General features: G+C 43.6%; 7 protein-coding genes, 1 long non-coding RNA gene, 1 other non-coding gene and 4 pseudogenes across 28 annotated transcripts; 5 read left to right on the top strand and 8 right to left on the bottom strand.

Annotated features, from left to right (window-relative positions):
- Positions 1–12,253: 12,253 nt before the first annotated feature.
- LOC115803494 (small nucleolar RNA SNORA11) lies at positions 12,254–12,383 on the bottom strand. Its single transcript, XR_004024237.1, has one exon. It is a non-coding gene; the product is annotated as a small nucleolar RNA SNORA11 (small nucleolar RNA).
- A 750-nt stretch (positions 12,384–13,133) lies between these two features.
- STARD9 (StAR related lipid transfer domain containing 9) lies at positions 13,134–139,097 on the top strand. Its single transcript, XM_089906250.1, is given in 35 exon segments — positions 13,134–13,180; positions 16,682–16,742; positions 17,377–17,628; positions 19,419–19,535; positions 72,209–72,325; positions 73,822–73,854; positions 73,944–74,005; positions 76,109–76,221; positions 87,268–87,337; positions 88,766–88,838; positions 91,762–91,829; positions 92,901–92,998; positions 93,417–93,626; positions 93,792–93,889; positions 95,026–95,103; positions 95,527–95,598; positions 99,270–99,449; positions 102,956–103,007; positions 103,341–103,478; positions 104,181–104,263; positions 104,383–104,486; positions 109,743–109,936; positions 110,373–110,844; positions 112,614–112,990; positions 112,993–122,677; positions 122,865–123,062; positions 123,477–123,660; positions 124,026–124,163; positions 135,401–135,518; positions 135,694–135,815; positions 136,017–136,081; positions 136,248–136,450; positions 136,616–136,695; positions 136,932–137,090; positions 137,582–139,097. Coding segments are annotated over 35 exon segments (14,223 nt in total). The 3' UTR covers positions 137,684–139,097.
- On the top strand, positions 33,739–48,386 carry LOC149750215 (importin subunit alpha-1 pseudogene; annotated as a pseudogene).
- Positions 47,722–48,544, top strand: LOC149750214 (importin subunit alpha-1 pseudogene; annotated as a pseudogene).
- On the bottom strand, positions 69,968–72,031 carry LOC111181688 (non-selective voltage-gated ion channel VDAC1 pseudogene; annotated as a pseudogene).
- Positions 139,098–141,027: 1,930 nt separating the features above from the next.
- CDAN1 (codanin 1) lies at positions 141,028–154,397 on the bottom strand. Of its 4 annotated transcripts, none has more exons than XM_022587341.2 (28): positions 154,291–154,396; positions 153,569–154,059; positions 153,125–153,331; positions 152,765–152,934; positions 152,519–152,632; positions 152,358–152,436; positions 151,815–151,935; positions 151,533–151,642; positions 150,975–151,064; positions 150,013–150,088; positions 149,267–149,472; positions 148,852–148,972; positions 148,360–148,506; positions 148,077–148,243; positions 147,598–147,685; positions 147,263–147,352; positions 147,021–147,075; positions 146,664–146,800; positions 146,476–146,579; positions 146,034–146,192; positions 145,627–145,690; positions 145,382–145,460; positions 145,048–145,196; positions 143,533–143,640; positions 143,342–143,405; positions 143,000–143,181; positions 142,629–142,736; positions 141,028–141,826 (listed from the first exon to the last, which is right to left on the bottom strand). In XM_022587341.2, the coding sequence occupies exons 1-28, from the start codon at positions 154,378–154,380 to the stop codon at positions 141,701–141,703; spliced, it is 3,702 nt and encodes a 1,233-aa protein (XP_022443049.1). In that variant the 5' UTR covers positions 154,381–154,396; the 3' UTR covers positions 141,028–141,700. The 4 variants fall into 4 exon arrangements, with proteins under 4 accessions (XP_022443049.1, XP_022443048.1, XP_022443050.1 ...); XM_022587340.2 differs by having other exon boundaries at positions 153,125–153,328; XM_022587342.3 differs by lacking the exons at positions 153,569–154,059; positions 154,291–154,396 and having other exon boundaries at positions 153,295–153,555.
- A 170-nt stretch (positions 154,398–154,567) lies between these two features.
- Positions 154,568–300,229, bottom strand: TTBK2 (tau tubulin kinase 2). 3 transcript variants are annotated; one of them, XM_089907330.1, is made up of 16 exons: positions 299,860–300,229; positions 265,860–265,995; positions 260,223–260,370; positions 232,779–232,852; positions 225,882–226,022; positions 224,280–224,384; positions 213,627–213,692; positions 209,332–209,424; positions 208,091–208,216; positions 189,250–189,407; positions 181,176–181,392; positions 177,785–177,996; positions 175,415–176,003; positions 164,921–166,194; positions 162,154–162,587; positions 154,568–156,038 (listed from the first exon to the last, which is right to left on the bottom strand). In XM_089907330.1, exons 2-16 carry the CDS (start codon positions 265,926–265,928, stop codon positions 155,980–155,982), a joined length of 3,765 nt encoding a protein of 1,254 aa, XP_089763456.1. In that variant the 5' UTR covers positions 265,929–265,995; positions 299,860–300,229; the 3' UTR covers positions 154,568–155,979. The 3 variants fall into 3 exon arrangements, with proteins under 3 accessions (XP_089763456.1, XP_022443028.1, XP_089763455.1); XM_022587320.2 differs by adding an exon at positions 247,347–247,448 and having other exon boundaries at positions 154,574–162,587; XM_089907329.1 differs by having other exon boundaries at positions 154,574–162,587.
- Positions 300,230–316,895: 16,666 nt separating this feature from the next.
- UBR1 (ubiquitin protein ligase E3 component n-recognin 1) lies at positions 316,896–486,529 on the bottom strand. Of its 8 annotated transcripts, XM_089907323.1 has the most exons (49): positions 486,116–486,195; positions 478,467–478,615; positions 447,709–447,965; positions 444,931–445,009; positions 432,639–432,749; positions 419,999–420,129; positions 411,839–411,977; positions 410,624–410,686; positions 410,258–410,381; positions 409,835–409,942; positions 409,078–409,166; positions 407,430–407,528; positions 406,315–406,472; positions 401,621–401,720; positions 400,949–401,077; positions 396,375–396,555; positions 394,143–394,204; positions 393,530–393,640; positions 392,770–392,835; positions 392,409–392,510; positions 382,953–383,016; positions 380,667–380,791; positions 378,378–378,430; positions 377,170–377,272; positions 376,260–376,308; positions 375,712–375,866; positions 374,095–374,194; positions 373,039–373,148; positions 370,015–370,101; positions 368,664–368,845; positions 364,438–364,643; positions 362,724–362,817; positions 361,806–361,955; positions 358,874–358,971; positions 355,436–355,529; positions 354,006–354,154; positions 350,415–350,606; positions 349,909–349,964; positions 348,772–348,868; positions 344,938–345,005; positions 343,794–343,944; positions 339,183–339,270; positions 337,690–337,823; positions 336,132–336,240; positions 333,118–333,174; positions 330,534–330,611; positions 324,189–324,359; positions 322,238–322,339; positions 316,896–320,703 (listed from the first exon to the last, which is right to left on the bottom strand). In XM_089907323.1, exons 3-49 carry the CDS (start codon positions 447,882–447,884, stop codon positions 320,562–320,564), a joined length of 5,292 nt encoding a protein of 1,763 aa, XP_089763449.1. In that variant the 5' UTR covers positions 447,885–447,965; positions 478,467–478,615; positions 486,116–486,195; the 3' UTR covers positions 316,896–320,561. The 8 variants fall into 8 exon arrangements, with proteins under 8 accessions (XP_089763449.1, XP_089763447.1, XP_089763448.1 ...); XM_089907321.1 differs by lacking the exon at positions 478,467–478,615 and having other exon boundaries at positions 486,116–486,528; XM_089907322.1 differs by lacking the exons at positions 330,534–330,611; positions 478,467–478,615 and having other exon boundaries at positions 486,116–486,529.
- Positions 370,110–373,032, bottom strand: LOC111181682 (large ribosomal subunit protein eL32 pseudogene; annotated as a pseudogene).
- Positions 485,788–564,046, top strand: TMEM62 (transmembrane protein 62). 7 transcript variants are annotated; one of them, XM_089907332.1, is made up of 15 exons: positions 530,314–530,741; positions 531,015–531,126; positions 532,287–532,424; positions 534,662–534,707; positions 538,885–539,026; positions 541,488–541,612; positions 541,760–541,882; positions 545,040–545,195; positions 547,201–547,263; positions 548,058–548,217; positions 552,511–552,624; positions 555,063–555,147; positions 558,319–558,423; positions 560,686–560,804; positions 563,142–564,046. In XM_089907332.1, the coding sequence occupies exons 1-15, from the start codon at positions 530,562–530,564 to the stop codon at positions 563,466–563,468; spliced, it is 1,995 nt and encodes a 664-aa protein (XP_089763458.1). In that variant the 5' UTR covers positions 530,314–530,561; the 3' UTR covers positions 563,469–564,046. The 7 variants fall into 7 exon arrangements, with proteins under 7 accessions (XP_022443023.2, XP_089763458.1, XP_022443020.2 ...); XM_022587312.3 differs by having other exon boundaries at positions 530,315–530,741; positions 547,225–547,263; XM_022587315.3 differs by lacking the exons at positions 530,314–530,741; positions 531,015–531,126; positions 534,662–534,707 and adding exons at positions 485,788–486,518; positions 493,143–493,248 and having other exon boundaries at positions 547,225–547,263; positions 563,142–564,022.
- LOC149750213 (uncharacterized) lies at positions 499,483–507,302 on the bottom strand. The gene is made up of 2 exons (XR_016392115.1): positions 501,826–507,302; positions 499,483–500,228 (listed from the first exon to the last, which is right to left on the bottom strand). It is a non-coding gene; the product is annotated as an uncharacterized LOC149750213 (long non-coding RNA).
- Positions 564,047–564,126: 80 nt separating the features above from the next.
- CCNDBP1 (cyclin D1 binding protein 1) lies at positions 564,127–581,282 on the top strand. 2 transcript variants are annotated; one of them, XM_089907333.1, is made up of 12 exons: positions 564,127–564,310; positions 564,479–564,538; positions 564,832–564,911; positions 567,600–567,681; positions 568,625–568,721; positions 568,898–568,965; positions 569,550–569,626; positions 569,969–570,249; positions 571,393–571,453; positions 572,431–572,515; positions 580,497–580,543; positions 580,799–580,912. In XM_089907333.1, exons 1-11 carry the CDS (start codon positions 564,202–564,204, stop codon positions 580,532–580,534), a joined length of 1,038 nt encoding a protein of 345 aa, XP_089763459.1. In that variant the 5' UTR covers positions 564,127–564,201; the 3' UTR covers positions 580,535–580,543; positions 580,799–580,912. The 2 variants fall into 2 exon arrangements, with proteins under 2 accessions (XP_089763459.1, XP_022443026.2); XM_022587318.2 differs by lacking the exon at positions 572,431–572,515 and having other exon boundaries at positions 564,130–564,310; positions 580,799–581,282.
- Positions 581,283–582,584: 1,302 nt separating this feature from the next.
- Positions 582,585–601,427, bottom strand: EPB42 (erythrocyte membrane protein band 4.2). Its single transcript, XM_022587306.3, has 13 exons — positions 601,033–601,427; positions 599,545–599,730; positions 598,352–598,582; positions 595,411–595,529; positions 594,381–594,485; positions 593,348–593,525; positions 592,595–592,733; positions 592,219–592,322; positions 591,204–591,446; positions 589,859–590,158; positions 586,750–586,904; positions 585,480–585,613; positions 582,585–583,660 (listed from the first exon to the last, which is right to left on the bottom strand). The coding sequence occupies exons 1-13, from the start codon at positions 601,040–601,042 to the stop codon at positions 583,498–583,500; spliced, it is 2,067 nt and encodes a 688-aa protein (XP_022443014.1). The 5' UTR covers positions 601,043–601,427; the 3' UTR covers positions 582,585–583,497.
- Positions 601,428–871,591: the final 270,164 nt, after the last annotated feature.

Here is an 871,591-nt window from a genome sequence, read left to right as displayed (position 1 = left end):
TTGGAGCTGTCTCAGGTCTTAGTTGTGGCACGTGGGATCTTTGCTGAGGCATACGGGATCTTTCGTTGCAGTGCGCAGGCCTCTCTCTAGTTGTGGGATGCAGGGTTTTTTCTGTTCGCTAGTTGTGGCGCTTGGGCTCTGTAGTTTGCGGCACAGGGGCTCTCTATTTGAGGCGTGCAGGCTCAGTAGTTGTGGCACGCAGGCTCAGTTGCCCTGCGGCATGTGAGATCTTAGTTCCCCGACCAGGGATCGAACCCGTGTCCCCTGCCTTGGAAGGCGGATTCTTTACCACTGAACCACCAGGGAAGTCCCATATACTTATTTTTGATCAGTAGATGCTAATAAAATTTTATGTAACTTACATTTTCTTTTCTGAGTCTTAGCTTTTGTGGGACAAAAATTTACCTTGGTCAATGAAGATTTACTTGAAAAACTGCTGGATGGAAGTCTTTCCGTAGAATACCTGACGGTAGGTGGGAATCATGGAATAGGATATCAGTAATCTGAACTGCCTTATCTCCCCAAGCTCATCTTAATCTTATATTCCTCTCTCCATCTCCACCCCCAAGTTCAGGAGATTTAGAGACAGGGCTTGTCTTTAGCTGCTAAAATATGGAGAGTAATAGCAAAGGCTTTAGAATTGTACCTGGTTTTGAATCCAAGTTCCACCATTTACTAGCCCTATGTTCTTTCTAACTTATTTAATATCAGTCTCACTTTCCTCAGCTCTAAATGAGATGATAACAGTACCTACTTCATGGATTCTTGGGAAAATTAAGTGAGATAATGCATAAAAAACAATCAGTTCCTAGTACACAATAATTGAAAGTCATTGCTGTTATTAGTTATAACCAAAACAAAGATGGCTTTGGTAACTCCCTTTCTAAGCTATTCCTTTTATTCCTTCAGGCAATAAGTGCCAAACATATGAGTTAGATATGGTGGAACTTAGTTAAAGAGACCTTTCTGGATTCCCTGAAATTTTACCATGTAAACATGGTGAGGTCACTCTAAGGAGTCAAGAAGGAGAGAGCTAGCTTGGTTAAATCACAGAACAGTGTAACTTCACTTACAACAGAGGAAATTCAGATAAAAACTTCTGAGTTATCATTTCTCACCTATCTGATGGGCATAAATTCAAAAGTTTGTCGAGATACTCTGTTGATGAGGCTGTGGAAATACAGGCATGCTTCGCATTGCTGATGGGAATGCAAAGATCAGTCATATGGCCCCTACAGAGGAGAACTGGGGAATATTTAGCTTAATTGCATAAGCATTTCCTTTTGGACTTATGAGTCTTTGGACTCAGCAGTTCTATTTATAGGAACTATTGCAAAGATATACTGGCAAAAATAAGAAAATATGTATGCACATGGCTATTCATACCAGGAATATTTCTGATAGCAAAAGACTGGAAACAACCAAATTTGCAGTTAATCAGGGAGTGATAATATAAACCATGGACATCCACATTGTAGAACACTATGCAGTTGTAAAAGGGAATGAAGTATATCTATGTTTACTGACAAGGAGTGATCTACAGGATCCACTGTAAAGTATAAAACAAAGTCAGAATCAGGAATTCCCTGGCTGTCAGTGGTTAGGACTCGGGGCTTTCACTGCTGTGGCCAGGGTTCCATCCCTGGTCAGGGAACTAAGATTCCACAAGCTGCGCAGTGTGACCAAAAAAACAAACAAAAAAAACCAAAGTCAGAATTGTATGTATGATATGTTACTGCTTATGTAAGAAAGGGGGGAGATAAATATATATATATATATATATATATATATATATATATACAAAACTAAAAAGCATGGTTACCTATGGGGGAGAGAGGCAACAGGGTAGAGGGAACAGGGTAAGAAGCTAAACTTCTGAATAGATCTCGTTTTGTAAATTTGACTTTGGAACCAGGTAAATATATAATTATAAAACAAAATTAAAGGATTCCTAACATTGATAGAAAAATGAAACATTTGACTATATATCAAGTTGGTGACCTAATCAAACTGAGAGGAATTATTTCAAATGATTTTAAAATTCAGTAAATTTGACTGAATATTCCTAGTGAGATATTCCCTATGAACAAAAAAACTCCAAAAAAATAAACTGTTTTCAGTACTCTTCTTATTGATGGTATTATTATTATCATTATTACTCAGAGACTGTGAGTATACCATGGGATAAAGCAAATGACTAATTATGTTGATGTAGTAAGGTTAGCAGTATATGTTATGGAAGACAGTATTTATACTCTTTTTTTGAAACTTTTTGATTTTATTGAAGTATAGTTGATTTACAGTGTTGTACTAATTTCTGCTGTACAGCAAAATGACTCAGGTATACACATATATATTTTATATATACATAAAGGAAAAGAATATTTTATATTCTTTTCTATTATGGTTTATCCCAGGAGATTGGATATAGTTTCCTGTGCTATAGAGTAGGACCTTGTTGTTTGTCCATTCTATATGTAATAGTTTGCATCTACTAACCCCAAACTCCCAGTCCATCCCTCTCCCTCCCCTCCTCCCCCTTGGCAACCACAAGTCTGTTCTCTATTGAGAGACAGTATTTATAGATGTAAGATTTCAATGAGACTAAAAACTCTGTGGTCCTGAATTTGAATTAAAAGTATGTATACAGCAACTATACTTCAATTAAAAAAATAGAAATAAATAAATAAATAAGTAAATAAAACTATGCAAATGGAAAAAAGGTCTTAAATCAATGACAAACACAATAGCAACAAGCACCAAGATTATAGTCTCTGAAAAGCAATTCATACTAAAAGGAACCACATTAAGCTGTACAGTACATCCCCATGATTTGTTTATTTATTTTTTAAAAATATTTATTTATTTATATTATTTTATTTATTTTTGGCTGCGTGGGGTCTTAGTTGAGGCACGCGGGATCTTTGTCGAGGTGTGCGGGATCTTTCGTTGCAGCGCGCGGGCTTCTCTCTAGTTGTGGCGTGTGGGTTTCTCATCTCTAGTTGTGGCACGCAGGCTCCAGAGCACGTAGGCTCTGTAGTTTCTGGCACACGGTCTCTCTAGTTGAGGTGCACGAGCTCAGTACTTGTGGCGTGCGGGCTTAGTTGCCCTGCAGCATGTGGGATCTTAGTTCCCCGACCAGGGATTGAACCTGCGTCCCCTGCATTGTAAGGCAGATTCTTTACCACTGGACCACCAGGGCAGTCCCGACTTGATTATTTTATAACTGGAAGTTTGCACCTTTTGACCACCTTCACCCATTTCTCCCATCCCCACCCCTCACCTCTGGCAACCACCAATCTGTTCTCTGTATCTATGGGCTTGATTTTTTTCTTTCTTTTTTTTAAGTTTAAATTTTTATTTATTTATTTTCTTAATTTTGAGCTTGATTTTTTTGTTTGTTTTTGGTTTTGTTTTAGATTTCACACACAAGTGAGATCATAGAGTATTTGTCTTTCTCTGTTTTATTTCACTTAGCATAATGCCCTTGAGGTCCATCCATGTTGCTGCAAATGGCAAGATTTCATTCTTTTTTTTTACTACTGAGTAATATTCCACTGTGTGTGTGTGTGTGTGTGTGTGTGTGTAACATATCTTGTTTATCCATTCGTCCATCAATGGACACTTAGGTTGTTTCCATATCTTGGCTATTGTAAATAATGCTGCAATGAACATGGGGGTGCATATACCTTTTCGAGTTAGTGGTTTTGTTTTCTTTGGATACCCAGAAGTGGAATTGCTGGATCCTATGGTAGTTCTATTTTTAATTTTTGAGGAACCTCCATACTGTTTTCTATAGTGGTTGCACCAATTTACAATGCTACCAACAGTGCACAAAGGTTCCCTTTTCATCACATCCTTGCAAACACTTGTTGTAGCTTGCTTTTTTTATAATAGCTATTCTAACAGGTGTGAACTGATAATCTCATTGTGGCTTTGATTTGTATTTCCCTGATGATGGTGATGTTGAGCATCTTCTCATGTACCTGTTGCCCATCTGTCACGTACCTGTCAGCCACTTGTATGTCTTCTTAAGGAAAATGTCTATTCATTTTTAATTTAAAAGCTCCACTTTTTAATTGAATTTGTTTTTTGGATTTTGGTGGGGTTTTTTTGGTCTATTGAGTTGTATGAGTTTTTATATATTTTGGATATTAACCCCTTATCAGATACATTATTTGCAAATATTTTCTCCCATTCTGTAGTTTGCTTTTTCATTTCTTTGATGGTTTCCTTAGCTGTGCAAAAGCTTTTTTAGTTTGATGTAGTCCCACTTGTTTATTTTATTTTTTATTTTATTTTATTTTATTTTTGCGATACGTGGGCCTCTCACTGTTGTGGCCTCTCCCCCTGCGGAGCACAGGCTCCAGATGCGCAGGCTCAGCGGCCATGGCTCACGGGCCCAGCCGCTCCGCAGCATGTGGGATCTTCCCGGACCGGGGCACGAGTCCGTGCAGGCAGACTCTCAACCACTGCGCCACCAGGGAAACCCCTACTTGTTTATTTTTGCTTTTGTTGTTTTTGATTTCAGCGTCAGATTTTAAAAATCATCACCAAGACTTAGGTTAAGCACTTCCCTGGTGGCGCAGTGGTTAAGAATCTGCCTGCCAAGGCAGGGGACAAGGGTTCAAGTCCTGGTCTGGGAAGATCCCACATGCGGAGCAACAAAACCCATGTGCCACAACTAAGGAAGCTGCGCTCTAGAGCCTGCGAGCCACAGCTACTGAGCTCACATGCCACAACTATGGAAGCCCGTGCACCTAGATCCTGTGCTCTGCAACAAGAGAAGCCACCTCAATGAGAAGCCTGCACACAGCAATGAAGAGTAGCCTCCTCTTGCTGCAGCTAGAGAAAGACTGCACGCAGCAATGAAGACCCAACAAGGCCAAAAATAAATAAATTAAAAATAAATAAATGTATTAAAAATGAAAAGACTCAGGTCAAGGAGCTTAACGCCTATGTTATTAGGGGTTTTATGATTTCAGGTCTTATGTTCATGTCTTTTTGAGTTAACTCTTGTGTATGGTATGAGATAATGGTCCAGTTTCATTCTTTTTCATGTGGCCAGTTTTTCCAACACCATTTATTGACGAGACTGTCCTTTTACCATTGTATATTCTGGGCTCTGTTTTCATATATTCTCTATTCCGTTCTGTTGATCTATGTGTCTGTTTTTATGCCAATACCATACGTTTTGATTACTATAGCCTTGCAATATAGCTTGAAATCAGGGAGTATGATGTCTCCAACTTTGTTGTTCTCAAGATTTCTTTGACTATTCAGGGTCTTTTGTGATTCCATACAAATTTTAGAAAATTTTTTTCTATTTTTGTGAAAATGCCTTTGGAATTTTGATAGGGAATGCATTGAATCTGTGGATTGCTTTGGGTAGTACAGTTATTTTAACAACATTAAGTCTTCCAATCCATGAGTATGGAAAATTTTTCCATTTATTTGTCTTCTTCAATTTCTTTTATTAATGTAGTATTCAGTGTATAGGTCTTTCACATCCTTGGTTAAATTTATTCCTAGGTATTTTATTCTTTTTGATGCAATTGTAAATGGGATTTAAAAAAATTTTTGTCTTTCTAATAGTTTGTTATTTGTGTATAGAAATGCAAGATTTTGTATCCTGCAACTTTAGTGAATTCTTTTATGAGTTCTAAGAGGTTTTTTTGGTGGAGTCTTTAGGGTTTTCTATATATAATATCATGTCATCTGCAATTAGTGACAGTTTTACTTCTTCCTTTCCAATTTGGATGCCTTTTATTTCTTTTTCTTGCCTAATTGCTCTGGCTAGGACTTCCAATACTATGTTGAATAAAAGTAGTGAGAGTGGGCATCCTTTTCTTTTTCCTGATCTTAGAGGAAAAGCTTTCAGCTTTTCACCTTTGAGTATGATTATGATGTTAGCTGTGGGCTTGTCATAAATGGCCTTTATTATGTTGAGGCACATTCATTCTATACCTAATTTGTTGAGAGTTTTCATCATGAAAGGATGTTGAATTTTGTCACATGATTTCCTGCATCTATTGAGATAATCATATGATTTTTATCCTTCCTTTTGTTAATGTGGTGTGTCACATTGATTGATTTGAAGATGTTGAAGCATCCTTGCATTACTGGAATAAATCTCATGTGATCATGGTGTATGATCCTCTTAATGTATTGTGGAAATAAGCTTGCTACTATTTTGTTGAAAATTTTTGCATCTATGTTAATCAGGAATTTGGTCTGTAATTGGTGTCTCTAATTTGGTCTGTAATAGTGGTGTCCTCAGGGTAATGCTGACCTTGTAAAGTGAGTTTGGGAGTGTTCCCTCTTATTTTTTGGAAGAATTTGAGAAGGATTGGTATTAACTCTTTTTTGAATGTCTGATAGAATTCACCAGGGAAGCTGTCTGGTCCTGGCCTTTTGTTTGTTGGGAGGTTTTTGATTATAGATTTAGTCTCCTTACTGGTAATCAGTCTGTTCAGATTTTCTATTTCTTCATATTTCAGTTTTGATAGGTTGTGCGTTTCTAGAAATTTATCCATTTCTTCTAGGTTTTCAAATTTGTTGGCATATAATTGTTCATAGCAATCTCTTATGATCCTTTGTATTTCTGTAGTATCAATTGTAATGTGTCCTCTTTCATTTCTGATTTTATTTATTTGAGTCCTCTCTCTTGTTTTCTTGGTAAGTCTAGCTAATAGGTTGTCGACTCAGAAAATCTTGATAAAGAACCAGCTCTTAGTTTCACTGATTTTTTTCTGTTGTCTTTTTAGTTTCCATTTTACTTATTTCTGCTCTGACCTTTGTTATTTCCTTCCTTGTACTAATTTTGGAACTTTTTTTTCTAGTCCTTCAGGTGTAAATGTAGGACATTTATTTGAGATATTTCTTGTTTCTTAAGGTAGGCATTTATGAACTTCCCTCTTACAACTGTTTTTGCTGCATCTCATAAATTTTGTTATGTTTATTATTTTTGTTTGTCTCACATATTTTAAATTTTTTCCTTTGATTTCTTCTTTGACCCATTGGTTATTCAGTAGCATGTTGTTTAATCACCACATATTTGTGAATTTTCCAGTTTTCTTCTCGTAATTGGTTTCTAGTTTCATACCATTATGGTCAGAAAAGATGCTTGATATGATTTCAATCCTCTTAAATTTATTAAGACTTATTTTGTGGCCTAACACAAACAAATATAATGTTATATGTCAATTATACCTCAATTTAAATATTTTTAATTAAAAAAAATAAAATAGAGACCTTGAAGAAAAATAAAATAGAAATCCTTGAAGAAAAGGCTGATAGCACACTTGGAACATGTTCAAGAGGCACCTGGAACTGCTTATCACGTCAGGAATAAAGGAAGCTAGCAAAGATTACTGAAGCTGAGTCAAAAGTCAGTGAGGCTCCCACTGGCCAAAGTTGGGATGATTTTGGCTCTCAAGAATAGTAACTGGGCTTCCCTGGTGGTGCAGTGGTTGAGAGTCCGCCTGCCGATGCAGGGGACACGGGTTCGTGCCCTGGTCTGGGAGGATCCCACATGACGCGGAGCGGCTGGGCCTGTGAGCCATGGCCGCTGGGCCTGCGCGTCCGGAGCCTGTGCTCTGCAATGGGAGAGGCCGCAACGGTGAGAGGCCCGCGTACCGCAAAAAAAAAAAAGAATAGTAACTGCAGGGACTTCCCTGGTGGTCCAGTGGTTAAGACTCCACGCTCCCATGCAGGGAGTCCAGGTTCGATCCCTGGTTAGGGAACTAGATCCTGCATGCCTGCAACTAAGACCCGGCGCAGCCAAATTAAAAAAAAAAAAAAGAATAGTAACTGCAGTAGGCTGAAGCAAACAAAATATGCTTAAATTCATGAGTTTATAATAATGTTAAAAAAAACAACAGCTCATTATCCACCTTTGGAAAGTGCTAGGGAACCAACTTATTTCGAAAACTAGTAATTGAAACAAGCATTTGTCTTGCCTTTACTATGCTACCTGTCCCTCAGTTGATGAAGAAAAGTTGCTCTTTATAAGTATGTCAACACATAAATGAAAAAGGATAAAATTGGAGTTTATCACTTTGTAACCTTGTGATATTGTGATTTATAGTAAGAAATATATATTTGGTCTTTGTCTCACTTTTGGCACAGAGCTCCTAAAACCTTTGGGATTTCCGAAATGATGAGTCTGGTAAAGGTGTCTCTTGTTATGTTAATGAGGTGACTTTTTGACCTCACTGAGGGATGGGGCCTGGTTGCCAGGAGAAGCTACCATATAATTAGAGGATTGGAACTTTTAGTTCCAATCCTGGAGGTTTAAACAATCCTCCTGGGGCTGGAGGTTTAAACAATCAGCAATGGCCTATGATTTAATCATCCATGCCTATGTAATGAAGCCTTCATAAAACCCCAAAAGGATGATGTTCAGAGAGCTTCCAGGTTGGGGGACCAGAACACTTCTATGTATCATGTGCAGGGCCCCAAACTCCATAAGGACAGAAGCTCTTTTGTTGAGGAGCTTGCCTTATGTATCTCTTGAACTAGCTGTGGATTTATATCCTTTAATAGCCTCTGTAGCAAGCTGGTAATCTTGTGAGTAAATGGGTTTCCTGAGTTCTGTGAGCTGCTCTAGCAAATAAGTCAAACCCAAGAAGGGGGTTGTAGGAACCTCTGATTTTATAGCCAGTAAGGTCAGAAGTATCAATAAAAGTAACAACCTGGATTTTCGACTGGGATCTGAAGTCTGCTCTAGCAAATTAATTGTGCCCAGGAAAGAGACAGTCAGAATCTCTAATCTATAGCCGGTGGGTCAGAAGAAGAGGTAACAACCATGGGCTTACGATTGAGGTCAGAAGTGGAGAGCAATCTTGTGAGACTGAACTCAACCTGTGGAATCTGATGCTATCTCTAAGTAGATAGTGTCAGAATTGAATTGTAGGACACCCAGCTGGTGTTAGAGAATTGCCTGGTGTTGTGGGGACCGCCCCCCAGCCCCACGTTGGAAATTGGGTCCAGAACCTTTAAGCTCCTAATGAAGTGATTATCTAATTAACTCAGAGGATGCTCAATAGTGACTGCAAATAACACAAAAAGAAAGATAGGTGCCGACTGACTTGATCAAGGCTCTAGATTGAACTACCAAGTTACAGAAAATGCAGAGGACAGAAAAACATTTAAATATCACCATAGGGATTAATTTGCAGAACGAGTCTGTGGGAAATTTACCGGAAAACTGCCTGGTTTCTTAAACAAATAAATGCCAGTGGGGAAAAAGGAGAGGGACAAGGAAGCTACTCAATAAAAGATTAAAAGACATATCAATCACACTGTATTTGGATCCTGATTCAAACAAAGAGACTGTTAAAAAAACTTATGAGAAAATCAGGGAAATTTGAATGCTGAGTATTTGATGGTGTTAAGAAACTAATGTCTTTGGTTGTGATAATGGTATTATGGTTATGTTAAAAAGGTAGTCCTCATCTTTCAAAGACACATATTGAAATACTTAAGAGTTATATAACTAAAAATACAGAATACTGTTATGCTGACTTCTCCAACCTGAATATAGAAATATATATATATATTTGGCTGCACCATGTGGCTTGCAGGAGCTTAGTTCCCTGACCAGGGTGAAAGCACGGAGTCCTAATCACTGGACCGCCAGGGAATTCCCAAGATAGAAATATATTAATGCAGCAATACTTTCCATCCACCCCCGGCTTTATTGAGATATAATTAACATATAACACTGTGGAAGTTTAAATTATACATGATTATTTCATACATGTATATATTGTGAAACATTAATATTTGTTACTATATCCTTCACCTCACATAATTACCATTTTTTTGGTGATGGTAGTGGTGGTGAGAACATTTAAAATTTATTCTCTTGGCAATTTTCGAATGTACAATACAGCATTGTTAACTATTGTCACCCTGCTGCACTTTAGATCCCCAGAACTTATTTATCTTACATCTGGAAGTTTGTACCCTTTGACCAACATCTCACTTTCCCCAACCCCAGCCCTGGCAACCACCAATCTACTCTCTGTTTCTATGAGTTTGTCTTTTTTAGATACTTATACAAGTGAGATCATACAGGATATTTCTGTCTGAATTATTCAACTTAGCATAATGCCCATCTATGTTATCATAGACAGCAGGACTTCCTTCTTTTTTTAAAGGATGAGTAATATTCCACTGTATGTGTATATATATATATATATAAATATATACACATACAATTTGAGATGTATATATATATATCAAATTTTCCATTCATCCGTCGATGGACACTTAGGTTGTTTGTTCCACATCTTGGGTAATCGTAAATAATGCTGCAGTGAACATGGGGATGCAGATATATTTTTGGGATAGTGATTTAATTCCCTTTGAATATATACCCAGAAGTGAGATTGCTGGATCATAGGTAGCTCTATTTTTAATTTTTTGAGGAACTTTCATACTGTTTTCCCTAATACAGCCATTTTTTCCACTGCAAAGCACAGTGAGTAGAGAAGCCATTCAGAAGCCTAGGGTTCCAGGCAAATTTGAATTGTAAACCAGCTGTCCCAATACTCTAGGGGTGGGTCCTTTCAAATAGATGAGAGAGGAGACTGGATAGGTAAACTACTATTGGAACATGCCTGACATACAAATCAAAGGCTCACCGTGACTCTATTACTGCCCCTGGGATACTAAAATAGCCTCCTGACTGATCCCTCTTGGGCTTCCATCCTTCCCCACACCTCAGAATAATCTCAAAACAGTGGCCAGAGTAATCATTTAAAATATGTACATCATATGATTTTACTTTTCTCCTTAACACTTTCCAATGGCTTTCCAGCTCACCTAGAATAAAATCCAAAGGCTTTACCATGGTCCCATGCTACCTCTATGACTCTCCCCCGCTGTCATTCCATGCTACCTCCACTGGTTTTCCTGTTGTTCCTCTAACATTCCAGGCTTTCTCCAAGTTCAGGGCCTTTACATTGGCCTGTTCCCTGTGTCTGAAATTGCCCTTTTACATAACAGCATGACTCTTTTACAACCTTCAGATTTTTCTCAAGTGTCACATTCTCAAGGAGGTCTTCCCTGGGCATATTATCTACAGTTTCAACACTCTCCTTTACTCCCTTCCCATGCCCTTTCCTGCTTTATTTTTCACTCCTTAGCTAATCTGATATACAGTTTACTTAATTTGTCTTACTTATTATAAGTTTCTCTCACCAAGCTGCATGAGGTCAGAGGTTTGCCTGTTTTCTTCACTGCTATGTCCCTGGTCATAATAGGTGATTACTTAGAAAATATTTGTTAAATACATAAATGAATACCTGCAAGTCACTCCCCACCCCACAGTTCATTCAAACCTAGTCATGTCACCTAATCAATGATGCCTTTCCTGAAGATCCTATACAAAGTAGCACCTTTCCCCCTACATACACACAGAGATCATTACTGAATCTCCTCACCGTTCTTTTTCCAAAAAATTGCATTTAGCACATTTCGACATATTATATATTCATGTGTTTATTCTCTCTTCCCTTCCCTGTGGATTCTAATTCCCATGAAGGCTGGGACTCTATCCTCAGGGCCTTAGTACTCAGTAGCTTTTTTTTTTTTTAGATTAATTTGTGCTTTTATTTGCCAGTATTAACTACAGTGGCCTGCAAACTTTTTTGATCTAAAAGGTACATTTTACATCACAATCCAACAAACACACATATAATATGTATACATATATAAAAGTGAAACAAAAGTTTTGCCAAAAACGTCTACCCTTGAGTGTTCTTTTTTTTTTTTAAACCAAGGATGAATTTCACTGACACATCATAATCACCAAAGTCCCCAGTTCATCTTAGGGTTCACTTTAATGAAATGAATAGTGTTGCACGTTCTACAGGTTTGGACAAAAGTATGGTGACATAAAATCATTATAATGTCATACAAAGTATTTTCACCGCTTATAAAAACTTCTGTACTCTGTGTATTCATCTCTCCTCTCCCCCCAAATCCTGGCAACCATTGATCTTTTTATTGTCCCCATAGTTTTGCCTTTTCCAGAATGGCACATAGTTGGAATCTATTTTTTTTTCCTTTAAAAGAGAGGTTCGAAGCCTTTATGTCTGTAAGACTACTCATGGCCCACCCACGCGTGGACCTGACAGGCTCTAGGTGGCAAACTCCCCCACTAAATACCGTAGCTTTCCTTCCAATACTGAGCCCTGTCGCACTGGTCCTGCCCAGCAGCCACGTGGAGGTGCAGGGGAACACGTGTTGGGTATTTGCTCATAGGAAGGCCACAAGCTTTGTGCCCCTTCTCACAATGAACCTAGATTCCTGTCGGGTGTGTTGTAAACACACGAGCCATTTCTTCAGGCTCCCTGCTCTGAGCACACCCCAAGTAGCTATTTCTTGAATTAATGAACCAGTTCGGTCCGATAGTCTTCCCGCCACAATCACGAACTCTGTCAGGGTGGCTATGAGCTTCCAGCACGATCAAGAGAAGCTCGCCTGCGAGCACTCTAAACTCCTTCATCTCCCGTGCCTCTTCAAAGAAAGGCGATGCCCTTGGCAGGGAACTGCAAAAACATCGGCGTTCCCCATTTCATTTCTGCTAAAATTTAACCACTGAATTGGCAGCTCAGGCGAACGCAACGAATAAAAGTATTTAGCAAATTACTTTGTAAACTGTCTTTGTAGTCTGTCGGTAAACTAACTTAAACTTAACGGACTTACTCGACTTTATACCACCGTCGCACGGTGGGAGAACAAAAGCTAGTTCCCAATAGGCGGGAGCCGGCCCCAACCAGCCAGGATCTGCGCCCTCCCGCCCCCGACAGGATTGGTCCAGGCTCCGCAGGCACCGCCCTGGTCGGGCAGCCTGCGCCCTCGTGGGCGGGGCCGTCCCGTGAGGCGCGTGGGAGGAGCGAGGCTGGGCGGCCCGGGCGTCTTCCAGTCCAGGATTGGCTGAGGTTCGGCAGGCACAGTCGCGGCCGGGCATCCGCCCGCATATGGGCGGGGTTGTCCCGTGAGGCGCGTGGGGCAGGCGGGGCGGGGCTGGGCTGGGCTGGGCTGGGGCTCGGCTTGGGGCTGGCGTTGGGGATGCTGCAGCTGGGCTGACCTGCGGGACTTGAGCCTTGGCCCAAGGGATGGCCAACGTGCGGGTGGCCGTGAGAGTCCGGCCCCTCAGCAAGAGGTGAGTCTGGGAGGGAGGGGGCGCCTGAGGCGTCAAATGAGCTGAGAGGAGGGCGAGGTCCTCGCGTCTCCCTCCAGTGATTCTGGCGCGGAGAAATCAGACACAAAGTGGCCCAAGGGTCCAGCGTCCGGAAACTGTAAAAGCCTGGCGGGACAAAGCCTCGATCGGGTTGGGTTTTCGATTAGTGCCCTGGCGGGTAGCGGTTAGTGGATAGCCTCAGGGTGGCCTACCCTGTGTCCCTGGAGTCCTGCCAGCAGGAGTTTTGAGGGACCGCGGCTCAAGTCTTTTTTTTTTTTTAACATCCTTTTTGGAGTATAATTGCTTTACAATGGTGTGTCAGTTTCTGCTTTATAACAAAGTGAATCAGCTATATGTATACATATATCCCCATATCCCCTCCCTCTTGCACCTCCCTCCCACCCTCCCTATCCCACCCCTCTAGGTAGTCACAAAGCACTGAGCTGATCTCCCTGTGCTATGCGGCTGCTTCCCACTAGCTATCTATTTTACATTTGGTAGTGTATATATGTCCATGCCACTCTCTCACTTCATCCCAGCTTACCCTTCCCCCTTCTCGTGTCCTCAAGTCCATTCTCGACGTCTGTGTCTTTATTCCTGTCCTGCCCCTAGGTTCTTCAGAACCTTTTTTTTTTTCCCATATATATGTGTTAGCATACGGTATTTGTTTTTCTCTTTCTTGATGCATGGTGTGGGCCTTTCTCCCTGGGTACACCGAGAAGGGCTGGGAAAGGGGGAGAGGGATCGGGCGGTCTCCTGTCTCTCCTTGGTGGCTCTGGAGTACCTGTGAGGAATGGGGCAGAATTGTGTGCGTGCCTGTGCGCACATGGGTTTCTCTGTGAAGATGTGGAGGAAAGCAGATTGTAAGGTATGAGAGGGAAACGGAGGCTCAGAGAGATGGTGGCTTCATTCGGTGCTCGACAGCAGAACTGGCAAGAAGGGGAAGTTGTTTTAACCCCTTCCCGCAACGTAGTCAGTGCCCATTTCTTCATGCGTGAATCTGATCCTGCACTTCTCAGCTGTTGAGGCATCCAGGGTCCAGCCGCATAATTTCTTTCCCTTCTTACTGATTTTCCACTCATAGGTTTGGAAAGTCAGGGAAGGCTTCACAGAAGGGTTGGTGCTTGAACCCAAACACTTTTAAAAGAGCTGCTAGAGTCTGCTGACAGGTGGAGAAGGTGTAAAGAGCACTCCGTGAGAACACTGAGAGCGAAGGACTTAGGCTGTTAGGAAACAGAAAGGTTTCAGTTGTTTGAGGAGAGGGTGTGTGGAGGGAGATGAGTAGTAGGAGATAAAGCTGGCAGAATGTGGTTTGGGACCTGAAGGCACATATTGGAACTCTTTGGGAGGCACAGACTCAGTTAACAAAGTCATTGGATCTTATGTGGTACTTGGAAAGAAATCTTAGAGGTCAAGCTTCCATTCTTAATTTTTCCAGATGAGAAAATGGTCTTGTTTAAGATCTAAAAGTAGGTAAGAGCCGAGTTCCTTTCACCAGACCAAGCCGCTCCTTCCTGAGATAACAGAAAAGTTGGACTTCTTTCTCAGATGCCTGTTTGCTCAGTAGGACTAGAATAGACCATCAGTAAAATGATAATATGGGAAATGGCTTTGGTGCCCTCCCTTCTACCTCACAGTTGTTTCCCATAATCAGAAAATCCATGTCTCATTATAAGATGCTGCCCCTTGTTTGTCCCAAATCATCCATCATTGAGAAAACATGTTTTCTTTTGCCAATACTGTAGGCTCTGGAACACTAGCCACTGCTCTGGCAAAAGTTACTTTTCATGCACTGTATTCCCTTTCTGTGCTCTTCTTTTTAAATCTGTGAAATAGTGTAACTACTTTAATGGGTTTTTTTGTGAAGATCAAATGAAAGGGTATATTAAAAATACTTAGAACAGAGCCTGGCTCATTTTAAGTGTCCAGTAAAGTGCTAGCTATATAATTTTTAACAGCTGCTTTTATTCCTCCCTCTTCTTAGCTGTCTTTTTAAGTTTTACAAATGAATAGATCAGTGGAAATGGCTTGGTTATTTTCTCCTCTAGGGCAGTGATTCTCAAATTATAGGAGACATACAGTCCACCTGGGAAGCTTGTTATAATGCAAGTTGTTAACAGGAGTTCCAATTAACTAGCCCCACCTTCTCCCATAATTCTGATGAAGGTAACCTGTGGACCACACTTTGAGAAACACTGTCCTAGGAGTAACCGTGTAACTGAGGATTTATTCCTGTGCAAAATCTTTAACCCTAACAAATGAATGCCTGTTGGTAGAATTCAGGACCCAGAAACACCCGTAGACTTCCTATGAGCTCTGTGCAGTCCGCTGCCCAGTTGAGGTTGGTGCCCTTTCTTTCTATTCTGCTCAACTTTAATTTGTCCTCATTTTGTTTTAGAATATTTTGGAACCACTAGATTACCAGTGGCAGTGGTCCAGGCAGGGGAGGGGCAGCATCTCACCCACCTTTAGTGTCATATCTTTCTGTCAAGGGGTCAAGTTCAAGACCCTTTTTTCTTTTGGCTGCTTTATGCTAAAAAGTCCTAGATAAACCCTCAAAAAAGGGCTTACTTTAAAAAATTAAATAGATTTGCAAACGTTATTGCATATTTTTCCCCTTATTTTCTTTATTGTGCAAATTTACTATAACCTGTGTATTTTATAGTGGGTGGAGGGAGAATAAAACCTACTTTTAAGTGCAGAGAGGAAAAAAAATTATCTTAACACCAAAGATGAAAGATTTTCTTTAGGAGAGCTGAGGGCTGGGGGCAGGAGGTGTAATTTTATGATCCTGGGGGACAAAGAATATCCCTGCTGCCTTAAGTACTGTCTTGTATGAAATGTGAAAGAAAGAGCATCAGGGCCTTGAGGAAATTTAAGTAACAGAAATGTCATCACCTGGGAGAGGGAAATTTTTTATCCAGGCCTTTATCCCAAACACACTGATAGATTTAAAAAAATAATCTTAAATGTAAAGACCCCTGTCTCACTGTGCACCCCTTGCCATCCCCCAGCCCCCAAATCATCAAGGTCACATCCTGGAAACCCTGAGGAAAGATAAAAACGAGACTGAATATATTTGCTCAACTTTCAGGTCTCAGGCCAGGAGTAATTTAATTGATAACTTTCTTTGTAGTAGAAAAAGTGCCAATGAGTTAACTCTCATCTATTAACATTCTGACCTTAAGCACTTTAGCTAAAGTTCTTTATGTTGTGAAAAAGGATTTCGTATCTAGAATGGAGTGTATTCCATTCGTTTTGGCCTTAAGGTATATGGATCATATGGATTAAGCCCCTTAAAGTGAATTTAGGGGTTGGATAGTTGTTAGCAGTGTTACTACAGAACTGCAAGTTTAGGAAGATCCTTAAGGATCTTGGCTCTCATTCTGATTTAGGAAGACATAAGGAAAGGATTTGGGAAGCATGTTCTCAGGCCTCAACAGAGAGGACTCCAAAACCTTTTTTGTTATTTTCTGTGCTCAGAACATCAGAGAAAATGAGAAGTGATGCCATGCTGTGTGCCAAGCGGAGGATATTCTCCATGGTTTCCAAGCCCGATTTCTAAGTCATATGGCTTTGTGGTTAGACAGATCTGGGTTGAAATTTCAGCTCTGCCACTGCTAGCTGTGTGACCTTGGACAAGTTACATAATTTCTCTCAGCCTTGGTCTTCATTCTGAAAAAAATGAAGATATGTTAGGAAGCTATGTCAGGAGGGTGTGTTAAGAGGATTGCATAAGATGAAGTATAGTACATACTCTACTTAATACAGTGCCTGGCACATAGAGGGTGCCCAACAACGGTGACTCTTCACTGTTCCCAAGCCAAATTCTAATAATCCAGGGAAGTGTGCCAACTAGGGGACTGCTTGATATGATGCTGATAGCCATTAATGGAGACGGACACCCCAGTTATGGAGACAGCGGTAGGGAAACACTTTGTCCCAGTAGCGCTGTTCTCAGCTGCTCTTTTCTTTCTTTTTTTTAAAAAATAAATTTATTTATTTATTTTTGGCTGCATTGGGTCTTCGTTGCTGTGTGTGGGCTTTCCCTAGTTGTGGCGAGCGGGGGCTACTCTTCGTCGTGGTGCGCAGGCTTCTCATTGCAGTGGCTTCTCTTGTTGCGGAGCACAGGCCCTAGGCGCACGGGCTTCAGTAGTTGTGGCCCACGGGCTCAGTAGTTGTGGCCCACGGGCTTAGTTGCTCTGCGGCATGTGGGATCTTCCCAGACCCGGGCTCAAACCCGTGTCCCCTGCATTGGCAGGTGGATTCTGAACCACTGTGCCACCAAGGAAGTGCCTCTTTTCTTGATTAACTTAAAGAAGCAGTATTTCTTCTCATATGGGTTGTGTTTTGTTTCTAGGGAGACCAAAGAAGGGGGAAGAATTATTGTGGAAGTTGATGGCAAAGTGGCAAAAATCAGGAATTTAAAGGTAAGCCTGAAATTGTTTTCCTTTTTCTTTTCACTGAGGAGCTAGTATTATTACAGGGCTTCTGTGGGTGAAGGTGGGTATGTGAATGTGTTTAGAGAGGGGGATTGGGAGAGGGAAGGGCATGTAAGGGGAATTGTGGCAAGAGCTTTGAGCAACCACAAAGAAAATATAAAAATACAGCAGGAAAGAAGTTCCAGGGATGTGGCTGCTGCAGCCCAAGTTCTATCAAATGGGGTACAGCTGTTTTGGAAACTGGTCAGTAGTTGTTCTGAAAGTAAACACTAGGAGTGTTATGGGGGCTGTGGCCAACTGGAATCATGCTGGGGACAATCCATGCATATATTTAACTCACTCGACCACCAATTAGACTTCGGCTCAAGTCTCTTATTGGCTATCACTTCATCTAGAAGCATTACCAGGGCTTTTAGTATGCATCTGCTAATGCAGGACTCTTCTTTTGGCCGTAGTGAAGGAGAAGTAAGAGACTTTAGATCTCAGAAGAGAGTCGGTCACTAGCCCGAGTCTTGCTACAAATTCTCTTTTACAGATCTGACTGATCTTTGAGTCACGATTGGACAAATACTGGCAACTTCCTCCCCTACCCTTCACCCCTTCCTAGGGCTAATTTCCTCCATCCCATTCCTCCATTTCCCAGGCCAGCGGAAGTGGAAGGGATTCTTTCGAAAGAACAAATGGCCCTTGAGCAGTGGAGAGGGACGGGGCAGCCGGCCATGTGACTATTGCTGTGGTCAGCTTGCAGGTGGTACTCAGCATTCCTGAGAGCTGAGGAAGCTGACTTGCAGGACGAGAGTTATCTGGATCCCAGGGCCCCCAGCCATGCCCACTCTTGTGTTACTGCTCTGATGTGATCTGTTTCCTTTTGTCAGTAGCTCTCTGCTGAAAGAGAAGCCTGCCAGACTTTCAACAGGAGCTCCCCGGGGACAAAAGACCTTTCATTCTCTGCTGTCTCTTATTTATGTCTCTGTTGCCTAATCACTTCAGCTGCTTTGTTCTGAGAGCCCATATTTTTGGTTCTTAAGAATAAATTCTGGCCAAGATCAAACTCTAATCTGCCCCCTGCACACCTCGCTGACTGCTTACTTCACTGAGGCCAGTTATCCACTAAGAATGTCTTAGTCATTCTGGCAGCCTCATTCTATTGTGGCTTATGGTACCTAGTTCAAAGGATTGTTTCTCCCTGTCCAGAGTCTAAATTTTAAATAGTAAGATAGGCATTTCTGTGAATAATGCCATTCTCCCCAGTACCTAGAGGTCAGTACAGTTCTAAGCTCTGGCTCTGCCCTCATCTACCTTGGGCAGTTGGAGTGGTCCTAACGCTTCTGTCCAACATGCTTTCTCATTCACTGGGGGTGGATACCCCAAGGACCTCTGTGTTTGCCCTAGGTTGATAGAGCCTGTCAGGCCCAGGGACTGAATTACTCATGTACTACCAGTATCTTCTACAGAAATACTTAGAGAAGAAATGACAGTAAGAAGAAGAGGCCCAGAGAAGGAAAGGCTTTTTCTCCCAAGCTGTCTTATGCCTCATAGGGCTGGTTCGTATGTGGGTTGATATGTGATAGTATGATAGACAGGCATTTAATTCTCTGGGGCTTCATTGTACCTAACAAGATGAAGACAAAGGTTACTTTTTCTTTTTCAGGTAGATATGATAAAGATTCTCATGATCAGTCCAGGTATCTCTAGCTACAGCAGAGAGGAATCAAGTGCTACTGGCCAGATTCTGATATTATAGTAGAGAAGACACTGGATCCTATGTTTGATTTTAGGTGGACGGTCGACCCAGTGGCTTTGGCGACTCCCGGGAGAAGGTTGTGGCATTTGGCTTTGATTACTGCTACTGGTCAGTCAACCCAGAGGACCCCCAGCATGCATCTCAGGATGTGGTAATGTCATTTTTCCTTCACTCTCCCCAGCTCTTTATAATTGGATAGTTATTGGGAAATTAACATGGAATCTGGGCCTTGGCTATTTCTTACTTATGGTAGTTTGGTCAGAAACTAATGATGTTTTGACCCGGGAAGTGGTAGTGAGAGGCATCAGTTGCAGAAAGAGCAAAGGAGATAAGAAAAGACTGCTTGTCGAGGGCACGGAAATTGACTAGTGTCCATTTAGGCTTGGACCTCCGTCTGATTCAGATGGGTACGAGGTAGTTCAGGCAATGTTCTGCTCCTGTGGTAGGTGAATGGGCTCACCTCAAACTTGACCTTGTGTTGTACGCAGCAGAAGGGCCCATGAGTCGTAGAGACTGGTATCTTCTTTGAGTCTTAGGCTTGTGCTCCTAGGCTGAGTGTAAAGGGCTGGACAGTTAGTCTGCCAGCCTGGAATGTATGTAAGAGGCGAATTCTGTTCATCTGCTGAGGATTGAGAGGATGAGCCAAGCCTGTACTGGCTGGTGCTGTAGGTCACCCTTCCTGCTGATTAGCTCTCCCATAAGTTTCTGAGGCAGCAGGTCTGGCCAGGTGGGTCTACAGGACTTCTCTCTGTTTCTGTGAAGCAGCAGCCTTGTCCTGGTTGGAGCACTGTCAAAGGTCATGCATTCAGTCCCCATGACGTCCAGCAAGCCTTGCCTGATTCAAGTCTGTGACCACAGACAATAGTCCTCATCCTAGCAGCTGCCAGGGTCCTTTCTAAAATTAGAAAAATCATTTATTTGGCCTTTCAGATGTTCTTTCTTACATGTGAAAGAGAATACTAGAGGAATATGTCTTTAGGAAAAAACATTGAAAATGGAAAAATTTGGGGGAGAACCCTAGACAACCATTGCCTGTCAGTGCATACATCTTTGAATAAAAAGCCAAAGTGTGTTTTCTGCTAAGTATGTTAGTCTTTTGTGAAACTTTTCCTAATTATGCCAAAGAAACAATGTTATCAAGCCTGAGTGACTTGGAGGACAGCATAGGCATACCACGTTTTATTGCACTTTGCTTTATTGCCTTAATGGATACTGCATTTTTTACAAATTGAAGGTTTGTGGCAACCCTGCATCAAGCAAGTCTATCCGTGCCATTTTTCATAACATTTATTCACTTCGTGTCTCTGTGTCATATTTTGGTAATTCTCGTAATATTTATCACTTTTTCATTATTATTATATTTTTTATGATGATCCCCGGTCAGTGATCTTTGATGTCACCACTGTGACTCACTGATGGCTCAGATGATGGTTAGCAGTTTTTAGTCTTAAAGAATTTTCAAATTAAGGTATGTTCAGTGTTTTTTAGACATAATGCTATTGCACACTTAGTAGACTGCAGTATAGTGTAGACATGACTTTTGTATGCACTTGGAAACCAAAAAATTCATGTGACTGGCTTTGTTGCAATTATTTGCTTTATTGTGTTGGTCTGGAAGCAGACCTGTAACATCTCCGAGGTCTGCCTGTACTGATTTTCTGCTGATACAGACTTCTGAAGATGATTGGATAATTCTAAACCATGGAGGTATAATTCCCCATCCATCCCTTTTGAGGGGAACATGTGGAAACAAGACCCTAGACCACTGTGAGATTTGTTGTTTCAGTGGGTCCCTTCTATTATAATATGAGCACCCCACTTTTTTTTTTTTTTTTTTTTTCGGTACGCGGGCCTCTCACTGTTGTGGTCTCTCCCGTTGTGGAGCACAGGCTCCGGACGTGCAGGCTCAGCGGCTGTGGCTCACGGGCCCAGCTGCTCCGCAGCATGTGGGATCTTCCCGGACCGGGGCACGAACCCGTGTCCCCTGCATCGGCAGGCGGACTCTCAACCACTGCACCACCAGGGAAGCCCGAGCACCCCACTTTTGTAGTCACAGTGTGTTTGCTGTAAATGCTCAGCAGAAAGGGGCAGTGTGGGTATTACCTGGCCCCTACCAAGTCTTCTCCATCCTTTGGAGGATGAGGGCACTGGCAGGTCCAGGCTTATCTTGTGGCCCTTGACTTTTATCCCAGCACTCAAGCAGGTATGAGGTATCTGGTTACTGCTGTTTGTATTGTTCCACTGAGATCCTCCAAGAAGAGCCAGGAAAGGAAGTGACTCTCAAATAAGAGCATGGGACTCCTAAAGCAGTTCGCCGTTGTGACAGTATTTGTGGTATCGAAGACAGTGGTCTTTCTATTAGCAGAAAGTGTGAGCATTCTGATGGCTCTTTCCATCCTTCTTGACCATAGCATACTTAGGACTGTTCTGTACATAAGAAACATTATTTAGTGTAACATTTTTTGGTTTTTTTTTTTTTTTTTGCGATATGCGGGCCTCTCACTGTTGTGGCCTCTCCTGTTGCAGAGCACAGGCTCTGGACGCGCAGGCTCAGCGGCCGTGGCTCACGGGCCCAGCCGTTCCGCGGCATGTGGGATCTTCCCGGACTGGGGCACAAACCCGTGTCCCCTGCATCGGCAGGTGGACTCTCAACCACTGCGCCACCAGGGAAGCCCTGTGTAACATTTGATAGATAATCTGGGAAGTATGTGTAAACAAAACAAAACTACATATCTATATCTATATATCAGCAAGCCCAGGTATAATTTTGGTATGAGGCTCACTTTTTATATTTATGTAGCTTAAGTGTATAAAAATAACCTAGTGGAAACCCAGAAGCCCATAGAGGAGGGGAATTCATAAATATGATTCCTTTTCTGTTGCCTGATTTGAAGTTCAATGGAAAGATCAAATGGCATTTGGACAGGAAGCCTGTGCAGAGAGATAAAACCAGTGTCTCCTAAGGTTTATTCTGGCTTGTTTACTAATTGTCTAAGGCACTCATTGGTCAGGTTACGAGAGGGAAGGAAAGGAATCTCTGTCACAGGCTGGAGAAGGGCCAGAGGTCCCAGAATGGTGGCAAGACTCATATCCACATGATTTGGTTGGAGGGACTCATCACTTTGACACAGAAATTGGAGCCCAGTCTTAACCCTAATCATTACGGCTCTGAGGTCACCAGGGATAGGAAAGGCAGATTATCATAGAATCATAGGACTTGGCATAAGGAAGCATTTAGATGTCATCTGTTTCATCTTCTCCCAAAGTACAGCAATCCTCTCTACTGTCTTTGTGATCGTATTTTGGCGGGTGGGGGGAAAGGGGCCAGTCTTATTGAAGTATAATTTTGGTACAGTAAAATTCACCATTTAGTGTACAGTGTACGGTTCTGTGAGTTTGGACAAACACATACAGTTGTATAACTTACACTACAATAAGTATATAAAACAGTGCATCATCCCCCAAATTCCTTCATGTCCCTTTGTAGTCAGACTGTTCTTACCCACCCAGCCCCTGGCAACTGCTGATCTGTTTTCTTCCCTACAGTTTTGTCTGTTCCATAATGTTGTATAAATGTAATAAAATAGTATGTAGCCTTTTGAGTCTGGCTTACTTAGCATGATGTATCAATACTTGATATTCACCTCTGCTGTTGTGTGTACCATGTATCATTCTGATCTATTCAGACTCACTTACATCATCTTCTTGCCCTAAAGAAACCTCATGGCTTTGGAAACACCAACTCTAATTGCACAGAGTAAGGGACCAAGTCCCTGGAGGACTGTGCCTCCTTTTGTGAAGGAAGGACTGTCATCACCCTCAGAAGAACAGCACTGATTTCAGAATATCCAGATATCTGAGGGGAAATTTTCCCCACGGGCCTTAGGGGGATTTTGAGCAACATCATAAGGCATTGCTTGATGGATGTTGACAAGAAGTCACAGGCATCGGCAGGCATCGGCAGGCAGACTCCCAACCACTGCGCCACCAGGGAAGCCCGACAGGCGGATTCTTAACCACTGCACCACCAGGGAAGTCCCCAGTGTCCCATTCTTAAGGGAGGTCGTTACTGACCTAATTGTGTTTTCAGTCTTTATTAACATTTGGACTTGCAGCCAAGGCTTTTCTTAAAAATTGACCTGCATTTTATCTGCCTTGAATCTATATTAATCGGCTTCTTCTCTTGAAGTTAGACCTGGATTTGAATTCAGGCACAGCCACTTACCAGCTGGCTTACTTTGGGACAAGTTACTTAACCTCTCTGAGTCCTAGTCTTTTCAACTTGAGTTACTGTGAAGAGGAAACAAATAATGATGTGAAGTGTTCAGCCCAGGGCTTGACAGCTAAAAGTGGAATGTGAGGTCATGGGTGCTGTGGCTTGGGTCCCTGTTGTGATTACCACTATCACAGTACAAGAGAAGTGAGGCCCATGCTTCTTTCTAAGAGCTGAACCAGATTTGAAAATCTTCTTTGAATCTGGTTGTGATCCCTTCTGGGATCAGCATGCTCCACTTGGAAAATTAACTTCCCTCCCTTCCTCCTGGTCAGGAACATCTGTTGGAGCGGGAGTCCTCTGCACAAGCATTTTGTGTTTGGGTGATTGTATGTTTGTAAAACTTTCCATGAGGAGCATTAGCTCAGCTTTACCCACCAAGGACTGTGAGTGGCTGTCAAAACAAGTGTAGACTGAGTCAACAGAAAGTGCGTCAGGAACAAAAAGCTACCCAGCCCTTGTGGGATGTAATTGCTTCTATTCTCCTGGGAATCTTTATTTTAAAATGCTATGTTATTTGGCTAAAACACAATAGTTAAAAAACCTGTAGCTTTTCCAGATGAAATATCGTGTGAGTGAGCAGAGATTTCCTCCCCACAGCCACCACATTCAAAACTGAAATTATAGCAGCAATGTGATTATGCTTGTTGTTGTTTTAACACTGTTTCATCTCCATAATACACTGAACACCAAACAACACACAGAGAACATCTATTGCTTACCCCCAAAGAGCCCTGCCAAGGGGCAAGGTGGGGAGGAGTGTGTGTGTGTGTGCGTGCGCTCGTGCATGTGCGTTTGTGTTACAGGTTCTTTGGTGAGTATTTTCTCCAGTTCTGGACTTCAGCTTGAGGATGTTAGGAACTTGGAGAGGCTTCAGAGTAAAACCCCACACACCCCAAAATGATTAAAGGGCTGGCTGCAGGAACCAAGAGGAAAGCCACTGTCAGTGTAGTGCACCTCATGTGCATTCTGCATGTGATTATTTAATGAAGGAATGTTGCTCCAGAGACGGGAAGACAGGTAATAATACTGCTCTACAGGTACAGAACATGATGATTTTAATAGTTTATGGAGCATTAGAACCAGCTGGTCTTCATTGCCATTTGGAGAAAATAGAGGATTTCAGATTAAATTGCAGAGGATTGTTTATAGAGACGTGAAGAGTAACTTGTGCAGAGTTTTTGAATCTGGATATGTGGCACCTAAATAGTTTGATTTTAGAATTCCAGAATGTTGGTGTTAGAAGAAATGCTAGAGACCATCATGGCACGTATTTTAAAGATGAAGGCCTAGAGAGACAAAAATAGTAGTTAATAGGATTTTTTTTTTTTCTTTTTGGCCAGTCCAGAGTTGTGCTTGGTGTTGCAGGGAAATGCCTGTTGCTTATTCTAGTGACAGGATCATGAACTGCAACACATAGTTTCCTGCAGGGCAGGAAGTGTGCTGCTTAGCAGAATCCCAAGGAAAGATCTGGTTCTTGAGACTGGGCCTGTCCCTGGCTCTGTACTCGTCAAGATGAGGAAATTACACTATTGCCATTTAGTAGCATGGGGGTGGGAAGGTATTGAGTGACTGTTATCATAGGTTCTGTAACATGACCAGGCTGGGGCTAGTTACTGCTGCCACAGAAGCAGCATTTCTGTCTGGGGACTGCAACCCATTATAAGATGAAGACAAGTGATCTATGATCTCCTGCTTCGGAAAGTAAGTAGGGTGAGGTGGAGAGGGGTATGGCTGTCACTTCTTTTGTATCTCCTGAACTTGGAGTATGAATGAAGGCTTTGGGGAAAGAGGAAAGAAGGTGGAAGAGCTACTGAAACTGAAGAGGGACCTTGGAGGAGCAAGAGGAGGGGCAAACATGAAGAAGAAACTAAGGTGAGAAGGAATTTGAGAGTTCACAGAGGGGTTAGGGGTATATCACTTTTTACAGTAAATATTATTTTCTCCAATTTAGGTACAGGAGCAGGCTCAGATAGGTTGAGTAGCTTGCTTGAAGGTTACCAACCAAGTGATGGAACCAGCATTCAAACCTTTGTGTGATTCCAAAGTGCAAGCTCTCAAATGCTGCACCACACACAGCTCTATTTATTTCTGTATTTCCAGTGTTGCACATCTTAAATGATCAGTTAGTGGTTATTGGGTTGATAATTCAATTTATGGTTCAGTGGATAAGTGATAAGTTAGCACTCTGCCTTCTTGAATCTTGCTGCCCGTTTTGAGGAGGCCTTGCAGTTTGCCTAAGTTGGAGAACCATAGACATCTATGAATTTCTCTGTGCATCCCTTTCGCTAAAGCATGTATGTGCTAGGGCAGCTGGGGAGCGTGTGGGCGTCAGAGGATTTTCTCATGAATATTTGCAGAGCTGTGTACATTCCAGCGCTAGTGCTATTTCTTCCCAACCAAGATGGAGACAGAAGTTGAAGGGAGAGAAGTTTATAAGAAAAAGCCTTTTTGTTCAATAATTGGATGGGGCTCTTCTGGCATGAGTGGGGGAAGGGAGATTACCATGAGTGCTTCATTTCAGTAAGTTCCCTCTGCCAATAGCACAGCTGCTCAGCTCCATAAGCATGTCCATGGGCTGGATTTTAAAGGAATAAGGTCATTCTTTTGGCTTCTTCTAACTCATTTTTTCCCCCTCTCTGGAAACTTGATTATGAATTTTTAAAGGGTAGCTTTTAGACTCAGAAAAATCTGAAGAACAGAGATCCTTGACACTTAATGCTTGCTGTTGGTGCTGGATGCCTTTACAAAAATGAACAGCAGAAACTAGAGAAATCTTTTAAAATGCAACAGCTTGTTTGGATTCTTTTTTCTCCTCTGTGAGTCAAGGGTAACAGGAATTTCTGGTTGTATCTGGAGTCCTTGAGATTTAGGCTTGGGAGAGAGGTTATCTGTAGGGGCGGCATGCCCAAATTTTGATAGTCAACTGGAAACCTGGTGCAGCCTAAGCATAAATACAGATAGAGGTCCTGAGCTAGGTGTCCTTGATGTTCCCCAGAAGTTCTCTTGCTTGCATCTGCAGTGCTGAGAAGTTGCCCTATACGCCGCTCCCTTTACACTTGAATTTGTCCTGGGTTTATAAGGATTGTCAATTAATTGCTTGAAGAAATGATGATGGAGGTGATCACTTTGAGGGTCTCTGGAAAAACTGATTTGCAAAATCATGTGAACAAGAGGATATAAGATGAAGTGCAGCCCTTTGAACAAAAGGTCTGTGTGTCCACCACAGCAGAGGTGTGCACAGGCAGACTGGTAACAGTAGCCTTCTCCAGAGGAAGCCACCTGGTCTGCATCACCAGGTGCTAAATTCTCTCCCACATACTTGCACAGTAAGCCAGTGTCCAAGTCCCCTCTCAGCACCTTTCAGTGGTCCTCTGTTTGTGGGAGCCAGTCCAGCTGACCAACAAAAGGCCCCTTCTAAGTGCAGTGTTCTGAAAAGGGTTCAGAAAGTATGCAGGACTGGTCTCTCTCTAGTTCTATGCTCAGCAGAAAGCAGACAACTGCATAAAATGTATCAGTAGATTAATTAGTTTATTAAAATGGTTTGCTATGAAAGCAATACAAGCTAACTGGAAAACGTTCAAACAGTCCAGAAGGGTGTAATGTAAAAGGTGAAAATCGCTTCCCCTTCCATGCCTCCCCACTGGTCTCATTCTCCGGAGGTAACCCCTGCCGGCAGTTCTTTGCTATCCTTTCAGACATTCTCTAGTCATAAGTAAGCATATATAGTATGTCTCTTTAAAAAAAATACTAAGGGGCTTACACTCTATGTACTTTTTTCCAACTTGCTTTATCCTATGCAACTTAATCTTGGCCCTAATTTATTTGTAGTACCTATAGTTCTACCTCATTGTTTTAATGCTACATGGAATTCCATCCTATAAAGGTATTGTAGTTTAACTAGTTTTCTAATGATGGATGGTTAGAATATTTCCAGCTAACTATATAATACAATATATTATTACATATTATATAATTATAATTCCAAAATTTTGTAATTCTGCTATTATATAATATATATTATATTATGTTTCTACTATTCACTATAATACTAGAGTGATCATCTTTGCGTTTTTGCAAGTGTAACCGTAAGGTAAATTTCTAGAAGTGCAGCTGCATGTTCAGAGAGTATGTATATTTTAAATTTCAATAGATTTTTGTCTAATTGTCTTCCAAAAAGATTGTACCAATTTACATGCTTAACGATAGTGTATCAGAATACTTTATCACATTCCTTGTCAATACTAGGTGTTATCAAACTCTTTAATCTTTGTCTATCTTATAGGTAGAAATGGTATCTTATCTTTGGCTTTTCTTTTTATTTTAATTGGGATTGAGCATCTTTGTATGTTTCTGGGCCATTTGTATATTTTGTTCCCTGTGAATTGTGTGTTCATATATCTTTTCCCCATTTTTCTACTGTATTGTTCATCTTTTTCTTTTTTTTTTAAAGATTTATTTATTTTTGGCTGCTTCAGGTTAGTTGTGGCACGCAGGATCTTCACTGAGGCATGCAGGATCTTTCCTTGCAGTGCGTGGGCTTCTCTCTGGTTGTGGCGTGTGGGTTTTCTCTCTCTAGTTGTGGTGCGCAGGCTCCAGGGCGCATGGGCTCTGTAGTTGTGGCGTGCGGGTTCCAGAGCGCGTGGGCTCTGTAGTTTCTGGCACACAGACTCTCTAGCTGAGGTGCACGAACTCAGCAGTTATGGCGCGTGGGCTTAGTTGCCCTGCGGCATGTGGGACCTTAGTTCCCTGACAAGGGATCGAACCCACATCCCCTGCATTGGAAGGCGGATTCTTTACCACTGGACTACCAGGGAAGTCCCTTTTTCTTACTTATTATTATTATTTTTTTTTGCGGTACGCGGGCCTCTCACTGCTGTGGCCTCCCCCGTTGCAGAGCACAGGCTCTGGATGTGCAGGCTCAGCGACCATGGCTCACGGGCCCAGCCGCTCCGCGGCACGTGGGATCTTCCTGGACCAGGGCACGAACTCGCATCCCCTGCATTGGCAGGCGGACTCCCAACCACTGCGCCACTAGGGAAGCCCTCTTACTTATTTTTAAGAGCAGTTAGAATATTAAGGAAATTGATCCATGTCATAGATGTTGCATGTTTCCCCTGTTTACTTTTGTTTTGACTGTAATTTTTTCCCGTGCACCCGTGTGTGTGCGTTTAAATGTAGTCAAATTATTGACCTTTCTCTGTGGCTTCCTAGTATGCTAAGCTTAGAAAGGCCTGTCATTCTGAGATCATAAAAGTATTTGCCATTTTTTTTTCTGGTGTACTAATGGATTTATCTTATTAATAGTTAAATATTTGATCCATTTGAATATTTTTGTTGTAGGAAATGCAGTGGGGCTTCATCTTTACTTTTTTTCCCAGATAGCCAATTGCCTCATTGCCATTTACTGAACACCCATCCTTTCTCCACTGATATGTAAAAGCCATTTTTATCATTTGCTTAATTCCTGTATATACTGGGGTCTCTTTTATTATTACTTTTAATTAAAAAATTAAAAATTTTTTGGCCACGCTGTGCAGCACATGGGATCTTAGTTCCCTGACCAGGGATCGAACCCACGCCCCCTGCATTGGAAGCATGGAGTCTTAACCACTGGACCGCCAGGGAAGTCCCACCTGGGGTCTCTTTTAAAACTGTTTTGTTTCATTGATTGATTCGTACTTTTGTGCCAGAATTATACTGTTTCACAAGTTTTCAAATATTCATAAAAGCATATACCATACTGTTTTACTACTTTTTAGTATTGGACAGGGCTGGTCCTTTCTCATTTCTTTTTCAGGCTATCCTGATTATTTTGGTGTTTGCTCTTCCCCAAATGCCATGTACTTCCCTGCTTTTGCTCATGCTGACTCCTCTTTCCAAAATATGTTAAAATATCTCACCTCCCCAGTTCCTACCATTCAAAATGCTGCTTGTTCTTTAAGACCCAGTTGGTACTTCCTCCTTGAAGTTGTCACCATCCCTTAGATTCTCATAATATCTTGTTACTCTCTTGTGACACTCTGCGTATTAATTTAAATTAACGCTCCTTGGGTACATGACTTACCTATTTTATTAGACTGAGTGATCCTTGAAGGCAGACTAGGCCTCATCCATCTTTGAATACCCTACATTTCCTAGCGTGTGACATTTCTCTCATTCAGTCAGTAAGCACTTGAGAGGCAACTACCATCTGCAACACAGTGGGGTTGAGTGCTGTGAGGAATATGGGGTGATATAAGATGTGATTCCTGCCCTCAGAAAGCTTAGTCTTATTGGGAATAATAATAAATATAATAACAGTATACTTATATTATTATAAATGTATAATTTTATATTTATAAATAATCCTTAAAATAATAAAAATAATCGACAATACCAAGCATTCAAGTGTTAAATGAGATTAGATTAAGTATTTCAGGAACCCAGAGGAGTAACACACTACCCATAGATGCCTTTGAATGAGCTCAAGGGAGGTCATTGCAGTCTGAAGGAAAGGCATAATAAGCAAAGATTGTAGGGCCAGAATGTGCAAGATGTGCTTGAGTGGATCAAGTGCTGCCAGTCCAGGGTGAAGCTAAGAGGATATAGTCATAGTGTCCATCTCTCCAAGTGTCCCAGGAGGCCAGACTCCCACATTCCATCTCTGCGCTGCTCCAGACTCCTAGGGGATATGGAGGCTAATCCCAGGTTCTTTGGGACAGTGGCAAAGTGGCCTCGGGAGCATCCTGGATGCTTAGCTGAATCCAGCAGATACAGGCCATGAAGATATTTAACCTGAGGGCAGGAGGCGGCGTATCCTGGGTTACAGAAACAGCGTTCACTCACCGTTGTCTGTTGTATGTCGGTATATGCTAGGTGCTGGGTAAACAAACTGAGTGTGTATGTGTGTGTGTGTGTGTGTGTGTGTGAGTGACAGAGACAAAGTTTTGCTTAGTTGCTTTACCTCACTTGATATACGCGTTTTATGCTGATCAGATTTTGAGCAAATCTATGTCTCATTCAAGACTTTTTTTCTAGAGGTTCTAATAGGCTATAGTGCCCATTCCATCCTTTTGTCCATCCCCATTGTTGCTTGGACACCACTGCCTTTCTTTGTTTCCAGAACCTTGGTTTGGGGCCATGGTATCTCCATTGTTGCTGCTCTCTCAAGAGTCTGCCCCTGGGACATCATGCAGATCTGTTTTGTTCCAGAATGGTAGAAGTGTTCTGATTTATTGTAGAAAAATGCCTCCCAGGAACACATTACTGGTTTTTCCTTCTGGATGTGCCTGCTGAGCTTTACTAAGAACTGTGCATGTCCAGATGCTTCCATACAATGAAAGGAAGAGGACATGCTTCCTATTCTTTGGGAACACAGATGTAGAGAGCCTTGCTCCTCAAAGTGTGGACCTTGGTATTGCCTAGAGCTTGTTAGAAATGTGTACTTTCAGACCCTAAGCCAAATGCATTGAATCAAAATCTGCATTTTAAAGAGATCACCAGGTGATATGTGTGCATGTGAAAGTAAAGTTAGAGACGCAGATTCAGATCAAAGAGTTCTGGGTTGGAGCTTAAGATACTGCTGGACTGAGGACTACACTTTTAGTAACAAGATTCTGGAGTTCATGATATATTGTACCTTAAATTATACAATTTTGAATAGATGACTGCTCTTCCCAAGGTCCAGAAAACTGTGCTTTTGCTTTGGCTGTAAAATGTGGATTATTCCCTGGTTGACATTTCTCTTTTTTGTCTGGCTGATGTAAGAAGGAAGACATGTTAGACACTGACATATCCACTTACACAAGTGCCATCTCAGGCAAACCTTGATGGCTTTTGGTTTAGTGGAACAACTTTATATTATGTGATTTAAATAGCCTCAGTTTTCTTATCTTTCAAGAGGGAGTGATGATCCCCACCTACCAACACACAGGAATACTGTTAGACTAAAATGAAGTATTAGGCTTGAGAGGACTTGGAAAAAAATTAGAAAGATTAAAAAAAATCAGTTGATATTATTACTACATTATATTCTCTGATGTTTCTATACCAAGAAAGAAGTCTCTTTACAGAGTTCTGTATACTGCCAGTGAAAGTATCTTTTGTTCTTAATTCTTTAATAATAAAATTTTTTTCTAAAACTACTATAATTTATTAATTAAAAAATAGGTAATATATGCACATGGCAGATAAAACAGTACAAAAGGATGTATAGTGAAAATTAAATCTCTTTTCTATCTCCTGGTACCTATTTCCCCTATGCTGAGACAACCATTGTTATTGATTTCTTGTGTATATTCCTATATATTTTGTGTACATCTAAGCATGTAGTTGTATATTTATTATTTTTTTAAAAAATGGTAGCAGACACATATTATTCTGCATCTTGCTTTGTTCAGTTAATGCATCTTGGAGACATTTTCATATCTGTATATATGATTACCTCACTTTTTTGATGGCCACATAGTAACATTTTATGTGAGTGTACCATAATTTATTTGCTACTGTGAACTTTTAAACTATTTATGTCTTTATATTTACAGTGAATTCCTTGTAGGCAGCATATATGTGATTGAGTCTTGCTTTGTTTTCCTAATCAGACCATCTCTGCCTTTAATTGGGGCTATTTAGAACATTTACATTGTGTAATTACTAATATAATTATGACAATCATTTTTCTTTTTTCTTTTTTTTCTATTTGACCTATCTCTTATTTGTTCCCTTTTTTGTATTTTTCTGCCTTTTTTGGATTGAGTATTTTTGTGTTCCCATTTTATTTTTGTTGGTTTATTAATTATAAGTCTTTGTTTTGTTAGTGGTTGCTTTAGGGTTTATAGTATACATTTTTAACTTATCACAGTCTATATTTAAGTGATAATATACTACTTCCCACATAAAATAAGGTACACTAAAATACTTCTGTTTCTTCTCTCTCAGTCTTTATACTGTCAAGTTATACATTTTATATCTACGTATGTTATGAACTCCATAATGCATTGTCAATAATTTCATTTAAATGGTAAATTATTTTTTAAAGAATTTAAATAGTAAGAAAAAAAATCATACTTGCCCATGTAGTTAACGGTTCTAGCGCTCTTCGTTTCTTTTTGTATATCCATATTTCCATCTGGTATCATTTTCCTTCTATTAATATATTCTTTAACTTCATTTCAGCTATCATATTTTGGACACTGAAAAGATGAAGACCGTGTTTGATTTATATCTGACAAACCGTATAGCATTAATTCTGGTGTCAGCAGGTGGATCCACATTGGTTTGTGACTTGCTCTGTGGACTCAGTAGAGCAGATTTTAATTTAGCATTTGTCTTCTAAACCAAAGACAGTTAGATCCTTTGACAGGCACAGTGATAATATGCTGTGGCTTCTAGAACATGTACAGGAGACTTTTCCTTATATTCTAAAGACAAAATCAGAAATTGATAATTTACTATGAAACATTTTGGAGCATTTCAAGTTGTAGGTCTTAGCTGTCCAATATCTTTGTTGCTGCTTGCTGTTCTTTCTGAACTGCATTTCTGGGAACAGGAGTTTGGCTTCAAATTATTTTTTCCAGGATCTGAAGTTAGGGGTGGTTGTTACTGTATACTGGCTCTTACTAGTCTGTGGTTTACATACATTTACATAATCTCAGCTTCCAGCAAAAATAGCCTTTTTGGAATCCTGAGCAGGTGTGGAGATGAAGTGAAACAATCTGTTTATATCGCTGTTTTGTTTACTTTTACCTGCTTGGCCCCCTTTTCTCTCACCTCTCCCTTAAATCAACATTAAATTTGATTATCTTTTATTTGTGAAAGCTCACTAAGGTCATGTAATATGTGATTATTTTACCTTATTCATTCAACATACTTCTACTGAAAAATATGCCAAGAATTGTGGTAAGTACTGGAAATAACCAATAAGAATTGGACATTGTAGTTACCCATGAAAAACTCTTAGTTCTTGAGGGAGGCAGATACACAGAGTTAATTACTTCACAGTGTGGTAAATACTACAGTACTGATAAATATTTTAATTAAGCATTTGAAAATACTTGAAGAGGGAGGTAGGCCTTTTTTGTCGGGGGTAGGGAGGGGAGGTTGTAAAAAGTCTAGTCCGGGCTTCCCTGGTGGCGCAGTGTTTGAGAGTCCGCCTGCCGATGCAGGGGACACAGGTTCGTGCCCTGGTCCGGGATGATCCCACATGCCGCGGAGTGGCTGATGCTGTGGGCCATGGCCGCTGAGCCTGTGCTCCACAACGGGAGAGGCCGCAACAGTGAGAGGCCCGCATACCGCAAAAAAAAAAAAAAAAAAAAAAAGTCTAGTCCACAGCGTGATTGCTCTTTTCAGGATTGAATAGGATTTAAACCTGTAATTCTCTTCCAAAGGTGGGAAGGGCATTCTTCTTAAGACTTGAAAGTGGTGCTTCACATACATGGATTTAACTGCACAGCTTGGTGTGTTTCCAAAAAGACTTCTCAAAGCATCACATGAATCATTCACTAATCTGAACTTGAAGCTCCTTCCTGGTTTCATTCTAGATACTGTTTAGTCTTATAAAATAAGTGTATGAATCATTTGATTGAGTCTGGCTACTTAGCATATTTACTTGGTTTATGATCATGATGAGGGAGCTGGGTTTGGTGAAAACCTCTCTTCTCTGCAGGAAAGGCAGCATAGATAGTTTCTCATTTTTTCGAGTGTGAGCTATTTATAGACTCACTTCCCCCCACAGACTGAACACAATAGGAGCCTGAAATCAAATGGTGACCAGATGTGCCCAGGCATCCCCCAGTTTGTACTTAGAAGTTGGAAAAGGCAGAGCCCCTAGGACGTTGGTCTTAGGGCAGAAACGGTTGGACTCACTCATAAGATTATCATCTGTATACAAACAGTCCCTTGCATCTGGTCCCCAGGAGCGGAGGAGGTAAACAGAAGCGTGTGCGCACTCATTTTTGCTTCTCTTCCTTGAAGTGGGGGATTGTTCCTTTGTTAGTCATTTCATTGCTCAATTCTTGTCTCTGTAGTTAGGCAGTTAGACAAAGTACAGATGCTTTCTGGGGATATGTGCTGAATTGATGTAGGAGGAAGAGCTAATGCAGCTTCCATGTAGTTGGTGGAGACAGTGGCTCTGCTCAGATGAGAAGAGATCTGACAGGAATGGAAACCCTTAATTACTTTTTTTCTTTGCTCTTCCTCCCCTAATAAACTAACCCCATCTTGTTTGTGGTGGTGTTATGGTTTAAAGCACAAACATGTAGTGGTTTCTGGCTGGTATTGCTTTTCCTTTTCTCCCACATTAGAGATTTTGAGAAAGTAGAAGCAACTTCCCCCTTCAGTAAGCATCTGGCAACATTTCCTTGGAGTTTAGAGATTTTTTTTTTTTTCCCCAGTATGTGGGCCTCTCACTGTTGTGGCCTCTCCCGTTGCGGAGCACAGGCTCTGGACGCACGGGCCCAGTGGCCATGGCTCACGGGCCCAGCCGCTCCGTGGCACGTGGGATCTTCCCGGACCAGGGCACGAACCCGTGTGCGCTGCATCGGCAGGCGGACTCTCAACCACTGCACCACCAGGCAAGCCTGAGTTTAGAGATTTGATTTCAGGGTTTGGAAAAGTTGTGCTTAATTTCGGACAATATTCTCATGAACAACTCGCTTAAGGGGGATGTGAGAGAAGAAAATACCACCTTTTGAGACCCTGCTCTGTTCCAGGTACTGAACTGAGTACCTGACTCATCTCATTCACTCTTTAACAGCAGCCCCCAAAGTGGGTTGTTATCATCTCTATGGTACAGATGTGGAAACCAAGGCTCAAAGAGGTTAGGTAACTTTCCCAGGGCCACACTACTAAGAGGTGGAGCCCAGATTGAAACCCAGATCTGCTGCTTCCAAAGCCCTTGCTCTTTCCACTGCACCTGCTGCCTGCTGTGTGCGCTAACTACTCCTGACTGTGCGCGTGCCTCTGATATTTGAAGTATGACATGGATTAGCTGACAATTAGAAAAATTTCAGCTGATAAACTGTGCATTTACCATAGGAAAGGACCCAGGAGCCATGATGAGGATCATGTGTTTTCAAGCCTCCCTGTTGATGCCTTTCTCTGAGATATGGAGGACACCACCTATTTTAAATTTTGTATCTGAAGTGCTTGTCTACAGGTGCAGTCAGCGTATGTTCTTCTGAATCCCCCGAATAGCTCTAATTGACCCAATCACTTTCTGAGATACAAGAAATAGCTCCCACGTTACAGCAGATGGATGCTTCATTTCACCTGTTCTGACCCAGGGGCCAGGTTTTGAAGTGGACTTTAAAAGTGGCGAAATGGGGACTTCCCTGGTGTTAACCACCCTGGTCCGGTGGTTAACAATCCGCGTTTCCACTGCAGGGGTCGCAGGTTTGATCCCTGGTTGGGGAACGAAGATCCCACATTCCGTGCGGTGCGGCCAAAAAAATAACAGTAAAAGTGGTGAAATGTACCCAGAAGTGCCCATGAAGGAGCCTGCGGTCTGTGCACTAACCCTGCTAGTCAGTGTGCTTCTTTCCTTTCTGGCACAACTCAGTATTGCTGGTGCCTCTTTTTCTGAGTAAGTCCTTTCTCATCTGTGAAGTACCCTGGGGTGACCAATGTCATATTGGGGAGGGAAAGAGTGAATGCAGGACCTCTAGTTTGAATCCAGAAGAATCTTAATATATGTTTTTGAATGAGATGAAATCCTACATTGTTTTCTAGTTTTATCCTAAATTCCACCAGCTTTAATTTCCAAATATTTATTTTTCTGCAAAGATGAACCTCATCTGCTCAGTATCTTCCACATAGAAGCATTTATGCACCAGAGAGAATGAATCTCTTAGGCATTCATCAGCTCTGTTAGGGTTTTTGGAGGCTTATTAACTACGCTTCATTGAAAATCAGTCCCAGGTTCCTAACTGTCCAGGTTTGTGTCAGTGCATCTCTTGGTTGTCACCAGCAAGTAATTTTTGAGCTGAGTGCTCACCACTGTCGGGTCTCTCTTCGATCATCTAATTTTTTTGTCTTTTGCATGTACTTTAGTAAGTGGCTGTGACAGCTCCAAGAAGCACCTTTGTTCCAGGGCTGTTGGCTAAGGCTGGAGTCATGCTTTGTTTATTTGGTTGAGGTGACTTGAGGGGCTGAGGCACAAGAAGCACCACAAGACGGGTGCGGTTAGAGGTCTTGTGGTTCTAACAGGCAGCTCTGTCTTCTGCAAACTACCAAGTCTTCAGGGAAGACTGGAGGAGGGAACTGTGGCTCGAGGGAGGAAGGCCCCTGCCAGTGGGATGCATGAGGCAGATGCAATTCAGATCAACGCAAAACTAATCTCTTTAACTAGACCTTGGATTGCTGAGAATGGTATAGGCTTAAGCTGGGCTGACTGAGCTCCACTATGAAATTAGAACTGTCTTGGGGGCTCAGCTTGTTTGCTTCTCCAGCATTAAGTTTGGTCTCTAGAGACCCATTCAGACTAAACAATATTAAAAACAGGAAATTTGCGCCTAGCAGCATGGTTGCGGAAAACTTTTTCCACTTAGGCAGGAATGAGAGTTAAAAACAGGAACTCCATCCTTGGGGCCTGTTTTCTTCTTATATAGAAGTAGTATTAGCAACTCCAACAACTTGAAGCAGCTTTGCCCTACTTGACTTCCCTTCAGAGTGCTGCCTGAGGGCATCCATCACAAAAGATGGTAAAGAGCCCTCTGGAACACATTCAAAAATATGGAAACAGTGCTATGTGGAGGATGCTGACCTGGTGATGTATATCTTGGCTGAAGATCACGTGTGTAGAATTAATGCACGCAGTGCTTAGGGGAGACCTGGAGAAGAGCTGTCGTTAATTTTATTCAGCACACATTTATGGTGTGTATTCTGGATTGGGTCCACGGGTTATGTATTCATTTATTCAGTCAGTGTTAACTGAGCGTGTACTATGTGCATCGTGTGTGGGGCCCTTAGGTGTATGATGTGTGTGTCCCCTTCAGTACTGCAGGGGCCTGCTCAGGTTTGCTCGTGACGGTCAGCCCAGGGCATCCCTGAATCTGGGGGTTCAACTCCTGGGACTGCTGCTCTTTTGCATAATTTGCTGCTGAGGTTGGTGGGGGTGGACAGGGGACATTTTGGAAGAAGGGAGTAAGGACAAGGAGGAAGCTAACAGCTAGAGAGGAAATGCTCTTCTTTTCTTCCTCCCCCGCTGTGATGGCACTCTGCCTAAACAGTCCAGCGTTGAGGAAGGCTTCTGAAGCCCTCAGCGAACCTGAGCCAAGCCCTCGCTGTCACCCCACCCTTTGTTCACAACCCCCTCCTCTAGCTCAGTCGATGTGTCATGAACAGGCTTCTGCAGCAGAACAGCCTGTGTGGTGAAAAGATTCCTTAGCAGATGCGTGTCATTATTTTTGGCTGGTAAGGAGACAGAACTACTCTTTTTAAAACTTTTAAATTGAAATATACACACAGAAAAATTATATGTTCACACATTATAAGTGAACAGCTCAAATTTTCTACCCACTTGAACTTTTACAAGCTGAGCATACCCACATAACCAGCATCCAGATCGAGAAATAGCGCATTACCAGCACCTCAGAAGTCCCACTTGTGCTCTATTAAAATACACTGTAAAGCTCTTTCCTGGGGCTTTTTTCCAGTGAATGCTCTGAGAGGCAAAGTAATGTCCCTGCCTAGCTAATCACTGAATTTAAGAGAGGGCAGGCGGGCCAAACACAGCCCTGCCAGCCTTTCTCCTCAGCCTTCCCTTCTTTTTCTGACTTGCAGCTGTCAGGATCCAATTAACCTCCTCGTGCATTCAGCCTGGGGCTGGTTTCTAGTTATAGAGATGCATTTTGGTTTGTTCTTTTTTTTTTTTTTCTGGCTGTGCTGCGTGGCATCCAGGATCCTAGTTCCCTGACCGGGGATCAAACCCGTGCCCCCTGCATTGAAAGTGCAAGGTCTTAACCACTGGACCGCCAGGGAAGTCCCCATTTTAGTTTGTTCAGTGCATTTCTTTAGCAAAAAAATGATGTCATGGAGAGCATCTTCAAAATAGAGTAGATTAGTGAGGTTTTAGTACGTGTGCTGTTTATCATCCCTTCTCAGTTTTGGTACTCTTCAGGTTGAGTATATGCCATATTTAATATTTGTATGTGGGATTGTATTACAGCCCAGCATTATGAGTTATTATCCACATGTAGGCAAAGCAACTGGCAAGCTTCCTGGGAGCCATGCCTGTGCTTGGGGTAACTCCATGCTTGATCATATGGCCCACATAGTAATGGAAGGTATATACATAAAGGGGAGCCAATAAGAAGAAAGATCATAGAGTTAGAATTTTGTAAACTGGTCAGAGTTTTAAAAAATCATCCATTATGCAATGTTGTTTTTGGTTTAGACCGTGGACTGTAGTATCACACTGCTTGGGTTTGAACCCCACCTCTGATGTTTGCTAGCTGTATGACTCTGGGCAGCTTTCTGGACCTCTCTCTGATTTGGTTGCCTCACTTGTAAAATGAAGATGATAATATCTACTTCATGGGTTGTTGTGAGGAATAAATTATTAATGCAGGTAAAGTGCTTTGAATATTACCTGGTACATTTCAATAGTGAATAAATTGTTGTTCTTGTCAATCTAGTGTCATGACAGATGTTAAAGTAACAGCTATCTGAACCTCTTTTCTTTTAAATTAAATGCAAGTCAGTATAGAATTGAGATGGAATATAGAAATTTTCTTCTACAGAAATTTTCTTTACAGCCAACTTTGCACGTTTATTTCATAACATGAGGACATATATCCACAGCATGGGAAAGAAAATCTCACAATAAGTTTTTTTAAAGCTTAGTCTTTGTTTCCTATAAATTCTCTCTATGGTAAGGTAGGACCACTGTAAGTTTCATTCTGCAGAGTTGGCTGAAGTTTTCCTTCTCAAAGTGAGGTCTCCAGATTAGCAGCATTGATATTACCTGGGAACTTGTTAGAAATGCAAATTATTGGGCCGTACTTCAGACACTACCACTGTACAAATTTTCTTCTATTTGTAGACAGTGGGGAGCATAGTCATAATTACAGGTTGGGGGAAGGATTAGAAGTTGGGAAACACCTATCTTAAATGAGCTAACTTCTTCCTAGTGTAATATTCTCTAGTTTACAAAGTGCTTTCACATGTATTGTCATCGTCCCATGTATTTGTCACAAAATTGTTGTGTTAGGTACCATTATTTCTACATTTTAGAAGGGTTGATAAAGACTGCTGTTACCTAATAAGTTGTAGGGTGGGAACTTTGTCATTTGGAGTCTCCTGAGTCCAAATCCTGGTCTCATTCTGTAGCACTGTATAGCCTTTATGTCCTCAAGCTGTGAGTGGGCTGTTTTCAGTCTGGCTTCCTCAGTAACAGACCCTGAGATAAGGAGTTATGTGAAAGTCATTTATTAGGACGTATCGCTGGAAAAGAAGTGGTAGGTAGGGTGGGGAACTGAGACCAGCAAGGGAAGGAGGAGGCCAAGCAACTCCACAGAGGTGCTCTGAAGACAGAGTATAGAGTTTTCCGAATCAAGAATGTCCCGAGTTTCCCTGTACCCATCAGTCATTGGTAAAAACTGCCTTCTAAAGAACAATTGGCTGTTATTCCTGTCCTGCCCCTAGGTTCTTCATATCAAATTTTTTTTTTAAGATTCCATATATATATGTTAGCATATGGTATTTGTTTTCGTCTTTCTGACTTCACTCTGTATGACAGACTCTAGGTCCATCCTCCTCACTACAAATAACTCAGTTTCGTTTCTTTTTATGGCTGAGTAATATTCCATTGTATATATGTGCCACATCTTCTTTATCCATTCATCTGTCGATGGACACTTAGGTTGCTTCCACGTCCTGGCTATTGTAAATAGAACTGCAGTGAACATTGTGGTACATGACTCTTTTTTTTTTCTTTTTTTGCGATACGCAGGCCTCTCACTGTTGTGGCCTCTCCCGTTGCAGAGCACAGGCTCCAGACGCGCAGGCCCAGTGGCCATGGCGCGCAGGCCCAGTGGCCATGGCTCACGGGCCCAGCCGCTCCGCGGCATGTGGGATCTTCCCGGACCGGGGCATGAACCCGTGTTCCCTGCATGGGCAGGCGGACTCTCAACCACTGTGCCACCAGGGAAGCCCACATGACTCTTGTTGAATTATGGTTTTCTCCGGGTATATGTCCAGTAGTGGGATTGCTGGGTGGTATGGTAGTTCTATTTTTAGTTTTTTAAGGAACCTCCATATCCATAGTGGCTGTATCAATTTATGTTCCCACCAACAGTGCAAGAGGGTTCCCTTTTCTCCACACCCTCCCCAGCATTTATTGTTTGTAGATTTTTTGATGATGGTCATTCTGACAGGTGTGAGGTGATACCTCATGGTAGTTTTGATTTGCATTTTTCTAATGATTAGTGATGTTGAGCATTCTTTCATGTGTTTGTTGGCAATCTGTATATCTTCTTTGGAGAAATGTCTATTTAGGTCTTCTGCCCATTTTTGGATTGGGTGGTTTGGTTTTTTGATCTTGAGCTGCATGAGCTGCTTGTAATTTTTGGAGATTAATCCTTTGTCAGTTGCTTCATTTGCAAATATATTCTCCCATTCTGAGGGTTGTCTTTTGGTCTTGTTTATGGTTTCCTTTACTGTGCAAAAGCTTTAAGTTTCATTTGTTTATTTTTGTTTTTGTTTCCATTTCTCTAGGAGTTGGGTCAAAAAGGATCTTGCTGTGATTTATGTCATAGAGTGTTCTGCCTGTGTTTTCCTCTAAGAGTTTTATAGTGTCTGGCCTTATATTTAGGTCTTAAATCCATTTTGAGTTTATTTTTTTGTATGGTGTTAGGGAGTGTTCTAATTTCATTCTTTTACATGTAGCTGTCCAGTTTTCCCAGCACCACTTGAGGACACGGGGAGTGGGAAGGGTAAGCTGGGACAAAGTGAGAGAGTGGTATGGACATATATACACTACCAAATGTAAAATAGATAGCTAGTGGGAAGCAGCCGCATAGCACAGGGAGATCAGCTTGGTGCTTTGTGATCACCTAGAGGGGTGGGATAGGGAGGGTGGGAGGGAGAGACGCAAGAGGGAGGAGATATGGGGATATATGTATATGTATAGCTGATTCACTTTATTATAAAACAGAAACTAACACACCATTGTAAAGCAATTATACTCCAATAAAGATGTTAAAAATAAAGAAAGAAAGCAAGAACATCTGGCTCTTAAAAGGTGTTTCAGTAACCTGAGGGCAGTCGTCCAAGAAAAACAGATAAAGAGACACAGATACTGACTTTTGGAAGTTAAAGCACACCCACTGACTGGTGCACATGAAAATAGTAAAGGAATCCAAGTGTATATAGGTGTAGAACATTAACAGCACCTGCTATACCATCAAAGCTGGTCCAGAAGACTGAAGTAGGGAGCTAAGGAATTCTGAAATACATGCTGGTCTTGGAGAGGGCTGTGGAAAAACCACTCTGTGTATCCTGTCCTCAAAACTTCCTGGGAGAGCCCTGCCCCCAACACAGCTTCTGGTTATGTCTTGTGGTCAGTAAACACTCAGTCTACTGTATTCTCTGCATCTACCAGTATGGGCATTAAGAATTGATACTCATGGGCTTGCCTGGTGGCACAGTGGTTGAGAATCTGCCTGCCAATGCAGGGAACACGGGTTCGTGCCCTGGTCTGGGAAGATCCCACATGCCGCGGAGCAACTTGCCTCGTGAGCCACAATTACTGAGCCTGCACGTCTGGAGCCTGTGCTCCGCAGCAAGAGAGGCCGCGATAGTGAGAGGCCCGCGCACCACAATGAAGAGTGGCCCCCACTTGCCGCAACTAGAGAAAGCCCTCGCACAGAGACGAAGAGCCAACACAGCCGTAAATGAATAAATGAATAAGTAAATAAATAAATAAACAAAGGATTGATACTCATAATGATGACCTCAAGTCCTGCCATTGCCAAATCCTTAGACACTAAGGAAGAGTATACCGAACACTTTGAAATTCTAATGTAAATGAAGTTGACAGTGGTTTCTGGCTATCCAATATATCAGAAATGTGTTTTTAATAAGAAAATCTCATTTTGTGATCATCTAGGTAAAAGCGACTTAACCATTGCTATGTGATAGTCACTCATGCTGCTCACTCAGCATTCCTGGCTTTTCATCTTCTGTTGCATGATAGAATTTCACTTCCTGGTCCCATTGTGTGAGGGGAGGGGGGCCATATTTTGAGCTCTGTCCAGTATATTTTAAGGAGAAACGATGTCTGAGCCTTCAGTTGCTGGAGTATGACCTTCCAAAGCCCTCTTTCCTTCTGGCACCAAGATCAGTAATGTCGGAGATAGGTAGTTCTGTCAGAGAAGCTACAACCATCAAGACTCCCTACTGACCCACAGGTAGCATGAGCCAGAAATAAACTTTTGTTGTTTTAAGCTACTATGCTTTAGAGGTTTGCTACAATAGCCTAAGCTAACCTAAGCTTGTCCTGACTGATGACTCTTCAGTGTTGATCTTATGAGTGACTTTAACTTTGGTACAGTATCAGTTATTGTAAGAAAATGGGTCAGGACTTCCTGGTGGCGCAGTGGTTAAGAATCTGCCTGCCAGTGCAGGGGACACGGGTTCGATTCCTGGTCCGGGAAGATCCCACATGCCACGGAGCAACTAAGCTGGTGTGCCACAACTACTGAGCCTGCACTCTAGAGCCCGCGAGCCACAACTACTGAGCTCGCCTGGTGCAACTACTGAAGCCTGCGTGCCTAGAGCCTGTGCTCTGCAACGAGAGAAGGCACTGCAATGAGAAGCCCGTGAACCATAACGACACCACAACGAAGAGTAGCCCCCGCTCGCCACAGCTAGAGAAAGCCTGCACGCAGCAACAAATACCCAACGCAGACAATAAATAAATAAGAAAATGGATCTAGGTGATCTGTGCATATACTTTCACTTTATTTTCAATGATAAATGATTTTAATGTATTTCAAAGGATTAGAAGGCCTTTCATGTATGTAGGACGCTCTTTAGTTTTGCTTTGTTTCTTATTCCACTTGGAACCTTCAAACCCACTTATATTTTTGAAGAAGTTGGCTCTAAAAAGGACTTTTGCCTTACAACTGTGGGCCATATCTGTCCACCACCTGACTTAGTGAAGTTTTATTGGAACATAGCTATGCCCATTTGTTTATGTAGTGTTTATGGATGCTTTTGTACAAAAAGGCAGACTTGAGTAGTTGTGACAGAGACTCTGTGGCCCATAAAGCCTAATATATTTGCTGTATGGCTCATAATAGAAAAAAATTTGCTGACTCTGTCTCACAGATCCTTAATTATTAGGAATGGAAAGATTCCCGGATGATTTGCCTGAATTGCTGCAGATATCCTAGCTCTTGGAAGTTCTGTCTGATGGAGTGAAGGCCTTCTCTTGGATCTGCAATGTCCCTTTATTTTATATACTACCCTGAAAGCAGTGAAACAGCTTATCCCTCTTGGATTCTGCCTATGAATAAGCAAAGACTCCCTCACGCTTGATAATCAAACCATTTTTCCGTATTGCCACCCTCGTTGTCTTTGTCCAGACCAGCTGCTGGGCAAACTGCTAACGAGTCCACTTGTCATGTGACTGCTGCTCAGTGATTCGGCTTTGTGCTTGTTGCTGTTGACAGTTGAACCTGCCATTTTGATAGGGCTTTTTCAGGCTACATGGGAGAGAGGTGATCAGGTTGTCTCACACGATGGGTCATGAATGTGAGGCTACGTGAGGAAATAAGGAAACTGTCCACAGTCACACAGTCAGGCTACATGACAGTGGAACGTTATTCATTACTGCTCAGAATTCAGCAGTAACCGTAGGAGGCCAACAGCAGCTCTCTGTCTCACATTCAGAGCTCCCCAAGAGTTGATTGTGTCCGTTAATCTTTATCCAATTTGGCATACACTTATTAGCATTCTTTTTTGGGGTCATCTAATGGTTGACAGTCCCTCTTTTGCCCATACTTGCTTTGCTTGGGGCCCAGTCAGATGGGGCCTAGAAAACAGGGTTAAATGACAGAAAACGTGGCAGATTATGATCAAGGAATCACTTGTGGTTGTCTTCTTAGAAGTGGCTGTGGGAATGGCAAGTCTTCAGATTCTATTCCAATAAATCCATCTTTCATCTTTTCTCATAGGACCCTGTGTAAGGAATCTGTCTTTTTGCAAGGAGGAGGGAAGCATTAGAGCTAGAAACCCATCTATCTGTCCTGGGAATTCCTTGCTTATGTCCAGAGAGTATGAAAGCCGCATATGGGACCTACCAGATGGCACATGCCACTTGGACAGTTGTTCATGGGAACATTCCTTAGCAAAAAAGCATTGTTGGAAATGGCAAAATCTTGTATAAACAAAGATATGTGTTTTGGTGATCTCAAAGCTCAGTTTTTCTGATTCCTTCAGTAATCAGAGGCTTAAACTAAGAATATGAATTTATGTTTCTCTGTGTGGTATGTGTATCTATTACCTCTGTATGAATATTTGCTGCTATATGCAATTTTCTTTTTTTTTTAATTAATTTATTTTTGGCTGCGTTGGGTCTTTGTTGCTGTGTACGGGCTTTCTCTAGTTGCTGTGAGCGGGGACTACTCTTCATTGCGGTGCACGGACTCCTCATTGTGATGGCTTCTCTTGTTGCGGAACATGGGCTCTAGGCATGTGGGCTTCAGTAGCTGTAGCTCACGGGCTCTAGAGCGCAGGCTCAGTAGTTGTGGTACACGGGCTTAGTTGCTGCGTGGCATGTGGGATCTTCCCAGACCAGAGGTTGAACCCATGTCCCCTGCATTGGCAGGCAGATTCTTAACCACTGCGCCACCAGGGAAGTCCCTCTTTTTCTTTACTTTTTTTCTTTTCAGAAAAAGAAGCCCTAGACAAATAGACAGGGATTTCTATTTTTATCTTTTGATAAAGGTGATAAGAGTTGCATTCAGTAGGGCATATTTTAGGGTCTGACACCAGAGGGACCCTAGACTTTCCTCTTTGACACCCCATCTCCTTCCTAGATGAAAGGTGGTGGAGTATAGTGATTAAAAATATGGTTTATGGGCTTCCCTGGTGGCACAGTGGTTGAGAGTCCGCCTGCCGATGCAGGGGATTCGGGTTTGTGCCCCGGTCCGGGAGGATCCCGTGCTCCGCGGCGGGAGAGGTCACAACAGTGAGAGGCCCGCGTGCTGCAAAAAAAAAAAAAAAAAAGGTTTATTTTCCAGTTTCAGAGATTACTGGCTGTGATCCTGGACTAGTCCCTTTATCTCTCTGTGCTTCACTTATCTCATCTATAAAACAGCGATAATGATACCTACCTCAGAGTTGTTGTGAGGACTAAATGAGTAAGTAAATATAAAACACTTAGAACAGTGCTTCGCAGATAATAAATGCTACATAAGTGTTATTATTATCTTCTCTGATACCTGATCACCATCTTATCCAGCACACAATAATTTCTCCAATCCCTTTTCTATTCACAACAAAGTATCCTTCTGTCCTTCCTGGTAGTATGTGCATTTTAATAGGGGCACTGTGAAGTTACAGCAAACTCAGATGAATTACTCTAATGGAGAGAATTTCTAGTATTCTACAGGGTGGTGGGGAAAATCATTTGGGGGCACATCGTGGCAAGAGGTTGAAGAATCAGGGGAAATCACATGCTTAGAGAATATCCAGAAAGAAGAGACTTGAATATGTCTCAGCTTCCTTCCATTTCTAGCCCCAAGTTTTCTTAAGTCAAGAAGCTATAGGGTCTGCACAGCCTCCTGTGGAAACCTGAGCTGGCTCTGTAGCTTTCTCCCTGTGTCTCATAACCATGTCCAGCGACAGGAATGCTAACTCACCAGCTGCCTGCCTTAACAGATTCAAGGGCATGATAGTACAGAAAAGAGGCTGCACTGAGTACTGGTTAATGTGGAGCTGAGGAAAGCTAATAAGCTAAGAAGGATGACCAGGTGCTGAAAAGGAGAAATGTAAGGTTGCTTCCTGAGGCTGCTGCTTCTCTACTGCAAGAAAACCAAAACAACCAGGGCACTGTAAATTGGTCTGTTGATGATGCTGTCAAAGGCATCAATAGCAGCAGTTTGGAAAGCCAGCTCCAAGCGACTCAAGCTGCTGGGAAACTGCCTTCTAGGAAAAACAGCCCCCCGTAGACAACATAATCTGGGCTGGTTTGATTCCAGAATTTGTGTCCTTCTTGGGCAGAACTGACTTTAGTCTCATTCAGTTTGAATCTGCTTGGGTGCTCATTAACATTGCCTCTAGGATGTCAGAACAGACTGGGGCTGGGACTTCCCTGGTGGTCCAGTGGGTAAGACTCCATACTCCCAATGCAGGGGGCCCAGGTTCGATCCCTGGTTGGGGAACTAGATCCTGCATGCATGTCGCAACTAAAGATCCCGCATGCCACATCTAAGACCTGGCGCAGCATGCATGCATAAATCAATCAATCAGAACAGACTGGGATATAGAAGATGTGGCACATATATACAATGGAATATTAGCCATAAAAAGAAACGAAATTGAGTTATTTGTAGTGAGGTGGATGGACCTAGAGTCTGTCATACAGAGTGAAGTAAGTCAGAAAGAGGAAAAACAAATACCGTATGCTAACACATATATATAGAATCTAAAAAAAAAATGGTACTGAAGAACCTAGGGGCAGGACAGGAATAAAGATGCAGACGTAGAGAACGGACTTGAGTACACAGGGAGGGGGAAGGGTAAGCTGGGACTAAGTGAGAGAGTGACATTGACATATATACACTACCAAATGTAAAATAGATAGCTAGTGGGAAGCAGCTGCATAGCACAGGGAGATCAGCTTGGTGTTTTGTGACCACCTAGAGGGGTGGGATAGGGAGGGTGGGAGGGAGACGCAAGAGGGAGGAGATGTGGGGATATATGTATACGTATAGCTGATTCACTTTGTTATACAGTAGAAACTAATACAACATTGTAAAGCAATTATACTCCAATAAAGATGTTAAAAAAACAGAAAAAAGAAAAACAGACTGGGGCTATGCTGTCCCAGCATTCATTTCTCTGCTGGCATCTCCCCATGCTTACATCAGTGAACAAGGTGTATGGGCTCTCGGAAACATTTCAGGTGATGGTTCAGCTTTTTTTGAAAAGGCTATCAAGTGTAGTGCAGTTGATCCACTGTTGGCTTTTTCTTGCAGTTCCTAATGTGTCATCTTTAGCATGTGGTTACTTGTAGCACCTTACCTGGACACTTTCAAACCTTTGTTGCAACAAGAATCCTGCATCCCTGTTAGATGCTGTTGAGCAAATTCTTCCTAGTTTAGTTCGTCTCCTGTATCATGATGTCCAGAAGTATTAGCAGATATATGGACAATATCAAGTATCATAGCTGGCCACCATCACCAGATACAGTGAGTTGTGAATCATGGATTAGTCCCATTACTCATTGGTGTTCTAAGGCAGACTTTAAGACGCAAAAGGAAGCTTTATGGGCTGTGACCAGCTAGAAAAGTTGTGGAACAGTTGAACAGATTGTGTAACGGATTGTTCATTGGGGCATAGTAGAATTGTTGATGAACCTCTGAACTGTGAAAGATACCAAAATTACCATGCTTATTCTGAATGCCATTTCAGGTATCTTCTAGGCTGCTGAGAAACTAGGTGAAACTGAGAAACTTAGTATAATTGAAGAATGTAGAGGTCTGGACAAAACTGAAGCTCTATAAAACCATGAAAATGAGTCTGTGTACAAAGTTTCATTAAGTTTGATTGGGAAATGCTTCCCTGTGGAGGAACAAGAATATCAAAATGTTGTGCCAGAAACTGCCTCTGAAGGCTGTACATCCCAAGTTCCGGATGGCATTCTGCGACCACTTTTAGATTGTACAACTAAAGCATAAGTTTATTATACCAGACGTGTACTATGTTTGGTATAAGTTTGTCTTACTGTTTCTCTAAGAGCTCTTTAAATGTGGTTTGCTATAGTAAAACTACTTTTTACAAGGAAACTATACTTGAACAGTTCCAAACTGTGCATATTGTATGACGCTTGTCCTCTCAAAGGGTTTCTTAATTTCAGTGTGGAATTTCATATCTTGTGGTGTCCTATAAAAAGATTATTTCACCCTTTGCTTCAAAAAAAAAAAAAAAAACAGCAGCAGCAGCTGTGGGTCAGCAGGCAGTCAGGGCCTAGAGGGTTCAGGGGAGGCCTCAGGTTTTGTTGCAGTTCTGATAGAGGAATTTAGACTTTATACTTTTGAGTGTCTAGAGGTAAGGGTCATATTCTATAAAAATAAAAACACCAGTAATAAGGATATATGGTCAAGGATATTTATTGAACCATTTTGAGTAGGGATAAAATAGTAGAAACAAGTGATTGCCCATTTATAGGGGAACGATTGACTCAATTTTGGTACATATACATCGTGAAATATATTGCAGATGTCTTAGAAGAATTCAAAACCCATAAATATGTGAGTGAGCGTGTGTACGTTTATGGTTATGACTGTGGGAAGAACAAGAAATGATGCCAGTTGTTAATGTCTTACCCACAGGTGGGGGTTAATGTATGAGGAAAAGAGGAAGGGAAAAGAGGGGTGGCAAATAGAAAGGAAATAAAACGAAGCACTGCCCCCGCAGCATGCATGATAGCCCAGTTATTTTAATTATTTATTTATTTATTTGACTGCATCGGGTCTTAGTTGCAGCACACAGCATCTCTTGTTGCGGTGCGCAGGCTTCTCTCTAGTTGTGGTGCGTGGGCTCCAGAGAGCGCAGGCTCAGTAGCTGGCGGCGCGTGGGCTTAGTTGCCCTGTGGCATGTGGGATCTCAGCTCCCCAGCCGGGGATCGAACCCACCTCCCCTGCATTGGAAGGCGGATTCTTAACCACTGGACTGCCAAGGAAGTCCCCCAATTATTTTAAATTGTGTTTGTGTAACTGTGGATTTGTGTATGCATGAAAAAAGGAAGAGTTGTATCTATGGGAAATAACCTGTATGTTAATGCTATGTTATGTGATAAAAAGCAAGTTGCAGGTTGACGTGCATTATATGTGTCTCTTTCAATGAAAATAAAGAAAAACGAAGAACTGTATGTCCTTATATATGTGGAGAAAGGTATGGAAGGACATACCTGTTGGTTATATCCTTTCCGTCAGTACCTGAAGGGGACTTGTTGGATACTTAAATGAGTAGGATTAGGGGTTGAGGTAGGGATGGAAGGTTAGTTTTTTCTTCATGCGTTTTATTTTTTCACTTGGTACAGGAAGTGGGTGTTCTTTGTAGTTTGAAAAACAGCAAAGAAAGAAAAAAATGTAATCTTGTCTGTCTCTAATAAGGCTTCAAATTCTGGTCATTTAATAATAGCAATGTCGGTGAAATTTGGGGGTGAGATTATAATTCTCTTCATGTGCAAACGAAAAGGTTAATGGAGCAAAAAGACTCCAAAAGTGATTAACAAATGGCAGAAGGATCAGATTTTATTGTTTTTGACCAAAGGCTTTAACAAAATTTTACTGGGACTGCTATTTAGAAATACTCAAAGGAGACTTGGTAAAGTTTCTCCCAGCATGAAGCAAAACAACAGGAAGTAAGGAAACCTTGAAGAACAATTTTAAATTGTAGGGTAATAGCTTAGTGTTCAACAGATAAGATTTGCCTTTCCTGATAACTCTGGTGAACAGTTATTTTGCTAGTGGCAGAATATCACAGTGGTTAAAAGCAAGAGCTTTGTTTAGAGGTACTTACTACCCATGGGACATCAATTTTCTCGTGTGAACATTAGAGAACTTTGATAATATTAACTACCCTCATAGATGTATTGTGAGGATTAAATGGATTAATAACATTTAAGGTGCTGAGAGCCTAACACAAAATAATTGCTCAGTAAATGTTACTAGCTATATGATTCTAAAACTCTGGTTTTTGAAAAGCGCTTTTAAAAAAATTGTAGACTTTTTAATGATGGCCATTCTGACCGGTGAGAGGTGGTACTTCATTGTAGTTTTGATTTGCATTTCTCTAATAATTAGTGATGTTTAACATCTTTTCATGTGCCTATTGGCCATCTGTATTTCTTCTTTGGAGAAATGTCTCTTTAAGTTTTCTGCCCACTTTTGGATTGCGTTGTTTGTTTTTTTGTTGTTGAGTTGTATGAACTGTTTGTTGAATAAAGCACTTCTGTTGAAGTATTCATTGTGCAAAGTAATCCTAACAATCATCCTTAAACAATAGGAGTAGTGCAAAGCACAGTATTTTGCTTTAATAGGCACTTTACAAATATTGGTTGAGTAAATAATTTCATATGGCTTTGTTAGAGTCTCTGTTTAGATTAATATCATTTCACATATTTATATTTTTCAAAAATTTAAAAGGAAAAGTACATATATAGGGTGATAATTTAGGTGCATCTTAGTTAATGGATTCAAGAATAAAAGAGATTCCTATGTACTTAAATATAGACAGCTTTCAGTAGGGAAATATGAGGGTACTAATTTGTATATTAGAAAATTATTATGAAGGAGAGGATTCTGGGAAGAAAGCAGGAATCTGTCTTCCCACCTAGATGACAGTTGCACTGGCAGAATCCATCTTAAGTAACTGTTTTGGAACTCTGGAGTCTATTGAAGACTTGCCACTTCCAGAGGAAGACTTGGAGGACAAATTGAAATTAATTTCAGCTCTTAACATAGTAGCAGCCACCCATTCCCTATTCCCAGCCAAGTGGCAGGCAGCTATGCACTGGTCCTGGAGCATCTTGCACGTAGCTTGCAGAAGTCAGGGTGGGCAAAAAGGACCCTGTTTTCCAAATATCAGGAATCTACTCTGATTACTAATTGCTGCTTCTGATCACAGAGGTGCAGGCAAAGAGGTAGGCAGCCATTGTTGTTGCACCTTTCTCCAAGTCCCTCCCCATCCTGCTGAAGTGACTTCCAGGGGATTTAAAGGGCCCCCACCATTCTCCCCACCCCCACCCCACTTCATTTTTCTCTTTTTCTCTTTTTGGGAGCCAGATATTTATGACCAGGGCATTCAAAAACAACAAAACACACAGGGAAAATTAAAAAGTGACCAGACATGCCCAGGGAAAGGCTCAGAAAAGACCTGAGAATACTTTAGCTTTACACCTCTGTCTGATCCTCAGCACAGAGACAGCCTACAACAATCAAAAACACAAAAACAATAAATGAAAAGAATAACAAGAGACAGCATATGCTGGAGAAAGGAAAGAATCTGATTTCCAGAGTTACTACATTATTAGGTTCAAATGTCCAGTTTTCAACAAAAAAGTCACAATACAAAGAAACATGAAAGTGTAGCCCATGTAAAGGAAAAAATTAATCAACAGAAACCACCCCTGAGAAGGACCTAAAGGCAGATATACTAGACAGAGACTTTTAACTGTCCTAAAAATGATCAAAGAACTAAAGGAAGATATGGAGAAAGTCATTAAAACGATATATGAATAAAAACCATATGATCACTTCAATACACGCAGAAAAAGCTTTTAACAAAATTCAACATCCATTTACGATAAAAACTCTCCACAAAGTGGGTATAGAGGGAACATACCTCTACATAATAAAGGCTATATATGACAAGCTCACAGCTAACCTGATACTCAGTGGTGAAAACCTGAAGCATTTCCTTTGAGATCAGCAACAAGACAAGGATGCCCACTCTTGCCACTTTTATTCAACACAGTATTGGAAGTACTAGCCACAGCAATCAGACAAGAAAAAGAAATAAAAGGAATCTAAATTGGAAAGGAAGAAGTAAAACCGTCACTGGTTGCAGATGACATGGTACTGTACATAGAAAATCCTAAAGATGCTGCCAGAAAACTACTAGAGCTCATCAATGAATTTGGTAAAGTTGCAGGACACAAAATTAAAATACAGAAATCTGTTGCATTTCTATACACTAACAACAAGCTATCAGAAAGAGAAATTAAGAAAAAAATCCCATTTACCATCACTTCAAAAAGAATGAAATAACTAGGAGAAAACCTAGTCATAGCACTTTCTCCATACACTGCACAAATCTTTTTTTTTGTATTCCGTTGCATTTTTACCTTGCTTGAAATAATAAAGCATAGCACGCCAAAAATATTGCTGTTTTCTTCCATCTTCAATATTAAAATGGCTACGCAAAAATTCACCAATTTTGATAAGTCTTTTTCAAATGCACTGATATGACAGCTGTCACATACAATCTAACAAAATTGTTTCAAATGAAGTTAAATACAACCAAGTGCTACTAGAGCTATCTTTTTTTTTTTTTTTTTTTTTTTTTTTTTTTTTGCGGTATGTGGGCCCCTCACTGCTGCAGCCTCTCCCGTTGCGGAGCCCAGGCTCCAGACGTGCAGGCTCAGCAACCATGGCTTACGGGCCAAGCCGCTCCATGGCATGTGGGATCCTCCCGGACCGGGGCATGAACCCGTGTCCCCTGCATCGGCAGGCGGACTCCCAACCACTGTGCCACCAGGGAAGCCCTACTAGAGCTATCTTAGGGAAAAAACCAAATGAACCTTTTGGCCAACCCAATGAAAGACCTGTACTTGGAAAGCTATAAGACACTGCTGAAAGAAATTGAAGATGACACAAACAGGTGGAAAGATATATCATGTTCATGGTTTGGAAGAATTAATATTGTTAAAATGACCCTACTACCCAAGGCAGTCTATAGAGTCAACACAATCCCTATCAAAATACCAATGGTGTCTTTCATAGTACTAGAATAAATCATTATAAAATTTGTATGGAAACACAAAAGACCCCAAATAGCCAAAGCAATTTTGAGAAAGAAGAACAGCTAGAGGTGTCATGCTCCCTGACTACTGACTATACTACAAAGCTACAGTAATGAAAAGAGTGTGGTACTGGTACCAAAACAGACACATAGCTCAGTGGAATAGAATAGAGAGCCCAGAAATAAACCCATGTACTTATGATTAATTAATCTATGACAAAGGAGGCAATAATATACAATGCGGAAGAGACAGTCTCTTCAGCAAGTGGTGATGGGATAACTGGACAGCTACATGTAAAAGAATGAAATTAGAACATTTTCCCACATCATGTACAAAAATAAACTAAAAATGGATTAAAGACCTAAATTTAAGATCAGAAACCATAAAAATCCTAGAAGAAAACATAGGCAAAACACTCTTTGACATAAATCATAGCAGTATTTTTTGATCCATATTCTAAGGCAGTGGAAACTAAAGAAAAAATAAACAAATGGGAACTAATTAAATTTAAAAGCTTTTGCACAGCAAAGGAAACCATTGACAAGATGAAAAGACAACCTACTGAGTGGGATAAAATATTTACAAATGATATGACCATTAAGGGGTTAACACCCAAAATATATAAATAGCTCATACAACTCAGTATAAAACAAACAAAAAACCAACCTGATTAAAAAATGGGCAAAAGACCTGAATAGACATTTTTCCAAAGAAGGCATACAGATGGCCAACAGGCACATGAACATATGCTTAACATCACTAATCATCAGAGAAATGAAACTCAAAACCACAATGAGATATCATCTCACACCTGTCAGAGTGACTATCATCAATGACCACATATAACAAATGTTGGTAAAGATGTGGAGAAAAGGAAACCCTTGTACACTGTTGGTGGGAATGTAAATTGGTGCAGCCACTGTGGAAAACAGTATGGAGGTTCCTCAAAAAACTAAAAATAGAATTATCATATGATCCAGTATTCTACTCCTGTGTATATATCCAAAGAAAATGAAAACACTAATTTGAAAAGATGCATGCACTTCAGTGTTCATAAGCAGCGTTATTTATAATAGCCAAGATATGGAAGCAACCTGAGTGTCCATCAACAGATGAATGGATAAAGAAAATGTGATATATATATATATATATATATAATATATTTGTGTGTGTGTGTGTATATGTCATGGAATACTACTCAGTCATAAAAAAGAATGAAATCTTGCCATTTGAAACAACATGGATGGACCTGGAGGATATTATGCTTAGTGAAATGAATAAGATAAAGACAAATACTGTACATATCACTTATATGTGGAACCTAAAAAATAAAACAAACAAATGAATATAACAAAACAGAAACAAACTGGCACATATAGAGAACAAACTAGTGGTTACCAGTGGGGAGAGGTGAGGGGCAAGATAGGAGTAGGGGATTAAGAGGTACAAACTACTATGTATAAAATAAATAAGCTACAAGGATATATTGTACAGCACAGGGAAGATAGCCAATATTTTATAATAACCTTAAATGAAGTATAATCTGTAAAAATTTTTAATCACTTTGTTGTACACCTGAAACTAATATATTGTAAATCATCTATACCTCAATTTTTTTTGGCTAAGCCATGTGATATGCGGGATCTTAGTACCCCGACCAGGGATTGAACCCACACCCCTTGCAGTGGAAGCACAGAGTTGTAACCACTGGACCACCAGGGAAGTCCCATATACCTCAATTTTTTAAAAATGAAAGAAAAGAAAACCTCGTCCTTTGCATCACCCCAATATTTAGTCTTATCTTACAACAGATCTGACTTTCTAAATTTCACCTGGACAGCCATGCATTTTCACTACTCGCAGCTTTATATGTGTTATTCATACTGCCTCGATAATCAACCTAGTAATTAAAATCCTACTCATGCCTTGAGGCCCACTTCAGATGTTCCCTGTTTCATGAAGTCTTCCCTGCTTCTTCAGTTGAATTCAGTTCTGTTGAATGTCTTCCTTTTGCTCTTCCAGGTCAACTCTTCATCGTTTTCTACCTTTTTCTATGCCCCAAAGGCTGACCTGTTGGACCAAGCATTGGGCTTCCTTGCCCTCTGGCTTGAGTTGGGGTTGAACGGTGGAGAGCTCTAGCAGATGAGAGGGAGAGGTTTCTTCCTGAGGGATTGGCTTGGTCTGGCCTCACCTGTTAACTTAAGTCACAGCTCCTCTCAATGTGGTGCTCTCCGCATGGTTCTCTTCTTCCAGGTTTTGGTGAACGTTTTTCCCCCTTCGTCCATTTTGGCTCTGAGGTGGTGAATTTCCAGGTACTGGTTCCAGGTTACTCCACTGTCCCTTGTGGTTTTCCTACTTCACACCCACACCTTTGTGAATAGTCTTTTTACTTAATTAAACCTGAATGATTCTAATTTGAATATACCATCTGTTTCTGTTTAGACCCTGATTGATATAGTGCCACAATGTGTTTCTTGTACCTGTAGTACATTTCATTTTATCTTTATGGTTATTTTTTAATTTGATTCAACAGGACTGCAAAATAAATATCTTATGCTTCATTAGAATTTTCATGTATTAAGCATTTTCTCATAATTTACTTCATTTGATTTTTACAATAAACTGTTTACAATAAACGTCATCCCTATTTTACTGATGAGGAAAAAGGAAACAAAGCACATTACTCATACCAGGTCACACAGCTAGTAAGTGGCAGTGCTGGTATCTGTAGGAACCCAGGCCTGACTCAGAATCCAGGGTGCTTTCTGTTGTTGTATTTTTCCTTACATCTTTTTATTAAACTTAAAAATTTTTTTTGAAATGATCACAGATTTACAGAGAAGATGAAAGTACATTCAAAAAATTTTTTCCTGAACCATTTAAAAGTTGCCAACCTGTTACCCAGTTATCCCAGATACTTGAGTGTGCAGTTCCTTATAGTAAAGGACATTCTTTAACATAACCACAATACAACCTTCAAAACTGGGAATTTAAATTGTTTTATTACTACATCTAATCATTAGATCCCATTTGAGTTTTGCTGATTGTCCCAGTGATGTCCTTTATAGAAAAAGGATCTGGTTCAGAATCACTTGTTGCATTTAGCTGTCCTATGTCTAGTCTAATTCATCCTGGAATAGTTCCTCAGTTTTTCTTTGTATTCATAATCTTGACACTTTGGAAGATTACAGGTGAATTATTTTTTAGAATGTTTCTTAATTTGGTTGTTCAATGTCTCCTCATGATTAGATTCAGATTATGCATCTTTGGTAGGAATATCACAGAGTTCACTTTGATTTCTTGATTAAGGTGGCGTCTTGCTAGGCTTCTCCACTGTAAAGTTACTCTTTTCCCTTCTTTGTAATAAATATTTTGTCGAAAGGTACTTTGAAACACTATGTAAATATCCCATTCCTCATCAAACTTTCAAATTATTTACTTGTTTATATTTGTACTGACTCATGGTTTCCCATTTTATTCAGTGGATGACAGTCTGTTAGTATTATTGTTTGTTATGATGCTCAGATTGTTCCCATTAATGGGAAATGGCATTTAGCCAAGATCTGGGTGCTAGGTGTGATCACTGCTATTGAGATATCACTGTTCCTTGGTCTCCTCAGTAGAGTTAGACAAAGCTAGGGAATATATATTTGCATATACAGATGTATATACACACACACATGCATACAGTTCCATTATATCTATTTACTTATATTGAAACTCATGAGTTCTCACTGATTCTGATGAAATACTCTACAGTTGAAAGAAGGAAGTGTGAAGAGAGAACTTGAGTGCTAGATGGAAGTAAATGAAAAATAACCCAACCAACTTAGCAAATTTGTTTCAGGACCGGGAGTGCTTGACTAAGGAGAGTTGTGTTCGTAGAATTTTGGAAATTGAGGGCTTACAAATAGTGAAGGTAACTCTTCTGCTTTTTTTCTTTGTGTTCCATACCACTAGGAAATATTGACCTTGAGCTGCAATTATAAATACTAATTGCTACTGATATTTTCTAATGGGAATTTTGGATTTCATTCATCTCATGTTGGTATGAGAATAAGAAGATTGTCAGTTGTTAAGAACTCATTAAGTTAGTTGTGTCAGTTATGAAGCTCTAAACTCAGAATTGTGAAAATGAATCACAGAAATGTTTAAAATGCTTAAGTGTTGAGGAATATAGGAATGAAAAGCAATACACAACAGGTTATATACTATGAATAACAGTATAAAATTTATATATTTGTAGAAAGATGGAAAAGTACAGTAAAAATTTATTGTGCTTAGCAATGGCATTTGGTCAGTTATTTAATTTTTTTTTACTCTTTTGGGATGTTGATTATTTTCTTACTGATTTGGAACTGCTCATTATATTGCAATATTAAGTTGTGGTAAATCTACATTGTAGATAATAAATGCCATTTGGAGAAGACAGAAGAAAATGAGATGGAAGTATTTTACATTTCAGTCTTTTTTTTCCTTCTTTCTGCTAACTAACGCAATATAATGAATGCACTTGGATAAAGAATGAGTGCTTTGGTCTTTTCCAAGTGCCTCCTCGTTCTATGGTCATGGCAGTAGCTGTAGGGTCAGAGAAACTTTAAGTGGGGACACTTTAGGAGATTCTTCAGGCCTATGTCATGGTTAAGAAAATTGCAGCCCTTCTGTCTCCTCCTCTTCCCTCTATAGGTGGGAGCTCATGGATCCTTTAGCTTTCGGAGGGTTGTGAGAAGAGGGCTAGTCTATCAATCCCAAGCAGAAGATCCTAGAAAGACCCTGTGATATCCAGCCACAGAGTAATTTTCATTTTAGGGATGATATTCTCATACCACTAAAGGGTTGCATCGTGGGAATGGACCACTGCCACTATAGTTGGGCCTCTCTCATTGAGGCTAAGAACAGCTGCTGATGTCTGTCCTTTTTGTACCCATACTTCCTTGTTCAAACAAGAGTAATAAAATAACTTCAGTGAAGCGATGAGGCAGAGAGATTTGTTTGGCTGTTTCTGGGGTTACTTGCCTGGATGTTTGTTATTCCTAAGGTGGGAGATCTTTAGTCCTTGGGATGAACTTTCCACAGTTGACAGCCAGGTATTAAGAGATGGCAAGTGGAGGTCTGAAGGTTTTTCAGGGAGAGTAAAGTGACCTAGTTGTTCTGTTGTTTCACCCAGAATTCTGACTTGAAGGATTGAAATGACAAGGATACATTTTAAATTTTGTGGTACTGCAGTCCTGAGGTCACCCTCACTTAAGAGAGAAGGCCTTTATCCGGGGGACATTATTCAAAGAAGGGACTTATCTGAAAGCAAGCTTAAGACACAGGTTTAGTGCCACCTATGCTATGAAGATTTTTCTACCCCAGCCCACAGTCTTTTTTCCTTCTCGAAATATAATGTTATGTCTACCCTTCATTCTTCTTCTGCTATGTAAAAGTATTGAACTTTTTACTAACTGTGATCATTATAGATCGAGACAGTATTTCAAATGTCTTTCAAATCTCCCACAGAGACCATGCAGTGCTAGGGACCTGTTAGGAATTTAATAAATACTTGCTGCCGAGGTGAAGAGAAATCCAGTTCTGGGACCTGCCAGTCTCAAAACTGGTTTCTTTCAATATAATAAAAAAAGTAGACTCACAGATATAAAGAACAAATTAGTGGTTATGGGGGTTGGGGGGGCATATAGGAGTGGGGGTATGGGAGGTACAAACTATTGGGTGTAAGATAAGCTACAAGGATGTACTGTACAACATGGGAAATATAGCCAATATTTTGTAATAACTGTAAATGGAATGTAACCTTTAAAAATTGTATAAATATACAGTGGAGATGGGCTTCCCTGGTGGCGCGGTGGTTGGGAGTCCGCCTGCCGATGCAGGGGACACGGGTTTGTGCCCCGGTCCGGGAGGATCCCACATGCCGCGGAGTGGCTGGGCCAGTGATCCATGGCCACTGAACCTGCGCGTCCGGAGCCTGTGCTCCGCAATGGGAGAGGCCACAACAGTGAGAGGCCAGTGTACCGCAAAAAAAAAAAAAAAAAAAAAAAAAAGTATAAATATACAGTGGAGAAAAGACAGCCTCTTCAATAAGTGGTGCTGGGAAAACTGGACAGGTACATGTAAAAGTGTGAGATTAGAACACTCCCTAACACCATACACAAAAATAAGCTCAAAATGGATTAAAGACCTAAATGTAAGGCCAGAAACTATCAAACTTAGAGGAAAACGTAGGCGGAACACTATGACATAAATCACAGCAAGATCCTTTTTGACCCATCTCCTAGAGAAATGGAAAGAAAAACAAAAATAAACAAATGGGACCTAATGAAACTTCAAAGCTTCTGCACAGCAAAGGAAACCATAAATAAGACCAAAAGACAACCCTCAGAATGGGAGAAAATATTTGCAAATGAAGCAACTGACAAAGGATTAATCTCCAAAATTTACAAGCAGCTCATGAAGCTCAGTAACAAAAGAACAAACAACCCAATCCAAAAATGGGCAGAAGACCTAAATAGACATTTCTCCAATGAAGATATACAGATTGCCAACAAACACATGAAAGAATGCTCAACATCATTAATCATTAGAGAAATGCAAATCAAAACTACAATGAGATATCATCTCACACCAGTCAGAATGGCCATCATCAAAAAATCTAGAAACAATAAATGCTGGAGAGGGTGTGGAGAAAAGGGAACACTCTTGCACTGTTGGTGGGAATGTAAATTGATACAGCCACTGTGGAGAACAGTATGGAGGTTCCTTAAAAAACTACAAATAGAGCTACCATATGACCCAGCAATCCCACTACTGGGCATATACCCTGAGAAAACCGTAATTCAAAAAGAGTCATGTACCAAAATGTTCATTGCAGCTCTATTTACAATAGCCCGGAGATGGAAACAACCTAAGTGTCCATCATCGGATGAATGGATAAAGAAGATGTGGCACATATATACAATGGAATATTAATCAGCCATAAAAGGAAACGAAATTGAGCTATTTGTAATGAGGTGGATGGACCTAGAGTCTGTCATACAGAGTGAAGTAAGTCGGAAAGAGAAAGACAAATGCCGTATGCTAACACATATATATGGAATTTAAGAAAAAAAAATGTCATGAAGAACCTAGGGGTAAGACATGAATAAAGACACAGACCTACTAGAGAATGGACTTGAGGATATGGGGAGGGGGAAGGGTAAGCTGTGACAAAGCGAGAGAGAGGCATGGACATATATACACTAACAAACGTAAGGTATATAGCTAATGGGAAGCAGCTGCATAGCACAGGGAGATCAGCTGGGTGCTTTGTGACCGCCTGCAGGGGTGGGATGGGGGGGTGGGATAGGGAGGGTGGGAGGGAGGGAGACACAAGAGGGAAGAGATATGGGTACATATGTATATGTATAACTGATTCACTTTGTTATAAAGCAGAAACTAACACACCATTGTAAAGCAATTATACTCCAATAAAGATGTAAAAAAAAAAAAAAAGGCATGTACCAATATGTTCATTGCAGCTCTATTTACAATAGCCAGGACATGGAAGCAACCTAAGTGTCCATCAACAGATGAATGGATAAAGAAGATGTAGCACATATATACAATGGAATATTACTCAGCCATATAAAGAAACAAAATTGAGTTATTTGTAGTGAGGTGGATGGACCTAGAGTCTGTCATACAGAGTGAAGTAAGTCAGAAAGAGAAAAACAAATACCGTGTGCTAGCACATATATGTGAAATCTAAGAAAAAAAAAGAAAACGGTCATGAAGAACCTAGGGGTAAGATGGGAACAAAGACACAGACCTACTAGAGAATGGAGTTGAGGATATGGAGAGGGGGAATGGTAAGCTGGGACAAAGTGAGAGAGTGGCATGGACATATATACACTACCAAACGTAAAATAGATAGCTAGTGGGAAGCAGCCGCATAGCACAGGGAGATCAGCTCGGTGCTTTGTGACCACCTAGAAGGGTGGGATAGGGAGGGTGGGAGGGAGACGCAAGAGGGAAGAGATATGGGAACATATGTATAACTGATTCACTTTGTTATAAAGCAGAAACTAACACACCATTGTAAAGCAATTATACTCCAATAAAGATGTTAAAAAATTTAAAAATTAATTAAAAATAAGAATAAGAAGGACTTGTTTCTTTCAGAATAATGATTCTTCTCCTCATTGGGTATGGCATACGTTCCCGTGTTATCTTTACCTGCATTTCAAAATTTCTCTTGTAGTTTCTTTCTCCTCCTGTTCATTGGAAACTGTTTAAACAGAAATTTCCATGGTATACATTGCATGGATATACATATATGATATGAATAAATATGGGAAATAAATCTCTCTGTAGTTCACAGTGTAAAGTGGAGGAACCAAATAGGAAATCTAGTTTCATCTGTCAAAGTCAAATATAGGCCGTTGCCTGTTTTCTCTGGAAAAATCTACAAAAAACCAGGGGCAGGATCCAAATGATGTTGATTAACCCCTAGCTGGGCTTACAGTGGGAAGGAAATGTGAACATTTATACTGGGCAGAGACCCAAAGATCAGTGACCTGCAGTGGCGTTGAGGGAGTGGCCTGACATTTATAAAGAGTGGACAGCATTTCCTGATACTTTGTGGGGTTGTTTTGGCACAGCTGGCACAGTTGAGACTTTCTTTCCCTTCCTAGATACCTTGTTTGCTCTTTGGGTAAGCTATAGCCAGGTGGACAGTGGGGCCTGGGCTGTGGCTTAGATAGACTTGGATACCTGATGGGTGGGGCTATAGCATGCTTTCCTACTAAGAAATTAAATAGAATTTTAAATTAAAATATTAAGTCGTCTAATTATAAATGTAGGGAAAACTGTACTTATGAGTATCATAAATAACTATAGTAAAATAAAAAATAAAAACAATTGGGTTTAGTTAGTATCCTCATTGTATTCAAGTATCCCTAATTACTATATTTACATCAGCATTTAAGACCTGAAAGGGACATTAGATATTATCTAGGAATAGAACAACAGTCTGAAAGAGTAAGCTGTACACCAAAATGTTAACAATGGTTATGTCTAAATGGTGGGAGTATTTTTATCAGCATTTTCTGGGTTTTTTTCTATTTTAAATATATTTATTTATGTAATAAAACATTATAAGAATACTTCTCATGGTGAATACTCAAATACTGATCCTTGTCAATAAAGATGACATCTATTACTGCATTAAGTAACAGTGTTACTAAAAGGGAAAAAAAAGTCTTCTAGTACAGTCCTTTTTAACAGTGGAGTTATAGACCAAGAGATACGTGATGTTTAAAATCCATTTAGATGGAATACATCATAGAATTTAAAGCTGTTTTCTCATAAATATTTCTTAGGTAGATTAACAAAAACTGGTGAAGAATATCTTTTCTGTGTGAAAATCATAGTTGATAATAGCAGTTTCATTTTATAATAGAAATGTATGGGTCAAAAGGTACAAATTTACAGCTATAAAATGAATAAGTCATGGGGATATGATGTACAGCGTGGTGACTATAGTTAATAATACTGTATTGCATATTTGAAAGTAGCTAGGTGGGTGGATTGTGAAAGATCACAGGAGGAGAAAAAAATTTGTAACTGTGTATGGTGATGGATGTTAACTCGATTTATTGTGGTGATCATTTTTCTTAAAAATAAATTTATTTATTTGTTTATTTATTTATTTTTGGCTGAGTTGGGTCTTTGTTGCTGTGCACAGGCTTTCTCTAGTTGCAGCGAGTGGTGACTACTTTTCGTTGAGGTGTGCGGGCTTCTCATTGCTGTGGCTTCTCTTGTTGTGGAGCATGGGCTCTAGGCACGCGGGCTCAGTAGTTGTGGCTCGCGGGCTCCAGAGCGCAGACTCAGTAGTTGTGGCGCATGGGCTTAGTTGCTCCGTGGCATGTGAGATCTTCCTGGACCAGGACTCGAACCTGTGTCCCCTGCATTGGCAGGCGGATTCTTAACCACTGTGCCACCACGTAAGCTCTGTGGTGATCATTTTGTGGTATATAGAAACGTTGAATCATTATGTTATATACCTGAAACTAATATGTCAATAATACCTCAGTTTTTTAAAAAGCCTGGGAAAAAAGAGAAATGTATGAAGCCTTTCTGTGGGAAAGTATTAAGGGTTAAGAACTTCATGTATTTTATTGGCTAGGTAACCTCTCTTTCAGTTACATGATTTTCATACTTATAGAAGGGAAAGAATGATCCTTAGGCCCTAGCAAAACCGATAAGACATGAAGAAAGAGTTTACAATTTTTTTTATGTTAATGGTTTCTGAAGATTTTTTAGAAATGAATATTTAATAAGATGGAAGGTAGAAGTTTTTTTAAAGATATCTATGTGAAGTTGGGGCATATTAACTATGGTGTCTGTATTGGAATATCTGTTTTCCAAAAGTCCATGGTTCTTTTAAAGTACATGGGAGTACCAGCGAGAATGTTAACTCTTTTGAGTACTCCTTATGCCAAAAAAATGGAAAAAAATTATATGTAGTAACAATAACAACAAAGACTAGCACAGTAAAGTGCTTACTTTGTGCCATTGTTCTTAAAGTTTTACATCTATTTACACAGTTAATCCTCTCAAAAACCCTGTGAGTTTTAGGTGCTTTTTAGTCTCCATTTCACAGGTGAGGAAACTGAGGGAAGGTTACTTGCCCCAGGAACCAGATTTCGAATCTGTTAAGTTGCGAATCCTGTGTTCTTAACCATTAAACTATAACTGTAGCTATTTAGAGGAAGGCAAATTATTCTAAGCCCTTTCCCCAACTCCAGGCCGCATTGTTATATTTTGTACATGAATACTCTCTTCAAATAATAGGCCCTGAACCCTAGTTTTCTGTACTGCTGCCACAAGTTTGGAGATAGGATGGGTCAGTAGATCCACAAATAGTACCAGCTGTACCTCACGGTCTCTGTGTGATGAGAAGTAAAAGTAAGTACAACTCTGGGCTACTTGAGGTTTTCCTAGCAGCTAACAGCGCTAGTGAAAACATATGTTTGAATAGTTTCCAGAGTTGTCTAGAATTATTTTCCAGTTTAAAGATGCCTACTAACACACGGTTTTTAGATTATTTTTTTTTACATCTTTATTGGAGTATAATTGCTTTACAATGGTGTGTTAGTTTCTGCTTTATAACAAAGTGAATCAGTTATACATATATTCCCATATCTCTTCCCTCTTGCGTCTCCCTCCCTCCCACCCTCCCTATCCCACCCCTGCAGGTGGTCACAAAGCACCCAGCTGATCTCCCTGTGCTATGCAGCTGCTTCCCACTAGCTATCTACCTTACGTTTGTTAGTGTATATATGTCCATGCCTCTCTCTCGCTTTGTTACAGCTTACCCTTCCCCCTCCCCATATCCTCAAGTCCATTCTCTAGTAGGTCTGTGTCTTTATTCATGTCTTACCCCTAGGTTCTTCATGACATTTTTTTTTTCTTAAATTCCATATATATGTGTTAGTATACGGCATTTGTCTTTCTCTTTCCGACTTATTTCACTCTGTATGACAGACTCTAGGTCCATCCACCTCATTACAAATAGCTCAATTTCGTTTCTTTTTATGGCTGATTAATATTCCATTGTATATATGTGCCACATCTTCTTTATCCATTCATCCGATGATGGACACTTAAGTTGTTTCCATCTCCGGGCTATTGTAAATAGAGCTGCAATGAACATTTTGGTACATGACTCAATTTTAGAATTACGGTTTACTCAGGGTATATGCCCAGTAGTGAGATTGCTGGGTCATATGGTAGTTCTATTTGTAGTTTTTTAAGGAACCTCCATACTGTTCTCCACAGTGGCTGTATCAATTTACATTCCCACCAGCAGTGCAAGAGTGTTCCCTTTTCTCCACACCCTCTCCAGCATTTATTGTTTCTAGATTTTTTGATGATGGCCATTCTGACCGGTGTGAGATGATATCTCATTGTAGTTTTGATTTGCATTTCTCTAATGATTAATGATGTTGAGCATTCTTTCATGTGTTTGTTGGCAATCTGTATATCTTCATTGGAGAAATGTCTATTTAGGTCTTCTGCCCATTTTTGGATTGGGTTGTTTGTTCTTTTGTTACTGAGCTTCATGAGCTGCTTATAAATTTTGGAGATTAATCCTTTGTCAGTTGCTTCATTTGCAAATATTTTCTCCCATTCTGAGGGTTGTCTTTTGGTCTTATTTATGGTTTCCTTTGCTATGCAAAAGCTTTTAAGTTTCATTAGGTCCCATTTGTTTATTTTTGTTTTTTTTTCCATTTCTCCAGGAGTTGGGTCAAAAAGGATCTTGCTGTGATTTATGTCATAGAGTGTTCCGCCTACGTTTTCCTCTAAGAGTTTGATAGTTTCTGGCCTTACATTTAGGTCTTAAATCCATTTTGAGCTTATTTTTGTGTATGGTGTTAGGGAGTGATCTAATCTCATACTTTTATAGATTTATTTTTAACTAACATTTTTCCCTCCTTGAAATGTCCCTTTTACTTCTCACTTATCAATAATTTTTTTTTTGTAGTTGTTTATTTAGGCTGCTTCAGGTCTTAGTTGCAGTACGCGGGATCTTCATTGCGGTATGCGGGATCTTTTTTAGTTGCGGCATGCGGCATGCTTGTGGGATCTGGTTCCCTGACCAGGGATCGAACTTGAGGCCCCTGCATTAGGAGCGTGGAGTCTTACCCACTGGACCACCAGGGAAGTTCCAACAATTTCTGATACCTGTATTTGAAATCAATATTTATTTTGAACCCTTTTTCATCCTAAATGGAAATCACAGGTTTTTTTTTTTTTGTTGTTGTTGTTATGAGTCTACTTGGGGCTCAGAGAACATAGTATATATTAGAAAGAACTACAGAGCTACCGAAAACAAGCAAACAAACAAAAAATCTATCAGTGAAAAGTTCCTATAGGAAAATACAGCGCAACCATTATTCTTGGACCTTAACCAGTCATCATGAAATCTCCAGAGACATAGTTGATTCTAACTGCTTTTGAGAAGGGTTTGTCTGCTAAATGTCGCTGATATCAGGGAAGTCCATTCCTTGAGATTTATCTTGTGGATCTTCTTTTTAAAAAATAGACTTTATTTGTTAGAGCAGTTTTAGGTTTACAGAAGAATTGAGCACAAAGTGCAGAGAGATCCCATATACCTCCTGCCCCCAAACTATCAGCATTGCAGGTGGTGAACCTACATTGACTGATATATCATCTAATGTCCATAGTTTATATTAGGGTTCATTTTTGGTTTTGTTCATTCTTGGGTTTGACAAATGTATAATGACATGTGTACACCATCATAGTATCATAGAGAGTAGTTTCAGTGCCCTAAAAATCGTGTGCACTCCACCTGTCGTCTGTACCTCCCCCAACTCCACCCAATCACTGATGTTTTTACTGTCTCCATAGTTTTACATTTTCCAGAAATTCATATAGTTGGAATCATACAGTAAGTAGCCTTTTCAGATTGGCTTCTTTCACTTAGCAATGTGCATTTAAGTTTCCTCCATGTTTTTTCATGGCATGATAGCTCATTTCTTTTTAGCACTGAGTAATATCCTGTCATCTGGATGTACCACAGTTTACACATTCACCTATTGAAGGACACCTTGGTTGCTTCCAAGTTTTGGCAATTAGGAATAAAGCTTCTGTAAACATCTGTGTGCAGCTTTTTGTGTGGATATGTTTTCAGCCCCTTTGGGTAAATACCAAGGAGCACGCTTGCCACATTGTATGTTAAGAATATGTTTAAATGGAATATTACTCAGCCATGAAAAGAGTTATTTGTAGTGAAATTGAGTTATTTGTAGTGAGGTGGATGGACCTAGAGTCTGTCATACAGAGTGAAGTAAGACAGAAAGAGAAAAACAAATGCTCTATGCTAACACATATATATGGAATCTAAAAAAAAAAAAAAAAAGGTTCTGAAGAACCTAGGCGCAGGACAGGAATAAAGACGCAGATGTAGAGAATGGCCTTGAGGACATGGGGAGGAGGGGGAAGGGTAAGCTGAGATGAAGTGAGAGAGTGGCATGGACATTATTACACTACCAAATATAAAATAGATAGCTAGTGGGAAGCAGCCGCATAGCACAGGGAGATCAGCTCGGTGCTTTGTGACCACTTAGAGGGGTGGGAAAGGGAGGGTGGGAGGGAGACGCAAGAGGGAGGAGATATGGGAACATATGTATATGTATAAATGATTCACTTTGTTATAAAGCAGAAACTAACACACCATTGTAAAGCAATTTTACTCCAATTAAGATGTTAAAAGAAAAAAGAATAATATTTTTATTTTATAAATAAAAACACAAAAAACTGGCAAAATGTCTTCCAAAGTGTCTGTACCATTCTGCATTCCCATCAACAATGAATGAGATTTCCTATTGCTCCATATCCTTGTCAGCATTTGGTGTTGTCAGTTTGTTGGATTTTGGCCATTCTAACAGGTGTGTCTGGTATCTCCTTGTTTTAATTTGCAACCCTAATGACATATGATGTTGAACATCAAAAATTCTGGTTCCTAGTTTCAGTTGCCCTTAGGAAATGAGTATTGCTAGGGATTTTGGTTTGGGCTTCAGGTGTTGTGAGTCCCAGTACAGAAACATCCAGTGGACTATCCCCTATTTAGCACATCCTTAAAAAGACTGGAAGTGCTGTGTCACATAAAATTAACCTGTCTGTTGAATGCTTTCTTCTATTTATATTCCAGAAAAAATAAAGTTACACTGCTCATCTCTCCTCCTGAACTGGACCCTCTAGCTTTAGATTGCCTTTTGGTGATTTATTTTAGCCTTCAAACTGTTCTTGGTATTCATATTGAGCTGTTTCCATCTGCTTCATTATAATACCACAGTCAGAGTGAACCACGGTGTCATCTGGCTCTGTTGTGCTCTATTTAGGGCTGTGGTTTTTCCTAGAATTTATGATGAGCTAAGCCTCACAGTTCTTGAAGAATGGAATCTGAACTTTCTACCAGTTCCACATTTGGAGCCTACTAGTTTTTCTTGTTCACATCTTTTACTGTTGAGTGAAAATGGTATCTTCAAAGATGTTTTTCATAAAACCTCCAGGTGATTATTTGAATTTGGATAAAGACATGGGCGGAGTAACATTCTGTTGTCTTCCTTTACAGTCCACTGAGCTCATTCTGCTCTGCTGTGTGAGTGGTGGGAAGAAATAACACTTTCACTAGATGTGGCCTTGCTCTGTCTGCACCTCTGTTTCCATTTTCTTCTGGAGCACTAGAAAGAAAGGTTGAGTTTTGGGGAACATTTCCAACTAGTAAATGGGTGGCAGCCAACTCAAATGGTCTGGTGAAGAGAAATAACCTCTCCTTCCTTCAGTCCCTGGGAATTTTACCAAGACAGATGTCAGGAGGCAAAGAGAACTCTGCCCAATTGTCAGTTTTGCTAATATAGAGGTGAATGAATGGCGAGTACAGAGCTGGGAGGGAGATTGGGGAAGGGGGTGGGAATGGTCCAAGGTCCAAATCTTTTACCACTCCCTGGGTTATTTTGGCCCTATGCCTGAATATTAGAAGCACTAAAAAACAAACAAAACATAAATAGTTCATTGGTCAAGAAGCATAACTATAGCTGCTAAAACACAATAGGGTAGTATAGTCTTAGGTCAGCAACTGCTATCTTCGTTCCCGTGGTCCCTAGTTACGTGTGTTATCTCACTTAATCTTCACAACAAACCTGTGATATAGTTACAGAATATCCACTTTACTGGGAAAGAAACTGAGGCTTACAAATTTTAAGTAAAATTTTGTGGGACCATACAAATTTGTATGGTCCCACAGCTATGAACCATAAGAACAGTATTCCAATTTGGAACCAATTTGGAACCGTATCAGGAGATTCACAGAATTTAAGGGAAAGTAGAAAAATGAGCAGGAAACCATGGGGCCCTAGGTAGCAGGGAAGCCAGGCAAAGCCATATCACAGAATAGTCTGATTTGAGCACCACACTTGGCACTTGTGTGTTCAGGATGTAGTACTGATGGACTCTCGATGCCAACAAGGAGAATTTATTCCTTTGTTTTTGTGTCATTCTTTGGAAATTCAAGTGCAAGCACCTGGTTGGCGGGCCTCATTTCACATGTTCGTGTTCTAGCCACCAGGAGGTGGAGAGGGTTTCCTGGACTATTTGGCTTCCATCGGGGAGGGTTGGGCCCTGCTTCCAACCAAGACTGACACAATCAGGTTCCCCCCTCAGATAGGAAGAGTATTTGGATGCTGAGTAGCAGCAATACAAAGGGTAAATGCCCACCATACCAGCTGTGTATGTAGATGTCTATGTGGCATTCTGCTGAGGACTGGTTCAGCTGGAAGCTATGCCTTCCCCATAAGCCAGGCTGTTTTGTCCTGAGCCTGGGGTCTGCCTGACAGAGTCCAACAGGACTTTCAGACACTACACAAAGTATAGGGGTTTTCATAGGAGGACCTCTGGCTGTTTCTGATTCATTAAAGCTGACCACTACAGAGATAAGTGACAGTGGAAGCAGTCAGCTGTTAGGATCAGTCTGAAGAGGCAGCATGTAGAAAACGGCCCCACAGGGAAAACTCCTCCCTAACTTCTGGGCTTAACTGATTCTCAGTGTGGTGTCTTGAGACCCTGAATTTGTGTGAATTGTTACTGGGCAGTATTTCATTGTAGCTTTACCTGATTAACCATATTAAACTTTTTTTTTTTTTTTTTTTTTGGTAAGGGAAGGAAAAAGAATTAATGTACATGGTTTTTCTTTACTAATTTGCTTGCGTGTCTTTGCCTTTCTCCCAGACTCTTTTTGCCTTAAGGTTAGGGACCATATATATCAATTTTGTGTCTTTAATGTCTAGCCTTGGGCCCGGCATATAGTAAGCACTTTGAAAAATATTTGACTGACTAAATGAATGAATTTTACTCAGCAATCTTCTTTTTTTTTTAAGGTTTCAATATTTTATTCAAGTTTTATTTTTAAGTGATGTTAATTATAGCATTTGAAGGGGAGGAACTAATTCCATACAAAATGGAAGACTCTAAAACGTACCCATTAAAATGCTAAAAAATAAACTGAGTGGCGAGAATACAACAGAAGTTCAGTTTAGATTCTGAGTGTTGTCCCCATGTGATTACAGTTACAGAGACTTCCCAGCTTGCAGCTGGAGCTCTTTAGAAGCTATTTCATACTCTGGTGCAAGGGCGAAAAAACACAACATGAGAAAAAACACAATTAAGTCCTGAATTATTGGCTTCATCACATCCGCCTTCTCCACCCCAAAATGGCACAAAAGAAACAGCAACCACGCCCCGCAGACTACTTTTTGGTGTAAAAGAGGTGATGGATTGCGGTAGAAAAAGTCCCTGCCTAAAAAAGTCCCTTTCAGATGAGTTTGTATACACCATCAAAGAGTCTCTCCTCAATCAGGGTAGGAAACCAAGGTTCAGTTCTCAGGAAGTCACAATTTCATTCATTTACTCAATATGAATTTACAAATTACAAAGTGCCTGCAAATTACCAACTTCCACTTGCAGCCATTTCTAGGTAAAAAAGAAACCTGACATCTCTAGAGGGGCCAGCAAGCTCCCCCTCAAGTCTACAGCTGAAAGGACCTTTTTTGAAATTGGGTTTCTTCTGTACCTCTGCAAGGGTAACACCCTAAAGCTGAATCATCTTTAACCTGGAAGTCTAACATGATATTTAGTGATACTTTCATCCCAGACATACAACATTAAAAGGTACGCTAAATTCTGGAGGTAGCTATGCTGCAAAATAGTTTAAAATTAAATGATTGTACAGTATTCATTTATGCTTGAAACTCCAGTCCCAGACCAAGCTTGTGGCCACCAGCGTTGACATTCTTGCCATCCAGCAGAACTGACAGTGTCAGTTTGATACCTGGCTTTAGGGTCTGAGTATATCGTAACCCTATCAGGCTGGAGCTATTCACTTTAGCCAAGAAGCAGGCATCAGGGTCGATCTGGTACTTTGCTGTTATTCCGAAGTGAGTGTTACTGTTTCCTGCTGTCCAGGCCAGATTAACAGCAGTCTCCAACTTGTTCACTTTCTGATAAATGGAGCCGCCAGACTCTGTCCCATCATTTACATTAGTGTGAAGCTGGAACTCATCCGTCTTGTAGCCAACCGCAAAGTTGCTCTGGGTCACTCAAGACTTTGCGGTCTCAAAATTCACCTGGTAGCCAGCCAGCCCTCATAACGCAGCACCAGAGCACCCCGGATGGAAGGCCCGGCAATGTTGAAATCGACATCGCAACCCAGGTTGATATGTTCCCACTTGAACCCTGTCTTGATTTTAGCATTTTTTCCCCCCAGTGTTTGGTGAGAAGGATGAATCGAAGGTCAGCTTCAGGCCACGTGCAAGCTGATCTTCCACGGTAATCTCCGTGCATTGTCATTGTTCCATTTCTGCGTAAATGTTAGACCATGGTCCATCTGTACTTGCTTTCCAGACTGCCCGTCACTTTGGTGGTCTCGGTGTTGGCTGAACCTGTAAATTCCAGTCCATTCTCAGATTTTGTTTTCAAATCAAGTTTTATTAAGCCAAATCCATAGCCCTTGGTGAAGACATCCCTGGCAGATTTGCCAAGATCAGCATATGTGGGAGGCACAGCCATCTTCTGCTCAGAAGCGGTGGCAGTCAGCAATCTTTTTTTGAAACTGAATTGATTCTCATAAAACAGTGGGGAATTTATAGTCATGGATGTTTGAAACATTTTATATTATTTTAGGTTAAAAAATAATTTACAAAATGCTGTGGGAAGAAGGACCAGAGTGACATGCTCTCTATTTTTATTGTTATAGGTGTTCCAGGATTTGGGGACTGAAGTACTGTCTGGAGCTGCCAAAGGCTACAACATATGCCTTTTTGCCTATGGGCAGACAGGCTCTGGGAAGACATACACCATGCTGGGCACCCCAGTGAGTATTGGGATTGGAATGCAGTATCTTCCTAAAGCCACAGGAAGCCTGAATCTTGCATTGTCTTTGCCACTGAGAGAGGATGTGAGTTTCATAGTCAGTCAACTTCAGTAAGATTTAATGGGTCCTATTCTATATTAAGAATGCATTTCTTCAGACTCACAGACTTAGAGAACAAATTTATGGTTACCGGGGGGGAAGGGTGGGGTGAGGGATAGTTAGGGAGTTTGGGATTGACATGTACACAGTGCTATATTTAAAATGGATAACCAACAAGGACCTACTGTATAGCACAGGGAACTCTGCTCAGTATTATGTAACAACCTAAATGGGAAAAGAATTTGAAAAAGAATAGATACATGTATATCTATAACTGAATCACTCTGCTGTACACCTGGAACTCACACAATATTGTTAATCAGCTATATAACTTTTTATAAAATAAAAAGTTAAAAAAAAGAATGTTTCTCAGCACTTTAATTGAAAGGTAAACTTTGGATAATTAGCCCCTCTTTATTACACCCTGAAGAATCTTAGAATTTTACAATTCCCTTTGATGACACAGACCTTGTCAGTCCTTCTGAATTTCTCATATCATTTCCAAGTTCATCACCTGTAGCTTTTTAACACCTTTGGTGTAGACAAGTCCCAGACTGAGTGTTAAGTGCTGGCTAAGGCCATGTGGATATGGCGCTATGCGTGTGTTCTATCTGAGTGTTCAGAAAGAAGCAGGAGAACCAGCTACTGGGATGGGAGCTTTCAAAAGTGTGTAGGACTTATGAGAGCCTTCTTTTATCATGGAAAATTGGGAGGGTAGAGTTCCTTAAGAATACCTCTTTGTTTTAGGCTTAGAAGTACCCTGGTGAGATGAACTGGTAGGGCAGGTGACAAATAACACCACACAGGGACATTCTCTAGGACGTTGTTCCTCCTGAAAGATTATCCCTGCTGCCATGGGCCCAGATCATTGCTTACTACGTCCATGTTTAGCCTGATTTTATAGATTTTAAATTAAAAGAAGAAAATTCCCAATAACCCAGGGATGTAAAGCGCTTAACCTGAGTATAAGTTAGCACTGGATCCAAGATGAAAAAAGAAGCCGCTTCTCTCTAAATGTGTGTTTTGAACACCCATGTACTCTAGTCCTCCTGTGTGTGCAGGGTTAGGAGATAGGGTTCTGGGAGGGACCACCATGGTAAAGTGAATTCATCCAAGAATGATGTAACCTTCTCTGCATGAAAGTATGTACCTGGGTTTGCTAGCTTCTTCTCTCTTCCTTCTTACGGCGGTGATCTGCCTCTCATCTGGTACATTCCTCCCATGAGAGTCTCCTGACAGCACTGGCAAATAGAGTCTTCCACATACCGCCGGGGAAACTGCCTGAAGTGAAGAGGCTAGCACAAGGAGCCCATCCCTGCTGAGGGTGGGCCCTGGGTGTTGGGGGGAGAGCATCACCGTGAGTGAACAGTAATGCTTTCTTCTCTTCTGTTCTCCAGGCCTCTGTTGGGCTGACACCACGGATATGTGAGGTATAGACTCTCTTTTGATTGGATCCCCTCAAAGTAGGTCTTCTTTGTACACTCCCTTCAGTGAAACTCCAATCCTCTGGTTTGTGCAGGGTCTCTTTGTCAGGGAGGAAAACTGTGCCCCACTGCCTTCCTCCTGCAGAATAAAAGTAAGGTAAGAACCTGTCTGTCTCTGCGGCCTGAAGTGTTTCTGTTTCCACTCCAGAGCTGTCCTCTCCACTTCCATAGTCTCCCAGAGGAATGGAGAAAAGCCACAGCAGAAATATCTTGCAGTACAAGATGAAAAACTTACTTAGGTTTTAGGTTGTAGGAAACTTAGTTCCTATCCTCAGGCTTAACAAGCTGGCGTCTCCTGTGGACCAGCTTCCCCTGGCTAGCTGGTTTCCTTTCCTTTATTTTCTGTACAGTTTCATACTAGCTTTTGGGATTTCTGTTCCAGCCCCTCCTGGGTTGTTCTCCAGGTCAGTAGTTCCCAAACTCCAGTTCCTAGACCAGTGCTAGGAATAGAACGTCACCCCAACATGACGTTTTAACCAGTCTGAACTGTAAATGTTGGCGGAAGGTTACCAATTGCCCTTAATTCTCTGTATTCTTTTTTGCTTTTGTTTTTGGTGTTCAATGTCCTTGTTTAAAAACATGAGACAGGGCTTTCCTGGTGGCGCAGTGGTTGAGAGTCCGCCTGCCGATGCGGGGTATGCGGGTTCGTGCCCCGGTCCAGGAGGATCCCGCGTGCCGCAGAGCGGCTGGGCCCGTGGGCCATGGCCGCTGGGCCTGCGCGTCTGGAGCCTGTGCTCCGCAACGGGAGAGGCCACAGCGGTCAAAGGCCCGCGTACCGCAAAAAAAAAAAACAAAAAAAAAAACGAGACATAATTCACATACCATAAAATTCACACTTTTAAAGAATATATTTCAATGATTTTTTTTTTTTATATTTACAAGGTTGTTCAACCATCATCACTATCTAATTACATAACATTTTCATTACCCTAAAAAGAATAACTGTCTGTCTGGGGTTTTTCTGTTTTGTTTTTTATAAATTTATTTATTTACTTATTTATTTTTGGCTGCGTTGGGTCTTTGTTGCTGTGTGCGGTCTTTCTCTAGTTGCAGCGAGCAGGGGCTACTCTTCATTGCAGTGCACGAGCTTCTCATTGCGGTGGCTTCTCATTGCGGAGCACGGGCTCTAGGTGCGCAGGCTTCAGTAGTTGTGGCTCGTGGGCTCTAGAGCACAGGCTCAGTAGTTGCTCCGCGGCATGTGGGATCTTCCCGGACCAGGGCTTGAACCCGTGTCCCCTGTATTGGCAGACAGATTCTTAACCGCTGCGCCACCAGGGAAGCCCAACTATATGTTTTTAAAATTAAATGATTGTGAACACTATTTTTACATTTTTTAAGTTTATAAAGTAAAAATTTGCAAACCTCTATGTGTATAAACATATACATATATGTTAGGTGTTCTGTAGTCCATGAAATCTGGGAACCACTATTCTAAGAGATATCTGGAGTTCCTGTGTCCAAATATGAGAAGACTAAGGAGAAAAATTTAATAAGAAGAGTGTGCAGAGAGCAGCTTTGAACTGGAGCCTTTTTTTCTGACTGCTGGCTCCACAGGCAAGCATCTGTGTTCCAGTGAGGAAGACCTTTCTGTGAGAAGTCTGCTTTCTTATTTAACAAAATATTTACTGATTTTAATTAAGAATTGTAGCTGTGTTATTATTTTAAAAAGGCATAAAATGCCAGTAGATACCAATAAGACAGCATATCTTAAACAGAATCCCAGTGTATAAGACAGGTAAAATGAGAATTCTGCTACTTAAATTAGGGGTGGGGAGCAGACCCTTCTCACTTAGCTTCCCATGTTGCTCAGCATGGCCCTTGAGATGCCTTCAGTGAATAATAGAGCTCAAAGATCACATTTGAAAACCACTTCAAGAAACATGCTTGTAGACTCTATGCTATGGGGGCCTGATCGAGGCACAGGCTGGTGGCAGCCTAAACCCATGGCTGAAATAGCCTCTTGAAGGCTAAACTTGAATCAGCACTGACACTGTAAACCTGAAACTGTGGAGTAATGACAGCCAATGCTCAAAACCCTATTGTACACATGCAGAACGAGACTCAAGGGGGAAACCTGGCGTGACCAAGGTCTTAGACTGTCAGAGGTAGAACTAGAACTAGGACCTTCTGATTCTTGGCTTAGTGTTTTTCCCACATTTTTTCAAGATCTAATTATATGCCTTTTTCTACATGTCTCTAGCTTCCTGGAAATCTATAATGAACGAGTGCGGGATCTGCTGAAACAGTCTGATCAAAAAAAGACCTATAATCTGCGGGTCAGGGAGCACCCAGAGATGGGGCCCTATGTACAAGGTGAGCCACTGTGGTCCTGGAGGTCTGAGACTAAACTGAAGCCTAGGAAGCTCTCCTGACGGTTGCTGATTCATTCAACAAACGTATAATGAATACTTACTATATGCCAGCTACTGGTATTAGATGCCAAATAGGTACCAATAAGTAGAAAAGGCAGTCTTGCCCTCCCAGGCAAAGTTATACTCTTGTGGGGGTGAGTCAGAAAACAAGCACTACTTACAGTTGTAATAAAGGCTAATAAAAAGATAAATAGATACAGTGATGGCAAAGAACACTGGGTGGTGTAGGCAACCCATCTGCATAGTGTGGTCAGGAAAGCTTCCCTGAGGAGGTAACATTTTAAGCTGAACCTGGAGTGGATACAGGAGCCAGTTGTGTGAAGAATGGCGTAGCAAGAGGAAGAGTGTTTCAGGTTGAGGGAGCGGCATGGGCTAGAGCCCTGAGTGAAGGGCTTGATGGTGTCAAGGGGGCCAGTGTGTCTAAAGCATGGGGAGTGAGGGGGAAGGTGACATGGAATAGGGCTGGGTCTGTGGTGCCAGGTCCAGCAGGGCTGGGACTGATTCCCAGGTCATCCAGTCTCCTTTTCGGGGCACTTTCTGTTCCAGTGGTGGTGATAGTCAGGGACAAGGGGAGATGTCAGACAAGGAGCAGGGTCTACTTGCTGCTTCCTCATCAAGCACTGATACTTGGTGTTTGGTTCCATCTGTCTTATTCCATTAGGCTGAATCTTGCTATTAAGTAGAAACTGTTGGGTTCTTTTGTGGGGGAAGCTTATTTAAATCTTGACAAGGAGAGGGACATGAAAGATCAAGAGCTGGTCTCTTCTCTGATCAGGGCATGGCTAATGGCTGACTCAGTAGGTGTGCCAGTCACTGATTCTGCTGAGCCTTTTCCCAAATGTTCCATTGTAATTGGCAGCCTGGAAGCAATGATGAAAATACTGTTTACTTTGCTAGGAGCCAGTTGGAGATTCCTCTGTAAAACTCTGTGGATATATATTTCTGTGTAAAACAGTAATTTGAAGGCAGACCATGAGTGGATGCAGTAGTGCCACAGTTACTCATATTTTAATTTATTTTTATCTTAATGTGCTTTTTGGGTGTGGGGGGCGGGTAGGGGGAGTAACTAGAGGAGACCTCAGATGTAGTCCCGATGTCTTCGTTGCACAGAAGATGAAATGAAGTCTGGAAGAAGTTAAGGGATGTTCCCAAAGTTGCACAGCCGGTTGGGGCAGGGTTGGAACTGGGAACCTTTTCTAGGACTGGAAGAGAAGAATGGGACAGAATCCTGTACATGGAGGAGACCTATGATCATAGGTTCTTTGATTGGCATAGTACCTGAAACCCTGAGAATTCACGCAGGGTGGTACAGCTTGGGTCATATACCCAGCAACAGGATCAGACTTAAATCTCAGGGCTCTTTTGGATACCTTCATGAGTGAACCCTTGTGGAGAGGAAGGATGCTTGGTAAGAAATAATTCTAAACCAGCAAAAAGTCTCTTAGGTCCTTTGGGTTACATGTTTCTTAAAGTTGGTCTGGACTTTCTCAAATCATTACAAATACAGGTGGACATTTCTCTTATTTCCTAGTAAAGGAGCCATGAGCTCACATAGTATAGAGTCAGCCTTGGAAGCCGAGACCCTAAATAGTCACTCTGAACTTATTCCCATTACTACCCTCTGATGGCATTACAGCAACCTTTTTATTTTTAAAAATGTTTGCTTTCTTTATTCATTTAGTATTTATATTACCTGCCAGTCTGTCTGTCTATCTGTCTCTATCTTCGGCTCATATATTCTGTGAATACGATTCCAAAGCAGAAAGTGGTTTCTGCTTTGAAACCAATTCTGCAGGAATTTATTGAGTACTTGCTGGATGCCTATACTATTCAGGTTGCCATGGGGAAATATGAAAGATACAAGGCCTTTAAAGAACTTGTAGTTCCAGTTTAGAACTATAAGCCTGAACTTGATAGCTGCCTAAATCCAAGAAAAGAAAAGGGGTAGCCTCTTACTTTTCATTAAAGTTTATGAATTAGATGACAGATTAAGTTGAAATCTGAAATGTACAGGGCCCTGCCCAAAGCACACGTAAAAGTCCAATGGTTACAGGGTCTAAAGTGATATTTAAGTGAGACAAAGACACTATCATATTTTTGCTTTGGTCTTTATCTTAATATACAGGGATGGGTACAAAGCAGGAGGTTGTTGGAAGAGGGTAGTTGGGACTCTGAAAAAAATTATTTTGTATTTTCTTTATACTCATTCTGCACATAACAGGAGTATTTTTGTGTGTTTGTTTTTTTAATTCTTACACCTTTTTTTCCTTGCCTTTCTACACTGACTAGGACCTCTAGTACCATATGAAATAAGAGTGGTAACAGTATTTAGTTTTGTTCCCAGGGGAAAGCTTCAACATTTTACTATGGTGTTTGCAGTAGCATTTGTTGTTAATAGATATTCTTTATCACACACTTCTCAAACTATCTGTGAGGAAGGACCGGTTTTTAAAAAAATTTCCAATCCATGGCAAACAAATACTTTGATAAAATAAAGATGAATTACTAGAAAAAAAAGAAAAAGACATCTTAGTTATAAGCCCAAATTCTTCTTTATTAGATTCAAAAGATATAAAATTTGTAATATTGTTGTAAAGGTTTCTGTACCTGTCTCATCGCACATCAGTAACTGTTTGAGAACTGGCTCCAGTCTGTGCAGCAGCTTTGAGAAGCACTGCCTTAGCAGGTTAAGGGAATTCTCTTTTTTATCTTAGTTTTCTAAGAGTTTTTATTTTTATTTTATTTTATTTTATTTTTTTTTTTGGTACTCAGGCCTCTCACTGTTGTGGCCTCTCCCATTGCGGAGCACAGGCTCCGGACGTGCAGGCTCAGCAGCCATGGCTCACAGGTCCAGCCGCTCCACGGCATGTGGGATCTTCCTGGACCGGGGCACGAACCCGTGTCCCCTGCATCGGCAGGCGGACTCTCAACCACTGCGCCACCAGGGAAGCCCAAGAGTTTTTATTTTTTAATTTTGAAACAAACTTTTGAAAAAGTTGCAAATATAGTATAAAGAACATTTTTTTATTTTTACATTTTTAAAATTTTTGGCTGCATTGGGTCTTCGTTGCTGTGCGCGGGCTTTCTCTAGTTGTGGCGAGTGGGGGCTACTCTTTGTCGCGGTGCACGGGCTTCTCACTGCGGTGGCTTCTCTTGTTGCGGAGCATGGGCTCTAGGCGTGCACACTTCAGTAGTTGTGGCACGAGGGTTCAGTAGTTGTGGCTCGCAGGCTCTCGAGCGCAGGCTCAGCAGTTGTGGCGCATGGGCTTAGTTGCTCCGCGGCATGTGGGATCTTCCCTGACCAGGGTTCGAACCCATGTTCCCTGCATTGGCAGGTGGATTCTTAAGCACTGCGCCACCAGGGTAGTCCCTAAAGAACTTTTTTACTTGAACCATTTGAGAGTAAATTGCCAACCTAATGACCCTTACCCCCTGATTATTTTAGGGTGTTTTTCTTTCAAACAAGAATGTTCTCCTGTATAGTTACAACACAACCATCCAAATCAGGAAATTAACTTTGATGCATTACTACCATCTGATCCTTAGAACCCATTTAAGTTTCACTAATTGTCCCAGTAATTGTCCATTTGAGAGTTAAGGGTTGCCTTTGGTTAGGGTGTCTCTCTAGTGTTCTCCAGTCTGGAAGGCTCCTTGGTCTCTCTTGACTGTCATGAACTTGATACCATTAAGTGGTGCACAATTTTGATATGTCCCATTACTCATATTTTTAATTTCCTCACTTAAGGTCATATCTGCCAGGCTTCTTCACTCTGAAATTGCTGTTTCCCTTTTGTAATCAACAAGTGTTTTTTGTGGGTGCGGTCCTGTGAAACCATGTGTGTGTCCTATCCTCATCTGACTTTCAGTTTATTTATTAATTTATTTATGTTGGCATAGACTCATGGTTTCTTATTTTATTGAATGAGTCGCCTTCTGTTACTACTATTTTTTATTTTGATGCTCCAATTATTCCAGATTTAGCCAATGGAATCCACTTCAGGTGTGTTCCTGTGACATTTTGGCATATCACCATCATTCTTTGAGCACTTCCTTGCTTTCTGACAGGAGATGTTCGAGGTTCATCTGCTTTCCCTGCCTCAGTCTTTGAATCAGCCGTTTCTCCCAGGAGCCCTGGTTCTTCTTTTTTTTTTTTTTTTTTTATTTGTAGTATAGTTGATTTACAATGTTGTGTTAATTTCTGCTGTACAGCAAAGTGCTTCAGCTATACGTATATATACATTCTTTTTTTAATATTCTTTTCCATTTTGGTTTATCTCAGGATATTGAATATAGTTCCCTGTGCTAGACAGTAGGACCTTGTTGTTTATCCATTCTATATGTAATCTGGTCCTTTTTATTGGAGAAAAGTTTTTGGAAGCCAAGATCTAAGTGCTAGGTATGCTCATTGCTTTTGAGATGCTGCAACTCCTAGTCCTTCTGAGTGGACGGAGCTAATATATGTTCACACCAGTACTTCCAACTGCAGTCCGACACAGCAGGGTTCATTCTGGATTTCTCCCTTTCCAGATTTGTAATTCCTTTATCCAAAGGTGGAAATGCTTCTTTGATCGCTCCCTCCACCCCCATGTGTAATTAGTCTCGTCATTGCTCTCCTCTTTCTTATGTGGATGCCCGCCTCACCTGGCTGTGCCTCTCACCACAGGAAGCCATGCTCACCATGCCTGCATTCTAGCCCTCCGTGCAGGGCTGCCTTTCCCCACCCCTCGCTGTGCAGGTACCTTCCATACCCCTCTTGGCCTTGGTATTCTTTTGCTGGGCCACCTCCTCACGCCAACTTAGAAATCTTGTTCCGCTGCCAGTCCCTCTGTGGGGATGCCTTTCTCTCCTTGTTGGGCCTCTGACTTCTCACGGCAGGCTGCCCCCACACATGGGTAGCCTGCTCACCTTCCCCGGGCTCCCATGCCCTGCACTGGGCTGCCTCCGTGGGGACACTCTGCTCAGCCCGCCAGGCTCTGACTTTCTGTGCTGGGCTGCCACCCATGTCATCCCCTCCTCACCCCACTCTCACGCCAGGCCTCCCCTCTGCGGGGACGCCCTCCTTATTCTTCTCAGGCTCTTCACCCTGACGTGGTTGCCTGCATTGCTCTGCTCCATGTTAAGGACTTTAGGACTAAATTGTTCACGAAATGGAAATGGAAGGGGTTCTAGGAATTTTTAAAAAAACAAACAGCTATTGAATTTTTTAAAAATATTTATTTATTTATTTATTTTGGCTGCGTCAGGTCTTAGTTGTGGCATGCAGGATCTTCTGTTGCAGCAGCCGGGCTCTTTGTTGTGGTGCATGGGCTTCTCTCTAGTTGTGGCACGTGGGCTCCAGAGCGCCCGCGGGCTCAGTAGTTGCAGCACGTGAGCTCCAGAGCACGTGGGCTCTGTGGTTGCAGCATGCAGGCTCTCTAGTTGTGGCACGTGGGCTCAGTAGTTGCAGCACACAGACTTAGTTGCCCCGCGGCATGTGGGATCTTAGTTCCCTGACCAGGGATTGAACCCCCGTCCCCTGCATTGGAAGGCAGATTCTTAACCACTGGACCACCAGGGAAGTCCCTGAATTTTTTTTTAATATTTGCTTTATATATGCTTGTCTATATTGTATGATTTGTGTCCTTTCTCCTGTTAATAAGGTGAATTACACTGATTTTTGAATGCTATAGCAGTCTTGCATTCCTAGCATAGACCCAAGTTACCTGTGATATATTTTCCTTTGTATATATTGCGGAATTCGGATTTCCAGTGTTTTGTTGGGAGTTGTTGCATGTATGTTCAAGAGTGAAATTCTCCTCTAATCATCGTCTTCCTTGTCCTGTTTTTCTTCCTCTTCCTCTTCTCTTCTTTATCCTTCTCTGATTCTCCATTTTCCTTCATCAGGGTTAAGTGTAAAGGTTATGTTTGTTTCCTAAAATGAGTTGAGAGATGCTGCCTCTTTCTATTTTCTGAAAGACTTCTTGTAAGATTGGGGTTATTCCTCCTTAAATATTTGGTGGAATTTGCTGGCAAAGCCTTCTGAGTCTGGAGGATTTTTTGATGAGAAGGTTTAAGGTTATAGATTTGATTTCTTTCAAATATTCTATTTTTTATTGCACCAAATTTTGGTAAATTGTATTTTTCTAAAAAATCCACTTCCTCTAAATGTAAGACATGTACCTGCATAAAGAGTAATATCCTCTTACGCTTTATGTGTAAGATGACTCTTTAAATGTAGGATCTCTTTTTTCATTCCTAACTGGTTATCTATCCCTTGTCTCTTTTTTCTTGTTCAATTTAAGGACTTATTAATTTTGTCTTTTCAAAAAATCAACTTTTGGTTTTGTGGCTTCCCTCCACTGTAAGTTTATTTTGTATTTATTAATTTCTGTTCATATTTTGTTATTTTATTCATCCTTTCCTTGAGTCTAATTTGCTGATTTTTTTAACCTTGTAAGTAGATGCTTAGCTTGTCGATTTTCATCCTTTTTTCTTTCCTAATATATTTATTTACAGCTATAAATTTTTCTGTAAATATAACTTTAGCTGCACTGCACACATTTTAATGTGTAGTATTTTTATCATTATTTAGTTTAAAATTGTATGTAATTTTCATAATTTCTTTTTTGACCCATGGGTTATTTAGAATTGCATTTCTTAATTTTCAAATATTTGGAGATTTTATAGTTCTATTTTATTATAGGTATCTAGTTTAATAGAATGGCATTCAAAGAACACTCTCTATATGATTTCATTTAAAAAATATATATGTATAACAATTTGGTTTGTGGCCTAGCATATGGCTAAGTTTTGTAAATTTTCCACGTGTTCTTAAAAATAATTATGCAGTAGTTGGGTATAGCATTTATATAATACTATTTGTCAAGTTTGTTATTTGCGTTGCTTAAATCTTCTATAACCCTATTGATTTTTTTTTGCTTGTTTTATGAGATAATAAGAAAGGCTAGTTAAAATTTCCTGTTATGACTATGAATGTCTTTTTCTCCTTTTAATCCCAGCAATTTTTGTTTTATATATTTTGAGACTTTATTATTATGTACATACAAAATTAGAATTATTAAATCTTCTTGATGAATGCTTCTATCGTTTTGAAGGATCCCTCTTTATCTCTAATAATGCTTTGCCGTGACGTCTACTCTACTTTGTCAGGAATTACTATAACTACTGTAGCTTTCTTTTGGTTAGTGTTGGCATTTTAATCTTTTTTATACTTTCTCCCTTTCTATAGCCATATGTTTTAGATGTGTTTTTTTTTTTTTTAAATAAAATATTTGGCTTTTGCTTTGTTTTATCTAGCATCACAATTTTGGTCTTGTAATTTGAGCATACTTCAAGCATATTTTGGTCTGTTTATTTTTAATATAATTATTAATTTTATTTGGGTTTAATTCTGTTACATTGTGTTTTCTCTTTACATTGTGTTATGTTCCTTTTTCTCTACTTTCATGATTTTTGAGTTGGTTAATTTTTAAAATTATCCCATATTTCTCCTCTTTTAGCTTACTGTTTACACATTGTCTTATTATTATTTTAGTAGTCATTGTAGAGATTACAGCATGGGTCATTGACTTATCAAAGTCTAATATTGTGGTCTAAACTTTTTTTTAAATCTCCTGCCTTCTGTCTGGTATTTTCCTTCAGCTAAAAAATAATCTTTAGTATTTCCTCTAGTGTGAGTCTGCTGTTTACAAATTCTCTTGGTTTTCAGTTGATTGAAAATAACTTTATTTCTTCTTTATTCTTAAAGGAGAAGTTCACTAAGTGTAGAATTTTAAGTTGGTGGTTATTTTCTTTCAGCAATTAAAAATTATTCCACTGACTTCTGCCTTCCATTGTTTCTGTTGAGATGTTATCTTAATAATTCCTTTAAGGTTTTTCTCTTTGTCTTTGGCTTTTAACGGTTTAGCATGAAGTGCCGAGGGATAGATTTTTTTTTTTTTTATTGTGTCAGGCTTCCTGAATCTGTGGTTTTATATCTTTTTTTGCAGACATTTCTAAGCCATTACTTCTAACATTGCTTTTACCCCACTCTCTCCTTTTGGAGCTCCAATTACAGGTGTGTTATATATACTTTATGATTCTTACCCTCTCTTATATAATGCTTTGTATCTTTTGGCTCTCTGTGCTTTATTTTGGTTGTATGTTTCTGACATATGTTCCTGTTCACTAATTGTTTTTTTTACTTTTTTATAAATTTATTTTATTTATTTATTTATTTTTGGCTGCATTGGGTCTTCGTTGCTGCGCATGGGCTTTCTCTAGTTGCAGCGAGCGGGTGCTACTCTTGGTTGCAGTGTGCGGGCTTCTTGTTGCAGTGGCTTCTCTTGTTGCGGAGCACGGGCTCTAAGTGTGCGGGCTTCAGTAGTTGTGGCACGTGGGCTCAGTAGTTCTGGCTCGCGGGCTCTAGAGCGCAGGCTCAGTAGTTGTGGCACATGGGCTTAGTTGCTCCACGGCATGTGGGATCTTCCCGGACCAGGGCTCGAACCTGTGTCCCCTGCGTTGGCAGGCAGGTTCTTAACCACTTCACCACCAGGGAAGCCCTCACTAATTGTTTTTTAAGCTATGTCTAACCTGCTGTTAAACTTAGATACTGAGTTCTTTTTTTCACTTACAGTAGTTCTTACTTCCCAAATCTACATTTGATCTTTTTATTATAGTTTCCAATTTTCTCTGAGATTTTATAATCTTGTCTTTAGCCCCTTGAAAATAGTAAGCACAGTTACTTTAAAGTTACTGTAACTCCAGTATTTGGATCTTTCTTAGGTCTCTTTCTATTCCCTATTATTTTTGCTGGTTTTCATTTATGTTGTCAGGTCTACTTATGTGTCTGGTTTGTTATAATTTTGTGCCAGACAGTATTTGCTAAATTGCTTATAGAAGTCATTTGTAAGTCTAGAACAGTGATATCTGCCAGTACAGAAGACTTTTATTTATTTGTGCCAGGTTCCTGCACACATTAGTGATTCAGAATCACATCAGTCCAATTTAAGGACTGAGAATGTTCAAGGCTGAGCTGTAATCCCTTCAGAGGCTATTTACTTCTAATTCAACCTTATTCCTGTGTTTTAACCCTTTGGGTTTCCAACCCAAAGAGGTGGGGTGCCATAGGGCCCACTCCAGGTGGGCTGTGGACTGCAGTCTGTGTCTCCCTAGACCTGTGAGTTTGTCAAGAGAACTGCTGTCAGCCACTTCTCAAGGTTTGGCAAATGCTCTCAGAGGAGAAGTGTCCCCAAATGCCGGCTTTATCTCTCTGGACTTCCATCCTCCCCCAGTATATAGCCTGGAAATTTTTCACTGTCTCATCATCCCTCTGTGCCTTCACACTGATATCTTTTATATTTTGTCCAGCTGTTTCTAATAGTCTTTAGAAGGGTTGGTTTATATTATGTAATTTGCCATTACAGAAAGCAGAAGGTCTCTATCCTTGGTTATTTTTTTATTTTTATTTTTTTGGCTGCGCCGGGTCTTAGTTGCAGCACACAGGATCTTTGTTGAGGCATGCAGGGTCTTTTAGTTGCAGCATGTGGACTTCTTAGTTGTGACATGCAGACTTCTTAGTTGCGGCATACGAACTCTTGGTTGCGGCATGCATGTGGGATCTAGTTCCCTGACCAAGGATCAAACCCGCACAGAGTCTTACCCACTGAACCACCAGGAAAGTCCCTATCTTTGGTTAAATTTTTAAAATTCTTTTTATTATAGAGAATTTTGAACATTTTGAACAAAAATAGACTAGTATAATGTACCCCCATTTCACAGTAACCCATAACCCAATAACCCTTTGCAAATTCTGCCCTGTCCACATTCCTGTCCACATTCTATATTATTCTGAGGCAAATTCCAGATGTCACATCAATTCATCTATAAATATTTTAGTATGTAGCCCTAAAAGATAAGGTATGTCTTTTTAAAAAATCATACCCAAAACTATTATCACATCTAAATAATAGTAATAATTCCTTAACATAAAAAAATCCAGGGCTTCCCTGGTGGTGCAGTGGTTAAGAGTCCGCCTGCCGGTGCAGGGGACGTGGGTTCGTGCCCCAGTCCGGGAAGATCCCACATGCCACGGAGCGGCTGGGCCCGTGAGCCATGGCCGCTGAGCCTGCGCGTCCGGAGCCTGTGCTCCACAACAGGAGAGGCCACAACAGTGAGAGGCCTGCGTACCGCAAAAAAAAAAAAAAAAAAAAAAATCCAGTCAATGTTCAAGTAACTGCTAATTTTTAGTGTAAGTGTATTCAGCTCATCAGCCCATAAATTTACTTTGGTTCCTGAATCTCTAATACAGAGATTCTCTAGCACAGTTGTGAAGGCCTTTTTTGACTTGGTGGGTAACCAGCCATAAAGATTTACTTTCATGCCCTTAAGCTCTCTTTACCTATCTAAAGCCTGCCCATTCTACAGTGGCTAAATTCAAGTCTCACTTCCCCCATGGAGCTTTCCCTGACCACTCCTCTGATCTCCTCAACATTTATTATCTTTCTAGTCCTGTGGCACTTGGCCATATTATCTTGTATCATAAAACTTCTCATGATTGTAAACTGTGGGAGGATAAGGACATGTGTACTGTATGGTTTGTATGTCAAACCGAGTCCACCATTTTGTGGGGCACGTAGCCCTTGTCTGCCTCAGGAATTTTGTGAGGGCCAAATGAGGTAATTTATGAGAACTTTTCTTATAACCTATATAGCAAAATTGTAAGGAATTGTTATTGCTATTCTTTTCATTGTTGTTAGCATAACTGCTACATGAATTCTAGACTATAATGTCTGTGTGGGCCTATGTTCCCAGAGAGACTGTCACAATGCCTGACAGTAGGCTTCCAATAAATATTTGTTGACTTAATTTATTATCTGAATTAAGTTGTTCCCTCATTCTTGTCTGTCAACTGATATGAAATAGGATGATAAATTTAATTACCTACAGGAAAAGGTTAAACTTTGCCAAAAAATTTTAATTTCTTTTTTCCTCCTTACAAATTGGATAGGTTTATCTCAACACGTAGTTACCAGCTATAAGCAAGTAATTCAGCTCTTGGAGGAGGGAATAGCAAACAGGTAACAGGTTTGTTTGTCCTTGTCATTCTTTCAGTCTCATTCTTATTTTCTGTGTTGTCATCCCCCTTCACAGTGTATATTCTCTCTGCAGCTCCCCACATCCACGATCAGCAGGCCTTTCTCAGAACAGAAGTGTACCCAGTGTAGGGGGCAGTGGCTGAGATTAGTGCTCTTCTCACTAGTGGTGAAGCTGGAGTTTGTTTTGGGTATAATAATATTAGGCAGTAAGCCCAGAGTATTACTCTATGCTTTGTCTTATAATACACAACTTCTGCTGTTTTTCATCAAAGAACAGATTCTTGCCTGCACTGTCCTCTCCTTGATAGAGGTGATATACTTTAATATAGCTTATATATAGTTTAAAATGTTTCAGAAAACCATTTTTCTTCTAGTTTTGCATACTGTAAAGGTTACTCAAAAAAAGACTGTTTTGAATCTGCTATGAAATACTATTGACTCTCCTGAAACCTATTGTAAATTGTGATAATACTCTATTTTTAGTTACTATGAAATACCCAGAATGTTATTTTACACCCCCAAAATAGCCTTTTTTACCTGAAAAAAAATTGGGGGAATTTAGAGTCTTCTACGTACCCTATTAATAACACGTCTGAGTTAATTGAACATAAAGGAAGAAATTTAAATTTCACATTCTATTCCTTGGCTTTCATGGAACTATTCTGGAGACACTTGCTTCATGTCTTCAGGGTACCCTGAGCTCCTTGATCTTTAAGTGTCAGGCCTCACCTTGTCCTTCTTATCCTTGAATAAATCAGCCTCTAGGTTTTGACTCGTTTCTTCAATTCTGTAACTCCTCTGAGAACAGAAGTCAATGAGTTGGTCTTAAACTGAGGCAAGATTGACTAAGATTTAGATGAAGGGAAGACTCCTTTGACTTTAAGGGTCAAGATTGGAATGAATCTTTCAGGGAGCCTATGAATTCTACCTGGCTTAAGCATGATGTTCATGTAATTCAAGATCTCATTTTAGCCCTTTCTGGCACTATAAGATTAATATTCTGTGTTTAATCATGACTTACTTTCTCTGTCTTTGAGCCTTCTTCTCCAGCAAGCTCTCTACATCCATTTGTCTTATTTAAATGGGTCTGTTTTAGGGATATTCTTACAGGTTGATGACTCTTTAGTATCACGCTTTCAACTCTGATTTTTAACTTCTATTGCTTAAAAAAAGTTCTAATTGTGGTTTAATATGAAGCTACACTCGCTTTTATTCTCAGATATCAGGACCTAGAGCACTGCTCCTGCCCTCTTGGGGCCACTCTCCTAACAATAACAGACTAAATAACATGTGTTTCATGATCCTCACTTGTGAACCTCAGCACTAACATCTCTTGTGTTCCCCATGGATCCTTAAAGATCACCATGCATAAACAATCCTTGTCCTAATTTTCTTCCCTTATATACACAGAATCACAGCAGCAACCCATGTTCATGAGGCCAGCAGCAGATCCCATGCCATCTTCACTATCTACTATACGCAGGTTGGTTACCACTTATATTTTCTTAGATTTCTTCCTTTCATTGTCCCTTTTGACTGATTTCCTGTCTTCCTATTTCTTTTTCTTTCTTCCTGCCTTTCCCTTTATAGGTCCTCTGATATGACCTAACATTATAAGTAGGACCTACACACAGTCTACTAAGCTACACACTCAGAAAGTGTAGAGGCATTTCGTAAAGACTAATCGAAATATCTTTGACCTACATTTTACTTTTAACATTTCAAAGTACTTTAATATCTATATGATCAGTCTGGGCATTTAAAATGAAAATAAACATTAAAATTAAAAAGTAGGGACATCCCTGGTGGCTCAGTGGTTAAGAATCCGCCTGCTAATGCAGGGGACATGGGTTCGAGCCCTGGTCTGGGAAGATCCTACATGCCACAGAACAACTAAGCCCATGTGCCACAACTACTGAGCCTGCACTCTAGAGTCCGTGAGCCACAACTACTGAGCCTGCGTGCCACAACTACTGAAGCCCGCCTGCCTAGAGCCCGTGCTCCGCAACAAGAGAAGCCACTGCAATGAGAAGCCTGCGCACCACAATGAGGAGTAGTCCCTGCTCACTACAACTAGAGAAAGCCCGCGTGCAGCAGCAAAGACCCAAAGCAGCCAAAAATAAATAAGTTAATTTAAAAAAAAAAAAAGCAACTGTAAGGGCTCCACATGTTGGATTCAGCATACAAAGACTTCCAAGCAACTAATATAAATATGTTCCAAGAGCTGAAGGAAACCATGTTTTAAAGAATTAAAGGAAAACATGATGATAATGACTCTAGGGAATTTCAATAAAATGATAGAAATTATTGTAAAAGGGGGAATTCTGGAAATGTACAATAACAGAAATGAAAAAATCACTAATGGGACTCAAGCGCTGATTTGAGATGGCAGAAGAATTAGTGAAGTTGAAGATAGACAAATAGAAATCATCCAATTTGAAGAAGAGTAACTGAAGGAAAATGAACAGAGCTGCACAGACCTGTGGGACATCAGGTGTGTCAACATAAGTGTAATGGGAATCCCAGAAAGAAAGAAGAGAAAATAGGCATAAGAAAAAATTGAAAAATAATGGCCAAAAACAATTGCCAAATTTGTTGAAAGTCTTTAGTGTATACTTTATTCAAAAATTAACTCAAACTGGATTGTAGGCACTAATGTGAAACCTAAAACAATTAAACTCATAGAAAATAACATGGGAGAACATTTGTGACCTTGGATTAGGCAAAGTTTTTTTAGATATGGCACTAAAAACACAAATTGAACAAAAGAACAAATTGAAATTTGGAATTGGTCAAAATTTAAAACTACTGCTCTTCAAAAGACACTATTAAGAGAATAAAAAGAAAAGCCACAGGGAGAATTTATTTGTAAAACATATGTCGGATAAAAGACTTGTATCTAGCATATATACAGAACTCTCTAAACTCAATAATAAAACAACTCAAAAAAATGGTTAGAAATTTTGAACTGATACTTAACTAGAGAAAATATACAGATGGCAATTAAGCACTTGAAAAGATGCAAACATCATTAATTATTAGAGGAATGCAAGTTAACACCAAATGAACTATCACTACTCACCTTTTAAAATAGCTAAAATTAAAAAGAATTATTATACTAAATATTGGCAAGATTGTAGGAGCTGGAGTTCTCATACACTATACTACTGGTACAACAACTTTGAAAAAGAATTTAATAGTTTCTTTAAAAATTAAACATATACCTACCATTTGATTCAGCCATTGCGCTAGGTATTTTCCCAAGAGAAAAGAAGTCATATGTCCATACAAAGACTTGTACACAAATATTCATAGCAGCTTTATTTGTAATTGCTCAAAGCTGGAAACAACCCAATGTCCATCAAGAGTTGAATAGAGGGCTTCCCTGGTGGCACAGTGGTTGAGGGTCCACCTGCCGATGCAGGGGACACGGGTTCGTGCCCCATTCCGGGAAGATCTCACATGCTGCGGAGTGGCTGGGCCTGTGAGCCATGGCCGCTGGGCCTGTGAGCCATGGCCGCTGAGCCTGCGCGTCTGGAGCCTGTGCTCCGCAATGGGAGAGGCCACAACAGTGAGAGGCCCGCATACCACAAAAAAAAGAGGTGAATAGATAAACCATGGTACATTCATACACTGGAATACTACTCAGCAATAAAATTGAACTTTTGACACATGCCTCGACCTGGATGAATCTCAAAATAATTATGCACAGTGAAAGAAGCCAGACATTGTATGACTCATCTGTGTGAAATATCCTGAGAAGACAAATTTATAGAGATAGAAAATTGAGTGGTGACCTAGGGCTGGAGATGGTAATGGAGATTGATTGCAAATAGACTCGGAATTTGGGGAGTTATTGGAAATATTTTAAAACTGGATTTTAGTGATGGATGCACAACATTAAAATTAAGCAACAACAACAAAAACCCCATATTGAATTGTTTTAAAAAAAGGAAAGATTGTTTTGCTCTTGAGGGCTGGAGGCCTCTGGATAGAACAGAGAGAGGCAGAGTCCTGCCCAGCAAGTTAACAGGCTGTGACTCAGGTTAACAAGAGACAGAGCCCCATCATCCACCCCTCCAAACCTGCTATGGATCTCTACTGATGGGTCAGAGCCTCCTGGAGAAGAGTTGAGCATTTACCCGGTAAACCGTGCTAGGGAGACTTCGTGGGGGGTTGCCCACCTACCCTATGGAAGTTTTGCTCACCTTTTTAATGATGGCAGGACTCAGGGCTTACTGATTGTCAGATATTGAGAGCTCATCTTGTTCAGAACACATTAGAATACAGATTTCTTGAGTGAGTGGGCTAAAAATCCGAATATCACCTTGGTTAGGAGGGTGTCATGGGAAAAAAACAACATATTGTTCCAAGTGACAAGGTTTAAATATCTTTTCTCCCTTTAGGCAATCCCAGAGAACCACCTCCCCACTGAAATTGCTAGCAAGATCAACCTTGTGGACCTAGCAGGCAGGTAATTAGGATCTCAAAGCCAAGTGGAATTACTCCCTTGACAATGACCTTGTTCTTGCTCATTTTACGGGGAATAAACTTTTCCCCACCTTTTACACATTTCAGTCATCCTGATAAAATTACAAAAGAAACAAATGGTTTGAATGCTAGGTTAAGAAACTGTAGTTTTCCGAGGGCTAAAAAATTTTATGTTAGGGGTTCTCAATCTTAGCTGCCCATTAAAATCACCTGGACCTTTTAGAGCTCCCAATGCCTAGGTTGCACCTCAGATCAAATAAATCAGATTATTAGTGGAGTCAGAGGGAGTGCTGGCAGTGTATAGCCAAGATTGAAAACCAGTGCTCTAAGTAGAGGGGACTGAGTTAGCGTGCTTTTTTCCTTTGACCTAATATTGATTTTATGCAGTTCTACACATTTCTTAAAAAAAAAAAAAAAAAAGCTTTAAAAAATACTGTGGCATTGGGGAGAAGATACTGCCTTTTTAAGTATTAAAAGGAAATATGAATTGTACTCATTTACATATCCAGAAAGAAGAAACTTTCAGGAATAATGTGGTCAGAAAAAAGTGTAACATGAAATAAGGCATATTTTCTTATTTTAAAACTGCTAAATAATTAATATGGTACACCACTCCCTTAAAAGCTTAAGTGCTTTCTGGAGAAATTGTATCAGCCAACTGGAAGTGTGAATTTTTAATATTTCACATTTACTTAAATAAGGAATTTGAAACCATTAATGACACAGCATAAAGCCATTAATATGTGAAATTAAAACAAAAGGGGAATTGTATATACCAAAAAACTATGTTGGTATCATTACTGTGAATAAGTATTAACTCAAAATGCTCTGGCAGCCAAATGTAATGAATTGTTTGATTTTTATTGCCTGAGAAGCAGAAGAATGCCAGTTTGTTACATGATGGTAAGATTTTTTCTGGAACTGAATTCTAAGGAATTTATTATGTGGATCTTTTACACAAAGTGCAACATAATGGATAGTGTTTTTCAACAGCATTATAAGGATAGTGTCTTCTTGTTCACTTTTGTTTCTCTTTTCATCCACTGTGTTTTAGTGAAAGAGCAGATCCCAGTTACTGTAAGGACCGGATTACTGAAGGAGCCAATATCAACAAGTCTCTTGTGACTCTGGGGATCGTCATCTCCACCTTAGGTATTTTGACAGTAGCCTGGATTATCAGAGTGGGAGGGGAGACTTTGAAAAATAACTCAATATGTTTTCATTTTGTCAAAATGGAGTAGATACTTAAAAGGTTCTTTCTGATAAAGTTTACCTTCTGGCTTCGGGCATGAAAAATTGATATTTGCAGTTTTTGAACACAATGTGACCATCATCCTACCACTCTCATTCCAAAAAGAAGGGAGACTACAAAATTGTTTGGCTTAAATATTCCATCTCTTGAGTCCAGAGTCTAATTCAGGGACCACACTTAAAGCATCCAGTCATATGCAGAAAGGGATTAGGAAGTGTGATGCTAAGTCTACCTTCTCCAACCATTACTTTGTTTTAATGCATTTGTTTCGTAATTCCTTTTTTTTCTTCCACTTTTATTATTTTTTTGTCTTTTAAGCCCAGAACTCTCAGGTATTCAACAGCTGCCAGAGCCTTGGCAGCACAGTGAGCGATGGTAGTGACAGTGGGATCCCTAGCTCTCCTTCCAGGACCAGCAGTGGAGCAGGACCTTCCCAGAGGCAGTCTTACATCCCCTACCGGGACTCTGTGTTGACCTGGCTGCTGAAGGACAGCCTCGGAGGCAACTCCAGAACCATCATGGTTGCCAGTGAGTAGGCTGCCGGAGCTGGTTCTGTGTTGAGACTGGTGCTCTGCCACTGCCGCCCATTTCATCAAGGGTCTCAGACAGCCTGGGCGACGGCAGCAAGGTCAGTGGTCATGGGCTGGGTTGGAAAGGCTTGGCGTGTGTTTTAACCTTCTCCTTCTACCCCAGCCGTGTCTCCTGCACACACTTGCTACAGTGAGACCATGAGCACGTTGAGATATGCATCCAACGCCAAAAACATCATCAACAAGCCACGGGTAAATGAGGTGAGACCTTCATTTGAAGTCCTGGTCTGGTACAGCAGTTTACTCCAAGTTCTCCTTTTTTCCTCTCATTTGATTTCCTTCTCTTTGTACTCACCCCAGCTGCCAGACTTGTTCTCCAAATGCCGAGGGAGTGAAATTCTTTCTTTCAGTGTCATACCGTTCTCTCATATCTCAACTGGCTTCATTCAGTTGCCTTTTTTGAATAATTTATTTTAGATGTTTATCTAAGGCCATTGGTTTTAAGAGCCCTTGTACACTGTTGCCACTCGAGGAAAGATCATTTAAAAGTGTCTGTGTTTACTGCCTTTATTCCAAGTTTATGTTGCTCTGTGCCTTTTTTCATATGCAAATTGCAGTGCCGTCTCTGTTTTGGGTAAAAGTTGCATATGAGGAATCCTTTCGTCTTGAAAGCGGAATTAATAATGAGAATATTCCAAAAGTTCCTCATCTACTTTGCAGTTTCGGTGAAAAGTTCCAGGGCAGGGATCACAAATGGGTGGCCCACATACAGCCCATTTATGGACTGTTTTAGAGGGCAGTGTAGGGACTTCCCTGCGGTCCAGTGCTTAAGACTTCGCCTTCCAGTGCATGGGTGTGGGTTTGATCCCTGGTCGGGGAGCTAAGATCCCACATGCCTTGCTGCCAAAAAACCAAAACATAAAACAGAAGCAATACTGTAACAAATTCAATAAAGACTTAAAAAAAATAAAGGGCAATGTAATTTGTCAGGTACTAAGTTTAGTCACACTCAATACAGGAAGATTAGCACCTTACATGCTCTAGCATTTGTATTATATTACCTACCTGACCTCCTGCTCTAGGCAGTGATTCTCAAACTTAAGTGTGTATCAGAATCACCTGGAGGGTTTGTTAAATCACAGGTGGGTCCAGCCCTCAAGAGTTTCTGATTAATAGGTGTTGGGGCATTGCGGGAGTGGGGGTGGTCCACAGAATTTGCATTTCTCACAAGTTCTTAGGTGAAGTTGCTGCTGATCCTGGGACCACACTTTGAAAAAACTGCCCTAGAAGTTACTCCAAAGGAGTAATCCACTTCTTCCAGGCTAATTGCGAGTAGCATCTCACAGCCATTCGGGGCCTGATATCAATCAGTGGTGACCGAGTTCTCTGTGTTTCAGGATGCAAACGTGAAGTTGATCAGAGAACTCAGGGAAGAGATTGGAAGACTGAAAGCCATGCTGCTGAGCTTTGAGCTGGTATGTGGGCAGTCAGGACTTTTCTGTCCTCCAGAGCCCCTTCTCTTCTGCAGGGTATCTGAGCCCTGCTGCATTGTGTTCTCAGTCAGGTGACGCTTGTAGAGCAGAGGCCAGAGATAGGATGGTGATTACTCTGATTACCTGTGTAGTTTCAGATGGGGTGGGCACCCTCTCACTGTGTCCTCTCTGCTGTCCAAAGGGCATTTTCCTGAATGGCCCTTGTCTGCATGTGGGCAGATACGGGGAATGGGGCCCTCCAGAAAAAATTTCCTTGAATTCTCCTTCTTTGTACCAATCTGAGCCCAAATACTTAGGCTTCTGATTTGTTTCTGATTTTAACGATAAAGTCTTTCCTTTATCTGCATCTTTTCCTTCACAAGAGTGAGGGTGGGACCCATGAAGCACATCTCTCTCTTTGTGCAGAGAAACTTCCATTCATTGAATGAGGGAAAGGATGAAAATCTGAAGGAGCTGGCTCTCCAAAATGAATTGAAGGTGGGTCTGTTGGGGAGACTCAGTTGTGCTTCACATCACCTTGGAAACAGATCTGACCTCCCTCCATCATTCCTGGGCCAGAACTGCTCCCCCACCAGGACAGAGAGGTTCTGTGTGGAGACAGCCTTTGTCTCCATTGAGCCTTGAGTTGGGGGATGTGTTTGTCATAGGGCTGGTGACTGGCTTTCTGACTCTGCTTTGTTTTCCCAGGGGATCATGATAACTCCCTTCAGATAGTGACAGTAGCCTAGGAAAAAAATTATTTTCTAGTAAATAAGTAAATCAATGACATGTATTCATTGAACATCAACTAGGTGCTCAGCACAATGCTGCAGGAGATACAAAGAAGTCCCTGCCCTCAGATGGCTTGCAGTCTAGTTGGAAGCACATTTAGAGAATGATTAAATGAAATAACTTACGTGAGTTAGACGTAAAGAGCTTAGGAAGGAAGAAATCAAATGTGGCTTGGAATTTTCAGGGCCAGCCTCAGTGCTGCAGTTGGAAGGCAGAGAACTTGAACTAGACCTTGGAGGATGGATAGGGTCTGTTAGATAGGGAGATGGGCAGAGGTATTGGGGTGAGGGAGGGGTAACAGAAGCAAAGCCACGGAAGTGAGAGAAGGGCTGGCGTGAGACACATGGACACACGGGGTGTGAGGGCAGTGAAGCTGGCTAGGATATGTGCTCCTGGTAGAGAGGAGCGGAGGGTAGGGGAGGAGAGGTCCAGTTCAGGAGGTTTGAACTTGACATGAACAGGGTTACTCATAGCTTCTTGACCCCAGTTAGTGACATGATAAAGGAGTATATTGGGGAAATTAATATGACAGTTGCATGTAGAATGGATTGAGGGCTGGAAGCGGAGAGATCAACAAGGAAAGAGACTGTTGTTGTGACCCCATGAGGGTGAGGACATTTTGGGAGATTGAATCAAATGGTGATTCCCAGAGACTTTTTTTTAAAAAGTCACTTGTGTTAAGTTTTTTTTTTTACTTTGTTTTTTTTGGCCGTGCCACACGGCATGCAGGATCTTAGTTCCCTGATCAGGGATCGAATCCGTGCCCCCTGCATTGGGAGCACAGAGTCTTAACCACTGGACCACCAGGGAAGTCCCCCAGCGACATTTAAAAGGAAGAAGTAGCAGGCATTATTTGGTGACAGGTTAGATTTAGGTCTTGCAAACAAATGTCCCCATTTCCAGTACTCTACTGGAAATGCTGCATCATCCTTATATGTTATTAAAGTATCCTGGCTATGTCAATATTTTGTTACCCAAACTAATCTTTAGGACTACTTCACATATCCAGAAGTTTCTCAGAAATTCTGTATTTAGCTATATGGTCTGATTTTTGGTTCATTCCAGGCACATTAGCATTTTTACTTTATACAGGCCGGCAGACCTGGACTTGAACCTGCCGCTTGCTAGTCTTACAACCTTAGGCAGGTAGGAGTGGGTGATGAAGGCTGGCCAGAGGGGAGGTGTCCTCTGCAGCGCCTCCAGGGGGATGTGCCCTGCCACCTACCTCTGCCAGGGCCCAATCCAACCCAGCCCTTCACGGGTACCCTGTAGTTTTCAAACTTCAACTCAATGATTATAACATTAAAAAGAATGTTTTGGGAATTCCCTGGTGGTCCAGTGGTTAGAACTCTGTGCTTCCACTGCTGGGGGCACAGGTTCGATCCCTAGTCGGGGAGCTAAGATCCAACAAGCTGCGTAGGGCAGCCAAAAAAAAGAATGTTTCTAGAGTCATAAAATACTTGTACCTAAACTTGGCATGATTTTTTTTTTCTTAAGCTTTCTCTTTATGAGAGAAGGACTTAGCTGAATCCAGTTCCTTTTCCTGATCTTCCTCAGTTCTTCCACTCCCAAAAGAAGCTTCCTGCCTTGATAACAATTTCCACCGTAAGAAATAAAAAGGACCCTATATTCAACATTGTTCCTTCATGTTTCCCAAGTGGGCTTAGCTTAAGGCCTCTAAGCCTTGGTGTGTTTATTTTTTTTATTATTATTATTATTTCTTTTTTTTGTGGTATGCGGACCTCTCACTGTTGTGGCCTCTCCCGTTGCGGAGCACAGGCTCCGGACGCGCAGGCTCAGTGACCATGGCTCACGGGCCCAGCCGCTCCGTGGCACGTGGGATCTTCCCGGACCGGGGCACGAACCCGTGTGCCCTGCATCGGCAGGCGGACTCTCAACCACTGCGCCACCAGGGAAGCCCCAGTGTGTTTATTTTTAAAACTCTGTTCCTGATCCATAATAAGCTCTCAGTGTTTTTTTAAATTAATTTTTATTGGAGTATAGTTGATTTACAATGTTGTGTTAGTTCCTGCCGTACAGCAAAGTTAATCAGTTATACATATACATATATCCACTCTTTTTTAGATTCTTTTCCCATATAGGCCATTACAGAGTATTGAATAGAGTTCCCTGTGCTGTACAGTAGGTCCTTATTAGTTATCTATTTTATATATAGTAGTGTGTATTATATATGTCAATCCCAATCTCCCAGTTTACACCACCCGCTGCCCTCAGTGTTTAATAACATTAGTTATTACTGTTGTTATTTTTTTATTGTGTGGTAGTTCAGACCAGTTTCATAGTCTTCATTCTCCCTGGGGAGACCCGTCTTGGTGCTTTGTTGGTGTTTGAGGTGCATACAAGCTTATATTAGAACTCAAGGTGCTGCACCTTGGGAAAGAAGTTCACAAGAGGACTCCCAGTATGGATCACATAGGAGGGGGGTGGAAAGGGGAATTTAAACATATCAATAGATACGTGACTCAAATCCCAACTAATTTTTTAAAATTAATTTATTTATTTTTGGCTGCATTGGGTCTTCGTTGCTGTGTGTGGGCTTTTCTCTCGTTGTGGCAAGCAGGGGCTACTCTTTGTTGTGGTGCGCAGGCTTCTCATTGTGGTGGCTTCTTGTTGTGGAGCACGGGCTCTAGGCACACGGGCTTCCGTAGTTGTGGCATGTGGGCTCAGTAGTTGTGGCTTGCGGGCTCTAGAGCGCAGGCTCAGTAGTTGGTGGTGCACAAGCTTAGTTGTTCCGCGGCATGTGGGATCTTCCCGGACCAGGGATTGAACCTGTGTTCCCTGTATTGGCAGGTGGATTCTTTTTTTTTTTTTTTTTTCCGGTACGCGGGCCTCTCACTGTTGTGGCCTCTCCTGTTGTGGAGCACAGGCTCCGGACGCGCAGGCTCAGCAGCCATGGCTCACGGGCCCAGCCGCTCCGCGGCATGTGGGATCTTCCCGGACCGGGGCACGAACCCGTGTCCCCTGCATCGGCAGGCGGATTCTCAACCACTGCGCCACCAGGGAAGCCCAGCAGGCGGATTCTTAACCACTGCGCCACCAGGGAAGTCCCCAAATAATTTTTAAAAATAACATTTATGGTGCTTTTTTTTTTTTTTTATAAAAACAATACATGCTCATTGCAGAAAATTTTAAAAATAACATTTATTGAGTTTCTATTTATAAAAGTAACAGTTGCTTTTTGAGGAAAACTTAGAAAACAGAGAGCTCACAGAGGTGCAAGGGCCCATGTGCGGCCTTGAATAGTCACGGGGAGGAAAGTGAGGAAGTGATGCCGTGAGGAATCGGGCCAGATGGCGCCGGACTGTTCATCTGCTCCCTGTACTGAGTGTCCAAGACCACCTCCTCTGTCTCCTCAGATTGACCAGCTGACTAAAGACTGGGCCCGTAAGTGGAACGAGTGGAAGGCCCTCGTGGAACATTACAGAGTGGACATCAACAGGAGGAGGGCTGGGCTGGTCATCGACTCCAGCCTGCCACACCTGATGGCCTTGGAGGATGATGTGCTCAGCACAGGTGTCGTGCTCTATCACCTCAAGGTGAGTGGGCGGGCGCACCCCTCTCTCTCCTTAAGCCGTTGGCCCCAGAGGTCAGGGAGGGAAAAGCCGCAGAGCTGCCCTCAGGTGTGCCCTCAGGAAACTGGGCCTGCCAACCAACTGATGTTTTGTTTTTGCATGAATCCAGCAGAAGACTAGTAATCAGAACAATCATTTGGTTTTCAGCTGCTGCTACTGTCTCTCTTACTTTTGTTCTCTATGCCTAAATCTCCTTGTTTTAAAGTAAGAATAATGCTGCTTGTATTCCTTATCCGGCTCCCTGAAGCACGGGAGTGCAGTCGTGGAGGTGAAATCCTAACTCGAAGTTCCGGCAGCGCTCCTGAGCACTCCCCGCAAATACAGGCTGCTCACAGACGGCTTTCAGAGACTAAAGGGATCAAAAGATCTGAAACAGTTCCCTTCCCGTACTTTCCCACTTCATTCAACCCCCCTTCTCCATTACTAGGTTTGCCTGGGAAAGAAGAGAGGAAAGAGGGAGTAGATTTAGGAAGCTTCAAGAAAGCGTGCAGGAGTCCAGAGAGCTGGGGGGCGAGGGGTGACCAGGGTGTGACATGCAGCCACCCACAGAAAATAGAGTGATGTGAAGGCCTTCCGCAAAGACCTCGCTGCCCTGGTTCTTTGTCACCTGGAGGCCAGGGCCTCACTTCTGAATGAAGTGTTTTGAGGGTTAGCGACCCATGTAATCTCATATCCTGTCCTCATCAAAAGTGTGTCCTCATCAAGACTGTCTACTATAGAAGGACAGTCCCCATGGATGGCTGAACATACTTTACATGGCCCAAATCCCTATGCTCACTGAAAATCCAATCTTCATTTTCATAATTGTCCCCAGCACGTTAAACTGACATTTAAAAGGAACAGAGTTTATGGGGATGTGTGACGCTGCTGTCATCCCTGGAGAAATCAAATTGCTATTGCTGCAGTACATGTGGTGGGACGATGTCGGCCCATCTCACACATTTAGAAAGTCTGTGTTCTGAGGATAAGCCCTCAGGGAAGTTGTCAGAGACTGAGCCTCCCAGACAGAAGGTTAAAGTAGCTTCTTTTTTTGACACAGTATAAATCATCTCAGTGAAAATGCCTCAGGCAGAAGTGGCTGTTACCTTAATAACAAATTTGAACACCGAAGACTATCAGTCATTCCATTTGTCAGAACCATGGGGAGAGGTTGGAGATCAAGGAGACACCAGATGGATTAAAATGCTCAGTATTTGAGTAGAACTGATCTGATATATTGATTGGAGGTGGAGTGAGTGGATGAAGTTAGATGTCAAGTGGCAGAGCTTAGGGTAGCCACAGAGGGTTGAAGGATGATGGGGAGATTGAGCTGGAGGCGGGAGATGGACGATGCTGGAGTGCTGGTGTCCTTGCCAAGTCAGTGCACTGGGGGTCACTCCCTCCCTCATGTTCTGGACGTGAACCTGGGGAAACAGGATTTCAGTCTACTTCTAATCATGGCATTTCTGCAGGTTTTGTACCCATTTGCCCCCTTTTTGTTTGTTTAGATCCTGGTTTGGGTAGTAGTGTAACAGTATTCACTCAAGATTCTCTGTTTTTATTTGCTAACTTGGTTCCAGACCCAGAACTAGTCCCTCGCAGTGGCCTGGAAACTGTTTGCCTGAGTCACCTTGGGAAGCACCTTAGGTGGGGAGCAGGCAGCAGGAAGGGAGGGTGGAGCAGGTAACTGATATCCTGGACTTCATCTCATAACTGCCTTTGTGCTGCTGCCCCTCCCAATAAACAGGCATAAAGAGGCAGAGGGGCAGCAGGCACAGGCGCCAGCTCAGCCCATGTTAAATGAGATGCCAGCACATTTTGGGGTAGTTTCTGCTCTGCAGATCTAGAAGTTGGGATGTGCTGTGGCCTTTATTCCTTTGGGAGGAATGTGCCTCATCATCAGGGCTGACCTTGAACCCCTGAGAGTCGTCTTGACCCCCCTCCCTCGATTCTGGATGGCGGTGTCTGGAGACAGGCATCCGTTGGATCGTGTGATCCTCAGTGGCTGAGAGGAAAAGCCTGGGCTCTGGCTGGTTGTGGGTGTGCGGGGGGAGCCAGAGCCTTGTTCGTTCCTTCCAGGGGTCTTTCTCCTCAGGCGATTTTGGGAGAGCTCCAGGGCCCTCCTTTCTGGCTGCTGATAGTGAAGCCTAGTGCGGAACTTTCCAGTCACTTCAAAAACACCAGTCACCGGGCAGGTGGTTTGGCGAGGTTGGAAACACGTGGGCACAGGGCCTGGAGAGACCTGAATGCTAGCCAGGGTTGTCCTACTTAGTGGGTGGGCTCCCTGGGCAGCTTATCCCCTGTCAGCTTCAAATTCCTGATCGTAATACCTACATTCTGGGTTGTTAGAGGATTAAATGAGAGCTATCTGTAAAGCACTTGGCGCAGTGCCCGGGGCACAGGGAAAAGTTAGTCAGTAAATGATAAATACATATCTTGGGCTTCCCTGGTGGCGCAGTGGTTAAGAATCTGCCTGCCAATGCAGGGGACACGGGTTCGAGCCCTGGTCCGGGAAGATCCCACATGCCGCAGAGCAGCTAAGCCCGTGCGCTAAAACTACTGAACCTGCGCTCTAGAGCCCTCCAGCCACAACCACTGAGCCCGCGTGCCTAGAGCCCATGCTCCACAACAAGAGAAGCCACCGCAATGAGCAGCCCGCGCACCGCAACAAACAGTAGCCCCTCGCACTCCACAGCTAGACAAAGCCCGTGCATAGCAACGAAGACCTAATGCAGCCAAAAATAAATAAATTTAAAAAAAGAAAAGATAAATACATATCTAAACTCGCCATCTCTGTTGCCGTGTTGCTGCCTTCCTCAAACAGAGCTATGTGGTCTTAAACTGCATTGTTATAGTCCAAGGGCCAAAGGCCTTGTCTTCTACTAACCCAGTGATTCATTGATAGTAACTCCAGTTTCCCCCTCCTCTCTTGTACTCTCTTCCAGTCTTTTTTGATTCTAGATGTGCTTTTCTCCTTTTTGTGCTTCTTTTTTGTGCTTTACTCTTCTTAGAATCTGGTGTCTGTTAAACTTCATCTGCGGACCAAGAAGGTAAAAATCCTGTGCTTCCATACATCATCCTAGAAGGCATGCCTCTTTGAGACTGACTGGACCAAACTCGGACCACATTAACCTTAAGCCCTGGGAGAAAGCTATACCCATGTGCCCACTTCCCCAGACTAGAGAAGCTCTGACGGCCTAACTCCAGGCTACGGGACAGAAAGGAGCCGGCCAGCCCTAGTTGGACTTTGCAAAAAGCTGGTGCTGCTTAGTCATGCATTTTTCTGACCCCACCGTCTCGGGGCTTCCTGGGCTGCAGCGTGAGTGGGCAGAGCAGTCAGAACATCCTGGAGCAAAGCTGAGAAGTGGTGTGGAAAAGGCTGGGGTGGGCATGGGAGGACGGTGATGACGCTCAAACAGGTGGGCTCTCCTTTGGGGGCAGGGCTGCATCCCTTTTTATTCTCATTAAAATGGCTTTGATTTTCCCTTTAGGAGGGGACAACAAAAATAGGAAGGATTGACTCAGACCAGGAACAGGACATTGGTGAGTGACAGAGCATATGGGTCCGATGCTCTGTGGCAGGTATTCATGCTGGACGGGTTTCTTCAGAGGAACGTGATGGTGCTCTGAGAGGAAGGAATCTTTGAGGTCTGAGGGGCCGCTCCTCTTTCCCTGACAGGTTGTGGGTCTGGGACATGATAGGAGGAGACCCACACGGTGGGATGATCCAGGTCTGGGTGGTTTCAGGTGGTGGCTCTTCCTCTCCTGTCATGATGTGTGATCTTCCAGATGTGGATTCTGATCTCATCAGAAGACTGGAGGAGGTGTTTCTCTGGGCTGTGCCTCCACCCAAGTGACCCCCGCCCCCTTCTGTAGTCCTGCAGGGTCAGTGGATCGAGAGAGACCACTGCACTATCACCAGCGCCTGTGGGGTCGTCATTCTGCGGCCTGCCCGCGGGGCCCGCTGCACAGTCAATGGCCGGGAGGTCACCGCCTCCTGCCGTCTGACCCAAGGTAGGGCCCCCTACAGCCCGGTTTATGCCAGGATGAGTGATTGGCGAGCTCCATTCTCATGGGCCAGACCCAGAGAACTCAGTGAGGCAGGCTTTAATGATGGAACACCCAGCCTCTGCACCCAGAGATCTGAAGATTCCCTAATACAGTCCTCTTCCCATAAACAAGCCCCAATTCCAGGGCTCCAGAGTAGAGAGTGACTCTCTGAAATTAGTACCTGTGTTTGTTAGCTCTGTGTCCTTGGGAAAGTCTCTGAGCCTCAATTTCCTATAAAATAGGAATAATAATAAAATCGTTGTGAGGATTGAATGAGCTAGTCTGTGTAGTGTTCTTAGCAGTGTTCCTGGCACTTAGAAAACATCCCTTATCATGATTACTGTCACTATTACTACTACTATTAATCTATTCAGATTCTGTCTGTCCTTTGAGGCTGAGCTTGGATACCCCTCTTCAACAAAGCATTCCCTGACTACTCCACTTGGAGCTCATCTTGCTTTCCTTGGGAATAGCAGAGCTCCTCCTGTTCATCTCATTAATTCAATACATACGTTGTACGGTATCCAATGAATACATATCTTATTGACTCAGCTAAATTATCAACTTGTGGGGGCAGGACTTTGTGCCCCAGAACAGTGGCCTGCATGTTACATGTGCTCAGAACGCGAGCTGTGCATTGAATTCGCGTTGGTCTCTGTGCCACAGGAGCAGTCATAACCCTGGGGAAAGCACAGAAGTTCCGATTCAACCACCCCGCAGAGGCCGCCGTCCTTCGGCAGAGGAGGCAGGTGAGCACATGGTGTTTCCACGTGGCTCCTGGCCTCCCCGCTTCTCCTTTCTGGAGGGGGTCGAGCTTTGTCCGGGTCTGTTGGGATGGGGGTGATGATGCTTCCTTCTTTGTCTGCAGGTTGGAGAGACTGTTGGTAGCAGTGGCTCTCTGGAGTGGCTGGATTTGGATGGAGATGTCACTGCCTCCCGGTTGGGTCTTTGCCCTTTGCTTGGGAAGGAAAGGTGAGAGACAGCTGCTCGTTCTGCTGTGGGACGTTTTGGTTTTGCTTTTTAATTCATTACAACATGGAGCGGGGAGGAGATGAGTGTAGCAGCCAAGCTCGGAATGAGGCCTGGTCTGAACCAACGTGGGCGAGTGTTCTGAGGACGCTGAGCTAGCCGCTCAGCTGGTGGTTGGCAGGGTGGTGGTCGTGGCCTTCATTCATTTCCCCTTGGGTATTGCAACTTTCTTCATCACTGAAAGAGGTATATATCATATGATGTTTCCTGTGGTCACCTTCCTCTGTCAACAAGATTTACACCTGATGTATTTGTGGATATCTTTGCTGCTTTTGGACCTACCTCTTTAAATTCTATTAACCCCTTTAAATTCTGGCCTGCCTGTGTGTGAGCTCACGTGTGTGTCAGTTAGCTCCAGGACTGTGGCTTCCTCTGAGTTTTTAAAGTTACTGTGAGATTGAGAAGCCTCTTTTCCTCATAACCATGGGTCCAGTACTATGCATGAGGGGCAGGAACTCCAGGACCAACATGAAAATATCTTGGGGCTCTGCCCTGTGCTACTCGCTTCACCTGCCTTGAGACTGTGGAGTGTGGGTCCGAGTTTTCTACATGACTCATGGGAACTGCTTTTCTTCTTCATAGTCGTTATTTATCCATTTCTGCATAGAAGCCCCTTCCCAGATCGAGATGCCTTGTGGGTTGGATCCTGGGAATAATGGTGTCCTGTTCTGAAAGCCACAGTGGCTTGTACCTTGGAGACTTCCTGTAGAAAATGTCAGCAGGGGACCCGGTACCTGTGCGACCCCTGGTGTGGGGGGCTGTCCAGCACCATGAGCACAGGGTGCCTGGGAGGGTTCTGATGGCCCTTGGTCCCCTGCTGCTCTTTCCTCAGGCCAGGAGCCTTGATGGCAGCTGAGGACAGCCTTGGGGCAGACCTCGGTGGTGAGATGTTGGATGAGGACAGGAGCACTCTGAGGCAGGTAGTACGAGCAGCAGGCAGGTGCTCACAGGAGGGCTGCTGACGACCAGAGGCTTGAGCCCACACCACCCGCTGCTGCTAGGGGCTGGCGCACACGTGCTGGCAATGCTCCAGGGCCTAAGGGAGGATGGTCAGTGTTGGGTGACTGTGGGCCCTGAGGGGTGACATAGGGTGGAGCATATCAAGATCAAGGTAGACTCAGGACTGAGGCCGGGGCTCTTGTTTGTCAGAGTGGCCTCCCTTTTTGTAGTGAAGTCATGAAAGGAGGCCTTGTCTTAGGTCAGTTCCTTTGGGAAGTCGCACTGAGGATGTGTTTTTCCCAAAGTCCAGAGGTCTACAGGGAACGGTTCTGCAACTTAAAGAGCCTTGGATGCTGAAGAGATACATTGGAGCTGGGTAAAGCGGCCTTACCTCCTAGTTGTACGACAGAAAAGCTGTGTGACCTTAGGCAAGCTACTGAGTCTCTGAGCCTATTGGCTCACCTCTAAGTAAGGATGCTACCGTCTCCCTCCCAGGGGTCCTCGTGACACGGGTTGAAAGAGCGAGTGCACATGGAATACTTTGCCCAGTGCCCAGTGCCCGACACCCCACAGCCCCGCTGCCAGGAGGCCCTCACGGCAGGGGCTGCCCGGGAAGGTGGCCTCCCTTTTGCTTTCCTGTCCTCCCACCTTGCCCCAGTGGACCCATCCACCCCAGAGAACACTGGGCTTCTGCCTTTTTAAGGTCTTCTCAGGCTCTCTAGCCCCATGGGCATGGACGTGACCTTTCAGTTGCACCAAGAATGCACCCTTTCATGCAGAGGACAGAGGGGGACTGGAGAAGCAGGCCTCTCCCCCTCACTGCCTTCGCTCTTAAGCTCCAGCTCTGGGAGCCTGTGGGCCAGGCCGGTCCTGCCCAGCTACCATTGCCAGCACGTGTGCGCCAGCCCCTGGCAGCAGCGGGTGGTGTGGGCTCAAGCCTCTGAGCAGGCAGAGGGGCCGGGAGAGAAAGTGAGTGTGCGGAGCCCTGCGCGTTGTCAGCAGGGCTTCCCGTCTGGGCTTGTGTCTCCATGAGGGTCTCTCATATGCTCTTGGGTGGGGTCGGCTCCGAACCTCCCCGTGTCCTAGGTTTCCTTTCCGCCCTCTTTCTCTCTGGAGGGGCGCTTCTCTGGTGGGGAGCCTGTGAAGCCGGAGCTGCCCCCAGAGCAGGGAGATTGGCCTGTCGGCCTCCTTTTCTCCCTGCAGCAGTGAGTGATCTGGGCCTGAGAAGGGCTTGTCCTTGAAAACTGTCTGTTGTCCGTGTTCTTGGCATTTTCCCCCTGGGAATTTTGGGAGCTTAACCTTAAGTGCCTAGAGGTTAAGCTCTAGGGGGACACTGTTGCTGCTGCCCCAACCTCTGCCACCTCAGCGAGTAGGTGCCATTGCATTTCTGCTGTGGAAGCTGCCAGAGCCGAGCAGCCGGAGGGCGCGATGGAGCCCTGGCAGCAACTGGGGATGCTGGAGTCCCCCAGGGAGAAGGGCACCATCTGAGAGGGACAGAGGTCCTTGGCCGCAGGTTACTGAAGACTGGCCCTTGGTGATCTACCCAACATATAGCATTTAGGTCGCCTTGTTCTTTTTCACATGCTTTCGGGGAACTTGGCTGATGTACTCAGCACAGGAGACGTTTTCAGTTGGATGGTGTATGGCTCCTCGGACAAACGTGCATGTCTGTGGGGCTCCTCCCAGACAGCCTCTCCTTGTGGGCTTGCGGCTGCTATGGAGGAAGCTGTATTGGGTCTGTAGAAGCTGACAGGCTGGCTACAGCTTTCCCCGGGGAAGCGTGGAGGAGCTCTCTTCTAGGGAGAAGCAGATTGTAAATCTGAGGGTCCGGGGACAGTCAGAGAAGGAAGCTGAACACTCTCAGGGAATTCAGAATAAAGATCTCCTTCCTCCTACCCCTTGTATCTGATGTTGTAGATCTTAGCTGGGTGTGTCTAAGACCCTCTGATGGGCTCGGGTTTGTAATTCAGCCGTGTCTGTGGTCAGACACAATTTGGAGCTGTGACACAGGCATGATACTTATAAATATATGTGTAAAATGTTTTCCATTAACTGCTTTTTCTGTTTGTGTGGCGCTAACCGGCTTCTTGTTCCAGTTGCTATCCCTGGCCTTTGCCTTATGTGTGACGAACGGCGCCTTTCCTGTTTTCTGTACCTTCCACTCTTGTGTGTTGCCCTTTTGCCCACAGCAGCCAGCAGCCGTCTTCCCCAGAGCACACTCGCACAGGTACCTGGGCCCCTCCTGATCCCTGGACTCACTGTAGATTGAGTCACCTCCCAGCCTCCTTTCCAGAGAGGAGCCTGCTGTTGTGTCAGCTCCCACCCACGCCCCCATCCATCTATTCACTCTCCCACCCGTCCCTCCTTCACTGTCCTCCTAAGGCTACATTAAGAAATCTTAATTTCTTCTAAGACAGAGGCAGCAGACTTTCTGTGAAGGGCCAGGTTGTGCTGTAGCCTTCGCCGCAGCTATTCTGCTGGGCCAGTGAGGCACGGAAGCCCTCGAGACGATACATAAACCACGCGTGTGGCTGTGCTCCAATAACTTGATTCACAAAAGCAGGCAGCGCATCATTTAGCCCGAAGGCTGTAGTTTGGGGACCTCTGCTTTCTTTCTGCTCTACAAAGTGATAAACCTCCGAAGTGGAATGGACCCCTCAGAGCACACTGCTCAGATGGTTTGTCGTCTGCTTCTAGTGTCAAGTCACTTAGAGAATCTCCAAGCCTGAGAGCCGTGGCCTTCTGGGGCTGGAATGAGGGCCGAGGGCAGGATAAGCGAGGCTGGCTGGGGCTTTTGTGTTGGTCTCCAGCAGACCCTGACCCTTCCCAGACGCTCCCCCTCCCAGCCCGGAGTGGAGCCCCGTGCATTTGGCTCTTTTTGAAACCTGAATGACAGGGACGGAGAGGCCCTGCGGAAACAGCATGGGAGGCCCTTGCATAGAAGCCACCTAGGGAGGTCACCTTGCATAGAGGTCACCTAGGGAGAGGTTAGCATGAGGGGAGAAGCTGTCACTCTTCAGAGGAAGGCTCTGACTTATCCATGGTCACACAAGAACCTGGTGGCAGAGTAAAAGCATGACTGTAGTCTAGAATTTTTTTTTTTTTTAGGTGGAGGTGCCAGGGATTGAGCCCGGGTCTTCATGAAAGCCAAGAGAACCTTTTTTTAAATAAATTTATTTATTTATTTTTGGCTGCATTGGGTCTTCGTTGCTGCGCACGGGCTTTCTCTAGTTGCAGCTAGCGGGTGCGCGGGCTTCTCACTGCGGTGGCTTCTCTTGTTGTGGAGCTCGGGCTCTAGGCGTGCTGGCTTCAGTAGTTGTGGCTCCCGGGCTCTAGAGCGCAGGCTCCATAGTTGTGGCGCGTGGGCTTAGTTGCTCCGCGGCATGTGGGATCTTCCCGGGCCAGGGCTCGAACCCATGTCCCCTGCATTGGCAGGCGGATTCTTAACCACTGTGCCACCAGGGAAGTCCCAAGAAAACCTTTTTAAATTTTGTATTATTGGAAAATTTTAAATACACTACAAATGATCAACTCATGGCTAATCTTGTTTCATTTATATCCCCAACTCCTCCCCACTGGATCTAAACAAATCTTGGACAGTTTCACCAGTAAACGTGTCAGCATGTATCTCTGAAAGGTGTGGTCGAGTCTAAAGCTCTTGAACCCTCATCCAGGGCTCATTCACCGAGAACAGCCCTTGAGTGGAGACCAGCTCTCCCCTGGGGCTCCTGCTGCACACGCAGCTTGGCGTGCATCTGAGTTCCCTCTCCTCCTACGACCACATCAAGAGGGTTTCTGCTTTAGGAGTGGAGGTGCAGTCGTGATCGCTGAACATGGAGGAGAGGGTTTCCATTCCCACAGTGTTTCTGGAGCTTCTGCTCTAGTCTAGTTACAACATATTTTTAGCAGATACCTTTTTATTCTTTTTTAAAGGACAAAGTTTCTTGATTTAGCTAAAATGTTGTGTTTTCTAAAAACAGCCGCTTTACTTTCCTGGTTATTTTCCTTAACCAAAATGAACTTGTGTTTCTGCTAAACCCACAGTCTAAGAATATGCTAGTCTCAGGACTGTTCTCCCCTCCTGCACTGTGACATCATGAGCTGCCTGTGACACCGTGCCTGTGTGTCCCAAGTTGCCAGAAGTCCAAAGCCCTCTCTGCCTTATTGAATGCAGGACTCCATGGGAGGGGCTAAGGCCGTGGAGGTGTTTGCTGAGCTGGGTTTACATTTCCCCCCGGGTAACCCCGGCCCCTGTGACAGGAAAGCGCTGGGAGAGCAGAGTGACAAGGACCACAGGCCACCAAGGGCTGGAGAGACACCCTGCGGGGCCCAGATTCAGCAGCAGCGGCTGTGCTTCATGGGGGATTTGAGGCAGCGAATCCTAGCGGGACAGATTAGAGCCAAACAGGAACGGGAACTGGACGGGACGTGTGCCGGCCAACAGGTTAAAGACGGTAGGAGCCTGCTTCCCCTTCCCATCTCTCCACACCGCCCTGGCCCTCTGTATTCTCTCCTTTGTTTTCTTTGTGATGTAATGGAATCTTTGGTGTTAGGGGTTCTCTCCCCTCTTTTAGAGACCAGAGGCTCTTACACGGGGGCTGGAAGCAAGAATAAGGAAGCGACCTTCCTCACTGCCCTCATGCGTGCTTTTTCAGGTTCTGCTGCTGGCCCTAGCATGTGCCCGCTGCCCTGCTGAGGCCCGGGGCTTCGTCCACTTGCCCTGTGGTCAGGGGGCCCGGCACTCCTGCCCCAGAGGGCCATGTGGCCCTCATCCCGCCACGTCACCCTGGCCAGCTCTTCACTCTGTGCAGGTGCAGCCGTGGCCAGAGGTGCCTGAGTCCAGGGAGGGAGGACGGGCTGACCTTCTCTCAGGGTGTTTTTCGTTCTCAGACCAGCAGTGGCTACTCGGAGAAGGGACCTGGCCGGCCGGCTTGCACCAGCAGCTGCAGCAAGACCGTGTAGAAGAGAAAGAACGTGCAGCCGCTGTTCCATCTGATTCATGGTGCCAGACAGACCCTGAGACTCAGCCATCTCCCCTGGTCCAAAGCCAGAAGAGGGTGGTGCACCCGCAGCTCCTGCGGGGACTCGCGCTTCGGGTGGCGGAGCGGAACGGCCGGCAGAGAAGGGTCTCGTTCCAGCTGAAGAGGACCATCGAGAAGCCAAGGCTGCTGGAGGGCCACAGGAGACCGGAGCAGCTCAGGTCGCTGTGCTGGCTCCAGGATGACTGCCCCCGGAGGCCCCCCTTCCCGGCCCCCTGCCCTGGTGCCCTGGTCCCCGGGCCTCAACGCAGAAGCAGATTGACAAGTTGCAGTTCCTTGAGCCACCGAAGGCCCTGCAGCCGGCACTCAGCCCAACTGCACAGGTACAGCTATCGGAGGCCGCCTCGGGGCACTGGCTGAGGTTTACAGCCTTGTTGCCTGGGCAGCGATCTTTACTTCCTGAGGCCTCAATTTCCTCCATTTGTGAAATGGAAAGATGTGTCTACTCTTCTCTTCCTCATCACTTTTTCTCCTGATCTCTCTCTTCTTTCTCTGTAGTTGATGTCTTCTAAGATCTTCCCTGCCCCCACTCTGAGGGGCAGCTCTTGCTGCTTTGATCATGTCTGCTGAGGGAGAATCTCAGCCTCATTTTCCGTGTGCTCTAGACCCTGACTACCCACATATGTCTCCTTGTGTGTCTCCTGCCACCACTCTGTCTCATATTGCCTCAGACCGCACTCTTCCTCCCTCCCCTCCCCTCCCACCCGACCTGCTGGCTCCAGTCAGTTTCCCAGCCCACCTACCATGCTGAGCAAGTGAAACACTCTCTTTCTGACTCCTGGGTTCATTTTGGGATCCTCCTTGTTTCTTTTCTCCTTCACTCCTCACATTCAGTCAAGGTGAGGATATGTTATCTCCCAGACTGCTTGGAGCAGAGGACTATGTCTACCTCTTTATATCCTCCAGGCCTAGCGCAGGGCCTTGCCCATATTAGGTGCCCAATTAATGTCTATTACTGTTATGTTTGCTTACCAATCTGGTCTTTAGAGTACTAGGTTGGATTTTTTTTTTAAGTTTTATTATGAAAATTTTCCAACATACACAAAGTTGAGAGAGGCAGGCTTTTTTTTTTTTAAGTTTTATTATGAAAAATTTCCAACATACACAAAGTTGAGAGAGTTGTGTACCTGTCAGTTCAGCAAATGTCAAGATTTACCATGCTTGCTTTGTCTCCCCTCCTTCCTTTTTCTGATGAAGCATTTTAAAGCAACTTTTAGACATGATGTCATTTCAATCCTACAAGTATACACTTCTGAAAAATAAGTTTTCTTATAACCACATTGTCATCACACCCAACAAAATTAAGATTAATTATTCAGTATAATCAAAAACCTAGACCATATTCAAATTTCTCTAATTGCCTCAAAATATATATTTATAGTTAATTGAAGTTAAGATCCAGTAGAATTACACACTGCATGTGGTTGTTATGTCTTTTAAGTTTCTTTTAATCATGCTTTTTAAAAATTTCTTCATATCGTCGATTTGTTAAAGAAAGCGGATCAATTCTGTAAAATGTGCCCCTTTATAGATTTGTCTGTTTGATTCCTTGTAGTGCCATTTAAGTTATTCTTCAGTTCCTCATGTTGGAAATTTTCCCTAAAGGCGTGGTTAGATCCAGATTCAGTTCATCCTTTTTGTAAGATAAAGAAAATGAGGAACAGAGTGTACCTGGGGCTTCTTTGAGAGCCAAGACTATAGTCTGTAGTTTCCTTATGTACTTATAGAGCTGACCCTGAAGGCTATAGGGGACAGTGACATTGGCCTAGTTTTTTTTTTTTTTTTTTTCGGTACACGGGCCTCTCACTGCCGCGGCCTCTCCCGTTGCGGAGCACAGGCTCCGGATGCGCAGGCCCAGTGGCCGTGGCTCACGGGCCCAGCCGCTCCGCGGCATGTGGGACCCCCCCGGACCGGGGCACGAACCCACGTCCCCTGCACCGGCAGGCAGACTCCCAACCACCGCGCCACCAGGGAAGCCCTGGCCTAGTTTTAAACCTCTTTCAGAGCAAACTAAGTGGGACTTTATATTCCTTCTCTCAGCAGGAAGTAGGGACCTCTTACTTTTCTGAGATGGCTTTCCTTGTCTCCACAGTATTTTCCTGAATTGGGATCCCTCCACCACGTCACCTCCTGTGCCTGACCCTACTGAGCAATTATCAGAGAAAACCCCATCAAAAGAGTACTTGCCCCAGGCTGCTTATTACCCCCCAAGGAAAGGGCATTTCATCAAGCATGCCCTCCGTTCCTCAGGCGAGGGGCAGCTCTGCACAGCCAGGAAGGCCCTGGCCAGGAAGGGAGCCTCACCCTCTGGCACCTGCCTCACTGAGAGCTGCGAGTCTGCCAGTGTCCAGGAAATGGAGAGAGTGGGTAAGCAGCCCTGTCAGATGGTGGCCCAGAGTTTCGCAGCTAACAAGCTAAAGCCATGGGATAAGCTGGAGGTCCTCACCCCTTCCACCCAGACCAGGAGGGCTAAGGCCACTCACCTGCAGGGTGGGGAAAAGAAGGGAACCTTGGGCCCCATGAGGCTGCTGAGGGAGCCAGTTGCGGTTCCTCACATCCCCATGGATCCAAACAAGCCACTGGGCGTGGAAAGACCAAGACTTTCTGGGCAGAATCCACCCCACCTTCTCCAAGCGGGGCATCAAAGAGGCAGCAGAGGGTCCTGGCAGCTAGGGTTGAAAAGTCCTCTCGCTTGCCTCACAGCAGCCCTTTGAAGAGGCAACACAGTGCGGGGGACCCAGACACCACGGCCTCACTCACAGGTTCCAGCCCCGTAGAGGATCTTGTGAGAGAAAAAGGTGGTGATTTATCTGATGCAGATAGCAGTTACTCAGTAGATTCTCTGTCCTGTGTCTGTGCCAAAGCCCTGCTGGAGCCATGGAAGCTGGAAGAGCCCCAGGGGAAGGAGCGGGATCTCCCAGGGACAGATGACTCCGACAGCGAAGACAGCCAAATATCTGAGGACTCGCTGGCCGAGAAGGGGTACCAAAGCCCACAGGACAGCCCAGCACTCAGTTTTCTCACCCATGGCCATGGCCACTTCAGGGCCAGAGCTCAAGCCTCTGTGAGGGGCTTCACCACATCCTCAGACAGTCGACTGTTCACCCAGACTCACAGGAGCTTTTCCCTCGACAGCCTGGTTGACGCTGAGGAAGAACTGGGGGACGATCAACAAGAAGAGCCTTTCTTCCGTTCAGCTGACGAGATGCCCACGGAGACTTTCTGGCGCCTGCAGAGCTCCAGTCTGCCCGCAGGGGACCAGGAGGCAGTGTGCAGCCCTGGCCCCATCAGCCACAGAACAGGAGCCAGGCTGGATGCCGCCCTGCCAGTGAGCAGTTCATTTTACCTGGAGCTCCAGCCCCGCTGTGAGCAGCCAGAGTTGGCGGTGGAGGCAAGCTCCACAGAACAAACCAACACTCTCCAAGATGTGCAGCTTTCAAGAGGGAGCCCTCTGGTGTCCATGGATTCCTGGTTCTCCTGTGACTCCAAGAACAGTCCCAGTAGCCCCCCAGGTTCTTTATGTCCAAGTCCTGACGTCCAGGATGTTCAGCCCTGCGGTTGGGAGAGGCCTGGATACTGGCCCAATATGGAAGAACTAAAGTCATCAGATACAGAAACAGTCCTGTCCTACAGCTCCAAACTGCCCCTGGGCAGTGCTGAGCTACCCTGCAGTGTCAGAAGTGTGTACACAGTCCCTGTTTCTGATACGACCAGGGTGTCCCTCTGGGGTTCTTACAGGCTTCTTCAGCCAGGAGCCAATGGCACCTTTCAGGCCAGAGGGGTCCCTGACATGGCCCAGAAGGGCGTCTCTGAAGCATCTGACTCTAGTGTGTCAAGCTTGTTGGCTGCCTCTGCCACCTCATTCACTTACATTGGCAGTGCCTGTGAGAGAGACTGGGCTGCCCTTCAGCAAAAGTACCTCCTTGAACTGTCTCATCCTGTTTTGGAGGCCACAGGAGCACCCAGTCTTCCTCCTCGAGGGAAGGGAAAGCCCTCCCTCGAGGAAGACTCTGGTTCCCTGACCCAAGATTCTGGCAGGGGAGGAGATGCTCTATTGCCAATTGGTCCTAGGGTATCTAGCAGCCTGGATTTCAACAACTTTCCTATCCATCTGTCCAGAATTAGGCGTCTGAGAGCTGAGAAAGAACAGGACAGTCTGTGTGTCGAGGTAGAAGGTACTTCAGATTTCTTTACAGCTAATGAGAAAGAGGTGAGTCATAGTGGAACTTATTCAGCGGACATAGAATCATCGACTTCTGGAACTACAAATGTGCACGTCTCTACAGCAGCGAACAAGACAGCACATCCCGTGATGGAAGCATGGGGAGTCAAAGAGAGCAGCTTGGAAGAAGCCTCTCAGAGTAGCGAGAAACCTGGTCTCATGATGTCCTCTGATGAATGTTTCATCCTAACGAACGCTTGTCACCATATTGTCACCATAGACACCAAAGAACCCCATTGGCCCCGAGGCTGGGCTCCTTTGAGGAAGAATAGTGCAGACCCAGGGGGCCAATTAGGTCAGAACAGCCACCACCTCCCGCAGGAAGAGAAGACAGACTCCCAGGAGAGCTCCAAGGAAGTGGGTAGAAGACACAGCAGGTTTTCCTTTGCCGTTCCTTCAGGTCCAGAGCTGTACCTCCACTCTGCTCCCTGGAATCCACTCCCATCTTCCCTGCAGCCACCTCCCTTGGAAACATTCTATGTGACCAGAAGCCGAGATGCCCTAAGAGAAACTGCCTTGGAAATCCCGGCTTGCAGAGAAGCAGGGGCGCCCTCCCCCCCTCCCAGGGAAGCATGGGGCTTTGGACATGAGCACCAAGTCCTCCAAAATGTGTATGTGAAGAGTAAGTTGCCAGCGCTGTTACAAAACCAGAATCCCAAGATTGCATCGTCTCAGCAGGTCATGGCAGAAAGGCCAGCTGACCTGAACACCAAGGAAGTTTGCAGGGAAAAAGGGAAATGCCTTGGAAACATTAAAGAAGAAAGCCATAACTCAGTTTATTTTTTTGTCACTCAGAACAGACATTTTCTTCCATCTACCAGCATAAAAGTATGTGAATTTGAAAATCAAGTTGGCATTTTAAATAAACACAGTCTTCCAGTGCTTAAGCAGGGAGAAAAGGCTACTGTACAGTCCTACTGCAGTGTCTCCTCAGACAGTGCTGGGTCAAGGAAGCCTCCCCTGGTGTGTGAATCTGAGACGAGTGGGGAAGAAGAGCAGGGGCAGGATGCCGTCCTCAGAGAGACCCCGGCCTGTGACATGAAGAGACGGTTTCCTTCCGAGGTCAGGTCTGATTTCATCTATAAAACCATCAATTTAGGCCTTGACAAGGACAAGATAGAGGAAGCCGCTCGCTCTTTGAAGTCCAGATCAGTACCTCATAGAGTAAGCAGCCCAGAGACAGCAGCCCAGGATGAGAGTCCAACCCACAAGGGGGAAAGGAGGAATGAAATTGGGCTTCCTGGAAAAGCGCTCCATCCCAAAGATGGCTCAGAAGAGTTTAGGCTTCCACAGGCAGAGTCCATGTATGAAAGATTCCAGTCAGTTACGTGCTTTCAGGAAAGAAACCTCGGTGAATGCAAGGTCCCTGGAAAGGTGCGAGAAGCGTTAAACCCCAAAGAAGAACCTCCTGGAAAGAAGCGGAGTAAAGGAGATAATAATGCTGATGAGATGGCTAGGCTAATTAGGAGTGCAATGCAGCTGGAAAATGGCATCTTGGAAATTGACCCCAAACAGAGTAAGCAGCTAAATGCTTCCCACACACTGGGAGTCAGGAAGGAGTTTATGTTCCAGGACCAGAAGGACCAGGAGATGGTTGACCATGTGCTGAGGGCAGGCAGCTTTAGAAACCACCTGTCCTTCAAGGATCAGCCATCTTCTCAAAAATGGAAAGATGATGTTATCTTTAGGGGTGGTGAAGCTGGACGAATGGAGGTTAACAATAGCATTGATCCCCGGGTACACGACATCAGATTTGTGAAAGGGCACACCCACCCAGCTGTATTAGACAGACCCGCCAGGGAAACTGGTGGTTCTTTAGGGACATTTACAGTTTGCAGAGAATGCACCAACTCTTCTGCTCATCCAAGGAAAACAAAAGCTTCGGCTGGAGCTCTGCCATTGCAGCCCATGTCTGAGAGGACTTCTGAGGAGGGCGAGCTGGTGAATGCAGTGTACCCCAGACGGCCGCCCCGTGGCTTGGGAAGTCTCGAGGAGCTGGAGACTGTGAAGGGTGTTCAGGAAAGCCATTTTGCCAAACGCATACGTAGTTCTAAGCAAGAGGAGCCGGAAGTTCAAGGCAGAGTTGAAGAAACGGCTGTGCAAAGAGGGAGCCTACAGGAGAAAAACAAAGTGGTTTCATTAACTCAGAAACTCCCTGGCCCGTGCCAGCATTGTGTGTGCACATTTTTCAGCCAAGAGACTGACCCATTGCCAAGCCAGCCAGGGTCCTGTATGGCTCCTCGCCGAGACCTGAGTAACGCCTTGCCCTTGAATTCAACAAGGCCGCCAAGAACCTATCTTTATGTACCTGGTACTCTAGGCATCTCTTCTGTTGACTATGTGCTGGATCCCACCCTGTTGAAAATGCCCACCAGTCCCCTGGTAACTGGAGCGGGGTGTCAGGACCAGAGTGGAGAGCCCGGATGCCACAGCCCACAGCACGGAGACGATAGACAGGGCTTCTCCACGGCACACCCTGCTTGGTGTGGGTCTGTGATATCCATGGCTGTGGGATCTCGCCGTCAATCTAGTGCACCAGCGAGCATTCCCCTGGGGGCAGAGGGCAGGAGGTCAACAAGCACCGGTCCGCAAGGCCACGGAGGGGACCTCAGAAGCACCTTGCTGGGCTTGGGTAGCAGGGTGGGTTCTCCTTCCGAAGCTGAGGCAGCTGTACCAAGAGGACCAGACAGAGCCAGTTCCCTGAACAGGGCCTCTAGCCTGCTTGAAAGGAGGGCCAGCTGCCCCTTAGAAGAGGGGGACAAGCGAGGCAGCGGGGAGAGGCAAAAGGCAGAGAAGGAGGCCGAGGACCTCAGTCCTGCCAGTGGTGCTTTCTCAGCACCTGTGTCCTTGCCAAGGCTGCCTCAGCCGGAGCCCTCTGCCCATCCACCCACGTGCCTGGCTGAGTTGGAGGAGATAGGACAGGCAAAGGCCCCGGGGAAGCAGCTTCACAACATGGTGGCTGGGGGCACAGTCCTTCCTCATGATGAGATGCTATTAGGACCTGAATGTTCTTCAGGGGCCCCTGGCAGGCCTCAGTGTCCACAAATGGGCCAGTCAGTGTCAGCCAGGACCAGAAATGAGGGTGAAGCACGGGGATTTCATGTGGCGTCTCTCTCTGCTAAACCAGGACACCTGTCAAGTGATGAGAGGACATCTGTCCTTCAGGCCACACACCCCTCTGCAGACAGCTGTCACCCTCTTCCCAGCACTGACACTAACACAGGGCCACAGCACCCCTCACGGACTTCCTCCCACGCTGACCCTGCTCCAGGTAAAAGTCACTGTACCGGAAAACTGAGACATTTCCTGGGAGCCGGTGAACAGTTTGTGCATCACACTAGCTCTTCTGAAATCATAGAGAAAGAGGGAGAAGCAACCAGAACACCTTCCTCTGCTGATGCTTTGGGCTCAGACAGTCTTCCTTTTTCAGCAGCTGTGGAGGAGGACAGGAGGGTAATGGTGGAGGAAATAGTGGCTGCCTTACCTTCTCAGGCCCCTTTTGATGATGCTGGAGGGATTCCATGTAGGCGAGGCCCGTTTGCTGCCTGGGAAGCTGCCCAGGGCATTCTCCCTGGCTGGCAGGAGAGCAGCCCAGCCCACCAAGAACCTGGGACTCTGGACAACACATGGGGAGGAGGTCCTGGTAACTTCCTAGTGGCTGCACAAGGAGGAAAACCAACCTGTTTTGAAAGTCACCTTGTGATCTGTGATGTTCAGAATTCTGCCAGTCTCTCAGGGCCTAACCAAGACCAGGGCCAATGCCTTGAGGCTTCCACCGGCTTAGAAGAAGGGAAGGCGAGTCCCAAATGGGGTGCTGTCCTTCCCAGAGCCCCGGGAGGGATTGAACCGGAAGCTCCCTCTCAGCAGCCTGTGAAGCGGGAGGGGAGTGTTGGCTCTAGGCTAGCAGAAGCCTGCAGGGCCAGCGTCAAAGGTCCCAGGCCAACTCTGTTGCCAGATCAGAGACCCGGAGGAGTTAGGGAGGAGGCCCTGCGCAGGTGCCCGCAGGAAACTTCAGACTGTGGTGTCTTTTCGGGGAGCACTGAAGGCAGCAGGACCCTCAGCCCGTCCGGGGGCCAAGCAGACAGCAGATCTCATCCTTGCCGGCAGCCATGCAACCCTCAACCCGTTGCTTCCGAGGCCCATGCCTCCCCTTCCTCCACTTCACTCTGTTACAGAGACGGTGACCTGGGCAAGGGGGCTTCTGAGGCGACCCCACATACTCGCTACCCACCCTGCATGGTCCCCCCCAGGGCCTGGGGGGTGGAGAGAGGAGAGGGCCATTGCAGGGAACCTGATGTTCTCTGGGCACATGGCCTTGAGCCCAAAAGCATTAATGTGGAGTTGGGGCCGGTAGATGGCAGCACCCCGGAGACCTCTGCTGCCGCTCTCCTGCCTCCGGCTCAGGGCTGCAGCTCCCCTTCCGCCCCTGATGTGAGGACAAGTCCCCTCAGCCCTTGGGTTGCTGATGGAAGCTGCAGGTCAGTAGGGGATCCTGAGAAAAAGGCTGGCAAGAAGAAAGTCAGCGCCGAGCTTGAGGCTCCCCCTTTCCATGCAGGCAGTTGCTCTGAGCTACCCGGGAGGTTTCAGGACAGTTCCGCTGGTGGCCGGAGTGCACAGGGCTCTCAAACCAAGCCAGAACCACCTGCAATAGCTGGGGGACCACACAGCCTGAGTTTAAGTGAACGGTGTGTTGCGAGTGAGCTGCCGGTGGGACCACAACATGGATGTTTGGGAAATGCCATCAGATGCCTTCCAGAAAAGCCGCAACTTTCCGCGGAGTCCAAGGATCATAGTGGCTTGGATCCCCAAGCCAAATTGGTAGCAGAGTTACAGTGCGTCTCCGGTCCCCAGGTTGACAGCCCCTGGGAGGAGGAAGAGCAGCAGAGAGACCAGGCTTCAGGTGGCCGAGAAGATGCTGCCCGGGGCAGGAGCCCCCCATGTGCTGATGAAGGTGGCTCAGGCAGCTGTCAGATTAGAGGTGCAGGCAGAGAGGACGAGGCTGTGGCCAGGCTCCCTGCAGCCTTCAGAGACTCAGCCACTGTCCCCTTGGGGCAACGTGGATCATGTTGGCCTGTGGCCCAGGGCCCCGGGCAGCCCTCTTCTGGCGGGGAGCAGCCGGCACCCTGCCACCGGTGCTCACTTCCTGTGATCGCCATCGTCTCTGGCCCCAAACACTCTAGACCGCAGTTCTCTGTGGTCAGCTCTCACCGGTCTCTTCAGGAGCTAAGCTTGAGCGTGGAGCCTCCTTCCCCGACAGATGAGGATATACAGGAGCCTAGCAGATTGTGGACCCCACATCCCAGAGGCTGTTTCTCAGGAAAGTCTGCGGCAAGAACGTCTCTGAAAGCTGAGGGCTGCAATCAGGAAGCCGCCTCTGACCTGGACGGCATCGCTGCTGATCCCAGGCCCCTGCCGTCCACACCCCCTCCTTCCCCGGTGACTTCAGCTGTGTCGTGCGTGCCGACCCCCGATCTCATGGCTGCTCGGCTATTTGGTACTCCGGAACAGGCCCAGCCAGGAAAGCCAGAGAGACTGGGTGGCCAGGCTCGGCCAGAGGTGTGGTGCTCTGAGGCGGGCGGAGGAGCCCTGCTTTTTGGCTCCAGCGCCATCGATCCCTGCGCCCTGCCCTGGCGTCCCGAGGGGCCTGCGCGTGTTGGCTGGAAGCAATATGTGTTTGGCGGCGCAGCTGGTGTCTCCCGTGGCCCGACACCCCAGGGCCTGACACCGTCAGACATGGACCGGTGCTCCCGTGAGGACGACGGCCTAGACGACCGGGGCTCCCCGGTCTACTCCCACCGCAGCACCTTGGCCAGTGCCCGAGGCCTGTCAAGCACACGCAGCCTCGTCGAAAGTGCCCACCGTTCCCGTGAGGCCTGGGGAGTCTGGGGTTCCTCGTTTGCCCTGGGGAGCCCCCACGTCCTGATCAGCTCTGAAGGGGCAGCCCCCTCTAAGGGTCCTGACGAGAGAGGCGGGTTCCCAGGCACCCCTGATGAGGCAGGCTGCCTGAGGAGGGAGCCTCCCTTGGCTGGAGGAAGTGCTGCGGGCCCGGTGGATGAGATTATGCTGCTGTACCCATCAGAGGAGGGTGGCCCTGTGGGTGTGTCCAGGATGAACACCGTGGAGCAGGGCACCCAGACTCTGGGCTGCAGGTCCCACTGGAGCCACGCGGACCTCTCCTCTGCTCAGTCGGATCTGGCCTCTTGGGCCAGCATGCACAACCTGTCTCTCCGCCTCTCGCAGCTCCTGCACAGCACCTCGGAGCTGTTGGGGAGCCTCTCCCAGCCAAGTGTGGCCGAAAAGGAGTGGAATGCCAAGAGGGAGACCCTGGGTGAGGTGCCCCAGGCACTGAAGATGGACGGCTGTACTCAGACCACCATGGATGAGGGCATCCAGACTGACCCGGCCTCACCACCTCTGCACCTCCAGGCCCCAGAGGCCAACCCTCAGAAAGTCAATGCGGTCCTTGAAAGGCTGGGCTCAGATCTTTCCATCACATCTCAGGAAAAGGGACATGTCCCCGGGACGCTTAAGAAGAGAGGGGCAGAGGGGACTGCACGGAAAATAGCAGGGCCCCGAGATCTTCAGGAAGAAAGCACCCTCTGCAGGCCCCGGAGCGCCCCCGTACCCTCATCCCACTTGAGTTTTCAGAAAGTTCCCCCTGGGCAGAACCTGCATCCTCTGAGCCCCCAGGCTTCTCTGGTTGCCCCCCTGCCTCCCAGCCTGGCTGATGGCAGCCCCGGCCGCAGCCTCGGTGCATCTCCCTCCCCAGGGCCCTGTCCCCACACTGTGGAGCCTGTGGAGGAGCCCGGGGTGCGGAAGGAGCAGGGCCCCACGAGCGCCTTGCTGGTGGACAGGGCCTCCTCCCCGATCCTCACGCTTAGCGCCAGCACCCAAGGGTCAGGGCACCCCCCAGGCGCTTTGTCTCTCTCGGCCCCCTCAGCTCATTCCCTTGAAGGCTGCCAGAAGTTTGTCTCCCGCCCAGGCCTTCCCCTGGGCGCCCCGAGGGCTGCAGTGGGGAACTATTCTCAAACCACTGATGGGTCAGGGAGCTCTCAGAGAGTGGAGGCTCCGTGTGGAGAAGGTAGCAGTCCCTTAGAAGGGGGTGACTACAGGTGCTCCCTTGGGCTGAGCTCCCGAGGCCACCCAGAGCAGAGCGCAAAGCCCCAAGTCCGTTGCGTGGAGCAGGCCCCGCAGGGGCGTCAGCCCAGGACCACCACTGGGGTCCAGAGCAGACTGTCGCCTCCACCACCGGGAAGCAGGAGCCGGAGGCTGACTGATGGCTTTGTGCCTGAGGACGTGGCCTCCCTAGAGTGTGGCCCACTGAGCAGTAGGGGGCTGAGTCGATGGCAGTGCAGGACAGAGAATGGGGGTGAGAGCTCAGTGTCTCCAGAGGAGCCACGGCCCGCTCTGAATATTTCCTCTTCGTGGGGAGGCCTCTGGCGCCGCCGCAGCTGCCCTTTCTTTGAGTTGGCTGACACCCCAGGGCTCCGGGGTGGCATCTTGGGCCCAACTGAGGCCTGCCAGCCTGAGGGGCGGCTGTGCCCCAGTTCCCAGACATGCATGGCCCCTGAGCCCCAGCACCACGGTCTGAGGGACCTCCCGGTGTATAACAAATCCAGCGATTGGTGTGGGGGTCAGGACAGCTCCCCTGGGGCGCTGGGTGTGATGGATTTGCTGGGGACCAGATGCGATTGCAGCCCAGGAGAGCAGGGACAGAGGCTCCCACAACCTCATGAGGACCAGAGCCAGGCGCCCGAGTGGTCCCAGAGGGAGCAGATCCCCCTGCGAGTCGGGGCCCAGACCCTCTCCCTCAGCGTGGAACTCACGGAAGCAAAACTGCACCACGGCTTTGGGGAGGCAGACGCCCTACTGCAGGTGCTGCAGAGCGGGACGGGGGAGGCACTTGCTGCCCAAGAGGAGGAGCCGTACGCCTGGTAAGGACCCAGCTCTGAGTGGGGCGACAAGGGCTGGGGGGAGAGGAGAGAGAGCCGAGCCGGCTGACAGCCGGCCGTTCCCTCCTCCTGGCTCAGCTCTGGGACCTTCTGGGGGTCAGAGATAGGTCTGGAGATGGAGAAGGGCAGTCAGGGTCAGCTTCAGTGCCTCACTCACGTTCTGTCTCAGGCCGGAACGCACCGCAGATAACCTCTGGAGGGAGCGGGCTGAGCGACTTCAAAACTTCCGCGGGACGCAAAGCCTCAGCCCCCAGAAACAACTGAGCTTCCCATTCAACCGGGATCTCCCCACCTGGGCCTTTGACTTGCCCAGCAGGCGCCGAGAATACCTGCAGCAGCTGAGGAAGGATGTTGTGGAGACCACCAGGTATGGTGGACCCAGAACCCTGTGGGGAACAGGCTCTGGGTGGGGCGAGTGTGGGGAGCAGGGCCTGGATTTGAGCGTCCTGGACACCGGAGGCTGCAGCTTCCTTTGCCAGGAGCGACTCCAGGAGTGGGTCCTGCGTGACTGTGGGCAGTCGGCGGCGGCTGTGGAGACTGAGGCAAAGGGAAAGAGGAGGGTTTGGGAGGGAGCGGCGGATGGGGTGGGGGTGGATAGAGGAGCCGTGCCATGCTATGTAAGACTGCAGGCCTGAGCCTCGGGGTGTTTGTAAGACCACACCCGAAGGCCCTGTGGGCAAAGAGAGGATGGGTCCTTCAGGAAGGTGGTGTTGAGCGGGCCTGGGCCATCGCCCACTCACCATGTTAGAAGGCATCTCTCCAACCCTCTGGTCTTCCCCAGGAGCCCACGGTCAGTGTCAAGGTCTCCTCACCCACCCTCTGACATAGAGCTGATGCTACGAGAATACCAGCGGGCCCGTGAGGAGGCCAAGGTGGAGATTGCCCGTGCCCGGGCCCGACTGCGGGAGCAGACTGAACAGGAAAAGCTGAGAATCCGCCAGCAGATCGTCTACCAGCTGCTGCGGGTGGGGAGTGGGGCAAGCCTCTGATTTCAGGATAGGCTCGGAGCCCGGGGCAGACCAGGGCTGCCTCTGAGTCTTGGGACTTAGAATTTGGAGGAGGGCGTCGGGCCCCTGGTGCCAGCTCAAAGCTGCTTCACTCTCTATTTTCATGCCATCCTCATCAGACCAGCTCCCGTCCCCAGGCCAGAGTCTGGGAGGAAGCGGCTTGTGTATATAGTTGGGGTGGGGATGGGGGAGGCATGGGGGTATGAGGCTGAGGCAGGAGGCAGTGGGAGGTGACGGGAACTGGGGAGGTGAAAAGGGGTGAAAGTGAGGGTGGGAAGTGAGGGTGCACCTGGAGCTGGTTGACAGTAATCTGTCCTTCCCAGGAAGAAGAAAAGCTACACACCCTGGCCGCCTCAAGCTCTTGGTGCACCAGCTCCAACGGAAGTCTCTCCTCTGGTGTCACCTCTGGCTACAATAGCAGCCCGGCCTTGCCAGGCCAGCTCCAGTCCCCAGACAGTGTGGTGAGTAGGCAAATGCAAGCATGAATCGGGCCGGGAGCACCCTGGCAAGAGTTTGGGAGGAAGTTCTGCCTCCTGGAGGCCACTGCTGACATGAGCCCTTCTCCTGTACGATGGCCTTTGTCTTCCCTGTGGTTTTTGTCTCCCCTCCCTGTTTACTCATTCATTCATTCAACAAGTGTTTATTTTGTAGGCACTATTTTAGGCACTGAGCAAAATTGTTCTTGTTCTTAAACAGATTATTAGAGGGATAAATATTAAACAGCTTATTTTATTATTTAATTATTGTTGCAGTAGTTTCTGTGAAGAAGGGGTGCTAAGCCGGATGAAACAGGGACCTGACCTAGTCTGGAGGATCAGCAAAGATGCTCTGAAGAGAATGTGTTTAAACTGAGACTGGAAGGCCGAGAGGTAGTTAACTCAGTAAAAGTTGGTGTCTGGAGATATGTGGGGGGGCAGGAGAATAGCCTTCCAGGCAGAGGGCCCAGCAAGTGAGGGAGGAGGAGTTGGGGGAACTAAAAGAAGGTTAGTGTGGCTGGAATGTAAAGAGTGAGATGGAAGAATCACAGGAGAAGGGACTAGAAAAGGCAAGGTTGTGTAGATGCTATTGAAAATTCTGGCTGCTTTCTAATCTATCTGATCATGTTACTTCTCAAAGCTGCTGACAAGCTTTTTAGTGGGGAGGAGAATGACGAGCTTGCCAGAGAAGTGGCAAGAGCAGCCCTGGGTAGACCCGCTCACGACCTTGGCAAAGCCGAGTGAGAGACGACAGTTGCTTGGCTCAGGGCACCGCCTGAGTGGAGGAGCAGATGTGGATGCGCTGGCTAGAGCGTCCACAGGATGCAGGGGCCGATTGGAAGTTGGAGGCTGGAAGCAGGAGGAGTCAGAACCACATGCACTTTGGGCTTGAAGGGCTGGTGATGTCCATGTGACGAAGAGCCCTGAAGGGGGCAGGTTTTGAGGGGAAGATCATGAGTCTAGTTTGGTATTTACCAGGTTGAAAGTGCTTGTGAGAAATGCAGGGGAGCAGCTGGAAATCAGGCAGTTGGGATCCAGATCTGGAGCTCAGAGGTAAGATCTGGCTGGGGATATAAAATCTGAAATTCCTTTTATAAGCAAAACTTCACATAGTAAAAAAAAAAAAAAAAAAATCATATTCAAACAGTAGCAAAAGACATAGAATGTCAAGTGCATTTTTCAGTCTTTTTGCCTCCCCAGAACCAGTTTGGTGTATATTTCCAGAGATAGTCTGCACATCTATAAGGAAATGTGTATCTTTTGAGAATATGTATATCTTTTTTACAATAGTGCGTTAATTTCTGCTGTATAGCAAAGTGATTCAGTTATACATATACGTACATTCCTTTTTTTATATGCTTTTCCATTATGGTTTATCATAGAATATTGAATACAGTTCCCTGTGCTATACAGTAGGACCTTGTTGTTCCCATTATTCTTCTTTTTCTGACCCTGTAGTGTATTCTTTTTTTAATTTTTATTTTATATTGGGGTATAGTTGATTTACAATGTTGTGTTAGTTTCAGGTGTATAGCAAAGTGGTTCAGTTATACATATCATTCTTTTTCAGATTCTTTTCCCATATAGGTTATTAGAGAATATTGAGTAGAGTTCCCTATGCTATACAACAGGTCCTGGTTGATTATCTATTTTATATATAGTAGTGTGTGTATGTTAATCCCAACCTCCTACTTTATCCTTCCCCCCTGCCCCACCTTTCCCCGTTGGTAAACATGTTTGTTCTCAAAGTCTGGGAGTCTCTTTCTGTTTTTGTAAATAAGTTCATTTATGGGGCTTCCCTGGTGGCGCAGTGGTTGAGAGTCCGCCTGCTGATGCAGGGGACACAGGTTCGTGCCCCGGTCCAGGAAGATCACACATGCCGCAGAGCGGCTGGACCCGTGAGCAATGGCCGCTGAGCCTGCGCGTCCGGAGCCTGTGCTCCGCAACAGGAGAGGCCACAGCAGTGAGAGGCCCGTGTACCGCAAAAAAAAGAAAAAAAAAAAAGTTCATTTGTATCATCTTTTTGGATTGCACATATAAGTGATATCATATGATATTTGTCTTTCTCTGTCTGACTTACTTCACTTAGTATGATAATCTTTAGGTCCATCCGTATTGCTGAAAATGGCATTATTTCATTCTTTTTTATGGCTGAGTAACATTCCATTGTATATATGTACCACATCTTCTTGATCCATTCATCTGTTGATGGACATTTAGGTTGCTTCTATGTCTTGGCTATTGTAAATAGTGCTGCAATGAACAATGGGGTGTGTGTATATTTTCAAATTATGGTTTTCTCCAGATATATGCCCGGGAGTGGGATTGCTGGATCATATGGTAGTCTTATTTTTAGTTTTTTAAGGAACCTCCATACTGTTCTCCATAGTGGTTGTACCAATTTACATTCCCACCAACAATGTAGGAGGGTTCCTTTTTCTCCACACCTTCTCCAGCATTTGTTATTTGTAGACTTTCGGATAATGGCCATTCTGACGGGTGGGAGGTGATATCTCCTTGTAGTTTTGATTTGCATTTCTCTAATATCTATATTGAGCATCTTTTCAATATCTATATTGAGCATCTTTTCATGTGCTTTATGGCCATCTGTATGTCTTCTTTGGAGAAATTGCTATTTAGATCTTCTGCCCATTTTTTGATTGGGTTGTTTGTTTTTTTGATATTGAGCTGTATGAGCTGTTTGTATATTTTGAAGATTAATCCCTTCTCAGTCTCTTTGCTTGCAAATATTTTCTCCCATTCTGTGGGTTGTCTTTTTGTTTCTTATGGTTTCCTTTGCTGTGTAAAAGCTTTTAAGTTTAATTAGCTACCATTTGTTTATTTTTGTTTTTATTTTCATTACTCTGGGAGGTGGGTCCAAAAAGATATTGCTGCAATTTATGTCAAAGAGTGTTCTGCCTGTGTTTTCCTCTAAGAGTTTATAGTATCCAGTCTTAAATTTAGGTCTTTAATCCACTTTGATTTATTTTTGTGTATGGTGTTAGAGAATGTTCTAATTTCATTATTTTACCTGTAGCTGTCCAGTTTTCCCAGCACCACTTATTGAAGAGACTGTGTTTTCTCCACTGTATATTCTTGCCTCCTTTGTCATAGATTAATTGACCATAGGTGCATGGGTTTATTTCTGGGCTTTCTCTCCTGTTCCATTGATCTGTATTTCTGTTTTTGTGCCAGTACCATACTGTTTTGATTACTGTAGCTTTGTAGTATAGTTTGAAGTCAGGGAGCCCGATTCCTCCAATTCAGTTTTTCTTTCTCAGGATTGCTTTGGCTATTTGGGGTCTTTTGTGTTTCCATACAAATTTTAAAATTTCTTGTTCTAGTTCTGTGAAAAATGCCATTGGTAATTTGATAGGGATTGCATTGAATCTGTAGATTGCCTTGGGTAGTATAGTCATTTTGACAGTATTGATTCTTCCAAGAACATGGTATATCTTTCCATCTGTTTGTGTCATCTTCGATTTCTTTCATCAGCATCTTATAGTTTTCAGAGTACAGGTCTTTTGCCTCCTTAGGTAGGTATATTCCTAGGTATTTTATTTTTGTTGCAGTGGTAAATGGGAGTGTTTCCTTAATTTCTCTTTCTGATCTTTCATTGTTAGTGTATAGAAATGCAGCAGATTTCCATGTATTAATTTTGTATCCTGCAATGTTACCAAATTCATTGATGAGCTCTAGTAGTTTTTTGGTAGCATCTTCAGGATTTTCTATGTATAGTATCATGTCACCTGCAAACAGTGACAGTTTTACTTCTTTTCGAATTTGTATTCCTTTTATTTCTTTTTCTTCTCTGATTGCCATGGCTAGGACTTCCAAAACTATGTTGAGTAAGAGTGGTGAGAGTGGACAACCTTGTCTTGTTCCTGATCTTAGAGGAAGTGCTTTCAGCTTTTCACCATTGATTATGATGTTAGCTGTGGGTTTGTCATATATGGCCTTTATTATGTTGAGGTAGGTTCCCTCTATGCCCACTTTCTGGAGAGTTTTTATCATAAATGGGGTTGAATTTTGTCAAAAGCTTTCTCTGCATCTATTGAGATGATAATATGGTTTTTATTCTTTAATTTGTTAAAATGGTATATCACACTGATTGATTTGTAGATATTGAAAAATCCTGTATCCCTGGGATAAATCCCACTTGATCATGGTGCGTGATCCTTTTACAATTCTATTGTTGGATTCAGTTTGCTAGTATTTGTTTAGGATTTTTGCGTCTATGTTCATCAGTGATATTGGCCTGTAATTTTCTTTTTTTGTGTTGTCTTTGGTTTCGGTATCAGGGTGATGGTGGACTCATAGAATGAGTTTGGGAATGTTACTTCCTCTGCAATTGTTTAGAATAGTTTCAGAAGGATAGGTGTTAATTCTTCTCTACATGTTTGATAGAATTCACCTGTGAAGGCATCTGGTCCTGGACTTCTGTTTGTTGGGAGTTTTTTAATCCCAGTTTCAATTTCAGTAATTGTGATTGATCTCATATTTTCTGTTTCTTCCTGGTTCAGTCTTGGAAGATTGTACCTTTCTAAGAATTTGTCTGTTTCTTCCAGGTTGTCCCTTTTACTGGCATATAGTTCCTTGTAGTAGTCTCTTATGATCCCTTGTATTTCTCTGGAGTTAGTTGTAACTTCTTTTTTTTTAATCAGTTATTTTTGGCTGCATTGGGTCTTCGTTGCTGTGCTGCACGTGGGCTTTCTATAGTCGCAGGAAGCGGGAGCTACTCTTCGTTGCGGTGTGCGGGCTTCTCACTGCGGTGGCTACTCTTGTTGCGGCGCACAGGCTCTAGGTGCGTGGGCTCAGTAGTTGTGGCTCAGGCTCTAGAGTGCAGGCTCAGTAGTCGTGGTACACAGGCTTGGTTGCTCCGCGGCATGCGGGATCTTCCCAGACCAGGGCTCGAACCCGTGTCCCCTGCATCGGCAGGCGTACTCTCAACCACTGCGCCACCAGGGAAGCCCCATTGATCTTTTCTGTTGTTTTCTTCGTCTGTTTCATTTATTCCTGCTCTCATCTTTATGATTTCTTTCCTTCTACTAACTTTGGGTTTTGTTTGTTCTTCTTTCTCTTGTTGCTTTAGGTGTAAGTTTAGGTTGTTTATTTTTCTTGTTTCCTGAGGTTACATTGTATGGCTATAACTTCCTTGGCATTCCTTGGCTTGTAACTGTATCACTCCAGCCTTTGCCTTTGGCATCACGTGGCTTCTCCCTGTGTGTCTCTGTGTACCTGTGTCTTCGTGTGGCCTTCTTATAAGGACAGCAGTCATTGGATGTATGGCCCACTCTAATCCAGTGGGACCTCATCATAACTTGATTGCATCTGCAAAGACCCTATTTCCAAATAAAGTTACATTTACAGACAGCAGGAGTTAGGACTTCAACATATCATTTTTGGAGGACAATAATTCACCCCACGACAAGGGCTCATCCACTTGTAGCATGTATCAGAATTTCATTCCTTTTTATGGCTAATAATATCACATTGTGTGACTGTCACATTTCTTTGTCTGTTCATCAGTTGATGGACATTTAGGTTGTTTCCACTTTTTGCCTATTATGAACAATGCTGCTGTGAACATTAATGTACAAGTTTTTGTGTGGACATGTTTTCACTTCTCTTGGGTTTTACCTAGGAGTTGGACTGAGATCATAGGGTAACTCTGTTTCACCACTTGAAGAACTGCCAGCCTGTTTTTCAAAGTGGCTGCACTATTCTGCAGTCCCATCAACAGTATATAAGCAATGTATTTCTCCACATCCTAGCCAACACTTGTTATTATTCATCTTTTAAATTATATTCATCCCAGTGGGATCTCAGGTGGTACCTCATCGTTTGCATCATCCTGATGGTTAATGGTGTTGAACTTTTCATGTGCTTATTATAAATTTATAAATTTTTTTTAGAGCAATGTCTTTTCCCATTTTTTGTCCATTTTCTAATTGGGTTGTCTTTTTATTAAGGCAAAGAGTTCTTTATATATTCTAGTATAAGTCCCTTATCAGTTATATGATTTATAAAAAGTTTCTTTATTCTGTGTGTTGTCTTTTCACTTTCTTGATGGTGTCATTTGAAGCACAAAGTTATAAATTTTGATCATGTCTACTTTAATTTTTTTCTTCTGTTGCTTGTGCTTTTGGTTTCATATCTAAGACACTCTTGCTCAATCCAAGGTCACAAAGATTACGCCTATATTTTCTTTTAGTAGTTGTATAGTTTTAGTTCCTACATTTGGGTCTTTGATCTGTTTTGAATCAATTTTTGTATATAGTGAGAATTAGGGATCACATTTCTTTCTTTTGCACGTGGATATCCAGTTGTCCCAGCACCATTTGTTCAGACAGATAATCTTTTCTCCCATTGAATTGTCTCAGCACCCTAGTCAAAGATTAACTGACCATAGATGTGTGGATTTATTTCTGGACTCTTAATTCCATTCCATTGAATTATATATCTATCCTTAGGCCAATACCACACCGTCTTGATAACTGTTTAGGTTTGTGGTAGATTTTTTTTTTTTTTTTCAGTACACGGGCCTCTCACTGTTGTGGCCTCTCCTGTTGTGGAGCACAGGCTCCGGCCGCGCAGGCCCAGCGGCCATGGCTCATGGGCCTAGCCGCTCCGTGGCATGTGGGATCCTCCCGGACCGGGGCACGAACCCGTGTCCCCTGCATCGACAGGTGGACTCTCAACCACTGTGCCACCAGGGAAGCCCCTGGGTTTGTGGTAGATTTTGAAATCAAGAAGTATATATCTTCCAACTTTGTTCTTTTTCAAGATTGTTTTGGCTATTCTGTGTCCCTTGACTGTACATATGAATTTTAGGGATAATCTTTTCAATTTCTGAAAAGTCAGCTGGGATTTTGATTGGGATTGCATTGAACCTATAGATCAATTTGGGGAGGGTTGCTATCTGAACAATATTAAGTCTTTCAATTCACGAACATGGGATATCTTTTCATTTATTCGGGTCTTCTTTATTTTCAACAATGTTTTATAGTTTTCAGAGTATAAATTTTTCGTGTTTTTTTTTGTTGTTGTTAAATTTATTCCTAACTATTTTATTCTTTTTGATGCTATTATAAATGGGCTTGTTTCCTTAATTTCCTTTTTGGTTTGCTCATTGCTACTATACAGAAATACAGTTGATTTTTGTATATTGATGTTGTCTCCTGTACTCATTTACTAGTTCTAATACTTTATTTTATTAGACTCCTTAGGTGATATGACCTTGTATATAGAATATCTGATCTTTTGTTGTTGTTTTCTTGCCTAACTGCCCTGGCTAGAATCTTGAGTACCATGTTAAATAGAGAAGTGGTGAGAGCAGACGTTGTTGTCTTGTTACTGATTTTAGGAGAAAACCATCCAGTTTTTACTATTAAGTATGTTAGCTGTGGGGTTTTCGTACATAATCTTTATCAAGTTGAGGAGATTTCCTTCTAGTCCTAGCTTATTGCTTTTATCATGAAAAGGTGATGGATTTAAATACTTTTTCCTGTATCTATTGAGATGATCATGTGGGTGTTTTCCTTTGTTCTATTAATATATTACATTGATTTTTCTATGTTGAACTAACTTTGTGTTCCTGGGATAAATCCCACTTGGTCATGGTATATATCCTCTTTATATGTTGCTAGACTCAGTTTACTAGTTATTTTGCTTAGGATTTATTTGTTTAAATGCACAGGGATATTGGTCTATAGTTTACTTGATGTCTTTGGTTTTATCAGGGTAATCTTGGCCTCATAGAATGAGTTGAGAAGTGTTCCCTCCTCTATTTTCGGAAGAACTGTGAAGAGCTGGTGTTAATTCTCCTCTAAATGCTTGGTAGATTTCACTAATGAAGCTATCCCATCTTGAAATTTTCTTTGTGGGAATTTAAAAAATTTTTTGATTACTAAATTTACTTATTAAATGTCTATTCAGATTTTCCATTTCTTCTTGAGTCAGTTTCAGTAGTTTGTATCTTTTTAGGAACTTGTCCATTTCATCTGAGTTACCTAATTGTTGGCATGTAGTTCATAATATTCATTTTTTTTCTTTTTCATAGATGTAAATATCTGAAGTTAAAACTTTCCCTCTGAGCACTGCTTTAGTTGTATCCCACAAGTTGTGAGATATATATAGATATAGACACAGATATAGATATATATCTGTATATAATCTTTGCTTTATAGTAATTTTGAAATTTCAGCTTGTATTTCTTCTTTACCCAATTGTTGTTAAGAGTTTTTCAAAACTTTTTGGTAGAAAGGCCATGTTTTCTGATTTTGTTATTTTTTTTAAGGGAACTTTATTTTTATTTATTCATTTTTGGCTGCATTGGGTCTTCGTTGCTGTGTGGGCTTTCTTGAGTTGCAGCGAGTGGGGCTGTGTCTTCATTACGGTGTGTAGGCTTCTCATTATGGTGGCTTCTCTTGTTGCGGAGCATGGGCTCTAGGCACACAGGCTTCACTAGCTATGGCACGAGGGCACAGTAGTTGTGGCTCGCAGGCTCTAGAGCACAGGCTCAGTAGTTGTGGTGCACAGGCTTAGCTGTTCCACGGCATGTGGGATCTTCCCAGACCAGGGCTCAGACCCGTGTCCCCTGCATTGGCAGGTGCATTCTTCTTTTTTTTTTTTGGCAGGTGCATTCTTAACCACTGTGCCACCAGGGAAGCCCTGTTACTAATTTTTAAGTTTGCCATGTGTTGAGAGAATGTATGATTTCAGAGAAAGTAAAATTTCTTTTTTTTTATATTTGAGGGTTTTGGTCATGAATATTCCATTGGCTTCTAAAAATCTTGTTTAACTTCTTTGTGGTCTGTGTTTTCCTTGCTTTGGGGGTGTATATGTGTCTTCTTTCTGGTAATTTGGAAGCCTTTTTTTTTTCCTTTCTTTTCTTTTCATCATTACTTTTGTATATTTAAATAGTCTTTATTTCTTGATTTAGCAGTTTTCTTTTCACCCTGGCTGTAAAACATGAGGAAATCAGTGTATTTCCACCTTCTCTCATTTTTTCTCATTACCTTTTGTTATAGTATTTCTATACTATTTACAGTGTTTGTATTCAGAGTTCTAGTTCTCATGCTAGATCAAATGGACTCTGCTCATTTGCAGTTCTTTGGCGTACATTCTTTTTTCTACCCTAGTAATTCTTCTTGTAATTTCTTCAAGAAAGACTCAAGGGCACTATATTCTCTAGGTTCTCTGAGTTCATATTTGAAAATGTTTATTGCCACTTAAATGAAAGAATATCTGTAATTAAATACCTAGAAGCAGGATTGCTAGGTGTCAAAGGATATATGTATTTTTAATTTAAAATATGTGATGAATATTTTCAAAATATACCTATTTACACTCTCAAATAACAATATATAAGTGCCTACTTACCCACATTTCTGCTTAACAGTGTTTATTAAGGGTTTTTTCCTTCAATCTTTGTGAATCTCATAGGCATAAAATAGTATTTCATTTTAGTTTTAATTTGCAATTCTCTTGTGTCTGAGATGGGAGTGCCTTTTCAGATATTTAAGAGCCCTTTGGCTTTTTGCTCTGCCTGCCAGTGTACTGGGTCCATTTCTGTTAGGTTGTTTTGTTTTTGGTGGCCTTTCCTTATATTAAGACAGTTATCCTTTTGCCATTTGAGAGGCCAGTGGGTTTTTTTCCTAGTTGTTTTTATGATATGTTAATCTAGTTTTTATCAGTCTTTTCTTTCATGGCCTCTGGAGTTTGTGCCCTGTTTAGGAAGGCATTTCTGCACTATGAGATCATTAAATTTAAAAAAAAAATTTTCTCATAGTATTATTAAATTCTCCCCCACCCTGTATATTTTTGAGCCACAAAGCATAAGTAATTTGTTTTGGCAAGATGTGTGAAATGGGTCTGACGGTAACCTTTTCTTCAGATGGTGACCCTGTCGTCTCGCAATATTTATTGATTAATCCACACATATTTACTTTTGGAAGTCATCAGTATAGCACTGGGAACAGATGGGATCACACAGGAGTATATTATAGAGCGAGAAGAGGGCCTAGGCCCGAGTCTTGAAAGAATCCCAATAAATCAACTTATGTTTGGGGAAGATGAGCCAACAAAATAAACTGGGAAGGAACACCCAGAGAGACAGAAAGCCAAGATCCCAGGGATTCAGGAAGCAAGTGAAAGGGAGATGCTCAGTAAGATGAGGACTGGGACCTGTTCACCACATTCAGGCACATGGATCTAGCAAAGGCTAGATTTGAGTGCATTCAGAAGGGTATAAGAGGTGGGAGATGGCAAACGGTGACAATCATTTCAAGTTTATCTGTAAAGGACAAAAGAGCAAAGATGCCTGTAGAGGAAAGTTTTTAAAGGTGGGAGAAATTTTTGCATGCTTAAATGCTGATATGAAGAATCTAGTGAAGAAGGAGAGGTGGAGGCAATAAGTGAAGAAAGAGATCAGTAGTGAAAGGTTCTTGATAAGGTGGCACAAAAATCTCAATCTGCCTGAAGTAGGAGAGACCACTTGGATGCTGCAGCAGGAAGAAAGGACGTAAGGATGGAGACAGAATATCTTTGTTCACTTTTTTTTAAAAGTAACACTAGGTTAGGAACCGATGATAGAGGTAGGATAGTGGATGCCTGTTAGATCCAGCAGAGGTCAAGGGTCATGTCATTGAGGAGCTGCTTGTAGTAAAGGTGTGGTGGCTGTATTGCAAATCGAGAGGATCATCCATCCCCATTTGGTTCCAAATTAGGACCTTTGGCTTAGCTGCTGTACCTGGGGCTGGGGCCAAGGGTCAAGCTTTTCTCACAGCCCGTCACTTTTCTTCCCCATCCCACCTTCCACCTCCCACCTCCCAGTTGGGCTTTGTTTGCTGCCCACATTAAACAGAGCTCCAGCCATGGCCTCATTCCTGTTGCTGCAGTGGCGCAGAGGGCCCCCCCACTCACTGACCCCTGGTACCCCATCGTCTCAGGTCCCAGTTCATTCTGATCCCTGTTGGAACTCTCCTACAAGCAACCTTGAGTGTGTGGCTTGAAGGGCAAGGAAACTCTCCAGGGGGACTGGTTTCTATTGCGGTTGACTTCTCAAGGGCATCCAGCAGGGAACACCTTTTCGCTTGAGCCTTTATGTTGAAAGCTGTTTGGTGCTGTTCAGAGGCAGAGGAGATAATTCTGCACTGGCTTTCTGGTGTTCTGCTCTTTCCCTGCCTCTGCTCCGGTCCTGAGCATCTTCTCTTCTGCAGGGGGACACAAACTTGCCTGATTCCAGAGACTCCTGGATAGGGGAGGTGTGGGGCCGCTCTGCAGTGAGGAACAGTCAGCTGAACCTGGCCGGCTCTGCCTGGAAAACCTCAGCCTGCAGTGAGTGGTGGGGCAGAGCTACCTACCCGGTGTGGGGACTTTGGGGCTGAGGTCTGCTAGATCCTAGGGAGCCACTGTCCCTCAGGAGGAGGGACATTATTATTGAAGGAGGCCGTTGCTGCCCTGAGGCCCTGATGCTCATGCCGTCTCAAGAGTCTCCACCTGTTCATTGTAGGCCGCAGAGCCTCCCTGGGCAGTTGCTGCTGTTCTCCGTCCAGCCTGTCCAGCCTGGGGACCTCCTTCTCCTCCTCCTACAAGGATTTGGCCAAGCACATCGTGGACATCTCTATGGCTGATGTGAGGTTTCCTGTAGCCGACTCTGCTGGGTGGGGAGGAAGAAAGAGGAGGGAAGGAACAGGGCAGATGAGGGCTTCTTCAGCAGCTCTCTATCTTTACAAAAGTGGGGAATTCAGTAAATGCTGGCCTGAGGGACTAATCCAAGAGTCTGCTTTGTACAAACTGTGCCCACTAATCTGGGTGTGGTCACTGTGTCCCCAGGTAATGGCTGCTTGCTCAGATAATCTGAACCACCTCTTCAGCTGCCAGGCAGCAGCTGGCTGGAAGTAAGTTCCCTTGCACAGTGTCTTCTCCCTGTGGCCCTGCTCGCCTTCTCTCCTTTCCCTTCTCCACCCCGGCTTCCTTGAGTCCCTCACCGTGAGCTCTTCCTGTGACTCTAGAACCCAGCTTTCATCCCCTCCTCCTCTTCCCCACCCTTGGTGTCTCCCCCAGCCCTCAGGGCGAGGAGCAGGACGTGCATCTGTACTACAAGGTGTTTTCTTCTACTCGGCATGGCTTCCTGGGGGCTGGCGTGGTGTCCCAGCCACTGTCTCACGTGTGGGCAGCTGTGAGTGACCCCACCTTGTGGCCGCTGTACCACAAGCCCATCCAGACAGCGAGGCTGCATCAGCGGGTGACCAACAGCATCAGCCTGGGTGAGCCCAGGGGACAGAGGCAGCAGGGTCAGAGGCAGTGCTCTCAGGAGGCCGGGTACTCAGCTAGGTCCAATGGGGTGTCAGGCTGTGGAATGATGGGGTGTCACAGGGTAGAACCCGGTCTGTCCATGTACCTTCTGACTTCCTGCATCCCTGCCCCTCCAGTGTATTTGGTGTGCAATACCACCCTGTGTGCACTGAAACAGCCACGGGATTTCTGTTGTGTCTGCGTGGAAGCCAAAGAGGTGCCTGCCTTGCTGGTGGTAAAGATGTTGTGGGAGGAACTTGGACTGGTGTGTTGTGAGAAGCAATCTTTGTGGGCATCAGGTCCTCTGGGGGAAGGAGGGCAAGTTGGGCCAGGGTGGGGGTGAAGGCTGGCCCAGTGTTGCCTTCCACGGTACTGACTGCACTGGAGCCTGTCCCTGTTTGTCCCTGTCCCTCCCATATCACGTAGGCTGAACTCACATTGCTCTGTTTCCAGGGGCAACTGTCTATCATGGCAGCTCAGTCTGTGTATGATGCGTCCATGCCGAGACCCAGCAGGGAGATGGTCCGAGGGGAGATCCTGCCCAGTGCCTGGATCCTGCAGCCCCTCACTGTGGAAGGGAAGGAGATCACCAGAGTCATCTACTTGGCCCAGGTGATCCACCTTGTGCAGCTGGCCTCACAGCATGCCTTGATTTGACCCCAGCCCCATGGGAGCTTTCTGTATAGCTGTTCAACATCCTTCAGTACCCAGGATCTGTGGCCTGAGAGCTGGAGACTCAAGGGTTTCTTGGGTCACGAATCAGTGGGAATCAGGAAGGAATGAGGCAGAGTTGATCAACCTTCTTCTGAAGCTGCTCTTACCAGAGCCTGGCGGCCTACATCCTCTGGCTGTTCCCAGGGTCCTCAGGAGATAGATGAGTCATTGTGAGGCAGAGCAGCACCCTCAGTTCCCTGACTTGACCTTTTGTCATTGGGAAGTAAAGCTTTTGCCTAGATCTGAACAGCAGAGCACAGGGCTGTAGACAGTTCAGAGCCTCTCCAATCACAGCAGCCTGGGGTGGCTGCTTATGGCTGAAGTGTGCCCCGGTGCACTCTTCTGGGTCTGTCTGCACCTTTAACTCTTCCCTCTCTGGTTTATTTCAGGTAGAACTTGGTGCTCCAGGATTCCCCCCTCAGCTCCTAAGCTCCTTCATCAAACAGCAGCCGCTGGTTATAGCCAGACTGGCTTCCTTCCTTGGTAGTTAGCATCTCACGGTCAAGATGGTGCTCCAGGACACCCCAGAGATGCTGGGGCAGCTCTTGTTACTCTCTGTATCCTGATGTTAAGAAGAGCCGAGGCTACCTGCTGTGGCGAACTGGGCAGACAGCGCTCATCCCTGAGTTGCCAGCGAAACCTAGTCAGTACTTGGTCACAGCTGGCACCTCTGCAGAGCGAGGGGGCCTGAGCTCCTGGCTGTCCAGAGTGAATGAAGTTCAACTCACCTTTTTGGATTTCTCACCTTTTTTGCCCGTCTCTGGGACCCTATGGCATACAGGCCACTCAAGGATCAGTACTGGACACAGCCAGCAGAGCTGGGAGCCTGCAGTGCTCCGACATGGTGCTTACTTAGTTCGGCGCAGCCCTGGGGCTGGTAGGGAAGCAGGAGCCATTGGCCAAGACTCTGCTCAAAATGTGCTCCAGCAGTCAGCTCCACTGTGGGATGGGGTGTTAGGAAACAGAAAACGGTTTAAAAAAACAGCTGCACAAACCAGAACACTGATTTAGAATTGTTTCTCTTCCCTGAATTTTTACAAAATGCTTTATTATTAATTTTTGCTTTGCCCCCCCTCTTCCTTTCCCTCACAGGAGAAGACAATTGTTTGGGTCTTGGCCCCAGTAAGGAGTATAGAGTAATGCTCTGTCATGGAGCCACCACTCCAGAGCTCAGAAGAATGGGAAGACCACTGTAGAAGCTGGCTGGATAGATATGGGGTTAGGGTGGGGGCCTAGCTCTTTGAGGAGGACTTGGGGTGGTGCGTGGGCATCTCTCATTTCAGAGATGAAAAACTGTCTTTTGAAGACGAGAGGGAAGATAACGGACCTCCTGGAAGGAGGCAAGTGATTTGTTAGGAGGAAGCACATCCATTCCTTACCTCACTCAGAGATTTGGTCCCAGCCTTGAGCACTCCACACACTGCTGTAGCCCCTTCTATTCTAGGATGGGATGGAGAATGGGTTCAGTTTTCTTGTAACTTAGCCTGGCTGAACTCGAGCTTTGAATATTCTGTATGGTTACCTGAAGTGTAGGGGTCGGAGAGATTCTCAGCTTCAGTTCTGGTGCCCAGAGTCTTTGGTGGGAGAGGGCGACCATATGGGGATTGAGAAGATGTGGTAAAAGGTAAATTTCTGTATAGTACAGAAGAGGTTTATTTTTCTAAAAGTATCTGCAGGATTTTGTTTTTCTCTTACCTCAGATTAAGTTATTTATACATTATTGAAGTTTTTTTTTTGATTGCTTTTAAACTTATTTTTCTGGTTAATTTTTTTGGTTACACTTGATATATTTAACACCCTATTTATGTACTCCCATCTCTCTTCACATGAATCTCTAAGACCACTGATTGAAAAGTGCAGAACACTTGCAAATTAAAAGTCCAATGTGTACTTTTATTCAGTGAAGATTATCCTGGGATAGCCTAAGTGTGTCGTTTGGGCTCAGAATTCAGCCTGGTGATTGTGATGGCAGTAACTACTCATGGCCCAGTTTCAGGCTATATAGTTTACACATGTGTATTGAGTGTTTCCCATGAGCTCAGCACTGCTTTGCACATAAAGAGCAACCAGGTAAGTTGCCCAGCTACGGCCAGCTGTAGCCCAGACATGAACGTGAGGGAGGATTCCAGAACAGATTCCACTGCCACACTCAACGGTGACCATAGACCCCTGGAAGGAAGCTCTTTAACAGGTATGCACCTCTAGGGCTTCTGAGGTAGAGCCAGCAATGGGAATCCGAACGGTGGTTAGCCTGGAGGTGACAGTATCCCCTAAACTAGAGAAGCCACAAGCCAGGCATATGAGTCAGCAAATCTAAAGAACATTAACTGAGGCTGATCTTACAGTAAAATGCAGAGGTGGTAAGGATAATCCAGGGACCTGACTCCAAATGATCAAGGAGAAGTCAGGTTTTGGTTAAGACAGGTGGTTCTCAGACTTTATTGTGCTTCTGAATCACCTGAAGGACTTGTTACACCCCAGGCTGGCCCCCACCCTAGAGTTTCTGATTTGGAAGAGTGGAGAGGGGCCCACATATTTGTATTTCTAGGATGTTGCAGGTGATGACGAGGCTGCTGGTCTGGGGACCACACTTTGAAAACCACTGATACTGGTAGAGAGCAGGTCTATGGAAAACAACGTAAATACTAATGAGTTCACTAGTTCGTTAGCTGCTTGTCTCTGTAATTCCTTTCTTATCTTACTGCCTGCCTAAAGTAAACCCTTAAGGTTCACACGGGCCAGCGTTGTTTCCTGAATTGGGCCTGTGCGGTTTAACTAAGTGGGCTTTAAACTCAGCATCCTTGGGGCTTCAGGCTTTCCTCCATGCTTGCCTGCCTGTCCCACCTCACATGGAGCTGGGTGTCTGAAGTAGCTGGGTGTCTGCTTACCTCGGGGCTCAGCTTCCTGGGGCAGTGCTTTCGTTCAGCCACACCTGATGGGTGCAGAAAGATAAAATATTTCTTAAAACTGTTTTGGTTCCCAAGCATTCAGAACTTCCAGAATTTGCTATAGCATAAATTGGATTTAAAGGACAAATGAAGAGACGAAGAAAAAAAGGTTCAGATGCAAAAACTTATTGATTAGGATGAGCTGAGGGGAAGGGATGATTACTGCCTGACTGTGCAGAAGCATGATTACAAAGTGGTGAGACACACCCCCGTTTTTAACTTTCTGTGCTGATGGGACCTACTGTAAGGGCTCCCAACTGGCTTTACTAAAGTCATACAGCAGACCTCTTTAGACCCAGAGCATCTTACCCTTCCATGGGTTGGAGACCTCTTTTGACAGCTGGGAACTTTTCTCCTAAGAAATACACACATATGCACAGACAGATTTTGCAAGCCACTTCAAGAGGGTTCACTGAGTACCCTCGCCTTCCCCTGACAGAGACTGAATCTCTGCGCACACTGCCTAAGTAGAAAAACCATGAATTTTAGAAGAGTGAATTTAATGCGCACTATCAATCAAGGTAGTGCTTGCTTAGTCAAAATTGGTGCATCATTTATAGACACGTAGAATGCTTTTGTTCTGAGCCAAATCAAACAGCCCCAGCCCCCCAAGAAGCAAGCATCACAAGTGGGCAGTATCTGGTGAGTAGAAACTTCACACATCCTAAACCTTTAAAGGAGTTGAATGAAGTCAATACTGTTGGCAGTGGCTTAACAAGGGCCCCAGGCTCTCTGGCCTGCAGGGTCTCACATGATGGAATATTTAGGCATTGCTAAGTGGCCAACCAATGGGACAGCTCTACCCTGTCAATGCCCACCTCCAAGCCCACCTGAGACTTTGCAGCCTTCTACAGGGACGAGTAAGGTGAAAATAACTAGACATGAAGCCCTTGGTAAAGAAAACAGTTTATTTTAAAAAACTCTAATGTTCTGCCCGTGCTTGGCCCCTGGATGGAGCTAGAGTCAAAAGTTACTACCTGCACGGGACTGAAGGCAGGTGGGGTGCAAGGTAAAGGCAGGTTTCTGTTGGGCGAGCCCCACATTTGTTGTACGTTTTTAAGGAGATGGCAGTCCAGCTCCTGGTGGTAAGACGTAGACTCCCAAGATTCATGTTTAACTTTACTCACAAGTTAAGCAGAAGTCACTTCCCTCTGTCAGTCATGATTTCCCAAACCACAAAGCTCTAAGAGATGCTGGGACAGCAGCAAGTGGGGCTTGAATCTTGTGCCGACAAGCCCCCACACATCATTTCATAATAAATGCCAACTCTTCTTCTCCAGGACTGGAGTCTCTAGGTTCTTCCACCATAATCCTGAATCGGGTGACCCCCTCCTGCTTCCTTTAGGACTTGGGATGGTGAGCCCACAGTCACGGGGATGCCAGGCTGCCACTCTCTTCCTTCACATGTGAGCAGGAAGCCTGATGACAGACTGAGCTACTTCCACACCAGCAAGGGTCAGGGTGGGCACTTGGGGTGGCTCTGGGGCCTCCTCCTGAGGCACAGTCAGGCTGGGTTCCAGCGCTCTGGCGAGATGCCCAAGGTAGGGCCGCTTCCCAGCCCTAGCTCTGGGCCAGCACAGTCCCCCGGTTTGGCTGCACCAGCTCACAAGCTCTTAGCTGAGGTTGTGGCACATGGGGTTCAGTTAGAAACAGGTTGAACAGTGTTGCTAATTCTTCAGAAAAATCCTGGAATAAGCAGAAAGATGACAGAAAAGGCAGACACAGTTCTAGATTGTTCAATTCACCCTTTTTACTAAAAATCAATCCCAAATATCAAGCCCTAGCTAACCAGACAACCTATTTTGTTTTTTCCCAACTGCCTTCTACCTGGAAATGGACTTGGAAACCTTGTCCCATTAGTACTCTAGGATGCTCAAGTTCCAGCAGGGAGAGTGAACTCTAATGGGAAGCTCAGAACCACTAATGAGTACTTAATATGCACATTATTTCATCTTGAAGAACCCCAGGAGATCTAAATTATTCCCATTTTATGAATGAAGAAACTAAAATTACTTTGTCCCAAATCACAGTAACATTAAGGACTAGCTGAGATTAAAATCCAGGTTATTCTGATTTTAAAAACCCACACTTGGGAATTCCCTGGTGGTCCAGTGGTTAGGACTCGGCGCTTTCACTGCTGGGGCCCAGGTTCCATCCCTGGTTGTGGAACTAAGATCCTACCAGCCGTGTGGCATGGCCAAAAAAAAACCCCACAAACCGCACACTCGCTATGCCATAAACTATCTGCCCCTTCCAGCTTGCCTTCCTCCGTGGACACAGTCCTTCATACAATAGATACCTAAATGTGAAAGAGGACCCCCAGAGCAGCCACTTCATTTCAGGGTGGTCCTCAAGAAATCTGACAAAACCCACTGAGCTTTGGGAAGATCCTAAGAATGCCAGGCCCCACCACTTGCCCCCTTTCAGGATAAAAGGGACATCTGACACCTGTTCTCTATCCAGGTAGAAGGAGACGAGGACTCCTTACCCTTGGCCACTGGGCCTCATGGAGGCTGCCTAGGCAGGCCTCTATCTCCATCCGTCCCATCAGACCTTTCTCTACCAGCTCCCGGAGCAAGAAGAGCAGCAGGTCCCACTGCAACACACACAGAGGAAGAGGTCAGGGTGGCTAGGAGGACTGCACAGTGACCTTGATACAAAGGGCAGAGCTGCTGAGGGAGGAGGCGGAGACGAGATGAGACTAAGGGAGTCTGAGCACGGAAGAAAAGATAAGCACAGCCTCAGCAAAGGGGGACTAAACCAGCTAATAACATTTGGGGTGGGGATGGTAGGAGTAACACGACTGCAGAGGCTTCTCAGAAGCCCACTTGCCCCCCTCCCCCCACCTCTCTGGCTCACCTCCCTCGGCCGAGCGGCTGCCAGAAGCCCCACGTTTCTTGGCCTCAGCAGCAGCTGCAGCGGAACCGGCACTTGGAAGTCCTCCTTCCACAGGGAAACCAGCATGAGCAGGAGCCTTCGAGCCTGCCCTCTCTCCAGCTGCTGCTGTGCCGGGGGCCCTAGGACAGGAATTTGATCTGCAACTATGGGGAGAGAGGAATGCCAAGCTCTAAGAAATGGAGGCAGGGTCACGTGGCCCTGGGAGGACACAGTAGAAAAAAGCTGTTTTCTAATCTTGCTTGTACCCCACCCTGAGAACTGGGGGATCCGGCAAGAGAGTGATGTGATAAAAAGGAGCCATACCAACGAGGGATGCTAACTCCACAGAGCACTTTGCCAGATGCTGCTCAGCAGGTGGGCACAGGAACTGGGGGAAAAACGGGGAGACCTTGGACATTAGCACCATCCTTAGAGCAGCAGCCCCAAGCCAATGCGGCTCTGATTATTACACGCTGGACAAGGATACATAAGAAGAGCATCTTGCCGTGTCTCACCTGGCGACACCGCAGCATCTGGCCCAGCTGGCCTAGAAGCTGCTCCAGATGCTCTGGGGAAACTCCCTCCTCAGAGTCCCGGGGCCCCACGGCCAAAGAGAGCACATCCTGCAGAGAGGGGTGGAAGCAGAGTAAGGCTTCATGCCAGGCCAGGGCCACAAGGAGGCCACAGAGAATGTGGCTTGGGGTGGGGATCAGCCAGTGGAAAGAGGCAGAAGGAAAAGGAAGACAGGGCCCTGGGGTGAAGTAATGGGCAAAGGTGCCCTTAGACTTGGGGCTTGAGCAGGACAGCACAGCTGGGAGAAGCAACCAAGTGGACAACAAACGAACAGATGGAGCAGGTAAGCCAAGGGATAACGCGCTGCCAGAGAGCTCAAGAGATGGCACTCATCTTGGGACAGTCATACCTAGCCAATTCCCAGACAGCATCTTATTCTGAAAGCATGCAAGGGAACTGTCCTGTCGTGTACATGTCGTACTATTTTCTGTCCCTCATGATTCTCTGTTCATCTTCTCAGGAGAGTCGAGGTTTCAGTACAGAAATCCTCTGCATGTTGAAAACCAGTAGCTAATGGCTGCTGAGAGTTTTCTTCTCCCTCTTACTCTTCTAATTTTAGTCTTTTTTTTTTTTTTTTCGGTACGTGGGTCTCTCACTGTTGTGGCCTCTCCCGCCGCGAAGCACAGGCTCTGGACGCGCAGGCTCAGCGGCCATGGCTCACGGGCCCAGCCGCTCCGCGGCATGTGGGATCTTCCCGGACCGGGGCACGAACCCGTGTCCCCTGCATCGGCAGGTGGACTCTCAACCACTGTGCCACCAGGGAAGCCCTTTAGTCATTCCTTTTTAGTCCCTATTCCAAATCTTTATTCTCACACTACTACCCCAGATCTGGGTCACTAGTTTAGGACTCTGCCCCCATCACTCAATTCTGCTGCTGGAGGACAAAAGCAGCCCAACAATTCGTAAATGAACAAGCATGGCTGTGTTCCAATAAAACTTTATTTACGAAAACAAGCAGCAGGCTGGATTTGGCCCACAGGTTGTCAGCTGACTCCTGCTCTAGACAGTACCAAAAAATTTTTTTTATCAAATTAAGAGCATTGATAGATTATTCTTATTGCCTGTAACTAAACAAGCATCACCTCCCACATAGGAGAACACTTCTGAAACCATATCCCAATACTGCGATGACTGTTCCTTAGAGACTTCCTACTGCACTGGACAGCCACTCCCTACCCCACTGCCATCATCATCTGTGTAACGTGTACTCAGTCAACAATTTTCACATCTACCCCTTTCCCTTTCACCCTTTTGGGTGATTCAAGTACAGAAGTCAGAGAACAGCAGTTACGAAAACCGTTCAATTCAGCTCTGCCCTACCTAATCCCATTCAGTAACAAAATGCACAACACAGAAAGCTGCCACACAAATACTAGAGTTGAGGTAGAGAGGAGGGAGACTAGGAAAAGAGCAGGGAGAGGGAGGAGGGGAGCCGAAGGGAGTAGGGAGCTGTGTACTTTTATCTCGGAGATGAGGTGGGAGGGGAGGGGAGCATGGTGCTCACAGGCACGGGAGCAGCCCCTCCGCTCCCCCCGGGCAGCTGGCTCAGGACCCTGGGCTCGAAGCATGCGACTCACAGCCGCTTTCACCTCCCTTCTGATCAGTGCTGCAAGTCAGAGGGAGGACAGAAAAGGGGTCATCAAAGCAGCCCTGCACAGGCTCACCATGCCAACCCATGCCCTTCCCTGTTACCAGCTGGCTCTGAGTCCTATCTCCCCCACATGGCCTCCAACTTCCTGCCAGTCCACTTTTGAAAAACTTGGTCAGCCACTCCCCCTCCCTGGACCTTACCTGTGACATTGGCTGACAACCAAGCACAGGCTTTCTCTGTTGCAAGCCCCACAGCAATGTTCTCTGCACTGCTCAGAACCTGTGACACAGAAGTTCTGAGTCAGGGGCAAGTTAGGACAATGACGAATACCCAAGTCCAGGAGTGACCCACCTGCCACCAGAAGCCTCACACATACAACCCCGCAGCACTCCTCTCCCACCACCAACCGCCCAGCCCGCTAACCCCAGGACTCCTTCCTACGTACAGCTGCCGGGGTCTCCTCAGGGAGCAATGCCCTCACGGCACCAGGGCTCTTCTTTTGGCAGAACCTGAAAGGAGACAGAGGTCAGTGATATCTAGATGCATCAGCCTGGCCCACTATAGGAAACGCCCCAAGTGCAACAGTTGCCCGAGCTGGAAGGGCTCTGCCTCAGGGGAAGGCACCCTCAGCCCTCCGGCCCCACCCCAGATGCCCTTCCAATTCAGCTCTGGACTCTGGGCCCTAAAACCTCTAAAAACCAAGATAAGAGCCTACAGAGCAGGCAAAAACACAAAAAAAGCAGGGTGGGGAGAGGACCAATAAAGGATGAGTATAAAAGAGGAAAAAGGGACAGGAAAGTAAAACTAAGAGGAGAGTGGAGATGAGAGGATTCAAACAGACTGGCGTCTTACTCCCGCCCCTGGGTCAATGCCTGGGCCCCGTGAGGGCACAGCCGGGAACACAAGATCTCCAACAGTTGGGCTGGATCTCCCCCTTCCTGTCCCTGCGTCACCAGCTGCTCTTGAAGAAGCGACTCTGCCTGGCGCACCAGATCTGCCACCAGCGTGGCCCTGCAGTAGGAACAGCAAGGTTTTGAGGTAGTTGGAAAGGGTGAATCAGAAAGGGGCTGCAACTTCAACCTGCTGCAACCTGGTCAGAACTAACTTGAAAGAACGTCAGCAATTTTAGCCTCCCCCCGTCCCACCTGGCCCTTGTCCTCTATCACCCGCTCCCCCGTCGCCCCTCAGCTGACTTTCCTCAGTTTGGCAACAAGGTGCTATAAAGGGGAGAATTGTAAGGAAATGAGACTGGGGACCCTCAACACCTCCATTCCCAATCCCAACTCATCCTCACTTGATATGCTTGACACAGTTCGAGCCGATTCTCTCTGCCACGAACTCCACGGTCCTGCGCAGGGAGGGTGGCTGGTTGTGGAAAAAGGCTTGAGCCAGCTGTGCCTGTTGGGAGGAGGGGGCAGGGCAGTGAAGGGCCCGCTTTCCCTTCTCCACTGCGCGGGCCCCCGCCTCCGCCCTGCCCCCTACCTGCAGCCCTTGGGTGGTCCGGGGAGGCTGGGCTCCCAGGCCGGTGGTGGTGGTGGTGGGGGTGATTTTCCTGACGAAGCCCCCACTCCGTCCACTGCTTCCTGATACCCAGGAGGCGAGCAGTTTGCGGAGCTCTCCTGCATCAGAGAAGCCCAAGTGTTTAAGTTCCAGAACTGTCCCACCCTCCCCAGCATCTTGACTTTTAAGCATTTAGGGAATAGAAAGACTGAGGCACCAGGGAGCACCTAAGAACAGAACAATGTATTGGGGCGCTGCGCCCACAGGGTGCCTTTTGGGTACTCATGAAGGGACAGGCCAAGGACCAAAGACCCTCTGAGGGGAGACCAGTATCCTCACCAATATAGGGGCAGCAAGTGTAGAGCAGGTGCTGGTCCACCACAGGCATGCTGTCCTGGGGGAGAGAACAGGCCAGTGTTGGGAAGGCAGGCTTCCCTTCCTCCCCAGTGTGCCAGAAACATAAAAGTCTTATATAAAAGACTTCAGTCTCTATTCTGGCTTGTCTCCTGCTGGGCCCTACCGGGCAGCCTGCCTCCTTTTACTCTTGCTTCCCATGGCTCTGGCTTGACCCCAACACTCACCAAGCCATGCTCTGAAGCTACTGTGTCCACCTCAAAGGCATCCAACTGATCCTCTTCCAGAAAGAACAGGTCCTCAGGGACTGTAGGAATCTGGCAAGAGATTAGGGCAGTGCAAGTCAGCACTTCAGAGATTCGTCACACCTCCTACCTCATGGTTCCAGGGTTTAGACACCAGGTTCAAAGCCACCTTCCTCTGAAACTATGGCAATCCCTACCCCTCCTCTGAACCTTCACCTTCTGGCCCCAACCTTGTTCAGACTCATACATTCTCCCTTTCCCTGTCTTCAGCCACAGTAGTCACCCCCTTCTCCAACCTGGACCCTCACTCCACCAACCTGGAAAAGCCAGCCCAGGACAGCCAGCAGCAGCAGCTTGTTCAGGAAACACATCTCCCCTTCATTCTCCTTTGACAAGACCAAGCTCCTAAAATGTAAATGAGGGTGTGAATGGAGTCTGTGCAAAGAGAGAAATGGAATACAGTAACAGAAAGCTATCACTGGGAAGGTACTTCTCAAAAACAGACCTAAAAGGGACTGCTGTTGTACAAGAAACCAGGTCTCATCACCCCACCCAGATCTGTACTCCCTTCTGAGCTGGGCCACAGTAGGAACAGAAAAGGGCCAATCAAAGTGCAAATATTCAATAACTGCCCACTGTCTTTCCTTGTGGATCAAGGCCTGGCCTCTTCCCTGAGGGTCAGTTACGGCTACGGTACCACACAGGAAGCACAGGCTGCTTGACCCTCTTCATAAATGGCAGCCTCAGCAATGTTCTCCCTGCACCCTTTTCTCAAGCCTGCTCTCTCTCTACTCACCGATGCAGGTGCAGCAGGAGAGTGAAGACACTGCGGTAATAGTCCAGCATGGGGACGATGTGGTCAGCCAGGGAAAGGAACTCCACCAGCCAGGGCACCGTGAGCACTGCTCGCCGGGCCCGCAGCCCCTGCTGCAGCAGAGCCCGCACATCCAGGACCGGGGGCACCTGGCAGGGCCAGTGTCAGTCAGTGGGTGGGTCAGTCCCAGGGGCTGGGGGAAGCCTTCTAACGCCATTGCCTTGAAGCTCCTCCCAGCTCCCTTCTTACCAGAGCCCCCAATCACCTGGCTCCTCAGGGCCAGAATGGTGTCCTGGAGCTCACGGGTCGGGGGTGGTTCGGGCCCCCGGTATGGCAGGAAAGCCACAAAGCCCAGGAATTTAGCCAGAAGCCTCAGGCTGAGCAGCACCACAGCAAACTGCCTCCGTTCACCCTGCAGGGCATCAAGAAGGAAAAGGTCCCAAGCATAAGGCTTCTAGAACAAAACCAAATCTGTGGGACTTCTCTGGTGGTCCAGTGGTTGAGACTCCGCCTTTCAATGCAGGGGGTGCAGGTTCGATCCCTGGTCGGGGAGCTAAGATCCCGCATGTCTCACAGCCAAAAAACCAAAACATAAAACACAAGCAATATTGTAACAAATTCAATATAGACTTTAGAAATGGTCCACATCAAAAAAAATCTTAAAAAAAACAAAAAACCAGATCTGTTACAGATTTCTTCTTGAAAATATCCTTTCCCCCCTAGGTCAGAACCCCATCATCTCCCTCTGCTTTCTAACCTGCCAGTCCACGTCTGATTCCCCGTCTTCATCACTGGGCTCAGGCTGAGGCAGGGCAAGGCTGTTGAGCTCCCGGATCTTCAAACTCAGGCTATCCATGAGATGCTGATTAAACTGGAAGCTATGAAGAGGAGGGGGAAATAAAGGTACTGGAAGAAGTGTAGGAAGGACCAGAATAGAGAAGAGGTACTCCAGATAGAAAGGCTCAGCAGGGTAGACAGAGGAGGCCAATGAGGTTATGGGTGAAAGAATGAGAAGGGAAATGGAGGCAGGAAGTGTGAATTAGAAGGAGCCCAGGCAACACCCAGTCCCACCCTGTTATATTCCAGACAAAGGAGAGAAAACGCTGCCCTTCTGTGAACACAAACCTCTTCTGGCCTCTGCCCCCACTCTCTGCAAGACAGGAGGCCTTTACCTGCTGGCACTCAAGATGAAGTCCCTGAAGAAGCCCTGACAGCCTGGGAAGGTGGGGGGTGGGCAGGGCCCTCCACTGCTCTGAGGGGCCACAAGCCGTTCCTGCAGGCGCCGCAACCGCCCCAGCTTGTCAGCTCCAAGCATATTTAACACATCTGGAGCCTCGCCCAAGACAGTGCCCCCAGCACCACCAGGACTCTGACACATCTGGGGCAGGGGGAGGAAGAGAGAAATCAAAAAACCAGTGAGTTTTTCTGGAAAGAAGGACTGAACAAAATGAGGAGGAAGCGATGAACCCTGTGTCATGTGCCATAGATATGTTTTTTGAGGTCTGGATTATATTCTTATTTTTATAGGTGAAGAAACGGAACCTGTAAGATTCAACATCTGCCTAGGGTCACAAGAGCTAGGATTTGAAACCAGACCTGAGTCCTAACCCTGTGCTCTTTCTACCACAGCACAAATCAAGGGCAAGAAAGTAGTGAGGTGCTGAAGGAAGGCCAGGAGAGCCGGGTGTCTGAGGAGGCCCGGGGAGGCAGGAGGTGCAGGGCATGGGAGAGAGCGCTCCGCCTCCTCGAGCTGGCTTCCTGAGTTTCAACCACCACCCAAAGAACAGAACTCTTGTTCAATCTCCAGCCAAGGACCTGCCTGCTTGCCTGCCCTATCCCAAAGTGCCAGCCATTACTTGGCTGCCTGTAATACATACTGTCCACTGTAGATTAATCAGTCTCCCGCTAGGGCTATTACCTGGAGAAGTTGTTTTTGGAAAAGTCGAACAAAATGGCTGTGGCTGCAGGCTGCAGAGAGTTGACTCATCATGGCTCTGAGGAATAAGAGGCAGGGATGGAGTGTGATGGAAGGAGGAAGAGGGAGAGAAAGATCTGAGAGAACAAGCCAACCCTTGGGCCTTTCAGCCCTTTACCAGGGGCTTGAGCAGACCTCTGCCAGAGCTGGCTGGCACAAGGCTATGGGAAAAGGTAAGGGACACTCTCCTCAGCCCCAAGGCCCCTCAAAGCTAGAGATACACTTAACCAAACATGAAATAATACCACCCCTCTCATCTTCAGTCTACACTGAATGCCAGTGAGCTTCACAACCAACGTGGACAAGAGAATATTCTTTCTGTATCCTAGTTATCTAGCTATGCAAAGTTATCTGTATTGTCAAATGAGATGATGGAGAAAATGGAGGTCGGAAAGGGTCTAAAACTTGGGCCAAAACTCAAGCAACCTGAGATAAGAGCATTCCACTTTTTAAGCATTTGCAATCACAGAGCAAGTATGAGTGATTTCTGAGTGGAAGGAGCTGGAGAAACAAATCGCTTTTTTTTTTTTTTTTTGCGGTACGCGGGCCTCTCACTGCTGTGGCCTCTCCCGTTGCGGAGCACAGGCTCCGGACGCGCAGGCTCAGCGGCCATGGCTCACGGGCCCAGCCGCTCCACGGCATGTGGGATCTTCCCAGACCAGGGCACGAACCCGTGTCCCCTGCATCGGCAGGCGGACTCTCAACCACTGCGCCACCAGGGAAGCCCGACAAATCGCTTTTGAGTAGAGGCAGAGATGGCAGTAACTGAAGAGATTAAGGAGGATAGAAGAAAACAGCTTTGCCCGGGAAGGACAAAGCCTTCCTTCAATCAGCTACCCAAGCACCACTAAGCTGCTCACTGCTGGAAGCAAGAAAGACAAGGTGACCGGTGTATGAGCACGTACCTGATCCTGCTGCCCAAGCCCTTCTCAAAATCCCAGCCAGGCTCTTCATGGCGATCTTCCCACTCTCGAAGCACCTCATAAAACACATCCCTGACAGACACATAAGAATGTCCGATCAACTGAAGCACAGCTGGCCTAACTCATTCTCAGGAGTGCCTTCCCTAGCTCAGAAGAACTGAGGACAGGACTATCCACAGCCCCGTTCCTTATCCTCTCCAGGGTTCTCTATGTGATAAGGCTACAGACCCGGTAGCAGTACACCACATGCTTCACATACTTCTATGGGCAGTTAAAGGTGATCTGGCACTCTCGTCTGAGAACCCAGTGACTAGAGTCATACACCTGCGAGAAGGCTGCTAAGGTCAGAAGTTCAAGTCCATGGGCATGAACAGAATGAGGCTAAGTGGCCCTTATGATGTTTGCCAGGAAGGGCCTGGTAGTGCTAAACTACCACCTGTTAGTGTCAAACTCCTAGTTTCTATGAAAATGACACAGACTGCCTATCCCAGAGAAAATCCTGCTTCATCCCCTTCCCCCAAAGTTCCCTTTTCTTATCACCTCTGTTTTTTAAAAGTATGAAAGGCTCGATCACTGGAGAAGTTGGCACGATTGTCAGTTTCTGGCTGAAAGGAGACAGCTTGTGCAGAAGGTGGCATCGCCAGAGAGACCTAAAACATGGCAGTGACAATTAGGGACTGAAGCTGGCAGAGTTCATGCTCAGAAAACTTCATCCCCATTCCAGTGCAAATGACACTACAGTGATGTGAGCTGGGCTGCCTGAGTTATGAGACCAGAAAGGGTCAGGTCCAGGCTAGTAGATGTCTAAGATGGGGTCACTACCTTGGCAACACTGCCCTCGTAGGCAGCTCGCAGGTGGCCTTGCAGAACTGGTGAGAAGCACAGTAGCCGTTCATTCTCAGCCAACAGCTTCAAGGTCCCTTTGTCCAGGTGGGAAAGAACGCTACAGGGACAAGAGCACAAATGACCAAGAATGGGACAGACTGAAAATAGGAAGCTGGCACCTGCACACCACACAGCGTGTTACCTGGAGCATGGAGCAGGTACATGAAGAAAAGTCACGGGCAAAGGATTAAAGATGGAGGCAAAGGGGAAGGAAATAAGAGAGACCTAATGGAGCAGCGAACAAGAGAGCAGGGCAGAAACATTAGATAAACCCAAAGGTCAGCTACCAAGACCACTGGGGGCAGTTTGATTCTTTCAAGGGCTAAATTCATAGCCTTGACACAAAATTGAAGGTTACGTGTAGGAAAAGGTCCAGGGTCACACCACACCTGTGTTAAGCACAAGCATGTACCCCAAGTAACAAGAGAACCAAGTGGACGATGGGAATAAGGCTCAAATGCCTCTGCTGGGGAAACTCACTGAAACTGATGCTCCAAAACCTGCACTGCAAAGAAGACACAATCATGGACACTCTGGAACAGAGGGCTTTCCAGGGAATCTAGAAGGACAGTACCAAGTTGTTGGCTAAGAATGATTTCATTTCCAGACCCCATTTCTCAAAAAGAGGCTTGTTCACCAACCTACGGCTCCTGGATTTGGTTCAAGGTCACTGTCCTTGGCAGCCACCATCCTCCGGGCGGTAAGGAGCTGAAGGACGAAGAAAAGCTCCAAGAAGAGGTTTGGTACCAGGTTTTCTAGATAAGAAAAGAAACTCCAGGGTATTGAACATCATTCAGAACCAAGGCTCAGTCCTACATGCTTTATCAATTTTTTTAACCTGTGGTTCTACAAGTATCTCCATTTCAGGGCCCTTTGCTCTCACTCACCTGCAATGCATGAAGAGTAGACAAGGGCTACCAGCTCCAGACGCTCGCGGGAGGATACTCTGGCAGGGTCAGCGGGTTCAGCTGTGAGGTTTCCTGTCCGGCTGGGGTGAGGACATCCTGATTCTGGGGTGGGACAGGCGGGAGCAGGTGATTGCTGCAGCAGCTTAGAGCTATGGGGAAAGAAATGTCATGTATAGTCAGCCTGCCTTCCTCTCCACAGCTATACTCAGGTTCCTCAAAGAGACATCCACAGACCAGGAAACAGACCCAGGGTTCCCAGGGGACAAATCAATCACAGAGAAAAGCCCTGCCAATCCCCCACAGAGGCAGCTGACATCCCAGGGAGCAGCAAGGCCATACCGCTCCTTCCTGAGCATCTCCCGCTCCTCTTGCAGACTTCTGCACCCTGGGGAAAGGCTATGGCCCCAAGGGCTAGTGTCCAGGACTGAGGGTTGGGAACTGGGGACAGAGTTGATTGGGGGTGAGGTGAAGCAAGTCTTGGGCTTGGAGAGTGACCGCTCTTCGCTCACCGGAGTTGGGTTGATCCTGCGTGAAGGCTTGGTCCTGCTGAGGAGTAGCCACAGGTTTTTCTGATATTCCTTTCTTCAAGCATCTCCCCCTCGACCACCACCTCCACCACAACAGCCTGGACCCCCTGCAAAATGCCCCTCACCACTATAGTTATCTCATCCCCAACCTTCTAGCCATTACCACGCTTTACTACAGAGCACCCAGCCTTAGTTTATTAACTCCCCTAGTAGAGCCTTCGTGCCACCCATCTCCCGGTTAAGGGCTGATTCTCACCCTGCAGAGTCGGGGGGAACCGAGCCTACGGGAGGGAATTCCTCCAGGTTGCTGAGGTTTGGCGGATCAGAGCGCGCGAGGCTGGGGCTGCCGGGGCTGCCAGAGCTCTTGGGCCTCCGGCTCCCGGCCCAGGGCAGGCTCTCCCCGCTGACCCCCTCCTCCAGGGCCCCGGGGCCGCGGCCTCCTCGCTCACGGGCCGGCCCCGGGCCCCGCCTCCTGCCCCCACGGCGGGCCGAAGGGGCCTCAGCGGCGGTGGGGCTCGAAGGCTCGGTCGGAGGGAAGAGCTGGCTGCGCGCCCCGCGGCCGCCCCGCGGCGGGCCCCCGGGTCTCCCTGGCAAGGCTGCCGAGGACCCCGAGGCCTTGGCGGGGGTTGGGGGGCCCTGCGGGAGGACGCGGCTGCTCTGTTCCCTCAGGAAGTTCAGCAGGAATGGCACGAATTCCTTCCGCAGCGGCCGAAGTGAGATCAGCGCGGCCGCCTCCCCGGGGTCATCCTGAGGGAGAAGCAGCGAAGGGCGAGAGGGTCAGCTGCCAGCCCGGGGCCGCAAGCAGCCGGGGCCGCAGGACGCGCTGAGAGGGGTGGGCGGCCGGGGGTAGCGGCCCCTAGCTGGAGCGCACTCGGCCCGGGCTGACAGCCAGGCACCCTAGAGGAAGAGAACGAGAGGGGTGGTACCTCCCGCGGGAAGGAGATTCGGGCCAGTCTGGGGGCGTGTCGGCGCTGTTACCTCCGAACTCTGGGCGCTGCGCGTGATCCACCGCACAGCGGCTGCGACCGACAGCTCCTCTCGCAGCAACGACTCCAAAACGGCCGCCATCCCGGTGCAGGCGCTCGGAGGCGATTGCGCAGGCGCAGGCGCCGGCGCGCCACGGGCGCCCGGGGGGCGGGGCGACCGTTGGGCCGCGGGGTGTAGAGGGCGGGACCAGGGCGGTGGGGCGGGACTAGGGCGGGACCGAGACCAGGACCTGGGCCGGCGGCAGCGGCGCTTCAGCAGGCTGAGGCTCCGCACAGGCTTTGGCTCAAGGCCGCGGATGGGTCCGCGGTTCCCGACAAGAGGTACGGTGGTCCCCCAAGTGCAGCGCACCACTATCGGTGAGGCCCGGCCCCGGCAGCTCTGGCCCGAAGGCGACCTGCCGGGACTCGGGGACGCGGCGGGGAAACCAAGGGCCCGGGAGAGCGGCCGGACGGTAAAGGTGAACGATTCTCCAGAGAAGATGCCTATATTTTCTACGATAAGCACATTCTTTTCTTTCAAGAGTCTTTCTAGGTTCAATCGTCACCACCCTAAAGAAGTTAGGCAAGGTCAAAATGAAGTTAAGCTAACTTTATCCTTTCTCAAAAGCTGAGTCTCCTGCCCATGCGGTACCAATGGTTTTCCCCACTCACCATCAACTGATTGATGATTTAAGACTTTAAGACAGAATTCTTGCAGGGGGGCTTTTTAGTATCCTCAGCCCACAACCCTTAAAGTGCCTCCGCCCATCCTGCACATAGAATAGCCTAGTCTGTATCCCTTATACATTACACAAGGTTAATATGTGAGCTACTTTGCAGTTGAGAAGTTAACAGGCATATACATAATTAGCTTCTGGGAGCTTGAGTTATTTCTTAATTTCTCTTATTTCGAAAAACATCAGTCACCTCTTTGGATGTTGCTGCTCACTGAGAAATCAAGACAGGGAACCAGGCAGAGAAAAACAAATGGCACTAACATTCCAGGCCAGACCAAATCAGGAAGGGTGAAGCAGTGCCCATGTGAATGCCTCCTGAGAGTTCCCCTGGTTCAAAGGAAGGTGGAAAGGAGAGAATGGTGGGAAGCAGAAATCACTCCAGTGCTACAGGGACATTTCCTACAGAGAAGGAAAAAGAACCCCTGGTTTTTATCTGCAGGGATTGTGAACGCCTAGTTTCTATTCAGTCCAGTGCTTCTTTTTCTAGGTCACTTCTGGATGCGGTACTGCATTTATAGAACACTTTCTACTCCCTGTTGATCTTGTAACCTCTGGTGCATTCAATACTTTATCAGAAAAATAATATTTCCCACCTTTGAAATCCAAACCACCACACAAATAGAACTAGAGTTTGCATGCGGAATGAATATTTTATTACTAGATTATAAAAATAAAATACAAAATAATTTTAAAACAGAACTTAAAACACTGTACAAAGCTTTAATATGATACAAATGGGAAAATTAAATAAATAATTACACTTTTATGTACAGATGGCCTATACAAAAGCACTCCATGTTTCTGGCAATACTCTATGTCCTTGGTTGCCTGAGCAAAAATGCATAAAGAGGGCTGCTTGGAAGGGAAATGGATACAATACCTTTGAAGGTATTTCAAAGAGCAATTCTCATCACTCTGATTTCATGAAGAGGAGAAGAAAGGGAGAAAACTATGAAATTGTTAAATTACTCTAACTTACTGGTCTTGCTCGACAAGAGAGAATTCTTCTGGTTTGTGGTTCCATCTGATTTAAGAGCTGCCAATAGTTCAGAACTTTCAAGAATTATATCTCATTCAAAGCTAGGTGTTTCCCAACTCCCTCTTTTTTCCTAAAAGCTGTGAACTTGTATGTAAATGGCCCAGTGAAATTCAGCACTTGGTTATTTTAGGAAAGGAGTCAGAAGGGGGGGGACCATGAACTGTGCATGAGAAATGAGGGAGCTCAAGCCTGGGTCATCTGTTATTTTCTTTACTCAGTTCATCCAATCCAATTTCAGAGCCCCAAGTGGCACAGTGTTACATTTCCTTTAGCTTCCTATCTTTGTATCTCTGAATGCTTTTTACCTTAGTGAACTAACTTACCTAACTGGTGAATAGTTTAAAAAGAAAAAAATCCCAAGGGCTTCCCCTTCCCTGGGTTGATCCCTAAAATAAATCACATTCAAGCTCTGGTAGGTTTGTTTATCCCTTGTGGATGAGAGAAGAACACCCAGACAGACCCCAGGTATGGTGAAGTGCCGTGCATGAATTTTTAAGGATTTAAACTGTATATTTTAAGAGGGAAAAAAAAGCAACATATGGCAAGGGTAGTCTATATAAAAATTTGGTCTACCTAGTGTTTTTAACAGGGTGAGTGAACACTTATGTACACAATATGAGACAATATTAAACTACTGAAAAGATAGATAAAATTTCCTATCGTTAGTGTGTAAAATTGTATCATCAGCAAATTCTATAGTCACGTGGGCTCAAAGGTCTGCCTCACTGAATCCTATTCTCTAGGTCAAGGAACCCAGAACCCTTGGCCCAGGGTATCTGAGAGATATGTCAGTATCATCAGTGATACATACTGTGCCCGTATCTGTCACTTCAATTAAAGAGGCAGATCTTGTTAAAGTTCCACAGGGCAATGAAGAAAAAGGCTTCACATCCTTTACATGTCTCCTTAAGACCAAGGATCCAGCAAAATCTAAGGAAATATTCAAATCATTACTGAGTAAAGGTTTCGGCTTGGCTATTCAGTGTCTTGAGATTGTGTATCACATCAAGCAATTTTCCAAACTTGCTTAAGGGGAGTAAACATCAAGCTTATGTTTTAAAAGTTGGAGCAGGTATTCACAACTGAATTAGAAAATGTACTGATGGGTCAAGACTTTAATATCATCACTTCATGTCCAGCCAGGGATTTGAGATGTGCAGCATCCAATTCTCCTTAAAATGAATAGGGAGATCCTTGTCCCATGTCCTGGAGTTACCTAAGAACTATAGGAATTCCCCATTTATCTCCTGCAGTTCTCCCTAGCAATGTTGGCAACAGATTCTGCAGGCTCCTGAGTCTAACTGGCTTAAATTTCTCATATTTCCAGAGGGACAGCCAAACTCTTGAGAATATCCAATGATATGTTTCCACACTACTCCCACATCCTTGAAGTATATACCAGAGTTCTATTGGATGAGGACAGGGAAGTGGGATGTCCTAACAACCACCTGGGGTTTTCAATGTACTACATCTTTCCATATGGTCTGAGGACTGGAACTGCTTCTGGTTCCCTTCTCTAAGTTAAGGTCTAAATATGCACCTGTGATTTCTGAACTTGGGTAAATATTGACATGTGAAGACTACCATAGTGGTTACATGCCGTAATCCATGCCATAATACTTTTTATATTAGAACACAGATAAATAACTATTCTGCAAATAAACTGTCTACAGAACCAAACTCAAAACTATACAGTTGTCACCAACCGTTCTATCTCCTCAGTGATACAGGTGCTGAAATATCTCTCCCTTTAGGCAAAGTCCCAACACATCTGTGGTAAATACATATAAACAGAAATGGGCAGATTTTAAAACAATGAACGCAAATAACTTAATTCCAAAACACATGAACATAAGAAATGGTTCCCTAACATATGACACGTTTTGATAGATATCAAGGAATGAAAAGTTTTAAAATGTGAAAATTTTGATTTTTAAGACTAAATCTAGACTTATCTACAAATAAATGTATTTTCAAATAGCCAGAGTAAGATGCATTTTTTGCCCTAAGACACTAAATTCTGAATTCTGGATCCTGTTTCTCCTATCACCAATTCCTAATGTTAGATTAAGAATGTAGTTCCTAGAACAAAGAATCCTCTGCTCTTCAGGGAAAAAGCATAATGTTTTTAATTCAAAGCTACTGGATATAGAAAAACTAGTTATCGTTTTAACTGTCTGTGTCTGGGTTTATAAAACATGCACCAACACTTTTCCTTGTCAATTGAATATAACCATACAAACATTCACATGAAAATCTGTGGCCTGGAAGGAATCTCTGATGATTACAGAAGAACTTCAAATTCCCATAGTGGCTAAGAGCGAAACAGATACTGCACCCTAGTCCGCTGGATTAGTGAGCAGCTGAGATTTGTTAAGTATTTAAAGCAATCAATATGGAGTCGATAATGACAACAGTGGGTCTCAATTACCATTTTGCCACTAATTTAGAACTTGATTAACTTGTTAACTCAAGAAAACCCCCCAAAACCAAAAAAGCATTCACTCCACAACATGCAACTTAAAAAACAGTAAATGTAACTATGCCACTGTCAGCAAGGCTAGCTTGCACACCAAGTTGAGAATAAGAGTGCCTACTTAAGACTTAACATTCGAAAATGTTTATAATCTGTGCTTTAAAGTTAAATTTGATATGACCCAATTTTCATTCTTTGTTCACTACACATTAAAGTTAAATGCCTTTAAGCTGTGCAAAAGACTGCTATGTGGAATTTTAACATTTCAAACAATCTACACCCTGGAGATTTGGCAGCATAATTTAGGAATAATGCTACCTAAAGGGACTGAACTGTTGCCAATTCCATCTTCCGCTCCACCCAAGTAACTCCAAAGACTAGACAAGGGAGGGTAAGGGCAAGTGTGACTAGGTAACTAGCCATTTTGTTGTGAAAGGAGAAACTAGGAGGCACCTGGTTTTCAAAAGATAATTTTAACTTCTGCCCCATACTACTCTTAATATAGTTTGGCTTGACTTTAATTGACAGCCATGTCCCTCACCTTAGGTAGAATAACCAAACTGGTTTAAAATCAGTTGGATGATCTATGTTTGTCACTGAAATCTGAAATATGCCATCACTAAAAAAGTTAAAAATAAATTAAAAAGAACTAACTAACAACAACAAAACCCAACTCATTTTCTGTATCATACTCTAAAATAAAACAAAAACAAAAATCCTTGTGCCAAAAGTGCTTTGCTCAGGGCTGCCAACATCTCTTTTTAGCCCAAGACATCTAAAATCTAAAAAAACAAACTGCTTTTAAAAACCATAGAGTAAGTCTCTATACAAGATAGTCCTCTTAAGTGTATCTATTAATACATGAGATATAATTAATCTGTCTTCTTTTGAAAGTATCAGAGCAGAAATATCTTTGGTTAACTCTTTTCTCTACATGAAAAATAAAATATTCTTACACAACAAGGCTGTTTCTCTCTGGATCTTGAGTTTGTCAGTGCCATTTAGAAAAGGGGGGCAACACAGTGGAAAAGCTGGGAGAAAAATGGAAGGAACCAAAAAAGAGAGGAAACATTCAGTTGCCACGTTGCCATCACTGTCAGTTTTGACTTCTAGCAGAGAAATGCCAATAAGAATAAAATAGCACACATACTACAGTTTGCAGCCTCATCAGCTTTTCAAGTAGTTACCATGAGCACATTTCTGATTAGAGGGCTCAGGATTTAAAGCTGGCTACTTTTAGCACAATTTAGCTAATAAAACAGGAAAAAGATAATTTCTTAATTGTAGATTACTTCCCACCGCCCACCTCCCCAAGTGAGGTGAAAAGAGGAAAGCAGAATGGTAATTTGTAACAGATATTTTTTTAAAATCAATTTATGTCAGACCCATGATTATCATCCCAGTTTATCCACTCTAACCATAAGGACAGAATTATGTAATTAACATGACAAATCTTTGAACCAGTATTAACAAGCGAGTCCTAGTAATTTTTTCCCCTATTAAAATCTTTTAAAAATGAAAATTAAATAACCTATCTTGGCTTGTTAAAGACTGCCAACCTTTGCATTATTCACAAGGAAGGCAAAAAGAATGTTGTGTCACATGCCAAGAACGTATTTTCAGAAAATGAAGATAGACAAGGCCCAAGTGTACACGAGGCACACAATAAAAAGTAATTTTACCATCTGTGATCTTGAAATTACAAATGGAGAATGAGAAAGAATGAGTTTATATAAGCATATGTTTCTCTATATATTTATAAATATTTATATAATTTACCATGAAGACATGCAAGTAGTGTTATAGCAACTATTATACAATATAATACAGAAGGATTGGTCTTCCAATATTACAGTCGCTTTAGTTAAACAGCAAATATGTCTTATCTATTGCATTCCTCTGTAGTCTTGAAACCGGAGAGAAAATAAGATTCCACACTATGCTATATTTCTTATGGGAGACCGTATATGCCTCAAAAGTGTTTTGAGTTTTTGTTTTTGTTTTTTTTTTTTCAAAAAGCTCAACACAGATAAAGAGAACAAGATAAGTTCAGTGCAGCTTCAGGGCAGCTTTGATGCAGCATTAGAATATGTTCACTTGGTGAGGAAATATCTTTCTTTTTTTCTGTTTTCCAATTCAACTGTATTAGGTTTGGCAGCAAACACAAGGTCAAAGACAAAGCACAGATGTTTGCTAGAAGGCAAATTTCAACAGCAAGCAGACCAATTTACCTGACCTTAATAAGGTCTTTACAACACAAAAACTGTTAGTATAAAAGAACTCATTTAAAAAATCTAGTATAATTTAACTTTTACTGATTCCTCTTAGCAGAAGAGTGAGATCAGAACAAATATGATCCTCCTTACAGCTTTATAAATTAAGATTACATGGAAATCAGGTCAAGAAGCCCAAATAGTCAAACTAAAGCACAGGTGAAGCAGGTAATAAAATCTTAAAAGAAATATTGCGCCTAAATTTATTTTCTCAGATACTCATTCCTTATTGCCTAAATGTATAAAATACAAAGTTTGAGAATTTTAAGCCTCAACATACCTAATTTCTTCCTATTTTTCTTTCTAAAGCTCTAAAAGCATAAAGTCACATTCCACAGCAATGTACTTCCCTGGTATTGTCTTGGAGGTTGATAGTAGAAATAGTTGGTACCTAGAAGATTTAAGGAAGCAAGGTCTACTCTGGTCAGTTTTCCTTCCACAAGGAGGGAACTAACAGTGGAAAGAGGGTTCTTCTGTCTTGAAGGGTATTACTCCACACTCTGTCCCTCTCCCTAAAGCACTGAAGCCTGCAAAGTAGTTCTATTTAGACTTTTCCTTCCTTTACCTAAGTTTCATCAGTTATTTTTCACAATAAAAATATACTGAGTTAACTGTTGCTCCAAAGAGAAATATTAGGGGATTTAGAAAAGTAATTGGATTTGAAATTCTCAGCACGTGCTGCCAAAAGCACGTTAGAATGTATTGTCAAAATAAGAGAGATTGGATCAGGTGACAAACACTAACTTTAAAAAATGTGAAATCCAGGGAGGGTACTAGGAATGAGGCAAAGTAAAGGTGTGAACTCTCAATACACCAGATAAACACACAAGCCAAATGTATACGAGCACTGGCTCCCCAGCAACACACTTCTTACATATTCTAATATCGGAGCAATTCTGACTCTCCGAGGTTGGGAAGTTTGGAAAGCAAATATTAAAGTAAGAAGTTTCACTTTTGCTATATAACCTTTTAGTAGAGCCTTAAAAAAAAGTAGGCTAAAACCCTTAAAATTCCAATCCACCCCCTACCTTCAACATTTTTGTTTTGAAGGCAGATAAGAAATGAGAGTTCATTTAGCCAGTTTCACCCCCTTGGATTTTGCTGGCTTGCCCCTTCCTATGCAAAGACATTGATTCCTGATCTGCTTGCTGCCTATCTTAGGTAATTTCTTATCATATATCTTCTTATAAATATTTTATCGTGTTACTTTCTTTTGCAAGACAAGATCAACACTGATTTTTTTAAATAGACAGTACAGGGACACACATGTATCAGATTTAGGAGGAAGATCTCACACCTTTCACAGAGATGCAGCCCAGCTCCTATCTGCTGAGTTTACTGGCTGACTTACTCTTCCCTGGGGGGGCTTTAGTGCTGGCCGAGTGGTGGTGGAGGCTGCTGGATCCTTTCAGGCCATTCTTACTGGGTTTGCAGTGCTCCTGTTGGCAGGACCTCCTGGAGGAGGAAGATCCTGAGTGGCTGGGAGGTGACTTGCTTCTCCCCAGATGCGGGGATGAACTCCTCTGGTCATGATGGGGCCGTCCAGCCCTAGATGGTGAGGAACTGGATGTGCGAGGCAAGGAAGAGCTTCGAGGAGAGGCACTGGGACTCCTGCGAGGGACAACTGGACTCTTGGGTGGTGTTTTTGGGTTGTGAGGGGATCCTGGACTCTTGCACTGAGTAGTGCTCCGGGGTTTCTGAGATCCATTTTGAAGAATTTGGGCCAGGCGGGAGAAAAGGTCTGAGTCGGAACTGCTACTCCCTAGGACTTTATATCTGCGGAGCCTGAAAGAAAACAGAGAATAATTACTTTCATTTTAATTCACTTTAAGTGTGCCTAGAAAGTCACAATGTCCCAAATCATAATATGTATGATGTGAGTCAAAATCAGGAAACAGAGGATGCGGAGTTACTCTTTCATATACCAGTTGTATAACCCTGGACAAATTATTTAACCTCTTCCAGCTTTGAAGGGGAATATTATCTCACAGGGTTACTGAGCAGTCAAGTGCAGTAAAGTACTTAATTGGATGTCTGCCATCCAGAAGCACTTACATGTCGTTAAGCCCCTTCCTCCTATAGCATGTTTGCTCTTCCCATTTTAGAATTAACTTAATGAAATGTCTCTAGCATGTTAGCACATGAGGGAGAGTAAACAATTTTGTTTAAGGTTTTTAGGACAGGAATTCTATATATACTTAGGCAAACATTAAACTCCACAATGTAAGTCTTCAACAGTACTCACCAACAGCAGGAACTACAGATAAAAATATATTTCAACCTCATTTAATAATTTCCAAAAGAAAAGAGTAGTCACTGGTTTCTCTGGGCCTCAGTTTCTGCCCCTGACGATACCCTGAGATTCAGGAGAGCCGAATGCCTCTCTTACTGGCAACCAAGCCATCTAGAAAGCATTCATATAAATAGCAATGTCTCCTCTGCCCTACATATCTTTCTGTCTTGGCCTAAAATCCATTCAGTTTAAAAATTTAAACCTCAAACTGCTGACATGCCACTCCTTACAGAAGGAAATGGGAGAAGAACTTCCAAGTTGTATTGGCACCTGCAGAATGCAGGGGACATATACAGCCACCATCACCATCATGGATCAGCAACAATTTACTGATTTTTTTCTCTGAATTTTCTCTCTTCTTCCTTCCCCACCATCTACTTATACTGACAAATGACATAAAACTCATTTTGGTTAAGCCTAACTTCATGGATCTTATTGTAAAAATTGAAGAATGGAATAAGATAATTCCTCTGTGCCAGGACCTATGTGGGAAAGTTGAGTTCCCACTGAATTCCCAGATGAGTTTCAGGCTGGTCAGCTCTGTAATATCTGGCACAATGCCACACATCTGGCTTTGTTATCAAGTTACCAAGTTCTACTTTGAGGGGACATGTAAAGTTGTAAATAGTAAATAGTAATTAAGATTTGTTTGTTGCAGTCCAAAGCAGCTCAAGCCACAGATATACTATCTCTATTAAGCACAGATGCCAAGCAAAAGGGGGGACGGGTGAATATTGTCCATGGAATCATCTTTTTAAAATGTCTCAGCTAAATGACTGCTGTTTACTCATCACCATTTTTCCCGTTGAAGTCTAGTTCCATGGTCATTTCAAATCCAGTGTTTAGTTACCTTTGAACCTGAAAGAAACCCTAGGGCAAGTCAAAACTAAACTTAACTTTAGGTAAGGGTAGCAAGTTCTGCTGGGTAATGATGCAGATAGAACCTCACTTTAATATACTTCAGAAATCCTTATAACAGGTGGAGGCCTATTATCTAGAACAAGCTATAATTTTCAGGTAAATTTATTTTGATGTCCACTTTGTTTTTGTTAAAAGACTATCCTTTTGCTTCTTCTCCAAGGGTTTAGACCATTCTACTCTGAAAAGTGAGTAATGGCTCCAAGGAAAGCACTCTTAATTGGTTCATTACTTCCCAATATTTTCCTCTCTTCAAAATATAATCACTCCATGGTCAACTACACATAAGAATATTTCAATAAACAAGCATACCACACAGTAAATATTAAGGCAATATCTTTATTATGTATGGTCCTGTATATCATCAGATGTAGGGAAACTCCCTAAAGGATTTTTTTGTTTGTCTAATTCATTATAATCAGATAAATTGAACCGTTACTAGGGTCCATTCATCATATTATAGACACAGTATCTTTCCCCAGAATTTGACATCATAATGACATCTGTTATAACGGGATTCTGACTGGACAAAACTAGAAAATTACCGAGTATCTAGTTAAAATGGACTGGGAAAGAGACATAACCTTTGTTGCATGCTAAAAAGCACTAAACAAAGCTCTAGACATATTCTACCTGATTTCCTCTTCCCAAAACCATGAGGCAAATGTTTTACCCATATTATAGATAAGGAAATTGAGGTTCACACTGCTAGAAAGTACGAGAGCTAAGAATTAACCTGGATCAAACTGACCCTTTCAACTACACTATGCTATAAGGCTTGGGAAAGGCAGGGAAGGAAGTAGATGATCAGAAGCAGGCAACAAAAAAATGAAACCAATGACATAATCAAGCAGACAGAGAAATAATGCTACACACTTAACATAGGGAGAAGAGCACACAGCATTACCTGGCTTCTACTCCAGGCCTCATGGGTGGCTTTCCTGGTGGTGGCCGAGGCAAGAACTGAGATGAAGTTGAGCTGTTGATTTGATCTGTGTTGACCCATGAAACTGGCCTTGGAATTTTGCTCTTTCTGGACTGGGAGATGATGGGTGTCAGAAAGCTGTCTTCGGCTGACCTGCTCAGGTGTGAGTCTACAGCCAGTCTTGAAAAGGGAGTGAAGACTTCCTCCTCAGAAAAAGGAGCAGGAATAGTGGATAATCTCTCCTCTAGCAATTTATCAGAGGCACTTGAGAGGTCCCCAAGGAAAGACTTGAGTTGCCTTTTTTCCACCAGAAGCTTGACTAGATCTGGCTGATAAGCTTTCTTTTGGAGGAGCTTCTCTTTTGCAGAGACTGGACAGGATGATTCAAAAGTTGAATCTATCTCTTGTGCTAAAACAGGGATTCGGCTGTGTCTAGTTACAAAGGATGACCTAACCACATCCTTCCGAGATGGAGGACAATGTTCACTCTCTGAAACAGAATGAAATAGTTCTCCATTTCTAGGGGCAATTTTCTCTCTCTTACCCTCTTGGTGCAAAAAAGTAGAGAGGTCTCCTTGATGACTCAGCAAGTCTTCACTCTTGATGTCATCCTCCTTAGATATCTTACCTTTTTGCATTGCTGCCACCTGGCCTATCTGTCCTTCAACATGTTGGTCAATAACTCGTGGAGATATCACTGAAGTTCCAACTGCCAAAAGCTTCACTGTCTCGTGAGTTTTGTCTTGATTTGGCACCACACTAAAAGTCTGTGTCTTTGTCACATCAAGAGGTTCAGTAGTAGCTGAGTGATCCCTTTCCACCGTCACCAAGTCTCCTGGGAGAGGGGAGATCTCAATATAAGGCTGCCCTTTACTCAACTTCTCATCTTCATTATCTGACCCCACAAGCTTGCTTTTCTCTTCCGTTTCCCTAGGGAGACCCTCAAATTCTCTCACAGCCGGTCTGTTATGGTCAGGAAGGTCTTTTGGTCCCAGGTCTTGGGAGCTGTCACACTCTCTAATGCTGGGTAACATGTCATGACCAATATGATCTATCTGAAGCCCAAAGTCTGTTCTGTTTCCTCCACTAGGAGGTTCGCGCTCTGTCACAACCAAGCCAGAGAAGCTCTCCCTTGGAGAGTAAAGTTCCACAGTGGGCTCCATGGGATGAAGGTCTTTCTTTTCTGGCAGCTGACCATAATGAAAGCTACCTGAAGTCGATTGTGTAGATGCCACAGAACGTCTAGGAATTGTAATCTGGAGAGAGAAGAGGAAAAAAGTTAAATGCAATAATGTGGAATTATAAAATGAAGATGTGTGAGTTGAGAGTTAACACCTCAAATTCTAATTTATAAGAGGAACGCAGATCCCAACCAGCTTTGCCCAACTCATACTTAAAATGAACAATTCTGAATAAAAATGCAAGATACTCAGGCTCCCCTACTCAGAAACTGTACAGAACAGTCCCCCTCTAGGTTCATCCCTGCCTTTTCTTTAGCTTGCTCTGTACTCTGGAAGACTGATTTCTACTGACTGCACTATCCAGGCTCCCTTGCCTTCTGATTTCTGGTTGTGTTTGCCCAATGGGCAGCACCAACAGAGAATCAGGGAGTTGGAGGCGAAAAAGATCTGGGTATTACTTCTCTCTGCTTCCTCCCGAGGGACTGCAGCTTTGGCGGTACATTCTATCACTCCTGGCCACAGCTTCTGTCACATGGCCCCCTCTCCTATAGATATGACTCTTACCAGGTTCTGCTAACTGCCCCTCTTCCTTCTCTTTCAGGACTCAGAATAGGAATAGCTCCCTCTATTTCTGTTCCTGTTGGCTCTCTTAAACCCTACCCACACGTCTGTAAAAAGTTCCTTTCATTAGATTTTCTCCAAGTCCCTGTGAGTGTACCAGCTATTTCCTGCCAGAATCCAGATACAGAATCTTAGGGGAAAATTATCGGTAAATTATTCTAAGTTGAAAAACTCCAAATTTACACGCATTTGTTGTTTCCCATAAATTCTGTAAATCAATGTTATTAATATTTTCCTATAAGCAAACACAAAGATGTTTACTAATGTTTTATACCTTCTTTAATTTTTTAAGGTCCAGCCTATTATAAATGAAATTCTACCATCCTTCCACAGAGGTCATTTCAATTCTATGTGAATAAGATTCAATGTTTAATAAGAATGTCCTTTCTTTAAGACACCTACAGGACTTCCCTGGTGGCACAGTGGTTAAGAATCTGCCTGCCAATGCAGGGGACACGGGTTCGATCCCTGGTCAGGGTAGATCCCACATGCCACGGAGCAACTAAGACCAATGTGCCACAACTACTGAGCCCGCACACCACAACTACTGAAGCCTGCATGCTCTAGGGCCCATGCTCTGCAACAAGAGAAGCCACTGAAATGAGAAGCCCGCACACCACAACGAAGAGTAGCTGCCGCTCGCCACAACTAGAGAAAGCCTGTGCGCAGCAACAAAGACCCAACGCAGTGAAAAACAAATAAAATTAAATTTAAAAAATACATTAAAGACACCTACATCTTCACATTTGTTAAGTGACATGTAAGGAGGCAGAAAATGTCAACCACATAAACTGGTAAGGAAAAAAGCCTTTTTGAGAAATTAAATAACTCGAAAATCATTTAATGAAGCCCATTAAGCTCTAATAAAACTATGGAAATTTGTCTGAATTCGAAGCCAAATGAATTTGGAGCTGTCATGGGAGATTTCACTTAGACCCCCATCTCTAGTCCAATGACACCAAGAAACCCATTTGGTTCTAGAGTCAGATAAGTTGTTTAGATCTGTTTCTCCGTGTGTCAGGAGAACAATTAGGTTTAAGAACATGCAAAGCTTACCCTAAGCCCAGCCCAGGGAGAAAACACCTAACTAATGTCCTGGAATAGCTCCTGAATGGAATCAGTGTACTGAGGCTCTGTCAGGTTAATCCAAGACAGGCTAGGTTCAGACATGAATTCTCACAATAAGCCCAGACCTACAATGACCTTGGGGAAAAGGCAGTAAGTTCTACTGGTGCTGTCACCCTTCAGGAAGTCACCTCATACCTGTACCTCTCTTTCATTATACTAAATATAGGCAGATGGCAATTTTCTAGTATTTTTAAAAATGATATTGAAACTTAAAATTTATAGTTATTTACTCTTCAAAATTTACTTTTTAAGACCTGAGAGTGATGGTGATAAGAAAAGCAGTTATGAAATTATATTAAATACCAAATAACTAGGGAGATGACTGTATTTACATTCAAAATAAACCAACAGTCATTTCATTATTATATGTAATTCCAAGTACATCAGCCAAAATGAAATCAGCATTATTTACAAAAATAACACTCCACTGGTCTTCTGAGATTGAAGCTAGAGAATCAATGCACTTCTGAGCCTAACTCATCTGGATTCAGGATATAAATGTCTGTGTATGTATGGTATGAAAAAAGAGATGATAATCTTGTATATAGAAAAGATATATGAACCACTGGAGAGAAGAATTAATTTTCTTGAAAAGATTCTGAGCAATTATGAGAAACTGCATAAATTACTGTAATATTTATATAGCACTTTAATTTATAAAATATTCCTAAAATCATTTTTACTGATTCCATTTCATACCTACCCGGTATTTTAATTGAGTACTTTTATTAACACAAATTTCACAAATGAAGAAAAACACAGTCAAAAAAAGTTAGGGACAGGTTTCTAGGATTTTGAGAGTCCCTCACAGCAAAGCCTACTTACTGACATGTACTACACACTCTCAAATGAAGTCTGGGAAACTGAGTCTGCAAAAAAAAAAAATTAAAAAAAAAAAAAACATTATCTATCAAGGTGAACAAAACCAAAGATCAATAGCTGCATACAGAGAAAAGAAAGCTAATTCTAAGTATAGCTAAAAACAGCTTCCTTAACATTAGACTATAAAGCAATTCCCATACTTGGGACACTCTATAGACTGAATTAATGATCTGCCAGTAAGCCATATACATCCTTTATATGTTTAATTTCTCTAATTCACAAACATTTCATCAAGGCATGAATTCAATCATTTCCTTTCTTCTGTTCTCTAATTGTATCAGGTACACCTTTCTATAGAATTAGAAAATCACCTCAATGTTTTCCATTTCTTTCAAATTTTCTTATTTTTTTTCTAGTACTGAATTTGACGAACATCAGTCTCATTACTTTTTGGTTCAGATAAAGCAGCCTCATTATTTTATAGTTACCCCATGTTCAGAACTGGCCACACAGGCAAGAGACAATAAACTGCAAACCAACTATTCACATTTTAACTTACAAATTATCCTTTCACTTTCCTCTCATTCAAAGATAGTAATGCTATTAAGATAATAAAAACCTTGGTAAATTCAACATTCATACCAAATAGTCTCTCTTCCAAATGAAAGGAATATGGTATATGAAATATCTATATTTCATTTTGTTTTTCTGGCAAACAATTTAGAAGAGATATAGGTAGTAGAATAATTTATTGGTTCCTACTATAGCCAAGAGTGACTGAGTTATTCTTGGCCTAATTCCAGGCCTATTAAAAAAAAATTAAATTTTAACCATTCAAATTTCTTTGGGCTATTTAAATTCCACTGCAGACTTTTGTTTAAAGCATCTTTATATAATACTTTATACAAGTGTCGAAAACTATGAATGAAACTAAGCTACTATTATTGAACCATGTTTTTATGTAACAAATTTTTATTTCTATAAAGACAGTACACAGTTGCGGTAACATGGGCATATTAAGAGGCCATACATCCTAAAAGAATGTCTCACTCTCTCACTCTTCACCCCTGTCACTTACTCTGACCGCATTTATGTTGGTTACTTTTGCTGAAGATATTGTTATTTTGTGGTTTGGCTTATGTTGATAGATATGAGGGCTGATGCGGTGGTAAGGAATGGAGAGGGCAGAAGTCTTTGTTTACAGAGGTGGGTAAAACTGAAAACCTGAAGCCTCAAGACCTAAGTAAATGAGAAGTAAAAGTTGTTTTTACCCTTCCCCTGTTATCCCACTCCTCAGAGACAGTTACTCATTAATAGTTGAATGTATATTTAAGGGAATCTGAAGTTATAAAAATTTTGTAGAGGTACTAGGAATCATAAATAAGTCACAGCTCACACCCAAAGAATAGAAGTCCCAGAAAAGACAGATTGAAATAATATTTATTGGCTGGCCTGTAATTATATATCACATACATGGCTACAGGATTTAATAGTCACTTTTCAATCCCCTTCATACAATCTTGGAAGACACTTTGGGGATAAATCTAGTCCAACTATCCCCAACTTCCACAACCTATAGATTTCTATCACAGCATCTATAGCACTTAAATAGTGAGGAGAGTCACTGGGCTTGGATGCCTAGCACAGTACCTGACATACAGTAGATGCTCAATAAATGTTGAATATATGAGTAAATCAACCATTGGACACTTGGGTTCCTTCCATGAAGCCTCTTCCAAGTGACAGTCCAGTCTTTTATTTGAACACTTCACAAATGAGCTTCTTTTACTTCCCAAGTCGGCCCATCCAGTCTCTCATCCTTTCTGACCGTTCATGGATTGAATTATACCATCAAATATAATTCCAGAGATGTAATCTCATAGAAACAAAACTTTTCTATAATTATAATGACCCAACTTTCCAGATCAAAAATAGATATCCATGGGGCTTCCCTGGTGGTGCAGTGGTTGAGAGTCTGCCTGCTGATGCAGGGGACACGGGTTCGTGCCCCGGTCCGTGAAGATCCCACATGCCACGGAGCGGCTGGGCCCGCGAGCCATGGCCACTGAGCCTGCGCGTCCGGAGCCTGTGCCCCACAACGGGAGAAGCCACAGCAGTGAGAGGCCCGCGTACCGCAAAAAAAATTAAAAAAACAAAAAAACCAGAAATCCATGGTCAGACAGAGGACATTTAGCCACTCCCTAGTCAATGTACATGCATTCAACTCCTACAAAATCCATTTCAAGAAGTTAACCACGGTGGCAATCAATCCAAAAAGTCCTTACCTTTCCATACTATTAAAACACTCATCTGTTAATTACATGGATCATTCATTTTTCAATAGAGACTCTGAGTGACTCCTGAGCTTTCATATAGTCACTCCAGGTGTACAAGGGCTCCAAATATTCAGTGGAACACTGGAAAAGTCACACGAAGCTACTATTTCAGGTAAGCTGCACTACTGAAATGTCTCAAGTCTTCATTGAGATCTTCATGATTCACAGTTCAAGCCCTCATATTTGCTTGAACTAATGCCAAAGCTTCCTCACTGGCTGCTGCCCCAGCCATTCTCCCTCCATGGCTCCCAAAGAGCACATTACTCCCCACCCTCAACCCTGGCAGTTTCTTGTCCTGCATCCCATATACCTCAGCATGGCAGGTCAAGGCCCTTTATCACCTCACATGTGCAGCTCATTTTCAGCCTCCTTCCTTCGCCCTAACATTTTGGATTACTTATTTAAATACTCTGAATTTTGGTGTTTCAAGCCTCTCTGCCTTCATACATGCTGTGTTTTTTGCTTGACACCCCTGCATCTCCTTCCAGCAAACTTATTCATCCTTCAAAGTCCTCTTATTTTTGAAAGTAATATATCTTCACCATGGTAAATAAAATTAGAAAATAAGAGTTGAGAAAATTAAAACACCCAACATTGCACTCCCCTGTCCTAGGCAGATTTATCTGTATTCTCATTTGTGTACACAGCTCCACCACAAAAATCACTTCATGTGGTTTAAGGTAAATGTTTAGACATAGGCCTTCAATGTCAACCTAACAGGTTGGTGCCAACTGTTTATCCCTGAGGTACAGCAGAAAGCCTGGAACTTAGCAGACGCCTCACGGAACTGAAGGGCTGAAAGAACAGAATTAAGGCAATGCAATCAACTGCTGATCTGACTCTCACAGTACTGGTATTGGTAATTCCTGTAAATACAGCCAGAGGAATCCTCTTAATAGATGCTGACTAACAGATTACAAAAAAAGTACATGTGACTCTCTTTTTGTCCTGCTCCTTCTCTGTGCATTACTTTACACCCCCCACTCCTGCTTTTCTTCTTCTCAATGTCTGAAAAACAAGTCAATGAGGAAAGTCTTTCAGTATGTTGACGATCCCCTGGTATGAGGAAGGCTGCTCTGTGTGACCAATAGAATATGGCAGAAATGATGATATGCCCCTTCTGAGATCAGGTTATAAAAGACAGTGTGGCTTCTACCTTGGTGGAGGGTGTTCTCTCCACCACCACCCCCGCCCCCTTCTCTGTCTCTTTCTCTCCTCACTCTCTGAAAAAGCCAGCTGCCATGTCAAGCATGGAGAGCCTACGTGGTGAGGAACTGAAGCCTCTGGCCAACATCCAGTGAAGAACTGAGGCCTGCCAACAACCATGTGAGTGGGCTTGGAAGTGGATCTTCCCATCCAGTCCAACCCTATGATGATTTCCCTGGCCTACAGCTTGGTAGCAACCTCATGAGAAACCCTGAGCCAGAACGATCAGACTAACCCACTCCTGCATTCCCAACCCTTAGAAAAAGTGTGAAATAATAACTGTTGTTTAAAGCTGTTAAGTTTGGGGTAATTTGTTACACAGCAAAAGGTAACATATAGGTGGTATTATTATTCTCCAGTCACATTTATAGTGTTTCCAAAGGTGATACTAAAATGAAGCACTGCCTTTCTAAAGGACTGTCTAGAACCAAGAGATCATGTGGTACAATCTGCCACAATATCTGTAAGGAATAACCCGTCCAACCTTCTCCCTACCAACAGTGATTACTCAACACCACATAAAACTGGTCACATTCTTTCCTACAGTTACTGTCATTCTGGACCAATAGTTAGACCTGTTTCAGAAGCAGTTCAAGTTACTTTAGTTTCCTTCTCTATCCTTGTTTGTTTATGCCAGCTTAATTTTGCCTCTCCATTTGCTAATCAAAACATAATTTAATATCTCCCCTATAAGCCAAAGTTTAGTCTCATTTTGCTCCCTATAAATCTATGTTGTTCAGCCTCTTTTTAGAAATGATTAGTAGTGGGCTAACTTCATAACTGTTTACCCCAGGGGAAAAAAATCTAATTTCCAAAAATAACCCCTATTTCTTTTGAATCTAGCAAATTTATCCATCTTTCAAAATATATCATCTAAAAAATTTATACATGCTATTTGATAACCAGTGGTTTCATGTATATGGATAAGGAAAGCCCTAAACAAGGTTCACAAATCTATGGTAAGAAATAAAGAGAATTAAAGAATGCTGAAGTTCTCATCAGTTGATTTAATATGCCAACTATACCTGTAATACAGATAAACTTTTGCTTTGCCTATTTTTATAGTTCTTACATATTTTAAGATACCAGGACAATTTCTTTCATATCATCATGAAGAGGAAACAAGCCTAAATGCAAAAGATATAAACCAACAAACTGTTTCTCATCAGAATATACATGTCCTAATTTAAAATATTCAGATAGAATGGTAGTATGTTTTATCATACTGTCTAAGCTAGAGCACGTGATCAGAGTTGCAAGAGACCTAAAGAGACTATTTGGTGGTACTCCCTACTTAATGTGTCTGTAGTTAAGTTAGGGAAGTAACAACATCTGCTTGCAAAAGTAAACTCTGAATGTAGGCCTCAAGAAGAGGCCTACAAAAGAGATATATTTTTATCCCAAGCTCCCCAAAATGAAGGAGATGGTAGGTTCAATACCTTAGACACAAGTGTACAAGTGATGAGGCTGCTATCTAAGAGACCTTCAGTTAAGAAAAAGATTTTTTATTTAATGATACCTGAAAATAAGGTCAAACTTATAATATCAAATATAATATACAAGTCTTTCAAAAATTTGATAGAGAAAATGTTGCAGATAGTGTAAGAGAACCATGAGAACAATTTTTGTGGACAGGACAGTATTGATGGGAGAGAGTAAAAAATACCAGGAGAAATGGAGCCGAGGGTTTAGAACCCTTTACGCAGGGAAGCACACCAGAATGCTGTTGGAAAAATGCATGAGCCAACAGTGAGTATACAGCATACTAGAGTCAAAGAAAAGAAGAAACTGAATCTGGGAAGGTGGAAAGAGGGAATGAATGGAAAGAGGAAGGTGAGGTGGAAAAAGAAATACAGACAAGGGAGGGAGGCATTAGAATCTGCCTCTAGCCCAAAGGGGACCTCTGTACAATTTGGAAAAGGATGCCCCTCAAAGAGGAAACAGCCCTACACAAAGATGCACAGTTTGGCTAGCAAAGTTTGGGTTAGATTTCAGCCCCAACTTGTTCCCTTGGCTAGGTCTCTTTATGCAGTGAATGACTTGTATAACTACACAAAACAGTCCTAGGAAAGAAGGAAAGACCAACTAACTATGATGAAGAAAGAGGCAAGCATTTATTTCTCTATTTCGAAGTGCAGGTAAATTCCTACAGAGCTGTACACAAAATCAAATTTTGCTACCTTTTCTTACTGTTTTACACCTGCGTGTGCAATTCTGTTCTAATTGAAAACACTTCAGCTCGCGGAACAATGCTGTTACTGGTGAGCTGGAAAAGACGGCCGCTAGCTGATGATGGCATTTAGGGAAACCTGGTACTCCCACACATGTAAGGACAGATGGACCTGCTCGCGCCTGAGACGCTGCCTTCATATCTGGCTTTTGTGAGACTCACACAGTCACAGAGGGCACCAATGCTTACTGATAAGAACAGGGTAACAGGTGTCTCCAGCTAAATGCCCAAACTGAGAATAAAGAGTGAGTTTCCTCAAAATGTTCCTTTGCAGAAGGCCTGTATCACAATTGCCTTCAGCTGCCTGTTAAGATGCAGATTCCTGGGCTCTCACTCTCCCAAACCTACTGAAGCAGAAGTTCTGGAAGTGAGGCTGGGACTCTATTTTATAAACAACAGACATTAAGCTTGGAAAACTACTATCAAAATAAAAATTAAATGTGAAAAAAATAGTTGGAAAACTACTGTTTAAAAGGAACATAAAATATGACAAATTTCTGGGTGACGGTTATGAAGGAGAAAGGAAACAAAAAGAATGATACTAGCAATGGTGTACAGTATAAAGTACAAACCATGAATGGTTAAATACATGCCATCCTCACTACATTTATAATGTAGAGTTCAAAAACCTCTAGAATTACAAATTTTTAAAAAGTCATATTATATATACACATGCAGATAGACAGCTCTTGTGGTCTAATTATAAATGTTATTATGAAATTAGGTCATAATGACATTTCATGTATTAGGTTGCTATCCTGATAAAAAAGTCTCATTTCTTGAGAAATTTCACATTGGAAGACGGACTACAGAACTTAGTCCAGACATCATTCCCTACACCCATGTGCCAAACTTAGGCCTCTGCAGAAGAATCTTAGTTGATCAACTATTAGTCCTTTCTTAATAGCACCTTGAGTAGATGACAGAAAAATGACAGGAGCAAATCACTTACTGCTGTAAGGGGTCCTTCTGCTTGTGCCTCCATTGGACTTGTGAGTGTCACTGCAATAAATTGACTAGCAGCTCCAGCCTGGAGTTCCAGCCTATCTGCATATTGTTCTGAAGCAGCAGTGGCAGGGCACTTCCCAGAAACTGCTAAGATCACACCTGAGGTTTCCTTCTTTAAATGATCATTTTCTGCCCAAGGACCCAATCGGAGCTTTTCATCTTGAGGCGATTCCTCTAGGACTTGAAGGACTTCGGGTTCCTCATCGGAAGGGCTTCCAGTTGTTTTATGGCCTAAAGCCTCATTTGTCCTAAAATCCCGAAGGTCCTGTTCCTTATCCACAATCACCCATTCTTTGGAGTCAACCTCCTGCTTGCAGGAGCTTAGGTTAACGGCTACAAATCCATTGCTGCCACCACCATCTGCCTGCTCAGGGGTGTTGGCAGAGGCAGGCTTGGAAGCATCTGGAAGATACTCTTCATCATAGTGCCAGATGTGGTCAGTACGGGACACAGCAGGAACACAAGGCTTATGAAGCAGAGCAGGGAGAACAGATTCCTTTCCTTCACTGGAATCTTTCTGCATTTTCTCCAAGCTTAAGAAAATGAACACAAGTTACTTAACTGTCCTAGGGAGAATACTTATTATATAGCCTATAAGTTCTATAAAGAACTAATATTTACCCACAGATGAGAAAAAAACAATATGGATAAAGCATAAGGAACATTTCACAGGTGGATAACACTCTGCTCCACCTGTCATAATCCTGTTTCGGAAGATGGAGCCCGTAGGAGGAAGATGTCTCTCCTGCTGCTGGGCAGGAAAGAAGCCTAACCAGGTTAACCAGGGTGACTTGTGTGATCCAGTTCACCTTTGCTTTGCCAATTCAATCACACTGCCCTCTGCTCTCTGCTCTGAGGGACTGAGGGACAACTTACCCAAGGGGCTTTTGCCTCAGCAGAGGCCCTACAAAAGGAAATGAGGAAGCTAATACACATCAGGCAAATGCTTTCTGCATTTGTTTTGTCTTCAGAGAGGTATATAAATGCATACTCATTCAAGTAAACTACTCCAAAGGGCTAAGCAATAGTGTGACTGGTGGTATTTGGCTGCACTGGCTTCTGAGAACTGCTCTCACCTGCAGGGAAGCAGTTTAAGCAATACACTTGTTCCTCTCCTGAAGTTTGTAATTAGGTGCTTCACTTCCTTCAACTGTTCCCTATTCATTCTAGGCTCTGGCTTGAGTTCATTTTCTTGGAGTACTTCTGTTCTCTGTCTCATCTCTCAGCTCTTCCCTCAGCATGGACTCTCTTTTTAGTTACATTCTTTTGTTAGACTAATTTTTTCCCAAACTAAGCTTTTATCCCTATCACACTTTTATTTTTATTCCCAATCTCATGCACAACTGAAAATGTTTAAACACTGCCCCAGTCCATCCTTTTGATCATATCAACGTGTAGACACAAGCTTACATCACATAGCTGTGAGACTGAATGAGTACCATATGAAGAATACACAGCTATGAAGTACTGTTTAAAATGGAAGCTAGACTGGACAAGGCCAGAAGTGGCTGAATTATCTTCAGACACAGTAACTATTATGTTAGTTAAATACATGGTCCTTCTAACTTCGTATTTCTTTGCCAATAGTAGCCACTGGGGATGTACAATTGAAGGATGTGACTATTATTAAGGTCACTCAGGTCTTAATATTACTAAAGCCTTCTATAATTCATAAATATATCCCAAGTTCTTTTTAAAGTTTCAGTCTTTTGTTATCAAAATTGGAGATAAGGGGCCTTAGAACTGTGAACTACAAACAGTCGTTACCTATGTATAGCTCTCTAAAGTTCCACCTTTCCTTCTTTCTAGGTAGAATGATAAATATTCATGTCTCTTCTTCCTACAGCATTTACTCATAGAAGGCCTTCATTAAACTGAATTCAACTGCCTATCACTTGTATATAAATTACTTTTTCCCCTACTTCATGTACTCTTCCTTCTTCTTGCCTAATACCATATTTTTCATGCCCTCTCTTACAATGCATCTTCTCCATTCCAATAAAAGAGATCATCTTCCAAACAAAATCACTTCAAAGTGTTCATTTAATTCATACCTAGTCTTATGAAGTTTCCAGCTCCCACAGCCAAAGGCTATATGTTATAGAACTTGTAATAATATCAGAAGGCAAGTCACATTAAGCATGAGGATGTTAACTAAAAACATGGATAAAGATGATGACAGCTTAATCAAATCAGTGCTACAAAAATGCAAAAACTCCTTATCTGAAAAACTTTACATAATAGAAAGTAATAATATCAATAGTGTTTTAGTTGCTTTAAAAAAAAAAAAAGAAAAAGAAAAACTATTTTATACCAAGTCTCAAGAAACTTGTCAGTATCTGGCTTTGGCTCCAGCACCAAACGTTTTTCCAGCTCAAAGCTGTGGATGGAACGTAACTTTCGCACCAATGGAACATCTCTGTCTGGCTGAGTAATCTCTGAGCGGACACGAATTGGTGAACCGAGGCTTGGAGCATTCAGAATACCATTTGCTTGACCATGGCTGTTCTCCTCTTCAGTAGCAGCCTAGCAAAACATAAAAGGAAACCATGAAAAACATTCTAGTCACTATAAACGATAGGAATCATTGAAGTCTTTCAAGATAATATAAGCAAATGATCGGGATTTTGTTTCAGAAGATTAGGATATTTTGGCTAGTGTGATTCATTACACACTTGTCTATTAACCCTTTATTAAATAAGTTTTCTAAATTTATTCTCAGTTTCAGTATTTTTAGTGTTTTATATTTTGGTGCAAAGATAAACAGACTGAAAACATTTAACAACCTTGGCTTTTTGTATTATGTCTAACTAAATGCTTGCAGGACCTTATTCCACTAAACCAAAATTAAACCTGGAGAGGACATTCTCTTTGAGACATAAATGGTCTCACAAGAGGTAGGAGAGGTCGCCAAGCCTGAATACTCCCTGTCTCAGTTCCTCTCTAAAAACCAACCAAACAACAACAACAAGAAAACTAGTGCTAGAACAATAAGCAGCTGGATAGAGCAGAAGGAGGCTGAGAATGAGGCAGCCCAGAGGGGTGGAGGTGCCTAAGGACAGAGGATACAGTAGCACGATTACCAGGGAAATTAAGCTTTACACCAGCAGTAGGGAGAGAGAGGAAGTCTGAATGTCTATTCTGATTAAAGACCCTCAAGAATGCCCAGCTGGTCTTAAACTGGGGGTGCTCTCTGGCTACCAGGAGAAGCAGAAGACAATCTTCTCCGAAGGAAGGTTTCCCCAACCCCCAATTTAGGCCTACAGGACTCCCATGAATTATTAATTAATGAGTAAAACACTAAAGGTAGTCAAACATATAAGAAGGCATGCCACCATGACCAAGAGTCAGCAGAAATGATAATAATAATTTAAAAAGAAGTTTGTAACTCCCAAAGACTTCAGGTATCAAACTTGTCCAGATACAGCATATAGAACAGCTATGCATAAAATGTTTAAATATATAAAGGTCAACAAAGGATTACTTGGAATTAACTGATGAATTTAATATAAATATTCAATTAAGTTGTTAAACAGCAAATTAGCCATAAAAGGCCAAAGTTATTAATTCATGAATAAGAAGACATGGCAAAAGAAATTACCTAGAATGAAGCACAGCAAGATAAGAAGAAAAATATAAAAAATGATATTAAGAGATGACAGAATAAAAAGATCTAATATATGTTTACTTAATTGGTGTCCCTGAGAGAACAGAAAGCATGAAGAGGTGACAATATTTAGGTAGAGAACAGCTGTGCATTTCCCAGAACTGATTAAAAAAAGAGATATGTGTATGCCTAGACATGTCATAGTTAAAGTGCAGAACACCAAAGACAAAGAGAAAAGCTAAAAAGTAGCTGGGGGAATGGTCATCTACCAAAAGAAAGAAAGAAAAAACAGTAGACTTCTGAACACTAATAATTGAAGACAGAAGAAAAATAACTGTCAATCAAAAACTTTGAAGGCAGCAGAAACTATTTTTAAAGAATAAGGCTGGGGGCTTCCCTGGTGGCGCAGTGGTTGAGAGTCCGCCTGCCGATGCAGGGGACACGGGTTCGTGCCCCGGTCTGGGAAGATCCCACATGCCGCGGAGCAGCTGGGCCCGTGAGCCATGGCCGCTGAGCCTGCGCGTCCGGAGCCTGTGCTCCGCAACGGGAGAGGCCACAACAGTGAGAGGCCCGCGTACCGCAAAAAAAAAAAAAAAAAAAGAATAAGGCTGAAATAAATACATTTACAGCTAGGTAAAAATTGAAAGAGTCCTCTATCACAAGACCTCAACCAAAGAAACTTCTAAAGGGAATATTTCAGGAAGAAAAACGATTGAGTCGGGGACTTCCAAAATTGCAAGGAAATGGTAAACATCTATGAAAATTCCATATAAACATTACTTGTATAAAAGAATACCACTAATAATCTAATTTACATAATTTTTTAAAAGGAAGAAATTAAAAAATAGAAAAGAATTAAATGTAGATTAAATAGTGATAACGTGAAAGAAAACTAAAGTCACTAAGACCTATGTCAAGTGCCACTTCACTCTGTCACATACACAAACACCCATATGGGCTGACAACTGAGAATGTCACTAGAGAATTTTTACTAAGAACAGTTTGCTCCTGGTGTTTACTATAAAGGTGTTTGCTCCTGGTGTTTACTACAAAAATCTGACACTGACTTCCTGACTACTTTTCACTACTTATTCCTGATTACTACTAGTCCAGATAGTGCTAACCAACAACCAGACCACAGGGCAGCATATCATATCTATGCAGAGAATGTTCCTACAAATGACTCCCATTACTGAAAGTATATACTGTTAATTTTTAAAAATTATATAGTTTAAAAATAGAGTATATATTGTCCAAAGATAGGCCAAGCTCCTCAGACGCTGTCACAGAAGATTCTTTTCAAGATACATTTCCCATTCACAAAGCAGGACTAGCCAAGTTTCTATCAATCATGTTAACACATATGAGCCGGGAGTCTCATTTTACACCTATAAATTTAACCTCCTTCCCAACTAAATAATTATAAAAACACAGGAAGTACCAAAAACTAACTGATTTGTAATTCATTGCCCCTCCATCCCATTAATCATCACCTTCCATGACAATGGAAATGACAGGAAACAGTAAGATCAAAGAGAAATTTGGGGATAATCTACCCAAAGACTAATGAAATCATTTAATTCAGAAGTCTATACTTCTCCCCATACTTACAAGTGGACCTGTTTACAATCCTAATGAAGAAAAAATCATGTTATTCAACATCTACTTTGTCAGCTCATGACCAGTTTGATGCTTTCCACTTCTAACCCTCATTTCCCTGCCTCCATTTGAGATAGTTTTCAGAATGAACACTCAGCTCCATTGGTCTACACTATGGAAGGAAGGTCCTTCTACTTGGAAGGACCATTAACTTCTGTTCTATAGATGTCTCTTCTTTTAGACTCCGTGTCTGGTTATTTTTTTAAAACTACCTTCATCTTTTCCACAAAATACAAGATGAAGATTAATTTTTGGTGTCCATACCTGAGCATTACGAGCAAAATTAGACAAAAATATTGCAATTACAAATATATAAATAACTAGCAATACAATGTTCTACTTCTCATTCAAAACTGAGAATCATGATACTTTGCTACACCAGTAGGAGAAAAATAATAAGACACTGAGAGATATCACTTCCTATGCAAGAAATACACACCTTACAAATCCCAAGCTTTATCTTATTCCTGTTGGTATCCATCTCTTCCCAGACATCCTTCTCCTGGGGACGAGGGTGTCCCAGAGATCCAGGCAATTTATCTGGTGACACACCAACAGGGATGCCATTCTCTCCATCACTAAGCTGTTCATCTGGAAACACCTCATCCGTATTTTCTCGAAGCAAGTCTCCTGGGATGGGAGTGGCATTGGCAATTCTGAAAATGAGGAATGAAAATAAGGCAGAACTTAAAAACACCAGAATCAAAAATTACTATGGGGGCTTCCCTGGTGGCGCAGTGGTTGAGAGTCTGCCTGCTAATGCAGGGGACACGGGTTCGTGCCCCGGTCCGGGAAGATCCCACATGCCGCGGAGCGGCTCGGCCCATGAGCCATGGCCGCTGAGCCTGTGCGTCTGGAGCCTGTGCTCCGCAACAGGAGAGGCCACAATAGTGAGAGGCCCGCGTATCGCAAAAAAAAAAAAAAAAATTACTATGGGACTATCCTACATTCTGTTTCTGGATTTAAATGATGACGTCTATACATAATTAAGAAAGTAAAACAAAACAAAAAGCCTCAGAAACTTAGGGCATGCCAATTCTACAAACTAAAAATGCATTTTTTTTTGGCCGCACTGTGTGGCATGCGGGATCTTAGTTCCCCAACCTGGGACTGAACCCGTGCCCCCTGCACTGGGAGCACAGTCTTAACCACTAGACCACCAGGGAAGTCCCTAAAACTGCATTTTTGTTTTGTTTTTTATTTTATTTTTTTAACATCTTTATTGGAGTATAATTGCTTTACAATGGTGTGTTAGTTTCTGCTTTATAACAAGGTGAATCAGTTATACATATACATATATCCCCATATCTCCTCTCTCTTGCGTCTCCCTCCCACCCTCCCTATCCCACCCCTCTAGGTGGTCACAAAGCACCGAGCTGATCTCCCTGTGCTATGTGGCTGCTTCCCACTAGCTATCTAGTTTTAAAACTGCATTTTGATCAACAGAATTTTCAAGCTGATTTAAAAATACAAATTCTGATATAACTCCCTAATTTAACAATCACTTTAAAAGTTAGAAACCTTTCATTTATTTTGCAAGGATTCTTTGTGTATTTTAATATTTTCTATTCTTTACCCATTTTTCTTAGAGAATAACAAAAACTATAAACAGAAAAATGTTAAGTGTCATAATGATATAAGCAGGTATCAGGTCAATCAGTTTTGTTTTATTTTTTAACTAGTGTGCAATATGCATTTGCTTTTTCATTTACAGACTTTTTACTAAGTACCTACTACATGTAAGGCCCTAGGGACATAAAAAGAAGAAAGGAAATTCTTGCCCTCTAGGGGAAACTAGAAATTCTGCAATTATACAGTTCATATGGTCCTGTATAAACTGATTATCAACAAATAGAAAATATTAATTGGCACTTGTCTATATGTTCTTTCAAAGCAATTTCATGTCCTATTTACATAGTTGGTCGCCTCTCCCTTAGACTTCTGGCCCATGAGGGGCTTTTCTAGTTCTCAGCTATCACTCACTAAGTGATCAGGCCCCTGCTGGCTCTAATGTTCTGTAACTAGTATGTTCTACTCTACATACTAGTTGTTGGTTTTTTTAAAAAAATATTGCTGACTGAACACAACATTCAGCACACAGTGAAACCTTTTCTTAGTGTTATCTGCACTGTCTAAAGGCAGAAAAAAACGCCTTCAGTAGATTATACTGACACATACAATTATTATGAGTGGGAAAACAGACATCTTCTCAGTGTACCACTCTAAGGGCAATGGTTACACCCTGGCCCAGGTGTCATAAATATGTCATGATTTAGAACCTGCTGCATAAAAAAATTAAATTAAATTAAAAAAAAAAGAACATGATTTTTCAGGGACTTGTTCCACCTGATGTGATGACCTTCACTACCACCACTCTCAATGTTAAACTGGAAAAGCACTGATAATGGCTCCCAGGGAAAAACCATACAGCCTTGTAAAGTACTCCCTGTAGTTCTGACACCGGGATACAGTGGAAAGGTAGTTTGACCCAAAATAGTTCAAATGAAAGGATTTATTATAAAAGTAATTAAAGTTCAGAAATAGACTACTTAAAAGATATATTTTTCAGATATAAGTTCAATATAATTTGTTTATTGACATAAGGAATTATAATGGACACTAACCTACATGTGCTATGTGGTAATCCAAACGTTTACTGAAAGAATTCCCTCTATTCCTGAGAAAAGGGAATGGCAAAGGAGGAATATTTGAATTCAGGAAGCTCAACCTACTAGCTCCACATTTTTTCCCCCATTTTAATTACTCAATGTTCTTCCAAATCCTTTTTTCCCTAGCCTAGCTACGATTCTGCTTCTTTCCAACTACCCCAATTCCTTGGCATTTCCTCCTTCCATCTCTCAGGAAACAAACCACACCTCCACCTATGAAACTGCCTCTATTTTTATTCTATCCTAGTTTCCCCCTTATATCGTGTGCTTCAGTGTTAAGAGCACACACTTCAAGGAATATTTCCATCTTCTCCACACAGGCTACCTCCCACATGACTCAGGTTCCTCTCAGCATTTATTCCACCAGTTTTATTCCTTGCTTAATTATTATTTTCTTCCTTCTCCTGTAACTCTGATCCAAATCTGGAGTTTGAGATATGGAAAGAAAGCATTCTTGCCCAAGACAATTATATTATGTTCAGGAATAAGTATGATAAGAAAGATATATGTGAGAGTATTATTAGCACACGGCCTGTGTTTGTAGGCAAGGTATAAATTACAGAAGCAGATTAAAGGAAAAAATTAAGAAGATATATGGAAGAACTGGACAGATGTCAAGAGAAGTCATAAGATTGGACACCCTTTTCATATGCCCGTCCCCATAATCTAAGGTAGGGGTCGGCAAGTTAGGGCCTGTGAGCCAAATCTGGCCTGTTCACCTATTTTTGTAAATACTGTGTATGACACACAGGCATGCTCATTCATTTACATACTGCCTATGTCTGCTTTAGCACTACAGTGGCAGCAGTAGTGGTGACAGACAGCAGAGCCCACAAATATTTATCTGGCTCTTAGTGAACGATAAGGCTTGCTAACTCCTGATCTAAAGCATCCTCTTACCTTTTCCTGAACTTACTTTCTCCCTCTATTAAGAACTAAGAGTTGTAGGACATAAATTATCATTTTTTCTCTTTAACACTGATTCTCTAGGGCTTTCCAGGTATTCTACCATATCATCTGCAAAAAGAGATAACTCAGAGGTCAGCAAACTTTTTCTAAAGGCTCAGAGAGCGAATGGTAGGCTTGTGGGCCTAATACTTTGCAGGCAAGATGGATGCTAAAATTAGTAGGCAAATGTATGAAAAAACAAGTTCATTCGAATAGTCTCAAAGTATCTTCTCACAAGATAATTATTACTTACAAAGGGAAAAATAGTAACTTTATATAAAGTGGAAAACCTAACACCACCTTAACCAGATTACCAACATTAATATAATCAGTAATAAGACATCTTGATATATCTCCTTATTCAATGCCATCGATTTTCCTCTTATCTTGGCTTTAAATGTATACCACAGATTCTTTTTTTTTTTAAGAACTTTTTAAAAAAATTAATTAATTTATTTTTGGCTGTGTTGGGTGTTCGTTGCTGTGCGCGGTGCAATGGGGGTTACTAGTTGTGGCGAGTGGGGGCTACTCTTTGTAGCAGTGCACGGGCTTCTCACTGCAGTGGCTTCTTTTGTTGCTGAGCACCGGCTCTAGGTGCACGGGCTTCAGTAGTTGTGGCACATGGGCTCAGTAGTTGTGGCTCGCGGGCTCTAGAGTGCAGGCTCGGGAGTTGCGGCACACGGGCTTAGTTGCTCCGTGACATGTGGGATCTACCCGGACCAGGGATCAAGCTCATATCCCCTGCAATGGCAGGTGGATTCTTAACCACTGCACCACCAGGGAAGTCCCTATACCACAGATTCTGATATGTAGTGTTTTAATTATCATTATTTTTCCTATAGCTTCACTTTGTATTTTCCCTTTCACCCAAGAGTAGTTTAATTGGAGGTTTTTAAGTTTCCAGGTGGAAGGGTCTTTGACATTTTTGTTTTTGTTAGCAATTTCTAGTTCTATTACAGTGTGATCAGACAGTGTAATATTTCTGCTTTACAGAACAATTTATATGTTTTCTTGGTGACCTGATAACTGATCAATTTTTATAAATGTCCCAGGGGTACTTGAGCAGAAGGTGTAACCTCTATCATCAGGGTGTAGATATTGAAAAATATGCCTAAGATCTACCTTATTGATTGTGTTGTTTGTCTTCTATTTCTTATTCTTTGTTCACTTGAATTCAGTCTTGAACTGAGTTGTATATTAAAATCTCCAATTACTAGTGTGTTTCTTTGTCTCCTTTAATCTCTCATAGTTGTTGCTTCCTAAAGGTGACTGTTGTGATTCTGGTGACTAAATATTAATAAATACTATGTCCCACTTGTGAACTGTGACACTTAACATTAAAAAGTACCCTTCCATCTCTGTAACTTTTAAAGCTTTATTTTGGCTTGAATTCTACATTGTCTGATATCAGGATTGTTATTCTCTTCTGACTGTTTCCATTTTTCTGGTTTATCTTTGTCCATCCCTTTCTGAAACATGTTTTTTTAGGTATATCTCTTGTATACAGCATATGTATACAGCTATATAAACCAAACTAAAAATCTTTTTCTTTTAATAGATGTCCCCATTCATATTTATTGCTATGACTGACATGTTTGGTCTTAACTCTGTCATAGTATTTTATAATTATGGGTATTTTGTCATATTTGCTATATTTCTTTCTCTACAAGATGAGTATTCTTTGTACTTTAATTTATAAACTTTTAAGAATATATATTTTAGAAGGTTTGCCTTTTTGTTCTAATGGTCACCTTTGGACATTTACCTTTTTAAATGCTCTTAGTCCCCTGTTTCCTTATTTAACCTTTTGCTATTGAGTTTCTCAGTTTTAATTGGTATTGTTTTGTTTTTCTTCTTCGGGGACTCTAACAATATGAATGCTATTCCTTCTCGGCCTTCCATTGGCACTACTTTCTCTCTAGCCCTTTTAAATGATTTCTTTATTTTCATTCTCTTGGGGCTTTTTTCCCCCTGACCTTATTCAATGCCCTTTATTAAACTTTCATTTGCGTCTACTGTCCTTTGCGCATCTTGTGATTTATTCAATTGTGAGATATCTTTTTCTTCCATTTCTTTCCTGAGTTCAACGAACTATCATTTCATTGTTTCCTCCCTCTTTTCCTTTTCTTTCTTCTCTCCCTCCCCACACCACACTCACTCTATTTCTTAGTTTTCAAATTTCTGATCCAAGGTGGTTATCCATATCTTCAATGCATGAACATATTCAGTTCCATTTGGGGTTCTGTCTTATAATTTTCTTCTTCATAGTTGTTTATTCCTGACAGGAAATTTCCTTAGTAAATATGTATTAGATTTTCTTGAGTTTTTGAAATAACACTTTATGGATATTTAAAATATTTTTCTTGTTCATTTTTGTGGCATTGGAATGTTTTACAGGATTCACAGATTAACTGGTGCCCTCCTCTGTCAGTATAGCAAAGTCCAAACACTTTAGTGGATTTTTATTTGGTCAGAGGAGATATTGTGTATCTTCTGATTTTATAGTTCTCTTTTCTTATAGGTAATTAAATTTTATTTCTCCTTTTTCCCCTCTGTAATTATTCATTTATTGCCTTTCAGCTCCAAATTCATCCTTATTGCCTATTCTGTGAAAGTGGATCTGTGCCCTTTAACTCTTTTCCTTTGCCAGCTGGCATGGGAGCTTTGTCAGTAGAGGGCACTGGAGAGACCCTGCGGGAGGAAAGGGTTTTGCTTTGGGTTCCACTGTGCAGCTTGTCAAGCTTCTCCAGCATGTGTGGCTTTCCCTGTGCCTGTCTCCTGCAGTACACAGACAGCAGCAACCAATATCTTCCCAGAGCAATGCCTACTACCCATAAGTTTTGTAGCAGAGTGTCTCTAGTAAGACACTTCCAGTAAATCGTTTTCTCTGGCACTCCAGAGGGCAAATTTCCATCAAGTTCCAGAGGGCACATATTTCAGCAAATTCTACCAGTATGGCATTAGAGCAGCTTCCCTGCCATTCAATGAGTGAGGACATACACTCACCAACAAGGTCAGTACTCAGCCCTGGGGTGGGGACTGAGGGAGCTTTTCCTTGGATGCTTAATTCAGCCCTAGGAGTAGGAGCTGCACTTTATATTTGCTATTCCTGTATTCTTTACGGTTCTGTCTACTTTTTCAATCCCACATTATTCCAATTTTGTGTTATAGGTAATAATTCTTTGTATCATCTTTCCCTGTTCAAATTACTATGTAGTTTCTCTCTCCTGGTTGGACCCAAACAGATATGTGCTTTTTTCCTTCACCATTCAACTGACAAAGGGTATTTCTCCCTTTTTGTCTTTTTTCTTCCTCAGAAGCTACATGTTTTGAATCATGAATATTTTTATCTCCCTGTAGTTTATTATCTGATCTACCTGGATACTTTTTAGTATTTTCATTCTTTGGATGGATTTAGTCTTTCTGATGTTCGTTTTAAATCAACCTTAAGTCCCAGGGCTAACTTTCCTCTTCCCACAGTTTTTATTGATCTGCCTTCAGTAAGCTTCGTGGCAGGGCTGGGTGAGGCAGGAGCATAAGAGATATTACAGAAGGCCTTGGGGTTTTGTTTTTTTCTCTTTTTACTTACAGTTAGTTTGATTTGGGCATCCTTTGTCTTCAAATTATGCTGAGGACATAGCTTTTATGTAGTTTTATTTTTCCTTTCTTATTATTCTATCTTATTTTAGGAAAAAACTTTGGGATATGGGAACTTAAAATCTATTCATTGACTTCAGCTACCCTGAAGTGCTATCACCTGGATTTTTGCAAATGTGAGATTTATTTCTAACAACAATCAAAGGAGAAGGAGGACAAAAGCATTTAAGCAAGAATCAAAATTTCTACATAGGCTCCAGCTCTGTCACTAATCTTTATCTAAAGTTGGATGATTCACTCAGAGTTAGAATTATTTCCTCATTTGTAAAATGGGGTGGCTGGAATAGTGCAGTGAGTCCCAAACTAAGATAAGCATGAGAAACATCTGATGCATATGGACTTCTGTGCCATACCCCTAGACATTCTGATTCAGTAGGTCTGGGGTGAGTCCTACAAATGGGTATTTTAAACAAACATCTGTGGTGATTCTACTATAGCTAGTCAAGGTCTCACATTTAAGAATTCTTAGACTAACTAATCAGGGATATCATCTCCAGTTATATGAGTCCATGTAAGCTTTTCTGATTCAATAAGTTCTAGTGATCTCATCTCAATGTAAAAACAAAGCAATGGATTAGTGATAAAGTGTTCCAATTAACTCATTGTATGATGATTTTTCCCTATTTACTTTTTCTTTTAAACCAACTAGAGCAGGGAAAAAAAAGGGGGGGTCAGAAAAAAAGACCCCCCCCCGAAATAGAAAAACAACAAACAAAAGCAACTGTATTTAATGTATATACAGGAAAAAAAAATTCAAAAAACAAACAAAAAAACCCCCCAAGAAGATGGAAATACACTAACCTCTTCCTAATACACCCCGAAAATTAATCACTTTCATAAGAGGAGTAGCTGCACGTTTTGTTCCCACTAAACTTAAGCACAGTGTAGCCAGAAATAATTGTGGCTTGTTCTTGTTCCGGGGTCCCATCTATTCTTTAGTAGTAAATGCAACAAATGCCCCTTCTCATTTTGGAGAAAATCTACTGTACATCTGACATTAACGAGTAACACAAGCTCTAAGCTGCCATTTCACGGTATAATCTTTAAGTACTTTCTAAGAAAAGTAAATCCAAACAAAGGCATATATAAGAGCAATGTTAATTCAAGGAAACCCATAGGCATCCCTATGTCTTAGCATTGGTCATCTGAGGGAACCTGGATGGCATAAAAGACATTTCTGCTAATATTGATACAACACATCTAGGAAAGACACTGACGAACCACCTGTTTAGGACATACCCAATTGCCGCAGGGGTCAAGCGGGTGTGCAGCTGAGGAGTGGTAGAAGTAGTGGTGGTGGTGAGGGAGCCATCAGTTCCAGTCTTCTCCCAGTCGAAAGGGTCACTCTCAATTACTCCAAAGGTCTTGATGCTGTTGTCAAACACGGATGCAAGAAGCTAAACCACGAAAGGAAAAAACTAGAGTAAGCCAACAGTAAACATAATCACTTTATTCTATAAGAGACAGCACCTCAGACTCTTAAATTAGTTTAGTAGTATGACTTTTTTAAAAAGCCTGATGATACAAATAGGGGAATTTGAATAAGGATTATATATGGATGATGATATTCAATTAATACTGATTTTTCTCAGTTGAGATACTGGTTTTTAGTTATGTAGGATAATGTATTTTTTCTTGGAAGATAAATAATGAAGCGTCATACTTAAAACCTACTTTCTAATGGTTTGGCAAAAGGAAATGTGTATTGTATGTGTATGTGTGCATTCAGTTTCAACCATGTGATCACTTTTTTGTGTGTGTCAAAAAGGGGCATATATGGTTCAACTTAAATAAGTGACCGGGTTAACAGGTGGTATATCTAGGTTAAGAGGCATATAAAAGTTCATTGTGCTGCCTTAGAATTTTTTTGTGGGTTTGAAAAATTCTTAAACTGTGTGTGTGTGTGCACAGGAATTATCAAAAAGAAATCTGCTCTATTATTTTATTTATATTATATATTATTCCATTTTTGTCTTTAAATTCCAAAAGTCTAATGTAATATTGAGAAAAATCTCATAAAGACCTTCATGTTTGACAGTATGCAACATTTTCAATTTTATGATTAAAATTGGATTAATATCTCATCATTTCTCTTACTCTGTTAGTATCCTATCCTCAGAGATTCATCTTGTACATTTCCTGCCCCAGACCTGAAATCAGCACTTCTTCACTGGAGGATTTTTTACAAAGGTCTGTTTTAAGCTTTAAAGAGATTACTCTGGCTAAGAAGTGGAGAACAGATGCCATAAATAGGAGGGGGATGAGGGTGCTAGGAAGAGATGACCATTTAGCAGGCTACTGTCAACTGAGCCAGCATGGTAACAGTGGAGGTGATAAGAAGTGGTAGGATTTGGACATAATTTGTAGAGCCAACAGAACTTACTGAGAGATTAGATGAAAGCTGTGAAAGTAAAGAAAGAATAAAAGAGTAATTTATATTTCTGTCCCAAGCCACTGGGTAAATGGTGGTGCCATTTACTGAGATGGAAAGCAGTGAATGTGAGGATTGGGATATTGAAAGTTTTATGGTGTTTAGGGAGGAATAGCGAATATAGATACAAATTTGAGAGTCATCAGCATATTGATATTAATGGGTATTATTTAAAGCCATATGACTAGATGATATCATCTAAGGAGAGTGGGTAACAAGGGCTAAGGCTTAGGGCACTCCAACATTTAGATGGAAAGAAGAGATGGACTCAGCAGAAAAACAAAACAAAACAAGGAGTGGCCAGTGAGGTAGGAAACAGGTGTGTGGTGTTCTAGATACCAAGTGAAGAAACCGCCTCAACAAGGAGATGGTCAAATGCTATCAATTATAAACTTATAGTTAGTTTTGATTATTTGATTTCACCCAGACTGTAAGCTCCACGAGGCTGGTACGTGTCTGATCTTGCTCATCACTGTATCTAACCAAAGCCTTATGTCTAAGAATGCCATATTGTGATTTATATGAAATAAATATTTGGTCATTTAGAGGATCAAAAATACATTTCTCATATATATTTGGTCTTTGTCCACAGTTCCTGACTCACAGCTCCCAAAACCCTTGAAATTTTCTGAGAGATAAGAGCAGTGGGAGCATTTTTTGTTATAGTATTTGATCTCTACTCCTCAGTTCCTGAAATCACTTCAGAGCCATAAAGGTGAAATGGGTGTCTTGTTATTCATAACAAACCCCTTTCTACCACAACTGGGTTTATGTTAATAAGGTGACTTTTGGAAAGCACCTAAGGATGGAGGCTGGTCACCAGAGGAACCAACCATGTGATTAGAGGGTTGGAACTTTCAGTCCCACACCCCTGGCCTCCAGGGGAGGGAAGAGGGGTTGGAGGTTGAATCAATTACCAGTGGTCAATGATTTAATCAATCATTCCTATATAATGAAGGCTCCATAAAAACCCAAAAGGATGGGCTTCAGAGAGCTTCCAGGTTGGTGAACATGTGGAGGTACTGAGAGTAGTGCCCTTGGAGAGGGCATGGAAGCTCCACACCCTTTCCTCATACCTTGTTACATGCAGTTCTTCCATCTGGCTGCTTGAGTTATATCCTTTGTAATTAACTGGTAATCTAGGGGGAAAACTGGCTTCCCAAGGCCTATGAGCCACTCTAGCAAGTTAATCAAACCCAAGGACGGGGTCATGGCAACCTCCAATTTATAGCCAGTCAGTCAGAAGTACACATGACAACTAGGACTTGTAATTGGCATCTAAAGTGGAAGGTAGTCTTGTGGGAATGAGTCCTTAACCTGTGAAATCTGATGCTATTTATCTCTGGGTAGATGATGTCAGAATTGAGTTAAATTTTAGGAATCCGGCTGGTGTCAGAGAATTGCTTGGTGGTGTGGGAAAAAAAAATTGGAATTGTGGGTGCAGAACCCTTAAACAGTACTCTAAAAAGTTTGAGAATAAATGTTTATTTGTACTAATACTTGCTGAAAGATTCACATGAACCTACCTTTTGTTTAAGTCCACCCCCAAAAAAAAATAATAGATGTAGAAAAAAGGAAACTAAAAAGCTAAAAGGAATTGGGAAAGGCATAGTTATAAAACCTTGGAATTTTTATTTTGGTCCTATTTTTGTTGACATAAGTTATCGATGTTACAGCTTGGATCTTCCCAAATTGTCAGAGGTAGAGGACTTTAGAAAACACAAAGGATGAAAGGAAGATGGACTGAAACCCTGCACATGAGGATTGAAACCCTGCACCTGAGAACTGAAACAGCAGACCTTGGACCTCCTTCTAACTCTGGAAATTGAGGTTCTCATAGGTTCCCATAGAGTGACATGTTTCTTTCCTGAAAGGTGGAGTCCCTATCCACGAGGCAGCATCTGCTCTGTTGTGTGAGTACTCAGACTGCTACTGCTAAATGCTCTGCCTGTACTGCGTGGCAATAGGCATGGTCCTAAACAGTTTTTATTGTCAGATGATGGAATTCTTTTCTTACACTAATCATAGTATTGTATGTCTTAGAAAATGTAGCATATGCCATTGGTCCAAAAATAAGAAACAGTTCGTTACTATGATGCTGATAACTTGAGACCAGCAGCAGGAGGCAGAAGGATGGAGGGCACATAACAAAAGAAATAGAAGGAAAGCTTAAAGCACTGAAGGCACCCTACTGGGAACAAATGGTCAGATGATTAGAGCTCTGCAGATACCTTAAAGAGCAAAACATTTCTAATGTAGCAGAATTATTTTCTAATTCAGGACCACGGTTGCTCTAAATCCTAAACTTCAACAGACTGGGGTAGTAGAAATAAGACAATTCAAGGCCTCTTTTTTTTTTTTTTTTTGGTAACTGAATTCATCATATCACATTTGGCTAAAATAAATAATAAGACCGGAAAACTCAATTCAGTTACTCATTCAAATAGATTTCAGAATATAAATCATTAACCTTATAAATCACATATACATATACACATATATGTATGTATGTGTAAATAAATAAATAAAACTTGTGGTCCTCATCCTTTTTTATAGCCCAATACTACTGAGGATTAAAACACTTTCACTTTCCAATCAGAACAGGAGCTCACTGTGCAGTAATTCTCAAACTGAAAAGGAAGCAGAGCAAAATCTGAAAAAACCTTCCAGATGATTCTGACACTTCCCTCTAGGAAGACATGATCCATATCTCTCCACTGAGAATCACTGGAAATCTAGTATATATATGACTCCTTTAATTCTTCTATTTAATAATGTATGCTTAGAAAATACAAACTTATCTAGAGAGTCCAGGTTTCTCAAATTAGGGTAACGTGCACCCTCGGGGGATGCAGCCATATGCCAGAGAGAGTTTAAAGTCATTTGATAAATGTGGCACAGCTTCCTGGAGAATTTTACTCAGAGTAAGACATTTAATATAATATTTTATAATACAATGAACACAAAGAAGTTAGAAAGCAAAATTCACAGGAACCTTAGGATAAATCAAGAGAATACAAAGAAATTGGGGACTTATGGCTGACACTTTAAGACTGTTCCCAGACCTCTTGAGAACATGCTCATAGTGTGCTGCAATAGGAGAAATTGCTGAAATAGTGTGAGAAACACTAGAAGCATAACATCATCAGGAAGGTGAATCTTCCTTGAACGGAAGTAGAGAAAGGGAGGAGGTTGGGGGAAGGAGACTGGCGGAGCAGGGGGGGGATGTCGCGGGGGGGTGGGAGGGGAAGAAAAGAGGAGGGAGGACCTGAGGAAGATCTGGACAGATAACAATGCAATATTACTTTTTATGTGGCTACTGTTGTTGATTATTTGTGTCAATTTCCCTTCTGATTGCACTTACGAATAAAAGGTAGTTGTTTTTCTTAATCTTAATTCTAATGGGATATACAATAAAATGCTTTTTCTAAAACATATTATTCAAGACACAAAAAAGTACATAAAAATCAGGTACTATGTCTGGGTAATGAGATTCTGAATTATTCGGACTTTCTATTTTCTGTAATTTCCAAACTTGTATTATGATATGCATTACTTTTAATAACAAGAAAAAAATTAACAAAAATGCATTATCTAAAATAAATTAATTGTATACATAAGCATGTGTAGTCCCAAAAATGTGTGATGCAATATCCCACCACCTGGAACATCCTTATTCTTTTTTTTTTTTAATACATCTGTATTAGAGTATAATTGCTTCACAATGCTGTTAGTTTGTTGTACAACAAAGTGAATCAGCCACATGCATACATATATCCCCATATCCCCTCCCTCGAGCCTCCCTCCCACCCTCCCTATCCCACCCTCCCTATCCCACCCCTCTAGGTCATCGCGAAGCCCCAAGCTGATCTCCCTGTGCTATGTGGCTGCTTCCCACTAGCTAGCTATTTTACATTTGGTAGTGTATATGTGTCAATGCTACTCTCACTTCACCCCAGCTTCCCCCTCACCCCTGTGTCCTCAAGTCCATTCTCTATGTCTACATCTTTATTCCTGTTCTGCCACTGGGTTCATTAGTACCTTTTTTTTTAGATTCCATACATATGCATTAGCATACGGTATTTGTTTTTCTTTTTCTGACTCACTTCGCTCTGTATTACAGGTCCATCCACACCACTACAAATAGCTCAATTTTGTTCCTTTTTATGGCTGAGTAATATTCCATTGTATATATCTGCCACATCTTCTTTATCCATTCATCTGTCAATGGGACATTTAGGTTGCTTCCATGTCCTGGTTATTGTAAACAGTGCCACAATGAACACTGTGGTACATATCTCTTTTTGAATTAAGGTTTTCTCAGGGTATATGCCCAGTAGTGGGATTGCTGGGTCATATGGTAGTTCTATTTTTAGTTTTTTAAAGAACCTCCATACTGTTCTCCATAGTGGTTGTATCAATTTACATTCCCACCAACAGTGCAGGAGGGTTCCCTTTTCACCACATCCTTTCCAGCATTTATTGTTTCTAGATTTTTTGATAATGGCCATTCTGACCCATGTGAGGTGATATCTCATTGTAGTTTTGATTTGTATTTCTCTAATAATTAGTGATGTTGAGCATCTTTTCATGTGCCTCTTGGCTATCTGTATGTCTTCTTTGGTGAAATGTCTATTTAGGTCTTCTGCCCTTTTTTTTTTTTTTTTTTTTGATACTGCTCTCCTACACTGACTCTGGGCTTGGACATGTGACCTACTTTGGCCAATGCCGCCCATATTTTAATAGTTTGGTTTTTTGATATTGAGCTCTATGAGCTGTTTGTGTATTTTGGAGATTAATCCTTTGTCCCTTGGTTTGTTTGCAAATATTTTCTCCAATTCTGAGGGTTGTCTTTTCGTCTTGTTTATGGTTCCCTTTGCTGTGCAAAAGCTTTGAAATTTAATTAGGTCCATCTGTTTATTTTTGTTTTTATTTTCATTACTCTAGGAGGTGGATCAAAAAAGATCTTGCTGTGGTTTATGTCAAAGAGTGTTTTTCCTATGTTTTCCTCTAAGAGTTTTATAGTGTCTGGTTTTACATTTAGGTCTTTAGTCCATTTGGAGTTTATTTTTGTGTATGGTGTTAGGTAGTGTTCTAAGTTCATTCTTCTACAGGTAGCTGTCCAGTTTTCCCAGAACCACTTATTGAAGAGGCTGTCTTTTCTCCACTGTATGTTCGTGCCTCCTTTGTCATAGATTAGTTGACCATAGGTGCGTGGGTTTATCTCTGGGCTTTCTATCCTGTACCATTGATCTATATTTCTGTTTTTGTGCCAGTACCATACTGTCTTGATTACTGTAGCTTTGCAGTATAGTTTGAATTTGGGAGCCTGATTACTCCAGCTCTGTTTTTCTTTCTCAAGATTGCTTTGGCTATTTGGGGGCTTTTGTGTTTCCATACGAATCGTAAAACTTTTTGTTCTTGTTCTGTGAAGAATGCCATTCGTAGTTTGATAGAGGTTGCATTGAATCTGTAGATTGCTTTGGGTAGCATAGTCATTTTCACAGTATTGATTCTTCCAATCCAAGAACATGGTCTGTTTCTCCATCTGTTTATGTCATCTTTGATTTCTTTCATCAGTATTTTATAGTTTTCTGAGTACAACTCTTCACCTCCTTAGGTAGGTTTATTCCCAGGTATTTTATTCTTTTTGTTGCAATGGTAAATGGGATTGTTTCCTTAATTTCTCTTTCTGATTTTTCATTATTAGTGTATAGAAATGCCACAGATTTCCATGTATTAATTTTGTATCCTTACCAAATTCATTGATTTGGTTCTAGTAGTTTTAGTAGTTCTAGTAGTTTTCTGGTGGCATCTTTAGGATTTTCTATGTATAGTATCATGTCATCTGCAAACAGTGACAGTTTTACTTCTTCTTTTCTAATTTGTATTTCTTTTTCTTCTCTGACTGCCATGGCTAAGACTTCCAAAACTGTGTTAAGTAAGAGTGGCAAGAGTGGACATCCTTGTCCTGTCCCTGATCTTAGTGGAAATGCTTTCAGTTTTTCGCCATGTAGTATGATGTTTGATGTGGGTTTGTCATACATGGCCTTTATTATGTTGAGGTAGGTTCCCTCTATGCCCACTTTCTGGAGAGTTTTTATCATAAATCAGCGTTGAATTGTGTCAAAAGCTTTTTCTGCATCTTTGAGATGATCATATGGTTTCTATTCCTTAATCTGTTAATATGGTGTATCACATTAATTGCTTTGTGTATATTGAAGAATCTGTGCCATCCCTGGGATAAATCCCACTTGGTCATGGTGTATGATCCTTTTAATACGTTGTTTGCTAGTATTTTGTTCAGGATTTTTGCATCTATGTTCATTGGTGATATTGGTCTATAATTTTCTTTTTTTGTGATATCTTTTTCTGATTTTGGTACCAGGGTGATGGTGCCCTCGTAGAATGAATTTGGGAGTGGTCCTCCCTTTGCAATTTTTTGGAAGAGTCTGAAAAGGATTGGTTTTAGCTCTTCTCTAAATATTTGATAGAATTTGCCTGTGAAGCCATCGAGTCCTGGACTTTTGTTTGTTGGAAGATTTCTAACTACAGTTTCAATTTCATTACTTGTGATAGGTCTGTTTATATTTTCTAATTCTTCCTGGTTCAGTCTTAGAAAATTGTACCTTTCCCAAATTTGTCCATTTTTTCCAGGTTGTCCATTTTATTGGCATTGAGTTGCTTGTAGTAGCCTCTTAGGATATATTGTACTTCTGCAGTGTCTGTTGTAACTTCTCCTTTTTCATTTCTAATTTTATTGACTTGAGTCCTCTCCCTCTTTTTCTTGATGAGTCTCCCTAATGGTTTATCAATTTTGTTTATCTTCTCAAAGAACCAGCTTTTAGTTTTATTGATATTTACTATTGTTTTCTTTGTTTCTATTTCATTTATTTCTGCTCTGATCTTTATGATTTCTTTCCTTCTAGTGACTCTGGGTTTTCTTTGTTCTTCTTTCTCTAGTTGCTTTAGGTGTAGGGTTAGATTGTTTATTTGAGATTTTTCTTGTTTCTTGAGGTGAGATTGAATTGCTATAAACTTCCTTCTTAGAACTGCTTTTGCTGTATCCCATAGGTTTTGGGTCGTTGTGTTTTCGTTGTCATTTGTTTCTATGTATTTTTTTATTTCTTCTTTGATTTCTTCAGTGATCTCTTGGTTATTCAGTAGTGCACTGTTTAGCCTCCATGTATTCATGTCTTTTACAGTTTTTTTTCCTGTAATTGATTTCCAATCTCACAGCGTTGTGGTCAGAAAAGATGCTTGATACAATTTCAATTTTCTTAAATTTTCCGAGGTTTGATTTGTGACCCAAGGTGTGATCTATCCTGGAGAATGTTCCGTGTGCACTTGAGAAGAAACTGTATTCTGCCACTTTTGGGTAGAATGTTCTATAAATATCAATTAAATCTATCTGGTCTACTGTGTCATTTAAAGCTTTGTTTCCTTATTTATTTTCTGTTTGGATGATCTGTCCATTGGTTTAAGTGGGGTGTTAAAAGTCCCCTACTATTATTGTGCTACTGTCGATTTCCCCTTTCATGGTTGTTAGCATTTGCCTTATGTACTGAGGTGCTCCTATGTTGGGTGCATAAACATTTATAATTGTTATATCTTCTTATTGGATTGATCCCTCGATCATTATGTAGTGTCCTTCCTTACCTCTTGTAACAGTCTTTATTTTAAAGTCTATTTTATCTGATACGAGTATTGCTACTCCAGCTTTCTTTTGATTTCCATTTGCATGGAGTATCTTTTTCCATCCCTTCACTTTCAGTCTGTATGTGTCCCTAGGTTTGAAGTGGGTCTCCTGTAGGCAGCATATATATGGGTCTTGTTTTTGTATCCATTCAGCCAGTCTGTGTGTTTTGGTTGGGGCATTTAATCCATTTACATTCAAGGTTATTATCAATATGTGTGCTCCTTTACCATTTTCTTAATTGTTTTGGTGTGTTTTTGTGGGTCTTTTTCTTCCCTTGTGTTTCCTGCCTAGAGAAGTTTCTTTAGCATTTGCTGTAAAGCTGGTTTGGTGGTTCTGAATTCTCTTAGCTTTTGCTTGTCTGAAAAGCTTTTGATTTCTCTGTTGAATCTGAATGAGATCCTTGCTGGGTAGAGTAATCTTTTTTTTTTTTTTTTGTGGTACGTGGGCCTCTCACTGTTGTGGCCTCTCCCGTTGCAGAGCACAGGCTCCGGACGCGCAGGCTCAGCGGCCGTGGCTCACGGGCCCAGCCACTCCACGGCATGTGGGATCTTCCCGGACCGGGGCACGAACCCGTGTCCCCTGCATCAGCAGGCGGACTCTCAACCACTGCGCCACTAGGGAAGCCCCTAGAGTAATCTTGATTGTAGGTTTTTCCCTTTCATGACTTTAAGTATATCCTGCCACTCCCTCCTGGCCTGCAGAGTTTCTGCTGAAAAATCAGCTGATAACCTTACAGGGATTCCTTTGTATGTTATTTTTTATTTTTCCCTTTGCTGCTTTTAATATTTTTTCTTTGAATTTAATTTTTGTTATTTTGATTAATATCTATCTTGGTGTGTTTCTCCTGGGATTTATTCTCTGTGTTTCCTGGACTTGGGTGACTATTTCCTTTCCCATGTTAGGGAAATTTTCCACTATAATCTCTTCAAACATTTTCTCGGACCCTTTCTTTTTCTCTTCTTCTTCTGGGACCCCTATCATTTGACTGTTGGTGTGTTTAGTGTTCTCCCAGAGGTCTCTGCGATTGTCTTCAATTCTTTTCATTCTTTTTTCTTTATTCTGTTCCTCAGCAGTTATTTCCACCACTTTGTCTTCCAGCTCACTTATTCTTTCTTCTGCCACAGTTATTCTGTTATTGACTCCTTCTAGTGTATTTTCCATCTCAAGTTACTGTGTTGTTCATCACTGTTTGTTTGTCCTTTAGTTCTTCTAGAGCTTTGTTAAACATTTCTTGTATTTTCTCAATCCATGCCTCCATTCTATTTCCAAGATTCTGGATCATCTTTACTATCATTACTCCAAATTGTTTTTCAGGTAGATTGCCTATTTCCTCTTCATTTATTTGGTCTTGTAGGTTTTTACCTGCTCCTTCATCTGTGATATGTTTTTTTGCTGTCTCTCTCTTTTTTTTTTTTTGATGGTTGGGATTGTGTTCCTGTCCTACTGGTTGTTTGGCCTGAGGCTTCCAACAGTGGAGTTTGTAGGCTGTTAGGTAGACCTGGGTCTCAGTGCCGAGATGAGGACCACTGGGAGACCTCCGATGAACAGTTCTTGGGGTTTGAGGTTCTCTGTTAGTCCAGTGGTTTGGACTCGGAGCTCCCACCACAGGAGCTTTGGTTTGACGGCCCCCAGCTCATGAACCAAGATCCCACAAGCCGCATGGGGTGGCAAAAAAAAAAAAAAAAAAAAAGAATAACAAAGAGTAAAAAATAAAATTAGACTAGGAAACTAACAGATATGTTAGAAAGACTATAAAAAAATAAAAATATAGATGAAACAACAACAACCGGAAGGTAAAACAGAACCACAATAACTTTAAAAACAATGTGGAAAAAGCCTTAGCTATGGTGGGCAGGGCCTAGGGAGGGATGGGGTTTGGGCAGTGGGTGGGGCTTATGCTTAGGACCCACAGGGCTGGAAAAGGCCCTGGGGGGTGTGGGGCTTAGGCTCAATGGAACAGAAGGGGTCCAGGCGTGCCTCTGGTCTCAGAGGGTGGGAGACCCGGCCTGGGAGCCCAGCAGGCTTTGTGGGCCCTAGTGGGTGAGGCAAACACCCTCTGCTCCTCTCCCACTCCTGCTCCTCCGGTCCTGGAGGGCCCCTCCTGCCTGCCTCTCCTGTTCTCCCCCAGGAGGGCCTCCCTCCTATGCCCCCAGGACCCACGTGGCCTGGAGGGTTCTTTGGAGGGCAGGGGACCTGACCTGGGAGCTCAGCAGGTTTCCCAGGCTTGAGTGGGCAGGGCAATACCCTTATTCTTTATAGCAATCATTCATCTGACATAGACATAATGCCTTAGGGAAGCACCCCTCCTCTTATCCTTAGCACAAATGCAATCAATAGCTTTATCATATTTATCTCCACATGAAATCCCAGTTTGCCCTTTCAAAGAAAATGCAGGCAAAGTCCAGTCTTTGAAAAACAAGAACGATTTGCAATGTGATATTGAGGACTGAGAAGCCTGATTCCTTCTCAGTTAATAAATGGTAAATTAATGGATCAATAAAGCACTTAACCAGCAGAGCACAATGACAATGCTGGCTTTGCTGATCCAAAGATAGACTATTTACGGCAAAAGAAACTGCCTCACTTCAGTGATAAGTAGATGCAATAGAGGAAAAGAAATGCACAGGTTCTAGATTTCTCTCCTCTTCTGGGGGTTTTTTAGCAGCATTGGTAGAGGGAAAAAAAAAATTACATTGCACGCATCCTTTGGAGAACAAAACCAAAAAAAGAAAGATCAAATAAAGAGAATTAGTTGAAGAAACTTCAGAGTTTTAGGCTGTTTTCACCACTTATAAGATACTAGGATGACTCAGGAGTGCCCCTTGGTCGGCTACCCCAGGGGACCTGAGGCAGTGTGAGGCAGCATGGTTGCTCAGCCACTGTGCTGCCTGATACCAATGTCATTTCTTCCAGGTGCTCATCAGCCCACAAGGTAAACTGGCAATGTCTAAGCTTCTCGATGCCTCCTAAAAAGCTCAATGAAAAAGGTAAGAAACATTTCCTTTTTGCCATAACAGGACAAAGCATCATAAAGGAAATAGAAGTTCTATTAACACAGAAGTAACGTTGAGTACAATACAAGAATGAAGAAAAATGCGATAATTATAAGCAAACGCAGTGTGTCACTGAGGTACATGTAAAACCACTTTCATTTACATGATGCTTTACAAAACATTCTCACAATTACCTCATTAAAATCTTAACAACACTGTGGGGTAGGCATTTTCACCATTTCACAGAAAAGAAAACAGGTTTAGAAAGGCCATACAAATGGTGTGTAGCAAAGCACCAACTAAAACAGCTCTTTTTAGTGCCATTTCCACCATGTTAGAGTTACAGCCAGTCAGCAGGTGTTGAGCTGCACCCCACAGGCCTGCAAGCCCTGTATTTGCCAAGCCTCAAGACTGAAGAAAGAGCCAAGAGACAGTGACAGAGACATCAGTGGTTTATTGGAAAGGGAACCTTACACGTCCGCAGCAAAAGCGTCCTGAAGCAACACCCACCGGTGCATGGCAGACAGCAGGCAGGTCATGGCAGCAATCTTCACTACTAGGGGAAGAAGGCGGCTACCACTGATAGGGGAAATTGATGTCAGCTTGGCTCATCAGTTACCAGAGAAACTAGCAAATGGGTCACGTCCCTCACAGCCCCTCAGATTAATGACCATCACAAGGGCTGATGTTTCCCTTTAATAAACTAGCAGGTGGAGCTGTTCTGGCCTAAGAACTAGAATCACAAGCTGGGCCGGGGGGCAAGGCCATCCATGTGAGCAGGGTGTAGACGAAGCAGGGACTGGTCGAGCAGGGCATGTACAGAGAGCAAGAGAACAGACATCTTGAGTGGTCTGACCATATACCAGGCAAGGCAAAAACAGTATAAAGTTGAAATTATCCTTGAAAGCTTCTTAAGATGCCCATAAATAAAGTACAGGATAGTAGTTGTACTAGATGCAAAATAGCTAGATTTTTTTCTCCAGCATTGGGAGAGACTTCTATTTCTTCAGATTAATGTGAATGAAGCTACCTACATTTAGGGGTTATATTGTACCCCCCAAATTACTGTCCTTTTAAACATTAGAATCATAGTCAGTGCAGCCTGATTGCTGTGAATGAGAAAAAGAGTGAGGGAACAACAGGTTCACAAAGGCACACAGGGCATGGCTGAGCCAAAGGGCAAGCAGAATCACAGACACGTTAAAATTGTTCCATCTCCTGCCTATGCAGCTGAATTTAAGTGAGTCAAGTAAACATGGATGTTCTGTGACTCTACTGTATTCTATATAGTTATATCAAATACCCATTCATTGACTCAGACATACACTGAATGCCTACTATGCTGGGTGCTAGGAGTGCAAGAGTGAACAAAACAGTTTTGTCTTCAGAGAGTTTGCATTTAACAGAAGCAATAATCAGATTAAGCAGATTTCATTTAATTTGGCAAACTTTTATTAAATGCCTATCATTGTGCTAGCTTCTTGAGAAAACTGAGATAAATGTGCAAGGTACTGGCTCTAATGGAATTTATCTAGTAAAGAGAGAAAACAAAGTACCGCTATAAGAGTTTAGCATAAGAAATCACTCCTGTCTGAAAGGAATCAGAGGAGACTGTGGCATCTGAGTCGGGCCTTCAATTTCATAAGACAAGCAGCATTATGAAACACAGGCATGCCAGGCAGGACAAGCTGGAAGAAGTGCTAGGAGTCCAATTTGACTGCACGGAGGGGTACTTATGGAACACATAAGTACAACTGAGAATGAAAGGAGATAATTAAAAGAGGGAAAGCAAGAATTCATCCACTTCTCTCCATCTCCACTGCTTATATCCAAGTCAAGACCATCATCATTCCTTGCCTAGGAAGATGCTATCTCCCAGCCTCCCTTGCAGTTAGAATTGAGCCAACGTGAATGGGTTCTGGTCACAGGGGCATATGCCCAAGTGTTTAGATCACTTCCAGGCCTGGTCTGAAACCCCTAAACCATCATCCATACTTGCTCTTCCCTTTCCTGATGACTGTAAAGGCCATGGATTAAAGACAGCAGCGTCACAATATGGGTGGAGCCTGGATGTTCAAGATACAACTTGAGAGTTGCCCAGGAGAGAGCCCAACTTAACTACACTGTTTTGTGAGCAAAAAATAAACCTTTGTGGTGTTAAGACACTGATTTTTAAAATATTTCTCTCTTTCTAAGGCATAGCTCAGCCTCTCTCAATACCTTCCTAAGTAGTCTCTAATTCTCTGCCTCATTTGAACACACACAACTACAAAAGCAATCCTCTTCAAACACAAATTGGATCACCATGCTCCTGTTTATTAGACTCCAAGGCTTCCTGTTGCACTAGAATAAAATCAAACTCCTTAACAAGGCTGACAAGGCCCTGTATCACCTGGCCTCTGCCTTACTTTCCAATCTTGTCTCAAACCACTTTCTCCCCTCATTTGCTACATTCTAGCCACTTGTCTTCTTTCCGTTCTTTTCTCACATCAGAGCCTATGCTCATGTTCTTCCTTTTGCTTGCAACCTTCTTTCTCTTGTCTTTGCTCTCCACATGGCCAATACAGTCCCATTTTTTAGGGCTCAGCTGAAATGGCAGCTTAAGGGAGAGAGACCTTCCCTCCCATTTTATTTTATGGGATGTTCCCCCTTGTTACTCTAGCTCAACCTCTTGTTTGTTTGCTTCACAAGCAGCCCATCTGTGCCTTCCGAAAATTTTAACTTTGTCATTATTAGAGTCAGGGGATCCTAAAACAGCTCTAAGTCCCCCAAAGCAAGAGGCAAGCCTGCTAAATTTTGATGTAATCTCTGTATAAATAGTCCCATTCCTAAACCTGGAAAGTATATTAACAAGATTAATGACATTTAGTTGGCTTTGGATTTCCTCACTCATACCCTCTGATTTTAGCAATGCTGTGTCAGTGTGTGAACTGGCTGATATACACATTTTAGTTTCAGGCTCACCAATGGTGTGTATATTTATGGGTTTCATTAGTCTTCTCAATTTGCTAAATGATGCTTGACATAATCTGACACTCTAATAAAGATACCTTTTTTTGTTCTTATTCAGGATCATGTGATCCTATTAGTTACTGACAATAATTTCTGATAATTTTTCATATAACTTTTTAGTTCTTTCCCTGAAATTTTATTAGCCACTCATGTTAGTATTTACTTAACAGTGCCTGCTGTGTTTGTGGCCACCTCTCTAAGGAAGCATGTTGGTAAACTAGAAAGAGCTTGGGCCTTTTTGAACGAGTCAGAAATGGGTTCAGATACCACCTCTAGCACCACTAGTTTTCCGAGGCAACATGTCTAAATTAAGTTTTTGTAAGAGAGGGATAACACTACTACCCAGGTGTTATTGTGACAACGCTGTGTATCATTACTGTGATAATAATGTGTAAAGGTACCAAGGGTTCTTCTTTATCTAATCTGATGCTGCTGTCTTAGTTTCCCATTAACTAGTAACCGTGTCACCTACAGGAGGAGTCCTGTGGTGGAATTCAAGGTTGATAAGATTTTCCTAGGCACCCCTCAGAAATATCTCCCTTTCTCAAAACACTTCAAGAGGATTTATTTAAATTATAAGGCGGCAACCATAAGATCGACTGTTTTGATCACTATCTACATTTCTGAAAATGTTGACCCAGTACTTTTTTTTAACTTTTAATTTGAAATAATTATAGATTCATAGGAAATTGTAAAAATAGTGCAAAGAAGTCTCCTTTACCCAGTTTGCCTCCACAGTAACATCTTAAATAACTAGAGTACAATGTCAAAAACAGGAAAATGACATTGCTACAACCCAGACAGTTTATCAAATTTCACCAGTTTTACATGTACTTCTGTGTGTATAGCTCTATACAATTTTATCACCAGAGAAGATTCATGGCCCAGCACTCGTCTCTTATAGCTGATATACTCTTTCAAAATCTAATAACAAAAACAATCCACAGGTTCTATATCTGAGGATTCAACCAACTAGATCAAAAATATTAAAAAATCCAGGAAGTTCCAAAAAGCAAAACTTACGAGCAACTATTTACGTAGCATTTACACTATATTAGGTATTATAAGTAATGTAGAGATTACTTAAAGTATACGAGATAATGTGCATAAGTTATATACAAATATTCTGTCGTTTTATATAAGGGACTTGAGAACCCATGATCCCCAGGGTCCTGGGACCAATCCCCTGCAGATATTGGGGGCTGACTGTACTCATAATAAGATATCTGCTTCAATTCTAACATCTTCACCTTTAGTTTAACAGACAGAAAACAGCATTTATGCACTCAAGAGAGCTGATTTTTCTTATATTTCCTGAGTAGGACATTATTAGGCAAAGAAAGATGCAATTCAATCTTCCTAACATTTGTTGAAAATTTAGGTGCCAGGCACAGTGCCAGGGTAGTATGGAATAAAAAAAACAAAATAAGACATGTCTGTACCCCCAGGATTTAAAAGCCAGGAGGTAAGACAGACATACATAAATACTAAGTGTAAATTTGGGTGTAATTTCCCAAAACACCATAAAGCTTTCCAAAAGCAAGTGTCAGCCTTTATTCAACCTGAGACATGCATAAAAGATTCCCAGTAGAGAGCAAACAGCTCTCCTCTCTAGGTCTGCACATGCTGTCAGAGTGAGCACTAGCAGGTTACTGGTAATGTGCTGGCCATATGCAACTTGTTAAGATAATGTTCTCTGGCAAGAAACTATGATGTTTAAGGATTCACAAACACAGACATTCACAGTGAAAGTGGCTTTGGAAAACAGCATCATTTAACACTTTGATTATAAAATATATTTACTCTGGTCTTGTCTCAGAATATATAAAGTTGGAGACATACTGTTATTTGACCTTTGATAACACTAGGGAAGCAGTCACACTAAGTACTGGTATGCTTGCTGTTGGAGGAGGTTTGTTGTTGTTGTTAACTACACTGGTTGTTCCATAAAGAATTTAAAATTCCAAAAGAACAGTAATTAAAGTCATATTCAGAATTCCAAACTGTAAAATTAACCATCAGTTCACAAGAACATTCAGATTCAAAGTAGAGGGGACTTCCCTGGTGGCGCAGTGGTTAAGATGCGCTCCCAATGCAGAGGGTCCAGGTTTGATCCCTGGTCAGGGAACTAGATCCCACATGAATGCCACAACTAAGAGTTCACATGCCGCAACTAAGGAGCCCACATGCCACAACTAAGACCCGGCGCAACCACATAAATAAATAAAATAAAAATTAAAACAAACAACGTAGAGTAATTTTTCTCAAAATGAAGACTGCAGCAGAGCATTGTGAGGAAAGCAAGAGACAGAAACTGCAAAGGTCAGATCTTTTTGGAACCTGACATCACATTGATACTAGTCATCAGAATACACGCGTCACTTACGCCAACATCTTTTTCCCAATTATCCTGCTCCCATCTACCTGTCCTCTGCTCCCACTCACTGCTTATGGAAAATCAGAGAGCAAAAAAGAAGCAGATTATTTATAGAATCTGTGAAACAATGAAAATGTTATGCCTGCTCTCTCTCTTCCTAAAATAGGGAAATTACTATATTTTGTTTTGTTATCAGGTGACAGAAACACAGAGATTCCCCTTAGAGAATGTTCAACTGAAAAACCTGAGAACAATACTTTGTTAATTTAAATTAAATTAATTATGGGTCTAAGTTTCAAACTTTAGCTGGTGAACATTAGTCTTCTTTAGACTGTGGGCATAACTAAGCAGAGAATGTAATTAAAATTTTTTTTGCTATGTAAGCTTTAATATTCACATGCAAACTTTGTCAATCAAAAAATTATTAGCACCCAAGATGAGAAAGTTGTAACAATTCCTAGCTCCTCCTGAATCTAGCCTTACAAGTAAAATTTCATATTTTATTGCAAGTAACATGAACTCCTGCATTTTAGAAAACCCATATAAAATATAAATGAGAACGTATTCCAAAGTGACTCATATACAATGTATTTCCTCCATTTGTTAGCCTATACAGTTTATAACTCAAATAGCCATATAGAAAAGAATAACACAGGCTCACCTACTTAAGGTCTCTAAGGACCCAAGGCTGTATGTTGCCTCTCTGCTTTATATTCTGTATATATTATACAAAAGCTGCATTTTCACAAAGAACTAGTTATTATATGCAAAAAAGTTCACTGTGCTGTAGACAATCTTTTAGTCTTTTGACACTGACAACACTTTAGAATATGAAACTTTCATTAACAGGCAGTAAAGCCTATATGTTGTCCTTTGTAGATAAAAATGATACACTAATATATATTTTATTATTACTAATCAATGTGTGCCTTGCATTTATATTTTCAGTGGTAGTGATTATCTCGCATTAAGCTCTGACGAAGTTCCCCCTGAGAGCAACAGAATCTTCTGAAATCTAGCTGGTTGGGGTTAGGGATGCAATTTGTGGTAATCCTAGTCACCCTTGTAAGGCCTTATTAACTGATGCTCTGAGGAAATGTTTCACTCACCACAGACAAAACGGAGCCAGTAATCTTCACTGACTGCTGTCCCACAGCATATTAACATACAATATGCAGCCCTCAAGCCCTCGACAGACACATTACCTAGTTGGACATTTCCTTCTGGTCAATAAATTAGCTATAGGATTTTCATAATTTGAACTATCAGCAATTCTATACACCAGAAGAACCACAGCAGGAACAGTTAAAATGTTACATGATGAACAAACCTAAAACTCTAATGAAGTACGTTCGTCCAGAAGGGAGGAAACACACACACGTGCGCTCACGTGCGGACGTGGACCCTGTCATCATCAGTCAATTTAACCACATTTCTCAGGATGTATTAAAATAGTATTATTCTAGGGACTTCCCATACTCATTTACAGCACCCTCAACAGTACAATGAGTGAAGACAGACTAAATGAGAGAGAAGAATTAACCCACAGAACTCACAAAGATGATTACCTGGTAGTCTGGTTTTGTAAAATAATCCAAAGAGGAGATGTGGTCCAGAAAGATGCTGAATTCTGGAGGGAGATGTTTCAACATAAGCCTGTGGTCATACCTCTCCTTAATAGAGCCCACTTGTTCCTGGGAAGTAAAGAGAAAAGGAAACGAACTCAATTTCTCTTGGCAGCTACACATTAAGAGCCTCTCAGTAACAGTCTCAAGGGTATGTACTACAGAATGAGACAGTGGATAATTAAGCATAAAGCAAGAACTGAGCTCTTACTAATAGCTAACAGCTTAATGCACACTGCTTTAAGGCGGCAGGGGGAGAGGACTGTAGTGCAGAACCAAAGGGGTAACACAGTTCTGCATCAGTGAACACATAGCTCCCCAAAAGAAAGAGCTGACCTTAAATCTGGTCTACTTTTCTTTATCAACACATGCATTTATAGTTTTCAAATTGAACAATATGTGACAATTAAAAACTAAAAGCCTAATTGACTTATAAAAAAGAAAAAAAGAGAACTAGTAAAAATAAAACCTAAGAGGGAGGGCTAGAAGTCAAATCAGAAATGACAATTGTACTTAAATTTGTATCTATTCTCCATGTACATAAAAAAAGTCATAACATTAATTACATCTCTAATATCAGCACATAGAAAGAAAAATATACATATTGGGATACAGTGAAAATGTTTATAACTTTTAATTCTTATGCATAAGTATAATCTCAACAAAAACGCCTACCCAGAAATTTTTACTTCTTCCCCTACCAAAACTAACATTTCCATTTCTTTTTTAAAGGCTTTGTTTTTTTTAAAATATTTATTTATTTATTTATTTGGCTGTGCCGGGTCTTAGTTGTGGAATGCGGGATCTTTAGTTGCAGCATGCAGGCTCTTAGCTGTGGCATGTGGGATCTAGTTCCCTGACCAGGGATCGAACCCGGGCCCCCTGAATTGGGAGCATGGAGTCTCTGTTTTTGTTTTTGTTTTTTTGCGGTACGCAGGCCTCTCACTGTTGTGGCCTATCCCGTTGCGGAGCACAGGCTCCGGACGCTCAGGCTCAGCGGCCACGGCTCACAGGCCTAGCCGCTCCGCGGCATGTGGGATCTTCCTGGACCAGGGCACGAACCCACGTCCCCTGCATCGGCAGGCGGACTCTCAACCACTGCGCCACCAGGGAAGCCCCGGGAGCATGGAGTCTTAACCACTGAACCACCAGGGAAGTCCTAACATTTCCATTTCCAAAATTACCTTGTCCTTTATTTTTCTCCAAGGCAGCTGACCAACCACAAATTCCACCAACATGTAGAATAAGGACCAAAGGTCATCATGTCTTCCCATTTCCTTCATAAGCAAAAGAGAATTCAGTCACATTACATTACCACTCCTTGTGAGTACATTACATTGTCTAAGGCCTAACTTTTGTGTTTCATTTTCCTATAAAACTATCTGGTAGGTATATCTATGTACCTGTATAGCTATACAGCAATCTACATGACACAACAGATATACTGAAAAACTTTTGATACAAAGAACATCCCAAAACCCAGAAATGCTGGAAATAATTAAGAGCCCATTAATTAATAAATGAGTTCACTAATTAGTAAAGGAAGGTGGTTGCCAAGGGCTTTGAGGAAAGGGGAAAGGGGAATTAGTGTTTAGTGGGTGCAGAGTTTCAGTGTTGCAAAATGAAAAAGTTCTAGAAATCTGTTGCACAATAATATGAATACACTTAACACTACTGAATTGTATACCTAAAAATGGTTAAGGTGGTAAATTTAATGTTATGTGGGTGTTTCTGTTTTGTTTTGTTTTGCGGTACGCGGGCCTCTCACTGTTGTGGCCTCTCCCGTTGTGGAGCACAGGCTCGGGACGCGCAGGCTCAGCGGCCATGGCTCACGGGCCCAGCCGCTCCGCGGCACGTGGGATCTTCCCGGACTGGGGCACGAACCCGTGTCCCCTGCATCAGCAGGCGGACTCTCAACGCCTGCGCCACCAGGGAAGCCCTGTTATGTGTTTTTTACTACAATAATTAAAAAAAAAAAAAAAAAAAAGCAAAGGAAATCTTAAGAGCCAAAATTAAAAGAAAGCTGGAAACATGAGAAGCAACCTAATACTGAAGCTCTGGCTTTGGCTATTTTGGGGGCATTTGTCATAGGTTTACCAACATGGATTTTATCAATCATGAAGGGGACAGGTGTAAAAGCATTGAGCCTACACAAGACAGGATTTGTAACTTCCCCACATCTGCCCCCAACATATAGCTAGGACCCTCAAAGGACTATGTTTAGTGCAGTATTTGGTACGTATGTTATATATACTACAATAATTTTTTCTGTAAAATTTGACCACTATCAAAAAGATAAAGTGAGTGGTTAAAAAAAATTTGCCCTGAGAATCTGTTACCATAGGACTACCCCTCACTCAGATCTGGGGTTTAAATTTATATTGTTTGTGTGGTCCAGGAAACCAGGCCCAGAAATTAAGTGTTTTCTGGGTGATCCTGTCCTACAGTAATGACAGATGCAAATGAAAATCCTCTCAAGATACCGTTAAATTCAGACCTCATTGAATTCCTAGAGATAATAAAGCCCCACCAAATATAAGTTCATTACTTGAAATTATAAAATATATTAGAAAGCAAGCTACCATAAACTAACGGCAAGAAAAACTATAAAGAGCAGAATTAGATATCCAAGAATTTCAGAATGGAATTATAAGATATAGAATATGAAATAAGATATTTAAAATGTTTAAAAAATAGAATCAAAGTCACAAGAAAGGAAGCATATTCTCTCCCCCCAAATAAAAAGACCAATTAGATTTATAAAAGGACTAAAAAGAACATTTAGAAATAAAAAGCACAAATATGTAATTAGAAACTGAATGGTTAGGGAATTCCCTGGCAGTCCAGAGGTTAGGTGCTTTCACTGCCAAGGGCCTGGGTTCAATCCCCGGTCGGGGAACTGAGATCCCACAAGCTGCGTGGCATGGCCAATACACCACCACCACCACCACCAACAACAAAAACCCACACTCAATGGACAAGGTTAAAAGCTGATCAAGCACACCAGAAAAAAAGAATTAATGAACTGGAAGACAGATTTGAAGAAATTATCTAGAATGCAAAAAAGAGACCAAAAGAGAAAACCTGAGAGTGAACTTAAAAGGCATGGAAGACGTAACAAGAAAGTTTAATATGCATCAATTTGGAGATATGAAAATAAAGGTACAGAGAGAAAGGAAAAGAGGCAACATTTAAACAAGCAATGTCTGAGAATCTTCCAGAATAGATGGAAGATGTGAATGTTCAGGAAGCAAAACAAATCTCAAAACAAAGTAAATATAAAGAAATCCGCACCAAGGCACATGCAGGACACCAAAGACAGAGAAGATATCAAAAGTAGTCAAGAAAAAAAGGACAAATTAAATACAAAGTAACAACAATACATGGACAAAGATCTCAGTAGCAACCATAGGACCAGAAGAAAATAAAATAATTTCTTCAAAGTATTGACATAAAACAAATATTAACAAAGGATTAAAATGAAGGAAAACAATGAGATGAAGTAAACAGAGTTCATCAAGTATTTTGAAAAGTCCTTGTATTGTTTGGGAATTATTTACATTAAAAGTTTAAGATTCTCTAAATAAACTTGCTTTTACTTAAAAAAAAAAAGTTTAAGATTTAGGTACCCAAAAAATAGAAATGCAGTGTATTAAGTTTAGAAATTATCCAATCATGGTCGCAGAGTATGGAAGAAAGAAGTATATTTTAGAATTACCTGGGAATTCTTTTTAAATTAGACAAGACACTCTCAAGGTTCCACTAGCTGTACTCCTGTGTCACCACATACACTGACAATCACTGTTGTGAAGCTGTGTTACTGTGTAAAGCATTCTACTCCTCAGGTGTGTTGGGAGCAGAAATGAAGGGTAAGAACCACTGCTATACACTATCAAATTTCTCTACCAAGAATAATAAGCAGGTTAACAGAGCAACTGATAGAGTACTCTATGCTGGAAAGGCTTTTAGAAGAAATCTCTACTCTTCAAATTAAAAAAAAAAAAATATATATATATATATAATCTCTTTCTAGCAGCTATTTTGAAAATGTTTATATAGCTATTATGATCTCTGAAAATGTTTATGCTTATCTCAAAAAGAATGTCCGATTCCAATGTGGACATATTCTTTAATAGAATTAATTAGAAAGCATAGTACTTCTAAACTTTCGCAAGAATCTATCTGGAGGATGCGTACCTCTTTTCAAGGTAGAATAATTAACTAAATACCATAAAATAAAACAACACTGAATCAAACCAAATGAGTTAAAATGCTCAGCAGAGTGCTACACACTGATAAAAATACTTTTCCTATTTTCAATTTATAATCACATCCTAAGAAACCAAATTAACTGAAGCATAGCATATAAAACCACAGCATTCTCTTCCTATTACATTTAGCATTGGTCAAGTTATTATTATTTTTTTAATTTATTTATTTTTGGCTGCGCTGGGTCTTCGTTGCTGTGTGTGGGCTTTCTCTAGTTGCGGTGAGCGGCGGCTACTCTTTGTTTAGGTGCGCAGGCTTCTCACTGCAGTGGCTTCTCCTGTTGCGGAGCACAGGCTCTAGGCACGTGGGTTTCAGTAGTTGTGGCACATGGGCCCAGTAGTTGTGGCACACAGGCTTAGTTGCTCCGCGGCATGTGGGATCTTCCCAGACCAGGGCTCAAACCCATGGCCCCTGCATTGGCAGTAGGATTCTTAACCACTGTGCCACCAGGGAAGTCCTGGTCAAGTTTTTATTAAAGCAGTTTTGGCTTCACAGAACAAGAATAAGGTAACAAAAGACCAAGAAAAGATTTCTATTTATTTAATCAAGGAATCACTTGTTATATTTCTCAACTCTGTCCAAACAAGTTCAACAGTTGAGAATCCATAAAGTACCCACCTTTCCTATTCATAACTAAGGTTCAGGATGAGGAAAAAAATTTTAGAGCAAAACAAAAGGATCAAAGTTAAAAAAAGAGAGAGAAATTTTTTTAATTTAACCCAAGAGGAGAGGTATAATGTACTAAGATGAAAAAAAAATTTTAAGTTCCTATATTTTAGATCTTCATGAAAACAAGTGTGACGGAGAGGGGATATCACAGATTAGATGTATATTACAGATAAAATGACCTCCTTCATTAGTTATTGATAGTATGAATTCCCAAATAACTTCTTGAAATAGAACACAGATATTTTCTTTCTTCAAAATTCTATAGTAAATTTAATACTTATATCTAATTAAGGACACAAGGTTCTCCATAGACATATATATAATTAGCCATTATATTTTCTGCCAAATTAAATTTTATTTTCTATGCAGCTGCACACATCTATTATCTATCCACTATGCATCATACCATGCATTAGTATTTCTAACACCTTTCCTTCTGCTCCCAAGCACTTTCCACACCTCTGTACTCTAATGTAAAGAAATCAATCTGATTCAAGCATCAGCATGCTTATACAGCCATGACTCTAGTTCAGATACCTACCCTGTTCCGATGAGCATTGATTGATGCGTAACGAACTGTCCCTCGAAAGCCTGCCACAGCTCGAGGCTACAAAACCAAGCAAAGAATAGTAACTGAGCTTTAAATAGCATAAGATTCAGCACACTTAAGCCCATGAAGTAGAAGGGAGAAACGTGTATGATTGTGAAGAAAACACTAGTTAAATTTCTAACATTTTTAATAATTGTGAAATTATAAAAATTAGAAAGAATATCTCTAAATCATATGTTTAAAACATATTAGTTATCAATGAGTCCCATTTTAGTTATCGATGAATCCCATTTTTTCCTACCATTTTAAAATAAAGTAGGATTTATGACAAATAAACTCTGTACATTAGAAAACATAAAAGCTTTCATGACAAGCATCATAGTATATACATTAATATTCAGGCTCTGGTTACAAATAAGTATATTAAGACCATGAGGTCTAAGTAAAATAAGATGCCAACATCTTTGTGTCTTGGCTATATCATTCAAACTCAATTCAAAGATGGTGGCAACTTGTACCTCTCCCTGCACATGTAATTCACATATTCATAAACTTAAATTATTGGGTACTATTACCCCAAGAGTTCCCTTAATGCCCTTTATAGTCAATCCCCTTGACTCCCAGTTTCTGGCTGGCAACCTCTGATTTCTGTCCCTCCTTAGAACTTAGAATTGTCTAGTGTTTTAGGTTTAACTATTCTAATTACTGTGTAATGGTATCTCACTGTGGTTTTAATTTGCATTTCGCTAATAACTAAAGATGTTCAGAATTTGTTCATGTACTTATTTGCCATCTGTAGTATCTATTCTTTAATGAAATGCCTATCCAAATCTTTTGCTTATTTTTATAGGTTTGTTTATTATTGAGTTTTGAGAATTGCTTATAGATTCTGGATATAAAGTCCTCTGTAAGATGTGTGTTTTGCAAATATTTTATTCCAGTCTGTGATTTGACTTTTCATTTGCTTAACAGTGTGTTTTCAAAATGCAGAAGTGTTTACTTTTGATGAATTTTTAATTCTTTTATTTTTGTACCACATGAATATATTTCCAAAACTTATGTTTAAAAACATCTTTAAAGAAAAAGAAAGTAAAAAGTGAGAGTGGTTAGTATCCTAAGAGCATGTTTTATTAAAATAAATACCTAGAAGCCAAAGCAATCTTGAGGAAAAAGAACAAAGCTGAAGGTATCGTATTCCCTGACTTAAGACTATACTACAAAGCTACAGTAATCAAAACAGCATGGTACTGGCACAAAAAATAGACACATAGATCAATCCAACACATAGATCAATCGAACAGAAATAAACCCACACAATTACAGTCAATTAATCTATGACAAAGGAGGCAAGAATATAAATGGAGAAAAGATAGTCTCTTCAATAAGTGGTCTGGGAAAACTGGACAGCTACATGTAAAAGAATGAAATTAGAACATTGTCTCACACCATATATAAAAATAAACTCAATATGGATTAAAGACTTAAATATAAGACCAGAAATCATAAATTACTTAGAAGAAAACATAGGCAGACACTGACATATATCGTAGCAATTTCTTACATCTGTCAGGCAAAGGAAACAAAAGCAAAAGTAAACAAATTGGACCTAATTAAACTTAAAAGCTTTTGCACAGCAAAGGAAACCACTGAAAAAATGAAAAGACAACCTACTGAATGGGAGAAAATATCCACAGATGATATGACCAATAGGGGTTAATATCCAAAATATATAAACAGCTCATTCAACTAAGTATCAAAAAAAAAACCCGATTAAAAATTAGGCAGAGGGCTTCCCTGGTGGCGCAGTGGTTGAGAGTCCGCCTGCCGATGCAGGGGACACGGGTTCACGCCCTGGTCCAGGAAGATCCCACATGCCGCGGAGCGGCTAGGCCCGTGAGCCATGGCCACTGAGCCTGCACGTCCGGAGCCTGTGCTCCGCAATGGGAGAGGCCACAACAGTGAGAGACCCGCATAACGCAAAAAAAAAAAAAAAAAAAATTAGGCAGAAAACCTGAATAGATATTTTTCCAGAGAAGACATATAGATGGCCAAGAAGCACATGAAAAGACACTCAACACTGCTAATCATCAGGGAAATCCAAATCAAAACCACACCTGTTAGAATGGCTATCATCAAAAAGAACACATATAATAAATGTTGGTGAGGACAGGGAAGAAAGAGAACCCTCACACACTGTTAGTGGGAATGTAAATTGATGCAGCCACTATGAAAAATAGTCTGGAGATTCCAAAAAAAACTAAAAATAGCTCATAGACAATATGATCTAGAAATTCCACTCCTGGGTATATATCCAAAGAAAATGAAAACACTAATTCTAAAAGATACATGCACCTCAATGTTCATAGCAGCATTATTTACAATAGCCAAGATACAGAAGCACTCTAAGTGTCCATCAACTTATGAATAGATAAGGAAGATGTCACACACACACACACACACACACACACACACACACACACACACACACTGGAATATTACTCAGCCTTAAAAAGAATAAAATTTTACCACTTGCAACAACATGATGAACCTGAAGGGTATTATGCTTAGTGAAATAAATCATATAGAGAACGACAAATACTGTATGTTATCACTTATACGTGGAATCTAAAAAATGAAACAAACAAATGAATATAAAAAAACTGAAACGGGGCTTCCCTGGTGGCGCAGTGGTTGAGAGTCCACCTGCCGATGCAGGGGACACGGGTTCGTGCCCAGGTCCGGGAAGATCCCACATGCTGTGGAGCGGCTAGGCCCGTGAGCCATGGCCTCTGAGCTTGCGCGTCCGGAGCCTGTGCTCCGCAACGGGAGAGGCCACAACAGTGAGAGGCCCGCGTACCGCAAAAAAAAAAAAAAAAACAAAAAACTGAAACAGACTTACAGACAAAGAGAATAAACTGTGGTTACCACTGAGGAGAAAAATGGGGAGGGGGCAAGACAGGGGTAGGTGATTAAGAGATACAAATTACTATATATAAAATAAATAAGCTAAAAGGAAGTATTATATAGCGCAGGGAATAGAGCCAATATTTTATAATAACTATGTAATAAAGAACTATGTAATAAAACCCTCAATGGAAATAAGAAAATAGACGAAATTCTGGAATGGTAACATTTAAAATTTTTTCTTAAGTAGGACACTATAGCCCTAGGCACTGGAAGTTTCAGCTGAATGGTTAAGAAGGAAGCAGCAAGAGAAAACATGGCATTCCAAGAGCTTAGACACAAAGGGCCAATGTAAGATGCCAGCTCAAGGGCTAAAGAAACTGAGGCATCCTCTAAACCAGGAGGGAAAACATGAACATGCAGATTCAAATCACTAAGTAAACAGAAGTTCAACTCCAAAACCGTATGGACCAAAGTACTGCAAATATATATACAGAGACACACACTACTCCTTTTTTTTTTTTTTTTTTTTGCGGTACGCAGGCCTCTCACTGTTGTGGCCTCTCCCATTGCGGAGCACAGGCTCTGGACGCGCAGGCTCAGCGGCCATGGCTCACGGGCCCAACCTCTCCGCGGCATGTGGGATCTTCCCGGACCTGGGCACGAACCCGTGTCCCCTGCATCGGCAGGCGGACTCTCAACCACTGCACCACCAGGGAAGCCCACAAGTCCTTTTTATCTCACATCCCTATTTGATACAACTAATACATCTTAAAGGTTATAGACAGTAGAGGCTCTCCCACGTGCCACAACTACTGACGCCTCCACGCCTAGAGCCCGTGCTCCGCAACAAGAGAAACCACCACAATGAGAAGCCCGTGCACCGCAACAAAGAGTAGCCCCCATTCACCGCAACTAGAGAAAGCCCGCACGCAGCAACGAAGACCCAACACAGCCAAAAATAAGTTAATAAATAAATTCATAAAAAACAAACAAACAAAAAACAGTAGAGGCTCTCAAAACCAACCACATAAACAACTTGCTAGTATCGCTAGTGTAACAGATAGGATCCATCATTCCCTTTGTAATGCATTCTGACTGACAATCCTATATCATAAGTTTGGAAAAATAAATACACATTTATGTTTTGAGGGAGTTTCTCTGTGGTGATGGAATAGTTTTATATCCTGATTGGGCTGTTGGTTATATGAATCTACATGTGTGATAAAATTTCATATACCACCCCTCCCCTGAAAGGAAAAGTGTATGTAAAAAATAGTGAAATCTGACTCAGGTTTGTACTTGAGTTAATAATAGTATACCAATAACAGTTTCTTAGTTTTGACAACGTATTATGATTATGTAAGATGTCATCATCGGGGGGAAGCTAGGTGAAGGGTACATGATAACTGTACTATTTTACAACAGCTCCCTGAATCTGCTCCATACTCCAAAACAAGTACCCTCGGGCCTATAGAAGAAAGAAGAAAGCAAAGTAAGGGACTGGTTAATGCAAAATATAGAATGTAGGTTATGGCTGCAATGGCCACTATAATAGCAACTTAAAACTAAATGAAATTTAAAATTCAGTTCCTCACTTGCTCTGGCCACAATTCAAGTGCTCAATAGCCACATGTAGCCAGTGGCTACCATATAAGACAGTACACATACAGACACTTCCATCTTCGCGGTAAGCTCCATTGAAGGAGCTCGAAGAAGGAAAAGGGGTGTGATCAGGAAGTGATCGACCCACAGAACACTTCTAAGGTGGTAATGAACTATTTCTTAACCTAGATGGAGGCCATGGATGTTTTGACATTCTTCCTTAAAATTTTTATATATGTTTTTTACACTCTTCTAGAATACACATAGCAAGGCAAAAAAAAAAAAAAAAAGGAAATATTGGTTTTTGCAGATAACATGATGGCATACCTAGAGAATCCAAGCAACTCAATTCAAGTTTCTTAAAAGCAATAAATAAACAAAATTGTACTATATAAAATAAATCTACCCAGGCAACTTTTGATTTTATATTAGTGGAACAATATAAGAAAATGATTTCAATCATAATTATGATCCAAAAAGTAAGAAAGTAATTTTACTTGAGATTTAAGAGTTTTAAAGAAAATTATGAAATCCTACTGGCATAAAAACTCTAAAAGGAACTAGCTATTAACACATAAATAAAGGGAAAGCTTAACTCCTTACACAGCCTGGGGTACACTCGACCACAATGATATTCCCTCTTTCTTCCATAGTGCTAACCTGACCCCAACCCCGGTTAAACTCAATTCATAGACGAAACTGTACCTGTAAACAAGCAGTAAAAGTATATGGAGAAAAAGGATTGTACTGACAATCTTACCTTAAATTACCATCATACTCAAATGAGCTTTCAGCACAGCCCAGCAATCTATTATATTTTCCCAGTCAGTTTGCTCTCTCCCCTTCCATGATAACTATTTCACACGTGCTCTTCTCTCCTCAACCTCCAACACCATTTTGCACTCTCAGCAAAAGGCCTTGTCTCTTTCTTCACTGAGAAAATAAAAGCCATGAGAGAACTTCAACTTCCACCACCAAATCTAAATGCCTACCTGTATCTGTGTCCATTTATTCTACCTTTTCTCAGTTACAGTGGAAGAAGTGTTCTTGCTCTAATAATGGAGCATTGTGCCAGGATTCCTTCCCCTAACAGCTTGCAAGAACTTGGCTCCTGTGATTGTTCCTGCTCTGTCCTACATCATCAATTTTTTTCATGTCTCCTGGAGCACTACTAGTATTAGAACACGAGCATGCTACAATAGCTGACGTTAAAAAAAAATAAACTAGGGAAGGAGGGAAGGATTTTACTTCCCTTACAACTACTTCCTTGTTTTACTTATATTCCCTTTCTCCACATCCTCTCCCCAACACTTTCTTTAACCTACTCCAATTAAGTTTTCATTGCTCTACAGAATCACTTTTATAAAACTCACCAGTCACTTCCATCTTGCCAAATCCAGATGATCAGTTCTCAGTACTCCTACCTTCCTTGACCTATCAGTAGCATCAGTAGCACCCCACATATTTGAAGCACTTTCTTCACTTGGCTCTCAAGATACCACACTCTCCTGATTTTTCTCCTACCTCACTGGCCAATCCTCCTCCCCACTGTTCTTTGCTAATTCATAGTTCTTTTCTATTCATTATCGAGTTGCTAAAGTGTCTCAATGGCTCAGACTCATATCTCTCTTCTTTTCTAGCTATACCTTTTCCCTAGCTGATCTAAGCTAGTTCCATTTTTTTAAATTACCATTTATTTTTAAACACTGGGAGCAAATGATTCTTAAATTTATATTATCTCCATCCCTGATAATCTCCTTTGAGCTACAGATTACTATATCAAGTCAACTTATTATTTCCATCTAGAATCTAAGAGGCATTTTAAACTTAACTTTTAGAAAACAGAACTTCCGGGGACTTCCCTGGTGGTGCAGTGGTTAAGAATCCGCCTGTCATTGCAGGGGACACGAGTTCGATCCCTGGTCTGGAAGGATCCCACATGCTGCAGAGCAACTAAGGCTATGCGCCACAACTACTGAGCCTGCACTCTAGGGCCCTCCAGCCACAACTACTGAAGCCCACATGCCTAGAGCCTGTGCTCCGCAACAAGAGAAGCCACCGCAATGAGAAGCCCGTGTACCGCAACGAGAAGCCCGTGTACCACAACGAAGTGTGGCCCGCGCTTACCGCAATTAGAGAAAGCCTGTGCGCAGCAACGAAGACCCAATGCAGCCAAAAATTTTAAAATTTTAAAAATTAAAAAAAAAAACAACTGAGCTTTTAAAAAAAAAAAGAGAGAACTTCTGTTTTTCCCTCATAAAACTTCCGTTTTCCCACACTTCAGCCTTCATCTCTATCATGGTTTCAGGACAAAAACTTAGAAGTCATTCTTGACTCTTCTTTTCCCTTCACATTTCAGTATCAAATCCAGAAGGAAGTCCTGTTAAATACGTCTTTAAAACATATCCTAAATATAAGCATTTTCCACATGTTCATTGTATCACCCTAATGCCCTAAGTCCCAGCCACCAGCAATGACCACTGGACCATGGCATTAGCCTTTTAACTTGTCTTTCTGATTCTACTCTTGCTCTCAGTAGTCTCTTCTTCACAGAGTGATAAAAAAAAAAAAAAGTCCTAAGAATTGAAAAACTGCTATTCAGAATAGAAGTGGGATTCCAGAAATATATTCAAATCCAATACACTACATAGAAACTAATTTCTTTACCTGCCCAAATACCAATTAATACAAGAACACTGATAGAACTGAAGATAGTCTTCCACAATTTCAAGGCACTTAAATTCTCATGTGGCTACGTTTTAAATATAACCTACTTCTGTATATAACTCTATAGTTAGCTTATTGACAGAGCATGTAACATATTATGCAACAACCCTGCTTCCTATCACACTTAGAATAAAATCCATCTCTTGGCAAAATCGTTCACATTCTGGGGCCTACCAACGTCCTAAACTCGTCTCTCTCCACTTACCCACCACACTATGCTATGCCATGCTACAGCCACAGTGGCCTCCCCCCTTTTCCCTGAATATACCAAACTTACTCTGCCTCAGAGTCTCTGCACTTGCTGCTCCCTTTGCCTGGAGCACTCTCTTTCCAGAAAATCACACAGCCTGCTCTCATACTTCATTCAACTCTCAACTCAATACCTCCTTAGAGAAGTCTTTTCTAACTAATACCTCTAAAATAGTCTCCTAGCCTCACTGCCCATCACTCTCTATGTCAATACCCTGCTTTCCGCTGTTTTTTTTTGTAGAATTTATCACAATCTAAAATTATGTATTTATTTGTGTATTATCTGTCTTCACCACTAAAATATAACCTCCATAAGAACCTCATTTTGGTCTGCTGTTCACTGCTGCAGTCCCAGCACCTAGATCCATGCCCCACACATAATCTGTGCTCATTTAATAAGTGTTTTATAAGTGAATAAATACTAACCTCATAATATGCTAAAAACTAAAAAAAAAAGATACTTGGAATAGAAATGAGACTCCAGAAATATATTCAAGCCTAATAAGCTGCACTGGACCCAAATTCATCACCTGCCTTGCTATCTATTAATGCAAGACCTTCACTGGAACCAAAAAGATTGCCTTATAATTTCTAGGTGCTTAAATTTTCATGTGCCTATATTTTAAATATAATTTACATTTATTGTATACAGTCTGTTATTATATAGTTATTAGCTCATCAAAACCAGTGTTTCAACTTCTGTGCAACTAATCTGCTAGAAATGAAAATCATAGTCAGTACCAAGCTGAAACAAAAAGTATAAAAGTAGACATTATAACACAACATTGTATCAACTATACTTCAATTAAAAAATAAAATTTTTTAAAAAGTAGACATTAAAGAACTGTAGGGGGAGATCAACTGCCAGTATGACAATATGAGGAGCTCTAACGACCTGCTCCCCAGTAAAACTGGTAAAAACAATTAAAAAAAATAACCATAGCCTCTGGAAATGGTCCTTCGAGCAAACAACAAATGATGAAACAGCTATTTCATATTCATGAAAAGTCAGTAAGAAAAGCTAGAGTCTATGGTATTTGAACCAAAACCGCTCCCCCTCCTTCCTCTCTTCCAGATCAGCAGGGGTGGCTCCACTCCAGGATGCTGCAGCAGAGAACACAGGGCTCCTTCCTTCCCCAGTTCCGAGCCAGAGGGCTTTCTTCGTGTAGGAGCAGGACTTCAGCATTTCTCATCTTCTCCCAGCTGCCTGTTGCTGACGAGGCTGTCATGGGCAAGCGTGGTACAGAGGTGGAAGCCCCTTTCTTGCACCCAGCTTCCACTCATGGAATGAAGGCTCTACCTTGGGCATGATGTGCTGAAAATACTGGAGCCCCAAAAGCCCTTCTCCTGGCTCATGAAGCAGTGGTTCCATGCCAGGAGAGTCAAGCCAAGAGACCTCAGGCTACTGTCCCGATCTCAACCAGAGGGCCCTGCTCCCAAGAGAGGATGTCACTCAGAGAGAAGTCTGCCATAGTCCTCACCCCCAACTCCAGAGCCCTCGGTCAGAGATTTTGTCTGCGGACAGAAGAACGCCGTAAAAAAGTTTATCTCCCAATCTCTTCCCAAAGGAACTTATTTCATTTGCAACAGTGAAGTTAATTAAACTTAAGACCCTCTCATTAATAGTGGAGGTTACAGTACAGAGAATTGGGAGGATTTGTGGATCTGAGGATACAGTCTAGACCACAGGCTAGCCAGGTGAGAACCAGGGGAACAAGACAGGTGGGGGAACCCGTCTGGGGTCAGAACAAACTATAACCTCAGAAGGGAATTCCCTGCCAGTCCAGTGGTTAGGACTCTGTGGTCTCACTGCTGAGGGCCCAGGTTCAATTCCTGGTCAGGGAACTAACCCTGCAGCCATGGCCAAAAAACCCCCAAACTATTCCATTTTAGGAGCCACAATTTGATTGGATTAGTCTGTCAAGGAATGTACGTCTTGGGGCACTGTTTTAAGCAACAGAGCAATCAGCCAGCAATCAGCAGGTTTAATAACTGGATGTGGTCAGAAAAAGTGTGGAGGAGAGCCCTACCAGTACCACTGTCATTCCAGGGTGACGATGGGCAGACCTAAAGCTGCACCTCCCTGAGGGGCAACAAGAGAGACTTAACAGGGCTTCCCTGGTGGCACAGTGATTGAGAGTCTGCCTGCCAATGCAGGGGATGCGGGTTCGAGGCCTGGTCTGGGAGGATCCCACGTGCCGTGGAGCAACTGGGCCCGTGAGTCACAGCTACTGAGCCTGCACGTCTGGAGCCTGTGCTCCGCAACAAGAGAGGCCGTGACAGTGAGAGGCCCGTGCACCGCGATGAAGAGTGGCCCCCGCTCGCCGCAACTAGAGAAAGCCCTCGCACAGAAATGAAGACCCAACACAGCCAAATAAATAAATAAATTTATTAAAAAAAAAGAGAGAGAGAGACTTAACACTATGTGCTGGGATGGGAGGGAAGGATAAAATAATCTAGTCAGTCACTAAACATATAAATAAGCAAATAACACTAACAAGCCCTGGAAGGGAGGACCAGTACCCAGAATTGCTATAATATATTATCTAAAATGTCCAGTTTCCAACAACAAAAAAATATAAGACATGCAAAGAAACAGGAAAGTGTGACCCATACATGTAAAAAAAAAAAGTAGGCAACAGAAACTGACTATAAGAATGACTACATTCTTCTCCTGTTGGATATAACAGGAGAAGATTTCAAAGTAGGCATTATAAATATGTTCAAAGAAATAAAGGAAAGCTTTCCTTACTTAAAGAAGTAAGGAAAGTGTAATTACAATGCCATATCAAATAGAGAATATCACTAAAGAGAAATTTGTAAAAAGAACCAAATGGACATTCTGGGTATGAAAAATACGGTAACTGAAACAGAAGTACAGGATGTACAGAGACTCAGACTGCAAAAAAGACCCTTGATGCTAAAGTGGTAATGTGTGTTCTTATAAGACCACTCTAAATCTGCGTCTAATGTACATGTTTTTAAAAGCCACAACTCTCAATAATAAAATTAATTAACACCATCTATAATCATAAAATCTATATGTTACTTCTTGGATGACATCCATTCTGATACACAATTAGCATTTCTTTAAAAAGCGTAACACTATAAATAATAAGTTAATTCTCAAATATTTAATAATAACATGAAAAATCTTACTGGTCTGACGTCACCACAGGAATTGGTAAATTGTCGAGCCAAGCCAAAATCAAGCATGTAACATTTCCTACATGTACTAGGAAAGCGACCCATGGCAAAGTTTGACTAGAAAAATAAAGAAGGAAAATATATATATTATTATTATACTTAGTCCTTATACCTTATCCTTCCTCTATTTTAATTCTTCTATTTAAACTCTATATAATACACATGTCCCAAATATACTATTCTAGTCAATGATGTTTACTGGATATTAATACATAATTTTGCTGTGGGTTCTATTAATGCCTAGGATCAGGTGAACTTTGAGCAACAAAAAATTTATGTGACTATAAATTTACATAAAACACAACACTGACTTAACAGGAATCAGTACTCTAAGTTCCTTGAAATTCTAGTCTAAGTCACTACTTACTTTTTAAAATGGGAGGAACTAGGAGTGAGCAAAATAGAATACATAGTTCAGAAATTGAAATGAATTTCCTATAAGCATCATGAACCTGAATTTCACTACATGTAAAAATTAAAATACAATTCAAGGACACATTTCAAAACAGACTTAAGGAAAATACACTCTGCATTCTTCCCTTAATAAAAATAAATGTAACATTAAATGACCACAAACTTGCAAAGACAGGTATATAAGGGAATTTTTCTTTTTAAAGTCAAAAGTCAAATTGTTATAGAATTGTTAGCTTTTATTTTAAAATACTGTTTTATTTTAAAATACTGTTCTACTTAGGGAGCTTTCTAATCAAAATGGAAACTCTTCAATCACCATGGTTCTCAAATAATGACGTTTAACTTGACATAAAAATAAAAGCAGGAGAAATCTATGTTACATTAAGTCTGACTCAACTATGTTAATTTTAGTTGGCATTTTCATGTAAACTGTTTAATTTTAGAAATCATGTAGCAACAGATGGAAATAATTTTCAACTGCAACAACCAACATATGATAAATTTATAGTAAATACAGCATACCAGAAATGGATCATTTCTCCTTGTAATACAAAAACCAAGAAAGAGAAAATAAAGACATATTTCACAGTTACAGAAATGACAATTTCTAAGAAAAGACAGAATAGAAAAAAATACTATATATTGGCACTGTAGCACTCAGGAGAAAAATCAAGCTCCTTCATAATTGATGGTTTCTTATAAGTATAATTTGTCACTTGAGAAATAGTTCAAAGAACACAATGCCAACATCTAAAAGCAACATATGTATATATTTTTAACCAATATCAGGAAAAAGAAATCCAAAGAATAACTATTAATTTAGGTGTAAGGCTAAGTAACTGACAATGTTAACACATATAATAATAATAGTGAAGCATTAATAATTTTTAATTTGACTGCTGAGCAACATTTTCATTGTATGAGAAAAGCTCTTTATTATAAGTTATAGTTTGTAATTATCATTTTTTTTAAGTTAAAAGGCAAGTTACATGTACTTTAAGTTTACATCTTTGCCACAGAAATTAAAATACTACCTTGTATTTAATATAGAAAGCTACATTTGTAATTTACTATGTCCCATCATAAGATTAAGAGTACCAAGCAAACTCATTCTGTGATCTGGAGGAAAAGGCTCCCTACCGGTTTGATGTCTCGGTGCAAGAATCCCACAGAATGGATGCTCTCAATAGACTCCAGAATCTGTCTACCCAACCGAAGAGTAGTGCTAATGGTGAATGTGCCCCGGGACTGGCTTCGGCGTAGATCCGCCAGATTCCGACCCTGTGGAAACCAAATAAACACTTTCAAGTACTGTATTAAATGTATAAGAGAAGAGTAGAGAATTGCTCATTTACCATTAAAAAATGTTTGACTGAAATAGCAAGGATTTTACCTGAATCATGAGCCTCTCACTCAAGAGAAGAGATTCTCTTAAGATAACACATGAACATTTCGGAGAAATTTAAGAATAACCAAAGTTTTTTTTTTTAACATATTATGTTTCTTTTTAACTTTTTTTTTCTGAATGAAGGATTCTTTAAATTCTACAGAACTTCACAATTTTCTAAAGTTTCACACATGATTTCATATAATGCCATAATAACCCTTTTTAAAAATCTCCTATCCCTATACTGCCCCTACCCCCTCTCCCCGCTCCCCACTGGTAACCACTAGTTTGTTCTCTATATCTGTGAGTCTGCTTCTTTTTGGTTTTATTCACTAGTTTATTGTATTTTTTAGATTCCACATATAAGTGATATCATACAGTATTTGTCTTTGTCTATTCTACGTCTATAATATGTTTCTGAGTCATCATGTTTCCTTTGTCACTGATGTTATAACAAAATATAGTCTTGATTACTTAAAAAAGATATATACGGGCTTCCCTGGTGGCGCAGTGGTTGGGAGTCTGCCTGCCGATGCAGGGGACACGGGTTCAACCCCTGGTCTGGGAAGATCCCACATGCCACGGAGCAACTGGGCCCGTGAGCCACGACTACTGAGCCTGCGCGTCTGGAGCCTATGCTCCGCAACAAGAGAGGCTGCAACAGTGAGAGGCCCGCGCACCGCGATGAAGAGTGGCCCCCGCTTGCTGCAACTAGAGAAAGCCCTTGCACAGAAATGAAGACCCAACACAGACAAAAAATAAATAAATAAAATTTAAAAAAAAAAAGCTTTAAAAAAAAGATATATACACAGGGAAGTAATTCCTCATTACTGCCTAACATATTCCTATACAAACGACTTAATTTTTCTGTGTCACAGTTTCCTTATAAAATGGGGCCCATAATACCTACCTTACACTGTTTTGTAAGGATTAAACAAGATCCATGTAGTGTTTAGAATACTGTCTGGCACACACTAGGTACTCAATGAATGCTAATTACTGTTATTATAAATAAAAATGATATGAAACAAACACTCGATTACTTATAGCAGTAGATAAAAGCAATGAATTTATCTAGCCTGTGCCAGATGTATTACATTCATGACTGTATTTAGTCCTTAGCACCCTAAATAGAAGTTGTTATTCCTGTTTTACAGATGAGGAAACTGAGGCTCAGAGACTTTAAATAATTCTGACCTGTTAAGGTAAAACTGTTCTTCAAATCTAAGTCTGTTTGACTAGAAAGTGTTCTTTTTCCACTGCACAGTGCTGCTCTACCCAGAAGATTCCTCATTGCATAGGTTTCAAACAAGCAATCTGACCAGAAGAGCAGGCTAGGATGCTGCAGTTCCACCTCCCAAAGAATGGAAACTGGCTCCTATATCACAAGGGAATTTTAAACATCCTAATCTTTCTATACCCAAAATTTTATAGTGTATGTTTGGGATTAATACCACTAATACCATTACCTCAACTAAAGACAGTTAATTCACTTCTGAAAAAGTAATAAATTCTTAAGTGACTTAAATACCATTTAAAATAAAATATTAAATAGTAATCAAGTAATACAAGAATTGAAAAATTACGGAAAAGTCAGGAGCCTTTAATACTTCATATCCTCTTTAAAAATGAGGTTTTCCCACAGCATTAATTGGTACTTAACTTTTTTATTATTTTTTAATGTTAGTGGAATTTATTTTATTGTTCTCTACATCCTCAGCAAATGTAAAATGACTGATAATCTAGGGCAATGAATTTTATAATCCCATGAGGTCATGTACCTAATAACTTTTATTAGCATTTCAATAATTTTTTCCTTCAAAAATCAGTATTTTGACTGCCAAATATATACCTAAGGTAATACTGGAACTTTATTTGTGAACAAATTCTGCCATCATAAAAGTTTTTGAAAGGAAATCAATTAAAGTGTATTTATGATATTAGTAATGCTTTTTAAATTTTAAATCTTTTAAAACATAAATCTAAGGTATCAATTAACAAAATCTGAGAAGATAAAAACAAAGCTGGCAAGGGTATGGGGAAAAGAATTATTAATATGGTACATACATGCAGGTTGATCCACCAAATTATACTTCAGGTTATATATTACAGGTGATTATTATTTGTTATAGATAAAAACTTAAAACAATCTATACATCCATCAATAAATGAAATGGTTAAATAAATTATGGTTCAGTCATCTTACTGACTGTTATGCAGCCACTAAAAAAAGAATGAACTCTCATATATCTATCCATCACCCAGAATTAACAATTATCAATTAATGGCCAATCTTGTTTCATCTGTTATCCACTCCTCCCCTCCCCCTATGCAACACACAACATCTCCCTTCCTACACACATATACTGGATTATTCTCATGTAAATTCTAACCATATCATTTCATCCACATATATTAGGCAAAGAGATGAAAATATAAAATCAGAGAAGTTACATGCCAGCAATTCTATTGCCACAAAATCAAAGAAGTTACATGCCAGCAATTCTATCGCCACAAATCTGAACTGGAAATATCAGTATGAACTATGATATATTTTTTCTTTAAAAAAAAAAAAATCCTGAACCTATCCACTTGAAAAGAATTTAAAACAATGACCAACCCAACTGCAGCAGGCACCCATAGCATCTAGACTGTCATCTCTAAATACCATTTATCATTAAGAGGAATCAGAAAGTAAGGATGCTATCAAGGTTCCCTACTGAGGAACCAACTCATTATTCTGAAAACTTTTAAATAAAAGAATCAAACATTAGTCCTTCCCTTCTGTGTGAAATGTACCTTAGGATAACCTGATAGTTGGTGGAGTGCTTTTTAAAGAATTCCAGCTAATAAAGAAGAAATTATAAAATTACAACAGTGTTATTTGCAACCCCACTGAAGTAATGAATCTAGGCAGTGGTTACTAATGGGTTGATAAAATCTAAGAGAAAAATCACTGGGAACTTTAAAATGGATGGAGAGGCTGATGGCCCCGAAACCTCACTGATCAATCTTAACGTAACTAAAAGAGAGACCACCAGACACTGCCTACTGATGTGATATAAATAGGAAGCACACAACCCACCTCTGAAGTATTCTAGCCAAATAAAATAAAAGTGGAATCTGATCTAATCACAAGTTTATAGAAAATACAGGGGACAGAAGAACATGTTAAATATCACCACATGGAGACAATCAGCAAAATCCAGAATATGGAAACTTCTGCATGACGAATGACTCTGTTTTTATCAATGACACAAACAACAAAAAGAAAACTGTAAGAAAAAAAAATGAGAGGGAACCTAAAGATTAAAAGAGGCTTAAGAGATATGTATGCACAAAATACAATGTGTGAACCTTGTCTGGAACCAGATTCAAGTAAAACAAATATAAAAAATAATAATAAGGGAGAGAAACAATCAAGAAAATCTAAAGATTGACTTGATAATTGATGTTATTAAGATACTATTGTGCATTATGGTTAACAGTGGGAAAAAAAGAATCCTTGACTCTTAGAAATATATATTGATATACTTACAGATAAAATATGCCTTGGATTTTCTTTGAAATTATCTGGGGAAGGAGAGGAAAGGGAGACTACACCTCAGATAAGATTGGCCATTTTTTTTTTTTTTTTTTTGCGGTACGCGGGCCTCTCACTGTTGTGGCCTCTCCCGTTGCGGAGCACAGGCTCCGGACACGCAGGCTCAGCGGCCACGGCTCACGGGCCCAGCCGCTCCGCGGCATGTGGGATCTTCCCGGACCGGGGCACGAACCCGTGTCCCCTGCATCGGCAGGCGGACTCCCAACCACTGCGCCACCAGGGAAGCCCAAGATTGGCCATATATTGATGATGACTGAAGCTGGGTGGTGAGTACATGGATATTCATTATACTATTTGCTCTACTTTTGTTTATGTTTAATTTTTCCACAATAATAAAAAGTTTAAAAATATATAGCAGTTGGGCTTCCCTGGTGGCACAGTGGTTGAGAGTCAGCCTGCCGATGCAGGGGACACGGGTTCGTGCCCCGGTCCGGGAAGATCCCACATGCCGCGGAGAGGCTGGGCCCGTGAGCCATGGCCGCTGAGCCTGCGCGTCCGGAGCCTGTGCTCCGCAACGGGAGAGGCCACAACAGGGAGAGGCCCGTGTACCACAAAAAAAAAAAAAAAAAAAAAAAAAAATATATATATATATATATATAAAAAATATATATAGCAGTCCTGATGTTAGGCAATCTAGATCCACATCTGTACTGGTTACAGGCATTTTTTGCCCCTTCCTAGGTGATATGCCTATCACAAAATATCACCCTTTGGCTATACTAAGGATGATCATGTAAAGCTTCAATAGTGACAGGATATGAAATAAGACCTGGCCAAGGTCTTCCTAGTAGAAATGAGAAAAGAAACATGTGTGACTACTTGAACCCTATTAGATTTCAGATCCATTTTAATGGTAAATAGCTAGAATTTCTACAAGAGAAACAGGATTATTCCTTAAAATTTTTAACAGCAGATATTATATAATTGAATTGCCAGGAGGAAAAGACTGAAGTTAACTTCAGAACAATGAGGGTTTTTAGAAAAAATTAGAAATGTCAGTGAGAAGCTGGGTCTGAGCATATACATTTTATTAAAATATATGTAGGAAACCCCAGCAGCCATCTTCAGTATGCCAAATAAGAGAAAGAACCCTTGAACAGTTATAACAGCTTTAGTCTTGCCTCAAATCAAGTCAACCATAACTGTAGGGATGGGAGGTTAATGGTGGGTTAATTTTCGCATGACAGGAAAGAATACAGCATGCAAGTCAAATTGAAAGGTTCTTGTATGGGTCCATAGGCGCTTGCCAAAGGTCACAAAAGCCATCGTTATCTGATATACACCAGCCTCCTTAGTTCTCCCAGACTCTCCCAGGCTCTCCCAGGAGCCTTCCCATTTCCAGAAAGTGAGATTAAGGTTAAGTGCAAATAAAATAAAACCAAGTATATGCTAGGACTGAGAGAGAGACTGCGGACTAAAGAAGACTGTCCATGTTCTCCAGTCAGTAGTAGCCTAAAGACAAAAATAGTTTTATTGTGCCAAGAATATTGGCCTCAGGCTTCCATCAAGTCCTAACACCCATCAAGTTAGTCAGTCTCAGGCAAACCACAAACCTCCTTGAGCTTAAGTCTCTTCATTTGCAAAATGGGGATAAAACCTGTCCTATCCTCTTCAGGGGATATGATAAGGATCAAATAAGATGCATGATAAATCCAGAAGGAAACTATAAAATAGCATACAAAAAGTTATATTATTATTGGTCAAAGTGAAAGACAGAATGGTCCATACTAATGACCTAAAAAGATACAGGGATAGCTACTTCAAGAAACAAAACTATGCTGGCTCAAGAGTAGTGAATCACATGATTCAAAGACTTTAAGGCTACAGTCTGCAGGGAGATTAATATCTATAGATCTAAATCAAATGCTGAAGGATAGCTGAGGGAAACAAAAAAAGAAGAGGAAGAATTTAGGTCAGGATCTATGTCTCTGAAATCACTACTATGTAGCTAAGTTGAATAAATAAATAAATAAAAGAATCAAATGCCTAAAACAAACTTTGCTAAAGATGAAGGGAAACTCTGAGGACCCTAAACTAGGCAGCAAAGTGAACCATGTCCTTTATTTTATTTTATTTTTTTATTATTTATTTTGGCTGTGTTGGGTCTTTGTGGCTGCAAGTGGGCTTTCTCAAGTTGGAGTGAGCGCAGGCTATTCTTCATTGCGGTGCGCGGGCTTTCTCATTGTGGTGGCTTCTCTTGTTGCGGAGCATGGGCTCTATGGCGCACAGGCTTCAGTAGTTGCAGCACACAGGCTCAGTAGTTATGGCACACGGGCTTAGTTGCTCTGTGGCATATGGGATCTTCCCGGACCAGGGATCGAACCCGTGCCCCCTGCATTGGCAGGCAGATTCTTAACCACTGCACCACCAGGGAAGTCCCTGAACTATGGCTTTTACACACTGATGGTGACTACAGGTTCAGAGCTGTGTGTGTGTGTGTGTGTGTGTATGTGTGTGTGTGTGTGTGTGTTCATTCAGGGGCAGAGGCAGTGTCAGAGAGAATGGGATGATTTCTCTCTTCTCCTTGTTGTAGTCATTACTTCAATGCTCCCTTTCTGAATTTCTTGCATCTGCTACCCAACCCAACTCCACTTTCCACCTAAAGGATAGGGGAACAGAGCTATGTTAATGATAAAGAGAAAGAGGAATGGCATTTCTCCTCTATCTCATCTTATTTTTAAATTTTCAAGCAGTCAAGGTTGATACTTGTGAAAATGGAAAACTAGGGCCCTTAAGGTAGTGAAAGGTGGAGAAGGAAGGGACAGGGACAGGACAAAACTCATATTATATCCAGCAATCCATGTGGGAATCAAAAACTTTGCAATGATGACAATCAATGAAGACATGCATCAACTAAATAGTTGACAGAGACAACCCTTCCATCTTTGGAAAAATCTGTTATCAGGTCTGTTTAAAGTTCCATCTGCATAGTATAAAACATTCTGAGATGATACCAAGAATGTTGTTAATTTTATTCATATCTACTATGATTAGGTATTTTGATCAAAACTGGACAATTTTAAGATACATTTTCAAAGTAACCTACCTGCAACTGCATGACCACGTAGTTGAATCGATCATTCCTCCCACAGCCAATAAATCTACAAACATGGTCTTTCCCTGGATAAAAGAAAGAAGATAGTAGAAAAGGTTATACTACAGTTTCTCTTCTTAAAAATTAATAATTTGTTTTTCTGTATAGTATTTTATGATCGAATGTAAAGGACCTATCTTAAGAACCTTAAGGACAGGAAATTAGTATTATTCAAATTTTCTACCCATCTCTCTCCATATCCTACACTGCTCTTTCTGTAGTCAAATAAATGTTTACTAAATGAATAAATAAACAAGTAAATGAGGGAACAAATGAATGATAATTTATTTAGGAAGGAAAGAATTAAGAGGTCATTTCAGATCAACTTGCCCAGACATGATACATCTGAAAGCACAGAAGAGCGATAAATAAGAACTATGTTAGGAATATAAACCCTGAATTTTAGATATGGTCTGCCATTCACCATTATAGACTCAGTGAGTCCCTTCATCTTTCTGGGCCTTATTGATTTGGATTTGCTCAGTGGTTTTCAACCTGAGTTCCACATGTGAAATCCAAGGAGCTGCTAGTGGCTAGAATGCAGAGGGAAGCAGAGATGGAGCAGACAGAGGCTAGGGTCCTGCCCCTGATTCAGCAAAAGCAAACAAAGGTGCTAAAAGAGGATCAGGACTGGTGGATTCCAGGGCCAGAAGAGGGAATCAGGCCGGAGAACAGTTAATGAAGGGAGGGAGAATAGAATGAGATGATGCTGGAGAAACAGGCAGGCACCAAATCCAGAAGGGTCTTGGACTCCACGATAAGGAATCTGAACCATATGTATAAGTCAATATTTTCCAACCCTGGCTGCTTATCAAAATCATCTGGGAAACTTTTTGAAAACTCCTAAACTTTATACTGATTCAGAATCTGTGGCGGAAGATACAGGATATGAGCTTTCAAAAGTTCTCTAAATGACCCAAAAGCAGACAGGCCATGGATGATTTTGAAACATCCAGGTATTTGGAAACTACTGCTGTGTAGTGAGAAGCATCTAAAAGATAAACACTTAAAACATTCCATTTTAGAACATCACTATGGTAGCAATGAGGAAGATCGACTACAGAGAGCTCAAATATGGAGGCAGAATGGTCACTCTGCTGACAGTTACAATATCTCAAGAGAGAGAATAAGGGTTTGAACCTTTTTTTTGAATCTTATGTATTATAGATAGATTAAAAAATAGGATAAATCTGAGAGGTACTAAAGATATAGTTTTTGACTAGAAATTGGCACAAGTAAAAGTTGTACCAAAATAAGAGAATATAGTAGGTTGCATAGATTTTAAGGGATATCACAATGTTGAGTTTGAGGACAACCAGTTGAATTCAGTAGACAATTGTAATTTCAAGCCTGGTGCTGAGACAAAAAGCTGAACTCCAGAAATACGTTGGGGAAGGATTGGTTCATGGAAGGCAGATGGAACTATAAACATAAATGGAAGATTTCCAAGTTGAAAGAATAAATAATGAGAAGAAAAGAAACCGAAGAACAGAATTCTACAAAATGAATCATTTAAAGCATGAGCAGAAATAAAAGAGCCCATGAAGGAAACAGTAACAGCCTGAGAGCAAACTATAAGAAATGCATATAGATCACAGAATCCAAAGGAGAAGAGCATTTTAAGGTGGAAGTGGCCAGTGACAAATACTATAGAAAGGCTGAGAAGTGCTCATTAATATAAAAAATTAGGAAGTCACTGGTGAGTGGAAAGGGCAGAATCTAGTCTATAATGGGTTAAAGAGTAAATGGAACATGAGACAATGAGGGCAATCTTTGAATAAGCTTGCCTAAAAAGAGAGGAAGTCACAGACCAAGAGCTAGAATGACAAATTTTGATAGACTGTTAAGAAATACATCCCAACAATCAAAAAGAATTAGTCCACTGACTGATTTAAAATATAAATACAGTCCAGATTTAATTTAGTTAATAATTCCACACTTCTCTTTTGCATCTAGGTTATCACATTGTTCTCTCATTCTCTGTGCTTTTGTTGAAAAGGGCCATAACTAGCAAGAACAGGTGCAATGGGAACAATAATTCACAATGTGTACAATGTATGTACATCACTTTACATATATTTTACATATGTTTGCAAAACTAAGTCATCTAATAAATTGTAGTAAGAATGAAAGGATTAAAATGACCACCAATTGGTAACTTACTCTTTTCCTCAGCTTCATAGAAACAATTAAAAAATCATTTTAAAGTATTTTCTTATTATCCATTCCTCAAGATTCCACCTTCCTATCATGTAACATTTAAACGCAGCATCTCTATTACAAAGACGTTTAAATCATCTAATAACAAAAGGCCATGTGAAATTTAACTCCTCTAGGAATGCCCTTTTAAAAATATCTTTATGATAAGTCATGTCAGAATACTATTTATCTCTTGATACTAAAACCACCCTACTTTTAAAACGATAAAAATCAAATAAACTAGACCCTTTACTGGGTAACCAAAACACAAAGTCAGTAGCAAATTTTCTAGGATTCCCTGGTACATCTTCACTGCTTTGGACAAGAGCTTAATGAGTTCTTATCTCATACATTATAACATAGTACACTACTGATCTTACACTTTAGATATATGCAATTAATGAAACTACTTAATAAAGTTAGTTCAGTAAATATGTACAAATTTTTGGAAGTACGGAGAAACTACAATTTAACTGAAACAGTAACTCTTCACCACCACTTAGAGCAATTCTTACAATAACTTTTATAATAACTAGTACAAACTGAGGTATCACGCCATGAGTACAGGGACCATGTCTGTCTGTTCTGTTACCTACCCCACAGTACCTGGCAAAGAGTGAAACACCTGACTGATATTTGTGAATGAACAAATTAATAGAAATAACAATAACTAATAAAGCATGCATAATAGGAAACATACTATGCTAGGCATTATATTAATGCTTTATATGTATTTAATCCTCACAACTTAATAGCATAAGTATTATTATTTTCCCTATTTTTCCAATGTGAAAATGGCGGCTTAGTGAGGTTAAGTACTTTGTTCAAGACCCCACAGCTGGAAAATGATGGAGCAGTTTGATTTTAGAGCCTTTGTTCTTATCCATTACGCCAGAAACAATTGAAACAGATTTTAAAGTCAAGTAACACCTTGTAAATAAATATTAAAACTAAAAGATAAATAAAGACTATGACAAAACACAAACAAGAGGACCTACTATGTGCCAAAAACTAAAGTAGGCACTAGGAATAAAAGATAAATTAAGACCCATGCCCTCAAGGAATTCGCAGCCCAGATATATGAACAAAAAATTGTAATACAGTATGATGAGCTCTACATTATAGACAAATTGCTGTGAACACACAGAAGATGTGAAAATTTTGTTTATGAGGCTTTTCATGAGAGTTAAATCACTAAATTTTAAATATATGAGAAGAGTATTCTACGAGGACACAAAGTGTGAAGGATCCAAGCATATGTGAAAGATAATTAATAGAGTTAACAAGGCTAGAGGGCTGGATAATAGTTAAAACGTAGGCTCAGGTGGGGGGCATGCTGAGGCAAGAAAAGTACACTGCAGTCTTATATGCCACATAAAGGAATTCAGATTTGACTCATTATTAGATAATGGGTGACAGCTGGGGATGGGAGGAGGTAGTTCAAAGGTTTTCAAGCATGAGAGCTACATGATTTGGCCTGTGTTTTGGAAAGGTAATGCTGTTCACCACTAGATGCTGATTTATGTAAGAGGTTAAGGCAGGGAGATCAATTAGGAGGTTAAAACGACAGACGAGGTAAAAGATATGGAAGGTTCAAATTAAAGCACTGGGAGTGAGAATTAAGCTTTCAAATTAAGTTTTAAGAGACAGAAAAGACAAATTATGGAAGAGAAGAAAGTGAAGGAAGACTTTTAGCTTAAGCTAAGTGGACAAGGTAAACTGCATTAATATAAACCAAGACAAAAGTATGAGAGGGGATAGGGCTTCCCTGATGGTGCAGTGGTTGAGAGTCCGCCTGCCGATGTAGGGGACACGGGTTCGTGCCCCAGTCCGGGAAGATCCCACATGCCGCGGAGCGGCTGGGCCCGTGAGCCATGGCCGCTGAGCCTGCGCGTCTGGAGCCTGTGCTCCGCAACGGAGAGGCCACAACAGTGAGAGGCCCGCGTACCGCAAAAAAAAAAAAAGTATGAGAGAGGATAATGATTTCTGGTTTGGGGATTTTGCACCAATTTATCTATAGGACATGCAAGTTGTGTTAGAAATTTAGGGGTAGAGTTTAACAGAGGTCAACTATATAAAGTAATAGATCTGTGTATTGTCAATGGAGTTGACTACCCAAAGAAGATGGATAGTTTGAGAGAAATGAGTCCACGCCAGAACACCAACACGTCAGGGAAGGAAAAAGGAAATGGTGAAGGAGATTGAGAAGGAAATCTATTCAGATTTTCTATTTCTTCATGAGTCAGTTTCAACAGTTTAGGTCTTTCTAGGAATTTGTCCATTTCATGTAAATTATTTTTTTTTTTGTCATGTAGTCCATAGCATTCCCTTATTATAATCCATTTTATATTTCTGTAAGGTCAGCAGAAATGTCCCCTCTTCCATTCCTGATTTTAGTAATTTGTCTTCTTTTTTTTCTTGGTCTGTCTAGCTAAAGGTCTGTCAATTTTGTTCATTTTTTTAAAGAACCAATTTTTGGTTTTGTGAATTTTTCCCCATTGTTTTTCTGTTTTCTTCTATTAATTTCCACTGTAATCTTTATTATTTCCTTCCTTCTGCTTGCTTTAGGTTTAACTTGCTCTTCTTTTTCTAGTGTCATAAGGTGGTAGGTTAGGTTATTTACTGAAGATCTTTCTGGCCTCATAATGTAGGTGTCTACTGCTATAAATTTCCTTCTAAGTACTGCTTAAGCGGTACCCCATAACTTTTGGTACCTTGTGATGATTAAGTTTTAAATAAGGAATCTGTAGAAAATCACTTTTGAACCTTAGAAGGTAGGGTCATTAATGCCATATATGATGCAGGACAACCTATTATTTTTCTTTGAAGGAGACACAATACTGCTGTAAAGAAAAAATGTTGGCTTTGAGTTAGATTTCAGCTCTGCCACTTAGTAATTATGGGACCTTGAGCAAGTCTCGGTTTCCTCAGCAGAGCTATTGAAAAAAATTAAATGAGATAATATATTTATAAATCATTTTCTTGATTAACTATTCAGTGTTCATTCCTCCATACTAACAGCACCCAAATTTCCCTTGGGGAACGATCTTCCTCAATTGTATATCCACTGTCTCAATGAGTCTGATTCACTCTCTGGCAAGGCTGGGCATTAATTGCTCTAAGCCAATCAGAATAATCTAGAAATTGAGATCACTTTGATGATGGAAAGAAAACTAGATATTCAAGACTTAAGATAATCAATGTGTGATATTACTCTAACAAGTATAATTGTTTCAGGGATGTTCTAATCAGAGCAAAACTCAATACCTTCATATAATTATGAGAAGCGATGTTACACTTAAAGAGAAAGAATATAGCCCCCTTCCAGTTGCTATGGGCAATCGTCTCTCAACTGTGAAAGAAACCAACATGAAGATAAAGTTCACAATATGGAAAAGATAATCACAGGAAAAAAGAGCATCGAATGGACAGCCACATACAAAAGAATGAAAAGTAGACCCTATATTATACCATATACAAAAATCAACTATCAACGATCAACAATCCATCAGAATGGATTAAAGACTTGACCATAAGACCTGAAACCATAAAACTCATGGAAGAAAACACAAGGGGTAAGTTCCTTGACATCAGCCTTGGCAATGATTTTTTTGGACTTGACAACAAGGGCAAAGATGACAAATGCAAAAATAAACAAGTGGGATTACACTAAATCAAAAAGTTTCTGCACAGCAAAGGAAACCATCAAAATATAACTAAAGCATATCCCACCTCTGAATCTTTCAGCTTGGTGTGTAAGAAAAGTGCATGTGCTCAAGACTGCTTGAGCTAAATATCAGCTTTTTCACTTGCTAGTTTGTTACTTAACCTCTACAAGCCACATGAAGAGTAAGATAGCACTTACCTCAAAGAGTTACTGCACAAGTGAAATCAGCTAAAGTATGTCTAATCCTTAATATACTGCCTGGTACATAATAAATGCTCAATATATGCTCCCTATTACTATCATTAAAGCTTAGTGATTATGAGCACTAATTTTGGAAGGAGACAGATATAAGTTCAAATCTTGGCTCTACTGACCAGGCTCACCTAGCATGTGCCTCTCTTTGGCACCATCCATTCTGTCAAATCTGACTGTACTTCAGTGGACCAGGCCAAACATGTCCCATAATGTCACTACCCACACACTATTCATACGATATCTCCCCCAAATAACTGTTTTTATCATTTGCCTGCTCAAGAGACCATAAACAATAATGCCTGAAGAAATAAGATTAAAATGGTGAACCTGGAATTCAAGATTCATTCTACCTTACTTATCAAACCTCATTTCCTTCAGTTTAACAAGAATTATACACTCTGAAGTCTGTTTCTTTTTTATTGTCCCTCACAAATGTTCTACCTTATTTTTTGCTCACATTTATTTCCCTCAACCTTGCCTCCTCAAATCAAATACAGCTCTTAAAAATCTAAATATCCCTGTAGGAGGTAATATTAACGAATTAATACTCAGGATTAGATTTTCAGATATTTAGCAAGTTAGTCACCAAGCCAGGCACTGAGGGGGAAAAAATAAACAAGACAATTAAAATAAGAGCTCCCTAGAGACAAATAAGAGCAGCAGAGTCTGGTGCACAGATGGAACTAGAGAAAGAAGAGAAGTCAGCAAGGCAGCACTGATCACTAGGAATCATAAGTTGTTGACCACAAGAAAACACAGGATGGAAATATATCAACAAACGAATTTTAACTTTCTGTTTATGTGTCTACTCTTAGAAATCTGCTAAAAGACAAAAGGAATCCTAAACATACAAACCAGATCTTTACCAACCACTCAAAATATCACCCATAACCTAAACAATCTTTTTGTTCTTATAATTTCAGATGATCATCTACTATTCTTGCTTTCAAGAGCTTAAAACTATGGCAGGTAGTGGTTTGGTGGTCGACATCCCAGTGTTAAATATTAATAAGAGTAAAATGTCATGCAAAAGGCAAGTAATTTTACATAACTTGCTGCTAGAGGAAAGTAAATCAATCAAAATGGGCATCAGTTATTTTTCTTTTTAAATAAAAGAAGCCATTTAGTAATAAAGTGAAAACCTGAACTAAAAGTATCCCTAACCCACTAAATGGGGATGTTCTGGAATTCAAAGAACAAATTCCAGGTCAATTACAAATTAGCAAATAAGGGGATTCTGCAAAGCTGGACAATTAGACTACTAAAGATACAACAAAAGTAGCTTCCTTATCTATCATTTACTCCTCATATTTACCCATTCCTCACCAAAAACGAACAAACCGTATCTATCCTAATAATAACTCATGAAATATCCACACCAACAGGAGATAGAAAAGTATAAGGCTAGGTCCCTTCCTCAAAGAATTTAAAATCTTGTTAGAAGCAATAAATGTATTACGAGACCAATATAGGCAGTACAAGATCAAATTATAGCTTATAAAAATGAAGAATAAGCATTACAGAGAAAGCAAGAGATTAGATTAGAATACATCATAGAGCTTGGAGCTTGATTGAGTTAACTTGACAGTGATACCAAAAGAAGGAAGGGTGTCTTCTAAGCCAAATCCCTAGGAAAAATAATTCAGCCAAGGAGTCTAAGGAATAAAGGCTTCTATCAGCATCCATGAGAATGCCCATCTAACAATCCTTTAAGTTCTAAGTAGCTCACCAGGAGCTAAAGGCAGAAGAAAGTTTCCAAACTCTTCAGTCTAGATAACCATTACAGGGAAGTTCATCATTTAAACAAGACTATCCTATCACAATGGCCAATTTAAAACTAGCAGGCTTTTATGATTAGAATGAAAAAAAAAGAGCATGATTTCCTCACCCTATCTATTTTTAAAATGTACTAAACTATTACAAAAATGTATAAACAAATATATGTTTAAAAAAAGAGAGAAAAGATAAAGAATTAGGAGACCACTACAAGAGGCCCAATATCTACATAATAGGTAGGTGTTCCAGAAGAGAAGATAGATAAAATAAATGGGTGGAAACCACCAACAAAATAATTCAAGAAAATTTCCCAAGAAAAACTTTCAGATTGCAAGTTTCAATAAAGCACACAGCCTGGCTTACTAAATGAAAATACACAAATGGCACAACACTGGAGAAAAAGAAGAAAACAAGTTGCCAAAGTAATAAGAATCACAATGGAAATTACCTTTCTCAACCACTACAGTGAGTCTGAAGACAAACTTCTGAAGTAAAATTATTTTCAATCCATAATTCTATATCCAGCCAGTGTTTTTTAACATCAGGGTAGACATGCAAGAGAGGTCTCAAAAATATATCTCCCACGCACCCTTTACTCAAGAAGTTAGTAGAGAGGTGCTTCACTAAAATGAGAATAAACGAAAAAGAGAAAGGGATTCAACAAGGCATACAATACAAAAGAGAAGCAAGGGGAGTCCCCAGGAAGAAACTGCGGGGTGATCCAAGGACAATAGCTGTGAATGTAGAAAATAACCAGGCCTAACTGGAGCAGACTAGGAGGTTCCTGAAGTGATTTCCCTAAGAAGAAGAAATTAAGAATTGTTGTGTTTATCAGTAATTCATTCTTTTTTATTACAGAATAGTATTCCATTGTATGGATATATCACAGCTGATTTAGCCATTCACTCTCTGAAGGACATATTTTTGGTAATTAAGAATAAAGCTGATATAAATATTTATGTATATGTTTCTATATGAATGTAAATTTTCATTTCTTTAGGTTAAATGCCTATGAGTGGGACTGCTGGGTCACAGAGTGAATCCATATTGAACATATGGTAAGTATATGTTCAATTGTTTTCCAGAGGAGCTGTATCAATTTGCATCCCCTCCAGCAAGGTATGAGGGTTCCAGTTGCTCTATGTCCTTGTTAGCACTTGGTATTGTCAAAAGTTTTATACTATTTCAATAGATGTGCAGCAGGAATTCACCATGACTTTAATTTGCATTCTCCTAATGGCTAGTTATGTTAAACATCTTTTGTTGAGCTGATATTCCACTCTATATCCTCTCTGCCAAAGCCCATTAAAGATTTTTAATTAGATTGTTTTCTTACTGTTGAGTTTTCAGAGTTTTTACATATTCTGAATATAAGTCCTTTGCAGGTATGTGATTTGCAAATATTTTCTCCCAGTCTATAATCTGTCTTTTCATTCTCTTAACAGTGTCTTTCACAAGCAAAGCTTTTAATTTGATTCAGTCCAATTCATCAGTTTCTTCTTTTATCAATCATGATTTTGGTATCATGTGAAATGACTTCTTGCTTATACCAGCTCACAAAGATTTTCCATGTTTGCTTCTAAAAGCTGTATAGCTTTATATTTCACATTTAAATGTGGTACATTTTATTTATTTATTTTTGAGATATAATAGCTGACATTTATTTAGTGCTCAGGGCATGTAACATCTCATTTAATCCTCATGGTGGTTCTGAGGTTGTTAAGACAATGTCAAATTCCAGTTCAAAATTCCAGTTCAGAAGCAATAATCAGGACAAATATTGTGTTATTATCAGAGACAATTTCAAATGAAAATATAACTTTCACAGATCAATATGCATCAAATAGTGCTGAATCAAAATATAAAGTAAAAATTATAAGTACAAGAAGAAATGAGAGGGCTTCCCTGGTGGCACAGTGGTTAAGAATCTGCCTGCCAATGCAGGGGACACGAGTTCGAGCCCTGGTCTGGGAAGATGATGTGCAGTACATTTTAAGTTTATTTTTGTATAATGTATGTGGTTTAGGTCAAGGTTCACTATTTTTGTATTTGGATGTCCAATTGTTCCAACACCACTTACCAAAAGTGCTATTCCTTTTCCACTTTGCAACTTCGGCCATATTTGTGTGAGTCTATTTCTAGAATCTATTTAATTGATCTATATGTCTATCCCTTTGCCAATACCACAGTCTTGATTGTGGTAGCTTTGTACTAAGTTTTAAAATCATGTAGTTTGATTTTTCCAACATTTTTCTTTTTTTTTAATTTATATCTATTTATTTATTTAACATCTTTATTGGAGTATAATTGCTTTACAATGGTGTGTTAGTTTCTGCTTTATAACAAAGTGAATCAGTTATACATATACATATGTTCCCATATCTCTTCCCTCTTGCATCTCCCTCCCTCCCACCCTCCCCCAACATTTTCCTTTTTCAAAATTGTTTTGGTTGTTTTAGGTCCTTTGCCTTTCTATACAAATTCTAAAATTGGTTTCTCTATAACTACAAACAGTGCTGCTGGGATTTTTGTTGTTGTTGCTGTTATTGCTTTAAATCTATAAATCAACTTGAGGAGAATCAACATCTTAACTATAGTGAATCTTCCAATTCATGAATACATGTCTCTCCATTTATTTAAATTGTCTTACTTTTTTTTTAAATCAGGGTTTTACAGTTTTCAGCATAGAGATCTCATACATATTTTGCTACATTTATACCTAATTCTTTCATTTTGGGAGAGCTACTATAAATGGATTTTTTTAAATTCAGTTTTCAATTGTTTATTGCTAGCATACAGAAATATGATTGCTTTTTGTGGGCTGACATTGAACCACTTGCTAAACTCATTTATTGTAGGAATTTTTTTGTGGATTCCTTGGGATTTTCTACATATACAATCATGCCATCTGCAAATAGAGACAGTTTTATTTCTTCCTTTCCAATCAGTATGCCATTATTTCTTCAAATACTTTTGCCACACCACAACCGTTCTCTTCACATTCTGGGTCTCTGATGACACAAATGTTAGGTCTTATGATAGTCTCAAGGTTTCTGAAGCTGCTTATTTAACATTTTTTTCTCTATTCTTCAAACTGGATTTTTACTTATCTATTTTTAAGTTCACTGACTTATTCATCTGTTATATCCTCTCTGCTACCGAGCCCATCCAGTGAGTTTTTCACTTCCATTATTGTATTCCTCTGTTCTAAAATTTCCGTTTAGTTCTTCTTTATATCTTCTATTTCTTTGCTGAGACTTTCTATCTTCCCACTCATTCCTGGAATATGGTCATAATAGCTGATTTTAAAAGTCTTTTTGAGATAATTTTAACATCTGTGATCCTGGCACTGGCATCTGTTTTCTGGCTTTTCCCATGTGAGTTCAGATTTCACTGGTTCTTTTTAAGCTGAGTAATTCAAGATTGTATTCTGGACGTTTTGAATATTATCTTATGAGAATCTGAGTCTTATTTAAGTCCCACCAAGAATGCTGGTGTTTTTGTTTTAGCCAGTAATTGACCCAGTTGGGTTCACACTTCAAGTTCTGACCATCCTTCTGCAGGCTGCATTTCCAATTTCAGTTCAGTTTGCAAAGCCTTTGTAGTCATACTGAATGTGTTCCATAAACATTCCACGTAGTGTCCAGTTTGGGGCTTGGGGATGGTCTATCCCATAATTCAGTCCTCAATGTTTTGTATGCTGTTTAGGATCACACCCATGCACGCACAGCTTGGAAGTTAGCGCAGAAGTCGGTGAGCAACTTTAAGTGATCAGCTTCCCAAGCTCCTCATTCTCCTGCAATCTTTTGGTTTCCTGGGGCTTCCCTTTTTCAGCCTTCCAGCAGAAACCTGGGGCTTCATTAACCCCATTCTGCCATGTACTTCCTGTAACTGTGCCCACATAAGGGCCAAGCAACAGAAGAGCAGAGGGAGAAGAAAAGCAATGGGATTTGGAAGGTTCCCTTCCCTCTGAGATTTAGGCTCCTGCCTGCCCCACTGACGCCACTGCAGCTACTGCCCAGGATTGCTTGAGGCCTTGGGGGCAAGAGAATGAAGAAAAGGTGGGGAAAAAAAGAAAAAAGAGAAAATGTGGGATTGCCACATTTTCTCTGAATATTAGGAGACCCCTTTCCTGCTCCTTGAGTCAGAACTAGAGGGCTTCTCGTGGTGCTTTTTCTGTCCATGTTAATAATGCTCACGTCCAAGTATCAGGATACATTAAGTTCAGGCTGGGGCGTACTGGAAGAAGAAAAAAATGGTAAACTCACCGCCGGTTCAGTAGTACTTTGAATTCTGGTGTTCTTCCCCAATCTGCCTCCTACTATTTATTTTTCAGAGTCCTCAAATAGCCACTCCAAGCATTCTGTCCAGGTCTTATAGCTGCATTCAGTGGGAGAGACAGGGTGAAGTGTGCTTACTCCATCTTATCTGGAACCAGAACCTGGACTACTGCTTTTCATAACAAATTTTGTAGAACTGATTGACTAAACTATTTGTTAAATTTGGTTATAAGAAATTAAAATTTAAAAATAAATAAATCCTGTAATAACCTTATTGAGGAAAAGGGAACAAGCAAGCTAATAGGATCACATTTTTTTAAGCACATATACTTTTGGAAATTAAATGCTTAGGAAAAAAGTGAAGTTCTTTGCTTTACTTCTTTAAATCTTATTCTACCTGTGGATTTTTATAAATGCTGAGACTAAGTACTTATCCAAAGTATGAGACAGAGGAAGCCAACTGCAGATGAGAAGCTATAAACTGTTTAAGAAATTGAAAAAAAGTTCAGGATGACCAACACTCTGAGTGTAAGCCCAACAGTTTCAAGAAATGAGGCTAGAGAAGCAGGCAGGCATCAGTTCAAGGTTTTGTATGCCATGTTAATCTAAGGTGGGTGGATTTACCTGAGTAAAGGAAGGCCCTGAAGTGTTTTAGCAATGGTTAGGGGTGACATGATCCGATTGGTATTTTTGAAGGATCACTCCTCTGTAGAACATAAAGGAGCATAGAAAATGAGTCTTACTGTCTGAATCTAAAGGGTCACATCAAGTTGCAGGACAGTATATACTAGTATGATTCCACACGTGGTTGGGGGTTATGGGTAGGGAGGGAGATTTTATACACACACATACACACAGTCACACACATATTATTATTATACACATCTTATATAATCACATGATTATATATCCAAATATATCCATAAATCATATGATTATATGAATTTATATCTGATTATGATTCTATATAATTATATATATATGTGGATAAATAGATTAAAATATGTATTGAATGTTTCTGGAAAAAAACACAAGAAACCAATAAGAGTGGTTAGAGAAGGAGAGTGAAGGGCTAAGAGAAAAAACCTTATTTTTCATATTATTCTTCTGTTTGATTTTTAAATTCTTTTACCATGAACATTTACACTCTTAAAAAGGGTTGTAAAAAAAATGGAAGACCTTATGCATAAATTAGATATGAGAGATATAAGATATTAAAGCAGGATATGTATGAATGAGCCTAGTGTTCAGTAACACTGTTTCTAGCATATAGTAAGCACTCAAACACTGTTACAGATCTTCCCACAAATAAGATATTACCAATCATTTATAAAGTAATTTCACAACACAAAACAGCTTTCTAATTACATTACACCACACTATACTGCACTAATTTACCAGGTATTTTCAAGCATTCAGAAATGTAAGGAAAGATAAAGAGTAAGAATGGATTTTAAAGATATTTATTATCATTTAATTACATTTTTACTGTAAAAGAAATGCTTGCATATTTGTCTCAATTTCTTAAGCACTGAAGGGTATAACGGGAAACAGCAAAACAGCCTTTCCTGCCCTGGTCCTTCTAATTCCAATAGCCAAATATAACCATTCCAAATGGCCTCTTGAGTTCTATACAATTCCAGACTTTCTTTGCGCATATAAAGCACATATAAATATATATACTTATATACATTATATTCTCTTTCAAGGAAATAAACCTCTGCTCCTTAAAATAATCTAGACCTATTCTATTATGTTGGCTAAAAAGTTCGATCAGGTCTTTCCACATGAGCTTATGGAAAAACCCAGACAAAATTTCTGGCCAACCCGATATTTCTTACGTGTCATTTTTCTAAACCCAAATAGAGTAATGAATAGACAAATCACTAAACTGGAAGATAAAGTTAAATCTTTCAAGTCAGGAAATGCTAAAATGGACAGACATACTAACAGATAAAGTTCTCAATGATCGCCTAACACCCTTTGATAGAAAAGATAAACCTTAACCAGGGCAAGCAAAAGTTACTTTAAGGGGAAAAAATGCACAGGCTGAAATGAACAAAAGGACAGATGACAGGTTTTTAAAAGGTTAAAATATATAATGAGGGGTAAGGGTTTATCCCAAACCTTTAGGTCCCAGAGTCTGACTATTATGCTCTTCCATAAAAGGAGTCATCAGAGATCTTCTAACACACCCTTTGATTAAACAGAAACTTAACGAGGGCAAGCAAATTTGGAATAACTTTCATAGACATTCTATACTGAACAGACCAGAGGTCTAATCCAGAATTTACATATTTCTTATATTCTTATGACTGGGGTAAGAAAGTGGTCACATATTACAGCAGTAGCTGGAGACGTCAAGCAGGGAAGGCAGAAGAGGTGCAGTTGATCTTCTGTAATAGTTTTCCTTCATCTCAACTTTCAGCTTGTGTTCTGCAGTTTCTAGGGCAAAAATAAAATCCAGGACCAATATTTCAGAGTTAAAAAAAAAAGTCTCCAGAAGTCAGAATAAAAATCACAATCTCTTTATGGGCTGTTAGGAAAAAGGTAGTTTTTCCCTGCATTTACATGGGACAAGAAAAATTACTTCCTAACTATTTTAACTGAGAATAATAAAATTATTTGGTTATCAAACAGTGGCATTTACTCTCTTATTTCTTAATATTAATAGGATCTTCACTTGCTTTTAGAGGATGTAGAGGAGAAAAACTTTTAAATAATTCAACAACCTTTTAATTAATTACTTTTTCACCCAAGGTAATGAATAAATAGAAAAACCTCAGTTTTACTCAAGTTGGTGCTTTGAAAGAACACAAGAGATAAGATGATGTTGCTCATTTACAGCATGAAGTAAAGAGCTAAAATGGGACAGACAGGCTGGGCAAGGTTCTAATCACTCATTGATTTAAGTAGTGATTTTTAAGTACAAAAAAATTCATTAGATTGAACACATTATGGAGGGAAGACACATAAGAATTAGTGAGAAACCTGATCTACAGAATATTTTTAAAGAAAAACTATTTATAAGCTTAGGTATATATTTATATTTCAACTGGAAGCAAGTAAACAAAATATAAACTTTTAAAGATCCTAGGAAGACTTCCTTTGATGAAAAGATATAAGGATAAATTTTAGTCACAATATTCTGAATTCCCAAAATATTACACCACCTATATGCAAAGGTTAAAAAAAACTTTCAAACCAAACAGAAACCATTTTCTGGAACACCCAAGTGACTGATTTTTGTAACAATGAATAATTGAACATCTATATAATATGGTTTTGAGAATCTAAGCCATAGTCATCAAAAGGTGACTTTATCAACTAGTATTTATAACACTCTTTAACAAATTATTCCAGAATCTTAACAATTCTTTTTCTTACAAAAAAGTAAATTTTATTAACAAAATGACAAAACAGAAGAGTTAATGTTATCCTATTCTCCACATCTCCATTTACAAATGTATCAGCAAATACAAAGCCACAGTCTGCTATCATTTTAACACTAAGCATAATATGTCAACTTTAAAAGTACATAATTCCAGGGCTTCCCTTGTGCTGCAGTGATTAAGAATCCGCCTGCCAATGCAGGGGACACGGGTTTCAGCCCTGGTCTGGGCAGATCCCACATGCCGCGAAGCAACTAAGCCCATACGCCACAACTACCGAGCCTGCGCTCTAGAACCCGTGAGCCACAACTACTAAAGCCTGTGCACCTAGAGCCTGTGCTCCGCAACAAGAGAAGCCACCGCAATGAGAGCCTGCGCACCACAATAAAGAGTAGCCTCCACTCACCCCAACTAGAGAAAGCCCACACGCAGCAATGAAGACCCAATGCAGCCAAAACTAAAATAAACAAATTTAAAAAATTAAAAAATTAAAGTACATAATTCCTGCCCTTTTAGAGCCCGAAATTTAAAAGAGAACACAAATATGTTTTTAAAAATAAAATAAACTATGTAAACAAATTGAAAAGTGCACATAGAAAAAACCAGGCAAATCTAGTATTTATGAAAACCTATTGAGAGAAATGTGTTGGTCTAATAGCGATTAGTGTCCTAGTCCCCACACCATGATCTCAATTGTTTTCCAAAACAAGGAAGTAGGGATCTTGGAATAAAAGGGTTCCTGATTCCAACTCTGTTGAAGGGAAAGTTCAAGGAGAGCCTGAAACATGTACTGGGCCAGAAAGCTAGAATGATATCAAAGAACACTGAAGTTACATCAGAAGGACAAGCAGCCAATATAAAAGGGCTTCCACTAGCGAAAAAAAGTGAAAATTTTAGTCTGAGAAGAATAATGACTGCAGTGGGTTAAAATAAAATATATAAAAATCCATGATCTCATAGTGATACTCAAAACGAAAAACAGACCAGAGGGCAGACAGCAGAAGCAAGAAGAACTACAATCCTGCAGCCTGTGGAACAAAAAACACATTCACAGAAAGATAGACAAGATGAAAGGGCAGAGGGCTATGTACCAGATGAAGGACAAGATAAAACCCCAGAAAAACAACTAAATGAAACGGAGATAGGCAATCTTCCAGAAAGAGAATTCAGAATAATGATAGTGAAGAGGATCCAGGACCTCAGAAAAAGAATGGAGGCAGAGATCGAGAAGATGCAAGAAATGTTTAACAAAGACCTAGAAGAATTAAAGAACAAACACACAGAGATGAACAATACAATAACTGAAATGAAAACTACAGTTGAAGGAATCAATAGCAGAGTAACTGAGGCAGAAGAACGGATAAGTGACCTGGAAGACAGAATGGTGGAATTCACTGCTGCGGAACAGACTAAAGAAAAAAGAATGAAAAGAAATGAAGACAGCCTAAGAGACCTCTGGGATAACATTAAACACAACAACATTCACATTATAGATGTCCCAGAAGTAGAAGAGAGAGAGAAAGGACCCGAGAAAATATCTGAAGAGATTATAGTTGAAAACTTCCCTAACATGTGAAAGGAAAGAGCCACCCAAGTCCAGGAAGTGCAGAGAGTCCCATACAGGATAAACCAAGAAGAAACACACCAAGACACAAGTAATCAAATTGGCAAAAATTAAAGACAAAGAAAAATTATTGAAAGCAGCAAGGGAAAAATGACAAATAACATACAAGGGAACTCATAAGATTAAGAGCTGATTTCTCAGCAGGAACTGTACAAGCCAGAAAGGAGTGGCATGATATACTTAAAGTGATGAAAGGGAAGAACATACAACCAAGATTACTCTACCCAGCAAGGATCTCATTCAGATTCGATGGAGAAATCAAAAGCTTTACAGACAAGCAAAAGCTAAGAGAATTCAGCACCACCAAACCAGCTCTACAACAAATGCTAAAGGAACTTCTCTAAGTGGGAAACACAAGAGAAAAAAACGACCTACAAAAACAAACCCAAAACAATTAAGAAAATGGTCATAGGAACATACATATCGATAATTACCTTAAACGTAAATGGATTAAGTGCTCCAACCAAAAGAGACAGGCTTGCTGAATGGATAGAAAAACAAGACCCATATATAAGCTGTCTACAAGAGACCCACTTCAGACATAGGGACACATACAGACTGAAAGTGAGGGGATGGAAAAAGACATTCCATGCAAATGGAAATCAAAAGAAAGCTGGAGTAGCAAAACTTATATCAGATAAAATAGACTTCAAAGTAAAGAATGTTACAAGAGACAAGGAAGGACACTACATAATGATCAAGGGATCAATCCAAGAAGAAGACATAACAATTATAAATATATATGCACCCAACATAGGAGCACCTCAATATATAAGGCAACTGCTAACAGCTCTAAAAGAGGAAATCGACAGAAACACAATAATAGTGGGGGACTTTAACACCTCACTTACACCAGTGGACAGATCATCCAAAATGAAAATAAATAAGGAAACACAAGCTTTAAATGACAAAATAGACCAGATTTAATTGATAAATTAAATAGATTTAATTGATATTTAGAGGACATTCCATCCAAAAACAGCAGATTATACTTTCTTCTCAAGTGCACACAGAACATTCTCCATGATAGATCATACCTTGTGTCACAAATCAAGCCTCAGTAAATGTAAGAAAATTGAAATCATATCAAGCATCTTTTCTGACCACAATGCTATGAGATTAGAAATCGATTATAGGGGAAAAAACATAAAAAACACAAACACATGGAGGCTAAACAATACGTTACTAAAGAACCAAGAGAGCACTGAAGAAATCAAAAAGGAAATAAAAAAATACCTAGAGACAAATGACAATGAAAACACAAAGATCCAAAACCTATGGGATGCCCCAAAAGTAGTTCTAAGAGGGAAGTTTATACCTATACAAGCCTATCTCGAGAAACAAGAAACATCTCAAATAAACAATCTAATGTTACAACTAAAGGAACTACAGAAAGAAGAACAAACAAAACCCAAAGTTAGCAGAAGGAAAGAAATCATAAAGATCAGAGCAGAAATAAATGAAGTAGAAACAAAGAAAACAATAGCAAAGATCAATAAAACTAAAAGCTGGTTCTTTGAGAAGATAAGCAAAATTGATAAACCATTAGCCAGACTCATCAAGAAAAAGAGGGAGAGGACTCAAATCAATAAAATTAGAAATGAAAAAGGAGAAGGTGCAACAGACACCACAGAAATACAAAGCATCCTAAGAGACTACTACAAGCAACTCTATGCCAATAAAATGGATAACCTAGAAGAAATGGACAAATTCTTAGAAAGGTATAACCTTCCAAGACTGAACCAGGAAGAAATAGAAAATATGAACAGACAAATCACAAGTTAGGAAATTGAAACTGTGACTAAAAATCTTCCAACAAACAAAAATCCAGGACCAGATGGCTTCACAGGTGAATTCTATCAAACATTTAGAGAAGAGCTAACACCCATCCTTCTCAAACTCTTCCAAAAAATTGCAGAGGAAGGAACACTCCCAACCTCATTCTATGAGGCCACCATCACCCTGATACCAAAAGATAGCAGACAAACATACTACAAAAAAAAAAAAAAATTACAGACCAATATCACTGATGAATATAGATGCAAAAATCCTCAACAAAATACTAGCAAACAGAATCCAACAACACGTTAAAAGTATCATACACCATGATCAAGTGGGATTTATCCCAGGGATTCAGGATTCTTCAATATATGCAAATCAATCAATGTGATACACCATATTAACAAACTGAAGAATAAAAACCATATGATCATCTCAATAGATGCAGAAAAAGCTTTTGACAAAATTCAACACCCATTTATGATAAAAACTCTCCAGAAAGTGGGCATAGAGGGAAACTACCTCAACATAATAAAGGCCATATATGACAAACCCACAGCAAACATCATTCTCAATGGTGAAAAGCTGAAAGCATTTCCTTTAAGATCAGGGAGAAGACAAGGATGTCCACTCTCACCACTATTATTTAACATAGTTTTGGAAGTCCTAGCCACAGCAATCAGAGAAGAAAAAGAAATAAAAGGAATCCAAATTGGAAAAGAAGAAGTAAAACTGGCACTGTTTGCAGATGACATGATACGACACACAGAGAATCCTACAGATGCCACCAGAAAACTACTAGAGCTAATCAATGAATTTGGTAAAGTTGCAGGATACAAAATTAATGCATGGAAATCTCTTGCATTCCTATACACTAAAGATAAAAAGTCTGAAAGGGAAATTAAAGAAACACTCCCATTTATCACTGCAACAAAAAGAATAAAATACCTAGGAATAAACCTACCTAGGGAGACAAAAGACCTGTATGCAGAAAACTATAAGACACTGATGAAAGAAATTAAAGATGATACCAACAGATGGAGAGATATACCATGTTCTTCGACTGGAAGAATCAATATTGTGAAAATGACTATACTACCCGAAGCAATCTACAGATTCAATGCAATCCCGATCAAATTACCAATGGCATTTTTTACAGAACTAGAACAAAAAATCTTAAAATTTGTATGGAGACACAAAAGACCCCGAAGAGCCAAAGCATTCTTGAGGGAAAAAAACAGAGCTGGAGGAGTCAGACTCTGACTTCAGACTAGACTACAAAGCTACAGTGATCAAGACAATATGGTACTGGCACAAAAACAGAAATATTGATCAATGGAACAGGATAGAAAGCCCGGAGATAAACCCACGCACCTATGGTCAATTAACCTATGACAAAGGAGGCAAGGATATACAATGGAGAAAAGACAGTCTCTTCAATAAGTGGTGCTGGGAAAACTGGACAGCTACATGTAAAAGAATGAAATTAGAACACTCCCTAACACCATATACAAAAATAAACTCAAAATGGATTCAAGACCTAAATGTAACACCAGGCACTATAAAATTCTTAGAGGAAAACATAGGAAGAACACTCTTTGCCATAAGCCACAGCAAGATATTTTTTGATCCACCTCCTAGAGTAATGGAAATAAAAACAAAAATAAACAAATGGGACCTAATGAAACTTCAAAGCTTTTGCACAGCAAAGGAAATCATAAACAAGACGAAAAGACAACCCTCAGAATGGGAGAAAATATTTGCAAACGAGTCAATAGACAAAGGATTAATCTCCAAAATATATAAACAGCTCATGCAGCCCCATATTAAAAAAACAAACAACCCAATCAAAATGGGCAGAACAGCTAAATAAACATTTCTCCAAAGAACACGTACAGATGGCCAAGAAGCACATGAAAAGCTGCTCAACATCACTAATTGTTAGAGAAATGCAAATCAAAACTACAATGAGGTATCACCTCACACCAGTTAGAATGGGCATCATCAGAACATCTACAAACAACAAATGCTGGAGAGGGTGTGGAGAAAAGGGAACCCTCTTGCACTGTTGGTGGGAATGTAAATTGATACAGCCACTATGGAGAACAGTATGGAGGTTCCTTAAAAACTGAAAAATAGAATTACCATATGACCCAGCAATCCCACTACTGGGCATATCCCAGAGAAAACCATAATTCAAAAAGACACATGCAGGGACTTCCCTGGTGGTGCAGTGCTTAAGAATCCGCCTGCCAATGCAGGGGACATGGGTTCGCACCTTGGTCTGGGAAGATCCCACATGCCGTGGAGCAACTAAGCCCGTGCGCCACAACTACGGAGCCTGCGCTCTAGAGCCCGTGAGCCACAACTACTCAGCTCGCGTGCCACAACTATTGAAGCCCACCCGCGTATAGCCCAGGCTCTGCAACAAGAGAAGCCACCTCAGTGAGAAGCTCGCGCACCACATCGAAGAGTAGCCCCCACTTGCCTCAACTAGCGAAAGCCTGTGCACAGCAATGAAGACCAATGCAGCCAAAAATAAAGAAAAAAAAAAGACACATGCACCCCAATGTTCATTGCAGCACTATTTACAACAGCCAGGTCATGGAAGCTACCTAAATGCCCATCTACAGATGAATAGATAAAGATGTGGTACATGTATACAATGGAATATTACTCGCCCATAAAAAGGAACGAAATTGGGTCGTTTGTAGAGACATGGATGCATCTACAGACTGTGATACAGACTGAAGTAAGTCAGAAAGAGAAAGACAAATATCGTATATTAACGCATATATGTGGAACCTAGAAAATGGTACAAATGAACTGGTTTGCAGAGCAGAAACTGAGACACAGAAGTAGAGAAAAAACGTATGGACACCAAGGGGGGAAAGCGGCAGGGGGTGGGGGTGTGATGAATTGGGAGATTGGTATTGACATGTATACACTGATGTGTATAAAATGGATGACTAATAAGAACCTGCTGTATAAAAAAATAAATAAAATAAAATTTTAAAACAAACGAAAAACACTTCACTATTCACAAAAGGGCACAACTTGGTATTCTAAAAATTGGTAAATAAAAAGGAAAAAATTCAAGCCTTTATCCTACCCTTCTTGTAGTAACTATTATTTCAGGGGAAACAAACAGCTAATGAAATAAAGTTCTACTCTGTAGAATAATTCCAATTCAGAAATTTGGAAGGAATAAGAGAATTAGAAAAATCACCATTTTGCAACCGCTGTAGAAACAATGGATCAAGACAATGTACTCAGGACTTTCCTGGTGGCACAGTGATTAAGAATCCACCTGCCAAAGCAGGGGACACAGGTTCGATCCCTGGTCCGGGAAGATCCTACATGCCGCGGAGCAACTAAGCCCATGTGCCACAACTACTGAGCCTGAGCTCTAAAGCCTGCGAGCCGCAACCACTGAAGCCCGTGCACCTAGAGCCCGTGCTCCACAACGAGAGAAGCCACCGTAATGAGAAGCCCGCACACCGCAACGAAGAGTAGCCCCCAGTCTCCACAACTAGAGAAAGCCCGCACGCAGCAATGAAGACCCAACGCAGTTTATTTAAAAATAATTAAATTTATTTTTTAAAAAAGCCTCTGGGTCTAACTACAAGTTCACAGGAAATGTGGAGGATAGAGGAACGGCACTGCAAGGATGTGATCAATGAAATCCAGAATGTGGACTATTCTATCAAACTAAGAACTTCATTTCTCAACAAATAAATGGCAAGGCCAAAATTTAAAAGAAAAAAAAAGGGGAGGGGGAACTCTTACATATTAAGAGAGACTTAAGAGAGATGTCAACCAAATGCAATGTCCCTACCATGTGACGTGAAACTTGATTTCAACAACTCAGTGGTAAAAGGATATTTTTGAGATAGCAGGAGAAATTAAACACTGGCTGCTAGATTTTATATGGTACTGAGAAATAACTTATTTTCCTTAGGTGTTTTAGACTATAGTGTTTATGTTATTAATAAAGGAGTCCCCTAATGTAAATTATGGACTTTAGTTAATAATAATGTATCAATACTGGTTCACCAATTGTAACAAATGTACTACACTAATGCAAGATGTTATTAATAGAGAAAACTGTAGATGGGGTTTATTAATAGAGGAAACTGTAGAAACTGCTCATTTTTTCTGTAAACCTAAACCAGTACCAAAAAGTAAAGTCTATTAATTAAAAAAAGAAACACTGGAACATGGGCTTCCTCGCCAATGAGATTCTCCAATCCATTCTTAAAACTGGTCACCTGAAGAGTTTCCATAGTAATTTCACTTTCTCAATAATACAGATTTCCCCAAATTTTCCTAATGTTTAACATAAGCTACTTCTCATATCATTTTTTTTTTCTTGGTAGGGAATAAGTGACTAAGACTTTCTATATTCCAATAGATATAATTTAATGGATTCACAAAATCATCAACCATCAACAAAGCTCTTACAGGCAAAGTAATGTCTGTCAATTTTTGATATGTTTCCAAACACCCCTGCCCCAACCTCAACCCAACAGATTTCCTACTGGCCTGTAATTCATAACTCTGAAATAAAGACTATTTTCATTAAAAAATAAAAATGGAGACCTTATCTATTAGATAAAGACCCATAGTGAAGTTTACAGATGATATGATGCCTAGGATTTCTTTTGAAATACTTCAGCAAGCTGGGAAAAAATGTAGGATATAGATGCAACAAGCCTGGCCAAACACTGATACTTACCGAAGCTGAGTAACGGGTACATGAATGCTCATTATACAATTATATTTTTATGTATATTTAAGATTTTTCATAATAAAAATTTAGGGGAAAAAAACAAATTTAAGATTTGCCTGTCTCACTGCAGGATTCTAGACATGTATAAAATTTTGTTAAGATTGGAAAGGAAATCTATCTTTTTAAAAAGTATTGATGGGGTTTCCCTGGTGGCGCAGTGGTTGAAAGTCCGCCTGCCGATGCAGGGGACATGGGTTCGTGCCCCGGTTCGGGAAGACCCCACATGCCGCGGGGCGGCTGGGCCCGTGAGCCATGACCACTGAGCCTGCGCGTCCGGAGCCTGTGCTCCGAAATGGGAGAGGCCACAACAGTGAGAGGCCTGTGTACAGCAAAAAAAAAAAAAAAAAGTATTGATGGTAGGTACTGCAGAATTACTAGCGATCAGATTTGGAATCACAGGACAAAAGGGTTTTTTTCCCCTCTTGTACCAGCACTGCAAATAAAACTTATTTATTAGAATGAAAAAAAAAGAGTGGTGCGGTGAGATAGAGTTCAAGAGACCATAAAAATGGAGAAGTAAAGATTGGTAGAATGTCCCTATAAAATATTTATTAAGATGGGAGAGAAGAGAGAAAAAAGAATCTAACAGAGTAGGGAGGCAATAACGCTTTGCACAGTGTCAAAGCAAATAAATTGAAAACAAAGATTTGAAGATAGTATAGTCATAAACTGAGCGAAGAAACACAAATAAATGGTTATATAGAGATGTAGCTCTGAACAATGATATTGATAAAAGGAAAAGCTTAATAAGTTTTACAGTTCTATTTAATAAGGAAACTTCAGAGAATAACAGTATAGAAGTACTACCTAAGAGGCCTATAGACAAGTGGTCTAGTTGAGCAGTGACTAAAACATTCAGACTCATTTGTAAAACCCAAGTATAATTCAGGAGTTTAGCTTGATTCAATAGAGAATTGTAGGATATACATCCAGAATATTTCAGAGAGCTTTGAAAAGAGAGTTATCTCTTATAGTAGTGTGGGGAAGGTCATTCAGAAGGAAAGAAGAAAAAAAAAAAAAAAAAGGAGGAAAGATGAGGTAAAATGCTAAGGCCTTCGCACTTTAGGGCCAATTAGAAAGGAACATACTACTATGAGAGTTATGCACGAGCCGAGGGAATCTAGGATTGTTAAGTACAGGAAAGACTGGGAGAAAACTCAGAACTGAAGGAATCCAGGAAAAGACATTATGAGAATTTTAAATAGGGGGATTGATTTTTAAAAGAAACAAAACTTAGGGTTCAGGCTAAATTCATCATAAAAAGACAAAGAAACAGGGCTTCCCTGGTGGCGCAGTGGTTGAGAGTCCGCCTGCTGATGCAGGGGACACGGGTTCATGTCCCGGTCCGGGAAGATCCCACATGCCGCGGAGCAGCTGGGCCCGTGAGCCATGGCTGCTGAGCCTGTGCGTCCGGAGCCTGTGCTCCGCAACGGGAGAGGCCACAACAGTGAGAGGCCCGCGTACCGCAAAAAAACAAAAAAAACAAAAAAAACAAAGAAACAAATCCTATACCAGTTATCAAAAACTGAACATCAACTTTAAACATCAACTTTAAACCAACCAATCCTATAAAGGGCTAGCCTCTGGTCCTTTTCCTTTCACATTTAGTCTTTTTATTGGGGTCACTGAGTAAGAAAATCATTATGCCAACAGGCAGGCAGCAGCAAGCAGCTCAGCCCCATAAAAATGTTCTCAAAGTGTACAGATTCCAAAGCACCTTCAACAAAAAGAAATTGTGAGGCATAAGTATGCAGAAGGCACAGTCAGAAAGCCAAGAAAAGAAAGTCAAGGGCTGTCCATTGAAATACAGACCAAAAGATTAAAAATCTACTTATTTTGGAAAGTGAAGAGTCCTGAGGCATAGGATGTCACGTGGTAATAAGCAAGAAAGAAGAACATTTTAGGTAATAGTACGAAAGATAAAATAAGAAGGAAAGGACAGACTCAACATCCAAGGATCTCTAATTCACCCATTAAAAGGTACTAAACTGTTCTTCAAGCTTTATCACATACAATGCTAAGTAAACCATGGCCAAAATAGGCAGGAGAACTTACTGAAAGGGCTACAAAGCTGTATCCTGCCTCATCTGGAAGCATCTCCTCAGGACCAAGTAGGAGAAAGACAGGTGAAGCAGCACCGTCCAAGCCAAGCTGATGTTGACATACCCTTTATGGACTTAGCTGAAAGTAAAACAGATCTCTTGGGATCCGTGCAAACCACGAAGAGGTAGCTCCAGCTGCACCTGTTTGTGGCCCCTATGTCACTGAGCTGGAAACAGCTCGAAAGAAATAGGGAAAAAGCAGAAAAGGTGAGAAAAAGAGAACACCATCCTTTCCTCTATCCTTTCTTCTCCAGTCATCCATTTTTTCTAGTAGTGACAATGGGTGCTGATCTATCCACTGTCTTCCTGATTTTCCATGTTTTAGGAAAGCTAAGTTTAAGCTAAAAGTAACTATTAAACAGAGCTATAATTTTATTAGCATCATGCTCTAATGAAATGAGCCAACTAGTAGAGAAACTCGGACAATGAGAAAGCTTAAGGAAGAGCAATGATTAAAAGAATGGATGTTGCCAGAATACATAATACACATTTCATTAACAGAAATTTATTTACTAGAATTCCAGACATCATCACATCAGTGATTCACAAAGACAGCACATTCACCCTAGAGACTGCACAGCCGTGAATTTGAGAGTCCTAAGCTACATAGCACTTTTTTTTTTAGTAAAAGGCGAAAGATTTATTCAATCTGAAGAGAAACCAGAGTATACACAGCATTTTGTCCTTGCTATTTCTACCAACTAAAGTTATTTCTACCAATTATAGCAACTTCCTTTGCTCTCTATGTTAGTACTAAATTCCTTTAGATGCTAATGAATGTCCCATAGCAATATCAAACCTTCTAGAGCTTAACAAGATCATTTAATGTGCTAATCACCCCTATTTAATTTTGATTCAGATAAAACAGTTAAATATTAAATATCAGTAATACCAGATTATGTCATAAACTGAAAATACAAAGATGAATCAAACTAGCCATGTATTCAGGGTTTTAATCACTTGATTGATGTCGGAAAAATAGTTATTTATGCTTGTGGTAAAACAATAGGGATCCAAGTCATAAAATGGACCTCAAAAATGATGACAGGGCCAGAAAGAGTTATTCGATTAAACTGAAGCTAATGAAATCAACATATAACAAATACTATTATTTTTAATCCATCCTTCAGTGTGATTTGAAGGCAGCTTCCTTAATGGGATTAAAGCATGTTTAACATCCAAAAACATAAGTAGAAACAACTCAGAGGTATTCATGTTTGGCTATTTTTTTTAAAAAGGCAAGTTTTACCATAACAGACATTATGAAAACACTTTCTAAAGCAGAATGTTTCAGGTTTTTCACTCTCTCTCATCCTTGCTCACCATGAAAAGGAATTCCCAAAGTCCAATTACTCTAAGCAATCAGTATTTCTACAACTACTAGTGATAAAATTTCCATAAGAAAAACGTTCAGCATGTTTAAACCAAGCTGACACCAGAATATTCAATTGATAGTTAGAGAATGTAACTGAGGTTCACAAAGGTAACAATAAATTATAAACTGTTTGGTATATCATACAAGAAGCTTACCTTGTAGTTTTTTCAATACAGCAACTTCCATTTTCAGAACTTGTTTTGGTTGTTGAGCTGATTCCACCTTCAGTGCAACATTTTCCCTGGTAAGCATGTCCAAGGCATCGTAAATTTCTCCAAAGCCCCCACCCCCAATCTTCCTCAACTGCATGGGAAATAAAATAAGAATACACACACACAAAATTACTAGAAGATTCTAATTAGAAACTAATTCATCTCTTATATTTAGAAAATAATATATAATTTGCCTATCCCTATTTTATGATAAAAGATCTCAACATTGTTAACTAGGCATATGCCAAGAACAAATACCTAGAAATAACATCAAAATCTTTTCTCACAGTTTTTTGTTTGTTTGTTTGTTTGTTTTGTGGTACACGGGCCTCTCACTGTTGTGGCCTCTCCCGCTGCGGAGCACAGGCTCCGGACGCGCAGGCTCAGCTGCCATGGCTCACAGGCCTAGCCGCTCTGTGGCATGTGGGATCTTCCCGGACCGGGACATGAATCCGTGTCCCCTGCATTGGCAGGCGGACTCTCAACCACTGCGCCACCAGGGAAGCCCTTCTCACAGTTTTGTCCACAAAAAGTACTCATTTTATTTCAGCCACAATTTTAAAATCTGGCCTACAGCCAGCATCAGAAGTATCATAAAAGACACAATATCTGAAAGCTTCACTTCCCACAAATACCCCTCAACAACCCTATTTTTTCTAATTCTAAGGCAATCATTTGAAGACTTTTTAAATCCATAAAATCTTTCTGCCAGCTGAAATCTTATCTGGAACCTGATTGAGATATATATGTGGGGAGGTTGGAGAAGGGACAGGGGCAGCCAGAGCCCAGCCCTCTCAGCACCATTTACCCTCCTTTCTGAGGCACTGAACAGGCTCCACAGAACAGCTCCTGTTCTAAACTATTCCAGTGTTCACTATATATCCATATGTTCAAATAATAGTAAACTCTAATCAAATTAAATATTTTCATCAGGGAATTCCCTGGCAGTCCAGTGGTTGGGGGCTCGTGCTTTCATTGCCGTGGCCTGGGGTTCAATCCCTGGTTGGGGAACTAAGACCCTGCAAGCCACGTGGGACAGATAGATAGATAGATAGATAAATAAATAAATAAATACTTTCATCAAACACTTAATATTCTCCCTAATAAAATGTGTTAGCTTAACTGGGGAATATCGGGATCTTTGAGTATTAAAAGCAAGTTCTATGTTAATTAACTACACTCCAATATAAAATAAAAAGTTTAAAAAAATAATAAAATAGGGCTTCCCTGGTGGCGTAGTGGTTGAGAGTCCGCCTGCCGATGCAGGGGACACGGGTTCGTGCCCCGGTCCGGGAGGATCCCACATGCCACGGAGCAGCTGGGCCCGTGAGCCATGGCCACTGAGCCTGCACGTCCGGAGCCTGTGCTCCGCAGCGGGAGAGGCCACAACAGTGAGAGGCCCGCGTACCGCAAAAGAAAAAACTAATAATAATAATAAAATAAAATAAAAGCAAGTTCTGAAGAGCTAGTGACACTGGAACTGTAGAGCTGTGAGAAACTGGGGTGGGAGGGGGGAGGTGATATACTTCAACCTAGATACAGTATGACATTAGCCTTCTTCCATTTCCTGAAACTCAGTCTTCTCCTTAGCACGTTATCAAGCAGCCAGGATGTGATATAATGCAGGAAGTCATCACTGGAGGCACAGGGTCCTAAATCTTAACCACCCCAGAGGCCTCACCTCAAGTCCTACTTCTTTCCCCACACGGTCTGTACTGATTTCTGCATCTAGGTTGATTCCTTTATCTCTTCCAAATTTCTACAGGAATTATGTGCTTAATCATTTAATTAATCATTTTACTATAAATACCTCAGGTATGACCTGTAGTAATACACTATACAGTGTTTCAACTCATACTGTTTAACTGTCCATTGTCAATGCCCTATCCCCCTACAATGAAACTAATCTTCTTCAAAGAGAGGGCCACTCCTTCTATTTTTTACTTCCCCCATAGCATCTGGCAAAGTGGTAAGTATATAATTATTGCTAAATAACTATTTACTGCTTTGTATACATGAGCCATAATCCTTCCTTATTCTGGTTTGGTGATGGGAAGAGATACCACGAGAAACTCTGATATGAGTTTGGGACTAAAAAAAGTTCCAGAACTTAATTTCAGTTAAATAAATTCTCTTTTTTGGCCCCTGACTGGGGCCCAATCATAATAATCTTATGATTATTTATATTTTGTCCATTAAACAAAGACTGTGTAACTCTAAAAAGTCATAAACAGTACCAAAGAGACATCTTTCTAATTATGGACTCTGATGCGAGTTGGCTTCATGTTTTTACCTCACAAAGAACCTTACCAAACAACAGACCAAAAATTCTAACCTGAAATAAATGATTTTGCTCCTTGGTCTATTCATATAAAATCATTTGAACAATAATAGAGCATGAATTTTTTTTTTATTGAGCTTAACAAAACCCTAAGACATCACCAATGTTTATACGGCAAAGAGACAGAGGTAATTTAGTACGATGGTGATATGCAGACTAGGGAAAGAATAGAGGTAAGACTGTGGCAGACTGTATTTCCTAAAGATGGCCACAAAATAGTGCCCATCCTTTTTGCTCTTATGTGACCCCGCCACTCCCCCATCAAGAGGCACAGTCCATTTCCCCACCCTCTTAAACCTGGGTGGATCTTGTGACTACTTTAACCAACCGAACACTCTCAAGAGCCAGCCACCATGTAAAAAGTGTGTCCATCCTGAGAAGCCATAGCCCGGTAGAGAGGTCCTAGAAAATGGGCCACCAGTTTGGGGGTAAGGGAACTAAGGACCCCAGGCACCAAAGAAGCCATCTGGAAGTGGACCTTCCAATCCCCAAACCTGCTAGTGCCACATGGCTATGAGACAAACCACCCAGGCAGAGCAAAATAAATGACTGTTTTAAGCCTCTAAGTTTTGATGCAGTTGTTATATAACAGTAGATAACCAAAACACCATCCTTAACAATGAGCCTGTGATTTTTTACTAAAAATGCCACTATGACTCTCAAATTTGGGGGACATGCTCCATACATTTATTAGCTCTCATTACCAGGACAAAGCAACTATGCCAGACGTAGCTTCATTTGTCACCTTTTGATATGTCTACTGAAGAAAGCCAACCTTTACCACAGCACTTAACACAAAGCTCCCACCAAAGAAACACTCATGCCTGACTTACATTAAAGATTACCAATTGCTGGAATCTCCCTGCACCAGTCCATGATGATGAAAAGGTTCTTTTCTTATATTTCCTCAAGTAAAATTTCAAAGCCTACTGATTTGCCTAATCAGTAAAACACTGTACCATAGAAACAAAATTTTTATTTCTAAAGGAAGAATCTTCTTTTTCCAATCTGTTGATAGACTAAGGAAACTATTAAATAGCTTTGCTAAACCTGCTAATGGAACAAAACTTTGGTTACCAAAGACTGGATAGCCATAAAATATATTTAAATATATCCAAAACAAAAATAGCTTCTTTCATAGGAGGGAAGATGGCAGATTCCAAGTCTAGGGCAAGGAAGCCATCAAAAGACTATTAGGATCATGTTAAAAGCACTCAGGAGACAACCTGAAGAATGTCCCCTCAGTCAAATGAGACAATTTGCACATCAGTAAGAATGATAACTAGAATCAATAAGAATGATAACTAATGTGGACTGAAACACATTAAATATGCTTAAATCCATGAATTCTTAATTATATTTTTAAAAATTTCATTGGTCACTTTTATTTATTTATTTATTTTTTATTTTTTTGCGGTACGCCGGCCTCTCACTGTTGTGGCTTCTCCCATTGCGGAGCACAGACTGGATGCGCAGGCTCAGCAGCCATGACTCACGGGCCGAGCCGCTCCGCGGCATGTGGATCTTCCCGGACCGGGGCACGAACCCGTGTCCCCTGCATCGGCAGGTGGACTCTCAACCACTGCACCACCAGGGAAGCCCTCATTGGTCACTTTTAGAAGATACTAGGGAACCAATTCATTATTTTGAAAACTGGTGAATTAAGAAAAGAATCAAGCATTTATCCTGTATTCCTATTCAAACTGTATCTCAGGGTAGTCAGATAGTTAATGATAGGAAATTTCTCTTCATAGATGTACTTCAACTAATAAATGAAGGAATGATAGACTATCACCAGTCTGCAATCCCTAATGAATTAACAGACCTAGACAATGATGATCAATAGTGCTAACATCACAAAAAATGATGGGCAATAAGACATTATATGCCTCCCATCCAAAGTTCACAATACTCTTTATGAAAAAAGAAATGCCCCTACTTCAATAAACAAACCTGAAGTCAGATCCATCAAGCCTCTCTAAATAACTAACTGTTTACATAAAATACATGGGACAGAGAAACATGTTAACACCACATGGAAGCAATAGAAAAAATCCAAACTGGAAAATTCTACAGGCAAATAACCTAGTTTCGTTAATAAATAAACTGTAAGGAAAAAAAGAGAGATGAAGAGGAACCTAGAAATTAAACGAAACTTAAGTGATGTAAACCAACTGCAATATCCAGACTTTACTTGGATTTGGTTGATTCAACTGTTAAAAATAATTTACAAAACAATTAGGAAAATGTGAAAGTTGGAAGGATACCTAATGATATTAAGAAATTATTGCTTTTCTAGAAGTGATAATGATATTATGATTATATTTTAAGAAGAAGTCTATCTTTTAGAGATATATACTGAAGTGCATAAAGAGAAATGCTAAGGTAAAATATTTGCTTCAAAATGTTTTGGGAGAGAAGTTAAAGAGATGAAACAAGATTGACCATCAGTCTATAACTGTTTAAGCTGGGGCATGAGTACCTGGAGGTTCTTTATAACAGTCTCACTATTTTAATGTATACTTACAATTTTCCTTAATAAAATATTAAAAAATAAAAAAGGGCAGTTCACTGTACTGTATTTTTTTTTCAACTGTTCTTTCCCCAAGTATACTTTTATTTACCTTACTCAATAGTAGCTATCAGAGGACTTCCCTGGTGGTGCAGTGGTTAAGAATCCACCTGCCAGTGCAGGGGACACGGGTTTGACCCTTGGTCCGGGAAGATCCCACAAGCTGTGGAGCAACTAAGCCCATGCACCACAACTACTGAGCCGGCACTCTAGAGCCTGCGAGCCACGTCTACTGAGCCCGTGTGCCACAACTACTGAAGCCCGCGTACCTAGAGCCCATGCTCTGCAACAAGACAAGCCACCGCAATGAGAAGCCCGTGCAGCGCAACGAAGAGTAGCTCCCACTCGCCGCAACTAGAGAAAGCCCTTCTGCGGCAACAAAGACCCAACACAGCCAAAAATAAATAAATGAATAAATAAATTAAAAAAAAAATAGTAGCTATCAGAGTTTAGGAAAATTTACTCCTATAAGCAGCAAGAATAAGAATTAGGGCATAAACAGAACCTAATCATAGGAAAAGAACCAAAAATAACTGCTTTAGGCATATAAGCAATATATGTATTATTTCCTAATGAAATGGTTTTATCAAGATACCAAAAGTTACCCCCTCATATGTAGGCAGCCCCTCCCCCCACCCACCCCTCTCTTTCCCTGATGTATACTCACTACTTTCCATCTTTCTTTGACCAGGATTCCAACACTGAGGATATCTGGCTGCTCTCCTCCTCCACTCATTGCAATTCACTGATGTGATAGAATGGCTACACAGGCATCCAGCTCCCAAGGGTGGTTTCCATTTAACCTGAAACAAAAGAAACACAGCAGCATATCAGGACTAACTAATTAACACAAACATTCCAGCACCAAGTAACACTACTAATCCTATACATTAATTAGGTTGCTTTGCTGGAAAGAGGGGAAAAACCCCACAAACTCAGTTCTAAAATCTGTTTAGTACATGTAAAAAAAAGTACTTAGCTTTCCATTACAGATGTCCAGTGAAATAGCCACACATTAAAGAAGCATTATATTATAACACAAATATAATTTACAATAACTGAGATTGCTAGACCTCAGGACAAGCATGGTGTCAATGGCAGTTGACCCAGACTACTATCCTTAGTCCAACACACTGCTAAGAAAAAAAAAATCGTACCTAATTTACAACAGCTTACAGTTTAATAGGTTGCAACTTAGAGCTTAACATCACCAGAGCTAATATAATTTTAATGTTACAAAATGCATTTAAAGTGCATAGGAAATAAACATAAGCCACAGAAAAGGTCTGTTGATCAAACCCAATACAATGATATTGTAAGAAAAAAGGATAACAACATGAACAACATACCTGTAGAAAATGAAGATACTGCAGAAAAATATGGCCTAAAGGAGATAATGCTGTAACCTAATTACAGAACAAACTAAAGGAAAGTAAGAAAAAGAAGCTTTAAAAGAACATAAATCATAATTAGAAAACCTTATAAATGAGAGAGCTAGGCAACAGAGAGACATAAAAAGAAATCTGAGCAAATTCAGAAAAGGAACAGAAATTAAAGGAAAAGAAATGAAGATTCAAGTAGAAGAGACATGAGCGAAAACAACATAAAATTAAGGGAGAAAAAATAAAGGGAAAAATGAAAAAAAATTAAGAAGAAATTTAGAAATTAAAAGTGATAAAAGACAAAGTAAATATAAAATACATATTATAAAAGGCCGCCAATAAAAACCCCAAAGCTATGAGATGGAACAAATATTAGCCACTATAATTCAAGAAAATAATTTCTGGAAATTAAAAAAGGACTAAACCTGCAGGTTGAAATGGTATACTACATATCTGGGAAAACAACTCAGAAGAAGGTTAATGCCAAAACACAGTCTAGTAAAGCTACTGAATTTTAAAGGGAAAAAAATTTCACTGGACGTATGTGCAGAAAGTCCAAATTATACATAAGGGGAAAAAAATCAGACTGGGAACAGACATTGGCACAAACAGCTTACTGAATATTTAAGTATCCAGGGAAATGTGAGCCAAGCGTGTTCTATCAAGCCAAAGTAACCTTCAAGGCTAAAGGAAACAGTTATGAACACACAGAACTCAAAGAATATTGTTCCCAAGAAATGCCCCTAGGAATCAACTACGTAACAAGTATCAGACAATCAAATTATGATAGAAAATTTGGCATGAGGATCGGCCTGAAAACGCTTAAAAGCAATGATAACTCAGTAGCCATGAGAATCCCTGCCTCCAGATTGTGAAGTCTAAACATCATATGCCACTAAAAGAAATAAGAGCTCCCTGAAGAAATGGCTTATTCCTGGTCTGGCACAGGAAATTATGCACAATGAACTTGGGGCATCTTGTCAAATCAGGAAGCAAAAATGTTAACAGTACTACTACTAACAAGCCAAAAGGAATACAGAGACAAGTGAAAGAATTCTCATTTGCCAAAGATGAAACAATTTGAGCAGATACAAGAATGGTGACTGCAGTGATTGAAAAACATCAAAAACATAAACGGACTTCCCTCGTGGTGCAGTGGTTAAGAATCCACCTGCCAATGAAGGGGACACGGGTTCAAGCCCTGGCCCGGGAAGATCCCACATGCCATGGAGCAACTAAGCCCATGCGCCACAACTACTGGGCCTGCGCTCTAGAGCCCACAAGCCACAACTACTGAGCCCACGTGCCACAACTACTGAGCCCACGTGCCACAACTACTGAAGCCTGTGCACCTAGAGCCTGTGCTCCGCAACAAGAGAGTCCACTGCACTGAGAAGCCCACGCACTGCAATGAAGAGTAGCCCCCGCTCGCCACAACTAGAGAAAGCCCACGCACAGCAATGAAGACCCAACGCAGCCAAAAATAAATAAATAAAAATAAATTTATAAAAAATAAATTAATTAAAAAAATAAACACTCATGAGTTCATAATGACACTCAAAAAAGAAAAAAGAATTTTTGAGGTTGCTAAGGCACAACTCATTATTCTGAAAATTGTCAAATAAATAGAAAGAATCAAGCATTTATCCTGCCTTTCTGATATGAACAGTATTTCGGGGAAACCAAAGAGATGATGAAGGCAACTTCTTCCTTAGAGAATAGTCACAGCTAGTAAGTGCAGAAGAAATTATAGACTTAGAAAATCACCATTTTCCAATCCCTGGTTAAATAATGAATCTAGGCAATGACCATCAATAGCTGCTAAAACCATAAGGTAAAAAGTGGATGGAGAACTTTAAGATGGAAGGATCAAGTTGAACTCAATGATCAACGTTAACATCACTAAAAGGTAGAACAATGAAACATGAAGTGCTTCCTGACAGATGCAACAAATTTTCTCAGTACCACCTATGAAGTCTCTTGCCTTAAAACAAACAAAACACCTCTAAATCTAATCAAGCTTCTAGATTTAATTATATGTTTACAAAAATAAGAGGGATCGAGGTACATGTTAAATGACAACATGAAGATACAATGAGCTAAATCCATGATTATGGAGATCCTAAAGAACAAAATGACCCATATAAATGACAAAATGACCCAAGACAAATGGCATGTAAAATAAAAAAGCTTTACACTGCACATTATAAGAAACAAGATATGTATCAACCTAAGGCAGCAACTAGCAATCAGATAAAATTAAGCAAGTACTGGGTAAGGAATAATTGGTAATTTTGTAGGGTGTAATAATAGTAGTGTAGTTATTTTATAAAGTCTTTCTCTGTAAGAGATACATAAACTACTAATGTACAAAGTGATAAAAGGTCTTAGATTTGCCTTAAAGCACGCTAAGGGGAAAAAGAGTTATTGTTTTGGGGGTAGAAGATCAAATGTAAGAATGACAGAATTTTTATAATTTTTGTATGATGGGTATATGTAAATCCATTATAATGTTTCTGGGCATAACCGCAATATTCTACATTAAAAGTAAAAAACAAGAGATGCATAGATTAAAAAGATCTAGAGTTTGTTTTAACAAATGGGGCTGGGACAAGTAAATATCCACATGCAAAAGAACGAATTTGTACCCCTACCTAACATCATACACAAAAATTAACTCAAAATGGATCAAAGACCTAAATGTAAAAGCTAAAACTATAAAAGTCTTAAAAGAAATCACAGTCATAAATCTTCACTGACCTTGGATTAAGCAATGATTTCTTATGTACGACACCTAAAGCACAGCAAACCAAAGAAAATGATAAATTGGACTCTGTCAAAATTTTTTAAATTTTATATGCTAAAAGACAACCTATGAAATTGGGAAAAATAATTGCAAACTATATATCTGATACGTGGTTAATACCCAGAATAGATAAAGAATAATTCAACAAAATAAAAATCAAATAATTCAATTAAAAAATGGGCAAACGGCCTGAATAAACAGTCCTCCAAAGAAGATATACAAATAGCCAAAAAGCACATGAAAAAAATGCTCAAAATCTAGAGAACGACAAATCAAAACCATATGAAAAATCACCTCATACCCACTAGGATGGCTACTATTAAAAGAAGAAAATAATAAGTGCTGACAAGGATGTGGAGAAACTGGAACTCTTGTACACTGTGCATGGGGATATAAAATGATGCAGTCACTATGAAAAACAGTATGGCAGTTGCTAAAAAAATTAAACAATCAATTCCCATATGATTCAGCAATTCCACTTCTGGGTATATACCCTCAAAAACTGAAAGCAAGAACTCAGACAAATATATTTATACACTCAAACCCACAGCAGCGTTCTTCACAATAGCCAAAACGTGGAAGCAGCCCACACGTCCATCTGCAGTTGAACGGATAAAGAAAATGTGGAATATACACACAATGGAATATTATTCAGCCTTTAAAAAGGAAATCCCGTCATGTGCTACAACATGAATGAACCTGGCTGAGTGATAAAGCCAGTCACAAAATGACAAATACTCTTTATGATTCTATTTATATGAGCTATCCAGAGCAGTCAAAATCATGGAAACAGAAAGAAGAATGGTGGTTACTAGAGGCAGGAGGGGGGAGGGAGAAGGGGGCATTGTTTTTCAATTGGTATAGAATTTTAGTTTTGCAAGATGAAAAAGTTCTAGAAATCTGTTTTGAAACAATGTGAATATACTTAACACTACTGACTGTATACTTAAAAATGATTAAGATGGTAAATTTTATGTTATGTGTTCTTTATCAGAGTAAAAAAAAAAAAAAGTATGGGCCCCATGGAGGAGAATATGGTAATATTCAGCATAATAAAATAATTTATATTTAAACTCTAATCCAGCAATTCCACTTCAAGGAACCTATTCCAAAGGTACAATGGCAAAAACATGTGAAATGACTTCTTCACAAGCCTTTTCACTATAACATTACTTATAATTACAAAAGGCTAGGGAAAAAAACTAACAGTCACTCAATAGGGGATTGGTTGAACGTAAAATGATTCACTTATGTAACGGAGTACTAGTCCAGGAATTAGAGATATATTGACACAGAGTGATTTTCAGGATATATTGTTAAGTGAAAAAAAATAAGATGCAGTGACGTGTTTAAAGTATACTACTTTTCTGTAAAAGGAAGGTAAATGTTAAGTATATTAACATATTTGCTTTTATTATTTTTAAAAAAGGAAAAGCCAAAAAGTGATGAAACGATAGCAGAGATCAATAAATTTTTTTCAGTAAAGGGCCAAATAATAAATATTTCAGTCTTTATAAGCTATATAATCTCTGTTATGGCTACTCAGCTCTGCCATTTTAAAATAAAAGAAGACAAAGACAATACATAAACAAAAGAGTATGTGTTCCAACAAAAATTTACTTACAAAAAGAGATGGGTGGCCAAATTTGGCCTGCAGACTATTGCTTGCCAACCTTTGCCCAAAAGAAAGGAGAAAACAGGATGGAGGGGATAAGGATAAAAGTCAGACTTCTAAGAATATATCTTGTGATATAGTTTTCATTTTGGAACAAAAATCATTGTTTTACATACAAGAAAAAAAACTCCTAGGGCTTCCCTGGTGGCGCAGTGGTTGAGAGTCCGCCTGTCGATGCAGGGGATGCAGGTTCGTGCCCCAGTCTGGGAAGATTCCACATGCCGCGGAGCGGCTAGGCCCGTGAGCCATGGCCGCTGAGCCTGCGCATCCGGAGCCTGTGGTCCGCAACGGGAGAAGCCACAACAGTGAGAGGCCTGCGTACCGCAAAAAAAAAAAAAAACAAACAACAACAACAAAAAACTCCTATACTCCAAATTCAGGAAAGGACCATAGCAACGAAGTAATCATCAGAACTAGCTTCAAACTCATCCCAGTCTATCAATGACAGCTTCATATTAGCGACCACACTTCAGAAAGTCAACCAGTCAGTAACAGCCACAGTCCATAGCCACATCTGTTTATCAAAAATTCAACCACTTCCTAAACACTCCCACTTCACCAATCCCTGAACTCTACTTCACAACTCTCCCCGAACGGAGACCAATAAATTTAGCGTTTTGTTGACACTGAGTGGTGACCTCTTCCTTCAAGACAATTAAAAGACAAAATAAATTTTAAAAAAGATACTAAAAATGAAAGGAGTACAATCTCTAAAAATCTAAAACAAACTGAAACCAAGAACCCACTGCATACCAAGTATGTGACATTATCACACAGAAAATAATTCAAGTGGCTTTAAAATACAGTATTTTGATTGTATACCCCTAGTGGGATATAGCTTAAGGAATAAAAGAACAACAAAGAAATCTTAAAACTCCATTTAGTAGTTTTGTCATTAGAAATAATATCAATTCTGTTATTTAAAAACTATTATAGGTATACTGCAAGACACAGCAAATAAGTGATTATATTAAATCACTAAGAGTCAACATTTTCAGTATAAAGAGATACAAATATAAAAGTCAAAGAGGTCAAGTAAAAATCCTGAAATCTGACATTGAAGAAAACATGAAAAAAATATGATCTTTATTTAAACACGTATTTCACAAGTCTAACCATCGATAAGTCCTAGAAGCAATGCAGCCCAATAGATTAAGCATCTCTAGCATCCAAACTGAAAGTTCCAAATACCATTTCCCTCAAAAAAAGAACAAAAGCTCCTTGGAAAAATGGCTATTTCTAAAACTGGGGTAGGAAATATAAAAGATGAGCCTAGAATCTTGCTGTGCTTGAAAGCAGGGAATATACCAAAGACTTGGGACAGATCCAGGATTTATGGGGCCTGGAATTTATATTACGTGAGGCCCCTATCTTAAAAATCTTACTTTTGCAAATTTTACGTATGACCAATTACTAAAACTTTGCTCCCAAAGCTTTGAAAGAAGCCAATGGAAATAAAGAACCCTGAAGCTTAAGCTTCATTATCCTCATGGTGAATCCAACTTTGTTCAAGATAATGGAGTCAAGTCAAAAGGACACAGGAGCTAAGTGGAACGGGCTCACAATGGTTTGAAGTGAGAAAATTGACATCTAAAGAATAATGAGGGAGTTCCCAGGTGGTCTAGTGGTTAGGATTCGGCACTTTCACTGCCGTGGCCCAGGTTCAATCCCTGGTCGGGGAACTGAGATCTGGTAAGCCATGAGTCATGGCCAAAATTAAAAATAAATAAATAAGGAAATTAAAATAAAAGGATAATGACTGCAATAACTGAAACACATGAAATATATAATAACCCATAAATTCATAATGATATTCAAAAACAATTCAGTAGACACTAAAACAATTGCTAGTGTACTAATTCATTATTCTGAATATAAATAAAAGGAAAATAAGTCAAGTATTTACCCTGCCTTTCCTGTAGTATTAACTGTATTTCAAAGAAACCAAATAGTTGATAGTTACAGAATTAAAAATTCACCATTCTGCAACACCTAATGAAATAATGTAGGCAGTGGTTATGAATGGCTGCCAAAACTCTTAGGTGAAAGGTTGGTTGATTCAGAACTTAATAATGAATGAATGAAACCGGTAATACTTACACTTACAGATTACATTTAGCATCACTAAAAGATATGACATTGAACAGCATACCACTAACTTTGAGAACTGAACTAAGGCTTAGACTCACTGTCCAGGTGCCAGACTTACCACCACTGGTATACATCTGGGACAGATCTGAGTATTATTTCAAAGGCTTTAAAAACCGAACTAATATTAAAAACAAAATACCTGGAAGGCTAGTTAGAATGTGCAACCTCAACACAACTAGGTGGTCAAATTTTTAAAATATCAACATTCTCTGCAGAATTTAAATAAGACTCAAGTCTCATAATTTTTTAAATAACAAAGACACAATCCAAAACTACCAAATATACAAAGAACCAGGAAAATCTCAACTTACATGTGAAAGGACAAATCAGCAGATGTAAATGCCAAGATGACAGAGATCTGGGACTTATCAAAGACATTAAAGCAGCTACTATAAAAATGCTCCAAGAAGTGAAGGAATAAATAGAAAGATATATAAAGTCCTAGAAATGAACAGAAAGATAAAGTCTCAGTAAAGATATAGAAGACATAAATAACAATTTTAGAAGGGAAAAATACAATAACAGAAAATTTTAAATGTTACTAGAGTCAACAGAAGAATGGAAGTGTCAGAAGAGTCAGTAAACTTGAAGATAAATATATAGAAATTAAAAAAACAGAAAATAATTTTATAAATGAACACAGACCCCAGGGACCAGCAGGACAATATCAAAAATTCTAACATTCAACTCATCACAGTCATGTCAAGAGAGGAAAAAGTGTAGGGCAGGAAAAATATTTTTAAAATAATGGCTAAAATGTCTCAAGTTTTGCAAAAGACAAAAAACAATTGATTGAAGAACCTTAATTAACAGGACATGCACAAAAAAAATCCATTCACAAACACATCATAACCAAACTGTTGAAAATTAAACACAAAGAAAAACTCTTAAAAACAGCCAGAGAAAAATGATACATTACTTACTGGGGACAATAATTCAATTGACTGTGACTTTCTCATTATAAACCATGGAGGTCAGCAAGAAACAGAAAAACATTTTTAAAGTACTGAAAGTAAAGCACTATCCACCAGAATTCTGTACCCAGAGAAAACATCCTTCAGGGATAAGGACAATCTCAGAGAAAAGAAAATTATGTATTGTAAGCAGAGCTGCTGTATGGTAAATTACCAATGAAATTTCTTCTGAGAAAAAGGAAATTATAACAGAGGGAAACTTGGAATAACAGGAATGAATGAAGAACAACAGAAATCTAGGTAAACATAATAGACTAACCTCCTCTTGACTTTTTCAAAATATGCTTGCAAGTTAAGAGCAAAAATTATAACACTATCTGAAAGGATTTCCAATGTATATAGATATAACTCATAACACAACTACAAAAAAAAGGTAGAATGGTAAAGAGACCTATATGATGGTTATTAGGCTTTTGCATTCTACTTGAAGTGGTGATATAATAATTCTAGTAGACTGCGAAAAATTAAGTAGGTATATTGTAAACACTAGAGCAACCATTCAAAAAAAACTATACAGGGACTTCCCTGGTGGTCCACTGATTAAGACTCCACACTCCCAATGCAGGGGGCCCAGGTTCAATCCCTCGTCAGGGAACTAGATCTCACATGCCCCAACTAAAGATCCCGCTTGCCACAACGAAGAACCAGCATGCCACAATGAAGATCCTACAGCTGCAACTAAGACCGAACACAGCCAAATAAATAAATAAATAAATAATTCTTTTAAAAACTATACAGAAAAGATATAATAAAAAGCAAAAAACAGGAAATAAAGTGGAATACCAAAACATGTTAAGATAATCCAAAAGAAGCTAAGAAAGGAGAAACAGGAGAACAAAAACAGAGAGCATAAACATAAAACAAATAATAAAATGGTTGGCCTAAATCCAAATATATCTGTAATCACTTTAAATGTAAATGGCCTAAACACACCACTGAAAAGAAAGAGATCATGAAGATGAGTTATGCTTTCTATAAGAAACTCACTTCAAAAATAATGGGATACGTAGGTTAAAAGCAAAGGTATGCTCACTTCTGCTCCAGTTCTCTTTACCCTCCTAAACAGTTCAATCCTTACACATGAGCACGCATCACCAAAATGTTGGTGACATTTTTGTAGCCTGGCAGAATAGATTAATTTACAGCTATTTCACTTCAAAGCATACTGAATGTGACTTCATATTAAGGCAGCATTAGGTACAACATGGTAATACATCATTAACTTTATTTTTTTAATATTTTTAAAACATTTTTACTGGAGTATAATTGTTTTACAATGGTTAGTTTCTGCTTTATAACAAAGTGAATCAGCTATACATATACATATATCCCCATATCTCCTCCTCCTTACATCTCCCTCCCACCCTCCCTATCCCACCCCTCTAGGTGGTTACAAAGCACCAAGCTTATCTCCCTGTGCTATGCAGCTGCTTCCCACTACCTATCTATTTTACATTTGGTAGTGTATATATGTCCATGCCACTCTCTCACTTCGCCCCAGCTTACCCTTCCAACTCCCTGTGTCCTCAAGTCCATTCGCTACATCTGTGTCTTTATTCCTTTCCTGCCCCTAGGTTCTTCAGAACCCCTTTTTTTTTTTTTTTTTTTTTTTTAGGTACCATATATATGTGTTAGCATGCGGTATTTGTTTTTCTCTTTCTGACTTACTTCACTCTGTATGACAGACACTAGGTTCATCCACCTCACTACAAATAACTCAATTTTGTTTCTTTTTATACATCATTAACTTTAAACTCTTATTAAAAAGTAATTTACCAGTTTCCAGAATTTCCAGTACAGGACCTCCTGAACAGAGAGCCGTTGTTCAAATATAATTCAGTGTGAGTGACAAAGTAGAATTTAGAAGTAAGGATGTCTATTTCATATTCAACTGTTTATTAAATCTTTAAATTCTTGCCTGTCAGTCTACATTGCTTTTTATTATTATTATACTTCAGTTTCTTTGAGAACTTCTGAGTTTCATGTGTTTTGCTTTTATTATATAAATATCATTATAAATAAACTTATTCATGAATTTAAAAAGCAAAGGAATAGGAAAAGATATACCACATAAAGCTGGAGTACCTATACAAATCTTCCTTGATTTCTGATGGATGGGGTTACACCTCATTATTAAGTTGAAAATATCTAAGCTGAAAATGCGTTTAAAACACCTGATGTACCACTGGAACCAAGATGGCGGAGTAGAAGGACGTGCTCTCACTCCCTCTTGTGAGAACACCAGAATCACAACTAGCTGCTGGACAATCATCAACAGGAAGACACTGGAACTCAACAAAAAGATACCCCACATCCAAAGACAAAGGTGAAGCCACAATGAGATGGCAGGAGGGGCACAATCACACCAAAATCAAATCCCATAACTGCTGGGTGAGTGACTCACAGACTGGAAAACACTTATACCACAGAAGTCCACCCACTGGAGTGAAGGTTCTGAGCCCCACGTCAGGCTTCCCAACCTGGGTGTCTGGCAATGGGAGAAGGAATTCCTAGAGAATCAGACTTTGAAGGATAGTGGGATTTGATTGCAGGACTTCGACAGGACTAGGGGAAACAGAGACTCCACTCTTGGAGGGTACCCACAAAGTAGTGTGTGCACTGGGACCCAGGGGAAGGAGCAGTGACCCCATAGGAGACCGAACCAGACCTACCTGCTAGTGTTGGGGGGTCTCCTGCAGAGGCGGGGGGTGGTTGTGGCTCACCATGGGGACAAGAACACTGGCAGCAAAGTTCTAGTAAGTACTCCTTGGCGTGAGCCCTACCAGAGTCTGCCATTAGCCCCACCAAAGAGCCCAGGTAGGCTCCAGTGTTGGGTTGCCTCAGGGCAAACAACCAAGAGGGAGGGAGCCCAGCCCCACCCAACAACAGTCAAGCAGATTAAAGTTTTACTAAGCTCTGCCCACCAGAGCAACACCCAGCTCTACCAACCACCAGTCCCTCCCATCAGGAAACCTGCACAAGCCTCTCAGATAGCCTCATCCACCAGAGGGCAGACAGAAGAAACAAGAAGAACTATAATCCTGCAGCCTGTGGAACAAAAACCACATTCACAGAAAGATACACAAGATGAAAAGGCAGAGGGCTATGTACCAGATGAAGGAACAAGATAAAACCCCAGAAAAACAATAAAATGAAGTGGAGATAGGCAACCTTCCAGAAAAAGAATTCAGAATAATGATAGTGAAGAGGATCCAAGACCTTGGAAAAAGAATGGAGACAAAGATCGAGAAGATGCAAGAAATGTTTAACAAAGACCTGGAAAAAATAAAGAACAAACAAACAGAGATGAACAATACAATAACTGAAATGAAAACTACACTAGAAGAAATCAATAGCAGAATAACTGAGGCAGAAGAACGGATAAGTGACCTGGAAGACAGAATGGTGGAATTCACTGCTGCGGAACAGACTAAACAAAAATGAATGAAAAGAAATGAAGACAGCTGAAGAGACCTCTGGGACAACATTAAACGCAACAACATTCGCATTATAGGGGTCCCAGAAGGAGAAGAAGGAGAGAAAGAACCAGAGAAAATATTTGAAGAGATTATAGTCGAAAACTTCCCTAACATAGGAAAGGAAATAGCCACCCAAGACCAGAAAGCACAGCAAGTCCCATACAGGATAAACCCAAGGAGAAACACACCGAGACACATAGTAATCAAATTGGCAAAAATTAAAGACAAAGAAAAATTATTGAAAGCAGCAAGGGAAAAACTACAAATAATATACAAGGGAACTCCCATAAGGTTAACAGCTGATTTCTCAGCAGAAACTGTACAAGCCAGAAGGGAGTGGCATGATATATTTAAAGTGATGAAAGAGAAGAACCTACAACCAAGATTACTCTACCTGACTCAAAAAAGATGTTAAAAAAAAAGAAAAAGATTACTTTACCCGGCAAGGATCTCATTCAGATTCAATGGAGAAATCAAGAGCTTTACAGACAAGCAAAAGCTAAGAGAATTAAGACCCACCAAACCAGCTCTACAACAAATGCTAAAGGAACTTCTCTAAGTGGGAAACACAAGAGAAGAAAACGACCTACAAAAACAAACCCAAAACAATTAAGAAAATGTTCACAGGAACATACATATCAATAATTACCTTACATGTGAATGGATTAAATGCTCCAACCAATAGACACAGGCTTGCTGAATGGATACAAAAACAAGACCCATATATATGCTGTCTACAAGAGACCCACTTCAGACCTAGGGACACATACAGACTGAAAGTGAGGGGATGGAAAAAGATATTCCATGCAAATGGAAATCAAAAGAAAGCTGGAGGAGCAATACTCATATCAGATAAAATAGACTTCAAAATAAAGAATGTTACAAGAGACAACGAAGGACACTACATAATGATCAAGGGATCAATCCAAGAAGATATAACAATTATAAATATATATGCACCCAACATAGGAGCACTTGAATACATAAGGCAACTGCTAACAGCTCTAAAAGAGGAAATCAACAGTAACACAATAATAGCGGGGGACTTTTAACACCTCACTTACACAAGGGGACAGACCATCCAAAATGAAAATAAATAAGGAAACAGAAGCTTTAAATGACACAACAGACCAGATAGATTTAATTGATATTTATAGGACATTCCATCCAAAAACAGCAGATTACACTTTCTTCTCAAGTGCGCACGGAACATTCTCCAGGATAGATCACATCTTGGGGCACAAAACAAGCCTCAGTAAATTTAAGAAAATTAAAATCATATCAAGCATCTTTTCTGACCACAACGCTATGAGATTAGAAATGAATTACAGGGGAAACAAACGTAAAAAACACAAACGCATGGAGGCTAAACACTACATTACTAAATAACCAAGAGATCATTGAATAAAATCAAAGAGGAAATCAAAAAATACCTAGAGACAAATGACAACAGACACCGCAGAAACACAAAGCATCCTAAGAGACTACTACAAGCAACTCTATGCCAATAAAATGGACAACCTGGAAGAAATGGACAAATTCTTAGAAAGGTATAATCTTCCAAGACTGAACCAGGAAGAAATAGAAAATATGAACAGACCAATCACAAGTAATTAAATTGAAACTGTGATTAAAAATCTTCCAACAAACAAAAGTCCAGGGCCCTGGTGGCGCAGTGGTTGAGAGTCCGCCTGCCAATGCAGGGGACACGGGTTCGTGCCTCGGTCTGGGAAGATCCCACATGCCACGGAGCGGCTGGGCCCGTGGGCCATGGCCGCTGAGCCTGCGCGTCCGGAGCCTGTGCTCCGCAACGGCAGAGGCCACAGAAGTGAGAGGCCCGCGTACCACAAAAAAAAAAAAAATCAATTCATAAAATTCATCAGATTAACAGTCTAAAAAAGAAAACTACATGATCTATCATTTGATGCAGGAGAAGCACTTGACAAAATTCAACAGTCATTCATGATATAAACTCTCAACAAACTAAGAGTAGAAGGGCATTTTCTCAACCTGATAAAGGGCATATAAAAAACAAAAAAAGCTGCTCAAACTGATCAACAGATTTAACAACATTCTAAATGAAATTCAAGCAAAAGGCATTAAATAGACAAGCTGATTCTAAAATTTATGTGAAAAGGCAAAGGAACCAAAATACCTAAAACAGTTTTGAAAAATAGTAATAAAGTTGGAGGAATCACACTACATGATTTCAAGACTTACTACTATATAGTGACAGTAATCAAGCCCTTGTGCTATTGGCAAAGGCCTATTAGTCATACTACAGGTAAATGAAATAGAGTCCATAAATAGATCCACACAAATATGGCCAATTAAATTTTTAGCTTTTTAAAAATGTAAATATAATCCACATACCATCATTTTAAAGTATACAATTCAGTGGTTTGTAGTATATTCACAAGGCTGTGTATTCACCACCACTATCCAATTCCAGAACTTTTTCACCATCCAAAAAAGAAACCCCATACTTACTAGCTGTCAATCTCTATTCCCTCCTTTCCCTGGTCCCTGGCAACCACTAGTCTATTTTCTGTCTCTATAGCTTTGCCTATTCTAGGCCAAGTGATATCTGACAAAGACGCAAAGGCCATTCAACACAGAAGAGACAATTTCCAACAAAGTGCTGGAACAACTGTACATCTGTATGTAAAAAAATGAACCTCAATCTAAACCTCAAACCTTATATACAAAACAACTCACAATGCATCACAGATCTAAATGTAGAATACAAAACATTTAGAAATAAACTGGTAAGCAAATCTTTGTGCAAAGGATTTTGGGCATGATACTTAAAGCACATTTTATAAAAGAAAAAAAAACTGATAAACTGAACTTTACCAAAATTGAAAACTTTTACTCTGTGAAAGACACTTACGAAAATGAAAAGACAAGCTACATACTGGAAGAAAATGTTTGCAAATCATAATATCCAACCAAGGGCTTGTATCAAAATATATAGAGAACACTTAAAATTCTACTGTAGAAAACAAATGACCCAATTTAAAACTGGGCAAAAGACAGACACTTCACCAAAGAGGTTATACTGATTGCAAATAAATACATGAAAAGATGTTTGACATCACTTGCTGGTCTCCAAAAAAGTTACATACTGTATGATTATATTTATATGACATTCTCAAAAGGATAAAACTAGAGTGACAGAGAATAGATGAGTGGTTGTGAAGAGTTAGACGTGGGATGAAGGTATGATTATAAAGGGATAGTATGAAGGAGTTTTGGGGGACTGTAGAGCTATTATGAATACTTATGAATACTATTATGAACTATTACGATTATTATTATGATTATAGTGAAGGTTACATGAATCTACACACATGCTAGAACTCATAGAACTGTAGAACCCAAAAAAGTCATTTACCATGTTAATTTTTTTAATAAATAAAATTAATTTATAAAAAGAAAATCCACAATTATCTGAGAAGATGGTAAAATATTCCTCCCTTTTCCAATAGTGTATCTGAATAAGGCCATATTCTCTTCATATGCTTCAACCAAAGCAATATATTGCAACAAACTGAACACAGAAGTATGAGAATCCGGCTGTCTTCTATGGGGCCAGACGTTAAAGAGACTTGAAAAAATGTAAAACAATGCCACTCATTTCACCGCCTGTTTTTCTGTTTTGGAAAATAGTATTATTTATTTATTTATGGCTGCATTGGGTCTTCGTTGCTGCGCGCAGGCCTTCTCTAGCTGTGGTGAGCAGGGGCCACTCTTCGTTGCAGTGTGCGGGCTTCTCATTGCGGTGGCTTCTCTTGTGGAACACGGGCTCTAGGTGCACAGGCTTCAGTAGTTGTGGCACATGGGCTCAGTAGTTGTGGCTCGTGGGCTCAGCACAGGCTCAGTAGTTGTAAAGCGCACGGGCTTAGCTGCATGTGGGATCTTCCCGGACCAGGGCTCAAACCCATGCCCCCTGCACTGGCAGGTGGATTCTTAACCACTGTGCCACTAGGGAAGCCCAGCTTTATTATTTTAAAATAAATAAACTTAAAATATGTTTTAATTTTAATACAGGAAATATCATTAGCTATAAATCCATGATAAAACAAATAAACAACCCTTTAGGGTCCTCAATAAATTTTAAGATTGATAAGAGGTCCTGAGACCAGAGAGTTTGAGAACGGCTAAATTATGTTATACAAATCTATATTTGAATCAATCTATTAATAATCTTGATTTATTATATACAAAGTTATTTGGGTAAATTTTTAAATATTCTACAATCTGAACTTTTACCAATCATTCCTTCAATAAACAAACATTTGATGAGTACCCTGCCAAAAACTGTGGGAATACTAAGATAAATCAATCATGGTCCCTAGCCTTTAGGACAATAGGTACTCCAGGAGAGATTTCTCATAGGTAATGCTATTGGTAGAATATTCACTTGAACCTAAATGCAATAAGAGAAGAGTTGTGCAACTGGTTTGGAATTGAATTAGGTTAGAAAACTAATCAAAGAAAAACACAATACAATTATTACTTCCAGGAAAAAAAAACTAGTGTAGAAAAGTTACTCATACTATATACCTACATCTATACCTATATAGATATAAATTTCATGACTTAGATGTCAAAAGCATTTACAGAGTCATAATAACTTAAATTCTGAATATTGCCCTAACCAAAATTAAACTATAATATTAATGGAAAATCGGAGGACCTAGCTGAGATAGGCTGTGAAAAAGCTAAATCCTCACCTTCTATAATGGAAAGCCAATAAATAATGACTAAAATTTAAAAATTAATCAGCAGCAATACAAGCATGTTCCTTTGAGATATGGAGGTAAATACCAAAAGAATCAGCAAAAAGGGCAGAGTGGGGAGGCCAGGAGACTCTTCTTTTCTATAAAGAAGTGCACAGAATCATTCAACTTTTTAAATTATGTGTATATTTAACTCTGATTAAAAATGAAAATTAAATTTAAAATGCAACTTGTAGAACAACATTTAAACATGAAAAAATATTCTTTATATTTTAAGTGACTTATAAAACAATATATATGATCTCATTTCTATTTTTTTTAAAAGTATACATATAGGGGCTTCCCTGGTGGTGCAGCAGTTAAGAATCTACCTGCCAATGTAGGGGACACGGGTTCGAGCCCTGGTCTGGGAAGATCCCACACGCCGCAGAGCAACTAAGCCCGTGCGCCACAACTACTGAGCCAGAGCTCTAGAGCCAGCAAACCACAACTACTGAACCCACATGCCACAACTACTGAAGCCTGAGCGCCTAGAGCCCGTGCTCCGCAACACGAGAAGCCACGACAATGAGAAGCCCACGCCCCGCAACAAGGAGTAACCCCCGCTCACCGCAACTAGAGAAAGCAGGTGCACAGCAACGAAGACCCAACACAGCCAAAAATAAATTAATTTTTTTTAAAAAAGCCTGAACTCATATTTACCAACTATGAACTATGGTTATTCCTATATAGTATGATTATTTTCTTGGGATAGACTCCTCTTCTGTAAATTTACTATAGTAAACATGTATTTTTACAATAAGTAGAAAAACACTATTTTTAAAAGTTATAATTTTTAAGCCTCACATATATGGTCAAAAAATTTTTAGAGAAGGGTGCCAAAACCATTCAACGGGGAAAGATCAATCTTTTCAACAAATGGCACTGGATAAACTGGATATCCACATGCTAAAGAATAAAGCTGGACCCTTACTTTATACCATATATAAAAATTTACTGAAACTGGATCAAAGAACTAAATGTAAGATCCAAAACTATAAAACTCTTAGAACAATACATAGGGGAAAAGCTTCATGACATTGGATTTGGCAATGATTTCTTGGATATGACACCAAAAGAAAAGAAAAAAACAGATAAAGTGACTTCATCAAAATTAAAAACAAATAATTTTGATGAAGTGTCCATCAAAAGAGTAAAAATGCAACCTATGGAATGGGAGAACATATCTGCAAATAATATATCTGATAAGGGGTTAACATTTAGAATATATAAAGAAATCCTACAATTCAACAACAAAATAACAAACAACCCAATTTTAAAAATGGGCAAAAGACCTGAATAGACATTTCTCCAAAGAAAATATACGAAGGATCATAAGCATGGAAAGATGCTCAACATCATTAATAATTAACTAGGAAAATGCAAATCAAACCACTTTACAACCCATTTAGAATAACTATCAAAAAACATGAAAATAAGTGTTGGCAAAATTGTGGAGAAAGTGGAACCCATGTGCATTGCTGACGGAAATGAGGAATGAGGAAATGTGAAATGGTGCAGCCACTGTAGAAAACAGTACTGGAGGTTCCTCAAAAAAAATTAAACATAGAATTATGATATAATATGCAATTCCACCTTTGAGTATATACTCCAAAAAATTCAAAGGAGGGACTCAAAAAGATATTTTGTACACCAGTGTTCATGGCTGAATTATTCATTAGAGCCAAGAGGCAGAAGCACTCAAGTGTCCATCCCAAATGACAGATGAATGGATAAACAAAAATGTAGCACATGTATACAAAGGAATATTATTCAATTTTAAAAAGGAAGGAAATTCTCACACATGGTACAACATGAATGAACCTTGAAGACCTTATGTTAAGTGAAAAAAGCCAATCACAAAAGGTCAAATATATGATTCCATTTATAATAGGTAGCTAGATTAGTCAAATTCATAGAGACAGAAGGTAGTTTCTGTCTAGTGGTTGCCAGGGGCTGCAAGGAGGAGGTAATAGGGATTTAGTGTGGGTACAAAGTTTCATTTTTGGGAAGATGAAAAAGTTCTGGAGATGAATTGTGGTGATGGTTGCAGAACAATGTTAATATACTTAATGCCACTGAGTTGTACACTTAAAAATAGTTAAAATGGAAAATCTAATGTATATTTTACCATGAAAAAAGTTTCTAACACTACTAGGTACCCCTCAGAAATATAACTACCAAATAATTTTCACCATATCTCACTTTAAATTACTAGTAGAAAGATCATGAAACAAAGTAGTATCCTGGATACAGTCCTTCAAGATACTAATATAAAGCTAAAAATACACCTGTTCCAATCAGAAATTGAACCCTAAGGGAAAAGCCCAGAATCCTGTAAGCTACCGAGGTGTACTAGATTGCTTCTAAAATGGCTCCCAATAATCCCTATCTCATGTTATTGATCCCTTCCCCTTTAGTGTGGGTGGATCCAGTCACTTGACTCTAATGAACAGAATACAGCAAAAGTGACAGGATATCACTTCCCAGATATAAAAGACTGTGACATCTACCTTGCTCATTGTCTCTCTCTGGCTCTTTCTACTTGCTTGCTCTGATGAGGAAAGCTGCCATGTTGCCCCAAGGAAAGACCCATGTGCTAGGACAACCTCTGCTAGCATATGATTCCACTTACAAAAGGTACCAACAGCCCTCAGTCCAACCACCCACAAGGAATGGAATCATGCCAACAACCACTGGAGTAAGCTTGGAAACAGATCCTTCCTCAGTTGTGCCTTTTGATGACTACAGCCTACCTTAATTGCAGTCTCTGACTCATCTTGAAACAGAGTACCCAGATGGCTGAGTCACACACAAAATCCTGACCCACAGATTCTGTGAAATAATGCTGTTGTTTTAAAACAGTAAGTTAGGGGTAATTTGTTATGCAGCCATAGATAACTAACACACCAGGCTTCACTGGTGTAAGACAATAGTTTCTCAAAGTTGTACACGAACCACAGGTTCTTTTTGATTCCACATCACGAATTATATCTTAAAAAATTAATGTAATCTGGCTGCAGTATCAATGCTGTCAAATAACTGTTTGGGATTCATTTTTTCAGTAAGCTAATAGCTTTAAAATAATCTTGGTGCAAGAAAATGAGATATTGCAAGAAAGAACTTAAATAATTCCTCCTTGGCAATATCTTCAATGACCTAAAAGAGAAAGTAAACAGCATGATAATGAATTCAGACAGTGATGCTAAATCTGGAGGTGTTGCCAAAACAGACCCAAAGATGATCAAAATACAGACAGAACATACTAAATGGAGATTCAACTTGTAAAATACCATGTGGTGAAAAATCATTTGAAACATTTGCTTGGTAGAAAAAGATTGAGAAGAAAAATAGCCAACAAATTAATAAGTAAATACTGATAATCCCCTAGATTACAAACTAGGGGATGATGAAGACCATATCATAGTCACTATATTCTCTGCCATAATCAAAAATTATGAACTTTGCAGTTAATCAATAGATATTTGGTGAAGTAATTTAATTAACCAGATGAAAATGAGACATCAAACTGTATGTAATTTATAAATCATACAGGTTCACATATATGAGTATAACAGAAAGATGAGAGGAAAAATGAGAACTAAAAGGAGAATGAAAATAAAAATGATAAGACACAAAGGCAAATGGATAAAAACTGTACTAATATAAGAATTCCAAAAACATAAACCAGACCAAACCATACTTAATGAAGATAACTCCCTATAAGAGTATTGTCTGAGAAATTAATAACACTGCAGTGTGTTTATTGTCTTTTAGCTCCAGGGACCTCACAGAATAGAGATTAAGACCAGACTATCTGGGGAATTCCCTGGCGGCCCAGTGGTTAGGACTCCGTGCTCTCACTGCCAAGGGGCTGGGTTCAATCCCTGGTCAGAGAACAAAGATCCCACAGCTGTGCGGGGAGGGGGAGACCAGACTACCTAGATTCAAATCCTGGCTGTATAACCTAGGACCCACTACTTAACTTCTCTATGCCTCAATTTCCTCAACTATAGAAAAGAGATAGCAACTGTGGCTATTTAAGGATTAAAAGTGATAATACATGATATATGTAAAGTGCTTACTCATCACAGTGCCTGCTACACTGACTGTGCCCAATAAATGGTAATCATTACTTACTACATCATTTTGCATGCTTCTTAGCCAACAGAAGAAGAAATAGTCACATTCACAAACATAATGTTATCCAAAACAGTCCCTGAAGTGCTTGAATGTTGATGAAAAAAAATAATCATGTTTGCATGGAAGACTAGAATTTAAACCTAGTATGCAAGTATTACTTATCAAATTCATATAGAAATGTTTTTGTCAGCAAGAGAAATTATTACTCTACAACTATGATTACAAATTAAATTATAGCATTTGCATTGTTATAATTTTGCTCTTAAAGTTAACAGAAAAATTAGTTGACCAAAAAGGGAATAAAAATAAACCTACTATTTCTAGGTTGGAAAAAGTATAAATTAGTTCCCAAATGTGCTTTCACTTGAAGCAAATTTTGAGTACCCACCTACGTAAAAAAAGGAAGCACTGTCATAGTGAATATAAAAAAAGAAATTATTTAAATATAAAAAGTAAAGACTCTCACACACTGCTAGTAGGAATGTACTTTGGAAAATAGTTCTGTATTATAAAGTAAAGCTGAAAATATGCACGTACTGTGACCCAGCAACCCTTTTCCTAGGTATATCCTAAAGACACTCTTCTCTCACGTGCACCAGGAAATATGTACAAGAATTTTCAGTCACACTGTCCATAAATGCCAAAAACTGAAACAACCCAAATGTCCAGCGAGAGAAGAATGGATAAATTGTAATATACTCATACAGTGAAAAAATGTACTAGCTTCCTACTGCTGACGTAACAAATTACCACAAATTTAGCAGCAAAACAACATAAATTTATAGTCTTACAGTTCTGGAGATCAGAAGTCCAGGCTTCCACTGGGGCTAAAATCAAGGTATCAGCAAGGCTATGCTCCTTCTGGAGGCTCTAGAGGAGAATCCTCTTCCTTGCCTTTTCCAACTTCTAGAAGTTGCCTTCATTCTCTGGCTCATGGCCACATCCTCCACCTTCAAAGCTGGAGTAGTGTAGTTAGCATCTTCAAATCTCTCTGACCTCTGCTTCCATCATCACATCTCCTTACTTCTCTCTGACAAAATATATATGCCTCCCTCTTACAGGACCCTTGTGAGTACACTAAACCCACCTGGAAAATCAAGGATAATGTTCCCAACTCAGAGCTTTAAGTTAATCACACCTGCAAAGTCCATTCTGCCTATAAGGTAACATATTCAGAAGTTTCAGGGATTAGAAAGTGAGTATCTTTGGGGGGACCATTATTCTACCTGCCACAAAAAATATGCTAAGAAAATGAAACTACTGCTACTCTGAACTACATGACTAAATCTCAGGATAGACATTGAAAAAAATCAAGCAAGACAAAAGTATACTTACAACATAAGTCTTCTATGTAAGGTTCAAAATTAAGCAAAACTAAACTATGTTAAATAGGGATGCAAGTATAGGTAGTAAGTCTATAAAGAGAAAACAAGGACATGATTTTTCATAAAAAGCACAAGAATGAATTCCTTTGGGGGTAAGAAAAGGAGATAAGGAAAGGGCTTCTGAGATGCTGGCAATGTTCTATTTCTTGACCACTTGGCCTTATAATTATTCTTTAAACTGTACAGGGGGCTTCCCTCGTGGCACAGTGGGTAAGAAACCACCTACCAATGCAGGGGACACGGATTCGATCCTTGGTCTGGGAAAGTCCCACACATCACAGAGCAACTAAGCCCGTGTGCCACAACTACTGAGCCTGCGCTCTAGAGCCCGTGTACTACAACTACTGAGCCTGCACTCTAGAGCCTGCAAGCCACGTCTACTGAGCCCGTGTGCTGCAACAACTGAGCCTGCACTCTAGAACCCGCGAGCCATGTCTACTGAGTCCGTGCACTGCAACTACTGAGCCTGCACTCTGCAACTACTGAAGCCCGAGCACCTAGAGCACGTGCTCCCCAACAAGAGAAGCCACCACAATCAGAAGCCTGTGCACCTCAATGAAGAGTAGCTTCAGCTTGCCACAACTAGAGAAAGCCCGCATGCAACAATGAAGACCCAACACAGCCAAAAATAAAGTAAATAAAATACATAAATTTAAACTGTACCTATAATTAATGTCTCTTATAAAAAGAACAGTAACAGATAATGGCCATATAAACCAGAGCAGGGAAATCCAGACACAAACTAGATAGGCAACAACCATCTAGCAGTATGACAGATAGCAGAAGACTGTCCCATCTATACAATGGTAAAAAGCCAGGTAATCTGTGAGTTGAGCATGAAGCAGAAATCTAGGTTCAGAGTAAAGAAAGAGGCTTAGAAGCACATGCACAATTACATGTCTTCTAAGACATATCTTCTAGGACAATTTACAATGTCTTCCTAAAAGACTATAAATTTCTTGAGGTCAAGAGCAGAATTCTACTATCTTTGTATTCTCAGTACCTAGCATAATACCTACCACAGAACAATTGTTCAATAAATGTTTAATGAATGGAAGAATGAATGAAACATCTTTAACCTCCTAGACAGCTGAATGAAAAGAAGTAGTCCTCAAGTAAATAATTGAGAGCTGACTTTTAAATTTAACATATAGTCATTCAATAAATTGTTACAAATACATAGAAGAGTAGGAAGAAGTATAATGTATAGTTTTGCCCTCAATGAGTTTATAATCAAGGGAAGAAGTTAAACAATTATTTCCAAATTATTCTTTGACGTAGAACACATAATACAAAAACAGAAATTAATAGTAATTCTCTGGATTTAAAAGGCAAAATAAACTAATAAGAACCTGCTGTATAAAAAAATAGATAAAATTCAAAAAAATAAAATAAAATAAAAGGTAGGGCTTCCCTGGTGGCGCAGTGGTTGAGAGTCCGCCTGCCAATGCAGGGGACACGGGTTTGTGCCCTGGTCCAGGAGGATCCCACATGCCGCGGAGCGGCTGGGCGCATGAGCCATGACCGCTGAGCCTGCGCGTCCAGAGCCTGTGCTCCGCAACAGGAGAGGCCACAGCAGTGAGAGGCCCGCGTACCACAAAAAAAAAAAAAAAAAAAAAAAGGGTAAAATATATAAGTTAATCAACATCAAATTGCAAGGGCCAGTGCATATGACAAATCAGAACTGGGAGAGACTAACATGGGCTAGGATGATCATACGATGTTTCTTAGAGGAGCTGGATAACATCTATAGCGGTTTGGCGATTGCAAAATAGCCAAAAGTTCCTCCCATTCCTGTATACACATCCCTTTACAATGTGACCTTGCTGCATCTGCCATTGAAAGGTAGATTTTCCTTCTCCATTCTGGAAACTGAGGTTGGCCCCATGACTTGCTTTAACCAATGGGACATCAGCAAACATGACCCAGAAGGTTGAAAAGCACTTATGCACTGGACTTGCCCTCTTTTGCTGGTTTTGGAATCCAGATAGTGAGGAAACCCAAGCTAGGTGACTGCTTCACATAAATGAGCCCAAACAAGACCAAAAGAACCATTCAGCTGAGCCTAGCCAAACTGCCAACCCACATAATAGTTAATAAATTATTGTTTTAGCTCCTGAACTTCGGGGTGGTTTGTTTAATGACAAGAACTAACTGAAGATGTAAGCAAGGGCACAGAAAAGGAAAGGAGCAAAACATACAAGTACATGAGAAAATGAATGCATACATTAGTCTAAATGGAAAAGAGTTCTGATTGTGGAGTAAGAATACATAAACCTGAAAGGTAAACTGAGTTCAGATTGTAAAAATCAGGCTAGGGGGCTTCCCTGGTGGTGCAGTGGTTAAGAATCCGCCTGCCAATGCAGGGAACATGGGTTCGAGCCCTCATCAAGGAAGATCCTACATGCTGCGGAACAACTAAGCCCATGTGCCACAACTACTAAGCCTGCACTCTAGAGCCCGCGAGCCACAACTACTTAGCCCATGTGCCACAACTACTGAAGCCCATGTGCCTAGAGCCCGTGCTCCACAAGAGAAGCCACCTCAATGAGAAGCCCGCGCACTGCAACGAAGAGCAGCCCAGAGTAGCCCCCACTCGCCACAGCTAGAGAAAGCCCAGGCAGAGCAACGAAGACCCAATGCAGCCAAAAATAAATAAATTTAAAAATCAGGCTAGGAAGAGGATGGACTTCATTCAGTTTCAATAGACAGGAAGAGCCACTGAAGGATTTCAGAGCAGGGGAGGACATAATGCAAGAGGAAAGGAAGTCCAGTTACAACTACTATTATCTAGAAAGGCTGAAGCAAAAAAATTCTCCTACATTTGGGGGAAGCTAGATAATTCACTAAACAGATAACAACAGAGTTCTATAAGTGTCATATATAGCTTATGTAAGATTCTGCTCTTTAACAGAAAAATAGGAAAATTATTTTTACCTACAATTTTAATTTCAATGGGAACAGTGCTAGAATTAATCATCAGAAGAGCTTATGACGTGTCTAAAGAGTAAGGAAAATATTTTTGAAGCTATTATTTGGGCATAAAAATAATACCCAGATTTCTAATGACAGCATAACTTTGAAATATGACTCCTCTTTGTTTGACATTTCAATATACCCACCAGACCACTTCGGCTTCTGACCACCGAAGTAACAGGGACCAGATTTAGCCTCCCACCTTAAACGGGAAAAATAGACAAAATATATGAAACAATGGACTTTAGACACTAGAACTAGACAATAGGCAGCACAAAACATGGATCCACAAGAGAAGGGAAATAAATGAGGTAAGCCTTAAGACTGCCCCCAGCTCACTGACTGGAGAGTTTCCAGGCTGCAGCACAGGAATGAGGAACCCAAACAGAGCCCAGCAGTCTCGCTGAGTTGAAGAGACAGAATTCAGAGTTTTGAGGAGGCAAGGCAGGGCAGAACACTGAAGAGCTGTACAGATAGAACTCTGGATATCTAGAGAGGGTTCCTCTTGAAACTTTGGCGAGTACTTATGAGTGCATGTGTGTACAGAAGCAATCAAGGCCAGGGTAAAGAACCACTGGAAAGAGGCAGGCAGGAACAATCCTTAATGTTCACACAAGGCTGTGAATAGTTTGTATAATCACCAAACAGAGTGAAAAAAAAAAAAAAAACTTTAAAAACATCCAGGGCCATGAATGCATCTAACTATTTTCAAATAACTTAATTGTATCCCAGAACAAATCCCCATAATATTTACAGGAATTAAAAAAAAAAAATCCAGCACATGACAGTGTAAAATTACAACGTCGAGCATCCAAACAGAAATTAGCAGGGACACAAACAAGGAGAAATATCAATCAATAAAAACAGACTTAGAAATGGTGCAGATGACAGAATGGTAGACAAGGACTTTAAAACAGCTATTATAAATATATTCAAAGAAACAGAGAAAACCATTAAGCATGAGGAAAGAAATGGGAAATATTTTTTAAATGAACTTCTAGACATAAGAAGTATATACCTGAGATTTAAAAAATACACTAGATAGGATTAACACCAGATTAACCACTGTGGAATAAAGGATTAGTGAAGTTGAAGATACAGAAAAATCACCCAGGACTTCCCTGGTGGTCCAGTGGTTAAGAATCCGCCTTCCAATGCAGGGGATGCAGGTTTGATCCCTGTCGGGGAAATAAAATCCCGCATGCCACAGGGCAACTAAGCCTGAGCACTCTAGAGCCTGCGTGCCACAACTAGAGAACCCTGCGCACCACAACTACCGAGCCCACACACTCTAGAGCCTGTGCAACACAAGGAAGAGCCCACGTGCTGCAACCAAGACCCAAAGCAGCCAAATATTTTTTAAAAAAAGAAAGAAAAAGGAATCATCCAAAATGAAACAGACAATAGAAAAAGACAGAAACCACACAGAGAATCAGTGAGCAATGGGATAACATCAAAAAGCCTAACATGGACTTCCTTCGTGGTGCAGTGGTTAAGAATCAGCCTGCCAATGCAGGGGACACGGGTTCGAGCCCTGGTCCAGGAAGATCCCACATTCCGCGGAGCAACTAAGCCCGTGCGCCCAAACTACTGAGCCTGCACCCTAGAGCCCACAAGCCACAACTACTGAAGCCCACACACCTAGAGCCCGTGGTCCGCAACAAGAGAAGCCACCACAATGAGAAGCCCAGGCACCGCAACAGAGAGTAGCCCCTGCTCGCTGCAACTAGAGAAAGCCCACGTGCAGCAATGAAGACCCAACATAGCCAAAAATAAATAAATTTTTTTAAAAGCCTAACATACATATAACTGGAGTCCCAGAAGGAGAGAATAGAGAGGTTGTTTATACTTTTATTTTGTTGTCAGTTATTGTAACCATGCTATCTTAAAGTTTCTCTCCACTTTTAGTAGATATTTTAATTTCTGGATACATTTATTGGGCCCAAAGAGATTGCATGCTTTAAAAAAAAAACCTGAAGAAAAAATGTCTGAAATTTTTCCAAATTTGATGAAAACTATCAACACACTGAACATCCCCTATTAAAACAAAAAATCAGATGTTTTCAAAGTCATCATCATCTGTTAAGTAGATAATATTTAGGATACCTGATTAATATTCCAAAAATAGATTAAAATATAGTTAGATGCAGAGTGGCTATCTCTTCATCAAACATCTCAAAAGTCAAAATAATACATTTTTCACATTATAAGAAACTAAATTATGTCTCAAGATAAAACAAGCTGAGGTGCAGACACAAGTTTACAAAGACTACAAACCAGTTAAGCTTTTCAAAATATCTAATAACAGTAATGTAAACAACAGAAGTAAGGGTCAAGAATAGGATAAACCCCATGAGATTTTTTTTTAACCCTGCAGGTTTTAGCAAAAGCCTCTCTATAAAGTGTTAGTAAAAAGAGATGAAGATGTACAAATAACCCTATTTGTTGAGAGCAAAAGAGAAAGAAAATTTAGTCACCACTCACACTTCAACTGTTCCTTCTAAACTTTAACAGGAGATAAATTATACTTCCAGCAGCATGGAATCTCTCTGAGCTCATAAATATATTCAAGAAAGTAAAATATCTATTAAAAGTGAAGAGAAATTTTACAAGTCAGTTATGGTTACAATTACCTACAACAGAATAAAAGTGTAAACAACCTAGTTCACCTCTCCCTGGCTACTGATACTAACAACACATAAACAAATTCTTCCCTTACAGAAAGTACAGTGTAACTTACATGTCAAGATTGTAAGGAAAGGGCTTCCCTGGTGGCACAGTGGTTAAGAATCCACCTGCCCATGCAGGGGACACGGGTTCGAGCCCTGGTCCAGGAAGACCCCACATGCCACAGAGCAACTAAGCCCACGTGCCATAAATACTGAGCCTGTGCTCTAGAGCCCACAAGCCAAAACTATTGAGCCCGTGTGCCACAACTACTGAAGCCTGCATGCCTAGAGCCCGTGCTCCACAACAAGAGAAGCCACTGCAACGAGAAGCCCACACACCGCAATGAAGAGTAGCCCTTGCTTGCCGCAACTAGAGAAAGCCCATGTGCAGCAACAAAGACCCAACATAGACCAAAATAAATTAGTTAATTAAAATTAAAGAAAAAAAAGATTGTAAGGAAAACATTAAACAAGACAATTCCTTGGGTGAAATCTACTGTAGCCACATCAACCAAACAAAGCATTGCCTATGATCCTCCAACTAAGACAAAGAAAAAAAAAAAAATCAATGAAGAATCTTCTCTGTAGTGATCTTCATTGTAATTGGATTTTAAGTATATTAACTTCCCTTTTTAAAAATAGAAAAACTAAAAAAAAAAAGAAAGGGCTTCCCTGGTGGCGCAGTGGTTGAGAGTCCGCCTGCCGATGCAGGGGACACGGGTTCGTGCCCCGGTCCGGGAAGATCCCACATGCCACGGAGCGGCTAGGCCCGTGAGCCATAGCCGCTGAGCCTTTGTGTCCGGAGCCTATGCTCCACAACGGGAGAGGCCACAACAGTGAGAGGCCCGCGTACCGCAAAAAAAAAAAAAATCAAAACCGAAGCAAAGAGAGGTTAAGTAATCTAAGGACCCATGACATGTTATCATAGAGATGAGAAAAGATTCAGATCTCACCTTGATGCACAATTAACAGTTTTATTCATCTGTCTAGTAAGCATTTATTAATTTATGAGATTTGTGGCTATACTAACCTTATTTTATAAACCAAAAATTAGGAGCCAGCATATGATAAGGGATATTTTTTTCTGATTTACAAATGAATTTATATATTTTTAAACTTACAAAGATGTTCAAACTATATCCTAGTTACTTGTACATTTAATAACTCACCTATAAGCTGCTGGACTCTGGCTACAAAGAGACTCTAACTATTTACCTGAAAGACCTCTTTCTTGTAACCATACATACCCTCCTACTGGAAATGCCTAGTCCTAACTTCTGAGGTTCAAAGAGTATGAAATATAACATAGGAATTCTGTCAGTACTTAAGCAATTGAGGCCTGGGAGAACCCAAAGTCGAAACCCATATTGGAGGGAGAGGGTGGCCTCTTTAGAGCAAAAGTTTTCAAAGTGTTCTGGTGTTTGGAAAGGATTTGTCTAAAGCTGTTTCAGGAATTGTATGAACATTTAATTTTTATTAAATATCTTTATTTTAAAACATTTATTTTTAATTTTTTAACTACTTACAGCTATAACATATCCACTAACCTGCAAAACTGGTAGAGTATGTAGAATAAACTGTGGTTGATAAAACAAAGACTACTTCCCTGAACCCATCCCCCGGACTGTTAGGTCTGTCAGTTAATACGTTTATGTGGTCGTCTGCATTTTCCCTTCATGATACTTGGAACACTTGTAATTCCTTGTTCTACAATTGTCTATTCCCACTGTATTGCAAGTTCCAAAAGTGAGATAATTTCTGTCTTGTTCCCTACTGAATCTCTAACCCCTACCACAGTAACATGGTAGATACTTAAATATTTAATGAGACTACTGCAGTAGTTCTAAGGAGAGATAATGAGGATCAGAGACGCTAAATTAAGATGGTAGCAGTAGAAATGAAAAGGAGAGGTTTTGTGCATGTAGAACCAGGGAAAAGAAGCAGGCTAAAAAATTAAATTAATGGGATTTTTGAATTTGGATGACTGATTAAATCGTGACACCTTCATTTATAATTACAGAAGTTAAAAGTGGACTGACTTTGGCCTTGGACATGTTGAATTTTTTAAGTGCTACACAAGTCCCTCAGAAATGAAGTCCTAATCTAGCTTACTATCTACCATACTATTTAGCTTCCAGCTGATTTTTTCAAATCGAATTTCATAAGAAGCAAGGCTCACATTTTTCTCTTTAGTTATTCATTTTTTTCCCCCTATTTTCCTCCCCTCATCTCTGCATTACTGGTCATTGAAATATGTTGATAAAACCTTTTCTGAGAGGGCTTCCCTGGTGGCGCAGTGGTTGAGAGTCTGCCTGCTGGTGCAGGGGACACGGGTTCTTGCCCAGTCCAGGAGGATCCCACATGCCGCGGAGCGGCTGGGCCCGTGAGCCATGGCCGCTGGGCCTGCGCGTGTGCTCCGCAACAGAAGAGGCCACAACAGTGAGAGGCCCGTGTACCGCAAAAAAAAAAAAAAAAAAAAAAACCGTTTCTGAGAAATTTTAGAAACCAAAGGACTTAGTAGATCAAGGAAAAAAGCAGGGGGCAGGGGTTTCCAAACTTAATCCATAAAACACAGCACACATGGAAAACTAAACGTTAGACCAATATTAGCAATATACAGTATTGAGATGATCACATGGTTAGAACAAGATCAGGGAAACAATGCAAAATCATTTTTTTTAAAAAGGTAATTACCTTGGAACGTCAGAAAGACCAAAAAAAAAAAAATCCAAGTATAAAAATAATGATAAAAGCATTTTAGTAAAAACGGACATAATGGCAAATAAGTTTTCTAATGCAAATATTAAAAAATACTGATTTTTATTTTCAATAAAGATGTAGATTCTCTAAAATATATATATAATATATAATATTGATTCTTAAACATGGTTAGGTTAAATCTTGACATTATCAAAGGGAGCTAAGAATCTATTACCTCCCATTCTTCAGAAAACACTACAACAAGCCAGGTTTTTTTTGTTTTGTTTTTTGTTTTTAAAGTTTTATTGGAGTGTAATTGAGTTACAATGCTGTGTTAGTTTCAGGTGTTCAGCAAAGTGAAGCAGTTATATATATGTCCACTCCTTTTTAGATTCTTTTCCCATATAGGCCATTTACAGAGTATTGAGGTGCTTTTCAAAGAACACTTAATTTTTTTACTTTGGGAAGCTCTACTCTAATTGAAGTGAAAGTAAATTGCTTAACACAATAAAAAGCAGCTATCAACATCCCAAAATATCAAGGATCGTATATACAAATGTCAAAAAAAAAATCACAGAAAAAATCCAAAATGTTGACAAAAGTTGATAAATATTATAGACTCAAGTATTAAGAACACATAAAATAATAACCACAAGGAATCATTATGCTTAACTTAAAGTCATATAACAAATGAAAATATACCAAGAAGTCTGCTTAAAAATCACCTGTTTAAAAGACGAAACTTTCTGGCAAAACTGACATTGATGTTAGGTAAATAATATAATGTCAATCTATATTTTAAACTTACAACCAAGGATTACAAGATATTGAGGACAGAAACTTGTGAGCAGTAATATGTGTTGGAATTATGTTCAAAATTCAGCTCTAAAAACCCAACTTTTTTCACATAGATTTAAAGGGTCTTTTATCAAATATGGAAGTATGATATTTAACCTGAAAGCACTGAGTATTTACAGCACAAAAACTGTTAAAAAAAAAAAAAAAAGGATTTTTAACCCAAGGATTCTATCCACTGAAGCCTAGGGGAAAAAAATCTACCATCATCACTATTGTTTACAATATACTGAGTAACAAAAAATATGACAACGAAGTAAAACAGTACAAATGTTTAATTTCATATTTCAAAACCTATAAATATTGGATGTCCTGCCATATTTATTACCAATCAAATAAATTGACATAGCTCCAGCTATATTTTGAGTCTTTCTTAAGAGCCCCCAAAATAGCAAAAGAATACATGGCTAGAGTAATTCTGTGTAACATGCACTCAAACTGTAAAGAATGCCACATATCTATAAAAGAATTTTTCTATCGGAGATTTTTTTTTAAGTGGGAAAGGAAGCAAGCTATATTCTCCATTAGTTCTTAAAGGCTATTTTATTTTGCTAATCAATTCAGAAGTCACTAGTTTAATAATGCTCACTAAACATTTTCTCTTGTTTTATACTGTTTTTTGTTTTTTTTTTTCCAGGCAACAAACATTTATTATGAGGATTAGGAATATGAGAGTATCTAATTTGCGTGGTTCCAGCTCAAAGTCTCTCATGAATTGCAATTAAGTTGTCATTTCTATACATTAAGTTATAAAACTTATAAAGAATTGCCTGCCCCCGCCACCAAAGTTATATTCCATGATCATAGTATATTCAGCTCTGTAATATTTGTTTACAATGAAAAACCAACAATCTATCACTAACTCACATTTTAGTGTATTTTTTTTAATGTAAAATACCCTCAAAAGTTGTCTGCATTATACAAACTTCACTTCTAACACTACATTAGTGATATCTGAAGCCCTGCATAAGTGAGTTCATTTTGCTAAAGCAAATAAGCCTACTCTCATGAAGATTTCCTGAGGCATTAAAATAATAAGTATTTAAAAGAAAGTCAAAAGAAGACACAAATATTTGAAGTCATACACAGTACAACAAAGAATTTGCTAAATTATGTATTAACCATACTACAAGATAATGAGCAAGATATACCATTCTTAGACCACTACTGAAGACCAAATTTATTTCAATTTCATATTACAAATTAAATTAATGAAGCTAGGGACTTCAATTTCTTTTATGTGTCTAAAACTAAAAGAAGAAAAAGCATTTTTTAACATTCTATCATAAAGGAAAAGTGTTAGAAAGACTTTCCTTTATTACCATGCTTCAAACATCCCCTTTAGTGCCTTGATAAAAATGTATCATACAGGAAAACATAAGCTTCTAAATTAGAGAGATTCCTTTCAGTACATTTTCAATTTCAAAAGAGCACAATACATCATCCAAGTCCACACACTTGTTATCTGAAAAATGTTTAGACTTAGGATGAATTCTTCAAGCTTAGTCATATAAGTAATATTTGTCATCATTACTGCTTTATTTAAATAAATAAAAAAGAAATACATAACATTCAGCTTTAAAATCCATCTCCCATCACCTCTTCCCCCTCAAATGAACGGTACTCTATTACATTTAGCCAAAAGAAAACAGCAAATACATCTTTATGGTCTGTCCTAGTAAACCAGTATTTAGAAGCCAATGAAACTTTTACTAATGGCTCAGAACCAAACACTGTAACAAAACACAGAGTGGATCCTCCGGGTGTGTACATGTGCCCATTCATAATATTATGATCCTCATACACGCCTTAAAAAACTTAACTTCTATTTAAAACCAAAACATCTTTACATAATACACAGGTTATTATAAAATTGCCCTCTTTAATGTTCAAACATAGAACAATTTCTAAAGCGAGGGACGAAAAGAGTTAATACCGGATTGCTGCCACCTATCAACTTTAATTTAAAGCAAAGTACAACTCAATGTCATTTTTACCTCTAATGCAGCCACGACTGAAACAAAATTAAGTTCACTGTGGATAAAGTATCCTGGCATCCCAATGTATTATTTACTTCTGATTTAACAGTAAATACGTGTGGAGTCCTTTGTCCCTCCCACAGCATCCCGGGTTGTCAACATCATCTTAGTCAAAGCAAATGACGAGCAAATCCCTCAGGTCTACTTCGCACCCTAAGTACCATAAAGTCATGGCCTCCACTGTCGTTACTACACAACAAACAGATTCTATAGTCCCATGCCCTCTTCTATTAGATTTGAGGAAGCGGGGTGGGAAAGAAGCGTTCAGTATATCCTGAGAATCATCTGTGTTCAGTCCTGGTACCTAAAGCAGCATGAATACAAGTGGTATGTGGGTCATCCAGAGAGAGAGAAACAGAACGAAGCTTTATGACCCTCCAAGTTCAGCGAAGACACCAAAAGCCTCTGGGGATACGGGGCACAACCCTCCAGGGAAACGGGGGAGAAACAGTCTCCGACTTGGAGCGACTGGGTCTGGCACAAGCCCAGGGCGTGGGTAGCGACCGAGGAGTCTCCGGTACCCCTCCCCTCCGCACCAGGATCGGTCACTGGTCGAGGGGTGCGGCCGGAGGAGGGGGTCAGGACTAAGGGAGGGCGGGGCGCTGGGCTCCCCCAGCGGCGTCCTGGGGGCTCGGGGGGTGTGTCCTACCTGGGCCGTGGCGGACGCAGGGATTTCGGGCGGAGGGCTCGGGTCCAGCTCAGGGCGGGGACCGGCAGAGGTCAACCCTCAGCAGGCGGGACGACCGCCGCCTGCCCATCCCCCGCCGCCCAGTGCGGCGGGACCCGAGCGCGGCTTCGAGGGCCGGCCGGCTGGGTAGTCCCCTCGGGTACCGTCCGCGTTTACTGGCGGCGGCGGCTGCTGCTGTTACTGCTGCTGCTGGCCGCCCCCAGCCGCTGCTCTTGTGCCAGCTCCTGCTCTTCCTCCTGCCGCCTCCGCCGCCGCCTGGTCCCCACCGCTCCCATCGCCGCTGCGGCGACTACTGCAGCGCCCGCTGACCCGACCCGACGTTATTCTCCCCCTTCGCAACCCGACACAGCCTAGCCCACCTACCCTGCCAGTGCGCACGCCCACCTCTCCGCCACAGGTGCTGATTGGAGAGCGCGTCCCAAGCCCGCCATGTTGGTTGGCTGGTCCCATTGCCTATCACGAAAGGGGCGGAGAGCCAGGCAAAGAGTGTCTCCGCCCCCCACCGGAGAATTGCCGCTATCTTCAGGTTTGCCTGAGAGGGCGAGTTACCGGGAAAGGAGCATCACAATGGCAGCGCGCGTGCGCGCGGGAATTCTGGTCCTCGTAGTTCCAGCCGCAGCGGCAACTACCCGCCAGTCTGGAGCAGAGAAGTAGGGCTTCTGAGACTAGTGGTTGGGCCACAGTGGTTCCTCCTAGCTCAAGCAGTTACCTTGGTTATAGAGGCACGGTTGTGACGCCAGGGTTGGTCTTTTCGGAAGAAAATCGTAAATGCTTTGTCACGATACGAATTTACACACACCGAGGAGTTCGGTCGCGAAAAAGGGCCCCAAATCATGAGGCCCTGCCATGCCACCTCCTCAGAAGCAGCGCTGCCAGGATCTGGCAAATTGGCGCTCTCCCCAGAACCGCCTAACATGAAGTTAATCATCGGTGGGTACTGGGGAAAGGCCTGAAAGTGTAAGGAAGAAAGAAGACCGAGACCTCCAGAAAGGAACGTCAGCCTGGAGCCCGGCGTGTCCTTACGGTTTTCACATCCATGAAGAACAAGATTTCACTCCCTTTTTGAAACACCGCCAGTGAAGGGTTCAGTGAGCAGCCCCGGTGAGGTCCCGTAGAGGATTCCTGAGCAAGACAATGCGGGAGTCCCTCGAAGACTTTCAAAGAAAAGCGAGGAGGGCGGAGAAACGAGGCTATGTGGGATAATTTGTATTTGGTATATCAAACTCTTTGGTAAAGAGGAAACCTTATGATCAAACCCCTCTCCCATCCTTACCCACTAACTTACAGAAGAAAAAACTCAAAGAGCTTAACAGCTTTCCTAGAGCTAAAAAACTAATGAGTAGAAGAACCAAAACTCCGGTCTCTTAAACTCCCGTGTCCAATGCTTTTTTTACTTGATAATCTCAGGAGTCTGCCATGGACTGAAAGATTGAGATGAATTATGAGCTTCCTTTTACTTTAAATCTTTTTCTTCACTCAAGTGACATTATGATTAAAGCTGATTGAGAATATAGAATGGTTAAATACGAATCCTATATTCAATCTCATAACTATTATTGAATCTGTTTCTTCTTGTTCAGGAAATGCCACAGCCTCTTGACATTCTTTGAAAAACAGCAGGCACTTCTACTGTCTGTCATGTCTAGATCCTTGGATGAAAAGCAGGACAAAATGTACATTAAAGGCACTTGATGATGCAGCTCATCTTGTTCTATTCAAACTTAAAGAAGTTGCCAAATTGTTTTCTTTCCACTGATTAAAACCACAAGTTGCTTTTTCCATTACTTTGTCTAACAGAATATAGATCACTTCAGAGTATTGGCAGGGCAAGTAATTTGAATTGGAAAGGGTTAGTGTTTCTGTAAATACTTTTCTTTAAAATTAAAGAAGTTTATAGGGGAAACAAAGTCCAGATTCATTGAAATAATGCCTAGCAGGATTTCAAATAGATATTCTCTATTCAAAGATAATATTTTTCACTCACTTAGCAAATATAATGTGTCTCTCCAAGCTCCCCAGATATAATCTCTGCTATCATAGGTAAGCGTTTTAGTGAATTTATTCATAGAACTACTATTGTGTTTATTCTAAATGAGTCAGTAGATACAGCTGGATTCTCCAAATGATGGAAAGACGATTATTCTTCTTACTGTTATCTTATGACCAACTCTCATTTGCAAATCCATGAAGGATAAGATGAAGAGTGTGTGAGAAAGCGGTCCAGCAGCTGTATATCAAGAAAGAGTTGAAGGGGGAAAAAAGTGCAGTGCAAAGGGAAGTGTTCTATGATGAGTATCTTGAGAATAGTACAACAGTATATCTCAGAGTAGGAAGTATAAGAATGAATACATAGTGAAAGTTAATGCCACAGGTATAGGAACCCTAGGATATTGGAGTGCCCAAGGAAAACAGTTTCTCAGTCCCCCTTTACTTCTCTGGTCTTTCCCATTTAAGAATTATTGGTCCTGGGACTTCCCTGGTGGCACAGTGGTTAAGAATCCGCCTGCCAATGCAGGGGACATGGGTTCGATCCTGGTCTGGGAAGATCCCACATGCCACGGAGCAACTAAGCCTGTGCGCCACAACTACTGAGGGTAAGCTGTGACAAAGTGAGAGAGTGGCATGGACATATGTACACTACCAAACGTAAAATAGATAGCTAGTGGGCAGCAGCCGCATAGCACAGCGAGATCAGCTCAGTGATTTGTGACCACCTAGAGGGGTGGGATTGGGAGGGAGGGAGACACAAGAGGGAGGAGATATGGGAATATATGTATATGTATAACTGATTCACTTTATAATACAGCAGAAACTAACACACCATTAAAAAGAAAAAGAATCCGCCTGCCAATACAGGGGACATGGGTTCGATCCCTGGTCGGGGAAGATCCCACATGCCGCGGAGCAATTAAGCTCGTGCGCCACAACTACTGAGCCTGCGCTCTAGAGCCCGCGAGCCACAGCTACTGAGCCTGTGTGCTGCAACTACTGAAGCCCGCGAGCCTAGATCCCGTGCTCTGCAACAAGAGAAGCCACCGCAGTGAGAAGCCCATGCACTGCAACCAGAGAAAGCCCGCGTGCAGCAACGAAGACCCAACACAGCCAAAAATAAAATAAACAAACATATAAATAAATAAATAAATAAATAAATAAATAAATAAATAAAAGAACCACACCCGAATCCTCTGGCCCCACTGGCTTCCTCTCTAAAAAAAAAAAAAGAATTATTGGTCTGGGGACTTCCCTGGTGGCGCAGTGGTTAAGAATCTGCCTGCCAATGCAGGGGACACGGGTTCGAGCCCTGGTCCGGGAAGATCCCACATGCCATGGAGCAACTAAGCCCGTGCGCCACAACTACTGAGCCTACGCTCTAGAGCCCGCGAGCCACAACTACTGAGCCTGTGTGCCTAAAGCCCCTGCTCCCAACAAGAGAAGCCACCACAATAAGAAGCACGCGCACCACAACAAAGAGTTGCCCCGCTTGCTGCAACTAGAGAAAGTCTGTGCACGGCAACGGAGACCCCACGCAGCCAAAAATAAATTGATTAATTAATTTAAAAATAAATAAAGAATTATTAGTCTGTCCCAAGAGATACTTGTTCAGTTAGGATAAATGGCAAGGTAATATTCAAGAGCTGGTACCTGAATTTAGGAATCTCCTTTTGAAATATATGTATCTCAAATATATATATTAAAAAACAAATAAATTTGGTAGTCAGCCTCTAGGCACCCCGTGATCCCTGCCTCCTGGTATCTTCACCCTTGTATAGTCTAGTCCCTCCCATACTGAATTGGGCTGCCTCTTGTAACCAATAGGCTTTTTCAGAAATTGTGGTGTGTAAATTCCAAGTCTAGGTTATAAAATACTTTGCAGCTTCCACTTTATGCTCTCTTGGGTCACTCACTTAGAGGAAAGCCAGTGCCGTAATACGAGGACACTCAAGCAACCTCTTGGAGTGGCTATCTGGCAAAAAACTGAGGCATTACACCAATAATCAGCACCAATTTGCCAGCCATCTTAATGAACTGTTCTTGGAAATAGATCCTCCAGCCCCAGCCAAGCCTTCAGATGACGGCAGGCCTGGCTGGCGTTTTGACTGCCACTCTGTGAAATACCTCAAGCCAGAACCACCCAACTAAGCCACACCCAAAATCCAGACCCACAGACACTATGTGTTATAATAAATGTTTACTGTTGCTTTAAGCACTAAGTTTTTGGGGAAATTTGTCATGCAGCAATTGAGAACTAATACAGTAAGATTTGCAAAAATCTAGGATCAGCCTTAGAGCATATTCAAGGATAATGAGCAGAGGCTTCCCTGGTGCTGCAGTGGTTGAGAGTCCGCCTGCCGATGAAGGGGACACGGGTTCGTGCCCCGGTCCGGGAAGATCCCACATGCCGCGGAGCAGCGGGCCCGTGAGCCACGGCCGCTGAGCCTGCGCGTGCGCGTCCGGAGCCGGCGCGTCCCCAACGGAAGAGGCCACAACAGTGAGAGGCCCGCGTACCGCAAGGAAAAAAAAAAAAAAGGATAATGAGCAAAGTTCAGATTTATACTGAGTTCCCCACAGAACATAATGCCTCTTTCAACACAGCTTCTTTTCTCTTGCCCAAAATAAATAACGTACTGGAGAATCCCTTTCTTCTTTCCCTTTTCCTCCATTTGTGGCGTCTATCCATATTTAGATACCCATTGATTTACTACTTTCTATTCTTCCCCTAAATCCAAACAGGAAATAATCTAGATGAGTTATTCACATCATTTTTACAATACCACAGTATGAACCAGTGAGCAACTCAAGGAAAAGAGACCTCCCTTTCCTTTTGCTTTCCCTCTCTCTCTTTAAAAACAAATCTCATGTCGTATACCTGAAACTAATATAATACGTGAATTATAACTCAATTTTTAAAATTCTCAGAATTGTACACTTTAAATGGGTGGATTGTATGGCAGGTGAATTACAGTCATCTCTTGGTATCTCTGGAGGATGGGCTCCAGACCCCCACCCCTCCTGCAGTTCCCCCCTGCAGATACCAAAACCCGAGGATGCTCAAGTCCCTTATATAAAATGGCATAGTAGGAACTATCATAGTGTTGTAGATCAATTATACTTCAAAAGCCAGCAAACAAACAAACTCGAAGAAAAAGAGATCAGATTTGTGGTTACCAGAGGCAAGGTGGGGGGAAGGGAAAATGAAGTCAGTCAAAAGGTACAAACTTGCAGTTATATGAAAAATAAGTACTAGGGATATAATGTACAACATGATAAATATAATTAACACTGCTTGTTTTGTTTTGTTTTTTGCTTTCTTGTCTTTTAGGTCTTTTTCTTTTTTCTTTTGGCCGCGCCACTCCACTTGGGTGATCTTAGTTCCCGGACAAGGGATTGAACCCATGCCCCCTGCAGTGGAAGTGCAGAGCCCTAACCACTGGACCGCCAAGGAATTCCCTAATTAACACTGCTGTATGTTATGTATGAAAGTTGTTAAGAGAGTAAACCCTAAGAGTTCTCATCACAAGGAAAAAAATGTTTCTATTTCTTTTCTTTTTCTTTTTTTTTTTTTGCGGTACGCGGGCCTCTCACTGTTGTGGCCTCTCACGGGCTCCGGACGCGCAGGCTCAGTGGCCATGGCTCACGGGCCCAGCCGCTCCGTGGCATGTGGGATCTTCCCGGACCAGGGCACGAACTCGTGTCCCCTGCATCAACAGGCAGACTCTCAACCACTGCGCCACCAGGGAAGCCCTATTTCTTTAATTTTGTATCTATATGAGATGATGGATGTTCATTAAACTTATTGTGATAATCATTTCATGATGTATATAAGTCAGATCATTATGCCGCGCACCTTAAACTTATACAGTGCTGTATGTCAATTATATTTCAATAAAACTGGAAGAAAAAGTCAAACAGCATAGTATTTGCATATAACCTATGCAAACCCTCCCATATACTTTTTTTTTTTTTTTTGAGGCAAGGAATACGACTTTATTCAGAAAGCCAGCAGACTGAGAAAATGGCAGGCTAGGGTCCCCCCAAACCATCTTCCCATATACTTTAAATCATCTCTAGATTACTTATAATATACCTAGTAGAATGTAAATGCTATGTGAATAGTTGCCTGGCACGCAGAAAATTCAAGTTTTGCTTTTGGGGCTTTCTGGAATTTGCAAATATTTTCAGTCTGTGGTTAATTGAATCCACGGATGCAGTGCCCAAGGATACAGAGGTCCAGAGCACTGACTGTATATCTCAATAAAGCTGTTTCTAAAAACTATGCACAGTCTTTTGAAACATGACGCTCATAGTGGACTGGTGGTCAGGTGTTTCCACAAACCAGCAAACAGTCCTGTTTTTAAAATTTTTGGTCAATCTAACCCGTTTCTATTTGAATGTTACTTAATCCACTAAACAAAGTATTTTAGAGCCAATTAATGCTAACAACTCTGTTAGGTACTGGGAGAACAAATATGAATAAACTCAGTCTCTGTCCTTAAGGGTTTCATAGTGGATTAGCGAACATGCAAATCCCATTGCAATGCACCGCAATAACTGCTAAAGGTATATTATGTAGGTTATATAGATGCTCTAGAACAGGGGTCAGTAATCTATAGGCTGCAGGCCAAATTTTGGGGGGTCCTCTGAGAGCTTGACCTCTTTAAGCTAGTGTCAGATGCACTCTGATTTTGATAGAAATGCATTCACACCAAATACATTAACTAGCTCAAGTGTTTGTATTTTTGAAAACTTCATCCTTTATTTTGCTGTGAAAGACTATTTCTAATTAAAGAAATTTCCACTAAAAAGGAATCAGTAAGAGAAAACTGGCAGGAGGTGGGGGGTAGATGGGCAAAGTAATCTCAGTTTTGGATATATGAGCCTATTGTCTTTTAACCTGTTGATGTTTGGTGTTTGGTGATTATTAAAATAGACAAAATGTTAGGGAAAATTGACACTGATTAAAACTAGTAAAGTTAGAAAACACACTAAATTTGTATTTAAAAAGTAATTCTAATTATTTCTTGATCTACTTCCTATTTATGCCTAATTTTATGAAATACAACACAACTATACCATTAAATGTTAACAGTTAACTTTTTTTAAAATTAATTAATCTATTTATTTTGGGCTGCACTGGGTCTTCGTTGCTGCGTGTAGGCTTTCTCTAGTTGCGGTCAGCAGGGGCTACCCTTCGTTGCGGTGTGTGGGCTTCTCATTGTGGTGGCTTCTCTTGTTGTGGAGCACGGGCTCTAGTCTTGCGGGCTTCAGTAGCTGTGGCACAAGGGCTCAGTAGTTGTGGCTCGCAGGCTCTAGAGCGCAGGCTCAGTAGTTGTGGCGCACGGGCTTAGTTGCTCTGAGGCATGTGGGATCTTCCTGGACCAGGGCTCGAACCTGTGTCCCCTTCCTTTGCAGACAGATTCCTAACCACTGCGCCAGAAGGAAGTCCCACCAGTTAACTTTTTACAAGTTTTATTCTACTAGGACAGTAAATTCTCTACATATTTGCTCAGTCTTTTAGCTTTCCTCTTTGTTGCAAGGTCATCAATTAACAAAGCATCGTTGGATACTCACAGTTTTCAAAAGAGAAAGTGATGAGGTGATGTTGTGATTCCGATGTGTGTCTGCGACAGTCTGGAAAAAGTTCAGTACAGTGGCTTTCAATCTGGTTCAGTGATTAGCTGCTCCAAAAGCTGGATGGCTTTCTGTGTTTTAAGGTACAATAACTGCTAATAGTGCACCATAGTGATCATAGTATTCCACTGCCAGCTGTACTGAAATAAAACTTAGAATGGTCTCATTGCTCTATATTGTCTTATTAATCAAAGCAGACTATCAAGTGGGTAGGTGTTTTTATAATTTTTAGAAATCAGAGGGCAGAGAGCAGAAGCAAGAAGAACTACAATCCTGCAGCCTGTGGAACAAAAACCACATTCACAGAAAGATACACAAGATGAAAAGGCAGGGGGCTATGTACCAGATGAAGGGACAAGATGAAACCCCAGAAAAACAACGAAATCAAGTGGAGATAGGCAACCTTCCAGAAAAAGAATTCAGAATAATGATAGTGAAGATGATCCAGTACCTCGGAAAAAGAATGGAGGCAAAGATCAAGAAGATGCAAGAAATGTTTAACAAAGACCTGGAAGAAATAAACAACAAACAAACAGAGATGAACAATACAATAACTGAAATGAAAACTACACTAGAAGAAATCAATAGCAGAATAACTGAGGCAGAAGAACGGATAAGTGACCTGGAATACAGAATGGTGGAATTTACTGTTGCAGAACAGAATAAAGAAAAAAGAATGAAAAGAAATGAAGACAGCTGAAGAGACCTCTGGGACAACATTAAATGCAACAACATTCGCATTATAGGGGTCCCAGAAGGAGAAGAGAGAGAGAAAGGACCAGAGAAAATACTTGAAGAGATTATAGTCAAAAACTTCCCTAACATGGGAAAGGAAAGAGTCACCCAAGTCCAGGAAGCGCAGCGAGTCCCATACAGGATAAACCCAAGGAGAAACACACCGAGACAAATAGTAATCAAATTGGCAAAAATTAAAGACAAAGAAAAATTATTAAAAGCAGCAAGGGAGAAATGACAAATAACATACAAGGGAACTCCCATAAGATGAACAGCTGGTATCTCAGCAGAAACTGTACAAGCCAGAAGGGAGTGGCATGATATACTTAAAGTGATGAAAGGGAAGAACCTACAACCAAGATTACTCTAACTGGCAAGGATCTCATTCACATTCGATGGAGAAATCAAAAGCTTTACAGACAAGCAAAAGCTAAGAGAATTCAGCACCACCAAATCAGCTCTACAACAAATGCTAAAGGAACTTCTCTAAGTGGGAAACACAAGAGAAGAAAAGGACCTACAAAAACAAACTCAAAACAATTAAGAAAATGTTCACAGGAACATACATATCGATAATTACCTTAAACGTGAATGGATTAAATGCTCCAACCAAAAGACACAGGCTTGCTGAATGGATACAAAAATAAGACCCATATATATGCTGTCTACAAGAGACCCACTTCAGTTGTAGGGACACATACAGACTGAAAGTGAGGGGATGGAAAAAGGTATTCCATGCAAAAGGAAATCAAAAGAAAGCTGGAGGAGCAATACTCATATCAGATAAAATAGATTTTAAAATAAAGAATGTTACAAGAGACAGTGAAGGCCACTACATAATGATCAAGGGATCAATCCAAGAAGAAGATATAACAATTATAAATATATATGCACCCAACATAGGAGCACCTCAATACATAAGGCAACTGCTAACAGCTCTAAAAGAGGAAATCGACAGTAACACAATAATAGTGGGAGACTTTAACACCTCACTTACACCAATGAACAGATCATGCAAAATGAAAATAAATAAGGAAACAGAAGTTTTAAATGTGACAATAGACCAGATAGATCTAATTGATATTTATAGGACATTCCATCCAAAAACAGCAGATTACACTTTCTTTTCAAGTGTGCACGGAACATTCTCCAGGATAGGTCACATCTTGGGTCACAAATCAAGCCTCAGTAAATTTAAGAAAATTGAAATCATATCAAGCATCTTTTCTGACTACAACGCTATGAGATTAGAAATCAATTACAGGGAGAAAAACATTAAAAACACAAACACGTGGAGGCTAAACAATACGTTACTAAATAACCAAGAGGTCACTGAAGAAATCAAAAAGTACCTAGAGACAGATTACAACGAAAACACGATGATCCAAAACCTATGGGATACAGCAAAAGCAATTCTAAGAGGGAAGTTTATAGCTATGCAAGCCTACCTCAAGAAACAAGAAAAACCTCAAATAAACAATCTAACCTTACACCTAAAGGAACTTGAGACAGAAGAATAAACAAAACCCAAAGTTAGCAGAAGGAAAGAAATCATAAAGATCAGAGCAGAAATAAATGAAATTGAAACAAAGAAAACAATAGCAAACAAAGAGCAATAAAACTAAAAGCTGGTTCTTTGAGAAGATAAACAAAATTGATAAACCATTAGCCAGACTCATCAAGAAAAAGAGGGAGAGGACTCAAATCAATAAAATTAGAAATGAAAAAGGAGGAGTTACAACAGACATGGCAGAAATACAAAGCATCCTAAGAGACAACTATAAGCACCTCTTTGCCAATAAAATGGACAACCTGGAGTAAATGGACAAATTCTTAGAAAGGTATAACCTTCCAAGACTGAACCAGGAAGAAATAGAAAATATGAACAGACCAATCACAAGTAATGAAATTGAAACTGTGATTAAAAATCTTCCAACAGGGCTTCCCTGGTGGCACAGTGGTTGTGAGTCTGCCTGCCAATGCAGGGGACATGGGTTCGTGCCCTGGTCCGGGAGGATCCTACATGCTGTGGAACGGCTAGGCCCGTGAGCCATCGCCGCTGAACCTGCGCGTCTGGAGCCTGTGCTCCGCAACGGAAGAAGCCACAACAGTGAGAGGCCTGCGTACTTCAAAAAAAAAAAAAAAAAAAAAAATCTTCCAACAAACAAAAGCCCAGGACCAGATGGCTACACAGGCGAATTCTGTCAAACATTTAGAGAATAGCTAACACTCAACCTTCCTAAACTCTTCCAAAAACTTGCAGAGGAAGGAACACTCCCAAATTCATTCTATGAAGCCACCATCACCCTGATACCAAAACCAGACAAAGATACTACACAAAAAGAAAATTACAGACCAATATCTCTGATGAATACAGATGCAAAAATCCTCAACAAAATACTAGTAAACAGAATCCAGCAGCTCATTAAAAGGATCATACACCATGATCAAGTGGGAATTATCCCAGGGATGCAAGCATTCTTCAATATACGCAAATCAATCAATGTGATAAACCATGTTAACAAATTGAAGGAGAAAAACCATATGATCATCTCAATAGATGCAGAGAAAGCTTCCGACAAAATTCAACACCCATTTATGAAAAAAACTCTCCAGAAAGTGGGCATAGAGGGAACCTACCTCAACATAATAAAGGCCATATATGACAAACCCACAGTAAACATCATTCTCAATGGTGAAAAACTGAAAGCATTTCCTCTAAGATGAGGAATGAGACAAGAATGTCCACTCTCACCACTATTATTCAACATAGTTTTGGAAGTCCTAGCCACAGCAATCAGAGAAGAAAAAGAAATAAAAGGAATCCAAATTTGAAAAGAAGTAAAACTGTCACTGTTTGCAGATGACATGATACTATATAGAGAGAATCCTAAAGATGCCACCAGAGAAGTACTAAAGCTAATTAATGGATTTGGTAAAGTTGCAGGATACAAAATTAATGCATGGAAATCTCTTGCATTCCTATACACTAATGATGAAAAATCTGAAAGGGAAATTAAGGAACACTCCCATTTACCACTGCAACAAAAAGAATAAAATACCTAGGAATAAACCTACCTCGGGAGACAAAAGACCTGTATGCAGAAAACTATAAGACACTGATGAAAGAAATTAAAGATGATACCAACAGGTGGAGAGATATACCATGTTCTTCTATTGGAACAATCAATATTGTGAAAATGACTATACTACCCGAAGCAATCTACAGATTCAATGCAATCCCTATCAAATTACCAATAGTATTTTTTACAGAACTAGAACAAAAAATCTTAAAATTTGTATGGAGACACAAAAGACCCTGAAAAGCCAAAGCAGTCTTGAGGGAAAAAAACAGAGCTGGAGGAATCAGACCCCCTGACTTCAGACTATACTATAAAGCTACAGTAATCAAGACAATATGGTACTGGCACAAAAACAGAAACATAGATCAACAAAACAAGATAGAAAGCTCAGAAAGAAACCCACACATCTATGGTCAACTAATCTATGACAAAGGAGGTAAGGATATAAAATGGAGAAAAGACAGTCTCTTCAATAAGTGGTGCTGGGAAAACTGGACAGCTACATGTAAAAGAATGAAATTAGAACACTCCCTAACACCATACACAAGAATAAGCTCAAAATGGATTAGAGACCTAAACGAAGACCGGACACTATTAAACTCTTAGAGGAAAGCATAGGAAGAACACTCTTTGACATAAATCACAGCAAGATCTTTTTTGATCCACCTCTTAGAGTAATGGAAATAAAAACAAAAATAAACAAATGGGACCTAATGAAGCTTCAAAGCTTTTGCACAGCAAAGAAAACCATAAACAAGACGAACAGACAACCCTCAGAATGGGAGAAAATATTTGCAAACAAATCAACAGACAAAGGATTAATTTCCAAAATATATAAACAGCTCATGCAGCTCAATATTAAAGAAACAAACAACCCGAATCCAAAAATGGGCAGAAGACCTAAATAGACATTTCTCCAAAGAAGACATACAGATGGCCAAGAAGCACATGAAAAGCTGCTCAATATCACTAATTATTAGAGAAATGTAAATCCAAACTACAATGAGGTATCACCTCACACCAGTTAGAATGGGCATCATCAGAAAATCTACAAACAACAAATGCTGCAGAGGGTGTGTAGAAAAGGGAACCCTCTTGCACTGTTGGTGGGAATGTAAACTGATACAGCCACTATGGAGAACAGTATGGAGTTTCCTTCAAAAACTAGAAATAGAATTACCATATGATCCAGTAATCCCACTACTGGGCATATACCCTGAGAAAACCAAAATTCAAAAAGAGTCATGTACCAAAATGTTCATTGCAGCTCTATTTACAATAGCCCGGAGATGGAAACAACCTAAGTGCCCATCATCGGATGAATGGATAAAGAAGACGTGGCACATATATACAATGGAATATTACTCAGCCTTAAAAAGAAACGAAATTGAGCTATTTGTAATGAGATGGATAGACCTAGAGTCTGTCATACAGAGTGAAGTAAGTCAGAAAGAAAAAGACAAATACCGTATGCTAACACATATATATGGAATTTAAGAAAAAAAAAATGTCATGAAGAACCTAGGGGTAAGACAGGAATAAAGACGCAGACCTACTGGAGAACGGACTTGAGGATATGGGGAGGGGGAAGGGTGAGCTGTGTGACAGGGCGAGAGAGAGTCATGGACATGTACACACTAACAAACGTAGTAAAGTAGATAGCTAGTGGGCAGCAGCCGCATGGCACAGGGATATTGGCTTGGTGCTTTGTGGCAGCCTGGAGGGGTGGGATAGGGAGGATGGCAGGGAGGGAGATGCAAGAGGGAAGACATATGGGAACATATGTATATGTATAACTGATTCACTTTGTTATGGGGCAGAAACTAACACACCATTGTAAAGCAATTATACCCCAATAAAGATGTTAAAAAAAAAAAAAAGACATAGGCACCACAATGTTCATTGCAGTGCTATTTACAACAGCCAGGTCATGGAAGCAACCTAAATGCCCATTGACAGACGAATGGATAAAGAAGATGTGGTACACATATACAATGGAATATTACTCAGCCATAAAAAGGAACGAAATTGAATCATTTGTTGAGACGTGGATGGATCTAGAGACTGTCACACACAGTGAGGTAAGTCAGTAAGAGAAAAACAAATATCGTATATTAATGCATGTATGTAGAACCTAGAGAAATGGTACAGATGAACTGGTTTGCAGGGCAGAATTTGAGACACAGATGTAGAGAACAAACGTATGGACACCAAGGTGGGAAAACCACGGTGGGGTGGGGATGGTGGTGTGCTGAATTGGGCGATTGGGATTGACATGTATACACTGATATGTATAAAATTGATGACTAATAAGAACCTGCAGTACTAAAAAACAAACCAACCAAAAAAACAACTAATACCAAACTTTCTTTGGGTTATTTGTATGGAAATATGTTAATATAAATGTTTCAGACATTAAAAAAAAAATTTTTTTTTTTCGCTGCGTTGGGTCTTCACAGCATATGGTATCTTCTCGGACCAGGGCTCAAACCCATGTCCCCTGCATTGGCAGGCAGATTCTTAACCACTGAGCTACCAGGGAAGCCCCACTTAGAAAGCTCTCTATGATCACTTTCCACTCTTGCTACTAAGCCCCCACATACACTCTAGTCCATTTAGTAAGAGAGGAAATAAGGTATAAATACCGGAAACGAAAAGAAAAAACATTGATACATGTATTATCTACACAGTAAATGTCAAATGCATCTAAAGAAAAAAATATTAAAATTAATGATACTAAAAAATGATACAAATGAACTTATTTACAAAACAGACTGAATGCACTGAATCAGAAACCTTTATATGTTGCTATGTTTCCAGTAGGAAGAATACCTGGGGTTCAGGATCCAAGCAGTGGCTCCAATCCACATCATTCCTTATGACTCCCTGGAGACCTCTGTGCTTTCTGTCCCTGCAACTCTGGGCTCTTCATGGTTAGACATCTTGGTCCCTAAAAGTGGCCCACTCTTGCCAGGGGATACAGCAAGTGTCCTTCTAGACTACAAACTATTGCTGTGGACTTTTGGGCTGCATGCAACTAGCAAGCAAGTAAAGGAGTCATCATCTTGGCAGGGGCAATTGATGTGGATGAACAGAAGGTAGGGCTGCTCTTGGATTAAGAGAGAAGGGAGGAACATGCGTGGAATTTAGATGATCTACTTGGACACTTCTTGGTACTCCCTTACCCAGTTGTGACTGAATGGCTTAGTGCAGCAACTTAAACCTTTTGTGCTCCCAAATCTTTCAGTATCTGCGTACTGCAGGACCCAACTAACAAACTGATTATGTTGTTTAGGTCTACTATATTCTTAATTTTTTTGTCCACTTTATCTATCTAGGTTTGCGAGATGTTTGTTAAAGTCTCCCCTATTAATGTGTCTATTCATCCTTTTATATCCTGTAGTTTTGCTTTAGAAAGTTGCTGCTTTAGTAAATGACATCCTCAGCTTGTACAGTTCCTACATGCACGATTTTCAGTTACCATGTTTTAATTAATTAACATTGGTCCTCAACAACACAGTTCAAATTTCACTTATGATGGTATATTAACTGTGAGTAATTTCATAAAGTGCAAATTACGTGGCTAGCTCTTCAGTCCACAAATCACTAAATAACAGATGTGTGTCATGATCAGTGACCAATTATGTAACTTCTTTCAGAGTCTGCTGGTCTTTGGTTTTTTTGCTTTTGTTTGTTTTGGCCACGCCAAGTGGCTTGTGGGATCTTAGTTCCTTGACCAGGGATCGAACCAGGGTCTTCAGCAGTGAAAACACACAGTCCTAACCACTGGACCGCCAGAGAATTCCCCAGAGTCTGTTGGTGATTGGACATTGCACATCTGTTGCTCAGTTCGGGACGGAGAGCAAAGCGTGTAGTCGTGCTGTCTCCTTGTCTCCCAGTGATAAACCCATGTGACATTTTACAAAAATGGATAATCAAAAGAGGGAATGGCCAACAAAGATAAAAATGCAGCAAAGGGCTTCCCTGGTGGCACAGTGGTTAAGAATCCGCCTGCCAATGCAGGGGCCATGGGTTCAAGCCCTGGTCCGGGAAGATCCCACATGCCGCGGAGCAACTAAGCCCGTGTGCCACAACTACTCAGCCTGTGCTCTAGAGCCCACGAGCCACAACTACTGAGCCTGTATGCCACAACTACTGAAGCCCGAGTGCCTGGAGCCTGTGCTCCACAACGAGAAGGCACCGCAATGAGAAGCCCATGCACCACCATGAAGAGCAGCCCCCGCTCGCCACAATTTGAGAAAGGCTGTGTGCAGCAATAAAGACCCAACACAGCCAAAAAATATATATATATAAGTAAATAAAAAATAAGTAAATTAAAAAAAATTTTTTTAATGCAGCAAAGGAACTAAAGTGATAATGCTGGAAGTGAAATTTGGGTAAAATCTAGATGTTATACAAGTTATACTGGAGTTATAGGAGTAGTAGTTAACTATGGAATTGTTGACACCACTGATATTTGAGAGAATGCATGTCAGAGGAAGCTAGTGAAGGCAAATTTCAAAAAAGAAAAAAAAAGTGGTTAAGATGAATGTCCCAGAAGGAATGACACTGCCAAGAATCTTCACACTAAAGGAACTCTTGGAAGTATTTCACAACTTTGGAACACAAAGGGTAAAATTTTGGAAGCTGATCCAAACTTAGAAATATGACAATTTGCCAAGGCACAGAAAAGATGCTCACTCTGTATAAGTTATACAGAGAGGCAGACATGTTTGACGTTATTTTCTAGGTGTTTTTGAAAAAAAAAAAAAAAATTTGAATTTTCAATGTTTCTTATAAGTTACAGTGTACTACATAAATGTTTTACTATTTTCATTTCCCAATACATTTATAACTGACAGTTTGTTTTTATACTGTCATTTATAACATTTATAACAGAGTTTGTTTTGAGCAAAATTTTGAAAGGCCATGGAACAACTGTATCTTTTAAATTAATTTTATTTATCGCTGCGTTGGGTCTTTGTTGCTGCATGCCGGCTTTCTCTAGCTGTAGGGAGCGGGGGCTACTCTTCGTCGCAGTGCATGGGCTTCCCATTGCAGTGACTTCTCTTGTTGTGGAGCACTGGGCTCTACGCGCGTGGGTTTCAGTAGTTGTGGCACGCGGGCTCAGTTGCTCTGCGACATGTGGGATCCTCCTGGACCAGGGCTCAAACCCATGTCCCCTGCATTGGCAGGCGGATTCTTAACCACTGCACCACCAGGGAATCCCCAATGGTATCTTTCCCATTGATACTAAGATTGCTCTGTATGGTTTCAGCTTGCGTGGACATATATGCAGTAATTCACTACTGTACAAAGTGAGGACTGCCTGTATTTGGTCCCAATTTCTTCACATCCTCACCAACACATTATCTGTCTTTTTGAAAATAGGCATCCTTGTGGGTATGAAGTGGTATCTCATTGTGGTTTTGATTTGTGTTTCCCTAATGACTAATGCACATCTTTTCATATACTTACTGGTAATTTGTACATCTTCTTTGGAGAAAAATCTGTTCAAATCTTTTGCCCATTTTCAAATTTATTTATTTATTTATTTTTGACTGCATTGGGTCTTCATTGCTGTGTGCCTATTTCTCTAGTTAAGGCAAGTGGGGGCTACTCTTCATTGCAGTGTGTGGGCCTCTCATTGCAATGGCTTCTCTTGTTGTGGAGCAAGGGCTCTAGGTGCGTGGGCTTCAGTAGTTGTGGCACGTAGGCTCAGTAGTTGTGGTGCACAGGCTTAGTTGCTCCACAGCATGTGGGATCTTCCCGGACCAGGGCTCGAACCTGTGTCCCCAGCATTGGCAGGCGGAGTCTTAACCATTGCGCCACCAGGGAAGCCCCCATTTTTAAATTAGGTTCATTTCTTTAATTTTCATCTGAATCTATTTGTTAACTCAGCTGATTATTTAAAAAGTAGGCGAGTTAAGTCCATCTACATTTGTTGATTGGTCTGAATTTTGTTATATTGTTTCACTATGTAGTTTATTTTCTTTGCCCCCCCCTTTTGATATTGTGTGTAGTTCTAGTTGTAAACTTTATTCTGATTTTATATAATACTCAGTACTCTTTCTTTAAATTCTCTGTTGCTTCCCTAATATGTAAGCAATTTTGAAACTACCTCTTACTGCCCCTTCTTTCTATGTAGCTGCTAGTTTTATCCTATTGTCAGTTTGTGTAGTTTTTATTTCTTGATTTCTCAGCTTCAAGTGCTATCTTTTTACTTCTATTTAACGCTCCGGACGCACAGGCTCAGCGGCATGTGGGATCCTCCCAGACGGGGACACGAACCCGTGTCCCCTGCATCGGCAGGCAGACTCCCAATCACTGCGCCACCGGGGAAGCCCTCAGTGAGCTTATTTAACCTTCCACCTACTCATCCCTTTGCTCCCATCTTTTGTTGGTTGTAATAATTTTGCATTATTTTGATAATGTAAAATTATCTGATTTTGGCTTATTCCCACCCCCATCTTTAATCTTAATTCTTACAGTTGAACATATGCATATATATGTAAAATATGCATCTTAAAAATTATTTACTGATAGACTGTATGGTCAAAACGTTTGGAGACCATTACACTAAATACCTATGTCTTTTAAAGAATTTGTCTGGGCTAACAAAGATAACTTTTAGCTATAGCTCCTTTCTAGTATACTTTTTTATACTTCAAACCCAAATCCCCAAACATGAGAAGTCCCTTTTTTCTTTTTAAATATACACATATAAGATATTTTATTTCAAAAAGCACAGAACATTATACAAGTTTTAAATTTACATTTTGCAATAAAAGATATCAATATATGCATTATTTGTATAACTTCATCATGGATGGAATTTGAATCAGTGGTATAAACATGTGGCAGTCACTAAATATAGATCATCATCACAGTGAACCAAAATGCATAGTTGTTATGAAATGACAAATGACCACTAAAGGGTGAACTCAGCCCATACACCACGATAATAAATTAATTATACAGATATATGTTTTTCTTCACTGTATCATTAAAATTCCTGCTAGCCCCTCACCAAACATTCAAAAAACACAGTTTTGGAGCCATCCTGTTGAACCAGTTCTTCCACATACTACACTAAAGAAAATAAAGTGACTTTTTGCTCATTTTTAAGTAAACTTCATATGCTTAATTAAACTGTTTCCAATGATGAAGGCAAACAACTAGGATATTTGAATATAATTAGAAATCCCTTGGGCTGGGGGCAGCACTGAGAGATGTATGTTCATCTACAGTGCAGAGATCTGAATCAATCTCAGGAAATGGAACTCAATAGGAAATGGGTTCTTTGGCAGTAAAGATCTGACTGGCCATTGCAGGACAGTCCCTCTGGCAGCTTGAGAGCTTAACCGTAGAATTTATGAAGTGGATAGAAAAAGGTTAGAAATAAAAAATCAATTTATCTTTGCTAAACTGGGACCAATCAATTAGGGCAGAAGTCAGCATCTTCTGTTGCCTAGGCTGGCTCAGGCTTCCCAGTCAGACAATCCAGCCAACAAAATTATATAAGAAATAAAAGGAAATGTTATAATCATTTAATCATACTGGCAAATTTGACAAACTGAATACTGAAATTTGTAATCCTCACCCATCAATAGTTAGAAACTGTTTATTGGAGTTGTATCTATTTTCTGATACCTTCTGAAAATAATTATTCAGGTAGAAAATCATGATTGTGATTCTGATGCCTGTTCATGCCAATCCCTTATTGTAAAATCCAGAATTTCTTTACTTTACATAAAAATACCAAAAAAATCTAACCCAAAATGTGCATCACCCATCACTTTGCAAATATATTTTTATTTGCTTGCCTTTGCTGAGCAAAAAGAAGGTAGGAAAACATTTATACACATACATGACCATGGTCACCAAAGGCAAAATAAGACGGTCTTTGAATGTATCTTTCGAACTCCTAACATTACCCCAGAGACAACAGAAGCTAAAATATAAGATTTCAATCTATCTTCTGCCTGCTGTTTTATATCATAAGTTCTTGATATAAAAAGTTAAAGCCAAAAAGTTTATGCACAGATGCAGGAGAGCTCTGTTATTTATAAACAAGATGGCTCAACCACAGCATGTTTTAACAGGACACAGACTACTGACCACATGGCTTTTTTTGTTGGTTATACTATTCATATACCCAGAGTTTATGAAAAGTTTGCACACAGATAACAAATGAAGGATCTGTCTTACAAAGACACAGAATGTTACAGAACAGGCTTAAATCTGATTGTTCTAATTTACAGCTGCCATGATCCATTCATTGGGGGAATTTTCTTATCCTCATTCTATAGATAGTTTACATCAGAACTGCATCAGGTTTCTGAGTCAAATAGAGTCATGTCACAATCAAGAGATAAGTGAACTTATTTTAGAAACTTGCCTTTGGAAAATGGAAAGTATAATTTCAAAATGCAATAAAGCTAATCCTCACCATCGGAGGTGGGGACTGCAGGCTTTGTTTCATCAGGCATAAATAATAAATACATTATCCTAACTCTTCTTGAGGTCTACAGTAGGAAAAAAAAAGCTTTTCCACACTGGCAGAAATTTGCCTTAGAAATGGAAACTTTGTCCATATAGAAATATAGTTTAATTTCTGGCTGAAACAGTAAGTGGCACTTTAGGGGCATTTCCTTAAGAGAGAAATTATAAAACTTTTACTTTTTGGAAAACTTTCTCAATTGAAGTACACCGCATGGTTTCTGAATTTCTCTTCAGCTGCAAGGAAGACTAACACAGATTATTAAATCTTGTCAGTGATCCATTAGCTAAATTAAATTTGGGGGGAAACACCAAATACAAATTGTAGAAGAGTCAACCAACATATAAGAATGCCCACAACTGCTTGATGTGACTTCATTTATCAGGTGGATGAAGTGAAGTGGGACAGATTACGAAGGGAAATAAGTTTTCTGGAACTATTAGCAGAATCAGACACTTGGGGGTGAAGAAGCATTTCTTTAGTGTTCTGGAACATAAAATAGATTAATCTATGTCTTTTTTTTTTTCCTTTAAGCGTATGTTCATTAATTGAAAGAAATATTCCATTAAGGAATATTTTATTGATGTATGTGAATCTGGACATGGAGCAAAAGACCCTCCAACCCTTCCCCAGCCCTCAATAAGGTCTCCATAATTTTGAATCAGTCTTCATTACTGTCTTCATTCGTGATTCTCCCCAGGCAGAGTTGGAGCTCACAGTAACTGCCAGTTGAATCCGAATAACATCTGATTAGTTTCCTGGCTCCTAGCAATCTCTTCTATGATGCAGTGTTGCTGCCACACCAAATGGAGCTTCCGATACCGCTCACGAGATAAATGAAGGGGGTTGCCCCTCCTTCAGGGGGAGAAAAAAACATGTAAGCTTGAATCAAATAACTACTACATCTTTATTGTTTAAATTAGTCTGAACTTTTGAGATGTTCTTGGAACTGGGAGGAATCGCCAGGACAAGGTTTTAAAAGGTATATTTTCCCTTCACCACTGATCACTATGAACTTGATAAGTTACTTAGCTAATGAAGAAGAAACTTACTCCTTGATTATTCAGAAAAATAGGTCAAGTATACCATGGGCATTATGGGACCCCATTTAAATGGCTAGAAAGGTTTATAACTTGAAGCAGTTCTATTCTTTTTAGAGTGGTTAGCCTGAGTAGGTCTTTAATGGCTTTCTGGCCTCTTATAGTTTATCCAGCTTTGATTTCTGATCTTTGGACGGTAGAGGTTAGGTCTGAGGTGTAACACTAAGACCTCAAATTATACGCTGCTCCTCAGAAATACTTAGTTATTATTGTCTTTATGACACAACAAACTTGCTGGTGATTAGCAAGTATTTAAATAAAATTACTCCACACCAATTCTAAAGTTGCACAGTTTGTAACACTGTATAACAGCTAATCCAAAATGACTGAAGTTTGGCTGTTGCCAATGATGGAGAACTGTGAGACTCTCATCCCTGGGGCACTAACATGTCTCAGCTGGTTAGGTATTTTCATATTGCCTAACTAACTTAAAAATTCTGCTTCTTTGTACCTTTCTGGAACAACACAGGCCTCTTATCTTCAATCATTAACTACTTTCACCACCCACCTTTTTCTTTCTGAATCCAAAGACTTTCTCTATACAGGTCAAAAGCTGTTACAATAAAAACAAATCTCCGTATGAACAAAGAGGTTCTAAGCCTCATCTAATAAGCCAATTCATTCTGAATAATATATTGGGATGATGAAAAAGTTCGGATTTTTCCGTAAGATGTTACAAAAATCCCGAACAAACTTTTTTGGCCAACCCAAAATTTCAAAAGAACAAACTTTTAGTTAAACAAAAAGAGCTTATGGTAAGGAGATCTAATCTTTAACTATATGTACTTTTGGGACCATTGTGGCCTTACCTCCTTTTTCTCATACCCATGAGTGGTACTCCAGTTCCTAACACCAGTGAAGGATACAGAAAATTACAGGATTCTAAGCATTTTTGCTAATGTTTAGAAGCAAAGAAGGCTGACACAGCTGGCTAATAAAAAGTTTCAAGTATTGCAATGGAAACAATGAATATCCATTTTAAACCAAACTCCCTCACTGGATACTACAGATTTCTTTCTTTTATACATCAGCGTCAATTAAACCTTCTAAGTAATTCTGAAGAAAGGTTGATTAAAAATAATAGAGCATTCAAACATTAGGATGGCGGGGGTCTAAAAATTTTGGAGAAGCACAAACTTGTTGAAAATTATGTGTTACATTTAGGATGGCATCATATTTAATATTTTCAATTTATAGCTACTTAAAAATGTCTCTCAGTATTAGCTTTTGTGTTTAAAGAGCTGCCACCATCCATGTACAATAATGTGAGTAAAATTTTAAAAACTTACTTCAGGCCAGGGTCTGTTTCTCCATATTCATCCAAATAAGGGGCTGGATAGGCACAGCCTCTGGCTTTACCTTCAACCAGGACTACTCTACATTCTCTGATTCTAAGGGACAAAACAACCAACAGAAATATTACTAAGTGCATGTATGCAAATGACAGGCACTGTGTCAAAGTTAATCTAGAGAAAAGACATGGTATCTGTTAAGAATTCAGTATAAAGACAATATAAACAAACAGACTAAATCGTGTTTTGTCTAAATAAAAGAGAATGAACATTGCTATTTTTGTTGAAGCTATGGGAAAGGATCAATGGACTTAGGGAAATGGGATCGGTCAGTAATACTGACTAAATATACTGAAGAGAGGAAGGAGACTGTCCTATGTGAACCATAGGTACCCTGGAAGATGGTGGCTGGGGTTGTTTCTGTTCTATTTCCTGACCTATGACCTGGAGCGGGGGAGGGAGCTTAACAGAAGAATAGAACCACATCTCCTAGTCTGATAACCCTGGGCCAGAAAGAAGGTCATCTATGGAAGTGTCAAGCCTTTTCTGGTTAGAGCCAGCCTCCAACAGTGCACATTATAAAGAACCACTGTAACCCTGAAGGTACTTGGGACTCTTACAGCAGAGAAATGGAAAAATAAAAAATAATGTTCGTGTACATAAGAGATAAGTACTCTAAAGAGAAATTATAAAATAAACAGTTGGAATAGGTAGTGGGTTTAATCACTGTAGGTACCCTAGAAGAAAATAGGTGTTTGGGCTTTGCTTGCATACACTTATTCTCCTTGTTCCAACAGATGCTGATTGGCAGTGATTACATATTCCCTAGTGAGTGAGATGTTTGGGTTTATGTAAACAGAAACTAGATTACATGGGGAGAATGGAAAGAAAAAGCACATGCATCCACTTTGAATTTTTTCTCTCTCAGGAAACTTGCACTCTTCTTTCATAAATATGAGAGGCTATTGGTCTGTTCTCAGTCATTTGCTAAGACACCAGGGAAAACAATGGTTGGTTGGTAGAGGAAGTGAAGCAAATTAAAACATTCAAAGGACAACATAAAGTAACAATGTACATGTCCTTTGAAAATACAAGTTTTAGGACTCTAAACTCTTTCACTATACCTGATTTTTACACAATACCAGAGTAATCAATATAGAGCCTATCATATTTCACGTTTCCATTTTTTTTTACCATCTTTATTGGAGTATAATTGCTTTACATGTTGTGTTAGTTTCTGCTGTATAACAAAGTGAAGCAGCTATACGTATACATATATCCCCATATCCCCTCCCTCTTGCATCTCCCTCCTACCCTCCCTATCCCAACCCTCTAGGTGGTCACAAAGCACCGAGCTGATCTCCCTGTGCTATGCGGCTGCTTCCCACTACCTATCTGTTTTACATTTGGTAGTGTATATATGTCAATGCTACTCTCTCACTTCATCCCAGCTTACCCTTCCCCCTCCCTGTGTCCTCAAGACCATTCTCCACATCTGCATCTTTATTCCTGTCCTGCCCCTAGGTTCATTAGAACCTTTTTTTTTTTAAGATTCCATATATATGTGTTAGTGTAATGTATTTGTTTTTCTCTTTCTGACTTACTTCACTCTGTATGACAGACTATAGGTCCATCCACCTCAATACAAATAACTCAATTTCATTTCAAGTCTACCATATTTGTTTAAGGTTTTCCACAAATAGTGAAAATGTGAACAGATTTCAATTTTTAACTCCTTATTTTTCAAACTACTTACTTCATATTTTTTAAACTATTATTTACCTTTGAGAAGATACTTAAGTATCTTTTCAAATGCAATTGCATGTGAATAACAGGTCTATGCTCTAACTTCTGACAGATCATATCCTATCAACATACCATGTCCTGCCATGATGGCCTCCAGACTGGATTCAGATTCCCTAAGTTCATAATGAAGCTTCCTACTTACTTTAGGAAAATGCAGACTCCAGCTCCACAGTGAAGGGCATGAAAAATGCAAGCTCCCACCTCTTCCCCATTCACAATTTCTTGGCAGCAAATGTTCTGAGAACACAGTATGGCTCCGCAGAAAAGACAGAGGACAGGGTGCTTTCGCTCGTCATCTGCAGACCGTGGGCACCTCAAAAGGGAAGAAAACATTCAGTATGGTGGAGAAATAATAAAAGCATGATATAATCAGTTAGCAGTGTTTTAGATGTATTAGCAGTGTTTTCATCACTGGCTGCTTTGCAGCAAAGAAAGCTCTTAAAACACAAGGAAACATTTAATTAGATGATTCCTTTTTAATACTTTTCCTTAAGAAGATAACAAAAAGTCTTCTGATTAATTCATAGTAAGAAAATTTATTTTTAAATATGCAGTGTTCTGTGAATTCCCACAAAGTGTGGCACTTAAATATGCCTTGAGATTGAGATCCATTTAGAGAATCCAGTCTTCATCTGACACGACCAATTTACAGTCAGCTCCCCCTCTGGATTGGTTTAGTCAATCTTGTGTCCTCAGTGTTGGAGCAATGACCTTGAAGGTATACAATTACTGTTGTTATTTTAACCACAATTTTCAGTAAGGGTTTAAACACATTTCCCCCACTTCTTTGAAGTATTGAGATCTTTAGGGTTGAAAGGGGAGACTGCAGTCTTTGAGCTGATGCACCTTTCCACCTGTGAAACACAGCCAAGTCTTGGGAAAGAAAAAGTGACAAAGTTTACTTGTTTGAACCAAGTAGTACTATGAGATCTGGCCATTTGACACAGTGGCATGCTAGAGCCTTGCTATAATGCCCCCAAGAGGGGTATCACTCTCTGAATTAAAGTGATAACGGCTATCTTTGTAAAAGGAGCTTCTTATACTCCTATCTCTGCTGTATAATGGACATAAAGCAAGCATCAATTTGGACAGAAAAAAATAAATGCAACCCCAGGAGAGATCCATTGATGTCCACAATTGGGTCAGAATAAAGAGCACCAAAACAAATCTCTAATATGGTATTAACAGTTTATTCTCTGATGCCCACTTTCTTAGGCAAGATAAGAAAATCACTATTCTCTACACAGGAGCAGAGGGACTCCCTGCATAGGTATTCCATTCCTGTCTCCTGTAGATGAGAGGGTTATTTTCACTCCCCGGGTGTTGCTCTTTTTGGATAAAGCCAACATCTTCTTTAACTTTTAGCACAGGATGGCTGAGTCCCATCCTATAGAGGAAAATGGGAGTGATGCCCCTGAAATACAGTACTGACCAGCCACCCTCCTCCACTAGAGATGACTCAGTCTTAATGGAAACTAGTAGTAACAATAAAACTGGAAGAGAGCATAAGATTTATTATTATTTTTACTTGAAACCAATAAGTACTAATATCATTCAGGAGCATCGTCACTGTGATTAATGATTAACACTCTTCTCAGAGCCAACAGCATGATACCCTTGAATGACTAGAAAACAATATCTATTCACAGGGTGTCTGTGATACCAATGCAGCCCCAAGATTAGGAAAATCACTGAATTTGGAGCTGGACGCAGTCTCTGAAATCATCCAGCTAATTTTTGGAGGGCTGAGAGGTAAAGTGATTCAGTCACTTCTTTAGTTGGCTGACCTTAATCTGCCTGAGACAAGCAGCAAGGGAGCTGAAATTGGTAATAGAGGCTGAACTATGGGCTGCCCAAGCCCCTGATGGGCCAGTTAAACCCCCTGGCTTTGTGGCTCAAAGCAATGGTTATAACTAAAGAAGAGAATTTCCTTAGTCATTCTGTAGGGTGGTGATTCTCAGAGTGGGCCAAAGAAGGGCTCTTCAAGCCCTTAAGATGACCCTGAAATGCAATCTCTCCTTTTGAGTCCTTCAAATGACAGCAAGTTATTTAACATATAGTTATAAAGACTAAGTCACCTTATAGATCAAGGCAGTTAACTGGAATTATTAATTAGTACCCTTAAATTTGAGAGTTAGTTGTGTTTACTGAGAGCTCTAATTAAGTTTAGTAAGAAGTTTAGCTGTTGCACAAAGCTCAGGAACATTACAAAACGCCTAACTGAGCTTTGGAATTTCTGTAATTTGGGAAAACAGTGCCTTGTCACCAGTACATTATCAACGGAGTCTTGAATAGGCTTTGATTTTCAAGCTACTGAGATTCTTGCCTTTTAATTACTAGTTACTGCTAGTTCCATGTCATCATTATCAGTCTGGTTTGCTATGGGTGATGTGTGATGCTACTGGATTGTCAAGGATACAGAACTGCATCAATAATAATTTTGGCTTATTATTTTCAAGATGATGCATTGTGATTCAAATATGAAATATTCACAAACCAATGGCTGAAGCAGATACAAATATGATTTCTCCATTCAGTGACATTTCACTGGTGGTGTGCTGCTCATTAATTTATGCTATTCAAATAACTTGCATCATATTACAGAAGGCAAAACAAAAATTACTGTTAACCTTATTGAACATAATTTTATCATAGAGCATCATGGGTTTAAGCTCATGTTGTTCTCTTATAAAAGTAACTAACAGGTAATTCATACATGGTATTAGCAATGAGCACAATGTAACTTGTTTTTATTGCTTCTCACTAGTCTTTATCAGCCAGTATTTTTTTGATTTGAAAGTGATCAGTGAAAGGGAAGATGAAGATAAAAGGAAATTTAGGAAACACTGCTTTAGAGTAGTGTTTAATCTGATTGAGGTAGGAGGAACATGGTGCCAGAAAAGGCTAAGGGGCTAAAAGGCTATTCCTCTTTCCAGTACCCAGGCTTGCACTTTGAGTCACAATGTTATCTGTTTTACTGTTATAATGAGCTTCCATATAAGATTGTGTTTGGGAAAAAAAAGTGTTCTTCAGTGTCATTTCAGTGAATGAATGTGGTCACCACACTGTAATGCGTGTAAAACAGTGTTTAAATACACATGTATAAAAGATATTTCTAAGACTGCTACTTGCTTGGGAAGTTGAGAACAGTGTGGTTCCTGTACCAGAACAACTACTGATCTGGCAAGAACTGTCTGAAGCAATTATTCTGGGAACTCAAGAGTCAGGACAAACACTTGCAGTGTCCAGAGGAGTGCTTGACAAAAATGAGGCTAGTAAATTTCAGTGAATTTTGGCATTCTGTGTAGTGGTTACCATCCCTTATCCCCCAGCCCCACAGCAGGTAGCTATGGGGGTGGCTGCCCACAATCCTGGTGCAGCATGCTGGTGCCAAGGTGGGCAAGAGGGACCTTGTGTTCAAAAATTAGGGTTGTATGTTTAGTTTTGCCTGGCAGTTCACTGAGGGGCTGGCACAGAAACTAACCATTGTTTCAGCTCCCGTGGGCTGAAGCAGCTTCCTTGGCGGTGATGGTAGTAGAGGGGATTTAAAGAGGTAGATAGTCTTTATATCTTTTCTTCTCTTTTTTTTTTTTTCTTATTGCGTCCAGGCATTTAAGGAAATCTCTGTCAGTTACTGGCTGACCACAGAGATAATGGAACAGAGACTTCAGTGAACACACAACGAATAGAGTCTTAGCAAAAACAGTTTGGAAAAGTCACTAAAACAAACAGATAACTACAGCCTTATCAAGTAACAATGGTAATTCCTGGGATGTGGTAAGAATCTGATTTCCAGAGTTATTATGTTACAATACTCAAAATGTCCCATTCTCAACAAAGCTTACAAAGAAACAGAAAAGTATGGCCCATTCACAGGAAACCAAAAAGAGACTGACAGAAATCATCCCTAAGGAAGCCCAGCCATGAGACATAATAAACAAAGACTTTAAATTAACTCTCCTACATATGCTCTTTGAAAGAAACCATTAACAACAACAAAAAAAAAACCTAGTGGAAATCAGGAAAGTTGCAGGGTACAAGATCAACAAACAAAAATCGGTTGTGTTTAAATACACCAGCAGGGCTTCCCTGGTGGTGCAGTGGTTAAGAATCCGCCTCCCAATGCAGGGGACACGGGGTTCGAGCCCTGGTCCAGGAAGATCCCACATGCCGCGGAGCAACTAAGCCCGTGCACCACAACTACTGAGCCTGCGCTCTAGAGCCCGCAAGCCACAACTACTGAAGCCCATGCGCCTAGAGCCCGTGCTCTGCAACAAGAGAAGCCACTGCAATGAGAAGCCCACACACCGCAACAAAGAGTAGCCCCTGATCACCGCAACTAGAGAAAGTCCGCGTGCAGCAACGAACACACAATGCAGCCAAAAATAAATACATACATACATACATACATACACCAGCAATGAACAATCCAAAAAGGAAATTAAGAAAACAATTTCATTTACAATAGCTTTCAAAAGAATAAAATACCTACGAATAAATATAATCAAGGGGGAAAAAGTCTTGTACACTGAAAACTACAAAACATCACTGAATGAAATTCAAGCAGCCCTAAGTATAGAAGGCATCCATGTTCATGGACTGGAAGACTTAATATTTTGTTAAGAAGGCAACACTCTCCAAAGCAATCTATAGATTAATGCAATCTCTATTAAAATCCCAATTGCCCCTTTTGCAGAAATGAAAAAGCCAATTCTCGAATGCCAGTTTAATCGCAAAGGACCCGAAATAGTCACAACAATATTGAAAAAGAAAAACAAAGTTGGAAAGCTCTCATGTTACAATTTCAAAGCTTACTACAAAGGTACAGTAATTAAAAAATGTGGTACTAGCATAAGGATAGACTTATAGACCAATGGAACAGAATTGAGAGTCCAGAAATAAACCCAAACATCTGTGACCAACTGATTTTCAAAGCAGGTGCCAAAACTATTTAATGAGGGGGAAAAAACAGTCTCCAAAAATGGTGCTGGGACAACTGGAAACCACATGGAAAAAAGAATGAAGTTGTACCTCCTACCTTATTCCAAAAATTAATTCAAAACAGATTCACAGCCTAAATATGAGCTAAAACTATAAAATCATTTGGAAAAAACATGGGAATAAATCTTCATGATCTCAGATTTGGCAACAAATTCTTAGTTTTGATACCAAAAGCACAAGCAACAAAAGAAAGAAACATAAGATGGACTCATACATCAAAGGACACTATGAAGAATATGAAAACACAACTTATAGGAGGAAATATTTGCAAATTAAAAGCTAATAAGGGTTTAATATCCAGAAAATAAAAAGAACTCTTACAACTCAACAACAAAAAAGATAGTCCAATTATAAAATGGGCTTGGGATTGCCATATATACACTAATATGTATAAAATAGATAACTAATGAGAACCTGCTGTATAGCACAGGGAACTCCACTTTGCTGTACAGAAACTAATACAACATTGTAAAACAACTATACCCCAATTAAAAAATAAAAAAATAAATGAAAAATAAATAAACAAAATGGGCAAAAAACTTGAACACACATTTCTCCAAAGAACATATACAAATCTGTAACAAGCACACAAAAAGATGTTCAACATCCTTGATCATTAAGGAAATGTATATCAAACCGCAGTGAGCTACCATTTTTCACCCACTGGGATCGCTTTAATTAAAAAACAAACAAACAAACGAGAAAATAAAAGGTGCTGGTGAGAATATGGAGAAATAGGAGCCCTCATACATTCTGGTGGGAATGTAAAATGGTGCAGCCATTGTGGAAGACAGTTTAATGGTTCCTCAAAATGTTAAACATAGGATTACCATAATGACCCAGCATTCTATTCCTAGGTATATATACCCAAGAAAAATTAAAATATATGTCCAACCAGAAACTTGTACATGAATGTTTGTAGGAGCATTATTCATAATAGTCAAAAGAGGGAAACAACCTAAATGCCCACCAATGAATAGATTAATGAACTTTGGTATATACATACAATGAAATATTATTTAGCCAAGAAAGGAATGAAGTACTGATACATCCTACAACTTGAATGAACCTCAAAGACATACTAAGTGAAGAAAGCCAGACACAAAAGGTCATAGATTGTATGATTCCTTTTATATAATATATCTAGAATAGGCAAATCCATGGAGACAGAAAGCAGATTATCAGTTACTACAGAATCGGGAAAGAGCGGGATGGAGAATGATTATTTAGTGGATGCAAGGTGTTTCCCTGGGGTGATCAAAAAGTTTTGAAATTAGAGAGAAACAGTGGTGGCACAACATTGGCAATACACTAAATGCCAATGAATTATACAAAATTGTATGTTATGTGATTTTCACCTTGATTAAAAAAAAAGGATTGAAAATCACTGTTACAGAGGATGCTCAGTGGTCACTTTTAAAAAATGTTTGCTAGTGGTGGTGAGTTTGCAAGCTCAAAAAAGTTTTAAATATATATTTCTTCTTACCTGAAATGAGAAGCTTGATTTAGGAGGCAGCTATAGTCATCAGGAAGCTCTATCAAACTATTTCTTTTTCTAGGGTACCTAGAAATATAATTTAAATGGCAATTTTATTTTATGAGTAAATAAGCCCAGATCAAAAACAGACCAAATAACAGAAGGAAGAATGTTTTAAAAATAATGAAAGGAGGGGAATTCCCTGGTGGTCCAGTGGTTAGGACTCCGTGCTTCCACTGCAGGGGGCATGGGTTTGATCCCTGGTCTGGTCGGGGAACTAAGATCCCACAAGCCGTGTGACGTGGCCAAAAAAACAGTTTAAGGATTCATATTTGCAATCCATAGCAATTCCTACTGTTGACTAGATTAAATCTAAACTTTTCAGCCTAGAATTCCAGATCTTTCATCAGCTGGTTTCCTCTCCAAACCCAACTCCTACTATCTCCTAAGACTAAATTGTTCTAGCTATATTTCTATACTGTCTAGGAAGGTAATATAAAGTAGTAGTTAAGAACACAGACTTTGAAATCAAACAGGCCCGGTTACATATCCTAAATTCTCTGACACCTGACAAGTCACTGAACCTAATCCTGTGTTTCCTGGTCAGTAAACTGAGAATAAACGTATTATACTTTCTCAATCATAGGGCACACCCTCAATTTAGTAACACATTTCCGGGGTGGGGGGGTGAGGAGAGAAACATTAAATACTCATGCTGATTTAAGAAATGAATAGTATCAAGGAACCTCAAAGGGCTGTTGAGAACTCAATAAGATATTGAAGTGAAACATAATATACTTAGTACTTGTTACATGCTTGCAAATGTTATTCATTCTCACCATAGTAATATGACAAAAGCCTTGCATGCATGTCCTGGGGAAGGTCATCTGAATAACATGAAATTCTCTTCTCAAACCCCAGTCAATTCAAATTCTACTATAATCTCTTCTGTGTTCAGCTAAAAATTATCTTCTCTAAGACTAAACTTACATCATTAAGAATATTTACTCTTTACATTTCTATAGCATTAACAGTATATTCCATATATTATTATACTGTATCTCATTTATGTACATAATTAGACTATAAACTACCTATGACCAAAAGCTGTATGTATTGTACCTTTTAACTCTCTCAGAGTATTTTAGTTTAGTACCATGCTAGGGAAACAGTAGATGTCTAAAAGGCACACAACGACTTCTGTGAGATTAATAGTGCTAAAATATGTACTCATCTTTTAAACTCTTCTTTTCTTGGTGATGTGAACACTACTGCATCTGAGCACAGGAGGTGGATCTATAATCTCTAAATCACTAAAGTTGGGTTAAGTCTTAGGCAGCAGCATATGCACATTTAAGGAGAAGCTGAAAGGAACTCAAGGGGTGAAAACAGATGAGAAAAGAAGGTAGCAAATGCACACTGTCTCACAATGTTTGCTTTAGCCATAAAAAAAAAAATTTGTGCTGGTGTTAGTATTTAAGGCTGGGGTCAATTCCTCTGCTTGTTTATTGACGCAATGCAATTTGAATAAAAATCAGAGACTGTACATAATACACACCAGGCCCTAGAGGGGACGCAAAGAAGATAAGCATGCGGTTCTGGCCACTGTTGAGTTTACTGTTCAGTGATTTACAGTGTTGGCTGGGACACACATACACACACATGAACAGACACATATGAGAGGATGTGTTAGGATAGGCTTCAGGAAGAAGGTAACATTTAAAATGGTCCTTGAGGGGGACTTCCCTGGTGGCACAGTGGTTAAGAATCTGCCTGCCAATGCAGGGGACATGGGTTCAATCCCTGGTCCGGGAAGATTCCGCGTGCCACGGAGCAACTAAGCCCGTGCACCACAACTACTGAGCCTGTGGTCTAGAGCCCGTGAGCCACAACTACTCAGCCCACGTGCCACAACTACTGAAGCCCACGTGCTCTAGGGCCCACGGACGCAACTACTGAAGCCCGCGCACCTAGAGCCCGTGCTCCGCAACAAGAGAAGCCACCGCAATGAGAAGCCTGCACACCACAACGAAGAGTAGCCCCTGCTCACCACAACTAGAGAAAGCCCGCGCACAGCAAGAAAGACCCAACACAGCCAAAAAAATAAATAAATAAATAAAACAAAACTGTCCTTGAGGAAGAGATGGATTTTGATTAAACCATAACTTAAGGGAGATAGGGGGGCTGAAGAAAAGTTTTGCTGGGTAGTCTCTAAGCTTATAGAAAGGAAGAGATGGGGAGGAGGGAATAGTTCTATTTATATCTTTATGCTCAAAAGGAAAAAAAGTGGTTTATATGAATACTGTCACTACCCTCTCATTTTAATACACTAGCAGTTCCAAGAAGCCTTTTAACAGGTATGCACTAGCTTAAGGTGCTGGTGGTGTCAAACAATTTAAGAGGGAAAGGACAGCCACTCCAAGAAAAAAATCAACTGTACGAAGAATCGAATTTCCGGCAAAGACCTAACAGAAATGTAAGAAACAATGTGCTGAGTGAGAATGAAGACAACAGACTAGAAAGCATCCTCATCAACCAACTACTTTTGGAAACACAACTTGTAGATAGGGAAGGACTGAGAAGTAAAACCAACCTGACTATGGCGCTTTTTTGCTTCAGACAGTTTAGTAAGGCAGGGTCTGTACACCATCTATATGGGGAGCAGAGAGAAAAAGCAAATGGGTCATCACAACTTCAGTGGAATATTCATGGAGCCATCCTCTCCAAACCTCTCTGTCCCTTCTTTCCATGTGCCCTCTGCTAGACTTCTTTTACCTTATATCTTGTCCCCCTTTCTTCTCCCTTTCTTTTCTCCCCTTCTTTTTTCTGTCTATTTACCCCCCTCTTTTATTAATTTCTTTTTTAAAAGGTTATCTATTACTAGAAAAACAGAAACCACTCTATTTTAACAAGAGGGAATTTAATACTAGGAATTAGAAATAAAGGTGACAGAAGGGCTGAGAAGCCAACCAGGAGTCAAAAAAGGCAAGGCAACCCAAAGATTAGCCAATAACAGGAAGCTACTACCCTTCCCAGGCTGGAGGAACAAAATAATATTTTTGGAGTGGTTTTGTTGGAGCTCAGGGTCACTGGTGGATGCTAGAACTACAGTAGACTTGTCTGGTGGGAACTAGATGTTCTGACATCCAGTAGAACATCAGTAGAACTGACAGTAGCCATTGTCAGGGATGCCCCACAAGGCAGAGAGAGGTGGTCTAAACACAGGTTTCTCTCTTCCTCCTGACCTCCAATATCTTGCCAGTGCCTCCCACAGGCTGAAGCCAACAGACGAGGGAGACTGGGAAATATGGCCTACAGAGGTCAGTCCCCTGCCTTTCAGAGCAGACAATGAGGAAAGGCTCTGAGGCAAGCAGAGCCAGGAATGGTACAGACTTTGTTTCAAAGTTCGAATTTTTAACACTAAACAAAAATGGCAAGTTAAAAATGTATCGACTCCAACAATATAAAAGTAAAATTAGTATAACCTACTGTGATTGCATTCAACACAAAGCATGATACTGATTTTTTTTTTGGATTCATTTTTATCACACTGAAAATCAGAATACCTCATGAGAAATGAGAAAACACAGAAAAGAACCCAAAAGAAGAGGTGAGAGCACAGAGAAAGGTGTCAGGAGATGGGCGGACATTCACACAAATCCTGACATGGGCATGCAGGGAAAAAGACACTGATCAAAGAAAAAGGAGAAAGAAAAAGGGTAGAAAATTGAAAAGACTAAAGGAAATCAAGGGTGTGATACTGTGACTGATAACATTAAAAAAGAGACAAGCCCCAAATGGAAGTTACTTGTGCCTAAGCCCACGTCCATCAAACCAAGACTTAACACCTAAACCTAATTGCAGTTTCAACCTTCCCCAGAAATGAAATCTTTACCCATCGGTCTGGAATTTCCTGGTCAGTACCAGTGAGGTAATCTGCCTAACAGATCCTTTTGTCCCGCAAAGGAAGGTTACCTTGCCTGAAATAATCCTTTTCTCATTTGACTTCCTTGTCCCACCTCCTTGCTGACTATAAAAGGCTCCTTTCTACTTGCTAGATGGGATGCTGCCCATTCATAAATCATTTAATAAAGCCAATTAGATCTTCAAACTTAATTTTTTTAACAATAATAAATATATTTGGTCTCTGACCCAGTTCCTGGCACAGACGGGTCAGCACAACTTGAGCACTGAGCTTCCAAAACCCTTGGAATTTCCAAAGTGACGTGAGTGAAAAAGGTGTCTTTTGTTATGCTAACAAAGTGGCTTTTGAACAAAAGGATGAGGGCTGGTAGCCAGGAGAACTAACCAGTGACTAGAGGGTTGGAACTTTCAGCCACCCCTTACCCACCAGCCTCTGGGGAGGGAAGAGGGGTGGAGGATGAATCAGTTGCCAACGGCCAATGGTTTACTCAATCACGCTTATGTAATAAAGCTTCCATAAAACCTCTAAAGGACAGGATTTGGAGAGCTTCCAGGTTGGTGAACACGTGTCGATTCAGGGAGAGTGGTGTGCTCAGAGATAGAGCGTGGAAGTTCTGCTCCCTTTTCCTCATACCTTGCCCTATGTGTCTCTTCCATCTGGCTGGCCCTGAGTTATATCCTTTGATAAAAAACTGATGATCTAGTAAGTAAAACGTTTCTCTGAGTTCTGTGAGCTGCTCTACAGACTAATCAAACTATAGTCTTTTGGTGAGCACAGGTGACAACCTGGACTGTGACTGGCTCTTTCTGAAGTATGTGGAGGTGGCGTCGTCAGTTTTACGGACTGAGCCCTTAACCCATGGAATCTGACAGCATCTCCAGGAAGACAGCATCAGGATTGAGCTGAATAGCAGGACACCCAGCTGATGCTGCAGAATTACTTGCTGGATGCGTGGGAAAAACAACCCGCCCCCCTGCAACAAGTATTGGAATTGGATGCCAGAATCTTTAATGGGGGAAATAAAGTAAGAGTAACACGATGAGAACTGATTATTAAAATGATGGTATATGTCAATTATATCTCAAAAAAAAAAAAAGATGGAAAATGGTGGCAGCAAAGATAGGGTAAGGAGATTGGAGGTTTGGAGGGTAGAGAGTGATCAGAAGGGCCAGTAAGTAATGGGGTAGGAAGAAATTTTTAATTAAAAAAAGACACACTTTTCCACAGGAAATTTAACTAGATACATCTCTGATCTACCAAATGACCTTTATTTCCTCCTCAGTCACCCTGCTGAGATATGTGCTACCATATGAGATATGCTACTACTGTAGCCCCACTTTGGGTTCCTCCGATGTTTAACTGTGACTGTACTGCTGCTTACAACAGGACCTACCCTCACTCCACCCACCCCCCACCCCATTTAAAACTGGGATGAGATAGCAGCTGTAGGGAAAGGAAAATAAGAACCATGAATGGTAGTCATGGTGGAACAAGCAGAAATTCCAGCTGCCCATTGCTGCTGGTCTTATCCCCAACTCCTTATGTGTGTGAATTAGGAATCTCGTATATTTTTGTCACCCCTTCAAACGATGCTAATCAATCTAAGAGCTTAGCAAATATTTTTAATTTAACATTTTCAAACTGTATAATAACCCAATAATGATATTTTAACCCCACAGTACCTCTGCAGGAGGGGCCTTACAGTATCCCAATATTTCTGGAAAAGCAGGAACAAATTTGTGGGTAAAGATAAATAGTTACAGAGTGCACTGTACTCTCCTTCTGCAGGATCTGCAAGGAAATAAAAATACATTTAATAAGTACATTATTCTTACCTGGTCAACAGTAGAGTTTCTACACTGTTTATGCTCATTTCTATACTCTGTCTACACAGAGTATACTTTGTACTCTATGAAACTGTGGGTGACAAGACACAGTGATCCTTTTTTTTTTAATTAATTAATTTATTTTACAGTGATCCATTTAAATCTGATTGAGTCATTCTCCTGATCAGACTTCTCCAACAGCAAACCACCACAAAAATACAAAAGTCCTTATTGTGGCATAAAGGCCCTACCTGATCTGGACCTCATCTCCTACCACCCTCCCCCTGTTCAATAAGCTTCGGCCACTCATCTCTACTCTTCCTTGACTATGTCAAGCAAAGCCTTTGCAGTTATTGTTCCTTCTGCTTAGGAATACTCTTCCCTTCAATCACCCGCCCAGTTCAACCCTATCTCCTTTTTCAATGTCCCTTTGCTCAATATCTCCTCACAAACAAGGCTTCCATGACTCTACCCCAGCATTCTCTACTCCCATGACCTGCTTTATTTTTCTTTGCAGCACTTATTACCATTTCACGTTATACTATATATATTTATCTGTTTGTTTATATTTCATCTCCTCTCAATAAAAGAAAGGACTTTATCTTATCCATTGCCATACTACAGCACTGACTAGATAATATATGATTTTTTAAAAAATGAAAACAACAGATCTGTACTGACAACCACTTGGAAAGTAGCATCATATTTATACAGAATCAGAACAAACCTACATCTAACAAACCCTACTCAACTGAGTTCAAGATATAGAACCTTCTTAAGGCTGACCTGAGAAAAGGACAAAAGAAAGAATCTCTGAGCAAATTTGATGACTCGTCCAAAATCATACAAACCTTCTGATTTTTACCCATACAAAGCCACAAGGAAACCTTCTCTACCTTGATGTAGATTTAAGGCAAGTAAAGGAGAAAGGAAATGATTCTGTTACTCAAATACACATAGCCTTGGTTTATCACAACAGCCCTTTCCCAGCAGCATTTTAACTCTTTCATAATAGATACAGCCATATGTTCAAAATTCAAGAAACAGAGTATATAATAAAAATTTCCTCCTACTTAGCCAAACAGTTCTCTTCCCTTAAAAGCAATCAATCTTTCTAATTTTTTGTATACCTTAACCATTATACTCTGCGTGCAGGTATTTTGTAAGCTCAAGTACAAAAACTGTACATAGATAGGAGCCATGAATAGGTTTTGCAGACTGTGAGGCTAATCTGGTTTCTGGCCTCACCTTTTACCTACACCAGGGCAGGGGCGCACACATGTTTGGAATGAACACTGATGAAAGAGGTGAGGAATGAAGTGGTTTTGCCTGCTCTCACCTTGTATTCCTGAGGTTGAAGGTAACAAAAAAAAGTCTTTTATTTACTACTCTGTGATTTCATTTTCCTACTTACTGGTAAATAGTTCTTCAGGTGGAGTTACTCCAAGTAAATAGTGGAAAAACAATGCAGCACAGCGAAGATAAGGGATGATGCCATTCTTCAATGAGACCCATAAATACCAGCCAGGAATACCACACCCAATGCAGCTAAGAGGCAATAATTCCAGAAGAGAACAGAATACAGATCAGACTAAAATCTAGACTGTAAACACATCCCCTTTCAAAAACATAGCTAAGCATTAAATAATTTTTTATCCATTTAATTTTTAAATATTTAAAACAAAATATTTAACTAGCTAAAGAAAACCACAAATCTTGCATTTTTTACCAGGTAGATGTTTAAGGCAAAGAACTACTTTTTTCTTTCTCCTAACCCTTGTAATGAAATGTGGAGCAAATATATTTAGCAATAACTAACCAAATCAGCCAAGTTAGCTAAAAAAAAAAAAAAAAGTTAATACTTTCTTGATTTCTGTATTAAAATTGGTGATTTGCAGGGCAGTGAAACTAATCTATATAATACTATAATTTTACAACATAAAGAGTGAACCTTAATGTAAACTATGAACTGTAGTTAATAACAATGTATCAACACTGGTTCAACAATTTAACAAATGTACCACACAAATGCAAGACATTAATAATGGAGAAATTGGTGGGGGGAGGGAGGAAATGGGAACTCTTTGTACTTTCTAGTCAACCTTTCTGTAAACCTAAAACAGCTCTAAAAATAGTCTATTAACATAAAAATAAATACACACGCACACATATTCAGTACTTAAACTAAAAGAAAAAGGTTGACTGGCGAAGAAGATGAAAACAAAGAGCAGAACTTGGCAGCAGATGAAGCGCAGCAGAGCACTCTGTTGTACTTTTGGTTTTAACCTCTGCATTGCCAATATATTTCACATATTACTCACAGCAGCCTTAAAAAACCTCTAGGTAGTTAAGTGTATTAACTGTATGAATTGCTTTAAAAGGGCAACCTATTTTCAACTTTTTACATTTATTTAAGTTCTAACTGCTGCATATTGTTAAAATTCTATCACCTTTTGCCTATGTTCCCATAACAGTTTACAAGAGTAAAGATGTGTCAAAACTTGTTTTAGACTCAGAAACAAATGAATGGGTAGGTTTTACTTGTTGTTATTCCAAAAGCCTTTTAACTGTTTTTTAAAAACTGGAATTAAAATGGTTCAAAAGTTATACTGCCGGGCTTCCCTGGTGGCGCAGTGGTTGAGAGTCCGCCTGCCAATGCAGGGGACACAGGTTCGTGCCCTGGTCCGGGAAGATCCCACATGCCGCGGAGCGGCTAGGCCCGTGAGCCATGGCCACTGAAGCCTGCGCGTCCGGAGCCTGTGCTCCGCAACGGGAGAGACCACAGCAGTGAGAGGCCCGCATACCATTAAAAAAAAAAAAAAAAGTTATACTGCCAAACAACTGAACAAAGATGTGGAATTATAAAAACAATACTGAAATAGACTGGACTAATGGACTGTTACTCACCCACTTGTATACTGAGAAACTTCTGCCAAGAAAGAAGATGCAGAACGAGCCTCTTCACTCTCTTCTTGAATTTGTGCAAGGGGGAGACCTGAAAAAGAAATTCTGAAAGATAAATCTATGAATTTGCTATTCAATTTATCAATTAAACCTCAATTTCATGGTTCCAGGAAAATAAGCAATGTCAACTCAACTGAGGTTCTTTCCCTTGTTCTCAGTCTAAATTGTTGATCCTGAATATTAAAACTGTTACATAAACTTTAACAGTATGTTAGCCAGAGAAACAAATAGGGCAGAATCACAGCCTTGCTAAACATGATGTTTAATAAATGTTTACCTCATTATAACATGACCAGGTAAATAAATTAGTGGTCATCTACCTGCTCTGGGTTCCTAGCTGTCCTGTCTAGCAGGTAGAAATTCAACCTCTAGAAAGGAAAGTAGGTTGCTGTTCTGCCTTCTTGCTCAAGCAAAGAGACACATAAAAAGAATCTTGTGGGGTTATTTTCCTCCATAATCTATCCTTAACCTTTAGTAGGACCATCCTAAACCTTTCCAGCAACTGCCACCTCTCCCACTTAAGTTAAAATTCTGTGTAAGCCATTGAAGTTCTCTGAACTTTAGTTTTATTGTATTAAAATGGGGATAAAAATGCCTATCTTCAGTCTGCTGCGAGGGATGGGTACAGCACATTTGAGTAGTACTCTCTTGTTTTAAAAATATTTTGTTTATCCATTAATTCATCTGAAAGGCCACAGTTAAAATTACCCTGAGTCTCTTACCTTGAATATTGCCAGTTCTTTTCCTTTTTCAATTAAGGTCTCTTTAGAAAATACACTTTTTTTTTTTAAAGGAAAATATATCATGAACTCATACTGATATTTCCAATTTAAATGTAAGAGTTCAATATTTGTATATGACTGTTTTTTTCAGTATGAGGTAAATTTTACATACAATAAAATGCACAAATATTAAATGCACCATTTAATGAATTTTGACAAATTCACACACCCAGGTAACAAGATCTTTTTACATTAATAAACTTTATTTTTTAAAGCAGCTTTAGGTTCACAGCAAAACTGAGAGAAAAGCACAGATTTCCCATATACCCACTGTTCCCAAACACCTACGATCTCTCCCACTATCAGTACCATTCACCAGGACTGGCACATTTGTTACAACCTATATTGACACATCATTATCACCCAAAGTCCATAGTTTACATTAGAGATAATTCTTGCTGTTGTATATTCTACAGGTTTTTTTTTTTTTTTTTGCAGTACGCGGGCCTCTCACTGTTGTGGCCTCTCCCATTTCGGAGCACAGGCTCCGGACGCACAGGCTCAGCGGCCATGGCTCACGGGCCCAGCCTCTCCGCGGCATGTGGGATCTTCCCGGACCAGGGCACGAACCCGTGTCCCCTGCATCGGCAGGCGGACTCTCAACCACTGCGCCACCAGGGAAGCCCCATTCTATGGGTTTTGACAAATGTATAAGATGTATCCATTAGTATAGTATCCCACAGAGTAGTTTCATTAAACCCTAAAAACCCTCTGTGCTCTGCCTATTCACCTCTCTCTCCCCTAACCCTTGCCAATCACCACTGGTCATTTTACTATCTCATAGTTTTGCATTTTCCAGAATGTCATAGAATCATACAGCATGTTGCATTTTCAAATTTGCTTTTTTCACTTAGTTATATGTATTTAAGTTTCCTCCATGTCTTTTCATTGCTTCACAGCTCATTTCTTTTTAGCACTGAAGGATACTCCATTGCTTGGATGTACCACAGTTTATTTATCCAGTCACAAGGACATATGGGTTGCTACCAAGTTTTAGCAGTTATGAATAAAGCTGCTATAAACATCTGTGTGCAGGTTTAGTGTGGACATGGGTTTTCAGTTCATTTGGGTAGGTGCCAAGGAGTGTGACTGCTGGACTGCATGGTAGCAGCATGTTTAGTTTGGTTAAGAAACTGCTGAACTGTATTTCAAAGTGGCATGGGCTTCATTCCTACCAGCAATGAATGAGAGCTCCTGTTGCTCCACATCCTTGCCAGTACTTAGTGCTGTCAGTGTTCTGGATTTTGCCCATTCTGATAGATGTATACTGGTATCTCGTTGTTGTTTTAATTTGTAATTCTCTAATGACACCTAATTGTAAACATCTTTTCATATGCTTATTTGCCATCTGGATATTTTCTTTGGCAAAGTGTCTGTTCAGGTCTTTTGTCCATTTTTAACGAGATTGTTGTTTTCTTACTGTTGAATCTTAGAGGAGTTCTTTGTATATTTTGGGTAACAGTTCTTTATCAGATGCATCTTTTGCAAATCCATTCAACCAGTTTGTGGCTTATCTTCTCAATCTCCTGATAATAATCTTTTGCAGAACAGAAGTTTTGAATTGTAATGAAGTCCAACTTACCAATTATTTCTTTCATGGATTGTACCTTTGGTGTTGTACCTAAAGTCACTGCATACCCAAGGTAACCTAGGTTTTCTTCTATGTTATCTTCTAGGAGTTTTATAGTTTTGTATTTTTACATTTAGGTCTATAATCCATTTTTAGTTAATTTTTGGGAAAGGTGTAAGATCTGTGTCTGTGTCTTGCATGTGGATATCCAGTTGTTCCAGCACCATTTGTTGAAAAGATTATCTTTCCTCCATTTGTCTTTGCTCCTTCATCAAAGATCAATTGACTATATTTATGTGGGTCTATCTGGGGGCTCTCTGTTTTGTTCCATTGATTCATTGGTCTGTTCTTTCACCAGTACCACACTGTCTTGATTCCTGTAGCTTTACAGTAAATCTTAAAGTCAAGTAGTATCAGTCCTCTGACTTTGTTCTTCTCCTTCAATACTGAGTTGGCTATTCTGAGTCTTCTGCCTCTCCATATAAACTTACAATCAGTCTGTTGACACCCAAAAAATAACTTGCAGGGATTGTGACTGGGAGATTATTTGGTTTTTACTTAACTTTTCTGAATTTATTCTTGTGTGTCTTCCTTCTTATACTGAAAATTTGGTTCCCAATGACATTAACACAATCACTTATTTGGTTTAAAAACCGCCTAAAATAATTTCAAAATAACAATATTAGTACTACTGATACCACTAACTGAGTTCAATTTAAGATTTTTTTGTAGTTCTTCCATTATCAGAATATATCATACTAGGGAAGTACAGTTGAAATACTGTTTTTTAAAGTCACTTAAGCAATTATTTTCTTGATACACTTGTTAGGTTCATTTGTTGTTTTCAATTGTCAAAAAATTATTTTCACCATTTAGATTTTTTTTTTAGTTAAGTATAATTAGGGTTCTAAAATCAACTACATTAAAAAGACATTCACAAGAGTCTTTGCTCAAAGTATTGTACTCTTTACTTTGTCCTAGAGGCAACTCTTTTTAATCAGTTTTCGGTTTATACTTCTGTTGTTTCATTTATTAAAAAAATAAGCAAGTATGAATATATGTAAGAATGTATACACATGAATACACATAAAATACCTCACACAAAGGTATATACTAAAACTAGTGTTCTGTACCCTACTTTTTTCACTTAATAATATATCCTGGAGATCACTTCTTCAATAGATCTTGTTCATTCTGTTTTATAGCTGCACAGCATTCCATTATATGGATATACCATAGGTCATTCAACCAATCTCCCAGTTTTTTGCTATTCCAAAGAATGCCACAATGAATAATCTGTGCTTATATCCTTTCATACTTTTGCCAGTAGAGCTTTGGGGTAGATTCCTAGAAGTGGGATTGGTGGGTCAAAAGGTAAATGCATAGGTAATTTTGCTAGATACTGTTCTAAGGTCACTTTAATTATCTGTCCTCTAAATTATTTGAACTTTCAGTAGCCTTTATTGATCACTGATACTCAAAACCCAACTTTGCTTTCTATTAAGAGCAGAGTCTATAAGGACAACTATACCACAATTCCATGATATTACTCATGTATCCTCAAATGAACATTCATCCAAAAAATATTTATTGAGTTCTTACTGGGTATAACAAAAGTTGCTAGACACTTGAAGCTTATGAGGGAAGATTCTGAAATTTGAATGTTCCCTATTAAAGAAACAGTAGGCAAGAAGGAGCAGGGAGAAAGGAGAAGCAGGGAAAGGAGTGGAACAACAGTAAGATATAACTATAAAATAAGACACTATGTGATAACTGCTATAAAATGAACAAAGTACTATCATTCTAGCTGGAGGAATCAAGAATGTTTCGTAGACAGGCTTATCGAAAGGCTGAAAGTATTTAGGTAGGAACAAACACTGGAGAGACTAATCCTCAACCTTGAGATTGGGGAATTTGAAAAAAAAAAAAGAAAGGGAAAAGCAGATCCAAATGGTCTCCCTGTATACCTAGAGAGCAGCTGCAAGTTAGAGAATCAAGTGGTTGACCTAATTATTCCTGTCACAGTTCTTCTAACCTTTCCGTTTAAACAGCATCCGTAAAGAAACAAATGAACAGTCATTCAATAAGAGACATAATACAGAACTTAGAAATATATAAAATGATTAATCACAAGCATAATTTATTTTGCCAATAAATCATGGGCAAATGTTATTTACAGTTAACAACTGATGGGAGCTTTACCTGTGTCTGTGGTTAGAAGTATCTGAAGCATGTGTGCCATGGTGATCAAATGGAAGAGATAAAGGTGGTTATAGGAAGAACTAATTGATGAAGGCTGCAGATCAACAGCATCATCCCAATACAAGGATGGGAATGCTAACACGGTACCCACCTATGAGAGAAAATGGACATCAACATGGGTAACAACAAAGACCAACACAAGTTAATCTCATAACTAAATGTAAAGAACACCAGATCCTGCACTGTTTGTGTTTTTTTTTTAATAACCACCATATTTTTCCTAATTATTCAACAAGATATTTTATAATATAATATACCACAAATAGAGGACAAATGTCATCACCAAACAGATTTAACCCTTTGCTGGGTCTACTTATTCTAGTTCTAGGTAGTGGTCTCAACCCTGCGGTTTTAGAAGATTCAACATTACAATCACTTGGGGAGCTCTTAAAATAACACTGATACACAGGCCCCACCCCAGTCCAATCAAATCATAATCTCAGGTGGTCGGGCCCATTTACCAGCATTCTTTTCAAGGTTCCCCCAAGAGATGCCAAAAGATAGGGAGACAACCACTGGGTAGAGGATACTGGCTAACCTTGCATCCACAAACTCCATGCACCCAACTTCACCATGGCTCTTTCTAGAGAACTCGCTTTGAAGGAATGGAATCTTCACAGGGATGGAAAAGCTGTGCAAGAAACTCACAAAACAGTTGCCACCTAACCATAGGTGTTTTGGGGGAAGCCTGGATGCACCCATGGCCTGGTCCCTATCACGAATAATTAATGATTTTAAGACAGCTCACCCCATCATTCACTGCTTAGAATGTAAACAAGATGAGGAAAAGAGGAAGGGGGAAAATACATTATTAGAAAAAGTTTGCTTGTATAGACACTAACTAAATATAATCAACTAGAATAAGACCTATTACAAAGTAAAGGGTAAATGTGGTTTCATTTTTAAAGTGATTTTCATGGCCTCAGTCAAATCTGTATCTATTTGTAAAGGGAATGGACAAAAGAGACTAAACTTTGAACACTGATAATTTATAATCTTGAACAAAGAGCATAAATTTCAATGAGGAAAACACACGAAATTCTAAGCTTGAGTGACTAAAAAAAAAAATTTACTGAACACTTACCAAAACATGAAATAGATCTACAGATAGAAGGCAAGGTGTAGCTTCTGATTTTAGGTTAGGAAGAACAACTAAAAAACAAAAAAACCTTAATGTAATTCAGTCAGTCATAAGCAATGTAGTTAAATATAATGCAAGATCTAAAACAAAAATTTAACAGGGTTATAATACAGAAACTGATAAACTGGTATATCACACCTTTAAGATATAGGAACCATAATTAAAGATAAACTAAACTGAGAAAAGGCTCTAAAAAGCCCTGGATGCAATTTAATGGTTGAAATATAAGATACAGGGGCAAAGGGTAAATAAACTAGGATGACTGAAGTAAGAAATTGTTTGATAAGTATTTGCTGAATGAAAAAGAATTCCTTTTATACAATGTTCCCTACCACGTTTTCCCCCTTAACTACGCATTTCTAAATGTTCTGTGATACATAAAATACGTGAACAATTTGGGGTTTGGAGCAGGGAGAGCATGAAAAGCACTGTAAATGAAAGGAGTATGGAGATGATCCTCCTGAATTAAAATTAGATAATGGTTTATATGGGCTAATGAATGGAAGGAAATGCAGACAGCTCAAAAACTTTGTCTTTCTGATTTGATCAGTCTCTAAATTTGGAAGTCAGAGAAAGAGTGACAAGGAAGTGAAATCAAGAATTCAAAACAACAGTAAGGGTTTTGTATATATAAAAATGAGGGAATTAATTTATTTCAATAAAACTATTATTTGTTTAAAATTCAGACTAGGGGCTTCCCTGGTGGCGCAGTGGTTGAGAGTCTGCCTGCCAATGCAGGGGACACGGGTTTGTGCCCCGGTCCGGGAAGATCCCACATGCCGTGGAGAGGCTGGGCCTGTGAGCCATGGCCGCTAAGCCTGCGCGTCCGGAGCCTGTGCTCCGCAACGAGAGAGGCCACAACAGTGAGAGGCCCACGTACCGCAAAAAAAAAAAAAAAATTCAGACTAGGTGAATTTCTCAACCCCAAATCCAAGATTCTAAACAAAACCATAAAAGTTAAGAGCATGGGCTTTGGAGTCAGACAGAAATGGGATGCAGTACTTCCTGCGACTATTTGTCATAAGCAAGGTACTTGACTTCTCTAAGTATACAGTGTATACAAGATTGTTGAGAGGTTCGTTAACATGTGCATTAAAAGTACTTATCCTGAGCTTGGCATACAGTAATCGATAAACGCTATTAATATTGGCTTTAAAAAACAAAGTGATAACAGGGCTCTGCCATTAACTCGCTATGTTAATAGCTAAATAGCTATAAATAAATAAATAAATCTTCCATTTATGCTAAATTAAATATCTCAGCAAAACTTATGTGATATAGCAGGAAGAGCATAGGTTTTATGGTCAGGCTTGGATTCAAATATTAGTTCTGCCTCTTTTTATGACCTCGGTCAAGTCAAATAACTTCTCTGTGCCTCAGTTTCTTCATCTGTAAATCAGGAAAATGATAATTTCCTGGAAGAATGGCAGTTCAAAGACATGATTATATAAAAAGATCCTTGTACAATGCCTGGCACATACATGGCAGTGAGCATTGTATGTCCTGTTGCTACTGCAGAATCAACATGTTACAACATTATTCATCACCTTTCACACAAAACAGCTCTCTATTGTGGACTTTCTGGACTTCCCTATTTCTCTCAATAATCTAGTTATGCATTTTAATTCAAAATCTTGCCTCCACCCATCACAATCCCCTCCCTAATTTATGCTACTACATGCAGATGCATGTTACCTTTAATTTTTCCTTTTTCCAATCCAACCTATACAATATCAAATTAACTTTAGAATATTATTGCTCAAAATGTTTCAAAAATTCCCAATAACTTGAAGAATAAAGTTCAAACTTCTCATTGGGGCATTTAAGATCCTCTATTTTTATCAAAACAACTTCATGCTTCTCTATCTATCTACAGGTGCCACTACTCCTATCAAACTTGCCTAACTTGAACATATCACATGCTTTCCTACCTCCTCAATCTGTTTAAATTGTGCCCTGGGCTTAGAATGCTGTCTCTGTTCCTCTCAGCTTATCTTTATGGACCCTGTTAGAGGAAAAACACAGCAGAGCCCCACAGTGATCCCTTCCTGTCTCAATTCTTGAAGCATGTATTCTTACCATATATCTGGCATTTGGCTACATTATAATGTGAGTTTTCACAGAGGTTCTGCTTCTTTAATTCAATCATAAGCCTTACAAATGGCAGGGACCATATATTCTACCTCTATACAGAGTTTATAGCCCTAACACCTTGCAAATAAAGATGTTCCTGCTAATAAATTTTCACATACCAAACTTTTACATAAAGGCACAAAGCTACATTACAGAGCAAAAGCACATCAATTCTATTAGTTACTGCCAACTAGAGATTATGCACTATTATTTCAGTTTCTGCTATCTGTGATGATGTTAAATAGTCTCTTTGTTTGGTGCTTATTTTGACGTGTTTTAAACATTATAAATCCCATAACGTGTGATGAATGTAAAAGCAGGGAGACTATTTGGAAGTGCTGGTAAAACAAGGTATCCAAATTATAACTGAAATGAAAAGAGATGCCAAAAAATTAAAAAACAAGACCAAAATATTACTGTGCAAATAGGATAAACTGTTAACAATAGGAAGAGGTCCTAAGAAGCATGTTTAACACGTGCAAAATTCTGGGCCTGTGCAGCTGACCAATAAGAGAAAAAGTAAATGAAAAAACAGAAAAAATTTAAGTGTGTAGCTAGGGAACAGCATTAATATTAGATTCCTATTAGCATGAGATTAATTCAGGAGATAGCTGGAAATAAACTTGAAGATATAAAACTTGGCAGGGTAAAAGTTCTAATGAAATTTAGGTGGCAGATTTGGATGGAGCCATGGAACCCCCATGTCATTAGAGTGACAGAAAGCTGCCCAGGAAGAGCTCCCTAAGAAGCTTGTGGGAATCAACAAGGAGGAAGGTGACCTGTTTCAACAGACTTTCAAGGTAAAGTAACTGGTCAATTTTGGGGAAAAAAGCCTGTTAGATCAGCTAGAAAAACACTATGCCTGGCTTTAAAGCTTAAAAAGACTGAATGACTCTCTTATTTGGTAGAAACATACCTAGGAAGTGCAAGCTTAAACCTCTTTACCTGTGACATATTGAACTTACGAATAAAAAGACTTATAAAAACAGTCTTTTTTAAGCCTGACCTATTTAGACGCAAAGGAGCTCCTGTAGTACAAATACCTAAATGGAAATGCAGACAACCAAAATGAAAGCCAAATCATTCTACTACTGTATAACCTCTAATCCCTCTTTCTGTTTTTATATTGAGCACCATATGGGCTTAATTTCTAGCTTGTTAGAATCTAAAAAAACCCCCAACTCAGCTGTTATAGCCTGTCTCTCAAAGAAAAGGGCATGCATGGACCTACAGTCTGAGATTACCACACTTAGCACTTCTATTATTTTTATATGACTTTGATACACACCAGCAAAACTAAACATATTTTTAAATGTTCTAGCCACATCACTGCTCCCTTTTTGAACCAGACTGAGATATAAGATGTTAGTGATTGTGGAATGTTGGTTCAAAAAAGCCCCTAGGTGGATATAACCAATACACGTTGACAACATTTGAAAACACTTGGCTTTAAAAATAAGATTGCAGGTATTAAAGGGGCAGCCATGTGTTTTGTTTTCTTTTTGTTTTTTCTTTTGTAAGGCTGTGGTAATGAGTATCCAAAATTAGTGCAGTGTGTTGTTTCCTAATAAAATACACTGCCAGAAATGCAATGGGAAAAGACACATAAATAACATAATAATAATAATTCAGAGAAGACTCTACCTGATAGAAGACGAATCAGATGTTTCTGTATCAGGACCTGAGAACAGGTAATCCTTTGTGCAATGGCAAACTGCATTAATGCTTTTAGACCATTATGCTAGATTGGAAGAGAGGGGAAGATAAAAAGATAAGGGAAGATAAAAGACCTAAGTCATTCAATGTAAAAACCAATCCCAGTCTGCAAGAATTAGTGCAGACTTACTATATACTTTACATTCTTGCAAATTTAGTTACAATATTTTTAATACTTCTAAAAAGTTTTATGACTTCACCAAATTTTTTTAATAGATCTTCCCATGACAAAGAGGTATTAAAGATATAATCATCTCAATTCTCATTTAAGTACTCATTTTCCCCAGAGTCATTCTCTTAAATATCTGGCCTAAATTATTCTATTGAGGCCTGTGCAAATAAACGTATTTACAGAAATTCTAAAATGATGGCAGAAAATCACTGAATTCAGGCAACAGATCTTCTGCTTCCCAGATGGAAGGATGGGAACTATAGGGAAGCACATCGTGGACTCCAAGTCCCCTATGTCAGCTATCAGATAATGAGAGAAATGGCTAGGAAGTAGGTGGTCTAGGGAATCCTGTTACCCAGTTTGTTTTCACAGGGCTACTGAGCACATTTCTTAAGTACTGTTTTTCAGGGTCCCCAATGTTATGAGGCTTGGGCCTGAGGCAGGAGTATAGTTATACAGAGTCAGGATCTGCCCATCAAGGAGTCATGGTCTAGTTTTATTCTTGAATTCAGTATGATGATTTATCTAGAGCTAAGCCAGCATTAATACTTAATATTACATGATGGTACAAAATTAGTGAGAAGGAAAAATGTAAGAGACACTAGGGTTCTGATTTGGAAATAAACAGAGAAGGGGATAAAAAGTAACCAAGTATCATCAGAAATCTTTCTGTGAATTACATTTAACCACTAAGATTGAGAAAACTCTCCAAAGTGTACAATGTTGGCCTTTCAGTCTCCTATGAGACTGAAGTAGCTTTTTTTTTTTAACAGAATTCTGCTAACTTTTACAGAAAAAGGAGTGAATAAAGATTTTTTTAAATGATAAATTTACTGTGGACTCCGTAAAAAAGCATACCATGAGTTACACATACCCTGCTGGAATACACATACCTGTCTATTTTGAAGTGCTCCAAACAAAGGTTTTCCTTCATCTCCCAAGAGGTTTTCTCAAAGAGTAAGAAAAACAAAAATGATAAATTCTGAATACTGCTACAATTGTATACTTGGTTTCTGTCTATCAGATGTTCTTTAACTAATCTTATTTTTGACCAGATGCTTTGCACTTTTCCCCTTCAAAATTTCATGTTTAAGTCTATGCCAAAATATCCCCCCCACCCAATTTTAAAAAATATTTATTTATTTCGCTGCACCGAGTCTTAGTTGCGGCACACGGGATCTTCGTTGCTACATGTGGGCTCTTTTAGTTGTGGCATGCGGCACCGGGTCAAACCCGGGCCCCCTGCATTGGGAGCACGGAGTCTTAACCACTGGACCACCAGGGAAGTCCCCCAAATTTCCAAACTTTTGAGTGAGAGAATACTACAGAGGCAAATGTAGATCATTCACAAATTGCTACTACAAATAATAAAGTCCCTGCAGCAATCAATAAAGAATACCTGGGGGCTTCCCTGGTGGCACAGTGGTTGAGAGTCCGCCTGCCGGTGTAGGGGGCACGGGTTCGTGCCCTGGTCTGGGAAGATCCCACATGCTACGGAGCGGCTGGGCCCGTGAGCCATGGCCGCTGAGCCTGCGCGTCCGGAGCCTGTGCTCCGCAACCGGAGGGGCCGCAACAGTGAGAGGCCCGTGTACTGCGGAAAAAAAAAAAAAAAAAAAAAAGAATACCTGGGAAAAACAAAGCATTCTGGTTCATTTATCCTCCTTTAAAAAAAAAAAAAATTTCTATGCAAAAAAATTTTTTTTCTTTAATTGAAGTATAGTTGACTTACAATATTATATTAAGTTCAGGTATATAGTAATTTGATATTTTTACAGATTATACTCCATACAAAGTTATTATAAAATACTGACTATATTCCTGTGCTTTGTATTACTTCCTTGTAACATTTATTTTGTACCTAGTAGTTTGTACCTCTTAATCTCCTTCACCTATTTTGCCCCTACCCCTACCCCTCTCCCCTCTGGTAACCACTAGTTTGTCCTTTGTATCTGTGAGTCTGTTTGCTATATTTGTTCATTTGTTTTATATTTTAGATAGCACATATAAATAAAAACATACAGTATTTGTCCTTCTCTGCAAAAAATTTTTAAATAAGTAATTTTTTTAATATAGTAACACCTATTCTGTTAAAAAATAATACATAAGACAGACGTAAGTAACGTTATTGCTCTTTTAGGTACTATTAAAAAACAATTAGATTTATAGGATAAAAAGATGAAACTGAAAATACCAAAAAAGCATGGGTTCAGAAATATATTTTGCCTTGTTGGCTAGGGTATTTATTACTAAATTACTCTTATTTTCACTGATCCTTGGTAGCAAACACATCTGTGAGAGTGGAAGACTTATTTCCTATTTTCTTTTTGCATTTTTTTATCATGTATTTTTTCTTATTCTAGCTTTGAAGAAAGCAGAAAAAATAGAAAAACAGAACTGGCTAAAAATGGACAAAATTTTGGCTAATCTAGACACCATTTAAACACAAAATGCGATAGTTAAAAGGTCAGTATGAACTAAATCAAGTATCACCATGTTTAATTCTAAATGTAACCTCAATTTGCTGGTAGTTTTTTTTACCATTAGATACCAGATGTTTAACTGAATATTATATATTGCGTTACAGAAGTCACTTGAGCAAGTATAAAACCTATTGATATATCTTTTCAGTTCAGTACTGATTTTATATTTGTAAATTTTATATTAAAATGAGTATCACATGATTTATATATACATTTTTAAAATTTGGAGGATGTGTGGATCATATAACCACCCTATTGGTTTTGAAACAATTCCTGAACTGACATTTTATGGACTTTGGAATTAGTCATTAAGCAAAACTTTGTTATTTCCTGGGTATTGCTTGGGAAGAAGTTTTGTTAAATAATCTGAGCGAGGAAGTACTAAATTCTTCAGAGATTAGTGCCTTTATCTCAGAAGGGCACCCTCTTGTTATGCGGCATAAGATATCTTACTCACAAAGTGATCGATTGACAATATTTGTCCTCTTCTTCCATTCTCTTTGTCAGACCCTCTGTTTTGATTCCTCAACTATTCTTCATAACTGTGCCAACACATCCTGTAAATGTCTCTCCACACCCACAGGGAGTGAGATAAGTTAGCTGTTTATGTACTAGGAATAAAGTACAGCATTATATCCACTGCATGGAAAAAGCCCTAGAGTGAAAACTATATAACACTCTATTAATCAAATAGATTCAAATTACTATGTTACAAAAACACATATGAAGACTCAGTCCTATTCTCCAATGAATTTCTCGTCTATAACAAAACTGTCACTTTTTAAAATGTTCAATGCCTAAATATAAATTTCTAATTCCTAATGCTTGTGTTCCCAAAATAGTAAATTGTAAAAGTACCTTCATTGGAAATCTGAAGATATTTAGTAGATTATGACTCCAAAAGAATGCTTTACATTTCATATCATATTGTTCAGATTCTATTTAAACCTCATCTTTTCCTTTTCTCATTTTATTTAATCATAGTAAATATAAACCTGTGTATTTATTTTTTACCCACAATTTAAGTCTGACAGGTTTGGAAATAACTTCTAAAATCCGTTCACAGAGACTGATGCTGATGTCCAGGAAGGCTCTGTGAAAGAAGTGGCTTTGGACTTCCCTGGTGGCGCAGTAGTTAAGAATCTGCCTGCCAGTACAGGGGACATGGGTTTGAGCCCTGGTAGATCCTACATGCTGCAGAGCAACTAAGCCCGTGCGCCACAACTACTGAGCCTGCGCTCTAGAGCCCACGAGCCACAACTACTGAAGCCCGCACACCTAGAGCCCGTGCTCCACAAGAGAAGCCACTGCAATAAGAAGCCCGTGCACCGCAACGAAGAGTAGCACCCTCTCTCTGCAACTAGAGAAAGGCCTGTGTGCAGCAACGAAGACCCAACGCAGCCAAAAATAAAATATAAATAAATAAATTTATTAAAAAAAAAAGAAGTGGCTTCATGTTAGTTACTTCAAATCATGAAATAGTGTCTTATTACAAAACTATATTTAAATGAAGAAAATGTGGTAGAACCATTAAAAACAACTACCAGAAAAACTGGAAAATGAGTCTGAAACTGGCTTGGATAAAGATGACATGAAAGAATTACAGTTCTTAACTCTTTTTCACGTAGTACTCTATCTTGTGACTGTCATGAGCAAATATATTAATTTAAAAATCTAAGCAATTCTTCACTGCTTCACTACCCCTGTCTTTAATGAGATATATAACACTGTGTAAGTTTAAGGTGTACAACAGGGGTCCCCAACCCCCAGGTTGCGGACCGATATCGGTCAGTGGCCTGGTAGGAACCGGGCTGCACAGCAGGAGGTGAGCAGCGAGTGAGCGAAGCTTCATCTGCCGCTCCCCATCGCCTGCATTACCACCTGAACCACTCTCCCACGCCCAGGCCACCAGTCCGCAGAAGAACTGTCTTCCATGAAACTGGTCCCTGGTGCCAAAAAGGTTGGGGACCGCTGGTGCACAACATGTTAATTTGATAGCTACACTCTTCTCTAAGAAGCTTTCAACATGGCAGAGAACTTGACAGTGGGCTTCCCTTCAGACTTGGTAGGTTTCTTGCTGCTAATCTGTCTCTCCTGACCACCTCAGTCTTCCTTTCTCTTTCCTGGTAATTTTTTAGATGACTTTAGTTTACCTTTCTTTTTATCTCAAAGTGTAAAAGAAATAAAAATACTGGACATTTCTGGGTTGATTCTTCTTCCTTTGTTTTTCTCTGATCTTCCAGTGTTGTAACTCTGCCACCTTTCGAATATAGCTTGCTTCATGCTGTCCCTTTCAAGTATTTTTAGTTTATATGCTCATTTTTGTAGTTAAAAGAGATTAATACAAAATATTCTAAGGCTAAATGGCATCATGTCACCTAATCTGATATACTAAGAGGCCTTAAACAAGTCAAAGTATTCCAGGCCATCAGGGAAAAAAAGGAATTTTGGTCAATCAATGTTAATTCTGTTTCTATAAAGCTCCAAACTAGTTCTTTTATAGGCTTTACCAATTGCCTGGATAGTGAAAGCACATGTGCTCCAGGTCATCATGGGGATTCGAGGATCCGTTTCATCAGGAGGCACTTTCAATCCAATTCTATAAATTGTTGTGGCAAAGAGAAGGACCATTTCCTTGATGCTATTAGAATATTTTATCCTAAAAATAAAACAAGAAAAATTTATATTGATATAATGGTCTAGTAAAAGGGGCTACCTATTGAGAAGTCCAATTAAGTACCAAAGCAAGAATTTAACTCCTTTTGACAAAGTAAACTACCCTTTGTCAAATTAGATATAAGAGCTGCTGAAGAAGATTTATTCCTTAAGAAAAAATGGGAAAAGCAGAACTGTAACTCCTACAGGTAGAAAAATGTCTCCGACAAAATGGTAATGACCCAGATAACTTCTTATAAAAGATGCAGTAAATGTTCACAGCAGAAAGGGTCCAGGTCCAAATTAAGGAACAGATTGGAGAGAGGATTAAAACTCAGAGGAGGGCTTCCCTGGTGGCGCTAGTGGTTGAGAGTCCGCCTGCCGATGCAGCGGATGCGGGTTCGTGTCCTGGTCCGGGAAGATCCCACATGCCACGGAGAGGCTGAGCTTGCGCGTCCGGAGCCTGTGCTCCGCAGCGGGAGAGGCCGCAACGGTGAGAGGCCCGCGAACCACAGAAAAAAAAAAAAAAAAAAAACCTCAGAGGAAACAGATCTGACATAAGTTTTAGTGTATGGATAAGGGACCAAGAAGTACTTCTGCGCTGATAGGGGTGTGTGTATGTCTGTGTGTGTATATAATAATATATGTACTAGCAATGATTATTTCTGGTTTCCTGAACTTCTATTTGTTGCAAGTAACAAATATTTTCAGTAGCAATGGGATACATAATGTAAACAAGGATCACAACTAGAAAAATGTACCTCAGATAATATTCATTAACTAGTAATATCTGATTTGGATATATTATATTTTTCAAAGTGCCTTCATATAAATATCTTTCCATTAACGTTATGAGGTAAGTTAGAAGACCACTGTCTCAATCTTACAAACAAGAAAATGAATTGTGGTAGGGTTGGAGTGACCTGAGACTTTTCAGAAGTCACAGAGCAAGTCAGATGTGATTTTAACTTAAGTCTCTTAAATTCTGTTCTTCTTGTAGGTTGGACTATATAAAAATAGTATTTTTGTTGGTCAAAAACAGTTAATTATAAAAAAAAAAGTTAATTATAGGCATGGTTCACCCTAATACATATTAAATACATATTACTCTAATATCTCAAACCACTTAATTTCATTAGTACAAATAAAACTCTAGGGAGAAAGCAACAAGATAAAAATGGGATAAAGAAAACAATTTTACAAATAAAGCAAGAAGGAAGGAAAGAACTGTTCTTCACTCTTATTTTCACAACCACTTACAAACTTCTCTTGTTTAGATACTTACGAAGACTGAACTCCAAAACTCAGAATAGAATGGAACTCAAAAGTGGAATCACCCATTCCTTGATCAAACAAGACTGGAATTGTTGGCTTTTCTCCTTACAAATTAAAAGGAAAAAGAAAGAAAAATCACAGGAGTTTAGCCTGACACACACTTTTCTAGCTTTTGTAAATTATATATGATCATTTTAGAAAACTTAGAAAATGTTAATAAGCAATAAATAATCATTCACGATTTCTCCACCTAGATAACCAGATGGCATTAGGGTGATATTCTTCTGTTCTCCATATAAATGTTACACGTGTAGATTTTTTTTAAAAAGGACAACATCTCTAGTACTGTTCTGTATCTTGTTTTTTCACTAACAGATCGTAAATGTCTTCCACATCAGTAACTGACCCTCTATATTTCTAACAAATGCATAGTATTCTATTAGTAAGGCAGCATGCGTTAGTGAATAAGAACAAGGATCTGGAGCCAAGCTGCCTGGGTATGAATCCTAGCTCTGCCAGTGACTGTTACTAAGACCTTGGGTAAATACTAAACCTCTTTGTGGCTCCATTTCCTTATCAAATTAGAATTGTTATTCCCGTATGTGAAATGACTTGTTTTCTTCTGGTGGCTCTTGAGATTCTTTTCTTCATCTGTGGTTTTCAGCAGTTTGGGTATGACCTATCTAGGTATGCTTTTAAGTTTGAAGTTCACTGAGCTTCTTAAACCTATAAATTTAAGTCTTTCTCTAAGTTTGTAAAGTTTCCAGCTATTATTTCTTCACTATTTTTTCTGTACCATCCTTTTTCTTTTCAGGACTTCAATGACACAAATGTTGGGCTAAAGGGAAGAAAAAAATGTTCCATATGTTCCTAAGGATACTGCATCGCTTTTCTGCATCACTTTTCTGTCCATTCTTCATTGTGTAATTTCCCCTGATCTAATTTCAAATTCACTGACTCTTATCTCACCGTCTCCATTCTACTACTGAGCCCATTCAGTTAAAATTGTATTCTTTTTTCTAAAAGATTTAATTAATTAATTAATTAATTTTGGGGCTGCGCTGGGTCTTCCGTTGCTGTGCACGGGCTTTCTCTAGTTGTTGCGAGCGGGGGTTACTCTTCATTCTGGTGCAAGGGCTTCTCATTAAGGTGGCTTCTCTTGTTGGGGAGCACAGGCTCTAGGCGCGCAGGCTTCAGTAGTTGCAGCACACGGGCTCAGTAGTTGTGGCGTGCTGGCTTCAGTAGCTGTGGCTCAGGGGCTCTAGGTGCGCAGGCTTCAGTAGTTGTGGTGCACGGGCTTAGTTGCTCTGTAGCATGTGGGATCTTCCCAGACCAGGGCTCGAACCCATGTCCCCTGCATTGGCAGGCGGATTCTTAACCACTGCGCCACCAGGGAAGCCCCCATTCAGTTAATTTTTTAATTCATATAGTATTTTTTCAATTTTGTTATCTCCATTTGGTTCTTTTTTTATAGTTTCTATTTTTTCCTGATGAGAACTCCTATTTTTCCATTCACTTCACCAGTGTTCACCTTTATTTCATGTTTCATGACTATAAAGCTGCTTTATACTTTTTGTCTGAAAAGTTCAACACTAAAACATCTCAGGATTGGCAGTTGGTTGACTGTTTTTTTCCTTGAGAGTTGGTCAGATTCTCCTGGTTCTCTGTACCTTCAGTAATTCTGGATTGTGTCTTGGATACTTTGAATATTACATTGTGAATATATTTGAACATTACTGGTCTACATTAACATTCTCTGGAAAAATGTACCTTTTTTGTTGTTGTTCTAGTAGGCAATCAACCCAACCCAAATCAGGTTCAACAAGTTCTGTCTCACTCCCTGTAAGTGGTGGTTCCAATGTTAGTTTTCAGAGCCTTTGCTATGCTGTTTGGGTCTGCCAGTATATGTACTACTCAGGGCTTAGTCTGGAACTTGAGTGGTGGTTTAATGCAGCTTCAGTCTCAAAGCTGTTGCTATGCTTCTTTGGGCCTGTTCCACACACGTGCAGCTTGGAGCTGAGCTCAGGACTTGTGTTTGTCTCAAAAGTAGGAGATTCCCTTCTACAGCTCTCTCCTCTCTGGGATTCCCCCTATACTCTCTAGCTCCAAGGGGCCCTTTTTCCCAGTTCCTCTGGTCAAAATGACCAATTTCTCTCAGTTTTAGTCCCCTGTGCTGACTGGGGCTAACCTTGCGGTGAAGCTGTGAGGCAAAGAAAAAAATAATGAGGATTCACCCAGAATTTTTTGGAATATAGTGGTCCCATTTCTCCCAGATCTTTTGGCCAGTAAGACTGGTTTTCCCTTGGGATTTTCGATATTTATGTGGCCACCATGGCAGTGCAGTTCCATGACTGGAGCTGGCCTTGGGAAAGAGCCAAAAGAGAGGGAAAAAAACACAACAAGTGGCATGGACATATATACACTACCAAATGTAAAACTGATAGCTAGTGGGAAGCAGCTGCATAGCACAGGGAGATCAGCTCCGTGCTTTGTGACCACCTAGAGGGGTGGGATAGGGAGGGTGAGAGGGAGGGAGATGCAAGAGGGAAGAGATATGTGGATATATATGTATGTATAACTGATTCACTTTGTTATAAAGCAGAAACTAACACACCATTGTAAAGCAATTATACTCCAATAAAGATGCAAAAAAAAAAAAAAGAATTCCCTTTACACTCTCCAGCTCTGAGGGGCTTCTTTTCCAGTCCTCTGGCCAGAAAGATGGCATCTCTCCTGGATTTTTTACTGTTCATGTCCACTGCATAGTTCTGTGACTCAGGCTACCCTGGGGTCAAAACTGGGAAATAAAGGAGGAACAAAAAAACCCCAGGAAACTCACTGCCTGTACTAAACATTCCTCAGATTTTTACGTCCACCCCAATCTGCCTGCCATTGTTTGCTTCTCTGAGCCTTTAGGTAGTCTTATCTCTCAACTGTGAAGAATATATAAATGGGGTAATAATTTCCAAATGTTTGTTGTTATTAATATTAATTACAACATATTAACAGTATTAATAATAGTTAACACTTATATAGTATTTACTATGTACCATGCACTGTTCTACTTTATGTAGGATAACTCAATCCTTCAATCAATGAGATAGGTACTATTATCATTCCCACTTTACAAATAAGAAAGCTGAGGCACAGAGAGGTTAAGTAACTTGTCCAAGATCACACAGATAGTAAGTGATAGATCTAAGACTTAAATCCAAGCATTGTGACTCCAGATTAATTACTGTCCATACTGCCTCATAGTATGAAAAATTATTAAATTGAGTAAAGTGATTTAAGCCAAACTTAGCCTTGGCCTAAAAAAACCTATTTCCTAATATTTAACAAATCTGTATGTACAAACCATATTTTAGAGCAATAAGTACTTTCAAAAAATTAAAGACTCTGACACTTAAATCTCACACAGCTAAATATAAAATAATTTTAAGCAAACCTTTAGCATGTTTCATATTATAACCTGTTATTCTGGCCAGAACAGTCTGTATCCATCGTGCCAGGGTCAAAAGTTGAGCAAGAGCTTCTGTATTCTCACTGAAAAATGATATTTAAAAATTATTAAAGCCATTGGCACAAAGTCAAACTGAAAAGCTGAATTTGTAGGGTCTTTCCATGGATAAATGGCTGTATGAAAAAGTCAAACTCCTCCAGATTAGCTTCCTAGGTCATAGAAACACTGGTGCCTAAAAATGTAGTTTTGGGAGGGAAGAAAAATTTTAAAGTACAAAGAACAAGATACCACCCATACACCCATCACCTGGAAGTAATAAATGTCAGTAAATGAAATCACCATTCTAGCTGCTCAAGTCAAAAACTAGGTATCACCACTGATATATTTGATTCCTTCACATACCACGTTCTAATCTATCAGCTAGTCTTGCAGGTTTCATCTTCTAAATGTATTCCAAGTTGATCACTTCTTTCTATCTCCATCATTACTACCCTAATCCAAGTTACACTATCCATCACCTGGACTACTTCAATAGACTGTTCTTCCTGCTTCCACAGCAGTGCTTCTTTATTATCTATACATTCATCACACAACCGCCAGCAAGATCTTTTAAAAATGTAAATCAGATTGTATCACTTCCCTATCCAAAACATTCCAATGGTTTTCCATCACACATAAAATACAGTTCTAACTTCAAATCTTAGCTCATAAGCCCTTTTAGGATCTGGTTCCTTGCTTGCTCCATTCCAAGCGTACTGCCTTCTTCCTGTGCCTTGAACCTGCTGCCTTCTTGCTTCACCTTCAACATGCTGATGTGCTCCTACTTCAGGGTCTTTGCTCTTGATATTGCCTGTTCTTAGAATTCTCTTCTCTCAGAGAGTAGCACTGCTTGTCCTTCACTTCATTCAGGTCTCTATCCAAACGTCACCGTCTCGGAGAGGAGCTCCCTGCTGACTCAATCTGTAGAGAACCTCATGCACTGGTCTGTCTCTAGCCCAAAGCTGCCAATTTAGTTTTTCTCTGTATTTCTCACTACTCAATACTCTGTATTTTTATGTTTACCATTGGTCTCTCCTCTCTGTAATATAAATTCCGTAAGGGCAGGGGTTTGACCCAAACTGCTATTAACAACCAAGGGGGACCAGAAACAGTGCTATTAAAAAGGACTATAAAGTAGAGATTTGCTTACTGAAAGGACAGCTTTAAGTGAAGTTAAAATATACAATGAACTGTGCCAAAATTCACATCTCTGGGCACAAATTTGATCTAAGAATTTTTTCAGTTCTCAGAAATGAAAGTGTACTCTGATTTGTTATGACCAATTTTCTTTAAAAATGCTAGCTTATTATTAGTTTTGATAAAGTTTTTTATATGCTCTTAACTTTAGTATCTTAGGTTATACTCATGTTGATTTTCTAACAAAAGAGGCAAATATATTCCAACTATACAGGTAAGTTCAAATGCCTAATAAAAATGTTATGTATAATCATGTATTTCAGATCCTAAGTAACAAAATTGTTACTACAGACTAAAAGTGTCACAGGGTTTGAAGAGACCTAGTTGTAAGGATCAGTCTAACTTTAGAAAGGACTGCTCTGAAGCATCCTATTCTTAAAGATATCAAGGAGGACTTCCCTGATGGCATAGTGGTTAAGAATCCACCTGCCAATGCAGGGGACACGGTCTGAGCCCTGGTCTGGGAAGATCCCACATGCTGCAGAGCAACTAAGCCTGTGAGCCACAACTACTGAGCCTGCGCTCTAGAGCCCGTAAGCCACAACTACTGAGCCCACGCATTGCAACTACTGAAGCCTGCGTGCCTAGAGCCCGTGCCTGGCAACAAGAGAAGCTACCACAAAGAGAAGCCCGCACACCACAACGAAGAGTAAGTAGCCCCCATTCACCACAACTAGAGAAAGCCCATGTGCAGCAACGAAGACCCAACACAGCCAAAAAATAAATAAAACTAAAATAAATAAATAAATAAATAAATAAAAGATAAATCTTTGTGATGTCACCTTCTTCCTAAACGATGACATTCTATGTCCCAATACACTAAATAGAAAACAATTCAAAATTATGTTTTCTAATGACATGGAATAGTAGAGACAGAGCAACTACTTACTGACGCTGATTGCCAAACCTATCACCTTTGAACTCTTAAGCTGTGAAAACATGTTAAAAGTGTTTTATCAATAAAATCATTTTCTTTAGAAAAACTTAGGTCTATCACTACAAAGTCACTGAGTTAAAAAAACTGAAATAATAATAATAATAAATAGTACTGTTATCATCATGTAGAATAGTGAGAATACAGAAATATACAATTACATGTTCTAGTTGTCATAAAAAAACTAATAAATCTGCTATTAAATTCTATTCACAGATGGTCAGAATATAAAAGTTTAAAAATTTATTCTAAACACTAAAAAACTATCCATAGATGAACCTATCGTTTTTATTTACCTTTATAGTTAACCTTTTGTCCATGTCTCTACAACTACAGCATTTGGATCTTCAGAAAAACAGAATAGAAATAATAATACAAAGACCTGCAGAGCAACCAAACTCCTAATAGCAACTCTAATGCTGGCAAAGGACTATAAGAAAGGAATGGATCTTCTTTGCAACTTTCTTCCTTCTGTGAGTGCTAAGACGGAGATCAAAGTTCTATTACTTTAATGGCTGTTGGAAGACAGATGCAAAACATGTAGACTTGAGTAAATGAATGTTCCAGTTCCTTTAGAAACCAAAAATTGGGGCTTTTATCATATTTTTAAAGTTGAATACAAGTTATAAAATGAAAAAGTATTAATTAAATAGCAAAAAAGGAACTAGTAATCTAATTAAAACAGTCACAACAAAAGGATTAAAGACAACTTAAAAAAAATTAACCAAAACATAAATTAAAATATACCTGCTTATCCTTTGAGGTTGCAAAGGAATAATGGGGATCACAGTATTGCACAGAGACTTGCAAAGAGGGCAAAGATATTCTCCACTCTCTAAGTCAAAAAGGTCAACATGAATGCGTTGCTGAGAGCTCAGCTGTACAGCTTCAAAATACCTGCAAAATTCCAAGACATAGGTCCATTCAAAACTACACATGTATCTTTGCTCTAATTCAACTGAAAAAAATCTGGAATTTTGGCCTCAATAAACATCTTTAGAATCTACATGCAAAAATACACAAATTTTAATTATAGAAGAAATAGGATGCCCATTCTTTTGGGGGCAAACTGGAGGACACATCAGGGCAGAAACAAATTTAAAATAGTTTTACTGAATTATAACTTGTCTCCTGCCTCAACAGCATGGAGATACAATACAGATACTACCTCCCTCAGTTTCCAATGACCAACTGAAGTAGTAAGGGCTATTACAGGAAAATTATTTATTTTAATCTGATGCCAAAAAGGTAAACCCTACACAAAATATTTCGCAGGAATTATATTTCTGAACTTTTGTCTCTTCCAGATATACAACTAGAACTTCATGTCCCCTATTCTATCTCAAAGGTACTTTTCCCTCTATGTTTTGAGGGGAATGAGATTTTTATAAAGATTATTACTTCTTTTATACAAATACTGATCAAAAGAGACTAATTAGCTTGTGCAAAGCAAGTACAGTGAAAATTTTAAGTTGATAACTTTACACACCAATTTCTAAGGGTGATACTATAATGAGTATCATGCAAACAAAATCAGTAATTAAAACTGCTTCAATTATTCAAATAAGAAAAAAAGAAGACACGAGAAAACATGCCTTTTTGTGGCCTTTAGAGAACTTCAATATTCCTAGCTTCTTTCAAGAACATGTCAGAAGGACAACTTACTTCTGCCAGCACACTGCATGCATTACATGACCACAGCTTCCTGTGTAAGTTCCATATGCCAAGTCTGAATCCATGAAAAGTGGGTCCACGGTTTCTGACACAGAAAGACAAAAATATGAGGTATGTATTCATCTGCCCCACAATCATAAAAAGAAACCAAACAAAAAAAGAGGTTATCAGGTCTAAAATTCTAATCATAAACTTTCTTAGGAATGTCCAATAAAAGTGTCACAATATCATGGCAGTAGTATATATATTCTTAAGAGTAAGTAAAAAGAGGAAAATATAAAGCTAGACTTTCAGGTGTGATTAGTATGGATTAATGACAACTTTTTTTTTTTTTTTTTTTTTTTTTTTTGCGGTACGCGGGCCTCTCACTGTTGTGGCCTCTCCCGTTGCGGAGCACAGGCTCCCGATGCGCAGGCTCAGCGGCCATGGCTCACGGGCCCAGCCGCTCTGCGGCATGTGGGATGTTCCCGGACTGGGGCACGAACCCGTGTCCCCTGCATCGGCAGGTGGACTCTCAACCACTGTGCCACCAGGGAAGCCCACAACTTCTATTCTTGATGTACATTTTATTTTAACATTAGGCTTTAAGTTGCATTACCTTGGTTGTTGAAGCAATTTTCTATGATTCAAGCACAGTTTACTTTTGTATTTTAAAAGTGATTTGACTGGGTAACTTTAAGGGATATTTAGAGGCAATATAATCTACTGGCTAAGAGCACAGACTATGGGGCTCAAAATCTGATTTCACCATTTATAATTTGTGGCTTCTGACAAGTTAATTAATTTCTCTGTGCCTCAGTTTCTTCATCTGTAAATGGAGCCAATACTGGTACCTAAATCACAGGGCTGTTATGAAGATTAAGTGAGTAAATACACATAAAGCACTTAACCAGTGCCTGGCACATGGTGAGTATTCATTAGATGTTAACCTTTTTTATCATTATTATTATTCCAAGGGTATTTAAAAAATAAAGCAGCTAACTCCTGATGTGATATAAGAATTACAACATATTACATAATAAGTACTCCAGCCAAGAAAATGTTTAACAAGAATCTAACCACATGGCAACAACCAGACAAATCCACAATGTAAGACACTGTACAGGAAAACTGGCCTGCATTCTTCAAAACACTTATCATGAAAAACAAAAAAAAAAGGCAAGTGACTATTCTAGATTAAAACAGACATAAAATAAGCAACATAGGAAACATGTCTGAATCCTAAATGGAAAAAAAAGTCTAGCTAAAAAAAGACATTTTGAGGGCAGTTGGGGAAATTCAAATATGGATTTTATATTAGATGATATTACTGAATTAGTAATTTTCTTAAATGTTATACTGGTATGCTAGATATATAATAGATTATCTTTAGTTTTAGAAAATGCATGTGGAAATATTTAGGGAATATTTAGGGAAATGTCATGAATTCCTACTTTCAAATGGTTCAGCAAAAAGAAATGGAGATAGATAGAAAGAGACAGAATGAGCAATGTGGCCATGTGTTAACCAAAATTTTAAAAAACTGACAAAGGAGCCAAAATGGCATGTAAAAATCTAGCGTCCATTTTATAAATGGGTAAAATGTGATCTGACCAAATAAGGCTAAATACAATCTCACTCCCAAACTTCTTTCAGATAGTATTTTTTCTAATTACACAAGTATGAAAAGAAATGCTCAAAAAGACATTTATTAAATAATACATACCCCCTGAGAGTTCTATGGGTTTTCCCCTGTGCTGGGTTAAGGCGGTGGATTTCTGGACACAGGCCGATAATACCATGGCATTATTTTCTAGTTTCACCTCTTGTTCTTCTTGGCAGAGGATGCATGTCAGCACCTCCTTTTCAGTAACAGACGGACCCCGTTTAGGACCCAAAGCAATTTTACAGTAGTCACTGACTGCTGGGGTGCTAGCAAGAGAAACGACCAGAAATGAGGGCACATGTTTTGGTCACTTGTCTTTATATTTTGGTAGATTTTAAGTAACTTTAGGGCAAGAACTTTAAGAATAAAAAAAATAAAATAAAAATTATATTTAGCAATATTAGCTTAAAATCTTCCCCCTTGATTTTTCTGACTTTTATCAGTTAATTTGCTTACTAGAAAATACATTCTGTGTTGATAAGTGCAAAAAGAGAAAAAGCAGATCACAAAGTAGAATGCATATTATAATTATAGTTAACTTACTGTACCAAGAAGCTGTGAATCTGTTTTTTCTGATTATAAAAGTAATACATACTTATTAAGAAATTTTGGAAAGTCTAGAAAAATATAAAGAAGAAAATAAAAAGCATCATACTCTCACAACCTAGAAATAACAACTTGTACATGTCCTTCCAGTCTGCTTTCTATTTATAACATTTTTACATAATTAAGATCACATTACATATACGGTTTGTGTCCTGCTTTACTCACTTATATCTTAGCTGTTTTCTCATGTCACGAAATTTGCTTCAGAAACATTATTTTTAAATGGCTGCACAGTACTCTCACTATATGTGCTATAATGGTTTTATCCATTCCCTCTTATTAGGCATTGAAGTTTCTGTTCTACTTTGGTAGCTATTAAAATTTAAAATATACATCTTAATGATTTAGCAATTCATAAGATGTATCCAATGTGTACAATAATAAATAAGAGCAAATACTTACAAAGCACTAATTGTAATGTGAGGCACTGTTTCAAATACTTTGTTACCTCATTTAATCCTTCCAACAATCCTATAAGGCAAGTACTATTATTATCTCTATTTTTCAGATGAAGAATCTGAGGCCTAGAGATGGTAAGAGACTTATCTAACAATTCATCTAGGAAGTAACCAGGCCAGGATTTCACCCAGATGATCTGACTTCACAGGCCATGCCGTGTAATACTGCCTCGCTATCCATGCAAGAAGCTCCCTGAGATATCATATATCATCCAACAAACTGGAAATAACTTAAATGGTTATCATCAGTATACATGAAATTACATAATACAGAATAGTATGAAGTTTTTAAAAGGTGGGTCTCAGCTAGGTGTGGTATTTACTACTTTTTAGGAGGGGTTCAGCAACATGTGAGTAAAGTTAACTTTTTGGTTATCATAAGGACTAGGGGGCACTACTGCACTTCAGTGGATAAAGGGCCAGAGATGCTAAATGCCCTGCAATTCATTAGGTGTAAGAACTGCTGTCCAAATGCCAAGAATGAGGAATGCTAAGCTTGGTTTTTTCGGGTTTTTTATTATTTTATTTATTTATTTATTTGGCCGCCCTGGGTCTTAGTTGCAGCATCCGGGCTCTTAGTTGCAGCATGCAGGATCTAGTTCCCTGACCAGGGATTGAACCCAGGCCCCCTCATTGTGAGCATGTTGTCTTAACCACCGGACCGCCAGGGAAGTCCCTGAGCTTGTTTTATATGTAAGAATATACATATACAGATTTCCAAGATATAATATTAAATGAAAATGGGAAACTGAAGAATGATACATGCATAATAACATTTATGCAAATAAAACAAAAGGCTGAATGACACTATATAATTTCTATGGTTACATATATTTGTATCTAATAGCACAGTAAAAATTCTTATAAGATATACATAAAACTTATAACCAGAGTATCTCTGAGGAAGGGCAGAAAGGGGTGCAGGATTTGGGCCAGTACTCAAATGGAACTTTAGCTTTATCTCTAACATTTGATTTTTAGAAGGAAAATGTGCTAATATAACTGTAATTAAAATTTTAAATGTAAATGTAATTTGTAAATGTAAATTTGTAAATGTAATGTAAATGAAAAATGTAATTACATTTAAAACATGTAAGAGAATATATTTGTGACTTTGGGATAGGAAAAGCCTTCTTAAACAAGATACAAAAAGTTAAAACTCGAAAAGACTGACAAATCTGTCTTTATCAACACTGAAAACTTTGCTATGGCTAAAATTTCATAATGTTAAATAAACAGGAACATATGGGAAACATGAAACAAACCTTAATATCCATAATTTTAAAGGACTTCTAGAAATCAGTAAGATAAAAGTAAAGTATCCAATAGACATGGGCAAAGGATAATAAGAGGCAATTCTCAGAAGACAAAATTTAACAGGCTAGTGAATAATTATAAGAAAAGATGCTCAACGTAGTATTAACCAATCAGGGAATTTCAGAAGGGCACAAATTTATAATTTTGATTATACCAAATATTTTCAAGTACTGATAATTTTAAGTATTGGTGAGAATGAAAGAAACAGGAACTCTTCATACACTGCTGGGAGTAGAAATTGGTGAAACTACTTTGGAGGGCAATGTGGCAGTATCTATTAACATTTTAAATAATTATGACCCAGCCCTTTCATTTATTAGATTCCACCCTTGAGAAGTACTTATAGGGTTGTGCAAGGGGGAACATACAAAAATGTTCTGACACACTGTTTGTAATATGGGAAAATTGGGAAACAAGGGAAAAACAACTTAAATGTCCAAAATCTGATAAATAAAATATTATATATCCATACTATGGACTACTATGCAGCAGTCATAAAGAATGATGTAGAATCTACACTAAAGGTCTATCTGTATTGACATGAAAAGATTTAAAAGTCACTGAATGAAAAGACAACCCATAGAACAAAAAAGGGTGGTAAAATTTTAAAAAGCCACTAAAACACACTAAACAAGACTCATTATTATTCACGTACACATGTTTACAAATGCATAGAAAGACACCTAGAACCATAGTTATTATCACAATGGTTATCTGTGGAGAAAGATCAGGAATGCAGAGGACGGTCAAAGGAGACTTACTGTGTTATGTGAATTGTTTTCAGTGAGAACACATACACAATTTTATGTGTACAATCAATCAGGCAATAAAAATATATTATGAAAGCACTAGGGCCATTAATTAATTCTGAGTACATTTCTGCTTACATCCTCTTGTTTGAATAAATATAGAGTAGTCTCTTGTTCATTACTTTCTAAATGTTATATTGTTCATAGGTAATATCAAGAGGGTTGGGACTTCTGCTTGTTGTTTAAAGTTTTGTATTAGTTTCTAGTTTTATTACTGTTGTCATCCCAGGATAGTTTACCATCATAATTTTAATCTTTAAGATATAGAGTCAGTATTCTTTGTGGTTCTTTGTTAGCATACTCAACTTCAGGATTACAGACATATTATGTAAAGTATAATGTTTACTGTCTACTGTTATTGCAGAAGCACAATTTCCTAAAAGTATCCACAACACACATTGTTTTAAGGAGCAGTGAAAGCTTGTTTTTAAAAATAAACAGAAGGGATTTTCAATATTTTAAATTGGAATGCTTTTCAAAGAACCATTATTTTGCCTCCTCCCTTTTCTCACTGTATCTAAATAACAGCCCACAAAACACTACTCTCAGAAAGTTAACAGATTTCCCCAAGAGCACAGCACAGTGTCATAGTCAGAAAACGAGGTTTACTAATTCCCATTCCAATGTGCTCTCCATGACTAAAACTATAGGCGTTGCCTTCTTTCTTTTTTAGAAAAAAGGAAAAATTAACATGGACCATCTTTTTCAAGTGAAGGTTTTTTTTTCAATCTGTAATAGCAGCAGTCATTTTTACCAGAACTCATAAAAATGATGTGGAATATATGAACTGATACATAAATGTGTACCTAAAGAAGTCTGCACGTACAAGATAACAGGAGCTGATTTCTATCTTTGCTGTTTCCATCGTCATGCCTTTTTGTGCTTAAAGGTTCCCGACTAACTTCATTGTGCAGTTGAACAGTTTATCAACATAAAATTACATCCAGTAAGAGGCTTCACTGTGCCCTTGCTAGCTTAAAAATAGTGTAATTTCTCTTACTTTGAAATACATTTTGAAAAAATATTATTTAAAGTGAATATGTAATTTTTCCTACAAGAAACTGGGTTGCTAATTTTTAGTTTTGCTTTATTTTACCTCTCTTCCTCCATAATGGAGTCTTCTTTCCCAGACATTTCTGACGTACTGTCATACATGAGTTTGTGAGTTTCAATAAAGTTCTTCTGTAAGGCGGACATCTGAGCCATGATCTTCTGGCGATGAAGCCTAGCAGCTTCAGCTTTTCTTTTTCGTTCTGCTTTTTCTTTATCATGAGTAATCTGGGTATTAAAAGACCAGAAAAATTAGGTAAGATCCATTGTGAAAATTTACATATACTGTTCAGTCAGGCAAAATTTCCTAGATTAAACTCAGATTCAATCTGATGACTCAAAATTAACATACAGGCTCCATCACATCTTACAATAATTGTTCCATTGGTTACTTCAATAATTTAACTTATTAAAACATTTTTTAATGTAAAATGCCAAGTATCTTAAATATCTAATAAACTGCTTTTTATATTCAATGCAGGTATATTAAGAAACAAAATTAAATGAAATAATAATTTTGAGGGCTTCCCTGGTGGCGCAGTGGTTGAGAGTCCACCTGCCAATGCAGGGGACACGGGTTCGTGCCCTGGTCTGGGAAGATCCCACATGCCACGGAGCGGCTGGGCCCGTGAGCCATGGCCGCTGAGCCTGCGCGTCTGGAGCCTGTGCCCCGCAACAGGAGAGGCCACAGCAGTGAGAGGCCCGCGTATCGCAAAAAAAAAAAAAATAATAATAATAATAATTTTGAATCATTTGTCAATCATTTAACCACTGACATTTAATTAATTTAAAGCCAACTTGATGTCTAACAGTTACTACTTAACACATTGCTAAGAATGAGAACTTTAACAACATTACTGAAATGCATTGGTGTCTTTTTATTTATTTTAACTTAAGTCCAGTGTTTTTCTTTTAGGAAAGATAGTTAATAACCACAAGTAATAATATTCTAATGATTTTGAGATTAGAATCATCAAAACCTGATTCGTTATATTATGGAAATTCATAACCTAAAGATTACTGTGTTTCATTAAATCTTAGATGCACCATAATCTTGTGTTCCACTAAGAATGCTGCTGATTAAATAAGAAGGCATGGATTATAAGACATATTCCAATTTCAGACATTAAAATATTTCAAAAATTAATAAAATATGGTATTTTCAACAGCGCTGCACTGAACGTCAATTTCCTCTACTTTTGTGAAATATATATATTATATTGGATAACTATGTATGTCAACTACCACTAATCCCTGTGGTACAGAAACACAATGAACAATAGTAGACATCTTATATACCTTACAATAAACAGGTTCCTTCTCACAAAAAGCAGCTCCCTTATACCAGTAAAGTTCAAAGACAGAGATGAACGTCATCATCATTATAATGTTATTACCTCATCATTTTTAATAGATTCTGATCCTGATGTAGTTGCTACAATTAAACAAGATTTTTCTCTTAATCGCTTCACGGTGTCAAACATCTGTGAAAAACAGATGAAATGTTAAAAAAAGATATGGTTAGATTGATCAGGAACAGAAAAATTCACTCAACTGATTTTGTCATCATGTCTCCAAATGTCTTTGACTTAAACTTAAGCTATTTATATATATTTACACACACACACACACACACACACACACACACACAGAGAAATACCTGCAAATACATAATAAATAGCAATCCAGCTAAGAAGAAGGTTGGAGATAGCAAAAATCAGCTGAATCAGTCTGCAGGGGTGAGCATACTTCTGCTTTTGCTATGGAAATTTTTTAAAATTTAAAATAACATTTTTAGTGCAAAGACATATAAAGACAAAGATACAATATGGAAAGTGATACCTTTTCTTCCTGATGCCAGTCCCTCTCCCCAAAATCAACTAAATTAAAGATAATTAGTATTTCTTTTCAGGAAAAAAATCAGAATATATATTTCTTTATATTTACATATATTCTCATAAAAACCGATCCTACTATATACAGTTTCCTACTTTCCTTTTTCACTTCATCATTTATCTTTAGAGGTGTTTGCAAAACAGCTTATACAGATCTATCTTACTCTTTTTTTTGTCTGAGTTTTATGGTTTTATTGACACAAATACAACGTGCACATGAGCTGTGTACTCATTTTCTTCACTGCACAACCTGGCACAAAGATTGGTGACTCTGGTGGCCAGCTGGGCTGCTCTCTCTACAATGGCTTTACAGTTCTTGGAGGAGACATTCTGAGCAGTCTCAGTAGAGTATGATTTGTTGCATAGCAGCACTTCAAGCTCCTCGATGTTGTGGACTAGGAACTTCCGGAAGCCACTGGGCAGCATGTGCTTTGTTTTCTTGTTGCTCCCATCAAGATCTGGCCCTTGAATCTTCTGAGCACCCTACTGTCAATACCTCTGGGTTTCTGCCAGTTACACTTAATTTTGACATACTGGCCTGACTGGTGCTAGATGAACTTCTTGGTCCTCTTTTTGACAATCTTGGGCTTCATGAGGGTAGCCATGATGCCAAGTAGGAGACGGCCGCCACCTCTGCAGGCAGTGCCAAGGAAGAGCTATCTCATTCTTTTTAACAATATCAAGATTTCAGAAATAGGAGAGCACATCCATAAAACTTGTAGTATTTATCTTTTGAAAGAGCCTCAGTCTTATGTGGAAAAAACTCCCACAAGGAACTTAAAACAAAACTTTATATTAACCATTTGGATAAAGTATCTAATGTTTATAAGAACAGATATTTGTGATTTTTATATATTTTGACAATGGACTTTGGTTTTGTAATGGAAAAATGAACTTTCAGGACCTGATCTCCAATTTATAGCACCAGGTCCATAGGATATAAATGTTGGACTAATTGATGGCTCAATTGACTTTTTTAAAATTGCGGTATCATTGGTTTATAACATTATACAAGTTTCATGTGTACAATGCTGTATTTCTACATCTCTATACACTACAGCATGCACACCACCTAAAACTTAGTTTCCATCCATTATGATACAGTTGACCCCCTTAGCCCATTTCACTCTCCCCCTACTCCCTTCCCTCTGGTAATCACTACTCTGTTCTCTGTATCTATGTGCTTGATTTTGTTTGGTTTGATCTGTTCATTTATTTAATTTAATTAATTTAATATTCTACATATGAGTGAAATCTATAGAATAGTTATCTACTTTACTTCTTTTGTTTTTGTTTTATATTTTAAAATGATTATATTGGTAGGTTTAAGAAAAATAGTAAATATTCATGAAATTTACTTCAAGAGAAATCTTGATAACATCATTACCTTATAGTTACATATCAAATTATATCACACTTGTTTAAGGAGTGTCTCTGATTAAGTAATAAAAAGGACTAACTGCTTGAAGTACAAATCAGTACAAAGATCCCCAATTGATGTAACCACCCTATATTCTAATTATCAACATAATATCTAGCTGATAACATAAAAATATTTTCATAAATACAGTGAGAGGAAGCTCCATAACCTTGGCTTCATGTTTCCATTTGGAGGGTTTTCCATTAAAATAACATTCCTGACCTCTCTCCCTACCCCTCATTCACTCCTCCCCAAAGGCACTGCCATCCACCCAACAGTTCAAACTACAAATTAGGAGTCATTTTGATTTCTCTCACTTCTTCCATCTAATGTATCAGCAATTTCTATAGCTCCTACTATCACATTATACGTGAATCAGTCCAGCTTCTTGCCATCTGCTTTCTAGCTGAAGTCATGCTCATTTCTCACCAGGATTACTGCAATAATCTTCTAATGGTTACCCTGTGTTTACTCTTGTCCCTATAATCCATTTACCCCTGACCTATAAGGTCCTATATGACCTGGCCCCGGCTGTGCCTCTGACCTTGCTGCCTACCTTTCTCTCCCTCCCCCATTATGTTCCAGTCACACTAGCCTTCTTTCTGGCCTCCTTAGAGCTTTCGCATTGCTGTTCCCTCATTCTGGAGGACTTTTCAAGATTCTTGTAAGACTGGCTCCATGTCATTCAGTTCCAGTGTTACCACCTAAAAGAGGCCTTTTCTGATTACCCATCTAAAGTTACCCCTACTCATCTACTGAATTATTCTGATAATTTTTTTGTTTATTGTCTGTAGCTCAATGTTTGCAACATGATAGCAAGCACCTTATCTGTCTTTTTCGGAGCCTAGAAATGAGCATGGCGCATAAGCAGGTACCCAATACCTATTTACTGAATAATGAAACGAATAAATGTTAATTTATTAAAAAGAGCCCTCACTAAAACATAGGGAAAATAGGATTACTAACATGAAAAATTATGAGTGATCATGAAAATCAGTAGTAAATGATTTTACAATTAGAGAATATTATGGTTTAATCTTAAAGGCAAGCAGAAGATTCTTAAATATTTAAACCAAGATAATGATCAGTTTATTTTTCAGTTTTACCTGGAGTATCCATGTAATCATGTCCTTCTGGCCTTCTAACTGGGGAATTCCCTTGAGTTTTTCTAAAAGCATTTGTATATTTTGAGCATTCATGGCTGAACTTCCCAATCCTTTTTTAAAACACAAAAAGTATATATCATGAACATATATCTTCATAATTATGTATAAATTATAATTTATAGTTAATGTTATTCACATTGATAACCAAAGTTTGCAGTCAATCCCTTAACTACATTAATTTTTCAATGGAAGAATCTACAATTACATGAAGTATTAAGTATTAAATTAAAGAACTTGAAAAACCGGAATTACTTTAGGTCTCTCTTGTATATGTTCCACTGGGGCTGCTAAGTGAAAACTACCCTCAATGATATATCTTTTGCCTTCCCTCTACTTGGCTCACTGTCTAAAAGTACTTACTGAGAACCAAAGCTCCCAAAAATATGGAAGTGGAAGCTGTCCTATCCATAAACTGAATAGGTTTATGATGTAGTCAAGAATCTAAAAAATAGTGTTTAAATAGAAAATGAGATGCTTTTGGCTTACTGATCTTATAAATCAATGTTCCTAGAATGTGCTCTGAAAAAACTGTCTTAATCATGTAGCGTTTAAGAAAAATCTAATCTAAACCTATCCTGCTCTTCCACATTGAAAATTGTGCAAAACAAACACATTATCATTCACTCAGACTTCCGCAATCATTTTAAATTCAGGAACATTAATATCTTCCATAGATGGGTAGCGTAAACATTATGGTTGAGATAGCAGCAAATATTTGATAATACTGAGACAAGGAATGAAAGTAAGAAACCATCAATGTATGCAGCACCCCCAAAAGGGGGGTGAGATCATGCAGTAAAAGGACTGCCGTGGGGATTAAAAAACATACCTGTGTTACTGAAAATGTTAAAAACTAAAAATGCTACAAAAAGACTTAAAACAATTTCAGAGTTTTCCGTCTTAAGGACTAACAGATTAAAATCCTGTCAGAGCTAAACTTTCTGTTACAAACTGGCAAATAGCTGAAACTGTGTTGAAAATGATACTAAAACATACTTGAGGCCTTATGGTAAAAGTCAAATGTCACTTCTTCTTCGGGAGATTTTTGAAGCTGTTGCTTTTCTTCTAGTAAGCCCAATGCCAGAATATGAAACGCCTGAAAAAGGAAAGTAGGACAAGATCTTTAAAACTGTGCTTCTTCAGCTAAATACATTTTAAATGGAGGTAAAAAAATAAGCAATCTGATGGGTAAAAAATGTGCAAAGGTTATGAACAAGCAGTTCACAGAAAAAGAAATGAAATATACACATATGAAAAATGTTCAACCTTGGGAGTTGCCTGGTGGCCTAGTGGTTAGGATTCTGGGCTTCCACTGCCGTGGCCTGGGTTCAATCCCTGGTCGGGGAAGTTCCCGCAAGCCACATGGCACGGCCAAAAAAAAAGGGTTCAAGTTCACTTAAAATTAAAGAAATGTGAGTGAAACAAGATCATCTATTTTTCACCTATTAAAATGGCAAAAATTTTAGAGCTTAGTAAAATACAGAGCTGGCAAAGGTGTTAGGAAGCAGGCACTCTTCACCACACTGGTAATGGGAAAGTAAATCAGTATAACATTTTTGGAGGCCAATTAGACAATATCTATCAAAAATGTAAAGGTACAGACCTAGTGCTAGGAATTAGTGTAACAGAGTCACTCACTTAAGTGTACAAAGATATTTGTACAACAATGTTCATTTTAGTGTTCTCTGTTATACAAAGACCTAAAAACAACCTAAATGTCTATTAACAGGAGATAGTTAAATGCATCATAGATGTCCATATAATGGAATACACAGCTATAAGCATGAGGTAGGCCTATATGCTCTAATGTGGAACGACTTTCAGATGATACAAACCTTTAGGTAGGGCGATGGAAGGCAGGGAGAGAAATTTTAACTTTTGATTTCAAATATATCTCTATGGGTTGAAATTTTTACTGCATTTATTTACCACTGTTATTAAAAAAAAAGTGATATACACATAGAGTATGATAGCATTTAGAGCCTCCAGACCAATAACAGCCAAGGAAATTTAGTTGGCAGGTGATAAATAAATATCTTATTACAGCTACCAAAGGTGACATTATTAAATAACTTATCCATAACAGTATGAAGAAAAAAATAACTGCTTCCATTTAATGAGCTAATTCTCATAACAACTCTATGAAATAATTATATTTAAACCCATTTTAGCAATGGGGAAATTACTCTTTGCTCCTTAAATGGGAAGTGCGCTAACCCAAGTGAGGTAAATTCAAGCCTAAACCTGTCTTCAAATCTTTATTATACTGTCTCCTGATAATACAATGTGAAATAAAAATACAGAAAACTATGATACAATAATGACATGCCAATTTATTATTAGCAGGAACAGCCCTTTTAAAAATTTTTCTCTGCTTTTTTTTTTTTAATGTAAATGATTCTCAAGAGTAAGGATCCTAAAAACTTGAGAATGTGTCACAAGGAAATCTGTGCCACATCTAAGCTGTTTTCAATGACCCTTAGGTCTCAGGTGCTCTAGTTGTGGTTCTGAATGAAGTCAGAAAGTTAGACTACCGATCTTCTCCAGACCTCCAAGAACTCTATGAAGTAGAGAAAGTATTTGAAATAGAGAAAATATTTTCGGTATACATACCATTTGGAGCATCCCTTCGGTCCACAAGTTAGAATCTGGGTCTACTGCCTGCTCAAATATGGTCCTGAGAATGTACATCATGATATCACAGTTGAGAAGGTTAACTGCTTTGCTGAAAGCAGGGCAGAATTCAGGAGGAGGAGGTGGTGGTAATGCTAAAGTGGGTAGGAGATCAATGTCAGGAGAGACAAATAGGTACAATTTTATTTGGGTTATCCTTCATGCTAAATTGCAAATGTCAGAATCATATATTACACGCAAAACAACACATGATCTTTGTTACCTTTAAAGCACTGAAAACATCAATGTCAAGGGAAATAAGTCACTATGCAAGTCACCCAAAATAAACTCCATTTGTTATAAATTTAAAATTCTATCACCACTGATGTAGGCTATATCTTAATATGTGAGCAAGAAACAAAGGGTTCTTTGCACTTCCATTAGTTGCCCACTCTCAAAAAACAACAAAAACAAAACACTATATGCTTTGCTGATACAAAATCACAGCATATAGTCAAAATGAGTCAATTCAGTGTCTCATTTTTTACCTTCATCTTTGTTTTCCTGTTTTCTCCTTTTCTTCTGCATATGTTCAGCCTATATATATTTAAAAAAAAAAGTCTATCTTAAAATACACCACTTGACAAGTATGTAACAAATGGGGTACTTTGAAGCAGGCAGGAAAGATTCACAAACCTACCAAAATACTTTATATACTGAAATATGTATTCAAATGCTACCTTATTCCAGAAACAAAATGGTTGTCCTAGGGAAAACCACTGCAAAATAGATGGGTAATAATCTTCATCACTAATTTAGTCCCCATTCTTTCAGTCAACAGTATTTACCTAGTGTCTATTATATACAGGGCATTGTACGACAAACTGGAAATTATTCATTTTATAAGGACAAAGCCAGATATTACCTTAACTAAGTGATCTAACTTAACATCAACCCTTAATGGGACAAACAGACATTATATGTGCCTACTGATGTGATGCAATATATCACTTATGTAGTATTTTTGCCCTAAGATGTTTAACTTGAATCTACTCACAAGAATACAATCAGACATATCCAGAATATAGGATATTCTAAAAGACAACTAGCCTATACACTACAGAAATGTCAATGTTATGAAAGACAAAAAAAGGCAAAAAGATTATTCCAAATTAAAGGAGACTATAGCAACATGACACCAAATAAAGTGCATGATCCTTGATTGAATCCTCCTACCCCTAACACAACTAAAAGAATATTTTTGGTATAATCAGGAAAATCTGAGTATTTCCTACGAACTAGATAACACTATTGATTCAATTTTAATTTCTTGGGTAAGATAATGAGCTCTAATAATGAAAACCAGTATGAAACTACAGAAAAACCAGGCAATTTTCTATGGAGTTGGAAAGCATAAAGCATTTTAGGCTATTTACTGAAGAGGATAACTTTTCCTACCTTGCTATGTTGTGTTTTGGAGTAATGATAAAAGTACATATTGAAGTCTTTCAGTGATTCATCTTTCAGCTCATAAACTCCATGTCCTGATACACCTGGTTTCCTAAAACGATAGAAAATACAGAGGTGAACTGCAGTGCTCTTGAAGTATATAGTAAGACAAAATAAGAACCTAAAAGTTAATCTAAAAGTCAAAATCAAGAGAAGAAATCAGCCTTATCTCATTCAACTTGCTTAAACTGAAATGACAAATTTCACTTCAAGAGTAAAACTAAAAACCTACACTGTAAGCTCAAAGTCCTGGTAACAGCTAAGCTGTGTTTCATAATTATGAAATTTAAACAAATCTGAAGAAGTTTATTTTATACTATGTAAATCTTGACCCCATACCCTACCTAAATCCCTAAGGCTTCAGAAGCTAAAAACGAAGCCTGTTCAAGATTTCCTGTTCAACTACAGCTTGCATTGTCTAAGGTCAAATATAAAATGGTAGTAAGATATCATATCTGTAGAAAATTGAATTGTAAATGAAAATATAGTGGTGAATCCTCTACAGAGAACTATGAGGAAAAGCATTAAGGCCAAAAGGAGCACACCATATTTGTTCTGCACATTAAACAGCTTTTGGTCTCTATCAAAGTGAGTGAAATACTTTATTGAACAATATTAGAGCATAAAAAAGCTACACTCTATTTTTAAGGTTATTTGAAACTAGCAATTTATCTATAAATATATTACTATAACAGTAAAATTCACTACCAGTATCAATTTTTAATTTCAAGAATTAATCCACTTAAAACCTTATTTCCATTTTTTTGTATCTCAAAGAATCGAAGGATTGCAAAATAATGTTTTAATCCTAGCAGAGAAAAGTCTAAAATTAGAATACAATATAAAAATTTAATAGAATAAACGAAGTCATGGCTTAGAATTGATGGGAAAGAGACTATCGAAAGGTTTCTTTGATTACTTAAGTCACCTAATATCACAAATGGACATTTCTCATTCACTTGACAAAAATACTCATTTCTTCATCATACAGGTACTAAGTGCCTACAGTGTGCCCCTTGTTATCACGCATTCTGTCTGTACTTTGTTTTTGTCCTTGGGAGTTCAGGAAAGAACTTCAGAGCTTCTACAAAGTATCCCAAATACAAGAACAAAGATTGGTCTAACTTTCAAAATAAGCATAAATATTAAGTACTTACTTAAATGTGGCCACTTTGTTTATGACATTCTCTAAGCCAGTTTCATTATTTTCCTGTTGAAACAACATTTTTGTCATTTTTACCTTCATGTAATGACTTTATCTTCTCTTACTGTGAACTGAAATGCACTTTCAATAGCATTCCTGAGTGTTTTATGAACAATAAAAGAAGATCAATTTCCAATATTTAAAAATTAGGTCTAAGACCAATTAACTTTGTTTTGAGGGACGACCAATTTCTTAACAGAGGTAAGATGTATGTATAAACTGCTTAAGGAAGAAATTTAATCTAAGTTTGCCCTCATATATATATACACATACAACCAGTAATTCAAAGAAATTATTATTTTCTTTATCTAGTATGTTCATCACCCACATCATTTAAGCACATGCCCATGCTGTACTAATCCCTAAAACCAAGGTAACAAAATAAATAGGATCTACAGTAAAACACATATGTAGATGTCCAAATATATTCTGGCTTCTGCAATTATAATAATTTTATTTTTTTCTGACTGGCCTGAATTTTTCCTTGAATTTGGAATTTTTTTTTGTTTCTTTTTGGACATGCCGTGCGTCATGTGGGATCTTAGTTCCCCGACCAGGGATCGAACCCATGCCCCTGCAGTGGAAGGACGGAGTCCTAACCACTGGACCACCAGGGAAGTCCCAATAAGGAATTTTTTTTTAATGAAGTCATTTAAAATCAGGATAAGGACCTAGTCAATATACTAAAGCAAATTCATAGATTCCTATAGTGTTGCAAAAATTAAATTTAGCCTCCTTTAAAAACGTACTTGAGATAAGCAGTGAAAACTTAGGGTAGACACTAAAGCTTTTTTTTTTTGCAAAATACGGAACGTATATCATTATTGGTATGTGAAATTATTTTAGGTGGCACACAGTTATATATTTTTAAATTTCTGAATATTCATTTATCTTGACATGTATTAGGAAAAAATTAATCTAGAATGTTAAACCTACTATTTCATTGTAATATTGCTTAGAAAGATGCTAAGGAAAAATGTAAGTTGATTTTAAAATGTATTAATAAGGGACTTCCCTGGTGGCACAGTGGTTAAGAATCTGCCTGTCAATGCAGGGGACGTGGGTTTAATCCCTGGTCCGGGAAGATCCCCCATGCCGTGGAGCCACTAAGCCCGTGCGTCACAGCTACTGAGCCCGTGAGCCACAACTACTGAAACCCGTGTGCCTAGAGCCTGTGTTCCGCAACAAGAGAAGCCACCACAATGAGAAGGCTGCGCACTGCAACGAAGAGTAGCCCCCGCTAGCTGCAACTAGAGAAAGCCCGCGCACAGCAACAAAGACCCAACACAGCCAAAAATAATAATAAATAAATAAACTGTATTAATAATTATAAAATTGGTAGACAGATGTGCAAATATTATGAAGGTGATATGCCAAATGGTTAAAGTTTGAGAATCAGTTAACAATGAAATTGGAAAAAGATACAGGTATGTTGGAAGAAAAATGACCAACAGTCAAAGCTTACCTCCATTCTACTTCTCTGGATAGCCTTGATAGTACAGGTAAATCTAATCTCTTTTAAGAATCATTGTTCTAATTCAAAATTAAATCTCGGAGTGAAAAATATGACTCATAATCTTTAGGATTACTGCTTCAATATCAGCAATACTGAACATAAATATCACCTGTGTCGGCCATGAGACTGCACCCTGCAGACCTCCAGCTAGAGAACAGAGATACTAATGCAGGCACACTCTGGGAGACATGGGAAGGCAACAAGTCTTGATTAGACTACCCAGCACTCTAGGACAGTCCTACCTAACGTTCCTTCCCTCTTTCCTTCACCTGGAGTCAGATTTGCACCACAGTATGATGGCTCCCCCAGCCTTTCCCAGCTTCCTCACCATTTCTCTCATAGTCATTGTTCCTAATTAAATCTTAAATCTTTTGTCTTGACATCTGCTTCTCAGAAGACCCAGACTAACACACCACCCAAATAGTCTCAGCATTTCAGGAAGTCCCCTTTTCCTCTGGAGAAAATTTATGTTAAAGTAAAACAAAAAAGCAAAGAGTTTCCTGCTCTAAAATGTTTTCTAAACAGTCAGAATGTCTCTAAAATGTTTCCTAATGCCCAAAAGCCCAGAATTAAAGTTTATACCACAAAAAAATTAATGGTGAGAGTTTTATATCTGAAAATTTCCTAAACAGATTTTCCTAAAACTTCGAGTGGCTTCCAATTAAAGAAAAAGAAAAAACTATCCCATCTTGAGGTGAATGGAGTGAAAAACAAAACTGGACTTACATTCTCAGGCAAATTTTTGGCAATGGCACTGTGTGGCATGGGTTCAATACAAAGCAAGTGAATAATTTCTCTCATTGTGACCTCTTCTTTGGTCACATTTCCCACTCCAGGGACATAACGCTCTCCTAATACAAACAATGAAAAGAAAAACAATTAATTGCTTTCCATTTAAATGTCTTCCCATCAAGAACACTGCATTAAATCAAATCTATGAGATAGTAACCAATAATTATTTGGACATGTTCCTAAATCTGAACAAGAGTCTCTTTGCTAAAAGAGGAAGAAAAATGAAGAGATCTGAAGAACACAGGCCTTCTCTTAACTTAAACACACACACACATATACATACACATACTCACACATTATAAACAAGGCCCCTCGATTAAATTAGCATGGTCTCTAACCCAGAAAACAAGGAAGATAGCATTGAATAAGTAGTGGCCATCATGGAACAATAGCTTTTCTTTCAAGATTTCCTCAATGTTGTCTCTACTTGTTATTTAAGAAAGAACAAAGTGAAAACTGAAAAACAAAATACTTAAAAATATCTCTATGGGTTAAATGACAAAATAGTAATATATATCAGGAATGGATGGTGTTGCTAACATGCCCACATGATCAGGTTTCCACTTTTCATCTCGATAAACTGCCAAATGGGGAGAGAAAATAGCTAAATTAACTACGGGAACTTCACTGGTGTCAACAGCATCTAATCCCCAATGCTTCAAGAAGGCTTAAAATATTTGACCTTATGTCACCACTGATTTTCAATACTACAACATGAGTACAAAGTCCTGTGATATCTATAAGAGGGTTATTAGAAGACAGGAATTTTTTGCCTAAGAGATTTGATGAATTCTACAAATTCGCCAAAGAATGACATTTTGTTAATTTAATTCACTTCCAACAGACTCACTCCTCTTCAAACACTGTAATTTTCAATTGTCTTCCACCAAAACAGTACCCTCTATAAGTTTCGTGCTAGAAAGAACCTTAGAGATCATGTAGATTACTTTCACGTTTTACAAATCAAGAATTTGAGACCCTAAAAATGTAAATGGCACACTCTTGATAGTTTATAGCGAGGTCAACTCTAGATCTTCTGATTCCTAATCCAAATCTTTTGCTACTTCTTAATGTTTTCTTAATTAATATAATATAATCAGAGATTATATTAATCTTAATATGATCAGAGATTTTACACAAACACACACACTTTTAAAAATGATGACTCCTAAAGGTAATAAACTTATACTCAGGAATGCAGCAAATATTAACTAAAAATCAAATCACATAGAAGGAAATACCCAATGAATTTGGGTAAACAAAATAACAGCAAAATAATAGTAGCAATAATAAAATAGTAAAATATAAAACAGCAAAAATATATTAGCAATTTTAATATATAGCATTAATAAGCAGTATTAGAAATTCTCCATATAGTATTCCAAGAACAAACACAAAAATTCCCCTCAAGTCTTTGTAATTTAATAAAGTATGTCACCAACTTAAAAATCTTCTACACATTTTTAATTTGTCCATTTTTTTCAGCAGTTTCCTATGGAATACTCTGGAGTTATTCCAGAAGAGTTAGTGCCTGGAAGATTTAGCAATCTCACTTAGCAATGACGGTTTATCACACTTCCTGCTGAGACAAGCAGCTAGCCCAGCAACTAGCTCCCTGATAAACAAATAAAATGAACCCAGGTTTTCAGATTTGACTAATGGCTAGAAACCTCACTAGGAAGTATTAATACAAAGCAGTGTCTCCTGCAGTACAGTAAGAAATAAGAACCAGAATGAGAAGTCAAAAACTTTTACTTAGCTGGTAAGATCAACAGAGACTATAATATAGAACATAAAAAAGTAGAAGTATGGCCAATATTTGCACAAAGTAATTTAACAGAATGACTTGATGAAAATATATCTTACTTAGACGAATGTTACATTGAAATTATATATATATATATATATATATATATACACACACATAAAATTTTTAGCACTCAACATAGTTATTTTACATTTACTTTTCTAACTAGGATAATTATATCCCAGATCTCTACAAACAAGTCCAAACAATTACAAATCAGGTATTGAAAAATGAAGATGTAATAGCTGTGTTTTTTAAAAGGTGAGTTCCTAAACATATCAATCACATTAGTCACATTAATCTCTAATATTCTCTGCTGTATTTGGGAGAAGAACAAAATAACTTACAGTTCTTATTAATGTTCTCTCTAAAAAGTAACTCATGTTCTATTTCAAAACATGTTTTAATCTTACCCACAATATAGATGAGGACTTGAAGCATTTCTTCTATTAAGGTATTATATTGTTTAATCAAATCCTATAGAATTGTAAAAGAAAAAATTAGTTACTTAAGAACCAAAAACCTCCATAAAACATACATTTTTTTCTGGATCAGATAGTCCAACTGATCCAGTATTTTCTTTTGGACCACAGCAACAGAGAATTATGACGTGAATAATTCCCTTTTTTGACATCAAATTCAACAAGGTTCACAATACTTGGCACGAAGTAAGAACTCAATAACAATTGTTAAATATTATTACTGTTTTTATTATCATTATTTCCCATCTAGTCTTCAGTCAACAAAAGAATTCTAATTAACTTTTCCTCTATTATTGGCTTCCTTCTTATCTGGGTTGGTGAGACAGTGTCTTCAAATAGGTAACTAACAGTTATGGTGAGAGTTCCCTTCCCTAACACACCTGTTATTTATATACTACAGTAAATGAGATATTCATTTTCACTGAGTATAAAAACGTGACTAAAAACTAGCTTTGCATTTTATAGCCTATCCTTTGGTCTGTTGCAAGTGACTTCTAATTTGAAGAATAAAATAATGTAATTCATAAATTCAAAGTAGTCAAAGGTTACTTTATAAACTGGTATCAAGTATTAAAACAATGAAGATGTCACAAAACTCCAGAGACAAAATATAAACCATAAAAAATTTATTGATAACAAATACAAGTAAAGAATTAATATCTTTACTAAATAAGGAACTTTTACAAAAAACAGGAAAAGGGTGAAGGACAGGAACAGATAATTCACTACCAAAAAGGAAAAAAAAGGTCAATAATCATGAAAACATGGTCAACCTCACTGATAATTAAAGAACTGCAAATGAAAATTAAACACCATCTTTCATGTATTAGACCAACAAAGATTAAAAATATCAGTACCATTACAGATGTACATACTGCTAGAGAGAGCTTAAATTGGAGTTACTTTTCTGAGAGCAATTTGACAATATGTATTCAGAGTCATAAGAAAGAGTATACTGTATTCTTCAGCAAATCCACTTTGAAGAATTTATCGTAACAAAATAATTAGGCAAGTGTTTAAACCTTGAGGTGCAGAGACGTTTATATGAGCAAAAAACTTGAAAAGCCTCTTCAGCAACAGGGGACTAAAGTATAATGCATTCATATACTGCAATACTACACAGCAATTAAAAATTATGATGTAAAAAAAGATGTTCTTGCATACTTAGTGACAAGAAAAAACCTATCACAATATTTCATTAAGCACAGGAAGCATATTACAAAAATAGTACATATAGGGCTTCCCTGGTGGCGCAGTGGCTGAGAGTCTGCCTGCCGATGCAGGGGACACGGGTTCGTACCCCGGTCCGGGAAGATCCCACATGCTGCGGAGCGGCTGGGCCCGTGAGCCATGGCCTATGAGCCTGTGCGTCCGGAGCCTGTGCTCCGCAACGGGAGAGGCCACAACAGTGAGAGGCCCGCGTACCACAAAAAAAAAAAAAAAAATAGTACATATAAAAGATTCAATTTTTCCTTTAAGAACAAATAAGATGGACGAGGGGAAGATGGCGGAAGAGTAAGACGCGGAGATCACCTTCCTCCCCACAGATACACCAGAAATACATCTACACGTGGAACAACTACTACAGAACACCTACTGAGCACTGGCAGACCTCAGACCTCCCAAAGGCAAGAAACTCCCCACGTACCTGGGTAGGGCAAAAGAAAAAACAGAGACAAAAGAATAGGGACGGGACCTGCACCAGTGGGAGGGAGCTGTGAAGGAGGAAAGGTTTCCACACAGTAGGAAGCCCCTTTGCGGGCGGAGACTGCGGGTGGCGGAGAGGGGGCGCTTCGAAGCCGCGGAGGAGAGCACAGCAACAGGGGTGCGGAGGGCAAAGCGGAGAGATTCCCGCACAGAGGATCGGTGCCGACCGGCACTCAACAGCCTGAGAGGCTTGTCTGCTCACCCGCTGGGGCAGGCGGGGCTGGGAGCTGAGGCTCGGGCTTCGCTCGGAGCGCCGTCGGGAGAGGACTGGGGTTGGCAGCGTGAACACAGCCTGAAGGGGTTAGTGCACCACGGCTAGCCGGGAGGGAGTCCAGGAAAAGGTCTGGAGCTGCCGAAGAGGCAAGAGACTTTTTCTTCCCTCTTTGTTTCCTGGTGCGCGAGGAGAGGGGATTACCAGCGCTGCTTAAAGGAGCTCCAGAGACAGGCGCGAGCCGCGGCTCAAAGCGCGGACCCCAGAGACGGGCAGGAGACGCTAACGCTGCTGCTACCGCCAGCAAGAAGCCTGTGTGCGAGCACAGGTCACTATCCACACCTCCCTTCCGGGGAGCCTGTGCAGCCCGCCACTGCCAGGTTCCCGGGATCCAGGGACAACTTCCCCGGGAGAACGCAGAGCGAGCCTCAGGCTGGTGCAACGTCACGCCGGCCTCTGCCGCCGCAGGCTCACCCCGCACTCCGTGCCCCTCCCTCCCCCTGGCCTGAGTGAGCCAGAGACCCCGAATCAGCGGCTCCTTTAACCCCGTCCTGTCTGAGCAAAAAACAGACGCCCTTCTGCGACCTACACGCAGAGGCGGGGCCAAATCCAAAGCTGAGCCCCTGGGAGCTGTGAGAACAAAGAAGAGAAAGGGAAGTCTCTCCCAGCAGCCTCAGAAGCAGTGGATTAAAGCTCCACAATCAACTTGATGTACCCTGCATCTGTGGAATACATGAATAGACTACGAGTCATCCCAAATTGAGGAGGTGGACTTTGAGAGCAAGATTTAGGATTTTTTCCCATTTTCCTCTTTTTGTGAGTGTGTATGTGTATGCTTCTCTGTGAGATTTTGTCTGTATAGCTTTGCTTCCACCATTTGTCCTAGGGTTCTATCCGTCCGTTTTTTATTTTTAATTTTTTTTTCTTAATAATTATTTTTGATTTTAATAACTTTATTTTATTTTACTTTATCTTCCTTCCTTCCTTCCTTCCTTCCTTCCTTCCTTCCTTCCTTCCTTCCTTCCTTACCCTCCCTCCCTCCCTCCCTCCCTCCTTTAGACAATGAATCATGCCAAATTGAGGAGGTGGACTTTGAGAGCAAGATTTATGATTTTTTCCCCTTTTCCTCTTTTTGTGAGTGTGTATGTGTATGCTTCTGTATGAGATTTTGTCTGTATAGCTTTGCTTCCACCATTTGTCCTAAGGTTCTGTCTGTTTTTTTCCTTAATAATTATTTTTAATTTAATAACTTTATTGTATTTTACTTTTGCTTTCTTTCTTTCTTTTTCCCTTCCTTCCCTCCTTCCTTCCTTCCTTCCTCCCACCATCCCTCCCTCCTTCCCTCCCTCCCTCCCTCTCTTTCTTTCCTTCATTTCTTCTTCCTTCCTTCCTTCCTTCCTACTTCTACTAATTCTTTCTCTCTACTTTTTCTCCCTTTTATTTTGATCCATGTGGATAAAAGGCTCTTGGTGCTTCACCCAGGAGTCAGTGCTGTGCCTCCGAGGTGGGAGAGCCAACTTCAGGACACTGGTCAACAAGAGACCTCGCAGCTCCACATAATATCAAACGGCGAAAATCTCCCAGAGATCTCCATCTCAACGCCAGCACCCAGCATCACTCAATGACCAGCAAGCTACAGTGCTGGACACCCTATGGCAAACAACTAGCAATACAGGAACACAACCTCACCCATTAGCAGAGAGGCTGCCTAAAATCATAATAAGTCCACAGACACCCCAAAACACACCATAGGTGTGGACCTGCCCACCAGAGACATAAGATCCAGCCTCACCCACCAGAACACAGGCACTAGTCCCCTCCACCAGGAAGCCTACACAACCCACTGAACCAACCTTAGCCACTGGGGACAGACACCAAAAACAATGGGAACTACGAACGTGCAGCCTGCAAAAAGGAGACAGTAAGATAAACAAAACACAGTAAGATAAGCAAAATGAGAAGACAGAAAAACACACCGCAGATGAAGGAGCGAGATAAAAACCCACCAAACCTAACAAATGAAGAGGAAATAGGCAGTCTACCTGAAAAAGAATTCAGAATAATGATACTAAAGATGATCCAAAATCTTGGAAATAGAATAGACAAAATGCAAGAAACATTTAACAAGGACCTAGAAGAACTAAAGATGAAACAAGCAATGATTAACAACACAATAAATGAAATGAAAAATACTCTAGATGGGATCAATAGCAGAATAACTGAGGCAGAAGAACGGATAAGTGACCTGGAAGATAAAATAGTGGAAATAACTACTGCAGAGCAGAATAAAGAAAAAAGAATGAAAAGAACTGAGGACAGTCTCAGAGACCTCTGGGACAACATTAAATGCACCAACATTCGAATTATAGGGGTTCCAGAAGAAGAAGAGAAAAAGAAAGGGACTGAGAAAATATTTGAAGAGATTATAGTGGAAAACTTCCCTAATATGGGAAAGGAAATAGTTAATCAAGTCCAGGAAGCACAGAGAGTCCCATACAGGATAAATCCAAGGAGAAATATGCCAAGACACATATTAATCAAACTGTCAAAAATTAAATACAAAGAAAGCATATTAAAAGCAGCAAGGGAAAAATAACACACAAGGGAATCCCCATAAGGTTAACAGCTGATCTTTTAGCAGAAACTCTGCAAGCCAGAATGGACTGGCAGGACATATTTAAAGTGATGAAGAAGAAAAACCTGCAACCAAGATTACTCTACCCAGCAAGGATCTCATTCAGATTTGATGAAGAAATTAAAACCTTTACAGACAAGCAAAAACTGAGAGAGTTCAGCACCACCAAACCAGCTTTACAACAAATGCTAAAGGAAATTCTCTAGGCAAGAAACACAAGAGAAGGAAAAGACCTACAATAACAAACCCAAAACAATTAAGAAAATGGGAATAGGAACATACATATCGATAATTACCTTAAATGTAAATGGACTAAATGCTCCCACCAAAAGACACAGATTGGCTAAATGGATACACAAACAAGACCCAGATATATGCTGTCTACTAGAGACCCACTTCAGACCTAGAGACACATACAGACTGAAAGTGACGGGATGGAAAAAGATATTCCATGCAAATGGAAACCAAAAGAAAGCTGGAGTAGCAATTCTCATATCGGACAAAATAGACTTTAAAATAAAGACTATTAGAAGAGACAAAGAAGGACACTACATAATGATCAAGGGATCGACCCAAGAAGAAGATATAACAATTGTAAATATTTATGCACCCAACATAGGAGCACCTCAATACATAAGGCAAATACTCACAGCCATAAAAGGGGAAATCGATAGTAACACATTCATAGTAGGGGACTCTAACACCCCACTTTCACCAATGGACAGATCATCCAAAATGAAAATAAATAAGGGAACACAAGCTTTAAATGATACATTAAAAAAGACGGACTTAATTGATATTTATAGGACACTCCATCCAAAAACAACAGAATACACATTTTTCTCAAGTGCTCATGGAACATTCTCCAGGATAGATCATATCTTGGGTCACAAATCAAGCCTTGGTAAATTTAAGAAAATTGAAATTGTATCAAGCATCTTTTCTGACCACAATGCTATGAGACTAGATGTTAATTACAGGAAAAGATCTGTAAAAAGTACAAACACATGGAGGCTAAACAATACACTACTTAATAACCAAGTGATCACTGAAGAAATCAAAGAGGAAATAAAAAAATACCTAGAAACAAATGACAATGGAGACACGACGACCCAAAACCTATGGGATGCAGCAAAAGCAGTTCTAAGAGGGAAGTTTATAGCAATATAAGCCCACCTTAAGAAACAGGAAACATCTCGAATAAACAACCTAACCTTGCACCTAAAGCAATTAGAGAAAGAAGAACAAAAAAAACCCTAAGTTAGCAGAAGGAAAGATATCATAAAAATCAGATCAGAAATAAATGAAAAAAGATAGCAAACATCAATAAAACTAAAAGCTGGTTCTTTGAGAAGATAAACAAAATAGATAAACCATTAGCCAGACTCATCAAGAAAAAAACGGAGAAGACTCAAATCAATAGAATTAGAAATGAAAAAGGAGAAGTAACAACTGACACTGCAGAAATACAAAAGATCATAAGAGATTACTACAAGCAACTCTATGCCAATACAACGGACAACCTGGAAGAAATGGACCAATTCTTAGAAATGCACAACCTGCCAAGACTGAATCAGGAAGAAACAGAAAATATGAACAGACCAATCACAAGCACTGAAATTGAAACTGTGATTAAAAATCTTCCAACAAACAAAAGCCCAGGACCAGATGGCTTCACAGGCGAATTCTATCAAACATTTAGAGAAGACCTAACACCTATCCTTCTCAAACTCTTCCAAAATATAGCAGAGGGAGGAACACTCCCAAATTCATTCTACGAGGCCACCATCATTTTGATACCAAAACCAGACAAGGGTGTCACCAAGAAAGAAAACTACAGGCCAATATCACGGATGAACATAGATGCAAAAATCCTGAACAAAATACTAGCAAACAGAATCCAACAGCTCATTAAAAGGGTCATACACCATGATCAAGTGGGGTTTATTCCAGGAATGCAAGGATTCTTCAATATACACAAATCAATCAATGTGATACACCATATTAACAAACTGAAGGAGAAAAACCATATGATCATCTCAATAGATGCAGAGAAAGCTTTTGACAAAATTCAACACCCATTTATGTTAAAAACCCTGCAGAAAGTAGGCATAGAGGGAACTACCCTCCACATAATAAAGGCCATATATGACAAACCCACAGCCAACATCATCCTCAATGGTGAAAAACTGAAAGCATTTCCACTAAGATCAGGAACAAGACAAGGTTGCCCACTCTCACCAGTCTTATTCAACATAGTTTTGGAAGTTTTAGCCACAGCAATCAGAGAAGAAAAGGAAATACAAGGAATCCAAATTGGAAAAGAAGAAGTAAAGCTGTCACTGTTTGCAGATGACATGATACTATATATAGAGAACCCTAAAGATGCTACCAGAAAACTACTAGAGCTAATCAATGAATTTGGTAAAGTTGCAGGATACAAAATTAATGCACAGAAATCTCTGGCATTCCTATACACTAATGATGAAAAATCTGAAAGTGAAATCAAGAAAACACTCCCATTTACCATTGCAACAAAAAGAATAAAATATCTATGAATAAACCTACCTAAGGAGACAAAAGACCTGTATGCATAAAATTATAAAACACGGATGAAAGAAATGAAAGATGATACAAACAGATGGAGAGATATACCATGTTCTTGGATTGGAAGAATCAACATTGTGAAAATGACTCTACTACCCAAAGCAATCTACAGATTCAATGCAATCCCTATCAAACTACCACTGGCATTTTTCACAGAACTAGAACAAAAAATTTCACAATTTGTATGGAAACACAAAAGACCCCGAATAGCCAAAGCAATCTTGAGAACGAAAAACGGAGCTGGAGGAATCAGGCTCCCTGACTTCAGACTATACTACAAAGCTACAGTAATCAAGACAGTATGGTACTGGCACAAAAACAGAAAGATAGATCAATGGAACAGTATAGAAAGCCCAGAGATAAACCCACGCACATATGGTCACCTTATCTTTGATAAAGGAGGCAGGAATGTACAGTGGAGAAAGGACAGCCTCTTCAACAAGTGGTGCTGGGAAAACTGGACAGGTACATGTAAAAGAATGAAATTAGAACACTCCCTAACACCATACATAAAAATAAACTCAAAATGGATTAAAGACATAAATGTAAGGCCAAACACTATCAAACTCTTGGAGGAAAACACAGGCAGAACACTCTATGACATAAATCACAGCAAGATTCTTTCTTGACCCACCTCCTAGAGAAATGGAAATAAAATCAAATGGGACAAATGGGACCTAATGAAACTTCAAAGCTTTTGCACAGCAAAGGAAACCATAAACAAGATGAAAAGACAACCCTCAGAATGGGAGAAAAGATTTGCAAATGAAGCAACTGACAAAGGATTAATCTCCAAAATTTACAAGCAGCTCATGCAGCTCAATAACAAAAAAACAAACAACCCAATCCAAAAATGGGCAGAAGATCTAAATAGACATTTCTCCAAAGAAGATATACAGACTGCCAACAAACACATGAAAGAATGCTCAACATCATTAATCATTAGAGAAATGCAAATCAAAACTACAATGAGATATCATCTCACACCAGTCAGAATGGCCATCATCAAACAATCTAGAAACAATAAATGCTGGAGAGGGTGTGGAGAAAAGGGAACACTCTTGCACTGCTGGTGGGAATGTGAATTGGTACAGCCACTATTGAGAACAGCATGGAGGTTCCTTAAAAAACTACAAATAGAACTACCACATGACCCAGCAATCCCACTACTGGGCATATACCCTGAGAAAACCATAATTCAAAAAGAGTCATGTATCAAAATGTTCATTGCAGCTCTATTTACAATAGCCCGGAAATGGAAACAACCTAAGTGTCCACCATCGGATGAATGGATAAAGAAGATGTGGCACATATATACAATGGAATATTACTCAGCCATAAAAAGAAACGAAATTGAGCTATTTGTAATGAGGTGGATAGACCCAGAGTGTGTCATACAGAGTGAAGTAAGTCAGAAAGAGAAAGACAAATACCGTATGCTAATACATATATATGGAATTTAAGAGAAAAAAAATGTCATGAAGAACCTAGGGGTAAGACACGAATAAAGACACAGACCTACTAGAGAACGGACTTGAGAATATGGGGAGGGGGAAGGGTAAGCTGTGACAAAGCGAGAGAGAGGCATGGACATATATACACTAACTAACGTAAGGTAGATAGCTAGTGGGAAGCAGCCGCACAGCACAGGGAGATCAGCTGGGTGCTTTGTGACCGCATGGAGGGGTGGGACAGGGAGGGTGGGAGGGAGGGAGACGCAAGAGGGAAGAGATATGGGAACATATGTATATGTATAACTGATTCACTTTGTTATAAAGCAGAAACTAACACACAATTAAGCAATTATACCCCAATAAAGATGTTAAAAAAAAAAAAAAAAGACACCAAAACTTTAAAAGTGATCATTTCTAGGAGGCAGAGTTTCATGTGATTTTTCTTCTCCTTTTTGTTAATCTATACACAGTCATCACTCAGTATCTGCAGGGGACTGGTTCTAGGACCCCTGCAGATACCAAAATCCACAGATGCTCAAGTCCCTTATATAAAATGGCTAGTACAGTTGGGATTCTGTATCCATGGATATGGAGGGCCAACTATATTCTAATTTTTATAGAGTAAAAAGAATATATGTGTGTATATGTATGTTTTACATATGTGCCTGATTTTTGGAGATATACATAAATAAATAAAAATCTTAAATATGATTAAAATTTTTAAAATAATATTTCCTTTGGAATTAATTTACTTATCAGTTTCTGTCACTTACCTGGTCTTTTGTGGATATGGTCTTGTTAAAAGCATCAGCAAGTTCATACCTCTGAAGTACCAGTAATAAGAATTTGTTGGGATCCATTAAAGATGCACCAATCTGTGAAAGAAATCAAGTACCATAGTTCTCATGTATTCAATGGAGAAACATTTTGTCTCCAGTAGGACTGTGAGAAAAAATTATAAGGTAAATCTGCAGAAGATAATGCAGTAGTCCCTTCTGCTTCTATGATACTATATTCATTTCAACAGTGAGAAAAAATTAAGTGAAGTTAACAATAGTTACAATATCTTCGTTTATTATAAGGAACCTAGGAAGGAAGGTTAACACAAATATCAGAGGTAATTTAAATAGGTACCTGAAGCATAATGATATCTTTATCATACATTTCTTCTCTGCACTTAACATCTTGGTAATAAAACACCTATAAAATAAAAAGGGGAACAGAAGCTAAAAGAATCATTTTATTTCAAACAGAATTCTTAAAATTTTCTCTAAACTAGAAACCCCAAGAACTCCTTTGTGGCAAAAAATAAGCTGTAAATCTACAAATCATTTTAAGGGATTTGTGAGGATGAAGTGAGAAAATATGGCATGAAAATCATTCAGAGTTAAAAATGCTCTATACTAGTTATTACTCTCAACATGCGTAACAAAAAAATTTACTTCCCTTAAGTTTAAAATGCCCACTTCAATAAAGTAAACCAATTTCTACAATCAATCATAACACTATTTTTCTCCCAAGTGGTATCTTTACAAGCCCTGTTTCCCCACCACTTAGGAAAAGCACTTCTCCTTATTTGCTCTACAACAGAGGGAAACAATGCCCTTCCATTAAGACTGGTGGTGGGAAGATTACATGTTCCCAAGTAATCTTCAGAAAAGACATATATTGGTGGGATGGTTCCTGGTACTACTGGCTTTCACCTAATCTACCCACTTAACAGTATTAAAGGATAAATGTCTATATGGCCACTAGAACTTTCATTTCTGAGTTTATATAAGAGAACACAAAACAAATACTCAGCAAAATCCAGGGACACAAAGTAAAACATATAAAAGAAAAAACAAGCAGAAAATCAACACACTCATAGTGTGAACAATAGGCCTTGCCATACCTGGCTAATGAGAGACAGCCCATTTCTTCGCCACATCTCAGCAACAACCTGGGCAACCAATACCAGACAACGCAAAGGATATTCCACTAGTACCTCTACTTGAAAATCCTCCTGAAACAGAGTGAGATCAATTCCATTATTTCCCAGAGGGCTTGGATGTTACACCACTATACACTGCTCAGTTTTCTCATCTGTAAAACTGAGGGCTTGAACTAGATGACTCCAAGTCCCCATGATTTCAAAATGTTCTTTTTCTTCCCACTCAACCAAGAGGTATTTAGAGGGGACTTCCCTGGTGGCGCAGTGGTTAAGAATCTGCCTGCCAATGCAGGGAACACCGGTTCGAGCCCCGGTCTGGGAAGATCCCACATGCCGTGGAGCAACTAAGCCCATGCACCTAGAGCCCGTGCTCGGCAACAAGAGAAGCCACCGCAGTGAGAAGCGCACGCACTGCAACGAAGAGTAGCCCCCGCTCGCCACAACTAGAGAAAGCCCACGCACAGCAACGAAGACCCAACACAGCCAAAAATAAATAAATAAATAAATAATTTTTTTAAAAAGAGGTATTTAGAAATAGAATATAAGCAAATCAACATTTAACAGAGTCACTTACAAAAGGCACAAATTCATGCAGTCTTGAAATAGCACCCAGCCTGCTTAAACGCACATGAAGACCTAAAGTTTAAAAAAAAAGAGAGAAAAATGAGAAAGCAATAAACCCAGCTGATTTGTTTCCTAGTTAACTCATCAAGTTTGAAAACTTGTGAGATTTAAACATACGTTTATTGAGTTTAGAAATGACATCTCAGAATGCAAACATTTGATTTCTAATTTTGAAACAGTTTTACTAACATATTTAAGATCCTACATTGTACAAGGTGTGCTTATAAATTATATAAAAATAATATTCTGCCTCTTAAGAAATTATTCTCCTCTTAACCAAGCATCAAAAGAAATAAAAACTTATAAACAACACAGTCCTACTGTATAGCACAGGGAACTGTATTCAATATCCTGTGGTAAACCATAATGGTAAAGAATATGAAAAAGAATGTATATATACATATAGCTGAGTCATTTTACTGTACAGCAGAAATTAAACACAACACGTAAGTCAACTATACTTCAGTAAAATAAAAACAAATAAAAACGAATCTTGGTATTTCTTTTTATAAAAATAGAAGTGACATAAAATCATGTCAATTATACCATATACAAAAATTAACTAAAAATGAATCAAAGATCTGAACACAGGAGCTAAAACCATAAAACTCTTAGAAAATAACAGAGGGAAAAGGCTTCATAACATTGGATTTGGCCATAATTTCTTGGATATGACACCAAAAGTACAGGCAACCAAAGGGAGAATAAATGAGACTACACCAAGTTAAAAACTTCTGTGCATCAAAGGACACTATCAACAGAGTGAAAAGGCAACTCACAGAATGGGAGAAAATATCTGCAAACCATATATCTGATAAGCAGTTAATATCCAGAATATACAAAGAACTCCAATAACTCAACAACAAAATCTGATTAAAAAATAGACAAAGGACTTGAACAGACCTTTCTCCAAAGAAGATATACATATGGCCAGTAAGCACAGGAAAAGATGGTCAGTATCACTAATTATTAAGGAAATGCAAATCAAAACCACAAGGAGATACCACTTCACACTCATTAGGATGGCTATTTAAAAAACAAAAAATAAGTGTTGATGAGGATGTAAAGAAATTGGAATCCTTGTGCTCTGCTTCTGAGAATGTAACATGGTGCAGCTGCTATGGAAAACAGTATGGTGGTTCCTCAAAAAATTAAAAAGTAGAATTACCTTATGATCCAGCAATTCCACTTTATGGGTATATACCCCAAGAATTGAAAACAAGCACTCAAGTGCATATTTGGACACCTGTGTTCATGGCAACATTATTCGACAATAGCCAAAAGATGTAAGCAACCCAAGCATCTACTGGAGGATGAATAAACAAAACATGGTATATACATACTATGGAATATTATTCAACCTTAAAAATGAAGGAAATCTGACATATACTACAACATGGATGAACTCTGAGGACATTATGCTAAGTGAAATAATCCAGTTATAAAAGGATATGAGTATGATTTCACTTATATGAGGTACCTAGAGTAGTCAAGTCATAGAGGCAGAAAATCAGAGACTGTAGGGAGCAGGGAATGAGGAGTTATGTTAAATGGGCACAAATTTCAGATTGGGAAGATGGAAAGAATTCTGGATATGGATGGTGGTGATGGCTGTACAACAATGTGAATGTACTTAATGTCACTGAACTATATACTTAAAAAATGATTAAAATGGTAAACTTTATGTTATATATATTTTACCACAATTAGAAATATAATTATGTACACTTATACAAAGTTGTTAAAAGAAAAAGACACTGACATGGTCGATTTACATAGAAATGCAAATCAAAGGATGATTAAAGAAAATCTATGATTTCTTTCTTTTAGTGGTGAAAGGAACAGTGACACAGTGAACACACTGGTGCAATCAGGAAGAGAAGAGGGTGAAAAAACAGCAACAAGATTTTCCTACATTTACATCTGGTTAGGCGATAAATTACCAAGTTAGTCCTTAAGTATATAGTATAAGGATCCATTAGTTGACCAAGATAACAAAAAGCCCAGGTAGCACCCTTAGACGTTCTGGTCACAGCTCTTTGAAGGATAGTGACAGCTTTTAACTGCAGTATCTGATCCAAGTATGTCTGTGCATACTGAGAACAAAAATAGTACTGATTCTAATATGAATGTCTAGAAAACAAAGCTAATAGAAACAAACAAAAACCAAATAAACACTCACCAGCAAGAGTCCTAGAGATTGGCAGATGTATGCTTACAAGATCTTCAGATACTCTGTAGGATTTAGTTTCCAAAGTATGACCACACAATTGTACTACTGTTTTGCTACTAGATTTGAAACTTGTACTGCACCTCATCACAGCTTTATGACATTCTTTATAAGCCACCAGTAAGAGTTCCTCCTAAAAGGAAAATAAAAATGCAAATAAATTGACAAGTTATCTACTTTATTACATCATTCAGTATATATTCACTAAATACAAGCACAAAATTGTTTGATGTGTTACTAGAGCTACATCAACAGGATCTGCAAACCTGTAGGAAATATGACAGTCAGACAGACACACATACACACACAATCAAAGTAAAAAATTGTAAGCCACGCAAATGGTATAAACTAATAACCTTAATAGGGCAAAAAAAAAAAAAAAGAATCACAAACAACTGGGAATACTTGTTTGCAAAAGTAGCTTTTGAGGGGCTTCCCTGGTGGCACAGTGGTTAAGAATCCACCTGCCAATGCAGGGGACACAGGTTCAAGCCCTCGTGCAGGAAGATCCCACATGCCATGGAGCAACTAAGCCCGTGTGCCACATACTGAGGCTGCGCTCTAGAGCCCACAAGCCACAACTACTGAGCCCACGTGCCACAACTGCTGAAGCCCACGTGCTTAGAGCCTGTGCTCTGCAACAAGAGAAGCCACTGCAATGAGAAGCCCGCGCACTGCAACAAAGAGTAGCCACCACTCGCCGGAACTAGAGAAAGCCCGCGTGCAGCAACAAAGACCCAACATAGCCAAAAATAAATAAATAAAATTTTTTTAAAAAGCTTTTGAGTGGGGTTTGAAAGAATATGCAGAATTTAAGTATGGCGGGAAGATGGAGAGATGGTAGCACTGTAAGCAGAGATACAGAATAAACAAAGAGAAATAAGGGGAAGTAATAACTCCTGTTCGGGCAATGGAAAGGAATAAAAACTAGATAAATCAAAGGGTTTATGGACAGAATTAATGAGCAATTAAACTGGAAATATGCCTTGCGTTGCCATGTAAAGTTGAATATACTGATACTGTCTGAAGTGTAATAATGTAGTCAACATATTGCTTCAAGAAGAATTAGTGGGTGTCACTGAAGGTAACAGATTGGAGACAGTAGTGTTAGGAGACAAGGAAACCAATAGAAAGTTTATTACTAAGTTAAGTGTAAGGTGATAAGGGACTCAAACTAGGGTGGGGGCAGTCAGGGCAAAAAAGAATAAACCCATAGGAAATAAGTTAGGATTATAAAATAAATTTAGGATAAGGAAGACTCAAATCTGGGTGAGTATGGCAGGGAAATGAGTCAAAGGTCACTTTTTAAGAGTATTTCTCACTGATTTTATCTTGAAAAAAGGAATTCTATAGTTAAATAAATTTTGGGAATATCTCTCTTAGAAATGAGCACATTAATTTTTTTCTTTAAATAAATTTATTTAGTTAGTTAGTTTTTGCTGTGTTGGTTCTTCGTTGCTGCGTGAGGGCTTTCTCTAGCTGCGGCGAGCGGGGGCTACTCTTCATTGACGTGCGCAGGCTTCTCATTGCAGTGGCTTATCTTGTTGCAGAGCATGGGCTCTAGGCACATGGGCTTCAGTAGTTGCAGCACGCAGGCTCAGTAGTTGTGGCACACGGGCTTAGCTCTCCACGGCATGTGGGATCTTCCCAGACCAGGGCTTGAACCCGTGTCCCCTGCACTGGCAGGTGGATTCTTAACCACTGAGCCACCAGGGAAGTCCGAGAACGCTGATTGATCAAAGGGTTTGAGAAGTTCAGTGGCTTAAAAAATCATGGTTGATTTTGTTCAACCTACCATTTCCCGATCTTACATGAACAAAAAACTTTCTCCCCCCCTCAAAAGTCTGTTAACATCTAACACACAGAACACAGTGGCTCTCAGATTTCCTGTATGGATGAACGTATGAATCATGGTGTCATGAACAGAATAAGGGAGTCAAGAAGAAAAAATGCAAGCTGGAAGTAGAATGAAATGATGACAAATCAATTTAATATACTCTGAGTTTGAAATGCAAATGTAAGATCCAAGCAGTAATGTGTAGCACACAAACAGAAGTGATTCTATAGTTTGGGAAAGTTATCTTACGAAGTTTTAATTGGGGTGGTAGAAATAAAAGATCTGTAAGAAAAAGAAAACATTGGGGAATGTCTTATTTAGTAGGCAGAAGGAAGTGAGGGGAAAAAAGGCAATCATTGATTGAAAATGGGTAATCAATAAGAGAAATATTAGGATAAGTAAGTTTGTGAAAATCAGAGGGAAGGAGTTTCAAAATGATTAAGGTTCTCAAAAGAATACAATGTTACAGACATTTAAGGAAGATGGGGGACTTAGAAAAGACCTCTGAATTTGGTTACTGAATAGATCCTTTGAAAGTTTTTCAAAAAGCAGTTCCTATCAATTGGTAAGGGCAGAAGCCTGGCTCTAAAGAAGTTTTAGAAGCTAAAGAGTGGCGACAGTAAATGTAGATGACTTCAGGAGGTTTTGCAGATGTCAACATGAACACCACACTCTTTGACTTCGTCTCCAACAATTAAGCATGCCCTTCATAAAGATGAGGGGAGCCAAAAAATATGTGCTGTGGTAGTTGCTGGACAATATTTCCTGTCCTTATTGTTCTATACAGCTGCTGTGCTAGATTAAAGTCTATTGTGTCTTTGAGCGTGACCGCCACTCTGAACCCATGACCAATGGCTGGTGGTGGAGCAGATGAGGAAAAGAGAGAGATAAAATACAGTTCATGAGGTAGCAATGACAAGTAAGGGGGCTTTTATTCTCACTGTTCTTAAGAATACGAGAGTCCTGTGTGTTTACAGGCAGATGAATGAAAGAGTGGGAAATACCAGAGGAGACAACTGAGGAAGCAAACTCCAGGAAGAAGAAATATAGGTTGGGACCAAGAGCCTAGGTAGAGACATCACTTTTAGAAAGAGGAAAATGAAAGAGACCAATAGTGAAGATATATATAGAAACTCAGTGAATTTACTATAGTGAGATGTACAGAGAAACTGGAGAAGATGAAAGAATTTGACTTAGATAATGTTAATTTTCTCAGAACAGAAATAAATGAGGTCATCTTCTCCAAAGGGAGTCTGGAGTAGGATTACGTGTTTAAAGAGCATTATGGTCTAAAATTATTGCTTAAGGAGGGGACTTCGCTGGAGGTCCAGTGGTTAAGAATCAGTCTTCCAATGCAGGGGACATGGGTTCAATCCCTGGTTGGTGAACTAAGATCCCACATGCCATGGGGCAACTAAGCCCACACGCCGCAACTACTGAGCATGCAGGCCACAACTAGAGAAGACCACACACTGCAAAGAGGAGGACGCATGCCACAGCAGAGGATCCCACATGCCACAACGAAGATCCCATGTGCCGCAACTAAAACCCAATGCAGCCAAAAATAAAATAAATAAAATTACTGCTTAAGGAAAAACATTAGTTCTATATTTTAAAATTAATTTTCTTGGACTTCCCTGGTGGCACAGTCGTTAAAAATCTGCCTGCTAGGGGCTTCCCTGGTGGCACAGTGGTTGAGAGTCTGCCTGCCAATGCAGGGAACATGGGTTCGAGCCTTGGTCTGGGAAGATCCTACATGCCGCGGAGCAACTGGGCCCGTGAGCCACAACTACTGAGCCTGCGCATCTGGAGCCTGTCCTCTGCAACAAGAGAGGCCGCGACAGTGAGAGGCCCGCGCACAGCGATGAAGAGTGGCCCCCGCTCGCCGCAACTAGAGAAAGCCCTCGCACAGAAACGAAGACCCAACACAGCCAAAAATAAATAAATGAATTTATTTAAAAAAAGAATCTGCCTGCCAATGAAGGGGACATGGGTTCGAGCCCTGCTCCAGGAAGATCTCACATGCTGTGGTGCAACTAAGCCCAAGCGCCACAACTACTGAGCCTGAGCTCTAGACCCTGAGAGCCACAACTACTGAGCCTGCATGCCACAACTACTGAAGCCCACGCGCCTAGAGCCTGTGCTCTGCAACAAGAGAAGCCACTGCAATGAGAAGCCTGCACACTGCAACGAAGAGTAGCCCCCGCTCACCGCAACTAGAGAAAGCCTGTACACAGCAACGAAGACCCAACGCAGCCAAAAATAAATAAATTAATTAAAAAATAAATAACTAAAATTAATTTTCTTAATGGTTTAACTCACATAACAAGGCTCTTGATTGAATAAATATCTACACCCCTCCACTGTTGGAATATTTAAAAGTCTAGTCCTAATTTTATTATTAATATTCATGTCCAAGGAAATAAATTTATCAATAATTAATTTATTAATTGATTAGTGTGTGCTGTATTTTTTAAACTCCACTATTCCCAAAGGTAAATGGAATGCCATGGAGCACATTTTCTAATTAAGTGTAAAAAACTACAAATTTAATAAGATAATTCAAACATATAAGAAACTATTTAAGCAATAAAACTTTACATCAAGGAAGTTGCAACATAAAACTATACTATTAATAACAATCAGAACACTTAAAAAGGCACAGATCCTTCTAACAAATTTTACTTACATCACAAGCGCACCACTCTTGGAACATTAGTAAAATGTTCTTCAATTGCATCTGTATAGCAATGGCAGCCTCCCAGTCAGGATCCACTTCTATGTGTTGCCCAACCTGTCTTCTGATTTCTTCCATTCCCTACAAGAAAAGAGTGGTTAACATATACATATGGGCCCTCTTCCTTTGCTCTTCCACTGGCAAAATATAAAATCATCAGGATTTATATTCATGTATGTGTAGTTTTTTAACATAGCTGTTACACTAGGTCAGAACGCACGGGTTCAAATCATAACTCTGTCACTTTTCTAGCTGTATGACCCTGGTCAAATTATTTCTAAGCTATGATTCCCTTATAGGTAAAAGGGGGATAATAATAGTAACTACCTCATAAGATTGCTATGAAGCTCAAAAGAAAGAATGCATGAAAGTGCTTACTACAGTTATCACATAGTAAGCATAAATAAACATTAATAGTAACAACTGCAGTTAACTAAGCTATTCAGAAAGATCTATTAAAGCAGAATCAGTGAGGCAGTGTTTAAATTTTACTTCTATTTTGCTAGATTTATCCTTTCTCAAATAAAAAACATAATTTGCTCAAAACAAAACAAAACATTAAAGATTGGGGTTAAATTTTTAAAAATAAATTTATCTTACTGATGTACAGAAGAACTATCATACCTGCATACAGGTAAGAATCTTCAAAAAAGATCTAAAGCCTTCAAGGAACTGCATTCTTAATCTTTCCGTCCACACTGCGGGCTTGCTGATGAGGATATACCTATCATTTCAAGAGACAAAGAAACATTTCACTTTCCTATTTTGGGATAATTTTAAGGTTCTCAGGGCTATAGATAATGTTGATTCATCAAAATTATGAATTCTAATTTCTTACAACTCTAGGCAGTGCTAGAATTATATCAGCAAAATGTGAATGCTCTACCTATGAGAGGCAGATGTCAAAGCTAAGCCTGACTTCTCCACTCAAAAGTTAGTCTGATTAAGTGAATCTAGCCTGTCACAGCTGGACAACCACAGTACAAATTTTCTAGAACTGTTCATACCCTTCACCCAAAGGACCAGTTGAAATCCCTTCAGCCTCAAAATGCATGTCAAAACTACATGTGCATGATGTATACTGGTTGTGCAAACTATTTCAGAATACTTTGTAAGTTATAAAATATTTTTGTGCATTAAAATGACACACATTTTCCCCTAAAGCATGCAGTCATGAGAATTATAGTAGTTTGGCCTGAGGATTCAATACCTTTGTTACTGCTGCTCAGTATGTAATGACTAAAGATTTGTACAACTTTGTGTGACTATTCTGCACTGGTTCCCAGAGCCATTCATTCCTGCTACCTGATTTCAGTACCACAGATATACTACTGCTGGTGGGTCAGGAAATTTGGAACAGACTTCCTACCTCCAGGCTTTCTTCGCCCAGAACCCAGAAGAAGGATATAAGCACCTATGTCATCGTGGCTTACATATCAGAATGTATTTGTTTCATAAGATAAACAGACCCATTTTAGCCTATAATTTACAAGACCAATACTTCTTTTGGCTGTAAAGACAATGGCTGTTTTCATATCCAGTGGGAACATGGTTTATCACAAAATAACGTCTCAGGAAGGAATCATTAACAATTATTAAAAATTATTTTGCACTCAGTCAACCCAAATCAATTCCTATTACACACCAGGTATCAGGAACATAAACATGAACCAGACACCCTACCCTTGAGGTTCAAAGTGCAGATGGGAAAACAGATATGTATACTGGACACTGTAATAAAATGTTAAGCTCCCAAAAAAAGGGCACAAAGGAAGTAATGCTGAACATAAAAGACATGGCAAAAAGATGGAGGAAAAATTAGTTTTATTCATAAAGATAGTAAGGATTGTGGTTTAATTTTCCCTTTCTTTAAATATCCATTAATATGTTGAAAGTTAAAATACAATCATCAGGGGCTTCCCTGGTGGCGCAGTGGATGAGTGTCCGCCTGCTGATGCAGGGGACACGGGTTCGTGCCCCGGTCTGGGAGGATCCCACATGCCGCAGAGCGGCTGGGCCCGTGAACCATGGCCACTGAGCCTGCACGTCCAGAGCCTGTGCTCCGCAACGGGAGAGGCCACAACAGTGAGAGGCCCGCGTACCGCAAAAAAAAAAAAAAAAAAAAAAAAAAAAATCATCAGGACTTTATCAAAGAAAACTTTGAAATATACTAATTACATTCTAAATCTTTCTTTTAAAGTAAAAAAGACTAAAGTTTAAACTCTACCACAATGAACAAATGGCATCAAAGTTTGGCTGTTTTCTAGAGCACTGCTACTCAAAAGGTTGGTTCACAAACCAGAAGCATCAGCATCAACTGAATCTTTAGAAATGCAGAATCTACTGAGTAATAATCTGCATTTTAACAAGCTCCCATAAAGATTTGCATTCATATTAATATTTGAGAAGCACTGATCTAGAGAAGAAAATTTACATTTCTAGTTTCACATAGTTCATGCCCGACCCCTGTAGGAGACCTAGGAAGTAAAGAAGATGTAAGAGATAGGAAGAAAGGAAAGAGTAAGGAAGGAAAGGAAAAGAAAAGCAGTCTGCAGATAAAAATAGGTGGTAAAAGCAGTGGAAGGAGAGGGTGGGACAGAGTAGGAGAGGAAGAGGGTGACTTGCATTGAGAATATGCTATACTTTTCAGAAAAAGGAAGGAACAAGTTAGAGTAATAAAAGGACAATATTCACTTAACAGAACCAAGGTTCAACTGCATCTCTTTTCTAAGTTTCATTTCCATAATATCCCAACAGATACCTTCCATAGAGTGAGTGACAAATGAAACTAAATTAATACAGGTGTATTTATTTAGAATGAGAGAGGTAATAATCCCTTCCTTCTACTACACAGACCTCAGAGTACTGTGTTCATTTCTTGGCATATACCTTAAGTGGTATACAGTCAACTAAAACAGCTTCAGTAGCGAAGGACAATAATGTAGAAGGAATTTTAAATATGAAATGGGTATATTTAAAGAAAATGATGCAACTTAACATAAAAAAGAGTTGTCAGATATGCCTGCTGTCTTCAAATACGTCAAGTTAAATGAGCACTGAGTTGCTCTGAATGGACAAAGGGTGAGCTAGAGCCACATAATGAAAGCTACAAAAAGACAGATTTCAATATAAAATAAACTTTCTAAAAGTTGGAAGGGGCTACTAAAGGGTTAGAATGCACTGCTTTGAGAGAATGAAAATTTCCTGAGGCAGGCTGAACAGAGCTTCTGCTAGGACCAATAAACTTATTTCATGCTGAGGTACAGTCAGATAAGTAGTATATAAAGTGAGACTATGAAGAGCTACAAATTCTGGAAGAATCTGTACTTTATTCTAGAAACAGTTAAAAGGCATTAAGTATTTGTGGTTATTTCTAACTGATTTAAAAATAAGCAGGGCTTCAGGAAGAAGTGGTGAATGAGTAAGTATATGGGGAAATAATAAGAATGACTACAAAATTTCTACAATGAGAGACTGAGAAATGGGGCTCAGTAATTATTTGTTAAATGAAGGGTATATCTGATTGGTGTTTTAGGCCAGGTTTCAGAGAAGGCTTTGTTGTTGTTTATGCAGTCTGTGAAGCTACATAATGTAGTGAAAGGAACATGAGTATTACAGATAAATAATGTTAGGCTCAAATCCAAATTCTGCCACTTACTAGTTTTGTGACCTTAGGCAAATAATTATAAGCTACAAATAAAGATATCACCTACCTTATGAGAATGTTGCAAGAATAAAATGAAGTAAAATAAGTAAAGCTTCTTAGCACATAGCAGTTACTAATAAATAACACAGGACCCTTGTGAGAGTGAATTACATGAGAAGTCTAACACAATATCTGCTAATCAGGTCCTCAAAAGACATTAATTTTCCCTTCTCCTTTTCATTAGAGATATCTCTACTTATGTAAGGATGTAGGAGAGCAGTTGTGAGCATCAGATGAGTGGGAAAACTTTAAAATTACCTTCCCAACCAGGGACCCTAAAGTTTTACCATAGGGGTAAGTATCTAGGGATGCATTAACTCTAAATTATTTACCACAGAGAATAATTATAGTCAGAGATCCACAAAATAAAATAAGACAAAACAATGATGTGATTATGCACTTCTCTGGACAGAAAAATAACTCTGTTATAAGAATACTTCAGAGTAATGAGAACCACAGAAAGAGATTTTTCCTATACAGTAGACCAAAGGAATGATAAATACACTGATTTAACACTAAACTTTAAGTACTGCCATTTGGAGTTTTTGTATATTTTTTATTTGTTTTGCATATTGTAAATTATGCATAATTTGTGAATCACACTGTCTAAATGGTAATTCACTACTGAACTCATCACCATCTCAACTTGTACTGAAGATATGATAACATAACGATTTACTGAACTTTAAAGAAAGAATTACATGTCATAATCATGTTTAGAAATTGCAGAATTTGAAAGGGTCTGGAAACATTTTTCTGAGTAATATCAAGGATCCAATGCATAGTTCCAGAAATCTGTCAAATGTATTTTTCTAACTAGAGTAAACTATTTCTAGGTTGGTTTAGAAACTTGTTTCCAGCTCTCTATACTTTACATGGTCACTAGAAGAAGTGGACAAAATTAGAATGATTTTATTCACGTAGGGACTAGAATAAGTAATCATATATATCTTAGAGCTCTTTTTTTAATAGTGAACTAAATGAAACATATTTTGTCTTAATATATTCTTAAAATAATTAAGTTTATGATTTATTGAATACTTTATACAGCATAATCCTTATAGTAGTCACCATCTATTTCTAAAAAAATTAGAAATTTATTTCCTTTTAGGTCCAATGATCCCAAATGTAACCTATCATATGATTCCAACTTTACTTTAAAAGGAAACTCCATTTCTTCAGGGAGAAAAACTTAAGAAACCCCTGATGAATACTTGGTCATATGTATGAAAAAGGGAGTTAAAAAAATTCACATCAACAAGATCATCTGAAACTAAGCACAAAGAGACTATGCAAGAGGGACAGAACCAAAATACATGAGTGGAAGTGAGTGGAAGGCATGGTGACCATGATGGAGATCCATTTGGTGACCCCAAGAGACCCTAAGTTCCTGTGAGAGGCCCTTCCTCAGTACCTTCTTTACTGACCTGATTTTAACTCTATAAGAAGCCTTCACTTAAAACATTTATTGACATCACAGTAACAGTTCTTTGTCCTTGCCATCATTATAAAGATTCCAAGATAACCAAAAGGATCAGATGTTTATATATAGGACAGAATAAACACAACTGTGTTTAACAGGTACCCTCACCTTTTTACTCGAACAACTTACTTTAGATCACATATTACTGCATATACTCTTCCCAATTTGTCCTGGCTATAACCCTGGAAGTTGAATTTATTGTTCCTATCCAAGTACTCAGGCAAAACTTCCAGCAGAGTTTCAGTGATGACAGAGATAACATTTTGCTCTTCAATAAGATGTCGAGCCTGCAGAACATGTGAAGAATATTGTCTTTAGTATTAACTCATTATAGTATGGACTTTACTTATTTATTCATTTGGTTGGTAAATCATTTTGAATAAATGTTTGTTGAGCATCAAACACACTCCTTAGTCTCACAGGATAGCAATTTCTAAGAAATTATTTTCTAAAAGTAAAAATTCCCTACTCCTCAGCAACTAGAAAACACCTGTCTGAACACCCCAAGCCCATTACACAGGTTACACCGTACCTGTGTAACATTCATTTACATGAATGTTTACCACTGTTAATCACACAGCGAGCAAAGCAGAACAAACAGATATACTTCAGGCTTCTGTCATATATATTTTCTATTCTGACATCTCCCCCTTAATCGCAATCCAATTTCTCTTCCCCATTCTTTTCTCTGGCCTTTGAAAAGAGAAAGTAGGAACTTTCCCTAAGAAACAGGAAAAGTAGCAGGATAAAAAGGAGGCAGAATCCTCCACCCTCCTCCTCCCAGGCCTATGCAGCTCCATCTCATGCAAATGCTCAACAGTTATACTCTCCTCCTGTTTTGTTTTATCTTACTCTATTCCCCCACCCTAACAACAATGATAAAAAAAAAAAAAAAAACCTAAAGAACAAGAGAATAGCACACAAAAAAATTTTTGGTATTAAAAAGGCACTGTTCCTAAGTTACTCTAGACACTGAGAAACCATCCCTAGGTTTCACCTGCAGGAATAAGCACTTTTGGACCAAGGTAGTGCCATCACTCCCACTCCACAAATTACCTAGCCCTTGGGTACCATTAAAGCATTTTCACGTGCAGATACCACTGAAGCATTATTCAATTTTCCACGTGTAATTAGACCAGCATAGTGACTCAGAAATTATTTTAATTCAATTCAATACTAACTAAAATTCTTAAATATTAAATAAATATTACTTAGAAAGATTGCCAAGACTAATTAATACATACCAAAGTAGGAACAGTAAACATCTGAACTGAGAGTGCAGTTATAGAGATACTTCTGTCATGATCATCACTGATATAGTCTTTCTGTAGCTGCTTATAATACTGGAAGATAAAACAATAAGTGGAAAAGCAATTATAAATAAGTACTGAAAACTTTTAAAATCCCAATTTTAACAGCTGCTATATTTGTTCCTATGTATAAGATGGCAAGTATTATAACTCCTATTTATTAAGGGGAGATACTATGGTCAACAAAAATTTACTAGAAAGAGAATAACAGAAGACTGAATATGAATTCATCTACCCAAACTAGCATAGTTGGATACTGAGAACCATTTTTAAAAAACACAACAAACACACACACACACACACACACGTAAAAATCACAGAGGACTGCAAAGGTGTAGTATATACTTTCTCAAACAGAATCTGGGGCAATCTTTAGCAGATTTTACCCCAATGGAATAGGGCAGGGACTATATTGAAAGTATTTAAAAGCTGATATGACCCAGAAAACCAACCATCAGATTCAACCCAGCCTTAAACAGAATGGATGCTGGCTGTACATAACTTCTTATACATACTGGTGCATACCAGTATGAAAATCAATCCTGATATCTTGGGAGAACAAAAATAATAATACATCCAGTCATGCATCAAGCATCTATTATATGTAAGCACAGTGTTAGATCCCTGACCTACATATTTAATTTCAACCATTAGAATTCATACAAAGTTTAAGAGGTAACCATGGTATACAGAAAAACATCATATAAGGAGGGAGAACTGCTGTTGTATAAGGAAAAAACTTCATTTCAGATCACAGATATGGTCCAATATTCTATCTCTAATGAGTTTTAGAAGAATAGAGTTGATAATTTGAGTTGTCATCACCTTTAAAGAAACCAAATGTCTTAGTTGCTTTTAACAATCTACTTATAAAATCCAGGAAGTGCAGGTATCTTATCCCATAGTATCATTTGCCTATGACAATCATTATTTCACTCTCTGCTTCCAATTCCATCCTGGGTCTACCTCTGTCCTAAGTTTTACAGAATTTCCTGCCACTCAAAATCAGAGTAAACTAACAAGTATTTACTGGATACCTCTGTATAAGGCAAAGCAGAAGGTTAAAGAAGTACATGTTCTAACTAGTCTAACTTGAGAGAGAGAGAGACAAAAACTATAACAATATAAGGGATATACAACAGATCAATAAAACAATATTAAAAAGCTATAAGATTTATCTTTATATTCTAGCCTCAAATAGTTAAGTATAACTCTTGCCCATCAGATATCTGCCTCCTTTTAGCATGTATATCTGTTCCTTTTCCCTGCTATGCCTTTCAGCTAGTCACTGCTCTTGTTATAATTTTACTAACAAATGATTAGAAAAGATAAATGTATTCATGAATGTGATAACTTCCTACTGCTTTTTCTAGGCAAACAATAGGTCATTTTCCACCTATCTCCTCTCTCAGACTACTGTTTCCATACTACCAAACGTGAAAATAAATGAACTTTTTGACAGAGAAATGAACTATAAAATTAAATTCTTGCTTCATAATTATCCCCTTTGTTTCCATTATTTCACTTACAAAAATGGTTTTCTATTTCTATTTGTTGATATCTATTTATAAAGAGCAATTACCTTCACAAATTCCATAGCAAAGAATTTTTTGTATTCCATCTCCATAAAAAAACTGCTGAAGATCAATTCGTGAAGGATCTTACGGGCACCTATACATCATTTTTTGGGGAGGTGGGAGGAGTATCACCAAGGCAAAAAAAACATTCCAGCTATTAGTAGTGGCAGAATATTATAAAAATATTTCACATGCTAATAGACCTCAAGGACTCAAATGTTAGTGGCATTTATTGCATTAATATTTAATAGCTAGAATTTAAAATACATATATGTAATGCCTTTCCCCTCTTTTTCTGTACCCCTCTCACTCCTGTACCTTACTGCATCCTACTTCTCCCACCTTTCTCCATTCCTTTTCATTCTGTTTCACTAAAGACTACTCTTACTCTGTACTTTCCCTTCTCCATCCCCTTTAACCTTTCTCTCACCTTTTACTTTTGGTTCTTCATTTAAATTTTAAAAATGAAAATTAACATAGCTTTTATAATGGCATACATATACATACATATATGTATGCATACATATAATGAATGCATACATACTCTTTTTACTGGTTCTGAGTAAATGAAAAGGCACTATAATTAAAAGGCAATATCCCGGGGTTTTAACACAGAATACATATTGATTGGTTAACCTCACCTTCAAAGTATAATATCTTATCAAGTTCACTGATTTAATAAACAAAAGAGATTAAACTCCACTTTAAGGTCATAATATTCCTCTGCTTCATGGCAAGAAGCACAAGTAAAGATCTACCTACCTTTATAAAGCTTTGCATCCCAAAGCATTAACCTGCTTATGAGACAGGGATTCTCAGAGCCAGGTTCTTCTCTAAGGCATGCTTGGCAAAAGATCTGTCTGAAGTCACCTACAAACAAAAAAAGTCATATAATTTTTATTCTTAAAGTATTTTCTCCCAAAAGTACATTTCCTATAATAACATATGAAAAAACTAACAGTAATTATCCTACAATTGATATCAAGAATTATTCTGTCAATATCAAAGAATCAAGAGCCAATGAAACATTATTCACAGCATCTGAAATGCAATCCTGAAAATAAACAAAATGTATAAAAATAAACAAAAACCATTTTATTTTATACTCAATGACATTTTAAAATTTGTGGCTATTTAAAAAGATAATAGTTTATGAAAAATAAGAAAAATAGGCTATATGCTTACTTGAATAGCTCATAATTTTATTCATCCAGGACCCCAGACGCAAAGCAAATTTCTGATGAGCCATAACCTCAGAGTGCAATACTTCTACATGAAGTGGATGTTGAGAGACATTTTCTGAATGACTCTAGAAATGAAAGGAATATTAAAAACAAACTAGTTTTAAAATTTTTGTTTTAACTAAGTAATCTACTCTTCAAAGAAAGAAATCATATAACTGTTGCAGTTCCAAATCTCTGGGTCTAAATGCTCCAATCTTATCTTTACTTAGGATGTCAAACCACTTCAACAATATAATTGTTTTACTTGGGCTCTTGTAATGTGCATTCCTCTTAAAATTCTCTTTTTGACTCTAATTCAGAAAATTACCTTTATATCTTCCTTTGCTTCCTGGCAAGCAGCAAAAGCACCTGCTTTAACAGCCCGACGGCCCTAATTATAGACAAACATGAGAATTAGGTAGTAGATTGACAATCTCAATCAATAAGTAATATAAAGCCCAAAGACCCAATAAGCTCTTAATTATCAATCATTTGTTGACTGCCTAAAAGTCCTAAGATTGACAATACCTAGAAGATAAACATAAATGTTTAGCAGCTTTATGTAGCTTCAGAACTTTCAATACCACTAGTGGAGAGTTTCTATACTTTAGGATTCTAGATTTCCTGCTTGGCAAGAATGTCAATTATTTACTTATTGTAGTATATTCTATTTCTATCAGATAATAATAAGTTAGGTTTACTAAACTCCTATTATATGTCTTAGATAGTTTTCATGAGTAAACTTAAAATTCTTCATCATGTGTTCCATAACACACTTGTGGTCCACTAGTGGGTTAGAGGTATGGCCAGGATATTGATTCCTCAAGTCCTAGAATCACAATGTTAATTACTAGTGCCATGATGTTTCTTCTACCATCTTACCCTCCTCTTGAGGGTAGGGATTAGGTTAATGCTTTGGATGGGTGTTAAATAAAAGCTGAGCCATGCTATCAATATTATTCTTAAAATAGTTTTAAGAGATGATGTTAACTAACCAACTTCTCATAATTCATGCATTTATTCATTCATTCAATAATTATAGAAACAGACTGAGGTTGAGCTGACATTCTTTTTTTTTTTTTTTTTGGTGGTACACGGGCCTCTCACTGTTGTGGCCCCTCCCATTGTGGAGCACAGGCTCCGGATGCACAGGCTCAGAGGCCATGGCTCACAGGCCCAGCTGCTCCGCAGTATGTGGGATCTTCCCGGACCGGGGCACGAACCTGCGTCCCCTGCGTTGGGAGGCGGACTCTCAACCACTGCGCCACCAGGGAAGCCCGAGCTGACATTCTTAACTACTCTTTGCCAAGTATATTCAGTAACTTTCTAATTATTTAGAACAAAAGAGGAAAATTAGTCATCTTAAACTGTTAAACACACACAGAAAAATCAAGTTCCAACCCATTTACTTAGGCTATAAAGGATAAATGAAGAGGATGGTTGTACCTAACACAATACTAAGGCACTTGGCAAGGGCCAGACAACACCCAATTTCCAGGAAGCTGATGAAGACAGCATAATAATTCAAATGACACTCACGAACCTCTTTGTCTATGGCAGTGGTGTGCAACTGCGCCTCTGCGAGCTCACAGTCAAGAGCTCTTTGTAGACTGTATATGACATGGTCATATGAATGGTGTTCATCATTGAAAAGGACACAGTAGTAGCTATCATTTTTCTCTCTGTTTTAAAAAAAAGATATATATTCAGACACTGCAACAAATAAACAAAGGAAAACACGAAATACAGGCTAAAATAATATATGCCATGTGATGAAGCAGCACCATGTAGTTTCCTACGTATGGGAAAGTACCTCTGTAATACTAGTATAGGAGGTGATTTTAAGTGGTACAGTGCCATAAAATTTAAAAACCCTGACAAAAGTATTACCTTTTCGATGTTTGCCCCCCAATTTTTCTAACTTTCAGAATTAAAATATTATTCTCAGTAAGTGTCAGTATGTCTTTAACACCATTCTTAAATCTTGCTAATCTCCCACTTCGACAAAAGGAGACAGGCCTCAGGCTCAGAACTTTCAAGCAGGCAACGACAGACAGATTTTATTAACATTTAGTTTTTATTTAACTTATTTTTGTTTTTACCTTCTATTTATTTTAAGTGATACTGGTTTTATAGCACATTTAAGTTTTTTTAAAAAAGGTATATAGATTTAAAGTGCCAGAACTACCATTTGACTGAGAGGCCTCAGACAAATCACTTAAGCATTTAATCTTGCTGAGATGACAGTAGCTTTTCCACCTCTAGGAAGAGTATAATATCTACATTTGAGAGTGGTGTGAGGATCTTATAAAATACGTGAAAATGGCTGTCATGGGCTACACAAATGTCAGAAGTTATTATCAGTTTTAAACAGTTTATAATAATCTTTCACTAAATACTCAATTGATGCTCATAACTCTAAGAGGCAGCTTTTCTCAGGCCTCTTATACCTTAGGAAATAGAGGCTCAAAAAGACTTCTCTATGGTCCCAAAGCCAATAAGCAGTGAGAATTAGAACTCAGGTCTGTGAATTTGAAGTCCAGTGCGGTCTACATACATGACCACACTCAAGCAACCCACCCTTTTTAGACAGGCATATTGCTAGTATTATGTTTACCAACACAAAGTTTCTTAAAGCATTTAACTGATGCTATCAAAATATCTGAAATTAAAACCTTTGTGGACACAATCTCTGATGATCGTTATTTTTATAAACAGTTTATGGCCCAGCAAAAGTCAAAACAATACATTTAATGTTTTTAAAAATTGAAATTCTTAATTCTCTCTCATAGAATAATACAAATACACCCAATAAACTAAAAAAACTGTACTTAGGTTTGTGAAACTCCTAATATTACTCAGGTAGAAAAATTCCTACAAGCCCCAAACTGTATTTCATATCAGGTCTAGAATTCTCTTTTGCATTTGTAAATTAAGAGCAAATATTACTGTCACTAAAAGACTTATGGTTGTTAGAAATTGCTGGGTTTTAGCTAAAAAAAAACTGTTAAGGGAATTCCCTTGTGGCGCAGTGGTTAAGAATCTGCCTGCCAATGCAGGGGACATGGGTTCGAGCCCTGGTCCGGGAAGATCCCACATGCCGCAGAGCAACTAAGCCCGTGTGCCACAACTACTGAGGCTGCGCTCTAGAACCCATGAGCCACAACTACGGAGCCCGCAAGCCACAACTACTGAAGCCCATGCATCTAGAGTCTGTGCTCTGCAACAAAGACAAGCCACTGCAATGAGAAGTCTACGCACCACAATGAAGAGCAGCCCCTGCTCGCCGCAACTGGAGAAAGCCCGCGGGCGGCAACGAAGACCCAATACAGACAACAATAAATAATAAATAAACTTTTAAAAAAACAACTGTTGGGGCTTCCCTGGTGGCGAAGTGGTTGAGAGTCCACCTGCCGATGCAGGGGACACGGGTTCGTGCCCCGGTCTGGAAAGATCCCACATGCCACGGAGCGGCTGGGCCCGTGAGCCATGGCCGCTGAGCCTGCGCGTCCGGAGCCTGTGCTCCGCAATGGGAGAGGCCACAACAGTGAGAGGCCCGCGTACCAAAAAAAAAACACAAAAAACTGTTAAATCCCTACACCTGAAATAAATCTAGATCCCAAAGCACAGGGCAAAGGGCTATCTCCTTATTCCTACCATCAAATATTTTAAATTTTTTTAAATTAATTAATTTATGTATTTTTGGCTGCGTTGGGTCTTTGGTGCAGTGTGCAGGCTTCTCGTTGCGTTGGCTTCTCTTGTTCCAGTACATGGGCTCTAGGCGCACGGGCTTCAGTAGTCGTGGAACATGGGATCTCAAGTGCAGGCTCAGGGCTTCCCTGGTGGCGCAGTGGTTGAGAGTCCACCTGCCGATGCAGGGGACATGGGTTCATGCCCTGGTCCGGGAAGATCCCACGTGCCGCGGAGCGGCTGGCCCCTGAGCCATGGCCGCTGAGCCTGCGCGTCCGGAGCCTGTGCTCCACAACGAGACGCCACAACAGTGAGAGGCCAGCATACCAAAAAATAAAAAATAAAAAAAATTAAGTGCAGGCTCAGTAGTTGTGGCACATGGGTTTAGTTGCTCCACGGCATGTGGGATCTTCCTGGACCAGGGCTCACATCCGTGTCCCCTGCATTGGCAGGTGGATTGTTAACCACTGCACCACCAGGGAACCCCCATCAAAATATTTTCTTTTCTTTTTCTTCTTTTTCTTTTCTTTTTTTTAAAATTTAATTGTATTTTTTTATACAGCAAGCTCTTATTAGTCATCCATTTTATACACATCAGTGAATACATGTCAATCCCAATCTCCCAATTCATCACACCATCCCCCCACTCCCAGCTGCTTTCCCCCCTTGGTGTCCATACGTTTGTTCTCTACATCTGTGTCTCTATTTTTGCCCTGCAAACCGGTTCATCTCTATCATTTTTCTAGGTTCCACAGATATGCGTTAATATACCATATTTGTTTTTCTCTTTCTGACTTACTTCACTCTCTATGACAGTCTCTTGATTCACCCACGTCTCCACAAATGACTCAATTTCGTTCCTTTTTATGGTTGAGTAATATTCCATTGCATACAGGTACCACATCTTCTTTATCCATTCGTCTGTCGATGGGCATTTAGGTTGCTTCCATAACCTGGCTACTGGAAATAGTGCAGCAATGAACATTGGGGCGCATGTGTCTTTTTGAATTATGGTTTTCTCAGGGTATATGCCCAGTAGTGGGATTGCTGGGTCATATGTTAATTCTATTTTCAGTTTTTTAATGAACCTCCATACTGTTCTCCATAGTGGCTGTATCAATTTACATTCCCGCCAACAGTGCAGGAGGGCCCCCTTTTCTCCACACCCTCTCCAGCATTTGTTGTTTGTAGATTTTCTGATGATGCCCATTCTGACTGGTGTCAGGTGATACCTCACTGTAGTTTTGATTTGCATTTCTCTAATGATTAGTGGATGTTGAGCAGCTTTTCATGTGCTTCTTAGCCACCTGTATGTCCTCTTTGGAGAAATGTCTATTTAGGTGTTCTGCCCATTTTTTGATTGGGTTGTTTTTTTAATATTGAGCAGCATGAGCTGTTTATATATGTTGGAGATTAATCCTTTGTCTGTTGATTTGTCTACGAGTATGTTTTCCCATTCTGAGGGTTGTCTTTTCGACTTGTGTGTAGTTTCCTTTGCTTTGCAAAAGCTTTTAAGTTTCATTAGGTCCCATTTGTTTATTTTTGTTTTTATTTCCATTACTCTAGGAGGTGGATCAAAAAAGATCTCACTGTGATTAATGCCAAAGAGTGTTCTTCCTATGTTTTCCTCTAAGAGTTTTATAGTGTCCAGTCTTACATTTAGGTCTCTAATCCATTTTGAGTTTAATTTTGTGTATGGTGTTAGGGAGTGTTCTAATTTCATTCTTTTACATGTAGCTGTCCAGTTTCCCCAGTACAACTTATTGAAGAGACTCTCTTTTCTCCATTGTATATCCTTGCCTCCTTTGTCATAGATTAGTTGACAATAGGTGCATGGGGTTATCTCTGGGCTTTCTATCCTGTTCCATTGATCTATGTTTCTGTTTTTGTGCCAGTACCATATTGTCTTGATTACTGTAGCTTCGTAGTCTAGTCTGAAGTCAGGGAGTCTGATTCCCCCAGCTCTGCTTTTTTCCCTCAAGACTGCTTTGGCTATTTGGGGTCTTCTGTGTCTCCATACAAAATTTAAGGTTTTTTGTTCTAATTCTGTAAAAAATGCCATTGGTAATTTGATAGGGATTGCATTGAATCTGTAGATTGCTTTGGGTAGTATAGTCATTTTCACAGTATTGATTCTTCCAATCCAAGAACATGGAATATCTCTCCATCTGTTGGTATCATCTTTAATTTCTTTCAACAGTGCCTTATAGTTTTCTGCATACAGGTCTTTTGTATCCCTAGGTCAGTTTATTCCTAGATATTTTATTCTTTTTGTTGCAATGGTAAATGGGACTGTTCCTTAATTTCTCTTTCAGATTTTTCATCATCTGAAGGAATGATGAAAAATCATTTTATAGGATGATGTGTATACGAATGCAAGAGATTTCTGTGCATTAATGTTGTAGCCTGGAACTTTACCAAATACATTAATTAGCTCTAATAGTTTTCTGGTGGCATCTTTAGGATTCTCAATGTATACTATCATGTCATCTGCAAACAGTGACAGTTTTACTTCTTCTTTTCCAATTTGTATTCCTTTTATTTCTTTTTCTTCTCTGATTGCCTTGGCTAGGACTTCCAAAATTATGTTGAATAACAGTGGTGAGGGTAGACATCCTTGTTTCATTCCTCATCTTAGAGGAAATGCTTTCAGTTTTTCACCATTGAGAATGATGTTTGCTGTGGGTTTGTCGTATATGGCCTTTATTATGTTGAGGTAGTTCCCTCTATGCCCACTTTCTGGAAAGTATTTATCATAAATGGGTGTTGAATTTTGTCAAAAGCTTTTTCTGCATCTATTGAGATGATCATATGGTTTTTATTCTTCAATTTGCTAATATGCTGTATTACATTGATTGATTTGCATATACTGAAGAATCCTTGCATCCCTAGGATAAATCCCACTTGATCGTGGTGTATGATCCTTTTTATGTGTTGTTGGATTCTGTTTGCTAGTATTTTGTTGAGGATTTTTGCATCTATATTCATCAGTGATATTGGTCTGTAATTTTCTTTTTTTGTAGTATCTTTGTCTGGTTTTGGTATCAGGATGATGGTGGCCTCATAGAATGAGTTTTGGAGCTTTCCTTCCTCTGCTATTTTTTGGAAGAGTTTGAGAAGGATGGGTGTTAGCTCTTCTCTAAATGTTTGACAAAATTCACGTGTGAAACCATCTGGTCCTGGACGTTTGTTAGAAGATTTTTAATCACAGTTTCAACTTCATTACTTGTGATTGGTCTGTTCATATTTTCTATTTCTTCCTGGTTCAGTCTTGGAAGGTTATACCTTTCTAAGAATTTGTCCATTTCTTCTAGGTTGTCTATTTTATTGGCATAGTTGTTTGTCATAATCTCTTATAATCCTTTGTATTTCTGCCATGTCAGTTGTGATTTCTCCTTTGTCATTTCTAATTTTATTGATTTGAGTCCTCTCCCTCTTTTTCTTGATGAGTCTGGCTAATGGTTTATCAATTTTGTTTATCTTCTCAAAGAACCAGCTTTTAGTTCTATTGATCTTTGCTACTGTTTTCTTTGTTTCTATTTCATTTATTTCTGCTCTGATCTTTATGATTTCTTTCCTTCTGCTAACTTTGGGTTTGGTTTGTTCTTCTTTCTCTAGCTCCTTTAGGTGTAATGTTAGATTGTTACTTGTTTTTGAGGTAGGCTTGTATAGCTATAAACTTCCCTCTTAGAACTGCTTTTGCTGCCTCCCATAGGTTTTGGATCATCGTGTTTTCATTGTCACTTGTCTCTAGGTATTTTTTTATTTCCTCTTTAATTTCCTCAGTGATCTCTTGGTTATTTAGTAACGTAGTGTTTAGCCTCCATGTGTTTGTGCTTTTTACGTTTTTTTCCCCTGTAATTGATTTCTAATCTCATACCGTTGTGGTCAGAAAAGATGCTTGATATGATTTCAATTTTCTTAAATTTATTTAGGCTTGATTTGTGACCCAAGATGTGACCTATCCTGGAGAATGTTCCATGCACACTTGAGAAGAAAGTGTAATCTGCTGTTTTTGGATGGAATGTCCTATAAATATCAATTAGATCTATCTGGTCTATTGCGTCATTTAAAGCTTGGGTTTCCTTATTAATTTTCTGTTTGAATGGTCTGTCCATTGGTGTTAATGAGGTGTTAAAGTCCCTCACTATTATTGTGTTACTGTCGATTTCCTCTTTTAGAGCTGTTAGCAGTTGCCTTATGTATTGAGGTGCTCGTATGTTGGATGCATATATATTTATAATTGTTATATCTTGTTCTTGGATCGATCCCTTGATCATTATGTAGTGTCCTTCCTTGTCTCTTGTAACATCCTTTATTTTAAAGTCTATTTTATCTGATATGAGTATTGCTACTCCAGCTTTCTTTTGATTTCCATTTGCATGGAATATCTTTTTCCATCCCCTCACTTTCAGTCTGTATGTGTCCCTAGGTCTGAAGTGGGTTCTTGTAGACAGCATATGTACGGGTCTTGTTTTTGTATCCATTCAGCGAGCCTGTGTCTTTTGGTTGTAGTATTTAATCCATTCACATTTAAGGTAATTATTGATATGCATATTCCTATAACCATTTTCTTAATTGTTTTGGGTTTGTTTTTGTAGGTCCTTTTCTTCTCTTGTGTTTCCCACTTAGAGAATTTCCTTTAGCATTTGTTGTAGAGCTTGGTTTGGTGGTGCTGAATTCTCTTAGCTTTTGCTTGTCTGTAAAGCTTTTGATTTCTCCATCGAATCTGAATGAGATCCTTGCAGGGTAGAGTAATCTTGGTTGTAGGTTCTTCCCTTTCATCGCTTTAAGTATATCATGCCACTCCCTTCTGGCTTGTAGAGTTTCTGCTGAGAAATCAGCTGTTAACCTTATAGGAATTCCCTTGTATGTTATTTGTTGTTTTTCCCTTGCTGCTTCCAATAATTTTTCTTTGTCTTTAATCTTTGCCAATTTGATTACTATGTGTCTCGATGTGTTTCTCCTTGGGTTTATCCTATATGGGACTCTCTGCCTTTCCTGGATTTGGGTGGCTCTTTCCTTTCCCATGTTAGGGAAGCTTTCGACTATAATCTCTTCAAATATTTTCTCGGGTCCTTTCCTCTCTCTTCTCCTTCTGGGACCCCTATAATGCAAATGTTGTTGCGTTTAATGTTGTCCCAGAGGTCTCTTAGGTTGTCTTCATTTCTTTTCATTCTTTTTTCTTTATTCTGTTCCACAGCAGTGAATTCCACCATTCTGTCTTCCAGGTCACTTATCCATTCTTCCGCCTCAGTTATTCTGTTATTGATTCCTTCTAGTGTAGTTTTCATTTCAGTTATTGTATTGTTCATCTCTTTTTATTTGTTCTTTAATTCTTCTAGGTCTTCATTAAACATTTCTTGCATCTTCTCGATCTTTGCCTCTATTCTTTTTCCAAGGTCTTGGATCGCCTTCACTATCATTATTCTGAATTCTTTTTTTGGAAGGTTGCCTATCTCCACTTCATTTAGTTGTTTTTCTGGGGTTTTATCTTGTTCCTTCATCTGGTACATAGCCCTCTGCCTTTTCATCTCATCTATTTTTCTGTGAATGTGGCCCCCATCAAAACTTCTGATCAAGAAAATAGCTAAAGACTTGGACTAAAGGGAGACACAGTATTCCGAAGTCCCCACCTTTGTTCACAAACCTCTCAGAGAACCTGGAAGTTGGTCCAGGCCAGTATCACACTGGGCAATTTACTCCCTACTGGGATGAATGGCTGCTAGGACCTTGTAAATCATTTAGAACAAGACCCCCAAAATGTGCTTTCTTAAAAATCTGAAGCTCCTGATTAGGCTCTTCCTTTGGCTTAACTTCTGTATAGTGTCTTAAGTGACCATCTCATATAAATGGGCATTTTGGAAGTATTTCAATGAGGCAATTCTCTATAAAATCTTCATAATGATAGTTAAGTTAAAGCAGTAAATAACAACAAAGACATTTTTCAAACACCCATTTTGCAATATAAATAACCATCATGAAAACTTCTCCCTTTAAAAAAATCCCCCACCTTATCTGGAGTTGAGGAGGCAGTTCTTTTTCCTCTTCCCATACAGTCATTTCTACAATGTATTTTATCACTGAAGGGAATATTTTCCTGGCTTGGGCAATTACCTCTTCATTCAACGGACAGCGTAAGTTCTGCAAGAAAGTATAGAAAAACATACTACCAATGTTGTATACAAGTAAGTGGATGACAAAGATAATGTTGTTAATTTATAGCAATAATTTCAATGAGTTCATTTACACCATCCTCCAGGAATGAATTTAACTTCAACTCAAGAGGCTGCTATTCACATCGGTTTAGCTTAACTCCTTGTGGCCAAGTTGGTGCTACAGATGACAGAAAGGCAAGAAGGCAAAACCACAGAGGTCTCCTTTATGATGCTCTTCATTATGAATGTCCTTCCCTGCCTGAATAATTATATCATCAGAGAACAATGAGTTATAGGGAGTGGTTATCCCCTCCAGCTGACAAAAACTTTTCTCACTAATTTATTTCAACTGATCCTTATAGCCACTCTGTTAAGGCAGAAAATTAAAGGCATTTAAAAGATAAAGGTCCCATCCAAGGTCAAAGAACCTCTAAACAGATATAAAAAGCAAGACTAAAATCTGGGCTTTTGACTCCCATGGGGGAAAAAAAACGTTAATTTCATTACAAAATACCACTTCCTTAATAAAAGGCTTGTTCAAACCAATTAGCTAAAAAAAAACACATTTAAATGCTCTATGTCATAAACCATTATGGAAATGCAAATCAAAACCACAATGAGATACCTCTTCATACTTGCTAAGGTGTCTATAATCAAAAAGGGAGATAACAATAAGTATTGGCCAGGATGTGGAGATATTTGAACCCTATACACTGCTGGTGGAAATGTAAAATGGTTCAATTTGGAAAACAGTCTGAGAGATGCTCAAAATGTTAAGTATAGTTACCATATGACCCAGCAATTCTACTCCTAGATATCTACCCAAGAAGTATGAAAACATGTATCTGCACAAAAACTTGTACACAAATATTTGTAGCAGCATTACTCATAATAGCCAGAAAGTGGAAATGACCTAAATTTCCATAAACTGAAGAATGGATAAATAAAATGGTATGTAATCCATACAATGGAATATTATTTGGTCATTAAAAAAAAGAATGAAGTACATGCTAAAAAAGCACTAAAGTTATACTCTAAATGGGTGAATTCTTTAATACATTATGCAAGTTACAGCCCAATAAGATGTTTAAACAAAGCAGTAAGCAGGAAAAGAAACATAGTAGCTCTTTAAGACACACACACACACACACACACACAAACACACACACACACACACACAATCCACTAGAAATTCAGTACAATGCTTTTAATATTCAATTTTAACCTACCTGCTATAGACCGTACTAATGAACTGTATTTTATTCTGTGGTGACCAAAACATTAACCTACACATTTATTCTTTTGCACCTATTCTTTCTCACTCCCCAATGCTTTATTATTTTAATTTCTACCATCTCCTCAATATGTCACCTTTCCTCTGGAGATTTTGCTCAGAAGCTTTTGCTAGAGAGAGAGAAAATAGAGTGCCAAAGGTACTAAGAGAAATATTAATCCACTATGTTCCTATTTCTTATCTTTTTTAGCTCAATATTTCCTTTCAATTCCTGAGAAAAGTAGTCTGAATTAAAGAGTTAAGAGAATCTACTCATTACTTCCATACTGTATCTATCAGAGGCTAAGTTCTTCAGAAGAGGTCTGGTAAGTACAGAAGAAACTTTTTTTTTTTTTAATTTATTTTTTGGTTGTGTTGGGTCTTCGTTGCTGCACGCGGGATTCCTCTAGTTGTGGCGAGCAGGGGCTACTCTTCATTGCAGCACGCGGGCTTCTCATTGTGGTGGCTTCTCTTGTTGTGGAGCACGGGCCCTAAAGCACACGGGCTTCAGGAATTGTGGAGCGTGGGCTCAGTAGTTGTGGCTCACAGGCTCCAGAGCGCAGGCTCAGTAGTTGTGGTGCACAGGCTTAGTTGTTCTAAGACATGTGGGATCTTCCCGGACCAGGGATAGAACCCATGTCCCCTGCACTGGCAGGCAGATTCTTAACCACTGCGCCAGCAGGGAAGTCCAAGTACAGAAGAAACTTTAAAATAAATCATTTATAGCTTAGAAAATAAGAAGGTCCATTAGAGGGAACAAAAGGGTGATAATCAAAATAGATTTTAAAAAACCTTAATAATTAACCCAGAAATGTACTGCAGGACTAGAAAGAAACTTCTCTTAAATAGACTTTAAGAGATACTGCCAAATGCTGGATGATGGGCTGATTAGTATCAGCCAGGTCTAATTACATTTGGTAAATCCCTATTATGGTTGGCACAATGCCACACACCTGGCAGAGTATGGATTTCACATTCACCAAAGCAGAGATGAAACAAATGCGAAGTACAAAGGACTGTTGGGTGGCAATTGATTAGTTATATGCTAGCCATAAGTGTCCTTCTCTCACATCTAGATCATGAATCAGATCTAGAGTCATTGCAGAATATCCAGATTTACCTTCAGAATAAGAATGAATGACCAACTACCTTTGGAATCTAGTTAGAAATCCAAAGAAATCCAAGAAGATCAGGTTAGTTCAGGACTAAATTCAGTGTACTGAGGCAATATGACTCAGGAAAACCACCAACAGACTGGAATCCCATGATGTAGGAAGAGGGAGGCTAGTTTTGTAAACTCAATGAGCAATTTAACTCCCAAGGATTCTTCAGCTACTTAACACAAAACAGTACAAAAACAATTTTCTAGAATGTTAGTTATGGAATGAAGAGGATATAAAAATCAAGCCACAAAGCCCTCTGACTATATGCTAAAATATTCCAATACCCTTTAAAAAAATATCAGAGGAGGAAATGGAAATAATCAGAATGAAAAGGGTTCTTAAAACAGAAACAAGAGGGACTTCCCTGGTGGTACAGTGGTTAAGAATTCGCCTGCCAGTGCAGGGGACACAGGTTCGAGCCCTGGTCCGGGAAGATCCCACATGCCATGGAGCAACTAAGCCTGTGCGCCCCAACTACTGAGCCTGCACTCTAGAGCCTGTGAGCCACAACTACTGAAGCCTGCACACCTCTAGCCTTTGCTCTGCAACAGAGACAAGCCACCCCAATGAGAAGCCCACACACCACAATGAAGAGTAGCCCCTCCTCGCCCCAACAAGAGAAAGCCTGTGTGCAGCAATGAGGACCCAATGCAGCCAAAAATAAATAAATAAATTTATTTAAAAAAAAAAAAAAAGAAAGAAACCAGAAACAAGAGAATGAACAGAAAGGGACATCTGGTGATATTTAATCAAGAAAATTTTTTATTTGTCAAATGAAGGAATAATCATTTGGAATCAGGACAAATAAATGAGTAAGAGAGAAGAGGCAATCTAAAAATAGAGGGCTGAGGGACTTCCTCGTGGTCCAGTGGGTAAGACTCTGCACTCCCAATGCAGGGGGCCCGGGTTCGATTCCTGGTTGGGGAACTAGATCCTGAACGCATGCCACAACTAAGAGTCTGCATGCCGCACCTAAAGATCCCAAATGCCGCAACTAAGACCCAGAGCATCCAAAATAAATAAATAAATATTTTTTTAAAAGTAAATAAATAAAAATAGAGTGCTGAGCGATAAGGTATATGTTAACGATAGGTGAATGGGTAAAGAGTATATGAATATTCTTTGTACTCTATTTTTGCAACTTTTTACAAATTTGAAATTATTTCCAAATTCAAGGTTAAAAAAAAAAAATGTGCTAGAGCCCAGATCCTAAAGATCTGAATTTTAGTCCCAACTGTCACACTGTCTGGATTACTATGGCTCTTTAATACATTTAAAATATGTTTGATCTATTCACACTCATAACTCTTCAGTTTTTCCTGGCAATTCTCATAAATTTTTCCAGAAGAACTTCTGATTACTTTTGTCAAGTTCCAAAAGAGAATTTGGCTGTTATTCTGATTGGGAATATAATGAATTTATGGACTAATTTTGGAAAAACTTTTATCGTTTGTAATACTGAAACTTCCAATCCAAGAATGAAATGTGTCTTCTGATTTTTTGTTTTTCTTACATGCCCATACTCCTACAGGAGTATAGTTTTAAAGTTTTCTTAAAACAGACCTGGCAGATTTCTTCTTGGTTTTTTCCCTAGGTATTTTATTTTTTTTGATGGTATAGCAAATGGGATCTTTTCTTTCACTACATTTTCTAAAAGCTATTGCTTGTAAGGGCATTCAAGAAATATTTTTTCTGTAACAACCTAAGTGCAAAAAGAATTTGAAAAAGAATAGATACATGTATATGTAAATAAATAAATAAAGTGACTTGCCTGAAAAAATAATTTTGTTGAATACATTAAACTATGATTTTTAGTATGTAAGTTCCATAACTAACAACCTAACTAAACTCTACTATAGTTTCCAATTCTTTTTCAGTTAATTTTCTTGGGTTGTCAAGGTATAAATCATGACTATTTTGCCTCCTCTCCAATATTTATGTATTTTAGTTCATTCTGTTTGTCTATTTGACTGACTTCCAGAATAGCGGTAAATAATAAGAGCAATAGTGAATTTCCTTATCCTGTCTCTATCTATAATGGGAATACACTAGTGCTTCATCATCAACCATGATTAACAGCTTTTGATTTGAGGCCAATAATTCTGGAAGAAACTGAAAATCTTATCAAAGAGCTACTTTCCCAAAAAGTGCCAGGCATAAACAGTTTCACAGATGAATTCCAAAAACAGTTCATTCTAGGAATGTAGGCATGATTGTATTATTCTGTCAAACTTGATTTTATCTGTTAGTTTTATTTAGGCTTTCAGCATAACAATTATTAATACAACTGATTTATAAATTCCATATTATGTCAGATCTGAAGTCAACATAATGTTGGCTTTATATAACAAATTTGGAAAATTTCCCTCTTCTGCCCTCTGTGTTCGGGAACAATTTGTATGTTTTTGTTATTTGTGTAGTGTTTAAGTAATCGAGTGATTTTTATTTATTTTTTATCTTTTTTTTAAATACAGAGAAACAGAGAAACCGGTATAATAAAAACAACTTTTACCTAAAGTTAGTAACTCTTTTTTCCATATATGCTTCCTTTTTTGTTGCTTATTTTAAGGTAAAAAAGAGTCATCATGATATTTTACTCCTAAATACTTTAATATTGATTGATTGATTGACTGATTGATTGATTTTTTGTGGTACGCGGGCCTCTCACTGTTGTGGCCTCTCCTGTTGCGGAGCACAGGCTCCGGACGTGCAGGCTCAGTGGCCATGGCTCACGGGCCCAGCCACTCCGCGGCATGTGGGATCTTCCTGGACCGGGGCATGAACCCGTGTCCCCTGCATCGGCAGGCGGACTCTCAACCACTGCGCCACCAGAGAAGCCCTTTAATATGTATTTAACACGGACATTTCCTTATATAACCTTAATATCCTTATTATAATCTAATAACATTAACAATAACTTTTAAATATTATCTGATATCTTGACCATATTCAAGTTTCCTAATTATTCCCCAAATGTCTATCACATTTGCTTATGCCTCAAGTCATTTACATCTAAATGAATATCTCATGCCCACCCCTTGACTTTTGTTCTTCATGACTGAGGTCAGGCCAATTTTTCCTATAAAAAGTCCTACATTCTAGATTTATCTTGAAATGTCCTATATATATTTATCTTCCTTGCGGTATTCTTTATCTTGTTCATCTCTCCCCTGTATTTCTATAAACTAGAAGTTAGATCTCAAGGCTTTATTAAGTTCAGGTAAAACATTTTTAGCAAGAATATGTCATTAGTAAGACTATGTACTTCAATTTCTTAGCAGCTTGAGATAAATTCACATACCATATAATTTACTAAAAATATACTATTCAATGGTTTTTATGTGCAGCTATTACCACAGTCAGTTTTAGAACATTTTCATCAACTCAAAAAAACATACAAGGGCTTCACTGGTGGCACAGTGGTTGAGAGTCCGCCTGCCGATGCAGGGGACACGGGTCCGTGCCTTGGTCTGGGAAGATCCCACATGCCGCGGAGCGGCTGGGCCCGTGAGCCATGGCCGCTGAGCCGGCGCGTCCGGAGCCTGTGCTCCGCAACGGGAGAGACCACAACAGTGAGAGGCCCGCATACCGCAAAAAAAAAAAAAAAATACAAAAAACCTTTAATGATCACACCCACAAGGTCTCCATCCTCATAGACCTAAAAAATCACTAATCTAGTTTTTGTCCCTACGGATGTTCTATTCTGGACATTTCATATAACTGAAATCATGTAGTATGTGGTCTTTTGTAACTGGCTTCTTTCACTTAGCATAATGTTTTCAGAGAGTTCCTCTAAATTGAAGTATGTTTCAGCACTTTATTCCCCTTTATAACCAAATAATATTCCACTGTAATGGATATAACCTAACCACATTTGCTTATCCATTTATCAGTTGATGAACATTTGGATTGTTTCTAATTTTTATTAAGAATAATAATACTATTCTATTATTGTATAACACTTTTATTATAATAATAACACTATTATGAATAATGCTATGAACTTTCATGTATAAATAATTATTTGAACACCTGTTTTCAATTATTTTGAGTCTGTCTAGGAGTCGAATTGCTGGGGCATGTAGTAACTCTACATTTCACAGGTTGAAGAACTGCCTCTTTCCAAAGTGGGTGCACCATTTTACATTTCCACCAGCAGTGTCTGAGGGTTCGAATAACACTTGTTATTACCTGCTTCTTGATTATAGCCATTAGCGGGTATTAAGAAGTATTTCATTATGGTTTTGGTTTGCATTTCTCTAATGACTTATGATGTTGAGCATCTTTTCATGTGCTTATTGGTTATTTTGTATATTCTCTGAAGAAACTCATATTCAGATCCTTTGCCCATTTTAAAAACTGGGTTGTGAAGAATTCCCCGGCTGTCCAGTTAGGACTCTGTGCTTTAACTGTAGAGGGCACAGGTTCAACCCCTGGTTGGGGAACTAAGATCCTGCAAGTCACACAGTGAAATGAAATGAAATAAAATAAAATAATAAAATGCCATCACTAAAAAAAAAGAAAAAAAAAACTGGGTTGCTTTTTTATTTTTAAGTTTTAAGAGTTCTTTGTAAGTTCAACATACCAGTTCCTTTTATCGGATAATATGACTTGCAAATATCTCTATCTCATTCTGTGTACTATCTTCTCACTTTCTTGGTAGTGTCCTTTGGAACATAAAAGTGTTTAATTTTTTTTTTTTTTTTTTTTTGCGGTACGCAGGCCTCTCACTGTTGTGGCCTCTCCTGTTGCGGAGCACAGGCTCCAGACGCGCAGGCTCGGCGGCCATGGCTCACGGGCCCAGCCGCTCCACGGCATGTGGGATCTTCCCGGACCAGGGCATGAACCCGTGTCCCCTGCATCGGCAGGCAGACTCTCAACCACTGCGCCACCAGGGAAGCCCAATAGTGTTTAATTTTGATGAAGTTCAATTTAAGGTTTTTTTTTTCTTTTATTACTAATGCTTTTGGTGTTACATCTATGAATCTATTGCCAAATCCAAGGTAATAAAGATTTATCCCTATGTTTTCTTGTAAGAGTTTTATCGTTTTTGCTCTTTTTAGGTCTTTGATCCATTCTGAGTTAATTTTTGTGGTTGGTGTGAGTTAGGGGTCCAGATTCATTCTTTTGCATGTGGATATCCAGTTGTCCCAGTCCTACTTGGTAAAAAGATTATTCTTACCCTAGTGAATGGTCTTGGTACTCTTGTTGAAAAAATGGCTGACCACAGACATGTGGGTTTATTTCTGGGATTTCAAATCTATGCTGTTAACCTATATTTTTATCATTATGCCAGTACCACACTGTCTTGATTACTGTTGCTTTGTATTAAGTTTTAAAAGAGGGATGTGTGAGTACTCCAACTTTGTTCTTCTTTTCCAGGGTTGTTTTGGCTATTGTGGGTCCCTTACAATTTCATATGAATTTTAGAGCCATCTTGTCAATTACCTAAAAAAAATTTCCAGCTGGGGAACTGTACTGAATGTGTAGCTGAATTTGGGGAGCATGGCCTTTAATATTGTGATTTATAATAAGAAATATCTTCATCCCAGTTTCTGGCACAGAGCTCCTAAAACCCTTGGAATTTCCCAAGTGAAGAAGTGGGGGCTGTCTTTTGTTATGTTTATGAGGTGACTTTTAGAAAGCACCTAAGGATGCAGGCTGGTTGCCTGGAGACCCAACCTTGTGATTAGAAGGTTGCAACTTTCAGTCCCATCCCCAACCCCAGAGGGGCTAGAGGTTGAATCAATTGCCAATGGCCAATGATTTAACTAATCGTGCTACGTAACAAAGCCTCCATAAAAACAAACAAACAAAAAATCTCCCATGGGCTTCCAGAGAAATACACACAGATGTCTCTAAATACATAAAAGATCTACTACTGCTAAATTCTTTCCAGGCAACGAAGCTTTCAGCCCCTGCATGCTCATCCCCTAGATACAAAAGGATGCAATGGACACTTTAAAATGATTACTTTTCTCTTCCTTAGGTCAGATAAATTCTGAGGTAAGCCCCCGGTCCCAATTTATTTTTCTTCCCGTTACTTTTATATATAACTGAGTTGATTTGAAGCATCAAGACATGCACATGTTAGCACAAGTTAAGGTCTGATCACATCTAAATATGCCTGCACTAAATCCAGAACTGTGACACAACAGCACTTAAGTAAAATATTTGTAAATCTGCTTCCCTAAATCTGGGACACTGAGAAACAATTAGAAAAATGTAACTCTGTCCTTAGAAACTGTACATGTTGAAGGAGTGGATATTCAACAAAAGTCTGTCAGTGACCATAAGTACAAAGTAAATACTAAAAATGTTTTAATGCAAGTAAAAAAATATATTCTTGTGAAAATATTTAGGTTTGCCAAAAATTGTCTTGTTAAAACAAGACAGTTTATGCCATGCCCAATTATTTGTTACATGATTTCTGTGCAAATCTTTATAACTGGAAAAAGCCTCAGTCCTAAAATGTTCCTCTTTAATTAAAATTTATCCAAACTCAATCAGAAGAGTCCATTTGAATTTATTGTTTTACATAAACAACATTAGAATCTATTTCTTTTTATATTTTTTCTTCCAGTTTTGAGATATAATTGACATAGCACTGTATAAGTTGAAGGTGTACAGGATAATGATATGACTTAAATACATCATGAAATGATTACCACAATAAGTTTAGTCAACATCCATCAAGTCATATAGATACAAAATAAAAGAAAAAATATTTTTTCCTTGTGAGAACTCAGAGTTTACTCTCTTAACAACTTTCACATATAACACACAGCAGTGTTAATTATTTTAATCATGGTGTACATTATACCCCAGTACTTATTTATCTTACTGGAAATTTATACTTTTTTGACCACCTTCATCCAATTCCCCCTCCTCCCACCACCTGCCTCTGATACCACAAATCTGATCTCTTTTTCTATGAATTTACTTGTTTGTTTTTGAAGTATAGTTGACCTATAATACTATGTTAGTTCCTGGTATATGACATAGTGATCTGATATATATTTGATAATAAATGGTCACCGTTTCAAAATGGTCACCATAAGTCTAGTCACCATCTATCACCATACAAAGATACTATATAATTATTGACTATACTCCCCATACTGTACACTTCATACCCATAACCTATTTTGTAACGGAAAGTTTGTACCTCTTAACCTCCCTCACCTATTTTTTTCCTCCCCCTAACTCCATCCCCTCTAGCAAACACTTGTTCTCTGTATCTGTGACTCTGTTTCTGTTTTGTTATGTTTGTTCATTTGTTTTGTTCTTTAGATTCCACATATAAGTGAAATCATAACAGTATTTGTCTTTGTCTGATTTATTTCACTTAGCATAACACCCTCTAGGTCTATCCATTTTGTCTCAAATGGCAATATTTCTTTTTTTTATGGCTGAGTAATATTCCATTTTGTGTATGTGTGTATATTTACACAGACACACACCACATCTTCTTTATCCATTCAGCTATTGATGGGCACTCATGTTGATTCCATACCTTGGCTATTGTAAATAATGCTGCAATGAACATTAAGGGTGCATATATCTTCTCATATTAAATAAATTTTGTACTTCTTTTTTCTTAATTTCATTTTTGTATTGTTCATTACTAATGCATAGACACAAGTAATTTTTGTATAATTATCTCATATCCTGCAACTGTGCTGAATTTATTAGTTCTAATAATGTTTTAGTGGATTCCTTAGGATTTTCTATATACAAAATCATGTCATCTGCAAACAGAGCTAGTTTTAATTCTTCCTTTCCAATCTGGGTGCTTTTTATTTCTTTTTCTTGCCTAACTGCCCCAGCTAGAACCTCCATTACAATATTGAATGGATATGCTCTGTGGCAAAAGCAGAATCTGCCTTATTCCTGATCTTAGGGGGAAAGTATACAATATAATTATAGTTGTGAGTTTTTCATAAATGCCCTCTATCAGGTTAAGGAAGTTCTCTTCTATTATAAGTTTACGTCTTTTTAAAAATTTATTTATTCATTTATTTTTGGCTGCGTTGGGTCTTTGTTGCTGTGTGCGGGCTTTCTCTAGTTGAGGAAAGCGGGGGCTACTCTTCGTTGCGGTACGCGGGCTTCTCATTGCGATGGCTTCTCTTGTTGTGGAGCACGGGCTCTAGGCATGCAGGCTTCAGTAGTTATGGTACGTGGGCTCAGTAGTTGTGGCTCGCGGGCTCTAGAGCGCAGGCTCGGTAATTGTGGCACACAGGCTTAGCTGCTCCACAGCAGGTGGGATCTTCCCAGACCAGGGCTCCAACCCGTGTCCCCTGCACTGGCAGGCGATTCTTAACCACTGTGCCACCAGGGAAGTCCCTATAAGTTTAAGTCTTCTTATCATGAAAGTGTGTTGGATTTAGTCAAATGCTTTTGCTGCATCTACAGAAATGATCATGTGGCTTTGTTTTTTATTCTATTTATATAGTATTACATTAACTGATTTTCAGATGTTAAACTATGTACTGTATTTTACATCATACGAGGAGGCTCATCATGCCATATCAACCCAATATTCATAATGATGCTAATACTGATGACTGGTTTCAGGTGACAACAGTATGATGCCCTCCCCTGCCCGCCTCACTGTACAGTTTTGTTTTTTCCCTTATGACTAGCAAGTAATCTATGAGATGGTAATTCAGAACCATGCCCATATTGTTCCTCATCAATTCAAGTTTTAAGGGTTTTAGCATCCATTAATGAACTTTGTCTAAATCAAATATTTCCTTAGGGTTTGCAAAATGTTGATTTTTCTAATTCTATTATTCCTTCTCTATTAGCTAGTATTCCTGTAGAAAGAAGAGCTTTACCTCATGAACTGGAGATACTTGCTTACAATGAAATACAATTCCTGTTGAAAAGGTAGAATAAACGTTTAGTCCATTCCCTTCAATTACCAGTTTTTAGAGTAAGGAAATGATACAATAACCACTGCATGGCAACAAACAAGTTTTATTCTATTTAGTTCTTACGTAAGTTTCATTATTAGAAACTCATGGATTTTTATATATCAAGTATGATTCAATCAATCATAGTGGTTATTTATTATTGTTTTTCTGATGCCCCAATTGTCCAGCTCAGGTCAGTGAGAGCCTTTTCAAACTGGGTTTTAGGTTCTTTTGACACAAACCCATCCTCACAAGCCAACTATCTATTCCCTAACTCACATGTGGAATCAGGCAGTTTTACAAAAAGCCCTGATTTCTTTTAGTGGGAAATGGTACTTAAGAGATCAAAATATATACCCTAAGGGTATTCAATGCTATAGTTATCAGGAACAGTTTAAAGAGTACAAAAACTATTTATTCCTTAAGTTTTGAAAAGGATTCCTCTGTAAAACTATTGAGCATGGCATTTTTTAGGAAGTACTTTCTTGTGACAATTTACTAAATTTCTTCAATGGTTACTGCCTATTCAAGTTTTCTATGTTTTTGAATAAATTATGGCACTTAATACTGTCTGATAAAAGAAGAATCTATTTTCAAATGTATTTGTTCAGAGTCATAAAAGGAGCCTTTTACGATCCTCCTGTATCTGTAGTTCTATGGTTATTTTCCCATTCCTTGTTAATGGTCTACATCTGGGCTTGCTCGCAGTTTTTTTTCTTGATTAGGACGTATAGTGGATAATCAGTTTGCTGACGTTTTTTTCTTTAAGAAAAGCAATTATGGAATTTATGTGTCAATTCTACTGTTTTCTAATTCATTATATTCTCCTATCTATTAATAACTACTTCCATTTGCTCTTTTAGGTTAATATATTGTTTACTCATCAAATTGCTTAACAAAAAAGTATTCTAAGTTCATCTTTTCATTGTAAATTCATTCCTTCTTTAGAGAAATATGGAATATAATTATCAAACACTTAAATTCTCTAGAGTCAAATAAAACTCCTTACATTTAAATATTAGAACATAAAAATCAGGATTATCAATGGAATTCGGCTTAACCCATACACATAACATTTATTTCTATTTAATTTCATCAACCTTAAAATAGTTAGCAATTAAAAAAATAGCAATATTCTTACCTCTTTTGTGGTACCTGCTCTTCCAGGTTCATGACTTATACAAAAAGGGCCAGTTTTCCATGCTTCTGTGTCTCCACAGTCACAAAATCCTCCTCCAGTAGAAGTATGCATCTGATAAATGAAAAATGAGTATGTCTTAATTTCAAAACATATCACAAAGCAAAGAAGAATGATAAAGATGACTCAAATAATAAATGTTTCCCTCTATTTCAACCTTAATTGCCTTTAATGTTATAGATATATATCAAAAAATATTTTGATCAGTTAACCAAAAAAAATCCTTAATACTTAATCACAACAAAACTGAACCTTCAAAATTGATATTTTTGAAACATACTCAAAGTTTTTAAATAATAGTTTTTAAAACTTTGTACTAATGGAGAACAGGTTGTGATGTGTACAAAAAATAATCTATACTTCACCCAGAATGCTTCAGTAGATTTTATGATTAAACAAACTTCTTAAAAATCATTATAATGATACTTGTATAAGTACTTAAGACATGTATAAAGTATTTTCACCTATACTGATGTTCCACAGCAACTAAAACTTATTCACAACATTTTCCCTGTGAGGGTTCCTGTAAAAAAAAAAAAAATTATCTAAAATATCCTAATTTAGATAGAGAAGGATGACAATGACCTGAATTTGAATCTTCCCCAAATCTCCCCCCTCCAAAGCATACAATTAACAAGGAGAACAAATAAAGCCACACATGACCCATGTCTGCAAGATTACTAGGAGACAAAAAATAAATACCACAACCTTCAAATGACTTGCTTTATCAGAGTTCCTGTTGCCTATCACTTCAAGCCTGTGGTTACAGACAATACGAGAGGGAAGCTTAAGTGACCCCATGAAAGAGAACAGAGAGGTACAAAGGACTTAGATCAAGCACAAACAAAATCACACTCCAGAAGAGAAAGCCCAGTGCCAAGGGACAAATACTGAACACAGGTTAGGACTTGGTGGTTCACAGGGAAAGAGACTGAAAGTAAATAGGACCAGAAGTGGCCACCTCAGAAAAGCATTACTTTTGGAGGAAAATAAAATACATTAAAAAAAGGTGGTAACCCATTATAGATGGGGCAGTAAATGAAAGAAGTAAATAAGAAAGAAAATTTAAGGATCCTATGAAACAAGGGAGAAACAAGACATGCCAAACCCTCCCGTCACCTCACCACCATCACCAATATCATCTATAAAATAAGTTAGGGGCTTCCCTGGTGGCGCAGTGGTTGAGAGTCCGCCTGCCGATGCAGGGGACACAGGTTCATGCCCCGGTCTGGGAAGATCCCACATGCCACGGAGCGGCTGGGCCCGTGAGCCATGGCCACTGAGCCTGCGCGTCCGGAGCCTGTGCTCCGCAACGGGAGAGACCACAACAGTGAGAGGCTCACGTACCGCAAAAAAAAAACAAACATAGAAGAGGGTAGAACTGACAGAAGAGAGCACTTGTGAAACCTATCCATGAAATGAAAAAGAACAGAAAAAAGTACACCATATCCACACAAAACTATTGCAAAAAAAAAAGCCAAAAAATGCAAATAAGAGCCAAAACCCAATTATGAAGCTGAAGAAAACTATACAATGCTCCAAACTGAATTATACAGCCTCAAACAAGCATTAAAAACCCTTAATCAGACTAAACACCTTTAATCATAAATATAAGAACTAAGAACAGAAACGGACAAAGAAATAGGAATAAATAAAATGAGACTCAAGTGAACTAAGGGGAAAAACCAGGAAGAAAACGATATCATATCAGAAACGAATTTTTTTTTTTTTTTCTTTTTGCGGTACGCGGGCCTCTCACTGTTGTGGCCTCTCCCGTTGCGGAGCACAGGCTCCGGACGCGCAGACTCAGCGGCCATGGCTCACGGGCCCAGCTGCTCCACGGCATGTGGGATCTTCCCAGACCGGGGCACGAACCCGTGTCCCCTGCATCAGCAGGCGGACTCACAACCGCTGCGCCACCAGGGAAGCCCAGAAATGAATTTTTTTTAATTACAAGATGATAGACTCAAATGAAAAGTTAATAAATAGCATTGAAACAAAGCAGGAAAACAAGAGAATGAAAATAAGATGAAGTAAAGAAATACAGGGTCAGAGAAAAAGTGGTTGAAATAGAAGATAGGCCTAATAGAGGCAGATGAGTATAACTGGAATCACCAAAGAAAAATCAAAACAATGGAACAGAGGTAATATTTAAAACTGTAATCTAAGAAAACTTCCTGGAAATAAAAGACCTGAATCTACACAATCAAACGGCCAAGAGTGACTAAGAGAAAACTCTCTCAGTATGATCAACTCCAAAGTATACCCTCCTAAAACTACTGGACTTTAAAGATAAAAGTCCTGAGGCCCTAGGCAAAAAGATGAAATAACATAATCACAAGAAAATTAGACTGGCATCAGACTTCTCAATAACAACACATAAAGCAAGACAACAGCAGAGCAGCATTTTCAAGGAAAGAAACTGCAAACCAAGAATACTGTCTACAGCCGAGCTATAATATAATTTTGAACATGTCAGAACTTAAGGAACACAGTTTACATGCGACCTTCCTTAGGAATCTACCTGAGCAGTGATCAGCAAACTTCCTGTGTAAAGGAACAGACAGTAAATATTTTAGTCTTTGCAGGCCATGGAATCTCTGTTGAATTACTCTATTCTGCTCTGGCAGTGAAGCATCAGCCACAGACAATAAATAAATGAACCAGCATAGCCACATTCCAATGAGACTTTATTTATAGGCACTGAAATTTTAATTTCATATAATTTTCATTTATCATGAAATATTATTCTTCTCATCTTTTTTCCCAACCATCTGAAAATATAAAAACCAAGCTAAGGGACTTCCCTGGAGGTCCAGAGGTTAAGACTCTGCACCTCCACTTCAGGGGGCACAGGTTTGATACCTGGTTGGGGAACTAAGATTCCGCACACCATGTGGTACAGCCAAAAGAAAAAAAAAAAAAGAATAAAAACCAAGCTTAGCTTGCAGGCAATACAAAAACAGATGGTGAGCCAGATTTGACCCACAAACTGTAGTTTACTGACCCCTAGAGGATGCACTTCAGCTGACCAAGGAGTGACTGGGGAACTTCAGAAAAAGGACAGATGGCGAACATTTTATGTATTTAATTGTACCGCTAAGAACAAATCAAGGGTGTTGAAAGATACATGGATAGAAGAATGTAAACATTATATGATCTCACAATCAGAAAGACTACAACTAAAAAGTGGGAGAAGGGAAAGAGAAGGCAACATAAGATTATCAACTATTAAATAGGTAATAGGAGGGAGTCAAAGATAGCATTAAAACTGACAGACTAGATAATAAAAAGTTACATAAGGGAGTAAAAAGGAACTAAAGGCATTATAAAAATTATTAGTACAAACATTATCACTAGAACAATAGTAACAAAAGAAATTAGAATATACAAATCAATTTTATATACTGAAGAATGCTAGACTCATCCACGATTACTAAAAATGTACTTGTTTCAAATGAAAGTAAAAGCATAACCTTAGTATAGGGAATGCCATGAAAGCAAGGCACAAAATCCAGAAGCATTAAAAAAAAAAAATCTGGCAAATTTGACAACATATAAATTAAAATGTCAGTAAGGCAAATGATAGCATATATCAAGTTTAAAAGACAGAAAATAGATTTTATACAGTCAAAACATACACTTAATTTATAATCCAGCAATATCATCCTGAGGTTACCCAAGAAAAATTAAAACAAATGCCCACACAAAGACATGTGCTTGAATGTTTGTAACAGCTTTATTTAAAAGCTGGAAACAAGACAAATATTCATCAACTGATGAACAGGTAATATATTGTGGCATATCCATACAACGGCATACTACTCAGCAATAAAAAGGAACAAACTGCTGAGACATGAGAGGATCTCAAAGGCACTATGCTAAGTGAATATAACCAGATAGGAAACACTACATACTATATATAGATTTCACTTATATGACATTCGGAAAAGCCAAAACTATAGGGACAGAAAACTGATCAATGACTGCCAGGAGCTGGGGTAAGTGGGCAAGAGGACTGCCTGCAAACGGGAGAACTTCTGGGAATGATATGTTTTATATATTGATTATTGTGGTGGTTACTGAACTGTATGTCTGTGAAAACTCATGGAACTACACTTACAAGGGTAGATTTTATTGTATATAAATTATATCTCAAAAAAATCTGACTTTAAAAATTATTAAAGACAAGCATAGTAAGAGAAAATATTTGTAACGTATATAACAGTAAGAAAAAGGCAAAAGAAAAATAAGGATAAAAACAGGCAATACACAGAAGAAATTAAACATACAATTAAAAAATGAAAAGATATTAATACTAGTAATAGAAATGCAAATTAAAATGAGATTATTTGACTAACGGATTGGCAAAAAGTAAAAAGACTGACTAAATAAACTTTGGGGATGTAGATAAAGAACATTCTCATATCCTTTTTTTATTTTTATTTTTGGCTGTGTTGGGTCTTTGTTGCTGTGCGCAGGCTCCCTCTGGTTGTGGCGAGTGGGGGCTACTCTTTGTTGCAGTGCACGGGCTTCTCATTGCAGTGGCTTCTCTTGTTGTGCAGCACAGGCTCTAGGCGCGCAGGCTTCAGCAGCTGTGGCAAGCGAGCTCTAGAGTGCAGGCTCAGTAGTTGTGGTGCATGGGCTTGGTTGCTCCGCAGCATGTGGGATCTTCCCAGACCAGGGCTCGAACCCATGTCCCCTGCATTGGCAGGTGGATTCTTAACCACTGCGGCACCAGGGAAGCCCCTCATATCCTTTTAATGGGACTGTAAATTGACACAGCAATTCAGGAAAAACATTTGGCAAAATCTATGAAAATTTTAAATGCATGTACCCTTCAATCCAGAAAATCTACCTCTAAGAATCTAGTCTCAAGCATTCTTTAATATATACACTGGTTTATATTAAAACAAAGGTATATGTGTATGTCCCATTATTTGTTGACCAGTGAAAGCTGGGAACAGTGTAATTATCTAGAAAAGGGTGATGGGTTAAATATTTGATGACATATTCCCACAAAGGAATACATGCAGCAATTAAATAAGGCAAGAGTTATTATATATATCAACACAGAATTATCTCCATGATATATTAAGTTAAAATCAAGTTGCAGGGAGTTCCCTGGTGACCTAGTGGTTAGGATTCCAGGCTTTCACTGCTGTGGCCCAGGTTCAATCCCTGGTCAGGGAACTAAGATCCTGCAAACTGTGCAGCATGGCCAAAAAAAAAAGTTGCAAAACAAAATATATAGTAGGATCCCATTTGTACACACACAAACATCCTCCTAAACATATAAATATATATATGAGTGTACATGTTTGTACATGCATAAAGATCTGTAAGGATGTGCACTAAATTGTGTTCAGTTTAACAAAGAAAGTATGATGGGACAGAAAGGCAACAACAATTTTTATTTGTATTCTTTTGTATTATTTGAATTTTTAAAAGATAAGTTTTATTGCATTGCCTAAATTATTTTTTTTAATGTTGTTGTGTTTCAAAGATAATATATGAATACAAATTCTCATCATGTAGGATTATAGCAGGCTGTTAAAATAGACCCTGATCGTTATTTTTATACCTCAGAAAATACTGAGTTCTCATATATCCCTCCTTTTCCCTACCCACAGTTTCCCCTATTATGAACATCTTGCAATAGTGCGGCACATTTGTTGCAATTGAGGAGTCAAAGTTGATACATTATTTTTTTTTAATTAATTAAGTAATTTATATTTGGCTGTTTTGACTCTTAGTTGCTGCACGCGGGCTTTTCACTGCAGTGGCTTCTCTTGTTGCGGAGCACAGGTTCTAGGCACATGGGCTCAGTAGTTGTGGCACAGGGGCTTAGTTGATCTGTGCCATGTGGGATCTTCTGGGACCAGGGCTTGAACCCATGTCCCCTGCATTGGCAGGCAGATTCTTAACCTCTGTGCCACCAGGGAAGTAAGTCCCTGATACATTAACTAAAGTCCATAATTTACATTTGGGTTCTCTCTTTGTGTTGTACATTTTGGGGGTCTTAACAAATGTATACTGACGTATATACACCACTACAATATCACACAGGGTAGTTTTACTGCACTAAAAATTCCCTGTACTCCACCTATTCATCCCTCTATCCCTCCCACCATCATCTCCCAGCCTCAGCATCCACTGATCTTACGGTCTCCATAGTGCTGCCTTTTCCAGAATGTCATACAGCTGGAACCATACAGTATATAGCCTTTTCACAATGGCTTCTTTCATTTAGAGACATGCATTTAAGGTCCTGCCATATCTTTTTTTTTTTTTTTCTGCCATATCTTTTCATAGCTTGATAGATCATTTCTTTTTAGCACTGAATAATATTCCATTGTAGGACTTCCCTGGTGGTGGGCACAGTGGTTAAGACTCTGCCTGCCAATGCAGGGGACACAGGTTCGAGCCCTGGTCCAGGAAGATCCCACATGCCGTGGAGCAACCAAGCCTGTGTGCCACAACTACTGAGCCTGCACTCTACAGCCCGTGAGCCACAACTACTGAGCCCGTGTGCCACAACTACTGAAGCCCATGTGCCCTACAGCCCATGCTCCGCAACAAGAGAAGCCACCACACTGAGAAGTCCGTGCACCACAACGAAGAGCAGCCCCCGCTCGCTGGAACTAAAGAAAGCCTGCGCACAGCAACGAAGACCCAACGCAGCCAAAAATAAAAATAAAATAAATAAATAAAACATTAAAAAAAAATTCCATTGTATCAACGTACCAAAGTTTTTTCACCCATTCACCAACTGAAAGACATCTTGGTTGCATCCAAGTTTCAGCAAATACGAATAAAACTGCCATAAACATTTCTGTGCAGGTTTTTTGTGTTTTTTTTGTGGATATAAGTTTTCAATTCATTTGGGTAAATACCAAGGAGCATGATTGCTGGATTATATGGTTACAGTGTATTTATTTCTATAAGAAACTGCCAAACTGTCTTCCAAAGTGGCTGTATCGTTTTGCATTCCCAACCCAGCAATGAATAGGAGCTCCTGTTCCTCCACATCCTCACCAGCATTTGGTATTGTCAATATTTTGGATTTCTGCCATTCTAATAGGTATGTAGTGGTATCTCACTATGGTTTTAATTTGTAATTCTCTAATGACATATGATGTTTTGCATCTTTTTGTGTGCTTATTGCCATTTACGTATCTTCTTGGTGAAGTGTCTGTTTCAGATCTTTTGCTCATTTTTAAAGCTGAGTTGTTCATTTTCTTACTGTTGAGTTTTAAGAGTTTTTTGTATATAGTGGATAACAATCCTTTATCAGGTACATGTTTTGCAAAGCCTTCCACCCAGTCTGTGGCTTGTCTTTTTATTCTCTGAAAGGTCTCTATTTTTTAATCCAGTAGTTCCACTTCTGAGAACCAAAATAATCTTACATATAGAAAAATGATTTACATATAAAGATATTTATAGCAATATTGCTTACTATTAAAAAAAACTGAAACCTGAACAAATTCTCCAATAGGTAAGCAGTTAAAATATATTATGGTTTAATATTATATACCCAATAAGTTCTAAAAGAAACATAATTGAATGCAAAATTGAATCCAAAAATTGAATGCATAATTTTACATATTGTGCTTTTTCCATTTAAAAGTATAACATGAGAATTTTATTCTTTCTTTTACAACTCTGTAAGCTTCATTTGAAAACTGTTTTTTTCTGATTACAGGAAACAGCTGTATGAATATACTATTTTTGTAACTCACTATTCTCATTTAACAACAAAAAGGAAACATTTATGGAGTTAAAAATAATCTTTGGGACTTCCCTGGCAGTACAGTGGTTAAGACTCCATGTTTCCATTGCAGGGGGCACGGATTCGATCCCTGGTCGGGGAACTAAGATCCCACATACCACGTGGTGCAGCCAAAATAATAATAATAATCTTTAACAGTGGGTGTTTTTGTTTATTTTGAGGATAAAAATGCAGAGGTTTACTGAAAGTTTTTTTAAAGATAGTACTTCAGTATATTCTTTCATGGTTACCTTTTTGTGTGTATGTAAGAATGTTTAAGTTCTACTCTCTAAGCAAATTTCAATCATACAATAATACAGTGTTATCAACTATAGTCTAAATACATTAGATCCTCAGACCTTATTTATCTTACTGTAGTTTTTTTTAAGGGATAAACTACTGAAAAGCTGGATATCACAAAGAAGGGTCACATTACACACAGCAGAACAAAAAGCTCCAATTTTTATCTGTTATTTTCCTGTTCTCAAAAGGTTTTTGTTTTGTTTTGTTTCTTGTTTTTTATGCCTCTACTTTACTTTCAATTCTCATCTTGGATTGTGCAAGATCACAGAGAAAACTCTTTGGAATGGGATATAAGTTTTACACATAAGGGAAAATTCAATTTTTGGCTCTTTGGTATTAAATTAAAATTTATATGAACACATGAAGTTTGACACTTAAAAACAACCTCAACAGGGCTTCCCTGCTGGCGCAGTGGTTAAGAATCCGCCTGCCAATGCAGGGGACATGGGTTCGAGCCCTGGTCGGGGAAGATCCCACATGCTGCAGAGCAACTAAGCCCACGCACCACAACTACTGAGCCTGCGAGCCACAACTACTGAAGCCTGCGCACCTAGAGCCCGTGCTCCGCAACAAGAGAAGCCACTGCAATGAGAAGCCCACGCACCACAACAAAGAGCAGCCCCCACTCACTGCAACTAGAAAAAGCCCACGTGCAGCAACAAAGACCCAATGCAGCCAAAAATAAAATTTTTAAAAAAACAATAAAAAGTTAAGATAGTTAAGTATTCATTGATATGATTTTTTATCATAAACAATATATAACCAAGACGAACTATTTTTGTGTCTGCAAGTCAGGTGCTATCAAGCAAACAGCAATCCTTTTTAAATGTTTAACTCAAAGACAAAAAAGAAGACTCAATAAATTTTAATTTTCCAAATGTTCTCAGAAAGAATTATCAGAAGCATCCTCCAGTTATAAAACACAGTTGGGTAATCCATTTACCCCAAATGAAACATCTGTGTGTGTTGTGAGGTAGCAATGATAGAACTATGATCTTCTGTGGTGATAACACCCGCAACGCAGAAGCATTGCCTCTTCACATGAAGAGTGTGAATAACAAGAAGGGATGGAGAGTCACCTTTCATTATTTCATCAACTATTGGTGTTTTCACAGTATTTTAAATGCCTGATTTCAATTTTACAACAACAATACCAATATTTATTCTGAAAGGTAATCGTATGTTCCAAGTAGCAGAACTTCCAACACGATCTCTAAGAATAATTCAAAGTTCTTTTTTTGGCCGCACTGTGTGGCTTGCAGGATCTCAGTTCCCTAACCAGGGACTGAACCCGCGCCATAGCAGTGAAAGTACTGATTCCTAACCGCTAGACCACCAGAGAACTCCCTAATTCGCAGTTCTGAACGATGCTTCAGAAAAACATTTCCAGCAGTGCAGGATTTATTCCTATTTCATCGTTGGTAATAACTGCACATGTCACTGCAGGAACTTTACATTCTTCTGCTGCAGACTTTAAGACTGCTGTGAAAGGTGTACTTTTGGGAACACTGAGTACTCCATAAGGTAGCCAGCAGCATGACTTTAAAGGAAAACTTGGACATGGTGGAGCAGGTCTGGACAGAGTTGCCATGCCATCTCCATGCAGCAGCCCCACTTCCTCTGTGGTGCCGGGGACTGCAAAAGTTGTTCTGTGCTATTCTGTGACAAAAGGTTTTTCTTGGTGCTTTCTTCACATAGTACCTGATCTTGGGTCTGCATCCCCATCGTTATTCTTTTCTTCCCCTTCTCTGCAGCAACACAGATCCCTTCTTATTTCTTCTAATCTTTTTTTTTAATGGCTTCATTTTTTCTTTTATTATGTTTTTTATTATAAAAAGAATATACACAATGTATAGGCAAGTTACAAAGTATAATAATAAAATGATCCAGCATCTAACGCAAGAGAATATTAATACTGTTGATGTTCCCTCTGTGATCATCCACTTGCCCTGGAGGTTACTATTACTTGAATTGTATTTATTAGTCATTCCCTCACTTTTCTTTAAAAATTTCACCACACATAATAGGTATTCCAGAAGGATTCTACCAAATTATTCTCCCACCAAAAGTCTTCTGTTCTCTTCACACTCACTTTTGAAGGGTAATATTTTTAAAAGCTTATGAACATAATTTTTTATTAGTTACACAATAGCCCATCCTTCTGAAAACTCAAAGATTCCTTAGTAAGCTGTGTATGCACCCTCTACAAGAAGAGCTCTGCAAAAACCTAAAGATGATAAACCTAAGCATGCTTCATAAAAGAGTGCTTTGTGGTGGCAGTGTAGACTGGTAAGCTTTCAATACTCGAAGGTAGCTTAGTGAAGAGGTTCCTAAAATTTAACAGACAAGTTTTACCAGTCCACGGAAAATCAGAAAAGGAAGGAATAAGGAATGTGATGAGCTCTTTAACAGAGCTACATGTATGCAATCTAAAGACCTGCTCTTTAGTCTGAGATTATCCTACTTTCTTGGAATTAAATTTTTTTTCTTCATAAAATGATAGGAGATGGTAGGTATGTTTTGGTTGCTGTTCATGTGCCCTTTTTAAAATTAAAATTGAACTTCCCTAGCCAAATAAAAATTTGAAAACCCTATGTCTTACCCAAAGTCTTGTGAAATTGTACTGGACCACAAAATCCCAAAGTTTGGCAACTGGAAAACTCTGGCCTTGAGACTTCAGCATCTCTCCCCCTTAACATCCCAGAGTAAAACTAAGAAGAAATTAACAACTTCCTCCTTGTCTCTACTTCTGGCATTCTTTCTTGAGTTCTCCAACATAAGGAAAAAACTATAATAAATGGAGACGACTGGGAAATATGAAATTAACCAATGATCAACTTTGTAAATTCCATCACTGATTAGCTTTGCAATGTTAGGAAAACATTTTAACCACACTATATGATAGGCTCCTCATGTTTTTTCTTTTGCACAATAATAAAAATACATATATATATATAACATATATCTATAGCTTATCATTTCCTGAGATAGAAGCACTAATGTTGAAGCCAGTCTAAAAACATGAACCACACTTTCAGCTCTATGGAAGAAATAGTCTACATAACTTTAAGATGTTATTTACATTTACATGGGACCTTCGGCATATTATATGTACAAAGAGAAACATCAATTATTTTATCTGCCCAAGCGCAGAGCACAGAACCAATACTGTTACTTGAAAAATACATTTCAGTTCAAAATAACAAAGTTGTCTGAAGATGTCACAGGAAAGGCAAATCCCTCAACCTCACTACTAATTAAGAAAATTAAACTAAGACCACCATGTGATACCATTATATACCCAGCAAGCTGGCTAAAATTAAAAAGGCTAGCAACACCAAATCTTGTAAGTGTGTGTTGGTATAACCACTTTGGAAAACACTATCTACTATGACTTAAGATATACCCTAGAACTCAGCAATTCTATTCCAGATATATACCCTGGATAAACTCCTGTACATGTGTACCAAAATACACAAATAAGAATGTCCACAGCAGAATTGTTTTAATACAATAATAGTCCCCAATTGGAAACAATCTACATATCTATATACAGTACAATGAATAAAGACAATATAGATTATTAAACCCTATAAGGTAAATGGACAAAATATATATATGCGTATATATATAAGTATATACTTAATGCCGAGTGAAAGCTACTCAACAAGAAAAAGATACAGAATGACTCCATCTGTACAGAATTCAAAAACAGAACCATTCAATATGATTTGGGTGATAAGCTAAAAGGGAAATCAAGGAAACCATTATCACAAAACACAGGAGAGGAAGATTATCACAAAGGAGGAGAGAAGGATGGTGATCCAGAAGGAACAAATGGGAGGCCCCTGAGAGCTGGAAATGTCTCATTTCTTGACCTAAGTAGTGGTTACACAGGTGTTCACTTTATAGTTATTCTTTAAGCTGTTCATATGCTTTATACAATCTTCTGCATAAAAATGATGTATCTCAAAAATAAAAAAATTGTAAGGAGCTGCATCTTGAAGTAGTAGATGTCTTATCACATGATATGTTTAACCAGAGCTAAAGGTTCACAAATCAGGTCTGTTACAGCAGGAACTCAAGTACTAGTCAGGAATTTGGACTAGCTGGCCATCAGACTCCTGCCAATCTAGAGATTTTAGGCATCTATTTTCATACCTTGTAACGATGATTTTTATGAACACTATTCTGGAAGCAGTCCATACAGAGTACACATGTTGGATCAATTGCACAGTCCCTGAAAAAGATTAAAAATCAGACTCCAAAATTTACATGACTCCTGCTGATACTCAAGGTATGACTATAAAATAATGTGAATGAATTTCCTATATCATGCACAAACTGATTATGAAAATACTTTAAAAACTGAATTCCAGGGACTTCCCTGGCAGTCCAGTGGTTAAGACTTCACCTTCCAAGGCAGGGGGTGTGGGTTCAATCCCTGATCGGGGAGCTAAGATTCCCACATGCCTTGTGGCCAAAAAACCAATACATAAAACAGAAGCAGTATTGTAACAAATTCAATAAAGACTTTAAAGTCAAAAAGACACATGCACCCCAATGTTCACTGAAGCACTATTTACAATAGCCAGGTCATGGAAGCAACCTAAACGCCCATCGACAGACGAATGGATAAAGACGTTGTGGTACATATATACAGTGGAATATTACTCAGCCATAAAAAGGAATGAAATTGGGTCATTTGTAGAGACACGGATGGACCTAGAGACTGTCATACAGATTGAAGTAAGTCAGAAAGAGAAAAACAAATATTGTATATTAACGCATATATGTGGAATCTAAAAAATGGTACAGATGAACCGGTTTGCAAGGCAGAAATAGAGACACAGATGTAGAGAACAAACATATGGACACAAAGGGGGGAAAGTGGGGGGGTGGTAGGGGTGGTGTGATGAATTGGGCAATTGGGATTGACATATATACACTAATATGTATAAAATAGATAACTAATAAGAACCTGGTGTATAAAAAATAAATAAAATTCAAAAAAAAATTCGTTTTCTGGTGCTCCATTTGGTAGCACATATACCAAAATTAGCTTTCTGAAAAATCATCAGCTTTTTTTTCATTCTCTGCATCATCTTATCCTATTACAGTTATGAATGTATTTTACAGACACTGATTGTTCACTGGTAAATGAGGCTTGGTTAAAGACAAAATTCATTAGAATGTAAGCAACATAAATTAAAGGATTTTAATTTATTTTATATAATGATATGTCCCAAGCACGTAGATCAGTGCCTGGCACACAACAGGTATTCAATGAATGTTTACTGAATAAATTAAATTCAATCTCTCTTAATCTCTTCCCTAATAAAAACTTCTAAAACGTAAAATTTTATTTAATACTTTCAAGGAAACATTAACAATAATATATATTAGTGCAAAGTGCAAAATTAATTTTTAAAATATTTATTTAGAAAAGTTGAAGAGATGGAATTAGGCAGTTTTAAAAATGAATTTTTAAAGGCTAATAAGTAAAAACTGACTAATAATAGCCTCTAAAATATAATATCATCTACTAACCTATTCAGAGCAGGATTTGTCAACCTCAGCAGTACTGACATTTTGAACTGAATAATTATTTGCTGGCGATATAGGTGACTGTCCGTGTGCCATAGGATGTTTAAGCAGCAACCCTGGCCTCTACCCACTAGATGCCAGTACCATTCCCCTAGCTGTGACAATTAAAAATGCCTCCATGACCCTTTTGGAGAAATGAGGTCTACAAATATCTACTATGCTTTAGCTGAAATTGACCAGGCTTCAGCTAAAAATATATAACAAGATAAATGAAACTTACTGCCATATAGCAAAATAGAACATAAAATACTAAAGCTGACTGTTTCCTGAGAAAGGAAGAGAATAAAGAAAAGCAGTATGTTCTAGACAACTGTTAACTATACATAAACCAGTCAAACCTAGAATTACAGTGAAGCAAAAAACAATTCTCTGTATAAAATCTAAAACTTCACATTCCTAACCTAAACAACCTCTAATAAAAGAAAGGAAAGGGCCTCCCTGGTGGCACAGTGGTTGAGAGTCCGCCTGCTGATGCAGAGGACACGGGTTCGTGCCCTGGTCCGGGAGGATCCCACGTGCCGCGGAGCGGCTGGGCCTGTGAGCCATGGCCACTGAGCCAGCACGTCCGGAGCCTGTGCTCCCCAACAGGAGAGGCCACAACAGTGAGAGGCCCGCATACCGCAAAAAAAAAAAAAAAAAAAAAAAGAAAGAAAAAAAACCTAAAAGTGTTGTTAAGATCTAAAAGTTAAAAGTTTCAGGCAGGAGTAGAGAATAAAAAAGTTCTCTGTGTTACCATGCTGTGTTAAGTCAATCTCTCTCACAAAAGGCAAAAAAAAAGCCTAAAGCTGTTTCCAGTTTCCTTACCACTGGCCTCTTCTATCCAACTAAATTACAAATGCTCCTACAGGTCCACAACCCTCTGATACCGAATCTCACTTGGTGGCGAAAAAATGACCAGAAATGACAACGGACTATAGACTTTATTTATACCACTTGCTGTGAACAGTCATAGGTTTCTTACAGAAATGCTCTCTTTGATTACAGGATCCTGACCTGACTCCACCAGGGAAGTATTCAGAATTCTGAAATACATGTGGCGCCAAGAGTTTCAGATAAGGGTGTATGGACTATGTTATAAACAAGGCAAAAATATATCTCTTATATACTTCTGGAGAACAGGAAGAAAAAGTGAGAGAACTGTTTAAGTCATATATTTAAAAACAAGCTGTATTAGCAAAAACAAACTTGTAAAATAAAGCACAATAAAACAAAGTAAATTATGTAGAATTAAATATATTATAAATAGTAATATACCAAGAAAGGTACATCATAAAATACATACAGAACACCAAGTTGTTATTATAACCAATCCTGTACATTTCTAAATCTTACCTACAAGAATATGTTGTCTCTCCACTTTTGAAAACCTTCCCACAGAGTTGAAATGCTCCACTGTGCTTCAATTTCTCTAAGCAAATATCTGGATCTTCTCCAAATAAGTACCATTCCAGTGGAGTGACTATTGACATTTGTATATTCTCCTCCTGCTTTTCCAAGTCTGGTTCCATTTCAGCAAAATAAATTTCTGGCACCAATCGTGCCAAATGGTTCAAGAAAGTAGTATGAAAATCAATTTGCTGATGCCACCACTGAAAAACAAAACAAAACAAAAATTAAACTTTGTTACAAGTTCCTTCTTAAAGATCTAGGGGCACCAGTAATTGTGTAGTTTCAGAGGAACTGATTTACAATATATTCTTCCTTTATACTTCACCAATACAAAAGGAAAGTAAATGATTTTTTTTTAAAAAAAGGCCTTGGAAATAAGTGGTTGTCCCCATATCACAGATATCTGGAAAAAAGAAGTGCAGCTATAGTGGATGGAGAATTACTCTTCCCTTCTGAAATGGTCAACTCCTGGTGTGTGAAGATTCTATTATCAGTCAAAGGCTGTACAGACAAAGTATTCCCCATACCAGTAGTTTAACTATTTTATTTTCTTCTTACAATTTTATTGAGATATAATTGACATATAGCACTTATAAGTTTAAGGTGTACAGCATAATTACCTGACTTATATACATCATGAAATGATCACCACAATAGTTTTAGTGAACATCCATCATCTCACACAGAAACAAAATTAAATGAATAGAAAAAAAAAGTGTTTTTCCTTGTGATAAGAACTCTTAGGATTTACTCTCTAGTAGTTTAATTATTTAAAGGAACCATAGCGTTTAATGAGAGATCAAAATGAATGAGTGCCAGAGTTTTCAGAACACAAAAAGCACTAACCATAAAAGAAAAAAACAGATAAATTGGACCTCAGCAAAAGTAAAACCTTCTGCTCTTCAAAAGAAACTGTTACAGATGGCATTTTTGCCATGCTTATTTATACATGAAAATATGTTCAACATCATTAAATCATTAGAGAAGCGCAAATTAAGACAACAGTGAGGAGAAACCAAGATGGCGGCGGAGTAGAAGGACGTGGAGTTCATCTCTCTCCACAAAAGCATCAAGAATACATCTACAGATGGAACAATTCTCAGAGAACACCGGCTGAACACTAGCAGAAGACCTCGGACACCAGAAACGACAAGAAAGACCCCTGCATAACTGGGTAGGATGAAAGTAAGAAGGGAAAAATAAGAGGAGAAAAAGTGGGACAGGATCTGTGCCCCTCGGGGGAGCTGAAGCACAGAGGTTCCCGCATCCGGGGAAGCCCCCTCACTGACGGGGAAATCACTTGGGACAGAAGGGGAACATCTGAGGCTGTCAGAGGAGGATGAAATGGCTGGTCTGTAGCAGACGGGACAGAGTGAGACCTACACAGATGGTCAGTGCCACAGGCCTGTGTGCCCCAGACTGGGACGTGTGTCTGCCGGTTCACACGGGGGCTGAGAGCTGGAACATGGGGATTAGAAAGCAAACCTGGGGTGAGGACTGCTGTTGGCTGCGAGGAGACAGCCTGAGGGGACAGGAGGGAGGAAATCAGCAACCAGGACACTTATGAAGGAAACCCAGACTGCCATAGAAGCAAGGCACCACTGTTGAATGACGTGCAGTGGGTGGAGCCACCACAGCAGCCTCTCTCTCCCCACGCACTGACCCCTGCCCCAACAGGTGCTAGGAAAAGCTGCCAGAACTGACCTTCTCATGCCAGTCACCAGGCACTAGGAAAGGTTCCCACTAGGGCCAGATCTCTCATGCCCGTGGCCACCAGTTTTCCTGCGTGCCTGTCGCTGCCAGGGCCCCCAAGACCCAGGCAGTCATGCCACCTCCTCGCCCTGTCCTCACCGGAGCAGACCTGAGGGCTCCAAGGCAGCCTCGGAAGCAGACTCCGGTGGGTGGCACACACGCAAAGGTGGGGTTAAAACCACAGCTGAGCCCCAGGGGCAGGGTGACTAAAGAAGAGGAACAAAAATCTTTCCGTGCAGCTACACAAACTGCACGTTAAATCCCCGCGATCGTCTTGGTAAATCCTGCATCTATGAAATATCTGAATGGACAACGAGTGTTCCCAAAACAGAAACCAGTCTAGTGCTAGCAGCTATGGACTTTGGGGACTAGTACACCCAAGAGCTGGGCCATGTCAGAGTCCTAGCTGTCCCCCAGTACCCAGAGAGAGACCAGAAACGTACCTAGAGGTTTTGGAGGGTGGCCTGGGGATACAGAGGTTGGCTGTGACTCAAGGTGAGGGCAAGGACACTGACAGTTGAGACCCCAGGAAAATATAATTATTACTATTTTTTAATGTTTTGTTTGTCCTGTATATTTTATTATTTGTTTTTACTTAGTTTTTTAAATTTATAATATATTTCTTATATTTCTATTTCTACATTACGTTTTTGTTGTTCTGTGTTTTTAACTTGCTTTTTTTTCTTTGCGCTAACTTTTATTTATTGTTTTTGTGTGTTTGTTTTGTATTCCTTGCTTTTTCCTTCAATTTGCATTCTGCGTTTGTTCTTGTTTTTTTGGTTAGTTTTGCTTTTGTTTAATTTTGTTTTGGGATTCTTTTCTTGGTCTGGCTGTTCTTTTTCATTTTCTCTGTTTTATGTTTTTGTTTCTTATTTTGTATGTGTGTGTGATTATTTTTGTTTCTGTTTGGTTTTACTTTTACCATTTGGGGTTTTGTTTGTCTCTTCCTTTGTTTCTTTCTTTCTTTTTAATTGTTGCTGTTGCTTCTTGCTTGTTTTTGTCTTTGCTATTTGTCCCGAGTTTTGTATGTCTGTTTGTTTTCATTTGTTTTCTTCCTACCCTTTTATTTCTTTCTTTTTTCTTTTCTTTTTTTTCCCCCATTTTTGCTGAGCTGTGTGGCATGCGGGGTCTTGGTTTCCAGGCAGGGGGTCAGGCCTGAGCCTCTGAGGTGGGAGTGCGGAGCCCAGGAAACTGGAATGCCAGAGAATTCCTGGCCCCAGAGCTCTCCCGGGAGTCTCCATCTCAACTCCAAGACCCGACTCCACCCAACTGCCTGCAGGCTCCACTGCTGGACACCCCACGACAAACAACAAACAAGACAGGAACACAAACCCAACCATCAGCAGAAAGGCTGCCTAAAGTCTTACTAAGGTCACCTTACTAAGGCCACCAAAACACACCACCTGACACAGCCCTGTCCATCACAGGGAAAAGATCCAGCTCCACCCACCAAAACGCAGGCGCCAGTCCTTCCCACCAGGAAGCCTAAACAAGTCACTGGACCAAACTCCCCACTGGGGGCAGACACCAGAAGCAAGAGGAACTATGACCCTGCAACCTGCGGAAAGGAGACCTCAAACACAGTAAGTTAGACAAAGGAGAAGACACAGGAATACGCAGCAGATGAAGGAGCAAGGTAAAAACCCACCAGACCAAACAAATGAAGAGGAAATAGGCAGTCTACATGAAAAGAATTCAGAGTAATGATAGTAAAGATGACCCAAAATCTTGGAAATAGAATGGAGAAAATACAAGAAGTGTTTAACAGGGACCTATAAAAACTAAAGAACAAACAAACAGTGATGAACAACACAATAACTGAAATTAAAAAACAAAATAGAAGGAATCAATAGCAGAATAACTGAGGCAGAAGAACGGATAAGTGACCTGGAAGATAAAATAGTGGAAATAACTACTGCAGAGCAGAATAAAGAAAAAAGAATGAAAAGAACTGAGGACAGTCTCAGAGACCTCTGGGACAACATTAAACGCACCAACATTCGAATTATAGTGGTCCCAGAGGAAGAATAGAAAGAGAAAGGGTCTGAAAAAAATGTGAAGAGATTATTGTTGAAAACTTTCCTAACATGGGAAATGAAATAGTCAGTCAAGTCCAGGAAGCGCAGGGAGTCCAGGCAGGATAAACCCAAGGAGAAAAATGCTGAGACACATATTAATCAAACTATCAAAAATTAAATACAAAGAAAAAATATTAAAAGCAGCAAGGGAAAAACAACGAATAACATACAAGGGAATCCATGCAAGGTTATCAGCTGATCTTTCAGCAGAAACTCTACAGGCCAGAAGAGAGTGGCAGGATATATTTAAAGTGATGAAAGGGAAAAATCTACAACCAAGATTACTCTAGCCAGCAAGGCTCTCACTCAGATCTCACAGAGAAATCAAAAGCTTTACAGACAAGCAAAAGCTAAGAGAATTCAGCACCACCAGACCAACTTTACAACAAATGCTAAAAGAACTTCTCTAGGTAGGAAACACAAGAGAAGAAAAAGACCTACAAAAACAAACCCAAAACAATTTAAAAAATGGTAATAGGAACATACATATCGATAATTACTTTATATGTAAATGGATTAAATGCTCCAACCAAAAGACACAAAGCGGCTGAATGAATATAAAAACAAGATCTGTATATATGTTGCCCACAAAACACCCACTTCAGACCTAGGGACACATACAGACTGAAAGTGAGGGGATGGAAAAAGATATTCCATGCAAATAGAAATCAAAAGAAAGCTGGAGTAGCAATACTCATATAAGACAAAATAGACTTTAAAATAAAGACTGTTACAACAAAGGACACTACATAATGATAAAGGGATCAATCCAAGAGGATATAACAATTGTAAATATGTACACACCCAACACAGAAGCACTTCAATACATGAGGCAAATGCTGACAGCCAAAATAGTGGAAATCGACAGTAACACAATAGTGAGGGACTTCAACACTACACTTACACCAACGGATAGATCATCCAGAAAGAAAACTAATAAGGAGTCACAAGCCTTATATGACACATTAAACCAGATAGACGTAATTGATATCTATAGGACAATCCATACGAAAGCAGCAAAATACACTTTCTTCTGAAGTGCACATGGAACATTCTCCAGGACAGATCACATCTTGGGTCACAAATCAACCCTTGGTAAATTTAAGAAAACTGAAATCATATCAAGCATTTTTTCTGACCATGATACTATGAGATTAGAAATCAATTATGGAGAAAAAAAACCATAAAAAACACAAACACACGGAGGCTAAACAATATGCTGCTAAAGAACCAAAAGATCACTGAAGAAATCAAAGACGAAATCAAAAAATACCTACAAACAAATTACAACAAAAACACGACGATCCAAAACCTATGGGATGCAGCAAAAGCAGTTCTAAGAGGGAAGTTTACAGCAACACAAGCCTACGTCAAGAAACAGGAAAAATCTCAAATAAACAATCTAACCTTACACCTAAAGGAACTATAGAAAGGGGAACAAACAAAACACAAAGTTAGCAGAAGGAAAGAAATCATAAAGATCAGAGCAGAAATAAATGAAATAGAAACAAAGAAAACAACAGCAAAGATCAATAAAGCTAAAAGCTGGTTCTCTGTGGTTTCCCTGGTGGCGCAGTGGTTGAGAGTCCGCCTGCCGATGCAGGGGACACAGGTTCGTGTCCCGGTCCAGGAAGAGCCCACAGGCCGCGGAACGGCTGGGCCCGTGAGCCATGGCCGCTGAGCCTGCACGTCCGGAGCCTGTGCTCTGCAACGGGAGAGGCGACAACAGTGAGAGAGCTGCGTACCGCCAAAAAAAAAAAAAGCTGGTTCTTTGAGAGCATAAACAAAATTGATAAACCTTTAGCCAGACTCATCAAGAAAAAGAGGGAGAGGACTTAAATCAATAAAATTAGAAATGAAAATGGAGAAGTTATAACAGACACCGCAGAAATACAAATCATCATAAGAGACTACTACAAGCAACTCTATGACAATAAAATGGACAACCTGGAAGAAATGGACAAACTCTTAGAAAGGCATAACCTTCCAAGACTTGACCAGGAAGAAATAGAAAATATGAACAGACCAATCACAAGTAATGAAATTGAAACTGTAATTTAAAATCTTCCAACAAACAAAAGCCCAGAACCAGATGGCTTCACAGGTGAATTCTACCAAACATTTAGAGAAGAGCTAACACCCATCCTTCTCAAACTCTTCCAAAAACTTGCAGAGGAAGGAACACTCCAAAACTCATTCTATGAAGCCACCATCACCCTGATACCAAAACCAGACAAAGATACAACAAAAAAAGGAAATTACAGACCAATATCACTGATGAATATAGATGCAAAAATCCTCAACAAAATACTAGCAAACAGAATCCAACAACACATTAAAAGGATCATACACCATGATCAAGTGGGATTTATCCCAGGGATGCAAGGATTCTTCAATATATGCAAATCAATCAATGCAATACACCATATTAACAAATTGAAGAATAAAAACCATATGATCATCTCAATAGATGCAGAAAAAGCTTTTGACAAAATTCAACACCCAATTATGATAAAAACTCTCCAGAAAGTGGGCATAGAGGGAACCTACCTCAACATAAGAAAGGCCATATATGACAAACCCACAGCAAACATCATTCTCAATGGTGAAAAACTGAAAGCATTTCCTCTAAGATCACGAACAAGCCAAGGATGTCCACTGTCACCACTATTAATCAACATAGTTTTAGAAGTGCTAGCCACAGCAGTCAGAGAAGAAAAAGAAATAAAAGGAATATCAATTGGAAAAGAAGAAGTAAAACTGTCACTGTTTGCAGATGACATGATACTATACATAGAGAATCCTAAAGATGCTACCAGAAAACTACCAGAGCTAATCAATGAATTTGGTAAAGTTCCAGGATACAAAATTAATGCACAGAAATCTCCTGCATTCCTATACACTAACAACGAAAGATCAGAAAGAGAAATTAAGGAAATAATCTCATTCACCATAGCAACAAAAAGAATAAAATACCTAAGAATAAACCTACCTAAGGAGACAAAAGACCTGTATGCAGAAAACTGTAAGACACTGATGAAAGAAACCAAAGATGACACAAACAGATGGAGAGATATACCATGTTCTTGGATTGGAAGAATCAATATTGTGAAGATGACTACACTACCCAAAGCAATCTACAGATTCAATGCAATCCCTATCAAATTACCAATGGCATCTTTTACAGAACTGGAACAAAAAAATCTTAAAATTTCTATGGAGACACAAAAGACCCCGAAGAGCCAAAGCAGTCTCGAGGGAAAAAAATGGAGCTGGAGGAATCAGACCCCCTGACTTCAGATTAGACTACAAAGCTACAGTAATCAAGACAATATGGTACTGGCACAAAAATAGAAACAAAGATCAATGGAATAGGATAGAAAGCCCAGAGATAAACCCACACACCCATGATCAAGTAAGCTATGACAAAGGAGGCAAGGATATACAATGGAGAAAAGAGAGTCTCTTCAACAAGTGGTGCTGGGAAAACTGGACAGCTACATGTAAAAGATGAAATTAGAGCACTCCCTAACACCATACACAAAAATAAATTCAAAATGGATTAGAGACCTAAATGTAAGACCAGACACTATAAAACTCTTAGAAGAAAACATAGGAAGAACACTCTTTGACATAAATCACAAAATCACAGCAAGATCTTTTCTGATCCACCTCCTAGAGTAATGGAAATAAAAACAAACAAATGGGACCTAATGAAACTTAAAAGCTTTTGCAAAGCAAAGGAAACTACAAACAAGACGAAAAGACAACCCTCAGAATGGGAGAAAATATTTGCAAACATATCAATGGACAAAGGATTAATCTCCAAAATATATAAACAGCTCATGCAGCTCAATATTAGAAAAACAAACAACCTAATCAAAAAATGGGCAGAAGACCTAAATAGACATTTCTCCAAAGAGGACATACAGATGGCCAAGAAGCACATGAAAAGCTGCTCAACATCACTAATATTAGAGAAATGCAAATCAAAACTACAATGAGGTATCACCTCACACCAGTTAAAATGGGCATCATCAGAAAATCTACAAACCACAAATGCTGGAGAGGGTGTGGAGAAAAGGGGACCCTCTTGCACTGTTGATGGGAATGTAAATTGATACAGCCACTATGGAGAACAGTATGGAGGTTCTTTAAAAAACTAAAAATAGAACTACCATGTGACCCAGTAATCCCACTGCTGGGCATACACCCAGAGAAAACCATAATTCGAAAAGACACATGCACCCCATGGAAGCAACCTAAATGCCTATCGACAGACAAATGGATAAAGAAGATGTGGTACATATATACACTGAAATATTACTCAGCCATGAAACAGCACGAAATTGGGTCATTTGTAGAGATGTGGATGGATCTAGAGACTGTCACAGAGAGTGAAGTTAAGTCAGAAAGAAAAAAACAAAAATCATATATTAATGCATATATGTGGAACCTAGAAAAATGGTACTGATAAAACGTTTTGCAGGGCACAAATAAAGACACAAATGTATAGAAGAAACGTATGGACACCAAGGGAGCAAAGTGGCGAGGAGGTAGGTGGTGGTGGGATGAAATGGGAGATTGGGATTGACATATATACACTAATATGTATAAAATAGATAACTAATAAGAAATTGCTGTTTTAAAAAATAAAATTTGATAAAATAATAATAAAATGGTAGCTCTAATGTCAACCACATCAATAATTACATTAAATTTTTTTAATTAAAAAAAGAAGTAACAAACAAAGGATTAATCTGCAAAATATACAAACAGATCATATATCTCAATATCAAAAGCAAACAAACCAATCTAAAAATGGGCAGAACCCTAAAGAGACATTTCACCAAAGAAGATATGGAGATGGCCAAGAGGCACATGAAAAGATGCTCAACATCACTAATAATTAGAAAAAGGCAAATCAAAACTACGAGATATCACCTCACACCAGTCAGAATGGCCATCATCACGAAATCTATAAACAATAAATGCTGGAGAAGGTGTGGAAAAAATGGAACCCTCTTGCACTTTTGGTGGGAATGTAAATTGATACAGCCTCTGTGGAGAACAGTGTGGAGGTTCCTTAAAAAACTAAAAATAGAACTACCATGTGACCCAGCAATCCCATTCCTGGGCATATATCCAGAGAAAACCATAATTCGAAAAGACACATGCGCCCCAATGTTCATTGCAGCACTATTTACAATAGCCATGACATGGAAACAACATAAATGTTCATCAACAGAGGAATGGATAAAGAAGATGTGGTACAGATATACAATGGAATATTACTCAGCCATAAAAAGGAACAAAACTGGGTCATTTGTACAGATGTAGATGGACCTAGAGACTGTCATACACAGTGAAGTAAGTCAGAAAAACAAGTATCGTATATTAACGTATATATATGTAATTTGAAAAAATTGGTATAGACAATCGCATTTAGAAAGCAGAACAGAGACACAGACGTAGAGAACAAACGTATGGATACCAAGGGGTTGCGGGAGTAGGTAGGATGAATTGGGAGATTGGGATTGACATATATACACTACTGATACTATGTATAAAATAGATAATTAATGAGAACCTACTGTATAGCATAGAGAACTCTATTCAGTGCTCTGTGGTAACCTAAATGGGATGGAAATCCAAAAAAGAGGGGATATACGTATACATATAGCTGATTCACTTTGCTGTACAGTAGAAACTAACGCAACATTGTAAAGCAACTATACTCCAATAAAAATTTTTTTTAAATGACAGTGAGATACACCTATAATAACCTAAATAAACATTTGGCAATACCAAGTATCAACAAGGATGCAGAAAACTGGAAAAGGAATGTGCTGGTAGGAACTCAAAATGTTATACATCCACTTTACGAAAGAGTTTAGCAGTTTCTTACAAAGTTAAATATATACTTACTATGTGACCCAGCAATCAAACTCCTAGTTATCTACCCAAGAACTTATGTTCACAGACACTTGTACATGAAGTTATAGCAATTTTATTCATAATCGCTCAAAACTAGAAATGATTCAGGTGTCCTTCAACTGGTGGATTATAAACAAACTGTACATCCAAACCATAGAATACTGCTCAACAATAAAAGGACTGAATTATCAATGCATGCAACATCAAAAGAAGTCAAACTCAAGAGGCTATGTACTACTGCCTCTTAGCAGTTGGGACCATGTTCATGTTGTCAGCGTATCTGTGAACTGAGCAAAGCCCACCTCTGTGCCAAATTCCTGATTCCCATTACAAGTGGCTTTGGTGTTTTTCCTTTTTTGGCTGTGCTGCAAGGCATGTGGGATCTTACTTCCCCAACCAGGGATCGAACCCACGCCCCCTGCAGTGGGAGTGCAGAGTCTTAACCACTGGACTGCCAGGGAAGTCCCTATAAGTGGGTTTAACAGACACTATATGCAGATTTCAATACCACCACCCTTATCTTCAATCAAACAAGACAGCTTTCTAAGTATCAAGAAATGCCCTGTTAAAAGACTTTCATGGATTACTCGTTGGCAATTTGGCCTTAAATGTGAAGTGATTACCTCAAACCACACAGCCAGCTCAACATTTTTAATGCCACTCAGTAACAGCAGGCCTAAAAGAGAGGTAGGAGAAACAGAGCTCTCTAGTATCAATCCAACAGTGGCGATTTCAGTTGCAGTTAATATCCTTCCAATTAAATTAATACTGTTCATTTGAAATATGTTGGCTTTCTGGTTTTATTAGAATTTCATGTTTGTTTTATACTTAAATTAAAACTGTAAGTATAAGGCATTCATAGTAGTTTATATTTGTACACATTTAAGTTATATTATAAATTTTAAAAAACTTTTTAAAGGCTATATGCTATATAATTCCATTTATATAAAATTCCAGAAAAGGCAAAACTACTCGAGATAGAGGATAGCAAAGTGGTTGCGAGGGGCTGACTACAAAGTAGCAGCAATGTAATTTCTGAGGGCAATGGAACTGTTCTGTAGTATCTATTATGGTGACGGTTACACAACTGTTGGCAACTGTCAAAACTCATAGAACTGTAGAATAAACAGTTATTTACTTTATGTAAATTTTCACAGTGAATAAAAAAGAACATAGTTTGAAAAAGAAAAGGAGAAACAGGTTGAGAGAAAATATTTGCAATAATACATTCCCTCCAAAGATCAGGGATGAGGCAAGGATATCTGTTCTCTTCTATTCAATATTGTACTACAGGTCATAGCTAGTGAAATAAAACAAGAAAAATAAATAAAAGGCATGATGATTGCAAAGGAAAAAGTAAAGCTGTCTCTATTCACAAACAGTATGATTACTCTTCATAAAAAACTCTAAGGAATCAGTTAAAAAACACACATAAAAATGGTAAGTGAATTGAGCAAACTCATTAGATATAAGATCAACAGATAAAGATCACCTGTATTTCTATACGCTAGCAACAAAAAACTGGAAAATGAAATTTTTAAAAAAACAGCATTTACAATAGCATCAAAAAACATAAAGTACTTGGGAGTTAATTTAATAAAGATTGTGAAAAACCCCTACACTGAAAACTACTGAACATTATTGAGAGAAATTTCTAAAACACCTAAAAAAATGAAGAGCTACATCATGTTCATTACTTAAAAGATTCAATACTGAGATGTCTATACTTCCTAAACTGATCTACAGATTCTACACAATCCCAGAAAGCTTTCTTGTAGAATTGACAAGCTGATTCCAAAATGAATATGGAGGGAATTCCCTGGCATTCCAGTGGTTACAACTCGGCCCTTTCATTGCCATGGCCCAGGTTCAATACCTGGTTGGGGAACTAAAATCCCACAAGCTGCACAGAACAGCCAAGAAAAAATAAATGTAAAGGACTTAGAAAAGACTTAACACTACATGATTTCAGGACTTACTATAAAAGATATAAGAAATGAGACTGTGGAATTAGCACTGAGATAAATATATATATATTTTGAGATAAATATATTTATCAATGGAACTAAGAGAGAGTTTAAAAATGAATCCACACATATAAAGACAATTGATTTTTTTAAAAGGAACCAACATAATTCAAAAGAGACAGCATTTTCAAAAACTGGTGCAGAAGTAATTAGATATCCTTATGGAAAACAAAGAACATCAACCCGTACTTCACACCACACACAAAAATTAATTCAAAATGAATAAAAGATTTAAATATTAAAAAATAAAACTGTTGGGACTTCCCTGGTGGCACGGTGGTTAAGAATCCACCTGCTAATGCAGGGGACACAGGTTCGATCCCTGGTCCAGGAAGATCCCACATGCCACGGAGCAACTAAGTCCATGTGCCACAACTACTGAGCCTCTGCTCTAGAGCCCACGAGCCACAACTACTGAAGCCCACACACCTAGAGCCTGTGCTCTGCAACAAAAGAAGCCAACACGATGAGAAGGCCGTGCACTGCAACGAAGAGTAGCCCCCACTTGCCACAACTAGAGAAAGCAGGCGTGCAGAAACGAAGACCCAATGCAGCCAAAAATAAATAAATAAATAAAATAAATTTTTTTAAAAAATAAAATAAAACTAAAATTTCTTGACAAAAACATAGGAGAAAACTCTTTGACATCCTATGGGTGGGCAAAGAGTTCTTGGACAGGGCAGAAAAAGCACCAACCATGAAAAAAATGGATAAAATTTTTTATTTTAATCAAAATTAAAACCTTCTGTTACTCAAAATGAACATGAGTAACTGTTACCCAATACTGCTACTCACTGTGCATTTTTCAAATTTTTCATACAACCAAATACTGAAAGATGAATTTTAGAATGGATCTATATTAAAATGAACATGCCCCTACTTCTTAAATTAAGCTACCCCTTCTATGAAATTACACAGAAATAGGAGGAAACTAAGAAGTATACTTATCATACACTAACCCAACTTGCCAGTAGAGCATAGGGCACCAACCCACAGCTATCTATGGTAGCTAAGGTCCTGGCCCTTTTGGCACAGGAACACCCTTGTGCCAAGATGTGAGACTGATTATTCAGACCACTGGGTAGTGTTATCTAGGCAAAAACTTACCAAAAGAATGAAGGAATCCTAGAAAAAATAATAGGGATGGAAAATTAGGACTCTTCAGTCTGTAAAAACAAAGGCTAGATAATGTTTATAAAATCATAAAGAGTTTCGACACAGTTAACATATACTTGTTCACTATATCTTAAAGCAAATTAACAGGTGTCCCCTTGAAGTGTTAAAAAACAATTTTCAGGGCAAAGAAAAGGAATGAGAATTCTATTCAGCTATGATAAACTAATAAAACTTGTCTAAGGAGTTTTCTAACCTGACATTTAATTAGAATTAAGAATTTACAAGGCAGGGAGACCTTCAAGATGGCAAAGGAGTAAGACGTGGAGATCACCTTCCTCCCCACAAATACATCAGATATACATCTACATGTGGAACAACTCCTACAGAACACCTACTGAACGCTGGCAGAAGACCTCAGACTTCCCAAAAGGCAAAAAACTCCCTGCATACCTGAGTAGGGCAAAAGAAAAAACAGACAAAAGAATAGGGTCAGGACCCGTACCTCTGGGAGGGAGCTGTGAAGGAGGAAAAGTTTCGACACACTAGGAAGCCGCTTCACTGGTGGAGACGTGGGGTGACGGGGGGGAAGCTTCGGAGCCATGGAGGAGAGCACAGCAACAGGGGTGCAGAAGGCGAAGTGGAGAGATTCCCACAGAGAGGATTGGTGCGGACCAGCACTTACCAGCTTGAGAGGCTTGCCTGCTCACCCACCGGGACGGGTGGGGTCTGGGAGCTAAGGCTCGGGCTTCGGAGGTCAGATCCCAGGAAGAGGACTGGGGTTGGCGGCGTGAACACAGCCTGAAAGGGGCTGGTGCGCCACAGCTAGTTGGAAGGCAGTCCAGGAAAAAGTCTGGAACTGGCTAAGAGGCAAGAGACCATTGTTCCGGGGTGAGTGAGGAGAGGGGATTCAGAGCACTGCCTAAACGAACTCTACAGACGGGCGCGAGCCGCGGCTATCAGCGCGGACACTAGAGACAGGCAGGAAACGCTAAGGCTGCTGCTGCAGCCACCAAGAAGCCTGTGTGCAAGCACAGGTCACTATCCACATCCCCCCTCCTGGGAGCCTGTGCAGCCCGCCACTGCCAAGGTCCCGTGATCCAGGGACAACTTCCCAGGGAGAACACATGGCACACCTCAGGCTGTTGCAAGGTCAGGCTGGCCTCTGCCGCTGCAGGCTTGCCCCACGTTCCATACCCTCCCTTCCCCCAGGCTGAGTGAGCCAGAGCCCCCTAATCACTTGCTAATTTAACCTCCTCCGGGGGGAACAGACGCCCTCAGGCAACCTACACACAGAGGCGGGGCCAAATCCAAAGCTGAACCCCAAGATCTGTGTGAACAAAGAAGAGAAAGAGAAATCTCTCCCAGCAGCCTCAGGAGCAGTGGGTTAAATCCTCACAATCAACGTGATGTACCCTGCATCTGTGGAATACCTGAATATACAACAAATCATCTCAAAATTGAAGCGGGAGGCTTTGGGAGCAACTGTAGACTTGAGGTTTGCTTTCTGCATCTAATTTGTTTCTGGTTTTATGTTTATCTTAGTTTAGTATTTAGAGTTTATTATCATTGGTAGATTTGTTTATTGAGTTGGTTGCTCTCTTCCTCCTTTTTTTTTAATATATAGATATATATTTTTTTCCCTTTTCTCTTTTTGTGAGTGTGTGTGTGTATGCTTCTTTGTGTGATTTTTGTCTGTCTTTGCTTTTATCATTTCTCCTAGGGTTCTATCTGTGCTTTTTTGATTTTCTTTTTGTTTTAGTATAGTTTTTAGCATTTGTTACCATTGGTGGATTTGTTTTTTGGTATGGTTGCTCTCTTATTTCTTTCTTTCTTTTTTTTTCTTTTTTATTACTTTTTAATTTTTTTATTTTTAATAATTATTTTTTATTTTAATAACTCTATTTTATCTTACTTTTTTCTTTATTTTTTTCTCCCTTTTCTTCTGAGCCATGTGGCTGACAGGGTCGTGTTGCTCTGGCCGGGTGTCAGGCCTGTGGCTCTGAGGTGGGAGAACCGAGTTCAGGACATTGGTCCACCGGAGACCTCCTGGCTCCATGTAATGTCAAACAACAAACACTCTCCAAGAGATCTCCACCTCAATGCTAAGACGCAGCTCCAGGCAACGACCAGCAGGCTACAGTGCCGGGCCGGACACCCTATGCCAAACACTAGCAAGACAGGAACGCAAACCCACCCATTAACAGAGAGGCAGCCTAAAATCATAATAAGGTAACACACACCCCAAAACACACCACCGGACGTAGTCCTAGCCACCAAAAAGACAAGATCCACCATCATGCACCAGAACACAGGCACCAGTCCCCTCCACCAAGAAGCCTACACAACCCAACTAAACGAACCTTAGCCTCTGGGAGAAGACACCAAAAACAGTGGGAACTAAGAAGATGCAGCCTGCGAAAAAGAGACCCTAAACACAGTAACTTAAGCAAAATGAGAAGACAAAGAAATACACAGCAGATGAAGGAGCAAGGTAAAAACCAACCAGGCCAAACAAATGAAGAGGAAATAGGCAGTCTACCTGAAAATGAATTCAGAGTAATGAGAGTAAAGATGATCCAAAATCTTGGAAAGAGAATGGAGAAAATACAAGAAACCCTAAACAAGGAACTAGAAGAACTAAAGAGCAAACAAACAATGATGAACAACACAATAAGTGAAATTAAAATTGCTCTAGAAGGAAGCAAAAGCAGAATAACTGAGGCAGAAGAATGGATAAGTGACCTGGAAGATAAAACAGTGGAAATAAGTACTGCATAGAAGAATAAAGAAAAAAGAGTGAAAAGAATTGAGGACAGTCTCAGAGACCTCTGGGACAACATTAAATGCGCACCAACATTCGAAGTATAGGGGTCCCAGAAGAAGAAGAAAAAAAGAAAGGGACTGAGAAAATATTTGAAGAGATTTTAGTTCAAAACTTGCCTAATATGGGATAGGAAATAGTTAATCAAGCCCAGAGTGTCCCATACAGGATAAATCCAAAGAGAAACATGCCAAGACTCATATTAATCAAACTATCAAAAACTAAAAACAAAGAAAAAATATTAAAAGCAGCAAGGGAAAAACAACAAACAAACAAGGGAATCCCCATAAGGTTAACAACTCATCTTTCAGCAGGAAGTCTGCAAGCCAAAAGGGAATGACAAGACATATTTAAAGAGATGAAAGGGAAAAACCTACAACCAAGATTACTCTGCCCAGCAAGGATCTCATTCAGGTTCAATAGAGAAATTAAAGCCTTTACAGACAATCAACAGCTAAGAGAATTCAGCATCACCAAACCAGCCTTACAACAAATGCTAAAGGAACTTCTTTAGGCAGGAACACAAGAGAAGAAAAAGATCTACAATAAGAAACACAAAACAATTAAGAAAATGGTAATAGGAAGATACATATTGATAACTACCTTAAATGTAAATGAATTAAATACTCCAACCAAAAGACACAGACTAGCTGAATGGATACAAAAACAACACCCATATATATGCTGTCTACAAGAGACCCACTTCAGACCTAGGGACACATACAGACTGGAAGTAAGGGGATGGGAAAAGATACTCCATGCAAACGGAAATCAAAAGAAAGCTGGAGTAGCAATTCTCATATCAGACAAAATAGACTTTAAAATAAAGACTATTACAAGGGAAAAAGAAGGACACTACATAATGATCACGGGCTCAATCCAAGAAGAAGATATAACAATTGTAAATATTTATGCACCCAACATAGGAGCACCTGCATACATAAGGCAAAGGCTAACAGCCATAAAAGGGGAAATCGAGAATAACACAACCATAGTAGGGGACTTTAACACCACACTTTCACCAATGGACAGATCATCCAAAATGAAAATAAAAAAGGAAATACAAGCTTTAAATGATACATTAAACAAGATAGACTTAATTGATATTTATAGGACATTCCATCCCAAAACAGCAGAATACACTTTCTTCTCAAGTGCTCATGCAACATTCTCGAGGCCAGATCATATCTTGGGTCACAAACCAAGCATTGGTAAATTTAAGAAAACTGAAATTGTATCAGGTATCTTTTCTGACTACAATGCCATGAGACTAGATATCAATTACAAGAAAAAAATCTGTAAAAAATACAAACACATGGAGGCTAAACAACACTGCTAAATAACCAAGAGATCACTGAAGAAATCAAAGAGGAAACCAAAAAATACCTAGAAACAAATGACACTGAAAACACGACACTTCAAAACTTATGGGATGCAGCAAAAACAGTTCTAAGAGGGAAGTTTACAGCAATACAATCCTACCTCAAGAAACAAGAAACATCTCAAATAGACAACCTAACCTTACACCTAAAGCAATTAGAGAAAGAAGAACAAGAAAATCCCAAAGTTAGCAGAAGGAAAGAAATTATAACGATCAGATCAGAAAGAAATGAAGGAAACAATAGCAAGGATCAATAAAACTAAAAGCTGGTTTTGGGGCTTCCCTGGTGGCGCAGTGGTTGAGAGTCCACCTGCTGATGCAGGGGACACGGGTTTGTGCACCGGTCCGGGAAGATCCCACATGCCGCAGAGTGGCTGGGCCTGTGAGCCATGGCTACTGAGCCTGCACGTCCGGAGCCTGTGCTCCACAACGGGAGAGGCCACAACAGTGAGAGGCCCGCGTACCACAAAAAAATAAATAAATAAAATAAAATAAAAGCTGACTTTTTCAGAAGATAAACAAAATTGATAAACCATTAGCCAGACTCATCAAGAAAAAAAGGGAGAAGACTCAGATCAACAGAATTAGAAATGAAAAAGGAAAAGTAACAACTGACACTGCAGAAATACAAAGGATCATAAGAGATTACTACAAGCAACTATATGCCAATAAAATGGACAACCTGGAAGAAATGGACAAATTCTTAGAAAAGCACAACCTTCTGAGACTGAACTAGGAAGAAATAGAAAATAAAAACAGACCAATCACAAGCACTGAAATTGAGACTGTGATTAAAAATCTTCCAATAATCAAAAACCCAGGACCAGATGGCTTCACAGGTGAATTCTATCAAGCATTTAGAGAAGAGCTAACACCTGTCCTTCGCAAAGTCTTCCAAAATATAGCAGAGGGAGGAACACTCCCAAACTCATTCTACGAGGCCACCATCACCTTGATACCAAAACCAGACAAGGATGTCACAAAGAAAGAAAACTACAGGCCAATATCACCGATGAACACAGATGCAAAAATCCTGGACAAAATACTAGCAAACAGAATCCAACAGCACATTAAAAGGATCATACACTATGATCCAGTAAGGTTTCTCCCAGGAATGCAAGGATTCTTCAATATATGCAAACCAATCAATGTGATACACCATATTAACAAATCAAAGCAGAAAAACCATATGATCATCTCAACAGATGTATTAAAATCTTTCAACAAAATTCAACACCATTTATGATAAAAACCCTCAAGAAAGTAGGCATACAGGGTACTTACCTCAACATAATAAAGGCCATATATGAGAAACCAACAGCCAACATTGTTCTCAATGGTGAAAAAATGAAACCATTTCCACTAAGATCAGGAACAAGACAAGGTTGTCCACTCTCACCACTGTTTTTCAACATAGTTTTGGAAGTTTTAGCCACAGCAATCAGAGAAGAAAAAGAAATAAAAGGAATCCAAATCGGAAAAGAAGAAGGAAAACTGCCACTGTTTGCAGATGACATGATACTACACACAGAGAATACTAAGGATGCTAACGGAAAACTACTAGAGCTAATCAATGAATGTGGTAAAGTAGCAGGATACAAAATTAATGCACAGAAATCTCTTGCATTCGTATACACTAATGATGAAAAATCTGAAAGAGAAATTATGGAAACACTCCCATTTACCACTGCAACAAAAAGAATAAAATACCTAGGAATAAACCTACCTAGGGAGACAAAAGACCTGTATGCAGAAAACTGTAAGACACTGATGATAGAAATTAAAGATGATACCAACAGATTGAGAATCAGATATACCATGCTCTTGGACTGGAAGAATCAATACTGTGAAAATGACTATACTACCCAAAGCAATCTATAGATTCAATGCAATCCCTATCAAATTACCAATGGCATTTTTTACGGAACTAGAACAAATCATCCTAAAATTTGTATGGCGACACAAAAGACTCCGAATAGCCAAAGCAGTCTTGAGGGAAAAAAAACGGAGCTGGAGGAATCAGACTCCCTGACTTCAGACTAGACTACAAAGCTACAGTAATCAAGACAATATGGTACTGGTGCAAAAACAGAAACATAGATCAATGGAACAAGATAGAAAGCCCAGAGATACACCCATGCACCTATGGTCAACTAATCTATGACAAAGGAGGCAAAGATATACAATGGAGAAAAGACAGTCTCTTCAACAAGTGGTGCTGGGAAAACTGGACAGCTACATGTAAAAGAATGAAATTAGAACACTCCCTAACACCATACACAAAAATATATTCAAAATAGATTAAAGATCTAAATGTTAAGCCCAGACACTATAAAACTCTTAGAGGAAAACAAAGGCAGAACACTCTATGACATAAATCACAGCAAGATCCTTTTTGACCCACCTCCCAGAGAAATGGAAATAAAAACAAAAATAAACAAATGGGACCTAATGACACTTAAAAGCTTTTGCACAGCAAAGGAAACCATAAACAAGATGAAAAGATAACCCTGAGAATGGGAGAAAATATTTGCAAATGAAGCAACTGACAAATTATTAATCTCCAAAATTTACAAGCAGTTCATGCAGCTCAATATCAAAAAAACAAACAACCCAATCCAAAAATGGGCAGAAGACCTAAATAGACATTTCTCCAAGGAAGATATACAGATTGCCAACAAACACATGAAAGGATGCTCAACATCACTAATCATTAGAGAAATGCAAATCAAAACTACAATGAGGTATCACCTCACACCAGTTAGAATGGCCATCATCAAAAAATCTACAAACAAGAAATGCTGGAGAGGATGTGGAGAAAAGGGAACCCTCTTGCACTGTGGGTGGGAATGTAAATTGATACAGCCACTATGGAGAACAGCATGGAGGTTCCTTAAAAAACTAAAAATAGAACTATCATATGACCCAGCAATCCCACTACTGGGCATATACCCTGAGAAAACCGTAATTCAGAAAGAGACATATACCACAGTGTTCACTGCAGCTCTATGTACAATAGCCAGGACATGGAAGCAACCAAGGTGTCCATCGACAGATGAATGGATAAAGAAGATATGGCACATACATAAAATGGAATATTACCCATAAAAAGAAAGAAATTCAGTTATTTGTAGTGAGGAGGATGGACCTCGAGTCTGTCATACAGAGTGAAGTCAGAAAGAGAAAAACAAATACCGTATGCTAACACATATATATGGAATCTAAAAAAAAAAAAGGTTCTTATGAACCTAGGGGCAGAACTGGAATAAAGATGCAGATGTAGAGAATGGACTTGAGGACACAGGGAGGGGGAAGGGTGAGCTGGGACGAAATGAGAGAGTGGTATGGACTAATATATACTACCAAATGTAAAATAGCTAGCTAGTGGGAAGCAGCCACATAGCACAGGGAGATCAGCTCAGTGCTTTGTGACCACCTAGAAGGGTGGGATAGGGAGACGCAAGAGAGAGGAGATATGGGGATATATGTATACATATAGCTGATTCACTTTGTTATAAAGCAGTAATTAACACACCATTGTAAAGTAATTATACTCCAATAAAGATATTAAAAGATATTTTTTATAAAAGATATTAGACACTACTACCTATAAAATAAATAACGAATAAGAACCTACTGTAGAGCAGAGGGAACTCTACTCAATACTTTGTAATAGCCTCTATGGGAAAAGAATCTAAAAAAAGAGTGGATATATGTATAACTGATTCATATTGATGTACACCTGAAACTAACACATCATTGTAAATCAACTATACTACAGTAAAAATTAAAAAAAAAAAATTTACATAAAGTTCCATCACAGGTAAGTAAGGAAGGTTACACATATTTGATTATATATAAGGCTTTCTGAGTTTGCTCACCTGAAGCTCAATATGGCTCCATAAATGAGCTGAACTCAATAAAGCTTTATGTAAAACATTATGTTAAAACTAGGTATTATTAGGGACTTCCCTGGTGGCACAGTGGTTAAGAATCCTCCTGCCATTGCAGGAGACATGGGTTCGATCCCTGGTCCAGGAAGACCCCACATGCTGCGGAGCAACCAAGCCCGTGAGCCACAACTACTGAGCCTGCACTCTAGAGCCCGCATGCCACAACTACTGAGCCCGTGTGCTGGAACTACTGAAGCCAGCCCTCCTACAGCCCATGCTCTGAAACAAGAGAAGCCACCACAATGAGAAGCCCGCACCCCACAAAGAAGAGTAGCCCCCGCTCGCCACAACTAGAGAAAGCCTGCACTCAGCAACGAAGACCCAACAGAGCCAAAAATTTAAAAAACAAATAATAATAATAATAAAAAGTTTAATTAGGTATTATTGTAGAAATTAAATTAGCCTATCCTCTCAGAAGGACAATTTTGATAGTTATTAAAATTTTTAATTTATATAACCTTTGACTCAGAAATTCCCACTTCTAGGAATTTGTACCTCAGATAAACAGAAATATATACAAGTATTTTATTTACAGCATTATTTATAATAATAAAAGACTGGACATGTGCCCACGTAAGGAGCCCGCCTGCCGTAACTAAGGAGCCCCACTTGCGGCAACTAAGGAGCCCACGTGTGGCAACTAAGGAGCCCACCTGCCGCAACTAAGACCCAACACAACTAAATTAATTATGTTTTAAATAATAAATAAATAAAAATAAAATTTAAATTAAAAAATAATAAATAAATAAGAGACTGGAAACAACCTAAATGCTCCATAAGAAGAGTTGAATAAATCATGGTACATAAATTCAATGCAGCCATTATAAAAAAGGGGGGCAGATATCTATATGTACTGCTATGGAACATTCTTCAAGTTGTATTTTTAAAGAAGAAAAAAAAGGTGGGAGGAACCAAGATGGCCGAGTAGAAGGACGTGCTCTCACTCCCTCTCGCGAAAACACCAGAATCACAACTAACTGCTGGACAATCATCGGCAGGAATACACTGGAACTCACCAAAAAAGACACCCCACATCCAAAGACAAAGGAGAAGCCACAATGAGATGGTAGGAGGGGCACAATCACAGTAAACTCAAATCCCATAACGGCGGGGTGGGTGACTCACAGACTGGAGAACACTTATACCACAGAAGTCCACCCACTGGAGTGAAGGTTCTGAGCCCCACGTCAGGCTTCCCAACCGGGGGTCCGGCAATAGGAGGAGGAATTCCTAGAGAATCAGATGTTGAAGCCCAGAGGGAATTGATTGCAGGACTTCGACAGGACTGGGGGAAACAGAGACTCCACTCTTGGAGGACACACACAAAGTAGTGTGCATATTGGGACCCAGGGGAGACTGAACCAGACCTACCTGCTACTGTTGGCGGGTCTCCTGCAGTGGCGGGGGGTGGCACTGTTTCACTGTGGAGACAAGGACACTGGCAGCATAAGTTCTGGGAAGTACTCCTTGGCGTGAGCCCTCTCAGAGTCTGCCATTAGCCCCACCAAAGAGCCCAGGCAGGCTCCAGTGTTGGGTTGCCTCAGGCCAAACAACCAACAGGGAGGGAACCCATGCCCACCCATTAACAGCCAAGTGGATTAAAGTTTTACTGAGCTCTGCCCACCAGAGCAACAGTCAGCTCTATCCACCACCAGTCCCTCCCATCAAGCCTCTTAGATAGCGTCATCCACCAGAGGGCAGACAGCAGAAGCAAGAAGAACTACAATCCTGCAGCCTGTGGAACAAAAACCACATTCACAGAAATATAGACAAGACGAAAAAGCAAAGGGCTATATACCAGATAAAGGAACAAGACAAAACCCCAGAAAAACAACTAAATAAAGTGGAGATAGGCAACCTTCCAGAAAAAGAATTCAGAATAATGATAGTGAAGTTGATCCAAGACCTTGGAAAAAGAATGGAGGCAAAGATTGAGCAGATGTAAGAAATGTTTAACAAAAACCTAGAAGAATTAAAGAACAAACAAACAGAGATGAACAATACAATAACTGAAATGAAAACTACAGTTGAAGGAATCAATAGCAGAGTAACTGAGGCAGAAGAACGGATAAGTGACCTGGAAGACAGAATGGTGGAATTCACTGCTGCGGAACAGACTAAAGAAAAAAGAATGAAAAGAAATGAAGACAGCCTAAGAGACCTCTGGGACAACATTAAATGCAACAACCTTCGCATTATGGGGGTCCCAGAAAGAGAAGAGAGGGAAAAAGGACCCAAGAAAATATTTGAAGAGATTATAGCCGAAAACTTCCCTAATATGGGAAAGGAAAGAGCCACCCAAGTCCAGGAAGCTCATTGAGTCCCATACAGGATAAACCCAAGGAGAAACACATCGAGACACATAGTAATCAAATTGGCAAAAATTAAAGACAAAGAAAAATTATTGAAAGCAGCAAGGGAAAAATGACAACATACAAGGGAACTCCCATAAGGTTAACAGCTGATTTCTCAGCAGAAACTCTACAAGCCAGAAGGGAGTGGCATGATATACTTAAAGTGATGAAAGGGAAGAACCTACAACCAAGATTACTCTACCCAGCAAGGATCTCATTCACATTCGATGGAGAAATCAAAAACTTTACAGACAAGCAAAAGCTAAGAGAATTCAGCACCACCAAATCAGCTCTACAACAAATGCTAAAGGAACTTTTCTCTAAGTGGGAAACACAAGAGAAGAAAAGGACCTACAAAAACAAACTCAAAACAATTAAGAAAATGGTCATAAAACATACATATCGATAATTACCTTAAACGTGAATGGATTAAATGCTCCAACCAAAAGACACAGGCTTGCTGAATGGATACAAAAATAAGACCCATATATATGCTGTCTACAAGAGACCTACTTCAGACCTAGGGACACATACAGACTGAAAGTGAGGGGATGGAAAAAGATATTCCATGCAAATGGAAATCAAAAGAAAGCTGGAGTAGCTATATTCATATCAGATAAAATAGACTTTAAAATAAAGAATGTTACAAGAGACAAGGAAGGCCACTACATGATGATCAAAGGATCAATCCAAGAAGAAGATATAACAATTATAAATATATATGCACCCAACATAGGAGCACCGCAATACATAAAGCAACTGCTAACAGCTATAAAAGAGGAAATCGACAGTAACGCAATAATAGTGAGGGACTTTAACACCTCACTTACACCAATGGACAGATCATCCAAAATGAAAACAAATAAGGAAACATAAGCTTTAAACGTCACAATAAACCAGATAGATTGAACTGATATTTATAGGACATTCCATCCAAAAACAGCAGATTACACTTTCTTCTCAAGTGTGCATGGAACATTCTCCAGGATAGATCACATCTTGGATCACAAATCAAGCCTCAGTAAATTTAAGAAAATTGAAATCATTTCAAGCATCTTTTCTAACCACAACACTAAGAGATTAGAAATGAATTACAGGGAAAAAAACGTAAAAAACACAAACACATCGAGGATAAACAATACATTACTAAATAACCAAGAGATCACTGAAGAAATCAAAGAGGAAATCAAAAAATACCGAGAGAGAAGTGACAATGAAAACACAACGACCCAAAACCTGTGGGAGGCAGCAAAAGCAGTTCTAAGGGGAAGCGTATAGCTATACAAGCCTACATCAAGAAACAAGAAAAATCTCAAGTAAACAATCTAAACTTACACCTAAATGAACTAGAGAAAGAAGAACAAACATACCCCAAGTTACCAGAAGAAATCATAAAGATCAGAGCAGAAATAAATGAAATAGAAACAAAGAAAACAATAGCAAAGATCAATAAAACTAAAAGCTGGTTTTTTGAGAAGATAAACAAAATTGATAAACCTTTAGCCAGCCTCATCAAGAAAAAGAGGGAGAAGATTCAAATCAATAAAATTAGAAATGAAAAAGGAGAAGTTACAACAGACACTGCAGAAATACAAAGCATCCTAAGAGAACACTACAAACAACTATATGCCAAAAAAATGGACCAACTGGAAGAAATGGACAAACTCTTAGAAAGGTATAACCTTCCAAGACTGAACCAGGGAGAAATAGAAAATATGAACAGACCAATCACAAGTTATGAAATTGAAACTGTGATTTAAAATCTTTCAACAAACAATTGTCCAGGACCAAATGACTTCACAGGTGAATTCTATCAAACATTTAGAGAAGAGCTAACACCCATCCTTCTCAAATTCTTCCAAAATATTGCAGAGAAAGGAACACTCCAAAACTCATTCTATGAGGCCATCATCACCCTGATACCAAAACCAGACAAAGATATTACACAAAAAGAAAATTACAGACCAATATCACTGATGAATATAGATGCAAAAATCCTCAACAAAATACTAGCAAACAGAATCCAGCAACACATTAAAAGGATCATACACCATGATCAAGTGGGATTTATCCCAGGGATGCAAGGATTCTTCAATATATGCAAATCAATCAATGCAATACACCATATTAACAAATTGAAGAATAAAAACCATATGATCATCTCAATAGATGCAGAAAAAGCTTGTGACAAAATTCAACACCCATTTATGATAAATACTCTCCAGAAAGTGGGCATAGAGGGAACCTACCTCAACATAATAAAGGCCATATACGACAAACCCACAGCAAACATCATTCTCAATGGTGAAAAACTGAAAGCATTTCCTCTAAGATCAGGAACGAGACAAGGATGTCCACTCTCACCACTATTATTCAACATAATTTTGGAAGTCCTAGCCAAGGCAATCAGAGAAGAAAAAGAAATAAAAGGAATACAAATTGGAAAAGAAGTAGTAAAACTGTCACTGTTTGCAGATGACATGATAATGATAGTATACATAGAGAATCCTAAAAATGCCACCAGAAAACTACTAGAGCTAATCAATGAATTTGGTAAAGTTGCAGGATACAAAATTAATGCACAGAAATTTCTTGCATTCGTATACACTAATGATGAAAAATCTGAAAGAGAAATTATGGAAACACTCCCATTTACCACTGCAACAAAAAGAATAAAATACCTAGGAATAAACCTACCTAGGGAGACAAAAGACCTGTATGCAGAAAACCATAAGACACTGATGAAAGAAATTAAAGATGATACCAACAGATGGAGAGATAGATATACCATGTTCTTGGATTGGAAGAATCAATACTGTGAAAATGACTATACTACCCAAAGCAATCTATAGATTCAATGCAATCCCTATCAAATTACCAATGGCATTTTTTACGGAACTAGAACAAATCATCCTAAAATTTGTATGGAGACACAAAAGACTCCGAATAGCCAAAGCAGTCTTGAGGGAAAAAAATGGAGCTGGCGGAATCAGACTCCCTGACTTCAGACTAGACTACAAAGCTACAGTAATCAAGACAATATGGTACTGACACAAAAACAGAAAGATAGATCAGTGGAACAAAACAGAAAGCCCAGAGATAAACCCACACACCTATGGTCAACTAATCTATGACAAAGGAGGCAAAGATATACAATGGAGAAAAGACAGTCTCTTCAATGAGTGGTGCTGGGAAAACTGGACAGCTACATGTAAAAGAATAAAATTACAACACTCCCTAACACCATACACAAAAATAAACTCAAAATGTATTCGAGACCTAGATGTAAGACCAGACACTATAAAACTCTCAGAGGGAAACATAGGAAAAACACTCTTTGACATAAATCACAGCAAGATCTTTTTTGATCCACCTCTTAGAGTAATGGAAATGAAAACAAAAATAAACAAATTGGACCTAATGAAACTTCAAAGCTTTTGCACAGCAAAGGAAACCATAAACAAGACGAACAGACAACCCTCAGAATGGGAGAAAATATTTGCAAATGAATCAACGGACAAAGGATTAATCTTCAAAATATATATAAACAGCTCATGCAGCTCAATATTAAAGAAGCAAACAACCCAACCCAAAAATGGGCAGAAGACCTAAATAGACATTTCTCCAAAGAAGACATACAGATGGCCAAAAAGTACATGAAAAGCTGCTCAATGTCACTAATTATTAGAGAAATGCAAATCAAAACTACAATGAGGTATCACCTCACACCAGTTAGAATGGGCATCATCAGAAAATCTACAAACAACAAATCCTGGGGAGGGTGCGAAGAAAAGGGAACCCTCTTGCACTGTTGTTGGGAATGCAAATTGATACAGCCACTATGGAGAACAGTATGGAGGTTCCTTAAAAAAATAGAAATAGAATTACCATATGATCCAGCAATCCCACTACTGGGCATATACCCAGAGAAAGCCATAATTTATAATGACACATGCACCCCAATGTTCATTGCAGCACTATTTACAACAGCCAGGTCATGGAAGCAACCTAAATGCCCATTAACAGACGAATGGATAAAGAAGTTGTGGTACGTATATACAATGGAATATTACTCGGCCATAAAAAGGAACGAAATTGGGTCATTTGTTGAGACGTGGATGGATCTAGAGACTGTCATACAGAGTGAAGTAAGTCAGAAAGAGAAAAACAAATATCGTATATTAACGCATGTATGTGGAACCTAGAAAAATGGTACAGATGAACCAGTTTGCAGGGCAGAAGTTGAGTCACAGATGTAGAGAACAAATGTATGGACACCAAGGTGGGAAAACTGCGGTGGGGTGGGGATGTTGGTGTGCTCAGTTGGGCGATTGGGATTGACATGTATACACTGATGTGCATAAAATTGATGACTAATAAGAACCTGTAGTATAAAACAAACAAACAAAAAAAAAAACAACTAATACTAAAAAAAACACACAAAAAAACAAAAGGTACAGAACAGTAAGTACTGTATGCTACCATTTATAAAGGAAGAAGGGAAGAGAATGAAGAGGAGATATATATGTATATGCTTACATTTGAGTAGAAAACCTCTGAAAGGATTCAAAATACATTGTTAACAGTGGAAAGACCCCTGTATTTATTTTTCACTACATACCCATTTTTACTATTTCAATTTTTACTATATAATCTATTAGAAATCATTTTAAAGCTTTTGCCATCTACACATTTCATGTACAAAGTTATTCATATCAGGAAAAAAAAACTGAATGTCCATCAATAGGGGAATAGTTTAAAGAAATGATGGAATCTATCATTTAGCCACACCTGCCCTACTGTGAAAATATATATATATATATATTCCACTGTGTGCACAATGTTACTTGTAACTGTGAAAAAACGTCCACCTAAATGTCTATCAATAAAGATACATCTATACCATTCTATGCAGTCAGAATATCATAAAATACTGTAGCCCGAAAAAGCAAGTTTAAAATAATAAAATTTCATTTTTGTAAATTAAATGAAAACCTAAATTATATTTACTTTATATATTTCTACAAATTTGAGTTTCCTAATTCAACATACACACATGTATATAAATGTATAGAGATATATATAGATGTTTCCTAAACATGGAGTTAAGTGTCTAGAAAGAGAAACATCAAACTGTTTACAGTGACTACATGGAGAAAAGGAATTGCGGAGAGGGTCTAAGAATTTTCACTTTTTACTTCAAACAATGTAATTCTGTTTGACCTTGTTTGACAAGTGTCAATACCTCTGCAATCAAGGGGCAGGGTGGGGGAGCCACTCAAAAAACTATAGGAATACACCCATTTAAAATGATGCCAAATACACAACATTGTTAAGCAACTATACTCCAATTAAAATGAATTTAAATTTTTTTAAAAATAAAATAAAATGATGCCAAATACTCTCAAAGTATCTCCCTTGAAGATACTTATTAACTACAAAGGGAAAAAGATAGTAAGTGTAAAGTAGAGAAACCCTGCAGATACCAACTTAACCAAATGATTAAGATAAATATCACCAGTAATAAGAAATATTGATATCAAGAATCCCTTAATATGATTCACTGAGAAGGATATGGTACCATTTTTGTGTTATTCTTGCCAAAAATGTATGCCCTCATTCCAAACTTAAGAAAACATCAAACCCAAATTAAGGAACATGACACAAAATTACTGCTCAATATTCTTGAGTAGTCATGTCAAGGTCATGAAAAACAAGGAAAGACCAAGACACTTACAAGCTGGAAGGAGACTATGGAGAAAGTGAGACATTGTTACATACTGGAAGAGACAAACAGGTGGGATGTCAGGTGGGATCCTCAATAGGATCCTGGAACAGAAGAAGGATATTAGTAGGAAAACTGGTAAAATTTGAATAAGGTCTGTCGTTTAGTTAGTAGCAATATTAATTTCTGGTCCCTAATAATTGTTCTACATTTATGTGAGATGTTAGCATTAGGGGATGCAGGAGTGAGGGATATAAGAGAACTGTCTGTGTTATTTTTCTAAGTTTTCTAAAAGTCTAAAATGAGTTCAAAATAAGAAGTTAGAAAAAAAGAGCTGATAACTGAAGATGTCTATTTCCATCTAATGGAAAGGCATTGAAGATACACAGTACATTAAAGTAGGTTACAAAGCAGTGTGTATAAAATCTCATTTTGGTTAAGTGTTATATATATTAACATGGGGAAAAAGTTAGATGGAATATATACCAAAATGTTAACAGTAGTGGGTAGTGGGATTTTAGCATACTTTCATGGAATTTGTATGTCTGCTTACCTAATATGAATAATATCCTTACAGTGATTCCATATTTTGGGAGTAATTTTTTAACTGTAAAATTTTTAATATTTTACTAAAATCTTTTTTTAAAAAATGAACTAAACCTTCCAATATTCTAACTCCAACTTTTCTAGGATACTCACAAACCAACAACTTGTGTTCTCTGCATACCTGGCAACAACTATAACTAGCAGATTTAATGTTCTATGGTGTACCTAAAGTTCTTTTCTTCAAACAGCACTAAAGAAAAAAAAATCCTGTATATTCAGTCCTATACACCAAACAAAAACCTTTTTCTGTCCTTCCTAATTATGGAAGGCACAGAACTAGTTTCTGTTCTAGTTTTCAAGAATATTTTCAAGAACATGAGAAACTTGAGAATCACCAAAAACCTAAGGGATCTATTCTGGTTCAAGTCCTTCATTTAAAACTGAGTGACAAGGAAAAAGTAAACTGGCTTGTTCAAGACTGAATACTATCAGGGTCAGGAATAGAACTTAGGTATCCTGACTCCCAGAGTTCAGTGTTCATTCTACTTAACCAAATATAAATACATTATTCTTTTAAATTTACCCTTAAGACTTGCTCAATTTCACTTTAATAGTGAAACAAAACAAAAAACAAAGCTTTGCCTTCTTTTTAATTTTTCCCTCTAAATGAATACCACTAAATATTCTTAAATTATATCCCTGTCATTACATGTCTCAGTCTGAGGAACTGATATTTTAAAATGTTATCTTTACATAATTGGATGATTTGGACAGAATGTCTGGGTGTTGATGCCATCAATGCCCTCTCCACTGACCTTACCACTAGCTCTCTATCCTTCCACCTCCCCCCACCTTAGTTGTTCCTTAAGGTCGATTTAGCTCAAAGCCCACCTCCATGAACACTTCACTGACCCATTTAAGAAAATTTCTCTCCCCTGTAACTCCAATGCAGCACTTACTAAAGAAGGTACTCATTCAGCACCTGTACCTTTGCCAGATAACATTAGTTACCTTTAAATGTGTACATCGAGCCTCTTCAACCAGATTTTCAGCTCCTTGAGGGAAGGAGCTTTCCTTCCAAATCCTTGTATTCACACAAGCCTATCTCAAGTACTTAACAAAAGGTCTCAGTCATTGTTGAAAGTTATAGAGACTTCTTGCTAAAGAGAACAAAGCAAATAATAACATTAAGCCTTCTAAAACTGTTTACGAAATTCTTACAGGAGATAAAGTACAATTACGCTGTTTCACAAAAATTTTTTCCTAGATGACTGCTGCAAGTATGAAAAAATTTTTTTCAACTAAGATTTCTGGGGTTTTTTTTCTAGATAAGAAAAACTATACAGGATGTATTCTACTGGGTGACATGTTCAGGAATTACTGGTGACTGGAGTAGGTTTGATTCTTTGGTTGGTTGCTTTTAGTATTTTCTCCAATTTGAGACATGATTAAATTAAGAAATTTTTATTTTCATGTTCAGGGAAAAAAACTTTTTTCAACATCTGGAGTTAAGGGAAGACTTTCCCAATTGACTGTCCTGTAAAAACAAATTCTCACAACATTTAAATCCCCAAACATTCCAAACATTTTCCTCATCCCCATGGAGATTAAAAAATATGTTTTCAACTCTGACCCAGGGACTGGGATGACTGGTAATATCAGTCTGAAAACAGAACTTACTTTAAGTACACTAGGTTCCTTTTGTTCAAATCACAATTTACCCTTCCTTAGATAACTGATGGACATCTATGGAGGGCCTGTAATTCTGTTTCTAATTCCCCTGTTTTAAAGGTATAACAAAATCTGGAGGCGGCAGAACTGCTCAAAGCAAGTACTGGACTAGTAATTGTAGCACCTCTAGGCACCAAGAAATCTTTTGGTTATACTAAATTTTCTTGTAATACTATTTGACAGGTTTATGAAGTTTAAAAACAAGCAAACAACAAAAACCCTAGTGCACCCACTTATCCCATAGGGAAACCCTGTCTAAAACATATCTGATAATCAGCTCCCTAAGCCTGTCTGAACACATCCACTCAGCCAACTTCCATTCTTACAGCTCATAATTAAACCAAAATCTACCTTCCTGTAACTTTTATCCTATGCTGCCTGAAATAATCCAATACAAATTACTCTGCTCTTTCACCCAACAACCTATCAAATAAATGAAGCTAAATATTATGTCTCTCATTAGTTTCTTTATTCCAGGGCTAAACAGGAATGTAGAAACTAAAGAAATCTGTTCATTCCTAGAAATGAAATTTAGCCATCCCTAATGACATGGTATCCAGACCACTCTCCATGTTACATAGAACATGCACTCTCTCTCTTACATAGAACATGCACAATATGTCTCTGTACATAGGAGTGGGACTGCTTATTACCTTCCTTATCCAGGACACTAAACTGCTTTAAAAGTTCGCTTTTTTGTTTGTTTGGCAGCCACATCACATTATGACTTAGTGAGTTTGCAGAAAACTAAAACCCTCAAATCATTCACATAAAAGACCTAGTCCTACACACAAATACCCAGTCCTAGACATAGTCTTTACTTTCATGGCAATTAAATTTCACCTTGTTAGTTTTGAGGCAAAATTTAGCCTAAGGAGATTTTATGTGTGTGTCCTATAACATATCGGTCCTATGTCTGTTAAGCCTTGTGTTGTTTTGTACATAAGTCTACTATGTCCTCATGGCATTGATAAAATTAGCCAGAATCAAATATAGAGTAGTGTGACAAATAAGGCCCCTCTCTCTTCTTTCCTGTTGAGATAATATACATATATTCATGCTGTCAGAATTTAGTTTTCGAAAGCATACCATCCCTTCTAAGCCTTTCTCTTCCTTTTCTGCTCTGACCATAGGCTCATGCTCCAATTTTCTAAGCTCTCCTTGAAGTCTCTGGATGAATGATTTCGGTTTCCTACACTATGGGGTACATATCTCATATTCTCTTTCTACTGTATTGAATAAATATTTCCAATACAACTAAAATTCTTTCTTAGATTGCAAGGCAGAGTATGTATATATAAAAACATAAATGCATAAATTTACAGATTTTTCCCCCTGTGGCTAAAGTCATTTCTAGCTTATCCAACAATACCAAAAGTTCAAAGGACTTTTAAAAGGTAGTCCATAAAGACACATTAAGTGGTTATAGCCCCACTCCTCCAAACAAGTCAAACAGACTTCGTTCTGAAGAATAGCATTAAGTAAACTATTAGAAGGAGAATTACATTCAAGTGATCAAAAACAAACTCCATTCTGGACAGGGCCTGTGTCATTCCTGGATAGCAAGTAGGCACTTATGGAAGCACAATAACTCTTCTGGGGTCTTTCAATAGCATTATTTAGTAGAGCGTATTTCCATAAGCACTTAGCTTACTACAGGGTGTAACAACATTAAAAAAAAAAAAGCTGTACCAAATGCTTTAAAAAAACAAACTCATGAAATAACTTTTGTTTCTTCAACAGGAGGCATGTGAACCAGAATATCTTAGAAGAACACATAGGAGTTCACAGAAATCACTCGGGACTAAAGAGGTCTTAATAGTTTGTTTTAAGCCATCTGAGTTAAAAGCTTAAAGAAAATTGTTTCACAGAACACAACATATGATTAACACCTTCAAAGAAATCTGAGGTAACCCTCAAAGCCAGCACACACGAAGAAAGGACGGGCAAGATACTGCATTGGTTCATCCTGCATCACTGATTTATATACATATCTACCCAGACAGACACTCTATGCAGTACTGAGGACAAAAACCTCTTTATTTGCAAGACAATGTCTGTTATTAAACATAAGCAGTCAGTCTCAAGCACCAGCTCATCTAGATAAATTACTAGATAAATTACTAGTAGGACTGAACCTGTCACTCTTTTTTTTTATTTTAATTTATTTATTTATTTTTGGCTGTGTTGGGTCTTCGTTTCTGTGCGAGGGTTTTCTCTAGTTGCGGCAAGCGGGGGCCACTCTTCATCACGGTGCGCGGGCCTCTCACTATCGCGGCCTCTCTTTTTGCGGAGCACAGGCTCCAGGCACACAGGCTCAGTAGTTGTGTCTCGTGGGCCTAGTTGCTCCACAGCACGTGGGATCTTCCCAGACCAGGGCTTGAACCCGTGTCCCCTGCATTGGCAGACAGATTCTCAACCACGGCGCCACCAGGGAAGCCCGAAGCTGTCACTCTTGACTTGCAGTTTTAAAACTTAACTTCATCGGACTCTACAGAATTTGGTACTGAAAATCAGAATTTTCCCTAGCTGCCTACAATAGAAATTAGGAGATGCTGATGAAAAAATAACTGTCACTAGGCTCTGCTATGGAATCCGCCTGCCAATGCAGGGGACACGGGTTCAATCCCGGGTCCAGGAAGATCCCACGTGCCGCGGAGCAACTAAGCCCGTGTGCCACAACTACTGAGCCCGTGTGCCACAATTACTGAGCCCGTGTGCCACAACTACTGAGCCCGCGTGCCACAACTACTGCAGCCCGCGTGCCTAGAACCCGTGCTCCTCAATAAGAGAAGCCACCACAATGAGAAGCCTGCACACCGCAACCAAGAGTAGCCCCCACTCACTGCAACTAGAGAAAGCCTGCACACAGCAACAAAGACCCAGTGCAGCCAAAAATAAATAAATAAATTTATTTATTTTTTAAAAAGAGAGACTTTGGTTTTCATCCTCGTTTTCTCACTCTAAGTATGTTCTTACTACAGAAAGCTGTGCTCTGGCCTAAAATAAGAGATACAGATTTCTAAGGAAAATCACCTCCACTGAAAATAGCATATAACTTCTCATTCCTTCCTCTATATCTCAATATTTTAAAGTCCACTATAAAAAGACTATGTTATCTCTTAAAGATCCCCTATACACATGAGATTGTAGATACTTTTTCCTTGACATGATCAGGAAGTGATCATGATCACGTCAGACATGATCCTTGCCTTCACGGAACTTACATTCTGGTAGGAGAAACTGACATTTAAATAAATAAAGACAAGACAGTAATCACAGATTGTAATAAGTGCAGTGGAGGAAATTAACAGGGTGTTTTGACAGAGAATGGTAAAAGGAACCCATCTTTTAGACAAGGTAAGTATCAAGAAAAAACAGGAAGAACACTCTATGAAAAAGAACAGCAAGCAAAGGCACAGGCCCTGAAGTAAGACAGAGCTTGGACTTATTTTGGAAGCTAGGGTAGCTAAAAGTGAATGAAGAGAAAGTAACAGAAAATGAGGGGAGATGGAGGGGCTGGATCAGGCCAGATCTTGAAGAACATGCAATGAGTTTAGATTTTTTTCCAAGTAGATGGGAAACCACTGAAGGATTTAGGCAAGAGATTGACATGATCTGATTTAGTCTTACAAAGATTTCTCTGGCTGCTCCGTGGAGAATGGACTGGAAGAGGACAAAAACAGAAGCTAAGAGACCAGTTAAAAGGCCACTGCACTTGCCTAGGCAACAGATGGTGGCTAGGACTAAAGAGATGGAGTGGAGACAGACAGAATTGTTTGTATTCAAGAGCTCTTATGGAAGTGTCATCTACTGAGACAGGGATAACAAAACTTGATGTCTCCCTTCTTTGCCCTCCCAAAACCTGGTCTTTCCTCTCAGTATATGACACAGCCACAATCATGAATACTTAAGTCAAAAACTGGGGATACAGATGTCATCTGTTTCTTCCCTTTTCCCTCATGCCTAAACCATAAACAAATCTTTCTACTTCTACCATACTTCCAAAATCTCTCCCCAATCCATCCACTTCTCTTCATCTCCAGTGATATCGCTTTAGTACAAGCCACCAGCAACTATGGCTTGGTTACTGCAGTAGCTTCCTAATTGCTTCTCCGTTTGAAACACTTTTCAGACATCCAAGTGGATATGTCAAGTAGGCAGACGGACCTGTGACTGTGGAGCTCAAAAGTGAGATGACCCTGAGATACAAATTTGGGAACTGAACGAATACAGATGGTATTTAAAGCCACAGAACTGGATGAAATCACATGGGCAGAGGATGTAGACAGGGAAAAGAAAAGAGTTTAGTACCATACCAGGAGGCATCTTTTGAGATGGACTTAATAAAGAAAATCCAGTTAATGAAGACAGAAGGCAGAAGTTCTGTCAGACCACTCCACATACTATGAATTCCCAATTTTTCTCACTCTTCACCTCCCTAGACCCAATAAACTACCCTCTCCTAGAAACTACACCCTATGACACTGCACTACTCTCACCTCCTACCTGCTTGGCTGCTCCCTTTCTAGCTCCTTCCTCCACTGTCTATCCCTGAAATTCAATCATTCCTGTCTTCCTCGCTTCTCCCTCTCTTCCTCCCTCCCTCTCTGTGTGACTGTCTCTTTCTCTCTGTGTATGTATAAACACACACACAAACACAGACTTTCCTCCTCAAAGATCTTATCCATCCCCACAACCTCAACTGTCAACTCTATACTGAGAACTTCTAAATGTCTCTGGCTAAATCTTACTCTGTGGCCCACAGACCAGCACTTCATTTGCAGTGCAAATTCTCAGACCCCACCCTAGACCTACAGAATCAACTCCCCTAATTATTCTTAAGCAATGGCTCTTCTAATAAATGTCCAATAATTCATACCTATTACTTCACTCTAATTGCATGTTATGTGATGTCAGGAATTTGAGAGACTTCATGCCTGTTGATTGCAACGTGACAGTAAAAAAAGACCTGGGCTCTAAGAAGGAAGTTTGATTTAAGAATAACAGAAACTATATAATACCCAGGGACAAGACTCTAATGGAATTGGTAAGATTTCTTAGACCTCTGTAACTGTTCCATATTTACTATTTTGTTTTCCCCTGCCTCCCAATGGTGATTTAAGATTCAAATCATTCAAATGTTAAAGAATCTCTGAGCTCACTTCGCTTAATCGCTTAATCGAGAAGAAGAAGTAAACTGGAAAAGCCAGTGTCTTACTCCATTGTCAGGATAAAATTGAAGGTGGTATTTTTAAAAAGAATAGGAAACTAGGAAGATGTCTGGAGTCCTAAAATAGAGAGAGCCAAGCCAAAAAAGTGATCAGGAGGCTCACCAGTCACAGGTCTTCATTCACTTACATCACCCTATCTTGTATTAAAATTTGAGCACTTGTCCTACCTGTGTCTCTAGAGTGTGAGTTACCTGAGGCTTTTACACTTCTCTTGTCATCTACCTACTATCTTGCAAAACCCAAAACCTTGCCCAAAGAAATCTAATATTGAAGAGTTTGCAACATAATTCTAGCTGAATTCCTGTACCATTATCTCCAATCCCAAATAAGTAAGATCCAGATTGATGAGGTTTTTTGGTACCACCTGGAAGGAATTAATATATCAAAGCTTTAAATAAACACTAGTCATCTTTAGCAATACAAAATTACGATAACACTTCTGACCACAGCAGTTTCTCCACTCCTTAGAAGATGTAAGAAGCACAGCTTTACATTAAGACCAGATGTTTCAGCTGCTTCTAAAGTTTCCCTATCTTCTCATTTCTTATCATCTCAAACACATGCTTTCCCCTTCAATACGGTGAAATGAGGTTGAACTGCTACTTGGGGTAGAGGATGGTTGCAAGCACTGCCCTAGTTGATGGCCAAACCCTTAGTCCAACTCCTTCCCCACCTGATTTCTGTCTCCCAGCCAGTCTCTTCAGTCCCTGAGGTGGACTCTTTTCTGGAGCTCACTCTGTTCTCTCATAAAACAATGCTCAAGTAAGTGTCTGCAGGGTTAAAATACTTCAAAAATGATTTTATTAAAACTACAAACCAAAGAAACTTCAGAAAGAGGTGTAATCCCACACCTTTCTATATGCACCAATAAAGATAAATTAATAAAACTCTTCACAGCATGCAGTGACCAATATTTGAATATTTTCTATATACCTCCCCACTAGGTGCCTGGGGACATCCAGAACATTCCCTAATGTTGCCCCCCTACCTCTTATCCTCCTCAGTCAGCTTTCTCCCTGTAGTCAGACTATTGACTCAAATTTACTATCTCTGCCTTCCCTTTTTTTTTTTTTTTTGGTTTTCAAAATACAAAGGCAAAGTATAGATTCCGATATTAATTAATGGTATCGCTCTGACTTGAAATGTCTGAAAGTCTGTTCTTCACTTGTAAAAAGCAACGACAGATGATGGGTTTCTCCACGGAGGATTAGGCCTGGGTTCTCAAGATGCTACAACGAAGGACTACAACTCCTACACCCTATATCTTGACGTGAGTTGACAGAGGCAGCATTCCCTGTCACTATGAAGCCCCACCCAGCCAGCTATGCAATACCACACTAGGTGCCCCGTCCTGGACGCCTATCGTCTAGGAGGGGTTAACACTACGTCTGTCGGAAAATGGCTCTTCCTCCAAACCCCTACACCAGACCATCTAATAACATTACCAGTTCTTTCTATTTCAGGATAGAGACAAGCTTGAACTCGTCACGGCTAATAAATGACAGTCATTATACACCGGAGACTTGGCCGGCAGGAATGTGGGTGATGACTAACTTTATTCTGTGGCTTCCTTTCTGATCAATCCATACGACTCCCGCTCCCCAGAGCCACCGTAAGGGGTGAAGCCCCACATCCTCCTGAACGCGGTAGGGAAGGACTCGGGGGGACAAAAGCAACTAGCCTACACGGACTTACAGAGGCCAGTCGTTGTGGAGTCTGAGGCAACTCCGTGCTGACTTCCATTCTCTCTGCGTCCCCAGCCTCCTCCTCCGCCATCTTGAGGGAAACTGACACCCGCAGATACAGACGCCCCGCCGGAGGCGAGTGGGACCCTGTGGCCGGTCCCAGAGACGAAAGGCGACAGTTTTACGACGGCCCCTGAAGTCGGGTTTGACGCAGAATCGAACAGCGGTTTCCGGTCCGCTTCCGGAAGCAGGCGTCACGGCCGGTGCGGCTGTTTCTTCCACTTGTTTTCTAGTCACAGTGCTTGGTGGCCGAGTGGTTGTATAGCTGGTTTCGGTGCTGGGAACTGTTGAATCTACGAGGTGAAAAACAAGTTCAGCGTCCATTATGAAAGGAAGAAAACTGTCGGGGCTAAGTGAGAACCTGCTCTGAGTCTCTTTCTGGTCGGGCGGTTGTTGGGTGTGTTTTGCCTTCCTAAGTACCTGCATTGGTTCCCCAGAGCCCACAAAATGAAAAAATACTCAAATAAAAGCTCTCTTTAAGAGCGTAGCTTGTGGGAACTTGCACATGCGCGCAAGAAAGCTTGGGCCCCAGCAGCTCTTGGGAGAGGTGGTGAAGAAGTAACGAGAAATGGGAAACCTAGTCATTCAGCGGCAGAGGAAAGACGAAATAAACGTGGTACATCTGCATTATGGAACATCGTGTAGCTCTTAAAGAGAACAAAATAGCTCTGTGTGAAAAGATAAAGATAAATTAAGTGGGAGGAAAATGCAATCAAGTTGCCACAAACTATGGTTTGGCACTTACCTACCTTTTAAATGCGAAAGTAACAGTCTTGAAAGGGAACAGAGCAAACTATTAATAGCTCTGAGGAACAGGAGAGGAGGGAGGTGGTCTAGAGCTACTTTACCTTCTGTATTGTAAATTGTTTACAAAAGAAGTAATTTTAAAACGTATTTTTTAACAAAAGGAAAAAAGCTCCTAATGCTCTGGAAAGAGTTAATAGTAGTTAACTATTTGGGGAAAGATTAAGTTAGGTCTTTACCTCAAATAGTATATAAAAATAATGAATTGAGGCATTAACTGCTTTAAAAAAGTAAAGAAATAAGTAAATGTATTTGTATAATATTGTGGTGGAGAAGGCTTTTTAAAGCATGACAGAAATGGCAGAAAATATAAAATATAGAAAATATTAAATGTCAGAAATATAGACAGATAATATAAAAAGACTGATAGGTAATTTCATCAAAATTAAAAACTTACATATAAAAATAAGTTACACGAAGTTAAAAAGTAAACAAAAACTGGGTAGAAATTTTTGTAGCACTCACTCATGACAGACCAAAGGATAAAATCCCAAAGAAGACTCTTCCAATTTTAAAAATGGACAAAATACATAAATACGCATCAATTTGGGGGACTTCCCTGGTGGCACAGTAGTTAAGAATCCGCCTGCCAATGCAGGGACACGGGTTTGAGCCCTGGTCCTGGATGGTCCCACATGCCGCAGAGCAACTAAGCCCGTGAGCCACAACTACTGAGCCCACGAGCCACAACTACTGAAGCCTGCGTGCCTAGAGCCCATGCTCCAGAACAAGAGAAGCCACCACAATGAGAAGCCTGCACATCGCAACGAACAGTAGCCCCCGCTAACCACAACTAGAGAAAGCCCACACTCAGCAACAAAGACCCAACACAGCCAAAAATAAATAAATAAATTTATTAAAAAACAAAATACTCATTTTTTATAAATATATGAAAAAACCTAACTAGTAAGCAAATAAATGCAAATTAAAGAAAAATGGATTCCATTTATTGCCTGTAAATTTGGTGAGGTTTTTTTGTTTGTTTTCTTAAAGATAATCACCATTGTTGATAAGCTGGAAGGATACTCATATATTGTTATGTAAAATGCAAGTGTAAATTGGTAAACCTGCAGGAAAGCAATGTGGCAACCTTCTGGATCTTTTTTTTTTTTTTTTTTTTAATGCATACACTTTGGCCTAGCAATTCCATTTTTAAGACTGTATCCTAGAGAAATAATTCAGGGTGCAAGTGAAGTTTTAACTACATCATTACTGGCAATGGAGAAAAATTAGAAACAACTCAAATGCCCGCAATAAAGGACACTGGCTAAATAAACTGTGGTCACACATACAGTGTAGTACTCTATAGCCTTTAAAAATATTTTAGAACATTGGTTCTTAAAGTGTGGCCCACAGACCCCATGAGAGTTCCCAAGATTCGGAAAGTTCGTGAGGTAAAAACTTTTTATGGTAATGGCAAAGAAGTTATGTGTCTTTTAAAACAACCATGTTGGTATTTGTAATTACTGCTGCAGAGGCAATGGTGGATGAAACTGCTGGCTGCAGCACAAAATAAAGGCAGTGGCACCAAAAACAGCTAGGCACCAGAGTCAGTAGTAATTTCTTCACCACCATTCCCTTGCACTTGAAGAAGGCAGGGGGCCGGGGCGGGGGGGTCTGTTTCTCTTAACAATGTTCTTGATGAAACAGTAAAAATTATTAATTTTATTAAATCTCAACCTGTGAGTCTTTTAAATATTCTGTATGATGAAATGGGAAGCACACATAAAACTTTTCTGCTGTATCCAAAGTATGATTGTTGAAGAGAAACATTTCTGTGATGGAGTTGCTAGCTGAACCAGCCACCATTTTCATGGAACACCATATTTACTTAAAACAACTGACAGATATTCTAGGGTTATGAGATTCTGGAGCAAATAAAAGATAGAATGAGAAGGCAGGCATTTTCTCAAATATGAACAAATAAGCCATTCTCATCAAGGAAAACAACAGTTTTTGTCTACAATAAAATTCAAGCTTTCAAGTGAATGTTTTGTGGAGAACTTGTATCTGCCACTGTGAGTTTGACAAAGTCCCAGTGAATTTGGTGGGATATTAAAACGTGCTTTTGGGGGGTATTGTGTAATGAAAAGTATTGACATTTGGAAGATCTGTATAAGTCAATGAACCAATATTTTCCAAATGACAAATGCAGGATGTTATGAAATCCAGCATGGGTAAAAGATCTGTTCACATTGCTAAATAGACCAGTAGAATTTAATGTTATGGAGTACAAAATTTCAGATTCCATATTGAATTGATCTTTAAGATTTTATTATTGGCCCAGTTCTGATGTAAATTCAAAGAATAATATCCACAGTTATCTGAAAACACTATTAAAATACTCCCTTTTCCAACTAGGTATCTGTGTGAGGCCAGAGTTTCTTCATATACTTGAACCAAAACAACATATCACAGTAGATGGAATGAAGAAAGAGACACGAGAACCCAGCTGTCTTCTGTTAAAGAGATTTGCAAAAATGTAAAACATTGCCACACTTTTTGTTTGTTTTGGATAATCTATTTTTCACTTACAATTTTATTTATTTTAACATGTATTGGGTTGGTAATTGTTATTTTAGGCAAATTGATATTTTTAAATTTTCCTCCGTTTTAGTTTCTAATACAATAAATATAAATAGATATAACCCACATAAACAGAAGAACTTGGAGTTCCCTAATTTTTTTTCTTTTTAAAAATTTATTTATTTATTTATTTGGCTGCATTGGGTCTTAGTTGCAGCACGTGGGATCTTTTGTTGTGGCGCACAGGCTCTTCGTTGTGGCGCGCAGGCTCCAGAACACCGGCTCAGTAGTTACAGCACGCAGGCTCCAGACAGCGTGGGCTCAGCAGTTGTGGCACATGGACTTAGTTCCCCCTGTGGCATGTGGGATCTGAGTTCCCCGACTAGGGATCAAACCTACGTCCCCTGCACTGGAAGGCAGATTCTTAACCACTGGACCACCAGGGAAGTCCCAAGAAAAATGGCTTTAATCTTTGCCTGACAAAGGGGAAAACACAGCAGGCTAGCACCTCAAGAATCAAGTTCCCTAATTTTTAAGAGTGTAAAAGGACCTTGGACTTCCCTGGCGGTCCAGTGGTTAAGACTCTGTGCTTCCACTGCAGGGGGCACAGGTTCAATCCCTTGTTGGGGAACTAAGATCTAGCACGCTACGTGGCTCAGCTAAAAAAAAAAAAAAAAAGGTATAAAAGGATCTCGAGACGACAATTTGAGAACTACTGTCATAGAGGCATTCTTATTGACTTGGGAAGATTTTTTTTTCAGTATTTATTTATTTATTTATTTGGCTGTGCCAGGTCTCAGTTGCGGCAGGCAGGCTCCTTAGTTGTGGCATGTGAACTCTTAGTTGCGGCATGCATGTGGGATCTAGTTCTCTGACCAGGGATCGAACCCGGGCCCCCTGCATTGGGAGCACATCTTAACCACCGCACCACCAGGGAAGTCCCAGAAACTTTTATTTTCTACTTTGTGTATTTTCTAGTTTTTCTTACAATTAATATTTCTTACTTGTTTAAAAAATATTTTAATCTACCTCTTTTTTAAGATAGAAAAAATACTGAATACCCAGCTAGATAGGTAGTAGATGGATACCCAATCTATCCAGATCAAAAAGCTTCCTTGATAATGTCTTTCCTGATCTAGCCAGTTGTGGTGGGATCTTTCCCTCCCCTTGGAGGAACTAGTAGCTATACAGCTCTAATATGTTAGTTCCTTAAGTGCAGGAACCAAGACATATACATAGTAATGTCAACTACTGCGTGAAAGGTTTTAGATGCATGTTAAAGTATGTTAAAATAACTCTCAAAACAATCCCATGATGTTGTTCTCATTATCACCATTGTACAGACAAGGAAATTAAAGTTTGAACAAGTGAGGTTGCTTGTTCAAACCTGCAATTACTAAGTAATGAAACCTGTATTCAAAACCTAGTTCTGACTAGCTTCAAAATTTGTGCCTTTAGCCACTGCACTCTCCTACCTCCTATTTTTTTAAAAAAGAAACTTAAGTCTCTTTTACCATTTTATATAATATAAATGTCTTCATCAGGTATCTGGCAAACATTTAACATCCTAGCACATTTATATTAGACATTTTACAGGGCATGAACCAGATAAAATAGATACAAACTTATGATTTATCATTGCTCTTTTCTTATCTAGACCAAGGTGTGGTTTGGCCTAGTTTAGAATAAGATTATGAATTTCTTTGATTCTTATGCAAAGACACACTTTTTTCAATTAACATCAGTTCACAGTAACTTTTGCGAGTAAGTAAGCTACAAGGTCATTTTTCAGGTGCCATTTTACTGTTTGACACATTAACAACTGACACTTTCTGGATGCCCCAGGATGACACAGTCAGTTGGGACAGCCATGCTCAGAACTGTTTTCCTTAGAATACTCATATATGGGTTATGCTGTAGGCTTTCAACCCTGGTTACACATTAGGATCACCTGGGATCTTTTTAAAACTTCCAATGCCAGGCCTCATTCTAGTGATTCTGATTTAATTAGAAAGGGGTGAGACCTGAATTTTCATTTTTTTAAACCTCTCCCACGTGATCCTAATGAGCAATCAGAGTTAAGAACCCCTGGGTGATTACATTTTAACTGATCTCATTCGCTGGGATTATTTTCTTATATAGGATGATAGTAGGGCCTACATAATTCCTCCTGCCTGGTGCAGACCCTTGATATTCCTCATCGAGATTAGGGAAGAGCAGCCTTCCTAGTTGGTCTCCTTATTTCCTCTCTCTTGCTCATATCATCCTCTGTCCTCCTGCCAGAATTATTCTTAAGAATAAATCTGATCATGTGACTCTTACCTAAATGTATTAGACAACTGCTCTAGGATAAAACTTAACCCTTAAGCATGGCATTCAAAGCCCTTCTCAACCTAGCTTGAAATGATTTTTGCTAGTCTTATCTCCCTTGCCACCCCTCTTCTTAAACTATCCACACTGTGTTTTCCACACACCATGCCGTCTCATAGTTCTGTGCTTTCACATAGGTTAGTCCCTTGGCCTAGAGTGCCCACCTCCTTCACCACAACTCTTTCTATAAAGAGATTTTGACTGCTTCTTTAGGGATCAGCTTATATATGACTCCCTCTGAGTTTTCTGATTCTCTCATTCTCCAACAGGTGGAATTGTTCTGTGTTTTCATGGCACTTTAAATGCCTCTGGCCCTGCACTTATCATGTGATGGAGTTATTTCGATGCCTGTTAACCCTACTAGGCTGTGAGCTTCTTGAGAGCAGGAAGTCTGTCTCAGCTTTGTATACATAGCACACAGTGGCTGCCTGCCATATCATGGACGCTTAAAATGTATGGAAAAAACTCAGAAAAGACTAAAATACTACACGATACAAATTATTGTATTTGAAATTTATAAATGGTTCTTAAAATACAATCTTAAAAAATCAACTCACAAAATATTCATTGGTCCCACAATAATTTACAAATCCAGGTTAGAAACTAGCACTTATATTTATTTCATAATCTTCTTTCTAGGGATCTTAGAGTTTTCAGCCTGAGGCCTTCTTAAAATGCAAGTTATATTTGAGGAGGATAACTTCCTATCAGATTACCTTGTAGTAGGGATTAGTTTAACAGATGCCTGAAATCCAAGTTCTATGAATTGTACATGGTGTTAGAGGTTGGGTTTCAAAAGAAACTGACTGAAGCAGAGTTCAGCATACAGGTTTATTAGGGAGATTTCTTGGGATCAATACCTGTAGGAAGGGGAAAGAAACATCACTAGGCTGAGGGAGAAACTGAGCTGCAATGCAATCTGAATGAAGGACTCAGCCAACTCCCTGGGGATTTCTGAAGCTGGACTCGCTCTTCAGAATTGGGACCAGGGTGGGTAGGCCTTTATATCCTCACATTGATCAGTCATTAGATGTGGCAGCCATGGCAAGAGGGGTCACCTTGAACAAGGCAGGCCTCTTCAGCAGAGGCAATTATTCCCATCCAGCTGAGGCAATGCAGCCAGCAGCACTGCCAGCAGCTAGGGAAGTAAGTCCTTCATTCCTGAAGGGGGATTTGGGCTGCACATCATGGTTTCCAACACAGATAGGAATGGTGAGAAACAAAGGGCTGGAAAAAGGCAGCTAAAAAAGCCCAAAGACAAATCTTATCTTCTTCAGTTTAGCCTATGCTCTTGGGAGGCTGTGTGCCACGTGGAGACTATGGAACTCCAAATGCCAGCGATTTGAATCCTGATTTCACCACTTCCTACCTGCAAAGAATTAGGTAAGTCTCAGAGTCTCTCAGCCTCAATTTTCTCATCTATAACTGTGATGAAAAAATTTCCCTGATTAGGTAGTTGCAAGAATTAAACAAGAAAATATATGTGAAACGACTTTGTCGATTATCAAGTGCCATACAAATACATGGTGTTGTTACAAATATTTGATTTATTGATTAAGTTAACTAGTTCAAAAACTAAGTATCTGTTTAAGTTCTCTGTTAAAAAACTAGCAGGTAACAGAGAGGGAGTACAACTCTTTTGTATTGTTTCCTCTTTAGCTCTTGCTCGGTATGCTCCATTGATCCAAGAGGCTGCCAAGATGCCTACCTTAAAATTTCTTTTACTTTTTAAAAAATTTTTATTTATTTATTTTTGGCTGCATTGGGTCTTAGTTGCTGTGTGCAGGCTTTCTCTAGTTGCGGCGAGCAGGAGCTAGTCTTAGTTGTGGTGCGCGGGCTTCTCATTGTGCTGGCTTCTCTTGTTGCAGAGCACGGGCTCTAGGTGCATGGGCTTCAGTGTTTCACGCGGGCTCAGTAGTTGTGCCTCACGGGCTCTAGTGCGCAGGCTCAGTAGTTGTGGCACAGAGGCTTAGTTGCTCCGCAGCATGTGGGATCTTCCTGGACCAGGCCTTGAACCCGTGTCCCCTGTATTGGTAGGCGGATTCTTAACCACTGTGCCACCAGGGAAGCCCTACTATTTTTTTTTAACTTTTTAAAAACCATATTTCAATGCAATAAATTCCTTACCTAACAATGCATGTGGATTTGGTAGTATTGTCTTGGGCCAGAGAAATTGTAATTGAAGTATATGTGAGCTATTTCTATATTAACATGTTCCAAGGATATAATTTATGGCCTTTATACATGAAGCTCTAAAGGTGGGGACTGATGATCTCAGAACAGAAGGCAGCTCAGGAACTCAGGAGGAGAATGGCAGAGGATAGAGATACAGAGGAGCTTAAGCTTTTGAGAGATGTGGGGAATGACAAAGCTGAGCTGCTGAGGATTGAAAGGGCTTAGGCAGTGAGCCCATGAGAAAATCCATTAACCCCAAATGTATTATCTCATTTACTCCTTAAAACAGTTTTGTGAAGCAAAGACTGCTATAGTCCTCATTTTAGAGGTAAGATAACAGTGGGTCAAAGAGGTTACAAGATTTGCCTAGTCACACAGCTAAAAAGTGACAGAGCTGGCTTCAACACAGATATGTCTGAGGTTCTTAGCCGCAACAGTATATTGCCTGAAAAGTGTGGTTTCAGCCTGAAACAAACGGGTTCTCCTGGAGAAGAGATAATGACAAAGGGAGGGTAGTAGAAGTGGGAAAATAAGTCTATGAATAAAGTAATAAAAGAAAGAATAGTGACCTAAAAAGACCTGGCTAGGTGGGGATAATCATGTGGATAAAAAACCAGGGAGACCCAAAAAAGGCTGCGTGGGATTGAATGGATGTGCTATCTTTACCTAAAATTTCCAAAACTGCCTTATTGTTTCATTAAGGCCACAACTGAAGGTAGAGAGTGAAAAAGAGGAGAGCACAATAATTGTTACTTTGGGGGAAGAAAAAAGAAGAAAGGGAGAATTGAGTGAAAGAAATGGAGACAAGGCATGAAGAAGGCAAGGACTTGTGACCTCTGTGGAAGGGCAAGTGGAGTTGGGTTATAGAAGAGTCTAATGACCTTCCAGGCACGAGACAAAATAAGAAGAAGGGGAAATGAGCAGACAAGAGTGAAAGGAAAAAGGGAATGAAGGAAAATTAGTGGAAACAGAGAAGATAAGCTCTTAACATGATGAGGAAGAAAAAAGGAATATTACATTAATTTATTTTCAGAGTGATAAAAGGGTGACAGAATTGAGTAAATTTACTGAAAAGTCCTGTTCTTGTCATAAATACACACATACATACACTTTTTGTCACACTAATAAAAAGGCAGCAAAACTAAAACAAATTAAGTGACATAGTTTAACAATCCCAGGAACTACTTTAACCAGAACCTATAGTAATCATAAAGGCAAGGATATTGTAATAATTTATCTTACACCATGTCACTTAAGTTATACAAGCTTTTCCTAGGCATCCAATTTCCCAAGAAAACAACATATATGAAAATCTTTCTTTGAGAGTACAAAGATGCTTTAAAATTAAAGATAATTTGTCTTGAATGTAATGCTCTCATTCCATATCTTATTAACATATATCAGGGTTGTTTTGTCAGATTTTTTTGTTGTTATTGTATTTGTATTAGTTGGCTATGTCAAAATTTTCAGTAACTATTAAGGGTAAACTGTTACGTTTATGTGTGTGTGTGTGTGTTGTTGTTGTTGTTTTTCTATTTTCACTGTACGTTTTTCCTGAATGGATCTTGTAGTGTTTGAATAATTAGGTCCCAAAATATTGCATTTCAGATATGGGCTTTATGTTTTGAAGTTCAAAATAATTTATCTTTGAATATAACCACCTCCATGTAATGAAAGATACTTTTTTGTTCATAGAGATTCACAGTAATTTGATGAGATAAAGGGATCTAAGGCAATAATCTGCTAATAGCTTTTACTAGTAGTCAGCAAACTATGGTTGTCCTAGTGCTTGTTTGTATCACTCTGACCTAAGAATGGTTTTTACATTTTTAAGTGGTCATAAAAATCAATAATAATAATATTTTGTGACATGTGAAAGTTATTTGAAATTAATATTTCAGTGTCCATAAAGTTTTACTGGAACTTTGTCACTTGTCTCTGGTTACTTTCATGTTGCCACAGCAGAGCTGAGTACTTGCTACAGAGACCAGATGGCCCACAAAACCTGAAACATATATTATCTGGTCCTTTACAGAAAGTGTGTCTACCCCTGTCCTAGAAAATGATACAGCTCTGCTCTGAGTAGAAATTACATAGTTACACTGAGGTCAACCCTGAATACTGACTTAACCAAAATTGTGATACAACTGTTTTGGAAGGAGGGGTCTGGGTATGAATTAAGGTAGTCCTTGTGGTGGTTGTGAAAGAGGGTTTGTTCCTAGGTGGGAGTCAGTAGGATATCACTTAATCCTGAGAGCCCAAAACTATCATGATTGGCATGTCAAGAGAGATATGGAGGTTGATAAAAAAGAGTGAGCTCCAGAATTGAAAGTCTCCTCTGGAATTGTGAATGGGGAACACTTGGGCCCCAACATTTTCTTGGTAGTAAATGCCATTTTCTTAGTCACAAATCTGTTGAAATATTGCTTCCTTAAACTGAGAGCATGTATAATTTTGAGTAAAATAAAAATTATATTAGAAAATAGTGCCATGAAGGGAATCAGGATATAACACCCCAAAATATGCCATTTTAGCATAAGGATTATTTTGAGCTAAAGGCAATTCATAATCAACAGATATAGGAAGGGTTCTCTGCCTTTATCTCTCCAAAATCACGGCATATATTTCCTTTTGTGAAGGTGACATACATTTCCTCCCTCCCTCTCCTGGACCAGGACGAGGAGAGAGACCTTATCACCAGAGACAGAGCCAGCACCAAGATGAGCCTGCATAAACAAATCTTACTAAAAAAAAATAGCCCCTTATCTTCTATTATTTCCCCCATATATTTCCTAGTTACTTCCCCACAAATGATCTCCCTTGAAGCCCAAGCCCTTTCTTTGTTAAGAAAGGTATATAAACTCCCAAGCCTAATGGCTTCTGTGAGTTACCTCTTTTCTGTGAACTCCTATGCATGTAAAAAATATTAATAAACTTGTATTCCTTTTCTCCTGTCAATCTGTCTTTTTTCAGTTGAATTCACAGGCTCCCAAATACCAAACTTAAGAGGGTAGATGAAGTTTTCCTCCCAGTCCCTCCACACCAGGCGGCTTAGTCCCATTAACAGTATTCCTGACAGGAGAGCTCAGGTGTCTCTTCACATACCTCCAAAGCCTCGGTTGGGCAGGAAGGGCTATTATTATTTTTAAAATTTATTTATTTTATTTATTTATTTTTGGCTGTGTTGGGTCTTCGTTGCTGCACGCGGACACTCTGTAGTTGCGGTGAGCGGGGGCCACTCTTCATTGCAGTGCGCGGGCTTCTCACCGTGGTGGCCTCTCTCGTTGTGGAGCACGGGCTCCAGGCACACAGGTCTCAGCAGTTGCAGCACGCGGGCTCACGGGCTCTAGAGCACAGGCTCAGCACTTGTGGCGCACAAGCCTAGTTGCCCCACGCATGTGGGATCTTCCCGGACCAGGGCTCGAACCTGTATCTCCTGCATGGTCAGGCGGATTCTTAACCACTGCGCCACCAGGGAAGCCCAGGAAGGGCTATTATTTTTATCCAGAGCTCCCAACGTACCTAAATAGAGAAAACATGAAGAAGTTTGGCCTCTACTGCGTCCCCCCAGGTCCTTGGTCTTCCCCTAGTCCTGGCTCTGTCCCTTGCTGCCCTACTCAACTCCCAACTCCTTCCCTAAGTATTAGTGTTTAACCCCCAACAGTCCTTGGCGCCTGGGGAATTTGGCTTGAGGTCCTTTAATTTGGAACTCCACCTCTCTTTGGGCAGGCCACCCAGGACCACTCCCACCCCAGGCTCCGACTTCAGACGCCATTGCTCGAACTCTGGCTCACCAGCACTGGCTCCTCACACTCTGGTTTCCAATGCTCAGGGGATATCATCATGTCATGGGTATGACACGGGTAACTGAAGTGACAGGGGAAAAAACTTGGCGCTGTTTATCGTCCCCATGGAAACCGCAGCCTCCCACCTCCGACTGGGCGGGGCTTTAAGGGGAGCGGCCAGCGGGTTCCACTCGGAACGCCCCGCCCCGCCCCCATAACGTCCCTGAAGGGCTGGAGCTTTTGCCAGGAAGCGCTTCCCTAGGAGGCAGAGCAAATTGGTTAATACTGCCTAGTGTCCCTCTTGTGGCTCAAACTCCTGATCACCGTGGGCAGGTCGTGTTGAATGAGGGCTGTCCCCTGGCTCCACATTCAGGGCTTGACTAGACTGTCAAGATTTTTTTTTTTTTTTTGACTGTCAAGATTTGAACGTACCTAAAGGAGAATCATGGACAGGTTCCAAATTCTTGGGTAATAAGATGAATTGTCCTAGATTATGTCCTAGATTATGGGAAAAATATATTTTGTGTTTTGAGAAAAGACTACTTCTGGGACTTCCCTGGTGGTCTAGTGGTTAGGACTGTGCGCTTCCACTGCAGGAGGCACGGGTTCGATCCGGATCCCTGGTTCCGGAACAAAGATCCTGCATGCCACGCGGCGGGGTGCGGTAGGGGGAACCTGGGGGAATTCAGTAGAGGCCAAACTTCTTCATATTTTCTCTGTTCAGGTACGTTGGGAGCTCTGGATAAAAATAATAGCCCTCCCTTCCCAGCGAAGGCTTTGGAGATATGTGAAGAGACACCTGAGCTCTCCTGTCAGGAATACTGTTAATGGGACTAAGCCACCTGGTGTGGAGGGAGTGTGTGTGTGGGGGGAGCAACTTCAGAAAGTTGGGAAAACAAAAAACTCATGTGCAGGCAGAACTTGAATAAATACAAAGGATGTAAAGCTAATATATATGTTTATGTATGTACAAATTAAGCATCTACATTGAATTGAACGTTTCCATTTGTAAAAATTGTCAAATTATTTTTACTATTCTAGTAAGATTATCCCAGCTTCCTGTTAGTCTGTAATTTACATGAGTGGTTATTCTTAGCCTGTTATTTGTCTTGTTCATTGACTAGAGTTCCTGCATTGTCTCAGTTGGGTCATCATGTTCCTTGTCAAGAAATATTTCCTTACTTTTTAACATTAGGGACTGTTTTCTTTCTTTCTTTTTTTTTTTTCTTTTTGGCTGCACCTCGCAGCATGTGGGATCTTAGTTCCCAGACAAGGGATCAAGCCCGTCCTCTGCAGTGGAAGCAAAGAGTCTTAACCACTGGACCACCAGGGAAGTCTGGGACCAGATATGATTTCTTAAATGCCAGCAATTTGAATGTTGCAGGGTTGGAACACAGGTGTAAAAATGAAACATGTATGGAAGCAAATCCAGTATACCCTCTGCAAATTTGAAAAGGCATTTATTTACGTATGGTGAATGCTTAGTGGTTTGAATGATGATTGTTTGCTCTGGGGTGGAAAAGTTAGCCTGTCTTCAGAGAGGGGGACTCGTCTTATCTCATGATCAGTTTAGAAAACAAAACAATATGAACCTAAGCTGAGTCTTGTGTGTTGTAGTTTCTTAGGACAGGGCCGAAAGTAAGCTCATCACACGAGATGAATTGTGCCAAGGCACAGCAGTAGAGGGCTGCCGCTCGCTCAGGCAAAACAGCGCCGTCTGTCTTGCTGTGGTAACTTTTATTAAAGCATTATGTAGATTTACACTTTAAGACTTGTTTTCTTAACATTTCAGAAGTGCCAAAGCAGCAACCTATGTTTTTATTAATTATACAAGCAATAATTGGCTTTCGTGAGCACCTGCCGTGCTTCGTCCTTGAGCGCAAGAACAGCATAAAGTTCCCACCATTATTTTGATTATACTGAAGTAGCACAAGGACATTTCCTTGCGTTCCCACCACTCTGATTATACTGAGGACATCTCATGGATCAGTGCCCAAAGCACTCAAAGCTTCTTTTGCAGGCCCCCGGTTTGCCGGGGGGGCGCTCGAAGCATTCAGAACTGTTCACAACTCTGGCTTATTCGCATGCCCCCGGTTTGCCGGGGGTGGGGGTGGGGGCGCTCAAAGCAATCAGGACCGTTTACAGTTCTGGCTTATTCGCCAGCCTCCAGTTTGCTGGGGGTGGGGGTGGGCTCATGGGTCACGTCTCCTTTCCATGTCCTCAGTTATCCCACTACATTAACCCCCTTTTTGTTTTACAATTTTTGTAGCATCAAGGAGAACACGGCAGCATTACTCTCGGTACTAAACTACATGGAATTATTTTGCAGCTTGTGCAGCATCAAGGAAAACACAGCAGCTTGTTGCGATGTTGCATAGCGGGTAGCTTTCACTCGTCGTCGAACTACAATTAAACATATGATTATTATTATAATGAGCATTAACAATCCTGCAGTAGAACCAAATAAAGCATGTAATTTAGACATGGGATTTAGATTATTAAGTCCTTGAATAATTCCAGTCCATACTTCTTGCGAATTAAGTCGTTGTAATTTCTTCTGGAAAGTTTGTTGAATTTTCCCTTGTAAATTTACAATTTCTTCTGTCAAATTTTTGTGATGTAATAAATGCTTTTTTATTGTTGTCCAGGGGAATGCAGACTGATTATATGGAACTGAAGTGACACAAAAGGCACTTTGATTCCAGTCACAATGTAGCTTCATTTGTCTTTGTAAATTTACAAGTTGGTCCCCCAACATAACCACAGCTTGTTGTAAGTCTGCTATTTCCGAATCAATTTGTCGTTGATAGGACCAAAGCATTCCAGAATTTTTATGCCAGTCGGTTATATAGTCAACGGTCTGAATAGATTGTTCTAAAGCAACTCCAGCAACTGCAGCAGTAGCTGTTATGGCTATAATACCCATGACAGCTGCAATCAACATTCCTACAAATCTTTTACTTCTTTTTAATGCATCAACTAAATATTGCAAAACAGCCATAGGAAGAGATTCTTGCCATTCCCTTCCAAGATTGACAGGAAGCCAAAGACCTGTCCGAGCTCGTAAGATATACAAACTTTCAGTAGATATGTTAAAAGATATACTAGAGTTAATACAGTTATACAGAGAGCAATTTTTACACATTATAATACCTTGAGTCTCATTCCATACAGCTGGTCCCTTTAAAAATATATAAGGTAATTTCACACAACTACGAGTATACCGAGTAACATCTTTCTGAAAAATCAAACTATGATTTTCAGATTTATTAACCATATGTCCTACCCAGGCATTAATCTTTCTCAGAGCTGCCATAAGCTTCCACAAGTCCTTTTGGATAGGATATCCATTTAAATGAGGACCAGGAGGAGAAAACCCTCCAGCATGCCATACTATGGTATCATTAATAGTATCGCTATAAATAGTGTTATCTTCTTTATGCCAGTATAAATCCTTCAAACCCTTTTTTCCTCGGGCGGAGCCAAAAGGGCTCCAATCAATGACGCTTCCCCAAGAAGTATTAACAAGAACCCGAGCCATTTCTCCTCGGCATCGAGTCCAATGGACCCAATCCGATAATCGATCCACAAGAGGCACCTGGCATGGAGGCAAATAAGGTGCAGAAACATTTTCATTAAGAGTGGAATTAAAAGTTTTAAAACTATAAGCACTCAAAAGATATAACCCATGATATCTGCTTTCATTTTTGACAACACTTAACCATGCCTGATAATTCATTTTAAGGCAATGATCTCCCTTTCCCATACAAATAGGAGGTCCATTAACACCCACAGTGTAATTTTCTATTATCCTTCCTTCTTCTTCTGGCTTCAAAGGGCCTCTCTCATCAAAAGGACCAGGCAACTATCCAGACTCATTTACGTATACAAGAATTGGGGCATCCCACCAGGTAACCCCCATATTAGGAGGAGGGTTAGGAATATAAGTCCAATAAGTATGGTTAGTACAATTTATCTCATTGGCTGATATGCTTATTACCTGTGCAGGCAACATTGCCAACATAGCTACAAAAAGATTGGTGCTAGTGAGGGGTTTATCCTGTGAAATGACAAGATTTTCAGCAGTGCCTGCAAACTTTTTTATTTGCCCCCAAGTCAATGGAGACGCCTTCTTTGTTTGATCCAATGGCACACGGAATGCTCTCTTGCTCAAATCCATCTCCGCACATCCCTTCGTCATTCCCGTCACGTCAAGGCTACGCTTAGTTGCCATCCCGAAGCTTTATCTTCTTAGCCGGCACCCAATAGGATTCAGCTCCTGCAGAAACAAAAGCATATCCTCGGCCCCAACGAAGAACCTCGCCAGGTTCCCAAGTGTTAGTATTTTCATTTAATATAATAAAAACAGGCTGTCTAAGTTCTTGTGTACTTATTTTTGTCCAATGTCTGTCAGCTGCACTAAGATCATCTTCTCCATGATTCAAAAATTAAGAGTAAATAAAGCAATATGTATTCTTTTCCTAGTACTTTGTACCTCATCTCCACCTTTTTGTTTTATAAGCATGTCCTTCAAAGTGCGGTTTTGTCATTCAATAACCGCTTGTCCCGTACTGTTTCCTGGAACACCTGTAACATGCTGTATATTATGTGTGGCAAAAAAAAGTCTGACATTTTTGAGAATGATATGCAGAAGCATTATCAGTTTTTATGCTGTCGGGAATTCCCATAACAGCAAAAGCTTCTAATAAATGAGTTATTACAGCATCAGCTTTTTCAGAAGATAATGGAGTTGTCCATGAGAAATAAGAGTAGGTATCTACAGAATGATGAATATATTTTAACTTCCCAAAACCAGGATATTGAGTTACATCCATTTGCCATATAGTATTAGCAGATAAGCCTTTAGGGTTAACTCCAGTATTCAAACAAGGTTGATTAATAGCAGCACATTGCGGGTATGTACAGAGAATAGTTTTTGCTTGTTTCCATGTAAGATTTAATTTATTTTTCAATCTTCTGGTATTAGTATGATATCTATGATGTTCTGTTGTAGCTAATTGTACAGTACCCATTAAAGTATCAATAAAATCATTTCCATCTACCAATGGACCGGGTAAATGAGTATGAGCACGAATATGAGTAATATAAAGTGGTGTAGTACGTAGTCTAATTATATGTTGTATTTGTAAAAATAAAGAATGTAGTTCTGATCCATTATCTGGGATAAAAGCGGTTTTAATATTTTTAACTGTAAATTCCACATACTGAGAGTCTGTAATTATATTAAGAGCAGTTGGATAATCTTGTAACAATAGTATTACAGCAAATAGTTCTGCTTTTTGAACTGAAACATATGGAGATTGTAACACCTTATGATCATGACTGTTAGTATATCCTGCTCTTCCCGTTTTATTGGCATCAGTAAAAAAAGTTGGTCCTATAACAGGATCTGATTGAACTATTTTTTTCAAAATCCAATTAGTCTTTTTCAAAACTGTAAACGTTTATCAGAGGGATAATGATTATGTATTTTACCTATATAATGAGCACAGGCAATTTGCCAGTTATCCTCTAGTTGAAAAAGAGTTTGTATTTCTTTGTTTGAAAAAGGGACTATAAGTTCATGTGGGTCCTGACCACATAGTTGCCTTAATCATAACCTACCTTTAATAATAATATCAGCTATTTTTTGTTCATAAGATTACAATTTCTTTTGAGCTTTATGAGCTAAAAATATCCATTCTATGAGATTATCTTGTTGTTATAGTAAACCAGTAGGAGAATGAGGAGTATGAAATACAATAAGTCGTAAATGATCGAGAGATTCAATTCGATCCAATTGTGCATCATGTATATGTTTTTCTATCCATTTAAGTTCTTGTTCAGCCTGGGGAGAAAGTTCACGGTAACTATTCAATGCTGGATTGCCCTCCAAGGTGTGAAATAAATTTTGTAACTTATAAGTAGGAATTCCTAAACTAGGACGTAACCAATTAATATCTCCTAATAATTTTTGAAAATCATTTAATGTTACAAGAGAATCTCGTTTAATTTGTACTTTCTGAGGAATAATCTGAGTATTGGTTACAATTTGTCCAAGATATTGCCAGGGAGCACATTTTTGAATTTTTTCAGGAGCTATCTGCAAACCCCATTCTTTAAATTTTAACTCTGCTTGTTGTAACATCTGCTGTAATGTTTGCAGATGAGGATGAGCAAATAAAATGTCATCCATATAATGAAGAATACGTGCCTCAGGCTACATGTGACGTAATTCCTCCAGAGGCCGATTAACAAAAAATTGGCACATAGTTGGACTATTTAACATCCCCTGAGGGAGAACTTTCCATTGAAATCTCTGAGCTGGATGTTCTTGATTTAAGGCTAGTACAGTAAATGCAAATCTTTCACAATCTTGAGATTGTAATGGTATAGTAAAAAAAGTCTTTTAAATCTATAATTATAAGTTCCCAATTGCGAGGGAGCGTTGCCGCAGATGGAATTCCAGGTTGCAATGCCCCCATAGGTTGAATAATCTCATTAATTTTTCGTAAATCTGTCAACATTCTCCATTTACCTGATTTTTTCTTAATTACAAAAACAGGTGAATTCCAAGGGCTAGTGGATACTTCAATATGCCCTGCTATTAATTGTTCTTGTATTAATTGGTGTAATGCTTGTAATTTTTCTTGAGTTAAGGGCCACTGCTCTGTCCATATAGGGGTATCTTTCAACCATTTTAATGGTAATGCAAATTTTCGAGCAGTGGCCCCTACACTAAATTTGGACATCCAAGCCCAGTATAATCTTTCCCCGTTTTAGTTACATATTGGGGTTCAGTAGCATTTAATTGTGAATAATCACATTCCTTATTTGACATCATTTGCATTGCTTCAGGGGAAATTTTTGGTATGGAGATAGAGGTTCCCCATTGTTGTAGTATATCTCTTCCCCATAAATTAATTTCAATATTGGCCACATATGGTTGCAACATAGTTTTTTGTCCTTCCGGGCCTTACCCCGCAATAATTCCTTACTGTGCCAAATCATATGCAATGTTCCTATTCCTGTAAAAGTAACTTCCACCTTTTCTAAAGGCCAATATGAAGGCCATTCAGATTGTTTTATTATAGACACATCAGCTCCCGTATCAACAAGGCCCGTAAATTTCACATTATTGTTAAAAGTAATCGTTAATTGAGGACGTTGGTCATTGAGAAAGGATTGCCAAAAAACATTTTTTCCCGTGCTGCCGAACCCCGCCCCCGCCCCGTACGCTTTACAGGGGCGGCTGCTTGTTTTACATATGGTAACAATAACAATTGAGCAATTCTTTGTCCCTTACTAAATTCTATAGATTTTGAAACAGAAATAATAGAAATTTCTCCAATATAATCCTCATCAATAACTCCAGTATGAACTGTTACACCCTGCAGAGTCAAACTACTTTGTCCTAATAATAGTCCCACAGTTCCTGCAGGTATAGGGCCATAAACTCCTGTAGCTAATTTGTGTATTCCTCCTGCTGGCGTAAGGATACAATCTCGAGGAGCAGCCGCTGGTAGCATGCATGAGATCAGTAACTAAGAGCCGAGGTTGAGACTGTCCTGTAATGTCTGATAAAAGCTGGCATTGCTTACTGGATACTGTTGAGAGTTACTGTCACTTTTCCCGTATTTTTGTTGCGGCCCCGGGTTGGGCCTAGCTTCCCGTTTCCCGAGACATCATCTCGTGGAGGCAAAAGATTTCCTAACATCCCTTTTTGAACGGCATTTATTAGCCCAGTGTCATCCTTTACCACACCGTCGACACATACCAGGTAGCTGCTCATTCTTAATCTGTTTTGATATCTGGCCTTGCCCTTTTCGACAATCTCGCATCACATGTCCATACTTTCCACAATTGTAACATTTAATACGATTATCTTCCAACCCTTCATTTATGGCAGCTGCAAGTAAATTGGCCTGATAAGTAGGAGATCCAATATCATGGAAAGCTTTTGTATACTCCTCAAGTGGAGCGTTTACAGCCCGTAAAGGCCGCAATGCCTTCTGGCATTCAGAATTTGCATTCTCAAAAGCCAAAGATTGTAATAATAAATCTTGCACGTCTATTTGTGCTACAGCTCTTTGAATGGCTGCACGCAGTCTAGACAAGAAATCAGTGTAAGGCTCACCAGGCCCTTGCATTAACTTAGTAAAAGATTATGCTGTTTTTCCAGGGGGTTCCACTCGTAACCATGCTCCTAAACAACACATACGTATTTGAATGATTCGTAAATCATCAAATTGAGCTTGAGCTTGTAGATTACTAAATGCACCTGCTCCTATTAATTCATCTAAAAGTGGCCCTGGAGGATTGCGGGCCGCATTAGTCCTTGCCATGGTTTCAGCTTCCTCTCTCCACCAAGTTTTAAACTGCATATATTGTCCAGGTTCAAGAACAGTTTTGGCAATCGCTTCCCAATCATGAGGAATTAACATGTTTTCAGTAGCATACCCAAACAAAAGTCCTTGAACATAATTAGAATGCATCCCATATGCATTAATGGCTTCTTTTAACATTTAAAAAATTTTTATATCATGATGGTTATAATCAACATTTACATATCCATTCGGAAATTGATCATTAGCAGGCATAGCTTGTCTAACAATAGGGAAAGCAAAAAAGGATTCAGAATATTGCTTTCCTTCTTTATTCATCTCTTCTTCCAACAATATTCTATTAGATTCAGGTTTTGGAGGAAAGCGAAACTGACGAGAGGCTCCAACAGGATAAGCTGCTAATTCTAAAGGAGGAGCCGAAGGAATAGTAGGACATGGCTCCTGATATGAAGGAGTAGTAGTATTGCTTTTATTTTCTTCCAGTTTAGTCATCAAATTTTTTAACTTTGAAAGTATATCAGAAATCTCATTCTGTTGAGAAAGTGGCATTTCATTTTGTTTGCTAACCTGCTCCTGATCTTTATTACCATCAGAAAAAGCCCCTTCATCACTGGAATCCGAAAAATCCTCTCCTATCTCAGACACAAGGGGAGGAGGGGGCGGAGGAAGGTCCTCTATAGGAGACTCACGAAACAAAGTACGAAAAGCAGCAGAATGATCGGGAGCAGAATTCGGACGCTGAGGACGCGCCCCATTGTCACTTTCCGTTTCAGATTGTAATGGTTCCAGGGCAAGGGAAATTAATTTACAAAGAGACCAAACACGGACAGATATAGGGTCTCCATGCTGATGAGCTCTTCTTAAGGCTCGCATAACCTGTTTCCAAACTTTTATATTTAACTTGTTATGACCAGTAGGTTGAAACCAGTAACAATGTTTAGGTACCAGCGCAAACAATTCATCAAAAGATTCCTGTTTCACTTTTACTCCTGAATTCCATAATAACTGTTTCAGGAGTTTACTATATTGAAATTCTACTGAATGGGAATTCCCCATTACAGTTACTCTACTGTTGCCGAAGGTTTCGCTTACTCTGAGCGGACAAATTTCCCCTTCGGTCCCGCGATCACGCGATTACTTACCTTCAGGTCCCTGTTCGGGCGCCAAATGCTGTAGTTTCTTAGGACAGGGCCGAAAGTAAGCTCATCACACGAGATGAATTGTGCCAAAGCACAGTAGTAGAGGGCTGCCGCTCGCTCAGGCAAAACAGCGCCGTCTGTCTTGCTGTGATAACTTTTATTAAAGCATTATCTAGATTTACACTTTAAGGCTTGTTTTCTTAACATTTCAGAAGTGCCAAAGCAGCAACCTATGTTTTTATTAATTATACAAGCAATAATTGGCTTTCGTGAGCACCTGCCGTGCTTCGTCCTTGAGCGCAAGAACAGCACAAAGTTCCCACCATTATTTTGATTATACTGAAGTAGCACAAGGACATTTCCTTGCGTTCCCACCACTCTGATTATACTGAGGACATCTCATGGATCAGTGCCCAAAGCACTCAAAGCTTCTTTGGGCGCTCGAAGCATTCAGGGGCGCTCAGGGGCGCTCGAAGCATTCAGAACTGTTCACAACTCTGGCTTATTCGCATGCCCCCGGTTTGCCGGGGGTGGGGGTGGGGGCGCTCAAAGCAATCAGGACCGTTTGCAGTTCTGGCTTATTCGCCAGCCTCCAGTTTGCTGGGGGGGGGGGGGGCGGCGGCTCATGGGTCACGTCTCCTTTCCATGTCCTCAATTATCCCACTACATTGTGCTTACTAAAGGAAATATAAATTTTAAAGAAGAAGCAAAGAAAGAAAGAAAATTATAGAATGGTACCACTGTCCTCATTTTCTGATTCAGTTTCTTCGCAGCTTCTACTCCTGCTACCTGTCCCAAGAGTGCTGATTTCTGAGCTGAGAAAAGTGGGGTGGGGGAGGGGGTGGCTATCTGTCCTCTCAGGGAGCCTGTGGACCATAGCAAACCGATTTGGGGGCAGATTCACTTGAAGAAAGAGGTTCCCATATTAAGCTAAGAAGCAGGGGTCATTGAGGTCAATAGGGTCAAAGGATGTGGAGAGGGTGGTCCACTTTAGTCTTTAGTCTTGGACTAAGATCATTCCCACAGCTGGGATCAACCCTCTGTTAGAACCAGGAAAGTCCTGAGAATGTGGAGAAGTAATCAGGGTTGGAGACATCAGCACCAACTTTGGAAGAATCAGTCCTCAGATCAGAAATTTCATTTCTGAGTTTGGCTTGGCTTGTCAGGGTTAGCTTCATTTTAGAGATAAGGATTTCCACATTCAGGGAATCATTTCTGGAGTGAAACTCAGATTGCTTGTTCAAATTGAGTCAGACATAGGTTAGGGGGCATAAATAGACCTGGATCTTGGTTTTACTCTAAGCCCTGGATCTAAGCCCTGGACCATTTAGGGCACTGCTGGTCAGAGGATGCTGGCACTGCAGGTGGTGAAACACAAGAGCATTTCAGCCATAGTGGAGGGGAAAGGGTGTGGAAAAAGAGGATCAGACAAATAAAGAATTTGCCAAAGGTAACACAACTAGGAAGAAATAGAGTCAGGATGTGAATCAAGATCCATAAGACTGTAGGGAATGTGCTCTTCACAGAGGCTCCTGGGTATGGAGATGTGGAAGTGATTGGGAAGGAATGAGACTAAATGCTCAATGGAAAGAACTTTGTTAAGACATGCAGGAAATAGCTCAGTCTACCAGGAGAATAAAGTCTAGTTTGGAGGACTTCCCTGGTGGCGCAGTGGTTAAGAGTCTGCCTGCTAAGGCTAGGGGACACGGGTTCGAGCCCTGGTCCAGGAAGATCCCACATGCCGTGGAGCAATGAAGCCCGTGAGCCACAACTACTGAGCCTGCACTCTAGAGCCCACAAACCACAACTACTGAGCCCTCATGCCACAACTACTGAAGCCCATGTACCTGGAGCCCGTGCTATGCAACAAGAGAAGCCACCGCAATGAGAAGCCCTCACGCCGCAACTAGAGAAAGCCTGTGCATAGCAACGAAGACCCAACACAGCCAAAAATAAAATATAAATTTTTTTAAAAATCTAGTTATTTGGAAGGAGTTATATGCCCTAGTTTGCAGATGACTACTTCAATCCTGGGGTTCAAGTGGTTTGGTGAACACATTAAAGAGACATGAGCAAATTTCTTTGTCCAGGATCTGAGTAAATTCTAGGAAGAGGACCCACATGGGACCCATGATGGACCCATGATGGTTTGAGAACCTGTAGATGCAGCTTGCCAACCAACTATATATTCTATACAGGCATCTTTTCCCTTAAAATGTGGCAGTGTTCCAATAAAACTTTATGTGTGGTAGGACTTCCCGGGTGGTCCAGTGGTAAAGAATCCATCTTCCAATTCAGGGGATGCGGGTTCAATCGCTAGTCAGGGAAGTAAGATCCCACGTGCCATGGGGCAACTAAGTTCGTGTCAAAGCTACTGAGCCCGCACGCCTCAACTAGAGAGCCCGCGTGCAGCAAACTGCAGAGCCCATGTGCTCTGGAGCCTGCACGCCAAAACTAGAGAGAAGCCCGCACCCCCCCACTGAAGATCTTGTGCACCGCAACGGAAGATCCTGCCTGCCGCAACTAAGACATGATGCAGCCAAAAATTAATTAATTAATTAATTAAATTTAATTTAAAAAACTTTCTATGTGGACACTGAAACTTGAAAAAATGGAGGTGAGCTGAGTATAAGCAATACATGGAGCACTGTATTACTAACAGAGATAAAAGGCAAAAGAAATCCCTAGGCACAGAGTGAAAGCAGATACCCAGAAAACAGCTGTGCACCAGACATGGTGAACAAACAGGCCAGGTTAGAAGTTAGAAAGCTCTGGGAGACGCTGCTTCTGAAAAATCAGAATGACACAATACTTGAAGTGTTTAAAAATGCCAAGTAGAAGTTCAGACAATTAGTGCTAAGAACTTGAAAAACAAAACATATAGAAAAACCAAGATAATTCATCACTGTAGGAAAAGGAGTTGTGCAAGATACGAATAGTTGTCCTAGAGCAGGGGTTAGCAAAATGTGGCCCCCCAATCCACCTGCTGCCTGTTTTTGTACAGCCTTCAGGCTAACAATAGTTTTTACATTTCAGATGGTTGAAAAATAAATCAAAAGAAGAATATTTCATAATACATGAAAAATACATGAACTTCAAATTTCAGTGTCCATATGTAAAGTTTTATTGGAACGCTGCCACTTCATTCATTTATGTATTGACTCTGGCTTCTTTTGGGTAGAGTTGAATAATTGCAAAAGAGACAATCTGGTCCATTAAACTTGAAACATTTACTATCAGGTCCTTTATAGAAAAAATTTGCTAACCCAAAACAAAACAAAATTTTTTTTCTCTTTACATGGTCATCGTTAACAACTCAGAAAATATGTATAAGCAAAGAGAAGAAAATATAAATAACCTATAATTTCATAAAATCTCACTATCCCAAGATAAGCATTATTGACAGTTTGCTATACATGTTTCCAGGCTTTTTTCTGTGTGCGTGTGTGTGTGTATGTGTGTAAAATGACATTATACTGTACAGCTTTATAAAATACTCATTATGTTATTAACATATTTTCATAACATTAATGTTTTTCTTCAAAATTGTTTTAAGATTATTGCATGTAATTCCCTTATATGGCTGTGACATTTTATTTTTAAGACTCTTATTGTGGAACATTTACTGTAGTTTGTTTCTAGTTTTCTCCTATTATAAATTTTGCTTTATTTTTAAATTATTTATTTATTTATTTTTCGGCCACGCGACTTCCAGGGATCTTAGTTCCCTGACCAGGGGTTGATCCCTGCCCCCAGCAGTGAGAGTGCCAAGTTCTAACCACTGGACCACCAGGGAATTCCCAAATTTTGCTTTAATAAACATACTTACTGGTAAATTTCTATAAACATCCATATTTTTCCATAGGATAAGTTGTAAGTAGAAATACTTAGGATAAGTTGTAAGCTGAATGTACATTTTAATATTTTTTATACTTTGATGGATAAAGTATGAATTTATTATATTTTTATTAAATGTATCTCGTAAGAATTTTGTGTTAAATATTTTATACTACTAAAGATTACATGTAACATGTGTACAAGTCAAAGAATAACGGTAGAGGGCTTCCCTGGTGGCACAGTGGTTGGGAGTCCGCCTGCCGATGCAGGGGACACGGGTTCATGCCCCAGTCTGGGAAGATCCCACATGCCGCGGAGCGGCTGGGCCTGTGAGCCATGGCCGCTGAGCCTGCGCGTCCAGAGCCTGTGCTCCGCAACGGGAGAGGCCACAACAGTTAGAGGCCTGCATACCGCAAAAAAAAAAAAAGAATAACGGTAGAATGAATACCAGTGTATCCACCACCAGCTTAAGAAATAAAGGCTAATTTTTTAAAATATTTATTTATTTGGCAGCACTGGGTCTCAGTTGCAGTACGTGGGATCTTCATTGTGACATGTGGGCTCTTTAGTTGCAGCATGCGGGATCTTTCATTGCAGCATGTGAACTCTTAGTTGCAGCATGTAGGAGCTAGTTCCCTGACCAGGGATTGAGCCCGGGCCCTCTGCATTGGGAGCTCAGAGTGTTAGCCACTGGACCACCAGGGAAGTCCCAAAGGCTAATTTTTAAATATTAAAAATAAATAATAATAATGTGACCAAAATATTTTTCTGGTAGTATTTAGTTTTAATGACTGATTTTGGTGCTTTTTCTGACTTTTGATGAAGCCATTAGTCCTCTGCATTTTTTTTTTTAAATTTAAAGCTTGTGGGTTCATGCTTCATTGAAGGGGTGGCAGAGTGGCATTTGTATCACAGGAAAGTGAAAGCTGACAATTTTATGATTGTTTGTAAATCTGTTTCATACATTTAAATAGATGTAAAGAATAGATTTGCCTTGATTGACTCATTCCAAAGTGGCTATCTGGTCATTGTCTCTTTTACTCAACCATAAAATGACTTATGAATGGTGATCATTTTAATAGTGACCTAGGTTCAAGCCTCCCACCTCTATTTTTTTTTAGTTTACTACTTATTCTTATTTTAGGAATTGTGGTAAAATATAAATAACACAAAAGTTACTATTTTAATTTTTAAAGTGTACATTGTGTACATTTTTGTTGTCGACCCCAAGTCTGTGCACCTGACAAACGGTGATGCCAAACAAACAGAAATGTCAGAGTTCTGAGGAGAGAAAGGTTTATCGCAAGGGCCAAGCAAGAAGTAAAGGTGGCTCATACTCAAGAGACCTGAACTCCCTGATAGTCTTCAGAGAAGGGTTTTTAAAGGCAAATTTTGGGGGAAGGGCTGCAGGATGCATGAATTTCTTCTGATTGGTGGTGAGGTAACAGGGTGGTGTTTCAGGAATCACAATACTCAGTCTTCTGGTTTCAGCCAGTCTGGGCTCTATGTGCTTGTGCTTGGTATGTAGTCACCATCCTCCACCTAGGTGGGGGCCTTAGTTCCTGTAGAAGAGCTCAAAGATATGTATCAGATTGTTATCTATATCCCTTCAGGAGAAATGAGGACTGCTTTATCACCTCACTATTGTTTCTTGACTTCTTTTCCTTTGTTTCTTCATCCTCTCACTTCCCTAATTAGCAACTGTTTGAATATGCCCTTTGGAGCTCAGGGAAGGTCTAGGAAGGCCTGCAGGGACCTACTTAGTTTTAATCTCCCCTTTTCTTTGATACTCCTCAATCTTTTTTTCTTTTTTTTTCCTGTTACTTTATTTTTAATTTCTTTTAACATTTATGTTAGAGTATAATTGCTTTACAATGTTTTATTAGTTTCTGCTGTATAACAAAGTGAATCAGCTATACATATACATATATCCGCATATCTCCTCCCTCTTGCATCTCCCTCCCAACCTCCATATCCCACCCCTCTAGGTGGTCACAAAGCATAGAGCTGAACTCTCTGTTCTATGCAGCTGCTTCCTACTAGCTATCTATTTCACATTTGGTAGTGTATATATGTCCCTGCCACTCACTCACTTTGTCCCAGCTAATCCTTCCCCCTCCCTGTGTCCTCAAGTCCATTCTTTACGTCTGGGTCTTTATTCCTGTCCTGTCCCTAGGTTCTTCAGAACCATTTTAATTTTTTTAGATTCCATGTATATGTGTTAGCGTATGGTATTTGTCTGTCTATTTCTGACTTACTTCACTCTGTATGATAGTCTCTAGGTCCATCCACCTCACTACAAATAACTCAATTTCATTTCTTTTTATGGCTGAGTAATATTCCATTGTATGTATGTACCACATCTTTATCCATTCATCTGTTGATGGACACTTAGGTTGTTTCCATGTCCTGGCTATTGTAAATAGACCTGCAATGAATATTGTGGTACATGACTCTTTTTGAATTATGGTTTTCTCAGGGTATATGCCCAGTAGTGGGATTGCTGGGTTGTATGGTAGTTCTATTTTTAGTTTTTTAATGAACCTCCATACTGTTCTCCATAGCGGCTGTATCAATTTACATTCCCACCAACAGTGAAAGAGGGTTCCCTTTTCTCCACATCCTCTCCAGCATTTATTGTTTGTAGATTTTCTAATGATGGCCATTCTGATCGGTGTGAGGTGATACTTCATTGTAGTTTTGATTTGAATTTCTCTGATAATTAGTGCTGTTGAGCATCTTTTCATGTGCCTATTGGCCATCTGTATGTCTTCTTTGCTGAAATGTTTATTTAGATCTTCTGCCCATTTTTTGATTGGGTTGTTTGTTTTTTTGATATTGAGCTGCATGAGCTGTTTGTATGTTTTGGAGATTAATCCATTGTCTGTTGCTTCATTTACAAATATTTTCTCCCATTCTGAGGGTTGCCTTTCATCCTGTTTATGGTTTCCCTTGCGCTGTAAAATCTTTTAAGTTTCACTGGGTCCCATTTGTTTATTTTTGTTTTTATTTCCATGTCTCTAGGAGGTGGGCCAAAAAGGAACTTGCTGTGATTTATGTCATAGTGTGTTCTGCCTACGTTTTCTCCTAAGCATTTTATATTGCCTGGCCTTAACATTTAGGTCTTTAATCCATTTTGAGTTATTTTTGTGTATGGTGTTAGGGGGTGTTCTAATTTCATTCTTTTAAATGTAACTGTCCAGTTTTCCCAGCACCACTTGTTGAAGAAACTGTCTTTTCGCCATTGTATATTCTTGCCTCCTTTATCAAAGATAAGGTGACCATATGTGTGTGGGTTTATCTCTGGGCTTTCCATCCTGTTCCATTGATCTATATTTCTGTTTTTGTGCCAGTACCATATTGTCTTGATTACTGTAGCTTTGTAGTATAGTCTGAAGTCAGGGAGCCTGATTCCTCCACCTCTGTTTTTCTTTCTCAAGATTGCTTTGACTATTCGGGGTCTTTTGTGTTTCCATACAAATTGTGAAATTTTTTGTTCTAGTTCTGTGAAAAATGCCATTGGTGTCTATGCCAATAGATTGCTTTGGGTAGTATAGTAATTTTCACAATGTTGATTCTTCCAATTGAAGTACATGGTATATCTTTCCATCTGTTTTTGTATCATCTTTAATTTCTTTCATCAGTGTCTTATAGTTTTCTGCATACAGGTTTTTTGTCTCCTTAGGTAGGTTTATTCCTAGGTACTGTATCTTTTTGTTGCAATGATAAATGGGAGTATTTCCTTAATTTCTCTTTCAGATTTTTCATCATTAGTGTAAAGGAATACAAGAGATTTCTGTGCATTAATTTTGTATCCTGCAACTTTACCAAATTCATTGATTAGCTCTAGTAGTTTTCTGGTGGCATCGTTAGGATTCTCTATCTATGGTATCATGTCATCTGCAGACAGTGACAATTTTACTTCTTCTTTTCCAATTTGTATCCTTTTATTTCTTTTTCTTCTCTGATTACTGTGGCTAGGACTTCTAAATCTATGTTGAACAATGGTGGCAAGAGTGGACATCCTCATCTTTTTCCTGATCTTAGAGGAATTGCTTTCAGCTTTTCACCATTGAGAATGATGTTTGCTGTGGGTTTCTCATATATGGCCTTTATTATGTTGAGGAAAGTACCCTCCATGCCTACTTTCTGGAGGGTTTTTATCATAAATGGGTGTTGAATTTTGTCAAAAGCTTTTTCTGCATCTATTGAGATGATCATTTGGTTTTTATTCTTCAGTTTGTTAATATGGTGTATCACATTGAATGATTTACATATATTGAAGAATCCTTGCATTCCTGGGATAAACTCCACTTGATAATGGTCTATGATCCTTTTAATGTGCTGTTGGATTCTGTTTGCTAGTATTTTGCTGAGGATTTTTGCATCTATGTTCATCAGTGATATTGGCCTGTAGTTTTCTTTCTTGGTGACATCTTTGTCTGGTTTTGGTATCAGGGTGATGGTGGCCTCATAGAATGAGTTTGGGAGTGTTCCTCCCTCTGCTATATTTTGGAAGAATTTGAGAAGAATAGGTGTTAGCTCTTCTCTAAATGTTTGATAGAATTTGCCTGTGAAGCCATCTGGTCCTGGGTTTTTGATTATTGGAAGATTTTTAATCACAGTTTCAATTTCAGTGCTTGTGATTGGTCTGTTTATATTTTCTATTTCTTCCTGGTTCAGTCTCGGAATGTTGTGCTTTTCTATGAATTTGTCCATTTCTTCCAGGTTGTCCATTTTATTGGTATATAGTTGCTTGTAGTAATCTCTCATGATCCTTTGTATTTCTGCAGTGTCAGTTGTTACTTCTCCTTTTTCATTTCTAATTCTATTGATCTGAGCCTTCTCCCTTTTTTTCTTGATGAGTCTGGCTAATAGACTGGTTTATCAATTTTGTTTATCTTCTCAAGGAACCAGGTTTTAGTTTTATTGATCCTTGCTATCGTTTCCTTTTTTTCATTTCTTTCTAATCTGATCTTCATGATTTCTTTCCTTCTGCTAACTTTGGGGGTTTTTTGTTCTTCTTTCAATAGCTTTAAGTGTAATGTTAGGTTGTCTGTTTGAGATGTTTCTTGTTTCTTGAGGTAGGATTGTATTGCTATAAACTTCCCTCTTAGAACTGCTTTTGCTGCATCCCATAGGTTTTGGATTGTTGTGTTTTCATTGTCATTTGTCTCTAGGTATTTTTTGATTTCCTCTTTGATTTCTTCAGTGATCTCTTGGTTATTTAGCAGTGTTGTTTAGCCTCCATGTGTTTGTATTTTTTACAGATTTTTTTCCTGTAATTGATATCTAGTCTCATGGCATTGTAGTCAGAAAAGATACTTGATACAATTTCAGTTTTCTTAAATTTACCAAGGCTTGATTTGTGACCTAAGATATGATCTATCCTGGAGAATGTTGCATGAGCACTTGAGAAGAGAGTGTATTCTGCTGTTTTGGGATGGAATGTCCTATAAATATCAATTAAGTCTATCTTGTTTAATGTATCATTTAAAGCTTGTATTTCCTTATTTATTTTCATTTTGGATGATCTGTCCATTGGTGAAAGTGTGGTGTTAAAGTCCCCTACTATGATTGTGTTACTCTTGGTTCCCCCTTTTATGGCTGTTAGCATTTGCCTTATGTATGCAGGTGCTCCTATGTTGGGTGCATAAATATTTACAATTGTTATATCTTCTTCTTGGATTGATCCCTTTATCATTATGTAGTGTCCTTCTTTGTCTCTTGTAATAGTCTTTATTTTAAAGTCTATTTTGTCTGAGAATTGCTACTCCAGCATTCTTTTGATTTCCATTTGCATGGAATATCTTTTCCCATCCCCTCACTTTCAGTCTGTATGTGTCCCTAGGTCTGAGGTGGGTCTCTTGTAGACAGCATATATATGGGTCTTGTTTTTGTATCCATTAGGCTATTCTATGTCTTTTGGTTGGAGCATTTAATCCATTTACATTTAAGGTGGTTATCAATATGTATGTTCCTATTAGCATTTTCTTAATTGTTTTGTGTTTGTTATTGTAGATCTTTACCTTCTCTTCTGTTTCCTGCCTAAAGAAGTTCCTTTAGCATTTGTTTTAAAGCTGGTTTGGTGGTGCTGAATTCTCTTAGCTTTTGCTTGTCTGTAGAGGTTTTAATTTCTCCATTGAATCTGAATGAGATTCTTTCCGGGTAGAGTAATCTTGGTGGTAGGTTTTTCCTTTTCATCACTTTAAATATGTCCTGTCACTCCCTTCAGGCTTGCAGAATTTCTGCTGAAAGATGAGTTGTTAACCTTATGGGGATTCCCTTGTATGTTATTTATTGTTTTTCCCTTGCTGCTTTTTATAATTTTTCTTTGTATTTAATTTTTGATAGTTTGATTAATATGTGTCTTGGTGTGTTTCTCCTTGGATTTATCCTGTATGGGACTCTCTGCTCTTCCTGGATTTGATTGACTCTTTCCTTTCCCATATTCAGGAAGTTTCCAACTATAATCTCTTCTAATATTTTCTCAGTCCCTTCTTTTTGTCTTCTTTTTCTGGGACCCCTATAATTCGAATGTTTGTGCATTTAATGTTGTCCCAGAGGTGTCTGAGACTGTCCTCAATTCTTTTCATTCTTTTTTCTTTATTCTTCTCTGCAGTAGTTATTTCCATTATTTTATCTTCCAGGTCACTTATCCATTCTTCTGCCTCAGTTATTCTGCTATTGATTCCTTGTAGAGAATTTTTAATTTCACTTATTGTGTTGTTCATCATTGTTTGTTTGCTCTTTAATTCTTTTAGGTTCTTGTTAAGGGTTTCTTGTATTTTCTCCATTCTCTTTCCAAGATTGTAGATCATCTTTACTATCATTACTCTGAATTCTTTTTCAGGTAGACTGCCCATTTCCTCTTCATTTGTTTGGTCTGGTTGGTTTTTACCTTGCTCCTTCATCTGCTGTGTATTTCTCTGTCTTCTCATTTTGCTTAACTTACTGTGTTTGGGGTCTCTTTTTCACAGGCTGCAGGTTTATAGTTCCCATTGTTTTTGGCGTCTTCTCCCAGTGGCTAAGATTGGTCAAGTGAGTTGTGTAGGCTTCCTGGTGGAGGGTACTAGTGCCTGTGTTCTGGTGGATGAGGCTGGATCTTGTCTTTCTGGTGGGTAGGACCACATCTGGTGGTGTGTTTTGTCATGTCTTTGAACTTATTATGATTTTAGGCTGCCTCTCTGCTAATGGGTGGGGTTGTGTTCCTGTCTTGCTAATTGTTTGACATAGGGTGTCCAGCCCTGTAGATTGCTGGTCATTGGGTATAGCTGGGTCTTAGCATTGAGATGGAGATCTCTGGGAGAGCTTTTTTCATTTGATATTACGTGGAGCCAGGAGGTCTCTCATGGACCAATGTCCTGAACTTGGCCCTCCCACCTCAGAGGCTCAGGCCTGAAATCCAGCTAGAGCACCAAGACCATGTCAGCCACATGGCTCAGAATAAAAGGGAAAAAAAAGAAAGAAAGGAAATAAAATAAAGTTATTGAAATAAAATAATTATTTAAAATAAAAAATTAAAAGGTAATAAAAAAGAAAGAAAGAGAGCAACCAAACCAACAAACAAATCCACCAGTGATAACAAGTGCTAAAAACTATACTAAAAAAAAGCAAAAAACAGACACACAGAATCCTAGGACAAATGGCAAAAGGAATGCTGTACAGACAAAATCACACAAAGAAGCATACACATACACACACACAAAAAGAGAAAAAGGAGAAAAGTATATATATGTATAAAAAAGGAAGAGGGCCACCAAATCAATAAACAAATCTGCCAATGATAATAAGCTCTAAATACTAAACTAAGATAAACATAAAGCCAGAAACAAATTAGATGCAGAAAGCAAACCCCAAGTCTACAGTTGCTCCCAAAGTCCACCACCTCAATTTTGGGATGATTCATTGTCTGTTCAGGTATTCCACAGATGCAGGGTACATGAAGTTGACTGTGGAGATTTAATCCGCTGCTCCTGATGCTGCACAGAGAGATTTTCCTTTCTCTTCTTTGTTCGTGCAGCTCCTGGGGTTCAGCTTTGGATTTGGCCCCGCCTCTACGTGTAGGTCACCTGAGGGTGTCTGTTCTTCACTCAGACAGGAGGGGGTTAAAGGAGTGGCTGATTAGGGGCCTCTGGCTAACTCAGGCCGGGGGAAGGGAGGGGTACGGAATGTGGGGCAAACCTGCGGTGGCAGAGGCCTGTGTGACATCGGACCAGCCTGAGGCATGCTGTGTGACATCCCGGGGAAGTTGTCTCTGGATCACGGGACCCTGGCAGTGGCGGGCTGCACAGGCTTCCAGGAGAGGAGTTGTGGATAGTGACCTGTGCTTGCACACAGGCTTCTTGGTGGCTGCAGCAGCAGCCTTAGCATTTCCTGCCCGTCTCTGGTGTCTGCGCTGATAGCCACGGTTCACACCCATCTCTGGAGCTCATTTAAGTGGTGCTCTGAATCCCCTCTCCTCGTGCACCCCGAAACAATGGTCTCTTGCCTCTTAGGCAGTTCCAGACTTTTCCCCGGACTCCCTCCCGGCTACCTGTGGCACACCAGCCCGCTTCAGGCTGTGTTTGTGCAGCCAACCCCAGTCCTCTCCCTGGGATCTGACCTCCAAAGCCCAAGCCTCAGCTCCCAGCCCCCTCCCGCCCCGTTGGGTGAGCAGACAAGCCTCTCAGGCTGGTGAGTTCGGGTTGGCCCCAATCCTCTGTGTGGGCATGTCTCCACTTTGCCCTCTGCACCCCGTTTCTGTGCTCTCTTCTGTGGCTCTGAAGCTTCCCCCACTGCCACTCCCTGTCTCCTCCTGTGAAGGGGCTTCCTAGTGTGTGGAAACTTTTCCTCCTTCACAGCTCCCTCCCAGAGGTGCAGGTCCCATCCCTGTATTTTGTCTCTGTTTTTTCTTTTGCCCTACCCAGGTACACAGGGAGTTTCTTGCCTTTTGGGAAGTCTGAGGTCTTCTACCAGCGTTCAGTAGGTGTTCGGTAGGAGTTGTTCCACATGTAGATATAGTTTTGATGCATTTGTGGGGAGGAAGGTGATCTCCACATCTCACTCCTCTGCCATCTTGAAGGCACCTCTCCTGATGCTCCTCAATCTTGAGAGAGAACAAGTGTGGGACAGACAGGGCATAAAGTTTTGGATAGAGAGGTTAATTATAAACTCTGCAGAAGAACTTGGCTTTAGGGGAACTCAATTTGATTTTTAAGTGTACATTGTGGACATGCACATTTTAAGTGTACAATGGCATTAAATACATTCACATTGTTTTGCAACCATCACTATACCATGCATCTAAAAGACTTTTTTCATCTTGCAAAACTGAAAATCTGTACCTCTTAAACATTATTTCCTCATTTCCCCCTCTCCCCAGCCCCTGGCAACCACCATTCTACTTTCTGTCTCTGTGAATTTTAGCAGTCTTGGTGCCTCACATAAATGGAATTGAAACCTGGACCTGTGGGGCCCTCCTGGGCGCAAAAGTCTTTCTGTGTCCCTGTTTCTTTCTTTTTTTGTTTTTAATTGAATTTTAAATACACCTACTTCAATCCGCTCATTTAACACTTATATTTTTAAAAATTAATTAATTAGTTAATTTATTTTTGGCTCTGTTGGGTTTTCATTGCTGTGCGTAGACTTACTCTAGCTGCCGCAAGCAGGGGCTACTCTTTGTTGTGGTGCACGGGCTCTTCATTGCAGTGGCTTCTCTTGTTGTGGAGCACAGGCTCTAGGTGCACGGGCTTCAGTAGTTGTGGCTCCCGGGCTCTAGAGCGCAGGCTCAGTAGTTGTGGTGCACAGGCTTAGTTGCTCCACGGCATGTGGGATGTTCCCGGGCCAGGGCTTGAACCCTGTCCCCTGCATTGGCAGGCAGATTCTTAACCACTGCACCACCGGGAAGTCCCCTCCCTGTTTCTTGCTTGTAGGAAATAGGCTTCATTTAGCCTCCTTGACCTTCCCTGAGTTCCAAAGGGCAGATTCAAACAGTTGCTAATCAGGGAATGGAGGGGTTGCAGTAACAAGGGAGGAGCAGTCAGGAAACAATAGTTCAGTCTTAGGGCAGGGTCCTGGTTCCTTCTGAGGAAGTATACATCCTTCCTCAAAGTATACAAAGAATATCTTTGAGTTCTCCTGCAGGAACTAAGGCCCCCGCACCAAGGTGGAGGATGGTAACTTCAGGCAGAGCACCAGATTTCTGGAGCACCACCGTGTTATGTCACCACTAACCAATCAGGAGAAGTCACATACTCTGCAGCCCTTACCCCAAATTCTTCCTATAAAAACTTCTCCCCTAAAACCACTGGGGATTTTGGGCTTTTGGGGCATGAGCCACCTGTTCTCCTTGCTTGGCCCTGCAATAAACCTTTCTCTGCTACAAATTCCAATGTTTCAGTTTGTTTGGCTTCACTGTGAGTCAGGGACAGGAACTTTTGTTTGGTAACAGAATCATTCAGTATTTGTCTTTTGTGACTGGCTTAACTTACTGGCATAATGTCCTCAAGGTTCATCCATGTTGTAGTATGCATCAGAATTTCTTTGATCTCTGAAATTACTTTTGCGGTGTTTCAGGTTCCTTATACAGAGCCTTAACTACCTAGATAAAATTCCCCTCAAATTTCTGTTTCCTAAGGAGTTAAAGGAGTGCTCCTTGTGCATCTGTCAATCCCAATTTATTCTCCCCACCATGCACACTATCATATATAAAATAAATAAGCAACAAGGACTTACTGTACCACACAGGGAATTAAATTTAATATCTTATAATAAACTATTGTGAAATAAAATTCATATTTTATGGCAAGATAAGAAAAATTTAAACATAAAAATTTTTCTTTTAAACATAAAAATTTTTCTATGTCCTTTGGCCTCCTCTTTCCCTGCACTGTGCATTGTTTAACTGCATTATGCATCGACCAAACCTCCCCCATCAGAAATACTTGCTGGATCATCAAAAGCAACATTCTCCTACCATCAATAAGATGACTCCTTAAAGATAATATTCCTTCTTGATAAGGGGTCCCATGGCACTTAGATCTGGATTGTGTAACCTGTCAATAATATGTAATTTAATGTACAGCCCTCTTTCTCAAAAAACTTACATAACTGTGCCTTGACTTCTAATGGACGGAACAGTTCTCAGAGCTTTTGGAGATGCTTTCCCAGGTTATTATCCTCAAATGTCGCTTGAATAAAAATTTGTTTCTTTCTTAGATGAACTGATTAACTTTTTGTCAACAGTATAATGGAAAAGAATTAGAAATAGAATATATATATTCGTGTGTGTGTGTGTGTGTGTGTGTGTAACCGAATCACTTTGCTGTACACCTGAAACTAACACAATATTGTAAATCGACTAGACTTCAATTATTTTTTAAAAAGGAGTGTTCCTTAAAAAGCTTTAAAAATATCTGGTACAGGACTTCCATGGTGGCGCAGTGGTTAAGAATCCACCTGCCAATGCAGGGGACACGGGTTCGAGCCCTGGGCTGGGAAGATCCCACATGCCGTAGAGCAGCTAAGCCCATGCACCACAACTACTGAGCCCGTGTGCTGCAACTACTGAAGCCTGTGCACCTAGAGCCTGTGCTCCGCAACAAGAGAAGCCACTGCAATGAGAAACCCATGCACTGCAACAAAGAGTAGCCTCCGCTCACCCCAACTAGAGAAAGCCCACACGCAGCAATGAAGACCCAAAGCAGCCAAAAATAAATAAATAAATTTATATATTAAAAAAATATCCGGTACATAATGATGTTTAGCAGCATTATTCACAGTAGCCCAAAGGTGGAAAGAATCCACATGTCCATTGACAGATGGATGATTAAAGAAAATGTGCTATATTCACATAATGAAATATTATTCATCCTTAAAAAGAAAGGAAATTCTGACATATGCCACAACATGGATGAACCTTGAAAACATTATGTTAAGTGAAATAAGCCAGACACAAAATGACAAATATTGTATGATTCCACTAATATGAGGTACCTAGAATAATCAAATTCATAAAGACATAAAGTAGAATAGTGGTTACTAGTGGCTCAGGGGTAGGGAGGGAAGAATGGGGAATTAATGTTTAATGGTTACACATTTCAGTTTGGAATGCTGAAGAGTTCTGGAGATGGAAAGAGGTGATGGTTGCACAACAAAGTGAATGTATTTAATGCCACTGAATTGTACACTTAAATATTGTTAAGATGTGTAAAACAAGGAATGTTGCCATCCATTCCAGTTCTTCAAGGATTAAGTTGCAACTCACTGCAGTCACCCACCCTGAGGAAAATACAGGATGGAACAAGAAGCATTCTGTGCTTTGGATATAAGGGCACCTAGATAGTTAAGATGCATATCTAAGGAAAAATTTCTATGACCCCAGATTCTTGCATCTTCCCATATAGAGAAAAGTGCTAAAATCATTCACTTGAAATATCTGTTCTTTGTGATTAGCAGTAATCTTTTTATGCCTGACTACATGTTTTTCCCTACAGCAAACTACAGCAAAACATCCACATATATCCTGGCTCCTTCCCTGCCTCTTCACAGCAGTTCCTTAGAGCTATCTGAGAGGCTATCTCCTGGGCTATAGTTCTCAGTCAGGTCTGTAAATAAAATTGAAACATACTGCTCTTAGGTTGTGTGGGTTTTTCAGTTAATAGATATATAACATGTTATATGTATTTTATCATGATTTTGAAAAATAATTTTAAAAAACATTTATATACACGTAAAAGTCTTTTGATTATACTCCTTTAGCTTTCTATGGAAATTGAAGCCATGCTCCATAGCGTTAACAGAAGCTGGTAACTAATGAAAATTCTTGAGCTTGTCTTACAGAACAACAGGTGTGGGAATGGCTTGTTAAAACCCCTCTGCCTGTAAATGGCCTTCATTGATTAAGGTTTTCTTCCTTCCTTCCTTCCTTCCCTTCCTTCCTTCCTTCCTTCCTTCCTTCCTTCCTTCCTTCCTTCCTTCCTTCCTTCCTTCCTTCCTTCCCTCCCTCCCTCCCTCCCTTCCTTCCTTCCTTCCCTCCCTCCCTCCCTTCCTTCCTTCCTTCCTTCCTTCCCTTCCTTCCTTCCTTTCTTCCCTCCCTTCTTCCTTCCTTCCTTCCTTCCTTTCTCTCTCTCTCTCTCTCTCTCTTTCTTTCTTTCTTTTTCTTTCCACACCTTCCCATCTTCACACAGCTCAGCTGTTTCACAGAAACTTGCAGTTAGCTCTTGCCCAGTGCAAGCTGGCTGGGGCTGTGTGACCTTTAAAACTGGGCCAGGGCAGGTGTCTGATGAATAGCCTGTTGATGTGAGACAGCCGGAAAACTCCACCCTCGAATCATGCTAAGCAGTTCCATTTTCAATGTGCAGAAACATGTAACCCACATGCACCTGCACAGAACACCGATTACCTCAGCTTTTCCCCTACCTCCAATCACCTTTCCCCATGCCTAAGACCACCCTCCTTATCCCATAAATATCCCACCCCCGTCGCCTTTGGGGAGGCAGATCTGAGACTTGTTCTCTCATTTCCTTGTCTGGCTGCCTTGTGAATAAACTCTTTCTCAGCCATAATCCTCAGAGTCTCAGTGTTTGGCTTACTGTGTGTTGAGCAAATGGACCTCACTGGGTAACAAAATGACTTCACAGAACAATGATTTAATAATACAGTTTCAGATTTTAAAATAATGTTAGTATAGAAATAGTGATCTGATGGCAATTGCTATCATAAAGATAGCAAGCAGCAATTTACCATGAAAGCAAACTTTCCTAGAATTAAAGTCAAGGGAGGGGCTTCCCTGGTGATGCAGTAGTTAGGAATCCGGCTGCCAATGCAGGGGACATGGGTTCAAGCCCTGGTCTGGGAAGATCCCACATGCCGCGGAGCAACTAAGCCTGTGTGCCACAACTACTGAGCCCACACGCCATAACTGCTGAAGCCCGCGTGCCTAGAGCCCGTGCTCTGCCAGAAGAGAAGCCACCGTGCTGCAATGAAGAGTAAACCCCACTCGCCACAACTAGAGAAAGTCCGTGTGCAGCAACAAAGACTCAACGCAGCCAAAAAAAATAAAATAATTTAAAAAAATGTGAAGGGAGAATCTTTCACTTGGACATTTCACAATACAATGTACATTGTCATCAATACTCATGTTTATGAGTCATATAGTTCAATTTATGAGTATTGATGACAATGTACATTGTATTGTGAAATGTCCAAGTGATAGATTCTCCCTTCACTTTAATTCTAGGAAAGTTTGCTTTCATGGTGAATTGCTGCTTGCTATCTTTATGAGATTACAAGAAATCTTCCTTTCTCCTTTGACTGTCAGGAACTGAGAACCAGCTTTTATACTAATTTGTAGTGATTAGCTGGTCAAACCAGTATTTCTCTGGAGAATCATTAACCATCATGACATAAATAAATTCCTGTTTCTACTCACTTTTGTTACTGAACAAAGTTCGTGTGCCCGATGCACAGTGAGGCCAAGTAGATCAAAATGTTGAAGCCTGGAGCAGAGAAAGGTTTACTGCAGGGCCAAGCAAGGAGAACAGGTGGCTCATGCTCAAAAACCCTGGACTCCCTGATGGTTTGGGGGGAAAAGTTTTTACAGGCAAAATTTGGGATGAGGGCTGTATGGTGTGTGGCTTTCTTTTGATTGGTCGGTGGTGAGGTAACAGGGCGGTGTTCCAGGAATTTTGTGCTCAGTCTGAAGTTACCATCCTCCACCTGGGTGGGGGCCTTAGTTCCTGCAGAACTCAAAGGTATTGTTATGTATATATTCCTTCAAGAGGAACCAGGACCCTGCCCCAAGGCTGCACTATTGTTTCTTGGTGGCTCCTCCCTTGTCTCTGTATCCCTTCTCTTCCCTGATTAGCAACTGTTTGAACCTGCCCTTTGGAACTCAGGGAAGGTTAAGGAGGCTGAATGAAGCCCATCTCCTACAAACAAGAGATGGGGGACACAGAAAGGAGGGATGGCCCCATAGGGTTCTGATCTGTTTCACTTTGAGCACCTCGGGTGAAGCAGCTTGGTTACAATTCAGTGTCTGAAATTCAAACTGCTGGCCTTTGTGACTTTAAACCATGTTTCTCTGTCCAAGATGTCTTTACAGCAAGTCTGTTCCTATCATCTCTCACATGGCTTCTTGTTGTATTCCATTTCTGGAAAATGATTTTCATATCTTTGAGGTAGGTTCCTCCAAAACCTCTTCAAATACATTTTTTTATATGCTACATTGCCTGTGTTTTAAATCAGATTATATCAACCATATCTTCCAAATTTGCTTTAAAGATATTCATCCAGATGTTTTTTAGTGGCACAGTATTAGACAAAACCAAAAACTTTATTCATATGGACAATGGTCTCTACACATACACTATAGCCCTAGTTTTTTTCATCACTAGAGTTCCAAATTTTATACTTTCAGCTATCTTTTGTTCTTCCTTCAAATATCCAATCAGCTGTCAAATTCTGTAGTCTCTGTCTTTACAATCCTTCCTTTCTAATCTCAATGTCACACTCTTCCACCTTCCTACTTCAGGCCTTTGTAATTACCCACCACCTGGATATCTTAGTCCATTCAGGCTGCTATAACAGAATATCACAGACTGGGTGGTTTGTAAATAACAGAAATTTATTTCTCACTGTTCTGTAGGCTGGAAGTGTAAGATCAGGGTGCCAGTGTGGTCAGGTTCTGGTGAAGACACTCTTCCAGGTTGCAGACTGCTGACTTCTTGCTGTGTCCTTGATCTTGGGTGGCCTAAGCCTGTAGTGGCTAGAAGCAGGATTTTGTTTCCTCATCCAGAGACTGAAGTCAGGCCGTGTCAGTTAGAGCGCTGAATCCTAGCCAATAGACCACCAGGGACAGTGTCCAGTTGTTGCTGAAATGTCGGCTTCCCTGTGCACTGATGCTGAACAGATATATGGAGACAGGGATTTTGGAGAAAGAGAGAGATGGCTTTATTTTTCTGCCAGGCTGAAGGGAAGACACAGCAGGCTAGTGTCTCAAGAACTGTGTCCCCCCACTCCTTGGGAATCAGGTAAGATTTTATATGTGGGGCTCGCAGTCCGGGGTATAAGATAAGGATCAAAGTAGTGAAAGTCTTGCATTCTTCCTTTCCTTTGCATTATTTCAAAACAGTCATAGCTGGCGTCAGGCTGTCGGGTAATTGAGGTCCTGCAGGCTGGTAATTGTGTCTGTTTGCCTCTGGTTTATTGGCCGGTGACCTTGTTTCTGAAATGCAAAAACTACAGGGGGTGATTTGTTACCAGGGGCATATAGAATGTAAGTGCTTGGAGGTAATAAGGTTAGGGGGTGACAGGCATCCTGTGTGAGGATGTAACTCACACAGAGTTAGGGGTGATAGGTGTCAAATGTAAATTACATAGTGTCAGGGAGTGAGATTAGCTTTGTAAAGTACAAATCTAGTTACTACAAATTAGTGACAGTTAAAGTAAAACAAGGAGCGAGTAACTCTTTCAGGCCAGGTTATGTTTCTTCTCTAGCTTGTTTGCTGTTCCCTTTGTTTTCCTTGCTCTCAGGAGAAGAAGAAAGAAAACTCTCACTGCTATTTACATTGCAACATAGTGACAAGGCCCTGGCCCTTGGCTTTGTAGAAATCAATTTCCCCAGGAGACAGAAAGTAGTGAAACAAGTAAAGTGTTTATTAGGAGGAAAGAGTACCTGTGAATAGACACACATGGGCGGTCGCAGAGAGAGAGTTGTGCCCTCGTGGTAGTTTGAATCACTAATATGGGGCATTTGTTCTGGGTTTCCTCTGGCCAATCATCTTGCTTTGCCTGGTTCTGAGTCCCTATTTGGTTTATCTCAGGGTCCTCCCATGTGTGCACACATGCACATCTCTTAGCCAAGATGGATTCTAGCGAAGAGGCCTATGGGTAGGTTGACGTCACTCCCTTTTTGACCTCCAAGGAGCCCTTCTGCACATGTGTAGTTGGGAAGGTCTCCTTGACTTCGAGAATGAGAAATATGTGGTCTCTTTATCTTTTATCTGGGCAGGGCTCAGCTCCTCTCTGCTACTGTCCCCCCACAGGGGACAAACTCCAGCTGCTCAGCCTGGGGTACACCTATCTCCTGCCTCATCCTCACATGGTGGAAGGGGCCAGGGATCTTTCTAGGGTCTCTTTCATAAAGGCACTAATCCCATTCAGTAGGTTGGAGCCCAAAGCCCCCACCTCCAAATACTATCAACATATGAATTTTGTGGGGACATATTCGGATCGTAACACAGGATTAGTGCAGTATTCTTTTAACAGGACTCTCTGCCACATCCCTCTGTTTAATTGGTTCCCTATGCCATTGCCAGGTCTATCTTCACTCTTGGCATTTATAGAGGCTTTCTGTTGCAGGGGAAAAAAAAAAAGGGGCACAAGAAGAGGGTCATGTCCCAGGTCTTGAGTGAGTCTGTGGGACTGGCCGCCAAGTGAGGGTCCTTGGCTTTGCACAGGAAAGAATTCAAGAGTGAGCCATAGAAAAGTGAAAGCAGGTTTATTTAGAGAGATACACGTTCCATAGACAGAATGCGGTCCATATCAGAAGGTGAGAGTGGCCATGGGAGAAACACACTCCAAAGACAGAATGAAATGTAGTCCCTCTCAGAAAGTGGGAGTGACCCCGAAATACGGCATGGTTAGTTTTTTATGGGCTGGGTAATTTCATAGGCTAATGAGTGGGAGGATTATTTCAACTATTTTGGGGGAAAGGCAGGGATTTCCAGGAATTGGGCCTTGGCCCACTTTTTGGCCTTTTATGGTCAGCCTCGGAACTGTCATGGCGCCTGTGGGTGTGGTGTGTCATTTAGCATGCTAATGTATTACAATGAGCATATAATGAGGCTCAAGGTCTACTGGAAGTTAAATCTCCCGCCATCTTGGACCTAGGTGGTTCTAACTAGTTTTTGTTGTATCCTCAACATCTATGTCATTCTTTTAAAGATTGTGCCCTGCCCCCTTCCCTCCTGTTTCAGTTCCAGGAGTCTGTCCCCACCTTCCACCCCCCACCACCCAACTGCCAAAACCACTGGGTACCCAAGTCCCAAATTTGGCCCTCTGTATCTGCAGCTTCCACACCCCCATGGGTTGGTTGAATCCACAGATGCCCAACCCCTGGATAAGGAAGACTCTCACTGTCTCTTCAACATGACCTGCGTTTTCTCACCTTAATGCTCTGGTTCATGTTGTTAGGTCCTGGTGGAAAGTGCTTCTCCCCACCCTGCCCCCAATCTCTGCCACTCAGAAATACTATCCATCCTTTATATGCCACCTCCTTAATTAAACTTTTCCAGAGTCTCTCCAAAGAAGTGATCTCTCCAGGTTTTAACCTTCCTCTAGCATTTTATATCTCAATGTCACTTGTAGCAAAATAGCATGTTCTTCTCAACCTCATTTATGTATTTCTCTCTGCTACATAAACTTCTAAGATAGTGAACTTTTTAGCTACTTACCATTACGTTTCTTTATGTTTTCTGCTTAGATCAATGTCTTGAATTCCAAAGGTACTAAAAAAATATTTAATGAATTGAAATAGGCATAACTTAAATACTGGCAACACAGCCCAATAAAATAACTCAAAAAGGGGTTAAGAAGGGGGCTGTATTCATATAAAACTGTTTATTGAGAACAGAAATATGTTTACCCAGAATATTTTTCAAAACATGTTTATTCAGAACATAATAAACAATCCAAAAGTTCAACAATAAGGGAATGGTTAGATAAATTAAGGGCAGGACCCTAATGTAATTCTTCTCTTGTACCTGGCCCATAGGAAGTATTTTAAAATGTATTAAATGAATGGCACACCACCGTATTAGACTATTATGCAACCAAGTGCACATGAAATCAGTTTTAAGAAAAAACAACTTTCACAAAACATACGGATTAAATCTATAGAAAACCTACGGAGCGACTTTGTTAATAATCAGAAGGAACCAGAGAAAGCCACCTGCCACATGTGTGCAGCAATTTTTAAAAGGCGTCCTCATACATACTTTGATTCTCACAACAACCCTGTGAAGTACGCTCGGTAGGTATTAACTCTGGTTTGCAAGGAAACCGATCACCGAGGTCCGGCATGATTGACTAAGGCGGAGTCAGGACGCTAGCCTCCGCCTCCCAGACCCGGGCTCCTTCCCTGCCACCCCAAGGCTACTGCGAGTGGCGCTGGGGGCGGGGGGTGGGGGTGGTGTCAAGGTTTTTTTTTCTTACCCCGCATTGCATTAGCAAACCGAGCTCAGAGCCGCGGGCGGCTTGCAGGTACACAGCCAGGCGCAGGTGCCAGCGCCGGCTGGCCAGACCGGCGCCGTAGGCCCCGCGACCATAGAGTCCGGAAGTGCGGCCAAAGCAGCTCCCGGGGGGCACCGCTCGGTCCCGGTGCCGGTCCCTGACCCGGCCCCGCACTCGCGTGCCGCGCCCCGGCGGGCGGAATGGCCGCAGCGCTGGCCGTCAGGGTGGTCGCCGGGCTGGCGGCCGCGGCCTTGGCGGCAGTGCTCTTGGAGCACTACGGCCTGGCTGGGCCGCCCTCGCCACTGCCCCAGCCCCGCACCCCCCGGAGCCCGCACCCTGCGCCGGGCCTCGGAGCCAGCAACATCTTCTGGGGTCTGCAGGTGACGCAGCGGGAGCTCAGGCGGGGGCTGGGTGGGTGCAGAGCTGGCGCCGCGCGGTGAGACGCCAGCAGTTAACGCGGGGTCGCGACCCGCTCCTGTTTGGGCCCACACTCTGGGCTGGGGGAGAGGGGGTTGGCGCTCCGTCCTTCCCTGGGTGTTTCGTTGATGCACTGCGTCTTTGCCTTTTACTTCCGCCGGAGAGAGCCGCTGGGTCTCTGTTCGTGCTGCCTCCTCCTGACTCAGATATCTCTGTTTAACACCTGCTTTCGGCAGATATCCGACATTCACCTGAGCAGGTTTCGCGATCCAGGCAGAGCTGTAGACTTAGAGAAGTTCTGTTCTGAAACTATTGACATCATTCAACCAGCTCTCGTCCTAGCAACAGGTAGGGAGGATTGCCGTGCTGTCATGTTGTTCTGTGGTCCGGATGGTAGAATGCAAACAGGGCTGCAGCCTTTTAATTTGGGGACGTTAGGAGAATTTTAGCTACAGCCTCAGGTGAGTCCTCCTCCTGTAGAGGAGATAGGATATTATAATTTCCTTTGCCTATGGATAACTGAGTCAAGATCCGGGCTAAATGACTTGCCATAGCAAGGTTTTGGCCAAGCGGTGGAAGCAAGGCTCATGATTCTCGCGTTAGTGTTCCGTCTGCCGTCTGTTATCTGTTTTTTTTTTGTTGTTGTTATTGCAGCTCTGGATTTGAGAGAGACTTAGAGAAAGCCCTTTAACCAGAAATGAAAAGTTCTGCTCCTCCTCCTCTTCCTCTTCTTTTTTTTTTCTTAACTTTTCCATTTTCCTTACAGTATTAATCTTATATTGTCAGTTGTTTGAGGCTTCAGGTAACTCAGGACACTTTTTTTTTTTTCCATCCTTTGGTACTTCTGTGACTTGGTTCCCTGGAGTGTTCAAACCCCAAACCCTTTGCTCCCAACTGTGTTGGAGAAGAAGCTAAAGGAGCATCTATCCTGGCTCTTGGGGGATTCATCTTTCACCCACCTTACTGAAACACCTCTGCTGATATGACGGAGTCCTCATTTTATGGACAATCTCAATTTCAAATGTCTGTCTAGTTTCCCAGAAATTTTGGTATTTCATTTTCCAAACTACACCTTCCAGATTGTTTCTTGCTGTAAAAATAATACTTGGTCAGATCACATATCCTGATTTGGGGTTTGGAAAATAAGATTACCATAGATATTTACACCTTCCCAAAGTGTTGGAATTTCTTATTAAAGAGTTTCATTTCATCAGAGTCTCAAGATGCATTTTGTACTGCTCCCTTTAAAGATACATTTTTCACAACCTATTTTAATATAACAGGAAGTTAAATAGGCACTTGCTAACCTATAAGAAACAAATAAAGCCCGTGCTGAGAATCTTATTTTCGATGGCTTGCTTTGGACAGAGATGGATTCATAAGTGGTTATGCTAATACATGTTGAGTACTTTAAATATCTTTGTTCTTCAGTGTGCATTAAAAAAAAAATTGAACCCCCAGCCCAGCTTTATTTTGCATTGTTATTCAATTCTTATGTAAACCTACAGGAGACCTGACAGACGCCAAAACAAAGGAAAATTTGGGATCTAGGCAGCAAGAGGCAGAATGGCAAACTTACCAGGGTATTCTGAAGAAGACAAGGGTCATGGAAAAAACGAAGTGGCTCGATATCAAAGGAAATCATGGTAAGAGTCAAGTCCCAGTTATAATTAAGACTAGATTCTTTTTCCTTCAGGAGCCTAGATTCTCCAATTTAAATTGTAAAATTACAAAATGGGACATTGTAACATAAGCTTAGGTATACTAAAGGCCACAACTGTGAAATTCAACTATAATATGTGATTTTAAAACTTCAGATGTCACTGTTAGACCTTGAGGGGGAAACTGGTATGGTTTCTTTCTTCTTTACATGGAAGAAAAGCATATAGCAAAATCCATGCAGATGGATGTTTAAAAAGATATAATTTTGCTAAGTGAAAGAAGCCAAACCCATAAGTCTACATTACTGTATAATTCCATTTATATGACATTCAAGAAAAGGCAAAACTATAGACAGAGAACAATCTGTGGTTGCAAAGGGTTGAAGATGGAGGGAGAGGCTGACTAAAAAGAGGCATCATGAGATAATTTTGCAGGGTAATAGAACTGTTCTGTATGTTGATTGTGGTGGTAGATACATGACTATGCGTTTGTCAAAATCCATAGAACTGTACATCACAAAGATTGAATTTTGCTGTATATATATTTAAAAATTAAAATTACAAATATATTCCAATATGCATGGAGAGAGAAATGGATAACCCCTTCCCATTTTTTAGATTATGATTGTTGTGTTAATAAGGAATTGAACTGTTTTCCTAGAGTCCTGATGGTAGATCTGTTTGTTTCATAAAGGTTGACTTTCTTATTGGTTACTTAGTATTTCATTTGTCTGCTTCACTTGATTATTCATTGCTGATGAGTACCTATTTATATATTTTTTAAAAAGCTATCTCTTAAAATTCTATCTGGTGAAATACACAGCTATTGGTTAGATCGAAAAATCCCTCTTTATAAAAACAGTTGACCCTTGAAGAACGTGGGGGTTAGGGGCACTGACCCCCAAGCAGTCAAAAATTCGGATATAACTTTACAGTCGGCCCTATGCATCTGCGGATTCAACCAGCCAAGGATCTATGTAGTACTATAGTATGTATGCATTGAAAAAAATCTGCGTACAAGTGGATTGACATAGTTCAAACCTGTGTTGTTCAAGGGTCAACTATAGTTCTTACAAAGCAGCTAGAAATTGTAAATTAAAAATAGGATTCTGGGTTACAACTTTCTCTGGTATGTTTACATTCCCTTTTTTCCCTGATCTTAATTAAGGGTACAAGTCAAATTCTTTTGCAATAAAAGCAAATCTGTGTATATTAAAAAAGTTTTCCAAGCCAAACTACTGATATATTTAAAGTAACAAATATCAAATGGAGTTTTGTGATTAAATAATTTGGATAGTCCTTTGGAGTTCATAATCATTTAATTTGACTTGTATAGGCATAAATGCTTATGGTATATATATGTGTGTGTATGTGTATATATATATATATATATATATAAATCTTTATTAAGATTTAACTATAATAGGGAGTTCTTTGGTGGTCTGAATGTTAGTATTCGGCACTTCACTGCCGTGGCCTGGATTCAATCCCTGATTCAGAAACTGAGATCCCACAAGCCATGCAGTGTAGCCAAAAAAAAAAAGATTTAACTCTAACAGAATTGTTCTCTTAGCAAGAGGATTATATACACAATAATATTTCTTTTGGCCTAAATTGAGCTTTCAGCTTACTTTCTAAGGTTATTAGAAATGTTGTGGATTCTTGGAAGTCAAAGCTGATAAACAATTTTAGCTGTTGCAACCAAGCAATCAAGCTCTATGAAATTATTATATTTCCAGATAAGTATTCTATGATGTCCTTAACCTTTTCCCTTACCATTATATAACTTCTTTGTTACTGAATCTTTTTTAAGATTTAAAAAGAGGGGCTTTGGCCCTGTTATCAAAGTCATCTGCTGTTTAGAAGCCCATGACATGGATCCATATATCAGGCATGAATCCAGTCCTTCCTGGCTTCCAGAATCACACAATTAAAACAGCAGCAACAGTGGTCCAGTCTTATAACTTCAAATTGATTTATTCTGAGTAGTACATAATTCAAAATATTTATTGTTCTTCAGTATACTAGGTGCTTTAGATAAGTTTCCAGATAACCTGAATTCTATTATCAAGTTTTAAAAATTAAAATTAAATGCCAATCTAATTAATTGGCATCTATCATCTAAAGTGTTATTGAAAGAATTGTCATTTTTCTTTAGTCATTAATATGTTTGCATTTTTCTTTTTAATATAGATGATGTTTGCTCTTTTCTTTTTAATTAGATGCATTCAACATTCCAAGTCTGGAGAGTGTTGAGAATTATTACAGGTACTGTAATGAACAGACGACAGACCACAATGTAGAGTCCGTTACAGGGAGGGTGCAATCAATTCACTGAATGGGTGAAAACATTTTTTAACAGAGAAAAGAACCTCTGGTAATTCAGAAAAGGAGCTTTTTAGTTTATTATTATTATTTTGGTGATTCATTTTTTGTTTGTTTGCTTGGACCTTTCTTTTTATACTTTTTAAAAAATATATTTATTTATTTTTGGCTGCATTGGGTCTTCATTGCTGCATGAGGGCTCTCTAGTTGCAGTGACCAGGGGCTACTCATCATTGCGATGCGTGGGCTTCTCATTGCAGTGGCCTCTCTTGTTGTGGAGCATGGACTCTAGACACACGGGCTTCCGTAGTTGTGGCATGCAGGCTCAGCAGTTGTGGCTCACGGGCTCAGCAGTTGTGGCTCATGGGCTCTAGACTGCAGGCTCAGTAGCTGTGGTGCACGGGCTTAGTTGCTCCACGGCATGTGGGATCTTCCTGGACCAGGGATCGAACCCATGTCCCCTGCATTGGCAGGCGTATTCTTAACCACTGCGCCACCATGGAACTCCCTTTTATTCTTTTTTTTTTTTTTTTTTTTTTTTTTGCAGTACACGGGCCTCTCACTGTTGTGGCCTCTCCCGTTGCGGAGCACAGGCTCCGGACGCGCAGGCTCAGCAGCCATGGCTTATGGGCCCAGCCGTTCCGCGGCATGTGGGATCTTCCCAGACCGGGGCATGAACCCGTGTCCTCTGCATCGGCAGGCGGACTCTCAATCACTGCGCCACCAGGGAAGCCCCCTTTTATTCTTTTTATTTCATATACTTTAATGCTTTTTGTCGACTAATGGTACTTTTAATATTCTATAAGACTTTTTTTTTTTTGCCATTGATGCACAGAATAAATCGTTTAGATCAGAGCTTGTCAACCAGAGTACTGTGGATTTTAATAATGCTGAGATACTGATTCTCTTAGCCTCTGGCGTGGCCGAAGAGCCCAGTTGTTCACCCCTTGCTGCTTTGTCCAGTATGTCGTACAAATATTTAAAAAAAATTTTATGAAAAAGGCAATGAATATGAAAGGATCTTTAAGTTAGAAAGCCCATTCTCTAGTTTTACTGTATTGGAATTCTTCTCTTGGCTGTAATTTCTCTTTCTGTTCCAGGGTATTCAGTAGCTTTGTTTTACAGTCAGTCAAGTAGCAAGTCTTAAGAGCCTATAATTAGTTGGATAGTGTGAGAGATACAAGAGCTAATATTAAAAAATATGGCCTCTACCTTCAAGTAAGTCTAGCTAAGGGAGATAAAAATTGTTCAGGAAACAATTAGAAAAGAACGTGAAAAAAAAACCCATGAAGGAATGGCTGTGAAATGCTAGGTTATTTATTTATTTATTTATTATTTTTATTTTTATTTTATTTTGTTTTTTTTGTGGTACGCGGGCCTCTCACTGTTGTGGCCTCTTCCGTTGCGGAGCACAGGCTCCAGACACGCAGGCTCAGCGGCCATGGCTCACGGGCCCAGCCGCTCCGCGTCATGTGGGATCTTCCCGGACCGGGGCATGAACCCGCATGCCCTGCATCGGCAGGCGGACTCTCAACCGCTGCGCCACCAGGGAAGCCCTAGATTATTTATTACACTTAATTATCACTATGAGAAATCAGAAAAGGCAGAGGTTAGCATGGGGTGGACGTAGAGCAGACTTTATTTTTTATTGAGATATAATTGACATATAACATTGTGTAAGTTTAAGGTATACAGTGTGTTCATGTGATACATTTATATATTGCAATATGACTGTCACCATAGGGTTAGCTAATAACCCTATCACAAGTGACACAGTTACTGTTTCTTTTTTTGTGGTGAGAACAATTAAGGTCTGGTCTGTTAGCAACTTTGAAGTTTATAATACAGTATTGTTGACTGTAAGTACTATACTGTGCTTTAGATCTCTAGAACTTATCTGCTAGCTGCAGGTTAGAGAAGACTTTGTAAAAGAAGTGAAAATTGTGTCCAGCCTTAAAAAAGACGGGTAGCACTTGGAGAAGTAAGAAATTCTGAGGGGTATATTTTGAAAGGATTAGTATAAACAGAGCTTTAGTTGCATGCCACAACTAAAAAGATCCTGCATGTTGCAACTGAAAGATCCCACATGCTGCAACGAAGATCCTGCGTGCCACAGTGAAGACCTGATGCAGCCAAATAAATAAATTAAAAAAATTTAAAAATACATTAAGAAAGCTGGAATGAGCTTTTGGGGGGCAGAAAGGAAACTGCTATCACCAGAATAAAGGTTCATATTGAGGATTGGTGTGACACTGGGTAGATAGTGTAGAGCCAATTTATGGAGGTGTCAAGTGACAAGCACAAAAATTTAGATGTGATGGGTAATAGTTTATAATCCAGTATAGGTTCCTAAGGAGATAAGTAACAATGAAAATAGTATTTTATAAAGGGCAGACACACAACAAAATAGGGATAGGGATAAAAAGAAAAAGAGAGAGATTAGAGTTGTGTAGACCAAATAGAAGAATCCTGCAGCAGTCTAACCATCATAAGGAAAAGACCTGAAATGAATATAAGATATACCTGTCTGAAAAAGGGTCACGGATATGGGGATGGTGACATGAATTTGAGGATGGTAGGTCAAAAAGCACTGGTTAACATATAACTAGAGTCACCTTAACTTGGAAGAGGAGGTTGTCCTCTTTTGTTAATGTGAGGAAGGAAAAGGACAGAGATGAAAATCTTTCACTTCTTATTAACTGTTTGTATCTTTGATGGTGACTGTGGGAATGGGCTTAACAGACATTTTCAAAGAATCAATAGGACTTAGGGACTGATTAGTTATTGGGAAGGTAAAATTATTAGTCACTTTAAAGTTTCTTACCTTTATATTTTTGTTTGTAACCACCTAAACTTTATCCGGATTTAATATGTGACATTTTGCTAGAGATATAGACATTACAGAAATATCAACTGGAAGGAAAAAAATCTTAAGGTTAAATCTTGATCTCTACAATGACTCAGAGATGCCAAAATCTAGAATTCAAAAACTACTGTATATTTTAACCTCTGCTTTCAAGTAGTTGGATTTTATTTTAGATAGTTGGATTTTAGTATGTCAAAAATGTAGGAAAGAAAACAACATATGTAAGATTATAAGATCCTGAAGAATAACTCTGAAAACAAACTAAGCAGGAAAAATATAAATACAAATCTTAATGAGGAAAAAACCCTGAAATAGAAATTCAAAATATACCAAGAGGAGCTAATTGACTATTAATTGTAATATCTATGATAATTTATTTATTTATGATATATTTGTTGGCTGTTGCTTAAAAATAGCTCCCTGATAGCACATTAAATTTCAGAAGTTTATTTGTATTTTTTTCATATGGGCTCTTAGGTAAAACATCATATAAGACACTTAGATATTTTCTTAAATGTTCTGACATTTGAATCATAAAGGTATGCTCCAAATATAATCTATACTTTCTTTCACATTTATTCAACAAATACTTAATGAGTGCCGACGCTGTGTACTCTGTTAGCCATCTTTACTCTCCAACTTTCTGGACACTTGAATACTGTTGATACTTAAGGTGGTGAGGACTTTCATTACTGGATGTGGACCCTGTGTATGTTTTCAATATATTTTTAGGAACCGATAAAAGATTTACTGGCCCAGACCTAAGATTTTTCTCCTGGCTTGATGACTTCATCTTTGCAAGGCTTTATTGTGACTTAAGCCTCTGCAGTCCTGTTTCAAGAAGTAAACAGTTGTATCTCACTACACCAAGAATTCTGCTAGGTACTTAGAAGGCCCTCACTAAAATTTTTAATGATTGATGAATACCATTTCCCTGGATTCTGACTAATCTCTTTTAAAATGTTTAGTGGACTACCTAAATTAGCACCTACTTCTCTGCTTTGCGTGGTGACCTTGTGCTTGGTTACTGATGAGTATGTTTGCCTGAATCTTTGGAGACAATGGGAGAAAATCTTTAAAATTTCTTTTAATCGATGTATCCATTGTGGATCTAGTTTTGTGTATTTGTCTGTCAGATCATGGAAATTTCCTTTTCAAAGGGAGGCAAAATATAGTGTGATATTAGGGCAGGAATTTAAACTCATTCTGTCATTTTATGATTGCACTAAAACTTTCCTGTCTTGTATTTTTTAGGAAATATTCTGCTGTACGTAGGGATGGCTCTTTCCATTACGTCCACAGTACTCCCTTTGGCAACTATTCTTTCATCTCTTTGGATGCCACCCTAAATCCAGGGCCTAAGAGACCTTTTAATTTCTTTGGAATTTTAGATCAGGTACAGTAAAAAATCTCACTTCCCTTTGCAGCTAACCTATTTTATCTTTCCCCAGATACATGCGGCTCACTTAAAGTTATACTAGGTAAACAAGTTCTTATCTAGAAATGCTTGAGGAAAATTCTGCTGTGGTTACAGGTATGGCTAGAAGAAATTATTGACTACTTGAACCCTATTATTGTTATCCCTGTCCTTGTTCCAAAATCTGGGAAAGCAGTACCTCACATTTTACATTAATTCAGTAAACAGTTGTTAAATATGTACTGGGACTTCCTTGGTGGTCCAGTGGTTAAGACTCCTTGCTCCCAATGCGGGAGACCAGGGTTTGATTCCTGGTCAGGGAACTAGATCCCGCATGTCACAACTAAGAGCCCACATACTGCAACTAAAAGAGCCCTAATACTAAAATGAAGATCCTGCATGCCGCAACTAACCCAGCACAGCCAAATAAATATTTTAGAAAAATAAAATAAATATGTACTAAGTGCAGCATGCACTTTGCAAGGTGCAGGGCATACAGCTTTGTATACTATATGGTATATTCCTAAATCCCCACAGTTGCCATTTCTAACTAATGGTCTATATTTTTTTGGTAAGAGAAGGGCAACCATTGAAGTAAATGAGTTTTCTTTTTTTTTTTTTTCATTTATTTTTTGTCTGCATTGGGTCTTCATTGCTGCATGCGGGCTTTCTATAGTTGTGATGAGCGGGGGCTACTCTTCCTTGCGGTGCACGGGCTTCTCATTGCAGTGGCTTCTCTTGTTGCAGGGTACGGGCTCTAGGTGTGCGGGCTTCAGTAGTTGTGGCACGTGGGCTCTATAGTTGTGGCTCGTGGGCTCTAGAGCACAGGCTCAGTAGTTGTGGCACACGGGCTTAGTTGCTCCACGGCATGTGGCATCTTCCCAGATCAGGGATCGAACCTGTGTCCCCTGCATTGGCAGGCAGATTCTTAACCACTGCGCCACCAAGGAAGTCCTAAATAAGTTTCTTTTAAAGTATTTTTCGTTAAGCTCGGTGAAAATTGTTGCTGGATTAAAACTGTATGGAAAGTCACATCTGAGAACCTCTAACTATTTCTTGGTACAGCAAATGTCAACTCATTATTGAGCACGTGCCCAAATGCAAGACATATGTGTCCATATATAAGAATACAAGGGTGATAAGATCAAGTGCTTGGCCTCTTAGAATATTTAATGTACTGGTGGGGCTTAAGACCTATACAGAAATAACTATAATAAAAGGCAGAATTTGCTAAGTGCTGAAAGATTTAAAGTGATATGAGGGTTCAAAGAAACTTGAACAGAATATTGTTAAATGCTTTGGGTTTATTAGGCATTTTATTTAAGGAAGGTATATTTTGTTTCCTGTCTACTGAGTGTCTTTAGACAGAGTTGATCAGCTTATTATTTTAAAGCCTACCCCTTAGAATAGTGTTTTTTAAGGTATGATTTGATAATCTGCATGAAAAGCAGCTGTTTTGTAAAATGCAGATTCCTAGGCTTTGTCTGAGACTTAACAAATTAGGAACTCTGAAAGTAGGGCCCAGGAATTCATTGCTATAAGCACTTTGGAGATGATATTAAGGTATATATTTATATATACAAGTTATTTTAGAAATCAGCTTTATGAGGGGTGGTTTACAGACAATAAAATGCACTCACTTTGAGTATTTGAAGAGCTTTGACAAACGTATATACTGGTGTAACTGTCAGCACAATCAAGACAGAACATTTCCATCGCCCCGGAAAGCTCTCTTGTGTTGTTAGTCTTCACCTGCGGTCCCAGGGAACCACTGATGGGTTTTCTGTCAGTGTAGATTAGTGCTGTTTGTTCTAGAATTTTACATAAATGAAATCATACAGTAGGTACTCTTATGTCTGGACTCTTTGGCTTAGTATGTTTTTGAGATTCATCCCTATTACTGTGTATATCCTTTTTATTGCTGAGTAGTATTCCATTGTATGGGTATGGATATACTGCGATTTTTTTGGTGGTTTCTAGTTTTTGTCTGTTATGAGTAGAATGTTGTAAATATTCAGGTACAAGGCTTTCTGTGGACATATGTTCATCTTGTTTTAGAAGTTTAGTTTCAATATCCTCTTTATTAATTGCACTGTGGTATACAGGGCTGCAAAGATTAGTGGTTCTTCTTCATCGCTGCAAAGAAATTTATAAATAAAGAAAAAAATTTATGTAATTTAAAGATTGTTTATTTCTGTTTCTTTATCAAATGGGAATAATCCCTGTCCTAGTTAGTGCAGAGTTATTTTTAGGATCAAATGAATTGTATGTTTAAACAGTTTGAAACTTACAGAGGTCCATACAGGTCACTGGTTAGTAGGGTTTAAGCTTTAGATGTAATATACTTATTATAAAACCTCAAGGGAGTTGTGTAACCTCTTGACATTAGATTTCAGCCTGAGCCCTAATTAAAGCTCCTTCTGTTTTTCTCTGATTTCAGAAACAGATGGAGGATCTTTTATTACTGGCCAAGGAAAGTAGTCGGAGCAACCACAGTATTTGGTTTGGACACTTCACAACATCCACTATCCTTTCTCCATCACCAGGAATTCGGTCCATAATGAGGTGAGGCAAGCTTCCAAAATCAAAATTAATTGCTTTTAATTCTTTTATGTTGTTCTACCTATCTTGCTTTTCTGAAGAGATATTTTTATTAGTTTGGCATCACAAGTTATCTTTGTTCACTTATTTCATTTATTTTTCGTTGGTTAGTTCGGCTACAGCTTATTTGTGTGGGCACCTCCACACACTTGGTGGACTGATGCCTGTTTTGCACACTCGTCACTTCCAGGGCACTTTGGAACTTGAGGTGGGAGACTGGAAGGATAACAGAAGGTAAGGGAACTACCCCACAGAACACAACTTATACGTGTAAGTTTTGCTAAAGCAATGATAGTTTTCTGATCACTATCATGAGTGAGTGATCCCAGTTAAGGAAAAACATGTGATATCTCTGTTTTTGAAGGAATATATGTATCTGGCGGTCTTTATCCTTATGCAAAAACCTTGTTGCAGCAATTATGTTTGCCATCACTATGTTATGTTGGCTTTTCAAATGCATCCTCTAGGAAATAGTTCTCAAAATCTAGTATACACGAGATCTATGGAGGAGCTTATGAAAAATAAAAATTACCAGGCCCTGTCTCTAGAGATTTTGGCTGTGTTGGTCTGGGTTAGGACACAAGAAACTGCTTTTTTTTAGAAAGTCCACCAGATGCTCAATGGACCATACTTTGAGAAACACTAGGGCTAGAAATATGTCATCTTTTTCCCTGAATTTGATATCTGCCTTTCTAGTTATTGCTACAACATGTTAGTGATTTAAGTTCTTCAAACAGATTATAGTTGGTTTTATTAAGGTTAAAGTCTTTTAAAAATTATTATTATTAAACACTTTTTTAATTGAAGTATAGTTATACAATATTATATAAGTTACAGTTGTACAGTATAGTGATTCACAATTTTTCAAGGTTATACTCCATTTATAGATATTATAAAATATTGGCTATATTCCCTGTGCTGTACAGTATATCCCTGTAGCTTATTTTATATGTAATAGTTTGTACCTCTTAACCCCTACCTCTATCTTGCCCCTCCTCTCTTCCCTCTCCCCACTGGTAACCACTAGTTTGTTCTCTATATCTGTAAGTCTGTTTCTTTTTTGTTATATTCCCTAGTTTGTTATATTTCTTAGATTCCACATGTAAGTGGTATCGTACAACATTTGTCTTTCTCTGTCTGACTTATTCACTTAGCATGATACCCTCCAAGTCTATCACTGTTGCAACTGGCAAAATTTCATTCTTTTTTTATGGTTGAGTAGTATTTCATTGTATATGTACCACATCTTGTTTATCCATTCTTCTGTTGATGGACACTTAGGTTGCTTCCATATCTTGACAATTGTAAATAATTCTGCTATGAACATTGGGGTGCATGTATCTTTTCAAATTGGATATATACCCAGGAGTGGAAATGCTGGGTCATATGGTAGATCTAAGGTTAAAGTCTTCTGAAGAGAAAACATAACTTATTTATCAAAAGGATACAATATAGTTAAATATATATTTATTGAGAAGAACGAAATATATATATTTGAGAATAACTATTTAAGTGCAAGTTTAAATATAAATAAGTATCACCTCATTGTTTTTTATCAATTGCTCTTTAACTTAGTCAAACCCAGTGCTATGAAGATATTAGGGACTTAGTGAATATTTGTTGAGCTGAATATGTTATCTTTCTAATAACTACAGTTGATCTTTGAGCAACACAGTTTGAACTGTCCAGGTCAACATATACTCAGATGTTTTTCACAAAATACTACAGTACCACACAATCTGTGGTTAGTTGAATCTGTGGATGTGGAACAGAGGATACAGAGGGCTGATTGGGAAATTATACTCGGATTTTCTACTGCTTGGGGGTCGGTGCCCCAACGCCCTCATTGTTCAAGGGTCAACTGTACTCCCATTCATTAAAAAGCAGCTTTATATCTTGGAAGGAACTTACTCATTTCAGTTGGCTTTTCTAGAAACTGTATAAGAGCTATGCTTGAAGCCTGTGATTAGTTGGCAACTGTAATTACTTTGAACTAAGACCTGTCTGTTCATGACTGTGAGGCTGTGGGCTGGGCTGGAATTGCCTTTACCAGGTAGCCTTCCTAACCCTTGATCAGCTTCTTTATTTCTTATAAATGCTACAGTTACAAGTTAAGTGATGTTAATTATGGAGCCATTTCCTTTCTTTCTCTTCCCACCTGCTCTCCTGTATTCCAACCCTGGGGTTTTATTTGGAGTTTGTTTTACTGAAAGGACCTAACCTTTACCTGCCCTTATAAACGTTTAAATTATATTAGTACAATAGAAGAGGTTTTTTTTTTTTGGCTGTGTCTTGTGGGATCCTAGTTCCCCAACTGGGGATAGAACCCCGGCCCTCAGCAGTGAGAGCATGGAGTCCTAACCATTGGACTGCCAGGGAATTCCCTAGGAGAGTTTTTAAAAACAGTTAGTATATTAGTAATGTTAGACTAGGCTTTGTTGTGGATGCAAATAAATCTAGAAATATCAGTGGCTTAACACAACAGATGTTTATTTTTTCATTTACGTAAATCAGTATAAGTCAGGGAAATTCTCCTCCATGGGGTAACTCAGGGATTCAGACTTCCTCCATCTTATAATGTGACTATTTCAACACCTCAATTCCAGGGCAGGCAAGAGATCACAGAGAACTCATACCCATTCTTAAGTACTTTGGACCAGAAGTGTGATACGTGTCACTTCTGTTCACAGCCCATTGGCCAGAACTAGTCACATGGCCCCAACCTAATACCAGGGAGACTGGGAAATGCAGGGGAGCACGTGGAGTATTTGGTGAGCACTATTGTTTCTGCCATAGCTAATCATTTCTCTCCTTAGTTCTAAAAGTTAGAAAATACAAAACTTTGGTTACTTTTTAGTGTATAGTTTTACCTTTCATTGTGCATTTAGAAAATCAAAACCACTTAACTTTTGCTGTTTTCTTTGAAATTATAGAAATAAAAGTTTAAAAGAAGAATTAAAGATTTCTAAGTGTGTTTATTTTAATATTTTATGTAGCATTGTTGATGGGATGAAGAATGTCAGATATTATTAGACTTATGATGAATGTTTTAGGTTCAAAATAGTCTTAAAGTATAGAAATCAAATGACTTAATTCAACAAACATTTATTTAAAAATTAAAGAGTACATGCTATGTACCAGGCATTGTTCTAGGACACAGTGAAAATTCATTGCTTCAGTCAGATCCCAGTTGTGACACATGTCACATGTGCCAAAATGTATAAAGTGATAAGAGCAAGGGAAGAAAGAGGAACAATATTATTTACTCTGCATTCAAATTCATGATCTCAGAAAGTACAGTTTTATCGTTTTACATTTGTTCTGTATATATCCTTCAGGCCGTCTTATAATATGAAGTAACTAAATTACCTTATTGTCCTCTGGTGTCTAGGTACCGGATCTTTGCTTTTGATCATGACCTCTTTAGCTTTGCAGATTTGATCTTTGGCGAGTGGCCTGTGGTTCTTATCACTAATCCTAAATCACTCCTCTATAGTTCTGCTAAACATGAACCACTAGAAAGACTCCTTCACTCAACACACATCAGGTATGTAGCAGTTTTTCAGAATTTACTTTCAGTTTGATATTGATGAAGAATAAGTCATTGTGATTGCATTCTTATGTGAAAGCTATGAGATGCTCTACTTTAGTTTTCTCAGCAATCTAAACATTATATAAATTGCCTACTGTTTCATTCCTATTCAGTTAAAAAGTATATAATTTTTAAGCTGCTGAAATAAAAAAAAAATCTAGAAACCCATAATCCTACCATTATTATTTTTGTCTTTTATTCTCGCTTTTTTATATGCATGGTTTTACAGTGCTGTAATCATAATGTACCTATTCATTTGTATCCTACTTTAAAAAATTTACATCATATATCAGAAGTATATATTTTTTTGTTTTGCTACATAGCCTTTCAAAAAAGCAAAAGCTATGTAAACCTTCTGGAATTGAAAAATCATTTGGCATATGAATTTGACAGTGCATATAAATAGAATCTTTTTTTTAATTTATTTTTTATTGAAATATTGTTGAATTACAATGTATTAATTACTGCTGAGCGCAAAGTGACTCAGTTATACATGTATACGTTCTTTTTCATATTCTTTTCCATTATGGTTTATCACAGGATATTGAATATAGTTCCCTGTGCTGTACTGTAGGACCTTGCTGTTTACCCATCCCATATATAACAGTTTGCATCTGCTAATCCCAAACTCCCAGTCCTTCCCTCCCCCACCCCCTCCCCCTTGGCAACCACCAGTCTATTTTCTATGTCCCTGATCTGTTGCTGTTTCATGGATAGGTTAATTTGTGTCATATTTTAGATTCCATATATAAGTGATACTATATGGTATTTGTCTTTCTAACTTCACTTAGTATGGTAATCTCTAGTTGAATCCATGTTGCCGCAGATGGCATTATTTCGTTCTTTTTTATGGCTGAGTAGTATTAAATAGAATCTTAATGAGACATTAACATTCCTTTTGCAAAGAGACATAACCTTTTGCAAACATAAGGGCACTTGTTTTAATATACTCTTTTAAATTTTATTTTGAAAAGTAGTACAACATAACTTTTGGAAAATAGAGTAATGGGATTATATGTGTATCCCTGTCCCACTCCCCCCCCATACCCCAATAGAACTATTATTAACATGAGTTTTCCTTCTCAGGCATTCTCTTTCAGGCCTGTATTTACACAGTCGTAATCACAGGGCACAGTGTATTCTAATTGCTATTTTTTTTCTGTCAACAGAGAGAATGGACCACAGTTTAACCATTTTCCTATCTTATTGGTGAACTTTCAGATTTTTTTCTAATTTGAGGATGAACATCTGATGCATATAGATTCTTCCTTCATTTGAATAATTGCTTTAGATAGAGTTCTGGAAATAGGATTCTAGGTGAAATAGTTTGAATTCCTTTGTGACTGTTGATAAAGATTGCCTGATTACTTTTTTTTTTGCAACTAAAATCATTATTCTTTTTCAGAAAATTGTGGTAAAATATACATAACATAAAATTTACCATGTTAAGCATTTTTAGTGGCAATAAATACCTTTATATTGTTGTGCAACCATCATCACCATTTTTTTCAGCTTCCAAAACTGCAACTCTGTACCCATTGAACACTAACTCCCTATTCCCCCTCCCCCCAGCCCCTGGCAACCACCAATTCTACTTTCTGTCTCTATGAATTTGACAACTCTAGGTACCTCATAGGAGAATCATACAGTATTTGTCATTTTGTGACTGGCTTTCTTTCATTTAGCATAATGTCCTCATCCATTTTGAAGCATGTTTCAGAATTGCCTTGCTTTTTAAGGCTGAGTATTCACTGTTTCATTGCGTATATACACTACATTTTGTTTATCCATTCATCTGTTGATAGACATTTTTGCTTCTGCCTTTTCACTACTGTAAATAATGCTGCTATGAACATGGGTGTACAAGTATGTGTTCCAGTCCCTGCTTTCAGTTCTTTGGGTATATATTCAGAAGTGGGATTGCTAGATCATGTGGTAATTCTATGTTTAATTTTCTGAGGAACCTCCACATTGTTTTCCACAGTGGCTGCGCCATTTCACATTCCCACCAGCAGTGCACAAGGTACCTGATTACTTTTTAAAACAGATACTAATTTATAATGTTACCAAGCAATACGAGTGCCAGTTTCACAGCACTCTTATCATTATTGGATATTGTACTTTTAAAAAAATTTACTAATTATTCTGGAAAAAAAGGGTACCAATATGCTTTAATTTATTTCTTTTGATCACTAGGTAAGTGGAACATACATCTCTTGGTCAGGTTTCTTGATAGGAGCTGGATATCAGATTTAGATTTAGAATAGTTTCTAATTTCTCACCAATTCAGGTTGGCTGAATTATACAACTCCAGAAGCCACCATTTAGAAAGAAACCAGATCATATGAAGAGTGTCATATGAACATTTGTACAATGTAATGGTCTGCCTTACCGTTGTCCCTCGGTATCTCTGGGGGATTGGTTCCAGGACCCCCTGGGAATACCAAAGTGTACAGATGCTCAAGTCCTTTATATAAACTGGTGTAGTATTTGCATATAACCTATGCACATCCTCCCTATACTTTAAATCATACCTAGATTACTTATAATACCTAACACAATGTAACTGCTATGTAAATAGTTGCTGGCGAGAGGCAAATTAAAGTTTTGCTTTTGGGAACTTTCTTGAAATTTTTCTTTTCTGAATATTTTCGATCCATGGTTGGTAGAAACCACAGGTTCCACATCCCAGTAACTCGCAGATCAACCAACGGAAGGCCAACTGTACTTACATCTTTTCAGGTTATAATAGGGTTATTCTTCTTTATAAAAACAATGCCAGATACCTAAAACCATGCATTTATGCTCTCATTTTAGAGTCTTGGTGTTTTCCTTATCTTCCATTACTTCAGTCGCAGTTAAGATTGATGGAGTTCATTTAGGGCAAGCTAGTCATTTGTCTGGTCCTATTTTCATACTAAAGTGGAATCCAAGAAACTACAATAATAGGACACATAACATAGAAGTAATCGTCCAGGTAAGTTAGTAATTTTCAACTTGCTATGTGAATGATTAGGCTGTAACCACATTGAACTCCGATTTGTTTTTTGTTTTGTTTTTGTTTTTGTCAATTGATAAGATGAAACTAAGTTAATAAAAAATTTGAATACACTGGATTTAGTATGTTCTGAAAATGGACACTCAGGAATAATTCTACTTTTAGACTAAAAACTGGGCAGAGGACATGAGTGTGCAACTACTGGCTATAGTCCCCTCTTTTTATCCCCAGGGAATCATTGTTCTGTTTTCTTCCAACTTTGGCCAGAATCTTTTAATAATGGGAGCACATTCCCCAATATTCCTGAAGATAATAGAATAAGTCAGAAAACATAATATTTACATATCCACGCCTTTGATTGCTGTCTCCAAGTATAGGAAATTGTGTCACTATTTTGAAAGCTCTAGGATAAATAATTTTTAAGGCATCCATCAAAGGGATTTTTTGTTTGGGGAGTGGGCATTGATAGTACATGCAGTAACTGTCTGCCTGTCCCTTTTCTGATTCAGCTTGGGGAGCATTTAATTCACTAGACCTGCCAGAGTAGAAAGTGATCATCATCACCAAAATAGAGCAGTTTCATCAACAATTTGAAACACTTTAGGGGATAGACTGCTAAAAAATTAGTTTCTGGAAAAAAAAATCTGTCAATTTCTACAACTTTATGATTTGATGAAGTTTTAAACTATTTAATCTTCTAATGTTAAGTCTTGGTTTGAAGATTATCAAGTAATCCTTCAGAAAACACATGTGATTATTTTCATTATCTTTTTTGTATGTGTCACAGAGAAGGGTTTAGAGCAGGAAGGAGCTATTTACTGAGCTTCTTCTAAGGAGATGCCAGACACTTAGAATTTTTTATGAAATCTGTATAACAATCTTATGTGGTGGGTAGTTTTATCCCCAATTCATAGATGAGGAAACGAGAGAAGGCACTTTGCAGTACCACCCATCTTTTTTTTTTGGGGGGGGGGTACGCGGGCCTCTCACTGTTGTGGCCTCTCCCGTTGTGGAGCACAGGCTCCGGACGCGCAGGCCCTGCGGCCATGGCTCACAGGGCCCAGCTGTTCCGCGGCATGTGGGATCTTCCCGGACCCGGGCACGAACGCATGTCCCCCGCATCGGCAGGCAGACTCTCAATCACTGCACCACCAGGGAAGCCCAGTACCACCCATCTTTGAAGTGTTCTGCTTAGGAGGAAGAAGACACTCATGGGTAGAAAGTGGAAGGAGGGACTCCTGGGGATGAACTCCTTAATGTCTTTCATATTAGAAGTTGGCTCATTTTAAAAAGACTTGAAGGGCTTCCCTGGTGGTGCAGTGAGAGGCCTGCGTACTGCAAAAAAAAAAAAAAAAAAGAAGAAAGACTTGAAGGTACAAGTGCACATAGAATAAATTGTTCCCTATCTTTACAGTCATGGGGAAGAAGTAGGAGCGACCGTAGGAGACCTGCTCACTGTTGGAATGGGGAACTTCCAAACCTTTGGATTGCTTCCGAACCCCAGCTTTTGTAGTTTTATGAGGAAGAAACCATAGCTCACATTTCTTGAACCTGTCTGCCTGCTTAGTTGAATCCTTAGTAAAAATGTGAAATCACATATACTTTTTATATGTTTAACATTTCTTACGTTATTGAGGTAGAATTTATATTAAAAAACTCCATATATTTAAAGAGTACAATTTTGTGTGTTTTGACTTTCTTATACATCCTTAAAACCATTTCTACAATCAATATGATCTATCACCCTCAAAAGTTTTCTTATGTCCCTTTGCAACTGCCTTCCCTCCACCCTCATTTCCAGGCAACCACTGATCTGTTTTATGTCTATGAGTATAACTTTAAAAAATTAGTCTACTGAATATTAAACAGGGAACCTGTCCCCTCATTCATCAGTGAGAAAGTTCTGTCCTTTTAAATACAGTATACCATAGACAAGTCTGAAAGAAAAATTCATGGGAGAAGACATCGATTTATTATCTTATATTTTACCTATTCACTGTATTTATTGAATATCTGTAAAGTTCTGGGCAGCCTAGTACCAACTGGACCTTTAGATCAGTTCTCAGTGTGGTTTCTGAAGTAGTAGCATCAGCATCACCTAGGAACTTGTTAGAAATCCCATCCCACACCTATGTATCAGAAACTCTGGAGATGGAACCCAGCCATCTGTTTTGACAGTCCTCCAGGTGATTCTGATGTGCATTAAAGTTTGAGAACCAGAATTTAAAATTATTGTGCCTCCTTTGCCAATTTAAAGAGCAAACTCTAGAAATCTCTATATCTCAAAATTAAAGAAAATCTCTGCTTTAAAACAAGAACTTAAAAAAAAAACCTAAGAACTTGTCATTCAGAGTAAGAACATTTGAGCAATAAAAGTTTGATAAACACCAGTACAAGTTCTTTTTGCTATTTTAAAAATTTTATGATGAGGAATTTTTAAAATATATGAAAGAGATAATACTATAATAAATCTCCACGTATCCTTCACCCAACTTCAAAGATTATCAACTTTTGACCAGTCTTATTTCATCTGCACCCCATCCACTTCTCTCCTCCCTGTACCACGATGTCATTTCATCTGTGTAAATATGACAGCATATATCTCTAAAAGATAAGAGCTATTTTAAAAAAACGTAACCATAGTACCATATCACACCTGAACAATTAACAGTAATTCCTTAATATCAAACTATCCAGCTAGTGTTCAGTTTTCTTATTTTGTCACATATAATTGCATTTGGTTGGTTCAAATAAGAATCCAAACAAGGCTCAAATATTGCATTTAGGTGATTGTCTCTTCAGTGTCTTTTAACCTATAGGTTCCCTCTCCGCCCTCCTTTTTTTTTCCCCTTTCAATTTGTTTGCTTTGGAAACTGGATCTTTTATCCTGTACTGTTTCTGTACTCTGGATTTTTGCTGTTTATATCCATGTGTTATATAGCATGTTCTTCTACCCCATCTAGTTTCTATTACTGTAGTTAGATTTGAGGTTAGATCAGATCTGAGTCTGTTTTTTGGCAGGAATACTTCACTTGGTGTTTTATGCTTTTATCAGAAGCCTATAGTATCTGGTTGTCTCTCTTTTAATAATGTTAAGATTGATCAATGTATGCAGATATTGTTGACCCTACCCAGTGGTATGCTGGTAAATATTTAACAACCAGCTTGGGGCAGGTTTGAAGGGAGGACCCTGATTTGTAGCGTCTCCCTGATTTATACCAATTTCCATAGTATAAATATTCCTCCTGTAGCTGGTTTTAAGCTACTGACACATCAGCTGGTCTGCAAAATTCCTGAATATGTAGCAGTTGGCCCTTGTGGGTCAATCAAGCCAGTACCGGCACACTGCAGGCTTATCCTCCATTCAGCTTTTCAGTACTCAACCAGCTTTTCACTGAGGGATTAGCACTTACTGATAATCTCAGTCTAGATCCATTATTTCATCAGAGTTATAAAATGGTGATATTCAAATTACCACTCCTAATTATAGGAGTATTAATTAGAATAGTTCCACAAAGAAAAAACTTGCCTCATCTATTTGGTACCGAGATATAGAGTTCATACAGGAAAGGCAAGAAAAGTCTTCATTCTTCCTCCACCTTTCCTGTTCTAAACCAGTTTTCAAAGTAATGGGTTACTTCTCTAGCTTCTGCCAAAGGTAACTAAATGAGTCTTCTAGTATCATTATTAATTCATAGTTAAAAAATATATATATTTGGTATGTTTCAATCCATTGCATTTATTCTTTTTGATGCTCAATTGTTTGACTAGTGGGAGCCTCTCCAAGTTGGCCACTAAGTCCTTTGATACAATCCCTGTAGTCCCTGTTAGTTTTCTTGCTTTCTGGTAGATGTTTCAAGTTCTTTTGCATTTCTTACTCAAGAACTGGAATCACCTATTTCTCTAAAGAGCACTGGTTTCTTGTAGTGATAAGTTTTATTTTGAGACCAAAATCTGGGCACTAGCCCAGCTAGCTCATTGTTGTTGAGTTCATTATTATTTTTAGGCCTTTTCAGTAAACAGAGGGAAATACAGATTTCTTTTTTTTAAAAGAGAGAATACATTGTAATACATGCTGATATTTCCAGTTCAAATCTAGAATTACAGGGTTTAAAAGAAGTTTTATTTAAAGTGCTTATAGGAAGAATCAAAAGTAAATGAAAAAAATATTGCTTATTCTGAGATAACTGACAAAAGTTATTGGAAACTTAATCTTGGAACATTGTACGTATTTGTACATGAGGGTTGCTTCTCTGCTGTGCTTATAACTAGGACTCTGCTGGAAGAAGTAAGAGTGTTCACCACATATTTTCTGCTCGAGAGGACATTCACCTCAGGTTTGATCCTCTGGCATCATTTATTCTCCTTACTGACCATTGTATTGTGGTGAGTAAATTCAACTAAGTGTTATGTGTGTTTTTAATGTGGTAGGTCCAAAGTCATAAATAATATAATAATCATGTGATGAGAAAGTGGAACCTTATAAAATTAAAAGTTTAGTTGCTTGTCTAGAAGAATACAGTGATTTTGAAGTGGAGGCAGGGACATATAATACCTGTTTTGGGACCTAGTTCTACCTAGTGCCATAAAACAAGGATAACTAAGGGAATTATAGGGACTGTGCTAAATTGGATTGGGATCTTTCAAAAATAATATTTCTTCCTACATAAATAATACATGCTTAATATAGAAAACTTGGAAAATTTAGAAATAAAGTACAATCAGCCCCACATCATTCTTTTATCACACTAGCCATTATAGTCATTGTATTTCTCGTTATGATACTCTCTATTTATTTTTCTCTTATTTACATTAAGATATGAGTTTTTAATATAAAATGGTAATATACTTTTCATTCTCTTTTTTCTGTCTGATTTTTTCCACTGAGGAATTTGACTGTTTTCTCACATCACATTTATTTTACAAATGATGCTTATTGGCTGCATTATATTGTCATAGATACATCTTAATTTATTTTACTCTTTCCCTTTTGTTGGACATTTGTTTCCAATTTTTCCTTCTACTATAAAAATACTGCTTATAACTAAGTTTTTGCACATACTAGTTTTTTTTCTTAAACTTTTTATTTTATACTGGAGTATAGTTGACAATGTTGTGATAGTTTCAGGTATGCAGCAAAGTGATTCAGTTATACATATGCATGTATCTATCCTTTTTCAAATTCTTTTCCCATTTAGGTTGTTACATAATATTGAGCAGAGTTCCCTGTGCTGAATAGTAGAGGTCCTTGTTATCCATTTTATTTTATTTCTTTTAATATTTATTTATTTAATTTATTATGGTTTAACTTATTATGGTTGCAGTGGGTCTTAGTTGTAGCAGGTGGCCTCCTTAGTTGTGGCTCGTCGGCTCCTTAGTTGTGGCATGTGAACTCTTAGTTGCAGCATTGCATGTGGGATCTAGTTCCCTGACCAGGGATTGAACCCTGGCCCCCTGCATTGGGAGCGTGGAGTCTTAACCACTGCGCCACCAGGGAAGTCCCTGGTTATCCATTTAAAATATAACAGTGTGTACATGTCAATCGCAAACTCCCTAACTTTCCCTTCCCCCCACCCTTCACCCCTGGTTTGTTTTCTAAGTCTGTGAGTCGTACATATTAGTTTTTTTGGAAATTTCTGGAAATGAATTGTTGGATCAAAGAGTGGACACGTTATTCTATATACTTCATTTATTTATTATATAATTACCCAAAATTTTAAATTATTTATTATATTCATTGTTTTTGGTCTGTCCCCCCTCATTAAAATATAAGCCCCATGAGGGCAGAGATCTTTGTCTTTTTGATATGCCTAACACAAGTAGGCCCTCAAATAAATATTTCTTGAATGAATAAATGGGTTTGTTTTTTTTAAATATACATTGTCAAGCTGTCTTTCAGAGAAGCTCTGGCAATTTACACTTTATTTTCCTCAGATCTCCCTATCCTGGGCATTGACATAAAATACACTACAATGTTCAGAAGAAAATTTAAACCCCCTTTAATTTCATCTTCCAGAGATACCTTAGTATATATCTTCACGTACTTAAAATGTGAATTCCTTATTATTTTAATTTACTTTTGTTACTTGTGTGATTGGACTTTTAAAAAACATGACTAATGGGCGTTTGCATCTCATTTTTACAAATCTTTTTGTGTCATTTATTTTTCTTTTGGGAATTTTTAATGGTCGCCTAGATCAGGCTTTGGAAACTTTGGTGTACTTATGAATCACCTGGGAATGTTAATAAGAGGCAGATTCTGATTAGTAGGGCTGAGATGGGGCCTGAGATTCTGCATTCCCAACAGGCTGAAGGTGATTCCAAAGATGATCTGGGGCCCATACTTTGAGAAACAAGAACCTAGATAAAATGTCTCTTTACTGTGAATTAATCTCCAAGTGAGTGACTTCTTGATAGAGAAAGCATAAGGAAATGCAGTCTCTGTTCACTCAGCCTGCAGTGTACTGTGTACTGTTGTGTTTTTTTCACTCCTATACAACTTTAAATAAAACAGTACAAATTATACTTATCCTAGTACAATGAAAGTAGACTAGTTTTATTTGATCACTTTACATAACTGTATGAAATCACTTAGTTTCAACATTGGTCCAGGTATCATATCCAAACCTTGCAAGAATAATGCTGAGGCAACTTACAATTATCTTTTTTGGTGGGTCAGATGTTCAATTCTCTTTGACTGTATATTTTTCTCATATAGTCATTTCTGCTAATGATGTCATTTCCATTTTTGTTAATTAGGCCATTTAAAAAAACTGAAGCTGTATCCATGTATGTATGTCACGTGAATATCTATTTCTCTGCAGGCCCGGGTCCTTTTTGTGATGATTGTGCTGATCCAGCTCATCATTCTCATTACTTTTCGTTATCGAGCATATCCAGAGCATAAAGGTTAGTCACCATGGTTCCTTAATCTTAGAAGACTTTACTTTAGCGTATCCCATAATGTCCTCACTATTACCAAGTGATAAATATCAATGCAAATTATCTTTGCCTGAGCTCTGTGAGGTGCATCCTTCAAGCTACCATGCTCACCTCAAACCCTCTTTTCCATACCATTTTCTCCAGCCATTCTAGGTCATAATGAGCGCTTGCTTCTCTGAATCCTAACAGTCCTTCCTGAGGATTAATTCTGTATTTAACTAGCCAATGACCTTGTTTTACATTACCACTTCAAATGTATATACATTTTCTCTTCAATCAGACTGTAATTTCCTCAATATAGGAGCTCTTGTTTTCTACTTCTTTTCTCTTTTCCACGGCACCCAGTTTGTGCATTACAGACAATAAATACTTGTTGAATTAAATGTTCATTATCCCTTCTTGGCTTGGATGAAGTCCCTGGGATCAGGAACTGATTGTGGGGGAAGTGAGCACTGTAGTAAAGGTTAAACAGTAAAATGATGAACTGAATAGGTAGTATACATATCCTACTGAATGTTTGTCTGCTTATATATATATTTTTAAATTCTATGAAAAATTTCAAGAAGCATTATTGCACACATATATTTTCTTGCCCACAGTATAAATAAATAAATATTTGAGGGAGGCCCCAGCTTCATGTGGGAATACCAGTATTTTTGTATAGTTGTTTAAAATTTACAACATATTTTTACCTACATTATCTCACTTAATCCTTACAACAATCCTGTGAGGTAGGTATTATTGTCCCCATTTTAAAGATTGGAAGACTAAGGACTGCAGGGGTTATGTAGGCTGTCCAATGTCTCATAGCTAATAAGAGACTGACCCCAGGTTAGTTTTTTTCTTTAAACAACACTTATCAACTTTGACTACACCTTAGAATCTCCTGGGGAACTTTTTAACATCTCAGTGTCTACACAGCACCCTCAGTGTTTACATAGAATCTCTGGGGGTAGGACCTAAGCATCAGTATTTTTTAAAGCACCCCAGATGATTCCAATGTGCAGTCAGGGCTGAGAAGCACGGCTCTGTCTAAAGCAGTATTTTCAGTCCTGCTGCCTAGAATCACCTGGGTTGCTGTCCCAGCTCCCCTCTTCCCCAGGCCAATTAAGTCAGAATCTCTGGAGGGTGAGACCTGGGCATGAGTATTTACTAAAAGTTCCCTCAGGTTATTCTAATGTGTAGCCAAAGTAGAGAATCATTGCTTAAAGTTTAAAGCATAGCTGCCTCTAAGGCTAAAAATGATGTATTTATAATAAATAATAATTACTATAGGTGGATATGTAGATTAATACTTTGAGAAGTACCAGACTAGAACAAGAAAGAAGCTGAGAGATGAATGAGTAGCAAGTATGAAACACACAAAGTGAGAAAGGCCATGCGTTATCAGGCTTTGTCTGAAATTAACTGTCAGGCTGAACAGTGTTATGAGTATAAAATGAATATGCTGGCCTATTAGGGAAGACGTGCTATTTAACTTACATCAGGCTGTCTTTCACTGGAGCCAGTCTTTTAAACCTTTGAATAGTTCACCTCTAGCATTGCTCAGTGTGTACTGAGCTTGCCATCATAGTCTTCTGCTAACCAGTGTATGATCGGCTGCAGATGAGTGAAATGGCTGGCTGGGGTTGAGGAACTGTGATGCTTTATTCTGTGGCTGCAGAATGAAGCCCTTATGCTTGGGCTTTCTGGCACTGTATTGTGTGTGTGTGTTTGCCGCACCACACAGCTTGTGGGATCTTAGTTTTCTGACCAGGGAATGAACCTGGGCCCTCGTCAGTGATAGTGCAGAGTGCTAACCACTGGACCACCAGGGAATTCCCTTTAAGAGATGCTAATTTGGAGTTTTGCGGATCCCTTTCAGTTGGAGTAAGAGGATAGCTGTGAGTTAAGAGCTGTATCATATATGGGAAAGGAATATTTGGACAGATACTCACAGTTAAGATTTTTTTTTTTTTTTTTTTTTTTGCGGTACACGGGCCTCTCGCTGTTGTGGCCTCTCCCGTTGCGGAGCCCAGGCTCCGGACACGCAGGCTCAGCGGTCATGGCTCACAGGCGCAGCCGCTCCGCGGCGTGTGGGATCTTCCCGGACTGGGGCACGAACCTGTGTCCCCTGCATCGGCAGGCGGACTCTCAACCACTGTGCCACCAGGGAAGCCCAAGATTAAATTTTGACATTTGTTTGATATGCCTTTGATATATATAGTATATATAGTACTATATATATATAGTTTTTAGAAAATTTTATTGGAGTATAGTTGATTTACAATATTGTGTTAGTTTCAGGTGTACAGCAAAGTGATTCAGTTATACATATATGTATATTCATTCTTTCTCAGATTCTTTTCTCATATAGGTTTTACAGAATATTGAGTAGAGTTCCCTGTGCTATACAGTAGGCCCTTGTTGGTTATCTATCTTATATATAGTAGTGTGTGTATGTTAATCCCAAGCTCCTGATTTATCCCTCACCCCACGTTTCCCCTTTGGTAACCATAAATTTGTTTTCAACATCTGTAAGTCTGTTTCTGTTTTGTAAATAAGTTCATTTTTTAAAAATTAGATTGCACATATGAGTGATATGATATTTGTCTTTTTCTGTCTGAATTACTTCACTTAGTATGATAATCTCTAGGTCCATCCATGTTGCTGCAAACGGTATTATTTTGTTCTTTTTTATGGCTGAGTAATATTCCATTATATATGTACCACATCTTTATCCATTCCTCTGTCAGTGGACGTTTAGGTTGCTTCTATGTCTTGGCTATTGTGAATGGTGCTGCAATGAACATTGTGGTGGCCTTTGATATATTTTGATGCAACTTTTGGAAGTTTGTACATTTGGATACTAAATCTCATGGAAAACAGGGATTTGATCATCCTTTGAGCACAGAGTATATGTGTGTTTGTGTGTGTGTGTCACAACTACACCATTGCTTTGCCTTCCTACCCTCTGTAATTCTAAGTGAGTTGGTTTATCAGAATTCCTGCCAACTTCTGAATTTAAAGTGGTGTCATCCATATAACAAATGACTTGCTGAAAATGTAGTAGATGCCCATGGAAGTCTTCTAGAAAATATTATAAAAAACTTGAACTTTGCATGTGTTCACTGGATTTTTCAAATTTATTCTGTTTAGGACCTCCAGGATTTGTAAATTTGACCTCATTTTCCCTTCATGTCTTGAGCAAAATAAGCATCTTCTACTATTCTGTGTTGTTGCTGACACTCTATACAGTGCTGGGTAAGTCAATTAGGAAACCTGAGATTGTGGAGAATTCTGCCAAAGAATATACTGAGAATTTTAACAGTAGTCATTTAGGTTCTTGAGAGCATAATGACCGGCACACCACTCTTTCATAAGTCATTTCCTGTGACATGATCTTGGGAAATAAAGTTCTTTCCTAACTTAAAGGACATTTAGTCAACGCCAAATTAACTTAAGGGTGCTGAGAGGACCATGACAATTAGTATTTGGGTAGAAACCTAATAGAAGATAGAAGTTCAGCTTCAATGCCATCTCCTCAGAGCAGCCTTCTTTGACCACCTTAAAGCTTTATCCTCTATTTCACCATACTTTTTATTTCCTTCATTACTTTATCGGAATTTATGATTATCTTCTGTATATATCATCTCTCCCCTCATTAGAATATCCATTGATGTCCTGTCTATCTTGTTCCCCTCTATGCCCAGCATTAAGCACAATACCTAGTATGTAGTTGAGTGACTATTTACTACCGTGTGACTCCTAAAAACTCAGCTTAAAAAAGAGAGAAACTGAGATGAGCAGTGAGTTCAGGCATTTGAGCTCTTCTCTCATATTAATTATTATACCCAATACTGACAAAATCACTTAGTCACTTACGGAAGCAGAAAGCACTGTGAGTCTCTTTTTAAAGCTTTTTACTAATGTTCCTTACTAAGAGTCATTTAGGAGTAGATTAGACTATTTGTTGCTTAGTCTATGTTTTCTACTTTTAGTCCATCTTTGGACTTTTCTTTCCTCATTAGTAACTCCCACCAGAGAACAGAAAGTAGTTAAAGAAATAATATGACCCTTTACAATTCTGTATAACAAGCTATGCCAGATTCCCCTTTTGAGGTTGGTTTTCTTGTTAGAAGATAGGTTGAAGCTGTTTTACACACTAGTCTTCCACTAGGAGGCAAAGCAGGTGATTTGGTTCCTGGCTGTAAAGGAAAACATTAGAAGGGGAGAAGTTGTTTCATTTTTAAAGGTTGAAACTTAAAGGGGAAACACTTTTTAAAACTAATATGTATCTAATGGAGTATATATAATATATATCTGAGAAAATTACCTATGACTTTTTAAAGTTGAACTCTACTCTTTTTTTGTTTTTGTTTTTGTTTTTGTGGTATGCGGGCCTCTCACTGTTGTGGCCCCTCCCGCCGCGGAGCACAGGCTCCCGACGCGCAGGCTCAGCGGCCACGGCTCACGGGCCCAGCCGCTCCGCGGCATGTGGGATCCTCCCGGACCGGGGCACGAACCCGCATCCTCTGCATCGGCAGGTGGACTCTCAACCACTGCGCCACCAGGGAAGCCCCTTTTTTTTTTTTTTTTAATATTTATTCATTTATTTATTTGGCTGCACCGGGTCTTAGTTGCAGCACATGGGATCTTCGTTGTGGCATGTGGGATCTTTTAGTTGTGGCATGCAGGATCTAGTTCCCTGACCAGGGATTGAACCCGGGTCCCCTGCATTGGGAGCATGGAGTCTTAACCACTGGACCACCAGGGAAGTCCCAGTTGAAATCTACCCTTACCAGTAAATGATGGTATTACATTTTGAGAAGGGAAATCCGACTGTCCCTTAATCACTCTTGACAATATAGTAGTTCTAGAAGCCTGAACATTGAGAAGGGGCAGTAAATAATAATACAGGGTAGAGAAAAGTCATTCTGGCATTGCAGATGAAAAATTAAAATAAAGAAGTGAGTTAAACTTTGTACATGTTAACCCTGAGTATGTAGTTGATGTACAAAGTAATGACTGTGGGTCAGCCAGAAAAGGTTAAAATACATTCATTAATATTTATAAGAAAGAAGTGTGTTTTAGAATGATTAAAGTGGTTGAAGTCTTATTGCGTAAAGGAGTAAATCTCAGTTATCTGGAAAATTAACTGTGGTATCTATGGAGTACCTTTTTGCTTCTTAAAGGAAATGTTAATGCTTTATATTGAGGTTACTACTGTAATAGAATCTTCTAAAATTTGTGAATGTACTCCTATCTGTTTCTGGAATCTATTCCAGGTATAGCATGTACTCAGGCAATTTTATAATCTAGAGAAATATGGAGCAAAGGAGCAAATAATTGGTTAGCTACGATATTGAGTGCAACACAGAGATTAGCAAAGAAGAAAAGCTATACAAATAAATGCTTATAGATGACTAGTCTCATATTTTTTCATTATTTCTGTAAATGCATGTCATGATGTATGTAATCAGTCATAGTTATTTAACTTCCTTTCTTGTTCATTGCCTCTTTCAGGACCATGGTTTGTTGGTGAAATCACTAAAGGCAAATTGGGTTGCTGCTTTTCCTTTGGGATCTTTGTTGATGGACATTTCCTACAAGGCAGTGTAACGTTTATAGTTGGAATTCTCCAGGTAAGAAGTCAGAAACGCAATTTAAGAACATCTTGGCCTTGTTGGGCTAATTGCATAATAGTTATGAATTAAATCCCAAATCCCAAATTTATCACCATAGATCATGTTTTCTAATTTACTGGCAGGGCAGTCTTTAGTATCTGGTGTTTTGTTTGCTTTTAGAGTGCTTCCTAAGCTCTTTCTTCCACCACTCTTGTAAACATCTAAAATACATTTTTGGCAGGAAGTTTTATAAGAGGTGAAAGAGCTTTTTGTTTTTGTTGTTTGTTTCACTGTGCTTTTTCATCGATAAACAGTGAAAGAAGAGACTTATGGTAGAATAAATGAGACTTCTGGGTAAAACAAAATTGGTTATGATAATGAAGAAGGAAATTGTTTCAGAGGGAGGAAAAGAAAAATAGACACACAAGAAAAGTGGGTCAGTTACCCAGCTTTCTAGTGATGTCCTAGCAATACACTTGTTTATGAAACACTGATATGTTAGGTTTACATTTGGATTGAGATTCCTTTAGAACAAACACAAATAAAAAACCCAGACCTATAGCAAATTTCTATAAATGGGTTTGAAAACTATTTACCTAACAATTTTTCTCTTGTACTCATCTGATGGGGCTAATGGATCAAAATCTGAGGTGATGATCTAGAGTTGTATAAGAGATCCAAAAACATTGTTTGAAATGAGTTCACAGCCTCATAAGAGGGCAGTAAAACATGATCAGCAGGATTAGAGACAGACAAGTAGGGAAGATCTTTGCCTAGTGAACGCTGACCACAGACCAGAATATTCTCTGTTTAGCAGCATTTTATATGTGACTAGATCTGGGTCTAGTTCAGTTTTCTGTTATGTAGATGGAGGCTGTCTCTCAGGAGCACTCTTATTCCAAGTAAAACCTGACCCTTACCAAAAGGTGGGCTTATAGTCATATTTTAATAAATAGTACACTAAGAATGGATTTTATGTATCATCTAGGCCCATGGCCCCTAAATCTATAATATCTCTGACCTAGACCTCTTCTCTGCACCTCAGGTGCCTATATATCCAACTGCCATTTTGCATCTTCCTTAGATATCTAACAGGAATCTCAACTTAATATACCTCTAACAGGACCTTTAATTTCTATCCCTGAACCTGTTCCTCCCCCAGTTCTTTCCAATTTCAATAAATTATCCAGGATGTATCTTCTCCAGGGTGTTCTTCAATTTTTCTCCTTCCCTCATACTTTATATCTAGTTATCAGCAAGTAGTACCGTATTTGATCGACCTCCAATACATGTGCTGAATCCACCACTATTACTGTTACCACCACCCTTGTCTAAATAATAATTATTTCTTGCCTGGGCTACTGCAGTAACCCCCTAACAGGTTTCCCACTGCTGCTCTTGCCTCCCTATTGTCAGTTTGCCACAGAGCATGCACTGTAGTCCTTTTAAAATCTTAATCAGCTCACTCATTTCTCAGCTTAAAACCCTTTAAGCAAATCAGTGACGTGATCTGGGTCATGCTGACTGCCCCAGTTTCCACCTGGCTTATCATGTTCCAGCTAACCTCTCCCACCTCTGGGCTTTTCATTTGTTTCTTCTGCCTGGAATGCACTTCCTTCCACTGACTCATTTCTGTCCTTCAGGCCTCAGAGGGCCCATCTCCCAGTTACCTCCTGTGACCCAGTTATTTTCTTCATTGAATTCATCACAATCTGTAATTATCTTCCCCCTCCTTTTTTTTTTTTCTTTTTGGTTTCTCTTCTCTCTACTAGAATGTAAGCTCTATGATGCATCTTTTCCAACTTGGTCACCCATGTGTGTATCCCTTGTCTAGAGCCTTGCACAGTACCTGCCACATAATGGGTGTTCAATAATTATTTGGTGAATGAGTGACTCATATAGTAGTTAAACTTGGATTATAACTTAAATCTTCTAATTTGTATTCCAGTATTCATTATGCCACTTCACATAAAAATGCAGGGAGAAGAAAAGATACTGATACCCAAGTCCCCCCCACTCTGCCAAAAATAAAAAACAAAAAACAGTACTGTATATATGTGTGTGTGTCTGTACACCCACATATTCAGTTCATTTCTACCTTAAACATTATTTGAGGGCTTCAACATAAATGAAATGACACTTGCCTTTAAGATGAACAAAAGGATACAGGAAAATAAACAACTAACTACAAGTCAACTATTGTGAGTGTTATAAGCAAGTGTGATTGAAGCATAAAGAATCAGTTAACCCCCAAGAGGGAAAGCAACATATTTTTAAGAGCCACCAATAATGTTAGTGAGACCTGACCCTTCCAGGGCTTGCTAATAAGCTAATGGTCCTGTTCGCTCTTTCCAGCTGGTGTTTTTTAACATCCCCTTGATGGTTTACCTGTGTTGGAGCTTGCTACAGCGGTGCTTTGGTCACAGCTTCAGGTCTCATCTCCATCAAGGAAAATACTTGAAAATTGTACCTGTTCACCTACTTATGTTACTACTGTACAGCTGGCAGATTTATTCCTGCTACTTTCTTCATATGACATATGGTACTCTAGCTTTATTATTCTCCCCTTTGCGGACCTGGTTGACACTGGTGACGCCTGTTCTCATTCGTTGTGTGTGGACACTGAACTCTGCCGAGCTTGGAACCTTCATAGTGCAGTTAAAAAGCCACCTGAGCTCCTGAAGGCCATGTCTCATCATCCACCTATGTCGCCCAGGCCTCTGCCTCAGCAGCAGGCGGAAGGCCAATATTGGTGGGCAAGCCTTGGACGTTCCTTGGACGCCTGGGAGTTGAGGGGATTACCCACTACTGATTCCTGCAGAATGGACTGCAGAAAATTCTCTAAATAATGCCATGATTCCTTCCTTCCCCAAGAAGGCAAAGGGTTGATTTGTGAAGAGAAAGCCCTAATCTAGGAGATCCACAGGCCAGGGGCTGGTGGGTATGGGAGTATCTGCGGCCCACCCAGTGTGTTTTTTACGTTACCTCATGTAAAGTACCTAGCACAGTGTCTGGAACTCAGCAGCCTATAAGGGCGCCACTTTAGGGGCAGGGAACCAGTGCAAACTTGGGCCTGACCCTGACTACCCTTGATTAGTTCCGAGTCCTCTTTTCCAGCAGGGTTATGGGCTGTCTGCTTCCTCAGTCGGGGGTGTTTTCGAGTAATTAAATATCAATAAATGAATGATCATAACTCGGTCTGGGACTTGCCTGTGTCGCCGTTCCGGGGCAGGGCGGGGCGAGAGGAGGTGTAGCCGCGCATTGGAGCGCGGAAGGAGGCGCGGCTGGGCCTCTGGGCAGGGGCGGGGCGGGGCGGGTTGTTGCCGGAAGCGAACCCGCGGCCCGGAAGTGGGGCGGTCACGGCAGTGCGGCTCCCGCAGCGCCTTAGTCCGCGGGCTCCTCGCGTCCTGCTGAGATGGCGAGCGCTGCTGCACCTGTAGCCGCAGACGCCACCCTGCCTCCGCCTTTGGAGCAGCTCCGGCACCTAGCAGGGGAGCTGCGGTTCCTCCTTCCTGGAGTGCGGGGTGAGCTGACGTAGTGGGGACGGGCGACGGCCGGGGCGCGCTTGGGTGGGAAGGGGCGAGGCCGTGGCGGCGGCGGGGTCCGGGCGGAGGAGGTGGGGTCTGGAGGTGACTCCGCTTACCTGTGCTTTTTCTTTTGCGGCCGCCCGGCCCGCACGCCGTGCCCACTAGTCGGCGAAGCCCGGGAGACCACCAAGGAGTTTGATCGGGAAGCCTTTTGGAGGAGACTCCGTGAGTGCCTCTCCTGTTGCAGGCTGCCATCTCTCATCTCTTGCAGCGTCCCTACCCCTTTCCTTCCTGCTTTCCCCTGCCCCATCCTGTCTGTGGGGATACCTCGCCTTACCCATCCACGGCACCTCTGAGATTGAGATAGAAAACACTGATTTGGGGTTGTTTTTTTGAGATGTCTCAGCCGGCAAGGGTGGAGAGGGAACGCGTTATCTTCAAAGTTCATGCAGCCGCTGGAGCCTTATCCTTTTGGCACTAACATATTGGCTCCCGCCTCCTCCTCTATCACCTCCCAGGTGAGGCAGCTATGGCAGTGTCAAGGGCAGCCACGACTCTGACCGAAGTCTTTTCTCGACTTCCACTGCCGTCGCCACAGGTGGGCTTCACTTTCCTACAGTTCTTGTGATGCCTTGTTATTCCTTAGGAATCCTCTCATTTTCTTTCCACGTTTTACATTCAAAGCTGGGGATTTAATTTCCTCATCTGTCAAGTAAGATGGTGGTTCTCACATTACAGGATTGTTCTGAAGATCAAATTGCCAAATGCAGTAGCTGTCATGGGGTGGGCAGCTCTTCTAAATATTGGTTCATTCTGAAGTTCATCCTGGTTATTTCCCTTCTGATAATTTGTTTTAAAAAGCACTTTCTATTTGCTAGATGTTTTCACATACATGATCCTCATCTGACAGATAAGTAAGCAGGCTCAGACGCTCAGGTTAAGGTGGATAAGTAGTGGAGCTAGGATTTAAATTAGGTTCTAGCTAATGTCTAAGCTACACCTTTTTTGTTATATTACATAATACTCTTTTACATTGAATTATTTTTTACATTAGTAATAATGTAGATAGTATAAAATTCAAAAGATATCAAAGTTAAATGTGCTAAAAAGTTTATATCTCCTGTCCCTTGTTCCTTTTGTATTATTCCATATACATGCTATGCATATACACACTTATGTATATATACCTGCTTCTTTTTACACAAATGATAGGATACCATAAACACTTTTCCAGACCTTTTTAAAAAAAACTAACAACATAGCTTGCAAATTGATTTTTGGGAGCATATATAAAGTTGCTCAGTTTTTTGTAATGGCAGCATGGTATTCAACAGAGTGGATATAACCATAATTTATCTAACCAGTACTGTGTGGACATTTAAGTTTCCAGTTTGTAACTATTATATTATAAACAGTGCTGTGGTAGATTGCCTAATACAGTCTTTGTGTATATCTATATATTGGTAAAAATTCCCAGAAGTGGAATTGCTAGAACAAAGAATTTGTGCTTTATTATAAAACTTTATTATAAGATACTTGAAAGTAAATATTGTCGGCTGTGGCCAGGCATGCTCTATGCTCAGTTTTTCTAGAGCTAGGTATACTTAATTTGGGAGTAAGTTTGTTTTAAAATGACATATTCATTGCCTTATTTTATTTTCATAGTCAATACTTTCATTCTCTTTCTCAATTATATATCTAGATGTTTTGAAATGAAAACGTCTTCTCTTGCTGCACCTACAGTAGTAAACTCTCTCCACTTACATACCTCAGAGATCTGAGATGAGGAAACAAGAGAATTGTATGAAAGTACTTTAAAAGTTTGTTGAAGAAAGTCAATCTTTATTTCAAAGGGAGTAGTAATGTTACCTTATTTTTCTTATGTGCTGACTCCTTTCTTCCAAATACACTTAGGACTTGTGGCTAAAATTCACAGCTAGTAAGATACCATGAGGAGCAAGAATAGAACTATTTTTCTGTACATGCTCAGGACAGTGGTTTTTTACTCATTGATTAAAAATTAGAATATGGTTTTATTTGAATTATATATATTTGAATCACAATTGCTTTCTTAGGATCTCAGCACATTAGTTCTATTAAAGAATGTTTGGGGTTTTTTTTGTTTTGTTTTATTTTAATTCCAGTTCTTATGGCTTGGTATTTTTATGAAATTATATGTTTGAATGTTGAAACAATGTCAGATTGGCATAAAAGTTTCTAAGTGCTCTCAATCATTGTATTTATCCATCCCAGACTGGTAACAGACCATTTATGGACTGGCACCAATCTGTGGACCACATTTTGCATAATGCTGGCTTAGAATTGAGCAGAGAAGTGAGGACAAAGAAGGTAAGAGAAAGCCAGTGACTGCTTCGAAGAAAAATAGTCAACATTGAGCATTGTAGAGTCCATGCTAATTACTTTTAGATATACTGAGATTCTGTTAGAAAGAGACAGAGACACACAGAGGCAGAGAGACAGACAACTGGTTAATGGCCTAAGATAGAGTTGGCAAACTTTTTCTGTAAAGGGCCAGATAGTATACATTTTAGGCTTTGCAGACCTCAACTTTGCCCCTGTAGTGTGAACACAACTGTAGACAATATGTAAACCAAGAGTGTTGGGACTTCCCCGGTGGTGCAGTGGTTAAGAATCCACCTGCCAATGCAGGTTCGAGCCCTGGTCCGGGAAGATCCCACATGCCACGGAGCAACTAAGCCCGTGCGCCACAACTACTGAGCCTGCGAACCTAGAGCCTGTGCTCCGCAACAAGAGAAGCCACCGCAATGAGAAGCTCACTCACCACAATGAAGAGTAGCCCCCGCTCACCGCAACTAGAGAAAACCCGCACGCAGCAACGAAGACCCAATGTAGCCAAAAAAAAAAAAAAAAAAAAAAAGTGTGGCTGTGTCCCAGTAACACTTTATTTACAAAACCTGGCATTGGGCCTGATTGGGCCCTTGGGCCCTAGTTTGCCAACTCCTGGTCTAAGATATGGTGAATACCTCAAAACAGATCACAAATATCTTGGGATATAGAGTATCAGGAATAAGTTTTTCCTGCCGTTTCTTCGTGTCTTAATCAGTTGTCTGCTCAGTATCTGGTATCCAGCTAACTCCTCTCTGGTATGTTATGAGAATAGCACAGGGCCTAACGCATAATAGGACTTCAGAAAATGTTTGATGATGCTGTACGGATGTCTGCTCTCTTCCACAGTAGATGGGTTGACCACATTGATCTAATCCATTTCCTTTTTTCTTTCTGAAATTGGCTTATCACCTCATAGGAAACCCAGAAGTTCTCTGAACAAGTGCATGCTTCCATCAAGGCAATTATCGCAGTATACTATTCGCTTCCCAAGGATCAGGGTAAGCCACTCCATACACATAAGCATTCAGTTTATGGGATAGATCTTTGCTACTATGACAGCTTCTATCCTGAAACTTTTACCTTTTCCTCATTTTGAGCATGTAATGTAACTTTCTCCCATAAAGTGCAGTCAAAGGTAGTTATGTAATATATGTGACCTCCATAAGTAAGCGTTTGTGCTAAGGTTCAGATGCTGTGTTCCCATCTCCCCTGCCTTGCCTGACTCTTTTTTTTTTTTTTTAATAAATTTATTTTATTTATTTATTTTTGGCTGCATTGGGTCTTTGTTGCTGAGCGCGGGCTTTCTCTACCTGCAGCGAGCGGGGGCCACTCTTCGTTACGGTGCACGGGCTTCTCATTGTGGTGGCTTCTCTTTTTGTGAAGCACAGGCTCTAGGCATGCGGGCTTCAGTAGTTGTGGCTCACGGGCTCTAGAGCATAGGTTCAGTAGTTGTGGCACACGGGCTTAGTTGCTCTGCGGCATGTGGGATCTTCCCGGACCGGGGTTCGAACCTGTGTCCCCTGCACTGGCAGGCGGATTCTTAACCACTGTGCCACCAGGGAAGCCCTTGCTTGACTCTTAACATTTTTAATTCTCCCTGGCTCCTCCCTCTCTCTAACATTATAACTGCCACAGATGCTGGTTGGATATCAGCCCCATCCCCAGGCCCAGGCAGTCCCCAGGCTCCTCCACCCATATTACATCACATGCTGTTCCTGAGCTCCCTTATAGGTTAAGTGGCCTCCAGCCCTGCTTGTATATTCATGCCTTGATTATAATCATGCTATAATTATAAATGAGTACATGTCTCGTGGATCTTCAGGGCTACGCATGTGGTTTAAACTTAAAGTGTTTTATCCACAGTTGTCAAAAAGCCACTGGTTTTTTAAAAATTTATTTTTGGTGACGACCAGGCTGCTTAGTCTTTGGGTTTGGCTACAGGAATCACCCTGCGAAAGCTGGTACGGAGTGCCACTCTGGACATCGTGGATGGCATGGCTCAGCTTGTGGAAGTGCTTTATATCACTCCAACTCAGAGGTAGTGATGCCACAGTTGGGGTTATTGGTTAATGGGGTTCCTTGCTTCTGGGAGGGGGGAAAAACTCATTTTAACAGCAAAGTTACTGATAACTGAGAATAATGACCAGCAGGAAGGACCTTTTAGGAAACAGGAACCTAGGTTATTGATACATCCTTATTGATTCCTTTCTGCAGCCCTGAGAACCTTATTTCCTACAACAGTGTCTGGGAGGCGTGCCAGCAGGTGCCTCGGATCCCAAGAGGTGGGTGAGAGTGCAAAGTGGACATCGACTCTGCTGGCCAAAGCAGATAGACCTCTCATATCTAGCTGCCATTTTTGTAGTATATATGTATTTTTACTTATATAAAGAGCTTAGTGAAATAGATCTGGTTTATCACCAACATGAAAAGACAGGTATTAATACTTTTTGCCAGTCTTTTTAGTTCTCATCACTTCTAAATTCAAACACTCTCTGGCTGTGGCTCTGTCTCTTGTTGAAAGACATGGTTTCCTCTTCTGGTCCTGCCCCAGGGGCAGTATTTTGAGGACACTGAAGCAGTTATGAGGTAGAGCCTGCTAGGCCAAAAGCAGTGGTCATCCAAGAGGACCATGATGAGAAACATCATATGACCATTTTATTTCTTCCTGTGGTGAATGACAAAAAGCTTTTCAGCCCCTGTCTGAGTACCCAGAGGATGTATGTGAGAAGAATTTTACATTAAACTGCTGCCCTTGTTGACTGTCCTTGGCACTCCTTTCAAATGGGAACATTGTTGCTTTTTGCAGACTTAAGAGAATTGTTGGGTTTCTTCTCTAATTGTAGTACTTCCAATTCTTCACTCATAGATAACAAAGCTGCAGCCCTTTTAGTGCTGACAAAGAGTGTGGATCTTGTGAAGGATGCACATGAGGAAATGGAGCAGGTGAGGGGACCTCTGTCTTTGATGGTCATCAGAAGGCAACTCTGTCTAGATGAGGATCGGTTATAAAGAGAGAAGATGTGCTGAGCGTCGACCAAATAGGTCCCATCCTCACTCCTGTCCTCCATCTCCTATCTCCCACCCCGTGCTGGTGTGTGATTTAGTACCATTCCCCTCTGTTCCACTGCTGCACTAGGAGAGTCAGAAGAGGGTTTATGAAGTGATTCAACTCTGTAGCCATTAGGGAAGTAGCAGGCTAAAGTTTGGGGACAACTCGGACATGATGCTGAAAGTACAACACCTTTTTATTTTTTTGGCATTCACATGTATCATGGTGTGCCTTAGGCTGTGGAAGAATGTGACCCTTACTATGGCCTGTTGAGTGACATTGAGGAGGACAACTCTGACAACCACGGTGATGAGGAGGATATATTGGGATGTCCAAGCAATCGGGACTCATATTGGTCAGAGGAAGATCAGGAGCTCATAATCCCGTGCCTTGCACTGGTGAGAGCATCCAAAGCCTGCCTGAAGAAAATCCGGCTCTCAGTGGCAGAGAATGGGAAGAAGGATCAGGTGGCTCAGCTGGATGACATTGTGGACATTTCTGATGAGATCAGCCCTAGGTAAGCGTCATCTCCACTCAAAACCTCTGAGCAGCAGCATTCTGATGTCAACTTGTGCCGTCAACCCAAGGTTTTTCCCCACCTTTTTATTTTGAAAATTTTCAAACCTACAGGAAGGTTGAAAAAGTATTGCAGTGAGTACCTATACCTCCATCTAGATTCACCTATTGTTCACAATTTTTTCTCTATTGGTTTATTTCTCTATAATTAGAGGTAGCTTTTTAAAAATTGAAGTAGATGTGCCATTTTTATCCCTGAACCATTTGAGAGTAAGTTGCAGACATTAATGACATTTCACCCCTAAATATTTCAGTGTGTATCTCCTAAGAACAAACATTCTTACTCTTAGTATTACATTTAAGAAATTTACATCAACTATAATAATGTTATCTAATATTCAGATTTCCCCAGTTGTCTCTACAATGTCTTTTATAGCTTTTTTTTTTAAAATTCAGGGTTCCGTCAAGGTGTCATACCACATTTGGTTGTCTTCTCTTTGGTGTCTTGCAACTACAACAGTCCTTGTCCTTCTTAGCTTCTTTTGACACTGACTATTTTTTTTTAATGTATTTTTTTAACATTGACATTTTTAAAGAATCCAGGTCAGTTGCCATGTAGAATATCCAACAATCTGGATTTATGTGATTGTTTTCTCATAATTATATTCAGGTTAAACACTTTTTGGCAAGAATATCACATAGTTGAGTGTTTTGTGCTTTTCATTGTGTCATATCATATCGGGGAGGCACATGGTGTTAGTTTGTCCCATTATTGGTGGTATAGTAATAACTTGATTGCTTGGTTAAAGTGGTGCCCACTTTAGTGGCATTCAGGGATGAACCCTGCCTGTGTTAGTTATTAAATTTATGGTTTCAGATCCTCACATTTTTAACTAAATTAATTATGTCCCATCCTACTGGTCAAGGGAGGTTTTCCCCCCAGCTTCCTAGTGAAACAGGGTATGTATGTATTCCGTAAATACTGGTTGAATTGGTTATTTATTGGTTGCCCAATTTAAGGAACTGATACGCATTTCTGGGAGTCATTTTTTCACTAGTCACATCCTTACTTGTGTACTGGAGACCACCTAGCTGAGCTTTCTTCCTTCTTTGTTAATGGTTATTTTTGCTTTCTCCCCTTAAGTGTGGATGATCTGGCTCTGAGCATATACCCACCTGTGTGCCATCCGACTGTGCGAATCAATGTAAGTACCGGCTTTGAGGGAATAGCTACAGACCTAATTGGTAGAATTTCAGTAATCACTAGTATTTCCTTTAAGCTATAGGGAATATGTTTATTTGTTACACTTGGATGCAAGTACAACAGTAATGTCACGATGTGTTTGCGCTTGATCTTTATCAAGCTGAATTTGAATTCTAATAGCCACGAGCTGTGGTAGTACTCTCTTCCATAACCACTTGGGTAATCATTTAGAAAAACCCAAAGACCATGGAAAATCCTGCTTTGAAAAGAAAGTCTTAATTACTACAGTGCTTTAGGATTCTTTCAACCTGAAGTCACAAGTTTCTAATTTCCTATATAGGCCAAAATAGGTGTTTCAGAAACATACTCTGTTTTAATATCAACACATTGTGTAATTTAACCACAAGGGTTAAGCTCTTTATAAAAATCTGATTTTATTGTATTCTTTCAAGTCCTGGGTCCTGTGCTAGAGTTCTATTCTCTTATTTTTATAAACTTCAACTTCTTATGTCTCATTTTATTGGAAAGAGAAGCAAAACTGCCAGTGGCTTATATTTTACCATCAGATGTATCAATCCTAATAATATTTGGTAAATTAGATAGAGGAAATTAGAGTGATCAAATGTATCTTCACAATGTGCAAACACCTTGGAGTACAATAGGATCCTTTTGGGCATTAACTTTTTTTTTCCCACATACACTTTTTTAAAAGTTGACTTCGTAAGAAATAAACATCTTTAGCAATATGCCTTGTCAGTTACCCCAAATAAAATTTTAAGGAATGCACAGTGTATTGGAAGCATACATAACATCCTCATGTTATCTTGTTATTGGTATTCCTAAAATTCTGTAAGTAAATTAAAAAAAAAAAAAAATCCAGGGGCTTCCCTGATGGTGCAGTGGTTAAGAATCCACCTGCTGGAAGTCGGAGGAAGATGGCAGAAGAGTAAGACGTGGAGATCACCTTCTTCCCCACAGATACACCAGAAATACATCTACACGTGGAACAACTCCTACAGAACACCTACTGAATGCTGGCAGAAGACCTCAGGCCTCCCAAAAGGCAAGAAACACCCCACGTACCTGGGTAGGGCAAAAGAAAAAAGAGTAAACAGAGACAAAAGAATAGGGATGGGACCTGCACCAGTGGGAGGGAGCCGTGAAGGAGGAAAGGTTTCCACACACTAGAAGCCCCTTCGCGGATGGAGACTGCGGGTGGCAGAGGCGGGGAGCTTCGGAGCCACGGAGGACAGCGCAGCAACGGGTGCGGAGGGCAAAGCAGAGAGATTCCCGCACAGAGGATCGGTGCCGACCGGCACTCACCAGCCCGAGAGGCTTCTCTGCTCACCCACCGGGGCGGGCGGGGCTGGGAGCTGAGGCTTGGGCTTCGGTCGGATCACAGGGAGAGGACTGGGGGCATGAGCACAGCCTGAAGGGGTTACTGCATCACGGCTGGCCAGGAGGGAGTCCGGGGAAAAGTCTGGACCTGCCGAAGAGGCAAGAGACTTTTTCTTCCCTCTCTGTTTCCTGGTGTGCGAGGAGAGGGGATTACCAGTGCTGCTTAAAGGAGCTCCAGAGACAGGTGAGAGCCGCGGCTATCAGCGGGGACCCCAAAGACGGGCATGAGATGCTAAGGCTGCTGCTGCGCCACCAGGAAGCCTGTGTGCGAGCACAGGTCACTCTCCACACCTCCCTTCCAGGGAGACTGTGCAGCCTGCCACTGCCAGGGTGCCGGGATCCAGGGACAACTTGCCTGGGAGAATGTACGGCGCGCCTCAGGCTGGTGCAACGTCACGCCAGCCTCTGCCGCCTCAGGGTCGCCCCACATCCTTACCCCTCCCTCCCCCCGGCCTGAGTGAGCCGGAGCCCCCACATCAGCTGCTCCTTTAACCCTGTCCTATCTGAGCGAAGAACAGACGCCCTCCAGTGACCTACACACAGAGGCGGGGCCAAATCCAAAGCTGAGCCCCGGGAGCTGTGCGAACAAAGAAGAGAAAGGGAAATCTCTCCCAGCAGCCTCAGGGGCAGCGGATTAAATCTCCGCAATCAGCTTGATGTACCCTGCATCTGTGGAATACATGAATAGACAACGAATCATCCCAAATTGAGGAGGTGGACTTTGAGAGCAAGATTTATTATTTTTTCCCCTTTTCCTCTTTTTGCGAGTGTGTATGTGTATGCTTCTGTGTGAGATTTTGTCTGTATAGCTTTGCTTTCACCATTTGTCCTAGGGTTCTATCCGTCCATTTTTTTGTTTTTTTACTTTTTAAAAAAATTGTTTTCTTAATAATTATTTTTTATTTTAATTATTTTATTTTATCTTTATTTTATTTTACCTCTTTCTTTCTTTCTTTCTACTTTTTCTCCCTTTTATTCTGAGCTATGTGGATGAAAGGCTGTTGGTGCTTCAGCCAGGAGTCAGTGCTGTGCCTCCGAGGTGGGAGAGCCAATTTCAGGACACTGGTCCACAAGAGACCTCCCAGCTCCACATAATATCAAATGGCAAAAATCTCCCAGAGATCTCCATCTCAACACCAGCACCCAGCTTCACTCAACGACCAGCAAGCTACAGTGCAGGACACCCTATGCCAAACAACTAGCAAACAGGAACACAACCCCACCCATTAGCAGAGAGGCTGCCTAAAATCATAATAAGTCCACAGACACCCCAAAACACACCACCAGACGTGGACCTGCCCACCAGAAAGGCAAGATCTAGCCTCATCCACCAGAACACAGGCAGTAGTCCCTTCCACCAGGAAGCATACACAAGCCACTGAACCAACTTTAGCCACTGGGGACAGACACCAAAAACAATGGGAACTATGAACCTGCAGCCTGCAGAAAGGAGACCCCAAACACAGTAAGATAAGCAAAATGAGAAGACAGAAAAACACACCGCAGATGAAGGAGCAAGATAAAAACCCACCAGACCTAACAAATGAAGAGGAAATAGGCAGTCTACCTGAAAAAGAATTCAGAATAATGATAGTAAAAATGATCCACAATCTTGGAAATAGAATAGAGAAAATGCAAGAAACATTCAACAAGGACCTACAAGAAGTAAAAATGAAACAAGCAACAATGAACAACACAATAAATGAAATGAGAAATATTCTAGATGGGATCAATAGCAGAATAACTGAGGCAGAAGAACGGATAAGTGACCTGGAAGATAAAATAGTGGAAATAACTACTGCAGAGCAGAATAAAGAAAAAAGAATGAAAAGAACTGAGGACAGTCTCAGAGACCTCTGGGACAACATTAAACGCACCAACATTCGAATTATAGGGGTTCCAGAAGGAGAAGAGAAAAAGAAAGGGACTGAGAAAATATTTGAAGAGATTATAGTGGAAAACTTCCCTAATATGGGAAAGGAAATAGTTAATCAAGTCCAGGAAGCACAGAGAGTCCCATACAGGATAAATCCAAGGAGAAATACGCCAAGACACATATTAATCAAACTGTCAAAAATTAAATACAAAGAAAACATATTAAAAGCAGTAAGGGAAAATAAATAACACACAAGGGAATCCCCATAAGGTTAACAGCTGATCTTCCAGCAGAAACTCTGCAAGCCAGAAGGGACTGGCAGGACATATTTAAAGTGATGAAGGAGAAAAACCTGCAACCAAGATTACTCTACCCAGCAAGGATCTCATTCAGATTTGATGGAGAAATTAAAACCTTTACAGACAAGCAAAAGCTGAGAGTTCAGCACCACCAAACCAGCTTTACAACAAATGCTAAAGGAACTTCTCTACACAAGAAACACAGAAGGAAAAGACCTACAATAACGAACCAAAAACAATTAAGAAAATGGGAATAGGAACATACATATCAATAATTACCTTAAATGTAAATGGACTAAATGCTCCCACTAAAAGACACAGATTGGCTAAATGGATACAAAAACAAGACCATATGTATGCTGTCTACAAGAGACTCACTTCAGACCTAGAGACACATACAGACTGAAAGTGAAGGGATGGAAAAAGATATTCCATGCAAATGAAAACCAAAAGAAAGCTGGAGTAGCAATTCTCATGTCAGACAAAATAGACTTTAAAACAAAGACTATTATAAGAGAAAAAGAAGGACAGTACATAATGATCAAGGGATTGATCCAAGAAGAAGATATAACAATTGTAAATATTTATGCACCCAACATAGGAGCACCTCAATACATAAGGCAAATACTAACAGCCATAAAAGGGGAAATCGACAGTAACACATTCATAGTAGGGGACTTTAATACCCCACTTTCACCAATGGACAGATCATCCAAAATGAAAGTAAATAAATAAACACAAGCTTTAAATGATACATTAAACAAGATGGACTTAATTGATATTTATAGGACATTCCATCCAAAAACAACAGAATACACATTTTTCTCAAGTGCTCATGGAACATTCTCCAGGATAGATCATATCTTGGGTCACAAATGAAGCCTTGGTAAATTTAAGAAAATTGAAATTGTATCAAGTATCTTTTCCGACCACAATGCCATGAGACTAGATATCAATTACAGGAAAAGAACTGTAAAAAATACAAACACATGGAGGCTAAACAGTACACTGCTTAATAACGAAGTGATCACTGAAGAAATCAAAGAGGAAATTAAAAAATACCTAGAAACAAATGACAATGGAGACACGACGACCCAAAACCTATGGGATGCAGCAAAAGCAGTTCGAAGAGGGAAGTTTATAGCAATACAATCCTACCTTAAGAAACAGGAAACATCACGAATAAACAACCTAACCTTGCACCTAAAGCAATTAGAGAAAGAAGAACAAAAAAAACCCCAAAGTTAGCAGAAGGAAAGAAATCATAAAGATCAGATCAGAAATAAATGAAAAAGAAATGAAGGAAGCGAAGCAAAGATCAATAAAACTAAAAGCTGGTTCTTTGAGAACATAAACAAAATTGATAACCCATTAGCCAGACTCATCAAGAAAAAAAGGGAGAAGACTCAAATCAATAGAGTTAGAAATGAAAAAGGAGAAGTAACAAATGACACTGCAGAAATACAAAAGATCATGAGAGATTACTACAAGCAACTCTATGCCAATAAACTGGACAACCTGGAAGAAATGGACAAATTCTTAGAAATGCACAACCTGCCAAGACTGAATCAGGAAGAAATAGAAAATATGAACAGACCAATCACAAGCACTGAAATTGCAACTGTGATTAAAAATCTTCAACAAACAAAAGCCCAGGACCAGATGGCTTCACAGGCGAATTCTATCAAACATTTAGAGAAGAGCTAACACCAATCCTTCTCAAACTCTTCCAAAATATAGCAGAGGGAGGAACACTCCCAAACTCATTCTAGGAGGCCACCATCACCCTGATACCAAAACCAGACAAGGATGTCACAAAGAAAGAAAACTACAGGCCAGTATCACTGATGAACATAGATGCAAGAATCCTCAACAAAATACTAGCAAGCAGAATCCAACAGTACATTAAAAGGATCATAGACCATTATAAACTGTTTATCCCAGGAATGCAAGTATTCTTCAATATATGCAAATCAATCAACGTGATACATTATATTAACAAATTGAAGGAGAAAAACCATATGATCATCTCAATAGATTCAGACAAAGCTTTCGACAAAATTCAACACCCATTTATGATAAAAACCCTGCAGAAAGTAGGCACAGAGGGAACTTTCCTCAACATAATAAAGGCCATATATGACAAACCCACAGCCAACATCGTCCTCAGTGGTGAAAAACTGAAACCATTTCCACTAAGATCAGGAACAAGACAAGGTTGCCCACTCTCACCACTCTTATTCAACATAGTTTTGGAATCAGAGAAGAAAAGGAAATAAAAGGAATCCAAATCGAATCCAAATCGAAAAAGAAGTAAAGCATGTCACTGTTTGCAGATGACGTGGTACTATACATAGAGAATCCTAAAGATGCTACCAGAAAACTAATAGAGCTAATCAATGAATTTGGTAAAGTAGCAGAATACAAAATTAGTGCACAGAAATCTCTGCCATTCCTATACACTAATGATGAAAAATCTGAAAGTGAAATCAAGAAAACACTCCCATTTACCATTGCAACAAAAAGAATAAAATATCTATGAATAAACCTACCTAAGGAGACAAAAGACCTGTATGCAGAAAATAAGACACTGATGAAAGAAATTAAAGATGATACAAATAGATGGAGAGATATACCATATTCTTGGATTGGAAGAATCAACATTGTGAAAATGACTCTACTACCCAAAGCAATCTACAGATTCAATGCAATCCCTATCAAACTACCACTGGCATTTTTCACAGAACTAGAACAAAAAATTTCACAATTTGTATGGAAACACAAAAGACCCCGAATAGCCAAAGCAATCTTGAGAACGAAAAACAGAGCTGGAGGAATCAGGCTCCCTGACTTCAGGGTATACTACAAAGCTACAGTAATCAAGACAGTATGGTACTGGCACAAAAACAGAAATATAGTTCAATGGAACAGGATAGAAAGCCCAGAGATAAACCCACGCACATATGGTCACCTTATCTTTGATAAAGGAGGCAGGAATGTACAGTGGAGAAAGGACAGCCTCTTCAGTAAGTGGTGCTGGGAAAACTGGAGACATATATGGAAACATATAAAAGTATGACATTAGAACAATCCCTAACACCATACACAAAAATAAGCTCAAGATGGATTAAAGACCTAAATGTAAGGCCAGAAACTATCAAACTCTCAGAGGAAAACGTAGGCAGAACACTCTGACATAAATCAAGATCCTTTTTGACCCACCTCCTAGAGAAATGGAAATAAAAACAAAAATAAACAAATGGGACCTAATGAAACTTCACAGCTTTTTGCACAGCAAAGGAAACCATAAACAAGACCAAAAGACAACCCTCAGAATGGGAGAAGATATTAGCAAATGAAGCAACTGACAAAGGATTAATCTCCAAAATTTACAAGCAGCTCATGCAGCTCAATAACAAAACAAACAACCCAATCCAAAAATGGGCAGAAGACCTAAATAGACATTTCTCCAAAGAAGGTATACAGATTGCCAACAAACAGATGAAAGAATGCTCAACATCATTAATCATTAGAGAAATGCAAATCAAAACTACAATGAGATATCATCTCACACCAGTCAGAATGGCCATCATCAAAAAATCTAGAAACAAATGCTGGAGAGGGTGTGGAGAAAAGGGAACACTCTTGCACTGTTGGTGGGAATGTGAATTTGTACAGCCACTGTGGAGAACAGTATGAAGGTTCCTTAAAAAACTACAAATAGGGGCTTCCCTGGTGGCACAGTGGTTGAGAATCTTCCTGCTAGTGCAGGGAACGTGGGTTCGAGCCCTGGTCTGGGAAGATCCCACATGTCACGGAGCAACTGGGCCCGTGAGCCACAACTACTGAGCCTGCGCGTCTGGAGCCTGTGCTCCACAACAAGAGAGGCCGCGATAGTGAGAGGCCCGCGCATCGCGATGAAGAGTGGCCCTCGCTTGCCACAATTAGAGAAAGCCCTCCCACAGAAACAAAGACCCAACACAGCAAAAATAAATAAATTTAAAAAAACTACAAATAGAACTACCATATGACCCAGCAATCCCACTCTTGGGCATATACCCTGAGAAAACCATAATTCAAAAAGAGTCGTGTACCAAAATGTTCATTGCAGCTCTATTTACAATAGCCCGGAGATGGAAACAACCTAAGTGTCCATCATCGGATGAATGGATAAAGAAGATGTGGCACATATATACAATGGAATATTACTCAGCCTTAAAAAGAAACGAAATTGAGTTATTTGTGGTGAGGTGGATGGACCTAGAGTCTGTCATACAGCGTGAAGTCAGAAAGAGAAAGACAAATACCGTATGCTAACACATATATATGGAATCCAAGAAAAAAAAATGTCATGAAGAACCTAGGGGTAAGACAGGAATAAAGACACAGACCTACTACTAAAGAACGGACTTGATGATATGGGGAGGGGGAAGGGTAAGCTGTGACAAAGTGAGAGAGTGCAATGTTCATATATACATTACCGAACATAAAATAGGTAGTGGGAAGCAGCCGCATAGCACAGGGAAATCATCTTGGTGCTTTGTGACCACCTGAAGCCCATGCATCTAGAGTCCATGCTCCACAACAAGAGAAGCCACTGCAGTGAGAAACCTGCGCACCACAGTGAAGAGTATCCCCCCGCTCACCGCAACTAAAGAAAGCCCGTGCAGCAAGGAAGACCCAATGCAGCCAAAAAAAAAAAAAAAAAATCCAGTTGTTTCTGCTATTATATATCCTGAGCTATCAGCAATTGGGACAAATTCAGGTTATATTCTTCCTTTTTCTGTTTTCTTTAATTAAAAAATATTTTAAATATAGAAAAACTTATAAAGATATTATAGCTGGATTCCCTGGTGGCGCAGCGGTTAAGAATCCGCCTGCCAATGCAGGGGACATGGGTTCAAGCTGTGGTCTGGGAAGATCCCACATGCCGCAGAGCAACTAAGCCCGAGTGCCACAACTACTGAGCCTGTGCCCTAGAGCCTGCAAGCCACAACTACTGAGCTCACATGCCACAACTACTGAAGCCTGCGTGCCTAGAGCCCGTGCTCTGCAACAAGAGAAGCCATTGCAATGAGAAGACTGCACACCACAATGAAGACTAGCCCCTGCTCACCGCAACTAGAGAAAGCCAGCGCAGCAACAGAAGACCCAATGCAGCCAAAAGTAAATAAATAAATAAGTTTATTAAAAAAAAGATGTTATAGCAACAGTATTAAGATTTTGCTAAATAGAGAAGAATCCATGATCCCACCACCCTAATCTAATCAACATTTTTGTTTTTCACTGTTTTCTCCAATGGATTTTTTATTACTTGAGTATTAAGTAATAATAATGACTTTTTAACAATGACTTTTTATTACTTGAGTATTAAAATATTTTAGCTCTCCTTCCCCCCCACCCCCTATTTTTCCCTCCTTTCCTTTTTATGGTAGGGCTCAGGGTGAGTAACTTCTCTTGTTTTTTTCTAGTGTGCAAAACTTGTATCTGTTTTAAAGAAGGCACTTGAAATTACAAAGTGAGTATGAAGACTTATCCCCAAATAGCTTTTTGAGAATAAACCTATATAGCCATTCTCAACACCCAAACGCCCATTTCGAGGATCAGAAGGTGAGTGTAGTGTTTTCTTTCAACTTTACCTGTGGAGCAGCTGTATTTCTGCAGAGAAACTTGCCTTTTCTTACTGTAATTTTCCCTGTGCTCCCTTTTGAGGATAGGTTTTTCCTTGACAGTATAATAAATTTAACTTCTGGTTTTCCCATTCCATTTGCAGAGCAAGTCATGTGACCCCACAGCCAGAAGATAGTTGGATCCCTTTACTTATTAATGCTGTTGATCATTGCATGAACAGAGTCAAGGAGCTCACTCAGCATGAAGTTGAATTATGAATTTTCAGGCTCATTTGTACTCGCCTCTCTCCCTTTCTTACTGTCGCAGCCAAGCTCTGATGTCTGCTTTTAGAATGGGGCTAGGATACTTTCTGGATGGAAAGGGAGGTCCTATCTATACTTATCAAGAGACACTATTACCAAAGTTTGTTGATTAGGCCAAACTGGCAATTATTTATAAACCATATGAATATGATATGTTTTTCTGTGCCAGATATAAAAGATAACTATGAGTTTTTGTTCTTGAGTTGCCTCTCAGAGATTCCTGGGGAAGCTGCCTTATTCCCTATTTGCAATAACGTGTGTCGTTTCATTGTTAAAGATATTGATAGTCTCAATAAAATGCTAACCTGCTAGTGGTTAAATGAGTACCTTTCCAAAGTCTTTTCTACCAGAAATATGTGGGTTGAGACTAACAACATTGCTTTTGTTATAGGTTTATAGGTCTAAAGATCTGATTCTGCTCAGAAATATATTTAGAAGAAAAAGACTTGACTTTTTTTAGAGCAGATGTCTCCAGAACCCCTCTTAGTACTTCAGCATGTTATAGAATATAATTATTCTTACCAGGAGGTTCTTCTGAATATTATTCCAGTTTACTCCATGCCTCTATTGGTATTGAGCTTGTGAAAATTAATAAAGGGAAACCTTCTTTAAAATGAGTTGAGAGGCCAGAAAGGGCGGGGGGGGGGGGGGGGGGGGGGTGGGGGGGGGGGCGGCTCTCATGCAGTACCACTGTAGGTCAATAACAGGAAGGACTGTCAGTTACAGACAGGAATGATGTATATTGCCTCTCCTAGGAGAAACTGACTACCTCAGCTACTAAGCCAGTGAGAACCCCTCATCACCCTGAATTCTTGCTTTCCTCCATGGAATTTTGTTCAGAACTCCAGCTTCCTCCTTTTTACTCCTTCATTTGTGGGACTTGCCTGTGGCTTTTACCATAGCCTGTTTGACCCGAATTGCAGTTCTTTGTTATTCCTGAATAAACCCATCTTACTGGTAATATAACTGGCTGTTTTTTTAGGTTAACAAGCTCAGTTGTTAGGTTTGTTCACCTTATTGAACAGGGTTGTTTTCCTTATACATACTTGTATTGTTATTCTCTATTTTGTATTACGTATCCCCAAATGTAAGTACAAAATTTTTATAAATCAAAAAATTTTAAACGTATGAGAGTTTATATAATATTAAGGGCCTCTTCAGTTAATCCTTTTGCAAAACCATCGCCAGTTAATTATATTTTTGCATCAGTCTGGAAAATCACATCTTGGAAAGCATGGTAAACCTGGAAGGTCATATCTTAGAGAGCAAGGTACACAGTGATGTATATTCTGGTGACCTGACTTAGGCCTTATGTATGTACTACAGGTCTCCACACTTCTATTGCTGGTCCTTTGTCTTGTATAGATTTACTTCATCACATCTGCCCTTCTGATGTTCCCATGGTCTCTTTAGGTATAATAAGCAACAGCAGCTATCCTTTTTTTAAATTCCCACCACCCTTCTTTGTTATCTTCAGTAGTGTGTTGTATTTTTTAGATTCCACATATAAGTGATATCATACAGTATTTATAGTTCTCTGTCTGACTTATTTCACTTAGCATAGTACCCTCCAAGTCCAGCAGCCGTTCTTTTGAGAGACTAGTGTGTATTTGGGGTCGAAATTCCTTGAGTCAAGAGTTTTATTTTATTTTTTTAAGAGTTTTAATTTACTTTTATAAAGTGCCATTCTGTACTTTTAAAAAGTGTTATAAGGAAAAGGAACTAAAATGAAAGAGTATCAAAGCAACAAAATGTAAGCAAACAAAAAAACTTGTAACTTTGTACAAAAGGAGTCCAGTTCTTTTATCTTTCTTTAAAGGTCCTATTTTCTTTTTCTTTTTTTAATAGGTCCTATTTTCTTTATTCTTAATAATTGTGTATTTCTCTACTGGACCAAATTTATGTTTTTAACATCAGACTTAATTGTGGGATATTTAATATTTAATAATATTTAACTCTAATAAGGACTTATCTGTAGCTGAGTCTAGAAGATCATTCTGTGCTCAGGTCTCATGCTGTGTGTTTTATAACTTTCTTCAGTCATCTTTGGATCTTTAAGGATAATGGTCAGGGATGGCACTGGTCAGTGTAATCTTAGGATTACCTAAAAATCATATTTTTAGCTAATATTGTCCCATTTCATTAGAAATACAAGAATGATTTAAATGTTAGGTTCTTTTCCTTTATAAATTAATGTATGAGTGAACAGTAAATGGTTATGAAGAACCCTGGACTCAAAAAATCTGAATTTACTTATCTGAGTACCTTTACAAAGGCTTCTTTTTATTCCTCAAGCCCAGTAGTTTCCGTTCTAAGACAACTAGTCTTCATGGGTGCCTTGAGCTGGGGTGACAGAAATGAATGAATGTCTTTTCTATTGATTTCTGGGAATCTAGTTTTGTTCTTGGTCACTCTTTGTTCAGGTCAACCTGAACAGAGATCTACTTGTCTGATAAGCAGAGTTTCTCTTCCCAGCACATTCGGTTTTAGATTGTAGATTCAAGGGGTGGTTGGGGAGAGTGATGCTGGAGCTGGAAGTTTAAGCTGGAGTTTCAGGGGCTACCACAGTGACACTTCTGAAGTTGGTTAGGTTCTGGAACATGTTGCAGTCCATTTCCACAGTGAGCCTCTGGAGCCCCACCTGCATTGGTGTGAACTTGAGTTGGGTGCGCAAGGTGTTTCTGGACTGCACCGAACTTAATCTGAAATAAAGGAAAAGGCAGGTGCTAGTTCTGTCCCAGGGTCATTGCTTTGCTGGTCCCAGTGACTCTGATCCTTACCTGCTTAAAGAAGTGGACTCTGAAGAAATAAACATCCAAGTACCTTGCTGTTAGAGGAGGTTTGAAGGGGATGGAAGGCAGGAGCCTCCTATGGTGAGCAGTTGTATGTTTGAGAAGAGAAACATCCTATTCTAAGGGCTTCCAAGTTACACCTGTTGTTTCGTTTATCACCTGCGACTTCAGTCTGGTCTCCTTCTTAGTAATAGTATGTTTGGGAAGGCTGTTTTGGAACCCTCGTTGCTAACTGCAGAGGGTCCAGTGGGCATATTGAGATGTCAGTATGTCAACAGGTGGTGTTTTGCAGCCCTATTAGCAACCTTCTAGTCTGCCTGTGGACCTTCTTATGTTGACTGAGGGAATGGTGCAGATATTTTTGAGGAGCTTTGCCCCACAGTTGAGCTGGGAGAACACAGAAGTCTGGTTAAATGTTGGTAGTCCCTCCTCTCAACTTATGGGCAAGACTGACCCACTGAGTTTCTTGAGGTTGAGGCAGTGGCTCAACAACCAGACAACCTGTGAGGGACCTCATGGGTGGTAGGAGAGGGCATCGTGAACTCTAAACTGTATGTATGTATTCAGCAGAAGATGCCATGGACTTCATGAGAGAAGGAGCAATAATGAGCGAAGATACAACATCTAAAACCAATAAGGCACTAATCTAGACTATACAGGGTTTGTGTACACACACACACACACACAAATCAACAAGGAAAAAAGGCAGGAACACCAAAAGAAAAGTGGGCAAAGTTAAAAACAAACTATACAGAGGAGGAAATGGAAAAGGCTAATAAACATATGAAGAGTTAACAAATTAAAACAATAATGAGATATTACCTTATCCTGTTAGACTGGAAAAAAAGACAAAGCTGGGTATTGCCAAGAGTGGAGGAATGGTAGGAAGATAGAAACTGTCAAGTACTGCTGGAGGGAGTTGTAGACTCTTGCAGCCATTATGCAAGCCAATCTGATAGCACGTGGTCAAACCAGGTCATATCCTATGTCTCAGCTACTCCATTCCTGCGCGTATTTCCCCCCACCTCCCACAGATTTTCAAGCGAGTATGTAAGGGGACGTATATCTGTAGTGTCCGAGAGTTGGAGGCGCTGTGGAGTGGCGTGGTAGGAAGTCGGGGGTGTACACGATGGAGTAATATGCAGCAGAAGCAATGGACTTGACATGTGGATGAATCGTAAAAACATAGTTCTGAATGAAAAGAAAAAGAATTAGACGTAACACCGTTTACGTAAGTTAAGAATACAGTACTCATGAAGCAACAGTACTCATACATACTAAAAAAGGGATATGAAGGGTGGTAGTGGGAATGGGGGTAGGGAATAGGAGTAAAAGAGAATGTAGAAATAAACAAAATTCTGTATTGTGTTGTCACTAGTAGAATGCAGCTCTCTGGCTTCACTGAGAGGCAGCCTACCCTCCCTGTGGCGTTCCCTCCCACCCAGCCCTAACCCCCTCACCTGCATTCACCAGCAATACCCAGGCTCTCCCTGTGTGACCAGAGCCGCGGCCAGCGTCAGGTGCCCGAGAGGCACAGAACCTCCTCCGTCACTCCTGCACCCACATTGGTGGCCCCAGGATGAGAGAGGCCCTAATCCTTTAGTTCAACTCTGGCAGGTATTTGCTCTGTCTCCATAGACAAAGCAAAAAGACAGTCATCGATCTTGGGTTCCTGCCTTTCTGACCAGTTGAGATGTTTTTGTGGGTTGAGAAGCTTGCGGTCTCTTACCTGTAGCTCTTCTCTCTGTGAATGAGTCCCCTTCCGAAGATGGAGATCACACAGCCCTTCATGGGAGCATCTAAGGAGTTATGGATGCTGACTGAGGCCGTAAGGGGCTGATGTTGCTCTGCTGTCTCTGGCATCTGTGGGAGATGCCAAGAGCACAGAGCTGCAGTTGCTCCTTCCCCTCCTGGCCACCCTCCCTGAAGCCTCCTCAGTTACTCTCCTAGCTCTGCCATCCTCACCCAAACTCCACAGCTGACTTCTCTACCCCTCTACCTGCTCTTCCTGCATTTACTCTCACCCTTGACCCATCACTGACAACCTCTGATGGTGCCTTTCCCTCACTTAGAAACTTTGGAGGGTTTCCCATTGTCCTCAGAATCCAGCTTCGGTTGGCATTCAGAGCCCTTCCTGATCTGCTCCCAATCTACCTGCAGGCTCATCTGTTCCTCCCCTGACTGCAAGACACGCCAGCCTCTTCGGGCACCTTCGGAGCCTCAATGCACCCCTCAGGCTCCCCTCCTTTGGGCCTCTTTACTCAGCCTTCTGTCTGCAACGGCCTTCCCCCACTTCTGCACTGAAAGCTTACCCATTTTTCAAGGCCCAACACAAATGCCACATCCTGCATGAAGTCTTCCCCAAACCCACCAGCTGGAATTAATCCCCTTTACTTCACTTGTCCCAGAGCGACTTTGTACCTCTCCTAAAGCTCTGACATAAAAGACCACACGTTGTGTCTCCCTTGCCCAACTGTAATAACCTCTTCCAGAGCAGAGACCAGGTCACATTCGTTTTGGTCTGGGTAGACATGTGGAAAGAGTACTGGACCAAGAGCCCTAAGCCTCTAAAATGTCCTATTTTTATGATCGTGGGCATGATGCTCTCTGGGACTGTTTCCTCCTCTGAACAATGGGAACAATTCCACCTCCCAGGGCTTTTGTATTAAAAGAAGTAAAAGAGGTGAAAATACATTGGCACATGTACAAAGTGCTAAATAAACATAGGCTGTTATTATCTCTGTAAGTATAGAGGCAGCAACTGGGAAGACCCCGATTTTAGAAAACTTTACTTAATCTGAACTAAAGTTGGAAGATTTAAACTTTAATAGCATGTATAAGAAACCATCTCTTTCAAGAGAAGGAGCTCTCAACCCAGCATTTCCTGGTAGTTCTTCAGCACCGTCACCTGCTCTGAAGCTGGAGAGACTCGGTGCCTTCTGAAACGGGGACCTGAGTAGCGGCAAACGCCAGTGATATGGGGAAGGACTGGTGCCTACCTCGATGGCAAGGTGTGGTCTGCAAATGGCGATGTCTTGCTGAGCAAAGCAGGTAGGGCTGGAGTGTGTTGCCATAGCGGTGAGTCTGAGGAAACTATTCTCTGGCGGGTTTTGTTTAAAATTGGAGAAGGACAGGAAGGTGGAGATTTTCTCAGCTGAAACATATGACAGGTGGAGTCAGCACCCAGGGGTGAGTGCATGCGCCCTGGAAATGAGCAGTAGTTTCACACACAACGCAAAGGAGTTGGGACCTCACTGAAGCCAGAAAGATGCCTCATTCCTCACAGCAATTTCAAAATTGAACTCAGTCAAGAACCCACCCATGACCACCATCACCGCCGCCACTAACACTCTTGATGGACCACCTCCACAGGGCTGGGGAAAGGGCACCTGTGAACTAGAACAAGTGAAGCTCTTGGAGCCTGTTTCCTTGTCTAATAACAATGCCTACCTGGAGGGACGGCTTGTGGTTCACGAGACAGTCTTTAAGTGCTGGTCTCAGACCTGCCACCCAGCTGTGGCTGAATATATGTATGCTTAGTCCCCTCCCCTTCTCTGCTTCTGCTCTTTCCCTTTTGCAGCGAAAATGAAGCCATCCTTCGTCCTTGAGGAAGCCTCTCGAGCTCATGTTCTCATTCGCAACCTACAGATATAGACATCTACCCCTGCTGTTAACCCCCCTGGAGGGTAAGGCATCCCCCCTGCCCAAGTCCAGTCCTTTGCTTTTTAAATCAGTGCCCCACCCTGACCCCACCACTGCTTAGCTGTGTAACTTCGGGCAAATTATTTAATTCTCTGTGTCTTGGTCTCCTCATCTGTAAAGTGGGATAATAATGGCTCCTGCCTCATAAGGTCGTTATGAAGATAAATGAGATGATGCATATAGAACATTTAACACCATGTTTGCCAAAAATAAGTGCTTGATAAATGTGAGCTATAATTATTCTAGTTGCCTCTCATTTCCCCAAGGATTGCACCATCAATTATAACCCATCTCTCCTGAGGTTTCTGTCCTTTTCTCTCTGCTGATTCTTCCTCAGCATGTAAGTGGATTCTGCTGTCTCTCATCTTAAAAGAAAACAAAGAACACCCTCCTCCCCAGTGTCCCTGGCTGACTACCACCAGGTCTCCCTTCTTTTTCCATCCATTCTTCCAGGAAGGACTGCACACCTTGTCTCACTTCCTCAACTCTCAATCTGTTTAAGCTCCAGGAACCTGGTCTTTGCCATTGCTTCTCTGTCAGACCACTCTGTCAGTGGACGCTTTTCAGCCCTGACCTCTCATGGCCTCTCTGCTGACCTTGCTTCGTGCCCCCATCCTCTCTTTCACTTCTCAGTCTCTCACTCTGCTCTTTCCCTGACTTCCCCCTGCACCCCAACATGCTGGTGCTGCCTGGGTTTCCTCCTCACCCTCTCACAGTCCTCTCCCACTCCCCCCACCCCCAAACAGGCCTTTATCTTGAATACCAGGTTTAGGTTTCCAGCTGCCTACTGGCCGTCACAGCTTGGATGTCTTATGGGCTTTCAAATCCAACATGCCACAAACAGAACTCGACATCTTTCTCCCCAAACCTGCTCTTCCCCATTTGCCCTATTCTGGAGGCTCACCCAAGCTGGAAGCACCCTCTCCCCACATACACGAGTTCAATCTAGCCTACCTCTTCAATATGACTTCATTTGAAAAGTGCAGCTAGTTTAGTTTGTCCTTTATTTCTTGGCTTGATTATTACAAAACCTTCCAACCTCCAATCCAGTGGTTGTCGACATTGGATGTACATTAGAATCATATGGGAAGCTTTATAAAACAATCCCAGTGCCAGGCCACACCCCAAATCAATTATAACAGACTCTGATGGTGAGGCCCAAGCATCAGTATTTTTTAAATTCCCCAGGTGATTCAACGTGCAGCCAAGGTTGAGAACCACGACTCTAATACGACCCCTTCCATTCCATTCTGCCCATGAATTTCTGATCACATTGACTCCCCTGGTTAAAACCTCCCACCAGCTCCCCACTGCCCGGAGAACAAAGCCCAAACTCCTCAGCAGGACCTACAAGCCGCTTCATGATCTGGCCTTGTCCAGCTCTCACACCACTCCCCCACTCCATCCCTCCCTCCCTTGGAAAGGGAACAGGGTGGAGGGACTGGAGGCAGGGGGACCCGTCAGGAGGCTGCTGCAATCATGTAGACAAGCACTATTCCACTGATTCTCTTGCCTGCACATTGGAATCACCCAAGGACTTAAAACTTTTTTTGATGTTTGGGCCAAACCATAGAATTTCTGACTTAATTGGTCTGGGGTGCAGGCTGAGCATCAAACTTCCCCCAGGTGGTTCTGATATGCAGCAAAGTTGGAGAACTGCTCTAGTCCAGGGAATTTCAACCCTAGAATAACCCAGGGAGCTCTGAAAAAATACCAGTGCCTGGATCCCATCCCAACTCAATTAAATAAGAATCTGAAGGAGGAGGAAGAACCTGAGCATATGTCCCTTCTTCCTGGAATGCCCTTGACCCACTTTTTTTTTTTTTTTTTTTTTTTTTTGCGGTACGCGGGCCTCTCACCGCTGTGGCCTCTCCCGTTGCAGAGCACAGGCTCCGGACGCGCAGGCCCAGTGGCCATGGCTCACGGGCCCAGCCGCTCCGCGGCATGTGGGATCCTCCCAGACCGGGCACGAACCCGCACCCCCTGCATCGGTAGGCAGACTCTCAACCACTGCGCCACCAGGGAAGCCCGCCCTTGACCCACTTTACTGTCTGACACTGTCCTACTCAACCTTCAAGACCGAGGGCAGCCCGATTTACCTGGGGGCAGCCTGCTCCAGCCTGGGTAAGACGCTAACCCGCCATTGTACTCTGTTTACCTTATCAAACACTTCTTACACTGTCTGTTTGCTGATATAACTGCAATCAGAATTGTGGGGTTTTTTTCCCTGTGTGAAGCTCAATAAATATGTATTGAATGAGAAAAAGAGAAAGAGAGAGAGAGAGGGCACACCAGGGGCTAGATGCTATCTCTTCAGATCTGCAGGGGGTGCTGTATGGCCGCTGCCTGCCCAGGGCAGGAGCTGGGTGTGTAGAGTGTCTGGGGAGGGGGGCCGTAGAGAGTTACCTGAGTTGGCCCTGAGTGTAAGGACAAGCTTCTTCGTCCAGAGCTTGGCAGCAAGGACACCATTGTAGTATACTGCCTGCAGCCCAACAGCCAGCTGCACTTCTTTATCATGGTCACTAGGGTTTAACAAGTTCACAGAGAACCGGGCGTCCCCTCCCAGGGCTAGGGAGCTGGGTGCTTCCAAGAAGAAATGTAAAGGATCATCAGTCTCGAGACTGGGAGGATGGATGCCATCGTCTTTCCCATGTTTCATTCTGTTTTCCTGGACTTTCTCCAGCACCTCTTTTTCTTGAAGAGATCCTGAAGAATGGAATAAACAAAGCAGACCTCTTACCCAGCAGGTGTAGACCCTTCTAATAGCAGCCCAGGATTAAGGTTCATTTTCTCGCTGCTGTTCAAATGCCAAAGCCACATGAGCTTTGCAAACCTCTAGGTCCATATTTAGCCAAAAAAAGATCTGTGTTAGACCCACCACAGATACAGTGTATCTCTTCAAAGCCACTCACGGGATCAAGTTCTTCAAGTGCTATGAATTTGCCCCTTGAACGGTGAGAGAGCTAGTTTTTGTACAAGTTGCAGGGACTTGAATCTTCCTAAGTGAAGAAGTTTGGACTTATTCCAAGGGCAATGGAGGCCATGGAATATTCTGGAACAGGAATATTCTGTAACATAATTATATTTGTGTCTTGGGAAGCTCATTCTGGAAACTGTAAGTTGAAAATAGAGTAATGATGGGGAGACTGGAGGCGGGGGTCTAGTTAGGAGGCTGCTGCAATACTTTAGACGAGAGATGATGAGGCCCTGGATGATCCACAGGCAATGGGGAAGGAGATGAGGAGATGGGTGTGAGAGTACAGTGGGGTGGTGATGGGGGAGACTCAAGGACAGTGCAGGGCTTCTTGTTTGGACAAATGGGTGGACACTGCAGTGGTGGGCTCCAAATCAGCTTGGAGGGGTGTTGAAGGAGAGCAGAAGAGAGAGAACATCTCTTGGCAGCTGGGCTTGGTATTAACTGTGCTGTTGTATAACAGTGGTTCTTAACTGGGGGCAATTGTGCCCCCAGGGGACATCTGGAAATGTTGGGAGACATTTCTGGTTGTCACAACTGGTGGCAGTGGTTGAGGGGGAGCCGGCATCTAGTGGATAGAGGCCAGGAATGCTGCTGAATGTCCTATGGTGCACAGCCCTCCACAACGAAGTTAGCCAGTCCAGAATGTGAATAATGCCAAACAGGGCTGAGAAATCCTGTTTTATATGATGGGGAAAGGACCTCTCTTTGGCCTGCGTGTGTCTGGCCCATTCTTTTCCTCCTGTTGCTGTTTCAGGGCCCTCCTCTGCCCAGTACCTTCAGGATACTTGTAGTTCTGCGTGATGTCCTCACAGCGGTCACAGTCCACACCCTTGGTGCTGATGTTGTTGCCAACATACTTAGTGTTGGAGTCGGTCAGCTCCAGTGTCCCATCCTCATGGCACTTCCAGACCACACATGAGGCATTTATTGAGGCAAAAATGTCTGATACTGCAGGGGTCAGCCCCAGCGTCCCCTCCTTGACTGCTTTGACTGGGACCAAATCACAGGCCTCCAGGACTGAGGGAGAGAAAGGGAGAAAGGTCGGTGAGCGAGACCACGCCCAGACCTCAGCTTGGGTCAGAGCTCACAACAGCAGTCCCCATCCTATGCCCTATTGTCCCTCCCCTGGGATCAAGGTCAGAGGTGGGCACTAGGCAAGGTTTCTGAGAGGGCACAGCTGAGGTGAAACTCACTATTTAGGGACAACACTTTTTGGTCATGGCCTATGGCAGAAGCCCTCTCAGAAACTGGACAGGTAATAACCTCAGAGGTACAGAGTACACGGGAGTTCCTAAGCCAGCTTGACTACAGACATGATACGGATAGGTTGCCTTTGCTGAGCACTTCCTATGTGCCAGGCTCTGTGACAGTTCTGTTCCTGGGAAAGGAAGAGCCATCCTTTTATAACTCCTGAAGATTCCTTTTCTGAGCTTGAGCCTATCCTGATATCCTCTTCATCCACAACCAGAACCCCAGAAGTCCCACTCTACAAGCTGTCTTAAGACCCTCTGCCCTTCCATGAGACTTAGCTCCCTCACCTGTTGCTCTGAGGGGGGCTAGTCTCCCTGAGACCTTGGGGCCAAGATAGCTAACACATTTGTTCCCTTGAGCCTGCGGGCATCAGGTCAGCATTCTGCTGGTCACTATCATTCCTGGCGCTTCTCCTGTTTTAGGGGATGCAGACCCCCTTTGGACCACCTGCTGCCCCTCTTTCCTCTCCGAAGGACTCCTTGTCCTCATGCAGCTCTGTGCAGCCCAGGGAAGTCCTGGGCCCATGCCCAAGCTTTACCTCCACCTCCATTAGGGGCACTTGGGTACAGAATCTGCCATCCGTCATAACCCTGGGGCAGAGCAGGCCGAGCCATCCAGCACTCCGTGGAAGTCTGGAAGATCCTGAAGGTAGCAAAGGAAGCAACTCAAATGGGGAAAAAAAGAGTCCCGAAGCGGTCCTAGAAATGACACAGCTGTTACTAGGGGGATAGGAGGATGCTGCATAAAAGTGGTCCTGGGAAGGGGCATGCACTCCACAACTCACCCTGACCATGCTGCTTTCAAGAGTCTTGAAGGCCTACTCTCAGCAGGGCCCCTTGGGGTTCCCATGGGTGACACCCCGCGGGCTTGGAGCCCTTCCAGGTCTGGGACCTCATCCCCTTCGGGCTTCTCACCAGATTCTGCCTCTGTGGCCTTCTCCATTCTGAAGCCCCTCCTCACTGTAGTACTCATCTACGAGCAGGCCCCCGCCAGTGCCCTGGGCTGAGGCGAACGTGGTAATGACGCGGGCAGGGATTCCCAGGCCTCGCAGCACTGCATGGAAGGGGGCAGGGGGTCAGGGCACCAGAGAGGCCTGGAATGTGGGGGGCAGGGTACATGGCTAGCGTTTTCAGGGTCTCCTCTGGACACCGGGCACTTTCACTATCTTAAATGCCAGGTGACATTGTGGAAAGAGAAGGGGCACAGGCACCAGAAAGTTAGAATTGACACCAGCCAGACCCAGGCCATATGAGGGCCCAGAAACGAGGAACAAACCAGTTACACAGCAGGCAGAGTACACAGCGGGGGGAGGCTTACGGGATACACAGCAGGGCTTGCTTTCCTGGGGCAGGGCCAGGGGAAGCTTTGGGGAAAAGTGAGTTTGGGAGCAGAGCTCGCCAGATGGGCCCAAGTTTGCCGAAGGGGCAAAAGGAGCAGCAGCTGGTTGGGAGGAGCTGCTCGGGATAAATAGCTGGTTTCTTGGCCAGACGGAAGCAGAAGCAGTTATAACTGCACCGGAAGCGGTTATAACTGCACCGGAAGCAGTTATGGGTGTGATGGAGGCGGGGAAGTGCTGTGGGTGGAGGAGGGGTAAACCAAGAAGCAGGGCAGACACTGCGCCGTCGCCAAGGGAACGTTTGGGTGCGGCAGGCAAACCTGCTCTGTACCTGTGCAAGCAACGGCAGCCAACACCCAGGCCTGACCATCATACACGGGCCTCCCCTGGCCCTTGACCCACTGCCGCAGGATGGGCGCGCTGCCCCGGCGCTTGTTCAGCAAGGCCTTTTCCTCGGTGGTCTGGATCTGCGGGGTGGGCAGGACACTCTTCTCCTTGAGGGCGTGCAGCTGTTCGGGGAAATGTGGATGGGCAAGGAGGGCTCATCACAGTTCTCCAAGGGGGGTGAACAGACCACCTGCATGGCAATCACCTGGAACTTGTTAAACCTGCGTGTCCCTGGGCAGTGAAAGCGCTGACTCCTAACCACTGGACCGCCAGGGAATTCCTGGGAATCCTCCTTTTTAACAAGTCCTCCAGAAGCAGGGCTTCATGGGCCGTAGTGAAAAACAAAGCTCAGGACACAAGAGCGGCAGGAGGGCTGCCCCTTGGCCTGCCTGGCTCCCATTCCTTGTAAGTGTTTTCACCTGGGGCCTCGAGGCCCACACATCCCAAGCTTCCTCCCCCTCGCAGGCTGGCCCTGTCCCTCACCAGCTCTTCAGAGGCGTGGACGGAGCCACATGAGGAAATGCGGGACACGTTATTCCTGTGAGAGAACTTTTAAGGACAACAGGAAAGCACCAAGCTACCTTCATGGGAATAATTTAGAAATGAGAACAAATGCCTTTGACCACCTTAGCAGCAAACACTGGGTAAGATGGACGTGACTCCTTTCCTCCCAGGGACCTAAGCCCCCAGGTTGGGCTGGGGGTGGGGAGGAAGGGAGGGGCCAAGGAAATCCGGACCAGTTTTAGTCCTTGCTGGCTTGTGTCCTGAGGGATGACACCTCCCTGTGCTTTTCTCTCCCCTGTGGATGCTAGTGTCCTTCCCTCCTCACTCAGAACCTTCTTCAAGGACTGTCCCCCACACCGTGGGAGGAGGGGACCACTTGTGATTTGAAGATTGACAGGGCCGTAGAGGTGGGGCAGCTCTGTCAGAGGGCTGCCGTCTCGTCACCTCCCCCTCCCGACCCTGTCCTCACTCACCAATGCACCCAAGACACGGGCCACATGCACGGGGTTGCCCCACTTCTCCACCCGCTTGTCCACGCTCAGTAAGTCCAGGCTGAGGTCGATGACATCCTCCTCGAACTATAAGGACCACACAGGGCCATGATGGTGGGTGTGCAGGTCAGGCATTCTTCCCACAAGTCAACCCTGTCCCCTCGTCCTTCTCCAGACTCAGGCTCCACTCCTTCCTGCCTTGCCCCCTTGGGAGTTCTGGCTTTTCCCTCTGCCCCCAGGGCTGCCTGGTCCCTGTGCCCGGCACTCCAGCCATTTGCCTCTTCTGTCGTCTGACTCCTGATAGCGTGAGCTCTTGAGCGCCAGGGCCGTGTCGAGTCCTCTCATTTCTATCGTTTTCCATGTCATTTGCTCCCACTGCCCCTGACAGGGCAGTCCTGTGTGGGGGCAGATAAGACAGCAGCTCCTGCTCTTGAGGAGCCCGGGGTTAGGAGTGAGGGGGACATGTGGCTGCTTAGGCTACAGATCTCAGCAACGTGGCCAGGGCTGTAGGAGAGATGCCCACCCAGAGAGCACAGTGGAGAGAGTCACTCTGCCTCTGGGGGCTGGGGAAGGCTTTCAGAGGGCCTTAAAAGATGGGTAGGAGTTTTCCAGGGGATAAGGGAGGGAAGGTATTCCTGGCAGAGGGAATATTCAGCCTGCACATTCAAGGGATGGCCAGGGGCTGGAGCATGGAGTGGCTCTTGGGGAAAGGAAAGCAGTGGCCCGACTGTGAAGAGCCTTGCGTGTCAAGCCTGGGGATTTGTTTTTTATCCTGTAGATGGTGGGGATTTAACAGAGGTTTGATTTACGTCGTCTTTAGGAAGATAGCTCTGGAAGCTGTGGAGGATGGTCTAGTGTGGCTCTGAGGGAGGAGAGGTACCACGGGGCTGAAACTGCATAAAGAAATGGCCTCATGACCAGGGGATTTTGGACCTGCCCACTCTGTTTGACCTGAGTACTGAAGGTTATGGGACACTCACTGTCCCCCAGGCTTCCCCAGAGGCCCCTGTACCTGGCCAAAGTCCCAGGGCTCAGCCTGGATGCAGTCAGCTGTGCCCAGGAAGATGAGGCCGTTCTGGTTCAGCAAGTACTCCCTGCGTTGAGCTTCATTCGCCAGGAACACAGCATCCTCTGGAGAGAAGCAGGCAGGAATGAGGCTCTGGGGGATACTGGGCTTGCCCTCCACCTCCAGGCCTCTGCCCTCCATGCTCAGGTGGGATTCAGCTGCAGGCCTTCTCTTCAGCTCCAGGCCTGATGAGGACTGAGGAGGAACCCCCTCTTTTCACCCCACACTGGGATCCAGGCTCCTCTCTGGTGAGAGTGGGGAAGGGGGTCAGAGTCCCTGGGTCAGCCATGGTGGCCTTCATGGTCAGCCAGCCAACAGGAACAAGCCAACCTTAAAAGGCCTGCTGGTTCCCGAAGATACTTGCAGCCAGAGTGCTACTGAACCAAGAGAATTTGGCAATAGCCCAGGGAGCGTCCCAGGGGGCCTGTTATGTCTCTCTCACAAGTTCAACCAAAAAAAAAAAGTGATTCCGAAAAACCAATCAAACGTGTTGACAGGCATGAGCAGAAGGGAATTTGAGCAGGTATGTGTAGAGCGGTAGCCAGAGCATTAGTTTCCACCCAGGGTGTCCAAGTGGGTCTGAGACTCCTATGGTCTCTCCCCGCAGCCTCTCCTGCTGTCTTCATCCAAGGGTTGGGCTGGGGATCATGAGGAGGGTGGGGGCTTTAAGGAGGCCATCACCCACTCTAGGAAGCTGGGAGCAGCAGAGGGACCTGCTCTGCTTGCCAAGTGTCTCCCTCTGCCTGGTGCTAGGGGTGAAGTGGGGGGTGGTAGACTAGTTCTGGGGGACTAGAAAGAGAAGAGGATTTCCAAACCATCCCCCAGGCATCCAACTGGGATGAGGGTACTCAAAGTAAAAGAAGGATGGCATATTAGAAATCAGGAATCCCTGAAAAACCTGGGACAGAGGATCACAGAGCCATGGGCCCAAGGAGCCCTGGGCCCCTGCCCCTCCATCCTTAGTACTGTCTGTGAAGTCAGCTGGACATCTCTTCTTTGGAAGTCACTTTAAACTGAGGTGTTTGGCCCCAGGCCCTGCAGGCTCTGGGAAGTACATTTTCAGAGCATAGGTAGCAGCCCCTCCTCTTCTCTGCTTGGGTGTAGCCCCTCCCCCCCTTATAAAGTCCCTGCTTATGAATAGGATTCTTTCATTACAGGGTGCAAAATTTCCTTTTGAATCCAGGAGAGCCCCATCTCCAAGTATGCTAAGATGAGACTGAGTCCCAGATAACCTCTGAAAATCTCTTACCTCCCAGGTGAGCAGTGCCAACAACTCACTCCTGGCCAGACAGACCCTGCCCCCCCCACGCCTCCCTCATCTCCATAGAGAGGCCTTCCCTACACAGGTCCCTACAAGCCAGGCATGGAGGCAAGAATCCTGGCACTGAGTCAAGACTGTGAGCTCCCTCTGAACCAAGCACTGTCCCAGAACTGTCTTTGCTGTGTCTTTGCTCTGGCCATCAGGGTCTAGCTCTGGATGTGGGCTCAAAGTCAGCGAGGCAGGTACACTAAACCCTCAGTTTTGGAGGGAATGGCTTGAGGGTCTTTCAGTGTACGGAGAGCCATGGGGCCTCCCCCAGCTGAAGGGGCCCTGAATCCACACTCACCCACATGGGGCAAGGGCACCTCAATGGACACTAGTTCTCATCCATTGTTCAACCTGCCAAACCCCTTGGAGCAGAAGCAAAGGGCCTGAACTGAGGAGAGACAGGGCCACCTGACAGAGGGGATACTGCAGAACCCCAGCCTGGGCAAAAGAAGTGGAGATAGGGAGCTCACTGGGATTCAGGTGCCATATAGAAAGGGCATCAGGTACTGGGGTGCAGGAACCTGGTAAGATTTCTTCTACTTCCCCTTGTTCCCAGCCCTGCCTCGTAATGAGGCTGTGAAAGGAAAAGGCTTGTCTGGCGTAGCAGGGACAGGCAAGCAGGAGGAAACTTTTCCCGTCCCCCAAACAACCGTTCAGGGAACACAAAGGTTTAAGGTGGGGGGTGGCAGATTCTAAAGGGAAGACAGATTCAGTCTTCAGAATGGGCAGGAAGAGGAAATGTTCTCTTAGCTCCCGTTTGGAGCACGTCAGCCATGTCTGATGACTTTTCTAGATGAAATAGTCCCGACAGCTAGAGCTGAGCTTTGCCAGAGGTGGCCACTGGAGGCCACCTGACCCCAGGAAGTCCACCCAGAGGCTGCTGAGCTAGGGAGGCTGGCTGTTTGATTTGTTGCTCCAGGCAGATATTGGGATAGGTCAGTGTGGAGAGAACCCAGCAGTCTGTAGTAAGGACAGAACTAACAAGTGGAGAAAAGCAGAGAGCTCAGAAAGGAAGATTTACTGTGAAGTTGAAGCTGCAGCTCTGGGCCCCCCACCAGTACAGACCCCTATAAGCCCAGGGAGGAGCCTTAGCAATTCAAAATTCTGTGTTCTTTTTCTGAAAGAGGGTCCCCCAAATTATATAAACTTCAGGTCCCACAAAACCTGGATTCACCCTGGAGACAGACTACGGGAGCCCAGGGAGGGAACAGAGAAGCCCGTCCCTCAGGTCGCCTCTTTTCCTGAAGCGCTTTCCAGCTCTTGGCCCCTGTCCTGTTATAAAAGAGGGTAGTTCTCCTAGGGTCATCTCAGTGAGTCTCAGCTCCTGTGACCAAATAGCATGAGCCAGCACCAGACAAGCCTCTGCTCTCAGTGGGAAGCCCTGGACTGCTTCTTCCAAGATGACCCCAAGAGAGGACCCTGGGTCTGAGAGGCCATTCATCCAGAAGGCAGGCACCACAGGAGCTGAGTGCTAGTGCCGCCCTAGAGGGAGCTGGGTCCTGAGGCCTGGAGCAGTCGTACCCCAGCTCCGGGGCCTTGAGTCCTTTGTAGCCCAGGCTGGCCAAGGTCCAAACTCACCTCGACCCCAGGGGTTAAAGAGCAGTGTGAACTGGCCCAGGCATTGCTTCCTGCCTGAAACCTGCAGCAGGAGTGAGTAGTGGCCAATGACAGCGTCTGCGGGTGTGGTCACAGAGATAGTCCAGGACTGGTCATCTCTCTCCTCCACCATTGCACTCCACCACTTCCGGTCCCCAAGACTGGAAATTGAGAACGTGGCTTGGGTCTGGTTGGCCTTGGAAGGCTGCTCTCCTGCAGTCACACAGAGATGAATTGGTCATTTGGATCTCTTTGCCACAACTCAGAGTAACAAAGCGAAGTATCCCAAAGATGGAGCAAGTGAAAATTAGATTAGGAGGAGAATGAAAGCAGCCCATCCAGGAATGGGAGGCAGTAAAGGGTGATGGGAGAGCACAGGTCCTCAGCGCTCATGGACCTAAATCTAGAAAAGGTTCATAGTGTATAACATGGGTGTAGTAATGATACCTCTTTCATAGGGCCAACGTGAGGTTGTTTTTTTTTAAATACATTTATTTATTTTATTTATGTATTTTTGGCTGCATTGGGTCTTTGTTGCGGTGCGCGGGCTTCTCATTGCAGTGGCTTCTCTTATTGCAGAGCGTGGGCTCTAAGCACGCAGGCTTCAGTAGTTGTGGCACATGGGCTCAGTAGTTGTGGCTCGCAGGCTCAATAGTTGTGGCCTGCAGACTGTAGAGTGCAGGCTCAGTAGTTGTGGCACACGGGCTTAGTTGCTCTGCAGCATGTGGGATCTTCCTGGACCAGGGCTCGAACCCGTGTCCCCTTCATTGGCAGGAGGATTCTTAACCACTGCACCAGGAGGGAAGCCCCCAATGTGAGGTTTTAATGAGATATTGCATGTAAAGCCCTTGGCTCAATATCTGACATGTAGTACAGATTCAGCAAGTAGTAGCAATTAAATGTTATATTTAGCCTAGGTTAAATCCCATTCAGACTTTTCTACAAAACTGATATTATATATGCAACAAAGGAACCCCTTAGTGATAATGTGGCTGAGAAACTTCTGAATCATAATAAATGCTACTTATTATGCATATTATCTCATCCTCACAGGCCCTGCCAGTGGGCAGGACTTCTGGAGGCCCAGGTGCAGTGTGAGCCATGTGCCCCTTGGTGGGCAAGAGAAAGAAACCCCCAGTCCTGCTGCCAAAGAGGTCGAGGCCTGCCCCACTCACCAGTTTGTGCAATGAGGACTACCTTCTTCAGGGTATGCAAAAATGTGCGGATTGGAGTCCAGAAGTTCAGGCTGATGGTGAAGGGCTGCCCCCTCCTCACAATGAGGCGCTGGGAGCTGATGTCATTGGTGTGGTGCTCTACATTGTTTCTTGCTGCCTGGAAGTCGCAGCTCTTGATCCCCAGGCCTATTGTGAAAAGAAAGAAATCATGGAGACTAGGCAAATATGACAATGTCAGTAAATGCAGAGACGCTGGAGTCAGAGACCAGGGTTTAAATCTTTGGCTCAACTCACTTACTAGCTGTGCGATCTCAGGCAAGTAACTTAACTACTCTGAGCCTCAGTTTCCTCTTCCTTAGAACAATCATCCCTCCTTGCAGGGTTGTGGAAAGCAAATGAGGTAATGTATATAATACACTTGGCACCATGTCAGACACATAGTAAGTCCCATTAAGTAGGACTGTTACTATTATTAATAAGAGCGAAGCTTGTTCTCATTGTCAACCCCCCTTTCTGGTCCCAATCCAGAAGCAATGAATAAAATCCAGAATTTTGCTCACCCCTACTCATTTTTTTCCTAAGAACACAATCAGACAACTTTTAGAGCTAGTTTTGAAATCACTGAGTCCAATTGTTTTGTTTTATACGTGAGAAGAGTGAGGCCCAGAGAGTAGAAGCAACTCACTCGAGATTGCACGTGGCTCTTTCACCTAAAGGCTCATTAAACCCTTGGTACCATGCAGCCCAGAAAAACGCTACAAGGAGGGGGCCTGTGAGTATCATGACATCCTCTCAGGCAGTTCTCACTTTACATCGAGAACTTGTAAATGTAAATGTGCTAACAGAGGCCCCTGAGATTTCTGCATTCTCTGCTGCTGCCTGTTTCCCAGCTTGGTGTCTGCCTCTGCCCCTTTTAGTTGGATTCCCTGCCTCCTACCTTCCTTCTCTCCCATTTAGCTTTGATGTACCACAACCCAGTGAGAAGAGCCATGTTAGGATGATCCTGGGATAAAGAATATAAATCCGTTTAACCACCATCATCATCTTACCACCATCATCATGACGATGACCAATTTACCACCAACAACCTACCCTATTGCCACTCCATAGCCACACTCCCAGTACCATCGCTACCACAGCACCCACCACCACTTCCCACCATAACCCACCTCCGTCATCTCCACTGCTGCCAGCACCGACTACTACCCTTCCCACCAGAGCCACACAACCATTACCTCCAGTACCACCAGTACCCACTGCCAGCCCCCACACCTCAGCCCCTCCACCAGCAGCAGCACCCATTTACTATCCCCCCACCATAGCCCTACTGCCATCACCTCCACCACCATTAACACCCACTACCACCTCGCCGTCACGGTCACATCATCGTCGCCTCCACCACCATCCTGCTTCTTTTAATGAAAACATGTAAGGATGGAGGAGCTACTGAGAGCCCAGTAAGCCCTGTGGAGAGCAGGCTTGGCTCACCTTGTCCCATGGCTGCAGGCTGCTCTTATCCACTTGGCTATAGGAAATGCCTGTCTTGAACTGTTGCTCTGAGCTTCCTCTCTGAATCTGTCTTCCAGACAGAAAATGATGAAGGCACTTTTGTTGGCTTAAGAATCTGTAAATACTGGAGTTTCCTTCTGCTTCCCCACATGTTTGTCTCTCCTGCTCCTTCCCCTCTGGTATCTCTTGGACCAGCTGCTAGGAGTTCCCCTTTCTTGTTTTATCTCTTGTGCCAGGAGGCCCAGACAGGGGTATGTCTGACAGGCTGGAGTGGGGGGTGGAGGGGGGCAAGATCTGACAGTTGGAGAAGCCCAGGTAAGCTTCTAAGCCTCTTGCTTCAGTGGCCTCAAGAGACCCTCAGAGATGTTACCTGGATGACACTGAAAGACTCTGGAAGGAGGCCCATATCCAACTCCAAATTCAGGGCCTAAACATATCATGAGCTGCAAGCTGTTAGATGTTCATGGGCCATTTTGATAGTATAAAGAGAGAACATGTGTGTCTGCGATTCATCTGTGTGAAAGAGATTAGCGGGTGGAATTTGTTGGTGAAAAATAAATGTCCTAAAAGCAGAAGCAAGAGCTCTGCCTCTTCCAAGCCTGATGGGTTTGAGACACTCTACCAGAAAGTTTGGAACTCTGTTGGGACTTAGGGCTTATGTCTTTCCTATTTCTACTTGTTTAGTCAACAAGGACACGACACAGAGGAGGATCTCCTATTTGGCCCTCTTTGGCCTCCTGGGTTTTATCTGGGCTTCTGAGACTGTGTCACCAGAAGCTCTCTCAGGTGCAGCTGGACTGGCCTGCATATATATGGCATATCTATAGAAGGATATAAAAGAAACTACAAAGACCATTGGTTGCCTGTGGGGAGGGGAGCTAGGGAATGGGGTAAGAATGTGATTTTTCTGCTGTTTACTGTTTTGTTTTGTTTTTAAACATCTTTATTGGAGTATAATTGCTTTACAATGGTGTGTTGGTTTCTGCTGTATAACAAAGTGAATCAGCTATACATATACATATATCCCCGTATCCCCTCCCTCTTGTGTCTCCCTCCCACCCTCCCTATCCCACCCCTCTAGGTGGTCACAAAGCACCGAGCTGATCTCCCTGTGCTATGCGGCTGCTTCCCACTCGCTAGCTATTTTACATTTGGTAGTATATATTAGTCCATACCACTCTCTCATTTCGTCCCAGCTTACCCTTCCCCCTCCCTGTGTCCTCAAGTCCATTCTCTACATCTGCATCTTTATTCCAGTCCTGCCCCTCGGTTCTTCAGAACCTTTTTTTTTTTCTCTAGATTCCATATATATATGTTAGCATACGGTATTTGTTTTTCTCTTTTTGACTTACTTCACCCTGTATGACAGTCTCTAGGTCCATCTACCTCACTACAAATAACTCAGTTTCGTTTCTTTTTATGGCTGAGTAATATTCCATTGTATGTATGTGCCACATCTTCTTTATCCATTCATCTGTCGATGGACACCTTGGTTACTTCCATGTCCTGGCTATTGTAAATAGAGCTGCAATGAACACTGTGGTATATGTCTCTTTCTGAATTATGGTTTTCTCAGGCTATATGCCCAGTAGTGGGATTGCTGGGTCATATGGTAGTTCTATTTTTAGTTTTTTAAGGAACCTCCATACTATTCTCCATAGTGGCTCTATCAATTTACATTCCCACCAACAGTGCAAGAGGGTTCCTTTTTCTCCACATCCTCTCCAGCATTTGTTGTTTGTAGATTTTTTGATGGTGGCCATTCTGACTGGTGTGAGGTGATACCTCACTGTAGTTTTGATCTGCATTTCTCTAATGATTAGTGATGCTGAGCATCCTTTCATGTGTTTGTTGGCAATCTGTATGTCTTCTTTGGAGAAATGTCTATTTAGGTCTTCTGCCCATTTTTGGATTGGGTTGTTTGTGTTTTTGATATTGAGCTGCATGAGCTGTCCAAGCTATACTGTTATGAAATAAGCAAGGTATAGAACAGTGTGAACAGTATGTACCTTTGTATAAAGGTGTGTGTGTGTGAGAATATATATAAATTTGCTTGTGTTTACATAGAATGTTTCTGGAAAGTTACTGCTTCTATATAGGAAAATTCAGTGCCTGGGAGTAAGGCTTTTTTCTTTATGTCCTTTAGTGTCTTTGTGCCACAGGAATATATTATGTGTTAATATTAAAAAAACAAAAAAAAAAAACCCCAAAACTTGTAGGAGTAAGAAAAGGCTGACCAGAAGACTGTTTTCACCACTGTGAGCCCCCTACCTGGGAGGACAATGGGGGAGTTGTGGGTTGGCTCCCCTTTTGGGGTTCCACTTCTGGCACTAGCAAAGAGAATCTTCTCTTTCCTGATACAGTTTCCATAGAGCTTCACAAATATCCACTCTCTGGCAGTATTTCCTTTGGGCCACTTTTAGAGAAGCCTGTGAGGAGACAGATACTACTGTGTTTTGGGGGAGCTGGGGAAAGGCCAGTGGGAGATGTGAGGAGGATGTAGGGAGGAGTGACCAGAAAGGTCTGTCCTGCTTCCTCTTGCACCCACACCTTTCAACGCCCCAGCCTCTGACAGAACAACAAACTTTCAGCTGGTGTGCACCCAAGAAGGATTCATTTATTCATGTGTGACACAAATATTTATTGAGCACTGTTGTGATTCTGGAACTGTATTAGGCACTGACTGGTAATATAGTAATAAATTAGCTGGGGGTGTACTTGCCACCAAGGAGCTTATATTCCAGCAGGGGCAAACAGACAGTATTAAGTGCTTACACCATTAATTATTTACTTGCTGTTGTGACAAGTGCTATAAAAGGTAAGTTCTGAGTTCTAGGACCTAGATGTGGAGGTCAAGGAAAGCTTCCCTGAGAAAGTGATATTTAAGCTGAGAAACTGGAAGGGTAAACAGTGAGCTAGGCAATGGTACAAGGGATGGGGTGGGAGGAGAGAGAACAGCCTGTGCAAAGGCCCTAAGGCAGTAAGCAATTGAAGGAATGCCATGGCACTGGAGCACAGATTATAATGGGGAGAAGTAAGGGAAGGGCTCCTCTTGCAGAGTTGAGTTAAGGATTTTTAATTTTATCCTTAGATCACTGGGGAGCTATTGAATGGTATTTTAAGCAACAGTGTCACACAAGCAGATTTTCATTTTAAAAATACCACACTGGTGGGCTTCCTTGGTGGCACAGTGGTTGAGAGTCTGCCTGCCGATGCAGGGGATGCGGGTTCGTACCCCGGTCCGGGAATATCCCACATGGTGCGGAGCAGCTGGGCCCGTGAGCCATGGCTGTTGAGCCTGCGCGTCTGGAGCCTGTGCTCCGCAACGGGAGAGGCCACAACAGTGAGAGGCCCACGTACCGCAAAAACAAAAAAACAAAAAAACCCCACACTGGCTAAAATAGGGATAATAAGTTATTTAAAGGGGGCAAAAGTGGAAGAGAGAGGACCAATAAGGAACACCTGTAATGGTTCAAGTGAGAGATGACAGTGGCCTGGTCAGAGGAGTGTTGGTGAAGATAGAGGTGGACAGATTTTTTTTTTTTTAATATTTATTCACTTATTTGGCTGCGCCAGGTCTTAGTTGCGGCACGCGGGATCTTTAGTTGCTGGCACGCGGGCTCTTACTGTGGCATGTGGGATCTAGTTCCCTGATCAGGGATCAAACCCGGGCTCCCTGCGTTGGGAGCACAAAGTCTTAACCACTGGACCACCAGGGAAGTCCCAGAGGTGGACAGATTTGACGGAAATGTAGGAGGTTAAATTGGCAAGACATGCTAATGGCCAGGATATGGAGGGCAAAGAAGAAAAGATATTCAACGTGACCCCCAGCTTCAAATAAATTAATCATGCCAGTACATTGCTTTACAAAGCACTTTCACATACATTATCTCATATCATCTGACCTCAATCTTGTAAACGCAGTAAGGAATCAATATTCCAATTTTATTGGTGAGAAAACAGGTTCAGGGAGTAAGCATGTTTATTTTAATGAATGAATTAATGAATAAATCGATTACCATACTGCCTTGTTCCAGAAAGAATTTAAGATGACTAACAATGAAACATGATGTGTCAGAAGAGCATATATTAAAACAATGCAAAAGATGAAAGATGAATAGAGATGGAGACAAAACAGAGCAAAGATGAGGCTAAAAATGCACATCAAACCTACCTGTACACATGCTGTCCACACACTAGAAATTCATCTCTAAGCTTCCCAGTATTTGAGGCTTTCCCAAGATCTCACAGTGTATGATAAAGACTGGACTCCACTAGGGTTTTCCAGCTCAGATCCGGCACATCTGAGTTCATATTAGTCTGTAATCCAAACCACCACTGACAAGGTCTCTGTAGTCAATCTTTTTTAAAAAAAAAAAAAACTCAAGCATTTCAACTTCTAAATATAGCAGAATAGCTTGATACCATTGCCCCTGTTGAAAATTACTAGAAATCTGACTAAAATATCTCAAATTCCTGTCTGAAGGAATCTAAGGCAGCAGAGATTTGAGGGATTGTAGGGAGAAGAGAAGCACAGAGAGGTAAGTCTGACAGAGTGCCACTTTTTCCTTTGGGACACTTGCTGATTCACTATTGGCAGATGACAGCCTGAGGATCTGAGCAGATTGGCAGTCTTACAAGGATGAAGGATAAATATTGGAGTTTCAGAGCCATTAAGGATGAATAACCCGAATAAACACCCTAGGTTATCAGTAGGGAGCCCTTAAGGGCTGTACTCCAGGAGTAAATGTAAATAGGAAATAGACGAACACTTACAAAGACTGACGCCTGATTTTGATTGTTTTTAGGCTCTCATTCAATGGAAATTTTTACTCCTGCTGACATTGTTATGGATGCTATTATCACTGTTATTTATCTAATAAGGTTCTAAATGTTGGAATAGCAGAGAATGGTTTAAAAAATTTTTATCGTGATAGAAAATATATATCATAAAATTTATCATCTTAACCATTTGTAAGTGTACGGTAGTGTTAAGTATGTTTACATTGTTGTGAAAGAAATCACCAGAACATTTCCATCTTGCAAAACTGAAACTCTATACCCATTAAACACAACTCCACTTTGCCCCCTTCCCTCAGCCTCTGGTAACAATCATTCTACTTTCTATATCATTAATTTGACTAATTTAGATACTTCAGGTAAGTGGAATCATATTGTATTTATCCTTTTGTGACTGGCTTATTTCACTTAGCATAATGCCCTCAAGGTTCATCCATGTTGTAGCATGTGACAGGATTTCTTTCTTTTTTAAAGGAATAGCATTCCATTGTTATGTATATACCATATTTTGATTATCCAGTCATCCACTGATAGACATTTAGTTTGCTTCCACCTCTCGGCTACTGTGAATATTGCTATGAACATGAGTGTGCAAAGATCCCTTCAAGACCCTGCTTTCAATTCTTTTGGATATATTCCCAGAAGTGGGATTGCTGGATAATATGGTAGTTCTATTGAAGTGGTTGCGGCATTTTACAATCCCACCAACAATGCATGAGTTCCAGCTTCTCCACATTCCCATCAATACTCATTATTTCCTGTTTTTCATATTAGTCATCCGAATGGGTGTGAGGTAATATTTCTTTCTCTCTCTCTCCTTTTTTTTTTTTCTTTTTGAGCGTGAGAGAGACGGGATTTATTTTTCTGGTTCTAAGAATACAGACGTTCACTCTTATGAAGAAAGGATTCCTGATTTGTGATCCCTGTACACTGCGGGGCTGCCGCAGAACACTGCACTCTGCTTTCTTTCAGGACGAGGGATAAAGAAAACTTAAAAGTTAAAGATACCTATCCCTATATAGTCATAGAATAAGCCATTTTATTAAAATTAAAAAGGCTTGCTCACTCTCCACTCTGGCAGCCCCGTGTTCCCCTCTGGCCATTTCGGGGCTTTGCTCCGCACCAGGGTCCCAGGTCCGACTGGGTGCCGTCCACCCCGCCCCCCTGCAGCCCCAGGCCCTCCTTCCTGCTGACCGGAGGCCGGGCCAACGAGGTGCACACCTCCAGGCTCCTAAATGTAAGCTGTTATTGTCGTAGGGTTTCTTTCACGTGTGTATGGCTGACCCCTCACCTCCTCGGGCAGAGCTGTAACGTGCACCGGAGGACAGACGGAAGACGTACGAAGGACGGACGGGCGCAGCGTGTTTGCGATCCTGAGCGGACTCAGGCTCCCCACCAATATGTCCAAGGGGCTCGCGGGGTGGCTAGTGTCGTGTTGGGGAGACGCTCTGAAGGCAGCCGTGTTGGTGGGGAGACTTTCATCGGGAACGGTCCTGCATGAACCCATATTCCCACGAGGGGAAGAATCAGTTCTAAGAGAAGCAAAAGCAGAAGGGAGGCCTTCTCCCTTCTCAGGGGCACTTTCCGGGGTCAGACCCCGTGACGGGGACCGAGGGGGCGCAGTGGGGCTTGGTCAGTGATCCTGGAGGCGGACGCTGTGCCGCCCTCATTTTGCAGAAGAGGAAACTGAGGCCAAAGGAGGTTCAACTAGAAAATGGTGGAGACTCTCCGGGTCGGTCCCCAGACGCACTTGCTGGGGCACCCAGGGCGCTCCAATTCGCCGCCAAACGCGGAAGGCTGAGTGCCGGAACCGAGTGGGCCTGTTCCCCTCAGCTTCCCCACAGGTCATTTTCTACGGCTCGACACCCACGTCCTAGCCTCACTGAGTCCAGCCCGCGGGCCTGCACTCGGCCGACGCGGGGGTCACATTAGGGCCGGGTTTCCATGGAGACCTCCTAGCGGCGCTGAAAAGCCCTCCCAGGGGAGGGCCTGGCGCCTAGTGAGCGCGTTTACGCAGAAATACGAGCACAGCCACCTACGCAGCTAACCTTGCTTCTGTAAACTGAGGCGGAAGCAGAGAGGGGGTCTTGGGCCAGGCCACCAAGGGTCCCTTGCACAGCTGGCCCCGCCCGCTCCGCGAGGGCAGGACCCGGGCCTCATCTCAGCAGCGCATGGCCGACCCCTCTGGCTCGGGCCCTGGACAAGGCAAGTCTATGTCTCTACCCACCCCGGCCGCGCCCAGGGTTGGAATCTTAACTGGGAGGACGCCCCCCCCCCCAAAGGGTTGAGGAGAGCGTGAGGGCCCCTAAACTGAAGTGTGCGTGAGTCTGCCCGGTGGGGACCCCAGCCCCGATTACTGAGCGGCCCTTCCAGAAGCGTGGAGGGCACAGGGGACCAGGTGGGCCCCCCGCGGCCCATGCTCCGCTGGGACGCCGCCCTCCATTAACTCAAATGCTCCTCCACCAAGACGCCAGCCCTGGGTTTGAGACGTGGTCGAGTTTTACGGGAGGATTGGATCCCCGAGCACTAGCACCAGCTGCAGTGATTAAACTTCGATTCAGCCCGAGCTCCAGCACCGGCTTCCGGGAGTAATTCCAGAAGAACCCATAGGGAAGCCAGGCCCACATTCTAGGGAAGCAGGTTTCCCCAGCCCAGGGGTGCGGGGCTCTGCCTGGTGAGGCAATATTTCAATTAAGTTTTTTTTCCCACTGTTTGTAGGATTTTATTTTTTTATCCTAATTTTTAAAAATTGAAGTATAGTTGATTTACAATGTTGTGTTAGTTTCTGGTGTACAGCAAAGTGATTCAGTTATACATATTGATATATACGTATTCTTTTCATATTCTTTTCCATTATGGATTATTACAGGATATTGAATATAGTTCCCTGTGCTATACAGTAGTACCTTGTTATCTGTTTTACATATAATAGTTTGTATCTTCTAACCCCTGTTCCTAATTTATCCTTCCCCCCACTTCCCCTCTTGGCAACCACAAGTCTGTGTTCTATGTCTGAGTCTGTTTTGTAGATAAGTTCATTTGTGTCATATTTTAGATTCCACATATAAGTGATATATGGTATTTATCTTTCTCTTTCTGATTTACTTCACTTAGTATGATAATCTCTAGGTCCATCCCTGTCCCTGTTGCTGCAAATGGCATTATTTCATTCTTTTTTTATGGCTGAGTAGTATTCCGTTACATATATACACATACCACATCTTCTTTATCCATTCTTCTCTTGATGGACATATAGGTTGCTTCCATGTCCTGGCTATTGTAAATAGTGCTGCTATGAATGTTGAGGTGCATATGTCTTTACGAATTATGGTTTTCTCTGGATATATGCCCAGAAGTGGGATTGCTGGATCATGTGGTAACTCTATTTTTAGTTTTTTAAGGAACCTCCATGCTATTCTCCATAGTAGCTGCACCAATTTATATTCCCACCAACAGTGTAGGAGGGTTCCCTTTTCTCCATACCCTCTCCAGCATTTGTTATTTGTAGACTTTTTAATGATGGCCATTCTGAGTGGTGTGAAGTGATACCTCATTGTAGTTTTGATTTGCATTTCTCTAATAATAAGCAATGTTGAGCATCTTTTCATGTGCCTGTTGACCATCTGTATATCTTCTTTGGAGAACTGTCTCTTTAGGTCTTCTGCCCATTTTTCGATTGGGTTGTTTATTTTTTTGTTGTTGAGTTGTATGAGCTGTTTGTATATTTTGGAAATTAGGCCCTTGTCAGTCACATCATTTGCAAATATTTTCTCCCATTCTGTAGGCTGTCTTTTCATTTTGTTTATGGTTTCCATTGCTGTGCAAAATCTTGTAAGTTTGATTAGGTCCCATTTGTTTATTCTTGTTTTTATATCTACTGCCTGGGGAGACTGACCTATGAAAATATTGGTACGATTTATGTCAGAGAACATGTTGCCTATGTTCTCTTCTGGGAGTTTTATGGTGTCATGTCTTATGTTTAAGTCTTTTTTTTAAATTGGGGTATAGTTGCTTTACAATATTGTGTTAGTTTCTGCTGTACAATGAAGTGAATCAGCTATATGTATACATATATCCCCTCCCTCTTATATCTCCCTCCCACCCCCCCACCCCCATTCCACCCATCTAGGTCACCACACAGCACTGAGCTGAGCTCCCTGTGCTCTACAGCAGGTTCCCATTAGCTATCTATTTTACACATGGTAGTGTATATATGTCAATCCCAATCTCCCAATTCATCCCACCCCTCTTCCCCCGCCATGTCCACATGTCCATTCTCTATGTCTGTGTCTCTATTCCTGCCCTGCAAATAGGTTCATCTGTACCATTTTTCTAGATTCCACATGTATGCATTAATATACGATACTTGTTTTCCTCTTTCTGACTTACTTCACTCTGTATGACGGACTCTATGTCCATCCACTTATGTTTAAGTCTTTAAGCCATTTTGAGTTCCTTTTTGTATATGGTGTGAGGGAGTGTTCTAACTTCTTTGATTTACGTGTGGCTGTCCAGTTATCCCAATACCACTTGCTGAAGACTGTCTTTTCTCCATTGTATATCCTTGCCTCCCTTGTTGAAGATTAATTGACCATAGGTGTGTGGGTTTATTTCTGGTCTCTCTATTGGACACAGTTGGAATTTGAACCCTAGTCCCTCTAATTCTAAGGTCCATGCTATTATCACTAGGCTATACTGTCTCTTTTTATTTGACTCAAATGACATGGAACTGCCAGATTAACTTTCCTAATATATTTCAAGATGTCACTTTTCTAATCAGGTACATCCAACAGTTCCCAACTGTCAACAAATCCAAATCATTCTACTTTTATATTCCTAATTGCCTATCACAGTTCAGCCCACAATATGTTTAATATATAGTCTCAAATAATTCAACTCATATTATTGAATAAATGAATAAATGGATGAGAAAACTTCTACTGTATTGCTAATCTGTATTAGATACTAGGATCTTAATACTTGCTTTAACATTTCCCAATTCACCAATCTTAATACATAGTATGCACCGAATAAAAAACTTATTAAAACCTATAATATACATATAAGCACTATCAGCTTTTAATCTGCCCACAGATAACATTATGCCTCCAAGTCAATGAAATACTAAAACTCAGCAACACCTATGTGTGTGTATACATAGATGTGTGTGTATACATAGATGTGCATGTATGTAAAATACATTATTTCATTTTAAAGATAAAAGTACTAAAACAGGGCTTCCCTGGTGGCGCAGTGGTTGCGAGTCCGCCTGCCGATGCAGGGGACACGGGTTCGTGCCCCAGTCTGGGAAGATCCCACATGCCGCAGAGCGGCTGGGCCTGTGAGCCATGGCTGCTGAGCCTGCGCGTCCGGAGCCTGTGCTCCGCAACGGGAGAGGCCACAACAGTGAGAGGCCTGCATACTGCAAAAAAAAAAAAAAAAAGTACTAAAACATCTTAAAGGTTGCACATATTATATGAGCCTATTTGTATAAAATTTTATGCATATATCTCTGTGCCTGTATATTGAGAAAGTTGTCTGTGAAAATGTTTAGATGGCTTTTACCGTTTTTCTCTGAAATTTTATATTTTGTTGTAATTAATTTGTATGTAATTTTTTAAAAAGCAAAACTATTTAAGCTGTTTTAAGGAAAAATTCTTTTTGAATCCTCAACAGTAAAGGGATTAAAAATAATCCCTCCCATCTCACTCAAAAACATACTGAATCATATTTGGGAAGTAAATATTGAAGTCCTAAGAATAGGTAGCTACATAAATTAGAAGATAGTTTTAATTTTTAGAAAGACGTGTTATATACTCAAAGGCCCTGAAATAATTCCTTATTAAATTAAAAATGATTGGAAAATTATCAGTATTTATAGCACAGTACTGAATTTTCATTATTTCACATGATTACTGAAGAGTAATTACATTTACCTCACAATGAAGCAATCATTTTTTTTTTCAGAGATCACATGTATTTCACATCCACTCTAGATGCAATTTTTTTTAAAAGACATTTAACAGTGTGTAGAACTAAGGAATTTCTTTTTTTTTTAATTTTTATTTTATATTGGAGTATAGTTGATTTACAATGTTGTGTTAGTTTCAGGTGTACAGCAAAGTGATTCAGTTATACATACAAATATATCTATTTTTCAGAATCTTTTCCCATATAGGTTATTATAGAATATTGAGTGGAGTTCCCTGTGCTATATAATAGGTCCTTGTTGATTATCTGTTTTATATATAGTAGTGTGTTTATGTTAATCCCAAACTCCTAATTTATCCCTACCCTCCACCTTTCCTCTTCGGTAAACGTAAGTTTGTTTTCTATATCTGTGAGTCCATTACTGTTTTGTAAGTAAGTTCATTTGTATTGTTTTTTTAAGATTCCACATATAAGTGATATCATATGATATTTGTCTTTCTGTCTGACTTACTTCACTTAGTATGATAATCTCTAGGTCCATCCATATTGCTGCAAATAACATTATTTTGTTCTTTTTTATGGCTGAGTAGTATTCCATTGTATAGATGTACCACATCTTCTTTATCCATTCATCTGTTGATGGACATTCATGTTACTTCCATGTCTTGGCTATTGTCTCATTTATTCTGCTGTTGATTCCTTCTAGTGCATTTTTCTTTCTTTAAAAAAAATTATTATTTATTTATTTTGGCTGTGCTGGGTCTTAGTTGAGGCATGCAGGATCTTTGCTACCATGTGCAGGGTCTTTTAGTTGCAGCATGTGGATTTCTTAGTTGCAGCATGTGGACTTCTTAGTTGCGGCATGCGGACTCTTAGTTGCGGCATGCGGACTCTTAGTTGAAGCATACATGTGGGATCTAGTTCCCTGACCAGGAATCGAACCCGGGCTCCCTGCATTGGGTGTGTGGAGTCTTACCCACTGGACCACCAGGGAAATCCCTAGTGTATTTTTCATTTCAATTATTGCATTCTTGAACTCTGTTCTTTGTATCTTCTCTTTGTTAAATACTTCTTATATCTTTTCGGTCTGTGTCTGCATTCTTTTTCTGAGATCTTGGATATCTTTACTATCATTACTCTGAATACCTTTTTGGGTAGATTGCCTGTCTTCACTTCACTTAGTTGTTCTTCTGGGGTTTTATCTTGCTCCCTCACCTGAAGGTGAGGGAGCAAGATAAAACATATTTCTCTGCCATTTCATGTTATCTAACTTTCTGTGTTTGTGTTCTCCGTTCCACAGGCTGCAGGGTTGTAGTTCCTCTTTGCTTCTGGTGTCTTCCCCCTGGTAGGTGAGGCTGTTCTAGAGGCTTTTGCAGCCCTTCTGGTGGGAGGGACTGGTGCCTGCCCACTGGTGGGTGGAGCTGGGTCTGGTCCCTCTGGTGGGCAGGGCTGTGTCAAGGGATGCATTTAGAGGGGGCTAGGGGCTCAGGAAGACTTTAAGTAGCCTGTCTGCTGATGGGTGGGGCTGTATTCCCACCTTGTTGGTTGTTTGACCTGAGGCATCCTAGCACTGGAGCCTACAGGCTGTTGGGTGGGGCCAGGTCTTGGTGTCAAAATGACAGCCTCCAGGAGATCTCACGCCAATGGGTACCCCCCGGTACCTCCACCACCAGTGTCCTCGTCCCCACAGTGAGCCACAGCCACCCCCACCTCCCAGGGAGACTCTCGAAGACCAGCAAGTAGTTCTGGCCCAGGCTCCTACGAAGTCACTGCTTTTTCCCTGGGTCCTGGTGCGCATGAGACCTCGGGTGCACCCTCCAAGAGTGGAGTTTCTGTTTCCCCCAGTCCTGTGGAGTTCCTGCAATCAAGCCCTGCTAGCCTTCAAAGCCAAATGCTTTGGGGGCTCCTCCCCCTGATATCAGACCCCCAGGCTGGGGAGCCTGACATGGGGCTCAGAACTCTCACTCCTGTGGGAGCACACCTGCAATATAATTATTTTCCAGTTTGTGGGTCACCCACCAGGCAGGTATGGGATTTGATTGTATTGTGAATGTGCCCTTCCTACCATCTCATTGTGGTTTCTTTTTTGTCTTTGGATGTAGCATATTTATTTGGTAGGTTCCAGTCTTTTCTGTCAATTGTTGTTCAACAGTTAGTTGTGATTTTGCTGTTTTCATGAGAGGAGGTGAGCTCAAGTCCTTCTATTCCACCATCTTGTCTCCACCTCCTCGGAACTCCTGTAGCTGAACTCTGGGGGAAAATATTCTCCCATGAAAGGAGGTACAAAGACTTCTACACACCTTTTTATCCCATAGCACGTCCTTATAATCTTCCCAGAACCTCAGCTTTCAGCACATTCTCTACCGTCCAGCAGACAGACACCCTGGTAAAATGGGAGCCCCTAGGTGCTACTGCCACAGGCTGCTCTGGCCCCTTCAATGCAGTTTGGATTTGCATTTTTCTCATAGTTAGTGATATGGAGCAACTTTTCATATGCTTATTGGCCATTTGTATATCAACTTTGAAGAAATGTCTATTCAAATCCTTTGGACATTTTTAAATTGGGTTATTTAATTCTTGTTGTTAAGTTATAGGAGTTCTTTATATATTCTGGATATTAGCCCCTTATCGGATTTATGATTTGTAAATATTTTCTCATAAACCATAGGTTGCCTTTTCACTCTGTTGATTGTGTCCTTTGATGAACAGTAGTTTCAAAGTTTGATGTAGTCCCATTTGTCTATTTTTGCTTTGGTTGTCTGTGCTGAAACCTTATTTAAATCAGCCTGGGTTATGGTGTCCTACCTTAAGTGCCTACTAGAAGGAAATTTCTCTGGAGGATATTAACAGTATCCAGAACCTGACTTCATCTCTATGATTTTTATATACAATATCTAGCATTCAATGAGAAATTACCAACCATAACAGAAAAAAAGACCAAATGACTGAGAACCAAGAGAAAATATAGACAATAGAAATAGGCCCATGGGAGATCCAGGTATTAGAGTTATTCATCACAGACTTTAGAAAATATGTTTATTATATTCAAGAAAATAAATGATAATCTGCAGAATTTTGGCAGATGATTGAAATATGTAGTAAATAATCTAATGGAGATTCTAGTATTGACAAATACAGTAACTAAAGTTAAAAACATCATAAATGAGTTTAAAAACAGATTAATCCCAGCAGAAGAGAAGATTGGTGAGCTGGAGAACAGATCAATAGAAGAGAGTCAAATTAAGCATGGAAGAAAAAGTCTCTGTGAAACGGCAGTCCCAGAGGAGAAGAGAGAGAAAGAGAATTGGGCAGAAGAAATTTTTGAAGAGATAATGCCAAGAATGTTCCAAAACTAAAACCACCAATTCAAGATGTGCTAAGAACTCTAGTCAGGACTTTTTTTTTGGCTGAATGTGGTCTTAGTTGCAGCACATGGGATCTTCACTGTCGCATATGGGATCTTCGTTGCGGCATGCGGGATCTAGTTCCCTGACCAGGGATCAAACCTGGGCCCCCTGCATTGGGAGCACAGAGTCTTAACCACTGGACCACCAAGGAAGTCCCTCTAGTCAGGATTTAAAAAAAAACTTTTTTAAGTAACCAGAGAAAAACATATTACTTTCAAAGTAGTAAAATAAGATAAATAGATGATATCTCAATGAAAACAATATAAGCCAGAAGATAAATGAAATGATCTTCAAAAATGCTGAAGGAGAAACCGGCTAATCTAGAATTGTATATATGAGAGAATATATTCCAACAAACGAAGGCTTATATTTCCAGGCAAACAAACTTTCCTTGTTATCTTTTGTTACGCCCACAGCAGCAAACACAGGGGCTCAAGAAACATTCATGGACTGATGGGTTTAATGAACAAATGAAAAATTAGAAAGCTGAACAAGGATTCCCTAGTTTGTTGTTTTGGGTTTTTTTTAGTTTTGAATTATAGAATGATAATGCTAATGTCTGGGTGAGATTAATCATTGATAGTCTTTTAATGTTTTTCTTGATAGAAGCCTATTACCCAAAGAATTGGATAGCTCACCTCATTCCATAAAAGGGGTAAAGTTTAAAAATATATAAGGAAACTGAAAGTCAATTAACATAATTCCTGGTCTGTCATTCTGTATTTGTAACTCAGTTAATATCTACAACACGGGTCTTAATGAGTCACTCTTTTCTTAGCCAAAGTGTTCTGCAGTCCAGTTTAAAAGGGCTTGTAAGATCATATGACTTTTAACATTTCCTGCAGGATTTTTTCCAGGCCTGAACAACTTGTGAGTCAATGCACAGCTATTTCTGGATTTAAGTAGGATGGGAGAGTGGTCTGTTTGTCAGCTCACTGAAGGTCAGGGGCTGAGCTGGGGTTCTGGATGCAGGAACTTTCTTTATCCTTATTGTGCCCCAGCTGGACACCAAAGTGTGTGAGCAGCTGGGCTTTACTGCAGAACTTCAGACATACTCTGCAGATTCATTGTGTTTGCATACCTATGCCTGCTGTAAGTTTTTTGGTTCTGAATTATAGCCCCTTTAAACTGTGGGAACCTTGACTCCCTTGCCAAATGTGTAACACAGTAATAAACTAAGCAGGCATTTAAGAAGTAGTTCCTGGAGAATGCAGACTGTACCATGGAGGAGTGGCTGTAGAATATACCATCCATAAATGAGAAATAGGCCATTTCCAGCTAACATGAAGATCAATTATTTTTTAAGGTTTGAGTCACACTTTTAAGAAGGTAACATGGAGAGTAGAGCAGTGTGAACTGGTACCCAGGCCAAGCTATGCTCCTCACCCACGGTTTTCTGGGCCAGTATTCCGCCTCTGAGGCTCAGTACCTTTAAAATCAGGAGGTTGGATTAGTTACTTCCTATGCTGGATAGTTTCCATTTGTATATACTCTGCACCCCTCTCCACCTTGCCTTGTGCCCCAAAGCTGGATGATGGACCAGTGTGGATGATACACAAAGGCTCCCTGCCCTCTGACCCCCATTATGTCCTTTGCCTAACAAGGGGCACAAACATAAAATCAGAGGATGGGGAAAAGTGAGGTTGGAGTATCAGTTCTTCTGATTCCCTCCCTGTAGCGTCACCAAAGGTCAGTTCCTGGCAGGCAGCCTTCTCCACAAAGCTCCTTCTGTCTCCTGTTTCCAACAGTCTCCGCCTCCTCTCGCTCCTCGAGGCCTAAGTCTCTGGGTGCCCCACAGTTACTGTGGTTCTCTACCCCCTGCCCACCTCTAAATAGCCCCTCTCCTAAAAATATACCCCCCTCACAGACAGAATTAAAAGGAGAAATAGATAAATCCACAGTCATAATGGGAGATTTTTTTTTTTAAAAATTTTTGGCTGTTTTGGATCTTAGTTGCTGCGCGCGGGCTTTCTCTAGTTGCAGCGAACGGGGGCTACTCTGCGGTGCTCGGGCTTCTCATTGCTGTGGCTTCTCTTGTTACGGAGCATGGGCTCTAGGTGCACGGGCTTCAGTAGTTGTGGTGAGTGGGCTCTGTAGTTGTGGCTCGAGGGCTCTAGAGCGCAGGCTCGGTAGTTGTGGGGCACAGGCTTAGCTGCTTCGCAGCATGTGGGATCTTCCTGGACTAGGACTCGAACCCCTGTCCCCTGCATTGGCAGGCGGATTCTAACCACTGCACCACCAGGGAAGTCCCATAATGGGAGATTTTATTTTATTTTATTTTATTTATTTATTTTTGGCTGTGTTGGGTCTTTGTTGCTACGCGTGGGCTTTCTCTAGTTGTGGCAAACGGGGGCTACTCTTTGTTGTGGTGTGCAGGCTTCTCATTGCGGTGGCTTCTCTTGTTGCGGAGCATGGGCTCTAGGCACGCAGGCTTCAGTAGTTGTGCCACGCGGCTCAGTAGTTGTGGCTCGCAGGCTTAGTTGCTCCGTGGCATGTGGGATCTTCCCGGACCAGGGCTTGAACCGTGTCCCCTGCATTGGCAGGCACATTCTTAACCACTGCGCCACCATGGAAGTCCCATAATGGGAGATTTTAATACACTTCTCCTAATAATTTATAGAACAAACAAAAAAAAACATGCGTTACAAAACTGCAGAACACACACTCAAGAGCACATGAAACATCTGTCAAAATGGACCACACTCTGGTCCACAGCACAGGTCTCAACAAACTGCAAAGGATTAAAATCAGATAGAGTAATCTAGTTGCGTTGGAACTAGGCTAGAAATCAGTACCAAAAGGTAACTAGAAAATCCCCAAGTACAATGGATGTAAAAAATATGTTTCTAAAATCAGCCTTTCGTTCCCCCTCTGTTTCTAATCTTGACCCTTCTCCCTCCAACTTGGTGAAGAGTGACAGAGCTCTTTCTCACATTTCCACAGATTCCTATATTGTCCCAGCTCAAGCATTTACTGAACCCCCTTGCTATCCCCAGCAATTGGCCTGCCTCCCCTTAGGAAGCTCTGTGCTCGTGTACAGTCTGAAGCCAGGTCCCATCCTATGGGTCTGAGGCAAGCTGGGAGCACTTTGCAATCAAATTCTTTTTGTCTGTACTTCTTCTGAAAAAGCAGCAGACCCAAAGCTGGCACCAGGTGCTTTCCAGACACTGAAAAGTTGGGTCTTATGGGCAGGTAGAGAGGCAGTACTTGCTGCACATTGGTTGTTTCCCTACTAGTCAGTGGGCAGATGGTGAGGGAGAAACGCTGGGCAATGGGCCTTGAAGCATCATGCCAGAGACCAAAGGAGGAGCAGGGCCTGGGAAACAAAGTCTAGCTCTTGCTGCTGCCTGCCCTTTCCACACTGCCAGCCTCAGCCTCTTTTGTTATCTACAGGGTTGGGGTGAATGAGGGTTTCTGCCACTTCCTTGAACTTCAGGTTCATTTCTGGCACTAACAAGGACACCCCTAGGACCAAAGGGCAGACTTCTAGGAGCACTGGACAGCATGGTATAGTGGGAATTTGGAGTCGCAGTGACTTTGCTGTGTGATCTTAAACAAGTTATCTAATCTCTCTGAACCAGATAAAGTCCTTTGAATGCAAGTAATTGAGGGAACTCCTAGAACTGATAGAAAAAGGAGGACTAAGCTCAGAACCAGGAGAAGGGTGGAATCCAGGGCAGCTCAGGAGGTCTAGGAAGCAGGAGCTGCTGGATGGTCTCTTTCTGGGGCTCTGTTGCCAGGATGGATCAGCTCCAAGTCTCTGCCTTCTCTGGCTCACTTCCCTCTGCAGCCAAAGTCCTAGGAGAAGCGTCTGGTCCAGTGTAAGTCACATGCCCACCTCTTGGCTAGAGGAAGGCAGGGAGCCTTGGCTGACAGACCCACCAGAGCTACTATGAGGAACAAAGGGATTCCTCCAGAAGAAGCTGGGATGCTGTCACCAAAGGAAAGGCGAGAACAATCAATGAATGTCCATTACACTTTTGTGCCTCAGGTTTTTCCTCTATAAAATGGGAGTTATAATATCTATCTTGCAAGACTGTTATGAGAATGAGTTAATGTAATGTAGGTCATATGACTGGCAGGTACAGGGGAAGGTGATTGATAGAAGATAGATGATGTTATTAATGTCAATACCTACAGCAAGAAAGTGGTGCTGGGGAAAAAAAAAAAAGACCCTGGATTTGGAATTAGAAGACCTAGGTTTGAGTCTGGCTCTGTCACTTACAAGCTTTGGGGCCTTAAGCAAATCACTTAACTTTCTCTGACACTTAGTTTTTCCTTCTACAAAATGGGGATAATAACAATACTGATCTCATAGGTGTTGTGAGGTTGAAACATGTGGAAGCACATACGGGATTCATAATTTCCAGCATCTACAAGTCTTTACAAGGCTCCTTTGTACCTGCAGCTAGACTTTTGTACAGACCCACCTCGTTTTATTGCACTTTACTTACTGCATTTTGTAAACATTGTGTTTTTTACAAATTGAAGGTTTGTGGCAACCCTGTGTTGTCAGATAATAGTTAGCATTTTTTAGTAATAAAGTATTAATTAAGGACTGTACCTTGTTTCTTTAGACACAGTGCTATTGCACACTTAACAGACTACTGTATGGTGTAAACATAACTTTTATATGCATTGGGAAACCCAAAAATTCGTGTGACTCGCTTTATTGTGATATTTGCTTTATTGCAGTGGTCTTGAACCAAACCTGCAATATCTCTGAGGTCTGCCAGTGCTGAATTCCACTGGGGTTGGGGGTTAGGAGTTGAGAATGAATGGGGGAGGACCTTGTTTGCCTTGTTTACTGCTCTATCCCCTGGGCCTAGAATATTCTACACATAGGTACTCCATAAATGTTAAATGAATAGATGAAAGACAACCTTGACATTCAAGGAAGGCCTTAACTCCAAGGCCATCAGAGTGACTCTGATGGAAATTGCAAGGTCCTATGACAGATGAGGATGGAGAACTATTTGTCCTTTAAGTGCTTCTCAAATCACGTGAAGTCTGCTCAGCGCTGCAAAATAGGATCAACTTTAAGCATTGACATCGCAGGCAATGACTATGAATCAAGATTTAGAGGAAACAGATGCCTGAAGATGATCATGGTCCAAATTCCTTAGACTGCCACCTGAAGCTCTTCACCCCCTGGCTCTTGCCACATTTTTTTTCTGCAACTTGCGCCATCCTGCTCTGATCTCTAGCCATCTCAGTGACATGCGGTTCCTGACTGCTTTACTCCACCCCCAACCCTTCAACGCTGCTGAGTCTATTTGGCTAACTCCTGGACTTTTAGCTTTCAGCTTAAATGCCACTCCCTCCAGGAAGTCTTCCTTGATCCACAATCGTAAGACTGGACTAACTGCCCCTCCTCACGCTCCCACAACACCCCGTACTCACCCTCATGGTGGTTCTCACCACTCTGTATTGTAACCTCCTGTTTATTTTTCATTCTTGATATGCTTAGACTTGAGCTCCATGAGGGCAAGTCTTGGTCCTTCTTATGTCCTCGGTGCCTAACTCAGGGCCTGGCCCCTAGTAGAAACTCAGTGAATATTTGTTGAGGAAAAGAGTAAATGAATATGATGTTAAAATCAGGATTTGTAGGGATTCCCTGGTTGTCCAGGGGTTAGGACTCTGAGCTTCCACTGCAGGGGGCAGGGGTTCGATCCCTCGTCGGGGAACTAGGATCCCGCATGCTGTGCGGCAGCCAAAAAAAAAAAAAAATCAGAATTTGTGAAAGAGTCTGAGAGTGCGGTAGCTTAAGTGTTACAGAGGTCATTGTCTCTGTAAGATGCTCCCCTCCATGATGTTTTCCTTAAGCCATTTTTCATAATTGTCAGATGATAATTATAGAAAAAATAATTATAGGCTGCCTCTAGCTCCATGCTGCCAGGATTCTCCTGGTTCTCAGCCCTCTCTTTAACATGGCTATCAACCTACTCTGTAATTCCCACCACACCCTCTCCTCTCTCTCTGATTGACTGCACTTACCCTTTTGTTCATATATAATAGAAGTATTTAACTTTTTAATTTAATGTGTGCATTTAATATATACCGTAAACAGCTGATTCAGTCAGGCAGCCAGTTCCTAGAGGGCAGGTGTATCATGCCTTTGTGCAGAGCTTCTCGCATTGCTGTGAGAAAGTGGGTGTGTCCCAGAGGAGATAATGCTTGCGGTTGCTTTGTGCTCAGTAGGACCATAAACACAAGCTGCAACCAATAGAAAAGTCTGAGAGCATTTCATTCCCTACCCAAAATCTACCTCACTGCATTATTCAGCTGGCTTTCTCCCTGGGACCCAGCCATCCCAGGGCCATGCTAGACCACAACGCACTGGTGGACTTTCAGCCAAGGGGTTGGAACTGTTAAGACTGAGGGACCTCTTGGATGTGATTTGGGAAGGGATTCAAAGGATGGCCAAGTGAGAGATCTTCCAGACTTTTTTCTAAGTCACAAAGATAGTAGCATGTAGAAACACCTTTTGTTTTCCTAACTCAATCACGACTGATACACCATCTGTAAGCACCTTCCTTATTGGTTGACATGTTTATTCTCTGTCTCCCCCACCCCCCGGCAGGATGTAAGCTCCAGGGGGGCAGGGACTTTGCTTTATTTACCACTTCATCCTGTACACTCAGAACAGTGCCTGGCACATACCAGGCACTCAGTAAATGTTTCTTGAATGAGTGAGTGGGCTCAGGTAGTAAAACAGTAGGAGACTCCCAGAATCCAGGGAACAGGTGGGAGCTGCTGTGGGGGAAGTGATGACTGTATAGGCACAAAGATGAGAATGAGGGCTGAAATTTATTGGTACTAGGGAAGTAGCCATTGCAATGACAAAGTGACAGTGAGCTGCTCAGCCAGTCTTCTTCTTTTCTGGACATCTGGGGATCAGTAAATCATGGCCAAGTCCAACAATTCTGGACTGTATGGCCAATCTCACAATTCTGGACGGGACACCATGGAATTCCTGGGCCCTTAACAGAGTCCTGGGGAGCTATGCAAATGGCCCAGGGGACTATCCATTGCCAGCATCTCTCTGCTGCTCATGTCGGAGCCCAGAGAAGCCTCTGTTTGGGTGGGGAATGGCACAGCTTGCGTTTGAACTTGCTCTTTCCCTGAAGCTTAACATCTACATGTCCACCTCATTGTCCCAGAATTTATAACCCAAAGTCTACATAGACGTTCCTGTAACCCTTGGTGTCTTTAAACTTGTTGCTGCTCAGATTTGCTTGGATCTGCCTTTGGCCACTCTTGAAGGGGAGAGTCTCCAGAGTGAGGCTGGCTCTGTGATGGGGTTTGAGGACTCCAATGCTGCAGCAGAGAAAGGAGAATGTCAGAAAACCATAGGATTATGATAACCCCACAGTCCCTTTCCACGCAGCAACCAGGCCTCCCCTTTCCCTGTGTCCAGAAAGGACAGTGCTACCCCCAGGATAAGATGGGAGGGAGGGCGGAGCACTTCCAGCACTCACAGGACTCTCTGCCGTCTCCTAAAGAGACCACTTCCTTCCACAGTCAGTACACAATCTTCAACCTGCTCCGAGAGGGGGTTTGAAAATATCGCCTGTATGAAGAGCGGCCGGTTCACAATGGCTGCTCCTAAAGCCTGAACAGGGAAATCCAGAGAGGAGGGAGCAGAGAATTAGTCTCATCCCCCGGTTCACCAAGCATTTATGGAGGGCACTGTTCCCTAGATCTGTTCCTGAAGAGCTGGAGTTCCGTGGCCTGTGTTTTTCCAACTATGGACAACTTAATGGGTTGTCATTAACATTTAAAAAAATGAAATAGAAGAGAATACCAGTGTACATCGCACAAGATATTGTTACATGAAACTTTTACTTCACTTATACATGTATGGGTGTTTGTGTAAAATATTTCTACTCAGCCCAGCATATCGAAAGGTCTGATGAGTTGGGAGTCTCCAGTAATACTTCCTCTGCTCCAAGGATTTCATCCAAGAGTGAAATAAGCAAGAGCTCCCAAAGGATTCTCATGCATAATTTGAGTGGATAGAATATTTTTTGGCAGTTTTTGCTTGTTTCTTCTTTTTGCAATCTGACTCCATCCCTTCCTACCCTCTTACCTTAACTGGCTTGATTTCTTTTCACACTGGTGTGTGAGTCAAGAGCAATGGATCATTCGGGACATAGAGAGAAGGAAGTAGCCTCAGGAAACTTGAAGGCACCTTTGGGAACCCTCCCTAAAACAGACTCCAGTGGCTGGGCTTGCCAGACACACCCCACCAGGGGGCACCCCAGGCTCACTCAACAGGGTCCAGGGGGCTACTTGGCACTGGGGAGACAGCACTGGCAAGAAGGGCCCTGTGAAGTCTCCCCACCAGAATGTCAGAGAAGGAGGGGTCCTTGGAGGCCATCTGGTCTAATCCCATCATTGACAGTTCAAGATGCAGAAGCCCAGGGGCTTGTCCAAGGATGCACAGCCAGGAAATGGCAAATCAAACCTAAGCTGACCTTTGTTCAGGCAGTGCTCTTCCCCCTCTCAGGACCCTCCCATTTGAGCCCGTGTTTCCTCATGTTGACCCTGGGGAAGGCCTCTCATGGTGTAAGAGGATGGAGACCAAGTGTGTTCAGATAAACCTCCCGCTCCTGGTGGGAGGTTCCTGGAGGCCACAGAAGAGGCAGGGGACAGGAGGGGCTGCTCTCCTGAGCAAGCTCTCAGGGGGCTCCCCCACCGCCCCCCGCCCAAGCTGGACCCAAGGAGCCCTCAGGCCACACGCAGGGCTCTTGCCTACATTAATCATGATGCCAGGATAGGCTAAGGTGATGATCTTGTTCACCACGGTCTTCTCGGGACTGCTCTTCTCTTCACCCAGGGCACTGATGCGGATCAGCTTGTCTGTGGACAGGTACTGGCCGTACTGGGGATAGGGGATTTTGCAGGGATAGGTTTTTGCTAGGGAGAGAACACAGGATGAGGTGAGACTCGCTGGGGAAATCAGCTGGGCCTGGGTGGATCTGGGGACCCTTCTGCAGAGAGGAGGGGGCCAACCTGTACTGATCCCCAGTAAAGTAGGTACTCGGTTTTCAGATGGAGGGGCTGAGAGGTGAAATGGCTTGCCCAGGGTCATTCTGCTGGTAAATGGGTGCACTGAGGCTCTAACCAAGGTCTGGATGACTTCAAAGCTCAGGTTTTCCCCACTAACCCAGGGTATATTCCTTGAAGTAGTAAAGAAAGGATTGGAGGAGAAGAAGGAGGAGGACAAAGGAAAGAAACAGAAGGAGGAGAGGAGAAGGGAGGGAGAGGGAAGGAAGGAAGGGAAGGAGGAAGACTCTGTGCTGGAGGGGACACTAGGAAGACCAGTGTCACAGGGGTCTGCCCCCAAACCCTTGTTGGCTGGCTTGACCCCACTGGCATTTCCATAAGCCACTGTGTTCACAGACTGTCCCCATGCCCATACCCAGAGCCCATACCTTCTTCAGGAGAGAGTGTGATGAAGGCTGTGTCCTGCCAGAATGGGGGCAGGGGGCTGCCATCATGCAGCAGAGACTGGGCACTCAGGTTCAATTTGAGGTCCTTGAACTGGGGCGACGTGTTGAGGGCCAGCAGGACAAACCTTATGTCCCGGCCCATGTCGGGTGGGTCGAGCAGCTGGAATTTCAGGGAGACCTGGACAACATCACTGGGCTGAAGGGAAGGCGTAGCAAGGCTCCTAGGACTGTCCCTTGGCAGCGTGGACCTGGAAGTTTGTTTGGAGGGAGCCTTGGGACCTTCCAGGCTTCAGCTTCTGAAGAGCCTTCAGAATCACCTGCCTCTCCCGGAGGGAACCTGGGAGGACAGAGCACAGAATCAGCTGTGGGCCAGGCTGACCCAGAGGGTAAACCTTGGCTGAACACCCTCAGTGAAGGCTCCACCAGGGTGTTAAAACCTTCATTTCCAATAACAAAGGCTCCCTACTAGTCATCAAGTCTTCCCAAGAGTCACACTCTGCTGAGCTCTTACACCTTTCATCTTCATATCAACTGTGAGAGAGATGTATTACTATAATTATTATCATTCCATATACAGATGAGGAAAATGGGGCTCAGAGAGGTCATGTCACTCGCCCAAGTCACACAACTTGCACAGGGCAGAGTCAAGTGGAAACCAAATTCATCTGATGTGATAATCTGTGCTCATGACCATTGGACTCTATCCCGCGTTCCCCAAGGGAAAGATGAAGGCTCACAATGCAGAGGAATAAACCTCTTAAAGACAACAGAACATGGTGTGATTTTCTGCTCCAGGACCACATTATTGGTCAGTTGAAGACTAATTCCTGGAAATTGAGAAACTGAGAAGCTACGGTGAAAAAAAAAAAAAAAGGAAATTCAGGCAAGCCGAGTTTCCAGAGCACCCAGGCTTCAGTCCTGGGCAGGCGCTGTGGCCAGGATGTGCAGAAACACTCATCCGTGCTTCCCTAATAATCCCAGCAGCTGCCTTCACTGAGCACTTGCTGGTCCCCTCAATGCAGCCCCACGATCTCCCCAGGCTGAGGCCACTCTTCTCCCCTCGCTCTGGGGTCATTCTAAGCCTGGATCCAGGCAGAAGAGGATCTTGCAACATTGGCTTCAGTAAGAGTGAGCCCAGAGAGGTGTGAATCAGACTTAGCTCATCTGTGGGCTGCTCGACCCCCAGATTCTGCCAGTCCAGTGGGAGGAGACAGAATGCTATCTGACTGAACAGGACACTCAGGCCCACTGGAAAATAGCTCCAACCACCCCCTGGCCCCCCGGCCCAAGTTCACAGCAGAACCCTGTGGACCTCTGTAGCACATGCTGTCAGTGCCCCACTCACATCTCCTTGGCACTTGCTGTTTCAGTGCCCACGTGCCCTAATTTCAAATTCTAGCACCTGCGGCTCTTTGTGGCTTTCTCTGCCACCAGAGCAGACTCCGCCCATGCGTGGAGCAGGCCAGGAGTGCTAGAGAAGTTACGCCCCCCAAGGAGCAGCCCTCAACCCCTGACTGAAAGGAGTTGGTGGATAAAGAGCCTAGGCCCCTTGCCTCGTGGGTGGGATAAATCTGCGGTGTTGTTCTACACTTTAACTAAATCTCTGATAGGGTTGCCAGATTTAGCAAATAAAAATACAGGGCAGTTTCATTTGGATTTCAGATTAACAACAACTAATTTGGGCTATGATTAGACAACAGCATTCTTCATCCTGCATTTTCCCAGGCCACCCCACTGGCAGGGGCCCCAGCAGGACTGAGGCCCAGCAGCCCACGGTGCTAACCACGCCTGACAAGGTGCTCTGCATTGGCTTTCTCCCCTTCCCCGCCTCCCTTGCTCACTCTCCTTCCAGTAGTTTTTTTTTTTTTACATCTTTATTGGAGTATAATTGCTTTACAATGGTGTGTTAGTTTCTGCTTTATAACAAAGTGAATCAGTTATACATATACATATGTTCCCATATCTCTTCCCACTTGTGTCTCCCTCCCTCCCACCCTCCCTATCCCACCCCTCCCGGTGGTCACAAAGCACCGAGCTGATCTCCCTGTGCTATGCGGCTGCTTCCCACTAGCTATCTACCTTATGTTTGGTAGTGTATATATGTCCATACCTCTCTCTCGCTTTGTCACAGCTTACCCTTCCCCCTCCCCATATCCTCAAGTCCATTCTCTAGTAGGTCTGTGTCTTCATTCCTGTCCTACCCCTAGGTTCTTCATGACACTTTTTTTTCTTAAATTCCATATATATGTGTTAGCATACGGTATTTGTCTTTCTCTTTCTGACACTTCACTCTGTATGACAGACTCTAGGTCTATATGACAGACTCTAGGTCTATCCACCTCATTACAAATAGCTCAATTTCGTTTCTTTTTATGGCTGAGTAATATTCCATTGTATATATGTGCCACATCTTCTTTATCCATTCATCCGATGATGGACACTTGGGTTGTTTCCATCTCCGGGCTATTGTAAATAGAGCTGCAATGAACATTTTGGTACATGACTCTTTTTGAATTTTGGTTTTCTCAGGGTATATGCCCAGTAGTGGGATTGCTGGGTCATATGGTAGTTCTATTTGTAGTTTTTTTAAGGAACCTCCATACTGTTCTCCATAGTGGCTGTACCAAATCACATTCCCACCAGCGGTGCAAGAGTGTTCCCTTTTCTCCACACCCTCTCCAGCATTTATTGTTTCTAGATTTTTTGATGATGGCCATTCTGACTGGTGTGAGATGATATCTCATTGTAGTTTTGATTTGCATTTCTCTAATGATTAATGATGTTGAGCATTCTTTCATGTGTTTGTTGGCATTCTGTATATCTTCTTTGGAGAAATGTCTATTTAGGTCTTCTGCCCATTTTTGGATTGGGTTGTTTGTTTTTTTGTTATTGAGCTGCATGAGCTGCTTGTAAATTTTGGAGATTAATCCTTTGTCAGTTGCTTCATTTGCAAATATTTTCTCCCATTCTGAGGGTTGTCTTTTGGTCTTGTTTATGGTTTCCTTTGCTGTGCAAAAGCTTTAAGTTTCATTAGGTCCCATTTGTTTATTTTTGTTTTTATTTCCATTTCTCTAGGAGGTGGGTCAAAAAGGATCTTGCTGTGATTTATGTCATAGAGTGTTCTGCCTATGTTTTCCTCTAAGAGTTTGATGGTGTCTGGCCTTACATTTAGGTCTTTAATCCATTTTGAGCTTATTTTTGTGTATGGTGTTAGGGAGTGATCTAATCTCATACTTTTACATGTACCTGTCCAGTAGTTCTTGAATCTCCTCAGTGATAAACCACTTGTCCTCAGGATCCCCCACCAAAATAGCCACAGAGAGAATGGGGGTGGAGGGGATGATCGCCAGTACCCTTGGATGTGTTCAGTGCTTGTCTCTGAGGCTCAGACTCTGGAGCTCCTCTGTGTTGGCCCCAAAGGCCGACACGGACAAACCACAGACACCCACTTGCTGGCGCTCCCAGGAACCTCAGGTACCCCTGCCCCCGCCCTGTGTAGTCATGAATCACTCCTGCTCGGGTCCTGCCCCTCACCCTGCTTCTGGCCCTCTTGGACTGCATATTTTTGCTTGGCTCCCTGGTGGTTGAAACTGGTGGTTTGTCTCAGTTTCCAGGAATCAGTACAGCTGACTGATGTAGATGCCCCTTGTTCTTGCTGGCTTGGGTCAGAAGACGCTGCTAGGGCTCCCATCTCTCAGAATCATCCTCTGCACAGGGTGGACGTAGGAGTGAACATTTGGCCTTACATGGGCCTCGGTGCTGGCTGTGGTCTGGCCTGTCCTCCAAACACCCAATGAAACGTGAATCAAACAATAAGCTAAATGAAATTAATAAAATTAATAGAGAGTTTACTCAATCCCCTGCCATCTTCAGTGGGAGGCTGATTTTTCGGGAAGGCAGGCTCAAGGAATTCATACACTGTTGATGGGATGCCTGTCAGTGGCCCTGCAATCAATGTGACCATCTTGTGGAGGGTGCTCACTGGCCTGTGGGGAGTGGGGTGGTGGTGGGCATGAGGAAGTGAGGCAGTGGGGACACCCCAACTGGGACCTTAAAACTGAAGGGCTGGGCTTCCCTGGTGGCGCAGGGGTTGAGAGTCCACCTGCCGATGCAGGGGACACGGGTTCGTGCCCCGGTCCGGGAGGATCCCACACGCCATGGAGCAGCTGGGCCCGTGAGCCATGGCCGCTGAGCCTGCATGTCCGGAGCCTGTGCTCCACAATGGGAGAGGCCACAACAGTGAGAGGCCTGCGTACCGCAAAAAAAAAAACACCCAAAAATAACCTGTAGGGCTGAGGAGACAGTGGGCCTGGGTCCTGCCCCTCCACACCCCAGAGGGCTGCCCCAGCTGGCAGAGAGGTTCTCTGGGGTAGTGGGGAAGGTGCCTACAGGGATTGGTCGTACCTTCTCCGTACTTGCAGTTTTCTGTGACGTCATCCCGCTCATCACTCTGGATCCTCTTGGTGCTGATAAAATTGCCAACAGAATTGGTGTCCAGGTGAAGTTTCTGCTCCTTGCCTCCAAAGACCAGCCAGGCCATGCAGTCAGCATTTACCATGGAGAAGGCGAAGGCTGTGTCCTAGTTCAGATCCACCTCTCCTTTGATGGCTCTGATGGAGGCAGGGCCGTAGCAGTAGTGGCCTAAAGGGGAACAGGGGGGCCTCAGTGGGCTGTGGCTGCAGGGCCGGGTGGAGTCAGGTCTGTTTCTGTGGGAGTGGGCTCTGCCTGTCCTCCCAAGAGCCTCACTGTTGCTCATCTCCTGAGGTGTGGTGCCCAGAACCTGCCAGCCTCCGTATCCGGGAAGGAGGTCATTCCGGGCCATCCAGCACTCATTCCAGACGCGGAAATTCCTGAGGGAGAAGCCAGAGGAGTGGGTGTCAGATGAAGCTGAGGGAGAGTTTATGATGCTCAAGTTCTTTCTGGAGCAAGGCAGGGGGCGATGAGTGATGGACGGCTAGATAGAAAGACAGGGCACTGCAGGCCTGCACCCCTCCGTGGGTGACAGGTGACCGCTCTTCCTCCTGTGAGCCTCAACTTGCCCGGAAAAGAGCTTTCCTCTCTTTGTAAATAAGAGTGAAGGTTTCCAGAGGCAACGGAAGTTAAAAACTCTTCACTGTCTCTCAAAGAGACCCTTGTAGCCCTTTCCTGTATGTGCTGCTGACTCACAGAAGCAATCACAGAGGCAGAGGTTTTTTTGTGTCCAGAGGTGAGACTTCAGGCCCTCCTGTGGTCAGAGCCACAGGCTGAGTATTAAATGAAGGAGGTGACAAAGGGGAAAACTCCCCCAGGGCAGAGAGCTCTTGTGATGTGACAATTCTAGACTCAGAAAATCATCGTATTTGTGTTCAGCTGCCTCCCAGCCTTCGGGCTGGGACTAGCAAGCCCTGGGGCTGGTGAAAATGGGGGTGAGGCATGAGAGGGCAGCAGGCTCGTAGGTACAGTCCTGCCCTGCTTCCTGCTGGTAGGGTTTGCCCTAGAAAGAGAAGGTGTCTCTCACCAGACACTGTCCTTCTTCTTACTCTCCAAAATCCTGCCTGTGTTGTCATAACACTCATCTACGATCAGGTTTCCGTCTGTGTCGTGGCCAGAGTCAAAGTTGGTGATTACTTGGGTGGGGATCCCCAGGCACCTCATCACTGTAGAAAGGACAGAAAAATCTCCTGTGGGCTGTGGATTCCTGGACTTAGTGCCCTTAGGCTCAGGGAAATCATGCATTTGGCAGGCAGGAGCTGTCTGGGGCACTGGGTTGGCGACACTTCCAACTTCCCTCCCCACCTTCCTGAGCTCCTCTCCCTGGGGCTCCACACAAAGGTTAGGCAGCTGGTTGCTCAGACAAGCACTGCCAGGGCCAAGAGAGGGTCTAGCAAGTGTTGGGTTCCCCTGCCCCAGCCAGCAGGGTGGGAGAGCCATGCCTCCTTTGGCAAGACTCAGCAGCTTGACTTGCCTCACTTCTCTCCTGGCCATAAGTATCTATCTTCAAACCAAACTGTGGAATTTTTTTCACTCCTGTGGTAAGGAGTAAGACCATCAGATTCTTAGACAAAGAGTTCTGCCGCTTGGATTCCCCCTTCTCTATGGGTGTACTGACTTGGAAGCTTATTGAGGAAAGTATTACAGATCCAGCCAGGAAGGGAAGGAAACTGTAACAAAAGCCTAGGAAAGTGAGAGTCTGTACCTAATGGAGAAATTCTTGAAAGGAGGTAGAATGTTGTCTTTATTCCTGAGGGGCCATCCCTTTCCTTTGCCAACCAGCTTCTTTTCTTTGCCCTCTGCCATATTTTTCGTGATTCTGCACTCTTTTGAGAATAGCAATATCCCCCGGCGCATCCCACCACCAATCCCCTGGGGATCCTGTCCCCTCAAGTCCAATGGTGACAGTCCACCTAATTCAATAATAATGATAATGATAACAGCAGTGTCTGCCAGCCAGGCATGATGCTAAATGTTTCACATGTACTGTGCTCAGGACAGCTCTACACGGAAGCTGCTGTTATTACCCCTGTTTTACAGATGAAGAATCAGAGGCTAAGAAAAGTTTGCTACCTTGACTAAAGCCACACAGCTAGGAAGCGGCAGAGCTACCACTCAAATCCTGGTTTCACTGCTAAGCTTGTCGCCAGTTCTGAGCCCACCTCCCACAGGTGCACAGAGTTCAGCATTCTAGTATTTTCCCCTTATTATACAACCCACCCATTTTTCCATGTTATCAAATATTTTCCAAAAGCAAGATTTCTAGCAGAGGTTAATTTTTTTTACAAAGTCAAGAAATTTAACATGGATTTAATAGTATAAAATCCATCTTTGCATTTTCCCAAATGTCTTTTATATCTGTTTTTTGCCCCCCTGTCCAGAATCCGATCAGAATACATGCATTGCATTTGCTTATATCTTTCCAGTTCCTTTTAAACCAAAAGAATCTCCTTTCATCTAGAACAGTCTTTTAATAATTTAGGTCACTTGATTAGTAGAAGGCCCCATATTCTGGATTTGCCTAATTGATTCTTCTTGGTTAATTTCAGAGTTAACATTTTTGACAAGAATACTGCATAGGTGATGTTGTGTAAATCCCTCTGAATCACATCAGAAGGCACAGGCTGTCCATTTGTTATACTAATGGGGGCCTAAGGGGGGCCTAATGGGGGCATTTAACTATTTGATTAAGGTCAGATTAATGCCCGATGGAAGTATCCTTTCCCTGTCATTGATGATCCTTGCCTGAATTAATAATTATACTGGTGGTACCAAAATGATTATATTCTAACACTATCATTTCTTCTACCTGTATTAGCTAGCATTCTTCTATAAAGAAAAGCATTTCAATCCCCCTGTCCCATTTTTTGGTATTGTTATGGGTTCATGTATTTTTTTTTTCACTTCAGCAGAGGTTATTTTTAGACATTTGCTTGGTTTCTAATTTTTCCCCTGTTGTAAATAATACTGTGATGGACATCTCTGTAGATCAATTTCTACTTTTCCCCCTTTGGGACAGATTCCAAGAGGTAAAATGACTGAGTCAAAAAATACAGATATTTCTAAGGGTTCTTCACAAATACTACTGTCATAGTAAAATGTTTATAATTTTTAGTTTAGATACTTATTTATATTAAGCATTTATTTGCTTATAGATTTTAGTTTAGGCTCCTTCTTATACTTTGGCACAAAGCCCTTCCAGGCTGGGGTGGGGACACATCCCTGGATGCAGAGAAGCGCAAAGGGGGAGCATGCACTTCCTTGGAATGGCAGGTCTGCACAGGTCTGCAAGGAATGGAGGGCAGGGAGTGAGCAGAGCTGACAGTGAATTGTAGGTGGAGGTGACACAGGACCGCCTCGGAGGGGAGGGTGAAGGTGGGAAAAGCTGCCACTGAAGGAGCATGAGACAGGAGTGAGGCGAGAGCATGTAAGTGACTCAGGAGCATTGCATGGGCACATTTATGTTAAGATTACAGTCAGGAGGGTGTGTAACACTTATGGTAATAAGAGCACATGCCAAGGAGGGGTGGGCAGGGAGAGCAAAGAGCAAGCCTCCATTCTTCACCATGATTGATGAATTCATGAAGTGCCAGTGGTGTTGTCACCTCCTGCTAGACATGGGGGGATGGGCACTTTTCCACCTGAGCACAGGTCATTGGTCTCATGGCGCTCTGAGTTCTCTACTAGACATGGTACATGGTGTGTAATGATTTGTTTATGAGTCTGTCTTCCTGAGGGCAGGGATTGTGTGATAGTCAGCTTTATCGTTATACAACCATTAACAATACAAGGCAGGTCTGTATTGCAGAAACGTAGTGGATCTTTGCTGGATGGGTGAATGAATGTCTTGAATCTTTTGTCTATTCTGGTGATTTCCGACTTCAGCACAGCACCGTCACTGTGTGCTGTGCTGTGGTTACCAAGCTTGATTGTCTGTAGAGCATAAGCTTTGAGTGGTAATGGATTTGCACTGATCCATTCTCACCATTTCCTCATCGTACCTTGTGAGAGGACTGGGATAGGGGACAACAGCTGTCGCAGTGAGGCAACAGAGGGACAAGAATTGTTTCTTACATAAGGAGAAGGCCAAGGTTGTAGCTCCGGTATCACACGAAGGGAGCTGACAGCATTCAGATCTGCACAGTTGTGCACATACATGTTTCACGGGGTTTTGCCCCCTCTGTCCTGCTTTCTCTGTACCCCCACAAAGAGCTCCTCCTGTCTTGTGGCTTCATCTCTCACTCCTTGCCCACGACTCCTGAATTTGAATCTTGAGCCTACATGGACACCTTGCCGTCACTAAGCACATCCCCAACCGAGCTTGTCTTTCATTCTTTCCAAGCTTCCTTGCCAGTCGATGACATCATCATCCTCATAGGTGCCAGGCACGGTGCCAATCACTGCACAGGCATAATCACACTTAATCCTCTCCACAGCGCTGTGATTATCCCACCTTTGAAGAGGAAAAACCTGAAGTTTAGAGAGGTTGAGGTCACATGGCAGGAAGAGGAGAGCCAGGGCAGGATTTAAACCCACATTTCTCTGATCTCAAAACCCCTCAGGCTTTTAACTACAAGCCACCCCACTGCAACTTCACTAGACGTCCCAGCAACGCTGGGAAGGCATCATTCTCAAAGCGCCTTCCTCTGTGAAGTTTTCACTGACTACTCCATGCCACACTAATCTCCCTTCCCATGCTCTCACTTGATTCCAGTCACCAATGCCACACATTTTATCAATGCATGAAGCTCTCTATGATCTCATGTATTTATCTTATCTTGTCAGCCAGATTACAAATCCCCCTAGAGTAGGGCTCAGATCAAATACTTTTGCGTTTCTTCATTCCTAGCACAGTGCTGCCCAGAGTAGATGCTCATTAAATTCATGTTGAAGTGAGTTTTCTTTAACCTCACTTCTGCAGGCTATCAGTCCTGATGCCTCAGTTTGACATGAGACTCACGTGACTCTTTCATGGATAATTCGGTGGGAGCTGAGTCCCTCATAAAAGAGAAACCCTTATGGGGTGTGTGTTTGTATGTGTGCACACACATGCATACACATTCACACAGTTGCACATGGACAAAGGTGGACAAGATCTCAGAGTCAGGAAAAGGACTGCAGAGTTCCTAAGGTATATTAGGAACCACACTCCTGGCATTAATTACTATATCTCTTCACTCAGCCATTCAGCACTCATTCAAATGAACTTATTTACAAAACAAAAATAGACTCACAGACAGAGAAAACAAACTTATGGTTACCAAAGGGGAAAGGGAGGGAGAGGGATAAATTAGGAATTTGGGATTAACAGATTCATACTACTATATATAAAATAGATAACCAACAAGGACCTACTGTATAGCACAGGGAACTCTACTCAATATCTTGCAGTAATCTATAAGGGAAAAGAATCTGAAAAAGAATATATATATATGTATAACTGAATCACTTTGCTGTATACCTGAAACTAACACAACATTGTAAACCAACTACACTTCAATTTAAAAAAAGCAGCATTGGGACTTCTGCTGGTGGCACAGTGGTTAAGAATCCACCTGCCAATGCAGAGGAAATGGGTTTGAGCCCTGGTCCGGGAAGATCCCACATGCCATGGAGCAACTAAGCCCATGCACCACAACTACTGAGCCAGCGCTCTAGAGCCCACAAGCCACAACTACTGAAGCCTGTGTGCCTAGAGCCCGTGCTCTGCAACAAGAGAAGCCACCACAATGAGAAGCCTGTGCACTGCAATGAAGAGTAGCCCCGCTCACCACAACTAGAGAAAGCCTGAGTGCAGCAACAAAGACCCAATGCAGCCAAAAAATAAATAAAATAATAAATAAATTTATATTTTAAAAAAGGCAGTATCAGGCTAATTGTGTAATAGCTAACACATGTCAATCTCGGCATGTGCCAGACATTTTCCCAAGTGCTTGCCATATGTTAACCCACCACCCTGCGAGGGAACATTCCATACAGTCCTTGATGTCTCATAAATCAGTGGGGAATAACAGTAGATTCATACTTAAGCCAAAGGTTGAGGCAAAATAATGTGCCAGGACCTTGGCTGGGGTTCCTTCTTTGAGAAGGAAGGGCTCAGTAAAAACAATGAGGACTAGAGTTATTGTACTGAAATGAAGATAATGAGACACTTCATAGAGACCACTATACAACTGAGTGAGAAGAAATCTTAGATGACTTCTAACCCAAGGGTGTTCACAATGGTTTTAAGCAGAGGACTCTACATGCGAGCCAGATCATTGGGAATCCAGTATGTAAAAGATGTACGTGTGGGGTCGTTTTGGGTGCCCTAAGCACACAGCCTTCTCATCTCCCAGGCTATTTCCCACCACCCTCCTCTGGGGCTCTGGGCCCAGGACCCTACTTTACAGAGGAGGGGATGATGCCCGTAGGCCTGCTCAGAATCCCAACCCTCAAGCCCAAGTCATGGCTGCCCCCACCCCACCCCCTGCAGCTGTGGGCAGGGACAGACCAGGCACATCCCCAGGATGCCTGGCTTTTCTTTTTTAAACAGTTTTATTGAGATACAATCCACATGTCACAAAATTTACCCTTTTAAAGTGTACAATTCAGTGGTGTGTAATATATTCACAGGTTGCATAACAATCTCCACTGTCTAATCCCAGACCATTTCATCACCTCAGAAAGACACTCAATGCCCGCTAGCAGTCACTTCCCATTCTCCCGTTCCCCCAGCCCTAGGCAACCACGAATCCACTCTCTGTCTGTATAAATTGGCCTATTCTGGGCATTTCACATATATGGAATCATATAGTACCATAGGCGGCTTTTTGACGCCTGGTTTTGGGGAGAATTTTCAGGCAACAGAACATCACTGTCCCTTCTGTTCCCTTGTTACAGAGCAAGGCATCCAGGCTACTTCACAGACCTCAGGGCTGAGGGGTCTGACGTTGTCACAAGGAGTGGACGGCCAGGACAGGAAAAGCCTAATGACTGAGAGAGACCTATGGAGCAGTCAGACATGAGCACTGGAAGGAGGGTAGGTCAGGGATTTCTCTGAAATTCCCAAAGTAACAGCCAAGTAAATTGATGTCAAGGAAACATCTGACCAAAAAATTATAATCGTATCTTTGATGCACGGAAAATCTCCTTTTTGTGATTTTTCTTTAGGAAGCTTGAAGTCAATATGCTGTTGTTATTAAAACAGGTAATACAGGGAGGAAGAGTTGCAGAGGGGAGAATGCACTTCTGAGTCAGACTGGAGTCACGTGGTCACCTTAAGCCTCAGTTTTCTCATCTGTAAATTGTACTTAATGATACCTACTTTGCAGATGGCTGTGAGCATTGTAAAGTACCCAGCATGTGCCTTAAGCACAGGGGATGCTGGCTAAATGGCAGCTGCTAGCATCGTTCATGCAGCAGTATAGTTTAGTGGTTAACAGCCAGCCAGACCTCAATGTGAGACTAGCCCTGCCACTCAATTTCCTCATCTGTAAAATGGAGATAATGATAGAACCTACCTCTAAAGCTCTTCTGGGGACTCAAACAAGGTGATCCTGGTTAGAACTTACTGAATTCTCACTGTAGCCAGGCATTATTCTAAGCACTCTCCATGTATGAACTCAGTCAATCCTTTCAATAACCCAACGAGGTAGGTACTATTAATTTCCCCATCATATGTCTGAGGAGACTGAGGTACAAGTTAAATGACTTGCCCAGCGTTACTCAGACAATTAATGGTAGTGCTGGTATTTGAACCCAAGCTTCACCATTACTCTAGGCTGTCAAGGTTTTAGCACAATGCCTGGCACCAAGGAAGTCCCCAGTGTCAGCTATTGTGATTGTTAAAGAATAACAATAATAATAATTTTTAACAACATGCTTTGGCAACTGTATTGGATTAAGGAGTTTGACTAAATCCTTGACTTTTAGTGGAGGATTGAGGCTGGGTCTTACCCGTCTTTATAACCAAGATTATTAGAAGCACAGTGCCTAGCATAAGGACTCAGTGTGTGTTGTTGGATGAATGAATGAGTTTTCCAAACTGATAGACATATTTATTAATGTAAAACATGGTGGCCCTGTTGGGGAAGGCTGGTATTGATGGAGCTGCAGGTGGACCTGGCCACGTTTGACCCACTTTGCCCAACCCTTTGCTTCCTAGGTCACTAAAGCGCCGTGATTCTCATAAACATTTTAATTGGCCTGCTCTCATACCATAATCTCCATTCACTGGCTCCATCTCTCTCACCAACCAGTTCCAGACCACCACACCCAAACCCCTGACCCTCTCCTTCTACACACACGCACCTGGCCCATTAGACTCTAGGCTCTTCCAGGCCCAGGAAGCCTCCCTCTCTAACATATACAAGATTGATCCATTCTCTGCCTTCAGTCTTACGCCTGATCCCTGGATGACTCAGACATCCCAGTTCACCCAAATGTCTGTGACTCTGGGCATCAAAGCTGTCAAATTCCTGGTTTCTTACCCCTGGGCAATCAAGGCATCCAACTCCAGATGGGGCTGTGCAGCTGCAGAGGAGTAGCTCCCCCTCGCCAACCCATATGAAGTCATCCTGTGTGGGTGCTGACAGAAACCTCCTGGTGCCCTTGGACAGGGGGCTGACATCTGCTTCTTAGCAGCCTGGGGCTCCACAGGCTTCCTGCGAGAGCCTGGAGATGGGTCCAGCGCGCGTGCGCGCGCGCACACACACACGCACACTGCACCAGCCTTTGCATACAGGGAATTTATACACAAAAGGCCTGAGCCCTCAATAAACACCAAGTTGTGAGCAGATCTGGCTTCCCTGGATTAGACTAGAGAGTCTTGTGAGAAAAAGCCATACTTGACCTCTTTGCCCAGCCAACAAGAATAACTTCCTGATTGTGGCCCAAGGCAGGTACATAGATACACCTGCCAGAGGGCGGAGAGCCGGCCTAGGCCTGGGGGCAGGGTGAGGACCAGAAGCAAGTGTGGCCCTGAGTGAAGCAGAAAGCCTCCTCTTGCTACCTGCAGTATATAACTCATTTCCAGGTGTGCCCTCCCTCAACAGCCTCCTCCCCTGCCTTCAGCTTGCTCCTCTTGTCACCAGCAAACCAATTTCCAGTTGCCCTCTTTCCCAGTACCAATTTTTAAGCTTTTCTTCTACTAATGTAGCATTCACTCCCTCTCTGAGAAGCTGATCTCCCTTGGTCCCCCTTCCCCTGACTCCCTGGGCTGAATCAGGCCTCCAGGGCCCTCTGAACATGTGACAACTCTAGATTCAAGGTCATTGTTCTTCGTCTGCCATCTTGCTCTGGCCCCGTGGCCCATACCCCTGCTCAGACACACCTTTCCCTCCCACATATGCATCTTCATCAAGCGCATTCTCTGTGCTCAGAAAGGACACTAATCAGTTTGTAAGTTTTCTAATTACTTGGCCTCTCACCTCATTCCTGTCTTGGACCTGGACAATTCCTAGCCAGGCTCTTAAGAGGATTCTGTTAGGTTTGTCCAAGTTCAAAAGAAGGGAAGGGCGCCAGGTTCTGAGAAGTGTGTGGTTTCCCCCTCAGAACCACCCTCTGAAATGAGCTCAGATATGTGAAGCCTGAGGTCACTGATGAGACGTTTTGCTTCCTTGCAAATGTCCCTTGGTGTGAACTGTGTGAGATTTCTGGGACAAGAATTGTTCAGAGGGTTGCGACATGAGCCATTGTATTTTTTGTCTTTCCATGAGGCCCTTTCCACTCCCTACCTGTGCACATGACAGCGGCAAAGACCCAGCACTGCCCGTAGCACACTGGCTGGCAGACTGTGGCATGCCACTGCTTTAGGATGGCCACGCTGCCCGTCCACTCCACGGGGTTGATGCCGTCTGAGTAATTCTCGCTCCAGTCTCCATTGAGCACCCCACGGTCATCGTTGCTGTTGATCTGAAGAGAAGCCATATGTAGAAGCATTAGAAGCAGCCTTTTCCTCAACGAGATGTGAGGTGTGGGTTGCCTTTGCAAGGACCCTGGGCCTGAGATGCAGGAGGCTTTGATCTCATTTTACCTGCTGGGGAAGGGGTGAGGGTGGGAAGCCAGCTATTCTGACTTGTGTACCACTGTTAATTAGTTTATTATTCTGTTTCTACCCACCCTCTTAACCCCTCCATGCCCCATCCCTGCAAAGCCAGAGCTTGGCTCTAAGAGCAGAAATTTAGAAACAACGAGACCATTTCCCAAACCAGAGCTACACTTAGTCTTTCCCAAAAAATGCAATTTGGAATTAATGAAGGTGATGGCCCACACCCAGCTCTTTCAGAGCTCAGCTGAGAAAACCTGTTACCCACATTCTTTCATCAGTCTCATCAAAAATGGCTTTGCTGGAGGGCCTCTGCCTCTCGACTCTTCATTCGCTCACTGCAGGGGCAACCGTGAGTGGGCAGGGCTCCCCTGCACAGCTTCCGCCCTCCCTGGACATGCCCTGGGTGGGCAGAAAGAGACCCAGCCTCCCCATGGCACACACCACTCTGCTGATGTGGACGGGGCTGCCCCGCAGGGTGTAGTCTGTGGCTAGGTCAATCTGGAAGTTCAGGCTCTTTTCTAGCAGCTCCAGGCAGATGTCTATGATATTCTCTTCCAACTGCGAGAGGAGATGCAGAGAGGCAAGGTGCCCAGACTTGGCACACGTGATATGAAAAGAAATGCATGACCCACCCCTCCCAGCTGTCCAATGGAGTGCGTTTGTGGAATACAAGCCCATTTGGAAGGAAACTGTGTCTAGCAGCACAGCTATGGACTGCACTGCCTCTGGGGCAGGTACAGGGTCTCAAAGCTCTGGGGTCACAACTCACCCAGTTTGTAGGTCCTGCCTGTTAAATTCCCGTAGTTTTTCCCAATGAGTCTGACTGGCTGGAACATTTGTTTCTCCCTCTTCTCCCCTTTAATCCCACACTCATGGAGCTCCTGGGATGTTCTTGCTAAAGCCACGTTGCCTCATCTTCCACCCGCACCTGCTGACCCAGCTCATCACTGGCAGCTAGTGCTGAGGTGATGGCCCCGACTTGCCACGGCACCTGTGATCCAGTGGGGCTTTGGATTGACCAATAGCATGTGAGTTATGGAAAATTTTTACCGAAGGCAGGCTGACTCCGTATCCTTCAGGCTTGTCATGAACGCCACTTCCTCTGAGGCTTTCCGTGAGCCAGGTTTTTCTCCACGGCCCTGGCCACGTCTCTTACTCATCAGACCCTGTTACAATGCGGTAGCCAAGGTCTGTCCTGCCTGCCTGACTGTATGCGTGTTTCTCTCCAGTTGTTCTTACAACTCTACCCCCAGACCTGGCACAGTGCCCAGCACATAGTAGTGACTCTGTGCATCTTCGTTGAATGAGAGTAAATGACAGTGTTCCATTTATTCCCATGGTACACTGGGCAATAATCAGGATTCGGAGGCTTCTCTGATCCATTATCCCCAGGGGACAGTTTGATCGGCTCACTTTTCCGCTTTAAAATGTTCAACGGCTCCTGTGGCCTACAGGATCAAAGCTGTAACCTCCTCTACAAGGTGCATAAGACCCTACCTGATCTGGCCCCAGCCTCATGTCTTAGTAACCCCCCGCCGCCTCACCGTTTTTTGCTCCAGCAACACCAGATTCCTTGTAACCTCTGCAGCAGGCCAGACCCTTTCTCACCTTTGTGTCTTTGCCCACACTTCCCTCTGACTGGGATATTTTCCCCCTCCTTCACTTGGCTAACTCAGTTCAAGCACACCCTCTCCCAGGAAGCTTCCCTGGCACCCCCATGCCCAGCCGAGTGCTCTTCCTCCAGGCTCCCAGAACACCCTCTGCCTGGCGCTCAATCTTTACATACCCCACTGCGTAATAAGCGACCTGCTTATGTGACCAAGTCCCCACTTTACTGTGGGCTCAGGGACAGTGTTTCATTCATTTTCATGCTTCTGGCACCCAGTGCCTTGCCTAGCACTGAGCAGGCATTCAATATATGTTCACTGAAGAAGAGAGAGAGAGAGAGAAGAACCCAGGGCTCAGAAGGCATCAACTCCTCACTTCCAGGATCCGCATCTGCCCATGGTGAGTGAGGAGCTGGGGATGTCAGTTGGGACCAGTTGAGGCTGCCATGTCTCATCTTGACTATAGCCACCCCAGGGGCCGAGGCTAGGCCTGATGCTACATGTGTTGGAGTTCTATTTGGGCAAGTCCAGGAGAGGGACCCATATTAAACTGATACAAGCTCTACAAGCCCCCTGCTCAGGATTTTCCAGCCAACACCCCTTCTGAGCAGCCAGAGCTGGCCCTCTCCCCTGCTACTCTGAGAGTGTTTTTGTGCTGGGGCTCAGCCTTAAGAATCCTTTCCCTGGCCTGGCACTGGGCTTCCTGCTGTCGGCTGAGCTTTCAGTGAGAGGCAGGCTTTCAGTAACACAGGAGTTGCAGAGCATTGCAATTAATACGATGCAATTTTTACAAATAAAATCGCATGTTTTAGAATATGCACAGAAAACAAAATGTAGAGGAACACACATTTTGCTGGTGACAGTGCTTAGAAAGACCTTCATATTCTAGGCACCTATTTTTGTAATGTTTCTCTATAAAATTTTTAAAGCAATTATGTATTACTTCTTAAAAATTTTATACCAATTTTATTTTTTATTGTAGTTTAGTTGGTTTACAATGTTATGTTAATTTCAGGTGTATAACGCAGTGATTCAGTTATATATATATATATATATCCTTTTTCAGATTCTTTTCCCTTATAGGTTATAAATTAGGACCTTGGGATTAATATATACACACTGCTATATATAAAATAGGTAACCAACAAGGACCTACTACATAGCACAGGGAACTATACTCAATATTTTGTAATAACCTATAAGGGAAAAGAATATGTATTACTTTTTAAATTTTTTTGCCTGTGCCCCATGGCATGTGGGGGTCTTATTTCCCTGACAAGGGATGGAACCCATGCCACCTGCAGTGGAAGCATGGAATCTTAGCCTGAATCTTAGCTTGCTTCCTGGTGTGGTTCCTGCTGGGTTCCTCATACCCTTTGTGGTTCATGCTGGGTTCACATCCCCTTTGAGATGTGGGCCCTCTGGTTTGAGGTGGTTCCTGTTGGGTTCCTCACCTTTTTATGATGTGGGCCCTTCGGTGTGACATCGATCCTGCGGGGTTACTCATCCCCTTTGTGATGTGGGCACTCTGCTGTGAGGTGGTTCCTGTTGGTTTCCTCACCTTTCTGTGATGTGGGCCCTCTGGTGTGAGGTGCTTCCTGCTGGGTTCCTTATTCCCTTTGTGAATGGTGGTTCTGAAGTGGTTCCTGCTCTGTTGCTCATCTGCTTTGTGATCTGGGCCCTGTGGTGATAGATCATTCCTGCCTGGTTCCTAACCCCTTTGTGCTGTGGGCCCTCGGGTTTGAGTTGGTTCCTATTGGGTTAGTCAGCTTTTTATGATGTGGACCCTTTGGTGTGAGGTGTTTCCTTCTGGGTTGGTCATCCCCTTTGTGATGTGAGCCCTCTGATTTGAGATGGTTCCTGTTGGGATGATCACCTTTTTATAATGTGGGCCCTTTGGTGTGAGGTGGATCCTGCTGGGTTCCTCACACCCTTTGTGATGTGGGCCCTCTGGTTTGAGGTGGTCCCTGTTGGGTGGCTCACCTTCCTGTGATGTGGGCCCTCTTATGTGAAGTGGTTCCTGCTGTGTTGCTCATCCCCTTGGTGATGTGGGCCCTCTGGTGTGAGGTGCTTCCTGCTGGTTTCCTCATCCCCTTTGTGATGTGGCCCTTTGGTGTCAGGTCGTTCCTGCTCGGTTTCCACCCCCTTTGTGATGTGGGCACTCTGGTGTGAGGTGGATGCTGTTGAGTACCTCACCTTTCTGTGATTTCGGTCCTCTTCTGTGAGGTGGATCCTGCTGGGTTCCTCATACCGTGTGTTATGTGGGCCCTCTGGTGTGAGGTGCTTCCTGCTGGGTTCCTCCCACCCTTTGTGATGTGGGCCCACTGGTGTGAGGTGTTTCCTATTGGGTTCCTTATCCTTCTGTGATATGGGCCTCCGTGGGTGAGGTGGTTCCTGCTGGGTTCCTCATACTCTTTGTGATGTGGGCCCTTTGGTGTGAGGTGCTTCTTGCTGGGTTCTCATCCCCTTTGTTATGTGGGCACTCTGGTGTGAGGTGGTTGCTGTTGGGTACCTCACCTTTCTGTGATTTGGGCCCTCTTGTGTGAGGTGGATCCTGCTGGGTTTCCATCCCCTTTGTGATGTGGGCGCTCTGGTGTGAGGTGGCTCCTGAGGGTTCCTCACATTTTTTGTGATGTGGGCCCTCGGGTGTGAGGTGGTTCCTGCTGGTTTCCTCTTCCCATTTGTAATGTGGACCCTTTGGTGACAGGTGGTTCCTGCTCGGTTTCCATCCTCTTTGTGACGTGGGCACTCTCGTGTGAGGTGTTTCCTATTGGGTTGCTATCGTTTCTGTGATATCGGCTTCCTTATGTGAGGTGGTTACTGCTCGGTTCCTCATACCTTTTGTGATGTGTGCCCTCTGGTGTGAAGTTGTTCCTGCTTTGTTGCTGCTCCCCTTTGTGATGTGGGCCCTCTGGTTTGAGGTGGTTCCTGTTGGGTTCCTCACCGTTTTATGATCTGAGCCCTTTGGTGTGAGGTGGTTCCTGCTGGGTTCCTCATCCCCTTTGTGATGTGGGCCCTTTGGTGTCAGGTGGTTCATGCTGGATTCCCTTCCCCTTTGTGATGTGGGTCCTCTGTTGTGAGGTGGTTCCTGCTTTGTTGCTCATCCCCTTTGTGATGTGGGCACTCTGGTGTGAGGTGGTTTCTGCTGGGTTCTCATCCCATTTGTGATGTGGGCACTCTGGTGTGAGGTGTTTCCTATTGGGTTCCTAACCTTTCTGTTATATGTGCGTCCTTGTGTGAGGTGGTTCCTGCTGGGTTCCACATACCGTTTGTGATGTGTGCACTGTGGTGTGAAGTGGTTCCTGCTTTGTTGCTCGTCCCCTTTGTGATGTGGGCCCTCTGGTTTCAGGTGGTTCCTGTTGGGTTCCTCACCATTTTATGATCTGAGCCCTTCGGTTTGAGGTGGTTCCTGCTGGGTTCCTCATCCCCTTTGTGATGTGGGCCCTTGGTGTGAGGTGGTTCCTGCTCCGTTTCCATCCCCTTTGTGATGTGGACACTCTGGTGTGAGGTGGTTGCTGCTGGGATCCTCATCCCCTTTGTGATATGGGCTCTTTGGTGTGAGGTCATTTCTGCCTCGTATCTGTAACCTTTTTGGTGTGGGCCCTCTGTTGTGAAGTGTTTCCTTCTGCGTTTTTCATCCCCTTTGTGATGTGGTCCCTTTGGTGTGAGGTGTTTCATGCTGGATACCCTTCCCCTTTGTGATGTGTGCCCTCTGGTTTGAGGTGGTTCCTTTTGGGTTCCTCACCTTTTTATTATGTGGGCCCTTTGGTGTGAGGAGGATGCTGCTGGGTTCATCACACCCTTTGTGATGTGGGCCGTCTGGTGTGAAGTGGTTCCTGCTTTTTCGCTCTTCCCCTTTGTGTTGTGGGCACTCTGGTGTGAGGCGTTTTCTGCTGTGTTCCTTATATCCTTTGTGATATGGGCCCTTCGGTGAGAGGTAGTTCCTACTGGGTTCCTATCCCGTTAGTGATGTGGGCCCTATGGTTTGAGGTGGGTTTTGTTGGGTTCCTTACCTTTTTGTGATGTTGGCCCTTTGGTTTGAGGTTGATCCTGCTGGGTTACTCATCGCCTTTTTGATGTGGGCCCTCTGGTGTGAGGTGGTTACTGTTGGGTTCCTCTCCTTTTTATGATGTGGGCCCTTTGGTGTGAGAAGGAGGATGCTGGGTTCATCACACCCTTTGTGATGTGAGCTCTCATGTTTGAGGTGGTCCCTATTGTGTAGCTCACCTTCCTGTGATGTGGGCCCTCTCGTGTGAAGTGGTTCCTGCTGTTTCCATCCCCTTTGTGATATGGGAACTCTGGTGTGAGGTGTTTCTTGAGGGTTCCTCACATTCTTTGTGATGTGGGCCGTATGGTGTGAAGTGGGTTCTGCTTCGTTTTCTCATCCCCTTTGTGATGTGGGCCTTGTGGTTTGAGGTGGGCCCTGTTCGGTAGCTCACCTTCCTGTGATGTGGGCCGTCCTGTGTGAAGTGGTTCCTGCTGTGTTGCTCAGCCCCTTTGTGATGTGGGCCCTCTGGTGTGAGGTGCTTCCTGCTGGGTTCATCATTCCCTTTGTGATGTGGGCCCTTTGGTGTGAGGTGGTTCGTTCTCGGTTTCCATCCCATTTCTGATGTGGGCACTATGATGTGAGGTGGTTGCTCTTTGGTACCTTACCTTTCTGTGATTTCGGCTCTGTTGTGTGGTGGATACTCTTGTGTTTCCATCCCCTTTGTGATGTGGGCACTCTGGTGTAAGGTGGTTCCTGCTGGTTTCCTCATCCCATTTATTATGTGGACCCTTTGGTGTGAGGTGGTTCCTGCTCGGTTTCCATCCTCTTTGTGATGTGGGCGCTGTGGTGTGAGGTGCTTCCTGCTGGGTTCCTCATATCCTTTGTGATGTGGGCCATTTGGTAAGAGGTAGTTCCTACTGGGTTCCCATCCCCTTTGTGATGTGGGCCCTCTGGTTTGAGGTGGTTCCTGTTGTGTTCCTCACCTTTTTATTATGTGGGCCCTTTGGTGTGAAGTGGATGTTGCTGGGTTCGTCACACGCATTGTGACGTGGGCCCTCTGGTTTGAGGTGTTCCCTGTTGGGTAGCTCACCTTTCTGTGAAGTGGGGCCTCTTGTGTGAAGTGGTTCCTGCTGTGTTTCCGTCCCCTTTGTGATGTGGGCACTGTGGTGTGAGGCGGTTCCTGCTGGATTCCTCATCCCCTTTGTGATGTAGGCCCTTTGGTGTGAGGTGGGTCCTGCTGGATGATTCATCCCCTTTGTGATGTGGGCCCTCTGGTGACAGGTGGTTCCTGGTGGGATCCTCATCCCCTTTGTGATACGGGCCCTTTGGTGTGAGGTTTTTGGTATCGGGTACCTTACCTTTCTGCGATTTGGGCCCTCTTGTGTGAGGTGGATCCTGCTGTTTCCATCCCCTTTGTGATGTGGGCACTCTTGTGTGAGGTGGTTCCTGAGGCTTCCTCACATTCTTTGTGATGTGGGCCCTATGGTGTGAGGTGGTTACTGCTGGTTTCGTCATCCCATGTGTTATGTGGACCCTTTGCTGACAGGTGGTTCCTGCTAGGTTTCCATCATTTTTCTGATGTGCGCACTCTCGTGTGAGGTGTTTCCTATTGGGTTCCTAACCTTTCTGTTATATGTGCCTCCTTGTGTGAGGTGGTTCCTGCTGGGTTCCACCTACCGTTTGTGATGTGTGCACTCTGGTGTGAAGTGGTTCCTGCTTTGTTGCTCCTCCCCTTTGTGATGTGGGCCCTCTGGTTTCAGGTGGTTCCTGTTGGGTTCCTCACCATTTTATGATCGGAGCCTTTCGGTTTGAGGTGGTTCCTGCTGGGTTCCTCATCCCCTTTGTGATGTGGGCCCTTGGTGTGAGGTGGTTCCTGCTGGGATCCTCATCCCCTTTGTGATATGGGCTCTTTGGTGTGAGGTCATTTCTGCCTCGTATCTGTAACCTTTTTGGTGTGGGCCCTGTGTTGTGAAGTGTTTCCTTCTGCGTTTTTCATCCCCTTTGTGATGTGGTCCCTTTGGTGTGAGGTGTTTCATGCTGGATACCCTTCCCCTTTGTGATGTGTGCCCTCTGGTTTGAGGTGGTTCCTTTTGGGTTCCTCACCTTTTTATTATGTGGGCCCTTTGGTGTGAGGAGGATGCTGCTGGGTTCATCACACCCTTTGTGATGTGGGCCGTCTGGTGTGAAGTGGTTCCTGCTTTTTTGCTCTTCCCCTTTGTGTTGTGGGCGCTCTGGTGTGAGGGGTTTCCTGCTGTGTTCCTTATATCCTTTGTGATATGGGCCCTTCGGTGAGATGTAGTTCCTACTGGGTTCCTATCCCGTTAGTGATGTGGGCCCTATGGTTTGAGGTGGGTTTTGTTGGGTTCCTTACCTTTTTGTGATGTTGGCCCTTTGGTTTGAGGTTGATCCTGCTGGGTTACTCATCGCCTTTTTGATGTGGGCCCTCTGGTGTGAGGTGGTTACTGTTGGGTTCCTCTCCTTTTTATGACATGGGCCCTTTGGTGTGAGGAGGAGGATGCTGGGTTCATCACACCCTTTGTGATGTGAGCTCTCATGTTTGAGGTGGTCCCTGTTGTGTAGCTCACCTTTCTGTGATGTGGGCCCTCTTGGGTGAAGTGGTTCCTGCTGTTTCCATCCCCTTTGAGATATGGGAACTCTGATGTGAGGTGTTTCTTGAGGGTTCCTCACATTCTTTGTGATGTGGGCCCTATGGTGTGAAGTGGGTTCTGCTTCGTTTTCTCATCCCCTTTGTGATGTGGGCCTTGTGGTTTGAGGTGGGCCCTGTTCGGTAGCTCACCATCCTGTGATGTGGGCCGTCCTGTGTGAAGTGGTTCCTGCTGTGTTGCTCAGCCCCTTTGTGATGTGGGCCCTCTGGTGTGAGGTGCTTCCTGCTGGGTTCATCATTCCCTTTGTGATGTGGGCCCTTTGGTGTGAGGTGGTTCGTGCTCGGTTTCCATCCCATTTCTGATGTGGGCACTATGATGTGAGGTGGTTGCTGTTTGGTACCTCACCTTTCTGTGATTTCGGCTCTGTTGTGTGGTGGATACTCTTGTGTTTCCATCCCCTTTGTGATGTGGGCACTCTGGTGTAAGGTGGTTCCTGCTGGTTTCCTCATCCCATTTATTATGTGGACCCTTTGGTGTGAGGTGCTTCCTGCTCGGTTTCCATCCTCTTTGTGATGAGGGAGCTGTGGTGTGAGGTGCTTCCTGCTGGGTTCCTCATATCCTTTGTGATGTGGGCCATTTGGTAAGAGGTAGTTCCTACTGGGTTCCCATCCCCTTTGTGATGTGGGCCCTGTGGTTTGATGTGGTCCCTGTTGTGTAGCTCACCTTCCTGTGATGTGGGCCCTCTTCTGTGTAGTGGTTCCTGCTGTGTTGCTCATACCATTTTTGATGTGGGCCCTTATGTGTGAGGTGCTTCCTGCTGTGTTCCTCATCCCCTTTGTGATGTGGGCCCTCTGATGTGAGGTGGTTCCTGCTCCGTTTCCATTCCCTTTGTTATGTGGGCACTCTGGTGTGAGGTGGTTGCTGTTGGGTACCTCACCTTTCTGTGATTTGGGCCCTCTTGTGTGAGGTGGATCCTGCTGGGTTTCCATCCCCTTTGTGATGTGGGCGCTCTGGTGTGAGGTGGCTGCTGAGGGTTCCTCACATTTTTTTGTGATGTGGGCCCTCGGGTGTGAGGTGGTTCCTGCTGGTTTCCTCTTCCCATTTGTAATGTGGACCCTTTGGTGACAGGTGGTTCCTGCTCGGTTTCCATCCTCTTTGTGATGTGGGCACTCTCGTGTGAGGTGTTTCCTATTGGGTTGCTAACCTTTCTGTGATATCGGCTTCCTTATGTGAGGTGGTTCCTGCTCGGTTCCTCATACCGTTTGTGATGTGTGCCCTCTGGTGTGAAGTTGTTCCTGCTTTGTTGCTCCTCCCCTTTGTGATGTGGGCCCTCTGGTTTGAGGTGGTTCCTGTTGGCTTCCTCAGTGTTTTATGATCTGAGCCCTTTGGTGTGAGGTGGTTCCTGCTGGGTTCCTCATCCCCTTTGTGATGTGGGCCCTTTGGTGTCAGGTGGTTCATGCTGGATTCCCTTCCCCTTTGTGATGTGGGTCCTCTGTTGTGAAGTGGTTCGTGCTTTCTTGCTCATCCCCTTTGTGATGTTGTCCCTTTGGTGTGAGGTGGTTTCTGCTCGGTTTTCATCCCCTTTGTGATGTGGGCACTCTGGTGTGAGGTGGGTGCTGTTGGGTACCTCACCTTTCTGTGATTTGGGCCCTCTTGTGTGAGGTGGATCCTGCTGTTTCCATCCCCTTTGTGATGTGGGCACTCTTGTGTGAGGTGGTTCCTGAGGCTTCCTCACATTCTTTGTGATGTGGGCCCTATGGTGTGAGGTGGTTACTGCTGGTTTCGTCATCCCATGTGTTATGTGGACCCTTTGCTGACAGGTGGTTCCTGCTCGGTTTCCATTATTTTTCTGATGTGCGCACTCTCGTGTGAGGTGTTTCCTATTGGGTTCCTAACCTTTCTGTTATATGTGCCTCCTTGTGTGAGGTGGTTCCTGCTGGGTTCCACCTACCGTTTGTGATGTGTGCACTCTGGTGTGAAGTGGCTCCTGCTTTGCTGCTCCTCCCCTTTGTGATGTGGGCCCTCTGGTTTCGGGTGGTTCCTGTTGGGTTCCTCACCATTTTATGATCGGAGCCCTTCGGTTTGAGGTGGTTCCTGCTGGGTTCCTCATCCCCTTTATGATGTGGGCCCTTGGTGTGAGGTGGTTCCTGCTGGGATCCTCATCCCCTTTGTGATATGGGCTCTTTGGCATGAGGTCATTTCTGCCTCGTATCTGTAACCATTTTGGTGTGGGCCCTCTGTTGTGAAGTGTTTCCTTCTGCGTTTTTCATCCCCTTAGTGATGTGGTCCCTTTGGTGTGAGGTGTTTCATGCTGGATACCCTTCCCCTTTGTGATGTGTGCCCTCTGGTTTGAGGTGGTTCCTTTTGGGTTCCTCACCTTTTTATTATGTGGGCCCTTTGGTGTGAGGAGGATGCTGCTGGGTTCATCACACCCTTTGTGATGTGGGCCGTCTGGTGTGAAGTGGTTCCTGCTTTTTTGCTCTTCCCCTTTGTGTTGTGGGCGCTCTGGTGTGAGGCGTTTCCTGCTGTGTTCTTTATATCCTTTGTGATATGGGCCCTTCGGTGAGAGGTAGTTCCTACTGGGTTCCTATTCCGTTAGTGATGTGTGCCCTATGGTTTGAGGTGGGTTTTGTTGGGTTCCTTACCTTTTTGTGATGTTGGCCCTTTGGTTTGAGGTTGATCCTGCTGGGTTACTCATCGCCTTTTTGATGTGGGCCCTCTGGTGTGAGGTGGTTATTGTTGGGTTCCTCTCCTTTTTATGATGTGGGCCCTTTGGTGTGAGGAGGTGGATGCTGGGTTCATCACACCCTTTGTGATGTGAGCTCTCATGTTTGAGGTGGTCCCTGTTGTGTAGCTCACCTTTCTGTGATGTGGGCCCTCTCGTGTGAAGCGGTTCCTGCTGTTTCCATCCCCTTTGAGATATGGGAACTCTGATGTGAGGTGTTTCTTGAGGGTTCCTCACATTCTTTGTGATGTGGGCCCTATGGTGTGAAGTGGGTTCTGCTTCGTTTTCTCATCCCCTTTGTGATGTGGGCCTTGTGGTTTGAGGTGGGCCCTGTTCGGTAGCTCACCATCCTGTGATGTGGGCCGTCCTGTGTGAAGTGGTTCCTGCTGTGTTGCTCAGCCCCTTTGTGATGTGGGCCCTCTGGTGTGAGGTGCTTCCTGCTGGGTTCATCATTCCCTTTGTGATGTGGGCCCTTTGGTGTGAGGTGATTCGTGCTCGGTTTCCATCCCATTTCTGATGTGGGCACTATGATGTGAGGTGGTTGCTGTTTGGTACCTCACCTTTCTGTGATTTCGGCTCTGTTGTGTGGTGGATACTCTTGTGTTTCCATCCCCTTTGTGATGTGGGCACTCTGGTGTAAGGTGGTTCCTGCTGCTTTCCTCATCCCATTTATTATGTGGACCCTTTGGTGTGAGGTGCTTCCTGCTGGGTTCCCATCCCCTTTGTGATGTGGGCCCTCTGGTTTGAGGTGGTTCCTGTTGTGTTCCTCACCTTTTTATTATGTGGGCCCTTTGGTGTGAAGTGGATTTTGCTGGGTTTGTCACACGCATTGTGACGTGGGTCCTCTGGTTTGAGGTGTTCCCTGTTGGGTAGGTCACCTTTCTGTGAAGTGGGGCCTCTTGTGTGAAGTGGTTCCTGCTGTGTTTCCGTCCCCTTTGTGATGTGGGCACTGTGGTGCGAGGTGATTCCTGCTGGATTCCTCATCCCCTTTGTGATGTGGGCCCTTTGGTGTGAGGTGGGTCCTGCTGGATGACTCATCCCCTTTGTGATGTGGACCCTCTGGTGACAGGTGGTTCCTGGTGGGATCCTCATACCCTTTGTGATACGGGCCCTTTGGTGTTAGGTTTTTGCTATCGGGTACCTTACCTTTCTGTGATTTGGGCCCTCTTGTGTGAGGTGGATCCTGCTGTTTCCATCACCTTTGTGATGTGGGCCCTGTGGTTTGGGGTGATTTCTGTTGGGTTCCTCACCTTTTTACGGTGTGGGCCCTTTTGTGTGAGGTGGATCCTGCTGGGTTACTCATCACCTTTGTGATTTGGGCCCTCTGGTGTGAAATGGTTCCTCCTTTGTTGCTCTTCCTCTTTGTGATGTGGGCCCTCTGGTGTGAGTTGCTTCCTGCTGGGTTCCTCATATCCTTTGTGATGTGGGCCCTTTGGTGAGAGGTAGTTCCTACTGGGTTCCCATCCCCTTTGTGATGTGGGCCCTCTGGTTTGAGGTGGTTCCTGTTGGGTTCCTCGCCGTTTTATTATGTGGGGCTTTTGGTGTGAGGTGGTTCCTGCTGGGTTCCTCATCCCCTTTGTGATGTGGGCCCTTTGGTGTGAGGTGGATCCTGCTGGGTGACTCATCCCCATTGTGATATGGGCCCTTTGGTGTGAGGTGGTTCCTTCTGAGTTTCTCATCCCCTTCCCCTTTGTGATGTGGTCCCTCTGCTGTGAAGTGGTTCCTGCTTTGTTGTCCATCCCCTTTGTGATGTGGGCCCTCTGGTTTGAGGTGGTTCCTGTTGGGGTTCCTGACCGTATTATGTGGGGCCTTTGGTGTGAGGTAGATTCTGCTGGGTTCCTCACAACCTTTTTGATGTGGGCCCTGTGGTTTGATGTGGTCCCTGTTGTGTAGCTCACCTTCCTGTGATGTGGGCCCTCCTGTGTGTAGTGGTTCCTGCTGTGTTGCTCATACCATTTTTGATGTGGGCCCTTTTGTGTGAGGTGCTTCCTGCTGTGTTCCTCATCCCCTTTGTGATGTGGGCCCTCTGATGTGAGGTGGTTCCTGCTCCGTTTCCATTCCCTTTGTTATGTGGGCACTCTGGTGTGAGGTGGTTGCTGTTGGGTACCTCACCTTTCTGTGATTTGGGCCCTCTTGTGTGAGGTGGATCCTGCTGGGTTTCCATCCCCTTTGTGATGTGGGCGCTCTGGTGTGAGGTGGCTGCTGAGGGTTCCTCACATTTTTTTGTGATGTGGGCCCTCAGGTGTGAGGTGGTTCCTGCTGGTTTCCTCTTCCCATTTGTAATGTGGACCCTTTGGTGACAGGTGGTTCCTGCTCGGTTTCCATCCTCTTTGTGATGTGGGCACTCTCGTGTGAGGCGTTTCCTATTGGGTTGCTAACCTTTCTGTGATATCGGCTTCCTTATGTGAGGTGGTTCCTGCTCGGTTCCTCATACCGTTTGTGATGTGTGCCCTCTGGTGTGAAGTTGTTCCTGCTTTGTTGCTCCTCCCCTTTGTGATGTGGGCCCTCTGGTTTGAGGTGGTTCCTGTTGGCTTCCTCAGTGTTTTATGATCTGAGCCCTTTGGTGTGAGGTGGTTCCTGCTGGGTTCCTCATCCCCTTTGTGATGTGGGCCCTTTGGTGTCAGGTGGTTCATGCTGGATTCCCTTCCCCTTTGTGATGTGGGTCCTCTGTTGTGAAGTGGTTCGTGCTTTCTTGCTCATCCCCTTTGTGATGTTGTCCCTTTGGTGTGAGGTGGTTTCTGCTCGGTTTTCATCCCCTTTGTGATGTGGGCACTCTGGTGTGAGGTGGGTGCTGTTGGGTACCTCACCTTTCTGTGATTTGGGCCCTCTTGTGTGAGGTGGATCCTGCTGTTTCCATCCCCTTTGTGATGTGGGCACTCTTGTGTGAGGTGGTTCCTGAGGCTTCCTCACATTCTTTGTGATGTGGGCCCTATGGTGTGAGGTGGTTACTGCTGGTTTCGTCATCCCATGTGTTATGTGGACCCTTTGCTGACAGGTGGTTCCTGCTAGGTTTCCATCATTTTTCTGATGTGCGCACTCTCGTGTGAGGTGTTTCCTATTGGGTTCCTAACCTTTCTGTTATATGTGCCTCCTTGTGTGAGGTGGTTCCTGCTGGGTTCCACATACCGTTTGTGATGTGTGCACTCTGGTGTGAAGTGGCTCCTGCTTTGCTGCTCCTCCCCTTTGTGATGTGGGCCCTCTGGTTTCGGGTGGTTCCTGTTGGGTTCCTCACCATTTTATGATCGGAGCCCTTCGGTTTGAGGTGGTTCCTGCTGGGTTCCTCATCCCCTTTATGATGTGGGCCCTTGGTGTGAGGTGGTTCCTGCTGGGATCCTCATCCCCTTTGTGATATGGGCTCTTTGGCGTGAGGTCATTTCTGCCTCGTATCTGTAACCATTTTGGTGTGGGCCCTCTGTTGTGAAGTGTTTCCTTCTGCGTTTTTCATCCCCTTAGTGATGTGGTCCCTTTGGTGTGAGGTGTTTCATGCTGGATACCCTTCCCCTTTGTGATGTGTGCCCTCTGGTTTGAGGTGGTTCCTTTTGGGTTCCTCACCTTTTTATTATGTGGGCCCTTTGGTGTGAGGAGGATGCTGCTGGGTTCATCACACCCTTCGTGATGTGGGCCGTCTGGTGTGAAGTGGTTCCTGCTTTTTTGCTCTTCCCCTTTGTGTTGTGGGCGCTCTGGTGTGAGGCGTTTCCTGCTGTGTTCTTTATATCCTTTGTGATATGGGCCCTTCGGTGAGAGGTAGTTCCTACTGGGTTCCTATCCCGTTAGTGATGTGTGCCCTATGGTTTGAGGTGGGTTTTGTTGGGTTCCTTACCTTTTTGTGATGTTGGCCCTTTGGTTTGAGGTTGATCCTGCTGGGTTACTCATCGCCTTTTTGATGTGGGCCCTCTGGTGTGAGGTGGTTATTGTTGGGTTCCTCTCCTTTTTATGATGTGGGCCCTTTGGTGTGAGGAGGTGGATGCTGGGTTCATCACACCCTTTGTGATGTGAGCTCTCATGTTTGAGGTGGTCCCTGTTGTGTAGCTCACCTTTCTGTGATGTGGGCCCTCTCGTGTGAAGTGGTTCCTGCTGTTTCCATCCCCTTTGAGATATGGGAACTCTGATGTGAGGTGTTTCTTGAGGGTTCCTCACATTCTTTGTGATGTGGGCCCTATGGTGTGAAGTGGGTTCTGCTTCGTTTTCTCATCCCCTTTGTGATGTGGGCCTTGTGGTTTTAGGTGGGCCCTGTTCGGTAGCTCACCATCCTGTGATGTGGGCCGTCCTGTGTGAAGTGGTTCCTGCTGTGTTGCTCAGCCCCTTTGTGATGTGGGCCCTCTGGTGTGAGGTGCTTCCTGCTGGGTTCATCATTCCCTTTGTGATGTGGGCCCTTTGGTGTGAGGTGATTCGTGCTCGGTTTCCATCCCATTTCTGATGTGGGCACTATGATGTGAGGTGGTTGCTGTTTGGTACCTCACCTTTCTGTGATTTCGGCTCTGTTGTGTGGTGGATACTCTTGTGTTTCCATCCCCTTTGTGATGTGGGCACTCTGGTGTAAGGTGGTTCCTGCTGCTTTCCTCATCCCATTTATTATGTGGACCCTTTGGTGTGAGGTGCTTCCTGCTGGGTTCCCATCCCCTTTGTGATGTGGGCCCTCTGGTTTGAGGTGGTTCCTGTTGTGTTCCTCACCTTTTTATTATGTGGGCCCTTTGGTGTGAAGTGGATTTTGCTGGGTTTGTCACACGCATTGTGACGTGGGTCCTCTGGTTTGAGGTGTTCCCTGTTGGGTAGGTCACCTTTCTGTGAAGTGGGGCCTCTTGTGTGAAGTGGTTCCTGCTGTGTTTCCGTCCCCTTTGTGATGTGGGCACTGTGGTGCGAGGTGATTCCTGCTGGATTCCTCATCCCCTTTGTGATGTGGGCCCTTTGGTGTGAGGTGGGTCCTGCTGGATGACTCATCCCCTTTGTGATGTGGACCCTCTGGTGACAGGTGGTTCCTGGTGGGATCCTCATACCCTTTGTGATACGGGCCCTTTGGTGTTAGGTTTTTGCTATCGGGTACCTTACCTTTCTGTGATTTGGGCCCTCTTGTGTGAGGTGGATCCTGCTGTTTCCATCACCTTTGTGATGTGGGCCCTGTGGTTTGGGGTGATTTCTGTTGGGTTCCTCACCTTTTTACGGTGTGGGCCCTTTTGTGTGAGGTGGATCCTGCTGGGTTACTCATCACCTTTGTGATTTGGGCCCTCTGGTGTGAAATGGTTCCTCCTTTGTTGCTCTTCCTCTTTGTGATGTGGGCCCTCTGGTGTGAGTTGCTTCCTGCTGGGTTCCTCATATCCTTTGTGATGTGGGCCCTTTGGTGAGAGGTAGTTCCTACTGGGTTCCCATCCCCTTTGTGATGTGGGCCCTCTGGTTTGAGGTGGTTCCTGTTGGGTTCCTCGCCGTTTTATTATGTGGGGCTTTTGGTGTGAGGTGGTTCCTGCTGGGTTCCTCATCCCCTTTGTGATGTGGGCCCTTTGGTGTGAGGTGGATCCTGCTGGGTGACTCATCCCCATTGTGATATGGGCCCTTTGGTGTGAGGTGGTTCCTTCTGAGTTTCTCATCCCCTTCCCCTTTGTGATGTGGTCCCTCTGCTGTGAAGTGGTTCCTGCTTTGTTGTCCATCCCCTTTGTGATGTGGGCCCTCTGGTTTGAGGTGGTTCCTGTTGGGGTTCCTGACCGTATTATGTGGGGCCTTTGGTGTGAGGTAGATTCTGCTGGGTTCCTCACAACCTTTTTGATGTGGGCCCTGTGGTTTGATGTGGTCCCTGTTGTGTAGCTCACCTTCCTGTGATGTGGGCCCTCCTGTGTGTAGTGGTTCCTGCTGTGTTGCTCATACCATTTTTGATGTGGGCCCTTTTGTGTGAGGTGCTTCCTGCTGTGTTCCTCATCCCCTTTGTGATGTGGGCCCTCTGATGTGAGGTGGTTCCTGCTCCGTTTCCATTCCCTTTGTTATGTGGGCACTCTGGTGTGAGGTGGTTGCTGTTGGGTACCTCACCTTTCTGTGATTTGGGCCCTCTTGTGTGAGGTGGATCCTGCTGGGTTTCCATCCCCTTTGTGATGTGGGCGCTCTGGTGTGAGGTGGCTGCTGAGGGTTCCTCACATTTTTTTGTGATGTGGGCCCTCGGGTGTGAGGTGGTTCCTGCTGGTTTCCTCTTCCCATTTGTAATGTGGACCCTTTGGTGACAGGTGGTTCCTGCTCGGTTTCCATCCTCTTTGTGATGTGGGCACTCTCGTGTGAGGCGTTTCCTATTGGGTTGCTAACCTTTCTGTGATATCGGCTTCCTTATGTGAGGTGGTTCCTGCTCGGTTCCTCATACCGTTTGTGATGTGTGCCCTCTGGTGTGAAGTTGTTCCTGCTTTGTTGCTCCTCCCCTTTGTGATGTGGGCCCTCTGGTTTGAGGTGGTTCCTGTTGGCTTCCTCAGTGTTTTATGATCTGAGCCCTTTGGTGTGAGGTGGTTCCTGCTGGGTTCCTCATCCCCTTTGTGATGTGGGCCCTTTGGTGTCAGGTGGTTCATGCTGGATTCCCTTCCCCTTTGTGATGTGGGTCCTCTGTTGTGAAGTGGTTCGTGCTTTCTTGCTCATCCCCTTTGTGATGTTGTCCCTTTGGTGTGAGGTGGTTTCTGCTCGGTTTTCATCCCCTTTGTGATGTGGGCACTCTGGTGTGAGGTGGGTGCTGTTGGGTACCTCACCTTTCTGTGATTTGGGCCCTCTTGTGTGAGGTGGATCCTGCTGTTTCCATCCCCTTTGTGATGTGGGCACTCTTGTGTGAGGTGGTTCCTGAGGCTTCCTCACATTCTTTGTGATGTGGGCCCTATGGTGTGAGGTGGTTACTGCTGGTTTCGTCATCCCATGTGTTATGTGGACCCTTTGCTGACAGGTGGTTCCTGCTAGGTTTCCATCATTTTTCTGATGTGCGCACTCTCGTGTGAGGTGTTTCCTATTGGGTTCCTAACCTTTCTGTTATATGTGCCTCCTTGTGTGAGGTGGTTCCTGCTGGGTTCCACCTACCGTTTGTGATGTGTGCACTCTGGTGTGAAGTGGTTCCTGCTTTGCTGCTCCTCCCCTTTGTGATGTGGGCCCTCTGGTTTCGGGTGGTTCCTGTTGGGTTCCTCACCATTTTATGATCGGAGCCCTTCGGTTTGAGGTGGTTCCTGCTGGGTTCCTCATCCCCTTTATGATGTGGGCCCTTGGTGTGAGGTGGTTCCTGCTGGGATCCTCATCCCCTTTGTGATATGGGCTCTTTGGCCTGAGGTCATTTCTGCCTCGTATCTGTAACCATTTTGGTGTGGGCCCTCTGTTGTGAAGTGTTTCCTTCTGCGTTTTTCATCCCCTTAGTGATGTGGTCCCTTTGGTGTGAGGTGTTTCATGCTGGATACCCTTCCCCTTTGTGATGTGTGCCCTCTGGTTTGAGGTGGTTCCTTTTGGGTTCCTCACCTTTTTATTATGTGGGCCCTTTGGTGTGAGGAGGATGCTGCTGGGTTCATCACACCCTTCGTGATGTGGGCCGTCTGGTGTGAAGTGGTTCCTGCTTTTTTGCTCTTCCCCTTTGTGTTGTGGGCGCTCTGGTGTGAGGCGTTTCCTGCTGTGTTCTTTATATCCTTTGTGATATGGGCCCTTCGGTGAGAGGTAGTTCCTACTGGGTTCCTATCCTGTTAGTGATGTGTGCCCTATGGTTTGAGGTGGGTTTTGTTGGGTTCCTTACCTTTTTGTGATGTTGGCCCTTTGGTTTGAGGTTGATCCTGCTGGGTTACTCATCGCCTTTTTGATGTGGGCCCTCTGGTGTGAGGTGGTTACTGTTGGGTTCCTCTCCTTTTTATGATGTGGGCCCTTTGGTGTGAGGAGGTGGATGCTGGGTTCATCACACCCTTTGTGATGTGAGCTCTCATGTTTGAGGTGGTCCCTGTTGTGTAGCTCACCTTTCTGTGATGTGGGCCCTCTCGTGTGAAGTGGTTCCTGCTGTTTCCATCCCCTTTGAGATATGGGAACTCTGATGTGAGGTGTTTCTTGAGGGTTCCTCACATTCTTTGTGATGTGGGCCCTATGGTGTGAAGTGGGTTCTGCTTCGTTTTCTCATCCCCTTTGTGATGTGGGCCTTGTGGTTTTAGGTGGGCCCTGTTCGGTAGCTCACCATCCTGTGATGTGGGCCGTCCTGTGTGAAGTGGTTCCTGCTGTGTTGCTCAGCCCCTTTGTGATGTGGGCCCTCTGGTGTGAGGTGCTTCCTGCTGGGTTCATCATTCCCTTTGTGATGTGGGCCCTTTGGTGTGAGGTGATTCGTGCTCGGTTTCCATCCCATTTCTGATGTGGGCACTATGATGTGAGGTGGTTGCTGTTTGGTACCTCACCTTTCTGTGATTTCGGCTCTGTTGTGTGGTGGATACTCTTGTGTTTCCATCCCCTTTGTGATGTGGGCACTCTGGTGTAAGGTGGTTCCTGCTGCTTTCCTCATCCCATTTATTATGTGGACCCTTTGGTGTGAGGTGCTTCCTGCTGGGTTCCCATCCCCTTTGTGATGTGGGCCCTCTGGTTTGAGGTGGTTCCTGTTGTGTTCCTCACCTTTTTATTATGTGGGCCCTTTGGTGTGAAGTGGATTTTGCTGGGTTTGTCACACGCATTGTGACGTGGGTCCTCTGGTTTGAGGTGTTCCCTGTTGGGTAGGTCACCTTTCTGTGAAGTGGGGCCTCTTGTGTGAAGTGGTTCCTGCTGTGTTTCCGTCCCCTTTGTGATGTGGGCACTGTGGTGCGAGGTGATTCCTGCTGGATTCCTCATCCCCTTTGTGATGTGGGCCCTTTGGTGTGAGGTGGGTCCTGCTGGATGACTCATCCCCTTTGTGATGTGGACCCTCTGGTGACAGGTGGTTCCTGGTGGGATCCTCATACCCTTTGTGATACGGGCCCTTTGGTGTTAGGTTTTTGCTATCGGGTACCTTACCTTTCTGTGATTTGGGCCCTCTTGTGTGAGGTGGATCCTGCTGTTTCCATCACCTTTGTGATGTGGGCCCTGTGGTTTGGGGTGATTTCTGTTGGGTTCCTCACCTTTTTACGGTGTGGGCCCTTTTGTGTGAGGTGGATCCTGCTGGGTTACTCATCACCTTTGTGATTTGGGCCCTCTGGTGTGAAATGGTTCCTCCTTTGTTGCTCTTCCTCTTTGTGATGTGGGCCCTCTGGTGTGAGTTGCTTCCTGCTGGGTTCCTCATATCCTTTGTGATGTGGGCCCTTTGGTGAGAGGTAGTTCCTACTGGGTTCCCATCCCCTTTGTGATGTGGGCCCTCTGGTTTGAGGTGGTTCCTGTTGGGTTCCTCGCCGTTTTATTATGTGGGGCTTTTGGTGTGAGGTGGTTCCTGCTGGGTTCCTCATCCCCTTTGTGATGTGGGCCCTTTGGTGTGAGGTGGATCCTGCTGGGTGACTCATCCCCATTGTGATATGGGCCCTTTGGTGTGAGGTGGTTCCTTCTGAGTTTCTCATCCCCTTCCCCTTTGTGATGTGGTCCCTCTGCTGTGAAGTGGTTCCTGCTTTGTTGTCCATCCCCTTTGTGATGTGGGCCCTCTGGTTTGAGGTGGTTCCTGTTGGGGTTCCTGACCGTATTATGTGGGGCCTTTGGTGTGAGGTAGATTCTGCTGGGTTCCTCACAACCTTTTTGATGTGGGCCCTGTGGTTTGATGTGGTCCCTGTTGTGTAGCTCACCTTCCTGTGATGTGGGACCTCCTGTGTGTAGTGGTTCCTGCTGTGTTGCTCATACCATTTTTGATGTGGGCCCTTTTGTGTGAGGTGCTTCCTGCTGTGTTCCTCATCCCCTTTGTGATGTGGGCCCTCTGATGTGAGGTGGTTCCTGCTCCGTTTCCATTCCCTTTGTTATGTGGGCACTCTGGTGTGAGGTGGTTGCTGTTGGGTACCTCACCTTTCTGTGATTTGGGCCCTCTTGTGTGAGGTGGATCCTGCTGGGTTTCCATCCCCTTTGTGATGTGGGCGCTCTGGTGTGAGGTGGCTGCTGAGGGTTCCTCACATTTTTTTGTGATGTGGGCCCTCGGGTGTGAGGTGGTTCCTGCTGGTTTCCTCTTCCCATTTGTAATGTGGACCCTTTGGTGACAGGTGGTTCCTGCTCGGTTTCCATCCTCTTTGTGATGTGGGCACTCTCGTGTGAGGCGTTTCCTATTGGGTTGCTAACCTTTCTGTGATATCGGCTTCCTTATGTGAGGTGGTTCCTGCTCGGTTCCTCATACCGTTTGTGATGTGTGCCCTCTGGTGTGAAGTTGTTCCTGCTTTGTTGCTCCTCCCCTTTGTGATGTGGGCCCTCTGGTTTGAGGTGGTTCCTGTTGGCTTCCTCAGTGTTTTATGATCTGAGCCCTTTGGTGTGAGGTGGTTCCTGCTGGGTTCCTCATCCCCTTTGTGATGTGGGCCCTTTGGTGTCAGGTGGTTCATGCTGGATTCCCTTCCCCTTTGTGATGTGGGTCCTCTGTTGTGAAGTGGTTCGTGCTTTCTTGCTCATCCCCTTTGTGATGTTGTCCCTTTGGTGTGAGGTGGTTTCTGCTCGGTTTTCATCCCCTTTGTGATGTGGGCACTCTGGTGTGAGGTGGGTGCTGTTGGGTACCTCACCTTTCTGTGATTTGGGCCCTCTTGTGTGAGGTGGATCCTGCTGTTTCCATCCCCTTTGTGATGTGGGCACTCTTGTGTGAGGTGGTTCCTGAGGCTTCCTCACATTCTTTGTGATGTGGGCCCTATGGTGTGAGGTGGTTACTGCTGGTTTCGTCATCCCATGTGTTATGTGGACCCTTTGCTGACAGGTGGTTCCTGCTAGGTTTCCATCATTTTTCTGATGTGCGCACTCTCGTGTGAGGTGTTTCCTATTGGGTTCCTAACCTTTCTGTTATATGTGCCTCCTTGTGTGAGGTGGTTCCTGCTGGGTTCCACCTACCGTTTGTGATGTGTGCACTCTGGTGTGAAGTGGTTCCTGCTTTGCTGCTCCTCCCCTTTGTGATGTGGGCCCTCTGGTTTCGGGTGGTTCCTGTTGGGTTCCTCACCATTTTATGATCGGAGCCCTTCAGTTTGAGGTGGTTCCTGCTGGGTTCCTCATCCCCTTTATGATGTGGGCCCTTGGTGTGAGGTGGTTCCTGCTGGGATCCTCATCCCCTTTGTGATATGGGCTCTTTGGCGTGAGGTCATTTCTGCCTCGTATCTGTAACCATTTTGGTGTGGGCCCTCTGTTGTGAAGTGTTTCCTTCTGCGTTTTTCATCCCCTTAGTGATGTGGTCCCTTTGGTGTGAGGTGTTTCATGCTGGATACCCTTCCCCTTTGTGATGTGTGCCCTCTGGTTTGAGGTGGTTCCTTTTGGGTTCCTCACCTTTTTATTATGTGGGCCCTTTGGTGTGAGGAGGATGCTGCTGGGTTCATCACACCCTTCGTGATGTGGGCCGTCTGGTGTGAAGTGGTTCCTGCTTTTTTGCTCTTCCCCTTTGTGTTGTGGGCGCTCTGGTGTGAGGCGTTTCCTGCTGTGTTCTTTATATCCTTTGTGATATGGGCCCTTCGGTGAGAGGTAGTTCCTACTGGGTTCCTATCCCGTTAGTGATGTGTGCCCTATGGTTTGAGGTGGGTTTTGTTGGGTTCCTTACCTTTTTGTGATGTTGGCCCTTTGGTTTGAGGTTGATCCTGCTGGGTTACTCATCGCCTTTTTGATGTGGGCCCTCTGGTGTGAGGTGGTTACTGTTGGGTTCCTCTCCTTTTTATGATGTGGGCCCTTTGGTGTGAGGAGGTGGATGCTGGGTTCATCACACCCTTTGTGATGTGAGCTCTCATGTTTGAGGTGGTCCCTGTTGTGTAGCTCACCTTTCTGTGATGTGGGCCCTCTCGTGTGAAGTGGTTCCTGCTGTTTCCATCCCCTTTGAGATATGGGAACTCTGATGTGAGGTGTTTCTTGAGGGTTCCTCACATTCTTTGTGATGTGGGCCCTATGGTGTGAAGTGGGTTCTGCTTCGTTTTCTCATCCCCTTTGTGATGTGGGCCTTGTGGTTTTAGGTGGGCCCTGTTCGGTAGCTCACCATCCTGTGATGTGGGCCGTCCTGTGTGAAGTGGTTCCTGCTGTGTTGCTCAGCCCCTTTGTGATGTGGGCCCTCTGGTGTGAGGTGCTTCCTGCTGGGTTCATCATTCCCTTTGTGATGTGGGCCCTTTGGTGTGAGGTGATTCGTGCTCGGTTTCCATCCCATTTCTGATGTGGGCACTATGATGTGAGGTGGTTGCTGTTTGGTACCTCACCTTTCTGTGATTTCGGCTCTGTTGTGTGGTGGATACTCTTGTGTTTCCATCCCCTTTGTGATGTGGGCACTCTGGTGTAAGGTGGTTCCTGCTGCTTTCCTCATCCCATTTATTATGTGGACCCTTTGGTGTGAGGTGCTTCCTGCTGGGTTCCCATCCCCTTTGTGATGTGGGCCCTCTGGTTTGAGGTGGTTCCTGTTGTGTTCCTCACCTTTTTATTATGTGGGCCCTTTGGTGTGAAGTGGATTTTGCTGGGTTTGTCACACGCATTGTGACGTGGGTCCTCTGGTTTGAGGTGTTCCCTGTTGGGTAGGTCACCTTTCTGTGAAGTGGGGCCTCTTGTGTGAAGTGGTTCCTGCTGTGTTTCCGTCCCCTTTGTGATGTGGGCACTGTGGTGCGAGGTGATTCCTGCTGGATTCCTCATCCCCTTTGTGATGTGGGCCCTTTGGTGTGAGGTGGGTCCTGCTGGATGACTCATCCCCTTTGTGATGTGGACCCTCTGGTGACAGGTGGTTCCTGGTGGGATCCTCATACCCTTTGTGATACGGGCCCTTTGGTGTTAGGTTTTTGCTATCGGGTACCTTACCTTTCTGTGATTTGGGCCCTCTTGTGTGAGGTGGATCCTGCTGTTTCCATCACCTTTGTGATGTGGGCCCTGTGGTTTGGGGTGATTTCTGTTGGGTTCCTCACCTTTTTACGGTGTGGGCCCTTTTGTGTGAGGTGGATCCTGCTGGGTTACTCATCACTTTTGTGATTTGGGCCCTCTGGCGTGAAATGGTTCCTGCTTTGTTGCTCTTCCTCTTTGTGATGTGGGCCCTCTGGTGTGAGTTGCTTCCTGCTGGGTTCCTCATATCCTTTGTGATGTGGGCCCTTTGGTGAGAGGTAGTTCCTACTGGGTTCCCATCCCCTTTGTGATGTGGGCCCTCTGGTTTGAGGTGGTTCCTGTTGGGTTCCTCGCCGTTTTATTATGTGGGGCTTTTGGTGTGAGGTGGTTCCTGCTGGGTTCCTCATCCCCTTTGTGATGTGGGCCCTTTGGTGTGAGGTGGATCCTGCTGGGTGACTCATCCCCATTGTGATATGGGCCCTTTGGTGTGAGGTGGTTCCTTCTGAGTTTCTCATCCCCTTCCCCTTTGTGATGTGGTCCCTCTGCTGTGAAGTGGTTCCTGCTTTGTTGTCCATCCCCTTTGTGATGTGGGCCCTCTGGTTTGAGGTGGTTCCTGTTGGGGTTCCTGACCGTATTATGTGGGGCCTTTGGTGTGAGGTAGATTCTGCTGGGTTCCTCACAACCTTTTTGATGTGGGCCCTGTGGTTTGATGTGGTCCCTGTTGTGTAGCTCACCTTCCTGTGATGTGGGCCCTCCTGTGTGTAGTGGTTCCTGCTGTGTTGCTCATACCATTTTTGATGTGGGCCCTTTTGTGTGAGGTGCTTCCTGCTGTGTTCCTCATCCCCTTTGTGATGTGGGCCCTCTGATGTGAGGTGGTTCCTGCTCGGTTTCCATCCCCTTTGTTATGTGGGCACTCTGGTGTGAGGTGGTTGCTGTTGGGTACCTCACGTTTCTGTGATTTGGGCCCTCTTGTGTGAGGTGGATCCTGCTGGGTTTCCATCCCCTTTGTGATGTGGGCGCTCTGGTGTGAGGTGGCTGCTGAGGGTTCCTCACATTTTTTTGTGATGTGGGCCCTCGGGTGTGAGGTGGTTCCTGCTGGTTTCCTCTTCCCATTTGTAATGTGGACCCTTTGGTGACAGGTGGTTCCTGCTCGGTTTCCATCCTCTTTGTGATGTGGGCACTCTGGTGTGAGGTGGGTGCTGTTGGGTACCTCACCTTTCTGTGATTTGGGCCCTCTTGTGTGAGGTGGATCCTGCTGTTTCCATCCCCTTTGTGATGTGGGAACTCTTGTGTGAGGTGGTTCCTGAGGCTTCCTCACATTCTTTGTGATGTGGGCCCTATGGTGTGAGGTGGTTACTGCTGGTTTCGTCATCCCATGTGTTATGTGGACCCTTTGCAGACAAGTGGTTCCTGCTAGGTTTCCATCATTTTTGTGATGTGCGCACTCTCGTGTGAGGTTTTTCCTATTGGGTTCCTAACCTTTCTGTTATATGTGCCTCCTTGTGTGAGGTGGTTCCTGCTGGGTTCCACCTACAGTTTGTGATGTGTGCACTCTGGTGTGAAGTGGTTACTGCTTTGTTGCTCCTCCCCTTTGTGATGTGGCCCCTCTGGTGTGAGGTGGTTACTGTCGGGTTCCTCTCCTTTTTATGATGTGGGCCCTTTGGTGTGAGGAGGAGGATGCTGGGTTCATCACACCCTTTGTGATGTGAGCTCTCATGTTTGAGGTGGTCCCTGTTGTGTAGCTCACCTTCCTGTGATGTGGGCCCTCTCGTGTGAAGTGGTTCCTGCTGTTTCCATCCCCTTTGTGATATGGGAACTCTGGTGTGAGGTGTTTCTTGAGGGTTCCTCACATTCTTTGTGATGTGGGCCCTATGGTGTGAAGTGGGTTCTGCTTCGTTTTCTCATCCCCTTTGTGATGTGGGCCTTGTGGTTTGAGGTGGGCCCTGTTCGGTAGCTCACCTTCCTGTGATGTGGGCCGTCCTGTGTGAAGTGGTTCCTGCTGTGTTGCTCAGCCCCTTTGTGATGTGGGCCCTCTGGTGTGAGGTGCTTCCTGCTGGGTTCATCATTCCCTTTGTGATGTGGGCCCTTTGGTGTGAGGTGGTTCGTGCTCGGTTTCCATCCCATTTCTGATGTGGGCACTATGATGTGAGGTGGTTGCCGTTTGGTACCTCACCTTTCTGTGATTTCGGCACTGTTGTGTGGTGGATACTCCTGTGTTTCCATCCCCTTTGTGATGTGGGCACTCTGGTGTGAGGTGGGTGCTGTTGGGTACCTCACCTTTCTGTGATTTCGGCTCTGTTGTGTGGTGGATACTCTTGTGTTTCCATCCCCTTTGTGATGTGGGCACTCTGGTGTAAGGTGGTTCCTGCTGGTTTCCTCATCCCATTTATTATGTGGACCCTTTGGTGTGAGGTGCTTCCTGCTCGGTTTCCATCCTTTTTGTGATGAGGGAGCTGTGGTGTGAGGTGCTTCCTGCTGGGTTCCTCATATCCTTTGTGATGTGGGCCATTTGGTAAGAGGTAGTTCCTACTGGGTTCCCATCCCCTTTGTGATGTGGGCCCTGTGGTTTGATGTGGTCCCTGTTGTGTAGCTCACCTTCCTGTGATGTGGGCCCTCCTGTGTGTAGTGGTTCCTGCTGTGTTGCTCATACCATTTTTGATGTGGGCCCTTTTGTGTGAGGTGCTTCCTGCTGTGTTACTCATCCCCTTTGTGATGTGGTCCCTCTGATGTGAGGTGGTTCCTGCTCGGTATCCATCCTCTTTGTTATGTGGGCACTCTGGTGTGAGGTGGTTGCTGTTGGGTACCTCACGTTTCTGTGATTTGGGCCCTCTTGTGTGAGGTGGATCCTGCTGGGTTTCCATCCCCTTTGTGATGTGGTCGCTCTGGTGTGAGGTGGCTGCTGAGGGTTCCTCACATTTTTTTGTGATGTGGGCCTTCGGGTGTGAGGTGGTTCCTGCTGGTTTCCTCTTCCCATTTGTAATGTGGACCCTATGGTGACAGGTGGTTCCTGCTCGGTTTCCATCCTCTTTGTGATGTGGTCACTCTCGTGTGAGGTGTTTCCTATTGGGTTGCTAACCTTTCTGTGATATCGGCTTCCTTATGTGAGGTGGTTCCTGCTCGGTTCCTCATACCATTTGTGATGTGTGCCCTCTGGTGTGAAGTTGTTCCTGCTTTGTTGCTCCTCCCCTTTGTGATGTGGGCCCTCTGGTTTGAGGTGGTTCCTGTTGGCTTCCTCAGTGTTTTATGATCTGAGCCCTTTGGTGTGAGGTGGTTCCTGCTGGGTTCCTCATCCCCTTTGTGATGTGGGCCCTTTGGTGTCAGGTGGTTCATGCTGGATTCCCTTCCCCTTTGTGATGTGGGTCCTCTGTTGTGAAGTGGTTCGTGCTTTCTTGCTCATCCCCTTTGTGATGTTGTCCCTTTGGTGTGAGGTGGTTTCTGCTCGGTTTTCATCCCCTTTGTGATGTGGGCACTCTGGTGTGAGGTGGGTGCTGTTGGGTACCTCACCTTTCTGTGATTTGGGCCCTCTTGTGTGAGGTGGATCCTGCTGTTTCCATCCCCTTTGTGATGTGGGCACTCTTGTGTGAGGTGGTTCCTGAGGCTTCCTCACATTCTTTGTGATGTGGGCCCTATGGTGTGAGGTGGTTACTGCTGGTTTCGTCATCCCATGTGTTATGTGGACCCTTTGCTGACAGGTGGTTCCTGCTAGGTTTCCATCATTTTTCTGATGTGCGCACTCTCGTGTGAGGTGTTTCCTATTGGGTTCCTAACCTTTCTGTGATATGTGCCTCCTTGTGTGAGGTGGTTCCTGCTGGGTTCCACCTACCGTTTGTGATGTGTGCACTCTGGTGTGAAGTGGCTCCTGCTTTGCTGCTCCTCCCCTTTGTGATGTGGGCCCTCTGGTTTCGGGTGGTTCCTGTTGGGTTCCTCACCATTTTATGATCGGAGCCCTTCGGTTTGAGGTGGTTCCTGCTGGGTTCCTCATCCCCTTTATGATGTGGGCCCTTGGTGTGAGGTGGTTCCTGCTGGGATCCTCATCCCCTTTGTGATATGGGCTCTTTGGCATGAGGTCATTTCTGCCTCGTATCTGTAACCATTTTGGTGTGGGCCCTCTGTTGTGAAGTGTTTCCTTCTGCGTTTTTCATCCCCTTAGTGATGTGGTCCCTTTGGTGTGAGGTGTTTCATGCTGGATACCCTTCCCCTTTGTGATGTGTGCCCTCTGGTTTGAGGTGGTTCCTTTTGGGTTCCTCACCTTTTTATTATGTGGGCCCTTTGGTGTGAGGAGGATGCTGCTGGGTTCATCACACCCTTTGTGATGTGGGCCGTCTGGTGTGAAGTGGTTCCTGCTTTTTTGCTCTTCCCCTTTGTGTTGTGGGCGCTCTGGTGTGAGGCGTTTCCTGCTGTGTTCTTTATATCCTTTGTGATATGGGCCCTTCGGTGAGAGGTAGTTCCTACTGGGTTCCTATCCCGTTAGTGATGTGTGCCCTATGGTTTGAGGTGGGTTTTGTTGGGTTCCTTACCTTTTTGTGATGTTGGCCCTTTGGTTTGAGGTTGATCCTGCTGGGTTACTCATCGCCTTTTTGATGTGGGCCCTCTGGTGTGAGGTGGTTATTGTTGGGTTCCTCTCCTTTTTATGATGTGGGCCCTTTGGTGTGAGGAGGTGGATGCTGGGTTCATCACACCCTTTGTGATGTGAGCTCTCATGTTTGAGGTGGTCCCTGTTGTGTAGCTCACCTTCCTGTGATGTGGGCCCTCTCGTGTGAAGTGGTTCCTGCTGTTTCCATCCCCTTTGAGATATGGGAACTCTGATGTGAGGTGTTTCTTGAGGGTTCCTCACATTCTTTGTGATGTGGGCCCTATGGTGTGAAGTGGGTTCTGCTTCGTTTTCTCATCCCCTTTGTGATGTGGGCCTTGTGGTTTTAGGTGGGCCCTGTTCGGTAGCTCACCATCCTGTGATGTGGGCCGTCCTGTGTGAAGTGGTTCCTGCTGTGTTGCTCAGCCCCTTTGTGATGTGGGCCCTCTGGTGTGAGGTGCTTCCTGCTGGGTTCATCATTCCCTTTGTGATGTGGGCCCTTTGGTGTGAGGTGATTCGTGCTCGGTTTCCATCCCATTTCTGATGTGGGCACTATGATGTGAGGTGGTTGCTGTTTGGTACCTCACCTTTCTGTGATTTCGGCTCTGTTGTGTGGTGGATACTCTTGTGTTTCCATCCCCTTTGTGATGTGGGCACTCTGGTGTAAGGTGGTTCCTGCTGCTTTCCTCATCCCATTTATTATGTGGACCCTTTGGTGTGAGGTGCTTCCTGCTGGGTTCCCATCCCCTTTGTGATGTGGGCCCTCTGGTTTGAGGTGGTTCCTGTTGTGTTCCTCACCTTTTTATTATGTGGGCCCTTTGGTGTGAAGTGGATTTTGCTGGGTTTGTCACACGCATTGTGACGTGGGTCCTCTGGTTTGAGGTGTTCCCTGTTGGGTAGGTCACCTTTCTGTGAAGTGGGGCCTCTTGTGTGAAGTGGTTCCTGCTGTGTTTCCGTCCCCTTTGTGATGTGGGCACTGTGGTGCGAGGTGATTCCTGCTGGATTCCTCATCCCCTTTGTGATGTGGGCCCTTTGGTGTGAGGTGGGTCCTGCTGGATGACTCATCCCCTTTGTGATGTGGACCCTCTGGTGACAGGTGGTTCCTGGTGGGATCCTCATACCCTTTGTGATACGGGCCCTTTGGTGTTAGGTTTTTGCTATTGGGTACCTTACCTTTCTGTGATTTGGGCCCTCTTGTGTGAGGTGGATCCTGCTGTTTCCATCACCTTTGTGATGTGGGCCCTGTGGTTTGGGGTGATTTCTGTTGGGTTCCTCACCTTTTTACGGTGTGGGCCCTTTTGTGTGAGGTGGATCCTGCTGGGTTACTCATCACCTTTGTGATTTGGGCCCTCTGGTGTGAAATGGTTCCTCCTTTGTTGCTTTTCCTCTTTGTGATGTGGGCCCTCTGGTGTGAGTTGCTTCCTGCTGGGTTCCTCATATCCTTTGTGATGTGGGCCCTTTGGTGAGAGGTAGTTCCTACTGGGTTCCCATCCCCTTTGTGATGTGGGCCCTCTGGTTTGAGGTGGTTCCTGTTGGGTTCCTCGCCGTTTTATTATGTGGGGCTTTTGGTGTGAGGTGGTTCCTGCTGGGTTCCTCATCCCCTTTGTGATGTGGGCCCTTTGGTGTGAGGTGGATCCTGCTGGGTGACTCATCCCCATTGTGATATGGGCCCTTTGGTGTGAGGTGGTTCCTTCTGAGTTTCTCATCCCCTTCCCCTTTGTGATGTGGTCCCTCTGCTGTGAAGTGGTTCCTGCTTCGTTGTCCATCCCCTTTGTGATGTGGGCCCTCTGGTTTGAGGTGGATCCTGTTGGGGTTCCTGACCGTATTATGTGGGGCCTTTGGTGTGAGGTAGATTCTGCTGGGTTCCTCACAACCTTTTTGATGTGGGCCCTGTGGTTTGATGTGGTCCCTGTTGTGTAGCTCACCTTCCTGTGATGTGGGCCCTCCTGTGTGTAGTGGTTCCTGCTGTGTTGCTCATACCATTTTTGATGTGGGCCCTTTTGTGTGAGGTGCTTCCTGCTGTGTTCCTCATCCCCTTTGTGATGTGGTCCCTCTGATGTGAGGTGGTTCCTGCTCGGTATCCATCCCCTTTGTTATGTGGGCACTCTGGTGTGAGGTGGTTGCTGTTGGGTACCTCACCTTTCTGTGATTTGGGCCCTCTTGTGTGAGGTGGATCCTGCTGGGTTTCCATCCCCTTTGTGATGTGGGCGCTCTGGTGTGAGGTGGCTGCTGAGGGTTCCTCACATTTTTTTGTGATGTGGGCCCTCGGGTGTGAGGTGGTTCCTGCTGGTTTCCTCATCCCATTTGTAATGTGGACCCTTTGGTGACAGGTGGTTCCTGCTCGGTTTCCATCCTCTTTGTGATGTGGGCACTCTCGTGTGAGGTGTTTCCTATTGGGTTGCTAACCTTTCTGTGATATCGGCTTCCTTATGTGAGGTGGTTCCTGCTCGGTTCCTCATACCGTTTGTGATGTGTGCCCTCTGGTGTGAAGTTGTTCCTGCTTTGTTGCTCCTCCCCTTTGTGATGTGGGCCCTCTGGTTTGAGGTGGTTCCTGTTGGCTTCCTCAGTGTTTTATGATCTGAGCCCTTTGGTGTGAGGTGGTTCCTGCTGGGTTCCTCATCCCCTTTGTGATGTGGGCCCTTTGGTGTCAGGTGGTTCATGCTGGATTCCCTTCCCCTTTGTGATGTGGGTCCTCTGTTGTGAAGTGGTTCGTGCTTTCTTGCTCATCCCCTTTGTGATGTTGTCCCTTTGGTGTGAGGTGGTTTCTGCTCGGTTTTCATCCCCTTTGTGATGTGGGCACTCTGGTGTGAGGTGGGTGCTGTTGGGTACCTCACCTTTCTGTGATTTGGGCCCTCTTGTGTGAGGTGGATCCTGCTGTTTCCATCCCCTTTGTGATGTGGGCACTCTTGTGTGAGGTGGTTCCTGAGGCTTTCTCACATTCTTTGTGATGTGGGCCCTATGGTGTGAGGTGGTTACTGCTGGTTTCGTCATCCCATGTGTTATGTGGACCCTTTGCTGACAGGTGGTTCCTGCTAGGTTTCCATCATTTTTCTGATGTGGGCACTCTCGTGTGAGGTGTTTCCTATTGGGTTCCTAACCTTTCTGTTATATGTGCCTCCTTGTGTGAGGTGGTTCCTGCTGGGTTCCACCTACCGTTTGTGATGTGTGCACTCTGGTGTGAAGTGGTTCCTGCTTTGTTGCTCCTCCCCTTTGTGATGTGGGCCCTCTGGTTTCAGGTGGTTCCTGTTGGGTTCCTCACCATTTTATGATCGGAGCCCTTCGGTTTGAGGTGGTTCCTGCTGGGTTCCTCATCCCCTTTGTGATGTGGGCCCTTGGTGTGAGGTGGTTCCTGCTGGGATCCTCATCCCCTTTGTGATATGGGCTCTTTGGTGTGAGGTCATTTCTGCCTCGTATCTGTAACCTTTTTGGTGTGGGCCCTGTGTTGTGAAGTGTTTCCTTCTGCGTTTTTCATCCCCTTTGTGATGTGGTCCCTTTGGTGTGAGGTGTTTCATGCTGGATACCCTTCCCCTTTGTGATGTGTGCCCTCTGGTTTGAGGTGGTTCCTTTTGGGTTCCTCACCTTTTTATTATGTGGGCCCTTTGGTGTGAGGAGGATGCTGCTGGGTTCATCACACCCTTTGTGATGTGGGCCGTCTGGTGTGAAGTGGTTCCTGCTTTTTTGCTCTTCCCCTTTGTGTTGTGGGCGCTCTGGTGTGAGGCGTTTCCTGCTGTGTTCCTTATATCCTTTGTGATATGGGCCCTTCGGTGAGAGGTAGTTCCTACTGGGTTCCTATCCCGTTAGTGATGTGGGCCCTATGGTTTGAGGTGGTTTTTGTTGGGTTCCTTACCTTTTTGTGATGTTGGCCCTTTGGTTTGAGGTTGATCCTGCTGGGTTACTCATCGCCTTTTTGATGTGGGCCCTCTGGTGTGAGGTGGTTACTGTTGGGTTCCTCTCCTTTTTATGATGTGGGCCCTTTGGTGTGAGGAGGAGGATGCTGGGTTCATCACACCCTTTGTGATGTGAGCTCTCATGTTTGAGGTGGTCCCTGTTGTGTAGCTCACCTTCCTGTGATGTGGGCCCTCTCGTGTGAAGTGGTTCCTGCTGTTTCCATCCCCTTTGTGATATGGGAACTCTGGTGTGAGGTGTTTCTTGAGGGTTCCTCACATTCTTTGTGATGTGGGCCCTATGGTGTGAAGTGGGTTCTGCTTCGTTTTCTCATCCCCTTTGTGATGTGGGCCTTGTGGTTTGAGGTGGGCCCTGTTCGGTAGCTCACCTTCCTGTGATGTGGGCCGTCCTGTGTGTAGTGGTTCCTGCTGTGTTGCTCAGCCCCTTTGTGATGTGGGCCCTCTGGTGTGAGGTGCTTCCTGCTGGGTTCATCATTCCCTTTGTGATATGGGCCCTTTGGTGTGAGGTGGTTCGTGCTCGGTTTCCATCCCATTTCTGATGTGGGCACTATGATGTGAGGTGGTTGCCGTTTGGTACCTCAACTTTCTGTGATTTCGGCACCGTTGTGTGGTGGATACTCCTGTGTTTCCATCCCCTTTGTGATGTGGGCACTCTGGTGTGCGGTGGGTGCTGTTGGGTACCTCACCTTTCTGTGATTTCGGCTCTGTTGTGTGGTGGATACTCTTGTGTTTCCATCCCCTTTGTGATGTGGGCACTCTGGTGTAAGGTGGTTCCTGCTGGTTTTCTCATCCCATTTATTATGTGGACCCTTTGGTGTGAGGTGGTTCCTGCTCGGTTTCCATCCTCTTTGTGATGTGGGCGCTGTGGTGTGAGGTGCTTCCTGCTGGGTTCCTCATATCCTTTGTGATGTGGGCCATTTGGTAAGAGGTAGTTCCTACTGGGTTTCCATCCCCTTTGTGATGTGGGCCCTCTGGTTTGAGGTGGTTCCTGTTGTGTTCCTCACCTTTTTATTATGTGGGCCCTTTGGTGTGAAGTGGATGTTGCTGGGTTCGTCACACGCATTGTGACGTGGGCCCTCTGGTTTGAGGTGTTCCCTGTTGGGTAGCTCACCTTTCTGTGAAGTGGGGCCTCTTGTGTGAAGTGGTTCCTGCTGTGTTTCCGTCCCCTTTGTGATGTGGGCACTGTGGTGTGAGGTGGTTCCTGCTGGATTCCTCATCCCCTTTGTGATGTGGGCCCTTTGGTGTCAGGTGGTTCATGCTGGATTCCCTTCCCCTTTGTGATGTGGGTCCTTTGTTGTGAAGTGGTTCCTGCTTTGTTGCTCATCCCCTTTGTGATGTGGGCACTCTGGTGTGAGGTGGCTTCTGCTGGGTTCTCATCCCATTTGTGATGTAGGCCCTGTGGTTTGAGATGGTTCCTGTTGGGCTCCACACCTTTTTGTGATGTGGGCTGCATTCTCTGAGGTGCTACCTTCTGGGTTCGTGATAGCCTTTGTGATGTGGGTCCTCTGGTGTGAAGTGGTTCTTGCTTTGTTGCTCTTCCCCTTTGTGATGTGGGTGCTCTGGTGTGAGGTACTTCCTGCTGGGTTCGTTATATCCTTTGCGATATGGGCCCTTCGGTGAGAAGTAGTCCCTACTGGGTTCCTGTCCCCTTTGTGATGTGGGCCCTGTGGTTTCAGGTGGTTTCTGTTGGGTTCCCTACCGTTTTATGGTGTGGGCCGTTTGGTTTGAGGTTGATCCTGCTGGGTTACTCATCCCCTTTCTGATGTGGGCCCTCTGGTGTGAGGTGGTAACTGCTGGGTTCTCATCCCCTTTGTGATGTGGGCCCTCTGGTTTGATGTGGTTCCTGTTGGGTTCCTCACCTTTTTGTGATGTGGGCCGCATTCTGTGAGGTGCTGCCTCCTGGGTTCTTCATACCCTTTGTGATGTGGGCCCTCTGGTGTGAAGTGGTTCCTGCTGTGTTGCTCTTCCCCTTTGTGATGTGGGCGCTCTGCCGTGAGGTGCTTCCTGCTGGGTTCCTCATATCCTTTGTGGTATGGGCCCTTCGGTGAGAGGTAGTTCCTACTGGGTTCCTATCCCCTTTGTGATGTGGGCCCTGTGGTTTGGGGTGATTTCTGTTGGGTTCCTCACCTTTTTACGGTGTGGGCCCTTTTGTGTGAGGTGGATCCTGCTGGGTTACTCATCACCTTTGTGATGACGGCCCTCTGGTGTGAGGTGGTTCCTGCTGGGTTCGCCATACCCTTTGTGATTTGGGCCCTCTGGTGTGAAATGGTTCCTGCTTTGTTGCTCTTCCTCTTTGTGATGTGGGCCCTCTGGTGTGAGTTGCTTCCTGCTGGGTTCCTCATATCCTTTGTGATGTGGGCCCTTTGGTGAGAGGTAGTTCCTACTGGGTTCCCATCCCCTTTGTGATGTGGGCCCTATGGTTTGAGGTGGTTCCTGTTGGGTTAATCACCATTTTATTATGTGGGGCCTTTGGTGTGAGGTGGTTCCTGCTGGGTTCCTCATCCCCTTTGTGATGTGTGCCCTTTGGTGTGAGGTGGATCCTGCTGGGTGACTCATCTCCATTGTGATAAGGGCCCTTTGGTGTGAGGTGGTTGCTCTTGGGTACCTCACCATTTTGTGATTTGTGCCGTGTTGTGTGAGGAGGATCCTGCTGTGTTTCCATCCCCTTTGTGATCTGGGCACTCTGGTGTGAGGTGGTTCTTGAGGATTCCTCACATTGTTTGTGATATGGGCCCTCTGGTGTGAGGTGGCTCTGGCTGGTTTCCTCATCCCATTTGTTATGTGGACCCTTTGGTGACAGGTGGTTCCTGCTCGGTTTCCATCCTCTTTCTGACGTGGGCACTCTCGTGTGCAGTGTTTCCTATTGTGTTCCTAAACTTTCTGTGATATGGGTCTCCTAGTGTGAGGTGGTTCCTGCTGGGTTCCTCATACCGTTTGTGATGTGTGCCCTCTGGTGTGAAGTTGTTCTTGCTTTGTTGCTCCTCGCCTTTGTGATGTGGGCCCTCTGGTTTGAGGTGGTTCCTGTTGGCTTCCTCACTGTTTTATGATCTGAGCCCTTTGGTGTGAGGTGGTTCCTGCTGGGTTCCTCATCCCCTTTGTGATGTGGGCCCTTTGGTGTGAGGTGGATCCTGCTGGGTGACTCATCCCCATTGTGATGTGGGCCCTTTGGTGTGAGGTGGTTCCTTCTGAGTTTCTCATCCCCATTGTGATGTGGGCTCTTTGGTGTGAGGTGGTTCATGCTGGATTCCCTTCCCCTTTGTGATGTGGTCCCTCTGCTGTGAAGTGGTTCCTGCTTTGTTGTCCATCCCCTTTGTGATGTGGGCCCTCTGGTTTGAGGTGGTTCCTGTTGGGTTCCTCACCTTATTATATGGGGCCTTTGGTATGAGGTAGATTCTGCTGGGTTCCTCACACCCTTTGTGATGTGGGCCCTGTGGTTTGATGTGGTCCCTGTTGTGTAGCTCACCTTCCTGTGATGTGGGCCCTCTTGTGTGTAGTGGTTCCTGCTGTGTTGCTCATACCATTTTTGATGTGGGCGCTTTTGTGTGAGGTGCTTCCTGCTGAGTTCCTCATCCCCTTTGTGATATGGGCCCTCTGATGTGAGGTGGTTCCTGCTCGGTTTCCATCCCCTTTGTTATGTGGGCACTCTGGTGTGAGGTGGTTGCTGTTGGGTACCTCACCTTTCTGTGATTTGGGCCCTCTTGTGTGAGGTGGATCCTGCTGGGTTTCCATCCCCTTTGTGATGTGGGCGCTCTGGTGTGAGGTGGCTCCTGAGGGTTCCTCACATTTTTTGTGATGTGGGCCCTCTGGTGTGAGGTGGTTCCTGCTGGTTTCCTCATCCCATTTGTAATGTGGACCCTTTGGTGACAGGTGGTTCCTGCTCGGTTTCCATCCTCTTTGTGATGTGGGCACTCTCGTGTGAGGTGTTTCCTATTGGGTTGCTAACCTTTCTGTGATATCGGCTTCCTTATGTGAGGTGGTTCCTGCTCGGTTCCTCATACCGTTTGTGATGTGTGCCCTCTGGTGTGAAGTTGTTCCTGCTTTGTTGCTCCTCCCCTTTGTGATGTGGGCCCTCTGGTTTGAGGTGGTTCCTGTTGGCTTCCTCAGTGTTTTATGATCTGAGCCCTTTGGTGTGAGGTGGTTCCTGCTGGGTTCCTCATCCCCTTTGTGATGTGGGCCCTTTGGTGTCAGGTGGTTCATGCTGGATTCCCTTCCCCTTTGTGATGTGGGTCCTCTGTTGTGAAGTGGTTCGTGCTTTCTTGCTCATCCCCTTTGTGATGTTGTCCCTTTGGTGTGAGGTGGTTTCTGCTCGGTTTTCATCCCCTTTGTGATGTGGGCACTCTGGTGTGAGGTGGGTGCTGTTGGGTACCTCACCTTTCTGTGATTTGGGCCCTCTTGTGTGAGGTGGATCCTGCTGTTTCCATCCCCTTTGTGATGTGGGCACTCTTGTGTGAGGTGGTTCCTGAGGCTTTCTCACATTCTTTGTGATGTGGGCCCTATGGTGTGAGGTGGTTACTGCTGGTTTCGTCATCCCATGTGTTATGTGGACCCTTTGCTGACAGGTGGTTCCTGCTAGGTTTCCATCATTTTTCTGATGTGGGCACTCTCGTGTGAGGTGTTTCCTATTGGGTTCCTAACCTTTCTGTTATATGTGCCTCCTTGTGTGAGGTGGTTCCTGCTGGGTTCCACCTACCGTTTGTGATGTGTGCACTCTGGTGTGAAGTGGTTCCTGCTTTGTTGCTCCTCCCCTTTGTGATGTGGGCCCTCTGGTTTCAGGTGGTTCCTGTTGGGTTCCTCACCATTTTATGATCGGAGCCCTTCGGTTTGAGGTGGTTCCTGCTGGGTTCCTCATCCCCTTTGTGATGTGGGCCCTTGGTGTGAGGTGGTTCCTGCTGGGATCCTCATCCCCTTTGTGATATGGGCTCTTTGGTGTGAGGTCATTTCTGCCTCGTATCTGTAACCTTTTTGGTGTGGGCCCTGTGTTGTGAAGTGTTTCCTTCTGCGTTTTTCATCCCCTTTGTGATGTGGTCCCTTTGGTGTGAGGTGTTTCATGCTGGATACCCTTCCCCTTTGTGATGTGTGCCCTCTGGTTTGAGGTGGTTCCTTTTGGGTTCCTCACCTTTTTATTATGTGGGCCCTTTGGTGTGAGGAGGATGCTGCTGGGTTCATCACACCCTTTGTGATGTGGGCCGTCTGGTGTGAAGTGGTTCCTGCTTTTTTGCTCTTCCCCTTGGTGTTGTGGGCGCTCTGGTGTGAGGCGTTTCCTGCTGTGTTCCTTATATCCTTTGTGATATGGGCCCTTCGGTGAGAGGTAGTTCCTACTGGGTTCCTATCCCGTTAGTGATGTGGGCCCTATGGTTTGAGGTGGTTTTTGTTGGGTTCCTTACCTTTTTGTGATGTTGGCCCTTTGGTTTGAGGTTGATCCTGCTGGGTTACTCATCGCCTTTTTGATGTGGGCCCTCTGGTGTGAGGTGGTTACTGTTGGGTTCCTCTCCTTTTTATGATGTGGGCCCTTTGGTGTGAGGAGGAGGATGCTGGGTTCATCACACCCTTTGTGATGTGAGCTCTCATGTTTGAGGTGGTCCCTGTTGTGTAGCTCACCTTCCTGTGATGTGGGCCCTCTCGTGTGAAGTGGTTCCTGCTGTTTCCATCCCCTTTGTGATATGGGAACTCTGGTGTGAGGTGTTTCTTGAGGGTTCCTCACATTCTTTGTGATGTGGGCCCTACGGTGTGAAGTGGGTTCTGCTTCGTTTTCTCATCCCCTTTGTGATGTGGGCCTTGTGGTTTGAGGTGGGCCCTGTTCGGTAGCTCACCTTCCTGTGATGTGGGCCGTCCTGTGTGTAGTGGTTCCTGCTGTGTTGCTCAGCCCCTTTGTGATGTGGGCCCTCTGGTGTGAGGTGCTTCCTGCTGGGTTCATCATTCCCTTTGTGATATGGGCCCTTTGGTGTGAGGTGGTTCGTGCTCGGTTTCCATCCCATTTCTGATGTGGGCACTATGATGTGAGGTGGTTGCCGTTTGGTACCTCACCTTTCTGTGATTTCGGCACCGTTGTGTGGTGGATACTCCTGTGTTTCCATCCCCTTTGTGATGTGGGCACTCTGGTGTAAGGTGGTTCCTGCTGGTTTCCTCATCCCATTTATTATGTGGACCCTTTGGTGTGAGGTGGTTCCTGCTCGGTTTCCATCCTCTTTGTGATGTGGGCGCTGTGGTGTGAGGTGCTTCCTGCTGGGTTCCTCATATCCTTTGTGATGTGGGCCATTTGGTAAGAGGTAGTTCCTACTGGGTTCCCATCCCCTTTGTGATGTGGGCCCTCTGGTTTGAGGTGGTTCCTGTTGTGTTCCTCACCTTTTTATTATGTGGGCCCTTTGGTGTGAAGTGGATGTTGCTGGGTTCGTCACACGCATTGTGACGTGGGCCCTCTGGTTTGAGGTGTTCCCTGTTGGGTAGCTCACCTTTCTGTGAAGTGGGGCCTCTTGTGTGAAGTGGTTCCTGCTGTGTTTCCGTCCCCTTTGTGATGTGGGCACTGTGGTGTGAGGTGGTTCCTGCTGGATTCCTCATCCCCTTTGTGATGTGGGCCCTTTGGTGTGAGGTGGGTCCTGCTGGATGACTCATCCCCTTTGTGATGTGGGCCCTCTGGTGACAGGTGGTTCCTGGTGGGATCCTCATCCCCTTTGTGATACGGGCCCTTTGGTGTTAGGTTTTTGCTATTGGGTACCTTACCTTTCTGTGATTTGGGCCCTCTTGTGTGAGGTGGATCCTGCTGTTTCCATCCCCTTTGTGATGTGGGCCCTCTTGTGTGAAGTGGTTCCTGCTGTGCTTCCATCCCCTATGTGATGTGGGCTATCTAGTGTGAGATGCTTCCTGAGGATTCCTCACAATCTTTGTGATGTGGGCCCTATGGTGTGATGTGGTCCCTGCTTTGTTGCTCGTGCCCTTTTTGATGTGGGACCTCTGTTGTGAGGTGCTTCCTGCTGATTTCCTCATCCCATTTGTTATGTGGACCCTTTGGTGTGAGGTGGTTCCTGCTCGGTTTCAATACGCTTTGTAATGTGGGCACTCTGGTTTGAGGTGTTTCCTCTTGGGTTCCTCACCTCTCTGTGATCTGGGCCTCCTTGTGTGAGGTGGTGTCTGCTGGGTTCCTCATACCCTTTGTGAAGTGTGTCCTCTGGTGTGAAGTTGTTCCTGCTTTGTTGATCATCCCCCTTGTGATGTGGGCCTTCTGGTTTGAGGTGGTCCCTGTTGGGTAGCTCACCTTCCTGTGATGTGGGCCCTCTTGTGTGAATTGGTTCCTGCTGTGTTGCTCATCCCATTTTTGATGTGGGCCCTCTTTTTTGAGGTGGTTCTTGCTGTGTTCCTCATCCCCTTTGTGATGTGGGCCCTGTGGTTTGGGGTGATTTCTGTTGGGTTCCTCACCTTTTTACGGTGTGGGCCCTTTTGTGTGAGGTGGATCCTGCTGGGTTACTCATCACCTTTGTGATTTGGGCCCTCTGGTGTGAAATGGTTCCTGCTTTGTTGCTCTTCCTCTTTGTGATGTGGGCCCTCTGGTGTGAGTTGCTTCCTGCTGGGTTCCTCATATCCTTTGTGATGTGGGCCCTTTGGTGAGAGGTAGTTCCTACTGGGTTCCCATCCCCTTTGTGATGTGGGCCCTCTGGTTTGAGGTGGTTCCTGTTGGGTTCCTCGCCGTTTTATTATGTGGGGCTTTTGGTGTGAGGTGGTTCCTGCTGGGTTCCTCATCCCCTTTGTGATGTGGGCCCTTTGGTGTGAGGTGGATCCTGCTGGGTGACTCATCCCCATTGTGATATGGGCCCTTTGGTGTGAGGTGGTTCCTTCTGAGTTTCTCATCCCCTTCCCCTTTGTGATGTGGTCCCTCTGCTGTGAAGTGGTTCCTGCTTTGTTGTCCATCCCCTTTGTGATGTGGGCCCTCTGGTTTGAGGTGGATCCTGTTGGGGTTCCTCACCGTATTATGTGGGGCCTTTGGTGTGAGGTAGATTCTGCTGGGTTCCTCACAACCTTTTTGATGTGGGCCCTGTGGTTTGATGTGGTCCCTGTTGTGTAGCTCACCTTCCTGTGATGTGGGCCCTCCTGTGTGTAGTGGTTCCTGCTGTGTTGCTCATACCATTTTTGATGTGGGCCCTTTTGTGTGAGGTGCTTCCTGCTGTGTTCCTCATCCCCTTTGTGATGTGGTCCCTCTGATGTGAGGTGGTTCCTGCTCGGTATCCATCCCCTTTGTTATGTGGGCACTCTGGTGTGAGGTGGTTGCTGTTGGGTACCTCACCTTTCTGTGATTTGGGCCCTCTTGTGTGAGGTGGATCCTGCTGGGTTTCCATCCCCTTTGTGATGTGGGCGCTCTGGTGTGAGGTGGCTGCTGAGGGTTCCTCACATTTTTTTGTGATGTGGGCCCTCGGGTGTGAGGTGGTTCCTGCTGGTTTCCTCATCCCATTTGTAATGTGGACCCTTTGGTGACAGGTGGTTCCTGCTCGGTTTCCATCCTCTTTGTGATGTGGGCACTCTCGTGTGAGGTGTTTCCTATTGGGTTGCTAACCTTTCTGTGATATCGGCTTCCTTATGTGAGGTGGTTCCTGCTCGGTTCCTCATACCGTTTGTGATGTGTGCCCTCTGGTGTGAAGTTGTTCCTGCTTTGTTGCTCCTCCCCTTTGTGATGTGGGCCCTCTGGTTTGAGGTGGTTCCTGTTGGCTTCCTCAGTGTTTTATGATCTGAGCCCTTTGGTGTGAGGTGGTTCCTGCTGGGTTCCTCATCCCCTTTGTGATGTGGGCCCTTTGGTGTCACGTGGTTCATGCTGGATTCCCTTCCCCTTTGTGATGTGGGTCCTCTGTTGTGAAGTGGTTCGTGCTTTCTTGCTCATCCCCTTTGTGATGTTGTCCCTTTGGTGTGAGGTGGTTTCTGCTCGGTTTTCATCCCCTTTGTGATGTGGGCACTCTGGTGTGAGGTGGGTGCTGTTGGGTACCTCACCTTTCTGTGATTTGGGCCCTCTTGTGTTAGGTGGATCCTGCTGTTTCCATCCCCTTTGTGATGTGGGCACTCTTGTGTGAGGTGGTTCCTGAGGCTTTCTCACATTCTTTGTGATGTGGGCCCTATGGTGTGAGGTGGTTACTGCTGGTTTCGTCATCCCATGTGTTATGTGGACCCTTCGCTGACAGGTGGTGCCTGCTAGGTTTCCATCATTTTTCTGATGTGGGCACTCTCGTGTGAGGTGTTTCCTATTGGGTTCCTAACCTTTCTGTTATATGTGCCTCCTTGTGTGAGGTGGTTCCTGCTGGGTTCCACCTACCGTTTGTGATGTGTGCACTCTGGTGTGAAGTGGTTCCTGCTTTGTTGCTCCTCCCCTTTGTGATGTGGGCCCTCTGGTTTCAGGTGGTTCCTGTTGGGTTCCTCACCATTTTATGATCGGAGCCCTTCGGTTTGAGGTGGTTCCTGCTGGGTTCCTCATCCCCTTTGTGATGTGGGCCCTTGGTGTGAGGTGGTTCCTCCTGGGATCCTCATCCCCTTTGTGATATGGGCTCTTTGGTGTGAGGTCATTTCTGCCTCTTATCTGTAACCTTTTTGGTGTGGGCCCTCTGTTGTGTTCCTTCTGCGTTTTTCATCCCCTTTGTGATGTGGTCCCTTTGGTGTGAGGTGTTTCATGCTGGATACCCTTCCCCTTTGTGATGTGTGCCCTCTGGTTTGAGGTGGTTCCTTTTGGGTTCCTCACCTTTTTATTATGTGGGCCCTTTGGTGTGAGGAGGATGCTGCTGGGTTCATCACACCCTTTGTGATGTGGGCCGTCTGGTGTGAAGTGGTTCCTGCTTTTTTGCTCTTCCCCTTTGTGTTGTGGGCGCTCTGGTGTGAGGCGTTTCCTGCTGTGTTCCTTATATCCTTTGTGATATGGGCCCTTCGGTGAGAGGTAGTTCCTACTGGGTTCCTATCCCGTTAGTGATGTGGGCCCTATGGTTTGAGGTGGTTTTTGTTGGGTTCCTTACCTTTTTGTGATGTTGGCCCTTTGGTTTGAGGTTGATCCTGCTGGGTTACTCATCGCCTTTTTGATGTGGGCCCTCTGGTGTGAGGTGGTTACTGTTGGGTTCCTCTCCTTTTTATGATGTGGGCCCTTTGGTGTGAGGAGGAGGATGCTGGGTTCATCACACCCTTTGTGATGTGAGCTCTCATGTTTGAGGTGGTCCTTATTGTGTAGCTCACCTTCCTGTGATGTGGGCCCTCTCGTGTGAAGTGGTTCCTGCTGTTTCCATCCACTTTGTGATATGGGAACTTTGGTGTGAGGTGTTTCTTGAGGGTTCCTCACATTCTTTGTGATGTGGGCCCTATGGTGTGAAGTGGGTTCTGCTTCGTTTTCTCATCCCCTTTGTGATGTGGGCCTTGTGGTTTGAGGTGGGCCCTGTTCGGTAGCTCACCTTCCTGTGATGTGGGCCGTCCTGTGTGAAGTGGTTCCTGCTGTGTTGCTCAGCCCCTTTGTGATGTGGGCCCTCTGGTGTGAGGTGCTTCCTGCTGGGTTCATCATTCCCTTTGTGATGTGGGCCCTTTGGTGTGAGGTGGTTCGTGCTCGGTTTCCATCCCATTTCTGATGTGGGCACTATGATGTGAGGTGGTTGCCGTTTGGTACCTCACCTTTCTGTGATTTCGGCACTGTTGTGTGGTGGATACTCCTGTGTTTCCATCCCCTTTGTGATGTGGGCACTCTGGTGTGAGGTGGGTGCTGTTGGGTACCTCACCTTTCTGTGATTTCGGCTCTGTTGTGTGGTGGATACTCTTGTGTTTCCATCCCCTTTGTGATGTGGGCACTCTGGTGTAAGGTGGTTCCTGCTGGTTTCCTCATCCCATTTATTATGTGGACCCTTTGGTGTGAGGTGGTTCCTGCTCGGTTTCCATCCTCTTTGTGATGTGGGCGCTGTGGTGTGAGGTGCTTCCTGCTGGGTTCCTCATATCCTTTGTGATGTGGGCCATTTGGTAAGAGGTAGTTCCTACTGGGTTCCCATCCCCTTTGTGATGTGGGCCCTCTGGTTTGAGGTGGTTCCTGTTGTGTTCCTCACCTTTTTATTATGTGGGCCCTTTGGTGTGAAGTGGATGTTGCTGGGTTCGTCACACGCATTGTGACGTGGGCCCTCTGGTTTGAGGTGTTCCCTGTTGGGTAGCTCACCTTTCTGTGAAGTGGGGCCTCTTGTGTGAAGTGGTTCCTGCTGTGTTTCCGTCCCCTTTGTGATGTGGGCCCTTTGGTGTCAGGTGGTTCATGCTGGATTCCCTTCCCCTTTGTGATGTGGGCCCTTTGGTGTGAGGTGGGTCCTGCTGGATGACTCATCCCCTTTGTGATGTGGGCCCTCTGGTGACAGGTGGTTCCTGCTGGGAGCCTCATCCCCTTTGTGATACGGGCCCTTTGGTGTGAGGTTTTTGCTATCGGGTACCTTACCTTTCTGTGATTTGGGCCCTCTTGTGTGACGTGGATCCTGCTGTTTCCATCCCCTTTGTGATGTGGGCACTCTTGTGTGAGGTGGTTTCTGAGGCTTCCTCACATTCTTTGTGATGTGGGCCCTATGGTATGAGGTGGTTACTGCTGGTTTCGTCATCCCATGTGTTATGTGGACCCTTTGCTGACAGGTGGTTCCTGCTAGGTTTCCATCATTTTTCTGATGTGCGCACTCTCGTGTGAGGTGTTTCCTATTGGGTTCCTAACCTTTCTGTTATATGTGCCTCCTTGTGTGAGGTGGTTCCTGCTGGGTTCCACCTACCGTTTTTGATGTGTGCACTCTGGTGTGAAGTGGCTCCTGCTTTGTTGCTCCTCCACTTTGTGATGTGGGCCCTCTGGTTTCAGGTGGTTCCTGTTGGGTTCCTCACCATTTTATGATCGGAGCCCTTCGGTTTGAGGTGGTTCCTGCTGGGTTCCTCATCCCCTTTGTGATGTGGGCCCTTGGTGTGAGGTGGTTCCTGCTGGGATCCTCATCCCCTTTGTGATATGGGCTCTTTGGTGTGAGGTCATTTCTGCCTCGTATCTGTAACCTTTTTGGTGTGGGCCCTGTGTTGTGAAGTGTTTCCTTCTGCGTTTTTCATCCCCTTTGTGATGTGGTCCCTTTGGTGTGAGGTGTTTCATGCTGGATACCCTTCCCCTTTGTGATGTGTGCCCTCTGGTTTGAGGTGGTTCCTTTTGGGTTCCTCACCTTTTTATTATGTGGGCCCTTTGGTGTGAGGAGGATGCTGCTGGGTTCATCACACCCTTTGTGATGTGGGCCGTCTGGTGTGAAGTGGTTCCTGCTTTTTTGCTCTTCCCCTTTGTGTTGTGGGCGCTCTGGTGTGAGGGGTTTCCTGCTGTGTTCCTTATATCCTTTGTGATATGGGCCCTTCAGTGAGACGTAGTTCCTACTGGGTTCCTATCCCGTTAGTGATGTGGGCCCTATGGTTTGAGGTGGGTTTTGTTGGGTTCCTTACCTTTTTGTGATGTTGGCCCTTTGGTTTGAGGTTGATCCTGCTGGGTTACTCATCGCCTTTTTGATGTGGGCCCTCTGGTGTGAGGTGGTTACTGTTGGGTTCCTCTCCTTTTTATGATGTGGGCCCTTTGGTGTGAGGAGGAGGATGCTGGGTTCATCACACCCTTTGTGATGTGAGCTCTCATGTTTGAGGTGGTCCCTGTTGTGTAGCTCACCTTTCTGTGATGTGGGCCCTCTTGGGTGAAGTGGTTCCTGCTGTTTCCATCCCCTTTGAGATATGGGAACTCTGGTGTGAGGTGTTTCTTGAGGGTTCCTCACATTCTTTGTGATGTGGGCCCTATGGTGTGAAGTGGGTTCTGCTTCGTTTTCTCATCCCCTTTGTGATGTGGGCCTTGTGGTTTGAGGTGGGCCCTGTTCGGTAGCTCACCATCCTGTGATGTGGGCCGTCCTGTGTGAAGTGGTTCCTGCTGTGTTGCTCAGCCCCTTTGTGATGTGGGCCCTCTGGTGTGAGGTGCTTCCTGCTGGGTTCATCATTCCCTTTGTGATGTGGGCCCTTTGGTGTGAGGTGGTTCGTGCTCGGTTTCCATCCCATTTCTGATGTGGGCACTATGATGTGAGGTGGTTGCTGTTTGGTACCTCACCTTTCTGTGATTTCGGCTCTGTTGTGTGGTGGATACTCTTGTGTTTCCATCCCCTTTGTGATGTGGGCACTCTGGTGTAAGGTGGTTCCTGCTGGTTTCCTCATCCCATTTATTATGTGGACCCTTTGGTGTGAGGTGCTTCCTGCTCGGTTTCCATCCTCTTTGTGATGAGGGAGCTGTGGTGTGAGGTGCTTCCTGCTGGGTTCCTCATATCCTTTGTGATGTGGGCCATTTGGTAAGAGGTAGTCCCTACTGGGTTCCCATCCCCTTTGTGATGTGGGCCCTGTGGTTTGATGTGGTCCCTGTTGTGTAGCTCACCTTCCTGTGATGTGGGCCCTCTTGTGTGTAGTGGTTCCTGCTGTGTTGCTCATACCATTTTTGATGTGGGCCCTTATGTGTGAGGTGCTTCCTGCTGTGTTCCTCATCCCCTTTGTGATGTGGGCCCTCTGATGTGAGGTGGTTCCTGCTCCGTTTCCATCCCCTTTGTTATGTGGGCACTCTGGTGTGAGGTGGTTGCTGTTGGGTACCTCACCTTTCTGTGATTTGGGCCCTCTTGTGTGAGGTGGATCCTGCTGGGTTTCCATCCCCTTTGTGATGTGGGCGCTCTGGTGTGAGGTGGCTGCTGAGGGTTCCTCACATTTTTTTGTGATGTGGGCCCTCGGGTGTGAGGTGGTTCCTGCTGGTTTCCTCTTCCCATTTGTAATGTGGACCCTTTGGTGACAGGTGGTTCCTGCTCGGTTTCCATCCTCTTTGTGATGTGGGCACTCTCGTGTGAGGTGTTTCCTATTGGGTTGCTAACCTTTCTGTGATATCGGCTTCCTTATGTGAGGTGGTTCCTGCTCGGTTCCTCATACCGTTTGTGATGTGTGCCCTCTGGTGTGAAGTTGTTCCTGCTTTGTTGCTCCTCCCCTTTGTGATGTGGGCCCTCTGGTTTGAGGTGGTTCCTGTTGGCTTCCTCAGTGTTTTATGATCTGAGCCCTTTGGTGTGAGGTGGTTCCTGCTGGGTTCCTCATCCCCTTTGTGATGTGGGCCCTTTGGTGTCAGGTGGTTCATGCTGGATTCCCTTCCCCTTTGTGATGTGGGTCCTCTGTTGTGAAGTGGTTCGTGCTTTCTTGCTCATCCCCTTTGTGATGTTGTCCCTTTGGTGTGAGGTGGTTTCTGCTCGGTTTTCATCCCCTTTGTGATGTGGGCACTCTGGTGTGAGGTGGGTGCTGTTGGGTACCTCACCTTTCTGTGATTTGGGCCCTCTTGTGTGAGGTGGATCCTGCTGTTTCCATCCCCTTTGTGATGTGGGCACTCTTGTGTGAGGTGGTTCCTGAGGCTTCCTCACATTCTTTGTGATGTGGGCCCTATGGTGTGAGGTGGTTACTGCTGGTTTCGTCATCCCATGTGTTATGTGGACCCTTTGCTGACAGGTGGTTCCTGCTAGGTTTCCATCATTTTTCTGATGTGCGCACTCTCGTGTGAGGTGTTTCCTATTGGGTTCCTAACCTTTCTGTTATATGTGCCTCCTTGTGTGAGGTGGTTCCTGCTGGGTTCCACATACCGTTTGTGATGTGTGCACTCTGGTGTGAAGTGGCTCCTGCTTTGCTGCTCCTCCCCTTTGTGATGTGGGCCCTCTGGTTTCGGGTGGTTCCTGTTGGGTTCCTCACCATTTTATGATCGGAGCCCTTCGGTTTGAGGTGGTTCCTGCTGGGTTCCTCATCCCCTTTATGATGTGGGCCCTTGGTGTGAGGTGGTTCCTGCTGGGATCCTCATCCCCTTTGTGATATGGGCTCTTTGGCATGAGGTCATTTCTGCCTCGTATCTGTAACCATTTTGGTGTGGGCCCTCTGTTGTGAAGTGTTTCCTTCTGCGTTTTTCATCCCCTTAGTGATGTGGTCCCTTTGGTGTGAGGTGTTTCATGCTGGATACCCTTCCCCTTTGTGATGTGTGCCCTCTGGTTTGAGGTGGTTCCTTTTGGGTTCCTCACCTTTTTATTATGTGGGCCCTTTGGTGTGAGGAGGATGCTGCTGGGTTCATCACACCCTTTGTGATGTGGGCCGTCTGGTGTGAAGTGGTTCCTGCTTTTTTGCTCTTCCCCTTTGTGTTGTGGGCGCTCTGGTGTGAGGCGTTTCCTGCTGTGTTCTTTATATCCTTTGTGATATGGGCCCTTCGGTGAGAGGTAGTTCCTACTGGGTTCCTATCCCGTTAGTGATGTGTGCCCTATGGTTTGAGGTGGGTTTTGTTGGGTTCCTTACCTTTTTGTGATGTTGGCCCTTTGGTTTGAGGTTGATCCTGCTGGGTTACTCATCGCCTTTTTGATGTGGGCCCTCTGGTGTGAGGTGGTTATTGTTGGGTTCCTCTCCTTTTTATGATGTGGGCCCTTTGGTGTGAGGAGGTGGATGCTGGGTTCATCACACCCTTTGTGATGTGAGCTCTCATGTTTGAGGTGGTCCCTGTTGTGTAGCTCACCTTTCTGTGATGTGGGCCCTCTCGTGTGAAGTGGTTCCTGCTGTTTCCATCCCCTTTGAGATATGGGAACTCTGATGTGAGGTGTTTCTTGAGGGTTCCTCACATTCTTTGTGATGTGGGCCCTATGGTGTGAAGTGGGTTCTGCTTCGTTTTCTCATCCCCTTTGTGATGTGGGCCTTGTGGTTTTAGGTGGGCCCTGTTCGGTAGCTCACCATCCTGTGATGTGGGCCGTCCTGTGTGAAGTGGTTCCTGCTGTGTTGCTCAGCCCCTTTGTGATGTGGGCCCTCTGGTGTGAGGTGCTTCCTGCTGGGTTCATCATTCCCTTTGTGATGTGGGCCCTTTGGTGTGAGGTGATTCGTGCTCGGTTTCCATCCCATTTCTGATGTGGGCACTATGATGTGAGGTGGTTGCTGTTTGGTACCTCACCTTTCTGTGATTTCGGCTCTGTTGTGTGGTGGATACTCTTGTGTTTCCATCCCCTTTGTGATGTGGGCACTCTGGTGTAAGGTGGTTCCTGCTGCTTTCCTCATCCCATTTATTATGTGGACCCTTTGGTGTGAGGTGCTTCCTGCTGGGTTCCCATCCCCTTTGTGATGTGGGCCCTCTGGTTTGAGGTGGTTCCTGTTGTGTTCCTCACCTTTTTATTATGTGGGCCCTTTGGTGTGAAGTGGATTTTGCTGGGTTTGTCACACGCATTGTGACGTGGGTCCTCTGGTTTGAGGTGTTCCCTGTTGGGTAGGTCACCTTTCTGTGAAGTGGGGCCTCTTGTGTGAAGTGGTTCCTGCTGTGTTTCCGTCCCCTTTGTGATGTGGGCACTGTGGTGCGAGGTGATTCCTGCTGGATTCCTCATCCCCTTTGTGATGTGGGCCCTTTGGTGTGAGGTGGGTCCTGCTGGATGACTCATCCCCTTTGTGATGTGGACCCTCTGGTGACAGGTGGTTCCTGGTGGGATCCTCATACCCTTTGTGATACGGGCCCTTTGGTGTTAGGTTTTTGCTATCGGGTACCTTACCTTTCTGTGATTTGGGCCCTCTTGTGTGAGGTGGATCCTGCTGTTTCCATCACCTTTGTGATGTGGGCCCTGTGGTTTGGGGTGATTTCTGTTGGGTTCCTCACCTTTTTACGGTGTGGGCCCTTTTGTGTGAGGTGGATCCTGCTGGGTTACTCATCACCTTTGTGATTTGGGCCCTCTGGTGTGAAATGGTTCCTGCTTTGTTGCTCTTCCTCTTTGTGATGTGGGCCCTCTGGTGTGAGTTGCTTCCTGCTGGGTTCCTCATATCCTTTGTGATGTGGGCCCTTTGGTGAGAGGTAGTTCCTACTGGGTTCCCATCCCCTTTGTGATGTGGGCCCTCTGGTTTGAGGTGGTTCCTGTTGGGTTCCTCGCCGTTTTATTATGTGGGGCTTTTGGTGTGAGGTGGTTCCTGCTGGGTTCCTCATCCCCTTTGTGATGTGGGCCCTTTGGTGTGAGGTGGATCCTGCTGGGTGACTCATCCCCATTGTGATATGGGCCCTTTGGTGTGAGGTGGTTCCTTCTGAGTTTCTCATCCCCTTCCCCTTTGTGATGTGGTCCCTCTGCTGTGAAGTGGTTCCTGCTTTGTTGTCCATCCCCTTTGTGATGTGGGCCCTCTGGTTTGAGGTGGTTCCTGTTGGGGTTCCTGACCGTATTATGTGGGGCCTTTGGTGTGAGGTAGATTCTGCTGGGTTCCTCACAACCTTTTTGATGTGGGCCCTGTGGTTTGATGTGGTCCCTGTTGTGTAGCTCACCTTCCTGTGATGTGGGCCCTCCTGTGTGTAGTGGTTCCTGCTGTGTTGCTCATACCATTTTTGATGTGGGCCCTTTTGTGTGAGGTGCTTCCTGCTGTGTTCCTCATCCCCTTTGTGATGTGGGCCCTCTGATGTGAGGTGGTTCCTGCTCCGTTTCCATTCCCTTTGTTATGTGGGCACTCTGGTGTGAGGTGGTTGCTGTTGGGTACCTCACCTTTCTGTGATTTGGGCCCTCTTGTGTGAGGTGGATCCTGCTGGGTTTCCATCCCCTTTGTGATGTGGGCGCTCTGGTGTGAGGTGGCTGCTGAGGGTTCCTCACATTTTTTTGTGATGTGGGCCCTCGGGTGTGAGGTGGTTCCTGCTGGTTTCCTCTTCCCATTTGTAATGTGGACCCTTTGGTGACAGGTGGTTCCTGCTCGGTTTCCATCCTCTTTGTGATGTGGGCACTCTCGTGTGAGGCGTTTCCTATTGGGTTGCTAACCTTTCTGTGATATCGGCTTCCTTATGTGAGGTGGTTCCTGCTCGGTTCCTCATACCGTTTGTGATGTGTGCCCTCTGGTGTGAAGTTGTTCCTGCTTTGTTGCTCCTCCCCTTTGTGATGTGGGCCCTCTGGTTTGAGGTGGTTCCTGTTGGCTTCCTCAGTGTTTTATGATCTGAGCCCTTTGGTGTGAGGTGGTTCCTGCTGGGTTCCTCATCCCCTTTGTGATGTGGGCCCTTTGGTGTCAGGTGGTTCATGCTGGATTCCCTTCCCCTTTGTGATGTGGGTCCTCTGTTGTGAAGTGGTTCGTGCTTTCTTGCTCATCCCCTTTGTGATGTTGTCCCTTTGGTGTGAGGTGGTTTCTGCTCGGTTTTCATCCCCTTTGTGATGTGGGCACTCTGGTGTGAGGTGGGTGCTGTTGGGTACCTCACCTTTCTGTGATTTGGGCCCTCTTGTGTGAGGTGGATCCTGCTGTTTCCATCCCCTTTGTGATGTGGGCACTCTTGTGTGAGGTGGTTCCTGAGGCTTCCTCACATTCTTTGTGATGTGGGCCCTATGGTGTGAGGTGGTTACTGCTGGTTTCGTCATCCCATGTGTTATGTGGACCCTTTGCTGACAGGTGGTTCCTGCTAGGTTTCCATCATTTTTCTGATGTGCGCACTCTCGTGTGAGGTGTTTCCTATTGGGTTCCTAACCTTTCTGTTATATGTGCCTCCTTGTGTGAGGTGGTTCCTGCTGGGTTCCACATACCGTTTGTGATGTGTGCACTCTGGTGTGAAGTGGCTCCTGCTTTGCTGCTCCTCCCCTTTGTGATGTGGGCCCTCTGGTTTCGGGTGGTTCCTGTTGGGTTCCTCACCATTTTATGATCGGAGCCCTTCGGTTTGAGGTGGTTCCTGCTGGGTTCCTCATCCCCTTTATGATGTGGGCCCTTGGTGTGAGGTGGTTCCTGCTGGGATCCTCATCCCCTTTGTGATATGTGCTCTTTGGCATGAGGTCATTTCTGCCTCGTATCTGTAACCATTTTGGTGTGGGCCCTCTGTTGTGAAGTGTTTCCTTCTGCGTTTTTCATCCCCTTAGTGATGTGGTCCCTTTGGTGTGAGGTGTTTCATGCTGGATACCCTTCCCCTTTGTGATGTGTGCCCTCTGGTTTGAGGTGGTTCCTTTTGGGTTCCTCACCTGTTTATTATGTGGGCCCTTTGGTGTGAGGAGGATGCTGCTGGGTTCATCACACCCTTTGTGATGTGGGCCGTCTGGTGTGAAGTGGTTCCTGCTTTTTTGCTCTTCCCCTTTGTGTTGTGGGCGCTCTGGTGTGAGGCGTTTCCTGCTGTGTTCTTTATATCCTTTGTGATATGGGCCCTTCGGTGAGAGGTAGTTCCTACTGGGTTCCTATCCCGTTAGTGATGTGTGCCCTATGGTTTGAGGTGGGTTTTGTTGGGTTCCTTACCTTTTTGTGATGTTGGCCCTTTGGTTTGAGGTTGATCCTGCTGGGTTACTCATCGCCTTTTTGATGTGGGCCCTCTGGTGTGAGGTGGTTACTGTTGGGTTCCTCTCCTTTTTATGATGTGGGCCCTTTGGTGTGAGGAGGTGGATGCTGGGTTCATCACACCCTTTGTGATGTGAGCTCTCATGTTTGAGGTGGTCCCTGTTGTGTAGCTCACCTTCCTGTGATGTGGGCCCTCTCGTGTGAAGTGGTTCCTGCTGTTTCCATCCCCTTTGAGATATGGGAACTCTGATGTGAGGTGTTTCTTGAGGGTTCCTCACATTCTTTGTGATGTGGGCCCTATGGTGTGAAGTGGGTTCTGCTTCGTTTTCTCATCCCCTTTGTGATGTGGGCCTTGTGGTTTTAGGTGGGCCCTGTTCGGTAGCTCACCATCCTGTGATGTGGGCCGTCCTGTGTGAAGTGGTTCCTGCTGTGTTGCTCAGCCCCTTTGTGATGTGGGCCCTCTGGTGTGAGGTGCTTCCTGCTGGGTTCATCATTCCCTTTGTGATGTGGGCCCTTTGGTGTGAGGTGATTCGTGCTCGGTTTCCATCCCATTTCTGATGTGGGCACTATGATGTGAGGTGGTTGCTGTTTGGTACCTCACCTTTCTGTGATTTCGGCTCTGTTGTGTGGTGGATACTCTTGTGTTTCCATCCCCTTTGTGATGTGGGCACTCTGGTGTAAGGTGGTTCCTGCTGCTTTCCTCATCCCATTTATTATGTGGACCCTTTGGTGTGAGGTGCTTCCTGCTGGGTTCCCATCCCCTTTGTGATGTGGGCCCTCTGGTTTGAGGTGGTTCCTGTTGTGTTCCTCACCTTTTTATTATGTGGGCCCTTTGGTGTGAAGTGGATTTTGCTGGGTTTGTCACACGCATTGTGACGTGGGTCCTCTGGTTTGAGGTGTTCCCTGTTGGGTAGGTCACCTTTCTGTGAAGTGGGGCCTCTTGTGTGAAGTGGTTCCTGCTGTGTTTCCGTCCCCTTTGTGATGTGGGCACTGTGGTGCGAGGTGATTCCTGCTGGATTCCTCATCCCCTTTGTGATGTGGGCCCTTTGGTGTGAGGTGGGTCCTGCTGGATGACTCATCCCCTTTGTGATGTGGACCCTCTGGTGACAGGTGTTTCCTGGTGGGATCCTCATACCCTTTGTGATACGGGCCCTTTGGTGTTAGGTTTTTGCTATTGGGTACCTTACCTTTCTGTGATTTGGGCCCTCTTGTGTGAGGTGGATCCTGCTGTTTCCATCACCTTTGTGATGTGGGCCCTGTGGTTTGGGGTGATTTCTGTTGGGTTCCTCACCTTTTTACGGTGTGGGCCCTTTTGTGTGAGGTGGATCCTGCTGGGTTACTCATCACCTTTGTGATTTGGGCCCTCTGGTGTGAAATGGTTCCTCCTTTGTTGCTCTTCCTCTTTGTGATGTGGGCCCTCTGGTGTGAGTTGCTTCCTGCTGGGTTCCTCATATCCTTTGTGATGTGGGCCCTTTGGTGAGAGGTAGTTCCTACTGGGTTCCCATCCCCTTTGTGATGTGGGCCCTCTGGTTTGAGGTGGTTCCTGTTGGGTTCCTCGCCGTTTTATTATGTGGGGCTTTTGGTGTGAGGTGGTTCCTGCTGGGTTCCTCATCCCCTTTGTGATGTGGGCCCTTTGGTGTGAGGTGGATCCTGCTGGGTGACTCATCCCCATTGTGATATGGGCCCTTTGGTGTGAGGTGGTTCCTTCTGAGTTTCTCATCCCCTTCCCCTTTGTGATGTGGTCCCTCTGCTGTGAAGTGGTTCCTGCTTTGTTGTCCATCCCCTTTGTGATGTGGGCCCTCTGGTTTGAGGTGGTTCCTGTTGGGGTTCCTGACCGTATTATGTGGGGCCTTTGGTGTGAGGTAGATTCTGTTGGGTTCCTCACAACCTTTTTGATGTGGGCCCTGTGGTTTGATGTGGTCCCTGTTGTGTAGCTCACCTTCCTGTGATGTGGGCCCTCCTGTGTGTAGTGGTTCCTGCTGTGTTGCTCATACCATTTTTGATGTGGGCCCTTTTGTGTGAGGTGCTTCCTGCTGTGTTCCTCATCCCCTTTGTGATGTGGGCCCTCTGATGTGAGGTGGTTCCTGCTCCGTTTCCATTCCCTTTGTTATGTGGGCACTCTGGTGTGAGGTGGTTGCTGTTGGGTACCTCACCTTTCTGTGATTTGGGCCCTCTTGTGTGAGGTGGATCCTGCTGGGTTTCCATCCCCTTTGTGATGTGGGCGCTCTGGTGTGAGGTGGCTGCTGAGGGTTCCTCACATTTTTTTGTGATGTGGGCCCTCGGGTGTGAGGTGGTTCCTGCTGGTTTCCTCTTCCCATTTGTAATGTGGACCCTTTGGTGACAGGTGGTTCCTGCTCGGTTTCCATCCTCTTTGTGATGTGGGCACTCTCGTGTGAGGCGTTTCCTATTGGGTTGCTAACCTTTCTGTGATATCGGCTTCCTTATGTGAGGTGGTTCCTGCTCGGTTCCTCATACCGTTTGTGATGTGTGCCCTCTGGTGTGAAGTTGTTCCTGCTTTGTTGCTCCTCCCCTTTGTGATGTGGGCCCTCTGGTTTGAGGTGGTTCCTGTTGGCTTCCTCAGTGTTTTATGATCTGAGCCCTTTGGTGTGAGGTGGTTCCTGCTGGGTTCCTCATCCCCTTTGTGATGTGGGCCCTTTGGTGTCAGGTGGTTCATGCTGGATTCCCTTCCCCTTTGTGATGTGGGTCCTCTGTTGTGAAGTGGTTCGTGCTTTCTTGCTCATCCCCTTTGTGATGTTGTCCCTTTGGTGTGAGGTGGTTTCTGCTCGGTTTTCATCCCCTTTGTGATGTGGGCACTCTGGTGTGAGGTGGGTGCTGTTGGGTACCTCACCTTTCTGTGATTTGGGCCCTCTTGTGTGAGGTGGATCCTGCTGTTTCCATCCCCTTTGTGATGTGGGCACTCTTGTGTGAGGTGGTTCCTGAGGCTTCCTCACATTCTTTGTGATGTGGGCCCTATGGTGTGAGGTGGTTACTGCTGGTTTCGTCATCCCATGTGTTATGTGGACCCTTTGCTGACAGGTGGTTCCTGCTAGGTTTCCATCATTTTTCTGATGTGCGCACTCTCGTGTGAGGTGTTTCCTATTGGGTTCCTAACCTTTCTGTTATATGTGCCTCCTTGTGTGAGGTGGTTCCTGCTGGGTTCCACCTACCGTTTGTGATGTGTGCACTCTGGTGTGAAGTGGTTCCTGCTTTGCTGCTCCTCCCCTTTGTGATGTGGGCCCTCTGGTTTCGGGTGGTTCCTGTTGGGTTCCTCACCATTTTATGATCGGAGCCCTTCGGTTTGAGGTGGTTCCTGCTGGGTTCCTCATCCCCTTTATGATGTGGGCCCTTGGTGTGAGGTGGTTCCTGCTGGGATCCTCATCCCCTTTGTGATATGGGCTCTTTGGCGTGAGGTCATTTCTGCCTCGTATCTGTAACCATTTTGGTGTGGGCCCTCTGTTGTGAAGTGTTTCCTTCTGCGTTTTTCATCCCCTTAGTGATGTGGTCCCTTTGGTGTGAGGTGTTTCATGCTGGATACCCTTCCCCTTTGTGATGTGTGCCCTCTGGTTTGAGGTGGTTCCTTTTGGGTTCCTCACCTTTTTATTATGTGGGCCCTTTGGTGTGAGGAGGATGCTGCTGGGTTTATCACACCCTTCGTGATGTGGGCCGTCTGGTGTGAAGTGGTTCCTGCTTTTTTGCTCTTCCCCTTTGTGTTGTGGGCGCTCTGGTGTGAGGCGTTTCCTGCTGTGTTCTTTATATCCTTTGTGATATGGGCCCTTCGGTGAGAGGTAGTTCCTACTGGGTTCCTATCCCGTTAGTGATGTGTGCCCTATGGTTTGAGGTGGGTTTTGTTGGGTTCCTTACCTTTTTGTGATGTTGGCCCTTTGGTTTGAGGTTGATCCTGCTGGGTTACTCATCGCCTTTTTGATGTGGGCCCTCTGGTGTGAGGTGGTTACTGTTGGGTTCCTCTCCTTTTTATGATGTGGGCCCTTTGGTGTGAGGAGGTGGATGCTGGGTTCATCACACCCTTTGTGATGTGAGCTCTCATGTTTGAGGTGGTCCCTGTTGTGTAGCTCACCTTTCTGTGATGTGGGCCCTCTCGTGTGAAGTGGTTCCTGCTGTTTCCATCCCCTTTGAGATATGGGAACTCTGATGTGAGGTGTTTCTTGAGGGTTCCTCACATTCTTTGTGATGTGGGCCCTATGGTGTGAAGTGGGTTCTGCTTCGTTTTCTCATCCCCTTTGTGATGTGGGCCTTGTGGTTTTAGGTGGGCCCTGTTCGGTAGCTCACCATCCTGTGATGTGGGCCGTCCTGTGTGAAGTGGTTCCTGCTGTGTTGCTCAGCCCCTTTGTGATGTGGGCCCTCTGGTGTGAGGTGCTTCCTGCTGGGTTCATCATTCCCTTTGTGATGTGGGCCCTTTGGTGTGAGGTGATTCGTGCTCGGTTTCCATCCCATTTCTGATGTGGGCACTATGATGTGAGGTGGTTGCTGTTTGGTACCTCACCTTTCTGTGATTTCGGCTCTGTTGTGTGGTGGATACTCTTGTGTTTCCATCCCCTTTGTGATGTGGGCACTCTGGTGTAAGGTGGTTCCTGCTGCTTTCCTCATCCCATTTATTATGTGGACCCTTTGGTGTGAGGTGCTTCCTGCTGGGTTCCCATCCCCTTTGTGATGTGGGCCCTCTGGTTTGAGGTGGTTCCTGTTGTGTTCCTCACCTTTTTATTATGTGGGCCCTTTGGTGTGAAGTGGATTTTGCTGGGTTTGTCACACGCATTGTGACGTGGGTCCTCTGGTTTGAGGTGTTCCCTGTTGGGTAGGTCACCTTTCTGTGAAGTGGGGCCTCTTGTGTGAAGTGGTTCCTGCTGTGTTTCCGTCCCCTTTGTGATGTGGGCACTGTGGTGCGAGGTGATTCCTGCTGGATTCCTCATCCCCTTTGTGATGTGGGCCCTTTGGTGTGAGGTGGGTCCTGCTGGATGACTCATCCCCTTTGTGATGTGGACCCTCTGGTGACAGGTGGTTCCTGGTGGGATCCTCATACCCTTTGTGATACGGGCCCTTTGGTGTTAGGTTTTTGCTATCGGGTACCTTACCTTTCTGTGATTTGGGCCCTCTTGTGTGAGGTGGATCCTGCTGTTTCCATCACCTTTGTGATGTGGGCCCTGTGGTTTGGGGTGATTTCTGTTGGGTTCCTCACCTTTTTACGGTGTGGGCCCTTTTGTGTGAGGTGGATCCTGCTGGGTTACTCATCACCTTTGTGATTTGGGCCCTCTGGTGTGAAATGGTTCCTGCTTTGTTGCTCTTCCTCTTTGTGATGTGGGCCCTCTGGTGTGAGTTGCTTCCTGCTGGGTTCCTCATATCCTTTGTGATGTGGGCCCTTTGGTGAGAGGTAGTTCCTACTGGGTTCCCATCCCCTTTGTGATGTGGGCCCTCTGGTTTGAGGTGGTTCCTGTTGGGTTCCTCGCCGTTTTATTATGTGGGGCTTTTGGTGTGAGGTGGTTCCTGCTGGGTTCCTCATCCCCTTTGTGATGTGGGCCCTTTGGTGTGAGGTGGATCCTGCTGGGTGACTCATCCCCATTGTGATATGGGCCCTTTGGTGTGAGGTGGTTCCTTCTGAGTTTCTCATCCCCTTCCCCTTTGTGATGTGGTCCCTCTGCTGTGAAGTGGTTCCTGCTTTGTTGTCCATCCCCTTTGTGATGTGGGCCCTCTGGTTTGAGGTGGTTCCTGTTGGGGTTCCTGACCGTATTATGTGGGGCCTTTGGTGTGAGGTAGATTCTGCTGGGTTCCTCACAACCTTTTTGATGTGGGCCCTGTGGTTTGATGTGGTCCCTGTTGTGTAGCTCACCTTCCTGTGATGTGGGCCCTCCTGTGTGTAGTGGTTCCTGCTGTGTTGCTCATACCATTTTTGATGTGGGCCCTTTTGTGTGAGGTGCTTCCTGCTGTGTTCCTCATCCCCTTTGTGATGTGGGCCCTCTGATGTGAGGTGGTTCCTGCTCGGTATCCATTCCCTTTGTTATGTGGGCACTCTGGTGTGAGGTGGTTGCTGTTGGGTACCTCACCTTTCTGTGATTTGGGCCCTCTTGTGTGAGGTGGATCCTGCTGGGTTTCCATCCCCTTTGTGATGTGGGCGCTCTGGTGTGAGGTGGCTGCTGAGGGTTCCTCACATTTTTTTGTGATGTGGGCCCTCGGGTGTGAGGTGGTTCCTGCTGGTTTCCTCTTCCCATTTGTAATGTGGACCCTTTGGTGACAGGTGGTTCCTGCTCGGTTTCCATCCTCTTTGTGATGTGGGCACTCTGGTGTGAGGTGGGTGCTGTTGGGTACCTCACCTTTCTGTAATTTGGGCCCTCTTGTGTGAGGTGGATCCTGCTGTTTCCATCCCCTTTGTGATGTGGGAACTCTTGTGTGAAGTGGTTCCTGAGGTTTCCTCACATTCTTTGTGATGTGGGCCCTATGGTGTGAGGTGGTTACTGCTGGTTTCGTCATCCCATGTGTTATGTGGACCCTTTGCAGACAGGTGGTTCCTGCTAGGTTTCCATCATTTTTGTGATGTGCGCACTCTCGTGTGAGGTGTTTCCTATTGGGTTCCTAACCTTTCTGTTATATGTGCCTCCTTGTGTGAGGTGGTTCCTGCTGGGTTCCACCTACAGTTTGTGATGTGTGCACTCTGGTGTGAAGTGGTTCCTGCTTTGTTGCTCCTCCCCTTTGTGATGTGGCCCCTCTGGTGTGAGGTGGTTACTGTTGGGTTCCTCTCCTTTTTATGATGTGGGCCCTTTGGTGTGAGGAGGAGGATGCTGGGTTCATCACACCCTTTGTGATGTGAGCTCTCATGTTTGAGGTGGTCCCTGTTGTGTAGCTCACCTTCCTGTGATGTGGGCCCTCTCGTGTGAAGTGGTTCCTGCTGTTTCCATCCCCTTTGTGATATGGGAACTCTGGTGTGAGGTGTTTCTTGAGGGTTCCTCACATTCTTTGTGATGTGGGCCCTATGGTGTGAAGTGGGTTCTGCTTCGTTTTCTCATCCCCTTTGTGATGTGGGCCTTGTGGTTTGAGGTGGGCCCTGTTCGGTAGCTCACCTTCCTGTGATGTGGGCCGTCCTGTGTGAAGTGGTTCCTGCTGTGTTGCTCAGCCCCTTTGTGATGTGGGCCCTCTGGTGTGAGGTGCTTCCTGCTGGGTTCATCATTCCCTTTGTGATGTGGGCCCTTTGGTGTGAGGTGGTTCGTGTTCGGTTTCCATCCCATTTCTGATGTGGGCACTATGATGTGAGGTGGTTGCCGTTTGGTACCTCACCTTTCTGTGATTTCGGCACTGTTGTGTGGTGGATACTCCTGTGTTTCCATCCCCTTTGTGATGTGGGCACTCTGGTGTGAGGTGGGTGCTGTTGGGTACCTCACCTTTCTGTGATTTCGGCTCTGTTGTGTGGTGGATACTCTTGTGTTTCCATCCCCTTTGTGATGTGGGCACTCTGGTGTAAGGTGGTTCCTGCTGGTTTCCTCATCCCATTTATTATGTGGACCCTTTGGTGTGAGGTGCTTCCTGCTCGGTTTCCATCCTTTTTGTGATGAGGGAGCTGTGGTGTGAGGTGCTTCCTGCTGGGTTCCTCATATCCTTTGTGATGTGGGCCATTTGGTAAGAGGTAGTTCCTACTGGGTTCCCATCCCCTTTGTGATGTGGGCCCTGTGGTTTGATGTGGTCCCTGTTGTGTAGCTCACCTCCCTGTGATGTGGGCCCTCCTGTGTGTAGTGGTTCCTGCTGTGTTGCTCATACCATTTTTGATGTGGGCCCTTTTGTGTGAGGTGCTTCCTGCTGTGTTCCTCATCCCCTTTGTGATGTGGTCCCTCTGATGTGAGGTGGTTCCTGCTCGGTATCCATCCTCTTTGTTATGTGGGCACTCTGGTGTGAGGTGGTTGCTGTTGGGTACCTCACCTTTCTGTGATTTGGGCCCTCTTGTGTGAGGTGGATCCTGCTGGGTTTCCATCCCCTTTGTGATGTGGGCGCTCTGGTGTGAGGTGGCTGCTGAGGGTTCCTCACATTTTTTTGTGATGTGGGCCCTCGGGTGTGAGGTGGTTCCTGCTGGTTTCCTCTTCCCATTTGTAATGTGGACCCTTTGGTGACAGGTGGTTCCTGCTCGGTTTCCATCCTCTTTGTGATGTGGGCACTCTCGTGTGAGGTGTTTCCTATTGGGTTGCTAACCTTTCTGTGATATCGGCTTCCTTATGTGAGGTGGTTCCTGCTCGGTTCCTCATACCGTTTGTGATGTGTGCCCTCTGGTGTGAAGTTGTTCCTGCTTTGTTGCTCCTCCCCTTTGTGATGTGGGCCCTCTGGTTTGAGGTGGTTCCTGTTGGCTTCCTCAGTGTTTTATGATCTGAGCCCTTTGGTGTGAGGTGGTTCCTGCTGGGTTCCTCATCCCCTTTGTGATGTGGGCCCTTTGGTGTCAGGTGGTTCATGCTGGATTCCCTTCCCCTTTGTGATGGGGGTCCTCTGTTGTGAAGTGGTTCGTGCTTTCTTGCTCATCCCCTTTGTGATGTTGTCCCTTTGGTGTGAGGTGGTTTCTGCTCGGTTTTCATCCCCTTTGTGATGTGGGCACTCTGGTGTGAGGTGGGTGCTGTTGGGCACCTCACCTTTCTGTGATTTGGGCCCTCTTGTGTGAGGTGGATCCTGCTGTTTCCATCCCCTTTGTGATGTGGGCACTCTTGTGTGAGGTGGTTCCTGAGGCTTCCTCACATTCTTTGTGATGTGGGCCCTATGGTGTGAGGTGGTTACTGCTGGTTTCGTCATCCCATGTGTTATGTGGACCCTTTGCTGACAGGTGGTTCCTGCTAGGTTTCCATCATTTTTCTGATGTGCGCACTCTCGTGTGAGGTGTTTCCTATTGGGTTCCTAACCTTTCTGTTATATGTGCCTCCTTGTGTGAGGTGGTTCCTGCTGGGTTCCACATACCGTTTGTGATGTGTGCACTCTGGTGTGAAGTGGCTCCTGCTTTGCTGCTCCTCCCCTTTGTGATGTGGGCCCTCTGGTTTCGGGTGGTTCCTGTTGGGTTCCTCACCATTTTATGATCGGAGCCCTTCGGTTTCAGGTGGTTCCTGCTGGGTTCCTCATCCCCTTTATGATGTGGGCCTTTGGTGTGAGGTGGTTCCTGCTGGGATCCTCATCCCCTTTGTGATATGGGCTCTTTGGCATGAGGTCATTTCTGCCTCGTATCTGTAACCATTTTGGTGTGGGCCCTCTGTTGTGAAGTGTTTCCTTCTGCGTTTTTCATCCCCTTAGTGATGTGGTCCCTTTGGTGTGAGGTGTTTCATGCTGGATACCCTTCCCCTTTGTGATGTGTGCCCTCTGGTTTGAGGTGGTTCCTTTTGGGTTCCTCACCTTTTTATTATGTGGGCCCTTTGGTGTGAGGAGGATGCTGCTGGGTTCATCACACCCTTTGTGATGTGGGCCGTCTGGTGTGAAGTGGTTCCTGCTTTTTTGCTCTTCCCCTTTGTGTTGTGGGCGCTCTGGTGTGAGGCGTTTCCTGCTGTGTTCTTTATATCCTTTGTGATATGGGCCCTTCGGTGAGAGGTAGTTCCTACTGGGTTCCTATCCCGTTAGTGATGTGTGCCCTATGGTTTGAGGTGGGTTTTGTTGGGTTCCTTACCTTTTTGTGATGTTGGCCCTTTGGTTTGAGGTTGATCCTGCTGGGTTACTCATCGCCTTTTTGATGTGGGCCCTCTGGTGTGAGGTGGTTATTGTTGGGTTCCTCTCCTTTTTATGATGTGGGCCCTTTGGTGTGAGGAGGTGGATGCTGGGTTCATCACACCCTTTGTGATGTGAGCTCTCATGTTTGAGGTGGTCCCTGTTGTGTAGCTCACCTTTCTGTGATGTGGGCCCTCTCGTGTGAAGTGGTTCCTGCTGTTTCCATCCCCTTTGAGATATGGGAACTCTGATGTGAGGTGTTTCTTGAGGGTTCCTCACATTCTTTGTGATGTGGGCCCTATGGTGTGAAGTGGGTTCTGCTTCGTTTTCTCATCCCCTTTGTGATGTGGGCCTTGTGGTTTTAGGTGGGCCCTGTTCGGTAGCTCACCATCCTGTGATGTGGGCCGTCCTGTGTGAAGTGGTTCCTGCTGTGTTGCTCAGCCCCTTTGTGATGTGGGCCCTCTGGTGTGAGGTGCTTCCTGCTGGGTTCATCATTCCCTTTGTGATGTGGGCCCTTTGGTGTGAGGTGATTCGTGCTCGGTTTCCATCCCATTTCTGATGTGGGCACTATGATGTGAGGTGGTTGCTGTTTGGTACCTCACCTTTCTGTGATTTCGGCTCTGTTGTGTGGTGGATACTCTTGTGTTTCCATCCCCTTTGTGATGTGGGCACTCTGGTGTAAGGTGGTTCCTGCTGCTTTCCTCATCCCATTTATTATGTGGACCCTTTGGTGTGAGGTGCTTCCTGCTGGGTTCCCATCCCCTTTGTGATGTGGGCCCTCTGGTTTGAGGTGGTTCCTGTTGTGTTCCTCACCTTTTTATTATGTGGGCCCTTTGGTGTGAAGTGGATTTTGCTGGGTTTGTCACACGCATTGTGACGTGGGTCCTCTGGTTTGAGGTGTTCCCTGTTGGGTAGGTCACCTTTCTGTGAAGTGGGGCCTCTTGTGTGAAGTGGTTCCTGCTGTGTTTCCGTCCCCTTTGTGATGTGGGCACTGTGGTGCGAGGTGATTCCTGCTGGATTCCTCATCCCCTTTGTGATGTGGGCCCTTTGGTGTGAGGTGGGTCCTGCTGGATGACTCATCCCCTTTGTGATGTGGACCCTCTGGTGACAGGTGGTTCCTGGTGGGATCCTCATACCCTTTGTGATACGGGCCCTTTGGTGTTAGGTTTTTGCTATTGGGTACCTTACCTTTCTGTGATTTGGGCCCTCTTGTGTGAGGTGGATCCTGCTGTTTCCATCACCTTTGTGATGTGGGCCCTGTGGTTTGGGGTGATTTCTGTTGGGTTCCTCACCTTTTTACGGTGTGGGCCCTTTTGTGTGAGGTGGATCCTGCTGGGTTACTCATCACCTTTGTGATTTGGGCCCTCTGGTGTGAAATGGTTCCTCCTTTGTTGCTCTTCCTCTTTGTGATGTGGGCCCTCTGGTGTGAGTTGCTTCCTGCTGGGTTCCTCATATCCTTTGTGATGTGGGCCCTTTGGTGAGAGGTAGTTCCTACTGGGTTCCCATCCCCTTTGTGATGTGGGCCCTCTGGTTTGAGGTGGTTCCTGTTGGGTTCCTCGCCGTTTTATTATGTGGGGCTTTTGGTGTGAGGTGGTTCCTGCTGGGTTCCTCATCCCCTTTGTGATGTGGGCCCTTTGGTGTGAGGTGGATCCTGCTGGGTGACTCATCCCCATTGTGATATGGGCCCTTTGGTGTGAGGTGGTTCCTTCTGAGTTTCTCATCCCCTTCCCCTTTGTGATGTGGTCCCTCTGCTGTGAAGTGGTTCCTGCTTTGTTGTCCATCCCCTTTGTGATGTGGGCCCTCTGGTTTGAGGTGGTTCCTGTTGGGGTTCCTGACCGTATTATGTGGGGCCTTTGGTGTGAGGTAGATTCTGCTGGGTTCCTCACAACCTTTTTGATGTGGGCCCTGTGGTTTGATGTGGTCCCTGTTGTGTAGCTCACCTTCCTGTGATGTGGGCCCTCCTGTGTGTAGTGGTTCCTGCTGTGTTGCTCATACCATTTTTGATGTGGGCCCTTTTGTGTGAGGTGCTTCCTGCTGTGTTCCTCATCCCCTTTGTGATGTGGGCCCTCTGATGTGAGGTGGTTCCTGCTCCGTTTCCATTCCCTTTGTTATGTGGGCACTCTGGTGTGAGGTGGTTGCTGTTGGGTACCTCACCTTTCTGTGATTTGGGCCCTCTTGTGTGAGGTGGATCCTGCTGGGTTTCCATCCCCTTTGTGATGTGGGCGCTCTGGTGTGAGGTGGCTGCTGAGGGTTCCTCACATTTTTTTGTGATGTGGGCCCTCGGGTGTGAGGTGGTTCCTGCTGGTTTCCTCTTCCCATTTGTAATGTGGACCCTTTGGTGACAGGTGGTTCCTGCTCGGTTTCCATCCTCTTTGTGATGTGGGCACTCTCGTGTGAGGCGTTTCCTATTGGGTTGCTAACCTTTCTGTGATATCGGCTTCCTTATGTGAGGTGGTTCCTGCTCGGTTCCTCATACCGTTTGTGATGTGTGCCCTCTGGTGTGAAGTTGTTCCTGCTTTGTTGCTCCTCCCCTTTGTGATGTGGGCCCTCTGGTTTGAGGTGGTTCCTGTTGGCTTCCTCAGTGTTTTATGATCTGAGCCCTTTGGTGTGAGGTGGTTCCTGCTGGGTTCCTCATCCCCTTTGTGATGTGGGCCCTTTGGTGTCAGGTGGTTCATGCTGGATTCCCTTCCCCTTTGTGATGTGGGTCCTCTGTTGTGAAGTGGTTCGTGCTTTCTTGCTCATCCCCTTTGTGATGTTGTCCCTTTGGTGTGAGGTGGTTTCTGCTCGGTTTTCATCCCCTTTGTGATGTGGGCACTCTGGTGTGAGGTGGGTGCTGTTGGGTACCTCACCTTTCTGTGATTTGGGCCCTCTTGTGTGAGGTGGATCCTGCTGTTTCCATCCCCTTTGTGATGTGGGCACTCTTGTGTGAGGTGGTTCCTGAGGCTTCCTCACATTCTTTGTGATGTGGGCCCTATGGTGTGAGGTGGTTACTGCTGGTTTCGTCATCCCATGTGTTATGTGGACCCTTTGCTGACAGGTGGTTCCTGCTAGGTTTCCATCATTTTTCTGATGTGCGCACTCTCGTGTGAGGTGTTTCCTATTGGGTTCCTAACCTTTCTGTTATATGTGCCTCCTTGTGTGAGGTGGTTCCTGCTGGGTTCCACATACCGTTTGTGATGTGTGCAATCTGGTGTGAAGTGGTTCCTGCTTTGCTGCTCCTCCCCTTTGTGATGTGGGCCCTCTGGTTTCGGGTGGTTCCTGTTGGGTTCCTCACCATTTTATGATCGGAGCCCTTCGGTTTGAGGTGGTTCCTGCTGGGTTCCTCATCCCCTTTATGATGTGGGCCCTTGGTGTGAGGTGGTTCCTGCTGGGATCCTCATCCCCTTTGTGATATGGGCTCTTTGGCGTGAGGTCATTTCTGCCTCGTATCTGTAACCATTTTGGTGTGGGCCCTGTGTTGTGAAGTGTTTCCTTCTGCGTTTTTCATCCCCTTAGTGATGTGGTCCCTTTGGTGTGAGGTGTTTCATGCTGGATACCCTTCCCCTTTGTGATGTGTGCCCTCTGGTTTGAGGTGGTTCCTTTTGGGTTCCTCACCTTTTTATTATGTGGGCCCTTTGGTGTGAGGAGGATGCTGCTGGGTTCATCACACCCTTTGTGATGTGGGCCGTCTGGTGTGAAGTGGTTCCTGCTTTTTTGCTCTTCCCCTTTGTGTTGTGGGCGCTCTGGTGTGAGGCGTTTCCTGCTGTGTTCTTTATATCCTTTGTGATATGGGCCCTTCGGTGAGAGGTAGTTCCTACTGGGTTCCTATCCCGTTAGTGATGTGTGCCCTATGGTTTGAGGTGGGTTTTGTTGGGTTCCTTACCTTTTTGTGATGTTGGCCCTTTGGTTTGAGGTTGATCCTGCTGGGTTACTCATCGCCTTTTTGATGTGGGCCCTCTGGTGTGAGGTGGTTACTGTTGGGTTCCTCTCCTTTTTATGATGTGGGCCCTTTGGTGTGAGGAGGTGGATGCTGGGTTCATCACACCCTTTGTGATGTGAGCTCTCATGTTTGAGGTGGTCCCTGTTGTGTAGCTCACCTTTCTGTGATGTGGGCCCTCTCGTGTGAAGTGGTTCCTGCTGTTTCCATCCCCTTTGAGATATGGGAACTCTGATGTGAGGTGTTTCTTGAGGGTTCCTCACATTCTTTGTGATGTGGGCCCTATGGTGTGAAGTGGGTTCTGCTTCGTTTTCTCATCCCCTTTGTGATGTGGGCCTTGTGGTTTTAGGTGGGCCCTGTTCGGTGGCTCACCATCCTGTGATGTGGGCCGTCCTGTGTGAAGTGGTTCCTGCTGTGTTGCTCAGCCCCTTTGTGATGTGGGCCCTCTGGTGTGAGGTGCTTCCTGCTGGGTTCATCATTCCCTTTGTGATGTGGGCCCTTTGGTGTGAGGTGATTCGTGCTCGGTTTCCATCCCATTTCTGATGTGGGCACTATGATGTGAGGTGGTTGCTGTTTGGTACCTCACCTTTCTGTGATTTCGGCTCTGTTGTGTGGTGGATACTCTTGTGTTTCCATCCCCTTTGTGATGTGGGCACTCTGGTGTAAGGTGGTTCCTGCTGCTTTCCTCATCCCATTTATTATGTGGACCCTTTGGTGTGAGGTGCTTCCTGCTGGGTTCCCATCCCCTTTGTGATGTGGGCCCTCTGGTTTGAGGTGGTTCCTGTTGTGTTCCTCACCTTTTTATTATGTGGGCCCTTTGGTGTGAAGTGGATTTTGCTGGGTTTGTCACACGCATTGTGACGTGGGTCCTCTGGTTTGAGGTGTTCCCTGTTGGGTAGGTCACCTTTCTGTGAAGTGGGGCCTCTTGTGTGAAGTGGTTCCTGCTGTGTTTCCGTCCCCTTTGTGATGTGGGCACTGTGGTGCGAGGTGATTCCTGCTGGATTCCTCATCCCCTTTGTGATGTGGGCCCTTTGGTGTGAGGTGGGTCCTGCTGGATGACTCATCCCCTTTGTGATGTGGACCCTCTGGTGACAGGTGTTTCCTGGTGGGATCCTCATACCCTTTGTGATACGGGCCCTTTGGTGTTAGGTTTTTGCTATTGGGTACCTTACCTTTCTGTGATTTGGGCCCTCTTGTGTGAGGTGGATCCTGCTGTTTCCATCACCTTTGTGATGTGGGCCCTGTGGTTTGGGGTGATTTCTGTTGGGTTCCTCACCTTTTTACGGTGTGGGCCCTTTTGTGTGAGGTGGATCCTGCTGGGTTACTCATCACCTTTGTGATTTGGGCCCTCTGGTGTGAAATGGTTCCTGCTTTGTTGCTCTTCCTCTTTGTGATGTGGGCCCTCTGGTGTGAGTTGCTTCCTGCTGGGTTCCTCATATCCTTTGTGATGTGGGCCCTTTGGTGAGAGGTAGTTCCTACTGGGTTCCCATCCCCTTTGTGATGTGGGCCCTCTGGTTTGAGGTGGTTCCTGTTGGGTTCCTCGCCGTTTTATTATGTGGGGCTTTTGGTGTGAGGTGGTTCCTGCTGGGTTCCTCATCCCCTTTGTGATGTGGGCCCTTTGGTGTGAGGTGGATCCTGCTGGGTGACTCATCCCCATTGTGATATGGGCCCTTTGGTGTGAGGTGGTTCCTTCTGAGTTTCTCATCCCCTTCCCCTTTGTGATGTGGTCCCTCTGCTGTGAAGTGGTTCCTGCTTTGTTGTCCATCCCCTTTGTGATGTGGGCCCTCTGGTTTGAGGTGGTTCCTGTTGGCTTCCTCACTGTTTTATGATCTGAGCCCTTTGGTGTGAGGTACTTCCTGCTGGGTTCGTTATATCCTTTGCGATATGGGCCCTTCGGTGAGAAGTAGTCCCTACTGGGTTCCTGTCCCCTTTGTGATGTGGGCCCTGTGGTTTCAGGTGGTTTCTGTTGGGTTCCTTACCGTTTTATGGTGTGGGCCGTTTGGTTTGAGGTTGATCCTGCTGGGTTACTCATCCCCTTTCTGATGTGGGCCCTCTGGTGTGAGGTGGTAACTGCTGGGTTCTCATCCCCTTTGTGATGTGGGCCCTCTGGTTTGATGTGGTTCCTGTTGGGTTCCTCACCTTTTTGTGATGTGGGCCGCATTCTGTGAGGTGCTGCCTCCTGGGTTCTTCATACACTTTGTGATGTGGGCCCTCTGGTGTGAAGTGGTTCCTGCTTTGTTGCTCTTCCCCTTTGTGATGTGGGCGCTCTGCCGTGAGGTGCTTCCTGCTGGGTTCCTCATATCCTTTGTGGTATGGGCCCTTCGGTGAGAGGTAGTTCCTACTGGGTTACTATCCCCTTTGTGATGTGGGCCGTGTGGTTTGGGGTGTTTTCTGTTGGGTTCCTCACCTTTTTACGGTGTGGGCCCTTTTGTGTGAGGTGGATCCTGCTGGGTTACTCATCCCCTTTGTGATGACGGCCCTCTGGTGTGAGGTGGTTCCTGCTGGGTTCGCCATACCCTTTGTGATTTGGGCCCTCTGGTGTGAAATGGTTCCTGCTTTGTTGCTCTTCCTCTTTGTGATGTGGGCGCTGTGGTGTGAGTTGCTTCCTGCTGGGTTCCTCATATCCTTTGTGATGTGGGCCATTTGGTAAGAGGTAGTTCCTACTGGGTTTCCATCCCCTTTGTGATGTGGGCCCTCTGGTTTGAGGTGGTTCCTGTTGTGTTCCTCACCTTTTTATTATGTGGGCCCTTTGGTGTGAAGTGGATGTTGCTGGGTTCGTCACACGCATTGTGACGTGGGCCCTCTGGTTTGAGGTGTTCCCTGTTGGGTAGCTCACCTTTCTGTGAAGTGGGGCCTCTTGTGTGAAGTGGTTCCTGCTGTGTTTCCGTCCCCTTTGTGATGTGGGCACTGTGGTGTGAGGTGGTTCCTGCTGGATTCCTCATCCCCTTTGTGATGTGGGCCCTTTGGTGTCAGGTGGTTCATGCTGGATTCCCTTCCCCTTTGTGATGTGGGTCCTTTGTTGTGAAGTGGTTCCTGCTTTGTTGCTCATCCCCTTTGTGATGTGGGCACTCTGGTGTGAGGTGGTTTCTGCTGGGTTCTCATCCCATTTGTGATGTAGGCCCTGTGGTTTGAGATGGTTCCTGTTGGGCTCCACACCTTTTTGTGATGTGGGCTGCATTCTCTGAGGTGCTACCTTCTGGGTTCCTGATAGCCTTTGTGATGTGGGTCCTCTGGTGTGAAGTGGTTCTTGCTTTGTTGCTCTTCCCCTTTGTGATGTGGGTGCTCTGGTGTGAGGTACTTCCTGCTGGGTTCGTTATATCCTTTGCGATATGGGCCCTTCGGTGAGAAGTAGTCCCTACTGGGTTCCTGTCCCCTTTGTGATGTGGGCCCTGTGGTTTCAGGTGGTTTCTGTTGGGTTCCTTACCGTTTTATGGTGTGGGCCGTTTGGTTTGAGGTTGATCCTGCTGGGTTACTCATCCCCTTTCTGATGTGGGCCCTCTGGTGTGAGGTGGTAACTGCTGGGTTCTCATCCCCTTTGTGATGTGGGCCCTCTGGTTTGATGTGGTTCCTGTTGGGTTCCTCACCTTTTTGTGATGTGGGCCGCATTCTGTGAGGTGCTGCCTCCTGGGTTCTTCATACCCTTTGTGATGTGGGCCCTCTGGTGTGAAGTGGTTCCTGCTGTGTTGCTCTTCCCCTTTGTGATGTGGGCGCTCTGCCGTGAGGTGCTTCCTGCTGGGTTCCTCATATCCTTTGTGGTATGGGCCCTTCGGTGAGAGGTAGTTCCTACTGGGTTCCTATCCCCTTTGTGATGTGGGCCCTGTGGTTTGGGGTGATTTCTGTTGGGTTCCTCACCTTTTTACGGTGTGGGCCCTTTTGTGTGAGGTGGATCCTGCTGGGTTACTCATCACCTTTGTGATGACGGCCCTCTGGTGTGAGGTGGTTCCTGCTGGGTTCGCCATACCCTTTGTGATTTGGGCCCTCTGGTGTGAAATGGTTCCTGCTTTGTTGCTCTTCCTCTTTGTGATGTGGGCCCTCTGGTGTGAGTTGCTTCCTGCTGGGTTCCTCATATCCTTTGTGATGTGGGCCCTTTGGTGAGAGGTAGTTCCTACTGGGTTCCCATCCCCTTTGTGATGTGGGCCCTATGGTTTGAGGTGGTTCCTGTTGGGTTAATCACCATTTTATTATGTGGGGCCTTTGGTGTGAGGTGGTTCCTGCTGGGTTCCTCATCCCCTTTGTGATGTGTGCCCTTTGGTGTGAGGTGGATCCTGCTGGGTGACTCATCTCCATTGTGATAAGGGCCCTTTGGTGTGAGGTGGTTGCTCTTGGGTACCTCACCATTTTGTGATTTGTGCCGTGTTGTGTGAGGAGGATCCTGCTGTGTTTCCATCCCCTTTGTGATCTGGGCACTCTGGTGTGAGGTGGTTCTTGAGGATTCCTCACATTGTTTGTGATATGGGCCCTCTGGTGTGAGGTGGCTCTGGCTGGTTTCCTCATCCCATTTGTTATGTGGACCCTTTGGTGACAGGTGGTTCCTGCTCGGTTTCCATCCTCTTTCTGACGTGGGCACTCTCGTGTGCAGTGTTTCCTATTGTGTTCCTAAACTTTCTGTGATATGGGTCTCCTAGTGTGAGGTGGTTCCTGCTGGGTTCCTCATACCGTTTGTGATGTGTGCCCTCTGGTGTGAAGTTGTTCTTGCTTTGTTGCTCCTCGCCTTTGTGATGTGGGCCCTCTGGTTTGAGGTGGTTCCTGTTGGCTTCCTCACTGTTTTATGATCTGAGCCCTTTGGTGTGAGGTGGTTCCTGCTGGGTTCCTCATCCCCTTTGTGATGTGGGCCCTTTGGTGTGAGGTGGATCCTGCTGGGTGACTCATCCCCATTGTGATGTGGGCCCTTTGGTGTGAGGTGGTTCCTTCTGAGTTTCTCATCCCCATTGTGATGTGGGCTCTTTGGTGTGAGGTGGTTCATGCTGGATTCCCTTCCCCTTTGTGATGTGGTCCCTCTGCTGTGAAGTGGTTCCTGCTTTGTTGTCCATCCCCTTTGTGATGTGGGCCCTCTGGTTTGAGGTGGTTCCTGTTGGGTTCCTCACCTTATTATATGGGGCCTTTGGTATGAGGTAGATTCTGCTGGGTTCCTCACACCCTTTGTGATGTGGGCCCTGTGGTTTGATGTGGTCCCTGTTGTGTAGCTCACCTTCCTGTGATGTGGGCCCTCTTGTGTGTAGTGGTTCCTGCTGTGTTGCTCATACCATTTTTGATGTGGGCGCTTTTGTGTGAGGTGCTTCCTGCTGAGTTCCTCATCCCCTTTGTGATATGGGCCCTCTGATGTGAGGTGGGTCCTGCTCGGTTTCCATCCCCTTTGTTATGTGGGCACTCTGGTGTGAGGTGGTTGCTGTTGGGTACCTCACCTTTCTGTGATTTGGGCCCTCTTGTGTGAGGTGGATCCTGCTGGGTTTCCATCCCCTTTGTGATGTGGGCGCTCTGGTGTGAGGTGGCTCCTGAGGGTTCCTCACATTTTTTGTGATGTGGGCCCTCTGGTGTGAGGTGGTTCCTGCTGGTTTCCTCATCCCATTTGTAATGTGGACCCTTTGGTGACAGGTGGTTCCTGCTCGGTTTCCATCCTCTTTGTGATGTGGGCACTCTCGTGTGAGGTGTTTCCTATTGGGTTGCTAACCTTTCTGTGATATCGGCTTCCTTATGTGAGGTGGTTCCTGCTCGGTTCCTCATACCGTTTGTGATGTGTGCCCTCTGGTGTGAAGTTGTTCCTGCTTTGTTGCTCCTCCCCTTTGTGATGTGGGCCCTCTGGTTTGAGGTGGTTCCTGTTGGCTTCCTCAGTGTTTTATGATCTGAGCCCTTTGGTGTGAGGTGGTTCCTGCTGGGTTCCTCATCCCCTTTGTGATGTGGGCCCTTTGGTGTCAGGTGGTTCATGCTGGATTCCCTTCCCCTTTGTGATGTGGGTCCTCTGTTGTGAAGTGGTTCGTGCTTTCTTGCTCATCCCCTTTGTGATGTTGTCCCTTTGGTGTGAGGTGGTTTCTGCTCGGTTTTCATCCCCTTTGTGATGTGGGCACTCTGGTGTGAGGTGTTTCCTATTGGGTTCCTAACCTTTCTGTTATATGTGCGTCCTTGTGTGAGGTGGTTCCTGCTGGGTTCCACATACCGTTTGTGATGTGTGCACTGTGGTGTGAAGTGGTTCCTGCTTTGTTGCTCGTCCCCTTTGTGATGTGGGCCCTCTGGTTTCAGGTGGTTCCTGTTGGGTTCCTCACCATTTTATGATCTGAGCCCTTCGGTTTGAGGTGGTTCCTGCTGGGTTCCTCATCCCCTTTGTGATGTGGGCCCTTGGTGTGAGGTGGTTCCTGCTCCGTTTCCATCCCCTTTGTGATGTGGACACTCTGGTGTGAGGTGGTTGCTGCTGGGATCCTCATCCCCTTTGTGATATGGGCTCTTTGGTGTGAGGTCATTTCTGCCTCGTATCTGTAACCTTTTTGGTGTGGGCCCTCTGTTGTGAAGTGTTTCCTTCTGCGTTTTTCATCCCCTTTGTGATGTGGTCCCTTTGGTGTGAGGTGTTTCATGCTGGATACCCTTCCCCTTTGTGATGTGTGCCCTCTGGTTTGAGGTGGTTCCTTTTGGGTTCCTCACCTTTTTATTATGTGGGCCCTTTGGTGTGAGGAGGATGCTGCTGGGTTCATCACACCCTTTGTGATGTGGGCCGTCTGGTGTGAAGTGGTTCCTGCTTTTTTGCTCTTCCCCTTTGTGTTGTGGGTGCTCTGGTGTGAGGCGTTTCCTGCCGTGTTCCTTATATCCTTTGTGATATGGGCCCTTCGGTGAGAGGTAGTTCCTACTGGGTTCCTATCCCGTTAGTGATGTGGGCCCTATGGTTTGAGGTGGGTTTTGTTGGGTTCCTTACCTTTTTGTGATGTTGGCCCTTTGGTTTGAGGTTGATCCTGCTGGGTTACTCATCGCCTTTTTGATGTGGGCCCTCTGGTGTGAGGTGGTTACTGTTGGGTTCCTCTCCTTTTTATGATGTGGGCCCTTTGGTGTGAGGAGGAGGATGCTGGGTTCATCACACCCTTTGTGATGTGAGCTCTCATGTTTGAGGTGGTCCCTATTGTGTAGCTCACCGTCCTGTGATGTGGGCCCTCTCGTGTGAAGTGGTTTCTGCTGTTTCCATCCCCTTTGTGATATGGGAACTCTGGTGTGAGGTGTTTCTTGAGGGTTCCTCACATTCTTTGTGATGTGGGCCCTATGGTGTGAAGTGGGTTCTGCTTCGTTTTCTCATCCCCTTTGTGATGTGGGCCTTGTGGTTTGAGGTGGGCCCCGTTCGGTAGCTCACCTTCCTGTGATGTGGGCCGTCCTGTGTGAAGTGGTTCCTGCTGTGTTGCTCAGCCCCTTTGTGATGTGGGCCCTCTGGTGTGAGGCGCTTCCTGCTGGGTTCATCATTCCCTTTGTGATGTGGGCCCTTTGGTGTGAGGTGGTTCGTGCTCGGTTTCCATCCCATTTCTGATGTGGGCACTATGATGTGAGGTGGTTGCTCTTTGGTACCTCACCTTTCTGTGATTTCGGCTCTGTTGTGTGGTGGATACTCTTGTGTTTCCATCCCCTTTGTGATGTGGGCACTCTGGTGTAAGGTGGTTCCTGCTGGTTTCCTCATCCCATTTATTATGTGGACCCTTTGGTGTGAGGTGGTTCCTGCTCGGTTTCCATCCTCTTTGTGATGTGGGCGCTGTGGTGTGAGGTGCTTCCTGCTGGGTTCCTCATATCCTTTGTGATGTGGGCCATTTGGTAAGAGGTAGTTCCTACTGGGTTCCCATCCCCTTTGTGATGTGGGCCCTCTGGTTTGAGGTGGTTCCTGTTGTGTTCCTCACCTTTTTATTATGTGGGCCCTTTGGTGTGAAGTGGATGTTGCTGGGTTCGTCACACGCATTGTGACGTGGGCCCTCTGGTTTGAGGTGTTCCCTGTTGGGTAGCTCACCTTTCTGTGAAGTGGGGCCTCTTGTGTGAAGTGGTTCCTGCTGTGTTTCCGTCCCCTTTGTGATGTGGGCACTGTGGTGTGAGGTGGTTCCTGCTGGATTCCTCATCCCCTTTGTGATGTGGGCCCTTTGGTGTGAGGTGGGTCCTGCTGGATGACTCATCCCCTTTGTGATGTGGGCCCTCTGGTGACAGGTGGTTCCTGGTGGGATCCTCATCCCCTTTGTGATACGGGCCCTTTGGTGTTAGGTTTTTGCTATTGGGTACCTTACCTTTCTGTGATTTGGGCCCTCTTGTGTGAGGTGGATCCTGCTGTTTCCATCCCCTTTGTGATGTGGGCCCTCTTGTGTGAAGTGGTTCCTGCTGTGCTTCCATCCGCTATGTGATGTGGGCTATCTAGTGTGAGATGCTTCCTGAGGATTCCTCACAATCTTTGTGATGTGGGCCCTATGGTGTGATGTGGTCCCTGCTTTGTTGCTCGTGCCCTTTTTGATGTGGGACCTCTGTTGTGAGGTGCTTCCTGCTGATTTCCTCATCCCATTTGTTATGTGGACCCTTTGGTGTGAGGTGGTTCCTGCTCGGTTTCAATACGCTTTGTAATGTGGGCACTCTGGTTTGAGGTGTTTCCTCTTGGGTTCCTCACCTCTCTGTGATCTGGGCCTCCTTGTGTGAGGTGGTGTCTGCTGGGTTCCTCATACCCTTTGTGAAGTGTGTCCTCTGGTGTGAAGTTGTTCCTGCTTTGTTGATCATCCCCCTTGTGATGTGGGCCTTCTGGTTTGAGGTGGTCCCTGTTGGGTAGCTCACCTTCCTGTGATGTGGGCCCTCTTGTGTGAATTGGTTCCTGCTGTGTTGCTCATCCCATTTTTGATGTGGGCCCTCTTTTTTGAGGTGGTTCTTGCTGTGTTCCTCATCCCCTTTGTGATGTGGGCCCTGTGGTTTGGGGTGATTTCTGTTGGGTTCCTCACCTTTTTACGGTGTGGGCCCTTTTGTGTGAGGTGGATCCTGCTGGGTTACTCATCACCTTTGTGATTTGGGCCCTCTGGTGTGAAATGGTTCCTGCTTTGTTGCTCTTCCTCTTTGTGATGTGGGCCCTCTGGTGTGAGTTGCTTCCTGCTGGGTTCCTCATATCCTTTGTGATGTGGGCCCTTTGGTGAGAGGTAGTTCCTACTGGGTTCCCATCCCCTTTGTGATGTGGGCCCTCTGGTTTGAGGTGGTTCCTGTTGGGTTCCTCGCCGTTTTATTATGTGGGGCTTTTGGTGTGAGGTGGTTCCTGCTGGGTTCCTCATCCCCTTTGTGATGTGGGCCCTTTGGTGTGAGGTGGATCCTGCTGGGTGACTCATCCCCATTGTGATATGGGCCCTTTGGTGTGAGGTGGTTCCTTCTGAGTTTCTCATCCCCTTCCCCTTTGTGATGTGGTCCCTCTGCTGTGAAGTGGTTCCTGCTTTGTTGTCCATCCCCTTTGTGATGTGGGCCCTCTGGTTTGAGGTGGATCCTGTTGGGGTTCCTCACCGTATTATGTGGGGCCTTTGGTGTGAGGTAGATTCTGCTGGGTTCCTCACAACCTTTTTGATGTGGGCCCTGTGGTTTGATGTGGTCCCTGTTGTGTAGCTCACCTTCCTGTGATGTGGGCCCTCCTGTGTGTAGTGGTTCCTGCTGTGTTGCTCATACCATTTTTGATGTGGGCCCTTTTGTGTGAGGTGCTTCCTGCTGTGTTCCTCATCCCCTTTGTGATGTGGTCCCTCTGATGTGAGGTGGTTCCTGCTCGGTATCCATCCCCTTTGTTATGTGGGCACTCTGGTGTGAGGTGGTTGCTGTTGGGTACCTCACCTTTCTGTGATTTGGGCCCTCTTGTGTGAGGTGGATCCTGCTGGGTTTCCATCCCCTTTGTGATGTGGGCGCTCTGGTGTGAGGTGGCTGCTGAGGGTTCCTCACATTTTTTTGTGATGTGGGCCCTCGGGTGTGAGGTGGTTCCTGCTGGTTTCCTCATCCCATTTGTAATGTGGACCCTTTGGTGACAGGTGGTTCCTGCTCGGTTTCCATCCTCTTTGTGATGTGGGCACTCTCGTGTGAGGTGTTTCCTATTGGGTTGCTAACCTTTCTGTGATATCGGCTTCCTTATGTGAGGTGGTTCCTGCTCGGTTCCTCATACCGTTTGTGATGTGTGCCCTCTGGTGTGAAGTTGTTCCTGCTTTGTTGCTCCTCCCCTTTGTGATGTGGGCCCTCTGGTTTGAGGTGGTTCCTGTTGGCTTCCTCAGTGTTTTATGATCTGAGCCCTTTGGTGTGAGGTGGTTCCTGCTGGGTTCCTCATCCCCTTTGTGATGTGGGCCCTTTGGTGTCAGGTGGTTCATGCTGGATTCCCTTCCCCTTTGTGATGTGGGTCCTCTGTTGTGAAGTGGTTCGTGCTTTCTTGCTCATCCCCTTTGTGATGTTGTCCCTTTGGTGTGAGGTGGTTTCTGCTCGGTTTTCATCCCCTTTGTGATGTGGGCACTCTGGTGTGAGGTGGGTGCTGTTGGGTACCTCACCTTTCTGTGATTTGGGCCCTCTTGTGTGAGGTGGATCCTGCTGTTTCCATCCCCTTTGTGATGTGGGCACTCTTGTGTGAGGTGGTTCCTGAGGCTTTCTCACATTCTTTGTGATGTGGGCCCTATGGTGTGAGGTGGTTACTGCTGGTTTCGTCATCCCATGTGTTATGTGGACCCTTTGCTGACAGGTGGTTCCTGCTAGGTTTCCATCATTTTTCTGATGTGGGCACTCTCGTGTGAGGTGTTTCCTATTGGGTTCCTAACCTTTCTGTTATATGTGCCTCCTTGTGTGAGGTGGTTCCTGCTGGGTTCCACCTACCGTTTGTGATGTGTGCACTCTGGTGTGAAGTGGTTCCTGCTTTGTTGCTCCTCCCCTTTGTGATGTGGGCCCTCTGGTTTCAGGTGGTTCCTGTTGGGTTCCTCACCATTTTATGATCGGAGCCCTTCGGTTTGAGGTGGTTCCTGCTGGGTTCCTCATCCCCTTTGTGATGTGGGCCCTTGGTGTGAGGTGGTTCCTGCTGGGATCCTCATCCCCTTTGTGATATGGGCTCTTTGGTGTGAGGTCATTTCTGCCTCGTATCTGTAACCTTTTTGGTGTGGGCCCTGTGTTGTGAAGTGTTTCCTTCTGCGTTTTTCATCCCCTTTGTGATGTGGTCCCTTTGGTGTGAGGTGTTTCATGCTGGATACCCTTCCCCTTTGTGATGTGTGCCCTCTGGTTTGAGGTGGTTCCTTTTGGGTTCCTCACCTTTTTATTATGTGGGCCCTTTGGTGTGAGGAGGATGCTGCTGGGTTCATCACACCCTTTGTGATGTGGGCCGTCTGGTGTGAAGTGGTTCCTGCTTTTTTGCTCTTCCCCTTTGTGTTGTGGGCGCTCTGGTGTGAGGCGTTTCCTGCTGTGTTCCTTATATCCTTTGTGATATGGGCCCTTCGGTGAGAGGTAGTTCCTACTGGGTTCCTATCCCGTTAGTGATGTGGGCCCTATGGTTTGAGGTGGTTTTTGTTGGGTTCCTTACCTTTTTGTGATGTTGGCCCTTTGGTTTGAGGTTGATCCTGCTGGGTTACTCATCGCCTTTTTGATGTGGGCCCTCTGGTGTGAGGTGGTTACTGTTGGGTTCCTCTCCTTTTTATGATGTGGGCCCTTTGGTGTGAGGAGGAGGATGCTGGGTTCATCACACCCTTTGTGATGTGAGCTCTCATGTTTGAGGTGGTCCCTGTTGTGTAGCTCACCTTCCTGTGATGTGGGCCCTCTCGTGTGAAGTGGTTCCTGCTGTTTCCATCCCCTTTGTGATATGGGAACTCTGGTGTGAGGTGTTTCTTGAGGGTTCCTCACATTCTTTGTGATGTGGGCCCTACGGTGTGAAGTGGGTTCTGCTTCGTTTTCTCATCCCCTTTGTGATGTGGGCCTTGTGGTTTGAGGTGGGCCCTGTTCGGTAGCTCACCTTCCTGTGATGTGGGCCGTCCTGTGTGTAGTGGTTCCTGCTGTGTTGCTCAGCCCCTTTGTGATGTGGGCCCTCTGGTGTGAGGTGCTTCCTGCTGGGTTCATCATTCCCTTTGTGATATGGGCCCTTTGGTGTGAGGTGGTTCGTGCTCGGTTTCCATCCCATTTCTGATGTGGGCACTATGATGTGAGGTGGTTGCCGTTTGGTACCTCACCTTTCTGTGATTTCGGCACCGTTGTGTGGTGGATACTCCTGTGTTTCCATCCCCTTTGTGATGTGGGCACTCTGGTGTGCGGTGGGTGCTGTTGGGTACCTCACCTTTCTGTGATTTCGGCTCTGTTGTGTGGTGGATACTCTTGTGTTTCCATCCCCTTTGTGATGTGGGCACTCTGGTGTAAGGTGGTTCCTGCTGGTTTTCTCATCCCATTTATTATGTGGACCCTTTGGTGTGAGGTGGTTCCTGCTCGGTTTCCATCCTCTTTGTGATGTGGGCGCTGTGGTGTGAGGTGCTTCCTGCTGGGTTCCTCATATCCTTTGTGATGTGGGCCATTTGGTAAGAGGTAGTTCCTACTGGGTTTCCATCCCCTTTGTGATGTGGGCCCTCTGGTTTGAGGTGGTTCCTGTTGTGTTCCTCACCTTTTTATTATGTGGGCCCTTTGGTGTGAAGTGGATGTTGCTGGGTTCGTCACACGCATTGTGACGTGGGCCCTCTGGTTTGAGGTGTTCCCTGTTGGGTAGCTCACCTTTCTGTGAAGTGGGGCCTCTTGTGTGAAGTGGTTCCTGCTGTGTTTCCGTCCCCTTTGTGATGTGGGCACTGTGGTGTGAGGTGGTTCCTGCTGGATTCCTCATCCCCTTTGTGATGTGGGCCCTTTGGTGTCAGGTGGTTCATGCTGGATTCCCTTCCCCTTTGTGATGTGGGTCCTTTGTTGTGAAGTGGTTCCTGCTTTGTTGCTCATCCCCTTTGTGATGTGGGCACTCTGGTGTGAGGTGGTTTCTGCTGGGTTCTCATCCCATTTGTGATGTAGGCCCTGTGGTTTGAGATGGTTCCTGTTGGGCTCCACACCTTTTTGTGATGTGGGCTGCATTCTCTGAGGTGCTACCTTCTGGGTTCCTGATAGCCTTTGTGATGTGGGTCCTCTGGTGTGAAGTGGTTCTTGCTTTGTTGCTCTTCCCCTTTGTGATGTGGGTGCTCTGGTGTGAGGTACTTCCTGCTGGGTTCGTTATATCCTTTGCGATATGGGCCCTTCGGTGAGAAGTAGTCCCTACTGGGTTCCTGTCCCCTTTGTGATGTGGGCCCTGTGGTTTCAGGTGGTTTCTGTTGGGTTCCTTACCGTTTTATGGTGTGGGCCGTTTGGTTTGAGGTTGATCCTGCTGGGTTACTCATCCCCTTTCTGATGTGGGCCCTCTGGTGTGAGGTGGTAACTGCTGGGTTCTCATCCCCTTTGTGATGTGGGCCCTCTGGTTTGATGTGGTTCCTGTTGGGTTCCTCACCTTTTTGTGATGTGGGCCGCATTCTGTGAGGTGCTGCCTCCTGGGTTCTTCATACCCTTTGTGATGTGGGCCCTCTGGTGTGAAGTGGTTCCTGCTGTGTTGCTCTTCCCCTTTGTGATGTGGGCGCTCTGCCGTGAGGTGCTTCCTGCTGGGTTCCTCATATCCTTTGTGGTATGGGCCCTTCGGTGAGAGGTAGTTCCTACTGGGTTCCTATCCCCTTTGTGATGTGGGCCCTGTGGTTTGGGGTGATTTCTGTTGGGTTCCTCACCTTTTTACGGTGTGGGCCCTTTTGTGTGAGGTGGATCCTGCTGGGTTACTCATCACCTTTGTGATGACGGCCCTCTGGTGTGAGGTGGTTCCTGCTGGGTTCGCCATACCCTTTGTGATTTGGGCCCTCTGGTGTGAAATGGTTCCTGCTTTGTTGCTCTTCCTCTTTGTGATGTGGGCCCTCTGGTGTGAGTTGCTTCCTGCTGGGTTCCTCATATCCTTTGTGATGTGGGCCCTTTGGTGAGAGGTAGTTCCTACTGGGTTCCCATCCCCTTTGTGATGTGGGCCCTATGGTTTGAGGTGGTTCCTGTTGGGTTAATCACCATTTTATTATGTGGGGCCTTTGGTGTGAGGTGGTTCCTGCTGGGTTCCTCATCCCCTTTGTGATGTGTGCCCTTTGGTGTGAGGTGGATCCTGCTGGGTGACTCATCTCCATTGTGATAAGGGCCCTTTGGTGTGAGGTGGTTGCTCTTGGGTACCTCACCATTTTGTGATTTGTGCCGTGTTGTGTGAGGAGGATCCTGCTGTGTTTCCATCCCCTTTGTGATCTGGGCACTCTGGTGTGAGGTGGTTCTTGAGGATTCCTCACATTGTTTGTGATATGGGCCCTCTGGTGTGAGGTGGCTCTGGCTGGTTTCCTCATCCCATTTGTTATGTGGACCCTTTGGTGACAGGTGGTTCCTGCTCGGTTTCCATCCTCTTTCTGACGTGGGCACTCTCGTGTGCAGTGTTTCCTATTGTGTTCCTAAACTTTCTGTGATATGGGTCTCCTAGTGTGAGGTGGTTCCTGCTGGGTTCCTCATACCGTTTGTGATGTGTGCCCTCTGGTGTGAAGTTGTTCTTGCTTTGTTGCTCCTCGCCTTTGTGATGTGGGCCCTCTGGTTTGAGGTGGTTCCTGTTGGCTTCCTCACTGTTTTATGATCTGAGCCCTTTGGTGTGAGGTGGTTCCTGCTGGGTTCCTCATCCCCTTTGTGATGTGGGCCCTTTGGTGTGAGGTGGATCCTGCTGGGTGACTCATCCCCATTGTGATGTGGGCCCTTTGGTGTGAGGTGGTTCCTTCTGAGTTTCTCATCCCCATTGTGATGTGGGCTCTTTGGTGTGAGGTGGTTCATGCTGGATTCCCTTCCCCTTTGTGATGTGGTCCCTCTGCTGTGAAGTGGTTCCTGCTTTGTTGTCCATCCCCTTTGTGATGTGGGCCCTCTGGTTTGAGGTGGTTCCTGTTGGGTTCCTCACCTTATTATATGGGGCCTTTGGTATGAGGTAGATTCTGCTGGGTTCCTCACACCCTTTGTGATGTGGGCCCTGTGGTTTGATGTGGTCCCTGTTGTGTAGCTCACCTTCCTGTGATGTGGGCCCTCTTGTGTGTAGTGGTTCCTGCTGTGTTGCTCATACCATTTTTGATGTGGGCGCTTTTGTGTGAGGTGCTTCCTGCTGAGTTCCTCATCCCCTTTGTGATATGGGCCCTCTGATGTGAGGTGGGTCCTGCTCGGTTTCCATCCCCTTTGTTATGTGGGCACTCTGGTGTGAGGTGGTTGCTGTTGGGTACCTCACCTTTCTGTGATTTGGGCCCTCTTGTGTGAGGTGGATCCTGCTGGGTTTCCATCCCCTTTGTGATGTGGGCGCTCTGGTGTGAGGTGGCTCCTGAGGGTTCCTCACATTTTTTGTGATGTGGGCCCTCTGGTGTGAGGTGGTTCCTGCTGGTTTCCTCATCCCATTTGTAATGTGGACCCTTTGGTGACAGGTGGTTCCTGCTCGGTTTCCATCCTCTTTGTGATGTGGGCACTCTCGTGTGAGGTGTTTCCTATTGGGTTGCTAACCTTTCTGTGATATCGGCTTCCTTATGTGAGGTGGTTCCTGCTCGGTTCCTCATACCGTTTGTGATGTGTGCCCTCTGGTGTGAAGTTGTTCCTGCTTTGTTGCTCCTCCCCTTTGTGATGTGGGCCCTCTGGTTTGAGGTGGTTCCTGTTGGCTTCCTCAGTGTTTTATGATCTGAGCCCTTTGGTGTGAGGTGGTTCCTGCTGGGTTCCTCATCCCCTTTGTGATGTGGGCCCTTTGGTGTCAGGTGGTTCATGCTGGATTCCCTTCCCCTTTGTGATGTGGGTCCTCTGTTGTGAAGTGGTTCGTGCTTTCTTGCTCATCCCCTTTGTGATGTTGTCCCTTTGGTGTGAGGTGGTTTCTGCTCGGTTTTCATCCCCTTTGTGATGTGGGCACTCTGGTGTGAGGTGTTTCCTATTGGGTTCCTAACCTTTCTGTTATATGTGCGTCCTTGTGTGAGGTGGTTCCTGCTGGGTTCCACATACCGTTTGTGATGTGTGCACTGTGGTGTGAAGTGGTTCCTGCTTTGTTGCTCGTCCCCTTTGTGATGTGGGCCCTCTGGTTTCAGGTGGTTCCTGTTGGGTTCCTCACCATTTTATGATCTGAGCCCTTCGGTTTGAGGTGGTTCCTGCTGGGTTCCTCATCCCCTTTGTGATGTGGGCCCTTGGTGTGAGGTGGTTCCTGCTCCGTTTCCATCCCCTTTGTGATGTGGACACTCTGGTGTGAGGTGGTTGCTGCTGGGATCCTCATCCCCTTTGTGATATGGGCTCTTTGGTGTGAGGTCATTTCTGCCTCGTATCTGTAACCTTTTTGGTGTGGGCCCTCTGTTGTGAAGTGTTTCCTTCTGCGTTTTTCATCCCCTTTGTGATGTGGTCCCTTTGGTGTGAGGTGTTTCATGCTGGATACCCTTCCCCTTTGTGATGTGTGCCCTCTGGTTTGAGGTGGTTCCTTTTGGGTTCCTCACCTTTTTATTATGTGGGCCCTTTGGTGTGAGGAGGATGCTGCTGGGTTCATCACACCCTTTGTGATGTGGGCCGTCTGGTGTGAAGTGGTTCCTGCTTTTTTGCTCTTCCCCTTTGTGTTGTGGGTGCTCTGGTGTGAGGCGTTTCCTGCCGTGTTCCTTATATCCTTTGTGATATGGGCCCTTCGGTGAGAGGTAGTTCCTACTGGGTTCCTATCCCGTTAGTGATGTGGGCCCTATGGTTTGAGGTGGGTTTTGTTGGGTTCCTTACCTTTTTGTGATGTTGGCCCTTTGGTTTGAGGTTGATCCTGCTGGGTTACTCATCGCCTTTTTGATGTGGGCCCTCTGGTGTGAGGTGGTTACTGTTGGGTTCCTCTCCTTTTTATGATGTGGGCCCTTTGGTGTGAGGAGGAGGATGCTGGGTTCATCACACCCTTTGTGATGTGAGCTCTCATGTTTGAGGTGGTCCCTATTGTGTAGCTCACCGTCCTGTGATGTGGGCCCTCTCGTGTGAAGTGGTTTCTGCTGTTTCCATCCCCTTTGTGATATGGGAACTCTGGTGTGAGGTGTTTCTTGAGGGTTCCTCACATTCTTTGTGATGTGGGCCCTATGGTGTGAAGTGGGTTCTGCTTCGTTTTCTCATCCCCTTTGTGATGTGGGCCTTGTGGTTTGAGGTGGGCCCCGTTCGGTAGCTCACCTTCCTGTGATGTGGGCCGTCCTGTGTGAAGTGGTTCCTGCTGTGTTGCTCAGCCCCTTTGTGATGTGGGCCCTCTGGTGTGAGGCGCTTCCTGCTGGGTTCATCATTCCCTTTGTGATGTGGGCCCTTTGGTGTGAGGTGGTTCGTGCTCGGTTTCCATCCCATTTCTGATGTGGGCACTATGATGTGAGGTGGTTGCTCTTTGGTACCTCACCTTTCTGTGATTTCGGCTCTGTTGTGTGGTGGATACTCTTGTGTTTCCATCCCCTTTGTGATGTGGGCACTCTGGTGTAAGGTGGTTCCTGCTGGTTTCCTCATCCCATTTATTATGTGGACCCTTTGGTGTGAGGTGGTTCCTGCTCGGTTTCCATCCTCTTTGTGATGTGGGCGCTGTGGTGTGAGGTGCTTCCTGCTGGGTTCCTCATATCCTTTGTGATGTGGGCCATTTGGTAAGAGGTAGTTCCTACTGGGTTCCCATCCCCTTTGTGATGTGGGCCCTCTGGTTTGAGGTGGTTCCTGTTGTGTTCCTCACCTTTTTATTATGTGGGCCCTTTGGTGTGAAGTGGATGTTGCTGGGTTCGTCACACGCATTGTGACGTGGGCCCTCTGGTTTGAGGTGTTCCCTGTTGGGTAGCTCACCTTTCTGTGAAGTGGGGCCTCTTGTGTGAAGTGGTTCCTGCTGTGTTTCCGTCCCCTTTGTGATGTGGGCACTGTGGTGTGAGGTGGTTCCTGCTGGATTCCTCATCCCCTTTGTGATGTGGGCCCTTTGGTGTGAGGTGGGTCCTGCTGGATGACTCATCCCCTTTGTGATGTGGGCCCTCTGGTGACAGGTGGTTCCTGGTGGGATCCTCATCCCCTTTGTGATACGGGCCCTTTGGTGTTAGGTTTTTGCTATTGGGTACCTTACCTTTCTGTGATTTGGGCCCTCTTGTGTGAGGTGGATCCTGCTGTTTCCATCCCCTTTGTGATGTGGGCCCTCTTGTGTGAAGTGGTTCCTGCTGTGCTTCCATCCGCTATGTGATGTGGGCTATCTAGTGTGAGATGCTTCCTGAGGATTCCTCACAATCTTTGTGATGTGGGCCCTATGGTGTGATGTGGTCCCTGCTTTGTTGCTCGTGCCCTTTTTGATGTGGGACCTCTGTTGTGAGGTGCTTCCTGCTGATTTCCTCATCCCATTTGTTATGTGGACCCTTTGGTGTGAGGTGGTTCCTGCTCGGTTTCAATACGCTTTGTAATGTGGGCACTCTGGTTTGAGGTGTTTCCTCTTGGGTTCCTCACCTCTCTGTGATCTGGGCCTCCTTGTGTGAGGTGGTGTCTGCTGGGTTCCTCATACCCTTTGTGAAGTGTGTCCTCTGGTGTGAAGTTGTTCCTGCTTTGTTGATCATCCCCCTTGTGATGTGGGCCTTCTGGTTTGAGGTGGTCCCTGTTGGGTAGCTCACCTTCCTGTGATGTGGGCCCTCTTGTGTGAATTGGTTCCTGCTGTGTTGCTCATCCCATTTTTGATGTGGGCCCTCTTTTTTGAGGTGGTTCTTGCTGTGTTCCTCATCCCCTTTGTGATGTGGGCCCTGTGGTTTGGGGTGATTTCTGTTGGGTTCCTCACCTTTTTACGGTGTGGGCCCTTTTGTGTGAGGTGGATCCTGCTGGGTTACTCATCACCTTTGTGATTTGGGCCCTCTGGTGTGAAATGGTTCCTGCTTTGTTGCTCTTCCTCTTTGTGATGTGGGCCCTCTGGTGTGAGTTGCTTCCTGCTGGGTTCCTCATATCCTTTGTGATGTGGGCCCTTTGGTGAGAGGTAGTTCCTACTGGGTTCCCATCCCCTTTGTGATGTGGGCCCTCTGGTTTGAGGTGGTTCCTGTTGGGTTCCTCGCCGTTTTATTATGTGGGGCTTTTGGTGTGAGGTGGTTCCTGCTGGGTTCCTCATCCCCTTTGTGATGTGGGCCCTTTGGTGTGAGGTGGATCCTGCTGGGTGACTCATCCCCATTGTGATATGGGCCCTTTGGTGTGAGGTGGTTCCTTCTGAGTTTCTCATCCCCTTCCCCTTTGTGATGTGGTCCCTCTGCTGTGAAGTGGTTCCTGCTTTGTTGTCCATCCCCTTTGTGATGTGGGCCCTCTGGTTTGAGGTGGATCCTGTTGGGGTTCCTCACCGTATTATGTGGGGCCTTTGGTGTGAGGTAGATTCTGCTGGGTTCCTCACAACCTTTTTGATGTGGGCCCTGTGGTTTGATGTGGTCCCTGTTGTGTAGCTCACCTTCCTGTGATGTGGGCCCTCCTGTGTGTAGTGGTTCCTGCTGTGTTGCTCATACCATTTTTGATGTGGGCCCTTTTGTGTGAGGTGCTTCCTGCTGTGTTCCTCATCCCCTTTGTGATGTGGTCCCTCTGATGTGAGGTGGTTCCTGCTCGGTATCCATCCCCTTTGTTATGTGGGCACTCTGGTGTGAGGTGGTTGCTGTTGGGTACCTCACCTTTCTGTGATTTGGGCCCTCTTGTGTGAGGTGGATCCTGCTGGGTTTCCATCCCCTTTGTGATGTGGGCGCTCTGGTGTGAGGTGGCTGCTGAGGGTTCCTCACATTTTTTTGTGATGTGGGCCCTCGGGTGTGAGGTGGTTCCTGCTGGTTTCCTCATCCCATTTGTAATGTGGACCCTTTGGTGACAGGTGGTTCCTGCTCGGTTTCCATCCTCTTTGTGATGTGGGCACTCTCGTGTGAGGTGTTTCCTATTGGGTTGCTAACCTTTCTGTGATATCGGCTTCCTTATGTGAGGTGGTTCCTGCTCGGTTCCTCATACCGTTTGTGATGTGTGCCCTCTGGTGTGAAGTTGTTCCTGCTTTGTTGCTCCTCCCCTTTGTGATGTGGGCCCTCTGGTTTGAGGTGGTTCCTGTTGGCTTCCTCAGTGTTTTATGATCTGAGCCCTTTGGTGTGAGGTGGTTCCTGCTGGGTTCCTCATCCCCTTTGTGATGTGGGCCCTTTGGTGTCAGGTGGTTCATGCTGGATTCCCTTCCCCTTTGTGATGTGGGTCCTCTGTTGTGAAGTGGTTCGTGCTTTCTTGCTCATCCCCTTTGTGATGTTGTCCCTTTGGTGTGAGGTGGTTTCTGCTCGGTTTTCATCCCCTTTGTGATGTGGGCACTCTGGTGTGAGGTGGGTGCTGTTGGGTACCTCACCTTTCTGTGATTTGGGCCCTCTTGTGTGAGGTGGATCCTGCTGTTTCCATCCCCTTTGTGATGTGGGCACTCTTGTGTGAGGTGGTTCCTGAGGCTTTCTCACATTCTTTGTGATGTGGGCCCTATGGTGTGAGGTGGTTACTGCTGGTTTCGTCATCCCATGTGTTATGTGGACCCTTTGCTGACAGGTGGTTCCTGCTAGGTTTCCATCATTTTTCTGATGTGCGCACTCTCGTGTGAGGTGTTTCCTATTGGGTTCCTAACCTTTCTGTTATATGTGCCTCCTTGTGTGAGGTGGTTCCTGCTGGGTTCCACCTACCGTTTGTGATGTGTGCACTCTGGTGTGAAGTGGTTCCTGCTTTGTTGCTCCTCCCCTTTGTGATGTGGGCCCTCTGGTTTCAGGTGGTTCCTGTTGGGTTCCTCACCATTTTATGATCGGAGCCCTTCGGTTTGAGGTGGTTCCTGCTGGGTTCCTCATCCCCTTTGTGATGTGGGCCCTTGGTGTGAGGTGGTTCCTGCTGGGATCCTCATCCCCTTTGTGATATGGGCTCTTTGGTGTGAGGTCATTTCTGCCTCGTATCTGTAACCTTTTTGGTGTGGGCCCTGTGTTGTGAAGTGTTTCCTTCTGCGTTTTTCATCCCCTTTGTGATGTGGTCCCTTTGGTGTGAGGTGTTTCATGCTGGATACCCTTCCCCTTTGTGATGTGTGCCCTCTGGTTTGAGGTGGTTCCTTTTGGGTTCCTCACCTTTTTATTATGTGGGCCCTTTGGTGTGAGGAGGATGCTGCTGGGTTCATCACACCCTTTGTGATGTGGGCCGTCTGGTGTGAAGTGGTTCCTGCTTTTTTGCTCTTCCCCTTTGTGTTGTGGGCGCTCTGGTGTGAGGCGTTTCCTGCTGTGTTCCTTATATCCTTTGTGATATGGGCCCTTCGGTGAGAGGTAGTTCCTACTGGGTTCCTATCCCGTTAGTGATGTGGGCCCTATGGTTTGAGGTGGTTTTTGTTGGGTTCCTTACCTTTTTGTGATGTTGGCCCTTTGGTTTGAGGTTGATCCTGCTGGGTTACTCATCGCCTTTTTGATGTGGGCCCTCTGGTGTGAGGTGGTTACTGTTGGGTTCCTCTCCTTTTTATGATGTGGGCCCTTTGGTGTGAGGAGGAGGATGCTGGGTTCATCACACCCTTTGTGATGTGAGCTCTCATGTTTGAGGTGGTCCCTGTTGTGTAGCTCACCTTCCTGTGATGTGGGCCCTCTCGTGTGAAGTGGTTCCTGCTGTTTCCATCCCCTTTGTGATATGGGAACTCTGGTGTGAGGTGTTTCTTGAGGGTTCCTCACATTCTTTGTGATGTGGGCCCTACGGTGTGAAGTGGGTTCTGCTTCGTTTTCTCATCCCCTTTGTGATGTGGGCCTTGTGGTTTGAGGTGGGCCCTGTTCGGTAGCTCACCTTCCTGTGATGTGGGCCGTCCTGTGTGTAGTGGTTCCTGCTGTGTTGCTCAGCCCCTTTGTGATGTGGGCCCTCTGGTGTGAGGTGCTTCCTGCTGGGTTCATCATTCCCTTTGTGATATGGGCCCTTTGGTGTGAGGTGGTTCGTGCTCGGTTTCCATCCCATTTCTGATGTGGGCACTATGATGTGAGGTGGTTGCCGTTTGGTACCTCACCTTTCTGTGATTTCGGCACCGTTGTGTGGTGGATACTCCTGTGTTTCCATCCCCTTTGTGATGTGGGCACTCTGGTGTGCGGTGGGTGCTGTTGGGTACCTCACCTTTCTGTGATTTCGGCTCTGTTGTGTGGTGGATACTCTTGTGTTTCCATCCCCTTTGTGATGTGGGCACTCTGGTGTAAGGTGGTTCCTGCTGGTTTTCTCATCCCATTTATTATGTGGACCCTTTGGTGTGAGGTGGTTCCTGCTCGGTTTCCATCCTCTTTGTGATGTGGGCGCTGTGGTGTGAGGTGCTTCCTGCTGGGTTCCTCATATCCTTTGTGATGTGGGCCATTTGGTAAGAGGTAGTTCCTACTGGGTTTCCATCCCCTTTGTGATGTGGGCCCTCTGGTTTGAGGTGGTTCCTGTTGTGTTCCTCACCTTTTTATTATGTGGGCCCTTTGGTGTGAAGTGGATGTTGCTGGGTTCGTCACACGCATTGTGACGTGGGCCCTCTGGTTTGAGGTGTTCCCTGTTGGGTAGCTCACCTTTCTGTGAAGTGGGGCCTCTTGTGTGAAGTGGTTCCTGCTGTGTTTCCGTCCCCTTTGTGATGTGGGCACTGTGGTGTGAGGTGGTTCCTGCTGGATTCCTCATCCCCTTTGTGATGTGGGCCCTTTGGTGTCAGGTGGTTCATGCTGGATTCCCTTCCCCTTTGTGATGTGGGTCCTTTGTTGTGAAGTGGTTCCTGCTTTGTTGCTCATCCCCTTTGTGATGTGGGCACTCTGGTGTGAGGTGGTTTCTGCTGGGTTCTCATCCCATTTGTGATGTAGGCCCTGTGGTTTGAGATGGTTCCTGTTGGGCTCCACACCTTTTTGTGATGTGGGCTGCATTCTCTGAGGTGCTACCTTCTGGGTTCCTGATAGCCTTTGTGATGTGGGTCCTCTGGTGTGAAGTGGTTCTTGCTTTGTTGCTCTTCCCCTTTGTGATGTGGGTGCTCTGGTGTGAGGTACTTCCTGCTGGGTTCGTTATATCCTTTGCGATATGGGCCCTTCGGTGAGAAGTAGTCCCTACTGGGTTCCTGTCCCCTTTGTGATGTGGGCCCTGTGGTTTCAGGTGGTTTCTGTTGGGTTCCTTACCGTTTTATGGTGTGGGCCGTTTGGTTTGAGGTTGATCCTGCTGGGTTACTCATCCCCTTTCTGATGTGGGCCCTCTGGTGTGAGGTGGTAACTGCTGGGTTCTCATCCCCTTTGTGATGTGGGCCCTCTGGTTTGATGTGGTTCCTGTTGGGTTCCTCACCTTTTTGTGATGTGGGCCGCATTCTGTGAGGTGCTGCCTCCTGGGTTCTTCATACCCTTTGTGATGTGGGCCCTCTGGTGTGAAGTGGTTCCTGCTGTGTTGCTCTTCCCCTTTGTGATGTGGGCGCTCTGCCGTGAGGTGCTTCCTGCTGGGTTCCTCATATCCTTTGTGGTATGGGCCCTTCGGTGAGAGGTAGTTCCTACTGGGTTCCTATCCCCTTTGTGATGTGGGCCCTGTGGTTTGGGGTGATTTCTGTTGGGTTCCTCACCTTTTTACGGTGTGGGCCCTTTTGTGTGAGGTGGATCCTGCTGGGTTACTCATCACCTTTGTGATGACGGCCCTCTGGTGTGAGGTGGTTCCTGCTGGGTTCGCCATACCCTTTGTGATTTGGGCCCTCTGGTGTGAAATGGTTCCTGCTTTGTTGCTCTTCCTCTTTGTGATGTGGGCCCTCTGGTGTGAGTTGCTTCCTGCTGGGTTCCTCATATCCTTTGTGATGTGGGCCCTTTGGTGAGAGGTAGTTCCTACTGGGTTCCCATCCCCTTTGTGATGTGGGCCCTATGGTTTGAGGTGGTTCCTGTTGGGTTAATCACCATTTTATTATGTGGGGCCTTTGGTGTGAGGTGGTTCCTGCTGGGTTCCTCATCCCCTTTGTGATGTGTGCCCTTTGGTGTGAGGTGGATCCTGCTGGGTGACTCATCTCCATTGTGATAAGGGCCCTTTGGTGTGAGGTGGTTGCTCTTGGGTACCTCACCATTTTGTGATTTGTGCCGTGTTGTGTGAGGAGGATCCTGCTGTGTTTCCATCCCCTTTGTGATCTGGGCACTCTGGTGTGAGGTGGTTCTTGAGGATTCCTCACATTGTTTGTGATATGGGCCCTCTGGTGTGAGGTGGCTCTGGCTGGTTTCCTCATCCCATTTGTTATGTGGACCCTTTGGTGACAGGTGGTTCCTGCTCGGTTTCCATCCTCTTTCTGACGTGGGCACTCTCGTGTGCAGTGTTTCCTATTGTGTTCCTAAACTTTCTGTGATATGGGTCTCCTAGTGTGAGGTGGTTCCTGCTGGGTTCCTCATACCGTTTGTGATGTGTGCCCTCTGGTGTGAAGTTGTTCTTGCTTTGTTGCTCCTCGCCTTTGTGATGTGGGCCCTCTGGTTTGAGGTGGTTCCTGTTGGCTTCCTCACTGTTTTATGATCTGAGCCCTTTGGTGTGAGGTGGTTCCTGCTGGGTTCCTCATCCCCTTTGTGATGTGGGCCCTTTGGTGTGAGGTGGATCCTGCTGGGTGACTCATCCCCATTGTGATGTGGGCCCTTTGGTGTGAGGTGGTTCCTTCTGAGTTTCTCATCCCCATTGTGATGTGGGCTCTTTGGTGTGAGGTGGTTCATGCTGGATTCCCTTCCCCTTTGTGATGTGGTCCCTCTGCTGTGAAGTGGTTCCTGCTTTGTTGTCCATCCCCTTTGTGATGTGGGCCCTCTGGTTTGAGGTGGTTCCTGTTGGGTTCCTCACCTTATTATATGGGGCCTTTGGTATGAGGTAGATTCTGCTGGGTTCCTCACACCCTTTGTGATGTGGGCCCTGTGGTTTGATGTGGTCCCTGTTGTGTAGCTCACCTTCCTGTGATGTGGGCCCTCTTGTGTGTAGTGGTTCCTGCTGTGTTGCTCATACCATTTTTGATGTGGGCGCTTTTGTGTGAGGTGCTTCCTGCTGAGTTCCTCATCCCCTTTGTGATATGGGCCCTCTGATGTGAGGTGGGTCCTGCTCGGTTTCCATCCCCTTTGTTATGTGGGCACTCTGGTGTGAGGTGGTTGCTGTTGGGTACCTCACCTTTCTGTGATTTGGGCCCTCTTGTGTGAGGTGGATCCTGCTGGGTTTCCATCCCCTTTGTGATGTGGGCGCTCTGGTGTGAGGTGGCTCCTGAGGGTTCCTCACATTTTTTGTGATGTGGGCCCTCTGGTGTGAGGTGGTTCCTGCTGGTTTCCTCATCCCATTTGTAATGTGGACCCTTTGGTGACAGGTGGTTCCTGCTCGGTTTCCATCCTCTTTGTGATGTGGGCACTCTCGTGTGAGGTGTTTCCTATTGGGTTGCTAACCTTTCTGTGATATCGGCTTCCTTATGTGAGGTGGTTCCTGCTCGGTTCCTCATACCGTTTGTGATGTGTGCCCTCTGGTGTGAAGTTGTTCCTGCTTTGTTGCTCCTCCCCTTTGTGATGTGGGCCCTCTGGTTTGAGGTGGTTCCTGTTGGCTTCCTCAGTGTTTTATGATCTGAGCCCTTTGGTGTGAGGTGGTTCCTGCTGGGTTCCTCATCCCCTTTGTGATGTGGGCCCTTTGGTGTCAGGTGGTTCATGCTGGATTCCCTTCCCCTTTGTGATGTGGGTCCTCTGTTGTGAAGTGGTTCGTGCTTTCTTGCTCATCCCCTTTGTGATGTTGTCCCTTTGGTGTGAGGTGGTTTCTGCTCGGTTTTCATCCCCTTTGTGATGTGGGCACTCTGGTGTGAGGTGTTTCCTATTGGGTTCCTAACCTTTCTGTTATATGTGCGTCCTTGTGTGAGGTGGTTCCTGCTGGGTTCCACATACCGTTTGTGATGTGTGCACTGTGGTGTGAAGTGGTTCCTGCTTTGTTGCTCGTCCCCTTTGTGATGTGGGCCCTCTGGTTTCAGGTGGTTCCTGTTGGGTTCCTCACCATTTTATGATCTGAGCCCTTCGGTTTGAGGTGGTTCCTGCTGGGTTCCTCATCCCCTTTGTGATGTGGGCCCTTGGTGTGAGGTGGTTCCTGCTCCGTTTCCATCCCCTTTGTGATGTGGACACTCTGGTGTGAGGTGGTTGCTGCTGGGATCCTCATCCCCTTTGTGATATGGGCTCTTTGGTGTGAGGTCATTTCTGCCTCGTATCTGTAACCTTTTTGGTGTGGGCCCTCTGTTGTGAAGTGTTTCCTTCTGCGTTTTTCATCCCCTTTGTGATGTGGTCCCTTTGGTGTGAGGTGTTTCATGCTGGATACCCTTCCCCTTTGTGATGTGTGCCCTCTGGTTTGAGGTGGTTCCTTTTGGGTTCCTCACCTTTTTATTATGTGGGCCCTTTGGTGTGAGGAGGATGCTGCTGGGTTCATCACACCCTTTGTGATGTGGGCCGTCTGGTGTGAAGTGGTTCCTGCTTTTTTGCTCTTCCCCTTTGTGTTGTGGGTGCTCTGGTGTGAGGCGTTTCCTGCCGTGTTCCTTATATCCTTTGTGATATGGGCCCTTCGGTGAGAGGTAGTTCCTACTGGGTTCCTATCCCGTTAGTGATGTGGGCCCTATGGTTTGAGGTGGGTTTTGTTGGGTTCCTTACCTTTTTGTGATGTTGGCCCTTTGGTTTGAGGTTGATCCTGCTGGGTTACTCATCGCCTTTTTGATGTGGGCCCTCTGGTGTGAGGTGGTTACTGTTGGGTTCCTCTCCTTTTTATGATGTGGGCCCTTTGGTGTGAGGAGGAGGATGCTGGGTTCATCACACCCTTTGTGATGTGAGCTCTCATGTTTGAGGTGGTCCCTATTGTGTAGCTCACCGTCCTGTGATGTGGGCCCTCTCGTGTGAAGTGGTTTCTGCTGTTTCCATCCCCTTTGTGATATGGGAACTCTGGTGTGAGGTGTTTCTTGAGGGTTCCTCACATTCTTTGTGATGTGGGCCCTATGGTGTGAAGTGGGTTCTGCTTCGTTTTCTCATCCCCTTTGTGATGTGGGCCTTGTGGTTTGAGGTGGGCCCTGTTCGGTAGCTCACCTTCCTGTGATGTGGGCCGTCCTGTGTGAAGTGGTTCCTGCTGTGTTGCTCAGCCCCTTTGTGATGTGGGCCCTCTGGTGTGAGGCGCTTCCTGCTGGGTTCATCATTCCCTTTGTGATGTGGGCCCTTTGGTGTGAGGTGGTTCGTGCTCGGTTTCCATCCCATTTCTGATGTGGGCACTATGATGTGAGGTGGTTGCTCTTTGGTACCTCACCTTTCTGTGATTTCGGCTCTGTTGTGTGGTGGATACTCTTGTGTTTCCATCCCCTTTGTGATGTGGGCACTCTGGTGTAAGGTGGTTCCTGCTGGTTTCCTCATCCCATTTATTATGTGGACCCTTTGGTGTGAGGTGGTTCCTGCTCGGTTTCCATCCTCTTTGTGATGTGGGCGCTGTGGTGTGAGGTGCTTCCTGCTGGGTTCCTCATATCCTTTGTGATGTGGGCCATTTGGTAAGAGGTAGTTCCTACTGGGTTCCCATCCCCTTTGTGATGTGGGCCCTCTGGTTTGAGGTGGTTCCTGTTGTGTTCCTCACCTTTTTATTATGTGGGCCCTTTGGTGTGAAGTGGATGTTGCTGGGTTCGTCACACGCATTGTGACGTGGGCCCTCTGGTTTGAGGTGTTCCCTGTTGGGTAGCTCACCTTTCTGTGAAGTGGGGCCTCTTGTGTGAAGTGGTTCCTGCTGTGTTTCCGTCCCCTTTGTGATGTGGGCACTGTGGTGTGAGGTGGTTCCTGCTGGATTCCTCATCCCCTTTGTGATGTGGGCCCTTTGGTGTGAGGTGGGTCCTGCTGGATGACTCATCCCCTTTGTGATGTGGGCCCTCTGGTGACAGGTGGTTCCTGGTGGGATCCTCATCCCCTTTGTGATACGGGCCCTTTGGTGTTAGGTTTTTGCTATCGGGTACCTTACCTTTCTGTGATTTGGGCCCTCTTGTGTGAGGTGGATCCTGCTGTTTCCATCCCCTTTGTGATGTGGGCCCTCTTGTGTGAAGTGGTTCCTGCTGTGCTTCCATCCCCTATGTGATGTGGGCTATCTAGTGTGAGATGCTTCCTGAGGATTCCTCACAATCTTTGTGATGTGGGCCCTATGGTGTGATGTGGTCCCTGCTTTGTTGCTCGTGCCCTTTTTGATGTGGGACCTCTGTTGTGAGGTGCTTCCTGCTGATTTCCTCATCCCATTTGTTATGTGGACCCTTTGGTGTGAGGTGGTTCCTGCTCGGTTTCAATACGCTTTGTAATGTGGGCACTCTGGTTTGAGGTGTTTCCTCTTGGGTTCCTCACCTCTCTGTGATCTGGGCCTCCTTGTGTGAGGTGGTGTCTGCTGGGTTCCTCATACCCTTTGTGAAGTGTGTCCTCTGGTGTGAAGTTGTTCCTGCTTTGTTGATCATCCCCCTTGTGATGTGGGCCTTCTGGTTTGAGGTGGTCCCTGTTGGGTAGCTCACCTTCCTGTGATGTGGGCCCTCTTGTGTGAATTGGTTCCTGCTGTGTTGCTCATCCCATTTTTGATGTGGGCCCTCTTTTTTGAGGTGGTTCTTGCTGTGTTCCTCATCCCCTTTGTGATGTGGGCCCTGTGGTTTGGGGTGATTTCTGTTGGGTTCCTCACCTTTTTACGGTGTGGGCCCTTTTGTGTGAGGTGGATCCTGCTGGGTTACTCATCACCTTTGTGATTTGGGCCCTCTGGTGTGAAATGGTTCCTGCTTTGTTGCTCTTCCTCTTTGTGATGTGGGCCCTCTGGTGTGAGTTGCTTCCTGCTGGGTTCCTCATATCCTTTGTGATGTGGGCCCTTTGGTGAGAGGTAGTTCCTACTGGGTTCCCATCCCCTTTGTGATGTGGGCCCTCTGGTTTGAGGTGGTTCCTGTTGGGTTCCTCGCCGTTTTATTATGTGGGGCTTTTGGTGTGAGGTGGTTCCTGCTGGGTTCCTCATCCCCTTTGTGATGTGGGCCCTTTGGTGTGAGGTGGATCCTGCTGGGTGACTCATCCCCATTGTGATATGGGCCCTTTGGTGTGAGGTGGTTCCTTCTGAGTTTCTCATCCCCTTCCCCTTTGTGATGTGGTCCCTCTGCTGTGAAGTGGTTCCTGCTTTGTTGTCCATCCCCTTTGTGATGTGGGCCCTCTGGTTTGAGGTGGATCCTGTTGGGGTTCCTCACCGTATTATGTGGGGCCTTTGGTGTGAGGTAGATTCTGCTGGGTTCCTCACAACCTTTTTGATGTGGGCCCTGTGGTTTGATGTGGTCCCTGTTGTGTAGCTCACCTTCCTGTGATGTGGGCCCTCTTGTGTGTAGTGGTTCCTGCTGTGTTGCTCATACCATTTTTGATGTGGGCCCTTTTGTGTGAGGTGCTTCCTGCTGTGTTCCTCATCCCCTTTGTGATGTGGGCCCTCTGATGTGAGGTGGTTCCTGCTCGGTTTCCATCCCCTTTGTTATGTGGGCACTCTGGTGTGAGGTGGTTGCTGTTGGGTACCTCACGTTTCTGTGATTTGGGCCCTCTTGTGTGAGGTGGATGCTGCTGGGTTTCCATCCCCTTTGTGATGTGGGTGCTCTGGTGTGAGGTGGCTGCTGAGGGTTCCTCACATTTTTTTGTGATGTGGGCCTTCGGGTGTGAGGTGGTTCCTGCTGGTTTCCTCTTCCCATTTGTAATGTGGACCCTATGGTGACAGGTGGTTCCTGCTCGGTTTCCATCCTCTTTGTGATGTGGTCACTCTCGTGTGAGGTGTTTCCTATTGGGTTGCTAACCTTTCTGTGATATCGGCTTCCTTATGTGAGGTGGTTCCTGCTCGGTTCCTCATACCGTTTGTGATGTGTGCCCTCTGGTGTGAAGTTGTTCCTGCTTTGTTGCTCCTCCCCTTTGTGATGTGGGCCCTCTGGTTTGAGGTGGTTCCTGTTGGCTTCCTCAGTGTTTTATGATCTGAGCCCTTTGGTGTGAGGTGGTTCCTGCTGGGTTCCTCATCCCCTTTGTGATGTGGGCCCTTTGGTGTCAGGTGGTTCATGCTGGATTCCCTTCCCCTTTGTGATGTGGGTCCTCTGTTGTGAAGTGGTTCGTGCTTTCTTGCTCATCCCCTTTGTGATGTTGTCCCTTTGGTGTGAGGTGGTTTCTGCTCGGTTTTCATCCCCTTTGTGATGTGGGCACTCTGGTGTGAGGTGGGTGCTGTTGGGTACCTCACCTTTCTGTGATTTGGGCCCTCTTGTGTGAGGTGGATCCTGCTGTTTCCATCCCCTTTGTGATGTGGGCACTCTTGTGTGAGGTGGTTCCTGAGGCTTTCTCACATTCTTTGTGATGTGGGCCCTATGGTGTGAGGTGGTTACTGCTGGTTTCGTCATCCCATGTGTTATGTGGACCCTTTGCTGACAGGTGGTTCCTGCTAGGTTTCCATCATTTTTCTGATGTGGGCACTCTCGTGTGAGGTGTTTCCTATTGGGTTCCTAACCTTTCTGTTATATGTGCCTCCTTGTGTGAGGTGGTTCCTGCTGGGTTCCACCTACCGTTTGTGATGTGTGCACTCTGGTGTGAAGTGGTTCCTGCTTTGTTGCTCCTCCCCTTTGTGATGTGGGCCCTCTGGTTTCAGGTGGTTCCTGTTGGGTTCCTCACCATTTTATGATCGGAGCCCTTCGGTTTGAGGTGGTTCCTGCTGGGTTCCTCATCCCCTTTGTGATGTGGGCCCTTGGTGTGAGGTGGTTCCTGCTGGGATCCTCATCCCCTTTGTGATATGGGCTCTTTGGTGTGAGGTCATTTCTGCCTCGTATCTGTAACCTTTTTGGTGTGGGCCCTCTGTTGTGAAGTGTTTCCTTCTGCGTTTTTCATCCCCTTTGTGATGTGGTCCCTTTGGTGTGAGGTGTTTCATGCTGGATACCCTTCCCCTTTGTGATGTGTGCCCTCTGGTTTGAGGTGGTTCCTTTTGGGTTCCTCACCTTTTTATTATGTGGGCCCTTTGGTGTGAGGAGGATGCTGCTGGGTTCATCACACCCTTTGTGATGTGGGCCGTCTGGTGTGAAGTGGTTCCTGCTTTTTTGCTCTTCCCCTTTGTGTTGTGGGCGCTCTGGTGTGAGGCGTTTCCTGCTGTGTTCCTTATATCCTTTGTGATATGGGCCCTTCGGTGAGAGGTAGTTCCTACTGGGTTCCTATCCCGTTAGTGATGTGGGCCCTATGGTTTGAGGTGGTTTTTGTTGGGTTCCTTACCTTTTTGTGATGTTGGCCCTTTGGTTTGAGGTTGATCCTGCTGGGTTACTCATCGCCTTTTTGATGTGGGCCCTCTGGTGTGAGGTGGTTACTGTTGGGTTCCTCTCCTTTTTATGATGTGGGCCCTTTGGTGTGAGGAGGAGGATGCTGGGTTCATCACACCCTTTGTGATGTGAGCTCTCATGTTTGAGGTGGTCCCTGTTGTGTAGCTCACCTTCCTGTGATGTGGGCCCTCTCGTGTGAAGTGGTTCCTGCTGTTTCCATCCCCTTTGTGATATGGGAACTCTGGTGTGAGGTGTTTCTTGAGGGTTCCTCACATTCTTTGTGATGTGGGCCCTATGGTGTGAAGTGGGTTCTGCTTCGTTTTCTCATCCCCTTTGTGATGTGGGCCTTGTGGTTTGAGGTGGGCCCTGTTCGGTAGCTCACCTTCCTGTGATGTGGGCCGTCCTGTGTGTAGTGGTTCCTGCTGTGTTGCTCAGCCCCTTTGTGATGTGGGCCCTCTGGTGTGAGGTGCTTCCTGCTGGGTTCATCATTCCCTTTGTGATGTGGGCCCTTTGGTGTGAGGTCGTTCGTGCTCGGTTTCCATCCCATTTCTGATGTGGGCACTATGATGTGAGGTGGTTGCCGTTTGGTACCTCACCTTTCTGTGATTTCGGCACCGTTGTGTGGTGGATACTCCTGTGTTTCCATCCCCTTTGTGATGTGGGCACTCTGGTGTGCGGTGGGTGCTGTTGGGTACCTCACCTTTCTGTGATTTCGGCTCTGTTGTGTGGTGGATACTCTTGTGTTTCCATCCCCTTTGTGATGTGGGCACTCTGGTGTAAGGTGGTTCCTGCTGGTTTTCTCATCCCATTTATTATGTGGACCCTTTGGTGTGAGGTGGTTCCTGCTCGGTTTCCATCCTCTTTGTGATGTGGGCGCTGTGGTGTGAGGTGCTTCCTGCTGGGTTCCTCATATCCTTTGTGATGTGGGCCATTTGGTAAGAGGTAGTTCCTACTGGGTTTCCATCCCCTTTGTGATGTGGGCCCTCTGGTTTGAGGTGGTTCCTGTTGTGTTCCTCACCTTTTTATTATGTGGGCCCTTTGGTGTGAAGTGGATGTTGCTGGGTTCGTCACACGCATTGTGACGTGGGCCCTCTGGTTTGAGGTGTTCCCTGTTGGGTAGCTCACCTTTCTGTGAAGTGGGGCCTCTTGTGTGAAGTGGTTCCTGCTGTGTTTCCGTCCCCTTTGTGATGTGGGCACTGTGGTGTGAGGTGGTTCCTGCTGGATTCCTCATCCCCTTTGTGATGTGGGCCCTTTGGTGTCAGGTGGTTCATGCTGGATTCCCTTCCCCTTTGTGATGTGGGTCCTTTGTTGTGAAGTGGTTCCTGCTTTGTTGCTCATCCCCTTTGTGATGTGGGCACTCTGGTGTGAGGTGGCTTCTGCTGGGTTCTCATCCCATTTGTGATGTAGGCCCTGTGGTTTGAGATGGTTCCTGTTGGGCTCCACACCTTTTTGTGATGTGGGCTGCATTCTCTGAGGTGCTACCTTCTGGGTTCGTGATAGCCTTTGTGATGTGGGTCCTCTGGTGTGAAGTGGTTCTTGCTTTGTTGCTCTTCCCCTTTGTGATGTGGGTGCTCTGGTGTGAGGTACTTCCTGCTGGGTTCGTTATATCCTTTGCGATATGGGCCCTTCGGTGAGAAGTAGTCCCTACTGGGTTCCTGTCCCCTTTGTGATGTGGGCCCTGTGGTTTCAGGTGGTTTCTGTTGGGTTCCTTACCGTTTTATGGTGTGGGCCGTTTGGTTTGAGGTTGATCCTGCTGGGTTACTCATCCCCTTTCTGATGTGGGCCCTCTGGTGTGAGGTGGTAACTGCTGGGTTCTCATCCCCTTTGTGATGTGGGCCCTCTGGTTTGATGTGGTTCCTGTTGGGTTCCTCACCTTTTTGTGATGTGGGCCGCATTCTGTGAGGTGCTGCCTCCTGGGTTCTTCATACCCTTTGTGATGTGGGCCCTCTGGTGTGAAGTGGTTCCTGCTTTGTTGCTCTTCCCCTTTGTGATGTGGGCGCTCTGCCGTGAGGTGCTTCCTGCTGGGTTCCTCATATCCTTTGTGGTATGGGCCCTTCGGTGAGAGGTAGTTCCTACTGGGTTCCTATCCCCTTTGTGATGTGGGCCCTGTGGTTTGGGGTGATTTCTGTTGGGTTCCTCACCTTTTTACGGTGTGGGCCCTTTTGTGTGAGGTGGATCCTGCTGGGTTACTCATCACCTTTGTGATGACGGCCCTCTGGTGTGAGGTGGTTCCTGCTGGGTTCGCCATACCCTTTGTGATTTGGGCCCTCTGGTGTGAAATGGTTCCTGCTTTGTTGCTCTTCCTCTTTGTGATGTGGGCCCTCTGGTGTGAGTTGCTTCCTGCTGGGTTCCTCATATCCTTTGTGATGTGGGCCCTTTGGTGAGAGGTAGTTCCTACTGGGTTCCCATCCCCTTTGTGATGTGGGCCCTATGGTTTGAGGTGGTTCCTGTTGGGTTAATCACCATTTTATTATGTGGGGCCTTTGGTGTGAGGTGGTTCCTGCTGGGTTCCTCATCCCCTTTGTGATGTGTGCCCTTTGGTGTGAGGTGGATCCTGCTGGGTGACTCATCTCCATTGTGATAAGGGCCCTTTGGTGTGAGGTGGTTGCTCTTGGGTACCTCACCATTTTGTGATTTGTGCCGTGTTGTGTGAGGAGGATCCTGCTGTGTTTCCATCCCCTTTGTGATCTGGGCACTCTGGTGTGAGGTGGTTCTTGAGGATTCCTCACATTGTTTGTGATATGGGCCCTCTGGTGTGAGGTGGCTCTGGCTGGTTTCCTCATCCCATTTGTTATGTGGACCCTTTGGTGACAGGTGGTTCCTGCTCGGTTTCCATCCTCTTTCTGACGTGGGCACTCTCGTGTGCAGTGTTTCCTATTGTGTTCCTAAACTTTCTGTGATATGGGTCTCCTAGTGTGAGGTGGTTCCTGCTGGGTTCCTCATACCGTTTGTGATGTGTGCCCTCTGGTGTGAAGTTGTTCTTGCTTTGTTGCTCCTCGCCTTTGTGATGTGGGCCCTCTGGTTTGAGGTGGTTCCTGTTGGCTTCCTCACTGTTTTATGATCTGAGCCCTTTGGTGTGAGGTGGTTCCTGCTGGGTTCCTCATCCCCTTTGTGATGTGGGCCCTTTGGTGTGAGGTGGATCCTGCTGGGTGACTCATCCCCATTGTGATGTGGGCCCTTTGGTGTGAGGTGGTTCCTTCTGAGTTTCTCATCCCCATTGTGATGTGGGCTCTTTGGTGTGAGGTGGTTCATGCTGGATTCCCTTCCCCTTTGTGATGTGGTCCCTCTGCTGTGAAGTGGTTCCTGCTTTGTTGTCCATCCCCTTTGTGATGTGGGCCCTCTGGTTTGAGGTGGTTCCTGTTGGGTTCCTCACCTTATTATATGGGGCCTTTGGTATGAGGTAGATTCTGCTGGGTTCCTCACACCCTTTGTGATGTGGGCCCTGTGGTTTGATGTGGTCCCTGTTGTGTAGCTCACCTTCCTGTGATGTGGGCCCTCTTGTGTGTAGTGGTTCCTGCTGTGTTGCTCATACCATTTTTGATGTGGGCGCTTTTGTGTGAGGTGCTTCCTGCTGAGTTCCTCATCCCCTTTGTGATATGGGCCCTCTGATGTGAGGTGGGTCCTGCTCGGTTTCCATCCCCTTTGTTATGTGGGCACTCTGGTGTGAGGTGGTTGCTGTTGGGTACCTCACCTTTCTGTGATTTGGGCCCTCTTGTGTGAGGTGGATCCTGCTGGGTTTCCATCCCCTTTGTGATGTGGGCGCTCTGGTGTGAGGTGGCTCCTGAGGGTTCCTCACATTTTTTGTGATGTGGGCCCTCTGGTGTGAGGTGGTTCCTGCTGGTTTCCTCATCCCATTTGTAATGTGGACCCTTTGGTGACAGGTGGTTCCTGCTCGGTTTCCATCCTCTTTGTGATGTGGGCACTCTCGTGTGAGGTGTTTCCTATTGGGTTGCTAACCTTTCTGTGATATCGGCTTCCTTATGTGAGGTGGTTCCTGCTCGGTTCCTCATACCGTTTGTGATGTGTGCCCTCTGGTGTGAAGTTGTTCCTGCTTTGTTGCTCCTCCCCTTTGTGATGTGGGCCCTCTGGTTTGAGGTGGTTCCTGTTGGCTTCCTCAGTGTTTTATGATCTGAGCCCTTTGGTGTGAGGTGGTTCCTGCTGGGTTCCTCATCCCCTTTGTGATGTGGGCCCTTTGGTGTCAGGTGGTTCATGCTGGATTCCCTTCCCCTTTGTGATGTGGGTCCTCTGTTGTGAAGTGGTTCGTGCTTTCTTGCTCATCCCCTTTGTGATGTTGTCCCTTTGGTGTGAGGTGGTTTCTGCTCGGTTTTCATCCCCTTTGTGATGTGGGCACTCTGGTGTGAGGTGTTTCCTATTGGGTTCCTAACCTTTCTGTTATATGTGCGTCCTTGTGTGAGGTGGTTCCTGCTGGGTTCCACATACCGTTTGTGATGTGTGCACTGTGGTGTGAAGTGGTTCCTGCTTTGTTGCTCGTCCCCTTTGTGATGTGGGCCCTCTGGTTTCAGGTGGTTCCTGTTGGGTTCCTCACCATTTTATGATCTGAGCCCTTCGGTTTGAGGTGGTTCCTGCTGGGTTCCTCATCCCCTTTGTGATGTGGGCCCTTGGTGTGAGGTGGTTCCTGCTCCGTTTCCATCCCCTTTGTGATGTGGACACTCTGGTGTGAGGTGGTTGCTGCTGGGATCCTCATCCCCTTTGTGATATGGGCTCTTTGGTGTGAGGTCATTTCTGCCTCGTATCTGTAACCTTTTTGGTGTGGGCCCTCTGTTGTGAAGTGTTTCCTTCTGCGTTTTTCATCCCCTTTGTGATGTGGTCCCTTTGGTGTGAGGTGTTTCATGCTGGATACCCTTCCCCTTTGTGATGTGTGCCCTCTGGTTTGAGGTGGTTCCTTTTGGGTTCCTCACCTTTTTATTATGTGGGCCCTTTGGTGTGAGGAGGATGCTGCTGGGTTCATCACACCCTTTGTGATGTGGGCCGTCTGGTGTGAAGTGGTTCCTGCTTTTTTGCTCTTCCCCTTTGTGTTGTGGGTGCTCTGGTGTGAGGCGTTTCCTGCCGTGTTCCTTATATCCTTTGTGATATGGGCCCTTCGGTGAGAGGTAGTTCCTACTGGGTTCCTATCCCGTTAGTGATGTGGGCCCTATGGTTTGAGGTGGGTTTTGTTGGGTTCCTTACCTTTTTGTGATGTTGGCCCTTTGGTTTGAGGTTGATCCTGCTGGGTTACTCATCGCCTTTTTGATGTGGGCCCTCTGGTGTGAGGTGGTTACTGTTGGGTTCCTCTCCTTTTTATGATGTGGGCCCTTTGGTGTGAGGAGGAGGATGCTGGGTTCATCACACCCTTTGTGATGTGAGCTCTCATGTTTGAGGTGGTCCTTATTGTGTAGCTCACCTTCCTGTGATGTGGGCCCTCTCGTGTGAAGTGGTTCCTGCTGTTTCCATCCACTTTGTGATATGGGAACTTTGGTGTGAGGTGTTTCTTGAGGGTTCCTCACATTCTTTGTGATGTGGGCCCTATGGTGTGAAGTGGGTTCTGCTTCGTTTTCTCATCCCCTTTGTGATGTGGGCCTTGTGGTTTGAGGTGGGCCCTGTTCGGTAGCTCACCTTCCTGTGATGTGGGCCGTCCTGTGTGAAGTGGTTCCTGCTGTGTTGCTCAGCCCCTTTGTGATGTGGGCCCTCTGGTGTGAGGCGCTTCCTGCTGGGTTCATCATTCCCTTTGTGATGTGGGCCCTTTGGTGTGAGGTGGTTCGTGCTCGGTTTCCATCCCATTTCTGATGTGGGCACTATGATGTGAGGTGGTTGCTCTTTGGTACCTCACCTTTCTGTGATTTCGGCTCTGTTGTGTGGTGGATACTCTTGTGTTTCCATCCCCTTTGTGATGTGGGCACTCTGGTGTAAGGTGGTTCCTGCTGGTTTCCTCATCCCATTTATTATGTGGACCCTTTGGTGTGAGGTGGTTCCTGCTCGGTTTCCATCCTCTTTGTGATGTGGGCGCTGTGGTGTGAGGTGCTTCCTGCTGGGTTCCTCATATCCTTTGTGATGTGGGCCATTTGGTAAGAGGTAGTTCCTACTGGGTTCCCATCCCCTTTGTGATGTGGGCCCTCTGGTTTGAGGTGGTTCCTGTTGTGTTCCTCACCTTTTTATTATGTGGGCCCTTTGGTGTGAAGTGGATGTTGCTGGGTTCGTCACACGCATTGTGACGTGGGCCCTCTGGTTTGAGGTGTTCCCTGTTGGGTAGCTCACCTTTCTGTGAAGTGGGGCCTCTTGTGTGAAGTGGTTCCTGCTGTGTTTCCGTCCCCTTTGTGATGTGGGCACTGTGGTGTGAGGTGGTTCCTGCTGGATTCCTCATCCCCTTTGTGATGTGGGCCCTTTGGTGTGAGGTGGGTCCTGCTGGATGACTCATCCCCTTTGTGATGTGGGCCCTCTGGTGACAGGTGGTTCCTGGTGGGATCCTCATCCCCTTTGTGATACGGGCCCTTTGGTGTTAGGTTTTTGCTATTGGGTACCTTACCTTTCTGTGATTTGGGCCCTCTTGTGTGAGGTGGATCCTGCTGTTTCCATCCCCTTTGTGATGTGGGCCCTCTTGTGTGAAGTGGTTCCTGCTGTGCTTCCATCCCCTATGTGATGTGGGCTATCTAGTGTGAGATGCTTCCTGAGGATTCCTCACAATCTTTGTGATGTGGGCCCTATGGTGTGATGTGGTCCCTGCTTTGTTGCTCGTGCCCTTTTTGATGTGGGACCTCTGTTGTGAGGTGCTTCCTGCTGATTTCCTCATCCCATTTGTTATGTGGACCCTTTGGTGTGAGGTGGTTCCTGCTCGGTTTCAATACGCTTTGTAATGTGGGCACTCTGGTTTGAGGTGTTTCCTCTTGGGTTCCTCACCTCTCTGTGATCTGGGCCTCCTTGTGTGAGGTGGTGTCTGCTGGGTTCCTCATACCCTTTGTGAAGTGTGTCCTCTGGTGTGAAGTTGTTCCTGCTTTGTTGATCATCCCCCTTGTGATGTGGGCCTTCTGGTTTGAGGTGGTCCCTGTTGGGTAGCTCACCTTCCTGTGATGTGGGCCCTCTTGTGTGAATTGGTTCCTGCTGTGTTGCTCATCCCATTTTTGATGTGGGCCCTCTTTTTTGAGGTGGTTCTTGCTGTGTTCCTCATCCCCTTTGTGATGTGGGCCCTGTGGTTTGGGGTGATTTCTGTTGGGTTCCTCACCTTTTTACGGTGTGGGCCCTTTTGTGTGAGGTGGATCCTGCTGGGTTACTCATCACCTTTGTGATTTGGGCCCTCTGGTGTGAAATGGTTCCTGCTTTGTTGCTCTTCCTCTTTGTGATGTGGGCCCTCTGGTGTGAGTTGCTTCCTGCTGGGTTCCTCATATCCTTTGTGATGTGGGCCCTTTGGTGAGAGGTAGTTCCTACTGGGTTCCCATCCCCTTTGTGATGTGGGCCCTCTGGTTTGAGGTGGTTCCTGTTGGGTTCCTCGCCGTTTTATTATGTGGGGCTTTTGGTGTGAGGTGGTTCCTGCTGGGTTCCTCATCCCCTTTGTGATGTGGGCCCTTTGGTGTGAGGTGGATCCTGCTGGGTGACTCATCCCCATTGTGATATGGGCCCTTTGGTGTGAGGTGGTTCCTTCTGAGTTTCTCATCCCCTTCCCCTTTGTGATGTGGTCCCTCTGCTGTGAAGTGGTTCCTGCTTTGTTGTCCATCCCCTTTGTGATGTGGGCCCTCTGGTTTGAGGTGGATCCTGTTGGGGTTCCTGACCGTATTATGTGGGGCCTTTGGTGTGAGGTAGATTCTGCTGGGTTCCTCACAACCTTTTTGATGTGGGCCCTGTGGTTTGATGTGGTCCCTGTTGTGTAGCTCACCTTCCTGTGATGTGGGCCCTCCTGTGTGTAGTGGTTCCTGCTGTGTTGCTCATACCATTTTTGATGTGGGCCCTTTTGTGTGAGGTGCTTCCTGCTGTGTTCCTCATCCCCTTTGTGACGTGGGCCCTCTGATGTGAGGTGGTTCCTGCTCGGTTTCCATCCCCTTTGTTATGTGGGCACTCTGGTGTGAGGTGGTTGCTGTTGGGTACCTCACGTTTCTGTGATTTGGGCCCTCTTGTGTGAGGTGGATGCTGCTGGGTTTCCATCCCCTTTGTGATGTGGGTGCTCTGGTGTGAGGTGGCTGCTGAGGGTGCCTCACATTTTTTTGTGACGTGGGCCCTCGGGTGTGAGGTGGTTCCTGCTGGTTTCCTCTTCCCATTTGTAATGTGGACCCTTTGGTGACAGGTTTCCATCCTCTTTGTGATGTGGGCACTCTCGTGTGAGGCGTTTCCTATTGGGTTGCTAACCTTTCTGTGATATCGGCTTCCTTATGTGAGGTGGTTCCTGCTCGGTTCCTCATACCGTTTGTGATGTGTGCCCTCTGGTGTGAAGTTGTTCCTGCTTTGTTGCTCCTCCCCTTTGTGATGTGGGCCCTCTGGTTTGAGGTGGTTCCTGTTGGCTTCCTCAGTGTTTTATGATCTGAGCCCTTTGGTGTGAGGTGGTTCCTGCTGGGTTCCTCATCCCCTTTGTGATGTGGGCCCTTTGGTGTCACGTGGTTCATGCTGGATTCCCTTCCCCTTTGTGATGTGGGTCCTCTGTTGTGAAGTGGTTCGTGCTTTCTTGCTCATCCCCTTTGTGATGTTGTCCCTTTGGTGTGAGGTGGTTTCTGCTCGGTTTTCATCCCCTTTGTGATGTGGGCACTCTGGTGTGAGGTGGGTGCTGTTGGGTACCTCACCTTTCTGTGATTTGGGCCCTCTTGTGTTAGGTGGATCCTGCTGTTTCCATCCCCTTTGTGATGTGGGCACTCTTGTGTGAGGTGGTTCCTGAGGCTTCCTCACATTCTTTGTGATGTGGGCCCTATGGTGTGAGGTGGTTACTGCTGGTTTCGTCATCCCATGTGTTATGTGGACCCTTTGCTGACAGGTGGTGCCTGCTAGGTTTCCATCATTTTTCTGATGTGCGCACTCTCGTGTGAGGTGTTTCCTATTGGGTTCCTAACCTTTCTGTTATATGTGCCTCCTTGTGTGAGGTGGTTCCTGCTGGGTTCCACCTACCGTTTGTGATGTGTGCACTCTGGTGTGAAGTGGTTCCTGCTTTGCTGCTCCTCCCCTTTGTGATGTGGGCCCTCTGGTTTCGGGTGGTTCCTGTTGGGTTCCTCACCATTTTATGATCGGAGCCCTTCGGTTTGAGGTGGTTCCTGCTGGGTTCCTCATCCCCTTTATGATGTGGGCCCTTGGTGTGAGGTGGTTCCTGCTGGGATCCTCATCCCCTTTGTGATATGGGCTCTTTGGCGTGAGGTCATTTCTGCCTCGTATCTGTAACCATTTTGGTGTGGGCCCTCTGTTGTGAAGTGTTTCCTTCTGCGTTTTTCATCCCCTTAGTGATGTGGTCCCTTTGGTGTGAGGTGTTTCATGCTGGATACCCTTCCCCTTTGTGATGTGTGCCCTCTGGTTTGAGGTGGTTCCTTTTGGGTTCCTCACCTTTTTATTATGTGGGCCCTTTGGTGTGAGGAGGATGCTGCTGGGTTCATCACACCCTTCGTGATGTGGGCCGTCTGGTGTGAAGTGGTTCCTGCTTTTTTGCTCTTCCCCTTTGTGTTGTGGGCGCTCTGGTGTGAGGCGTTTCCTGCTGTGTTCTTTATATCCTTTGTGATATGGGCCCTTCGGTGAGAGGTAGTTCCTACTGGGTTCCTATCCCGTTAGTGATGTGTGCCCTATGGTTTGAGGTGGGTTTTGTTGGGTTCCTTACCTTTTTGTGATGTTGGCCCTTTGGTTTGAGGTTGATCCTGCTGGGTTACTCATCGCCTTTTTGATGTGGGCCCTCTGGTGTGAGGTGGTTACTGTTGGGTTCCTCTCCTTTTTTTGATGTGGGCCCTTTGGTGTGAGGAGGTGGATGCTGGGTTCATCACACCCTTTGTGATGTGAGCTCTCATGTTTGAGGTGGTCCCTGTTGTGTAGCTCACCTTTCTGTGATGTGGGCCCTCTCGTGTGAAGTGGTTCCTGCTGTTTCCATCCCCTTTGAGATATGGGAACTCTGATGTGAGGTGTTTCTTGAGGGTTCCTCACATTCTTTGTGATGTGGGCCCTATGGTGTGAAGTGGGTTCTGCTTCGTTTTCTCATCCCCTTTGTGATGTGGGCCTTGTGGTTTTAGGTGGGCCCTGTTCGGTAGCTCACCATCCTGTGATGTGGGCCGTCCTGTGTGAAGTGGTTCCTGCTGTGTTGCTCAGCCCCTTTGTGATGTGGGCCCTCTGGTGTGAGGTGCTTCCTGCTGGGTTCATCATTCCCTTTGTGATGTGGGCCCTTTGGTGTGAGGTGATTCGTGCTCGGTTTCCATCCCATTTCTGATGTGGGCACTATGATGTGAGGTGGTTGCTGTTTGGTACCTCACCTTTCTGTGATTTCGGCTCTGTTGTGTGGTGGATACTCTTGTGTTTCCATCCCCTTTGTGATGTGGGCACTCTGGTGTAAGGTGGTTCCTGCTGCTTTCCTCATCCCATTTATTATGTGGACCCTTTGGTGTGAGGTGCTTCCTGCTGGGTTCCCATCCCCTTTGTGATGTGGGCCCTCTGGTTTGAGGTGGTTCCTGTTGTGTTCCTCACCTTTTTATTATGTGGGCCCTTTGGTGTGAAGTGGATTTTGCTGGGTTTGTCACACGCATTGTGACGTGGGTCCTCTGGTTTGAGGTGTTCCCTGTTGGGTAGGTCACCTTTCTGTGAAGTGGGGCCTCTTGTGTGAAGTGGTTCCTGCTGTGTTTCCGTCCCCTTTGTGATGTGGGCACTGTGGTGCGAGGTGATTCCTGCTGGATTCCTCATCCCCTTTGTGATGTGGGCCCTTTGGTGTGAGGTGGGTCCTGCTGGATGACTCATCCCCTTTGTGATGTGGACCCTCTGGTGACAGGTGGTTCCTGGTGGGATCCTCATACCCTTTGTGATACGGGCCCTTTGGTGTTAGGTTTTTGCTATCGGGTACCTTACCTTTCTGTGATTTGGGCCCTCTTGTGTGAGGTGGATCCTGCTGTTTCCATCACCTTTGTGATGTGGGCCCTGTGGTTTGGGGTGATTTCTGTTGGGTTCCTCACCTTTTTACGGTGTGGGCCCTTTTGTGTGAGGTGGATCCTGCTGGGTTACTCATCACCTTTGTGATTTGGGCCCTCTGGTGTGAAATGGTTCCTCCTTTGTTGCTCTTCCTCTTTGTGATGTGGGCCCTCTGGTGTGAGTTGCTTCCTGCTGGGTTCCTCATATCCTTTGTGATGTGGGCCCTTTGGTGAGAGGTAGTTCCTACTGGGTTCCCATCCCCTTTGTGATGTGGGCCCTCTGGTTTGAGGTGGTTCCTGTTGGGTTCCTCGCCGTTTTATTATGTGGGGCTTTTGGTGTGAGGTGGTTCCTGCTGGGTTCCTCATCCCCTTTGTGATGTGGGCCCTTTGGTGTGAGGTGGATCCTGCTGGGTGACTCATCCCCATTGTGATATGGGCCCTTTGGTGTGAGGTGGTTCCTTCTGAGTTTCTCATCCCCTTCCCCTTTGTGATGTGGTCCCTCTGCTGTGAAGTGGTTCCTGCTTTGTTGTCCATCCCCTTTGTGATGTGGGCCCTCTGGTTTGAGGTGGTTCCTGTTGGGGTTCCTGACCGTATTATGTGGGGCCTTTGGTGTGAGGTAGATTCTGCTGGGTTCCTCACAACCTTTTTGATGTGGGCCCTGTGGTTTGATGTGGTCCCTGTTGTGTAGCTCACCTTCCTGTGATGTGGGCCCTCCTGTGTGTAGTGGTTCCTGCTGTGTTGCTCATACCATTTTTGATGTGGGCCCTTTTGTGTGAGGTGCTTCCTGCTGTGTTCCTCATCCCCTTTGTGATGTGGGCCCTCTGATGTGAGGTGGTTCCTGCTCCGTTTCCATTCCCTTTGTTATGTGGGCACTCTGGTGTGAGGTGGTTGCTGTTGGGTACCTCACCTTTCTGTGATTTGGGCCCTCTTGTGTGAGGTGGATCCTGCTGGGTTTCCATCCCCTTTGTGATGTGGGCGCTCTGGTGTGAGGTGGCTGCTGAGGGTTCCTCACATTTTTTTGTGATGTGGGCCCTCGGGTGTGAGGTGGTTCCTGCTGGTTTCCTCTTCCCATTTGTAATGTGGACCCTTTGGTGACAGGTGGTTCCTGCTCGGTTTCCATCCTCTTTGTCATGTGGGCACTCTCGTGTGAGGTGTTTCCTATTGGGTTGCTAACCTTTCTGTGATATCGGCTTCCTTATGTGAGGTGGTTCCTGCTCGGTTCCTCATACCGTTTGTGATGTGTGCCCTCTGGTGTGAAGTTGTTCCTGCTTTGTTGCTCCTCCCCTTTGTGATGTGGGCCCTCTGGTTTGAGGTGGTTCCTGTTGGCTTCCTCAGTGTTTTATGATCTGAGCCCTTTGGTGTGAGGTGGTTCCTGCTGGGTTCCTCATCCCCTTTGTGATGTGGGCCCTTTGGTGTCAGGTGGTTCATGCTGGATTCCCTTCCCCTTTGTGATGTGGGTCCTCTGTTGTGAAGTGGTTCGTGCTTTCTTGCTCATCCCCTTTGTGATGTTGTCCCTTTGGTGTGAGGTGGTTTCTGCTCGGTTTTCATCCCCTTTGTGATGTGGGCACTCTGGTGTGAGGTGGGTGCTGTTGGGTACCTCACCTTTCTGTGATTTGGGCCCTCTTGTGTGAGGTGGATCCTGCTGTTTCCATCCCCTTTGTGATGTGGGCACTCTTGTGTGAGGTGGTTCCTGAGGCTTCCTCACATTCTTTGTGATGTGGGCCCTATGGTGTGAGGTGGTTACTGCTGGTTTCGTCATCCCATGTGTTATGTGGACCCTTTGCTGACAGGTGGTTCCTGCTAGGTTTCCGTCATTTTTCTGATGTGGGGACTCTGGTGTGAGGTGTTTCCTATTGGGTTCCTAACCTTTCTGTTATATGTGCCTCCTTGTGTGAGGTGGTTCCTGCTGGGTTCCACATACCGTTTGTGATGTGTGCACTCTGGTGTGAAGTGGTTCCTGCTTTGCTGCTCCTCCCCTTTGTGATGTGGGCCCTCTGGTTTCGGGTGGTTCCTGTTGGGTTCCTCACCATTTTATGATCGGAGCCCTTCGGTTTGAGGTGGTTCCTGCTGGGTTCCTCATCCCCTTTATGATGTGGGCCCTTGGTGTGAGGTGGTTCCTGCTGGGATCCTCATCCCCTTTGTGATATGGGCTCTTTGGCGTGAGGTCATTTCTGCCTCGTATCTGTAACCATTTTGGTGTGGGCCCTCTGTTGTGAAGTGTTTCCTTCTGCGTTTTTCATCCCCTTAGTGATGTGGTCCCTTTGGTGTGAGGTGTTTCATGCTGGATACCCTTCCCCTTTGTGATGTGTGCCCTCTGGTTTGAGGTGGTTCCTTTTGGGTTCCTCACCTTTTTATTATGTGGGCCCTTTGGTGTGAGGAGGATGCTGCTGGGTTCATCACACCCTTTGTGATGTGGGCCGTCTGGTGTGAAGTGGTTCCTGCTTTTTTGCTCTTCCCCTTTGTGTTGTGGGCGCTCTGGTGTGAGGCGTTTCCTGCTGTGTTCTTTATATCCTTTGTGATATGGGCCCTTCGGTGAGAGGTAGTTCCTACTGGGTTCCTATCCCGTTAGTGATGTGTGCCCTATGGTTTGAGGTGGGTTTTGTTGGGTTCCTTACCTTTTTGTGATGTTGGCCCTTTGGTTTGAGGTTGATCCTGCTGGGTTACTCATCGCCTTTTTGATGTGGGCCCTCTGGTGTGAGGTGGTTACTGTTGGGTTCCTCTCCTTTTTATGATGTGGGCCCTTTGGTGTGAGGAGGTGGATGCTGGGTTCATCACACCCTTTGTGATGTGAGCTCTCATGTTTGAGGTGGTCCCTGTTGTGTAGCTCACCTTTCTGTGATGTGGGCCCTCTCGTGTGAAGTGGTTCCTGCTGTTTCCATCCCCTTTGAGATATGGGAACTCTGATGTGAGGTGTTTCTTGAGGGTTCCTCACATTCTTTGTGATGTGGGCCCTATGGTGTGAAGTGGGTTCTGCTTCGTTTTCTCATCCCCTTTGTGATGTGGGCCTTGTGGTTTTAGGTGGGCCCTGTTCGGTAGCTCACCATCCTGTGATGTGGGCCGTCCTGTGTGAAGTGGTTCCTGCTGTGTTGCTCAGCCCCTTTGTGATGTGGGCCCTCTGGTGTGAGGTGCTTCCTGCTGGGTTCATCATTCCCTTTGTGATGTGGGCCCTTTGGTGTGAGGTGATTTGTGCTCGGTTTCCATCCCATTTCTGATGTGGGCACTATGATGTGAGGTGGTTGCTGTTTGGTACCTCACCTTTCTGTGATTTCGGCTCTGTTGTGTGGTGGATACTCTTGTGTTTCCATCCCCTTTGTGATGTGGGCACTCTGGTGTAAGGTGGTTCCTGCTGCTTTCCTCATCCCATTTATTATGTGGACCCTTTGGTGTGAGGTGCTTCCTGCTGGGTTCCCATCCCCTTTGTGATGTGGGCCCTCTGGTTTGAGGTGGTTCCTGTTGTGTTCCTCACCTTTTTATTATGTGGGCCCTTTGGTGTGAAGTGGATTTTGCTGGGTTTGTCACACGCATTGTGACGTGGGTCCTCTGGTTTGAGGTGTTCCCTGTTGGGTAGGTCACCTTTCTGTGAAGTGGGGCCTCTTGTGTGAAGTGGTTCCTGCTGTGTTTCCGTCCCCTTTGTGATGTGGGCACTGTGGTGCGAGGTGATTCCTGCTGGATTCCTCATCCCCTTTGTGATGTGGGCCCTTTGGTGTGAGGTGGGTCCTGCTGGATGACTCATCCCCTTTGTGATGTGGACCCTCTGGTGACAGGTGGTTCCTGGTGGGATCCTCATACCCTTTGTGATACGGGCCCTTTGGTGTTAGGTTTTTGCTATTGGGTACCTTACCTTTCTGTGATTTGGGCCCTCTTGTGTGAGGTGGATCCTGCTGTTTCCATCACCTTTGTGATGTGGGCCCTGTGGTTTGGGGTGATTTCTGTTGGGTTCCTCACCTTTTTACGGTGTGGGCCCTTTTGTGTGAGGTGGATCCTGCTGGGTTACTCATCACCTTTGTGATTTGGGCCCTCTGGTGTGAAATGGTTCCTGCTTTGTTGCTCTTCCTCTTTGTGATGTGGGCCCTCTGGTGTGAGTTGCTTCCTGCTGGGTTCCTCATATCCTTTGTGATGTGGGCCCTTTGGTGAGAGGTAGTTCCTACTGGGTTCCCATCCCCTTTGTGATGTGGGCCCTCTGGTTTGAGGTGGTTCCTGTTGGGTTCCTCGCCGTTTTATTATGTGGGGCTTTTGGTGTGAGGTGGTTCCTGCTGGGTTCCTCATCCCCTTTGTGAGGTAGGCCCTTTGGTGTGAGGTGGATCCTGCTGGGTGACTCATCCCCATTGTGATATGGGCCCTTTGGTGTGAGGTGGTTCCTTCTGAGTTTCTCATCCCCTTCCCCTTTGTGATGTGGTCCCTCTGCTGTGAAGTGGTTCCTGCTTTGTTGTCCATCCCCTTTGTGATGTGGGCCCTCTGGTTTGAGGTGGTTCCTGTTGGGGTTCCTGACCGTATTATGTGGGGCCTTTGGTGTGAGGTAGATTCTGCTGGGTTCCTCACAACCTTTTTGATGTGGGCCCTGTGGTTTGATGTGGTCCCTGTTGTGTAGCTCACCTTCCTGTGATGTGGGCCCTCCTGTGTGTAGTGGTTCCTGCTGTGTTGCTCATACCATTTTTGATGTGGGCCCTTTTGTGTGAGGTGCTTCCTGCTGTGTTCCTCATCCCCTTTGTGATGTGGTCCCTCTGATGTGAGGTGGTTCCTGCTCGGTATCCATCCCCTTTGTTATGTGGGCACTCTGGTGTGAGGTGGTTGCTGTTGGGTACCTCACCTTTCTGTGATTTGGGCCCTCTTGTGTGAGGTGGATCCTGCTGGGTTTCCATCCCCTTTGTGATGTGGGCGCTCTGGTGTGAGGTGGCTGCTGAGGGTTCCTCACATTTTTTTGTGATGTGGGCCCTCGGGTGTGAGGTGGTTCCTGCTGGTTTCCTCATCCCATTTGTAATGTGGACCCTTTGGTGACAGGTGGTTCCTGCTCGGTTTCCATCCTCTTTGTGATGTGGGCACTCTCGTGTGAGGTGTTTCCTATTGGGTTGCTAACCTTTCTGTGATATCGGCTTCCTTATGTGAGGTGGTTCCTGCTCGGTTCCTCATACCGTTTGTGATGTGTGCCCTCTGGTGTGAAGTTGTTCCTGCTTTGTTGCTCCTCCCCTTTGTGATGTGGGCCCTCTGGTTTGAGGTGGTTCCTGTTGGCTTCCTCAGTGTTTTATGATCTGAGCCCTTTGGTGTGAGGTGGTTCCTGCTGGGTTCCTCATCCCCTTTGTGATGTGGGCCCTTTGGTGTCAGGTGGTTCATGCTGGATTCCCTTCCCCTTTGTGATGTGGGTCCTCTGTTGTGAAGTGGTTCGTGCTTTCTTGCTCATCCCCTTTGTGATGTTGTCCCTTTGGTGTGAGGTGGTTTCTGCTCGGTTTTCATCCCCTTTGTGATGTGGGCACTCTGGTGTGAGGTGGGTGCTGTTGGGTACCTCACCTTTCTGTGATTTGGGCCCTCTTGTGTGAGGTGGATCCTGCTGTTTCCATCCCCTTTGTGATGTGGGAACTCTTGTGTGAGGTGGTTCCTGAGGCTTCCTCACATTCTTTGTGATGTGGGCCCTATGGTGTGAGGTGGTTACTGCTGGTTTCGTCATCCCATGTGTTATGTGGACCCTTTGCAGACAGGTGGTTCCTGCTAGGTTTCCATCATTTTTCTGATGTGCGCACTCTCGTGTGAGGTGTTTCCTATTGGGTTCCTAACCTTTCTGTTATATGTGCCTCCTTGTGTGAGGTGGTTCCTGCTGGGTTCCACCTACAGTTTGTGATGTGTGCACTCTGGTGTGAAGTGGTTCCTGCTTTGTTGCTCCTCCCCTTTGTGATGTGGCCCCTCTGGTGTGAGGTGGTTACTGTTGGGTTCCTCTCCTTTTTATGATGTGGGCCCTTTGGTGTGAGGAGGAGGATGCTGGGTTCATCACACCCTTTGTGATGTGAGCTCTCATGTTTGAGGTGGTCCCTGTTGTGTAGCTCACCTTCCTGTGATGTGGGCCCTCTCGTGTGAAGTGGTTCCTGCTGTTTCCATCCCCTTTGTGATATGGGAACTCTGGTGTGAGGTGTTTCTTGAGGGTTCCTCACATTCTTTGTGATGTGGGCCCTATGGTGTGAAGTGGGTTCTGCTTCGTTTTCTCATCCCCTTTGTGATGTGGGCCTTGTGGTTTGAGGTGGGCCCTGTTCGGTAGCTCACCTTCCTGTGATGTGGGCCGTCCTGTGTGAAGTGGTTCCTGCTGTGTTGCTCAGCCCCTTTGTGATGTGGGCCCTCTGGTGTGAGGTGCTTCCTGCTGGGTTCATCATTCCCTTTGTGATGTGGGCCCTTTGGTGTGAGGTGGTTCGTGCTCGGTTTCCATCCCATTTCTGATGTGGGCACTATGATGTGAGGTGGTTGCCGTTTGGTACCTCACCTTTCTGTGATTTCGGCACTGTTGTGTGGTGGATACTCCTGTGTTTCCATCCCCTTTGTGATGTGGGCACTCTGGTGTGAGGTGGGTGCTGTTGGGTACCTCACCTTTCTGTGATTTCGGCTCTGTTGTGTGGTGGATACTCTTGTGTTTTCATCCCCTTTGTGATGTGGGCACTCTGGTGTAAGGTGGTTCCTGCTGGTTTCCTCATCCCATTTATTATGTGGACCCTTTGGTGTGAGGTGGTTCCTGCTCGGTTTCCATCCTCTTTGTGATGTGGGCGCTGTGGTGTGAGGTGCTTCCTGCTGGGTTCCTCATATCCTTTGTGATGTGGGCCATTTGGTAAGAGGTAGTTCCTACTGGGTTTCCATCCCCTTTGTGATGTGGGCCCTCTGGTTTGAGGTGGTTCCTGTTGTGTTCCTCACCTTTTTATTATGTGGGCCCTTTGGTGTGAAGTGGATGTTGCTGGGTTCGTCACACGCATTGTGACGTGGGCCCTCTGGTTTGAGGTGTTCCCTGTTGGGTAGCTCACCTTTCTGTGAAGTGGGGCCTCTTGTGTGAAGTGGTTCCTGCTGTGTTTCCGTCCCCTTTGTGATGTGGGCACTGTGGTGTGAGGTGGTTCCTGCTGGATTCCTCATCCCCTTTGTGATGTGGGCCCTTTGGTGTCAGGTGGTTCATGCTGGATTCCCTTCCCCTTTGTGATGTGGGTCCTTTGTTGTGAAGTGGTTCCTGCTTTGTTGCTCATCCCCTTTGTGATGTGGGCACTCTGGTGTGAGGTGGCTTCTGCTGGGTTCTCATCCCATTTGTGATGTAGGCCCTGTGGTTTGAGATGGTTCCTGTTGGGCTCCACACCTTTTTGTGATGTGGGCTGCATTCTCTGAGGTGCTACCTTCTGGGTTCCTGATAGCCTTTGTGATGTGGGTCCTCTGGTGTGAAGTGGTTCTTGCTTTGTTGCTCTTCCCCTTTGTGATGTGGGTGCTCTGGTGTGAGGTACTTCCTGCTGGGTTCGTTATATCCTTTGCGATATGGGCCCTTCGGTGAGAAGTAGTCCCTACTGGGTTCCTGTCCCCTTTGTGATGTGGGCCCTGTGGTTTCAGGTGGTTTCTGTTGGGTTCCTTACCGTTTTATGGTGTGGGCCGTTTGGTTTGAGGTTGATCCTGCTGGGTTACTCATCCCCTTTCTGATGTGGGCCCTCTGGTGTGAGGTGGTAACTGCTGGGTTCTCATCCCCTTTGTGATGTGGGCCCTCTGGTTTGATGTGGTTCCTGTTGGGTTCCTCACCTTTTTGTGATGTGGGCCGCATTCTGTGAGGTGCTGCCTCCTGGGTTCTTCATACCCTTTGTGATGTGGGCCCTCTGGTGTGAAGTGGTTCCTGCTGTGTTGCTCTTCCCCTTTGTGATGTGGGCGCTCTGCCGTGAGGTGCTTCCTGCTGGGTTCCTCATATCCTTTGTGGTATGGGCCCTTCGGTGAGAGGTAGTTCCTACTGGGTTCCTATCCCCTTTGTGATGTGGGCCCTGTGGTTTGGGGTGATTTCTGTTGGGTTCCTCACCTTTTTACGGTGTGGGCCCTTTTGTGTGAGGTGGATCCTGCTGGGTTACTCATCACCTTTGTGATGACGGCCCTCTGGTGTGAGGTGGTTCCTGCTGGGTTCGCCATACCCTTTGTGATTTGGGCCCTCTGGTGTGAAATGGTTCCTGCTTTGTTGCTCTTCCTCTTTGTGATGTGGGCCCTCTGGTGTGAGTTGCTTCCTGCTGGGTTCCTCATATCCTTTGTGATGTGGGCCCTTTGGTGAGAGGTAGTTCCTACTGGGTTCCCATCCCCTTTGTGATGTGGGCCCTATGGTTTGAGGTGGTTCCTGTTGGGTTAATCACCATTTTATTATGTGGGGCCTTTGGTGTGAGGTGGTTCCTGCTGGGTTCCTCATCCCCTTTGTGATGTGTGCCCTTTGGTGTGAGGTGGATCCTGCTGGGTGACTCATCTCCATTGTGATAAGGGCCCTTTGGTGTGAGGTGGTTGCTCTTGGGTACCTCACCATTTTGTGATTTGTGCCGTGTTGTGTGAGGAGGATCCTGCTGTGTTTCCATCCCCTTTGTGATCTGGGCACTCTGGTGTGAGGTGGTTCTTGAGGATTCCTCACATTGTTTGTGATATGGGCCCTCTGGTGTGAGGTGGCTCTGGCTGGTTTCCTCATCCCATTTGTTATGTGGACCCTTTGGTGACAGGTGGTTCCTGCTCGGTTTCCATCCTCTTTCTGACGTGGGCACTCTCGTGTGCAGTGTTTCCTATTGTGTTCCTAAACTTTCTGTGATATGGGTCTCCTAGTGTGAGGTGGTTCCTGCTGGGTTCCTCATACCGTTTGTGATGTGTGCCCTCTGGTGTGAAGTTGTTCTTGCTTTGTTGCTCCTCGCCTTTGTGATGTGGGCCCTCTGGTTTGAGGTGGTTCCTGTTGGCTTCCTCACTGTTTTATGATCTGAGCCCTTTGGTGTGAGGTGGTTCCTGCTGGGTTCCTCATCCCCTTTGTGATGTGGGCCCTTTGGTGTGAGGTGGATCCTGCTGGGTGACTCATCCCCATTGTGATGTGGGCCCTTTGGTGTGAGGTGGTTCCTTCTGAGTTTCTCATCCCCTTTGTGATGTGGGCTCTTTGGTGTGAGGTGGTTCATGCTGGATTCCCTTCCCCTTTGTGATGTGGTCCCTCTGCTGTGAAGTGGTTCCTGCTTTGTTGTCCATCCCCTTTGTGATGTGGGCCCTCTGGTTTGAGGTGGTTCCTGTTGGGTTCCTCACCTTATTATATGGGGCCTTTGGTATGAGGTAGATTCTGCTGGGTTCCTCACACCCTTTGTGATGTGGGCCCTGTGGTTTGATGTGGTCCCTGTTGTGTAGCTCACCTTCCTGTGATGTGGGCCCTCTTGTGTGTAGTGGTTCCTGCTGTGTTGCTCATACCATTTTTGATGTGGGCGCTTTTGTGTGAGGTGCTTCCTGCTGAGTTCCTCATCCCCTTTGTGATATGGGCCCTCTGATGTGAGGTGGGTCCTGCTCGGTTTCCATCCCCTTTGTTATGTGGGCACTCTGGTGTGAGGTGGTTGCTGTTGGGTACCTCACCTTTCTGTGATTTGGGCCCTCTTGTGTGAGGTGGATCCTGCTGGGTTTCCATCCCCTTTGTGATGTGGGCGCTCTGGTGTGAGGTGGCTCCTGAGGGTTCCTCACATTTTTTGTGATGTGGGCCCTCTGGTGTGAGGTGGTTCCTGCTGGTTTCCTCATCCCATTTGTAATGTGGACCCTTTGGTGACAGGTGGTTCCTGCTCGGTTTCCATCCTCTTTGTGATGTGGGCACTCTCGTGTGAGGTGTTTCCTATTGGGTTGCTAACCTTTCTGTGATATCGGCTTCCTTATGTGAGGTGGTTCCTGCTCGGTTCCTCATACCGTTTGTGATGTGTGCCCTCTGGTGTGAAGTTGTTCCTGCTTTGTTGCTCCTCCCCTTTGTGATGTGGGCCCTCTGGTTTGAGGTGGTTCCTGTTGGCTTCCTCAGTGTTTTATGATCTGAGCCCTTTGGTGTGAGGTGGTTCCTGCTGGGTTCCTCATCCCCTTTGTGATGTGGGCCCTTTGGTGTCAGGTGGTTCATGCTGGATTCCCTTCCCCTTTGTGATGTGGGTCCTCTGTTGTGAAGTGGTTCGTGCTTTCTTGCTCATCCCCTTTGTGATGTTGTCCCTTTGGTGTGAGGTGGTTTCTGCTCGGTTTTCATCCCCTTTGTGATGTGGGCACTCTGGTGTGAGGTGTTTCCTATTGGGTTCCTAACCTTTCTGTTATATGTGCGTCCTTGTGTGAGGTGGTTCCTGCTGGGTTCCACATACCGTTTGTGATGTGTGCACTGTGGTGTGAAGTGGTTCCTGCTTTGTTGCTCGTCCCCTTTGTGATGTGGGCCCTCTGGTTTCAGGTGGTTCCTGTTGGGTTCCTCACCATTTTATGATCTGAGCCCTTCGGTTTGAGGTGGTTCCTGCTGGGTTCCTCATCCCCTTTGTGATGTGGGCCCTTGGTGTGAGGTGGTTCCTGCTCCGTTTCCATCCCCTTTGTGATGTGGACACTCTGGTGTGAGGTGGTTGCTGCTGGGATCCTCATCCCCTTTGTGATATGGGCTCTTTGGTGTGAGGTCATTTCTGCCTCGTATCTGTAACCTTTTTGGTGTGGGCCCTCTGTTGTGAAGTGTTTCCTTCTGCGTTTTTCATCCCCTTTGTGATGTGGTCCCTTTGGTGTGAGGTGTTTCATGCTGGATACCCTTCCCCTTTGTGATGTGTGCCCTCTGGTTTGAGGTGGTTCCTTTTGGGTTCCTCACCTTTTTATTATGTGGGCCCTTTGGTGTGAGGAGGATGCTGCTGGGTTCATCACACCCTTTGTGATGTGGGCCGTCTGGTGTGAAGTGGTTCCTGCTTTTTTGCTCTTCCCCTTTGTGTTGTGGGTGCTCTGGTGTGAGGCGTTTCCTGCCGTGTTCCTTATATCCTTTGTGATATGGGCCCTTCGGTGAGAGGTAGTTCCTACTGGGTTCCTATCCCGTTAGTGATGTGGGCCCTATGGTTTGAGGTGGGTTTTGTTGGGTTCCTTACCTTTTTGTGATGTTGGCCCTTTGGTTTGAGGTTGATCCTGCTGGGTTACTCATCGCCTTTTTGATGTGGGCCCTCTGGTGTGAGGTGGTTACTGTTGGGTTCCTCTCCTTTTTATGATGTGGGCCCTTTGGTGTGAGGAGGAGGATGCTGGGTTCATCACACCCTTTGTGATGTGAGCTCTCATGTTTGAGGTGGTCCCTATTGTGTAGCTCACCGTCCTGTGATGTGGGCCCTCTCGTGTGAAGTGGTTTCTGCTGTTTCCATCCCCTTTGTGATATGGGAACTCTGGTGTGAGGTGTTTCTTGAGGGTTCCTCACATTCTTTGTGATGTGGGCCCTATGGTGTGAAGTGGGTTCTGCTTCGTTTTCTCATCCCCTTTGTGATGTGGGCCTTGTGGTTTGAGGTGGGCCCCGTTCGGTAGCTCACCTTCCTGTGATGTGGGCCGTCCTGTGTGAAGTGGTTCCTGCTGTGTTGCTCAGCCCCTTTGTGATGTGGGCCCTCTGGTGTGAGGCGCTTCCTGCTGGGTTCATCATTCCCTTTGTGATGTGGGCCCTTTGGTGTGAGGTGGTTCGTGCTCGGTTTCCATCCCATTTCTGATGTGGGCACTATGATGTGAGGTGGTTGCTCTTTGGTACCTCACCTTTCTGTGATTTCGGCTCTGTTGTGTGGTGGATACTCTTGTGTTTCCATCCCCTTTGTGATGTGGGCACTCTGGTGTAAGGTGGTTCCTGCTGGTTTCCTCATCCCATTTATTATGTGGACCCTTTGGTGTGAGGTGGTTCCTGCTCGGTTTCCATCCTCTTTGTGATGTGGGCGCTGTGGTGTGAGGTGCTTCCTGCTGGGTTCCTCATATCCTTTGTGATGTGGGCCATTTGGTAAGAGGTAGTTCCTACTGGGTTCCCATCCCCTTTGTGATGTGGGCCCTCTGGTTTGAGGTGGTTCCTGTTGTGTTCCTCACCTTTTTATTATGTGGGCCCTTTGGTGTGAAGTGGATGTTGCTGGGTTCGTCACACGCATTGTGACGTGGGCCCTCTGGTTTGAGGTGTTCCCTGTTGGGTAGCTCACCTTTCTGTGAAGTGGGGCCTCTTGTGTGAAGTGGTTCCTGCTGTGTTTCCGTCCCCTTTGTGATGTGGGCACTGTGGTGTGAGGTGGTTCCTGCTGGATTCCTCATCCCCTTTGTGATGTGGGCCCTTTGGTGTGAGGTGGGTCCTGCTGGATGACTCATCCCCTTTGTGATGTGGGCCCTCTGGTGACAGGTGGTTCCTGGTGGGATCCTCATCCCCTTTGTGATACGGGCCCTTTGGTGTTAGGTTTTTGCTATTGGGTACCTTACCTTTCTGTGATTTGGGCCCTCTTGTGTGAGGTGGATCCTGCTGTTTCCATCCCCTTTGTGATGTGGGCCCTCTTGTGTGAAGTGGTTCCTGCTGTGCTTCCATCCGCTATGTGATGTGGGCTATCTAGTGTGAGATGCTTCCTGAGGATTCCTCACAATCTTTGTGATGTGGGCCCTATGGTGTGATGTGGTCCCTGCTTTGTTGCTCGTGCCCTTTTTGATGTGGGACCTCTGTTGTGAGGTGCTTCCTGCTGATTTCCTCATCCCATTTGTTATGTGGACCCTTTGGTGTGAGGTGGTTCCTGCTCGGTTTCAATACGCTTTGTAATGTGGGCACTCTGGTTTGAGGTGTTTCCTCTTGGGTTCCTCACCTCTCTGTGATCTGGGCCTCCTTGTGTGAGGTGGTGTCTGCTGGGTTCCTCATACCCTTTGTGAAGTGTGTCCTCTGGTGTGAAGTTGTTCCTGCTTTGTTGATCATCCCCCTTGTGATGTGGGCCTTCTGGTTTGAGGTGGTCCCTGTTGGGTAGCTCACCTTCCTGTGATGTGGGCCCTCTTGTGTGAATTGGTTCCTGCTGTGTTGCTCATCCCATTTTTGATGTGGGCCCTCTTTTTTGAGGTGGTTCTTGCTGTGTTCCTCATCCCCTTTGTGATGTGGGCCCTGTGGTTTGGGGTGATTTCTGTTGGGTTCCTCACCTTTTTACGGTGTGGGCCCTTTTGTGTGAGGTGGATCCTGCTGGGTTACTCATCACCTTTGTGATTTGGGCCCTCTGGTGTGAAATGGTTCCTGCTTTGTTGCTCTTCCTCTTTGTGATGTGGGCCCTCTGGTGTGAGTTGCTTCCTGCTGGGTTCCTCATATCCTTTGTGATGTGGGCCCTTTGGTGAGAGGTAGTTCCTACTGGGTTCCCATCCCCTTTGTGATGTGGGCCCTCTGGTTTGAGGTGGTTCCTCGCCGTTTTATTATGTGGGGCTTTTGGTGTGAGGTGGTTCCTGCTGGGTTCCTCATCCCCTTTGTGATGTGGGCCCTTTGGTGTGAGGTGGATCCTGCTGGGTGACTCATCCCCATTGTGATATGGGCCCTTTGGTGTGAGGTGGTTCCTTCTGAGTTTCTCATCCCCTTCCCCTTTGTGATGTGGTCCCTCTGCTGTGAAGTGGTTCCTGCTTTGTTGTCCATCCCCTTTGTGATGTGGGCCCTCTGGTTTGAGGTGGATCCTGTTGGGGTTCCTGACCGTATTATGTGGGGCCTTTGGTGTGAGGTAGATTCTGCTGGGTTCCTCACAACCTTTTTGATGTGGGCCCTGTGGTTTGATGTGGTCCCTGTTGTGTAGCTCACCTTCCTGTGATGTGGGCCCTCCTGTGTGTAGTGGTTCCTGCTGTGTTGCTCATACCATTTTTGATGTGGGCCCTTTTGTGTGAGGTGCTTCCTGCTGTGTTCCTCATCCCCTTTGTGACGTGGGCCCTCTGATGTGAGGTGGTTCCTGCTCGGTTTCCATCCCCTTTGTTATGTGGGCACTCTGGTGTGAGGTGGTTGCTGTTGGGTACCTCACGTTTCTGTGATTTGGGCCCTCTTGTGTGAGGTGGATGCTGCTGGGTTTCCATCCCCTTTGTGATGTGGGTGCTCTGGTGTGAGGTGGCTGCTGAGGGTGCCTCACATTTTTTTGTGACGTGGGCCCTCGGGTGTGAGGTGGTTCCTGCTGGTTTCCTCTTCCCATTTGTAATGTGGACCCTTTGGTGACAGGTTTCCATCCTCTTTGTGATGTGGGCACTCTCGTGTGAGGCGTTTCCTATTGGGTTGCTAACCTTTCTGTGATATCGGCTTCCTTATGTGAGGTGGTTCCTGCTCGGTTCCTCATACCGTTTGTGATGTGTGCCCTCTGGTGTGAAGTTGTTCCTGCTTTGTTGCTCCTCCCCTTTGTGATGTGGGCCCTCTGGTTTGAGGTGGTTCCTGTTGGCTTCCTCAGTGTTTTATGATCTGAGCCCTTTGGTGTGAGGTGGTTCCTGCTGGGTTCCTCATCCCCTTTGTGATGTGGGCCCTTTGGTGTCACGTGGTTCATGCTGGATTCCCTTCCCCTTTGTGATGTGGGTCCTCTGTTGTGAAGTGGTTCGTGCTTTCTTGCTCATCCCCTTTGTGATGTTGTCCCTTTGGTGTGAGGTGGTTTCTGCTCGGTTTTCATCCCCTTTGTGATGTGGGCACTCTGGTGTGAGGTGGGTGCTGTTGGGTACCTCACCTTTCTGTGATTTGGGCCCTCTTGTGTGAGGTGGATCCTGCTGTTTCCATCCCCTTTGTGATGTGGGCACTCTTGTGTGAGGTGGTTCCTGAGGCTTCCTCACATTCTTTGTGATGTGGGCCCTATGGTGTGAGGTGGTTACTGCTGGTTTCGTCATCCCATGTGTTATGTGGACCCTTCGCTGACAGGTGGTTCCTGCTAGGTTTCCATCATTTTTCTGATGTGCGCACTCTCGTGTGAGGTGTTTCCTATTGGGTTCCTAACCTTTCTGTTATATGTGCCTCCTTGTGTGAGGTGGTTCCTGCTGGGTTCCACCTACCGTTTGTGATGTGTGCACTCTGGTGTGAAGTGGTTCCTGCTTTGCTGCTCCTCCCCTTTGTGATGTGGGCCCTCTGGTTTCGGGTGGTTCCTGTTGGGTTCCTCACCATTTTATGATCGGAGCCCTTCGGTTTGAGGTGGTTCCTGCTGGGTTCCTCATCCCCTTTATGATGTGGGCCCTTGGTGTGAGGTGGTTCCTGCTGGGATCCTCATCCCCTTTGTGATATGGGCTCTTTGGCGTGAGGTCATTTCTGCCTCGTATCTGTAACCATTTTGGTGTGGGCCCTCTGTTGTGAAGTGTTTCCTTCTGCGTTTTTCATCCCCTTAGTGATGTGGTCCCTTTGGTGTGAGGTGTTTCATGCTGGATACCCTTCCCCTTTGTGATGTGTGCCCTCTGGTTTGAGGTGGTTCCTTTTGGGTTCCTCACCTTTTTATTATGTGGGCCCTTTGGTGTGAGGAGGATGCTGCTGGGTTCATCACACCCTTCGTGATGTGGGCCGTCTGGTGTGAAGTGGTTCCTGCTTTTTTGCTCTTCCCCTTTGTGTTGTGGGCGCTCTGGTGTGAGGCGTTTCCTGCTGTGTTCTTTATATCCTTTGTGATATGGGCCCTTCGGTGAGAGGTAGTTCCTACTGGGTTCCTATCCCGTTAGTGATGTGTGCCCTATGGTTTGAGGTGGGTTTTGTTGGGTTCCTTACCTTTTTGTGATGTTGGCCCTTTGGTTTGAGGTTGATCCTGCTGGGTTACTCATCGCCTTTTTGATGTGGGCCCTCTGGTGTGAGGTGGTTACTGTTGGGTTCCTCTCCTTTTTATGATGTGGGCCCTTTGGTGTGAGGAGGTGGATGCTGGGTTCATCACACCCTTTGTGATGTGAGCTCTCATGTTTGAGGTGGTCCCTGTTGTGTAGCTCACCTTTCTGTGATGTGGGCCCTCTCGTGTGAAGTGGTTCCTGCTGTTTCCATCCCCTTTGAGATATGGGAACTCTGATGTGAGGTGTTTCTTGAGGGTTCCTCACATTCTTTGTGATGTGGGCCCTATGGTGTGAAGTGGGTTCTGCTTCGTTTTCTCATCCCCTTTGTGATGTGGGCCTTGTGGTTTTAGGTGGGCCCTGTTCGGTAGCTCACCATCCTGTGATGTGGGCCGTCCTGTGTGAAGTGGTTCCTGCTGTGTTGCTCAGCCCCTTTGTGATGTGGGCCCTCTGGTGTGAGGTGCTTCCTGCTGGGTTCATCATTCCCTTTGTGATGTGGGCCCTTTGGTGTGAGGTGATTCGTGCTCGGTTTCCATCCCATTTCTGATGTGGGCACTATGATGTGAGGTGGTTGCTGTTTGGTACCTCACCTTTCTGTGATTTCGGCTCTGTTGTGTGGTGGATACTCTTGTGTTTCCATCCCCTTTGTGATGTGGGCACTCTGGTGTAAGGTGGTTCCTGCTGCTTTCCTCATCCCATTTATTATGTGGACCCTTTGGTGTGAGGTGCTTCCTGCTGGGTTCCCATCCCCTTTGTGATGTGGGCCCTCTGGTTTGAGGTGGTTCCTGTTGTGTTCCTCACCTTTTTATTATGTGGGCCCTTTGGTGTGAAGTGGATTTTGCTGGGTTTGTCACACGCATTGTGACGTGGGTCCTCTGGTTTGAGGTGTTCCCTGTTGGGTAGGTCACCTTTCTGTGAAGTGGGGCCTCTTGTGTGAAGTGGTTCCTGCTGTGTTTCCGTCCCCTTTGTGATGTGGGCACTGTGGTGCGAGGTGATTCCTGCTGGATTCCTCATCCCCTTTGTGATGTGGGCCCTTTGGTGTGAGGTGGGTCCTGCTGGATGACTCATCCCCTTTGTGATGTGGACCCTCTGGTGACAGGTGGTTCCTGGTGGGATCCTCATACCCTTTGTGATACGGGCCCTTTGGTGTTAGGTTTTTGCTATCGGGTACCTTACCTTTCTGTGATTTGGGCCCTCTTGTGTGAGGTGGATCCTGCTGTTTCCATCACCTTTGTGATGTGGGCCCTGTGGTTTGGGGTGATTTCTGTTGGGTTCCTCACCTTTTTACGGTGTGGGCCCTTTTGTGTGAGGTGGATCCTGCTGGGTTACTCATCACCTTTGTGATTTGGGCCCTCTGGTGTGAAATGGTTCCTGCTTTGTTGCTCTTCCTCTTTGTGATGTGGGCCCTCTGGTGTGAGTTGCTTCCTGCTGGGTTCCTCATATCCTTTGTGATGTGGGCCCTTTGGTGAGAGGTAGTTCCTACTGGGTTCCCATCCCCTTTGTGATGTGGGCCCTCTGGTTTGAGGTGGTTCCTGTTGGGTTCCTCGCCGTTTTATTATGTGGGGCTTTTGGTGTGAGGTGGTTCCTGCTGGGTTCCTCATCCCCTTTGTGAGGTGGGCCCTTTGGTGTGAGGTGGATCCTGCTGGGTGACTCATCCCCATTGTGATATGGGCCCTTTGGTGTGAGGTGGTTCCTTCTGAGTTTCTCATCCCCTTCCCCTTTGTGATGTGGTCCCTCTGCTGTGAAGTGGTTCCTGCTTTGTTGTCCATCCCCTTTGTGATGTGGGCCCTCTGGTTTGAGGTGGTTCCTGTTGGGGTTCCTGACCGTATTATGTGGGGCCTTTGGTGTGAGGTAGATTCTGCTGGGTTCCTCACAACCTTTTTGATGTGGGCCCTGTGGTTTGATGTGGTCCCTGTTGTGTAGCTCACCTTCCTGTGATGTGGGCCCTCCTGTGTGTAGTGGTTCCTGCTGTGTTGCTCATACCATTTTTGATGTGGGCCCTTTTGTGTGAGGTGCTTCCTGCTGTGTTCCTCATCCCCTTTGTGATGTGGTCCCTCTGATGTGAGGTGGTTCCTGCTCCGTTTCCATTCCCTTTGTTATGTGGGCACTCTGGTGTGAGGTGGTTGCTGTTGGGTACCTCACCTTTCTGTGATTTGGGCCCTCTTGTGTGAGGTGGATCCTGCTGGGTTTCCATCCCCTTTGTGATGTGGGCGCTCTGGTGTGAGGTGGCTGCTGAGGGTTCCTCACATTTTTTTGTGATGTGGGCCCTCGGGTGTGAGGTGGTTCCTGCTGGTTTCCTCTTCCCATTTGTAATGTGGACCCTTTGGTGACAGGTGGTTCCTGCTCGGTTTCCATCCTCTTTGTGATGTGGGCACTGTGGTGTGAGGTGGGTGCTGTTGGGTACCTCACCTTTCTGTGATTTGGGCCCTCTTGTGTGAGGTGGATCCTGCTGTTTCCATCCCCTTTGTGATGTGGGAACTCTTGTGTGAGGTGGTTCCTGAGGCTTCCTCACATTCTTTGTGATGTGGGCCCTATGGTGTGAGGCGGTTACTGCTGGTTTCGTCATCCCATGTGTTATGTGGACCCTTTGCAGACAGGTGGTTCCTGCTAGGTTTCCATCATTTTTGTGATGTGCGCACTCTCGTGTGAGGTGTTTCCTATTGGGTTCCTAACCTTTCTGTTATATGTGCCTCCTTGTGTGAGGTGGTTCCTGCTGGGTTCCACCTACAGTTTGTGATGTGTGCACTCTGGTGTGAAGTGGTTCCTGCTTTGTTGCTCCTCCCCTTTGTGATGTGGCCCCTCTGGTGTGAGGTGGTTACTGTTGGGTTCCTCTCCTTTTTATGATGTGGGCCCTTTGGTGTGAGGAGGAGGATGCTGGGTTCATCACACCCTTTGTGATGTGAGCTCTCATGTTTGAGGTGGTCCCTGTTGTGTAGCTCACCTTCCTGTGATGTGGGCCCTCTCGTGTGAAGTGGTTCCTGCTGTTTCCATCCCCTTTGTGATATGGGAACTCTGGTGTGAGGTGTTTCTTGAGGGTTCCTCACATTCTTTGTGATGTGGGCCCTATGGTGTGAAGTGGGTTCTGCTTCGTTTTCTCATCCCCTTTGTGATGTGGGCCTTGTGGTTTGAGGTGGGCCCTGTTCGGTAGCTCACCTTCCTGTGATGTGGGCCGTCCTGTGTGAAGTGGTTCCTGCTGTGTTGCTCAGCCCCTTTGTGATGTGGGCCCTCTGGTGTGAGGTGCTTCCTGCTGGGTTCATCATTCCCTTTGTGATGTGGGCCCTTTGGTGTGAGGTGGTTCGTGCTCGGTTTCCATCCCATTTCTGATGTGGGCACTATGATGTGAGGTGGTTGCCGTTTGGTACCTCACCTTTCTGTGATTTCGGCACTGTTGTGTGGTGGATACTCCTGTGTTTCCATCCCCTTTGTGATGTGGGCACTCTGGTGTGAGGTGGGTGCTGTTGGGTACCTCACCTTTCTGTGATTTCGGCTCTGTTGTGTGGTGGATACTCTTGTGTTTCCATCCCCTTTGTGATGTGGGCACTCTGGTGTAAGGTGGTTCCTGCTGGTTTCCTCATCCCATTTATTATGTGGACCCTTTGGTGTGAGGTGCTTCCTGCTCGGTTTCCATCCTTTTTGTGATGAGGGAGCTGTGGTGTGAGGTGCTTCCTGCTGGGTTCCTCATATCCTTTGTGATGTGGGCCATTTGGTAAGAGGTAGTTCCTACTGGGTTCCCATCCCCTTTGTGATGTGGGCCCTGTGGTTTGATGTGGTCCCTGTTGTGTAGCTCACCTTCCTGTGATGTGGGCCCTCCTGTGTGTAGTGGTTCCTGCTGTGTTGCTCATACCATTTTTGATGTGGGCCCTTTTGTGTGAGGTGCTTCCTGCTGTGTTCCTCATCCCCTTTGTGATGTGGTCCCTCTGATGTGAGGTGGTTCCTGCTCGGTATCCATCCCCTTTGTTATGTGGGCACTCTGGTGTGAGGTGCTTCCTGCTGGGTTCATCATTCCCTTTGTGATGTGGGCCCTTAGGTGTGAGGTGGTTCGTGCTCGGTTTCCATCCCATTTCTGATTTGGGCACTATGATGTGAGGTGGTTGCTGTTTGGTACCTCACCTTTCTGTGATTTCGGCTCTGTTGTGTGGTGGATACTCTTGTGTTTCCATCCCCTTTGTGATGTGGGCACTCTGGTGTAAGGTGGTTCCTGCTGGTTTCCTCATCCCATTTATTATGAGGACCCTTTGGTGTGAGGTGGTTCCTGCTCGGTTTCCATCCTCTTTGTGATGAGGGCGCTGTGGTGTGAGGTGCTTCCTGCTGGGTTCCTCATATCCTTTGTGATGTGGGCCATTTGGTAAGAGGTAGTTCCTACTGGGTCCCCATCCCCTTTGTGATGTGGGCCCTCTGGTTTGAGGTGGTTCCTGTTGTGTTTCTCACCTTTTTATTATGTGGGCCCTTTGGTGTGAAGTGGATGTTCCGGGGTTCGTCACACGCATTGTGACGTGGGCCCTCTGGTTTGAGGTGTTCCCTGTTGGGTAGCTCACCTTTCTGTGAAGTGGGGCCTCCTGTGTGAAGTGGTTCCTGCTGTGTTTCCGTCCCCTTTGTGATGTGTGCACTCTGGTGTGAGGTGTGTCCTGCTGGATTCCTCATCCCCTTTGTGATGTGGGCCCTTTGGTGTGAGGTGGGTCCTGCTGGATGACTCATCCCCTTTGTGATGTGGGCCCTCTGGTGACAGGTGGTTCCTGGTGGGAGCCTCATCCCCTTTGTGATACGGGCCCTTTGGTGTGAGGTTTTTGCTCTCGGGTACCTCACCTTTCTGTGATTTGGGCCCTCTTGTGTGACGTGGATCCTGCTGTTTCCATCCCCTTTGTGATGTGGGCACTCTTGTGTGAGGTGGTTTCTGAGGCTTCCTCACATTCTTTGTGATGTGGGCCCTATGGTGTGAGGTGGTTACTGCTGGTTTCGTCATCCCATGTGTTATGTGGACCCTTTGCTGACAGGTGGTTCCTGCTAGGTTTCCATCATTTTTCTGATGTGGGCACTCTGGTGTGAGGTGTTTCCTATTGGGTTCCTAACCTTTCTGTTATATGTGCCTCCTTGTGTGAGGTGGTTCCTGCTGGGTTCCACCTACCGTTTGTGATGTGTGCACTCTGGTGTGAAGTGGTTCCTGCTTTGTTGCTCCTCCCCTTTGTGATGTGGGCCCTCTGGTTTCAGGTGGTTCCTGTTGGGTTCCTCACCATTTTATGATCGGAGCCCTTCGGTTTGAGGTGGTTCCTGCTGGGTTCCTCATCCCCTTTGTGATGTGGGCCCTTGGTGTGAGGTGGTTCCTGCTCCGTTTCCATCCCCTTCGTGATGTGGACCCTCTGGTGTGAGGTGGTTCCTGCTGGGATCCTCATCCCCTTTGTGATATGCGCTCTTTGGTGTGAGGTCATTTCTGCCTCGTATCTGTAACCTTTTTGGTGTGGGCCCTCTGTTGTGAAGTGTTTCCTTCTGCGTTTTTCATCCCCTTTGTGATGTGGTCCCTTTGGTGTGAGGTGTTTCATGCTGGATACCCTTCCCCTTTGTGATGTGTGCCCTCTGGTTTGAGGTGGTTCTTTTTGGGTTCCTCACCTTTTTATTATGTGGGCCCTTTGGTGTGAGGAGGATGCTGCTGGGTTCATCACACCCTTTGTGATGTGGGCCGTCTGGTGTGAAGTGGTTCCTGCTTTTTTGCTCTTCCCCTTTGTGTTGTGGGCGCTCTGGTGTGAGGCGTTTCCTGCTGTGTTCCTTATATCCTTTGTGATATGGGCCCTTCGGTGAGAGGTAGTTCCTACTGGGTTCCTATCCCATTAGTCATGTGGGCCCTATGGTTTGAGGTGGTTTTTGTTGGGTTCCTTACCTTTTTGTGATGTTGGCCCTTTGGTTTGAGGTTGATCCTGCTGGGTTACTCATCGCCTTTTTGATGTGGGCCCTCTGGTGTGAGGTGGTTACTGTTGGGTTCCTCTCCTTTTTATGATGTGGGCCCTTTGGTGTGAGGAGGAGGATGCTGGGTTCATCACACCCTTTGTGATGTGAGCTCTCATGTTTGAGGTGGTCCCTGTTGTGTAGCTCACCTTCCTGTGATGTGGGCCCTCTCGTGTGAAGTGGTTCCTGCTGTTTCCATCCCCTTTGTGATATGGGAACTCTGGTGTGAGGTGTTTCTTGAGGGTTCCTCACATTCTTTGTGATGTGGGCCCTATGGTGTGAAGTGGGTTCTGCTTCGTTTTCTCATCCCCTTTGTGATGTGGGCCTTGTGGTTTGAGGTGGGCCCTGTTCGGTAGCTCACCTTCCTGTGATGTGGGCCGTCCTGTGTGAAGTGGTTCCTGCTGTGTTGCTCAGCCCCTTTGTGATGGGGGCCCTGTGGTTTGATGTGGTCCCTGTTGTGTAGCTCACCTTCCTGTGATGTGGGCCCTCTTGTGTGTAGTGGTTCCTGCTGTGTTGCTCATACCATTTTTGATGTGGGCCCTTTTGTGTGAGGTGCTTCCTGCTGTGTTCCTCATCCCCTTTGTGATGTGGGCCCTCTGATGTGAGGTGGTTCCTGCTCGGTTTCCATCCCCTTTGTTATGTGGGCACTCTGGTGTGAGGTGGTTGCTGTTGGGTACCTCACCTTTCTGTGATTTGGGCCCTCTTGTGTGAGGTGGATCCTGCTGGGTTTCCATCCCCTTTGTGATGTGGGCACTCTAGTGTGAGGTGGCTGCTGAGGGTTCCTCACATTTTTTTGTGATGTGGGCCCTCGGGTGTGAGGTGGTTCCTGCTGGTTTCCTCTTCCCATTTGTAATGTGCACCCTTTAGTGACAGGTGGTTCCTGCTCGGTTTCCATCCTCTTTGTGATGTGGGCACTCTCATGTGAGGTGTTTCCTATTGGGTTGCTAACCTTTCTGTGATATCGGCTTCCTTATGTGAGGTGGTTCCTGCTCGGTTCCTCATACCGTTTGTGATGTGTGCCCTCTGGTGTGAAATTGTTCCTGCTTTGTTGCTCCTCCCCTTTGTGATGTGGGCCCTCTGGTTTGAGGTGGTTCCTGTTGGCTTCCTCAGTGTTTTATGATCTGAGCCCTTTGGTGTGAGGTGGTTCCTGCTGGGTTCCTCATCCCCTTTGTGATGTGGGCCCTTTGGTGTCAGGTGGTTCATGCTGGATTCCCTTCCCCTTTGTGATGTTGTCTCTTTGGTGTGAGGTGGTTTCTGCTCGGTTTTCATCCCCTTTGTGATGTGGGCTCTGTGGTGTGAGGTGGGTGCTGTTGGGTACCTCACCTTTCTGTGATTTGGGCCCTCTTGTGTGAGGTGGATCCTGCTGTTTCCATCCCCTTTGTGATATGGGCACTCTTGTGTGAGGTGGTTCCTGAGGCTTCCTCACATTCTTTGTGATGTGGGCCCTATGGTGTGAGGTGGTTACTGCTGGTTTCGTCATCCCATGTGTTATGTGGACTCTTTGCTGACAGGTGGTTCCTGCTAGGTTTCCATCATTTTTCTGATGTGGGCACTCTGGTGTGAGGTGTTTCCTATTGGGTTCCTAACCTTTCTGTTATATGTGCCTCCTTGTGTGAGGTGGTTCCTGCTGGGTTCCACCTACCGTTTGTGATGTGTGCACTCTGGTGTGAAGTGGTTCCTGCTTTGTTGCTCCTCCCCTTTGTGATGTGGGCCCTCTGGTTTCAGGTGGTTCCTGTTGGGTTCCTCACCATTTTATGATCGGAGCCCTTCCGTTTGAGGTGGATCCTGCTGGGTTCCTCATCCCCTTTGTGATGTGGACCCTCTGGTGTGAGGTGGTTCCTGCTGGGATCCTCATCCCCTTTGTGATATGGGCTCTTTGGTGTGAGGTCATTTCTGCCTCGTATCTGTAACCTTTTTGGTGTGGGCCCTCTGTTGTGAAGTGTTTCCTTCTGCGTTTTTCATCCCCTTTGTGATGTGGTCCCTTTGGTGTGAGGTGTTTCATGCTGGATACCCTTCCCCTTTGTGATGTGTGCCCTCTGGTTTGAGGTGGTTCCTTTTGGGTTCCTCATCTTTTTATTATGTGGGCCCTTTGGTGTGAGGAGGATGTTGCTGGGTTCATCACACCCTTTGTGATGTGGGCCGTCTGGTGTGAAGTGGTTCCTGCTTTTTTGCTCTTCCCCTTTGTGTTGTGGGCGCTCTGGTGTGAGGCGTTTCCTGCTGTGTTCCTTATATCCTTTGTGATATGGGCCCTTCGGTGAGAGGTAGTTCCTACTGGGTTCCTATCCCATTGGTCATGTGGGCCCTATGGTTTGAGGTGGTTTTTGTTGGGTTCCTTACCTTTTTGTGATGTTGGCCCTTTGGTTTGAGGTTGATCCTGCTGGGTTACTCATCGCCTTTTTGATGGGGGCCCTCTGGTGTGAGGTGGTTATTGTTGGGTTCCTCTCCTTTTTATGATGTGGGCCCTTTGGTGTGAGGAGGAGGATGCTGGGTTCATCACACCCTTTGTGATGTGAGCTCTCATGTTTGAGGTGGTCCCTGTTGTGTAGCTCACCTTCCTGTGATGTGGGCCCTCTCGTGTGAAGTGGTTCCTGCTGTTTCCATCCCCTTTGTGATATGGGAACTCTGGTGTGAGGTGTTTCTTGAGGGTTCCTCACATTCTTTGTGATGTGGGCCCTATGGTGTGAAGTGGGTTCTGCTTCGTTTTCTCATCCCCTTTGTGATGTGGGCCTTGTGGCTTGAGGTGGGCCCTGTTCGGTAGCTCACCTTCCTGTGATGTGGGCCGTCCTGTGTGAAGTGGTTCCTGCTGTGTTGCTCAGCCCCTTTGTGATGTGGGCCCTGTGGTTTGATGTGGTCCCTGTTGTGTAGCTCACCTTCCTGTGATGTGGGCCCTCTTGTGTGTAGTGGTTCCTGCTGTGTTGCTCATACCATTTTTGATGTGGGCCCTTTTGTGTGAGGTGCTTCCTGCTGTGTTCCTCATCCCCTTTGTGATGTGGGCCCTCTGATGTGAGGTGGTTCCTGCTCGGTTTCCATCCCCTTTGTTATGTGGGCACTCTGGTGTGAGGTGGTTGCTGTTGGGTACCTCACCTTTCTGTGATTTGGGCCCTCTTGTGTGAGGTGGATCCTGCTGGGTTTCCATCCCCTTTGTGATGTGGGCGCTCTAGTGTGAGGTGGCTGCTGAGGGTTCCTCACATTTTTTTGTGATGTGGGCCCTCGGGTGTGAGGTGGTTCCTGCTGGTTTCCTCTTCCCATTTGTAATGTGGACCCTTTGGTGACAGGTGGTTCCTGCTCGGTTTCCATCCTCTTTGTGATGTGGGCACTCTCATGTGAGGTGTTTCCTATTGGGTTGCTAACCTTTCTGTGATATCGGCTTCCTTATGTGAGGTGGTTCCTGCTCGGTTCCTCATACCGTTTGTGATGTGTGCCCTCTGGTGTGAAGTTGTTCCTGCTTTGTTGCTCCTCCCCTTTGTGATGTGGGCCCTCTGGTTTGAGGTGGTTCCTGTTGGCTTCCTCAGTGTTTTATGATCTGAGCCCTTTGGTGTGAGGTGGTTCCTGCTGGGTTCCTCATCCCCTTTGTGATGTGGGCCCTTTGGTGTCAGGTGGTTCATGCTGGATTCCCTTCCCCTTTGTGATGTTGTCTCTTTGGTGTGAGGTGGTTTCTGCTCGGTTTTCATCCCCTTTGTGATGTGGGCTCTCTGGTGTGAGGTGGGTGCTGTTGGGTACCTCACCTTTCTGTGATTTGGGCCCTCTTGTGTGAGGTGGATCCTGCTGTTTCCATCCCCTTTGTGATATGGGCACTCTTGTGTGAGGTGGTTCCTGAGGCTTCCTCACATTCTTTGTGATGTGGGCCCTATGGTGTGAGGTGGTTACTGCTGGTTTCGTCATCCCATGTGTTATGTGGACCCTTTGCTGACAGGTGGTTCCTGCTAGGTTTCCATCATTTTTCTGATGTGGGCACTCTGGTGTGAGGTGTTTCCTATTGGGTTCCTAACCTTTCTGTTATATGTGCCTCCTTGGGTGAGGTGGTTCCTGCTGGGTTCCACCTACCGTTTGTGATGTGTGCACTCTGGTGTGAAGTGGTTCCTGCTTTGTTGCTCCTCCCCTTTGTGATGTGGGCCCTCTGGTTTCAGGTGGTTCCTGTTGGGTTCCTCACCATTTTATGATCGGAGCCCTTCCGTTTGAGGTGGATCCTGCTGGGTTCCTCATCCCCTTTGTGATGTGGACCCTCTGGTGTGAGGTGGTTCCTGCTGGGATCCTCATCCCCTTTGTGATATGGGCTCTTTGGTGTGAGGTCATTTCTGCCTCGTATCTGTAACCTTTTTGGTGTGGGCCCTCTGTTGTGAAGTGTTTCCTTCTGCGTTTTTCATCCCCTTTGTGATGTGGTCCCTTTGGTGTGAGGTGTTTCATGCTGGATACCCTTCCCCTTTGTGATGTGTGCCCTCTGGTTTGAGGTGGTTCCTTTTGGGTTCCTCACCTTTTTATTATGTGGGCCCTTTGGTGTGAGGAGGATGCTGCTGGGTTCATCACACCCTTTGTGATGTGGGCCGTCTGGTGTGAAGTGGTTCCTGCTTTTTTGCTCTTCCCCTTTGTGTTGTGGGCGCTCTGGTGTGAGGCGTTTCCTGCTGTGTTCCTTATATCCTTTGTGATATGGGCCCTTCGGTGAGAGGTAGTTCCTACTGGGTTCCTATCCCGTTAGTGATGTGGGCCCTATGGTTTGAGGTGGTTTTTGTTGGGTTCCTTACCTTTTTGTGATGTTGGCCCTTTGGTTTGAGGTTGATCCTGCTGGGTTACTCATCGCCTTTTTGATGTGCGCCCTCTGGTGTGAGGTGGTTACTGTTGGGTTCCTCTCCTTTTTATGATGTGGGCCCTTTGGTGTGAGGAGAAGGATGCTGGGTTCATCACACCCTTTGTGATGTGAGCTCTCATGTTTGAGGTGGTCCCTGTTGTGTAGCTCACCTTCCTGTGATGTGGGCCCTCTCGTGTGAAGTGGTTCCTGCTGTTTCCATCCCCTTTGTGATATGGGAACTCTGGTGTGAGGTGTTTCTTGAGGGTTCCTCACATTCTTTGTGATGTGGGCCCTATGGTGTGAAGTGGGTTCTGCTTCGTTTTCTCATCCCCTTTGTGATGTGGGCCTTGTGGTTTGAGGTGGGCCCTGTTCGGTACCTCACCTTCCTGTGATGTGGGCCGTCCTGTGTGAAGTGGTTCCTGCTGTGTTGCTCAGCCCCTTTGTGATGTGGGCCCTCTGGTGTGAGGTGCTTCCTGCTGGGTTCATCATTCCCTTTGTGATGTGGGCCCTTAGGTGTGAGGTGGTTCGTGCTCGGTTTCCATCCCATTTCTGATGTGGGCACTATGATGTGGGGTGGTTGCTGTTTGGTACCTCACCGTTCTGTGATTTCGGCTCTGTTGTGTGGTGGATACTCTTGTGTTTCCATCCCCTTTGTGATGTGGGCACTCTGGTGTAAGGTGGTTCCTGCTGGTTTCCTCATCCCATTTATTATGTGGACCCTTTGGTGTGAGGTGGTTCCTGCTCGGTTTCCATCCTCTTTGTGATGAGGGCGCTGTGGTGTGAGGTGCTTCCTGCTGGCTTCCTCATATCCTTTGTGATGTGGGCCATTTGGGAAGAGGTAGTTCCTACTGGGTTCCCATCCCCTTTGTGATGTGGGCCCTGTGGTTTAATGTGGTCCCTGTTGTGTAGCTCACCTTCCTGTGATGTGGGCCCTCTTGTGTGTAGTGGTTCCTGCTGTGTTGCTCATACCATTTTTGATGTGGGCCCTTTGTGTGAGGTGCTTCCTGCTGTGTTCCTCATCCCCTTTGTGATGTGGGCCCTCTGATGTGAGGTGGTTCCTGCTCGGTTTCCATCCCCTCTGTTATGTGGGCACTCTGGTGTGAGGTGGGTGCTGTTGGGAACCTCACCTTTCTGTGATTTGGGCCCTCTTGTGTGAGGTGGATCCTGCTGTTTCCATCCCCTTTGTGATGTGGGCACTCTTGTGTGAGGTGGTTCCTGAGGCTTCCTCACATTCTTTGTGATGTGGGCCCTATGGTGTGAGGTGGTTACTGCTGGTTTCGTCATCCCATGTGTTATGTGGACCCTTTGCTGACAGGTGGCTCCTGCTAGGTTTCCGTCATTTTTCTGATGTGGGCACTCTGGTGTGAGGTGTTTCCTATTGGGTTCCTAACCTTTCTGTTATATGTGCCTCCTTGTGTGAGGTGGTTCCTGCTGGGTTCCACCTACCGTTTGTGATGTGTGCACTCTGGTGTGAAGTGGTTCCTGCTTTGTTGCTCCTCCCCTTTGTGATGTGGGCCCTCTGGTTTCAGGTGGTTCCTGTTGGGTTCCTCACCATTTTATGATCGGAGCCCTTCGGCTTGAGGTGGTTCCTGCTGGGTTCCTCATCCCCTTTGTGATGTGGGCCCTTGGTGTGAGGTGGTTCCTGCTCCGTTTCCATCCCCTTCGTGATGTGGACCCTCTGGTGTGAGGTGGTTCCTGCTGGGATCCTCATCCCCTTTGTGACATGGGCTCTTTGGTGTGTGGTCATTTCTGCCTCGTATCTGTAACCTTTTTGGTGTGGGCCGTCTGTTGTGAAGTGTTTCCTTCTGCGTTTTTCATCCCCTTTGTGATGTAGTCCCTTTGCTGTGAGGTGTTTCATGCTGGATACCCTTCCCCTTTGTGATGTGTGCCCTCTGGTTTGAGGTGGTTCCTTTTGGGTTCCTCACCTTTTTATTATGTGGGCCCTTTGGTGTGAGGAGGATGCTGCTGGGTTCATCACACCCTTTGTGATGTGGGCCGTCTGGTGTGAAGTGGTTCCTGCTTTTTTGCTCTTCCCCTTTGTGTTGTGGGCGCTCTGGTGTGAGGGGTTTCCTGCTGTGTTCCTTATATCCTTTGTGATATGGGCCCTTCAGTGAGACGTAGTTCCTACTGGGTTCCTATCCCGTTAGTGATGTGGGCCCTATGGTTTGAGGTGGGTTTTGTTGGGTTCCTTACCTTTTTGTGATGTTGGCCCTTTGGTTTGAGGTTGATCCTGCTGGGTTACTCATCGCCTTTTTGATGTGGGCCCTCTGGTGTGAGGTGGTTACTGTTGGGTTCCTCTCCTTTTTATGATGTGGGCCCTTTGGTGTGAGGAGGAGGATGCTGGGTTCATCACACCCTTTGTGATGTGAGCTCTCATGTTTGAGGTGGTCCCTGTTGTGTAGCTCACCTTCCTGTGATGTGGGCCCTCTCGTGTGAAGTGGTTCCTGCTGTTTCCATCCCCTTTGTGATATGGGAACTCTGGTGTGAGGTGTTTCTTGAGGGTTCCTCACATTCTTTGTGATGTGGGCCCTATGGTGTGAAGTGGGTTCTGCTTCGTTTTCTCATCCCCTTTGTGATGTGGGCCTTGTGGTTTGAGGTGGGCCCTGTTCGGTAGCTCACCTTCCTGTGATGTGGGCCGTCCTGTGTGAAGTGGTTCCTGCTGTGTTGCTCAGCCCCTTTGTGATGTGGGCCCTTAGGTGTGAGGTGGTTCGTGCTCGGTTTCCATCCCATTTCTGATGTGGGCACTATGATGTGGGGTGGTTGCTGTTTGGTACCTCACCTTTCTGTGATTTCGGCTCTGTTGTGTGGTGGATACTCTTGTGTTTCCATCCCCTTTGTGATGTGGGCACTCTGGTGTAAGGTGGTTCCTGCTGGTTTCCTCATCCCATTTATTATGTGGACCCTTTGGTGTGAGGTGGTTCCTGCTCGGTTTCCATCCTCTTTGTGATGAGGGCGCTGTGGTGTGAGGTGCTTCCTGCTGGGTTCCTCATATCCTTTGTGATGTGGGCCATTTGGTAAGAGGTAGTTCCTACTGGGTTCCCATCCCCTTTGTGATGTGGGCCCTCTGGTTTGAGGTGGTTCCTGTTGTGTTTCTCACCTTTTTATTATGTGGGCCCTTTGGTGTGAAATGGATGTTCCTGGGTTCGTCACACGCATTGTGACGTGGGCCCTCTGGTTTGAGGTGTTCCCTGTTGGGTAGCTCACCTTTCTGTGAAGTGGGGCCTCCTGTGTGAAGTGGTTCCTGCTGTGTTTCCGTCCCCTTTGTGATGTGGGCACTCTGGTGTGAGGTGTGTCCTGCTGGATTCCTCATCCCCTTTGTGATGTGGGCCCTTTGGTGTGAGGTGGGTCCTGCTGGATGACTCATCCCCTTTGTGATGTGGGCCCTCTGGTGACAGGTGGTTCCTGGTGGGAGCCTCATCCCCTTTGTGATACGGGCCCTTTGGTGTGAGGTTTTTGCTCTCGGGTACCTCACCTTTCTGTGATTTGGGCCCTCTTGTGTGACGTGGATCCTGCTGTTTCCATCCCCTTTGTGATGTGGGCACTCTTGTGTGAGGTGGTTTCTGAGACTTCCTCACATTCTTTGTGATATGGGCCCTATGGTGTGAGGTGGTTACTGCTGGTTTCGTCATCCCATGTGTTATGTGGACCCTTTGCTGACAGGTGGTTCCTGCTAGGTTTCCATCATTTTTCTGATGTGGGCACTCTGGTGTGAGGTGTTTCCTATTGGGTTCCTAACCTTTCTGTTATATGTGCCTCCTTGTGTGAGGTGGTTCGTGCTGGGTTCCACCTACCGTTTGTGATGTGTGCACTCTGGTGTGAAGTGGTTCCTGCTTTGTTGCTCCTCCCCTTTGTGATGTGGGCCCTCTGGTTTCAGGTGGTTCCTGTTGGGTTCCTCACCATTTTATGATCGGAGCCCTTCGGCTTGAGGTGGTTCCTGCTGGGTTCCTCATCCCCTTTGTGATGTGGGCCCTTGGTGTGCGGTGGTTCCTGCTCCGTTTCCATCCCCTTCGTGATGTGGACCCTCTGGTGTGAGGTGGTTCCTGCTGGGATCCTCATCCCCTTTGTGATATGGGCTCTTTGGTGTGAGGTCATTTCTGCCTCGTATCTGTAACCTTTTTGGTGTGGGCCGTCTGTTGTGAAGTGTTTCCTTCTGCGTTTTTCATCCCCTTTGTGATGTGGTCCCTTTGGTGTGAGGTGTTTCATGCTGGATACCCTTCCCCTTTGTGATGTGTGCCCTCTGGTTTGACGTGGTTCCTTTTGGGTTCCTCACCTTTTTATTATGTGGGCCCTTTGGTGTGAGGAGGATGTTGCTGGGTTCATCACACCCTTTGTGATGTGGGCCGTCTGGTGTGAAGTGGTTCCTGCTTTTTTGCTCTTCCCCTTTGTGTTGTGGGCGCTCTGGTGTGAGGCGTTTCCTGCTGTGTTCCTTATATCCTTTGTGATATGGGCCCTTCGGTGAGAGGTAGTTCCTACTGGGTTCCTATCCCATTGGTCATGTGGGCCCTATGGTTTGAGGTGGTTTTTGTTGGGTTCCTTACCTTTTTGTGATGTTGGCCCTTTGGTTTGAGGTTGATCCTGCTGGGTTACTCATCGCCTTTTTGATGTGGGCCCTCTGGTGTGAGGTGGTTACTGTTGGGTTCCTCTCCTTTTTATGATGTGGGCCCTTTGGTGTGAGGAGGAGGATGCTGGGTTCATCACACCCTTTGTGATGTGAGCTCTCATGTTTGAGGTGGTCCCTGTTGTGTAGCTCACCTTCCTGTGATGTGGGCCCTCTCGTGTGAAGTGGTTCCTGCTGTTTCCATCCCCTTTGTGATATGGGAACTCTGGTGTGAGGTGTTTCTTGAGGGTTCCTCACATTCTTTGTGATGTGGGTCCTATGGTGTGAAGTGGGTTCTGCTTCGTTTTCTCATCCCCTTTGTGATGTGGGCCTTGTGGTTTGAGGTGGGCCCTGTTCGGTAGCTCACCTTCCTGTGATGTGGGCCGTCCTGTGTGAAGTGGTTCCTGCTGTGTTGCTCAGCCCCTTTGTGATGTGGGCCCTCTGGTGTGAGGTGCTTCCTGCTGGGTTCATCATTCCCTTTGTGATGTGGGCCCTTAGGTGTGAGGTGGTTCGTGCTCGGTTTCCATCCCATTTCTGATTTGGGCACTATGATGTGAGGTGGTTGCTGTTTGGTACCTCACCTTTCTGTGATTTCGGCTCTGTTGTGTGGTGGATACTCTTGTGTTTCCATCCTCTTTGTGATGAGGGCGCTGTGGTGTGAGGTGCTTCCTGCTGGGTTCCTCATATCCTTTGTGATGTGGGCCATTTGGTAAGAGGTAGTTCCTACTGGGTTCCCATCCCCTTTGTGATGTGGGCCCTCTGGTTTGAGGTGGTTCCTGTTGTGTTTGTCACCTTTTTATTATGTGGGCCCTTTGGTGTGAAGTGGATGTTCCTGGGTTCGTCACACGCATTGTGACGTGGGCCCTCTTGTTTGAGGTGTTCCCTATTGGGTAGCTCACCTTTCTGTGAAGTGGGGCCTCCTGTGTGAAGTGGTTCCTGCTGTGTTTCCGTCCCCTTTGTGATGTGGGCACTCTGGTGTGAGGTGTGTCCTGCTGGATTCCTCATCCCCTTTGTGATGTGGGCCCTTTGGTGTGAGGTGGGTCCTGCTGGATGACTCATCCCCTTTGTGATGTGGGCCCTCTGGTGACAGGTGGTTCCTGGTGGGAGCCTCATCCCCTTTGTGATACGGGCCCTTTGGTGTGAGGTTTTTGCTATCGGGTACCTTACCTTTCTGTGATTTGGGCCCTCTTGTGCGACGTGGATCCTGCTGTTTCCATCCCCTTTGTGACCCTTTGTGATGTGGGCACTCTTGTGTGAGGTGGTTTCTGAGGCTTCCTCACATTCTTTGTGATGTGGGCCCTATGGTGTGAGGTGGTTACTGCTGGTTTCGTCATCCCATGTGTTATGTGGACCCTTTGCTGACAGGTGGTTCCTGCTAGGTTTCCGTCATTTTTCTGATGTGGGGACTCTGGTGTGAGGTGTTTCCTATTGGGTTCCTAACCTTTCTGTTATATGTGCCTCCTTGTGTGAGGTGGTTCCTGCTGGGTTCCACCTACCGTTTGTGATGTGTGCACTCTGGTGTGAAGTGGTTCCTGCTTTGTTGCTCCTCCCCTTTGTGATGTGGGCCCTCTGGTTTCAGGTGGTTCCTGTTGGGTTCCTCACCATTTTATGATCGGAGCCCTTCGGCTTGAGGTGGTTCCTGCTGGGTTCCTCATCCCCTTTGTGATGTGGGCCCTTGGTGTGCGGTGGTTCCTGCTCCGTTTCCATCCCCTTCGTGATGTGGACCCTCTGGTGTGAGGTGGTTCCTGCTGGGATCCTCATCCCCTTTGTGATATGGGCTCTTTGGTGTGAGGTCATTTCTGCCTCGTATCTGTAACCTTTTTGGTGTGGGCCCTCTGTTGTGAAGTGTTTCCTTCTGCGTTTTTCATCCCCTTTGTGATGTGGTCCCTTTGGTGTGAGGTGTTTCATGCTGGATACCCTTCCCCTTTGTGATGTGTGCCCTCTGGTTTGAGGTGGTTCCTTTTGGGTTCCTCACCTTTTTATTATGTGGGCCCTTTGGTGTGAGGAGGATGTTGCTGGGTTCATCACACCCTTTGTGATGTGGGCCGTCTGGTGTGAAGTGGTTCCTGCTTTTTTGCTCTTCCCCTTTGTGTTGTGGGCGCTCTGGTGTGAGGCGTTTCCTGCTGTGTTCCTTATATCCTTTGTGATATGGGCCCTTCGGTGAGAGGTAGTTCCTACTGGGTTCCTATCCCATTAGTCATGTGGGCCCTATGGTTTGAGGTGGTTTTTGTTGGGTTCCTTACCTTTTTGTGATGTTGGCCCTTTGGTTTGAGGTTGATCCTGCTGGGTTACTCATCGCCTTTTTGATGTGGGCCCTCTGGTGTGAGGTGGTTACTGTTGGGTTCCTCTCCTTTTTATGATGTGGGCCCTTTGGTGTGAGGAGGAGGATGCTGGGTTCATCACACCCTTTGTGATGTGAGCTCTCATGTTTGAGGTGGTCCCTGTTGTGTAGCTCACCTTCCTGTGATGTGGGCCCTCTCGTGTGAAGTGGTTCCTGCTGTTTCCATCCCCTTTGTGATATGGGAACTCTGGTGTGAGGTGTTTTTTGAGGGTTCCTCACATTCTTTGTGATGTGGGCCCTATGGTGTGAAGTGGGTTCTGCTTCGTTTTCTCATCCCCTTTGTGATGTGGGCCTTGTGGTTTGAGGTGGGCCCTGTTCGGTAGCTCACCTTCCTGTGATGTGGGCCGTCCTGTGTGAAGTGGTTCCTGCTGTGTTGCTCAGCCCCTTTGTGATGTGGGCCCTCTGGTGTGAGGTGCTTCCTGCTGGGTTCATCATTCCCTTTGTGATGTGGGCCCTTAGGTGTGAGGTGGTTCGTGCTCGGTTTCCATCCCATTTCTGATGTGGGCACTATGATGTGGGGTGGTTGCTGTTTGGTACCTCACCGTTCTGTGATTTCGGCTCTGTTGTGTGGTGGATACTCTTGTGTTTCCATCCCCTTTGTGATGTGGGCACTCTGGTGTAAGGTGGTTCCTGCTGGTTTCCTCATCCCATTTATTATGTGGACCCTTTGGTGTGAGGTGGTTCCTGCTCGGTTTCCATCCTCTTTGTGATGAGGGCGCTGTGGTGTGAGGTGCTTCCTGCTGGCTTCCTCATATCCTTTGTGATGTGGGCCATTTGGGAAGAGGTAGTTCCTACTGGGTTCCCATCCCCTTTGTGATGTGGGCCCTGTGGTTTAATGTGGTCCCTGTTGTGTAGCTCACCTTCCTGTGATGTGGGCCCTCTTGTGTGTAGTGGTTCCTGCTGTGTTGCTCATACCATTTTTGATGTGGGCCCTTTGTGTGAGGTGCTTCCTGCTGTGTTCCTCATCCCCTTTGTGATGTGGGCCCTCTGATGTGAGGTGGTTCCTGCTCGGTTTCCATCCCCTCTGTTATGTGGGCACTCTGGTGTGAGGTGGGTGCTGTTGGGAACCTCACCTTTCTGTGATTTGGGCCCTCTTGTGTGAGGTGGATCCTGCTGTTTCCATCCCCTTTGTGATGTGGGCACTCTTGTGTGAGGTGGTTCCTGAGGCTTCCTCACATTCTTTGTGATGTGGGCCCTATGGTGTGAGGTGGTTACTGCTGGTTTCGTCATCCCATGTGTTATGTGGACCCTTTGCTGACAGGTGGCTCCTGCTAGGTTTCCGTCATTTTTCTGATGTGGGCACTCTGGTGTGAGGTGTTTCCTATTGGGTTCCTAACCTTTCTGTTATATGTGCCTCCTTGTGTGAGGTGGTTCCTGCTGGGTTCCACCTACCGTTTGTGATGTGTGCACTCTGGTGTGAAGTGGTTCCTGCTTTGTTGCTCCTCCCCTTTGTGATGTGGGCCCTCTGGTTTCAGGTGGTTCCTGTTGGGTTCCTCACCATTTTATGATCGGAGCCCTTCGGCTTGAGGTGGTTCCTGCTGGGTTCCTCATCCCCTTTGTGATGTGGGCCCTTGGTGTGAGGTGGTTCCTGCTCCGTTTCCATCCCCTTCGTGATGTGGACCCTCTGGTGTGAGGTGGTTCCTGCTGGGATCCTCATCCCCTTTGTGACATGGGCTCTTTGGTGTGTGGTCATTTCTGCCTCGTATCTGTAACCTTTTTGGTGTGGGCCGTCTGTTGTGAAGTGTTTCCTTCTGCGTTTTTCATCCCCTTTGTGATGTAGTCCCTTTGCTGTGAGGTGTTTCATGCTGGATACCCTTCCCCTTTGTGATGTGTGCCCTCTGGTTTGAGGTGGTTCCTTTTGGGTTCCTCACCTTTTTATTATGTGGGCCCTTTGGTGTGAGGAGGATGCTGCTGGGTTCATCACACCCTTTGTGATGTGGGCCGTCTGGTGTGAAGTGGTTCCTGCTTTTTTGCTCTTCCCCTTTGTGTTGTGGGCGCTCTGGTGTGAGGGGTTTCCTGCTGTGTTCCTTATATCCTTTGTGATATGGGCCCTTCAGTGAGACGTAGTTCCTACTGGGTTCCTATCCCGTTAGTGATGTGGGCCCTATGGTTTGAGGTGGGTTTTGTTGGGTTCCTTACCTTTTTGTGATGTTGGCCCTTTGGTTTGAGGTTGATCCTGCTGGGTTACTCATCGCCTTTTTGATGTGGGCCCTCTGGTGTGAGGTGGTTACTGTTGGGTTCCTCTCCTTTTTATGATGTGGGCCCTTTGGTGTGAGGAGGAGGATGCTGGGTTCATCACACCCTTTGTGATGTGAGCTCTCATGTTTGAGGTGGTCCCTGTTGTGTAGCTCACCTTCCTGTGATGTGGGCCCTCTCGTGTGAAGTGGTTCCTGCTGTTTCCATCCCCTTTGTGATATGGGAACTCTGGTGTGAGGTGTTTCTTGAGGGTTCCTCACATTCTTTGTGATGTGGGCCCTATGGTGTGAAGTGGGTTCTGCTTCGTTTTCTCATCCCCTTTGTGATGTGGGCCTTGTGGTTTGAGGTGGGCCCTGTTCGGTAGCTCACCTTCCTGTGATGTGGGCCGTCCTGTGTGAAGTGGTTCCTGCTGTGTTGCTCAGCCCCTTTGTGATGTGGGCCCTTAGGTGTGAGGTGGTTCGTGCTCGGTTTCCATCCCATTTCTGATGTGGGCACTATGATGTGGGGTGGTTGCTGTTTGGTACCTCACCTTTCTGTGATTTCGGCTCTGTTGTGTGGTGGATACTCTTGTGTTTCCATCCCCTTTGTGATGTGGGCACTCTGGTGTAAGGTGGTTCCTGCTGGTTTCCTCATCCCATTTATTATGTGGACCCTTTGGTGTGAGGTGGTTCCTGCTCGGTTTCCATCCTCTTTGTGATGAGGGCGCTGTGGTGTGAGGTGCTTCCTGCTGGGTTCCTCATATCCTTTGTGATGTGGGCCATTTGGTAAGAGGTAGTTCCTACTGGGTTCCCATCCCCTTTGTGATGTGGGCCCTCTGGTTTGAGGTGGTTCCTGTTGTGTTTCTCACCTTTTTATTATGTGGGCCCTTTGGTGTGAAATGGATGTTCCTGGGTTCGTCACACGCATTGTGACGTGGGCCCTCTGGTTTGAGGTGTTCCCTGTTGGGTAGCTCACCTTTCTGTGAAGTGGGGCCTCCTGTGTGAAGTGGTTCCTGCTGTGTTTCCGTCCCCTTTGTGATGTGGGCACTCTGGTGTGAGGTGTGTCCTGCTGGATTCCTCATCCCCTTTGTGATGTGGGCCCTTTGGTGTGAGGTGGGTCCTGCTGGATGACTCATCCCCTTTGTGATGTGGGCCCTCTGGTGACAGGTGGTTCCTGGTGGGAGCCTCATCCCCTTTGTGATACGGGCCCTTTGGTGTGAGGTTTTTGCTCTCGGGTACCTCACCTTTCTGTGATTTGGGCCCTCTTGTGTGACGTGGATCCTGCTGTTTCCATCCCCTTTGTGATGTGGGCACTCTTGTGTGAGGTGGTTTCTGAGACTTCCTCACATTCTTTGTGATGTGGGCCCTATGGTGTGAGGTGGTTACTGCTGGTTTCGTCATCCCATGTGTTATGTGGACCCTTTGCTGACAGGTGGTTCCTGCTAGGTTTCCATCATTTTTCTGATGTGGGCACTCTGGTGTGAGGTGTTTCCTATTGGGTTCCTAACCTTTCTGTTATATGTGCCTCCTTGTGTGAGGTGGTTCCTGCTGGGTTCCACCTACCGTTTGTGATGTGTGCACTCTGGTGTGAAGTGGTTCCTGCTTTGTTGCTCCTCCCCTTTGTGATGTGGGCCCTCTGGTTTCAGGTGGTTCCTGTTGGGTTCCTCACCATTTTATGATCGGAGCCCTTCGGTTTGAGGTGGTTCCTGCTGGGTTCCTCATCCCCTTTGTGATGTGGGCCCTTGGTGTGCGGTGGTTCCTGCTCCGTTTCCATCCCCTTCGTGATGTGGACCCTCTGGTGTGAGGTGGTTCCTGCTGGGATCCTCATCCCCTTTGTGATATGGGCTCTTTGGTGTGAGGTCATTTCTGCCTCGTATCTGTAACCTTTTTGGTGTGGGCCCTCTGTTGTGAAGTGTTTCCTTCTGCGTTTTTCATCCCCTTTGTGATGTGGTCCCTTTGGTGTGAGGTGTTTCATGCTGGATACCCTTCCCCTTTGTGATGTGTGCCCTCTGGTTTGAGGTGGTTCCTTTTGGGTTCCTCACCTTTTTATTATGTGGGCCCTTTGGTGTGAGGAGGATGTTGCTGGGTTCATCACACCCTTTGTGATGTGGGCCGTCTGGTGTGAAGTGGTTCCTGCTTTTTTGCTCTTCCCCTTTGTGTTGTGGGCGCTCTGGTGTGAGGCGTTTCCTGCTGTGTTCCTTATATCCTTTGTGATATGGGCCCTTCGGTGAGAGGTAGTTCCTACTGGGTTCCTATCCCATTGGTCATGTGGGCCCTATGGTTTGAGGTGGTTTTTGTTGGGTTCCTTACCTTTTTGTGATGTTGGCCCTTTGGTTTGAGGTTGATCCTGCTGGGTTACTCATCGCCTTTTTGATGTGGGCCCTCTGGTGTGAGGTGGTTACTGTTGGGTTCCTCTCCTTTTTATGATGTGGGCCCTTTGGTGTGAGGAGGAGGATGCTGGGTTCATCACACCCTTTGTGATGTGAGCTCTCATGTTTGAGGTGGTCCCTGTTGTGTAGCTCACCTTCCTGTGATGTGGGCCCTCTCGTGTGAAGTGGTTCCTGCTGTTTCCATCCCCTTTGTGATATGGGAACTCTGGTGTGAGGTGTTTCTTGAGGGTTCCTCACATTCTTTGTGATGTGGGCCCTATGGTGTGAAGTGGGTTCTGCTTCGTTTTCTCATCCCCTTTGTGATGTGGGCCTTGTGGTTTGAGGTGGGCCCTGTTCGGTAGCTCACCTTCCTGTGATGTGGGCCGTCCTGTGTGAAGTGGTTCCTGCTGTGTTGCTCAGCCCCTTTGTGATGTGGGCCCTCTGGTGTGAGGTGCTTCCTGCTGGGTTCATCATTCCCTTTGTGATGTGGGCCCTTAGGTGTGAGGTGGTTCGTGCTCGGTTTCCATCCCATTTCTGATTTGGGCACTATGATGTGAGGTGGTTGCTGTTTGGTACCTCACCTTTCTGTGATTTCGGCTCTGTTGTGTGGTGGATACTCTTGTGTTTCCATCCTCTTTGTGATGAGGGCGCTGTGGTGTGAGGTGCTTCCTGCTGGGTTCCTCATATCCTTTGTGATGTGGGCCATTTGGTAAGAGGTAGTTCCTACTGGGTTCCCATCCCCTTTGTGATGTGGGCCCTCTGGTTTGAGGTGGTTCCTGTTGTGTTTCTCACCTTTTTATTATGTGGGCCCTTTGGTGTGAAGTGGATGTTCCTGGGTTCGTCACACGCATTGTGACGTGGGCCCTCTTGTTTGAGGTGTTCCCTATTGGGTAGCTCACCTTTCTGTGAAGTGGGGCCTCCTGTGTGAAGTGGTTCCTGCTGTGTTTCCGTCCCCTTTGTGATGTGGGCACTCTGGTGTGAGGTGTGTCCTGCTGGATTCCTCATCCCCTTTGTGATGTGGGCCCTTTGGTGTGAGGTGGGTCCTGCTGGATGACTCATCCCCTTTGTGATGTGGGCCCTCTGGTGACAGGTGGTTCCTGGTGGGAGCCTCATCCCCTTTGTGATACGGGCCCTTTGGTGTGAGGTTTTTGCTATCGGGTACCTTACCTTTCTGTGATTTGGGCCCTCTTGTGCGACGTGGATCCTGCTGTTTCCATCCCCTTTGTGACCCTTTGTGATGTGGGCACTCTTGTGTGAGGTGGTTTCTGAGGCTTCCTCACATTCTTTGTGATGTGGGCCCTATGGTGTGAGGTGGTTACTGCTGGTTTCGTCATCCCATGTGTTATGTGGACCCTTTGCTGACAGGTGGTTCCTGCTAGGTTTCCGTCATTTTTCTGATGTGGGGACTCTGGTGTGAGGTGTTTCCTATTGGGTTCCTAACCTTTCTGTTATATGTGCCTCCTTGTGTGAGGTGGTTCCTGCTGGGTTCCACCTACCGTTTGTGATGTGTGCACTCTGGTGTGAAGTGGTTCCTGCTTTGTTGCTCCTCCCCTTTGTGATGTGGGCCCTCTGGTTTCAGGTGGTTCCTGTTGGGTTCCTCACCATTTTATGATCGGAGCCCTTCGGCTTGAGGTGGTTCCTGCTGGGTTCCTCATCCCCTTTGTGATGTGGGCCCTTGGTGTGCGGTGGTTCCTGCTCCGTTTCCATCCCCTTCGTGATGTGGACCCTCTGGTGTGAGGTGGTTCCTGCTGGGATCCTCATCCCCTTTGTGATATGGGCTCTTTGGTGTGAGGTCATTTCTGCCTCGTATCTGTAACCTTTTTGGTGTGGGCCCTCTGTTGTGAAGTGTTTCCTTCTGCGTTTTTCATCCCCTTTGTGATGTGGTCCCTTTGGTGTGAGGTGTTTCATGCTGGATACCCTTCCCCTTTGTGATGTGTGCCCTCTGGTTTGAGGTGGTTCCTTTTGGGTTCCTCACCTTTTTATTATGTGGGCCCTTTGGTGTGAGGAGGATGTTGCTGGGTTCATCACACCCTTTGTGATGTGGGCCGTCTGGTGTGAAGTGGTTCCTGCTTTTTTGCTCTTCCCCTTTGTGTTGTGGGCGCTCTGGTGTGAGGCGTTTCCTGCTGTGTTCCTTATATCCTTTGTGATATGGGCCCTTCGGTGAGAGGTAGTTCCTACTGGGTTCCTATCCCATTAGTCATGTGGGCCCTATGGTTTGAGGTGGTTTTTGTTGGGTTCCTTACCTTTTTGTGATGTTGGCCCTTTGGTTTGAGGTTGATCCTGCTGGGTTACTCATCGCCTTTTTGATGTGGGCCCTCTGGTGTGAGGTGGTTACTGTTGGGTTCCTCTCCTTTTTATGATGTGGGCCCTTTGGTGTGAGGAGGAGGATGCTGGGTTCATCACACCCTTTGTGATGTGAGCTCTCATGTTTGAGGTGGTCCCTGTTGTGTAGCTCACCTTCCTGTGATGTGGGCCCTCTCGTGTGAAGTGGTTCCTGCTGTTTCCATCCCCTTTGTGATATGGGAACTCTGGTGTGAGGTGTTTCTTGAGGGTTCCTCACATTCTTTGTGATGTGGGCCCTATGGTGTGAAGTGGGTTCTGCTTCGTTTTCTCATCCCCTTTGTGATGTGGGCCTTGTGGTTTGAGGTGGGCCCTGTTCGGTAGCTCACCTTCCTGTGATGTGGGCCGTCCTGTGTGAAGTGGTTCCTGCTGTGTTGCTCAGCCCCTTTGTGATGTGGGCCCTCTGGTGTGAGGTGCTTCCTGCTGGGTTCATCATTCCCTTTGTGATGTGGGCCCTTAGGTGTGAGGTGGTTCGTGCTCGGTTTCCATCCCATTTCTGATTTGGGCACTATGATGTGAGGTGGTTGCTGTTTGGTACCTCACCTTTCTGTGATTTCGGCTCTGTTGTGTGGTGGATACTCTTGTGTTTCCATCCCCTTTGTGATGTGGGCACTCTGGTGTAAGGTGGTTCCTGCTGGTTTCCTCATCCCATTTATTATGAGGACCCTTTGGTGTGAGGTGGTTCCTGCTCGGTTTCCATCCTCTTTGTGATGAGGGCGCTGTGGTGTGAGGTGCTTCCTGCTGGGTTCCTCATATCCTTTGTGATGTGGGCCATTTGGTAAGAGGTAGTTCCTACTGGGTCCCCATCCCCTTTGTGATGTGGGCCCTCTGGTTTGAGGTGGTTCCTGTTGTGTTTCTCACCTTTTATTATGTGGGCCCTTTGGTGTGAAGTGGATGTTCCTGGGTTCGTCACACGCATTGTGACGTGGGCCCTCTGGTTTGAGTTGTTCCCTGTTGGGTAGCTCACCTTTCTGTGAAGTGGGGCCTCCTGTGTGAAGTGGTTCCTGCTGTGTTTCCGTCCCCTTTGTGATGTGGGCACTCTGGTGTGAGGTGTGTCCTGCTGGATTCCTCATCCCCTTTGTGATGTGGGCCCTTTGGTGTGAGGTGGGTCCTGCTGGATGACTCATCCCCTTTGTGATGTGGGCCCTCTGGTGACAGGTGGTTCCTGGTGGGAGCCTCATCCCCTTTGTGATACGGGCCCTTTGGTGTGAGGTTTTTGCTCTCGGGTACCTCACCTTTCTGTGATTTCGGCCCTCTTGTGTGACGTGGATCCTGCTGTTTCCATCCCCTTTGTGATGTGGGCACTCTTGTGTGAGGTGGTTCCTGAGGCTTCCTCACATTCTTTGTGATGTGGGCCCTATGGTGTGAGGTGGTTACTGCTGGTTTCGTCATCCCATGTGTTATGTGGACCCTTTGCTGACAGGTGGTTCCTGCTAGGTTTCCATCATTTTTCTGATGTGGGCACTCTGGTGTGAGGTGTTTCCTATTGGGTTCCTAACCTTTCTGTTATATGTGCCTCCTTGTGTGAGGTGGTTCCTGCTGGGTTCCACCTACCGTTTGTGATGTGTGCACTCTGGTGTGAAGTGGTTCCTGCTTTGTTGCTCCTCCCCTTTGTGATGTGGGCCCTCTGGTTTCAGGTGGTTCCTGTTGGGTTCCTCACCATTTTATGATCGGAGCCCTTCGGTTTGAGGTGGTTCCTGCTGGGTTCCTCATCCCCTTTGTGATGTGGGCCCTTGGTGTGAGGTGGTTCCTGCTCCGTTTCCATCCCCTTCGTGATGTGGACCCTCTGGTGTGAGGTGGTTCCTGCTGGGATCCTCATCCCCTTTGTGATATGGGCTCTTTGGTGTGAGGTCATTTCTGCCTCGTATCTGTAACCTTTTTGGTGTGGGCCCTCTGTTGTGAAGTGTTTCCTTCTGCGTTTTTCATCCCCTTTGTGATGTGGTCCCTTTGGTGTGAGGTGTTTCATGCTGGATACCCTTCCCCTTTGTGATGTGTGCCCTCTGGTTTGAGGTGGTTCTTTTTGGGTTCCTCACCTTTTTATTATGTGGGCCCTTTGGTGTGAGGAGGATGCTGCTGGGTTCATCACACCCTTTGTGATGTGGGCCGTCTGGTGTGAAGTGGTTCCTGCTTTTTTGCTCTTCCCCTTTGTGTTGTGGGCGCTCTGGTGTGAGGCGTTTCCTGCTGTGTTCCTTATATCCTTTGTGATATGGGCCCTTCGGTGAGAGGTAGTTCCTACTGGGTTCCTATCCCATTAGTCATGTGGGCCCTATGGTTTGAGGTGGTTTTTGTTGGGTTCCTTACCTTTTTGTGATGTTGGCCCTTTGGTTTGAGGTTGATCCTGCTGGGTTACTCATCGCCTTTTTGATGTGGGCCCTCTGGTGTGAGGTGGTTACTGTTGGGTTCCTCTCCTTTTTATGATGTGGGCCCTTTGGTGTGAGGAGGAGGATGCTGGGTTCATCACACCCTTTGTGATGTGAGCTCTCATGTTTGAGGTGGTCCCTGTTGTGTAGCTCACCTTCCTGTGATGTGGGCCCTCTCGTGTGAAGTGGTTCCTGCTGTTTCCATCCCCTTTGTGATATGGGAACTCTGGTGTGAGGTGTTTCTTGAGGGTTCCTCACATTCTTTGTGATGTGGGCCCTATGGTGTGAAGTGGGTTCTGCTTCGTTTTCTCATCCCCTTTGTGATGTGGGCCTTGTGGTTTGAGGTGGGCCCTGTTCGGTAGCTCACCTTCCTGTGATGTGGGCCGTCCTGTGTGAAGTGGTTCCTGCTGTGTTGCTCAGCCCCTTTGTGATGTGGGCCCTGTGGTTTGATGTGGTCCCTGTTGTGTAGCTCACCTTCCTGTGATGTGGGCCCTCTTGTGTGTAGTGGTTCCTGCTGTGTTGCTCATACCATTTTTGATGTGGGCCCTTTTGTGTGAGGTGCTTCCTGCTGTGTTCCTCATCCCCTTTGTGATGTGGGCCCTCTGATGTGAGGTGGTTCCTGCTCGGTTTCCATCCCCGTTGTTATGTGGGCACTCTGGTGTGAGGTGGTTGCTGTTGGGTACCTCACCTTTCTGTGATTTGGGCCCTCTTGTGTGAGGTGGATCCTGCTGGGTTTCCATCCCCTTTGTGATGTGGGCGCTCTAGTGTGAGGTGGCTGCTGAGGGTTCCTCACATTTTTTTGTGATGTGGGCCCTCGGGTGTGAGGTGGTTCCTGCTGGTTTCCTCTTCCCATTTGTAATGTGGACCCTTTAGTGACAGGTGGTTCCTGCTCGGTTTCCATCCTCTTTGTGATGTGGGCACTCTCATGTGAGGTGTTTCCTATTGGGTTGCTAACCTTTCTGTGATATCGGCTTCCTTATGTGAGGTGGTTCCTGCTCGGTTCCTCATACCGTTTGTGATGTGTGCCCTCTGGTGTGAAATTGTTCCTGCTTTGTTGCTCCTCCCCTTTGTGATGTGGGCCCTCTGGTTTGAGGTGGTTCCTGTTGGCTTCCTCAGTGTTTTATGATCTGAGCCCTTTGGTGTGAGGTGGTTCCTGCTGGGTTCCACCTACCGTTTGTGATGTGTGCACTCTGGTGTGAAGTGGTTCCTGCTTTGTTGCTCCTCCCCTTTGTGATGTGGGCCCTCTGGTTTCAGGTGGTTCCTGTTGGGTTCCTCACCATTTTATGATCGGAGCCCTTCCGTTTGAGGTGGATCCTGCTGGGTTCCTCATCCCCTTTGTGATGTGGACCCTCTGGTGTGAGGTGGTTCCTGCTGGGATCCTCATCCCCTTTGTGATATGGGCTCTTTGGTGTGAGGTCATTTCTGCCTCGTATCTGTAACCTTTTTGGTGTGGGCCCTCTGTTGTGAAGTGTTTCCTTCTGCGTTTTTCATCCCCTTTGTGATGTGGTCCCTTTGGTGTGAGGTGTTTCATGCTGGATACCCTTCCCCTTTGTGATGTGTGCCCTCTGGTTTGAGGTGGTTCCTTTTGGGTTCCTCACCTTTTTATTATGTGGGCCCTTTGGTGTGAGGAGGATGTTGCTGGGTTCATCACACCCTTTGTGATGTGGGCCGTCTGGTGTGAAGTGGTTCCTGCTTTTTTGCTCTTCCCCTTTGTGTTGTGGGCGCTCTGGTGTGAGGCGTTTCCTGCTGTGTTCCTTATATCCTTTGTGATATGGGCCCTTCGGTGAGAGGTAGTTCCTACTGGGTTCCTATCCCATTGGTCATGTGGGCCCTATGGTTTGAGGTGGTTTTTGTTGGGTTCCTTACCTTTTTGTGATGTTGGCCCTTTGGTTTGAGGTTGATCCTGCTGGGTTACTCATCGCCTTTTTGATGTGGGCCCTCTGGTGTGAGGTGGTTACTGTTGGGTTCCTCTCCTTTTTATGATGTGGGCCCTTTGGTGTGAGGAGGAGGATGCTGGGTTCATCACACCCTTTGTGATGTGAGCTCTCATGTTTGAGGTGGTCCCTGTTGTGTAGCTCACCTTCCTGTGATGTGGGCCCTCTCGTGTGAAGTGGTTCCTGCTGTTTCCATCCCCTTTGTGATATGGGAACTCTGGTGTGAGGTGTTTCTTGAGGGTTCCTCACATTCTTTGTGATGTGGGCCCTATGGTGTGAAGTGGGTTCTGCTTCGTTTTCTCATCCCCTTTGTGATGTGGGCCTTGTGGTTTGAGGTGGGCCCTGTTCGGTAGCTCACCTTCCTGTGATGTGGGCCGTCCTGTGTGAAGTGGTTCCTGCTGTGTTGCTCAGCCCCTTTGTGATGTGGGCCCTCTGGTTTGAGGTGCTTCCTGCTGGGTTCATCATTCCCTTTGTGATGTGGGCCCTTAAGTGTGAGGTGGTTCGTGCTCGGTTTCCATCCCATTTCTGATTTGGGCACTATGATGTGAGGTGGTTGCTGTTTGGTACCTCACCTTTCTGTGATTTCGGCTCTGTTGTGTGGTGGATACTCTTGTGTTTCCATCCTCTTTGTGATGAGGGCGCTGTGGTGTGAGATGCTTCCTGCTGGGTTCCTCATATCCTTTGTGATGTGGGCCATTTGGTAAGAGGTAGTTCCTACTGGGTTCCCATCCCCTTTGTGATGTGGGCCCTCTGGTTTGAGGTGGTTCCTGTTGTGTTTCTCACCTTTTTATTATGTGGGCCCTTTGGTGTGAAGTGGATGTTCCTGGGTTCGTCACACGCATTTTGACGTGGGCCCTCTGGTTTGAGGTGTTCCCTATTGGGTAGCTCACCTTTCTGTGAAGTGGGGCCTCCTGTGTGAAGTGGTTCCTGCTGTGTTTCCGTCCCCTTTGTGATGTGGGCACTCTGGTGTGAGGTGTGTCCTGCTGGATTCCTCATCCCCTTTGTGATGTGGGCCCTTTGGTGTGAGGTGGGTCCTGCTGGATGACTCATCCCCTTTGTGATGTGGGCCCTCTGGTGACAGGTGGTTCCTGGTGGGAGCCTCATCCCCTTTGTGATACGGGCCCTTTGGTGTGAGGTTTTTGCTATCGGGTACCTTACCTTTCTGTGATTTGGGCCCTCTTGTGCGACGTGGATCCTGCTGTTTCCATCCCCTTTGTGACCCTTTGTGATGTGGGCACTCTTGTGTGAGGTGGTTTCTGAGGCTTCCTCACATTCTTTGTGATGTGGGCCCTATGGTGTGAGGTGGTTACTGCTGGTTTCGTCATCCCATGTGTTATGTGGACCCTTTGCTGACAGGTGGTTCCTGCTAGGTTTCCGTCATTTTTCTGATGTGGGGACTCTGGTGTGAGGTGTTTCCTATTGGGTTCCTAACCTTTCTGTTATATGTGCCTCCTTGTGTGAGGTGGTTCCTGCTGGGTTACACCTACCGTTTGTGATGTGTGCACTCTGGTGTGAAGTGGTTCCTGCTTTGTTGCTCCTCCCCTTTGTGATGTGGGCCCTCTGGTTTCAGGTGGTTCCTGTTGGGTTCCTCACCATTTTATGATCAGAGCCCTTCGGCTTGAGGTGGTTCCTGCTGGGTTCCTCATCCCCTTTGTGATGTGGGCCCTTGGTGTGCGGTGGTTCCTGCTCCGTTTCCATCCCCTTCGTGATGTGGACCCTCTGGTGTGAGGTGGTTCCTGCTGGGATCCTCATCCCCTTTGTGATATGGGCTCTTTGGTGTGAGGTCATTTCTGCCTCGTATCTGTAACCTTTTTGGTGTGGGCCCTCTGTTGTGAAGTGTTTCCTTCTGCGTTTTTCATCCCCTTTGTGATGTGGTCCCTTTGGTGTGAGGTGTTTCATGCTGGATACCCTTCCCCTTTGTGATGTGTGCCCTCTGGTTTGAGGTGGTTCCTTTTGGGTTCCTCACCTTTTTATTATGTGGGCCCTTTGGTGTGAGGAGGATGTTGCTGGGTTCATCACACCCTTTGTGATGTGGGCCGTCTGGTGTGAAGTGGTTCCTGCTTTTTTGCTCTTCCCCTTTGTGTTGTGGGCGCTCTGGTGTGAGGCGTTTCCTGCTGTGTTCCTTATATCCTTTGTGATATGGGCCCTTCGGTGAGAGGTAGTTCCTACTGGGTTCCTATCCCATTGGTCATGTGGGCCCTATGGTTTGAGGTGGTTTTTGTTGGGTTCCTTACCTTTTTGTGATGTTGGCCCTTTGGTTTGAGGTTGATCCTGCTGGGTTACTCATTGCCTTTTTGATGTGGGCCCTCTGGTGTGAGGTGGTTACTGTTGGGTTCCTCTCCTTTTTATGATGTGGGCCCTTTGGTGTGAGGAGGAGGATGCTGGGTTCATCACACCCTTTGTGATGTGAGCTCTCATGTTTGAGGTGGTCCCTGTTGTGTAGCTCACCTTCCTGTGATGTGGGCCCTCTCGTGTGAAGTGGTTCCTGCTGTTTCCATCCCCTTTGTGATATGGGAACTCTGGTGTGAGGTGTTTCTTGAGGGTTCCTCACATTCTTTGTGATGTGGGCCCTATGGTGTGAAGTGGGTTCTGCTTCGTTTTCTCATCCCCTTTGTGATGTGGGCCTTGTGGTTTGAGGTGGGCCCTGTTCGGTAGCTCACCTTCCTGTGATGTGGGCCGTCCTGTGTGAAGTGGTTCCTGCTGTGTTGCTCAGCCCCTTTGTGATGTGGGCCCTCTGGTTTGAGGTGCTTCCTGCTGGGTTCATCATTCCCTTTGTGATGTGGGCCCTTAGGTGTGAGGTGGTTCGTGCTCGGTTTCCATCCCATTTCTGATTTGGGCACTATGATGTGAGGTGGTTGCTGTTTGGTACCTCACCTTTCTGTGATTTCGGCTCTGTTGTGTGGTGGATACTCTTGTGTTTCCATCCTCTTTGTGATGAGGGCGCTGTGGTGTGAGGTGCTTCCTGCTGGGTTCCTCATATCCTTTGTGATGTGGGCCATTTGGTAAGAGGTAGTTCCTACTGGGTCCCCATCCCCTTTGTGATGTGGGCCCTCTGGTTTGAGGTGGTTCCTGTTGTGTTTCTCACCTTTTTATTATGTGGGCCCTTTGGTGTGAAGTGGATGTTCCTGGGTTCGTCACACGCATTGTGACGTGGGCCCTCTTGTTTGAGGTGTTCCCTATTGGGTAGCTCACCTTTCTGTGAAGTGGGGCCTCCTGTGTGAAGTGGTTCCTGCTGTGTTTCCGTCCCCTTTGTGATGTGGGCACTCTGGTGTGAGGTGTGTCCTGCTGGATTCCTCATCCCCTTTGTGATGTGGGCCCTTTGGTGTGAGGTGGGTCCTGCTGGATGACTCATCCCCTTTGTGATGTGGGCCCTCTGGTGACAGGTGGTTCCTGGTGGGAGCCTCATCCCCTTTGTGATACGGGCCCTTTGGTGTGAGGTTTTTGCTATCGGGTACCTTACCTTTCTGTGATTTGGGCCCTCTTGTGCGACGTGGATCCTGCTGTTTCCATCCCCTTTGTGACCCTTTGTGATGTGGGCACTCTTGTGTGAGGTGGTTTCTGAGGCTTCCTCACATTCTTTGTGATGTGGGCCCTATGGTGTGAGGTGGTTACTGCTGGTTTCGTCATCCCATGTGTTATGTGGACCCTTTGCTGACAGGTGGTTCCTGCTAGGTTTCCGTCATTTTTCTGATGTGGGGACTCTGGTGTGAGGTGTTTCCTATTGGGTTCCTAACCTTTCTGTTATATGTGCCTCCTTGTGTGAGGTGGTTCCTGCTGGGTTCCACCTACCGTTTGTGATGTGTGCACTCTGGTGTGAAGTGGTTCCTGCTTTGTTGCTCCTCCCCTTTGTGATGTGGGCCCTCTGGTTTCAGGTGGTTCCTGTTGGGTTCCTCACCATTTTATGATCGGAGCCCTTCGGCTTGAGGTGGTTCCTGCTGGGTTCCTCATCCCCTTTGTGATGTGGGCCCTTGGTGTGCGGTGGTTCCTGCTCCGTTTCCATCCCCTTCGTGATGTGGAACCTCTGGTGTGAGGTGGTTCCTGCTGGGATCCTCATCCCCTTTGTGATATGGGCTCTTTGGTGTGAGGTCATTTCTGCCTCGTATCTGTAACCTTTTTGGTGTGGGCCCTCTGTTGTGAAGTGTTTCCTTCTGCGTTTTTCATCCCCTTTGTGATGTGGTCCCTTTGGTGTGAGGTGTTTCATGCTGGATACCCTTCCCCTTTGTGATGTGTGCCCTCTGGTTTGACGTGGTTCCTTTTGGGTTCCTCACCTTTTTATTATGTGGGCCCTTTGGTGTGAGGAGGATGTTGCTGGGTTCATCACACCCTTTGTGATGTGGGCCGTCTGGTGTGAAGTGGTTCCTGCTTTTTTGCTCTTCCCCTTTGTGTTGTGGGCGCTCTGGTGTGAGGCGTTTCCTGCTGTGTTCCTTATATCCTTTGTGATATGGGCCCTTCGGTGAGAGGTAGTTCCTACTGGGTTCCTATCCCATTGGTCATGTGGGCCCTATGGTTTGAGGTGGTTTTTGTTGGGTTCCTTACCTTTTTGTGATGTTGGCCCTTTGGTTTGAGGTTGATCCTGCTGGGTTACTCATCGCCTTTTTGATGTGGGCCCTCTGGTGTGAGGTGGTTACTGTTGGGTTCCTCTCCTTTTTATGATGTGGGCCCTTTGGTGTGAGGAGGAGGATGCTGGGTTCATCACACCCTTTGTGATGTGAGCTCTCATGTTTGAGGTGGTCCCTGTTGTGTAGCTCACCTTCCTGTGATGTGGGCCCTCTCGTGTGAAGTGGTTCCTGCTGTTTCCATCCCCTTTGTGATATGGGAACTCTGGTGTGAGGTGTTTCTTGAGGGTTCCTCACATTCTTTGTGATGTGGGCCCTATGGTGTGAAGTGGGTTCTGCTTCGTTTTCTCATCCCCTTTGTGATGTGGGCCTTGTGGTTTGAGGTGGGCCCTGTTCGGTAGCTCACCTTCCTGTGATGTGGGCCGTCCTGTGTGAAGTGGTTCCTGCTGTGTTGCTCAGCCCCTTTGTGATGTGGGCCCTCTGGTTTGAGGTGCTTCCTGCTGGGTTCATCATTCCCTTTGTGATGTGGGCCCTTAAGTGTGAGGTGGTTCGTGCTCGGTTTCCATCCCATTTCTGATTTGGGCACTATGATGTGAGGTGGTTGCTGTTTGGTACCTCACCTTTCTGTGATTTCGGCTCTGTTGTGTGGTGGATACTCTTGTGTTTCCATCCTCTTTGTGATGAGGGCGCTGTGGTGTGAGATGCTTCCTGCTGGGTTCCTCATATCCTTTGTGATGTGGGCCATTTGGTAAGAGGTAGTTCCTACTGGGTTCCCATCCCCTTTGTGATGTGGGCCCTCTGGTTTGAGGTGGTTCCTGTTGTGTTTCTCACCTTTTTATTATGTGGGCCCTTTGGTGTGAAGTGGATGTTCCTGGGTTCGTCACACGCATTTTGACGTGGGCCCTCTGGTTTGAGGTGTTCCCTATTGGGTAGCTCACCTTTCTGTGAAGTGGGGCCTCCTGTGTGAAGTGGTTCCTGCTGTGTTTCCGTCCCCTTTGTGATGTGGGCACTCTGGTGTGAGGTGTGTCCTGCTGGATTCCTCATCCCCTTTGTGATGTGGGCCCTTTGGTGTGAGGTGGGTCCTGCTGGATGACTCATCCCCTTTGTGATGTGGGCCCTCTGGTGACAGGTGGTTCCTGGTGGGAGCCTCATCCCCTTTGTGATACGGGCCCTTTGGTGTGAGGTTTTTGCTATCGGGTACCTTACCTTTCTGTGATTTGGGCCCTCTTGTGCGACGTGGATCCTGCTGTTTCCATCCCCTTTGTGACCCTTTGTGATGTGGGCACTCTTGTGTGAGGTGGTTTCTGAGGCTTCCTCACATTCTTTGTGATGTGGGCCCTATGGTGTGAGGTGGTTACTGCTGGTTTCGTCATCCCATGTGTTATGTGGACCCTTTGCTGACAGGTGGTTCCTGCTAGGTTTCCGTCATTTTTCTGATGTGGGGACTCTGGTGTGAGGTGTTTCCTATTGGGTTCCTAACCTTTCTGTTATATGTGCCTCCTTGTGTGAGGTGGTTCCTGCTGGGTTACACCTACCGTTTGTGATGTGTGCACTCTGGTGTGAAGTGGTTCCTGCTTTGTTGCTCCTCCCCTTTGTGATGTGGGCCCTCTGGTTTCAGGTGGTTCCTGTTGGGTTCCTCACCATTTTATGATCGGAGCCCTTCGGCTTGAGGTGGTTCCTGCTGGGTTCCTCATCCCCTTTGTGATGTGGGCCCTTGGTGTGCGGTGGTTCCTGCTCCGTTTCCATCCCCTTCGTGATGTGGACCCTCTGGTGTGAGGTGGTTCCTGCTGGGATCCTCATCCCCTTTGTGATATGGGCTCTTTGGTGTGAGGTCATTTCTGCCTCGTATCTGTAACCTTTTTGGTGTGGGCCCTCTGTTGTGAAGTGTTTCCTTCTGCGTTTTTCATCCCCTTTGTGATGTGGTCCCTTTGGTGTGAGGTGTTTCATGCTGGATACCCTTCCCCTTTGTGATGTGTGCCCTCTGGTTTGAGGTGGTTCCTTTTGGGTTCCTCACCTTTTTATTATGTGGGCCCTTTGGTGTGAGGAGGATGTTGCTGGGTTCATCACACCCTTTGTGATGTGGGCCGTCTGGTGTGAAGTGGTTCCTGCTTTTTTGCTCTTCCCCTTTGTGTTGTGGGCGCTCTGGTGTGAGGCGTTTCCTGCTGTGTTCCTTATATCCTTTGTGATATGGGCCCTTCGGTGAGAGGTAGTTCCTACTGGGTTCCTATCCCATTGGTCATGTGGGCCCTATGGTTTGAGGTGGTTTTTGTTGGGTTCCTTACCTTTTTGTGATGTTGGCCCTTTGGTTTGAGGTTGATCCTGCTGGGTTACTCATTGCCTTTTTGATGTGGGCCCTCTGGTGTGAGGTGGTTACTGTTGGGTTCCTCTCCTTTTTATGATGTGGGCCCTTTGGTGTGAGGAGGAGGATGCTGGGTTCATCACACCCTTTGTGATGTGAGCTCTCATGTTTGAGGTGGTCCCTGTTGTGTAGCTCACCTTCCTGTGATGTGGGCCCTCTCGTGTGAAGTGGTTCCTGCTGTTTCCATCCCCTTTGTGATATGGGAACTCTGGTGTGAGGTGTTTCTTGAGGGTTCCTCACATTCTTTGTGATGTGGGCCCTATGGTGTGAAGTGGGTTCTGCTTCGTTTTCTCATCCCCTTTGTGATGTGGGCCTTGTGGTTTGAGGTGGGCCCTGTTCGGTAGCTCACCTTCCTGTGATGTGGGCCGTCCTGTGTGAAGTGGTTCCTGCTGTGTTGCTCAGCCCCTTTGTGATGTGGGCCCTCTGGTTTGAGGTGCTTCCTGCTGGGTTCATCATTCCCTTTGTGATGTGGGCCCTTAGGTGTGAGGTGGTTCGTGCTCGGTTTCCATCCCATTTCTGATTTGGGCACTATGATGTGAGGTGGTTGCTGTTTGGTACCTCACCTTTCTGTGATTTCGGCTCTGTTGTGTGGTGGATACTCTTGTGTTTCCATCCTCTTTGTGATGAGGGCGCTGTGGTGTGAGGTGCTTCCTGCTGGGTTCCTCATATCCTTTGTGATGTGGGCCATTTGGTAAGAGGTAGTTCCTACTGGGTTCCCATCCCCTTTGTGATGTGGGCCCTCTGGTTTGAGGTGGTTCCTGTTGTGTTTCTCACCTTTTTATTATGTGGGCCCTTTGGTGTGAAGTGGATGTTCCTGGGTTCGTCACACGCATTGTGACGTGGGCCCTCTTGTTTGAGGTGTTCCCTATTGGGTAGCTCACCTTTCTGTGAAGTGGGGCCTCCTGTGTGAAGTGGTTCCTGCTGTGTTTCCGTCCCCTTTGTGATGTGGGCACTCTGGTGTGAGGTGTGTCCTGCTGGATTCCTCATCCCCTTTGTGATGTGGGCCCTTTGGTGTGAGGTGGGTCCTGCTGGATGACTCATCCCCTTTGTGATGTGGGCCCTCTGGTGACAGGTGGTTCCTGGTGGGAGCCTCATCCCCTTTGTGATACGGGCCCTTTGGTGTGAGGTTTTTGCTATCGGGTACCTTACCTTTCTGTGATTTGGGCCCTCTTGTGCGACGTGGATCCTGCTGTTTCCATCCCCTTTGTGACCCTTTGTGATGTGGGCACTCTTGTGTGAGGTGGTTTCTGAGGCTTCCTCACATTCTTTGTGATGTGGGCCCTATGGTGTGAGGTGGTTACTGCTGGTTTCGTCATCCCATGTGTTATGTGGACCCTTTGCTGACAGGTGGCTCCTGCTAGGTTTCCGTCATTTTTCTGATGTGGGCACTCTGGTGTGAGGTGTTTCCTATTGGGTTCCTAACCTTTCTGTTATATGTGCCTCCTTGTGTGAGGTGGTTCCTGCTGGGTTCCACCTACCGTTTGTGATGTGTGCACTCTGGTGTGAAGTGGTTCCTGCTTTGTTGCTCCTCCCCTTTGTGATGTGGGCCCTCTGGTTTCAGGTGGTTCCTGTTGGGTTCCTCACCATTTTATGATCGGAGCCCTTCGGCTTGAGGTGGTTCCTGCTGGGTTCCTCATCCCCTTTGTGATGTGGGCCCTTGGTGTGCGGTGGTTCCTGCTCCGTTTCCATCCCCTTCGTGATGTGGAACCTCTGGTGTGAGGTGGTTCCTGCTGGGATCCTCATCCCCTTTGTGATATGGGCTCTTTGGTGTGAGGTCATTTCTGCCTCGTATCTGTAACCTTTTTGGTGTGGGCCCTCTGTTGTGAAGTGTTTCCTTCTGCGTTTTTCATCCCCTTTGTGATGTGGTCCCTTTGGTGTGAGGTGTTTCATGCTGGATACCCTTCCCCTTTGTGATGTGTGCCCTCTGGTTTGACGTGGTTCCTTTTGGGTTCCTCACCTTTTTATTATGTGGGCCCTTTGGTGTGAGGAGGATGTTGCTGGGTTCATCACACCCTTTGTGATGAGGGCCGTCTGGTGTGAAGTGGTTCCTGCTTTTTTGCTCTTCCCCTTTGTGTTGTGGGCGCTGTGGTGTGAGGCGTTTCCTGCTGTGTTCCTTATATCCTTTGTGATATGGGCCCTTCGGTGAGAGGTAGTTCCTACTGGGTTCCTATCCCATTAGTCATGTGGGCCCTATGGTTTGAGGTGGTTTTTGTTGGGTTCCTTACCTTTTTGTGATGTTGGCCCTTTGGTTTGAGGTTGATCCTGCTGGGTTACTCATCGCCTTTTTGATGTGGGCCCTCTGGTGTGAGGTGGTTACTGTTGGGTTCCTCTCCTTTTTATGATGTGGGCCCTTTGGTGTGAGGAGGAGGATGCTGGGTTCATCACACCCTTTGTGATGTGAGCTCTCATGTTTGAGGTGGTCCCTGTTGTGTAGCTCACCTTCCTGTGATGTGGGCCCTCTCGTGTGAAGTGGTTCCTGCTGTTTCCATCCCCTTTGTGATATGGGAACTCTGGTGTGAGGTGTTTCTTGAGGGTTCCTCACATTCTTTGTGATGTGGGCCCTATGGTGTGAAGTGGGTTCTGCTTCGTTTTCTCATCCCCTTTGTGATGTGGGCCTTGTGGTTTGAGGTGGGCCCTGTTCGGTAGCTCACCTTCCTGTGATGTGGGCCGTCCTGTGTGAAGTGGTTCCTGCTGTGTTGCTCAGCCCCTTTGTGATGTGGGCCCTCTGGTGTGAGGTGCTTCCTGCTGGGTTCATCATTCCCTTTGTGATGTGGGCCCTTAGGTGTGAGGTGGTTCGTGCTCGGTTTCCATCCCATTTCTGATTTGGGCACTATGATGTGAGGTGGTTGCTGTTTGGTACCTCACCTTTCTGTGATTTCGGCTCTGTTGTGTGGTGGATACTCTTGTGTTTCCATCCTCTTTGTGATGAGGGCGCTGTGGTGTGAGGTGCTTCCTGCTGGGTTCCTCATATCCTTTGTGATGTGGGCCATTTGGTAAGAGGTAGTTCCTACTGGGTTCCCATCCCCTTTGTGATGTGGGCCCTCTGGTTTGAGGTGGTTCCTGTTGTGTTTCTCACCTTTTTATTATGTGGGCCCTTTGGTGTGAAGTGGATGTTCCTGGGTTCGTCACACGCATTGTGACGTGGGCCCTCTTGTTTGAGGTGTTCCCTATTGGGTAGCTCACCTTTCTGTGAAGTGGGGCCTCCTGTGTGAAGTGGTTCCTGCTGTGTTTCCGTCCCCTTTGTGATGTGGGCACTCTGGTGTGAGGTGTGTCCTGCTGGATTCCTCATCCCCTTTGTGATGTGGGCCCTTTCGTGTGAGGTGGGTCCTGCTGGATGACTCATCCCCTTTGTGATGTGGGCCCTCTGGTGACAGGTGGTTCCTGGTGGGAGCCTCATCCCCTTTGTGATACGGGCCCTTTGGTGTGAGGTTTTTGCTCTCGGGTACCTCACCTTTCTGTGATTTGGGCCCTCTTGTGTGACGTGGATCCTGCTGTTTCCATCCCCTTCGTGATGTGGACCCTCTGGTGTGAGGTGGTTCCTGCTGGGATCCTCATCCCCTTTGTGACATGGGCTCTTTGGTGTGAGGTCATTTCTGCCTCGTATCTGTAACCTTTTTGGTGTGGGCCCTCTGTTGTGAAGTGTTTCCTTCTGCGTTTTTCATCCCCTTTGTGATGTGGTCCCTTTGGTGTGAGGTGTTTCATGCTGGATACCCTTCCCCTTTGTGATGTGTGCCCTCTGGTTTGAGGTGGTTCCTTTTGGGTTCCTCACCTTTTTATTATGTGGGCCCTTTGGTGTGAGGAGGATGCTGCTGGGTTCATCACACCCTTTGTGATGTGGGCCGTCTGGTGTGAAGTGGTTCCTGCTTTTTTGCTCTTCCCCTTTGTGTTGTGGGCGCTCTGGTGTGAGGCGTTTCCTGCTGTGTTCCTTATATCCTTTGTGATATGGGCCCTTCGGTGAGAGGTAGTTCCTAATGGGTTCGTATCCCATTAGTGATGTGGGCCCTATGGTTTGAGGTGGTTTTTGTTGGGTTCCTTGCCTTTTTGTGATGTTGGCCCTTTGGTTTGAGGTTGATCCTGCTGGGTTACTCATCGCCTTTTTGATGTGGGCCCTCTGGTGTGAGGTGGTTACTGTTGGGTTCCTTTCCTTTTTATGATGTGGGCCCTTTGGTGTGAGGAGGAGGATGCTGGGTTCATCACACCCTTTGTGATGTGAGCTCTCATGTTTGCGGTGGTCCCTGTTGTGTAGCTCACCTTCCTGTGATGTGGGCCCTCTCGTGTGAAGTGGTTCCTGCTGTTTCCATCCCCTTTGTGATATGGGAACTCTGGTGTGAGGTGTTTCTTGAGGGTTCCTCACATTCTTTGTGATGTGGGCCCTATGGTGTGAAGTGGGTTCTGCTTCGTTTTCTCATCCCCTTTGTGATGTGGGCCTTGTGGTTTGAGGTGGGCCCTGTTCGGTAGCTCACCTTCCTGTGATGTGGGCTGTCCTGTGTGAAGTGGTTCCTGCTGTGTTGCTCAGCCCCTTTGTGATGTGGGCCCTCTGGTGTGAGGTGCTTCCTGCTGGGTTCATCATTCCCTTTGTGATGTGGGCCCTTAGGTGTGAGGTGGTTCGTGCTCGGTTTCCATCCCATTTCTGATTTGGGCACTATGATGTGAGGTGGTTGCTGTTTGGTACCTCACCTTTCTGTGATTTCGGCTCTGTTGTGTGGTGGATACTCTTGTGTTTCCATCCCCTTTGTGATGTGGGCACTCTGGTGTAAGGTGGTTCCTGCTGGTTTCCTCATCCCATTTATTATGAGGACCCTTTGGTGTGAGGTGGTTCCTGCTCGGTTTCCATCCTCTTTGTGATGAGGGCGCTGTGGTGTGAGGTGCTTCCTGCTGGGTTCCTCATATCCTTTGTGATGTGGGCCATTTGGTAAGAGGTAGTTCCTACTGGGTTCCCATCCCCTTTGTGATGTGGGCCCTCTGGTTTGAGGTGGTTCCTGTTGTGTTTCTCACCTTTTTATTATGTGGGCCCTTTGGTGTGAAGTGGATGTTCCTGGGTTCGTCACACGCATTGTGACGTGGGCCCTCTGGTTTGAGGTGTTCCCTATTGGGTAGCTCACCTTTCTGTGAAGTGGGGCCTCCTGTGTGAAGTGGTTCCTGCTGTGTTTCCGTCCCCTTTGTGATGTGGGCACTCTGGTGTGAGGTGTGTCCTGCTGGATTCCTCATCCCCTTTGTGATGTGGGCCCTTTGGTGTGAGGTGGGTCCTGCTGGATGACTCATCCCCTTTGTGATGTGGGCCCTCTGGTGACAGGTGGTTCCTGGTGGGAGCCTCATCCCCTTTGTGATACGGGCCCTTTGGTGTGAGGTTTTTGCTATCGGGTACCTTACCTTTCTGTGATTTGGGCCCTCTTGTGCGACGTGGATCCTGCTGTTTCCATCCCCTTTGTGACCCTTTGTGATGTGGGCACTCTTGTGTGAGGTGGTTTCTGAGGCTTCCTCACATTCTTTGTGATGTGGGCCCTATGGTGTGAGGTGGTTACTGCTGGTTTCGTCATCCCATGTGTTATGTGGACCCTTTGCTGACAGGTGGTTCCTGCTAGGTTTCCATCATTTTTCTGATGTGGGCACTCTGGTGTGAGGTGTTTCCTATTGCGTTCCTAACCTTTCTGTTATATGTGCCTCCTTGTGTGAGGTGGTTCCTGCTGGGTTCCACCTACCGTTTGTGATGTGTGCACTCTGGTGTGAAGTGGTTCCTGCTTTGTTGCTCCTCCCCTTTGTGATGTGGGCCCTCTGGTTTCAGGTGGTTCCTGTTCGGTTCCTCACCATTTTATGATCGGAGCCCTTCGGCTTGAGGTGGTTCCTGCTGGGTTCCTCATCCCCTTTGTGATGTGGGCACTTGGTGTGAGGTGGTTCCTGCTCCGTTTCCATCCCCTTCGTGATGTGGACCCTCTGGTGTGAGGTGGTTCCTGCTGGGATCCTAATCCCCTTTGTGACATGCGCTCTTTGGTGTGAGGTCATTTCTGCCTCGTATCTGTAACCTTTTTGGTGTGGGCCCTCTGTTGTGAAGTGTCTCCTTCTGCGTTTTTCATCCTCTTTGTGATGTGGTCCCTTTGGTGTGAGGTGTTTCATGCTGGATACCCTTCCCCTTTGTGATGTGTGCCCTCTGGTTTGAGGTGGTTCCTTTTGGGTTCCTCACCTTTTTATTATGTGGGCCCTTTGGTGTGAGGAGGATGCTGCTGGGTTCATCACACCCTTTGTGATGTGGGCCGTCTGGTGTGAAGTGGTTCCTGCTTTTTTGCTCTTCCCCTTTGTGTTGTGGGCGCTCTGGTGTGAGGCGTTTCCTGCTGTGTTCCTTATATCCTTTGTGATATGGGCCCTTCGGTGAGAGGTAGTTCCTACTGGGTTCGTATCCCATTAGTGATGTGGGCCCTATGGTTTGAGGTGGTTTTTGTTGGGTTCCTTACCTTTTTGTGATGTTGGCCCTTTGGTTTGATGTTGATCCTGCTGGGTTACTCATCGCCTTTTTGATGTGGGCCCTCTGGTGTGAGGTGGTTACTGTTGGGTTCCTTTCCTTTTTATGATGTGGGCCCTTTGGTGTGAGGAGGAGGATGCTGGGTTCATCACACCCTTTGTGATGTGAGCTCTCATGTTTGCGGTGGTCCCTGTTGTGTAGCTCACCTTCCTGTGATGTGGGCCCTCTCGTGTGAAGTGGTTCCTGCTGTTTCCATCCCCTTTGTGATATGGGAACTCTGGTGTGAGGTGTTTCTTGAGGGTTCCACACATTCTTTGTGATGTGGGCCCTATGGTGTGAAGTGGGTTCTGCTTCGTTTTCTCATCCCCTTTGTGATGTGGGCCTTGTGGTTTGAGGTGGGCCCTGTTCGGTAGCTCACCTTCCTGTGATGTGGGCCGTCCTGTGTGAAGTGGTTCCTGCTGTGTTGCTCAGCCCCTTTGTGATGTGGGCCCTCTGGTGTGAGGTGCTTCCTGCTGGGTTCATCATTCCCTTTGTGATGTGGGCCCTTTGGTGTGAGGTGGTTCGTGCTCGGTTTCCATCCCATTTCTGATGTGGGCACTATGATGTGAGGTGGTTGCTGTTTGGTTCCTCACCTTTCTGTGATTTCGGCTCTGTTGTGTGGTGGATACTCTTGTGTTTCCATCCCCTTTGTGATGTGGGCACTCTGTTGTAAGGTGGTTCCTGCTGGTTTCCTCATCCCATTTATTATGTGGACCCTTTGGTGTGAGGTGGTTCCTGCTCGGTTTCCATCCTCTATGTGATGAGGGTGCTGTGGTGTGAGGTGCTTCCGGCTGGGTTCCTCATATCCTTTGTGATGTGGGCCATTTGGTAAGAGGTAGTTCCTACTGGGTTCCCATCCCCTTTGTGATGTGGGCCCTGTGGTTTGATGTGGTCCCTGTTGTGTAGCTCACCTTCCTGTGATGTGGGCCCTCTTGTGTGTAGTGGTTCCTGCTGTGTTGCTCATACCATTTTTGATGTGGGCCCTTTTGTGTGAGGTGCTTCCTGCTGTGTTCCTCATCCCCTTTGTGATGTGGGCCCTCTGATGTGAGGTGGTTCCTGCTCGGTTTCCATCCCCTTTGTTATGTGGGCACTCTGGTGTGAGGTGGTTGCTGTTGGGTACCTCAGCTTTCTGTGATTTGGGCCCTCTTGTGTGAGGTGGATCCTGCTGGGTTTCCATCCCCTTTGTGATGTGGGCGCTCTGGTGTGAGGTGGCTGCTGAGGGTTCCTCACATTTTTTTGTGATGTGGGCCCTCGGGTGTGTGGTGGTTCCTGCCGGTTTCCTCTTCCCATTTGTAATGTGAACCCTTTGGTCACAGGTGGTTCCTGCTCGGTTTCCATCCTCTTTGTGATGTGGGCACTCTCGTGTGAGGTGTTTCCTATTGGGCTGCTAACCTTTCTGTGATATCGGCTTCCTTATGTGAGGTGGTTCCTGCTCGGTTCCTCATACCGTTTGTGATGTGTGCCCTCTGGTGTGAAGTTGTTCCTGCTTTGTTGCTCCTCCCCTTTGTGATGTGGGCCCTCTGGTTTGAGGTGGTTCCTGCTGGTTTCCTCATCCCATTTATTATGAGGACCCTTTGGTGTGAGGTGGTTCCTGCTCCGTTTCCATCCTCTTTGTGATGAGGGCGCTGTGGTGTGAGGTGCTTCCTGCTGGGTTCCTCATATCCTTTGTGATGTGGGCCATTTGGTAAGAGGTAGTTCCTACTGGGTCCCCATCCCCTTTGTGATGTGGGCCCTCTGGTTTGAGGTGGTTCCTGTTGTGTTTCTCACCTTTTATTATGTGGGCCCTTTGGTGTGAAGTGGATGTTCCTGGGTTCGTCACACGCATTGTGACGTGGGCCCTCTGGTTTGAGTTGTTCCCTGTTGGGTAGCTCACCTTTCTGTGAAGTGGGGCCTCCTGTGTGAAGTGGTTCCTGCTGTGTTTCCGTCCCCTTTGTGATGTGGGCACTCTGGTGTGAGGTGTGTCCTGCTGGATTCCTCATCCCCTTTGTGATGTGGGCCCTTTGGTGTGAGGTGGGTCCTGCTGGATGACTCATCCCCTTTGTGATGTGGGCCCTCTGGTGACAGGTGGTTCCTGGTGGGAGCCTCATCCCCTTTGTGATACGGGCCCTTTGGTGTGAGGTTTTTGCTCTCGGGTACCTCACCTTTCTGTGATTTGGGCCCTCTTGTGTGACGTGGATCCTGCTGTTTCCATCCCCTTTGTGATGTGGGCACTCTTGTGTGAGGTGGTTTCTGAGGCTTCCTCACATTCTTTGTGATGTGGGCCCTATGGTGTGAGGTGGTTACTGCTGGTTTCGTCATCCCATGTGTTATGTGGACCCTTTGCTGACAGGTGGTTCCTGCTAGGTTTCCATCATTTTTCTGATGTGGGCACTCTGGTGTGAGGTGTTTCCTATTGGGTTCCTAACCTTTCTGTTATATGTGCCTCCTTGTGTGAGGTGGTTCCTGCTGGGTTCCACCTACCGTTTGTGATGTGTGCACTCTGGTGTGAAGTGGTTCCTGCTTTGTTGCTCCTCCCCTTTGTGATGTGGGCCCTCTGGTTTCAGGTGGTTCCTGTTGGGTTCCTCACCATTTTATGATCGGAGCCCTTCGGTTTGAGGTGGTTCCTGCTGGGTTCCTCATCCCCTTTGTGATGTGGGCCCTTGGTGTGAGGTGGTTCCTGCTCCGTTTCCATCCCCTTCGTGATGTGGACCCTCTGGTGTGAGGTGGTTCCTGCTGGGATCCTCATCCCCTTTGTGATATGCGCTCTTTGGTGTGAGGTCATTTCTGCCTCGTATCTGTAACCTTTTTGGTGTGGGCCCTCTGTTGTGAAGTGTTTCCTTCTGCGTTTTTCATCCCCTTTGTGATGTGGTCCCTTTGGTGTGAGGTGTTTCATGCTGGATACCCTTCCCCTTTGTGATGTGTGCCCTCTGGTTTGAGGTGGTTCTTTTTGGGTTCCTCACCTTTTTATTATGTGGGCCCTTTGGTGTGAGGAGGATGCTGCTGGGTTCATCACACCCTTTGTGATGTGGGCCGTCTGGTGTGAAGTGGTTCCTGCTTTTTTGCTCTTCCCCTTTGTGTTGTGGGCGCTCTGGTGTGAGGCGTTTCCTGCTGTGTTCCTTATATCCTTTGTGATATGGGCCCTTCGGTGAGAGGTAGTTCCTACTGGGTTCCTATCCCATTAGTCATGTGGGCCCTATGGTTTGAGGTGGTTTTTGTTGGGTTCCTTACCTTTTTGTGATGTTGGCCCTTTGGTTTGAGGTTGATCCTGCTGGGTTACTCATCGCCTTTTTGATGTGCGCCCTCTGGTGTGAGGTGGTTACTGTTGGGTTCCTCTCCTTTTTATGATGTGGGCCCTTTGGTGTGAGGAGGAGGATGCTGGGTTCATCACACCCTTTGTGATGTGAGCTCTCATGTTTGAGGTGGTCCCTGTTGTGTAGCTCACCTTCCTGTGATATGGGCCCTCTCGTGTGAAGTGGTTCCTGCTGTTTCCATCCCCTTTGTGATATGGGAACTCTGGTGTGAGGTGTTTCTTGAGGGTTCCTCACATTCTTTGTGATGTGGGCCCTATGGTATGAAGTGGGTTCTGCTTTGTTTTCTCATCCCCTTTGTGATGTGGGCCTTGTGGCTTGAGGTGGGCCCTGTTCGGTAGCTCACCTTCCTGTGATGTGGGCCGTCCTGTGTGAAGTGGTTCCTGCTGTGTTGCTCAGCCCCTTTGTGATGTGGGCCCTGTGGTTTGATGTGGTCCCTGTTGTGTAGCTCACCTTCCTGTGATGTGGGCCCTCTTGTGTGTAGTGGTTCCTGCTGTGCTGCTCATACCATTTTTGATGTGGGCCCTTTTGTGTGAGGTGCTTCCTGCTGTGTTCCTCATCCCCTTTGTGATGTGGGCCCTCTGATGTGAGGTGGTTCCTGCTCGGTTTCCATCCCCTTTGTTATGTGGGCACTCTGGTGTGAGGTGGTTGCTGTTGGGTACCTCACCTTTCTGTGATTTGGGCCCTCTTGTGTGAGGTGGATCCTGCTGGGTTTCCATCCCCTTTGTGATGTGGGCGCTCTAGTGTGAGGTGGCTGCTGAGGGTTCCTCACATTTTTTTGTGATGTGGGCCCTCGGGTGTGAGGTGGTTCCTGCTGGTTTCCTCTTCCCATTTGTAATGTGGACCCTTTAGTGACAGGTGGTTCCTGCTCGGTTTCCATCCTCTTTGTGATGTGGGCACTCTCATGTGAGGTGTTTCCTATTGGGTTGCTAACCTTTCTGTGATATCGGCTTCCTTATGTGAGGTGGTTCCTGCTCGGTTCCTCATACCGTTTGTGATGTGTGCCCTCTGGTGTGAAATTGTTCCTGCTTTGTTGCTCCTCCCCTTTGTGATGTGGGCCCTCTGGTTTGAGGTGGTTCCTGTTGGCTTCCTCAGTGTTTTATGATCTGAGCCCTTTGGTGTGAGGTGGTTCCTGCTGGGTTCCTCATCCCCTTTGTGATGTGGGCCCTTTGGTGTCAGGTGGTTCATGCTGGATTCCCTTCCCCTTTGTGATGTTGTCTCTTTGGTGTGAGGTGGTTTCTGCTCGGTTTTCATCCCCTTTGTGATGTGGGCTCTCTGGTGTGAGGTGGGTGCTGTTGGGTACCTCACCTTTCTGTGATTTGGGCCCTCTTGTGTGAGGTGGATCCTGCTGTTTCCATCCCCTTTGTGATATGGGCACTCTTGTGTGAGGTGGTTCCTGAGGCTTCCTCACATTCTTTGTGATGTGGGCCCTATGGTGTGAGGTGGTTACTGCTGGTTTCGTCATCCCATGTGTTATGTGGACCCTTTGCTGACAGGTGGTTCCTGCTAGGTTTCCATCATTTTTCTGATGTGGGCACTCTGGTGTGAGGTGTTTCCTATTGGGTTCCTAACCTTTCTGTTATATGTGCCTCCTTGTGTGAGGTGGTTCCTGCTGGGTTCCACCTACCGTTTGTGATGTGTGCACTCTGGTGTGAAGTGGTTCCTGCTTTGTTGCTCCTCCCCTTTGTGATGTGGGCCCTCTGGTTTCAGGTGGTTCCTGTTGGGTTCCTCACCATTTTATGATCGGAGCCCTTCCGTTTGAGGTGGATCCTGCTGGGTTCCTCATCCCCTTTGTGATGTGGACCCTCTGGTGTGAGGTGGTTCCTGCTGGGATCCTCATCCCCTTTGTGATATGGGCTCTTTGGTGTGAGGTCATTTCTGCCTCGTATCTGTAACCTTTTTGGTGTGGGCCCTCTGTTGTGAAGTGTTTCCTTCTGCGTTTTTCATCCCCTTTGTGATGTGGTCCCTTTGGTGTGAGGTGTTTCATGCTGGATACCCTTCCCCTTTGTGATGTGTGCCCTCTGGTTTGAGGTGGTTCCTTTTGGGTTCCTCACCTTTTTATTATGTGGGCCCTTTGGTGTGAGGAGGATGCTGCTGGGTTCATCACACCCTTTGTGATGTGGGCCGTCTGGTGTGAAGTGGTTCCTGCTTTTTTGCTCTTCCCCTTTGTGTTGTGGGCGCTCTGGTGTGAGGCGTTTCCTGCTGTGTTCCTTATATCCTTTGTGATATGGGCCCTTCGGTGAGAGGTAGTTCCTAATGGGTTCCTATCCCGTTAGTGATGTGGGCCCTATGGTTTGAGGTGGTTTTTGTTGGGTTCCTTACCTTTTTGTGATGTTGGCCCTTTGGTTTGATGTTGATCCTGCTGGGTTACTCATCGCCTTTTTGATGTGGGCCCTCTGGTGTGAGGTGGTTACTGTTGGGTTCCTCTCCTTTTTATGATGTGGGCCCTTTGGTGTGAGGAGAAGGATGCTGGGTTCATCACACCCTTTGTGATGTGAGCTCTCATGTTTGAGGTGGTCCCTGTTGTGTAGCTCACCTTCCTGTGATGTGGGCCCTCTCGTGTGAAGTGGTTCCTGCTGTTTCCATCCCCTTTGTGATATGGGAACTCTGGTGTGAGGTGTTTCTTGAGGGTTCCTCACATTCTTTGTGATGTGGGCCCTATGGTGTGAAGTGGGTTCTGCTTCGTTTTCTCATCCCCTTTGTGATGTGGGCCTTGTGGTTTGAGGTGGGCCCTGTTCGGTAGCTCACCTTCCTGTGATGTGGGCTGTCCTGTGTGAAGTGGTTCCTGCTGTGTTGCTCAGCCCCTTTGTGATGTGGGCCCTCTGGTGTGAGGTGCTTCCTGCTGGGTTCATCATTCCCTTTGTGATGTGGGCCCTTAGGTGTGAGGTGGTTCGTGCTCGGTTTCCATCCCATTTCTGATGTGGGCACTATGATGTGGGGTGGTTGCTGTTTGGTACCTCACCTTTCTGTGATTTCGGCTCTGTTGTGTGGTGGATACTCTTGTGTTTCCATCCCCTTTGTGATGTGGGCACTCTGGTGTAAGGTGGTTCCTGCTGGTTTCCTCATCCCATTTATTATGTGGACCCTTTGGTGTGAGGTGGTTCCTGCTCGGTTTCCATCCTCTTTGTGATGAGGGCGCTGTGGTGTGAGGTGCTTCCTGCTGGGTTCCTCATATCCTTTGTGATGTGGGCCATTTGGTAAGAGGTAGTTCCTACTGGGTTCCCATCCCCTTTGTGATGTGGGCCCTCTGGTTTGAGGTGGTTCCTGTTGTGTTTCTCACCTTTTTATTATGTGGGCCCTTTGGTGTGAAATGGATGTTCCTGGGTTCGTCACACGCATTGTGACGTGGGCCCTCTGGTTTGAGGTGTTCCCTGTTGGGTAGCTCACCTTTCTGTGAAGTGGGGCCTCCTGTGTGAAGTGGTTCCTGCTGTGTTTCCGTCCCCTTTGTGATGTGGGCACTCTGGTGTGAGGTGTGTCCTGCTGGATTCCTCATCCCCTTTGTGATGTGGGCCCTTTGGTGTGAGGTGGGTCCTGCTGGATGACTCATCCTCTTTGTGATGTGGGCCCTCTGGTGACAGGTGGTTCCTGGTGGGAGCCTCATCCCCTTTGTGATACGGGCCCTTTGGTGTGAGGTTTTTGCTCTCGGGTACCTCACCTTTCTGTGATTTGGGCCCTCTTGTGTGACGTGGATCCTTCTGTTTCCATCCCCTTTGTGATGTGGGCACTCTTGTGTGAGGTGGTTTCTGAGGCTTCCTCACATTCTTTGTGATGTGGGCCCTATGGTGTGAGGTGGTTACTGCTGGTTTCGTCATCCCATGTGTTATGTGGACCCTTTGCTGACAGGTGGTTCCTGCTAGGTTTCCATCATTTTTCTGATGTGGGCACTCTGGTGTGAGGTGTTTCCTATTGGGTTCCTAACCTTTCTGTTATATGTGCCTCCTTGTGTGAGGTGGTTCCTGCTGGGTTCCACCTACCGTTTGTGATGTGTGCACTCTGGTGTGAAGTGGTTCCTGCTTTGTTGCTCCTCCCCTTTGTGATGTGGGCCCTCTGGTTTCAGGTGGTTCCTGTTGGGTTCCTCACCATTTTATGATCGGAGCCCTTCGGCTTGAGGTGGTTCCTGCTGGGTTCCTCATCCCCTTTGTGATGTGGGCCCTTGGTGTGAGGTGGTTCCTGCTCCGTTTCCATCCCCTTCGTGATGTGGACCCTCTGGTGTGAGGTGGTTCCTGCTGGGATCCTCATCCCCTTTGTGACATGGGCTCTTTGGTGTGAGGTCATTTCTGCCTCGTATCTGTAACCTTTTTGGTGTGGGCCCTCTGTTGTGAAGTGTTTCCTTCTGCGTTTTTCATCCCCTTTGTGATGTGGTCCCTTTGGTGTGAGGTGTTTCATGCTGGATACCCTTCCCCTTTGTGATGTGTGCCCTCTGGTTTGAGGTGGTTCCTTTTGGGTTCCTCACCTTTTTATTATGTGGGCCCTTTGGTGTGAGGAGGATGCTGCTGGGTTCATCACACCCTTTGTGATGTGGGCCGTCTGGTGTGAAGTGGTTCCTGCTTTTTTGCTCTTCCCCTTTGTGTTGTGGGCGCTCTGGTGTGAGGCGTTTCCTGCTGTGTTCCTTATATCCTTTGTGATATGGGCCCTTCGGTGAGAGGTAGTTCCTACTGGGTTCGTATCCCATTAGTGATGTGGGCCCTATGGTTTGAGGTGGTTTTTGTTGGGTTCCTTGCCTTTTTGTGATGTTGGCCCTTTGGTTTGAGGTTGATCCTGCTGGGTTACTCATCGCCTTTTTGATGTGGGCCCTCTGGTGTGAGGTGGTTACTGTTGGGTTCCTTTCCTTTTTATGATGTGGGCCCTTTGGTGTGAGGAGGAGGATGCTGGGTTCATCACACCCTTTGTGATGTGAGCTCTCATGTTTGCGGTGGTCCCTGTTGTGTAGCTCACCTTCCTGTGATGTGGGCCCTCTCGTGTGAAGTGGTTCCTTCTGTTTCCATCCCCTTTGTGATATGGGAACTCTGGTGTGAGGTGTTTCTTGAGGGTTCCTCACATTCTTTGTGATGTGGGCCCTATGGTGTGAAGTGGGTTCTGCTTCGTTTTCTCATCCCCTTTGTGATGTGGGCCTTGTGGTTTGAGGTGGGCCCTGTTCGGTAGCTCACCTTCCTGTGATGTGGGCCGTCCTGTGTGAAGTGGTTCCTGCTGTGTTGCTCAGCCCCTTTGTGATGTGGGCCCTCTGGTGTGAGGTGCTTCCTGCTGGGTTCATCATTCCCTTTGTGATGTGGGCCCTTTGGTGTGAGGTGGTTCGTGCTCGGTTTCCATCCCATTTCTGATGTGGGCACTATGATGTGAGGTGGTCGCTGTTTGGTACCTCACCTTTCTGTGATTTCGGCACTGTTGTGTGGTGGATACTCCTGTGTTTCCATCCCCTTTGTGATGTGGGCACTCTGGTGTGAGGTGGGTGCTGTTGGGTACCTCACCTTTCTGTGATTTCGGCTCTGTTGTGTGGTGGATACTCTTGTGTTTCCATCCCCTTTGTGATGTGGGCACTCTGGTGTAAGGTGGTTCCTGCTGGTTTCCTCATCCCATTTATTATGTGGACCCTTTGGTGTGAGGTGGTTCCTGCTCGGTTTCCATCCTCTTTGTGATGAGGGCGCTGTGGTGTGAGGTGCTTCCTGCTGGCTTCCTCATATCCTTTGTGATGTGGGCCATTTGGGAAGAGGTAGTTCCTACTGGGTTCCCATCCCCTTTGTGATGTGGGCCCTGTGGTTTGATGTGGTCCCTGTTGTGTAGCTCACCTTCCTGTGATGTGGGCCCTCTTGTGTGTAGTGGTTCCTGCTGTGTTGCTCATACCATTTTTGATGTGGGCCCTTTGTGTGAGGTGCTTCCTGCTGTGTTCCTCATCCCCTTTGTGATGTGGGCCCTCTGATGTGAGGTGGTTCCTGCTCGGTTTCCATCCCCTTTGTTATGTGGGCACTCTGGTGTGAGGTGGGTGCTGTTGGGAACCTCACCTTTCTGTGATTTGGGCCCTCTTGTGTGAGGTGGATCCTGCTGTTTCCATCCCCTTTGTGATGTGGGCACTCTTGTGTGAGGTGCTTCCTGCTGGGTTCATCATTCCCTTTGTGATGTTGGCCCTTAGGTGTGAGGTGGTTCGTGCTCGGTTTCCATCCCATTTCTGATTTGGGCACTATGATGTGAGGTGGTTGCTGTTTGGTACCTCACCTTTCTGTGATTTCGGCTCTGTTGTGTGGTGGATACTCTTGTGTTTCCATCCCCTTTGTGATGTGGGCACTCTGGTGTAAGGTGGTTCCTGCTGGTTTCCTCATCCCATTTATTATGAGGACCCTTTGGTGTGAGGTGGTTCCTGCTCGGTTTCCATCCTCTTTGTGATGAGGGCGCTGTGGTGTGAGGTGCTTCCTGCTGGGTTCCTCATATCCTTTGTGATGTGGGCCATTTGGTAAGAGGTAGTTCCTACTGGGTTCCCATCCCCTTTGTGATGTGGGCCCTCTGGTTTGAGGTGGTTCCTGTTGTGTTTCTCACCTTTTTATTATGTGGGCCCTTTGGTGTGAAGTGGATGTTCCTGGGTTCGTCACACGCATTGTGACGTGGGCCCTCTGGTTTGAGGTGTTCCCTATTGGGTAGCTCACCTTTCTGTGAAGTGGGGCCTCCTGTGTGAAGTGGTTCCTGCTGTGTTTCCGTCCCCTTTGTGATGTGGGCACTCTGGTGTGAGGTGTGTCCTGCTGGATTCCTCATCCCCTTTGTGATGTGGGCCCTTTGGTGTGAGGTGGGTCCTGCTGGATGACTCATCCCCTTTGTGATGTGGGCCCTCTGGTGACAGGTGGTTCCTGGTGGGAGCCTCATCCCCTTTGTGATACGGGCCCTTTGGTGTGAGGTTTTTGCTATCGGGTACCTTACCTTTCTGTGATTTGGGCCCTCTTGTGCGACGTGGATCCTGCTGTTTCCATCCCCTTTGTGACCCTTTGTGATGTGGGCACTCTTGTGTGAGGTGGTTTCTGAGGCTTCCTCACATTCTTTGTGATGTGGGCCCTATGGTGTGAGGTGGTTACTGCTGGTTTCGTCATCCCATGTGTTATGTGGACCCTTTGCTGACAGGTGGTTCCTGCTAGGTTTCCATCATTTTTCTGATGTGGGCACTCTGGTGTGAGGTGTTTCCTATTGCGTTCCTAACCTTTCTGTTATATGTGCCTCCTTGTGTGAGGTGGTTCCTGCTGGGTTCCACCTACCGTTTGTGATGTGTGCACTCTGGTGTGAAGTGGTTCCTGCTTTGTTGCTCCTCCCCTTTGTGATGTGGGCCCTCTGGTTTCAGGTGGTTCCTGTTCGGTTCCTCACCATTTTATGATCGGAGCCCTTCGGCTTGAGGTGGTTCCTGCTGGGTTCCTCATCCCCTTTGTGATGTGGGCCCTTGGTGTGAGGTGGTTCCTGCTCCGTTTCCATCCCCTTCGTGATGTGGACCCTCTGGTGTGAGGTGGTTCCTGCTGGGATCCTAATCCCCTTTGTGACATGCGCTCTTTGGTGTGAGGTCATTTCTGCCTCGTATCTGTAACCTTTTTGGTGTGGGCCCTCTGTTGTGAAGTGTCTCCTTCTGCGTTTTTCATCCTCTTTGTGATGTGGTCCCTTTGGTGTGAGGTGTTTCATGCTGGATACCCTTCCCCTTTGTGATGTGTGCCCTCTGGTTTGAGGTGGTTCCTTTTGGGTTCCTCACCTTTTTATTATGTGGGCCCTTTGGTGTGAGGAGGATGCTGCTGGGTTCATCACACCCTTTGTGATGTGGGCCGTCTGGTGTGAAGTGGTTCCTGCTTTTTTGCTCTTCCCCTTTGTGTTGTGGGCGCTCTGGTGTGAGGCGTTTCCTGCTGTGTTCCTTATATCCTTTGTGATATGGGCCCTTCGGTGAGAGGTAGTTCCTACTGGGTTCGTATCCCATTAGTGATGTGGGCCCTATGGTTTGAGGTGGTTTTTGTTGGGTTCCTTACCTTTTTGTGATGTTGGCCCTTTGGTTTGATGTTGATCCTGCTGGGTTACTCATCGCCTTTTTGATGTGGGCCTTCTGGTGTGAGGTGGTTACTGTTGGGTTCCTTTCCTTTTTATGATGTGGGCCCTTTGGTGTGAGGAGGAGGATGCTGGGTTCATCACACCCTTTGTGATGTGAGCTCTCATGTTTGCGGTGGTCCCTGTTGTGTAGCTCACCTTCCTGTGATGTGGGCCCTCTCGTGTGAAGTGGTTCCTGCTGTTTCCATCCCCTTTGTGATATGGGAACTCTGGTGTGAGGTGTTTCTTGAGGGTTCCACACATTCTTTGTGATGTGGGCCCTATGGTGTGAAGTGGGTTCTGCTTCGTTTTCTCATCCCCTTTGTGATGTGGGCCTTGTGGTTTGAGGTGGGCCCTGTTCGGTAGCTCACCTTCCTGTGATGTGGGCCGTCCTGTGTGAAGTGGTTCCTGCTGTGTTGCTCAGCCCCTTTGTGATGTGGGCCCTCTGGTGTGAGGTGCTTCCTGCTGGGTTCATCATTCCCTTTGTGATGTGGGCCCTTTGGTGTGAGGTGGTTCGTGCTCGGTTTCCATCCCATTTCTGATGTGGGCACTATGATGTGAGGTGGTTGCTGTTTGGTTCCTCACCTTTCTGTGATTTCGGCTCTGTTGTGTGGTGGATATTCTTGTGTTTCCATCCCCTTTGTGATGTGGGCACTCTGTTGTAAGGTGGTTCCTGCTGGTTTCCTCATCCCATTTATTATGTGGACCCTTTGGTGTGAGGTGGTTCCTGCTCGGTTTCCATCCTCTATGTGATGAGGGCGCTGTGGTGTGAGGTGCTTCCGGCTGGGTTCCTCATATCCTTTGTGATGTGGGCCATTTGGTAAGAGGTAGTTCCTACTGGGTTCCCATCCCCTTTGTGATGTGGGCCCTGTGGTTTGATGTGGTCCCTGTTGTGTAGCTCACCTTCCTGTGATGTGGGCCCTCTTGTGTGTAGTGGTTCCTGCTGTGTTGCTCATACCATTTTTGATGTGGGCCCTTTTGTGTGAGGTGCTTCCTGCTGTGTTCCTCATCCCCTTTGTGATGTGGGCCCTCTGATGTGAGGTGGTTCCTGCTCGGTTTCCATCCCCTTTGTTATGTGGGCACTCTGGTGTGAGGTGGTTGCTGTTGGGTACCTCAGCTTTCTGTGATTTGGGCCCTCTTGTGTGAGGTGGATCCTGCTGGGTTTCCATCCCCTTTGTGATGTGGGCGCTCTGGTGTGAGGTGGCTGCTGAGGGTTCCTCACATTTTTTTGTGATGTGGGCCCTCGGGTGTGTGGTGCTTCCTGCCGGTTTCCTCTTCCCATTTGTAATATGAACCCTTTGGTCACAGGTGGTTCCTGCTCGGTTTCCATCCTCTTTGTGATGTGGGCACTCTCGTGTGAGGTGTTTCTTATTGGGCTGCTAACCTTTCTGTGATATCGGCTTCCTTATGTGAGGTGGTTCCTGCTCGGTTCCTCATACCGTTTGTGATGTGTGCCCTCTGGTGTGAAGTTGTTCCTGCTTTGTTGCTCCTCCCCTTTGTGATGTGGGCCCTCTGGTTTGAGGTGGTTCCTGCTGGTTTCCTCATCCCATTTATTATGTGGACCCTTTGGTGTGAGGTGGTTCCTGCTCGGTTTCCATCCTCTTTGTGATGAGGGCACTGTGGTGTGAGGTGCTTCCTGCTGGCTTCCTCATATCCTTTGTGATGTGGGCCATTTGGTAAGAGGTAGTTCCTACTGAGTTCCCATCCCCTTTGTGATGTGGGCCCTGTGGTTTGATGTGGTCCCTGTTGTGTAGCTCACCTTCCTGTGATGTGGGCCCTCTTGTGTGTAGTGGTTCCTGCTGTGTTGCTCATACCATTTTTGATGTGGGCCCTTTTGTGTGAGGTGCTTCCTGCTGTGTTCCTCATCCCCTTTGTGATGTGGGCCCTCTGATGTGAGGTGGTTCCTGCTCGGTTTCCATCCCCGTTGTTATGTGGGCACTCTGGTGTGAGGTGGTTGCTGTTGGGTACCTCACCTTTCTGTGATTTGGGCCCTCTTGTGTGAGGTGGATCCTGCTGGGTTTCCATCCCCTTTGTGATGTGGGCGCTCTAGTGTGAGGTGGCTGCTGAGGGTTCCTCACATTTTTTTGTGATGTGGGCCCTCGGGTGTGAGGTGGTTCCTGCTGGTTTCCTCTTCCCATTTGTAATGTGGACCCTTTAGTGACAGGTGGTTCCTGCTCGGTTTCCATCCTCTTTGTGATGTGGGCACTCTCATGTGAGGTGTTTCCTATTGGGTTGCTAACCTTTCTGTGATATCGGCTTCCTTATGTGAGGTGGTTCCTGCTCGGTTCCTCATACCGTTTGTGATGTGTGCCCTCTGGTGTGAAATTGTTCCTGCTTTGTTGCTCCTCCCCTTTGTGATGTGGGCCCTCTGGTTTGAGGTGGTTCCTGTTGGCTTCCTCAGTGTTTTATGATCTGAGCCCTTTGGTGTGAGGTGGTTCCTGCTGGGTTCCTCATCCCCTTTGTGATGTGGGCCCTTTTTTGTCAGGTGGTTCATGCTGGATTCCCTTCCCCTTTGTGATGTTGTCTCTTTGGTGTGAGGTGGTTTCTGCTCGGTTTTCATCCCCTTTGTGATGTGGGCTCTCTGGTGTGAGGTGGGTGCTGTTGGGTACCTCACCTTTCTGTGATTTGGGCCCTCTTGTGTGAGGTGGATCCTGCTGTTTCCATCCCCTTTGTGATATGGGCACTCTTGTGTGAGGTGGTTCCTGAGGCTTCCTCACATTCTTTGTGATGTGGGCCCTATGGTGTGAGGTGGTTACTGCTGGTTTCGTCATCCCATGTGTTATGTGGACCCTTTGCTGACAGGTGGTTCCTGCTAGGTTTCCATCATTTTTCTGATGTGGGCACTCTGGTGTGAGGTGTTTCCTATTGGGTTCCTAACCTTTCTGTTATATGTGCCTCCTTGTGTGAGGTGGTTCCTGCTGGGTTCCACCTACCGTTTGTGATGTGTGCACTCTGGTGTGAAGTGGTTCCTGCTTTGTTGCTCCTCCCCTTTGTGATGTGGGCCCTCTGGTTTCAGGTGGTTCCTGTTGGGTTCCTCACCATTTTATGATCGGAGCCCTTCCGTTTGAGGTGGATCCTGCTGGGTTCCTCATCCCCTTTGTGATGTGGACCCTCTGGTGTGAGGTGGTTCCTGCTGGGATCCTCATCCCCTTTGTGATATGGGCTCTTTGGTGTGAGGTCATTTCTGCCTCGTATCTGTAACCTTTTTGGTGTGGGCCCTCTGTTGTGAAGTGTTTCCTTCTGCGTTTTTCATCCCCTTTGTGATGTGGTCCCTTTGGTGTGAGGTGTTTCATGCTGGATACCCTTCCCCTTTGTGATGTGTGCCCTCTGGTTTGAGGTGGTTCCTTTTGGGTTCCTCACCTTTTTATTATGTGGGCCCTTTGGTGTGAGGAGGATGCTGCTGGGTTCATCACACCCTTTGTGATGTGGGCCGTCTGGTGTGAAGTGGTTCCTGCTTTTTTGCTCTTCCCCTTTGTGTTGTGGGCGCTCTGGTGTGAGGCGTTTCCTGCTGTGTTCCTTATATCCTTTGTGATATGGGCCCTTCGGTGAGAGGTAGTTCCTAATGGGTTCCTATCCCGTTAGTGATGTGGGCCCTATGGTTTGAGGTGGTTTTTGTTGGGTTCCTTACCTTTTTGTGATGTTGGCCCTTTGGTTTGAGGTTGATCCTGCTGGGTTACTCATCGCCTTTTTGATGTGCGCCCTCTGGTGTGAGGTGGTTACTGTTGGGTTCCTCTCCTTTTTATGATGTGGGCCCTTTGGTGTGAGGAGAAGGATGCTGGGTTCATCACACCCTTTGTGATGTGAGCTCTCATGTTTGAGGTGGTCCCTGTTGTGTAGCTCACCTTCCTGTGATGTGGGTCCTCTCGTGTGAAGTGGTTCCTGCTGTTTCCATCCCCTTTGTGATATGGGAACTCTGGTGTGAGGTGTTTCTTGAGGGTTCCTCACATTCTTTGTGATGTGGGCCCTATGGTGTGAAGTGGGTTCTGCTTCGTTTTCTCATCCCCTTTGTGATGTGGGCCTTGTGGTTTGAGGTGGGCCCTGTTCGGTAGCTCACCTTCCTGTGATGTGGGCTGTCCTGTGTGAAGTGGTTCCTGCTGTGTTGCTCAGCCCCTTTGTGATGTGGGCCCTCTGGTGTGAGGTGCTTCCTGCTGGGTTCATCATTCCCTTTGTGATGTGGGCCCTTAGGTGTGAGGTGGTTCGTGCTCGGTTTCCATCCCATTTCTGATGTGGGCACTATGATGTGGGGTGGTTGCTGTTTGGTACCTCACCTTTCTGTGATTTCGGCTCTGTTGTGTGGTGGATACTCTTGTGTTTCCATCCCCTTTGTGATGTGGGCACTCTGGTGTAAGGTGGTTCCTGCTGGTTTCCTCATCCCATTTATTATGTGGACCCTTTGGTGTGAGGTGGTTACTGCTCGGTTTCCATCCTCTTTGTGATGAGGGCGCTGTGGTGTGAGGTGCTTCCTGCTGGGTTCCTCATATCCTTTGTGATGTGGGCCATTTAGTAAGAGGTAGTTCCTACTGGGTTCCCATCCCCTTTGTGATGTGGGCCCTCTGGTTTGAGGTGGTTTCTGTTGTGTTTCTCACCTTTTTATTATGTGGGCCCTTTGGTGTGAAATGGATGTTCCTGGGTTCGTCACACGCATTGTGACGTGGGCCCTCTGGTTTGAGGTGTTCCCTGTTGGGTAGCTCACCTTTCTGTGAAGTGGGGCCTCCTGTGTGAAGTGGTTCCTGCTGTGTTTCCGTCCCCTTTGTGATGTGGGCACTCTGGTGTGAGGTGTGTCCTGCTGGATTCCTCATCCCCTTTGTGATGTGGGCCCTTTGGTGTGAGGTGGGTCCTGCTGGATGACTCATCCTCTTTGTGATGTGGGCCCTCTGGTGACAGGTGGTTCCTGGTGGGAGCCTCATCCCCTTTGTGATACGGGCCCTTTGGTGTGAGGTTTTTGCTCTCGGGTACCTCACCTTTCTGTGATTTGGGCCCTCTTGTGTGACGTGGATCCTGCTGTTTCCATCCCCTTTGTGATGTGGGCACTCTTGTGTGAGGTGGTTTCTGAGGCTTCCTCACATTCTTTGTGATGTGGGCCCTATGGTGTGAGGTGGTTACTGCTGGTTTCGTCATCCCATGTGTTATGTGGACCCTTTGCTGACAGGTGGTTCCTGCTAGGTTTCCATCATTTTTCTGATGTGGGCACTCTGGTGTGAGGTGTTTCCTATTGGGTTCCTAACCTTTCTGTTATATGTGCCTCCTTGTGTGAGGTGGTTCCTGCTGGGTTCCACCTACCGTTTGTGATGTGTGCACTCTGGTGTGAAGTGGTTCCTGCTTTGTTGCTCCTCCCCTTTGTGATGTGGGCCCTCTGGTTTCAGGTGGTTCCTGTTGGGTTCCTCACCATTTTATGATCGGAGCCCTTCGGCTTGAGGTGGTTCCTGCTGGGTTCCTCAACCCCTTTGTGATGTGGGCCCTTGGTGTGAGGTGGTTCCTGCTCCGTTTCCATCCCCTTCGTGATGTGGACCCTCTGGTGTGAGGTGGTTCCTGCTGGGATCCTCATCCCCTTTGTGACATGGGCTCTTTGGTGTGAGGTCATTTCTGCCTCGTATCTGTAACCTTTTTGGTGTGGGCCCTCTGTTGTGAAGTGTTTCCTTCTGCGTTTTTCATCCCCTTTGTGATGTGGTCCCTTTGGTGTGAGGTGTTTCATGCTGGATACCCTTCCCCTTTGTGATGTGTGCCCTCTGGTTTGAGGTGGTTCCTTTTGGGTTCCTCACCTTTTTATTATGTGGGCCCTTTGGTGTGAGGAGGATGCTGCTGGGTTCATCACACCCTTTGTGATGTGGGCCGTCTGGTGTGAAGTGGTTCCTGCTTTTTTGCTCTTCCCCTTTGTGTTGTGGGCGCTCTGGTGTGAGGCGTTTCCTGCTGTGTTCCTTATATCCTTTGTGATATGGGCCCTTCGGTGAGAGGTAGTTCCTACTGGGTTCGTATCCCATTAGTGATGTGGGCCCTATGGTTTGAGGTGGTTTTTGTTGGGTTCCTTGCCTTTTTGTGATGTTGGCCCTTTGGTTTGATGTTGATCCTGCTGGGTTACTCATCGCCTTTTTGATGTGGGCCCTCTGGTGTGAGGTGGTTACTGTTGGGTTCCTTTCCTTTTTATGATGTGGGCCCTTTGGTGTGAGGAGGAGGATGCTGGGTTCATCACACCCTTTGTGATGTGAGCTCTCATGTTTGCGGTGGTCCCTGTTGTGTAGCTCACCTTCCTGTGATGTGGGCCCTCTCGTGTGAAGTGGTTCCTTCTGTTTCCATCCCCTTTGTGATATGGGAACTCTGGTGTGAGGTGTTTCTTGAGGGTTCCTCACATTCTTTGTGATGTGGGCCCTATGGTGTGAAGTGGGTTCTGCTTCGTTTTCTCATCCCCTTTGTGATGTGGGCCTTGTGGTTTGAGGTGGGCCCTGTTCGGTAGCTCACCTTCCTGTGATGTGGGCTGTCCTGTGTGAAGTGGTTCCTGCTGTGTTGCTCAGCCCCTTTGTGATGTGGGCCCTCTGGTGTGAGGTGCTTCCTGCTGGGTTCATCATTCCCTTTGTGATGTGGGCCCTTTGGTGTGAGGTGGTTCGTGCTCGGTTTCCATCCCATTTCTGATGTGGGCACTATGATGTGAGGTGGTCGCTGTTTGGTACCTCACCTTTCTGTGATTTCGGCACTGTTGTGTGGTGGATACTCCTGTGTTTCCATCCCCTTTGTGATGTGGGCACTCTGGTGTGAGGTGGGTGCTGTTGGGTACCTCACCTTTCTGTGATTTCGGCTCTGTTGTGTGGTGGATACTCTTGTGTTTCCATCCCCTTTGTGATGTGGGCACTCTGGTGTAAGGTGGTTCCTGCTGGTTTCCTCATCCCATTTATTATGTGGACCCTTTGGTGTGAGGTGGTTCCTGCTCGGTTTCCATCCTCTTTGTGATGAGGGCGCTGTGGTGTGAGGTGCTTCCTGCTGGCTTCCTCATATCCTTTGTGATGTGGGCCATTTGGGAAGAGGTAGTTCCTACTGGGTTCCCATCCCCTTTGTGATGTGGGCCCTGTGGTTTGATGTGGTCCCTGTTGTGTAGCTCACCTTCCTGTGATGTGGGCCCTCTTGTGTGTAGTGGTTCCTGCTGTGTTGCTCATACCATTTTTGATGTGGGCCCTTTGTGTGAGGTGCTTCCTGCTGTGTTCCTCATCCCCTTTGTGATGTGGGCCCTCTGATGTGAGGTGGTTCCTGCTCGGTTTCCATCCCCTTTGTTATGTGGGCACTCTGGTGTGAGGTGGGTGCTGTTGGGAACCTCACCTTTCTGTGATTTGGGCCCTCTTGTGTGAGGTGGATCCTGCTGTTTCCATCCCCTTTGTGATGTGGGCACTCTTGTGTGAGGTGCTTCCTGCTGGGTTCATCATTCCCTTTGTGATGTGGGCCCTTAGGTGTGAGGTGGTTCGTGCTCGGTTTCCATCCCATTTCTGATTTGGGCACTATGATGTGAGGTGGTTGCTGTTTGGTACCTCACCTTTCTGTGATTTCGGCTCTGTTGTGTGGTGGATACTCTTGTGTTTCCATCCCCTTTGTGATGTGGGCACTCTGGTGTAAGGTGGTTCCTGCTGGTTTCCTCATCCCATTTATTATGAGGACCCTTTGGTGTGAGGTGGTTCCTGCTCGGTTTCCATCCTCTTTGTGATGAGGGCGCTGTGGTGTGAGGTGCTTCCTGCTGGGTTCCTCATATCCTTTGTGATGTGGGCCATTTGGTAAGAGGTAGTTCCTACTGGGTTCCCATCCCCTTTGTGATGTGGGCCCTCTGGTTTGAGGTGGTTCCTGTTGTGTTTCTCACCTTTTTATTATGTGGGCCCTTTGGTGTGAAGTGGATGTTCCTGGGTTCGTCACACGCATTGTGACGTGGGCCCTCTGGTTTGAGGTGTTCCCTATTGGGTAGCTCACCTTTCTGTGAAGTGGGGCCTCCTGTGTGAAGTGGTTCCTGCTGTGTTTCCGTCCCCTTTGTGATGTGGGCACTCTGGTGTGAGGTGTGTCCTGCTGGATTCCTCATCCCCTTTGTGATGTGGGCCCTTTGGTGTGAGGTGGGTCCTGCTGGATGACTCATCCCCTTTGTGATGTGGGCCCTCTGGTGACAGGTGGTTCCTGGTGGGAGCCTCATCCCCTTTGTGATACGGGCCCTTTGGTGTGAGGTTTTTGCTATCGGGTACCTTACCTTTCTGTGATTTGGGCCCTCTTGTGCGACGTGGATCATGCTGTTTCCATCCCCTTTGTGACCCTTTGTGATGTGGGCACTCTTGTGTGAGGTGGTTTCTGAGGCTTCCTCACATTCTTTGTGATGTGGGCCCTATGGTGTGAGGTGGTTACTGCTGGTTTCGTCATCCCATGTGTTATGTGGACCCTTTGCTGACAGGTGGTTCCTGCTAGGTTTCCATCATTTTTCTGATGTGGGCACTCTGGTGTGAGGTGTTTCCTATTGCGTTCCTAACCTTTCTGTTATATGTGCCTCCTTGTGTGAGGTGGTTCCTGCTGGGTTCCACCTACCGTTTGTGATGTGTGCACTCTGGTGTGAAGTGGTTCCTGCTTTGTTGCTCCTCCCCTTTGTGATGTGGGCCCTCTGGTTTCAGGTGGTTCCTGTTCGGTTCCTCACCATTTTATGATCGGAGCCCTTCGGCTTGAGGTGGTTCCTGCTGGGTTCCTCATCCCCTTTGTGATGTGGGCACTTGGTGTGAGGTGGTTCCTGCTCCGTTTCCATCCCCTTCGTGATGTGGACCCTCTGGTGTGAGGTGGTTCCTGCTGGGATCCTAATCCCCTTTGTGACATGCGCTCTTTGGTGTGAGGTCATTTCTGCCTCGTATCTGTAACCTTTTTGGTGTGGGCCCTCTGTTGTGAAGTGTTTCCTTCTGCGTTTTTCATCCTCTTTGTGATGTGGTCCCTTTGGTGTGAGGTGTTTCATGCTGGATACCCTTCCCCTTTGTGATGTGTGCCCTCTGGTTTGAGGTGGTTCCTTTTGGGTTCCTCACCTTTTTATTATGTGGGCCCTTTGGTGTGAGGAGGATGCTGCTGGGTTCATCACACCCTTTGTGATGTGGGCCGTCTGGTGTGAAGTGGTTCCTGCTTTTTTGCTCTTCCCCTTTGTGTTGTGGGCGCTCTGGTGTGAGGCGTTTCCTGCTGTGTTCCTTATATCCTTTGTGATATGGGCCCTTCGGTGAGAGGTAGTTCCTACTGGGTTCGTATCCCATTAGTGATGTGGGCCCTATGGTTTGAGGTGGTTTTTGTTGGGTTCCTTACCTTTTTGTGATGTTGGCCCTTTGGTTTGATGTTGATCCTGCTGGGTTACTCATCGCCTTTTTGATGTGGGCCCTCTGGTGTGAGGTGGTTACTGTTGGGTTCCTTTCCTTTTTATGATGTGGGCCCTTTGGTGTGAGGAGGAGGATGCTGGGTTCATCACACCCTTTGTGATGTGAGCTCTCATGTTTGCGGTGGTCCCTGTTGTGTAGCTCACCTTCCTGTGATGTGGGCCCTCTCGTGTGAAGTGGTTCCTGCTGTTTCCATCCCCTTTGTGATATGGGAACTCTGGTGTGAGGTGTTTCTTGAGGGTTCCACACATTCTTTGTGATGTGGGCCCTATGGTGTGAAGTGGCTTCTGCTTCGTTTTCTCATCCCCTTTGTGATGTGGGCCTTGTGGTTTGAGGTGGGCCCTGTTCGGTAGCTCACCTTCCTGTGATGTGGGCCGTCCTGTGTGAAGTGGTTCCTGCTGTGTTGCTCAGCCCCTTTGTGATGTGGGCCCTCTGGTGTGAGGTGCTTCCTGCTGGGTTCATCATTCCCTTTGTGATGTGGGCCCTTTGGTGTGAGGTGGTTCGTGCTCGGTTTCCATCCCATTTCTGATGTGGGCACTATGATGTGAGGTGGTTGCTGTTTGGTTCCTCACCTTTCTGTGATTTCGGCTCTGTTGTGTGGTGGATACTCTTGTGTTTCCATCCCCTTTGTGATGTGGGCACTCTGTTGTAAGGTGGTTCCTGCTGGTTTCCTCATCCCATTTATTATGTGGACCCTTTGGTGTGAGGTGGTTCCTGCTCGGTTTCCATCCTCTATGTGATGAGGGTGCTGTGGTGTGAGGTGCTTCCGGCTGGGTTCCTCATATCCTTTGTGATGTGGGCCATTTGGTAAGAGGTAGTTCCTACTGGGTTCCCATCCCCTTTGTGATGTGGGCCCTGTGGTTTGATGTGGTCCCTGTTGTGTAGCTCACCTTCCTGTGATGTGGGCCCTCTTGTGTGTAGTGGTTCCTGCTGTGTTGCTCATACCATTTTTGATGTGGGCCCTTTTGTGTGAGGTGCTTCCTGCTGTGTTCCTCATCCCCTTTGTGATGTGGGCCCTCTGATGTGAGGTGGTTCCTGCTCGGTTTCCATCCCCTTTGTTATGTGGGCACTCTGGTGTGAGGTGGTTGCTGTTGGGTACCTCAGCTTTCTGTGATTTGGGCCCTCTTGTGTGAGGTGGATCCTGCTGGGTTTCCATCCCCTTTGTGATGTGGGCGCTCTGGTGTGAGGTGGCTGCTGAGGGTTCCTCACATTTTTTTGTGATGTGGGCCCTCGGGTGTGTGGTGGTTCCTGCCGGTTTCCTCTTCCCATTTGTAATGTGAACCCTTTGGTCACAGGTGGTTCCTGCTCGGTTTCCATCCTCTTTGTGATGTGGGCACTCTCGTGTGAGGTGTTTCCTATTGGGCTGCTAACCTTTCTGTGATATCGGCTTCCTTATGTGAGGTGGTTCCTGCTCGGTTCCTCATACCGTTTGTGATGTGTGCCCTCTGGTGTGAAGTTGTTCCTGCTTTGTTGCTCCTCCCCTTTGTGATGTGGGCCCTCTGGTTTGAGGTGGTTCCTGCTGGTTTCCTCATCCCATTTATTATGAGGACCCTTTGGTGTGAGGTGGTTCCTGCTCCGTTTCCATCCTCTTTGTGATGAGGGCGCTGTGGTGTGAGGTGCTTCCTGCTGGCTTCCTCATATCCTTTGTGATGTGGGCCATTTGGTAAGAGGTAGTTCCTACTGGGTCCCCATCCCCTTTGTGATGTGGGCCCTCTGGTTTGAGGTGGTTCCTGTTGTGTTTCTCACCTTTTATTATGTGGGCCCTTTGGTGTGAAGTGGATGTTCCTGGGTTCGTCACACGCATTGTGACGTGGGCCCTCTGGTTTGAGTTGTTCCCTGTTGGGTAGCTCACCTTTCTGTGAAGTGGGGCCTCCTGTGTGAAGTGGTTCCTGCTGTGTTTCCGTCCCCTTTGTGATGTGGGCACTCTGGTGTGAGGTGTGTCCTGCTGGATTCCTCATCCCCTTTGTGATGTGGGCCCTTTGGTGTGAGGTGGGTCCTGCTGGATGACTCATCCCCTTTGTGATGTGGGCCCTCTGGTGACAGGTGGTTCCTGGTGGGAGCCTCATCCCCTTTGTGATACGGGCCCTTTGGTGTGAGGTTTTTGCTCTCGGGTACCTCACCTTTCTGTGATTTGGGCCCTCTTGTGTGACGTGGATCCTGCTGTTTCCATCCCCTTTGTGATGTGGGCACTCTTGTGTGAGGTGGTTTCTGAGGCTTCCTCACATTCTTTGTGATGTGGGCCCTATGGTGTGAGGTGGTTACTGCTGGTTTCGTCATCCCATGTGTTATGTGGACCCTTTGCTGACAGGTGGTTCCTGCTAGGTTTCCATCATTTTTCTGATGTGGGCACTCTGGTGTGAGGTGTTTCCTATTGGGTTCCTAACCTTTCTGTTATATGTGCCTCCTTGTGTGAGGTGGTTCCTGCTGGGTTCCACCTACCGTTTGTGATGTGTGCACTCTGGTGTGAAGTGGTTCCTGCTTTGTTGCTTCTCCCCTTTGTGATGTGGGCCCTCTGGTTTCAGGTGGTTCCTGTTGGGTTCCTCACCATTTTATGATCGGAGCCCTTCGGTTTGAGGTGGTTCCTGCTGGGTTCCTCATCCCCTTTGTGATGTGGGCCCTTGGTGTGAGGTGGTTCCTGCTCCGTTTCCATCCCCTTCGTGATGTGGACCCTCTGGTGTGAGGTGGTTCCTGCTGGGATCCTCATCCCCTTTGTGATATGCGCTCTTTGGTGTGAGGTCATTTCTGCCTCGTATCTGTAACCTTTTTGGTGTGGGCCCTCTGTTGTGAAGTGTTTCCTTCTGCGTTTTTCATCCCCTTTGTGATGTGGTCCCTTTGGTGTGAGGTGTTTCATGCTGGATACCCTTCCCCTTTGTGATGTGTGCCCTCTGGTTTGAGGTGGTTCTTTTTGGGTTCCTCACCTTTTTATTATGTGGGCCCTTTGGTGTGAGGAGGATGCTGCTGGGTTCATCACACCCTTTGTGATGTGGGCCGTCTGGTGTGAAGTGGTTCCTGCTTTTTTGCTCTTCCCCTTTGTGTTGTGGGCGCTCTGGTGTGAGGCGTTTCCTGCTGTGTTCCTTATATCCTTTGTGATATGGGCCCTTCGGTGAGAGGTAGTTCCTACTGGGTTCCTATCCCATTAGTCATGTGGGCCCTATGGTTTGAGGTGGTTTTTGTTGGGTTCCTTACCTTTTTGTGATGTTGGCCCTTTGGTTTGAGGTTGATCCTGCTGGGTTACTCATCGCCTTTTTGATGTTCGCCCTCTGGTGTGAGGTGGTTACTGTTGGGTTCCTCTCCTTTTTATGATGTGGGCCCTTTGGTGTGAGGAGGAGGATGCTGGGTTCATCACACCCTTTGTGATGTGAGCTCTCATGTTTGAGGTGGTCCCTGTTGTGTAGCTCACCTTCCTGTGATATGGGCCCTCTCGTGGGAAGTGGTTCCTGCTGTTTCCATCCCCTTTGTGATATGGGAACTCTGGTGTGAGGTGTTTCTTGAGGGTTCCTCACATTCTTTGTGATGTGGGCCCTATGGTATGAAGTGGGTTCTGCTTTGTTTTCTCATCCCCTTTGTGATGTGGGCCTTGTGGTTTGAGGTGGGCCCTGTTCGGTAGCTCACCTTCCTGTGATGTGGGCCGTCCTGTGTGAAGTGGTTCCTGCTGTGTTGCTCAGCCCCTTTGTGATGTGGGCCCTGTGGTTTGATGTGGTCCCTGTTGTGTAGCTCACCTTCCTGTGATGTGGGCCCTCTTGTGTGTAGTGGTTCCTGCTGTGTTGCTCATACCATTTTTGATGTGGGCCCTTTTGTGTGAGGTGCTTCCTGCTGTGTTCCTCATCCCCTTTGTGATGTGGGCCCTCTGATGTGAGGTGGTTCCTGCTCGGTTTCCATCCCCGTTGTTATGTGGGCACTCTGGTGTGAGGTGGTTGCTGTTGGGTACCTCACCTTTCTGTGATTTGGGCCCTCTTGTGTGAGGTGGATCCTGCTGGGTTTCCATCCCCTTTGTGATGTGGGCGCTCTAGTGTGAGGTGGCTGCTGAGGGTTCCTCACATTTTTTTGTGATGTGGGCCCTCGGGTGTGAGGTGGTTCCTGCTGGTTTCCTCTTCCCATTTGTAATGTGGACCCTTTAGTGACAGGTGGTTCCTGCTCGGTTTCCATCCTCTTTGTGATGTGGGCACTCTCATGTGAGGTGTTTCCTATTGGGTTGCTAACCTTTCTGTGATATCGGCTTCCTTATGTGAGGTGGTTCCTGCTCGGTTCCTCATACCGTTTGTGATGTGTGCCCTCTGGTGTGAAATTGTTCCTGCTTTGTTGCTCCTCCCCTTTGTGATGTGGGCCCTCTGGTTTGAGGTGGTTCCTGTTGGCTTCCTCAGTGTTTTATGATCTGAGCCCTTTGGTGTGAGGTGGTTCCTGCTGGGTTCCTCATCCCCTTTGTGATGTGGGCCCTTTTTTGTCAGGTGGTTCATGCTGGATTCCCTTCCCCTTTGTGATGTTGTCTCTTTGGTGTGAGGTGGTTTCTGCTCGGTTTTCATCCCCTTTGTGATGTGGGCTCTCTGGTGTGAGGTGGGTGCTGTTGGGTACCTCACCTTTCTGTGATTTGGGCCCTCTTGTGTGAGGTGGATCCTGCTGTTTCCATCCCCTTTGTGATATGGGCACTCTTGTGTGAGGTGGTTCCTGAGGCTTCCTCACATTCTTTGTGATGTGGGCCCTATGGTGTGAGGTGGTTACTGCTGGTTTCGTCATCCCATGTGTTATGTGGACCCTTTGCTGACAGGTGGTTCCTGCTAGGTTTCCATCATTTTTCTGATGTGGGCACTCTGGTGTGAGGTGTTTCCTATTGGGTTCCTAACCTTTCTGTTATATGTGCCTCCTTGTGTGAGGTGGTTCCTGCTGGGTTCCACCTACCGTTTGTGATGTGTGCACTCTGGTGTGAAGTGGTTCCTGCTTTGTTGCTCCTCCCCTTTGTGATGTGGGCCCTCTGGTTTCAGGTGGTTCCTGTTGGGTTCCTCACCATTTTATGATCGGAGCCCTTCCGTTTGAGGTGGATCCTGCTGGGTTCCTCATCCCCTTTGTGATGTGGACCCTCTGGTGTGAGGTGGTTCCTGCTGGGATCCTCATCCCCTTTGTGATATGGGCTCTTTGGTGTGAGGTCATTTCTGCCTCGTATCTGTAACCTTTTTGGTGTGGGCCCTCTGTTGTGAAGTGTTTCCTTCTGCGTTTTTCATCCCCTTTGTGATGTGGTCCCTTTGGTGTGAGGTGTTTCATGCTGGATACCCTTCCCCTTTGTGATGTGTGCCCTCTGGTTTGAGGTGGTTCCTTTTGGGTTCCTCACCTTTTTATTATGTGGGCCCTTTGGTGTGAGGAGGATGCTGCTGGGTTCATCACACCCTTTGTGATGTGGGCCGTCTGGTGTGAAGTGGTTCCTGCTTTTTTGCTCTTCCCCTTTGTGTTGTGGGCGCTCTGGTGTGAGGCGTTTCCTGCTGTGTTCCTTATATCCTTTGTGATATGGGCCCTTCGGTGAGAGGTAGTTCCTAATGGGTTCCTATCCCGTTAGTGATGTGGGCCCTATGGTTTGAGGTGGTTTTTGTTGGGTTCCTTACCTTTTTGTGATGTTGGCCCTTTGGTTTGATGTTGATCCTGCTGGGTTACTCATCGCCTTTTTGATGTGGGCCCTCTGGTGTGAGGTGGTTACTGTTGGGTTCCTCTCCTTTTTATGATGTGGGCCCTTTGGTGTGAGGAGAAGGATGCTGGGTTCATCACACCCTTTGTGATGTGAGCTCTCATGTTTGAGGTGGTCCCTGTTGTGTAGCTCACCTTCCTGTGATGTGGGCCCTCTCGTGTGAAGTGGTTCCTGCTGTTTCCATCCCCTTTGTGATATGGGAACTCTGGTGTGAGGTGTTTCTTGAGGGTTCCTCACATTCTTTGTGATGTGGGCCCTATGGTGTGAAGTGGGTTCTGCTTCGTTTTCTCATCCCCTTTGTGATGTGGGCCTTGTGGTTTGAGGTGGGCCCTGTTCGGTAGCTCACCTTCCTGTGATGTGGGCTGTCCTGTGTGAAGTGGTTCCTGCTGTGTTGCTCAGCCCCTTTGTGATGTGGGCCCTCTGGTGTGAGGTGCTTCCTGCTGGGTTCATCATTCCCTTTGTGATGTGGGCCCTTAGGTGTGAGGTGGTTCGTGCTCGGTTTCCATCCCATTTCTGATGTGGGCACTATGATGTGGGGTGGTTGCTGTTTGGTACCTCACCTTTCTGTGATTTCGGCTCTGTTGTGTGGTGGATACTCTTGTGTTTCCATCCCCTTTGTGATGTGGGCACTCTGGTGTAAGGTGGTTCCTGCTGGTTTCCTCATCCCATTTATTATGTGGACCCTTTGGTGTGAGGTGGTTCCTGCTCGGTTTCCATCCTCTTTGTGATGAGGGCGCTGTGGTGTGAGGTGCTTCCTGCTGGGTTCCTCATATCCTTTGTGATGTGGGCCATTTGGTAAGAGGTAGTTCCTACTGGGTTCCCATCCCCTTTGTGATGTGGGCCCTCTGGTTTGAGGTGGTTCCTGTTGTGTTTCTCACCTTTTTATTATGTGGGCCCTTTGGTGTGAAATGGATGTTCCTGGGTTCGTCACACGCATTGTGACGTGGGCCCTCTGGTTTGAGGTGTTCCCTGTTGGGTAGCTCACCTTTCTGTGAAGTGGGGCCTCCTGTGTGAAGTGGTTCCTGCTGTGTTTCCGTCCCCTTTGTGATGTGGGCACTCTGGTGTGAGGTGTGTCCTGCTGGATTCCTCATCCCCTTTGTGATGTGGGCCCTTTGGTGTGAGGTGGGTCCTGCTGGATGACTCATCCTCTTTGTGATGTGGGCCCTCTGGTGACAGGTGGTTCCTGGTGGGAGCCTCATCCCCTTTGTGATACGGGCCCTTTGGTGTGAGGTTTTTGCTCTCGGGTACCTCACCTTTCTGTGATTTGGGCCCTCTTGTGTGACGTGGATCCTTCTGTTTCCATCCCCTTTGTGATGTGGGCACTCTTGTGTGAGGTGGTTTCTGAGGCTTCCTCACATTCTTTGTGATGTGGGCCCTATGGTGTGAGGTGGTTACTGCTGGTTTCGTCATCCCATGTGTTATGTGGACCCTTTGCTGACAGGTGGTTCCTGCTAGGTTTCCATCATTTTTCTGATGTGGGCACTCTGGTGTGAGGTGTTTCCTATTGGGTTCCTAACCTTTCTGTTATATGTGCCTCCTTGTGTGAGGTGGTTCCTGCTGGGTTCCACCTACCGTTTGTGATGTGTGCACTCTGGTGTGAAGTGGTTCCTGCTTTGTTGCTCCTCCCCTTTGTGATGTGGGCCCTCTGGTTTCAGGTGGTTCCTGTTGGGTTCCTCACCATTTTATGATCGGAGCCCTTCGGCTTGAGGTGGTTCCTGCTGGGTTCCTCATCCCCTTTGTGATGTGGGCCCTTGGTGTGAGGTGGTTCCTGCTCCGTTTCCATCCCCTTCGTGATGTGGACCCTCTGGTGTGAGGTGGTTCCTGCTGGGATCCTCATCCCCTTTGTGACATGGGCTCTTTGGTGTGAGGTCATTTCTGCCTCGTATCTGTAACCTTTTTGGTGTGGGCCCTCTGTTGTGAAGTGTTTCCTTCTGCGTTTTTCATCCCCTTTGTGATGTGGTCCCTTTGGTGTGAGGTGTTTCATGCTGGATACCCTTCCCCTTTGTGATGTGTGCCCTCTGGTTTGAGGTGGTTCCTTTTGGGTTCCTCACCTTTTTATTATGTGGGCCCTTTGGTGTGAGGAGGATGCTGCTGGGTTCATCACACCCTTTGTGATGTGGGCCGTCTGGTGTGAAGTGGTTCCTGCTTTTTTGCTCTTCCCCTTTGTGTTGTGGGCGCTCTGGTGTGAGGCGTTTCCTGCTGTGTTCCTTATATCCTTTGTGATATGGGCCCTTCGGTGAGAGGTAGTTCCTACTGGGTTCGTATCCCATTAGTGATGTGGGCCCTATGGTTTGAGGTGGTTTTTGTTGGGTTCCTTGCCTTTTTGTGATGTTGGCCCTTTGGTTTGAGGTTGATCCTGCTGGGTTACTCATCGCCTTTTTGATGTGGGCCCTCTGGTGTGAGGTGGTTACTGTTGGGTTCCTTTCCTTTTTATGATGTGGGCCCTTTGGTGTGAGGAGGAGGATGCTGGGTTCATCACACCCTTTGTGATGTGAGCTCTCATGTTTGCGGTGGTCCCTGTTGTGTAGCTCACCTTCCTGTGATGTGGGCCCTCTCGTGTGAAGTGGTTCCTTCTGTTTCCATCCCCTTTGTGATATGGGAACTCTGGTGTGAGGTGTTTCTTGAGGGTTCCTCACATTCTTTGTGATGTGGGCCCTATGGTGTGAAGTGGGTTCTGCTTCGTTTTCTCATCCCCTTTGTGATGTGGGCCTTGTGGTTTGAGGTGGGCCCTGTTCGGTAGCTCACCTTCCTGTGATGTGGGCCGTCCTGTGTGAAGTGGTTCCTGCTGTGTTGCTCAGCCCCTTTGTGATGTGGGCCCTCTGGTGTGAGGTGCTTCCTGCTGGGTTCATCATTCCCTTTGTGATGTGGGCCCTTTGGTGTGAGGTGGTTCGTGCTCGGTTTCCATCCCATTTCTGATGTGGGCACTATGATGTGAGGTGGTCGCTGTTTGGTACCTCACCTTTCTGTGATTTCGGCACTGTTGTGTGGTGGATACTCCTGTGTTTCCATCCCCTTTGTGATGTGGGCACTCTGGTGTGAGGTGGGTGCTGTTGGGTACCTCACCTTTCTGTGATTTCGGCTCTGTTGTGTGGTGGATACTCTTGTGTTTCCATCCCCTTTGTGATGTGGGCACTCTGGTGTAAGGTGGTTCCTGCTGGTTTCCTCATCCCATTTATTATGTGGACCCTTTGGTGTGAGGTGGTTCCTGCTCGGTTTCCATCCTCTTTGTGATGAGGGCGCTGTGGTGTGAGGTGCTTCCTGCTGGCTTCCTCATATCCTTTGTGATGTGGGCCATTTGGGAAGAGGTAGTTCCTACTGGGTTCCCATCCCCTTTGTGATGTGGGCCCTGTGGTTTGATGTGGTCCCTGTTGTGTAGCTCACCTTCCTGTGATGTGGGCCCTCTTGTGTGTAGTGGTTCCTGCTGTGTTGCTCATACCATTTTTGATGTGGGCCCTTTGTGTGAGGTGCTTCCTGCTGTGTTCCTCATCCCCTTTGTGATGTGGGCCCTCTGATGTGAGGTGGTTCCTGCTCGGTTTCCATCCCCTTTGTTATGTGGGCACTCTGGTGTGAGGTGGGTGCTGTTGGGAACCTCACCTTTCTGTGATTTGGGCCCTCTTGTGTGAGGTGGATCCTGCTGTTTCCATCCCCTTTGTGATGTGGGCACTCTTGTGTGAGGTGCTTCCTGCTGGGTTCATCATTCCCTTTGTGATGTTGGCCCTTAGGTGTGAGGTGGTTCGTGCTCGGTTTCCATCCCATTTCTGATTTGGGCACTATGATGTGAGGTGGTTGCTGTTTGGTACCTCACCTTTCTGTGATTTCGGCTCTGTTGTGTGGTGGATACTCTTGTGTTTCCATCCCCTTTGTGATGTGGGCACTCTGGTGTAAGGTGGTTCCTGCTGGTTTCCTCATCCCATTTATTATGAGGACCCTTTGGTGTGAGGTGGTTCCTGCTCGGTTTCCATCCTCTTTGTGATGAGGGCGCTGTGGTGTGAGGTGCTTCCTGCTGGGTTCCTCATATCCTTTGTGATGTGGGCCATTTGGTAAGAGGTAGTTCCTACTGGGTTCCCATCCCCTTTGTGATGTGGGCCCTCTGGTTTGAGGTGGTTCCTGTTGTGTTTCTCACCTTTTTATTATGTGGGCCCTTTGGTGTGAAGTGGATGTTCCTGGGTTCGTCACACGCATTGTGACGTGGGCCCTCTGGTTTGAGGTGTTCCCTATTGGGTAGCTCACCTTTCTGTGAAGTGGGGCCTCCTGTGTGAAGTGGTTCCTGCTGTGTTTCCGTCCCCTTTGTGATGTGGGCACTCTGGTGTGAGGTGTGTCCTGCTGGATTCCTCATCCCCTTTGTGATGTGGGCCCTTTGGTGTGAGGTGGGTCCTGCTGGATGACTCATCCCCTTTGTGATGTGGGCCCTCTGGTGACAGGTGGTTCCTGGTGGGAGCCTCATCCCCTTTGTGATACGGGCCCTTTGGTGTGAGGTTTTTGCTATCGGGTACCTTACCTTTCTGTGATTTGGGCCCTCTTGTGCGACGTGGATCCTGCTGTTTCCATCCCCTTTGTGACCCTTTGTGATGTGGGCACTCTTGTGTGAGGTGGTTTCTGAGGCTTCCTCACATTCTTTGTGATGTGGGCCCTATGGTGTGAGGTGGTTACTGCTGGTTTCGTCATCCCATGTGTTATGTGGACCCTTTGCTGACAGGTGGTTCCTGCTAGGTTTCCATCATTTTTCTGATGTGGGCACTCTGGTGTGAGGTGTTTCCTATTGCGTTCCTAACCTTTCTGTTATATGTGCCTCCTTGTGTGAGGTGGTTCCTGCTGGGTTCCACCTACCGTTTGTGATGTGTGCACTCTGGTGTGAAGTGGTTCCTGCTTTGTTGCTCCTCCCCTTTGTGATGTGGGCCCTCTGGTTTCAGGTGGTTCCTGTTCGGTTCCTCACCATTTTATGATCGGAGCCCTTCGGCTTGAGGTGGTTCCTGCTGGGTTCCTCATCCCCTTTGTGATGTGGGCCCTTGGTGTGAGGTGGTTCCTGCTCCGTTTCCATCCCCTTCGTGATGTGGACCCTCTGGTGTGAGGTGGTTCCTGCTGGGATCCTAATCCCCTTTGTGACATGCGCTCTTTGGTGTGAGGTCATTTCTGCCTCGTATCTGTAACCTTTTTCGTGTGGGCCCTCTGTTGTGAAGTGTCTCCTTCTGCGTTTTTCATCCTCTTTGTGATGTGGTCCCTTTGGTGTGAGGTGTTTCATGCTGGATACCCTTCCCCTTTGTGATGTGTGCCCTCTGGTTTGAGGTGGTTCCTTTTGGGTTCCTCACCTTTTTATTATGTGGGCCCTTTGGTGTGAGGAGGATGCTGCTGGGTTCATCACACCCTTTGTGATGTGGGCCGTCTGGTGTGAAGTGGTTCCTGCTTTTTTGCTCTTCCCCTTTGTGTTGTGGGCGCTCTGGTGTGAGGCGTTTCCTGCTGTGTTCCTTATATCCTTTGTGATATGGGCCCTTCGGTGAGAGGTAGTTCCTACTGGGTTCGTATCCCATTAGTGATGTGGGCCCTATGGTTTGAGGTGGTTTTTGTTGGGTTCCTTACCTTTTTGTGATGTTGGCCCTTTGGTTTGATGTTGATCCTGCTGGGTTACTCATCGCCTTTTTGATGTGGGCCCTCTGGTGTGAGGTGGTTACTGTTGGGTTCCTCTCCTTTTTATGATGTGGGCCCTTTGGTGTGAGGAGGAGGATGCTGGGTTCATCACACCCTTTGTGATGTGAGCTCTCATGTTTGCGGTGGTCCCTGTTGTGTAGCTCACCTTCCTGTGATGTGGGCCCTCTCGTGTGAAGTGGTTCCTGCTGTTTCCATCCCCTTTGTGATATGGGAACTCTGGTGTGAGGTGTTTCTTGAGGGTTCCTCACATTCTTTGTGATGTGGGCCCTATGGTGTGAAGTGGGTTCTGCTTCGTTTTCTCATCCCCTTTGTGATGTGGGCCTTGTGGTTTGAGGTGGGCCCTGTTCGGTAGCTCACCTTCCTGTGATGTGGGCTGTCCTGTGTGAAGTGGTTCCTGCTGTGTTGCTCAGCCCCTTTGTGATGTGGGCCCTCTGGTGTGAGGTGCTTCCTGCTGGGTTCATCATTCCCTTTGTGATGTGGGCCCTTAGGTGTGAGGTGGTTCGTGCTCGGTTTCCATCCCATTTCTGATGTGGGCACTATGATGTGGGGTGGTTGCTGTTTGGTACCTCACCTTTCTGTGATTTCGGCTCTGTTGTGTGGTGGATACTCTTGTGTTTCCATCCCCTTTGTGATGTGGGCACTCTGGTGTAAGGTGGTTCCTGCTGGTTTCCTCATCCCATTTATTATGTGGACCCTTTGGTGTGAGGTGGTTCCTGCTCGGTTTCCATCCTCTTTGTGATGAGGGCGCTGTGGTGTGAGGTGCTTCCTGCTGGGTTCCTCATATCCTTTGTGATGTGGGCCATTTGGTAAGAGGTAGTTCCTACTGGGTTCCCATCCCCTTTGTGATGTGGGCCCTCTGGTTTGAGGTGGTTCCTGTTGTGTTTCTCACCTTTTTATTATGTGGGCCCTTTGGTGTGAAATGGATGTTCCTGGGTTCGTCACACGCATTGTGACGTGGGCCCTCTGGTTTGAGGTGTTCCCTGTTGGGTAGCTCACCTTTCTGTGAAGTGGGGCCTCCTGTGTGAAGTGGTTCCTGCTGTGTTTCCGTCCCCTTTGTGATGTGGGCACTCTGGTGTGAGGTGTGTCCTGCTGGATTCCTCATCCCCTTTGTGATGTGGGCCCTTTGGTGTGAGGTGGGTCCTGCTGGATGACTCATCCTCTTTGTGATGTGGGCCCTCTGGTGACAGGTGGTTCCTGGTGGGAGCCTCATCCCCTTTGTGATACGGGCCCTTTGGTGTGAGGTTTTTGCTCTCGGGTACCTCACCTTTCTGTGATTTGGGCCCTCTTGTGTGACGTGGATCCTTCTGTTTCCATCCCCTTTGTGATGTGGGCACTCTTGTGTGAGGTGGTTTCTGAGGCTTCCTCACATTCTTTGTGATGTGGGCCCTATGGTGTGAGGTGGTTACTGCTGGTTTCGTCATCCCATGTGTTATGTGGACCCTTTGCTGACAGGTGGTTCCTGCTAGGTTTCCGTCATTTTTCTGATGTGGGCACTCTGGTGTGAGGTGTTTCCTATTGGGTTCCTAACCTTTCTGTTATATGTGCCTCCTTGTGTGAGGTGGTTCCTGCTGGGTTCCACCTACCGTTTGTGATGTGTGCACTCTGGTGTGAAGTGGTTCCTGCTTTGTTGCTCCTCCCCTTTGTGATGTGGGCCCTCTGGTTTCAGGTGGTTCCTGTTGGGTTCCTCACCATTTTATGATCGGAGCCCTTCGGCTTGAGGTGGTTCCTGCTGGGTTCCTCATCCCCTTTGTGATGTGGGCCCTTGGTGTGAGGTGGTTCCTGCTCCGTTTCCATCCCCTTCGTGATGTGGACCCTCTGGTGTGAGGTGGTTCCTGCTGGGATCCTCATCCCCTTTGTGACATGGGCTCTTTGGTGTGAGGTCATTTCTGCCTCGTATCTGTAACCTTTTTGGTGTGGGCCCTCTGTTGTGAAGTGTTTCCTTCTGCGTTTTTCATCCCCTTTGTGATGTGGTCCCTTTGGTGTGAGGTGTTTCATGCTGGATACCCTTCCCCTTTGTGATGTGTGCCCTCTGGTTTGAGGTGGTTCCTTTTGGGTTCCTCACCTTTTTATTATGTGGGCCCTTTGGTGTGAGGAGGATGCTGCTGGGTTCATCACACCCTTTGTGATGTGGGCCGTCTGGTGTGAAGTGGTTCCTGCTTTTTTGCTCTTCCCCTTTGTGTTGTGGGCGCTCTGGTGTGAGGCGTTTCCTGCTGTGTTCCTTATATCCTTTGTGATATGGGCCCTTCGGTGAGAGGTAGTTCCTACTGGGTTCGTATCCCATTAGTGATGTGGGCCCTATGGTTTGAGGTGGTTTTTGTTGGGTTCCTTGCCTTTTTGTGATGTTGGCCCTTTGGTTTGAGGTTGATCCTGCTGGGTTACTCATCGCCTTTTTGATGTGGGCCCTCTGGTGTGAGGTGGTTACTGTTGGGTTCCTTTCCTTTTTATGATGTGGGCCCTTTGGTGTGAGGAGGAGGATGCTGGGTTCATCACACCCTTTGTGATGTGAGCTCTCATGTTTGCGGTGGTCCCTGTTGTGTAGCTCACCTTCCTGTGATGTGGGCCCTCTCGTGTGAAGTGGTTCCTTCTGTTTCCATCCCCTTTGTGATATGGGAACTCTGGTGTGAGGTGTTTCTTGAGGGTTCCTCACATTCTTTGTGATGTGGGCCCTATGGTGTGAAGTGGGTTCTGCTTCGTTTTCTCATCCCCTTTGTGATGTGGGCCTTGTGGTTTGAGGTGGGCCCTGTTCGGTAGCTCACCTTCCTGTGATGTGGGCCGTCCTGTGTGAAGTGGTTCCTGCTGTGTTGCTCAGCCCCTTTGTGATGTGGGCCCTCTGGTGTGAGGTGCTTCCTGCTGGGTTCATCATTCCCTTTGTGATGTGGGCCCTTTGGTGTGAGGTGGTTCGTGCTCGGTTTCCATCCCATTTCTGATGTGGGCACTATGATGTGAGGTGGTCGCTGTTTGGTACCTCACCTTTCTGTGATTTCGGCACTGTTGTGTGGTGGATACTCCTGTGTTTCCATCCCCTTTGTGATGTGGGCACTCTGGTGTGAGGTGGGTGCTGTTGGGTACCTCACCTTTCTGTGATTTCGGCTCTGTTGTGTGGTGGATACTCTTGTGTTTCCATCCCCTTTGTGATGTGGGCACTCTGGTGTAAGGTGGTTCCTGCTGGTTTCCTCATCCCATTTATTATGTGGACCCTTTGGTGTGAGGTGGTTCCTGCTCGGTTTCCATCCTCTTTGTGATGAGGGCGCTGTGGTGTGAGGTGCTTCCTGCTGGCTTCCTCATATCCTTTGTGATGTGGGCCATTTGGGAAGAGGTAGTTCCTACTGGGTTCCCATCCCCTTTGTGATGTGGGCCCTGTGGTTTGATGTGGTCCCTGTTGTGTAGCTCACCTTCCTGTGATGTGGGCCCTCTTGTGTGTAGTGGTTCCTGCTGTGTTGCTCATACCATTTTTGATGTGGGCCCTTTGTGTGAGGTGCTTCCTGCTGTGTTCCTCATCCCCTTTGTGATGTGGGCCCTCTGATGTGAGGTGGTTCCTGCTCGGTTTCCATCCCCTTTGTTATGTGGGCACTCTGGTGTGAGGTGGGTGCTGTTGGGAACCTCACCTTTCTGTGATTTGGGCCCTCTTGTGTGAGGTGGATCCTGCTGTTTCCATCCCCTTTGTGATGTGGGCACTCTTGTGTGAGGTGCTTCCTGCTGGGTTCATCATTCCCTTTGTGATGTTGGCCCTTAGGTGTGAGGTGGTTCGTGCTCGGTTTCCATCCCATTTCTGATTTGGGCACTATGATGTGAGGTGGTTGCTGTTTGGTACCTCACCTTTCTGTGATTTCGGCTCTGTTGTGTGGTGGATACTCTTGTGTTTCCATCCCCTTTGTGATGTGGGCACTCTGGTGTAAGGTGGTTCCTGCTGGTTTCCTCATCCCATTTATTATGAGGACCCTTTGGTGTGAGGTGGTTCCTGCTCGGTTTCCATCCTCTTTGTGATGAGGGCGCTGTGGTGTGAGGTGCTTCCTGCTGGGTTCCTCATATCCTTTGTGATGTGGGCCATTTGGTAAGAGGTAGTTCCTACTGGGTTCCCATCCCCTTTGTGATGTGGGCCCTCTGGTTTGAGGTGGTTCCTGTTGTGTTTCTCACCTTTTTATTATGTGGGCCCTTTGGTGTGAAGTGGATGTTCCTGGGTTCGTCACACGCATTGTGACGTGGGCCCTCTGGTTTGAGGTGTTCCCTATTGGGTAGCTCACCTTTCTGTGAAGTGGGGCCTCCTGTGTGAAGTGGTTCCTGCTGTGTTTCCGTCCCCTTTGTGATGTGGGCACTCTGGTGTGAGGTGTGTCCTGCTGGATTCCTCATCCCCTTTGTGATGTGGGCCCTTTGGTGTGAGGTGGGTCCTGCTGGATGACTCATCCCCTTTGTGATGTGGGCCCTCTGGTGACAGGTGGTTCCTGGTGGGAGCCTCATCCCCTTTGTGATACGGGCCCTTTGGTGTGAGGTTTTTGCTATCGGGTACCTTACCTTTCTGTGATTTGGGCCCTCTTGTGCGACGTGGATCCTGCTGTTTCCATCCCCTTTGTGACCCTTTGTGATGTGGGCACTCTTGTGTGAGGTGGTTTCTGAGGCTTCCTCACATTCTTTGTGATGTGGGCCCTATGGTGTGAGGTGGTTACTGCTGGTTTCGTCATCCCATGTGTTATGTGGACCCTTTGCTGACAGGTGGTTCCTGCTAGGTTTCCATCATTTTTCTGATGTGGGCACTCTGGTGTGAGGTGTTTCCTATTGCGTTCCTAACCTTTCTGTTATATGTGCCTCCTTGTGTGAGGTGGTTCCTGCTGGGTTCCACCTACCGTTTGTGATGTGTGCACTCTGGTGTGAAGTGGTTCCTGCTTTGTTGCTCCTCCCCTTTGTGATGTGGGCCCTCTGGTTTCAGGTGGTTCCTGTTGGGTTCCTCACCATTTTATGATCGGAGCCCTTCGGCTTGAGGTGGTTCCTGCTGGGTTCCTCATCCCCTTTGTGATGTGGGCCCTTGGTGTGAGGTGGTTCCTGCTCCGTTTCCATCCCCTTCGTGATGTGGACCCTCTGGTGTGAGGTGGTTCCTGCTGGGATCCTAATCCCCTTTGTGACATGCGCTCTTTGGTGTGAGGTCATTTCTGCCTCGTATCTGTAACGTTTTTCGTGTGGGCCCTCTGTTGTGAAGTGTCTCCTTCTGCGTTTTTCATCCTCTTTGTGATGTGGTCCCTTTGGTGTGAGGTGTTTCATGCTGGATACCCTTCCCCTTTGTGATGTGTGCCCTCTGGTTTGAGGTGGTTCCTTTTGGGTTCCTCACCTTTTTATTATGTGGGCCCTTTGGTGTGAGGAGGATGCTGCTGGGTTCATCACACCCTTTGTGATGTGGGCCGTCTGGTGTGAAGTGGTTCCTGCTTTTTTGCTCTTCCCCTTTGTGTTGTGGGCGCTCTGGTGTGAGGCGTTTCCTGCTGTGTTCCTTATATCCTTTGTGATATGGGCCCTTCGGTGAGAGGTAGTTCCTACTGGGTTCGTATCCCATTAGTGATGTGGGCCCTATGGTTTGAGGTGGTTTTTGTTGGGTTCCTTACCTTTTTGTGATGTTGGCCCTTTGGTTTGATGTTGATCCTGCTGGGTTACTCATCGCCTTTTTGATGTGGGCCCTCTGGTGTGAGGTGGTTACTGTTGGGTTCCTCTCCTTTTTATGATGTGGGCCCTTTGGTGTGAGGAGGAGGATGCTGGGTTCATCACACCCTTTGTGATGTGAGCTCTCATGTTTGCGGTGGTCCCTGTTGTGTAGCTCACCTTCCTGTGATGTGGGCCCTCTCGTGTGAAGTGGTTCCTGCTGTTTCCATCCCCTTTGTGATATGGGAACTCTGGTGTGAGGTGTTTCTTGAGGGTTCCTCACATTCTTTGTGATGTGGGCCCTATGGTGTGAAGTGGGTTCTGCTTCGTTTTCTCATCCCCTTTGTGATGTGGGCCTTGTGGTTTGAGGTGGGCCCTGTTCGGTAGCTCACCTTCCTGTGATGTGGGCTGTCCTGTGTGAAGTGGTTCCTGCTGTGTTGCTCAGCCCCTTTGTGATGTGGGCCCTCTGGTGTGAGGTGCTTCCTGCTGGGTTCATCATTCCCTTTGTGATGTGGGCCCTTAGGTGTGAGGTGGTTCGTGCTCGGTTTCCATCCCATTTCTGATGTGGGCACTATGATGTGGGGTGGTTGCTGTTTGGTACCTCACCTTTCTGTGATTTCGGCTCTGTTGTGTGGTGGATACTCTTGTGTTTCCATCCCCTTTGTGATGTGGGCACTCTGGTGTAAGGTGGTTCCTGCTGGTTTCCTCATCCCATTTATTATGTGGACCCTTTGGTGTGAGGTGGTTCCTGCTCGGTTTCCATCCTCTTTGTGATGAGGGCGCTGTGGTGTGAGGTGCTTCCTGCTGGGTTCCTCATATCCTTTGTGATGTGGGCCATTTGGTAAGAGGTAGTTCCTACTGGGTTCCCATCCCCTTTGTGATGTGGGCCCTCTGGTTTGAGGTGGTTCCTGTTGTGTTTCTCACCTTTTTATTATGTGGGCCCTTTGGTGTGAAATGGATGTTCCTGGGTTCGTCACACGCATTGTGACGTGGGCCCTCTGGTTTGAGGTGTTCCCTGTTGGGTAGCTCACCTTTCTGTGAAGTGGGGCCTCCTGTGTGAAGTGGTTCCTGCTGTGTTTCCGTCCCCTTTGTGATGTGGGCACTCTGGTGTGAGGTGTGTCCTGCTGGATTCCTCATCCCCTTTGTGATGTGGGCCCTTTGGTGTGAGGTGGGTCCTGCTGGATGACTCATCCTCTTTGTGATGTGGGCCCTCTGGTGACAGGTGGTTCCTGGTGGGAGCCTCATCCCCTTTGTGATACGGGCCCTTTGGTGTGAGGTTTTTGCTCTCGGGTACCTCACCTTTCTGTGATTTGGGCCCTCTTGTGTGACGTGGATCCTTCTGTTTCCATCCCCTTTGTGATGTGGGCACTCTTGTGTGAGGTGGTTTCTGAGGCTTCCTCACATTCTTTGTGATGTGGGCCCTATGGTGTGAGGTGGTTACTGCTGGTTTCGTCATCCCATGTGTTATGTGGACCCTTTGCTGACAGGTGGTTCCTGCTAGGTTTCCATCATTTTTCTGATGTGGGCACTCTGGTGTGAGGTGTTTCCTATTGGGTTCCTAACCTTTCTGTTATATGTGCCTCCTTGTGTGAGGTGGTTCCTGCTGGGTTCCACCTACCGTTTGTGATGTGTGCACTCTGGTGTGAAGTGGTTCCTGCTTTGTTGCTCCTCCCCTTTGTGATGTGGGCCCTCTGGTTTCAGGTGGTTCCTGTTGGGTTCCTCACCATTTTATGATCGGAGCCCTTCGGCTTGAGGTGGTTCCTGCTGGGTTCCTCATCCCCTTTGTGATGTGGGCCCTTGGTGTGAGGTGGTTCCTGCTCCGTTTCCATCCCCTTCGTGATGTGGACCCTCTGGTGTGAGGTGGTTCCTGCTGGGATCCTCATCCCCTTTGTGACATGGGCTCTTTGGTGTGAGGTCATTTCTGCCTCGTATCTGTAACCTTTTTGGTGTGGGCCCTCTGTTGTGAAGTGTTTCCTTCTGCGTTTTTCATCCCCTTTGTGATGTGGTCCCTTTGGTGTGAGGTGTTTCATGCTGGATACCCTTCCCCTTTGTGATGTGTGCCCTCTGGTTTGAGGTGGTTCCTTTTGGGTTCCTCACCTTTTTATTATGTGGGCCCTTTGGTGTGAGGAGGATGCTGCTGGGTTCATCACACCCTTTGTGATGTGGGCCGTCTGGTGTGAAGTGGTTCCTGCTTTTTTGCTCTTCCCCTTTGTGTTGTGGGCGCTCTGGTGTGAGGCGTTTCCTGCTGTGTTCCTTATATCCTTTGTGATATGGGCCCTTCGGTGAGAGGTAGTTCCTACTGGGTTCGTATCCCATTAGTGATGTGGGCCCTATGGTTTGAGGTGGTTTTTGTTGGGTTCCTTGCCTTTTTGTGATGTTGGCCCTTTGGTTTGAGGTTGATCCTGCTGGGTTACTCATCGCCTTTTTGATGTGGGCCCTCTGGTGTGAGGTGGTTACTGTTGGGTTCCTTTCCTTTTTATGATGTGGGCCCTTTGGTGTGAGGAGGAGGATGCTGGGTTCATCACACCCTTTGTGATGTGAGCTCTCATGTTTGCGGTGGTCCCTGTTGTGTAGCTCACCTTCCTGTGATGTGGGCCCTCTCGTGTGAAGTGGTTCCTTCTGTTTCCATCCCCTTTGTGATATGGGAACTCTGGTGTGAGGTGTTTCTTGAGGGTTCCTCACATTCTTTGTGATGTGGGCCCTATGGTGTGAAGTGGGTTCTGCTTCGTTTTCTCATCCCCTTTGTGATGTGGGCCTTGTGGTTTGAGGTGGGCCCTGTTCGGTAGCTCACCTTCCTGTGATGTGGGCCGTCCTGTGTGAAGTGGTTCCTGCTGTGTTGCTCAGCCCCTTTGTGATGTGGGCCCTCTGGTGTGAGGTGCTTCCTGCTGGGTTCATCATTCCCTTTGTGATGTGGGCCCTTTGGTGTGAGGTGGTTCGTGCTCGGTTTCCATCCCATTTCTGATGTGGGCACTATGATGTGAGGTGGTCGCTGTTTGGTACCTCACCTTTCTGTGATTTCGGCACTGTTGTGTGGTGGATACTCCTGTGTTTCCATCCCCTTTGTGATGTGGGCACTCTGGTGTGAGGTGGGTGCTGTTGGGTACCTCACCTTTCTGTGATTTCGGCTCTGTTGTGTGGTGGATACTCTTGTGTTTCCATCCCCTTTGTGATGTGGGCACTCTGGTGTAAGGTGGTTCCTGCTGGTTTCCTCATCCCATTTATTATGTGGACCCTTTGGTGTGAGGTGGTTCCTGCTCGGTTTCCATCCTCTTTGTGATGAGGGCGCTGTGGTGTGAGGTGCTTCCTGCTGGCTTCCTCATATCCTTTGTGATGTGGGCCATTTGGGAAGAGGTAGTTCCTACTGGGTTCCCATCCCCTTTGTGATGTGGGCCCTGTGGTTTGATGTGGTCCCTGTTGTGTAGCTCACCTTCCTGTGATGTGGGCCCTCTTGTGTGTAGTGGTTCCTGCTGTGTTGCTCATACCATTTTTGATGTGGGCCCTTTGTGTGAGGTGCTTCCTGCTGTGTTCCTCATCCCCTTTGTGATGTGGGCCCTCTGATGTGAGGTGGTTCCTGCTCGGTTTCCATCCCCTTTGTTATGTGGGCACTCTGGTGTGAGGTGGGTGCTGTTGGGAACCTCACCTTTCTGTGATTTGGGCCCTCTTGTGTGAGGTGGATCCTGCTGTTTCCATCCCCTTTGTGATGTGGGCACTCTTGTGTGAGGTGCTTCCTGCTGGGTTCATCATTCCCTTTGTGATGTTGGCCCTTAGGTGTGAGGTGGTTCGTGCTCGGTTTCCATCCCATTTCTGATTTGGGCACTATGATGTGAGGTGGTTGCTGTTTGGTACCTCACCTTTCTGTGATTTCGGCTCTGTTGTGTGGTGGATACTCTTGTGTTTCCATCCCCTTTGTGATGTGGGCACTCTGGTGTAAGGTGGTTCCTGCTGGTTTCCTCATCCCATTTATTATGAGGACCCTTTGGTGTGAGGTGGTTCCTGCTCGGTTTCCATCCTCTTTGTGATGAGGGCGCTGTGGTGTGAGGTGCTTCCTGCTGGGTTCCTCATATCCTTTGTGATGTGGGCCATTTGGTAAGAGGTAGTTCCTACTGGGTTCCCATCCCCTTTGTGATGTGGGCCCTCTGGTTTGAGGTGGTTCCTGTTGTGTTTCTCACCTTTTTATTATGTGGGCCCTTTGGTGTGAAGTGGATGTTCCTGGGTTCGTCACACGCATTGTGACGTGGGCCCTCTGGTTTGAGGTGTTCCCTATTGGGTAGCTCACCTTTCTGTGAAGTGGGGCCTCCTGTGTGAAGTGGTTCCTGCTGTGTTTCCGTCCCCTTTGTGATGTGGGCACTCTGGTGTGAGGTGTGTCCTGCTGGATTCCTCATCCCCTTTGTGATGTGGGCCCTTTGGTGTGAGGTGGGTCCTGCTGGATGACTCATCCCCTTTGTGATGTGGGCCCTCTGGTGACAGGTGGTTCCTGGTGGGAGCCTCATCCCCTTTGTGATACGGGCCCTTTGGTGTGAGGTTTTTGCTATCGGGTACCTTACCTTTCTGTGATTTGGGCCCTCTTGTGCGACGTGGATCCTGCTGTTTCCATCCCCTTTGTGACCCTTTGTGATGTGGGCACTCTTGTGTGAGGTGGTTTCTGAGGCTTCCTCACATTCTTTGTGATGTGGGCCCTATGGTGTGAGGTGGTTACTGCTGGTTTCGTCATCCCATGTGTTATGTGGACCCTTTGCTGACAGGTGGTTCCTGCTAGGTTTCCATCATTTTTCTGATGTGGGCACTCTGGTGTGAGGTGTTTCCTATTGCGTTCCTAACCTTTCTGTTATATGTGCCTCCTTGTGTGAGGTGGTTCCTGCTGGGTTCCACCTACCGTTTGTGATGTGTGCACTCTGGTGTGAAGTGGTTCCTGCTTTGTTGCTCCTCCCCTTTGTGATGTGGGCCCTCTGGTTTCAGGTGGTTCCTGTTCGGTTCCTCACCATTTTATGATCGGAGCCCTTCGGCTTGAGGTGGTTCCTGCTGGGTTCCTCATCCCCTTTGTGATGTGGGCCCTTGGTGTGAGGTGGTTCCTGCTCCGTTTCCATCCCCTTCGTGATGTGGACCCTCTGGTGTGAGGTGGTTCCTGCTGGGATCCTAATCCCCTTTGTGACATGCGCTCTTTGGTGTGAGGTCATTTCTGCCTCGTATCTGTAACCTTTTTCGTGTGGGCCCTCTGTTGTGAAGTGTCTCCTTCTGCGTTTTTCATCCTCTTTGTGATGTGGTCCCTTTGGTGTGAGGTGTTTCATGCTGGATACCCTTCCCCTTTGTGATGTGTGCCCTCTGGTTTGAGGTGGTTCCTTTTGGGTTCCTCACCTTTTTATTATGTGGGCCCTTTGGTGTGAGGAGGATGCTGCTGGGTTCATCACACCCTTTGTGATGTGGGCCGTCTGGTGTGAAGTGGTTCCTGCTTTTTTGCTCTTCCCCTTTGTGTTGTGGGCGCTCTGGTGTGAGGCGTTTCCTGCTGTGTTCCTTATATCCTTTGTGATATGGGCCCTTCGGTGAGAGGTAGTTCCTACTGGGTTCGTATCCCATTAGTGATGTGGGCCCTATGGTTTGAGGTGGTTTTTGTTGGGTTCCTTACCTTTTTGTGATGTTGGCCCTTTGGTTTGAGGTTGATCCTGCTGGGTTACTCATCGCCTTTTTGATGTGGGCCCTCTGGTGTGAGGTGGTTACTGTTGGGTTCCTCTCCTTTTTATGATGTGGGCCCTTTGGTGTGAGGAGGAGGATGCTGGGTTCATCACACCCTTTGTGATGTGAGCTCTCATGTTTGCGGTGGTCCCTGTTGTGTAGCTCACCTTCCTGTGATGTGGGCCCTCTCGTGTGAAGTGGTTCCTGCTGTTTCCATCCCCTTTGTGATATGGGAACTCTGGTGTGAGGTGTTTCTTGAGGGTTCCTCACATTCTTTGTGATGTGGGCCCTATGGTGTGAAGTGGGTTCTGCTTCGTTTTCTCATCCCCTTTGTGATGTGGGCCTTGTGGTTTGAGGTGGGCCCTGTTCGGTAGCTCACCTTCCTGTGATGTGGGCTGTCCTGTGTGAAGTGGTTCCTGCTGTGTTGCTCAGCCCCTTTGTGATGTGGGCCCTCTGGTGTGAGGTGCTTCCTGCTGGGTTCATCATTCCCTTTGTGATGTGGGCCCTTAGGTGTGAGGTGGTTCGTGCTCGGTTTCCATCCCATTTCTGATGTGGGCACTATGATGTGGGGTGGTTGCTGTTTGGTACCTCACCTTTCTGTGATTTCGGCTCTGTTGTGTGGTGGATACTCTTGTGTTTCCATCCCCTTTGTGATGTGGGCACTCTGGTGTAAGGTGGTTCCTGCTGGTTTCCTCATCCCATTTATTATGTGGACCCTTTGGTGTGAGGTGGTTCCTGCTCGGTTTCCATCCTCTTTGTGATGAGGGCGCTGTGGTGTGAGGTGCTTCCTGCTGGGTTCCTCATATCCTTTGTGATGTGGGCCATTTGGTAAGAGGTAGTTCCTACTGGGTTCCCATCCCCTTTGTGATGTGGGCCCTCTGGTTTGAGGTGGTTCCTGTTGTGTTTCTCACCTTTTTATTATGTGGGCCCTTTGGTGTGAAATGGATGTTCCTGGGTTCGTCACACGCATTGTGACGTGGGCCCTCTGGTTTGAGGTGTTCCCTGTTGGGTAGCTCACCTTTCTGTGAAGTGGGGCCTCCTGTGTGAAGTGGTTCCTGCTGTGTTTCCGTCCCCTTTGTGATGTGGGCACTCTGGTGTGAGGTGTGTCCTGCTGGATTCCTCATCCCCTTTGTGATGTGGGCCCTTTGGTGTGAGGTGGGTCCTGCTGGATGACTCATCCTCTTTGTGATGTGGGCCCTCTGGTGACAGGTGGTTCCTGGTGGGAGCCTCATCCCCTTTGTGATACGGGCCCTTTGGTGTGAGGTTTTTGCTCTCGGGTACCTCACCTTTCTGTGATTTGGGCCCTCTTGTGTGACGTGGATCCTTCTGTTTCCATCCCCTTTGTGATGTGGGCACTCTTGTGTGAGGTGGTTTCTGAGGCTTCCTCACATTCTTTGTGATGTGGGCCCTATGGTGTGAGGTGGTTACTGCTGGTTTCGTCATCCCATGTGTTATGTGGACCCTTTGCTGACAGGTGGTTCCTGCTAGGTTTCCGTCATTTTTCTGATGTGGGCACTCTGGTGTGAGGTGTTTCCTATTGGGTTCCTAACCTTTCTGTTATATGTGCCTCCTTGTGTGAGGTGGTTCCTGCTGGGTTCCACCTACCGTTTGTGATGTGTGCACTCTGGTGTGAAGTGGTTCCTGCTTTGTTGCTCCTCCCCTTTGTGATGTGGGCCCTCTGGTTTCAGGTGGTTCCTGTTGGGTTCCTCACCATTTTATGATCGGAGCCCTTCGGCTTGAGGTGGTTCCTGCTGGGTTCCTCATCCCCTTTGTGATGTGGGCCCTTGGTGTGAGGTGGTTCCTGCTCCGTTTCCATCCCCTTCGTGATGTGGACCCTCTGGTGTGAGGTGGTTCCTGCTGGGATCCTCATCCCCTTTGTGACATGGGCTCTTTGGTGTGAGGTCATTTCTGCCTCGTATCTGTAACCTTTTTGGTGTGGGCCCTCTGTTGTGAAGTGTTTCCTTCTGCGTTTTTCATCCCCTTTGTGATGTGGTCCCTTTGGTGTGAGGTGTTTCATGCTGGATACCCTTCCCCTTTGTGATGTGTGCCCTCTGGTTTGAGGTGGTTCCTTTTGGGTTCCTCACCTTTTTATTATGTGGGCCCTTTGGTGTGAGGAGGATGCTGCTGGGTTCATCACACCCTTTGTGATGTGGGCCGTCTGGTGTGAAGTGGTTCCTGCTTTTTTGCTCTTCCCCTTTGTGTTGTGGGCGCTCTGGTGTGAGGCGTTTCCTGCTGTGTTCCTTATATCCTTTGTGATATGGGCCCTTCGGTGAGAGGTAGTTCCTACTGGGTTCGTATCCCATTAGTGATGTGGGCCCTATGGTTTGAGGTGGTTTTTGTTGGGTTCCTTGCCTTTTTGTGATGTTGGCCCTTTGGTTTGAGGTTGATCCTGCTGGGTTACTCATCGCCTTTTTGATGTGGGCCCTCTGGTGTGAGGTGGTTACTGTTGGGTTCCTTTCCTTTTTATGATGTGGGCCCTTTGGTGTGAGGAGGAGGATGCTGGGTTCATCACACCCTTTGTGATGTGAGCTCTCATGTTTGCGGTGGTCCCTGTTGTGTAGCTCACCTTCCTGTGATGTGGGCCCTCTCGTGTGAAGTGGTTCCTTCTGTTTCCATCCCCTTTGTGATATGGGAACTCTGGTGTGAGGTGTTTCTTGAGGGTTCCTCACATTCTTTGTGATGTGGGCCCTATGGTGTGAAGTGGGTTCTGCTTCGTTTTCTCATCCCCTTTGTGATGTGGGCCTTGTGGTTTGAGGTGGGCCCTGTTCGGTAGCTCACCTTCCTGTGATGTGGGCCGTCCTGTGTGAAGTGGTTCCTGCTGTGTTGCTCAGCCCCTTTGTGATGTGGGCCCTCTGGTGTGAGGTGCTTCCTGCTGGGTTCATCATTCCCTTTGTGATGTGGGCCCTTTGGTGTGAGGTGGTTCGTGCTCGGTTTCCATCCCATTTCTGATGTGGGCACTATGATGTGAGGTGGTCGCTGTTTGGTACCTCACCTTTCTGTGATTTCGGCACTGTTGTGTGGTGGATACTCCTGTGTTTCCATCCCCTTTGTGATGTGGGCACTCTGGTGTGAGGTGGGTGCTGTTGGGTACCTCACCTTTCTGTGATTTCGGCTCTGTTGTGTGGTGGATACTCTTGTGTTTCCATCCCCTTTGTGATGTGGGCACTCTGGTGTAAGGTGGTTCCTGCTGGTTTCCTCATCCCATTTATTATGTGGACCCTTTGGTGTGAGGTGGTTCCTGCTCGGTTTCCATCCTCTTTGTGATGAGGGCGCTGTGGTGTGAGGTGCTTCCTGCTGGCTTCCTCATATCCTTTGTGATGTGGGCCATTTGGGAAGAGGTAGTTCCTACTGGGTTCCCATCCCCTTTGTGATGTGGGCCCTGTGGTTTGATGTGGTCCCTGTTGTGTAGCTCACCTTCCTGTGATGTGGGCCCTCTTGTGTGTAGTGGTTCCTGCTGTGTTGCTCATACCATTTTTGATGTGGGCCCTTTGTGTGAGGTGCTTCCTGCTGTGTTCCTCATCCCCTTTGTGATGTGGGCCCTCTGATGTGAGGTGGTTCCTGCTCGGTTTCCATCCCCTTTGTTATGTGGGCACTCTGGTGTGAGGTGGGTGCTGTTGGGAACCTCACCTTTCTGTGATTTGGGCCCTCTTGTGTGAGGTGGATCCTGCTGTTTCCATCCCCTTTGTGATGTGGGCACTCTTGTGTGAGGTGCTTCCTGCTGGGTTCATCATTCCCTTTGTGATGTTGGCCCTTAGGTGTGAGGTGGTTCGTGCTCGGTTTCCATCCCATTTCTGATTTGGGCACTATGATGTGAGGTGGTTGCTGTTTGGTACCTCACCTTTCTGTGATTTCGGCTCTGTTGTGTGGTGGATACTCTTGTGTTTCCATCCCCTTTGTGATGTGGGCACTCTGGTGTAAGGTGGTTCCTGCTGGTTTCCTCATCCCATTTATTATGAGGACCCTTTGGTGTGAGGTGGTTCCTGCTCGGTTTCCATCCTCTTTGTGATGAGGGCGCTGTGGTGTGAGGTGCTTCCTGCTGGGTTCCTCATATCCTTTGTGATGTGGGCCATTTGGTAAGAGGTAGTTCCTACTGGGTTCCCATCCCCTTTGTGATGTGGGCCCTCTGGTTTGAGGTGGTTCCTGTTGTGTTTCTCACCTTTTTATTATGTGGGCCCTTTGGTGTGAAGTGGATGTTCCTGGGTTCGTCACACGCATTGTGACGTGGGCCCTCTGGTTTGAGGTGTTCCCTATTGGGTAGCTCACCTTTCTGTGAAGTGGGGCCTCCTGTGTGAAGTGGTTCCTGCTGTGTTTCCGTCCCCTTTGTGATGTGGGCACTCTGGTGTGAGGTGTGTCCTGCTGGATTCCTCATCCCCTTTGTGATGTGGGCCCTTTGGTGTGAGGTGGGTCCTGCTGGATGACTCATCCCCTTTGTGATGTGGGCCCTCTGGTGACAGGTGGTTCCTGGTGGGAGCCTCATCCCCTTTGTGATACGGGCCCTTTGGTGTGAGGTTTTTGCTATCGGGTACCTTACCTTTCTGTGATTTGGGCCCTCTTGTGCGACGTGGATCCTGCTGTTTCCATCCCCTTTGTGACCCTTTGTGATGTGGGCACTCTTGTGTGAGGTGGTTTCTGAGGCTTCCTCACATTCTTTGTGATGTGGGCCCTATGGTGTGAGGTGGTTACTGCTGGTTTCGTCATCCCATGTGTTATGTGGACCCTTTGCTGACAGGTGGTTCCTGCTAGGTTTCCATCATTTTTCTGATGTGGGCACTCTGGTGTGAGGTGTTTCCTATTGCGTTCCTAACCTTTCTGTTATATGTGCCTCCTTGTGTGAGGTGGTTCCTGCTGGGTTCCACCTACCGTTTGTGATGTGTGCACTCTGGTGTGAAGTGGTTCCTGCTTTGTTGCTCCTCCCCTTTGTGATGTGGGCCCTCTGGTTTCAGGTGGTTCCTGTTCGGTTCCTCACCATTTTATGATCGGAGCCCTTCGGCTTGAGGTGGTTCCTGCTGGGTTCCTCATCCCCTTTGTGATGTGGGCCCTTGGTGTGAGGTGGTTCCTGCTCCGTTTCCATCCCCTTCGTGATGTGGACCCTCTGGTGTGAGGTGGTTCCTGCTGGGATCCTAATCCCCTTTGTGACATGCGCTCTTTGGTGTGAGGTCATTTCTGCCTCGTATCTGTAACCTTTTTCGTGTGGGCCCTCTGTTGTGAAGTGTCTCCTTCTGCGTTTTTCATCCTCTTTGTGATGTGGTCCCTTTGGTGTGAGGTGTTTCATGCTGGATACCCTTCCCCTTTGTGATGTGTGCCCTCTGGTTTGAGGTGGTTCCTTTTGGGTTCCTCACCTTTTTATTATGTGGGCCCTTTGGTGTGAGGAGGATGCTGCTGGGTTCATCACACCCTTTGTGATGTGGGCCGTCTGGTGTGAAGTGGTTCCTGCTTTTTTGCTCTTCCCCTTTGTGTTGTGGGCGCTCTGGTGTGAGGCGTTTCCTGCTGTGTTCCTTATATCCTTTGTGATATGGGCCCTTCGGTGAGAGGTAGTTCCTACTGGGTTCGTATCCCATTAGTGATGTGGGCCCTATGGTTTGAGGTGGTTTTTGTTGGGTTCCTTACCTTTTTGTGATGTTGGCCCTTTGGTTTGAGGTTGATCCTGCTGGGTTACTCATCGCCTTTTTGATGTGGGCCCTCTGGTGTGAGGTGGTTACTGTTGGGTTCCTCTCCTTTTTATGATGTGGGCCCTTTGGTGTGAGGAGGAGGATGCTGGGTTCATCACACCCTTTGTGATGTGAGCTCTCATGTTTGCGGTGGTCCCTGTTGTGTAGCTCACCTTCCTGTGATGTGGGCCCTCTCGTGTGAAGTGGTTCCTGCTGTTTCCATCCCCTTTGTGATATGGGAACTCTGGTGTGAGGTGTTTCTTGAGGGTTCCTCACATTCTTTGTGATGTGGGCCCTATGGTGTGAAGTGGGTTCTGCTTCGTTTTCTCATCCCCTTTGTGATGTGGGCCTTGTGGTTTGAGGTGGGCCCTGTTCGGTAGCTCACCTTCCTGTGATGTGGGCTGTCCTGTGTGAAGTGGTTCCTGCTGTGTTGCTCAGCCCCTTTGTGATGTGGGCCCTCTGGTGTGAGGTGCTTCCTGCTGGGTTCATCATTCCCTTTGTGATGTGGGCCCTTAGGTGTGAGGTGGTTCGTGCTCGGTTTCCATCCCATTTCTGATGTGGGCACTATGATGTGGGGTGGTTGCTGTTTGGTACCTCACCTTTCTGTGATTTCGGCTCTGTTGTGTGGTGGATACTCTTGTGTTTCCATCCCCTTTGTGATGTGGGCACTCTGGTGTAAGGTGGTTCCTGCTGGTTTCCTCATCCCATTTATTATGTGGACCCTTTGGTGTGAGGTGGTTCCTGCTCGGTTTCCATCCTCTTTGTGATGAGGGCGCTGTGGTGTGAGGTGCTTCCTGCTGGGTTCCTCATATCCTTTGTGATGTGGGCCATTTGGTAAGAGGTAGTTCCTACTGGGTTCCCATCCCCTTTGTGATGTGGGCCCTCTGGTTTGAGGTGGTTCCTGTTGTGTTTCTCACCTTTTTATTATGTGGGCCCTTTGGTGTGAAATGGATGTTCCTGGGTTCGTCACACGCATTGTGACGTGGGCCCTCTGGTTTGAGGTGTTCCCTGTTGGGTAGCTCACCTTTCTGTGAAGTGGGGCCTCCTGTGTGAAGTGGTTCCTGCTGTGTTTCCGTCCCCTTTGTGATGTGGGCACTCTGGTGTGAGGTGTGTCCTGCTGGATTCCTCATCCCCTTTGTGATGTGGGCCCTTTGGTGTGAGGTGGGTCCTGCTGGATGACTCATCCTCTTTGTGATGTGGGCCCTCTGGTGACAGGTGGTTCCTGGTGGGAGCCTCATCCCCTTTGTGATACGGGCCCTTTGGTGTGAGGTTTTTGCTCTCGGGTACCTCACCTTTCTGTGATTTGGGCCCTCTTGTGTGACGTGGATCCTTCTGTTTCCATCCCCTTTGTGATGTGGGCACTCTTGTGTGAGGTGGTTTCTGAGGCTTCCTCACATTCTTTGTGATGTGGGCCCTATGGTGTGAGGTGGTTACTGCTGGTTTCGTCATCCCATGTGTTATGTGGACCCTTTGCTGACAGGTGGTTCCTGCTAGGTTTCCGTCATTTTTCTGATGTGGGCACTCTGGTGTGAGGTGTTTCCTATTGGGTTCCTAACCTTTCTGTTATATGTGCCTCCTTGTGTGAGGTGGTTCCTGCTGGGTTCCACCTACCGTTTGTGATGTGTGCACTCTGGTGTGAAGTGGTTCCTGCTTTGTTGCTCCTCCCCTTTGTGATGTGGGCCCTCTGGTTTCAGGTGGTTCCTGTTGGGTTCCTCACCATTTTATGATCGGAGCCCTTCGGCTTGAGGTGGTTCCTGCTGGGTTCCTCATCCCCTTTGTGATGTGGGCCCTTGGTGTGAGGTGGTTCCTGCTCCGTTTCCATCCCCTTCGTGATGTGGACCCTCTGGTGTGAGGTGGTTCCTGCTGGGATCCTCATCCCCTTTGTGACATGGGCTCTTTGGTGTGAGGTCATTTCTGCCTCGTATCTGTAACCTTTTTGGTGTGGGCCCTCTGTTGTGAAGTGTTTCCTTCTGCGTTTTTCATCCCCTTTGTGATGTGGTCCCTTTGGTGTGAGGTGTTTCATGCTGGATACCCTTCCCCTTTGTGATGTGTGCCCTCTGGTTTGAGGTGGTTCCTTTTGGGTTCCTCACCTTTTTATTATGTGGGCCCTTTGGTGTGAGGAGGATGCTGCTGGGTTCATCACACCCTTTGTGATGTGGGCCGTCTGGTGTGAAGTGGTTCCTGCTTTTTTGCTCTTCCCCTTTGTGTTGTGGGCGCTCTGGTGTGAGGCGTTTCCTGCTGTGTTCCTTATATCCTTTGTGATATGGGCCCTTCGGTGAGAGGTAGTTCCTACTGGGTTCGTATCCCATTAGTGATGTGGGCCCTATGGTTTGAGGTGGTTTTTGTTGGGTTCCTTGCCTTTTTGTGATGTTGGCCCTTTGGTTTGAGGTTGATCCTGCTGGGTTACTCATCGCCTTTTTGATGTGGGCCCTCTGGTGTGAGGTGGTTACTGTTGGGTTCCTTTCCTTTTTATGATGTGGGCCCTTTGGTGTGAGGAGGAGGATGCTGGGTTCATCACACCCTTTGTGATGTGAGCTCTCATGTTTGCGGTGGTCCCTGTTGTGTAGCTCACCTTCCTGTGATGTGGGCCCTCTCGTGTGAAGTGGTTCCTTCTGTTTCCATCCCCTTTGTGATATGGGAACTCTGGTGTGAGGTGTTTCTTGAGGGTTCCTCACATTCTTTGTGATGTGGGCCCTATGGTGTGAAGTGGGTTCTGCTTCGTTTTCTCATCCCCTTTGTGATGTGGGCCTTGTGGTTTGAGGTGGGCCCTGTTCGGTAGCTCACCTTCCTGTGATGTGGGCCGTCCTGTGTGAAGTGGTTCCTGCTGTGTTGCTCAGCCCCTTTGTGATGTGGGCCCTCTGGTGTGAGGTGCTTCCTGCTGGGTTCATCATTCCCTTTGTGATGTGGGCCCTTTGGTGTGAGGTGGTTCGTGCTCGGTTTCCATCCCATTTCTGATGTGGGCACTATGATGTGAGGTGGTCGCTGTTTGGTACCTCACCTTTCTGTGATTTCGGCACTGTTGTGTGGTGGATACTCCTGTGTTTCCATCCCCTTTGTGATGTGGGCACTCTGGTGTGAGGTGGGTGCTGTTGGGTACCTCACCTTTCTGTGATTTCGGCTCTGTTGTGTGGTGGATACTCTTGTGTTTCCATCCCCTTTGTGATGTGGGCACTCTGGTGTAAGGTGGTTCCTGCTGGTTTCCTCATCCCATTTATTATGTGGACCCTTTGGTGTGAGGTGGTTCCTGCTCGGTTTCCATCCTCTTTGTGATGAGGGCGCTGTGGTGTGAGGTGCTTCCTGCTGGCTTCCTCATATCCTTTGTGATGTGGGCCATTTGGGAAGAGGTAGTTCCTACTGGGTTCCCATCCCCTTTGTGATGTGGGCCCTGTGGTTTGATGTGGTCCCTGTTGTGTAGCTCACCTTCCTGTGATGTGGGCCCTCTTGTGTGTAGTGGTTCCTGCTGTGTTGCTCATACCATTTTTGATGTGGGCCCTTTGTGTGAGGTGCTTCCTGCTGTGTTCCTCATCCCCTTTGTGATGTGGGCCCTCTGATGTGAGGTGGTTCCTGCTCGGTTTCCATCCCCTTTGTTATGTGGGCACTCTGGTGTGAGGTGGGTGCTGTTGGGAACCTCACCTTTCTGTGATTTGGGCCCTCTTGTGTGAGGTGGATCCTGCTGTTTCCATCCCCTTTGTGATGTGGGCACTCTTGTGTGAGGTGCTTCCTGCTGGGTTCATCATTCCCTTTGTGATGTTGGCCCTTAGGTGTGAGGTGGTTCGTGCTCGGTTTCCATCCCATTTCTGATTTGGGCACTATGATGTGAGGTGGTTGCTGTTTGGTACCTCACCTTTCTGTGATTTCGGCTCTGTTGTGTGGTGGATACTCTTGTGTTTCCATCCCCTTTGTGATGTGGGCACTCTGGTGTAAGGTGGTTCCTGCTGGTTTCCTCATCCCATTTATTATGAGGACCCTTTGGTGTGAGGTGGTTCCTGCTCGGTTTCCATCCTCTTTGTGATGAGGGCGCTGTGGTGTGAGGTGCTTCCTGCTGGGTTCCTCATATCCTTTGTGATGTGGGCCATTTGGTAAGAGGTAGTTCCTACTGGGTTCCCATCCCCTTTGTGATGTGGGCCCTCTGGTTTGAGGTGGTTCCTGTTGTGTTTCTCACCTTTTTATTATGTGGGCCCTTTGGTGTGAAGTGGATGTTCCTGGGTTCGTCACACGCATTGTGACGTGGGCCCTCTGGTTTGAGGTGTTCCCTATTGGGTAGCTCACCTTTCTGTGAAGTGGGGCCTCCTGTGTGAAGTGGTTCCTGCTGTGTTTCCGTCCCCTTTGTGATGTGGGCACTCTGGTGTGAGGTGTGTCCTGCTGGATTCCTCATCCCCTTTGTGATGTGGGCCCTTTGGTGTGAGGTGGGTCCTGCTGGATGACTCATCCCCTTTGTGATGTGGGCCCTCTGGTGACAGGTGGTTCCTGGTGGGAGCCTCATCCCCTTTGTGATACGGGCCCTTTGGTGTGAGGTTTTTGCTATCGGGTACCTTACCTTTCTGTGATTTGGGCCCTCTTGTGCGACGTGGATCCTGCTGTTTCCATCCCCTTTGTGACCCTTTGTGATGTGGGCACTCTTGTGTGAGGTGGTTTCTGAGGCTTCCTCACATTCTTTGTGATGTGGGCCCTATGGTGTGAGGTGGTTACTGCTGGTTTCGTCATCCCATGTGTTATGTGGACCCTTTGCTGACAGGTGGTTCCTGCTAGGTTTCCATCATTTTTCTGATGTGGGCACTCTGGTGTGAGGTGTTTCCTATTGCGTTCCTAACCTTTCTGTTATATGTGCCTCCTTGTGTGAGGTGGTTCCTGCTGGGTTCCACCTACCGTTTGTGATGTGTGCACTCTGGTGTGAAGTGGTTCCTGCTTTGTTGCTCCTCCCCTTTGTGATGTGGGCCCTCTGGTTTCAGGTGGTTCCTGTTGGGTTCCTCACCATTTTATGATCGGAGCCCTTCGGCTTGAGGTGGTTCCTGCTGGGTTCCTCATCCCCTTTGTGATGTGGGCCCTTGGTGTGAGGTGGTTCCTGCTCCGTTTCCATCCCCTTCGTGATGTGGACCCTCTGGTGTGAGGTGGTTCCTGCTGGGATCCTAATCCCCTTTGTGACATGCGCTCTTTGGTGTGAGGTCATTTCTGCCTCGTATCTGTAACCTTTTTCGTGTGGGCCCTCTGTTGTGAAGTGTCTCCTTCTGCGTTTTTCATCCTCTTTGTGATGTGGTCCCTTTGGTGTGAGGTGTTTCATGCTGGATACCCTTCCCCTTTGTGATGTGTGCCCTCTGGTTTGAGGTGGTTCCTTTTGGGTTCCTCACCTTTTTATTATGTGGGCCCTTTGGTGTGAGGAGGATGCTGCTGGGTTCATCACACCCTTTGTGATGTGGGCCGTCTGGTGTGAAGTGGTTCCTGCTTTTTTGCTCTTCCCCTTTGTGTTGTGGGCGCTCTGGTGTGAGGCGTTTCCTGCTGTGTTCCTTATATCCTTTGTGATATGGGCCCTTCGGTGAGAGGTAGTTCCTACTGGGTTCGTATCCCATTAGTGATGTGGGCCCTATGGTTTGAGGTGGTTTTTGTTGGGTTCCTTACCTTTTTGTGATGTTGGCCCTTTGGTTTGAGGTTGATCCTGCTGGGTTACTCATCGCCTTTTTGATGTGGGCCCTCTGGTGTGAGGTGGTTACTGTTGGGTTCCTCTCCTTTTTATGATGTGGGCCCTTTGGTGTGAGGAGGAGGATGCTGGGTTCATCACACCCTTTGTGATGTGAGCTCTCATGTTTGCGGTGGTCCCTGTTGTGTAGCTCACCTTCCTGTGATGTGGGCCCTCTCGTGTGAAGTGGTTCCTGCTGTTTCCATCCCCTTTGTGATATGGGAACTCTGGTGTGAGGTGTTTCTTGAGGGTTCCTCACATTCTTTGTGATGTGGGCCCTATGGTGTGAAGTGGGTTCTGCTTCGTTTTCTCATCCCCTTTGTGATGTGGGCCTTGTGGTTTGAGGTGGGCCCTGTTCGGTAGCTCACCTTCCTGTGATGTGGGCTGTCCTGTGTGAAGTGGTTCCTGCTGTGTTGCTCAGCCCCTTTGTGATGTGGGCCCTCTGGTGTGAGGTGCTTCCTGCTGGGTTCATCATTCCCTTTGTGATGTGGGCCCTTAGGTGTGAGGTGGTTCGTGCTCGGTTTCCATCCCATTTCTGATGTGGGCACTATGATGTGGGGTGGTTGCTGTTTGGTACCTCACCTTTCTGTGATTTCGGCTCTGTTGTGTGGTGGATACTCTTGTGTTTCCATCCCCTTTGTGATGTGGGCACTCTGGTGTAAGGTGGTTCCTGCTGGTTTCCTCATCCCATTTATTATGTGGACCCTTTGGTGTGAGGTGGTTCCTGCTCGGTTTCCATCCTCTTTGTGATGAGGGCGCTGTGGTGTGAGGTGCTTCCTGCTGGGTTCCTCATATCCTTTGTGATGTGGGCCATTTGGTAAGAGGTAGTTCCTACTGGGTTCCCATCCCCTTTGTGATGTGGGCCCTCTGGTTTGAGGTGGTTCCTGTTGTGTTTCTCACCTTTTTATTATGTGGGCCCTTTGGTGTGAAATGGATGTTCCTGGGTTCGTCACACGCATTGTGACGTGGGCCCTCTGGTTTGAGGTGTTCCCTGTTGGGTAGCTCACCTTTCTGTGAAGTGGGGCCTCCTGTGTGAAGTGGTTCCTGCTGTGTTTCCGTCCCCTTTGTGATGTGGGCACTCTGGTGTGAGGTGTGTCCTGCTGGATTCCTCATCCCCTTTGTGATGTGGGCCCTTTGGTGTGAGGTGGGTCCTGCTGGATGACTCATCCTCTTTGTGATGTGGGCCCTCTGGTGACAGGTGGTTCCTGGTGGGAGCCTCATCCCCTTTGTGATACGGGCCCTTTGGTGTGAGGTTTTTGCTCTCGGGTACCTCACCTTTCTGTGATTTGGGCCCTCTTGTGTGACGTGGATCCTTCTGTTTCCATCCCCTTTGTGATGTGGGCACTCTTGTGTGAGGTGGTTTCTGAGGCTTCCTCACATTCTTTGTGATGTGGGCCCTATGGTGTGAGGTGGTTACTGCTGGTTTCGTCATCCCATGTGTTATGTGGACCCTTTGCTGACAGGTGGTTCCTGCTAGGTTTCCGTCATTTTTCTGATGTGGGCACTCTGGTGTGAGGTGTTTCCTATTGGGTTCCTAACCTTTCTGTTATATGTGCCTCCTTGTGTGAGGTGGTTCCTGCTGGGTTCCACCTACCGTTTGTGATGTGTGCACTCTGGTGTGAAGTGGTTCCTGCTTTGTTGCTCCTCCCCTTTGTGATGTGGGCCCTCTGGTTTCAGGTGGTTCCTGTTGGGTTCCTCACCATTTTATGATCGGAGCCCTTCGGCTTGAGGTGGTTCCTGCTGGGTTCCTCATCCCCTTTGTGATGTGGGCCCTTGGTGTGAGGTGGTTCCTGCTCCGTTTCCATCCCCTTCGTGATGTGGACCCTCTGGTGTGAGGTGGTTCCTGCTGGGATCCTCATCCCCTTTGTGACATGGGCTCTTTGGTGTGAGGTCATTTCTGCCTCGTATCTGTAACCTTTTTGGTGTGGGCCCTCTGTTGTGAAGTGTTTCCTTCTGCGTTTTTCATCCCCTTTGTGATGTGGTCCCTTTGGTGTGAGGTGTTTCATGCTGGATACCCTTCCCCTTTGTGATGTGTGCCCTCTGGTTTGAGGTGGTTCCTTTTGGGTTCCTCACCTTTTTATTATGTGGGCCCTTTGGTGTGAGGAGGATGCTGCTGGGTTCATCACACCCTTTGTGATGTGGGCCGTCTGGTGTGAAGTGGTTCCTGCTTTTTTGCTCTTCCCCTTTGTGTTGTGGGCGCTCTGGTGTGAGGCGTTTCCTGCTGTGTTCCTTATATCCTTTGTGATATGGGCCCTTCGGTGAGAGGTAGTTCCTACTGGGTTCGTATCCCATTAGTGATGTGGGCCCTATGGTTTGAGGTGGTTTTTGTTGGGTTCCTTGCCTTTTTGTGATGTTGGCCCTTTGGTTTGAGGTTGATCCTGCTGGGTTACTCATCGCCTTTTTGATGTGGGCCCTCTGGTGTGAGGTGGTTACTGTTGGGTTCCTTTCCTTTTTATGATGTGGGCCCTTTGGTGTGAGGAGGAGGATGCTGGGTTCATCACACCCTTTGTGATGTGAGCTCTCATGTTTGCGGTGGTCCCTGTTGTGTAGCTCACCTTCCTGTGATGTGGGCCCTCTCGTGTGAAGTGGTTCCTTCTGTTTCCATCCCCTTTGTGATATGGGAACTCTGGTGTGAGGTGTTTCTTGAGGGTTCCTCACATTCTTTGTGATGTGGGCCCTATGGTGTGAAGTGGGTTCTGCTTCGTTTTCTCATCCCCTTTGTGATGTGGGCCTTGTGGTTTGAGGTGGGCCCTGTTCGGTAGCTCACCTTCCTGTGATGTGGGCCGTCCTGTGTGAAGTGGTTCCTGCTGTGTTGCTCAGCCCCTTTGTGATGTGGGCCCTCTGGTGTGAGGTGCTTCCTGCTGGGTTCATCATTCCCTTTGTGATGTGGGCCCTTTGGTGTGAGGTGGTTCGTGCTCGGTTTCCATCCCATTTCTGATGTGGGCACTATGATGTGAGGTGGTCGCTGTTTGGTACCTCACCTTTCTGTGATTTCGGCACTGTTGTGTGGTGGATACTCCTGTGTTTCCATCCCCTTTGTGATGTGGGCACTCTGGTGTGAGGTGGGTGCTGTTGGGTACCTCACCTTTCTGTGATTTCGGCTCTGTTGTGTGGTGGATACTCTTGTGTTTCCATCCCCTTTGTGATGTGGGCACTCTGGTGTAAGGTGGTTCCTGCTGGTTTCCTCATCCCATTTATTATGTGGACCCTTTGGTGTGAGGTGGTTCCTGCTCGGTTTCCATCCTCTTTGTGATGAGGGCGCTGTGGTGTGAGGTGCTTCCTGCTGGCTTCCTCATATCCTTTGTGATGTGGGCCATTTGGGAAGAGGTAGTTCCTACTGGGTTCCCATCCCCTTTGTGATGTGGGCCCTGTGGTTTGATGTGGTCCCTGTTGTGTAGCTCACCTTCCTGTGATGTGGGCCCTCTTGTGTGTAGTGGTTCCTGCTGTGTTGCTCATACCATTTTTGATGTGGGCCCTTTGTGTGAGGTGCTTCCTGCTGTGTTCCTCATCCCCTTTGTGATGTGGGCCCTCTGATGTGAGGTGGTTCCTGCTCGGTTTCCATCCCCTTTGTTATGTGGGCACTCTGGTGTGAGGTGGGTGCTGTTGGGAACCTCACCTTTCTGTGATTTGGGCCCTCTTGTGTGAGGTGGATCCTGCTGTTTCCATCCCCTTTGTGATGTGGGCACTCTTGTGTGAGGTGCTTCCTGCTGGGTTCATCATTCCCTTTGTGATGTTGGCCCTTAGGTGTGAGGTGGTTCGTGCTCGGTTTCCATCCCATTTCTGATTTGGGCACTATGATGTGAGGTGGTTGCTGTTTGGTACCTCACCTTTCTGTGATTTCGGCTCTGTTGTGTGGTGGATACTCTTGTGTTTCCATCCCCTTTGTGATGTGGGCACTCTGGTGTAAGGTGGTTCCTGCTGGTTTCCTCATCCCATTTATTATGAGGACCCTTTGGTGTGAGGTGGTTCCTGCTCGGTTTCCATCCTCTTTGTGATGAGGGCGCTGTGGTGTGAGGTGCTTCCTGCTGGGTTCCTCATATCCTTTGTGATGTGGGCCATTTGGTAAGAGGTAGTTCCTACTGGGTTCCCATCCCCTTTGTGATGTGGGCCCTCTGGTTTGAGGTGGTTCCTGTTGTGTTTCTCACCTTTTTATTATGTGGGCCCTTTGGTGTGAAGTGGATGTTCCTGGGTTCGTCACACGCATTGTGACGTGGGCCCTCTGGTTTGAGGTGTTCCCTATTGGGTAGCTCACCTTTCTGTGAAGTGGGGCCTCCTGTGTGAAGTGGTTCCTACTGTGTTTCCGTCCCCTTTGTGATGTGGGCACTCTGGTGTGAGGTGTGTCCTGCTGGATTCCTCATCCCCTTTGTGATGTGGGCCCTTTGGTGTGAGGTGGGTCCTGCTGGATGACTCATCCCCTTTGTGATGTGGGCCCTCTGGTGACAGGTGGTTCCTGGTGGGAGCCTCATCCCCTTTGTGATACGGGCCCTTTGGTGTGAGGTTTTTGCTATCGGGTACCTTACCTTTCTGTGATTTGGGCCCTCTTGTGCGACGTGGATCCTGCTGTTTCCATCCCCTTTGTGACCCTTTGTGATGTGGGCACTCTTGTGTGAGGTGGTTTCTGAGGCTTCCTCACATTCTTTGTGATGTGGGCCCTATGGTGTGAGGTGGTTACTGCTGGTTTCGTCATCCCATGTGTTATGTGGACCCTTTGCTGACAGGTGGTTCCTGCTAGGTTTCCATCATTTTTCTGATGTGGGCACTCTGGTGTGAGGTGTTTCCTATTGCGTTCCTAACCTTTCTGTTATATGTGCCTCCTTGTGTGAGGTGGTTCCTGCTGGGTTCCACCTACCGTTTGTGATGTGTGCACTCTGGTGTGAAGTGGTTCCTGCTTTGTTGCTCCTCCCCTTTGTGATGTGGGCCCTCTGGTTTCAGGTGGTTCCTGTTGGGTTCCTCACCATTTTATGATCGGAGCCCTTCGGCTTGAGGTGGTTCCTGCTGGGTTCCTCATCCCCTTTGTGATGTGGGCCCTTGGTGTGAGGTGGTTCCTGCTCCGTTTCCATCCCCTTCGTGATGTGGACCCTCTGGTGTGAGGTGGTTCCTGCTGGGATCCTAATCCCCTTTGTGACATGCGCTCTTTGGTGTGAGGTCATTTCTGCCTCGTATCTGTAACCTTTTTCGTGTGGGCCCTCTGTTGTGAAGTGTCTCCTTCTGCGTTTTTCATCCTCTTTGTGATGTGGTCCCTTTGGTGTGAGGTGTTTCATGCTGGATACCCTTCCCCTTTGTGATGTGTGCCCTCTGGTTTGAGGTGGTTCCTTTTGGGTTCCTCACCTTTTTATTATGTGGGCCCTTTGGTGTGAGGAGGATGCTGCTGGGTTCATCACACCCTTTGTGATGTGGGCCGTCTGGTGTGAAGTGGTTCCTGCTTTTTTGCTCTTCCCCTTTGTGTTGTGGGCGCTCTGGTGTGAGGCGTTTCCTGCTGTGTTCCTTATATCCTTTGTGATATGGGCCCTTCGGTGAGAGGTAGTTCCTACTGGGTTCGTATCCCATTAGTGATGTGGGCCCTATGGTTTGAGGTGGTTTTTGTTGGGTTCCTTACCTTTTTGTGATGTTGGCCCTTTGGTTTGATGTTGATCCTGCTGGGTTACTCATCGCCTTTTTGATGTGGGCCCTCTGGTGTGAGGTGGTTACTGTTGGGTTCCTCTCCTTTTTATGATGTGGGCCCTTTGGTGTGAGGAGGAGGATGCTGGGTTCATCACACCCTTTGTGATGTGAGCTCTCATGTTTGCGGTGGTCCCTGTTGTGTAGCTCACCTTCCTGTGATGTGGGCCCTCTCGTGTGAAGTGGTTCCTGCTGTTTCCATCCCCTTTGTGATATGGGAACTCTGGTGTGAGGTGTTTCTTGAGGGTTCCTCACATTCTTTGTGATGTGGGCCCTATGGTGTGAAGTGGGTTCTGCTTCGTTTTCTCATCCCCTTTGTGATGTGGGCCTTGTGGTTTGAGGTGGGCCCTGTTCGGTAGCTCACCTTCCTGTGATGTGGGCTGTCCTGTGTGAAGTGGTTCCTGCTGTGTTGCTCAGCCCCTTTGTGATGTGGGCCCTCTGGTGTGAGGTGCTTCCTGCTGGGTTCATCATTCCCTTTGTGATGTGGGCCCTTAGGTGTGAGGTGGTTCGTGCTCGGTTTCCATCCCATTTCTGATGTGGGCACTATGATGTGGGGTGGTTGCTGTTTGGTACCTCACCTTTCTGTGATTTCGGCTCTGTTGTGTGGTGGATACTCTTGTGTTTCCATCCCCTTTGTGATGTGGGCACTCTGGTGTAAGGTGGTTCCTGCTGGTTTCCTCATCCCATTTATTATGTGGACCCTTTGGTGTGAGGTGGTTCCTGCTCGGTTTCCATCCTCTTTGTGATGAGGGCGCTGTGGTGTGAGGTGCTTCCTGCTGGGTTCCTCATATCCTTTGTGATGTGGGCCATTTGGTAAGAGGTAGTTCCTACTGGGTTCCCATCCCCTTTGTGATGTGGGCCCTCTGGTTTGAGGTGGTTCCTGTTGTGTTTCTCACCTTTTTATTATGTGGGCCCTTTGGTGTGAAATGGATGTTCCTGGGTTCGTCACACGCATTGTGACGTGGGCCCTCTGGTTTGAGGTGTTCCCTGTTGGGTAGCTCACCTTTCTGTGAAGTGGGGCCTCCTGTGTGAAGTGGTTCCTGCTGTGTTTCCGTCCCCTTTGTGATGTGGGCACTCTGGTGTGAGGTGTGTCCTGCTGGATTCCTCATCCCCTTTGTGATGTGGGCCCTTTGGTGTGAGGTGGGTCCTGCTGGATGACTCATCCTCTTTGTGATGTGGGCCCTCTGGTGACAGGTGGTTCCTGGTGGGAGCCTCATCCCCTTTGTGATACGGGCCCTTTGGTGTGAGGTTTTTGCTCTCGGGTACCTCACCTTTCTGTGATTTGGGCCCTCTTGTGTGACGTGGATCCTTCTGTTTCCATCCCCTTTGTGATGTGGGCACTCTTGTGTGAGGTGGTTTCTGAGGCTTCCTCACATTCTTTGTGATGTGGGCCCTATGGTGTGAGGTGGTTACTGCTGGTTTCGTCATCCCATGTGTTATGTGGACCCTTTGCTGACAGGTGGTTCCTGCTAGGTTTCCGTCATTTTTCTGATGTGGGCACTCTGGTGTGAGGTGTTTCCTATTGGGTTCCTAACCTTTCTGTTATATGTGCCTCCTTGTGTGAGGTGGTTCCTGCTGGGTTCCACCTACCGTTTGTGATGTGTGCACTCTGGTGTGAAGTGGTTCCTGCTTTGTTGCTCCTCCCCTTTGTGATGTGGGCCCTCTGGTTTCAGGTGGTTCCTGTTGGGTTCCTCACCATTTTATGATCGGAGCCCTTCGGCTTGAGGTGGTTCCTGCTGGGTTCCTCATCCCCTTTGTGATGTGGGCCCTTGGTGTGAGGTGGTTCCTGCTCCGTTTCCATCCCCTTCGTGATGTGGACCCTCTGGTGTGAGGTGGTTCCTGCTGGGATCCTCATCCCCTTTGTGACATGGGCTCTTTGGTGTGAGGTCATTTCTGCCTCGTATCTGTAACCTTTTTGGTGTGGGCCCTCTGTTGTGAAGTGTTTCCTTCTGCGTTTTTCATCCCCTTTGTGATGTGGTCCCTTTGGTGTGAGGTGTTTCATGCTGGATACCCTTCCCCTTTGTGATGTGTGCCCTCTGGTTTGAGGTGGTTCCTTTTGGGTTCCTCACCTTTTTATTATGTGGGCCCTTTGGTGTGAGGAGGATGCTGCTGGGTTCATCACACCCTTTGTGATGTGGGCCGTCTGGTGTGAAGTGGTTCCTGCTTTTTTGCTCTTCCCCTTTGTGTTGTGGGCGCTCTGGTGTGAGGCGTTTCCTGCTGTGTTCCTTATATCCTTTGTGATATGGGCCCTTCGGTGAGAGGTAGTTCCTACTGGGTTCGTATCCCATTAGTGATGTGGGCCCTATGGTTTGAGGTGGTTTTTGTTGGGTTCCTTGCCTTTTTGTGATGTTGGCCCTTTGGTTTGAGGTTGATCCTGCTGGGTTACTCATCGCCTTTTTGATGTGGGCCCTCTGGTGTGAGGTGGTTACTGTTGGGTTCCTTTCCTTTTTATGATGTGGGCCCTTTGGTGTGAGGAGGAGGATGCTGGGTTCATCACACCCTTTGTGATGTGAGCTCTCATGTTTGCGGTGGTCCCTGTTGTGTAGCTCACCTTCCTGTGATGTGGGCCCTCTCGTGTGAAGTGGTTCCTTCTGTTTCCATCCCCTTTGTGATATGGGAACTCTGGTGTGAGGTGTTTCTTGAGGGTTCCTCACATTCTTTGTGATGTGGGCCCTATGGTGTGAAGTGGGTTCTGCTTCGTTTTCTCATCCCCTTTGTGATGTGGGCCTTGTGGTTTGAGGTGGGCCCTGTTCGGTAGCTCACCTTCCTGTGATGTGGGCCGTCCTGTGTGAAGTGGTTCCTGCTGTGTTGCTCAGCCCCTTTGTGATGTGGGCCCTCTGGTGTGAGGTGCTTCCTGCTGGGTTCATCATTCCCTTTGTGATGTGGGCCCTTTGGTGTGAGGTGGTTCGTGCTCGGTTTCCATCCCATTTCTGATGTGGGCACTATGATGTGAGGTGGTCGCTGTTTGGTACCTCACCTTTCTGTGATTTCGGCACTGTTGTGTGGTGGATACTCCTGTGTTTCCATCCCCTTTGTGATGTGGGCACTCTGGTGTGAGGTGGGTGCTGTTGGGTACCTCACCTTTCTGTGATTTCGGCTCTGTTGTGTGGTGGATACTCTTGTGTTTCCATCCCCTTTGTGATGTGGGCACTCTGGTGTAAGGTGGTTCCTGCTGGTTTCCTCATCCCATTTATTATGTGGACCCTTTGGTGTGAGGTGGTTCCTGCTCGGTTTCCATCCTCTTTGTGATGAGGGCGCTGTGGTGTGAGGTGCTTCCTGCTGGCTTCCTCATATCCTTTGTGATGTGGGCCATTTGGGAAGAGGTAGTTCCTACTGGGTTCCCATCCCCTTTGTGATGTGGGCCCTGTGGTTTGATGTGGTCCCTGTTGTGTAGCTCACCTTCCTGTGATGTGGGCCCTCTTGTGTGTAGTGGTTCCTGCTGTGTTGCTCATACCATTTTTGATGTGGGCCCTTTGTGTGAGGTGCTTCCTGCTGTGTTCCTCATCCCCTTTGTGATGTGGGCCCTCTGATGTGAGGTGGTTCCTGCTCGGTTTCCATCCCCTTTGTTATGTGGGCATTCTGGTGTGAGGTGGGTGCTGTTGGGAACCTCACCTTTCTGTGATTTGGGCCCTCTTGTGTGAGGTGGATCCTGCTGTTTCCATCCCCTTTGTGATGTGGGCACTCTTGTGTGAGGTGCTTCCTGCTGGGTTCATCATTCCCTTTGTGATGTTGGCCCTTAGGTGTGAGGTGGTTCGTGCTCGGTTTCCATCCCATTTCTGATTTGGGCACTATGATGTGAGGTGGTTGCTGTTTGGTACCTCACCTTTCTGTGATTTCGGCTCTGTTGTGTGGTGGATACTCTTGTGTTTCCATCCCCTTTGTGATGTGGGCACTCTGGTGTAAGGTGGTTCCTGCTGGTTTCCTCATCCCATTTATTATGAGGACCCTTTGGTGTGAGGTGGTTCCTGCTCGGTTTCCATCCTCTTTGTGATGAGGGCGCTGTGGTGTGAGGTGCTTCCTGCTGGGTTCCTCATATCCTTTGTGATGTGGGCCATTTGGTAAGAGGTAGTTCCTACTGGGTTCCCATCCCCTTTGTGATGTGGGCCCTCTGGTTTGAGGTGGTTCCTGTTGTGTTTCTCACCTTTTTATTATGTGGGCCCTTTGGTGTGAAGTGGATGTTCCTGGGTTCGTCACACGCATTGTGACGTGGGCCCTCTGGTTTGAGGTGTTCCCTATTGGGTAGCTCACCTTTCTGTGAAGTGGGGCCTCCTGTGTGAAGTGGTTCCTGCTGTGTTTCCGTCCCCTTTGTGATGTGGGCACTCTGGTGTGAGGTGTGTCCTGCTGGATTCCTCATCCCCTTTGTGATGTGGGCCCTTTGGTGTGAGGTGGGTCCTGCTGGATGACTCATCCCCTTTGTGATGTGGGCCCTCTGGTGACAGGTGGTTCCTGGTGGGAGCCTCATCCCCTTTGTGATACGGGCCCTTTGGTGTGAGGTTTTTGCTATCGGGTACCTTACCTTTCTGTGATTTGGGCCCTCTTGTGCGACGTGGATCCTGCTGTTTCCATCCCCTTTGTGACCCTTTGTGATGTGGGCACTCTTGTGTGAGGTGGTTTCTGAGGCTTCCTCACATTCTTTGTGATGTGGGCCCTATGGTGTGAGGTGGTTACTGCTGGTTTCGTCATCCCATGTGTTATGTGGACCCTTTGCTGACAGGTGGTTCCTGCTAGGTTTCCATCATTTTTCTGATGTGGGCACTCTGGTGTGAGGTGTTTCCTATTGCGTTCCTAACCTTTCTGTTATATGTGCCTCCTTGTGTGAGGTGGTTCCTGCTGGGTTCCACCTACCGTTTGTGATGTGTGCACTCTGGTGTGAAGTGGTTCCTGCTTTGTTGCTCCTCCCCTTTGTGATGTGGGCCCTCTGGTTTCAGGTGGTTCCTGTTCGGTTCCTCACCATTTTATGATCGGAGCCCTTCGGCTTGAGGTGGTTCCTGCTGGGTTCCTCATCCCCTTTGTGATGTGGGCCCTTGGTGTGAGGTGGTTCCTGCTCCGTTTCCATCCCCTTCGTGATGTGGACCCTCTGGTGTGAGGTGGTTCCTGCTGGGATCCTAATCCCCTTTGTGACATGCGCTCTTTGGTGTGAGGTCATTTCTGCCTCGTATCTGTAACCTTTTTGGTGTGGGCCCTCTGTTGTGAAGTGTTTCCTTCTGCGTTTTTCATCCTCTTTGTGATGTGGTCCCTTTGGTGTGAGGTGTTTCATGCTGGATACCCTTCCCCTTTGTGATGTGTGCCCTCTGGTTTGAGGTGGTTCCTTTTGGGTTCCTCACCTTTTTATTATGTGGGCCCTTTGGTGTGAGGAGGATGCTGCTGGGTTCATCACACCCTTTGTGATGTGGGCCGTCTGGTGTGAAGTGGTTCCTGCTTTTTTGCTCTTCCCCTTTGTGTTGTGGGCGCTCTGGTGTGAGGCGTTTCCTGCTGTGTTCCTTATATCCTTTGTGATATGGGCCCTTCGGTGAGAGGTAGTTCCTACTGGGTTCGTATCCCATTAGTGATGTGGGCCCTATGGTTTGAGGTGGTTTTTGTTGGGTTCCTTACCTTTTTGTGATGTTGGCCCTTTGGTTTGAGGTTGATCCTGCTGGGTTACTCATCGCCTTTTTGATGTGGGCCCTCTGGTGTGAGGTGGTTACTGTTGGGTTCCTTTCCTTTTTATGATGTGGGCCCTTTGGTGTGAGGAGGAGGATGCTGGGTTCATCACACCCTTTGTGATGTGAGCTCTCATGTTTGCGGTGGTCCCTGTTGTGTAGCTCACCTTCCTGTGATGTGGGCCCTCTCGTGTGAAGTGGTTCCTGCTGTTTCCATCCCCTTTGTGATATGGGAACTCTGGTGTGAGGTGTTTCTTGAGGGTTCCACACATTCTTTGTGATGTGGGCCCTATGGTGTGAAGTGGGTTCTGCTTCGTTTTCTCATCCCCTTTGTGATGTGGGCCTTGTGGTTTGAGGTGGGCCCTGTTCGGTAGCTCACCTTCCTGTGATGTGGGCCGTCCTGTGTGAAGTGGTTCCTGCTGTGTTGCTCAGCCCCTTTGTGATGTGGGCCCTCTGGTGTGAGGTGCTTCCTGCTGGGTTCATCATTCCCTTTGTGATGTGGGCCCTTTGGTGTGAGGTGGTTCGTGCTCGGTTTCCATCCCATTTCTGATGTGGGCACTATGATGTGAGGTGGTTGCTGTTTGGTTCCTCACCTTTCTGTGATTTCGGCTCTGTTGTGTGGTGGATACTCTTGTGTTTCCATCCCCTTTGTGATGTGGGCACTCTGTTGTAAGGTGGTTCCTGCTGGTTTCCTCATCCCATTTATTATGTGGACCCTTTGGTGTGAGGTGGTTCCTGCTCGGTTTCCATCCTCTATGTGATGAGGGCGCTGTGGTGTGAGGTGCTTCCGGCTGGGTTCCTCATATCCTTTGTGATGTGGGCCATTTGGTAAGAGGTAGTTCCTACTGGGTTCCCATCCCCTTTGTGATGTGGGCCCTGTGGTTTGATGTGGTCCCTGTTGTGTAGCTCACCTTCCTGTGATGTGGGCCCTCTTGTGTGTAGTGGTTCCTGCTGTGTTGCTCATACCATTTTTGATGTGGGCCCTTTTGTGTGAGGTGCTTCCTGCTGTGTTCCTCATCCCCTTTGTGATGTGGGCCCTCTGATGTGAGGTGGTTCCTGCTCGGTTTCCATCCCCTTTGTTATGTGGGCACTCTGGTGTGAGGTGGTTGCTGTTGGGTACCTCACGTTTCTGTGATTTGGGCCCTCTTGTGTGAGGTGGATCCTGCTGGGTTTCCATCCCCTTTGTGATGTGGGCGCTCTGGTGTGAGGTGGCTGCTGAGGGTTCCTCACATTTTTTTGTGATGTGGGCCCTCGGGTGTGTGGTGGTTCCTGCCGGTTTCCTCTTCCCATTTGTAATGTGAACCCTTTGGTCACAGGTGG

The sequence above is a fragment of the Delphinapterus leucas genome, chromosome 2 (assembly GCF_059928025.1).
Source record: "Delphinapterus leucas isolate spDelLeu-1000000601 "Yukka" chromosome 2, BTC_Dleu_Yukka2, whole genome shotgun sequence".
NCBI classification, from domain to species: Eukaryota; Metazoa; Chordata; class Mammalia; order Artiodactyla; family Monodontidae; genus Delphinapterus; species Delphinapterus leucas.
Note: the sequence above shows the minus strand (reverse complement) of the source record. Positions and strands in the feature narration are given on the sequence as shown.

Excerpts from the sequence above, each read along its gene's own strand:
- TTBK2 (XM_022587320.2), bottom strand. The coding sequence starts at position 265,928 with ATGAGTGGAGGAGGAGAGCAGCCAGATATCCTCAGTGTTGGAATCCTG. Across the intron at positions 209,425-213,626 it reads TCAATGCTCATCGGAACAGG|GAAATGGGAAGACATGATGA; the intron begins GTAGGTATCTGA and ends TTGCTTATGAAG. Across the intron at positions 181,393-189,249 it reads TTGACCCCTGCGGCAATTGG|AATTGCCAATGCCACTCCCA; the intron begins GTATGTCCTAAA and ends CCTCATTTTCAG.
- CCNDBP1 (XM_022587318.2), top strand. The coding sequence starts at position 564,202 with ATGGCGAGCGCTGCTGCACCTGTAGCCGCAGACGCCACCCTGCCTCCG. Across the intron at positions 568,966-569,549 it reads GGTGCCTCGGATCCCAAGAG|ATAACAAAGCTGCAGCCCTT; the intron begins GTGGGTGAGAGT and ends CTTCACTCATAG. Across the intron at positions 570,250-571,392 it reads TCTGATGAGATCAGCCCTAG|TGTGGATGATCTGGCTCTGA; the intron begins GTAAGCGTCATC and ends TCTCCCCTTAAG.
- UBR1 (XM_089907321.1), bottom strand. The coding sequence starts at position 486,196 with ATGGCGGAGGAGGAGGCTGGGGACGCAGAGAGAATGGAAGTCAGCACG. Across the intron at positions 392,836-393,529 it reads GGCTGTCTCTCATTAGCCAG|GTGTTTTATTACCAAGATGT; the intron begins GTATGGCAAGGC and ends TTTATTTTATAG. Across the intron at positions 373,149-374,094 it reads CTTTTACCATAAGGCCTCAA|GATTGGGAAGTTCAGCCATG; the intron begins GTATGTTTTAGT and ends GTTTTAAAAAAG.
- TMEM62 (XM_089907332.1), top strand. The coding sequence starts at position 530,562 with ATGGCCGCAGCGCTGGCCGTCAGGGTGGTCGCCGGGCTGGCGGCCGCG. Across the intron at positions 541,613-541,759 it reads GGAATTCGGTCCATAATGAG|TTCGGCTACAGCTTATTTGT; the intron begins GTGAGGCAAGCT and ends TTCGTTGGTTAG. Across the intron at positions 548,218-552,510 it reads ACATAGAAGTAATCGTCCAG|GACTCTGCTGGAAGAAGTAA; the intron begins GTAAGTTAGTAA and ends GCTTATAACTAG.
- CDAN1 (XM_022587341.2), bottom strand. The coding sequence starts at position 154,380 with ATGGCGGCCGTTTTGGAGTCGTTGCTGCGAGAGGAGCTGTCGGTCGCA. Across the intron at positions 152,935-153,124 it reads GAGATGCTCAGGAAGGAGCG|CTCTAAGCTGCTGCAGCAAT; the intron begins GTATGGCCTTGC and ends CTTTCCCCATAG. Across the intron at positions 143,182-143,341 it reads GGAGTTAGCATCCCTCGTTG|TTGCAGATCAAATTCCTGTC; the intron begins GTATGGCTCCTT and ends CTCTCCCCATAG.
- EPB42 (XM_022587306.3), bottom strand. Across the intron at positions 598,583-599,544 it reads AGTCCTCATTGCACAAACTG|GAGAGCAGCCTTCCAAGGCC; the intron begins GTGAGTGGGGCA and ends GTGTGACTGCAG. Across the intron at positions 591,447-592,218 it reads TGCCCCTAATGGAGGTGGAG|TCCTGGAGGCCTGTGATTTG; the intron begins GTAAAGCTTGGG and ends TCTCTCCCTCAG.